The 946,400-nt window shown below is 42.8% G+C and overlaps 10 protein-coding genes and 8 long non-coding RNA genes across 51 annotated transcripts; 10 read left to right on the forward strand and 8 right to left on the reverse strand.

The window, feature by feature from the left end:
* The first annotated feature begins 3,813 nt into the window (after positions 1-3,813).
* Positions 3,814-18,094, forward strand: LOC310759940. The gene is made up of 3 exons (XR_014546663.1): positions 3,814-3,898; positions 6,329-6,449; positions 17,305-18,094. It is a non-coding gene; the product is annotated as an uncharacterized lncRNA (long non-coding RNA).
* Positions 18,095-21,639: 3,545 nt separating this feature from the next.
* On the forward strand, positions 21,640-172,276 carry SIPA1L1 (signal induced proliferation associated 1 like 1). Of its 8 annotated transcripts, none has more exons than XM_083606155.1 (23): positions 21,640-21,764; positions 54,247-54,341; positions 106,069-106,137; positions 123,326-125,130; positions 125,986-126,116; positions 127,556-127,744; positions 129,367-129,541; positions 133,345-133,448; positions 135,964-136,121; positions 137,125-137,698; positions 138,671-138,945; positions 141,349-141,630; positions 147,797-147,946; positions 150,632-150,750; positions 152,912-153,030; positions 155,475-155,920; positions 158,840-159,076; positions 160,600-160,765; positions 165,122-165,344; positions 166,080-166,226; positions 166,920-167,034; positions 168,293-168,374; positions 169,637-172,276. In XM_083606155.1, the coding sequence occupies exons 4-23, from the start codon at positions 123,642-123,644 to the stop codon at positions 169,778-169,780; spliced, it is 5,325 nt and encodes a 1,774-aa protein (XP_083462281.1). In that variant the 5' UTR covers positions 21,640-21,764; positions 54,247-54,341; positions 106,069-106,137; positions 123,326-123,641; the 3' UTR covers positions 169,781-172,276. The 8 variants fall into 8 exon arrangements, with proteins under 8 accessions (XP_083462281.1, XP_083462285.1, XP_083462287.1 ...); XM_083606159.1 differs by having other exon boundaries at positions 152,936-153,030; XM_083606156.1 differs by lacking the exon at positions 21,640-21,764 and adding an exon at positions 22,647-22,830.
* Positions 172,277-199,538: 27,262 nt separating this feature from the next.
* Positions 199,539-201,462, reverse strand: LOC310759930. The gene is made up of 2 exons (XR_014546651.1): positions 201,132-201,462; positions 199,539-200,007 (listed from the first exon to the last, which is right to left on the reverse strand). It is a non-coding gene; the product is annotated as an uncharacterized lncRNA (long non-coding RNA).
* A 20,287-nt stretch (positions 201,463-221,749) lies between these two features.
* On the forward strand, positions 221,750-451,322 carry RGS6 (regulator of G protein signaling 6). 4 transcript variants are annotated; one of them, XR_014546469.1, is made up of 18 exons: positions 221,808-222,379; positions 231,774-231,874; positions 346,308-346,407; positions 373,404-373,454; positions 374,873-374,979; positions 376,674-376,725; positions 379,755-379,819; positions 384,579-384,655; positions 387,745-387,826; positions 388,452-388,526; positions 389,854-389,952; positions 390,462-390,523; positions 394,777-394,887; positions 395,971-396,096; positions 404,213-404,377; positions 413,652-413,741; positions 424,872-424,925; positions 435,458-451,322. XR_014546469.1 is itself a non-coding variant. In XM_083607187.1 (18 exons), exons 2-18 carry the CDS (start codon positions 231,800-231,802, stop codon positions 435,506-435,508), a joined length of 1,464 nt encoding a protein of 487 aa, XP_083463313.1. In that variant the 5' UTR covers positions 221,808-222,379; positions 231,774-231,799; the 3' UTR covers positions 435,509-451,322. The 4 variants fall into 4 exon arrangements, 2 of the variants coding, with proteins under 2 accessions (XP_083463314.1, XP_083463313.1); XM_083607187.1 differs by having other exon boundaries at positions 404,213-404,399; XM_083607188.1 differs by lacking the exon at positions 424,872-424,925 and having other exon boundaries at positions 221,750-222,379; positions 404,213-404,399.
* LOC310759936 lies at positions 280,302-282,627 on the reverse strand. Its single transcript, XR_014546661.1, has 3 exons — positions 280,808-282,627; positions 280,559-280,668; positions 280,302-280,355 (listed from the first exon to the last, which is right to left on the reverse strand). It is a non-coding gene; the product is annotated as an uncharacterized lncRNA (long non-coding RNA).
* An 8,070-nt stretch (positions 451,323-459,392) lies between the features above and the next one.
* DPF3 (double PHD fingers 3) lies at positions 459,393-643,092 on the reverse strand. Of its 2 annotated transcripts, XM_083607328.1 has the most exons (11): positions 643,007-643,092; positions 558,294-558,454; positions 547,534-547,641; positions 523,707-523,834; positions 521,705-521,800; positions 517,037-517,115; positions 510,425-510,562; positions 499,629-499,757; positions 470,651-470,763; positions 468,115-468,196; positions 459,393-464,532 (listed from the first exon to the last, which is right to left on the reverse strand). In XM_083607328.1, exons 1-11 carry the CDS (start codon positions 643,036-643,038, stop codon positions 464,462-464,464), a joined length of 1,137 nt encoding a protein of 378 aa, XP_083463454.1. In that variant the 5' UTR covers positions 643,039-643,092; the 3' UTR covers positions 459,393-464,461. The 2 variants fall into 2 exon arrangements, 1 of the variants encoding a protein (XP_083463454.1); XR_014546480.1 differs by lacking the exons at positions 459,393-464,532; positions 468,115-468,196; positions 470,651-470,763 and adding exons at positions 488,586-490,640; positions 494,700-496,000 and having other exon boundaries at positions 643,007-643,075.
* Positions 534,292-537,211, forward strand: LOC310759948. The gene is made up of 2 exons (XR_014546666.1): positions 534,292-535,996; positions 536,093-537,211. It is a non-coding gene; the product is annotated as an uncharacterized lncRNA (long non-coding RNA).
* Positions 643,093-672,141: 29,049 nt separating the features above from the next.
* DCAF4 (DDB1 and CUL4 associated factor 4) lies at positions 672,142-688,977 on the forward strand. Of its 3 annotated transcripts, none has more exons than XM_083575949.1 (14): positions 672,142-672,273; positions 673,861-674,013; positions 675,153-675,241; positions 677,848-678,005; positions 678,558-678,640; positions 680,063-680,165; positions 680,478-680,621; positions 681,414-681,463; positions 682,705-682,784; positions 683,396-683,491; positions 683,567-683,664; positions 684,020-684,196; positions 684,317-684,431; positions 685,103-688,977. In XM_083575949.1, exons 2-14 carry the CDS (start codon positions 673,904-673,906, stop codon positions 685,351-685,353), a joined length of 1,554 nt encoding a protein of 517 aa, XP_083432075.1. In that variant the 5' UTR covers positions 672,142-672,273; positions 673,861-673,903; the 3' UTR covers positions 685,354-688,977. The 3 variants fall into 3 exon arrangements, with proteins under 3 accessions (XP_083432075.1, XP_083432076.1, XP_083432074.1); XM_083575950.1 differs by having other exon boundaries at positions 672,171-673,468; positions 673,621-674,013; XM_083575948.1 differs by lacking the exon at positions 672,142-672,273 and adding an exon at positions 672,300-672,445.
* A 2,135-nt stretch (positions 688,978-691,112) lies between these two features.
* Positions 691,113-716,076, reverse strand: ZFYVE1 (zinc finger FYVE-type containing 1). 3 transcript variants are annotated; one of them, XM_083606825.1, is made up of 12 exons: positions 715,986-716,076; positions 712,447-713,260; positions 705,067-705,571; positions 703,118-703,332; positions 700,670-700,776; positions 699,743-699,851; positions 699,086-699,183; positions 698,859-698,976; positions 698,083-698,253; positions 697,113-697,293; positions 693,736-693,849; positions 691,113-693,233 (listed from the first exon to the last, which is right to left on the reverse strand). In XM_083606825.1, the coding sequence occupies exons 2-12, from the start codon at positions 712,936-712,938 to the stop codon at positions 693,001-693,003; spliced, it is 2,343 nt and encodes a 780-aa protein (XP_083462951.1). In that variant the 5' UTR covers positions 712,939-713,260; positions 715,986-716,076; the 3' UTR covers positions 691,113-693,000. The 3 variants fall into 3 exon arrangements, with proteins under 3 accessions (XP_083462951.1, XP_083462950.1, XP_083462949.1); XM_083606824.1 differs by lacking the exon at positions 715,986-716,076 and adding an exon at positions 714,151-714,482; XM_083606823.1 differs by lacking the exon at positions 715,986-716,076 and adding an exon at positions 714,151-714,437 and having other exon boundaries at positions 697,089-697,293.
* Positions 716,077-720,719: 4,643 nt separating this feature from the next.
* RBM25 (RNA binding motif protein 25) lies at positions 720,720-754,288 on the forward strand. Of its 5 annotated transcripts, none has more exons than XM_083606634.1 (19): positions 720,720-720,894; positions 727,121-727,239; positions 727,489-727,538; positions 728,171-728,341; positions 730,408-730,465; positions 731,116-731,276; positions 735,454-735,636; positions 737,635-737,688; positions 737,946-738,029; positions 741,697-741,977; positions 742,487-742,700; positions 743,178-743,267; positions 745,528-745,601; positions 746,388-746,538; positions 746,911-747,235; positions 747,558-747,832; positions 750,354-750,452; positions 752,672-752,719; positions 752,866-754,288. In XM_083606634.1, the coding sequence occupies exons 2-19, from the start codon at positions 727,134-727,136 to the stop codon at positions 752,956-752,958; spliced, it is 2,517 nt and encodes an 838-aa protein (XP_083462760.1). In that variant the 5' UTR covers positions 720,720-720,894; positions 727,121-727,133; the 3' UTR covers positions 752,959-754,288. The 5 variants fall into 5 exon arrangements, with proteins under 5 accessions (XP_083462760.1, XP_083462761.1, XP_083462763.1 ...); XM_083606635.1 differs by having other exon boundaries at positions 720,739-720,813; XM_083606633.1 differs by having other exon boundaries at positions 720,783-720,994.
* A 3,212-nt stretch (positions 754,289-757,500) lies between these two features.
* PSEN1 (presenilin 1) lies at positions 757,501-787,315 on the forward strand. 2 transcript variants are annotated; one of them, XM_083607241.1, is made up of 12 exons: positions 757,501-757,621; positions 765,195-765,325; positions 768,722-768,760; positions 771,208-771,467; positions 772,563-772,704; positions 774,466-774,533; positions 775,518-775,738; positions 778,313-778,411; positions 779,585-779,671; positions 780,215-780,391; positions 783,038-783,156; positions 783,784-787,315. In XM_083607241.1, the coding sequence occupies exons 2-12, from the start codon at positions 765,242-765,244 to the stop codon at positions 783,937-783,939; spliced, it is 1,452 nt and encodes a 483-aa protein (XP_083463367.1). In that variant the 5' UTR covers positions 757,501-757,621; positions 765,195-765,241; the 3' UTR covers positions 783,940-787,315. The 2 variants fall into 2 exon arrangements, with proteins under 2 accessions (XP_083463367.1, XP_083463368.1); XM_083607242.1 differs by lacking the exon at positions 768,722-768,760.
* Positions 766,252-777,937, reverse strand: LOC310759944. Its single transcript, XR_014546664.1, has 3 exons — positions 773,699-777,937; positions 773,108-773,552; positions 766,252-772,725 (listed from the first exon to the last, which is right to left on the reverse strand). It is a non-coding gene; the product is annotated as an uncharacterized lncRNA (long non-coding RNA).
* On the reverse strand, positions 778,421-815,204 carry LOC310759861 (uncharacterized protein). Its single transcript, XM_083607523.1, has 5 exons — positions 814,794-815,204; positions 814,326-814,408; positions 787,763-787,865; positions 781,089-781,219; positions 778,421-778,627 (listed from the first exon to the last, which is right to left on the reverse strand). The coding sequence occupies exons 1-5, from the start codon at positions 814,841-814,843 to the stop codon at positions 778,617-778,619; spliced, it is 378 nt and encodes a 125-aa protein (XP_083463649.1). The 5' UTR covers positions 814,844-815,204; the 3' UTR covers positions 778,421-778,616.
* PAPLN (papilin, proteoglycan like sulfated glycoprotein) lies at positions 810,764-866,052 on the forward strand. Of its 4 annotated transcripts, none has more exons than XM_083606216.1 (28): positions 810,764-811,091; positions 818,611-818,673; positions 827,128-827,243; positions 829,358-829,418; positions 830,531-830,633; positions 832,170-832,300; positions 835,431-835,554; positions 835,990-836,070; positions 836,666-836,838; positions 837,506-837,629; positions 838,175-838,301; positions 839,507-839,572; positions 842,062-842,269; positions 843,646-843,822; positions 845,317-845,473; positions 847,027-847,113; positions 848,066-848,339; positions 848,443-848,560; positions 850,867-850,996; positions 852,811-853,447; positions 854,420-854,557; positions 855,327-855,451; positions 856,581-856,722; positions 857,934-858,071; positions 859,931-860,058; positions 862,634-862,742; positions 863,018-863,193; positions 864,726-866,052. In XM_083606216.1, the coding sequence occupies exons 2-28, from the start codon at positions 818,614-818,616 to the stop codon at positions 864,872-864,874; spliced, it is 4,059 nt and encodes a 1,352-aa protein (XP_083462342.1). In that variant the 5' UTR covers positions 810,764-811,091; positions 818,611-818,613; the 3' UTR covers positions 864,875-866,052. The 4 variants fall into 4 exon arrangements, with proteins under 4 accessions (XP_083462342.1, XP_083462341.1, XP_083462343.1 ...); XM_083606215.1 differs by having other exon boundaries at positions 810,765-811,091; positions 848,443-848,590; XM_083606217.1 differs by lacking the exon at positions 839,507-839,572 and having other exon boundaries at positions 810,765-811,091; positions 848,443-848,590.
* LOC310759913 lies at positions 860,013-862,627 on the reverse strand. The gene is made up of 3 exons (XR_014546634.1): positions 861,864-862,627; positions 860,188-860,281; positions 860,013-860,142 (listed from the first exon to the last, which is right to left on the reverse strand). It is a non-coding gene; the product is annotated as an uncharacterized lncRNA (long non-coding RNA).
* A 3,724-nt stretch (positions 866,053-869,776) lies between the features above and the next one.
* Positions 869,777-934,931, reverse strand: NUMB (NUMB endocytic adaptor protein). 11 transcript variants are annotated; one of them, XM_083606941.1, is made up of 11 exons: positions 934,410-934,761; positions 902,084-902,226; positions 898,754-898,828; positions 894,124-894,156; positions 889,983-890,057; positions 886,884-887,024; positions 886,161-886,362; positions 883,600-883,899; positions 882,117-882,266; positions 878,857-879,012; positions 869,777-871,763 (listed from the first exon to the last, which is right to left on the reverse strand). In XM_083606941.1, exons 2-11 carry the CDS (start codon positions 902,207-902,209, stop codon positions 871,054-871,056), a joined length of 1,968 nt encoding a protein of 655 aa, XP_083463067.1. In that variant the 5' UTR covers positions 902,210-902,226; positions 934,410-934,761; the 3' UTR covers positions 869,777-871,053. The 11 variants fall into 11 exon arrangements, with proteins under 11 accessions (XP_083463067.1, XP_083463064.1, XP_083463068.1 ...); XM_083606938.1 differs by having other exon boundaries at positions 934,598-934,722; XM_083606942.1 differs by having other exon boundaries at positions 934,556-934,653.
* Positions 872,898-884,974, forward strand: LOC310759918. The gene is made up of 4 exons (XR_014546636.1): positions 872,898-874,230; positions 877,779-879,407; positions 881,535-882,424; positions 883,067-884,974. It is a non-coding gene; the product is annotated as an uncharacterized lncRNA (long non-coding RNA).
* On the forward strand, positions 921,905-927,866 carry LOC310767041. Its single transcript, XR_014550593.1, has 3 exons — positions 921,905-923,710; positions 923,956-926,233; positions 926,583-927,866. It is a non-coding gene; the product is annotated as an uncharacterized lncRNA (long non-coding RNA).
* Positions 934,932-946,400: the final 11,469 nt, after the last annotated feature.

Below are 946,400 nucleotides of genomic sequence, written 5' to 3' on the forward strand. Positions count from 1 at the left end.
CTCCTGCCAACCTAGGAGTTCGAAAGCACATCAAAGTGCAAGTAGATAAATAGGTACCGCTATAGCGGGAAGGTAAACGGTGTTTCCATGTGCTGCTCTGGTTCGCCAGAAGCGGCTTAGTCATGCTGGCACATGACCCAGAAGCTGTACACCGGCTCCCTCGGCCAATAAAGCGAGATGAGCACCGCAACCCCAGAGTCGGCCACGACTGGACCTAATGGTCAGGGGTCCCTTTACCTTTACCTAACCCTTGATAGAGCCTGATGCTGTCTTGGCCTGTGATCCAATTGTGCAAGCATGTGTTTTGGATTCACGAAACCAAAAAGGACAACGTATCACTATCACAGAAAATTGAAATTTCTGTTGGTATGTCCAGCATGAGAAGCAAACTATCTGTCTGTATTACAAGGGTGAGGGATTAATAGGATAGGAGCCCGTTACAAGGTTTCCCTGTTTGTGAAAGTTCAAGCAAGCAAGGGAACGTTGTGAGGGTCAAAGTGTATTTCAGCGAAGGATCTGAGATGACATTTAAGGGTTCAGCTTCAGCTATGTGCACATCCATTTGGAAGTATCACACTTCTAAATAAAGATGTGCAGGAAATGGCTGCATGAAAGATTTCATTATGTGCAGAATATAATTTCCAGACAGAAAGCTGAACACTTCATAGGGCACCCCAGGATGAGATTTGACAGTGGTCACTGCTGTCTCAGTTCTGCGCTATTGATGTGTGAAAGCCTTTTAGGCATGTCTAAGAATGCATAGAATTCTGCCATCTATTTTCCTGCCAATCTATCTGTCTTCCTCCATGCCAAAATTAGACCACGATTGTTTATTGACAAGGAGTTCCGGTTTCCTACTTACATCAGCTCCTCTTGGAATGTTACAATGGGCAGCCTGTTGCAGAATAACCTACAGCCAAGGCCAAGGGTAGAGTTCTTAAGAGAGATGTATCTTTGGATAGGACCTGAAAAGTGCTGTTATATTAGCCTTATGGTGTGTGTGTAATATTACTGCAATGCATTATTCAACAAAGCAAGTTCAGATCTCCGTTTTAGATTTCTGTGGTGTAACCTGCCCTGGAAAATGAAGGATGGGCTAGAAATATGTTGTACACTGCTTTGTTACATTTTCAACGACAAGTGCGATTCATAAATGTTTCAATAAATTAAATAAATATTTAAAAGAATACCAAACAGAGATCATATGTTGCCATGAGGAGGAGGAAGAAGAGATGGATGTGTGTGCGCAAACTGGTTGGATGCTTGTGAGTGGGATGGAGGGATGGGTTCGGAGGGTAAACTTGAAAAAGTGTAAGAGAATGGGGGGAGTGAGTTTATTTAGAAGTAATTTTGGCAAATTGACTGCCTTCTGGGGTTTCTGTTGGACAGAAAACTGCAGTTCAAATGAGTAACTTCACTTTCAGGAATGAGGAGGGCAGAATGCAATCACTTGAGAGTCAAAGAACATAAAGCTATTACCCGTATTTTTCGATCTATAAGACGCACCAGACCATAAGACGCACCTAGATTTTGGAGGAGGAAAACAAGAAAAAAAATATTCTGAATCTCAGAAGCCAGAACAGCAAGAGGGATCGCTGCGCAGTGAAAGCAGCAATCCCTCTTGCTGTTCTGGCTTCTGGGATAGCTGCGCAGCCTGTATTCGCTCCATAAGACGAACACATATTTCCCCTTACTTTTTAGGAGGGAAAAAGTGAGTGTTATAGAACAAAAAATACGGTACCTTATCTCATAAAATTAAGGAACAACTAAGCCAATAAATGAAGCATTATAACAATAAATAACCATATCACATTGTCCCAGCCTCACATCAATACTGGTTATTCATCTCAGCACTTTTTACAAAGATATATGAGTCAATGATGTCAGATAACTGCTGCAGTTTGGGTGACAAAATTTCTGACCCCAGTCTTTCAGCTTGTCAGAGCTCACTTTCTTTTCTGCTCTGTTGTGTAATGGCTTCCTTCCCTTTCCCCCCTTTCCTTCTTTGTGACATTGCTCTTTCTTCAGCTTCTCATCACTCTGCTATTCTCTTTCCTCACCCCTCTACACCAAGCCCTTCTTCAACAGACTTTTCCTTTCCTTTCCCACTTACTACCCCATACTTTTCTATTTATTTATTGAATTTATATACCACCCTATACCCAGAGGTATCAGGGCAGTTCGCAGAATAAAATCAAAATATAAAACCACAAAATACATAATCAAAATAAAAACAACAACCCATTAGCCCCATGCCCCTCACATTTGCCCAAGTCACGCCTAAGAAAGGCCTTAGGCAAATTTTGCCTGACCAGTTTGAAATGGCTTTTCAGTGGAGAGGTTTTGTATACAGAAATTGACTCCCCCCAACTCAGCTTGAAACTCAGTTTCTTGAGCAAGTTACTTGTCCTTTGTGACTAGCCATAACCCCCATTTTGTGATGGTGCCCACAGCAATTTTTCAAATTCTCAAATGTGCCTATATGCTGAAAAGTGTGGTATCCCTTATAGGGGAATTGTCACACAGTAAGAAAGATGGGGTGTTTCTAGGCCACACACAATGAAAAGGGCTCCAGTTGTAAAATGGTTTGTCAAATATAACAGAAGTTTTCATTGCTTACACTTGCTTTAATTACATGCCTATCACCTTAAAAGGGCAGCGGGGACCCATTTTTAAAAGCAAAGATAATAGATTTCACAATCCAAAACACCCTGTTAGTTGTGGCCAAATACGTTATCTGCTCTCTGAGATCTCAAGCAATTCCATGCAGTGTCATGAATTTATATGACAGTAATGGGTTTTATGGAACAGTTCCCTTCCATCTCTCTCTACTCCTTTGAAAGTGGCAAGCAAGAAAAGGAGGCGGAGTTGGGAGCATAAGATAATTTCTCTTTAAAAAATAAGAAGTCACAATTTGATTGGTTAATGCTCACATTTTGTTTAAATTACCCTTCTTAGCTGGAAAACATGCTATTTTTGTAAAACTGGAGGAAGGCGACTGTGAGATGGTGTCATTCTGTAGGGAGAGGAATGCGTCCCTCCACCCCAGAATCTGTACTATCCCTCTTAGGAGTTCAGAAACAATATTTTAACTGCCAAAAAAATAAGGAAGATGTTGCTATAAAAATAAACTACAAGCAGATTGCGTGGTATAATATTTTGAAATAAACTTCATAGATAATTTGTATCCAATTGTACACACACACATACACACACACCACTGTATTTTCTCTCTCTTTTACTCTTGAGTTCAGGGGACTTACATGAAATGTGCTTAAGGGAATGTGGGGTTTGCAGGTTTACTTTTATCCCCCATGTAGTTCAACATCAACATAATACTGCTGAGTGGGACAAGCTGGTGTTTTCAGAGTACATTGTTAGTAATAGGCTGATGAAACGCAGCTCTGTTTCTTTTTTACACCTGCAGGTGTGGCAGTTGATGTGCTAGATTGATGTCTGGCCTCAGAAATGAACTGGACGAGAACCAATAAACTGAAGCTTCATGCAGACAAGGCTGAGGCATTGTTAGTGGGTGATTCCCTAGGCAGGATAATAATAATAATAATAATAATAATAATAATAATAATAATAATAATAATAATAATTTATTTGTACCCTGCCCATCTGGTTGGACTTCCCCAGCCACTCTGGGTGGCTTCCAACAAAAATTAAAAATACATTAAAATGTCACGCATTAAAAACTTCCCTGAACAGGGCTGCCTTCAGATGTCTTCTAAATGTCAGGTAGTTGTTTATCTCTTTGACATCTTATGGCACCACTACCGAGAAGGCCCTCTGCCTGTAGCTTTGCTTCTCACAGTGAGGGAACTGCCAGAAGGCCCTCGGCTCTGGACCTCAGCGTCCGGGCAGAACGATGGGGGTGGAGATGCTCCTTCAGGTACACAGGGCCGAGGCCATTTAGGGCTTTAAAGGTCAACACCAACACTTTGAATTGTGCTCGGAAACGGGACGTGGCCTACTCTGGATGGGGTTATACTCCTTCTGAGGGTACAGAGAGGGTATTTCTGGGTCCATTACCATCACCAAGATGGCCCAGAGTGCCTTCCATCAGCTTTGACTGGTGGCCCAGCTGAGCCCCTCTCTAGACAGGGTTAGCCTAACTTCTGTTGTCTATGCTCTGTTGACCTCTCGGTTGGATTGCTGCCATGCGTTAAATGTGGGAATACTTTTGAAGATGTTTCAGGAATGTCAGCTGGTGTAGAAATCGGAAGCCAGTTTGCTAAGCAGGGCAGGACAGTCTGAGTGTATTATAACACCAATTCCGGTACGACTGCACTGGTTATAAACTAGTTTCAAAATGCTGGTCTTGACCTATAAGGCCTAATTCCTCAAGGCCTGCTTCTCTCCACATGAACTGACCCAAACCCTGCAATCTTGAGCTGAGGGCCTTCTCCATTTGCCTCCTCCATGAGAGATAGAGGGTGGCAACATAAGAACAGATCTTTTCAATAACTCCCTGCTTGTGGAATGCTCTCCTGGCCTTATTTTTATCTATTTTATGAACTAGGCAAAATATTTCCCCTTTGAAGGGTTTCAAGTATTTGTGGCTGCTTATAGAAGGGCAGGTTCTTGTAAGTCTTGCCTTTCATTTGTATAGATTTTTTTTGGGGGGGGGGTTATTGGTTTGTTTGCTGTAATTGGTTTTAGGGTTTATAATATGTTGTTAGTCGCTTTGGGTCATTTTTGTGAGTAAAGTGACGAATATCAATCAATAATAACAACTTGTGGTTTGATGGTACGCCTGGCCAGGTTGCCGCACCATTGTTTTCCTGTAGTGAAAACCGTGCTGCAAACACAGCCATCCAAATCTAGTCCACTGCATGATCTTTCCAATAAGAGGTTGGCAAGCAGGGCATAGCCTACCTGTCTGTCCTAATGGTAGAAAACCAGACAATTTAAACTGTCACTGTCCTTATGCAGACATCAAAACTAAGAATGGATTCAGTTGGTGACTGGTGTAAGTTTCTCATCAGCATCTAGCTGATCATTAGCAATGACAAATCCCTCAAGAAGTCTAGACATCTCAGGCTTATCTCAGTTTCGGTTTATGCTTTCATGCCTTCTGAGACTAGAGAATAACAAACCTGGAGCACAGAACTTCCAATCTGTTAATGCGCTCTGTTTATTTCGTACATTCTTTATGAATCGTTGCAGTGTTGAAATACAGTCATTTCAGAGGTTATCAACAGATGTATTGGATTTAATGAATCACGCACATCTTTGTGAAGCCTGAAAAAGAGACCTCCTCCATATAACAGCATATAAAAAGAAATAGAATTTCTGCCAAAAAAAATAACGCCCTAAGCAAAATAGACATGAGTGTGTTTTAATGGATGTTTAGCCCTGTACATGACTCAGAGGGAAATGTGCTGCAAGGTGACATTGGAGGTACCTACCATTAAGGGATGGAAGAGAAATTTGATTTTGCTTGCGTTATAATGAGAAAGTACCTAATGTGCCCTTCTTGAATCAATATGCAAACTGAAACACATCTATCCTCTGAAAGGCGAACTCCAAATTCTGCGTTGCAGTTTTCCAAGCAAGTAATTTATATAAAAATGCACTTATTGGGCGAAAGTGCATACAAATGCTTAGCATTTAGTGTGAACCATGCAAAGTCCATACTGAAAATGTCAAATAGGCCCATAAAGGTAAGGTCCTGAAAAAGTCAGGCTACAGTCCTAAACACACTTGCTAGAGAGTCAGTGGTATTCTTCTGAGAACCAGTGCACACTGCTAGATCTGTACATCATCTGATTTATTGCATTTTTTATATTTGTTGCTGACCATCTCAGCTGATAAAGGAAGTGAGATTTAAAAGTACAATTGTATGGAACTTGAACTGTTACAAACCAAAATGCATTTTGAAATGAAGATTAAAATAGTTATTTCTTTGGGCCACACAATACAGAACACGAGCTAATTGCTATCTCTAAAGGAGTGTCAGCTGCCCCAAGATAATTTCTTCTTCCATTGTTATGATCTGTAGAATCAGACAGAAGTGATTTCTTTAAGATTAGAATTCCTTAGGCTCAAGTTATAGCAGCCGTTTCAGGGGAGAGAGATTTCTTGGGCAGAAACCCAGATAAAGAGTTCTTCAGACATGAGAGAGGTTTTACATAGGTATTTTGTTTGGCTTGTAGCTTGTGTACTCTTGTCTTAATTAGCAAGAAGAGAATGTAGGCAGAGACATTTCTGCTGGATAGCGTTTCCTTGGGCTGGACAGGAATTTTGTAAATAAACTGGGAAGTGCAGATACTTTATTTTCCTTAACAAGGATATCCTGTGAACTTTTCTCTCTCTCCAGTCTTCTCCGTCACTGGCTAAATGCTGCAAGCTGCATAGCAGACTGTCAGACGTCCCAGAAAGTAGCATCGTTAATGGGAGCAAAGGGTCACCAGAATATTTGAAGAGTCTATTTCTGAGTGGTGAGCTCAGCTTTGGAGGGGCTCACTGAAGCAGATGTGGGTGTGAGTGGTTAAACGGGAATGCTGGAGCATCAAGAAAACCCTTTCATAGTTCCACAGATTCAAAACCAACACTAGAGCTACTTTTCCATTTTGTAGGGAACCCTTGTTTATAAAGCTTGAACCCAGAGACAGGTATTAATATTGTTTGGGGGACATGGGCAATAATATTGTGTATGTTTTGCATGCTTATAGTGCCAGCTTCCTAGAATTTTACAGGCTCATTCTGGATTTTACCATCTTGTTCTCTTGCCAGAACTAGGGTGTACATTATTTGAGCTGTTGAACCACGGTGGAAGTATGCTCACTGTGTTGTATACAAATGTACAATTTCCTGTCCAAGATCAAGCTAACAGGAGGTCAGTTCTCCCTGTTTACAGCAGAGGCTGGCTATAGACAGCACAGTTTGGCTGGAACTTGAGCCGTCACTAACTTTTCTAGTCCCTAGTACAATTTTGCAGCTCTTTTCACATGGATTTTCAGTAATAATAATAAAAAAGAATGCAATCATCAAAATGTTTAAATGAATAGAAGATTAGTGCTGCACTTAAAACTGCTTTTTTAAAAAAGCAGAAACCTAGACAGTCCATCTGAAGATTATGGGAAGGGGTCTACTTTATGGGCAGAATTCAGTGTTGTTTTGGATGCTATTTATGATGGAGAAATCCCGGATATGTCCAGGAAATCCTGGACGTATGGCAGCCCTAGGAGATCCACAGTTAAAGCTCAAGTTTTTGTGGTTTTGAGGGTGGAATATGTGTATTCACTTTAAGATATGCAGCTGATCCATAAGAAAATGTGGAAGGTGGGAAAGCATCAGCCCTCCTTTCTCTTTAGGGGCAACTGACAGAAGCAATAAAACACAACAAAAACCATTGATGTAACCTAGTAGTTAGCATAATGTCTTTCTCTTTTTCTCTTTTTAGTGTTTTTCCCTCAAATGCAAGCACCACTCAGCCTAAATAAATCTATCATACGCTGATTTTTTCCCCTTTCCTTCTCATATCACAACCTCATCTATCTCTACATGTGTCTATCATCACCTCTCAAATTTGGCTCGAATCTGTATTTTGGCTCTGCTGAAGCTGTTACTCAAACCACAGCCACTTCCTGACACAACAGTAATGCCTATACATCTGCAGTATCTATACATGAAAGGCCAGTCGTTTTCTGTTTTCTTCAGACATGCATTGCGTGCTCAGAAAAATTAATCTTAGCGTGCATCTACATTTCCTCTGATACCAGTGTTCAAATTCTGATTTTCTTGCCAGTTGGGATCTTCACAAGAGAGGCTAATGGATAGTCCTGAGTATATCACTGTTTCATCTGTGTTTCTGCTTTTATCTTTCCTAGCTAATCTTCTAGTAGAGCTTTATAGTATTCACAAAAGGGCTTATTAATCGTTGGAAATCGCAACATGTCTTTGGGGCACCATCAGTCAAAGAGTGCTTTTCGGAGATGAGACAGATCTGTAACTTGAGATGATGCAGCAGGACTTTTGCTACTAGTTTTTGGTAGAATGAGACAAAATTGATATTGCTTTTTATGGTTGGGTGAAGTTTCACTGAAAATTATACTGCTATACAGAAAAGTATTTGCTTTATTATTGCTATACAATATAATAATTAATTTAACTATTCCTGGTTATTTATTGTCTTTTAAATATTAACAATATTTGATATATGCTTTCCTCTTCCAGACAACAATGTGACACAGTCTTTAGATGATAAGACTCGTAGAAGCATCTGCCCTGTTTGAGAGGAAAGTTTCAGATTTTGTAAAGAGGATATGTGAGCACCCTCAGAATTTCAGAAGGGCTTGGACCATTTAAACCGACAAGGCTTCTATCCATAATGAAAATTTTAAAAAAGAAGGGAAAACACTAAATAAAAATAAGGCAACGAAACCAGAGTGAGTGGTTTGTTGAATCAGCTAATCTGAGAGGGCATGTACATCATTGTCTAATCTTGTGCAATTAGAATTGATATATTTGTTTTAATATTTATGAATATTCTTAAATCTTTAATATGACAAAATCTATGGGAGGAATTCAAAGTAGCGCTTTAGCAATCATTCAACCAACTTGCCAGATGGAACAAACCCTCACTGTTTTGGGAGTTCTGACCATCTGAGCCAATTTATAGTAATAATAGTAATAATTCTATACCATCAAAAATCACAGGGTGGTTTACAATATAACAACACAAAAATATATACCATAATAACAGTATCGGGAGGTTTTTAATGCTTGTTGTTTTCATTATGTTTTTAGATATGCTGTAAGCCGCCCAGAGTGGCTGGGGAAACCCAGCCAGATGGGTAAGGTATAAATATTATTATTATTATTATTATTATTATTATTATTATTATTAACATTAGTTGCAGGTGAGTTGCTGGATCTAACAAGGATTCAATTGATGGAATAGCTAGGCAAGTTTATCGGTCATGGCCCTTAAGTATGGGTCGTTAGCCCTGCATGTAAAAACTTTCTATTGGTTCTTGGCTAATAGCTAGGGTGATGGGAGTGAAAGTCCAGCAACATCTGGAGAGATGAACAGATTATTCAACCCTGCAACAACTGCTTGTTGTAGAGAAATTTAGCAGATGAAGCCTCTGTTTCCCCCTTACTTCATCTCCTCATTATTTCATGTCCATGCCAATAAAAGTCACATTTATTTTACTTTAAAAAGTGGAGAATTTAGGAAACAGCTAAACTGAAAATGTATTTCTGTTTTATAATAGTTTTACTCAGTGCTATTTTTCTAGAAAAACAGGTGCAAGAACTCACCGTGAACGCCTCCCTTTTTGTCTTATAATGGCAATGGCATCCACCTGACAGGTGCCAGAACTGAGTTCTGGTGAGATCCAGCTGAAAAAAAGGCCCTGGTTCTACTGCCACAGATTCCCACAAGAAGTCCTGGAAATTGTGCTGAGAATTCCATTAGTGATCTCTACTCCACATCACATAAATACTGCTTTTCAGAGTTTACTGGGAGAAGGGCAGTTGCTAAATTAGTTTAGATCTACAGTAGATCTAGTCCCATAGATTTAGCATGAGCAGGCCTCTTGGTGGCATCTTACTATATACAATACTCAGCTAGTAAAATAAGACACCTCCCCCCATTCTGGTACATTTGGTACGTTTCTTTACAAATATGCAAACAGATCATCATGCAAGTAAATTCTAAGAGCAGGCGGTATAACTGTGAATCCTGCTCAGATTCTTATACCACTGCATTTCAGGGAAGCTTTAGATGTAGCCAACTCCAACCCCCAGCTCACTACATCAAATTCGCAAACTCTTTTTCTGGATTTTGATTAAAACATTAATTCAAATTATGTTAAATATATGTATATGACTGTATTCGTTCCTCTGATCACTTTACAATGTGTCCACCAAGTTGTTATGTGGTCAAGAGTGTTGCATAACTGGACAGAGCAATCCAGCGGGGAGAGTCCAAGATGGAGGAACTGCCAATTCCTAAGTATTACTGGCTAGGGAGGGAGATTGTGGGCATCCCCTCCCTCCTGTGTTGTTGTTTTTTTAAAATTCATTCCCATTAGTAAGAAGTAAACAACTATTGTTGCTTTTTACTAGTGTCCAACTCTTCGTGACCCCATGGACCAGAGCATGCCAGGCACTCCTGTCTTCCACTGCTTCCCGCAGTTTGGTCAAACTCATGTTAGTAGCTTCAAGAACACTGTCCAACCATCTCGTCCTCTGTCTTCCCCTTCTCCTTGTGCTTTCCCAGCATCAGGGAGTCATCTCTTCTCATGAGGTGGCCAAAGTATTGGAGCCTCAGCTTCAGGATCCATCATTCCAGTGAGCACTCAGGGCTGATTTCCTTAAGAATGGATAGGTTTGATCTTCTTGCAGTCCATGGGACTCTCAAGAGTCTCCTCCAGCACCATAATTCAATAGCATCCATTCTTCGGCGATCAGCCTTCTTTATGGTCCAGCTCTCACTTCCATACATCACTACTGGGAAAACCATATCTTTAACTATATGGACCTTTGTCGGCAAGGTGATGTTAACTATACCATAGCTTTCCTCCCATTTTGGTGGGCTTCAGATACTGCAGAGCCAGGGCCTCTTCTGCTTGACCCGCTGTTGGAGTGTCAGTTGAAGAAGGTTCGCAGTGGCCAGAAGACCTCCGCTAACTGTGGACACAGAGAAAGGGGTCTGCAATATTCAGTGGCTCCTTAACCACCCTCCCAAAGAGTTCAGGATTGCTCTGTTAGTCTTCCCTGCTAAATGAAATCATTGCAGGCAATATTTGTCAACAAAGATCTACTGTCAACTAGTACTAATAAGTGCCAGGCGAAAACATTCCTTTTCAACCAGGCCTTTGGATGATTAAACTATCTATGGCTTTTAAAATACGTCAGGGAGGTATTGGTTTTTTACTCTTCTGTTATGTATTTTGGTTTTTTATGCTGTAAAGCTTCCTGTGATCTTCGGATGCAGTACAGAAATTTAATTATTAAAAACAATTCTACTGATGCCTGTTGTCTTTAGGGAACATAGTAAAATCCTCTTCAGCACTCAAAGAGAAACTTATTCTATAACTGTCTATATTCTGTAACTATATATAACTGTCATTTCCCTAATTATAGGCGGACCCTTAAAACACGTTGCATTCTTTTGCTATGAACAATGCTGGCATTTATCAGTGAATTAATTACGCAAGTTGCCGGGTGTTCTAATCATTGTGTTTAATGTTGCTAGGGAGATCATCAAGTGATATAAAAATGCTATGGCCAAATTTACAGTGCAACCAACTCAGTTTGTATTTATAATGGTTTCTATAAAATGTCTAGAGTTGTGATGGAGGCATCAATATATTTTAATCCGTGAAAGGAAAAAAAGCTACAAGATGAGATTGAATAGCTAACAGGAACAGATTAGTTTAGGAAGATCACCGCATTAAAAGCCATATTTGCTCAGAAACCTCAGAGCTGCAAGTACAGTTAATTTTAGAAACATGTATTTATAAATGCACTTTATGTTAGTACCAGTCAGACAGATTAATTCACCATACTGAGCTTTCAATGCTCACATGGTCGCTTGAGTCATACCAGTTGCTGGGGAAGAACAGCAGAAGCCTACTGTTTTCATCTCCTTCTTGTACGTTTTCCATAAGAATGTGGTTTGTCACTGTGGGGAAACAAGATGCACGGCTGTTCTTACGTTCTTATGGAACTGTTTGCATCACACATCCTTGATCAGCAGCACACATGCTTTCTGCTTGTTGTGCACAGTGATCTGAATTAGGCTGGTTTTAGGCTGGTGGCAGGTTCTACATTTTGGTTGGAAGTTTGACTATAAACCCTTTTGGTGTTGACCAATGCTGAGGTTCAGGGTAGAGACAGGTACACAGCCTTGTATATTATTATTATTATTATTATTAAAGGTAAAGGTAAAGGTACCCCTGCCCGTACGGGCCAGTCTTGACAGACTCTAGGGTTGTGCGCTCATCTCACTCTAGAGGCTGGGAGCCAGCACTGTCCGCAGACACTTCCAGGTCACGTGGCCAGCGTGACGAAGCTGCTCCGGCGAACCGGCACCAGAACAGCACACGGAAATGCCGTTTACCTTCCCGCTATAAAGCGGTACCTATTTATCTACTTGCACTTAAGGGTGCTTTCGAACTGCTAGGTGGGCAGGAGCTGGGACCGAACGACGGGAGCTCACCCCGCCATGGGGATTCGAACCGCTGACCATGCGATCGGCAAGTCCTAGGTGCTGAGGTTTTACCCACAGCGCCACCCGCGTTGTTGTTGTTATTAAATTATTATTATTATTATTAAATTTATTTTTATTATTATTATTATTATTATTATTATTATTATTATTATTATTATTATTTGTACCCTGCCCATCTGGCTGGGTTTCCCCAGCCACTCTTGGCGGCTTCCAACAAAGATTAAAAATACATTAAAATGTTGAGCTTTTAACGAATTATCTAAAAAGACAACAAAATGAACTGGACTCCTTGGCAGGTTTTGAATAAACATACACAAATTTATTGGTTGATAACATGATAGATAGATAAGGTAATGATATGTATAATTTTATAACATGCAGAGAATAATAAGTGCAGAGAAATCAGAGAGAGGAGCTGAGGGACTTCCTTGGTGGGAGGGGAGAGGGAGGGATGGAAGGGGGTGGGGGAAAAGGGGGGGAAATAATGTATGTGATTATACGGTTTGACAATTTGTTATGTTGAAATTGCTTGATAAAAACATTTTTTTAGAAAATATATTAAAATGTCACACATTAAAAACTTCCCTGAAGGGCTGCCTTCAGATGTCTTCTAAATGTCAGGTAGTTGTTTATCTCTTTGACATCTGATGGGATATACAACCATCCTGGCATCCATAGGCATCAAAGGATTCCATGCAGGTGAGCAAATGGGCTGGCAGAAAGGGGCACTGTTCCAGCACTTTGAATTGGGACCGGAAAGTAATCAGCAACCTGTGCAGTTGGGCCACAATTGGCATTATATGTTCAAACCATTGTATGCTCAAACTGTCTTGCTCTGGTGAGCATCCCCGGTGGCTGGGAGCAGACAGTTGAAAATGATTCTCTGTAGGGATCCCATAATAGAAGAAAAACTTCAGAGATGTTTTGCTACTTCTGAAAGGAACCCCAGATATGTGTTTCTTAAAGAGGTCCAAGTTCCCTTCATTCCTTCTTTTTAATGAAATAGAGGCAGCTTCCAACAGGAGGAAAAAAAAACAGAAATGACTGGCAGAATCTGAGACCAGGGAGAAGAGTTGGTGGAAGAAGATTGGAAGAAATTTAAAGACTATTTGCAGAAATATTGTAAAATTAATGAATGTTAAAATGATGCTGGATTGAAATTAAGTGGCATTAGCAACAAGGTTAATAAGAATATGCAAAAATGGATTGTTAATGGATGAGAAAATATAGTTATAATATGTTAAGATATAGAGTTAAGACAAAGGAAAGAGGGTAAGGATTTGCTGAAGTGATTATGTAAATGGGAATACAAAAAGGGGAGGTGTGAGGAGGTCAAGGAAACAAGCAAATGAGCCTAAAGATATAAAAAAATGGATTTGTTTTTAATTTTTTCTTATCTACTTGTTTTTTGTATCTTGTATTTTTTCCTTTTTTTTCTTTTTTCCCCCGCTATGTATTTTTGTATTTTTTGTATTTTCTCTTATTTCTTTCTATTTTTATGCTTTTTCTTTATTCTGTAAACTTTTGTTTTTTGTAAAACCTTAATAAATATTATATATATAAAAAAAACAACAGGAGAAAAAAAAAGTATACAATTTTCTATGTATCTAGTCGGGAAGGAAGGCGAAGGACTGTATTTATAACAATATGTTGAATGTGTGCAGAAAATAAACTGAAATATACATAGTATGTTTTCCCTGGCTTCCATGCCTACTTTATCAGCATTAGTAGATTCTGAAAAGTTGATGGTGTCCTTTTTATGTAGAATTGGAAGAAGTACGGGCTATTTCTTTTTTTACACACACAGGAATAATATTTGTTGTCCTGAAATGAAAATATTATATACAGCTCCTCACCTGTGGTAAAGCTTCTAATGTAAAGGCTCTTTTTTTTTGGAATGCAACTGCGTAACTAATTTGTAATTCTTTAAATGTTTTAGGAATGTAAACTCGGCAGGCTTGTCTGCAAAGAGTGAGGAAGTGTAAGGAGATTGTTAGGAATTTCTTTCCAGTTTACTGTTTGTTTGTTTGTTCATTTATTTGTATACTGCTTAATCATAGCTGTATCTAAGTGCTATGTAGGAGATCCAATACAATAAGACTAAATATGAATTAAAACTATAAAATCAGGATTCAATAAAAAGCCAGTTCACTAATTGCTGGAAGTTCAACAGGGAGTGGGCCTCAGCTGAAAGGGATTTCCACCGCATTGGGCCCACAATACTGAATCCATGGCTCCTTGTGAATACAAATCATGCATCCAAGCCATGGGGGATGATTAACAGTGAATTTTCCCCAAACCTCAGTGATCAAGCAGTGACATAAGGAATCAGGCAGTCCCTGAAGTATCCTAGACCAAAGTTGTTAATGGCATTGTAAATGAATACAAGAACCTTGAACCCAGCCTGGTAGCATATGGACAGCCAGTGCAAGCTTTTGAGCACCAGAACTTTTGAGCACCAGATGCTGACGCTGTTCTAGCCATCCTCATCAGTAGTCTAGCTGTAGTATTTTGCAGCAGCTGGAACCACTGGACAGATGAAGGGTAGTCCCAAATAGAGTGCACCACAGTAATGGGGTACTGAGGTTATCAATGCATGAATCACTGTGACCAGACTATCCCTGTCCAAGAACGGCTGTAGCTGATCTACCAGCTGTATCAGGTGAAGGGCACTCCTAGTCACTGAGGCCATGTGAGCCACCCACGATCAAGATGGAGCACCCCCAAACTCGAAACCTGTTTCTTCAGAAGGTGCGCAGACCCATTCAGAGCAGGCAACTGGCCAGTCTTCTTGGCATAGGAACCACAAACCCACAGTGCCTTTGATTCTGTCTCAAAATGGCACCTGAGCCCTGACTGAAGTTGATCTAGATACATAACTGGTATTCTCCAGGAACTCCCAACAACTGCCTAGTTTTATTTTGTATCTGTGAACTATTCCTTAAAGATAAATATCTGTATCATCTAATATTTTGTTCTGAATACAGTGGTACCTCAGGTTACATACGCTTCAGGTTACATACGCTTCACGTTACTGACTCCGCTAACCCAGAAATATTACCTTGGGTTAAGAACTTTGCTTCAGGATGAGAACAGAAATCGTGCACCGGCGGCGCAGCGGCAGCAGGAGGCCCCATTAGTTAAAGTGGTGCTTCAGGTTAAGAACAGTTTCAGGTTAAGAACGGACCTCCAGAACAAATTAAATTCTTAACCCGAGGTACCACTGTACTCAAGAGTGTACTGAGAGTATGAGGCAATACACTAGCGGATTGGATTTGCTGCTAGTTCCTTCCACAAAGGTGGCTCTAAGTGGACCTCCAGAATGAATTAAGTTCTTAACCCGAGGTACCACTGTAATAGAAAGTCACAAGACTACTCTCACATGGATTAATTGCAATGTAATCATTTTCTATTACAGTATACCTTCTTCAAAGACTGAAAAAACAAGTCTCTTTATCTATCCTTGCCATCTTGAATTAGAAGTTATATTACATTGTGACACTGAAGGCTATTTTTTTTGTCTTTTATTTTATTTTTTATCTGTGCTAATTAATGGCCTATACATCTCTCTTTTTGGAAGTATATAGTTTGCTTGCTACTGTGTTGTGAACTGATAAATCACTAAAGATAGCCTACACATTGGAGGGTACGTTCTTCTAATCTAGTATGATAAAACCTTTTGGCACTTTTTTAGAAAGCGTAAAAATGATGCAGTACTTGTGGACTGCAGGACAACAAAGAAGAAAGGGGAAAACTTAATATTTATGAATATGATTGAACATTATCTGGACTAACATATGTGGCCTGCCAATATCCATCTTAACTGAATGCTTCCAGACTGATATCTCCCAAAGGATCATCCCTGAGTATATCTTTTCCTGTCATCTTTCCATTGTGTACCATATATCTGATTTCTACTCTATGATGTTTCATCTAACTTTCCTCCTTGGTAATACTTTCCATAATGATGCAGCAATACCGTTTTTATGTATTTTAAATCCCATTTTAAGGACAGGTGACAGCAATTATACACACAACAGGCTGGGTTAGCTAAACTGTAACTTGTGAATTTTGTGTGGCTTGTAGGTAATTAATGTGGGGCTTCTGAGTGATTAAAGTGATGAGAAATGGATTTGCGGGAGCTCTGTAATGCACATGTGATAGAGGCATGTCCTTCCTACCCTATGCTGAAGCCAGTGGTGAAGCTGCATGCTCCACTACCGGGGGCAGAGAGCAGGCGGGGACGAGGCTGCCCCGGGGAGGCGTGGTACGCCGCCTGTGAGGGTGTGGTACGCCACCCACAGGGGCATGCCACGTGTACTGGGGGCGTGACCGCCTGTGGAGGTGCGGCGCCCGGCGCACAGGGGGGTGCGCAGCACATGTCCAGGGGGGGCCGCCACGATGGCCCCCTACCGGAATAGTGGTGCCGGGGGCAGTCTGCTCCCTCTGCACCCCTTTCCTCCGCCAGTGGCTGAAGCCAAAGCAATCTAGAAGTGAAGGGGAAAGGATTTATACTAGCAGAATCTGTGAGGATCTGGATTACAAACTCAGATTTTGCAGCAGGTATTTCATGAACTAATATGTGGGAATGAACTAATTTAAGTGGTCTGCAGAAATCGTAATCTCTGTTGATAGCAAGATGCAATTATCTGCCTGAAAGCTGTGGAGAAGGAGAACATCAAGTGGGGGAGAAGGCAAAACAAGCAGAAGTTATAGAAGGAAAAGTGATAGTAGAAGCTCAGGGTCCTGTGCCTCTTGGCAAATGAAAACAGGTGTAAAAATAGGCACCGTTGTTTCTTAAGTTTAGGAACTTTAGCAATCTTTGAAATAGACAGACCTTTGTCTTCTAGGACTCCTGGTTTAGCAGATCTGGAAGGAAGTAATGAGGTGCCTTCAAAATTCGTAATGGATGGTTGGGGGGGCATCTAGAAAAGACTTGCAGGGTAGGGTGAAGGAGGAGAGGAAACAGAAGTCCCATTCTTATGTTGTGAAGCTACAATTGTAGGTCAATTTCTGCATGTTGACCAAAATGGGAATGTAACCAAATATTGTAGAATAGCAGACTGATTGCCAATCCGGTCTCCTTCCCTCCCCTGGATCCTGTGTAGGTGGCCAGCATGATGTTGTTCAGATGAGAAGCTTACAGAGCAAAACATCAGTGATTCATGAGATGCACAGGATATAAACAGAACCAGAAGAAGAGAATGCTGCTTTGATCATCTCAAGTGGATGCTTCAAAAGCATTGCTGAAGCCAACAAACTCAGTATATGGGGCAAGATTCTACAGCAGCCAGAGGTGCCAACTTCTAAAAAAAGATTGTGGGCGCCTGACACGATGGACTGATGTCACACGCTCAGCGTTGTGAGGAGCCAGGGGGTGGAGCTGAATGTGGTCCCAGTGGTCAGTGGCCCCCATCTTCCCCCTGTGCCGCACAAGAGAAAGACGGGGAAAACTGCCCCTGGCCAGTGGTGGTGACAGTGGCAGGAGGAACCACTGGCCACTGAAGCCACACCATGCCTGGCTCCACATTTGCTCTCCTCCACCCTCTGAACAATGGTGGGGACCAGTCCCCTCACGAAAACATTGGGGGGAGACAAAGTGCTTATGACAGCAACTACTTCATGCACATGTCTGTGTGCAAATGAACCAATTTAAGGTGGTTTGGTGGAGTTACTAAGATTAGTTGGTTTAAACGCAAGTACAGTGGTTTAAGTGGTTTGTGCTTGTCACTTGAGAGGCAATTTGCTTTGAAGTAGATGGCATCCACTGATGCCAACATATTAATAACTGCAACACAAAGTGCAATCAATGTTTCCAATTAATGAGACTTGGCAGCTTTTCCTACTTCCAGTGACTCAAACCATGGTGCTTGATAAGTTTTAATCTTTTCAATATTGCAATTTAAATAAAAGTCTGAAAATCTATAAGGCCTTGCTGGAAACTTTCAATCACTTCCTTTGTTTGGTTTTCAAATGACTCAGTACTTCCTTCCATATGTATATCACAAGCTGGCATCCAGTCTGATTTATATTTTGTATGAGTCCACCGGAGATTAAAATTCAAAAGTAAATAGCATGTTGATAGGAGAGAGGAGAAAGAAAGAATATTTGTGACTATGCTATTGCAAGAAGCAAACACTATAATTCACTGGCTTGTTAAGCCTTAAGGGAAGGCTGGAAAACAAGAAGCCAATATGCTGTGGGCAGAGCTCAGCATGGAGAGGGAAACAAAAAATAGAAAGTACATGTTTGCCTTAAACGTAATTGATTTTATGTTAAAAATACTGAATTCTATGGTATCTTGGAAAAATTCCAAACTCTCTAATTACAGTATGGGGAAGATGGCAGGTTTGGGAGAGAAGAGTTATGTGGATTCATGTAGGCATCACTGCACCTTTTTATGTATGGCATGTGTTTTCAAAGGTACCCTCATTGTTTTTCTAACTTTTTAATTAAGGGCATAAAAGCAAAGCAAAATAGGATTTTGGATATAGTGTGATGAGAGCATATTTGTGGCTATGTAGAGGGAATTAACCTGGCCAATTAAATACCATTAATACATGGGTCGTGGCTGGGGAAATTTCTAGCAAGAAAGATACAGTCCTGAGCTGCTTGAGTCTAACATTACCCTGGATTTCTTCACCTCTGATGTGTCACCTTGAATTCCCATCACAGCAAGCAACAATAGGAGTGAACTTTACTTTCCTGAGACCACATAATGAGTTTACCAGTGCTTGGCTATGTTTTTCAATGGCGGGACACCAGGAGAAGTGATAATAAAAGAGTGACTCTGAGTATGTGGACAATGGATTCCTTTTGCTAATAAGTAACTACAACCAGGCCTCACACATTCTGAATTACAGAAAAGAGGTGGAGGGTATGCTTTCTGGGGATGTTTGACACATACCACACACCTCTTTTAGAAAATGAAGCCCTGGAGTTCTCTCATTTTGCAAATAGCAGAGGAAGGGGAGTGTTCAGTTGGAATCATTGTGAGGTGCCTTAGACCTAGTGAAACTGTAGAATCCTCAAATAGAGAAGAACAGCACTTTTATTAGCTGTAAAACATGTGAATCCCTACTCTCTGAATCCCTTAGTATTCACGCAACATGAACTGGGCTTTGCAAGCTGATGGAGGTATGAAGTGGGAACAGACTATTTATGAGAATGCTCAGAGCACTCTCACTTCTCAAAGGGACCTATATAAAGGAAAACAAAGCTAGCTAAGCTTCTATTGCTCCAGGTTACCAAGCATGGGAAACTGGAGAAACCCCTCCCCCAAATGATTTCTGGAAGCATTAGCAGAATATCTAATGGTAACATACATGATAGGAGGATAAGATCTGTCAGTGGAATGGACAAAAACTGCAGTTCCTAAATTCTGCAATTATCAGATTTCACTTGTTTTGGAAAGTTCTCCTGCCGTACCTTTTAGGTAATAGAAGATTCCACAGTTTGGTTGGGGCAGTATTGTCTTTTGCTACTAATCTCCTCATACATGACAATTTCTCACCTTTTCCTGAACCTGTCTTTATGCTTCTTTATGCCCCCCACACAACCTTTCTGTAGAATGTCAGGTGTAGATATTTCCTCATGTCTGTGGATTTTTGTCCTTCAGTGTTTCATTTGTGTGTGCATGGTTGTTTCAACATTAAAAATAACTTATGTAGCATTTCTCTATATACAAAACCCTGTACCATGTTTATCTTCAAAGCAACACTATGATAGGAGAGCACTGGTAACAGGTATGTGTCAGCATTTTATTGAGGCTATTTTATTTGTAACTTGCTAGAACAAGAGCTGTGTGCCTTACTTTGGGAACTGACCTTAATGAAGTGGAACAAAATAACTTAAGTTGTGCTTCCTTTAATAGGCCATGTCTGCATTGCAGTAAACTTGTCTGTCTGATGTGGTGTTCAGTAGGATTGCTTACACTGCATTTGAGCAGGCTGTCTGCTTTTCTAGTGTGTCCACTAATTCTACTATATCACATATATCTGGTGCCAGGAGTGGACAAGACCCTGCATATCAGAAATAGATGGGCAAGACAGGGTCAAGAAGGAAAAAGTGAGATGGGGCATGTATGTTATATCCAGGTGTACTCTACTCCTAAAGGCCTTCTTAAGCATCTTATACAATAACTTTCCTTGGAAGTAAGTGCTATTGAAATTAATCAGACTTACTTGCAAATGAACATTGCTAGGATTGAACCATAGACCATTCACATCACATGAAATGACCAGATCCAGGGACACCTTTTTTTTTTACCAGCAAAAGCACAGAAAAAGATATTTGTTCAGTTTACAGGTGCATGCTGTTGTTTTTGTGCAATAAATGTGCACCCCCCTTTGCATGCACCAACAGCCTATAATCCCTCAAACTGCCTTTCTGTCAGGGATATCATGGTTTTCCAAGTCATTGTGCACTATTTTTTTACCTGTGAAAATATGGTGCTTCCCACACAGAAAGCATTCAGTGCTATTCAGATTGCTGTGTAGGATGTGGTTGCTTGAGTGCCACAGTTTAATATAGTGGTGAGCCACAAGTTTCCCTTCACTCTGCAGCATTTGTTGCATTTTAGTTTAAAATAACTCTTTAGTGACTGTATGGATCCAAACACATCTACTTAAACAACACCCTGGTTACTTCTCATGCCCCCCCCCAAATGCATGGATTGTGAATTATGAGGAGACCCAGGTACAAATCCCCCGTCTGTCATGAAGCTTGCTTTTAAAAAGAATAAAATCTTCGTTTATTTACTTTGAAGTAAGTCCCACTAGGTCTGTGGCATCTGTTCCTGTGACATTGGAGCTTTATGTCTGTGTCTGCTGGTTGCTGCCGAATTCAATCAAATTGAATTTTACGCAGTTATTTGGGAGCAAGCCCTACAAATAGCAGCAAGACTTGCAGTGTGCATAGCACTGGGTTGTTGATCGCTAATCTGTGTGATGCTAAAGTACCCACCCGCTGTGTGTTCGTGCATGGCTTGATGGAAAAAGCCACTGCTTTGCACGGAAGTCGCTACACAGGAAGGCTTCTGCACTTTTTTTTTTTTTTTGCAATAAGTTCCCAAGGACAGTCTCCACGCTGGATTTATGTAGGAAAAATTACGGGCGAGAATTTAGCAGCCGCATTAGGTATTATCAGTAGGTTGGCTGCATAGCCGCGAACCGGGAAGAAGCTGCTGGGGGCGCCTTTCCCCCGGCTTCGTCCGTCGAGCCACTGCTGCAACTGCAAGGGCGCGGAGCGTGCCTCGACTTTCAGAGCCGCTGCGGAGGACAGGCTACCGCAGCGACAACACCCTCCGGAGCCGAGTCTTTGCCTGGGCTCGCAAGGCTTCGCGGTCCACCGCTAGGCCCGGCGCTTGGCAGTTGCCATAGTAACTTCCGCGGCTGCTCGGGTCCCACTCTTTGGCGCGGCGCGCGGCGATGGCCGCAGCCACGCGGCTTCTCGCGAGAGTTGGACTGCTAAGCAGGCGGAGCGAGGCAAGCTTGCTGGGTGAGCTCATCCCGGGCGCTGGAGAGGGAGCGAGCAGCGGCTCATGCAGAAGCAGCAGCAACTTTGTTGGGTGAGTTCTGGGGAGGGAAGCAGGGAGGCAGGTAGCTGAGCGGGGCTGGGCTGGGCAGCGGGGGGGGGGTACGGCTTCAGACCCCCCCTCTTTCCCCCCACCCCACCTTCCTCTGCTGCCCCCGAGTGCGGCTGAACCTGACGAGACACGCGCGCGCTCGCGCACCCACAAATATGCATGCACACATACATATTTCTAGTCTCCTCCGCATACTGACGGGGCAGCGGCGACACACAAACCAGGACCCCCCCCGGTCCTCCAACCCAAGCCCCCCCCCCAAAATGACTCTGGTAGTCGCAGCGGGAGGGAGCTGAAAACCTGAATGAAACGGGTGGAGGCAACACGCCCCCTCTTTCCCCTCTAATCCCACTTCTCCGAAAACCTCTGCTCGCCTTTCCCCTTCCCTTTGACTCCCGAGACCTTGAGTTTTCTGTGCTATTGATTCCTACCCCGCACCCCGCACCTTGCCAAAGTCCTGCTGCTGCATGATGGTCGCCCCCTCTGTCCCCCAATTCATTAAACCGGGAGCCTCTCCTCCCCCCCCCCACTTCGATTCATTGGAGAGAGAAAGACTCTCTTTTCAGCGCCGCCTGCCCAAATATTTCCTATATCCCCGAGAAATGAGCTGCACGGAAAGTCTGCAAGCTTCGCCTGCAACTGACCAGCGAGATTCGGAGCTGGCTTGCTCACCCTGCCCCCAGTTTAAACAAGGAAAAAAGAAGCAGCGGTATTCACTTGGCTTTCCCTCTCCCCCCCTCCGCCCCGCCTTCTGGTACTCATTGGATTCATCGCTTTTCCACCTCCCCCCCCAAAAAGAGAGTGCGGGAGGAAGAAGAGGACTCGTATTTCTCCCCAAACCTCTTGACCAAGTTGATTATTTTTCCTGTGGGTAGAACCGACAGGCGGTTGCTGTGGAAAGGTTTTCTTCCTCTGTGTTCCCCCATCCTTTTTTTGGGTGGTTGGGGGAATGGGTCAAAAGAGTCAGCAGTTTTAGTTGTCAGCTTTGCTGTAGTTATTTTCTTCTGAACCAGTTTGGACACTGTGATAATTATTAGCTAATTCAGAGGTAATGCCCTTGGGGATAATCTGAATGTTTATAGTGTGGGAAAGGGAGTGGAAGAATGAAAGGTAGTTTCTTTCCGGGTAGTTCAGATAAGTGAATAGGGAATGCTTTAAAACTGGATCTTGTAGAACAGGTAGCTTTGAACAGGTTTGTTTTTAAAATAAAAATAGGCACACTTTTCAATTGTCTCCCAAGGCGTATGGTTGCCAACAAGATGGATTATAAGTGAAAACTACATTTTATTTTATGTTCTAAATGTTATATTTTTAGTAACAGTTCTGCCACATGGTATGGTTTTAAAATTAATGTATGCATATCTATTGGATAATCATGGATTATGTTTATTGCTGAGGAGTGCACTTGTTTGCATTGGGGGGGGGGATAGAACAGAAAATGCTTTTAGTAGGAAATTCTCCTTGTCTAACCTTGACTGCTGCTGTTCATTTTTTTCTGCTACAAATCCAGACTTTTTTTCTGAATTCATTTTGTCCAGGATGATTTAAAAATCTGACTACTGATTCTTGGGTTTTTGGTGATTCTGCTAAGTGTGGGTCCTTGCAGTGTTACAATTTTCCTTTAGAGGTGTCAGGTTTCATTAGATTCCCAGTTTGTCTGTCTGGATGAATGAAGATAGGTCCTTCCTCTTTAAATTTTGCCTTTCATGATGAAACTGACCTGGAACCTCCTCTTTTCCACTGCTGTGCACATTGCATGTGGTGCGTGTTCACTTTTATGGATTTAAATTGTAAACAAGCTTCATAAAGGATTTTCTTTTGGTGCTTCTTGTTGGTTGTGCAATAGGTGTCTCCAATTTCATATAGAGTTGGGAGTATAGCAGTTTATTTTTGAGCAGTGCAGTTCAACAGTACAGCTCCTTGTTCTGCCTTTGAGGCATAAGGAAAAATGGAATCTTAAGTTTCTGACAATAGTATTTATTGCAAAAGGTTTTCATTGCATTTATATTTCACTACCTCCATTTCCTAAGTTGGCCTTCTGGCTAACTGTCCAGAGGTTAACCAGGTCTAACTTTACTATATTTTTAAAGTATTTTGAAGAAACGAGTACAGTGATGGTCAACCAGCAAGAGCCTTGTGCACACACTATTCTGTTTGAGGAGTCTTTCTTTTCCCTCTGCATAGTAAATGATCACCTGTTGGGGGAAGGAAGCAGTTGAAGAATATCCAGGAATCACTTTTCCTGATCATTTGTTCATTGTGTACAAGGTGCATGAGCACTTACACATTTGTATGTGTGTTAAATATTGGTTGCCTGCAACCAGCAGCCTTAAGTTTTCAGTTACTCATCAAATTGTGCTTGCCTGAACATGTCTGTTCTTATACCCAATTGTGTTTTGCTGTGTTTATAGTTTGCCTTCTCGTTTTAACCAGTTTTTGCATAATGCAGTAATGTCATTTAGATAGTATTCAAATTTTTGTTAAAGCATCTTGTCTCTTATGCTGCCTTTGAGAGTAAACTCCTTCAAGTCAGCTTACAATAGCGGTATCAGTTATACATGCAGTTGGGTTTACTTTGGGTCAGTTAATAGCTGTATCTTTTGTTTGAAATGTTGGTGATATTGGTGGTTCAATGAATTTTACTTCTGTGGTGGTGTTAGGTTTGAGCTTGGTATGTAGCATAGCTGTCAACTTTTCCCTTTACTTGCAAGGAATCCTATTCGGAATAAGGGAATTTCCCTTAAAAAAAGAGAAACATTGACAGCTGTGGTATGTAGACATTTGTACTAGCAGCTGTAGATTTGAATTTGGATTAAAGACATATAGTATGAATTGAAATAGCATGTGGCACTTCTTCTGTTATCCCAGCCCTATACACAGCTCTGCATATGTGGAAAGAGATACTTTTTTGACAATTTCAAGCCTACCCTCCCAACTTGGATGCAGAGTTCTGGGGAAGAGCAGTGTTGCAGAATCTCTTACAAAGGACCCAGAGTTGATTGGTGAACCTGTGGCCCTCTACATACTGCTGGGACTGCAACTCCCATCAACCCCAGACAGCATGGCAGATTGTCAGAGATTATGTAAATTTTAGTGTAAAAACATGTGGAGGGCTACAGGTTCCCATCTCTTCCCTAGATAGAATCTAGGGGAGTATGACTGGACCTCCCACGTAATGGTCAAATGTATTATAGTGAAATACTAGAACATTTATTTAAAATGTTTAGTTAAAACCAAGACAGTTACTTAAAAACAACAACCCCACTTTCAAACAGTTTATGAACCTACTTTGTATCTGATGTATACCACTAATATCTTAACTAGATTGTATCAAGTATAATTATTATTTTTATTTTGAAACATGTTGGATCTTATTTTTATTCTCTTCTTACTATGCCTGATTATTCTGTATGTTCAACCAGGGTTTCATTTTTTTGTACAGTACATGGAGAAAGACAAATTGTAAAGCTGGAAGACAGCCATTGTTTTAGACAACCTACAAACTCTTAAAGAGGGAGAGAGAGAGGATTGTGTCCCGCTTGAATTTCTTTTGTATCCATCCTCATTTATACAACCATAGTATGTCTCTTCAATGAGAGAAAGGGGCGCAGATTTCTCCATAGCAATAGTATAGGCTTTACACCAAGGGACTTGCTGCTTAATATTCACTGCTTACAGGACATTCAGGATACCCCACTGGGATGCAGAAAAAGCTCCAGTGCTGCTTTAAAAAATGTAAATCCTGCAGGTTGATCGCTTGTCTAACAACTATTTTCTTACCACTACCTCTAAACTATTTCTAGTGAAAGTTGGGATTACTTTTGGTATGTCAGCAAAGTACTTTTTGGGTGTTATTTAGCTATTGCACCATGCCCCTGTTTATAGAAGCATCTATCACTTAACTCTAGTATATACTTGGATGTACTGAATTTTTCGAATATATAACTGGTGATTCATACCTTGGGTTTCCCCCTATTAACATCATTTCAGAAGTTTTATTTTTAATTCTTTAGAAATTTGGTATATAGTTTTGTAGTGTTTTGTAAATGTGTGTGTATGCTGGATTTCTTTTGATATCATGCTACTGTCAACTAGGGGGAAATGCCATGCTCCTTTGTATTTTAGGTAGGGGGAGATTCTATCACAGGGTTTGTTAGCTAATTTTCTATATAGATAGTCCAGTGTCATTTTTTAAATTAGTCGAATTAATTCAATTTGAAAGGAACCTGAATGTGATGTTCCATGGCTCTTGGTAGATCTGGATATATTTTTTCTTTTAAGAAGAGTAATTGTGTGTTAAATATCATCTTATGATCAGATGAAAATGTGCTGGATTGTTCTTAGTTTCATGTTTCCAGGGAGATATGACTCAGTGACTTTGCTTCCCAAGAATCTCTGTTAACGTAAGATTCCCCAGTTGATACATATTTATAAATTGTTGGCATCATTTTGATTCTCATTTGAGATAGAAAGCTGCTTTTTAAAAAGTAACTCCTTAGTGAATTGGACACCTGCAAGTGATAAAATAAACTTGGTGATGATTGTTCATACTGTTAATTAATTATTTCAATAGCTATTTATTGGTACTAAATATGGGATCTTCTAGGTTGCTCTTCTGATTTTAGTTCTCTACAATTGCATCATGGAATTAACTTTCTTCACTATTGTTGGTACTCATGAGTGTGTGTGTTTTGTAAATACTTTTTTATTAATTTTTACAGATATTAAACAATAAAATAAAGATACAAAAATCAAACCACAATCTAACATTTGAACTTCTAATAAGGAATCCTACTATTTTACAAACCTTGTTTTGAGGTTCTTTAAAACTCAAGACTTCCTTCCACCCCCTTCTACTGATTCTTTACATCTCCTCTGCATTTTGTTTCCATTTTTATCCAATTGTTACCCCTTAACATTTTCTAGATCCTTACTGCTTGGAAGTACTCATTAGTTTGTGATAGCAAAGGTTTATGTAATGGTGAATCTTGTAAACATCTCATGTAACCCTGGAGCTTCCCAGATCACCTATTCAGGATTACATCCTTGGAATTAGATGGTGGAAAAGAAAGATAGAGCTGTGTTTCATCCACATATTAATGCTACCTCTGCTCAAACCATCAGTTGATTTCTCTCTGTGGTTTTACATACCTGTTGAAAAGCATGAGAACAAAAACAGAACTTTAGGGCTAGATGCCCAATTAACCCTAAATATCAATGGCCAAGGGATGGAACAAAAGTCTCCCAGCACCATACTCTGGGTTTTTAACCCCAGAAAGGGACCATAGCCATTATCACACTGTGCCTCCAAGTCTCATCCTAGAGAGTCGCACCAGAAAGGTTATTATGGTCAATGGCATCAGAAGCTGTAAAAGGTCCAGAAGAATCAGTAGACTCACCCTCACTCAGTCAGATTTCGTGGCATAAGTTATCTAATCCAAAATTCATTGGTTCAGGTTATGGGGGGGGGGGGAGATTGAGCAAACAGATTCTAACAAACAAGCTAAAATAATAGAAAAAGCATACTAAAACACATGCAAAAGAACACATGAAGTAGAAAACATGAAGTTTCAAGGCTTTCCTGAGCTGGAAAACTATTACTGCAAATTTAGCCTGTATTCAACATGACAGGCAGTTGGTGTGAAGGCATTTTGATTCCTTCACAAATGCTGGAGAAAATGTGGTTTGGTTTCCATTTCAAAACAAGTTTTTCTTTAAGTGAAGATTTGATTTAATCCCCATGCTACCTGGAAATATATGTATATGCAGTGATCTTGTTGAGAAATCTAATTCTCCCCACCAAACTATAATAAAAGTGGGCCACAACCATTAAGAAGGCCAAGTGTTTGAAACAATTTTTAATACACTTCTCTATTAAAGAGAACTCCCCCTCTCACCAAGAACCTAACTCTACAAACCTGACTAGGCTACTTCTAAGGTTTGATGAGGCAAATTATCCTTCTTCCACTCATCTTAAAAGTCCTTAATGATATTAAGAATAATGAAGAGAGCTGTAGATTGAAACATGTTTGGATCTGATATTTTGCTATTAATGCTTGATATCCAGTTCTTGAAAAATGTTCTCATCACTTAACTGTCATCACTGACAGTGTACCGCTTTAATTTCTGATTAATATAAATGATAGTTGTATGACTGTAGCTGGATGGGAGAACCCATGCTTTGCATGCAAAAGATCCCAGGTTCAGTCACTGTGATCTCAACTTAAGACTGGGAATTATTCTGATCTGAAACTCTACAGAGCAGTTGCTCATCATTATGATAATACTACAGTGATACCTCGGGTTAAGAACTTTATTCGTTCCAGAGCTCCGTTCTTAACCTGAGGTACCATTTTAGCTAATGGGGCCTCCTGCTGCTGCCACACCGCCACCGGGCGATTTCTGTTCTCATCCTGAAGCAAAGTTCTTAACCCGAGGTGCTATTTCTGGGTTAGCGGAGTCTGTAACCTGAAGCGTCTGTTACCCGAGGTACCATCTTATAATCAAGCAAGATGGACAAATGTTCTGACTTGGTACAAGGCAGTTTCCTGTTTTCCCGTTTGGTAATTTATCAGTTGGAGAATTATGAACATATTCTTGTTCGTCCTTTTATTTATGCTCAGTACCTGTTGTCTGTGACTTTAAACCAGGGGTCAGCAAACTTTTTCGGCCGGGGGCCGGTCCACTGTCCCTCAGACCTTGTGGGGGGCCGGACTATATATATTTTTTTGGGGGGGGAGAATGAATTCCTATGCCCCACAAATAACCCAGAGATGCATTTTAAATAAAAGCACACATTCTGCTCAGGTAAAAATACGCTGATTCCTGAACAGTCTGTGGGCCGGATTTAGAAGGCGATTGGGCTGGATCCGGCCCCTGGGCCTTAGTTTGCCTACCCATGGCTATCTGCATAGGCTCCCCTCGGAGCTGCAGTATTCCATGATCAGGGTTCTGGTTTTTGGAGAAGCCCATAGCTGTATAGACTTCCCACCTGCAGAGGTCCACACATAACATGTAGATGTCAGGATAGGGCCAGGAAAGGCCATTTGACCTTATTGGTGGGGCCTCACTCCCTATGAGGACCCCTTCATGTCTTCTAAAATTTGAAAGGGACATGCTATATTTGTGCTAGCAGAATTCTTGATAAGTGCTGAGAAACGGGTTTGGAAGTAAAAGCTTAATGCTTTTTCAGCTAAGGATTTTCTGGTTGGTTCTTTCTGCTTATCAATTTTCTGCCAGCTGTATCCTTTATATATGCCTACCCAGACACACTGTGCCCCAGAACCCCGCTACCCACTTGTTAATCCATGACCTTTCCCTTTGTCTTCTGTAATGTAAAAGTGGTAATAGTTACCTTAATAGAGCAATTGTATGTGTAGATTGGTCAATGGTTTTCAAAATCTGCAATTTTATGTTCTTTTTACATGCAGTTGTGTAGGGGTAGAAGGCTCTAAGTCAGTGGTGTCCAAACTTTTTTCAAAGAGGGCCAGATTTGATGAAGGGCCGACCAAAGTTGGAGGGGGTTTTTTTTTTTTACCCCAGGAAATAAACTGACCGGCGGGCCGCATTAGACCCCCAAAATGGACTTTGGACGTGCTTGCTCTAAGTCTAAGTGTTTCATAATCTGCTAAAAATGATATAAGGAATATTAAATTAATTAAAATAAAACATTTTATGTTTTCCATTTTCAAACGTAGGCAAAACTGATAAAAAGCTTAGAGAGGGATTTCCCCCCTGTAGTTTAACCACCCAAAATACTTATCTGTGCTGCTATTGCTCAGTAATTGTGAATTGATGGCATTGTTAAGGGGCGTTGCTGAGAGGGTGCACATGGGAATGGTGCCAATATTTAAAGAATGTAGGGCCAGATTTTTTACTCCAAAACTAGTTTGGACCAGGAGCATCAGTGCTGTTTTAAGCACCCATGCTTGGTGGGAGACCGAGGGCTGTGATCTGTCTTCTTTTGAGTCTCCAAGGCAATTTTCTCAACCTAGGGCCCTCTGGATGATTTGCACTACAACTGCTGTTAGCCCCAGTGAGCATGGCAAGGAATGACAGGAGGGCACCAGGTTGGGGAAGGCTGCTCTAAGGTGTGAGCGCTTTCTCCTCCCAGTAGACAAGCCTTGTGCTTCTGAAGGCATGGAACTTGCTTGGTCCAAGGGTAGGTGGAAGGTTTGCATATTTGCCAGTATTGTGTGATGTTTTCCAAGTGTACCTGGAGTAGCAAGATGATGACGACTGATTTACCAAATATAATAATAATAATAATAATAATAATAATAATAATAATAATAATAATTTATTTATACCCCGCCCATCAGGCTGAGTTTCCCCAGCCACTCTGGGCGGCTCCCAATCAAGTGTTAAAAACAGTACAGCGTTAAATATTAAAAACTTCCCTGAACAGGGCTGCCTTCAGATGTCTTTTAAAGATAGGATAGCTGCTTATTTCCTTCACATCTGAAGGGAGGGTGTTCCACAGGGTGGGCGCCACTACCAAGAAGGCCCTCTGTCTGGTTCCCTGTAACCTCATTTCTCGCAATGAGGGAACCGCCAGAAGGCCCTCGGCTCTGGATCTCAGTGTCCGGGCTGAATGATGGGGGTGGAGACGCTCCTTCAGGTATACATGAGCTGTCTGGGCAATAGCTGCCTGAGCAGCAAGCCACTATCAATAGATCTTCTTTTTAGTGATGCAGAACTCTAATTTTGTTTTCTTTTAAAGAGTAAACTATCGATGCAGCAGTGCTCTCACTTCTGCCGTTACTACTGGGAAGTATTTAGTACCTGTGAAGTGGATTGTGTTGATGCAAGTGTGCATCCTAAGGGATTTAGACCTTTCTTTAAAGGGATTCCTGGCAGTTACAATTATAATTTTCATTCTAGGTTGCCTTGACTGTTGGAAAGATTGACTTTTTGCCTTATCTGCACCTCTGTGGTGGTTTATTGGAGAAAGAGCAGATTTTGTGATGCAGTGCTCACTGTTTCAACAATATTTTACAGGTGGTAGCGCATAATAGCAGCTCTTGGCTGTGCTTTCGTACGTGGGTGTTTCATGCCTGTTCTTGCAGTTAAGGGCTATAATATTAAACACAAACAGGGCTTGTTTTTGTATGCATTCTGTGATGCAAGACATGCATTGGAATTGGTTGGTGCACCTGTGTGGGTCTAAACAAAAAAAATTTTTTTCCTTCCAGTAGCACCTTAAAGACCAACTAAGTTAGTTCTTGGTATGAGCTTTCGTGTGCATGCACACTTCTTCAGATATCAGGTATCTGAAGAAGTGTGCATGCACACGAAAGCTCATACCAAGAACTAACTTAGTTGGTCTTTAAGGTGCTACTGGAAGGAAAAATTTTTTTTTTGTTTTGACTATGGCAGACCAACACGGCTACCTATCTGTAACTGTGTGGGTCTGTTGATGATAAAAGGTGTGTAACAGTTTTGCTGCTGAAGCTTTAAAAAAAAATGTGCTCAGAAATTGACATTGATTAAAATAACAACTTAGATTTAATCTATCCCATTGCTTACAATCATTGTTAATGGTTGAAGATATTACTATATATTACTATATATTCCATCACAGTGTTCTGTTGCTCCAGAAGCGGTTTGGTCATGCTGGCCACGTGACCCGGAAAACCGCCTGTGGACAAATGCCGGCTCCCTTGGCCTGAAAGTGAGATGAGCGCTGCAACCCCATACAGTGGTACCTCAGGTTAAGTACTTAATTCGTTCCGGAGGTCCGTTCTTAACCTGAAACTGTTCTTAACCTGAAGCACCACTTTAGCTAATGGGGTCTCCCACTGCTGGAGCATGATTTCTGTTCTTATCCTGAAGCAAAGTTCTTAACCTGAAGCACTATTTCTGGGTTAGCAGAGCGTGTAACCTGAAGCGTATGTAACCTGAAGTGTATGTAACCCGAGGTACCACTGTAGTCGCCTTTGACTGGACTTAACCATCCAGGTCCTTTACTTTTATTACTATATAAAATGAGCCCTAATTGGACAAAGCAAAGTAAATTACATGGAATATCATAGAAAGGGTAAAAAAAAGGTTGAATGCTTACTAATAGTATTTACACATTCCTTTCCATTGATGTCACATTCCATGTTTCGTTGGAAGCATTGGGGGGGGGGAGGTACATTTGTATCTCTATATCAGCCTTTCTCAACCTGTGGGTCCCCAGATGTTGTTGAACTACAACTCCCATCACCCCTAGCTAGCAAGGCCAGAGCTCAGGGATGATGGGAGTTGTAGTCCAACAACATCTGGGGACCCACAGGTTGAGAACCACTGCTCTATATGAAAGGAGTACAGCTCTAATGAGGCTCATTGCAATTCTTATATAAGTGTGAGCTCTTTCCCGCAGCAGTCAAAATACTGGCATTGTGGTATCCCAATACAGCAGGGAAGAAGGAACCTGTGGTCCTCCAGATGTCACACCCCAGCTCCCATCAGCCCTAGCCAGCATGTCCGATGGCCAGGAATGATAGGAATTGTGGTTCAGCATCTGAAAGACCACAGGTTCCATACCCCTGCAATGGAGCTTTTCTTCCCTTCTACTTTCCAGTATTATGCCATAGTAGTCTGTTCAACAGACATACCCAAATGACCCTTGGAAATGAGGCCCTTGTTTTATCTATTTGTCACTGTGTTAACTGATGTGCAGAATTCCTTGCCAAAGGGCATCAGTGTAGTCTGTGACATGAATTGAATAGATTCTGTTCCCTTGATGATGCTACAACATAATGCATTGCTTTGCTACCAGAGCTGTAGTAATAAGCTAGGATATGATTTATACGATTGCTGGGTGACTAAAACTTGCTGATACATGCAAGTTATTCAGCATCAGTACAAACTTTCTCAAGTTACAAAGTTATAATTCACAGTGTTCATAATAACCTGTTGCCCAGAACCTGAGCTCAGTGTAAAACACACGTCTCACATGAAAGAAATACAGGTTAAGAAGCCCATAGAATGCTACATGAAAACTCCGTTTGCATATTACCTTAAACCATAGTTAAAATAAACTATGGTTTAATGTGAAACAGCTGCTGAAATCCTGGGACTCCTTATCTGCTCCTGCTTCTGTTGCAGCTGTGCTGTCTGTTCTTTCCAAACAAATCATGAGCAGAAGACAACGGCTCATCTTGACTTGTTTCTTGTGAGTTTATCTGGGAGAAATAAACACGACAAGTCAGACTATTGCTCTTTCCCTGGGAGTGTGGGAAGTTTAGGGGGAAAGTGAAGTGCCTTGGCTTTCAGCAGTGTGCATCAGCATGTTGCTCATTCACATTAAACTTAGCTTATTTTAATTGTGGTTTAATGTCCCATGCAAATTGCCAGTTTGTATATCCCCCCACTCCTTGGTAACTTGGCAGAAATTACACAATCACTGCATTCTTTTACCCATGTATTTTAAACTCAGTGAAACCTACTTCTGAGTAGATATTAATATTTTTTTAATTTCATAAAATTTATATACCACTTGATTGTAGAAAAAACCTCAAAGCAGTTTACAATATGAATATGACCGTGCTGTAAAATATCAAGCCACAGATTGGATGAAATTTAGCTATTTTTTGTGAAAAGTTTTATCTCCTTGTGTAAAGGCACATAACCTTCATAATGCACTATTCAGAAAAAAGTTACCACATGCATGTATACTGGCATACCTTAATGTCTGGTACAGAGGAGCTCCTGTACTATATTGGAGACACAAAAGTCGTGGGACTAATTTCCTGGGGATTAAGTTGAATTGAATTGTCAAGTGTTGGGCTTTTCATTCATTCTGGAGAGTCAGCCTGTACAACACTTTTACTTCATTAATAAATTGGAATGAAAACACTTAAAAAATTAGTCCAGTATTGATGATGTCATTTTATGAATTATTTCCAGCAATACAAATTATTTCCAGCATGTATTGTGAATGCTACCACCAATCTGTATCCGCATCTTTGTGTTCAATGAGGGTTGTATTAAATACTGTGAGATGAGTAGTTGCATCCAGTTAGCTTGCAAATCTCCTCCTGATTACTTGCTTTTGATAAATGGTGAGATTAGAGCCAGCTGGGGGCCTATTGTACATAAATACTTCCTCAATTTGTTGCAGTTTAAAAGCCATTAGCATAACATTAGTAAAAACTCATTCAGAAAGGATTTTGTGAGAACTGTTCTGTTCTAGATATTGACCATTGGTGTCTTATGGAAGTCATGTCTTACTGTTATCATTATCTCCCTATATTCTTACCCAGTTTGATACTGCAAGTGCTGTTGCTTTACTTGCTTATGTAGCCAGAATAACAGTAGCCACACAGAAGGAGGTATCATTAGGCTTGGAGTATCTTGAGATTTGCAAAAGTACAAAAACACTTTTGGCATATTTTCCTCCCCATCACTTTTTTAAAAATTTAAAAAAAAAGTCCTTGGAGTGTGCAGCATGTTCAGTGGGCAGAGAATATTGATTAACGTGTGTGTGTGTGTGTGTGTGTGTGTGTGTGTTAAACCTAGACCTGGAAGGGTGAGATTTGACATTAGTACCAGCATTTTGTAGATTCTTGGAGAGAGGGTGAAGGCAGTGATGACTATGCAGGGCTTTGCATTGGATGAAGGACTTAAGTATTAGCAAAAATCTGTTTTAAGCTGGACTGGGCATTCAAATTCTCTTTCCCTCTGGACTTGTACTAATCTCACTGTGGAACTGTGGAAATGAGTGTAGACTGGAATTCCTCGCTGGACATAGTTTATTTTTCCATTTTCTGTTTGTTCATTATTATATATGCAGAAAATAAGTAATATATTGTTTAGAAAAAGAAAATGAGAAGGTGTGGGACTGGAGGTCCCTAAAGAGGAGCATCTCATGTTGCAACAATTTGTTCCAGGTATCACTTGTTCCTTTGTATTACTAAAGGGCAAGTTGCAGGAAGGCACCAGCAATGTACCTGCAGAACTCCAAGTGAATGTTGGCATTGATTCCCACAGCACCACTTAAAAAGAAGTGAATAATTAAACATGTCGTAATAATAAATAGTCCACCTTTCATTTTGCCTAGCAGTGGTGTAATGCAGATGTGTGCTCTACCCTATTGCAGCATTGTATGCACACTGCCAGGCCTGTCTTAGGCTGTATTTGCAAGCAGAGTCTTGTGCTGAACTTCATGTCCAAGACAGCAGGGCACCTGCCTTGCCAAGACTCATTAAGAACCTCACTGAGGGGGCAGATTTATGACTTCAAGGGCAGCATTTTCCCTCTGCTAATTTCAGGCATATGTTTTTAGAAGTCATTTGTGTGTTTGGATTCTGCTTTTGTGTTTAAGTAGCACATGGGTAGGCAAACTAAGGCCTGGATCCGGCCCAATTGCCTTCTAAATCGGGCCTGCGGACGGTCCAGGAATCAGTGTGTTTTTACATGAGTAGAATGTGTCCTTTTATGGCTGCCCAGGAGGACTCCCCTGAGGACCCTGCTCCTTCCTGCCACTTACCATCTGGCCTGGGGCGGGGCCTGAAGCCTCACAAGGACTGCTTGCTGCTTACTGCCTGCTGTCCAGGAGGACTCCCCTGTGTGAGTGCCTGAGGGCCCTGCTCTTGCCACTTACCACCTGGCCCAGGGCGGGGCCTCACAGGCCTCACTAGGACAGTTGTTACTGCCGGAGGGGCACAGAGTGTTTTTAAAATATTTTTTAAAATTTTCTTTTGGGTTTTTTGTATGTGGGGGGTGGGGGTGGGATGGATGTTTGGTTGGGCTTGGGGAATTATTATTATTTTTTTATTTTGATGTTTTTGTAATTTTTACATTTTTTTTGTTTGTATTGTTTTATTGGTTTTGTTTGTTTGTTTAAGGTGTTATTTTGTTCTTGGGGGAGGGGTCAGGGCTGCCGGAGGAGTGGGCCCCAGCCCATAAAATGGCTGGGGCATGTTCCACAGGGGGGGGATGCACTGGGACAACCGATCTCAGTGATCACGGGTAGGAGGAGGAGTTACGCTAAGACTAGACCATGTCATTACAGAGGGGGCAGGTTTAGTCGTTGTCTGAGGACTATTCCTGCCTCCGGGTCTGGTCCTGACCGGATGGATACTAGAATCAGCAAGGGATACCCACATGACCTGAAGGTGCTGCTGTGCAATGCCAGGTCAATGATTCATAAGACCGCTGCCATCCATGACTTGATCATGGATGGAGGACTTGACCTGGCATGTGTAACAGAGACTTGGTTGGATGAAGCAGATGGGCCTGTCCTTGCCGCTGCTTGTCCACCAGGTTTCTCTTACGCACAGCAACCCAGGTCATGTGGGCGGGGAGGGGGGGTTGCAGTGATTTTTAGGAAGTCGTTTGCACCAGGCGTCCTATTGGGAAGACCCAGTTTTCCGAGTGCATGTTCTGGAAGTTGGGCAATAGGGGCAGTACAGGATTCCTTTTGGTGTACCGACCTCCCCGCTGCACCAATGATTCCTTGCCCGAGCTGCTTCAGGTTGTGGCGGATGTTCTCCTGGAGACACCTAGCTTGGTTGTCCTAGGGGGTTTTAACATCCATGCCGACACGACCTTACAAGGGGCCGCTCGGGACTTCGTGGAAAGCATGGCCTCCATGGGGCTGTCCCTGAATAAGTCTGGCCCAACCCATAGCCGCGGACATGCCTTGGACCTGGTGTTTACCTCTATGGATGTTGGTGATCTGACACTAAGTAAAAGCGAAACGAAAGAAGTGCCATGGTCAGATCACTTCCTGGTGCAACTGGACTTCTCTGCGACCCATCCCCTCTGCAGGGAGGTGGGACCAATTCGGATGGTCCTCCCGCGCCACTTAATGGATCCAAATGGTTTCCAGAGAGTGGTAGGGGATGCTTTATCCCATGTTGATGGCCTTTCAGCCGATTTCCTGGTGGCCCACTGGAATGTGGAGTTAACCAGGGCTATTGACTGTTTGGCTCCGAAGCGCCCTCTCCGATTGCATGGAGCCCGGACAGCCCCGTGGTTTTCCACGGATCTGAGGGCAATGAAACAATCGTTGAGACGGCTAGAGCGCCGGTGGCGGATAACTCATTCCGAATCTGACCGGACACAGGTTAGAGCTCAACGTCGAGCCTACCAAGTGGCGATAGTGACGGCGAAGAAGAATTTCTTCACCGCCTCTATTGCATCTGCAGAAAACAGCAGCAGGAGACTTTTTCAGGTGGTTCACAATTTAGCGGAACCACCTGCAACATCGGGGCCCAGTACGGGCCACATGTTCTCCTGCAATGATTTTGCAAAGTTTTTTGCAGATAAAATCGCTCAGATTCGGGAAGAAGTAGACTCCACCGTGGGAGCAGGGCCGGGGTGGGAGAGTGCTAGAGTTCTGTCTAGTCAAGTTGAGTGGGATCAATTCCAATCTGTTACCTCCGAGGATGTGGACAGGCTGCTTGGACGAATGAAACCAACCACCTGTCTCCTGGATCCTTGCCCATCCTGGCTTATAAAAGCTAGCCGGGAAGGACTGGGCGATGGGCTTCGTGGGGTGGTGAATGCTTCCCTCCGTGAGGGAGCCTTCCCAGACCCGCTGAAAGAGGCGGTTATTAAACCGCTTCTTAAAAAAACATCTTTAGATGCGGCCACGATGGCCAACTATCGCCCAGTCTCAAATCTTCCATTCTTGGGCAAGGTGACTGAGTGAGCGGTTGCCGAACAACTCCAGGGACGCCTGGAAGAAGCGGACCATTTGGATCCCTTCCAGTCGGGATTCAGGCCTCATCATGGGACTGAAACTGCCTTGGTCGCACTGGTTGATGATCTCTGGCGGGCTAGGGACAAAGGTGAGAGCTGTTTCCTAGTTCTGCTGGATCTCTCAGCTGTGTTTGATACCATCGACCATAACATCCTTCTGGACCGTCTTGAGGGGCTGGGAGCTGGGGGCACTGTCATACAGTGGTTCCGCTCCTTCCTCCTGGGCCGTGTTCAGAAAGTGGTGGTGGGGGATGAGTGTTCAGACCCCTGGGCTCTCACTTGTGGGGTGCCTCAGGGTTCTGTCCTCTCCCCCATGCTTTTCAACATTTACATGCAGCCGCTGGGAGAGATCATCAGGAGGTTTGGGCTGGGTGTTCATCAGTATGCGGATGATACCCAGCTCTACCTCTCTTTTAAATCAGAACCAGTGAGGGCGGTGAAGGTCCTGTGTGAGTGTCTGGAGGCGGTTGGAGGATGGATGGCGGCTAACAGATTGAGGTTGAATCCTGACAAGACAGAAGTACTGTTTTTGGGGGACAGGAGGCGGGCAGGTGTGGAGGATTCCCTGGTCCTGAATGGGGTAACCGTGCCCCTGAAGGACCAGGTGCGCAGCCTGGGAGTCATTTTGGACTCACAGCTGTCCATGGAGGCACAGGTCAAATCTGTGTCCAGGGCAGCTGTTTACCAGCTCCATCTGGTACGTAGGCTGAGACCCTATCTGCCTGCGGACTGTCTCGCCAGAGTGGTGCATGCTCTGGTTATCTCCCGCTTGGACTACTGCAATGCACTCTACGTGGGGCTACCTTTGAAGGTGACTCGGAAACTACAACTAATCCAGAATGCGGCAGCTAGACTGGTGACTGGGGGCGGCCGCCGAGACCATATAACACCGGTCTTGAAAGACCTACATTGGCTCCCAGTACGTTTCCGAGCACAATTCAAAGTGTTGGTGCTGACCTTTAAAGCCCTAAACGGCCTTGGTCCAGTATACCTGAAGGAGCGTCTCCACCCCCATCATTCTGCCCGGACGCTGAGGTCCAGCACCGAGGGCCTTCTGGCGGTTCCCTCATTGCGAGAAGCAAAGCTACAGGGAACCAGGCAGAGGGCCTTCTCGGTAGTGGCGCCCGCCCTGTGGAACGCCCTTCCAGCAGATGTCAAAGCGATAAACAACTACCTGACATTCAGAAGACATCTTAAGGCAGCCCTGTTCAGGGAAGTTTTTAACGTGTGATATTTTACTGTATTTTTGGTTTCTATGGAAGCCGCCCAGAGTGGCTGGGGAGGCCCAGCCAGATGGGTGGGGTATAAATAATAAATTATTATTATTATTATTATTATTATTATTATTATTATTATTATTTTATTTAAAATGCATGTCTGGGTTATTTGTGGGGCATAGGAATTCGTTCATTTTCCCCCCTTCAAAATATAGTCCTGCCCCACACAAAGTCTGAGGGACAGTGGACCGGCCCCCTGCTGAAAAAGTTTGCTGACCCCTGAAGTAACATCTTAAAGATTGTCGCAACAGATGTAACTTCCATGTCACTAGCTTCTCTAATCCCCAGACTTCAGTCTAACAGAATCTTCTCAGGTTTGGACTTCTGTCAGGTTAGCACAGGGCTGCATATGAATAGTGGAGCTTATGTACAACTAGTTTATTATCTGTGTTGCTGATAAAGTGTGCATAGATCCATACTGTTTTCCTGATTTAAACTTCTTTGGAGTAACAGAAGTGTTGCAAAGGTCAAATGAGCCAAATGCCTAGTGTATTTGAGGTGCCAGAACAGAGAAAACAGTATGCTCATATTTATTATCTTACCTTGTTACACATCCTTGAATCTTGCCTTCCTGCAATGTACCTTCAGACTCTGACAGTTAAGTCCAGTCGCGTATGACTCTGGGGTTGTGGTGCTCATCTTGCTTTACTGGCCGAGGGAGCCGATGTTTGTCTGCAGACAGTTTTTCCAGGTCATGTGGCCAGCATGACTAAGCCGCTTCTGGCAAAACCGGAGCAGCGCACGGAAACGTTTACCTTCACGCCGGAGCAGTACCTACTTGCACTTTGACGTGCTTTCGAACTGCTAGGTTGGCAGGAGCTGGGACCGAGCAACAGGAGCACACCCTGTCGCAGGGATTTGAACCACCGACCTTCTGATTGACAAGCCCAGAGGCTCAGTGGTTTAGACCACAGTGCCACCCCCGTCCCAGCAATTTATCCTACTTTCCTGTAAAATAATGTTCCCATTAGTGACACATAAAGAAAAGTGGGAAAACTATTTGTTTCACAAGTAGTTAAAACAGTGAAAGGTGGGCTGCTCCACAACCATGCCACATTGCAATTGGTTCCCTGTTTCTCTGGTTTCTTGCAGAAACTGGAGTCCTTTCCAATAATTATTTGAGAGAGTTCAGAATGACAAGGCTCAGTGAAGTACAGTGGAACCTCGCTTGTTGAATGCTTCGGAAGCCGAACAATTCGAAACCCGAAAACCAACAACCCCGGAAGTGAATGCTTCCGTTTTCAAACACGCCTCGGAAGTCGAAAGGCTTCCAAGACGCGTTTCTCCATTTTTAAAAAGGAATTTGCAATTGTGCCTCAGTTGTCGAATGTTTCGGAAGTCGAACTGTCTTCTGGAACGGATTACATTCAGCAACCGAGGTTCCACTGTACCCCTTCAGCCCTGGTTTCTCCAGCCCTTCCCCCCCAAACCTACCATTACTAATGGTGTCAGGAAGGGTAGGGTAGAGGATTTCAGCAGTGCCAGAGATACTATATTTTTAAAGGCCTGGATGCTAGAGGGAATTTCCATTGTTGCTGGGGGAGCCTGGGAAATAGAGTTCTCAATATCCTCTTTGTTGCTGGAGTGGGAGGCATTGGTGACACAGCCTCTCATATTCCCTGGTCGTAATGGATTCTCTTGATGGCCACCTGGGTCTCAAACATTACCTCTACTTGTAAAGATAGTATTTCTACAGTATTCCCTGCCATTGGCCCCTCCTTTTTTTGCAATGACACTTTTTGAGAAAGGGGAGAGACAGGTGGCAGGAAGGACTTGTTGATGCTGGGGTGAGCCTGTTATGAGCCATTTTTGAAATTGGGCAGGATTTGGGCCCTGCCCATGAAGGATAGTTTTCTGATCTGGGGTAATTCATTTCTGATCTTCTTCCCAGTTCTTAAATTTATCACCCTTACTGCTTAACATGTGTGCTCTTCAGGCACTACTGGTTTAAATACTGTCAGAACTGTACCATGTGCTGCAGAAGCAATCCTGGTGTTATTGTGTTGTGTATTTTATTGGTGATTCTTCTGGACTGAAAGGAAATACAAAAATAATATATCATATACTGCACTTATACTGCCTTTTTTATTTATATAAACTAGGGTTTGCAATTTGATTCTGGCAGGCACATGCAGGCCTTACTTCTTCTCCTGGTAGACCTTTGTATAGCTACTTCTTTAGTTATAGAATAAGAGTAGCAGGTAGTCCCTTGCATGGTTGGAAAATAAACAAAACAGGAAGCAATGAAGAGGTTTGATGCATTTGTGTTTGGAAGTTCTTATGGTGCGTCTCATGGAGGATGCCCAAAAGAAGGTTTGATCATCTAGTGGATAGATGTGTTATATTTTGTGCATCAATATTTATATTGCTGTAATTGCACATAAAGCTTTTATTTGTTTGACACTTTCTGCTATTGATTTTGTTAGAACAGTTGGAGCAGTGCAAATTAGTTTACTACTGTAAACACTCCAGTTGTGTTCAGAGCACATTCATTATTCATATCCTACTCAAACATTCCTCTTATTTACTGTGATAGGCTGCCAACTTTCAAAAGTTAGAGACGTGTACATTTGTGACTTGGTCCTCTGGCTTCTCACATACATTCTATTGTCTTTGAATCCAAGTTATCAGACTGTTTCTTTTCAGACTAACACTTTAAAAATATTTTCCATGCAGCTCTAAAAAAGTTACTGGTGAAGAAATGTGGCCTTTGGGCTGAAAATGTTTCCCCACTCTGGGTTAGAGATTATGGCTTGCATTTGTTGAAGACCTGGATTCAAGAGTTCCTAAATGTTGGCTGGTCTTTGTAATCAGCCAAAATTTATACTTGCCAGGACTTTGTCCCAGAATGGTGAGATCGAGGCACTTGTATGTGATCAGTATGATGTCAAAGTTAATATATCCCTTCCAAGCCATAGGCAGAATGTTTGGGACCTTCTGTGCCACCCTATGCTTGAAAGCACACTGAGGAACAATATTATAATCTCCTGCTAAGCTTGGAGTTGAGGAAGGAGTCTCTGCTCTAAAGGTACAGAAACCCTTCTAGGGAAGATCTTGAACGGGGTCAACTTAGTGTCTTAGAGCCTGCACCCACCAGCACTCTCATCTGTTAACCAGACAGATTAAACTTTTTGATCCAAGGGGGCTTGACTGTTAACTAACCCCACACTAATCTCACAAGCAAATGGACCAATAACAGGCCTTATAAAACCTTCCCCTCCAAATCAGCTCCACAGTATGAGCAACTATTTGCTTCAGTAGCAATGCAAACTCCTTGCCTCATTGCCTATTTAACCTAGTACCAGTGATGTGGGTTTTCCAGGAATATTTGAATTGGAAAACTTGCATCAGAAAACTTTCTGATGCCCTAGAGCAGGGATTCTCAAACTTTTTTACCACTAGGGCCAACTTGAGATGGTTGAAAATTACCGTACTGAGGACCACCAGTCACAAAGTGGTGGTGCAGGGCTAGAACCAATCACAGAATGGAAACAGATGGAGTCAGAATTTGGCATAATCAGCTGGAAATTGTTGACATCCATGTCTACTGATATCTAAATTCTTTGCCTCAAAATTTTTATTGTGGAAGGAGTTCTATAGTTTCCCAGAATCTCAGTACAGTGGTACCTTGGGTTACATATACTTCAGGTTACATACACTTCAGGTTACAGACTCCGCTAACCCAGAAATAGTACCTCGGGTTAAGAACTTTGCTTCAGGATGAGAACAGAAATTGTGCTCTGGCAGCGCAGCAGCAGCAGGAGGCCCCATTAGCTAAAGTGGTGCTTCAGGTTAAGAACAGTTTCAGGTTAAGAATGGACCTCTGGAACGAATTAAGTACGTAACCAGAGGTACCACTGTACAGTTCTTATCCTGATGCGTGCTTTTGCTAATGAGGCCTCTTGCTGTGTGCACGATTTCCATTCGCATCCTGGGGCAAAGTTCGCAAGCAGGAGCAGCTACTTCCGGGTTAGCGGAGCTCGCAACCTGAAGCATTCGTAACCAGAGGTACCACTGTACAGACATGTGGCTCAACCTCCCAAATTTGCTGATCCAAAGGCTATAAGCAGAGAAGGTTATTTTTATGTTTTCCCTTCACATCCTGACATGCCTCTGAACGTATTTTACTCAGCCCCTGTAATTTCTTCTCCCATTCTCCTTATACCTTATTATCTCCAGTTGTTTTCATCTCACCTCCCTTATCCTTTTACGTTCAGTTCTCTCTCCTATAACAGCTTTCCTTTCTTCCTTTTATGTTCTCTGTTTATTAATGTATTGTAGTTGTTGTTTCCAGTTAGTTATTATTCATGGGCGTAGCCAGGATTTATGTTGGGGGGCAGGCTTCATGATAGTGGGGGGCAGATAAATCAAATTTAGTGGGTATTTTTATTGATTTACTTGATCTGGGGTGTATGCGGCAGCTTGGTATTGTTATACCAAGGCTTCTTGAACAAACTTACTGTACAGCAATTAATATCAGTGGCTTCTTCTGAATCATTTAGGCTCTTTTGATGCCCCTTATTGAATGAGTGCCTTGTTCTCACTCTGGTCTGTTAGCAGCATGTTAACAGCAACCAAATTCACTGCAAACCTTAGTTCTTGGTGCTTTATAAAGCATATGCTGAGGCCAGCAGGCCCCAATATAGTAGCAGAAATTTAGATCAGGAGTGTTCCTGTTGACTCATGGTATCAGATTTAAGGAGAGCCAGGGCTTTTAGGAAAATTCTGCTGTGAGCAGAGAGATTTGATGAGAGATTTAGAAGCTTATGGTTCATCGTTCATATAGTTACTGTACTGCAATTTGAAAATTGATTTGAGTTTTGTATGAACCCAGTCTTGGAAATAAGCACACAAGTTAGTTGTTGTTGTTGTTGTTTAGTCATTTATTCGTGTCCGACTCTTTGTGACCCCATGGACCAGAGCACGCCAGGCACTCCTGTCTTCCATTGCTTCTCGCAGTTTGGTCAAACTCATCTTAGAGCTTCGAAAACACTTTCCAACCATCTCATCCTCTGTCGTCCCCTTCTCCTTGTGCCCTCCATCTTTCCCAACATCAGGGTCTTTTCCAGGGAGTCTTCTCTTCTCATGAGGTGGCCAAAGTATTGGAGCCGCAGCTTCACGATCTGTCCTTCCAGTGAGCACTCAGGGCTGATTTCCTTCAGAATGGATAGATTTGATCTTCTTGCAATCTATGGTACTCTCAAAAGTCTCCTCCAGCACCATAATTCAAAAGCACCAATTCTTCAGCGATCAGCCTTCTTTATTGTCCACCTCTCACTTCCATACATCACTACTGGGAAAACCATAGGTTTAACTATACACATCTTTGTTGGCAAGGCAATGTCTCTGCTTTTTAAGATGCTGTCTAGGTTTGTCATTACTTTTCTCCCAAGAAGCAGACATATTTTAATTTCGTGGCTGCTGTCGCCATCTGTAGTGATCATGGAGCCCAAGAAAGTAAAATTTCTCACTGCCTTCCTTTCATCCTCTTCTATTTGCCAGGAGGTGATGGGCCCAGTTACTATCCTGCACATTTTTTTACTAGCCCTTAAGAGAGGCTGGTAGTCTGCATTCCTGGTCACCTGTGACTTCTAGGCAAGTTGTTAAAAACAAGACAGTTATGAACCAGCATGTTTGTTTTTGCTCCAGATTTCATAAAACAGCTACTTGTTTCTGTTATGGCAGGAGTGCTGCCATTACTTGATCAGTGACTTGGCTAAGTATTGTGTTATGACTGGCTTAGCTGCCCTGGATATATCTGCCTCAAAGGCAGAAGAAATAAGTACTAAAGCAAAATAAATAAAGGACTTCTATTTTTGTATGTTGATTTGTGCGCAGTTGATCATTCAGAAAATCAGCTAATAAATTTAATAAACTCTTAGCAAGTATGTGATTTCATATTGATGACCATCTACTTAGTCGATTCCAGAACTAGAAATGGAATCTTCTTCTTTTAAATAAATGATTATTGTTCTGTCTCACAATAGAGAATGATGTTCAGGCAAACACTGCATGGACATTTTCCTATATGCTGTTAGAGATATGACTATAGATAACTTGTCTTATGGTTTGAGAAAAAACATGCTCATGTTTCAGTATTTGAAAATATGAATGATGGGTTGAGTTGCTGGGTTTTTAAAGAAACTTTTTTTTAGCATCATAAGCCTCTCTAAATGAGAAGAGACACCAATGCTTTACTAAAGTTTGACTCATTAATTTGGTCCGTGAAACAATTCCGTTAACTGTATAATCCCATAACTGAACTATCCCATCGCCCTTTAATCTCCCACACGATAGCCACCATTTAATTATACACTGCTGCAAATGCTTGCTTTGCAGTTTGCCCTGTGCATTTTGAGATCTTTAAGGTAAAGTGATATTTCTAGCAAAATCACAAGTATTATCTGTTTTGTTTTCTGTAGGGTACTTAACTTGGTTTATTTGTGGTTTCATGTCCACTAACAAAGGCTTATACTTGTGTTTTGAATAACCAGGGCAGGGCTAGCCAATGGGATGCCTTCCAGATGTTGTGAAATAAAAATCTCATAAGCCCCGCTAGCATGGCTAAAGATCAGGGATGATAGCTGTTGTAATTAAACAATGTCAGGGGGTACCATGTAGACTACTTTGGATGTAGGCATTGAAAAATGTATTGCATCATAAACCTCCAGCCAGGGTAGATTTGATTGAATCAAATTGATTTAAATCACTAATCAGTAAGGCTTGATTTAAATCATTTTTTTACATACTTCTGCCTCACCAGAGTGGTGCATGCTCTGGTTATCTCCTGCTTGGACTACTGCAATGCGCTCTACGTGGGGCTACCTTTGAAGGTCACCCGGAAACTGCGATTAATCCAGAACACGGCAGCTAGACTGGTGACTGGGAATGGCCACCGAGACCATATAACACCGTTCCTGAAAGACCTACATTGGCTCTCAGTACATTTCTGAGCACAGTTCAAAGTGTTGGTGCTGACCTTTAAAGCCCTAAATGGCCTCAGCCCAGTATACCTGAAGAAGCTTATTCACCTCCATCATTCAGCCTGGACATTGAGGTTCACTTTTGAGGGTCTTCTGGCGGTTTCCTCCCTGTGAGAAGTAAAGTTACAGGGAACCCAGCAGAGGGCCTTTTTGGTAGTGGCGCCCTCCCTGTGGAACGCCTTCCCATCAGATGTCAGAGAGATAACGAATTGCACAACTTTTAGAAAACATCTGAAGGCAGCCCTGTTCAGGGAAACCCAGCAAGATGGAAGGGGTAATAATAATAATAATTTATTTTACAGAACCTTTCCACCCTTGTTTGTGGAACCAAGAGATCTGGAAATGTCCTTTCTTAAAATATAAGTTGAAATTGTCAGGGTTCTGAAAGAATGGACAGACTTTTAGAATCATAGCCATGGAAGAACTTCTGTTTGTAAATTCCTGTTATAAAAGCTGCCACTCTGGTGCTTTCTTGAGTGTTGCTTTTAGAATAATTCTTTTGGGTAGGACATAAAACTGAACTTGTTCTAGAAATCCTGTGCATGGTTTCTGTGGGAGGAGAGAGGAAATGAGAAATCCAAAACATGAAAGAACTAGGCTAGGCTAGAGGCAGCTTATTTTCAGAGCTGTGCAAATAAGAAAAAAATCTGTGCTAAGAGAAGCTGGGTATTGTGATGGGTATAAAATTGAGCACACTCACTTAAATAAAATAAAATAAAAAGTTATGTACTAAGATAGCACAGGTCAAAATATCATTCCACACCTGATGTAAATTATAAATGTATGTCTTACCTTAAAAGACAAATCACCAAGGTCAGTGAAAGAGACTTTGCTTAGCTAGAAGTCCAAACTTGAAGCTGCTCTGTTGAAAGAAAATATATGCATGGTCTGCGTGACAACTGGAAAATACAACAAAAACTATTACGTATTACATATAACTTGCCATTGGGTCTTGCCAACCTAAATCCATCTCCCATAATGTTTTCCGGCCAGTGATGGTTCCTGTTGAAATTTCTATTAGTTTGTTGTATATATTTGACAGTAGACCCATAACATCTAGAATAGAATCCTAGATCAGAAGTTCAAACCTTGTTAATGGGCTGGCAGATTGTAATTTGGATTTTTTTAAGAAAATAAAACCACTAATGTTCTTGCAACCACCCCCAGGTAATTTTACAAGTCTAGCCTTAATTGTACTTAAGTAACATAAAAGTCAATCCAAAAGCCCTTCAGTCTATATAACCCTATTTTGTCCAAGCCTTCTACCAATTTCCAGAAATCTGTATTACTATTTTTTTAAAGCTAGCATTGTATTCAATAGGTGTTAGAGGGGAAGAGGTAGGAACCAATTTTCTCTGCCATTCTTTCCAGACCACGTAATAAGTGGATTAGAAAGATGCATCCTAGGTGGAGTAAATGTCTGAAACAGGTCTTGCTTGCAGGTTTCCCACATATTGTGGCCGCTGTGAGAACCAGATGCTGGACTGGATGGAGCATCACCCTGCTCCAGTAGACTCTTCTTATGTTCTTAAATGGCAAGTCTCATAGCAGAAATCTTACTCAGCTATCATTCTGGTTTCTGAGCTTTCAGCAGCCATTGGCTGCACACTTTCTGTAACATCTTCCCAAACGTAAGGGCAAATGTGAATTACTTTAAATGTTGTTGATGCAAGTCATTAAGACGAGAGCCCTTTAAAAATCACTGGTGTTGACTTTTCCATTTTGTAATTCATATATTCTACGAACAAGATTTAGTTGCAGCAAATGAACACAAATTGGTTTGCAGCTAAATTATCCCACCTTGAAGCATAATCCAAGATCTCTGATCATGTATTTTGCACTACTCAATTATATCTGCCTGTAGAGATGAGGTGGGGATTATGAAAATTAATTTACTGGCTTTCTTGTATGTGTGCAAAGTCTGTAAGTAATATCATTTGGAGCGAAGGGCCACAGTCCAGCATTCTGTGTCCAGAAACTAGGCTGATAATTATTGGGGGGGGGGAAGTGCTTTTCCACATAGGAACTGTAAATATTACACTTTCTCTGGATCTCGACAGCTAGGAATCTTGGTGTAAAACAAACTAGTCACTTTCAGAAAAGCCCGCCTCAAACTGTAGGTTATAAAGCTGATTTACATACAATTCTAGTTTGTACTTAATGATAAGTTGGGATTCAGGATAACAAAGTAATTTTGGCTGCTCTCTTCCTGCTGGCCAAATAGAAAGAAAATAGGAGGTGGGTGGAAATCTGTGAGCGCAGCACTTTGCTTTGGTTTGCTTAAGTTCTCCAATTACCACTAAATCAGCATACTTAACATGTTTATATTACATGCAGATTTCTTTTAAAGGACAACTTTTTATCTAATAATATAACTGAAACTGAATCTTATTTAAATAATATAATCTTACATTTTAAAAATTGTTCATTCTTTGAAAGGACTGGAAATATTTTATTCCTAAATGGACACTCTTAGGAAGCTGAATTTGGCAATTACGTGACTTCAAAACTCCTGTGTTTTCCATTTTTGAATGCATGAATTTGATGCAAAAATGCCGTCATTTTTTCAGCTTTTGTAGCAAGTCTGTTCATTTGACCTCTGGGGATCACAACAAAATTAACAGTAAGTTAGTTAACTTAGTTGGAGAAACTGCAATATAAATGCTGTGTAGTCGCGCCAGTAGAACAAATATATAAGTTGATCATGGAGTGCCTTGAGGACCTGTATAATGTAATTTATACTGTGCTGGAATTGAATGTGGGAGACCTTGACAGGTTTAAATCTCTGCTTGGGGCAGTTACTTGCTATGTTCCTAGAGCTTCATCTACATTTTTTCAGTAATCTTTACGGCAACTCTGAAAAAAGGAAGCTGAAGCTGAAAGAGTGGTTTGCTTTGGCACATCCAGTGAATGTATGGCATAGCTGAGAAGAGATTTGAACTCAAAACTATTTGGCTAAGGGTAGCTCTTAACTACTATACTTCATCTGCTCATGGTGGTAGTTATACTGTTACAGTGAAGCACTTGGTGCAGTGAAAGGATAAATGGGGTGAAATGCTACAAGATGTATTCTGAAGATCAGTGTGGTTTTGTGTTTCTAAAATTCCAACCCAGCCACTGAAACTACTCAGCACAGATGACTGGCTATCTGCAAAGTTTTATTAGATGAAATACTCAAAAACGTGTTGTTGTTTTTTTAATGTTTAGGCACATTGACTCTTAATTGTAGATTATGCTTCTTAAGAGTTGTATGTCTAAAGCACTGAATTCATTTTTGTTTAAAGATGTACAGATCCTGGCCCCTGGATTCAATTAAAAAATCTAGTAGATCACATTAGGGCTTACCAAAGCTACCGCCAAATGACACTAACCTGAAATCCCCAGAACTTGTTTCTGGCCTAAATTTGCTCAGCAGATTCTCTTCCCCAACTACTCCTGTGCCAGCCTTCTGTTTATGGGATGTGTACACAGATACACTCATGCTCAGTTCTTTTGTGTGCCTCAGCTGTTGTGCATGAAGATCTTTGTGTAGGAATAGTAAATACACAATCAGCAGGTGTGCTCCTTCATCTCTCCACCACCCACTCCTTGGGGTCCACCTCCAAGGAGCCTTACAGAACAAATCTGGCTAGGACTGGCATCTTTGACAGGGGAGTACTTTGTACTGTATGTTCACTTGTAGGACCCTAGTGAAGTACCAATAGGCTCTGCAGATGTGGAAGGGGTCTAAGGAAGTAGCAGTGCATGTTCAGTGACCGTGCACAAAGGTGACGGTCAGGAACTGAGTGAATCCTCCTTCCAGCAGCTGTTAGCTTAGTGTCCAGATGTGTTGTCGCTTACCTCATTTCCATCCTTTTCATCTTGTCCCACACTTACTGGAACCAGCTCTTTTACTGAGGGCTGGAGTCAGGAAAAAATGGGAAATGCTCAAGGCAGAATGGTTTCTAGCTGTTGCCTACCGTATTTTTCGTCCCATAGGACGCACCTACTTTTTTGGGGGGGGGAAAGGAATTTTTTTCCCCTTTATTTCCCCCCCAAAACCAGGTCGGGGAACAGTGGGATGGCGGCGCTGCGCCTCCCCGCTGTCCCCCGAGCTTGTGGGGCTGGCCGATGTCTGCCCGGCGCGAGGGGCGCTCTGCTTCAGGGCGCCCCAGGCGCCGGGCGGCAGGCTGCGGACACCTGCGAGAAGCACGGGGCGTCCTCCAGAGGGCGCCCCGTGCTCCGCGCTGCAGGCTGCCGCCCGCAAGCTGTGCGCACCAGGGGGGAGTTCCCCCGGGCGCGCAAGGCTTGCCGACACCTGTGCGAAGCACGGGGCGTCCTCCGGAGGGCGCCCTGTGCTCCGTGCTGCAGGCCGCCACGCGCAAGGCTTGCGGACACCTGCATGAAGCACAGCGCATCCTCCGGAGGGCGCCCCGTGCTCCGCGCTGCAGGCTGCCGCCCGCAAGCCTTGCGCTTCCGGGGGGAGATCCCCCGGGTGCGCAAGGCTTGCCGACACATGCGCGAAGCATGGGGCGTCCTCGGCAGGGCGCCCCGTGCTCCGCACTGCAGGCTGCCGCCTGCAAGCCTTGCGCGCCTGGGGGAACTCCCCCCCCCCCCGGGCGTGCAAGGCTTGCGGATAGCTTCCTAGAGCCTGGAGAGCGAGAGGTGTCGGTGCGCACCGATGCCTCTCGCTCTCCAGGCTTCAGCGAAAGCCTGCATTCGCCCCATAGGACGCACACACATTTCCCCTTCATTTTTGGAGGGGAAAAAGTGCGTCCTATAGGGCGAAAAATACGGTATCTTCTGACAGCATGCTCTTGCATATGAGGCACATGGAGTATGTGGGCAGACGCATACCAGATGCTTAAAGCACATCTAATGCACATACCCCAAAAGAATCCTGGGAACTGTAGTTCTCCCTCACAGAGCTACATTTCCCAGCACCCCAACAAGGCACAGTGTCCATTAGTCCTTGTTCCTTTGAGCATTGAGTTGGATGCATGAAGAACCTGCTTTGGGCTTATTTTAAGCATACAGCTTAAAGGATACTATGCATTCTGAAGGTGAGCACATGGTTGCTTGCCCGCCTTACAAAATACTCTATTGCATAAGGAGAGTTGGCTCCTGTCAGTCTGGTCTGTAAGTGGCAGATCATTAGAAAAACTCATGACAAGATGATTACTATCTAGTTTCATCTCAAAAGAATAATGATCTCGAATGCTTGATTCCCCCCCCCCCCCCATTTTGGGGGTGTTGTACTTTAAATTAAATTAAGCAAGAGAGAAAAAAGAGTTTCACAATCTGCAAACTGCTGTTTTCATTTTCACAGAGAGTCCCAGAGAGGGAAGGATAACTGGATGGTATACTTCTATCCTTCCAATTCACCTGTCAACCAAGGTCCCTGTGCGTATGGTGGCAGTCCTTCCAGTTTGGAGGTGGTGTTTTTGAATGCCATGTCAGTATGTGGTAAAATATGACCTCCCAGGATCTGACCTAGAATGTATTGCAGAGCCATGGTTGGAAGAAGTGGATGGGTAAACATATTTTATCTCTCTGTACCAGGTTTCTCTGTAGAGCCATCAGCTGAGGCTGTGCATGTATGGGCAGGCTCCAGGGAGGCAGAATTGCTGTGGTCTATCATGATTCCATCCACCCTGACCTAGTGCCCTGTTTGAATCATTGAGTGTTTGTTCTTGAGGTAGGTGGCTGGCACAGAAGGGAGATTCTGTTGTATAGCAGGCTCTTTATGTGACCTAGCTAGGGTGGTTCCCCATGTTGTTGGAGTTTCCCAGTCTGTTTTTACTGAGTGACTTCGACATCCATGCAAAGAGGACTTTCTGCCCTCCACAGCAACTGTGGGGCTATCCCAAATTATATTGGGACTCCTTCACATAGCAGAATGCACTTTGGGATTGAATTTTGTTTTGTTTTTGTTTTTGTTCTGAACAAGAGGTATGGAGGGACAGTGTACAGTCCTCTCATCATTTACAGATCTTGAATGCTTGAACCTGCCTTCAGACTGACAGGAACCTTCATAGGAGCGCTGACCTATGTAAAAAGAGTTCCTGACTACCTACAACCCTCTTTAAAACGGTCCTCTCTAAACCCCCCATCATGTTGGACAATTACCAACCAGTCTCAAGTTTACCATTTTTGGCAAGGTACACGAAGGCATAGTAGAATTTCAGCTTCAGGGTTTCTTGGATAAAATGGATTATGATCCATTTCAGTCTGGCTTCATGCCTGAAGTTGGAACCAAAGCAGCTTTGGTTGACTTTGTAGACAACCTCCACTGGGAACTAGACAGAGGGAGTACATCCCTATGGGTTCTGCTGAACTTCTCAGAATGTAGCAGTAGGTCTGTCTTAACACCTATCCGGCAATGTCTGCACTGGTTGCCAGTTGTTTCTGGTAACAAATTGAGACTTCAGCGATTCTCTTTAAAGCTTTAAATAGCTTGGGTCCACAATATCGGAGGAGTTTCTTCCTTCCACAGTAGTATTTTGCCCGCTCCCTAAGATCAGAAGGAGATGCCCTTCTCTGTGTTCAACCTGGGGTGGAGGCATGGTTGATGGGAACATGGCTGAGAGCAGCACGAGATAGGGCCTTCTCAGCGGCTGCACCAATGTTATGGAATACAGTACTGTATCTTGTTTCTTGAAACATGTAGCCCCCCCTCCCGCCTGCCTGCTGCCTATTGGTAAATACATTCTTTTTTGAGCAGGCTTTTGCCTGCTAAGTATCAGCAGCTTTGTGGAAAGGTTGGATTATGTTGAAAAGTCTTCACTTTTGTTATGTTTTTAGTGGGGCAGTGACGTGGGTGGTGTTGATGTGATTTTAAGTTATTGTATGCTGTGCTAAGTTGTGCATATGCACCAGAAGGGTAGGATAGAAATTTCTATATAAAATAAATAAATATTTTTTAAAATATAATTATTATTCACTTGTTTCCCCCCATGTCAGTTCTCCTGTTGGATATAATTTGAATACAGATATTTATTTCAGCAGCCAATTTACCACCCAGTCCAGCCATTTTTTCAGGAAATAGTAGTGCACAAGAAGCTGCCTGATATCTGAGGCAGATCATTGGTACATCTAGTGTCAATACTGTTGACACTGACTGGCAAAGTTTCAGCTGGGACCCAGGATAGAACCTATGGCATTTTGTGTGAAAATCATGTGAGCAACACAAGCTATAGCCCCTTTCCTGCAGCTTAACAGATGTAAATCTTCCAGGGCACAGAAACTAGTTCAAGGGCTGATCTTTTCTTGCTTGAGCCTCCTGAAACATAACCAATATTGCTATAAAAATTAATCTCTTGTGGCAAAGCAACTGACTGTTTAAATTAGATATAGAAAAAAACATTTCTGGTTCGATTCTAATCTGCCCATCTTGGAGAAAAAGCAAAAATATACAGTATTAAGATGTTGGCATTTGTATTTGGTATAATCTAGCCTGCTGTGAAGACAGCACTTACACACGAGATTCCTATAGACCCAGGGGTCAGCAAACTAGGGTCCGTGGGCCGGATCAGGCCAATTGCCTTCAGGATCTGGCCCACGGACTGTCCGTGGATCAGTGTGGGGATTCTGTTCGGGCTGCACCATTTCCCCCACTGAGCCATTCCATTTCCCCGCTCCCTCCCACACACTGCGGCGGTGCCTCCTCCCTCCTGTCTTCTCCCTGCCCTGCCTAGAGGAGGAAGGGGGCTGGGCTGGGCTGGCTGAGCGCCATTTTAAGCAGCTCCTGTCTGGAGCCAGCCCTTTTGCGCCACTCATTATGCCTCCACTGCTGCCCTGGTGCTCCTGTGGGCGAGAGAGCAGAGCGGACGAACTCGCTCTGCTTACCCACGAGAAGCAGCGGTGGTGGCGGTGGCAGCCCCTGGGAAGGTAAGCGCAGCAGCTGGAGGTAGGGGGTGGGGAGGAGGACTACTTGCCCCCCTCACCTCTTCTTCCAGCTCCCCCCCCCCCCCGCTGCCACTTCTCCAGCCCGCCACAAGGTCTGAGGGATAATAGACAGGCCCACGGCTAAAAAAATTTGCCAACCCCTGCTATAGACTATAAGAGTTCAGTCATGGCATGCATGTGTGAGCATTCCACACGCTGGGCTATTACAGCGAAAAAGAGGCCTTTTATTGGATCTTCTCCCCTCAACTCCACCCTCTGTTTCCTTGAGGAACATTGTGAATGGACCTGAAGGGGGGAAAGAACTTCATGCGGATATGAGAGATAGGAAGTACATCCTTGCAACTAGCTTGCCCTGGGCTCCTTTGCTTTTCCTTTTATACTTTCTCAAGCAGCTTGAGATTTTAGAGTCAAGGTGCTAGGGACATGTTCAAGGCAAAAGCCAGTAACACTCCCATTAATGTATATTTATGGTGTAGTGAAAATGAGTTTAACAGTATAGAAAAGGGTGGGAGTGTACTATAAGGGTTGTTCTAAAAGTCACAATTTACTACGAGGTCAAACCATTTCCTATATGGTTATAAAATAATCTTTCTCTTTTCTTTGTCCCCCTGTATTTTATAGCTGAAATGCTCCCTGGGTATATTGTACAGTGATGCTGACAAAAGGAATAGGAACTTCAATTATGTTAATGAGTGATCAGACAAACAAAACTTGAGGTAAGAATATAAACTTTGAAGAAGCACAATGTGTCTGAAGGCAGCCATGTATCAGGAAATGTTTTAATGTCTGATGTTTTACAGTTTTTTATATATGCTGTAAGCTGCCCAGAGTGGCTGGGGAAACCCAGCCAGATGGGCGGGATATAAATAATAAAATTATTACTATTGGTGGAATGGACAGCCCCAAAATCCAGATGTTTGGCTTTGTAGTTACTCTTGAATTTTTCTTTTTGGAATTAAGTGAGGTAAGGGGTAGCATTTCAGATGTATAGGGCATTGCAAAGGGGTTTTAGAGGAAGGGGAAAGATCCTGACCAAGGTTTAAAGACTTGCTTTTTTGTATTGTCAAAGCAGACACATTTCTTTTTCGTTATGGATACCTAGTTTATAAGCCCACTTCCCATAACAACTTGCTGTGGTCAGGAATTGTGGTTGTCGTGAATGAGTTTGGGTGACCCTTGGGTTCTTGCACCCGCCCTCTTTCTTCCTCCCCTACAACCAGTTAATAATAATAATAATAATATAGGTTTGTGTCTTCACTCTTCTAACCCTAACCCGTCTTAGTCCAGAACTATATCTTGCTTAGTTCCCACTCATATTGGTGCTTAATGTATACAGATGCTGCTGCTTGACCAGGGCTACAACCTAAGGGTAGATACCCAGTGGTGGGTTGCTTATGGCACTGGTCTCTTTGAATAGAAATCACTGATTCTTCATCTTCAGAGGAAGAGGAATAAGCTAAACCTAAATGCTATCTATCAGTCATGGTCAATGGGAACAAAACCTGAGCCACTAAGGTTCCTTTTAAGCTACTGAGCAGCTGCTGATTTTGAACCAACTGCTGAACGTTGGTTTCCTCTCTGTAGAGAGATCACAGTGCTGGCTGCTTAAATGAACACCAAGGCAAGTTTTTTTGTAACAGAAGCATTAAATAAATGGTTAATTTAAATCAGCAGCACTTTACTGGTTTGGAAACAGAAAACAATTACTCATTTGCTTAATAAAACATTTGTAAACAGAGGATTAGTGTAATGTGTGATGGAGTGAGCTACAGTTTAGAAAGTTGTCTTCTATCAAGTTAGATCATTGTTCCATCTATCTCAGTATTGCTTACACGGGTGGTCAGCGGTTCTCCAGTTTTAGGAAGGGTTCTTTTCCAGACCTACCTGGAGATGCAGGGGATCACGCTCTACCACTGAAATACAGCCTTTCTCTAAAGTAAAAATCAGTAGGAATGCAGAATGATGCTTGCTGCCATTAGCTGATTTTATTCTTGTTCTGAGGGCAGTCTTGAGAAAGGAGAATTAAAAACATTTAAACAGTGGCTAATCCTTTGGTTTACAGTCAGTATGCTGGCTGTGGTAGATAAAAATATGTTGAACATATGGAAATGGAATGAGATTAACTATTTTCTTAGACCCTTCAAATAACATACCAGATGGAGCTAATATTGCATGGAGCTAAGACTTGCCTGGAACTGGTGATCTTGATGCAGCGATATCTTTGCCCCATGCCCATTTTTCTAAGTTATGTAACATCTTTGAAGGTATTATATGCTCAGCCATCAATTACATGATGTTTTAGCCACCAGAACCAGTCTGCTTTGGCTCTTATAGTCTACATTTTATGGGTCTTGAATTTCTCTCCCTTCCCACATTGGGTCACATTCTGCCTTTCTAAAGACCCTTCTAGACAAATGGCTGAAGCTTCATTGCATAAAAGAACTGAATCAGTTTTGTTTTTCAGGGTGAATACCAGTGCTTTTGATCTTCTTTAATCTGATCCTTTTATCTGTCTTGTTTTAGTCCTAACAAGTTAGCTCATGTAGTGGTTACACTGAGGTTAAGAGATACTGTGACTTAAAGGATATCTCTGCAGATGCTTTGGTGTTTCAAGCATAAAATACCTTCAGGCTACTACAGCTATTCAGTTGCATAATCTGTTGGATTATGTGCTTTGAGTACAAGACTGATTACATAGCCTGTATGTAAGTCATCTCTAAGAGCTTCAGAAGCAATACATTGTGATATAAAGACACAAATAAACCAGCGTGTTATTTTTCAGATATCTGCAAGAGATGCTCCATTGTATACCCAAGATTCTTCATATAAGAACAAACCGCATTGTAAATGTCTTTATTTTATAGCACTCAGTCCCCTCAGGCCTTACACTCATCTCCCACAAGCCTTGATCCAAGGGCAACATTCTGCCCCTCATAGTAAAGAGGAATGAGCTTTGGGGCAGGGAGTTTTCGATAGGGTTGCCATACGTCCGGATTTTCCTGGACATATTCAGAATACTGTAGTTGGCAGCAGTGCCCGGGCAGAAATCGTAAAAAATGTCTGGTACAATCTGGACTTTTGGCAGCCCATGTTGGCAGTGCTGTTATTGCTGTTTTCCCATAAAAATTGCTAAAAATTGGGTTTTTTAAAAAGCAATTTTGCCCAGAAAGCTCAACAGTTTTTGGCAAAGCTTAAAAAAGCTCAGTAGATTTGGCATAAAGAAAAAAGCTCAGCAACTTTTCTGTCCAGGTTTTCACTGTTTGAAATATGGCATCCCTATGTTTCGATCTGTTACTCTTTGCCACGTGGAAGAAAAGATATTGAATGAACACACTAGTGCTGGAGTTTTGTAGTGGGAGAGTAAACAGCCACAGAAGAATGTGAATGAAGTTAAGTTTGGGATTGACAAAGGAGAGTAGTGCTATTGTCACAATATAATTGTGAGGCTGGCCAGCAGGGTTTTCTTTCTCTTTATTCTATGTTTTTGTATTGCACATTACCTTGTTTCTTTTAGGCATTTTATGAATAGTTTATGTTAACATTACAGGCAACAAGTGATAATTGCCCAGGGTACCTGTACAAACTGCATCTCATGTGGCACCTGCAATAGCAAAGGATGTTTTGAGGGGAAAGTATCACATTTTTGAAAGGTGCAAAAGGTGGTGTGTTGAGTGTCAAATGTATTATTTTAGCAACTTAAGCACATCCTTCAGGGAAGTAGTTTGGACTAATTACAACACACAAAAAACTGATTGTAAACAATGGAGACATGTTGCAAGAGAAACAATGGACTATTTTAAATTAACCTTTTATGTTTTACCAGAGTACCTTCATGTAAAGGGCTAAGATCTATTTTTTCTTCTCTTTTTAAACTTGATGATGTTTTAAAGTTACTTTACTATGGTAGCAATATTGCACCTCGTGCTCATGGAGTGACTCCTACAGATAAACTTTTCCAACCCCACCAGTTGTTCCCACAAAACTTCACTGAGCATGTTGTGACATTGTAGGGCAGTTGCTGGACTACAATTCACATCAATCTGGACTACTGGTTGTGCTGTCCGGGGCTAATGAGAGTTGGAGCCCAGCAACATCTTGGGGGGGGCAGAGTCTAGTCATCCCTTCTCTAGGGCCATTCAATAGCAGCCATTGCCCTTTTGAATATCTGTAGCATCCTCCCATTGCTGGCTCTTCCCCAGGCCCCCCATGTATGGCACTCTTCTCATGCTTCTTTAGCTCTTCTGCACATCTGAATCCCGGGGCAGACTTGGCAACACAGCAGGGCATCAACTGCTATTGAATAACCCTGCTGGGCCATAGTGTGCTCTGAAGCGCTGAGTGGAGGTAGTTGGTGAGCGAGGATTGTCATGTGCAAGACTCATAGAGCCTTATGGAAACTGCTGTTTGAGCACAGAGCTTTCTATGGCTTGGATCCTAAGTTACTTTCTGTCAATGGAACTGAATGGAATGAGCCTCTCCCACCTTCCCTTCCCAGTCCTAATAAACAGATTGATACCTGCAGTTCTTCCATTATGAGGCAATTACATTTACAGACAAATATGTGTTAATGTTGGGGTTTTACTTCCAGTTGAAAACCAGCTGTTTCTCATTAAAGCAAAACTCTTAATGATGAATCTCATTTCTTTGGAGGCACATAAGGCTCTGGCAATGACCAGCAGAGTAACTGATCCAATAATGTGATAGGCCAGGTGTGCCTCATGGCTATCCCAGGAACAGTTCTCTCAGTCCTGTGATGTAATTCTCAATTTGTTGCAACTTGCTGCACCCATCAGAACAGTAGAACTGGAAATGTTTGTGTGGCCTAATCCTCAGAGTGTTCCAGCCATGTCAGCCGTGTTACAGTTGATTGGGCTGGCAGAAACATAGCACTTTAAGGGTCAGGTCATGGAGAAATAACACTTGTTGTTAAGTCTCTCTTTGGTTACGCCCTAACTAGCAGTTGCCAAGTACGCTTTGTGTGCATGTGTGTCACGTTTTGATATTTGATAAACATTAGCTCAAGATGGCTTCTGAACATGTATAGCAACTATTTGGTCTTGTGTATTTTAAATTATGTAATTCAAATGATTCATATAATTGAATTAATATGTGGCTATATAGCTAACGCACACAGCCACTTTCTCAAGCTGGTGTTAGGCAAGCAGTCTCAGGTGTGTCTCTCCTTCCAATGTAGCCTGGCCTTTTCATTCACAATTGGTTCACCTCTGGATATACAATCCTGGTGTTGGGTGAAAAGGAGGCCAGCAAATCAGTTTTGCTGCAGGCAGTATAGCTGGCTGAACGCCATGATGCATTGGATATATTATCACTGGACACACAAGAAGAAGAGAAGAAGAGTTTTGGATTTGATATCCCGCCTTTCACTCCCTTTAAGGAGTCTCAAAGCGGCTAACATTCTCCTTTCCCTTCCTCCCCCACAACAAACACTCTGTGAGGTGAGTGGGGCTTGCATTAAAGAACACTGGTCTTCAACTGGTCAGTTGGGACCCACTAGCAGGTTGCAGCCTGATTCAAGGTGGGTCACAACAAGACCACTACCATCATGCAAATATATGGTAAAAGATTAATTAAGAAATGGGTCCTGAAATGCATGTTTGGGTTAAAACAAGTCTTGGGATACCTGCCCTGGATGACAGAAGGATAAGATCTATTACAGTCAAACCTCCACTTACCACCTCCTCTTCCTATGGTCGTTTCAAGTTGCGACCACGGCAAACCTAGAAGTAACTGGTGGGTTTGCCGCTGTTCGCACAGGAGCAGCGATTGTATTTGTGCATGGGCAGAAGCGGGCAATCGCCGCCCACACCTGTGCACAATGGCACCTCTCCCAGCGACCCATTTCGACCTCCGGACGGACCTCCGGAACAGATTATGGTTGCAAATAGAGGTTCCACTGTATTTGACTATTGGTGTAAACCTCCAGAATGTATTTTGTATAGTTAAGTTGTTACCTCTATCTTCAGTACATTTTATTTTATGTAAAATTGCTATGGCTAGTGGCTGATGCAAATAAAGATTCTTCTGATTCTGATAGGAGGATGCATACATTGTGGTGTGGTGGACATTGAGGCAGGTCAGGTTATGATTGGAACCTACAGTAAATGGTGGGAAGTGCCCTGTGATGATGACCAAGCGTCTCCTAAATATGTTCTGGGAGTTCACTCAGCCCTTCAGAGCAGATTGGGGGTGGTGTGGAGGCATGTGCAGGTGGAGGAAGTGGAGGTTCCTGTTGCGCTACAGCCCATAATCAGAAAAAAAAAATATTTAGGAAATGAAGAGAACTTTACTTTTATGTTACTTTATTTATTAAATTTATATACTACCCTTCTTCCAAAATGAGCCCAGAAATGAAAAATGTAAATACAATAATAAGACTTCTGATGGTGAAACTGTTGAAATATATGATGGTCAACTATAAACTGTTCCAAATTAAAGGAATATATTTGCGAAGAGAAATTAAAGACATTACGACAACATAGAAAGATTTTACTAAGACCGAGAGAACTCATATAGTGAAGATACACAAAACTTAATGATTCAGAAAAACAAGCAAACGAGATAAAGAATCCCAAGATGTGTTTTTATTTATAGTAATAAAATTGGGTGATATGTTAACAAGAAAAGGGGCAAAGATGCACAAATACCAACATGGTTTATTTATCTTCCTTATTCCCTTCCTATGTACAAAACATATATCATTTGAATTATAATACAACACTCCATCTTCAAACGTAGAAAATATCCTTAAATTGTCTCTTCCAACACCCCACCAAATCACTCATCACAAGCAGAGATGGCTGTTGCTAAATGGTATGCACAGATTCTCTCATAAAAGGGGTGGAGTCTGGCCATACACAGTTCAGGAGGCATTCTGATAATTGTGAGGCTAAACTTTGCGGTATGCTGGCTCATCCTAGAGGTCTACTTGGTTTCATTTCTCATGCTTGCTTGGCCACAGGGGAGCATGAATCATGCTCAGTCAGTGATGCACGAACTCATTCACAAGACCAGATTTCATGCAATATCCATTACCCCGTGACTTCCATAAATCATATCGCAGCTCACTAATGGCTGTATGAATTGTACTGAATAGACAAAGCTAGCATTGCTGATAATATTCTAATGTTGATGTAGTAGTACATAACCAGTGACTCAGTCTGTTAGCAGTTGTGCTGTAGAGACAGATAATGTGGAGGTGCAAAGTTCAATTCAATATTTGGAAAGCTGGGTGAATTGAGGCCTCTAGTTTTAAACAGCTTATTTGAGACACCAGAATGAAGTATATGTTCAGAGCACAATTCTACATTCCATAATTGTATACTAGTTTGACACCGATTTTCAAAGTGGGTGACACACAAAATTGACTGATGCTTGTCATCAAGCACCATATTTTGCTAGTTGTAAAAATCTTTACTTTCAGACACCTCAAAACACTTGGTTTAAGTAGTCCTTTGGCTGAGGTGTAAGTGAAATGTAATGTGAGCAGTATTTAAATTGGGGATTTTAGATAGTGTGTCTTGTACAATTGGAAAGGTTATTAGTAGCTGCAGACTACCTGGAATCAGGCCGTTTTTGTGATACATCAGTAGAATGTTTCTTTATCTGTTTGGAGGCCATTCACATTACGTACAGAAATGAAATAGGTGGGAGGGAGCTGTAACAGACTGAGAGAGAAATTAATCTATTCACAAATATTTTCCTGGTATCAGGGACTCAGTGGAGGTTCTGAACTCTGTGTTTTGCCATTGTTTGGGGTTGGATGAGGTCAAGCAAGTTAAAACTTAATTTAGGGACAATGAAGGTCCTGTTGCTTAAAGGTCCCAGTGATCTGGGAGTAGGTGTATACAGTACAGTGCTACCTCGGGTTACATACGCCTCAGGTTACATATGCTTCAGGTTACACACTCTGCTAACCCAGAAATAGTGCTTCAGGTTAAGAACTTTGCTTCAGGATGAGAACAGAAATCGGGCTCTGGCGGCGTGGCGGCAGCAGGAGGCCCCATTAGCTAAAGTGGTGCTTCAGGTTAAGAACAGTTTCAGGTTAAGAACTGACCTCCAGAACGAATTAAGTACTTAACCTGAGGTACCACTGTATCCTATTTTGGAAGAGTTTGCACTCACCCTTAAAATCAAGTTTGCAACTTAGAAATGCGCCTGAATCTTGTGCTTCTTTCTGAATATACCTCTGCTTCTAGATGGCTAGGTAGCAGCTGTTGTTAGGAGTGCCTTTTGTCTGGCCACTCACTCCATGCTTTTCTTGTTGAAAGGGAGTTCAGTTCTAATGAGGAACAGGTAAAACAAGCTTCTGCTTGGTCTGCAGAATCCATATATGCCTTGCTCATAGCAGTGGGTGGCAGATGAAAACTAAATATTGGCTGGTGAAGCATTGCATGCAAAGCTTTATGGCTCCCTTGGGATAACTCTGCAGTCCCTGCCCACAGGTTGGGAACCACCATTCTAGATAGCATTCTCTTAGTGTAGCTACAGTGTTTGACAACGTTCCAGATAACGTTCCATTTTATGTTAAGTTTTATTGCTCAGTGTTGTATGGAAAAGGTGCAGCAATTCTTCAAGTTAACATACTTTAAGTATGCAGTGAGTTTTTAGGAGTTAGACATGCATATAACAAAAAATACCCAGAAATAAATTAAAGAAAAACATTAATATTCCTGGGTTTAGCCTATGCCCTAGCAGTAAAAAAAAAGTACTGAAAGCACTTTCATATTAGTTACATTAAATATATAGCAGGAAACTGAAGCTAGTCTTAGTTCTCTTGTGCATATCTGCACAACACGTTTGTCACATGTGTACATGATGTTTGTGAGGGAGCAGGTGGCGCTGTAGTCTAAACCACTGAGCTTCTTGGGCTTGCTGATTGGAAGGTTGACGGTTCAAATCTGTGTGAAAGGGTGAGCTCCCGTTGCTCTGTCCCAGCTTCTGCCAACCTAGCAGTTTGAAAGTAGATAATTAGGTACTCCTGTGATGGAAAGGTAAACAGCATTTCTGTGCGCTCTGGCTTCCATCATGGTGTTCCGTTGCGTTTTAATCATGCTGGCCACATTACCTGGAAAGCTGTCTGTGGACAAACGCCGCCTCCCTCGGCCTGAAGTGAGATGACTGCTGCACCCCATAGTCGCCTTCGACTGGACTTAACTGTCCAGGGGTCCTTTACATGATGTTTGTCTGTACAGATGTATTATTGTTGTTGTTTTAAATTTCTGTTTTGCCTTGGCTCCAAAAGGAGCCCAGGGTGGCAAGCAACAAAGTGATAAAACAATACTATTAAAAAGAAAATAAAAACATTAAAAATGTAAAAACATGTAAAAGGATTATGAACATGCAAACGTGTATGGAGCAGCCCTAATTTTTTGGACAATAAACACCCTTCCCCCATTCATAAATGTCCCCTAGGTATCCTTATGACATGGAGCAGGCACAGCAGGACTTAATGAGACAGCTATGAGAGAGGCACCAAACCTTGGGCTAGTTAACAGATGCTATGTGTGCTGAACATCTGCCTTCAGCTGAAAGACAGGCCAAAAAAGTCATTCAGGATTTTTTCTTTTTGCTTGCATTGCAGACACCAAGCTATTTTAGAATAATACACTTAATCCCCCTTTAGATTTGGTTTTATTGTTGTCATGTCCCGTCTGGCAAACCCACATAGGGCATGTTATGAGTGGTAAACAAATTTCCCCTCTATTTCTTCAGGATATTTTGTGTGGCTTAGATTTATTATGGAAAGCATATCCTGTGTTTGTTTTATGGACTGGCTTTTTATGACTTTTTGATACACAGCAAAAGTTTGTAGGCATTCATGGGCCTGGTTTGCACATCACATTGAACTATAGTTAAAAGCAAACTATGTTTTAATATGCCGCATGCCAATGCATACTTCTGAAAAGTTCTGTCTCCCTTTCAGACTTCAGTGCACTTTCACTGTTCCCCTTCTTTTGACATATCTATGGACATCTAAGGGAGATTTGTATTAGTGGTGAACTGATGATGTGATTCTGTTTCTATGTGTCTACCTTTAGTCTGTCAAGATGTGTTGATCTAATATAAATGTATATGTGAACCAGCTTAAGGTGAGTTTTTGTCCTTTTTAGATTGTACTTAATGTTGTTGCTCTTGAATCCTGCTGTGCTATTCCACCTGCTCACACCTAGATTTCATGGCACACCTGTATTGTCCCATCTCTTTCTCACTGCAGCTGAATTATTTGTACTGTTCCAATTCAGAGGAAGTGTCTTGAGATGCTAAACCAGTGCAGGGGGTGTGGCTGTACTGGAGCAATTCCAGTTTTGGCTGTTTGACTGGCACAGTGATCCTTACACCTTCCTTTAACAGAGCACTTAGCATTATATAGATTATATAATTTTATTTGGAACAGGAGGCCCAAATGCCTTGTGCTTCCTGTTTCTTGGGCTCTTCACCATTCTCCAAAATGGAACTCTCACCAGTTCTGTTCTGGATGACACAGAAGAACAGGAAACACAAAACATTTGTGCTTTTCCTGTGTCGTCCTGCATTCTATAGTTTGTAAAACTGCTCTTCAATTAAAGATGGGTGCCAAAAAAAATTTATGTAGATTGTTTTCTATTTAAAGCCAATGATAAATAAAGGCTAGAATTGAATGCAAAATGAAGAGAATAAGCAACTTTGGTTGTATCCAGTGTTGCTTGAGAGAAGTCAGCTGGTGCAGCTGATGATTCTCTTTTTGAAATACAACTTATTTACCCTTATAATAATAGTAAGCGCTTTAATTTCACTCTTGGAAGTTAATTTGGATATTAATGATGGGAAATTGGGAAGGAGATAAAATTGTCAGTTGCTGTAACCACATTTCCTTAGGGGCAATTTTTTAGTTAAGAAGAAATATACTAGTTTTGAAAGAAACCTTTGTAGAATCAAGTTCAGACCACAATTGCTCTTCAGAAGGAAGATGAAGTGGAAAAATGGTTGTATTGATGGAAAAAGCTTACTGTGGCACACTTCCCAGTTCTACCCACAAAGCTTGACCCATCTCAAAAGCCAAAATGAAACCACCACCGTAACTATATTTAAGATCTTAACAATAGTTGTTTCTTTTTGTGTTGTTTGTGAAATGTCTAACCATGTCTTACACCTTAATGTTGACATCACCATGAAATGAACAGTGCTGTTTAATTCTTTGTGCTATTGTTTTGACTGGCTGGAGAATTTGCATAACATCTTCGTTGAATATATTCAGTGCAAGCTTTTTGAAAAGTGGTTTTATATACCACTTATTTGGTTCAAAGACCACCCCCAAAGCAATGAAGTAATACAAAAGAGAGATACAGTAAAAGTACAACAAAGCAATATAAAATGGCAGTATCACCCTGCGATAACACTGCAGGTGCATTTGTGAGTTGTATTCATGCTCTCACTACAGATGCAGCTCCTCATCATTCTACCTCTCACTTGAAAGCAGGGTAAACTCAAATTCTCCCTCTCAACGCCTGTCCATTGCTCCAGTCTCTCATCTAGGAGTAGGCCCACCCATAACTGTTCACCCACGAGGAATGCCCTTGCCCTCGTCACACCCCAAAGGAGAGATCCCGACTTCCGGGTTGGTGCCATTGTTTAATGGCGGATTCCCTCCGAGCTCCGGAGGGAATCGGCTCCGTAGCGTCTGGGTCTGGCCGCTGCGGCGAAGCGGGGACCCTTAAAATCACAGGCGCGGATGCCTGTGAACACAGAGACTCGGCGGGCACCATTTGCGCCCCCCCAATCCGCGACGGAGCCTTTTTAAAGGCTTCGGAACGGAGGCAGGGTAAGGCGTGGTGCTGAGAGTACTGCCTCGTCTACGGAGTGAAGCCGCAAGCCATTGACAGAGAGCGCCAACTTCTTCTAAGATTGATTGGATTCTAAAACATCAACCCGTGAGTAATACGGAGATTGGAACTTTAAAAAACTTCTTATCTTGGATTTGGAACGAGCGGGAAGGGGCTAAAAAGGAAGTCCACCCCCCCCTCTTTGTAAACAACTTAAAGCAAAGGACTGGGCAGCTAAGGTCGAGAGAATCTGTTTCTTGCTTTTTTTTAACAAAAGATCCTGACCTCACGGTCTGGACATTATAAGAAGATATTCTGGAGGATAAAAAGAATTTTGGGAGCTGAAATTACACCCCCCCCCTAGACCCGGGAACGTCCGATGAGAAAGCCTGTTGCATGGAAGATTTTGACAGCTGTCAAGTGAGCTGCTAGTCAGCTAGTTGTCAGCTGGAAAAAGAGAACATTGTTTCTGCTGTTTTTGCTGGTTTATTCGGGATAACTTGTTGAAAATAAGGTTGATACAAAATAACTGGACTTTTGGTTTTTGAGCTGAAAGGAAGATCAAGGAATTAAATCCCCCTAGAGGGGTAACAAGGATACTACATTACAAAAATGGCTGGAGTGTCTAAATTCCAAGCAGAATTGGACAGAGCACTTGTTCTCTTGGGAAACTTACAAGATGAGTATGATGCTTTGTCTACAGAGGTATTGCTATTACACTGGACAGTAAACAACAGCTTGGAGTCTGATAAGGATTTGAAACAGGAAGCCTATTTAACTGAACAAATAAATGAAACCGAAAGCGTAGACACGATGGAGCAATATATTCTTTTTGAAGAAAACGAAGGAGGAGATGGAGGTTTGCAGGAGTCAAAGGAGAGCTACAATATGAGGCCTGACATGATGATAAAAAAGGACAATAAAAACTGGATGCGGAAAGCCTGGTTTGATTGGGAGTTTGGAAAATGGAGAGATCCTCTTTTGAGGAGATCTGAAGACCTGAGGATTATAAATTTGTTGAAGGTGGAAGCTGGAGCTGTGGGGACATTTGGATTTGAAAGAAATTTGAAACAAGAGTTGGAATACCCCATAGGCTTTGCTTTTGCTTTTAAGTATGGAGGACTGGCTAGAAGCAACATCGATTCTGTTGGGCCGGAGCCCCTCCGAGACCTGGGGCTTAACATCAAGGTCTATCAAAGAGACCGGCAGAAAGGAACTGAGAGAGACATAAGGGCCTCGGACCTGAGATCTCCAGGCTAAATAAATAATATAAAGACTGATGGATATTGGTTGGGGACTGGAACCGGGAGAAGGGTGGATGGAGGTTGGGAATCCAAAGGGTACATAAGGATAATTTGCATTGCTTTGTTTGTTTTATATTTTGTTAGTGGTAAGGAAATTGGGTAAACCGTGGAAGGGAAATTTTGGTCGACTTTAGGAAAAAGGTTTAAGAATAAATTAATGAGGTATAAGTATTGATGTGTAATTTTAATAAGGTGAGATTGGTTTTTTTTTCTTTTTTTTTAATTAAGTGAAAATAAGGCTGTTAAAAATAAATTGAGGAAATGGAAAAAAAGAAGTAAAGTAAAATAACAGTATGTTAGAATAAATGTTTAAGTTAAGGTGAAGAAATAAGTTAAGGACTTGCTGAATTGACAATTTAAATTGGAATACAAGAAGGGGAGGTGTGAGGAGGTCTGAGAAACAAGGTTGAGGAAAATAAGTATCAGAAACTGTATGTGTTTTCTCTATTTTTCTGTTTAGTTTCAAATATGTTTTTTTTATTTTGTTTATTTTTTGTTTTTGTTTGTTGTGTGTTTTTTGAAAATACCAATAAATATTTAATAAAAAAAAAAAAACAAAGGAGAGATCCCAAGGGATTTTTACCCTTTGCTTTTGGGGTTATCCCACCACAGATGACCCTTTCATAGCTGTCAACGTTTCCCTCCCCCCCCCCCTTATTCTGAATCGGATTCCTCGCAAGAAAAGGGAAAAGTTGACCGCTATGGACCCTTTGCCTCCCAAAAGCCCTTAGTGGGGCTAGCTAGCCAAGCTTTCTGGCTGCTTCAGTAGGTTGCCATTCACCAGGTACCATGGAACAGAAAAGGTCTGGGGAGACAAAGGTTGGTATCCACCTCCCAGCCAGCACCGGCCCTGCTACTGCTGCTTAACAGTTATTGACGTTACCGAAAAGTGATGCTGATTTGATTAACTTGTTGAGAATTTGCACGGTTCGACAGCTAGGAATAGAAAATGCACAAGTAGTCAGTGCATTTCCGTGGAGGCTGACTGAAGGCCTAACTTAAAACTTTTTAAAAAATCAAGAGATATGGAAGGTATGTCCACTTAGGTTTGTTGGCTTGCGCAGATGCTTCTTAGTATTCAGGGGTTCAGATTTCTAGGCAAGCATTTTTGAAGATCATATATTTAACATAGACTGAGGAACTTTCATTTTAGTGACATCTCTGTAAAGTTTATACTAGAAAGCCTAATCATATTTTTATGTTAGGTAACATGAATATGATTGTCATATTTATTCAAGCTCACGTAGCTGTTGTTGGGGTGTGGGAATTGGAGAACAAAATATTCACTCAACTCTCCCTTTTTCTCAGTGAGTTCAGGAGAGTTGGTGGAGAGTAGAGGATTCCATTTGTGTTTTTGAATATATTTTGCTGCTCTGAAGGTGGGCAGCAATTTACGTTTTATGGCCGCTCAACCTCCCTTTGTGCACTGCTGAAATTCATGTGACTACACATTTGGTTTAAGTGACCTGCAGGAGCAATATAATTACTAGCTACAAAAATATTACAAGGGGCTCAGGTTGAATTTACAGGGCAATATGTTGCCACCCTTTTAAAAATAAGTAATGGAATTATATTATTTTTCTGCTGCTAATCACTCTGAAAAAATGACCACATAACCTGCCCCCCCCATCTGACATAATAGGAAGATTTTGGTTTTTTACCTTAAAAGTTTCTGTGCAGTTCTCCCTTTGTCTTGCTCTCTCTGTGTCTCTGTCTCTGTCTCTCTTTCTGACACCCACACCTAGTTAACAAGTCACTGCTTTTTGCACTTAGCAACTGATTTTTAAAACTCTTGTTTTTGAAATCCCACTTTGCAAAACCGTGGGAATTCAACGCTTTGAGTCACAGACCTCCTGATGAGCCCAACATCAAATGCATTGTTTGACTTTGCTGCAAGTGGGAGAAAATTGTTCTGTGCTATTTTTTCCAAGAACAGGAAAATCATCACATTAGCAGCCTGCTAACAATTGTTTGTATGGGAATCCTAACCAAGGTCGTAAAATTGGTGACAACGAGCAAGAGGAACTTGATTTTAATAATTGTAAATTGCGTAGCAAATTTAAATCATAATGGAGTAATTTAAAAACGGTTTGGAAACTGTGTTAGCAGCCTTAGGAAAATCTTGTTCTTCTGCATGCTTCTTTGCCAATGGAAATACTCATGAGCAGGCAAAGTTGTGAGTCTTCCAGGCTACTGAGGGGATGGAGATGTTCTCTCTTCTTTACTAATGGCACCAGCTAAAAGCTTACTACTTCAGTCAGGCTTTTAATGATGTTGATTTTGAAATGATAGGCCACTGATCCTTGGAGTGTGAATAGTTATAATGTTAGTGAGTTTTATAGTGCTTTTATGTAATCCTTTATTCCTTTTTTATTCCTGTTTCGTTGAATCAATCTGTTTTTATGTACCCCACACTGTGTTCACTTGTTTGATGAAGGGTGTGCAATAATAATAATAATAATAATAATAATAATAATAATAATAATATTTATACCCCACGCATCTGGGTGGGTTTTATTTTGTACAAAAATAAAAACAGAAATGAATCCCTACAGTCCCAAGTATTGGGCCCACAAAATTTTCCTTTCAGAGGTGAAGCAACAAATAGTGTACACACAGAGAGAAGAAGAAGAACCAGCCATAGTGCATAGTACCCAAGCCCCAGTCACCTTTGTTGCACCAGCTTATGTTTGCATAAGAAAATATTTTTGGGTAGGACCTCCCCCCACAGACCGCCATTTGCGCTCTCTGCTTCAAAATATTTCTGTCTATATGTTTAAAAATATGTACAGTTTGTGTAAATCAGTTTTATTTTAAGTATGAGTTACTATGAGACTGAAGCTGTGAAATGAGAATTCCTCCAGTTCTGATGAACTCAGCCCAGTTGCAGTTTAGAGCACCCTTACTAGGGAACTTCCACTTGCAATATAATGAGGATACTGAACTACCTTGTAGGTTTGTTGCAAGGATTACCTAGATAATGTGTGTGAAGCACTTTGAACACGTGAAGGTACTGCACGAGGCTAATCATTACTCATTTCCCAAAACACCAAAAAAAGAATAGTTAATCACCCTATGGCAACCCAACAGAAGTTGCTGTTGTGCAGTGCCATCCTACGTGCTCACTGGGGTATACTTCTGAGTAGACTTACATGGGACTGCCCTATTTAGCAGCCAGCCCTCCAAGGAAAGCGGGTATTAGAAAGCTAGCAAGCGAGAAATGAAATGAAACGAAACTCTACCTTTGGCCATAAATTAATTTCTGTGTTTGAAATTTCCTGCTGTGAAGGAATGAGGAGGACAATGACGATTTGGCAAGCACAACAAGAACTAGCCCGGGAAAAAGAAAAGTAATTTCATTTGTCAAACTGGAACTCAAGCTAGCAGCAGGATACGGCCACTTATCTGAATTAGACTTCCTTTTCCTTCCCTCCCAGGGAAACAAACTCCTACAAACTTTTCTTTCTTGGTTGCCCAAAGCTCCCTCAGCCCAAAGGTAAGAAGAGGGGAGATGTTGCATTAGAGACCTTGTATTTTATGTTCTTTGCTTTCTTTTACCCATGCACGAATCGGATCATGGGGATTTATCTCCCCATCTCTGCACCTGTCATCTGCCACCCCCCTCTTTTTTTAAAAAAGCTGCTTCCACTTTCACCTATTAATGGTGAAAAAGAAATTGGAAGGTGGAGATGAAAGCAAAATCAGCATCCCATTGCCTTTCCCACACATGATGCCCACAAATACGCACTGCCTGTGCTCTTTCCCTTGCCAAGAGCCTCTCTGTCTACACCAGCCACAGGGTACACCTAGAAGCAGTTGTCCAGGCATCTCAGTGGAGAAGACAATGACAGCCCCTGGTGCCTGAAGAAAGGAGGTGAGACCCATCACCAGGCAGGATGACCAGCCTGTGGACCAGCAGTGGGTCTGCAAGGCAGGGATGGCAGCTGGCAGCAAAACTCACAGCAGCTCTGAAGGCTGACTGGCAAAAGCAGTAGCAGCAGCAGCAGCAGCGAGCCAAATAGCTGTAGTGGGCAGACTGCGAGGCCTGATCTGCCTCTCCTCCTGAGGCATTGCATAAGACAGATGTCTCATGGTTCTAATAGGGGGCTGGCCCTGCCTAGTACCACAATTAAAATGTAAAAAAAGGGTGATGAAATGCCACCTACATTTCCTTTTAAAAAATGCAGTATAAAAAGTATACTGTATACTTAAGTATACAGTAGCTTCAGTTATATAACAAAAGTTACGCAACTAACAGTTAAATCTAATGCTACTGGTTGTAAGTCAGTATATAGCTTTATTAACAATGGAATGTATTAAGTAGATTGTCATACTTTGACAGCTCATTAAATAAAATCATTACATTGGTTCTGAAATCTTTCACTTACAGTGGTAGCCAGCACGATGCCCTCCAGATGTTGTGAACCACAGCTCCCTTCATCCCTGACCCATTGGCCATGCTGGCTGGAGCTGATATCCGCAGAAGCCATTTGACTTCCGAGGCACATTTGAAAACGGAAGCATTCACTTCCAGGTCTTTGGTGTTCGGCTTCCGAAACGTTCGGCAGCTGAGACATTCGAAAACCGAGGTTCCACTGTATCTCTGGAAGTTTAAAGAGAAACTATTTCAGTTGTCATGACTGAATGATAAGTACAGTCTTTCAAAGCAAAATTAATCTACTTGTCTTTGAGGTATACTTTGTACCACAGTCTATCCTCGTTCATTTTAAAAAATGTAAGTCCCACTTTTAGTTTGGGTTGCCTTAACGATTTCAGGAAGTTTCCATTTATTTTGGTCTCATGAAAGTATGTTGACTGACAGAGTATATTCAGTTATTAATTCTGTTGCCTGACTCTCTTCAAACAGTAATGCGGTAAAGCAGGTTATGTAAGCATTTTACAGATAATAAAACATATTTCCATGCATATATTATGGAGTTGATTGCTGAAACAAGTTTGTTTCTTGAGCTTCATTTGCACATCAAGGTGCAATGATTATCTGTACTGCAGATGGGTAAAGCAATTCTCTCTTTGAAAAATAAGTTGTAAACTAATGCAGATTTTGAAGTGCTGAGAGTATAAAGAGTTTGATTAGCAAGACCTCTAGCTCTCTGCAATAATTTTAAATTATATATATATATATATATATATATATATATTCCCAATGTCCTTACGTAGTGCCAAAGCCAAATAGGAGATTTAATCCTACCTAAACCAAAAGCCATAATCTCCTATTTTTGGAAATGGGTAGTGGTGGAAAGTCAAACTCCTGGTTGCATATCATACACAGCAAGCACTGTTATGAAACTGCTCAGCTGATTTGTGCAGCCAAGGTGGTGGTTTCAGACTTGTTGAAATTTATTGTTCAGCAATTTAACAATAATTGCTTAGAACTGAATTCTTCTTTTTATAAAAAAAGGACTGAATTATATGGTATCTCCAGTTCCCGTGAGTGTTCAGCTGCTTGCTTCTAGGCTGTGATACTCCTCTATGATGTTAGAAAGCCGATCACTCAATGCCATAAAGAGAAGTGCATTCGTCATGGGCTAAAAATCAAAGAAATTTTACTAGTGTGCTGTTTGGTCCTGGCCCTGAAAATAATTTCACTTCTGCATTTATCTTGAATCCGCTAAAGGTCTTTAGGGACTTCAGCTGTGTGTTCAAACTTTGTTTGGAATACCAATTGCTCCATGCGGGAGACGAGTGAAAATCAACATGCATAGGATTCTGTCACAAGACAAGCAGAAAAGAAATCACAAACTCAAGTGACGGAATGTGGACACTTGAGTCTTGCTTAGTGTTTGGAGTACTTTGGTAGAGACATTTCTCCTTACAGATAGTTATGCTTTCTGGACTACAGTGAAGAAGTTTGACACCTGTTCAAAGCAGTTGCAGAGATGGGGGCAGCTCTTAGGCTTATGGGTCTGTTTTTTTACATGTTGAATGCAACTTGTACTGAGCTGAAAGTTCCAAATGCACTGTTTCTAAACTTGGAACAGTAAAATGAGTTGTCCTTACTGATTTAGGGATAACTTAGCACATGTATATAATAATTTACCCAGTGGGACATGAAGAGGAAACCCTTTCTTTTTGGATTTAGTTGACTGTTAAGCAGAAAATGCCTTCTGAGGTGCCTCTACTGGTAGACAGACTCACATGACTAGTATGCTGTAGTTTCTTTTTCTAATAGTGAGGATGAATTATTAGTGTATTCATGCTGAATCATAAGGAAATGAGAGGATTCTTTTCATAGGCACTGTTTCTTTTTTCCTCACATTTGTGATGGGTGTTTTTTGTTGTCTTCAGGGAGGTAACAGAGAGGTAGCAACTATAAATGGAACAATGATAAATGTGGGTGGAACATAACATTTCATAGTAAATGCTTATCTTCAGGTCTTTTAACTGTTTCAGTATGGATAGTATTTTACCTGGACATAGTATTATAGTTCTATGCTATCAGAATTGTCTGCTTCTGAAAGTATTATTTCTTAGGTGCAGTTACTGCTTAATGCCACTGTAAGTAGTGCTAGATATATTATATAACATAAAATATAGAAGCTATGTTACCATGTTAAATATTATGCCTTGCTTAAGTGGTGATTACAATAATGTTTTTTATGCTGCAATATTTGATATACAAACAAGTGAGTCTAACCACTGTTTGGCATGAAATCTTCAGTGAGTGATTGCATTATATCCACTGGCACCTGCCGGTTTTGTGGTGAGGCTGGGGCAGCATTAAATCATGACCTGGTTTCGCCCTGTAGTGGCTTATTTGGGGGTGTAAATCTCAAATAAATTTGCTCCTGAGAATGTCTCTGAAATCTTTGTATGTTCATGTTACACATTATATCTGAGTGTTTTGGAACTTGAAGGAGAGACAACACAGCTGGATCCTGCACGCTTTATTGGTAGCTAACCAACAGGTTTTACAGCATTGGAAGGACTGGATGGCTCCTCTCATAGCTTGTAGGTTGGAGAATATTTCCTCTCTTGCTGCTTTTGCCTAGAGGTGCAAAGGGCACAACTTTTCTGAGATCCCATCTAGAGCTATTGGTGCAATATGCATGTAGTACGGGCTCGGTCAGAGCTTTATCCTTTCCTGTCTTACTCCCTCTCCCCTCTTTCTTCTTTTTTATTATTGGTTTCCACATATGCCTGATTTTGTAAAATGGTTTTGTGAATGGACATGTTTTGCTGATATATTTTCTTTTTCCTTCTTCATGCTGATAAGGGGAAAAACCAGAACAACCAATAAACAATGCATTTTAAAATAAGACTTTTTAAAAGAAAATGTTAGCATGTTGAGGTGTCCATATGGCTTGACGTTGGCAGAATGATCAGTTTGACACTATCCTCAGTTTTTATTTGGAGCTGTAACTGCATATCTTTGAGTGGTCAGGAAGGTAACACTGGGAAGTGATAATGAGTTTGACATCTGTTGGGACTGGTACAATTCTCAGGTTTTTGTCTTGCAAATGAAAAGCCATTGCCCAATCTCAATGTAAAAGAGTTAAGAGTTGGAAATTAAACAGAGCTGAGCCAAAGAAGTAATACGTTTGGTTTAGTTTTCTCTTGTTAGAAATTATCTCTGTTTTTCAGGAAGCTTTCAACTGTCTCCTTAGAACTGCCTTCTATTTTTCATCCAAATTATGGACACTAGAAGGAAGTGTGCAGAAGCTCCCAAAGACTGACTTCTAAGGTTCCTACGACCTTTGCAGCCCCTGAGCTAGCTCATTGGGCGTGACTCAGGGAAGCTCCCAGGCCTTTGGAACAAAGGCGATGTGAAATTCCTGAGTTTGTCTTCTTAATTCTAGGTAGAAACCTGAAGTGTTGTGTAGGATTAATGCAGAGCTCTTACTAATTACATCATGGCCCTGAGGGTTTCTTCCTGAGAGTAAATTAAGAGGTTCTGCTGAAGCTGTTACTTTCTCTGGGATAGCACAGCTTCCAAGAGTTGGGAGTATGGAAGCTTCCATGAGCTCTGCCCTTTTTGCTAGTCCAGGGATTGCCCTGGGACTACTACATAGCTCTGTCTAAGCTATAATTAGATGACAAACAGAGAAACACTCTTCATGTGATTTTCTTAGCTGTTGAAGGTCTCTCACTGAACAAGCATGTTCCTCCTTAAAGTGAAACTCGTGAAAATGCAGCTTGCTCTTTAATTAATGAAGTGAATGATTTGGGGAGGGCTGCAGATTCATTAAGATCTCTCCGTTCCTTTCCTTGCATATAATAATACTAACTGGAGGTAATTTCAAAAATAGAGCTTGTAACCACAGTTAGAAGCAGATCTCCCAATGTTGGTTTTAACAACTAAAGGTTTAGTGCTGATATCAGTACAGGCATAATGTTGCTTCATGGTTCTGAACAGGAAAGTGTTAATTTGCATCTGAAGGGGTGGGGGAAAGGAGATGGAGAATGCTTCAGATTTCCGAACTGTAGTTAGGAGATGGGAAATGTTATGGTTGTACTGATTATGATTAATATTATGCATCTGCCAGGATGTCGTATGGCTTGTTCTTAATTGTGGCTGAAGGATTGTGCTGGGTATAAGAGTGTGTGCTCCCTCCCATCTTGAATACAAATTCCCTCTCCCCTATTCCTCCTGGCCTGATCCATTATTACACTGGCACCACGATTTACCATAGCTAGGACTTCCCATAGTTTCCTTTTTTCCGGGATTTGAAGGTGGCTTTGTATCCTGGCTAAGATAGAGAACTCTGTAATGTGAGAAAGGTCTAGGTCTAGTAGTACTTGTAGAAGAGAACAGGAACGCTATGCATATGAGCCTCTCAGTTAAGGCTCTGGTGTGTAGAACATCAAGAGAATTATTAAAATTTTGTCTGGTGATTGTGATGTGTGAAAGTTATGTAAGAGAGATGCTACAGCTTACAATCGGCACTAAAGAAAAAGCAGGGAAAAAATGCACACTAAAGGCTTTCTAGTGTTCTAGTGAAATGCATCATAAGGTTGGAGGTTGCATTTATAGTTGTACAGTATATCACTAAAGACCTGAGAGATGTTTGTGTGGGGGTGTTGATCACAGTGGAAATGACAGAGGTTGCATATCTTTACTCACTCTGAATATACACGATCCGGATCTTTGGAGAAAGATTGAGCACAAACTTATCTAGCATTGTGGGGTCTTCTGGCTGAATTTGTATTATTCATTTATTTATTTCATTTATGATCACTTCTCCTGAGACATCCCAAAGCAATTTACAGGACAACGAAAAACATACACAGAACAGCTAAAACATTTTCGTATAGAAAACCAACCATGTATATCAAAACAATTTAAAAGAACAGCAAAAACGGATATATAAAATCAGTTCAAATCCAAACCAGCTGGGGGAAAAGCCTCTACAGTACTTCGAAGGCTTGTTGAAAGAAAAGTGTTTTCAACAGGTACCAAAAAAACAATAGAGGAGGTGCCTGTCTGATGGGAGGGAGTTACCTACCTTGGCGGGTAGATGCCGCCAAGCTAAAGGTAGGTAACAGAAGGTAACAGAACTTGTCTGTCTGGATGAAATTATAGTTGTGTAGCAGAACTTGGACTGTATTTTGCTTACTTCAGTTACATTATTTAAGTAATGTTGTGCTGCTGGAAGACTACTCAAGAGTTCTGTTAATGATACTGAAACAGGTAATAGATTTCTAAAGCTATTTCCACGTTCTTCAACGTGGATGAAATTTGTATGAATCTAAAAGTACGCTTTATTAAATCCTGTATGCCAAAATGGAACTCTAATTCTCCAGTGTAATGAGAATACATAACCTGTTTTACTATTGTTGGTCATCTGTAACTGTATCTTTGTTTTCATTTAAAGCAATTTTTTGTTGCTGTGATCACTGACATTATCAGAGAACTGAGACTTCTGTTTCATCCTTGTCCCATCTTTAGCTGTTCACTTAACAATGCAGTATCATTAACGCATTACTACTGCTGCTAAGCAATAGTTGTAATAAAGAAATACTGTTGCTAAAATCACAGTTCAGCTGTGATGAGATTTGCTTCAAGGATAAAACGCTATGGCGGTTGCTACTATTGGCTTCCATTCCATTTTTTCCTGGCGTTAAGGTCAGGATCCCTGACATTTCTTTCATGCTGGGGAAATGGTATGTTGTATTATGGCAGCCTCTTAGGATGAGGGGGAGGAGAAAAGAACAGATGAACAACTAATGAACTTCCCAAAATATATTAGCACAGCAAAGCTGTTTGGATGGTGAGTAGCAATGAACTTATCAGATGACAGATCTCTAAGATACCTCCAGTATAGTATTTTGAGGGGAATGGAGAAATCTATTATTAGATTATGATGATTAAAAGTAATATGCTGTGATGTTGGGTGGGGTTTTTTTTGCAAATGAAACTATGAATTTCAGAAGTACAAACTATAGACTACAGATTGCTAGTAATGTTTAAATGACTTAACTAGGTAACTACTTAAATAACTTCTGTCTTTCAAAGACCCTTCTAATGTTGGTCTCGTGCTATCAAACACATATGTTTTTATTATTTTTTTATTTCTTTTCACTGGTGGTAGTATTCCTTCTTAATAACATATTTGCTATCCTTTTCCCAGCAAAATTTCTAAAGTATAACTCTTTTTGTCTTCTTGAAAGTTATATGTGGCATAATGCATATAATGCTTCATACCCATAAAAACTAACAAGCTGAGGACACCATTTTGGCTGCAGGACACATTTGTTATATACAGTATTTGCATAACATACAATTGTGCTGCAAGAGTCTTAATTTTTATGCGTTTGTGAACTATCTGCCCACTGTAAACTCTCTCTCCTTAGTTAGTTGCCCATCCAAATGGTGCAGTGGTTAAGTCAAGATTATTGACCATATATTCACTTTGGGTTAAAAGCATCAAACCTGTTATGGACAATGTCTAAATATTTCTTATGGATGATGCACTCTCACACTCATTCTGAAATAAATTATTTTTAATTTTTACACTGTTTGCTACTAAGTGGATATACTTTGAATCAAGAGAATGTTTTCAATGGTGATGCTAATTAAAAGACATATAGAATGTATGTGTATAAACAGTGAACATAAAACAAGGGGACGTGTATGTTCATAATGTACTATATAATTCTATATTATATTATATAATGTACTATATAATTTCAATAAATAATAAAATAATAAAAATTCAGTAGCAGAAACACATATACAAACACAAACACACACACATACATACATACATAATCACCAATCAGTCTTGCCAGTCTTCCCTTCTTGGACAAGATTCTTGAGTTGCAGACCAGATCCAGGCACTCTTGGGGGAAACAGATTTTCTATATCTATTTCAATCAGGGTTTAGGCCCAGTTTTCGCATAGAAACTTCTTTGGTTGTCATATATGATGACGCACAGCTCTATTTCTCCATTACATCTCCAGGTGTGGCAGTGGATCTGCTTGACTGTTATCTTGCATTGGTAATGGGCTGGATGAGAGCCAACAAACTGAAGCTCAGTTCAGATAAGACTGAGGCCCTGTTTGTGGGTGGTTCCTTAGACCAGATCAATGGTATTGTGACTTTGAAAACAGCTGCTGCCTGTTCTCATTGACTTTACACAATCTACTGATTCTGTCATACAGAGGCGCTGCAAAGTTTTCAACAGAATAGCTGGGGAAACCCAGCCAGATGGGTGGGGTACAAATAATAAATTATTATTATTATTATTAACTAGCACCATGAAATTGCCAGGGATAGTGCTGAGGCTTATGCCAATATAAGAAATGCACCTGTGACATCAAGAAATATGTTCCATGTGTCCCAAGCTGACTTTTTGCTATTCTTGGCAAAGAAGTATGGTCACATCACAGCCAGTGAACACATGAAACATAGTTAATACCTATGATTTCCTTGAGCCCAAAGTGGTTGCCGTTTTATATGCTGCAGTATACCTGTGGCATTTGTCTTTGCTTTAGTCACTGGAATGTGTTGGAAGTTGGACACAGTCCCATCTGACCATGAACATTTGGTGCCCAGTACGTGCTGCATTAGATGGATGCAACATCATTAGACGTGTCAGCTTCCTAGTGTGAACTTTTGTCCTTTCTGCCGGGTGAGCATAGTATTTGGACCCCCGCAAACTACTGTACACTTGTTTGCTTTTTTGATGGATGCAATATGTTCCTCCAGCAAATGGAACGGATCAGTTTTGTTTTCATTGACTGTGAAGGAAGCTGTCAGTTACTAGGCATTCTTATTGCAAGATCAGCTCTCTACTTCAAACTGTTCTCTTTCCTCTACATTTGCTACCTTTTGCATATGTTTGATGTAGGCACCCAGTACCATGTTCTAGCCTGTCCACATGCTCTAGCTGTTGATGTAGTCTAGGAACGCTCCTGAGTTTCCCAGTAAAAACATTTCAGCTGTTATGGGCTGGTCCTGCCAACATCCAACCACTAAATGCTGTTAGCCCCATTGTACCTGCAGCTAGGGCATTCACCAGTTATTTAGTCTGATCTTCCCTTTATAATGTACACTTTGTTAAACAGAGCAGAATTCTTGGTATGCAGTTGGGTAAATTTGTGGTAAACCAAACATGTATGGTAGTTCTTACTTACTGTGTTCAGTCTTGTTATGCCTGCAGTAAGAATAATAGATAGTAATAAACAGTGATGGTTGTGAACATGATTAAAAATTACATTATGAGTATGTAGGCCAATGCTTTTCATTATCATTATTGGCCAATAAAGCGAGATGAGCGCCGCAACCCCAGAGTCGGTCACAACTGGACCTAATGGTCAGGGGTCCCTTTACCTTTACCTAATCAGTAAGTATGTTTGCTGCCAGAAATGGAGAACTTGTTACCCTCTAGGTGGTGTTAAATTCCAACTCCTATCAGCCTCAACCAGCATGGCTACTAGTCAGGGATAATGGGAGTCCACCAACATCTGCAGATGTGAGGAAAGCTTTCCAGTGCTTTATTTTTCTGTGGAGAATTTGCCATTTTAAAAGTTTGGTTGCAACAATGAACCAGATGCCAGTTGCAAATACAATATTAAGAAAGCTTGGCACTTTCACCATTTTTAGGTTTGTTTAATAAATGCCTGTAAAATAAACGTGCTAAATTAGATCACTCTCAAAGGCTGGGATGGAGAACCAATGATCAGGAATGATGGAATGAACCGTATGAACTGACCTGGACCCTGTGATCATCATCTGAAACCCTTATTTGTGTGCCTCTTCTGCGAGAGGTCCAGAGGTGGCAACATGAAAACAGACTTTTTAGCGGCGGCTCTCCCCAGGGGCTTGTCTGGCACCTTCCTTACATATCTTTAGGCACCAGGCAAAAACATTCTTCTTCTCCCAGGCCTTTGGCTAGTTAAACAATCTATGGTGTTTTATTAAACTGTGTATGGTGGGGGTATTATTGTAGGTCAGTAAGACTAAGTTGGTTCCTCCTTCCTGCTCTAGGGGCATCAGTAAGTTTTCTGATGCAAATAACCCTAATTTTCATAGGTTATGTTTTACAGTTCAGAATTTTCTGGAGAACCAACCTTAGTCGTTGGCCTACAGTAAAACAATTTAAAGCTATCAACACACTGTAGAAACATGACACGTTTATGCCATACTTGGTCACCTGTTTTGCTGCTCTCATTTGCTATCTCTTTGGGTATACCACCTGTCCTTCCCTTCATATTGTGCAGTCAAAGGGGTACTTATTAACACTCACTGAGAGTGGTATAAGGAGAATCACTCCTGTGTCCACAGGGATTCCTGGAGACTCTCAGTTGTAAGTGACTCCACAGTGACTCATGCACTGAAGGGCAGTGAGGTGTCTCTGGCTGGCCGGTTGTGTGTGGTGATGTCTCTCTGTATGGATTTGCATAGCCCATGCATGACTGATCTGAGGGAAATGTTGCCTTGTTCTCTGCAGCTGATTATTATGGGTGCTTGGGGAATGGCTGTCAGAGTTGCAGTGTTCCCTATAGCATCCTAACAAAAAGCAATGCAGATATTAAGACTGGGGTAAGTGGGCCACAATTGTGGCGTGCCTATAGGATTGCCATGACTGTGTCTGATTCTTTCTGATTGCTTCATGTGTTTCATATGAGTTGTCCTTGGCTTTATCGTGTGATGCCTGTTTGGACTAAAGGGTTAGCTCCTTTTGTTTCCAGGCAACCAGTTACCCATGTTTGTGAAGCCTGTTTGAGGAGGGAGGAGAGAGGCTACAATAGAGTTCAGTTTTCTTCCTTCTTGCTTCCATATACGCCTACACTATTGTGTTTTTTACCCAGTTCGGCAAGTGGTTTTTATCACTTTCTCTGCTGTGTAGGCGGCCTTCTGTGTCATACTTGAACTTTGTAAGAAATTTAAACCCGTTTTGTACAGCAGATCTATAATTTAACATTAAAGAAAAAGAAAATGGAGGGGCTGTTTTCAGAGTTGTGATGCATTTCAGTTCTAGCCAAGAAGGTTGCAGCTCTGAGAAAAGTATAAAAAGAGAAGAAAGTATTATGCAGATATATATTACGCAGATCTAAACGATGACATCACTGGGTTCCTCTTGTGAAAGATATTCATCATTCCCCCCCCCCCATTGGAGGTTTCTACCAAAGTAAAACAGAGCAAGATAACCAAAAAGAGGTTTTGGTATTTTTAGAGCCCCTGATTTGGATTTCGCAACCCCCTCCTACCTAGCAGCTGAAACTTTTGCCTTTTTAAAGCATGCCACAGTTAGTTTACTAAACTGAAATATCAATAAACATTTCTGGGTTTGGAGTTCATTTGAGTATCTTTCATTACATGCTCATTTATATTGTAACTAATGGTACAAACAGCCTGAGCCATCTGGATTTGTTTTTCCTAAATGTCTACCTTTTGACAATAGATGAGCAGGGCTTGGCTTCTCCTGTTGTCTGTAAGTGGCACACTTGATCCCAGTCTCTTACTAGATTCACAACTTTGTTTTGTTGTGCAGCATTTGACACTTAGTTGGAACCAGTGCCAGGATTTGTGATGAACTAGATCATGGGTAGGCAAACTAAGGCCCGGGGGCTGGATACTGCCCAATCACCTTCTCAATCCGGCCTGCGGATGGTCCGGGAATCACCGTGTTTTAAATTACCACTCCTTGATAGAATGGCCATATTTAATAACTTCATTTTTTTCACTACCACCTGACCAAGCTTGCCACATCTTAAAAAAAATATACTTCCTTCTCTGGAACCTGGCCAGACTTCACATAAAGCTTCACTTCTCCTTTATAGCAAAGGGCTTCATACTGGGAGCTAGCCCTTTTCCCTCCCTCCTGGCCTAACCGAAGGTCAAGCAGCCAGGATTCAGATATATATTTTCCAAAATATCTGTGGGTTGTATCCAATGGTGTTATTCAGCTGATAGTAAGCTAGTGTGGTGGGAAGTGAAGCAATTTTCTGTGATTCTCCCTCTCCTTTGCAGCTTCCCCTGAAACTGCTCTAGAGCACCATCAACCCTCTAGAGCACATTTAGGAGGGATGCAGGGAGCTGCAGGGCTAAAGAAGAATCACCAAAAATTGCTTCCATTTTAGTTCCACTGACAGAAGCCTTGCCACCATTGGATACAACCCTGTCTTAGTAAATCTCAATCTCCCTCTCCATTCTGTCTCGCCCCCCCCCCCCCGCCTCTCTCTCCTGAATGGGTGCTCAAAGTGTAACTTCATGACATGCTGTCTTGTTCACAGTACTTGTAATAAACCACAAATGGCTTTTGAAATTCCAGACAGGATACCAAGCAGCTTGCTTGGCCACTCTTTAAACATAAATAAATTGGTAGCCTGAGTGCATATGCAGTTTGCCTTGCCACAACTTTTGGCAAGCTTTGGTAGCCAGCCAGAATTTGTCGTGGTCCTATCTATGACCCTGCCCCTCCCTCAGCATGGAGAAGGGGTTGGGTCTCTGACATGGAGACTAGAGGCTTGTCTCGGTCGTGTGAAGTTCTGTGATGCTGAGAGCGCCTCTGAAGTGCAGCATGACTGAGAGGGTGATACCATTTCCTCCCCCTCCGCCTGCCTGTAAACTTGGGAGAAGGAAGTAGCCTCTTCACGCTTGCCAGAGATGGAGGGATGGTTTGGTGAATGGATTTGTGGAATTCTGGCCACAAGACTTTCTACATTGCACCCATAAAGTATTTTAAAAGAAATCAAGTCTGTCTACAAATAAGCATGACTGCCCTGTTATAGTATGCCATATTTTCTTTCGAATTGCACAAACAGTGGCACCTCTGGTGCATTCCGGAGGTCCGTTCTTAACCTGAAACCATTCTTAACCTGAGGTACCACTTAAGCTAATGGGGCCTCCTGCTGCCGCCGCACCACTGCTGCGCACAATTTCTGTTCTCGTCCTAAGGTAAAGTTCTTAACCCGAGGTACTACTTCCGGGTTAGCGGAGTCTGTAACCCGAAGTGTTTGTAACCCGAGGTACCACTGTAGTGTATTTTGAAGTTGTCTGACAGAGCATGTTTCTCCCTGTGCTGTATTTGAAGTTGGAAGACTGTGCTGTTGCAAGCAGGATTTTTTTAAAAAAAATGTTTCAGTAAAGCATCCGTCTCAAAAAGCTTGTTTTGTGGCATGTATTTCTGTCCTAAATATAAACCAGTGCAGTAAACAATTGTTTTGTCTCCTGAATACTTTGTTTGAAGAATGTAACTTGTCTTGTGACACTTCTGCTTTAGCACATTTGAGCTGGTTATTCAGGGGGGAAATTGCTCTGTTGTATGTACCCTTCACTTATTTCTCCTATAAGCTATATTTTTAAAAAAATGTTTACCTGTACAACAGATTTGTTTCCATATGTGCAATATTGTCTTCTATATAGCTCAAAGTTTATTCTACTTTTCCTTTATTGTTTTTTCCAAGTCAGTTTAAACAGACCAGATTGCTAGGTATGATAAAGTATATCCTTTTGCTTGCTCCACAAAATATAAGTATCAGGAATACAGTCATACCTCGGGTTACAGATGCTTCAGGTTGCGTTTTTTCGGGTTGCGGACTGCCGAAACCCGGAGGTACCGGAACGGGTTACTTCCAGGTTTCGGCGGTCGCGCATGTGCAGAAGCGCTAAATTGTGCATGCGCAGAAGCGCCAAATCGCAACCCGCGCATGCGCAGACGCACCGCTGTGGGTTGCGGATGCTGCGGGTTGTGAACATGCATCCTCTACGGATCACGTTCGCAACCCGAGCGTCCACTGTATGTGGTTATTTGCTGAAAACACTTCTTTGCGCATTTGAAAATATAGGGTTTGGGGGAGAAGTTGGTAGGTAACAGTTACATTCACTAAGGCAGTGAAAAACCTATAACGTGTACGTGGAATAACTTATTTTTCATCCTGATGTTTCATCATTTTGCTCTCCTGTGTTTCATTTCCTTTTGTTGTGTTTTCAATCAATGTTTTTCCCATTATCAGTGTAAAATCTCAGTGCAGGAAAGGGATGCCTCTGAAAAATGTGATCATATCTTGAGTATTTTTACAAAGTCGAATAAAAATATTGGCAGCATGCCCCTCCTTTTTGGAAAGCAGTCTGGTGAAACACAGTGTGTGTGATCAAGAATGTAATTAGCTATAACAAAGAATAGGATGATACACAAACCTTCCCCAGTGGCATAGACCCCTACATAAAATATCAGGTATGAACCGTGTGCAGAGAGTCAAGAGAATACACATTTTCTCCTTGTTAGGAGACCTGTACTTGGGCCCATGTGAGTGGTGCCTTACTCTATTACTATCACCATGTCCTTTTAGTCTGGCTCAGTAACTCCTTCCCTTCCACCACCTTTTTCTCTGTGCATGGTTTCAGTTCCCGTTGTCTAAATCGGTGGTTCCTAATTGGTGGTCTGCGGACCCCAAGGGCTCTGTGTAACCCACCTCAGGGGGCCCGTGGCACCATTCACTAGGGCTGGGCGATGTCAGCTTTTCAACATCGTGGCTTGGCGATATACCGTGATGTTGAAAAAACAAGATGCATTGGTCTCTGTCCGCGAGACACCGGGTGAAACTGCCCCGGCTCTCACCTCATGAGCTGAGGCGGTTTCACCCAGGCTTGCAGGCTGGGACAATGCAACTTGTTTGTGCTGCTCAGCTGGGGTGAGGAAATGTCCCCCATCCCAGCTGAGACAGCCCCGGTGCTCTTGACGTTTGCATGTGAATGCAAACTCTTGACTTCCTCCAGTGGACGCTGCTAGCAGAGGGACTCAGGAGCAGAATATACCACTGAGTGAAACCAACATCGCAGTCTGCTCCTCATACCAGTCCTGAGCGATATACCATCCACATAACAAAAACTACCATAGAGATATCAAAAATTTCAAAAGTATGGGGTCCATGGCTTGGCTTTTGAAAAACAGGGGGTCCACAGTACTTGGAAACCATTGTTCTAAACCTTTTTGCCGACCTGAAGCAGTTGCCTGTGCATAAAGAACAGCCTGCACATGGTTGCTAGTTTACTAAGCCTTCATTTGTTTCTTGCCTTGCTTCCTGCTCAGCCTTGATGTTGCCCAGCTTCCATGTTCCTATGTCTTAGGTTTTAAGGTTAGGTTGGGGTGGGGTGGGGGCGCGTTAGGTAACTGATACCTACTTGTCTTTGTTGAACAGTGACCGCTTATCCCTGTCCAAAACTATGCTCCAAACTGATGTATGATGGGCTTATCCCAATGAATAAGTCTTAAAGTATCTAAAATGTTTGCCTTAACTGGTATCATACTGTTTACAAACCAAGATGCAAAATCCTTTAAAGGCTTGTAGGTTCCCTGACGAGCAGCTGTCAAGGGACCCTTAACCTAGTCTTGTTCTTCATAATGGTTTCTTGATCCCTTTAAAAATTAAGCTGTGAGCTCCCCTTTTACAGGGCCGAAGGGGAATAATGTGGTACAGGCTTTCTCCTTCTCACCAGCAAATTTCCAGACCTGTTGCAGCAGTGTCTGCTGGGATTTCAATCATTTTAAAAGATGCACAGCCCTAGCAGCTGTAATCTTTCCTAGCTCAGATTTGTAGCTTATTCTGATGTGGCTAGAGAGATTGGCTGCATTTAAGAATTCTGCTGTGTATCCATCCTAAATAAATTGTGCTTTCACTTCAAATGAAAGACAGTAAAGGATAAAATATTTTCTAAATCATTCTTACTGCATTCAGAAGGGTGATAAATGCACTTTCATGCACTGTATTGTGGTTGGAATTTTAATTATAAAGGGATCTGCACATTTATCTTTGTCCCCTCCTTTCCCCCCTGAAGTGGCAATGGTTGGGGGAGGGGGAGAGAATTCACTTGGCAAAATAGCAGGCACACACATTTTATTTATTTTTTTTTTAAAAAATCTTGCTTAGCGTTCTGGTTATAAAAACATTATGGCAATAACCATGGGAACATAAGAGCTAGCTAGCACTTATGTTATGTATTATGGAAGAAAGTTGTAAACTTTGAATCCTTCTCTCTCTCTCTCTCTCTCTCTCTCTCTCTCTCTCTCTGTGTGTGTGTGTGTGTGTGTGTGTTGTACTCATACTGACATGTCTCTGGGTAGTTTCAAACTTTAAACCTAGAAAAACGTCTATCCTATTAATGATGAATTTGTTGCTGTATGACCTGCCAGGCATGGTGGTTGTCTAGGATGTATGTTGTGAATAATATTACTACAGAAGCAAAGACATATAAACCCTTATGTATTTGAATTCTGGGAATAGAAAGGATGAAGGCTATTGATCGCAGTGTAGACACAAAGAAATTGAAAACACAGATTTAGAAACAGTAGAAAAGGAAATTTTCTGGACTCAGTCAGTAGACAGCCTGCAGCTTTATTAAATCAGTGTCTCTGGGAAACACATGGATATGTTTTTGTCCCATTCCTTGATTAATTCCGTCTTGGAACTCAAATGTTATCCTCAGCTGGTTACCATCACTGGACCTTCGCAACTGTGCAGAGAAGAGCTCTCTCATGAATATCAGCCATGCAGCCTTATTCATGAAGGATGAAATTTTGGTCACAAAATTTAAATTTAGTGGGATGGGTGAAGATGCAGGCTATATTCTCTCTGACTGTGCCAAAGCTCTTGGTCCTAGCATCTTGCCCGCTATGACAATAGATCCTTGCAGGGAAAGTGAAAACTCCCAATACCAAAGTACTGCTATATGTACTTTAGATATCTTTGAGATTGTCTAATTCAGAAATACTGCAGAATGTATTTTTTTTAAATCAAGCTTGGAAACAGCCACTTGCCTGATAGCTGACAAACAGAACTTTATTTGGAAGTTAGAATGTTTTCTAGGTGGGACTACCTTTGAAAACTGTTTGGAAAATTCAGCTGGGCCAGAATACAGCATCTTAAAGGCTGGAGCTGGCTTCCGTGATCATGTGACTCCTCATTAGAGACAACTTCATGGCCTTTCAGTCTGTTTCCGGGCTCAATTTAACATGCCAGCTTTTGTTTTTAATCAGATGAGCCTGCTTTCATTTACATCTGGCCAACCTATTGTGTGAAGAGATGAGGTTGTGGGGAATCAGGAGGGAGCTTTCTTTGTGGCCATGCTTTGGAATTTGATGCCTGTCTTCCTGCTGCTTTTTATGTGGAAGATTTTTCCTTTTCGGCAATCAGCCAGGACATTTTTTTGTCAACTGGAAGAGAGTTGTTGGCCCTTTAGTCATAGGAAGGAAGGTGGGAGCAGCAGCGGGTGGGCAGAGTCCTAAGTCAGCTGATGAACAGAATTCCCTCCTGCCATTGCTGCCGATTCTCTAGCTGTTTTATTTCCCGGAAAAAAACAGGGGTATAGTTTGGCTGCAAAAAACCAGTTTGGCTGCAAAAAATCTGAATTTGAGGGGCTTATTGACTGGAAGGGTAAAAACAGCTTGTTTACAAAATTGCTGTTAGTAAGATTTACTATCCATTCTGTCTACCTTTCTCCAAATGCAATTTTTCTTAGGGTAGAGGATGTGTTCCTGCAGTTCCTAGGAGGGGTTTGTGTAAGGTGCAGGAATTTTTGGGTACTGTACTTGATTCCATAAACTTTTTCTTTGAAAAGTGTCCAGAATGTAATCATATGCATTTTTTTTAATATAAAAAAACTTAGATATTTGAAATTTCTGTTTACAAGTTAAAGGCAGGTATTAGACCCAATACAGTGATACAGTAACATGTACAGACAGCGGAAGCCATTCTACTTCCAAGGTGCGTTTGAAAACGGAAGCATTTACTTCCGGGTTTTCGGCGTTCGGAAACCGAAACGTTCAGCTTCCGAGATGCTCGAAAACCGAAGTACCACTGCATCTATTTTACAATTAGTGATGAGCACATTTTTCATGGATTTGGTCAGTCGGTATAGACATCCACAGTGAAGTGTTGATAAGTTGTCTTCAGAAATGTCTGCCTGAAACCACTTTGTTAGCTTATATCTTATAAATTGGTTTCACAAAAGAACACCTGCTGGGCATTTGGTACTGACTCATGCAAGGTTACTGTTACCCCAAAATAGATTTGCTACCATGAGAGATTAATTTTACTATCATTCCTGCTGTGGAATTCATGGAGCCTTGATAAGTTATTCCTGAGTTTTTGACCTGGAGGTGGCAGACTGGACCAGGTGGTATTGTAGATGTATGTCTCTAGATGGGGGACTTTACTGTGGGAAATTGCTTTTTAGTATCCGTGTTAAACTTGTTCATGTTCCAGAACACATAGTAGGAGAGTGGCTGAAGTGTTATGAGAATTTGTTAAAAGCACACATTATTTTGAATACACGAAGAGAGGCGGGGGATGCAGGTGAAGATCATGTCTGATCCTGCTGTAGCTAGTCACTTCCCCTTACCCCACCATGGCCCTTCTAACAAGTACCCTGAGTGAATGATCCTGATATTTTATGTTAATATTGATTGTTGTGGGTTTTTTTTTATTTATTAAAAAATAGTTTAATGTTACTTGTAAGCTGCCATGGGAGGATTTGTAGCCTGAAAGTCCGCACATAAATAATGTTAATAAATCAATTCACATATATTCCTAGTAAATCCATGCCACCTCCCATATCCTACTAATATCGAAAGTTAATTCAGTCACTATTTTGTCAAATAGTAGCAGCAGGTTTATAGATCTTAGTTCTAAAAATGTTGACGTAAAATCAATTCAATGCAATTTAATTAATGCAAAGTTTTCGATAGGGATAATATAAATTATGAAATATTAACCACATTCATGTAGTGTGCATGCATGTGGGGTTGTGGTTTAAGGAGGGATATGGATTAGTTACTAATTAAATCAGGAGTTTAATTCTTTGTTTAAGTCTTGACTCAATCAATGGTAAACTTCTCCATGCTTGTTTTATAGCTTATAAATGCATGCTGCATTATGAATGATGGACATTGTTGTGTGTTAAATACTGCTGTTTGCTCAGAAAGAAAATACAAGCTACTTACACTGCAAAATTTTCAATAGATTTTTATTGTTTATAGCCAATGGCCATCACAATACAATATAAGCAAAAATCATATAACTACAGAACAAAAGACATTACACACATCAGACCAGGACACATCTGCAATGTCCAGAATTTTTTTTAAAAAAACATTCCTTCTGTTCATTATCCCTAGGGTTTGGCACATGCACTATCCATAAAGGTTGCCCTTATATTTCTTGCCACTAGTGCAAATAGTGCCACCCTATAACTGATGCATTTATCAACATCTTCCAACAGCCATTTAATTTTAAAGACATCTGGTTGACCTTCTGAGGCGGTCTGAAAAGGGGAGATAAATTTGGCTCTGGGTGACTCATACAATGGGCAAGCTAGAATATAATATCCAATATCCTTAATAGACACTGATCCACATATACAGAGGTGCTCTCTTGCAGGTCTGCTAGTATATCTCCCAGCCAGGTATTCAGTAGGCATGGTCTGGAAGCTGAGCTGGGTGAAAGCATGTCTAACGGGCGGGGGGGTTAGTTCTTGCAAGTACATAGCCCTTTTGTGGTCTGTTTTAATTTTAATATACCAAATAGGAGATTTACAATTTTTTATGTATTCAAGATCTATTTTTGCATCTTCGCTAAACACAGTATCTCATATCTTACGACCAGAAGTTGGAGAGATCAAATAACTGCATCAGACTTCTGCTGAATTTTACCCAGCCTTCCTTATTCTGCAATCCAAAAAAAACATCTTTTGGCTAAGTGTTGTTCTGGTTGTAACGATATTTTTTCCAAGTACAAAAATTTAGATTTGTGTCTACGGGCTTTTATAGAAGGAAGACCTAGTGCAGTTCTTAGTAATGCTCCGGGTGTGCTATGTAGCACTGCCAATATCATACACAGAAACTTATTTTGAATTACATCAAGTTCCTCCCTGCAGTGGTTACCCCAGATTGGTGAACCATATAAAAGGTGAGACACAATCTTGGCTACAATTTTTTTAAATGCTGGTTTGACTAAACAGTGGCCCTTTGTGTGGTACTGTTTCTTTATGGGCCCTAATAAGCATGTAGCTGAAAGTGTTATTGTTTCTAGGTGGGTGTGGCATAGGGTATTTTCAGAAAAATCAAGTCCTAAATATCTATATGATTGGCATTGTTCGATATCATGTCCATCCATGGTCCATATGTGTTTCCTCCTTTTGGCAAACACCTTTGTTTTCCTGTAAGTCCTCTCTTACAGTAGCTTCTAAATTTGATGTGTAACCTTCTCATACCAGTTAGATGAGTGTCATGTCATCTGCATAAAGCAAGGCTGGGATCTTCTCTTTCCCAACTGCAGGAGGGAAATCATCAGATGAGGAGGAAAGCTCCTGGCCTATGTTCTTTATGTAAAGATTAAATAGAAGTGGTGCCAAGATGCAGCCCTGTTTAACTGCCTTCACTGTTGGGATTGAATCAGATAGAAAACCTGTCCTGCCAACCCTACTTTTAATGTCAGTATTGGTATAAAGTTGTTTCACAAGATACAGCAGGTGTTTTATCAACTGAAATGGCATCTGGTTTCTTCCATAAGTGCTGCCAGTCTATTGAGTCAAACAAAGATGAAAGCTCAATAAATGTAACATAACTTCTTTAAAGGTCTGTTTACATACTTTTGTATAAGGTAATTCAAGACAATGCACTGATGTATTGTGCTATACCCCTTACAAAACCTGACTGTAATGGGGACAAAACCTGATGTTCTTCTACCCACTGTTCTGATTTGTCTAATAGCTCAGTATATATGCTGTGTAAATATATTAGCAGGGACATCAGGGAGGCTTATTGGGTGGTAGTTCTAAGGGTCACCTCTCTTATAAATTGGAACTATAATGCTAGATGTCCAACAATTTGACATTATTCCAATTGAATTAATTGATGTGAAAAGTTTTGCCAGGATTGGTGTCCAATCAGATAGAAATCCATATTTCCAAAATATGAAACCCATTTGGCCATTGGAATTTATCACCAAATCACGATTTTGGGCTGGTGATAACATTGTGTGATGTTGAAAACCTGACCTTGCCCAGCCCCAGCTAGGGGGTGGTAATGGGGTGAGATCAGTCCTGGTGAAATGGCCCAGTCGCTTGCTTACCTTACACTTATTGTGGTAGTGGCACCTCAATCACTACCCTGCATCCCCCAATTCCTTTTTTCAGGCATTGCCTGATTTCAGGAATCTCAGCCTTTCTATAAACCATTCTCTGTGTACTGAGGAAGATGGTAAGCCAGGACTGGGTTTTATGTATGTGATGGCGCTTCTATAAAACTAAAGCAAAAATGTGCTGAATGCTTACAGAAATGCACAATGCAAAGGCTTTCCTTTGTATATGCTGACTGAGCTCTGTGAAAAAACGACACTTCAGGGTTCCCCCCACCCCTTTGGCTGCTTGCATTTTTGGAAGCAGTACAGTGAAATGATTGAAAAGCTTGCATTCTTTTCATAGTCTCATAAATTAATTTTCTTCTTGTGTGAATGATTGCATTCCTGTGGCATACCATATTTCCCAGATTAATAAGATCATGGTAGTCTATGTTGGTATAAGTATCAGATACCCGATTTTAGGAATTACACTCAGTTTTAAAGAGAGATGTTTAAGCATGTTCTCTATGCACGCTGTTAGATTTTAATTAAGTGCTTGTGATAGTTTGAATGGCTTTAATAGCAATTTTTAATATGTTTTAAAGTTGTCACATGGATCTATTAGGTTAACACCAATGGGTGGAATGCAGTTTTTCTGTTCCATGAAACGAAAGACTTCAGATCCTGCTCACACCTCTAGTAATGGAAAGGGGGTTATTTTTCCAATTCAGCTTTCCCCCTGCAGCCACTTTTGTCCCCTGAAAATCTGCTCCATAGGGGTTTTTTGGGGGGTCCCTCCAGTGTGTGGAAGGTGGCACAGAAGGTGCGGAGAGAATCACACCTCCTTCTATTAGGAAAGACCTTCTAGGGTAAAGACACAACACACTTCTGTGAATGGAAGGACTCCTGTTTGCATAAGGGCACAGTTTGATAGAACCGAGTTTGCACAGGTTAACTGCATAAAGTATCTGAAATAAAGGCTGGAAGACTGAGTATAGTGTTTAGTGTTTTTAGAGGAGGGGAAGAAAGCAGAAGTGGATGACCTTTTGCCTCTAGATATGGTCCCATCATTCCTGACTATTAATCATCCTGGCTGGGACTGGTGTAAGAAATAAAGGCTTGTTATTTCATTTCATTTGCATTTCTTTGTTCCCTGAAGCCTGTAGTTTTGCATCTCCTTCTAAAGCTGCCCTGGGGGCTATAGGCTCTGAGGAGGGGTGTAACTGTGAAAAATAACTTAACTTTTAAGGTCAGTGGGCAACTAGCTTTTGCACTCTTTCTCTACCCCACCCTTACTTCTTTGGGGGTGCCTGTTTTCCAAGACTTAAGAGGGGTTAACTCTTAAGGTAACTTAAGAGTTAAGTTTTCTCAGTGAACATCTCCGTTTAACCCAGGACCTTAAGCTAATTTCAAACCCTGTTCTTTGTGGTGGCCCCCATTTTCCCTACCCTCTTCATCAGGTGCATTATGAGTGAAACAAAATGGCTTCCAGGCCATGGCTGCTAAAAGATGAGCTTTGATGCTGATGCAGCAGTCAAGAAAAGGAAGAGGGGAGACTCTGGTTACCTCTAAGGCTAGCAGTGAGGTTCCTTCCAATCCTGACAGCAAACTTGGGAAGAAAAAGCAGAATGCAGTTGAACAGATGTATAGCATTGTATGTGCCTTTTAAATTATTTTAAAGTTTAGCTTTTTGTTGCATTAGTGGATATACCCTGGTGGCGACAATTTTGGGTGTGTCCAGTTGATGTGTGACTGCAGACATGCAAGTACTTTCGAACCCAAAAGAGGGATGAATGGGGGCAGAATGGGGGTGTGAGTGTAATGAAGTGGTGTATGCTTATGCGTGCTCTGCCAATGAGCGCTTTGAAGTGGAACTCAACCCCTGTGGAAATGGGGAGTTGCCTGTGTATTGCCCCCAAACCTGAATTATTTAGATCTATTTGAGCAGCCCTTGAATAACATGAATGACTGCAACTAAAAAATGTAAGAATACTAAAATGATTCAAAAAATGAATATAAAAAGGAACTGAATGTGTTTATTTCATGGTCTTGTCTAGTACTGCAAAATAACCAACAAGTGATGATGGTGATGATAATGATGATTCCCCAGCCACTCTAGGCAGCTTACAGCATATCTGAAAACATAATAAAAACATCAAGCATTAAAAACCTCCCAATACCGGGCTGCCTTCAGGTGTCTTCTAAACTTTGTGTAATTCTTGACATCTCCTTGACATCTGAAGGGAGGGCGTTCCACAGCTGCTACTGAGAAGGCCCTCTGCCTCCAGTAAAGGTAGCATTTTTACACAGCTGGAAATATGTTTGCGAGTGAGAGGATATTAAGTATATTGTCATATGCTTTCTAAAAACTTTTTCTTCAAAATGAGCTTGTATTTTAGTCAAATTTACAATTCCCTAGGCATTGCTAAATTATTAAAAGACTGAAGGGATTTTTTAATATTAAAAGGAGGCAAGTTCTACAGCTGTTAATCTAGTGGGTCTTTTGGCTTGAATATAGCTTTTGTTATTGAGTGAAGGATGTGTACAGCTGCTAAATAGTTAAATAGAGGAACTGTCAGATTTTACCTATTACCTAAGAATCATGTTACAATGAAGCAATTGAGACAATACGTATTTAAAAAACTTATTTCAAGGTGTCTCACAACAGAAAACAACAAAATGCAATAAAACCAACAGTATACATAAAAAAATCGAACTGGAATAACCAACAGTTTCTTTTATGAGAAAATGTTTCCCATAAACACTGAAGTGAGAAACTATAGCATAACTTTTTGAAAAGTTGAAATACTTTCTTCTGAAATTGTTGTTCTAAAAACAGGAATGGAATTTCAAAAACCAGAGAAATTTCGCGTTTCCTTTTCCAAGGATCTTTTAAGTCAAAAGAGCTGTGCAAGTAAGTTAATTGAGGGAAGAACAGAGTGAAACATTCAGTATCACGTTCCATCAGTGCAGACATTTCAGCTTGCCAGATGGAAGAATACCTCCCCTCCTCCCACTGTGTGCTGTTCAGTGGTTCTCTCGACCCCCCAGAGCAGATTTGGGAGACATTGGCAGGAGAAGAGGAGAGGAAAGCCCTACTGTGCTAGTAGAAGCCCTTCTGCTGGCATGCTTGGTTATTTAAATCTGGGCCACAAGTTTTTATTATTGCAAATCTAGCCCTTCCCTCCTAGACATCACTTGCCTTTTCAGATGTTCTTAAAGTAACTTGTAAGCCAAAGGGAGAACCTGACGAGTCTCTAAATACGCTCATCGTATTTAACATATACTCATCAACTTCAGGAACGTTGGATGCAGCTGGAAACGAAGCATATGGTATCTAAACATTTTCTGTACATCTTAAAATAGCACTAAGCTGGCTGCTGGACACTTCCTGTAGATTAATAACCATCTGGGCTTTCAGTACAGCCCAGCTGGCTATTAATCTGCAGAATAATATCATGGACATGAGCTTGTTAGAATTTATTCCAACCGCTGTTCGGCTGTTCATTTATGCACTCTTTGAGCAAAACAGAGAACTAATTGTCTTGGGCTGTGGTGCTGATCACACCTACTTGGAAGGTAGCCCTGATGAAATTAGCTGGACCTAGTTCATTGTAAGTGTGGCTGGAAATTCTTGCTTGCAGAAAATAGGTGGTTGCTTGCTTGCTTTTCAACTTTATATTGTATTTATGTTATGACTGAATCAGTAGTGTACACTGAAGCACAAATGCAAAAGCTTCGTGCCAATCAGAGGTGCTGAAATCTGGAGGAATTTACTGACATTTGTCTTGTTTCTGGAAAGCAGGCATTGAACTAAAAATAACAACAACCGAGTGATCTTTCAGTACAACCCTGTTTGACACAACTTATGTCAAATGTGCTCATTCCTATTACCTGCTCAAACCTGCATTGAAATCCTAAGGGTAGATACAGTGATGCACATTTAGTTGTGTAGAATTGGTAGGTCTCAAAGGAGAAAATATTATGGATGGGCTTTTCTAACTACAAAGAGAAAATGAAAGAGAAGTTCTCTGAAGCCATGTTCGGGAGTAGATGCAGAAGTACATTTACTAGTAACAAGTACAGTGGTACCTCGGGTTACATACGCTTCAGGTTACAGATTCCGCTAACCCAGAAACATTACCTCAGGTTAAGAACTTTGCTTCAGGATGAGAACAGAAATTGTGCTCTGGCGGCACTGCGGCAGCAGGAGGCCCCGTTAGCTAAAGTGGTGCTTCAGGTTAAGAACAGTTTCAGGTTAAGAACAGACCTCTGGAACGAATTAAGTACTTAACCCGAGGTACCACTGTATACTGGAACAAGTTCCTATAAAAGCAAGAAGCACTCCCCCCCCCCCCGTGGGTACAATTGCATGGGGAGCTGTTCCCTTTGTTTCTAGCTCTAGAGTCTTTGTCTTCATCAGCCATTACATGCCCACATACCACTTGTACCAGTCCTTTTTTCCAATATACCACTGACAACATAGGAACGTTGTTCTCATTTTCATTATTGGGGTTTTTTTAAGCCCAAATGTTAGTATTGTGAGATGCTGAGGATGATTAAAGTAACACCATTCACACACAGCAGAATGCTGCACTTGGCAGTGAGCTGTATGACAATTGCATTGCTGTGAAACAATGTAGTAGCACTCTTCTGGAACAATCATAATTGCCAAACAGTTATCAGAGTTTATCTGATATTTCTATGGTAACAAATCTCTTATTTCTACATCTATGTTCAGTACTACATTTATTTTTTTAAGAAAAGCTGTCATCTGAATCCCTTTTATCTATCCTTTTAACTTTCAGTGTTTACTGCCGTGTGTAATGTTTTAGAGAAGTAGGCCGTAATAGCTTTCTTTGAACCTTCAAAGCGAGGTGCAAAGGGAACACTTGCACAGCAAATGCTTATTTGATGCTCAACAGCATATTTTTAATATGCCATGAAACATGAAGGCATTGCTGCATGCAGGCTTACTGCATTTTGACATTCAGTTGCACGACAAGTTTTTAACCAGAGGGTTGACAGGTTGGGGGTGGGGTAGTGAAGCGTATTTGTTGTTGCAATCAAAAGGAAATCTCTGTGCGAGTTTATCTGGTCCAAAAAAAAGACAGGTGTATAATCTCAGAATGCTGCAATTGGAAATCAAAGTTTTTTTTAAAAGTTTTGCTAAATGAGGGCCAACTGTAGTAGAGTGTATTCCTCTTTTGAAGATGTAAGATTTAGAGATGATCCCTTGTTCTTTCCTATATTATCATGTGTATTAGTGAAAGATCTTGAGGCCTTTCCATAATTAATGATACCTGATCATGACTTCATGCAGTATATATAATTGGGTGCCTTTAGATAGTAATTTTGGTCCTCAGTAAAGGTAAAAAATTACCTCAGAGATCTTTGCAGACTGTTTCTTCATTTTATCCTGAATAAATAGAGATTGACACAATAATAATTTCTGTATAATGAATTTTAATTTTTTGGAGGTCAGTTTGGTTGCTTACTGGTTTTTGTTTTATCTTATGTGAAATTAGGCTGGCAATGGGATACTGTTTTGCCATATGCTTCGTTTCTCACTGCTGTACTGTGTTTACAGCAAAACAAACATAGCTGGAAGCAAAGCTAACTTTTCTTCTTCTTTGTGCATTTCTTTTTTTGTGTGTGTAAGCCTCATACCAGTGACCATTGAGTGGTTTTAGTTTGGCACTTCTTTTGTTCTTGTATGATATGTTTTGTAATTTTTTTTAAAAAAAGTATTATTCCTGGTTCAAATCTGCATGAGAAAAACAAATTTAAAATGTTTAATTTGTTGCCTCAAAGGTTATCAAAGCCTCCTTTTCAGCAAATTGATTTGGTGGGATTAAGTTGTACGTTAGAATGAAAATGCGATGTGCAAAGCAAACAAGTATAATAATATTCCATAATGAACTAAATTATATGGACAGGAGGGAGGTTCTGCTGGACACATTTGGGTTCTTTTGCTTTAGTGCCTTGGGTACCATCATGCACGATCACTTCTATCCACACCCCCTAACCTGGATCAGCCAGAGAAAGATGGAGAAAAAGCACACATATACACAATATTTGCTTTTCCAAGGGATCTAAGTAAAAATCAAATCCGGTAGATTTAATTTGAGCCTTGAAAAGCGTACAGTGGTACCTCGGGTTACATACGCTTCAGGTTACAGACTCCGCTAACCCAGAAATAGTGCTTCAGGTTAAGAACTTTGCTTCAGGATGAGAACAGAAATCGTGCTCCGGCAGTGCGGCGGCACCAGGAGGCCCCATTAGCTAAAGTGGTGCTTCAGGTTAAGAACAGTTTCAGGTTAAGTACGGACCTCCAGAATGAATTAAGTACTTAACCTGAGGTACCACTGTATAGTTAAGTGGGAAAATTTCACCCTTCCAACTTCCTCCTTTTACAGTTTGTACAGTACTTTTCAAGAGGAAAAAGAAGTAACTATTCTCATCACCTCATGACCAAAGGCAGTGTGTAGGGAACTCAGAGCTTTCATTGGCATCAACAGGAAGACCTCAAGGGCCACTGCACTCACAGCCACCACATTGGTTGCCGCTGCTGAATAAGCATTACTAAGCCTGGATACGACCCAAAAAGTCGATCTCAGAAAAGGTCTTTAGAAATTCTAAGCTTAGTCTGATGTGGTGTGTTTGGCCTATACATTAAAGTCCTATGCTAAGCTTAGTTTTGAATCTGTTGGTGGCTGGCGTAGTGAGTAAACGCGGAGATGAGTAAGACTGAAAGAAGCAGGGAGACTCTCTGATTTCAGCAAAGTAAAATGTTGTCTGGGTCATTGAGATATTAGACAAACATAGGTAATGCAGTGCTCTGTTAATTCCTTTAAAAGGAGTTGAAAGGAACTGCTGCTGTGTGATAGCATCAAGCAGTATCGCTGAGGGATATCTAATAGCTGATTATGCCATGCTGACACAGCAACTAGAGATTCTCCCCCCCGCCCCCCGAAGCTTCTCAGCTTAGTACAAAGTCACCTTCATGGGTTTTTTTTTTGTACTGTTCCAAAGAATCTTACAGTGGCAGTGCTTGTGTAAATGGAATACTTAATATAACAATAAATATTTATATAGCCCATTTCAAGTTTTCAAATAGTTATTCACACGTTATCTCAGTAAGCCTTGCAGCAGCTCATATTATCCCCATATTGTCAATTAGGATGATTTACCTAAGATGTCCTGTGAGTTCATGAATTTGTGATTTGGGACAGTATCCAACAAACACGTCCTGTCAGCACAAGGATTTCCCCATCTGACCCCAGATCTTCTCTGGACATTTGGGGGAACCACTAGAACAGGTTTAGGGGAGGAGATGGGGGAAGTCCTGTTGCACAAGTATAAATCCTTATATTAATGACATGTTACTTTGGTACTACTTTGCATAGAACCCTAGTACGCTACCTACACCAGTTTGCATAATGCTTGGGCTTATATGCTTCTCTCTTCTTTTTTGTCAAAAGCTTCTGCTTTTGATTTTATGTTACAGGTGGCACCCACTTTGCCTGGGGGGTCCGTTCCTGGCCCCCGCACACGTCGGTGGAGTGCGCATAAGTATGTTCTGCCCCATTCAGCCTTCTACCACGTCCAAAAGGACCCACACATCAATTGCACGTGTGCAAAATGGTCACTGCCTGAGATCACAGTTTCCCGTGATGATCAAACTTCAGGAATTGTGGCTTGTTTAACCTGTGTTGTGTTTGACAACCGACAAGAGCAAACCATGTTTTCAGATTCTGGTTTGTTTTCATCCCCTAGTTTAAACAGACCATAGTTCCCCAAGTTGGGAGAACATGGGCAATTCTTCCCTTTTATATCTAGACTACACTACATCATCTTTAACTGTGTCTCTGGGTAACTATTTCCAATTACTTTCAATTAAGTTAGCACTTCTAAACATTTTCTTCAAATTGTATCTGAAGGTGGGAATGTAAATATTGTATCCTCTTCAGCTGTATACAAGATGCTTTATGGCACTAACTTATAGTTCATAGTAAAGAGCATTTTTAAAAGGTCTCTGAGGTGTATATGTTTAGTCTGAATAATAATTGGAAGCTTATGTACACACCAACAACTTTTCACTGCCATGGAAGGTTTCTCTCCCACCTTCCCCTTTATTGTAATGTTGTTCTCTGCCACTCATAGGAATTCACATCCACTGCCTAATCGATCTTATTTTCTTATGAAGCCCACCTATCCAACTGCATTCTTGTTAGTATTTCCACTAATGAAGAAATATTTCTTAAAATATATGATTTTTTTTAAAAAAAATCAAGGATAAAGACCTTCCTAGTATAGAGTATTGGAGCACAGATTCTTTTGCTCTGAACATGTTGCATATAGTGGGTTTCAGTGTGGTGTTAAACTGTTTGCAAATCAGGTGGCACTAAGATTTGCTTGCCTAATATTAACTTGGCAATATTCAGCACATTCACTGGTAGAATTCTTTTGTTCTCATGAACCCTACCTAATTTATAATCAATAAAGTATGTTGTACATACCTATGCAAAGCAGATGCCTTGGATTCTCTTTTGCAGTTACAGAATGTTACCCAGAAATATACTCAAAGGGTTTGAGACTCGCTTCATGAGCGCTGTGACCTGCTCTGTTCCAGTCTTGCATGAATTTCTGCAGCAGGGACTTGTAAAGTTGCCAGCTGGGTGCCTGTAGATATCTTCAATTCATTAAGCATTACACTCTTGATTTAGCGGTTAGATAAGGGACTCAGTTTGAAAAGCTGTGCTTCAATCATTTTTTGGCTCCAGTGTGGTGCCTCCTAAGAGGTGACATTCTTGCCTGGAGAAAATAGCACTCTACTAATCATTTTAGCAATAGAAGGGATGCGTTGCAGCCTGCTTGCTTTAAACTAGAATCCAGTCCATTCACACTTCCAGTCCGCCTTCTGCATTATCTTGGAGCCCTTCAGGCACTTGTAAAAACCACACTAAATCTGGATTAATTAGTCCAGAATAAATCCATTCCCTGCTTCTGACCTAAATTGCTAACTTCTTATAATTGCAACTTCACACACTAGGGCTTCGGGCAATTCACCAGGATGCCTAAAATGTTTAGCAGGGCAGAGTGCATCTTTATCCCAACTCCCAGTATGCCAGTTGTTTCTTGAAAGTTTAATTGAACTGGAAGACTAAACCCACATAATTTAAAAAAAAAAGGGTATCAAGTGACTTCAGTAGAAAATATCAGATCACGGTGCATTTCAAGCTAAGGCACTCTTCATTGTAGGTTACAGTATGATATTAAGAATAATAAAAATGAACTCAATCATACATGTACATACTCAATTATCTTATTAATAGAGAGAAACAGAGAGAAAACAATTTAAAATAGAGAGAAAACAATTTAAAACATCCTGCAAACATGAGAAAATTGATAACCATATAAAGCTCCCATATAGTTTTTAATAAAAGACTGCACCCTGTACATAATTCAGCAATAAGGGCAATTGTTAAGTAATTCAAAGTGTACATGTCTACTCAGAAGTAAGCCCTCTTGGGTTCAAGGGAACTTATCCCAAGTATGTTTGTATAGGATTGCAGCCTAAATTTATTTGATTTTTAGTTTGAATAAATATAATCTATTATTACTAGTTATTTTCTTAGTACTTACTAAAAACAGTGGTTGGTAAAAAGTCTTTCTACTGTTCTTAATGAACCCAAGTGGTTTTGGGGGTTTTGGACTAAGAAATGTATTTTTTTATATAGTTACAATTGAAAATTGAAGAAAATTACTCATATTTCTTGCTAACAAAGTATGTAAATGTTCCATTCTTTGCAACAACATACAGTATTATACACTGGATGTTAGTGAATTAAACCTGAGAGTGTCACTTCCCTATTTATATAGGCCAAGCTAGACAGTGTAGTTAATGTATTTTGGTTTTATTATTTAAATAGTAACAGAGGAGAGGCGGGGAGATCAGTACTGGGACTCCACCATGTTGAAAGTGTATGGCAGTGCACTTGGTCCCAGAGAGAAGGAAGATGATACAGCATGGCGATGTGGAGGGGAAGAATGAGAGGAATGAGGGGTGGGAAGTAGTGTCAGATATAGGGAAGTTTGCGAAGCAATGGGATGGGTGGATGGGGATGAGTTGATAGGGGCATTTGTTCTATGTGGAGAAGTAATTTTCCACAGGTAGATAACCAATATATTTTAAGTCAACTGCATCTATTTAACTTTCTTTGCCAGCCTGCCACATACTGTTTCTAACAGGATATGTGCTTTCAAGGAACAGGGGAAAGGAACTTACTTGTAAGAGGACAAAGATGCTGGCAATCAAACACAGTCTGTTAGAAGCCTCTGTTTCTAAATCCACCATGTCTAAAACTGGCAGCTGGAAAGCAGAGCAGAATCACAATAGTGCAGTAATGTTGTTTTATCTTCTTAAACTCTTTATTTAGTCAAATAAATAGGTTTCTGTGCCCGGAAAGTTGTTATGAGACTCCCAGAATATAGCAGCCACTTTCCTCTGGAAGTATCTAGCAATTATTTTATTCTTTTCAGGTACCTTCTTGTTTCAATAGATAGATGTTTAGCTGTCCCAACAACATACGGATTCTTGAAATTTAGCAATTTAAAGTCTCTCAGACGCCTATGTGGAGAGGCCATGTGGGGAAACATTGAAAGTGGGTAATGCATGAAGCACAGGAACCTTGTGATAAGATGGGAGTTCTCATAATATTACATTGGTGGATACTTTCCTTGCTTCTTTACTGTACTTTGCTATGTACAAGCCTGCTACTTAAATAATTTTGTGTTGTTATATGTCTGGCTTGTGATGAATAATGAAAACAATAAAAATGTAATATATATTTTTTGAGATTTCTCTCCTAAAGAGCTGTGCCATATGACAGATGATGCATTAGAATTCTAATAAGGTAAACAATGTTGTGACACTGTAGTGCTAATCAGATGATATACCTGTACAAGGAATGGCAAGGTGAGTAAGCGCTGTAGAGCTGCGTGTGTCAGCCATGAATGCTGCACCACCAACCCTTCTGTGTTGAGCAGGAAGGTCTAAAGGGACCTTCTAAGAGCAGTCAGCTGAACATGCTTAGGAGCCTCCTTGTGATCAGGAACCTTGATAACACAGCATGTCTCTGCATACCAGTTGCTGGGAATCTCAAGTGGAAAGAGTGTTGTTGCACTCACATCCGACTTTGAGCTTCCCGTGAACACCTGGCTAGCTACTCTGAGTACGGGGTGCTGGACTATGAGACTTTGACATAATCCTGCAGGGTTCTTCTTCTTGTGTTCCTCTTGTGTCAGTTGTGCTTAGAAGACACATTCGTACCTTTCTAAAACATAAGAAACTTATGGGGTATGCGTGGTAGGGACAGGATTGTTGGGGGCAGGAGGTGACATTCCCCACCCCCGTGTTAGCATTCCCTGTACAGATAATTTTGTGGGAAAAGCCTACTCAAGACTCCTTGACTGAGGATGTGGTAGCGATATGCATGCATGAATTTGAGGTATTCTATATGATGGAGTGAGTTAAAATGTGGGGATTAATAGAGCAAGAAAACAAACTTCTCGGCTTTCTTAGCAGGAATCAAAGCAATATATACTGAGCAGTTTGCAAGAATATTAGTAAATAATAATCTCTCAGATTATTAAATAAAGAAGGGAACTAGACAAGGCTGCCCTCTATCCCCATTATTGTTTATTACAATGTTGGAAATACTGTTGCAGAATATAAGGGGAAACAAAGATATCAAGGGTATAGAACTAGGGTGTAGAACTTATAAATTAAAGGCTTTTGCGGATGATGTGGTCTTAACAGTGGAACAACCTAATGTAAGCATTCCCAAGGTTTATAGAGGAAATTAAAAAGTTTGGAAGAGTGGCAGGCTTTAAAATAAATGTAGAAAAGACTAAAATGTTGATTAAAAACATAGATGAGCAGTCGAAAGAGATTTTGGAAAGGATGTATGGCCTAAAAATAGGTAAAAAAAAGAAGTATTTGGGGATTTAGCTGACAGTGAGAAATCTTAACATATTTCAAGATAATTATATTAAACTGTGGAAAGACATTAAAAAAGAGATAGAGATACAGGAAAGAATTATTTCCTTATTAGGTAGAATTTCAGCCATTCAAATGAATGTATTACCTAAGATGTTTTTATTCCAATTGATCCTTTTGTCAACAACTTAAGCTGCCTCAGAATGGAAAAAAGATATTTCTAAATTTGGCAGGGGGAAAAGTCTAGGATTAAACATAAAATTTTGATTGATAAAAAAGAAAGAGGAGGCTTTGCTCTGCCAGACTTGCAATTGTATTATGGGGCAGCTTGTTTATGTTGGTTAAAAGAATGGATTGTATTGGAAAATTCATATATTTTAGACGTGGAAGGCCATGATTTAAAGTTTGGCTGGCATTCATGTCTTTGGTATGGGAAAGCAAAAATTTATAAAAGTTTTGCAAACCACATCAGGATAAATTTGTATAGAGTTTGGTACAAACTTATTGGAAAGGGAAAAAAAACCTTATGGTTATCACCCATTGAAGCAATCACAATCAAGAGAATTAACATGGATAGACAATGGGCCACAACAGAGATCTGTTGGAATTCACAGGGAGCAAACCTAGATTGAAACCAATGGAAAAGTAAGGAGCTTAATTATGGATTGGTTACAGTATCATCAAAAATATGATATGTTCAAATTAGATTTAAAAAATGGGTTTCTGGATCAAAGCTCACAGTTTGAAAGAGAACTATTATGGAATAAGGATAAACTATTGTCAAAAATGTATAACATTATTGGATGGGCAAAGAAAGATCCGTTAGTCAAAGCTTTAAGGACACACTGGGCAATGGACATAGGACATAACATAGTCCTAAACTTCTGGGGGAAACTCTGGAAGAATTATTTGAAATTTACCACATGTTATACCTTGAAAGAGAATTATATGAAAATGATGCATAGATGGTATTTAACTCCAAGTAGGTTGGTTAAGATGTACAAAGTAGGATTAGATCTGTGTTGGAAATGTTCTCATTAAAAGTGTTTTTATTTTGGCGGTGCAAACCATCAAATTAGTGGCATGTTTATTATTTTATTACCTTTCAGAATAGAAATCGTTTGAAGACAGGTTACATGTAGCAATGCATTTTTTTGAAACTCACAGCAAACAAAATTAACATGCAACAAGTCATCAAGACTTCTCACTGTTGGTGGAGAAATGGGAAACCGGAGTAGGATTTGAGGTGGTCCTTCCCGTAGTTATACCTGCGTTGGGTTCCTTCTTCTATAAGGCTATTTAGCCACTAAAAGGAAATCTAAAATAAAGGGATTTCTGTTCTAAAATTGTACTATTTTCAAGAAATCAGTTCGGTTAATACCCTTTTGAGCTCACAGATTGTATAGAATTTTTATCTTATACCAACACATTTTGATTAATTTGGTAATTCCTTGGAATGTCAATTAAGTCTGTATTCTGCCAGTATATTGGTTCTGGCTTTTGATACCTCTAGTGATCTTTACAGTCAATAGAATATTCATAGCTCTTTTTTCATTTAAATATCACAGCCTTTCTCTGTTTAATTAAGTTCTGCTCTGTTATTGTCCTCCTGTTAGATGAAACTTTTTAAACAGAAGCAATAAGGCTGTTACTTCAGGGTGTGATGAGAGCTAGGCTTAAAAATGCAATATGTACGTTGTGGGTTTTAAAATTGGCCAAGGCACAGGTTCGACACACTGTTTGTCAGGCTACCTGGCACCTGCATAAGCTCACATTTTGAATTGTAATATTGGTGATATTTTATACATGCCAAACAAGCCAGCAGACTCCGCAGTGCCAAGCAAAATTAATGTGATGCTAATACTGCTTGTGGACACAGCTGGGCCACCGGTTGAAGCTGATGGAAGACACTCTGAGCCACTGAGGCCACCTGAGCCTCAAGTGACATCAATGGATTCAGAAGTACCCCCAAGCCACACCTTCACAGGGAGTCTAACCCCATCAAGAGCAGACCACCTCCCATCCATCTGCAGTTGCACCCAGAATGGGGGACTTCAGCCTAGGGAGGTTTAGTTGGCTCCCTTCTTGATGCTTTTGCATCACCTTGTGAAGGCCTTTTATTATTCTGACAAGTCATTTGTCTTCCCAGGTGGCTGATTGATTTTGTTTACTTTTGTTAAATTATTATTTTTTTAACCTGCTGTCTCTGTTCTCCCAATATAATTCAAAATATCATGGTTTTATTATTTTGCATTTCTTACTGACGTAAGCCACCTTGAGTGACTCTTTTGAGACAGAAGTATGGATATAAATGAAATAAACCAGCCAAATATACTAAGCGCTGTCCAATTTCCCACATATTTTGCTCTTGTGAAATATGTCTAGGCATCTATTGAAGGGATTGTTTTGTGGTCTCTCTCTCACACACAATTTATTTATTTATTTTTTTACAACAGCAAGGTATCACTATGCTCAGTACAAAGTATGCCTCTTGTATTCGTTGGCATTCCAGTGTGTATCCTCAGGCAACCATATACGTTTTCAGGAGTTCAAAAACAGTGAATAGATTTTCACAAAATGAACTGAATAGTTGTTTTGAATTAAATACGTCTGCCCTCTGTTTGCACCCAATTGGTTTGAACCCTGTCCCTGGATTTTTGGAAACTGTTTCTCTTACATCGACTTAGACTTTCCACCCTTCCTTCTTGATTTGCATTATCGTTGTTGTCATTTGTAACAACTGATTGTCCCCTGAACGTTTTGTAATAGTGGCATATTGTTTGTTTTCTCTAGGTTTTACTTTTTACTGTGTGGATGCTGAAAATGAAGTTCATGAATTTGCCAGGATGCCATGGAGCTATAGTAGGTGCTTCTTTCTTTCCCATTGTACCTCTTATATGCCAGATCCATATGTGTACATGTGAAACCATTTGCTTAAATCAAGGCTTAAATCAAGACTTTGGTTCTACAAATAGAAGGAGAGGGAGGTGACCTTGGCTGGTTTCCTTCTTCCACTGCAGTCTGTTGCATTGCATTCTCTGAAAACATGCTCTGGAGAGTTGGGGAACAGTGTGGGAAATGACACTGAGGACTACAGGAGGAGAGGGGAATCATCAAGTGTTGCCTCCAACTCCTTCAGCCCCCAGGATGCCCCTGCTGGTTCAGAAGCCTTCAGGGTGTAACGAAGAAAATAATGGGCATTCCATTTGTGGAAGGGGAATTCTGGCTCCAACCCATAGGATGGGGAAGTGGTTTAAGCCAGCAGGCCAGATCCTTACCTCCTTACTCCTGTGCCCCAACTTCGACAGATGGGCAGGATGTCAGTCAACTGATGGTACAGTGAAATCTTGGTTGGAAGTCCTGCTCCCTCCCTGCCTTGCTGGCCTTTTTCCACCTGGCCAGGAGGGTATGTCCTTGACTGACTCCAGCTACGAAAGCTGAGGCTGCTGAACAGTATCTTGGACTAGGGGATTGTTTAGGAGGGTTGTTGGCGGGGATTGTTGTTGCTGCTGCTGCTGCTAATATTTTATATCTTTATTTTGGATCTTAGGATCTTTGTGGAAGTTGTTTGATTTTGTTGCATACTTTTTGAAGTTTTGTTTATTGTTTATGACTAGTTTTGTTATATTTGTAGTTATGTAGTTTTTGTACGTTGTAAGCCACCTTGAAGATGGTTTTAACTTTGGAAAGGCGGCATACAAATAAAATGACTGATTGACATCAGGTGATTTGTTTTCCTTTTCTCACATGGTTTGACATCGAACTGTTTGAGCCAATGTATGGGGCTTTGCAGGCACCACCAATCGGCTTATTGTCAGTGCTTGCCAATCCCCGTTGTGCCTTTTCAGGCAGCGACCATCATGGTGCTTGTAAGCATAGCTGATAGTTGGCTCTTGCAACTCCCTTCTGTATAATTGCAATGATCACCTATTAGCTGATTGGTACCATTTGCAAAGGTACAGGTTTTTTCAGGCACCTTTACCTGTCCCACACCTGACAACACCTTGTGGACCAAATTAGGCCTGTGGACAAAAGGTTCCTCATCACTGCCATAGTATATGATTAATTTTATTACTGTGTGTTGTTCTAGTGAGTTGTAGAACATACTAAAATACATATTTTGGTTGGGTACAATTTAAGTCTGGACATCTGAAATAAAATCTGGGTTCATCAGCAAGAAGGTTGATTAATTTCACCTTCTGTGAAATAGCACACTGCTCAGGCAGTTCACTTGAAATGCAAATCTTCTTTTTATTTTTAGCAAACAATTAATCCCTCACAGGGGAATGTGGGTGTAATTGTCAAATCTAGCAAAGGACTGCTATTAAGCCAACTGCAACAGCAGGTGTTGGGTGGAATCTCCTCCAGCCCTTACCAACTATTGTGCTGATTTTTCATTCTTAAGAAAGCCAGATGAAGCTCAAACAAAAAGGAAGGTGTTCCACGTATTCTTCCTTTCCTACCTTATTTATTTTGATTGTTTGGGAGAAGGTTCTCTCTCTGCCTTGAGGTTTTGAGTCTTACTGATTTCCTCTTCTGTATTTATGAAAGTAAAATTAGTCTGTGCGGTAAAGTTGGGACAATTGATTTTGAAGAAGGGACTTTAATTAGACATATGAAAATGAATTTTTAGTACAGAGCCTGGGGGCCTGTTGGCTGCATCAGTGCCAGGAGGATACAGTTGCTGGAGTTACCTTCTTTCTCTGTCTGCTTCCCATGCACTTCCTACAGTGTGCTTTGTGTAGGTCAGGTGTTTAACGTGTGTTTATTGTCTAAGAATATACTAGCCATATTTAGAACTGTCAGAATTTCACTGCATTTATATTCTGAGCCAAAGTATATGGTTCTTTCCAAAGGTGGTAGGATATCCTCCAGAAGACCATAACCTTTAAATCATTTTCAGCCCCCTCTTACACCAGAGGACAGGGCTTAGAGCTTCTCTTGGCCCATGCTTTGGACCTGAAAGCCCCAGCTCATTATAGGATAGGATTGAGGATATCTTTCTGTTTCTCTCTTTGCCCTGTCCTCCACCTTCCTTTCTTCCTCTTTCTCTGTGGCTTATAAAGCAGAAACAACCTGTCTCCTGCCTCTGTTCTTCCAACCTCACCCTCCTGACATGGGTGGGGAGAAAAACAGCCTCAGCATCTCTTACAGCCTCACCACAGGAGGCTTTGCACTAGCAGACATGTTTCTGCTTGTGCATGAAGAGCACCTGATTCCTCCAACACTGATTCCTCCAAAACAGTGCAGCCCCCTCTACCCCCAAAAGCTTCTCTTGCTCATGGGGATAACAGAATTGGATACGCCATAGTGGGCTGGTGGGGTTGGGGACTTGATGAAAATGACTATTTCAGCAGAAACAGCTAGCCAGAAGTCCACTAAAGAATCTTGACTCTTGGGCTCCGCTGGTTTTGCAATTTCTGATGACACCTCTGCTGTCCTACTTGCAAAAACATTCAGATGTGCTCTTTCAGCATGTCAATTACATGTCTATATAATGTTGTAGTCCAGAGTGATGCAGCATTTATAGTAATTGTGGCCTAGCATATTTTTGAACCTATCCCCGACGTGTACCTCCTGCTCCCAAAGTTTCCAGAACTAAAATTGCTGCTATAGAAGATACTGTCTATACAAACTTTGTGGCTTCTTCTGTGAATGCAGTGTAGAAACTGCACTTTAAGATAAATTTGATGAGCTCTCCTTGATTTTATAAGAGGTGTTTTCTTTTATATTTTTCAGTAGCACGTCAGGTCATTTCCTCCGCTTCTCCAAAATGTTTGGATTATGCTCCCAGTTTTGGGTAGGTTTTCTTTTCATTCTCTTGGCATTGTGTTCCCCAAGCAATGCTCATAGCTTCCGCTGTTGCTTTAATCAGTTTAGCTATCAGTATTACAACACAAAGTCAAACCCTACTTGAAGTTGGGGCAGGGACAAGGTGAGATGCAAAGCAGGTGCTGGTGTTCAATATCTCCTCCTACAAGCCCAGAGGGCAATGTGCCAGCTGAGTTTGCTCTGGAATGGAAAAAGATTATTCAGGAACAGGTGGGTTCTAAACATCATTCTAAGAGATTGTGTTGTCAAGTTTGAGATGGTGCTCAGAGAGTGTTTGAGGTCTTCCCACTTGCAGAGTTTCTTCCAAAGCTGCAGCTAATGGAAAAGTTGCTATAATCTCAAGCCAAGTGACAAACTCTTAGGAAGTTACTGGCATCTATTTTATAGTATGTGTGTGTGTTTTTTTTTATTCCTGGAAAAAACATATTAAACTTCAAACTGTTAAACAAAATTGTCAGATTCTCGTCCTTTCACATACAGTATAGACCCTATCACTGATCGACTGATAGACTTTCAACCAGGCTTTTGCATAGTCTGATCAGACCTGCTCACAGGAGGTTTTCCACTTCTGCATCAACAATCAGCACTCTCTAATATTGTGGCTTGCACTATGATCTTTCTACCTTACCCTCTTTGCCTGTCCCAGAAAATTAACCAATATTCTGGTTTAGTTAGTAGCTCATCTCCACTAAATGACTATTCACATATATCCTTTTCTAAATTATCTTCTCATCAACATAGCATCATATCAGGAGCCCAGTTATACTAGAGGACCTTGATCAACTGGGAAAATAGCCAGATGCAACCAGTTTATCCAGCACCCAGGAATTATTATAGGCTCAGTAACCCCCAAAATATTTGTCCACAGGTAGTGATTACTGGCTATTCTTGCTTGTCAATTCATTTAGGACAGTCAGGAGTGTCATGATCTTGGGTACTGAGCCTTTTTAATTCAACAGTCCCATGCGCTGAAATTCTTCCATGAACTCTTCTCTACTCTGGAAAATCCCATGTATGGGAGAGACAACATAGTCCTAGGGATTGTCTTTTCTTCTTTTTCTACATATCTGCTTCCTATTCTGAGGTGGGAACACAGCCCACATCAGAATGTGGAACAGGAAATAGCAAGAACAACTCACAAAGACCCCGTTAGCTAGATGGAATTATTTAACTTGAACATGTTTTCAAGTTATGCTTCAAACCATGAACCAGTTTTTGAATTGGCTAATAACAAAGATCCTGAAGAATAACCATATGTCTGCCTCTGATACTTGGGCAAAGTTCTCCTTTCTATTTGGCAGGATGATAGACAACCAGTTCACAAAATGATTTCATTCACATTTGATAAATGGTTATCTGATTCCACTCTATGTTGCTGAATATCTTCCTTGATAATGTGATAATGATAGTTTGCTGTACTATATTGTTGTACTTTCACTGATACAGAGTACAGGCATAGTTCTAGTGAAGCAAGTGAAAAAGCAAATGTATGTAAAAAAAGAAGAATCTAAGGGCCTAATCTTTTCCCAGTAGCTTCTCAGGTGTAGTTAACAACAAAAATAGTTGTTTCTGTACAGATGAAACTTCTCACTTGTCCTGCAAAGCACATATTTTCTATTTTGCATTCTGTATCCAGGTAAAAAGCACAACACAAGAAAACACTCTCAAATATTTAGAGCAATTTCTGCTTTCAGGTACTTTGGTATGAAATATAAAGTCAGTTTCTAAATATTGCCATGAATATTGTTTAGGGCTAAGGATGTCCGCTCTTAAATAACGGGTGAGTGGGTGGTGTGTATGCGGAGCTTGAGAGCAAAGGGCCCTTACACTCCCTATTACCATCAAATGTCACACCAGGATGCAAATGAAAAGGTAGGCAGCGACCTACACAAGAGCATTCTTGGCATCCTGAAGGACTTGACTGCTGTGAAATAATAGGAGACTGAGTTAGCTGTTTGATTAGCCAGTTGACCGGCTTCCTCACTTGGTGCTTTGCAAAATCCACTCAGTTGAATGCTTTTCCTTTTTACATGCAAATGCATGTGCACACAAGTGCTGTCTTTCATTTGCTCTCATTAATTATAAGTTTGGTTAATCTTTGAGATGCCACGAGGCTGCAGCAGACTAAACACAGTTACTCCTCTGGAAATTAATTATAAACGTATCTGTGACAATTTGAAACTACTTTTGAGTGAAATCAACCCATGTTTCTTACTTCTTTGTTACTCTTAGTCTCTCTGCAGATTAAACATATAATTTAGCTTTATTTTAGGAGGGCGTGAGTTATCAGGCAAATATGAATTAGCACAAAATTGTTGTGATTTGCCATCTCTCAGCATCTGCATTCTGAAGTGAAGAAACCAACCTCCACACTGTGGCGCAGTATAGAGTTTACAGATGAATCACATAGGTTTTGCATATCTCTGCAGTTTTATATTTATCTTTTATACCACTAAAAGCATTAAGTTGATGATAATAGCCATTTCCTTAGTGTGACACTGTGGGGGTGTGGGGGTGTGTGTGACAGTGACATGGAAGATGCTGAAAGAAGGAGTCTTAAAGCATGTTAAATTTTCATTTTTAATGTTTTTCGTATCTCACATCAGCAGCTCATGTCCCTAATTAATTAAATCTTCTAGAACTATAGTCATGGAGAGTGTAGCCAATAGTCAGGTGAAGTTCTTGTCTCCCACGAAAGATAAATTATGTGTAATAGCGAATAGCACTGTGTAACAGAGAGAGAAAAATGTAACTGGATGAAAATTTGGAGCTGACTTTAATAGATATTGGTCAAGTAAAGCAAAATATATTCAGACCTGCACTGAGATACGCAAGGCTTGATTGACACTGGATGGAACCCCATAGCCAGCTCCAGATGGAAGGGCAACACAGAGGATGCTCAAGTCTCACAGCAATCATCTTGTATTTGTATTAGTATCACCTGCTAGAGGAGGAGTCTCCTCTAGTCTTTTACCTTTTTTTTTCTTAGTGCAATAAAGCTGGTCCTATTCTATGGTAGTGATGAGGAACTGCTCGTCAGGTGGCTGAAGGATTCCCATCCAGCCAACTGAGCCTCTGGATCTAGACCAGGAGTGGGACAGGATAGGGCGCGGAAGCAGTTTGCATTGTGGGTAAAACATCTATTCGCTTGATTGGAAAGGCTTCTGCTCACTCTACTGTGAAACATACCCTGCTGTGTTATGCCCTGCCCCCCATTACACCCCCATTCTGCCCTCTTCTGGGTCCAAAAGGACCCACGCACTGGCAATCGTGCATCAGTTGGACGTAATAAAATGGTTGCCGCCTGTAGGCTAATGGTTACGGCAGTAAAATAAAGGGGCTGGAATTTTAATTGATAAATTGCCACCTATAACTTTTTAATTGTGAAAATTAAAGTCCCTTGATTTCAGTGGGTTTAACAGGATAGCACCCTATGCTGTGATATATATATTTTTTTAAGTAATAGATTCTTGACTTTTTCTTTGTCTCAGCCGTGGGAGGCCTTTTTTCAGTCCCAAATAACCAACAGCCAAATAGGCTTACAAAATTCCATCCTAGAATGAGTTAAATTTACTTTTATAGAACGCTCACCCATGTGACGTTATTATATAAACTGCAATCAAAAAAATAGTGTGGAAAGGCTGATTAAAGCTGTTTGATGCAGAGGAACAGGCAAACGCCTACACATGTGCCGTAGGTAATTTGCTTGTGCGGATTTTGAATTTGAATCTAAATCAGATTGTTTATGTGCATGTGTGTGAGAAGTAAAAATAAAAGCAGGCTGAAACAGATGTGAATATTTTCCTTACTAACCATAATTAACCATAGAGTTGGAAAGGATTTTAAAGGTCATCTCCTGCAAAGCCCTGATCAGTGGCCATCTACGCTCTCTTTAAAAACCTCTAGTGAAGGAGAGTCCACCACCTTCTGAAGCAGTCTGTTTCACCGTTGAACAGTTAGTACCATCTGGAATTTCTTCCTAATGTGTGGTCAAAATGAGAAAAGCAGAATATTCGGGGGCAGGGACCTATTCATTCGCATCCACCCAGCATTGCTTCTAACTGGTTCCTTGTTAAATAAAAGTAATCAAATATCACTGCTAACTAGAATTACCGCCTAACTAGAAATGCCCAAAATGAGATTTGATAATGGATTTAGAATTATCAGTAGATCCCCAAGGATGTGCTCCAGGGAGAGCTGACTTCAGGCACCAGGCCCTTTGGCAAAGCAGAGGAGGAATGACCACTGGGAGGAGTGCAAAGAGAAGAAACACCATGGTGCATGGTTGTGAAGCAGCACAGCCGGACACCTTCATCTGCCCCAGCTGCAACAACACATGTCTCTCTTGTATCGGTCTTTACAGCCACAGCAGGCGTTGTAACTCCCCAACAGTTTGACTTCACCCCCAAAGATACACTCCTCCATTGTCTCCCAGGACACCAACCAACCAACCAACCAACCAACCAATGGATTTAGAACTATCAGTAGAATTCCTAGGCAGCGCTGTCTTGGGTTCCATCCAGTATCCTTGTTTGCTGATTCAGCAAGCCTTTAAAAAAATCTGAAGCTTTGACAAACATGCAGCAATGACTAGAGACTCCTGAGGGGCTGAGGCCTATGCAGAATCATCTCGGGTGGTTAAGAGAGAACATAGGGGTCTTGATTTTTGTGCAGTTTGTTGCCTGACTGAAGTTACGGAGTGTTCCATGCATATGTAGGGGCATCCAAAGTGGTTCTTCTAACTCAGGTTTGGGGAACCTCCAGGCCAGGGGCCAAATGCTTGAAGGGTCTGGAGTTTAAGCTCCTGCTTAGCTGTGAAGCTCATTGAATGGCCTTGGCCATCACTGTCTCTTCAGCCTACCCTTAGCTCTTTGGAGGAAACATGGGACACAGATGTTATTGCTAGATTTGTATTGTTTTGATTACCAGTATTTGCGTTTTGCTGGTGGCTTTGAAGATCATGGATCTTGAGGAAAGGACCCCCGCATTGATTTATAGCATTAACATTCTAATAATAAACTTTGCAGTGTGCAACTTGAGCATCAAGGTCAAACAGCTGGTGTGGCTTGTGACAGCCAGCTAATAAGGTGGAAATGAGTTTACCCCAATGCTTTTTTTATTTTAAGATCCCTAGATCAGTTGAGTTCATTTCAATATAAATTATAAAAACAAACAGTTAGCACACAAAACAGGCAAAAAATGCAGCCACTCCCTTCCCGGCTCTTTCTTAAGCTGAATAATATCCAGTACATCTAAAGCTCTGGCTCCACCTTACAGTGTCACTTAGCTTCTTTTTCTTTGGTTCTCCCTTCTCCCCACTCCAGTGTTTAAGAGGTTATTTGTTCCATACCTCCCCTTTGGCCAGGATTCTTAGGAAATTGTTTTCAGGAGTAGATTGCCATCCACCAGTGTCATAAAGTTTCGGTGCCTGCAGGAACTTAAAAGTTATAAATCTGTAGGCTTGCCATATGTCAAGAAAATTCCTGACACGTCCTGGTTTTGGGGTGTAAAAATGGCGTCAGGGGGAATTTTGCTGAATCAGGGAAATCACTATTAAAACAATTTTGAAATATGACAACCCTATGAATCTGGCTCAATGCTCAACATGTTTCTTCTTTGACAATCACTGATAAATTGTAGTCAAGCTGGAGAGCACAGCTGACATTAAGACAAGAGCTAGATTTGTTTTCGCAAATATTTTGTATTTCCAGTCAGCTTTACGTGTGAAACAGCACAGAGCATGCAGAGTTCTCTCTCGAAGTAAGCACCAGACAGCTGGATTTATTCCGAGTAACAGACTTATAAAAAAACACATTGAATAAGCCCCAGATGACTAACTCCCCCCCTCTTATTTTTACTTGTTTTTAAATAGAAAATATTTACTTTACAGATTATGTTTGGCATGCAGAAATTATACCTTGTCATTGAATTATATTAAACATAAAATACTGTATTTTTTTCTTTTTATTTTTTTATTCATTTTCTTTTTCTGAGCAATTGTGTTTTCACAGTGAGTTGTGATCAGTTGAAGCCAAGGAAGGAACAGTTATAAACTCACCAAACTCAGTGGATCTCTCCCCCCCCCTCTCCCCCTCTCTCCCCCCTCCATTTTCTTCAGAGTTCATCTAGGCACCCCAGCTATTTAAATACTCAATTCGAAATAAAAACTTTTCTGAAGAAGTTGTGATTCTCCCCCTCCCCTTGATGAGTATAAAGGTAAAGGGACCCCTGACCATTAGGTCCAGTCACGGACGACTCTGGGGTTGCGGCGCTCATCTCGCTTTATTGGCCGAGGGAGCCGGTGTACAGCTTCCGGGTCATGTGGCCAGCATGGCTAAGCCGCTTCTGGCGAACCAGAGCAGTGCACGGAAACGCCATTTACCTTCCCGCCGGAGCGGTACCTATTTATCTACTTGCACTTGGACGTGCTTTCGAACTGCTAGGTTGGCAGGAGCAGGGACAGAGCAACAGGAGCTCACCCCATCGCGGGGAATCGAACTGTCGACTTTCTGATCGGCAAGCCCTAGGCTCTGTGGTTTAACCCACAGCGCCACCCACGTCCCTTTGATGAGTATAGCATCACGTAATATTTATTGCCAACAGTAGTAATTCAGATATTTAAATCTATAAAAGGAAAGTTCTTTTTAAAAGGTTAGATGTGGGAGTCATAAAGCCATGGCAGAGGCTTGTAATACTGCAGGGTGCCCCCTGACCTCGGCTGACTCACACTCTGTGCCTTACAATGTATTAGAATGTATTGACCTTATATGGTGATGGGCGTAGCAAAAGCCATGACCGGATGAGGTAACGTGAGACATTGGCAAACGGCCATGCGGCTAGGGAGAACAAAGGAGAATAAATCGGAGGAGAGCACAGAAAGGAGCTGCTCTTACCATCCTGAAAATATAGCTGGCTCTCTGTGTCTTTTTTCTATGCTGTGCGCCATTTAATGACGGCTGGACTCCGTCAAGTGGTGCCCCGTGTGAGGCTACTTAAAGAAAACAGTCTGAGGCAGACTAAGAGGCTATTAAAAGAAAACAGAGTCAGGCTCTTAAAAGAAAACCATGTGAGGTTTTTCGATCAACGCAATCATCGACTCACCACGCCCGGCAAGGGTTGCAAGCGCTGAATCATCTTCGGATCCCTGGTGAGTCGATCCCTTTTATCTTGATTTTAGAAAAATGGGCAGCTCTTTGTCTATTCCCCAACAGAAATTTTTAAAAGACTTAAAATTTCTCCTCTCCTCCAACAAATTGGAAGTTCCTGAGGGTGATTTGATTCAGCTCATTCTGGCCATCGATGAGCATTGCCCCTGGTTTCCTGCAGATGGGACTAGCCACCGATAGAACATGTTTCCAGTGTGACAAACCAGGATCACCGATACCCCAGTGTGGGTAGGACAGTGGCCTCTACCAAAAGAAAAATCCGCAGCAGCGGCAACAGCTTATTTCTGAACAATTGACTTTCGGCCACATTGAACCATCTTCATCCCACTGGCTCCAGCAGACAGGGAACGGTTTGCTTTTACATTGCCAGTATATAACAATTCGCAGCCCACCTAGCGATATCAGTGGGTTGTCCTGCCTCAAGGCATGCGGAACTCCCCTACACTTTGTCAACATTTTGTGGATGAAGCATTGAAACCTTTCCGCATGCGCCACCTAGAGGTGCTGCACACGGGCTGCATCTGGCAGTGTTTGCCTTCCTCACCATCTGCCTTGCCATCCTTTCCTGCACTGTTATACAAGGAAGAGAAGCAGACGACCCAGTCCAGTTGAAACCACCATATTTTACCTTATCAGCTGGCAAGCCGCCGTCATCAGAATTCTACTCTGGCTGGCAGTATCCACGGCTCAGCCACTCTCGAACTAGAAGAACAGTGTTGTTGAATAAGACTTTCAGGGGAGAAAATTATCATAAGATATGGAGGGATAATATTTTTGTACAAGATATGATTATGTTTACCAGTTTATTGCATGCTTCTAGATGCTGGCTGTGTATGCACATGCCCCCTTTTGCCAGTCATTCAGGCATAATGCTTCATGGTGTGCCTGTCAATGGATCTTTTCGATTTACAAATACTATATCCCCTAAGCAATCTTTTTGGCCTCCAGTACACTTGACCCTCCATGAGCCTGCCCCCATTTGTTTTCAAATTAAAGAGGGGAAAGAATCATGGGGCATATATCCAAACTGTCAATATACATTGAAATTCACGTTTAATAGCTCTTGTTCTCTTACAGGAACATACAGTGACCAATCTCAGTGCTATAGGAGCGATACCAGTGCATGGCTAAAAACTAGGAAAGAAACCTACCATGCAAATTGGAGTCTGAATTCTTCTATCCCTGGCTTAGCAAATGCTGCAGATGAGCAATTTCATATCAGTTCCTTATTTACTGCAGCCTTTAATTGGTCCCAACAGAGTAGTAATATCAGCTATTTACTCCAAAGAGAGTTATGGTTGCTTTGTGGCGAAAAAGCATACAAAGCCATTCCTCGAAACCTCACAGGCACATGTACCTTGGGTATCGTGGTTCCGTTGTTGTATAAGGTTGATAAGTTACCATCTTCTCTTAGATTACGAAATCGTCGGGAGGTTAATTCACCCATAAATCAATATATCGGTACCCAGATCTCTCGGGCCTTGCTGCCCTCAGTGGGCGCAGCAATGAACTATAGGGACCTCCATCGGCTAGCAAATTGGACTGAAGGATTATTCAATGATACCATAAAAGCCTTGAAGAATCTCAACCAAGAGGTGTCTGCAATGAGAGAGGTGGTCTTACAGAATCGTTATTCTTTAGATGTGATTTTAGCCTCAAAAGGAGGAGTTTGTGCACTTGTTCATTCTCATTGTTGTATGTTTATTCCTGATAATAATGTTAGCATATCTGCGACGATCGACCATATGGAAACCATGGTAGCCCACAATCCGTTTGCCCCCCCTCCTTCCGTTGATCCGTGGGCATGGTTATATTCTTCGCTTCCGGATGGAAGTTGGCTTCGACGCTTATTGATTTTAGTGATCCTTATAGTAGTTATTTGCGTTATTTTGTGTTGCTGTATACAATGTATTCCTTCTTTAATCTGTATGTACTGCATGGTTGTCCCGTCCGCCGCCTGCTTCCGGCCTCACAAGAGTTGCTTATCGCGCTCGATATAACCGTATTGGTACTGACATATATGACTCTGATTAATAAAATAAAGAAAGAGGGCATGTGGGAGTCATAAAGCCATGGCAGAGGCTTGTAATACTGCAGGGTGCCCCCTGACCTCGGCTGACTCACACTCTGTGCCTTACAATGTATTAGAATGTATTGACCTTATATGGTGATGGGCGTAGCAAAAGCCATGACCGGATGAGGTAACGTGAGACATTGGCAAACGGCCATGCGGCTGGGGAGAACAAAGGAGAATAAATCGGAGGAGAGCAGAGAAAGGAGCTGCTCTTACCATCCTGAAAATATAGCTGGCTCTCTGTGTCTTTTTTCTATGCTGTGTGCCATTTAATGACGGCTGGACTCCGCCAGTTAGATGATTAATAATCCTTTATGAAGACATTTAATGTGGTCATTACTGATTGTGAGATGTCAATCTCCCTGTGGAACAAAAATCTGCCTGCACAGTGGGACTTCTGGTTTCTCTCGGCCCCACTTCAGCCCCTTTGTGCCACCAAAATACGCTCTAGAGCAGGGGATGGCAAAGTTTTTGTGGCTAGGGCTGGTCCACGGTCCTGCAGATGTTGCGGTGGGCCAGAGTGTGTGTGCATGCAAATGCTATTTCTGACGCTTTTTCCTGCACAAAGGAGGTGTATGCAGCTTTCCATTGGCTGCAGGAGCTTCCTGCAGCCAATGGGAAGCCGACCAGCATTGCAGAAGGCGGTCACTGCTCTGCTCCACGCCTGTTTAACGCGACACACAGGAGCCAACCAAGCGGGCAGTGGGGGTCCATGGGCTGGTTAAACGCTTGTGGCCCATGGGCCTTAGGTTGCCAACTCCTGCTCTAGGGTGTCCATAGACACTCCAGGGCAGTTTTTGGGGATGTTCAGAAGGCATAAAGGGGGACGAAAGGAAGGAGAAGCCCCATTGCACGAGCAAACTCCCATTTGCACTGCATTGCTTCTCACCCTGTGTGTTTTTAAAACCTTAATTATAGATTTTAAAATAGCAACTGGTTTATGAAAGATGTCTTAAACATGGATTGTTTGGAATGGCTTGTTTAATTAACAGTCTAGCCATTGTGTTGCCTTAGCAGATAAAGCATGGTGATTGTTAACTTAGACATATAAGCTCTATTATTCTTTTAATAATGGATAATAGGAAATTGCAAGGCCAGCTTGTGAATATTGCAGCAAACTTGTGGCGCATTTTATTGCAGTTTTAAACATGAATATTTTGCCTACATAAGGGAGGCCTGCAACAAAACGTTGCAGCCCAGGGTGCTTCCGTTAACTGTTCCTTTTTGACAGCCATACCCTCTTCCAGATACTGCATTCCATGAAACGCCTTTAAATTTGCTAGTTGTTGGAGGTAGGATATGTTCTGGCTAGAGGTTTAATTACTGTGGTAGCAAGCACTTGTTACTTTTGAGAAGAGGCTGCAGAAAGTGCTGGTTTCCCTAGAACTGTCAGAAGCCTTGATTTGTACACAATGCTTCTCTGTCAACGTGGTGCTGGTTCAGCAGCATCCTTACATGCATAGACTTGGCAAGTATTTGAAGGCCACATTTTGTGTAATTGGTTGAGTCTCTGAATAGGATTCTCTTCTTTGTGTTAAAGGGTGTATACAGCAGTGCAGGATTTTATGCTGACATTCTCTTGCCTTTGTCTACTCCCTGCCAGGGTGCATTTGTGGAGGTGGCTTTTGTTGTTGTTCCTGTTAAAGATGCTTTAAAAGACAAACTACCACTTTGTAATCAGTCCAGAGCCAATGTAGGAAGTGCCTTTTGTTTTAGTAACCTTATAAAATTAGAATTTAAAAGGTGCTTTATTTTGACAGAAGATAAAACATTTGTATTTTAATATGCAAGATGAGTGTAGAAAAATGTTATTTGTATATTGAATCACTAGTTTGGGGCAGGGAGGGTTTGAGTACAGTGGTACCTCGGGTTACATACGCTTCAGGTTACATGCGCTTCAGGTTACAGACTCCGCTAACCCGGAAATAGTACCTCGGGTTAAGAACTTTGCTTCAGGATGAGAACAGAAATCATACTCTGGCGGCGCGGCAGCAGCAGGAGGCCCCATTAGCTAAAGTGGTGCTTCAGGTTAAGAACAGTTTCAGGTTAAGAACGGACCTCCAGAACGAATTAAGTACGTAACCAGAGGTACCACTGTATTTGTATTTTCTGTTTTGTGAACCTTCAGGTAAAAATATTGCGGAAATGCTTCAAAATGTTTTCATTTGCTTTTTGCGTTTTGTTTGGGCAGCTTTCATAATCAAGGGCTTTGGGCCAGAAAACGCTTCTGTGGAACCTCTGATTTTTCACCCCAGTTATGGTCCCAGAACTGCATCCCATGCTGTTCCAGAAGGTTCCTTGACCTTCAGAAGCCATTTTTCAGAAGGTGCAAGGGGCTGTGCTAGAAAGGATGTTGAAGACTCAGTTGCAGATGCAAAACTCCATTTGTATTTTTATAGCCGCTCGTGGGGGAAATGCTGCGATAAATTGTTCTAAGCAATACTTTTTCTCACACCAGAGTACCACATGGCTGTCTGGAGTCCCACTGGTGCTAAGCAAATGTGTTATGCACATTGATGACTTGGATAATTTGTGAACCATCATGCCAGATACAGCCCACTAACCATGTATTGTGGGCTACTAAGGTCTTACAAAACTACTTCTGTTTGCTTAGAATAGCAGAAACAGGGGAGCAGCAATAAATGGTTGGCAGGCTGTATCCAGCCTGGCAGTTATCAGGGGGCTGCTCTATGGCTCCAGCTTAAAACTTCTCTGTGACGATTCTTGCACTGCCAGCCATTAGCAGTAAGAGCTTGCTTATGCAAACAGAGTTCCAAATTGGGGATGAGAAGATGATTTGGGATGGTGGGTAGAAGGGATGAGAGAGGAAAATAAGTTTGGGAACATGAAGCTAGTAAGACCAGCTTTGTAATAGGCTGAGCAAGCCTGATTTGGAAGTCTACTGTTAACTATCAGATTATTATTATATATTTGGCACAATGAAGGTGACATTTGGATATTCTGCCGTCAGCAAAATGTCTTGAGTCATCTCTGAACACTAACCTATGCCAAGGTTTACAAGGAGAAATGCTCTGGGATGACTTCCTAGTCATTGTCCAGAAGGTTGACTTGGGCTTTACTCTTCATTGGCCACCTTTGAAATTTGCTCAGAAGCAAACTCCAGGAACTAACTCAGTGTTCACCCTTCTTTTATTCCCCTACTCTGGTTTCTTTCAGAATTTTATGGACCTAGTAATTGTGGCTCCTCCTTTCAAGGAGGGGTCTCTTTTTGATGTTCTTGGGGAAAGGGGTGATCTAAGCCATCTCTAACGAGATTGGCACTGCCAGGGCAGGGCACCTAGCCTGCTTGGGGGGGGGGCATCTTACGCAGCACACTATTCCCCCAGGGTAACCCACCTCCTGGTTAGTCAGCTCCACATAGGGACACTGTTCAGGAGAGTGGAAGATGACTTGGCCCTTCCTTCTTCTTATTCTCTGAGCTTGGCAGAGGAATATCTGCCTCGTGTTGCCTCATTTTCAGTCAGGGATCGGAATCATTTAGTGGTAGTTGCAACCCCAGCACGTCAGGAAGAGTCACTCAGAAAGACCCCTCCCAAACTGCTGCTGCCTCTTTCTACTACCTATTCATTTCTTCACCCTCTTGGTGAGTGAAAGAACAGCAGGGAGGCAAATGAGCCAATGCCAAAGGCAGTGGCAACACCAAAGACGGGTGTCACTGGAGAGGAGAGCCCACCCAAATCATCATGCCAAGGGCTTCACAAAACCCAGAGTTGGTCCTAGTTTTGGACGTGAGATTGGTGATATGCAGCAACATCTTCTCGGTAGTCACATCAGCTTTGCTACATTAATTGTGTGAAAATAATTGATGTGTAGTTTTTGAAATGTAGATAGCTGCCACAAGGTGAGCCAAGTGAACAGGATCAGGTCCATGCACATGGGGGGGATTAACTCTTCAACTCTTCCTATCCACTGTTACCCCCGCAAAAAAAATATCACTGAAGGTATTTTTAGCTTTTATTTTGTTTGGGGAGGAGGGACATTTTCATTGGGGCTGTGATCAGAGGAGGAGGGTTAAAACCTCACACATTTTGATCCCGGTCTTGGGTGGTCATTTACATTTCAAAAACTGCTTTCATGCAATTTATGAAGAGCTTTTTCCTGAAATATTGTAACTGACTTTCATTTCACTTTGCTGCTACCGCTGAGCTTCAAGATACGTCTTTTTTAAGGTGGCCTCTGAATTTTGAGTAGAAAACCAAGCAGTTAATAATAATAATAATAATAATAATAGCCATAATAATAATAGTAACTAATAAATAGATGAAAAAGAACTGCTTCTCAGGTTTATCCTTGGGATATTGAAGGTAGCAGTAGCAGCCTGGTTCAGCAGTCATCTCCAAATCAATCCTGACTACTCCATACAAAAACTCAAAATTTACACCTGGTCTTCCTAAATCATACATGTAATCAATAGACAATCTGCTAAGAATGGCTTGAATCCTAAGTAAGTTCCATTCCATAAATGATTACAAAGTGGAGCTTTCATGCTTCCTCCTTTCCTCTGCAGTCTCCCGTGCCCCCCAAAATCTTCTATTGAGGGTTGGAGGACCCTCTGGAACAGAGTGACCTGAGAAGGGAGAAGGAGCAATTGCCAAAAATAGGGGGTGGAGAGTCCCACAGTACAGAACCGAAAGTGCTTTCCACTGGCGGAACAGCAGTTTGGATCCAACTCAGTATCTCCTAACTGAGCAGCACATCTGTTCTTTCTCCATATTTATAGATGGTAATAGCTTTCCTACAGCTTGTTGATCTAGAGAGAAGTCTGTTGTATATATTGAAAAGTAACTTACATCATTCTGCATTCAAAGCTGTTAAATACAGTATGTTAGGTCTCAATCGCTGATCTTTGTGGTGAAATGTACTGAGAAAGCAACTACTGTATTGAAGTTTTCAGTTTTCTGCTTTATATAACTGTGAATGTGCTGGCTAATCACTTTCTCTTCTTTATTTGCTCTAGGATTAAAGCAAGTTTACCAGTTGAAAGTTCGTTCTTCAAACGAAGATTATTATTTTTTGACGTATGGAAGGATGACTACTTTTTGAAATGGATGGATTAAGACTTCTAAGAAGTCAAAAGTGATTGAACAACAGTCGTTCGTAGAAAAGCTGCATCTGTAGAACATTTGCCATTATATTACATGATCAAAACTGGGATCTCATGCAACCTTTGGGTTTTCTGGATAACCTTCTCCGGAAGAGAGTTATAAATGTGAAAGGCAGAGATGGCTGTGTTTTCTTTTGGAGCTTACTAAGGATAAACACGTTTTCCAATAATGACCAGTTTGAAGCGGTCCCAGACTGAAAGGGCTGTTGCCACCGGAGTGTCAGATGGAACTCCTAAAGTCCACTCAGATGACTTTTATATGAGACGCTTCAGGTCACAGAATGGTAGCTTGGGATCTTCAGTGATGGCTCCAGTAGGCCCTCCACGCAATGAAGGGTCTCATCACCTTACATCTACTCCTGGAGTACCTAAAATGGGGGTTAGGGCCAGGATTGCTGACTGGCCCCCAAGGAAGGAAAATGTCAAAGAAAATAGTAGATCAAGTCAAGAAATGGATACATCAAGCTGCCTTGATAGTATGTCTTCAAAAAGCAGTCCCGGGAGCCAGGGGAGCTCTATTAACTTGAATTCTAGTGACTCTGTCATGTTAAAAAGTATCCAAAACACACTTAAGAGCAAAACAAGGCAGTCTGAGAACCTAGATTCTAGGTTTCTCACTCCTGATGGATACCACAGCTCCCCAAGAAAAGCTCTTCGCAGAATAAGACAGCGAAGTAATAGTGACATTACCCTAAGTGAGCTTGATGTAGATAGCTATGATGAATGTATCTCGCCCAGTTATAAATCTGGACCATCACTGCACAGGGAATATGGCAGCACTTCATCAATAGATAAGCAGGGTACTTCAGGGGAAGGTTTTTTTGACCTATTGAAAAGTTATAAAGATGAAAAGTCTGACCAGAGAGGTCCAGGCACCAGCAAATTCTGTGAACTCCTTATAGCTAGTGGAAGTAAGGGCTCAGGATTTTCCTTGGATGTGATAGATGGACCCATAACTCAGAGGGAGAACCTTCGACTATTTAAAGAAAGGGAGAAGCCACTGAAGAGGCGTTCAAAATCAGAGACGGGAGATTCTTCCATTTTTCGAAAGCTGCGTAATGCCAAAGCTGAAGGGGATCTTGGGAAGTCCTCAGATCTTGAGGACAGCAGATCAGAAGACAGTGTCAGGCCTTGGACTTGTCCAAAGTGTTTTGCCCATTACGATTGCCAGAGCATATTATTTGATTTAAATGAAGTGGCAGTTAACCGGCACAATGTGATCAAACGAAGGAATACAACGACTGGAGCTTCTGCTGCAGCAGTTGCATCATTAGCTTCTGGACCATTGTCCCATTCTGCAAGTTTCAATTCCCCAATGGGCAGTACAGAAGACCTGAATTCCAAAGGAAGTCTCAATATGGACCAGGGAGACGATAAAAGCAATGACCTTGTTATGAGTTGTCCTTATTTTCGTAATGAGATTGGTGGGGAAGGAGAAAGAAAGATCAGTCTCACAAAATCTAACTCTGGATCCTTCAGTGGCTGTGAAAGTGCCTCTTTTGAGTCCACTCTTAGCTCTCATTGCACAAATGCAGGAGTGGCTGTTCTTGAAGTACCCAAGGAAAACCTGGTCTTGCACTTGGATAGAGGGAAGAGATACATCGTTGAACACGTGGATCTTGGTGCATATTATTATCGTAAATTCTTCTATCAGAAAGGTGAGCAGTCATTTAATACCTTGAACAGCATTATTCTTTGCTATTTTACAAAATGTTCTCCAAGTACTGCCTGCTGCACAGAATGTTCCTTGATCATTCTAGGTATAATTCATACAAACACTTAAATTCTGCAATTTGCTTTTTAATAATATGACAGGGATTTTTTTAGACTTTATAGTTTAGGCAGTTTTCTAACATGTACATGGCACGAGACCAAATCGAAAGGTACAGAAAGATGCAGAGGTTTTAAAAATATTTTGGAAATGGAAATATAATTAAAACTTGTTTAACAGGGACTGTGAGAATGTTCCGGCACCTATAGCATTGTAAAACATGTATTAAAATGGTCAAATGGAGGTTTCTCTATTATAATGTATTTCATTGTACTAAAAGGTTTTTCCAAATCCCCAGTTGACACAATTCTTCTTACTGTTCTAGAAAGGGGAGTATAATTAACATAATTCTGCTGTGCCTTTAATACAGAACACGGAACTCAGCCTGTAGGTTGGGAAAATGTCTGCTATGCCTGGAAGATGGTTTTGTGCTTTACAACATTCAAATATTACCCTGAGCATGTGAACCAGATGTTCATAGCTACAACTGGTAGCAGTTTCTGTTATCACAGTGATTAGAATGAGTATCACCAAAATCTTTAGAATTGTTTCCCAACTGTATGTGCATGCTACATTTGCCCATGTGAGCATGTGCCCATGGATGGTTGGAACTTGCTCACATGTAGAACAAAACTGTCCTTAATCCTTTACTTACTATGGAAATGTAACATACAGAACCCTTTTTTTCTGAGATGGAAAATAATTTTTTTTCCTCCCACACCCCTTTTTTTAAATGCACAAGAACACTGGAACTACTTTGGGGCAGACGAGAACCTTGGTCCCGTAGCTGTCAGCATCAGAAGAGAAAAACCTGAAGAAATAAAAGAAAATGGATCGCAATACAATTACCGCATCATTTTCAGAACTAGTGAGGTAAACAATATATGGAAAGTATAAGAATAAGAAATGCAAAAATGTATTTTCTCTATACTCTTAAGATTGACTGCAATTGTGAGTTGTATAAGGGTTATTTTCATGTTTTGCCTGTGGTCTACAACGTACTGATCCTTTAAATCAGAAAATATATAAAGATGACAGAAAGAGCTACTCAAAAGTGGAATGGACTACCTCAGAAGGTGGAGTCATCTTCATTGGAGGTTTTGAAGTAGAGATGGCCATCTATCAGGGATTCTTTAGCTGTGAGTTGTGCGTTGCAGGGGATAGGATTGGATGACTCTCAGAAATCCTCCCACCTCTATGATTTTACACTGGGTTGTTTTAGATCTGGGTATCCATTTTTAATTGCCATTTTTTGCAATGTTGTAAACTGCTCTTGAGTATATAATATTTTATATCAGAAGGCAACTTGATCTCCTGATTTTCTTGACTACAAATCCCAATACCCTGACTATTGACCATGCAGCCTGAGGCTGATGAAAAGTTACCACTCACTAATAACCAAGCCTGGTTCACACATACCTAAGCCACAGTTTGTTTAGCAAACACGTGGCATATTTAAAGAATAAGCCAAAACACTAACTTTTTGTAAACCGCTTTGAGGTTTTGTTACTCAAGTGGCGTGTAAATGTTGTGAACCAAGCTTTGGAGAAACAAGTTGTAGCTTATTTGTTCTTCTGGGAGATGACACATGGTTTGTTGAACACAGCCTATGTATTCTTAAATCATATGTACATCTTCTGTTTCTGGTACTTGGATTGGTTTTTTAAAAAATTCAGCTAGGTGTAAATCAAGGGAACATGCTAGCTTATAGACAGCCTTTAACACAGAAACCCAAGTAAAAAGAAATATGTACAGTGGGGTTTCTATCATATAGACAGAAACTGCCTTGATTCCCTGTCAGGGGAAAAGACAGGGTATAAATAAACATGTTATAATAATAATACTAATAATAATAAATTAACTAGTCCAAATGTTGAGTTTGGGCAGACGGGGAGCATTTTTTCTTGTTTTGCTTCTGCATTAAGAGTAGCACAGAGGTGCTTGACTTAATGAAACAAAACCATTTTGCACATTCCTGGGAAGAAGCAAAAAGTGAATGCATGAGTAGCTTGTCCATCTGTTTTCCATATTTCTGGATAACATATCACGGGGGAAATTCCTGCATCTTCTAGGAGCACAATGCCTGCTTTTCCATTTAAGGAATCATGCAAATTGAACTTGTGTAAGTTCTTCAAATATTGGTACTAAACAAAACAATGATGCAGACATGCACAACTTAGTATAATTTACATATTGGAATTTCTTTCTTGTAACATTTGAAGCACAACACCCAGGAATCCTTAGTTCTTTGGGTTACTAGCCTACCCCCACCTTCCCTTCATATATCTAAGTAAATAACTTTGGTTTCACAGCTTACAACCCTAAGAGGTTCTGTCTTGGAAGATGCTATACCTTCAACTGCAAAGCACTGTACAGCTAGAGGGTTGCCCTTGAAAGAGGTGCTTGAGCACGTGGTTCCTGAACTGAATATACATTGTCTCAGGTTGGCCTTCAACACTCCGAAAGTCACAGAACAACTTATGAAACTTGATGAACAAGGGGTAAGTTCAAAATAGCAAACTTTAATCCTTTACTAGGCCAGCATTACGGTAACAGATCTAGATATCTTTTTTTCCCACCATGTCTGGAAACTCTAAATAAATCTACCAAGTCTATCCAATGCTACAGAATAAAGGGTTTGCCTGAGATCTCAGGACTTTGCTGCCAAAAAAAGTGAATTAGGCAAACTCAAAAATTCTGAAATGTGTACTGTTTAAAGCAGAATATTATAACCTAGCATGTTTAATTTCTTTCTGCATGGTATAATGGAGGACAGTGTGTAAGACATTGATACAAGAATTATGCCTTATTTCAGCTGCTTATGTCATCCATGACATATTAGGCACTATCATCATACATTCTAACTAACAACTTAAACCTCTTATGGTATTAGACCTTACTTTTTAATATCTGAAGACTCTTTGATACTGCTTTTTTATATCTAGAATTTCATAACAGAAATAACTTAACAGAAATTAACTTAACAGAAATTAAGTAATTAACTTAACAGAAATACACTAGCTTGTATTTAATGAAGCTGTTTAGTTGGTGGTGTCCAAAACCAAAGTATTCAATTCATTGTTTGGATCTGTTCCAACTTGGTTTTCTGGCCTCGTTCGGAACTGAGAGGGGCTTCATTACTCTCTTGAATGGCATATGCTAGGAGATGAATGGGGCAGTGAGACACTGTTTAGTCTCCAGAACCTCTCAGCAGCTATCAGTAGTTTATTTATTTTATTATTGATTGGAAATATTTATAGCCTGCCCTTCATCAATACTGATACCAGGATGGAGTACAACATAAGATAACATAACAACCAAATTAATATATAATCCACAATAGAACACGAAAACCCACTTAAAAACTTCACTAGGTGCAGATTGAAATCTACAGAATTTGCTCCCATGAGATTGCCCCCAACTTGGATGGTTTTAAAAGCGATTTAGACAGATTCATGGAGGATGTGGCTAGCCATTGTGTCTAATAGCCACTGATGTGTTCTACCTCTACTGTCAGAGGCAATATGCGTCTCAATATTAGTTGCTGTAAATCACAAATGGAGAGATTTCGTGTCCTGCTTGCAGGCTTCCCATAAGCATTTGGTTGGCTATGTAAGAACAGAATTTTGAAGTAGATGGGACTTAAAGTTGATCCAGACACACTTATGTTCTCAGTATTCCATTGACTTGATTATTTTCATAGACTAAACTACGCATTTACATTCAAATCATCTCCCAATACAAAGATAATAGTGCTGCATTCAAGTCAAAACTCAATGGCATAGAAACATTACGCTGAAGTTTTTAAGTTTGTTTCTACACAACTGAAGTCTACAGTTTAGAAACTATATTTTTCTTTCTTTCTCTTTCTGTTTTGCATCCTTTGGGGGAAATCTTGAGTTGGAAATGCAAATAGCAACCGATGTCCTTTGCAGAGTGATTTGAAATACACAGATTTAATGTGCCTACATTTATTAGTCATAGTTTTCTCATTGTTGAAGGGGAAGAGGAAGAAGTCAGTGGTGACTTTTGGAAGGGCTCTCTATGTTAGTCTTTTAATGCAGCATAGATGCTACATAAGCTGATGAGAATGCAAAACTTGAGTTTCTGTTTGTGTTTACAGCTAAGCTATCAACTTAAAGTGGGGATCATGTACTGCAAGTCTGGACAAAGCACAGAAGAGGAAATGTACAACAATGAATCAGCAGGCCCGGCCTTTGAAGAGTTCCTTCAGTTACTGGGAGAACGGGTTCGGCTCAAGGGATTTGAAAAGTACCGTGCTCAACTAGACACAAAGAGTAAGGGACCCTCTCTTATGCAGATTAATAAGACATAGTTACAGCCATGGTCAGCAAATAGATTTTGACAGTGGACCTATTGAGGAAGTGGAGAGTGGCAAGCCGCCACTTTCTCTTATCTTTTCAGTGTGAACTTCTCAGAAACCTTCTCATTACAACACTGCAGCTGCAGCTCATATTTGTTACAGAAGTACTTGTTCTGAGAATTTGGTTGATTTATACAGTCCCTCATATTGATAGTGTATCTTTATGGCATCTTCTCTTATTAGTCCTGAAATTTAATTTTGCTTGTTTGTTTCCATCGGTGTACATGGCATTTCACAAAATAACCTAATCAAAAGACAAGTTCCTGTCCCAAAGAGCTTTCAGCATAAATTACCTTCTTTCTTCTTAATCTCTACATAGTTTCCCCTCAATTGAGTGCATTAAAACATAGTTCCTGGCTTGGTTTATAAATTTCATGGCTAAAATGAAGTAAAGAGGTGACTTTTTGCCAAGATCTTGAAACAAAATGCATGTTTTTTAAGGGAAGGGGAGAAATCAGCAAAATTACCCCTGTAAACACCTCCTCAGTGTGTAGTCCTCCCAGTGAAATACACACACCTATAGCTGTGAGCTTTCATTATGTGGTATTTAGATTGAACCGTGCGTATTGAGGTCCATGGTTATCTCACTTGCGGTATAGGAAATTAAAGTAAAGAATGCGTCATGAAAGTAGAAAAGCGTTCGCAAACAGTGCAGTGAATTTTCTGTTGCCATGGTTTCTGCTGTTACTGATGTTTTGACTATAGGCAGCAGAGAAGGAAACGATTAAAACATGAAATAACCTAGAATATTTTAAAGCCAGTTAGATATATTTAGAAACGCCAATAAATGTCAAAATCTGTAGTACAAAACTGAAATTACTTTATTTCTTTTGAATTTAAATGACCTTCCCGTATTTCTACCTAGTCATTGCCATGTAATTTACCTGTAATGTGAGGGGTCTTATGCAGGAAAATATTTAAGGGAGAAGAGGGGAAAATAATGCTGGTTCTTCTAGCAAGTGTTGAAGCACTGCTTACCCACCTACCCTGGTCTTTTCTTTAAAGTTGAACTGTGCTAAAATGCAGCTAATGTTGTTGACGTTCTGCTCACTTTGCTTAAATTTGTTATCAGCATAGACCTTTTCTGTTTAATGAGCCCTGAGTCCCTTAGTTTTTGCATGAGTTGACCCAAAATTGAATAGCTATTTACAAGCAGCAGGTCTATAACATGATTTGATAGATGCTACATATTGCTTAGAACAGCTACAAAATGTGTTTATTATTTAGATTATTTATATTCTGCTTTTCAAACTGATGAAACAACCATATGCTCTTTTGCTCTGAAGGAAGTCCCATTGAGATCAGTCATGTTCATGTCTTAAGTAAGTGTAGGTAGGAATGCAACCTATTTTTCAAAAGCAACTGATGTGATGCATGCTACTTTTGATTTATTTTTATTTTTTAATGCTCCTGCCCTCTCCCCTTAAACAAAAAAAAATCTTCAAGAGTAAATCATGTTGAGGTCTTTCCCAGCCCCCTGCTACCTGTGATCCTTAACTGGCTATAACAAGGAGTGAATCTGGGGGTTTCTGCGTGCAAAGCACCTGAGCTTCAATCAATACATAGTGTCTCACTGATGTACTTGGCACTTTAGAATAACAAGCAGAACAAACAAAAAGCAGGTCCCTTCCCCAAGGAGCTGACAATGATTATTTACCACGCTTCCTTTTTATTTTCAGGTATTTAACAATCTAATGTTAAATCCTAGACCTGAAAAACGACCAGAGTTGAAATATTCAAGTATATGAATTCCTTAAGGAAACGTTTCAGACGGAAAATTTATGCCTACTTTGTGCATCATTAGAAAATGATCATATTGAGCAACTGTGTACTTACAATTTTCTGCTTTCAGCTTGAAGAATTTATCCATCTCAAAAGGGGATTGCATCCCCCATCCCAAATCTTTATAGACCTAATGTTTGTTTCTCCTATGTTTTTCACACAGTAGACTTTTTCTTTTGCTTTAAATCAACAATGTTGACTTCAGATATAACCTCACTCATGGTTGAGGAGGACTGTGGTTACTTACATGATTCCCAAGACACGAGTGTTTTATGATAAGCACTTGTTGTCTTGCTTGTAGTGATCTGCTAGTTCAGGTCTCGTTACTTAAGCGGCAAATGGCCTGGAGCCATTTGAAGACTCGGTTGCTTGATTTTTATTTTCCCCTGTGTTTTAGTTCACTGCTCCATTTAGATCAGTTCTCAAAAGTTTCTCTGCACACCAGAGCTATGATTACAATCATTTATGAAGTAAAATGAATTGTTAAACTAAAAGTTGTTACTGTTCTGGACTTTTAAAACTTTCAGAAGCTTGGTCATCATGAGAAGGCTGTATTTATGTTCAACAAGAACTTTTTTCCAAATACTTGCTGCTGTGTGAAATATGCTGCCATCCTTCCCCATCTGTTTCTCACATTTTAGGCATTGGTTTTGATGTTTTCCTTTTACCAGGCAGGCAAACAAGGGACAAGATGAGCAACACATCTAATTGGGATGAGGGCACAATGCAGATAGACTTTCATTAAACGAGAGATCACCCCTGCGGAGACCAATGCTGGTTCTGATTTTAAAATGTAGTCTTGGGAGCCATATTGAGAGTAGTACTAGGGCCCAGATAGGCGATTAAAAGAGGCCTGTACAACTTGTGACCCATCATAGATAACCCTTTAACAGCAGTCATAAAAGGCTTAATAATCTTCCTGGTTCCCCCCCCCCCCCCATGACTGCAGAATTGCAGAACTTTAAGCATTTGGCACACTGTATGTAATGGGGCGTGGGTGGCACTGTGGGTTAAACCACAGAGCCTAGGACTTGCTGATCAGAAGGTCGGTGGTTCAAATCCCCGCGACGGGGTGAGCTCCCGTTGCTCAGTCCCAGCTCCTGCCAACCTAGCAGTTCGAAAGCACATCAAAGTGCAAGTAGATAAATATGTACTGCTGTGGTGGGAAGGTAAACGGCGTTTCCGTGCGCTGCTCTGGTTCACCAGAAGCGGCTTCGTCATGCTGGCCACATGACCCAGAAGCTGTCTGTGGACAAACGCTGGCTCCCTCGGCTCATAGAGCAAGATGAGCGCTGCAACCCCAGAGTCGGTCATGACTGGACCTAATGGTCAGGGGTACCTTTACCTTTACCTTTTATGTAGTTGGTGTAGCTTGGTAGGTCACAAATTGTGCGGGCCTGTATTAAAATATAAATTTATTGTTCAAATATTAAAAAAATTAAATTGTAATCATAGTTTTCCTATATCAAAGAGCTTTAAAATGAGTTAAATTACTTATCATATGTATTCTTTGGGTAGAGGGGATTGTAAATATCATACATAATGCATTATATTAGGGAACATTTCTTGTAAAATGTGTGTGTTGGGGAAAAGGCATTCAGACATGTACTTCAGGAGAAATGTGCAGTAAAATGCCTGTGAATTTTTCTGTGGTCTTCCTTTTTTAAAAAAATCATAAACTGATGCTGAAATATATCATACTGAGATTAAGAGTGGGGGCAAATGAAAAAGTAGAAGCAGCCAAAGGTGATAAATTATTCCATCTCTATTAGGTACTACCTCCCTTTCAGATTTTGTTTGTATTTTTCATGTTGTTCTTGACGCTATTGCACGATTGTTTCCATAGCTGATGCTTACAACATCAAGCAGTTTTGCAGCTTATGTAAAAGTATTTTAAAATAGTAAGTTGGATTTCTTTTGTTATTTGAATCTTAGCTGATTCTACTGGCACCCACTCTCTTTATACAACGTACAAGGACTATGAAATCATGTTCCATGTTTCCACCATGCTGCCCTACACACCTAACAACAAGCAACAGGTAGGATGCATTTTCACTGTGTAAAGAATTCTGTGGGTCCAATACAGATGTAACACTAAAGCATTATTTAGCACTGTGTGAATAAGCGGAAGAAAGCTTTTGACAGACACGATTTCCCCTCCCCTATCCTCCCTAGTGCAGCAATGAATAAGAGATTAGAGGCATTTGTTTCCTGTTTTAAACTAACAGAAATGTACCATTGTATCTGAATTAGGAGGAGCTAGGTTTTCTTTAGATTGCTTTGTGAGCGAGTCATAGTCATAAACCTCTGTTGAATTCTGTCTTGTTTAAACAAGCCACAGTTTACACTAACTGGAGAATTTGGTTCATTGCAGAAGAAATTTCATGAGGTATGACACCATAGCATAAGTCTATATACAACTTACAGCTATAGTATTCAAGTGTTAATTCCTAGCAACAAGAAAAAACTTTGCTACTTGCTGCAGTCTTGCATCTCAATCAGTATAATTGCACCAAGTAGGTTTGGATTGCTCTGAAATGACGTTGCTCATTGAGTGATAATATTTTCTCCACCCATTTGCATTGTTTCATTAAGATCCTCCAAGATGTTTGAGCTGTTTAAAAAATGGTTTTGGTGTAATAAAGAAAACTTCCAAGTAGCTGCAAGAAGTTATATTTCAGTAGACAAGTTGGCTAGTGATGGCTTAAGATTTTGGGAATGAACAAATCTGGGGCTGATTTAAAGTTTGTTTCTCTTTAGGAAATGTGAGTTAAGTAGTAAATCTGATCAGCATAGCTTTTTCAAGATCATTTGCTTTCACATGAGAGCTGTGATAGAGTCAGAGAGAGAGATGGCAGTCTGGGGTACAGAAGGGGTGTCTCCCACCTTGTCTTATTCAACTATTGCACTCAAAAAAGTGAAACTTCAGACAGCCTTGGGGGAATCTTGTGTTTTTACTGCTTAGAGCCAGTGACTAAACTTCAGCCTAGTTGATACATTCAGCTTGGGGTAGCGCTATGATAGTGTGGTATAAGTCTTGTACAAAAGCATATGCAAACTGAAGAATTTACCTAGGTTTGGGGTAGGAAGCAGCCCTTTCATGAGTGGAAGAAATTGTGTGCTAGTGCATGGGCAGGGAATCTTTTTTCTGCCAAGGACTGCATACCAGTGGGAGTTAGGGTCAAAGCCAGTGCGTGGGCAATACCAAAACCAAAAGTACATGGGGTATCCTCTCTTTTTCCTGCTGCTGCCACTCTTCCCTCCTTGCCATTCGCATGTGGCCCTCAGCATACAGGTTGCGTCCCCATGTGCTAGAAGAAGGGCACACTTGGATCCACCCCATGTGTCCCATGGCACTTTTCTACATTTGTAAAAGCAATGTCCAGGGGACACGGGTGGTGCTGTGGTCTAGGGCTTGCCGATCAGAAGGTCAGCAGTTCAAATCCCCTTGACGGGGTGAGCGTCCGTTGTTCGGTCCCAGCTCCTGCCCACCTAGCAGTTCGAAAGCATGTCAAAGTGCAAGTAGATAAATAGGTACCGCTCCGGCGGGAAGGCAAACGGCATTTCTGTGCGCTGCTCTGGTTTGCCAGAAGCAGCTTAGTCATGCTGGCCACATGACCCAGAAGCTGTCTGCGGACAAACACCGGCTCCCTTGGCCTATAGAGTGAGATGAGCAAGCAACCCCAGAGTCGTCCACGACTGGAGCTAACGGTCAGGGGTACCTTTACCTTTAAAGGCAATGTCTAGTTTCTTTCTTGAGTGATTACTCAATATACTTTACCTCATACATTGCCCTCTTTGATATCGTTTTCATTTTGTAAATTTTTGCTAATCATTGTTTGAACTGAACTGAGCTGCGGAAGTCTATGTATAGCTGGAATTTATATCTGATTTAAACAAAAAGCAAACCACAAAACAATTGTTAATTCAAGGAGCTAACATTGAATTCGAGGAACAATAACATGGTTTAGTTGATTCTGCCTGCTCATGAACATACTTTAATCTCATTATATTTTAAATGGTCAGTTCTATCATACAGATGGTTAGTGCTATGCTGTAATTTAAAGGAAGCTTTCTGGCATTCTTTTCAGGAGAAAAAGAAGAAGTTGACAAAAATACATAACAATAATTTGTTTGGTAACACTGCCACTATCAAATACAAAAACACAGTTTTAATGCACAGAAGAACATTGTCTAGCTTATGAACAATTTATAATGGTTGGAAGAAAGTAGCAAGTAGACAAACATAGTGTTATATTACGATAAATTTGATTCTAGAGACATTCAAAATCTGTCTGTTATGAAGACATTTCTGGGTATTAAAATAGATGTGTAGCTGTTGTTATGGAAACAGGGGGTGCAAGATGCTAGTCGTTTCAGCATGTCATATATTGGCCAATTTCTCATTTACTTGCTCAGAATAAAGCATTGAATGAAATAATTTAAAATATTCCATGATTCGCAAACATTAATTAACAGGAATAATGCACAATATGCTATAAGGGGGGTACTTCCCCCCCCAATACCTTATGTTTCTTGTCTTTACCCTCATAGCTCTTAAGAAAACGACATATTGGAAATGATATTGTGACCATCGTTTTCCAAGAACCTGGAGCAGAGTCATTCAGCCCAAAGAATATTCGCTCTCACTTCCAGCATGTCTTTGTCATTGTCCGTGTGCACAATCCATGCACCGACAACGTCTGTTACAGGTACCTATTACTTTGTGAACACACAGAGGCTAACCACATTTTGGATTTTTTTATGCTTTATTTTACAATGCTTTTTTACTGTTAATTTTCAGGAAAACTATTTTTGGGTTTAACATTAAGTACTTGGCAGGCTGAGAACCAGTTAACATTTCTACTTTTTTTCCACAGAAGAAAGAGCATGCAAGTTAATTGGATACTTTAGAACCAGAGTTAGCTGCCTTGCATTGAGGCCAAGCTTCAAAAATGGCCAAGTGGGCTTCATATTAACCTGGTGATAATCCTAGCCTGGGTTAATTCAGCGTGTATGAAAATAAAATAATAAAATTCTGGCGAGTTGAAGAGCAGTCTGGAAACCATGTATGCCAGATTCATGGTGGCTTTCTCACATTGTTTATATGCATGGAGTTTCTTAGGAATTCACACCTAGGGAGCAGAGAATGTGGTTGTGAAAGATAGCAATATATTGCTCCCTCTGGAAAACATCCAAGAAGAAGAGATGAATTCAGTCAAATTTAGCATACTACCCTTTGGAATAAAATACTGGAGAAGTCTATTCTTAAGAAGTAAGACTTAGCATTTCAGTAGAAATACTTTTCAGGACTGTTGTCCATGAAGTCTCAGGCAGTAAATGTCTTAGTCTTTAAGGTGCCACATGACTCTTGGTTGTTCTTGCTACAGAAGGCTAACACAGCTGCTCTGCTGTAAAGTAGTACTGTTGCTTGTTTGTTAAAGCATTGGCTCCCATGTGAAGCAGGGAACACTAGAATGCTGTTTTATAAATCCCAATTTCATTGCTTAGTGGGGTCAAGGTCTTTGATTTGGGAGAAAAGAGGCTGTGACTGTTTTCTGTTCTTGTTTGTACTGCTAGGCCATGCTACCCTGTCGTAGATCATAAATTTTGCCATTTCTAAAGATCAAAGCAAAGAAGTCAAAGGCAGGATAGAAAGATGAGTTCCGTGGATTCAGCTCATCATTAACTCACATTTCCTTTTCCTTTATGTAGCGTTGCTGCGACGAGATCCAGAGATGTGCCATCGTTTGGACCACCAATCCCTAAAGGCATTACCTTCCCCAAATCCAATGTATTCAGGGACTTCTTACTTGCTAAAGTGATCAATGCTGAGAATGCAGCTCATAAATCAGAGAAGTTCCGTGCCATGGCCACCAGAACCCGTCAGGAATACTTGAAAGATTTGGCAGAGAAGAATGTCACAAACACACCCATTGACCCTTCAGGCAAATTCCCCTTCATCTCACTTGCCTCTAAGAAGAAGGAGAAGTCCAAGCCTCATCCAGGAGTAGAACTCCACAGTTCTGGTGCTGTTGTATGGAGTCTCCGTGCTAAAGACTATAGCAAGGGTGTAGATATAGACTGTCTCCTGGGGATTTCTAACGAATTTGTTGTTATCATTGAACAAGATACAAAGAGTGTTGTGTTCAATTGTTCCTGCAGAGATGTCATAGGGTGGACTTCAACAGACACAAGTGTCAAAATTTTCTATGAAAGGGGTGAATGTGTTTCTGTGGAGAGTTTCAAAAACCCTGAAGATATCAAAGAGATTGTCAAAAGGCTAGAGGTTAGAGTTTGTTCTCTCTCTCTCTCCCTCTCTAAATATGTAGATCTGGTCTTCAGGCATGAGTAAATTCAAAGAATTGTGATGGAAACATTAACATGGTTTGGATCCATTCTTAGATTTTGGTAGCAGATCCGTTGATAGTGAAACAGTCCCTCAACCTGTGATGTAATTGTGCAAAAATATTAATGGAAATTATTTTCTAATTCTTCTCCAAGTTCTCCAAAGTTGCAAGCGGACTAGGACAAAGAATACCTTCTTACTTATTGCCCATTGCTTGTTCAGTCATTAACTGAGACCTTTGGGCGTATTGCCACGGGAGCACTGACACGTAGCACAGTCCCTGACATGTATCAAATATTATGCAAGACTTAATATTATAGTTTCTACCTATTCTAGTAGCAACTGCATTTTATTCTTTTATTCAGAAAATAGCAGTCTCTACGTCATGAAGAAAAGCTGCATTTGTCTATTGCATTCAAAAATATTCATAATTAGCAGGATCACTTAGTCAATAGAACAAGTTTGCATTTTGTGTTGATAGCTGCATTCCAGTAAATAAGATGACTAAATTACAAAGAACTACCAATTTATCGAATCAATAGGGATATAATAATATAAAGGAACATTCTGTCAGCCTAACCATGAGTACTGGTATATAACCCCACCCATGAATATTCCAGATGTATTGCTATATTACCTTAATGCTTCTATAATTTTCATAAAGTTCTAAAGCCAGTCATTTATACAAAATCTGACTGTGCCTGGATTTTCATCCAGTAGTAACCTAACCAACTTGCACTGAAAACTGTACCAAGCAGTAGCTGTCAAAATAAGGAAGATCATTGTCAAATCTTGCTTCATGTACCATTTTTTTAAAAAAAACTGTCCCATGTATTTGTCTCCCACTGAATGTAATTAATTGCACTAAACTCTTCCCATTGCACCCCCCACCCCTCTCTTTTCACTTCTCAGCTTGTGACAAAGGGCTGTGAGTCAGTGGAAATGACTTTACGTCGTAATGGACTAGGCCAGCTTGGTTTCCATGTGAACTATGAAGGAATTGTGGCAGATGTTGAACCTTATGGCTATGCTTGGCAAGCAGGATTACGACAAGGCAGCAGATTAGTGGAAATTTGCACTGTGGCTGTAGCTACTCTGAGCCATGAGCAAATGATTGATCTCCTGCGGACTTCAGTTACTGTGAAGGTTGTCATTATCCCACCTCATGAGGATTGTACCCCACGAAGGTATTTTTGGGGAGGGGTTGGGAATAAATGAGTTATATCTGCTGCTGACTTTTTCAGGGTGTACTCCGAATTTATAAAGCAGAAATTTTGTTCTAACTTGGTCTATATAAAAATAAGAGTCCCATTTCACATTAATTTGGCTATGGATGTAGAGTCGTAGGTGGTTACTGTGTTTTTAAAGGGGACCTATTTATTCTTAAATAAATATGTTTGGGGCACGGATGGCACTGTGGGTTAAACCACAGCCTAGGACTTGCCGATCAGAAGGTCAGCAGTTCGAATCCCCGCGACGGGGTGAGCTCCCGTTGTTCAGTCCCAGCTCCTGCCAACCTAGCAGTTCGAAAGCACAAAGTGCAAGTAGAGAAATAGGTACCACTCTGGCGGGAAGGTAAACGGCGTTTCCGTGTGCTGCTCTGGTTCGCCAGAAGCGGCTTAGTCATGCTGGCCACATGACCCGGAAGCTGTCTGCGGACAAACGTCGGCTCCCTCGGCCAGTAAAGCGAGATGAGCGCCACAACCCCAGAGTCGGTCACGACTGGACCTAATGGTCAGGGGTCCCTTTACCTATTTATTCTTATAGTATGGGAGTGCTTCTGCATTGCCATTGATATGTCAAAGTATCCCACTGGATTGTGTTACATGTATAATGTCTCTGAAGGAAGCATTGGTGATGCTGAGTATTCTCAAGTCAGATTGCCAGTGCTAGTGTTTGCTTACATTCTCACTAGTCAGTTAATAATTACGTAGCCTTTGAATAGCTGCATCTCATAGCTGCATTTATGTTGGTGACGCTCACTTTTTAAATAAATGCATGTGAGATACTGCAAAATCTTTAAATGTCATATAGCTATTTTAACACTTCACTGAACAAAAACACCATTTGCACTTTAAGCTGGGGATCTACATATATACTTATTTTGAAGGAGCCCCTGCCTGTTTTTATTATTTGGATCCTTCAGCCTGACCTCAGAATAACAAGAGATGAGTTTAACCTTTTACTTTAACTCTCTATACAAAAGTTCTAGTTGCAGACAGGTAGCCGTGTTGGTCTACCATAGTCGAAACAAAATTAAAAAATTCCTTCCAGTAGCACCTTAGAGACCAACTAAGTTTGTTACTGGTATGAGCTTTCGTGTGCATGCACACTTCTTCAGATAAATTGAAACAGAAGTCACCAGACCCTTATATATAGTGAGAGGGTGGGGAGGGGTGGGAATGGGTGATTGACTGATAGTTGTAGTAAACCTGTTGACAACTGTTAACAACTGCAATTGGTCTTACAGGAAAAAGCAAGGGGTTTACAGCCGTTAACAGTCATCAACAGGTTTCCCACACCTATCTGTACAAAAGTCAAGTGCCAGGGTATGAAAGAATAGAACCTTTCTCCTGGAGCAGAGTGAACAAATATTATGTGGGAGGCTATCTCATTTTCCTAACAGCTAGTTCTGTGTTAAATGCATGTTTTAAGATAAGTCAGCTCAAAGTTAGGGCAATTGATGTTTACAATTTGGCAAATGTTATTAGCCATCATTCATATTGTTGCTTTCAGATATTTTTCAAAAACCACCTGTTCATATAATATAAAACTTGCATAGCCTTGAAGTAGAAGAATAGAACAGCAACGCTGTCATTTTTGAAGTTCAATATTTTCAGTTATTTCCTAAATGCAATTCTTAAAATAACATTTAGGCTGCAATCCTATACCCAGTTTCCTGAGAATAAGCCCCATTGATCTGAGTTCCATTTCCAGGATCTCTGAATCTAAACTTTACTTCATAACCCTAAGCATATTTATTCTGCTGTAAGTTCACTGAATTCAGTCGGTCGTCTTTCTGTTTTTACGATTGTAATTGATTTTTATTTTTTTGGAAGTTCAGATGATATGACCAGACTTCTGTTCCAGAGACTATGAGAGATATCAAGTGTTAGACATACAGAAACATTAGTTAGTTTGTCAGTTGATTTCCTTGTGTCTGAGTATGACTTGATTGGCTAATGCCCTATAAATTAGGGATAGAACTAATGTGTAATTAACCAGTCTGGGCCATATTTAGCACTCAGAGTAGGGGTATCACAATTGCTGTCATATAAGGGTATATTGCAAAAACCTTGGTTTTCGAACAGCTTAGTTCTCGAACATTTTGGCTCCCAAACACCGCAAACCCAGAAGTGAGTGTTCCAGTTTGTGAACTATTTTGGGAAGCCAAACATCCGATGGGGCTTCCGCATCTTCTGATTGGCTACCGGAGCTTCCTGCAGCCAATCAGAAGCCGCACTTTGGTTTCTGAACATTTTGGAAGTTGAACGGACTTCCCAAACAGATTCCGCTCGACTTCCAAGGTAACGACTGTACTTTTCTCCCTTATTTCAGAGTTGCATTATGCTTTCTTCTTTCTCTTTCAGAAGTTTTTCAGAAATTAATCGCATGCCGGTGATGGAATACAAAATGAACGACGGCGGCGTTCCATACGAGTTCAAGTTCCCTTTCAGGAATAACAACAAATGGCAGAGAAATGCTAACAAGGGACAAGGGCCTCATGGGCAGCAAATGCCATCCCAGATGCAAAGTCCCGCTACCACTAGGGTTGCCTCAGGGAAAGGTGAAGGAAAAATGCCTCCCCCAGAGCGAGCAGCCAATATTCCACGCAGTATTTCTAGTGACGGGCGGCCACTGGAGAGTAGAAGGTAGATAACTAATTTGTGTGTTGTTTTCCTCCAAGGTATGTTGCAGCATTCTGAGACTTTTGAAACAACAGCAGTAAGAACTCTCAGGCACACAAGTTCACATTCCAATTCCCCTGTTTCTTATCCAGATCAAATCTGACCCCCACCTCAACAAAATGTTTTTATTCACTTCCAGAAAGTATTTGGTATCTAAAAGAAATGACACTAAACTAGTTCACAGCATTTGGGGATTAGCTCATAGTCTTCAGGTGCCAATTCTAGTCATGCCACCTTACTTTTCCAGTAACTGGAGTATGAAGAAATGCACATATACTCATGTCTCTCTATTGTTTAAAAAAATCTTTTTTTAAAAGAAAAACATCCCTAATTATATTTTCCTCTGCGAACCTGCAGAAACACAAACATCTGTGTTGTTATATCTATATTAAGAAAAGAAAGGCAAAAGCAGTTCATATTGGAATATGAAAGAATCGCCTGTAGGTCTAGCCCTTCCGCTTGTGTTCACGTTTGGCAAATTGCCTCAGCACTCTAAAACCTTATTTCCATCCCCTTTTTGCACATTGAAATCAATGGATTTTGAACTTTTTAGGGGATTAGCACATGTTGAAGATTGGTTCGGTAAATGGAAGGGCTAGCTTTAAAGTATATGAATAACACAGTCTGTTGGAAGAAAGACCTCACTATATTGGTTGTATGAGCTCTAAGCCTGTAGTCAGTAAAGAAGGGGAATAGTTCCAAGATAATTGTGCTTCTCTTTCCTCAGATATTCTTTGCCGGCTTTTAGGCAAAATGTCATTATAGCATTGCAGAATGCAGTGCCCTTTATTTGGGGTAGCAATACCTGTTGTTGCAATTTTAGATCTTATCAAAATTCTCTTCCTTCTGTAGAGAATGTGTGAAGTCTCTGGCTGATGTTATTTCTACAATACACAATTAGTTTTACATGGAAAAAAACACCAACCTGTTTTGTTCATTCCGGATTTTCCCAACATTGCTGGAATGCAGAGCAAATGTAGTCTGAAACACTCCATTTCTACGCTTTCTCGTGCACACCAAAAGGATGAAGTAAATTGGCCCTTTTTTCTTTTTTGATCACTTGATACCAGCGGTGCTTCCTGCCATTTCATGCTATCATGTGGCACAGCCAGTTTTGCCTAGAGAGCTGAGCTTTGACTAAAGCTCATTTGACATTGATAGAGCAAGCCTGTGTGCTCTTGGCTGTCATATGTTCTGCTCACAGCAAGTCCTGGGCACCGTAGAGTGTTGATGCCATGAAATGTACTTTTGCTTTATTTCTCCTACTTCCCTTCTTCCCTCAATGAACTGCCTTATTTTTCGCTCTATAATACGCACTTTTCCCCTCCTTCTCTCTTATGGAGTGAATGCACTGGGTGGCAGAGGGATCCCTCGGCTACCACTGCAGTCGCAAGCTGAGGGATGCCTCCGCAGCCAGAGCCATGGCTCCCGTCCATCACTCGCTGTGAAGCCAGCAGAGCAAGAGCTGCTGCGCAGCCATCACTCTTGCTCTGCTGGCTTCACAGTGAAGCGGGAGGAGGGACGGACGGGAGCAAGCAAAGCGAGAGCTGCTTACATGGCTTCTGTCCCGCTTTGCGCAACTCTCACTTTGCTTGCCCATCCCTCCTCCCGCCGTGCTGTAAAGCAAGCAAAGCACCTGTCCCGGTGTCTCCTCCTCCTCTTCTACAGCGAGGCGGGAGGAGGGATGGGCAAGCAAAGCGGGACAGAAGCCATGTAAGCAGCTCTCACTTGGCTTGCTTTAAAGCAAGAAAAGCGAGAGCCGCTTACATGCTCTGTGCAGAATTTTTTTTTCTTGCTTTCCCCCTCTAAAATCTAGGTGTGTCTTATGGTCAGGTGCGTCTTATGGAGCGAAAAATACGGCAGTTCACAGCTGAAAAGAATCACTGAAATTAAAAGTGTCAGGTATTACTTTCTACAGTAAACACCCTTGATGTTGGGTTTCTGCTGTGTTCAGGTGGGCCAGTTTCATTTCTTTGTTTTGTTTTGTTATTTATATTCCACCCTTCATCCAGTATAACCACAGGGCCACTTCTTCCAAATGTGTTAGGAATGCTGGGAGCTTCTTGTTAGTTGTAATTTGGTTATTGCTTTTGACAAGAATGGGCTTCTGAGGTAGCTCCCCATCTGTGTAATGCTCTCCTCGGGGAGGCTCTCCTGACGCCTTCATCACATATCTTTAGGCACAAGGCGAAAACTTTCCTCTTTTCCCAGGCCTTTGGCTAGTTAAACCACCTACGATCTTCTAAACTGTGTGTGTGTGTTGTTATTGTTTTGTTTCTTATTTTGCTTTGTATTTTTGTATTTTGATACCATAAGGCTCCCTGTGCTTGGTGGTATATAGACTTAATAAATAAGTAAAAATAGAAACTTGTGGCGATAACAAACCTGATAAGCGGACAAAGATTGGAAAACGCTTTATGCCGCATGTCTTGCAACCCCACACACTTGCTCGGAAAAAAACTCCTGTTGAAGGCAGTGGGTTGTAGCCAGTGTGTATTTGCAGTAGCAGAGAGCACAAGGTGTGGCAGCTCCTTTGTCATCTGAAAAGCTATTCTTGAGGGGTGAAGCACCATCTGGAACTCTTGAGTATGGAGTAAAGAGGGCTATGGTAGGTGAGGAGGAATCACTGGAAATCAGGTTCTCCACCTTGAAAAATAAAATCACTTTCCAGGAGCACAAAGCCACCTTTGGGTAGAACCCCTCGGAGCTTGCTTCCAAGTGAACCTGTGTTTAATTGAGCTGTAAAGGCACTATATTGGCAGTCACTCCTTAGGCAGCTTGCAAATTACATTTTTAGTTTTCTGCTGCTGCGTATATCATTACCTAACCCATTTCATAACTATAGAATTCAGGGACAAGGCACAGCAGGGGACGTTTTGTAATATGTGGAACATATTTTTGAGGCAAATACAGGGAGCAAAAAGCAGGTGCCCTCAGGCAGAGAAGCAACAACTAAAATAAATATTTAAAAGAAACACAGGCAGAAGAACTGCCAAAGAACAGCATTACGAAACCTCAGCATGAATTTCAGAACAAAATATTTTGTTATTTGTCTGAAAAATTAAACTTTGCAAATGGGAAGCCTGGAAAATGGCTTTAATGCCTCAGTGAATATGCAGAGAGCCTTGAACTGGATAACTGATTCAAACTGTCTGGTTCTCAATAATAGCACCTAAAAGCCAATGCTTTTGCTGCTGTTAAATTGGATTTCTGCCCCAAGATGCAGTAGAATTTTTTAAAATGAAATTTAGTCTCTTGCAGCCAGCCAGCCAGCATTTAATGATTAGCAGGCAAAATGGTTGGGACATGAACTTCAGAGCAGTCATCTGGTAATAATAATGTTTAACCAAGACTAAAAATACTGATTTGAGCAAAATGGCAGACACCTCATTTCTAGGGATGCTAGTTGACCAAATAAAACAACCACCCTGCTTAGCTTTGCAAATACGCTAGCCGTTTTATCGTGGCACCATATTGCTCAAAACAGTCCTAGTCCAATAATGGTGTTTTTGTTGGTTTTTTTTACTCCTAAGATAGCAGTTCCTAGACAAGAAAGGAGAGAAGCTGATTTCCCATCCGTTAGCCAATTTTAATTTTTAATTTTTTAGAAATAAATATATTGTGATGCATGTGTTGTGTACATATTGCTTCAACAAAAGTTTTGGCTGTGCTAGGTTTTTTGTGTGATTATTACTATTTACATTTATTATTATGTACATTTCAAATCTTTGTAAGCCACTCCACCTTAACAGCACTTGTATTGCACACATGGGTGTGCATGGCAAGACCAAACCTTCCCAGCTAGCCAAGCTGCCTGTTTTTTGCCAAAGGCAAGCCAGCTGGCCACCAGCCCAGAAGAATCTATCTGGCTGTTATTTTATATTATATTTGTTGGTCGATTTTCTTGAAAAGCAATCCAATGTGACTTACATTAAAGCCCATTATAAACAACAATGAAAACCTAAAAGCACAGCCTGAAAACGCGGGTAAACAAAATGCAGGGCTATGGGTCCCACCCCACTTGAAGAGGCCACAATGACATCCTTCAAGTGAAGGGCCAAAAGTCAGAGAATAGGCTTTTTCATTTATGGCCTCCTGATTGTAGAATGCTCGCCCCAGGGAGGCTTGCCCAGCACCATCTTTATCCAGCTTTAAGGTAAAGGTAAAGGGACCCCTGACCATTAGGTCCAGTCGTGCCTGACTCTGGGGTTGCGGCGCTCATCTCGCTTTATTGGCCGAGGGAGCCGGTGTACAGCTTCCGGGTCATGTGGCCAGCATGACTAAGCTGCTTCTGGCGAACCAGAGCAGCGCACAGAAACACCGTTTACCTTCCCGCTGGAGCGGTACCTATTTATCTACTTGCACTTTTTGGTGTGCTTTAGAACTGCTAGTTTAGCAGGAGCAGGGACTGAGCAACGGGAGCTCACCCCGTCACGGGGATTCGAACTTTCTGTCCTAGGCTTTGTGGTTTAACCCACAGCACCACCCGCGTCCCTTATCCAGCTTTAGGCATCAGGGAAAGACTTCTCTTTTCTTGTGTTGCCACCTTCCAAATCAGAGCTTTCCAAACTTTTCATGTTGGTGACACACTTTTTATACATGCATCATTTCGCGACACAGTAATTCAGTTTTACTACCAAACTGGAAGTTAAACTAATCCCTTTCCAGCCCTGGGAGGAGCACACTGCAGCCAACACACTAAGGTGTCGCTACACACAGTCTGGAAAGCTCTGCTCCAAATAGTCCATGGACGAGGCATACAAAGAAGGGACTCAGATGGTGATCACAGGGTCTGGGTGGGTTCATTGCAGGGAGAGGCAGTTCTTGAGGTACTGTGGATCCTAAGCTACATAAGGCTTTAGGGGTAAGAATCAGCACTTTAAATTGAGTCCAGAAACTAAGTGGTACCCAGAATTTGTGTTATATGTTCCAACCATCCTCCCCCAATCAATGGTCTGGCTGCCAAATTCTGTACCAGCTGCAGTTTCTGAACTATCTTCTTAGGCATTCCTATGTAACACATTGCATTAGTCCTAGAGTTTACCAGAACACAGACAACAAAGGATAGGCAGTTGCTATGCAGTGGTAAAGCTGGGCCACCATTGGAAGCTGAAAGAAAGCTGTGATCTACTCAGAACCCAACTGGGGTTGAGCAGTGCTGCACTCATCTGTCAGCTAGCCAGCCAGCAAAGAAAGTTTCCTTTTCTTACATATGTTTTGCACTGTCTCAGTTGTACGACTCTCTTCCTGCTGGACAGTTTAAAAAATGTCCAGGGAGGCTCATATCATAAAAACAGAAACCGTTTGGACTGTTTCACCACCTGTGGAACAGTGTGTGTAAGTAAATCAAAGTGCAAAGTGAATTCAGGGACTGGTTGGGTGAACAGGCCATTAAGCTACTGATTATGCCAGGTGTGGGGAACCCATAGTCCTTCAGAAGTTGCTGAACTACAATTCCCAGCATCCCTGGCTATTGCCCATGTTTGCTGGGGATGATGGGAGTTGTAGTTCATCAACATTTGGAGGACCAAAGATTCCCCAGACCCAGCTTATGACAAACAATTGTCTTTTTATACTTGTTGAGAGCTATTAAAAATGAAGCATTCCTGTGATGTGAGGACTTGTATCTGTAAATACCCTGCATCATGTTTTCTTGACTATCCGAGGAAATATGCTTTACCTAAAATGCCAGTATTTGATTTTGCAAAGTTGTGGCATGTTTTGCAGATCATATTGGTAAATACAAAGCTTTTTAAAAATGGTTTGCTAAAGCTTGTTCTGAGGTGCTTAGTTAAATCACATTTTATTTGGGATTTGTATAAAATATGCTACGTGTTAATATTCCTTGCTTGCAAATAGCAAATGCAACTCAGCAACTTTATTTCTGGAACTCCTTGGAAACAGTCATTTCTCCCCTTTGTCACTCCCTAATCTTTCACCGCTGTTCCATAGGGAGCAGGTTAATGGAGGAAAATACATACTGCCCTCCAGCTGGCTTCATTTCTTACTGTCTCAATGAATTGACACTGCTGATGTGGCAGTTCCCACAAAAGTGTTGTTGCTCTATCAAGCTTTGTGCTGCAATGGTTCGTTTAATAATGTAACGTTTGGGATTGTTTGTATTGAACAGATTATCCCCTGGCTCTGATGTTTACGTCACCGTTTCATCCATTGCCTTAGCAAGATCACAGCAGTGCCGTAACTCTCCCAGCAACTTATCATCCTCCAGTGAAACTGGCTCTGGTGGAGGCACCTACAGGCAAAAATCTATGCCCGAAGGGTAGGCCCTCGTATGTTTGTTTATTTTGTGTACTGTTTCGTTGAGACTGGAGAAGAGTATAAATTAGTACTTAGCCTCTTTTCAAGTGTTGTTAAACTCACTGGGCTGGTTCATACATAGCACTAAACTATGGTTTACTGCTATGTGTATCAGGAGGAAGAAGCCCAGAGAAGACTCATAAACTCATGCTTTCCCCTGTCCTCCTCTCTTTATCCAAGTTTTTGGAGAAGGACTTTGCTAGCATTTCCCCTAATTCTGAGTGGTTTTCTACAAGCCAGAGATCTTGGTTTGAAACAAGCTTTAGTTAAACAGACCAGCTTCATAAGCCATGGTTTGAAGTAGGCTTGCTTAGAAACTGACCAGCATTTGTTTTGACTTAGCCTGTCTTTAACACTTAAGGCAGAGCGTATATTAAAATTCAATAATTGTTTTATGGGGCCAGTTCCCAGAATAGCATTATGCTTCCATGAGGTGGCTTTCAGGCAATTCCCACTGATGAGTATATGTGAAAACATTTCAGAAGACTTTATCTTCTAGTCTTGAAATACAGTGTTGCTGAAAGGCAACCTATCAACAGTCCCAGCTCATGAAATTGTCTTTGAAACGATAACATATATTGTCAAATTATTTCCACTTCTAGACATCTTTTTCTCCATCTTCTATCACCTACCCCCAAACACCGAATATGTAAAATGTTGTACTGCAACTGGCCCTGTATGTCTTCACACTTTGTGATTTGTGAAAAATACTATCCAGTATTGCAAGTGGACATGAGAAGGCCATTGTCCCTCCACATTCTTTATTAGCTGTAGTTTTGAATGGGAACCCCAGAATAGGAGCAGTGATGCACTTTCAGAGTTGTAATGGCATTCTTGCATGACAGCTGCTAGGTCTGAATCAGAAAATGCATCACATCCTTGATGGAGTTGGTAGGATTCCTGGCTATGGCTGTGTTCTGAAAGTCCAGATTGTAAACTTGAATAAACAAGATAGCAGCAATAATAAAAGTTTCTATCCATAGTCACCAGGCCAACAAATCTTCATTATCACCTTTCCCTGTTACTCATCTTCTGTCGACTCGCTCGCATCTTTTCTCCGTGGCTATTTACCAGTGCTGAAGCTGTGAGCCACAGGGGATTATAGCATTGTTAAAATGAATGACGAATTTGATTGCAACCAACAGTTCTGAATGGTTTAAGTGATTGAAATCTAGTGGTTACAAAGTCTACCCATTTTCAGATTGTTAGTATGAAGGAAATTAGAGTACAATTGTTTCATACAAGTGGCAATCAAAAACATTGAAAGCTGTAGTGAAGTGAGTAAAGCAGAGTGCAGAAATTCATCCATGAACAGCCACTTCCCAAAAGCATTCCAGTATCATACAGGGCAATCATATGCATATTTACTCAAACGTAAATCCCATTGTGTTCAGTGGGAATTATTCCCAGGAGGGTGTGTATAGGGTTGCACCCTGAGGCTTTCAAGAATGGAAACCCCTTACTGTCAATTTTTCCCTTGAGAAAAGACCAGGTGGAGGGAGCACACCCATTGGATTCCACTGCTTTCTCTCCCCTTGTTCAGTGTTTTCCCAACGAAAAGGCTGGGTGGGGCAAGGAAGCTCACCAATTGGACTTTGCTGCCTAACAGCACCCTACACACCTCAGGAGCATCACATTTGTGTTGTAAAATTATGTTAAATAAATCAGCTTCAAGGAGAGCGTCGTCTATGGGAAAGGCCAGGTGCAATGCTCTGCTACCACTGCTTCTAGACTCAAGGTGCTCTCAGACGTTACACACCTGGCTTGTCTAATTATAATGTATTAGATGTGCAAAGTTCCTGCAAATGCACACCGATAATGTTGATCAATTTGGATGCCCTGGATGCATTTTTAGAATTAGTGTACCCACCCCAGTTCAGTGGGACAACAGTTCTTTCGGTACCATTTGTGGCACTGGAACTGCAAGGATAATTCCACACCAGTCACTGTCTTACTGTGCTGTCCCTGATATCCGTGCTGCCTCCATCCAGGTGGGAATCTGAGCCACCACCTGTTCTTTTCCTTCAGTAACCCACAATGGGCCCACTCACTCAGATTGCACCTCCACTGTGTATAAACCTCAGTTGTGTATCATACAAAACTTGGCCAGTCAGAATGCACCCCCATGTGGCATTTTCACATTTGGGAGGTCTACTGAAAGGACTGCTACCCAATTTATGGTGAGGTGTCTTTTGCAGAGAATCCTTAAGTATGACTGAAGCCCTCTGTTTTGTTGCTGACTTTGGCTCTGAGGCCCTTTTGGGGCTAGCAATGAAAGGAGTATTTGTTGTTCATGTTCCATCTTTCAGACTTTTCTCTGTGCAGGAATGGGCATCACAAGATCACATATTTCATGTTTGGGTTAGTTATTACCACAGTCCTTTAAATCCTAGCTCTTCATACACTCGGCTAGCAGTAGTGGGGTTTACCTATGAAGGATGTTTGGCAGTTGAAGTATATTCACAATTCATAATCCTAGAAATGGAAAGTCAGAAACCTCCACAATAAGAAAAGCATACCTTTTTTATATAAAAAAATCCTTTGTATCAGAAGTGCATTGTGTAAGTATGGCTTCTTGATGTAAAGAGATGTTTGCTGTATACCACATTTACCATGTATGGGACTAAAGAATAATTCTTTACCTCAGGTTTGGAATGAGTCGAAGATCTCCTGCCTCCATCGACAGGCAGAACACAGATACAAGTGGCAGTGGCAAATCCACCCCCAGTTGGCAGAGAAGTGAGGATAGCATTGCTGACCAGATGGGTAAGCAACAACTTCTGCAGCAATTAAATGGTTTCCCCCACAAGGTGACTTTGGCAACCTGTTCCTTTCTTAAAAGGAGCAATTCCATTTTTTTTTTAATGTTACCCCTGTTAGTGAGAATGAATGATTAAATGTGAGGTATACACATTTAATCTGCACTTTGTGTCCTTGAGACCTGGGAACATCATGTGATGTAGAAATAAAGTTCTCTAGAGAATAGATCAGTTATAATGGTTCAGTGCCTGGGGCATCTTTTAAGAAGCAGTGGTGCAGCTACAAATATTGCTTGGCCTTACTGCTTATTTACCCTCATCTCTTTTCAGTACTGCGTGAGCTTAATTTAATTTTTACCTTTGCTGTAGCTCTTTTTGTAGTGCTTCCTTTCTAATGGTGCTAATTAGATGGTTGAAAGTATAAACAACCCATGTACAGATTATTATTTTTAATGCAGATAAAATATAAGTAAAAATGTATAGTTGGGTGAGAATCACTTTCTACTGCTGGGTGTATTTGCACGGTGCGTTGCAGTTAAGTAGTTAGATGAAAGAAAGATCCTCAGGACTCAGCAGATTAAATGAAGTTAAGCCTTCATTTGGCATCTCAGTACACAGACCTGTTTCTCTTCGTTTGTAGCTACTGAAGCAGTGACCTGACACTGGTAGATCCTGCTGAGGCTTTTGCATTAATAGGAATTTTACTATGGTTTCATTCATCTTGGCAGTGACACTGATACAGTGTGACTAGCTTTGGTTAAGGATTCCAGCGTGGAGAGTGTGGCTTCCTGGTTGGCAGTACACCAAATACGACGCATCCAGCCTGGTATCTGTTAGGTCTGGGAAGGAAGTCCGTTGCATCATCAGTTCTCAGGTCAAACTGGCATGGTTTGTGTATTGCGGGAATGTAGGCAAAGAAGAATAGGAGCTGGAAATGGTGATACTTGGACTGGATATTTTAAAAATAAAACAAAAGAAGTTGTGAGACAACCTGATTCCCAAAACTAAGATTTGACACAGGCTCAACTTCTCTATAGGGGCTTATCTAACTACCCGGAATACCACATCAGAGCCTGAACAAAAGCTAAATTCCATATGATGTTACCTTGAAAACAGAAAGGTTCTGTGACTTCCTAGGATAATTGGGAGTTGGGAGATCCTTCCTGTTATCCTAGGTATCCATAATTGACAGCTAGATTGGTGGGTGGGGGTAACTCCATTGTCCTAGGCTAGTTGAATGCTATAAGAGAAGCTGAAGATGCTCAGCTCTTACTATCATTCTTGTCATCACAACATACTGCTACTGTGTAAATAAGGTAGGCTTCGAGACAGATTGAAGTATTCAGCGAATGCCTCAGGAGTTCAGGAAATGAAATGCGATTCTCAGATTCAAAAGATACACTTTTGTTCTAGTAACTTCAGAGGCTCAGTGAGCTGCGCCTTATTATTAAAGCCATCTGGTAATTCCCCATCCCCCATATCTGCTTAACAGGAAAAACCTGTGATTATACTGATCTCTAGTTTCCATTTTGGCAGAATACTTTAATCGCATGTGTTTTTATACTGTTGAGATGGTAACAACATGTGTAAAGTTAATCTTACTCAGAATTACTTTTGCAGACCCTCCCTTGTGTGTTAATGTTGGCACTGAACATAGCTGCCCAAAAAAAAATCTGCTGTGGAAACTAAAATGCCCCCAATATCAACCTGAACAAAATAGAACAGGTAGAGAGGAAAAATTGTGGTTTTGGAGTGAAAGGACAATGTCATAGGTAGAAACCCAAATACAGTGATACCTGTTGGTCTCTTTGAATAGTTTCCTGTTTTAAGGCAGTTAAAAGTACTCTCTCATACACACTCTTTTTTTAAAAAAAAGAAAGAGTTGATTCTAATTATGTAGTTCGAAATAATTAAGATACAAACTGTATCAGGTAAGCCAACATTAGTTCAGGAGGTGAAGAGGTGGCATACTCCTTTTTTACTTTATTGTTTATATGCTGGTATATTTTGTAGTGTATTTACAAGTTGTCAAGGCCTATTGCTGGTACAGTAATTTTGCCGATGATGAGAAAGCATATTCTGCTTTAAGTTCTCTTGGTTCTAAGCTTCTTTCTTTTTTAATGCCAAACTTCCTGAAAGCAAATGCTGTATTCCATGCTGCATTACAGAACCAACATGCCATCTCCCTGCAGTGTCGAAGGTGCTGCCATCCTTCAGAGAGAGCCCCACTGGAAGGCTGATGAGGCAAGATCCAGTAGTCCACTTGTCTCCAAATAAGCAGGGTCATGTAAGTCCACTTTCAAAATTGTTGTGCAAAGTTGTTTTGCTCTCCCTGCAGTTCTCCGAAGGTAAAATATCCTTCACTTTCCCTGAACCTGTACGTCCTTGTTAAGAGTATGGAGGAACAGGCAGTAGAGCTGACCTCAGTATTTTAAGAGCTAAATGCAGCTTTAAGATAAAGTTTATTAATAGAAATGTTTTGCTGCCAACTCAAAAGTAGAGTTATGCTCCAGTATAGTGTGATAGTCCAAAGATCTGTGGGAACCTTCATTATTCTAGAAATAAGATTCCTCCTGCTCAATCCCTCTGGCTTGTTGCGCATTCCACAAGCAAGACTTTGGTGACTTACCAACATTAATATGTTCTTTCAGCAAACTATTTATAGCCCTATATTCTTTTTTTCATTCTGTTTAGTTGAGATTCCTGCATTGCAGGGGTTTGAAACAGATAACTATTGGGGGTACCTTCCAACTCTACAATTCTGTGATTCTGTGCCCTCACTCCTGCTGCCTTAACTTTTCTTTTGAATATTTCTGCTTGGAGAGATCTGGTTCACATGTCATGGTAATAAACTATGGCTTGCCAAGAATGAGGAGCTTACGAGTGTGTGCTGCTCATTCAATCCTGCATTGCTCTGCCCTTCCTGGAGCCAGGAGAAACAAACCATAAGCTTTGTGTTACATGCAAACAAGCCATGAGCAGTTGCTCTACAAATTTTTGCTTCTGTTCATTGTTTGTTTGGGAAGAAACAAATGTTCTTTCACAAGTGATGCTGAGTCAATGTTCATAGCTGTTTCTCCCAGCTCCAAACAAAATGGCGCAGAGTGGGAGCAACTGAGCAGCGTGTTCTAGCCCACTGCTTGTTCACAGCAAGCCATAACCCATGGCTTACCATGACATGTGAACTGACTCACAGTTTTAGTCCTAAGCTCTTGTGGTATTTGACTGACTAATCCACACTCTCGAAAGTGCACAAACACAACCCTTGTAACAATGTGCAAAGATTGGTGCATTGCCAGATTTCTAAAGGGGAAGGAACTAGACCAAGAACTAGGAATTTCCCCCAAACCATTAAAATCCTTTTTTATTTTAATAGTACATACCATCACACTTTTGCATTTGAAGCTCTCTCGTGCGCTCTCTCTCTCTCTCTCTCTCTCTGTGGCGTAGCGTGGGGGGTGCAGGGGGGGCCGGCCGCACCGGGCGCAACATCTGGGGGTTAGGGCAAATCCACGGGTTAGGGGCGCAAATCCACGGGTTAGGGGCGCAAATCCACGGGTTAGGGGGCACAAATCCACGGGTTAGGGGGCGCAAATTACTTGCCTTGCCCCGGGTGCTGACAACCCACGCTACGCCACTGCTCTCTCTCGCTCTCTCTCTCTCACACACACACACTTTTAACTGTTGCAGACATTTGCCAGTGTAACTTGTTTTATCCATATTCTTCAGCATGGCTTCTTATATACTGAGCTGCTGCTGTCCTAACTCCTTCATTAATCAGTTGCTTTAACTGGCATACAGCTGCCTTGAAGAAAGATGCAAAAGTTTCACTTCAGATGCTGTGAAATGCATAGGATGTTGATTGTTTGGTGTGTTCTGTTCCCCTGATGTCTTGAATGTCTGAATCCAATCTTGGAATCCTTGTGGTTCATTTCACCTGGTTCAGCTCTGAACATGTAGATTTTCATGCTCAGAACTTTCCACTAATGATTTCTTTCTTTCTGACAATATGACAAATTGTTCTGCTTTGTTTGAATATGAATATATTAAACGATGAATTTAAAGTGGACTTACTTGCATTTGAAAGCAAATTGATGGAGAATTATTGTAAAAGTAAAAAGGTAAAGGACCCCTGGGCAGTTAAGTCCAGTCAAAGGCAACTATGGGGTGCGGCAGTCATCTCATTTTCAGGCGGAGGGAGCAAGCATTTGTCTGCAGACAGCTTTCTAGGTCATGTGGCCAGCATGACTAAACTGCTTCTGGTGCAACAGAACACTGTGATGGAAGCCAGAGCGCATGGAAACGCTGTTTACCTTCCCGCCGCAGCAGTACATATTTATCTACTTGCACTGGCATGCTTTTAAACTGCTAGGTTGGCAGGAGATGGGATAGAACAATGGGAGCTCATCCCATCACAGGGATTCGAACCTCCAGCCTTCTGATTGGCAAGCCCAAGAGGCTCAGTGGTTTAGACCACAGCACCACCTGCATCCTGCCTGAAAATTATTGTGGAAATGGCTGTTTCATTTATAAAGTGGTCTGTTGATGGGTGTTTCAGGCTCATAACTCTTGTAGCATAAGTCTTGAGTTCAGCGTTCATGAATTTTGTTTTTGTTAATTTTATATTTGAGCTCATGGATGTTTGGTCTTCAGTACTGTACAGTTATTCCCATTTTATTTTATTTTCTCCCGAAACCTTGAATTTATCTACAATTTCTCTCCTTTTTGCAGTCTGATAGCCACTACTCCAGTCATTCAAGCAGCAACACACTGTCCAGCAATGCATCCAGTGTCCATAGTGAGGAGAAGTGGTATGACAGTGGAGATAGGACTGAGTCAGAGCTGAATAGCTACAACTATCTTCAAGGTACTTCTGCTGACAGTGGCATTGATACCACCTCCTACGGCCCCAGCCATAGCAGCACAGCCTCCCTGGGCCACTCGGCAACATCTCCTCGATCAGGACTTGTAAAAGAGAAAGTGGCACCACTATGGCACAGTTCCAGTGAAGTAGTCTCTATTGCAGACCGGACTTTAGAAAAAGACAGCCACATGATGGACAGGAAGACAGAGTCTTCATTAAGCTTGGACATTCATACCAAAAGCCAACCAGCCTCCAACCCTTTAACAAGAGAGAACAGTGCTTTTAGCCTTAGTGATGCCGTTTCCCATACAAGGTAAATTCTTTAAAATGATGATTGGTGTCTCTAGATCTTTCTAGCAGACATGGGGAGTGAGTGCTATGGATAATGACATACCTGTGATTCTTGGCAGCCCAGCAGTTTGAAAAGAGGCACAATGCGGAGAGTTTGGAAATAGGAAGCAAGTTTAATATTTCCGTATGTGGATGGAGATTGCTTTCCTTTATTGTAGGGGGGTCTTGGAACACATGGGAATCTGGATCTGAGCATGGCAGAAATATACATTATGTTACAGTGTACACAATGTTGCAGATGTACAAGACTTGTGCGAATATGACGCTCTTGATCTCTTAACCATAGCTTCAGTGATTGGAATAGGTTACAGGATTGTCTGTTCTATTTCCTTTCCAGCTCATCTCCTTCCTTCTCTCTGTCCCTCTCTCTCCCTCTCTCCCTCACACACATACACCACATTAAATTTAAGGCTAGTGTATATTATTTTACATCCAGGTATGGGACCTGGATATGTAAAGTCTACAGAATCCTGGGACCTTTCTAAAGGAACTTCAGACTTGCACTACAGAGCTACTGGTTCACACATAATGCTTAAACTATGGTCTATGAGCTGGAATGAGTACAAGCAAAGCCTTAGGCCAGGATTTCCCAAACTTGGGTCTCCAGTTGTTTTCAGACCACAATTTCCATCATCCCTGACCACTGGTCCTGAGAGCTAGGGATGATGGGAGTTGTAGTCCAAAAACAGCAGGATGAGGGAGATAAGATAGATACACAAGCAGCTTCAATTTCACATTAAACTCCAGTGTGGATGAGACCTATGTTTCTAGCATTTATAGAACATGAGAGATGAGGCAAAAATGTGCAGACTGGCTTCTGCTCATTTGTTTTGTGAGAAACTAGCTTTTTAAAAAATTTGGAGTATTAATACACCCACCCAAACCCAGAAATATTCCCATGGATGTCCATGACTTTATCTGGACAAAATGAATAACACTTGTAGAGGTGAGAGGAGGTTCCACTTTGGTTTGATTGTTCTGTTAGAAAGCTAGCTATGACAAGGATAGATGCATCACCTAATAATGTAAATAGCCTTTCCTTAAACATACCAACTTTTTTCAAACAGGATTAGCATTCCTCAACACACCAATTATCTTGTCATTTCTCTATGGATATTAAGATTGCTGCCATTCAAACAGAGTGCTTCTTAATGTAGAAATTTCTATATTTATATCTATACATTAATATCTACTCATATATACTTGTCCTCTTAATTTTATTATCTTAAGAAGCTGACTTGCAGACTGGTGCAGTGTTCGTTGCCTTTTCAACCTAGCCTTTTTTGTGGGAATTTGTCAGTCTGATGACTTCACCCTCTTCAATTGCATGTTGAGAAAAATAGATTCATCACATGGTGATCTGTCTAAATCTTTTCTTCAATTTCTGAAATCTTAGAACTAGCATCTATAGCATTAGACAACCATCCATTTTGTAAAACAGTGATTCACCTCTGGTAAGATCTCTTCTTCCCCCGCTCCCCCATCTTGAATTTTAGATGTAGAGAAGGCCTTAATGTACATTTAAAACACAGGCTTAAACACTGACGGTGTTGCTGAATTTATGTCACCAACACAGTGTTCTGCAGCACAAACACTCAGCATTTGAAATGATGGTTTCTTCAGGCCATTTATCTTTTCCATCATCTTATCTGCTTTTTCTAGGGAATAAATAGGAAACAACATTTGTTGCAAACATTTGTAATATATGGTGGCTTCTGAAATTTATTTAGTTTGCTATATAGTAGGCAAGGTCATTTATCATTGCTGTGTAATGCTAGCATTCTCGAGTAGTTACCAAGTAGTTTAGAACCCTTTAAACAGGACGATGTAAATAATAATAATAATAATAATAATAATAATAATAATAAGGCTGCAATCCTTTTTAAAATCTGGAAGCATGTGTCATTGAACTCATTGGGGCTTGCTTCTGAGCAGACATCTATAGGATTGTTCTGTAAATATTAATAGGACCATTGTTTAAGTGAAGGACATCCAGGAAGCAATGTGTATAATGGGAAAGAGCACTTGCCCGTTTGGAGCTGTGAAAAGATGTAAAACCACCAGGCAGCTTCTCTGTAAACTGGTTAGTGCACTGCAAAGACCTGCCTTCCCAACACAACCTTGGCATGATGTAATGATGCAGAAGAGCTATTCGCTCCCTTACCAATCCCAGTGTTTGAATAGGCAGTATTGGAGTGCATTTCAGTTTGGAAGAACATGCTGTTTCTTAAGATTCACAGAAGAAGCTGGGCAGCTACATTCAGCAAAATCTTTTAGTCCTGGCCTGACCTCAGAGCAACAAAGCAAATCAGTCGGTGGAAAACTGGGAATCTAAGATAACAGCAGAATAAATCAGAATGAGTAATTTCTTAGAGCAGTTTCTCACATTATAGTTTTTGCTCTGGGAAGTCTGCTCTTACGTCCCTTCCATATGGGAATATGTTACCACACAGTGGATTTATGTCTGGATTCTTAAAAGCCAAATGGAGGCTGAATAACATGAGAGTGTCCTAGCGTGCTGTACCAGTCTTGCACATAAAGACACACCAAATCCATCCCACATCACAGTTTTGCTACAGGAACAAACACGATGAGAGAAAACTAGTTAGTCTGCAGAGTCATTTCTCTCTCTTATAAAGTTTGATGCAAGGGATGGATTAGGGATGGGTGGGTCTCCTGATAGGTAACTAAGTTGTGTAGTTAATCTTTCTGTGCCTCTAATTTAACAGGATGAATGATTTGTTTTCCAGCTATGGTGTTTTTGTTTTTTTTAAGGCAGCAAAGGTATCTGCCCAGCATGACAAAATGCAGCTTTGAAATTAATTGCACGTGATGTCAGCATGTACACTTAAGCATTATCTTTGTTATGCTTGTCTCCCAGTACCATGAGTTCCCGACACTCTGCCAGTCCCGTTGTTTTCACCAGTGCCAGAAGTTCACCTAAAGAAGAGCTTCATTCTGCCACTTCACCACAGCTTGCGCCTTCTTTCTCCTCCTCTTCCTCTTCCTCTGGTCCTAGGACTTTCTACCCACGCCAGGGTGCTACTAGCAAGTACTTGATTGGATGGAAAAAACCTGAGGGGACAATAAACTCTGTGGGGTTTATGGATTCCAGAAAGTAAGAGCATTTTTTGTTCTGTTCTGGTGGGTGCTAATTTTCAACATGAAGAGGCTTCTAAAATGTATAGTAATTTGATACATTATGGGCGGAAACTCTTTTAAGGGGTAGTACAGTGATTTAAGCTCTTAAACTCATCTAAGAATTCTATGGAGATTATTAGAGTGTTCAAATAACTGAAGTAAAATGGTTTAATTTAATGAATTTTAAAACTCTTGTTCTATCTCTTCAATTGCACATTTAATCCTATGGCAGGATGTTTTAACTGAACTGAAAAATACCGAAAATTCACCAGTAGTGTTTAGGATCCTCCAAGTGCAGTTTTTAAATGTATTGAGAGAAGGAGCTTTGTTTAGAAAAAGTGACTTTGGTAATAGAAACTGAACTGTCATGGTTAATCAGCAATCCCCCAATGTTGCCTTGGTGTGTCTCAGCCATTTTGTATGGTTACCACCAATCATCTTCTCTCTATGCAGAGATCTTAAATTAGAGTTGAGTCCCATCTCATGTGTGCTAGGATATGGGAAAGGTAAGAAAGAGTGGGAGGGAGCCTGCTATTCCTAATCTTCTCCAAACCACAACATAAAGCACCAGGAGAATCTGTGTCCTGCTGGCCACCCTACTCATCAGAGCTGGTCACTGACCGTATTAAAGATATTTGATTTGATTTGATTTGATTTGAGCTGGTGAGTGGATTTGTGGATAACTCTTACTGGTGAAAAAGAAACTCCCCACCCCCCTGCAAATAATGCCAATAACCCTTCAACTGAGTGCCAGTGGGAATACTGGGGGCCAGTGGGGAGACTGCAACAACAGGGTTTTGCAAATGTGGGCTTTCAAAGATAATCTGAATAGGGTTTTTTTCCTTTTGTACTATTTCAAAAGGGTTTGCCAATTAGGTTTTTAGCTATTGTGGAAAAAGAGCCGCTCTTTTATGCCAAGAACTGGCGCTATGTCGAGAACCGAGATCATAATTGAAGAGTCAGGATGAGGGCTCATGCAGCAGAGTGCCATCATGGGTAAAATGAAAGTAAGGTCAAAGGTTAATCACATTCCAAGTCGTAAAGCATTACAGAGGGGGCAGACTAGGTTACAGATTGACTAAAAAGGGCTTGAATACAGGTAGTAGTGTTCTCAAGAAGGCATGTGGTTGGGATGCTGAAATGGTACTAAGCAAAACCAAAGCAAGGGAATGATAGCAGCAAAGCCTCTTAGACATCTCTTTGATAATCATACAGCTTCACATTAGCCAGTAAGTCTGGTGTCAGTTGCCTTAACTGTGGTTATACTGTGGCGATGCAGTCAGCCTTTCTGCTTTTAGGATGAGCTTCTTATAGAGTTATGGAAAAGCCAATGTACCTAACAGGTTTATTCCTTTAAACAGGCATTCCTATACAACTTTTCTCAGTCCCTCTCCCCATCCAAGTGCCCACCTTCTGTGCAAACATTTTCTCTGAATAACGGGAGGGTGCTGCAAAGGTCTGGGCTTGGATTCCTAAGTGTTTATCTTCCTTCCTTTAAAGGCGTCACCAAAGCGATGGTAATGAAATGGCACATCCTCGGTTGCGCGCATCAGCCAGAGATCTTCGTGCCTCACCAAAGCGAGCATCTAAGTCAAATATCGAGGAAGAGCTGAAGAAGCTAATAGATCTAGACAGCCCGACACCAGAGTCTCAGAAAAACTTTAAGGTAGGTGTTACAGAATGGTATCATCGCCTTCCTGCTGAGAAGAGGATGTCAAGGCCAGCCAGCGGCTGCTGCAGTTGGTGTGAAAGAGCAGGTTTTCCGCGGTCCTGTGACTGCTGAGCTTATCTCTTTTTATGATTAAGTATAAACAACTGTGGGAGTCACGGTGCGCAATAAAAGCTACAACTGTCAGTTACCTTTCCCATACATTAACTTGCATTTCCTGTAAATAATTGATCAGTGGGTTCTGAGTGTACTGGCCAGGATGTTAACTTGATTTGGCCACAGAGATTCCCTTAATTTTCTTGAAGGGCTTCTAATTGCTTTCTCAGACTCGGTTCAAAGGTCTAGTCCTGATCTTACATGGCATGGTAGTAGCGTATCTTAAGAATCACTTTCTCCCAACTGCATTCCTATGTGCCTAGAGATTTGCCAAGGTGTGTCTGCTTTTGCACTCCTCAGGGTGGGTTGAGCCACAAGGAATAGGGCATCTTTTGTGTTTTGTGAAACAAAATCTCCAGAGAAGCCCACCAAGTTTATTCTCATTTGGCCTTAATGGAGTTGCCCTTTTCGGCAACCCTTTCCAAACCCACTGTATTTCTAGAGAATGGATTTATGTGAACTGCTGGTTATTTTTCTTCAATGGCTTTATGTTTATTTGTATATTTCTGAAAAGTGCAAGGTTGAGTAGAACACTAAATCCGAAAGTTTCTGAATATCTGCTAGATTAGAAAATGCTACTGTGGTTCTACACCAGACAGAGTAGGGAAGGAGATGAATGCTTTCTGTTTTAAAGAGCTTTCGTGGTATCTCACATTACAGCATCTTAACAGCATCTCATGGAAACCTTTTACAGCCTGATCTGTACTCAGATGAATGGTACAGAGCTTCTGACAGGGTGTGAATTTTCTTCATGAATTACAACATTGCCACTGGCCTCCTTTGGTTCTTGGGGAGTTTTAGTTAGGGAAGGTTTCAATATACTGCATTAGCAGGTGCCACAATTGCACCTCATAGTTCTGCATGCAGCCTTTTATCAGAAGGAGGTATCAGTTGCTGAAAAGCCACTAGTGCTAATGGAATGTTTTCTTCCAAAGGCCGCCTTCGTTCAGTTGAGTGGCTCTTCCACTTTTCTCTTGAGTAATGGCATGCTTGGAGTGAGCAGAACTTTCTACTGAACCCATGCCTCATTTCGTGAGGGCCAAAATTGCTTCCCAAACTTTAAAACACTTGAAATAAATCCACCCAGAACAATTCCTTAAGGTTTCACCAGAAGTACTAATGACTTAACCATCTTTAAACATCCAATGAATAATCTTGAAGAAAGAGCCTTGATTTCTAAGGCCTCTGTGCTGAAAGCCACTGCTTAACATTTCAAGCTTGTCAGAGACTAAATGGTTTCCACAGCAACCATGCAAAAGAGGGCACTCGCAACTTCTTTCTTTGCTTGTCAAAACCCAAAGAGGCTTATTAAAACTTGTAAGTATGAGGTTCCATATACAGATTATTTTTCAGTGTTGTCTTTGAGGCTGGAGCAAAGGCAAATTGCCACAGGCAAGTATTCCCCCCGCCCAACTGCCTACTGGCATTTTGAGGGGAAAGATGAAAACTTTCTCATGACTCGTCAGACAAGGACTGTTCTCTTTTTGCAAAATTGCTAATCATTTAAATGATTGATTGTCCTAGTAGCTGTTAGTACATGTCTCTTGTGGAGCTCCTCATGATCAATGGAGTCTGCTCTCTCTCAAATTATTTTCCTCATTGAGACGGTAGTCACTAGTTTAAACAAATAACCTGCCAAAATTCATGAATCCTGATACCAGTGTTACTATTACTGCCTATTCTCTTAATTTAAAAAATCCTCTTAGTAGACAAGGGCATTAAGATAGCCCTTCCCTAACTCCTTGAAAGAGTTCATTATGAGCACTTACATTCTCTTTGTTCAAGATTAGCTGTTTTCTGAGGGGACGCTTCTTTCTTTCTTAGCCGCTCTTTTATATCATTTCCTTCACTTTCCTGATGTCAGAAGAAGGGGAGGGGCCGTGCTGCCGAGTCCCTGCAGTGTGACTCCTCTTCTTTTGGCAAAGCGCTTCCAGTCCAAGAGAAGAACTTGTGTTGCAACACCCACTCCGCCGTGTCCTAAAATTGCTAAGGGGAGCACTTTTCACAAATGACCAAAAAAAAAAGGTTTGTGAAGCTCCTTCCCTGCAACTCCCACGTTTGTCTCAGGCACATCTCATCAGGTGGGGATTTTTAAAAATCCAAGTACGCAATGGTCATATCATTCAGAATCTGCAGTGTAAAGTGAGGTCTGGTCCAGAAAGAGTTTCACCTCTTTGATAAGTTGTTTGTCTACCAAGCTTCTGAGTTACCGCCATGCCTGAACAACTATAGAACTTTTGGCAGAAGACATGCAGTAGCAGAGTGGGCTTGCTCTTTCTCTCTCTAAAGATACTCATATGCATTGGTACAGTGGTAGAGTAGCTGCCTTGAGACCCTTGCCTGAAACCCTGGAGACCCACTGCCAGCCATTGAAGACCATACCAAGCTAGATGAACCAATGTTCTTGATTCTATATAAAGCATCTTCCTATGTTTGAGGTCTCTTCTCTGTTCTCCTCCTCTCTTCTCATAAACAAGCCATACAGGAGCAACTCACTTCAGGGATGAGTACTTCTGCCCTGGGGACCAGGTACAGCCCTCCCAGCTAATTTTATGTCCCCCCACCCCAATGGCCCCAGCAATTTTGGCAGCAGTAGAAGGAAATGAGAAAAAGTATGCAGTCACAGCATTGGAGTAGGTAGAGAACTTTTAAACCTCTCTGTGAAGCCCTGAAGGGCATGCAAATTGACCCCTCCCAACCCATCAGATTAATCTTAATGAATGGAGAGGTGGCAATAACTCCCCCAGCAACTAAGGAGGGGAGCTGTGTGTATCTGTCCTGGGTATGGAAGTGAGAAAGTGTTGGTGGCACGCAGCTCTCAGACAAAAGAAGAAGAAGTAGTTTGCCCTACACTATGGCTTTTATCCACAACAGCTCTTGGATAACTTTTGTACATACAAAAATACAGAATGTAAGGATTCAAAAAATTTCCTACAGGAGAAATAATTAATAAGCTTCTGATTTGGAAGCTAATTCTATTTTGGCACATTGCTATCCCACCCTTCTGGTGCCTACACACCACTCAATAATTCCTGCTACAACCTCACTATGCAGCGCTTGCATCCAATCAGTGATGATGATTGAGAGATTTGGGACTGGGGAGATTGGGGAGATAAGGGACTAAGGGAGACCTTGATTTTAGCATTGTTTACCATGCAGATGTAAGAGCCATTCCTTCCACATCTTCTCTGTGTAGAAGGAATATTGCTGAATTGATAGATTCTCTTCAGCACTGTCTTGAAAGTTTATTGTATAATAAAATAGAAAATGCAGGAAGTAGAAGAAATGAGAATTGCCTTTTCTGTCTGAGGGGCCTTCTAGATGATTTTTCTTGTGCAGTAAAGGCACAGATGCCACTCATTTATTGTAGTGGATCCACCAAACAACTTTCACGGGTTAATGATTTCTGTTTCTTGGAGATGTTTACCTAGCACTCTGGCCATAATATTTCATTGTTGAGAAAATCAGCCTCTACAACCCTGCTGCTCTCAGCACCCAACAAACATTGTTTGGTGGAACATGGTTGTGTGAGCACTCAAGTGCAGGAATGTTCAGTGACCCCTTTAAAAAGCAACTAACAGAGAGACAGGCTTACCCTCCAACACACATATCGGTCATAATGAACGTTGTGCTTTCTAAAATGTATTTCATTCTTTGGAGGATGGATGCAGCGCTAGAACATGTATCTCCTTGAAGTTCAGAAAATGTCAAGCAGCCACCAAGCATGCCTGATCGCTTTTTGTTACGTGAGAGCAGGTTATCATGTTATTAGCACAGACAGGAGAATATCACTAAGAATATTGCTTTTACAATTCAGGATAGGCCTTTAGTCCTTTTCGGGACATGCTTACTTAAAATTAGTCCAGTGTACATCCAGATATGTTTTTCCATGTTGTAGCTGTGGGTATAAATGCCTTTGGGATGCAGACACATGTAACCTTTGAATCGGTACAGGTTAACTACAATTTTCTGTGCACCCATTCTGAAAGACCTGAAAGGGACGAAATGTTATCCTGGAACTGGTTCTCACTTTTAAAGGGACATTCTAAAATCACCTTATTATTACATGTTGTTGTCATTAATATGACATCTGACTAGGTTATCCAAGTCACTCTGGGTGGCTTCCAACAAATTAAAAAACACCATGCACTTTTGACATGTACTACTGGCAGTTATCGCTCCTTTCTCTTCTTCCAGTCTCCGTTCCCCAGCACTCCTACCTCAAGGCGTGCGTTGCAGAGGACTCTGTCAGATGAGAGTATTTACAGCAGTCAAAGGGAACACTTCTTCCCCTCGCGAGCTTCTCTTCTAGACCAAGCCCTGCCAAATGATGTCCTTTTCACCAGCACATATCCTTCTCTTCCCAAGTCATTACCATTAAGAAGGCCGTCGTACACGTTAGGAATGAAATCCTTACATGGTGAGTATGCTTCCAACTTCAGCATTATTGTGAAAGTGCCGTGCGTTGATTCAGCCAGCAGCCTGCTCTGTCCTGAGAACTCGGAATAAGCGAGCCTCTTTCACACCAACCATGCTTTTGTGCTTAGAGATGGGTTCAAAGGTATGTTCCTGCCTTATGTAAGCTTGAAACGTGAATATTGCAATGTATTCTGCTTGGTGCTGCCCTTGATGGTTCAAAAGCTACAACTGATATAGAATATAAGACCTGCTTTTGAAGAGGGTGGTCATTACTGGCTTTTTATGCCAGTGCCTCCAGCATCTGCTTGACTCTTCATTGGCTCTGGAGCATAATTTAAGGTGATTGTTTTGGCCTATAAAGCTCTATATGGCTTTATCTTAGACATATCTTAGAAACTTAGACCTATCTTAGACATATCGTAAAACTCTTCCAAGAACAATCTTTAAAATCAGTGGTATGTTCCTGTTTCACCATACCACTGATATGCCAAGTCAGAGCAGCAATGGCACAAAGAATGGCATTCTCAGTGGCTGGACCTATTAGTTTAATCTGGCCTATAATGCTCAGTTACCTTCCTTTTCACATTTGAATAACCTCCATGTGGATCTGAAGCTGTGGAAATTCAAGAAGAAAATTGTTTCTTTAGAATATTCTCTCAGCTGAATTTCAGTGTTGTTAGCTTTTCCTGATTTCTGCTTTTAATTGTGTGTTTGTCTATGTTCTTTGTTGCTTCAGGAGAGTTCTCTGCCTCTGACAGTTCCCTCACAGATATCCAGGATCAGAGAAGGCAGCCCATGCCAGATCCTGGTCTCATGCCTCTGCCCGATTCTGCTTCTGACCTAGACTGGTCAAACTTGGTAGATGCTGCCAAAGCCTTTGAGGGTAGGTCTTGGCAGGTTACTGCTTCAAAAGCTCTTACACCTGCTTTACAAATTTGTTTTAATTTGCCATGTCTTGCATAGGTTTTCCAGCTCTGAAACCCAAGTTTCCTCTTCAGTTGCAATGACAATCTTACGTCACTTAACACTATTCCAGTGTACTTTCTTTTTGCATTTTTGGTGTGCTTCCCATTTTAATATTGTATCTGAAATGCAATAGGTGCTTTGCTGTCAATCAGTGTTTTCAGTTCATCCTTATTTTGATTTGCAAATATCAAGGCTTAAATGTGCAGCCTTTTGCCACAGGGCCAGAAAGACTTTTAAAAAGGAATGTGGACCATTTAGTGATAGAACTAGCATTTTCAGCAGAAAAGGCTCCCGGAGCACCTTATGCATGATCAATTAAAACAGGATTCTTCCTTCAAGGAGGCTTGCAGTCTAGAATACATGACATAAAAAGCAATAAATGAGGAGGAAAGAGGAAAACAAAATCAGACACCACTTCATAAAGTCATTTCTGTAATGATTATCTGAAATGGAAACATTCTCAGGAGAGGATTCCGGTTCGTGACTTTGTTACAGGACATTCTTTTCCTTGTCTTCCTGTTTTGTTTTCATGTGAAAGAAGACTGCTTTCTTCTGCTGCAAAAGAAAAAAATAATTATTTTGTGGCATGTGTTTGTCTGTCTCTCTCCAGTCCAGCGAGCCTCATTTTTTGCCACTAGTGATGAAAACCACAGACCTGTCAGTGTTGCTTCCAACAGTGATCAAACCGAAGACCAGCTTCCTGCTCAGATGAAGCCTTACACTGGGTATGTAAAATGTTAAATGATGCTTGGCAGTTTATTCTAGGGAAGGAGTGAGGAATCTGTGACCATCCAGATGTTCTTTGACTCCAGCTCTCATCAGCCCCAGCCAGCATAGCCAATGACCAAGGATCATGGGTGTTGTGTGTAGGCAGTCCATCAACATCTGGAGGGTCACAGGTTCCCCATCCCTGTTAGAGAGGATGAGTTCAAGCGTTTCAAATAATCATTGTCTGGTTGATGGAGAAGACGACATGTGTAGTATTATCATACAATAGCTATGGCAAGTAGCACGCATTGCTTTAAAACTCTAGAACAGGCCCACCTTTGAGAGAGTCTGCCTATGTTTTTAGATCAGTCTTTCCAGAAGGGGTATTGGAAACACGCAGTTGCTGTCATAGGATGCCAAACCAACCCAAAAGTCTATACAGCTGTTCCAAAACGTCTTGCTAAGGCTTCCCACAGACATAAACCCAGCCAGATGGGCGGGGTATAAATGATAAATTATTATTATTATTATTATTATTATTATTATTATTATTATTATTATTATTATTACAGGTGGACCCTGGTTAGCACTAACCTTGATTTGGTGCCTTAACCTGGTTAACAAGATGCAATAGGTTCAGAGCAAAGGAAATAACTGTTCCACACAGTGCATAATTAACCTGGCAAATTCACTGCTGCAGAATGTTGTGATGTCAACTAGCTTAGATGTCTTTTAAAGAAGGAGAAATGTAGTGCTTGGTATCTGAATGGATCCTTCCTGGTCAGAACCATGAAAAAAGAAAGGGGCATATGCTTTTCTTGGGGAAGGGCTAGGGAGTGGGTGGGTTGATATGCCTATGAGAACCAGCTCCTGAAGACAAACACCTGCGGAGGATGCCCTCCTCCATGGCTTCCAAGAAGTGCCTGATTGGCTGGAATTGGAAATGAAATGTTGGCTTCGATTGACACTTGATCTGTTTCAACAGGGGCCTTGTGTTCTTACTGATTAACATCCTTTACTTACCATGGGTTATATATGCAGATGTAACACTGATTTGTGATTAAGGAAAGCAAACCACTGGTTCTGTCTGCATAAGACAGAGAATGGGGGACTTGGTGCCCTTCAGACATTATTGGAATCCAACTCCCATCATCCCACCATTAGCCACTGGAGCTGATGTGAGTTGGAGTCCAAAGCATTTGGGGGGGGGGTTGGCCCTGGCATAAGGCCACAGAGAAAGTAAACAACTCTGTGTCTGTCTCCTCCTTCCTGCAGTAAAGAATCTCCTCCTTCTCTTGCTTCTAAAGTGAACCAGCTGGAAAGTATGCTGAGAATGTTGCAGGAGGATTTAAAGAAGGTAAATATTTTGACTTAAAGAACTTCTGAGTTATTTCTGTTTAAATGCTAGTCCATGCTAACAGCTCTATGAGCCCTGAACTCGTGCTGTATTTCAAAACAGAGTTGTTAAGAAGCCCTGGAACTAAAACATAAATAGGAGATGAAATCAGAAGGTGTACTTTCTTACAGCCAAACCAAGTACAAAACCCTTCACTTGAAGTGTCACTGGTGCTTTTTGTTTGTCAGGAGTGCAGAAAAAGAACTTGACCCTTTATTCCCCCACCACAACACTCCAAATAAAATCCGCCTTCCACAGCAGCTGTTAGTCTCAGAAGACAAGTGTCTGTGGGAGCTTTCCTCCTAATAGCCACCAAACCAGAGGTGACAGTGGTGGTTTTCATTGAGAGCATGGCAAGAAAAGATAGATTTAAGCCCACATACTGTAATTCTAATGAGAATGGAGAGACCTGTGGCAGTTAAGAATAATTGTATTAATAGAATAGTATAGTGATAATTTGAAAACCCAAGCACTTCTGATGAAGTGTGTGGTTTGGTGTCATATCTTGTTTGAAACACGGAATAACATTGAGTCCTACTGATGGCGGATGAAGAGGAGATCTTGCTTTGCATCGGCCAGTGGTCCATTTCCTGTTTGGCAGAGAGAGGAAGCTTTGGATTTACAAGGGAAAACTCAACAGAATTGATGGCACAAGGATCTAGGGAGAGGGAAAGGAATGTCATCGCAAACACCAGAAAATGTGGAATGCCACAACATCTCAAAACACTGTACAGTGGTACCTCAGGTTAAGTACTTAATTCGTTCCGGAGGTCTGTACTTAACCTGAAACTGTTCTTAACCTGAAGCACCACTTTAGCTAATGGGGCCTCCTGTTGCCGCCACGCCGCCGGAGCATGATTTCTGTTCTCATCCTGAAGCAAAGTTCTTAACCTGAAGCACTATTTCCGGGTTAGCGGAGTCTGTAACCTGAAGCGTATGTAACCTGAGGTACCACTGTATCAGGAAGTCTTTAATGTTTGACGTTTTGTTCTGTTTTTATATTTTGCTGGAAGCTGCCCAGAGTGGTTGGGGAAACCCAGCCAGATGGGCAGAGTAGAAATAATAAAATAAGTAGTAGTTGTAGTAGTAGTAAATTAGAAGGCGGGAAGCCTGGGGAGGTTGGAGAGAACACCTTTTTGATGAAGGTCTGGCCTGGTGATCACTATAGGGTAGGGCTTGTCACATAGAATCCCATCTGAGATGCTTTTGCTCATTCTTCCCAGGAAAAAGAAGACAAAGCCAATCTTCAGGCCGAAGTCCAGCATTTGCGAGAAGACAATTTACGATTACAAGAGGAATCCCAGAATGCCTCTGAGAAACTGAAGAAATTCACGGAATGGGTTTTCAACACAATTGATATGAGCTAAGAACAGCACACATTGAAACAAACACATTGGCAAAAAAAGTGAAATCACCTCTGTAGTGGGACTTTGCTTTAATACCACACTAATCATGACCTTTGAAAGTCCAGTCAGAGCACTTTTACATCTTTCATACTCTGATTACCCTTTTTTTGCATCTCTGCAAGCACCCAGAACTATTGCAGATCAACAATCATTGTCTGCCTTTTGTAGGAAAAAAATAAAAGCAACAAAAAAAGTAATTTTAAAGAAAATAAAAGTTTAACTGCTAAAATGTGAATGTCTTTATTTTTTTGCACATTCTCCTTACCTGTCCTGTACAAAATGACTTGGGAGAGTGGACCAGAATAACTTGTCCATCTGCCTCTATTTATTTCTATTCACTCCTTTGTATCAGTTTCAGATTAATCTGCTTTATTCTTGCTGCTTTGGCAAATATTACAACTTCTAGAAAACTAGAAAGATGTTTGTTTTGCTGCTTCCTTTCTATTGTTTCTGATGTGTTCCACAAGCCAGAGGATGTGAGCTATGTTTTGGGTGTCACCTCAATGATTTGTGCTTGACCATCCTTAGTGCTATCTCCACATACCTTGTATAGAGCCATTTCCCCTAGAGTGTGCACGTGTACAAGTGTGTACAGTGTAGCCAGTGGAGACTTGAGCCATGGCTATGGCAAGTTACCCAATTCCATTTCTGCACATCTCTTTGAATCGGTGGTTGTTGCGCCTTTGTTTTCCAGTGGAAGTGCATGGGCTTCCAGCTACCTAAGGGACAGAAAGGCAGTACAAATTTGATATGCTGAACAGATATCCTTTCTCAGGCTCCTTGAGTGAAGAGAATACTCACTCCTTTTGTAAGAACTGCCTTCTGTGTCTTCCTACCTAGGGACCTTTCTCTTACCAATCCCTTCCTGATAGCATTGCATATTTTACATTTCTTTAATACAGATAGCCCACTCCCGTTGATCTGGAGATTGTGTAATTATGTCCAGTGTGGATTCTAGGTTTGGGGAGCTCTTTGGGCCAGACACTCTTCATCCATGGGTCTCCTCCTCTTCTCCACTCAATGCCTTTCTCTCTCCCTCTGGGCCCAATCTGCACAACTGCCTAGTGGGAAGTAGAGGATGCTACCCTGCTTCCTCGTTTTTGTCTTTTGCTTGCAAACAGTCAGCAACAGCAAGGAAGAAAAGGGCCAGGAAGCAGTGGTCTGTGGGCCTTGACAGGGCCTACTCCTGAGAAAGGAAATGAGCCAAAGCTCTTTCGCCGTGCCCCACCCTAGCAGTGTGACACTTAGCACCCTTATGCAGCACCCCTGAAATTTGCCTTGGAAAGGAGAACGAGACAATACCGACCCCCAGTTTCCATTGGTGGCCTTTTGACAGATAACGTGCTGTACTGTTAAGACTGCACACAACGCCATGTGTGCCTGAATGCTGTTGACCTCAATGGATTTTCATTTTAATAGCTTGCATATTGAGTCTTTAATAGGACACACCAGTGTCGCTGCCCATGTGTTACTTCTTAGCACTCGTACATATCCAAAATAAGGCGAAGCTGTGAAGCAACCGTTGCGAGTTGCGCTCCATGCAGCAGGCGTCTGTCATATAAGTAAATTTTTAATAACTTTGTCATCATTGCCCTAAGTGAAAAGACAATGGGATGGCTCCTTTATTAACATGATCGAAGTCTTCCCTTGATTTTTAGAATCGGGAGAAGGAAGAATCCTTACTCTTGAATCTTTGGCACGTGACTTTTCCATTAGAACTGCCATAAAACGTCGCATCGGCAAGGAATGAAGTCTTAGCATTGGGGGAAGAAACCGGTGTGCCCTGCAGCCTGCCTAAGCTTTGTTTCAAGTGGCATGTGGTAAATCTCATTTGTGACCTTCTCTGCATGCAGCCGTGATACTCTTTCCTATGCACTGTTGCACCTAACGGCAGCAGCCCATGCCTGTCCATTTCATCAACCTTCCTCTCCTTCCCTGTGTTCTAGGCCTCATTCATCACTGGGAGTGTTCTTTACCTTCCATTGAGTCTTCCTGGCCTTCTTTGATACGCATTTTCATAACTCTTAATTAACTGTACAAACCCACATGGTTCGTTCTGACCTACAGCTTCATTTGATGAAAATCCCCTTGGGGTGTTCCCCCCCCCCCTGATAACATTTGGCCATGTGAGAGGATTGGTTTGAGAGTATTTCTGGAGTGCTTTCGCAGAAAGATAGAATGTCTTAGGGTGTTGTTGTTGTTTTTCATCTTCAATAATTTGTATGAAGGAGATCTATATAATGCCTGATGTAATTTGTAAATGGGAAATATTGCTAACATCTCTCAGCATCCTGACTTATTTTTCTTTCTCTTTAGTTTTTATTTTATTTTAAACAGTGGGACTTGGGGCAGACTATTTATTAGAGTTTTGCAACAGAGTTCTTGTATGAAGCCTCTAAAAGGCTACTTGTAAAAAATAATAATCTGACAATAAAATTCATTTTAAAGGCTCTTCTATATACGATATCCTGTTTATTTTCATTCTTTGAGCTTTCCTTACGTAATGATTCCCCACCACATCACCTGCCTAAGAATCCACAAAGACAATGATTAAAAGCTTTTTTAAAAATATATGTGCACAATTCTTTTTTACACACACCATTCCATATCCTTTGTAGTTTCCCTTCTTGCATTTTAGCACACTCCTATCTTTCTTGTAGTAGAAACAAATCCATTAACCGTGGTTTTGCTTTAATTTCCCCTTATACTAGCACTTATAGCATTAAAAGGAAGGCTGATGCTGGTTGCTGTGCAGGGTGGTCCCGGCTACTTTTTTCTGATGCTTTACTTCCTTATAGCAGAGTGCTCATCTGGAGCCAAACTAGATGGGACATTTGTCAATGTAGTGTGCTGGCCAACCATCCCTGGACACTAAAATGTGTGGAAATGCTAAAAAGAGAGTTGGTTCAGAGTGGGAGAGCAGAGCAATCGACCCTAGGGAGCAAGATTCAATTCCCTTCCCCACTTCTCCAGAATGAACTGGGAAGCTCTTGCGGAGCTATGAGGCTTTATGTGTATGCATTGCACCACTTCAGTTGCAACTCCAAACACTCTCTTATAGGGAGCAGGACTGCACTTTAACTTGGGCTTACTTCTCAGAAGACATAGATCCGGCTGACACAATAACTTCTACTGTAGAGACCCGAGCTGCAGTCTTAAAAGTACTTATTCAAGAGTTAGGTTCTTTGAACACAATGTGACTGACTTCTGAGTAAACATACCTGTGTGCTGTAAAGGCACTGAAGGAGATGTTCTTGATTTTGATTATACTGATCACGGTTTTATTTGGGCATGCGGCATCTGGGTGTTTTGTGAAATAGGTGTTTTGGTTTATTGGCACTCTTGGCAATGAAGAATATTAAATCTCATTGTTTGAACTTACACTGTGTTGATGATATTCAGATGTTCCTGTATTAGCTTGTGCCTTTGTTTACTTGCACATTTCTTGAAGTGAGTAATTTCCCTTTAATACAAGTCCCTTTATTACTCATAAAGGAAGCATATTTTAAGTGTACCATGAAATGTTCCTTTCACCTTTTATTTATTTATCAAATCACCATTCCTATGTCAAACGGATGTTGGCTGCAAGTAGCAGCCTTTCTATTTTGGTTGATTTACTATTTAATGCAGGGGGTGACCTTTCATCCTCCAGATGCTGTTGGACTCCACATCCCATCATCCCAAGCTAATATGGCCAATTATTGAGATGATTATAGGCCAGCAACATCCCTTTCCCTGATCTAACTCACGGATTAGCAATGCATTCGCTAGGCAAGGTTTTTTTTTTTTTTAAACCCCACTAGTACATCCGTTCCATACCAGAATACAGTGGTACCTCGGGTTAAGAACTTAATTTGTTCTGGAGGTCCGTTCTTAACCTGAAACTGTTCTTAACCTGAGGTACCACTTTAGCTAATGGGGCCTCCCGCTGCCGCCGCGCCTCTGGAGCACAATTTCTGTTCTCATCCTGAAGCAAAGTTCTTAACCAGAGGTACTATTTTTGGGTTAGCAGAGTCTGTAACTTGAAGCGTCTGTAACCTGAAGTGTCTGTAACCCGAGGTACCACTGTAGGAAATAAATGTTTGGACAAGGGCAGCAGTTACAGAGACATAAATAACAAAACGTGAGTTCATATTCTGTATTTAGAACAATTCATAGCATTTGTCCTTAGGAACTCCTGGCAAATCATCACTGATACCAATGTAGCAGAAAGATAATACCGGTGAGAGAGACCAAGAACCATGATTGACCTGTTGAGGATCTATTGTCTTCTGCTGAGTCTGCCTGCAGTTGATTCAGGGTTGGTGCTGTAGGTGCTCTCATCTTCACACCAACAGAGAGGTTTGGGGAGATTTTTTTGCCTCTTGCTGAATGTGGCAAGGCACCCCTCAATAAGATGTCTTCAGCATCTCAACATAAGGCAGCCCTTGTGAGCTGTTCACCCCTGAGGAGAAATATATGTGCGCTCCTTCTGGGTCTTCGGCTGCCATAGCACGCTCCTCCACCCCAGCAGTTTCTGTCAAAGTTGTATGACAGTAGAACAGACTCCCTTAGAGAGCAGTGGCTCTGCAGTGTTGGAGCTCTTTGAACAGAGGCTGGATGACCACCTGTCTCTCCCATTTTCTGACTTTTAGGGAATTGAAGCACTCTTATTCCCGGTTCATTGAAAGCTGTGAAAACCAATTTCTCACAAGTCATTTATTGTTAACTAAGGGGTTTTTTAGGGAAAGAATTTCACTGATCAATGCAAAAATAAGCATTGAAAAAAACAGTTGCTGAAGTTTCTGTGCAGCCAGCATAAAAGCAAGCACCTCCTCGTGACATGTGAGCTCTCTGAGCATAATGCCAGCTGCTGCTGCTGCTGTGCTCCTTGGCTCTTCTGTTGCCATGCCGCTGCCTCTATAGATGCCTTTCAGGAAAATCTGCATTCTTCCCAGTTCTGCTGCACATTTCATTATATACCTCTGGATCTAGGCCAACATCTGTGAGACACGTTGAGCAGATGGTGCTCCGAATAATTAAAGCAGATTCCTTGCCTCATCGATTTTTTCAGTACTCCAGGAAACCTATCCATCATCTCGGGCTGATACCTCCTCAAGGTGCAACTTCTTATGCAGTGCCTTACTAGCGGGCTGGAAGCAGATCCTAGTAAACAGCTGACAGAAAAGCATAAGCCTCTTGCCTCAGGGGCAATGAGGGAAGGGGATTCTCCTTGCACTTGCAGGTTGTTCTTTTAATTAAATCCCTCGCCCTCTGCTTCTAAAATACTGCTCTTTCCCATTTCTGCCAAATAAACCAACAACTAGATAAATGAACGGATGCAGTGGCTAAGGGTGAGCTGTAAATTAGAAAATGCCAGTTTCTGTGTGACCTCTCTCTCTTGTGACTGGAGAGAAGGCAGCCTTTGGTTTTGGAGCAACTTCCAGGATAGCCTCCTAGAAGACTTATCCCAGTGGCATAGCATAGACTGCCGGCATCCGGGTCAAGGCAAGTATCTTCCGCACTGCCCACCAATACAAGGGGGCTTGTGAAGAAGGCGCAGCAGAGACTGTACTTTTTGAGAATTCTAAGGAAAAACCATCTTCCGCAGAAACTGCTGCTTGCCTTCTATCACTGTGCCATTGAGAGCGTGCTCACTTATGGCTTATGTGTGTGGTACGGAAGCTGTACTACCCAGGACAGGATGGGGTTGTGCAGAGTTGTTAAGGCAGCAGAGAGCATTGTTGGCTGCCCACTCTCCACCTTAGAGCAGATTTATGCCACAAGGTGCCATAGGAAGGCACTGGACATAGTAAAAGATCCATCGCATCCTGGTCACTGTCTCTTTGAGCTCCTGCCGTCGGGATGGAGATACAGGACGATGAAGACAAGAACGAGCCGTCTTAAGAACAGCTTCTTCTCCAGAGCGATCTCAGCCCTGAATGGGAAGCCTGGACTTTGAAAGTCATCTAATCTTCCTTGCTGTACTATACTGTATTGTTTTAATTAGTGTTTTTATGGAGCAGTCAAGTAATTTCGTTGTCCCTGAGAGGGGGCAATGACAATAATATATTATTATTATTATTATTATTATTATTATTATTATTATTAGGCTGGAGAGAAGGAGAAATATCGTGGTGACCTACATGAGTGGCAGCTGCCGTGTGAATGCTAGCAACTGGACTGCCCAAATCCGCTCAGTCCGCCCATGCAAACATTGGGAGATTTTCCATGTGAGGAGGAGAGCGCTCTCTTTAAATTTTTGTTACTACTTTATTTTCTTTTTGAAAAAGTAAAAAAAAAGCCTCTTCCTTTTGCCCCCGCCTCTCCTGCTCCACTGTCTCCCAGGACCAAAAGAGGGTTGAAGAGGGAGGAGCAGAAGGTGAAACACAGGCGGAGTCTGCACCTGCTTGTACGCAGCTTGGATAGGGGAGATACGTAGGCCAAGGTCGGGGGTATCTGCCTCATCAGATACACTCTCAGAAATAGCTGAGACACATAGGACTGATGGACATACCTTTCCCTAACTTGTAAGTGTGCTTTTGACAATGAAGAGTTGATTCCTCCCTCTGGACATTCCTTGCCTGACAGTGCTGTGGCCATGCTGGCTGGTGCAGATGGGCACTGGAGGGCCAAAGGTTCCCCATCCCTGGCTTAAGGAGCATGTGCTCTGTCACACACAGCATGAACTGGGTTCAATTTGTGGCTGATTAGCTGCTCTCCCTGTGCAAAGGTCAGAGGGGGCAGGGTTTCTGTTGAGGCAGGTGATTAGCTGTGGGAGGAGCTTATCAGAGCTTGCAGGGCAGCAGCTGAAGAAGGAGCAAAAAGGGTTTTCTTGTGTGTGTGTTTCTTTGTGGCTGATTAGCTGCTCTCCCTGTGCAAAGGTCAGACGGGGCAGGGTTTCTGTTGAGGCAGGTGATTAGCTGTGGGAGGAGCTTATCAGAGCTTGCAGGGCAGCGGCGCGTAATGGCGCGCGCAGTTTGATCCATCTTTTAGATTTAGGGGAGCTAGTCTCAAACGTTTGTTGGGGGAGACCTAGGTTTTTTGGGGGGGGAGTTATTTGTCCTGTCTTCACACTTTTTATGATGGAGGACCGCTGTAGCCACCCCCAACGACACATTCTCAAGATGGAGGGTGAGGGAACAGCTGCAGTCGCCTGCGGTTCCTGCGCAATGTTTGCCATCTTGCCAAAGGTTGCAGGCAGCTTTACCTGCAGCAATTGCATGTTGATTACCCTCTTAGAAGACAAAGTCCAGCAACTGGAGGAACATGTAGCTACACTCCAAAGAATTAGAGAGCTGGAGCTCTTCTTGGAAGCAACAGAGCACACCGTCTCCACCAAGGAGGAGACAGGGGACTCCCCTGAGAAGGAGGCTAGTTCACCAACACATGAGCCAGATATATGGAGAAACGTGACTCAAAGAAGTAGGAGGCCCAGGGTTCGCTCTGATTGTTTAGAAATACACAAGCGCTTTGAGGTCCTCTCCCCTAGCATGGAAGACAAAGAGCAGACTCCATTTGAGGATCTCTCCCTCATTACAGTCATTCAGGTATATGAAGACGAGCAGCAAGGTCAGTCCTCAGGGAATGTGCAGGCGACCTTGGAACGGACAGCTCATAGAAGAACCCCGACCAGACCTAAGAGGAGGCGTGTAGTGGTGATAGGGGATTCCCTACTGAGGGGAACAGAAGCAGTGATCTGTGGGCCTGACAAGATGTCTCGGGAAGTGTGCTGTCTCCCCAGGGCTAAGATCCAAGATGTAACTGAACGACTGCAAGGAATCATAAAACCCACTGACAAATACCCCTTCCTCTTGGTTCATGTGGGAACCAATGACACTGCAAGCAATAGCCTCCAGAAGATCAAAAGAGACTACGAGGCTCTGGGCAGGAAATTGAAGCAATTAAATGCACAAATTGTCATCTCATCTGTCCTCCCAGTTGAACGACGTGGCCCAGGGAGAGAGGGGAAAATAGTGGAAGTGAACAGCTGGCTTCGCAAATGGTGTAAACAGGAACGGTTTGGATTCTTAGATCACAGACTGCAGTTTCTTGAAGATGGACTTCTGGCAAGCGATGGGCTGCACCTCACAACGGTTGGGAGGAAAGTTTTTGCCAAAAATCTCAGAAACCTCATCAGGAGGGCTCTAAACTGACTAATGTGGGGGAGGGAGACAGTGCTCCTGAAGGTAGGAGTCTATCAATTGATGTAGATGATCATCCAAATGTCATAGACCAAATGGAGCAAACAGCACGCAGACCTAGTGGTGGGAGGAAAAAATCCTTAAATAAGAAACACGGGGGAATGATTAATGGACTTCAATGTCTGTACACTAATGCGCAAAGCATGGGAAATAAACAAGATGAGCTTGAGCTCTTAGTACAGCAAACTAAATATGACATAATAGGCATCACTGAAACCTGGTGGGATAAGTCCCACGATTGGAATGTAATAATGGAGGGATACAATCTATTTCAGAGAAACAGACCAGACAAGAAAGGAGGAGGAGTGGCGTTATATGTCAGGGATGTGTATACCTGTGAAGAGATCCAAGATTTAGAACCTCAAAGCCAAAGTGAGAGCATTTGGGTCAAAATTAAGGGAGAGAAGAATAACAGTGACCTCATTGTGGGAGTTTACTATAGATCCCCAAGCCAAACGGAGGACATAGATGATGCCTTCCTGGAACAGATGGCCAAGCATGCAAAAGGAAGGGAGATAGTAGTAATGGGGGACTTCAATTACCCGGATATTTGTTGGATGTCAAACTCAGCCAAGAGCATAAGCTCAAACAGATTCCTCACTGGCCTTGCAGACAACTTCATTGTCCAGAAAGTGGGAGAAGCAACAAGAGGAACAGCCATTTTAGATCTGGTCCTAACCAATGTTGATGACCTGGTTAGTGGGGTAGAAGTGGAAGGATCATTAGGCGTGAGTGATCATGCTCTTCTGAAGTTTACTATACAGCGGAAAGGAGCAGCCAAGCATACTAGGACTCACTTTCTTGACTTTAAGAAAGCCGACTTCATAAAACTTAGGGAAGTGCTGGGTGAGTACCCATGGACAGTAATACTAAAAGGAAAGGGAGTTCATGATGGCTGGGAGTTTGTTAAGAGGGAGATAGTAAAAGCACAACTTCAGGCAATACCAATGAGACGGAAACATGGAAGGTGCCTAAAGAAGCCAGGGTGGCTATCTAAAGAACTTTTAACTGAGTTAAGATTTAAAAAGGATGTGTACAAAAAATGGAAAAGGGGGGAAACCACCAAAGAGGAATTCAAACAAATAGCCAGCACGTGTAGACACAAAGTCAGAAAAGCTAAAGCACAGAATGAACTCAGGCTTGCTAGAGAGGTTAAAAGCAACAAAAAAGGCTTTTATGGGTATGTTCGTAGCAAAAGGAAGAACAAAGAAACAGTGGGGTCACTCAGAGGAGAAGATGGTGAAATGCAAACAGGGGACACAGAAAGGGCTGAACTCCTCAATGCCTTCTTTGCCTCAGTCTTCTCCGATAAAGAAAACAATGCCCGACCTGAAGAATTTGGAGCAAATGATTCAGCAGAGGAAACACAGCCCAGAATAACTAAGGAGATAGTACAAGAATACTTGGCTAGTCTAGATGTATTCAAGTCTCCAGGGCCAGATGAACTGCATCCAAGAGTATTAAAAGAACTGGCAGATGTGATCTCAGAACCACTGGCAGTCATCTTTGAGAATTCCTGGAGAACAGGTGAAGTCCCGGCAGACTGGAGGAGGGCAAATGTTGTCCCTATTTTCAAAAAGGGGGAAAGAGAGGACCCAAATAATTACCGCCCAGTCAGTCTGACATCAATACCAGGGAAGATTCTGGAGCAGATCATTCAGCAAACAGTCTGTGAGCACCTAGAAAGGAATGCTGTGATCACCAATAGTCAGCATGGATTTCTGAAAAATAAGTCATGTCAGATGAACCTGATCTCGTTTTTTGACAGAATTACAACCCTGGTAGATGAAGGGAACACAGTGGATGTAGCCTACCTTGATTTCAGCAAGGCATTTGACAAGGTGCCCCATGATATTCTTGTAAAGAAGCTGGTAAAATGTGGTCTTGACTATGCTACCACTCAGTGGATTTGTAACTGGCTGACTGACCGAACCCAAAGGGTGCTCATCAATGGTTCCTCTTCATCCTGGAGAAGAGTGACTAGTGGGGTGCCACAGGGTTCTGTCTTGGGCCCGGTCTTATTCAACATCTTTATCAACGACTTGGATGATGGACTCAAGGGCATCCTGATCAAATTTGCAGATGACACCAAACTGGGAGGGGTGGCTAACACCCCAGAGGACAGGATCACACTTCAAAACGACCTTGACAGATTAGAGAACTGGGCCAAAACAAACAAGATGAATTTTAACAGGGAGAAATGTAAAGTATTGCACTTGGGCAAAAAAAATGAGAGGCACAAATACAAGATGGGTGACACCTGGCTTGAGAGCAGTACATGTGAAAAGGATCTAGGAGTCTTGGTTGACCACAAACTTGACATGAGCCAACAGTGTGACGCGGCAGCTAAAAAAGCCAATGCAATTCTGGGGTGCATCAATAGGAGTATAGCATCTAGATCAAGGGAAGTAATAGTGCCACTGTATTCTGCTCTGGTCAGACCTCACCTGGAGTACTGTGTCCAGTTCTGGGCACCACAGTTCAAGAAGGACACTGACAAACTGGAACGTGTCCAGAGGAGGGCAACCAAAATGGTCAAAGGCCTGGAAACGATGCCTTATGAGGAACGGCTAAGGGAGCTGGGCATGTTTAGCCTGGAGAAGAGGAGGTTAAGGGGTGATATGATAGCCATGTTCAAATATATAAAAGGATGTCACATAGAGGAGGGAGAAAGGTTGTTTTCTGCTGCTCCAGAGAAGCGGACACGGAGCAATGGATCCAAACTACAAGAAAGAAGATTCCACCTAAACATTAGGAAGAACTTCCTGACAGTAAGAGCTGTTTGACAGTGGAATTTGCTGCCAAGGAGCGTGGTGGAGTCTCCTTCTTTGGAGGTCTTTAAGCAGAGGCTTGACAACCATATGTCAGGAGTGCTCTGATGGTGTTTCCTGCTTGGCAGGGGGTTGGACTCGATGGCCCTTGTGGTCTCTTCCAACTCTATGATTCTATGATTCTATTCTATGATTCTATGATTCAGTCCCTGGCACTGTGACTGGAAATACAGTGGTACCTCGGGTTAAGAACTTAATTTGTTCTGGAGGTCTGTTCTTAACCTGAAACTGTTCTTAACCTGAGGTACCACTTTAGCTAATGGGGCCTCCCGCTGCTGCCGCCACGCAATTACTGTTCTCATCCTGAAGCAAAGTTCTTAACCCGAGGTACTATTTCCGGGTTAGCAGAGTCTGTAACCTGAAGCATCTGTAACCTGAGGTACCACTGTACCTTTTCCTGAAACCCAAGAGAGCCACTTCTTGGTCAAAGAAGACAATACTGGGCTACGTGGCAAGTAGCCTGACTTGGTACGAGGCATCTTCTTACATTTTTTAATTTGATCCATCACTATACACAGGTATGTATTTATTTGTAATAATGCTGACATTGCAGGGCAGGAATGGAAGGCAGGCTCCGCTTGAGCAGAAAATAGTGGTGCTGCTATTGCCTGCCAAATGTTTGTGCAGATTTGCTTGTCTTGTACTTCTGCTCTCCAATTTTCTTGAATGAGAGAAATAATTGCCGCTGACCAAGCTCTAATTAAAAGAGAATGGACACTCAGGCAAATCCTGCAGCTCTCCCCCAAGACATTGTGGGTATAATAAGGTCTTGCCCATCATTTAAAAAGGTAAAGGGACCCCTGACAATTAAGTCCAGTTGCAAACGACTCTGGGGTTGTGGTGCTCATCTCGCTTTACAGGCCGAGGGAGCTGGTGTTTGTCCACAGACAGTTTTTCCGGGTCATGTGGCCAGCATGACTAAGCTGCTTAGTGCCTGATAAACCTCTGAGCCCTTTTCAAGGAATTAGTTGTAGGGCATGGCAATAGGGCAAGGCTTTCTCCGTTGCACATCTTCTGTTCACAAACCTGGTTTTAAGTATCACAGGGCCTCTGCCTGCCTCCTTCTCCCTCCTGGCTCAGATTTCCATCTGCCCCATTCCCAGGTCTGAAGCCAGAGTGAAATTGGGATCAGATAATGAGTATCATCCAGGACTGCCTGGTACTAAGCAGCCAGGAACACCTAGTTTTAAAAATATCAAAGGTTAGATATTAATAATTTACTTCTGATCTTCCTGGGCTACTATAGGCAGTTCAAATTATTTTTAAAAATCTTACATTTTTTTAAAAAAACCATTAAAAACATACAATTGAAATCACAATAAAATAGAGAGTTTAAATACGTCTATAACATTCAATAAACACCAAGAGGGAGCCTCAGCAACAACCCTTTCAGTTTAAAGCTGAATAAAATAAGAGCCTGGACTGAAGGAGCTATAGCTGTATATCTCATAGGATAGGAGCCACCATAAGGAGGTCCCGTCGCTGGTGCCCGCCAGCCTAACTGACCTTAAAGGTAGTTATGTGAAGCAATTCTCCAAATAACCTGCAACTAAACCAGCACTTTGAACTTAAAAATGGAAAGCGTAATGAACCAGAACTCCAACGTATGAGAGCCTTGGTAGAAGATAAGGTTCCTGAAATTACGATCAATGTTGCCAAATTCTGTGTAGCCGCTATTAGGTGCAGGAAACAAGAGCTTTCCAATGCCAATATGCAGGCGAAGGTAAATACTTAATTTTATTTATGCTGTCTAATTTTAAATTGCTGTTATGGCCTAATCTGTATTGAAATTGTCCTTTGTTTTTTCCGGTGTTATGCTTTGCTGACTAGCTGTACGAGTTAATCTGGTCTGTGACCGTTTAATAAAATTTGATTTGAAGCGTAATGCTGGTGGTCAACAAAAGAGGTTTAAAGACTCTCAAGTCAAATCTAAAAAAAGGTAGTATAAACCCCGACAACTGGGAAGCATTGGCCTACGAGAGCTCCAGTTGGAGAACAGCCTTTACCAAAGGTGTCGTGGGCTTTGAAGATGCTCAAACTCAGGACAAAGGGAGAAACGTGATAAGAGGAAGGCACGCTTGGCAAACCCTCACTGTGATCAACTCCCATCCAGAAACTTATGTCCCCACTGTGGAAGGACATGTGGATCCAGAATTGGCCTCCAAAATCACTCACGGACTCACTGTTAAAACCGTGTTTATGGAAGACAATCTTAGTCAGCTACGAGTGATCACCGAAGAAGAAGAAGAAGAAGAAGAAGAAGAAGAAGAAGAAGACGACTTTGAATTGGACCCAGAAATGCACCATCAGCCAGTGTGCAAACATGCACAGAATGATGTCTGCTCCCAACGAGGTCTCAAGCAGCTTTGGCCAGGTAACACTTCTTTACCATCTTCAAAGGCAGCTCCAGGCCAGATAGATTAAGTCAGGGGTAGAGAACCTACAGATATTGCTGAACCACAACCCCTATCTTCACTGATCACTAGCCGTGTTGGCTGAGGCCAGTGGGAGTTGTTGTTTGGCAACATCTGGAGGGTCACTAGATCCCCATCCTTAGTTTAGGCCTCTTAAGAAATAGCCTAACCATGCCCTCCTTAAGAAAGCCAGGTACTTGACTTCAGATACAATTTTATTTTTACATCAGTCATCCCCCTTCCAACAAATCAGCGCCAACCATGTCAGGCAAGCTGGTGAAGCAATAAGGATGTTATGCTGCTGTCACCATTAGAGTCAGGCCATGAGCTTGGCCTCTAACCCACAACCTCTTTGATTCAGTCCTTGTTTCTGCACCACCACATTTGCTGCTACACAGGCACTGCCATTTCACCACCCAAAGCGCCTTTCATAGCAAAGGGGGAAGATATTTGTGAAGGACACCATGACAATGGGATTATTTTAAGGCAGCTGGCCCTCGCGACAGAAAAGAAGACTGGTGCCTCAACAAGTTAAGCATCTGCTGCTGTATTGGCACTTAAGACAAATGATCAAAAGCCTATTAGCCACAGACAATTCCTCATTAATGGAATAATCGATGCCAGAGTAACAGTAACGCAGGATTGACTCGCCAATTAACTGGCTTGGACTCTCAACTGCATCAACACAGAGTGGCTTTTACCATTAAGTGTGACTTTCAGTAAAGTGTTTTCTGAATTAGCAACACAGATGCTAATTTTAATCACACTATTTACATTGGGTTCTGGGAAATCTCTATCCCTCCCTAGTGAACACAATCCAAAAGCTGCAGAGGCTTCATCAATTTGAGCAAAGGTTGCTAGCACCCCCCAGTGTTCACTTTGACACACAATATTTTATCCTTCCGAACAAGAGGAAACTTAGCAAACAAATATCTTTTCTGTTAAACATGTGACTAAGGAGAACGTGTGCTTGTGTGTCTGAGATATTCCTATTCAATGGAGGAAGAGATACCAGATGCTGCAGCTTCAGATTAGGGTCCAGGGTGGGTGATGATAATGTGATAGGAATTTTATGGTCTTAGATATATGGTAATGTTCATAACAGCACGTACATAGACCAGCACAGGAAGGCCAACCTTGAACCATTTTGATTCCTAAACTGACCAAATGTTTTCTCTGCAAGGTCAAAATGGAAAAGCCTCCCCATTGTCTTTTCCTTCACAAATCCTGTCTTAAGGGTATGTCTGTGTTTGAATAAGGGTGTGAGCCTTATCATTACAAAAGACTGGCCAGGCTCCTCAGGAAATCCAATCAAGTAGCCTGCTGGACAGGAGATAAACAACAACAGGAGAAAAACAGTATTAAAATTTCTGTGATGTAGGTGGGATGTATCTGAGGGGTGGTCTTAGGTTACACCCCTCACGTAATGTATGTATGATGTTTCTGGGGGATGGTCTTGATCTACAGGATGGGAATTTCAAAAGTCTTTATAAGCCCTTGCACAGCATTTTTGTGGGTCCTCCTCCTTTCCTGCGAGTGAGGGGAGCACCCTGTTGCAACAGATTAATAAAGATCTTTTTTATTTTTTTTTTATATAATATTTTTATTTTTCCATATAAACACAATACAACAAACAAAAACATACAAAAACAAAAACAAAACAAAAAACATGTATCATTTCATATCCTAATTTCATATCCTATCTTCCCCGACTTCCTCATGCCTCCCCTTTCTGTATTCCAAATTCTTATCGATTGTTCAGCAAATCTTCCCTTATTTTAATTTAAATTTAGGCTATTCTTCCTTATTCTCCTTGTCTTAACCATTACTAATAGTAACCATTTACTTTCCAGTCCAACATCATTCTAACTTTCATTAACTTTGTAATATTTCTTTAAATAGTCCTTGAATTTTTTCCATTCTTCTTGCGCTGCTTCTCTTCCCTGGTTTCGGATTCTGCTCGTCATTTCTGCCAAGCCCATGTAGTCTATCACCTTCATCTGCCATTCTTCCAGTGTGGGTAGCTCTTGCGTCTTCCAGTACTTCGCAATGAGTATTCTAGCTGCTGTTGTAGCATACATAAAGAAAGTTATATCCGTCTTTAACACCCCTTGGCCGACAATACCCAAGAGAAAGGCCTCTGGTTTCTTGGGGAAAGTATATTTAAATACCTTTTTAAGTTCATTATAGATCATTTCCCAGAATGCCTTAATCTTCGGGCAAGTCCACCAAAGATGAAAAAATGTACCTTCAGTTTCTTTACATTTCCAACATTTATTGTCAGGCAAATGGTAAATCTTTGCAAGCTTGACTGGGGTTATGTACCACCTATATATCATTTTCATAATGTTTTCTCTTAAGGCATTACATGCCGTAAATTTCATCCCGGTGGTCCACAGATTAATAAAGATCAAGCTTACTGGCTGCTTTGCTTCTCAATATTCTCTGGTTGGCCTCTGTTATTTTTTCCTACCAATAGGGAACCTATGTAAGGACTCTATATGGGCTCTTGGATACCCCATAAGGGAAAAGGGCATATTTTTATTTACAACAATAGCTAGCTGCTGTTGTCAGTAATGTTGTCTTGCAGCTAAGTGCTAGGTTTTGGTTTTAAAATTGGGTTTGAACTGATTTGGGAATATGGTACTGTGTTGTAAGTTGCCTAGAGGCCTCTTTACAGTCTGAAATGGTGGGACAGAAAATGAAAATGATACTTTTAAATTAAAACAAAGGAATACCAACATCAATTTTCATCAGACACCACCACTTATAGCTCCCATTGGCCAGTCATAGTATAAACACATTAGTCTAGGGATCATAGCTGTTAACGTTTCCTGTTTTTTAAGGGAAATTCCCTTATTCCGAATAGGATTCCTCACAAGAAAAGGGAAAAGTTGACAGCTATGGTAGGGATGGGAGAGGAATCTGTTCACTTTATATTTAAAAGCAAACCCACTTAATTTGCATATTCTGAAACATTACATGAACCACAGCCATCCTTTGAAATTTCCACTCCACCAAATTTTGTCATGAGGTTCTTCAGCCAAATAAAGTGTATGCATATGCATATGCATATAATGGGGAGAGGTGTGCATAACCATGCACATACTAGTGAAAACAACATATTAAAATGTATTCTATTGGGCCAAATTGCTTTGCCAAAATGTGCACATTCAACAAGATTGCATAAAACTATTGTGTATTAGGAAAAGTTCCCCAATGAATTTTCATGATGACATTTTTAAAAAAGTAAAATTGCAACCAGATGCAGAAATGTAGATAACCAAACTTAAGGCTGGGAAAATGAGACACTTGGGGAAACCTACCTACCTACCTTCCTTCCTTCCTTCCTTCCTTCCTTCCTTCCTTCCTTCCTTCCTTCCTTCCTTCCTTCCCCCCAGCCACTCTAAGTGGCTTCCAACAAATTAAAACACAGTAAGACATCAAACATTAAAAACTTCCCTATACAGGGCTGCCTTCAGATGTCTTCTAAAAATAAGATGGTTGTTTATTTCCTTGACATCTGATGGGAGGGTGTTCCACAGGACAGGCGCCACTACCAAGAAGGCCCCCTGCCTGATTTCTGTAGCCTCACTTGTTGCAGTGAGGGAACCGCCAGAAGGCCCTCGGAGCTGGACCTCAGTGTCTGGGCTGAGCAATGAGGGTGGAGATGCTTCTTCAGGTATACAGTTAAGCAGTGCCAGCACTGTCATAGAATCATAGAATCATAGAGTTGGAAGAGACCACAAGGGCCATCGAGTCCAACCCCCTGCCAAGCAGGAAACGCCATCAGAGCACTCCTGACATATGGTTGTCAAGCCTCTGCTTAAAGACCTCCAAAGAAGGAGACTCCACCACACTCCTTGGCAGCAAATTCCACTGTCGAACAGCTCTTACTGTCAGGAAGTTCTTCCTAATGTTTAGGTGGAATCTTCTTTCTTGTAGTTTGGATCCATTGCTCCGTGTCTGCTTCTCTGGAGCAGCAGAAAACAACCTTTCTCCCTCCTCTATGTGACATTCTTGTATATATTTGAACATGGCTATCATATCACCCCTTAACCTCCTCTTCTCCAGGCTAAACATGCCCAGCTCCCTTAGCCGTTCCTCATAAGGCATCGTTTCCAGGCCTTTGACCATTTTGGTTGCCCTCCTCTGGACACGTTCCAGTTTGTCAGTGTCCTTCTTGAATTGTGGTGCCCAGAACTGGACACAGTACTCCAGGTGAGGTCTGACCAGAGCAGAATACAGTGGCACTATTACTTCCCTTGATCTAGATGCTAAACTCCTATTGATGCAGCCCAGAATTGCATTGGCTTTTTTAGCTGCCGCATCACACTGTTGGCTCATGTCAAGTTTGTGGTCAACCAAGACTCCTAGATCCTTTTCACATGTACTGCTCTCAAGCCAGGTGTCACCCATCTTGTATTTGTGCCTCTCATTTTTTTTGCCCAAGTGCAATACTTTACATTTCTCTCTGTTAAAATTCATCTTGTTTGTTTTGGCCCAGTTCTCTAATCTGTCAAGGTTGTTTTGAAGTGTGATCCTGTCCTCTGGGGTGTTAGCCACCCCTCCCAGTTTGGTGTCATCTGCAAATTTGATCAGGATGCCCTTGAGTCCATCATCCAAGTCGTTGATAAAGATGTTGAATAGGACCGGGCCCAAGACAGAACCCTGTGGCACCCCACTAGTCACTCTTCTCCAGGATGAAGAGGAACCATTGATGAGCACCCTTTGGGTTCGGTCAGTCAGCCAGTTACAAATCCACTGAGTGGTAGCATAGTCAAGACCGCATTTTATCAGCTTCTTTACAAGAATATCATGGGGCACCTTGTCAAATGCCTTGCTGAAATCAAGGTAGGCTACATCCACTGTGTTCCCTTCATCTACCAGGGTTGTAATTCTGTCAAAAAACGAGATCAGGTTAGTCTGACATGACTTATTTTTCAGAAATCCATGCTGACTATTGGTGATCACAGCATTCCTTTCTAGGTGCTCACAGACTGTTTGCTTAATGATCTGCTCCAGAATCTTACCTGGTATCGATGTCAGACTGACTGGGCGGTAATTATTTGGGTCCTCTCTTTTCCCCTTTTTGAAAATAGGGACAACATTTGCCCTCCTTCAGTCTGCCGGGACTTCGCCTGTTCTCCAGGAATTCTCAAAGATGACTGCCAGTGGTTCTGAGATCACATCTGCCAGTTCTTTTAATACTCTTGGATGCAGTTCATCTGGCCCTGGAGACTTGAATACATCTAGACTAGCCAAGTATTCTTGTACTATCTCCTTAGTTATTCTGGGCTGTGTTTCCTCTGCTGAATCATTTGCTCCAAATTCTTCAGGTCGGGCATTGTTTTCTTTATCGGAGAAGACTGGGGCAAAGAAGGCATTGAGGAGTTCAGCCCTTTCTGTGTCCCCTGTTTGCATTTCACCATCTTCTCCTCTGAGTGACCCCACTGTTTCTTTGTTCTTCCTTTTGCTACGAACATACCCATAAAGCCTTTTTTGTTGTTTTTAACCTCTCTAGCAAGCCTGAGTTCATTCTGTGCTTTAGCTTTTCTGACTTTGTGTCTACACGTGCTGGCTATTTGTTTGAATTCCTCTTTGGTGGTTTCCCCCCTTTTCCATTTTTTGCACACATCCTTTTTAAATCTTAACTCAGTTAAAAGTTCTTTAGATAGCCACCCTGGCTTCTTTAGGCACCTTCCATGTTTCCATCTCATTGGTATTGCCTGAAGTTGTGCTTTTACTATCTCCCTCTTAACAAACTCCCAGCCATCATGAACTCCCTTTCCTTTTAGTATTACTGTCCATGGGATCTCACCCAGCACTTCCCTAAGTTTTATGAAGTCGGCTTTCTTAAAGTCAAGAAAGTGAGTCCTAGTATGCTTGGCTACTCCTTTCCACTGTATAGTAAACTTCAGAAGAGCATGATCACTCGCGCCTAATGATCCTTCCACTTCTACCCCGCTAACCAGGTCATCAACATTGGTTAGGACCAGATCTAAAATGGCTGTTCCTCTTGTTGCTTCTCCCACTTTCTGGACAATGAAGCTGTCTGCAAGGCCAGTGAGGAATCTGTTTGAGCTTATGCTCTTGGCTGAGTTTGACATCCAACAAATATCCGGGTAACTGAAGTCCCCCATTACTACTATCTCCTTTCCTTTTGCATGCTTGGCCATCTGTTCCAGGAAGGCATCATCTATGTCCTCCGTTTGGCTTGGGGATCTATAGCAAACTCCCACAATGAGGTCACTGTTATTCTTCTCTCCCTTAATTTTGACCCAAATGCTCTCACTTTGGCTTTGAGGTTCTAAATCTTGGATCTTTTCACAGGTATACACATCCCTGACATATAACGCCACTCCTCCTCCTTTCTTGTCTGGTCTGTTTCTCTGAAATAGATTGTATCCCTCCATTATTACATTCCAATCGTGGGACTTATCCCACCAGGTTTCAGTGATGCCTATTATGTCATATTTAGTTTGCTGTACCAAGAGCTCAAGCTCATCTTGTTTATTTCCCATGCTTTGCGCATTAGTGTACAGACATTGAAGTCCATTAATCATTCCCCCATGTCTCTTATTTAAGGATTTTTTCCTCCCACCACTAGGTCTGCGTGCTGTTTGTATGGCAGCAGTTCTCTGGGTATATATATAATTGTTGCTAATTTATTGAAGGAAGAAAAACCCACAAAAGAGACTGGAAAGGGGGAGAACAAAACAACAAAACAAAAAGAGAATCTTCTGCTCCCATTCACAGTACAAGAAACATCAATGCATCCATCTTTATTTACACATAGAGATTGACATATGCCCTCCAAATATTCGGAAAGGTCTCCAACTGCACTTGGTGTTTTAGAAGGTAGCAAGGGCATTAAGGTTTTCAAAGCACTGCATAACAGATGGTGGGAAATGTCCTTTCAGGCTCAAAAGTATAGGTCTCTTAGCAACCACAAGGACTTGTAGCATCCATTTTTGTTGTCTTGCTGTTAGCCCCCATATTACAGGAGTATAACCCTAAAGGACAGGAACATCTGCAGCCATCAAGGATTTCTCCAATGCAAGATTAATACAGACAGCAACTTCAGACTGAAAAGGACACATCCTATGTGAGGCTCGTCTCCAGATTGTCAGGTTTTCCCCAACCCTACCTGGAGATGCGGACAATTGAACCTAGGAGCTGTCGCTTGAAAAGTGTGCACCATTGCATAGTAATTTGCAGCGCATGCACATTCATCCACAGAAGCGTGCTTTGAGAGCACGAAAATCTATTGTATAGTGGTACCTCGGGTTAAGAACTTAATTCGTTCCAGAGGTCCGTTCTTAACCTGAAACTGTTCTTAACCTGAGGTACCACTTTAGCTAATGGGGCCTCCCACCACCATCACACTGCCGCCACACATTTTCTGTTCTCATCCTGAAGCAAAGTTCTTAACTAGAGGTACTATTTCTGGGTTAGCGGAGTCTGTAACCTGAAGCGCCTGTAACCCGAGATACCACTGTATATGGAGAAGATAGCAAGAAAGTAATCTCTCTCCCCTGCCCCCCACTGACTCCCACCCGAGATGATCTCATCAGAAGACTGCCCAGGCTGCACAACACTATGTGCTGGCAAAGGCAGAATCACCATGGGGAATCAGGACTTGATCAACTATAACTAAAGTAACATCTGTGGTTCGGCTGAGAAGTGTACCTGTGCATGAAATATGCAGATGCAGAATCGTTACTGAGGCATCAAGGCACACACTTCTTCATTTCTGCAAGGATTAAACTTCCAGTATGTGGAGCAGGGGAAGCTGTTCTGCAGCTTTGCAGGCGGTTCCCTCACTTCAGAGGCCAAACATGTTCAAAACTTGTTACCCATTCCTCTTTCACTAACCGTTAACTTGGAAGGATATCCGTCCAGAAGCTTGCAGCGGTTCTATGCAACACCTCCAGGGTGTCTCTGCTATGAAGTTTCTGCTATGGTGTCTCCGTTATGATGCTTTAGCTGAGATTCCTGCATCGCAGGGGGTTGGACTAGATGACTCTTACAGTTCCCTTACAATTCTACGATTCTATGATTCTAAGTCCCGCAATGCAGAGAAAGAAGAAACTTCATATGCTAGCTGGCCTTCTGCTAGGCCAAGCTTTTCATTCAGAAGCTTTTGTTTTTCTGAAGAAATACCAAAACAAAAAACCACACAGTGTGATTTGCTTCGTAGGGACACTTCATGGCCCCATTACTTGCCATAATTTATTGTTGCTGGAATTTTTTTTTTTTTTTGGTGGTATTCAATCATAGTCCTTTATGTCCATTGAATTTAGGACTCACTTAGGTTCATTCATTTCAATGGGTCTGTTCTGAGCAGGGGCAATGTGTCCTAATTCGCTGCACAATGGAAAGTGCCACTTTGCCCTGCTGTTGCCGCTCCCACCCTTACCTCCCTGCTCCTGCTGTACTCCCTATGTCCCGAACCATGGGGTAAAGGTAAAGGTAAAGGACCCCTGACAGTTAAGTCCGGTCACGAACGACTCTGGGGTTGCGGCGCTCATCTCGCTTTACTGGCTGAGGGAGCCGGCGTACAGCTTCCGGGCCATGTGGCCAGCATGACTAAGCCGCTTCTGGCAAAATCAAAGCAGCGCATGGAAACGCCGTTTACCATCCCACCAGAGCACTTTCACTTTGACGTGCTTTCGAACTGCTAGGTTGGCAGGAGCTGGGACTGAACAACAGGAACTCACCCCGTCATGGGGATTTGAACCACCGACCTTCTGATTGGTAAGCCCTAGGCTTAGTGGTTTAGACCACAGTGCCACCCAAGTCCCACTGCTGTACACAAGGACATGGCAGTTGCTAGCATGTAGTCTAATAGGCTAATGAGTCTAGAGTCCAGAGTCCAGTCAGGCCAGGTTCTCACCTCTGCAGCTGATCCAGGGATCAGGGCACCTGGAGATCAGTCCCATACACCCAGTCGTGATCTAACCAACATGGGCAGTTGAGGAGACACAGCACCTCAGCTCTGCTTGCCTTTGGTACTTTGCCTGCTGATTGCAGCACCTGGGTTTGAAGAGGCATGTGACCCTCACCTGTTCTAAGCCTACTCCAGCTGAGGAATCACATACCTCCTCCCAGAGCTAGCGAGCCCCAACTGGTCAGCTAGGGAGCTGGGCTGTGGCCCCTTGCCTACCTCAGCCTCCTAGAGCATTCCTCCTACTGCTCCCTATGCCTCAGAGCCCACCGTGTTCATGGAGACAGGGGCCCCTCTGGCTCTGGTGATGGGTCCTGCTGCTCTGGTTCCTGTGCACTGACCCCCTCATCCCCTCACCATTCTCCGTCCTTCTGTGAGTATTTTCTACACCAACTTCTTCTCCATACCCAGCTTGCCCTGGAGTGTCCCAGTCATGATGACAGTCCTCACTGGGATCCTCTTCCTCCTCTCCGTTGTTCTGTCAGTTCATGACACCCTACCACATCTTCCACTGGCAGAGAAGCAACGCTGCCATTGGCGCAGATTTTGGGCAAGATCACACAGGTTTCGGGTGAGGTCTTGCCCCAAATCATGCATGCTCCACAAGATCTCACGTGGTTTTGGATGAGAGCTCTCTCTGAATGGACACAATCTTGCTGAAAATTGGCACCAATTGTGGCAGCACTTCTCCGCCAATGGCGGAAGCAGTGGGGCAGTTGGGGCACCCTGGAGAGCTTTTGCCGCCTGAAGCAGAGGCCTCATCCTGCCTAATGGTTGTGGCGGTTCCGGTTCCACTTAGTGGAATATCAACCACACTTTTTTCCTTGGCCATGTGCAAGCAGAGAACATGGAAAGCTGCCTTCAGTCTTTTCCACACTGGAGTTTATTGTGGATTTGAAGCTGCTTCTGTTTCTTGTGTGTATTGTTGTTTTTGCAGCATTCACATGGCATCCTCCTCACCCAAAAGGCAGTCTGTGCTTGCCTACTATTAAATTTGGATTTTTGCAATACATGGACAATCTGATAAGGGAAGAAAACTCAATATAAAAGCACATTACCTGATTGTGTATGCACTGAGTTGCATTGTGTGGGCAGGTTTTTTAATGTGTATGGTAACTGCTGGGTGCCATCAATCACGACACCCCATACTTCCATTTTGTTTCTAAAGGAAGGGATGCAGCCTGCCTTTTCCCACTGGTTGTTGTTGAAGGGAGGTGAGCAGTATTTTCATTTTTAACAGCTCTTTCTCACAGAACCGCTCTTGCACAAAACAAATACATTAAAAATAAAAATAACATCCGCCACTAAAAGTACAGGAGGCAGGAGAGGACAAAGGAAGTAAAGGAAGTGGCAACCTTTCCTGTGAGCAATGGTAAATTATTCCCTGCCTTGTGGAAACACAAATTTTAAAAGTGCATTTTTGTGGCAAATATGGTATATCAAAATAACTTGTATTTCAAAAAGAAAATTTTAATGGGAACACACACACACACACACACACACACACACACGTGCATGCCCACACCAGAACTTAGGTCTCCTGTCTTGGGATTATTATTTTTTTATCTGCTCTTTTGTGTAAATATGGTAGACTTTTTAAAAAAAGTATTGCCCATAATGGACCTCAAACTTCTGTAACTTATGTTGGGTTGGAAAGTGCTAACTGAGGGGAGGGGCAGCAACACACAGTGCAAATGCACCCCACAAAGTATACTTGATAGATTTCAGAGGCATAAACTTGAAAATACACATGCACACGTAGAATCAATGACCCCTGCAGAGCCCAAGACAGAGTCAGACTGTTGGTCTACGCAGCTCAGAACTGTCTACTTTGACTGCCAGTGGCTCTTTCAGGAGGGGGTCTCCCCACTCCTGCCTGATGCTGCTGGGATTGACCCTGATGCTCAATCACAGTGCTCCTTCCACTTTCTTTTCGAATGAGGTGTGGATCATGGCTGCACAGCTCTCCTGGGAATTCATTAAAGCCTAATAGTAGTTGTGTCAATTTTATAGCTCGAGACGTCACCGTATTTCACGGAACAGCCCTTGGCATTCTCCCTGTGCTCCGTTTTCCTCCTTCAAAAGGGCAACGGCCTTGGCATGTGCTGCATTTCAGCCACTGGGTGGCGCAGTCTACTGCATCATTGCATAGTGCAATAGCTCCCCCACCCCTCTCATTTTTGTGTCTAAGCTTGGCTGCTATAATGTAGAAGAGAGAGTTTTGTTACAGAAAGTATTATGAGGAACTAGGAGTCGAAACCGTCATGTAGCGCCCAGATAACCCACCTGTGGCAAACGTGTCAGCAGAAGAATGGGCAGTGGGGGTTAGTGGCACACCTGTTGGCCTCTTCTGCGATGTGATGCTGTGTGGATCCTGGCTCTGTAGCCTAGAAGGACACTGCTCTTTCCTTGGGGGAATTTGTTCAGCAGTTAGACACTGTACATCACCTCTCCTTCTGATAAAAATGATAAACTTGCACAGGGCTTTCTTTCAGCCAGAACTCACTGGAACTCAAGTGGGTGCCATTGCCATTATAAGAGAACAAGTGAGGCATTCATGGTGAGTTCCAGCTCCTCTTTTTCTAGAAAAATAGCACTGTCCGGAGGAGCCATGTCTCCAAACGTAAAAGCAGGGAAATAAGTTGGGTGTGATCTCTATGATATAACTAGCGGTCCTTTGTGACTTTGCCTGACGCATCCCTGCTGGTTTGGAGATACAGCTCTGTGTGTGTGTTTGTGCACGCATGCCCTAGCACACTGAGCACAAGAATTCTCACAACCTGCTATGCCAGTGATTATGACTGTGGTGTTTGAGTGTGTATTATGTCGGAAGCAGGAAAGGGTGTCAACTTGAATAAAAAATTGGGGAAGTCCATGTAAGACCCGCCACGCATAATCGATCACATGATACAATACATGCATACCATTTTAATGGCTATGCCTATCAACGGGGGGGGGGGGCTGGCCCCCTCAGATATTTTAGGGGTGGTGGAAGACCCCCTAGACCCTAGGAATTGGCTCCTCTGGAAGCAGGGATGTACAACTATCAGTTTCGGTTTCTCTTAAGTTCAGTTCTCTACATTTCTGCATCAATTTACCATTTGTTTTATGTCCCCATGAAAAGTCATCAGTGAACTTATCCTAATAAACACTTTCCCCCCGAAAGCAATTTCCCTTATTCAATGCACTTTTGTATTATTTCCCCCCACTAAAAATGAATTTTTGTACACATGGCTTGGCTTGAAAACTGCACTGCAAAATTTGTAGAGATGTGAATTTCCATGGGTGGCTGTGTTTCGGTTCATGCACAGTTTTGGGAAATCGATTCACCTGTAAATGCAAACTGCACAGAACTTCTCCCATCCCTCCTCGGGATATGGGTGGTGTCAGGCTTCCGTATCTGCAACTCAAAAAGCCACATGACATTATTCTGAGTTCTCTTATGGGAGTCCGTGCTGTAGACACAGTCTTGGGAAATGAGCCCAGAGTGGATTGCTTTCCAAACAGTCTGGGCTACACCTGTATTTTGCCCAACTTCACCACTGTTGTACTTTCCTACTCAGTTGTTAATATATATAAAAAAAGACAAAGGTAATCAATGTGTTAAAAAACACACACACCACAATGCAATTTCTTTCAATGAATCCTTCACTGATGAGCTCCTAATGAGACTGACCTTTAGAAGCCAATTAGCCTCGGTAAAACAGCATAATCACATTTAAATAATGCTTTTTCTTTATCCAAACGAAGCTCTTTGTCATTATGCAAGTTTAAAGAGCACAAGCTACCTAATTGTTCCACGCATGGAAGTCTGTTACCCTCCTGGGCTGAGTAAGCCACTAGGTGGTCACAGCAAAATGAAATTGGAGAGGACAGATGCCGAGTCTGATTGGAGACGGGTTTCTTAAGGTAATTTTGATCTGCTCTGGTTCAACTCTCTAAAGAGATGTTTCCGCAAGGCAGGAAAGAGACTTGGTCAGATCAGGCTCGTTGCCAAATTAAAAAAGATTTGTCCTTAGCATCTTCGTACTGGGCAAGGGATGGGGAACCTGTGGTCCTCCAGGTGTTGATGGATGCAGCTCACAGCATCCCTGGCTGTTGCCCAGGCTGGGGAGGGGGGGGTCCAAACAGGGCTGGAGCCCACAAGCATCTGGAGAGCCATGAGTTAGTCAGTGCTGCTCTACAGAGAACATTCATTGTACAAGTTGTTGTATAAAATCTACAGTAGAAGCTGCAAAGAGTCTTTCACAGAACCTGCAAACAACCTGTAATCACTGTATTTTCCTGTGTATAAGATGAGGTTTTTTTATTTTAAAATTATGTAAAAAAAATAGGGGTCGTCTTATACACGGATAGTGCAGAGGGTGGAAAGGCGATTGGTTGCTGCCGCGAGCAGGAGATTGTCAGCAGAGATAGGGCAGGCAATTGGTGGCTTTGTCGGCACTTGCTATTGTCAGTGTTGGTTAGTCGGGTGAGCGATTTTAGGCAACCCCTCCCCCCCAAAAAAAGCTGAAAAAAGCTCAACAACTCTGGGGGCAATCCTTTCCCCCCCCCCCAAAGTTTAACAACTCTTGGCAATCCCCCCCCCATTTTCTTAATTTGAAGTCCCCCAAAATAGGGGGCGTCTTATACATGGGGCGTGTTATACATGGAAAAATACGGTATTTTAAATAAAAGACTGCATCTTCAGGGCTTAGTTCCACCGAGTACTGAATGCTCTTATCTGCACACGTGAATCAAGAGCACACAGTCCAGTTTTTGCTCACAATGAAGCTTACTTTGTCACTTTTGCCTTTAACCATGATACCCCCACCCTCAGGGTGTGTTGTAGACGCTTATTATCTGTCTTTTAATGATTAAAGATTATTCATATCCTGAAGGAGCGTCTCCACCCCCATCGTTCAGCCCGGACACTGAGGTCCAGCGCCGAGGGCCTTCTGGTGGTTCCCTTGCTGCAAGAAGCGAAATTACAGGGAACCAGGCAGAGGGCCTTCTCGGTAGTGGTGCCCGCCCTGTGGAACACCCTCCCATCAGATGTTAAAGAAATAAACAACTATCTAACATTTAGAAGACATCTGAAGGCAGCACTGTTTAGGGAAGTTTTTAATGACTGATGTTTTAATGTACTTTGTTGGTAGCCACCCAGAGTGGCTTGGAAAACCCAGCCAGATAGGAGGGGTATAAATAATAATAATTTATTATTATTATTATTATTATTATTATTATTATTATTATTAATCCTGCTGTTGCAGATAAAAGAGCCAACAGGGTGTAGTGATTAAAGTGCAGGGCTGTAGCTGGGGGTGTGTGTGTGAGGTGGGCCCCCGCCAGGGGTGCTGGCGACTGGGGGTCGCAAAATCGGCTAAAAAAAATATGTCCATAAATATAAATATTGATCATTGCCTCATAAGAAATGGTGTTATGAATAGGTGGGGGGGGGGTTGGAGGAGAGGCAGAAAGAAGAGCTAGTTTGTCTGTGGCTAGGGGGTGCAATCTGGACGGTTCTGCCAGGGATGCAAGATCACCTAGCTACAGCTCTGTTAAAGCGTCAGACTAGGACCATGGAGATCAGGGTTCAAATCCCTACTCGTCCATGGAACTGACTGGGTGACCTTGAGCCAATCACTATCTCTCACTCTAACCTACCTGACAAGGTAGCTGGGAGGATGAAATGAGGTGGAGAAACATGTGCTCCACCTTGAACTCCATGGAGGAAAGGCGGCCTATAAAATGTAAGGAACAAATAATAATGAACAAAATCTTAACATCGCTACCGGTGAATACTTGGCCAGCTCAGACTAATCTCTGTGGAAAGGGTCATGGCTCATATGGCCTAGAAAGTGTCCTCAGCTGATTTTAAAGGTCACAGAAGGTCACAGAGAGGGCCATGGTCTCTGGGGATGTCCAAAGGTGGAATTCATTCTGAATGCTAAAGTACACTCCAGCGTTATTATTTTATTCTGGATTTCCCAACACATTCTGAAATGGTGGATCCACCCAGTCCTGCCATTCATCCAGATTTTAACTAGGCTTAGAGAGCATAGCTTGCCCCAAGTCATCTATGGAATTCAAGCCTTTGAGTCCAGGCCTTTTGGAATCAGGAATACAGGAACCCATGCTGAGTTAGGCCATGGGTCCATATAGCTTAGTATTGTCTAAACTGACCGGTCGCAGCTTTGTAGGGTTTCACACAGGGTTCACAGCCTGACCTAGGACCTGCTGCAATACTCTTGCTAGTATGTCACACCATTTATGCTTTTCCAGGCCACGTGTTACATTGGCGTTGGGTTACTTGCTCATTCCTTGACCATCCTCGAGACTCACACTAGACCACATCTGACTTCACCTCAGCTTTTGCCCAATCAACCTGAGCATCTTGTGGTTACCTCCAGGTCCTGCAGAGCTGTTTCTTTCCCACTTGAGCCAGAGACTCAGGGACAAGAAGAATGGTTGTTCCTGCTAATGCCTCCAAACACATTCTGCTAACAGTTTGGGGGACAAAGAGCCAGGGTGGCGTTCTTTGAGAAATCTTCTCAAGCATGATGGCATGAGAAGAGCAAGTCCTTCAGTCTTCTGCTTCCTCCTTTCATGGTTATAAGGAAACAAGGAAATTTGACCCTAAAGGCTGAAGCAACAAGGGTGCAATGAAAGAGATGGGGGTGGCGTGAGGCTGCCATAGTGCCCATTGCATCCGAAAAGAAATGATGCAACAGCAGTCAAGTCCCATCCTGTTTCCTTCCTCCAGCTGGGATAGTGCAGAAAAATCTGAAACTTGAAGCAGGCACACAGAGGAAGGTGACTCATTTGAATGGGGTGTATTAATACTTAATAAATGTGTCATCCATAATAAATAAGAACTAGCCCACCCACAAGGGCACCAACTGCTCATGAATACCAACGGGAAGCAAAAGCAATCCCAGAGGAGCTGATCTGATGGTGCCCTTTCAGGGGAGGAAAGAAAGATGATGCCTCTAACATTGTAATTGTACAGAAAATAATTAGCGGAGAAACAAAAGGTGCACACACTTCTAACCACTGTTCTAGGCTTCCCAACAAACACCCCACCGCCACCGCCAAGTCTAGGAAACCTGAGCTTCTATCTGAAAAGTGGCACCTTGGTAAAGTGATTCATGATCTGGTCATGTCCAGACTAGACTACGTAGGCTACCTTTAAAAGACGGTTCAGAAATCTCAGGTGGTCTTGAATGCAGCTACCAGAGACCTCTTGGAGCAGCCAGTCATGTAAATTCTCATTTCTCCACAGCGCTTAAAAGTGTTTAACTGGACTGTGCGCAGCAAATTTTCCCTCCAGATATTTTACCAGTATTATGTATTCCTCACTACAGCATGTTTCTTTATTATCTCTGTGTGCACATTCCCCCCAGAACTCCAAATACAAAGGCACTGTGGCAGTTTAATCTCTGTTTGCCAATCACTGAAGACCTGACAGGCATTTCCAGAGGGAACTGTGTGCATTGAACTATAGCTCCTGCTACAACAGTACTGAGATTTTCATAGGAAGACAAGAAAGCAGTTTATCTGATGGTTCTGAGCTTCTCCAAAGAATAATAAGGGAGTAACTCCTCCCCGCAATCTTATGATGCAACAGAATCTTAAGTATGGAAGAAATTTAATACAGAGGTGAAGGAACTTCCTTATCTGTATTCCTCCTGCAGTCCTTCAGATCTTAGTTCCCCCTACTTCACACACATAGTAAACCCATCTCTTGCTGAACATGTTCTCTCTCTTTCGGATCTTCTGGTTTTGCCTCTCTTGCTCTGTAATTTCCCTGCCTCATCAGTGGAGCCACCTGAAAAAGATACAGCAGGGATCAGCAAAGCAGATTCTGAGAGAGAGCTCTTTCTCAAACATTACACTTTCCCAAACCGAAACATTTTAATATTTCATGTTTGCACCCAAATCCTAAATATATTTACTCAGAGGAAAGTAAAAAGAATGATTTCCAGAAGATATACATCAAAGTAAGTACATTAAGGGCAGGAGCCTTACTTAAAAGCTGTTTTGAGTGGGATTTGCCCAGAAAAGTGGCATATAAATATGTTTTGGATTGAGCTGTAGTGCTTCAGTGCTGTCAGAAATGTGCCTGACCTCCACAATTGAGCCACTGAATCAGCTGGCATACCAGGGTTCTGCCTAAGCCACTTTTCTCCCTCTGTATTTTTTGCTCCTTACACCAGCAGTGCTCCACTGGCACAGGGGTGTCCCTTTGTTAGTGTCTATTCCCCAAGCACTACCACTGTTCTACCACGCCAGGTTCTGCAAGCATAAGAGCAGTGAAGGGCTGGAATGAGGAAGACGGAGAAGACAATTGCTCCAGATAAGAAACAAGAACCGATAGATGGAAATTGCAGATAGTCGGATCTCTGCTAAATGTTAGCAGAAACGTAGGAGATGTTTGGCAGCTCTTCCTGTCTCAGGAGGTAGAAGTTCCTCCTTCATTGGAGGTATTTGAGCAGAGGCAGTGTCTGCCAAGGATGCTCTACTTTCAGATCCTTCATTGTGCTGTGGGTTGGACTACCTCACCTCCAAGGTCCATTCCAAAACTATGATTCTATGACAGGAGTGAGTCTGACCCCATTCAGCAGGCGTAACTCAGGAAAAGAATCAGCCCACCAGTCGCTCATTATCACCACTGTCTCATGGCGACGAACTGTGATTGTGTTCCTCACGCTGACAACAATGCTTTTGTGAAACAAACTCATTCCAGATACATTCATCTGGTCCACAGCTTTTGTCCCTTCCCGTGTCCCCTGCTGCTGACAGAGTGTCTAAACATTTAATCATCCTGCCTTCTCCGGCAAAATATATGACTTGTCTAAGAGCAGGACTGATGCATCTCTGTGTTGTCAGCAGCAGGGAGGAAGTCAATTGCGCTAGCTATTTGTCGGGCGGCTTCCTGTTCAGGGAACGTACCTGCTAACAATAGCAAGCTTGCCTCAAAACGTAATGCACATATGTGATCCTCTGGCATTGTGCACCTCTGGACACCTCTCTGAATGCTGCTTTCAGTTAAGCCTTCTGTGTTTGTGGCAGTTGTTTTCTTCAGTTCAACTGAACTCACTGGCCTGTTAGGGTCCCTGTTTCTCTGGAAGAGGCCCACACATATCTGACCCTCTTTGTGTAGGTCACCTTCGCACCAGTGCCAATTTAGCAGCTGCTGCGTGTGTGTGGTGAGCAATCCAACTGCCTCCTCATATACTTAGTGAACCTGTGAAGGGAATCGTGATCTGAAGGACGACAAGCCTGGCCCTACCATGAGACAGGCAGCAGCCTCAGGTGACAGGTACTGAGGGGCAGGAAGTGGACAGGCCTCTGTGTGCCCCCTAAGCTAACCTGATGCCCTTAGGGGCAGTGGAGGACGCTGTCCCATTGCCAGTGTCAAATGACAATTCAGTTGCCAGCCTGGTAGACTGAATGGGGGCAGAAGTCATCTTGTCCTTTGCTTCTGTCAGCAAAGTGTCTTGCACTGACCCTGCTCTGCTGACAGGCCAAGGGACATCCAGTTCTAGCATCAGGGGTGTCAGCTTGAATAAAATATGGGTGGGGCAGGAAAGCCCCACCCCGCATAATCGTTCACATAACACAGTACACATACACCATTTGAACGGCAATGCCCATCAACGTGGGGGGCAGCCCCCTCAAATATATATATTTGGGGGGGGCAAAGAGACTGTGGCCTTTAGGAGTTGGTTCCTATCTCTAACACAATCCTTTATGGGTCAGGGGAATTTTAATGCAAACGTTCACATGATGTTATAAGAAATGAATTGGCATACAGAGACTTTCTGGAGTAGAAACCATAATTGAGCTCTGTATACTTCCTCAATTATGAGGCAAATGGGGGTGACTCAGGTGTGGTTTTCACAGGCCCAAATTGGATTGTGCCACTAACATGGTGTCTCAAGTCAGTTCAGGGATTTCCTAAAGTCCCAAGACACTCTTTGGACTACGGTACAAACACAAAAATTGCTGTGTTGTTAAAGGGACCACTTTAATTTTTTTTGTAAAAGAGCAAAAGCAAGCTGACTAGGGAAACACACTGAGCAAGTGAGGAAGGGAGTGGGAGAGGTAGGGGAATCTTTCATTTTGACGGTGAGGTCTAGCATACCCTCCAACATTTCTCCAGTGAAAATAGGGACGTCCCATTCCATAATGATAATTTTACTATTTATAACCTACACATCTTACTGGGTTGCCCCAGCCACTCTGGGCAGTTTCCAACATATATAAAAACATAATAAAACATGAAACATGAAAAAAACTTCCCCATATAGGATTGCCTTCAGACAGCTCAGGGGTCAGATAACTCCATACCCTCCAACATTTATTAAATGAAAATAGGGACATTCTAAGGAAAAGTGGGACATTCCAGGATCAAATCAGAATCAAGGACATCCTTGGAAAATAGGAAAACTTGGAGGCTCTGGTCTAGGTTTTAACTACAGCAAATTATTTTCTTTTTTTCTCCAGTCACATTGATTTGGGGAAGAATGTTTAAATAAATATTTTCAATTGGCTCTATGCTGTTTTTCCCCGCCACTTCTCCTTCCTCTTGGCAGGTTAAAGGAAAGATCTCTCTCTTTCCCTGAAATGTTTGTTAGTTCAGTGGAACTAACTCCCAGGTTTGGGTAAATGGGTATAGAATTGCATTTACCTGGGAGTTACCGGTAGTTTGCCATTTTTCCAGGTAATAGGAATCCAATTGCAGCTATTGCAGTTTTTAAAATGAATGGACAGATGCAAGAAAGAAAACACTTTCCTGTATGAAAATATTGTTAGAAAAAAGATATTAAAATGTTAGTTTAAAAAGATATATCAGAATGCTGCAAGTAATGGGAACTATGCGTGCAGTGGGTTTGTTTTTATGTTCTGTTACAGAGATAATACACATTTATTGAGGGTTGTAAATTTTAAGGGTGTACTGGGAAGGGTGAATTGTAGCTCTGTGAGGAGTCTCCTGACAACTCTTAGCATCTTTAGCAAACCACAGTTCCCAAGATTGTTTGGGGAATGCCATGACTATTCAAGTGTGTCAGAGTGATTGAAGCCTATGGTGCAGATGTGACCTCAGTTTTTAGAACAGGCCCTTTTCTGGGGTTGCAAGGGTGTTCACTACTTTTATATTTTAATGTTAACTTTTAACATGAAGTGTTTTTTACTGTAATTATCACAAAAGCCCTGTTAGCTTGGCTGTGAATCCTACATTGTATACACACGTGACCCAGTTTTAATACTCCTGTGTATCAGAAAGTTTACAATATTGTGTTTCTGTTGCAGCACATCCAAACGTAGTACACTGTTTTCTAGAATAGGACCAAAAGCTTTAAACATGTGAGTGTGTAAAACATTCTGTGTTCCCTTCGCTGCTCCATCAGCAAGTGGAATGGCTATTGCAATTAGTGAGAATGTAACTCTGGAAGTCAACCATAAAAGTGCAATTCCCAGAGGCCTTTCCCCAGTGAAAGTTTCATGCAGGCCATGCAATATTAACAAAACACAGCCACCACAAAGCATAGAGTCAAAAACCGCCATGTGTTCACTTTCCTTCAGCTATAAAGGATTTTACTCTGCAAAGCTCCTTCAATATATCTGAGAAAATAGCAAACAGGTTCCCTTCTGGCTATAGAAGAGGTTCATGGCCACTAGTAGCTCAGATGAAAAACCAAATAAGCAGGGATTGCTGGCAGTTCAACACTGTTACAGTTAGTAGGGTTAAATTTGCTGAAATACCATCTTAACCAGTTTATGGTGGCTTGGAGCTGATTTCACTGTCATTGACATATAACCAGGAAGGAGATGATCTGGCCCTACAGATTTTGTTGAATGGCTGCAACTGGCTGAGCCTGATGATTGGAGTTATAGTTTATCTGGCAGACCAGAGGTTTCCGACCACCACATTGTAAGGTTGTCTGCTCCTTGTCTAGATATGGTACTTACAGATCACTTTGCTGTACTAAGGGACTGGATATCTTGAGCCACCCAGTCGTGAAACGCAGCTCTTCAGGAAGCTGTGGGCTCCTATCAGAAGTGATTGGCCTCCCTATGATCCCTTACAATATTCACCCCAGTCTGCTATAAATGTTTACAGGAAATTTGAGAAGTAGAAGGATAGCTATTTGTGTTCCTAAATTACTCCCTAGGTTTGGCTATTCCATCCCTGTAAAGCTATTAACCTGACTGCGGATCCATGCAAGCAATATTTGTGGGATGTGAAACACAGAGCAGTCAAGTACAACATCCCTAGAGTGGACATAACAAGGGGATGTCTGGACCAGTCAGTCAGAACTTCCTATTTCCTCCTAGGCTGGGACAGAATTCCTCTACATGTGACCAGAGGTGGGCGTTGCCTCACCTGTGCAGGTAACAAAAGCATAGGACAGGCCACCATCTCTCTCTGACTGCATTCATCGAAGAAGCAACATTTGCTTAGCTGAAGATTTTGTGGACTACAATCTACCTCATCAGATGCATGAAGTGTCATCCTGAGTTACACAGAGACAGACTCGGAAGGTCAGAGAGAAATCCAATGCCATAAAGTACAGACAGTAATAATTATGAAATCACTAAGGTAAAGGTACCCCTGCCCGTACGGGCCAGTCGTGTCCGACTCTGGGGTTGTGTGCCCATCTCACTTAAGAGGCCGGGGGCCAGCGCTGTCCGGAGACACTTCCGGGTCACGTGGCCAGCGTGACGAAGCTGCTCTGGTGAGCCAGCACCAGCGCAGCACACGGAAACGCCGTTTACCTTCCCGTTATAAAGCAGTACCTATTTATCTACTTGCACTTAAGGGTGCTTTCAAACTGCTAGGTGGGCAGCAGCTGGGACCGAACGACGGGAACTCACCCCGCCGCGGGGATTCGAACCGCTGACCATGCAATCGGCAAGTCCTAGGCGCTGAGGTTTTACCCACAACGCACTGTATTTTATCCCAGATCAGTTCACAAGTGAGAGTATTGAACTTATTGATGTATTGTAATTCAGTAGTTTCCCTTTTCAGTCTCCCTTTGAGATTCCTTTGCTTCGGGATGGCCACTCACTCTTAAAGTCACATATAGGGTGTCCTGGTGGTTGAAATGTTTTGACACACTGGCTTTTGAATATTGCCATTTCTGATGTCAGATCTGTGTCCGTTTATTCTTTCATGTTTATCCTATTATTGCTGGCACATGTGTGACATGGGAAGGTGAGCAGTTTTGTTTCCTGTGTTGTAAAAAGAGCACTACAGCGACCTTCTTTATGAACACTCTGATAATCCAATACACATCATGAAGTTCTAACTGAAAGAACTAGATGCAGCCTATCTCGTGTCTCAGAGGGGCCAGCGCAGCATGGACAATCTAAGTTGTGACTGCAGGGATCTCACTTCTCATCCCAGCTCTGCTATCTTGTCATTATATTCATCTGTGACTAATGGTTCTGGTTCTGGTCTGATAGGCTACAGTCTGTCTCCCCTGCCCAAGGAAGCACAAAGAGGATATTGGCAGGATGATCAGTGATCGATCTGTCTAGATAACAGTGTATGTATCTATAGCTATATATATATATGCAGCCAATGCCCTTGTTAAAAAAACAAAACACTGTTTTTGCAATTTAACCTCTACTGAAAACAGGAATTGTGTCCCTACCTTGTTCCCATTCATTTTGTTCCTTATGGGCTGCCCCACTACTTCTTTTGGCATGGCAGCCAACCCCACCCCCCCGGGCTCATTTATCTGCTCCAGATCTGTCTGCTCTGAATTTTCCTGCTCAGGGTTCTGCCCAAGACTCCTTCCCTGGCCCCAATCCAGCCATGCCACATGGTCTGAAGACAAAGGAGGCCACCAACTCTTTGATGAAGCAAAGCCAGTCAGGGTCTGGTCATGGCTGGGAATCACATGTATACCTTGGGTGCCTTGGGTTCCATGAAGGATGTGAGATAGGAATGTGAGAAAGTGAATCAACCAAAGACCTTGGTTTTGGGCATCAGTGACGATGAGGAGAGTCTTTGGGACTTGGCTTCCCCTGCACCGCTTTGCTGTGTTTCTGGTTTTGCATCACAGTCCCCAACCGAGAGTGTGGGAAGCAGCCATCTGGGCATGCTTGGAAAGTGCTTCAGAAACGGCAAGTAATATTCATAATAGATTTCACGGCAATTAATTACTCATGAGACTTCTAGTTTCCTCCGTGTTCTGTTCCTTCCGAACAGCAGCCTTGTGCAATATATCCTCATCATACCCTCATCATACTTCAAACACTCACACAACTGGGCTCTGCAAGAACTAGGTCACGTGGGAGGAAGCTGCTTCTTCCAAGCCGGAAAAACTTTTGAGAGAGGTCAACAGTGCTTTCAAAGCTGAGATGCGGAACAGGATCATTCTTCTCCCAATCCGCAGAAATGAATGTGTACGTTCTGTTGCTTGCTCAGTGGATCAAGGCTTAAAAGGAAATATTTGCATGTTGGTAGCATGGAAGAGGCAATAGAGTCCGGCAACCGTTTGAAAATAATATTGCTCCTGGATGTATTTAAAAGAATATGAAACTTTCTTTCTTGTAAATATTTTTTTCTAATCCATGGTCTGTCTAACCCATGTGCTTTTAAAGGTTGTGATCCTATGGATACTCACCTGGGAGTAAATCCCATTGGAGTCAAAAGGACTTACTCCTGAGTGGACATTGCACTGCATAGAACCAACTGAGAACTGTTTATCAGTATATAATTGCTGAGCTGTCTTGAGCCTGCTTTGTTAATAACTTTGCATCTGTTTTGTTTGATTTATTTTTTAATTTGCATTTTCAAAAAGGTTTAATAAAGGAAAAATAATTCTAAAAGAACTACAGTTTGATGGGAACCTCATTTCAAATATCGTCTAAAACATCAGGTTTATGCATGTGTAGTTATCCAGTTTTAGACGGCTCCTGTCTTCCCCAATAGTTTTTCCTATGCATTTAGCAATCCAAAAGTGCTATTTTAGGTTTAAGACGCAACTTTGTTGTTGTTGTTGGGGATCAAGCTGCTACTATGGAAAAATTAGAGGTCGAAAGAAGAATATGCTTTGCAATAACTCAGCTATTCTGAGTTAAATTCCTTTCATAGATCTGTTCTTTGCTGCATAATTCTTTACAAAGCTGACTCATCAGGACACAAGAGCACTTTGAGTGACGATATTGAGTCTGCTTTTGTACAGGCTGTGCATATTTTTGCAGCTAAGTAGTTAAAAGTCCTTTCCAATAAAGAAGTTTCATTATTATCAATTATTTACTCAGCGCTGTCATTATGACGGATAGGGCTGCCCAAGGCAGGACGACACTGAAGCTTCCACAAGGATCTTACTGTGCTGCACCAAAAACAATCCCCACCAGTAAATAATAAGTGCGTGAAGCGTGCTGAGACACGGAGACTGAGCCCAGATTGATTTACTTCTGCTTGCTTATCTAACAAGAGGCATAGCCTTAAGATGCAGGCTTCTAAGATGTTTAACAATTAAAGCCGGGACTACAGAACTGGCGTTTAAACACCTGGTGCCCATTGGGACTGGTAAGGCAGAAGGCAGGGAGAACAACTGTAGATGAAGTCAGAGCAAATGAATCATAGAATTGTAGAGTCCGAAGGGACCTCAGGGATCATCTAGTCCAACCCCCTGCAAGGCAGGAAACTCAGCTCAAGCATCCAGGACAGATGGCCACCCAACCTCTGATTAAAAACCTCCAAGGAAGGAGAGTCCACCACCTCCAGAGGAAGACAGTTCCACTGCCAAACAGCTTACTGTCAGAAAGATTTTCTCATTGCAAAGTATTGGAAGACACAAGATCTACCCACCCTGGTAGAATGGCAGATGAAGGTGATGGACTATATGGAACTGGCGGAAATGACTGGCAGAATCCGAGACCAGGGAGAAGAGTCGGTGGAAGAAGACTGGAAGAAATTTAAGGACTATTTACAGAAATATTGCAAAATTAATGAATGTTAGAATGATGCCGGAATGAAGTTAAGTGGTTTTAGCAGCAATGTTATAAAGGAGTATGTAAAAATGGATTGTTAACAGGTGAGAATGTAAAGTTATAATATATCAAGGTAAAGGATTAAGATAAAAACAAGGAGGGAAAGGATTTGCTGAATTAACTAACTGAACTGGAATACAAAAAAAGGGAGGTGTGAGGAGGTCAGGGAAACAAGTAAATGAAAGACAAGATATGAAAAAATTGATTTGTTTTTAACTGTTTTTATTTTTCTGTATTTTGTATTTTCTCTTTTCCCCCCCTTTTTTTCTTATTTTGTAACCTTTTTTGAAACTTTAATAAATATCTTTAAAAAAAACAAAACAGAAAGATTTTCCTGATGTTTAGTCAGAATCTCCTTCCTTGTAACTTGAAGTCATTGGTTTGAGTCCTCCAGAGCAGGAGAAAACAATATTGCTCCCTCTTCCATGTGACAGCCCATTTGAAGATGGCTATAATATCTTTTCTCTGACATGCAGATCAGCCCACCACTGAGTGGCTGTAACTAATACTGGGAGCGGCCATCAAGACCACATAACACTGGTCTTGAGAGACCTACATTGGCTCCCAGTACTTTTCCGAGCACAATTCAAAGTGTTGGTGCTGACCTTTAAAGCCCTAAACGGCCTCGATCCAGTATACCTGAAGCGTCTCCATCCCCATCGTTCTGCCCAGACATTGAGGTCCAGCAGCAAGGGCCTTCTGGCGGTTGCCTCACTGCGAGAAGCCAAGTTACAGGGAACCCGGCAGAGAGCCTTCTTGGTTGTGGCACCCGCCCTGTGGAACGCCCTCCCATCAGTTGTCAAAGAGAACAACAACTACCAGACTTTTAGAAGACATCTGAAGGCAGCCTTGTTTAGGGAAGCTTTAAATGTTTGATGCATTACTGTATTTTAATATTTTGTTGAAAGCCACCCAGAGTGGCTGGGGAAGCCCAGCCAGATGGGTGGGGTATTAATAATAATAATAATAATAATAATAATAATAATAATAATAAATAAATAAATAAATAAATTTATACCACCACCCATCTGGCCGGGCCTCCCCAGCCACTCTGGGCTGCTCCCAACAGAATATTAAAAACACAATAAAACATCAAGCGTTAAAAACTTCCCTAAACAGGGCTGCCTTCAGATGTTTTCTAAATGTCAGATAGTTGTTTATTTCCTTGACATCTGATGGGAGGGCATTCCACAGGGTGGGTGCCACTACCGAGAAGGCCCTCTGCCTGGTAGCATGCTGAGGTTGGTGTGGGACTGCCCCTTTCACCCTTATGGAGCACCTTCCATTGATAGAGCCCCTTGTAGTTTTTAGGGTGGAAGGGATAGCCGCCCCCATCTCATACACCCACCCACACCCCACAGAGTGTTTTGGCTCATATGCTACTCACCTTTCAACCAAGAAGAGGAGGCCATCCTTAGATTCAGTCAACCCTTTGAGGATGCCAGGTACCTGTCTGATCAACCAGCCGATGGAGGTTCCTTGCAAGCTCCTACAAACCCTCTTGCAGTTTTTCCCAACGGAACTTCAAGTCCATAAGTCAGCCAGGTGGCCCAGGCACGCAAGTCTAGAGGAAATGGAGCCGCTACAGAAGGTGCCCTCAGAGGTGGAGCTGGAAATGAGTCTACCCAAGGGGGGAAAGCAATAGGAAGACGGTGGTATATGCAGTTTGGTGACATAGTTCCTTTTCTGCCAAACCTTTTAGGGTGTAAGAATTTTTCCACTGACCTTGCTGTATGTTTTCACTGGTGTTCGAAGTGGTTTCGCTCTCCTTTTTCTTGTATTTTGTATTATTATAATCATATATTGGTTGGCACCTTTGGCTTTCTTTCGAATGAAGGGTGGGGCATACCTTCATTGAAATAAATAATAAATAAGAGAAATAATAAATAAATAAAAAGAGAAATAATGCCCAACACATTTTAGTGCCTCATATGAAAAATCCAAGTGGAATTCCCCTACCCTTGAACTAGCATGCAGCAAAGTCCATGGGGATCTTTTCCTGTGCAAGTCTCATTGAAATGAATACGCACTGCATAAGAGCACTCCTCATGTGTTCCATGTGCTGTCTATAGAACTGGGTATCCAATTTATTTAAAATGTTATATATGACTCTGTAGCGGGGGTCCTAATGCAGGATTGCAGCAGGCTTTCTCTTAGTCCAAAAGCCAAATTAGGCAAGATTTTAATTGTATGGTTGCAATCAGAATACCTAGTTTTTTAAATTTAGTTGTATATATGTAGAGTGGGTCAGGAGTGGGATGAAGTGCATGGGGAGGGTTAATCCCCCTCCCCATATGCTATGACCCCAACAGAAACCACCCTTCCACCCCAAGCTGCTGTTAGCCTTTAGGTGGAAGGTTCAATTGATGCCAGTGGATTCCTATCTTTAATGAAAAGCAAAGTCATCCAGTAGAAAAACCACAACCCCATTGCTCTTCTGCACAGTACTGCAGCCTCCTGACACTTTTTCTCATTAAAAACAAAACAGTGAGGCTTCATCATTACATACATTTAAGCCCCCCACCCACTGCCCTTATTGTTTGTGCCCTAAACTTGTGGTTAGTGGACACAGTGAAATGGGCTCCTGCCATGCCTAGTAGTCTATGAACGTTTCAGATAATTTAAAACTCTGAAAGTGACAACCAGGGACAAAGAGCCTGAACCAAGTTTTTCTGTGAGTTGTTGTCACAACTTTGCATTCCAACATCATGTCAAACTGCCAAGTGGAGAAAGATGCATGCTTCATCCTGGCAGGCAGCGGAGCTGACATTCCTAATTTGGCCATGACATTTATAGGCTTTGCCAATCTGACACAGCTAATTGCAGGCTTGGCCGGTGTCCCAGGGCCACGGTGTTACTATGCTTGGTCTTGTAGCTGTGAGTCTGTCTCACAGCTCAACAGATCACTGCCCCCACCCCTTCTCGACTCTTTGTTATCAGATGCAGCACTCTACTCTCTGGCCTTTTCTGAGTTGTTGTTAGGGGCCAGGGTAGAGGGAGGATGACGGCACATCTTGATGCCTCCAGAAGATGGAAAGGCATTGAACTTGTGGATGAAATGAATGGCAGGGCTAGGAAAAAGCATTGTCTTGTTTAAACAGGTGATGTCACTAGGAACCTGTGGCCATCCAAATGTCGCTGAACTTTGTGGAAGCATTCACTCCAGACATTTAAACCATACCCCCCCCAATAATTGTGAGCGCTGCAGTTCACCCCAATGGATCTATAATTCCCAGCATCCTCAACAAACTACAGTTCTCTGGAAGGGGTGTTTTAAATGTATAGTGTGCACACATCCTCTATCTCATCAGCCCTTGCCAGCATGGCCAATGATGAAGGGTAATAATAATAATAATAATAATAATAATAATAATAATAATTTATTTATACCCCACCTATCTGGCTGAGTTTCCACAGCCACTCTGGGCGGCTTCCAATCAAATGTTAAAAACAGCACAGCATTAAATATTAAAAACTTCCCTGAACAGGGCTGCCTTCAGATGTCTTTTAAAGATAGGATAGCTGCTTATTTCCTTCACATCTGAAGGGAGGGTGTTCCACAGGGTGGGCGCCACTACCAAGAAGGCCCTCTGTCTGGTTCCCTGTAACCTCATTTCTCGCAATGAGGGAACCGCCAGAAAGCCCCTGGCTCTGGATCTCAGTGTCCGGGCTGAACAACGGGGGTGGAGACGCTCCTTCAGGTATACAGGACTGAGGCCATTTAGGGCTTTAAAGGTCAGCACCAACACTTTGATTTGTGCACGGAAACGTACTGGGAGCCAATGCAGATCTCTCAAGATCGGTGTTATGTTGTCCTGGCGGCCACTCCCAGTCACCAGTCTAGCTGCTGCATTCTGGATTAATTGCAGTTTCTGGGTCACCTTCAAAGGTAGCCCCTCGTAGAGCGCATTGCAGTAGTCCAAGCGGGAGATAACTAGAGCATGCACCATGGGAATTGTAATCCCAAAAACATTTGGAGGGCCACAGGTTCCCCGCTGCTGCTGTACTTGGATATCCGCATCTTCTAGGGCTGGCTCTTGCGGGAGCCAAGTGGCTTGTGTGAAAGCACAGCTCTCCAAAATGGGTGTCCTTGGGGGTCACACACTCGTGGGAGCCAAAACAGAACATCCCGTGATCCAATCAGAAGTCAGGATGGCTTCTGTAATTCCGGGATATCCCGTTCAAATCGGGACAGTTGAAAGGTGTGCCAGAGTGATCTGAGCCTTGTCAAAAGGAGAGTCTCTTTACTACTGCTAGGACCATAATGTAAAAAGCTTTGCTTTGGTACAGTATAGCGGCTCATGGGATCAGACCAGAACAACATCAGTTGTTTGGCTTGAGTGTTTGTGATGCTTCCTGTGCCCTCCAGGTTATGGATAACAAGTGCCCCTAAACATTTCACTGCAAACCATCTGTGCTTTCATTCCTCATGTTGCTCCTGAATATTTTTTATCTGGCCTACACACACACACACACACACACACACACACACTTAGTAGAAATAGTAGATTTAAACACAGGGCATTGTAGGCATTTATTTATTTTTTTAGTACCTCAAGCCAAGTGAGGGAAATAGCTTTGTGTTAATGTGTAACAGAGCACAAAGAGGAAGAAAGAAAACAGAAGGCTGCTGTGTCTGGTGGGAAAGGAGAAGAAACAAAGTATATGAAAATATATAAATTTAGATCTTTGGATGAGGGAATGTTTGTTGCAGGCTTCTCTATTGGAATGATAAATACTTTTGAGTGTGGCTCTAAAAGACTGGTGATCTCAGCTAGCTGCCTCTGAAAACAATATATAAGGAATGACTTGTGCTTCAGCCCCATTGATTTTCGCCTGATTTAAGCCTGCAATACACATTGCCCAGACAAGCCATCTTCCTAAATCAGATCTTTTGTAGCTGGCCTGGAAAAAACAGACCCCAAAGCCCTTCTACTCAAATGGAGCATCAGGGGATGCCTAGTAATTTCCACAGCCCAGTGAGGAGCAGCTGCGGCAGCAATCCCCAGGTCTCCTCTCAGTCTTCATTTGAGGAGGCCAATACAGCTCTTGTCTGTAAAGAAATTCTTACAGAGACATACATCTCTGGAGCACAGGGAACTGGGGAAGCTCTGATTGTGGACCAGGTATGTGGGGGTCCAGAAGATGGGTCAAAATGCCCATCTTCCTATCTGGCTACAAATAGAATAAACAAGAATATTCCATCTAAAATATTTTGTGGCTTCCAACATGGAAACAGAGAATAAAATCAGACATGGCTTGTATTGCCTGGAACTGTTTGTACTAAACATAACAACTTGCTAGGAATGTAACCAGTTTCATTCCACGAAGACATTGCATTAGCTGGTTTCCCAAATAATTACTTCAAAAGGATGCCGTAAGGAACATGAAGGCGATTTGTTATTTTCTCTCAGTACGAGTGAGCTCCTCTCCCCACCAAAACCTATAGTACAGGGCAAGATGCTGAGCATTTGTTTGACATATTAGGTGTTGGCATGGACTGAAGAAAGCCATTATAGCTCTAGCAGTAATGTATATAATGAATGGAGCATCTAGGTGCTGAAATGCTGCTATTTCAATTGGCCTCTTAAATCTCCCAAAACATGGGCAGCCTGAGACAGTATAACATTCCCATGGCCTCAAAGACTCAAAATAGTATTTCCTTCCCTGCCTAAGGCTACTTCAAGCCCTGAACAAACATTCTCCTACTTACATGGCTGTGAGTAGAGAACTGAACTCATTTTTTATACGGATTATGTTCTCACTACCCATAACCTCCTGCTGATAACCTGGGTTTCTGCCAGATAGAAGTCCTGCTTAAAATGTATAAAGAATGAACTTGCGTCTGACATTCAGCTCCCTCCACATTTGCAAGTAACCAGAAGCGCTCAGTGCTTTTGAGGGAATGTCAACACTACACATGTAAACTGGTGTCACAGTAATTCCCTCTCCCCAGGGAACACCCTGGGAACTCTTCCTCCAAGGGACAAAGGCTATGTATTTGCTGGCAATGACCATTTGCCTGGTGGGTGGAGTTTGAAAGAGCGCCCCCAGTGGGCCAAAGCAGATGTGACATCAATGGCATGAAGTCAATGTTTATTCCAATAAAAGCAGCTGCTGGCCCCGGGGGCCAGATCCGGCCCAATCACCTTCAGGCCCAAACCGCCTGGCTTTCAATTTGAACTTAGCCTGATCTTTTATTCCCCTTCCTTCCCTCCCCTCCCCCCTTTTATGAAGATTACCCGCTCTGGGATCCCACAGCTAATTCTCTCATGGTCTCCTCGCTGGCCCAAATAGGACTAATTTAGCCAGCTAGCCCTGGTGATCATCTAATGTTTATTGGATGGATTTTTGAATTCTGAATTTATTGTTATTCACATTTTATACTGTATTTTAAGCTGTTTTTGTTGCATCAATTAAGTGATTTAAATTTGTTGTTAGCTGCCCTGAGCCCGGTTTTCTGAACCAGGAAGGGCAGAGTATAAATAAAAATTTATTTATTATTTATATTCTAAATCCAGCCCGCGGACAGTCTGGGAATCAGCGTGTTTTTACATGAGTAGAATGTGTCCTTTTATTTAAAATGCATCTCTGGGTTATTTGTGGGGCATAGGAATTTGTTCATCCCCCCCCCAAAAAAAAATATAGTCCGGCCCCCCACAAGGTCTGAGGAACAGTGGACCGGCCCCCTGCTGAAAAAGTTTGCTGACCCCTGCTCTAAGCTGTGGGCACCTTCTTTGATTTGCTTTCTCCCTGCCACAGTTCCAGCAAATGCCATTTCTCCAAAGCTGCCATATTGGGTTTCATTTGGTGTCAGCAAAGGATTCCCTTGAAATGCAAATGCAAATAGCAGCGCTAGGGAGGCAATTCTTTCTTGTTGTCAGGACTGTGTTAGGGAAAGAATTAAACTTCCCCTCCCCTTCAGTGCTGCTACATACACAGCAACAAAAATGCACATTAAATGTGTTAAAATTCCCCGTGCTTTTATTTAAATAGGCTGTGGGCATCCAAACAGGACAATCGTGGAGGGGGGATGCATTGACAACTTAAGTCTAAAAACTTTCCTGTTTAGCTAAGCCTAGCCAGACATGTGAAGTTGATACGTATTCTAATCTGTCATATTAGCTTACAATGTATACTTTTGCTTTTTTAAATAAACTTGTTTTTAACATTGACTTTTATTGACAAACGTAAGGTATATTTTATATTCTATGTAAACCGCTTAGAGCTTTCATTTACATACATACCTAAATGCATACATAATTTTATTTGCATGCCGCCTTTCCACAGTTCAAGCTATGCTCAAGTCAGCTCACAACATGAAAATAATGCATAACTATAATGTAACAAAAGTCGGCATAACAATAAATAAGACATTAAAAATACACAACCAAACTGAACAATGTCCACATAGATCACCATAAGATATAAAATAAAGATACAAAAAGCCAAGAGCAGCAACAGCAACTACCCCACCAACAACCCCAGCAACACCCCAACCCCAGTTAAATGCTATACAAATTTTTGTTAAAAAAATAAAATACGTCAGTGGCCATTGCATGGCTGATACATGGCAACACGCATAATCACATGATAAATCAAGTGGGGCAACTGGATATGCTTTTCCACATTAAGTGGTTATATTTCTCATGCATAAAGCATGGTGAAGGTGCCATGGAGACGCAATGGGTGGTGACTTCTGCTAATGCTATAGAATGAGTATACTGCACAACAATCAGAAGTGCTGCCTGTGTTGAAGAACAACATGGCACCCGTAATCTTACCTCTTGAATCCGACTAGATCGGGAGTTGAATCTGACTTCCATACTGGCTACGGGATAGTCTCCTCCAGTCTAGCTTATGGAGGCAGGACACTTTAAGAGATGCTGACCCATCCATGGCACCCACTACCTGAGGCGCGTGCCTCACTCTGCCTAATGGTAGGGCCAGGCCAGCCTGCATTTAATCTATCATTTAGTTTCGTCCACGGATTCACAGGGCAGCTCTGTGGAGACATTTCTGTATTTGTGCAGATCTGCTCCCACCACTGAAAGCCGGCCTATGCGCCAGCTCGATCTGAGCAGCCAGAGTCCTGGCATGTGGGTAAAACAGACTAATAATGGAAGTTCCAAATCTCTTTTGAATCTAAGCATAAAGTCGGAAGAATTCTTAGAGTGAAAGATTTGCTGGTTGCATTGTCAATGCTTCATAGAATGGCAGCATTCGGTGCTGCACAATGTAAGTACAATTTTTATCCTGCTTGTAAGATTTTCATCCCCGCTTAGCCAATTCATTGCCTAAATAGAGTTATTAAATATTTACAAAACAAAGAACCTTCTGCAAAGAGGTTGAGGCATTTGAGATTCTCAAATTTACAGCACAATGACAAGTCCAGAGTTATCTGGGCTGACATTTGAATGAAATTGACAATGTAGCGCAAGATGCTCAAAAACCTCTGCATAAATACAAAAGGAGATAGATGGTCATTACGGATGCCTTAAATGTAGCTGGAAAGAATAAAAATATCTCAGCAACCAGATTCCTGCTGTATTGAGCTTGACGTAGCACCCTTTTTTCTTAGCAAATCTGATGCAGGAAGCCTAGGAACACAGATAAGATGCAGGAAGCATCTGGAGGTAACCATTCCAGTAGTGGGAGAGCTGGGAAGCTGAGCCCACTCCATTGGCTCTTCTGTGACAGGCCAGCTCCATCAGCCCTCTTCTCCCATCAACTGATACCTAGGGGCAGTCATTCTATCAGGCTGCCTCATTGGGAGAGATAGGAAGCAGGGCTCACTCATCAGCTTTGCTACTGTGCTGGCTGGTCAATATAGGACCTACTGTTCAGAAATTGGTGCCTGATTTTAATTTTCCTCTTCCCTCCTTGTCCCTTTTCCCTTGTGTGTTATGCTTTTTTTAGCTAGTAAGCCTGCGGTAGGGACAGTCTTGTTTTGATAGTATGTAAACCACTCTGGGAGCCTTTCTAGCTGAAGAGCAGGGTACAAATACACTAAATAAATCAATAGCAGCATCTCTCCAGGGTTTCAGGAAGGAGTCATTCCTGGCCCAACTTGGGGACTGCAGGGATTGAACAATCCAAATGCAGTTCCATGGAGCTATAGCCCATCTGATGCAGGAGGCAAATCTGACCATTGGAATCCAAGTGAAAAGCGAAGTCATTCAACATTTCCTGCTGTGAAATTTAGGCCATGGGTAAATTAACTTTGTTTTAAATTAAATACCCTCTCTTGATCAACTTCCTTGTCATTCTGGTCTTCTGAAAAGGTAGATCTAAAGTTCTGCAGCAGTGGATTCAAGAACTCCAGCCATTTTAAAGCATGATTCAACTGATTTGTTTCCGAGCACAATTCAAAATGCTGTTTTTGACCTATAAAGCCTTAAATGGCTCAGGGCTAGCTTACTAGAAGTACCACCTTCCTCTATAATCCAATCTGCAAATTAAGATCTCCCACAGAGACCTTACTCATGGTCCCTTCAAGGTATTTGTAAGGTAACAGCACGTGAGATTGACTTTTCGGTGGTGGCTCCCCCATCTCTAGAACTCTTTCCCTTAGGAGATCCATATGGCTCCTTCACTGTTTGCATTCATGAGTGAAGTTAAAAACAACAACACACAATTCGTTTTTGGCTTTTGGATGCTCCTGGATATTTTGGCTGCTATGTATCTGCTATTGTTATGTGTATTGCTTTATATATTATTTGTCATTCTGATCTCCCAATGAAAACAATGCAGCACAAAAGTGTTTGTTTTATTAAAATTCCTTTACACCCTGCTCTCTCTGTGATGTTGGAGGCATTTCCCTGAGATTGGAGCGAAAGATTCCCTTCCCAGGGGTCATAGGATTGCATCTTAAAGTGCTTTAATTTGGCTGGATCTTTCTCATCACTATTATTATATTAGGAATCATGCTTACAAGTCAGTCAGGATAAGCCCCCCATCCATAACAGTAATAGGCAGTTTGCAGATCTGTCTGTCTGCTCCAAAGTGTTTCCACACATTTTTATCAATGTAAATTTGCACATTGAGATCTTAATACTTTGTGGGAGGGGTTGTCCTATTATGCTCCACACAGATTTTTCTTATGAAGGGTAGGGGAAGAGTCACCTTATGGGAAGAATAATTTTCCTGGATATGTGTGAGAGTTTTTATAGTATAGATTTAAGCTTTTTAACCGTGACACAGAAACAACAGTACTTCTAACGTCTGTGTGGTGCTTTGGGTAATACTGAATAATCATAATGGACCACAGAGACCTCGAAAATAGTGAATGTGGTTCAGTTGAGAAGGACTCCAGAAAATTCACCATGCTGCTGTATTTTCCTATAATTTATACCCCACTCCACTGACAGAATACATTTTGATTTCACAAATGACCACCATTCTGTTAATCCTTGTGCATGTAGCGTCGTCTGTAACACACTAACTCCATCTGAAATGATGGGGTTATTTGTGACGGGGTCTGTGCATGTGTTAGGTATTTAAAAATCTCATCTAACAATCATTCATGTGTTTCCTGAACCTGTGGGTGCCAGCCTGCCATGAATACTAAACACTCCTTATTATAGCAAAGTGCACCACAAGAAGAACTATGGCCTAAATGCATTCAAGCAAGTCTTCCTAACAGGTTCAGAACTCAGTGGTGGCCGGGGCCCATTGAAAATGGCAGGGCAGAAGACAAGGAGGCCAAGAGAAGGTGGAACCAGAGCCAATGGCAGACAGAGCCAACTAACTCCAGTTTGGCTTCCTCCCTCTTCCCTGCTGAGTTCTATAATGGCAGCACTGAGACTAAGGAGGAGGAAGCTGACAGCCAGCACCACCACACGGGCTGGAGGTAAGAAGGCAGGAATCTGGGGACAGTCAGAACTCCAGCCTGGGATTGTTGTGATGTGTGATGGTGATTAATGTCCACTTTGGAGAGAGTAAAACCAGTGGAGGCTGCTCCATTAAGGTGAATGGAGAATTGCCCACCAAATTCAGCCTGCCTTAGCCAGTCCCCACCCAGTGGCAGACCTTGGTGTCTCAGATTTCAGTAGTGCCCTGTTCAACGCCAAAATCTGGTTGCGCCCCCCATCTCTCACCTTCCGTTGGACATCATAGTTGCGACGCCTGCTGCAGCACCCCAGAAGCTCCACACTCAGTAAAGGTAAAGGGACCCCTGGCCGTTAAGTCTAGTCGCGGACAACTCTGGGGTTGCGGCGCTCATCTCGCTTTATTGGCCGAGGGAGCTGGCGTACAGCTTCCGGGTCATGTGGCCAGCATGACTAAGCTGCTTCTGGTGAACCAGAACAGCACACGGAAACGCCGTTTACCTTCCTGCCAGAGCGGTACCTATTTATCTACTTGCACTTTGACATGCTTTTGAACTGCTAGGTTGGCAGGAACAGGGACTGAGCAACAGGAGCTCACCCCGTCGCGGGGATTCGAACTGTCGACCTTCCGATCAGCAAGCCCTAGGCTCTGTGGTTTAGACCACAGCGCTACCCGCATCTACACTCAGTACTCAACAGTTAATTTTACAAAAATTGTATTACCACATGCAGTGCTCATGTAACAAGGTATCAGTGTTTCAGCAAAAGGTTTTCCAAACAATTTCATGAATGATCAAATCTGACATGATTCCATGGTCTAAACTTGCACCTTTTCTGATTTCTGAACTGGTATTTCCTCCTGCGACTTCAAATGAATTAATTACACAACTGATCATTGCTGTGAGACATGCAGTGGCGAAGCATGGGAAAAACTCTTTCTGGCGATATGCTGATGGAATGGACACCTCAAATTTGGCATCTCACACTGATGGAAATTGACTTATGAAAATAGAGAAGGAAAAACAACACAGCAAAAGACTTTTACAAAGTTTGGGGAGACTTTATTTCATACGCAATGTCTAAGGAACATGGCTTTTGACCACCCGCTGTTTATGGAAATCTATGGAAAAGTACTTTGGTATAAAAGAACAATACAACAACAACAGTTTCTAGATACCTTTAGTCCTGAGCGGGAGTGGAGGAAAGATATGTTAGGGGAGGGATACATTTGTTTGTATTGTTTTGGCTATATGAAAAAAAAATCCAATTAAAATATTCTGAAAAACACACACCAGCATTTTAAATGGAGCCCGGAAATGTATCAGAAGCCAGGCCAGAATTGGTTAGATGTGTTTGGGCTATCTGGTCCCTCATTCTCCCCCTCCCCTTGAAGGTCATTTTTCAGGGTGACCAGGGCCAGTTCCATATCAACCCCAGGCTTAAACCCAGATTGGAATGGGTCCTGTTTCCTCCAATAGTGCCTGCAACTGAACTGCCACTACACTCTCAAGCACCTTACCCCAAAAGCGGGTATTACAGACCGGACACTGTTGTCAAACCCTCAGGGTCTTTTTCAGGAGCAGGTGTACCATCAACTTCTTTAAGGCAGTTGGGATAACCCCCTCATGCAAAGATGCATTAACCAGCCCCCACCCTGACTTGCACCAACAACCAGGATGGGCAAGGGTCAAGAGGGCCAGGGGTGGGATGGGCAGCTAGAAGCACCTTGCCCACATCCTCAGGCCTCCGTAGCTGGAACTGATCCCACAGAACTAGATATGACAGTGTGCTGGATGTCTCACCAGAGATTATAATAGCAAAGGAATCAATACAGTGGTACCTTGGGTTACAGACGCTTCAAGTTGCAGACTCCGCTAACCCAGAAATAGTACCTCGGGTTAAGAACTTTGCTTCAGGTTGAGAACAGAAATCGTGCGGCAGCAGCAGGAGACCCCATTAGCTAAAGTGGTGTCTCAGGTTAAGAACAGTGTCAGGTTAAGAATGGACCTCCAGAACGAATTAAGTTCTTAACCCAAGGTGCCACTGTATTGATATGAAGGCGAATGGGTTTGTGTTTGAAGTGCCTCGCAAACTTATCACAGCCCAGGCCTTTGATGCTTCCAGTGCCTCATTATCCCTAAATTGCTTCACAAGCAAGTCAATGCAGGCCTCCGACACCTCTTTGGGGCCAGCATGTAAAAGGCCCCGAAGCCATTCTGAAGAACTTCTGGCTGGCACTGGGAGGATACAACGGAAGCAGAGAGAAAACATTTCTTGGCTGCATTCACGGCCTCAGACCAGGCTTGACAGTGGGCTCATACTTGTGTTTGATTGTATTTGAGAGTTTTCTTTCACGTGTTTATGCCATCTCCCTTACTGGTTCATTATTCTCGGACCATGGCAGGCCCTGAGGGAGAGGAGATGACGCTCAAGAGCGATTGTGTCAACCACCTGGGCTGTCTTCATTATTCCTCTCAATTTTGTTGTACTGATGTGAAACGGGTTGGTTTTTTTTTAATAATATAGTTTTTTATTTTTTTAATAATATTACAGTAGTGCGGATTAGATGTTAGCGTTGTACCGGCGATTTAAAATGTGCACCGCCCTGAAATTAATTCAGGTGCGTTAAGCAAAACAACAAACAAACTTGCTGGGGGTTTTCTGCTGCACCTCCCTGGGGGCGGGCGGGCTGCGCTCTCTCTCTATAAGGCCTTCAGAGCCTTTGGAAACAAGGCTGCAGTTCCGCCCGCAGCCTGCAGCGGGCGCTGCTGCTACTCCCGCCAGCCCGCTGGCTCGCAAGCGACAAACCTGGGACTTGGAGCCTCTGTTTTTCCTTCTCCGTCCACATCTCCTCCCTCGGCTCCGCCGGGGTGGCTTCTTCTTCTTCTCCTCCTCCTCCGCCGCTGTGCTGGTCTCCCCGCCACTGCCCGGCCTGGAGCGGAGCAAGACGGCGAGGGCGAAGAGGAGCGTGTGCCAGAGCCGCGGGGAAGGCGAGCGAGAAGGCGGCGCGCGCGGAGGGGGAATGCAGCCACGGGAGGCGTGAGCCGCCGAGCATGTTGAGCTGGGCTCCGCCGCTTCTCCCGGGTCCACCTTCGCCAGCGGCGCTGCCAGCCCTCCCGCGACCCCTTTGGCAGCCGGCAGGCGCCCTCCTGAAGACGACGGCGTCTAAGATCCCCTGAAAGGCGGGCGGGAGAAAGAGAGATCCAGATCCCCGGGGAAGCCGCCTCTCCTTTAACCCGCCTCTCCCCCCACCCCGCCCGCCACTTCGGCTTCAACATGAATCAGGCTGCTCCCTGCCGCCCAGGGGAAATTTAAAAGCCGAAGGCGACCCACAGCAGATCCTTGGTTGCTAAGGTAAATTACGATCGCCCTTGCGCAGCGTCCTCGTTTCTTCACCCCTCTCCCCCGCATCAAAAAACCCCCACAAAGCTTTGTGGGGCAACGACGTCTAGCAATGCATGACTCCCCACCTCGCTTTCCCACGTTAAAGGGACACGGGAACTCATTAAATCGGTTCCTTAACCCCAGCCCCAAGCAATGTGTGTGCAACGGTTGCGAAAAGGAGGAGCAGCGGGATCCGGATGAAGCAGCTTCGCGGCCCCCTTGCCTTCCCCCTTTTGTTATTCTAGGGATGCAAATGAGTTGGAGGAGACGCACTGGATCGCGGGCGTCGCCGTTGTAAACGCGCCCTCGGCGCGGCGTTCCATTCGGAGCGCTGCTATTTGCATGCGGGGCCGTGGGCTTGGGGAGGGTGCGCGCGTTCATTTTAAGCGCCGGGAGCGTTGGTTTCCCCGGGCGCCCGCCGGCTTCCCCGGGGGGTTTGCGCCCAGAGGAGAAGAGCGGTGTTTGCGTGCTAAGCGGGGCGCTGCGAATCGGGGCCGCGGGGGGCGCGCGCGGAGGGCGATCGCTAAGCAACGGGCTTTGCAAGGGATGGCGCTGGCTCGCTGCTGCGCCGCTTGCCCCTGACCCTTGGAGGAAACTTGGGAGCAGGAGTTTGCCGCCGGCGGTCGCGTCTTGCTACGCGCTGTTCAAATGCAGTCCAAGGGCGGGAGACGTGGGGGGGGGGGGACCGCGCTTGGAAAATGGTCGCGCTTGAATCGGCGACCTGCAGAGCTAGAGGTCGCAAGTTTCGCGTATATTCGAAGAATGGGATTTGATTTTAAAACTCAAAGCAAATAAATGGTTTTGCAACCAGGCCCCGGAGTACTTGGGGGAGAGGAAGGGCCACGGGGTGGGGGTCTTCCAAACAGACCTGCTGCATTTTAGGCTGGAATCTACATCCACTTCCCTGGGAGTGTGCCCCGTTGAACTAAGAGGTGCTTACTTCTGAGTAAATGCGCCTAGGGTTGCACTGCTAGTCTTTCAGCTGCTTCTTGTTGTTGTTTAGTCGTGTCCGACTCTTCGTGACCCCATGGACCAGAGCAGGCCAGGCACTCTTGTCTTCCACTGCCTCCCGCAGTTTGGTCAGACTCAAGCTGGTAGCTTCGAGAACACTATCCAACCATCTCGTCCTCTGTCTTCCCCTTCTCCTTGTGCCCTCCATCTTCCCCAACATCAGGGTCTTTTCCAGAGAGTCTTCTCTTCTCATGAGGTGGCCAAAGTACTGAAGCCTCAGCTTCACGATCTGCCCTTCCAGGGAGCACTCAGGGCTGATTTCATTCAGAATGGATAGGTTTGATCTTCTTGCAGCCCATGGTACTCTCAAGAGTCTCCTCCAGCACCATAATTCAAAAGCATCAATTCTTCGGCGATCAGCCTTCTTTGTGGTCCAGCTCTTACTTCCATACATCACTACTGGGAAAACCATAGCTTTCTTCTGAGTAAATGTGCCTAGGGTTGCACTGCTAGTCTTTCAGCTGCTTCTTACACTTTCCTTTTGTTCCACAAAGGATTTGAGGCTGGTTGGGCCCTAGGGATGGGACTGGAATCCTAAACTCTGACCCACTGAGATCAGATGAGACTCTTCCAAGTAAACCACACTAGGGTTGCGCTGTAATCTGGTTTTCACTGCTGTCCCCAAGAAGGCCTTTTAATGTGGAATGCATCATGTTGTGAATGGGGCGATAGGAACTGGAAGAAGCCAATTTTCAGTGGGTTAGAGGTTTCAGCTATGGGTAGCCTTTGCCTTTGAGTTGTAGATGCATAGTCCCCTCCCCCAACAACAAACTAAAAAGACAGCAATACTTACTCACACATACTTCCATTTAGGCTGTGTACACACTATATGTTTAAATCACATTCAGAGCACGTTCTTTTGCTCAAAGAATTCTGGGCGGTGTAGTTTACCCTTCACAGAGTTCCATTTCCCAGGAGCCTTGACAAACTACAGTGCCCAGAATTCTGTGAGGGGACAAGTGTGCCATGCATGTGCTTTGGAGATACAGTGTGCACAGAGTCACATAAAGCCAAGTAAGTACTATGACATAACTGAGTTGTGGCTGCATACCCATCAGACATATAAAGCACCCACCCTGAAACAGAATATTGGGAACGGTAGTTTAATGGTGCTGGGAGCTTTGTGAACTACCGCCCCCATGGTTCTTTTTGGCTCTTTATGTGCTTTAAATATATTTAAATATCATATGCTGCCATGGAGTGATTGAGAACTTGCATATTACTTATCTGCACATCTTTCCAAAGAAAACCAAAGGCTCTTGCTTGGATATGAGACCGATTTCATCCCCATGCCACTAGCAAGACCTGGCTGGTGACAGAGAGAGGAAGAGTGCTGAGTGCAGGCATCTTTCCATATTCCCAGTAGCGCATGAGTGTGCCATGCTCTCACAGCTGCATTGCATGGCCATGCTGGTCCCACACAAGTCCCCACGAGCCTCTGTGTGGAAGCAGCTGTGGAGCAGGTTTAGGTACCCCATGTTTCTGGACAGTGGGGATTAGAAGTGCTAGCAAAAGCCTTAAGGCTGTGGTCCCTTAAAATTAAAGCTCCCTGGATGGGAGTTTAGTGTGCCCAGGTGGGCTTTGAAAGGGCAGCTCAGCTTTGATTGCTTGTTGAGTTGGCTGAACATGTTGCCTGCTGGATTTTTTTCTTAGGAAGCAGCGGTCCTGTCAATAGCTGTGTTTCCTTATCCTAAGCACAGAACAGGCTTGCACAGCTTGAAGCCTGCTCTCTGAGACTTTGATAAACCTTCTGTTTTTGCAGGTCACGATGAGACTGCTAGAAGAGCAGGGTTGTCAATTAATCAGCAGACCCCCCCCCTCCCCCGGTGCATTGCTGGCATGGGCTGCGTTCTTGATGCTGGCTTCCATGTTGTGCAGGGCGGGTTGCTAAGTCTCTCCATTTTTAGTAGAATCCACTTCAAGTTTATTCAAAGGATGCAGCCTGGGCACTTCACCATTATTTCCCTAATCTCATTAAAAAAAATTATATAACCTAACAATGCAGGTGTATGCTTTTATTTATTTTAATTAATTATTTCTTGACTGCCCACCCTCAAAAGATACCAGGTTGCTGTATGAAATGTCTGTGAAATTAACTCACACAGCATACAAGTGCAGTCTAAAACCAACAAATAAGCACAGCCAAATACAACAAGGCAGAGCTATAACTAAAGAGAAATCCTTATGTGTGCAGTACCAAGCACACTTGTATGCACTTAATTTCCATTGAAGCCGGTGGGACTTGCGTACAAGGAGTCACGTTCAGCATCATTAGGGAATCATAGTACTCTCTTCCTCTAAATAGTTATCTTGAAATTGCACTGCTGAATTTGAGAAATACTTCTCTGGAAAGGATAATTTTATGAGGTGGGAAGGGAACTCGGGTACGTCTGTGTTCCCATTTTTTTTATTTTGCTTTTGCAGCATAATCCTACAAGTCCCATTTCAGAACAATACCATGCTGTTCACAGGTTGCAGATGAATGTGGAGGGTGGAATATCATGACTTTTAAAGGCTGTCCTTTCAAAGGCTGGAGGATATGGGTTCAGGGGAAAGAGGGAAAGTGGTCGGCAGCAGCAGCAGCAACAACAAAATCTGTGATACACAGGAGCTGGAAATGGCTTGTATCAAGTGAGTCTGGAGAAGCCTTTAAAAACATGCAGATAGATAGATAGATAGATAGGGTTCTTACCAGCCCATCCCCATGAGGTCCCAGGGTGTGTTACAAAGATTAAAAGATAAAATATTAAAATCAGTTTAAAACAAATGTTAAAATACATGTTCCCCTCCTTGACAAGGTTATTCCTTCCTCTACCTATCCTTTTTACCTGTGAACTGGGGTGGGGAGTATACTATTGCCTTTCAGCTGGGACTTCCAAGGTTATCCTGCAGAGGTTATAAGATGGAAGGGATTCATGGAGGGTATAGCAGGGCAAGGGAGACCTAATTTTGTCTCCCTCACCCATCCAAGGAGTGAAGGGCATTTTCATACATGAGACTTAAAGCAGATTTCTGATATAACTGTAACTTTAGCCAGAATACCACTACTTGTTCTAAATGTCTTTCCTCCGCTTTCTCTTCCACATGAAGAAAGATCAGACATCTGCATAAATAGCGCAAAAGCAGCCCAAAGGCAATCTAAGCCTCCTACATGAAAGCTTTCAGAATCTGCAAGAGCCAGTGGGGTGTATTCAATGTAGACTAGAGCTGGTCTCTGCGTGGGAAGACCCAGACTTGGCCAGAAAGTTCATTGGGAAGCTGACCTTGGGCCAATCCTAATCCCTCAAACCAACCTGCTTCATAGGGTTATTGTAAGAATTTAGGTGGCCAGCTACTCAGGAGTGCTTTTGCCGCCAGTTAAAAGCACATGTTTTTATCCTTCACGTTTAGTCCCAGATGCCTTTGGTTGTTACTGTTGTGATGTCTTTACTTCATTGGATTTCCGTATTCAACTATTTAGTTTAGTATAAACTCAATTAGAATTTAGGGAATTAGAAGGTATTGTGCAGCCTAAACAATGGGAAATTGCTTTTGAATCTATGCAGAATGTTTTCTTGGACCTGAAATTGATATTGATTCAGCCAAAATTGATATTCCGAGTATGTTGGGCTCCACAACTTTTGTATAGGAAGACTAACATAAATAGATGTTGGAGGTGTAAAGCTGAGAATGCCTATTTGAGGCATCTGATGTGGGCTTGTCCACTGAGACATTCCTTTTAGTCTGAATTTGTTCCTTGCATCAGCTTTGTATTGGTGAAGCCCTTGCTATGGCAGATGTTCATATATTCTGAAATTATATCCCTGTAGTATGGGGACTAACAAGTGGACAACAAAAGTGGGTTTTGTGAGCTGTTATGGTGGCTAAGAGATTATAAGTACTCAGTGGTCTGAGAACCTCATTTCCCTGGCTATATTCAGTCATATCTCATATTGATATCAATTTTGTATGGCTACCTATTTCAGTATCTGGAGGGCTTAATTTAAGATTCAGGTACTGTCGGTGGTCTGTTAATTATTATTATTTGTATATAATTTGTATCATTACTATTTTCCCCCTTATTCTTTTTTCTTATTTAATTTTAATTTTTCTCTTTTCTGTTCTCCTTTTCTTGCTAAATTTGCAAATAAAAATGTAATCTTTTTAAATAAGGAATAAAACACAAGTTGGAACATGTGGGAGTAGTTAGAGCAGGGGTCTCCACTGTTGACCTGTATTTATTTTATTTAATTGATTGATTGATTGATTGATTGATTGAGTTACTTACTTACTTACTTACTTACTTACTTACTTACTTACTGCCCTATAGCCTCATGTTTCAGGGTGGTTCACTTGTGGAACTTGCTTTGATGAAGGAAATCTCATACTCTGAGAAGTAACTCAAGGCATGAAAATTCAGTGACAACCAGTTTGCCATTTGGAATCCAGATGTTTTGGACTTCCAGAGCCTATCACCCATAGCCAGTGTGTGGCCAAAGTTCAGGGATGATGGGAGTTGTAGTCCAACAACATATGAAGGACTGCTGCCTTTTGACCCATGGCCTACAGTTTAGTTAGATTCACCTTTTCTTTGTCTTCATTTGGGGGAAGCACTTCGCACTCTGAGACAAAATACATGAGATTTGAGAACTTTTGTTGTTGTTTAGTCATTTAGTCGTGTCCGACTCTTTGTGACCCCATGGACCAGAGCACGCCAGGCACTTCTGTCTTCCACTAGATTTGAGAACTAGCAATCCTCAAGTACAATGATACAGCATATCTCTTGCCTGCCTCTCCTGGCCTGGAGAAGTCCTTCACCACCTTCAAAGGAGCCTCTTGAGCATCTGATTACTGAACAACAACAACTTATACTTCTCCTCTTCCTCCTCCTCCTCCTCCTCCTCCTCCTCCTCCTCCTCCTCCTCCTCCTCCTTCTCTTCCTGGTTCAATCCTGTTTTGCCCCCAGCTCAGTTTGTACATACAGGTTCAATTTCAGTTTGACACCCTGCTTCAAATGGCAATGGTCCTGTGGGTGAGGCAACAATTAACTAATTTTACCAACAGCAAATATATATTGCAGTTTATCCCTGAGTCAACCATGCTCTCTGGTAGGAAGATGTCTGGATGATCCGCACAACAAATACGCAGCTGTAAGTTTGTTAGGCCTTAAATTGATACTCTGAATAGACCCCCCATAAAGCTAATATTCATAGTTCCTTGCTGCTAAGAAATCTTTGCAAGAATATCTGAATCACGACATCAGTCGTTGTTCAAGCCCTGTTTTAAAGTGACAAGTTGTCATGTCAGATAAAAAATTGCATCAGGGTTTGGGAATTAGGTATGTGCCTTTCCAGTGGAATAGTTCATCTTAGTCATGAATAAGCATTATTATGCAGCTTTATACTGTAACTGATGACCAACCTTCCCTTTGGAAATCAGTTTTGCCTTGATAGCACAGAACTGTAGTGGTGTGTGTGTTTAATTTCGGGACGGGTGTGTGTGCAAAAGAACTAGCCATTTGTCTTGCTACCTAAAGTCATAATGATCTGCGTAAGCATCTCCCTAGCAACAGAATTTGATGTCATAAATAGAAGATAGGGAATAAGATGAAAGATAAGCCACAGGTTTTATGCAAAATTGATTATTGGTGAAGCAATATCCTGCCATAGCAACGTCTTGAGCGTTATAAAGAGGGGATTTATTTAAGGAGAAGGCTCTAACCCTGCACTACTTCAATTTAGTGATGTCCTATTCATTCCACGTACAACAGCTTTTCCATTCACTTCACTGGAAGGGCAGAGGGATATGTGAGATGAGGGATATATGGGGAAACCATACGCTGAGGAATGTGTATCTTTGTGGTCATTAGCTTACACCAGCAGGTGAAGCAAAGCAGTGTGATGATGGCTGGGATAGGGGATCTTGTCTGTGATCCTTGGAATGGGAAAATAAGGATTTTGTTATGAGTAGGCCCCTATTTTCACCTGTGAAATGTTATAATCAGTGCTTGGAGCTGTGCACGCTCTTCCCAACATGGGATCGGGAACCGTGTGCCTTGCTCCAAGCGCTGGTTATAGTGAACCAGCTTTAGGAACTGCACCTACACAATTCATCCGCATGTGTGCTGTTCATTGTCCAGCAGGGAAAACTTCCATGTACACCTGCTTTCACTCACACGTTGCTCTTGCTGGGATCTGACAACACTTGTTTACTTTCCTGCTATTTCAAAGGAAGAAGCATGCACAGGATTTGACCTGTGACACTATCAGCACAGTGCTTCCTTTTTGCTGACTGTTAATCTTGTATAGTTCTTCTCTTAATTTGCAAAGTGCTCAACAATATTGATTGTATTAATCTTTGCAGTACTGTTATCCTAAATAGTAGAAACCCATTTTACAGATGCTAAAAGACAGTGACTTATTCCAGTCCATACATTTCTGCCAATCCCAAATATGGGGCTTTAGTTCACTTCTCTGTTTTAGCTCAGCACTGGTTTAAGGTATCTTAAACTATGTCCCGTTTTTTCACCCTGATCCAGAAAAGGAGGTGCAGTCATAGAAGCAGATATTACTTGCTTTATCAGGAACTACAGACAAATAAATGCACATTTGAATATGCTGTTGTCTGCACGCATTGTATTATGTTCTATCGGTTGTGCATCTTGCACCACAATCCTGTGCATACCTACGTGGGAGTAAGCCCTACTGAACTCATTGGGACACGCTTCTAGTTTAGAAGCATTGTTAATGTGTATCTTCATCTACGTTCTGGGGTAGCTCGTTTCACTAAAGTTGGGTCAGTGTGTTTGAATTTTAAGATAAAAACTCTGCACACACTTCCAATCTCATCCACTGTTGTCTACCATATTAATGTCTTTATTTTAATGGCCTCTGTTTTTAGATGTGGAATTCATCATGGCCATTAACTGTGAAATGTTCTAAACTGGTTGGGTATTAAGCCCCTAAAAATACATTTTTATTATACGCTTGATGCATAGCAGTTTGTTGATGCCTCTCAGTCCACTGGCATAAAATAACAGATCGTGTTCTTTGAATCTCCTTGCTAAATGATGATGAAACTATTTAGACTCTGCCAGTATTGACTTTATTTTTGCATGGTCTGATGCTTTTTCTAATGTATTGTCTATTAGCAAAAGTAATGGCAAATGTTCCCTTTCTCCTCTTCTCTCCATTCTAATTAGGCATGCAGTCATGATGGAGTTGAATTTGTCTGTTGTATTGTCAACTCCTGGAAAAAGAATTAACTTCCTGATTGTGTCTCTCAATAGACGTAGCATCCATGGCTAAGTAAATGAATATGGACCCGGGCACTCCTCCACTACCCCTATACAAGTCAAAGAAAATGTATTAATACAAAGCTTCAAAGTGAAACCGTTTCTGGCTAAGCATTAATGTAATTACATAGTGATGGGTCAGGACACTGGGTTTTCCTTAAGAACTGTTGACCAAGTAGAGGCAAGTGAATGAGCAATGGTGGATTCATTTCTGCAAAACTTTGGAGCCAGCAAGATGTCTCCTTAGGAGGAAAAACCCAATCTCTTAGATGCCAGTGGCTACTGGATGCCTGGACTTCTGTACCCGTGGATATGAGGCTCCTCAAGTTGGTGGTGATTATTCTTTTGCTCTACAGCCTCCTTCTTTGGCTGTCTTAAGACCCAAGATGCATATTTTTGGTTCTATACTTTCATACAGATTGCCATCATTTTACTCACTTACACTACGTGCGGTATGGGCAAGGGAGCTTTTGATTGGCAGGGATGTTTTTGTAGGAGAAATGGAGAAACGTCACATACGCTGTCATGTTGACTTCTGTGTTTAAGATCACCTGAGGAGGTTCTGTTAATGGCGTCCAATTATCAGAGTCCATCACATGTTCTGCTTGCAGGATTCCTACAGGCATCTGGTTGGCAACTGTAAGAACAGGATGAGCATTGGCCTGATTCAGTAGCCCTGGTCTTCTGTTCTTAACAGGACTAATCAAGCCTTCCCCAACTTGTTGCCTGGCAGCTCCCACCAGCCCCAGTCAACAGCACCAAGCCTAAGCAAAATACTAAGCAAAATACTACAAACACACCCTTGTCTCACCTGATCTCTCATCCAAAGAAAACAAAATTCTTCTTGCCCCTTGGCAAGGCATTAAGCATATGTTTAGACTCAAGTTTGCCACTCTGTTATTTCATCAGTGTGATAAAACTATTTCTGTATCTCATGCCTTTCAGGCATTATATGATGGAATAAAATTCCTGAGCACGCTTTTCGTCTCCTATATCTATGCTTATTATTTGATTTTGAATGTATCCTCATGTCTTTCTTCCTCTGGGTGACCCATTGAATAATGTTCTTCCCTTTTACAGCCTGGGTGAAAAGAAGGCAGTTCATAATGGCCCAGGGATCCAGTGACATGGAAACAGCTGATCAAGAGGAGAGCTCTCCAAATATGATTGTTTACAGAAAAGTAAGACATTCAGAGTCATTCATTACTTCTGTGCCAGCTTCTGAGCTGGATGACTGTTTACATGTTTTCAAAAAATAACTTGCTGCATAATCCTATACATGTCTACCTTGAAGTAAACCTCAGTGAGTTAAATGAGACTTACTCCTAGGTAAGTGTGCATAGGACTGTAGACTTATTTTCCAAATGGATTCTTCAGGTTTTGTACTATAAGATTAACAGTTTTCTGTTGTTTTTGTCTGTACTTGGGTACGCTACCTGTAAATTTAAAAGGATATCACTGACTGCTAGTAAAATAGGTTGAATTAGATTCACCTTTGTAATAGTCTGTTGTAGAACTGGTATTTTGGTTTGCTTTTTTTAACAGTAGACAGCCACAACCAAGCTAACTTCAGTTTTTGACTGACTTCATTGGAACCTAATTGGCATAAATCACTTTGACTTTGGACTGTATTCAATATAGTGCTAAGCAAAACATTCTGTCAGTGCAAGGATTTCTCCTTACACAATGGAATGTTCTCCACTTCTCCTCCCCCCTCCCTACATCTGTTCTTGGGGTTCCTACAGCCTGCCAGAGCAGATTTGGGGGTGGCACAGGGCATGCACTGGGAGAGGGTATGAGGGGGATCCTGTCGCAGTAGCACTAAAGCTTGCAGCTGAGCAGCTATTTAGTTGAATGCTGCCCAGAGTTGGCCAACTAAAAGGATTTGTCTTCAAGTTGAAGGTTCCAAAATAGTCCCATGTAGCCAGTTTAAGCCACTCTACGAAAAACATTTTCTCTTCCTTCAATTTCCAAAGAAGGGGCTATGTTGGAAATGTTTTAGCACACATTTTAACAGAGATGTCACTATAATATACCTACTAGTTGATAAAGAAAACAGTAGAAGTTCAAATGGATTGATGGGCATATTATAACGGCACTTTTCCTTATGACCATGAAAGTGGTGATATATAAAATGGGCCTGTAATCCTTTGCTCACTTAAACTGGAGTAGGTTCCATTGGCTTCAGTAGGACTTACTTCTCAGTAGACATTCATAGGATTGCACTGGAGCTGCATCCAGGTGGCCTTGCTGTGCTAAAGTAGCTGTAGCGTTTAACCAGGAGGTGGAGGGGAGGGAGAAATGGAAAATGCGCCAAATGGTTCTAGGTTTGTGCATTCCAGTTCCTGTTTGAGGTTTTAGCCACTGCATCAACTGTAACAGACTTCTGTCTGCCATTTGGACTAGCGGAAATCAGCATGGAGACCACCACAGCTCCTGTATTCAGTATGTGTGTGTATCAGATATCCAATTCGCATACTTTGTTGGCATACCAGGGGATGGGAGAAGCAGAGGAACTCTGCCCTCTGGAAACCTTATTGTGCAGTGTGTGAGATCATGGTCATAGCGGGCCTTTATTAAAGGCACCTGCAGGTTGCTTTCTCTCAATCAAGTCAAGAAGACCAAGCTGTTGGTTTTAACCTTTCCTATTATTACCAGCAAAGTTCTGTAATGCAGCCTAGCCTTCGGTAAACTCTATTTTATCTTTCCATAATGAGATAGCAGAAATCCCCTAGCGGGGACTGTTCTATTTCAGGTTTCATATGGGAAGCCAATGTTTTGAAAGCACTTGCCCCCAAGTTAACACATCAGGCACTATGTCAGGATAGAACAAGACTTCTCTCTGGTAATTAAACTGTTGACACGGGGCAGTTTCCCCATGGATTCCTTGCTAGCAATCGGCACCTTTTTATGTATAGCTGGAAAGAGTACAGTCCTTGTATAAGAGCTTTACCACTACTTAATCCAAACCTTTTAAAAAATGTAATGTAGAATGCATTATCTGATTCAATACGTTCAATGTCGCATTAGAAATACTTCAGGAAATAGATTTTAAAGATATATGTGACTGTGAGAGCATTAATTTGTACATTAGTACTTGTTCATCTACAAAGAATAGTTGTTGTTTTTTAAAGCAGAAACTAAACTAATTGCTTGCTTTAAACATAGCAGGAAATTCTCTTCAGTGCTGAAAGTGGAACTTACACATGAATCTGAATCAATAATCTTGTTTAACTATATATCCGGATAGAAGTGCTGAGTTTCATTAGGCTACCATTGTCAAGCACAATTTTTCTTTACACAAACACAGTGTGAATCTGTATGAAGAAGATTATATTTCAGGTTCTGGTGCAGTTGAAAATGAGTGTTAATATTGGGCAGCATCATATATACTGGGAGGAGGAATGCATGATCCTCCAGATGCTATTGGGGTTCCAGTTCCCATCATCCTTGGCCATTGACCATGCTGGCTGAGGCTGATGGGAACCGGAGTCCAAAAACATCTAGAGGGTCACACGCCCCCCACTGGTAAGATACATATGCTGAATCTTTATTTCCACGCTATGGACTGTTGATTTGCTGTATAGAGTCATAAAACCAGGGAAAGCAAATGTTCTCCAGATGTTGCTGGAGTCCAACTCTCATCAACCCCAGCAAGCATGGCCAACAGATGTAGCCCAGTGTTGACAACCCCCACATCAGACTGTCTAGGAGTCATGACTGGTCAGAAAACCTTTAAGACAGTAATCTCTTCATTCCCCCCAGATTCTTGTTGTGTTGCTGTATGTAGAATCATGCCCTCTCCCAAGGCACATACTACAAAGGTTAAAGAGCTTTCATTTGAAGTGAATTGGGTTGTATTGGGGCCCAGTGGAAGAGCACCTGCTTTGAATGCAGAAGGTCCCAAATTCAGTCCCGAGCATCTCCAGATGGGGCTGGGAAATACCCCCGTCAGAAAACCTAGAGAGCTGCTGCCAGTCAGCACAAACAGTGCTGATCTAGATGGACCAATGGTGTAACTTCGTATAGGGCAACATTCTCTGCTCCTATTGCTTCTTTCCATGTCTGTCACTGTGAGCATGGCAGAAGATGGGCAAATCCGAAACAACGCGGGGAGGATGTGAAATATTTTATTAAACAAGCAGTAAGAGGGAACATCAATTGATTTTTCATGACTGTCACTTGTCCTTGAAATCTAAGCTATACTGATTGCTTTGCTCATTTGAGTATTATTTCTCGGATCCAAATGGCCCAGGGCTTTCACTTTCCTTCAATAAAACTCATAAAAATAAGAGATCTGAGGGCCATGCCAGAAAGGAGCCTGCTTTTGTGCCATCTGGCAGAAAAGCCACAGAACAAATCTTGGCCTCTCATTACCAGGAAGAACTTTGTAATTTTGAGGGAGTTCAGGGGAACTATAAAAAAAATGGCAAAGGATTTGGGACAAATTGTATTTTAAAATGATATGTGTGTATGTTGTAAGTATGAGTAATTAATCTGTTTAGGAGCAGATAAACAGTTTGTGGGGCTTGGCCCAAAGAACACTGGATACTGTGAACTCACGCCCACCAATAAAAACTGCTTGCATTTTAAGTCCCTTAAGATTAATGTCATGTTTGTGTTATTTGCTGTAGAGGCTTATGGATATTTACGTAGAAGTTAGGTCCGTTAAATGGAGGCTGCAATCCTATACTGCAGAGATAGTCAACATGATGCCATCTAGTTGTTTTTGGATTCTAACTCCAGTCGTGCTTGACCAATGTCTATGTTGGCTGGGGCTGATGGGAATTAGAGTCCAACAACATCTGTAGGGTGCCACATGGTCTTAACTCTTTCGAACTCACTTACCTTGAACTCATTGGGGCTTCTGAGTAGAACTTGAGAGGACTTTGCTGTAAGTGGATGGATTCATGGATGAATTTATATGAAAGGAGAACCTAAAAATATTTCTTAATTATCAACATCATCATTATGGCAAAGAATGCAAAAATGTTTTCCTGGCTCAGTAAAGAATAATCTTAGCCTAGTTCAGCCTTCCTGAGCCTGGTGCCATCCATATGTTTTGCTCAACAGCAGCTGCCTAGAGTTGATGGGAGCTGAAGTCCAAAACATCTGGATGGTTGGGGAAAGTTGGCTTATTCTTTAATGGCCTCGGTCCTGTATACCTGAAGGAGCTTCTCCACCCCCATTGTTCAGCCTGGACACTGAGGTCCAGTGCCAAGGGCCTTCTGGCGGTTTCCTCACTGCGAGAAGCGAGGTTACAGGGAACCAGGCAGAGGGCCTTCTTGCTAGTGGCACCCACCTTGTGGAACACCCTCCCATCAGATGTCAAGGACTTTTTGAAGGCAGCCCTGTTTAGGGAAGTTTTTAACGTTTGATGTTTTATCCTGTTTTAATATTCTGTTGGAAGCTGCCCAGAGTAGGGAAACCCAGCCAGATGGGTGGGATATAAATAATAAAATATTGTGGTTGTTGTTGTTATTAATTTGCTTTTGTATAAATGGGAGCCCTCTGGGAGGAGTCCTTCAAATGGTCTTTGATCTCATGTTCTCAACCTGCTCCTTTGACATATATATTAACGCAGTACTACTAGCAATTTTTCTGAAGCTGAAGAGGCCATTTACCTAAGCTGCCCTCAAGGGTTGCAGAAAAATAAGGTGTGTGAAATGATCCTCTGCCTGCCTGCACCACAACAGGACTTAGTCAGCACTTTCCTCAAATTCATGCTAACTATAGTGTGATTTGAAGACGGGGGGGGGGGGAGGGCTATATTAGGTTTAAGTTGGAAGGGAAAGTATTGGATGACTGTCATCTTCTATCACCACACAAAGCAAGGTACTGTTTTTCTCCAGGAGAGGAAAAATACAGAAAATAACTGCTACTGCTGCAATTGCCACTTGACCACCCATCTCATGTCCCTGGGAAGTTCACACTGGGGACAGCAGCACCTGGTTGATGCCTCCATGGCAACTAGAATGCAAGCATTTCCCTTTCCATCCCTGTGGAGGATCTAACCCTGTTAAGCTACGGTTATCACCAAAAACCTGTGTGCGCACGTGTGTGTAAACTTTTTCACTTGACAAATAGCGCTGTTCAGTTTCTGGAGCCTTTAAGTCAGAAAATATCTCAAAGAATGATCTTCTTTCCTATAAGTTTAGGATCTTGCCATTCCCAGCCTTTAGTTGGGGGTGAATTCACTCCACCCACTTTTAGGAGGATTCTTTCCTTAAAGGGAGGAGATGAGGGATTCCTTCTTAGGCCTGTAGGGGGAAGCAAGCCTCCTATATAGAGGAGAGACCTCACCCAAGCACTTCCTTTTCTATTCTTTCAGCATCCTGCCCTCTCACCCTTCCAGCAGGGTGCTTTTTGCTGGTTACCATATGGTGCTCAGTAGGAATTATTAGGCTGCTATCTGTTTGACCTTTGAGGCCACTTGCCTACTCTTCTCTCAATGCAATTGGCTTCTGGTTGGCTGGGTTTAAGCTGGCTGTGTCACCTTTTGGTAGGTTGTGTGGGAAGGTAAGCTGTTAACATGGCAAGTACCCTCCACCACTAGCTTCCTCCTATTGTTGACCAACTTGGGTTTGTGCTCTTGGGACCTGGCCTATGCCACATGCCGAACAGCGATGGTGGCTAGCGCAGCTCAGGTCCCTCAGGCCATGACTTCACTTTTGGGGAAGATGCTTTTTGCCTACTACTACGCCTGCATTGGTGATGAAGTTCCTCTGGGGTAGTTTGGCTTTCAGAGGCAGGCAGGAGATTGCACAGATCATTCCTGTCTACAATTGTTTGGTACGATCGGCACAAGTTCTTCTTCATTCCCGGTCTGGTTTAAGTGCTAAGTGTCATGTCTGTCTGGTGTCAGATACCATGGAGCAATGATGGTCAGGAGTTGTTTCAGTACCACGGATAGCTCTCAGTGAGCAACTTTCTCTGACACCCTTGTAGAGAACTCTTCCTTCCTTAAAGAGCCAGTCCTCTGGTCTGAAGATGGGCAATCCTCCATGGCCACCTGCCTGGTGTGTGCCACTGGAATGATGAGGTAGTGGGCTCCTCAGGCTCAGAGAACTCTACAGGTCCTGGTTCTGTGGGAGTTTTTTTGTGGACTGTCTGTCAGCTACATCCCTACTGGTCTCCACATCTCCAGCAGCTGGCTCAGATCCTTGAACCTGATCCTTGGCTGGTGCCTCTGGCATCTCATGTTTCTGTCTGGATTGCTGCTGGACTTGGGTGTGTGTGTGTGTGTGTGTGTGTGTGTGTGTGTGTGTGTCACAACACGTAAGGTTCTAAACCATGGGTGAGGGACCTGTGGCCCTTGTTGGACTCCAACTGCAGTCCTGTCAGTCCCAGCCATTGTGGCCGATGGTCAGGGATGATGGGAGTTGAGAGGCCAACAGCATCTAGAGGGCCACAGGTTCCTCACTTCTCTCCTAAAAGTTAGTGCAGTTGGATAACCAGTGTGACTAAGCAACTGCTGATGTGAGTGATCTGCTCTTTTGAGCACTTCAGGTTCTGAACTTCATGAAAAATTGCAGCAGCCGTTTCCACAACGGCAAAGATTGCAAAATAACATGTTTCTTCTTGCAGAGGCAGCCCCTGCAATCTCCCAGGGTCCTCCCACTTCAGACTCCCAATTTCAGCATGAAAACAGAAATGGGAAATATTTTGACATGTAGCACTCATGCTGTTTTTTTAATTACTGATCACTCTGCATAAGTGACAAATGAATATATATTATAAGTAATAGTTGGAAGGACAGTGCATATTTCCTGTTATAGACCCCACGGGAGTGTATGAGGGAAATTGTGTTTATGCATTGTGCTGTGAGGGAGAGAGAGAGAAGAGAGTGCCTTGGAATTACTGGGATTAAGCAATGAGGAGAAGAGGAACATCAAAAATGAGATGTGGGGGCTAGGGACTTGAAGGCTAAATCCACTGCAAAGAAGATACAAGATGCAAGTGAATGGGGAATCAAAGGTATATAAAAATTGAAGGATTAGAGCTATCTGACTTAATGACAGTGCTATATCAGAACTGGTTAGAGGAAGGCAAAATTCTGAGGTAATATGCCAAGAGGGATTTAAAGTAGCTAGGAGGCAGTTTTACTCTATGTAAATCCCCGTTGCTGTTTCAGATGGATAAGACAGTCTGCTTTGAATCTGCCAATGGAGAAATTTCAGATCAGCTGGAATTTGCACCAGCATTGCACACTTAGGTGAGGAAAATAATGTGCTGAGTTCATAGAATAGCTTGGTGCCCGGCTGGAATCAAATGGCTGGGGAGGGTGAAAGAACGCCAAGGCTAAAACTCAACTCAACCAAGAATAGAATTTCTGTTTCTACCCCACAGTTGCAACAAAAGAATTTCAGGCTGCAATTAATTCCAGTACCAGAAGTGACATAGGAAGCTGCCTTGTCCTGGGTCAGACCATAGGTCTACCTAGCTCAGTATTGTCTCCTCTGATAGCAGCGTTCCAAGGCTTCAGACAGGGACCATTCCCACCCCGTCTGGAGATGGTGGGGATTGAACCTGGGACACGCAAGGCAAATGCACTACAGCTATAGTGTTTCCTAGTTGGCAAGTGCATCCAGCACTCCATATTTTGACTACGCAGATGTTCATGGGCCATCAGCTCAATTTCAGTCTCCCCTCCAGTGCCAACTCGACTGTCAAACAGCAGTGCATCTTGTGGAATGTGGAAACCCCACTTCTCAGTTTGTCCTCTTTGGGGATGGTTTTTGGTGACTACAGTGGCTGGACTTCAGTAGGCCTCACCCCTAGACTGGGTGCAATGCTGCCTCGTTGGAACACATTGCTTTCTGTGCTTCCTGTATTGAAAGTGGCGATTTGGAGGATTTCTACAGGGATAGCAAGAACAAAAGAAAGTACTTCTTCATATGGTTAAATCATGGAATTCGCTCCCACAGGATGTAGTGATGGCCACCAACCTGGGTGGCTTTAAAAGGGGATTAGACAAATCCATGAAGGATGTCAATGGCTACAAGTCACAATGGCTCTGCTCTACCTCCCCTGTTGGAGGCAGTATGCTTCTGAATTCCAGTTGCTGGAAATTGCAAGTGGGGAGAGTGCTGCTGCGTTTGGGTCCTGCCCGTGGGCATCCCATAGGCGTCCAGCTGGCCACTGTGAGAACAGGATGTTAGACTAGATGGGCCTTTGGCCTGCTCCAGTAGGACTCTTCTTATGCTCTTAGGTCATGGTATCAGAAAGAGTCTCCCAATCTACTATATGCTGTCTAAAGGTAAAGGTACCCCTGACCGTAAGGTCCAGTCACAGACGACTCTGGGGTTGTGTGCTCATCTCGTTTTACTGGCCGAGGGAGCCGGCGTACAGCTTCCGGGTCATGTGGCCAGCATGACTAAGCCGCTTCTGGCACAACCAGACCAGCACACGGAGATGCCGTTTCCCTTCCCGCTGGAGCAGTACCTATTTCTCTACTTGCATTTTGACGTCCTTTCGAACTGCTAGGTGGGCAGGAGTTGGGACCGAGCAACGGGAGCTCACCCCGTCACGGGGATTCGAACCGCCAACCTTCTGATTGGCAAGTCCTAGGCTCAGTGGTTTAGACCACAGTGCCACCCGCGTCCCTATATGCTGTCTACTAACTCCTATATTATTTGTATTAATACCACTATGCCACACCAGCTCAACTCAAAATTTTGTGGTGAAGATCAGAAAGGGAGGGAAGGGGATTAGTTACTCTGAAAATGTGCTGTGAAAACCACAAAAATAAATAAATTGCCAGGGCATGTTTTGCTCATCACATCAAGGCTTTAGGGAAGTGCGGGATATGATCCATAAGCCAGTCACATCCCTGCACCCTGCACGGGGCATGCACTTGGCTTTGTGACATATTCACAATTCCAGAGAGACAGTAATGCGTGGATGTCAGTCAGGTCATGATTCCTTCTCTTAGCGAGTCAAGAGTGCCATCTCTGCTCCTGGGAAATTGTTGCATATTTAGAGAAATTGTTTTGGGTGGATCTTGCGCTTCTTTTACTAAGAGTTTTTAAAATGGAGAAGCACCGAGAGAGGAAGCCAATGACCTGGAAAACAAGCTCAAATTAAGACATGTCAGGTTGATGAGGACTCCCCAGGGGTTTCAAGCAGGAGTAGTTGAGATTCTTTCCTAAATGGAATATGAAGGAAGTGCAGCACGGACTTCTTCCATTTCTCATTCTATTTTAATTTTCCCTACTCCATTGCATACCTGGTAAGGCAGGCAGGCAGGGCTTCCTTTTAAGCATTGATGTATTTGTGCATATGTTTTTGGAATGAAAACTGACAAACTAAAATGAGGGAAATAGTTTTATTTTAAACATGGTAAGTGGAGATAGTTTAATGCCTACATCCTTGGCTCAAATCCAGACTGTTGGAAGAGAACAGAGTTATTTATATGAAAGCAAGTAGTATCTCCATATATAAATCTCACAGTGGTTAATGGGACCTGCTCCTGGTAATGTGCTTCAGCCTGCAGCCCTATGCACACTTACCTCTGAAAACAGTGGATCTTATAAACATGCATAAGATTATGCTGCATATCACACAGGGGAAAGACACAGTTATGGGTGAAATAGCTTAACTGTTGAAGAGAAGCTAAGTGGTTGAAAGAGGGCATTCAAATATGTATTTCTAATTTGAATGCCAGAGCTTTCTGTCCCCCCTCTATAGCTGATGGTGCCAGGAATGAAATCTATAACTTTACTTGTAATCTTTCTGATGGATAATGTAATGGCTGGGAGACTTTTGGATGCTGCTGCTTAATTAAACAGTACGTTGAACAGTGTCCAGTGGTATTTTCATGCCTGAGCTGGAAAGTCAAACTGACACCCTTTCCAATTTTGCATTGATTTATTTGAATGATTTTAGGAACTATTATGACAGTGTTGCACTACAGTAAGAAAACACCAGCAATAGTCATAATAAGCTGCTGCTACTATAAACCAGGCTTTGCCAACCTGGTATCCTCCAGATGCCTTGGACTGCAGTTCCCATCAGCCACGGGTGATGTCTGTACTGGCTGAGGCTGATGGGAGTTGTAGTTCAAAACCTCAGGTGCTCATCAGCCTGCCAAAGGCTGCAGTTAATACTGTTATTATTGTAAATCATGCTAAAAGTGACAATGGCATAAAAGTTCAGCATAGAACAGCAGATTGGATAAAATCACCACACGTCCAGTAGATACTACATGCTAAAAAGACTGGGTGGATAATAATAAAAAGGCCATCTCCTGGCAGTAGAATGACATCTCAGCTGGTCCCTGATGAGCTTTTCCGGACAGGGAACCAAGCACTAGGACTTCGAATGGTGCATGGAAATGCACCAGTATCCAGAAGTAGTGATATATGTTCCATGTAGCCGGTCACAGATAGGAAACTGACAGCTGAATTTGAGAGACCTCTGTTCTCCTCACAGAGCTATAATTCCTGGGAAGAGGGTATGACCGTTAGACCACTCTGAGAATTGTAGCTCTGTGAGGTGACTAGGGATCACTTTTATTACCCTTAAATAAACAACCACTCCCTGGATTGTTTGGGATATAAATGAAATAAATAAGCTCTTCTGCTTACCTGCTTAAGAAGGCTGGAGGAGCCAGCCAGATGGAGATGTCGGTCGTCAATCAGGCATTCAGAGAGCGCCACGTGTCGCAATTATACCCACCCCAGTTGCAAAATGCGCCTGATGCCTGGCTAATTTCGAACAGTGCTGAGAACTCATTTGAAGTGAAGAACTGGAATTATCCTCAGCTGTAATCTGTGGGTTTCATCTGCTGGTTGTGACTCAGTGGTGGGGAGCAGCAGCATGGCACTTCACCTTGAAGTAGAAGCCACAGGTGAGCAGCTTCTGGACTGACAGCTGAGCTTGTGCCATTAGGTTAACATGTGATGCTAAACATTTTTTTTCCCAGGGAACTACTCTATCACTGACATTAAGTATTCTTAACTAATACTGGGATCCAGTCCAAAGAAATGCTTTTTACTTCAGCTCAGCATTCAGTATATAAATCTCAAATTACTGCTGACAAAACAGATGCTAACTACAAATCAGTGAGCATTTTGTTCCTTTGCTCTCTGAGACAAGCTCTGTGAAAAAAACACACTCAGAAATAGTTAAAATGAGATGTGTGTATATTCAGCGACTTTTTCATGCCATGGAACAAATTATTAAGTGGCTGACTGGTAGTCTAAATATTGAGTAGTTATTTGCAGGGTATACAGAACAATGCTGTATCTTCTTTTTCCATTTTTTTTAATAATATATTTTATTGATTTTCCATACCTTCATACCACATTAACAGTTTACAATAAATTTTCCAATTTTTTGACTTCCTTCAGCTTCTCTGCCAATCATTCAAATTCTAATTTTTTAGATACACATTTCCAAATTTTGATATTACCTTTATGCTTACGCCCCTCTTATATTTTACTTTTTTGCAATATTTCTTGTTCTGTTACAGAGCTTCTTTAAATGCCACTAACGTTATTTCGTTATCACTTATACATTCCCAATAATCTGCTAATTTTTTCCAGTCCTCGATGAATCTTTGATCTCGTTGGTATCTGATCTTCCCAGTCAGTTTGTCAAGTTCTGCATAGTCCATCAGCTTCGTTCTCCATTCCTCCAACGTTGGTATTTGTTCTTGTTTCCAGTTCTGGGCCAGCAATATTCTTGCTGCTGTCACTGCATATTGGAAAATTTTATAATCCTTTCTATTTATTTCATTACCAACAATTCCTAAGAGAAAGGCCTCTGGTTTCTTAACAAATGTATATTTCAACATTTTTTTCAACTCATTATATATCAACTCCCAGAAGCTTTTCACCTTCTTACATTCCCACCACATATGAAAAAATGTACCATCCTTTTCTTTACATTTCCAGCACTTCTTACATGTTTTGTACATTTTTGCTAGTTTTACTGGTGTGATATACCATCTATATATCATTTTCATAACATTTTCCTTTAATGCAGTGCACGCAGTAAATTTAATACTTCCGGTTGAGCCCGACTCCAGTGCGAACGGGGATTTTCTCCGCTGGGAGAATCCCGGGTTTTCCGAAGGAAAAGGGGGTGCTACAGGGCTGTATCTTCTTTTTCCGTTTGGGTTATGTCCTTTTAGATTCCAAGTCTAAGGGCAGGGATGGTGTTATTGTTTATTTTAATATGTAAGCCTCCCTGAGACCCTGATTGAAAAGTGGGGCATTAATGCCCCTGAAATAAATAAATATTCTTGCAGCCGCTTACTATAGCTCAGTTAAGATGTATCACCCGAAATGTGGTTTGGAATTACAAGAATGAGCATCAGGGTTTACGTACTCCCTTTCCCTTCTCACATTCACCAGCACTTCCAGGTTTGTAGTTGTAGTTTGGCCTTATTAGTTGAACTGGAATACTATGCACACAAAAGCTTATACCAAGAACAAACTTAGTTGGTCTCTAAGGTGCTACTAGACAAAATTTATATTTTTTTACAAATTTCAACTGCGTCAGACCAACACGGCTACCTACCTGAATTTGGAATACTATGGTTGTGCAAGCCATGGTTTGTCCAGTTTGGATGCAATGGCAAACTATGGCTTGACAGAAAAGAAGTGGTGCAAGAGGGGATTGTATAGCACAAATAGAGGAGGCTTGGTGTTAGGAATGTAAGAAGGTGCTTTCTACCAAGCCAGACCATTGTTCCATCTAGCTCAGTAGTGTTTATAGTCCAAGCAGCTTCTGCCAAGATTTCATACAGGAATATTTCCTAGGCCTACCCGGAAATATCAGGGAATGAACATGGAACCTTTTGCCTGCAAAGCAGATGCTCTACCACAGAGCTTTAGTGGAGACTACCTGTCATGACAGGAGAAACAAGAAGCTGGCAGATTCCAGCTAGGACCCCAGAGGCCACGACTCTACTCTGTCAGGTCAATAACTTCTTGCTGCATTTATAGCCACTTCAAGGAAGGTTTGCCCACCAAGGCTTTTTTTTTTTTTTTAACTTTTTGCATATAGCCTGTTTCAATCCAAGCTGGTTATTAGAAGAATGTTGTAGCATTAAGAATTTGATGCCAGAGTTTGCTTGTTTTCCTCTTCCCTCCCCATCACTTCCCCCCTTTTGTGCCATGTTTTAAGCCTGAGGGAAAGGACTCTGTTGTTTTTATTGATTTGTAAGCCACTCTCGGTGCTTTTCTGACTGAACAGTGGGGTATAAATGCTTAGGGGGAAAATACATTTAATATTTTCAGCTGCAGTAATACTTTTTTTTAAAGTTGGGGCTCTTCCATTTTCTCTCTTAGTTTGGGGTCAGGTCAGGGGTAATGTGGCAGCAGATGTGGTATTAAAGCGCTCCTTTTTCTTTTTTGCACCCATGTATTGTTGAAATAAAAGCTTCTTCTTGCTGGAAATTAATTATTGAGTGTTGCGATGCTTTATAAGATATTTATATATTCTCTTGAGCCCTGTCTCTTTCTGTATCAGAGTGCTATCTAGAGAGCAGTTCAGGCGAGAGAACTGCTCAGCTTCACTTCCTGGTTCTCCCCCCTGCTGAACTGTATCAAGACAGCACACTAAAACAAAGGGGGAGATGAGCCAGAGAATAGATAAATATTAAATTACACTGGTTGGTTTCATCTTTGGAAGGATGGTGACCTGAATCTGCACGTGTAACTCTCTCTTCCTCTCCCCTAGCATTTATTTGGATATGCTGTGCTCTTGGATTAAAGCCTCCAAAAATTACAATGATTTAAAAAAAGGCAGACAAAAGTAGGGCCCAACTACATGATCTATTCAGCCATAAGTTGTGATTCATCCCAGCATTTTCTTTTTCCCTTTTTACTCAAAAGTAACCACCTACAAGGCAGTTCTGAAGAAAAACAGTGGAGGGGAAGGATGGTTGCTCCAAATTTTTTCTTTCAGGTTGTTTCCCCCCCGCTCAGTCTTTCCCCAGATTCTCTCTCCCCCCACCCCCTGCTTCATAGGCAACAAGATACAGTGAGCTACTCATATATTTTTCCCCCTGCAGCTTGCTGGAGGTGGGGGAAGTATGCTTTTGAGCAGAAAGCCAGCCTGAGGAGACAGGGTTAAACAAACTGTAGTAATTGGTATTTATAGAGTTAAATATTGTCTCCAGCAGTTAATGAGTTGGACTCTTTAGCATGTTATTTTCCAATGTAGTTGAATTTTATTCTGTTCATCAATAAGCAGCCTCCTGTTCTGGACCTACAGAGTAAGTAACTTTGCTTTGTGTTAAATACTGTAAATACAGATATATATCCTCCTCTGCTGTATCTGTTTTTAAGTCTGCAGCATACCATGAGTTAACTTTTTTTAAAAAAAGAAAAACCACTGGCGAAAATATAAATGTGTATGCGTGTAATATGTAACGAGTTGTGGTATTGTTGACGAGATCTATTGCTGTCCAATTGTGATTAGTGCTGAAATATGCATGGGTCTTTTTCCATTTTTAAAAAAACCTCAACTGCAGGGCTTAGCAAAAATGTACCAGAATTATGATGTGCAGGGTTGTGGGAACAGAGAAAGCATATATGTTTTGGAGAACCTTGTGAGAGAGTGGTGTGCACACTCCAGACAGACAGGACCACCTATCAGGGGAGATGACTTTTCTTTTTGGTCCCAAGTTGCAGCGAGAATGTGATGGAACTATGAGGAATGTGTATATGCACCAAAATTAATTTCACAATCCTGTATTCCTATCTATATAAAGATAATAATTTGCCAAAGGTGATCAATACTCAAGTGAGACAATTGCAGAACCTGAGTTTGAAACCAGATTTTTCAGCTTCTAACGCACGTACTTTTTCCACTGGACCATGCCAGCTGTAGACAGGCTCCGGAGTACTGAACATTAACAGTTTACAAATTGGTTGGCAGCAGTTTACATTAGTGGTGTTTATTTTATTAGCTAAGCAACTGCTTTATTGGGCTATTGGAGCAGTGCCCTTTCCCCTTCTAGCAAGCATTTAATTATTTTTACAAGCCACAGTACTACAACAATCTGGCTTATGCAACTATTCAGAGAGTGACCTGCAGTCCTCTCCTCCTCCTGGGTAACTAGGCTGTGAAGGAGATGCATTATCTTATGTAATTCTTATATTTTGATGCTTAATTTGTAGCGTGAGGCCAGGTCCAAAACAACTGGTTAGCCTTCCCTGAGCCCCATGTATGTGGAGACTGGTTCAGATGATTCAGAAAAGCACCATGCACATATCCCAAGGCACTCTTCTTGTGCTTGTCAATGCACTCTGTGGCTCTGGGGCCAGATCCAGAGTGCCCTTTGGCGATCCCCTTCCTTCCTGGGCAGATTTCAGATTCAGTAAACTTTGCCGGGTGATTCTATGAACATTTGCAAGAAGCAGAGCTCTGACCCGGAAGAGAACTTAAGCATGTGCTTTTGGGATTTTGATTTAGGACCAGAACACTTATCACAAAATCTCCTCCTTCCAAATTTAAAAACACAGCAAGAATCTGCTTCTATTTCTATTTTCAAAACCGTTCACGGAGGGATGACATAAAATATTTGCCTTTCTGTCAGTTAGGCTCCGCAAGGTGACTTAGGAACTATGTAAAATCAATACAATTAAAAACGTAATAAGACAACAATGCCACAAGTCTTCCCTGGAGCTGAGTTCTGCTGTTCAGGCACCAGTCAAAATCCCATTTGGGATGAAGCTGAGATATGAAGAAAATAAGAACTTCATTGGATGTGGCAGGCAATGTGGCAGTAACTGCATTGCCTATAATTACAGAGAGGTGCTTCTTGTTCTTCAGGTGAGCAAATATCCCATTCTTGCACTCCTGAGCATGCAGTTCAGGTGTAGGACTGAAAACACAAATGTAGTAGAACACAAAAGATAAATGAGATGTGCGAGAACAAAAGGCCTGTGGGCTCTTTGAGATTTAATGTTATGCTCTTTCTTTTGTTACTTGTATGTTTCGTAAAACCTAAGCTTCCACTTCAACAAAATGCAAAGCTTTTAAAAATCCCTTCCAGCTGTGAAGCTATCAAAAGCTATGTAGATAAGTGCATTCTTGCTTGTCTTGGCAACTTAGATCTTTCGACGCAGTCAGTAAATTTAGTAGAGGACAACAGAGTTGTTGCTTATTGCCGGATTATCATTCTGCTTTTAACATTAAAAAAATGACAGCAGCAAGGCATCATCATTGCCTCAGTTGGCCACAGCAGGACCAGGTATTCTAATTAAAGTAATTTACTGAACAGACCTATGCATACATACTCGGAAGTCTCTGCATATTAAATGGTGCTTAGTCTCAGGTAAATATGTGTAGGATTGGAGCCTTAGGATTTGTACCTTAACGCCAGTGCAGAATGCAGATGTCTTTGAAATCTGGGTGTGGGAAGGGTTGGACAGGTCCAGCATCTAATTCTTCCTGGGGTGAATTTCCAGACTGCAGAAAGTCTAGTAATTCCTCATTACCTGCCCCTGAAGTTTTCATGATGTTTTTGACTTCCTTCAGCCAAGAGTGGACAGATTGGTTTTGTTTCCAGACATTTTTTTTTTAAAAAAAGAGTGTCTAGCCTACAATTCAAATAACTATACATTATTCAGAGGTGCTTGCTGCAGCTAAAAGAAAGAAATGGAAAAACAGGTTTACTTGTTGCTTTCAAGGTATGTATGCAGAGAACCTTTATGACATTTGTATGAGTTAAACATGAGTTAGGAAATACACAGGGGAAAAATTAAACATTTGCTGTCGATATAAACAAACAACGCATAAATACTATTGCAGCAGGGAACTTAAATGAATGAACTCACTTTGCTGTTGATTTTATTGTTCATTAAACTGACTTTTCAATATGTTGAGCAAAAACCGAGCATAGATTAAGATGTGCTGAACTGTTACCTTCATGAATATGTTAAATGCTTCCTTCATACCATCAATATTGGTATCAAAGACAATAAAGGAAGTAAACAGGGAAGAAGTTGACTATAGTGCTTTGAAAGTTGCTGTAATTGATTACAAAATATATGTGGTTAAAGAAGTCCTTGTCATGGTAAAAAAAAAAAAGTAAAGGTAAAGGACCCCTGGGCTGTGAAGTCCAGTCAAAGGCAATTATGGGGTTGTGGCACTCATCTTGCTTTCAGGCCAAGGGAGCTAGCGTTTGTGTGTTGAGACCTTGAAACCACCCTCTTGCCAATGTATGAGACACAGGGACACGGATATTAGGTTAATGTTATTGGGCAAAATTTGGCCACAACTTCATTGCTTACAGAATGTGAGTGGTATTGGCTTAGGCATTGGAGTTGACCCGACTATACCTGACTCCCGCCCGTCACACAGGGAGTCCAGTAAGGGTCAACCACCAATGGGGGGAGCCCCGTTAATGCAAACCAACTTGAGCTCCCCCAGGGTTCCCGACGGAGTTGTGGCATGGCCCTAGCCCAGCCCCGGACTTTGGACAAGATCCACACCCCCGGATTCCTTTAACGGAATACTCTTAAGCTTGGAGGGGCAGGTGATGTCCACACCTCACCTCCCCCATCATAAGATCAACCAATGCCTAACTGCCAAACCTTACAGAGTTGTGGCGATTGCTACGAGGTAGGCAAAAACCAAATGGCCCTTGCCGATCTGCCAAGTGGAAAAATTCCTACCAGGCCCCTCAACGGCGACCGACCGTCGTCCATAGCAAGGCCAATGTCAAAACCTGAAATTAGGGAGGGCGGGCGGGAGATTGAGGAAGCGAGCCAAGAGAAAGCTCTCCAGCTCATCTCATGCCTTTGTTTAAATGGGGCCTAGCCACGCCTCCCCAGCCAGCGGATTGGCTGGCTGGGTGATGGAGTGGCAAGGAGCCTCCGGGTGACGCAGGACTCAGTCCTCCGCCCCCAGAGGGGAGTTGGTGGCCATGTGGTCCACCGCAACTCCTCCCCACTGCTAAGTGGGGCAGATTTGTCCACAGACAGCTTTCCGGGTCATGTGGCCAGCATGACTAAACTGCTTCTGGCACATCAGGACACTGTGACGAGTGCCAGAGCACACGGAAATGCCGTTTACCTTCCCGCTGCAGCGGTATCTATTTATCTACTTGCACTGGCGTGCTTTCAAACTGCTAGGTTGGCAGGAGCTGGGACAAAGCAATGGGAGCTCACCCCGTCGCAGGGATTCGATCCACTGACCTTCCATTCGGCAAGCCCAAGAGGCTCAGTGGTTTAGAGCACAGTGCCACCTGCATCCCTATTTGTTGTGGTAGGATGAGAGGTACTGTGAGTGGCCCCTTCTCATTCCATGGAGAAAGTGATATTAGAAACTGGAGTCCAAGGACTGAAAGTTCTCCAGATGCCAGTTCCCCTACCCAAATTCTGGGTACAGCAGTGTTGGCATGGGGAGGAGCCGGAGCACAGGTTCCTCCCATGTGCACTGGGGCCTCACACCTAATCTTCATGGTAATGGATGGAGCAATGCTGCAAAGACCTCCCCCACTGTGAAGGCAACATGGAAAATGGAACAATGGAACCATGGCATTTATCTCCTGCCTTTTAATTATTTTTAATCCTATTGTTTTCAGTCTCCAGGAGGCTTATTAATGCATATCTTTTAAAGCAAAGGAGAGCACAAGTAGGAGTTTGTATGTAAGCAGCTGAATTTATTGGCTTCTCCCTAATGACTTTGAATTAATAATTCCCTGGCACTGCCCCAGCAGAATCAATAAAAGTAAACAGTCTCTGTGGCAAGAGTTTCTTTGCTGTGTGGTTGCAGTCTTAATTTGGAGACTTGTGTCAGATATGCACAGCATTCGATCTGCTGTGTTTTTCCACACCTCTGCTGGGTGGTTGAATATGTAGTTTTGGGTTTTTCTTGAAAAAATGTTTTCCATTGTTATTTGAGCCCAGCTCTATTTCATTACTTTACTATTGTCAAAATGTCCTACTGACAGGTGAAAAATGGAATCCTGTGCCTTCATCACAATGTTTGCTGCTTCGACGCACAAAACCTCTGATGAGCTTACACCAGCAAGCATAGTTGTACATTTTAAACCATGGGCTGTTTATCTCTGCTACATTTTGCTAGCCTGTTGCAAATATTTGGGACTGGGTTACTTCATGTTACCATTTTCCAAATCAAATAGGAGTTCCTGGGAATGGTCACTGCGGCTCACAGAATTGGTGCCCCTGTTGATGCAAGGAGACACAGGGCCCTGACTAGCCCAGAGCTCAGGCTTAGCACAGCCATTGTTGAACAACATTCTGAAGGAAGGCAGGGATAATGGATGTCTCTTCGTTGATGCTGTGTGTTTAATTGTTAATCCACCGAGTCATCAGCTGGTAGAGGTAGAGAATCATTATAATGTTCAGGGAAAGTTGTTTGAACACACTTTTTTTGCATTCTGTAACATTTGTTTTCAAGGCAGATAGTTTGTGTGAGCTGCTGTTGTCACACTAAAGAGCCCTTTATTCCATAGGGTTGCATTGGTCGCAAATACAGTGGTACCTCGGGTTAAGCACTTAATTCGTTCCGGAGGTCCGTACTTAACCTGAAACCGTTCTTAACCTGAAGCACCACTTTAGCTAATGGGGCCTCCTGGTGCTGCTGCGCCGCCGGAGCACAATTTCTGTTCTCATCCTGAAGCAAAGTTCTTAACCTAAAGCAATATTTCTGGGTTAACGGAGTCTGTAACCTGAAGCGTCTGTAACCTGAAGCGTATGTAACCCGAGTTACCACTGTATGCAAATAGATTTTGAATTGTGGGAGGTTAAAATCATAGAACTATGGAGTTGGAAGGGGCTGTGGGGGTCATCTAGTCCAACCCCCAGCAGCAATGCAGGAATCTTTTTGCTCAGGGTGGGGCTTGAACCCACAACCTTGAGATTACGAACCTGGCTTTGCTGCCAGCCGTATCTGCCATTCTTTCCTAGCAAACTTATGCTTGCACAGAGAAGCAGACACATGGCACCGCCTGGAAGGGCTGGCTAGCAACAGGGGGTGTCTTCCAGGCCTTGCCCTTAATATCTGGGTGCTGTTGAGCAGGTGTAGCCAATGTGGTCTCTTCAGTATGTTGTGGACTACCACATTCATCATCTTCAAGCTTTGACCATGCCGGCTGGGGCTGGAGGAAGCTGGAGCCTAGCAACATGTGGAGGACTCCATGTTGCCTACCCTTGTTGTCTTAATGTGTGTTTCCAAGCCAATAAATTCTGTTTATTGGTACTATTGTTTGGGAAGCAGCAGGGGCTGAGTGGTTTGGGAAATCCTCCTCTGAGCTCCTCTCAGTGAAGGATGAACTTCCTTTATAGATATGATCTTCCTTTCTGAACCTCCAGAAAGATCTAAGTTTTTCCAAGTGTTCTCTGAGAAAACTCTGAAATCCTGGAGTAATTACAAAGGGAGCTGAAGAGAGCTTGTTCATGACAGTTTGAATGTTTGCTTCTGAGGTAGCCAAAATTCCATTTTAGAATAGCTACTGGAGTCTTCTCCATTTCCCTCTCTCTGCTGAGTCATGTTCTACACAGCAGCTTTGTGTGATGGCTCTCTGCTGTGGCTGGACATGGTGATGCTGTGCCAAGTCATGTCGCTGCATTAATTGGATGAACTGAGGAAGCCAGTGTTTTGAAGTTCTGCTAATGCAGTTTTGAAGTTCTGCTAATGCAGCAGTTATTGCACCTCATCCTAGGCACTTATTTGCCCCTGCAATGCTTGGGAGCGTCGTGCTCTATGCACTGGTTGATGTTTTCATTACTACCTAATACGGTGGGCAAACTTACTCTCCTTAGTGTGTTGTTTTTCAGTGTTTGAACCAGAAATATGAATTCGCACAAAATGGTTTCCATTAGAAGTTGTTTAGTAAAACCCAAACTGTTTGTATCTGGCATAAGGTAAAGGTAAAGGGGTAAAGGGACCCCTGACCATTAGGTCCAGTCGTGGCCGACTCTGGGGTTGCGGTGCTCATCTCGCTTTATTGGCCGAGGAAGCTGGCGTACAGCTTCTGGGTCATGTGGCCAGCATGACTAAGCCGCTTCTGGCGAACCAGAGCAGCGCACAGAAACACCGTTTACCTTCCCGCCAGAGCAGTACCTATTTATCTACTTGCACTTTGGCGTGCTTTTGAACTGCTAGGTGGGCAGGAGCAGGGACCGAGCAACAGGCGCTCACCCCGTTGCGGGGATTCGAACCGCCAACCTTCTGATTGGCAAGTCCTAGGCTTTGTGGTTTAATCCACAGTGCCACCCGTGTCCCTGTATCTGGCACAGTCAACTTTAATAAGAGAACTACAATTTTTTTGGCTTTTGTACAGTGCAGAGCTAATTATTTATCCCATCAATGCAAGATTTCCTTCTTGAGTCTTGGGGGGGAGGGGGATATGCTTTAAATGTGTGAGGTGTACACAGCCTTACTGACTGAGACATTGTTCCCATACTCATTTATTGTGTTTGTTTCCAAAACAAAACAAAACCCTGTAAACATAGTAAACTTCATGGCAAGGAAATTTGCGGAGCAGAATTGAGTGGAAATTTGGTGTGTATGTACGTACAAAAAGTGTGACTTGCTCTCAGAGCAAATACAATCTGTGTACTATATGCTGGCGATTTATGCTTCCGCTTGCCATTTTGCAAGTCTCATTTGCCACACATCTGACCCATATAAAAACATGACTATCTTGCATGGACAGAAATAAGCCCCATTCACAGTCATATGATTCAGTCCTGATTCTTTGACTTTGAGTCACAGATTTTCTCAGCTTCTCACACTATAGCTGGTGATGATAATCCTTCTTAAATAAAATATTGAATATATTAGTCCTGAAGTCCAATCTGTCATCTTAAAAAAATAAATAAATCCTGAATCCTTGGAGGATTGTATATTGTTCTGAAAGGTCTTATACAATAAAAGAGATTAGGCTTTCTATGTTTTCTCTAAGGAAGAGAATAAAGAATCACACTTCCCTTTAAGAAGAAGAATTAGGAATGTGTAAAATAGGTCAGAGATGTATTTAATTTCAAAGTGGATTTGGTGGGGGTGAGCAGGGGGAGAGAATTAGATTTTCCAAAACTCAGGTAACCCTGAGGTGTGGTTATCATGAAATAATTACACACAAGGGGTTATAGGCATCCAATGTTGCTAACGCCTGGGGGATCCGATTAACACAAGATAATTAAAGCATTGATGGGGAAAGCACAGACTGAAATTGGGAAAGTGTGAAAATTAATGTGTGCACCTAATACGAGAATTTTGGTCCATTTTCTTCATTTCCTGCTTTTCACTGTTGAGATGCATCTTGAGGATGACCTAAAATGCTTTTCACTTAGTGCCCTCAATAAACTATCTATATATTAACTATCTTGTCCTGTGTTGTCCAGCTATGTCCAGATTTGGCAATCCCACCCACCATTGCGCCCAATGTGTTTTGACTATACACTGTTTTGGCATTTATTTATTTATTTATACACACCCCGCCCATCTGGCTGGGCTTCCCCAGCCACTCTGGGCAGCTTCCAACAAAATACTGTGGTACCTTGGGTTAAGTACTTAATTCGTTCCGGAGGTCCGTTCTTAACCTGAAACTGTTCTTAACCTGAAGCACCACTTTAGCTAATGGGGCCTCCTGCTGCCGCCACGCCGCCAGAGCACGATTTCTGTTCTCATCCTGAAGCAAAGTTCTTAACCTGAAGCACTATTTCTGGGTTAGCGGAGTCTGTAACCTGAAGTGTATGTAACCTGAAGCGTATGTAACCCGAGGTACTACTGTATTAAAATACAGTGATGCATCAAACATTAAAAGCTTCCCTAAACAGGGCTTCCTTCAGATGTCTTCTAAAAGTCTGGTAGTTGTTGTTCTCTTTGACATCTGGTGGGAGGGCGATCCACAGGGCGGGTGCCATTACCGAGAAGGCCCTTTGTCTGGTTCCCTGTAACTTGGCTTCTCGCAGTAAGGGAACTGCCAGAAGGCCCTTGGCATTGGACCTCAGTGTCCGGGTAGAATGATGGGGGTGGAGCTGCTACTTCAGATATACTGGACCAAGGCCGTTTAGGGCTTTAAAGGTCAGCACCAACACTTTGAATTGTACTTGGAAACATACTGGGAGCCATGACATGTTATCCTACGTTTCTCTTCAGATAGTATAAATCTTTCGCCTTTTGCTGATGTCTTTGTTTACATAAGTTCTCCCAGCCACTATTCTGTGTGAAGTAAACAGAGGATTTGCGCCAGGAGATATAACTTCATATGAGCAATATTCCAGCTGCCTAGACCATGAAAATGCCCAGTCTCCCAGCTCTCATGTTTTATGTTTGCTTACTCGCATGCATGCACCTTCTGTGATGGTCAGCACAGGAGCAGAAGTAAGTATTGCTTGAAATGTCTCTAGGAGAACATACTAGTTAGACTAACATGTAATAAGAAGAGGAGTAGAAGGTAATGCCCAAGTGGATAAAAGTTAATGGTATATCTTTAATTGCTATGACTGTGGAACAGAGATTGAAAAATCATAGGGGGAGCTTTGGAGGTTACAAATGCAGTGCACACAGTTTAATGGGTGATTTTAAATTTTGTTTATGTTAACTGTGCAAATGTCACCTCTGTGTACAATGTGGAGAGTGCTTTAAATACCACAAATGACTACACTTTAGATGTGGTAGCATTGAAAGCCACATGATGAGAGGTTGCCATTTTTTCAAAATGTAAATGGAGCACAGCGGTGATGACTACAAATGTGCTTGTATTTTTGTAAAAGGGCAGAAGGACAGATACTGGAAAATGCAAACAAATAGCCACCACAGTAACATTAGGCTTCAAGAGGAACTGGAGTTAATGAATGAGAATGCTAATTAGAACCATTTAAAAGGGCCAGTTACAAAGCAGAACTGCCTCTTGCAATCTAAAACTATTATAAGAGGCTCAGCATAAATATTTAATCCAAAAAAAAAAAGACAATTCAGTATAAAAAAGGAACACATGGCTAAGCAGGGCACTGAGAAAGACTCTTTTGAATCAAGCTAGCAGCAACAAAAACCCTCAAATAAATAGAAGGCAAATGAGGAACACAGGAGAATGTATAACCTCCGGCAACTAACATAGAAAATGATTACAAGGAAAGCCAAGAAGGCATTTGAGGTAAAGACATAAATTCAAATACTGCTCTCATTTCAGACCATCAAAGCTAGAAATCATGCCAGAAAGTTAATGGGACCATTAGTCCATCAAGATGTCTACATGTGCACACATGGAGGATGTTGCACAGACTGAATTGTTAAGTGAATTGTTTGTATGGGGGCAGTGGTTTGGAAGGGGTTCGGTAGGCAGCTAGCACCTCTCTGAGTCTACAAATACTTGTCTGTTCACTGGTGTGACAGAGGAGATTCATTGTGGAAGGAGAAGTTATTTCCTGCCTGATTTTAAGCACTAAAGCACCAGTCAAGGATCACATGAGCTCACTGATTTTGAACAGTCTGCATTAACTATGAAGGAACCCACATAGCTCAGAGTACACACAAGGCCCAGAGTTGAGCCCTTGGCAACTCATGTCTCCAGTGAAAGGATGTGGGTCAGAAACCTTTGAGAGCTGCTAGCAGAGTAGACCAGAGGGTGTGTGTGTACACACACACACTGCTGTCTTAAACTGTGGAGTATGCTCTGCCAGAACAGTGCAGAGTTCCAGACTGGGATAAGCTCCTAAGGCAAGCAAAAACCTCCTCTCTCCACCTCAAGGACTGTGTGTAGGCTTCTTGCAAGACAACTGTAACTTATCTACATCAAATGTGTGTGCATGTGACTGTATCCCTGGTCGTCTCTCCCTGAAAAGGAAGCCGAGGTGGAGCTGCTGAATTACAACCCAGTCTCCTTTCATTTTGATGTCTCCTGCACAGTATGAAAATCCTCAGCTGAAACATTAGATAAAAATAGAAACAGCCAGTTCTCAATACTTTCCGATTTCTCCCACACTAGGCTTACATAGCTTTTGATCCACCATGCGGAATGCATCCCTCTACTGGAGAGGTCAGTAATGTCATGTATTATTCCTCTGCCCATGCCAGTCTCGATTGGAACCGCAGTTGAGTTCCATGATGTGCTGGGAAGGTGGGATATAAACAGTGTTATTTTTCTAGGAAAAGAGGTGCCGGAACTCACCATGAACGCCTCTCATGTTCTCTTATAATGGCAATGGTGCCCACCTGAGACATGCTGGAACTGACGAGTTCTGGCTGGAAACAAAAAGCCCTGGATATAGATAAAATAAAGCATATATCAAAGAAAGATGATGCATGCAATCTGTATAGCTGTTATTTTTGGTAGTAATGTTTTTTGTGTGGCCTAAGATTGAGAACGTATAATTGACCATGGCAAAATCTTCCTTATCACTTGGCAGGATAATATTGATCAGCCTCAGTGAATTTGGTGTTGTCCAGATGTTTTGCACTATACTTTTCCTCAGCCTCAAGTCACGTCCTATGAGTTGCCATCCAAAATATCCACAGGATGCCAAGTTGAGGAAGGCTGATATAGACAAGCTTTTGCTTCAGGAGAATTTGGACTGCTGATTAGGCTTTATTGGTGGTTAAGTATATGGCACAAAGATGGAGGGCACAAGGAGAGGGGGACGACAGAGGACGAGATGGTTGGACAGTGTTCTTGAAGCTGCCAACATGAGTTTGAGCAAACTGCGGGAGGCAGTGGAAGACAGGATTGCCTGGTGTGCTCTGGTCCATGGGGTCACGAAGAGTCGGACACGACTAAATGACTAAACAACAACAACAAGTATATAGCAATGCTATGAATAGCTTATTGAAATAAGGATTTGGTTTCATTAACTAACAGTGCCATCCTATTCTGAAGTAAATCCTATTGAAATCAATGGGTCTTCCTCCTAGGTAAGTAAGGTTAGGCTTACGGCCTGTTGATAGTAGTTTTGAGTAACAGTGGAAACTAAGGACAATTTAGAGCCCAGCTGTGCTGCTGTAATGCTATTGAAATGTGCCAGATTACTCTTGTGTAAGTGATCTGTGGGGACGTGGGTGGCGCTGTCGGTTAAACCACAGAGCCTAGGACTTGCCGATCAGAACGTCGGCGGTTTGAATCCCCGCGGCGGGCTGAGCTCCCGTTGCTCAGTCCCTGCTCCTGCCCACCTAGCAGTTTGAAAGCATGTCAAAGTGCAAGTAGATAAATAGGTACCGCTCCGGTGGGAAGGTAAACGGCGTTTCCGTGCGCTGCTCTGGTTCGCCAGAAGCGGCTTAGTCATGCTGGCCACATGACCCGGAAGCTGTACGCCGGCTCCCTCGGCCAATAAAGCGAGATGAGTGCCGCAACCCCAGAGTCGTCCGCGACTGGACCTAATGGTCAGGGGTCCCTTTACCTTTCCCTAAGTGATCTGTCAATCATCACTATAGAACTGCGTATCTGTTGACCTTTACTTCTAGGATCCCCTCTTTGAAGTGGCTCTGCTGTAGAAGTCCTAATGTATTTGTGCATTAGGCTAAGGAACAGAGCTGTTTAGAGATGTCTGCGCAAATGAAAGGAAACAGATGTTTATGGCAAACTGTCTTTCTTACTGACAGCTTGAATAGAGTATGGCAATTGCTATTAATTGTAACAAAGAAAGGAGGTGTTGCCTCTTAAGTGAACACTTCCTCCAATTGTAAATTAACTCTATTAGGATAACTGAACACATGGCATTAATTTGGGTAGCGTTTGGATGAACTGAAATTATTCCATGGAATTGAAAATTTGGGGGAGGAGATGTGATTTCTACATTGTACAAGCTGAAAATGCCTGCCATGCTTCTCCCTCACCTTTCCTCTATTTGAATTCTCTTAATTTAGGCTGCTTCCCTAGAAGAAAAAGGGAGTGATGCCATTTTTAAATCGGTCAAAGTCGGCTTTGGAACAAGAGCTCACGGCTCTAATTAGCAGTAGCGTACTGACTCTGCTAATAATGTTGGAGCGGTGTATAATCTTTCACCAGTTTCTTCCTGAAACAGTCCCCTAGCTACTATCTTCATCTTATCAGTGTACTTGCAGCAGAAGTCTGCCGATATTGATTTTAAAGCTCTTGTGAAAGGTGGTGGTTGTTTTTGTTAAAAAAAAAATACCTTCCATAGTCTTTCAGCGTACTGCTTGTTACTGAGTCACCATATAAATGTTGTTCACAGGTAGCCAAATGTCCTCAGTGAATTAGACCTTTAGCTGTGCGTGTCAAACTGCGCCTCTTCCCTTTTTTAGTTGATCAGCATATGGATGAATAACTGGTACCTGGGTGATTATAAGGAGAGCATTTGAAGATCAGTGGCAGAGGCACATGTTTTGCATGCAGAAAACTCCACGTTCAACTCCTGGCATCTCCATGCAGGGCTGGAAAAGACTTCTTTGAAATTCTGTCAGTCATTGTAGACTGAGCTTGATGGACCAGTGACCTGACTCTGTATAAGGCAGCTTTCAGTGTTTCCATGTAGGTGAGAAGTCTGAGTAGTTTTAATTGTTGTAACCTGTCCTGGGACCTTAGGGTAAAGGGTGCGTAGTAGCAGTAGCAGTAATAATAATAATAATAATAATAATAATAATAATAATAATACAGTGGTACCTCAGGTTACATACTATTCAGGTTTCATACGCTTCAGGTTACAGACTCCGCTAACCCAGAAATAGTGCTTCAGGTTAAGAACTTTGCTTAGGGATAAGAACAGAAATCGTGCTCCGGTGGCCCCATTAGCTAAAGTGGTGCTTCAGGTTAAGAGCAGTTTCAGGTTAAGAACGGACCTCCGGTATGAAATTCACGGCATGTAATGCCTTAAGAGAGAATATTATGAAAATGATATACAGGTGGTACATGACACCAGTCAAGCTTGCAAAAATCTACCATTTGCCCGATAATAAATGTTGGAAATGTAAAGATAATGAAGGCACATTCTTTCACCTTTGGTGGACGTGCCCAAGGATTAAGGCTTTCTGGGAGATGATTATAATGAAATGAAAAAGGTATTTAAATATACCTTCTTGAAGAAACCAGAGGCCTTTCTCCTGGGCATGGTCGGCCAATTGGTGTTAAAGAAGGATAGAACTTTTTTTATGTACGCAACAACAGCAGCAAGAATACTCATTGCAAAGTATTGGAAGACACAAGATCTACCCACCTTGGAAGAATGGCAGATGAAAGTGATAGACTTTATGGAATTGGCGGAAATGACTGGGAGAATCCAAGACCAGGGAGAAGAGTCGGTGGAAGAAGATTGGAAGAAATTTAAAGATTATCTACAGAAACATTGTAAAATTAATGAATGCTAAAATGATGTCGGAATGAAATGAAGCGGTTTTAGCAACAATGTTAAAAAGGAATATGTAAAAATGGATTGTTAATAGATGAAAATATAAAGTTGTAATATGTTAAGATAAATAATTAAGATAAAAACAAAGAGGGAAAGGATTTGCTGAATTAACCATTCGAACTGGAATACAAAAAAGGGAGGTGTGAGGAGGTCAGGGAAACAAGTAAATGAAAGGCAAGACATGGAAAGATGGATTTATTTTTAATTGTCTTTATTTTCTCTGTATTCTGTATCTTTTGTTTTCTTTTTGCTACTTTTTTATTACTTTGGTAATTTCTTTTGAAATTTTAATAAATATCATTAAAAAAAAAGAAAAGAAAAAGAACGGACCTCCGGAACAAATTAAGTACTTAACCTTTGGTACCACAGTATATGTAGCTCTTGCACCTTCAAAGGGGAGCTTGCAGGAATATTTAAATTTTGAACAGAAGCTATAACCAAATATATTAGTATAAATGTGGTACAATATGTTGTTCCTGTGCGCTGGTTTCGTGAGAATGAGAGATAAGACAGAGGAATTGGGTGAATACAAATGACCATTTACCAAATTGTAATGGTCAGGTCTCCATGGTGCTTGAAGCAAGCTTATCTTTTTAATGAATGAATGAATGAATGCCCTGCTTATTTCTCTTCAAAGTCATTTAACGCTTAGGACCTGGGCTAGTTCAGCCGGTAGAGCATGAGACTCTTAATCTCAGGGTTGTGGGCTTGAGCCCCACATTGGGAAAAAGATTCCCCCATGGCAGGGGGTTGGGCTAGATGACCCTTGTGGTCCCTTCCAACTCTACAATTCTATGAATCTGCAATAGGGGGAAAATGTGAATGAAATACATTCTTTCCTTTTAGCAGTGTCAAAGGGTGCATTCACACCATATATTTAAAGCTCCTGTGATACCACCTGGGACAGCCCTGGCTGTAAGCAGCCTTATCTGAATCGTTGTTTGGAGGGTGTGAGGAAGCCGGAGCCTAAAACAGAGCAAGCATTGTTGTGTTGATCAGTTTAGTATAAGAGGCAGGCGTCACCAAACCAGCACCTTCATATAGTTTGTACTTTACTGTTTGCAATTGACAAGAGCACAGCCCTCTTTTGAAGTGATGTCCAGACCAAGTCTGGTTTTAAGATACCGTATTTTTCGCTCTATAACACGCACCCGACCATAACACGCACATAGTTTTTAGAGGAGGAAAATCCGTAGGCATGCCACCCGTAGGCATTCCCTCCATAACACGCACAGACATTTCCCCTTACTTTTTAGGAGGAAAAAAGTGAGTGTTATGGTGCAAAAAATATGCTAAATAACAACAAGCCCATCAGCAGTTAGCAGAGCATCTGGACAGCAGGCTGAGCAGACCTCCACAGGTCACATGGCCACTGTCTCCCCATTACAGGCCGGTGTTTCTTTTCTGTTTACACTATAGCAACCATTTCTATATTTGCATTTTTGATTTATGGTATTTGAGCACCCTGGTGACAATAGGCGCGATACAGGGCAGGAGATCCAGTCTCCAAGAATGCATCACCTGTCACCACAGTGTGCTCCTTGGAGGCCGGATCTGCCACCTCCTCCGCAGCCCCCCCCCCAATCCTGCTTCTACAGCTGCATCTTGATCAGTAAAAGGCACTGCCGGCCCCCTTCCACTCTTGTCCCTGCTGTAAATCAGGATGTAAATCATCATCACCCCCTTATTTTTTTATTCACTCACCCCTTCTTCCCTGCCTGGGGTGAGAGCATTTTGTGATTTGCCTCAGGTGCCAAAATGTCTTGGGCTGGCCCTGGTGTGATACGTTTTCTGCTGTGCATTATCAGCCATATTTTGAGCATGCTTCAGACCTTGCCCATCTCTTTTTTTGTGAGCCTGGAAGCTGACACAGTGAAGAGGGCCTTCTCAGTAGTGGCACCCGCCCTGTGGAGCACCCTCCCATCAGAAGTCAAAGAGATAAACAACTACCTGACATTTAGAAGACATCTGAAGGCACCCCTGTTTAAGGAAGCTTTCAATGTTTGATGCATCAGAGTGGCTGGGGAAGCACAGCCAGATGGGCGGGGTATAAATAAATGTTGTTGTTGTTGTTATATTATTACGATGATGATGATGATTATTATTATTATTCCTCACTGGTTCTGCCCTGGATGGCATAGCAGTAGATTGCAGTGCTGGTTTCCCCTTTCCATTAAGCCCTACCACTGCCTTCCAGGGGTTAAGATTACAGTCAAAGTGTATAGTCCAGGCAAGCTCGGACCTCCAGATGTTTTGAGACTACAGTTCCCACCATCCCTGACCACTGGTCCTGTTAGCTAGGGATGATGGGAGTTGTAGTCCCAAAACATCTGGATGGGCGGGTTTGCCTATGCCTGGTATAGTCCAGGATCCATGGGGTGGGTAGCCTATGCCATGTGTGACCATTAAGCATGTTATCCTTCTATAACTACGCTTCACAATCTTAAAACCTTTTAAAAACTCCCCTTTAAGCTATTTTTGTGAATAACTATTCTAATTATAACAATGGTGTGATTACTGCTAAATTCCCCAATGTAAGCTAGACAATCATGACCATTGCAATAATGCCTGTGGTGCACAGTCATTTCCAGTGAAGATTTTGTGAATCTTTTGTGACTGTGAGACATGAGTTCCCAGGCACACATGCGCTGGCACACAAGCAGATTTGCTAATACCCCTGCCCCTCCATAGAAGTACACACACACACACACGAAATTTGGGGCCCACAGCTTTCCCAGGTCCTGTATCTGCATATTTTCAAAAGGGAAAGTTTCCAGAAACAAACCTTTCACAACAGACAGGTATGTGAGGAGTCTCATTCGTGGCACAGTCCTGTTCTGTTTCCTGGATTCAGGCAATTTATTTCCCCAAACTGATTGAGTACACTTTTGTATCTTTACAATGCAACTGCTCTCGATATGCTACTAGTACAGTGGTACCTCGGGTTACAGAAGACGCTTCAGGTTACAGATGCTTCAGGTTACAGAGTCCGCTAACCCAGAAATAGTACCTCGGGTTAAGAACTTTGCTTCAGGATGAGAACAGAAATCGCGTGGCGGCAGCGGGAGGCCCTATTAGCTAAAATGGTGTCTCAGCTTAAGAACAGTTTCAGGCTAAGAACGGACCTCCAAAACGAATTAAGTTCTTGACCCAAGGTACCACTGTACTTTTTTACTGAAGCTGTGCCCCAAACATTTTTCTGTAACATGTTTCACCCATTTCACCAAATCTTATTTTAGAACTGAAGGACATCTCACTCTTCCTAATTAGGATGTTTGTTCTGATTTTAAATCATGCAAACTGGGCAGCAACATGTGATTGTCTAATGCAGATGCAGGTCTTTTCAATGTAATTAGCCCAGGGGTGCCAACTTGAATAAAATACTGAGGGGCTCAGGTAACTCCCGGCCTGCATAATCGATCACAAAATGCAGCAAATGCACATCCTTTGAATGGCGATTCCCATTAACTTGGGGGGAGGGGGCTGGCCCCTTCAAATATTCTATTGGGGGGGGTGAAGGGACCTTGGCCTCTAGGAGTTGGCTCCTATGAATTAGCCCAAGTAAGCACCAATCTTGTCAGATATGGATTTCACTTGTTGCTTGTTGGTGGGTGCCTGTCAGTTGGATATTCTGGGGAATATAAATATATCCGCCTCTGACTCTAAAGAGCTGACTAATCACACAAACTGATATATTTACGTCTTCCAGAAATGTAAGCACCATTTTGTACTTGATAGTCTTTAAAATTTATCAGTCCAACATGTTGGAATCCATCAGAATCCTGTTGCAGCATAGTTGGTGCAGTTTACATATTACAAATGAAACCCACCTAATTTAGTGTTCTGTAGGTTGTGATGTATATTACAGCTATTCTTTCCAATGATGAAGCACTTTCATTACTGGATATCCTTGGACTAGGCATTCAGCCAGTTGGATCACTTTGCTTTAGCAGGGTTTTGACAATCATTGTAATACAGCTACCTAGCTTCTATAATAACTCTCTTCTCCACTGAGATTGCCCTTTGGGGTAGAACAGAAGATGGAGAGTTTTTTAAATAATGTTAAATTTTGTTTACTTTCTTTAATTTTTTCAAAAAATGTGACAGAAAAATAAACTCTTTAAGGGCCAACAAATGTATTTAATAAAATAGGTACATCTAGCCACTCTATCCATTTCTTATACAATTATTGAACAATAAGCTCAGTTCTGTGCCAAAATAAACCATCCTGTAAAGTTTGTGTGAAGCATTAGTGCAGAGAGTTGTACTTCAGCAACCTCTGGAGGGCCAAAGATTCTCCAGGGTCTCTCGCAGAAAACAAACTTTCTCTTGTGGAAGACTGGCTCTAGTTAAGGTTTGCATGCTAATGAAACTGACTGGGCGTAACTTCCCTGCACGTATATATGTCTAAGTGTGTTTGATTTGCTGCCTCAGTAGCTGTGTCCTCTCTGATCTGAGTTCATGCAAAAAGGCACCTGGTTCCTCAGTTACTGCATGGAAGAGACACACAACCAGGAGGTTTTTGTTTTTTTTTTGCACTTAGATCAGTATGGGAACAACTGTGGAGACAAAAAGCACAGATACGCATAAAGAATTTCAGTGTTCGAAATGTGAGATTTTTCCATTGGGCACCAAGCTCCTTTTAAAGGAGCTCATATTCACCTGTCATTGGGAGTACAAAGTATTCTGAAGGCTGCCATGTAAAACAGCTCCAAGAAGGTGAGACTCTTCCACTTATCAGAATCTTAATGTTCTTGCACTTCCCCTAGCATCTTCCTTATATAACGAAGCTATTTGTAACTGTAAAATGCATATATTAAAATATAACAAACAAGTATGAGGCTTTAAAGTGTTATAATTAATCCTTATTAGGTAAGCTTATAAGGTAGGTCAACAGTACTACATCATTTGCCCCATATTAGGGGTTAGTCCTGTTTCAACATTACCCAGCTTCCCCACCTCCAGTGTTCATCTGTTCACCTGTTAGTCGTGTAATCTTTGTGCATAGATTTCCTCCTGCAGACATCAAGAATCAGGGGTGCCTCATGACAAGGGTGTGTGTTCATTTAAAATACACTTCTCAAAATACACACATTCTACAGACTTGACATATTGTAGTTGCTTCCAACTGAGCCTCCATGAGCACACAATTTATCTTGGTCTTTCAGCACCAATCCGTTTCCTCTGCATCTTGGATCTGGCCCAAATAATTTTGGACAGGCTTAGACATAGATCATGTGCTCACCCCCTCCCGCAAACTCTCAACTCTGTGTAATTGCTTCCTGACATAGTTGCTGGAATTGCCTCCCAAATTGTCTACTAGAATATTTCCTATACATTTCAACAATGGGTGTAGGCAGGGGGGCAGTTGCCCCCATCAATAAAAATCAATACAAATCTGAGGTTCTGACCCCCCAACAAAAGCCTGCCCCCCTAACAAAAATCCTGGCTATGCCCATGGGTACCCTAGGGTTTTGGGGGGCTGGGCAAGAGAGTCATTGAAACCAGTTTGATGATAAGACCCACAACCCTTTCTGGTTATAAATATTAAACAACTTGGATCTGTATGAGGGATAATACACCAGTTGGATTATAAATTGGACTACAAATTTGGATTATAACTGTAAAAATTAAAGGGAAAGCCGAATTAAGGATTAGCCCGATTGGGGGCAAGAAGATTGGTTTCCATCTGTGACTGAGATACTGGAAAGAGTTGGACTAACTTTGGTTTATAAGTAATGTTTTTCCTTTAAATATTTAATGCATTTATTGTATATCGGAATCTAAGTTTTGAAATTTGACTCTATTGTGGGATTTGGTGGAAAGGGGATTATATTCAGAGATATTGAACTAAAATGACACACCAACAAAAGAAAGGGATGGAGGGGGGAACACCAACCGATAGGAGAGCATCTAAACAAGAATCAGACTTTAGAGCAGAAATATTGAAAATGTTCGCAGAAATCAAACAGAGTGAAAAGAACTTGGATACTAAATTGGAACAAGTGAATAAGAAAATGGAACAAGTGGATAACAAAATTGGGAAAATGGATAGGAAAATTGACGAGACAGTGAATGAATTGAAAGGGCAAATAAAGGAGGTGTCTAAAAGAACACAATTTGTGGAAGAAGGCCTGAAAAAAACTAAATTGGAGATGAAGGAGGTGAAGCGGGAGGAAGAAAGGCTGAAAGTGGAAATAACAGAAATTAACAAATCTCAGGAGGAAATTAAAGATATAATTGCTATGAATGAATTGAGACAGAGGGAGGTTAACCTGAGGCTGAGATCGGTACCGGAAATGCAGAGTGAAAATATTAAAGAGAAGCTGATAGTAGAAATTGCGAAGTGGATGGAAATACCAATGGAAGATGTGGCAAAAACAGTACAAAATGCATTCAGAATGAGAGTAAGAACAACAAAGGCAAGGAAATTCCCAGGTGATTGTTTAATTACATTTAAAGATCGGGAGATGAGAAACTTGATTTTACAGAGGAACAGAGAGAAAAGATTGTACATTGATGGAAATTACATAATTATCTTTAAAGATATACCGATTAGGCTGTTGAAACGAAGAGATCCATACAAGCCACTGGTACAGATACTTAAGAAAAATAAGATTGATTTCAGATGGGAATTTCCGGAAGGAGTCTCCTTTTTCTACAAAACTAAAAAACGCAGGTTGACAAGCCCAGAAGAGATTGGGAAATTTACGAGAAGATACAAGGAATTACAAGTTGAAGAAGAAGATGTGAAGGGTGCAGGAGCAGGAAGAGGATCAGGACTTAGAGATGAGTTAGAATCAGTGGAAGAGGAAGAGGAGCATGGGAAAAGATCCGAGGAAGAAGAAGAAGACGAAGAAGGAGGTGAAGAAGAAGAAGAGGAAGCAGAAAAGGAAGACAGACTATAGGTAAACAAATAAAATTATTTAATTTGACTGCAGGATGGCGTTAAAATTATGGAATTGGAATGTTAATGGGATGAATGATAAAAGAAAACGAAACAAAATTGAACAATTTCTTAAGAAGAAAAATCTGGACATTATATGTTTGCAGGAAACGCACGTGGCAAGAAGACACAGGAAAATTTTGATAAATAAGAGACTAGGGAACGAATTTATATCATCGGATAAAGAGAAAAAAAGAGGTGTGGTTCTATACACTAAAAACAAAATTGAAGCCAAACAACTCTTTAAAGATGAAGAAGGGAGAATTATAGCAGTCCAGATCAAGTGGCAAGGCGAAAATTTAATAATTGTCGGGATCTATGCACCTAATGGAAATAAGACTGATTTTTATAAAACTTTGGAAGAAAAACTATTTGAATATATGGATCAGAAGATCATAATAATGGGTGATATGAACGGCGTGGTTTCTCTACAGATGGATAGATTAAGAGAAGGAAGAAACAAAGAAGGGAAACTTCCAAAGTCTTTTTTCTCAATGACAAAGAATTGTAATTTGATTGATATTTGGAGGCTCAGACACCCGCTGGAAAAACAATTCACGTATTATTCAGAACCAAATCAGTCAATGTCAAGAATCGATCAAATTTGGGTTTCAAATGAACTGACTCCAAGAATCCAAAAGATTGAAATTCAACCTAAAGTAATCTCAGACCATAACCCAATAGAATTGGAATTAAAAGGATTTGAGGAAAGATCTTTTAGATGGAGAATTAACGACTATTTATTGGACGACGAAAAGATTATGGAAAAGGCGCGAAAGAAACTAACCGAATATTTTATAGACAATCTCAATAAAGGTACAAAGATTAGTATTGTTTGGGATGCAAGCAAAGCAGTGATGAGAGGTTTCTTTATTCAGCAGAACTCATTGAAGAACAAACTTAGGGAAAAAGGGAAAAAAGAAATCTTGAATCAGATTATGGAAAAGGAGAAAAAATTAATTAAAAAACCAAACAGCTTTAAGATCAAACAAGAAATCAGGACCTTACAGACGCAATTCTCAATTATTATAAATAAAGAAATAGAATGGAACATCAAAAGACTACGACAGAGAAACTTTGAATACGCGAATAAATCAGGCAAACTGCTTGCATGGCAAACTAAAAAGAGGAAAGAACAGAATACAATCAATAAAATCATTGTGAATGGAGAAGAGAAAGTCTCCCCAAAAGAAATTAGGAAAGGATTCTTGGACTTTTATAGTCAATTATATAAGGATAAAGAAAGAAATAATGTGAAGAAAATTGAAAGATTTTTAAGAAATAAAAAGGTGCAGAAGATCCCGACAGAACAAAAAGACAAGCTGAACACCCCAATCGAAGTGGACGAGATTAAAGAGGTCGTAAAGGAATTGAAGAGAGGAAAGGCCCCGGGACCAGATGGATTTGCATCAGGATACTACAAGGAATTGAGCGAAGTTTTGTTGACCCCATTAAAAGAAGTAATAAATAATATTTTAAAAACAAGAGAGATTCCAGATACATGGAAAGAAGCATTTATAACATTAATTCCCAAACAAGATTCAGATCTAACACAAGTTAAAAATTATAGGCCTATTTCTTTACTGAATACAGATTATAAAATATTTGCGGGTATCTTAGCAAAGAGAATTAAAAAGATATTAATGAGTATTATCCACAAAGACCAAGCAGGGTTCCTGCCAGGCAGACAATTGAAAGACAATGTTAGAAATATAGTCAACATTTTGGAATATCTGCATGCCAGGAACGAGAAGCAAGCGATACTAATGTTTGTGGATGCTGAAAAGGCCTTCGATAACATAATATGGGAATTTATGCTGAAAAATCTTGAATATATGGAGGTAGGAGAAGAGTTCTTTAATGGTATCAAGGCAATATATACAGAGCAGCGAGCTAAATTGATAGTTAATAACGTGGTTTCCGAAGATATAAAAATATCTAAAGGAACAAGACAGGGATGTCCGCTCTCACCATTGTTATTTATAACGGTTCTGGAGGTCTTTTTAAATACAATAAGACAAAATAGTCGAATAAAAGGGGTAACAGTAGGTCAGAACGAATACAAAGTGAAAGCTTTTGCCGACGATCTGGTTATAACGATGGAGGAACCTTTAGAAAGTGCTAGAGAGGTACTGGAGGAGATTGAACAATTTGGGATGGTGGCCGGGTTTAGATTGAATAAGAAAAAAACCAAAATAATGGCTAAAAATATGGAGCAGGAAAAAACAGAAACATTGCAACAACAAACGGAGATAGAAGTAGTGAAGAAAGTTAAATACTTGGGAATATGGTTAACAACTAAAAATATTGACCTGTACCAGAATAATTATGTTCAAATATGGAAAGGTATAAAAAAAGACCTGGAGGTGTGGAATAGAATGAAGCTGTCCTTTTGGGGCAGGATTTCTATAATTAAGATGAACGTGCTCCCAAGGTTGCTATTCTTGTTTCAGACAATCCCCATAATTAAGGGGAGCGGAACCTTCAAAGATTGGCAAAAAGTGATATCAAGGTATATCTGGCAGGGCAAGAAGCCAAGAATAAAATATAAATTACTCACAGATGCGAAAGAGAGAGGAGGCTTCGCCCTGCCAGATTTGAAACTATATTATGAGGCAGCATGTATTTGCTGGCTAAAGGATTGGATTAAGCTTGAAAACAAGGAATTATTAGATCTTGAAGGTTTCGACAACAGGTTCGGGTGGCACGCCTACCTATGGTGTGATAAAAGAAGGGTTCACAAAGGATTTGGAAACCACATCTTCAGAAATTCGCTAATAGAAGTATGGGACAGGTACAAAAGTCTTTTAGAACCAAGGGTCCCACATTGGTTATCTCCGTTGGAGGTCATGTGTGTAAAGAAAGTGAACATGAGAGGTAATTGGGCCACATACGGAGAATTGGTAATGAAGGAAGGAGGAAAATGGAAACTAAAACCATATGAACAAGTGAAGAACTATGTATATGATTGGTTACACTACTTCCAGATAAATGAAATGTTTAAGAAAGATGTAAAGGAAAAAGGGTATATAGAAAAAGACTCTAGGTTTCAATTGGATATAATTAATAGCGAAAATAAGACTTTGTCAAAAATATACAAGATATTGTTGGAATGGTGTACGAAGGACGAAGAAGTTAAATCAGTAATGATACACTGGGCTAGAGATTTCGGATACAATATTCAATTTGATGATTGGGAGAAACTATGGAAAGAAAATTTAAAATTCACTGCATGCATGGGATTGAAGGAGAATGTGATGAAAATGTTCTACAGATGGTATATCACACCGGTCAAGTTAGCCAAAATGTATAAAACGGATAATAAGTGTTGGAAATGCAAAGAAAGGGAGGGAACATTTTATCACATGTGGTGGGAATGCAAGAAGGTTAAGAACTTCTGGGAAGGGATATATAATGAATTAAAAAAAATGCTAAAGTATACTTTTGTCAAGAAACCAGAAGCCTTTCTTTTAGGTATTACAGGAAAAGAGATAAGAAGGAAAGATTTTAAGCTATTCCAGTATGCGGTTGTGGCAGCAAGAATTTTACTAGCCCAGACGTGGAAACAGGAAGAAACACCGACAATTCAAGAGTGGAGATTGAAATTAACAGACTATGCGGAGCTAGATAAACTGACTGGAAAAATAAGATATCTTAAAAATCGAAAGTTCATCGAACATTGGGGAAAGTTTGTAGATTATCTGAAAAATTTATGTGATCCACAAACAACGCTAGTGGGGTTTCAAGAAGCACTGTAAAGGTTAAGATGTATTGTTTGGAAAATATATATTGGCAAAGGTGAAAGTCAAAAGGCAATGCAAAAAAGGAAATGCGTTACAGTTAAGAGTATATACGGATGATTACCAGAAAAATCGAAGGAAGTCTAAAAAGTATAATTTGTGAAAATTTGGTTAGAAATATATGATTTTTGTTGTAAACCAATAAAAAGTATATTGAAAAAAAAAAGAGAGTCATTGTGGCCATTAAAGGTATGAAAGCAAGTCAGGCATAAATAGAGCCAATTCTATACACAAAGCTGCAATGAAAGTACAGATAAATGATTCGTTACTACATTCATTGCCAATTTTCATTACAACTGGCATGGAGAATATTATGTAAACTGGGTATCTCCAACCTTTTCAGACCCATGTTTAACACAAACATGCATTTGGAGACCCATTTCGTAACCCTATGCCACATATTTCCACGGTGATAGTGTTATGACCCATTTTGGATCCAGCTGCAACTCACTAGTGGGTCACCCCCCCCCCAATTGAAGACCTCTGGTGCAAACCATTATATTACCACCAAACTGTAAATACATGAATGCAAGGCATAAACAAGTTGTTACCTTCATACACGATTCTCCTTTGTAACCAGAAACAGCCCCCATCCCCCCCATCCCACAAAGTGGTGCTTTTTTAAAGGTTTTGTATGATATGGTAGGAAGGATATACTGTACGGTGAATTTAGTGATAGCCAGTTCACTGAAAAAATAACATTATAGTGATTAATCACGTAAGAGTCAATGTTTTCGTTCCCTATTTAGTGAAATGAAAAATTGTTTTGCCTTCTTGGAAGCAGAGTCCTCAATCAAATTTCTGTAATCCAAACTTCTCCCAGTTCAGCTGACATCAGTGCTAATCCTACTGGATGTTCTTGCAACGCATACTTCTTTTTATAAGTTCCAACTTTGAAAATGACCTCTCATCAGACATAACAGTTACAGTGAGAATCATTTGAAGTACTACACATAAATTGGGGCAAATAACTTGACTGTTACCCTCACAAATCAATTGAAGGGCGGCCAGAACTTTGCGTTTTTCTTGAACTCGGGAACCAGCTCTTGGAGCTCAGCAGCACAGCAACTAAGCCACCCAGCAAGGCGATGTGATTTGGCTTCAGTTTTGGAAGCGTGTTCAAATGCTAGCAGTGGCTGCTAGCCATGATGGCTGTGTCTGACCTCCACTGCCAGTGCTGTTGTGCTCAAGTCTAGCTTGCAGGCTTCTCACAAGCAACTGGCTGGCCACTGTGTGAACAGGATGTTGGACTAGATGGGCCCTTGGCCCAGTCCAGCAGGACTCTTCTTATGTTCTTAAATGCTGAACATTTATGAAATGAGAACGTTACATAATTTGACTATTATTACCTTGTTGAGGCCTATTTAGGCTGTTGTTCAGATGGTGCCTAGCTTACCCTAGGCACTACCTGCCTGCTTCCATCACAAGTGAGATACATAAATAGTTAAAGTCCATGTGGTTCTATGAGCAGGTTCCATTCTTCACTATTAACTATCATTTCTCCGCTCTTGGCGTTCTTCTGATCATTACAGAACGGAAAACAGGTGGGTGGGTGAAGTGTTTCTGGGCTTTCTCTGCCTGCGATTCAAAGACCCCTGGATTTCTCACTCCCAGGCCTCATTAACCGCATGTGCTAAAAATCATTAAAGCCTGGCAGTTAATTTGAAATAAACTAAAATTAATCCCCGTGGAGCAAGCAGAATTTCTCACCCATGAAGGGTAATTATTGTGTTGCTTTTCACTGTGGAAAGAATCTGATTTTGTTCCTTTTCAGCACAATAGCTCTAACAGCATCCGTAGAAGAGCTATTGTTAGAAAAAAAAGGAACCTTGGGCTTACTCCCAGGTAAATGTGGGAGCAGGGGTGGGGATCTGGCTGCTGGGCCAGATCATTATCTCACACCCCCCTTACAGGCCAATTATGATAGGTCCCCAATTACCTGCCAATCACCTGATGTCACAATGGCTTTAGGTGATCTTTTTTTGCCCACGGAAGTCTTGCAGAGAACTTTGTAAGATCCCTGCTCAGGACCTGATAATCGTTCGATTATTGGGTCTTGCTGAGCTCCTTTCAAAGCACAGAACAAGAGAGTTCTTTGAAGGACTTCCAAAGACCTGAAACTTCTTTCAAAGTGCTATTTTGCACATAGAGCTAGGCAGCTGATCAGAGGTGCCTCCAACTCTCCCTTTCACCTAACCAAACTTTTACCTGCCTTGCACCAGATGCCATCAGGGGTTGGGCCAGGTGGGCATTGCCTTCCCCAAAGGGCCTTGTGGGCCTAATTAGACTCAGGGTATGGGACGCGGGTGGCGCTATGGGTTAAACTACAGAGCCTAGGACTTGCCGATCAGAAAGTCGGCGGTTCGAATCCCCGCAACGGGGTGAGCTCCCTTTGCTCGGTCCCAGCTCCTGCCAACCTAGCAGTTCGAAAGCACGTCCAAGTGCAAGTAGATAAATAGGTACCGCTCCGGCGGGAAGGTAAATGGCATTTCCGTGCACTGCTCTGGTTCGCCAGAAGCAGCTTAGTCATGCTGGCCACATGACCCGGAAGCTGTACGCCAGTTCCCTCGGCCAATAAAGCGAGATGAGCGCCGCAACCCCAGAGTCGGCCATGACTGGATCTAATATTCAGGGGTCCCTTTACCTTTACGTATGGAGGATTTTAGCCTCAAGCTTACCCTTCTAGGGTGAGAGGTTTTGAGACAGAATGGCTCCCTTTCTTTGACCTCCCCCTTTTAAAAATACAAGCAATACAAGTTTTCTGCCTTCTTGCAAGGTAGTTTTTAAATCTGGTCTCATCCTTAAGCAGGCTGGAAGACCAATGTCCCATTCTATCGCTCCCCAAAAGCCTCATGTTAGAGCCTGTGTCCAGGGACCTGTTCTTTTTATATCTGTTCGGTAATATTACACTTTTATAAATAATAAATGATTGTAACCTTTACTGAAAAACTGTTTGGAGCTGTTGTTCCTTCTTTTAAGAAAAGTATAAAAAATGAGCTCCTGCTTTAAGGACCTCAGTACCTAAGTACTTACTGGCCATTTGCAGAGGTTTTCAAATGTTTAAGAATTCTGGCCATTAATGCGCTGTGGGTTTTATTGCAAAATCTTGTTTTGGATCCAGACTTTAAATTACAGCCATTTCTCCACATTAGCAGTAGCTGAGTCAAGGGATTTGGTGCTTTGAATGTCTTTCCAATTTCCACATTTGGAAGACTTTGGCTCAAGAGAACAGGGATGTTCAGAGACAGGGAGACAAGGCAAACTCCCCTGTGGGGAGCAGCCTCTTCCTAGGGTAGCTTGGCTGTCTGCATCAGTCTGCCAAAGAGGAAGAAGAATTTCCCCACGCAGCAGCAGGTGCAGCTGTATGAGGAGGAAAATGGTCCACTCTGAACCGCCCAAGTGTTATACCAAATTACACACTGCTTTTGGAAGAACATGGCATTAACTCTATATGCTACATGAGGCTCCTACAGTCTGGAACTTTCTGCCTCTTGACATTAGGCAGGTGCTTTTCAGTATTCTTTTTGGAGCCTGATGAAAACTTTTCTGCCCAGATGTGTAAAGTTGATGTGCACTTTAATCTGTCATTTTAGCTCACCTAGGGAGGCTCGCCTGGTGTCTTCATTATACACTTTTGGGTGCCAGGCAAAAACATTCCTCTTCAACCAGGCCTTTGGTTGATTATTTTGTGTGAGGTGGGGTTATTTGTTTGTTTTGTTTTCATTCTTATTTTCATTATGTATTGTGGTTTTTTATGTTGTATTTTTAGGCTGTGAACAGCCCTGAGATCTTCCAATGAAGGGTTGTATACAAATCTAATAAATAAATAAATGTATACTTTTAACTGTTGGTGTTATTCATTTTGCTTTTTTTAAAAAAAACCCAACAACTTGGCTTTACCATCATTTTTATTAACAATTTTAATGTATATTTTATTTTATTTTATCTGGCTCCTATGTCCTGTCAGAGCAAGGATTTCTGCACAGAACAGATTTGGGGTGTGTGGAGTGGGGAATGTTCTGTTCCTCAAGTAGAAGTTCTTGCTGTGACAGGAGCCTTACATAGTGCTACATTAGATACAAGTATTTGTAAACTGCTTAGAGGTTTTATTTTGTTTTATTTCATAAAATTTATATACAGTGGTACCTCGGGTTACATACGCTTCAGGTTACATACTCTTCAGGTTACAGACTCCGCTAACCCAGAAATATTACCTCGGGTTAAGAACTTTGCTTCAGGATGAGAACAGAAATTGTGCTCCGGCGGCGCAGTGGCAGTGGGAGGCCCCATTAGCTAAAGTGGTGCTTCAGGTTAAGAACAATTTCAGGTTAAGAATAGACTTCCAGAACGAATTAAGTACTTAATCTGAGGTACCACTGTACTTGATTGTAAAAAAAAAAAAAAAGTGAGTTACAAGGTTATTTTTTCCATTTTACAAAATTAACAGCAAAGTCATTTACAGTTATGTGGCATACAAATTTTGTTGAGTAAGTTTTAAAAGTTTCTAAAGCAACGACTCCATGTCTATTACCTTAGTGGTTTTGCTCATGTCAATAAAAATATTTATTGTGCAGTGTGATGACACAATAAACAGTAATGGATGGCCACACCGACTCGGCCCTGGACACACTGACCAGATGCTTGGAAGCTGTGGCTGGATGGTTTCGTGGGAGCCGATTGAAACTAAGTCCTTCGAAGACAGAGGTCCTATGGCTGGGTTGGGATGGCATGGGGATGAGGGACCAACTTCTTTCTCTTGCGGTGGCCCAATTAGTGCCATTGCCGTCCGTTAAGAGTTTGGGTGTAATCCTTGACTCCTCCCTTTCCATGGAGGCGGAGGTTACAGCAACAGCCAAAGCGACATTTTTCCACCTTCGCCGCATCAAGCAGTTGGTCCCTTACCTTTCCCGCCCTGACCTGGCCACAGTGATCCATGCGACGGTCACCTCCAGGCTTGACTACTGTAATTTGCTCTACGCGGGGCTGCCCTTGAAGCTGTCCCAGAAACTCCAGCGGGTGCAGAATGCTGCAGCAAGGCTTCTCATGGGGTCTCTGCCATGGGAGCATATTCACCCAGTGCTTTTCCAGCTGCACTGGCTCCCGGTGGAGTACAGGGTCAGATTTAAGGTGCTGGTTTTAGCCTTTAAAGCCCTTCACGGCCTAGGACCCTCGTACCTACGGGACCGCCTCTCCCGGTATGCCCCATGGAGAGCAACACCTTAGTGGTCCCGGGCCCTAAGGAAGTTAGATTAGCTTCAACCAGAGCCCAGGGCCTTTTCAACACTGGCTCCGTCCTGGTAGAATGCTCTGCCTCATGAGACCAGGGCCCTGCAGGATCTGATTTCCTTCTGCAGGGCCTGTAAGACAGAGTTGTTCTGCCTGGCCTTTGGCTTGGAGCCAATTTGATTCCCTCCCCCTCTTTCTTTTTTCTTTTTCCTTTCTCCTCCTGTGATGAGGCTGTATTTTAATATTTTAATTTTGTATTTTAACCTTGTCTTTAAGTTGTATTCATTCAACTTGTTTTTATTATTGCTTGTTAGCCGCCCTGAGCCCGGCCTTGGCTGGGGAGGGCTGGGTATAATCATGAATTTGAATCATGTAGCATCAAGGAAGCTGCAGTATTCTTTTACTGCTCTTTTCACTAAAAACTGCCCTGAAATTATCTTGCCATTACACATAATGTCAGCCAGCAGTTACCTGCCCTTTTCAGTTGTTGAGGCTACCCGTGCACTTAGCTATGACTGCTGCGGTTGCCTAATAAGATTTTATTATGATAATTTATCACCAACGTTCCAGAGTTATTCTGTCGAATCTGAATATAACAGTAGTCGTAGTATTTTGATTCTTTGATCTGACTCTTCACCCTAAAGATATATTTATTTTTAATTAAGGCTGTTCAGCTTCCTAACAGCATTTAAATATTATGAGTTTGGGAGCAAAACAGAGAAATAGGAATGCCTGCTTCCAGCCAGACTTCAGTACCTTGTTTTGCATTAGAATTCAGAGTTTCCCTGCAAAGAGTTATAAAAATAGAGGAAGCAGGACAAGCATCACTTTATTATAGGTCTCCTAAGGCAGTTGATGAATTATAGAGTCATCCTAAGAAACAGAAGACATTAAATAAGCCGATGATGAAATACATGCAAACGCATAACTCCAGTTTGCTCCAAGCTACAAAATGATTTTTTCCTGCCCTTCTTTTGAGGGTTGGCATAAACGCATTTAGATGTATTTTAACACTCCAAGATACAGCCTTGGGTGTGTGGTTTTTTCCCCTCCCACCCCCCTTTATTATGTGTTTGACTGCTTCTGTATGTAGATTGCTACCACCTTCCCCTGATTTTCTTTTAAAAGCTGCATGGAAGCACTCCTGCTGAAGACAATTCTTTTCAGAATTAGACTTGATGCAGATATAGTGTGTTCATCTTTAAGCTACTTTTCTGTGTATCTTAGCAGTAAGATTGCCGTATTGAAAACTCCATCATATGGGGCATTTACAGCTGTGGGGGAAATGCAGTTGCAATTTATCTACTCCTGGCTAATATTATTTGGACTTATTAAATTTCTATACTACCCATCATCCGTGGATCACAAGGCTGTTTGCAGTATAAAAACACAGAAATACACAACATAGTAACAAACAAAACCAGTGGGTCCACAGTCTAGAACTTCCTTTCCCAAGGGGTGACTTCCAGATATTTTGGACTACAACTCACACCAGCCCCACCCATTGTAGACCAGAACAACTGGAGCCTGATTTAGGCTGGCCTTCAGCAAAGAAGTACGGTAGCCCTTTTCAGTATACCAGATATAACTAGGAAGTGTGCTTTTCCTCACGGTGAACTGCTTGTGGCAGAAATCTGAGCAGCATGGAAAGGAGGTGGAGACATGAGTGATGCAGAGGTTACCGAGAAGCCGTCTCGTCATGTACTGAGGAGGTGCAAGAAGAATATGGAGCAGGAACTGCGCAATGCTGAGAATTTCAATCCATCCCAAGGCAGCGCTCGAAACAGAAAAGAGGTTTCTGGATTTTAAAACTCAGCTGATGTTAACCCCTTTAACGGAAGCCATATCAGAAAGAGCTTTGTGTCTAAACTGCATTCATGTGAAGTTGGGGAGAAGCCATGGCTTGGTGGGAGAGCACATACCATGTAGCAGAGTCCAGGTTCTGCTCCCAACATCTCCTTGTCCAAAGGAACTTCATGTAACAAGGCTGGGGAGGACCCATGCTTGGGACTGCCACAAAGTCAGAGCACGCGGCATTAGGCCAGATGAGCCAATGGTCTTGCTCATCGCCAGGCAATTTCATATCTAAATTGCAGGCTCCCTTTCCTCCTCCATCCCCCAGGCCAGGCACAACCGCCCTAATTTTGGAACACTGATTTCTTGGAGAGCTAATCAAATTTCAGAAAATGAGCAATGCTTCATTTAAGGCAGATACCCAGCAAAACAATGTTTGTGAAAACTATATAAGCTGTATTTGGAGAGATTTTTTGCATAAAGCTTTGTATGGTATTAGTGTTTTAAGACTTAACAGCCTTCGTTTCAAAACACTTAAGCCCTTTTTCTTTCCGCTGCACTCAGGTTTGGGGGGGGTGGAGCGTGACATTGGCTTGTTAGAGGGCTTTCTCAGTGGTAGCCCCAAGAATATGGAACTCCCTTCTCAGAGACGTGTGTTTGGCACAATCTATTACACTTTCCACTGGTTCCTAAAATTGCATCTCATACCCTGGCCTTTGAATTTTTTTTAAAGTGATGTTGTCAGTGTCTTCCCTGTATGGATTACTGATTTCGGGATTGGTTTATGATTTGGAAGCAAAGATGTGGGGGAAACTATATTAAATGCTTTGGCACCAAATTTCGGGATGTATTATGGGTATGATGGATAGGCTCCATTTTGGATATAGTTGGATACGCCAATCTAGCAGTTTAGATTGACCCCAAGTTTGCCATCAGAACAGACTGATGAGTCACATTCCAGGAAACAGCAGGTGTAGCCCAGATAGAGTTTCACACCTATTGTCTCAGCCACACTTCTTGCCAGTCTGATGTGTTAATAAGTCATAAACATGTCTTGTTAAACTGGGGTGTTAAGGGACACCAGGGCACTTATTAGTGGTAGTCTTCTTCCATGCCTGTTTGCACCTTCAGCAGTTAACAAAACATTAAGAAAGGCCAGGTTTAAAGCTAGCTTCCCGATTGGCCAGAACCAAATCTGTTGGAGTAACTGGGCATGGGAAGGGGTTAATTTCTTTCATGAGCTTAAATCACCCCATGGATGAGCTAATTGCAGGTGCAAGATCACCCAGCCCAGTGTCCCTGACTTTATCTGTGATTAATGTATGTCAGCTCAATTGTGTTCATCAGTGTGAGTCAGAGTCTGTGTTCTGTCTTGAATTGCTGGAGTTTATTTGGAGCAATGGAGATACATTGTTCTAGAATGGATCTGTAGATATCTGTATCTTCAAATCCTACAAGCTGTATATATCTATGTCCAGAACTGTTTTACTGAGCCTTATCTTCTCCAGCAAAAAGCTATTTGGACCTGCTGCTGCTATGTGGTGACTGGTGCTGGGAGCAACTTCCACTGAAGGGCATCTCATACCAGATTCCCAACAAAATCTACAAGTACCGCTAAACCTGATGGGCCAAGACTATCCCTTGCAAAAAAAAAAAAAGAAAAAGAAAAAGAAAAGGTCACCTCCCAAAGTTCCCTTCTGACAGAAATAGTTTTTTTCTTTCTATATATTTGGGTGGGAGAAGAGAAATCACTTACTCTAGAGCAGGCATGGCCAAACTTGGCCCTCCAGATTTGTTGGGACTACAATTCCCATCATCCCTGACCTCTAGTCCTGTTAGCTAGGGATGATAGGAGTTGTAGTCCCCCCAAAACATTTGGAGGGCCTGCTCTAGAGAGATGGTTCTATCATGTTGCATGTCCAGATATGCTTGTGTAGATGCTGACTTAGTAAGGTTTAGTACTGGGTCAGCAAAGTACCAACAGTTTGGAGCTGGAGCAGAAAAGCTACATTTGGTTTCTTTTCTAAATTGCCTGCATTTCTTGAAGCCTTTGTCTCTCTGTGCTTCCAAAAGAAAAGAAAAGAAAATCCTATTAATCAGGGTTGGTGGTGTCAGCTGAGTGGAGTTCTACATGCTAACTAATACACACCTGTATGCTTATACTCTTAGGATAAGGTCTTCTCAGTCTTATTTAGTATAACCTCCTCTATAGACCATTCATATGTCTAGGCCCTAGATATTCAAATGGTCTGAAGACCCTATCCAGAGTTTGTAGTCATGTCTCCAGGTAAGCAAATATTTTTGGGGGGGGATGTGTCCATATGAATGTTACGTTTTTCATGCTTTGTCTGTATGGTAAATTGATTTATTTCACTGAGAAAACATGGAACTGGTTGTTACTGGAGATTGTAAGCTACTTTGTGAAAGAAGTTCCTCAAAAAGCAGGGTATGCAATTTAAAATAAATGGTACTAACTGGAAGAATCTTGCCCATTACATGATATGAAATTGAACTCCATAAATATTTGTATTGATTTATAAATATTACCAAGTTTTCAGATTTCAGCTTACATCCTGAAGGCTTGTAATTCAGCATCTTCTGGAAACTGTCAAAATAAGCAATATATTTTGTGATAGGTTTGTGACTCTGCGTGTATTGGATTGTTTGAACACTCCCCCCTTCATCCATTCTTTAAGGGACCTCTCCCAATTACCTTTCATATTTTAGGAAATATTCCACCTTCTCATCAGAAAAACTACCAGCCTCCTACATGACAGCTTTTGGTAGCTGTGAAAACATCCCACTCACCATTTCTTCTTTCGGCCAAGTGCAAATCTGTTTCTCAAGGCAGGAACATTTGCTGTCAAGTACTAAGTCAATCAAACAAGTGAAAACTTGCAATTCAGAAGAAAGGAGCACTTAATGAAAGTGAAAGGTAGAACAAAGAAAAGGAAAAAGTTTTTAATACAATAGAAAGTAACAGATGAAATCAACAGGAAATTTTTCCACTAAACAGATTGGAAGAATTAGTTTGAAATTTGAACACACAGTGCTCACCATGTTAAACCATAATACTGTGTTATTCTACTACAGGCAAGCCTAAGTTATACACCCATACCTAATAGAATATAGGTGAGGTCGGAACTACAAAGAAAAAATGGCTAACTGCCCAATTTTTAAAAAGAACCACACAGGACTTGACTTACTCTCAGTGGTTCCTTTTACTTGCACCTGACCAGTGATTATCTCACTTTGTTGCAAGGAATTGTTGTTTTTAAAGCAGCAATATTTAATCCTGAAGAAACTCATAGTGCTATAAAACAGGCTCTCTCATGACGCAAGATTAAGTAGAACAGACAATGAAATTTATGAAGTTAGCTCAAATCATGTTTCCACCCCAGTGTTTTTTTTAACCTATTTTCTACATTTTGAGTAAGGCTTTTCTAGCCAATGAATATCAATTAGTCACATGAATTTATTCTCGACTGCCAAATTCAGTAGCTTAGGAAAGGACTAATGCAACCACTGGCATTCTGGTTTCTTTCATTTGTGGGCTCAAACTTCATCCTCTTTCTTCTAGAACTGTGGGGTCAATAAACCAATCCTCACATCTTTAGAAATTAACTGTTCATTATGGCCTGGCTCACATAGCGATGGAGTCTGTTAACTGATGACGATAATAAACTTCTGTCCCACTTTTCCTCCCAAAGGAGCCCAGGGTGGCCATCAACAGAGTAGTAAAACAGTACAGTTGAAACTAAATAACACTAAATAAACACTAAATAAAACTAAATAACAACCTATTTAGAACATTTTTTAAAAGTTAAGAAATCTAAAAATATTTAAAAACAATCGAGAGCCTATTGAAACTTATTAAGCACTGCCTTTTGATATTCATCTGTTTTCACATACAGTCTTTAAGCTACAAAGCTGAACTAGAAGCCAGTTAGTGAAAGATTACACTTTTTCTTTAAAATATAAGAACAGCAAAATTAAACATACTTAAAAAGTGCAGTAGCTATCAATCAACAGCTTGAACTCTGCCCATATGTTCTTTGTATATAAAGAGGTCTTGCAGAGATGCCAAGAAGTTTTCTGGCATTCGGTTCTGTTTTCCTTTCATAGTTTTCCAGGATTAACAAGGCCTCTCTGACACTGTTACTTCAGCGGCTTTCTGTAGTTTGTTGGTGTCTCAGCTCTGTTGCACTCTGTCCCCAGCCTGTCATTCTTCTCTGCTAAGGGTCAAATCACAACGTACAGTTTCTCAGAAATGGGGTCACGCCTGCAAGTGAGCCTCATACCAATGTTGTGTATAAAACAGATATTGAGACTCACTGAGCACAGGTTGATGTGGAAGCCATTTTTGTTCTTAAAGCATTTATATAATTTATTTCAACGGAGGCAATAGAAGCACAGGAATCTCTCACAGGAGGATATCTATGCCTGTCAAGTATAATATGTCCCTTATGCTTTTGACAGCAGAAGCATCACACAGAATGCTAAGCCAAACTATGGTAAGCAACGAAGCATACTGGTGGACATTTAGAAAATGGTGTCTGCTTCACTACTGCGACTGCCATACTACTGTTTGTCAGGATGCTGTCAGTGGCTCCTGGCTGGTTGCCCAGGAAAGTTACAAAGACAAGGAAAAGTTTCTTACTGTCCTTTTTTATTTCAATCTTACAGAGAGAGGCTATAGAACCCAGCCTCTTGGATAATGGTGTTGTCCCAAGTGAATCTCCACCCCCCATCTCTCCCACTTCCTCATTCCTCATTCTCATTGTCTCTTCTATGGGTGCTGCTAGGTGCCCTTTGTCTTTGAGCTCTTTGCTCTCCTACTTTTAAGGCTCACCGGGTTCTGGGAGATGGAGAGTCTGGAATGCTTTCTAATGACAGTGTGTCATTATGTTCTTCCAATTATTTCCCAGCTTTCCCCCTCATCTGCCTCTGAGCTGTGACCTCCCTCAAACCCCTGTTGTAAATCTGTACTGCCTTCCTCTTCCTCCCTGGAAGGGTCAGGATGGGGAGGCGGTGTCCACCATTCCTCCTCTGCCCAGTCCCTGATGCTACTGAGAGCTAAGTCACTGCTTGACTTAGTGTTTGTTCCAAGCAAACACAGCTTTGTGGTTTGTCTTAGACCATGAGTGGTAATTCAAGAACAAACCTTGTTGTTAATGTTACATTTCTCAGGACCTAGGGGAAATTCAGTTCTCCTAAAAAGTTCACAGTAGGACACACAACCAGGGAGAGTGACCCACATGAACCTGACACACAGTTCCTCAACAGTTGAGAATGTGCGTCATGGGGGGGGGCAGGCTCAGTTCACAGGGCTTATCTTTCTCTTCCCAATGATTTGAGCACATCACTTACCACATCCTACTGTGTAAGAATTCCCACATCTTCCAAGTGGATGTCTAGGGCTGAAGAGCAGAGAGGGCATCCACAGACATTAAAAAAATACTTTTGCTTATGTCAAATGTTGAAAGCATGTTAATCCTTAATTTCTATGGGGATACATAAGCCACCCTGCAAAATCAAGTATTTACAGAAAACCCAAGATGGATCGAGTCTACTAAAGGTATCACTTGTATTCAAAACAAGTGTATGGATGTTCATCTGTAAAAAAATGAAGATATTCAATCTTGTTGCTGGTAACTGAAAAGTCAAAAGATTTGCAATATTGTCATCAAATTTGCAGGAGTGTGTGGCAGTGTGCAAGGTCATGTGCAATTATATTGTTTGCATACATGATGTGCAGCGGTGCTTCTGATTTGTTGTACTGGTTGGGAAAACACAATTAAACTAGAATGGAGATAATATATGTGCTATGTGCAACAACTATTTGAAGATGTATGCATGATGCATATCTATTATTGTACATAACACTGATATTATCATCTTCCTGTGAGTTGCATGAAATATTCACCAAAATGAAGGGACAAGTTTCATTCATTCATAATGATTATGCATTGTCAGCCCACGGAAACGTTTTCCCCCCCATTGGGGAGTATCAGTAAGAAAGGACCCACAGCTTACTTATAGAAGAAAGTTTTGCATACTAAGTTTACCAAAATCCCCTCTAATCTTTAATTTCTTTCTCCCAGCAAGCCCACAGAAATGTCACAGTGTCAACTGACCATCTGCTCTCAATAACTAGAAAGGAAATTGTCCATAAAGGCCACACTGAGACTATTAACGGGAGAGGGAAATGGAGAGAGCACTTTCTCTAATTAGCACTTCATTACGTAGAATCAGCTAATGAGTAGAAATGCACCTAGCAGATAGCTGTGCATCTTTGAACCTCTAATTGCTTAAGTCAGAAAAGTGAAAATGTATTGTGAAGCTCCTTACATTTTGAACGTATTTCTGCCATGTAGCCTGTTTTTTTCCTGTACCAAAAAACTAGTACTGCATGTTAGTAGAACTACTGATATGACAGTGTGTGTTGGTGACATAGCAATAGTAACGGGAAAAACAGAAAGATTTTCATTTACATGGAATAAACACATGCATTTTGTAAATCAGAAGAGAAACAGCCATTGATCTTGGGATATCCAGCCACTAGAACTGATTTCAGGGATTCTAGGGTGGAAGGACTTGCAGAATGACAACCAAAGTTGGAAGTTTCCAAAATTAAAGAATTTTATTCAACCGACTTCAATAGTAGAGCTATTGAAATTAATGAACTTAAGTTAGTTACAGCCAATACTATTTTTCTAGAAAAAGAGGGGCTGGAACTCACCATGAAACACCACCCTTGTTCTCTTAGAATGGCATGGCACCTACCTGAGAGGTGGCGTTGCTGAGTTCTGGTGAGTTCCAGCTGGGGGGGAACAGCCCTGGTTACAGCCATTAATTTCAGTGGGCCTACTCTGAGTAAAAGTGAGTTGACTACAACTCAAAGTAATGGCAATAGTGTCTGCATAATCTATTTCAAAAAGTGAAAAACAGAAATTTATAATTTGGTGCTAAACTAGGAACCTTTTAAAAAATGAAAATTCAGCTGCATTATCTGTGCTAAAGCTAGCAGGGACTGTAGTCTTCGTTTCATGTTTTGTAAGATGGTATTTTTAGGAGGTTTCAAAGAATGAAATATACTGGGAGTTTGGCAGCCCTCCCTCTGCATAATAATAATAATAATAATAATAATAATAATAATAGTTTTAATTTACCATCAAGGTTAATCCCTGTAGAGAATCCTTGAATTTGCTTTAAAAAAAGTAGTGTTGTTTTTTTTTAAGCTGTCACTTATCTGTTGCTCTAGCTGGTAGCACTGAATAGCTGAATGTTTGTCCTTTGCTGACTGCTATTTTTAAAAAAATGCTTTGTGAGGAAGTGGTACTATGGAATCATTATATTGATTTGTTCAGAAGTACCTTACCCTTTAGCAGTAGAGCAGGTTATGGAACCGCCAAAGGTTGTGCTTCCCTAAAAGCAAAACCAGACCCAAAATCCATGTGTAGTTTGAATATCAGAGGTTTTTATTTGTTTTGCTTTTAAAATTATGCTGTAAAATTATGCTGTTTATTTTAAATAATTATGCTGTTGTATTAAAAGATTAATACAACAACGTTTAGTACCACTTCCTAAAAATGAGATGAAAACAAAACACAAATGTATATCACAATTAAAACTGAGCAGTGTACAAAGCAAAACAGAAAATAAGGGTCAGAGTCTGGCAGAGCTTGGGTAAACACAGAAGTTGTAAAGTGGTTTTTAAAGGTCATTACTGCCTCTGTCACACCAGGAACACGAGGGAGGAAATTCCAGAAGGTGGATGCAATCACCGAGAAGGCCCTTTTCCACATTACCACGAAGTAGAAATTCGTCTGCTCAAAATGTCTGAAAGATTGGCTTGGTCTGTGCTAGGGGAAGCAGTTTTCTCGGTATCCTGGTTTCCTTAGAGCTTTAAATGTCAACAGCAAAATCTTGACCCTTGTTTGTTAGCTAATAGGCAGCTAGTGCAGATCTTTCAAGACTGGCATAATATTTGTAAAGTTCAGTATCCCACTAAGACGCCAGCAGCTGAATTTTGCACCAGCTGCTGCTTAATAGTGCTTTAAAATGCTGCAGTGAAAGCAACATCCTCTCTAGTTGCATTGGATGCATTCAGACAAAAGGACACTTCCCATATCCACCCAGATGCAGCCATGAAGAGCAGATTTGCTTCTGTTCTTAATTAAGCACCATTTAGTATTATGTCTGAATACAAGAGAGTGGTTCATTTTAACTAAAATTTGCTGAAACTAACTAGCCTTATAAACCATAGCTGGAAGTTGATTTGTTTCAGTACACCATAGTTAAAACTTCAGTACACAGTTTGTCCAGGTCCAGACCATCATGCTAACCTGCGGTTAGTAGAAATAGAAGTAAAAGCTTTGATCTCTTCTTCACAGCTATACCAGAGGAGGAGGAGGAGGAGGGCTGGCCCAAGATATTTTGGCACCTGAGGTGCACCACAAAATGGCACCCCCTCCAGGCCAGGGAAGAAGGAGTGAGTGAAGTTCTGCATTGGGAACAAGTGAGGGATAAAGATTTACACTGGGAACAAGGGATTTACACTGTGAAGGGGAGCAGACAAGCAGCACCTTCTATTTGCCAAGAGGCCGCTGTAGAGGCAGCATGTGGGATGGATGTTGAGGAAGTGGCTCTAAGGAGTGGGGCGCAGGAGGCAATGCACTCCATGGAGGCTGGATCTGCTGCCCCTATGGATCCTGCCCCCTTACCTCAACTTGCTTGCCTTGAGGAGAAGCATGCAAACCCAAGGCTCACCTGGGCTTATTCACATAATGATTATAGTTTATTGGTGCATCTAATCACAATGTCTCTGTGTTGCTAATTTGGATTCCCTGCAACACACACACACACGCACACACACACACACACATACACTCTCTCTCGCACACACACACACACACACACACACACACACCATTGCACAAGCCACATCTCATTTCATAGGAAAGGCCATTGTACAAATAATGAAAGAATATTTGAAGCTTTCTCCATTTGAGGGGGGAATATGTACTGCAAGCTCAAATGGTTGAGTATCAGGACCTAACTGTGAATGCACTTGGGACAAGTTTGAATGAAGGTCGCTCTTTTGGAAAAAATTGTGATATGACCGGAGAGGAGATTTAATGGGTGTGGTGCAAATGCAACCTCATTGTAACATCTCATCTCCACTTGAAAAAAGTTAACCCAATGCCCCCAAAAGGATCACTCGCTCCTTTGGGAAGGTAATGCACAGAATGGGTAATATTTTAGAACACTGGGTTACCATCTTGATCAAGCTTTCTACTATGACCCCAAGGTCTCATTCCTGGTCAATCACTGGTCAGTCAATCAATTTCAGACCCCATGAGTGTATATGTGAAAGTATATTTTTTTGCCTGATATGCATCACTTTATGTTGGTTTACACTGAATTGCATTTGCATTTTGCCACCCATTTACTCAGTTTGGAGAGGTCCTTTTGGAGCTTTTCACAATTTCTTTTTGTTTTAACAACTCTGAACATTTTCACAGACTTCAGATACTTGAAGTATATGCCACCCACCCCCAGAATTAAAATTGGAAGCACGCTTTCCCCTCTTTTCTTCCCCTCACACATATCTTCACGTAATTCTCTGGCAAACAGCCTCCCTCTTTGCTTTGTTGTACTTAGCCTAAGTGATGCCAATTAGATTTGGGAATCTGTTAAAATGCTTTGCCTTCTCTCTGTGATTGGCTACCTTCCACTGAACTGAAGCTGCTTTGGCTTCATCCTTCACAGATACCTAATTTCAGTTTCCTCACCTGTAAGCAGAGCTTCGACTGAGATAGCCTTGTCTCCAAACAACTTGGCCAAGACTTCTTTCCTCCATGCTTCTATTTTGGCCATCTGTGATTTGCCCATTATTCAGACCCTTTTGCAGCAGACACCCACCAAACAAAACAATATAAAGCTCCTAATAAGCAGCTCACTTTGACAAGTGGCAGGAGGTGGACTGAGGGCTTATGAGTTTCTTCATCCTGTCCAGCCCTGCCTACAACTTCACCCCACTGCTGGAAGTATGTGAATCCTTAAAGGGAGAGCCCTGAAGGTGAGCAGTTCTCCTTTCTTTCTGTAGCCCTTACCTGGCATGCTCCGTCTTTCATTGGACACGCATGGTAGCATGGAAGGGACTCGACTCCTCAAACTGAGCTCAGGAAAATGTGAGGCCCCTTTATCACTAGCCTCAGGAACCCAGCCCAATTTCTCAGCCAGTGGTACAACATCCCCAGACTCAGCCAGCTTACCCTCCTCTGACCTCTGAGCTTGAGGCTGCAGCCATGGCACCATTTCCCAGTATGACTGGAAGAGTAAGTGGCAAGTGTGTTCAAATGTAGTGAGTGTTCAAGTGTGTTCAAATGAGCCAATGTAGGCCAAGTTCAGCTTGTGCAGGGATTTGGGAAAGAAAACCTCTCTCCTGGAGATCTAGAAAGCTCCCCAAACTGTAGGTAGACCTCCCCTGATCAGTGAAGCCTGATTGCAGGTGTGGCTGGAGCAGTGAATTCTGGGAATGCGCGTAACTGCCTTATATTCAGACTGTTGGGTAATAGAGCTTATTATTCTCCACACTGATGGGCAGTGTCTCTCTAGGATTTCAGATCTGGAGATGCTGGGGATTGAATTTGGGCCCTTACGCTTGCAAGGCATATGTCTTTCTGCAGAGACTCAGTGGACACTATTCTCTGTAGAGCCCTGGCACCACCACATAGCTCAGGACACTTCCAGGGCCCACACCAGATGTTTGCCATGGGACATCTTGAAAATAATCTAACTGAAAAACCATCAACCCTGAAGGGGGCCTTGTCTTTGTAGATGGTACCTTGAATCCATGGGAGCTTTTAATTCTTTAGCATACTACAGATGCAAGCTGTTTGTCTCGCAAGTTCTTGCTGAAATTAGCTTCTTTCTTCTTCTTTTTTGGAACATTTGCCTTTTCCTTACCCAGATTTTTGCGAACAGAAGGGTTCGTGCTTTCATGACATAGGAAATCAGTCTTTTTGTAAACTCATCTCATTCAGCATAAGATTTGTCAAAAGGAATATGCTTCACATTGTTTTATACTTCTTCCTTCCCTGGGTGGTGGAAAGCTCCAAGCAGCTTTTATAGAGTCGTTTCCCTTGTGTCAAAGATTAAAGTGGGTTGTTCTCCTTGCGATTTTTGTGCATTTGGACAGTGTGCACAGTTGCACTGTGTGCGGTAATGTAAATGCTGAAAGAACATGCTAACAGAAGACTACAGAACCCATCATGCAGTCTGACTGTATGCAAAATTCATGTCCATGGAAAAATGGAGCATGTGCCTTTGTAAGTTACAGGACCAGTACAAATGGGGCTATCTGAACCTGAACAGGCAGCTGGACTTGTTTGACAGTTTGCTATCAAATTCTTAAAGATTGCCCTGTAATAAAACGAGCCTATGAGTGCGTTTATTTTATCAGTCTTGTATTTAAGCACTAGCCTGGTAGCTTTTAGCCGCCAGAAACTCCATGCAGGCAAATGTGCAGACTGGCAGAGAAGGGGTGGAGTGCTCCATCCCTCCCCTTTGCCGAGTAGAGAATCTGAGTGGTCCCCTAGAGGGAAGCCCCCTCCTCCATATTCAGCATAGAAATGCAGGTCTCCATCTCTCTTCTGTCAGCCCACCAGCAGGCATATACAGTAAGCCTTTTATACAAGCTAGTGACTTTAGCAGGGAGGGCTGTATCTCAGCAGTAGATCATCTGCTTTACATGCAGAAGGTCCCAGGTTAAATCCTCAGCATCTCTAGCTACGGTTTGGGGAGAACGCTGCCTGAAACCCTAGGGAGCTGCTGTCAGTCAGTATAGACAATACTGAGCTGGGTAGATCAATAATCTGCCTCAGTTTAATGCAGCATCCTCTGTTCCTGTGGGGCTTATTTATGAGACTGATCTGAAGCCTTGCAATGACAATCTGTTTTCAGCTTCGTTTATACTCTCTTGGCTTTGTATTCCACTGTTTCTCTTTGTTTTATTGCTTAATCAAAACAGCTTGAAGTAATACAAGAAGACTGCCCTAAAAATACAGACACGAACACTGCTTATTTATGTTTATGAACTTCACAGGCATAAACACTATCTTCCACCCACCCTGTTTTGTTCAGCACCATATCTTTTGATTGGTTCTCACCTCCTCTTCTGCATTTTTACACGATTTATGTAAGAAATCACATCTAAGGTGAGCTTCTAAACGTGCAGAACAATGTGGTGGCCCTCCAGCAGTTAACAGAATAGAGCTGGAAGCAGAGACTCCCACCTTTTTGAGACGGACAAAGTTGTTGAGTTGTATTTTAGAGGCAGCAACCACCTACCGCCGCTTTTGGTGCCATCAACACAAAATAACCCCAATGCCTTTTGCAGCCGCCCTCCTTATCCTCATGTACGGAACAAAACTAAAACATCCATGACAGATGGCCTCCAAGGAAGGAGAGGGAGACCGTTCCAATGTCTAACAACTCTTACTGCCAGAAAGTTCTTCCTGATATTTACTCGGAAGCCATTGTTTTGAGTCCTACCCTCCAGAGCAGGAGAAAACAAGCTTGCCCCATTTTCCATGTGACAGAAGACAGAAAAGCTCATCCTGGCAGCTTTCAAGCATATGCTGAGATGAGTTCTGCACTGCTGTTTGTATACGTGAGCTAAATGGCTTTTAGAAACTCTATGGTGAACATAGTAGTGAACATGGTGCCCCTCAGATATTTTTGGACTACAACTCCTATCATTCCTGTCCTTTGGTCATGGATAGGACAACATAAGATCATAATGCAAGCCTGATGTATCAGGCCAGTGACCCATCTAGCCAAGCATCCTGGTCTCTCAGTGGCCAACCAGATGCCCGTGAAGAAGCCCACAATCAGGAGCCAAGCACAAGAGCACTCTCCCCTCCTGCAGCTTCTAGCAACTGAAGGTGTTCAGAAGCATACTGCCTTTGACAGTGGAGGTAGAACATAGCATCAGTATTAATAGCCATTGGTAGTCTTCTCCATGAATTTGTCTAATTCTCTTTTAAAGCCATCCGAGTTGGCGGTCATCAGTTCCCTTTTTGGGAATGAATTCCTTAGTTTAACTTTGCGCTATGTGAAGAAATACTTTTGAATCCAACATTTTTTTGATAAAGTTACAAGCCTTGTGGATCAGAGGAATGCTGTGGACTTGACAAGGTAACTGTTAGGTGGATTTGTAGCTGGTTGACTGGCCCAACCCAAAGAGTGTTCATCATCCTGGAAAACAGTGACAAGTGGGGTGCCACAGGGTTCTGCCCTAGGCTCATTGTGGTTCAATGTCTTTATACACAGCGTAAACAAAGGAATTGAGGGGATGTTTATCAAATTTGCAGATGAAATCAAACTGGGAGAGGTATCTAATGCCGCAGAAGACAGCATCAGGATCCAAAATGACCTTAACAGATTGGAGAACTGGGCTCAAACTATCAAAACAAATTTCAATAGGGACAAATGTAAAGTTCTGCACTTAGGCAGGAAGAACCAGATACACAAATATAAGATGAGGAACACTTGGCTTACCGGTAGTACATGTGAAAAGGATCTAGGGGGCTTAGTAGACCACAAGCTTAATGCTGTGTGATGCAACAGCAAACAACAACAACCTAATGCTGTTATAGGCTGCATCAACAGAAGTATAGTGTCCTGGTCAAGGGAAGTAATAGTACCACTCTATTCTGCTGTGGTCTGACCACACCTGGAATACTGTGTCCAGTTATGGTCACGACAATTTAAGAAGGATATCTTCTCTACCTAGTAAGGTATGTAAATGTTATTTGAATCTACTGTAGTTCTGATTATGATCTTTATCCATCTTTAGACTGTGACTAAATGTAATCCTTTGATGTTAACAACAAACCAACTTTTCTCACCCCCACCCTTTGCTTCCCCCACCTCCCCCCCACCCCTCCCCCACCCTTTGCTTCCTAATCCACTTCATAGGGTTGTTGTGGGGATTAAATAAGGAGAAGGAGAACCATGTGTGCCTTCATCAGCTCCTTGTATAAAAAGGTGCAATATAAATGAAATCAATATTGCCTGATGAAAGGGTTTGGAAAAATTCAAAAACTCGTTCATGCTTTTGTGATATTTTGGTTGCTCCTAGCAAAGTTATTGCCCAGTCATGGATTTTGGATTGCCTTCACTCTTTGTGTAGTGATTATTGAAAAATGCATGTCGCTTATAGAAGATTAAAGCGATGGCCTGCAAACCAACCTCTTGTACTTCCGGTATGACTCATTTGAAGTCAGTGGAAATGCTTCAGATTAAGTGGTTTGTGGTTAGCACCTAGGGCTACAATCCTGAGTTCCTATATATGTTCAGCAAGACTGTTTGGGAATAATGATGTTAAGAATTGATGGCAAAAGGTATTCGTTTCAATATCTTGGCCAAATTGCAACTGGGATAATTGCATTTCAAGATCTGCTGTGGTTTTAATTAGGCAAGTTTGTTTTGCTTCCTAAATGCTTCAGTAAATTGTTTTGGAGGTTGCCAGAATAGAATGGCTGCCACGTCTCACCTAAGGGGAAGTCTTCATTTCAGTGATGGGCAAATTAATTCCTGTGTCAACATTCTGAAAGGAATTTGCCATTCTGTTGGAGAATAGCAAATGGGGATGACTCAGCAAGTGCATTCAGACAGGTAGCTTTGTTTTGTTTCAGTTTAGCCATAAAATGTTTAAGTTTAGATTTGTTGGCTAGCAGCAATGAGATGATGTGAAGATTGAGTGATTTGCAAGTAATAAATGGACCACACCATTGTTCCACAACATTGAAGACTCTGTACTGATGACCCTTATCCTCTGAACTTTAAACTAGAATGATGATCATACATGTAGACTAGAAAACATTCCAGATGCATATAAGGGGAAGGTTTGCCAGTCCAAGTCATCTGATGATAGATGACTAGCATTGATCATGGATTTGTTAGAAGTCTGGGAATTCTCTGTTACAGATCCATAATCAGAGAGCTCCCCTAGCCTCTCTTTCACAGCGCAACTGTCTGTGAAGATGAACTGGCTATTAGACTGGGGAGAGATGGAGATGGAGATAGCGATAGAGGTGCCCTAGATTACTTTCTGTTCAATCCCTTATGCATTTCTATGCCAAGTGTAACTCAAGGGTTTAAGGAATAAGTAACAAGGCATGTTTTGAGGGAGGGTTACCAATTGAACCTTGCAAGTACTGCCTAATTCTTTGTGCCTGAGTGTGACTTGTTCTGTAACACAATTCCTGTTTGGAATTGTCTAAACCGTTGGCTGATGTTAAATAGAATGGTGTTGCTTTTGCTGTGGAACAATCCTGATATGCCCATCATGTTTGTATTCCTTAAAGATTAAGCATTTTAAGGACAACATTGGAGTAACCTACTCTGTGCAAGTTTCCTTGGAAGTCAGCCCCCCTGGACACAGTAGGACTTACTTCTAAGTAAACATGCATAGGATTGTGCTGCACATCTCATAATCCTCTTGACTATATGAGCTGAAGGAAATTGCTTATTATATTATTATTAATGTTTATTAAATTTGTATACTCCCCTTCATCCGAAGATTTCAGGGCATTTCACAGCATAAAAATACATAATGATGATGATGATGATGATACCATTAACCCCCCCCAACACATTTAAAAGGACATAGAATGTTAATCAGCCAAAGGCCTGGTTGAAGAGAAACAATTTTGCCTGGTGCCTAAAGATGTATAATGAAGGTGCCAGCCAAACCTCTTTGGGGAGAACATTCCACAAATGGGGAGCCACTGCAGAAAAGGCCCATTCTTGTGTTACCACCCTCCGGACATCGGGGTGTGTATTATAGTCTTAAATTTACACAATTTCTATTTTGTGAGTGTATCAATCTTGGCTACAGGAAAGAATAACGTCTTGAGATTTAGTCTGTGGTAGCATCAGAAGCATGTTCTTAACTTTAGGACATTTGTGCACACAATGCCAAAAATGTTATATCCCTTAAATTTGCAACAGTTTATATCTCTCATTAGCAATGCAAATAGTGCAAAAAAAAAGGAGGGGCTCAAGGAGCTTAGCGATGTGTGGAAAAAAAGGTCTTGTGTACTGTGTCTGCTGCTGCAAGCCCCATCTTTACTCAATTTATTCTCTCCCCTCAGTGCCTACATTAAAATGTCCAGAAGAACAAAAGAGGATGCCATCTACAGACAGATTCCACAATTGCAGCATAATTTATAAAACTCCCATGAAGCTCACATATGCTACAATTATCCCAATGAAAAGATGTATTGTAGGAATAGGTCATAGTTCAGTGTTTGCCTCTAAAGCAAATTTAAATGTTTCCAAAACAGCATTTTTTACAGATTGCCTAGTCATTGTACACCTTTTTTTAAAAAAAAACACAAGACCTTAATATTTTGGTGTTTTTAAAGGTCCTGACAAAAGGGATTAAAAGTAAATTTATGCATTTTACGCAAAGTGTTTTTGATTCCTTTGTGATCAGCAATTAACATGTACAAGGAATCTGAATGACTGTAATTTCATTCATCCTTAATAAGGCTGTGTGATTTCTCTCTTAAAGATTAGAATCTTTGGAGAATTTCAGCTTTATTTAGATAATACATGCCTCCAATTGTAGTTCTTCTCAACCATATCTTACTCTATGCCAGTAATCCTTTATCTTAAGAGTTAAAGTAAGCTAACGAGAATTGGATTTCCTCCAATTGCTCCTTGAATAATTTGCTGGCAGCCAAGAATAACCAATCAACTGCCTCTTGCAATTCTTCATCTCTCTATTTGTATTCAGCCAGCCTACAATTAACAAGCTCAACTGAAGAAAAATCTCAAACTGGCCACTTCCCTAGTGCATTCATGTTAAATTAGTTTAATCCAATCTGTTTTATGTTTTTGCCAGGCTCTAATGAGGAGGCACCTTCTCTGATGAAAAATTGTAGTGGGAAGAAGTGGGAGTTGCCTTCTATTCGATAATTTAATGGGGTGTACAAAAGAGTAATACAAGCAAATTAGGTAACAGCTTGCAGTAAAAGCTGGAACCATCAGCTCTTGATGCAGCACCATCAGGTAGCCCATGTGAATTTATGGGCCAGTGCTATAGTGCTGGCATATCTTAGTCACCATCCTATGTATGCAAAGTGGAAAGCAAAACAATGTTGGTAGAAATAGCATCACCGACAGCAACTCGCACAACGATGCTGACCAACACTGCTACCACCCACAGTGTTGTGCACCAATAATGAACCCAAAATAGCCATGCATGGAAAGCACAAATCAACACGTTGTGAAGTCAGAGGTGTGATTCCCCACACCCCCTTTCTCTCTCGCACACATGATGCACCAAGGATTGTGCAAGCAAGAATCCTCAGTGCTTCTGCTGTCCTTGTGTCACTGGTTAGAAGGTTATCAAGTGACATTTGTAGCCACAAGCTCCACAGCTTTCCTCAATTCTCTGTGCAGTCCAAACACAGCCAGCAGCAGCCTTCAAATAAATCGTTTGCTGAGTTAGATGAGGAAGAAACGGGGCATTTCAATTGCGACCAAAAAGGTAGGTGGCTCGCAGGTAGAAACCATTGGCTACAGGCTCATTAGGAGAAGCAGAGAATCACTGAGAACTCTACTTTCCAGGATCCTCTATAGCAGGCTACTAAGAATCCAGAATCTGTAAGAATGAGACTCTGCACCTTCCACTTCAGCCTGCCCTGCCAGTCTCTGCTCATCAGGATACACTTGGGAATGAAGAGAGCCAGCAGCAGGGAGTGAATGAAGGGGCACTGCCAGGCTGGTCCTGGGGCAGACCAGGTTCGAACAAACAGGCAAAGTTTTGGCTTAGCTTGTAATGCTTCTTGCTTCCTGAATTGGGGAGTTAATCTCTTAAGTCCTCCCTTCTTCCATTTTAAATTGCCACCATCTCTACGAGCATCACTGCTTGTTTTGCTTATAAAGGGGCACTCACTTCCCAGACCTCCAGGCCACAGAAGAGACAACCATGACAAAGATGCAGGCTGCACCCTCCTGGAAAAATGGTCAGAGATCCCACTTCCACATCCAGTGAAGAACTGGACCACTGGGTCTCAAGTGGGCTTAAGCTTCCGGTCCACCTCTCAGTACAATGCAGAAGGACCCCTGCCTACTCATATGCCCAAATCATGGTGGGGGGACCACACATCCCCCTGCCAAAGAGGGGGAAGAGGCTTTTCAAACACAGAGGTGTGCATGCTATCACAATTATTTTGAAGCTTTGGATCCGGCATCTTCCCATTCATTTCCTAGCTTCCTATCAATGCTGGAGAAGAGAGTTTATCATTGTTATGAAGCCCAGGCCTGAAGTACATATTCTAATGAAGTCAACAGTGCCACCTACAGTGTCTGGGATTTCACACTCTCCAGTGAATTCTGAATTAACAGCTCTCCAAGGCCTTTCCTCTGAATAAACATCCAGGAGTTAAGCTCTTTTGCACAATGCTGCATTCAGGTGGTGCTTGCTAGGCCTTTTTAAATGTAAGGTCAGAGTCATTAGGGAGGTAGATCTGATTTCTAAATAATTATCTAATGGGCCAGTGGGATCATAAATGGAGATTTTTTTCCACCGTTGGACAAAGCAACACTCTGGGCAGATATGCACTAAACATTTATAGTACATGACTTCCCCGAAAGCATCCTGGGAACTCTAGTTTCCCCCTCAAAGAGCTATTTCCAATGCCATCACATTATAGTTCACAGGATTCCTTGGAGGGGGTCATGTGTTTTAAATGTATAGTGTGGATCTGCTGCCTTCTGCCCTAGTCAGGAAGCTGGTTTTTTTATAGGATTCAGATTCTCACAAAAATAGGAAGCTATACTATCAGTCTTCTTCCTACATCCAATTAGAAATCCAAAAGTGCCCTCTCTCAGAACCTCTCTCTTTTGCAGATGCTTTGAAACCTAAGACTGTGCTCAATCAGGTAACACGTAGCTTGTTAAGTTAGATTGACTTCATTGATTTTTTTTTTTTGTAAGGCTCTCTGTGTGATTCTTGCCTTCCCTTTTCCTTCCCCTTTCTTCTTCTTTTCCCTGATAAAATTGTTTATATGTTGACACTTGGCTTCCTTGGTTTGAAAAGGCAATTCTTTAGAATATTTTACTAGGATATTCTCCATGTGTTAGACAGCAGGGTTACTAAGGCTATCCCTGGGTTTTGAGGATATTTCACAGGATTTTCTTACAATCTGCATCTGTCCTGGGTGTGCCAGGATATACAGTACATCCTATCTGCTGACAGACTATCGGAATTCTCTGGGGAGGGATCTTTATACAAAGTGGGCTCCAGCCAGAATGACAAAAGCCCACCACTGACCTGTTACAGTTGCCTACCTCATGAATACATTTATACCATTTTCCTAACAGCATCCTACATTCCAAGTAAGGTCCAGTGGGTCTGGTGAAAAAGTAAAGTTGCAAGTGCATATCCTAAAACCACTGTTCAGCCTCGTGGTTTTTTTTTTGTTTCACCACATCCTGGTGCAAAAGCAGTTCACTTCAATATCAGCTCTCCCCATTCACAATCACCCTGAATCATTGTTGGTTTTTGGCTGAGTATACACGGCACCTTTCTGAGCACCATTCAAAGTGTTGGTGCTGATATTGAAAGCCCTAAATAGCCCGGCTCAGTATACCTGAAGGAGCGTTTCCACCCCCAACGTTCTGCCCGGACACTGAGGTCCAGCTCCGAGGGCCTTCTGGCGGTTCCCTCACTGCAAGAAGCGAAGTTACAGGCAGAGGGCCTTCTCAGTAGTGGCACCCACTGTGGAACGTCCTCTTATCACTTGTCAAGGAGATACACAACTTTGAGAATACATCTGAAGGCAGCCCTGTACCAGGAAGTTTTAATGTTTAATGTTTGATGTTATATTATGTTTTTATATGTATTGGGGGCTGCCCAGAGTGGCTGCGGTATAAATAATAAAATTGCTGCTGGTGCTGTTTCCTAACAGGCTACAGGGTCCAGGATTCTTTGAGGTGAAAAATGTGTTTTAAAGGTAGAGTATGCATGCAGCCTTTGTACACCCTGGCAATTTGTAGAGTAGGTTTAGTTTGTAGCCTCTCATGTATAGCTGGAATTTATATCTAAACACACCCACACCCCAATTGCTAATTTAGGTAACTAACATGGAATTCAAGGAACAATAAACACGGTTCAATTGATTATGCCTGCTCGTGAACATATTTAATCTCATTATATTTTAAATGGTCAATTCTATCATATAGAAAGTTAGTGCTTTAGAGGAAGCTTTCTGGTTTTCTTTTCAGGAGAAAATTCTCAAGCACCTGTCAACGAATATATTTTCTTTCAATATTTGGGTTTGGGGGTGGAATTCAACTTAATTAAATATTAGGCACCACCATGGTTGCCTTTTCAGCACCTGTTAAAGATATGCAATTCCTTTTTCAGCAAGCCTTTTAGACTGAGACCTTTCCCAGTCTGCATCATATTGGAATTGCTTTTAGATGTTTTTATTGTTTATTACTTTTGTGTGTTTGCCGTACTGGGCTCCTTTGAGAGGAAGGCAGGGATATGAATCTTAGCAACAACAATTTGAAAATAAATGTGAAAAGGGAGAGGAAATGCCATACAGAGACCTGAAGGAGCTGGTGCCTTTCACTGGTGTGGAAAGAACGCTGTTCTAAAAACATTCCATTCCGTACAGCCCTTTGGGTGATTGGTCTCTGAAAAAAATAAGGGAAGGGATAAAACACAGTAGTGTATTTCATGCAACAAACTGATATCCATGCAGACATGAACCAACTGTAATGGAGAAACTGGTGCAGATTCAAAGGACCTTGAGTAGATTGTTGCTGACAGATAAACCTTATGGTTGTAGTCAGTTCTTGTTTACCTCCAGTTTCAAAATCTTTGTGGGTGGCAGAGTTGGAATACACACCTACTTTTCCCTGAAAGTATGCTGGCTCAACTTTATAACCTCTTTCCTGCCCTGTGATGCCAAATTATATTACCTAAATTTAAACTGAGGTATGTCAAGCCAGCCTTCAAAATGCCAAGGGACTTTTGTCTCATTTTTGCCTAAGCTCGAAAACATGGGGTAGCCTATTTTTGTCTGCTGTACAGAACCATTCCATTTGTACACTTATCACGACAGCTTGGCCTCATTTGAACACAGCAGATGTATTTAAGGTTTGGGCAGCATAACAGGAACCGATGAATTGGTGTGTTCCCTTTTAAGAAAAAGGAAAAGCTGAAATAGGAAAAATGGCCATGGGGAGTAGAGAAGGTAAAAGAGAAGGGGAGCAAAACAACTTACAGAGCAGGGATGGGCAACCTCTGGCCCTCCAGAGGTTGTTGGAGATCAACTCAGGATGGCTGCCACCAGTCCCTATAGAAGAGGTCGGGAAGTTGAGGTCTCTTAGATGTTGTGGGCTGCAATTCCCATCAGCCTCTGCCAACATGGCTAATGGTCAACAATGATGGGAGTTAAAGCCCAGCAAAATCTGGAGGTTTCCCGTTTCTGTTCTAGAGTTTGAGAGTCTTGCACAGAAATCTGAGCAAATACAGGATAAATGTGGTTTTCTTGAATAACTAGAGTGTGGTATAACTTTGTTAGAGAGCCAGTGTGGTGTAGTGGTTAAGAGCGGTAGTCTCGTAATCTGGGGAACCGGGTTCGCGTCTCCGCTCCTCCACGTGCAGCTGCTGGGTGACCTTGGGCCAGTCACACTTCTCTGAAGTCTCTCAGCCCCACTCACCTCACAGAGTGTTTGTTGTGGGGGAGGAAGGGAAAGGAGATTGTTAGCCGCTTTGAGACTCCTGAAGGGGAGTGAAAGGCGGGATATCAAATCCAAACTCTTCTTCTTCTTCTTCTTCCTGGCCTAACTAAGCCTTTACAGAGCACCTGCTATTGTACATAAGACATGCCAAAAGAGAGTGAAACTGAGGTGTCAGCATAAATATATATTTTCCTTTTCTATTAGGGCAAACAAGGCAGGATATCAGCTAGGTATTAAAATGGCAGGCGATTATTTCAGATGATGGAACATCACATCTCTGACTTTATGAACTGACTTCATGAAGTTATTATGGAGTTTTTCTGAAACTAATGCTGTATACCCATTCCTTAGTTTTGGGATATTTAAATAAATGATTTTCTGCAGTAAAGGTAGAGCTGCAAAAACATGTAAAACGGTCAAGAAAAATAGAAGCCACCCAGTGGTGGAAGCTGGTAGTCCTTTCTTAGGTAAGAAACCCAAAGCGCAGCACTGATTTGCATACAATATGAAACTGTTGTGATAAGATAACAAAGAGTACTTGGATGCTTGTACCTTCTTCCCAGGCACTCTCATTAAGTCATAACTTGTTTCTCCTTGAGCAAAAGTGGCACTGGGAGTGCAATCCTAACCCCCACTTACCTGGGAGTAAGCCTCATTGAATTTAATGGGATATCCTTCAGTGTAGATGAGATCAGGATTGCAGCTGAATAACCCTCTTCCCTTGTGGGGTGAAGATTACAGAGCTGAGTAGTTGCTGTTGGACCTCTTCACAGTAAGAGCTGAACTGTTGTTAAGCTAAACTATTAAAGAAGAGATTTGCCAACCTGCTTTTCCCTGGTGGGATCTTGAGCCAAGACGAAAAGAAAATAACCCTTCTTATGATGAATCTGGCCCTAGGTGCTGACCCAAGGGTTACAGTACGTCATTATGAAATGATGGCAATGTATTGTGCCACTATTTTCTTAGTGTAGTGTATGTCTGTTTAAGATCTCTGTCCTTTGATTTAAAATACTCCAACGCGTTAATTATTGATACAAAGTGCCTACAGACTCCCAGTATCCCCTCCTGTACACTTATTGCTGAATTTGTCAAGCTATTTATGTTCAGGGTTTTTTTTAGTTTACAAATGGGGAGGGTGCAAATTTGGGATTTGCCGGTGGTATCTGAAAAGGCAGGCTTTGTCGCTGATGGTGCAAATGCATCTCCTCTGCTGCCAAACACACCCTTCAGATTGGCTCGGGATAAGCTGTGCTATTCACTCCCACCCAAACAGGGAAACAGTATTGTCTATTCCAATCCAATTTGAGTTTAATTAGCAATGGAATCTGATCCTTCCCATGAGCTTCCAGTTCCCCTTCCCCCTCCCTCAGACCTTCCATATGCCTTTGTGGCTCCCAAGGCTGTGATGGAAGGGAGCCCCTTCCCTGCACCTGATGCTTCCTTGGTAGAATGCCAGGCACCAAGAATACTGAGAACTACAGTTCCCAGGAAGCATTGTAAGGGTGCTAAGTTGTAATGTAAAATATTTAACTAAATAAAGCACATGGTTAAACATAACCCAGCAAAATGAGATTAGTTTTCTAGCATCCACCAATCTGTGAGGAAAATCTCTTTTTATTGTCAAGGGTCAAACTGCTATGAAATTCTGTTTATGGAATATGTGCAACCTTTTCCTATTGTTGGCTGGCAGAAATAAGCTAAAAACTCCCAACGAGCAGCAGCTAAAAGCACCAACGTTCTGAAATTCACAGTAAACAAAAATCTGTTCCAAATTGTTCAGGGTCTGAGGAGAGTTCCACATGAGGAGTCTTTGGCCATTTCCTGGCTCATTTTCTGAGGTAAATTCTTTTCCTGGGCACAAATAACCAAAGTGCACTTCTCTCCCCTTCTCTCTACCATAACTCACACTGTCCTTCTTTTAAGAATCAAGTTTACTGTTCGACACATTTGTGCAGTTTGATGCAGTGTATGTTTCCTCAGAAGTAAGTCCATTTTGTTCAGTGGGGCTTACTCCCAACTAAGTGTGCATAAGATTTCAACTCACAATAATACGTGGGTGAAAATAAACCTACAGGTTCTTTTATTTTACAATATAAAGCTGTTTTATGGGAGAATTTTTAACGAGCCTTTAAGTATATCCAGATATTCTAGCCATGAAATCTGTCACAGGCTCAGCATAAGTCCTTTGAATATGTGGCTTGCTTAACATTGCTGTTACACGTGGCTCCTCCTTTTCCTACTTGGTTGAGAGCTATTTGGTGGCCAAGTACATAGAAAAAAATATATATCACCAGTTCTATTCACCAAGTGATAAGGTATAAAGAGGACAAGAGAACCCTTATTTCTCGCTAGAGAGAGTCCTTTGCTGCTTTCTTGCAGCTTTATCTATGAAAATAAATACAGTAACCTATGCTTACTTGGGAAAACCATGGCTTTCCCAGTAGTGATGTATGGAAGTGAGAGCTGGACCATAAAGAAGGCTGATCGCCGAAGAATTGATGCTTTTGAATTAGGGTGCTGGAGGAGACTCTTGAGAGTCCCATGGACTGCAAGAAGATCAAACACATCCATTCTTAAGGAAATTAGCCCTGAGTGCTCACTGGAAGGACAGATCCTGAAGCTGAGGCTCCAATACTTTGGCCACCTCATGAGAAGAGAAGACTCCCTGGAAAAGACCCTGATGTTGGGAAAGATGGAGGGCACAAGGAGAAGGGGACGACAGAGGATGAGATGGTTGGACAGTGTTCTCGAAGCTACCAGCATGAGTTTGAGGAAACTGCGGGAGGCAGTGGAAGACAGGAGTGCCTGGCGTGCTCTGGTCCATGGGGTCACAAAGAGTCGGACACGACTAAACGACTAAACAACAACAATGCTTACTTGAATAAGTTCAAGGAGAGCATTTATAGTGTATGTTCAAGTTTACATTTTAGTCTTTACATTTTAATTGAATTTTCTCCTTCAGAAGTGCTATAAGTATTACATATCTGTTTGTTCTCAGTCATTTGCTCCCAAGCCTAAGACCTGAACTACATATTATCACATGGTGCAGCCTTCCTAGGATTGTACCATTTGAGAATGCAGGTTGAGCCAGGCAGAGGGCCTTCTCGGTAGTGGCAGCCTCCCTGTGAAACGCCCTCCCATCAGATGGCAAGGAAATAAACAACTATCTGACTTTTAGAAGACATCTGAAGGCAACCCTGTTTAGGGAAGTCTTTAATGTTTGGTGTTTTATCGTGTTTTTAATATTTGTTGGAAGCCGCCCAGATGGGCGGAATGATGATGATGATGATTACAGGATACACCATATTAAAAATGCCCCCTCCATGAACACATCAAAGTAAATGCTGAGCTAGACATCCCAGCAGCACTGTGTTCCATGTATGGGGAGGTGTTTTTTTGAAGGTGGGTGGCATTCAGTCATGCAATTCTCCAACAGTATTCTGAAGCAATACAGCCTAATAATATTTCTGAATGTGCTGTTTTGATTAAACTACTTAGCATCTTCCCAGACTTGGTCCTTTCCTCCCAGCACCCATACAGAAGCAATGCTGTTGGCAGTGATGCTACCAGCAGATGAGCTGCCCCCCCCTCCCCACCCCCTCCACCATGCACTCCCACCTCTTAAGATATGCTGGGTGAGCGACCTATAAGTTCCATTACATATGAGCCCAAGAGCATTCTAACAAGTTAATTCAACCGGAGAGCCCCTGAGAATATACATTATTCATAGGTTAATATCCGTTTTGATTACATTGATTTTCCCCTCCGCAAAAAGTTAAATGTTAATTATTTTTATCTGCAGGGCTTTGGAAGATGCTGATATATGACCACATCCATACTGGTTTTTACAAGCCTGCTGGCAATCAATACATTCTAATACTTAATGGGTTTAGATTGGACCCCAAAACATCCCAATCAGCGTAATGGCTTCTTTGGCTTATCTTGAGATGTGCTTTGGAACATTCTTGCAAGCAGCTTGCTTAAAACTGCTGTTTTTTAGAACAGTAACCTTTTGAGGGACCCCTGCCTATCCCGACCAATGTGCGTTTTATCTAATGGTATGAGCTAGGTCACTTCGATACAGTGGCTCAGTTTGATGCGACACTAAGCTAATCCATGACTGAGCATGAATAAGCATGCAAGTGGGTACAATACTTGGGGCAAAAACCATGGCCACTTCACTCCTCTCCTAGTCCTGCTGCTGTTGCGAGTCAATGTTCGGTTAGCATTATGTCCAACCCCAGGCTTCAGACAAACCACGAGCAGTAGGACAAGAACAAACTTGAGACAAACCATGAGCCCAGGTTTGGAGGTGATGCTAAGCCAAACCATGGCTTAGTTCTGGGTAGCAGAACAGCAGCAGGACTGGGGAAGGAGTGGAGCAGCTGTGATTCTTTTTCTCTTGAGTACCTTCACACTTCCTTAAAAAATTGTCCAGTGGCACCTTAGAGACCAACTAAGTTTGTTCTGAGTATAAGCTTTCGGGTGCAAGCACACTTCTTCAGATATCAGAACAAACTTAGTCTCTAAGGTGCTACTGGACCATTTTTTAAATTTTTAAAATTTATTTTGACTGTGTCAAACCAACATGGCTACCTACCTGAATTCACACTTCCTCGTTCAAGCTAAGCTATATTTTGGCTTAGCATTGTTTGTGAACCATGCTATTGAGAGCTTGTGTGGAGACTAACTTGTAAACCAAGAAACCATGAAGGCCACCCCAGTACCAAAGTTATGACGGTATTTCTAGGCAACTTACTGTATCTTATCATCATCATCAACGGAAATGTGGGTTGTGAACTACCGTATTTTTTCTCTATAAGACTCACTTTTTCCCTCCTAAAAAGTAAGGGGAAATGTGTGTGCGTCTTATGCAGCGAATGCAGGCCGCGCAGCTATCCCAGAAGCCAGAACAGCAAGAGGGATTGCTGCTTTCACTGCACAGCGATCCCTCTTGCTGTTCTGGCTTCTGAGATTCAGAATATTTTTTTTCTTGTTTTCCTCCTCCAAAAACTAGGTGCGTCTTGTGGTCTGGTGCGTCTTATAGAGCGAAAAATACGGTAACTACAGGTCAGCTAACAACTATGATAAGAAATATAATCAAACCTGGTAAACAAATAAACAAAAACAGGGTTAACATAATATTTCCCCCCCTTTAAAATATAAAGTGGTATAGAAAAATGAAATGAAAAGAAAAACAGTAACAATAACTGAAATATAATGTGAAGTGCTTTGAAAGTTCAATATAGCTTCTAAGAGTTGTTGTTTGGTGATGATGGGATTTTGATTATAAGAGACAGCATTCATCTTGCATCTAGTCTGTAAACTTGGAATGGATATTTGTCAGACCTGTCAGTCCACTCCTTTCCAAAAATACATTTAAAAATGCAGATACTTTCATTTTTAAGTCCCTTATTAAAAATGAAACAGTCTTTTGCCTCGACTTGGGAAATAAATGCTACCTGACTAGCACTACCTAACTAGCACAGCTATTTATTATTATCTAAAACATTTGTATCCCACCTTTCCAAATTTTAGCAGTGGAATTAACTTCCATTTAAAAAATGCACTATAAAGGGGAGGACCTCCTATAGGTGGGGCCTTTTCAGTTGTTGCACCCCAAATCTGCAACAGTATCCCCATGGAGGTCAGCCAGATTCCATCAACTGCTTGATTTTAAAAGGAGAAACAAAACAACTGTATTCCAGCTAGGTTTTTTTTGGTTTTTTTTACTGTACCATCTTTAAATTGTTTTTAATGTTCCTATTGCTTTTAGGTTTTCAGTCCTTATTTAGAGTGCTTTGTGGCTTAACTGATATTTTTATAGTTTTTTATTGTGCACTGTTTCTGTTCTAATTGCAACCTGCCTTATGCGTTAGAAAAATTGCATACTAATTCTGAAAACAGACAAACATGTTTATGCTCTTGTGATTTCCCTCAGCAGCAGTCTTGAGAAGGTCCTGCCTTGGAGTAAGATGGTTTGTGATGGTTATCTTCTAGTTGTTTACAACCCTGTCATCCTATGCCAGTGTCCCTGTGAGATTTCCTCTGACCCCCTTCTTAATAGTAGCATCCTAATTTGTGTATATTAAAGAAGTCATTGAATGTGAAACAGTAGGACATAGATATGACACTTAGAACCAATCCTGTATAACTTTCTTAAAAATAAATTATACTGTGTTCTGTGGGATTTACTCCCATTGTTGGGGATTTGGCAGACTTTTGAGAGAAAGCTTTTGTTGTTGGTGGTGTTGATACTGCATTTGTGAAATTCTGTTCCTCGTGATATCAGGCCCTAACCCTATAAATCTTCAATAGAATTGTATACATAGCAGCTTTTGAGCTACCCAAGATGAGCATAAATATATTTGCAGTGAGTCATTTTTTAATTAGACAGTGCATTAATCAAACCAATACGCCATGTACAGATATAAGCCATAAAAAACTACCAAGAATCTTGTGGCATCATAAGAACTAACAATTTTTTTATGGTAATAGCTTTAGCTGCAAGAGACTAATATGGCCACCTGCACCGGAAATAAGCCAGAAGGACACTCGTTGGCAATTTAACCCAGCAGCAATTTTGCACAAACAGGTGGTGCCTTGGCATGAGAAATGTAATATAAACGGAGCAAACAGATCTGTAAGTGTTTTGATTTAAGGATATAATAAGAAAGAGGGGCAAGCTAAAGAGTGAAGTGTGATCTGTGGCTGAAAGTGTATGACAAAGGCCTAATCTAGGCATTCCGGAGGTCTTCTACAATGGCCTGCAGAGACTTGTGATGGGCTTTCTTAGCCTGTGGGGATTGCTGATGGTACATTGCTGTGCTGCAACTGGGGAAGTATATTATGATTTGGCAGTATTTTTTCTGCTTCTGTTTTAGAGATTGACATAAGACTCACCTAAGAGTCAAAGGTGTGCAGGGATATGAAATGGTGGTGCCATGCTGCTGCTTTTCAAGTATGATAAGGACAGTGTCTGAACAGGGCAGGGTGGTGGCACTGGATCGGCATTTGGGAGAGGGCATTTCTGGCGGTGACCCTGCGTTTGTGAAATTCTATTCCAAGTGAGATCAAGCAAATCACATCCCTATAGGTCTTTAAATGGATCTTGAAGACTTAACATTTGTTTCCTGCTGCTGTTTTGAACCGATTTCCAGTGGCCTTCTGATGCTCTGGTGCTGTTTTTATTCTGATTACATGGGGTTTTTATGGTTGTACTGAGCTGATTGTTTTAACGTGCTGGCTCTTTTAATGTTGTTAGAAACATTTAAGTTGTGTTGTGTTGTGTTGTGTTGTGTGCTGAATTGATATAATATTTGTGTTTGCTTTCTTGTGAGGAAATCCTTCTAAAAGGTGGGATGTAAATCTCTTAAACCAGGGGTCCCCAGACTTTTTAAACAGAGGGCCAGTCCACTGTCCCTCAGACACTGTTGGGGGCTGGACTATAATTTGAAGGAAAAAAATGGATGAATTCCTATGCACACTGCACATAGTTTATTTGTAGCGCACAAAAAACAATACAATATTTAAAATGAAGAACGATTTTAATCAACATAAACTTATAAGTATTTCAATGGGAAGTATGGGCCTGCTTTTGGCTGATGAGATGGTCAGTATCGCTAATGCTCATCCCTACATCCCAGCCTACACATGGATCACCCGCATGGCCCAGTCTACATGCAGGCCTTCCATGCCTCCATCCCCACAACCCAGCTTATACAAGTCTCCCTAACCTCCTTCCCCACAACCCAGCCTATGCATGTGCTTCCCTAACCCAGATCCCTACGACCCAGTCTGCACCCGTGTCTCCTTAAGCCCCATCCTCACGACCCAACCTGCCCGTGTGTCTCCCTAATCTCCATCCACACACCCCAGGTTGCACACCTGTTCTCCAGCCCCAAATCCCCACACGCCAGCCTGCTTGCGCGTCTCCCAACCTCCGACCCCCATGGCGCGGCTTGCCCACATGTCGGCCCACGACTCCCGAATTACTGCAGGGGCAGCTGCAGGGCCGGGCCGCCCCTCCTCTGGAAGGTGCCATCATCGTGGCTCTGCAGGCACCGGGCCCTGGAGAGGTGAGGTAGGTGTCCCAGGAGGCGGCAGCGAGAGCACGGAGTGCCAGCAAGGCCCTTGTGCTGGGCCCGACCTCGGCCACAGCTGCAGCCATCTTCCAGCACAGCGGGCGGCAGCGGCCGAGGAAGGCCGGCAGGCAGGGGCGGCTGCTGACTATGCACCACTGACCTCCGGGGCAGGGAGGCAGGTGGACAGGCAGGGAGAGGTGGTGTTGAGGCTTCTGCGGCTTCTGATTGACCGCAGGAAGCTCCTGCAGCCAATCAGAAGCCGCGGAAGCATTGCCGCCCACTCAGTCAGTCCCTGCGCGGCGAGGCTTCCTGCAGCCAATCGGAAGCTGCGGAAGCCTCGCTGCGCGCTGAGGTAAATCCGGCGCGGCGTTTCGGCTGGCGAGCTGGATTTATGAGCCTGGTGGGCCGGATGCGGCCCGTGGACCATATTTTGGGGACCCCTGTCTTAAACACATCTTTGAATGCAACAGACATGTGTTTTCAAATGTATCTGTGCCATACAGATTAGATTGAGATGGTACCCGGATATAGAATACTCTCCCTCTTGGAGATATGAAACTGGTACCAACTCTCCTAACTTTTCTTTTTTTTTTTATAATATTTTTATTTTTTTCCAAATAGACATAACATACATAAACATACAAAGACAAAAACAAAACAAAAAAAACATGTACCATTTCATATCCTAATTTCTTATACCTTTCTTCCCCGACTTCCTCATGCCTCCCATTTCTGTATTCCAATTTCTTATCAATTACTCAGCAAATCTTCCCTTATTTTAATTTAAATCTAAACTAATCTTCCTTATTCTCCTTGTCTTAACCATTGCTAATAGTAACCATTTGCTTTCCAGTCCAACATCATTCTAACTTTCATTAATTTTGTAGTATTTCTTTAAATAGTCCTTGAATTTTTTCCATTCTTCTTGCACTGCTTCTCTTCCCTGGTCAACTCTCCTAACTTTTCAGCACCAGTTACAACGTACCTTTTTCATCAGGCCTTTATGGGGGACTTAATCATAGTTCTATTTCACTATTTGGGAGTAGGTGGGTGGGGACCTAGGATTTTAATTTTTATTAAGCACAGTTTTGACTTTCCTTTTGCATCAGTCACTTAGGTCATCTTAAATCGACATCTGATTTTCTTTTGGATAATCTATGAAGAATGGTCTTGTCTGGCCATCTGAAATGGATCGCTGAAGGTATAGAAATGCAAATGTTGAATTTAAACACCTTAATGGTTTTGTGCAGTGGAAAACATCTAATCAGAATGGGTTCCTTCTGAGCAACATTTTGTAAATAGACTATAAATCAAAGGACAATGAAATCTCAGATCACTTCTTGTTTTCACAGCTCACCTAGTTTCATGTTTAATTAAACTCTTTAAATCAGATGCTAACAAATGTAGATATAAATAGTAACCCCAGGCTGAAACACCAGAAAGTGTGCCCTTACAAATGGCCCTAGCTATAAAGAAAATAATAATTAAAGTCTGCTAAATATATAAGAATTAGGGGCCTGTAGCTGCCATTTTGCTTGGTAAATTCTGACACAGAGACCCCTCCTAGGTCCTAGTTAGTAGAGTACTGGAAAATCTCTCTCTCTTTCATGTCCCCCCTATTTGAAGTATGTTCTTAATCACTGTTACCTTCTCTTTCTGTCTATTCCACCTCCTGTCTCACATGTTTCTGTGCCTTGCATGTGTGCCGCGTGACCGTTTCGCATTTTATTTATATTGATTCATTTATTTTTGAAAAGTATACTACCCCCCAGCAAAACTGATTGAAAGAATTAAACAACACAAATACATATACCTTATCAAAAGACTTTGCATGGTACAATCGCTATTAGTCTCTTACTCATAACGGCTGTGCACATTTTCCAGTATCAGAGTTAGTATGGCACCAGGCAGCAGATGCTGGGTGCAGGGGCAGCAGTCTCCTTGCTGTTCTTCCCAAGTTTCCTGGCCTTTCCCTTTTGTTGAGGATAGAGCTGCAGATGCACTCTATTCTCCCAGAAAGTTTTTCCTACAAGTCCCAAACCGAAGAATTCCAAACCACTGTAACTCATAGCAGAGCTGTCATTGTGGCTGCCCCTCGGGATGAGATACGACAGGCATCAACTATCTTTACTTTTCAGAAGCAGTTGAAGACATTTTTGTTTCAATATGCCATGTTTATTACTCTATTTAGTTTTTCCAGCAACTTTATGAAAACTTCTCTCTGCCTTGGTGCTCATTTCATGCTGTTTTTAGACTTGTCTAGCTTGAGTTCTGCACTACTGTTTTCAGAACTATTTTCAGATGTTTTGATGGCATTTCTGTCGATTGCCTGGAGGCATATGCCAACTGCTGCAGGTGTGGTGAAGGACATGACCCCATCACCTGTGTTGAATTAGGAACGGACTGCCAGTCCAGTCAGCTTCTGTAAGTGGAGTGGAGAGAAATGAAGTCTTGCCATTTGCCTCAGGCAGCAAAATGTGTAGGGACAGCCCTGAGTCTTATGTAGCCAAGACAGTGTACATTGGAATATATAAGTCTGACCATGGGTTACATCTAGGTAAGTGGTTCCCAATTAACTAATTACTGAGGACCCCATATTTTTCAAAAGCTAAGCCACGGGCCTCCTGCTTTTGAAAATTCTGATAACTCTATGGCATGGACATAGCTCAGGGGGGCAGGCGGGAAGCTGGACCCTCCAAACCAATACAAATCAATAAAAATCTGAGGTTCTGCCCCCCCCAGCCTTCCCCCCCTAAAAAACCTCCCCACAACAAAAATCCAGGCTATGCTTATGCTCTGTGGTAGTTACCTCTGCAAAGCAATGTTTTGAACAAAATGTGGGGTAGCCACATTTTGAACAAAATGTGGGGTAAGCAAATGATTTAAGATATACAAAAAAAGAACATAAAATTTGTGATATTGTCAGGCAAAAATGACAAAAAAATAGTTGGGGGGGGAGGCAAGGGATGGGGCCATGGATCTCCTGGGTGCATTCTGCGGACCCCCAGGGGTTCCCAGACAGCTAATTGGGAACCACTGATCTAGGTCATGACTGTCCACACAGACTGGCAGTGACTCCCCAGGTTTCAGACCACAATCTCGCTCAGCCCTACCTGGAAATGTCGGGGATTGAATCTGGGACCTTCTGAATGCAAAGCAGATGTTCTAGCAAGAACATTATGTTTCTGTCTGGGCCATTCATGCAATTATTGCAACAGCTATTCACATCAATGTTGGAAAGTAAATGTGGCACTTGTCTGCCTTACAGCTTTGTTCAGTTATTGGGATGGTGCCACTAGCCCCTTCTGTGCTCCTCTGTCATTGAGATTATTTGAAGGCCTGCTCTTCTTCATGCAAGGCCAGCCTTGGCAGCTGTCCTGAGAGGCACAGCCTTACTCTTGAATGCTGCAAGCAGATGAGTGCAGTTGCTCCTGTGACATGAAGAGCTGAAGTACTTGGACCACATTAGCATCCTGGCCTCACTCCAGCGACTGTCTGAGGATCCATGTAGGGTAGCAGCTTCAGCAAGACTCATTTCCACACTATCTTGGAAACACAGGCATGGAAAAAGTCTGAAGAACATCCAGTCCTATTGAGACCATGAATAAGCAGAGAACAGGAACAAGGAAGGTGCCCCCAAAGCAAGTAGCTCCAGAGGGTGAACAAGCTTTGCATAGTTCTGTCTCCTCCCTCCCCCTTGTTTGCTTTGTTCTGGGTTTGTTTGCTTTTTCATAAAAACAAAACCCAAGTTACTTTGAGTCTTCAAAGTGATGTAGTAACATATCAACTTTAAAAACACTAAGAAATAAAAATAAAACCAGCACACGACTGTCAGAGCAATAAAGCAGCAGTCAGTAGAATCAGAATACAGTGGGAACATAAATCAGTTAAAAGCCCTGGTGAATAAAATGGTGCCTGAACGACTGTAATTTAGGCGTCTCACAACATTTCTATGCCTCCCAATAACAACATTCTCGAGGAAGCTTAAAATATCAATGAAATATTAAAGTACAGCAGTGAAGCCGTGGAGTTATAAATTGTGTGCCAAAGGAAAAGAGGACCAGCCCAAGACATTTTGCTTCCTTAGACAAAGGACAAATGGCACATACTGTAGAAGCTGACTGACAGGTGAACCTTGGGTAACGGTGATGGGACAGCATGCTCCACTGCACGTGATGGTAGCAGGCCAGCTTAAGGGGCACAGGGCAGGCTTCATGGATCTGTCCTCTGACACCTGTCCATCATTCACTGCTCTTCTTGCTCACTCAAACAAATGATGCAAAGTAGCAGTACGGTCAGCATGCATCTCGAGAGCAGATTTGCTGCTGGATTGTGTGGTGTTGTCTGGCTGCCTCTTTTCCCTGCTTGCTCAGCTGGTGGCTGTTCCCAACAGTACTGACTGTAGCACATTGGGAATAGACAATTCAGCAAACCAGCCAAGCCAGTCCAGCAGTAACCAAGCATTGTTGCTTGCCAGCTCAGGTGGAGAGTTCAGGTGGAATGGCTTGGGTGTGGGTGGGTGTTCTACTCCTGCTGCTGCCTTTGGTAGCTGCCATATTCTGCCTAATGGCAGTACCAGCCCTATCTCTCATACTCAAGTCCAGTCCCACAATCTTTCCATAGTAATTTGATAATCCTGCACATATCACTACCGTGCTTGCAGCCAAATACTGTGCTTGCAGCCAAATAGCCCTTTGCAATCACCATTCACAAGTTCAAGCTTTTTGGATGCTATTGCGAACTTATTATTTATGCCGGCAGCCAGAAACTTAATCCTGTCAATTCTAGTGGTACAGATTTGGCTGGCCATAGGCAGGGAAGTGGCACATGAATAATTCTGGAACAATTTCCCAGTGGCTGCTGCATGTCATGCCTTGATCTTTAGTATTAACTGGCCACTTCAATCTGTGAGGCAAAATGCCTTTCCCCTACTCCTGCTCCAAATATAATGGTGATATTGCTGCTGTCTAGTTTCTATCCAGCATACCCAAGGAAGTACCTACTTCCTTTCTCTGCCTTTTAAGATCAGCAGAGGAGGCCCTGCTGAGAGAAAAGAGTACGCAGAAGAAAGCAGTGTAACTGCCCAACATTTCCCAGATGAAAACAGGCACTATGCTTGTGCAACACCTCTATCATCACACCAAATATCACCAACCGTGCCCCTTAAGCCCTTCCTTAACACACGCTGTAGCACATTATTGAACGCTGCTCTCTGAGTCCTGTATGCTGTATTTATTTCCTCTGTAGCAGCCTCCCCTATACTTCCAAAGCCATCCATGTGTGAGAGCAAACACATTGAAACAATTTTTTTAAATTTGTTTTAACTTTTGTTGTGGCCCAGATATCCAACAGCCACCAACTCAGAGAGAGGGAAATGCCACTATTGCTGCCTGAGAAGGTTCTGAGCCCAAGCCCAACAACCAAAAAACCATGATTCCTAGACCCCGAAGACCAGATGTTCAGTGACTACTGCCCCCAAGACATCTTTCACCAAAGAGCTGCTTTCCTTATACCCAAGACCCTCATAGTTAACCATTATGTCTCATCAGTGGAGCCAATGTGACCAGCATGACCTTTCGGAGAAGGAATGTCAGGTTCCTGTCAGGCTCTGTATTGTCAGCAAGGAAAGGTAGCCCAGGGAACATTAAAGGGTTTAGTTGAGACTTAAGGCTCATCCAGACTTAAACTTCTCCTGCCACTTCCCATCAAGAAAATCCAGTCTTTACCACTGAATTGGAGCAAACGTCCGGGTTTCCTGTGTATTGACGTTTGCTTTGATTCAGCGTTAAAGAGCAGTTTTTACAGGGAACGTGGTGGGGCAGAGAGAAAACTGCTCAGATCCATGCCTGGAAAGCACTGGAAAAAGCGGAACTGTAGAGGAGCCCTGAGCTGATGTAACAATGCTATCTGCTCCCTGGGCTCTGTCCATGGTCCTGAAGATCTCTTCCAACCCTACCTGGAGATGGGACCTGGGACCTTGAGCTATAGCTTTCCCCCACGGATTCTCCACAGGATATGGTGAAACTATATCATATTCCAATATGGTCTTTCATTTTCATTTTATGTTTTTGTTATGGCTTTGTACTAAAAGACATCCAATAAATAAATTTAATCATCCTAAAAGGCAAAACAAGGACATCCATCAGTAAATACAGAAGCACATCTGCTTTGGCTATAATTTCCATCAGCCTTTTGATTAAAATCATTATGGATACCATCTAAAATGATACACAGATATATTGAAACAAATGATACAACCTGCTGCTTGTTTGGAGAACAGAATGAACAACAGAATATTGGTTGAAATTCAGGAGCAAAGTGAGAGTAAGAGAATCTTATTAATGCTGAGTGATTGAATAACATGCATTCTAAGGCAGACTCCTGCCCGCTAGAGTTGGGAACCCAGTCTGGCTGCTCAGCTGGTAAGTCTAGAGCTCATGATTCAACTTCTTGGTTACCTCTGGCCCCTGGCACTCAGTTATCCATTTGCTGTTCAAGGCAAAACATATTCATGGCCTCCCAGTTCTTTGAGCTGTTATTAGTCACCAGGGCAGCGGTGGTGGTAATGGGAGTACAGTACAGATTCCTGTCTCCTCCTCCTTTATAACTTTAGGTGGAGTTTAAGTTTGGGAAACAGTGTGTGGGCAGCATCCCAGCCCTAGTCAAGATTGGATCTCCTTGTGTCTGCTTTTAATGCCACCTATAGTTGGGCCCACAGGCTCTCATTTATTATAGAAACTCTTCTGGATTTCCTTCTTTCTTTTTTAAATTTAGGATCTTCCTTATCTAATGATTTTTGATCATAGCCAATTCCACCATTCCTTCTGCCCTATGCTTGTTAAGTCCTTTGTAACTTCTATACCACGGATGTTTGAAAGCGGTGGAAGCTAATAGGATCTTACAGTTCTGAGGATGAAAGAATATATGAATGAGGAAGGTAGTACAGGTGCCTTTAGATCTGAGTCACAACAATCTCTAGTGGAAAAATTAGTTTAACTGAAATTTAATTTTCTTCCAATTATAGAGAACGAAACACGGATAATAACCACCCTTTCTTTAAGAGAGGGTTTGGAGAACAATAGCTATTCACACACAATCTTTTCATGCGGAATAATATTATCATTTGATAGCTTTAGTCTGGCACTCATATAAACGTTTAAGTGTAATTGGAAATGGTTTATACCTGTAGCAGAATAATCAGTGTTACAGAAATCCTGCCTTAGAAAGTTGAAAGAAAAAAAGCAGTGGAACAAGGTGGACAAAATCATCAAGGTTTGAGGACCATGTAGCCTTTTCCTTTCCAAAGTGGATCTCAAATTTTGCAGCTCTCTGAGAGTGATAGCTCTTTACAAGCATCTTATAATTTTGGTTGTATTGGTACGTGATTTATTTTTTTGAAAAGCAATTGCAGTGCCGATGGGAATGTACGTTCCCAGCCACAATAGCTCAGGCTATGCACATGTGCTTATATTTGGATCAAGAGTATTTTGCCAGTCTTAGCAAACTTAAGTTATGGCACATGAACCTTCTCATTCTGCCCTCTCCATACCCTTCCCACTGTGTATGCATACACACATACACTTTTATCACATGTCACAACTATGCAGACAATGTTGTGCCTGAAAAATATCATTTGGAATAAATAGAGTAATCAAAAGATTAAAATATTTGTTATCCGACTCCACCTGTCTGTCTGTTACCTGCACTGGATTTAAGAAACGCAGTGCTTGAAAATCAGTATTCCACAAGTGAAAGCCTGACTCAGTGAAGCCCTTGACTTTTGCAGTCAGCCCCAATTTGAACATCTCCTTGCAGCTTTATTTATAACTGAGTGTGAGTGAGATAATTGAAATGCACGTCAAGCAGTGGAATGGAAAACATACCTCACAGCTAAGGCTCATTACAAGAGACACTGTAGCTCATTTTGGGTCTGAAATTGCACACAGGCTGCATAAATCTGCTTCTGTCCAGATATTTTTATTTTTTTTTCAAATAATATTTATTAAGTTTTTTCATAATTTCTCCAATCATACAATTTTAAGCATCACTTATTTTGACTTATTCGACCTCCCTCAACTCCTCTGATAATCATCCATACTTAATTTCTTATCAACACATTCCTTAATTATAGTATTACCATTTTAATACATCTTCCCGTCCTCTTCTGTCCAGATATTTTTAATGCTAAATTTCAGGTCTCAGGGAAAAAGCCATCTTTCTCATTAACAAAATTGTGCTCCAAGCCAAAATAGAGGACGACATCCAGCTAACACATCCCACTAGAACAAGGATTTCTGCCTCTGTAATGGGACTTTCCTAGTTCCTCCCCAGATCTGCTCAAGAGGGTTGGTGGGGGTGGGGGGAGCCCCAGGACAGATTTAGGGAGGAGGAGGAATGTGGAAAGCAAGTTCTGTTGTTCCAACAAAAATCCTTCTGCTGATGGACCATGATATTTTGCTACACTAGATACAATCCAGAAATATTTAGATATACCGTATATACTAGAGTATAAGCCGACTCGAATATAAGCCAAGGCACCTAATTTTACCACAAAAAACTGGGAAAACTTATTGACCCAAGTATAAGCCTAGGGTGGGAAATGCTGACAGTGGCAAAGGAGGAGGAGGAGGAGGAGGAGGAGGAGGAGGGGGAGGAGGAGGAGGAGGAGGAGGAGGAAGGAGCAGCCTGAAAGGACTGCTTTCGGGCTGCTCCTTCCTCCTCCTCCACTCACAACAACCTCTGCCACTCGCAAGGGCAGGCACAGGAGCTGCGCTTGGCAGAGCGGCGGCGGCATGAGCGGTGGCAGCAAACAGTAAGTGGGACCCTTACTCGAGTATAAGCCGAGGGGGACTTTTTCAGCATTAAAAATGTGCTGAAAAAGTCGGCTTATACACGAGTATATACGGTAGGTGGATATGTCTCAAGGTAGCCCATGTAATGACCTCCAGGTAGTATTGGAGTCCTATCATCTATGACTATGGGCTATGCTGATTAGAGCTAGCGGGAGTTGAAGTCCAACAGCATCTGGCAGTGAGAGGGAGGCACTCTGGTGTTGAGCAGCAATGCTTTATGGAACACCCAGACCTCTGAGTTCGGTGAGAGCTGGGTTGTTCCTGCATGCTATGTTGCTGCTGAGCTCCACCCTGTGAGCAAATAAGCCAAGCAGTAATGCTGTGAGCAGTGCCCTGGCTCTCCCTAACTAAGTTTGGTGAGAGCCAGGGCGTTCCTGCATACCAGGTTGCCGTTCGGCTTCCCCAGCCCCCAGTCCCCCGGCACTGAACATACATTATTATCTCATGTTTCCAGTTGAATGAAAGAGGCCCTGTGTTTACCGCCCCCCTCACTTTACAAGTCCCAGAAGAGGAAAGTTTTCCTTTTCCAATTTATTACTTACTTATGGACTTCATGTGTTGGACGTCAGAGGCCTTGGAATGCTCTCAATGCAACTGCCCCCAATGCTTTTTCAGGGAACTATATCATATACATACAGATTCTTCCCTAGTCTGAGGGAGAAAAGTGAGATGGGAAGCTTTCCTTTTTTTACAGTACATTTCACTTAGGAATGCTTATCTTCAAAATCCTCTCCTAATGTAAAGAGAAAGGTTTCATGGTTGGTAAACAGGATTGAAAACAAACATGGGCTTCGGACAGATTTGTTCATTGCCTGCATAATATATTTTCCAACTGCTCCTACAATCTTTATGGACATTTTGGAAAACTATTTAATTTCCTTCCATATAGTGGCATGACATGAAAGAGACTTGCTCGTCTTGATCTTTTGCCGCCGTGCTACGAACCAATCATTCGCTCAATGCCAAGCAAGTGAATCTATTACCATCTCTCAAATTGCATAGGCTGAGCTCACAAATCACACACAATGGAGGGAAGCAAGTAAAAGGAGTGCTGCTAAGTCATGCAGCAGCAATGACGAAGGTTCAGAAAATTGTCAGAGGACCTTGGTCAGCAGCTTCCCAATGTGGCTTAGACTTTGGACTTTGCCAGGAGCATCTGTTTTGATCATTTGCTTTATTTGTTTTTATACCGCCTTTTCATTCCCTGCAAAATGGAGAGCCATCCAGGGCAGTTAGAAGCAGCAAAGATCCGAAACCCTCACAAACCCAGACATAGCAGATGGAAAAAAAATATGGATGGAATAGATAGGCAGACATAATTATACTTCCACAGAGACCCTTCTCACTGTCTCTTCAGGTATCCATTAGGGGACAGTATGTAAGAGGAGCTCTCAATGGTGGCTTCTTCTCAGGAATTTCCTCTCCTGGGATACCGTATTTTTCGCACCATAGGACGCACCGGACAATAGGACACACCTTGTTTTAGAGGGGAGGGAACAAGGAAAAAAAATTCTCTCCCTCTCTGCCCAGCGCCCCTTCAGCGAAGCGGCAGGAGGCGCTGCGCAGAGAGGGGGAGAATTTCCCCCCTCTTGTTTTCCCCCTCTAAAACAAGGTGCTGTTTAATGTGCGTTCAGACGCCTTCAGGCGGCTACCTTGGAAGCCTGGAGAGCGAGAGGGGTCGGTGCGCACCGACCCCTCTCACCCTCCAGGCTTCAAGTTCCTTTTGACCTGCTCTTTGGGGCTGGCGGGGGGAAGCCCACCACCAGCCCCAAAGAGCAGGTCGGGGAGCAGCTCAAAGGCGCGTGGCTATAGAGGCTCCTGCCATAGCCGCATGTCACCTCTCCAGCCGGGAGAGGGTCGCGGGGGGCTTCTTTAGCCCCGTGCGCGCTCTCCCGGCTGGAGAGATGGCGCACGGCTAAAGAGGCAGCTGCAATTGCTGCGTGTCACCTCTCGAGCTGGGAGAGGGTAAGCGGGGCTTCTTTAGCCCCGAGTGCGCTATCCCGGCTGGAGAGGTGGCGTGCGGCTGTAGAGGCTCCTGCCATAGCTGCGTGTCACCTCTGCAGCCGGGAGAGGGTAAGCAGGGCTTCTTTAGCCCCGCGCGCTCTCTCCCAGCTGGAGAGGTGGCGCACGGCTATAGAGGCTGCTGCCATAGCTGCGTGTCACCTCTCCAGCCGGCAGAGAGTCGCGGGGGGCTTCTTTAGCCCCGCGCGCGCTCTCCCGGCTGGAGAGATGGCGCACGGCTATAGAGGCTCCTGCCATAGCTGCATGTCACGTCTCCAGCCGGGAGAGGGTCGCTGGGGGCTTCTTTAGCCCCGCGCGCGCTCTCCCGGCTGGAGAGATGGCGTGCGGCTAAAGAGGCTGCTGCAATAGCTGCATGTCACCTCTCCAGCCGGGAGAGGGTAAGCGGGGGTTCTTTAGCCCCAAGCGCGCTCTCCCGGCTGGAGAGGTGGCGCGCGGCTATAGAGGGGAAAAAGTGCGTCCTATGGTGCGAAATATACGGTATCTAAGGCTCCTTCACTGCTTGTATTATTATTATTATTATTATTATTAAAAATTTATATTCTGCTTGATTGTGGCTTATAAAAAATAAAACAAACATTCTAATTGTCAATAAAAGACAAAGTTAAAAATAGAGGTGGTTTTGGTTTTTTTTTAAAAAAACAAACCCTCAAAATAAAAATCAGCAGTTAAGTTAAAAACAAATGAAAACACATGCCAACTTCTATGCGTCTGGATAGGTTGCCTAAACAAAAACGGTTTTTAGCAGACACTGAAAAGAGTACAAGAAAGCTGCCTGCCTGATGTCAATAGGCAGGGAGTTCCTCAGTGTGGGTGCTGCCAGGCTGAAAGATCAATTTCCTACATGTACAGAATAAATATGTGGCACCTTCCGCAGGTCGAAGTAGTTGAGTGTATAGGAAGACGTTTTCGCCTTCCTAGATGCTTTGGCTACTGAGCATTTTTTTTGCTGTTTACTTCTTTATATTGGGCATGTGCAGGTGTTTGCCTGACTACACAAAGTGTCAGATTGTGGACGGATGCAAGCCATGTCCCCGACACAGCAGAGCAAAATGCACACTGCATGACCGCTTTGATTGATCGTTTCTGGTTTTGGTTCTGCTGTTCCATTATGCATTGCTCCTTGTTGGTTAAAAAGCTTTGGTTCCCCATCCGTGATGTAGTCCAGGGGCCCTGTTTGTCTCAGCCACAGACTGTTGTTCTGGTGACCGCAGCCGTGTCTCCGGGTTAATCAGTGATTGGCTGTGTTCACCTTCTAGAGCAGAAGTGGCATGAGCAAAGTCGTGAAATGATTACTGAATTTCAGCTACAGCTCCAACCGGAAGCATCTCTGTTCTGCAGTATTCATTAGGTGTCATCCATTTATCCTCTCTTGCACATCTGCTCCTCAAGGTCATGACAGGTCACAAGCATGAGAAACATCAAATATAAAGCAACTCTGTTCTACACTTGATAGAATATTAATGCGCCTTTCAAGACAACCAGGTCTGCCATTATTAATTTATGCTGCTGCTTACGTTCTTCTGCATTTATGCAAGGGAACTTGTATTTGTGTACGTTAAGATCAGGGCAATATGGTCATTTTTAATGAAAAAATAACAGGTTCAGAAGCTCTTTGGAAAAAGCCCCTTTTGGAGGGTGTATGAATGAAAGGAGCATTGCTGAAAGAAACCAATGGCACGATGAGGAGTGACCCCATTTCAGAAACTTAGAAGAACAGAACTCAAACTTCAAATGATGACAGCCTTCTCTAAAACATCTGAACTCCAGAGACATGCCAGGCTTTCAGAAGTTGAGTGCCAAAAAGTGCTCGCTTTATTAACAGGTTTCTGTGTGAGGAGGCTTTCTATAAAGATACTATTCTCTATCCTTGTCTCTGTGTAGAAGCTGGAAGACTTCACCATGATTAATCTGAAAAGGTTTCAAAGCAGAATCAAATGTAGATGTGTCTTAAGGAGGCCAAAATGTAGCCTTTTGCAAGTTTTTAGGGTTTCCACCCCACTTTGAGAAGACCTTGGAAAGTTTTAATAGCATTGTAGGTTCTTAAAACTAGTAAGAAGAGCGGGGGAATTCAAAGTACTTCCTCTCTTATCCTTTAGGTAGAAATAATGAGTGGCAATATATTGAAATGGATGCATCTAACTTAATCATATCTATAACATGTTCAGTCGATGAGACTCTTCATCTCAGAATCGTGGGTTCAAGCCCCATGTTGGGCAAAAAAAATATATCCCATGTTGCAGGAGAGGGGGTTGAACTAGATGACCCTTGTGGTCCCTTCTAACTCCATAATTCTATAATCCTGTGGGGCAAGTGAGCAAAAGTTAATTGAATACCACCCAATATAAATGAAATGGCCACCTTTTACCGCTACAAAGGCACAGGGGCTTGGCTTTGCTTTCTTGACTTGCTGTTCAGCACCAAACTGATTGATAAGTCAGCATCAAGAGCATCTTAGACAAGAAATCAAACTGGAGTTGATGGTGAAGAGAGAGAGAGACTTGCAACACAATCCTAACCATGTGAACTCAAATGTAAGCCCCATTAAATTCAGTTGAGATTTACTGTCAGGTAAATGGAGTTAGGGTTGCAGTGTCAAAGTTTAAAATCAAAGCAGCATTTTACTTAATTTATATGTTTAAAAACTGATTATCTGGGGAGTAGCAAAATGTCTCAATTTAGCATCTTCAAACAGCATGGAGGTTTAGATTTCAGGTTTTGCACAACTTCTGAAAGATGTTCAAGCTCCTTGTTGGCAGTGAATATCTTGGGGAAGATAATAACTTGTTCTTGCCTTCGCACTACTTCCACTTTAGAAAAATCACACATAATGACTTTGTTAGTTTTCATTTCTTGCTCCATTGCCCATTCAGATAAACAGATTCTGTTAGAATAGTAGATACCTTGGTCATTTAATTGCTACATTCATTCCTCATACAAATCAGAAGTGTTTAATTTTCAAAAGTCTATTCCAGTTTTTCATGTGTGGGAGAGGGAAAAGCAATGGGGAAGTTTGACAGCAGGGAGATGCAAGTAGCAACCCCAAAAATCTTCCCCCAAGGAGCATAGCACATAGGGTGGAATTGTTAAGAGGTGGGTGACAGAATAAAGGTTTTCAGATGCAGCAGGCTGCCCAGTGTTTCAGCTGGTTATCACTTTGCTGGCCTGATCGTCTGATCTGCAGTAGTGCTTGAGATCAGCACCCCTATCCATTGAATAGCACAAGTGTAGTATAATGAAAGAAAATATGAATGCTTTTCATTTGGTGAACAGGGAATTCTCAAGTTTTAATTGAATGAGGACAAGTTTCGAAGGCTAGCATACCTGTCAGCCTATTTCCACAGTGACTCTTGTGTTTTATTTTGGAGCTGCAGGGCATTGACTGTGACCCTGAGGGGCCTGCCAGAAGAAAGAGGTATTGCCAGTGGCAGAGAGCAGTAACAAACAGCTGGGAATTGGTATTATAAGCTGGTAATAGTTGTTCTGGGAGCAGGATGCAGAGCCTCAGTGGAATCAGGAGTTGCAAGACCTGAGATTGCTCTACGGAAGTAGATAGGTTGCTTTGACAAGATGGAGAGCTCATGGTGAACCCTTGTGCCCTGATGTGTGTCTTTATGGCCATCTAAGTCCTGCTGCTTAGTGGAGAGTAGAAAAGAATTCAAATGAGTAGTGCCTTGCCTTAAAACCCTGTACTCTTGCATCCTTTAACAGCATCTTGAGAGCTCCGTAAATCCATATGTGGTCTTGCCAGTGGTGAGCATCCTCAGTTGCCTAGCACAAAGATCCCCTTCCCACTGGGCTTTTGCAAGAGGCATCAGGAACATTCCTCTGCTTATGCCAGGCATAGGCAAACTCCGGCCCTCCAGATGTTTGGGACTACAATTCCCATCATCCCTGACCAGTGGTCCTGTTAGCTAGGGATGATGGGAATTGTAGTCCCAAACATCTGGAGGGCCGGAGTTTGCCTATGCCTGGCTTATGCTGACTCTTGCTCAAGCCCACCATGCAGGACCGAACCACACTCCTTTGTTCCAAGGTGACCCCAGGGGTTCCTCTCCCTTTCTGTTGCACTTTTGCAAGAGACACAATCATAATAATAATGAAGGGCTGCTGGTTGTCTCCCGCAGAAGCCCTGTGTGAGGGGAAGAAGGGTTAGGTCTAGAGCCAGGAGATCCAATAAGAGAAATGTCAGCAATACAGCAAGCATGAAGAGTCTTTAGATCATAGATTTGATTTAAGCCCACCCTCCAGTAGTTACACATTAAACCCATCTGTTGAACTCAGTGGGGTTTACTCTCAGGTAAGTGGGATTAGGATTGCAGTCTTAAGCATTATCTTTCTTTGGTTTTGCAGGATCCGTTGTTAGATTCATCTCAAATTTTCTTTATACTTTCCCCTCTATTTTTCAAATTTCTGTTGAAAGTCTAAAATGTCCGTATTGCATGTATATTGTAAGTGCATGAATCAAGAATTACAGTATATTGGGTGGAATTCAGCACCACGCTATTACAGCTTGCCAGGTGGAGCATTCCCTCCTCTCCTCCCTCTGTGTGCTGTTCTGGGGCTTCTCCTGACTCCCCCCCCCCCCCCGCAAGCCAATTTTAGGGAACAAAGGGGGGTGGCAGCAAAGAATAGGGGGAATTCCCATTGTGGAAATGGAAGCCATCCTGCAGGGCTTTCTCCTGACTCGACTGAGTAGTTGAATCCCTCCCATTGTATTTTATATTGGGGCAGAGGGGAAGAGAGCAGTGGAATGCAACAGAATTTTTTTTTTTAAATCTAATCTTTAAATTTGAAAGAAATGTATTTACACTTGAATTTACCCTACAGGTATTTTCCCCTAACATGAGAAAGGGTCTCTGTTCTAATTAGATTACAGCTCTAGAATTATGTGGTGGTGAACTCACTGAGAAATGACTGCGTACTCATTGCATGCAGAAGATTCCTGGTGAATGCCCAGCATCTTCAGGTTGGGTTGAGATTGCCCCCCAAACCCTGAGAGCTTCTGCCTGACAGTGAAGACAATACTGAGCTACATGTACCTATGGTCTGACTCTGTATAAGGGATCTGCCTCAGTCCCTATGTATGCTGCATTCATATTTACACATTTGTGTAAAGTGTAACGTGGGAAGTTGAGACCCACTTCCCTGATACATATTTCCTGCCAGAGAAATTGAGACTGAATTAGGTTAACCTGGGCCAATGACATGCTGAAAATACTGCTGAGGTAAAGCTCAGTTGCTAGGCATTATGGGTATAATATACTGCAAATTGCTGTAGCAACGCAGGAACTATTTTCTTAGCTTGAAAACACCAGCTGAAGGATTAGTCTGGCCTTTCATTATTAGAAGCTGAGTGTTTGTTCTGAAGTGATTTTCATCGGGATTATGTAGAGCTTCAAACACTATAGAGCATGTATTTGCTTCAAATAAGTTCAGGCATACGAAGGGAGAAGAATAAACAGATGTCATGGGCTTTGGATGAATAAATGTATTGTAAAGTCCTTTTTTTACTTTAATTACAGCTGGGAGTACAATCTCCTGCCAGGCATTAAATTGGGTCAGCAGCAGCTTGAGAACAGTCACTGATGAATGCAAGTAGTGTATAGATACAGAAAATAAACTCCAGTGCAGTGCTAGGCTAGATAAGCCTGTGGGTATCTTGTAAGGCCCCCATTAACATTCAAGTAAAAATACATGAGAGAATTTGTGGCTGTCAAAAGATAACCAAAACTTTAAAGGATGTCAAGGCAGCACTGGGTTTAGCTGATTGCATTTAATCCCTTGGAAGGGGTGCCCCATAAAGCCAGTTCACATGCTTGCCAAATGGAGGAACATTGTATGTACCATGAGATACACGCTTATGGAAGAACAATGGAATGTGTGAAACAGGCAAAGTATACACGATAAGTGCTTGATTCCTAAATTCCTCTTATGAGGTGGAAGGTCAGGCTTGGGCATGAGGTGCATAAGGAGGGTTCTGATAATTCTTGGGAGTCTCCATTACTGCTGGGAATTCTGGGATCTATAGTTTCTCTTCATCCTGACTGGATTGAGCCAGGATGAATGAAAAGCTGCTCCTGGCTGCAATGGAAGCACTCAAGAATTACTCAGAATGCTGCTGGGAATCTTGGGAATGTAAAAACAGCTCCTCTTTTTATCTCAGCCTTCACTGCCACCACTTTTCACCCTGACCTGACCTATTGGGAAAGCGGGGGATGGATGGATGGAAACTGGAAACAGAAGAGATAGACTTACAATGACTGGTGCTCAGATATGCTAAACCAGACTTCAGAGTTTGGCTCACTTTGTAATTGGCACAGCTTTTCCAGGCTGGGGGAGTTTGTTCTGAATCTCAGCCCTGTTTAAGCATTCATCAACATGTGGTTAACATCATATGGAGCAAGAGAACAGGGCTACATCCCCAATCCTCTACCTCCTCCACCACCATTCTCTGCAAGTGGTTGAGAACTCTGGTCACATGGAAATCTAAATCTTGGCAGAAGCCTACAGTAGGCGCCCTCTACTGACTTTCCCCCAAGTCATGGATAATGGGGGCGGGGAGGAAGGGGAGGGTCAACAGGAGGCATATTGGCAGGGCTGGACCAGTGAACACAGTGCCACCATGCAGGCTCTGCTCTGTTCCAGTTGCTGGTGCCATCCCTACAATAAAGAAGATAGACTTGTGCTTATCAGGCACTTGTTCCAAATATTATAGATTTGACTAGTCATCTCTGAACTGAACTTTATAGTTGAACACAGATAGCAGTTTCTGTGTCAGCTATCAGCATCCGTGCAAAGGGCAGAAATGTGCTGTGTGATTTCAATCTACTTTGTGCAGAGTAACAGTGGAAATGAAGGGCATGTACAACATCTTGCTATTTTTACTTAAATGAGGGGATGAGACATCTGCATATCCTATGGTTCCTGTTTAGAAGGGGCTTGTCTTTGTCAAGATGGAGTGTGTGTGTGTGTGGACAGGACAAGCGGAAGGCTGTCATTTATAATTTTTTTACCAGACCAGAAATTGATCATATTTACTTGAATCTTGGAAGAATAAAGGATCAAGCTACCAAAATATGGCAAGGCTTTGTATATACATAGAACTTTCCCATTAAAGTCTGAAATATTTATGGATTAATCATCACAACACTTGCTTTAAGAATTGACTGATGGTGTTTAGTTCTTTCTAGAAGGCAAACTGCCATGGGGCCCAGTGAGTCACAGTACTTAACACTATGATTGTAGTGAAAGAACAGTGGGATGTGAATGATGCATGGAAAGTTTATCAACCTCTGTATGAAGTATCACTGTGTGGACCTCAAAAACTTTCATTATTTTCCATCAAGAGAAATTGTCTAATAAAATGCATTACAATTACATTTCTGAACTTACGGTGTCTAGGTCATTCGTACATTTTCTTTTAATTTGTTTCCTTCTGTTGCTGTTAATTTTTAGATTTGTCATTCATTTTCTTCTCCAAATTTTCCCCTTCCTAGTTGTTGTTTTTAATGCCTTCTCCCCTCAAAAAAAGATAAAAAATTATTCTACCATCTCATCATTCTTCAGGTATGGCCATTTACAAGGACCTGTTTCAAAAGTCTGTTTTCAATCAACTTGCAGCCAAAGATCTATTCCTGATCATTATGTATTGTACTTCTTAAACAGTGCTAAAGGTTATCTTGGGAATAGCAGACCAGGAGAATTAGAAGGCCTGCCAGGCCACAATGCAACTGTGTTCTGATTACTCTCTTGTTAGAATTCCATTAAGTAAAAGGGGTGAAAAGTGCAAAGGCAACAAGTTAAATCAAAAGTGCAGATTTTCTTCACACATTACATGCCTTATCCCTGATACTTAAAAGAAGGTCCTGGGCTAAGCCATAGATATTTTTATCCATCCATTTGGATCCTGGGCTTCTTCTCCAACACATAATGACCACTGCTTTCAGGATTCTGAACAGGTGATTAGCAGTGTCAGAGTGGATGGTTCCACTCATTTGATTGGCAGTGCCCATGCATTGGTACATAAAAGGGGCAGATTCAGAAGGCTAATCAAAACATGTTGTTGTGTACCTTCACTGAATGAAAGCAATTATATTAGATATGCTGAAGGATGGGTGGTTATTCCTGAGAATGAGTCTAATGGCATTGAGTCATGTATATAACATGAGTAGGACATGATACAAGAGCATCCTGTTTGAAAAAATATATTATTTATTGGAATCGGACTCTTTTGCTATTCTATGAGTGCTCTCTGTGTTGCTGTGGGGATAGCTGAGCAACTCATAAAGAGTGAGATATATATTCTGTGGAAAGCCAACTTGGACATTTGTTTTCAAACAGGTTAAGCTTATATTGCCATTCATTCTTTCAAGTCTTGGGACCATTAAAATATCACATTGAAAAGCAGCCTGAATTTATCAGGGTAGCCAGACCTACTGTTGAGTGTACCTTCCTGTCTTAACCCTGGCATTGTTGCTTGCCCAATAACAGTGAATCTTTTCTCACAATGACTTTCGGCTTCCAAATTGAACTTCCAAACATACCTCCCGTGTGACCTTTAGATCAGCGCATTCTTGCTATAACTAACAACCCTAAACTTTGCCATTAACAAGCAAGCAGCTTGTTGGAATGATGTGGGATTTCCCCTACAATACCACACCATCAGAATTCAGAATTCAAAATTGAATTAAAGTTGCTTCTGTGTTCGTTTTGGTGGACAGATTTAGACAACTGGTAGCTTGTGGAATGCCTAATCTGAGGAAGTGGCTATAGCTTGCAAACATGTGGTTAACCCTGCTGTCATCTCACCAAGTGGTGGAAAATGAGATACGTACCCTGGGTTTGCAGCACAATTCTGTGTGTCGGAAGACAGCCCCTCCAGACACCCAGATAAGTGCATACAGGGTTGGAATCTTAATCACTTGGTTGAGGACTGTGGACTATTATCTCTCCAATAGGGCACGGGAGTTATTTGTGTTTTTAAAATGTCCTTAAACTTTCATAGACCTTTTGCATATTGTGAGAACAAACGCCTTTGCTTCGAAACATTCCTGATGGGATTTGGCTAAGGAATTGAACGAGGTAGATATTTTTTCCATCCCCTTTTGGTGGCTGCAATCTCCTTTTCATCTCTTTCACAGTGTTTCCTAGCCGTTCTCTCCTAATCATGCAGAGCGATGCAGTGCAGCATGTATTCACACAAAAATCGTCTTGAAGCCCATTAAGAATTCCAGCCACCTTTTGAAAACAGCCAGGTAGTCCTCTGCTTTTTATCCATCTAGCTGTTTTAACATTTATTATTGATGACCTTTCAGCACTTCCTCTCACCTGGTGCTCTCCAAACCCTTGTGCACCGCTGTGTAGGAACAGGTGGATGAATAGGCATGAAGCCCTGGATGTTGATCACCGGCCTGTCAGGGCTTGTTTCTTTTCAAGACTGCTTGCCAGCACTTACATAGGTTTCTTCTCAGCACCGGTATAGTGGTTTTGAGGCAGTGTTCATTCTCATAAAAGAAAATTGGGTGATTGTGGTCATAAAAAGTTTGAGCTACCCCTTTGCATATTTACTTGTACCATTGAAATTAGGGGAACTTATTTCTGACCAACATATGTAGAGAATTAGGAATTGAATTAGGCAGGGAAGAACACATGGGAGTTTTATTGAGATTTGAGGGGCAGAGATCTCTCTTCCTTCCAAAGTGCAACGTGAGAACCTTGTTTCAGCTAATCAAAACCTAGAATAACTTAAAAGTAGACTCATATCCAGACATAGTTGTTTATTCACCCTGGGGTCTGGGCTTACGTGCTGGGAGAAATAGTGACTGAGTTTCAGACAATAGGACCGTTAAAAATTATGGATAATGAATTATTATGAAAAGGCCTTCAGGCCTCAAACTGTGATTGCACAGGGCTCCGTGTTGGATGCAAGCCTACCCATCTTCAGCTGTATTTTTGTGGGGGTGGCACTGTGGTCTAAACCACAGGGTCTAGAGCTTGCCGATCAGAAGGTTGGCGGTTTGAATCCCCGCGACGGGATGAGCTCCCGTTGTTCGGTCCCTGCTCCTGCCAACTTAGCAGTTCGAAAGCACGCCCCAAAATGCAAGTAGATAAATAGGTACCGCTCCGGCGGGAAGGTAAACGGCGTTTCTGTGCGATGCTCTAGTTCTCCAGAAGCAGCTTAATCATGCTGGCCACATGACCTGCAAGTTGTACGCTGGCTCCCCCGGCCAGTAAAGCAAGATGAGCAGTGCAACCCCAGAGTCGTCCGCGACTGGACCTAATGGTCAGGGGTCCCTTTACCTTTACCTTTTATCCTTACAGATGTTCATGAATAGAGATCAGGGGATGGGGCTAGTCAGCGCAAATGATGTCAGGGGTTTGCTAACCAGCACAATCCCATCCCCTTCTTTGTGTTGGTCTACGCAAGAGTTATAATGCCTGGAAAGGGCTATTACGAACTGTGATTGCATCATAGAACTAGGCTTAGCTATATTTGTGACAGTCATCTTGGAAAATTGATGCCTTTTCTGTCGCAGTTGAAAATCACATTTATTTCCCCCCCCTTTTTGGTCTAAGGGAAACTATGCTGAATGTTTAGTTACTGCTAAAGTCAGTATTTGAACACCATAGCAGCAACCCGTAATCTAAAGGAGAAGGTGATTTTAATCACAAATGTAAGGCTTGCCAGATAATGATGCTGCACTAAGGTCTACTGTCAGACCTGAACACTAATAAGGTTTGACAACAGAGTGGGACATGTTAAGATTGCTGATGTGCAACTCCCTATCTCTAAAGACTTAAAACCTTCTGTCTCAAGGTCATAAACATCTTTTCTTTCTTTTTTTGAAATTTGAAAAACGAAAATGATTCCATTCATTCTCAAAAAATAGCATTTATACTTCAGTGCTGTAAAATACTTGAATGTTAATTGGAAGGTGTAATCCAAGAAATATGAGTAATTTCTGGTGTTTACAGCTGCCTCATGGAAAATTGTTCCACATGAGTCAGGTTGCAGATGGCAAATCCCGCATATTTATCCGTATCAGCATAAAAGCTGGGTTTTCTGGTTGTCATTGCTCAAGGATCCAGGAGTGAAAACACTGAACATATGGGGTGCAATTCAACATAGTGCTAAGTGGGGTATGCATGGGGGGAACGAGGTCCACTCACACAATGGGACTACCCCCCTCTCCTCCCCCCCCCCCCGTTCTGGGAGCAGATTTAGAGGGCACACGTGTAACAATGTAGTTCAATCCAACCCTAAGGTTGTAATTTGACTAACAATTAATTTGTAGGCCCCATAATAAATACAGTTTTACTAACTGGACAGTCCTATGGCCACTAGTCATTTTTCAAGCTGAGTCTCTCCCCCGCCCCCACTGTTCTGTTAAAGGTTTGCTTGCTTGCTTGCTTATCTATCCTTGCACAGAGTCTTGTGAGCCCATTTGGTGAGAGAGTGGTGAGATCTTGTGTCTCCTTGCCTACCTCTTTTGGATGAACCTCACCTTAGCTCCAAGTCTCAAGCAATAATGTCGAAATGTTTTTGGTGCACTAAGAGTTCTGTCAGCTGTAAGTAGCAAATGCATATCCAGGAAATTTGGAGGGAAATACCAAATCAGAATCTTTGAAGAGTACAAGATTAAATATATTGGTAGTTATTGTGGGAAGGGTTCAGCCGTAGTCCCTGTAAACCCTGCCGTAGTTTGCTCACAGTGAAAGGTGATTTTTTGTTGTTGATTCTTAGGCTCATATGTCACCCCTGGACTCCAACAAGAAACTACTGTAGTACTGTAATGAAATATAAGTGCAAGGTTTTTCCCTTGGTGTAATTCTGCTGCAGACTTGTGTATTCTCAGGGCAGACCTAGCTGTGAATGTGTGTAACAAATTGCCACTTTTGCTCAGGGAAAAGCAGCTCCTGTGTTAGCTAGGGATGATGGGAGTTGTAGCCCTAAAACAGCTGGAGGGCCAAGTTTGTTCTAAGGGGGTCTGGATGCAAAGGGGGTCTGGATGCACTTTCTGAAAGACAGAGGAGGAAACAGCTCAAGGAAATTGCAGAGTGAACACACACACAGAGACATAAACAGGGCCAGCCCGCTCATGAGGCAAAATCTCTCCAGAACTTACTGCAGCTTTGCTGGTGCCACCACACAGCCCAAGGAAGGGAGGTAGTGGCACAGCATGTTCCCATTTTGTCTCAGGCAGGAAAACTTGACACTCCGCCCTTGTGCACGCACACACACACACTTCTCCAGTGCAGATCAACCCTCCCCAAAGCTATTTTCCTCCACCAGAAATTGCTGTCAGGATTTTGTTACATACTGTACATTGTTTTTGTTACATACTGTACATAGTTCCACCCTCAGCTTTCAAACAATACAGGATCAGGTTGTGTCAGAGCTTATTCTGCTGCCCGCACAAGGTGGGAATGGATTGTTATTATTATGCTGTATAAATAATAATGGCTGCTACGATGATGTCCTGTTGCAGCAGAAGCGGTTTAGTCATGCTGGCCAAATGACCCGGAAAGCTGTTTGTGGACAAACGCCGGTTCCCTCGGCCTGAAAGCGAGATGAGTGCCGCATCCCCATAGTCGCCTTTGACTGGACCTAACCATCCAGGAGACCTTTACCTTTTACCTTTACTTTATGATGATGAGCATTAGATGTTTGACCCTCTTCTTCAAATCAGCTGCTGGATAGTTAGAGTTCTATTTTTATTTTTATTTTTTTTTAAATATTTTTATTTTTCCATATAAACACAATACAACAAACATAAACATACAAAAACAAAAACAAAACAAAAAACATGTATCATTTCATATCCTAATTTCATATCCTATCTTCCCCGACTTCCTCATGCCTCCCCTTTCTGTATTCCAAATTCTTATCGATTGTTCAGCAAATCTTCCCTTATTTTAATTTAAATTTAGACTATTCTTCCTTATTTTCCTTGTCTTAACCATTGCTAATAGTAACCATTTACTTTCCAGTCCAACATCATTCTAACTTTCATTAACTTTGTGATATTTCTTTAAATAGTCCTTGAATTTTTTCCATTCTTCTTGCGCTGCTTCTCTTCCCTGGTTTCGGATTCTGCTCGTCATTTCTGCCAAGCCCATATAGTCTATCACCTTCATCTGCCATTCTTCCAGTGTGGGTAGTTCTTGCGTCTTCCAGTACTTCGCAATGAGTATTCTAGCTGCTGTTGTAGCATACATAAAGAAAGTTATATCCGTCTTTAACACCCCTTGGCCGACAATACCCAAGAGAAAGGCCTCTGGTTTCTTGGGGAAAGTATATTTAAATACCTTTTTAAGTTCATTATAGATCATTTCCCAGAATGCCTTAATCTTCGGGCAGGTCCACCAAAGATGAAAAAATGTACCTTCAGTTTCTTTACATTTCCAACATTTGTTGTCAGGCACATGGTAAATCTTTGCAAGCTTGACTGGGGTTATGTACCACCTATATATCATTTTCATAATGTTTTCTCTTAAGGCATTACATGCCGTAAATTTTATCCCGGTGGTCCACAACTTTTCCCTAGAGTTCTATTTTTAGAAGCTGGGTTGCCGCTGAAAAATTACTGAGAAAATTATTGCAACTGTATCAGGTAAACGGATTGTATTTTTCACGCAGATGATTTCCTAAAAGGTATAAATATCAGGGTACACATGTGCCCCAAGATTTGCCTTGTATTTGTACTTTTAAAAACAACAACCAATCTGTCTTTCTTTGCTCTGTCTTCACTCTGCTCCAATCCACGATTCAGACTTTGACCTGCTCTGCATATAACGAAGCTCCATGTTCTCCATTCACTTTTGTGAGAAATCTAAACATGGCTATAACTTCTTTCACTTTTTTCAGAAGTGGAACACATCTGCAGACACAGGAACCCCTCCAGCATGAATTATGCCTGTCAAATTTCTGGAAAAAAGGGTCCAGAGGATTTTGTGTGGAAAGTAAAGGGGATCAACTTTCCTCCATAATCCATAGTAGGCCAACTAAAAACCCTTATTAGTTTCATGTTTTTGAGGAGAGAGCAGGGGTTGGGGGGCCACTAGGTGGCGAATTGGAAGATGGCTGACAATAACATCTCTCCGACCCACACGAGGTAATTTGGAGGCTATGATGGGGGTAATTAGCCTCCTTAACCCCCCCAGGATTATGGGGGGGACGGCCCTTGCCTGCTGTGCCCTATACCACCCCCGAATTTGTGGGGGTGGGGGCACTAGGCACAAAGCCCTCCTGTGGGATTCCGGCACTCCTTGATGCCGTCTCTGATCCGCGCCTCTAGTTTGCAAGAATCTTCAAAAGAAACAATTTGGACGAGATAAATTGCACATACTTCAAGGAAAAAGGGGGAGTAAAGACTGCTGACAGAAGAGATCTCTGATAACAAGGCAAGAATAAAATATGAGAAGATACGACAAGATACGGTATTGCAAATGACTGAGGGGGGAGGGGGGGAAACCTTCCATTCCTTTTTATGTGATTTAACAAGAATCCCCTCCCCTAATAAGTCAGAACTTTAAGGACTTAAGCTGTGATTTAAGGCTGTGTGGAGATAAACTTTCGAACCAAAGCAATGTTTCAAGACGAAGCTGGAAAGTTAAGAGTTTTGGAATGACGCAGTTAAAAATGCCGTCGCCATCTTGGGAGGCATTGTTGGAGCTCTTGGGTCTGGGAGGAGAAAGAGAGAAATAGTGCTGTTTGCATATCGTGGATTAACTCCTCTGTGGGATTTAAGAGCGAAAAATGCCTGATTTATGATGGAAAGAGTGATGTTATCTACGAAGGAGATATATGGAAACCATCTGGACTTAGATTGGAAGAACGGGAAATTCACACAGGATTATTATATTTGCTTATCGGCTTAAGGAGACTAACAGAAGAGATCGTAAAAGAAAAAGAGAAATTATATGAACAAGATATGATGTGGAAACACCAAGATAAGACTGGATAGAATTATGAACTTTGTCTGGACTGATTGGGACTGATTTGGACACTAACGCAGTAATAAGAAGATGATTTGAATCCCCCTTTGGATCTTGAAGTATGGGTTCCCCCAACAAAATTTAAAAATTTGGCTTTGTAATTTGGAATTTATGTGATGTGATTTAATTTGATGTGATTGGCCAGTTAATAAAAATTATTAAAAAAAAAAAGAGAGAGAGCAGGGGTTAGTCTCATGCTCTTTCACTTGTCAAAATAGTTAAGAGGTGACTGAGTTGTGTTGGATTGTTGCATATACTTTTGTTAAAAAAAGGGTTGGCTTCACACTAGGGTTGCCATATTTCAAAAAGTGAAAATCTGGACACAAAAGTTGTTCAACTTTTTTTTTTTGGCAGAATCTCAAAAAAAGAAAAGAAAAGAAGTTTTTGAGCTTTTTTTAAGAATGCAATTCACCAAAATCTAGACTTTCAACATGCATTGCCATATGTCCTGATTTTCCCAGACATTTCAGCGATTTCTGCCTGGACAGTGTTTCTGACTATGTCCAGGAAATTCTGGACATATGGCAGCCCTACTTCACACCATCTAACTTAGCTTTCTGGTATGAGGAACAGATGTCCTCCAATAGGCATTACAAGGTGAAGATTTCCTGAAATGAGCCTCTGGAGTGGTGAAGAAGCCCTACCCACCTAGCAGTGTGTGTGTGTGTGTGTGAGAGAGAGAGAGAGAGAGAGAGAGATTTTTTAAAAAGATAAGTTACATTTTTAACTTTAAAAAATCACCCATTGCTCAGTGCTATGCAGGCAGCATTCAGGACAGCCCCATTTCTTGCAAACCCCATGAACCAAGAGAAACATAAATAGCCATAGGAAAACAGAAAAAATACAGTATAAAAAAGTAGAGCACAGGAAGACAGAGCAACATGACTCTTTGTGGGGAGTGTTAATCCTACTCGAGGTGCTTTTTTGACTTGAGAAGGAGGAAAATTAAGCGAGACCATCCTGGTTTACCTCATTAATCTGTTCCAGCATAGAGTCGCTTTACATTGCAAATAAATATAAAAGTTGTGCCCATAGCTGTATGGTACAATTACTGTTAAGAGACTCTATCCTGCCACCTTCCCAACGTGATCCCTTTCTAATGTGGTCACCTTTTTAGCCTAACAGGAAAGTTCAGGATATTCAACACCCTCTGCACATGCTAATAAAAGATGTCAGTTATATTGGTGTCCAGTATTGGTGTCCAGTACAGGTGCCTGCCCTGTAATCTGAAAGAACAGACAAGCTGCATTCAATGGCTAATGACATATTACAATAAACAGAAACATATTATTTTAACAAATCAGTGCTGCTTTAGTTCTTCAATAATATACAGTGGTACCTCGGGTTATGTACTTAATTCGTTCCGGAGGTCCGTTCTTAACCTGAAACTGTTCTTAACCTGAAGCACCACTTTAGCTAATGGGGCCTCCTGCTGCCGCTGCGCCGGCAGAGCACGATTTCTGTTCTCATCCTGAAGCAAAGTTCTTAACCCGAGGTACTATTTCTGGTTTAGCAGAGTCTGTAACCTGAAGCGTATGTAACCTGAAGCATATGTAACCCGAGGTACCACTGTAATGAGCATGTAAAGACTTTGTCGTCCTGGCCAATCCACATAAAGTAGTAATTTTGAGGCTGTATGGCCTCAGCGGGAGGGTCTACACAATCTCCCTCAAGCATTAACAAAAGATGTGAAGCCATGTTGGCTAACCTTATGAAGGGCCACTGGATGAACAGCTGTGTGTGGAGGGGGGGCAGAGAGGGCATGGCCGCCACCTGTGTTGATGGCGCTGAGGCTATTTACCACAACCCTGTCACACGTTATTTTGGCAAGGTGATCTGGGTGACCCCTCTAGCATTTAGTTTTCTTTAGTTGTTTTCAAAGCACTAATCCTGGGTCTGAAATACATGAAGTCCCAAAGTGCTTGGATCCAGATTTTCATTCATATTATCCTTTTGCTGTTGGGAGATTATTCACATATTTATTTCCCCTATGAAAATGTTCTCTTTACACATCTGAGCAAATTGCAGCTACGGAGTCAGGATGTGGAGAATACAGAATGAAGTGAGGCAATTAAAGTACATTAAGCTTCTCAGTAGTAAAATAACAAAAGACGACTGTATCGCTTAAGTGGTGTGTATGAAGGCTGATGTCTCTCTCCTCTTGGTAGCAATGCCATATGCTTCAAAGGATGGCACAGGGCATTACATTATGAAACAATTTGACCTCGGAGAAAGTATCTAGCTTCTTTATTCAAAGGTTGGCGTCTTATGTAACTGAATTATAGTTACTGTGTTGTGTACAACCACGTGAATCTGGGTCTCCAGTCTCTGAATCCTTCTACTACCAAACACACAAAAGTATCCCTCTCAATTATTCTTTTATTCCGGCATAAATGCTTGTCGATATTCTCCAGTGGCCAACTTGTCTGTTACACAAAATATTCTGAATCAGAGCTGTCTGACTAAATTTGTTGTATCATTTTCCTTTTGTGTTTTTCCTATTAAAAATAAGCTGCTTGCATAGTGTTGTACACATTTGCATGTAACATGGAGTTTGGCCCTGGAAGAGCAACATTAACAATCCTTAAAATCAGCTGGGTTAACAACTTCCTAAAGCCTAAGAAAGTGTTCATGTACATTCACAGAATGTGAACTGGCTTGCTGATGACTGCTTGGCATATTCTGCGGTATTTGGTTTTCTTGTCTCTGAACTGAATTTGTTTTAAAACTTCCATTTCAGTTACTGTAAAATATAATTTCTGGATGATACCCCACTCAGGCTAATTTTAACATGCACACTGGTCAGCTTCAAACTGAACCCTCTTGTTGGAAGCTCTCTAATGTTAATCTTCTCAAGCTTTGGGTCACAATGATAGTATAAGAACATGAGATTAGACCAATAACCCATCTAGTCCAGCAGTCTGTCCTCACAGTGGCCAGCCAGTTGCCTGTGGAAAGCCTCCAAGCAGGACATGAACACAACAGCACTCTGTCCACCTGTGATTCTTGACGCCTGATATTCAGAGGAGCACAGTGGAGGTAGAACATAGCCATCATAGTTAGTAGGCTGCATTCATTCATTCATTCATTCATTCATTCATTCATTATACTGCCCTATACCTGCAGGTCTCAATGCGGCTCATAAAATCAGAATATAAAACCATAAAATACATAATCAAAATAACAACAACCCAGCAACTCCCCCCCCCCCCCATTTTAAAAGGGCATAGGATGTCAATCAAATCAACCAACAGCCTGGCTAAAAAGGAATGTTTTTGCCTGGCGCCTAAAGGTGTATCATGAAGGTGCCAGGCGAACTTCCCTGGGGAGAGCATTCCACAGACGGGGAGCCACTGCAGAGAAGGTGTTTTCTCATGTTGCTACCCTCCAGACCTCTCGAGGAGGAGGCACATGAAGGAGCGCCTCAGAAGATGATCTCAGGGTCTGGGTGGGTTCATATGGAAAGAGGCGGTCCTTTAATCTATATAATCCTCTTTTAAAGCCATCCAGGTTGGTGGTTATCACTGCTTGTAGGAGTGAGTTCTACAGTCTAAAAACATGCTGTGTGAAGAAGTGATTCCTTTTTCAGTCTTGCATCATCCCAGTGCACAGCACTGATGTTTGTCCATGAGACTGTGTTATGAAAGAGGGAGCTTTGTTTAGGTGCTCAGTTTCCAAACATGTATCACATGAGAGACGGTGGGAATGCACTTGCTAGCCCTGCCTCCTCTGTCACATCCTCTTGCTTAACCATGCCACTCTCCCATGCACTGGAAGATATAATAGAATCATAGAATACAATTCTATAATTCTATGTTATTTGCCTTCCAATGCATGGAGAGTGGCATGGTTGGAAGGGATCCCCCAGGGTCATTTAGTCCAGCCTGGCCCCTATGGGAATTGAACCTGTGACTTTGGCATTATTAGCACCAGACTCTATAACCAACTGAGCCAGTTTCTATAGTGGCAAATCTGTACTCTCATAGGTCCTCTAGAAACTTTAAAACAGGGATGGGAACCTGTCACCCACCAGTTTTTGTCTGAAATAAGATTAAAATGATAAATAAAAAATAAAAATATGCATCTCCGTCCCAGACCACTGGCTGGGGCTGATGGGAGCTGGAGGGCATCAAGTTCCCCGCCCACAATTTCAGAAACTGTGCAGGACAGGATCCTGTCCTTGGGTGACTCTCTGGGTTGGTTTAGGCTGAGGAGGACCTTGTCCTCTGAGGCCAGAAGGCAGTCTCCTTTGTCCTTCTGGAACAGGCAGGGCTGCCTCTCCACCCCCGGCTGACCTCCCGCCTCATGTCTGTGATGTAGACGCAGTCAGTGCTCCTGTGATTCAAAGAGAGGCTGGGGAAGGGTAAAGACCTTTAAATCTTGTAAATTGACAGAGAAAGAACGGTGGGTAAAGAAATTCCCCCATCTCAGTTTGGCACACAGGGAGATGTTTCAGAGAGAGATCCAGACTGCAGCTACTCCCACTCCGTCTCTCATTGGCAACAGCTCCAGAAGCAATAGGGGGGCTGAGGTTAGCTAGTTGTGGAGCCTCGTGCAATTCTGGTCATGTGAACAATTTGAATATGGCTAGTATGTGAAGGGAATGTGTGAACAAAAAACTTTCATATACATTAACTGTGCCTCCATATGGCATTAAATTTACAGATTGGCTTAGAAGTATCTCAAGCCCCCAAAGTTTTGAGACAATGCATTGCTATTCTTTCACTTATTTAAGGTGCTTGTATACCACCTGCCATATAAACAGATGCCAACTTGTTTCACAGCAAGAAAAGGCAGTAAAATACAATTGCAGTATTGTATTTGCAAGTGTAAATTACCAACAACAGTAACTCAAAGACCCATGATTAAAACAAAAGCATTTTTTCAAATTCACCACAACCAATTCAGGCACCCTGAATAAACAGACTTGAAAATATAGCTTGCTTCCTTCTTTCTTAGTATACATAAAAAGGCAGTGTGATGCTGCCGCCTTGGGCCCATTGGACTTCTTTTGGCCCTCTTAGGAAGAAATAAGCTCAAGGAACTGGCCTGAAGAGTTGCCATTGTGACTGTTTGGTTGAAGTTTTGGCTGGTGGGTAAAGAAGTTGCCTCTCAGCTCTTCATTCAAGCTGCAACTCCTGCTGCTATGGCAACATCCTTGCGTAAAGGGCCTAGAGGCAGGAATAGGGCGGAAGAGAACTCTGTTCACCTTTTGGCCTGTCAGCCAAGCCACCCACCTGTGCCCTGGTCACACCTGTCTCCCCCTCAGCTCCATTCAGTTTAAATATTTCAGCTTCACTTTCCACCATGTGATCGTAAGCCCTTCAGAAAACCTGAGAGGAAACGGGCACCGCCTTTGCTTATGGAACCCTCAGCTTCACTTTGTGTTGGTAAACAGACTCCCTCTATGCCTTTGGGCCAAAGCTTCACTCCTTTTACATCTGCCTTTTGCCAATTTTCAGACTTAATTTTGGCCATGGTAGATTGCAGTGCATAGCATTAAATGATGCATGAAATGACCTGTCACACTGCATTATGTGGTGAAGAAAAGCACACAAAAAGGGGAGGGGGAGAAAATAGTGTGAGGGGGGAGAGAAGAGAGTATTAATGGTGCACTTGCTATTCACTGGAAAAATCTATTCGTGCAGAGTGGCTTTGTTAATCTGTATGAATTTAGCAATAGCAACATAAAAGGAAGGAATGATTGGTACAGGTTTCCTCCACTAACTCGTTGCTGTAACTGGTAGCTATGATACTGTGCTTTTTTTCACCATGTGTCATTTGTTACAAATGCAGCCCTGCCAAACTTAGAGCTTCATGCTGGGGAAGTGATGGGAGCTAATACAAAACCTAATTGGAGTTTTCTTGTAGCGAGGGTAACGCTGTAATTTATTAGATTTCTAACCTGCCCTTCCCCCAAAGGCTTGGGGTGGGTAACAATTTAAAACTAAAATCTGTATAAATAAAGCCCACTCGTTATAAAAAACACTATCTCGAGTTTAATGTAATAATAACAGTACTTCAGATTTCACCAGTCTCCATCTCCCAAGAAATGGGCAGAACTTGTTCGTAAAGGGAGGGAAACATGTAACTCAAGGGTGGGGAACTTGTGGCGCTCTAGATGTTCAGAGAATCATAGAGTTGAGGAGGACCACAAGGGTCATCCCCCTGCAATTCAGGATTCTTGCCAATGTGGGGCTCGAACCCATGACCTCATAAGTCTCATGCCCTTCCAACTGAGCTGTCCCAGCTACTGGATTACAATTGGCCATGCTGGCTGGGGCTGAGGGAAATTGCAGTCCAAGAACCTGAGAAGGGCCACCAATTGCCCACCCCTGCACTAAGTGGCCCAGGTTTGGTTTTCAATACAGTGCTGAAAGTAGGTAAGAGATTTCAGAGGCTCAGGTGGTCTCAGTGGCTGGGACTGTCTTTTTCCAGTTATGACTGGTTCGCCAGCTGCAGCCACTTTTGGACAGAAGTGACTTGGCCACTGTGGTGTAGTGGTTAAAAGCGGTGGACTCGTAATCTGGGGAACCGGGTTCGCGTCTCTGCTCCTCCACATGCAGTTGCTGGGTGACCTTGACACTTCTCTGAAGTCTCTCAGCCCCACTCACATCACAGAGTGTTTGTTGTGGGGGAGGAGGGGAAAGGAGACTGTTAGCCGCTTTGAGACTCCTTAAGGGGAGTGAAAGGCGGGATATCAAGTCCAAACTACTACTACTACTACTACTACTCTTCTTCTTCTTCTTCTTCTTCTTCTTCTTCTTCTTCTTCTTCTTCTTCTTCTTCTTCTCCATGCACTGGTAAATTCCAGATCGGATCATTGTAATGCACTTGATGTGGGACTACCCTTGAAACTTCTATTGGTTCAAAATGTAGCCACCAGATTCCTGGCCGAGGTTCCATTTGGATCGCATATAACCCCTCTTTTTAAAAAGCTGCATTGGTTGCCGGTTTGTTTTGGGGCTTAGTTCAAGTTGCTCATGTTAGTGTTTAGAGCCCTCAACAACTAAGACCCCCCCAAAAAAAACAATATTTGAAAGACCATCTCCTTCCCTACAGGCCTTCTTCGATCTGCAAATTTCATACAATTCTGATGAAAGGAAAAAGGCTACAGCTTTTTTTCTTTTTAAAATTTCCCTATATCAAATTTGGACCCTGAGCTGAGTTGGACAGACTTCAAAGCTTTTTGGATTTTATTGGGCTGTTTTCCAAAGTGCTGAATTGGCACCCAAACTGAATCTTGTAGTTGGTGTGCACCCCAGTACATTATATCCATATGCTACCCATCAGCTCCCATATAGATACATACCCCCATGTAGGAATTACGTCATGTCGTTATGTTATGTCGTTGATTTCAGTCTGTTTCAGTCCAGGCATGTTGATTTAGGATTACAGATTGGACTGGGAGGCTGCCATTCATAACCCACTCACTCTACAGCGACTCATTAATGCCTTGGCTGCTGTTGCAAAAGGGCATCCCTTTAATATTATACAGTATCTTCATATCCTTTGTGGGCGAATGAAAAGAAGTGTGGATAAATAGTTGAGGGCAGATGGTTTGTGCACTTCCCACAGCTCTGCCCCCATTTCTATTGCATGCTATTGTTTCAGTCATTGTTACATGAACTGTCAAAACACAAAGACCTGCCTATCTTTATGTTAAGATATTGAAGTATTACACCAGAAAGCTGCGCCTGTTTCCAAGGCAACAAGTGCAAATAAATGTTGCTTTTACAGAGAAGCTGTGGATTTCCCTTCAGCCCATGAAGAGTTTAGCAAAGCAAAACTATCACTCTCTCACACACACCTTTTGCAGTTTGCAAAACCCAGTGGTGTTTCCCCTTTGGGTACTCATCTGTGTAGCTTCATCATTTGCATTTAAAATCTTCCCTGTGTCTTATCCTGCATTTGAACGGGAGAAGACATTTCTAGGTCACTGTTAAAATATAATTACTACTGGTCAAAAAAGAAAAGAACCTTAATTTAGTTGTTAAAATAAGTCCAGAAGGGTAGCCATTTCAGTCAGTTGTAGCAAAAGCAACACAAAAAATGTCTTGTGGTACCATAAAGCCCACTGCATTTAGTGCAGTGTAAACTTTTATGGACTTAGAATTCACTTCATCAGATATATTATATGTTACACAGTATATACCTGCCAACGCAGGATGATGTTCCACACAACTGATGAGGTCAGATCTCGTCTAGGAAATCTGTAATAAATGTCTTGGTCTTTAAGGCACCACAAGACTTTTTGCTTCTTAAAATGAAAATGCTGTTAGCTTGTGAGAAAAAAATTGCAGGGGTGTTATCACCTGCCATGATGACCTTTATAATCTCAGAAGAGAGCTCAGTGGCATCAAACATAGAATATAGTTAGAGCCACCCATCTGTGGATGGGTTTGCCTTTGCTACCCCTGTCTTTCTCACAAGCATACACACACATGCGCACACACATGTTCTCACAAGTGTAACACTCTGTCCGAACCTATTCAGAGCCTAAATCTAGAAGCAATGATTATTTATTAACAGATTCCAGTTCCAGAGTACAGCATCCTCCTAGATGCCCCCAGTACAAGCACATATCGTGAGAAAGAACTGCTTTGACTCATCAGACGACTCTGTCTATACCAGCCTGCATTCATGCCTTTCGTGAAGCATGAGCATAATCTGAATCCCACTGGACAAAAGTCTTATTCAATAAAGCTTCAAGAATAAGGGAAAGCATGAAGACCAGAACTCCCACAGGTGAAGCTGTTAGTCTGTGCTAAAACAACAGCAAAAACTTTTAGTACCTAAAAAGCTAACTATTTTTAAAATGTTGTGATGAGAGTCTCCACTTCATCAGATGCATGAAGTGTTATCCTCTGTTGGCAGGTATACAAACACATGGGAAGGGAATGTAAAATATGGGTTTAAATAGTAATGAAATACAAATATTCAGAGGGAATTCATTTGGAGCATATGCAAAAAAAAAAAAAAAAGCAGTGACCATTCACTGATCATACAGCAGTAATTGGTGACAATGTGTCTTGTCCACATTGCTAAATGAATTAAAACCTGTTGTGTTGAATTCATTCTCAGGTCACATCCAGGCTTGCAATGCGACCACATACCTGCCAAGACCTGCAGCAAGGGAACGAGCCCCATAGCAATCTTATTGCTGCTGGTCCTCAAGCTCAGTCAAGACATTCTAATTTTATTGTGCATGATAAATATTATTGTTGGCATCCATCTGTTTTGGGAGACAGTGGAAGAGTGTGTCTTTGTGGGTAAAGTAAAACCGTTGGAGAATTACAGTGCCTGTAATGGCTGTAGAGACCAATAGGGGAGAGATATGTTTTGTTGCAGTTGGGGCAGATGAAGGTGTCCGGTTGTTCTGCTACTGATGCAGCATGGCATTTCTTGTCTCTGTGTTCCTCCCAGGGGTCATTCCTCTGGTCACTGCTATGGATATGCAACCCGACTGTCACCAGGTACTGCAGTCATCTGCAAGGGATTCCCACACAGCAGGCTTGCTGCTGCCAGCTTTCATGTCTCATTTGCAGACAGCTTTGTAATGCAGAGTTGCTCTGCCAACAGGCCCGGTGCCTGAAGCTAGCTCCCTGTCCTTGGGGATTCTGCTGTCTTTCATTCTGTGGACATGACCAAACCTCCGTAGATGTTGTGTGAACGTGTTAGGAATGTGGGCTTGGAAGAGCATATCTTTGAGACTCTGTCCTCCCATGTGATGCCCAAAATCTTCCTGATGCAATGCATGTGTGTGGAGGTGACGCTCTGCTTGTGCTGAGACACACCTCGCACCTGGCATGCAACAGTTTGTTGCCCACGCTCCCTGAACTTCTGCCTTTTGGCTAGAAAACAGGGTTTTCTCCCTGACCGTTTGTCCTCTCACAGATTTGGTTACTAGACATAATGCTTGGCTGGAGCATGAACGGGGACGCAGATGTAATCAAGTATCGGGGAACATTTTAGGGAAACACCTGCTGACACGTGTATTTTGATAATGCTGGAAATGTGCTTAGATGGAAATACGTCATGTTCAGAGTGGTTTCACTACTGTTTCCAATTGTTGACTTCTGCTAATAAAAGGAGCCTCTGCGGAACTAGCCGGCAGCCTGCTTGGAGCTTGCTTGCCAGCTTGCTCCTGCACAGCTCACCTGCGTCCAACCTCCTGTCGTCCTCGTTATTCCTACAATGTGGAAGGTGTTGAGGCATTGCTCCTGGCAGTTGTAAGGTGCCTATGACTCACTTCCAGAAAGCAGTGTGTTCAACCTGCAGGCCTGGCAGATCTTCATCTTGGCATTGGTCGTTAGCAGCACATTCTTCAATACCCTTTTGGAGAGGTGAGCCATTGCCATAACTGCCTTGCCAATACACTTTCCCAGCGCAGCGTTGATGGAGAAGTTGCTGGTTATGGTGGAATCCAGGTAGACAAAACCACCTACCACTTCAAGTGTGTTGCCACCAATGCTGATGCGTGGAGTGCTGCTGACATCCCAGCTCAGGGTGTTGGTCTTCATCAGGCTGGTGATAAGGCCAAACTCCCTGTAGGCTTGGGCAAAACACCTGATGATTCTCTGTAGAGCTTCCTCGGAGTGTGCTGTCAAGGTTGTGCCATCTGTAGACAACACCTCTTGGATAAGGACACACTGCACATTTTTCTTGGTGTGGAGATATGCCAGGTTGACCGGACCCCAGTGATAAATATGTGCAGTAATTTTAAAACATGGCCATCTGCTTGTAAGGTCAGGGTGCACATGGAACGCAGCATGAGATTTAACATCTGTGTCAAGTGCAAGAGCACAGAAGAAATGAGTGTAGGGAGGAGCCCAAGAGAACACCTCTACCATCTAGTGATGGCAGTTGTATAAACTCAAATATTCTTAGACAGAGTCTTCTACCTTTGCTTCCATTTGAAGTGTTTTTTCTAGTTTGATTAAAGTCTTTCTAAAAGTCAGTTGAGGATAAAGTGTGTGTATGCATGCATATTCTCCTCTGGTGGCATGTCTGAGGCCATTTACAAGCATTAGTGAATTAAGTTCTACCTTACTTCCTACCTACTGAATTATTCATCTGTTATACAGATGGTAAAGACACCTTTGGATAAACCAATCTTTATTGTAAGTCAAGAAGCACTGGGGATAGATCTCATACCTTCTAAAAGTTCATTCAGCATCATTTCATTGGTAGCAAACACTTTTCCATGATAGCTTTCACATTGTCACATTTGTCAGCACCTCTGGTTTTCTTACCTTCACACCTTGAGCTATCGCAGGTAGATCTTTGGCACCACCGAACCTCAGAGCAAACATAACAGTTTTCAATTGAGACAGTTCCTGCATTTAAAGGCTGAGTCAAACGTTAAGTAATATCGTGATACAAATGCTATATATCTCTACATCTCTATCTATCTATCATCTGTCTGTTTCCTGCCCTTCCTCCTGAAGGAGCTCAGGGCAGCAAACACATCCACAATAATAATGAAAAGCATTCTAAAACAGTTAACACCTTTCAAAACAGGTTCAAGTTAAAAACATTCTAAAAATAGTTATAGTTAAAAGCCTACTTTGTACATATATGCAACTTCCACAATAACAGTAAAAGTTCATTGCATGCTAAAAAGCACCACAGATATCACTAGCAATAATTCTCATGTATGTGATTATGTGTAAATACAAAAAGACAGCAGTGGGCTAATCAGTTATGTAACTTTATAAGATGCAAGCTGAAGTTGCTGACAGTAATAAGGCTGGCGTATGATGTACTGTGTAGCTTTGAAATAATGAGTCATCATCACCCACATGTCTCCAGAGACATTATTTGGAGCAGAGCAATGACACTGGTTTCAATTATAAGCTTACTAGAAGGCAGTGGTAAAATGTAATTATGGGGCGCTGAAGTCATTAGACTGAAGACTGTGGATGGAAACTCCCAGGAAAGCAGAGAATTAGGTTTTTCCAGTTAGAAACTTTAGTGTTTTAGGAATTTCCACTCCCCCTTCTTTCAGTAGTCCAGAGCATTTTGTTGGGATACATCTGTCTCGAGAGACAATAGAGTACTCCTCTGGGATTGAAGTCAAACCGCTGCATTTGCAGCCCCAAATTGACCTCCCCAAGGCACAAGCTTGGGTAGTGTATATGGGAGGTCCTGAGCTGCCCAGACAACAAGAACCCTCTCTCGGCCTCGCTGATGTGGCCCAGTTCTATGGATGGACTTCATCAGCAGCATACATATGATCCCCTCCTTCACATTTTTTCAGGACACGCTGACACTATTTTTCTGTTCTGGTTTGTATTTAGATAACATTTTTGTGTTATGAAACATGTGTCTGCTTCTATAAATTTAATGTCAGTATTTTTAATGTTCATGTTTTAGGCTTTTTTATTTTAAGCCACCTGATGGTGATATTGATGATGATGATAAAAATAACAATGCACTTCTTTGTAATTCACAATCCTGCATTTGGTTCATCAGAACTTGATTTGGTAAAATACTTCCTTATTTCTGGCATGCATCATATTTGTTTTCAGCTATCTTGATTTACTTGCTTTTACGTTATCAAGATAATGCCATTTCTAAAGACTGGTCATTCGTTCTTCTTTTTCTCCATCCTTTTGGCAACCAAATTAAGGTTCAGCCGGTGCTATTCCTTCAGCTCTTCTCTTCTCTGCCTGCTCCCTTTGAGCATGGTTCCTTGTAACACCTGAGATGTTGGTGAAGTGTTCCTAGAACCGTTAAACATGTTGCTGCAGTCTAAATCTCTATAGTCAGTCACGTGGTTTGCAAGAATAATATTCATTGTCTCTTCCTTTCCAGATTGAAGATGTCATTACAAGAATGCAAGATGACAAAACAGGTGGTGTGCCCATCCGAACAGTCAAGAGCTTTCTGTCAAAAATCCCCAGTGTTGTCACAGGTATGTATGCTGTTTGAATTGTAACATATTGCCATTCAGTTTGTTTCAAATCGTAATAGTAGGAAGAAATAGGAAGTCAGAGCACTGGACCATCTTAACTCAGTACTATCCACGATAAGGGTGGCTGATTTGTAGCCTTAGCCATGTGGTTCGACTACAATTCCCATCATCCCTGACTATTGGCCATGCCAGGAGTTGGAGTGCATCAACATCTGGAAGGACAGAGCTTAACTACGCTGACTGGCAGTGGCTCTCTAGGGTTGCAGACAGGAGTCTTCTTCAACCTGGAGATGCCAAGGATTGGTGTGTAAATTGAAGCTCCCTCATGGCAACCCAGGTGCTGGATTTTGCTATCCAGCCATGCAGGCAACCTAAGAGACACATGCGTTCTTCTCAGTACTACTATGATAATGAAGATTTTAAGTTCTCCTGGGACTTTCAAGCTCATCTGCAATCCCCAAATACTAAGTGCATAATGTAGGCCAGGGTCAACCAAAGTGGACATCAGTCCCAGGCAGCATGGCCAATGGCCAAGGATTATTGGAGGATTATATGTTCAACAACATCTGGAGGGCACTTGTTGACTATCATTGATGTAGCTATATATACAGAGTATGAGGGCATGAAATTCATGTTGACAAACTTTGTATCTGAATGTCCTTTGGTTAAAAAAAGCAAGTGATTCATCTCTTTTGAGAATGTATCCCATCAGCTCAAGTGAGAAAGACACAAGTCAAGATGACTTAATGTATATTTAGCTAAGAAAAGGGATTGCTTATCTTCTTGTTTAATATTCATGGGCTTTATTTAAGCATTGGAGCTAGCCATCACTGTTCCTTAGGAGGACAAGGAAGGAAAGAGAAGACAATCATTTCTAAGCTGATTATACTTATCCTTATACAGGATCAGGCTTCCTGAAAACGGGTCTTTTGCATTCCTAGGAATAGCTGCAGTAAGGATTTTCTTGGCATTAAAAATGCTATCACAACCTGTTTGTTCTATAGAGTCAAGATAATTCCCGACAGCACAGTTGATATGCTGCACTGCATTTTGTACTGGCGAAACTGTGATTCTTCCCCATATATTTTCGGGTGGGAATTTTAGACTTTGGGCTTAAGGGTCTTAAAAGGGCTTTTCTCCAACTTTAGATGTGTAATGTGTACTACTAGTCCACTTGCTTCGAAATTTGATAAGCCAACCCTTGTGCATTTGGGAGACCCTCCTCCTCATTCTACTGAGACATTTACCTCAAAGTCCTATCTGAGTAAGTCACTGTTGAGCCCATAGGTTGACACTGTGGTTGCTGTGTGGAAAGCGGTGTCACTGGCACCTATTGTCTACATTATGAGGTGACCAACAAACATAAATAATAAACACTATGTGAGTTAGGCTGCTGTCAAAGACTTAAAAGCAGGACTTCTAAAAAAATATGGTAGCCTTACTTGACGTTCCTCGTTTGTAAATCCCATCATCTCTGACCATGGGCAATGGTGGCTGGGTCTGATGAGAACTGCAGTCTAACACCACCTGGAAGGTCACAGATTGACTACCTTTAGCTGGCAGTAGAGAAGAGTGGTCCGTGTAGCTAAGGGAAGGATTTGTGAAGGAGAGATTCATAGAATCCTGCCATTTACCATCTTGCTGTCTTTGCCCTGACCTTCACTTAAGCAAACAGTATGCTTTCTTTCTAGAATCTAACCCCAGCCTATTACACCTCCTTCAAATAAAATGTATGTAGAGGAGCTGCTGTGCCCATGAGTCAAAACATGACTGCGATGGTGGTGACTTAATGAGTTCCTATATATAGTGGCAGAAAGGAAATGAGAAAGCAGACCGTGGTATCTCATCCAAGATCAATTGTAATCGCTCAAGATGCTCATGTAACCCCTTAGAGTGTGTAATCTTAAAATTCATGGGACTTCCTTTCTCAACAGCACACTCCGGTGTAGAAGTAAACACGATGAATATTTATGTATACTTTCCCTAAATGCTTTCTGTACTTCACATAAATTGTCTCACTAGCAGGCCAAAATGATTGTTTCGGAATATGGCTAAGGGGCTGAGACTGAATGATTGCAGCTTGCTTAAGGCCAATCAGTGGCCTGTTGGCTTTGGGGCTGATATCCAGCTCATTAAATAATGGTGTCTGTACTTGGAACCGGTGGTCTAATTGCTGCCTACAAAGCAGGATTTGAAATCAGATTAGACCAAGATTTCCAAGTGAAAGCGGAAGCTGGCTGCATGAAGGGAGGGCCAGGGAGGGAGCACCGCTCAGTCTCATAGCCATAGTTCAGGGTGTACCAGCCTGAGATTGTTACATCTCAACCAAGCCAGCGAGTTCATGGCTGGATGGAGATTTGAACCAAGTCTATCCCCCCCTTTTTATTATTAAGTAACAAATACTACATAAAAATGAACATAAAAGCAATGACCAGAGAGGTAGAAGCCGGAGGTTTACAAATACTACATAAAAATGAACATAAAAGCAAAGACCACAGAGGTAGAAGCCAGAGGTTTACTAGCATCATCTAGCAGTAATCCTAAGTCCTGTATTAATATTGGTTTTGCTTCTGCATCCCAAGTTCACCTATCATCCCTTCTGGACAATTCATAACTGCAATATACAGATAGGCAGGTATTATTCAAGATTGATGACCAAGGCTACCCATAATTTAGCTCTTCCTCCACAGTCGGAAAAAACGGGTTTGAAAAGGTGTTGATAGTCCTTCTTTATATCTGCGAAGGTTATGAAGTCAGTTTATTTAACCAGGGACTATTAACCACTGCACTTAGTGTGCAGATTTTGCTCATCTGCCTCAGGGCATTAAATACTGTGACGGTTCTTTAGAAAGGATGTTTGTGACGCAGTTACAAATGGAGATTCATTAAGACAGGCCTGCCCACAGGAGGACGAGGGGGAGGAGGACCATGGTCATCGGAATGTGAATGTATGGTTATCGGAATGTGAATTTGACCTGGCAGGGCCCCCTGAGATACAGATTGGCAGGCCTGTGGAAATCAACGGACAGACTGTGGGAATGTTCTTTACGGAGGTGTGGAAATGGCGTCTGTCCTTTATGTGATATGGCTCTTGGAGAGTGTAAAATCCACACAGGATATGTTTGTTTTCAACCCGCTTGTGAAGATTATCAGAGATCACAAAGAAAGGAATATATGATAACAACAGAAGATGAGGAAAATAACAAAGAGACTATCTGGACAGAACTGTGTAATTAAAGCAGCAGCAAGAGTGATATTTGGATCCCTTTCGGAGCTCGAAGTATGGGTACCCCCAACAAAATTTTTAAAATTTGGCTGTATAATTTGGAACTAATGTGATTTGGAATTAATGTGATTTGATTGGCCTGTTAATAAAAAATATTAAAAAAAAGAAAAAGAAAGGATGTTTCCCGCACTTGGGGGGGGGGGCAAAAAAAATTAGAGTACTCAAATATTGATGAAAAGGCTGTGGGTGCCAGTAAAAAATGGCTGCTATGGACCACAAAGAAAGAGGTGCTGGTACTTTGTACCAGTGAGTACTATCACACACAAAAAAGCACTGGATGCTTCTATATGTCAGATCAACATTTTAATTTTAATTTTTAATGCTGCATACTCCCTTTTCACCTGCTTCTCAGTTGGAAGATTGCGTTGGTCATTGTCATATTCATTTATACTGATCCTTCAGACTTCCCCATCCCCCTTTCCCCCTATTAGAGATTTCTTTTATCTTCCCCTGTACTTTCAGGTCTCTGAGGCCTGCACACCAAAAGCTGAGGATTACTATGACACCTAGAAGAGATCAGACATAGCATACAGTGAATTAAAAATTCAGCATTTCCATTGTTCCATGGCGGTAGTGGGCTGTGATACAATTTAAGAAGTCACTACCTCAGCTTTTAAAACATTAAGAGGGAAGGGTAGTGTTTCATTTCTGAGTTTATGATTCCCTCTCAGTCAGAGGGAGGAAAGGAGAACCAAAAACAGACGACGTGGATTGGGGGGAATGGGGAAATAGAAACTACCATTTTGATCCTTCAGGCAAACAAAGATAACCAGTTAGTTCTTGACTCTGCCAGATTATCCCCAATATTTAGAGAAGAAATAAAATGTAGAATAAAGACCTGTGTGTCAGCTTTAGTCAGGTAGCACTTAATAATATTTTACTCTCAAATCAAATAGACCAATTCCCATTGGCAATAATGTTCAAGTTCTCTGGATATATTGCTGTCAGCATAGGAAACATACGTATTAAAAGGAAACTCAGAACTTTTAAAGGAGGATCTCTCTGGATTGTTTCACATGGTAGGTAGGAAAACCAAGCCCATTGCCTATTTGCATATGTTAATTATTACCCTTTATTTAAAAAATGTCAGCTAAGTGAGCGTAACAGAACATGTGAGTGACTTGATCAAGATGTCTACAGAAATGGAGGGCAGGCTTAGTGCACTGATGTGACGATGTGGAGGGTGGACAAGAAGTATGGTCCACTCCTGCTTCAAACCAACATTGCCATATGTAAGAGTAATAATAATTTTATCATGTATACCCCACGCATCTGGCTGGGTTGCCTCAACCACTTTGGGTGGGGCTTGAATGCATGGATGTGGTTCAAGCTGTGTGAAGGCTAAGGGACAGAGGTAGGGAAACATACAGCACGATGTCATCAAGGCATAGGATATGTTTTGGTAGGTTTTTCAGGGGAAAGGAGAACGTAATCAGGATATGCCTTTGTGTATACCAGCAGCCAACTAGTCATTGCTTAGTACAGTGGTACCTCAGGTTACATACACTTCAGGTTACAGACTCCACTAACCCAGAAATAGTGCTTCAGGTAAAGAACTTTGCTTCAGGATGAGAACAGAAATCGTGCTCCGGCGGCGCAGCAGCAGCAGGAATCCCCATTAGCTAAAGTGGTGCTTCAGGTTAAGAACAGTTTCAGGTTAAGTACGGACCTCCGGAACGAAATAAGTACTTAACCTGAGGTACCGCTGTATTCAGGCTGAGTTTAACTTCAACCAGATGGTGAAAAACCAAATGCTTTTACTTAAAATGTGTTTTAATGCCAGACACTGTAAAGTCAAAGAAGCTGGGAATAAACTGGTGGTATCTGATGCAACAGAAAGCCCACTGCCATTGCTGTTTGCTGCCCAAGAACAAATGATTACAGTGCTTTGGGGCAGGAACCACATATAGTTGTGCTGTGTGTACTGTGATTATGCAACAATCTGATTTGGACCACAGAAACTCCCTTATTACTGTTAATGACTTAAGATGGGTGTATTTCCTGATCCTAATTCTCCCCTGGTGACCCTGCTGAACTGTGGTGCATCTCTCATAAAATGTTCATCTAATTGGCTCCCATGTGACAAAGCTGGTGTCAAACCACTGTAATTCCAGCTGTGTGTCCTGCGGGTACTAGTTCCTCAAGGATAAGGGTTTACAGCAAGGGCTGTTGAAAAATGAATCCTCTAATGGTCTTAGAAACCATAGGCTTTCAAGCTGGGTATTAAACAAACAAGCTATGTCACAGATGCAGAAACATCTTTAGCAAATTGAATATGTCTAAGCAAAAAAAGGGGGGAAAAACCAATTTAAGCATTTCCTAAAACATTTCAGTGTCTTTCAAAACAACTCCAAATATTTGCATTTCAGCTGGAAGGAAGTTTTGTGCTTTTTATAGAAGCTCTGTTGCAGCTGTGTTGAGATGGACTTTCTAGGTGGCATGGTTTGATAGTGGGTCTTTTAATATTTGTGTGTGTGCGCGCGCGCACACACACACACACACACACACACACACTGTGTTTCTCTAGTATGTTATACAATGAGAGGTGGTAGAAGCATCTATGATGAGGCTAAGCAATGGCTTCAAACCAGTCTTCAACCCACTCTGACTGGAACGGCCTCCTTGATCTGAATAGGACTTCAAGAATAAATAACTGAAAAATTACAGTTTCACCAACACATTCTCCCTCCTGTGTCAGAGGTAGTATGGCTCTGAATACTAGTAGAAGAGAATTGCAGGTGGGGAGGGACCTGTTGTGATGCTCAGGTGATGATTTGGGGCTTTCCTGGGCATTTGTTTGGTCAGTGTGAGAGTGTTAGACTAGAAGAGCCTCCGGCCTGATCCAGCATGCTGTTCTTATGTACTTATGTTCTTATTCAGTGTAAAGTCTAGGCAGTATAAAATCTAGATTGAAAAGGCTTCTGGAGAGCATATAAAGCAGGCTTCCTCAAACTCGGCCCTCCAGATATTTTGAGACTACAGTTCCCATTATCCCTGACCACTGGTCCTGCTAGCTGGGGATCACGGGAGTTGTAGGCCAAAAACATCTGGAGGGCCGAGTTTGAAGAAGCCTGATATAAAGGGATGTGTGCTTATTCTTTAGCCCAGTTGCGCTGAGCAGCTTTCCTGAGCAGGATCAAGCAAGTTCAGGGATTGCATAGCTTCCTTGCTCTCAAGACTTTCCCAAGGAATTTCTCTGACTTGAATTCTGTGGATTAGCTGAGGAACTGCACAGTTCCCCGGAGCCTTTAAAATCAGCCTTTGTGGGGGTGGGGGTAGTTTGCAGAGTGCTGTCTGAGCTGTGATTAATGTCCAGGACAAAAAACAAACAAACAAACCAAAAAACCCACCTGGAGAAATACATTTGACCATGCTGCTGTCAAAGGAGGTTCATCTGGACTTCTCTTTGATGGCATTTCAGAAACTGGTGAAAACAGCAATAGGAAACACAGTAGAATATTACAGTTAAAAACCTATCTGTCACATAACCCCTGACTTATTCAGAAGGCCTGTACAAAGTCCTGGAGAGTGAGAACCGCCACTGGCTGATGGTGAAAAATAGGCAAAGTAGGCACCAGCCAACATTCAGTGGCTGGGATGGGTTGCGGAGTGGCATTGCTAAGACGGCTCTCTAGCAGGTCGCAGGCCTCCTGACATCAATTGATGTTGGCAGAATTAGGCAGGGCAATATAGGGAGAGCAACTTTATTTTTCCTATTTATTTCAATGGATGTTAACTGAATTTAAATCTTAAAATTTAAGCTTGGTGGTTGTTTTGATTGGCTCCAATTGATTTTTAAAAATTACGTCTTAAAATACTGCATCATTTATTCAAACAATTAGACTGAATTCTATATATGATACTTGCTTGTCTGTGCTTTCTGTTTCTTCGTGTGCATATTTGTCGATAGAGGCACAAGCTGCATCCAAACTGAGCCGCTCTCTTGTGTTAGGACCACAAGTTACCTGAAGTTCCAATCACAGCAAACAGACAGCGCTTATCAGCTATGCATTTCACACTACAATATATCCCTCCTGACATCAGTAAAGGCTTCTGTTTCAGGGTCCAAAAGTTCTTTCTCCCTCAGTCCTGGAATCAAATGGAGGAGACTGTAATCAAAAGACAGAAGTCCGGGACTCTTGACCTTGAACAGGAACTCGGGTTTTTAAGGAGGAAGCTCTTACAGGTAAATTAGTCCATTGAGCCATCTTCCTGTTTTCTTTCCCCCCTCAGTTAAGGGAAAGATTATACCTGCTCTTTAGCCATGACACTTGGGAGACCTGCAGTGTCCAATTAGGGTGAGCAAGGAGAAGGAATTCCTGACTCCTCCTCTCCTCCACATCCAGTGGCTTCTTCCTATTTTGCCCAGCTACATGGCAGCAATTTCAGTATAGAGTAGTTTTACTGGGTCATATCCTTAGCATCTCCTCAGAAATCCTACATGGAAATTCATGTCCAAGTTATTCATCAAAATTCATTTTCATTTCTACCTATTTTATCTGTTACAATATCTGGCTGGCTGTCATTTCTTTTTATACATGCTTGGTTAGGGCTGCCATTTCAGGAGAGTGGAAGCTCCTTTCCTTTAATTGCACACACACACGTATATTTTTCAGGCCTCAGTCTCATTACTGCTTGGGAAGACCTACTGCAGGCATGGGGAGCTTCTGACCCACAAGGCCGCCCCCCCCCCCCACTGCCCTCCGCAGCCACATTCATACAACATCCTTTGCAGGGCAGGTAAAGCCACAACTGCAAAGAAGCATGTGGGCGTCTTAAAGTCTAATTCCTCCTCTGTAAGCGGAGCTTGCATTTGGTGCCCTTTAAGTCCCACTGTGATTAGTGTTAGCTGGGTGCACCTGGCCACAAGCAGAGTTTGCAGTGCCGGATGCAAGTGCAACTTCTGAGCATCTGAGTGGAGCAACTCCATGAAAAATAACACTTGTCCATTGCAGCCCGGCTGAAATTCAAACTGGTTTGTAAAAACGCTTCAATCAAAGCACACAGGCAGAGGAGCATTTTTCTTTTGTAGACTGGCTTTTATTCAAGGGAGACACTTCGTCTGACATCATAGTGATGTCATCTGACATCATGTGATGTCATCTGACACCGTGGTGATGTCATCTGACAGGTGGGTGGCCTGGCCCATGTATCAAGATGGGTCCCACAGGGTGGGATTAGCATTTGGCCCACCGGTTAGATTCACATTCCCCTGTCCTACTAGCTTGCCATACTAAGCTATAAACAGGCCTGTGCACTGCTGTAACTGGGACAGCAAAAAAAATCAAAATGAAATTTAAAAGCTAGAAGATTATTCTTTTAAAAAAACAAAACCCCTCTCTAATATTTTTGTTACTGATCATTTATTTCTATCTACTGAATACTAATGAAGCAATTAGGCCCCATCAGAAGTGTGACTGTTTTCACTGGAGCAATGAATGAATTTTAACTGAGCGTATACGTACATAGCATTTATACATGGCTTTCAGAAACCCCTTATTGAAAAGTCTATTACCATCAAATTATTGGGTTTTGAACAAAATTATATTTCTCTCCAAATTACTACAGCTACTGATCAAATAGAGCAGATTAAAGCTGTTTCTTAAGTGGCATTTAAATCCATTTGTGTAGTTCAAGTGGGACCCAAACAATCTCACACACGCACAGAATAAACCAGTTTTGCTAATGCATGGGTCTTCTTTCCTCTCCTCACATAATGTAAGTATGGCAGTCTCTGTGCCCCCTAAATAAAACAGGCAATGGTACTAATCGTGGCTGAGATCTCTCCACCCAACCACCCCTCACTGAAGACACTGCTTTTGGCTTTTGCTGTTGGGATGGCACCCCACAGCATGGGGGACTTGAATTTAGCAAAACAACTGAACTGACCTAGAGACTCACCTCTGTCATTCTACCCCAAGATCTAGGATGGCCACTTAAAAGGTAAAGGGACCCCTGACCATTAGGTCCAGTCGCAGACGACTCGGGTTGGCGTTCATCTCGCTTTATTGGCCGAGGGAGCCGGCGTACAGCTTCCAGGTCATGTGGCCAGCATGACTAAGATGCTTCTGGCGAACCAGAGCAGCACATGGAAACACTGTTTACCTTCCCGCTGGAGTGGTACCTATTTATCTACTTGTGCTTCGTGCTTTCGAACTGCTAGGTTGGCAGGAGCAGGGACCGAACAATGGGAGCTCAACCCATCGTGGGGATTCGAACCGCCGACCTTCTGATCGGCAAGCCCTAGGCTCTGTGGTTTAACCCACAGAGTAAGTGGATGGCCACTTACACCTCACCAAAAAAGAAGAGTCAATGCATTGCTACAAAGGAGGACGCTAATTTGCCAAAAGTTTTCATAGCTTCATGTACATGTAGAGTTGTATATAATTTGAGCAGAAATACATATCATCATATGTGAAAAAGACGGTGAACAACAGGCCAATGTGTCTGCTAGATCTGTTGTCCATGAATTAATGGTTTTTGGACCACATCAAAGCCATTTCTAGTTTCCCTTCTTAAGCTCTTTTTCTTTAAAACAGGCTTGGGCTGGAAAGCCCTTCAAGCCAGTGTTCGAAACTCCCATTGTTCTAGGGGCATTTTGTGACAGCGAATTTAGCGCAAGCAGTTTCTGAGCTCTGGGCACAGTATTGAGCCTAAGACTTCAAATTAAAACTGCAGAGTAGAAGCAAAGGAGGACCTTTTTTCTGCCTCCCCACTTCCAGCTGCTCTCTGAAGACTCAAGAAGGGACCCTCATAAGAATATTGGGGGGCAGGCAGGGGAAGGACTAGACCAAGTCAAAAATGAACATAATATTTTAGCTGCAGTTCATTTATATTCAGCTTTGTATTCTTGTTATAAAAAAGCACACCTAGACATTCTGTTGCTGCGCCCATAACCTAGGTTTAAGGTGCCATTTAGCTCCCAGCTGTCATGTCTCAGTTTCTAACACTGCTTCAAGCAGAGGGCCCATTCAAACAATGGACTGTCCTTTTACCATCCTTCTGACAGTAAGCTGCCCTTTGTAAAGTAGGACACATAGAAACCCCCTACCAAGATCCTACAGCAGGGGTAAGGAACAACATCCGGTCCGCCGGCTGGATCCTGAGCTCCTGCACTCCCTACAGGGCATTTTGAACTCAGATTAAGATCCTTGCCAAAAGCAGAGATTGACTGCACTAGGGAGTTCATGGTCAGGAATGCCATAGCTCAGCTGATCCCAACAGGGCTTGTGGACACTGGCAGCTGATTGGCACTGACAGCAAGCCCCATTTGTCAAGGGACAAGCAGGAGCGCGCTTTAAGACTCCCAATAGCTCCTTTGCAGCTGCATCTTTACTTGCCCCATACCTGATGTCACAAGCGGTGTGATTGGGGGCAAACAGGCCTTGTGGGCCAAAACCTAATTTGCTTGATAGGTGGCTCCCCATTGCCCTCCTACTGCATCAATGGTCAATTAGTTCAACATAAAAATGGTTACTGTTCCATCTGTCATGATCAGTGCTTTAAAAAAAATGTTTAGGGGTTCTCTCATTTTGACTCAAGACAATCACCATTTTATAATTCACATCAGGAAAAATAAATACATTAAATGGACAAAAGTACAAAGATTCACCAAATGTTTAGGGGTCTGCGTACCCCCAGGAAAAAAAGCAGTGGTCATGATGGTTCTGTCCTCTTATGTGTTTATTTGTAGTTATCTCCTTCCAGTGTTTACGTGCCTCGTTACTGGGCGCTGACCCATTGTTGAGCATGCAGTGATTTCTAATTTACAGAACTTCTGGGTTTTAAATTTGCTCCAGATCTGCAACACAACTAGAACTAACAAATGCTGCCTTGGCGGTGAGGATCCAAGTAAGAACTGTGTACCAATTCCTTTGTGTGTGAATATATGCAGCATGGCATCACATAATGCGAAGCACTGGCAGAAAACAATATTAACATCTCCATTGTGCCCTGGCTGTTCAAATAATTTATGTATGCTGGACTCTGATGTGTCTCTGTACAAAGAAGGTTAAGTCCATAAATAAGCCATATAGAGAAAGAACAGAACACACTTTGATTAAGAATTGTGGCTGTGATGTAGAGTAAGGAGACAAACCTTTGAGTCTTACCAGTGATCTATATGAGCTAAGTCCTTAAAGAGAAAGGGAGATTCCTCTTGAGATTTTCTGCTATTTGATCTTCCTTCAATTGTGAAGCAGTTACAATTGCTATAGCCTGTTTCTGGAGGTGGGGGGAAGAAAAGGGGGGCAGTTCATCTCGTGCATGGAACGGTGCGGAAGGCATTGTGATCACTTAATGATGTCCCAAGGGAACTACATTCCCAGCGGAGGCCCTCGCAATCTCAAGGTACACTGTACAGCCACTGTAGGTGGAAATCTGCTTTGGCAAAGCTTTGCCATTTCCCTAACACTTTTCCTCCCAGGATATTCTTTCGATACATCAATTTAGCATGCATGTCTTTGTGACCATTTGAAACGAGGATTTCCCACCGCTGCGTTGCAACGCGCAGATAGCTTTCAAATTAGCTTTGTGAGCGTGTGTTTACCGAAAGTGCACGCACGTATGGTGATTTGCAATGTAAAGGGTTTTATCAGCACAAGCTTGTGATGGATGTGTGATTGATGTGTTGCTAAACTGTAAGTGAGATATGTACGTCAACACGTAGGCATATTTGCAAAACCTTCCTGCTGTGCTATCATGTCTTTGGATAAGAAACATGGAGAGCATAAATGAACAGGGTGGGGGTGCTCAGGAATGCATGGCAGTGGTGGAGAGCAGGCCTTGTCAACCTGGTGCCCTCTAGGCTGGAAAACATTGGGGGGCTGATAGATAAAGGCTGCTGTAGAGGCATAGTATCTCAAGGAGGAAAATATTCAATGGCTTCTAACAATGGCCTAGAGTAGTGTTCCTATACAGAATATATAAACATAACCTGATCCTTGGATGTGCAGATGAGGCTGTCAAATGAGAAATGACCAATTTTCTTCCTGTGGTTTCTCTATCTGTCTATCTATCTATCTATCTATCTATTTACCGAATCCATATCCCATCACTTTGAGAGGGGCAGCTTTCCTGCTAGGCATCTCAAATAAAAACTAAGGAAATTTAGAACAGCAATCTATAAAACCACATTTTTAAAATAAAGAACACACCTTGGCAATAAAATTAATAGATGGCAATACCCCCAAATTCAATAACTTAAAACAGCACTCAGCCCAGTAAAACCATCAAATCATAGACATAATGTAAGATAAAATAGAACCAAAATTATAGCCGCCGGGCTAATTCTTAAATCATGGGAACGCAGCAGTGAACAAGTAAGTTTTCCGCCTCTTCTTAAAGGCCTGAAGTGACGGAGCCTGTGGAATCGCAAGTCCACAGTCTCCACCCTCCCAAAAAAACCCTCACTTCTGCCTGTCAACCTATTTGCTCTCACGGGGGGGGGGGGGGGCTCGCAAGTAGGCTGATACAGGTGAGGGCAGCCCTTCAGGAAACTGAGTAATTTATATGGATCTCAATAATTTTATCTGCACAGGCAAACACATAAACTGTCTATTCTGCCAGTCACAAGCGCATCATTTCTATACCACATCTGCCTACAACATCTTGTGATCAGTGTATTTATGGTCCCCCAGCCTTCTGCCCACAAAAAGAGTGGAGACTTTTTTTAGTTTAGTTTATTAAATTTATAAGTTGCTTCCCACAACAGACAGTTTTGAAGTGATTTGCAAAAACAGAATGCAGTGATACAGAAAAAAAGAAACACAAGCATAACTAGAGTAAAAACATCCAGTCATTGCTGCTGCCCAAATTCCTGGGGAAACAAAATGTCTTTTCGTGGTGCCAAAAAAGTGACAAAGGTGCCATCGGGTAGGCCTCTCTGAGGACAGCATTCCATAGACAGGGAGCTGCAACAGAAATGGCCCTGTTCTCTTTTTTTTGCTAACATCCAGACCCCCCTCAGAGGTAGCACATAAATAAGAGTCTCAGCTGGTGAGTCTTCTTCTTCTTTGGTGATCACCCGTAGCCTAGTTAGATTGTCTTCCATGAACACGGTCTTAACAGTCAGTCCGTAAGTGACTGTGGACGCCAATTCTGGATACACACGTCCTTCCACAGTGGGCACATAGGTTTCTGGGCAGGAGTTGATTAAGGTGAGGGTTTGCAAAACATGCCTTCCTCTTAGCAAATTTCTCCATTTCATCTTAAGTTTGAGCATCTTCAGAGTCCATGACACCTTTGGTAAAGACTGCTCTCCAATTGGAGCGCTCACAGGCCAGTGTTTCCCAATTGTCAGTGTTTATACTACATTTTTAAAGATTTTCCTTGAGAGAGTTTTCAAGCCTCTTTTGCTGACCATCAGCATTGCGCTGAAAGGCAGCCCTTTAGGTCATAGGGATCCCGAGCTGCATAAGACTTCAAAGGTTGAAACCAGGGTTTTGAGAGGCCCACACTCCTGGCTGTTTCATCTGCTGAACCAGATCAGTGCCAATATTATCACAAGTTATTTCTGTACCGTTGCACTCAAAAACACTATATACAATGCTAATTATTATTACAGAATCGGAACAGGAAATAAACAAGGGAAGAGCAAGCTGCATGAGCGCCCCTTCCCCAAATGTATCCTTTCACTAGATCTGATAATTTCATAATAATATTCTAGGAATCCTTCAATTGAAAGGAGACATACAACTGTTTAAAACTAGCAAACAAATAAAAGACCTGCCTTGCTCATTTTATGTTCTCATGCCTATGATGGCCTATGAATGAGCCTGAACTTTTGGCCTTTGCAACAAAACATCCGGCGGTTGTTTCTTCCCACTGCAGACAGATTTCTCCTAGCAGTAGCAGACTACTGTAAATGCACATTAGATCAGTTTTCGTATAAATTCTGTTTACGCTGAAAGGGCAAGTAGCATGTTGAAGTGTTAATGACTGCTAATTCAAAATCAATGTGTCCACAGATGCCGGCAATCCACCTTAGCTAACACACACAGTATGTAGCACATTTTTAAATAAATAAATAAATAAAATAATGGAAAGTTTTAGAATCAGTGGGACTTTGGCTTTCTATTTTGTGTACAAGTCCACCATCTGGTGGCCAAGTTGCATAACTGTTTCTGGAATGGTGCTTTGCTGATGACATTTTTGTGCAGAGTCAAGTCCTTATTTTGTGTGTGTTTAGCAGAAGGGAAGTTTGAGAAATTCAGCCTTTGTGAATTACTATACAGATTCATCAAGTCTGCACCTCCTCGACTAAGGTGCAGGTTGGGAATGTAGTTGTTAGAATGCAGGTTGGAATGTTGATTATTCTTAGTATTCCACACTTTGAATTTTGTGATGCTATTCTCAACTAAAACTGTAGGAAAATGTGTTTAGAAATCTGTAATTTAATAAATAATAATTTTGAGAAAATATATTCAAAAATATCTATTTGATACCAATTATCATGCAGATTTTAATTTTTTTTTTAAATTGCCAATTAATGTGGAAACAGAATGGAACAGATTTATGAATGAAGGCATGTGAAAGTGAAATGAACTGGAAGCAGACTAGTGTATAGTATGAAATATATAAAAAAAATATAAAAAATTGTCCACAAAAGCTTATACCAAGAACAAACTTAGTTGGTCTCTAAGGTGCTACTGGACAATTTTTTTTATTTTTATATATATTTCTACTGCGTCAGACCAACACGGCTACCTACCTGAATCTAGTGTATAGTATGGTTAGCTAACTGGAGGCTCAGAGGCAATATTGCAGCCCCCACAGGTTTCCCAGAATAACTTGTGAACATACTCCCTAAAATTCATCAGAATCACATACTCGGACACTAATACATAAAGGACTCTTTAACAGAGGATTTGTGGTGAGCCACTTTCTTCTATCAGGGCCCATTCCTTTGTGGGTCGTTTGTTGGGGGCTACACAATGGCCAATTTATAGATTTACGCAGAATATGGGCCCCTTGAAGCTAGAATTCAGCAACGGTAATTCACTGTTTGTAGTCATGTTTCAGAGTCACTGTCTCAGATAACAATGCATACTAATAACTTGGGGGCCCCTCAGCTTTCTGCTTTCACCCAAATGCTCACTGCAGCTGGTGTGCAGGCATGAAAAAAAACCCTCCTGCCTAACTTCAAAGGTGTCTTACTAGAGAGGAAGCAAAGCAGGGAGCAAAGGAATGAGAAAAGCTGAGGAGGAAGCTGTGTGTGTGTGTGTGTGTGTGTGTGTGTGTGTGTGTGTGTGTGCAATGAACGGATAAACAAAGGATTGTGCAGCTTATGTTCTATATGAGAACATAGACTTGAATGTGATGAGCAGAGATTGCCCAGTACATTTCTTGCCCGAGGCAGAATTGATTCATATTTCTGCAGGAGAGGTGGAGTTGGACAGCATCCCGTGTGAGATTTTGCCTTTCTAGCGTCTGATACTGGAATTAGGGTTGCATTTGCACACCCTGTAGCGTGAGGAACTTCCCGCAATGTATCTGTCCGCTGTTTTTCATTGGTCTAGCACAGTATGGCGGGATAATGTAGATGGGGATTTGTGGCCTAGCAGACTGCACCTCTTTCAGTGGTACTTACATTGTTTCATCTAATTTTCGTTGCGCTCCATGTTTGCACGTTCCTGTAAGAAAATGGTGAGATCCTGTGCATTTTTGTAAGAACATAAGAAGAGCCCTGCTGGATCAGCGACCAGCGTCCTGTTCCCACAGCGAGCAGGACCTGCATGCAACAGCCCTCTCTCCACTTCTGATTCCCAGCAACTAGCATTCAAAGGCAATCTGCCTCCATATTTGTGATTCCTTGAACCTGTGGGGCTAAGTGGTTACTTGCCGCATACATTGTTACGGTGGCATATTCCAGGGTTTTCTTTTGGATGCATAAACTTACTCTCACAACTTTTCCATGTTTGTTGGAACACACCTTGGTCACCGCCTAGAGCAGGCATAGGCAAACACAGCCCTCCAGATGTTTTGGGACTACAATTCCAATAATAATAATAATAATAATAATAATAATAATAATAATAATAATAATTTATTATTTATACCCCGCCCATCTGGCTGGGCCTCCCCAGCCACTCTGGGCGGCTTCCATAAAAACCAAAAATACAGTAAAATATCACACGTTAAAAACTTCCCTGAACAGGGCTGCCTTAAGATGTCTTCTGAATGTCAGGTAGTTGTTTATCGCTTTGACATCTGCTGGAAGGGCGTTCCACAGGGCGGGCGCCACTACCGAGAAGGCCCTCTGCCTGGTTCCCTGTAGCTTTGCTTCTCGCAATGAGGGAACCGCCAGAAGGCCCTCGGCGCTGGACCTCAGCGTCCGGGCAGAATGATGGGGGTGGAGACGCTCCTTCAGGTATACCATCATCACTGACCACTGGTCCTGTTAGCTGTGGATGATGGGAGTTGTAGTCCCAAAACATCTGGAGGGCCGAGTTTGCCTATGCCTGGCCTAGAACAGAGTTAAGAAAGGTCTGGCTTGATATGTAACGCTAAACCATGGCTTGGCGTGATTTGGGCAAGCCTCCACAAACCTAAGCAGCACATGGGCCTCACATGTTCCCCCTTCCCTTCTCTTCCTCCTGTATGGTTGAAAGGACCACAGCTTCTGAGCTTACTTTTTATTTCAAAGAATTTCAGCTTAGTGCTGTGTACTTTCTAACCAAGCAGACCTCAAACTACAGGTCATGAAGTTGGCTTATATAAGTAAGCATTGTGTTGTGGTTTGTTTTTGTACATAACACAGTCATACAAGATGCTTTGTAAATGAAAGTTAACATGGCCTAAGCCTTAGCCACATGGGAGGAGGCAGAGGCATGAACCTGAGGCATTGTGTTTGGACCCAAGGAGGCTCATCCATGTAGCATTAAACTAGGACTTACATCCTCCATATGTGGCTGGATTTTATTTGGGCAGATTTTCAAGAACTAGTGGTTGGGCTTTAAATTGCTACGTTGGCTGCTGCTCATTAGTGCCTTTATGTTGCTGTTGTTTTAAGTTTTTAAGGCAACGAACTTTTAAAGGCTTGTTGTTAAACATACATCAAAAGTCTCAGAATTGTGAGACATTTCAAGGGTGCAGAGCCGATCTGGGTCTGGTCCCCCCCCCCCCAAAAAGGTCAAATATTTGTGTTTATTTACAAATATAGAAGACAGAACATAAGTGGAGGTACACCTATTGTGCAGCTTCAGAAGCACAGAGCAGCTGAGTGGCGCAACTATTATTTTTGAAAAATTACAAAAAGAAGCTTCTTAAACTTCCAACGAAATTGTACCACCTTCAGGCATTCCCCAGGCAGCTTCCATAGGCAGTGATTCCAAAAAAAGTTCATGTAACATCCTCCTATGGGCTTTCCCATGAGTTTGGATAGCCAGGGAGGTTGTAGGGCACAAGAGAATGGTGCAGGCATTATTAAAAAAGAAGAGGACACTCCTTGTTGTTGTTTAGTCGTGTCCAACTCTTCGTGACCCCATGGACCAGAGCACGCCAGGCACTCCTATCTTCCACTGTCTCCCGCAGTTTGGTCAAACTCATGCTGGTAGCTTTTAGAACACTGTCCAACCATCTCGTCCTCTGTCGTCCCCTTCTCCTTGTGCCCTCCATCTTTCCCAACATCAGGGTCTTTTCCAGGGAGTCTTCTCTTCTCATGAGGTGGCCAAAGTATTGGAGCTTCAGCTTCAGGATCTGTCCTTCCAGTGAGCAATCAGGGCTGATTTCATTCAGAATGGAGAGGTTTGATCTTCTTGCAGTCCATGGGACTCTCAAGAATCTCCTCCAGCACCATAATTCAAAAGCATCAATTCTTCCCATGAATGGATGGGAAATAACAGACCAAAATAAACATCACAACACTAGCTTAAATATCAGAGACCTTAACATTTGGTATCCACAACACACACTAGCCAGCCAGTCTGAATCTAGGCATGGCAGTAGCTTTTGGTAGAAACAACCCTCTTAGTGGCTTAGGGTTGAGAAACTTAGATTACAGTACAGGACATTTAACTCGCAGGTTGAAACTTCAGATTCAATTTCTGGCAAGTCTCAGAAGGACATGAAAGGATTTCACGCTCTCTCCTTCTCAGCTTTCCAATTAATGTTTCTGGTGTGCCACAGAGCTCAGATCCTGGGCGTAGCAGTTAAAGGTTTCCTGGGACTCTGATGTTGACAAGAATTCTATCAAGGAATAAGATGAAAGAAGATTCCCCCTTCCTTGGAAAAACGAGATAACGATTCCATTTCACTACTGCTAATAAATTGAATGATGTCCGGCCCAAATCTTGAACGTATTTTATTTGCAGGCAGCTGATTGGAAATTTATTCATTCATCTTGGCTTTGGTTTTGAAATGAGGTCTTTGCTTACTGACAAGTAGGAATAGGGCTTAGAAAATATATATTCTTGAGCCCACCTTCCAATGTGAATTCCTTCTCAATCTAAAACAGGCGTCGGCAACCTAAGGCCCATGGGCCACAAGTGGCCCACCGGGGTCATTTAACCAGCCCGTGAGCCGCCCCTGAACTGAATCGCCCACTCGGTGAGTCCCCGCATGCTGCGTTAAACCGGCACAGTGCGGTGCAGGGACTCGCTTACGCAGCGCCAGAAATCGCATCTGTGCAGACACCGGAAATCGCGTCTGCGCAGACACAGATACTGGAAATCGTGGGTGCGCGCACTCATGCTCACACACAATCCAGCCCACAGAAGGATCTCTGCAGGAGTGAACTGGCCCAGGCAAGGTAAACTTTGCCGACCCCTGATCTAGAAGGTAGAGATGGCACTGATCTCGACCCATTTCATAAAGACTCCTGGCTTTAATCCCTATATTGTTGCTATCTTATCCACCAAAAAAGTGAGAAGGATCAAGAAATCACAAGAAAGGGAACTGAACCCTGGGGGAGAAATATGCCATATAAATATAATATATGGTGGGTTTGTAAAATGGAAAAGGGTCAACTCTCTTAAGTAATATTGAATAATATTATACAAAATATCCAGTTCTGATGTAACGCTGTCAATTTCATATTTCATTTCTGTTTGCCATTGTGATATACTGGTTAAGAGTCTTTGGACCAAGGCTGAGACCCATGTCCAACTCCCCCCTCCACCATGAGATTATAATACTCTGCAAGTTTCTTGAGTCATTTTTGGAGAAAGCGATTTATATATTCAGTCATCATCATCATGAACAAGAGTAATAGAGCTCACTTGGTAACCTCGGTACACCATCTCTTAGCCAAGCCTACCAACCAGGGTTGTTGTAAAGATAAATGGGGAAGAACCATGGGAAGAACCAACACTGAGCTTGTTGTGGGAGACATGGGATACATAATAAATAAATAAATAAAATTATTCAAAGCATTTTGGAACAGGTACCAGACAGATTGGTGGTGTGGCACCACTCCACTGACCTGGTGCTTATCAGGAGGGGTGAGGTGGTGGCCGAATCAGTGCAGTGCAAACACACCCGTGCCAGATTGTCTGCACAAGTGCGTTTCCACCGCACTGACCTTGCCTCTGTCTCCCAGTAAGCAGCAGTGGCAAAATCAGCTGGAGGCCTCCTCTGCCCAGTGGAAAGAAGGCAGCCTTTCAGATGTAGGAGGCCTCAGCCTGACTCTTCTTGATATGTCATAGGCAGTGCTGCCATGACACACCCCAGAGGCAAGGTGCAGAAAATAAAGGGAGCGCTCTGCTCTCATTGCTCAAACGCTCCATGCTGCTGTTTCTTTCTTGATGCATCTGGCTGGCAGCAAACAGAGCAATTACCACATGCTGATACTGAAAGTGAAGCAATTACTGCACTTTCAGATGGAAGTGCCAGGATTTTTCATGCTGACATGAGCAGTTATTTACATATGAATTACAGGGGGGAAATACTATTAAATGGTTTTCGGACATTGTGGCGCAACATGGTGTTACATGGAAAATCCCTTGTCTGGCAGGCGAATTAGGGGGGAAGAATCATAAGCCTTCTGATAGCAGGTCCCACACATTCTGTCTTGCTGATGCACTCTAAGGGCTTCAAACAGGAAAAGAAAGAAGACAGGCAACGGACTTGGGAAAGAGCTAGATGCTGCATCAAAAGTGCTTTGCCTTCCCTTCCAGCTGAAGACTGGATTTTGTGGCCAGCAGAGGAGGCAATGTTACTAACACTTCTTGCCCAAACCAGGATCAGGTTATAGCAGGTGTTCCCCACAGCTCTCTCTGCTAAAGCTGCAAACAGAGAGTGCTAGCATCAAGGCAGTGATAGAAGCTGCTATTTCCTGTTTTGAAGATACAAGATGGACAATTTTGGTCTTTCTAATTATACCTTATTTCTGCATGCAAATCTTTGCCCCAGAGGGAACTTTAATGACCTTTGGTAGCTGCAATAAAATGTTTGACATGACTAGCATTTGCATAGCATGAAATATGAAAATTAGCCTCAGAATACTGCCTAGTCTGCCGAGACTAAACCCCACTCTTTAATTTTCCAGGCCCTTTGTGGGCATTTTTCTTGTACTTGCAGTTATGCTCTGCACATTTAATAAGTAGCTGTTGCAGTAGTAGCTGCAATAAAATGGTAGTGATGCTGGTGGTGATTTTCATGGCAACCCATCAACAAATATTCTCTGGAGCAAAAAGCAAAACAAGGTACAATAAAAGAAAAGTATTGAAATACAGAAAACAATAAAAATACAAAGGTAAAGGGACCCCTGACAATTAAGTCCAGTTGCAAACAACTCTGGGGTTGCAGCGTTCATCTTGCTTTACAGGCCAAGGGAGCCGGCATTTGACCGCTTCCGCAGACAGTTTTTCCGGTTCATGTGGCCAGCAGGTCTAAGCTGCTTCTGGCAAAACCAGAGCAGTGGCGGGAAACGCCATTTACCTTCCCGCCGGAGCGGTACCTATTTATCTACTTGCACTTTGGGGCGTGCTTTCAAACTGCTAGGTTGGCAGGAGCAGGGACTGAGCAACGGGAGCTCACCCTGTCACGGGGATTTGAACCGCTGACCTTCCAGTCAGCAAGCCCAAGCGGCACAGTGGTTTAACCCACAGCGCCACCTGCATCCCAAAAAATACAAAATGTTCCATCTAATGGGAAAAGAATATAATCATGAGCAGTTCTTTTTCCACACCAGAAACTATGTAGACTGTTCCATATTGTTCTCCTCATCAAATATTATAAATGTGGTAGCCAGAAACACATTGCCAAAAAAAGAAGAGGTGCTTAACTCAAAAGAGACCACAGATTTGCATAACATTTGAATACACTAGAATATACTAATATGTATGTATAGATGCAAATTTAGAAAATAATCACTGTAATTTAACCAGAAATACAATAAATCCCATCCCAGTGGGAAAAGCTTTGACCAGGTGGCCTGTGTGGCTGCTTTGTCTCCTTCCAAGGTGTTAACTGTATGGGCAACTTCAAGGCCCCTGTGCCTCCTTTATCTTTAAACATGACTTGAGCTGGACATCCCTGTGGATAGAGGGCTGTCCTCTGTAAAGAAGGGCACATGGCTACCCTAACTGTAAAGACATATGGGGAGGCAGACAGGCTCAAGAAATTGTGGCTGATTTCTTGTGAGCTTTGCAATCTTCCTAAAAGTGATGGGACATAAAAACAGTGTATCTCAGACAGTAGTCATTCAGATCCATTGTATCTATAATTCCTCTAGCTCTCAAACTTGTTATTTCCATTTTTTCCCCTCTTTCCTTGATTGCCTTGCTGTTTGTCATTGTGACAGACGCTTGTCTGGTTACATTTTCAAGGAACAGTGGGATCTAATATTTATGAGGAAATAATTGGAGATATAGAGCTGCTATCCTGTCTCCATAATACTTCATTAAATGAATGAGTGACTTGGCAGTTTATGATCTGATTCACCGTTTTCTCAGTGTTATGTAAGTTCATTTTTGCAGCGCAACGCTAACTGATCCAAGAAGTAAGGAACAAGCACATCTCATAATTGCTGCTTCTTTGGGTATTACCCATAAATGTTGTATTTAATTATTTCTGTAGGATAACATCCTTGAGATGTTTGATTTGACCACAGAGCCACATGCCTTAGTCACCCATTTGAAATACTGTCCCATTTGGATTTACTGTAACACACACTACGTGGGTCTGCCTTTGGTCCAAGCTATCTGACAGACTGTATTCCCTCATATCAACCTGCCCAGGTTTTGAGATCTCCAGGGGAGAGCCTTCTCTCGGTCCCACCACCCTCACAGGCATACTTGGTTGGGATGTGGGAAAGGGCCTTCCTGTTGGCTTCTCCCAGACTCCGGAACTCCATGCCTGGAGAAGCTAGACTGGCTCCTCTACTAGTTGTCTTTCTGCCAACAGATGAAGACTTTCTTGTTCCAACAGGTTTTGGGGAACTGACGGCTTTTAGTAAAAGAGCTTGTGCTGTGCTGCTTTTATTGTAATTATTGGTATGGTTTTAATAGATTTATGTAGTTTTTATTCTATCAATGTTTAACTGATTATTATTATTATTATTATTATTATTATTATTATTATTATTATTCTGTTTCATTTTTATCCTTATTTTTATCTGAAATCTTCCTTGAGTCCCCATCAGGGGAAAAAGGGTGTGTGTGTGTGTGTGTGTAACAACAACTTGTTTGCTCTTCTTTTTTGTTTGCCTTATTTTTTATTTTTTAAAAAACTACTAGGGGCTGCTGGCCCTTCTTTATTGCTTACCAACCCTGCCTACCTCCTTTGCCAAACTTCCATCCTTTACCTCTTACCCAAATTTCCAGTCATTGTGACTCCTTCTGCCCCCAGCCATCCCCACTTTAACCCTGCCAACCCACCTCCCTGTTGCCAGTCCCTGTTTCCCTGCAGGCCACCCACAGGTGTCACCACCACAACCCACAATTTGCCCCAAACTCCCCTATCCGCTCAAAACTCACTCCAATCCCAAGATCCCGCTGCCATCCACAGGAGGAGAGTTTTTCTCCTCTGTGCTCCATCCTGCCAGCAGAAGTAAGTGGGTTGCAGCATGAGGTGAAAGACTTTCTCCTCTTCAGAGGACATGGGAAGGCCCACCTGGGCCGTCTTTTGTCTGCTTACTTGCTCAGCCTGTTTGCTTTGCTTGCTCGCCTTGCCTGCTGTTGTCATGCTGCAGTTGCAGCACATGATGAGAGTCTTAGGTTTTTATGTATATAGGAAGATATCCCCCCCCCCAAAAAAAAGAAAGGAGAGGAATGCAGACCATAAGGCAGGAGTGGGAAACCTGTGGTCCCCCAGATGTTGCTGCACTCTGGCTCTCACCATCTTTGGTCATTAGCTACACTGGTAGGAGCTGATGGTGGTTAGAATCCAATAATAATAATAATAATAATAATAATAATAATAATAATAATAATAATTTATTTGTACCCCACCCATCTGGCTGGGTTTCTCCAGCCACTCTGGGCAGCTTCCAACAAAGATTAAAAATACATTAAAATGTCACACATTTAAAACTTCCCTGAACAGGGCTGCCTTCAGATGTCTTCTAAATGTCAGGTAGTTGTCTATCTCTTTGACATCTGATGGGAGGGCGTTCCACAGGGCAGGCACCACTACCGAGAAGGCCCTCTGCCTGTTTCCCTGTAGCTTTGCTTCTCGCAATGAGGGAAGCGCCAGAAGGCCCTCAGCGCTGGACCTCAGCGTCCGGGCAGAACGATGGGGGTGGAGACGCCAACAACATCTGGAGGGCAACAAATTCCTCACGCCTCCTATAAGGGATGAAATCAGAAACGTCGCCTATGTAGCTTCCATTTCTAACCATGTGTGCTAGGTATAATAGCTGCACAGAGCCAGGAAGAGATGCTCCCTTGGTCAGTCCTGGGGAGGTGAATGTTGCCAACTTTTATACTGACCCTGCTCCTGTACATGAAAAGCAGGCTGACAGCAGCAGTTCACTATCTGAGGCCTTGGCCTTGCACATCATTTTATCTTCATGCTGCAGAGCCAGTGAAATTGTTGGCAGTCTAATTGGTTACTTGTGGCCAAATGGAGTTGCCCGACTTCCTAACATAGGCAGGCAAGCTCCCTAAGACTAAGAGAGCCACAATACAATATTCATATAGGTCTGCTATAAAACAGGGGTGAGTTGGAACCTCAGGTCTCTCTTTCCTGCTTTCAGGGAATGGGAGTGTATGTGTGTGTATAGAAACTTCCATTACCCTGATCACTGGTGTGTGGTCCCTAGAAACATCCCTATAAAGAAATTTGGACCCCCCCCTCTCTCTCACACACACACATGAAAGCATGCAGTCATTGCTGACATCTACCGCCACCCCGTTGCCCCTCCTTCCCAAATCTCCCGCTGTTTATATCTCTGTACATCAGCCATTACTGCTGCTTTCCTCCTAAAAATGCAAGAGATTTGGAAGCCAAATAATGGCCTCTCTTATGTGCTAATGCCCTGGATAGCAGCAGTCCCTTTGTCAGTCGCAGACACCAGTGGGCCCATCTTTATCCTGTTTTCTGCATTCTGCTGGCTTTGATTTCAGAAATATGCAACAGGGGTTAAAGCTTTCTGCTTCTTTCCTGCATGATTAAGAAGGGCACCACGACTAACATATTCATTATAGAACATGTTTACAGGGCCAGAGACTTGAGAGGGAAAACTTTGGTTCTGGAAGGCATTGTAGTGGATAAGAAGATGAGCTCCATGGGAAAATTAACCCTGCTTGCTTGTTATGAGATAAGGAGGTTTGTTTGTCTGTTTGTTTTTGTGTTATAGCCCACTCTTTTTTTGTAGAAAATAAACTGTAAGTCGGAGGCTTTCAGAAGACTTTTATTTTTTAATAGTGCCCATAGGAATTAGGGAGTTAGCTGACCCCTGGCAGATTGCAGAAAGCAATTTTCACTGCACACAGGTGGTGTAGTGGCAATAAAGGTTCATTATTATTATTCTTTATTTTAGAAAATACAGCAGTTTTAGAAAAAAAAGCCCATGAATAGCATGTAATAGCATATGATGCAGCCTGCATAATCACACACATGCACACACATATGTGAGTGTTTTCTTTGTTGGATTAATGGCATCTGGGGAGGAGGGTGTGGAGATATGTCTGTTTTCTTGATGAATGCTGATCAGACACATGAGTATTAGCAGTGACACTAATTAACAGGGGGAGGAAACGCTTGTCATTATCCTGAGGGTGAGTAATCATTTTTGGCAGGTGATAATTAATGGTCTGGCAAAGTCAACAGGAAGATAATCTGTCAGCCTTGGGGAAAGCTAGGGACCCACCATAAAAAAAACAACTACTTTTGTTTCTCGGTGCCTCTCAGGAGTCCTGTGGGCTTTCAAAAATGGTACACATAAAGGGGTGATTGTGCGGTGTTTCTGGAGTTATCTTTGTACAAGCTTTGCAAATCTTCAGAAACTCCAAATTGTTTTGGAGTGTGGAAGGATGGCTGCCTGACTTGATTGATTGATTGACTGATTCATTGATTGATTGGGAGGCATAAAAATTTGATTGACCAGAAAATCTGGTTGCTGTCCTAAGCAATAAGTTGCCTGAGACACTGAAGGTATTGCTGTGTGTAATGTTTCTAATTTGATGTAAACCAGGGACAGCAAACACTGCACCCTACAGATACAACTCCCATCAGTCCTAGCTAGCATGGCCAATGGCCAAGGATGATGGAAGCTGTTATCCTGCAACATGGGTTCCCCACCAATGCTGCCACATCGCACATCCAACAGGTAAGAAGACGGCAGAACAGAGAGAGTTCTGCCTCCACTGCCAGAGGCAGCCTGGCTATGAACAACAGTTGATGCTTGTGGGGTTCCTGTGGACACCTGGCTGGCCTCTGTGAAAACAGGCTATTGGACTAGATGGACCACTGCTCTGATCCCGGTTCTTATGAATGAAGGAGGTGCATGAGTGCGTGTAGAAACTAGCTTCCTATATAAAAGGTAAAATGCACATTTGTTGCTCTACTCATCTTTGCTTCTGGCTCTGAAGGCTGGTATGTGGCCTTCAGAAGATTCCCTAGAAGGGAGTGCAGCCATTGGGCTTAAGAAGGTTCCCTGGCCTTCCCTGTTTTACAGTGGGTTACATACGCTTCAGGTTACATACGCTTCAGGTTACAGACTCCACTAACCCAGAAATAGTGCTTCAGGTTAAGAACTTTGCTTCAGGATGAGAACAGAAATCGTGCTCTGGGGCGCAGCAGCAGCAGGAGACCCCATTAGCTAAAGTGGTGCTTCAGGTTAAGAACAGTTTCAGCTTAAGTATGGACCTCCGGAACGAATTAAGTACTTAACCCGAGGTACCACTGTAATTAGAAACGGATACAACATTGCCAATAAGTGTCAGCATTTAAACTGACAGCGTGACAATGGGAACCACATCAAAGAAAAAAAGAAAGATGCACCCTGCCTCTACTTGACTATATTCCTCATTTGCTGACTTCATCTTTGCTGATCTGTCGCAAGAAAACTTGAAAGTCTCGTCCTCACCTACCAGAGCGGGGGGGGGGGGGGGCTCAACAATTATCCTGGTTCTCCTCCTGATGACAGCATTGCTCCTGCTGTAAAAAAAAGCATCCTGGAGCCACACCCCTCCCCACAGCATTTCCTCTCCACCACACCACTGAAAATAGTTCTTATTGCTTATGTATTCTTTGTCTCTTTCCTTTTGGCTTTCTTCCTTTCCTTTCCTTTCCTTTCCTTTCCTTTCCTTTCCTTTCCTTTCTCTAGGGACTGACATAGTGCAGTGGCTCATGAAGAATCTCAACATTGAAGACCCAGGTAATTTGTTCCTCCAATGCCAAAAAATATATAAGCTTGGGGCTTGGTATTATCTATGGCTTGCAATATTGTATGCTTTAAATTAAACTCAGAATCTTGTGGTTCTGTGGCATCCCAAACTGAAGGGTTAAGAATTTGTTGCCAGATTCTGGGAACACTGTTTCTGAGACCTAGGTGGGAAAAGTGACCACAAGGTGACAGAGGGGTTGAAAGTAGTTTCGTGCCATCCCTAAATGAATTCATTTTCTCTTCTGAGTTCTCCAGAATTCTTTCTACCATATTTGGATTGATGAAAACCTTAGAGAAGGATAGGGAGGTGCCTACCACACACTCAGAATTGTGGTAAACTCTTCCAGAACTTGAGAATTTTATTATTATGATATATTAACATACCGTATTTTTCGCTCTATAGGACGCACTTTTCCCCCTCCAAAAATGAAGGGGAAATGTGTGTGCGTCCTATGGAGCGAATGCAGGCTCCTTGGCTTCAGCGATAACAACGCGAAGCCTCCAAAAGGCAGAGGGAGCGCTCCTTCTCCAGGCTTCAGGGATAGCTGCCTGAAGCCTTTGGAGAGCAAGACTCTCCTGGCTTCAGTGAAAGGAACCCGAAGCCTTTGGAGTGCAGTGCGAGTTCCCGCTGCGCTCCAAAGGCTTCAGGTGGCTATCAGCGACGCGCCTGACCTGGAAGCCGGAGGAGGAACAGAAGGGTCTCCTTCTGTTCCTTCTCCAGCTTCGCTGAAGGGGCGCTGCCCCTTCAGCGACGCACCTGTCCTGGCTTCTGCCTTAGCCCTGCGCAGCCTCTTCCGGGCAGGGGGAGCCTTCATCCCGCTGCCCTGAAGAGGCTTGGCGTGGTTATCCCAGAAGCCAGAACAGCCACACGGTATCCCAGAACCCAGATTCCTCTTGCTGTTTTGGCTTCTGGGATTCAGAATAATTTTTTCTTGTTTTCCTCCTCCCAAAACAAGGTGCGCCCTATGGTCCGGTGCGCCCCATGGAGTGAAAAATACGGTAGTTTTTAAAGTTGTTTGGGCCAGCAGACTTGTCATATGTTGAGGCTATTTCAGTGATTGCAGAGCCATTATAGCAGAACCTGGGGCTGCAATCCTGTACCCACCTACCTGGGAAGAAGCTCCAATGAATTCAGTGGGATTTGTATGTCTCTGAATGAAGGCTCCAGATGCACCTCTGTGGGGATGGACTCCCACAGCTTAGGGCCTATCACAGAGAATATCCTCTGAGGGTGGAGGAACTACCAAGAGGGCCCCCCCTGCCAATTTTAGCACCCAAGCGTGTCTGTAAGGAAGGAGGTGGTCATGGCTCGGGGATTGCTGTACCAACAAGGTCCTGCCACCCGAGGCCTTGGGAGATGTTGCTTTGTACAGATATTTGACATATATTTTTTCTGCCTTAATTTCCAGCTGAAGCAATACATATGGGAAGTCTCATTGCAGCACAGGGATACATTTTCCCAATCTCAGATCATGTACTTACTTTGAAGGATGATGGGACTTTCTATCGCTTTCAGGTAATTTGGATTACACAACGACCCAACACCCTCCTTGATAAGAACTTCCTGATTTCTCCTTGACAAGAGGAATAAAACTAGAGTAAAGGCATTCCAACGCACACCTTCTGCCTTCTAAACTTTTGGAGGAGCTGCTTTAGTTGTTTGACAGTGGCATGGAAATGCTTAACTTTTATTATAACTAAGCAGTACCGTTGACATTAACAGAGGCTTATACATAAAGTTAAGTTTGGGGGGTTGGTTTGTTTTAACTGTGACAGAGATTCCTTTTTAACTAGTAGGGCTAGGTGTTGAGTCTCACACCTTTTTGGTTGGTAACCATGTGTTCTACCACATACTTATGCCCCGTGGCATGGCATCTTATGTTCAGTCTCATGCCCAACTTATTTTCCTACACTTTCCACCCATTGGCAGCTGACAGACCCACAATGTGATGCAGCAAGGGAAGCTATAGTACTGTTCAAGTCTGCCTTGGTCAGATCCCATCTGGAGTACTGTGTCCAGTTCTGGGAACCACAGTTTAATAAGGATACAGTGGTGCTTCTGGATTTTTGACCTTCAAGAACCGAAATGTACGACAATGGAGGCATTCGGGAACTTAGGTACCACTGTATTAATGAGCTAGAATGTGGGCAGAGGAAGGTGATCAAGATGATAAAGGGTCTGGAGACCAAACCTTCTGAAGAACAGTTGTGGGAGTTAGGTATGTTTAGCCTGGATAAGAAGAGACTGAGAGGAGATATGATAACCATCTTCAAATATCTAAAGAGGTGTCACATGGAAGATGGAGCAAGCTTGTTTTCTCCTGCTCCGGAGCCTAGGACCTGAACCAGTTACAAGAAAGGAGATTCCAGCTAAACACCTGGAATAATTTTCTGGTGGTAAGAGCTGTTCAGCAGTGGAACAGACTCCCACAAGAGGTGGTGGACTTTCTTCTTCCTTTGAGATTTTAAGCAGAGGTTATATGACCATCTGTGTTAGTTGTGATTCCTCCATTGCAGGGGGTTGGACTAGATTACCCTCAGGATTCCTCCCAACTTCCTCCCAACTCTAAAGTTCTAAGATGAGACTTGAGTCTGCCAGCTTGTTTTGACTGCCCAAACCACAGCAATACACACATTTCTGGGGGGAAACTCGCCATCTTCTTCCTGCTGGAATGGCTACACATCTTGGTTACATCACATGACTTTATATCAGTTTTCTTCATATGAGGAGGCAATGAAAGGAAATATAGTTCTCACAATATTTTACAACTGATCAAATCTTGTTTTTATGAATATTTCTCATTAACATAAGAATATCCTGTATACCTGAAGGTATACCCCCATTGTTCAGCCCGGACACTGAGATCTAGTGCCGAGGGCCTTCTGGCAGTTCCATCATTGCGAGAAGTGAGGTTACAGGGAACCAGACAGAGGGCCTTCTCGGTAGTGGTGCCTGCCCTGTGGAACGCCCTCCCATCAGATTTTACACACACACACACAAAAATTGTTTTTAATATTGTTTCTATACGTACAATTGTTTTAACTGTTTTTTATATGTGTAACTGTTGTAAATATGTTTTTGTTATATTGTAAATTACTTTGGGATGCCTCATGAGAAGTGATTCATAAAATAAACATATTAATTATGATAACAGCAATAATTATATTTGGATGAATGCATCATAGTGATAAAAATTCACTGTTTTTCAGGCTCCATATTTTTGGCCTTCAAATTGTTGGGAACCAGAAAACACAGACTATGGTGAGAATTTGGGGTGATATCATTTTTTAAATGTTTTTTGTAAATGTATCTCGAGTGACCAAGTTGTTCTAAAAAGAGATGATTCATTATATGACCCACATTGCTTCTCCTTTCCCATGTAAGAAACAGTTCTATTTGCATGACTAGAGCTGGACTGTCTTTCAGTTTGGATGATAATAATAATATTAACCCTCATTCAACTGACATGCAGCATCTCCTGGAGCAAATTCATGATATATAAAATGAGCAAGCACAAGAGAAATTATGGGGTGAATTATTAAATTAACAGTAGATTTTTTTCAAGAGCAGTGTTTCCCTCTTCCTAGCTGAACACTTGAAAATTGCTGAGGGTCTTGGTGGCCCACTTAATGATTTCCCTTCCTGTTGTAGCAATTGTAATATGCTGTGCTAGTTGCTGAATTATTTTTAATTGTATTCTTCTGGCTTCTTTTATTTCTCATATTACACTTACTGTATGTAATACAATTTGAAATCTGTGGAAATTTGAATTTATTGCAACGGATGTGCATATTGTGTTAAACATCTTAATCCTAACCTCCTATTAACTTTTAACTAATATAATAGATAAAAGAACGGCAGATATATGTCACCAGATAGCTCTAGTTTTTAATTACTGTCAATCATTTCTCCAGGGCTCTCTCCAATCTCACAGTGTTTGGGGAGAAGATTTAAAAACTGTTATGTTTTTCCTGTGTACCCATGCCTTATCCGGTTCTGCCACTAGGGGCTCCCGCGTATCCTTGCTCCAGAGCTACCCTGAGTTGGGGCCCCAGAGGCATTTGGGGAGAAATTAAAATCGTGGGTACCAGCCACAGTGTTTCAGTGGCTGTCAAGACCACCTCCCTCCCCCTTTTTTGCTTCTGCTCTGTTGGCTCCCACCTGCCTCAAGGCAAGCAGAGCTGAGCCCAAGTCACACCATAATTCTGCCCCCAATCCCCATACATTCATTTTACACTGGAAACATTACAGTCATACCTCGGGTTGAAGTTTCTTCAGGTTGAACGCTTTCTGGTCGCGCTCCGTGGCAACCTGGAAGTAATGGAACGTGTTACTTTCGGGTTTCGCCGCTCGCGCATGCGCAGACGGTCAAAATGACATCACGCGCATGCACGGAAGCGGCAAATCGCAACCTACAGTCGCAGGTTGCGTTCCCTTCAGGATGCGAATGGGGCTCCAGAACGGATCCCGTTCGCATCCTGAGGTACCACTGTACAGTGTTTTTCAGAGCCAAACCTACTATTAAGCTGGTTTTGGGTGCCATGATTGGGCAGCAAATTGTTAGTTGTTTAATTTATTATTGTTGCATTTTTACTATTGGGGAAGGGTGCTTGTGCAGTTTGTGCCTCTGATACCAAATAATTTGACAGCCTTCGTTACTAAGCACCTTGATTTAGGATAGGGGCACCACTTGTTGCTCCCTTTGGGCCGGCTGTGGTGATATTAATCGTTGTGTGAAAAGTCCTTGGGCAGACATTAAGAGTAATTTCAGTAGTTCCGAGCCGTATACAAAATTGCGAACAGAGCAGAGCAGAGATTAAGTTAATATGGAAATTAAGATAGGACTTTGTTCAGATGCAACAGTGTCGATCTACAGCTGTAGATATGAACGCACTCCCTGTGTATAAAACGATTGCATTGTAAAATGCCTTAAGGTTATTGCCATCTCGCATCATTAGTATGGTTTTTGTACGAAGGTCAGGCTGTGATCTGTGGATGAATTTGGTGTCCTGTACGATAAATGATGATATAGCCTGGACACTAATATATAGTCTGGCTGATCAATAAACTGTTCTCTAACCAAAATTAGAAATCCCTTAGCAGCAGTAAATGAAAATGGCATTGCATTGATGTATAGCGGGGGGAAAGAAGAGTGATCAGTTTATATTAGGGGCTGGTGTCTGGTGTTGGGAAAGAAATAACAGTGGTTTATGAGCTAATAAACCACAGAATTCTCTATTAAATGTCTGAACAGCTTGAGTACTAATGCATAAAAGGAATATGTCAGCATTGTTATCTTTAGCTGTCTCTATGCGTTATTGCTGTCTCTTCTACAGCCATACTCCTCTCACGCTGAAATGATAAAATCAATTTTTTCATTCAACCGGGGCACTGGCAAAGGAAATGAATATACCTGTGCTCATAAAACAAGGGCTTTTGGCAGTGCTTTTTTTTACAGGTTGACCAGAGGCAATTTATGACCACACAAAACAAACAAACAAAAACCCTTTCTTCCTTGTCGCTGCACAATTTTTAATAAATATATTGTAGGATTTGTAGTTATAGTTGGAAGCAGAGTTGCTATCACTGTGGAAGTCATATAATGGTAATCACATTCAATCTCTTATTTAACTGTTAATAACTCCAACAAGTCAGTAAGAAAAAAAGATGTATAACAAACAATCCTCCTCCTCCTTTAGGCATTGAGTCCATTGTGTCTAAGCAGTTCTGAGTCCATTTTATTTCAGTGGGAGATATTTAAGCAGGTGCTTCATGCTTAAGAGATGGCAATTTCTGTTCCCTTATAACTGGCAAAATCCATCCAGTCGGTAACCCAATACATTGCTGCATTTGCATTGCAGGCTGTTGGACCAGATGACGCTTGGGGCTGCCATTTTAACCGTGGGCACATTTTTTAAGGGAAATACACCCTAGCACGTAGAGCATGCACAGGGAACCATCTCGAAAGACTAGCACTCACAGTCAAAATTCTTCTCCCATGTTATTCATGTTGATGTTTTGCTAAGATTTATTATCATTTATTCCATTTGTATCCTACCAATCATCATGAAGTAGCTCAGGGCAGCATTTGTATGATACACACAACAATTCTACAGACATGCTCAGAATTTCTGGGTACCCAGAAATGATTTTTTTTTTGTGATTCAGGCATCTGAAAAAATGTGATTTTGCAGTTATGGGAGTTGGTCCACACCTGTGGCTGGGTTTTTTCCCCCTGTAGCAACTGTCCTTGCCTTAATGGTGACATTTTGTTTTCTTTCTCTCCATAGCCATCTATCTTTGCAAGAGGACCATGCAGAACAAAGCGAGGCTGGAGCTGGCGGATTATGAAGCCGTAGGTATACTGATTTTACAGTTACAAAGTGTAATGTTGTCCTCTAAAGCAAACCTCTTTTCTTTGTACAACAAACTTGAAGGTGGAATCTGTGCTTTCTAATCGTTGCTTCTATCTGGAAACTCTTAAATAAATGTCAGGAAATTCATGTTCTTTCACTTTTTGGATGCTTGTTAAACCACAGTGGATGTTTATTCCTGCACAACCCAGTACTTCCTCTGGCTTGCTAAACAGATACACATTCCATCCCTGCAACCCAGGCAGAACTGCCAGTTGACTCTAACCACCAACCATGGTATATTAAACATTTTTATACGCTATATTATCACTCTTTACAGGGTTTTACTCCCACACATTTCCAACTTCATTATTTATAAATTCAGTTACAAATCTTTGCTTACTATCAGCTAGTCAATTGTGCGGGTTATAAAGCTTCTTTATGAATCACAAAGGGTTTACTCAGAGCCACCAGTCACGCTCTGGTATACATGCAGAGAAGGCATGGCACCAAAATGCAGTATTCTGGGGCCTATTGAGAGCAATAATTATCAGACAAGGCCAAACGATTAGATCATCTTTCATTTTCTTCAAGTCCATAGCTCACGTGATGAGCAACCACATCAACACTTGCCCGGTTAATTAATAATAATAATAATAATTTTTTATTTATACCCCGCCCTCCCCAGCCAAGGCCGGACTCAGAGCGGCTTACAAGCAATAATAAAAACAAGATGAATGATTACAACTTAAAAACAAAAATAAAAAAACAACATTAAAATAATGGAACATTAAAATATTAAAATGTAGCCTCATCGCAGGAGGAGAAGGAAAAGAAAAAAGAAAGAGAGGGAGGGAGGGAATCAAATTGGCTCCAAGCCAAAGGCCAGGCGGAACAACTCTGTCTTACAGGCCCTGCGGAAAGAAATCAGATCCTGCAGGGCCCTGGTCTCATGAGGCAGAGCGTTCCACCAGGCCGGAGCCAGAGTTGAAAAGGCCCTGGCTCTGGTTGAAGCTAATCTAACTTCTGGGACCACAAGGGTGTTGTTATTTATGGACCTTGAGGCTCTCTGTGGGGCATACCAGGAGAGGCGGTCCGGTAGGTACGAGGGTCCTAGGCCGTGAAGGGCTTTAAAGGTCAAAAGCAGCACCTTAAATCTGACCCTGTACTCCACCGGGAGCCAGTGCAGCTTGAAAAGCACTGGGTGAATATGCTCCCATGGCAGAGACCCCGTGAGGAGCCTCGCTGCAGCATTCTGTACCCGCTGGAGTTTCTGGGACAGCTTCAAGGGCAGCCCCGCGTAGAGCAAATTACAGTAGTCAAGCCTGGAGATGACCGTCGCATGGATCACTGTCGCCAGGTCGGGGCGGGAAAGGTAAGGGACCAACTGCTTGATGCGGCAAAGGTGGAAAAATGTCGCCTTGGCTGTTGCTGTAACTTGCGCCTCCATGGAAAGGGAGGCGTCAAGGATTACACCCAAACCCTTAACGGAAGGCAATGGCACTAATTGGGCCCCCGCAAGAGAAGGGAGTTGGTCTCTCATCCCCATGCCATCCCGACCTAGCCATAGGACCTCTGTCTTCGAAGGATTTAGTTTCAATCGGCTCCCACGAAACCATCCAGCCACAGCTTCCAAGCATCTGGTCAGTGTGTCCGGGGCCGAGTCGGTGTGGCCATCCATCAGCAGATAGAGCTGAGTGTCATCAGCATATTGGTGACAGCCCAGCCCAAAGCTCCGGATAATCTGGGTAAGGGGGCGCATAAAGATGTTAAAAAGCATCGGGGAGAGAATTGCGCCCTGCGGCACTCCACACACCAAGGAGTGGCGCGATGACCTAGTGCCACCCTCTGTCTCCGACCAGAGATAAAAGAGCACAACCAGTTACGGGCTATGCCCTGTATCCCCACGTCTGCGAGGCGGTGGTCCAGAAGATCATGATCGACCATGTCAAAGGCTGCTGACAAATCTAAAAGGATCAGCAGTCCTGACCCGCCTCGATCCAGTTGTCTACGGAGATCATCTGTTAGGGCAACCAGAGCCGTCTCCGTCCCAAAACCAGGACGGAAACCGGACTGAAATGGATCTAATGCCGATGTTTCCTCCAGAAACCTACCAAGCTGTTCAGCAACCGCTCTCTCAATTACCTTACCCAGGTATGGAAGATTTGAAACTGGGCGGTAATTGGATAGGTCTAAGGGATCTGATGAAGTTTTCTTTAAGAGTGGACACACCACTGCTTCCTTCAGTTCCCCTGGGAATGTCCCCGTGTCAAGGGACAAATTGATAATTTCAACCAGGGGGGTCCGCGCAACATCTGGACACTCCCTAATCAGCCAAGACGGGCACGGATCAAGGAGGCAGGTGGTGGGCCTACCAACTTGGAGGAATCTATCCACATCAGTAGGGAGTATCCGATCGAAATGGTCCAACACTGGACCTGAAGTCAGTCGAGGGGCCTCTAGTTCAGTCACTGTATCTAAATTGGCAGGGAGGTCACAGTGGAGCAACAGGACTTTCTCTGCAAAAAAGCTTGCGAATGCCTCACAGCTGTGGGTCGAATTTGTGCTTAAATTTGGTTGTCCTCCTAAGGACGTTATTGACCTAATTATTCTAAAAAGTTGTGCCGGGCGAGAGCTAGCGGATGCAATGGAAGCTGCAAAGTAAGATTTCTTAGCAGCTTTCATAGCCATCTCATAGGCTTTCATAAGCGTCCTATAAGATGTTCTTGAGGCTCCGTCATGAGATAAGAGTGGTGTATGGCTTTAACAGAAGCTCTTGTTAAAACTAGGAACTCCATTTTTTTAGGGGTGATTTTGTTTTTGTGGTTGCAAACAAACCATTGGATATATTACTGCAGATGTTTTGGAGGTTTTTGTAATTTTTTTTTTTTACTGCTATCTGTCTTTCCTTTACTTATACCTTCTTTTCCCATTCTTTTGTCTATATGTGAGTTTGTATCTATCTATTTAATTTTTTTAGGCAAGGCATGTTGTCTGCATATTCTGGCTCACGGTGGATTTGTCTCTTAAAATGGCTGGGCTTTAATATTTAATATGGGTTCTGTCTTGGGCCCGGTCTTATTCAACATCTTTATCAACGACTTGGATGATGGACTCAAGGGCATCCTGATCAAATTTGCAGATGACACCAAACTGGGAGGGGTGGCTAACACCCCAGAGGACAGGATCACACTTCAAAAACGACCTTGACAGATTAGAGAACTGGGCCAAAATAAACAAGATGAATTTTAACAGGGAGAAATGTAAAGTATTGCACTTGGGCAAAAAAAAATGAGAGGCACAAATACAGGATGGGTGACACCTGGCTTGAGAGCAGTACATGTGAAAAGGATCTAGGAGTCTTGGTTGACCACAAACTTGACATGAGCCAACAGTGTGACGCGGCAGCTAAAAAAGCCAAGGCAATTCTGGGCTGCATCAATAGGAGTATAGCATCTAGATCAAGGGAAGTAATAGTGCCACTGTATTCTGCTCTGGTCAGACCTCACCTGGAGTACTGTGTCCAGTTCTGGGCACCACAGTTCAAGAAGGACACTGACAAACTGGAACGTGTCCAGAGGAGGGCAACCAAAATGGTCAAAGGCCTGGAAACGATGCCTTATGAGGAACGGCTAAGGGAGCTGGGCATGTTTAGCCTGGAGAAGAGGAAGTTAAGGGGTGATATGATAGCCATGTTCAAATATATAAAAGGATGTCACATAGAGGAGGGAGAAAGGTTGTTTTCTGCTGCTCCAGAGAAGCGGACACGGAGCAATGGATCCAAACTACAAGAAAGAAGATTCCACCTAAACATTAGGAAGAACTTCCTGACAGTAAGAGCTGTTCGACAGTGGAATTTGCTGCCAAGGAGTGTGGTGGAGTCTCCTTCTTTGGAGATCTTTAAGCAGAGGCTTGACAACCATATGTCAGGAGTGCTCTGATGGTGTTTCCTGCTTGGCAGGGGGTTGGACTCGATGGCCCTTGTGGTCTCTTCCAACTCAATGATTCTATGATTCTATGATTTAGTCCACTGTGTTGGCAAGGCCAATGATCCTTTCCTATACAAGTCAATAGTGAACTTATTAAATGAGATTCCCGTTATGGCATTTCCATAGTGTTAAAAAAAAGGTAAAGGGACCACTGACCATTAGGTCCAGTTGTGGCCAACTCTGGGGTTGCGGCGCTCATCTCGCTTTATTGGCCGAGGGAGCCTGCATACAGCAGGTCATGTGCTTCAATAATACATGGGGGGGGGGGGTAAAGAGAGAAAATTCACATGATGGATACAGTATATGGAAAGAAATGAGCTAAAATTGAGTGCTTTCAAGTCCTACTGACTTGATTGAAATGTTAAGTAGATACTTGAAACTCTCCCATTTAAGTCAATGGGACTCTAAAAATGCTGGCTCAAATCCTCTCTACAAATGCCACACTGACATCAAGACCATGGAACTCATCTTATGTGAAGCAAACAGACAGCAGCTAAATAATTCCCAAAATACTGGGGTACATGAAACAAAGGGGGGCACACCAGTAATACAAGAAAGGTTTCATGCCCTGCTACAACTCAAGGTATTGTGCTCTGTTCTTTACTCCTTTATGCCCAATGCAGTTTCCATTCTTGTCATTTCAACTGCCGCCGCCATTGCTTTGTGACTGTCCAGCTTTGCAGATACACGTGACTGATGTTATAATGAGAGGTTCATTTTGAGCACGGGTTGGTATAATTGGTGGCTCGCCTCATCTTCCTCTCTCGTTTAGGAGAACTTGGCAAGACTCCAGAGAGCTTTTGCAAGGAAGTGGGAATTCATCTTTATGCAAGCTGAAGCTCAAGTGAAGTAGGTACCAAGTGAACAAATCTTCTGGGGAGAGAATGTGTTAAGGCTAACCATTCCTTCTTAAAGCTTAGGTTTCAAGGGTACGTTTCCCTTCCCCTCTGCAAAGTGGAGGGAACTGAAAGATGCTACATTCTGTTCAGGATCTGAACAGTTAACATTCCTTCACTGCATATCTGGCTCCATTCACAAGGAGAATCTCTCCATTGATGGCATCAACCACCAGACATGTGCAGCTCTGGCATGATGATTCTTGGCACAATGATGTGGTCTTCATATGCTTGCCTCTTCACCCTTCCCCCTCCCCCAAAAATGCTGTCTTTGGAAGAAGAGCAGTATATAAATTTAATAAAACAAATATAAACATCACCCATATTTTCTATGGGTGATACCCAGTGCCGCACAAGCAGATTTCCACTTCTTCAGTGGGACTTCTCCTTCCTCTGCAGTCCACCATGTGTGCGCATACACACACATGTGCGCACCAATTGTCTCTGGTGGGACCCTCATTGGATTTCACCCTGTGCATGGCTTGTACATGGAAAGGGCAGGTGGGAATGATGGCATTGGGCCTAATTTGTCATTGTAAATGGTTGACTCTTGAGCCATCACCTGCTGTTGAAGCAATGAATCATTTCAGTGATTTTGCATATTCTCAAAACCACAATACATTAATTTGTCTGAAGATGAAGCTCCCTGCCCCCTCCAAAAAAAAGAGAAAATAAATAAAGATGCCTTCTGCAATAAACATGTCAACTTACAATTTGGTAGACAAAAATGATCACACCTTGCTGGAGGGGATTTATTTATTTCATTAAATTTATGCTTGGTTGTGAAAAACCTGAAAAGAGAATAAAAAAGATAACATTACTGGTAAAAACAGTTAAGAGCAACTGCTTAAAACATTAGAAAAAACACAGATTTTGCAGCAAACTAAAAACAGATTAAAACACACAGTCTGTATTATAGCACCATCTTCCCCCCCCCATTCCCTATTATATTAACACACCAGAACAAAAATAGCACACACACACAACCACCCACAAGGCCCAAATAAATGTTTGCCCTTAACCTCCACTCTTGCCAGTTAAAATTGGGCTCCACCAGTTAATCCACTGAACTCTTACAGCACAACCTTGTGCATGTCTTCTCAGAAGTAAGTCCTGTTGTTCCATGAAACTCCCAGCTAAGTGTGAATCTTCCCTGTCAGTTGCTTAATCTCCCGATTAAACCTTATAGTCCCAGTGTGGTGTGAAGAACTTCGAGGCTAATCATAATTAAATAATCTACTTTTGTCACTTGCTGCAAATTGTCTTATTAATACTGGAAAGGTTTTAAAACTTCATTTGACTCTTGCCTTCTCTGATTCTCTTCACCTTTTTTTTTTGCCATCCCTACATATTTGAGCAGTGAAACTAGAATAGAGGGTGTTTGTTTTGCCTGTTCCTGGCCACCTTCGTTTGAAGGCCTCTCTGCTATGACAGAGGCTTCTACCCCCATCCGTGGGGTATTCCCAAAGCCGCAGGCAACATTAAATGAGCCACATTAGTCAGTGTCAACCGCAGCGATAAGTGTGGATGCTCATCATTAAACTCTTGCTGCTAAGACTGTTAGATTTATGTGCCTAATATTAAGTACTTAGGTTTAACAGTTGTGCCTACCATGTCATTACTTACTCTGTATTTCCCTTCTGGCAGTTGTCAACATTGGGGGGAGGCATAAGAGCTTAGTTCATAACTGGGCTGCATTTGAATGACAAACACAGGTGTAATAGAGCCCTGCCAGTGGGTGGCCATGTGTCCTGCTATACAGAGGACAGTTCTCTATTTGAGGTCCTTTCTTTGTATAGCTATCTGGTCCAGGTCTGGTTGAAAGGTAAGGATCCATCAGAAGAGAGAGCCGAGACCTTGAAATTGCCCATCAGCTGTTACCACTTAGACAGCAGATTGAGCAGGCAAACAGGTCACCTGGGCACAGACTTAACTACTATGGTGTAATGTATTTCTATTTAAATTATAGCAATTATTTCTAAATTTGCACCTACAGATGTAAATTAGGACATGCCAGTTTTGTGCAATTTTGTGTGCTCCTTTTTGGTGATATGTAAATGGCATCCCGCAAAATTCATTTAGGCATTATGTATGCTTAACTGCTTTCTGCCCCCATGTTATTCTAAAGCTAGGGTGAATGTAGCCCCCCATATATTTTTGCTTACTGCTAAGGAATAATTTCGTGTCATGGTTTCAAGGCATGCTCTCTGCTGTGTGAAAGGAAATATAGCAATTGCCTCTTGATACCACAGAGAGGACTTGTAGTATAGTTCTCATAGACAGGTTGGGTCCAGAGGAATGTGGGGAGGAGCCAGCTGGGGAACAACTGCTTCATGGAGGAAAGAAGTATCAGAGATGACTTGCTGTGGTCATTAGGCCTGACACTCCTGCGCTGATCGCGTTTTTTGCTAATAAAGAGTTAACTCCAAGTTGCACGGTGTGATTTACTGCTGGCTCGCTCCTGACAATAATGCACATACAAGTCCACCCAATAGGATGCAGTGAGCACCATGTTTTAGGTGCAGAGTTAGTGACAACAGCATTCCTGCAAAGCCTTTCTAATCTGACTACCAAAGTCTTAACAAATTAGCCTCACCATCCTATACATGCCTTGTTGAGTTCAATAAACCTTGGAGAAGACAAGAGTTTTGGCCCAGGGTGGAGAGCATTTGGCCCTCCAGATGTTGTTGGACTCCATCTCTGCTCATCCCTGACAATTGGCTGGGGTTGGTGGGCATTGGGAGTCCAACATCTGGAGGGCCAGAGGTTCCCCATCTCTGCCCTTTGCTAACTTCAACTAGTGAAATTGTGGTCTGATTTCATTGTGGGATTGTCCTTGTGGAGGATTTTATGAGCTGTTGTGGGTGCATTGCATTTGTATTCTGCCTTTGCTTTTCCATATAGTAATTGTGTTTGTAATGTTCCGAAGGTTATTCAATAGACCCTAAAATCCAATCAGTCAAAACACCACACTAAAGGTTAATCTAGATTCTCATATAAACCCCAATCAAACCTTTGTGATTTTCTTGTGGTTTGTTTTAGAATTGACAGAAAAAAGGATAAAACAGAAAGGAAAATTTTGGATAGTCAAGAAAGAGCCTTCTGGGATGTCCATAGGCCAGTGGTAAGTCAAATGATTTGTTGCTGCTATACACTCCGATGACATGTTCTGTTTTGTTTTCACACATAGATATCGCGTGAGCTTGCATGTTTTCTTTATTTTATCCTATTTCCTATAGTATGGAAGAATTTGCACAGTTCTGTAGATTATTAGTTAAAGCCCCTTCAGAGCTCACTTTTTACATCAGAGAGCATGAATCTTCCCACTGGGAAGAGAGGGGAGGCAGAAGCATTTCACCACACAAAGGAGAGCAATGCCACTGGCAAAGTATGAAATTGAATTCAGTTGCAGCTAATTCGTCCTGGATTGTACCTCATAGTGGCCTTTTGAGACTTTAAAAGCAGAGATGAGGAACTTTTGGCCCTCCAGAAGTTGTTGGAACCGCAGTTCATATTGTGCCTGTTCACTCATCATGCTTCCTAGGGCTGTTGAAAGTTCAGTAATATATGGAGGACAGCAGGTTCCCTGTCCCTGCGTTAGAACAGCTCCTGTTTTTAATAACGGCACTTTAAATAAAGGACAGCAAAATTTGGCTGTGTGGATTATGGTTTGAAATTACTGATTTTTAGAAAGCAGAAACAGTGAAAATTAAACACAGCCAGTAATCTCATAACTGTGTGTTTTTCAGCCGGGCTGCGTGAACACAACAGAGATGGACATCAGAAAGTGTCGGCGTATGAAAAATCCACAGAGGGTCAAAAAGGCAAGATTCCTCCCCCCGCCTCAAAAAAGTTAACGTTAAATTATGCCATACCTTTACAATAAGAATATCAGAGTTTCATGGGATGTTTTTGTTATATAGCAGGAGGCACATGGCCATGCCAAAGATACATACATATAAGTTGCTTTTCAGTTTCATTGAGGTAGATAAATTGTGAATACTCTGGTTTCACCTCAGATCATATAAATCTTTCACCTTTTACTAGAGGTAGATGAATTGTGTGTACCAGTTGTGAAGAATCATACAACATAACATGTAGACCTGATTACTTCTTTTATTTATCAGGTTTCTACCTTCATTGTAAGATCCCGAGGTGGCTCAGAGCAATATAATCATGTAAATCTTAAAAAAGTAAAGCAATTAAAGCAGTTTATATCCAATCATAAAAACAAATAAAGCCTTTCTAGGTGAAAGCTGCATACTATAGATTAAAGAAACAGAAGAGGTTGGTGCTACAAAAACACCTTAAATGACAAGTGTTTGTCAAGAGGTGTGTTTTCAGGATGTGACAAAAGCTATGCAATGAAATGCTAGCTCAGGCATCTCCAAACTCGGCCCTCCAGATGTTTTTGGGACTACAACTCCCATCATCCCTGACCACTGGTCCTGTTAGCTAGGGATGATGGGAGTTGTAGTCCCAAAACACCTTAGAGGGCCGCGTTTGGGGATGCCTGTGCTAGATGCACCTCTGTGTGGAGGAAGTTCCACAATTCAGGGGATGCCTAAATTTAGAAAAGTCACTCTCAGGCTGCCATTCCTTGCACTTCTGAGGATAGTGGAACGTTAACACCCAAGAGAGTCAGTAGGGATGGAAGTGGTCTTTCAGATATTTGGGCCTAAGCTGTTTATGGCTTAGCATTATATATAGGGCTGCTGATGTGTATGGTACTTTACAGCGTAAGACAACCTTCCCCAATATGTTGGCCTCTATTTCTTTTCGACTATCCACCCCATTAGCCCCAGCCAATGTAGCCGATGGTCAGAGATGATGGGAGTTGTAGTCAGAAGCACCTGAGATTTAATAAGGCTGAAAGAACATAATAATTAGGGGGTGAAAGGATAGGACCATATTCTGAGATATTTACTGTCTAAATTTTTTCAAATAGAAATGACCACCAATGGAGGGGAGGGGAGGGGAGGAAGGAAAGGAAGAGGAAAGGGATGAAGGTATAATTGTCCTAAAACCCATTAACAACTCTAGTGTTTAAAATCATAATCCACATTATTATTATTATTATTATTATTATTATTATTATTATTATTATTATTTATTTTGCTTACCATACTGTTTCTCACCTGTTCATTGCAGTCAGTATATGGAGTTACAGAAGACAGTCAGTCCCAAAGTCCTGTACATATGCCCTCCCAACCAGCTCGGAAAACAACAAAAGATGATGTCCGGAAGCAAGTAAGGAATCTTCTCTGTGACTTCTCATGTTTCTTTTGGAGATATTCCACCCTTTTTCTATTTCCATGTTACTATAAATAGGACAGAATATTGAGTAAATATGAAATTGGAAACTTGCCTCTCCCTCAAAAGAAAACACATGTGTTTAGAGTATGTCATAATCTGCCAATTTTTAAAGTTATAATTATATCTCTTGTACTGTTGTAGTTTCCTGTAAGCTACCAGGGACCCCCTGATGCTAAACACATTTCTTTGAAAGCAAGTCAGTTTATTTCACAGACACTTACGTTCCTATAATCAACTTGTTCCTTCTTGGACCATTGCACTTCTCCATTCCTGTCATGTATGGCCATTGACAGTTCAGCAAACGGGGATGTCTGGGTTTACAAGGTCCTCCAAATGCTCGCCAGAATAGTCATGAAGGTTTGGGTTGGGAGTCAGCATCTTTAAGTATATTACAGTGTAAGTCATTTGAAGCATTAAGAGGTGTTTTATTTCCTTTCTGCCAGATAACATTTCTGAACGTGCAGATAGACAGACACTGTTTAAAAATGTCTAAAGTAGCAGAAAGGTAAGACTCCCCATTTACATATGTTATAATTGTTGTTGTAATGGTTCTCTGCTATCTGTTCTGTTTTCCCCTCTCAATCATCATCATCATCATCATCTATTATTTATACCCCAGCCACTCTGGGCGGCTTCTAGCAGAATATTAAAATACAATAGTCTATTAAACATTAAAAGCTTCCCTAAACAGGGCTGCCTTCAGATGTCTTCTAAAACTTTGGTAGTTGTTTTTCTCTTTGACATCTGGTGGGAGGGCGTTCCACAGGGCGGATGCCACTACCAAGAAGGCCCTCTGCCTGGTTCCCTGTAACTTGGGTTCTCGCAGTGAGGGAACCGCCAGAAGGCCCTTGGCGCTGGACCTCAGCGTCCAGGCAGAATGATGGGGGTGGAGACGCTCCTTCAGGTATACTGGGCTGAGGCTGTTTAGGGCTTTAAAGGTCAGCACCAACACTTTGAATTGTGCTCGGAAACGTATCAAATGATTCAAGACTAATTTCGTATCCAGGAATGAGCACCTGAGCTGGGCATTTCTCCCTTGACTGCTACCCTCCCTTGCTCCTGTTGTATGCCTACTTTGGCATGAAGATCCTGATTTGTATTGAGTCAGAGCCCCCCGTTACATCCAAACCAGCAAACTCTGGTTTAATGTGGATTAACAGTAAGCCCCAGTGCCCATCTATCCTATGTGGGGGTGTAGAAAAGCCACTAAGGGAAGCCACTCATGAAGTAGCAATTGCTAGCAGAGGAAGGGGGCAGTGAGGGCGGACCGCCCCAGGTGCACTCACTGAAGGGCTGACATTTGGCACGCCCTGTACCCGCAGCATTCTCCCTGTCCTCCTTCATTTTGACAGCTTGGAGGAGGCTTGGGGGTCCCAGGTGGGTGGTGTGCTGAATGTTCACCATGGACAGCTCGCTCCGCCCCCGGCTGCAGGGTGCGTGCACTGCTCTGAGCACCCAAGCAGCTATCCTGCGCCTGGGAGGGCACCCTCTGCACCGCGCCCCCCCCCCCCTCGGGAGTGCGCCACGCTCCCCTCCGGAGGAGCATATGCTCCGCCACTGTTTGTTGGCACTGTATAGGATCACAGCCTCCCACTTAACAGCTGTGTGACTCTGTTAAGCAGAGACATTGACCCTGCAGGAAGGAGAACTGCATCATGGGGTGTACCTTCTCCTGAGAATTAAGTAAGTAAGTAAATATTACATTTAAACTAACTAAATTTCCCCCCAGTTTATTACTTGATGAAATTTATTTCCTGCTCTTCCTCTCAAGGGAGCCCAAGATGACTCTGGTTACTTTAAAATAAGTGGCAGTTTCCAATCTCCTCTTTTCGGCTGTACCAGAGGAGGAAAGGGGGGGGGCGGGGAGCATGTGAGCACAAGGCATTGCTTTAAAGCATCATTTAGTGTTACATGTCAGAGGCTCGCAAGAGTGAATTAGGGTGAAGTAGTTTTAAAGCCAACCCAAACAAGATCCTTTGACCTTAAAGTTGGGATAAAATGCTGAGCTCAGCATGGCCAGACTTGTTGATTACGATGGAATTGTTGTTGTACGGTAGCCTTTCAGACTGAACCCACAGTTTAATAGCTTATTGTTTCCGCCGGGAATGTGGCAGATTAGCAGATCATAACGCATGAGGGCTTCTTTTCTCTTTATCTGTGCAGCATTAATTCCCAAGACTATTTTCCCTCCTAGAAGTCTCCAAACAAATTTTACACTAGCAGTAAAGGAGACTTTGGCTAGAAGGAGACAAAGAAGAGCACATTGCAGTGTCAGCAAATCAGAATACTGTCCTAGTTGCACAATTTATGAGTGTGTGTGCCCTGAATTCCAGTAGCTATTAGGGATTGGGATGCAAAATGCCATTTTAAACAGCTTTTCTGTTGGTCTTCCAGAGGCCACAAGTATCGTAAAAAATACGTATAGAATCACAAAATTTAGAACCGCAGATACACAGCAAAAAAGGTGAGGAAGCCGAAAGATAAACAGCACTCCTGTTTTGTGTAGAAAGAGATTCTGTATCATTCAGCAGGGTTGGGGAGCATCAGAGGAAGTTTTTCACCAGGGAGAAGAAGGAAGAAATTCCTTGTGCAGTCACAGAGAAAGTAGATGGTGACTTTCCCAGACTTGCATGCTCCTAGATCTGCCATGTAGCATTGCACCAACACTAAGCAAAGTGCCTGCGATGTTCAGCTGCAGAACATGCCTGAAATATTCAGTGGATCCAGTTTTCCTTCCTTCCTTTCATCCCTTACTTTTCATGTCTCTGCAAAACCAAGGCTGACTTTACAATTTGCCCGGTGCGATTCACAGCCACTCGATAATAGGCTCATCAAATTCCATGAAATGGCTCTGAAGTAAACAGCTTGAACTGCAACCCACATTATTTTTAACTCCTTGTGGTGCCCGCAGTTTCATTGGAAAACATTTGAATTTCAGAAACTATAGTCCCCAATTGATTTTTTTAACAGAAATCTCTCTCCCCCCCACCCAATGCTTCAGATACTGTGAAAATTGAGGCTTTTCCTTCCTCCAGCTACTGATCCATGGTGGTCATGAAACGTTATTAATGAAATAAGATAAGACAGGGAGGGACTAAGGACCCCGAGGCTTTATTGATAGGACCTGCATTTTGTTACGAAATGGTGTGATTGTAATGCCTTGTGAAATAACAACAACCTTCCTGTGACAGGCTGAAGGGAAAAAGAGCTCCACACCTCCAGCTCCACCATTTCTCATTAACACACACACACACACACACACACACACACACAGGCAAGTGATATAGCCTGGGTAAGAAGAATTAAAGTGAACAATTGGCCAGTGTTTGGAACCTAGACTATTCTCCCTAGCGACAGTTTGATTCTTGATTCTTATTCTTAGCTACAGTCCGTGCACAGTCTTAACAGTAAACATATGGTTTTAGTAAATGCCGGTGTTCACATGTGGGTGCTGCAAACGGGTGGGGGGAGGGGGCGGTGGGGGCGGGCTGCATGGGGTGTCACCACTGAGGGGGGTGACAAAATGCTGGGTGGCACTCACTGTGGGGTCTGCAGCACACCCAAGCCACGCATCTCTCCTGGGAGTGATGTGGTGGCTTGGGCACCTGCAGGCTCCGCGCTGCCCCAAACAGTCCGGCCATTGCCTCCCCCTCAGCTGTAGGGCGGTTGAGTGGGAGGAGGTAGGCAGACTCCTCAAAGCCCCCGTGGAGCGCCCTGCCCTGGTTGGCCCCGCCCCACGGACAGCTGGCCCCGCCCCCGGGTGCAGGGTACACACGCCGCCCCAGGCACCCAATAGGCTTGCTCTGCTGCTGGCTGCAAATCCCAGCTATGTGCCCATCAATATTCACCTGAGCAATAATCTGGCAAAAAATGTTGACTTGCCTTACGGAGACGAAATGAAAGCAATACAACTACTCAAAGTATGCACAGTGAATGGAGCATTTGCGGAAAAAAACTAAAATGATATATCTTGTTGATGCAATTATTATATTAAGCAGGACACTAGAAACCAATGCGCACAAGTCTACAAAACTTTAGTGTTTAACATCCCCCATTGACATCTATTGGACAAAGCACCAGTTAATTTTCTGTTGAAATCAATGCTTAGCTCTGTCCAATAGAAGTTAATGGGGGCTTGCTTTTGTCCGGTACACTATATCTAGTTAGCCACTTTGTTTTTGATCAAAAACAATCATCTGCCTAACCCAGGGGTCAGCAAACATTTTCAGCAGGGGGCCAGTCCACTGTCCCTCAGACCTTGGGGGGGCTGGACTATATTTTTTTTGGGGGGGGGGGAATGAACGAATTCCTATGCCCCACAAATAACCCAGAGATGCATTTTAAATAAAAGGACACATTCTACTCGTGTAAAAACATGTTGATTCCCGGACCATCCGCAAGCCAGATTTAGAAGGCGATTGGGCCAGATCTGGCCCCCGGGCATTAGTTTGCCTACCCATGGCCTAACCACTTCTTTTTTTTAAGGAATGGAAACAAAAGTTACATTCCTGTGAACTTAGATAATGCAAGGTAGCATTATTTGTTTTGTAACATCTATTGGAAGACAAACACTTTGGCATAGACTATGTATCCTATAGGAACCAGCCTTTTTACTGACATTTGTGCAGTGCATGGGCAAATAATGAATACTTTTCAGATTAATGCACTTTTTAAAAATGGCAATATATGTAATATTTAATGAAGTTATACACACAGCTCTCATCTCTGTATATTTTCTTTTATTTTCTCTTGTTACAGTTTAATTACTTATTCAGATCAGTACATTGACTATGACCCTTTTATAACTCCTGCTGAACCTTCCAATCCCTGGATAAATGATGACGCTGTATTTTGGGACTTAGAAACAAGGTAAGAAATTAATATTTTTCACACTTCTTACTATTATTTCTATACAGCTTTATATTTTTGGGGTGGGGATCTCAAAGCTGTTTACAACCTGCATTCATACTTTTGAAAGTGAAACTTTCAAAGATAAAACATTGCAGAGCTCTTTTGGCTGCACAGTTTGCATTATCTTGATGTAAAGGATTGACACCTGCCTATAACAGAGGGAGAGGTGAGATGGCAAGACCTTGCAGAGAACAGCTGCTGGCTGGCTCCTCTCTTCCCAGGACTGACTCCCAAAATCCTAATAGTCATTGTAACAATTATTATTATTTATATAGCACTATCTATGAACAGGATGGTTTATTTACAAAGGAGGGTCCCTGCCCAGTTATCTAACATTATTTAAGAATTGGTACCTAAATTTGCTTCTCCTCCTCTTTATAGATTCCTTTGTCCCTTATTGTATCCCATCTGTTACACTGGATGTCATTATTTGAATTTAAAATAAGGGTAGTTAACTTTTCTGTCTCAGGCTGCATACAACCCCAGAAGAGGGATTTTGTGGGCTCCCTCAAACTTGTCATTAAATATATCATTAATTTCTTATTTTCTGAGATAAGAAATTTATTAGAGTAAGAGACCCTTCTGAGGAAAAGAATACGGCTGCATACTTATCATTCTCAGATTCTCCTTTCAATACATAAAACAGATACTGAATAGGAAATTATGCCCCCTCCCTCCCCAGAAAATCATAACTCACCCCAAATATTGCAGGTTGACATTTTCCTCTCTTGGGCTACAGAGTGGATTTCTTCAAATTATAAGCAAGTGTTTCTCTCTGATATCAGCTTTGTATCCACAAGCAGAGTACTACCTAGCTTATCTTTTTCTGACATTTTGACAAGGTAACAAATCATCTGTTTTCATACATACAGATTTCTCTACTCTTTGAAGTCAAAAGGATGTGTGTGTCCCCCTTTAATTTAAATTATCACTACAGGCTCACTAATGAGCAGTTTGAATTAAGCTGTCACAGAAAAATATACGTTGCGAGACTCGAAAAAGAAACCCTGGCTGATCCTTATCTTTCTATCCTTTGAATAGCAAGGAGCCTTCTCAGCACCGGGTCAAAAGATGGGGCTTCTCTATAGATGAGGTGTTGAAAGATCCCGTTGGGCGTGACCAGTTTCTTCGGTTTCTGGAATCGGAATTCAGTTCTGAAAACCTCAGGTAAAGACCCTTCAGATACGCTAAAGATTTAGTGCTCCAAAGGTTGCAGTACTTGCTCAGCAGAAAAGTTCACTCATGTCAAGAGCAAGGAATGTGGGAATTGGACTCCTGTATGGAATGCTATAAATTAGCATGACAGCAGTGCTAGTCTGTATCTAAAAGGTACCCTTAAGGTACCACTAAGGAATTTGCCAAAATCTTTGTTAAAAGGCATGCTGGTTGGATTTTGATAGAAATCTACAATTCCCTCTAGAAGAAGGTTAATTTTCCATATATGTTGGACTAAAATTAGTTATGATGCAAGGCAAAAGCTAAACGTGAGCGATCCCTGTCACCCTGTTATCATCATAACAAACACAAGCTGCAGTGACAGCTCAGTGTCAATCCGTCAGTCATTCATTTGCTTAGCATTACATGCAAACTCACATGCCTCATCGTTTTCAAAGGGGGCAGGAACAATCTCTGGACAGAGATCTGAGACCCCATCTAGTGTTTAACAGACAACTTTGTTAGTAGGTTCCGATAATACATTTATATGCTTGTGTCAAACGGGGTCAGATTTTGAATCAGTGTTACTGAGTGAGCTAATTCACAAAGAGAACAGAACAGGCCTTATTACTAAGCAATGTTTTCTGGGACGTCACATAAGGCCACTGAAGCATAGCTTTGCTTTATTTATTGATAAAGGATGTGGCAGCACCTTGAGAACACTGTTCTGTGACCGCTCCTGCAGCTACAGCTAAAGACTAGTTTCAGAACCGCTACATTAGATGCTCGTAGTTCTGCAACAGACATCTTGGCAAATGCCCACACATATATCCAGGGCAGGAAGAAGAAAGGAATAACTGATATAGGGATAGCCAAAGGATCTCTGTGGCACTTGAAGAATGCAATACTTATTTCACTGAGCCTAGAACTGAATGTTCAGTATAGATGGATGAGACACAGCGTGTTGTGTACTGGTTAGAGCCTTGAACTACTAGGACCAGGGAAACACAAGTTCAAACCCCACTTGCCTTTGGACCAGTCAGTCTCTATCACTTAGCCTAAACTACCTCACAGAGTTGTTGTGCGGAGAGATGGGGAAGAGGTGTGCTGATGTGAGCTCCTTAGAGGAAACTGCAGAATATAAATGCAGATGGTGGTGATGATACCGGAATAGTGAAGGGATAGTCCAATCACAGGGGAGGGGGCAATTGTGGAGTGCAGTTGTGGCTGATGAAGGAAGACCTCATCAAAATGCAGCAGCCCCTAGGACCAGATGGGCTGCGGAAGAAGAGGCTGCTAGTTCTGGGAGTTCCAGGATCCTGTGGGAGGGAGAAGCTATTTCAGTATTTTGCCTATGGCGACAAAATGCCTAAAGCCAGCCCTGAGGGGGAGTTTCACCAGCTGTCTCCAGATTTTTCCTGTCAGAGATTTTTGTGTATTCGAACCAGCTGGAGAAATCTCCATCGTCACAATTAGAACTCTCTTTCTCTCTTTATATTAACCTAAGAGTAAGGTAATTCCTGAACCTTGAAAGCAAACATGTATGAATGCTGAGAAAAGAGACATTTGTGAAGTACCTAAAGACCTTAAGGGTAGTTATTTAAAAAAGAGGATCCACACACACAAAAATAATGGAAGACAAGCAATTGGGTGGCGGGGAGGGGGGGAGCTTTGTTAGGTTTACTAAATTCCCCTAATTTCAGATACTTTTTTATTTCCTTGTTTATTCCAGTGGGTAGCCATTTCCTCAGAACAGCACAGTGTTGTGAAAACAACAAATGCCACTCCTGTGAACACATCAATAACATCCTTACCTGATACACAGGATGCAGAATTAGTTGCCCCTTCCTCTCCCTCCTCTCAGTGTGCTTAGGGCAAGGAGGAAGAACCACAGCTCAGTGGTGGAGCACCTGCCTTGCTTGCAGAAGGTCTTGGGTTCAATTCCTGGCATCTCCAGGTAGGGATAAGAAAAGCACAGGACACACAGGCTTACTGAGACCAGGTTCCCAGAGAGGAGCTCCCAGCTGCTTTGCCCCTTTTTGCAGCTGTGCTATATACAAAGACAAGGTTTGGCTTGGTGTGCAGTCCAGCCTGGGGCTCCTGGTTCTGGTTTCAGACTCCTAAGGCATCTTGTCCTAAGAGATGCTACAAAAGGTAATGATTACTGTCTCTGTGTGACCTTTTAAACTGTAGTACAAAGAAGATGAGGCAGAAATTCCAAGGAGCTGAAATAACTTTGCCATTTGTTGACATCAGCGTCTGAAGTCTCTTAGCCACTAGAGGGTGCAGATGCTCTACAGGTACTAGTTTCTGCTAAATTCAGGTGGAAGATCTCTGACATCGTGTGGATACGAAAAGGAGTACTATATTCCATAGGCCTAGAGAAGAGCCCGAAGCCTGACTGATTGTTGCTACTCACCAGTGTTCACAAGTTTTACTGGAAATCCTGTAGACCTGAAAATTATACATGGAAAGTTTGCCACGCACCTCAGAATTGAGATGTAAATGTGAAGCATGTTCTGTTTTCCTCCTTTAGGGGATATCATAGATGTAGTATCCTGAGCCACACTATGTGAACAGGGTCTGAATAACAACCTGATTATAGCCCACCTTGAGATCTCAATGTTTTTGTTTTCTACACCCAACATAAGAAAATGCTCCTAGTCTCAGGAGCTGGACAATCTATTCTGGATGAATCATACATGCTTTCATGATGCCTGCAAGTGTCTGAAGCTTTGGCACTGTAAGCCCATCTGAGAAGCAAATCCAAGCTGCACTGAGCTCAGAGAATTGAAGTACAGGTGTCACAAATAAATACATTTCACACCAGTATCCGTTAACACACTGCTGGTCCTGATCAGAGCAAGTGTGATTCATTATATTTCCCAGTATTTGGGAGGGGGAAATGAGTTCTTTTGCAAGACTGTGGTTTTAATTTTTTATTAGGCTCAATTAATATGAGCCTTAAAAACATAGTAATTTGGGTGCCTGGTAGCTTAAACGAGATCTGAGAAGGGCAACGAATGCAAACAGCAGAATCCTAGGCATATCTTCTCAGAATTAAGCCCCACTTAATACATACATTTTATTTGTATGCTGCCTTTCCATGGTTCAACCCATGCTTAAGGTGGCTCAAAACATGAGCATATATATGTGGTAATCACTAATGACAGCTATCACTTCACTGGAAAAAAATACAGCTTTTGACTGCCCTTATCACTTTTCATTCAAATAGATTTGGTATATATAAATGTTTCTTTTGATGAGCATGCTTTCAAGAACAACTGTTACCGTACTATGAAGAAATGGAGAATATTTTCCCTTCCGGATGGTATAAATTGCATTACATGGTTATCTTTAGCAGACACTAGTATACCCTGGGTGGGTAGATTCTTCCTAAGAGGCAAAAGGCAAAGCACAGCCTCGATTTCTTCTGTGCAGATCCTTGCTGGTAACAGCCAGTATGGAATTTGACTAGCAGTAACTTAATTTGTGGTTGTGGTTAATATTAAAACTCAAAACCCACCTTTCCTTCTTTTTTTCCAAATACTCGCAATGGCATTTGCCATTTCTAAATAGCTGTTTATTCCAGGTCTGCGTCCTCTTTGTCTGTTGTCGTAGGTTTACGTTCTATTCTGCCTGCCCACTGCCACAACTGTGTGCTGTCTGTAAAGAGAATGTAGTGAGGAATCCCTTTCCTCTGGCTAGGCAGAATCCTTTCTCCTCAGGCTGTCTTTAAAGTGTGGGGCAGCCATTGTAGCAGCAGAATATCTTTGTCCTATTTGCTGAGGGGCTTTCCATGCCTGACATTGCCTTGGACTGTCACCATGTCCGCTCCTTATCCCATTTACTCTGCAAACAGAACCTCAGAGGAAGTCCATTTTAGAACCCTCCTTTCTTATGCAGGTTTGCTGATCACACTGCACACTAGTCCTGCATTTCAGTATACGGAGGAGAGTGTGTAATTTAGGCTGGTTAGGTGTTTTCTTTCAGGATTACAAGCGCTCAAAATGGGTCTGCGTAAACTGTGTCTCCCAAGGACGGGCTGCACCACAGCTGATCATTAAAGTGTTCCATATCTCGAATGGCTTATCCTCCTTCCTCTTTCTCTTTGGTTGCCATGGCTATGGGGGAGGAGGACCGGAATGGACGGTCAATCAAACTGCAGGCGGTTTTGAAAGGCAACTGTGGAACAGCCCACCAGATCCTGTCACACAGATGGCTTTAATACTTCTTGCAGGGTGGAGAGATTGTTAAGAACAGGAAATCGCAGAATACAGCTGCCTTTTGGGGGGCAGGGGGAGGTACAAAAAGAGAAACTTCACAAAGCTCAGGCCAAATGAATGGAAAATGTCTTTTTTCCAACATTAGCAACATGGCTGAGGTTTGTGATTAAAGAGAAGAGGGCAGTCTTTACTCTCTTAAGTGGTGGAGAAGGAGGGAGGCACAATGGATGTGCTTGTTTGCATTTATATCCCACTTTCCTTTCATCACAGAAAATACATGCAGTTCCCTGGTGGTCACCCATTCAGCACAGAGCAAGGAACACACCTTCTGAGCTTCAGCAAAGCAATGGCCTCGTGACCTTTTAACGCCATGCATTTCTCAAGCTGCTCATAAAGGGTTTACCTCCAAAGTACATGCAGCATAGACGCCTTTGGAGATTTATTTATTTTGGGGGTCACACATATTTAATCATCATTTGGCGACTTGCACATTGAATGAGCTGTCACAGATCGAATACCGCAGATTGCATTTCTGTATCACCTGACACGTAATGTTTTTACATGATGGCAATTTCAGCTGCCAGTGGTGAGAAACCATAGTAGACAACTGAGCCAGTCCCTCTTGTACCACCTACAGTGGTGCCCCGCAAGACGAACGCCTCGCAAGACGAAAAACCCGCTAGACGAAAGGGTTTTCCGTTTTGGAGGCGCTTCGCAAAACGAATTTCCCTATGAGCTTCCTTCGCAAGACGAAAGCCCATAGGGAAATCTCCAGGACAGCGGGGAAGCGCAGCGTGTCTTCCCCACTGTCCTCGGACCTCCTCCGAAGGCTGGCGGTGGGGCGGAGAGACATTCTCCCCGCGCCAGCCTTCGGATGGCTGTCCTGAAGACTTGCGGTGGGAGGAGGGTTTTCCTTCCCACCGCCAACATTCAGAATGCTGTTCTGAATGTTGGCGGTGGGGAGGAAAAACCCTCCTCCCACCGCAAGCCCCGGGAACAGAGGAGAAGCGCTGCGCACCTTCCCCTCTGTTCCCGTACCTGTCCTGAAGGCTTGCGGTGGGGAGAAAAGCCCTTCTCCGCACCGCCAGCCTGGCAAGCGGTTTCCATAGAAACGCATTAATTGATTTTCAATGCATTCCTATGGGAAACCGTGCTTCGCAAGACGAAAAACTCGCAAGAAGAAAAAACTTGCGGAACGAATTAATTTCGTCTTGCGAGGCACCACTGTACAAGAAAAAAAGCAAAACGGCAACAGAGCATGTGATTTGCATGCAGAGGCTCCCAGCTCCAGTCCTGGGCGTAGAATCATAGAATCATAGAATCATAGAGTTGGAAGAGACCACAAGGGCCATCGAGTCCAACCCCCTGCCAAGCAGGAAACACCATCAGAGCACTCCTGACATATGGTTGTCAAGCCTCTGCTTAAAGACCTCCAAAGAAGGAGACTCCACCACACTCCTTGGCAGCAAATTCCACTGTCGAACAGCTCTTACTGTCAGGAAGTTCTTCCTAATGTTTAGGTGGAATCTTCTTTCTTGTAGTTTGGATCCATTGCTCCGTGTCCGCTTCTCTGGAGCAGCAGAAAACAATCTTTCTCCCTCCTCTATGTGACATCCTTTTATATATTTGAACATGGCTATCATATCACCCCTTAACCTCCTCTTCTCCAGGCTAAACATGCCCAGCTCCCTTAGCCGTTCCTCATAAGGCATCGTTTCCAGGCCTTTGACCATTTTGGTTGCCCTCCTCTGGACACGTTCCAGTTTGTCAGTGTCCTTCCTGAACTGTGGTGCCCAGAACTGGACACAGTACTCCAGGTGAGGTCTGACCAGAGCAGAATACAGTGGCACTATTACTTCCCTTGATCTAGATGCTATACTCCTATTGATGCAGCCCAGAATTGCATTGGCTTTTTTAGCTGCCGCGTCACACTGTTGGCTCATGTCAAGTTTGTGGTCCACCAAGACTCCTAGATCCTTTTCACATGTAGTGCTCTCAAGTTAGAAAGTCCTCAGTTAGAAAGTTCTGGGATTGCCCTTTGAAACCCTGAAGAGTTGCTCCTTATATATACAATTGCTTGCCCCGACAGCTCTTGTCTAGGGTTGCCCAAACTGGAGGGAAGTTGCAGTTATTGCGAATGCCCACTGGGTGTCATTATCACTTTGTGCAGATTCCTGACAAAGCACTTTCTTGGCAGTAGGAAAAAGAGGTTTATTTCTACAGTTACTTTTAAGGGGCACCTAGGGGGGGGATATTTTTGTTACGCATGTGTAGGCAACATCCACCCCACACCAGTGTGAACACATCCAGTTGCATCAATATGTCATGTTAAGCATTGATAAAATGTAAAGGCAGGCCTCATTTGAGTTTCCTCTGGTGTGTTATCAGCTCCAGATGATTTATATTGATCCTGTTGGACAAGCATATGAGCACATTATAAGGAGTAAGCAACTCAGGCACGCAGTGTAAAACAGCAAATTGTGTATGGCAGATGTACAAATTGTTTGTTTGTTTCTTAGATTTTATACCCTGCTTGATTGTAAAAAAAAAAAAAAGACGGTTTACAAAAGATAAAACAGTAAAATCAAGAAAAAAACATAACCCTACTTTAAAATATACAAAAGATAAAATACTAAAACAGATTAAAATTACCTCAGCATTCTAGGCACCTGTGTAGACTTTTCTAAACAAGCATGTTTTTAGCAAGTGCCAAAAAGTGTACAGTGAAGGCGCCTGCTTGATCTCAATAGGCAGGGAGTTCCAAAGTCTGGGCTGCTGGCACACTAAATGCTCAAGTTCTCCGTTCAGTACAATGGAAGGAGTGTCTCCACCCCCATCGTTCAGCCTGGACACTGAGGTCCTCCTCCAAGGGCCTTCTGGCAGCTCCCTCACTGCGAGAAGCCAAGTTACAGGGAACCAGGCAGAGGGCCTTCTCGGCAGTGGTGCTCTCCTTGTGGAACACCCTCTCTGCAGATGTCAAGGATAATTTTTAGAAGACATCTGAAGGCAGACCTGTATCAGGAAGTTTTAAATGTTTGGCATTTTACTATGTTTTTATTTGTGCTGTAAGGTGCCCAGAGCGACTGGGGACACGCAGCCAGATCGGCAGGGTATAAATGATAAAATTATTGTTATTATTAAATGCAGAATGGGTATTAGGTGGCACCTGTAGTAGTGACAATTCTGCCGATTAAAGTGGTTGACTGGACACCTGTTGGGTAAGGCTATCTTATAGGTAACTGGTCCCAAGGTGTTAAGGGCTTTACATATCAATAGTAACACCTTGAACTTGGGCCAGTCTCAGATTGGCATGCAGTGCAGATCTCTGAGCACAGGTGTTATATGCTGGCAAGGCCTCACTCCTGTCAGCAGCCGTGCTTCAGCATTCTGCACCAACTGCAGCCTCTGGATGAAGCACAAGGAAAGCCCCACATAGAGCACATTGCAGAATCTATCTTGAATAAAGGCAATGTCACAGATGAAGTTTTTTATAAAAGAAATCCACTGTGTTTTCTATCAGTTCTTTACATGAATGTAAACTCCACATTGGATTTAATGTACATTCCATCTCAATTTATCTCCTACATTAACAGCAGTTCCATGTTGACTCAAACCACAATAGACTCAAATGCACCACAATTGCGACCACTTTCCTAGTGGTTAGACCTATCACATTTTGGTTCTTGCAAAGTTTGTTTCACAAGCCACTGGATTAGTGTAACTGAGTTGCGTTTAACATAATTTGAATATTGGCTGCATAACATGTCAGCTTCTGTACTATAAATGAATTTTCTTTAATGTAACCTTCAGTGGAGCTAGGACTGGGATTAGCCAGTGCCTTGGTAGCTCAGGTTGAAGCACATCTCTGAGACGAATTTTCCCTGTCTTTTCCCTTGATACAGGTTTTGGTTGGCTGTCCAAGACCTGAAAAAACAACCATTGCAAGATGTAGCTACCAGAGTGGAAGATATCTGGCAAGAGTTCCTCGCTCCTGGGGCCCAGAGTGCCATCAACCTGGACTCTCACAGCTATGAGATAACAAGCCAAAATGTCAAAGACCCAGGGAGGTACACATATGAAGATGCACAGGTTCGGACTTGGGTGTCATTCCTAATAGTGCACTAGAACAGAGGAGGGGATGTAACTTTTTAATTTCAGGTTGGGCAAGAATTGTGTCAGGAAAATGTACTTGTGTTTAGCCAGTTAATATATACAATGAGGACTACGGGCAAAAATACAAGATCTGGATAAGCCAATTCACACTATAAATGTATTCTCGAAAAGGAACTAATTGGATATGCTCCCAAACCTAGCTCATTCACAAAATCCATGGGACTTTTGTTGAATTTGCTCCTTCTACCAGAAGGTTAGAGTGTGTTGCTGATAACACCAAGGTTGCAGATTCAATCCCTATATGGGACAGCAGCATAGGGGGTTGGTCTAGATGATTCTGAGGATCCCTTTCCATCTCTGGGATTCTATGATACACCCCCCCCACACACACACACACAAACCTGGCACCACACTTCTCTATGTCCCATTAGTGCTTGAAAGTGTTTGAAGCAGGAACTGATAGATAGTTCTCCTTTAGCATGAGATAACCACTGCAAACACATTATAATGACATATCACGTTTTCTGGGGGTTGAGCCTTGGCACTGAAAACAAATTTCAAGGGTGAGACCTGGCACACCCTGGCTCAAATTAAGCAGCGAGTTGCCACAGGAGTTCACAGACATTGCATTCCTGTGCAGTAAGCCAGGCATAATTAGGTAAAAGAAAACAGTGATGTGGTAGGGAGGATATGAGGCTATTCTATTAAAAAACTATGCAAGATGGGAAAGAGAACAAACAATGGGAACATCCTTGGGTTGGCTGGGGGAGGAAAAGGTTTCGCTATGCAGTACTTATCTTTTTAAACTGAGCCCTCCCGTAAATTGAAGAAGTTATGTTAAGCCCTAGAATGTGTAGAATCTTCATCCAAGGGAAGATCAAATGGTTCTTGCCTTCTTAATATCAGCTCATTGAACATCATGTTTGCATAGGAGGCGATGCACAATAATTGCTCCATGCACCCCAGATTTGGTGGCTGTCAATGGCTGGACAAGAGCCTATGCATCCTGGGATCTACCAGAGTGGCCCCTGTTCCAGAGTGATGCCCAGCACATGGAGAGAAGGGCCTTATTTGCTTGCTATGGCTCTTCTCCATGCATAGAATAAGTATGTGCGTGGTAGGCAGCAGCAGGCGCTACCTGCTGCCATTTCCACCATGAAAAGCCAATCACCACGCTCTGCACAGGTGTAATGGCAGGGCTCCATGCAGCGAGGAATTCTGAATCCTTTTGGGGTATGCTTGTGCGTTGGCCCATGTAGCAGCAGGAGTGGGAGTCTGCTGCCACTCTCATAAGTGCATTCATTCTACATGTGGGGAAGAGCCCAAATGAGTGAACAGGGCTCGGAGGTATGCCCTGGAAGGAGATGGGGTTAGTGAGTGCCATGCCCCTCCTTCACTGCAGGTGGGCTCTGCATGCATCCACATAAGGCTTTAGTCCTTAGCTGAATTTAAGGAAGTCTCAGTTACTTGAACTATATTGTCCTATGGAGATTATTTATAGGAGCTAAATTCTGATCGCTGTTGGGAAATTTAACCCTGCTTCTCATATTCACGCACACCTACCATGTAAAGAGTTACCATTTTTGCCAAGCATGTGCAGAAGGCAGCAAATCCAGTGGGATGAGTTTCAGAAGTGATGCCCATCACCGAAAAATAAACAAATGCAGATAATGCCTATTTGATTAGCAGCATGCCCAGATGTAACTGGTGTGGCTGGATCAGCTGAGACATAGAAATGGGAAGCAGCCAGGCATATATTTTAGGGAAAGAGAGAAGAGCTGGATCGGTCCTGTTGCTTTAGAAGGCAGTGGTGCCTAGAAGAAAGACATAGCAGCCCAGATTGTTTTTCTATACAGGAAATGAAAAAGGATTTCCCCCAAACGAGTAAGCGCATAATGGTAAACGCATCGTTCAACATGTTGATCTGCACTGTGTTTCAGAGGCAATGCACTGTGGCTTTACAGCATACGATGTATCTCCATAGTGGGCTTTAAAACAGCATTTGCCAATCGTTACAAGTCCCCCCACCCTGATAACACAGGCATACGGCAAGCCCAGATGGTAGTTCTGTTCTGAGAATTACCCCACAGCCAAAGCCTACACCCACAATGTGGTTTTGCCCTGCCTTTCAAGGGATACAGATTCGTATCCATTATACTCCTCTGCATATGTTTTTCACTTCTAATTCCCCATAGACGTGACCAAATATATCATAGTGCTGACACTTGCTGGAATGTGGCCTACAGTGCTGACAAGTTATTGTTGTAATGTAGAATGTTTGCTATTGTAGGCTGTTTGAATAAAGCCACATCCTGTCCCTCTACTCCCACTCGAGTGCCAAAAAAACCCAAAACTGCAAGAAAAATCACCATATTTCCCCTGCAAATATTTCAGCTTGTGGGCAACATGCTCTTCACAGAGGACTACATGGGGAGGATAAGGATGTTGTGGTTTCTTGGCTACTGATAAGATGACTGAGTCACAATTTAAAATAGAAACAGGACAGACATTATACAGCTGGGGACCCTGCAGAGAATCTGTACCCTTCTGTTGGGCTTTTGTGTAGGTGAACATTTTGCAACCTGGAGCCCTTCAGGCGTTTTGGAGCCTGACTGTGGGCTATTCTGGCTGGGGCTGATGGGATTTGGGAGTCCAAAACATCTGGGGGGGGCCACCAGATTGGGTAAGGCTGGTGTGAACTAGCCAACTTCATTCTCGCCAACATTTCATAGGTGAATCTTTGTGGAAACTTTGTTTTTTACTCCCAAGGAAAATGGGGTTGCCGCTATACTGACACAAAGGATTCATTGACTGATCAGCTCTCACCTTCCCACTTTACAATCACACATTCCTTCTCAATGTAGGGGGAGATTGAATGGTATACTTGAATAACTTATGCTATTGATGATATGCTATTGATGATATCCTATTGATGATATGTATATGATGCCACAATATATAACTGCTGAACTAAATCTCCTGCTAAGAACTTGTGACTTTGATCCTGCCTTCTTAGACCCAGTGTGTACCTGGATGAGAATTCAGTGTACAGTGGTACCTCAGGTTGAGTACTTAATTCGTTCCAGAGGTCCGTACTTAACCTGAAACTCCTGCCGCTGCCGCACCGCCGGAGCACAATTTCTGTTCTCATCCTGAAGCAAAGTTCTTAACCTGAAGCACTATTTCTGGGTTAGCGGAGTCTGTAACCTGAAGCGTCTGTAACCTGAAGCATATGTAACCCAAGGTACCACTGTATACAGTAGGGAGAATAAAGCAAACTCTCAAAGCAGGTGCTGACTCTGACCATTTCTGGTCTTTGCATCTCTACATGAATGGTTTTGTAAATAACGGCCAAAACCCAGAAGTAACCCGTTCCGGTACTTCTGGGTTTCGGCAGTCCATAACCTGAAAAAATGTAACCTGAAGCATCTGTAACCCGAGGTATGACTGTATCTAGAAACAGAAAATGAACTCGCGGTACTTTTTTCTTCTATGACTATGTAGCTACAAGTCAAGCAGCAAATGTGTTTAATCCAACAGCAAAGCCAGCTATTCCTATAGTAGAACTACTAGCATTGAATGTTTAAAAATGTGGCTGCAGGTGGAGTTAGAAGAATAACAGTACATTTAGGCAGCTGCCTGCTTGGCCTGAAGTACTTACATGAGACCAAGCAACTTGTGACACAACAAATTGAGCACCAGTCATGAACCATTTATTGTGACAGCCTCTCTGACAGCCTCCATTTTTGCAGTCTTGGGCAGGCAGAAAAAGCAAGCGATCTATAGAGCCCTAATATGGGCAGGTACAACTCCAGGATTCCAGTGCTCTAAATATGGCTTCCTTTGTCATGTCTCTCATGCTGGTGGATTGCCCCCCTCAATGTTGCCAAGGGGTTAAGGATGTTTTGTCCTCCTGTTTATTTCCCGGATGAACAAGGGGCCTGTGAATAGGACCTTCTGCCAGTGGTGGTGATATTAGTGTCAGTGGCTGCCATTATAATTGCCCATGATGCACCAGAATCACATGGTTTTGCCCCGGTGCCTTTTTGGCAATTACAGTAGTGGCCACAAGCCTATTGGCAAACCAGGTAAGGGGTCTCAGGACAGTGGCATCAACAGCAGCGGACCCTCAGCAGAATACTGCACGCTGCAACTGCAAGTTGTCCAGGCTGTCTCTTGCTTTTCCAGAGAAGTTATGAAAGGCAAGGGAAACCTCTTTTCCCCTTTGTTCTTTCTTCAAGCACTTGAAAAAAAGGGGGGGGGAGTTCTTCGGTTTGCACAACAAAAGGAAAATAGGGATGCTTTCTTATATTCTGATTAGCTCTGTTGAATACTCAGCGCAGAAGACAGAGATAAAAGTGACACAATTTTAAACAGTTCAGCTGTTCCCAGGATGTTTGTCTAGTACATTCAAGGCCCTGACTGGCTGGTTGCCCACCCTGTGTCCTAGCCAGGGTTGTTGTTGTTCAACGGTTGTGTAGGAGGAGAGGGAGCCTTGAGATCTTCCTGCCGTGAATTGATTTGAAGCAGGTGCCTTATCGAAGCAGCCTCCATCTTATCCCACCTCCCACATACCCATCTGGAGTTCAGGGTAGCTGTGGTTTTGTGTTCCTTTCCATTTGGTTCTAGAAAAATGTCCTTCATCTCTTCCCAGAGATATGGCTTGTGCGTAACAGGAGGGAAATGCGGGAGCCATATCTTTATAGCAAGGTTTTACTTCCCTCCCTCCTCAGTTGTCAGCCTTGGTGCTTGGAGATTTCCTCCTAGACTTTTCTGACTGATTTATTAGCATGGTGGGAATGGGGCATAGGTTATCAACCATTATATCTTCGTGTTCTTTACTCTTTATACTCACAAAGTCAATCATATTGCAACACCAACCAACAGCCCCATCCCATTTTGCCGCCTGATGTGAAACAGGAAAGTGCTGCCGCCCTGCCACAGCCTCGCTTGCTGGGATTGCGCAATGATGGCTTCCAGTGTGATCTCATGAGATTTGTGGAGCTCTCACGAGATCTCACTGGAAGCCGCTGCCATTGCTTCTTCTTGCTTCTCCAGGCGCGGGTGCCTAGGTCTTCCGAAAGCTTTAGTTCTTCAAAGATGGGCCTTCAAAGTCTAGTCTGCTCTTCTGGTGGTTCCCCATGCCCCTGAGGTTCAGCTGTCCTTCACTAGGGCCAAATCTTTAGCATGGCAGTCTCTGCCCTGTGGAACTCCCTGCCAGTGGAGGTTCAGCTATCCCTGCCTTCTGAAAATGGCAGTATTTAGGCAAGCCTTTGCAATATGGATTTCTCTTTTTAACCAAACATCAGTGGTGTTTCAAATAATACTTTATGGATATTTGTGGATTGAGTTTATTATATATTTTAAAAGTTGCAGATTAGAAATATTTAAATGAATGAATGAGTAAATGAATAGTACGACTTCTAGAAGACATCTGAAGGCAGCCCTGTATAGGGAAGTTTTTAATGTTTGGTGTCTTACTGTGTTTTTATATTTTGTTGAAAGCTGCCCAGGGTGGCTGGGGCAACAAAGTTAGATAGGCAGAGTACAAATAAAATAACAAAACTATTATTATTATTATTATTATTATTATTATTATTATTATTATTAGTCTGCCTGACAGAAGATATGAATGGGATAGCACAGGCTGTCATGGTTTTGTTACTAGGCCTACTCCGGTGTCTTTAAACAGTCTGATACATGAAGTTTCCCCATCCTATTCTTCGCCATGCCAGAAAAAGGGGCAGGAGAGAGACCAGCTGGACTGAGTTACATTTTCAGTAGAAACAGATGTAACCTTCAATGGTGATAGAATTACAGTAAGGTCAGGCCCCTTTGCAGCATTAGGGGCCTCCTGGCTTCCCTTCAGGACTCAGAGATATGCATTTTGTACAAAAAGAAGGAGCTGAAGGAAAAGAATTCTCCTTTGTTTCACCCAGACTGGTGTTCAAAGCACATGGAGCTGAGACAGGGAAAAGAACAAATTCACCCTAAGAGCTGTGTGAGGCAGAAGCAACGGGCTGAAAGGGGTAAAAGTTCCCCTCAAGTATTCAGGGCAAATAAAATCATAAATATCTAACACAAGTTACACAGGGAGAAATTGCATCCGCGTGCTTTCAAATCCTCTCAGACTGGGGGGTTTGGATGTGTACTAGACATCCACATATCAAAACTGAAGTTAGAAAATATGAATTCTGAATTTATCCCCTGCCCTTGGGCCGCTTTTTCTAAATTTTTCATTTTTGATATATCCACATTAGCTTCGTACATTTGATGTAATGTAGATTCACACATCGGTGTTCCTATAAAAATAGTTCTATCAAAATCTATAAACCATGGCAGCTAAATGGAACCTCCATGTTCAGGGGCAGTCTAGCTCATTGATGACAGAAACTGATCAGGAAGGGCAAACAGTCTCTCATGCACAGTAGATTTTTGAGAAGATATTTATTGTGATCTTTAATGGGTGCTATGGTGTCCGTGGGCACCATGCTGGAAACCCCTGCTGTTATTGGAAACTGCTCTATCCAGGTGTTAGGGTTCAAGTCATTACTCGGGTCTTTCAAAATGATGATGTAATTAACTGTGAGTAACAGTAGGTGCCCTAGGACAGGTCCAGGGGGACAATGGGAGAGAAGACTTAAACTGGCTTCACATATTTCACACAATCAACGCTTTGCCAACTCCCCTGCCCTTGCAATCTGTTGTTCCATGCCAAGAACTAATTGCATATTTTCTTTGTGGGCTGCGCACACATTTTAGCAGTCCTGTAGCATCAGCAGATATTATTGGCATCTCCATAGGGGTGCAGACTTTAATCAATATAATCGGTTACCCTAAGAGTTTCTATCCACTGCCTGCATAAGTATTAACTATTGCTGAAGCTATAATTCAAGCTGGAGCCCTTGCAGACAGCTGCTCTCTCAGGTATGACAGCGAGAGCGACTCTGAAGCAGCGACAGCTGGAGGGCACTCTCTGCAGGTTGCAAAGGCGAGTGCAGCTTCCCCAGCAGAAGTTGCACAAAGGATGAAAAGGAGTGCTGCAATTCTTGGACCAGCCCTTCATCTGGAAAGGGGAGCTTGCAAAACTTTGCAACCAGAGAAGAGACTGTCTGCCAGTCATTTGCCAATTTCTTCCTTCAGCGTTTTCTTCATGAACATTCCAAGCTTGGGAATAATTTTAAACCATTACTGCCTGCCGGTGTTGTTTTTCTAGAAAAAGAGGTGCCGGAACTTGTTGTGAACGCCTCCCTTGTTCTCTTAAAGTGGCAATGATGCCCACCTGAGAGGTGCCGGAACTGAGTTCCAGCTGGAAAATAAAGCCCTGCTGCCTGCCAGTGAAAATAATAGAGTTGCAGTGGTTTACCAGTCCCAAGATAGGCAGTTCTTAGAGACGGGTCATATTTGGTTATATGCAAAAATAACTATTCATCAGTTGGCTTGGTGTTTTGTGGTTTGTTTTGTTCTGCTGCTGCTGCTTCTTTTTGAGCAGTGCAGTGTGGATGTAGAAGACTTATGTGACAACAAAGAGGCACTCTGGGAAAACTAAGGCACTGGGAGAATCTGTGGCAGAGAGAACTCCAGAACAGTGGCAAAGCTGCACGCTCCGACACGGGGGGGCGGAGAACAGGCGGGGGCATGGCTGGCACACATCCCGGGGGTGTGGTGTGCATCCCAGGGGTGTGGCACGCCACCCACAGGGGCGTGGCGTGCATCCCTGGAGTATGGCGCACCACCCGCGAGGGTGTGGCTTGCATCCCGGGATGTGGTGCGCCACCTGCAGGAGTTTGGCGCGTGTCCCAGGGGCATGGCGTGGGTCCTGGAGGTGTGGCATGGCGCCTGCAGGGGCTTGGTGCCCGGCGCGGTGGGGGGATGCACGGCATGTGTCTGGGGGGTGGTTGCGATGGTACCCACTTCCCCGATGGTGCTGGGGGCGGTACGCTCCCCCCCACCCCCCTTTCCTCCACCAGTGCTCCAGAATCAGGCAGAAGCTGAAGCAAGCAAGTGGAATGGGAAAGGGCAAGACGCAGAGATGAGTCAGGCTGGTGAAGAGTCACAGGGATCTCTCTCTTTTGCTGCAACAAGCTCCCTCCCTCCCTGACTCCCAGAACCACAAGCGGCATGAAAAGTGTGGAGCAAAGGCAGGCTGCACGCAGAAGTAGTATCCGATTGCTTGGAAAAGGCCCTGGAGAGGAGGAGACATACGGTAGATGGCTTGGGGAGGCGGGAACCTTTAGTCTTGGCAACTGGTTTCATGGAGTAAGACCTACAAGGAAGGAGCTGGTGTGCTCAGTAGGCCTGACACTCGGCCAAGTCGGTGAAGATTGTATTTTTACTAATAAAGTGTTAACACCAACTTTGAGCTGGTGTGATTTGCTGCCTGGCTCGCTCTGTGACAGATATCAAGTGCAGGTGGTATTGACTGGTGACAGGAACTTGTAAATATGTGCAATAGGTTGATGGAATAGGGGTGGATGGAATGGGAAAGGAGAACTGTGTATATGTTTAAAGAGGGGGATTGGGGTTAGTGTTAGAGCCATATTCACAGCCAGAGCCATGAATATGCATACATACGCATTAGCATATGCAAATAGGCATTTTAAATACCTAGCCGATGCCCCTGGATACAATTCGAGGGGAACCTTGCACGTTACGTGTGCAGAGGTGCTTCTGTACCAGGAACATTCACTCTACCTCAGCCTTCCCCAACCGAGCACCATCCAGGTATTGTTGAACTACAGATCTTTCGCTATGCTGGTTGGGACTGGTGGGACTTGGAGTCCAACAACATTTGGAGGGCATCAGGTTGGAGAAGGCTACACTAGCTGGACTACAGCAATAATGTTTGTACTGTAAACATGCTCCAGTTGCAGATACAGGTCTAGCAGATTCAAAGTGTTCTCAATGGCCCCATCTTCACCAGTAGAGAACATCTGTACATCTGTGTATCAGTAGCTGTGTTAATCATCTGTATTTTGGGTGATCAAGTCTGTTCCTGAAATGAGTTCTATCCAGCTTCTGATAGGATGCTTTGGGGATCTGCTGACTGAAAGATGAGATGCAAATGTTTTAGATAAATGCGCAAATAATAAATATTGTATAGTATTCATAAATGCCTGCTTCGTATCCAGGAAGCCTCTTTGGTGTTTCTCTTTTCTAGGTGCCCAGGAAATGTTGACTAGTGTCCAGGTAACAAATCTCAGCCCGTTGTTTCTTCCCTTCCCACAGGAGCACATTTACAAGCTGATGAAGAGCGACAGCTATGCACGTTTCCTCCGTTCTAACGCTTACCAAGACTTGTTGCTGGCAAAGAAGAAGGTATCTGTCGGGAAGGACATGCTTGCATCTCTGAGCACTTCATGACTCCTGCCTGCCGCTTGCTGCTGTGTGAACATGAAAAATAAGTTATTTGGGGGGCTTCTTGCTGACTGAAAGCACTTCTTTCTTTCTTTCTCCTTGAAGCTCCATGTTTGGCATCCCTATAAACAGCAGTCAATATGAGGAAGACCTACTCTGAGCATCCTCTGCGAGGATCATGTGAACTAGAAGCTGCCTAGTTCTGAGCCTGGTCATTGGGAAGGGGCAAATGGCTTGATTGCCAAAGGGTCAGGGTTCAATCCCTAGTGGGACTGGGAAAGACCCCCTTTCTGAAATCCTAGAGAGGTGTATTGTCAGTCTCTGTGGACAATGCTGAGCTCTATGGACCAATGGTCAGAGTCCGTATAAGGCAGTTTCCTAGGCACGTACATCAGTGGAGCACACTGGCTGTCTGCCCGATCCTCCTTTCTCAACTCTTCTACCTCAGGGTCAAATGACAAAATACATTTGATGCACAATGTGCAGCTACATCTCTGTCTTTCCTTATTTGCAGCCATGGAGGACCCTGATGTTGCTGGCACTGTTCAGCTCATCCCTCCCTAGGAGCAACACAATGGGGATTAGTTCAAAAGTTCCCACTGGCACTAAGTTCTCATTGCCTCCCCTCTCCACCCATTGCAGTTCTAATATCAATCCAGCGGAGGGGGCACACCTGCAATTACATAAGGGGAGGACACCTGGAGCCACAGCTGCATTCTAAGGAGGAGGTGTAATGTGTAGTTTGACCCTGAGGACATTTAACTGGAGGTGTCGGAGCTTGACCCTGGGACCTAGCATGGGATCCACCGTGGAGTTACAGCTCCTCCACAAGGATCTCTCAAACTAAACATAAGGCATTAAAGTCCCATTCTAAACTCCTTCAGGACAAATATGCGATCTTGTGTAATGTTACCTATGAATCTCTTTATTTTTCATAACCATGGCAGTAACTAATGATTGGGAAGTAGCGCAAAACCCTCTTCCATTTAGTGTCTTATGTCAAGCTTTGTAGCTTTTCTTGTAAGGGATGCCTTGCATGGAGACTTCGTCATGATTTCTTATCGGCTCCCCTCCCCTCCTGTTTTACCTGCACTTTCCTGTATGTGGTTTCTCCCCTTCCACTTTTTTCATTTAATTTTAAACTAATTGCAGTAAGACTGGGAACTCCTCAAAAGCGGCACACCTTTCCATTCCTTTCTGCCTTTTTGGCATCTGCATGCCCATTATCAGCAATATGTTTTCCATCCAGGTCAAAATAACAAAGGGTTTCTTGTTGTGCTGATAATCACCTGATTATCCAGGCAAAGAAGAAGGGTGGGGAGCAGAGGTAGTTTTATCTCCATTTGTGGCTGTGTTTAAACGTCTTTCAGAAGCTCCTCCACCTAGAACCATGTTGGATAGACATCTGAGAGAATTCCCCACTTCTCTCATTCGCCTTTGACCTTCAAGACACTTTGTGCAGAGTTTTCCCAGCTTCTGCAGCTTGGGTTTACTGCCGTTTCCTATTGCTTTGCTCTTTGCTGTCTCCATCCTGCTGGGGCTTCCATATGCTGCCAAATTAAAGTTAGCCTCCACTGCAGCTCCAATGTGCCCTCGATGGTTAGAATGGATTTCCCACAATCCAGCAGTCCCTTCTCTGTTCAGGAGCTCAGAGGCACAGCTGGAGTTACTGAGCAAAGCCTTCGCACTTCTGTTAGTGTGGCGGCAGCCTCTCATGCACTGTGGAGACAACTAGATTGGATCGAATGTGTTGGAACAATTGGGCGAAAACTGTTGTACTCTGAAGCAGCCTTCACTTAGCTCCAAGAGTGCGCCAGGTATTTTCCAGAACCATATTTTCCATGCTGTCTGCCATTGTGAATGCTGTATAGAGGCAACAGACCAAATAAGAGGTTTTCTTATACCAGACATTGACTTCAGGCAGGTTTTAGTGGCATAAGTTGAAATGGGAAAAAGCAGGTACTATGGTAAGGTCCTATTTGCTCTGTGTAGTTTTCTTGATTATCTTCAGACTGCTGGGTTGCTGCCACACATGGATTGTGGGCTTGATGGGTTACTGTTTTGAGAGGCCTTCTTTAAAGTACACCTTCCTTTTAGTGTATGCTTCAGGGTGCAAAGTGACTACCTATGAGCATCGTGCTGCTGCTTCTGTTGGAATCTTGTCAGATGATGCAAAGCATCAGATTTTATTTAAGGTATACATGTAGTCCTAGTCTGGATCTTCAACTGGTGCCACAGATTCCTCTAGTAGTCTGGTCCCAGAAGGGGTAACCTTCTTAAATAACTGAACTGTGGGTGCTGGGTGATCAATCACCTGTAGTGGTTTTCTTTTTTCAGATGTAGGGTTTTGTACCCAAGTGCTTTCAGGGGATCAAGTAACCAAAGTATGGTTGGTTGGTTGGTTGGTTGGTTTGCTTGTTTGCTTTGTTTTGTAAAGAAAATGAAATAATTAATGGAATTGTAAGAGGTTGTTTCAGGAGGATGTGAGCTTTGCTGGAGTTCTGTTTCAATTTCAAAACTAGAAAGGGTATATAAGCTTCACTGCTGCAGAAGGACAGCAAAAAGTGTTTAGTCACTTAAATAAACAAGAGTCCAAGACAGCTTTGGAAACAAAGTGAGCTCTGTAAAGCAAAGCATCCCAAAGGAAAGCTATAAGGATGTGTTGATGCAAAGTGTTCTTCAGCTGGAAGGCACAGGGGCACAACCCTGTCTCTGAGTCCTGACCGACTAGGAAGATGGCTGGTTGAAACACGGGGAGGCAGCATTAACTGAGCTACCTCACAGTTGTTAGGGCAATGCCTGCCCTGCTCTCTAAGAATTGATGAGGGAAACATCTAATGCAGGCATGTTCAGAGTCCATTTCGGGGGTCTAATCCGGCCCACCGGTCAACAACAACTCCAGCTCCAACTCTAAAAAAGCTCAAAAACGTCAATCCTAAAAAAAACTGGTTGGCCCTTTGGTCGTCCCCCACGGCCCTTCATTTAATCAAATCTGACCCTCTTTGAAAAATGTTTGGACACCACTGACTAATGTATATTTTTAAGAGTGAGAGTAAAGTGTACATCTTGTTTTAATCCAGAAAAAAACTTCATGGTAATATAACACGTATTTCATTGTCCCATGATAACAACCATTGATCATATCATTTTTCATCCCTCTATCTAAACATGAATGTTTGGTAAAGGTAAAGGTAAAGGTAAAGGGACCCCTGACCATTAGATCCAGTCGCGGACTCTGGGGTTGCGGCGCTCATCTCGCTTTAATGGCCGAGGGAGCCGACGTACAGCTTCCGGGTCATGTGGCCAGCATGACCAAGCCGCTTCTGGCGAACCAGAGCAGTGCACGGAAACGCCATTTACCTTCCCGCCAGAGGGGTACCTATTTATCTACTTGCACTTTGACGTGCTTTCGAACTGCTAGGTTGGCAGGAACAGGGACTGAGCAACGGGAGCTCACCCCGTTGCGGGGATTCGAACCTCCGACCTTCTGATCGGCAAGTCCTAGGCTCAGTGGTTTAACCCACAGCGCCCCCCGCATCCCTTTGAATGTTTGGTAAAGGTAAAGGTAAAGGTACCCCTGCCCGTACGGGCCAGTCGTGTCCGACTCTAGGGTTGTACGCCCATCTCACTTAAGAGGCCGGGGGCCAGCGCTGTCCGGAGACACTTCCAGGTCACGTGGCCAGCGTGACGAAGCTGCTCTGGCGAGCCTGCACCAGCGCAGCACACGGAAACGCCGTTTACCTTCCCGCTATAAAGCGGTACCTATTTATCTACTTGCACTTAAGAGTGCTTTCGAACTGCTAGGTGGGCAGGAGCTGGGACCAAACGACGGGAGCTCACCGAGGTTTTACCCACAGCGCCACCCGCGTCCCTGAATGTTTGTTAGTATCAGCTAAATTTGCTCTGATGGGTTTTATGTTAGCCCCATGGTGGGGTTTCATTGCTGTTGTAACCTAGGTCTAAGGCTGCATCCACACCATACATTTAAAGCACATGGCTTTCCCCAAACAATCCTGGGAGCTGTAGTTCATTTTCACAGAACTACAGTTCTTTTTATATATATATAAAGATTGTATTAAGACTTTTCATAATACATTATGATAAAAAAAAAACAAACTAATCTAAACAAAAACAAAAAGAAGAAGAGAAAAATACAAAGTCCTCTCTCATGGGTAGATTTTTAACCCTTGTTTCACAAAGAAAGAGTTGGACCCTCCCATCTCTTACCTGGGAGCTTCCCTTTCTCTTCCCCTCCCACTCTGGAAGAGCTTCCCTGCCTCTCACACAGGGTCCTTCATCAGCCAGCCATTACCTTCACCAGCATCGAATCCCCTCATTGGCCTAGAGAACAGCAACAGCAACAACTAGAACAAAACAGAAGCAAGAGCAAAGCAAAAAAGGAAAGCAAAAAAGTAATACAGGAATGAGAAAGCAATACAAGAATAAAAAAGGAAGATCAGGAAAAAGAGAAAAATGAAAAATAAATAAAAAGGACTTCCAACTATCCGTCTGTCAATTGTACATACAAGAGTTCTTTACAATATTCAAAATGTTTACCCCAGGGTGGTATCCAACTGTTCCTCCTTCTGCTAGGTGATGTTTTTCCCAGTCTTCAACTCCTGGCATCTCAAGTACAGAATTACAATTCTCAGCACTGCTAAGAAACTACAGTTCCCAAGATTCGGCTGGGGGGAGGAGTCATGTACTTCAAATATATGGTGCATATGCAGCCTACCATCAAGCTGAATGGGGTGGCTGCCTCCAGCAGTAGAATTTGGTTGTCCTGAAAAGGCAGAAAATGGATAAATAAAATAGCTTTTATTATTGTGTTTTAACGCCAGGTAGTACGAAAGCACGTCAAAGTGCAAGTAGATAAATAGGTACTGCTCCAGCGGGAAGGTAAACGGCGTTTCTGTGCACTGCTCTGGTTCGCCAGAAACGGCTTAGTCATGCTGGCCACATGACCCGGAAGCTGTACGCCGGCTCCCTCGGCCAATAAAGCGAGATGAGCGTCGCAACCCCAGAGTCGGTCACGACTGGACCGAATGGTCAGGGGTCCCTTTACCTTTACTTAGTAGGAGAGAGAAGTTGTGAGGTTTTCTGCATCAGGCGCCAAAATAACTTGGCCAGCCTCTGGAGTCCTGTGCACCTTAACTTGGGGCAGGGGGGAGGTCATTTGCTGCTCTGAAGCAAAATGACTTGGATGTCAAATCCCCTGCAGGAATGACACATCCTGGCACTAGGTCTTGTATTCGAAGAACTAGATATTTGGGGGTTGGAGGAGGAACAATCATGTAGTGTGATTAAAGCAAAGCCAGGGGAAAGAATGCGGATACATTAAACTTATGGACCCACATTTTCTCATCCCCTTGCAGCTAACTGGAATGAGCGCTTTCCTTATCAAAGCATTTTTACTTTACATAGCTATGCCCAACTCTTTGCTACAACAATGGGTTGATTTGTTCTCTTGTGGCAACTGCCCTCCCCCCACAACCCTTTTTTTTTGTTTTTGCATGTTTGAAAACTGCATAAGCCAGCCCCTGCATATTTGTATGTGCTGAATTCTGCATTTACAGACCTTAATGAGTGGAAATCTTAACATGCTGCCGCAGACAGAATGGTTAGGTTTGTAATTATTCTCCCTGCTTTAAGAGGGACACACAGAACGCTCCAATTAAATTCATCAAGGTTTACGAAACTGTCCCCAGGATGTTCACTTTTCAGTGGACTCAAGCAAGCAACAAAGATCTAGTCACCCACAAGTTATCATCTGAGCATACTTCGTTAGGCAGGAATACTGTTGATAACAAAATGCACACTTATCCTTTTTTTGATCTGTGTCAATCTATTTGTCACACTTGCAGTGCAATGTTACGCATACTTGCGTGGAATTTACGTTCCCCTATGTTCTAGCAAGTGTGTTTAGGATTGCAGCCTCAGAATAGCCTCGCTCAGGTGTGATGGCTTAGCAGGGAATGTCAACATGAGCAGGGAGGTGTGGGAGCTTGCATGTTCACCCCACCCCTAAGGCCCCCACATGCATCAGCTCCACTTACTCCACCCACAACCTTCCCACAATGCACTCGGAGTCCTATTCATGAACAAGCACTCTGATAGCAGAGGGGCTTCCTGATTGCAGGAAGGCGTCTAAAAACATATTTAGTCTAGTATGCCTGGAAACCCCCTCCAGACTTTCCTGCTCAGTTTAGGAAGGTTGGGGTAGGGCAGGACATTGGGGAATTGCCCTGCCTACATGTCCCTTGTATTGGCATTTCCTGTTCAGGCATAATGCCTAAGCAAGGCTTATGTCTATAGTACCTGTCCATTTTCAGAATGCTTGATGTGCAATATTTCAGCCATCCTCACAAGAACCTGGTAAGGTAGGACAGAATTATTGTTCCCATGCTGCAGATGGAAAGAGGAGATACTGGTGAGGAAACCCACTGTTTGCCTAATGCAAGCTAATAATTCTGTGTCTCAGTTTGAACTGGAAATGTCAGAGCACACACCCTTTGCTACATCATTACATAGGCTTTGAACTGATTTGGTCTCAATCTCCTTCAGCACAAGAAAAGGCATATAATAGGTTGTATTCATTGCTGTTCCCCCTTGAACTGATGGAAGGTTATTTGACGCAGCAGAGGCTTCGGTCAGCACAACAGGAAGGAAAACAATTTTCACCACTTCCCTCTCCCCCTGCAGACTGTGCACGCCCCCCCCCCCCCCGCTCACCAAAAAAAAATCTGCTCCAGGTGGTTAGGAGCAGTGTTGTGGGGCAGAGGGGTTTTTGGTTTTGCAGAAAATTCAATTTTATACATTCATTCATAACAATGGATTAATGCAAAGTGCAAATAAACATTAGTTAGGTTTTAAACTTTGTTTACTAAATACCTGTAAAATAAACTAACTACATTAAATAGCTCTCTGGGGCATCATACAGTATTCTGTTGCAACCTGAACATTTCCCAATGAACATTTTCTGATGCAAATTACCCTAATCTGCATAGGAAGGTTTTCCAGACAACTTTCCCAGAAAACCCACATCCCTGTTTGGGGAACGCTTTGGAGCAAGCATGGGAGGTGGCACAAGATGCTGCAGGGAGAAGAGGGAATTAGCCAAAATAAGCTCCCTCCTTATTTTGGAAATCTCCAGTTTCATCATCTCCTATTAAACACCATTGGATGCAACCCATTCAGGGATCTAGAACCAGCTGTGGTTTAATGCAATTCTATTAATTTCCCAAAATCTATACTTACGAAGTTGCCTAATGCGCACTCAGGCCATCCAACTCAGTGTTATCCTCACTGAGGGGCAGCAGTTCCCTAGAGATTCAGGCAGGAGTCTTTCCAAGGCCTTCCTGGAGATGCCAAGGACTGAACCCGAGTCTTTCTTAATTCAAAGCATGTGCTCTACCACTGAACGATAGCCCCTCCCCACTGTGCTATGTTGGCCCCAAATAAGAAGGCCAAGAGACATCCCTTCGGTTCATCAGCGTGCAGATAAGCATCATTGTGCAACTTGAGCTGTGCACATCATCCCATAGCTGTCAACTTACAGATTTGAAAATAAGGGACCAGCAGCCTTGAAAATAAGGGACCTGCAGCCAAAATAAGGGACCTGCAGCCTCACCTGTTCCAGGCACTCCAGTCTTCCTGTCCTCCTGCAGTCTGGTCAAACTCATGCTGGTAGCTTTGAGAACACTGTCCAACCAACTTTGTAACCAGAGGTTCAACTGACTAGAATCTGAATCAATGCACCACAAGGCCTATGCAGCCTCAACTTAAGATGGCTCCCTGGCCTGGCTTTGCACTGCAAAGTTTGCAGCAGCATGTGCAACAAAATGGCGTCCAGCATTCAAAACCCCCTTCAGCTTGCATTAACTAGCCACACACAAGGCATGCAAGCTCCACCCCCCAGTCGTTCTTAGACTTCTTATTGGGTGAGCAACAAAGCCAAGCAACACAGTTGGAGCCTCCCTCCTCCCTGGCCGGCAGGGAGGGAGGGAGAGGAGCTGCTTCCTTTGAAATTTAAGGGACATCATTTAAGGGACATTTAAGGGACATCCATCAGTAAGGGACAGCAGCGGGACATGGCACTGGAATAAGGGACTGTCCCTTCAAATAAGGGATACTTGACAGCTATGCATCATCCACAAGGCCATGGGCTGCACTTTCAGGGCCCTGCTTTCGGATACAGTGTCTTTCTGAACCGGTGTTTTGCAACAAGTGTTAAAATAGGATATGGAACGCCTTTAGTCTCCCAAAGCAAGACACTTCAGAAAGCCCCGGAAGAAAATCTGTATATTTTAAGATTCTCTGATCCCAAACCTCAGCTTTTCTTAATTATGGATACCTAGAGGTCCCACTTGCAAAGAATAAGCTTTTCTTTTCTTTAAAAAAAAGGCTTGCTCTACTCTTTGATGCTGAATGCAAGGCAATTTGAAGACCATTCAGAAAAGGTTCAGAGTTCAATTCCTCACCATCGAGGCCTAAAATATTTTATTTACAGACATCTTTTCTAATAATTGCTGTGCTAAACTACCAATGCAAAGGTCATCTCAATGCATTCTTTAGTTGAGCATTTAATCTCAAGCGCCAGAGACTTTGCCATTAAGATTCTATTTTGGTGTACACGGAAAACTACCAGAACTAGATGAAAAGAAGTTGAAGGAAAGGCCTCTTAGTTCAGGGGTGGAGCATCTGCATAGCAGCAGACACAGTGTCCCGGGTTCAACCCCCAGCATATCCAGATGATACTCCACTTAAATGGTCAGGCTGCTTCCTATGTAGCACAACCCTAAGGAACCTTTATACTGAAGCATCTTAATTTTTTCCTGTGCTCATAAGTTTTGCTGGTGTTGACAGCTGTTCCCATATTTTCTCCTTGCTTCTTATGATATGTTTTGACCTGAAAGATTTGTTTCTTCCTGTTTGTACTGCTGGCTGCATGTTAATGCCTAGTATCTGATTAATCCCTGCACTCCAGCCATAGCAAACCTGTGACCTTTTGAGATGTCATTGGATTCCAGCTCCTGTCTTCCTTAGTATGGCCAAAGGTCAGGGATGTTGGGAGTTACAGTCCAACAACGTCTGGAGGGCCAAAGGTTTCCCATCCCTGACATAAAGGGTTCACCAGATTCTCCCTTGCCTGCTGCTACAGACTAGTATTGAACCCATCAGCCCCAGCCACCATCTGGAGGGCCAGAGCTTCCTCATCCCTATTCTAGGCAGATTCTTGAAGCAATCTTTTATCACCCGCTTTCACTTCTCTTCCATCTGCTCATAGATCTGATCTGTAAGTCACAAGCACTGATTTTATCTTTTGTATTCCAGAGGAGTAGAATTGGTTGTGCTGAAAGAATGAAGAGAGTTCTCCAAAGAACTTGACCCTTTGCCATCACTCTTCTCCCTTCCACACCCCCATGCAGCACCATCTGACAGGAAGTTTTCCATTATAGAAACATTCACTTGCAAAGCAGTTTAGTACCATTATGCAAAACCCTGCTCTTTAGGTAACTTCCCAATGTTCCTAACTCCTTTCAGCAAAAGTGTCCTTTTGCTACAAAGGATTTCCCTTTCTTCCTTTGCTTAGAAGGGTGGCAGGTCTGCTGTTTTTCTGATTTCTTGACACTTCATTTTAGAAGAAAGTGCAGATTTAATAAAACCACCAAACACATTCATAATCCCATGTCTCTGTTACTTCCCAACCACAAGTGAACTGGAGGTAAGGTAGTCCCCCCCCCCCGATGATGTGCTGATTGTTCCCCACCACCACCATTTAATATCTTTATTCAACAAAATGGCAGGCTTGCTAGCAAAATTACCTCTTCTTTCATAGTTCCTAGGATTTGTCCTATGCCAAATGAATCACATTACTTTGGAGAACAGCAACATACCCAAAATGTTGGTCGCTTTCTTGTTATGATGAAATTATATTATTTATATGCTCTAGCAGATAATTAATTTGTTTTTTCAACAACAACCACCACCACCACATCATAGTCTCATCTTGGTGCCTCCCCCTGCCCCCAAAGCCATGTACAGAAGCTGGCCAATCCTGGTGGCTGAGACTTTCTACCAACACTGGCAATGGGATGACTTCAACCCAACACACCTGAGGGCAGCAGGGCAAGCCAGCTCTGTCTCCCAACATCTTGCTGCTGCTCTCCATCCGCTACCCCCCACATTTTCTGTCTAATGGCAGGGTTGGCCCTGGTCTCATCCTTGCTCTCTTGCATCTGCATATTTTAGGATAAAATAAATTGGTGGTGGACAGTCCTGTTTATTATGGAAACTTGCCTGCCATTACTGTCCTTCTCACTTAAGAGATTCCTGATAAACCTACAAGGAACCCTAGGGTTCCTCATAGCACAGTCTAAAAACCACTGTGCTATAGCCATTGTATATGTTGCGTCTCACCTGTGTGTAGAGCTATACAACAGGATAATAAAGCTATAAGTAGGTCAGTCTTGAATGATACTGGCCCTGATCCAGTCACAAGTGGTTCATGGTCCCGTAAGGCAATGCATCACCATTCAAATTAAAAGACACATCCAACATGCAGGGGTGAGGAGAGCAAGTGTGTTTCCATGGGTGGCTCCTTCATGTTGGATAGGGGCAATGACTGTTTTTAGTACCATATTGGTTCATTTTATAAAACCAATTAGCCTATCCTGAATGGTAGGAGACCACCGTGTGCTGATTGGGAAAGTTTAGGCTCTATCCTGAACCACAGAAGGGAAAGCTCAGGGATTGATTGATTGAATTATTGAAAAGACAGATGCAGAATGCATCATTACGTATCTTTCTCTTGAGCTATGTAAGTTTGGACTAGAGCTACCTCCAGAGCCGCATTTTAAGCACGGAACACAGGATACTTCCCAATGGGAGAAGCTACCACAATATTACAATACAAAAGTTAGTTGCTTTGCTCTTGCAAATTGTAGCTGCCATGTTTTGAGATGTTTTATCTTTCTTCTTTTCTTTTGCTAATGTTTTTAGATCAAAATTTAAGCTGAAGGGATTCTTTTTTTTCTTTTCTTTTCTTTTTCAGTAGTTTTTCCTTCCTAACTTTTTTTTCCCCTTCTAAAGCCCGAGAATGAGCAAGGTCGTAGAACTTCTCTAGAAAAGTTCACTCGCAGCGTGGTAAGTTCATTTTGCTTTTGCTTTCCTTTCTTTTCCCCACCTTCTCTTCAGCATTTTCTTTTATTTCAGAAATTATTTTATTAAATTTTACACCTCCTGTGTAGTTTACTCCTGTACAATAAAAAGGTAGAATTTCATGATATGCAGATTTCGGCCAGTGAAGGTACCCCAGTCTAACGTAAGCAGAATGCTCTCCACAAGGCTCTAGGTTTAAGAGATGTTTAATGAACTTGTTTCAAACCAGTTGCCCAATAAAGGACAACTTACAATTTTCATTCATAAAAGCGCATGCAGATTCTGAACTCAGGCTCAAAAATCCATTACAGTTCTGTTGATCTAACATGGGCCTCTAAAATATCTTGGAATGGTCAGCTATGATTGAATAATGTCAGCTATCCTATGCAAAGATGTGTGAGACTAGTTCCATGAGCCTGATAGTATTTCATTAAAAAGTACTTTTTCCTCATGCAGCAGCACATGGCAAATTGCTTTTGAAATGGAAGAGAGCTTTAAAAGTAATTTGTGATGTGCCTTTAGTGGTTGGCAATTCAAAGAAGAAGAAGAGGACAAAATAAATCCAGACTAGCAAAAGTGTGAGCTTAAGCTGCTCTTTGAACCTGGCTGTAGAATAGAATGTATAACATTTCCTCAACCATTCATGAGAACCATAAGAAGAGCCCTGCAGGATCCAACAAAGGCCTATCTTGTCCAACATTCTGTGACCAACCACAAGCTTCTGAGCGTGATAGCCTTCTCCTGCTGTCATTCCCCAGAAACAGATACTCATGCTTGCCTCTGATCCTGGATGTAGCATACAGCCATCATGACTAGTAGCCAACGACAAACTTATCCTCCAATTAATCCCCTTCCAAAGGCATCTAAGCTAGAGGCTACTAAGTCTTCTCTTTTCAGTCACCTAAGTGGAAGACCTTAGGTGGATCAGAGGTGGATCTTGAGGTCAAGTCTGAAGCTTCTTTCATTCATACCAGCAACCACTAATTTCTTTTTAACTTTTTTGACCACATGGGCTTCTTGAAAAAGAAGCAAAGTGGGAACCTGTGCCAAGTTCCTATTGCTGTTCCACAATTTCACTGCCTGGATATTATTCTATGGAGAAGTCCTCGCCACATTATGAATCACAGAGGACTTAACAGCAACCCCACATCTGTTTTCAATTTAGGCTACACATACTGTTTCCCATTTCCCCAAACAGTAGAAAGTTCCAGGGACAGCTGCTGTAGTATCGTATTCTTTAGAAGGGAGAGAATGCTGGAGGTGATTGTCGATTTCTGAACTATGTGTTTATTTACAAATACACCATCTGACTGTGGAGGAGGGAGACAAACACCCAGACAGCTAGAGCAAGCCTTTAAACCAGCTTCCGTTTCCCAAAAGCAAATAGCAGGCCTTGAAAACCCACCAGCCAGTTGCAGAGATACTCAGAGGAATTTTATCTCCACTATCTGCATCCTAGCTGCCTCACTTCCCAGTCCCCTTGCAAGCAGGTGACGTGTGTCCTTGCTAGTAATCAACCACCCAAAGCCATTGAAGAAACATCTTGTAAGTCATTATTCTCCATACAGGAAAAATATTTAGCTGTGAGCTAAATAGGGGGAAATAATTTTCTGATTTGATAGCCATTACAGTTACAGCTGTGTTCTTTCATTGCCAGATTTCCCTTGAAATTAGCAAAGATGATGCAGCTGAACGATAACGAAAAACATTTGTACTCCTTTGGTTCTCTTTGGTGCCCTAGTGGGCTTCTGCCTTCTAACTTGCCTTCACGATCCTCTCCCTCATTTGCCCACATGGCTGCTCAGCCTGTTGGCTGTGGAGATGTACAGTATGTGGCCTTGTTTGCACCTACCCAGGATGTGCTTAGGCAGCACCACAAAATCATTGCTGACCTCAAGGGGGTCCCCAAGGCCAGTCAGATTAAATGGCAGCTTGGGGCAAATGAAGCTGACGGCAGTAAAGACAACGAAGAAATAGTCCTGAGAAGAACACACCAAAACATGGAAAACACTTTTCAATACACTTTTGGAAGCATGAATAAGGCAATCAGTTCCAGCTTAGTCCTAATAATAATAATAATAATGATAATGATAATAATAATAATTTATTATTTATACCCCGCCCATCTGGCTGGGCTTCCCCAGCCACTCTGGGCGGCTTCCAAAAAAAATTAAAATACTGTAATACATCAAACATTAAAAGCTTCCCTAAATTAGCTGCCCTAATTGCTTTCTAATTACAAATGCCACCATGTGAAACAGGGAGGGGGAAGCTGTGGCCCCCCAGATGTTGCTGGTCTACATCTTCCCATCTTCCCTAACCATCAGCCATGCTGGCTGTCTAACAAGGTTTCCATCTCAGTTGTAGAATAATGGATAAGGCTCCCTACTTGCTTTTGCTTCTCCTTTAATTGTTTACATTCCCTCCCTTTTTATTTCTACTGAGGACAGAACTACACAATATATGTTCTTCCTTTTTAAAAAAAAAAATTGCTCTCCCTCACATCCCACCACCTTTTGTGTCATGCGGCCACTGAGGTTGCCATTTGAAGGGAAAGGTTGGTATGGGAAGAATGTGACTTCTGCTTTCCTGCTGAAAAATCACACATACCCTGAAGTTGTTCCTACCCTTGACGGAGAAAATATATGTCTGTCTTCCCCTTCAAATCTCAGCTTCAGTGGATAACAGTGTTCAAAAGAAACGAGTAGAAATGGCCACAACGAACCTGTTCCATGAGATTTGAGCTTGGCTGTCTGTCTCTTAATAGAAGTCTTCTGAACTTTAGTGTGGAACGTCTTTAGTGTGGAACGTCCGTGGTTCAGGCAGGTGACCCTTTGGATTCTTGCCTTTTCTTTCTTCAGCTAGCTTTTAATGCATCTTTGATTTCCACCACAGCCTTTCTGCACAGCAGCAAAGAAGCAGATTCAGAAATGGGTTCCAGAAACCAAACTGCTTTTCATGCACACACAGAGAAAAAGAGTATTTTTTTCCTAAGCTCGGTTGGTACTGTAGTGACTATGACATTAAAAACATAGATGCTAAATCAGAACAAAGACCTATCTGGTCCAGAATCCCATTGCCCACAGTGGCCACCAAAAGCCTACAGGAAGCCCTTGAACAGGATGTGAAGTTTATCCTATTGTCTATCCTGAATCTTCTAGCATTCATGTTAATTGGATGACCTCATGTTGTAGTATTACTGGGGGGGGGGACTCCCTATCCATGTTCTCTGTACCATGCATAATTTTCTGCACCACTCTCATCTCCCCTCCTTACCTTTTTTCCCTCCAAGACTAAGATGGACCATCTCTTTCCTCTTTCCTCCTTGATAATTGCCCTTTGATTGACCCGTGATGGCAGTGTATCCTGCCTTGCAAACCCATCCCACTTCACTGGCTGGGGGGCAATGGCAACACTGGGGAAATCCCACTGGAGGCTTCTCTGAGAAGCTGTTTCGGCATCCCATGCGCTGAGGACCCCAGGAAATGGTGCCCGAGTCCTTAGTTCAGATGTCAGTCACTCTGGAATGGGATACTGCCCAGAGTCTTGTCTCTCCTACACAGAATATGTGAGGTTTGTTACTTTTTCTCTCTGATCCTGCATGTTGAAGGGACAAATGCCTCCTACAGCCAAAACACATTTTGCAAGGATTAGCTTTTCTTTTCTAATGAACCACTGCCAGCGCCTCACCATGGCTGAAGGGCATTTAAAACTAAATAGCTCTATCTTGTTTAAGAACCATTGCTGGCTCCTAAGAAAGGCTTTGAATGTTTGCTCACTAGGAAAGCTTCCCAAACGACATGAAACAGACTCATGTCTGCTTTGAATGCAAAAAGGAATGTACTAAATGGTGTCTTTCAGTTTTTCTGTTATTATATATATATATATGCAGTGTAATGGATTTTCAAATCAGTAGTGGGTGCATATAATCAGGACTGGAGGAAAGTGCTGAAGGCACTATAGTATTAATATTCTCTTTACTGACCCTGGTGAGTTTGAGCAATCACACCTGACATGCAGTTAACACACAGCAGTTCATTTAATTGGGGTGGTGGAGCAGGAGCTGGGGAAACAAGGAAAACTGCAGCTTCCTTGGGGTGTCACAAAAGATCTGGGCCCAAAGTACAACAGCGCAGGCTTCTACATTTACCGGCCAACAGGAGGCCTGCACAGTTTCAAGACTGTGTTTGGCCTTCTTCTCAGGGTCTTTCCCACAGAACTACCTTGCCTAGCAACAATCCCAGGGCTACCTGTTTCCAAATCACTAGACTGACTCTCATTCATCTCCAAGTCCCCACTGGGGCTTCCCCAGGCCCCACAGAGCTGCTCTCAGGCTTTTTCTGTCTTTCTCTGCTTTCCCACCTTCTAGGTCATGGCAGGAGGTGCTGGGAAATGTATCCCCAAACTTGTGAGGGCAGTGGCGGGGGGCTGACATTGCACATGTGATGTCATGCACATGACTTCAGGACTTTGGGAGGAGACAGGGGCGGAGCCAAATGCAGTGGCCACATGACTCAATGGCTGGCAGCTCCTCCTCTGACTCCTCTTGGCACCATCAGCAGCTTCAACCCTCCTTCCCCTCTGCGGCAGGAGAAGGAGAAAGAAGAAGCCGGCTGCTCCAGGCATGCCACATTTGGTGATTGGCGGGCCCTGGCTCCACTCCCCAAAATATAGGGGGAGGCCAGAAGGGCCCGGTCCCTAGGAGCCAGTGCCCCTGCTCCAAAGTCCTACAATTCAGGAGGAAAACTGCATACAAAACTGTTATATTGGGAGAAATACACACTAAAACAATGGCAGAAGCATTTGCAAAGTGATGCAGAAAGGTGGTGAGCTGAAGATTGGGGAAATGAGAAACTGAGGGGAAACCCAAACTGATAGGTTCATCCATCCCTTACTGCAACAGACTTAATGTTTCACTGAGGTCTTGCATGCAAAAGTTAGGAGTTGAGGTGTACTTGGATGTTGGCGACCGCGCTGCTGTGTGTCTCTCTGTGCCTGATCTTTGTAACCCCTCTAGATAAGCACAATGTGTGATTTTCATCAGGACACTACAAGAAAGGGGGGAAGACGTGAAGCTGGCACAGTTTTAGTCTCTTGTAGCAGTGTTTACATTGCACAAGTAAGTTGGATGTTCTCCATCACGCCTGCAAGTACACCTGTAATACTAATATGAAGAGCTGCCCTTAAGGAAGGACACACAAAGAGGCTGTTTTTCAATGGGAGAGGGGACAGCTGTGTCTGCATGCTTGGTAGGCAGCACTCCAGATAGCAGGGGTGTCTAATCTGTGGCCCTCCAGATGTTGGAGTTATGCTCCTATCATCTCTTGACAGCCATTGGTCTTGCTGGCTGGGGGCAGTTTTCATTCAAAATGTGGAGGGCCGCAGGTTAGCCATTCCTGACATACAGTCATTGCCATAGTGACTGTGCATGTACACCATCAGAAAATTTATCTTCTTATAGCAAGAGCAGTTAGATGCAGCTGGAAATGAAAGGATCAGGCAGTCAGATAGTTACTGTGCAATCTCCGGGCGCCAGTAGGGTAAGTGTGACATGCCTGTACTTAGTGAGTTGACATTTGTACATCCAGATTGTGATTCTTCATCTAGGTAAACGTGTAATTTCCCTGGAAATAGTATTCAAGACATATGCTTTTGACTTTTTAAGAAAGAGAATCTATATAAGGCTTCATTTTTATGTTGTTACCCATTATTTGTTATATGCATGCTAAATTGATTCTTCTTTTGATCTCTTTTCATGTGAATTTATCTGTCTAGATTTTATGTTCTCTTGACATTACTTTTCTTTACTGTTGCTTTTTTTAAAAAAATAATAACTTACTTGAGCATTTAACTTTGTTTCTTTTCCTAATTTATGTTACCCTTCTTATGTTTATGGTGTGTGTATCATTTCTCCTCCAGCAAATGCTAATAAAAGGCTGTTTATAAAAGGATATGGTCCTTAAGATCTTTAAAAGAATTATGCATTGAAAACACATGGAGATTTTGGGGGTGTCCTATGAAAAATCCTGGTTCAATAAGAAATGGTTATGCATGCCCTGTGTTTTTTAGGATTTGTTGTCAGTGCAGATTCTGAGAGGCCCAATGCACCACATGGCCTGAATTAAGGAATATTGTAGCTGCAGGTATAAGCCCGCAGAAACACAGCCTCTTTATTTCCCTGTATTGTCATTATGGGGAAAGTTTACAGTCTCAAGAGGCCTGGGTAGCTGAGAGGAATCTAATATTCAGTGTGAGTAGAGTTGATCAATCGGGGGGGGGGGGAGTTATAAGACTTTTTGCTCTCCATAGCTCTGGTTGAAGTACAGGAGACATCGTGTGCTGTCAATGCAAGTTGCTATGTGGCCTCCTGCCTGAGGAGATATTAAGGGTCACCGTGCCCCTCACAGCCATTTCCCAGGGTATTGAAGAATAGCAGTGTTGGAAGAGTTCCTCTTGTGGATCAGAAGTGGTTAAGTAGCAGGAAGCAGAGAGCAGGAATAAATGGACAGTTTTCCCAGTCCAGGGATGTAGAAAGTGGAATCCCCCCACAAGGATTGGTCATGAGACCTGTGCTATTTAACTTGAGTCATGAAAATTAATATATATTGTGAACCTCTCCTAACTGAGTCAATGGGTGGTAAAATGGCAAATGCAATTCAGTGAAAACAAGTATAAATCTATGCATGCCAGAGGGGGGGGAAATCTTAATTTCACACATGCTCATGGTGACATGATAGGCATTTATCAAATTATGGATGTTCATGGATGTGGAGCTTGCCTTCATGGTAGTTCGCTGTCCACTCGTGCTTGTGTGCATGAGTTTAGGTCCTCTAAGAGTCTGGGCTTGTCACTGGTTCCTTTTAGTGGCTATACCATGCTTCCTTTCAACGGGCTGAGTAATTCATGTTGGCAATTGGAGTTTGAAGTATTATAGGATGGCACTCTGATTCCCCTCGCCAAATATAAGACCCAGTGGATAGACACTACCAGTGCGCGAGACTGTGGACGAGTCAGCTGATCACAAGAAATTAAATCTGTTCGGTCATTTGAAATTTCTGGGGGTTTAATATAAGTTTTTTATTCTGCGTGGTGCATATTTGAGAGCCATTTTGAGATAATTTTTTTTAAACAGGATATAATTTTAAAAACAAAATAAAACTTAGGGCAAGGAGGGAGGCACATAGCTCACAGCTGCTTTCAGAAAGTCAAGTCGCTATTCCAGGATTTCAAAGTCCAGTATCCTGCCTGACACAAAGACTGAGGCTGCCAATAGTCATGTAACAACTCTTTGAAAGTTTCCTCCATTGAGGCCTGTAGTCATATGGGGAAGCAAATCCCCTACATCTTGCCAACACAGTTGAGCTCAATGTTACCACCCTGCTGCTGCAGCTGCTTAGAAATAAGAGGAAGCAGGGAGATGGTAATGCTGAAGTTAATGTTCCAAAAGGGGCTAAATTAGTCTCCGTATTACAGAAGACACTTCTGCTCTACCTTTGACCTTCAGTTTAACTTTGATGCTGTGCTAAGCACCGTTGAGACAGTTCAGTCTTTGAGAAGTTAACTAATAAATGAGATTGTTCCTTTTCTCATTTCTGCCTCTTCTGTGAGTACCCATTTCTATGAATATCTGGAGGTTTCAGGAATAGCATTCCCCTTGTGATTAGAGGCACCACACAACTGTGCTTTTTAAACCCTGCAATCTAGCTCCTGGGAAGGAAGGGCAAGTCAGTTGCTCATCTCGTCCTCAGAGAAAGCCCCCAAAATATTCCGACCAGAGGCAGAGTGGGAATTGGCTCCACTTTCCTCAAAAGTCAAGGCGGATAGTACTGAAGGCCTAAATGTTTTGACAACTGGGGCAGAAAATTATACAGGTGCCTCTCCCTGGGAGCAAAAACACAACAATAATAAAATAGCTTATAATTTGCTGCCCTTTTATGAAATCCAAAGCCAGGAGCCAGAGACTCTCTAGGGATAAAGTCAGCCCTGGCAGACCTACCTTCAGCTTCCTTCAGGACGCTGAAAAGAACAATGGTACTGGAATCATGGTCAGGAGAGGATGCCCATTCCAGGTGTCTAAAGACAGCTTTATCAGACAGGGCATGGACAACATCAGGGAGGCCTCTGCCATAGAGTGCTCCTACATGTACACAGATTAGGTGTTTGTTTGTTTGTTTGTTTGTTTGCTTGCTTGCTTGCTTGCTTGCTTGTTAGTTATAATCCAGACAGATCCATTTAGATTAGGAATAGCCAATAGCCCTCTAGATGCTGTTGGATTGCAACACCCAAGCACCATGGATGATGGAAGTTATAATCCAACAACCTCTGGAGGACATCACAGAATCTACTCTTCATTTAGATGGGTAACCAACCAGAGGTGTCTGGATAAAGGAAATTTATAAATAGTGGCAGAGTTGAAATCATGGATGCCTCCTCCCTCTTTTTGATAGTTCTCCAGAAACTATACAGTGATACCTCGCAAGACCAATGCCTCATAAGACGAAAAACTCGCAAGACAAAAGAGTTTTATGTTTTTTGAGTTGCTTCGCAAGACGAATTTCCCTATGGGCTTGCTTCGCAAGACGAAAACGTCTTGCAAGTTTGTTTCCTTTTTCTTAAAACCGGGTGCATTGCTTGAAGAGGTGCAGTTCCGTGCTTCGCAAGATGAAAAATTCGCAAGACGAAAAAACTCGCAGAACGAATTAATTTCATCTTGCGAGGTACCACTGTAGTTGCAATCCTCTATTTACCTGTGAGTGAACTCTATTGAACACATTGGGATTTATTTCTGGGGCAGCGCACAACTAATTGTTCTGTTAGAGAGGCAAAAGCCACATGGGAGTAGCTAGGATTTATATTGGGGGGGCAGAACTGAACTATCTGAGATGTGATTAGTCAGTTATTTTTATTTATTTACTTGATTGGGAGGGGCAGGTGCCCCCCCTCCCTGCCTTCCCTTGGCTAGGCCCAAGAAAAGCCTTTCTCAGCTTCAAATGGGTGCAAGAAGTTCAGGAGGAGGGGAAATTTTGTGTGCCCTCCAAACAACAGTACGTTGGTCCACACAGATAGCTTCCACATTCAGTTCACAAATAGATCTAGTGATTGCAAGCAAATGAAGAAAAGAAGACTATGAGTTAAACCAAAGCATGTTATGGATTTTTCTGATCAGGGTGAACATTACCTACTGTATTCTGAGAAATCTGTTGCATTCTGTTGGCACACATTCTGTTATTTTGCATGCACCACTGGCTGCATAAACAAAAACAAAGCTAAAAAAATAAAAGAAACAGCCGTAATTTGCATTACAACCTCAGAATAGTAGCTCTGGGAAGAATGCCTTGAGATAACTCTGGAATTTTATCATGTGGATGCCCAGGTAGGTACTCGTTGTGGAATTACACGATCACGCAGCTTTAAAGTTGCATCTATCACGTAATTCCAAATGTCAACTGTTCATAAATTTTGAACATGTGGGGTACTTGCAACTGCCGTTAAGATTGGTATGAAAGGGCTTGGTTTACCTTCCAGTTGGGGCTTGGCCAGTATCTGTGTATGTAGGATTGGGATGCAAATGTAATATAAATTGGGCATAAGCTTATTGAATCAAGGAATTCAGAGAAAAGAGGAATTTCAACATCAGTAGGTTGGAAAGAGTATCTCTTCTCAACCAAGGGAAGGACTAACGGTCGCCAATAAAGGTTACCGGTAAATATAAACATCTTTTTGCTTGTGGCTTAAGCAGCCACCAATTAGATCAATATGGTGCTGGCTCAGCAAAATAGCCTTGGATTTTTGTGAAACATTATACACTTGCCATTTCAAACGATGCAAAAACACACTCGCACACTTACAGGCACAACCAGATTGCCCTGAGCGTCTGGGCAAAGCTGAGAACAGTTCTAATGTATTTGTAAGTGTATGGCAGGACTCTTTGCCGCATGAGTACAACAAAGCCAGGATTAAACAGGAGGCTTATTTTGCAGCCAAGTAGGACCCTTTGGCAGGGAAAAGATGTGGTGGGATTAACTATACTTACCTAGCCTGCTCTACCAGCTGGGATGTGCTCAGCGACCAGCTCTCCAGCCATCCTTGCAACTATTTGAAGTGTGCTGAATCAGCAAGTTTGGCACCTGGGGTTTTTATCACCTGAAAGAGCCACAGTATAAGAAAGGTGTCCTCCTTATCCCCATACAGCCCATCTGGTGCCATCCTGATCTACAGCTTCTATCAGGCCCAGCCAGCATGGCCATCTGGCTAGAACCGATGGGAGATGTAGTCCCAAACATGAGGTCACCATGGCCTTGCTAGGTGGGGCTGATGGGAGTTTTGGTTCAAAACATCTGGTGGGCTCTAGGTTGATGAAGGAGGCTGCTGAACTATCACTGCCTTTCCTTCTTCCTGTCTGGTCACTGTGCTGACCTCCCAATCACTGAGCAATCTGGCCTGTTTTCCCGAGTAACTGGGATATATTCACATCCTTGGCTTTCTTCCCTCCCTCCCCCTTTTGTTTGTTCCTCCAGGGGAAGTCGCTGGCAGGCAAGCGCCTCACAGGCTTGATGCAATCTTCTTGACAGCATCGTCTCAGCAAGCGGTCGCTGGCATCTCCGAAGGACAGCTGCACTCACTCAACCTCCTCCACGGCGGAAATATCATTTGGGGGCAAATGGGTCACTGTGTGTGTGCGTGTCTGTGTGTGTGTGTACGGCTGAGAGTGCAAACGAGATGGGAAGAGAAAGAGACGGAAGGGAGCACAGGGAAGGCGAAGGAAACCACGAGGGAGAGCCTGGCCCACCCGGAGGTTCCTCTTTTCATAGTTTACATCAACACTTTTCTACTTGTACAGCTTTGTAATGGCACTGAGTTCAATCAAGATAATTCTCTGTTTCTCGCTTGATTTCAGAGGAGCACAACTTGCTGTATGCAGGATGCCAACTTAGGCAGAGATGGTTGGGGGGACTAACTATGGGTGTCATTTAATGTAGGGGCCCTAAGAGAAATCTTGATAAAGATTTGGTTAAGATCCGTATTTGTAATGCAGGCACTTTCTCACACTCATATGTCCTCTTGCTGCTGCTGCTGCTGCTGCTGCATGTGTACAGGCAAAAATATCCATCTTCTGCATATCTTGGTAGCCCTGGCATTAATTCTCCCTAGCCATGGATAATGGCTATTGCTGACTTGACAGTAACTTCTCAGATCTGGAATCCTTTGCGAAACCTGAAGAGGTTTTTTTCTCTGCCTGAGAGAATAGTACGCAATACAGGTGTTGCCATTCTTGATTGGAAATGCAGATTAAAGTAGGCAAAGGGGAATTAGAGCAAGAGGAAAGGGTGGTCCAAAATACCTTTACTCCCTAGCCACAGAAAGAGCTCTTGCTGATCTTGCGACATGTCCCCTTTCATACAACCGTTCGGGTCCAGTAAAATAATAATTGAAAGTTCCCTAAGGATGGGAGGAAGAATTCAGTTTTATCACGATGAGATAGTAGACATATTATCATCCACTTTTTAAATAATGGTTTTAAAAGTGCTTTTTAGCTTCTTCACTCACTGTCAGTAATATCCATCCAAAAATATATTTTGGGGTCCTCAGCTGCATAGAAAGGGGCAAAGCTACTGACTGCCAGCTCAGGATTTGGTCCATAAAGCCAGACTCTTAAGCTTCCTGTGAGGGATCTGATTTCAGTAGAGTTGCTTTGCATTTTGCACAAGTAAAAAATGTTGGCCCTGCTTCTTGGGCGATATGATCAAAATGTTATGCCAGGCCTGCACAGCTTGTGTAGCCCAAGCTTATAGGGTGGCCTGCCAAGTGTTTGGCAGTCTGTCTGTTGTTGCTTTGCAGTTCCAGGAAGGCAGCAAACATGGATGGTTTTCTGAACCCCTCACTATCTGTTGCACACGGCCAGTGGGCTGCATTCAAGTTTGTTGTATCACAAGTTGTGCTGGCCTGCTTTATGCACACATTCTGTAAAAACACCATATTTGAAGAGGTGATACTGGGTTGGGAAAGAAGTCTTGTCTTTGTTGTGTGGTTGCACTTTCTGCATACTTCTTCCCATTTTGTCTGTCTCACGATTTAGTCACACAGAGTAAACCAAGCTGATGGGAGAATTCGAGACATCTCCCTGCGCTTGTAGGAAGAAAAAGACCCTGTTAGGGTTATTTATTCATTCCTGGACAACTAAGTCGCAAATAAGTCTCTTTTGTAGAGAAAGGGAGAAATCAGTCTACAACACTTTGGCTTGGAGGTGAATGGCTTTTTGCTCAATGTAATGGCATTTGAACGTCTCTCACAAAGTGGCAATAAGTGAGGATGGCTTGAAACTGTGTGATAACTCAGCTAGGTATGGAAATAATATGGCTGATTTCTCAGAATTGTTCTCAATGCTCTGAGAAATGGGAGCACAGGGGAACTAGCTAAAAAAAGGTAGTAAAAGGAGACAAAGTACTACTTTAAGTGTAAACTAAAACAAGTTCAATCTGATTTGGATCTGCTTAGCATCATAATGATGATCTAAAGCAGTCTTCTCCAATACTTGGTCTCTGTCTGTTGTTGGACTCCAACTCCCATCATCCCCAAGCAGTGTGGCCAGTGCTGAGACATCTGGTTCAATAACATCTGGGGACCTAAGGCTGAGGAAGGATAGTCTAAGTAGTGTTGATATTTTTGTGTTAAAAATATTTCATAATACCTATATTCATAAAAATCTTCTTTCCACTTTAAATGCACATTAAGCTCTTTTCTTGGCAGTAGATGGATATATCTCTAATCATGAATTCTTAGTGTGGTGGGGAAAACATTCCTGTCCGCCTTTTGGTACAAAAAGGCAATGTGGGTAATTTTTTGTCAGACATTGCGCTACTGGTTCTTAGATGGACAAGTTTACAAGATGGATTCTTAGATGGACAAGTTTACAAGATGGATCCAGTACACAGCACATTGCAAAATAACAGTGCCCCAACGAGTGTACAGAGTGTACAATCTAAATTTATCGACAAGTGGGACAATAAAGGGTAGAGAGGAAGATGGAATCTGAGGGGAAACAAAGGAAGAACCACTTAGAACAAGAGGAGTCAACCTTTTTGGACCAGGAGCACATTTCAAATCCTGAGAGAATGTTGTGGGTGCCAGTCACAAAACTGCTGTTGTTGGGGCATGGCATAACTCAAAATGGCTGCCATGGTTGTGGCATAATACACTTGCTGCCACTTGCCCCCACACCACCCCCGGGGCAACCTCATGCTGGTCCTGATTGTAGAGCTCATACAATACTGATTTTTTCACACTCCCGTTTCTCCTCTCTTTACCAAAGTGCATCTCTCTCCCTTCCTCATAGACAATACCATTCAAACTCCCTACCCTCTCTCTCTCTTTCTTTCTTTCTTTCTTTCTTTCTTTCTTTCTTTCTTTCACCAAGTGCATCTTTCTCACACACAGACTACACATAAACACAGAACACACATATATTCATATTTCTCTCTCTCTCTCTCTCTCTCTCTCTCTCTCTCTCTCTCTCTCACACACACACACACACACCCATACCTGAGCAGCACCCCCTACATTCAGTCAAGAGAGCCTTATGCTATGCAATACCTGTTGTTTAGGCATTTAAATGTGCTTATTCTGCATATTCGGTTCAGCGCAAGGTAGGAGAGCATTCCTAGCACAATAAATAAAGTTCAGTGTGATCTGATCCTGATTTCACTACACTGGTGACCAAAATGTCTGCCTTCTGTGTAGAGAGATATATGTCTAGTAATAGTTTGTTTTCTAATGAAATTTCTGTTAAAGCAAAAGGCAAAGCATGAGACACATTTGCTATTTGAAAAATCTGAACCATTTATTTTGAACCACATCCTCTCTTTATCTGTCTTCCCCACTCCTCAACCACAGTGATATTTAGACACAAGTCCTTCCTCAGCTTAGATCTTTCCCCATTTCCCATTCTTTCTCATGCATATTCATGCTATATTATTATTTCAAAACATTCCACTGGATATCACAGCTGGGCTCTTATGTGCCTGGTGAGTGCCAGAAACTTCACCATTCCCACAGTAAATTTGCAAATCCTGCCCCCACATTCCCATCCATGCTCTACGCAAAGCTGTTTTCAGAGACATGCCTTATCATCTTATTTTGTCTATCAAAGCTTCTGTATCCTTAGTGCAACCCCTGAAACAGTGGCTGTGGAATGCGGAGGGAGAAACTAATGTGCTTCCATGTCGCACCAGGTGCAGAGAATGGCCACTAGATGTGCCCTCACACAAAATATTAGGTGATTTGGGTTCTGCTAAGGCATAACATCTGCAGGAACTCAACAAAAGCTAAATGCACTTTGGTAAGATTAATTTGGTAAATTCCAGCTAGGGCAAAAATCACATTGGCAGATGGTCCTACATCATTGTAGCGATAAGTTACTCAACTAGAGAACAACAAAAAGCTTCTAATATATCCCTTAATTGTCAGGTATCATGAAATACTGTGATATGTAAAGTGGTGTCAAGTCATAAGGGGGCCCTATATGATGGTGTAATTCGTCTCCGTTTGATTGAGAGTTTTAACCGAAGACAGTTATCTAGATTTTCTTCCATCCAGTTAAAGAAGGAAGGACAGAACTCCATTCATCAAAGTATCAACTAATAGATATCAGCGGCCAAAAGGTGAACCTTTCATGTCTGCCCATGTTGGAGGCTTATAGGCTCATCTTTTGCAAGATTGCTCTGGTCGCCTTGTGTGCCCATGAGTAATGCATCCCATTATGCAACAGCATGGCCTTTCGTGGAATAAGCCACTATTATGGAAAGCTGTATGTGATGCTCAACCCTGAAAGCTTCATCATCTTGCCGTGAGATCACCTTGAGCATCACACAGTGCTCCTGTTTTCTGTGATTAGCCATCTTGTCATTTGGGATGTTGCAAGGGCAGGTGCTCAACTGAGTTTATGTCAGATTGAGTTTAAACCGATTCATGCATGCAAGGCTGAAGGAAGAAACCTTTTGTTTTTGAGGTTCAGTTGAACATGGGTCAGTTTCAATTTCCGTATCAAAACTTTTCTTTTTAATAAGGCGGGTCATTGCTTAAAAGTAGACAACCTGACCAGGGACTTCACAGTTCCTCTTGAAAGGCTGCGCAGCTTTTTTCAGTATGTACCTTTAGGGTGTGCAGGGAAGTGGACAACTGGGGTTATAGGGCAGTTTTCACCAACGTGGCACCCTCCAGAGGTTTTAGCCTACAGTTTCAATCAGAAATAACAAGCATGTCTATGGTGTCTCGGGCCGATGGGAGTTGTAGCCAAAAAATTCTGAAGGCACCATTTTGGTAAAAGTTGCTGTAGAGCTTCCTTAAGACTCATCCTTTTATGGCTCTACAGCCTCTTGGTTTTTCCCAGAGAGATGCTCCTCCCTCCCCGCAAAAAAAACCTGGAAGAAAACAATGCTAATATTAGCTGTAAATTACCAATCATGGTATTATAAACTAGCTAGAAAATGGGGTTAGGCGCAGGATGCTTCCTGCAATGCATCCTGTTGAGGCCTCATAACTCTTTGGCTCGGGCACCATATTTCTGCCCTCATTCAGGAGAGAAATTATGTACGCACAGGTCGGTCCCCTTCCTCTGCGTCACCAGAATCACACCTGGGATTCACTGCGATATAAATCAACTGATTGAACCAGTGGCCAGTTGTCCCACAATGAGGATACAGCCACTGTTCCCTGATTAATTACTGTCTTCTCAGCAGGAAGGAATTTTAATGATCAATCTCTACATGGCTTTGTTGGCACCACAAGATGTTGGAGGCTAACAAGCTAGAATGGATAATGGTTTTGTGCCCTCCTCTGTGACTTTCCCTGAGCGTCTCCCTGACCAAAGTCAGATGAGAGAGTGCTACTCTAGACGGGCCTGTTGGTCTGATCTAGCCTTTCCTGTTGATTGGAGAATGAAAGAGGCAATATAAAATGGTATCGCTTACTAGACTTTGTGTTTTCATTATTTATTTATGTATTGATTAAATTTGTATACTGCCCTTCATCTGTAGATCTCGGGACAGTTCACAGCATAAAAACACAATATACATAATTAAAGCAAGAACAAGACAATTCCTCCCCCTCCCCCTTAAATTGATTAAAATTTTAAAAAATGCTTAAATTGAACCTTTGGAGAGTCTTCTTCAAGGATGCAGAGCAAGAAAATAATAATAATTTAGGACTTCTAGGACTGCATCAATTCAGGCTGCAGGTGGTCGATTGTACATTTGAATGTTTCCTTGCATCAAAAGTATTTCTGCTTGTGGTAAGCTAATACACCAGGGAGACCATTCTAGCCTAATCCTCTCCTTGGCATCCTAGTTTTCTATTTGGGGGAGCGTTCAGCCATGCACTCCTCCCACCTGTGATCTGAAATGGTCCAGCCCTACAGCACAGGCAGTATTATTGTTCACATTGTTGCTCAAGGGCTTTTTGCCCCGCTTGCTTTTCTTTTGTGATTTTCTGCGCAGGGTTGTCTAGCTCTTCTCCAGACACTGCTCCCATAGTTTTGTAGGAAGTGGCAGAGCTACCTAGCAGCGACCTTGGAGCTGACAGCCTCCCGGTCCAGCAGTGCACAGGAAAATGGTGCCAGTGAACAATTGGGGCTGTCAGCGTCAGGCACAGAAATTTGCAAACAAAATTTACCCTCTGGCTACTTCAGGCAGGAGAGCCTCAGGCCAGCTGGAATGCACCAAAACACAGCTGCGCCTCCTACCCCAAGCAACTGGGCAGCGTGCCTGCTGCTTTTGGACTGCAGAGAGGAGCGAATGTGTGCAGCGATAGCACATCCTGAACAGCAGAGCATCTGTGCTCTCCACCTACCTTCTGGAGGTAATTCAGCTCTTATCAACATGATTTGGGCATCCTGTTGATGTTAGACAAAGGCATATAATATTACAAAAGGCGGGTGGGGGAGTAAAAATATTTAATACAAGGGTTTTTATGTAATTGTGTAGTTCTTCAAGCAGCTAAAATGGTAGATACTCAAATTTACCCCTTTGGCCTTTTGCAATCCTGGGCAGGATCTCATTATCCTTGCCTCACTCTTTGATTCCAAGCACATCCCTCAGAACTCCTGCCGGTTATTCTGCTGGCAGCAAAAAGACTAATCTCTTTCTGTTTCAGTCGCCCAGAAAGTAGCAGGTTAGTGCAACCATGAAATCCTTTGGATAACTCCAAACACGTCCAGCAATCTGGATCAGTGATGCTGCAGATGTCAAAGATGCGGGAAGGTCCGCTTTCCATACACCTTTTGCAGAGACACAGTTATCCAAGCTCAGCAGTCGTGCTCTGCTTGACTCCCTCCTTAAAGCATCCATCCCCTCTGCTGGGTAGCCTTGCCTTGTGGCACCTATTCTGAAAGAGGTGAAACCTCCACCTTTTGTGATGTAGCTGTGTCACTCATGCCTCATCTACATGGCTCTTATTTAGGGGGAAACAGGATGTGCCATTCAGTATACCAGGTCAAAGAGCTGCTGGAGGCAGTGGTCTCCAGCAGTACCAATGTACACACACACACACACAGAGAGAGAGAGAGACCTAGGCCACTTGGGGATTATACAGGATACATAGCTGACTTAGGGCACTGAAGCACCCTGAGATGTATGATTGTGCTTTTCAGGGCCATTTCTGTGCCTCCGGCTCTACCTACGATGCTTAACCAGGAATGTGGTCCATGGGAACATGCCCAGTACTAATTCACTCACTTCACTTTCAGCTCCTGTGCTGCAAAACTGCTCCACGCACAGCTGCCTCAGCCATGACTGTGTCTGTGGTGAGTTTCTTTCCACTCACAGCGGTTCTTGGAGCAAAGCCCTTGTAATAATACCCAGCCATGATTGCATGCATATGGAACTGGCCAGGGCAGGGGCTTTGGGGCAGCAATCCAGAGCTCCAGAATGAGAAGGAGGGTCCCCAAAATACAGCAGGGTGGGTTTATCACACATTGAAGAAATGTGTGTTATCTATAGAATACCCTCCACATGAACAGTAGGTCCAGAGTCTAAAATGACCACAGGCTCTGAGAGCCAATGAGTAGCATGGCTTGGCTGACAGTTTTGTTTCCAGTGCCATCCAAGATTGCCTATGACACTTGTCCCAAGGGGACCATCCTATTCCCTAACGTTTCAGCTTCCAGAATCTTCCTCTCCTCATTCCTCCATGGAAAAAGAGTGTTGGCCTCCCATGGGTCTGTTACATTGCCAGCAGGAAGGTAGGACACCCTGATTCTGGCGCTAACCTTTTCTTAAAGGGCAGCTTGCTCTGTTGGTGAAATGCTCTCGGGGTTTGGCAGTTTCCCTCTCATGTTGAACATAAATCTGCAGGCCTGTAACTTAAACTCACATTTCTCTGCTCCTATCCCAAACAATGTTCCTCCTGAATAATTATTCCCCTTCTGCTTTCTGACATCCTTTAAAACATTTATAAACAGGGAGCCTGCTGTCTCTCTTAGGATCCTCTTTCTGTGGACTGAATACAAGCAGTTTCTTTAATAGCCTCCCCCCTCCCCCGCAACACACACCTTGCTCTGAATAGAGATGCTCTTTTAATCTTGGAAGAGGCATTCCCTATTCTTTCTGAGGCCAGGAAAGGTGCCTTTTTGGAAATGGCATCTGTTGTTTTAATCAGTACTACAGTCATACCTCGGGTTGCAGACGCTTCAGGTTGCATTTTTTCAGGTTACGGACGCGCCGAAACCCGTAAGTACTGGAACGGGTTACTTCCGGGTTTTGGTGGTCGTGCACGTGCAGAAGCACTAAATTGCACTTTGTGCATGTGCAGAAGTGCCGAATCGCAACCCACGCTTGCACAGATGTGGCACTGCAGGTTGCGAACGCTGCGGGTTGCAAATGTGCCTCCCACACGGATCACATTCGCAACCCGAGCATCCACTGTATACTAAAACCTTTAAAAAAGAGTAAATCTACTGCCCAATTAATCAGAGACATTTTTTTTAAGTTGATTCAACACATTTGGATCAATGTGTTTTTTTCTTTAACCAAGTCATCTGATTAATGAATCCGTTAACTTGCACTCTGCTTTGGAAATGGAGCAGGGTAACTTGTCTGGTTCTCTTCATGCTTCCAGCCCCATCACTCATTTCTGCTGCTGGAAGTATCCTTCATAGCCATGGCAACCCATGGCAACCACTTCTCCCATCATCTTACATGGTGGAAAGCACCATAGAAAGCGAAGGAACATCTCAAGCCAAACATGCAAAGCTGCCTTTGTTATTGATCAGGCCAGATTGCATGGTTTTTATTTCTGTGTAGGAAATTCCACAGTCAGAATCTGTAACTAATTAGCTGAAGCTCTGAGAGAGCGGAGAAGAACTTAGGTGGAAGGGAGAGTGAAACTTACATGATTCCCTTGCTCCGAGCCCAGTTGTGTGTTCCTCGCTTTCATTGGAGAACAATAGCAACCTTTCCCCTACTACTTCCCAGTCCGTGTTAAACAGATACTCTACATTGGGGGGAGCCAACATGGTGCCTCCCAGATGCTGATGGACTCCCAACTCCCATAATCCTTGGGTCTTATGGAAGTTGAAGTCCACCAACATCTGGAGAGCACGGCATTGGCTACCCCTGCCCTCTGTAGACCCATGTGCCTTACTCAACTTGTTGTGATGAAAATGTCCATGGAGGACACAGAGGGCCACAGCTGCTTTTTCACAGTTTTCCAGGGCTGAACTCCATCAGCTGAGCTATCTGCATGACTAGGGAAGGCTAGATCTAGGCATGTAGTGAAGTGGGCATGCAGTTACTTGGTCATAGCCTCCACCTCCCCACTGCTTCAGTGTTGACAATGCCAACCCCAGCCTTAACCCTCAGATCTCAACCCCATTTCTGCTTGCTTTCATGTGAGTCGTGCAAATGAGTTCTGGGCTGCACTTGTGAATACACAAATACTTCTCTTGCTGCTGATGACTTAGGGAAGCTTAGAGCAAAGTTGGGCACGTGTCTTAAATATCTCTGGTTCTTGTCAGTGTTGCAATCATTTTGCCTGGTGATGCTACACGTCTCACTCACCACCCAAAGTCACATGGAATTAAGTTAATGGATGGACTCAATTTGACAACACATAGAGGAATGCATTAACTTTAGAGTCCATACCCCAGTCTCACCAAGTATCTAATTGCTAGGCCTTTTGTTTGCTCTTGTTGTGTCAAACAGGATGATTGATTTGGCCAGACAGGAAGATAACATGCAGAAGTCTCGATAGCCAATCTGGACCCCTTCCTTTGGGCCTGATGAATCTACACCTAGCTATTAAGCATTTAACTCCTTTCTCTGACACTGAGTCTTCTTGGTGTCAGCTGCATCCTGTCTCTCCCATCTTCAGTCTCAAAGGCTATCCATTAATGATTCACAAATGGTAAACAGGGTTCTATACAAAACCAGAGAAATACATCCCCCCCCGCTCAACTAGGACCAAAGGATTTGCAGCTAAAATAGGAGGTGCAGATGAGTTGCCTTAATCAAGAAATTGCAACGTACTGTATACTTTTCCCTTTATATCTAATGATAGACAATGAATGTCTTGATAGTTCTTGCATTCCACTGCTCACCCACTGAGGTTACTCTTGAAATTTCTTCTTCAGTCATAGATCATTCTTCCTACTGCAGCACCCTTGATGCCCATAGCTCAATTGCCTCTAATATCACAGTAGGCTGGCTTGTGTTGTTCTTTCAAACCCTAGCTCTAGGGTTACAAGCCTAGCTGTGGCATAAAAGGACTGTGTGGAGCTCTGAGAGGCCACATCTATCGAACCAGCTGGTCCGCTATTGCAAAAGGCGTGTTGCAGCCTTGGGATAAGGCAGCTGATTGATTATGGGGAGCAAGTAACCCTGCAAGTGTGAATTATGAGTTCCTTAAGCAGCTTCTGATAAATTAAACAGTGCGAGCGTTGTATTTACACCATGGGTTTTCTCATGACACCTGCTGTTTGGCAATTCTTGAGGCTTATGTCTATAGATTGACCCAGCCCTTCTTTTTCATGCAGTGTCTCATAGCGTTCCAGCCATTACACTTGGGGGACAAGCTGTTTGAAATGGACAGTATGACGAACAGGGAAAACTGCCTTATACTGAGTTGGACCATTGCTCCGTCTCCCCCAGCACCCTCTACACTGACTAGTAGAAGCTATCTAAAAAGAGTTTCAGGCAGGGGGTGTTCCCAGCCCTACCTGGAGATGCAAGATTGAACCTGGGGGCTTCTCTCCTTTCCACCAGTGTAGGGGGGAAACGGGGGGAGGCATAGGTCAGTGGCAGTGCATCTGCTCTGAGTGCAGAAGACCCAAAGTTCAATACCTGGTGTCTTCAGGTAGGGCTGGGAGAAAACTCTGAAATCCCAGAGAGCTGCTGTCCGTTAGTCAACACAATACTGAGCCAGGTGGAACAATAGTCTGATTCGATTGAAGGCAGCTTCCTAAGTGTGGGCGCAGAATGTGTGCCCTGCAGGTTCAGAAGGCCTGAATATCAAGATACCCCATATTTTCGGTGATAGAAATTTGTCTGCAAAGAGGCCAAGTCAGTTACGTGAGCCGTTACCTTTCATTTTTCTGGTGTTCTACTGCTAAGACATTCCAGTCTGCCTATTCTCTAGTTTCCCCCCTATAGGATTGTCAAGGGCACACTTTTGCATTGCCGGGTGGACTCCAACTGGGGAGCCACCTTTGAAAGCCTTCCCCCCTTCCTTAGGAGCCAAGCAAGCTCTGTCAATACATGCCTTTTGGCTCCCAGTCAAAGGAGGCAGGGTAATAGCAGTCCTGGTGGCTCTGCAGGCAGCTCATGTGACAAGGCTCCCGCCTCTCCCTCTCCTCAAGGAAAGTGTTTCCAGAAATGCAGCTGTGTTACTATATTAAGGTGTCCCCACCTGCCTTTGTTTCTAGGCCATCCCAAGCCAAGCTGCAGGGCGAAAGCAGAACATAATGGGGGGGGGGGAGTCTAGCAGCACCATATAAAGAAAGACATTTGAGCTTTCCCTTTGCATGGTTTCTGACATGATGGATTTCCCCTTCCGGGAAGACAGTTGAGTATTAAATAGAGCTGGCAAAGGCTGCATTAGAAAAATTCCCTTTCCCATCACTTCCATGGCATCCTGGAGGATAAATGAGGCCAATGGCTGGCTGCACTGCTCTTGCAGACCCTCAGAATAGCCAGCGTCTTTTGTTTTGCTGCACTCTTATTCCAAGCAATTGAAATCACGGTGGTGGCTCGCCTCTTTTCTTTGAATCCCCTGTCCTTTGTTTTCAAGCATTTGCTTTACTAAAAAGAACCTCCTGTTTTAAGTCAGATTTAACTACTCTACCCGCCTTGTGCAAGCTATTCGCATGTTCCTAAATTTATTTAGGAACTAGTCTTAGTAATGCTTGAGCATAATGCATGTGGAAAAAATCTGTTCTACAGCAGCAAGAAGCACAGCTGGTTAGCTGAAGCCTGCCCTTCCACAAAAACATCCTGCCAAAAATGTGCCAAGTGTTTAGAAGGCCAAAAAGATACATAGCATGGGAACTGCAGAATCAGTTTGCAACCTAGCAAAGTTTTAACTGGACATCAAAATTGTGTGGTCATTTGTGAGTGACTTTATATACCATTAGTTCCCCAAATTTATAAACACGTAGTTAGAGCAGCCATGATGCATTTGGTGGCTGGTGCTAAGCTAGCCCTGTTCTGCTGCTTATCAGCTGCGTCTGCCGAGTAACAAATGGCTGCGAAATGCCGGGTGCCCATTCAAGTGTGCAGAGATAACAAGTTTGATCCTTCCTGGATGATACACTTCAGATATAAATTTCCTTCTATATGGAAATCAAGCAGTTTAAGGAGAAGGCTGTGCTAAACCTCTTTTTCCCTGGCATGTCAATTTCCATATGCAGGGAGAGGGTTGTGGAAATAAGTGGCTTCCCTATCTGATACAGCCCAGGAAGAGCTACACTACATATTATTGCTTGCTATCCAAAAGAGCCTTCAATCAGGTAGGGCTGTGCTTGCCTAATTGGCTGAATCGTGGAGGGGGGGGTGACTTTCAGGTTGCTGTGCTGCTGACTGCTCTGAGACCCTGCTCCCATCTTACTTCAGAAACGCCTCTTCTCCACTCTCGCTTGTGGGATGTAGTGGCTCTCCACACCATTGCTAGAACATGTCTTACCGCCACACAGTGCCTTGGAACAGCTTAACACTGCATTTTAATGCAGATACAAACAGCAATGTTGGGCTGGGCTTGAAATTGTACGCAGAGAGCAGTGAGGCAAAGAATCTCTTTTCCAGAATAAACATTGTGCAGCAACTCTCCAATGCGCTTTAGCAGAATTGCCAGTGGCTATTGTAGCAAAGGATCTGACCATGGTGGCTAAGTACCAGATATTCACTAGAGACTTTTCAAGGACAGTTAGGATCACAAGAACAATTGTATTTCTGGATATATTGTGTCATGTAGTAAAATGTACCTCAGCGCCCCGTGGATATTTTGGAGGCTTCAGCTTACAGATGCCACACGCCACGTGCTAAATTGTTCCGGTACTTCATTTATCTCATTGTAAGATCTGTCCTTCTCCTAAGTATGTTTAATCAGATGTTAGTCCCACAGAGTTCAACAGGACTTGTTTCCTAGTAAGTGTGCTTACTATCACAGCCATGGTCCTGTCCACACGCAAAGGTTCTGTTCCAGAATGTGTTGTGTGCCATACAAAATTTGTTTTATGTTTAAAGGAGGAAAAAGTCTACAAGAAGTATTGTCTTGATAGTGACAGAGCTCCCATTGGCTCTAGGGATTGTTTCCAAAAGTCCCTGGCAAATGTCAATCTAGATCAACCTTCAATCTCATGCCCTCCAGGTCTTTTAGACTACAACTCCCATCCTCTCTGACCTTTGGCCATGCTGGCTGGGGTTCATCAGAGTTAGAGTCATAGAATCATAGAATTGTAGTGTTGGAAAGGGACCACAAGGGACCACCACTCCAGCCTCCATCCATGGAGGAATCCTTCTGCCTAACGTGGGGCTTGAACCCATGATCCTAAAATTAAAGGTTGTGGTCAAAATCATCTGGAGTGTACCAGGTTAGGGAAGGCTAGTGTAGATATGGAGTCTTTAAGTACTCTTAAGCAGAGTGGAATCATATAGTTTACAAATCCTTTCATATAAATGTAAAGGTAAAGGGACCCCAGACCATTAGGTCCAGTCGTGGCCGACTCTGGGGTTGCAGCGCTCATATCGCTTTATTGGCCGAGGGAGCCGGCGTACAGCTTCCGGGTCATGTGGCCAGCATGACTAAGCCACTTCTGGCGAACCAGAGCAGCGCACGGAAATGCCGTTTGCCTTCCCGCCACAGCAGTACCTATTTATCTACTTGCACTTTGATGTGCTTTTGAACTGCTGGGTTGGCAGGAGCAGGGACTGAGCAACGGGAGCTCACCTCGTCACGGGGATTTGAACCACCAACCTTCTGATCAGTAAGCCCTAGGCTCTGTGGTTTGACCCACAGCGCCACCCACATCCCTTCATATAAATGGACAGGATGAAAAAGAGAAGCAGCAGTCAAAAATAGGATCTTATGCAAAAGATGTGCCAAGCTCGTATCACCTTTCACACCTCCCATCCAGGATGCAAACACATGTTGGCAAGCAAAGTGAGAATCCATGCGAGGAAGCCTGACGTTCAGGTGGAGATGCAGATGGTGCTCATTTGGAGGTTAGACATGCTAGTCGGTGATAGAAAATAGGAAGCTGTCAGCCATGAAGGGTAATAATCTTTCTCGTCTCAGGACTGAGACCAGATGGACATTTGCCATGATCACAGGTGGGAGAGAGCTGGCCAGGGGGAAAGGTGACATTCAAATAATTTGAATTGGTCACACAACGACATTCAGTAGTAAAGGAGGGCAGGATGCATATTAAATGTTCTCACTTTTTGTTCTAGTTAATTCCTCTCTCTTTTTTTTACATCATTAGTTCTCAACAGCCCTAGAGAAATATTTGCCATTCATTAAACCCTTTTTTAAAAGAGCCACTTGTTCATATTTCTTGGCCACTCTGCTCCTAGTCCTCAGAGTAGACTATATTTAAAGATAATCCACAGTCACATCAAGCCAGGTCCAAACAGCAGCCAAGATTAGCACCATCTGTCAGGTTGCAGCTTGGAGGTGTTGCATTTCCCTTCAAAGGTTGCAGGATGTTGGGGGACAGTAACATAACAGCATCTCAGCTATGGTGAGGAAAGCCCCATGTGGCTTCTGAGTTACTCTTGCTTATGCAGGGCATTCTCAGGATCTGGACCCCATGAAGGTGGCCAAGATGAGGGTGCAGGTTCCCTGTGCTTTTTGAAGAAGCAGAAGTTTTTAGGTTCAGCTTTCCTCATCCTTGCAGAACAAGCTACACCTACTGAGATCCCCTCACACGCTCATTTGAAAGCAATACAGGGAGATGCCCACCTTTCTGCATTGTCTACTATGCTGACTAGTAGTAGCTCTCCGTAGTTTCAGGCAGAGGTCTTGCCCATTACTTGCTACCGATGCTTTTAATCAGAGGGACCAGGGACTAGATCAGAACTTTCACCATGCAAAGACTGTGATCTACCACTGATCGTCCCACCTAACTAGACCACTGGGGGAAACCTGACCTGCAGACAAGTGGAAGCAAAACAGTACATGCTTGAGAGAAATCATATTCACATTGCAGTGGTTGACAGTATGATCATGCCAACATGAAGGTGCCTTTAAAGGAACATGAGTGAGCATCATCTTGAGTGAGCCCGCAGATGCTCTTTTTGTATTTGGAGATTACTAGGCCATGCCGCCGCCCACTGGAATCAGTATGGGAATTTACTCACCCTGTTAAGGTGTTTCTGTTCCCCTCTCCTTTTCAAAAATCATATTTTCTGTTTCGGCAACGGTTACAAGTAAAATAATTTGGCTGCGAGCCTGAAAGAGCCCTCTCAGATTAGCACGTCAGCCAAAATGTTGCAGATTGCGATGGTGGGACACCACATCATTCTTTTTCTGCACCAAAAATTTTTTGGGCACTTAACCAGCCCATGTGGGCACATCACAACCTAGGTGATGAAAGATGATCAGGTGTATCTTCCCAAAGGGTGAAGTTATTATGACTTATGGGCAATATTTGAGGTGCTAAATCTACTCATGGCAAATTGTACTTTTATTTTATTTTTCTGGAGACAAAAGACCTGTATTGCTGTTTAACTTGTGATGAGGCAGTTCTATAGAAACAGTTACTTACTTGCATGTACATAGGATATCTATAGCAACAGTTTATGGAAATGAATAATATATGTATAAATATATATATGTACCAAAAATGCAATAGATTACTGGGGTGGGGATGGAAATAAATCAAATCCTACACAAGTTTCATTATGGCAGTCTGGTGTTCTTCCTTCTGTTACAAACTTCGAAAGCAATTGCCATCAGGATTGCAGATCATAGCGAAAGATGTGAGCAGCATCTTTATGGCAGAGATCTTTGAAGGAGTGATATCGTTTTGTTCTGGCTTTAGCACTTAAGGGCTTCCTTCAGAACCTTCAATAGAACGGATACATGCATGAAATCATAAAAGAAGAGAGTGCCTTTAGGGAACAGGCTGTGTCCATTGCCATTGCCACTGATAAATCCTACATCTGGAAATTGGAGACGGTTTCCCATTAGGAGTATGTGCCTTATTATACACAGGATTTCTCCTTTATTTGTTTGTTTGACACTGCAGAACATGTCTTAAAGCTCCCCAATTGGCTCCCAATACAGTCTACAAAAGATGCACAGTAAAAAACAGCTGCACCAACAAAGCTACAAGTCACATGAAACATTCATAAATCTCAGCACGGACTGTTTCAAGGGCTTCCTTATTTTAAAAAATTAACCGCTCGGTGAGTAGAAACTCTCTCTGGCAAAGCATCTTTGACAGCAACCTGTGCTCTACAAAGCTTTACCCATAGGCATTGTTAGGGAACTGCCATCGGAACTAGAGGAGGAGGCGAGGCTCCACAGCGATGCTGGAGAGGGGCCAAGCAGGGAGAGAGGCAGGTCTCCGGTTGGGGAAGAAAATCAGCGCAACACCAGGGATAGAGGGGGGCCAATGGGGGAAGCAGAGAGCAGGCTCCAGGACTCTTCACTGGACACCAGCGGGGAGAGCACAGGTCCTCTGCTACCCACGCCCTCCCTGTGCAGAAGACTTCCGCGCAGGGAGAGTAGGAGGAGACTGGGCGTCAAACAACTTTTATGTTGGAAAAGGTTTAAGAAACGCCCACTGGCGGATTCTGCCAGCGACTGAACAGCCACGGAGTGGATGGCTGTCCAGCGAGAAATGGTTTAACCAGCCAACCTAGCCCAGAGCGGCGGCAACTTACGCACAAGCAACCCCTAAAGCCATTACAGGCATTGCCTTTTGTATTGAACCCACCTGCCTGGCCCCATTGCCTTGGGGTCCCCCACCCCACCCCACATCCCTTTGAGTCCCAGTTGTTTTCATGGGCCTCTGTTGGATCGATTGAGTCCATCAAGCTTTCCATGGGTGCTGCAGATAAAAATGTGCACACAATTGTGCAGCTGGTGGGGGAATAAAAATGACTCACTCATATTACCCTCCCCCATAAATGGTTTGTGAGGTTGTGTACATGTGTTCCCCACAACTGTTTTACCCCAGCAACAATTCTGTGAGTGAAGTTAGGGTGGGAAATAATAAGTAACCCAGTGAGCTTCATGGATAAGTGGGGAATTGAACCAGAGTATCTCGGGTCATAGTCGTGACATTCTAAACACTGGGCCTTACATACCCTCCAACATTTCTCCGGTGAAAATAGGAATGACCTGTTCCATTAAAATAATAGAATCAAAGAATCATAGAGTTAGAAGGGTGTCTGAGGATCATCTAGTCCAACCCCTTGCAATTCAGGATTATGCAGCTGTCGCACGCGGGGATCAAACCTGCAACCTTGGCATTGCCAGCACCACGTTCTAACCAACTTAGCTATTATTATTTATATGCCGCCCATCTGACTGGGTTGCCCCAGCCACTCTGGGCAGCTTCCATATATAAAAATATTTTTTATAAAAAATTAAACATGCCTTCAGATGTCTTCTAAAGGTTATATAGTTACTTATCTCCTTGGCTTGGGGTTGTATAACTCCATACCCTCCAACATTTCCCCAAAGAAAACCGGGACATCCTAAGGAAAAGCTGGACATTCCAGGATCAAATCAGAAACCGGGGTGGCTTCTGTAAATCCAGGAGTCCCCGGAAAATAGAGACATTTGGAGGGTCTGGCCTTAGAAAGGGCCTGACACTGGCATGGATAGCGTGTGTTGTGATCAATGGGTTGTTTGGAAGCTGCGCTAACAAAAACCCCACAATATGGGACATGAAACTGTCTCTCACACACATACTTCATGTGGGAAATGATTTGTTCTTTACCAGGAACTTGGATTCACTGTTTAAGTCTGAAATGCCTTCGTGGAAGAAGGGGGTGGTCACACTTGCAACTCTTGTGTTTCAACCCACACAGGATTATCACCTGGGGTCCCATTTTTGTGAGGGTATAATAATGCAAAATGCAACACTCCCTCTTAAAATACGCTGAGTTTTGGAAATGTTGCATCTTTAAACTCGGCTGTGAATTTTGCACCCCCAACGAAAGCTCTTGAAATGATGCCTGATTTTAGATGCTTGTGAAGATTTATTTTTTTTCCACTCCAAAGGCCACTGCTTAGCCATGTCTGCCGAGGCGACCGACTTCATTTCTTAACAGTGGCCTCTGACTCATGACTGGTGAGAGATAATGAAAGCATTTAACAAGGAATGAAATGTCTGGTTCCAGCAGCACACAAGCACCATCACGTTCTCTGAGGACTGACCTGAATTATTAGACATGTCTTCCCCCTTCTCCTATACAACCTGTCGCCTTCTTTGGACCCCAGGATGGAGTGAGGCAGAGAAACTGCAAGGAAGGGTGTGTTGCTCTGATAAGGCAGCCAGCTTTTCCTGTGAGTTATCTACCGCCTTTAACAACTGCATAACAACAACCCGCCCCCCACTGTATCTCCATATTGGGAACATTGTACCTGTTGAATTTCTGCCTGCTTTACAACTGTGCATTAAGAGCATCCAACAAAGAGCCTGTTGGATCAGACCAGTGGCTCATCTCGTCCAGTATTCTGTTTTCACAGAGGCCAACCAGGTGCCTGTGAGAAAGCCCAAAGCAGAACCTGTGATCAGCAGCTGCACTCTGTCCACTTGTGAGCACCTTGGCTGTGTAAGCACAGCCTGTCCTGCACACCCAGAACTATCGTGCTGGCCTCAGGTGCAGTAAAAGCCACAATTACATTGGTAGTACAGTGGTACCTTGGGTTAAGAACTTAATTCATTTTGGAGGTCCGTTCTTAACCTGAAACTGTTCTTAACTACTTTAGCTAATGGGGCCTCCCACTGCCACCACGCCACGGCTGTGCGATTTCTGTTCTCATCCTGAAGCAAAATTCTTAACCCGAGGTACTATTTCTGGGTTAGCGGAGTCTGTAACCTGAAGCGTCTGTAACCTGAAGTGTCTGTAACCTGAGGTACCACTGTATTGAAATAAGATTCATCTGCTTGTCCAGTTGGTTTCTTTCCATGGAATTGCAGCGGCAGCTAGACTGGTGAGTGAGCAGCTGCCAGGCCCATCTAACACCAGACCTGAAAGACCTACATTGGCTCCCAGTATGTTTCTGAGCACAATTCAAAGTGTTGGTCCTGATTTTTAAAGCCCTAAATGGCCTCGGCCCAGTATACCTGAAGGAGCATCTCCACCCCTATCGTTCAGCGCTGAGGGCCTTCTGGCGGTACAGGGCACCAAGCAGAGGGCCTTCTCGGTAGTCACACCCACCCTGTGAAACACTCTCTCATCAGATGTCAAGGGGATAAATAATTATACAACCTTCCATAGACACCTGAAGGCAGCCCTATATCAGCACACTTTTAATGTGTGATGTTTTGTTGTTGTCTTTTTGTATATTATGTTGAAAGCCGCACAGAGTGGCTGGGCAACCAAGTCAGATGGGTGGGGTAATAATAATATAATAATAATATATTTCAACTCTTTTAATAAAATGAAGAAGAAGAAGAAGAAGAAGAAGAAGAGGAGGAGGAGGAGGATTTTTGTCCCACTCATCAGGCACCTCTTGTAGCACAAGCTCTCCCTGGTGACACACTGACACTTTACAGCCAGGTGAAAAACCTGAATATTTTTTGTGCTCTTGAGATTCTGAGTGTTTAATCAGGTACAGGCCCCATCACAGCAGACAGGTATGTCTCCTCTACAGGATGCAAAACTGGTCCCTTAGTCTCCGCCTGCATCTGCTCTCCCGAAGGAACATTTTAACGAGACTCACACAGCTGTACTATCACACAGTGAACATTAACCATGCTAATTGCCTAAAGTTTAGCCTGTGAATACTCGGTGAGGGATACCTCAGCAACTTGCTGGTGCTGTGGGGGGTGGGGCTCAGTTCAACTCCCATGAATTTGAAATGCAAGGCCAGGCTTGTGGAAGAACACAAATCCAAGAACGGGGCATCTTCTGAAAGAGAGCTGCTCTATAAGCTTGTGTGACTTGTGCCTGAGCCCGGAGGAGGAGCTGATATCTCTGAAGAAAATTGCCATGAGTTGCCCAAATCCATGGAGGAAATTGTGTTGCCAGGCACCTTCACACTTGGGTATATAAAGGCCTGTGTGAAGTGAGGGGGAGGGAAGCTGAGGCTGGGAAGGAATTAATTGTCAGACAACTGCAGCTGTTAAGGCCTAAGCTGTGGAATCAGCTGGGAGATGCGGAGAGGCAACACACACACACACACACACACACACACACACACACACACACACTCCTATCTACCTTCCTGGATTAGTTTCAAGCTCTGTGCTTGTGCACCATATGCACAGCCATTCTGTAGCTCAAGGTCACTGCAGAAAAGGGAATTGAACAGCTTTGCTTTCCCAGCTAGCTTGAGCCAGTCAAGCTCCCATAGCAGCGGAGCTTAGCCTTGGAAAGGGTAAACAATGCTGCCGAAGTCTGCATGCAGAATGGCTCCTGGCACAGCTATTACGTTGCCTGTCTTGCCAGTTCCTCCACTTCAAAGTAGCCATTACCTGATGCAGAGCGGCAACAGCCCTGCCCAGCCTCTGTCTCTCTACTGGAATTCAAGCACTGGTGTTTCCAAGTGTAAAAGATGCATTTCCATAAGCTGAGCTGAGCCCCGTTCCAAATGAAAGCAGAGGCGGCATCCCAGAATGAAGCTTCAGAATGCTAGCTTGAATTCCTATTCACTGAAGGTGTTTTTTGTTTTTTTTAAAACATCCTCTCCCATTTTCCAGAGGGTGACCATGTGATTCTTAAAGTTGAAAGTATTAAGAAGACGTAAATAATTTTTGGACTTGACATTCACATACAGAAGCAAACCAAAAATATTTTCAGCTAGAGTTTTTATGAACAACATCCTTAATTCCATAATGCATATTATGGGCTGTGCCATTTTGGAGTGCTATAGTTTTTGATAGCTCCTTTGTCAACTGTTGTTTCCAAGTGTAAGTAAAAGTAATACTGAGCCTCTAAATTTAGAACTGAAGACACACTATCACCCTCTTGACCAAAATGCTCAGGGTGATGATCTTCAGATGGAAAATGAAATCAGGGAGACATCTGAAGTGGCAGGTTGAGTAAATGCCTGTTCTGGTCACGACACAGGTAAGAATTCTAGATGCCCTAAACCATTATGCTTTAGATCAGCCATGGAAGCAGAAGGGAGTCAACTCTGAACTTAACTCTAAGTGATGCCCATCACTTCATGTAAGTGTTGTTGAAGCATGAGAACTGTGATGACTTAAGTGTTATCATATATATTGCCAATGAAGTCTAACGCAGTCATGTTTCATTTCAAATAAGCCCTGCTGTTGGCATCCATCTGTCTGGAGAGACAATGGAGTGTGCCTCCAGGGGTGAAGCGCCAAAGTGACCTCACCAGGGCACAAGCCTGGGCAGTGTGTATGGAAGGTCTAGGTTGCCCAGTCAACAACCCCTGTCCCCTGGGCCTTGCTGATGTGGTGGTCCATTGATGTGGTGTCATATACACTGTGGGAAAATAAAGTTCACATTTGCACTGATGGGGTTCGAAGCTGGTGGCAACTAATAATGAAAGGGATTTTGAGGTCATCGTGGATAGCTCAATTAAAATGTTGATTCGGTGTGTGGCAGCTCTTGAAAAAAAGTGGAGATTATTAGGAAAGGGATAGAAAATAAAACTGTCACTGTCATCATGCCTTTATATAAATATATACTGTGACAACACCTGGTCAGCACAACTTGGGTGGGGGGAGGGAAATAGTGCAGAGCAGAAAAGGGCACCCAAAATAATTGGAGAGCAAGAACAACTCCCCGAGGAGGAGGAATGGTTGCATACAATGCTTGGAGCCATTTCAATTAGAGGAATGGTACACATAAAATTATACACGGAGGGGAGAACGTGGAGAGGGAAGAGCTTTTCTTCCTCCCTCAGAATGCCAGAACCACCATCCAAGGATGGTGAGTGGCACAATATTCAGAGTAGATAAAATGAAGTCCTTCATGCAGCACATAGCTAAAACTATGGAATTTGTTTCCACAAGATGTAGTGAACGGTCACCAGTCCGAACAACTTTAACCTGAGGTTAGACAGATTCCTGGAGATCAGGCTACCAAGCTGCTAGTTATGGCTATACGTACTACCTCTGGGATCAGAGGCTGTATTGCCTCTGAATGCCAGTCACTGGGGAACACAAACAGGAAAGTGCTAGGTCATCATGTCCTCCCATTCATTCATTCATTCATTCACACAATTTTTCCTCTGAGCTTGAGGTGGCATACATGATTCTCCCCCCTCTAAATCTCCATAACAACCCTGTGTGGTACATTAGGCAGAGAGGCAATGTCTGGTCCAAGGATACTTCATGGTCCGATACTGGTCCGAGCTTCATGGCCGAGTGGGGATTTGAACCCCAGCCCAGCACTTTATAGCACACTCTTATGGGTTTTTTTTATAGACTTTTGGTTGGACACTGTTGGAAACAGGATGCTTGGCTAAGGTAAGCCTTTGATCTAATCCAAGGAAGGTTCTTATGTTCTCAGGATTATAAACTATTCCATTTTCTAAATCTCTTGGACACAGACATACATATGGGCACATTTTAAGAATTTTTAAGTCGCTTTCTAATTAAATGTTTTAATAGCAACAATTTAAATTTAATCTTAAATATATAGTTAGCCTTGTAGCCTGAGGATGTTGATATCTCTCCTGGACCGAAGCACAACAGTTTTCATGTACCCCAAAGATTCAGTTTATCCTGTCTATAAACCAGACTTTAAGTTGGTGCCTGTCCTGAAAAGCCATTTAACTAGCTGACTGGGCTTGAGGTCATTATTAGTAATTATATCACTGCTGAAGACAAGGTTTGGCTGCCTGCCAGTCCTCACTCCAGCTTCCTATTCTGCTCTCACCAGAACAGAGAAACACACAGCCAATCAACCAAAGCCTTGACTGAACCCACATCTACTTTTTCATTACCCTTGAAAGATGCTTTGAATGCTCAGCATGAAGTTCCTGGAACAACACTTGAATCGAAAAGTCTTGCAACTCGGAGCCAATTCTCATGGGTCTCTCTGGTGCGTAGCAGCAACATTTTTGGTCAGGTTGCATTGACTTTTCCTTCCCTGCCATGCATGGAGTTGATTGTGCAGATGCAGATGTCACACACCAAACTTGGCACAGATCGTTCTCTCTGTGCTTGCAAAAAGCTAGTGCTTTGAGTGCTGCTCACAATGGTACACAAAAACCAAACAGACACATAATACATGGTTTCTCCATAAGACCCACTCATATAAACTTATCTACATACAAGGCCATTTTTATGAACTTGCAATGCACTTCTTATTTTAAAACGTTGGTATAGCAGCTAACAATATATTAACACCGGAGCATTTTATTTGCTGGCACATGAAATCTTAGACTTGAATTGCCTACAGTCCTGGTCATACTTTTACAGCAATGAGTCCTATTAAAATCAATGGGGCTTACAACTAAGTATATGTGTAGGATCACAACCTTAATTTGGGTTGGCTTAGCCTGCTCAGATTTCCATTTAATGGGTTTCATAACTCATGTGTTTTGCTTCCAGTGCTTCCATTTGGGACCCAAACAACTCTCAGTGCAAGAGAATATGAGGAATAATAATGCATTTTCTTGTAATCCAACAGCAGACAAAGTTTTTGATGGCTCTAAATGGTTCTCTTGTCCTTTGCAGAACTTGGTTGCATCATACGTATGAGTCTGGGTATATAAATGTGAACTTGCTATGTGCTCTAATTTCATCATAATGAATTAAAAAATACAAAAGGTTACAGACAATGCAAACAAGAAAAAACAATTCCATTTTTTTATAATTCATTGTGTTTTAATTTGTTGAGGAGGTGGTGGCAATAACGTCAAGTGATACTTCTTTTGACAATGTACATTTAAATGCTCAGGTGATTCATTTTACAGAGAAGCTTCGAAGAGTGCATATTTTCCCAAAGGCAGCCTCGGCCATCTTCCTATCTGACTTCCATTGATCCCAGCGGAGCTACCCATTACTTCAGCAAACAAATTGCCCAGGAGTTTGCTTGTTAACAGTAATAAGGAATGGGATGGAATTTGTAAAGGAGAAATAGTGGGCAGAGAAGAGCATTCTATCCTTCCCAGGGCTCCTCCCATTAGCTGGGGAGACGTGTTGCAGGTGTGCTCTGCAACATGTCAGTTGACACAACAACAGTGCATTAGTGGTGGGTGTATACTGCGTCACTGACACAACATTCTGCTTTATTAGTTATTTGCCATCTAGAGGGGCACCCTTGAGGTATAGCACAACAGAAGTGGGACATTTGCTGTAGAAAAAGCTGCAGGATTTCAGCGGGAAGCCTGGGGATATGCGCGGATAGGAAACTAAATGGGATGTCTGCTGCAAAACTTTTGCAGGTGCAAACGCTATTAAAAGCGAGGCCACCCTGATACCATTATGAATGCAAATCATCATGAATGGGCATGATGGAGAGGTCCTCACAAGGTGGGGGAACGGTTAAGAACCTCCACCTGTCAGCTGATCCTTTCCTGCAAATATCCTCCCTCCACATTAGGGCCACATGACAAACACAAGATTTGTAACTCCCCTGCTTGCCATTCTGCATTCCATGGACTGCTTCGAGTTCATAAAAAAACAATGCTTTTGTCCTTTCAGACAACTTTTAGGGCCAAGAGAGACGTGATTTTAAGTGCCTCCTTGGGTTCCATTCTTGCAGTTCCTTATGGGAGGTATCCAATGGTGGGATTCATTAGTAGAATGAGGGTTGGGGGCAATTTCCCCTGACAATTCCCTCTCCCCTGCCACCTTCCAGGCCCCCCCTTAATCTGCTCTCCAAAACATGTTTAGGGGAGCACAGGGGCCGCAGGGAAGGGTGAAAACCTCAAAATTGCCTCCTCCCATTCCGCAGATGGATTTGTTGTGTGAGCAGATGGTCTTTTTCCATTTGCCTTTTTTATCCATTTCCCTGACCCTAAAAACTGCCAAATCAGTTTCTTGCCTTGCTATGGATGCTCAGTGCTACTCAGAGCATTACTCAGCAAAGGGATTAACGAAAATGTACATAGTTGCATTGGCATTTCAAGATAACACTGTTCACCCCATCCCTTGATCTTAAACACAATATAATTGAAAGCAAATCCAATTATTTCAGAGCAACTTACTCCCGAGTACTGCAGGTTGATGGACTGAGCCTACAGAAATGTGTAGCAGCAACAGTGTCCAGGATGGATTGCTCTGGCACAAGACAGGCACCTCATATTCTGGGCACATCCATCCTGCTGCAGTCCCATTTCCCAAAGGTTACTACTTAATTTTAGCTGCATAGCCTTGTATCAACTCAGATGACACATTTCAACCCCATGGTGACTGAAATGTCATCTCAGTCTTGCTCCCTCTGGGCAATACTGGGCCATACAATCACTGTGCGTAACACCACATCTGGTAATGGAAGCTGATGGGATGGAAGCTGCAGTTATGCCAACTTACTTAGTGCCAAAACAGTGCTGTAGTTCATAAACATACACAGTGATAGCAAATGATAACACTTACAGAGCCAGCCAGCCAAAATTAAACTTTTTATGATTGAAATCTGATGCATGATTCTTGGGGAGCAAGTCCCTTTGGTGGAGTTTACTTTCGAATCAAGATTTAGGCTCTAAGTCTCATTGCTTTCTATGGCAGAAATAAGCAAAGTCATAGCTGAAATCTATGGGGCATAAAAGTGGTCAACCTTGGCTGGATTGCACCCTTATTTCTGAGTAGTGGGTTATGGCACTTTAAAATAGATTCTAGAAAATCTATTTTATATTGCATATTGCAAAACGTTTTACCAGCAACATTTCCCCCCTCACTTTTGTTTCGTTTAAGATGAAGTTTGAGGAAGAGCCTGGTGAAACTAAAAAATGAGCACGCTCCTTCGTGACTGTTAGCAGCTGGCCCAAAGAGAAGTATTAGGATTCTGTTCTTGCTGGAGTTTTCATTTAAAACATGGCGGCCTGCACTTTTCTGAAAATAAAGCCTACTTGCTTCTTTACCTTAAATGGTGGCCTTGAACCAAAGCAAATGGCAATTTTGAGTAGTTTCCCCTGGCATATTACAACAAATTAGTTATGGAACATATACAATTTATGCATCTACATACAGCCATTCTTTCTCTAAAATCAAATGAAAGAAAAAGGGTCAAACACAATGTGTCAATCATAAGGACATTCAGACAACCACAGGTCAATGTTATAAACAGCTTAGTGCCCTGTCTCCCACTGTGCCAGTACTGGATCCTTCAAAATAAAGCTACAAGAAAGCAGGTGCTTATAGAATGAAGGACCCCCAGTCATCTTCCAGCTTCTTGCAACTGGAGGCTCAGGATATCTTGACAATCACAATGTATTCTGTAGCCATCTTAAATCATGATTGGTCCACAGAAGAGATGTAGGACACTACAACCATCTTAGGTTCACTTCTCTTTTCTTTTGAACACAGCATCTAGAACATTTGCAGGTCTTCTTTTAGGGAGGGGAATGTGTTGTAATGGTCATTTTATATTTTCGTGAATCAAGCAAATCCTCCATTCAAATCTACAGGAACACCAGACTCTAGATTTTTCGCTTTAGCAAGGGGTTCTGCTGCTCCTGCAGCACCTTCCCTGGGGCTGACGGCCATCCGAGTGCAGCTGCTACACCAGATGTGCAGTTGCTGCTGGATCAGGGCACCACCATGAGGATACTAGCTGTGCGCCCTCATCTCTACACTGGAGAGTCCTTTAAGCAGTTACTAAAATCTGCAGGTTCAAGGAAAGGGCTGACATTCTGAGTTCCAAGTCTCTTAGTGTTTTGGAAAATATATAGTAATATCGGAAGCTGCCTTATCCAGAATCAGACCATTGGTCCATTGTCTACACTGACTCAGCAGGGTCTATCCCAACCCTGACTCAGCAAGGGTCTATCTCAACCCTACCTGAAGATGCCAGGGATTGAACCATAGAGCTTCTGCATGAAGAGCAGATGTTTTACCACTTAGCTACAGCCCCAGCCCCTGCTTTAAACACTTTAAAATGTTCTTCCGGCAACTAGAGGAAATTTTGGCTGGACCATGCGCCTAAGAACTGTACATAGCCATTGATTTAGATGGAAGAGAGTTAAGCATGGGCTTAAATCTGTGATACTTAAACATGCTTAACCTGGACTAGTGATGCTGCAGTGCAGAGGTGGAGTGCATTCAAAAGGCTGAACTTGGGTTCAATCCTTGTCTTTTCCACATAGGGCTGGGGATTCAGGGAAAGACTCTTGTCTGAAACCTGGAGAACTGCCATTTGCCGTAGACAACACTTGAGCTAGCTGAATCAATGGTCTGGCTTTGCATAAGAAAACTTCCTATGGACCATGCACACAGCCATGGGATGCTGGGTGCTCTACCCTAAACACATGTGCTGCTCCCATTTTAAGTCTTCGGATCAGGCCTGAAGAAACAGTGTCCTTTGGCCCAACTTAAAAGTTGGCAGGTCAATGTGTTCGAACAGGAGGGTGGTGGGACTTTTCCAGCCTGAGGACAGCATTTCCTTGTGGGTAACTTTCCCGAGGCTGCATGCCAGAGGTGGGGGAGACCAAAGGCAAACAGATGGGTAGAGCGACAGATGCAAATGCAAAACCAGAGGCTTCCTCACACACACACACACACACACACACACACACAAGCACACACCCCCTTCTCCACCCCAGCAAGCGAGAGGCATTATCACAGTGAAGGACAAATTCCAGCCAGGCAAAAGAGCTTTGAGCAGCATGTGGAGTAGGGACAGTGATAGGATGTGGCTTGGGGAACATTCTGAGCAACCTGGAGAGCGATATTTGGACCCCAGGGCTGAATTTTCCCACCTGCTCAGATCTACTTCAACCCCATCTAAGCAGGAGGCTGAGGGCATGGCCAACAGTTAGGGATGGTGTTGAAAACAACATCTGGAGAGTCACAGGTTCCCCATCTCCACATACATGTTACCAGAGAATTGGGAGGACCTGGACTGGTAGCACCCAACATGTAGCTTGGGCCTTACTGTCAATGACTAGGAAAGAATTGAGCTGTTGTATCCTTTGAAGGTCCTCTGCATCTAAAAGTGTGCTTGTGAGGGGGGAGTTCCTCTAGAGAGGGGTAGGCAACCTAAGGCCCATGGGCCGGATGTGGCCCAATCGTCTTCTCAATCTGGCCCACGGACAGTCCAGGAATCAGCATGTTTTTACATGAGTAGAATATGTCCTTTTATTTAAAATGTATCTCTGGGTTATTTGTGGGGCATAGGAATTTGTTCATTCCCCCCCCAAATATAGTCCCGCCCACCACATGGTCTGAGGGACGGTGGACCGGCCCATGGCTGAAAGAGGTTGCTGACCCCTGCTCTAAGACACCTGCAGCGAATGATACTTCTCAGTATCTTCACCACAGCTCTGCATCAAGGACGGATGTGGAAATGACACTGGCATTTCTCTTGGGGTGCTAGAGTGGGGGGGGGGGAACAACAGATCAAACAAAAAGCACAATGCCACACAGTTTAAATGCCTAAATACCAACAGTTACAACAGTTCCCTGCTTTGCTATTATCATAACACATGTGAATCTATTACGGCATATCTGCAATCATGCACTGCAGTGGGGATGGGGAAACATAAAAAACAAACAAACCATGTGTCTTCCTTCTAGTAGAACCCAGGAGGTACAAGATTTGTGAAATCTACACTTGGACAGCAAATACCACAGAAATTTCTTTGAATGTCCATTCTCTTTCATGTGTGTACAGGTGTGTTGTAGTGACATAGATCCTTAGGTGGCAGGTGACAGTTGTGTGCTGGTGCCAAAAGTCCAGGAACAAGCCCAGTTCTGGTCCACGGAGACTCTTCTAGGGCTGGAAGCAGAAGGCAGATGCTCTCTCTTGGAGAAGTTCTCGGCACAAATGACAACTCCAACTCCCTATAAATAAATACAGTAATAAAACCATCAGATCAGTGAGTGGTCCTGGGGTACATCAATCAATGTCAGGCAGAATAAGTGGGAAAGCTATTTAAACCGCACTACAGTTTGTATGTCACACATTTCCTACAGGTAAAACATTTGCAGGTTGGAGGACATGCGGATCCACATGTGTGATCACAAATATGCATATTCCTCTGTGTGTGCATGTTATATGGACAGGCTATATGTATTTTATATTAAGGACCAAATGACAAAAGATGCAGGCGTTCTTCAGATGTTTCCCCACTGGAAGCATCAGTTTTGATTGGCACCCGTCCCTCCACCACTCTGAGGTGGTACAATCCTATTTTAAAAAAATATGTGGGTACACACTCTAATCTGAAATATGCTGTGCACATCTCTGTGTCTGTGCATGAGTGCAGGTACGCACACCTGCATTAGAGTTTTTTAAAAGCAATATTTAAAGCACTACACAACTACAACTAATTACAGTGATGTTTGTCACAGTTGTGTGATAAAGACAAGGCTGGCATCCATTCATCTTTGGAGACAGTGGAGGAGTGTGCCTTTGGGGGTGAAGTCAAGCTGTTGGAAGGTTACAGCACCTGCTCTCTCCCACTTTGCAGTGGAATGCAGCACCAAATGGGGTTACAGATGCCTCAGGTTACATACGCTTCAGGTTACAGACTCCGCTAACCCAGAAATATTACCTCGGGTTAAGAACTTTGCTTCAAGATGAGAACAGAAATTGTGCGGCGGCAGCAGGAGGCCCCATTAGCTAAAGTGGTGTCTCAGGTTAAGAACGGTTTCAGGTTAAGAACAGACCTCCAGAACGAATTACCGTATTTTTCGCCCCATAGGGCGCACCGGCCCATAGGACGTACCTAGTTTTTTTTTGGGGGGGGAATAAAGAAAAAAAAATATTTCCCCCCCAGGCGCGGGGCTGGGGCGGGGGAAGCCCGAGCTTTCCCCGACCCCAGCCCCCAGAACAGGCAGCTCTCCGCAAGCCTTGGGAGACCGGCGCGACTTCCCGCCGGGCTCCCACAGCTTGCGGATATCTGCCTGAAGCCCAAACCAGGTCGGGGAACAGTGGGATGGCAGCGCTCCGCCTCCCCACTGTCCCCCGAGCTTGTGGGGCTGGTGGCAGGGAGAAGCGCACTTCTCCCTGCCGCAAGCCTCCAAACCAGGTTGGGGAACCGAAGCCCAGGGTGCGCTGTGCAGCGCGCCCCAGGCTTCGAGATGCAGGCTGCTATCCGCAAGCCTAGGGAGCCCGACGGGAACTCCCGCGGACTCCCAAGGCTTGCGGAGAACTTCCTAAAGCCTGGAGAGCGAGAGGGGTCGGTGCGCACCGACCCCTCTCGCTCTCCAGGCTTCAGCGAAAGCCTGCATTCGCCCCATAGGACGCACACACATTTCCCCTTCATTTTTGGAGGGGGAAAATGCGTCCTATAGGGCGAAAAATACGGTAAGTTCTTAACCCGAGGTACCACTGTATAAACAAGGGGGATACAATGATGTATTGCATACAGTGTGCCTAGTGAGTGGCAGTTGTGTTTGCCAAATATACAATACCTTTCCTTTTGGGTGGTTTCACTAAATTGTATTGTATTCAGCCTAATAAACAGATGGATAGTTGAAGATGTGTCAAAATTACTTCTGTCCCCCACTTCCCTATGAGGCTGATCAGAAGGAAGTTAACTATGTAGAGATTTGGCAGGCAGTTGACTCTGTGAGGTAGGATTTTGGACTCGCATAACACATTTAATTATTTAGTTAACTGGTTGATTTCCCATGGCACAGGCATGGGCCTCATTACACAATCTGGAAAATCACTCCTTAGCTTCTGTTGAAGTCACCACACACACACACACACACACACACACACACACACACACTCAAAGACACAGCAGCTTCCACAATCGATATATATATATTTAAGGAATATTTTCAGGAACACTACAATGAGATTGGATTCCCATTAGCCTGTTCTTGCCTGCATAAATTTGTTTGCATCACAGCTAGGCAAGTGCTGACCTATATTCACAATGCTAGAGATTATTTCCAAAAGCCATCACTTCGAAAACTTTGAAGGAAAGCAAAATTTGACCCGAGTGTGTAGCGGAGTCAATAAGGCAGCTGTTAAAATGAGTAACTAGTGGGTGGGAAGTAGGAAGAAGTTTTCTTGTCTGCTTTTGCTGCTGTAATAAAGAACTATTTAACACTGAGCTTTGTGCTATTGGCCTAAGCCAGGGTTGGGGGACCTGTGGCCCAAATGTTGTCAGACTCCAGACTGCATCAGACCCAGCCAGCATGGCCAGGGATTGTGGAATTTGTTGTCCAACAATATCTAGCTCGTTCCTGGTGTAAGCTGACCTAATACAACAAAGGAGAGGTTACATATGCCTGCTTGTAGACCTATCAGTTTCAGGAGATGCTGTTTCATCATGTCATAATTCTACAGTAGATGGAAAAGTGGAGATTGCTTCTGGTTACTCGTCTTTAACAATACCAGAAAGAACCATGATTTGCAAATGCCTACTTCTCCCTGCTGCTAAATATGCATCGGTTTTCAACACCTGAGACTCTAAGTCAGTGTTTCTCAAACTTGGGTCCCCAGCTGTTGTTGGACTACAACTCCCATCATCCCTGACCACAGGTCTTGCCAGCTATGGATGATGGAAGTTGTAGTCCAACAACAGCTGGGGACCCAAGTTTGAGAAACACTGCTCTAAATACCCTTGCAACTTCAGGAGCAACCCAAATTTGCCATGAATTGCTTTGGAGAAGGCTTGCTCTGTTTCAGACAAGATCCAAACCTCTCCAACGCATGCTGATTCAGTTTGTGATTTAGGTTTCATCTGAAGCAGGTGTACACCTCTAAATGTAAGTAGGTTTCATGAATGGTCATGTTTTCTAAGTCAAGAAACCACCCATTGGTTTGTGTTACTTTTGTTAGTGTAGGCTTCTAAAATGCTTGCAAAGCAAGTTATAAGTCACCTGAACTCATCTGTTGGTGCAAATTCTATTTGATGTGCAAGGAGTTTGCATTAGTATTTGTGAATCCTTTGGCAAAGCCACGTTGTGTAATTGCACATACACAGCATGATTTACAACAATGACTGCTTTACCTTTTTCGATATCTTGAAAACGTCTTTAACTTGTTCCATATTTTGGCAACATGGGAACGGGCCTTTTCTGTGGTGGCTCCCTGTTTGTGGAATGCTCTCCCCAAGGAGGCTCATCTGGCACCTTCATTACATATCTTTAGGCGCTAGGCAAAAACATTTCTCTTCAACCAGACACTTGGCTGATTAACATTCTATGGCCTTTTAAGTATTGAAGGGGGTTTATGGATTGGTTTTGCTTTTGCTTTTGTTTTATTGTGTATTCTGTTTTCCATTTTGTATTTTTCTGTCGTGAACTGCCCTGTGATCATTGGATGAAGGGTGGTATACAAATTTAATAAATAAATAAAGTTGGAAATGGTACCCTGAGTGCTCTCTGAGCAGAGAAACGGGACAGAAATATTTAACAACAGCAGCAAACAGTAACAATAGGGTAGATTCCAAGCAATGTTACCTTCAGGAGGTTCAGAGACTGGTGGGTTTAAGCAATACATGTGATAGCCACGGTCACAGTCATCACAGAAGAGTAGCTGGTCCTGATCCAAGATTGTTAGGAGGAAAGAGAAGAAAACAGGCATTAGATTAGTTATAGCAGTTGAAAATATCCCATAAATGGGTGCATTGTGGTACTATAAATATGAAGTTGTGGCGAGAAGACAACAGAGAACATATATGAATGCAGATAGAGACAGGAGCATCCCTCCTGCTTTCTGAAATGGCTGTCACTCTGTTCTCACTTTCCCACAGGCAGGATTTCTGGACATAGCTGGCATGCATGTTGCAACTTGTATTTCAAATGGGGGGGGGGGGACTCTCATTTTGCTCAGGGCATGGCCTAACAGCAGCATCAACACACACAGAGAGAGGGGGCGGGCTTCTTGTAGTCCTTGCATTAAAAAAGCAAAGTTTCTTTGCAAAAACAAGAGGGGCTTGTCTAAGCAGCTTATTTTCTGTTCTTTTATTATTGTCGTTGCCTGTTATTATCTTGGAAAGATGCTTAAAATCTCCAGTGCCAAGAGAAGCTGCTTGCCATGTGGAGCAGAACTGCTACGTTGGTTGCTCTTGCTTACCAGGACGAAGGGGGAGTGGCAAGGCAATGGGAAGGTTAATAAAGGCAAAGGGACCCCTGACCATTAGGTCCAGTTATGGCAGACTCTGGGGTTGCGGTGCTCATCTCGCTTTATTGGGCGAGGGAGCCGACGTACAGCTTCTGGGTCATGTGGCCAGCATGACTAAGCCGCTTCTGGCAAACCAGAGCAGCGCACGGAAACGCCATTTACCTTCCTGCCGGAGTGGTACCTATTTATCTACTTGCACTTTGACGTGCTTTCGATCTGCTAGGTTGGCAGGAGCAGGGACCGAGCAATGGGAGCTCACCCCGTCATGGGGATTTGAACAGCCAACCTTCTGATCGGCAAGCCCTAGACTCTGTGGTTTAGACCACAGCGCCACCCACGCCCCTATGGGAAGGTTGGCATGATGCAAATGCACCTGAGGAGCTAATCCAGCATTCCTCCAGGTGAGTTTGCACTACACCAACCTTCCCACCGCCTCTCTCCTGCCCTTCTCCCTTCCAGTAAGCTAGGACAGTGGCTCTATCCCACCTTTTGAGCCACTTCTGCAGCAGAGATACAGCAGGCATCCTCACTGCTAATTTTCAGCCATCTCTTCAAGACCCTTTAACACCAACAGGCTGTGCGAATTTTCTCAAGATGAGCCAGTCATTTTTAATGATTAGTCAATATTTTATTTATGGTCTCTTTTGCTTTACAACAACCTCCTTATATTGTTGTGCCCCATCTTGATTTTTATGTGAGTGGTCAGGTTTTTTTAAATAAATATATTTTTTAAATTAAGCAACACTAAACAAAACAGCAAATTAGACCAGGTGGGAAATTCAGCAACCTACTTAAGACAAATGACACCGGTGGTATCATGAGGAGGAGGAGGAAAGGTAAAAAAAAATAAATAAATAAAAAAATCCATCTTCAGATCTGAGATTTCCAAGCATTTTACTAAAGAGTGCTTACAAAGCTAATGTACATGTAATTGAACTGTGATTCTACCACATTACCTTTGGGACTTTGCATGTTCTCCAATGTCCGCTGCCTGCAGCCAAAACATATTCCAGGTCCTAATACACTGAGGCTTGAACCACCCTTAGCTATCGTAGTTCAAGTCCACACGTATTCAAACCCAGATCAGAAAGGAACATACTCTTATTATAGTGGCCTTATTAAGAGGTGGAGAATCGGTGGCCCTCCACATCTTGCATCATCTCTGACCACTGGCTAAGCTGGATGGGCCTGATGGGAGCTGGAGATTGTCAACATCTGGAAGTCCTCAAGTTCCCTTTCTCTGCCATAAAATGATGGGAGCCTATCACAGGCCTCCATTCCCCTTGCTGTCTGTGCAGAGGGGATGGTGTTTGCATTGGGCCACATCTTGTGAAACACCCTTCTGCAAGACAGCAGAGATTTCCTCCTAACCTGAGACTGGAAGCCACATCATGTATGTGGTTTCAAGAAAATAGTGCAGGGTGGTCCCTCATTTATGCTGCAGTTGTTTTAATTTACTTGGGATAGGGAAAGGGGCACTAGCAGCACTCCTTCCCTTGGTTGTGCTGTGGGTGTCTGCAGAGTTGGCAAATGCAGAGCTTGTCCCTCCCTTGCTGCAAAGTTCTTTAGTGGTTACATCCTGGGTAGAGCAAATGAGCCTTATGAAGGCCACCTGAACCATCACAGTTTTGTTATCACCTTGATCCATTTGTACCAAGTGTTATCATCTTAAATGATCCTGTAGAATAGTTCAAAACAATGGGGCAGGGAAGAGAGAGAGCATATGCGCGCACCAAAACATTATAGATCATAGAAAAGGCTATCTTCTGCTTGCGGAAAGTGCTGCGATTTAAATGAATGAACATTACAAATGATCTTATAGCCTTTCAACTAAGTTGCTAATCTCAATACCGGTAATGAAGATGAACTTACATCATTCTCAGACGTCCCACAGAGGCTGCAGGATTTGCACTCAATGCATTGCCACTGATAGGTTTTGACAGCCTCAGTCATGTTTGCTGTGAACTGCAAGCAGGTTGGGTGACCTAGAGAAATGGGAAATGTCCACCCTTAGTTAGGCACACCTTGGATTGCTCCTTTAATCAAAGTCATAAAGTTCAGGAACAAAACACACATGGACATGGACCAATCACAACATGGGCTCCAAACTAATGGATATCAAAGAGGAAAGCAGGCATTAACCCTTTTGCTGCCGGGCACAAGAAAAACCAAAGTCATCCCTTCCCGCTTCCCCATTGGCAAAGCAGTTTTATTCAGAGCTCTTAAAAACATTGTGGGCTTTTTCTTCTTTTTCCTCTTTTACAAAAACAAGGAGAGTGAAAGGAAGGAACAAATAGCGCCTCCCTCTTCCAAATGAATCAATGTGGGCTTTGCCCACCACCTCGCTTGGAGACCAATTTGAAACTTGCGGCTGCAATAGAAATTTGTATTTTTAAGAGCTCTGCACTCCCAAGGTTGGTTCGCACAGAAGAAACCAAACTGCACAGCTAACCTTTCAGGATCAAACAAACAAAAGAAAAAGAAAAAGACACCTCCCAACAACCCCCAGAACCAAAAATAACCTACAAAAGTAATAAACGAAGGAAAGCTAGCATAACAGTCACATCTATTGGGGACAGCTGCCGGGACTCTGGCCCCCTTCCCTACATGCGTGTCGATTCCAGCTTTGCAAAACAGCAGGACTACGGTAGCAGGATCAGCAATGGGGGGTTCTGGAGGGGAGGGGGGAAATACAAACAAACAAACCAAAGGTAGGGTCAGTGTTCCTTCTGCAAAACAAGAAAGACAACAGTAGACCACTGAGATAATGACAACAATCACCTTCTCAACCACGTCTCCCATCCCTCCAAGGTTTGCCTGCACATATGCAATCTTCATCTCTCACAAGCAGTCTTTTGCATCCCTGTCTCAGCAACTCCCAAGTTTTAACATGCATCCAAAATGCACATGTGCAAAAGTAAGCAAAGGACGTACGTGTGGCTTCATACAGGAAAAGCTTGTCATTTCAAGTATTTGCATGGCTTAAGACTTGCAATCGTTAGCAATTGGGCAGGGGTGGGGACAAAATGACTTTTGATTGGAACAAAATCAATCGGCGTAAGAGCTGTGCTCAAAATGAACGTGGTTACAAGGAGCAGCAACAAGGAGCAGTGAAAATTCCCGAAGAATTGATCCTCCCTCTTGTTGTATTTCTGCACAATGCTGCGGCTAGACAGCATTCACCTTTCTTTTCTTCCACTCTCTCAAAGGATTCTGAAGAACTCCTAGGGGATAATGGCTCAGCTCTGAAGTTATTTGGTCTCAATGTGGCTGGCTGTCATGGGCATTGTCCCTTAGTATTTCCTGCAAAGCACAAGTAGACTCAAGAGGCTCCAAGTTCAAGGATCATGGGCTGGAGGGAGGCTGTTTAAGCCTTTCACCTTCTTCCATTTTTCTACTCAACTCCCCCCACTGCTTTTCATGGGGAAGGAGACAAAAGGAACCTGTATCTTTTTCCACAGAGGTGGAGAAGCAGCTGCTGGAATGGAAAAGACTGAGGGAAATGACAGATGGAAGAGAATTGAGCATGTCCTCCTACCCACCATTCCTTTGTTCAGACTCACTTCCTAAGGCTGCTTTTGGTCTTTAAAAAGGTCAAGGGACACATGAGCACCACTGCATATCACATCTAGTTTAGGCCTCTGAGCAGAGCCACCAAACTCAAAGGACCACTTCTGGGCCACGTAACAGCCTCTATGGTCTTTTTGTTGTCTCCCCTCCACAAATTCTATTTTCTAAGGTGAGCACTTGAGAGCTAGTGAGCAGCCTAGTGAGCAGCCAGTTCTAGACAACCATTTGCAAGTATGACCATGCATGTGCTATTTCGGTGGGGCCACCTTGCATTTGTTCCTCTCAAGTCTAGCCATTCAACCAGCCCGCTTCTTCTACTTGTCTGGGTATGTTCACTCATCTTGACAGTTCTATGAGGTTTTGAATGTACTTTGCATGTTAGGAGTCCCACTGATTCCTGTGTAAGGTAAAGGTAAAGGGACCCCTGACCATTAGGTCCAGTCGCGGACGACTCTGGGGTTGCGGCGCTCATCTCGCTTTATTGGCCGAGGGAGCCGGCGTACAGCTTCCGGGTCATGTGGCCAGCATGACTAAGCCGCTTCTGGTGAACCAGAGCAGCGCACGGAAACGCCATTTACCTTCCCGCCGTTGCGGTACCTATTTATCTACTTGCACTTTGATGTGCTTTCGAACTGCTAGGTTGGCAGGAGCAGGGACCGAGCAACAAGAGCTCACTCCGTCGCGGGGATTCGAACCGCCGACCTTCTGATCGGCAAGTCCTAGGCTCTGTGGTTTAACCCACAGTGCCACCCACATCCCTGTGATTACTGTGTACCAATAGCTTATTGTATTGTAAAAGAGCGGTGGACCTGATTGCTAAACCAGACACTGAATGGCAGATCTGTGATTGCATCTCCCTGTATAATTTTCTTTTCCTAAAAGCAGCTGTGATGGAAGGTTGGAATGAGGCAAGGTGTGGGAAAAGTCTTGCCCACTATTCTATGGTACAACACTAATCCAAATCTGCCACACACACCCCAGCCCTAAGCCAGAGCTGTCATTAGCCACATACAGGGAAAACATACAAGCATATATGTAAGTTGCCTGCATGGTTTCACCTCTGTAACGAACAAGAGATCTGAGAACAGTGATTTGGACCAAAGCCATCATGTGCAGGGGAAGGGTTAAGGCCCCACAACATGTTGCAACTCCGATCCATCTCTCTTCCCCACCCCAGATATTTTGGGAAGAAAAGTAATGTATAATTTGGTGCTTATGAGTTTAACACAACAATGCAAAACTGCTATGTCACCCGTAGCAGTAGGATATTACACATACTCCGGGGTGTAATTCTGTATATTTTTGTCTATGAAATCAGAGTAGGGTGCCCTGATCAAGCACATGGTGATTAATTGGAAGTCTGCCTGGTGGAACAATTCACTTCTACCAAGCGAAATAAAAAAAAAAAGAGCGGAAAAAAGGAAACCCTCACAAAACACAGTAGCGCTGAACTAACAACTTGTTATGAATGTTTAAAGGCAGATGTGTGTGTTTGTGTGTGCATGTGTGTTGGAATTTACAACAAGGTTCATAATCATCTGTGAGCCTTGCAACCCATAACTATATGGGGAGACAAGAAATACATGTCTGTTGGTGCTGGTTATTGTTATTGTTATTATTTTTATTTTATCATGTGACTGATCTGAAACAAAGAAAGATGCTTGAGACTTACACGCTACAGTTGTGGGACAGGCAGGGGAGACATTTGAAATGACACTTGCGGGGAGGGCCCCTCCTATCTCAGTGAGGTAATTCCCTTATTATTATATTCAATTCTCTACCAGCTGTCCAACTACCTAGTACAACAAACAAGAATTTATCTAGTCATTTCAGCTGACTGAGATTTAGGATGTGTGACATCCCCATGAGAAATGTTTCCTTCTTCAGATTCTTTGTTTGCTTTCTTTGAAATTTTTGAAATGTTTTGCTTAAGAGTCCTAACTGGGGGATGACCTGGGGATGGATAGAACCACCCTAAAGTTTCCCCAATCTTGCTCTCCTTTCTGTGCTTTCTGTCCTTTCTCCCTCATTGGCAGGTATCCCATAACAAGAATCCCAAAAATTACTGCCTTGGCCCTCTTTCACCAAAGGCCCATGCACATTCTTTACACAGAATCTCCAGCTGTTCTGAAGTAGAACCAGCCCTGAAGTAGAACCGTTAGCCATTTCCTAGCTTGCAATCATCTCTGGATCCGTTGGTCATCTCACCATTGCTTTACAGCAGCCCCAGAATTAAAAAACAGAGGTTTTTGTGAAGGGATTTCTTTCTAAAAGAATACTGTTAGTCAGGCATATCTGAGAGAAAACAAATGGAATTCTTGAAGAAGAGTTTGCTTCCCAACACGCACACATATTTAAAAAGAGCGGTTGTCATTAATTGTGAAACCTTAATGACCAGAAATGCCATTAAGGGCAGGAGAAATTGCTGTATGCAGACATCCAATGACCACTAACGACCTTAACACAGCTCATTTATGCTTCTTCATTAGCGAATTCTCCGCTACAAGATTAATTGTGGCCACATATGCACAGCCACAGCAACCAGACATCTTAAAGCAAATCAATATCCTCTCCAAACAACAACCCTAATGACTTCAGGAAAAAATAATGGCCATTTACTTAAGAAAAATATAATATATCTACCCCTCCCCCTTTTACTAAATGGCTTTCCTTACAACAAAGATGAGGTTGTGCCAAGTGGGCCAGGAGGGGAGCTCTAGGACTTAAGACAGTAGCTCCGTCATCTGATTAGCCTTGCATGACAGCAGCCTGGAGGCAAGTGCTTAGGCTAGGTGGACTTCAGGGAGGAAAACTCAAAGAATGTAAAGACAGGATATCACTCCAGGTTGGTATTTTCTTCTCACTGGTACACCCTATATTCAGCATTTGAATAACTGGAAATTGAGGGCCATTATGGATTTTAATTGGTCAACGGTTGATGGGTCACATCTACAGTAAAGCAGAGTGTGGCCTGATTCACATTTCATACTAAGACAAACATGAATGAATGTGCAGGCTCCAGAAAGCAGCATGCAGCCACTTTGCTCCTCCCTGGTCCTATTTGCTGCTACACTGGACTGGGCTGAGCTAAGCCAAGGTTCTCCATAGCCACACTCATGGAGCCACAAGCTGTAACCAAAAACAAACCAACATTTGGCTTAAAATTTGGACCAGGTCTATGTTGGATGGCAAAGCCACTCCCCCAGTGGATGGCAATGGGAAGCTCCTATTTCTAATACTATCTTCAAGGCCCAGTTTAGGCTAACCAGCATTCCAAATACAAATCTCAGCATTTACATCCTTGTCCTTGCCTTGGCAGCTTCCTAAGCTCAGTGTTGCTGAAAAGCTGTCAATATAACTTAGCTGTGTGCTGCGTCTCTGCCCTTCCCTGATCTTGCCCCTCTCCTAGGGCAACCTATAAGGCCTTTCATCTAGCTAACTAGGAGCACGTAATCACAGAACAGCTTCCCTAGGATACAAGGTGGCTATATTTTCCAGTGTAAGCCTTGCAGGTGTGTACACTAAAGTTATGAAAAACCACTTTGTGCAATTTGAGAGTCAACACAATACCATTCCCAGCTCAGCCTCCAATGCAATGTCATAGCCAAATAATTAAAGGACAGTACAAAGTCATTACCAAAAGTAGGCCAATTGACTTCCCAGGATTTAATTGTGTTAAAAGTGATAGCTCTCTTCTTGTTTCAGAATTAAAAGTCCAGGAAGCAATTCATGACCTAGGTGTACAACCCACTGAACTCGGCGGGAGTTTACTCTGTGTAAACAACTACAGGATCAAGATACAAATGCTACACCATGAAGTAAGGGAACCTGTAGCCTTCCAGGTTCTGCTGGATAAAAGCTCCCCTCCACCCCAGTCAGCATGGCCAATGGTCAGGGACGATTGGAGGTGGAGCCCAGTAATGTTTGAATAGTACCAGGTTCCCAATGTATATTCCTGATATATAGTGTTGTTTCTGGAAGACTTGTGCATTTATTTTTTGTTTATTTTTAACAGTCACTGGTCAGACTGTATTATTTTCCTCTGAACTCTCTCTCTTCTACTTGTGGTGGTTTTCTAAACAGAATCCACACGTACAGGTCCTGATTGCAAATTTAACCCCAAATTCAAAGAGTTGTGGGTTCCTGAACCACGGGACAGATTTGAAAACTTAATGCTACTCTCTCAGCAGGTCTGCAAGTTGTTCCTGAGGTAAATCATATTTACCCAGTTCAGTGGACAATTGGTCAGTGATTGGTCAAAGTCTAAACACTGTAGTGGGAAGATTTGTTTATCATAGATGACAGCTTCCATTTATAGAATAAGTTATTGGTGTTTTTTTTCAATTTATGTGTTGTTGATACTTACAGTTCACAGGCAGTTAAGCGCACAAAGGTTTGATGAAAAGATAATGAAAGTTTCTTCTGGTTACGAGAAATTCCCTGGTTTTCTATTAATAGTGTTAGAAATTACCAGTTATATTATGAAGAGCAGTTATTGGACCTGTTCCTTGCCAGCACCCAGCACCAAACTGATCCTGTGAGGACTGCTCACAACCAGTCATCATCATCATCATCATCATCATTATTATTATTACTATTATTATTATTTTATACTCCGCCTTCTCCCCTGACAGGACACAAAATAGCTTACAGATAAAAACAAGAACCAATAAGAACAGAGAAAAAACAATCATTAAAAACAATTAAACATTGATAGAATTAAAACTATATACATATATACCTATCCCATTGTGTAGCACTTAAATCTGTTCTTTCTGCTGGCCCACTATGGTGTGGGGGAAAGACATTACATATCTGAAGGAGAAAAAGAACAAACTTTTCAAAGGCTTGTTAGTTTCTAAGTTTAAAGTTAGCAGATAATTTATTTTAAATAGATCAAATGTTTAGATTTGCTGTTCTTACATCTCAGATCAAACAGGTGTCTACCACAACACTTACAAAGATACTCACAAACCAAATACATAACTCACTACGGACAGGCATTCCCTATATACTATGCTGCACTATCCTCATATGTCCTATCAATATCTCCATGATCATGGCTACTTAACTATACCATCTGCACATCAATTCCTATTATAAAGTGACATACTAAGCTCTCAGAAGAAAGGAATGTATTGTGAACAAGATTCATTCTTATGCCATTCTTTTCCCATTCATAGTCGCCAAAGTGACCATTAGGCTGAGCTTTAAGTGGCAAGAGGTTAGTTGGAGGTTCTGATTGGTGATCTTTCAGGTTTTAATTATAGTTTATATTTTAAACTCAGGCTTAAAAAGAAATGCATTGTATGTAAATACATTTTGCTGAGTTACATGTATTATAAATTTTGGCTAGAGCTCAGCAGCCATGGCAAGCTTCCTTTTCACTGAATTGAGAGTCAAAGAAGAAGTAAAACTCAAAAGCAGATGAAGAGTTAAAGGAACAAGGCATCACACCTGGGTTCTTCACTTTGACACCTAGGCAAAGAGAAAGAAGGCTCAAGACATAGCTAAACTAGGATTCCTCATCACAGCACCCCCTGATAAAATGATGTGTCAGTCCTAGGGGGGAAAGTAGTTTTGCTATATACTGCAGAACTAGAAGACAACATTCTTTAAGACAGAGGTTTTCAACCTTTTTTGAGTCCGTGGCTCCCTTGACCAACTGCATTCTTTCTGCGGCACCCCTGTGGGGCTCAGGAGCCCAGTTAGGTCACCCCTTGCCTGCAGAGCTGGCAGCCCCTCACCTCTTTTCAAAACCCTCCCTTGTAGAGTGTTCCCTCAGCCTCCTCTCTTCTCCCCTCTCCTTGGGAGTCCTCCAGGCAGCTGCTGGTCTCTGAGCTCTCCCACCTGCCCCACAGGAAGGTGCCTCCTCATGCTGCCCCACAGGAACCTGGGCAGAGGATGCCCCCAGTCCTAGTGGCCCAAGGGAGACGAGCCAAAGGTGAATGTGAGGCCAGCACCTCAGCTTGGGAGGCAGCAGCAGGGCTGCTGCAACAACAGCTGTGGAAGCCTTTGGAAGGCAAAGGCACGAGAGAACATCAGAAGAGGGAGAGAAGAAATTGAGAAATTGAGAAATTGAGCCAAGGATGTATATTGGCTCCCTGCCTACTCAACCTATTCATCAGCGACATGCGAGCACCCCTAGTCAACTCATCTCCAAGTACACACGCGCCTAGACTAGCGGATTACCACTGCCCACTCCTTTTATATGCGGACGACGCGGTAATTCTATCTTATACACGTGTTGGACTAACCAAAGCTCTGAAGATCTTTGCCACGTATTGTCAACTCAATCAATTAACCATCAACCATGCCAAGTCCAAGATTCTGATCTTCTCCAGAAGCCGGAGATTATACAAATGGAAGCTTGGTGGAGCAAAAATAGAGCAAGTCCTAAAATTTCAATACCTAGGAGTTATTTTTCAATACAATTTGGGGTGGAAAGCTCAAATTCAACACCTACTTAATAAGGCCAAAACCTTGTCATATGCGCTCCTCCGATTCTTCTTTTCGGACGGAGCTTTGCATGTTCCCTCGGCCCTAAAGGTGTTCAAGGCAAAAGTGGTTGCCGTGCTTGCTTATGCTGCCCCGCTCTGGGCCGTGATGACAGATCTTGCTCCCCTTGAGACTCTGCAAAGCCAATTCCTACGTCGGCTCCTAATGCTCCCCCTGTGCGTAAGCAACGCAGCCATGCGACTAGAATTGAAGGTCACATCCTTAGAAACTTGCCTGTGGAAGCAAGTCTTCAATTACTGGTTATCATTGTGGCATAGATTACCAAACCATTACCTTGTCCAATGCTTATGGCGAGATGAATTCTCTAGCCTTTGGACTAGTAGAATTCATGCCAAACTCCTGAGTTATGGAATCTCTCCCTCAGATTCCCTAAAACTAGACCAAATCACTGCTCAAAGACTGATCCGCCAAAGACTGGATGACATCGATTTACAGCGAAATTATACGCTGGGGGGAGGTGTTTGTTCGCCCCAGAACATTGGTATCACTTTAACTTACTGCGTTCCATCATACCTCTCCTCCCTTTCGACTGTTGCCCATAGACTGGCCTTCACCAAAGCGAGGTTTAACGTTTTTCCCTCCAATGTCCTGAGACATAGATTCTCAAAGGGCCAAGCCCCCTTTGAGCCCCCGCCGTGTGCGAATGTGATAAGGTGACGCCGGAGTCGCTCCAGCACATTATGTTCACTTGCCCCTTGTTCAATGTGCCACGGGCAAATTTGTTGGGATCAATCATACAGAAACTAGAGGGTACCCCACCAAAATTCCACCTTGCCCAAATCTTGCAGGACAAGGATACCCACACGACCCTGAAGGTGGCTAGGTTCCTAGTTGCTGTCCTTTCCCAAAAGCGACGCCAAGGAGCACTACAAGCAAATTAAGGCGTAGTATGCCTTTCCATTTTATAGTATTTTATTGTTATAGTGGTGTTTTAGCGATTGTTTTTTTATTTCCCTACGGCACAAGCTGTTATTTAGGTGTTGTTTTTACCTGTATGGGCCTATGGCCGTAATAAATTTCTCAGAGGGAGAGAAGGAAAGAGGGACAGAGGCCATTGTTGCCCGCGGCACCCTGACCACCATTCAAGGCACCCCAGGGTGCCAAGGCACACTGGTTGAAAACCACTGCTCTAAGAAATCTTTATCCAAGAGGATGGAGGGTTTAAACAGCTCAACACTGCTCACAGCTCCATGTCAAAATGCAACCAGCTATCAATTTCTGTATCAACCACTGTGGTTCCCATTGCAAGATCCCTGTATTCAACAACTAGGCACATGAAACTAGGACTCCATGGTAGGAATCTTGGCCATATTCTCACTGGAAAACCCAATAAAATGCATCTCTTTGTTGCACATAAAATTCTTGAAACTTCAGATGTAGTTTGGGGCAATTGTTTTGTTGCGTAGAAATTTGTAACAAATTTTTATATTTTCTATTATGCGATGTACACTATATGAAGATCTTTTATATTTGAGTGAGAAGAGCCCAATTTTCATGCTCATCACCAGATTTTAAGACAGTGACATTTTTGTTACATCCAAGGGGCCATTCATTATTTAATTTGTCGATAATCAGAATCTGACTTTATAGATAGACTGAATTGATGATTCCCACCTATTATGACTGTAGGAAAACACAAAAGAGAATCCCAGTGAAGGATTCATATTGCTACTACATACATCACTGTTGGTGGTTTATATATTATAAGTGAGACCTGTTCAAAATGCTAGCATGTATCCTCCTATCCTAACAACACAGCTCCTGGTCAGGGCTCTAGCCAGCCAGCCAGTCTGCCAGCTATGTTCTCCTCTAGCATATGCCATTCCACTCTTCCCCTTTCCCATTTTTCTTTTCCATCTGACACCCAGCATTCTGTGACTACTGAGCATCCTCAGTCCTCACTGGGCTGCTCCCTTATGAGCGTGTGCGCGCGCACATACATTTCTGCAAACCTTGATATTCCTCTGGATATGCTGGTACCTCCCTGATGTTTCTCAGTGACCCCATTTTGGCCCTAATTCTATTGTCACTTGCCACCTGAGTTTGCTATTGGAGCGACCTGGTTTTTTTGTAGTAGATCTTAAGTATACAGTATTCAGGTGCCTGGTGGATAAAATGTAGATAAAAGAATGGCCTCTTCTGTAAACCGCTCATGGGGGCCACAGAAAGCAAGAGAAGCAGCAAATAAACTTCTCTCCTGGACATGACTTAAAGAGGCATTACAGCACTGTTAAAAGATCAGAGGAGGGAGAAGCAGACTTTTCATCTGCTATAAATAAGCTTCTTTAACATAGTAAAGGCAAGACTGGGAAAGGCCAAGAAATACAAATCTGTGCTTTTCTAAACAATATGCAAACTGAAATACAGCCATCCTTCGCACTTCTCCAAATTTTGCAATGCAGTTTTCCAGCCAAGTACCATGTACAAAAATATGCAATAGTGAAAATAGCATACAAAAATGCATTATATAAGGGGAAATGGCTTTGCAAACAAGTGTATATTAGGATAAATTCACATTAAAATGTTGCTGAATTTTCATGGGGACTTTTAAAATAAATAAAAATAAAAAATATTTTTAAAAAAAGATTTCCAAAGTGATTTGGAAATGTAAAGAACCTGAACTGAAAGAGTGGTGAAATAAGAAACTGAGAGAAGTGGAAAGAGAGAAGAGATAAAAACATCTAGCACTACACAGAAGTTTGGAGATAATCCCAACAGAACCAGGTCCTCAGGATAAGAATCAAGGGTCCTGAGAAAAATACAGTAGCAGAGTTCAGAATGATACCCTTCTTGGAACCCTTACAAGACAGAACACACAAGAAGAAGTCACAAAGAGGAAAACAGATCAGTGCAAGAGGAAGAACTTCTGGACAAAATGTAAGTAACAGAGAGGTGCATGTACAAATGTAAACAAAACTTACATCCACCCAACTTTAATGGCAGAGCCAGATCTAGGAAATGCAAAACAGCTAACATATGAGCTGAGTTACAAGAACTGCCTCACCTTCAATATCCTGGCAAGGAAGAGCCTTTACTAATAATAATAATTTAAAAACACACACCAGGGCATCAGACTGCTGCATTAAAGATGCAGGGCTGACACCTGGACCCAAGCATGCGGTAATTATTGATTGGAGCCTTAACCTGAGATCTGTTGATAACATGGCTTCCTTATAATTCTCCTTGTCAGGCTAAATACCTAGTGCATTGCCTCAACTTTTACCAAACTGCCCCTTACTGACATTCCTAGTTGCTAGGCAAAATGCTTGCTCCTTGCCTATGAAATCTGCTGGGGAAGCACTCAAATGACCTTATATTGATGCATCAGCTTGTTAATGCACTAGATAAGGCGCCCAACACTGTTCAATTCCTGGGGGTGAATTAGGTCACTGCGACCTCCAGAAAACACAGATAAACACACACACACACACACACACACACACACGAGTACATATTACAATGAGCAAAGCATTATGGGGAATGAATTGCTAATTGCCAAAGGCAGTTAAGACAGCTTAACAATCCCAACAGGGAAGAAACCTGTCTTCATGCAAAGCAAGGGGATTTAATGGCAGGAAGACTGATATGTAAAACTGGAATTTAAGCTTGTCATGTAAGCGCTCTGAAAATAAAGCCTCTTCCAACTTATAAGATACTACCAATCAAAAGTACATAAAATCTAACTTACTCTGGGCAAATCTTTCATGCTGAATGTACCTCTCTGCAAGGGCATTTTGCTATACTTGACTGCTGAGCTAGGGGCAGACAAACAATATGTTGATAGGAAGGAAGAGAGGCTGGGTGAATTACCAGAATGCAAGAGCTACAAGGGGGTGCTCCCTTTGTACCCCCTTTTCACCCATCACGACACCCTCGGCAAACTTCATCAGGGGAATCAATTTCTTCAGGGGCTCAGGAAGTTAGCCCTATATGCTGCAGGCTTTTCAGCCTGGCCAGTTCACACACCACAGAGCTTTCAATCAACTTGCAAGCTCACTAACCCTTTCAAAATGTGCAGCCAAGCAAAAACGACATGGTCATGGTACGCTCAAAATTCAGGGTAGCAGACTGGCTGTGGTTGTTTCCACCCCCACCCACCATACTTAATAAACAACACCATTTCCCATAAACTACACATGTACCTTTAAACTTCCTTATAAAGCTATAATGCAATGCAATAAAGCTTCTCTCTCATCCTTACTGGGTTAGTACAAACAGGCAGCGTTGTGTGTGCATGATTTGTAGTGCTGCCCAACAGACAGACAGATTTAAGGTAATACTTACAAAGAATGAATCTATGCCCATGTACTGCAATGGCTTCTTTGGCTGATGAATGAAAGAGAAAGTTCCAAATGCATCCTCTATCATTTCACTCTCACCTGGAACTAGCCCAACGACCTTCTGAAACCGAAAGATCACCCAGATACTTAATCTTCTGTCTTTTCAAGTATTTTTTGAAACACATCATGTTTCGTTATGGTATTTTGCATCGAGTCTACAGATTTTGTACGTACAAGAAACAAAGGGATTTATTGTAGTGGCTTTTCCTATATCAGAAAAAGCTAGCATTAATTCAAATATTTATGTAAAGTTGGGAGGAGGAAGAGGTAACAAGGAAGGTAACTGGAAGAATGTTCTTCTTAATCCACAAAAGACATATGGCAATTGACAATATGCCTAATTTTATGATTAAATATATCCTGCTTGTAGGGGATACTGTGATTAGTTTTGTATTATTAGATGTTATGTGGACATGGGATGTGCAGATCTTATATGGCTCTTACGTTGACGTTTACATGACATTCCTACGTTTATTTAGTGGTTGCTTATGAAATGTGAGAGAGAGCAGATTCAATACAGTAGAACTGTAGAATCTTAAGAGCAGGAAGGGGACCCAACCCAAGTCATCTAGTCCAACCCCCTCAATGCAAGAATCTCAGCTAAAGCATCCATGACAGATGACCATCCAACCTCTGCTTAAAAACCTCCAAGGAAGGAGGGTCCATCACATCTCGTGGGAGTCTGTTCCACTGCCAAACAGCTCTTACTGTCAGAAAGCTTTTCCGAATGTAAGCAAGTGCATCACATTTTCTATGAGCCAGGTCAACAATGTGTCAGTGACTCATACTGAACTGAAAACACTTGGAATAACGTATATGAAGAGTTCACATAGCACCTCCAGGGGAGGTTGCAGTTCAGGTTGTCTGAACCTATATTTGTTTGTGTAAGGTACCCTTCCCCAATCTGAGGTCCTCTAGTGTTTTGGACACCAACTTCCAGCAGCTTTAGTCAGCAGAGTCAATGGTCAGGGATGGTGGGAATTGTAGTCCAAATTGTCTGGAGGGCATCTGGTTGGAGAAGGTTGGTGTAAACATACCTTCGGAATTAGACAGCGTATCCTCATTCAATTCAGAGTCATGGCACAATGCCTTGCAGTTATATCTTTAACAAGAGAGAGGAGTCTGTAGGTTTACACAAAACGTTAAGGGATGCAAAGACCATGTGCTAACACACTTCATAGGAGGATTCTCTACCCATGGGCTCTGAAGAAGCCTGACAACATACAGCTGGTCTATTAAATGATAGGAATACATTTGAATGGGTGCCTATAAGCAGGGGGTGGAGATCTTATTTCCAGTTTTCTAGCAGTGTCTTTCTTCGAAAATGGTATATTGTTTACTATCAACTCCAGTACTAAGCAACACTTCAGAAACATCTTTTACTGTGGCATGTCGTGTTATATTGTGGAGGAAGATTATAATTTCCCAGAATTAGTAAACTGAGAACTAAACTAAGTACAGCAATACACATAACTAGCATGTGCACACGATGATTTAACTGTTTGTGTCATGCAGATACGCACTGTTCAATAGTTCCACCTTTTACATTTAATCCTGCTGACACCTGATGGCAATACTAATGCACTATTCTAATTCCCATGTCTAATAAAGGCCAAACCAAAATAAGAAGATTCTGTGCTGAGTTCTGCTCAGTTATTTACCTTCAGAGACTATTTCAACCACTTGATGTGAGTTCAATGTTTAAAATTTAACTTCCCATTAAAGAGAATGATCTATTGATTTCCCTCCCTTTTCTTTTCAATTAGAACCAATTTAGTTTGCTTCCATTAGAAACAGAACATTAGCAAGATATGGTTATCATGTTTAGTTCTGTACTAGCAGTTGATCCTCAAGATCTGCATTTAGCACAAGCCATTAGCGAATAGATGGCTGGGGTTGCGAAGCTCATCCTGGAGTTTGGAAAACTGTATCAGGACTGATTGCTTCTAATGTTCCTGGTGCAACTATAGAAAAAAGGTTGCAAGCATGCGGTGAATTCCATTTTTATACCAGGCAGAATTGTTATGAAAGAGCAGCTTCTGCTGCATAAAAACGCTTACCTGGAAGAAAGCCCCATTGAACTCAGTGGGTCTTACTTCTAAGTAGATATGAATATGAATCATTTACCGTCTGCAAATAACAACAGGCCCCAGGGAGATTAGACTGGCCTCAACCAGAACCAGGGCCTTTTCAGCCGTGGCCCCAGCCTGGTGGAATGCTCTCTCACAAGAGACCAGGGCCCTGCGAGATTTGACATCTTTCCGCAGGGCCTGCAAGACGGAGCTGTTCCGCTAGGCCTTTGGTCAGGGTTCAGTCTGACTCCTTTTCTCTTTGTATAAGAACAAGCATGAGTGAGGTTTCCCAGCCCGCTCACAGGTCCTTATAATATCAGTGGAAACAGTTGGTCCTGGCGAGTATTAACAGCTTTCAATTTTAACCTGGGGGTTGTCATTTGTCCAGTTTTAACTTTAACTTTAAATTATTTGAATGCATTTTAATCGATTGATTGCTTGTTTTTATGCATATTGTATTATTTATATGATGTTAGCTGCTCTGAGCCTGGCTCCGGCCGGGGAGGGTGGGGTACAAATAAAATTATTATTATTATTATTATTATTATTTGAATTGAAAGGGACCCTAAGGGTCACTTAGTCCATCTCAGCATGTGCTCCCCCATCCAATTTGAAACCATACTGGACCCTGCTTAGCTTTGCAAATGTGCCAGCAATTTTATTGCTGCACTACCAGGGGTGGGAGTAGGGTTAGGATTGCGTTGTAAACTCTAGTTAACAAAGGATTTCAGGGTGCTGGTACATTTAGACTTTTAAAAATAGTTATCAAATAGGTCTCCCTAAAGGGAATGGGCTGGATGGCAGGATGGGGTGTAGGGAATTTGGCCTCTATAACAGACTTTGAGGTCTAGTCACTGAACTTGCTACTGAGAAACGAATAATGTATAAGCAGGTCTTATTAGAGTTGAGGAAAGAAGTTTTCAGGTTGCTACATGTCCTGAAATATTTGGCATAGTTCTGATGGCACACTCGGGGGGGGGGGACTACTCAACCCATTTCACCAGATATATCATCTACAAAGGGACCATTGAAAAGATGTGCTGATTAAAGTACAGTGGCACCTCAGGTTATGTACTTAATTCGTTCCGGAGGTCCGTTCTTAACCTGAAACTGTTCTTAACCTGAGGTGCCACTTTAGCTAATGGGGCCTCCTGCTGCCGCCGCGCCACTGGAGCACGATTTCTGTTCTCATCCTGAAGCAAAGTTCTTAACCCGAGGTAATATTTCTGGGTTAGCGGAGTCTGTAACCTGAAGCGTATGTAACCTGAAGCGTATGTAACCTGAGGTACCACGGTACAGTTCACCCCATCAGTCCTATTAATGCTGACATAGCAGTGACAGAGTGAAAAACAGCACCATTTCACCAAACTGTACTTTAAAGTATTACCAAAAGCACTGATGAGAACACTGGTTTTGAACTGGAACTATAATAATCGCCTCTACAACAAAACACAAAAACATTTCTGTAGCTAAATCTCAACTCTACAGGCAGAACTCTGCTAGGCAGAACTATCAGACAAGGACTAACACCTGTGAATAATTTCCAAAGTTTTGCATCTCTTACATCAAGCAATGGCTACAAAAGGCTGTTTCAAACTGTTGTTCATTTTTCAGTACTTACAATAAATCTCTGTTTCCGTAGCAGTTTTTAGCTGCACCTCATCTGTAGGTCATTCAGTACTAGTACAGTCAAGTATTTCTAAAGATATTGAGTACAGTGCTCTTAAAGGAGTTTCTATCCTGAAATATAGAAGCTTTTCATGAAAGAGGAGGAGGAATTTTTAGAACTTGGTATTACTGAATATGATGCTTTCTTTTGTGGGGTCGTTAATCAAATTCGCATTTTAGCGCTTATGCTAGTTAAAAAAAATCAGGCTAGTAGAAAAATTGGGCTCTGCCTAAAGAGATGCCAGCAAAGTGGTTTACATGGTGGTTATCCTCTTTTGGAGGAGAAATGGAAGTTCCTATTCATAGGGAGCTCTGTAGTGTAGCAATGGGCTTAAATTTTGTGCACATCAAACTGCATTTAAATCTGAAAGGGGATCAAGTGTACATTAACTGTAGGTCAATTTATGGCCATGAGATAGATAGATAGATAGATAGATAGATAGATGATAGATAGATAGATAGATAGATACAAACACACACACACACACACACACACACACACACACATTAAGAGAGGAACTACTGCGGGATTCTATTTGGTTTTACATTTCATTACATATACTACTGATCAGGCTGCCACACCAATTTTAAAGTTTCTATGAATTGGGCAACAACCTTACAAAAGTAATCAAATGCGTAGTTTGATTCTGTCAGTCTGATCCTCAGCATTTTTGCTTCAGAGGTAAATCCCGCTGAGTTCAGTAGGACTAATGTCCTAGTTAACTGATGAAGACTTAAGCATTCCTAAGCAAAAGACTTAAGCATTGTGCTTTAAACCTTTAATCATTCATCACAATCCTTCTGGAAGTTCTGCTCTGAAAGCCCACTGAAATGTATGGGAATGTACAATAGCTGTAGCATGCAACTCTCGTGCAGTTTTCTCCAAAGGACTCTGCCCCTTGCCCCTTGGTTCCCTATTATAGAAACTACTGCGGTTTGTGCATAACCTGCTGCGGCTTTCCTGGGAGGGACTGACACCCGTGGAAGGGCCAGACTACAAGTCATATTGAACAAGCATTATTTCGACGGAAAAGCGGCCTTTAGGGACTCCAAGCCAGTTTCCCATTGAGAATCTACCCAGCTGCCCCTGAAGGTGTGATTGACAAAATCTTTGAGTTAACAGTAGTTGGGGGTTCAGTGGGAATCCAGTGAGGGACCCTAATCTGGGCCTGGGAGCTCCCAGAATGGATTTTAAATGGCCTTTTGAAGGTTTATTTCTTCAAAATAAAGCTGGTCAGCTTAACCATGCTATTTCACATGCCCAATGTAACATGTAGTTTTGCCTTGCATCTCAGTGGTAGCTGCTTTGCCTACAGAAGAACCCATGTTCAATTCCTAGCATCTCCCATTAAGAAAGACCTTGGCCTGAAACCTTGGAGTCAGTCAAACTGCCACAGTAGATAGCAGGAGTGAGCTACACGGACAAAAGTCAGACACAACCTCAGGTAGCCTTGCACATCCTGTTCTCTTCTCTACCTTCACAGCGGCCGCTGACTATGACTATGGACAAAGTCAAAATACCAATGGAAAACAAAACAAAAAAAAAGTATGTTAAACATTTGTATTTCGGTTTTTGTTTGTTTGTTTGTTTGTTGAAAACTGAAATAATATTTTACCGCATGGGGAAGCAAACAAAAATAAGTAGAGAATGAAGTTTTATTTTCAGTATGGAGGACAGCATTGTAAACAATGAGGACCTTTAAAAACTATGTACAGCAATTGCAGTTTCACAATTTTTTTTCCTTTTAAAAAAGGTTGGGTAAATAAATATTTACAGAGAAGTATACAGGAGGCGCCTTGGAAGTTGATTTTAAATGAACACAAAACACAAGTTAGTACAGTTTGTGCATTTTGCATCTAATGGGAACATTTGTTTTTAACGGCAGCTTAACTTAGTCTGCAGATTTCGAAGTGAAATCATTGAAGTGACTGTCTAAATGGGTCTTCTGTCACTGACTCCAATAAGAGTTCTGCCATTGATTTTAATGTGCAATGTTCTGGAGCTCCAGCTCCTCACTTTTGACCCTAGGATGCAGATTTGACCTACTGAGTTGAACATGTCTGATGCTTTTCTGGACTGGATTCTGCATTGCCCCCACAACCAGCATCCCTGAAAGAACAACTGAGCATGCAAAATTCATAGCACCACTGCTGTACAGTTGTATATTTCAAAGTGGTTTCACTCCCCTGGACTCCTGAGCAAGCTCAATGAGAATGCATGATGGCTGGGTTTGCCCAGTCCTCTTAGAGCAGGATCGCTCCAAGAATTTCATGAGAAGGCTTCAGGTTTAAATTGTATGATATAACTGAAAAGTTATATCAGAATGGCTTCTCCAATTGGATTTTCCCAGGAACTATTCTGGATCAATTGGAACCTGGGGTCATGTTCATACGTCCTTCCCAGAATAGGTAGGGATCACTCTTTAAAAGCTGTCACATAAGCACCAGCTATCAGCATGTCACATGTTGGTCCTAACAAATTACTATAGAGAGAACTATGACCTGTGACTAGATCCAACTGTATAAACTCTGCTATTCCTGGAAAGATTGGTTTTAATATTCTACCTCTTCCCAAATATTATTTCAAATGCCTCTTAGAACAGTTGTAGAGAAAAAGGTTTCTCTCCAGATGTATTGTTCCGGTTGCTTCTTTTTGTGTTGCTTACATTATTTGTGGACTATAGCAAGCAGCTGTTAGCTGCTGATAGCTTTTGAGTGGAATAATCAACGCAGGAAAACAACTTCTTTTCAGACAACAAAATCCATTTTATAAGCACCTAGTTTAAGTGGCATTATTGCTGAGAACTGGTAACACCCAAAGTTCCTGTAAGATGATAGTGCTGGGGAGACTGCGCTTATAGTCCTGGTTACAACAACTGTCCAAGATCCAGCATTTCATTTTCAAAATATTTTGTTGAAAGTTTTGACTTTTGCCCTAATACAATACATCCAAGCAGGAAACATTAGCAGACATTCAGGAAAATAAGCCAGAACAACTTTAAACTTACCACATCCAGTTTGGGGAAAGAAAAAAAAAACAACACCCAGCGTGTGTATGAATGGCATCTTTAAAGTAAGAGAAAGCAGAGTTTATCTTTATTTTCATAACTTAAAAAAAAATTAACCTGAAAGCAAATAGTCAGTCTTTATCTTACATTTAAGCGCTCTAGGGAAAAATCCCCTCTTCACAAGAATTGCTTTTAAATTTTGAAGTTAAATGCATTTTAAACAAAAATACTGTGCAACATCAGCACTACTTTTCTCTCTTAAATATTCAAATAAATAAAATAACTTGTTCTATTTTTTGTCAAGGTTTTTTTCTCTCTCATTTTGTTTGTTGTTTTCAGTCACTTCTACTGTAAATCAGTTCCAGTTTGACCTGGGCTTTTATATATATATATACGCACACACAAACTCATACAACACTTAAAAGAAAGGGATTTTTTAAAAAATAAAATAAAATGGGAAGGGTATCTTTGTATTGCACAAGCTTAGAGAATCCCCAAGACTTCTCTGAGCAAGTGCCAGCAGGCGTTCCACAGTCCAGGCTCCTGTGTGGGATGAGACACAGGTATGAAAGGATCAGGCAATGAGAGGAAGATCAGAACATCCTGGCTATTCTTGGTTGGCTTCTTCCAACAGTTTTCTTGAAGGATGATGGATTCAGAATCTAAGTGAGCGCAGGCCCGTTATCTGCAGAAGGAGAGGCAATGAAAGGGAAAACTAAAAAAGCAACCCTCATACAACAGGCAGAACACACGGGGCGGGGGCTGCTGCTCCAACACCCCCTCTTTGCACATTCAGTGTATTCCTATTGAACAGAGTCCACAAACAAGAATGGAAGTGCTCATATGCCTAAAACAGTTGCACAGAAGAGTGAATTTCAGCAAGTATATACGGATGTGCCACAGGGTTGCTGAGGTGAAAACTCCTCCTGATGACTTTCCAACTATTCTTTTAAAAAAGTGCAGGAGCCCTGTGCTTTATTACCTCTAGGAGCAAAGATGAAAGCCAGCACTATACACTTCGCTGCAACAAAGAACGGCAATGCTATAGTTCAGGACAACTCTGTGACTACAAACCATAAATGGCAATCATAGCTGTGTTGGTTTAACGCTGGAATCAAATGAAAAACTTGCAGTTTATCCTTGGCCTAAATCTCCTGCTACAGGATTACGCTGACACCAACACCTCGGCCTATGAGCTGCTAAAAATATCCACAATGACTACTTCTCATAAAAGTACATCACACCACCATCACCATTCTGTATACATGCACACATGCACACCCACACTTCATAATTGAAACATCTGCTGAAGGACAATATTGAATTCTGAAACCAAGAGGAGTAAGAATGGATTTTCATACTGTGCACCAGCCAAATTCAAACATTTCACCAAGTTAACTCAAATTCTACGCTCATATACAAAACTGATTATTTTGAATGAACCCAATTTGCATCCTTTATTATTGACTCAATATTTTCTTTCTCTTTTTTTCAAAAAGTGAGAAAAAAGGTGTGGTAATAGGAGAAAAATATATTGGAAATATCAACAATGGGAGTTTATGAACGTGGGAATCTGGCTGGGAGTATATTGGTAAGGAAATATATTTATGCAGTCCATTGGATTGTGGTTCCATTTGTACCTACATTACTTAATTAGTGTACTTCAACCAAATTATTTCAATGGGCTGAAGTATGGGCTGGATTGTGGCCCAGTCTATGTTTTCAACTGTACCTGCACAGCCATGGAGATTTTAAAGGCTTATTAACAGCTGAGATACTTGGGGTTCTACAGCACACCACACTTATGGGAATACTATTAGTGTATGTGGGCTTATGCATACAGAGGAAAAGGACAAGAAAGGGTTGATTTGGGTGTGCTTGTCCTACACCTGCAGCTGCTTAAGTGTGAGTCGGCAAACTTGTGAGTCAGAGAGTGGCTCAGCACAATCTAAAGTATAAACGTCCTTGTGTTTATAGCAAGTTTGCCTCGGTCCCTGTTGCTTGGCTAGAACCAAATGCTGCAAGGAGGACAAATTGCTGGAAATACTTTTCATTACTTTTGCTATGAGCTGTCTCTTGGGACAGACTGAAGTAGGATTACTTTATGCTACAGTTGAATATAACTGCTAAGCTAAGGGGCTGCGTTATCCTTTGGACTACCTGTCAGTAAAGGAACTGACCCTACCCAAACTGTCTGGTGTTTCTCTTTCCCATTCTGGGTTCTCCATTTGCACATTTGCTGTAACCTTTCATTCACCTAGGAGCAGAACATCCAGAGGGCAGATATTACTATAATGAGCAAAATTCCCAAAGAACCATACCTAGGCCTATTCCAACTTTCAGATTGCAAATTTTGTTTTGTCCCTGCCTCTCATGATGATGATGAAAAGAATTTGCCGGATTCAAATATGACAGCAGGCACAGAAGGCATTTAGCACAGATGGTGTCCCTTCTACAGGCTATGCTTATCAACTATCTGATCCGCTCCAGGTGAATGATTTTCTGTATCTATGGAACTACAGCCACAGGCTGAAAAACAGCAAATTTTAACAACTTCTAACAATGAGTAATAGATGGGGGGACGGGAAAACAAGTAAGGGTGAAACCACATAGACTGCCCTCACCACATAGACTGTGTCCAACACAGAAACTATGGATCATCTCATTATATATAGTTATAAAATTATTTTTGCTACAGTCACAGTAGTTAAAATGGGGTGCTTTTAGGCAATATGTTTTATCAAGTTGGCAAATATTAGGAGAGGATCAGATTACCACCCATCTGCCATGAACTTCCATGGTGTATCAGGAGGTACTGCTCTCCGTAACTCAATGATTTGTGAGAAGACAGCTGATAGTGCCAAAAAAGAAAGAAAATGAGGAGGAATAATTGCTACAGCATTGGCCTTGGGAGATATCTGTATGAGAAATGCGTCTGGAAGACAAACTGTATTGAGGAGTTAGTGACCTGACATGGTTACCCTTCCTGCATCTGTTCCTTCTCCCTCCCTCGCTCTTGTTAAGTTTTTGCTGGTGTGAGAACAGTCTTTAATGTCCTGAGAACGTTGGGAGGAGGTGAAGCCCCACACACAGCTGCCTTAATCAGTTGTGGAGGATAATGCTGGGTGCCTTCTTTGATGCTGGACGTTGTTTTGAGAAAGTGAGGCATTGGGAGGGGATGGTATGCGCATAGATACACAGGCTATCTATCAAATTGGACGGTTTGGGCAGAGTTTCTTTGAAGCTCGTGCCTGGACTGATCGGACACAGGGCCATAAAAACTGAGGTCACCTGGGGGAGTCACTTCACCAATTCTTTAAGGCTTCCAAGTACACTTACTGGCGTAATTATTAGTATGGTTTCTGAATCTCATTTTAAAAGAATCGCCTTCCGCAAGACAATATCAAGTCAGGAGGCTGGAACAGATGGTGCAAGTTGCCCCCCTGTTTCTTGCAATAATGAGATTTTGTATTGTGGGAAACAGAGCAGACTTTCTTTTCTGTACTTATTAAATGAAGGGTGGTGCTTCCACAACCCAAGTTCAAACTTGCGCTCCCTAGGACTGCTCTATACTAGGCTACAAGTTCTTCACCTCCACATCCCACAAAAACTTTGCCTTCCAGAAGTCCCTTCTAAATGCTGTCACCTTTTCTTAGTTCTTGCTTTATCACTCTAGAATGTTCTGCAAACATTCAAGCACCAATGATGCTATATACATACAGTAGCTGTTGCTGGGAACTTGGTATGTACGGGAGTAACACACAAAGATATGGTCTGATCATAATCCTATTATGAATTAAAGGCCGTAGAAGCACAGAGTCAGACCCTTGGCCCATTTAGTTTGTTATTGCCTTCCATAATATGACCCCTCTAGAAGTCTTGCACTAAAATTCCCATCAGCAATGGTGACTGGGGCTGTTGGGAGTTGCAGTATATCATAGGAAGTCACTAGGTTGGGGAAGGCTGGTGTATACTGACTGGCATATAGGAATATTTCCCAGCCCTCCCTAGAGAAGAACATCCTATGTTAAGTCAAAGTATCACTGATCTATTATAAGGGGACAGCAAGCAGTAACATGGCCTCGTAGAATAATAACAGGAAACAATCATTAATATAAAATATGGATCGCACACACACACATACACCCCACATACATATATACACCATGACACTTTTTCAAACTTACATCTATCTTAAAGTCAGGCTTTTAAATGAATTCCTCTCGGGAACTCTACAATTGTCTAGATCAGAGCTAAAGATGTCCCAGCACAATGCCAACTCTATAAATACCTAAAAGCATCACACAACACAACACAATGCTATTGTCCCTATGCAAACATAGTGCTTATCTATGCTGCACTTTGGGGATCTTAACCAATGTTAAGCTAACCATACTTGAGTGCTGGCCCAGTTATGATAATCATATCCCACCTTTACTAGCCAAGATATAAACTACTCTTTTGCCTACACATGCAGCCCCTTTGCTCTTCCCTTTGTAGCATGAGCAATGAAAAGAAGCTTCTAATAAATCATAGTTTATTCTGTCACCTGAACCAGGAAACTATGGTTACCAGAACCAGAACAAGCCAGGATATTAAAGCAATTTCAAATTGATATGATCATTCAAACTTAGCCAGTATGTCTGCATTGTGCTCTTTAAACAAGAATGCAGAATAGTTTGGGACAAACTTAAAAGTGCAGCCATTTCACAAACAATGAAACATACTTCATTTTGGAACATACCTTTTACTCCTGCTGCTCAGCTCCATGGTGCTGGAATGAGAGAGATTCTGTCTTCTCTACTGCCCTTTGAAGATTAGTGAGTATTGCTTTGGTTTATTTCAACAGGAGCTATCAAAAATAAGACTAAATGGGTTTTTGTTTTTTTGTTTTTCAAAAAGTAAAAGAAACGTGAGGTATTTTTTTCCTTTTCATTTCTTTCAAGGTTCACATCCTTTGTTTCATTTTTGCAGAATCTGTGACTTGATGGTTGTATTCCATCCCTGTGCTTGGAAATGTCTTTCCACAACGTAGAAGGTAAAGGAGCGAAATGTAAAACACAAAGCAGTGGCTAGAAAAAGATGCCAAGGTGGGGGAGAGATGAAGCATTCTTTACAGAAGACAAATGTGTCCAAAATAAGGAGGCAAGAAATTCCTCAGTTTTATGTTCTTTGTTGATCTTCCTTGCCTTTTTATTTTTCAAACTGTTAAAGGTGAGGACAGCAGGAATATGAAGGGGGAAGTCACAAAATCCAGTGTGCTACAGTAAATGCAAACTTTTCACAGTGCAAAAGTCACACTGGCAAGGGATTGAGTTTCCTTTCCATCTGGGAACTATCCATACCACAGTTTCTCTTTCTGTATAGTTAGATTATCAAGTAGACTTCATTGCTTTTTTTTCTCTTTTAATCTCAAAAGGTCTCTTTTTTTCTAATAATATATAGAATATATAAATAAATATATAAACACTCTATGAGGCGGGTTCCTGGTGTCCAACCCTTCTGTACTTTTATTTTTTGTATCTGGCTGATATATATTAAAAGTCCAGAAAATTAGCCTTCTACTACTTATTTGTTAAAGACGTCTACATTTCAGTGGTTGTAAAGAAAGGAAGGGGCCATGAATGATCATGAATATAAAATAACCAAAACTTTTTTTTTAATAAAAAGAGAAGGTAAGTTTTCTATAAAAAAAATTATACTGTTGTGCTTTCAGTGTACACATCCAAAAGTGAAAATGGGTCTAACTGGGGACAGGGTGGGGTGGGGAATGCAACAGCCACAATAAACGTAGCAAAAAGGGCAGGAAGTAGCTCATAGAGTTTGTGTGTGATTAGTTAGTTTAGCAGCTGCCCTTTTTCTTTGTGGACGGGGAGCTGCTGCCCTGGTTTGAGAGAGGCTCTTCTGAATCATCCTCTTCAAAGCCGTGAAAAGTTGAGGTGTCGCTTTCGGATGTGGAACCGAACAAGTCCTCCGTAGTGTGTGCTGCTGCTGCTGCTGCTGCCGCCGCTGCCTCTTCCTTCCTGCTTTCTCTTCCCAAATGAGCTGACATGTATGATGAATATATCAGCACATGGGTTAAGCAACAGGCATCATCATTAATTTCATCATTATCGCTTATTATCACTATTCAACAGTTCAAACTAAAGAGATCTCCCAGCCATATAAATATATATAATGTGTGTGTGTGTGTCTGTATATATCTAAAGTGGGGTTCAGGTTGATAACAGAGCAGTAGAACAGCAGCAGGAGCAACAAGGAAAGTATAAACTGAATTGCATTTGAAAGAGTAAAAAGCAAAACAACCATCACAGTTGCCCATAAACTAAGGCAGCAAAAGGGTTAATATTGTTTTCCTCTCTTTAAAACATACAGAAAACATTTTTTGGTGATTATTTTGAGCAGCTTTAAAATAACTCATACTGTGTGTAATAGTGGGAATTCATTAAGAGTATGGAGTAACATGACTGGCCTTCATTTTGGCATCAACTGTCCTAAATGTATTATTTGAGAGTAATAATCCAAAAAAAAAAAACAAAAACCCCAAAGCATCCTGATCTTTCTGCACCTGTTCTCCTAAGTGGTATAGTTCTTTTGTAAAACCAAGTGGAAAACTTTTTCAGAACTAGTAAATAAGTAAATACATATTGCCAACTTAGTAAAGTTTCTCTTTGTATATATGTACATATATAAAAAGGCAGATAAAGCAAATTTTAAACATTTTAAAGCATTTCATCCAAAGAAAGAAAGGTTTCTAATATAATATGTAACTTTGACACAATTTTCAGAATACATTATATTCCTGGATCCATCTTCAGAGAGTGAAACAACAATACCCCCATTGTTTTTTGTTCGGTAATTCCAATTAGCATGACTTCAAATAGATGAAGGAAGTAGATATCAAGCAACTATTCTGATGTACAAATATCAGAAAATGTTCTGATGTACAAATCATATTCCCAAAGATGAAAATACATGTAAAATAGTAACACTTAATGATTTTACTATGTCTATACAGGCAAAGAAGTTAACCTGTCTCCTTTTGTCATATAAAGGAAGTTTCTTCAATTGGTAAATGAGTAAGGTTTTTGTTAGAATTAAGAATGATGCGCCACCCAGACTGTACAGTGGTACCTCGCAAGACGAAATTAATTCGTTCTGCGAGTTTTTTTGTCTTGAGAATTTTTCGTCTTGCGAAGCACAGATTCCCTGGGTATTAACGGTTTTAAGAAAAAGGAAACAAACTCGCAAGACGTTTTCGTCTTGCGAAGCAAGCCCATAGGGAAATTCGTCTTGCGAAGCAACTCAAAAAACGAAAAACTCTTTTGTCTTGCGAGTTTTTCGTCTTACGAGGCATTCGTCTTGCGAGGTACCACTGTATGTGCTTGTACCTAGCATGCAGTATACAGACTCAGACATCTGTGTAACAGATAACTGACTCTGGTAAACAATTCAAACTGAATAATAGTTGCTTTGCAAAAGGATTCCATTTACGGGAGTATCCATCTCCCCCTCCCCCAATGGTAGCTTATACTAATAGACTGGACTCTATAGTTAGAAAGTCTAAGTGTCACATTCTGCAGGCGGTTTGCAAATATGAAAAATGAATCAAAAAGAAAAAGCTTTATATCTAAATTATAATGTAAAATTAGGGATGCTGGAAATACAGTGTTACCTCGGTTTAAGAACAGCCCTGTTTACGAACTATTCAGTTTACAAACTCCTCAAAACCGGAAGTAGTGTCCCGGTTTGCGAACTTTACCTCGGTCTAAGAACAGAATCCAAACGGTGGAAGGGCACTGATGGTGGGAGGCCTCATTAAGGAAAGCGCGCCTCAGTTTAAGAATGGACTTCTGGAACAGATTAAGTTTGTAAACCGAGGTACCACTGTATAGCTAGGGGCTACAAAAACAAAAACCAGCCCAGAAGACTTGGATCCAACTTTAACTGACTCACCCCAATGGTAAGCATATTCCTAGCAGATCCTAGGAAAACATCTGAAAGACTAACAGATTTATTGTGGCATAAGCTTTAATGTTTTACAAGGCTGGCCCAAATTATTGTGATGCCTGAGGCAGAGAAGCAACTGCCCCCTACACTGCAAGTCAAGGTACACAATACCTCAGGCCAGTCAAGTTATTTTGGCACCTAAGGCAGAAAATCCTGCAGCTGCATCTTCCTGTCCCAGGAAAGTACAACAATGTCAAATAAAACAACCAATGCTTTTTTTCTGGCAGTAAGCACTGGTTCAGTTGTACTATGGAGGCTCAGCCTCATGTTGCCCTTGGGGAGGGTGAAGCTTTGGAGTACTGATACCGTTTTTCCAGGGGGAAAAGCACTGAAAATAACCAAGAATTTTCTGCCATTTCATGACACTCAAAATCAGCTACCTATGGCAGCCACTTTACTCAGCCTAATGGTAGGGCTGGTGCTATAAATGACCTCCTTGATTATAAGCATGGAGTCTTATCCTCAGCTAGCAGTTGTATGTGTGTATTTGTAATTCAATATACCGGTAATGTTTAAATGTATGCAGAACGGGCCTAGGTTTGCCACCTTTGGTCGGGTTAAAATAAAGGATAGGTCGGGCAAAATATGGGACAGGTCAGAGGGGGGGCTAAAAATTCCCCTTGCTCTCCACTAGGGCCCAGGAAAGTGGGTACAGGATTGCAGCATAAATCTGTTGTGCTTTGTTTACTCTCTGTAAAGCACAAAATAGCATTCTGCTGTCACCAGCAGAGTTTGGAAGACGTAGGGACAGTTTTTGTGACCCACCGGTTTTGATAAAAAGTTGACTACTGGTTTTTAGAAGAAGTTTCTGCGTTATTTGGACAACAAAAAGTAGATTATCCTACCATGTAATTAATGTCAGGAGCAGAATCAATGCAGCAGATTTCAAATTCCAAGGATTTTTGTTACTATAGACACTATACAGATGCCCACCACATCCTCCCAACCTCTCTTATGTGCATGGGAGTTTCCTTTCACCAACACACACCATCAGTCAGCAACCCTACATGTGTGAAAACCTGCGCAGAAAAGGGCTGCATGCACATAATCATGTGCATAAGAACTAACTGGATTGAACCTTATGATTTTAACCCATGGGTTTATATTCCCCCAAATCCCTAAAAAAAAAATAGAAACAAGTTTAAAATGGAATAAACATTGTTAAAAACTCCTTTTTTCCTTGTTAAAAACAACGCCCCAAGTAGAATGAAAACATCCATACAATCCCCAAACTCAACAACTGAGCTGGACAAATCTCAAGATGATAATGATAAAAGGATCACAATTTATATTAAAACAGACGCACATAGATTAAAAGCATTTTTTTAAAAAAAACAAAACCCTCTTCAGTAGTATTACACTGCAAAGAACAATGTTTGACACACATCCTCAGTCTTATGCAATATTGTGTGTATGCTTGTGCGTGTAAGAGAGACAGAGAAACAGAGACAGAGGAGAGCACAGTGGAAATAATTATCCAAGTTGAATGGGAACAAATCTCATCTGTATATATGGTTTTTAAGATGCCCACCCAAAACTACGTGTCTAACCAACTCCAGTTGTACAAGAAAATATAACAATAAATCCACAATTCCTAAGTATGAGAAAAAGGAATTTACACATGTCAGTCACTCACAGGAAGTTACAATAAGGAATCACCTACCAGATCGCCCACAGTCTGAACATGAGACAAGTTCCTCTGGTCGTCCGCTTTTTTTATTCATGTTAGATCCTCCAAGGCAGAAATCACAGTAGTTATTGGAAATGATGGCCCCATCTGGTCCTTTCTGGGCTGCAGGTAAGAAACATTCTTGCTTAAACCAGGAGACATGCAGTATGCAACTTTCACTCTTTTCTCTACATGGATTTGAACAATACATTTGACAAAGAGAATAACTGGAATAAAGCTAGTTCAAACTGCCCAGTGCATGTATCTGGGTGCCCCATGACTCGTGTGCTCTATGGCTGAAAATTAAATTGACTGGATCAGACCACAAGCAATTCCTGGTGAGTATTTATTGTGAGATTAGTGTGCCTCATGCACATAAGGTTGCTTTTCGGTTTTTTGCAGCGATCGCACAAGATCATTGACATTAAAATGCCATCCCGTGTCCCCCAGACCCCTGGTAATCTGGATTTACCTTTTCACGGGCGGGGGGGGGGATCCAATAAGTGAACACAATTCCCACCTGTTGCCAACATCCCATTTGCAATATCTCAACAACCCTTGCAAATTAACCCATCACCTCTGAGTCTGGAAGCATCTTAAATTAATTCAACTTAGTTCTCATTGAAATCAAAGAGACTTGAGTTACGACTAACTTGTCCAATATGTTTCAACGCAACCTAAGTTCAACTGAACATTTGGATCCAACCCATTTTATTTTAAGTCAGAGAGCAAAAGCCAATGGCGTTCCATATTACCGCTAAGCAAGTTTTAGGGGCATCCAAGTGTGTTAAGCAATACCTCAATAATTTTGAGAACACTTCACATTTCTAAGTGCTCCTGAGAATCTTGTAGACAACTAGCTTTACAATCCTGGGTGTTTAATCTTCTCCTTTTACTAACTCTTAAACTGCAATTTTAAGCATACTTAAGGAATTTTCATAAGACCACATTCACAAGTAAAGGGAGAGAAGGGCAATCTCTGCCAGTCCCACTGCACACACTGATGTGCCTGCTGGATAAATTTTGAGATGGCAGGGAAGGGTTACTTGTACTTGGAACCTCATTAATGCTGGAAATGTCGCCAATGGTGACTAAGGCTGGACCTCAGGGCTAAAGTTTGAAACCTTATGGCCCAGTGTCCCAGTTAGGATATTCCAGTGAGGTCTTGTGCAGATATAATTTTGTGCTGTTTTAATTTAACTTCTGCTCAGAAGTATACATCAATATTTTTAAAAAATTAAATAATGTGGAGATTGTCTTTCAGAACCTTCTTCCCAGCCCCCACATATTTTCTAGTGCTATCACCAGTTTTATTTGCATCCCGCCTTTCCACCAAAAAGGTGCTCCCAACATGGCAAACAACAATAATGTAAATACTACTAGTAAAACATAAAATAGTAATTAAATATACAGCCCAAAATGAAAGCAAGGCAGATAAATTATCATTTAAAATGATTAAAGGTGACATGTTAAAACCAATTACAACAGGCAAGTCAGCCTGGCCTGTCTAAATAAAAATGTCTTTGCCTGGTGGCAGAGGTTCATCAGAGACTGTGTTAATGGCTGAACCTCTTGATGCAAATATTGTAACTCCACCAAAGGGGGAGGTGTGCGCAGGGAGGCCAGCACTGATTTAAACTGGAGTTATTTTTTTACTCTAAATTAAGCTTTATGACACTACTCTAGAAGACAATTCACATCCCAAATCAGGAAATCTACCACCAGTGCCAGGAAGGCTTGCAAATAATAATAAATATCGCCAAGCACTTGACTCACGTTAAATAAAAGTGCTATTTAAAACAATTAAGGATAACAATATAATACAATGGGCTGCATGAGACCTTTGTTATCTGCTTATTCTGCGTCTTATAGGCCACTATAGTCCTTTGTGCTGGCACCTCAGGTCAAAAAAGCAGAGTGGGGAGAATGAAGCCCCTGCATTTAGTTATGAGAAAACAAAAGCTCTTTGGCCTAGGCTGAGAGCTTCTCTGTCCTGTGCCCTTGAGCCCTCTTCTTTGCAGTTCAAATCTTGTGTTCAGAATTTGGCTTCCCTGTTTCCACATATTTCCAAGCCTTCATCCCTCGGAGGGGTGGCTGACATACAGTCTGAACCTATAGGGTAAGTGGCACTGAGCTGCTCTCCCCCCCCCCCCCCCCACTGCTGACAGAGCTCATCTCTCTGCAGGTCTGACATGTTTCCATGACAACCAGAATCCCAGGCTCCTGCTGCCTCTAGTCTTGCCACCTGTTATTACCCTATCTCTCAAGTGTAAAGAGCTGATTTGTGGCCTCTTGTTTTCCCGTTCAAAAGCAAGTTTGCAAGGAATAGGTGGGATTCAAGAAATGAGAAATTAAAAAAAAAGAAGAAGCCACAGATTTGCATCAGCTAATAAATGGGAAAGGAAGAGCAGCAGGAACGGCAGAGAGGAGACAAGCTTCTTGGAAGCGCCTTGCGCTAACAGAATGAGAGATTGAATCCCTGCTGGAGACATGTCCACCTCCGGCTGGCTTATTCCCAACATTTAATGAGAAATGGAGAAAGTCATTGCGGGTGGGTTTCAAAGGGAATGGTCCATTGCACAGACCATTACATTTATTTTATTTTTTTATTCTTTGCACACAATAAAGGTGTGGACTGAAACAAGACATAGAATAAATCGGTCAGAGTGCTGACGGACAATCCAGATGCAGCTTACACAAAACTTAAGACATTTCGTATTCATTCGAAAGGAGCCTTCCCCCCCCACCCCCACCCCCAGATGCTTCCAACATTGCATTTCTCTGCTGCTGCTGTTTTTAAGGACATTGGCTCAAGATGTAAGTCTTGGTAGTGGCCTGATTTCACAAATGGCTTGGAAATTGCTCTGATTATCCCCTCCACTCCAGCTGATTTGCAATCACCTCAGTTCACAAGGGAAGCTTCTCTTGGTGCAAAGGTCAGCGTTGTCCTTCCAGCAAATGTAGAAGGGAAAGTGTGCAGTTTATGGGATCCGTCTAGAAGACCTGGTCTACACATAAAACAGGTCACCTTCAGGAATATTTTGCCTCAGAACAACATATGTATTCCTCTTTCCTTAACATCCAGCAGAAGGAGGGGTAAATGGACTGAAGGTGGGATAAAAATGTAAATAATCATAACAATAACGTGATACTGTGTTCAGTGAAAAGACACTGCTGTCATCCTCCTCAAGGAAGGCAAGGGAAAACACTCTTTGCATTCAAATATACTTCCTGCCATTGACCAAGGAGAAAATACCACTGGGGGTGGGGGGGGAGAGAGAGGTCCCTCATGCAGCATTCCAAATAGCTGGTGCTTGGTGTGAGGAACAAATAGTTTCTCTCCCACTGAGAAGCTGTCTTGATTTATTTATTCATCCATAGCCTCCTGCTTAGATGAAAATAAAAGTTAAGAAGTTTCAACGGAGATTTTGCATGGGAAATGGGGGGTAGCTTGGGATTCAGTGGGATAAAGGCATCATTTTGTTTTCCATTTCTGGAGACTAGGTCTCAAATTATGCTTCAGATCTAAAACTGACATCAGCTGATGAGCGGAGAGGTTCCAATTTTATTTTATTTTAATCTGTCCTGGTCCAAATCAACCACAATGCAAGGTAATTTACAAGATGGCTTCCAGTAGGGTTCTCATCCCCCCCCCCCTGACACTACAGATAAGAACAGAAAGTTTCTGATGCATCACCAGAAAATACATGGCTGTTCTCAGGTGTGTGTGCCCCCCCCCCCATTTTACTCATCTGCACTAACTTTTGCATGGCAGACTTGAAGACCTGCTTGTCCCACTGGGGGCGAATGAGCACAATGGATGATAGGACTGAGAAACAAAAAAAGAATAACAGCTATAGCTGCCCTTTTCCCTGTACGTGGAGTGATTAAAAATTCCATGCCAAGTATGTGGGGTAAAATGAGGCATTCCCAGGCCTACTGGAATTCTTATTTGGACTTTATGGTCTTGAGTTCCACAATGCGGAAACGTGTCTAGCTTCTATTAGCAGGAGAGTCCTATATGCTAGCCATACTCTTCAGCACGGCGTGTGGATTCAGATGCTGCATATTACCATGAACAGTTGGGATGGCAGTAGCATTAAGCACAGAATGCTGCTAATATGACAATGGATAAATATATTTAAAACCAGAGTACAGTAGTAGAAAGTAGGGCATAAACCAGGTGCAGTTAGCATTGTTGGAGCTATCTATGACTATGCAGTATGAATAGTCACACTCTCACTATTTTGTAGACCCTTGCAAAAACTTTTATGAAAAATATTATACACGCCAAAAATAGCATGCTGTCTCCATTTCTTGAAGTGGAAAGGCTGATTTAAAGACTGGTCTTGTGTTGCTGCCCTCTGGACCTCTTGTGGAGGAGGCATAAGAAGAAGGGCTTCAGATGATTGCAGGGTCTGGGTGGGTTCATATGGGGAGAGGCGGTCCTTGAGGTACTGTGGTCCTGAGCTGTTTAAGGCTTTATAAGTAAAAAACAGGACTTTTAATTGGGCCCAGAAAATAATTGGCAGTCAGTTCAGTCGGGCCAGGATCAGTGTAATATGCTCAGACCATATTGCCCCAGTGAGCAACCTGGCCAATGAATTATGCACCAGCTGAAGTTTCTGAACAGTCTTCAGAGGCAGCCCTACATATAACATGTTGCAGTAATCTAACCTCTCGTGAGGTTAGACACAGAAGTTGGGCTATTCCTGTCCAGACAGAGGCACAGCTGGGCCAGCAGCTGAATCTGATGAAAGGCATTCTGTACCACTGAGGCCACTTGAGCCTCAAGCAACAGCAAAGAATCCAAAAGTACCCTCAAGCTACATGCCTGCTCCTTCAGAGGGAATGTAGCACAATCAAGAGCAGGCAACCTCCCACCCATCTGGTCCAGAGAAGCACCCACTAGTGCTTATCTCAGTCTTATCTGGATTGAGCTTCACTTTGTTGACTCTCATCCAGTCCATTACCAAGGCAAGACAGCAGTCCAGCACCTACACTGCCACACCTGAAGAAGTAAAGGAGAAGGAGAGCTGGGTGACATCAGCATATTGCTGACAAAGTACTCCAAAACTCTGGATAACCCCACTCAGCAGTTTCATGTAGATGTTAAGCAGCATAGGAGATAAACTGAACCCTGAGGAACCCTACATTGAAAGCTCCATGGGACCAAAGAGCACTCCCCAAGAATCACCCTCTGGAAACAACCATTCAAGTAGGACCAGAACCACCGCAAAGTGTTGCCACTCATCCCTCCAGAAGGATACCATGGTCAATTGTATCGAAAACAGCTGCGAGGTTGAGGAGAATTAACAGGGACACATTTCCCCTGTCTCTCTCCCAACAGAGGTAATCATACAGGGTGATGAAGACAGTTTCTGTGCCAAAACCAGGCCTAATCCCTGGTTTTAGCATCCAAAGAACCTGAAGGATGGTATAGATGGGGCAAACTTAACATCCCATTTTGGACTCTGTTATTTTATGAAGTAGACCTTTTGGAAGCCAGTCAGTTCAAATTAGGATGTCCTGACAAACATTTTCTCCAGAGTCCTTGGGAAATATACTTTTTAGACATCCACAGTGGCCAGAGTGGGGGATAGAAAGAGGAAGGAATGTTTTTCTTCCAGCAGCTGACGTCAGGCAGCAAATCTATATCTGATTTTGGCAGATTCCGCACCAGCTTATTATTACCACAGATACTGCTGTGAAGAGATACTTGAACAGAAGACATGGATGAACTAGGAGGAAGGAAATAAGCAAGAACCCTGTACTGTGGCAAGGATCTATCTTCCACCACCCCACATGTCACAACCTATTCTGGGTTTGTTTTGCATTCATTAAACTGGGCTTCTTGCATTTCTTTCCCATGTAGCTAAGGAAATAATCACGGCCTGCCATTTACCGTGCGTTTGGCCTTTCCGGCCATTTCAGAAGGCTGCAGATTAGTCATATGGATTAACACCCCCCCCCCCACTTCCCTTCCCAAGAGCCATACAGAGAGGATTCTTGAAGTCCAGACCTTGTGACCTTGTGGACCTGTCAGATCTGATTCACAACACGCACCCAACTTAGGGAGTAGACGGCTCTGGCATTCTGGCTTTCCCTGCCTCCTCCCTGCGTACAAAGGCACCACTTAACTACTACGTATTAGCAATATGAACAATTAGCATTCCCATGAAAGATGGATGGCAACATAAATTAAATCCTGATAAGTGAAAGAAGAGAGGTTTTCAGGCTGTAAATAGACATTCAAAGAGAAGCCAGGTTTTGGCTGCAGCGGGGCGGGAGATTGTCCGAGTGACTGAAAGAGCGCACTGTGTAAAATCCTGTTTCCAGATACAGTGGTACCTCGGGTTAAGAACTTAATTCATTCTGGAGGTCTGTTCTTAACCTGAAACTGTTCTTAACCTGAAGCACCACTTTAGCTAATGGGGCCTCCTGTTGCTGCTGTGCTGCCACTGCACGATTTCTGTTCTCATTCTGAAGCAAAGTTCTGAACCCGAAGTAATATTTCTGGGTTAGCGGAGTCTCTAACCTGAAGCGTATGTAACCTGAAGCGTATGTAACCCGAGGTACCACTGTAATACTTTTTACCAGTTCTAATAAATTTCCTGCTGCATAAGGTGGGAGAGCAGATTGTGGCTGCTGACGCAACCCACCATGAACACCTCTAGGCCTGCCAGATATCCAGGTATGGGTATCCAATAGGTGTAGGAGCTCTGCACAAAATATTTAACATCTGTAGTTGCAAATAATTTGGTTTAAGCCGATACAAGTTGGATTTTTTTGCATATAGGTCCTTTGCCGGTGAGATGCTCATGCATAAACAGCAAGTGAGAAATGCTTTCATTGTGAACAGGGAGGGCAGACTCAGTCCTCCCATCTCACATGAAAGCTAAGTTTATCAGAACTGGGCCAAGAACAGAAGGCTTTTGAAGGAGCTGCAGAAGCCATCAAAATCAACCTCAGAGCCAACCCTGCCACTACACCCGGTGAAGGGGCCCTCCTCAGGCATCTTCTTATGGGGATATGTGGGTCATGAGTGGATAGAGCCAGCCAGAAGTGGGGTCCAGAGGAAGAGCAAGACCTGGAAGGAAAGCTCAAGGTAGAGGAAAGGGGGCTGTGGTTAACACAGCCACAGGCAATTCAAGAAGCTAAGAAAGGGTTAAAAGTTGAGCGTGAGTTGAGTGTGCTTAGAGCCAGCAGATACAGCATGTAAGGGGAAGGAAGGAAGAGATAAGGAGCTAGAGGTGATGGAAAATAGGAAGGGACTTGTGACAGGGGGTGGCATGGTGCACCTAAGTGCTGTGGGCAGCTGGGCTCAAGGCAAAGGCTGTGTGAACAGAGACCATGAAGAGGGATAGCAGCAGCCCGAATGGCCTGAATGGCCATGTTCCTGCTGGAAAAGTGCAAATCACTGAAAGGATGAAAGCAGGGTAGGCAAAAGACAGGCGCTTGGCTTTCATAAAGCAGGTGAGCTATGCCACCCTGCTGGTCTATGGGATATGGCTCGCTATGGTGTTTAACTGCCCCCATTGCAAGTCTGTGCACTGTGACAGGCTACCCTTCAAAGGCAACAAGCTGTCATTTGGCTTGTCTCATTTCTTGTAAAGAGGACATGGACACTTCAGATGGGACAGCATGCAGCAGCTGGTCTTTTGGAGTATGTTATTCTACTTTATCAACTGCCGGACCAGTTTTGAGTCCAACTGAAAGTCCTAGATCTCACTGTTAAAGCCCTAAAACATTTGGAAGTAGGATGGTTAAAAGACTGTGTGTGTTTGTATATATAAGTAGCTTGGACTCTGTTTTATTATGTTTTTATATGTGCAGGAAGCCACCTAGAGTGGGATGATGATGACGACGATAATAATAATTGCTCACTGTTGCTTGCTTCACTCACCAGCTCCACCTACCTGCCACCCCCTGTGAAACCTCCACCTTTACACCTGACCAAAAATACCACAAGCTTATTTCTCTCGTTTTCATCAGCAGCAGTGACAGGGGGTAGTGTGGGGAGGTTTGCAAAGCCCACTCCACCCTGATCCTGCCGCATCCTGCAACGCAAGGGGGGTATCACTGAGCAGTCAGGGCTCCCCTCTCAGCAGAAAATGCCTACGAGGATTTCTGTGTTACTTCTGGTACTACTCTTCCTACTGTGAGTAGCATTTGAAAAGGGGGGTGGGGAAACTTCCCTCTTAAGCACCTAAATCTCAGAGCGATTAACAAATGTTAAAGGAATTAATATGGCTTTAAGCCACTGCCTAGCCTAAGGGTGAGGAAGGGTGAAAGACAAGCAGCTTCCCTCAGAGCCATCCTGCCAACAGCATGCATAATGCCACATGGAATTATGGTGCAGGGCTAGCCTGAAATGCCCCTGCTACATAGTTGTATAGACTTGAGTGTGTTTGTGTTGTTTACTGTGCTGTGGCTCACAGTATGACGGAAGACACAAAAGGCAGTGGCGTAGCGTGGGGGGTGCAGGGGGGGCCGGCCGCACCGGGCGCAACATCTGGGGGTTAGGGTTAGGGGGCGCAAATCCATGGGTTAGGGGGCGCAAATCCACGGGTTAGGGGGCACAAATTACTTGCCTTGCCCTGGGTGCTGACAACCCACGCTACGCCACTGACAAAAGGAGGAACACGATCAGTTTCTAATGAGTCTGGTAGCACCCTTGATGCTCAGCAATCCCCATCGCTTGAGAATTTAACAGAGGGGATAAACAACTTGACTTAATTTCCTGGAGCAGGCTTAAGGGTGGTGGTTCTGTACGTTGGGGAAAACCCAATGTCAGCTGTGTTGACATTAGCATCTTCCTTCCCCATCCCTGGAACAATTTGTGAAATGTTTTTAATCACAGACCAGAAAGGTGGAAGATGGACATAAAAGAAGGATAAACATGCACACAAATAACTACTACCGCTAGAGCTTGTGGTAATTAAAATCAAAATCTCACTGCATTAAATGAAACAATGAATCTCAGCTAGATCATACATGCCAACCTCTGCTTAAAAACTTCCAATGAAGGAGAGTCCATAACCTCCCGAGGGAGACTACACTCTCTTAACAGCTCTTGCTGTTGGAAAGTTATTCTTGATGTTTAGTTGGAATTTCCTCCCTTGTAACTTGAATCCATTGGTTTAGGTCCTACCACAGTAAAATGGTTTGCCATTTGTTGATAGCCACAAGAATTCAAATAGATCAAGTATGAAGACTAGCAGAAACACAGTGAGGTGTGAAATCCTAGCAGTGTTGATAACTTTGAAAATGACATATTTTAGAATGTTGTACTATTTTATTGTTGTTAGCCGCCCTGAGCCCGGCTTCGGCTGGGGAGGGCGGGATATAAATAAAATTTATTATTATTATTATTATTTTATGATAAGAGATAGGAGAATGAGTTGTATGCTAAATATGGGGATAGTATTCCCCCCCCCCCGTACTGGATAAGGCACAGGGGTCTCTGTTTAAATGGATGGGCTACTACTATGCAAGCCTCTTGAAGGATACATGCAATGAATTCAGGGAATTGATATGGTTGCAAATGAATGATAATTATTAAAAAGAACAACTGAACAATCTCATTTAGTTATTTGACAAACTGAATTGCACATTTGAAAGGGCACCTTGAGAATATTTGTAGTTTGCTTTAAGGTGCTCAGGGTAACTATATTTTGATATTCCAATCAATCAATCAATCAATCAATCAATTGCTGCTTTAAAAGAAAAAAAAGAAAGCCAAGACTGACTGCCTGGTTCAGTCCATCAGCTTCGTCTTATATTCCTACAATTAAATATAATTCAACAGTCACCTAATCTAGTTTAGCACACTGCCTCTAGGAAGAAACTAGTGACTAATGCTTCAAGAGAGGCTTACTAACCTTAACTTGGTAAGAAGCTATGGTAGTTTATCCTGCTATGAAGAGGAATACACTTTGTTACTTCCAAATTTATTTGTAGCATTAATAATAGTTTGATCCTAGCAAATATTTTATGTTACTGTCGGTACAACTTCACCCCAGTTATAATAAATTCTACTATAGCCTTTCTTCATATAAGAGCTATACAACACTTAAAATAAAAAAAAGACTCTCAATATGTCTAAAAGCACGGTAGAGATTAAGTGTCTCCGGGCTTTTCGTTCAGCAGTAGAATCAGCATCCCCTCAATAACCAGTCTTAGGACTTTCAAATAAGAGTTGAGAGGGGGACATCATTACCTTTTGAAACATCCAGAGGCTTTCTGGAGCAGAAAATATTATCAGATCTAGGCCTAGGCCCTTGCGTCCGACTTGCTCCCTTGATATTTATGGAGATCATATCATGTGTCACATAAGAAAGACACTGGAAACGTGCAGTGAATTTTGTACAATAACAAGAAGAAAAGAGACAAAGATAGAAGATAATAAAAAAGTGTGTTTTCTTGTTCTCAGAGCTAAACCACAGTGAAACGGCTTGACAATGGGCAGATTGGGTTCCCCCCTTTCGCTTGTCTTCCTTCGACATGTTCGCCCCATGGGAGCAGTGATGGAAAGTGCCCTGCTACAGAGTTAATGTGAGGTTTGGAGCTGAATTTTTTGACTAGCTGAGCTCAGCACCTGGGAAAGCTGCAGTTGATTAGCTCCTCTAAAAGCCCAGGTCCCAATAATTCACAGAGGAGCAAAGTAATTGTGGCCACTGCTGAAATGCAAGGATGAAGGTAGCCCAGGAAGAATAGATGGTGGATTTGGAGCATTCCACAAAGGAGGGGGTGGGCAGAAAGAGGAGGGGAATGTATATTCTACTCACGTTTGTGATTTTCATTTCTGTGGACAGGTGGGGAGCGTGTCTCCTGCTCTTGAGCATCATCCCCCTCCTCACTAGCAAGGTGGGTGTGAGCATAATGGTAGCTCAATCCTGGCCTGTTCTTGTAGCGCTTTCCACAGACTGTGAACAGAGAAAACACAAAGAGCAGAAGACAGAGGATGATACATCAGTAACAACTAAAGTGGCCTTAAGTATTTCTTCACTGCTGCTGCCTTTCCCAGACAAATAGACGCTTATTTCTATTTCATAACACCAGAGGGATAGCTCTTCACGGAGAGCTAAATACCCACATACAAAATACCTGTCCCTCCAGTCAGGTTTGAAGTAAAATATTTCTTTTAAAACACTCAGAAGAGGCAACCAGACATGGACTGAAAGTCTGAGGAAAACGTGTTTTCCACTGGACAGTGCATAGCTGAATAAATGAAATGTAGAGTAAGAATCTGCCCCAAAGGCATCTCAGGATGTATTCAGATGTGGGGAATATTGCATTAGTTTTCCGGATTATAATAATAGCACTTCCATCCCATTTTCTAACATTCCTTTCACACCACAGTACCTGTCGTGCTATGGAACTATGGCTTTTTGACCAATATACCAGCATACCATGCTAAATTTCATTCAAACCAGTGGGTGCAGTGTGACACAGCAACAAACGTCATTGGACAATATTTCTATGCTCACACCCCTTCTGCTCATGCAGGCATCTGTTCCCCCATGATTCCCCTGTGCAAACAGCAGGAAAGAACTGTATACTGCTCCAAATTCCATCCCTTTACTGCAAACAGATTTTTTTCTGCAACCAACTAACATGCAAATGAGCGTTTAAACATGCACCATCCTCTACTGGTTTTCCAGAAGTGGCGTTTACGTCGTGTGAAAGCTCAACTATAATTCGGAAAGTAACAGTTAAGGGAACATTGAGGAAATGGAATGATCTATGTGTGAATACAGTCTCAGTTTAAATTTAGATGCTGCACGGTTAAGGTCACAGCTGAGTGCCATGCTGTGGTAGCTCTCCTTCAGACTAGGGACAGTGAGCTGCCCGCATTTAGGGATCAGATGCCTCAGAATTCATGTTAACGAGAAAATTCCCAGGGAAAAATGCCCTGCTGAAGCTGATAGTCTTTATCAATTTTAAATATTTTTCCATTAGAAACTGCTTTCTGGGTATTAGCTTGTGAGCATTAATAACAAGTTATTATCAGTTTTCCATTGAAGAGACTAAAGCATGTAGAAAGGTTAAAATAGCTTATTATGAACACAAATGATCTGTGCTTATATTAGAAATTATATTATATTTGTTCATGTACTTATAATCTTTTTAGGCCATCTCTGTGGATAATGTTTTTTTCCTCTCTCTCTTTCTCTCTTCTTTCTCTTTCTCACATACGTAATGTGTGTAGACCCTTCATAATCAATGAATTTGAGACCATTGATTTTAATGGACCTGTTTTATAACTAACATTGGATGTCATGTCATCCTATTTATTCCTCAATGGAAACTGGCTTGAGTGAGAGAGCTGAGGCCCTGGAGGAAAACCATCCTGGTTATGGCAAACAAGCTGAAATTACAATGCTGCAAACTATCTATTAACTCAAATTGAATGCAGCTCTGGTGGCATGCAAATTGCAGCTTTGGCACTAACAATAAGTTGTAGTTGTTGCTTTCATTATTTAGTAGTGCTACTTATATAGCACTTAATATACCACTCTCTAAGCAGTTCGCATAAGATATACTATAAAATCACAACTATAATACATATATATATACAATTAAAAAACCTCACAACAATAAAACTGACCAGTGCACACTTTATTTATTTCATAAAAATTATATACTGCTTAATTGTAATAATAAGCCTGTCTAAGCAAGTGGGTTTTTAGCAGGCCTTTAAAACTCATTACAGTTCCTGCCTCTTAAACTAAATGAGTCAGGTTGTACTATATCTTACAGGAATAAATGTTAGCAAGTCAACACCATGTGGAAATGAAGACATGATGAATAAGGTCAATGAAAAGCATCATTCTTTGTTTACACAACCAGCTGTTTTAACTACCAAGCAGCAACATTGGGAGGGATGCACAAAACTGTGCAGGAATTATTTTGAAAGATTATTACCCTAGACGTCCTGAGAATATTGTCAATAAGCTTGAGAATATATCAGAATGTTTCTAAATTAAGACATTTAATTAGAGGTCTAAGAAATACTGGATTATGGCAGAATTAGGAAAAGAATAGAACATCTTTTTTAAAAAGATTCTGATGAGGTGCAGCTATCTTAGCCCAGCTATTCTTTTAAAGAAATAAAAAATGAGTGGTCTGGATGGTAAGGGGCAATGATCAAAGCAATACTTAGACATATTTAAAACATGAATGTTGATACATATCATACACACTGTCCCATTTGACAGGTGTAGAACGTATAATTAATACTAGCTTTCTTATTTATATAAGACTATTACAGTCAAGCAACTGTCAGGTATTGAATGTATAATTAATATTACCTTTCTTATTTATATAAGACTATTATCAGAAACCTCACATGTGTGCTGAGAGTAAGCTATTAGGACAGTTGTCAGGGACAATACCTAGTCTGCAGAGCTCAGTAGTTTTTCAGGCTTCAGCTTCATTTAACAGCCACCTCGTTCAAACTAAAGTGAGTGAGAACAAATGTCTAAAGCAGGGGTGCATAACCTCTGACTTAAGGCTAATTAAACCCGCCAGGCCTTGCAGTCCAGACCACAAGGCTGTTTTCAGCTGGCCACACACACCTGTTACTTACCTGATGTCATATGACATCAGCCACAGCGTAAGCAAAGCTGCTATGGAGGAATCCAGAGCCTCAGAGTGTCCTCCCAATTTTATCTCTGCAGCCCTAGCTTCCGAATGGATCCTATCACTGCCAAAAGCAGGGGGCCTTGCATACAGTGCCAAATGCACATTGGGGCTGCAAAGGAAATATTGAGAGCAATTGTTCCTTTGCAGCCCTGGTTTCCCACCTGATGGAACAGGTGCCCTTTAAGCAAGCTCTCAGGGAACGGGCACCAGAAATTGAGGGGAGGGTTGGATGCTGCCCACGGACTGTCAATTGATCAGTGATTTGGATAGATGGACTTTGCTAATCAATGTGAGTTCCTAGAGCAATTTTTTCCACAAACGGAAGTAGCAGGAGCATTAAATGCCAGGAAACAACAAGCTAAGAACATTCCTTATTGCTAAGGAATTGCTGAGTGAAAAGGAAAAGAACAAACTTCAGGTGCTGGCTGAGAATATGGTAAGAACTGTGGAATAAAAATATATTTGGAATTTTATTGTGGTGTGGTTGGAGGAAAATGGAGGTAACAAGCATTAAACAATGATTCCACAGTATCACACAGAACAATCACTTCCAACAAAGTATGCTGATCTGGGCCACATTCGTTCAGTTTTCTCATCTTGGCATAAACTTTGGAATGTATCTGCATGTTTCACTAACTGAAGATTTTCCACAAAGGAAAGCTGAGTTTAGGGTAGAAATTCAAACCAGCTATGGTGCCATCTCACATCTGTTTCCACGCAGGCCCTCATTTATTGTTAATTATATGGATTCATTCACCCTTCCTTCCTTCTCAGCTTCAGTAAAGGAGATTGCCATTGATCAGCCCAAGTTTTCTATAACATTAGAGCAACTAAGCCAATGAAAGCCAGAGGAGACTTACATTCACAATCCCCCTGTAATATCAGGACAATTCCACCAATGTTATCAATGGAAACAGGGCAGGAAGAGGAGACCGAACCAAGCAAGTAAATTGCAGAGGTGAGTTTAGTCTAGTTTTATGTTAGCATTCACCCAACCTATCCTTAGTTCCAAACAACATTTTTTTGAAGTTTAATTTTTAAAACTTTATCATGGATCCTAGCAGTGCTTTAAAAAAAAGAAAGAAAAAGAAAAGGTGCCAGGACTCAACATAAAGTTGTTACAGTAAGTGCTACGCTTTTAACATTTGGGAGAAAAAAATGGTGTTGCTACTGTGTACCTTTGAGTACTCCCAGAAAAAAGCACTGAATCCTAGTATCCAAAATCAAAGGATCAGAGCAACTGAGCAAATGAAACACAGAGGAGGCTAACCTACAAGCCCCTCGTAATATCAGGACAGTTCAGCCAATGTTATCAAGGGAAACAGGACTGGCAGAAAAGACTGAACTGAGCAAGAGGTGAAGAGGTTGAAAGAGGAAAAAGTGAATGTACAGCATACCACCCTTCTTACGGATAGGCTCTTCACCAGTTATAACAAAAATAAAAAAATAAAAAGTCGGCTCCCAGTCTCCCACCACCATTCCAGCTTATAGCAATCTTGTTATCGGGCACATCTAGGAACCTGAATTAAATAGCGCTTTGCTCTTTGTTCACCTTTCTGTCCTTTCCTTTTCTAGTTGGCCAGCCCCTTGAGCAACAGTCACACCACATGGTAGGTTAGGGAAGCATTCATATAAAAGGCACTTCCGTAGACTGAATTCTATATTGGTTTATTCAAAAACAGCTCTTACGACACAAGATACCAGGTTGGGACTTCATTGGGTTAAATGTGTGGTGCTTAAGGTGCCTTCTAAATTGGTGGAAGAAAGTCCTCAATTACAATACAGTAGCGCCAATAAAAAGCCAATGAACGGAGCCTTAGAATGGCAGTAATGGAAACAGGAACTCTTACAAAAAGCAAGTTCATTCTGAGTGGCTTATTTCAATTACATTCTCTGCCGCGTCTGTCATAGAAAAGAGGGAGGGATTGATACAACTGAGCACCCAAGCAGGGCTCCGTCACGTATTGTGCACGCAGTGTTCGAAACTCCCATTGTTCTAGGCACATTTTGCGACAGGGGATTTCATTAGCGCGAGCAGTTTATGAGCTCTGGGCACAGTACTGCACCTAAGATTTCAGATTAAAACTGCAGAGTAGAAGCAAAGGAGGACCTTTTTCTGCCTCCCCACTTCCAGCTACTCCCTGAAGACTGGAAAAGAGACCCTCTTGAGAATATTAGAGGGGTAAGCAGGGGAAGGACTTTGTTGTTGTTTAGTCGTTTAGTCGTGTCCGACTCTTCGTGACCCCATGGACCAGAGCACGCCAGGCACTTCTGTCTTCCACTGCCTCCCGCAGTTTGGTCAGACTCATGTTTGTAGCTTCGAAGACACTATCTCGTCCTCTGTCGTGCCCTTCTTCTTGTGCCCTCCTTCTTTCCCAACATCAGGGTCTTTTCCAGGGAGTCTTCTCTTCTCATGAGGTAGCCAAAGTATTGGAGCCGCAGCTTCACGATCTGTCCTTCCAGTGAGCACTCAGGGCTGATTTCCTTAAGAATGGATAGGTTTGATCTTCTTGCAGTCCATGGGACTCTCAAGAGTCTCCTCCAGCACCATAATTCAAAAGCATCAATTCTTCGACGATCAGCCTTCTTTATGGTCCAGCTCTCACTTCCATACATCACTACTGGGAAAACCATAGCTTTTACTATACGGACCTTTGTTGGCAAGGTGATGTCTCTACTTTTTAAGATGCTGTCTAGGTTGGTCATTGCTTTAGGGGAAGGACTAGACCATGTGAAAAAATGAACATAATATTTTAGCTGCACTGCATTCATTTTCAGCTTTGTATTCTTGTTATAAAAATATGTGCCTAGACATTCTGTTGTTGCACCCATAATCTGGGTTTAAAGTGCCATTTAGCTCCTAGCTTTCGTATCTCAGTTTCTACTGTGTACACGACAGTTCTGTCCAAGTGAGAGAGGGAGAAAGAGCAGCATGAGATTTTGCCTTCGGACTGAAAAACAAAACGGTTTTGGGAAAAGGGAATTGCATACCTGTAAAGAACCTAAGTATTCAGGTGATACTTTTTATTTCTAACCACAGAGTTGAGCTAGGTGTTAAATGAGCAATGCATATAACAGTTTTCAGGCAGAGTTTGTGTGTATTTTTTTAATGGAAAGCAACCACAGGAGGCTGGTAGTTTCAGCACAGGGGCAGCATGAGGATAAAGAGCTATTTCATCCCTTTCCCCTCCTGCCCAAAATCATCCCCAATTCACAATGGGAGAGAAAAATGGCTACCTCTATAGAAATGCAGACAAGGGACTAGTTTTGAGAAGAAGAAAAACGTAACTGGGAGGGAGTGGGTGAAGCAGCTGCTTCTCCCCTCCTCACCATACCTCTGCTCAAACTGGCAGCCTCCCTCAACTATTTTTTCATTTGAAGAAGAATGCTGGGAGGCTGTTCATGCATCTCCCATGTAGCATTTAGTGTGGCCCTATCTGAACCACAAAAAGAAAAGAGAGTGACTCATGCGGTGGACATAGATACCAAGGCATAAAAAGCCGCAAATGAAGCAGAGAGGTAAACTGAGCCTAAGAGAAAGAAGGATGTGAGGTGTGGTGTGGTCTCTTGCCACGGGTTTCATTTTCACTCACTCGCTCGCTCAAAAAACAGTAACAGCAAGTAGTGATGGGAGTGGCAGCTCAGCAAATTCTAAAGCAGTGAAATGTGTTTCATTTTATGGAAAGGAATGAATTATGTCTTGATTACTGCACCAGACTGAAAGCAGAGTGGAGGGTCTGGACACTACTTACTGTCACAAACGTAAGGTTTATCATGGTCGTCCATAGAAGAAACATCATTCCTTCGCCTGCCACCTCCAGAACCCCGAGCCTAGAAATAAACCAAGATGTTAATGCAACAGCCACCACCCAGACATTACAGTGGTATCTCTAGGTATCTTCTGTGCTTTGCATATGCACAGAAGTGCTGAATCGCAACCCACGTGTGCACAGATGCAGCACTGTGGGTTGCCAACGCTGCAGGTTTCAAACGTGCCTCCCACACAGATCATGTTCACAACCCGAGTGTCCACTGTAAAAGGACACATTCTGCTCATGTAAAAACATGAGGCAGGCCCCACAAATAACCCAGAGATGCATTTTAAATAAAAGAACACATTCTACTCATGTAAAAACACGCTGATTCCCGGGCTGTCCACGTGCCGGATTTAGAAGGTGATTGGGCCAGATCCGGCCCTCGGGCCTTAGTTTGCCTACCCATGCCCTAGAGACTATTAAAACCATCTCTACATGTAGGCATATTTTCTGAACCAATGGGAGGACTCAGCTAGTCATACACTTGGCCTTGCTAGTGTTGCTATGGTAACCCAGTGCACCTGGCATCCTTATCTCAGGACAGCCATATTATTGGGGGGGGGGGTTTCTCCTCAAGACATGAGACCAAGCGCTGTGTAATTTAACCCATTGTTCACAATACACCAATACTAGCAGGGCCCTCTGAGACTAATTTTCTCCCTCTTGCCCATGTCCCTGAACTCCAGTACATTGAGCCAGCAGCTGCAAACAGCTGAGAAGTGACTGACGCCTCTGTTCTACAATGCTGGGGAGCAATGCTCTGGCAGGGGTTGATGCAAGCCATCTCTTTTTAAAACTTCACAAGGGATACAATATAATCCTCATTACCAGGAGGAAACAAAGTGAAAATGGGAATGTGATTTTTAAAGGATATACACTCTGAAAAGAGATGCTCTAAGAAATGAACACTATTAAGCATTTTGTACACATCCAAAAGTGTTATAGCATTGTTAATAGTGCAGTAATTATAACAACAGTTACATTACACACAAAGTTTTCACTTCAAAGTCTCCTTGTTTAAAATAGGAGAGAGCGAAGCACATGCATAAATTAAAATGTCTGAACCTGGAGCTTTCAGTAAAATTTGCCCCAAGCACATTCATGCATGTTGATTTCTAATTTCTTTTCTTGTTCCTTTTGTTTTAAAAAGAAACGGTTGCTCTTGGTGCACTGGGGACACTGAATAATGAATGGTAGCTACACCTAACCTGCATTACACAATGCGCAAAATATACATTCCTCCCCCCTAAAATGCATGCTCATGTTCTCAGGTTGTGTGTAATGTGCACTCTGTGATTTCAGGCCTTATTGTCCTGCCCATTATTTCTGCCCGACAATGTTCTTTAAATCTCCCTCTCACTGTCTGCAAATCCATATATCCTTGGCCTTCAACTCTCTTTCCCAACACTCCCATAATTTCATGGCTGGCCTCAGGGGGGCTGGCAAATAGACAGCCGCCCCAGAGGCACAAACTCGAGTGCCACGTGCTTGCTGTCAGTGCTTCAGCATGTGGCATTCAGTCATCCATGGCTGCCTTCAGCCTCCTGCCGTTCTACAGCAAGGGATTGATGTACATAGCCGGAAAGCTTCGCCAGAGCAGCCTTGGAGCGTTCAGATGGAGCCAAACAGAGACGCTTGCCAGAAGGACAGATGAAGGGGCCCAAGATTAAAAATGAAATCATGCTGCAGGAAAGGGGAGGACGTGCACAAATTGGGAATGGCCAGCACCTCAGCTCCTCCGCATTATTTCTGTTGCAGTGCCTATCATTCCCTCGTTGCTGCTCTGAAACAACCAAACACATGGGCCTAAATATACATTTAGGGGCCTCTAGATTGCTTCTGGAAATCTAGTGCAACGGTGTCCTTAAAGCAGATGAGTGGAGAAGAAACATACCTTCTAGATCTAGGAAAAAAGGATGAGGTGCTTTGTTACAATGGCCACCTTCGGTTTTTTATGTGTCCTAGCGGGAGAGGCTGCTGGGGAAACATTGTACCAGAGCTTCAGTGTCTTAACTGGCTCTGCATTGTACTTCAGACTCAGCATACTATAAAGTGGGGGGTGGGCAGTCTTCAGGGCTACAGAATTTACTCTGTGTTTTCTCAGAACCCCAATCAGAGCCAGGTGCAAAATAAGCAGTGTGGGACAATTTCCTATTGCATCCCAGGAGGGGCTGGCACAGTGGAGCAGTGCTGTGCCCCCACCCTCACAATGGGAAAGACATCTCCAAGAGAGAGCCAAGCCAACCAGAGGAGGAGGCAGTGCCGGGTTAAATGGAGAGGCAGTCTGAGCTGGACGTGAACTGGGTCCATGACAGTACACATTATGGCAGCAGACCCACATCTTTAAAAGCTGGTTTTCCCAATTCATATGTAAAGTGAATGTGTTTAAACGTGATTGTGGGAGAGGGGTTAATGGTTTGCTCTATTATACATTTTGTATTCTCATTTTGTATTTTTCTGTTGTGAACCACCCTGGGATCTTCGGATGGGTGGTATACACATCATCATCATCATCTAAATAAATAAAGTAGCAGTAGTAGTGGTAGTGGTATAGTGGTGGTGGTGAAGACAGGCATGTAGACAAGGATTGATAAGTCTGATCCCACCTGCAGCTTCCCTCCCCCCAGCCTCTCCTCCACCCCCAGGAACTTTCCTTCCTGCTGAACTCATTTCCAGTGCAGGCCAGTGATGGGAGGGTTGTGTACTCCCTGCACAAAACACCACTTTGGGCTCCCTCCAGACATACCGTATTTTTCGCCCTATAGGACGCACCGTCCCATAAGGCGCACCTAGTTTTGGGGGGGAAATAAAGGGAAAAAAATTATTTCCCCCCCAGGCGCGGGGCTGGGGCGGGGGAGGCTCGAGCTTCCCCCGACCCCAGCCCCCAAACAGGCAGCTCTCTGCAAGCCGTGGGAGCCCAGCGCTGGCTCCCGCTGCTTGCGGAGAGGTCCGCGAAGCCTGGGCGCGCTGATCTCAGCGCGCGCAGGCTTTGGCATGCTGGCAACTCTCCGCAAGCAGCGGGAGCACTCCCGCTGCTTGCGGAGAGGTCCGCGAAGCCTGGAGAGCGAAAGGGGTCGGTGCGCACCGACCCCTCTCGCTCTGCAGGCTTCAGCGAAAGCCTGCATTCGCCCCATAGGACGCACACACATTTCCCCTTCATTTTTGGAGGGGAAAAAGTGCGCCCTATAGGGCGAAAAATACGGTACCTTTTATTGCACTTTCTTGGTGATTTGGGCTCATGATGCTATCAGGGCTGTCACACACAGTCCAGCTTTCAATATTCCTTGCACCCGCAAGGGTTTGAGGGCAGTTCCACTGCTTCATTTCCAGTCAGTGCGTGCCCCATAACGTTCTATAGCACAAATGTTCTAACTTATTTTTGCACCATTACAGCCGCTCCAGGTAGCAATAATGGGGAAGCATCGCAGAACAAATCCGCCACTACTGTACTATGATTGTGTCAAGAACACAAATTGCAGAATACTTCTGCAACAAAACACCAGTTTGGAGAGGCCCTTTGACCCTTTTAATTGCACTCCGTCCAACTGTATTTTAACTGCAAATTTGGCAGACTTGCCTGCAAAGATGCACGCCTGCTGCCATCAAATGTAGTGTGTGCCTCATTCTGTGCAATAGGTCAGCTCCAAGGGCAGCCAGATGTAGTCATAGCATAAAGTGAAGGGAGGCAAGGCAGGCAGGCAAGGGTCAAAGAGGAAATTTCAAGAGTAGAAGGAGCCGCGTGCAAGAATGAGATTTTACGGGAAGATGAAAATATAGCTTGTGGACTTTTCCTACCGTTACCACAAGCACAATGTCTTTCCCTCCTGCTTTCTGCTTGTGGCACATTACAATTTAACAGATTGTAAGGTGGCCTGGGTGTCTCCCCCCGCCCACCCCGCAACCCGTAAAAGCCACTTATTGATGGAGGAGAATAGAGGAGTTTGTGAACATTTGGCTAATGTAAAGATCTCCCTGCTGTGAGTCTGCTACCGGAGGTTTGCAGGGGCTGGTGCTTGCTCATGTCCTGAGAGCCTCCAGCAGTTCACTGCAGAGAGCAGAGAGGGCCAGAACAGCCAGACAGCATGAAGAGTGGGAGGTGAGCTGCCTGCCTTCATGCTGTGTGGGTTTCTTGCCAGGGGATCTGATTACTGAGAGCCTCCAGCTGCAAGACCCATGCAGAGAGCACTGATCAATAGCCAGCTCTTCCCTGCACTGAGACCGCCAAGGGAAAAGATATAACTGCAGCCCATCTGAAAAGGCAGCTAAAACAAGCACCAAATAATAAAAGTTGTGCCATCTATGCACACAAATATCTCCATGTGTGCATTCATTCCCTCTCCCTCCCAGGTTTGTTTCTCTTACAGTTTTATTAAAAATCACAATCAGAGAGTGAAAAGACAAAAGATTCAAAGGAATCCTTGTTCATCACATCACTTTATAATGTATACATACCAATACATATGCTATACATACCATACAAAACGTATCACATAACACCGGTATCATTAAGCTCTTTGTCTATCTATGCAATCAATATAAATAGAAACAACAGAATAGTGTTCTCCCTCCTCCCTCCCCCCCCCCAATGTGGCTGAGGCAACCTACCCGTCCTCTGGGTCTGTTCTTTCGTTTCGGAATATCTTCCTCCATCTCTTCCTCCTCATTCACTTCATCTGCATTTTCATCATTTTCCAAAACCCTCTGTAGTTAGAACAATAAACAGTAATTAAAAACAATTCCCAGAACAACAGAGGCTTCATAACAGAAAGGCAAAGGAAATCAGACATTGTGGATGCAGACTCTGGCTTTGTTTGAATACAAAGCAACTTTGGATCTGGCCATTTCAAGTTATGGATTGAAAGTTCCAAACCTGCTCTCAATGAGGACATGTAGTTTGGCTGTACGAAGCGTCAACAACTGATCATTTTTAAGACTACAAGGTGGGGTTTGGGGGTCTTCCAAAAACCTTATTGGAACCCTTCTGTTGCTCACTTTGTTCACATCTGTTCAAAGCATCTTCACAGCCCTGACTAGCTGGTGCTTTGTTGCCATTTTGGGTTTTTTTCAAACTGGTTTTCTTGGCTTTTTTCTTCCAGGGAACAGTGGCATCATTATGTAGCCTAGAAAGGTGACCAATCTGGGGGAGTGGGGGGGACACCTGGCAACGAAACAGCAGCCAGTCAGGGCTGTGAAGAGGCTCAAAGGGCACAGTGGAAGCTTCCATGGATAAACATATATCTTCCACCCCTACTTTGCAATACACCCATTACACAGGAATGCATCTTTTGGGTGTTTGCTGTAGTAATCCACCTCAAAATTATAGAGGAGTTTCAATTCCCATCATGCTTTTATTCAATAATTGTATCAAATCCTGAATTTACTACAGATATCAAATACACACACACACACTCACACTAGTGTTGCAGTCACAATGCTCGCCCTTCATGTAGTGTTGTGATAGGAATTTTATGGTCTTAGATATATGGCAATGTTCATAACCGCACATACATAGATCAACACAGGAAGGCCAACCTGGAACCATTTTGATTCCTAAACTGACCAAATGTTTTCTCTGCAAGGTCAAACTGGAAAAGTCTCCCCATTGTCTCTTTCTTCACAAATCCTGTCTTAATCTGTGTTTGAATAAGGGTGTGGGCCTTATCATTACAAAAGAATGGCCAGGCTCCCAAGGAAATCCAATCAAGTAACCTGCCAGACAGGAAATAAACAAGGACAAGAGAAAAACAACATTTAAATTTCTGTGATGTAGATGGGATGTATCTGAGGGGTGGTCTTAGGTTACACCCCTTCCGTGATGTATGCATAATGTTTCTGGGGGTAGTCTTGATCTAGAGGATGGAAATTTCAAAAGTCTTTATAAGCCCTTGCACAGCATTTTTGGAGGTCCTCTTCCTCTCCTGCGTGTGAGGGGAGCACCCTGTTGCAACAGATTAATAAAGATCAAGCTTACTAGCTGCTTTGCTTCTCAATATTCTCTGGGTGGCCTCTGTTATTTTCTCCTACCAATAGGGAACCTATGTAAGGACTCTATATGGGCTCTTGGATACCCCATAAGGGAAAAGGGCATATTTTTTATTTACAACAGTGTTGAGATGCAAATGTATCTTCCCACAAGGTGCCCCTGCAGTATTTGGTGCAGTGTTAATTTGCACTTTCTGCAGTGCATTTGTCTTATGTGAAGTAAATCCACTCCTTCCCACATTCCTGTATTGTGTATTCATTTTCCTTAATCTTGAAGGAAGGGGGAATGAATTGGGCTACCCACTGGGTTGTGTGGGCAGCATTTGCCCAACTGTTATTATGTTATGGTCCTTTGCAATAGTTGGTTATGGCACACCTACACAGCAACAGAGCAACACAATCACACACACACACACACACTCTTTCTCCTCCTCACTGGAGATTATGGTTATATACAGCAGCTGGTATTTGCATTTGTGTGTGCTCTCCTGTAGATCGTGGGATAAAGGTCACAAGAGATTAATAGGCTGGAGGTTGAGACTGAGCCACAAAATCTTATAAGCAGCAATTTCAGTATTACATAGACTGGAAATGTGACCAAGCCAATAGAAGAGCACTTAATCACCTGGATTTCTTGTAGAGTGTCCTCCTCTTTAGTATCTACCTTCTTTTCAAGCCCTTCTCCACGCAGCAGTGCTTCCAGTGTGGTCCCCTCTGATGTGAAGCCATCCTTCTTCAGAGGCAGGTCAACTTCTGACAAACCAAATACAACAACAGAGGCTATGGTTATTTCCTGCAGCGCCAGGGATGCACAAGCACAAATAAATCACAGAATGTGTGAAATTGAAAACCACTCAAGGAAGCTCTCTTGAGAAGTCCTGCCCAGCTCATCTTCTCTACTGCTGTTAAGACTTCTCTCATGTCATCAACTTACTTTGTGTTTCCCTATATGTGTTCCTAACAGTAAATAAGCAACCAGAAGATGCACATCATGTATAGATGAATAGCCATGTGGGTTTTCAAGCTGACTGAGAATGGGCAACAGTCAAACATGGATTTATGTGATCGTTGTCTGAACACCCTGAAATAAAACACACGAGTCAATTTTTCCAATGGATTTGAATCCATTAAACTAGACTTGAATCACAATTCAAAAGTGGGGGTGTTGAGGGTTTTTTTAGACCTCTTCCTAGCTGACTTGTTTGCAGGAAGCTTTGTTATATTAAAACAATATAACATCCCTCTCAACATGCAGTCCATGGAGTCAGTCAGAATTCAACTACCATATCATGTGAAAAGCAATTGTTACCCATGCAAAGTCTAAACAAGGGGAGAGCAACAGGTAGATTTGAAGCTACTGGTAGATCTCTGGGTGAGTTACAGTAGGTCAACAATAATTTCTGATCTCCAATTTTTTAACAAAAGCAAAAAAGACTAATACAAGCAAAGTATGTTCATGGATGAACCAATCCTAAGGCAGCCACTGAAAGAGGAAAGCTGGCTGCTGTTTTGGTGACCACAAAATGGCAGGCTTATTTTTTTTATAATCCAAGTATGTTTTCCACTAGAATGTTGGCATGGTTACAGAGGAGCAAACTCCTAGGGGCCAAGCTCCCTTCGCCCCCTCACCAATAAAACATTTGAAGGGGCCAGGGCCCCCCAAAGTTGATGGTCATTGCCATTCAAATGGTGTTCGTGCATCACGTCATGCAATTGGTTATATAATAATAATAATAATTTATTATTTGTACCCCGCCCATCTGGCTGGGTTTCCCCAGCCACTCTGGGCGGCTTCCATAGAAACCAAAAATACACTAAAATATCACGCATTAAAAAGTCCCCCCACCCAATATTTTATTCAAGTTGGCACCCCTGCATGTTTATGATTAAGAAAATGCTTTTGGATAAATTTGGTATCCATTAAACCATGGGTCAGCAACCTTTTTCAGCTGTGGGCCGGTCCACCGTCCCTCAGACCTTGTGGTGGGCCAGACTATATTTTGAAAAAAAATAAATGAACAAATTCCTATGCCCCACAAATAACCCAGAGGTGCAGTTTAAATAAAAGCACACATTCTACTCATGTCAAAACACCAGGCAGCCCCCACAAATAACCCAGAGTTGCATTTTAAATAGAAGGACACATTCTGCTTATGTAAAAACACGCTGATTCCTGGACCGGCTGCAGGCTGGATTGAGAAGACAATTGGGCCTTAGGTTGCCTACCCCTGCATTAAACTAACCTCCAGCTTCCCTGAGAGCAGGCTAGACATGATCACATTCCAAGAAGCATGCTGTTTCACACCTATTGTCCCTTCCAACTCCTGGGTGCTTCCTCCCAAAGTGACAGCCAACTTAAGTGCTCATAAAGTGGTGATAATTAAGCACTGTCCCTCCTTGATAGGTGTCAGTCTCATTTCCTAATCACATCTGCTTTCAGCAATTAGCATACTCAGTCAGAAGGCCAGCTTCAAAGCCCACTTGTCCCTTGACTAAATCCAAATTTGCAAGTGGCTATTCACATCTCCCTCCCAGGCCAGATTGGCCAACAGACCCAAAGGAAAAAAATCCACCCACACAAGTGGCCTGTTTTAAAAAAGAGAGTCAGACTTCACCATCCTCAAAAAGGAACACACAACACACACACATATTTCATTTAAAAAATGGGAATATATGGCTTTCTTTGCAATCTACTATGTTCAACTCTGCAGATTAGTATCAATCCAGAGCGTGAGTTGAGTCGTTAGAACACACTTTTATCATTTTGGGTTTGTTCCATCAATGCATATGTCTCCTTCCTTGGATTAAACGCTCTAAAGCAGTGTTAAACTGCACCTCTGCAATCTGATTGCTCTGGATAGGAGTGGGTGCCAGAGAGACTGGCAAGATGCAGTGCCAGTTGGGACACAGATTTTCCTGAGTCATCTTCCTCAGAAGGGTGCCCTCAGAAGGGTGGGGAAAGAAACAGTCCATAGAGGGGCTAGTAGGAGTGACTTCCTGGTAAGACTCAGCCTGGAGAAGTACGGTAGTTTTTAGTCAGCATTAAGGGGATGGCCAAACTGCCTCAGGTGACAATAGGTAAAGGTAAAGGGGCCCCTGACCATTAGGTCCAGTCGTGACTGACTCTGGGGCTGCGGCGCTCATCTCGTTCTATAGGCTGAGGGAGCCGGCGTTTGTCCGCAGACAGCTTCCAGGTCATGTGGCCAGCATGACTAAGCCGCTTCTGGTGAACCAGAGCAGTGCACGGAAACGCCGTTTACCTTCCCGCCGGAGCGGTACCTATTTATCTACTTGCACTTTGACGTGCTTTTGAACTGCTAGGTTGGCAGGAGCAGGGACCGAGCAACGGGAGCTCACCCCGTCGCGGGGATTCGAACCGCCGACCTTCTGATCGGCAAGTCCTAGGCTCTGTGGTTTAACCCACAGCGCCACCCACGTCCCAGGTGACAATAGGCTACAGTAAATCATACACTCTAGGTTTTACCTATTAAAATAAAACTATCAGCATTTTAATTTGCTATACAGTATACAATGTATCACAACACAATGCCAAATCAGCTGCCACCCAAACTACTGTCTCTCTCTGCACAAAAGCAGCTCCACTTCCAAGTTCTAATTGGGAACGAGATACTTATTGGGTGAGCTCTAGCGATGCTCTGTCACTCCAGGGACAGCTGCTGTGCAAAAGCAAACCACAGCAATTCCGCTTCCTCAGAAATGCTTACACAAAGCTTATACAAACACTGTGTCACATTGATTCTCTGGACTAGCTGATTCTCATAAACAAATACCACATAATTGTACATCATGATTGATTCTAGTAGATAGTATCTGAGATGGTAAATCCCAGATCCAGGGCTGTAACCCCAATAATCTTCAAATAATAAGTGTGTGTGTGTGTGTGTGTGTGTGTGTGTGTGTGTTTATGTATCCACATGGCACCTAGCGACTGCTGGGTGAATGTAGCCACTGAGCTCATTAACAGGATGTGGCAGGATGTGCCTTAAAGGGCAACTCAGTGGCTCAGTGAGCAATTAAATCTCATGTCAGTTTCAAATGAGAATCTATCAGTGTCACAAGAGTGTAAAGTCTCCATTCCTGTTTCCCACCCTTAGCATTTTTATTTAAGGTGGAGCACTGGGAACAATGGAAGTCAGAAAGAATATCACGAAATATGCCACAGGAAGGAGAGGGGGGAAAACAGATTAAGCCCACTCTTCTTCTGGGAAATATGCAGAGAGAGAAGCTGTCTGTTAGCTGTCGAGTTTGCAAAAGATACCATCTTTTGGGATGGTGCTCTCTGCCAGCAGATGGAGCGCCCCGGGGGAAATGGTGGTGAAAAACCCAGACAAGCTGCATCCATCCATCCATCATATTGCTCATTTCCACATCTCTATAGCATTAAAGTGCAAGTGGGAGGGGGGTAGATTTTTAAAGATTGGGTGGGGGAGAAAATATACAAACATACTTAGTCAAATAGCTGGGTTATTAGCTGGGAAAATGATAAAGTCCGGTCAATGTGGTACCTGGAAATTGCTTGTTTTGTATTTAAAAATGGTGAGCCACATCCACAAAGTCATTTTTATTGGCCTAACAAAGGGAAAGCTTCTCATAGTACTCTAGAATTTCACTCTGGAAGATGTCTTGTGATGCCCTTTCTGCACATACCTCTCCCAATATTCAACAACTCTGACTTTTACCATCCTCACCACTCTAGACCTCCACATCATTCTCCCAAACCCAGTCCTGTCCACTCCTTCTTTCCCTCACTCTTCTCTTTCAGTTTTGAAACTTCCTTGCAGCTTGCATTGTTTGTATAAACGATGATGATTAAAATGTTGTTCATAATATGACACAGCCTTAGCCCAGAGAGCCCCTAATGCTGAAGTGAGGTGTGACTTCATCATGTGAACAAGAGTTTGAAACCATCCAATTAATTTAAGGGGATGTCAGGCTTTTAAGGTGCCAGAGCCCTTGAGATAAAAGCTACATTTGACATACACATGTCAAACGTTCTCATAACCATGTATCTCGGCTCATTTTTGTATGAACGCTGTATTGTGCCTTGACTATGGAAGAAAGGATTGCCAGGATCTTATGTGAAAATAAGATCCTGCGATTCTGCCCTAGAACAACAGCTACTTCAAATTGCAGCCCCAAGCAGAGAAATCTTAAATTGCACTAGCAGACAAGATTCTCTGATGTGGGAATGTGAGCAGATGGCTGACAGTGTGCATATGTTGTCTTCGCAGGAAAGCTGCCTAACCATTACCTTCCCCGCACCTAAGTGTACATGACTAAATTGCCTTAAAGGCAGGACTATGAATACTTTGCAATTAAAAGGGAAAGGTCTGCTCCAAGGTAACCCAACCGAATAACCAGAGAACAACTGAATTCTGCATAATATCATGTATATACTGGTAAAGCTCCATGCTTGAAAGACCTTACTCACTCCTGGTCATCTTGAGAACAGGTGCATGGGAGAAAGTCAGATTTGAACATGAAATATATAATTGGTGATTAGCACACTAACTTCCATTGCAATACCTTAAAGCTATTGCACTGAGAACAAGCCTTGCTTGATCAGACCAAATGCCTATGCCACCCAGCATTCTGTTCTCACAGTGGCCAACCAGATGCCTATGGGAAGCCCAAAAGCAGGGCATGAATGCTGTAGCACTCTCTCATTCATGACCACTGCCCGCCCCCCAGCAACTGGTATACAGAGGCCTACTCTGCCTTCAATACTGGAGGTAGTACATAGCCATCACGATTCCTAAATGTTGTTAGAAATCATGAATCTATTTATTGGTTTATCGAAGTGTTTATATTGAATTAGATGACCCTCAGGGTCCCTTCCAACTCTACAATTCTATGGCTCTATGGCACACTAAGGGAGAGCACACACTGGTGTTTTTCACATTCCTTGATCTTCCTCTGTGTAGGTGGAGCCCATGCATCTCATGATGGAGGTGACTTTTGGTCAACATCCTAGAAGCACAAGTCCTTTGGGTCCCTTCTTTCTCCCTTCCCATTGTATGTGGTGTGCAGTCACTGACAGACACCCTCCCTTAGTTGTAGAAAACTCTCTTGTAAACCTTAAATCCAAGCATCTCCCCAAAATATTGTAAGAACTTACTGTTTGAGTAACCACTTTTACCAACCAGACATATGACAATTAAAACAAGTTTCAGTTGATTTTAATAATGCTTGAGTCTTCCTGTTTGTTTGTTTAAATAAAACGAGTGTTTTCTTTTTAATTTAAATGCACTGTTGCCAACCATGCACCCCTAGGACAAGAGCATAAACCATCTACGAGTGAGATAATTTCCGCCCCCCTTTTGCTGTACTGTACTGAAACAAACTTCTGAAGGATGTTCCTTAAAGAGTAGCGGAGCTTTTTAAAAGCCAGAGACTTGAAAAATTAATGTGGGGAGTATGATTTGGAGAGTAGTGCTCCTTTAGGTCAAATGCACAGCTATTTGAAATTCAAAGACACCCTGCTTCCCCACTGCTATTTATCATACCAGTGCACTGTGGAAGAGTAAAATCCCAGAGTGTACCAATTCTTGGCTTTATTTCATCTTGTGAGACAAGTTGGCCTTGCTGGAGGGGAAGCAAACCAGCCCAAAGAGTGTCCAATTGCCTTAATGCTCTCTGGAATATTAAACTGCCGGAATACCATAACAACCCCTTAGAAGTTTGATTAGGATGTTACTACTGAACACTGAAACACCGTAAGAGCCCTGCCTGGTTGTTGAAGAAAGTCCAGCATCCGTCACTAACCAGATACCTATGGGGAAGTTGAAAAGCAGGACATGAGAGCATTAGCACTCTCCCACTCTAGCTATCTCACAACTGGAATTTAGAGCCATGCCACCTCTGATTATAGAATCGTAGAATTGTAGCCTTGGAAGGGATCCCAAGGGTCATCTAGTCCAACCCCTTGCAATGCAGAAATCTCAGCTAAAGCATCCATGACAGATGGCCATCCAATCTCTGCTTAAAAACCTGCCATGAAGGTGAGTGCACAACCTCCTGAGGGGCCACTATTGAAGAGCTCTTACTGTCAGAGTTTTCTTACTGGTGTTAGTCAGAATCTCCTTCCTTGGGACTTGAAGCCATTAGTTTGAGTCCTACCCTCCAGAGTAGGAGAAAACAAGCTTGTTCCCTCTTCCATATGACAACCCTTAAGATATTTGAAAATGGCTATCGTAGATCCTCACAGTTTCCTCTTTTTTAGGCTAAACATACCCAGCTCCTAGAGAGCACAACTGGACAGAGAAGTAGGATGACCTATTAAGCATCAACAGAAAATAAGCAAGTTGTAATAATGAAAAAGAGAACAAATGTCTCATCAGAGGGAGGGGAGGGAACTGGGTCCAAGTGACTGTGTGGCTGCTCAGTCTGGTGCTGATGGGCAGCATCAAGACCCCTGGCTCTCCCTTCTTCTCATTCTTAAACAACCACTTCTGATAGGGGGACCTCTTCAAATAGATCAGTGGTGAGCCATTTTCCTAAAGGCCACCTGCAGCAGTGGGTGGATGGGTGATCAGGGGCCACATGCCAGTGGTGTGGACATCGCCTGGTGCACACAGAGACACACAGGGGGGAAAGAGCACTTTGAAAGCAGAAGCTGTGCTGCCGACAGCAAGTGCAACCCTCTCTTTCAAAGTCTCTGCCTGCTGATGCACAAAAGGGCAGACCCCTCTTGCCACTGAAGCAGGGAGGGGGAAAGAACTTTGAAGGCACCAGTGACAGCCTGCACGACCCTGGCTTTCAAAGCCTCTGCCTGCTGAGGCAGAAAAGGGCAGATGCCCCCCCCCCCCGGCCCAGCAGGGAGAGGAAAGCACATTTGAAGCAGGGGTCATGTTTGTGACAGCCAGCACAATCCTGATTTCCAAGTCTGTCCTTACCAGGAAGAGATCTCAGTCGTCCCTAAATTCAGAAGCAGGGAAGAAGAAGAAGAAGAATAGGAGGAGGAGGAGGAGGAGGAGGAGGAGGAGGAGGAGGAGGAGGAGTTTGGAGTCTCAGAGCAGCTAACAATCTCTTTTCCCTTCCTCCCCCACAACAAACACTCTGTGAGGTGAGTGTGGCTGAGAGACTTCAGAGAAGTGCGACTAGCCCAAGGTGCATGTGGAGGAGCGGGGAATCGAACCCAGTTCACCAGATTACAAATCCCCTGCTCTTAACCACTACACCACACTGGCTCGGGGAGTGCTTGGGCACTTGCAGAGGGCCACATCAAAGGTATGCAAGGGAAAAGGTATTGGTATGTAGGGTAGAAATCAGCTAACCAGCTCTGCCAGCAGAGGGCAAGGACTGTGATTGTGCAAGGGGGCTTCCCTCATTTCCTCCCAAAAGCTGGCTTGTAGGGGGTTAGGAGAACCACCAGAAAGGCACGCAAGGGGAGGAGAGAGGGGATGGTTCCATCTGACAAGCTGAAATGCTTGCACCAACAGCATTATGGAAGAACATGACACTGACTTCCACCCTATGAGTGGTAGATGTCCAAAAATGTGGAATAGAGTATTTTTCTCTGACAGCTCTCTATATAGAGTACCTTTTTTTTTTTTTTGAAAGCATGACACATAGCTACCCTGTGCAGAAAAGGTGGCAATCTCTTGGACCACTGTACACATTACGTTGTTAGGTGTACACCTAAGCTATTTTGTATATATCACCCCAAAAATGTCAGGTGTAATGGTGGCAGACACATTTGCAAAATATCCCCATCATTCAGGGACCCAGAATCAGCCACAACATATGCTCAGTGACAAGTGTTGGTTACCTCAGTATAATGTGTGAAACAACCTTTAGATATAAAGGAGGTCTAGAGGGGAAGATTATATACCAATTACATCTGAGAGCAGCCAGTATAATCACAATTTCTCAGATACTCTTCCAATCATTTATCAGGTCCCAAACCACCATTTAGAAATCACTGGCTTTGTCAGGTCTTTTAATCACAGATTCCTGCATTTGACTTCATCCCCTTATACTCTCTGAGGTTTAAAACGGGAGGAACATGATAACTTTCTTCACTTTGGTTTCTAGTCAATTAAATGGGAACACAAACACACTCTTAAAACACACTGTCAAATATCCATCCAGAATGCTCCACAAAGCTATCTGAAGAACTGCACATGTAAATAGCTTAATAAAGAACGTGTTTTAAAGTATTGTCAGTCCAACTGTGAATGCCCTCTGAAAACAAAATATTTCAGATGATTTCTAAGCAGTTGGGAGGTTTGTGTGTGATATTCTAGCCTGTCATAGGAATATGCAGAAACAGGAAGATAAAGCTCTTTCAGCAGAGCACCTGATAAGCAACAAGAACAAACTTATAAAAGTTCTCTCCTGTAGGTTCTATTATTCATATTACCAATGCTTTTTTTCTTTAAAAATGTTTAGGAGTACTCTCATTTTCCTACTCATATTGAAATACTGCCCCTCAATGAGGCCAAACTTATTCACAAAATATTTAAGGGTATGCATACCCCCAGAAAAAAAGCACTACATATTACTATAAAAATATTGTCCCAGAAATCTCCACAATCGATCAAGTACTGTAAGTATCCTAGGTATAAAGAGGGGGCAATTCATAGAAACATTTTTAGACAGAAAAGTCACTCACTTTACCATTTTGGATACCGCTTGAGGGGCAAAGTCAGTATATTTCCACACAATATCCAAAATGATTAATGGTCTTAAGGATCATTCTTCTGCATGTGGAAATCTTGCAAATGCTCCCGGGGAAAAAGGAAGAGCTACTTATGGGGGGAGGACAGAGGACTGCTGAACAAAACCATATTCCTGATTCAGTATTGATGGGATGAGCTCCTTCATCGCAATAACCATATTAATTGGCCTAGCATAATACGACATATGGCTAGCCTGTCAGTACTTACTCATGCCCTGAGCTCTGGACTAACAAAGTCAAAATGGATGAGAGAGAAATGAGGCTGTAGGGATGGACACCAGCATGTTGCTTCCACCCTGTCTCACCCTAAGATTTGACAATCAACCAAAGGACAGGAAACTGCATGTTTGTGTTGTCCACTGCAGAGATGTAGGGGTGATGGGACGCTTTGCATTCTCCTCGAGAGTTTTGCCTGGCTAGAATGTGTCCACAAATTCTGAGAAGGCCTCTTGCTTGCCTGGGTGTGCATATACAGTGGTACCTCGGGTTAAGTACTTAATTTGTTCCGGAGGTCTGTTCTTAACCTGAAACTGTTCTTAACCTGAGGTACCACTTTAGCTAATGGGGCCTCCCACTACCTCTGCGCCGCCACACGATTTCTGTTCTCATCCTGAAACAAAGTTCTTAATCCGAGGTACTATTTTTGGGTTAGCGGAGTCTGTAACCTGAAGTGTCTGTAACCTGAAGCGTCTGTAACCCGAGGTACCACTGTACTGTACAAAGAAAAAATTTACATTCTGGGTTTTTCCTGCTTTTGCCTCTGCCCCCCCCCCCCCGGCATGTGGTCCTTGAAAGGTTTCCCAGAACAGAGTGCGGCCCCTGGTCTGGAAAGAGTTCCCCGTCCCTGCTATTTGCAGGGATACGGAAAGAGTTTTGCCATGGAGTCATTAGCACCACTAGTCTTCCCAAATGGTGGCAAGAGATGTGTAATTTTATTATACCAATAAGAGGTGTCTGAAAAGGGAAATTCTGCCTGCTCCCGGAGGGTATGCCAGAAGCTTTTATATAAAGTTTAGATAAAAAATACGAGCACTGAAATAAACAAGATTTCTGGCAGCAGAGAATATGCAGATGGGGAAAATGTGCCCTGTGGGCTCAGCAAGAATCAGAACGGTGGGAGAAAAGAGAAATTGTGAACAAGGTAACATTCAAAGTCTCTGGGGTACCATTCCGGGGGGTGGGGAGCTTTAGCCAAAAATGCAGCATATAGAGTTGGAAGCCTTAACATAGCTGAAAGCTTCATAGTGCAAAAAATCAGAAATGGAAACACACAGCAGAGAGTAAAATGGGCCTGTTTGCCCTGAGGATATAGAGAGAACTGGTCAGATTCAGCTGATGAACTGAAGGTTTTGGCCCAGAGAACAAGAGATGGCAATCTGTTTGTGACTGCTGGGCTGGCCACAGAGGACTGGACCAGATGGACTGATCTAGCAAAAGCAGCATGGCAGTTCTTTTGGAGAATACACCCAGAATATGACCGTGCGTATCTGAAAGTGAAACATGGGAGTTATCAGCCTCTGCCATCTATCCAAATGACAGCATAAACTGTGGGAAGTGGAGACAAATCCCCACACTCAATAAATTATTCTCAGTGCCTCCGCCTTCCCTGACCAAAAATAGTAAAGACTGTGAGGGGAGGAGAACTGCATCTGAGGAGAAAAGCAAATGATAATGAAGGGGGTGAGTAGTGGTGCCTCTGTATTTCCCTTCATTTGATTAATGAGGAGCCAAGAAGCTGCGGGTTTGGGAGAAAAGATTGATGGCTGCAGAGAGGCTCCACATTGCGGAGATGAATGACTGGTCATCTGCCCTTGATGTGCAATGAAATGTCTTTTCTAAACAGCCGTGCCAAATGCAGGCATGTCATGTTCCTTTTAGAAAGACAGATAAACACCAGGCAGATGGAGCCACCTGGGGTACCTTGCCCCTCAGAAGGAAGGGGAGTGCAGGCTCCTTTGGGTACTCTGGCAAGGTCAGTGTGTTCGTTCGTTAACATCTGGCCATGAGATTCATTAAACTACGTTCCTTCTCCTTCCCACCCACCCCGCTCCCCCACAACAGTCATCTGTCTGCAGAACATGAGCAAGGCCTAGCCTAGGTGCCTTGCCGGCGAGGGAGGAAAGGACTTTAGGAGCTGAAGAGAACAATGTAATAAGCTCATCAATCTATGGATATCTTTGGCTGGTGAGCTGCTCTTCTACAGCTAGTGTGGAAGACGGAACAGCCCAAACGGCACAGTGGGCTGGGAGACGTCTTATCTCCATTAACGTGTTCTGCATGCATCAAAGCAGTAGGAGACCTATTAAGATTCAGGATTGAAGGACTGCAAAGAGAAGTTAGGTATGCTTTGGTTCAAGCCATCATGCTGACAGTTTAGATGCCTTTCAGGCATCATTTCTAAGAGGAAGTTGATTGATTTGTCCATTCAGATATGAAAAGCTAGAATCACAAAACTATAGAATTAGATAGATAGGGAAACCCCCTCGCCTCTGGTGAGGAATTTGCCTGATCAAAACTTTAATCTCCCCTCAAAAAAATTCTTTTTTTTCTTTTTGCTTGAGCAGAAACATCTACTCCAAAATGTTGTTTTCAGAGAAATTCAGGGAGAACTAGGTTTTAATGTCATAGTGTTTTACATTGTGGTTTTAATTTATCTATTGTATTTTATGGCTTTAACAGAAGCCACCTCAGTATGATTTTGCCCTGCAAGATGGCATGAAAGTCTTTTGAGGGGGGAAGCCCCATAAACTATGTGTATTTTACCATATTATTGGCAGATACAGCAGCTGCAGGCATATACCCTCAAGTTAACATTATCATTGTTTGCTGACAGGCTTGTAATCCATAGCACCACATACAGATCTAACATCACTGCTTTCAGTTCTCCTGCTGTGCTTGCACCTTGCAGAGCAATGAGCATTAGATTACAATGACAGATGTATGTGAAGGATCATCTGTGGGTACAGCATTACTTTAAATTCCCTGCTAGGGCGAACTTCATTCTAGCGAAAGGGATCTTACAGAGAGTGACACTTTGTCTTCTGCTTATGATACTCACAATCCAAACTTCGCCTATTTTTCTTTCTTATAGCATATGCTGTTTGTTAAATGATCATAAATCGATTGGCTCTACACAGGGTGCTGTTTTATTACCTTTTTTCTTGTGGTAGTATTTCTAAAGTCATAGGAGTCTGAAGTATAAGTTTAAGCCAGTGTACTCAAAGTGGAACGGGGATAGGATCATAGCTGTCAACGTTTCTCTTTTCTTAAAGGGAAATTCCCTTATTCTGAACAGGATTCCTCGCAAGAAACAGGAAAAGTTGACAGCTATGGATAGGATATAAAGACAAGCCACTTTTCAGGCACACCTATAACCATCTTCTTAAGAGGCATAATTGAGGCTGGCCTAACCATCTTCCTTTCTCCCAATATTGGGCCCATTTAAGAGCATATTACTGCCCCCCCTTTTCATGCACACTGGCAGTCAGGTAAAGGTAAAGATAAAGGTCTCCTGGATGGTTAGGTCCAGTCAAAGGCGACTATGGGGTTGCGGTGCTCATCTTGCTTTCAGGCCAAGGGAGCTGGCGTTTGTCCATAGACAGCTTTCCAGGTCATGTGGCCAGCTTGACTAAACCGCTTCTGGCACAACGGAACACCATGATGGAAGCCAGAGCGCACGGAAACACTGTTTACCTTCCTGCCACAGCGGTACCTATATATCTACTTGCACTGGTGTGCTTTTGAACTGTTAGGTTGGCAGGAGCTGGGATAGAGCAACGGGAGCTCACCCCGTTGTGGGGATTTGAACCGCTGACCTTCTGACTGGCAAGCCCAAGAGGCTCAGTGGTTTAGACCACAGCGCCACCCGCATCCCTTATCATTCCTTCACATATATACACAGGTGCAACTTTAGTTATTTTTTTCCCTGCCAGATGTTGATGCAATAGCAAACTCACTTTATGAACTCAAAAAATAGTGCATTAGAGATATGATCTCTGAGTGAGGCCTTAACAAACCATAGCATATACATATATCTTGCTTCAGGGTAAATTACATCAGCTCTCCTTCCCATGCATACCCACTTCCATATACCCCATACAAATGCATTTATTACTTGGAAAGTGCAGGTGTTTGCCGGGTCTGAATGTTTTAGCATAAAATACCTGCATTTTATTAGGACATGAAGTACAAAATGTAGGGAAATATTGAAATGAATTGCAAACCAGTAAAAAACATATTTAATATCCATCAAGTGTAAAATGATTATGAGGCTGTAAAATGTTTACCCGGGAGAAGAATAAAGATGACAGATTGAAAACATTCGCTGAAGAAAAGGGGAGAATAATAGATGGGGACAAAGGAAAATTATCTTTTAGCTCTTACTGCTCTCTATGTATCCATAAAACTTGGCTTGTAACATTTCAAAATGGAATTTAATATCATTTATTGCTTATTCATTGAAAGTATACACTGGAGAGGAGGAGGGGGAGAATCACTGTTTAAATATTATCGTATTTCAACCTCCTAAACAGTTTAATCTGCCAAAGAGACCTATAAAACGAAATAAAATTAAAAGATCACATTTTAATGAAATACAATTCCACATTTCTTTTAACACATAGCACATATGAAAATTTGCATTGATTCCTTACACACTTATTACTGCATCAACTTTATAGAGTTCTGGCTTAACTAGACACCACATGGGAGATATAGCCAATAGTGTCTCCCCAGTAATGCTTGGTAAAAATAATAAAAAATATTATTACATCTCCATCTTTAGGGGCAGACTACAGGCTCCCCCCATGGTTTCTAAAAGTCTTAGAAACCAGCAGGGGTGGGGTGGGGTCAATTCAGTTTTGGACCATGCTGGGGGAAGAGGTTTTTCCTTTTCCCCCATGCAGTTTTCCCAGTTAAAAAACCACACAGAGAAGCTTCTATTTGACACTCAGAGCAAATGTATGGCATACTGGAATCATACCTATATGATGATTTTGCACATGGAAAAAAACCAACAGCTTCTGGTACTTGTTACTTGTACACCACATAGAGATGACTGCAGTTAAATGGCATAATAATTGGAAGAAAGAAAAAACAGCTCTAAATTTAAAAAATGATACAGTCAAATCACAAAAACTAGTTTCAGCTCCTGTTCTAGCAGGTGGTTCTAGCAAGGGGTGTGGCTTCCCGATCCCTTTAATTGGCTGATAGGTATTGATTTTGTGTTGCACTTTTTAAATTAAGCCGCTAGGTCATTGTAAATATTCTTTTTAAAAAATAACTGCCACTCAGTCTTGTTCAAAAGGTGGACAAGGAGGGGTGGCGTGCTCTAGCCTTCTCCTGTGCCCAGCATACAAGCCAAGCAGGTTACCAGAGGAAGGAATAATAATAATAATAATAATAATAATAATAATAATAATAATAATAAATTATTATTATAAAATTATAAAATTATTATAAAATATTATTATAAAATTATTATAAAATTATTATAAAATTATTATAAAATTATTATTATTATTATTATTATTATTATTATTATTATTATTATTAATTTGTAGCCTGCCCATCTGGCTGGGTTTCCCCAGCCACTCTGGGCGGCTTCCAACAAAGATTAAAAATACATCAAAATGTCACACATTAAAAACTTCCCTGAACAAGGCTACCTTCAGATGTTTTCTAAATGTCAGGTAGTTGTTTATCTCTTTGACATTTGATGGGAGGGCGTTCCACAGGGCAGGCGCCACTACTGAGAAGGCCCTCTTCCTGGTTCCCTGTAACCTCACATCTCACAGTGAGGGAACCACCAGAAGGCCCTCAGAGCTGGACCTCAGTGTCCGGGAAGAACAATGGGGGTGGAGACACTCCTTCAGGTATACTGGGCCGAGGAAGATCAGACACCTGCCCCCCCCCAGTGTCCCTATTTTCCAGGGACAGTTTCGGATTTACAGAAGCCGTCCAGGTTTCTGATTTGTTCCCAGAATGTCCCGCTTTCCCTTAGGACGTCCCTATTTTCATCAGAAAAAAGTTGGAGGATTTGGAGGATCCCTCCTCTAGACCCAGTATAGAAATGCAGTGGGCTGCTGCAGGAATGATGGGAGTACCCTGGTCCTCCTCTGTCAACTCCCAACAGACCACAAACATATTTTGCAGGCCAATGACATTCATGGGCTTATTACACTGTCGGTACATCCATTTTTAGCAAAGGCATAAAAGAGCTCGCTAGTACTGTCGTACCTTGGATCCCAAACGCCTTGTGAGCCGAACGTTTTGGATCCCAAACGCCGCAACCCTAGAAGCGAGTGTTCTGGTTTGCAAGCGTTCTTTGGAACCCGAACATCCAACACGGCTTCCAATTGGCTGATGGAGCTTACTGCAGCCAATCAGAATCCGTGCCTTGGTTTCTGAATGTTTTGGAAGTCGAACGGACTTACGGAACAGATTCTGTTCGAATTCCGAGGTACTACTGTACTTGCAGTCACAGAGCCACAGAGTAATAGGTGAAACAATGTTCATACTTCATACCCAATCTTGATGTGTCACATCCTTTAGCTATAGTACTCCATGCCTAGAACAATTACATGAATAGCTATACCAATGTAAAACATGGAGGCAGGAACCACGTTGTAGTTTTTCTGAGGATTGGCAGAAGATCTGGGAATGAGAACCTATCCCATCATTCTCTAAACTGCTTAGAAAAAGAGTACCGGTATATTGAACTAGCAGTATGTCTGTATTCCCTTCCTTCCCAAAAGACAGTAAAAAGCTGCACATTTGAAGTGCACGAACACAGCAGCACGTGAAAACCCAGGGCCATGATCCTAGACAGCCATATCCCTGCACACTAGGGAGATAAGCTCACACAACCAGAAAAGTTTTGGAAGTTTTTACTGCTGCCACTCAGGTGACAGAATAGGTAAAACACTTTGCCATATAAAAGCAGCATGCTTATTCAGCCAGGAAGTTGGCAGCAATTAAAAACTTTTTAAAATTTCCAGCTGTGTGCACATTTCTCCCATCACCTGCATAAATGACTGGCTAGCATTGCAGTCACAAATCTGAGCACCTGTACTGGCTGGAGTTACAAAAAGTTACAGTGACAGATCTTTTATGGCTATATGTTTCTATTTTGCACCTGTGCTTTTGGTGTAGCAGTCAGGGATTTAAGTGCACAGTTTTATGTTAATCCCATGAACAAACTCATTTCTGACATACATCAGCTTAAATGAAAGCAGAATCAAACCCCATACACACAAAATAAATCCTGTAATATTACTCCCTCTGCTGGCCCTAAAACAGTAGTTTTCTGTACTGATTCAAGGCATGGAAATATTTTTTTTAAAAAAAATGAATTCTACAAATTGAAGACATGGGAACTACTTATGGTGTTTTGTCATTACTAAAGGCAAACAAGCACTATAAATAAATCTTTTTCTTCTGAAAATACTGGAGAAGCACTGAAGTTTGACTCTGAAGCAACAGTTTGTTTTCCCCCTGTAATCTTGTCCAGATGTTTTTCCCACCATGCAAGTAACATCACATAGAATTATTATTATTATTATCACTTTATTATTTTTAATACCCCATCCATTGGGCTGGGTTTCCCCAGACACTCTGGAGAAAGAAGGGAGCTACACTCCCTAGTCCAGCCATTGTGCCTCCTGTTAACTCTGCCCTGTCTACACATTGGGGGGAAGATCTGATCTATAGGTTGTCTCCATCTGCATCTTCTGCCTGTCTATCTAGTAAAAAGTACAACAGGACCCCCAACACTGCTGGAGGCAGGAGGACTTTGGTAATGATAAGTAGAGCGGCATTTTTTTTTCAGAGAATGTGGCTTATTTCATAGTAAAAAAAAATGCAGTAAATCTTACACAACGTGTTATCTCCAAAAGCAGATTACACGTCAAATATTTATTCACAGATTGAAGTAGCCATGTTACGTTTCTATATAACGTATTAGCTTCATTAAACAGTATATCTGGGGCAGTCATTCTGAAGGCCTAGCAATTTTGCTATTAAATCACAGGAAGCAAAGTCAGCTGAATGCCACTGGTAAAATAGTAAGTTGTCACATGTTACAAGAAGCGCAGAAAGAAGGCAGCAAACATTTCCAGAGCTTAAAAAAATGAGTATTGTCGGTGCTGTGTAAATGGGGAATTTCATATATCAAAAAGGCAAACTGTGTGGTACAGGGAAGGTGTGTAATCTGCAATTACCATGGGGGTGGGGGAAAGCTTTATCTAAATGGACAATATCAGTCAATCTATCAATTAGACTTTTATCCTGGCCACCTCCCATTTTATCCCCACAACACTGTGATGTAGCTTAGACTGAAGGCTAGTAACTGGCCCAAGAACAGCCTGTGAACTTTGAACTTGTGCCTTCCCAATCTAACTGCCATACCACACTGGATCTGTCTCCCGTTAAGCTGTTTGCACCCTCTCTCTCCTAAAGGTAAAGGGACCCCTGACCATTAGGTCCAGTCATGGGCGACTCTGGGGTTGCGGCGCTCATCTCGCTTTATTGGCCGAGGGAGCCGGCGTACAGCTTCCGGGTCATGTGGCCAGCATGACTAAGCCGCTTCTGGCGAACCAGAGCAGCACACGGAAACGCCGTTTACCTTCCCACCAGAGTGGTACCTATTTATCTACTTGCACTTTGACGTGCTTTCGAACTGCTAGGTTAGCAGGAGCAGGGACCGAGCAACGGGAGCTCACCCCATCGCGGGGATTCGAACCGCCGACCTTCTGATTGGCAAGTCCTAGGCTCTGTGGTTTAACCCACAGCTCCACCCGCGTCCCTTCTCTCTCCTAAAGGAGCAGGCATTGACCACTTCTGTTCTACTTCCACATAGCCCTATTTGTTTGTATGCCACCATGCTATCTGTCAAAGGGTACCTCCAGATGGGTGATCCCTTGCACTACCCAATCATTGCTCTTCCACTGAAAGTTATTACTGGAATTGCAACCAACTATTCAATCCATTGAAGGTAATGCACTTTTTCTACGGGTGCATACCACTCTAATCCCCCCCCCTCATAAAATGATATGTGGATCATGTTAAATAAATAAATAAATAAATAAATGCTGTCCACAATAGTGAGCATGACAGAACAGCAGTGATGGAGATAGCAATTCATCTGAGCTGTCTTGTTTTTTAAGCCCCCCCTCCCCACTCAATCTTTCCATTCTTGCTCTAGTGCTTGATTGATAAGATACATCTGCTGAAATATTCCCTCTTCTACAAAACTATGAAAGGGAGAGAGAACTCTTTTGCATCTGGCCAGCCTAGTTTGAGAGCATGGATGCCAAGGGAGCCTCTCAGCTGGGATTCAGAAGGGGGAAGAGCCTCTGAAGGCTAGATCTAGGCATGCGCACAAGCAAAAGTATCACTAGTGATGCTTGGTGGAAATGAAAGAAAGAAGTATGCCCAGCGCTTGTTGGGATTAACCCTCAACCTTTTCAAGGCTATTTAAAGTTGTCTAGGATCTTATACACACTCATACATACAATAGAACACACCTTCTAACACCTGATAAAAAGAGGGAAGGTTATTAGTTGGGGAGAGTTGTGTTTTTTCAAGCTGTCTCTGCGATAACAAAAACCTTGGCAGCCCTTCTTTGCTTCCCAAGTCTCCTCCTGAGTCAACAAGCCATTGAAAAGACCTTTTGCCTAGTAAAACAAATGTGATTACAGAAGCCGAGCTGAACACAGGAATGCAAATAGAGATCTGCATGTAAGCAGGGCTAACCTTACACACACATAAACCCAGATGCCATATTACACTCACTGACAAGAAAGAAAGAAAAATTGAGATCGCCCTCTCCTTTCCCCCCCCACCCCAAAATGGTGTGTTGGTGAAAATGCTAATCCTGTAAACAGTTAAGGACAGTAACACGGAATGAAGGACATCAGTTAGGCAGTTGAAACCACGTACAAAGTATTTTGCTTCCTCAGATTAGAATCCCCCTCTGCTGAAGGCCACCTGCTATCTCTCAGGAATGAACTAAGCCATGGGCAGTTCAAACTCCACAGTGACGCATGAAGGCCTCGGAAAGGGGAGAGGGACAGTCAAGCAACTCTTGGTCTCTCCCAAGAGAAATGCCTGGTCTTTAGCTCTCCCTGGTTCCAGCATCTATGTTCAGCACTGCTTCTTAATAAGAAACAGGTGCTGGTTCTTTTCTAGCATTATTCGGTTAGTGAATGTTATCCTCTTTCTTCCTCCTCCGCCCTTTTAGAATAGAATTGCGGCGAAAAGTGCAACGATACGTTCTATTCTAATTTCTAAAATCAAAAACCCCTCTTCAAAACGTTTGAACAAACACAGGGGGAACTAGAAGGGAAGAGGAGGAAATAGCCTGCCTGAAAGATGGGGGGGGGGAGCTGAAGAGAAGAAAGGCCTTCAAACCAGAATTTATGTATGTTTTGTTTGAGCAGCAAAAAGCAGGGAAAACAGAGCTCAAAAACCCACTTCTCCAAGCACACCCAAGAAAAAGTTAACTGGATAGCTGGGAGGAGTGAAGTTGGCTCACAGCTTAGGATACAGTGAGGTGGCAGGGGGGTGGGGTGGGGAGGGACTGAGAGAAATATCTAAAAGGAGGAAGACAAGCCTAAATATAGTACCTTGTGCCACTGGTCACTTTACATAAAGACCACACAGGCCACATTGTCTTTTTTTTTAAGGTCAAAAAGGTTCGAGAAAAAATCAATACTCCTTTGAGGGTCCTAAATAAATCACACGTTCATATTGCCAGGCACTGTAAATCAATAGATATTCAATGGCTGCACATGCACTTGAGACTTTAATAGAGCACAGGCATGCCGGAATGTTGTGCAATGGCCTGTGCAAAGGAATCACATTCAGTCCATGCCCCTCAGGACACAGTCTGCGTTCCACCACAGAGGCGGAGGGCTGGCTCATCATGCCCATCATGTTGTCTTTTTGTGCTTTCCCACCTCTCTAAATTGGAGGTGGGAGAGCTGGGGCATTCCGAGTAAACGCATATCTGTAAACCTCTTTGAGGAAAGCACTCCAGAATTTGGGGGGGGCACCACTGAGAAGGCCCTCTCTGTGGTAGGCATTTGGCTCACAATTTTTGATGAGTGCACCCAAGGAGGCTCCCCACCGAAGGTCTTCAAGTATGGGTAGGTACATATGGAGGTAGGTTGTCTGTCAAATATCCTGGTCCTAAGTTCTAAGGAGCATTTAATGGTCAAACGCAGACCAAGTTGCTTTCACATATGATCCCTCATAAATTCATTCTGCCTCATTCCCACATTCATCTGTGGTTTTATTTTAAAAATTCATATTTAAAGACAGACTGAAATAAAATATTTTGAAAGCATTCCATGTCAAAATACATGTTGCAACATTCAAAGGAGCATACTGTAAAATCTGATGGATAGCTATGTTCCAATCTGCACATTACTCCAGAAACTGTGGATCTAGCCAGTTCATACTGGAGTACAAAAAAATCAATGAATTCCTAAAACATCCCCACTTGACCCAGGCCCAGAAGCTAGTTGAGAGACTCCTTTTCCAAATACCTGGTTTGTTGTTGTTCTTTAGCCATCTAACTAAGGTGGAAATCCACACACACCTATCTGGGAATAACTCAGAGGAACCTCCTTCTGAGTAGATGTGTATAGGATTGAAATCTTAGTGGCTATCATCACATGTTCAGCGCCAAATCCAATAAGTGGAAGATGCATTATGTGGAGTGGTAACGCTATGTGAGGTTGCCTGGATTAGTTTTTCCTTTTGTGTCTGCCAGTATGGGGTTGAGGGATAGTAGCAATGTTCAGCAAGCCATCTGTCTGGTCAAAGAAAAGGAGGCTTGGTTTGGTGTTCAGAGCTCTGGCATATATACTCAGATTGTGTCCTTGGCCAAGTCATCCACCCACAGAAGAGGCTGCCTGTCGTATCTTTGCAAGATTTACTGCTCTGGACTTGCCTGTTTCCAATCAAGAGGCAAGCCCAGATTAGTGACTCATGCAGAAACAAAGCTTTATGGAGTCTTCTGAGGAGAAATAATTCTTGCTTTTACATACTCTCCACATAAACTTCTTCAGATGGAAAATTTGAATTTAAATTCAGAAGAACATATGCTTCAATTACTAAAAGTTTAGGAAACGCTCTCCTTGCATCTAAAAAGGGCTATGAATTGCAGATTAGCTGACTTTTTGGACCTGCAGCTAACACCTTTAATCTTGCAAAAGCTTGCAACGTCCTCTTGGAGAGTGAGGAGGGCAATAGGGAAACTCCCTTGGGACAATTCCTCCCCTCTGCTCCCCCCCAGCTTTGTGGATTCTCTGATATTCTTTCCCACAAGGTTATCAAAAAAGCTGAGCATGCTGCAGAAAATTTACTGTGGGTTGTTGTGGTATGCTACCACAATGTTCTTCTGACACATTCTCCCCTCCAAAAACCTTTCCTTGATTTTTCACAGATAACTATTTGTAATTCCTAAATACTTTCTAGAACACAATGTGACTAAATCACTATTTCAAGCTGATACTGCAGATGAACGTAGACATTGTTTCTGCCATAATAAATAAATGTTTAATATGACTCTGTTGGGTTTTCTTTTCAGACAAGAATTGACATCACCAGACTCTTGATCATGTTATCTTACAGCATCAGAGTGAACAACCCTCCCAGGATACCATAGTCAAAGGGCACTCGAAAACAGCTACTTAGCATTTGATCACAGTAGATAAAAGAGTCCATAATTACTGTTAAATGAGTACGTACAGACAGACACATAAATTAAATTGTGCGGTGCTGGACAATGACATTTGGTTTCAGAGAGATTTCCCATTTTCTACTGTATGGCTGGAGGGAGGAGTTGTGGAAACATGCTAATGTGAAAAAAGGCTTTTGGGTTTATTCATTAAATACTTCATTTTTTTGTGGCTGAGACATGACTAAGTGTTTGATATTTATGCTATACGTACAGTGTTGAGCATGCTATAGATAGATTAGATATTAGGATTGCTGCGGTTAGATTTATTACACATCTCAGTTAGTATCCTAGACAGACTTTAGTTTGGTTTCCATTATTGACCATCTGGCTACTTTCTGTGATGAAGGCAAATGTGATTAAGCCAAATTAAGATCCAAATATGCCCAATTTTGCAATGGTTCAAACAGAGAAGACCTATTCTTTACCACTGGGTCTTCTCTCTCTGGTGAATAAAACTGAATCTGAACAAATGAGAAAACACACACACACACACACACACACCCCAATACACACACCAGTTTAGTTCTATGTGTTTTGCAATAGGGATTGGAGTCTTCCTGTTTGCCCAGAAGAGGCTGCCACTTTTGTGAGATTTTATCAAGAGTAAATCCTGCAAGTAAAGATACAATTAGACATCCAGGTGCTCCTCCTCTCCAAAACTGAACAGTATGAGAACACCCTCCTTCTGATGAATATTTAACCACTAGAAACTGCTAGTGCTTTAACTGCTAACAATAAAGAAGCACAAGGATTTTCCCTTCTTCATTTCTTAATAGCTTGGCAATGAGGAGGAAATCAGAAAACAGCAAAGCTGGAAATATAAAGGAACGCATACATACGCATTTATATTGTTTTATTTACTTAAGTATTTGTTTGAAGCATTTTTATATCATTTACAAATGTCAACACTAGGACGGTACTTGTCCTCAGGTTTACAATCTACATTCAAGGTGTGTCACTGTCATGGATTGCCTTCAGTTCAGTGAAAAATACAGTTCCCATGATTCCTTGTGAGACCCCATGCATATACCGGTAATCACACACACACATTATTGAAGGGTTTCCTACACATTGCATTGCAAGAGCTGCATGACTACTTTTTTCAGGTGGCTGTGATTATCTGTTGAACTATGTAGGAAACTACAACACACAAAAATATTTTCCCGTATGGAATTGCACCCACAGTTGTTTCACAGACAACCATGCTATGGCTGTATTGGATGAATGGCGCCTTAGCAAATATTTATTCGGATATGCCATCATGAGGCATAACACTCAGGAGATAACATTGCCCTCCCAAACGTCAAGTGTTAAAATTGAGAAAAACACTTGGCCCCAACATAAATACTGCAGTTCCCCATAGTAGTGTTATTATTATTATTATTATTATTATTATTATTATTATTATTATTCTACCCCGCCCATCTGGCTGGGTTTCCCCAGCCACTCTGGGCGGCTTCCAACAAAAGATTAAAATACATTAAAACATCAGTCATTAAAAACTTCCCTAAACAGGGGCTGCCTTCAGAAGTCTTCTAGTTGTTTATTTCTTTGACATCTGATGGGAGGGCGTTCCACAGGGCAGGCGCCACTACCAAGAAGACCCTCTGCCTGGTTCCCTGTAACCTCACTTCTCACAGCGAGGGAACCGCCAGAAGGCCCTCAGAGCTGAACCTCAAGTGTCCGGGCAGAACACTGGGGGTGGAGAGGCTCCTTCAGGTATGCTGGGCGGAGGCCGTTTAGGGCTTTAAAGGTCAGCACCAACACTTTGGATTGTGCTCAGAAACGTACTGGGAGCCAATGTTGGTCTTTCAAGACCGGTATAAATTACAGCCGCACTTAAATTCAGAATGAATGGGTGTTTCCGTTTAAAAAACACAATGGATTTTAGCAAAATTCTCTGCTTGCAAACAGGAGATAGGCAAAGACAGAAAGGAAAGTTCAAAAGCTCTGAGGTTGTGCCTGCCAGAGTCATGAAGTTACATCGAGAGGAGTACCTACCAGGTTTAATCTCCAGTAACTTCAGCCTGGAGTCTTCAGGAGGATGCAAACGTCTCTTTTTGCGCCAACAACGAGCAGGATACGTGTAGAGCTGACCTGGTGCTAATCCTGAGGGTTAGAAGGAAACGAAAACAACAATTAAAACACACACAATTTTGTTTCACTGTCAAATCATCATTAGCCTTGCTAGAATCTCAACGTTTCTTCACCTCTGGAATTATACTTCATTACATCTTGTCTTGGAAGGGTTTTTAGCACCTCTTCAAAATTATAGCCAACTAGAGCCTTGCAAAACTGCTTAGCATCTTTCCATAGCTGGATGTCACTGGATGTAGCAAGTGTAATGCTAGATGCCCCAGCACCAGGAGTGGTCCCAAAATCATGCGGCCTATTAACCATGCTAGCGATGGGTCCACAGCATCCCTAACACCACTCAGCTGCACAATGGTATGAATCCAGAACAGCTCAAAGCAGGTTGATTTGCAGCATGCACATTTGAATGCAAATCTCATGTAGACACAGGGTGTGTTCACATTACTGCCTTGGAGTGTAGTGATTTTTCCCCCTGGTGTGTTTCACAGCTCTCCCCACCCCGCCACCTGTTCACATCAACATACCTTCCTTAGTGTTTGATTTGTTTTTGTGTGTGTGTACACACCAGGGAACATTGATAGGCAGAGATGTCTTTACCCTACGCAAAGGTGCTCACACCTTGGCTAGAGATGAATTACGGACAGCTTAAGGACTGCAACTGATGTGCAGTTGGTTTGATAAACAATGCATCAAATTTTATAACAACGTACAGCATACATATGCATTTTGGATAACGCCTTGTGAACACTGATTAAAAACCCAGCACTGGAAACGCAGTGAGTGTACAGCGAATGGGAGTGTGAACAAAGTCTAAGCTTGCTAAAGAAAGCTAGCAGAGTTTATTTCTGAGTAGGCATGAGAAGACAGTCTTCTTACTGTAAGATTTACTTGGGAGAACATTGGCAAGCAGCAGTTGCGACATGCTAAGTGGCACCTGAGGAGGCTTGCCCGGGGCGCATGATGTCAAGATGGGCTCACGGATGTGAATTTCTGAAGTTTAATGCAGACACAGCTTAGGTTTTGTTTTCCTCTGCAGGAGAAACGAGTTTGTTGCTGCATTTTGCAGAATCCAGAGTTACAGCATGACAACTCCAAAAAAGAATCCCGACAAGTTTGTAGACTGCGCATTGAAAATTGGTTAGTTTGCTGCAAGTATGCCCAATAGGTATTAGAAATTCATAACAACCAAGAGAAAATGGTAATATGTAAAAAGGTAGCCTTTTAGCAAACTAACCTTGTGTACTGATCTAGAACACTGTATACTAACAATAGTGTGACAAACAGTTCACAAAATTGGGGTGGCAAGAAAAAAATCTTACATTTAAAATAAATCAATGAAGAGACATAATATATATATAGTATTATAATATAGTCTAGACTTTATGTTCTTCTGCTTTTGGCCAGTACAAAAGACAAATGAGTCCTGCAGGGCACTGAAGAAGAACATGTTAATTGTAGCATGAGCTGCAATAGGTCAAAGATTGCAAGAGCTGATAAGTACAGATGGGTGGAGGTGCATGGGAGCAAAAACTAGGTTAACAAGGTAAGATTTAACGATTTCCCCAAAAAAGTATGGAACCTAGCAGGGTTCTGCGTTTGCTGAAACATCAAAGCACAAAAGCAGCTATCACGTGGGGTACAATTACTTTTTATAGCCCTTATTTAGACCAAGAGATACAGTAGCAAAATTGTAAGCCCACTCTAATTGGGCACCTTCTCAGTCTAATTCTCTTCTAAGCCTTTCTGTTTAAGCATGGCAATCTTAAGGTCAGAGACAGAACCCCCCGGGGAGCCTGAAAAGTGCTCCACTTGGACATTTCCATTTCTAATACCCTATTATTCATGTCCATTCATTTTCTCACTTAGAGGGTGAACTGCTTGGCTCGTGGGCGTGCCATAGGAGCATCGCTGACAGGCACTGAAGAATGCTCTAGTGAATGTGGCTTTGATAATATGGTTGATGCTCTTGGGGGTCATAGTCCCAGCAGTAGATGAAAGGACAGAGCTGGTACTGGCGGGATTTTGTGGTTTTCCTTTCTTTCTTTTTGCAGGAGTTAGTTCTTAGATCTGTCTCTGTCGGGTGACCCACACAGGGCTAAATTTATAATTAAGCAAGAGGAACCAGCTCTTTTGGCCTGAAGGCAACCTTTGCTTGCATCCTACCTTTGGGTATCATTTCAGAAAGGAGGAGTGGAATGAACTACTATGGGTTTTGATAGCACCTTTCACAATAAAGATTTCACGGCAGACTTTACCGGATCAACACATTAAAATATTTCCAACTTAAAATATTTAATAGGCTGGGGGCAGGGGGTTGGAAAGCTATTTTCCTGGCATGTAAATAGTAATGCTGTAGTATCAAGCAAATTTTCCTGGTTCTAAAAATGTTGTCTCTGGAGTCTTTACCCAACTCAGCTCCGACTGTGAGGAGGGGGCTTAGGTTGATTTGCTTTAAAATGCAGGCCACACAAATTTCTCTTCCATTCCTACATGGCATCTCAGGTCAAAACCACATAGGATTTATATTTTAGCAGCAGAATGTTGAATTTAGCTTGGAAATAACCTGTATAATAAATCTTGCTACAACGTTGGCTGTTTCCGAGCACAATTCAAAGTGCTTGATCCAGATAAGACTGAAGAACTGTTAGTGGGTGATTCCCTAAACAGGATGGATGGGAGATTGCCTGCTGTTGATGGGGTTATACTCCCTCTGAAGGAGCGGGTACACAGCTTGGGGTACATCAGGATCCTCTGCTGTCACTTGAGGCTCAGGTGTCCTCTGCAGTGTGCAGTTGCCTTCCATCAGCTTTGGCTGGTGGCCCAGCTGCACCCCTATCTGGACAAGGATAGCCTAACTTCTGTTATCTATGCTCTGGTAACCTCTAGGTTAGATTACTGCAATGTGTTATACATAGGGCTGCCTCTGAAGATAGATCAAAAACTTCAGCGGGTGCAGAATTTGGCAAGATGGTTTGAGCATATAACACCGATCCTGGCCTGACTGCACTGGCTGCCAATTACTTTCCAGACCCAATTCAAAGTGCTGGTTTTTGACCTATAAAGCTGTAAATGACTCAGGACCACAATCCCTCAAGGACCGCCTCGCCCCACATGAACCAACCCAGACCCTGTGATCACCATCTGAGGCTCTTCTTCGTGTGCCTCCTCCATGAGAGGTCCAGAAAGGGCCTTTTTCCTGCAGTGAAATGCTCGTTTCCCATTTGTGGAATGCTCTCCCCAGGGATGCTCACCTGGCACCTTCATTGCACATCTTTAGGCACCAGGTGAAAACATTCCTCTTCTTTCAGGCCTTTGGCTAATTAAACAACCTATGGCTTTTAAACTAGGAGAGGGGTTGCTGTTTTGTTTGTTGTTGTGTTACTTTTTTTGTTTTTATTCTGAAAATCACCCTGTATAAACCACCCTGTGATCCTCAGATGAAGGGTGGTGTAAGGTAAAGGGACCCCTGACCATTAGGTCCAGTCATGGTCGACTCTGGGGTTGCAGCACTCATCTATTATTGGCCGAGGGAGCCGGCGTACAGCTTCCAGGTCATGTGGCCAGCATGACTAAGCTGCTTCTGGAGAACCAGAGCAGCGCACAGAAACGCTGTTTACCTTCCCGCCGGAGCGGTACCTATTTATCTACTTGCACTTCATGCTTTCAAACTGCTAGGTTAGCAGGAGCAGGGACTGAGCAACGGGAGCTCACCCCGTCGCGGGGATTTGAACCGCCAACCTTCTGATCGGCAAGTCCTAGGCTCTGTGGTTTAACCCACAAGGCCACCCGTGTTCCATGAAGGGTGGTAAAAAATTAAATAAATAAATATCACCTATAAAGCCCTATATGGCTTAGGTCCAGGTGATCTGAAGAACCGTATTGTCCCATATGAACCTGCCTGGGCTCTGAAATCACTGGGGGAATGATCATAGCTGCTCAGTAAAGCATAGGACTAGGCTCTTAGTTTTGCTGCCATTAGTGAGAAAGAAATTGGTTTTTTCATGGCATTTAAGATCCTGGTACTTTCCTAAACATTAGGCTATATAACAGAAACTCATACAAGAGTTTCTGTGGGAATATTAGATTCTATTATCTCAGAACGATTTCCTAACTGGGCATAGCCACCACACATGCATATACAGCCCACCACTGAATAAGATTTGACTGTACTAGCCAACTTTGCTTTAAAAAAAAATCCCTTTCCATTCACTGAGGAAAAGTTAGTGCTAAACAATGCCATCATGAAGAATCAAATTTATTGAGAGAGGTTCACCACACACACCTGCACACAACTCTGTGGTGATCTCCCCACCATCATCAAGCTGTTGCAGACTGTGAATATTAGATAGCATGGCTGTCAAGATTGCTATATGTGAAATAGTTGCAAAAACACACATAAAATATTGTGGAGATTATTTCAGCATGTTGGACGCTGCCGGTAGTGATTCACAATTAATGTGACCATGCTAAATAGCTGCAATGTGAAAGAATGACCTAGATATGGGAACCAAGTAAAACAAACGGAACTATTGGCAAGTTTCTAAAGAAATATGTATTTTCCAATATGCACAATGATAACGAGCGTGATGATTTTTTTAACCCTTAATAAATCTCTCTCTGTCTCTCTCTCTCTCAAAAGTTCACCATAAGCAAATGGAGACGGGGTGTCAAATTTTGCAAATCTAACTGTAGCTTTCATTCTGAGGCATCCACACTTCCTGACAAGAGAGCTTTGCATGCAATTAGGCTGGCCCACCCTTCCTCCTCTCAAGGCTGAGAAACTCTGGAGTGATTCACAAACAGGTTAGAAATCGCAACCTCTCTGGAATCAACTGTATCAAGCTACTGCAAGTGAGCTTTAAACTTCTACCCTAGGGTAAGGAGGCTATTTAATAAATCATAAGAAGAATAAAAAAAATATTTTGTTCTCCATCTGGGGATTCTTCAAAGGTGAGGAACTCCACCAACTGTATGTCCTCTCTGGTCTGCACAGGCTAAAAAAAAAAATCTAAGAACATTTCTATAAGAAAGGAAATGGGCTGCGGTGAACTGAACTACACTGGTTTCCCTTGAATACTAGGAAGAGAAGTGGTTGCAGAACATGGTCTTCAGGTCCACAGTCAGAGGCATCTTGCGCTCCCATCTGGTGGGTGGGAACTAAGCTGCTAGGAGTTCTGCCCCATATTTATCAACCTGTGCTTTGTCACAAATTTCCTTGTATTATTGGGACAATAGTCAGTAACTGACCCAGTTCATATGCTCCTTGCCAGCAACATGACACATTATAATTATTCAACCATGGGCCCCTTCTATAATGTTTTGTGGGCATGGTTTAAAAACAAAAAAACTGGAGATCCACAGTTGACTATGTTCGCTTGGTATGTTTACCACATAGTTACAGAAGACATTCAGACTCTACAGAAAATATGTGGTCAACCCACAGAGGAAATGCAAGGACTCGCCTTTTTGCTATGACTTCTGAAGGGCCCTATCACAGCTTTGAGAATATTCACTTAAGCCCATAAGCATGAAGTCTGTTGAGGGGGGAGGGGGGAATCCCACTTTATATCATCTAAAAATTGTATGAAAAGAGAGCTCAAGAATGCTATGCTATTTTAATCTGCATTAAGTCCTAAGGCTCTTCCAGACTACTTTAATTGCAGGGATTACAAATGTTGTTTCTTCATCACAACTATATTCCTAAATTGAGTTCAGTGGTGTTTGCGGGCGAGAGAGAAATCCCTACCATTCCCCTGGGGAGTTTCTATAAATTCATAGCTGAATGACTCAACAACCCGCTGTGGCAAAGAAGGAGCAAGGGAAGAATGCACTTGCCACCTAGATGCACCATTAGATGATGCTGTGCTTGACTGGGAGAGCAGTAGTGTACAGACTTGCATGTGAGACTTTGGAGGAAACTCAAGCCTTTTTTCAGGAACCAACCAAAAGTGATCCAGAAGTTCTGATCAAGCAGCAGAACTTCCCCACTGTGCTTCCTTCCAAGTAAATTCACCCTCCCTCTTGGGTATTTGTAGAGTGGGGGTGGACACTTACCAGAATCCATGCGATATCTATGCATTTACCCCAGTGGGGCAAATGGCAGCTACAATGCAATGTCACACCAAGTTTTACCACTGGGCTGATAAATTTAAGACCTGCACTGCTTTACACTGCAACTAGGTGACCACATTACTAAGAGCTCCCCAGACAATTTTTAAATATATATATATTTATATATAACTTAGAAAACTAGCATGTAGCCAAGGCTCATCTTTGAATCTAGTTTTCGATGGGCAGTGGTTTTTATTTGTGTGTTTGGAAGAGTATTCAGCCACGTAAGCCAGCACTTGCAGCCTGAAGTGGTACAGGCCAGAAACAAGCTCACCATCTCATTGAAAACATGGTCGCAGTACCTCTTAATATATAGAAAAGGTGAGATGTTAACAGGGACAAAGAGGAACATGATCCAGCACACAGCACCAAGTCAGATCCACCAGTTTTTCACAGTACAGTGGTGCCTCGGTTTATGACCTTAATCCGTTCCGGAAGTCCCTTCTTAAACCGAAACAGTTCTTAAACTGAGGCACGCTTCCCTAATGAGGCCTCCTGCCACCGGTGTCCTTTCACCATTCGGATTCCGTTCTTAGACCGAGGTCAAGTTCTCAAACTGGGATACTATTTCCGGTTTTGCAGAATTTACCAACTGAATCGTTCTTAAACAGGACTGTTCTTAAACCAAGGTAACACTGTATGCATGTCTATAATAGATTCTGCAAAAATATTTTTGTGTAGATATACAGTGGTACCTTGGTTCTTGAACTGAATTCATTCCCGGAGTCCGTTCGACTCCTGAAACCATTCAAAAACAAAACCGCGGCTGCCGATTGGCTGCAGGAGCTTCCAACGGAAGCCACGTTGGACGTTCGGCTTCCAAAAAAAGTTCGCAAACTGGTTTGCGACGTTCAGGAGCCGATTTGTTCGGGAGCCAAGCCGTTTGGGAACCAAGGCACCACTGTACCCTTAATGGCATCTTCAGAGAGTGGAACTCTTCATACTACTGTGATAGATATGGGGAAATTACATTCCCTACATACCTTCCTCCTGCAGAATAATTAAGACAGAGGAATCCAGTCCTTTATTCAATCTGACAACTACAGGGTCACAAGTAATGTCAAGGCAGCTACTTTTAAAATATAAGTTAATTTACCCTGCTTTTGTTCCATATGACCTACTTGTTTTATTAAATACTAAGGAAATGTTGATAGTGGCAACAGTGGCTCATTCCAGAGATGAATGGAAGCTCATACTCATACTTGCTCGAGAGCAGCCTTCCCCAGCCTGGTACCCTCCAGAGGTTTTGGACTACAACTCCCATGAGTCCCAGCTAGCATGCTGGTTACAACACATCCGGCGGGGCGCTGCCACTGCTCTGTCCTACCCCATTTGCCACAACAAAACACCCATAGGGCACCTGGCTGGAGAAGTCAGCTCTGGGGAAAACATTTGTTTAGGACTGGCCTCTGAGTGCCACCTGTGATTGAAGGAACACCAGGCACTCTTTAGAGGAAGCTTATATGTTTCAGGCGATGTGGAAACCAACAGCTGATTCATTCACTATGAGCTTTCCCACTTGATTAGCTCAAAGTGACACATGAAGTGGAATGAAATGGGCAAAAAGGCATTGCAAAGTTTCTCCCTCCACCTCTTCTCTCTTCTTCAGGGTTGTGAGATCAAAAGTTCAAAAATACCTGTCACTGCAGAGACAGAGTTTCAGTTCTCTTCAGTGTTGTATTGCATCTAAAACCCGAAATAAGGGGCTCATATTAAGTGCTATAAGGATATCACTCCGGAACAAAGACAACATCCCTTGTGAAAAGACTGGCTGTCTTTAAAATAAGGGGCATTTGGCAATCTCCTTCTCACTTTGAAAGTGCCATTTATATAGCTTTGCACCACGGAGAGTTGCATTCTTCTACAACATTATCCATCAACGAAGAATTAGGTCACTCAAACTGAGAGTGGCTGTCTTTTTAAGGTTGGGGAGGCAAAAGTTCCCTGGTCAGAACAGCAGCAGCAACTGGCAGCTTAAAAGCATTGATCTAGAGGAGGAGAATAATGGCAATGGGGGTGAGGGGGAAACGCAGATGCAGCACATGTTAAAGTAGGGTGCCAGGATACGTACCAGCCCACTTGGGGGCAAGCAGCAATTGTTCCAGTTAATGTAAATAGTCATGGCTGCAATGATGCATTGTGGGGTGGGCTTTTTTTGTTTTGTTTCTGTAGCTGAACACCTTATGCTTAACATCCTGAGAAAAAAATGTAAGGGTAGAGGGGGGGAGAGAAACAACCCCTCAATCGCCTGTCCCTGTTTCATACCAGGCATAAAGCTTTCAAACTCAAAAAGCTGATTGGGCAGATAACCCCTGGCAGCTACAGTAGAAAGAGGCACAACAGGGATGGGGAATGCCCTACATAAAAACCTGCTTTTCCTTTCCTAATTGACGAGACTGTATGCTAACAAGCAGTCCTACTACACAATCTTGTTAATCTGAAGTAACCTCGTGTTATCTTCAAAAGCAGAGCCTACTGAATTTGGAACAGGAAAGGGATGTGTTGAGCCTAGCCACTGCAATATAATTTCCCAAAAGAAGTATGGTGTTCTTTTTTTAATTCTTCTGCAAACAGAAGTTTAGAAGGCAAGTCCAGGAAGACAGTCGTTTCTTACTCTTGCAAGGATCTCCCCAGTTTTGACCTGGGCACCACATACGTGAGAATACATGCATGGTTGTTGTTTTTTATCTTCTTTGTTCTCCAGAGTTGCCTCACAATTCAGTGCCTTATAGGGCAAGCACAGAAGGTTCTAACCATTTGATTATAAAGGAAATAGCGGGACCCGCAATGAGTTATGTTGTTTATCTCATTAGTGTAGAAGAGTCATAACTCAAAGCTAAAGTGAAAGGGGGGGAGGGGGGAAGAGAGGAAAGGAGTTATGTGCAGTACTGTGTGAAATTAACCCTCAACTGTTTGCCATGAGATACAGCATTTATTAAGAGAACTGTACGAAAGTAAGGTGATGCAACAAAGGAATGATTCCCCCCCCCGTCAGATAATGAATATATTTCAAGTACATATGCTAAAGAGCAGAATGAATGGGAAAGAATTGTTCATTGGACACAGTGCTATTCAGAAGTACAGTGCGTAACACTTGAAGAAAACAATACAGTGGTACCTCAGGTTACATACACTTCAGGTTACATACACTTCAGGTTACAGACTCCTCTAACCCAAAAATAGTGCTTCAGGTTAAGAACTTTGCTTCAGGATGAGAACAGAAATCGTGCTCCGGCGGCGCAGCAGCAGCAGGAGGCCCCATTAGCTAAAGTGGTGCTTCAGGTTAAGAACAGTTTCAGGTTAAGAATGGACCTCTGGAACGAATTAAGTACTTAACCCGAGGTACCACTGTACCCAGAGCCAATCTGTGCATTCAGGTCCCTGGGACTGCGCCACTTCAGAGTGCAAGTAGCAAGAGGCTGTTTAGTAAAATTATTATAGTAGGAGATTTTATTTAGTAAAATTTGTATAGTAGAAAGAAAGCTGGGTTACAGCCCTATTCTTCGGCACCTTAGCTTTCTTCGATATGGAGTGCAGTCCCCCAGGACTCTATCGCATACTTTTTCTGAACCTGCAACAGTGGCTGGTGCCCACTGAAACTAGTGGTTGAGGACTGGGCAGTCAGAAGGTAGTGGAGCCAATGGCAGGCTGAGTTCTGCAAGGCTGCGCAAGTGCAGCAAGCAACTTCCTCCCACTCTGAAACAGCTGGTTTCGATTTTTTAAATGGAGGGGTGTGTCAAGAATTCTATGTAAGGTCTAGTTTGGTCCTTGCGTTACTATTAACATGTTAAACTTTTATGGTATGTGCAAGAAGGGAACAAGGCACTCCCTATCGCTTTCTGAAACGGGCAATGGTAAAGTCACTTTAAAATTGCAAGCACGCCACTAATGCATTTTACCTTCTGAGAAATAAGGTTCATTATTCTCAAGTGTATCAGTAACAACGTACGGATGCCTTTCCCTCGCAACTCTTACTTAAAACCATTTCCCATTCACTTTCCATTGCACTTATGCAATGAAGATCAATAGAAATAAAGGGGCTGAGATGATGCTGCATCCGAAGGAAACAACATGTCAAGCAATCCTCTCTAGTGACAGTGAATGGGGGCGAAGGAATAATTAGGACTTCCTCAGTGGAGGCTGGTCTAGTAAGGGAAACGGGACAATGCCCCACCAACCTCAGCCAGCCCCCTCCTGCCTCCCAGCCTTCTTAGTTACAGATAGTCCAGGAGGTAGACCTGCCTGTCATCTTCCTCCTTCTAAGTCTCAACTTTGCATTTGTAGAACCCAACAGGGAGGAGAATGGAGACCAAACAGGCATTAGCTGGCTCTGCCTGTCATTGGCTGTGGCTCCACCAGCTGTTGGGCTCCCCGCCTTCCGCCCCACCAGTCCCAATAAGCACCAGTCTCCACTGGGTTTACTCATCTTCTGCAGTTAACAAAAGGAACCCCTTTCAAGCATATCCTTTCAGGCAGGCCCTCCTGCGTGTGACTTCTCAAAGTTCCTGGTAGCAGAACTCTGTGCGTCCTCCATGCCACTGATAAACAATGTGTACCTGGTCCCCGGTGCCTCTTTTCCATCCAGATGTAACAGTTATTCTGAGCTACACCTGTCTGCGAGTCCAGGAAAGGAAGACGGACGCTGCGTTCAGCACATAGCCGGGAATTGTAGCTGCGACAGTGTTCAATGGCTTCTTTGTAGAACTGGTCCCCAAGTCTGCAGAGGAGGAAGGAGAAGCAGAGGATGAAGCAGTGGACATCCACCTTCCCCGGGATCAAAACAAAGCAAAGAGGGGAAGGGGCATATAAACGTGTTAGGCAAAGATCAGTGCAATTACAGGATAATGAAATTATTGAAAAGCATTGAAAGCACACAATTAACTGAAGTTTTCCACACCTTCCCACCCCTCCCGGGCCTATTATTCATAAAGGGAGGAAGCTAGTGAGGCCCTAACTTGGATTGGTGGCTTTTTGTGGGTACACTCTGCAACATGACATTGACACAATAATAGCACGTTAGTTGTGGATTTACACTGGGCTGTCCACACATCATTCTGTTCTGTTAGTTGTTTGGTGGTGTGTCTCCAATATTACCACATTATTGCCATCTAGACAGGGACTTTTGTGCTATAGGGCAACAGAAGCAGGACCAAAAAAACACCAGCAATATTTGTGGTATAAACAGTTATGGGTTTCAGCAGGCAACTAAGCCACATGCACTGATTGGACTGATAAAGCAATATGTCTGCCCCAACCTTTTTGCAAGTGGGAGCAGGAACCAAAGCAAGATCATGTACAAAAGCCCCAATACCATCATGAGCACGAATAACCATGAATGCACAAGAAAAAGGACATCTGGAGAGGCCCACAGTTTCAAACATGACTGGATTTTCAGTTCCAACATGAACTGAGAATGCACCTAAAAACCTCTGCAATGTTAACAGAAACTCTGGGGGTCAACACTGCAGTTGCAGAAATTGCAGAAACAGTAGGCCGTGCTATGACAAGAGCCAGCATGAGAAACACACATGTTTTTCAAAAGCATGCAAGTTGGAGGTAGGCAGGTTGTCCTAATTTTAAAATGAAAAAATAATTGAGTTTAAAGCAGCATGTCTGATTCACTATTATGCCTTATTCTTGTAACAACTTTCACCTGACAGGCAATTATGTAGTTTAACAGGAAGCAAGTATACTTGCTAATGCGCTCTCATGCGCACTGAAATGGGCATCAAACGGCAAGCAAAACAGCATGTAATTTGCACTAATGGCTGTCTCAGAGAGTTATTCTCATAGAGTTATTAGCTGAGATCCTAAACATGGATTGATCCATGGATTGTGAACGCAATGGGAATTCCCTCTGAATGAACACAGTTAGCATTGGTCTGGGTGTATCTCCACATCAAAGTCTGTTTTTCTGAGACTATGGAAAACCCATCCCTGCTTAGGGCAGTTGTGTTTTGATTGATGTGTGGTGAGAACAAGATGGTTTGTACAATTTATTAGTTACAGCCAGGATGTTTACCATCCTTGCCAGTTTCAAACCGGAACTAGTATCCTTGTTAAGCGCTGTGGTGAGGTTTTGGCCTAATTGTTAAACGACTAGATAGGGAGAGAGGCTGTGCAGCATTCTTCTCCCACCCTCCAAAAATGAATTGTACGGCATTCTGATAATTAAAAAGTAAATAAAGCACAACATGGGAGAGAGGAAAATAGCTGCACAGGAAGGGAATAAAAGAACGACCGAATGCAGCTTTGAGGAGGGCTGAGCTGCTCTGATTCACTGCCCAAAAGGGACACAAGATCCTGCGGTTACAAGCCCCATGGGAGGCTATAAAGATCCTAGCCAGCAGGCATCTCCACCACTGCTCAGCGCTTCTCATCTACTTGACTGCCTCACCCTCCCTTTGCCTTCCTCACCAATGAAGCTTAAGAGAACGGGACAGGGTGTGGGGGCATATCCTGGTTGCTAAGCAACCACTGGACTGGACATACGTACCTCCCCCTGCACCACACACACAGACAGACAGACAGACAGACAGACAGACAGACACACACACACACACACACACACACACACACCATGCTTCCCACTGCCAAGAAAACTGACAGACTGAGCAACTAGATAGCAGGAAGGTTGAGAGGTGGAACGAGAGAGAGAGTGAGACAGATGAACTGGGGAGGTGGAGGTGATAGCATGGCCTCCAACATGTCTCCGATGAAAACAGTGATGTCCTATTCCATAACAACAACAACATTTTTATTATTTATACCCCAACCATCTGACTGGGTTGCCCCAGCCACTCTGGGTGACTTCCAACACACAGTGATACCTCGGGTTACATACGCTTCAGGTTACATACGCTTCAGGTTACAGATTCCACTAACCCAGAAATATTACCTCAGGTTAAGAACTTTGCTTCAGGATGAGAACAGAAATCGTGCTCTGGCGGCGCAGCGACAGCAGGAGGCCCCATTAGCTAAAGTGGTGCTTCAGATTAAGAATAGTTTCAGGTTAAGAACGGACCTCCGGAACAAATTAAGTACTTAACCCAAGTTACCACTGTATGTTAGAACATAATAAAACATTACTTCTATTCACAGAGTCTCCTAGAGGACACCCTACTACAACATTTCTCCAATGAAAATAAGGATGTCCCAAAGAAAAGAGGGACATTCTGGGATCCAATCAAAACCCAGGGCAGTTTCCGTAAATCTGGGACTGTCCCTGGAAAACAGGGACACTTGGAGGGTCTGTGATAATATGAAGAAGTTTGGTCCAAGGAAAAGAGTGTGGAGTGTGAGGCTTGGGGAAAATTTGGCAATTGCATATATAGCCATGTCTGGGTAAGTCCATGTTCCCATGCTGAACTGTGTGGTCCTCCTCCTCCAGTAGTCAGCCGCATAGCAACATATGGCATTTTATCAGAAAGCTTATATGCGGGGTGGTGCAACAACAATCCTAATCTGCTTAATAACAGGAGAAGGGCATAAATAGGCCACAGTAGCTGTTAAAAGGTGCACCCACAGAGAGAGAACCTTGTTCTCTTTTATTTCTTCCCTCGCTCTGGACTAAATTAAACCCACCGCTTTTCTTGTGGCCTGGTTCCTTCAGCAGCTGCACGGCAGATAAGAAGTTTAACCGCTGCGGCTTTTCCTGGCACCGGAGCAAAGCAGCGGGAAAGACTCAGGCGAGAGTTTATATTTACGGCTGAATTTGCCCGCCGTGCAAGCGTAAAAAGGCGCAAGAGTCTCGCCAGGGGAGAAAGAAAAAGGTAGCAGATATTTATTGGGATTCTCCAGTAGCCTGAAGGATATGGGAATGTGGGATGAGGTGGGGTGGAACCAGTACCAGCGGAGACATTTCCCTGAGGGACTGCAGGGGGCGGAGGCCTGTATGGCACCAGGAAGGGAGGGGTTGTGGCTGTGGATATGCAATCTGCAGGGAGATGCCAGCCTACTGAGAAAGCTCTTTGCACAGAAGTCCCAGGGCGACTGTCTAGACCCCTGTTTTCAATTAGAAAGTGCAGGCCGGGCAGGGGGGGGCGGGGAGACAACAACACACAAACCCAACCTGAAGTCTCACTAGAAAGAAATGAAGCTGATTAAAACTGGGTGACACGCACAGTTGTTTTATCAGACACACTCACAAAGGAACTAATCAACAATTTAACAGCACAGCGTCAAATTTCTGTGACTGTGAAAATTGGGATGCACAGAGAGAGAGAGAGAGAGAGAGAGAGAGAGAGAGAGGAGAATTTAAGAGAAAAGAGAGCATGCTGAATGAAAACAAACTATCACCCGTTGCTCAAGTTCTGTGTGTACCAAAAATTCCTCCCAAGAATGAAATATGAGCAGTGCCCATCACTTTGTATTAACAGAAACTAGGGAACAATAAACGATAGTAGCCTTTGCCAAACTAGTGCCCTCCAGATGTTTTGGGACTAAAAAAGAGTCATGCTAGCTGGGGTTGATAGAAGTTCTAGGCTTAAACATCTGCAGGGCACCAGGCTGGCAAAAGTTGAACTATTGCTACCCGTTTAAGAATCCCTGCTGCTCACCACTTTAGTTGCAAGGCTAAAAATAAAAGTAGAACTTCATACTTTAAATCTTTTTTGTTAAATTGGTGGCATCAAGGATTGTTTAAAATCTGAAAATGCCACTTTTGCTATGGTGGAGGGAAGTTATATGAAAATCAAAGGGTCCAGTTATTGCCAGCAGTTGAAAAGCCGATAGAGGTCTGAAAATAAGAAATTTTTATTTTAAAGAATTTTTTAAAAAGGTGTTTTTAAAAAAATGATGTGTCAGTTATTTGATGTTATTAAAAATGTTACTATAGCTTTAACCAGAAAATAAATGTTTTCATAGAATATAGGCTCTACTTTACCACATTTAGCTTTGTTCTCATCATTCATCTCTTGTTCTTATCATCTCTTTCTGTGTTTTAAATTGATTTTGGGGTGTGAGTGGATGCAGAAAGGAGAGAGCATGATTTTTGTGTTACTGTATATCGCCCTGAGCTTCTTTGGAGGGAGGGTGATTCATAAATATTTCAAATAAATAAATAAAAAGCATCTGCTCACATTTTGCCAACTTTGAATTTTTTTTAAGAAACTTGAAAATTTCATATATCAGTGAGACACTATTGAGGACTATACCACCTGCTTCATTTTGTCTTAAATGAAAAGAGACGGTGCAATTATCAGTATCATTACTCCAGCATAGTCAGCTTGTGAATGCTGGCAGGATAATATAAGCAAAACTGGGTGACAGAAAAACAAGAGGGAGGTAGCATGAAATTTTATTTATTTAACAAAATTTATATGCTGCTTGGGGACGTGGGTGGCGCTGTGGGTTAAACCACAGAGCCTAGGACTTGCCGATCAGAAGGTCGGCGGTTTGAATCCCCGCGACAGGGTGAGCTCCCGTTGCTCGGTTCCTGCTCCTGCCAACCTAGCAGTTCAAAAGCACGTCAAAGTGCAAGTAGATAAATAGGTACCACTCCGGCGGGAAGGTAAATGGCGTTTCCGTGCGCTGCTCTGGTTTGCCAGAAGCGATCTAGTCATGCTGGCCACATGACCCGGAACAGTGTTTCTGTGTTCTCTGGCTACCGTCATGGTGTCCTATAGCACCAGAAGCGGTTTAGTCATGCTGGCCACATGACCTGGAAAAGCTGTCTATGGACAAACATTGGCTCCTTCGGCCTGAAGCAAGATGAGCGCCACAACCCCATAGTCGCCTTTGACTGGACTTAACTGTCCAGGGGTCCTTTGTGTATTTTAGATCCCTGGAAAATTTGGGTTCTAACTTACATGGGGAGTCTCCGTGACTGGGAAGGCTGCTCACTGCATATAACTGCCTTCCACAATGACAGGAGATGAAGCTAGCACAGTCATGGATTTATATTCAGGTTTTATTTATTTATTTATTTATTTATTTGGTACTGCAAATCTCATAAATTGGAAGAAATCTTTTAGTGTGGCAGCACCCACACTTTGGAACACCCTCCCTGTTGACGTCAAGCAGGGGTCTTTTACTCTTTGCTGTGCCTGCTTAAAACATTTTTTGTATAGGCAAATTTGCCGACAGGTAGATGTTGATGTAGTGGGACGCGGGTGGCGCTGTGGGTTAAACCACAGAGCCTAGGACTTGCCGATCAGAAGGTCAGCGGTTCAATCCCCATGACGGGGTGAGCTCCCGTTGCTTGGTCCCTGCTCCTGCCAACCTTGCAGTTTGAAAGCACCTCAAAGTGCAAGTAGATAAATTACCTTCCTGCCAAAGTGGTACCTATTTATCTACTTGAATTGGCATGCTTTCAAACTGCTAGGTTGGCAGAAGCTGGGACAGAGCAATGGGAGCTCACCCCGTCGCGTGGATACACGAGGAGCCCTACAAGGATAGAAGATTCCCTGCTGCAGATAGTCGCCCTCCACAAGTTGGAGGGCAATGGAAATGGTTATGGAAGGAGATGGAACTAGCATACTCATGCTCCCTGCACCCCCTCACCTGTTTAATTAATGTTAATACCTGAAGAGAGTTTTGATGATGCTTCTAACACAAGTCTCTAATAACACCAGTTACACAAAACTGCAGATGTTAAAATGAAATTGAGAGCTTGCTAAATGCGTAGGAATAGCCTGCTAGAGTCTTCCTGCCATAACTCTAGAAAAGTCTCTATGAGCTGGTTTTGTTTTTCTTTTAATTTTCCTCTCAAATTCCTCTAGTTCTGACACCTGACGTTTGCAAATGGGCTACGCAACGATGTTAGTATTTTGGTGTGAAAGGAGCAAAGACATGAGCTGAACTCTTTGTCACGAACTTAACAAGTGACCTTAACCAAATCAAAATCTTTCAACTTCAGTACGAACAACAGGCTTAGTAGTGAACAGTGGCCAAGCAGGTGCCTGTGGGAAACCATGAAGCAGGAACCAAGCACAAGAGCAGGCCCCATCCTGTGGTTTCCAGCAACTGGTTTGCAGAAGCATTTCTGCCTCCAACCGCAGACACAGAGCATACCCACTGTAGTAAGTACAGTGGTCCCTCAGGTTAAAAACTTAATTTGTTCTGGAGGTCCGTTCTTAACCTGAAACTGTTCTTAACCTGAAGCACCTCCTGCTGCCGCTGCGCCGCCGGAACACGATTTCTGTTCTCATCCTGAGGTAAAGTTCTTAACCTGAGGTACTATTTCTGGGTTAGCGGAGTCTGTAACCTGAAGCGTCTGTAACCTGAAGCGTCTGTAACATGAGGTACCACTGTAGTCACTGACAGCCACAGTCTCCATGAATTTGACGAATCTTCTTTTAGAGTATTGCAAGTTAGTGGAGGTCATTGTGAGAAGGCTCAAGACAAGCAAGATAAATACAGTGGTACCTCTGGTTGCGAATGGGACCCATTCCGGAGGCCCGTTCGCAACATGAAAGGAAAGCAACCCGCAGTGGCGCATCTGCACATGTGCGGGTTGCAACTCGGTGCTTCTGCGCATGCGCATGACATCATTTTGCGCGTCTGTGCATGTGCAAGCGGCAAAACCCAGAAGTAACCCTTTCCGGTACTTCCGCAGGACGCAACCTGAAAAAATGTAACATGAAGCAAACGTAACATGAGGTATGACTGTACTATTTTTTACATAGATTCTTAAAATATTTAAGCAGCTTATATATGTCTTTCAATAAAATGAAAGATAAATAAATAACTGTTCAATCAAAATACATCCAAACCCAATTACCATGGCCTTGCTAATAGTCTTCCAACCTTAGGAAGCAATTGAGAAAGTGGTGACAAACTATCTGAAGCACCCATAGTGGAGATCAGGCATAGGGAACATCAGATATGGGAACCAAATGCAGCCCTCCAAGTCTCTCGGTCTGGCTCTCTGGACGTATCTCAGGCTTCATATCCTTCTCAGCCACACCCCTCTCCCAATGCCCCATCTCTCACTGACCTTGCTTACTCTTTCCCTCAGATACTTTTGCCTTGAACTGTGATAACGCCTCTTGTTTGCCTGGATGGAGGATGGATTGGTGAGGGAGATGCAGAACCCTCTGCATGGCTCTACACAGCTAGAATGTAGCCTATGGCACAAAGATAGGGGTCACATCCATTGCTCTGTCCACTTTTGCTTCTGGCTTCCCCTACTACTGGCCTGTGGCTTCCCAGAAGGTTGCCCATGGATCCAGGCTTTGGGCTCCCCATCCCTGCCATAGATTTTCCAGGTGAATCAAGAAGCAAAGCAGCAATGATGTTTCTTCCAGATGAGTCGTATATGAAAAACCAGAGCAGCAATAATGCACTGGGCATTCGTGAGAAATGACAAAAAGGAAATCAGCCATGCCGCTGCTATCTCTTGATCTATCAGCAGCGAGGCATGGCCGACTGTGAAGTTCTGCCAGCACGGTCAGTACCAAGAGAATGGTGCTAAGCTGACTACACTAATTCCTTTCTAACAGGTCCCAAGAGATGCATAATGGGCAGCTGCTTTTCCTCCCTAGGCAGCTCTCATATATGCTTGAGAGCCACAGGGCTCAGTCCTGTCACCACTTGTCTTTAACATCCGAGCAAAACCTGCCCAGTATCTTGTAAGGTGATTTTGGCTTTGGCCAACAATATGTTGGGGATGTTCAGCCAGTCAATGGAGACCAGTGCTCCAAAGTTTCATATTGCATGTTAAAAACCTACTTTGTTCCTACACGCAACCCCCTCCCCTCAAAAAAGAATTAAATCCTTTTGGTGGTGACTGTTAAAAGATCCCATGTCATTGGAAGTGAAACTATGACACATCACCCAATGACAACACAGCCCCATAGATGTCATGCATTAAAACACCACCTTCTGTCTTCAAACAGCAAGGGGAGAAAACCACATTTTAATTATTTTGTTTCCATGGAGTTCTTTCCATTTTAGAGATGAGGAACTAGCATGCTGCTAAAACAACAACAACAGTGGTCGCACCCACTGTGGTTGAGGTAGGATTTCAATGGTGGGCTTCCATTTCTAACAGCACCAGCCACTGTTCTTCCACCTTCTAACATGCTGGCATCGCATATTTGGAGCATTCACAACACAGATCCAAATAAGTGCTGTGCATCCCAGGTGCATTTTTATCTAAAACTGACTTAACAGTGTAGCAACTTGCAAATCCAATCGCTGCCTCCCACCCACCCATTCCCGTCAGACTTAATAATACCATTGTCAAACTTCCGGGGTGTTTGGGGACGCTTCTCTGCAACAGCACATATGCTGTTTTTGCATCGGAAGAAGATAAATCATAGATATCACCTGAAGTAATAATGAAGCAGATTTTTTCGCTTCTTGTAGTTAGTTCACTTGACTCACCTAGTAGCACACATAGAGAGGTGCAAACTGTCCAGTGAGAATTTCACTGGCTGCATTTAAATATACAAATCACCTTGGTGAACTGCATTGTGCCACAGGTCAGTTCACAGTTGAGTCACTTCACAATTGGGTCAGAAGATCAAAACTGCGGCACATTGTGCCCATGTGGTCCAGATCACTCTCAGTGCCAGGTAGGGGTGCCAACTTGAATAAGATATTTGGGGGGGGGGGAGGTAAGCCCCGCCCTGCATAATTGATCACATGACATGGTGCATGCACACCATTTGAATGGCAACGCCCATCAACTTTGAGGGCCCCTCTCAAATATTTTATTGGGACAGCCGAAGCCCGCTTGGTCCCTAGGAGTTGGCTCCTATATTGCCAGGTGGCCTTGAACCACGCCATTCTTCATTTGAGAGTCTCAAGCTGTATTGCTGTCATGGTTCACACTTCCTGATGCCCCAATAGTGTAACAACAGAAGTTGCAGCAAAAAAAAACCTTGTTTCACTTGATTGCCTTGCAGGTTCCTATGGCACACTTTCTTCACTCCTCTCTGTTTATAGCATTCTGAGTAATCTAATCTGTTCAGGGTGTTCAAAGATGCTGTCTCAGTGCCGGAGGTTTGGCTGGATGGTCTTAAGGTAGACTCTAACCTTACAATTGCATGCTTAATTGATCTGTCGTGCTACAAGTTTATGAAACTCAAAGGAAAGGGAGGAAGTGAGCTGTTTAAACTATGTAATTCTGTCCCCAAGCAACTAGCTCCATGCAGTGAAATAATTCTGGATTCACGATATGAGTCTTGTAAACCACAATTACATTTAACAGCTCTATAATAAATTTACATTAGCGTAATAATTAGATTTTATTTTGCTCCCGAGCCTGGCCTTGAAATACACAAATACAAAGATCCATTTATTTAAACATCTGCCTGCCCTGAATAGATATCATTTGCAGTAATAAAGATGGGATAATGCATAAGAAACATAATCAACATACATAACAAAGCACTAAAATCTATCTCATCCAATAAGTTATTAGTGCCAACAAGAGACACATTTGACAGAAAATGTCTACTTTCCCCTAAAGATCCTCCTTAACTTTTGTAATTAAAGTTTTTTTAAAAAAATCAATCTCTTTATCTTTCTAGCATATTAACCTAACATTCTTTCTGATGGAATTCCAATGAAATCCATCAGAAATGAAGCTGCCTTATAGTCTATGGCCACATAATGAAGAAAGGCATTCAGATATGATAAAGGACTATCATGGGAGGTGGTTTCTATTCCTCATCAGTCTCAATTCCATTTGCAAGAAGTGTGGTGTGCTAACCACTGGACCTCTCCTGTCTAAACTTGAGCTTTCTTCACACACACAAAAATACATATAGATGGAATCCAATTGATTCCTTTGCACACAGAAGGGTTTTTGATGGGAGAGAAAGGGGGACTATTTGTGTTGATAGAAGGGGAAGAAATTGAGGCAGTGAGAGATTTTACTTTCTTGGGCTCCATGATCACTGCAGATGGTGACAGCGGCCACGAAATTAAAAGACGCCTGCTTCTTGGGAGAAAAGCAATGACAAACCTAGACAGCATCTTAAAAAGCAGAGACATCACCTTGCCAACAAAGGTCCATATAGTTAAAGCCATGGTTTTCCCAGTAGTGATGTATGGAAGTAAGAGCTGGACCATAAAGAAGGCTGATCGCCGAAGAATTGATGCTTTTGAATTATGGTGCTGGAGGAGACTCTTGAGAGTCCCATGGACTGCAAGAAGATCAAACCTATCAATTCTGAAGGAAATCAGCCCTGAGTGCTCACTGGAAGGACAGATCGTGAAGCTGCGGCTCCAATACTTTGGCCACCTCATGAGAAGAGAAGACTCCCTGGAAAAGACCCTGACGTTGGGAAAGATGGAGGGCACAAGGAGAAGGGGAGACAGAGGATGAGATGGTTGGATAGTGTTCTCGAAGCTACCAGCATGAGTTTGACCAAACTGCAGGAGGCAGTGGAAGACAGGAGTGCTCTGGTCCATGGGGTCACGAAGAGTCAGACATGACTAAACAACAACAACGTAATAACATAGCAAGACTCTGCTGAATCAGGCCAATGGCCCATCCGGGCTAGTAGCCTCTTTTCACAGTGGCCAACCAGATGCCTGTGGAAAACCCACAAGATGGACTTGAGAACCCATTCACCCTCTTCCTTGTAGCACCCTGGGCCCCTGAGAGTGGTGGGACATTCCTAAACGGAACGGAAGGGGGAAATTGCCTCCCCTCCTCCTTCATAAGAAGATGCTTTCCGTAGGTTGTCTCAGACATTTATGCCTTCCAATAATTACCTTTCAGATGGATCCCACTTATCTTACAGGAGGGATTCACCAGCAACTTAACCTTCATTGGTCATGCAATTGCCTCCTTTTCATCCAGGTTTTGATCCCATCGTTCATGGCAGATGTGGTCTCTGCTTGCCAGGCACTTCTGATCACATAGCAATGGCATGAGGTTTATTTATTTTTTAAGTTTTAACTTATTAAGATACTGTGAAAGGACAAAGGCAGTCAAAAAGGCTTCAAGAAGGGGCAGTATTTTAGCCAAATCTGAAGGCGGGACTTCATATTGCACACAATACTGCAGAGTATTTTTCGTATTTTTCGCCCTAAAGGGCGCACCGGCCCATAGGGCACACCTAGTTTTTTGGGGGGGAAATAAAGAGAAAATAATTTATTTTCCCCCCCCAGGCACGGGTCTGGGGAAGCCCAAGCTTCCCCCGACCCCAGCCCCCAGAACAGACTGCTATCTGCAAGCCTTGGGAGCCCGGCGGGAACACCCACCGGGCTCCCAAGGCTTGCAGATAGCTTCCTGAAGCCTGGAGAGTGAGAGGGGTCGGTGCACACACATTTCCCCTTCATTTTTGGAGGGGGAAAAAGTGCGTCCTATAGGGCGAAAAATATGGTATTATTAATGATTTGATAGATGTTAAACCTTCCAAATTCATTTAAAAAGAGAAGATAAGTTCCCGTAATGTTAATAGTTGTGTAGAAAGGGGAATTTCAGTAGTTACCAAATCATTAAAAATAAATACTGGCTACCTATTATATAGGGACGCAGGTGGCGCTGTGGGTTAAACCACAGAGCCTAGGACTTGCCGATCAGAAGGTCGGTGGTTCGAATCACCGCAACAGGGTGAGCTCCCGTTGCTCAGTCCCTGCTCCTGCCTACCTAGCAGTTCAAAAGCCCGTCAAAGTGCAAGTAGATAAATAGGTACCGCTCCAGCGGGAAGGTAAACGGCGTTTCCATGTGCTGCTCTGGTTCGCCAAAAGTGTCTTAGTCATGCTGGCCATATGACCCGGAAGCTTTACGCCGGCTCCCTCAGCCAATAAAGCGAGATGAGCGCCGCAACCCAGAGTTGGTCACGACTGGACCTAATGGTCAGGGGTCCCTTTACCCTTTAACCTACTATATAGTGTCAAATATGATTCCCTAACCTTAAGCCTAGGAACGCGGGTGGCGCTGTGGATTAAACCACAGAGCATAGGACTTGCTGATCAGAAGGTTGGCGGTTCGAATCCCCGTGACGGGGTGAGCTCCCGTTGCTCGGTCCCTGCTCCTGCCAACCTAGCAGTTTGAAAGCACATCAAAGTGCAAGTAGATAAATAGGTACCGCTCCAGCGGGAAGGCAAACAGTGTTTCCGTGCGTTGCTCTGGTTTGCCAGAAGCGGCTTAGTCATGCTGGCCACATGACCCGGAAGCTGTATGCCGGCTCCCTCGGCCAATAAATTGAGATGAGCGCTGCAACCCCAGAGTCAGTCATGACTGGACCTAATGGTCAGGGGTCCCTTTACCCTTTTACCTACTATATAGTGTCAAATATGATGCCCTAACCTTAAGACTTTCAGATTCAATTGAAAAAGATAACAGGCTCCTATAATTTTAATAGCTATGTGGAAGAGGAATTACAATGGGCCTCATTCAAGCTATACTTTACTGATATTTCCTCGCCTCTCTCTTTCATATGGCCACCCTACCTCAGTCCTTTCCACATTTTCTAACTTTTGCCAATACAAAAAAGGCAGATAAACAGCCTACTGATATGGACAGCTATCAGAATAGCTATGAATATCCATGACTGGAAGGGGGGGGGACCCCAGGAATGTGTGTAAGTTAATGTGCCAAGCACAAATACAAGAAAATGGAATCTGAATGACCCATTTGCAATATAAGGCCCCTATCTAGAAGCACCCTAAGATTCAGAGTAGGAAAATCTCAGACTCCTGATCACTCAGGCCTGATGACATAGCCTAAAAATCTGGTTCTCAACAATGTGAGGTTGGGGGCAGGGTGTGTGTAAAGATTTGGAAATATTTTTCCATCCCTGAGTAAGTCATTTACAATGCAGTCCTTTACATGTTTACTTACAGTTGAGACCCACTGAGTTTAGTTAAACTTATTCTGAAGTAATTGTGGCCTTCATATTACAATTCTTTGTAATAGGAGTCTTTGTGGTGCATATGTATCCTATACAGCACGACCCTATGCATGTGACTACGCAGGAGTAAATCCTATTGAGTTCAGGAAAGTTGGCTGCTTACTCATTTACCTGGGAGGAAGCCTCTTTTAGGAAATTAAAGAGACTTACTTTTGAGTAGCTATGTAGATAACTGCACTGTTTATGTAAGATTATCGCCATTGACTAGTTGCTAGTGTTTTTCATTGCATTTCTTCTCAGGGCACAACTACATGTCCAGAAGCCAAAATAATACAGCACCGCTGGTAAAAACTGTGATTCTCTGCTACTTTGAAGAGAAGGGAAATATGGTTTTAAATTCTTTATTAAATCATTTACAGTCATACCTCGGGTTACAGACGCTTCAGGTTGCGCGTTTTTGGGTTACGGACGCGCCAAAACCTGGAAGTACCGGAACAGGTTACTTCTGGGTTTCAGCACATGCGCAGAAGCACTAAATTGTGCTTTGCGCACGCACAGAAGCACCGAATCGCAACCCGCACATGCGCAGACGTGGCGCTGCGAGTTGTGGACGCTGCGGGTTGCGAACATGCCTCCCGCACGGATCACATTCGCAACCTGAGCGTCCACTGTATTAGATCCCTTACCTGCCTTTCACCATAAAGTCTCAGGGCACTTTACAAGAACAGAATATGCAACTTACAATAACAGTTAAAACCATTACAATTATAGAACATGCTGATATGAAGGTCGGTGGTTCGAATCACCGCAACAGGGTGAGCTCCTGTTGCTGCTCCTGCCAACCTAGGGAGCTCGGTCCCTGCTCCTGCCAACCTAGCAGTTCAAAAGCACGACAAAGTGCAGGTAGGTAAATAGGTACCGCACCAGCGGGAAGGTAAACGGTGTTTCTGTGCACTGTTCTGGTTTGCCAGAACCAGCTTTGTCATGCTGGCCACATGACCTGGAAGCTTTATACCGGCTCCCTCGGCCAATAAAGTGAGATGAGCGCCGCAACCCCAGAGTCGGTCACGACTGGACCTAATGGTCAGGGGTCCCTTTACCTTTACTTTAAAACCATTCCAAACAGACAAGAACTGCATAAATTCAGCAAAAGAGGTGGGTCCCACAAAACACCTTGATTATCAAAGAATGAGAGGCTAGCACCAAAAATAACCACCCTCTCCTGGTTCCCCTCTGCAGATCTTAACACCTGAAAAGGTCAGAAGCAATTCAACAAGCAGGCAGCACTCTCAGATCTGCCTTTGCACTTTAGTCTTTCTACCAGCAAGGATATAAGCATCCCTGTGGCTCACATTATATGCTAATAGACTTGCAGCACAACAATCCTATGCATGTTTACTCAGAAGAAAGTCTTGCTGTGTTCAGCAGGGCTTACTTCCAGGTTTACACTTACAGGACTGAAGCATCTGAAAAATCTAATAAGGAGGTCTGCTTGGCAGACACAAAATTTATTAATGAGTAACTCTCCAATACAGATTTTATCTGATTTATCTTGCAAGACACTTAGAAAAGCATAGGCTTCGGAAATGGCTTACAAGTGAGTTACAGCATTTACATATTAATTATAGATGGAGATTTCCAATTAAGTTGGTGGACTTTTTTAAAAAGGTACTACAGCTTCATGCAGATTCCTGAAGAGGACAATTGCTTTGGGAACAGTTAAAAGAAGCTGGAACAACAGATAAGCGAGATGGTTCTTAAGTTTTTAATTTGTCTGGTAATTCAGATAAAACCGTAATGGGTTATTAGAATGACAAGGCCTTAAGAATAATTATGCTTTTGACAGTTGTTAGAAATTGGAATTCTTTGTTTTTGATTAAACTATACAATCGATATGTCTGATGTTGGAAAGTGTATTAGCTGGTGTTCTTTTCCACTTTGGTCTTGGCTTGGTAGAGTAAATGCAAATACTATTATCAAATGTAAGTAAAATGTAAGTAAAATAAATACTTATTTCTACTAAGCTCAGGTTATCATAATTTTCCAGGGGGGCATGATAAAGTTCTTACAGCTTTCAAGTTCCACTTGGAGCTTTTGGTTTACTCAAATTAACACGCCTATCACCTTTTAAATGTATCTGTGGGAAGGGGGTGGACATTGTTTTGTTGTTTTGGTTTAATTATTTACTTGTGTCTTGTATTTTATTCTGTGAACCGCCTGGGATCTCTTGATGAAGGGTGGTATATAAATATAAGAAATAATAAATAAATAATTATAATAATAATAATACTCCTGCAGTTCATAAGCTACCTCAGCTACTAGGGCATGCTTGTGATTCTCATCCTCCAAATCAGGGATCGTGTGCTGTCAAGTTGGGGCTGGCTCATAACAGATTCCAGCCTAACTTCAACAGAATAGCTACTGCCAAACATTAATTAGGGTAAGAACAATATGAGGTGATGACTAAGAGATGAGAGGCTGTAGCCAGTTTGTTCAATCTTTACTCTTTAGTAGCATTTCAGTCACAGTTGCATTTTTTTTTTAAATTAAAAAAAAAAAGAATACAAGAGGGAACAGAAAATAGTCGAGAAAGAACTAAACGAAAAGCCCAAGACTTGGGAATGAATACAGAAAGGAGTGTGTCAGGACAGCAATGAGCTGTGGTATGTAAATACACTTAAGGCAAGGGGAGAAAATGTTCTGGAGCTGCTCCAGTGGTGCCAACCACTTGCACAGTTAGCCAAGATTAATCTTTGGGTTGCTACTTCAGGGCACGGTGGGGGGGGGAATAGCTGCAATGGCATAAGGCAGGCTGCAATTGTTCGAAGGAAGGGCACCGTAAAGCAATTGTAATACTAGAACACAGGGCCATGAATGTTGGAATATTCGGGACTGAAATATACTCGGAGTCGAGTGTGGATTTCATGCTCTTTATTCAGCTCATAGTAGCGAGGAATGAAAGTTCCCCCACAATATCTACTTTATATACATTATTTACACAATGGGCTGCATGTGATTGGCTAATTCCGGGATTCTCCTGTAGGCCAATCAGGTTGCGGATTCACTTCCTCCTGGAGCTGGATTGGGTGGCTCCTGCGGACCATTCATACTGCTGCATTGTTCTAGGACCAATCAGACTGCTGCATTCTGAATCCTATTGTTTTAGGACCTGACTGCTGCATTTTTGGATCCTATTCAACTCAGTACATAACACCGACAGACCAAAGGAAGTACTTATTTATCCAGCACATAGTTAAAACTGTGGGATTTGCTCACACACGTGATGTAGTGATGGCCAAGTTGGGTGGCTTTAAAAAAGGATTAGACAAGTTCATGGAGAAGACTACCAAGGACATGATGGCTACAGTATGTCTGTGTGCCTTCCTCTCCAAAGAGCAAATCTGGTTCAGAATTCCTTGTAGATACCCAGCTTCACCACCTACAACATTTTAAATATATTGAAATGTAATGGTGGCAAACGGTGATCATCGATAGTGATGATTCTCCTGAAAAGTTTACATCAAGCAAAGGAAGTTTGGACCTGTGATATTTGCAGCTTGTGCTTCTTTATCAGCTGCTTCTATTTATTTCCATGACACAGTTCCACAAATGATTGAGGAAGGAAAATGGATTTTGAAAGCTCCCCATTGCCAAGATGTAGATCTTCTGGACATGCTGAGGAACTGGCTGTGCAGCCCTGTCCCTCCATCTCACATTACAAATCACTCAACACCAGCATCAATCAACAGCCACATCGCATTCATCAGCTATCACCACAGACAGACAGAATTGGCTTTCATATCAGGTATAGGAAGGGTTTTTAAAGTACAAAGGCTTGTGTCATCATTATTATCAGCTACTTTTACACTCGTTTCCAAAGCTGCAACTGTTTTTGCTGAATCCCATCAGTAATACAATTGGTAACTTTGGCCTGCTCTATATATGCAGCAAACATGAGATGGGAATGAGATGTCCAGAGGTGAGAGAACAATTTTGGGATGCACAAGAAGCATCACATGTTGAATTCTTTTCTGCAATAAGAAAAATCCCCTGCAAACAGAAAGCCAGTAAAACAGCCTTACCCTTTATTCCTGAAATAACAGGTTTTTTGTTTTGCTTACACTTACAGAGAGTTATATTTTCAAATATGGGTTGCATTCAAAAATGGCATCCTCACCTGCAATCAAGTTACAGTCCACCACTTTGGGATTCTACCACATTCTGCAATGTGTGCAGCCCAGGCCTATTATGATGGCAGGAAACGAACTCTTATAAAGTTATCTCTAGGACAGAAACTCCAGCCCAGTTCAGTGGATTTGAGGAGGATTCTGGAACGTAAGCATGAGAATTCTTTGTGCAACAGCTAAAGGGCTTTTCAGATGTATACAGCTGGGGATACATGACATGATGTACTGTGGGAACCATGATGGCAGGGAGTGGAGGTATATATTCCTCTGCTCCCTTTGTTTGATTCACCTGCCTCTTCCAACAGGCAATAGCCCTCCATGGAGATAACTTTAAGCCTGACCCAGCACTCCACCAAGTCTCCAATGAGCCTCAAACAGTTCAGGTATGTCTGGCTGCAGAAGGTACCAGTAAGAGTCATCTCCATCAGGCTGTTGTTCATGGAGGGTATCTTCCTTACATATACAAATAATACTATACAAGTAAAAAAAATTTAGCCCAATCACAGAAATCACAGCGGGTGTAATTGAGCATAAAATTAGCATTAATGGGGATGACCGGATGCTTGATAGATAACTTCTAACAATTAGCTTCTAATGGATGAATTATATTACACTATAAATAAGAAGCATTTCTGTAGCTTTTATCCCAGTAATTTTTTTATTAGGATTGTCATTCAAATAAATCTTAGTTGATTTCAGCATATGAATTGTAGTTAATTAATCCATTAGCTGAGTTTGCTTAAATCTGCATAGGAATTAAAAGTAGTAGTTCTGAAGCCTGAAGCATACTCTGTTACAGCAGGAGAAGCAGAAGAAGAGAGTATTTCATCCTGTATGTGGGAGAAGGAGTGGGGAGATTCCTGTTAAGGTGACGTTTGCCATCAGCAGTTTCTACCAGAACTTACATTTAAAAATAATACGTTTAAAACATTCTGCCAGATTATCGGGATATTTTTTCGTTGATTAAAAGGTAAAAGGACCCCTGACCATTAGGTCTAGTCGCGGACACCTCTGGGGTTGCGGCGCTCATCTCGCTTTATTGGCCGAGGGAGCCAGCGTACAGCTTCCGGGTCATGTGGCCAGCATGACTAAGCCGCTTCTCACGAAACCAGAACAGCGCATGGAAACGCCGTTTACCTTCCCGCCGGAGCGGTACCTATTTATCTACTTGCACTTTGACGTGCTTTCGAACTGCTAGGTTGGCAGGAGCAGGGACCGAGCAACGGGAGCTCACCCAGTCACAGGGATTCGAACCGCCGACCTTCTGATCGGCAAGTCCTAGGCTCTGTAGTTCAACCCACAGTGCCAATCCCTTTTCGTTGATTAAAAGCTGCTTAATTTGTTAAATGTCTGCCTGGTGCTGACATTGAATATGCAGGCATGTGGGCTCCAGGGGCGGAGATTACAGCTGCTTTGCTCCTCCCTGGTCCTTTTAGTGCAGCGCAGCAGCTAAGCCAAGGTTTGGCTTAGTCAGTGCATTTTCCGAATCTGAGTTCATGGTTTAGCTCTCTCCTCCTTAACCACGAGATGCAGACAAGATCTGCTGGCTTAGCTACCACGCTGTACAGAGCTGAAAGGTTTTTGTTGCTTTGATTGCTATTTCTGCTTTAGTTGTGATAATTGTTGTTGGACTGATTTTGTTTTATGCTGTTATTTTAAATATTGCGAGCCACCCTGGAAACTACACTAAACAGATAAATATATTTCCCACATGCAAAGTGCCGATTCTAGAGAATCTGAAAGGATATTGACTGATACCCAAGAAACTTATGATATTTGAGGAAAGATGCTGCTTCACTGCAAGTAACCCATATTGTCCAAAATTTGGCAGTCTGTTAAGAGAACACAGTGGAAAGGTTCATTTACTTTCCAATGTGCTGGAGAGTGGATTGTTTTATATTAGGATGAGTAGTGATAAAGGCTGGAATGGCGTTGGCACCAGTGTGTGATGGCCGATGACCAAGAGCAAGGGACGGTCCAGGGGAAGACAGAGTGCAGCCATCAGAGGAGGAAAGCCCTAAAGAAGGAAATGCAAACCAGAATACTAATTAACAGCACAGGGTGGATGCAGGAGGCAAACTGAGATTCTCTCGTCTCCCCACCCCAGCCATCCATATGACAGTGCTGCTTTGTGGAACAGAACAATAGGTACATTATACAAACCTATAATTATCTCAAGAAGAGTGATAGCTAATTCAAGGCATTACATGAACGCTGTAATATTGGATACAGTCCCACAAGAGGCAAACAGGGAAAGGGGGAGGGGGAGAAGAGAGAGTCTTTAAGCAAAGACTGAAAACTGCCTAGCGCAAAACATCAAAGGGGATATTTCATGGTCTCTTCCTGTTTGTTTGGATGCTCCCCGCAACCCCACTCTCTCCCTTCACTTAATGATTTAAAACACAGTTCCTTCATTCATGTGTTTCTTGACCACATCAGGCCCTAATCAGTTCCAGTTAAAGAACATCCTCTCTTTTTTTCCGGGTAACAGCATGGATTGCGGGGATAACATATCTCAGCTCCCCTTGCCATGCCCATGTAGGGTGGAAATGTCAAGGTAATGCACTGTAATTTGTTAAACAGCCTGAGAAACTTGCAGACAACAGAAGGCAGAGGGGACGGTCAAAAGAATCAAAATGCCAGAGATTTAGAGGATTACATGATGTACACAGGAATTGTCAAGCTAGAGTTAGCAACTATTTCTGCACCTCCAACCTCATCCCCATCAGATGGTAACACCCAAAAATCGGGGATGAGATTGGTGACGGAGAAGAAGGGCAGAACGCTGAGACCTATCCAAAACAAACAAAAAATAGTTTGCTACTTAACATATTAAGCAACTGTGCACAACAGTTTATAAAGAGCTTAAGAAGGTTCTCTAACACAGAGCTGGACAGATGGCTTATTCTCTTAGTAGCAAATGCTTATTGCCTCATTATAATTTACCACAAGAAGCCGTCTCATTCTCAGTGACATTCCAATTAGGAACATAGGAAGTTGCCTTATCCCAAGTCATTGGTTGATCTTGCTCAGTATTCTGACTGTGGCAGCAGGAATTCAGACTCTATGTATGTATCTAGAAAAATCTTGGGGCAAAAGCCTTATATTATGGGTAAGTTAAAAAGGTAAAGGGACCCCTGACCATTAGGTCCAGTCGTGGGCGACTCTGGGGTTGCGGCGCTCATCTCGCTTTATTGGCCGAGGGAGCCGGCGTACAGCTTCCGGGTCATGTGGCCAGCATGACTAAGCCGCTTCTGGCAAACCAGAGCAGCACACGGAAACGCCGTTTACCTTCCCACCAGAGTGGTACCTATTTATCTACTTGCACTTTGACGTGCTTTCGAACTGCTAGGTTGGCAGGAGCAGGGACTGAGCAACGGGAGCTCACCCCGTCGCGGGGATTCAAACCGCCAACCTTCTGATCTGCAAGTCCTAGGCTCTGTGGTTTAACCCACAGCGCCACCCATGTCCCTCTATGGGTAAGTTAAGCATACATAAATCCCACTGAAATGCATTTGTTGCTTTTTGGCAAACTGAACTCTATTTTCCATCGTCCAAACCTCCTGAATTCATTCTGTCTTCCTCACATGATGCGTGGCACATTAAGTAATTCTATCCAAACAGCACTTCCTTTTTTAAAAAAAACTTACCATTTTATTCAGTTTCATAAAACCTCACGTTTACAAAGAAGGTTAATGAAAAAAAATGGGAAGTATTAATTTACATCATGTGAAGCATTTGCTTTGTTATGCCAGTATTCAAGAAATATTCCCCAGTTCTGTCTAAACATTGTAAGTTTTCACCTTTCTTCTTTCACTCTCAAATAACTTGTAAGCTTTGCCATAATGGTGTAATTGCCAGGGATGATGGGAGTTGCAGTCCAACAACATCGGGAGTGCTACGGGTTCCCTGCCACTTCTGCATTGTATTCTTAAGAGTTAGCAGCATGATTGAAAGCTATAGAAAATAAGGGCTCTATCCCAATGTTTTGCATCACCAGATAAAGTGCAGTACTAAAGCAATAAACCGGCAACCGGGAGAGGCTGACATAAGAGCAATTGTAACCAGCCATCAGGGTTGGGCTGCCACAGAGTGGCAGAGTCCTGTGGCAGTTCCCCCACAGGCACAAGGCTTTTGTGGGGGTGGGCAGCAGCAGGGAGGAGGCACCTTTCTGTTTTGCCTAAGGCGGCAAAATAGGATAGGCTGCCTCTGCCAGCCAGGGTTATGAAATTCCCAGTCCCATGTTACTTTTAAAAGTGCTACAAGACTTTTGAGGAAGGGGTGGCTTCAGATGGCCCCTGTTAACTGCTTCATGTGATACGGTGTCTTGTTATTAAAGGGTTGTGATCTACTTTGAGGCTTTGATATGGTTAGGCTAGAAACCTAGCAAGTATACAAAATAAGCCACCCCTGCTATGCTAATGTGCTTCTGGCTAAGTATCATGCTGGAAGGTTCCCGCTCCTCTTGCCCTAGGCATCAATATATAGTTCAGAGATAAAAATGCAACCTCTAACTTTCAGAGAGAAAACAAAGGTTAGTTGCCCAGTGCAGGGCTGCCTGTATGTATGTTTGCTTAACAGCACAACTCCGTCATAAGAGCCACTTTACGGGCCAGTGCAAAGGAAGATTCAGATGTCATTGTTTACACTGTTGTACACAACCCTTGAGAAGGGACATAGTAGGTACTATAAAAATATTTTAAGTCAGCAATCTGATAACTCAGGGTTAAAGGATAAGAAAGAGAGACCTCCTTGCCCCCCTCACCGCCCCACTAGGATGACCAGATGCAAAAGAAAGCAAGGCTCATGAAATGCTAATAGTTGAGGGAATTTCAGCAAGGGTAGCCTCTACACAAAATGGTTGATAAGTCTCTCTAGCGATTCCTTGGAGTGTGCTGTCAAAGCTGTGTCATCTGCAAATAGCATCTCTCAGATAAGGATCTGCCATGCTTTGCCATGTGGAAATCCCTTGCAGACGACCCAGTGCCTGAAGACAGGCAGTCACAGGCAGCCAAGTCATGCATTCATAGCAGTGACCAGAGGATAAATGACCGCTGGGAAGAGTGCAGAGAGAAAAAACGCCGTGGTGCATCTGCAGCAGCACATCTGGACTGAGCTGCAACAAAACAAGTCTCTACCGCATTGGTCTCTATAGCCACAGCAGGCGCTGTGAGCTTGACCTCACCTCCAAAGGCGCTCTCCTCCATTGTCTCCCGAGAAAGAAGGATGCCAGCTTAAGCTTCTACACAACAATTAAAAGAGCAGGAACCCCGTCCTCTTTTGCACCCAACCTCCATATCCACAATTCAGTGTTAAGTTTAACCAATGTTAACCCTAGTTAGGCCAAACTCAGTGGCACTATGCAACTAATTTTAGAGTGCAAGGTTAAGTTCCAGAAGCCGTCCCCTTTCTACTAACTGGGGTCAATGGCAGTCAGATATACCTGAGACCAAAGTGAAGGAGAAGCGGTGAGTTCAGGTAAGGGAAAAGGCTTGGAAGAGTGTGCAATCCTTTGGCCTCATTGCTTAACCCCAGTTTATGGCCAGTTAACATTATGTCTCCATCAGCCCTGGCCGTGTCACATTGGAGGTAGCAGCTTGCCCAGTGAGGTGAAGCTGCCACACTACCTTCTTGACAGCAGCATCCCTGCCGCAAAATGGGAGGTCAGATGTCAGCCTTGCTAATGGACCAAGAATGTTAGGCTACAATCTCAAGTCAAAGTTGGAGTTAAACCATGGTTCCTTAAGTGTAAATTGGGCCCCAAACCAACACAGAAGACCAAATGCGGTCAGATGCTTTATTTGACGTAGCTATCACACTTTTGCTCTTTGTGTCGCCTGCCAAATATAGAGTCTGAGGTTTGCCAGTCCTTGGCAGTTTTGGAAGAGGAAGCAAAGAGGGAATGGATTGGCACATTCCCGTATTCTCTCCTGCCTCCATGCACAAGCAAGACAAAAGCACAAACATCTGCAGGGGAGATAAGAGGCTGCTGGGCTCGGCTCAGCTGTATGGGAGCTTCTCTGCCTTCACTGAGCGCTAGTGTTTAGAGCTAGGCAGCTAGCCCACTCCTAGGCTGACCTGCACCATTTCATTGGACAGAGAGGACCCCACAATGATCAGCATTTACAGTGGTCACAAGATAGCGGAATCAGACCAAGAGGCAATTACACAAGCATAACGAGTTCTTGGTGACATTACCCAAGGCATCCAAGATGAAAAAGCTTAAATATTTCACCTTGAAACGTGAGAGGGGTAGTTCAGCAAATACCCTCTTCATCAAGTACAACGAAGCATCAGTAGTAACCTTTTTCCCTCCTCCAGTGGGCGGAAAACAGTGGGAACCTTAGCCAGCCAGTTCACATTTCTCTCGCCGCAGACATAGTCAAACTGATCTTGTAACCTTCTCCCTGTTCCTGCCCACACAACACCCGTCCAACCCACATAGCAGCAGCGTTAACTCATATTTCACCTGAACTGCAGACTTCTTGCACTTGTAACTCTGCCACCGAGTTCTGTCAAAAGAGGCACCATCTGGAAAGGATCCTGGAATGGAATCTATGCAGTTTGGTGGCCTCCTGAGCCTCTGCAACTGGGGCAATTAAACCCGCTAATGCGCTTAACGTTTCTGGCAAAGCTGGAAGTTTTTTTTTATATTTTAGGAGGGGGCGGGACTTGAAATAATTTTTATTTTTCATTAGACAAATCTTACTTCTAAGGTGTTCCTTTGGATAGCAGAAGTCTTTTAATTCTATCCCAGGCTTGTGAACTAAGATAGCAATGTTATTATGCCTTCAGCCTTTCTTGCGCATTGTAAAGTTAATGTTTTTAGGTTGTGCATTTTTATTCTCAAACAAAAACATAGCTCAGTGAGAGTCATTCCAGAGACAGCACAAGTGAAAGAAATCTTCCTCTCTGAAGTTGCACAGGCTTGCCACCCACAGCAGGCCATTGTTTACACACAGAGAGAAACACCCTATGTCTCATGAAGTTTAATTTCCACTTAGGGTGGCCACTTATGCATGGTCAAAAAGAGAGGAAAAGATGTCACCAATAAAGATGGTAATAAAAGGTAAAGGGACCCCTGATCATTAGGTCCAGTCGTGGCCGACTCTGGGGTTGCGGCGCTCATCTCGCTTTATTGGCCGAGGGAGGCGGCGTACAGCTTCCGGGTCATGTGGCCAGCATGACTAAGCCGCTTCTGGCGAACCAGAGCAGCGCACGGAAACGCCATTTACCTTCTCGCTGGAGTGGTACCTATTTATCTACCATACTTGCACTTTGATGTGCTTTCAAACTGCTAGGTGGGCAGGAGCAGGGACCGAGCAACGGGAGCTCACCCAGTCATGGGGATTCGAACAGCCGACCTTCTGATCGGCAAGTCCCAGGCTCTGTGATTTAACCCACAGCGCCACCCGCGTCCCTAAAGATGGTAATAGTGGGTACGAATTCATTAAGTTCATTTCACCATAGTGGGGGAAAGTGTGGCCAGGTGATCTCTGTCCTGCTGAAGCTGATGTCTCAAGGCTAACTGTTGATGACCCTTCCTGCTCTCTCTACTTATGGCTCTGTATCTTTACAGAATGACCCTTCTAACAGAAGGCTGTAATGTATGACACATTCCCATGCCACAAGCTCAGAGGAGGAGGAGCCAACAGAGTCTGGTGCTACTATACCACCAACTGGGAAATAACCAGCTCCTCGTGCTGGCATTTCGGAGCCAAAAGTGCTCAAGGCTGATGGTTTGTATCCCTCAAAACCTGAGAGTCCTGCTCCAGAGCCGAAGACAGGACGCTCACAGGTGCCATGCCCTGAACCAAACTCAACACAGGAATCGAGCGCTTCCTATGCTACCACACACTTGCCCAGTGGGGTTGTGCCCCACAAAAAGGTAAAGAAGGGCTCCTTTGCAGGCCAGGGCACTGGCTCTTCAAGAGTAATACCTATGGAGCCTTATCTCCCATGATCACTGAATTCATTTGCAGGAAGGGCATTGGTTGTGCTCCAGGTTGCCAAGGCTCATATGACATCAGGGGTGCCAACTTGAATAAAATATGGGGGGGTCAGGTAACCCCCACCCCACATAATCAATCACATGATGCAGTGCACGCACACTATTTGAATGACAATGCCCATCAACTGGGGGGCGGTCCCCACAAATATTTTATGGGGGGGTCAAAGACCCCTCAGCCCCTAGGAGTTTGCTCCTACGTTTGACATCAACATACAATGGAGCTTCTAGCATCATCAGCCCAGTCCAGCGGAATGATCTGTTGCCAGGCTTATGTGTGCAATTAATAATACAACTTTCCATAAGAGTCAGTTGGTGTGATTTTTAAAAAAGTGTTTTCATTGTATACAGGTATCATTATAAATTGCTTTGGTTTTTTTTTAAGATAAAGTGATAGATAAATAAATAATCTGTGCTGGTGTAGGGCATCTTCCTATGTTCCTATCATAGCTGCTGTTCCTTTATGGCTGGAACATTGCCTTGCAGCTGTTCCCCATGGTATATGCTGATAGGGACAATCCAAAGGACTGCTAGATCTCTCCAGGTTTTGCAAATGGTTATAGTCAAATCTTAAATCCTAAGAAACGCTGGGTAATTTAAATGCAGACTCGTGGTCGCAGACACCAATGCAAAGCATTTTATTCCCTGTCAGCTTGTTCCACTTCCATCCTACAGGTGTCACATCAGTAATTATTGTAAGAGGACTCTAAAAATTATTTCCCCAAGTTTATGCTTTTGGGGTTTTTTAAACACATTTTAGTTAATTGAAAGCCCCTACAATTGTATCTTCCCCATATTACTGTATTCCAAACATGAACTGGTAACCACAACAAAAAGTAAAGCGGGTGAGAAGGACATGTCTCTAATACTGTATGTGACTAACAACAAATCATCTTTACATTTGTCACCATAGTAGAGACTATTCCCCCCACATATAGAACAGTAAGAGAGCATCAGCTCTAAGGAATGCTTAAAAGGGATAGAGAAACGAAAATAAATTCTAACCAGTCCAGGTCAACTCATCATGGGAGACTGGAAACAGTATCAGGAGTGGGGGAGAGCTGGCAAACATAGTCACCTGGTGAATATTTTTAAAAAATCATATTATAAATAAAATAAAATAACCAGCAGCCCCAAATTTCCAGATAATATAACCATAACAATGCTCTAGGAAAAATACAGGCCAAGGGCCTAAGTCCCTGGGCAATTTCCCCTAAGTACCAGTGATTTCAGCAAAAACTGGATTCATGGCATTTTTACTCAAAAGAAAGATCAAAGAGAAATCATTTACCCATACCAGCAAACTAGGAAAGCTGCCTTCTTGCTTTAGGAAATATATGCATTGATTTAAATGTGGAAATGATCCAACTCTTCATTTCAAAATGACACTACCACCCCTGAGAACTCTGATACATTTCCTAAGGGTTAACATATATAACTTGCATGCGCCTGCTCAACTGCTAGAACTCTTAAGTTGTGCTCTGCCATCCAAGAAAGCCAGATTAGATTCCTGTCCCACTTTTTTGTTCCCTGGAGTGGCCGGCTAATTAAGGAACAACAGAGGCTGCCTTTGAAGAGACCTCCTTGGCTAAACACACTTCAAGGGAAGAGATGTAGGAAGACTGTTCCTAGCTGCAACCATTCCGCTGCAACTCCAGCATAACTTGATTTTCTAAAGAACTTTTCATTTATTCTCAGGCAGTTATAGATTGATGGAAAACTAGAGTCATCATAGCTATATTCTGTTTCCACCAGTAAATCATAGGGATCGTGAGTAGTAAAGTACATTGTTTTCATGTCCTGGTTGTGGGAATCTGGTTGGCCACTATGAAAACAGAGGGCTAGACTAGATAGGCCTTGAGTCTGATCCACAGGACTCTTTTCATATTCTTAAGAGTTAGGAATGAATAAAGCCATGCCATAGTAAATAAAACTACCACCACCAAAGATAGGTACAGTAGGTGCAAACTGTTTATTTACCAAAACAGCAAGGAGCCTTGAGGAACCTTCAAGATGCAACACGTGTCATTATGATATTACAGGGCTTTGTGCATTATAGGCCATTCCACCTTTAATTTTTCTGAGAACTCGTGGCTCAAAGTTCTTCAGTCTTTCCATACCTTATGATTTAAGTCCTTTGAAGGAAGCCTATAAATGAAAATGAATAGCCCTTTGTTCCAGTGGCATCCATCTGTGTTATTTGGCGTATGTGTCCTTGCTGATTAGAGAAGCCCTTGAATACAGAAACTGTTTTCTACTTTTCTTCTGCATTATTTGGGAGAGTTCGAAAGACATAATAAAATCAGTGACATTCTATATGAAGGGGGATATAAGGCTCTCCAGATGCATTTGGACTCCATTTCCCATCAGCCCCAGTCAGCATGACCAATGGTCAGGGATGTTGGTACTTGTAGCCAGCGTGACATGGAGGGCCAGAGCTTCCCCATCCATGTGCTAGGGTGGAATCTACGCACATATAAAAGCCATTCTGAAAATGCTTTTTTTTAAAGCATTTTTTAAAATACAGTGAATTTTCCATAAGGCTCACCATCGCCATCTAATGTCAAATTGTATATTGCACTTAAAACACACTTCAAAAGTTTTGTTTGCAACTGTAGTCCAACGTTTCTATTGTGATTGGACTTCAAGTTTAAGGATCCCAGTTTAATATACCTCATAGAGCAAGGACATCTCATGTTACTGAGTGGTATTTAACTGCGTTTTACACAGAGTGTTGTTGTTGTTGTTTAGTTGTTTAGTCGTGTCCGACTCTTCATGACCCCATGGACCAGAGCACGCCAGGCACTCCTGTCTTTTATGAACATGGCTAAGTCAGGTCAATTCTTTTCAATGTGTCTGATCTGAGTGAAACTTAGTTGAATACCTTTTTAGTAGCCCTGCTCCTACACCATTAACAGATGCCTTGAGCAGAGAAGATCAGTTCAGCCAAACTTTCCCCTCACATCTCTGTTTAACACATTCCAGATTAGCAACTCTTTCATTGTCTAAAAGTGTCTAAAAGTAACAGCTGTTCATGGAGGCGCAGATCAATTCTGTGTTCAGGACGGCTGTCTACCAGCTCTATCTGGTACATTGGCAGAGACCTATCTGCTCGCGGACTGCCTCGCCAGAGTGGTGCATGCTCTGGTTATCTCTTGCTTGGACTACTGCAATGCGCTCTATGTGGGTCTACCTTTGAAGATGACCCGGAAACTACAACTATGCGGCAGCTAGACTGGTGACTGGGAATGAGAGTTGGACACTGGATTAGATAAACCACTGGCCTGGTCCAGCAGCCTTTTCTTATATTCAGGAAAATATTCCACACTCCTGCCCTGAGGATAGGTTAACATTTTTAGAGGCCTTGTTCTTTTCCCTCAACAGTGGCCTAAGACCCAGAAATTAAGTTAAGCTTTTCTTATCAGTTTATGTCTATGCCAGGCAAAACATCGTGATAAAATATGGGCCAGACTGTGTTTAAGCTGCGTGCCTGGCATCCCCACCTCCAGGAGGTATGTGGACCCAATTCTGTGAACACCTTCCTAGCTGAGACCAGAAAGGCATCCCTCCATGTTGAACCTCAGGTGCTTTTTATTTCAGTAGACATTTTAAGTAAGCTTTTCTGATTTTATCTTTTGTATCTCTTTTGTAATCTCATTGTAAACTGTTTAGAAATTACAGTATAAAGAAAAATATAAATTGTTGAATATATATATATATATATATATATATATATATATATATATATGAAAATACACACATACACCCCAAAGGGGGAAACCTCCAGGTTAGGCCGACAGTGATGAAACGCAAGTGACCCTCAATCAGAATGAATCGCTATGGAAATGACAAAAGTAATGTTGTTGTTTTAAATCTCAAAACAGGAATTTTCAATTACTAAATTTATCTCATCTCCTGGATGCTATTACTATTATTTTTTTAAATGGAATAAACAAAGGTTCTGTTATAAGGCCATTGCAATTGTGTTTGTACATAAGAAGTCAAAATAGAGCAGTCACACAAAGGTACAAAAACTATCCTGAAAGAGGCAGAGGGAAAGCACACAAGAGTAAGAAATATAATCCTAATAGGACCTTTAAATTCATAAACAGAAGATGATAATAAGCTGCGTATTCCCCTCTCAGAGAGGCCAGAGGGAGTTTCCATGGTACAGTCAAGGCATCAGGGAAGCCGTCTCAGCTGCAGCCTGATCCAGCCATGGGAATTATCACAATCTGCTACAGAAAAAAAATGAGAAAGGCAAGAAGAGAAAAGGGGGTGCATATCTGAAGCTTAAGTAACAAAAACCTGGATTCCAAGAGGGAACTGCTTGGGGGAGATGGTCAACAAACATTACAGAGCAGAGCTCAAAAGTTCTCTGACACCGAACCACTCCATTGTGAAAGAGGAGTTCAAGGGTATTTTCATTTTAAGAAATCATTTTTACACCAAGACCTCTTTGCGCTTTTGCAGAACTGTGTCATCCCAACAGCAGAGCTGGTCTCTGTAGCAGTCCTCTAAGAGTGGTTTGATCTGCAGCAATTAGCAGGTGATATACTGTAATGTAGGGATGCGGGTGGCGCTGTGGGTTAAACCACAGAGCCTAGGACTTGCCGATCAGAAGGTCGGCAGTTCAAATCCCCGCGACAGGGTGAGCTCCTGTTGCTCGGTCCCTGCTCCTGTCAACCTAGCAGTTTGAAAGCATGTCAAAGTGCAAGTAGATAAATAGGTACCGCTCCAGCGGGAAGGTAAACGGCGTTTCCGTGCGCTGCTCTGGTTCACCAGAAGCAGCTTAGTCATGCTGGCCACATGACCCAGAAGCTGTACACTGGCTCCCTCAGCCAAAAAAGCGAGATGAGCGCCGCAACCCCAGAGTCGGTCACGACTGGACATAATGGTCAGGGGTCCCTTTACCTTTACCTTTATACTGTAATGTGTAGCTCTGTGGCATGATTTTTCACATCAGATCTCTTTTGAAGACACAAGATCAAGCCAAGGCAGTTTTCTTCTGGCTCACTGGCAACCCAGTTAGTTTGCTGAAATTGTTGCTGTGTTTTCAATTTGCAATTGCTATGTTGTGGTTTTTATACTGCCGGTATTGTTCTTACATTTTTAAGTGGGTAGTGTAATAGATGTAGTCCGCCTTGTATAATGCATGTATATTATAAAGGTAGGGCATAGCTCATGGTGCATTGGGGCGTTAAGATCCTATTGGCTCCACACCTAGATAGAATGTGCCTACATAGATTCTTGTGCAGCAAGGATGGAGAACCTGTGGTCATCCAGATGTGGATGGACTATATCATCCCAACCATTGGTCATGCTGTCTAGGGCTGATGGGAGATTGAGTTGAACAACATCTGTGAGCCCCATGTTCTCTGTTCCTGGTTTAACTCTTCTTTCCACCCCCTCTCTACACTACCACCTTCCTCCCCATCAAATGCTGTTTGTCCCATTTGGGGAAAGGTGTGCTGTTCCCCATAGGAGAAAATGGTAGCTCAGGGAAGAAGAAACAATTGGCACTGTGTGAACAGCACAGGGAAAAGAAACTTGCTTCTCCCAGTGCATTTCTGTCTCACCCCCAGCACCTACTTGCTGCTACTACATTTTTTTCAGTATTTTAATTGTGGATCTCTTGGGTTGTGCCTTCTTACGTCCTGAGGATTGTAAGTGGGAGAATATCAGTGGACTGACAGATAGCTAAACCAGAGAATAAACTATTTCTGGGAGAGAAATAAGACATAATACTTCACATACTTGGGGAGGAAGGAGAATGGAACTGCCTTATGTAAACTGCCTGGCTGGGGATAAAGGCAGTCACTTTCTTTTAACAGAACTGAAAGTGTTATGGCTGAAGTATATATTATTATTGGGCCAGATCCAGCCAACCAGTCCCAGTAGCAGAAGCCTGTGGAAGGATGTCCTCTAACTCAATGGGGCTTTGTCCCCACACCCACAAATTGGCTTGGGGGTGGGGGTGGTCACGAGAATCCTCAGAAAAGTACAGTGGTACCTCTGGTTGCGAACGGGATCCATTCTGGAGACCCGTTCGCAACATGAAAAAAATGCAACCCACAGCGGCACGTCTGTGCACACACAGGTTGCGATTCACCGCTTCTGCACATGCGCGTGATGTCATTTTGCGCGTCTGCGCATGCGCGAATGGCAAAACCCAGAAGTAACCCTTTCCGGTACTTCCGGGTCACCACGGGACGCAACCTGAAAAAATGTAACATGAAGCAAACGTAACATGAGGTATGACTACATGAGAAAAGGAGAGAGGAGATTGTTCCATCAACCAAGGAGAAATGCTTGTACTGACAGAACAATCTCCTTACCATTACAATGAATTCTGATTATTATTCTTATTATTACAATTACGGTTCCTCTGCTCCCTGGTCAAGCAGGTTTTGCTGACTTTTAAAGCACCAAGAAAACCTGATTACCAGCTCAGTCTATACAATGGCTAGGGAGATCTCTTTCATACTACAATCACCACATTGAAATCCCTATCATCTGCCTCTAGAAAATTTAAAAACAGGATGAGAAAAGTTCTTGCATCTCTTCTTCTCAATAGTGACTGGGCAAAAGGGAGCCAAAAAGCTTTGGGCATGATTATATGCAATAAGTGACGGTCAAGGAATGGAGCAGGAACACAGCAGCTGCTTGTTTTCTTACTGCTACAGAGCTTTGGAGAGGACAGGCATGATCTCCAAGTTGACAGATGACAGTTGACTGAATGATTCCTTAGCCAAGTATCAAGCTGATGAAGATACTTTGAAGTAAAAACAAAAAATCCAACCCAATTTGGCAGTAGGATTACAGCCTTTTTTTCTGTAAGAGCTTCTGAGCTTTTGAAAGCTATAGCTTTTCCTGGCATGGGGGGGGGGGGAGTTTTGTTTGTGTGTGTGTGTTTTGTCTTTCATGCAGCAGCTAGGCAGGTTTTCTGCCTCATTAAAAAAAATGTGGCAGCCCTACTTAGCTTCTCAACCCTATCTTGGCCCCCATCAAACTGAAAATTAGATTTCAATGCGGCAGGTACATAAACAAGGGAAACAGGATGTGGCCAAACGAACAGAATCAATTTTATTCCGAATCTCAGCTCTGCCCACACTCACATTCTGCATGGAGCGTTTCCTATGCAGGTGGCAAGAGGACTTCACAGGATCTGCCTTCAGCATCTCACATATTGGGAACAGCCTTCGAGAAAGGCAGCGGCAGTTTACCAGGGAGACATTTTTACAAAATGATGCAAACATTAATTGTAACACTGTTTACAAATTACATCACAAAGAATGCCCGGGTGGTGCCTATTAAATGAGCACAGCCACATTCTATGGAAGAATCCATGATGGCAATGGATATAAGATCATGGCCACTGGTCCCATCACCTCCTGGCAAATAGAAGGGGAAGAAATGGAGGCAGTGAGAGATTTTACTTTCTTGGGCTCCATGATCAGTGCAGATGGTGACAGCAGTCACAAAATTAAAAGACGCCTGCTTCTTGGGAGAAAAGCAATGACAAACCTAGACAGCATCTGAAAAAGTAGAGACATCACCTTGCCAACAAAGGTCCATATAGTAAAAGCTATGGTTTTCCCAGTAGTGATGTATGGAAGTGAGAGCTGGACCATAAAGAAGGCTGACCACAGAAGAATTGATGCTTTTGAATTATGGTGCTGGAGGAGACTCGAGAGTCCCATGGACTGAAAGAAGATCAAACCTCTCCATTCTGAAGGAAATCAGCCCTGAGTGCTCACTGGAAGGACAGATACTGAAGCTGAGGCTCCAGTACTTTTCCAGGGAGTCTTCTCTTCTCATGAGGTGGCCAGACTCCCTGGAAAAGACCCTGATGTTGGGGAAGATGGAGGGCACAAGGAGAAGGGGGCGACAGAGGATGAGATGGTTGGACGGTGTTCTGAAAACTACCAGCATGAGTTTGACCAAACTGCGGGAGGCAGTGGAAGACAGGAGTGCCTGGCGTGCTCTGGTCCTTGGGTCACAAAGAGTCGGAGACGACTAAACGACTAAACAACAACAAGTTTCCAAAGAAAAAAATATTTAGCTTTCAGTGCTTGGAAGATAGGATATCCCCTACCAAGGCATAACCTTGAATGAAATCTTGCATACTATATGTAAGAAATACACACTACTGTAGTTGCATGGAACACAAATGACGTGTTTAAACCGCAGCCTAAAAACAAATACTAATTTGATCTTTGCTCCTGTAAAGAATACTGGGAAATGTAGTTCTGCAAGAGAGGCCAGAGATCTCTGACATAAAAAGCTCATCCGCCTCTCCACACTACACTTCCCAATATTATTTGAAAGAAGCCATTGAAGGTAAGCTGGTTTAAAATAAGTAGGCCTTTGGAGTGCGGATATGTTTTGAATAAGCAGAAAAATCCTAACTGGGACAGTACTGGCACTGGAGGGAGCCACATGGTCAAGTACCTCTCACGTGGCCCATGGCTTTTGATGTGAACCAAGCAACATAAGAAGAAGCAACCCAAGGGCCATGAAGACATCGGTAACAGTCTGGCACATGATTGATGACTAGGATTAGGTAGGGGGACAATCAGATGGCAGTGGAGAATTAGGGAAAGTGAAGTTTACAGTAGTTTAACAGTGGTTTTCCTAAAGAGGCTATCAAAAAGGGATTTTATGGTGGAGAGGGAAGCAACTTGCTTAGCAGAAAGGAGAAGGCCATTCTGTTGTTGTCGTTATATATTTATTTATACCCTGCCTTTCCCCCTGACAGGGAATCAAGGTGGCTTACAGATAAAAATAAGAACAGTTCTAGTGTCAGGAATGAGCTAGCTCCAAGCGAAGGTTTGCAGCCAACTGCAGAAAGCAGCCAGGAACAGAGAGGCTTTGATGTTAGGCAGGGGAGAGCCAGCAGCTACAGACTTCAGCTCTTCCTGACCTCGACAGGTAGGGTGATAAGGCAGTAGCTGAGAGCAGGCTAGAACACAGTCAAAGCTCACCGGAAGTACAAGCAGGCACAAAAGAACTCAGAGACAGCCTGCCAGAAAAGGAAGAAGTTGGAGCTGATCCACTCAGTCCAAAAAGTTGGCGAATGGGAGGGCTGCTAGATAGGAAGCAAAATAAGAGACGTAAAGTTCATAAGTTCAATATCTTCTGTCGCCGGAAGGAGTCTTCAGAAGGGTCATCTTGAATAATGGTGCCGGAGGCTTTGTTAAGAGCCGTCCGGAGCTATCTGTTTGTTTTTGCAATAAATCCTCCTTTTTAATTACCTATGCTTACTGCATTATCAAGCTGGGAACCTGGACTCCTGACATCTAGGCAGAAGCTGCAACAGTATAGATAATAAGTAGCAGCAGCTTAACAAACAATATCATTAAACTGTGCAATTAGTTTAAAGCATGATTTGAAAGAGAAGCAATGCTTCTATTAGTATACAGTATTCAACTGAAACTATCCTTGATGCTTGCTTGGCATAATTCATTTAGGAATAAGTCTATTTTTAGAAAGGAATAATCAGGACAGTGCCACTCATCCACTGTATAGATAAAACATCTATATGGGCCTGCAGGGGAATCATGTGACCAACTTCTGGAAGGCGACCTGGTGGCATTGCTGCTCTCTACTCCCAGGCTGCCATTAGAGGAGGAGGAGAGGACAATACTGAAGTTTGCCTATCATTCCCCTCCATACCCATCTCCTGAATATACTGTGTAATAGGGAAAATGTGTTTTGTTTCCAGGAACACCTTGTGAATACTCGAATTCAAATTTGGTGCTGTTGAAGCTGATTGTTATAAAGCAGTCAAGCACTTGTGCTACTTAAGCCATGACGATTAAAAAAAACAAACCCAGACAAGGTGGCAAATGGAATTGATTCTTGAAGGCCTTGTTTTACTGGAGAATATCAGAAGGTCAGCGGTTTGAATCCCCGCGACGGGGTGAGCTCCCGTTGCTCGGTCCCAGCTCCTGCCCACCTAGCACTTCGAAAGCACGTCAAAGTGCAAGTAGATAAATAGGTACCGCTCCGGCGGGAAGGTAAATGGCGTTTCCGTGCGCTGCTCTGGTTCGCCAGAAGCGGCTTTGTCATGCTGGCCACATGACCTGGAAGCTGTACGCCGGCTCCCTTGGCCTATAGAGCGAGATGAGCGCAGCAACCCCAGAGTTGGCCACGACTGAACCTAATGGTCAGGGGTCCCTTTACCTTTACTTTAAGCCCAGCTGAGTATCCATTCCAAAGAACAGTTTCTGAAAAGTGGCCACTGGATTTGTTTCTTTGACCTTTAAAGGCATTCATCTGTAACAACTCATCTCAATTCACAGGTGCCTCTGGTCTTTGCTTTCTTCAGGTTGTTTCTACTACTGCAGATGATACACTGATTTAGCAGCCATTCTATCTCCCTGAGGAGCATTGAGAACTATAGTTCTTTGGGGGAGGAGAAATAGGGATCAGGCACTTGCTTATGTTTCCAGACTGTCTCACCAATTCCTGATTCATTTGGATGGAAGGGAATTGCCTGGCTATATGACATGGGCAAAAACACCAATATGTGTAACTTGTTTGTTTGTGGTATTTCCAGTACTTTTTTCTTTAAAAAATGTTTAGGGGTACTCTCGTTTTCCTACTCATATTGAAATACTGCCCTTCAATGAGGCCAAACTTAGATTCACAAAATGTTTAGGGGTATGCGTACCCCTGCGTACCCCCAGAAAAAAAGCACTGGGTATTTCTATGCCTCAGAATTGTCTGAGGGGCTTATAGCAATTAAAATGCCATCAGCTAAAATGCAATCAATAAAACAAAAGCAAATGGCAGAAAAATCAATAATATCAATCTATCAGACTCATAGTATAGACAGATTTTTAAAACCTTCAAAATTTAAAACCCTTTGCAAGTTTTTTTTTTAAAAATATATCCCCCCAAGTCTTTTAAAACCTCCAAGAATCCTTTTAAAAGAATGGTGGGGGGGGGGGGGTAAAAGTCTTCACTTGGCAACAAAATGAGGTCATAGGCACCAAATGAGCCACACTGAGCAGGGCCTTCCATAAGCTAAGGTTACCAGAGGTCCCCATTTCCCGGGGACAGTTCCCTGGATTTACAAATCAGTCCCCTGACAAAATCCATCTATTTAGTAGGAAGTTGAAAAGTGTCCCCAGATTCATTGAAAAAGATCTGGTAATCATACCATAAATAAGGTGTTACCACAGAGAAGGCCCCTCAAGAGAAGGTACAAAAACCACCTGAACTTACAGCCTATTCATATGCATTTTTATTCAAAAGTAAATTCCATTGTGCTACTCCCAGGCAAGAAGGCATAGAATTGCCACCTTAAACACTGATAACTCAATCTTAAGCATGTTTACTAAGAAGTACGCCTGATTTCAGTTCAAACGGCTCAGGACCACAATACCTTAAGGACCGCCTCTTCCCTTATGAACCTTCCCGAACCCTGAGATCACCTTCTGAGGCCCTTCTTCATGTGCCTCCTCCACGAGGGGTCCAGAGGATGGCAACACAAGAAGGGGCCTTTTCTGCAGTGTCTCCCCATCTATGGAATGTTCTCCCCAGGGAAGTTCACCTGGGACCTTCATTATATACCTTTAGGTGCCAGGCAAAAACGTTTCTCTTTAAGCAGGCCTTTGGCTGACTGACACTCAATGTCCTTTTAAAATGTTTTGGGGCGTTATTGGACTGTTCTTGGTTTTATTTTGATTATGTATTGTCAGGGAATCAGGAGCAGGAGCTCTGGGGAGAGAGGAATTGGAGAGCGAAGGGGAAGAATCCGAGGGAAGCGTAGGGGAGTATGACAGTGGCCCGAGAGATTCCATGAGCTTCTCCAGCGAATCAGAAGATTCCCAGAAGGGGGCGCCTATGGTCAGGGCAAGGGGGGTCCCAGGGGGGACTCACCAGAAACAAGGAGCCAGAGGGGAACCCCAAAGCAGCAGTGGAGGATCGGGACCAGTTTCCCCACCAGAGCGTAGTGGGGGGGAAGAGTCACATGTGTCAGGGCCAGCGTCCCCTCCAGCGGGAAGAGGAGGTGAGTCAGGGCTGACCACGCCTCCATCGGAGAGTGGGGGAACGGAGGGGAGGTCAGTTGTAGCTAGCCCCCCCGAAGGGGGAAGCAGTGACAGCAGCAGTGAAACGGTCAGGAGGAAAGCTGCTGGCTGGGCGCGCGAGCCAAGTTCAAATGTGCAGGCGCGGGGGACAGCAGGAGACCCGGATGGGGAACCAGCTCCTAAAGCCCGCCAGAGGGAGGGAGAAGGCTCAGGGGAATCAGCGTCAGAAGAGGCTAGAAAGGGCGAGACCCCGGCGGGCAGGCGGACCCAGAGGAGGAAAGAGCAGCGGAAAAGGTGGAGCAAGGCGAGGGTCTTAAACTGGTGTACGGGGGGAGGAGATTCAGAGGGATCATCAGCGGTCTGACAGTTGAGACGTAGAGCTGCGCGCTGAGGCTCTGGAAGTGAAACTGAACTTCAATAAAGACTTTTGTACTTAACCACGAAGCAGCGTTGGTCCTTTGTGAGCTGGGACCTTGGGCAGCTCTGACATGTATTCTGTGTTTTTATATTGTGATTTTATCCTGTGAACCGCCCTGAGACCTGGGGGTATAGAACAGCATACAAATTTAATAAATAAAGAATAAAAAAACTTGCTTCCCAGTAAGCGGGTTTAGGATTGCGGCTTGTAAGGTTTCTAGTTCCCATCACTGTGCTCATGACCTTGAATAAAATAATCTTCTCATATATATTTCAAAGAGAAGTAAAGAATAAAGAAACAATGTGATGTTTCAACTGGTACCTCTAACAGAGTATAGAATCCAAACTTTAATAACTGTTACCATTTACCAGCATTCACACCAATTCCTATGTGGGCACAATATGCTGATAAAAGAGTGGAAACTTACACAACCTTTGGTTAATATCCTCTTACCTACCAACTTCTATTGATTTCATTGGTCTTTTCCTTGAACAAGCAGATTTGGGATTGTAGGCCTAAGCAACGCATTTCACAATACTTTGTGACCCTGCCCTTGGCTACCCAACCATAAAATTGAATAACAGCGACGAACCAGTCTGCATGACAAGAAAGCAAGTTTTCAACACTGTGTGAGGAAGTTAGGAAAACACAAGAAAATCCATTGTTCTGTTCAGACAAAAAAAAATGCTTGGAATTCAATTTGTGCAGAAGAAGCGGTGCAATATAAAATGTAACCGTATGCAGTGATATTGCCAACTGGGGTTTACCCAAAGAGAATGTGTGCCTACATAGAGGACGCAGGAAGTGGGAGAAGGGTTAAAAGCAGGACCAGGTGAGGAAAGGTAGAAGAGGCTGTCTCTACTTCATCTCCCCCCTGGGGAATTTTAAAGGTTTGTGCATGGTTTCCAGAGTGTGACTTGGTAACACAAGTGGACAGAAAATTTTTGAATCAACATGGACCATCCCTATGGTACAAAGGAAAAAAACCAACTCTAAAGCAGACATGACTATAGCTGTCAACTTTCAGATTTGAAAATAAGGGATCAGCAGCCTCGAAAATAAGGGATCAGCAGCCTCACCTGTCCCGGGGACAGTCTATGGGATATCTAACAATCCGGGATAGCAGCGGGAAGCTGTGGGATACGGCACTGGAATAAGGGAATTTCCCGCAAAAAACAGAAAGGTTGACAGCTATGGACAGGACACAACATGGAAATAATTAAGCAAATGTCTGTAGGTGTTACAATGTAGGAGGCCAGACTGTAATGTAGGAGGCCAGACTGTACAGATTACTGTAATGGTTACTGCAGGGATTTCCTATACAGTGGTACCTTGGGTTACATACGCTTCAGGTTACAGACTCCACTAACCCAGAAATAGTACCTCGGGTTAAGAACTTTGCTTCAGGATGAGAACAGAAATCATGCTCTGGCGGCGTAGCGGCAGCAGGAGGCCCCATTAGCTAAAGTGGTACCTCAGGTTAAGAACAGTTTCAGGTTAAGAACGGACCTCCAGAACGAATTAAGTTCTTAACCTGAGGTACCACTGTATTCACTGTTTCATCAGCAGTCCACCTTCACCTTCACACCCCGGGAGCCCTTTCTCTGGAAATGAAGCAACTTGGACACAGAGGAAGAGGCAAGGAAATAGGCAAAGGAAATTAGAAAAAGAGCCCATGTGGGGGGACAAATGAGAATGTCTTACCCACCCACCCAAAAAAACAACAACATTGAGTCAGCAGTGATCATGAATATGAATAAAAGGCTCTTTCTTCCTTTTCTGCTTTTTTATAGCTTACTCTATGGCTTTTATTATAATGTACGTATTGTTCTTTTTCAGATTTTATGTCATGCCTTGCGCTTTGAAAATTTTGTACATCACTTGTGGGCTCCTTATGTGTCAAGTGACTAACAAATTGAATCGATAATATTAAAAAGACATCAGACAGTGTGGTTGCATTTGCTTGTTACCGGCACATATCAATTTTGTTTTTATTTCACATGTGTTTAAATATATTAAACCAATCATATGCATTTCCATATGCAATCGTATTCATGCACATGAATGTCCCATTATGTTCAGTGGGACTAGTTCTTAGGTAAATGTACATAGGATTTAAGGCTGCAGTCATATGCACAGTAGTAGTAGTAGTAGCAGCAGTAGTAGTAGTAATAGGAAAAATCTTCTTTCTTATCTTTCTTCCAAATACTCAAAATGGCATAAATCATTCTGCTCCTTTCAGTTTTATCCTAACTACACTCCTCTGATATACTTTAGGCTGAGAGGCACTGATTGGCCCATGGCTATGCAGTGATTTCCATGGCTATGGGGATCTGAACCCTGGTCACCCAGGTTCTAGACTAAGCTCCCCTCCACACTAGTGTTTAATTGCAGGGACGTGGGTGGCGCTGTGGTCTAAACCACTGAGACTCTTGGGCTGGCTGATCAGAAGGTTTGTTGTTCGAATCCGTGCGATTGGGTGAGCTCCCGATGCTCTGTCACAGCTTCTGCCAACCTAGCAGTTCGAAAGCATGCCAGTGCAAGTAGATAAATAGGTACCACTGCAGTGGGAAGGTAAATGACATTTCTTTGCACTCTGGCGCTCATCACGGTGTCCCATTGTGCCAGAAGCGGTTTAGTCATGCTGGCCACCTGACCTGGAAAGCTGTCTGCTGACAAACGCCAGCTCCCTCAGCCTGAAAGCGAGATGAGCACCGCACCCCATAGTCGCCTTTGACTGCACTTCCATCCAAGGGTCCTTTTCCTTTACCTTTTACCTATGTGCACTAACTTTGCAGGGAATCAGGAATGTCACATTTACCGCATTTTTTGCTCTATAAGACGCACTTTTTCCCTCCTAAAAAGTAAGGGAAAATGTGTTTACATCTTATGGAGCGAATGCAGACTGCGCAGCTATCCCCGAAGCCAGAACAGCAAGAGGGATCACTGTGCAGCGATCCTGCTTGCTGTTCTGGCCTCAGGGATAGCAACGCAGAGCCTCTTCAGGGCAGCGGGAAGAATGCTCCTCTGCCCTGAAGAGGCTTTGTGCGGCTATCCCAGAAGCCAGAATAGCAAGAGGGATCGCTGTGCAGTGATCCCGCTTGCTGTTCTGGCTTTTGGGATTCAGAATATTTTTTTTCTTGTTTTCCTCCTCCAAAAACTAGGTGTGTCTTATGGTCTGGTGCGTCTTATAGAGCGAAAAATACGGTATATCCTCATTCACTTAGCAGTAAATCATACTTAACTCAGTGAGACATACCTCTGAATAAGCATACAGAGGAACATGCTACTAGGCCAGCAAATAGTTAAATGACTGGCTACAGATTGGAAATCTGATTCCCCACCAGTCACCTACTTTCAGTCCCTTGATGATTCCCCAGAACTAACTACACACACACACACGTTTCTAGACAGCGTCGGGTACAGTCGCCCAGTCTTCCAGAGACATACAGTGCATTGCTAATTTGCACATATTAATGCAAATGTACCTGTGTTGAAAATTCGCTACTATTTACTGTTGAATCTGACCATTAAAGAACAAAACACCCAGGTAAGACCAGTCTAACTCATGGGAGAAACTATCCAACAAATTTTCAACACCCATATGTATCCTTAATTTCCAGAGGGCTGTACAGAGGATATATTTTTGCTGAATATTCTGGTTCCCCCAGCCCACTGACTGAAGTGTAGCAAAATTGGAAACTGCAGCATTCTAGTAGTGGTTAAGCTCTCCCCCCCCCCCCCCACTTTCCCTCTCTTCATAGGAGGCTATATTGAGAAAGGTATCTTCTTACAGAGTTTCAAAATGTCCTCTGATAAGCAGACAGGATCATGTTATCTACCTTCTCTTAGGTGTCATGTCAAAGGGTCAGAGCCTTATTTCAGTTTAAAAGTCCTGCCTTCATGAGAAGTGAATGCAGTGAGTAATGCAATAGCACCAGGGCACTCAAGAATGCAACTGGAGTAAGAGACTAGGTGGGTGGGGCACGACAAGGATGTCATCTTATCCCATTCAAAATAGAAGGTTCTGACAGGAATCAGTGGAATTACAATGTATTCAATTGAGGAACCAAACCTGATACAGGCTGGTTGTCAAGATTTACTATCCTAGAGGCCAACATTTTAACATTTGAGGTTTGACTTAAAGAGCTGTGCATACCATTTCTAAGGACGTGCAAACACTCTGGTTTTTAAGGGGAACAAGGGTTCCTCCAGAGCTTCTCATCTTGCATTGTGTATTTCTCAAAAGCCCCAATCCTACATTCATCCTAGACCTGTGTGTCTGCCATTCACAGCACAGAAGGTGCTAGGGTAGCATTGTAATAGTAGACTGTACCATTCCTGCTGCCGCCCCCCCCCCCTTCCCTCACTTCCTGGGAACCTTGTAAGACCTTTTATGTGGGCAGGCTTTTAGGGGCTCAGGGATAAACTGAAAATTGCAGTGGAAAGTGTTTTAATTCTGTTTAAATTGAATAAAATACAGTGGTACCTCGAGTTAAGAACTTAATTTGTTCTGGAGGTCCGTTCGTAAGCTAAAACTGTTCTTAACCTGAAGGTCCACTTTAGCTAATGGGGCCTCCTGCTGCTGCCGCGCCGCCGCTGCACGATTTCTGTTCTCATCCTGAAGCAAAGTTCTTAACCCGAGGTACTATTTCTGGGTTAGCGGAGTATGTAACCTGAAGCGTATGTAACCTGAGGTACCACTGTATATGAAATTTTATTGGGGATTTATGGTTGTTGTTTTTCGCTTACCCCAGAGATGATGTCACACTGTAAGTCTTACACCATGAGATTTCAGCGTGGGGTAATCTACTAATCTAATAATAACAAATAGTGCAAAAAAGAGTTCCAGTTTCCAGATGTTCTGAAATTCTGAATTAGCACACAAATTAAGAGGTTAGCTCTTCCATTTGAACACTCCTTAAGATTGTATTATATTCCTCAGACATGGAGACTGTTCATTCCTCATTATTATGTCATTCTAGCAACAATTCCTAAAGTCTTCTATGCTCTTATGAGTTGACTTACAACAGCGGCGCTGACTTGTCCCCCACATTGAGGGGGCCCAGCGTCACGTGACCTGTCCTGCCCTCACCTAGCACTCCAGTGCTTGCCCACCAGCAGCAGGGGCTGGGGAGCATGGAGGTAACTTCACCTTCCGCACTTCCTGCCCCCGCCCAGAGTGCCAGCGCTGACCCATCAGTGGCGGAGAGAGCACAGGGGGTGAAAATCACCCTCCACTCCTCCCACCCCCACCCCCACCCGGTGCAGCGGCAGAGCATATGCTCCTGCCACCCGTGTTGGGCATGCAGGGTGTGCCCCCAAGGGAGGCAGGGCGCAGAACAAGTCCGTTGCACCCTGTTAGGATATAGTTCCGTTCCACCTTTAGAATAGGCATGTGGAGTTGTTGTATGTCACATGTCTGTTTACTTCCAGCACAGTCTGCTGGGAACTTCCGTTGTATATAGCTTTTGCCTATGCTGTTTGCTTGGACACGAAGGGAAGCAGACATGTTTTTCTTTTGTCCTGATGCTGAATAAATGCTTGTAAATATGCTTACATATGCCTCTGTCCGCTACTTCTGTTGCAAAGAGTTCTTATCTCTGCGAGCTTGCGTGTTCATTCTCTAAAGGTCTCTGAGGCTTGAGTTGCAGTTTTGATGCTATTCCGAAAACCGGAGTTCGCCCGGTTGCCAGCCAGTGGGTGGAGCCAGCTGGGGGCCTGCCAATTGCCCCCATCTCCCCGGATGCATCCCAACACACCTGGCCCAACTGGACGCAAAAATGTTGCCTCGACAGCATTCTCGTGCGGCGCTGCCCAGCTGAAGAGAGGGGCAGCAACACTGCCGCAGCTCTCCTCCTTCTCTATGCCTCCTCGGTCAGACGTGACCCAGGAGCAGAGCTGCGGCTGGGTGCAAGGGAGCTGGCTGCCCCCTCACGGACACAGCGCAGTGAAGGAGAAGGGCAGCAACACTGCTGCCATGACTCTCCTTCTTTCCACTCCCGGGCCAGACCTGACTCGAGGAGCCTCTGTGTGCGCTCCTGGTTGCTCCCCCCAAAAAAATGATATGGCGGGGAGATGGCGGCCCCCTCAGTATTGAGGTGGGGGCTTGGCTCCCTGCCCAGAATTATTGAGGGGGCAACTTGCTGCTGAAATGGAACACCCAGGATGAAACGGTTAAATCGGCTATGATTAAATGGGCACAAGATGTTGGACATAACATTATGTTTGCTGACTGGGAACAGTTGTGGACCACAGGTATGAAATTTACGGCATGTAATGCCTTAAGAGAGAATATTATGAAAATGATATACAGGTGGTACATGACACCAGTCAAGCTTGCAAAAATCTACCATTTGCCCGATAATAAATGTTGGAAATGTAAAGATAATGAAGGCACATTCTTTCACCTTTGGTGGACGTGCCCAAGGATTAAGGCTTTCTGGGAGATGATATATAATGAAATGAAAAAGGTATTTAAATATACCTTCTTGAAGAAACCAGAGGCCTTTCTCCTGGGCATGGTCGGCCAATTGGTGTTAAAGAAGGATAGAACTTTTTTTATGTACGCCACAACAGCAGCAAGAATACCTATTGCAAGGTATTGGAAGACACAAGATTTACCCACTCTAGAAGAATGGCAGATGAAAGTGATGGACTATATGGAATTGGCGGAAATGACTGGCAGAATCCGAGACCAGGGAGAAGAGTCGGTGGAAGAAGAGTGGAAGAAATTTAAGGACTATTTACAGAAACACTTGAAAATTAATGAATGTTAAAATGATGCTGGAATGAAACGAAGCGGTTTTAGTAACAATGTTAAAAAGGAGTATGTAAAAATGATTTATTAAATAGATGAAATTATAAGGATACAATATGTCAAGATAAAGAGCTAAGATAAAAACAAAGAGGGAAAGGATTTGCTGAATTAACCATTCGAAATGGAATACAAAAAAGGGAGGTGTGAGGAGGTCAGGGAAACAAGTGAATGAAAAATAAGACATTGAAAGATGGACTTTTTTTTTAGTGTTTTTTCTATTTTCTTTTTTTTTCTACTCTGTATTTTTTATTATTTGTATTCTTTTTTATTATCTTATTATTTTTGTAAACTCTTTCTTGAAATTTGAATAAAATATCATTTAAAAAAAAAAGAATTATTGAGGGGGCAAAGCCCCTTCCACCCTCTATAGTTGGCGCCCCTGAGTTATAAGGTACTAATTTGAAGAATCTGAGTGATATCCAACTAAGTTACACCGAGGGCAGTCCCAATTAACTTAATGGACTTAAGGTTACTCTGAATATGAATCACACTGGATGCATCTCCCTGTCTATACCTTTAAGCGCACAGGGATGCCTCATGTTGTGGAATCAGGATGCAATATGTACCCCATTACTTGTGAGAGGCACCCTCATATATTTTTTTTAACCATGTGGATATACTGTGGGGAGCTGCAACAGTCCTCAGTTCCCATTTATACACATGGCTAAAATAAGTGAATAAATAAATAAATAAAAGTCACCATCCGTCCCTGGTGATTTAATGAAATAGAATATATTCTGTTTTGCTGGGGGTGGTTTTATGCTTACACCATGAGCCTTCAGGATAGGGTGAAATAGCCCTCAGAGCCAGAAAGGCAGTGGAAATTATGTCTTTGGTGTCACTGCACCAATGGTCACTAGCCCCAGCCTTCTCTGCTGCAGGATGTGGGACACCCTCTTTACTGCAGCAGGCAAGGTACAAAGGCCGGCCTCTGAATCCTTAAAAGAGACAGGCTGACAGAGCCTCCTGGCTGCCTTGTGTATTGCAAGATCAAAACCTGGTAGCTATGATGTCTCTAAAAGAATAATCTTGCCTCCAAACAATGAAACATGAAAAGGAGCCAGGGCGTGACTGGCTACAACAGAAGCACACCCAAGTCGCTGCTTACAAGCCTGGGATGGGGAGGAGAACAGTATAGTTCTGTAGTGGGAAAATAAATTGCCCCAGTTGTGCTTTGTTGAAACAGTATGGCAACCAAAGCCACTTATACCATGGCTTTCTGCAATCTGTGACCATGCAATATGGCAACCTGGGCTTGTAGTGGATCTCCCTAACCAAGAAATGGCACTATCATTTACCCCCTTCCTTTCCCTGCCAAGGTCTTTAAAAAAGGATCTGGTCAGCAGAAAAATCGCGATTCGGTCAAGCTTGCAAGAACGTGATTCAGTGAAGTTTGGGATTCGCTGGGAATGGAAAGTCAGAAGAAGCGCAAATCAGAACCAAAGGTTTCTCTTGAAAAAAGGAAGTGGACTGGGGTGTGCCCAGTTGTACCAGTCTGAGAAATATTGTGACAGAGGGAATGTCAGCATTTAGGTTTTCCTAGGAAGCCAAAGACCAAAGAGCCATTTTCGCAGCCTGGATTAAATGGGCCACAGGGCTTGATCCAGCAGTGTGTTCGTTCTCTCTCTCTCTCTCTCTCTCTGTGTGTGTGTGTGTGTGTAAGGGTATAGTAGCAGAAAGGCAGCCAGAGGCAGTTTTGACAGTTTTGACATTCAGCACAGTTGCCATAGTCTTCCTGTACTTTAGTGCCTGAAATGGACAACAGCAGGAAAATCAGAGTGATGGAGGTGGTGTACTGAAAAGTGTCAGCAATGAGCAGAAAGCCCCTGGTTCAAATCTCATTTTTTTGTCATAAAACACACTCATTGCCTCCTGTCATTACAGAGTTATGGAAAGGATTATTGAGAAAAGTGGACAGGAGCACTTAGGGAATGCATTCTGTTAATACTTTCTGATAGTATAATTAATTTGACCTGATGTCAAATACCACACAGTCATTTCCCTCCATTCCCCAGCCTCTAAATGAGGCTTCTAACAGTTCACATGACAGGTTTTGCTGTCAGGATGGATAGCAGGTATTCATAAGCGCTTTGCACATGAAAGCTAAATAACAATATGCTCCCATGCCTCTAGTTGGAGGGTATGCTATTTACTAAAAATGCTCTTGAACCAATTTCAAAAAGGCTTGAAAAGTAACTTTCAAACTCCTGCCACCGCCAACATTGTGGTGCGTTTGAGAGGTATGGTCAGCAGTAGCTGGAAGGTGATGTATGTGAAGATGCTGGTAACATTGATCTTCTGTGAAGCCTTCTATATTAGGGTCAAGTCTCAGCATCCCTTAAGCTGAGCTGGGCGCTGCTCCCACTGCTTCACTCTTGGGTCCAATTTCTGTGGCTTTGTACAACTCTGTATTAAAGTTTTAACACTGAGTTTGCTTTGTAATTTGCTCCTCCCATGCCTCAGCAAATAAAACAAATGCAAATGCAACATGAAAATACTGAAAACAAAAAAAAAAATTTTTTCCTTCCAGTAGTACCTTAAAGACCAACTAAGTTAGTTCTTGGTATGAGCTTTCGTGTGCATGCACACTTCTTCAGATACACTGAAACAGAAGTTGCCAGATCCTTCTATATAGTGAGAAGGTGGGGAGGGGTATTACTCAGAAGGGTGGTGGGAATGGGTGGTTGGCAGATAGCTGAGATGAGCCTGTTGACGGCTCTTAACGACTGCAATAGGTCTTACAGGAAAAAGCAAGGGGTGAGAAGGTGAAAAATGGATCTGGCAACTTCTGTTTCAGTGTATCTGAAGAAGTGTGCATGCACACGAAAGCTCATACCAAGAACTAACTTAGTTGGTCTTTAAGGTGCTACTGGAAGGAAAAAAAAAATTTGTTTTGACTATGGCAGACCAACACGGCTACCTATCTGTAAATGAAAATACTGGTTCTTAAACTCCAGGGAGGTCAGAGTGCCTGTTCAAGTCATGGCCAGATTGCCATTAAGAATTGTCACTTATACTTAATGCAACATGAAACCTGCTTGGAACGGCAAGAATGTACAGCCATGCAGCACAGCCACAAATGGCCATATAATAGAAAATCTTCATTCTCACTTTTCCAGTGCTCCACCGCTTCAGCCACTGAGTCACTTTATATGTACCCTATTAAATGTCATTTGTAATGGGACACGCGACATCTCAGAGGGTAATTGGTAAAGGCATAGAATTACTATGCCATATAGGATCAAGTGCATTTCCTTACTGTAAGAATCTTGGTTGCTTGGGGATCTGCTAAACTCCGTATCTCCCCTTATCATCGTAAGAGCAAGCACATTTTTGTTATGCAAGGCAAGAGCTTGAAAAAGGGTTGCACGGTTCCAAGCTTGAATTCACTTAGGCTGTATCCTGGTCATCATTTGCATGCTTGGACCTTCCCTTGCTGAGCCAATTGGGATGTGGAGCCTCAACACCAACATGCCCACTTCCTGCTCTCAGCTTGGTTAGAGAGGTCTGTGTTCAGCTGAAGGAAGAATCACTCAGGATGGGGAGCCAAGACCACAGAGATCAAGGACAAAAAAGGCAGGAGGATAAGGCAGAATGAGAATGCATACTGTAGGTCAGGGGTCAGCAATCTTTTTCAGCAGGGGGCCGGTCCACTGTCCCTCAGACCTTGTGAGGGGCCGGACTATATTGGGGAGGGGAATGAACAAATTCCTATGCCCCACAAATAACCAGAGATGCATTTTAAATAAAAGCACACATTCTACTCATGTGAAAACACGCTGATTCCCGGACTGTCCGTGGGCCGAATTTAGAAGGCGATTGGGCCGGATCCAGCCCATGGGCCTTAGTTTGCCTACCCATGCTCCAGACGTTATGGGAGTCCAACTTCCATCATCTCTGACCATTGGCTATGCTGGCTGGTGCTGAGAGAACCAGAGTCCAACAATATCTAGAGAACCAGACGTTTCCCCACCCCTGGTTATAGAGACAGGAGGAAGAAAAAGTGGTTCATGTGGAAATGAGTTGTACCAGTGCACAAGGCACAACTAGGTCGAGAGTAGCCTGGTGAGGGCCTACAGTCAAAGGTGAAGGAGCTATACATTGTTATCCATCAGTGGATAGACATGGAGGCCCAAGACAAAGCAATCCCCTGATCTATCCAGACTCACATTGCCTAGAAACTGAATGGAGTGTGACACTCGGAGATGTAATGGGCCATGACAGGTGAAGTAATCACTGCTGTTGTCACTGTGTATTGCTTGGCAATAAAAGTTTTGCGCAAAGTGATCTGAGTTTTGCAAATGGCACTATGGATTCCTACAATGTGCAGCACCCCATGCCAGCCTTGTGAGCAGTCCCTCCCCCTTCTCTCTCCCTCCCTCCTACACCCCACCAAGTGAAGAATTACTAGTCTTCTCTCCCCTGACAAGGCAGCTCTTATTATACTATAGTTATTTCCCTGTGCTGCAGTGGTTTTGCTGCCTGCCGTAACACAGATAACTGAGATCAGATGCATGATTAAAAGACCACCGAAAGAAAGAGAAACTTGCAGGTTAAGTCATGGGATCTCCCTCTCGATGGTATCTTCAGTATTTGCTTCATCCTGACGACCACCATGCGGTTGCAATCCTAACCAGTTTCCTACCATTTGACTTTTTTATCTCAGGTCAAAATGAGGTACACTTAGGGCCATGAAAATCGGAGGTGGGGGCTAAAGTATGCCTGTTTCTGTGGTCTATTTGAACCCCATTTTGTCATATGTGAAAGCAAACCTTTGCTTAGTTCTTATCCAGACGCTTCCCAGAATAAGACCTTGGCATCTGGTCCACCTTCATTCACTGGGAGAATTATAGATACTCAGCTCCCTGAAAGATCTAGGACAAAGGTTTAGTGCTTTCGTTTATCCTGGCTACTGTTAGACCTACCGGTTATATTACGGTAGTTGTGCATATTGCAAAATCAGAGCTACATATTAAATGCAGCCTTCTGTAGCTTTCTATACTAGGGTTGGATTCAAAGTAGCACTGAGTAGCATGTTCTGTCAGCACAAAGATTTCCATCTGCACAACAGGACTCCCTGCCCCCCCCCACTACACAAATACAATTTCAAACCCAATACAGATGCTTCTTGAAAATGTGGGGTTTTCAATAGATGCTAAAACAACAGTACCTGTCTGGGGGAAAGTTGCAAATGGTAGATACCACAATACTAAAGACCTGAGTCCTGTATCTTAGGGAACAGACTTCCTAGTGAGAATGGGATCTGCAGGAGGAATACACATCTCAAAAGGCAGAGCTAGTGAAATCATGCAAGTGAATACACAAAAGCATGAACTGTGCAGTTCGGCACACATTATTTATTGGACCTTGCTGTCTGCTTATGGTTTCCAGGTCCAGACCTTGGGAAGACCCCTGTACAATACATTTTTCCCGGCATGGTTTCCCCCACCATATCTGATGATGGGAGAAATAACATCTAGATAGAGATACAGGAGCCCCTTCAGGAATACTTCCTTGAGCCCTTTGGCTTCCTGGCACAAAGTTCTACACTACTGAAAGTTCCCTCGCAAGTCCATTTCTTGTCAAGAGCTCACAGCTCATGCTGCTCATCTTCTCAATATTATGCACATTGACGCAATCATCATCATCATCATCATCATCCATGCCACCATCCTGCTTTCTTTTCCTTTTGCTGTTAGCTCCATTAAACAAGTAGCAATATATAATAACTGAGGGAGGGGCTCTGTATCTTGCCTTGCTCAGTTTCCCTGTATTTGGGTTTTATTCTTGGTGATGTGCCACAAAGATCTAGGAAGTGATCTGCATGAAATAAGCAGAAGGCCGCACAGCTTCTGTTTCGATTCCAGAATGAACTGTACAAAGAATGCCCTTAGTCACCAAACCCATGCTTCTCCTGGTCTGTATTTCTGAGCCTTATGATCTGTTACGCTTCACAGTGGGCAGAGCTCGGAGGAGCACCCTTGCTAGGATTATAAAATGCAGGTTCATGTAAGATTCACAGTCCCCTCCATCTGGTACATTTCTCAAGGGTGGCCAAGGGAGAAGTAGCACAGACAGAAAGGGCAGGGGATTTCTGGGGGGCAAGAGAAGAGAAAGTTATGCATCCATGTAGAAGCACCAGGAATCAGCATTATGGTCAGCAAGTGAACAAAGTTCCATAGGAAGGAATGCCTATTCCATACTTCTTTTAGGCTCTGCCAGGTTTATGTGCTAAAACAGAAATAGCCAATGGTAGCACCCGCCAGATGATGTTAACTACAATTTTCGGCATCAGTCTCAGTAGCATAGCCAATGCCCAGGGATGATAGGAGTGATAGTCCAAAACATTGCATGGCATCACATTGGCTAAAGGTAAAGGTAAAGGGACCCCTGACCATTAGGTCCAGTCATGGCCGACTCTGGGGTTGCGGCGCTCATCTCGCTTTATTGGCCGAGGGAGCCGGCGTACAGCTTCTGGGTCATGTGGCCAGCATGACTAAGCCACTTCTGGCAAACCAGGGCAGCGCACGGAAACGCCGTTTACCTTCCCGCCAGAGTGGTACCTATTTATCTACTTGCACTTTGACATGCTTTCGAACTGCTAGGTTGGCAGGAGCAGGGACCAAGCAATGGGAGCTCACCCTGTTGCGGGGATTCGAACCGCCGACCTTCTGATCGGCAAGTCCTAGGCTCTGTGGTTTAACCCACAGCGTCACCCGCGTCCCATCACATTGGCTACTGCTATACTAAAGCATGCTATGATTTAAATTCAAAGTGGGCCTGGAAGAAGAGGTGTCCACAAAAATAGAAAGGTAGCAACCCCCTCTTCTGTTCCTGTCTTTCGATACGATAGGATTACAACCTCTCTCCTCCAATAGCATTCCGAGGTCTCCCGTGATCTATATTGTTCCCTTTGGGCTTCAAGTGCAGAAACATCTGGCACAAGCCTAGTTTTATTTGTTACAGGAATATTTCTGCAGATGTCACCAAGCCTGGAGATAATTACTGTACCTGGCTTTCGGCTGACGGGGTGGGGGGTGGGGTGACGGCATTCAGAAAGAGAGAGTGGAAACAATGTGCGCCATTACTCTTCACATCTGTTGGATAAGGCCTTTTAAAACTTCAAAAGAAGCGGCAGAAGAAAAGTTGTCATGAGAATGACAGTTGGCCATTGTGTCTGAAACTGTTTTAGAATTTATCCCCCCCTTAATTTAGAAATAAAATAAAATAAGGCTGAAGAAGTTTGAGGTTATAGATGCATGCGGTTATTTTGAAAAACTGATTAACCTGCAGCATTTATGGTGTTACATTTTTTTTCCACAGGGGCTGTGCTTTATGAGACTCACCTGGTGAACTGGTACATGATCAGCGCCCCAAGCTTTAAGCCCAGAAGCCTCTAGAGCTAGCGGTTCTACAACTCCCATCATCCCTGAGCTCTGGCCTTGCTAGCTAGGGGTGTTGGGAGTTGTAGTTCAACAACATCTGGGGACCCACAGGTTGAGAAAGGCTACTCTAGAGCCTTCTGGGCATCTTCACTGGTCATCTCACACTGCCACTCTCTCTGTTGCACTTTGGTTCTGGTTGTGGGCTTTCTATTATCATCTAGTTGGCTATTGTGTGAACAGAACGATGGACCTGTGCTCATTTTGGCATATAAATCCCTCTGCAACCAGTGGCGTAGCGTGGGGGGTGCAGGGGGGGCCGGCCGCACCGGGCGCAACATCTGGGGGTTAGGGGGCGCAAATCCACGGGTTAGGGGGCGCAAATCCATGGGTTAGGGGGTGCAAATTACTTGCCTTGCCCCGGGTGCTGACAACCCACGCTACACCACTGTCTGCAACTCAGGACCAGGATTCCAGAAAGGTAATCTCACCCCTGATGTATACCCAGTTGATCACAGCAAATTGAAGTCATAAAACTACTACCAGGCACAACTGTGCTAAGCAAAAGGTGAACTGTACAGGAAAGCTCCATAACAGAAAATCTTTAACTATCTTGGCTTATAGATTCCATGTGTTCCCTGTGCCTTTAAAAAGCCACACCGCCAAATGAAAAATGTCTGAGGAAAATGAAACCGATAATTTTTTCAGTATTTCCCTTCCTGTTCCCTCATTTCTTCTCTCTATTTTGAAGATAAATCCTCCAAGAACAGAGATTATACAGTCGTTTTAATTCAGCTGTTTTTATCTCGGGGTATAAATATTTTGTGAGTTTTAATGAAATTTATTTATTTTACAGGAATCATCTCATGGGAAGGGGGTAGAAATCTAAATAAATGTTGGGTCTTTGGGGAGTTTTCAGTAACAAAAAAAAGGAGTTCCGTAACTATAGAATAGTCACTAAAAACATCTCTGCTCATCTCCTTCTCCAAACAAATGGTGAAAGGGGTGTCCTTGGTGGCTGACCTTTGGAACTGTATTTTTCAGCATTGAGTGGGAGGTGGTCTCAAGCAACCTCCGGCAGATTAATCCTCTTCACTGGTGTGTTCCAGTAAAAAGATTAGCTTGCTGCAGCAAAACCAGCAAAGTTTTGCCATACTAAAGACTAGCAGGTGAGAGGAGTGTGTGTCACAGTTTGGCAAAAGAAGTACAGAATAGTAAACCTAGCATAAGTTAAATAAATAATATTGATGCTAGTTCTATATTTTAGTTAGGGTTTTAAATGACACTGATAGTTTTATTTGGAATGCTATTTAATGCTGCCGTTTTAGTTAGCCAAGGTTTTTATCTACTTTACTGGGTTCTTTAAAAAAAAGAAAAGGCTGCCTTGAGAAAATTTGTAAGCCACTTTTTAAATGCAAAGTAAATATATATATATTATTATTTTTTAAAATAGAAATAATAATACTGGTTTAAGAGTCAGACTTTTTAAGAATGCACCAGGGGAGTTATACTTCATTATACTTCATGCTTCTGGCATAGCATTCAAACAGAAAGTTGTGGTGGGGGAGTAGCTGCTCCTGCTATGTTTCCTCCCCTGCAATTTCTATAGGAGTTCAAAGATATTCTGAATGTTTGCCCACTCATGGCGTTTGTGTGTGTGTGTGTGTGTGTGTGTGTGTGTGTGTGTATTACTCTTAGTGTAATGTGGATCAAGCATGCTTCCTCTGGTGACATTTGTACAACACATAGCAGGCAATCAGTATATCCTCTGAGCCACTGTACTAAAAGCTTTCCCAGTCTGCAGAAGGGTTAAATTATACTGCTTCAGTTTACAGCACAATAAAATGCATGCAACCTTGCAATAACCCTAGAATTCACCTGTGAGAATTACTGCATGCTCTTGCCCATTCCTTGTAAGCTATCTCCACTCCCTTTTTTTAACCCTTTCCATAGGGAATGTTATGGGCAGGGTGTTTTTTTCTGGGGGGCAGTCAAGGGTACACCTTTTCCCACAAGTCTTAAATGTGTGATACTTGCTGTAACAACTTCATGGCGAGTTCCAGTTCCATTTTTTCTTTTAAAAAAGAGCACTGGTTTAGGGCGTCCATGAATAGGACTGTGCATTCACAAAGGTCCATTACAAGTGGAGGATGGGGGAAGAGTGATAATGTTTGCGGGCACATGCGCTAAACCCTGTCTGTGGTGCCTACCCCATTATCCCAAATGATGAGACAAGAGTATGGGTTCAAATTGGCCACAACTTTATTGAACTTCAGAAGTGGGAAACTTGGCACAGGCCTTGGCAGGTAACCCTCTCAGCCTGCCTGGCTGAGGATATGCAGGCAGTTGAGGCCCAGTGAGAGGGAACTGCAAAGCACAAACTCACACAGCTTGCCCTTCCACCAACCTCGTCCCAGGAGTTTGACCTACATGCTGCCGCTCTAGGGCCAGGGACTCCCGGTTTTTGCCCTTTAATGGGCCCTGCAAGCACCGCCGCATGGGGATGGAGCATGAATGCATCCCCCCAACTTGATGTTAGACTAAAGGCTACCTTGCCAAGGCCTAAAAACCGCCACTTGAGGCCCTAAGCCTCGGGGTCAGCCTCTTTTCTTTTGGCCTTAGGCCCACCCCCAGCCGGCCATCCATTGTCCTCCCTGGCTGAGGGCGGGTCAAAGGCCAGCTCAAGCAGGTGGGTGGCACCCGCCCAGGTGAGCTCCACTTGGTGCCGCAAACCCTGCCCACCTGCGGGGAAGGGAGGGCAGATACTGGCTGTCAATGCATTCCAAGACTAAGCACAGCCACCGAATGTGTGGTGGGATGGAGGCGTGCAGGGCCATACTCTTGCCGTTGGTGTTACTGCTGCTTACCTAGATGGGGATAAAGCAGAGTGACGGCAAGGTTGAGGGACACGCAGGTGCACCGCTGCTGTCACTTCCAACAGGTGCAAATATGTGGCCTGATCTTCCCACACACCACCCACATAGGTTAGTAGGCTTGGGAACTCCAGTGCACCAAGCACAAGGCTGGCAAACCAGCAATAAGAAGCCTTTGTCTCACAGGCTTTGGCTGTCTGCTGTGCATCAACTGAGAGGAGAGCTGGAACCTATTTCTGCTGCTTTGCATGGGGTTCTCAAGCATCCTCTCCCACTTCTTCTTCCTTTCAACCACAGCTTGCATCTGGCATCATATATGAACACAGAACCAGGTTTGCCCCAAACAGCCTGACAGGCGAATCTCTGAGGCCTGGCAGGCCTAATTAAGCCCAAGGGCCAAAAGTTCCCCACCAGTGGATTAAACCTTTAATTCTTTGAATCTCATTCAGGTTAGAGCTCTTTAATCCAATACAATCCTAACAGGAGCTGGTAGTCTTGGAATTGCCAAATTAAAAAAGAAACACTGAGTGCATAAACAATCATAACACAACGTTTGCATCACCTGGAAAAGGGCTTTTTAAAAGCCCAATTCAAAGTGCTGTAAATCCCACTGGATCCAATACTTCTGAGCAGACATGCAGTTGGTCTGGATCCAACCCACTTGTTCTAAACTGACTAATGTTTCCTATACTTCACACAGTCAAAATTTAAGAAAATATTTCTAGTCGTCAGTGTAGCAATCAAGAAGTAAAGAAGTGTGTGCTGACAACAGTTACCAAATAAGCAGGAGTGGAGGGGAAACAAACTGGAATCCTGATTCAGCATCATATGCAGCTTATGTGATAATTAGTAACTCTATAAAATATTTGCACGACCAGAATTCATGGTCAGTTTGCAAGCAAATAAATGACTACACAGAGGCCAAGAAAAGAATCAGCTCCTTTGCTCTGAGCCAAAACTTCCTCAGCAATACAGGATGTGAGAAAATATTAACAAACAATATAGGATGTATAGTATCATCATCATCATCATTATTATTATTAATATTAAAGCCAGTCAGCCTGGAAAGATCACAATGAGTCAGCAGCTCTGTGTTTTAACATAATCCTCTGTGCTTCCACAGCCAAACTAGAAACCTGTCAATAATGTAAAGGATGCAAAAGATTCTGACCAGTTCAGTGTGTTCATTCGTTTCCTTTCTGGGCAAGAATCCCAGCAAAGCAGATACTTATGCATAGCCTGTCCTCATTTCATCTAATTACAAGCTTCTCTCTAGGGGCGAGGCTAGAGGAAGACAGTGGGGGGGGGGGAGGTTTGATCGCCCAATTGTAGGTCACTTAGGCAAGGAGTTTCTGGAATATGCATTGATCCATTGAGTGCTAAAACAGCCAAAGTTCCCAGAGTTCTCTACTAAAAAATAATAATAAATAGTCTTTTCCATTACACAAGTTGTTGGAGTCAGCCAATGGAAAACAGTTAGAACATTAGAGTTAGAACATGCAGTGCAATAAATCAGCACATGGTGTATAAGAATGTTTGAAGAACTAATACATTAGCCAGCACTACAGAACTTTTTCTTCTCCCCCTTTCAAGGTCTGGGTCTAGTATATATTCTCAGAGGGGAAAGAGAAGATCCACAGTGGAGTTTAATGTGGATTTGAAGCAGCTTGTGTCACGAGGTGTATGGTTCTTTTTCCTGTATCCACACAACATTTTCTTCCTAGAAGTGGTAGCCCACACTACGCCCCTGCTAAATTCAGATTTTCCCAATACACAGATAATTTAATAAGGGAAGGAAATCACATGTTACCCAACTGCGGGCGCACTGAAGCACATTGTGTGGTGAGGTATTGCTGTCCATCGCCACATCCCCTACTCTTCTGAGTTAGCATGCATAGGATTGCACTGCTAGGTAAAGGTAAGGGATCCCTGGATGATTAATTCCAGTCAAAGGTGACTATGGGGTTGAGGAGCTCATCTTGCTTTCAGGCCAAGGGAGCCGGCGTTTGTCCACAGACAGCTTTCAGGGTCATGTGGCCAGCATGACTAAACCATTTCTGGCGCAACAGAACACTGTGACAGAAACCAGAGCGCATGGAAATGCCGTTTACCTTCCCGCCACAGCAGTACCTATTAATCTACTTGCACCGGTGTGCTTTCGAACTGCTTGGTTGGCAGGAGCTGGGTCAGAGCAATGGGAGCTCATCCCGTCACAGGGATTTGAACTGCCAACCTTCTGATCGGCAAGCCCAAGAGGATCAGTGGTTTAGACCACAGCGCCACCCATGTCCTTCCATTGCACTCTTAGTTAATGGCTGGGGACCTCCTCTGTAGCGCATATGTAATTTTCTCCTGGTGCAATCTATTCAGCAGAAAGACAATACCAATCAAGGAGCATAATCCAGGCCATTTAAACAGAGTGTGCATCATGCATCTGCCCCAAATGCAATAAATGTTCAGAATAAATCACACCAGCCCTGTAAAGCACCTCACAACGTACCATGTACAGTGGTACCTTGGGTTACAAACTTAATTCGTTCCAGAGGTCCATTCTTAACCTGAAACCGTTCTTAACTTGAGGTGTGCTTTCGCTAACGGGGCCTCCCGCTGCAGCCGTGCCGCCAGTGCATGATTTCTGTTCTCACCCTGGGGCAAAGTTCTCAACCCAGGGTACTACTTCTGGGTTAGCAGAGTTTGTAACCCGAAGCGTTTGTAACCCAAGGTACTACTGTATAGCAGAAGACTCAAGCTATGACTTTCATGATGCATCAATCATTTGTAGCTTCCGGGTCTGTGGTAAGGCAACTGTTGCTATCCCTCTCTACCCACTTAAAAATCTGGGAGATTATTATCATTATCAAAATCAAAATTATCAAAATCTGGGAGATCATTATCATTATTATCATTATGAATTAAACATTTATTAGCCACCTTCCCAGTGTTCAAGAAAACAGGACAAACACAACAGAAAAATAGAAAGGCACCAATGAAACCACACAAAACTACCCAGCTGAACCAGAGGCCAAACAGTAAATATGCTTTTGCACCCCTCCAGAAGGCCAATAAAGAGCAGTAAATTCTCACTTCATGGAGCAGGGCCTGAGAAAAGAATCGAAGCTGACATGAGTGACAGTATAGCAAGGCATTCTTTGGGCTCCTTCAGATGACTCTTTGTTCAGCATTCACCTTGATTTGCTTGCACAAACCTTACATAGTAGTTAGACAATGTCTGGTCTTTATTGAGCATTCATTTTGATTTGTTTATGGGACAGTTATATGCCAATGAGTATTCATCCTGATTTGATTGCAGGGTGTTTACATGTCTTCCCATTAATCATTTGCTTTTCAGTGAATTCTCTCCTCCCCCTCCCCCCCCCCCCCCCGCTTTCCTAATAACAAAAAACATCCCCTTTAAAAACAGCAAGAAGAATGTGGATTTGTTGTGCTAAGGCAACAACCGGGCACTTTAATCCACTTTCATTGCAACAGTCTAAAGTTCTGGTACGCACTTTAATCCGACCCAAAAAATAGCCACTGTCTGCCTTTGAAATGTGTGGCCCATGTTTTTGCCAGTTCCCCACGTGGTTAAGGAAGGCAAAAGAGTTCAGGCATATAGCTGCTTCCTTCCTTTCTCTGTCTGTATGTCTCAGTAACACTTACTATACTTTACTCCTTCTGTCAATAGAGTGAGTACAGTGGTACCTCAGATTACAGACGCTTCAGGTTACAGACACTTCAGGTTGCAGACACTTTAGGTTACAGACTCTGCTAACGCAGAAATAGTACCTCGGGTTAAGAACTTTGCTTCAGGATGAGAACAGACGACAGCGGGAGGCCCCAATAGCTAAAGTGGTGCTTCAGGTTAAGAACAGTTTCAGGTTAAGAATGGACATCCGGAACGAATTAAGTTCTTAACCCGAGGTACCACTGTATTCTTACGACTTCAGCTTTCTGCAAGAGATGCATGGGGGAGAAGTCCGGGCTGTGTATCCACAGTCTGCATCCTCAAAAAAAGGAACCAGGAAATCCTTGCTGTTTTTAACCCAGATCTTACTTTGTGTGAACTGCCTCAGTTTTGTTGAAATATTTTAAAATAACAGTTTTGCCAATACAAATTCTAGTACACAGGCTGCATCCTATTATTCCCAAGCTGCGGGTTAGAGAGGGCTGTGGCTGGGAGTTCATGGCTTACAACAGCTGCGTATTACAAAGAGTGTTGGAGGTTGGACAAAGCGTTTGTGACAACCCTGCAAGGAAGTCCACAAAATATGGTTTGAAGCTCAACATCAAAAAAATGAAGATCATGGCCACTGGTCCCATCACCTCCTGGCAAATAGAAGGGGAAGAAATGGAGGCAGTGAGAGATTTTACTTTCTTGGGCTCCATGATCACTGCAGATGGTGACAGCAGCCACGAAATCAAAAGACGCCTGCTCCTTGGGAGAAAGGCGATGACAAACCTAGACAGCATCTTAAAAAGCAGAGACATCACCTTGCCAACAAAGGTCCGTATAGTTAAAGCTATGATTTTCCCAGTAGTGATGTATGGAAGTGAGAGCTGGACCATAAAGAAGGCTGATCGCCGAAGAATTGATGCTTTTGAATTATGGTGCTGGAGGAGACTCTTGAGAGTCCCATGGACTGCAAGAAGATCAAACCTCTCCATTCTGAAGGAAATCAGCCCTGAGTGCTCACTGGAAGGACAGATCCTGAAGCTGAAGCTCCAATACTTTGGCCACCGCATAAGAAGAGAAGACTCCCTGGAAAAGACCCTGATGCTGGGAAAGATGGAGGGTACAAAGAGAAGGGGACGACAGAGGACGAGATGGTTGGACAGTGTTCTTGAAGCTACGAACGTGAGTTTGACTAAACTGCGGGAGGCCATGGAAGACAGGATTGCCTGGCGTGCTCTGGTCCATGGGGTCACGAAGAGTTGGAGACGACTAAACAACTAAACAGCAACAACAACAATTAAAGATTGTGGGGCTGGACTGAGATAGAGTAACTTATGATAGCCCTGAAAGTTTGATTAGTATTGTAGGTCAGAGGTAGAACTGTGATTTCCTCACTACAGTGAGTTGTATTGTGTTCCTGTTTAAATGATAGCAATTATTTCTAAATTGGCATCTATACCAATAAAAGCATATACAAAATGCTATGCAAACTTGTGTCTCCTTTGTCCTCTCTTTTGGGTGATGCATAATTGGCTACCCTATCATCAATATTCTGAACCTTTCACACAGTACAATACAAAATCTCCTCTCCTGCACATATACACCTCCCCAGTCATAATGATGGGCACTTCGCCAGCCCAAAATATAATTGCCGGTTCCCACTATTCTCTCTCTTTGTACTATGAAAAACCCAAGATTTTATATGCTCAAATGAAATTGCTCAAGCTTTTAAAAGAATAAAAAGAAAATATATTGGGGGGGGGGAGAGAAGCAATCATTTAATGACTGACAGGCAGATTTTGAGGACAGAGGAGCCAGACCACACAAAAGGTGTGAACCCCATAGGAAGAAAGTTGACAAGGGAGGGAAGCGGAGAAAGAAAAAGGCCATTAGAGCTGGGGCTTCTCAACGTACCCACAACTCCATATCTACAGCCCCAATTATCATGCAAATTCCCCAATTCTGTGTAACATCATGGTTCTATGCGACATCACAGATATCTCTTATTTTCAGACTCTAGTATTCGAAGAATTATGGCTGCGGTGAGACCAGGTGCAACAGACCTATGCAGACATTCTAAGCATGCAGAGTGTATGTGGGAATTGGGGGGGAGGGGAGACTTGGCTGCAAGCCTCACCCTTCACCTGCCTCCATTTACCAGTAGATTGTGTGCACAAGCCCATATTGCATATAAAATCCTCTTTCAAAGCCATCCAAGTTGGTAACCAGCACTGCCTCCTGGGCGAGAATGTTCCATAATTTGACTACGCACTGCTTGAAGAAGTGTTTTCTTTTATCTGCCCCAAATCTTCCAGCGTTCAGCTTCCTGCCACCTCTGCATTCACTCCGTGGGCTTAGAAGAGCTGCAGGTGTAGAAAAGAGGGAATTTCGGCAACTGCCGCTTTGCACTCATCCGCTGTGCCGCTGTGGCCTGACAATCTGCTCCTGACAAAATTTGCTCTTCCACACAGCTATTATTAAAAGGAACTCAAGCTCTAGCCTCTACTGCATTTAATCATCCTATGCTATTTGCTTTTCAAAGTTTGATCTGGCTGCCTTCCTTGCTAGAGCTATATCAGACTCTGGCCTGCAAACCAGATTGGCCAACTTCGTAAAGCTCACTTTCCCGTGCAACATGCACCTGAATATGAAAACAGGGAGGGAGAAGCCGGACAGATCATGTTCCTCCAGCACTTTTCACATAATCATACCAAGGTCTGAGGCAAGAGCAGTACAGTGGTACCTCGGGTTAAATACACTTCAGGTTACATATGCTTCAGGTTACAGACTCCGCTAACCCAGAATTAGTGCTTCAGGTTAAGAACTTTGCTTCAGGATGAGAACAGAAATCGTGCTCTGACGGCGCAGCAGCAGGAGGAGGCCCCATTAGCTAAAGTGGTGCTTCAGGTTAAGAACAGTTTCAGGTTAAGAACGCACCTCCAGAACAAATTAAGTTCTTAACCCGAGGTACCACTGTACATGAAGAGAGACTTACAGCACATGCACAGGCTCTTTCCACACAATCAGGAATCCTGCCTTCTCCCCAGTTCTGCATACAGAACATTAGAGCCACCGTTCTGTTCAAAGAGTTGCGTGCAATGCATAGAGAATCCCGCTCACCCCTTCCAGATCCACATATGACAGCAAAAGCTGTTTGACAGTAGAACAGCCTCCCTCGGGAGGTTGCGGACTCTCGTTCACTGGAGGTTTTTAAGCAGAGGTTGGATGGCCACCTGCCATGGATGATTTAGCTGAGATTCCTGCATTGCAGGAGGCTGGGTTGGATTATAGACGACTCTCAGGATCCCTTCCAGGTCTAGGATTCTGGGATTCTATATGCCACCCAAGTAGGACCTCATTTATATGGCACACTCAGACCTTAAGTGCAAGAGGTACTGACTGATTTGGAGGTTTGCTAAGAAGCAACACACTCAGCCTAAAGAAAATCATTTTAATCAACAGCTAAGAATTCAGCACCATACATAAAATGGTATAAAATGGAACAAAAGAAAGAGGCCAAACCCCAAAGATAGATGGGTCTGAAAGAGAAACCTGACATGCCTTGATTGATAACCACGCTCCAAGTGTGTCGGAAGGGGGGGGGGTTGCTGTTGCGAGAGCTTGCCAAAGGAACTGCAGCCCCAGATCCCTGCAGCAGCTGCTTCTCTTCCCAAAAGAGTCACATGTGGTTGCTTAGAGAGGTGGATAGACACGGCTAATTAACTGGGAAAGTTGAGCAGAGGTGGAATTAATACGATGGGGGACATAAGCTCAGGTGGGCCGTTCCATTACCAAGGAAAGAGAAGCGTTCAGATGGAATCTGAAATCCATTTTCTGGCCGGAGCCTTGCTCAAAGTCACAGTGGCAGCTCAGCGGCGAACGTTTCCCCCCTTCTCCCAAGGAGTGCCTCCCCTCCCCCCAACTCCAGCCGCCCTTAACTTCGTATCAGAGATAACCTGGGAAATGCATTGCAGTAGGCTGACCAGCCTTGAACTTTGTGTGGCGGTTGCTTAGCAATGGCTAACCTTGGAGACATACCGTGAGACAGAAGAGCCCAAAAGTGCATTTGGTGGGTAAGCTTGCAAGGAAAACAAAACCAGAAAGTAGATAACGGGGAGGGGAGAGAAACTCAACCTTCGGAAAAAGAAAATGCCTGGCCTGTAAGGGATAGAAAAGCAATTAAATGCACGGCTGGAGGAAGCAGGAGGAGGAGGAGGAGGAAGGCTCTTCTCCTAGCACATGATGTGTGTGTATCAGTGCAATGTGCCTCTTGGATTAGTCTATGTGTGGGGTTGAATTAGGAGCAGACTTTTCATTAAGAAATACGCCAAGCTATAAAGAGGACTGAGATAAGGCTAAACAGAGCGCTTAATAGGAGAAAAGTGATCTTAGGCAGTAATGTACTGCCAGTGCTGTGATAATAAGTGACCCAATATTACAATTGTGTCACATTCCTTTTGGCTTGGAAATACGCGTGCTCATAAGGAACAGATGCTGGGCAATGCAATTCATTTTTAAATCCCTTATTTTTATTTTTAAAAATCACAACAAGGCATAAGACATCATCAGGCTGATCATTAATAGATATGAAGAAGTTTATTTTTAATATGTCTGGGGAATTTCTCTTGTTATACTGGTGAAGGAAAGGTACTTCAGGCTTCCACTGAAGCAGAATTCTTATAAACAATGTTTGTTTCCAGATTGAAATAATAAATGGAAGATTTTAGAGAGCCTCGGTAACATCCCTGGGATTCTTATTTTTTTTTAAGCACCTGGAATTTGGTGCAATGCGCTTCCTCGGAGAGGCAAAATGCTGCTTGTCAGGAAGGGAATGCCAGAGATAGGTCATCTCCAGCAGAGATGGTTTAGCAAGATCTGCACAGGTGGTGGACTCCAGAGATAAGAAAGCTACCTAATCCTCTCTTCAGATGCACAACCACAGAGCTGCCAACTCTTGCAATGTTATTAGGAGACTCGCAATTCTAGGCATCCCCTCCGAAGCCCACTGGTTGATGCTAATCTTTTTTTTCCTCTCTCTTTTTTGAGAAAAATAATAATTTTCCATCTAGCCTTCATTTTTCTTTAAAACACACACCATGTTAGCAAGGTGTATACAAATGATTCAAAGGAAGTCACGAAATATACTTGGGGTAATATGACTTAGGGTATAAGCAGTGCTTTTTTCTGGGGGTACGCCTGCTCCTAAACATTTTGTGAATCTAAGTTTGACCTCATTGAGGGGCAGTATTTCAATATGAGTAGGAAAATGAGAGCACTCCTAAACGGTTTTTTTAGGGGGTAAAGCACTGGGTAGAAGTCCACCCAAAGTTAAAGCATTTTTAAGGTCCTTTGGTTTAAGTGTATGACTTAAGCACGTTCTTAGCTCTCGTCCTATAAAAGCAATAGGGAATGCAGCCCTAGCCTAGGCATATTTACTCAGGAGTAAATTAAACGAAATTCAATGGGGCATACTCAGAGATGTGCCTAGACTGCAAGCCATTCTATGCAGCGTTAAAGGCACCTAGGCTTAGCAAACCAAAATGAATGGGCTTTGACACATTTAACAGGACTGGACTGTGAAAAGCAGATGCTTACATCTGGCAGCATCATGCGGATGGTGCTTTTCATGAGTCTTGCGCTGACAGTGTTTTAAGGAGAGGAAGCACAAGTTCCCACGTAAGAAAGAAATTGTATTTTTAAACATGACATAAACAACCAGTCCGGCTGGGTTCAGCAAGGTGTACTCCATGTACTGAATGTCCTTGCCGCTGCCATGAAAGAGGGAACAAAAGAAGCTGCCTTCTCCCACCCCACCCCCCACCAAGGCAGACCACTATACTGGACTATACTGTATAGCAGCAGTTCTCCAGGGTTTCTGGCAGGGAGTCTTTCCCAGGGCTACCTGGAGATGAGGTCAGGGATTGCACCTGGGATTTTGAATGCAGAACAGATGCATCATCACTGAGCTACAACTCTTTCCTCCTTTCTTCCATCAGATGAGTTATGCCATGGGTAGGCAAACTAAGGCCCAGGGGCCGGATCTGGCCCAATCACCTTCTAAATCCGGCCCTCAGACGGTCCAGGAATCAGCGTGTTTTTACATGAGTAGAATGTGTACTTTTATTTAAAATGAATCTCTGGGTTATTTGTGGGGCATAGGAATTTGTTCATATATTTTTTTCAAAATATAGTCCGGCCCCCCACAAGGTCTGAGGGACAGTGGACCGGCCCCCTGCTGAAAAAGTTTGCTGACCCCTGAGTTATGCAAATGTGTGAGCCTTTCCCACTGGCATGGCTGCTATGACACTATCTGCCCAGGAACACGGAGTGCTCGGAAGAAGGGAAATATTTGCTTCTTGCCCCTCTTTGGTGTCTCAGAAATTGAGGGGAAGAGTTGAATGCAATTTTGCTCAGCCCCTCTTCTGGGGCAAAGGAGAAGCACATCATCAACACGAGCCATCTCCCACCAATTTTTAAAGACAAAGACATATTGGTCCCCATCACACACCAGGACGAGGCCACAGCTTGTTGACTTGAGGCACTGGTCACACAGTGGCCCCAAATGCACCTCCCAACACCCTCTCCTCCAACAACCATCATCTGAAGAGATTTCTTCAGTCCTTGGGGTTTGGGGGTGAGGATGGCTGCATCACTCCCTGGACCCAGGCAGAATGGAAACCTACACAGGCCCAAAATACCCATTTCCACCAAAGGTGTTTTTCGTCTTGCCTTCTCTTCTGTGTGAAGGATGACCAGGGTGAAAGCATATGATCAACAGCTACTAGCCGCCATGTCTGTCTTCTACCCCCCTGTCCCCCACTGTCACAGACATGACGACTCTGAATACCAGTTGCTGGGAATAAGAGGTGGGCAGAGTGCTGTTGTCAAACCTAGACAGCATCTTAAAAAGCAGAGACATCACCTTGCCAACAAAGGTCCATATAGTTAAAGCTATGATTTTCCCAGTAGTGATGTATGGAAGTGAGAGCTGGACAATAAAGAAGGCTGATCGCCGAAGAATTGATGCTTTTGAATTATGGTGCTGGAGGAGACTCTTGAGAGTCCCATGGATTGCCTATCCATTCTGAAGGAAATCAGCCCTGAGTGCTTGCTGGAAGGACAGATCGTGAAGCTGAGGCTCCAATACTTTGGCCACCTCATGAGAAGAGGACTCCCTGATGCTGGGAAAGCACAAGGAGAAGGGGACGACAGAGGATGAGGTGGTTGGATAGTGTTCTTGAAGCTACCAGCATGAGTTTGACCAAACTGCGGGAGGCAGTGGAAGACAGGACTGCCTGGCGTGCTCTGGTCCATGGGGTCACGAAGAGTCGGACATGACTAAACGACTAAACAACAACAACAACAACAACAGAGTGCTGTTGTACTCATGTCCTGCTTGCAGGATTCCCACAGGCATCTGGCTGGCCAATGTGAGAACAGGATGCTGGACTAGATGGGCCATTGGCCTGATCTAGTAGACTCATCCTAAGTTCAGATGTTTCCAAGAAGTGTATGAATCTTCCAAGTCCTGTCTTTTGTTTTGTTTTTGTTTTTTAACTGAAAAACAGCCTTGGAGGCTGCAGTTAAGGAACAGAAGAGTAGTGGGGCAGGAGGCATTGCTTAACCCTTTCCCTTCCTACCATTTTCCAGCTCAAAAGTACTACTACCCTCTTTGTGAGGGAAGATACAGGATTCCTGTTATCTTTTCTCACCATACAGGGAAAAAATAAGCTTGGAAATTGCAATTCTGAGCTGAGAAACAGCAGAAGGGGGAAAGGAACAAGCATCTCTTTCTCTCATTTCTCCTTTCCTCCTGTCAAATTGGTAGCTGTCAGGGGGTGGCTTTTCAGTTAAAAAGGAGGGAGTGAAGGAAGACTGCTCATTTTGCCTGTGTAACATCCAATTTGGCCCTCTGGCCACGTGGAAAAGCTCTAAAAGTGCTCTTGCGCCATTTATTTGCATATGCAAACTTTGCTGAAATGGAAGAAAGAGAAGAGAACCATTTATTTAATGGAATCTACTTAATAAGCAATGGAACTTTTGCATTTGAATTACAGACACAGGAAATGCAAAATGGGTTTTCATTGTCTTGCGAAAATGGCCTAAGTGTTCTCAAGAGTGTGAAGATATATAGCTCCTGTTGGTTTTTTTACTCCTGAGCAACAAACATTGCCAACTAACCAGGCAAAAAAACCTGTGCTGACCTGCTCTTTTGCTTTTATGTTTCATGTGCAGGAATCAGGGAGGTGAAACTTTTCACCAACAGAAAAGAAACATTATTACCTATTAATGTTTGCACATCCAGCTGCTGCGCTGTAGCTGGCCGATGAAAAGCTGGCCATAATCTTTGGCTGGTTTTTCAGGACTGATGACACCATGGTGCTACTTGCAAGAATGGAGAAAACCTCACAAAATCAGGACACCCCCCCCCCAAGTCTGTAAGATCCAATCCTTGGCCTGAGGCAGGAAGAAGTGAAATGCTTTAGAAGCATCAAGTTCTTCATGCAATGCAAAGGGTCAGAATAGGATATGCAAAGAGCAGGTCACTCCTGTAAGAAGTCTAACAGCTGCTATTTCCTCCTTAGGGGGGAAAAAAGGGCAGCTCAAAAGGGTTGTTGTCTACCAAAGGTCCTCCCAATTTCCACCACTGAAGAACCATGGATCCTGTTAAAAGTTCACTGCCCCCAAAAAATTAAGCCAGGAGCCCATCCACACGTGTGTGTGTGTGTGTGTGTTTGTGTGTGTGTTTCAGGGAGGGGTTACTTATGTCACTACAGTGGTACCTTGGGTTACATACGCTTCAGGTTACGTACACTTCAGGTTACATACGCTTCAGGTTACATAAGCTTCAGGTTACAGACTCTGCTAACCCAGAAATAGTGCTTCAGGTTAAGAACTTTGCTTCAGGATGAGAACAGAAATTGCATGGCGGCAGCGTGAGGCCCTATTAGCTAAAGTGGTGCTTCAGGTTAAGAACAGTTTCAGGTTAAGAACGGACCTCCGGAACGAAATAAGTACTTAACCTGAGGTAAAACTGAACTGTACTTCTGATCCTTCATTCGGAGATTTCTCAGACTAGTTCTATGCCAACTTTGAGTTACTGCATTTTGCCACTGCCTTCTGTGTCCTGTGAATCAGCAGTGTGGTATTATTACTATTTTGAGAGGAGTGGCTTCCGTCCTGCAGAACCAGTTTGGCACCTTTCCCCTCCCTCCCCCATTCCATCTTTGGCTTTACAGTGGGTTTGTGGGAAGGATGTTTTCCCTTCCATTTTGTTCTCCTTGGGCTAATGGTCATGGAAATGACAGTCCCATTTATTTTTTTTTTAAAAAAAAGGATGCTACTTCTCACTGCACACCTGCACATCAAGTTTTCAATAAATAATGCTGCTATCTGTGCTGCTTTCGTGAACTGATGCAGGATGAAGGCTGAACTGCTGGCCCTGCAGGGGATGGTGCAGGGAAAGGGTGGAGGGATCAGGCATAAACATGGAGGGAGAGAAGCAGCAAGGAAGGGGGCTCTGGCAGAGGACATGTAGAACAAGGCTTGTGAAGAAGGCGCCAAAGGCCTCCAGTAACTGGCAGTCTATACTATTGTCATACACACACACACACGCCATGCCTCTAACTCTTGTGGCTATTCCAGTTCCCTGATGGGGACTGCATTTTATGAGGAGCTCACATTGTGTACCTTGGCTGGAGCAGATAGCACTGTGGTCTAAACCACTGAGCCTCTTGAGCTTGCCCATCAGAAGGTCGCCGGTTCGAATCTCCTTGATAGGGTGAGCTCCCGTTGCTCTGTCCCAGCTCCTGCCAACCTAGCAGTTCAAAAGCACGCCAGTGCAAGTACATAAATAGGTATCTGAGGGGTCAGAAGTAGTGACATCAACACAAATGGAGATGAGCATCATGTGGCTTCTGTCATGGTGTTCCGTTGTGCCAGAAGCGGTTTAGTCCTGCTGGCCACATGACCCAGAAAGCTGTCTGTGGACTAACGCCAGCTCCCTTGGCCTGGAGCGAGATGAGCGCCGCAACCCCATAGCCACCTTTGACTGGACTTGACTGTCCAGGGGTCCTTTACCTTTTACCTTGGCTGGAGTTGGAGGGTCCCCATCAGGGACTGGTGCAGCCAGATGCAGTCTAGCTGCTGCTCACTGAGTGAATGGTGACACTACATTAAGGTGAAGGCAGCCTGGCTGGCTGTTACTATAGAGCAAGCATGCAGAAAGGACCACAAATATATTTTCAAAACTAGGTGGGTGTGAGAAAACGGCATGAAAAGGGTGTCATACCCAACATCTCCACACATGCACTATACACTGGCGGAGGAACAGGGGTGGGGGGGAGCGCACCACGCCCGGTGGCACGATCCCAGTGGGGTGCCATTGCGGCTGGGCCCCCCTGGTGCTGGGCGCCACGCCCCCACTGGTGGCAGTGTGGGCCACGCCTCTGGGATGCGCGTCACGCCCCCTCCCTGGCACACAAGGTTGACCAATCCTGACTTAGTCCATGTCAACACCAGACAGAGTTTGCTCCCCTCCTTTAAAGGTTTCTTATTTTAGCAAGAATCTGAGCCACACATAAACTTCACAGCACCCTTGCTTGACTCCTGAGTCAGACTCTTAGCTCTGCCCACTACCCTGACTCCATGCAAATACGGCGGGTGCCATCAGGGCAGACTTTCAGGCACGGTTCAGGGCCCCAGTCGGTAGAATGAGCAGCAGGGCTGACTTACCAATTTCGAAGTAAGTAGAACATTGCACATTACCATCTAAAGACTGGTGGGAATAGGTGCATAAGATCATTCAGTCCAGAGTCTAAAAACAATCTTATAGCTTTAAGTATACAGTGGTACCTCAGGTTAAGTACTTAATTTGTTCCGGAGGTCTGTTCTTAACCTGAAACTGTTCTTAACCTGAAGCACTTTAGCTAATGGGGCCTCCTGCTGCCGCCGCGCCACTGGAGCATGATTTCTGTTCTCATCCTGAAGCAAAGTTCTTAACCCAAGGTACTATTTCTGGGTTAGCGGAGTCTGTAACCTGTAGCGTATGTAACCCGAGGTACCACTGTATCTAAGTTGTTGACACCTGCTGATTCAAAGTCAGAAGAGACAGTTGCCAAATCTACCAATTTCCCACGGTGCTAATATACAGGAAGTAGAAGTAGCCCTCATTGAATATGATTGATCTCTCTATTCCACAGCCAGGGCAGCTTGTTATTCACACCATGCATCCCTGAGTATGCTCTTGCAAGTATATGCTACCCAAAATGGTGCCACACAGAGGGCTCTGCGGGCACAGGGAAAGAATAAAAGCTCTGGGACTAAATATAGGTTCCATGCAACTTGTGGAAAGCAGTTTGGGGAGAGGGGAATTTATAGCTGATAAGCAGTGGGGCAGGAGTGTTGCGCTCTCTCTGCCCAACATTTCTTCCCTCTGGGTCTCTCTCTCACACAAGGTATTCCAAAGGAACACTTGGAACCTTCTGGGAGTTAAGGCTGCTTAGCTCATCTGCTTTGCATGCAAAAGGTCCCAGGTTAAATCCCTGGCATATCCGGAGGGTGCTGGGAAGACTCCCTGTCTGAAACCCCGGAGAGCTGCTGCCAGTTTGTGTAGACAATACTGAACTAGATGGAGCAATAGTCTTAACTCAGAATAAGGCAGCTTTTACGCATATGGTCCTGCATACCATTTCATGGAGAAGATGCCATTGTTGCACAAACTCATATGGAAAAATGCTACCACGCATATAAAGCATATACACTGGTACCTTGGGTTAAGAACTTAATTCGTTCTGGAGGTCTGTTCTTAACCTGAAACTGTTCTTAACCTGAAGCACCACTTTAGCTAATGGGGCCTCCTGCTGCTGCCACGCCACTGGCGTGCAATTTCTGTTCTCATCCTAAGGTAAAGTTCTTAACCTGAGGTACTATTTCTGGGTTAGCGGAGTCTGTAACCTGAAGCGTATGTAACCTGAAGCGTCTGTAACACGAGGTACCACTGTACAGAAATGCCAGACAGCCGCAGTTTGCAAGCAATTCCTACAATGGAAGGAGTTTCCAAAAGTCCTGCCATGAGATCACAGAAATCTCTGCAGCAATGTTTAAATCAGAGGTGGGGAACCTGAGGCCACGGAGGTTCATGCATCCTCTCAGGCCTCTCCTCTGAACTCTCCCTAGGCCTCATTCCTCATTGGTCCTGCTGCAACCACCAAGCATTTCTGTGTAGCTGGAATGTATCCTTGAACTCCGATGTTGCCTCTTGCTTATCTGGACCGAGGAGAGGGGGTGAGTGTTAGCATGTGTAAAACTACCCTACTGAACATGCTTTTTAAAAAAATAATGTTGATCCATCTATTTTTGCCTCTGACCCAGGGCCAGATTTAGGTTTGATGAGGCCCTAAGCTACTGAAGGTAAAGGGGCCCTTCTATGTCCAGCTGTCCTTTGTCAACAACAAATTGTCGCTGTTTTTTGTGCTGAATCTATGCTATATGGTAACTTATGGACCTAATAGGTATCTAAAGCCATTTGCACATAACAAAATATGTGATATTTTAGGAAGCAGGCTAGCAGACGGGGCCCATTACTTACATCATAGGAGCCTACAAAGCACAAAACACTGTTGCTGTATGTGGGTTTAATTTATTTGTTTTTTATCTTATATTTTGGAAATGAACATCCAGGTTTTTTTTCCTTTAAATTTTTTGGGGGGCCCCACTCGGGGCCCTAAGCTATAGCTTGTTTAGCTTATATGTAAATCCGGCACTGCTCTGACCCCACCCACCACTCATATATGGTCCTCAATAAGTTTCCCAGAAGGTAAATATGTGGTCTTAGGGCTGGAAAATGCCCCCACTCATGATTTAAATGATGCCTACAACTAGATGCTTTCCAAAGGAAAAACCCAATGAGTCCTGCCCAATGGCTTATAATCTGGGGAATGGGGAGTTACAAGTTACAAGATATCAGTGAAATAAAAGGAAATCAGTCTTGGACAAAGAAAGCAAGATTTTGATAAGTTGTTGTAATACAAGCGAAGAAGTGGCATGGATACCAGAAGGAATAAAAAATCCAAATATTAGGGCCAATTACAGGGAAATTGTTAAGAGATGAGAGACAGAATTTCAAATTTAACATAGCAAATGAATGGAAGTCATTTACTACAAATGAATAAAATGAAAACAGAGGAGAGCTTGGTGCTGTTTTCTTTATTCACAAAAAAGCGGCAGTCAGGGGTGAGCTGTAAGGTAGCCAGTTATGCAGATGCTGCTGCATTATTCAGGATTGTGAAAACCCAAACAGACCTCAAAGGGCTCCAAAATAAATTCCGAAAGTGGGTGAATGGGCAACAAAATGACAAACATGTAAGCATAATGTTATGCACATTAGGACAAAACAATCAAACTTCACATACGCACTGATGGGATATGAACTGGCAGTGACTAATCAGGAAACAGATCTTGTAGTCCAAGTTTCCATCATCTGTGACTATTAAATTACATGCTATTCACTAGTTCATTCACATGAAGCTGACGGATAGCACTAGACACAGAATTTGCTCTCAGCTGACCAAACCAATTAGTTCTTCAAAGCATAAAATGTGGAGGGTTGACAGGGTTGCCAGCTTATTCACTGGCCCTGGCTCCTGTGCCATTAACAGCAACTCGATCTATGCAAATGCAAGCTGGATAGAGGCCAAGAGCCAAAAATGTGGATGGTTATTTAAATTCAGTGGGCTTCTCTCACATCTGCAGCTTCTGAACATGTGCCCAGCTTCTCTGTGCAATTTCCTTCCCCTCTCAGGAGGGTGCAATTTCTGAGTGGAGGTGTAGTGGGTGGGTGGGTGGGTGCGCGCGCACACACACACATGTGCTTATCCCTTTCCCTGGTGACTCTTTTTCTGTTCAGAATTCTCTTGCCCATGGAGTTCTGTGTGCTTATTCATTTATTTGATTTGTTCTTTACATTCCCACCTTTCTTCCAAGGTGCCCAGAGTGCCATGCATGATTCTACCCTCTTCATTTTATCCTCACAACAAGGTAGTAGGTTTGGCTTCAAGACAGTGACTAGCTAAAGAGCACCACGTGAGCTTTATAAGGATCTGAATGCTGGTCTCACAGGTACCAGTGTGACCCCTACACTGGCTGCTGGAAATACATGCTTTTAGTGTTTTGTAAACCTAACAGCGACTCTGTAGAAATAGGCAGTTGGCAGGGGGGGTTATTTAGGGAAAGGGTTAAGTACATCTTTGTACCATCCCTTTCCCATTTTCCAGCTGAAAATCAGAACCTCCAAAGGCTGCCTCCTCCTCCTCCTCCTCCTCCTCCTCCTCCTCCTCCTCCTCTTCTTCCTCTTCTTCTACTAGCACCTGCTACCAGGGCTTCCTCACATTTGTGTGTAGTTTGCCTCTGTCTCCTCTCACTGGCTTTCCCTCAGGCCTGTGGATGAACCACTCCCCTCCTCTAACCCTCCTTTTGCAGGCAACTTCTTGCGTCTTCTTTTCTTTCTTTTTCTTTTCTTTCTGCAGTCTTCTCCTTCCCTGGGCCTGCCACTCTGTGTCCAAGCAGCTTAGCCAATGACAGTAACATCAAGTGAAGCTCCTCTTAACTTCAGGATTTTAAGCGGCAGTCCAAACCACACTTTCCTGTGAGTAAGCCCAGGAATTCAATAGGGCCTTATTCTAAGTAGACATGGTTAGGATTGTGCTGTTAGTTAGCCTTTGGAACATAGTGTTTTGGAATATACCGTACATTGGAGGGCAGGAGGAAGAAGTCTGTCATCACGATAACAATAGATATTTTTCGTGATTAGTTACTAGCCTCTGTCTGGCTAGAAATATTCCCCAAGTCTAAATGCTTGTAGAAGATTTTCATTCTTCAGGTGGTAATGAGCTGAAACATCAACTGATGGGACTGCGCCTCTTTCAACCACCACAAGAATCACTCTCAATCTCTGTAAAGTGGGATACAATGCCAAATGCATAAGGCCCCAGTCACAAGCAGCCACCCAATAGCTATTTCTGGAACTAGGTAATGCCATAAGGGAAGCCCTCTGATTTGCAAAATGGTATGTTGGGTTATAACCATCATCCCATGTGAAGGTGACCAAGAAAAAGAAACTCTCTGGTTGTTAAGCAGCCCATTGTCAATGTCTCAGATAAAACTGACCCAGGAATAGAATACAGTGGTACCTTGGGTTATAGACGCTTCAGGTTACAGACGCTTCAGGATACAGGCTCTGCCAACCCAGAAATAGTACCTCAGGTTAAGAACTTTGCTTCAGGATGAGAACAGAAATCACGCGGTGGCAGCAGGAGGCCCCATTAGCTAAAGTGGTGCTTCAGGTTAAGAACAGACCTCCAGGACGAATTAAGTTCTTAACCTGAGGTACCACTGTAAAAGGCATTGGGAGGGGAAAGAAGAGGATCAAGGTATTATTTGAATCCGGGTTGACCAGTGCTTAATCTCAGAACTTCTGAACCCCAACACACCACTGTCACGGCAAGACTCAGTCATGGGAGATGTGCAGTAAAAGACGGGGACACTGAGCATGTGCAGAATGCATTTTCCTCAGCACTAAGAAACCATGACCAAAGCCATAGATCTGGAATTGAGACAACAAGGCAGGGGGAGTGGATTAAGTGCAATGCAAGTTATAATCAATATTAGGCAATTAAGCTTTTAGCATAATACTTCAATATTTAGTGCAGGTGAGACCAACAGATCTATGTAAGACCAGCAAGGTGAGCTGTATTACTTTCATTGCTAGAAGCTAATTATTATTTGGCCTTCATCCTGCAAAATGTTGGCTATAATTCCCATTTATTTCAGTTGGGTTACTTATAAGAAGCAAGGCTAAGCAGTCCTTAGCAAACTGGGATCTTTCGCAACATTGATCCCATAAACTGAATAAAGATAAAACCATTTTGTTTTAGTACCTCCGTTCAGTGAAGAATTGCACGCCCTGTAACTAGACTCTGCAGTATTAAAAGATATAACATTGAACACCAGCTTTTGATGAAATATGAATAATTGGGTGAAGCAGCCCACATCAGTAACACCCCAAAGGAGTTGCCTGAGGAGCAAGTGCTATAAGAAACCAGTCAAGATTCAGTGGAAACACCCTGTTGTGATTACATTCACACCATACGGCTGTGGAATTTGTCATCTCATTCTCTGCCAAGATGCAACAGTTCTGGGCACTGCTGAACATGCCATCAAATGATTCACAGCGGCTGAAGTTGTATTTTGCTTATATTACAACACCCAGCCAGGGAAAGTGTGACCTAAGATGCATTTTGCTGAACTTCATCAGCTATTCCCATATGAGGGGAGAATTGGTGTATTGGAGGCCATGCCAAAACTTCAGAGACTCTAAATTAAATCCTTCCTTGAGGCCATTGGGTTGGAATCTGTGGCTCGAACGGGCTCTTTTAGGCTATAAACCATGTCATGAAAAATTCCTGACCAGGGCTTCTTGCAGTGGTTTAAGAGAGAACTATTTAAAATTTGATTGCAATGTTCTTCTCCTTTGTTATGTTCTCATTCAAAAGGAAAATAAACTCTTGCTTTTCTACGCTATACCCAGCACACTTCTGTTGTGCTGGGTTCAGAAGGCTACTACCATGTTACAACTTGTGCTCCTCAAACAGTTCCAGCAGAGAAAACTAATGGAATTGCGTAGTTATTCATCACACAGGTAGCGAGCGCACTGTGGCCTCTTGGACAGAGTTGTGGCTTTGGATGCTTCCCTAATGTCACCGCATTATTGCAGTCTGGAGGGACACAAAGAAACCATAACATCGGAACATCGGAACATAACATCGGAACAGGTATCTGAAGAAGTGTGCATGCACACGAAAGCTCATACCAAGAACTAACTTAGTTGGTCTTTAAGGTGCTACTGGAAGAAAAAAAAAATTGTTTTGACTATGGCAGACCAACACGGCTACCTATCTGTAATCGGAACATTTGTGGTATTAAAAGTTACAGGGTGTTAGCAGGAAACTACAGGACATACACCTATTGCAAACAAAGCAGTATGCCCCCCACCCAAGAGCAAATGCTATTGAAAGCCTGAGAGCCAGTGTGGTGAAGTGGTTAAGAGCGGTAGATTCGTAATCTGGGGAACCGAGTTCGCGTCTCTGCTCCTCCACATGCAGCTGCTGGGTGACCTTGGGCTAGTCACACTTCTCTGAACTCGAATGACCAGAAACTGAATTAGCCCCACTCACCCCACAGAGTGTTTGTTGTGGGGGGGGGAGGGAAAGGAGAATGTTAGCCACCTTGAGACTCCTTCGGGTAGTGATAAAGCAGGATATCAAATCCAAACTCTTCTTTATTTATAACTGCCCATATAACACCACAAGCACAAACCAGATTGTATTTCAGTAAGTAGTCCTCTAACCTCTCCCACAAACTCTCTTCCTCTGACAGCATGCTCTATGCAAGTGGTTTTCAACCAGTGTGCTGTGGCACCCTGGGGTGCCTTGAATGATGGTCAGGGGTGCCGCAGGCAGCACTGGCCTCTGTCCCTCTTTCCTTCCCTCCCCCTCCTCTGATGCCCTTTCGCATCTGGCTTCCCCAAGGTTTGCACAGCTGTTTATTGCAGCAGCTCTGGCTACGAGCTCTGCGGGCAAATGGTGCCTCTTGAAGGGATGGGGTGGCAGCTCAGAGACCAGGGATGGCAGCAGCTCAGAGACCAGGGATGGCAGAGGAGAGGAGGCTGAGTGAGGGTGTTTGAAAAAGGGTGAGAGGCTGCCAGCTCCGTAGGCAAGGGGTGACATAACTGGGCTCCTGAGCCCCACAGGGGTACCAAAGGAGTTGGTCAAGGGAGCCATGGACTCAGAAAGGTTGAAAACCTCTGCCACTGGTCTTCAACTGGTGGGTCATGGCTTGACCTGATTCAAAACGGGTCACTGTAGAAGCACTACCACCATGCAGATATATGGTAAAAGATTAAGAAATGGGTCCCCAAATGCATGTTTGGGTTAAAAGTGAGTCCTGGAAAAGTTGAAGATACCTGCCCTATGCAACCCCACAATACTTGCTTGTTTCTGATTAATTTTGGTTTGGTGTTGTTTCTACTAGTTTAGCCTAGGAGTTGTTCACATGATTCTGTTCCGAACATAACACCCTGTGATTACCACAAAGGAGTGTACAATGTGATGTGTACAATGCTCGCTGCACTATTAAAGGAGTGATAAAGAAAGCAAACTGCTGAAGCTGGTTATACTGGGTTATACTGCCCGGATGTTGTCTCCAGACCTCACTGAAGCAGCAGTCGAATGACCAGAAACTGAATTAGAAAGTGTAGGGTAACTGACAACATACATCAAAACACTCACAAAACCACATGCCTAGATTGCAAACATGTGATCAGAACACAGACTGACAAAATCTAGAGTCCATTGCTTAATAATCCATTGGGATTCATCTCCCAGGATAAGTGTGCAATGGGGAAAAGCCCACTTCATCTCATAACACCCTCAGAACGTTACATTGTACTTAAATCTCATTGAAATTGTTGAGACAGTCTCACCAGAAGTTACCTTGTCCCACTGATTTTAGTCATACTTAAGTGCAAGAACCCATTATTTCTGCAGACTTTCTTTGAAAAAGATTGAATGTGGAACCCATTTAACAATTCGAAAACTTTCCCCAAATATGTTCCCCATTACCATGAAAGTCCTTTCCCTCCCATCCCCACAGATCGGGAGATTTGTAGCTTAGAATTCTTGCAACCATTTTGATTTCCATGTCCTTTGAATGTTATTCCCATCCAAGCCTATTATTGGGGCTTTTGGGGTGGCAGGGGGGAGGAGAATACAGTATGTATAAACAAATGTAGAGGCTTTGAGAAATTCCTTTCCCACCCCATGACAAATTTATGAAGCCAGCTCCACCCATCCACACAACCTGATGGGCTTTGCAAGACTTGAATTTTGAGGAAACAAATTACAAAAGCACTAAGCAGCTAATCAAGTCATTCATGCAACTAAATAAAAGGGGAACCTGTCATTTTCCAGATTCCCCAATAGTACACCCTTCCCCCAGCTCGTAACAGTTCTCATTTCCTATCTCTAGCCCATTTCATTCAGCATCCACATCCACTCCCATATCTTGCGGCTATATTTACCCAACACTTTTCCAGGAGGTCAAAGATACAAGGATGACAGAGCTTGACTGATTAGGATGGTTTTGCTTCTGAAACAAATTATAAGTGGGATGCATTTCAAAAAGCGTTTCTAAATGTCGAGAGCCACAGAAGTTAAGAATGCAAGAAGAGCCTTGTTGGACCAATGAGGGTTGCCTGGAGCCTTTGTTTAAGCAGTGGGGGGGGGGGAACATTTCTCTTCTCCCAGGCCTTTGACTAATTTAATCATCAATGTGGGGTGGGAGTATTGTTTTTGTTTGTTACTATGTTATGTATTTTTGTGTTTTTATATTGTAAACTGCCATGTGATCCTTGGATGAAGGGCGGTATAGAAATTGAATACAGGCAATGACCAATGTAGGCACATCCAAATGACGTGCAATCACACATGCATAGCGCTGAACCTGGAAGTAGCCCCAAAAAGTCATAAAAATGTCACAGAAAGTAGAATGGGGCAGAACGGGAGTGAAGTCAAACCATTGGGTTAGCATCACTGAATTGACCTCCCCAATGTACAAGTCTGGGCAGTGTGGATGGAAGTCCTGGGCTGCCCGGACAATAGGACCCCCTCTCGGCCTTCTTTAAGTGGTCCAAAGAAAGCAGAGCAGTATGTCTGGCACCAGCTTGGTTGCAGTTGTCATCAGAAGGAAGCATACAATATGTCATCCAACCAACTGTCTTAGGGACCAGATTTGTGTAGGGTTTACTCCTTAACCTTCTCTTCTCCTGCAGATAGCCTGCAGGGCAGCAGATGTTTAGGAACAGAGTTTTCCTTCTCCTAGATGGGCTACCCTCCCAGGTTGGCGAGCCCCATGAGCCCCATCTGCTTACATTAAACAGTGGCAATTGTCACTTGCATAATTGCTAACACAGCAGAGCTGTTGCTTTAGCATAATATTTTGGATTGGCTCATGACCACCATCAGTTTGCGACAATGTGCTGTTATTCTCCATCCCAGCTGCATCTCTGCTGGCACATTGCTCCATAGATTTAAGCCTCAAGACTCTATTTTTTTTAATGATTAACATCTGCTGAAAGGACTACTCAGTGCCAGACTTGTTTTGTTTTTTTTGAACCAGCAAGCAGGTAGCTATTAAACTCCAGTGGGTTTTTTTGTTTGTTTGTTTTTTTAAAGTACAATTATCTTCATCTGTACTTCATCACAGTGCAGGTTTAGATCAAGGCATAATCATATTTAGGGGGTCTTTTTGTTTCCTTCACCAATGAGACTCCTCAGGCTTGCTTCAGACACACAGCAGCCACCTCCATGCAAATGAACTAGTCCAGGCTGGCTTGGACACTTCTGTGTGACTACATTCTTCTTTTTTTATTCTTTGTTTTCAGGCCTGTTAAGCCTGGCAATAGTTTGAGGCATGTTAGTTACTAAGCACATGATGGCTGCTGATTTCATCAGCACACACACAAAAAGACTCTCAGGGCAGCGTAAAGACTAGCAGATATATTGTGGCTTAAGCTTTCATGGGCTATGGTCCATTTTGTCAGGTGCATGACATGTTATCCCAAATTTTGTGTGTGTGTGTTGGTACACATATGTATGTATTCCACATAAACACTGAGTTGTACCCAATTCTGCTAGTATGACCAGAAGGGACACTTGCCCCAGTGAACTCTTGACCTGTCTCCCCACTCTCGGCTCCTGCAACCCTCAAAAGGCCACTTCCAGTGAACATGGGATGCTCATTGTAGGCTGGAATGTGGGACAGAGCACTACAGGAGATGGGATGTGGAATAGTCTGCAATCAGGCAAAAGCATCTTTGGTCAGCAGAGGAGAGCAATACTCTGCCCCACATCCCAGCCCTTTACTAAGGACCCCTGACTTAACTGAGGAGAGGTTTTTGGAAGGTAGCATAGGCCTGTAGGGGAGGAAAAGGGTGGGAATTCCCTAGTGCAAGCAATGTTTATGCTGGCATTCCCAAGGGAATACTGGGGAAATTGTAAAGAATGGAGCCTCTGAAAGTGAACCGTCATTCATTTTGTGGTTGTTTGTTTACATTGGAGGCTGATTCTCTCTCCCAATGAGATCAGAATGGAGATCACCAACCAGGAGGAAGATTGCATTGGTGAGGCTGCCTACGGACTATACATTTAAAGCACATGTCTTCCCCCAAAGAATCCTGGGAAGTGTAGTTTGCCCCTCACAAAACTACAATCCCCAGGATTCTTTGAGAAGAGTCATGTGCTTTAAATGTATGGCTTGTACATTGCCTCGGGCACCAACCACTAGTAGTACAGCAGGAACAGAGGGGAATTCTATAAAACTTTCTTAGCACTTCTCATGAGCAGGAACGGATTGTGGGAGGCGGGTAACAAGGCTGGTAGGAAGAAAGGAAGTGAGGTATCCAGGGATGAAGATGAGCTGGGGGACAAATTATGTCTTGCATGAGCAAGGACATTTCTTCAGACTTCAGGTGGCCACAGGGCCTGGAGACAAACAGGTTGTGTATGTATAGTAGTGACCAGAGGGGGAATGACTGCTGGGAGGAGCGCAGAGAGAAGAAATACTGTACCATGATGCAGTTGCAGCAGCTGCAACAAAGCATGTTTCTCCTATATTGGTCTCCACAGCTGGTACCTGCAGCCTTACAACAGTTTGACTTTACTCCCAAAGGCACACTCCTCCACTGTCTCCTGAGGCAGGTGGATGCCAACTGTCCCAACTGTCCACTAAGAGGTCAATATCAACAACCATCAACAGACAACCAACAGGAGACACTGCAGAATCCAAATACAGGCAGTGATAAGAACATCATTTAATCCCTGCCCGCCAGGGTGTTAAAATAAGGCAATGGCAGGCAAATACAGGGTGGAGAGAGACACCCTACTGCAGACAGACAGACAATAAGTTTCCAAAACAAGCAAATGTAAAAAGTCTCAGTTGTTTATGGCTGCTTGATCCTGCAAGTTTTGTCCAGATAGCGCCAGCTTCCCTTTCTTGATCAAAGGCAGGCCCAGAAAGGAAAAGGAAAAAAATAGAAGGTGAATAAAGGAGGGTAAACAGAGATTTGGGGTCAAAAGGGAGGGAGGAGAGGGTTGCACAAACTGTCTCACATATTACTGCCTTCGCCACCAGAAATAAGCCTCCCTTGAGGAGTCTATTTTCCCCAATTCAGACAAGAACAAGTAGGTAGTTCATTTTTATCCAAGGTGGGTCTTTGCCCATGCTTAGCCTCCCCACTTCTCTACAGCCCAGGTTCAGGAATCCCAGCCATCCAGCCCTCTAGATGCTCCCTGCCTTTTCGCACCGTGTGGGCAAACAAGGTGTTCAGCGGGAGAAACAATACAATGGGCAGTCACACCATTGGCTGAATCCCAGAAGAGAGGGAGGGAAAGCGGAGAAGCGCCGGAGACACCCAAAAGGATCTGCGGAGGCATCGCTATTGTAGGAAAGGAGGAGGAGGAGGAGGAGAGCACTGGGAAATTGAAAACAAACAGAAAAGGGCCCCCAGTGCCTCCAGTTGGGAACTTCAAAGTATTTCTTCCGAGTATCCGGCGGGACTGGAAATGCAGTACTTTATATTCCCCACGTGGAATTAATAGCGCTGCCTAGTTCGGTGTTATACTTAAAAAGAAGGGATTGTTATGCACCAAGGATACAAAGCGTTTAAGGGGGCCGCTGATTTGGGAGGTCGAGCGATACCGATGGTGACCAGGAAAACCTTTTCGAGGCCAGTTTCTTTGCAAGGGGAGACGGGGACGCCAGTTGTTTTGAGACATCACAATCAAAATGCAGATGATGCTCGACTCCCTTTCATTGTCAGGAAGGAAGGACACACCGGGGCTGAGACGCATCGCGCTGCGACCCCCCCTTCTCTGCCCCCCCCCTTATGTGTCTTAACTGCCTTTGCCCTCATAAGCTGGCGCGATGTATGTTTATATGGCCGATATATATTTATACGGGTTATCCTGATCAGCAACTTTTCCAGAAGAAACGTTCTACAGTATTTAACTGCGTTCAACTAACGCGCACTAAAAACAACGGCGCAAGTTGTGAATCTGGAAAATGGACACTAACACCACACACACACACCCATTCCTAGGAAAGCATCTTTGCTCCGCGCGCTGCCTATTGTTTCCTTTCCGATCACCCCCGCGCGGGGGGGGGGGTGTTGAAAGGAGAGGAGAGGGCTAATTATATTAAAAGCCTGGTTCTGTCCCTTTAAAAGAGCGGGAGAGAGTCGGCGGGGGGCGAACTCGGGGCCGCAAGATGAATTCGTCGGCGGGCAGCGAAGGGCTCCCAACGGGTCACGTGGAGGGGCAGGAAATGATTGATGCACAAGGTTGCTGGGCGCGAAGAAATTTAATAGCGCCGCGCGAGGAGCGGCTTCCCACTTCTGCTACTTCGCCGGGCGCACACGCTTCGTTTGCACCAATGATGTCAGCGAGGCTCGACTTCGGATCCACCCCCCACGCGCCTCCCGCCCCCTTCCAGGCTCGCGATGAAAATATTGCCCTTCCTTCGAGGGAGCCCCTCCGGAAGTGGCTCCTCGAAAAGAAACTTCCACTCAGCCTTTATGGTAGTGGCTTCGTGCTGGCAAGCCTATGGCCATCGGGGCTTACTTCCGAGTAAACATGCCCGGGAGTGGGCTGCTGCTGCTGCTGCTGCTGCACGCCCAGCGGATCTGTGCAAGCAGGAGTCAAATACTGGGCTGACTCAGGTGCAAGGGTTGCATCGGGACCGCGCAGGCAATAGGGGGCAGGGCTGGCTGAGCTGTCAAGGCGGCCACTAACTGCTGCACTTGGGGGTTTCAGTAGGGAAGGCTGAGCGACCTCGCCCCCCTGAAACCGACGTAACACGTGCGACTCCAAGCGAGCATAACTCCAGATCCCTTCCACAAGATGTAAGCGCATACTGGATCAGGGCTGAGGAGGTGTGGGTTCTCCCTCGCCCAGCCCTCAGCAGTCACGACCAGGGGTGCCAACTTGAATAAAATATTGAGGGGGGTAAACCCCACCCCGCATAATCGATCACAAGATGCAGCTCACGCACACTATTTGCATGGCAATGCCCATCAACTTGGGGGGGCGGCCCCCTCAAATGGAGGGGGGCGAAGGGACCTCGGCCTCTAAGGAGTTGGCTTCTACGGTCACGAAGCTCTAATCTTACCTAGCTCTCTGGTTTGCTATGAGGATTTTTTTTTTTTTAGCAATCTATTTTCATAAAAACCACGTGCGCCGCCCGGAGCCACTCGGAGGAAGGGCGAGATACGGATGTGACAAATACGGTGTTTTTAAACTTTGCTGGGAAGCTGCATCGTCCATCCGCTTTCGGCCACCGACTTTTGTGTGGCCCCGCTCTCTCCTCCCTCACCATCGCAGGAAGGGGATCGCTCGCTAATGATCTGAAAATCGCAGCTGCCGCTTCCCCGACGGTCCTGCTTAGAATTCACTAAAGGAAAGGGTCTCATTATGCAAATATTTCATTCCAGAAAGGGAAGGGGGGGAGGGGAGATGTCAGTTATTTAAATATGACAGCTCGCCGTGCATCCTCTCTCCCCAACCCCCACCGCAATCCCAAATTAAGGCTGCTGCTTCCTCCGGTTTACTCTCCCATCCATTCACATCAGCGAAGATCCCCCGGAACACCCCTCCGAAGTGTGTGTGTTTTTCCCCCGATCGGAGGAAGGAAGGCTGAAAGGTGGCAGACCCCCCCGCCGGATAACTTCAGCGAGTGGTAGCGAAGCAGCCCCAAAGGAGCTTCCCTCCCCTCCGCCACTACCACGCCAGGATCCCTGATCCGATCCAGTCCCCGCTGCAACTGAGCGCCGGTTCCTTCGAGCGCAGAAGTAACCCTGAAAAGGTTAAGGAAAAGGAAAAGCCCCGCCATCCCCAGTCGCGCTGCCAAATCCCGCTCTCCCTTTAATGCCTGGGGGGATTAAGCTGGCTGTGCGTGCTGCAGACCAGAAGGAAAAACCGGGGAGGTTCCGGAGAAAACTACTCGCCTTTAACCACCAGGGTTAGGAAGGCGCACACGCACCCCGCCCCCGACGTAGTAGGGCTGCCCCCAGAACCTGCACACGGAGGCTTTCTGGATGATCTGGAGAGCAGCCAGATTTCACCCTCAATTGCACCCTGGCGGCGTCCACCGAGTGGATGCATTCCAGAATCGAGCTCCGGAATCCTCTACTTTTAAAAGCGAAAAAAAATAAATATATCGAACGGTATGCAAAGCAGATCGCCGGACTTCCTGCGCTTTATCAAAAGCAACCAGCCACCAACCCCAGTCATTCATCTAGAACAAGTCGGTCTCTCTCTCCCCATACACACACACACACATACAAGTGTAATGGCTAATATGTCCCTACTGTCCTGCCATGAAAAGATCCGTGCTGCCCTTTTGCCAACAACGAGCCAGCCAAACGCTGGCGACTCAAACTCCTTCCCTCCCGCAGCTTTCAAGCCATCCCCGAACTGCAAACGGGGGGGAAACAACTCCCGAAACTGCAACCCGAGCGTTTTCCAAGCCAGTCCTTGTGCGCCCGGTTCCCACCAATCGATCTTTCTGTGCTGGACGCTGACAGCGCTGCAAAGGCAGCCCGGACGCCGCGCGCAGGACTCTGTCAAGTGCAACGCACCCCCTCGGGGATCCGTCAAAACCTTGCCGTTCTCGAGAGCCGAAAAAGCCCCGAGAGCTGCGAGCGGCGCCGGTGCCTCAGCGCCCAGAAACTCCGCTTTCTCTTCATCGCCGCCAATCAATTAAGCAGGACGCGGACGTAACAATTTCTTCTTATTAATTACCGAGCGAGAGACTTCGTGTGTGTTGCACAAAAAAGAGAGAGAGAGAGGAGGAGATAGGAAAGAAAAGAAAAGAGCGAGGGAGGGTAGAGCAGCTGGGAGTCTGGAGACGCCCGGTTCAGTCTGGCAGCATGCATCGGAAAGGCGCCCTTTTTCATATTTAAACCACGCGGAATATGTACATTTTTGATTCCTACTTACGCTTTCAGGGGGTTGTGAATGACAGTCGCCATTTTGCTACAATGTAACAGAATATTGTGTCTCGGAGTTCTAAAGGTTCGCTCAGGGGAAGCGCTCGGCCAATCGAGAAAGTGGATACCGGCCCGCCGCCCAATCAAGCGCTGAGGGCGGAGCTAGGGTTCTGCTAGTTATTAGGGGAGCTGTCAAAGCCCAGAGGTCACTCCCTTTCTGTGCAACTGTTAAGAGAGCAGGTCTTAAAGGGGCAGCGACGCGGCAGAGGGGCAATCGGCGCTCGAACTTAGATAGCGGGGAGTTTTAAGAGTTTTTAATAATAGTTTGGGTCTTTAAAAAAACAAAACCGCACACGCACAGAGGCGAGAGTGGGGTGGGTGTGCGCGCGCGGGGGTGAAACATAGTTCGTTCATTGTTTCAATAGCTTCTCGTTTGCCGAAGAGCATCTCCTCCACCACCACCACCAATTCATATGCAAGGGTTGGGTTCGTGCCATTTAATGGGGGGGCGGGAATTACATGTGTGCTGACCCTCACTTCTTCAGTTGCACGTTCTAGTTGTTCGGGGTATTAAAAAAACCCAAAACAAAACATGGTGGTCTCCATTTTGTTTCCCTTGATCTCCAGCCACTTTCCCCTTTAGGTTTCTTGGAACGCCGCTCGGTAATTACAGTGACTTCAGGGCAGCACCCTTCCCCCTCCGCCAGGAATTTCTCTGTGTCAGTCATCCAGCTTCTGCAGCCAGTGCACTAGTTACATAATGCACAGTGGCCAAACCGACCGCCTGTTTGTTTCACTCAAAGCAACTTTTTGGAAGCGTGATCGTCTGGGTGTAGCGTGTTGAGACCTGACCTCTCTGATCTTTTGACATGAGAAAAGGGAGCGGGAGGGAGGGAACTTCGCCTACATTTCATTAAAGCACATATAAGTGCTCCGAAGCAGCGAAGTAACTTCTCGGAGGCAGCAGGTCTTCTGACTGCAAGGGAAAGGAGTGGAGACGGTGCCCCATTTCTGGGAAAGACACCAAGACGTCTGAGTTTACCTGTGGCTAATTACATGAGTCTGCAAATGAATTACCCAGAAGAGGAGCTGAAAGATTTCTGATGTGTCTAAAGGCTGAAATCGTAACCACTTGAGAGTAAGGTGAAATCCTATGCATACTTACTTGGCAGTGAAGCACTTGGAACTCAATGAGACTAACTTTTGGGTGAACACACACAGCAGGCATGTATGTGAAACCTAATCACTGGACGTTTGAGGACTGCACTGTTAAGCACACTTTGGGTACTTCCAGATAGGGACCTGGTATCATAAATGAGTCGTCGGGATCTACTTTTTCTGTGTGTGTGTTAGGCATGCTAGCTTCCACACATTCCTCTCCCCACCCCTGTAATGGATATTCACGGGTGTTCCACTACTTGCCATCCACACCAGGGTTGTTGCTTTCTGGTCTCTCCCCTCAGTTACTTCTCCCCTGGCATCCGCTACCTTTTTAAATTACAGGCATGGACACAGGTATTTCTATACATCTGCATACCTGAAGAAATTGCATCCTAAGAATTGTACTTGAGCCAGCATAGCCAGCCTTGTTCAGCTAGCTACCATGTTTTATTGGGGGGGGGGGAATGAAGGGTGGGGCTTTGGCCAGGGGATAATTTTTAAAATACTGTGGGTCTTGTCAAATACCTCTGTGTTTGTTTGTTTGTTTGTTTGTTTGTTAATTAAAGGGGGGTCAGGTGTTCATACAGTGATTACAACCTCTCAGGAGATATTGAGAGAGTCTCTCCTCCAAACCAGATGTGAGGCAATCGGTAGAAATAGGAGTCTTGTATTGTTATCTGGGGCAACTGGAAACAAAACGGGACAACCTACTGAAACAATAGGGACAACGCGGGTGGCACTGTGGTCTAAACCACAGAGCCTAGGGCTTGCCGATCAGAAGGTCAGCAGTTCGAATCCCCGTGACGGGGTGAGCTCCCGTTGTTTGGTCCCTGCTCCTGCCAACCTAGCAGTTCGAAAGCACGTCAAAGTGCAAGTAGATAAATAGGTACTGCTCTGGCAGGAAGGTAAACGGCGTTTCTGTGCACTGCTCTGGTTCGCCAGAAGCGGCTTAGTCATGCTGGCCACATGACCCAGAAGCTGTACGCCGGCTCCCTCAGCCAGTAAAGCGAGATGAGCACCGCAACCCCAGAGTCATCCACGAGTGGACCTAATGGTCAGGGGTCCCTTTACCTTTACCTTTACTGAACACATGACAAAACACTCACCCTAAAAATTGCACTAACAAGCTGGGAGCAGTTGCAGGTGTACACTGGGCTAGTTTTACATATCTGATTTTCCACATTAAGGGGAAATCCAGACTAAATGTAAACAAACAAACAAAAATGCCAGCCCTTATGTATGTTTGTTTGTTTGTTTACATTACAATGTCATGTGGATGCAGGGTGGGTGTGGAATTGTGAGCATAGCAGCAACAATTTCACTATAAACTCCCCTCTGGAAGCACCCTTGCTTAAGTCAGGCTTCCTCAACCTTGGCCCTCCAGATGTTTGTGGCCTACAACTCCCATCATGCCTGACCACTGGTCCTGTTAGCTAGGGATCATGGGAGTTGTAGGCCAAAAACATCAGGAGGGCCGAGTTTGCCTATACCTGGGCTAGAGGTTTCCTGTCCCTGCTTTAGATGGCAGAGTATATTATTCATCTTACTTCAAAATGTGGCAAATCAGCCCTGGGACATTTGGAGGCCCTCCTACAAAGTGGAGTCCTGAGCTTTGATTGTGAGCAAGGAACTTGTTCCAACACAATGCTCCATCTGTGGTCCTGTAAGCTGTATGTCTGGCTGTCTGTAGTTCTGCACATGCTCTTAACTCAAGAGGGATGATCTGTTGGGAACGGATTCCCAACAGTTTTGAACAACGCCTCCTATGAATGGAGTTTGTACCCTACTACTGTGGGAATGATGGCATCCTCTAACATAGTGGAGGGTGTGACTACTACCCAGGCTCAGCTTCCACAAAGGATACTCCAGTCAATGAAATTGTTGCTAGACCAAATATTGGGGGGATGGGACAGGACCAGAACGGTGTTTTTTATTTCATGCAGAAATCAAAGGCATGCAGTGTGATAGGAGACATCTACCCTGGACATGCCTTTACAGTTAAATGCAAGTTAATGCTGATACAAGGCATCTGCAAGGCATACCTAACCTACCCCATATGCAGTGCAGTGCACATCTGGCCTGCTTTGACACCATATGGAAGCTAGTGTGGGTGTGGTGTGGCATGCTGTTACTGCACTGAACATTTTATTAGTCTGAAGGGCAACTTTCCCCGCTTCAAAATACTGCTCTACAAACATGCGCATAGACAGAAACCACAGAAATGAAATCAGACCTCCCAATTTACATCTTTATCAAAAGGCAAACTGGGCGCATTTGTTTTTGTTGAACTTTGTGTAGTTGTACAAATAAACCCACGATAGTATCTTGATGAGAAATAACTGGAAAGAGGAAGAGAATGTCAGTAGGATTGCTGCATGGAAATGTATCACTGCACAGTTTGCATCCGAGATTAAACCGAAAGGTGGCAGTCAGGCAGTCATGGATTTAATGGAACCGAACCGCACTTGCACCTTCCTAGAGACAGTCATTGTGACTGCGTGTGGAATGATATTGTAATAAAGGGGGCAACAGAAAGAGCAAAAAACCCAGTTCATCATCTTTGTCCAGCAGCACTAAACAGTTGCTTATCAGCTTGCAGTGCAGATCTGACTTGTGTTTCAACTAAATCTGGTCTCATGACATGCAGTCTTATACAGTGGTACCTCGGGTTACATATGCTTCAGGTTACATACGCTTCAGGTTACAGACTCCGCTAACCCAGAAATAGTACCTCGGGTTAAGAACTTTGCTTCAGGATGAGAACAGAAATCGTGCTCCGGCGGCCCGGCAGCATCAGGAGGCCCCATTAGCTAAAGTGGTGCTTCAGGTTAAGAACAGTTTCAGGTTAATAACGGACCTCCAGAACAAATTAAGTACTTAACCTGAGGTACCACTGTACATGCATGCCCAGGAGTCTGTGTTTAAGACTGCAGCCACAGGAGTCTTAAACAAAAGAGAGAAAGGACCATAGTTCAGTATTATTTTCATGTTCTCCAGTCCTACCATTAGGAAGCATAAGATGCTACCTGTTTGGGGGCTTCCCGTGGGCAGCTGGCTGTCCAACATGTGAAAGAAGGCACTGGATTAGATAGGCCTTTTGGCCTGATCCAGCAGAGCTTTTCTAAAGCAGTCTGCCGACTACATACTTACATCGTTATACCATCATAAGCAGGGGGCATTTGGGGCTTATCAGGCCCCAAAATATCTCTGTACACATGTGATTATTGAATCAAGGAATTGGGCAAAGTTCACAATGGATACAAGTCTTTGTGGGGGCGGGGGCCATATAAGAGGCCATGGTACAAACTAAGCCAAATGCAGCCCATCAGCCATGGATTATGCCCTTCAAGGTGTCTGACATGACAACAGCAACTCTTTTTGCAGTGTGAGGCAGAGAAGAAAACAGGGGCCTTATCGAGTCCCTGACAGGCCACAGCACACACCTAGCGGGCTGTTCAGCTTGGTAACTCTCCAGTTGTTCCAGACTGATATATGATATCAGTAGATTTTGTCTTCATCCCACTACTATGCTGAAAGCAAAGTGGGTTTTGGGGGGAGAGGAATTGAGAGTGTGTGTGTTGTTGTTGTTCTTGTTGTTCTTGGTTTAGAAGTGGCCTAGATATTCAATTGATCCAAAGGATCCACATAGAAAGTTTACGTTGTGAGATGTTATAAGCAGGGCTGTTTGCTGCATGGATAAAGTAATATGTGCATAGACTAGTTCAAAGATACCTTAGGTCAGGTACCAAATATAAAGTTCTATGAAACTACACAATAAGAGTTTATACCCTATTGGTGCTCCTTGTAATTAAAGGATGTATTTCTGGCTGCTGTAACAGTTCTTATGGGAGGCTGTTTATCAGCTAATACAAAGGAGAGGTTGGAACTGGCCCAGCCCTTTGAGCAACCTAAAAATCAAAGGGGAACCAGATAAGAATTTCATAAAGAAGATATGCTGCAAAGTCCAGGAATGCTTCTTCCAAGATAAGCAACTCTCACTTACCTTCTGCAGAGCTCCGGCATTCAGGAGTGTGGGAATCTTTCCTTAAAATAACTGACACCTGTCAAAGTTGTTTGCAACTCACATCCTCTCATGAGATACATAAACAACTCTTTGACTGCAGCATTAGAAAGAAGCTGCAACTGCAAGTGTACCAAGCTCAGTGGTTTTAAAAAAAGTACATGCCATTGTTTTAAAGTCTGGTATCTCTGGGTGGCCACAAAGAACATATTTAGCCTCTAAAGTCTCTCTTTAAGCATATATACTTGGGACGAATTTGGCTCATAATTCACATAACAGGAAATTGAAATTAATTTGTCCTCTTGGGTTTCATTATACAGAGGCAAGGGAAAGCTTGAGTGCAGTTGGACATGTATTCTGGAACTTAAGAAGGCTGATTTCAAAAAGCTTAAGGAAATAGTAGGTGAAGTCCCATGGTCAGAAATACTCATGGAGAAGGGAGTCCAATATGAATGGGAGTTTCTTAAAGGTGAACTACTGAAGGCACAAAGGCAGACAATTCCAACATGAAAGAAAAGTGGGAGGCACCCAAGGAAACCAATGTGACTGCATAAGGAGCTTACAGATGAGCTGAGATGTAAGAAGGGAATGTATAAGAAATGAAAGAAAGGAGAAATCACAAAGGAAGAGTATACACCAACAGGTGCAGGGAGTAGGTCAGGCAAGCCAAAGCCCTGAATGAAATCAGGCTTGCAAGAGAGGTTAAAAATAATAATAAAAGGTTTATTCAGCTATGTTTGAAGCAAGAGGAACAAGCAAGTAGTATGTCCCTTGTGTGGAGATGATGGAGAAATGCTATTGGGTGACAGAGAGAAGGTGGAACTTCTACTTTGCCTCTATCTTCACAAAAAAAAAAGAAAGCAGTGCCCAACCTGGTGATAACAGAATAAATAATGCAAGGAGGGAGCTGCATCCCAAGACAGGAAAAGAGGTGTTAAGGGAACACCTAACCTTAAATGACTTCAAATCTCCAGGGCCTGATGAGCTGCACCCAAGGGTACTAAAGCAGCTTGTGGGTGTAATTTCAGAGCCTCTGTCTATAACCATTGAGAATTCTTGGAGAACAGGTCAGGTCCCTGCATACTGGAGTCAGGCAACTGTTTTTCCAGTCTTCAAAAGGGATGGGGGGTGGGGGAGAAGATCAAGAGCAGATAATAAAACAGTCAGTCTGTGAGCACTTAGAAAAGGATGCTGTGATTACTAAGACCTAGCATGGGCATCTCAAAAATAAGTCGTGCCAGATGAATCTCATTTCTTTCTCTCTCTCTCTTTTTGATTGAGTTACAAGCTTGGTGGATCAGGGAAATGCTGTGGACATAGTATATCTTGATTTCAGTAAGTCTTTTTGAAAAAGTCCCCCATTATAGTATTGCGGAGAAACTGGTAAAATGTGGACTGGATGAGGTAACTGCCAGGTGGATTTGTAGCTGCTTGACTGATCAAATGCAAACAGTGCTCACTAATGGTTCCTCATCATGCTAGAAAAAAGTGACAAGTGAGTTGCCGCAGGGTTCTGTCCTGGGCTTGTTGTTGTTCAACATCTTTATAAATGACTTGGATGAAGATATGGAGGGGATGCTCATCAAATTTGTACATGAAACCCAACTGGGAGGGGTGGCCAGTGCTGTTGAATACAGAACTGGGATTCAAGATGACCTTTAACAGAGAACTGTGCCCAAACTAAAAAAATGAATTTCAATAGGGAGAAATGCAAGTTTATACAGTGGTACCTGTATACATATGCTTCAGGTTACATACGCTTCCGGTTACAGACTCCGCTAACCCAGAAATAGTACCTCGGGTTAAGAACTTTGCTTCAGGATGAGAACAGAAATCGTGCTCCGGCGGCACAGCGGCAGTGGGAGGCCCCATTAGCTAAAGTGGTGCTTCAGGTTAAGAACAGTTTCAGGTTAAGAACGGACCTCCGGAATGAATTAAATACTTAACCTGAGGTACCACTGTACACTTAGATAGGAAGAACCAACTGCACAAATATAACATGGAGGACACCTGGCTTGCCAGTAGTACATGTGGAAAGGATATAAGGGTCTTAGTAGACCACAAGCTTAACATGTCAAAACTGTGATGCAGCAGCAAAAGATGCTAATGTTATTCTAGCCTGCATCAACAGAAGTATAGTGTCCAGATCAAGGGAAGTAATAGTACAGCTTAATTCTACCTCAGTCAGATCACACCTGGAGTACTGTGTTCATTTCTAGGCACCACAATTTAAGAAGGATGCTGACAAGCTGGAATGTGTGCAGAAGAGGGTGGTGACAAAGATGATCAAGGGTCTAGAAACCAAGCCTTATTAGGGAGCTTGGCATATTTAGCCTGGAAAAGAGAAGACTGAGAGGAGACATGATAGCCATCTTCAAATACCTAAAGGACTGCAATGGGGAGGATGGAGCAAGAAGTTAGTTGTTAACAAATTGTTCTGTACTTTGGCTTCAGCCTCTCACAGCGTGACCATTTCACTCAGTTGGTCCCAATGTTCTAGTTGTCTTACCCTTAAGTAACACATTAGCAAAATGGCAGGCGCTCTTTAATTTTTCCAGGTCTTGGTTACAACAAGCATTGACTTATCCAAATATATTTAGCCCACCTATAGTGCCAAAAACCCTTCAAGGCAGCTAACCATCCTTAGCTAAGATACAGCAATTAAAACAATTAAGAACATTGAACTAACACAAGCAGCAAAGCACTACAAAAAGCAGCAGCTAATGGAGGGAAATCACTTCCATGATCCAGGACTTCAAAATGCCCTTTGAAACAACACAGGCTCTGCTTCATCCTAGAAGGCCAGAAATGAAAGAGCAGGATGCATTTCCTAGGAAAGGAGTTCAAGAGTTTTGGCACCATTATAGAAAAGGCCATACCATACCTCAGGCAGTGGGGGAAGATGGAGCAGAGCCTTTAAGGACAAACTTAGTACAATGGTACCTCAGGTTACAGACGCTTCAGGTTACAGACTCCGCTCACCCAGAAATAGTACCTCAGGTTAATAACTTTACATCAGGACAGTGGCGTAGCGTGGGGGGTGCAGGGGGGGCCGGCCGCACCGGGTGCAACATCTGGGGTTAGGGCAAATCCATGGGTTAGGGGGCGCAAATCCACGGGTTAGGGGGCACAAATTACTTGCCTTGCCCCGGGTGCTGACAACCCACGCTACGCCACTGCATCAGGATAAGAACAGAAAATGTGTGTTGGCGGCGCAGCAACAGCGGGAGGCCCCATTAGCTAAAGTGGTACCTCAGGTTAAGAACAGTTTCAGGTTAAGAACGGACCTCCGGAACGAATTAAGTTCTTAACCTGAGGTACCACTGTAGTTATTTAGGTACCCCAAGCACAGGCCATGTAAGGCCTTATGGGGCACTTTGAATTGGGATCAGAAACCAACTGGAAGCCAATGGAGTTGTTTCACAACTAGTGTCCCGTGTTCTCTTTGGTCACTGTTAGCAAATCAGTGAACTTTTGGTGCAGATTTGTTTGACTTTTTCCACCGTTGCTGCTCACCAAGTTGATGTTTTCTCTGAGGTCTCCACAAGGGTTGGCAAATTTGCCTAGAGCAGCACGAGGAATCCTTGGGAACGCACCGCCTCCCTCTCCCCTCATAGGGCACTGCCTGGCCGCAGCCAGCATTTGGGGCCTTCCCAAATGTGCAGAGCCAGTGTGGTGTAGTGGTTAAGAGCGATAGACTCGTAATCTGGTGAACCGGGTTCTTGTCCCTGCTCCTCCACATGCAGCTGCTGGGTGACCTTGGGCCAGTCACACTTCTCTGAAGTCTCTCAGCCCCACTCACCTCACAGAGTGTTTGTTGTGGGAGAGTAAGGGAAAGGAGACTGTTAGCTGCTTTGAGACTCCTTAGGGTAGTGATAGAGTGGGATATCAAATCCAAACTACTACTCCTCCTCCTCCTCCTCCTCCTCTTCTTCTTCTTCTTCTTCTTCTTCTTCTTCTTCTTCTTCTTCTTCTTCTCTTCCTGCCTATTTGCATACAACATGCTCTCCTCAGATCTCTCCAAAGGGGCCCCCATTATCTTGTTCTAGGGTTGACCCCCCACTGAAAACAGGTTTAAATTTTTAGCATTGTTGAGTCCTGACTGAAGCTAAGTTCCGGCTGAAAACTGGGACACTTCAGTTCATATTACAGTACTCTTGCAAGAAGCACAAAACTTCACTACATGAAGAAATCTATCTAGCAGCAGAAACCTCCCTATACCCTGAAAAAGTAGCATGCTGATTGGCAGGCATGGCCTCACTTGGGCCCTACCAATCGTATGTACCCTCAAGATTGCCACTTCAGTATTCAACCACAAGCCAAACCCTTCTACATGCAAGTCAATGGGCACATGCAAAACGATTTATAAATGTCTGTATGCAGTATGTACATTTCCCTGCAAATTCTTTCCTATATGTTGGTCTGTCTGCACACCTACAGCCTCATATTAATTCAGATTAATATCAGATTAATATCATATCAGATTAATTCAGATATGTGCAAATGCATGTTAATGCACATGTAAACCAGTTTGCCTGGTTGATGTCCATAAAAATTTTACTGGCAAAGCCTTACAGACTAAGAAAAGGGCTTTGTTTTTGGATTCAGTCCATTTGAGTCAGCTAAATCCAAGAGCTGTAAACTTCACCATGAATAATGGATAGAAAATTAGAGACACAAAACTTTGGAAAACATTCTCTCACTTACTAGTTTGTCAAATCTCCCCGTCTAGGCTCCACATTTCCCAGTCATAGAGCTAATGAGACTGTACAGAATTATCTAGAGAACACCAATAAGTCTACAATAAATAGCCTAGGAAATAATTGCATTGATGTTAAAGTTATCTTGTTTTAAGGACTTAATGTTAACTGTTTTGATAAATATAATTAATGTTCTAACTGTTGTGAAAAATAGAGGATCATGTGGGAAGTGGGGGGGTAATGTCATGCTCCTTCTGGGGTAGTTTGTTCATCTTTATTTATTTATTTTTTAATTTTAATTTTATTGGAATTTTAATTACAACATAACACAAACCCCCACTCCCATACAGAAATCCATCCTCATTAAATGTGAACATAACATACAGTGAGCATAACATACAAAAATACAAACAACCAAATAAAAGACTTCCTTTATCCTGTATCTGGCCTCCTTATTTACTTCTTATAAACTGTTTCCTTTTATGAATAATTATTAAGATTTTTCTAATTATAACTTAAATATCCACAAAGTCTCCTGCAGACATTAATCGAAACAAGTCCAGGTATGTATTTTAGGGCACTGTTTTGTTAAGTATTCTCTGCATTTTCCCCATGCTTTTTGAAACTCTTGTCTAGTGTGATCTCTAACTGCCTCTGTTAATCTAGCCATTTCAATATACTCTAACAGTTTATCTTGCCATTCCTTTTTTGTTGGCAGTTTTTAGCAGTTAGGATTCTTGCCGCTCCTGTGGCATAGAGGAATATTTTCTGATCTTCTCTTGCTATACCTGTGTCCGTTATCCCTAGTAGAAAAGCTTCTGTATTCATAAAGTTATACTTAAACATTTTTTAAGTTCATCATATACTGTGTTCCAGAAGCTTTTGATTTTTTCACAGTTCCACCAAACATGTATAAGTGTCCCCTCTGTTTTACCACACCTCCAGCTCAGATTTGTTTTTGTCTTATACATTTTAGCTATTTTTGTAGGTGTTAAGCACCATCTATAAAACATCTTGATTAGGTTTTCCCTCAATACTTCACAGGCTGTAAATTTCCAGTTCTTTCTCCATAGTTCTTCCCATGCTGTTAAGTTAATGGTTTTCCCAATATCTAAAGCCCACTTGATCATTACCTCCTTGACCTGTTCGTCTTTGACCTCCCACTCCAATAATGTATCATACATTTTTTATATTACCTTGGTTTTGTTTTGTAATAACACTTTTTCTAATAATGAAGGTTCATTTGAGAAACCTTTTTTCTTATCTGTCCTGAACACTTCATTTTCGGCAACACGTTCATTTTAACCACCGATATTTTGCCAACAAGTGATAATCTTAACTTATTCCAGATTTCTTAATCTCTTTTTATTACTTTCCAGGTTTTTATGTAATTATCTTTGAACAGATTACTATTATTACTGGTCAGCCAAATTCCTAAATACTTGGTCCTATTTACTATTATTAATCCTGATATCTCCTGTAGTTCTTCCTTTTCTTGCTTGGTCATATTTTTGACTATCATGTTGTTTTATTATTGTTTAACTTGAAGCCGGCTACTTTCCCAAATTCTAATATTCTTTCACTTATCTGTAGTATGCTTTCTTTGGGGTTTTCAATAGTCAGAATCAGGTCATCTGCAAATGCTTTGATCTTATATTCCTTTTTCCCTAATGAGATACCTTTTATTTTAATATCATTTCTTATGGCATTCATCAATAATTCCAATACCAAAATTAATAATAGTGGTGACAAGGGGTAACCTTGTCTTGTCCCCCTCTCTATACAAAATTCTTCTGTTATTTCATTTTTAAGAATAAGTTTGGCTTTTTGTTTTCTATATATTGCCTCTATAGCTTTAATATAATCTTCCTCCAGTTTCATTTCCTTTATGACCCTTTTCATGAAGTCCCACGACACCTGGTCGAATGCCTTTTCCGCATCTATTGATATCAAAGCAGCCTTTTTGTCTGATCTTCTAGGTATTCTAGTAAATCTATTACATTCCTCATGTTGCTGTGTATGTATCTTTAGTCCCCACCCTGCACTCCACTCTCACCTGTGGCTCCTAGAAGCTGTCAGCATGCAACAGCGGCTACATCCTGGGAATGGCTTTGACTCGCTGGCTAAATCAGGTAAGGGCAGCCAATGGGTCTCAAACCCTCAGTGAGTTGGGGACTTCCCCCTGCAAGCAAAGACAGGTTCCAGCAGATTGAACAAAGGAGACCATCTGCTGGGTCCAACAGTCAAGAAGGCAGTTGCTGTAGAGGGGGTTGAGGGGCCGGTGGGACTGATCAACCTGGGAAGGTAGCCCATCTAGGAGAAGGAAAATCTGATCCTGAACCTCTGCTGCCTTGTGGGATATCTTCAGGAGAAGAAAAGGCTAAGGAGGGTACCCTACGCAAATCCGGAGTGGGGAGTCCCTAAGATGACTGGATGGTGCCTTGTATGCCTCCTTCTGGCAACTCTTGCAGCCAAGCTGGTGTCAAATGTATTGCTTTCCTTTGGACCACATCAGCATGACCGAGGGGGGGGGTCTTGTCTGGGCAAACCAGAACCTCCATCCACACTGCCCAGGCTTGTGCTCCAAGAGGGTCACTTCAGTACTGCTAACGCAGCAGTTTGACTCACCCTTAGCAGTGGTGGACATTAGAGTCTCAAATTTCAGTTGTGCCATGTGCAATGCCAAAATCCAGCACCCCTTGCCTCTTGCTTTCTGTTGGATGTCATAGTTGTAGTGTCCCAAGCAGAGTCCCAGAAGCTCTGCGGCAAGTGCAACAGCATCAGTAGTGCTCCCCTAGATCTTCTTTTGCCTTTGGAGGAGCACTCCATTGTCTCTCGTAACAGACGGATACCAGCAACAACAACGCATTGAATTGTTAAAAGGCATCAGCTAAGAATCCATACCCTTCCATATCCTCCCTTCCAAGAAAATCGTTTAAGACTGTGTATTCTCAGCTATGAAAACAGCTTCCTTTTTGGTATATAAATTACTGCTATGGAGCAACTTCATTACTACAGCCCTGGTACCCTGAAAAATGTACAACTGTATCAGAGAACCTAAAGAGGCTTGGAGGAGAGGAGCTGTTTCTTTCATTTTCCCAACACTTATTGCAGCCACTTTGGCTAACCTCATACAATTCAATGGGATGGTGAAATGGACTAGAGAGGCTCTTAAGCAATCAGTTGAACTCTTCTGCATTTGAGCCTGATATAGTGATAGCACCGTGTGTATGTGTTTGCGCACACACGCATGTGTGTATTCTATATGCAATGGATGAGGCTGGCCAGGGAGGATGTGGCTTTTGCATTTTTTAACAATTGCTGGCTGTGCACTTGTGAGCGGGTTGCACAGCCTATGAAGAACAAGAGGGAGGGAAGGGACTTCTGAAATATGGCACTCCTGTGAGCCAGCAATCACACACCAGCTCCTTAGTGTTACACTGAGGCAGCACTTGACCTTGCAAGTAATTTTTTTTTCTTTTTAAAAATAAAATATTAAATATAACCCAGAGCACACAAAGTGGTGCAGGCACTGCTGCGAGGGAGGCAGCAGCTTGTATTGCACATTACCAATAATGCCATGGGCCTGCTAACACCCACACAGTCATGTTTCATGGAATAGTGCTGCAATCAAAGTACTAGCTGGGGGCTACAGGATCACATTTTCCTAGTAACAGTATATGGTATTTTGAGCATTAGGAAAATGTGATTTTCCTGCTACAGCAGCATTTGCTTGAGGGAGGCCAATTGGATCCTTGGCGCCCACGAAGGAACTGCTGTGCATTCATTGCTCAGAAAAGCAATTGTCTGCATTATACAGACTGCATAAGCTCCAAAGACTCATCAGGCCAAAAGCTCTAGGGAGAATCCATGCCTAGAGCCACCGTTAAACACATGCAGTTCCAGCCACAAATTTAAGGGAGCAAACTCACCCATTATCGCAGGCCTGTGCATAACTCAGGGAAGAACTACAGTAGATAAATTGTTGCTTTTTCCCCTTGAATAGGGGAAAAGAGAAAAAGAACAAATTTTCCACAGAGAACTAGATAGTGACCCACACAGAGAAAGGATTCGGTCATTTCAAAGCACCATAGCATTTATTTTATAAGCTAGATATTATTTAATTTCATATAAAGCATTGTTTGTGTCTGAGGCTTTAAGAAAATTTTTTTACCAGCGAGTGTTGCTTACCTAAAAGGGCCTGCAAAAGAAAAGATCCTGCACATTACAAAATTGTTGTTACAGGTTCAAGGTCCTTGTATTAATTTACAAAAAACTTGGGTCCAGGAGACCTGGGGGACCCCCTGAACCCTTATACTTTTGCTTGATCACTGAGATCATCTGCAGGAGTGTCACAAGTTGTTTCCCAGTTGGCAAGGCTCATTTGATAACTGCAAAAAACTGAGTCTTTAGTGTCATCTGCCCAGTATTGTGGAACACCCTGCCAACAGAGATACAGTAGGCACTTTCTGTTTCAACTTTAAAATACAGTGTTACCCCGGAAGTCGAACAGAATCCATTCCGGAAATCTGTTCGACTTCCAAAACATTCGGAAACCAAAGCACAGCTTCCGATTGGCTGCAGGAAGCTCCTGCAACCAATCGGAAGCCACAGAAGGCGCGTCAGACATTCGGGTTCCGAAGAATGTTTGCAAACTGGAACACTCACTTCTGGGTTTGCGGCATTCAGGAGCCAAAACGTTAGACTCGCAAGGCGTTCAGGATCCAAGGTACGACTGTATGTGCTGAAAACTTTACTATTGCATCAGGCTTATGCAGGCAATTAATAATACATTGTAATAATACATCTTTCCATAATAGCTGATTTCTATTTTTAATATTTTTATATGGTTTCTATTATATGGTTTTATATGCCTATTGTCTTTGTCCATGGAGTTTTCTTGGCAGGGATACTGGAGTGGCTTGCCAGTTCCTGCTCCAGGTGGATCACGTTTAGTCAAAACTCTCCACTATGACCTGTCCGTCTTGGGTGGCCCTGCATGGCATAGCTCATAGCTTCTCTGAGTTATTCAAGCCCCTTCACCACGGCAAGGCATTGTTGCAAACCATTCTGATAATTTTTATGAATAGTGGTATATAAATATTTTTAGGAATAAATGACCCCTTTTATTTATCTGACACCACAGACAACTCACATGTGCTGTAGCTTGTTGGCTCTTGGAGAAGAGACAGTAAATATCATGTCAAGAAGTCCTTCAGCCTCAACTGCAGATCCTCCTTGCTAATACAAGTCATCTTTCTGAAGAGGCAACAATGAAGATCTGCAACAGACACCTTTTGTAACCCCATACAACAGCAGGAGCCACATTATTCAAACCATAGCTTTGTTTTTAAACACAATTCCTTCCAGTACAACCAGAAATGCAGAATGCCTCAAGGCTATCAAGATCTACTCAGCATCTTCTGAAACTGATGGCAATCTCAGGGTTTACACAAATCCATTGAATTCTGGAACTATGGGTCCTATTTTCCAGGATAAATGGAGATGGAATCAGTGGAGTTCTGTTTTTTAAAAGAATCAAGCAAATAAAATAAATAGGATTCATGGTAGACCTCCAAAGACATAACAAAAAGGCTACTTGTTTTGACCTTTAAAGCTCTGATCACTTTAGGCTCCTCAGACCTAAAAGACTACTGGCGTTTTCACACCTAAGATTTAAAATGCCTTTTTCCTTCACTTTGTAATGCAAATTATAAGTGTATTGGCCATAATTCTCATTCGCATTACAATGCCCCTCTTCTAGGGTCTCTTCTGCATTTACAAGGGCATAAAAAAAAAACAAAAAAAGAAGACTTGGAAGGCAATTTGAGCCTTGTTTCTGAAATTGCACTGCTTCTCTCCTAAGTGATAGTTTAAGTTGCTATTTCTTGGGAGGAGGAAGGCTGGCCATCCTAGTCAAATAAAATGTTGTGCTAGCTGGTGAACCCAGATCAACGCACCACTTTTGGATTGTGCCAGTCTAGACAGGAGCCTTATTGGCATGTATGGCAAAATCTGCTGTGTATTTCCTCTGTCTCCTGCCCCAACATTTTAAATCGACAGTTTTCCCACCATGTTTTTTCTCACCATTTTCTGAGATTTCCATCATGCGTTCTAACTTTCTAGAAATAATGGTGGTGGTTGGAATGGCATACTTTAAGAAGAGAAGAAGAGCCCTGCTCCGTCAGTCCAAAGGCCCACGTGGTGCAGCAGTGGCCAACCAGATGCCCATGGGAAACCCAATAGTACTCTCCCTTTCATTCCTTTGATCCTTCTCCTTCTCCTTATTCTTCTATCACTCATAGCCAAGTAAGGTTGTCTTTCATGAATATGGCCTTAACAGTGTGTCTCTAGGTGACTATGGAGGCCAATTCTGGACCCACATGTCCTGGACATAGGTTTCCAGGTAGGAGTTGATTGATCACAGTGAGGATTTGCCAAACTGGTACTCGAAGGCATACTGTCTCTAAGTGCTCCTCCACACTTCCATTTGCCCTGCCACTTTCCCCTGAGCAGAAAGGGGATGATCCATTCTTTACCACTGAATCAGAACAAACTACATTCGGGTTTTCCATAGATTGACGTTTGTTGCGATTCAGCAGTAAAAAGCGGGTTTTCCCAGGGAAAGCTGGGAGGCAAATGAGAAACCTCTCGGATCTGTGCTTTCTAGGTATGGGACAAACATGTGTGTGTGAGCTGTAAGAGAGGAGACAGAACATAGTCATCATGACTAGTAACTACTGACAGCCTTATTCCCCATGAATTTCTCTCATCCTCTTTTAAAGCCTTCCATGTTGGTTGCCATCGCTACATGTTATGGGAGCGGATTCCAGAGTTTAACTAGGCGCTGTGTGAAGAAGCACTGTCTTTCGTCTGTCCTGAAATCCTATATTGCAGGTTAAAAGCAAGATACACACGTCTCATTCTCTTGACATTTAACCACTTCTGCAGTGGCTGTGCTGGGATTGAGAAAGTCCTTGGATGGGAGAGCCAGGTTCCTGGTTAGTGGCTGCTTTGCCCCATTAGACCACTCTGCCTTAGCAGGAAAGTGCTGCGGAGGACTTGTCAAGACTTATTATGAAATTCTCAGTGATGGATCAGTCGGATCAGACATATGCTGCAGGGCTCAGTACTATTTTTGCTGCTGACCATGTCGCAACACTGGCACACGGTTTGTAAGGATCCCCAGCAGAATCCTCATCAGACTCAAGGTGGTTCGTCATGGCCCAGGAAAGTCAGGTTAAGGCAATGAGCCTGCTTCTAACTTCACGATGGGCTGAGGTACACCACTTTAATTCAAACAAGCCCAATATTTATTTATAAAAGTATTTATATGCTGCCCTCACACAAAAGATCGGGGGGGGGGGTGTACAGCAACATAATAAACCTTCAAAAGCAATACAGAACAATCATTAAAATGACTTGCTACTCAAGAAAAGTTAAAATGACTTGCTACTCAAGAAAATTTTAAAACAGCTACATAGTCCTGTTGTCATAAAAAACAGAGAAAAACCCAGATACAGTAATAGGGAAGTTAACATGTTCACCAAGTGAATGAAAAGCAAAGCAAATACTAATTAGACCTCAAGTTATATTAAACTCTAGAATCAGTCTAAATAAAAGCACATTAATATTTTGCAGGTACCAGAAAGCCAGGCTTCTGAAGTTCTTAAATCCAGCTATAAAGCATGCTACTGCAACTTAGTTAGGTCTGAACAAGTGCACTATAAATCATTGTGGCGCATGTGTGGATTCCAAGAAATAATAGCAGCAGCCCGTTCCTATGCATGTTTGCTCTAAGAAAACTCTTATTCCAAAGGGGGTTATACTCACATGCACAAGATTTCAGAACCAGGCTGAAATCCTATGATTTCAGAACCAGGCTATGAAATCCTACAAAGGGAAAAGTGAGACTAGACAGCTGCCCACCTTCTACATCCCTGTGCTTCAGCTGAGATGGTCTCTGCTTCTGCCAGTGAGCAGCACAAGGCTACTCAGGAACCATCCTGTTGCATCAAGGTAAAAGGAACTCTAGTTCTCAATAAAATTATTCTTCCTTGTCATTTGTCTTTTTCCCCGTTACATAGTTTTAACCGATGTCCATTCTTTTAATGTTTCTATGTACACCTCTTAGAGAGGTTCACCTGAAAAGTGGTATATAAAGAAAGAAAAGAAAAGAAAAGAGCCAGCATGCACTGGAGGATCAGGTAGCCATAAACAGAAAATAATAAATATCCCAAGTATTGATATTGAAGCAGCTTGTGTGAACATCAAAAAACCTTCACACAACATCCTAAACACTAAGCTTTTTTGTTCCTTGAATGTACTGACTTTAAGAGAATATTGTGATTTAGATATTGGAAGCTGCCTTGGGAAAGCATGGCCCTAAAAGGTGACCTAGAAATCTCCAAAAGTAAATGAATGAATGAATGAATGAATGAATAAATGCAGGTTTATTTCCCAGACCCACTCTCTGGGATCTCTTTTGTACAGGGACCTTCAATTGCCTTATTTGCCCTCCTCAGGGCCAGGTCCTGAACCCAGAATCTCAAGCACTCTAAGTTAAAATCTCAGCATCTCTATAGACTGACACACCGGTTTTAATCTACAAGACACATGCATCCTCCTGCATTTTCTACAGGTGAATTAGTTGGTAACAGTACGCACTAGCACTAGGCATGCTGCAGATTCCGTATTCTATTTATACATTTGGAACAATTCCCCACCACCACCACCACCTAATGCTTTCCCTGGGTAAATAAACACCCACAGCGTGGAATAGATCCCACATTTCCAGAGTATGGAGGTTGCACACCAAGGGTCAGCATGCGAAGCGGAGTGCCAAAGATATGCAGCTGTTCCCTTCAGTCACTGTCTGCACTTACAGAACATGGGAATTCCGCTTGTAGTCCAAATCCCAATGTAAGCATATTATATTCAGAAGAACTCTGGCAGCAGTCCAGCTTGCAGCACTAACAACAACCCGATTCAGATTCCTGAACGGCATGACAACATTGGTGCAATAAGGGACAGATCCCTTCTGCCTTACTGTGAGAACTTAACCCTTGCCCCGTTCAGGCATTAAAGGTTCCAATCCTATGTTGAAAGATTCAGGGCCGATAAAAGAAAGTACTTATTCACGCAATGAATGGTGAGACTATAGAATCTGCACCCACAGCAGGCAGTGATGGCCACCAACTTGGGTCGCTTTAAAAGAAGATCAGACAAATCCATGGTTGGATGCAGTAATACTTATGAATACCAGTTGCTGGAAGCCACAGATGGGAGAGTGCTCCTGTGTTCTAGTCCTGTGTGTCGGTTTCCCACAGCTTTGCAGCCCTAGAGGAGGCCATGGCTGGCACTCTGAAAAGAAGCACTCTTGATCAGGTGTAAGAATAGACTGCAACATGATTGAAGAGTGGAGGATGAAACTAATGGACTACGCGGAACTTGACTAACAGGAAGGATCCGGAACCAGCGAGACCAGAAATTCACTGAGGACTGGATTAAATTTACAGATTATATGAAAAAATTACCGTATTTTTCGCTCGATAACACGCACCTGACCATAACACGCACATCGTTTTTAGAGGAGGAAAACAAGGGAAAAAACATTCTGAATGAAACAGTGGATGTATCATTTTTGTGCTTCATGCTGTGGCCACAGACATGTGATCTGATGGTGAATTTGGGGTGACCCAATGCAAAAATCCTGAGAATCCCTGTGGATCCATGCTTTGTAACCACGTTTTTGCACCATTGCAGCCCCAGGCAACAGTGGGTGTGTGATTTGGGGGGGGGCAGGCTGTAGCCATGGACATGCTATGTGCTCTGATGGTGAATTTGGGGTGACCCAATGCAAAGATCCTGAGGATCCATGTTTTGTAACCACGTTTTTGCACCATTGCAGCCCCAGGCAACAGTGGGTGCGTGATTTGGGGGGGGCAGGCTGTAGCCATGGACATGCTATGTGATCTGATGGTGAATTTGGGGTGACCCAATGCAAAGATCCTGAGGATCCATGTGGATCCATGCTTTTTAACCACATTTTAAGTGGGGAAGGAAGGAAAAATACAGAATGGACAAGGAGCACGAGAGGGGTGTGCAGAGAAGCAGCTGGCTAAGAATGCAGGAGAGGGGTATAACGGGAGGGAGGAAAGGAAGGCAAAAGTTTTCCCTCACCTACCCACCCAAGCCAGCCAGCTCTCTCTCTCTCTCTCTCTCTCTCTCTCTCTCTCTCTCTCTCTCCCCCTCCTGCATGTTTTCAGCAGCACCGGAGCACAGAGACGACACTCTGCTTTCCCCTCTGCTTGCCTGGAGGGGAGGGGCTTTCCCTGCTCTTTGTTCCGTTTGAGCAAACACAGCAAGGAAACAGAGGAGGGTGGGCAGTAAGACCCTGAGGCAGAATGCAGGAAAGCAGCCACTTCCTCTTTTCAGGTTTCCCTTCTCCGAGACGCGCGATTTGATTTTTGCCTGATTTTTTTTGCCATTTGGCTCCAGGGACCACACATTCGCTCAATAACACGCACAGACATTTCCCCTTCCTTTTTAGGAGAAAAAATCTGCGTGTTATAGAGGGAAAAATACGGTATGTGATGATCAGACAACATTTGTAAGTTTTCAGGAAGTTCTGTGAAGAATTAATAGTAGAAATATTGTAAAAAAGAATAGGTTAAGCTATTATTATATTGCAATTAATCAGGGAATGTGAAAAAAGTGACTAAGACGGAGAATTATCAAACGAGCTGGTGGAAGTCCCCCCCCCCAAAAAAAAAGATGATGTTGGTGATAAAGTGGAATTTTTTTATAATTTTATATTGGAAAATTAATAAAAATATATTTTTTAAAAAAGAGAATAGACTGCAACATTCTGTTGCAGATCCTATTAGTTTAATTTAGTTTAGTTTTTAGACCTTATACTTCCCTTCTCTACCTGTCAGGACAGCATATTAAACAATGAATACATTTGAAATATCTAAATATCTAGACATCAACACAATGAACAAACCAATATTGCAAAAGACAAAGCACCAGAAGGTAATAAATGCCCAACTTTTAAAATGGCATTTTTTCATAATTAAAAACTATGAATGATTGCCCAGAATGGTTCAAATATCTTTGGAGACATTATACTTGCCTCAAGTTCACATTCCTTCCTCTGATTCTCTGTAGTGCATTCCAGTATCTACAAACCTCCATAATTATTTTGAAAAACTAAAAAAGACGTCCATTCAGCTTAGATCTGCTGGGTTCCAGTAACCACCAGAACTTATATATGCTAGTTTCAATGTTTTGCATAAACATTCGTAATAGTTTATACATTTTCAAAAGTATACCCTAATTCACACGAGACCCCATTTCAACAAGATTCTTTATATGCATCAACCCACCACATATAATAGGTCCCATCAGGACAGTTTTATAGCACAGAGACGTGCTATCAAAGCATAATCTGCAGGGTCAGGTATTGCTGGAGTGCTCCACCCCAATCTATAACGTCCCAGATGTCTCTGCTCATACCGCAACAGATGCTAGACTTTCATATTATGTGACCTGTGCTAAGATCTCAGGCTCCTTGATGGTCCCAATAACCAAAAGATATATGCAGAAAAAAATAAGGCCTAGGCAATCCAAGAAAAGATACATTCTCCATCTGCATATATTATGCAAACTGGTGAAACTATAGAACTTGCATATTTCCTCTTATTTTGTATAGTTTAAAAAGTTTTGCTATTTTTCATAATTCTTTTTTTTCTAGTCAAGGGAGGATGAAGAACACTGACACCTCATTCAAAAGAGTCTCTGGCTTCTGAGTTTTCAGTAACCATTGTCCACATAGCCTTCAAGCATCTTTACAGACAGAAGGCCTAGAAATGTACTTGGTTTTTTTTAAAAAAGTACACTACTACATTTTATGCTTCTTTTCTGCATAAAGACATAGCCCTGTCAATAAGGATTTCAACACACCCTGCGGCACTATTTTATCTATTTCCAGATGAGCCCCAGTGACCAACATTTATTCACCAAACTCTTAGGTTATGTTCTATCTAATCAATTCCTTTCCCCATGACATTTTGAAGTTAAGTTTAATTTTTGCATTAATTTTTCTACAGTGGGAATACATTCTTGCAAAATTTAAAATGCCACGTAAGACCTCCCGTGACACTTATTTCTGCCACCACCACCTCACTAAGTGGCATTAATTACCAAGGGAGAGAAGATTTTGACAGACTCAGCAAATGTCATTTGGTGGCATCCTAGTTGTAGCGCTGCCTAGGCTGCAGTGGGATAAATCCATGTCAGGCAACAAGGTTATGACTTGCACCTGAAGCTCATCAGGCATTGCTTAGCCACCCTGATTGACCATCTGATGTGGGAGGAAGTACCGTATTTTTTGCACCATAACACTCACTTTTTTCCTCCTAGAAAGTAAGGGGAAATGTCTGTGCGTGTTATGGAGCGAATGCCTACGGATGGCGGGGGGATCTGCTGCAGTCGTGAGCAGAGGATCCATGGTTCCCCTTCCTTCCCTCCTCCATGGCTCGCTTTGAAACAGCAAAGCGGGAGAAGAGCCGCTGAGTGGGGAAGAGAGAGGGACAGAGAGCCTGCTTGCTTTAAAGGAACAAAGCGGGAGAGGAGAGAAGCCGCTTACACGAGTCCAGAGCTGTTTTTTTTCAGCGAGCCGGGGAGGAGGGAGAGAACAGCTCACTAAATAGCAGCAAAGCTTTTCGCAAGCAGGCTCTCTGTCCCTTCTCCTCCCCACTCAGCTGGCTAAATAGTAGCAAAGTTTTTCAGCGAGCCTGGGAAGAGGGAGAGAAGCAGAGCCTTTAAAGGAGGAAAGCGGGAGAGGAGAGGAGCCTTCTCCTCTTATACCCCTCTTCTGCATTATTAACAGCATCCTTCTCCACCCACCCCACGCGTGTTCCTTGTCCCTTGAGTGCTTTTCCTTCCCTTCCCACTTAAAACGTGGTTACAAAGCACGGATCCACATGGATCCTCGGGATTTTTGCACCATCAGATCATATAGCATGTCCAAGGCTACAGCTTGCACCAACAAAATCATGCACCCACTGTTGCCTGGGGCCGCAGTGGTGCAAAAACGTGGTTACAAAGCATGGATCCACATGGATCCTCAGGATTGTTGCATTGGGCTACCCCAAACTCACCGTCAGATCACATGTCTGTGGCCACAAAAATCATACATCCACTATTTCGTTTAGAATATTTTTTTTCTTGTTTTCCTCCTCTAAAAACAATGTGCGTGTTATGGTCGGGTGCGTGTTATAGAGCGAAAAATACGGTAAGTGTTTGAACTGGTTGCTTTCTCATGAGTCAGCCAACCAGCAAGCAGCTGGTTGATGGCTGCAGCTGAGTAAGAGAGCAGGGAGGTTGATAAGGTTTCTCCAGTGTGACAAGGAAATTGGGAAAGTAGTACAGACTGCTCTTGAAAAAAGGATGGTCAGCTGTTTATGTTCTGAGCAGTGTAGGACCCTGGGACTGCAACATGATGATTTGTGGACACCTATAAATCCATAAAACTAAATTTTAAAAATGAACATTTTAAAAACAAGGATTCCACTCCTAAACACAGAGGTCATGTGAATGGCATATCTGAATTTCAAGTACATAATATATACAGGATCCATCCAGCTCTCTAAGAGTCCAGGTTAACAGGTAGGTAGGTAGGTAGGTAGGTAGGTAAATAAATAAATAAATAAAGGCCCAATTCCCTGATCTTTCTTGGATGCACAGAAAGCCCTGAGATCCTTCATCTATACTACAGTGATAGGCATGTAACAGCTGAAGCCAGTGCAATAGGACTTCACCCCCTTCCTTCCTTCCCTCCCTCTGAGCAGAACCCCCAGTACTTCACATGGGAGAAGAGAGGAAATATAGTCTTGTCTGTACAGGCATTTCTGCTTCCCCTTAGTGGGTACAACCCAGGATCTTCTCATTAGAGCCAGAAGTGAAGATGTACAGTGGAAGCCATAAATATGGGCTAGAGTGCTGCTCATAATTAAGCTGCAAAATCTCAGTAACGACTCAGTGAGATTTAGACTGCCATGATATAAAAACTATGATCCAATAGGATGATGCAGAATGTCCATCAGGTGTCCAATTAAAATTTACCAACTTCTGCCACTTTAGCTCTTGTATAAAGACAGAAACCTCACTCTTGTATAAAGACAGAAATCTCACTCACAGAACTACCTTGGTTTGAGGCCTTGTAAATAATAATTTACAGGCAGTTAACCCTTTACCATTCAACTATGTATAAAACCCTTTACAACCAATGATTTTTTTCTTTCTTTCTTTCCACTGTATAGAAGATACATAACTTGAAACAGCAATGTGATCCTTTGCTCCTTTCCTTCGGGCAAGCCATAAGATTTTTACTGATACTCATCCAAACTCACAATAACTTTCATCATTTATGTTGCCATCTTCAGATTTATTTTTTCTGTAAAAATGCTCTGGAGTGAAACCAAACAGTTCTTCAAAGAAAGCCAGACTGTCAACTGAAATTACCATTCCTTGTCATCCCTGTTGTATGTTACATAAATTGCCTTCCAAGTTAAAGTCAGTGCTTGCTGTTGCTGAATCCGGTAACTCTACACACTTGCAAGTAGTTGGTTGAGCTACAGAATCGCCCGTTCCCTCTGGAGGAACTGATCACACACAAAAAATCGTTGTTTGTTTGCTTCCCTTGGCTTTACTGCACTTCCAAACCGCCTTATCAGGAAGAGTTTAATCACTCTGTTTGTAATAGTGCAATCTGACAATGCCTCCTTTGGCATAATTCAAAAGTCAGCAGCGGTAAAACCTTCACCTACTTATAGCTTTGGGTTGATCTCCTTCAAAACGGACAGTAGTCTTTCATCATGGGGTGCCATCCCTGATTCTTCTGATTGTGCTTTTTAAACTGTTGCAAGCTCTGTCGGTTTGCATTTCTTAGTGCAGAAAGTATTGATCTGATGTGCAGAGATTGTTCCTATTCTAATTAATTCAAGAGGGTTCTGGAAGCTTCTCTGCGTGAAAGAAACAAGCAAGGTTCATGACATTTGGGTTATTCCTTCAGAGAAGCTGAATACAGCTGGCTTAAACTGGTTCTGTTATCTTTTTCTGTCAAGGTCATGCTGACTGTAATCGTAAGGCTCACTCTCTTTCTGTCTCTCTTTCCATCTAGTGTGGTGTTCTGTATATAGTGTTACGGTTTAATCTTATTATAAGTTATTGTAAGTTTAAGTTAAGTCTGCTGCAACTGGATGTCTTATGGACAGTGTCAATCCTGAATGTATGGATTTGTGACCATTATGCTCATTTGCCTTCAGTAGCGGTAAAGCTCTGCTGGATGAAATATTAATTTACTCTGCTACCTATATGTTGGAATCTGCTCTGGATCAATTAGAATACATGACAAGCTCATTCTACAATATTTGTTCACTTGATTTCCTTTCATTTATGAACCTTGTTGTTGGCATCCATCTGCCTCAGGAGACTATAGATGAGTGCACCTTTGTGGGTGAAGTCAAACTGTTGTAAGGCAGCAGCGCCTTCTGTGACCGTGGAGACTGATGCGGGAGAGACATGTTTTCATGCAGCTAGGGAAGATGAAGGTGTCCAGTTGTGCCGCTGCACATGTGGTTCTTCTCTCTGTGCTCCTCCCAGCAGTCATTCCTCCAGTGATCCATAATCACTGTTATGGATACATGACCTGACTCTCTCCTCTCCAGGCACTGCAGTTGTCTGCAAGGGATTCCCATACGGCAGAATTGATGTGGCCAGCCTTCATGTCACGTATGCAGAAATCTTTGTAACGCAGAGTTGGTCTACCAATGGGCCTGGTGCCTGAAGCCAGCGCCCCGTACAGCACGTCCTTGGGGATCCTGCCATCTTCCATTGCGTGGACATGACCAAACCAGCTTAGACATTGCTAAGATAGGAGTGCGAACATGCTGGGAATTTGGGCTTGGGAGAGCACATCTTTGCTTGAAACTCTGTTCTGACATGTGGTACCCAAAAACACACACACACCCCAGTAGCTATGACCCTGTGTATTATTATAGCTGGAAAAGATTCCTTGCAAACACAGGATTACTCTTGGTGCATTACACCATCTGCAATCATCTGTCAAAATAAATATACAGGTGTCATTGTGCAAAATTCTTTTAAGTGCGGATGGGACTGTATATACATTAAAAAACAAACAAACCAAGGGCATATCATGTCTCCGCAGTAGATAACCAGAGAAGCTGGGGGTGGGAGATAGTTACAATAGCTAACTATCTAATGATGAAGACTCACCTGCCTGATCAAATTTTCCTCTCAAAAATGATTGCACATGCACTTCAAGCTAGCCTATGCCTGTTTAAGTAATTACTCAAGGGCCAAGAGTCAATGAAGGACCTGTGTATTGCACCCTGAATGGAAGGGAAAAAACAGAATCTGCGTATTCTTACTGACATCATAGTTAAGCATTTCTGGAGCTTACATCCATGGCTTAAATGGAAGCAAAGACTGTGCATAAAGTATTGCAACAGGATGTAACATCAATATATTGAAACCAAGGAGATGAACTGTAACTTTTACTAGATGCAACTCTCAAAAGCTCAGTAAAAATACTGTTGCTGCTTTTGTTTCTTTTTAAAAGGAAGTATGGGAGTTTAGTGGTGGGAAGATGAATATTGACTGTTCATTCAAAAATGAGAATGTCCAAGACCGGGGAAGTTGTATGTGAGAAGTTCAAGACACATCCCAAGAGGTGAATTCACTCCATATGATTTAACATCACCCATAAAATAGCATTAAGCTCATCAGTATGAGCATGTGGGGGTTTTGCTAGATCAGTTAGCTGGCTATTTTCCTGCTATGAGCTAGCACGGGACTCCACTTTCGGAAGAGAATCTCTCCAGAGAGGACATCTGCTATGGAAGAATTGCATCCAGATGCAGAGGAACATGCAAATGAAGCCCTGGCCTGAATCTTGGGCCTCAGAGACCTGGGATTTAGTAATAAGACCAGGCTGCCTGTTTTTGCCTCTGGGTTGGCTGCGGGGGAGAATATGTTGCTACTGCTGTAAGAATTTTTACCTGGCAACACTGGATGGAGAAGTGAAACTTTTTGCTTGGTACTTGGGGGTTGGGGCGGGACAAGCACTTGACTCTTGGCTATCTGCATCTGATTAGCAAGGAGAACATTTGCTCAGTGGTCAGTTTCATAAGATAAAAGCTCAGCCCTGTAGCTTTTGCTAAAAAACAGTGTATAACTGCTGCCTGCAATACGTTTATTGTGCTGTTTTATACTGTTTCTACATAGTTTTATCATTGCTAGCCATTCTTTCACTCTTAGGAGAGGGAGGTCAGGATATAAATTAGAAATATATAATAAATAGTAATAATACCAGCAGATTAAACTATAAATGGGGTGGTAAAAACAGCACAAGTGGTTAAATTTAAAGAGAAAACCAATTCACCGATGCAGCATGTTAATTTTAACACCACTCCTTCTACTAGTCAACCCAGTGGCCAGTGTGACAACAGAAATGGCGCTGTATGTGACCACTTCCAAAAGGATTTTTGAATTGTCCTAACATACACTGCTTCACAACAAATGTAAAGTTTTATTTGTAAAAGAATGTGCTCCGTTGCCATTGATTAAAATAGAAAAAGTAAGTACACTGTGTTAATGCAATGCTGCTCTCTACTGGCTGGAATGAGTCCTGACACTGAGCTTGTAAAAAACCCCACACCTCATTCAGTGTTAAAAATGTTACTTATTTAAAAGAAATGAGCAGATGTACTAGTAATCATGTGCAGTACTAGTAATTATGGATTTAAAAGTTTGACAAACTTTGGCCCAACACTGGGGAATAGAGAAACAATAAAAAGAAACAAGAATACATGGATTGCCAAATAATTCATTAGGGCAAAATGAAAAATCTTTGTATGAGACAATTAAGACTTCACAGCACAGTAACGCCACACATTCCAGAATCATGATTAAACAAAACAGATTGGATTAAAGTAACTGGACATGCTAGCAGAAGCCCATACAAGGATCTCCACTAGTGCAATGGGGTTTCCCCACCTCATATCCCCCTACCTAAAAAATAGCTTGGAGTGGTCAGAACACAAAACAGCAAGGTGGGAGGAGAGGGAAGAGGGTTCCATCAAGCAAGTATTATGTTGCTGTGTGTTGAATTTTATGTCCCATCTCTTGCACATTTAATTCCAAATTATCCCTTTTAAAGTAATGACTGACTGGTGCAACTAAAGTCCAAAATACCTCAAGCCAGAACTCACCCAATATCCATACAAAACAACACTAATTTAAAGGATTAAATCCATCCCAATTTTGTGTAGCCAGTAGGATTTTCACTGTATTGCTATATAGAAGTTCCACAGAATTCAACCCAGTATATATACTTATGGGTGGCATTCTATTAAGTCAAAAGTTAGACCCCCTGAAGTCAGTTCTATGATCTATTTCATATATACATTAGCTGTCCTAGGATTTACTTCACAGTACAAGGATTTATTTGCAGTTTCATAAGGGTATATATTGAAAGTAAATAATTAAATGAGCAAATGAAATGAATTTGGAAGGTATTTAAATAATAATAATAATAAGGAACAGCAGAAAGAGGGGGAAGGAAGTCAAACTTTGAAATGTTAAATTGATTGTAAAACTAATGAAATGTATAAAATTGTAAAGTATAAATAAAAACTTTTTTAAAAGGATTTACTTCTCCCTGATTGTACTATTTCTATCTTAACACTAGGCTTTCAAGAGAAAGAGCTGAGCTCACGATGCCCGCGCCCCGAACAACAGCGCATCTCTGAGGTAAGACCAAAACCAAAAACTTCTCCCGACGGCGGGACGCCGTTTCCTCAACCCGTTTCTACGAGTTGCTCGAAGCCACGCCCACACGGGTTCGTCGCGTGGCCAGAGAATCCTCCGCGCCCCGCCTACTTCTTCTGAACGGACTATACAGTAACCCCTTCCCCGCCGCCAAACAGTCACGTGACCGTCAGCGAGGCAGGAGGACCGCACGCGAGTGAGGGTTGGGCGGAGGGGACGCGAGGAGAGACATTAGATACATAGTCCGGCCACTCTGGATCTCTCTCTCTCTCTCCCGGCGAGGAAAACAAAACGGCATATGATCGGCACCCCGATTCGACCAATTGAAAGCTTCGGGCGGGCGGAGAGGCGGGACGAGGAAGGGAACCAATGAGAGAGCAGTTGTGAAGGGGGAAGCTGAAGGAAGTGCTGAGTCGAAGTGGCTTAAAGCTTCCGAGTGAACGGGCTGCGGGGGGGCGGGGGGCGAGGCAGAGAGTAGTTTTCCCTGCCACGTCGCTGCTGGAGGTGTCTGGAACCTTGGAGATCAAAGATTAGGTGGGATATGCGTGCGCGCGCATGTAGTCGCTAGCAGAGGGAGGAGCGAGGAGGAGGAGGAGGAGCAGAATCGGAGTAGGAGAGGCAGGAGCGACTCCTTGACCACTTCCAGAGTTTTGAGGGAAACGGAGCTGGAAGGAAGCAGGCTGCTGACGGCTGCTGCTTGAGGCTGGTAGGACGGAGTCCGGGGGGGGGGGAGCGGGAAGTTATGGGTCTTTGCTTCACTCTTTGAAGCGGGCAGGGCAGAGGCGCGTGTGCTGCCGAGTTTGTGGACTTCCCACAGGCACCTGGTTGGCCGCTACGGCCCCCTCGGCACAAATACGCTGTTTTTTTTCTCCTCTGACTTTAGCTGTGGGTTAGGTTTTGGTTGGGTTATGATAATTTTAGGTTATATTTTAGTGGTCAAGATTTACTGTATATTTTTAACTGCTGCTAAATCGGAATCGTCTCTGTTAAACCCAGTTGCAATTCAATGTATTCCTGTTGTGTTTTAAGATTTTTCTGATCTTGTAAGTGAGCCGGAACTGGTCTGTGACCGTAATAATAAAATTCGATTTACTTGTTGGGTTGGATAGCCTTTCTTCCTCTTAAGGAGACCCTTGACTTAATCTAACCATAAAAGTAATAGTTACAGGTAGTAGCCGTGTTGGTCTGCCGTAGTCGAAACAAAATAAAAAAATTCCTTCCAGTAGCACCTTAGAGACCAACTAAGTTTGTTATTGGTATGGCCTTTCGTATGCATGCACACTTCTTTAGATAGTTCTGGCTTGTATAAAAATAAACAACTTCCATGAAAGCCGGTATAGAAACAGTTTCCATTAAAGTCGGCGTAACAACACAATTGCAGTACAAGGCTAATAATACTAAGACAAAACTAACCAGTAGTAGGAATATCCAATACCTATATCCTCACAGAAAGCTTGTTACGGGTTTTGCTTGATGTCTTAAATGAATCGGAGAGTAAGTTGGATGAATGTTATTGTGCAGCGGCTAGGATCCAGAGAGTTGCTTTACTGGAGCTCTGGTTTTACTGCTAGCCCGGTGGACTTCTTTCCTTATTTTTTGTTTTTTAAGTTGAAGAATACATGTTGTATGTACAGTGGTATGTACAGTGCTTCAGGATGAGAACAGAAATTGTGCGGCAGGGGCGGGAGGCCCCATTAGCTAAAGTGGTGCTTCAGGTTAAGAACAGTCAGTGGCATAGCGTGGGGGGTGCAGGGGGGGCCGGCCGCACCGGGCGCAACATCTGGGGGTTAGGGTTAGGGGGCGCAAATCCACGGGTTAGGGGGCGCAAATTACTTGCCTTGCCCCGGGTGCTGACAACCCACGCTACGCCACTGAGAACAGTTTCAGTTTGAGAACGGACCTCCGGAACGAATTAAGTACGTAACCAGAGGTACCACTGTATCACAAACTACTTTTTGAAATAATTTCCCCAAAGAATCCTGGGGGAGCTACAATTCTCAGCAGCCTTTAACACGCTACCATTCCCAGGATTCTTTGGGAGAAGCCTTGTGCTTTCGGGGTGTATGATGTGGCTGTGAACACAGATTTTAAAGCAGCTGAATTGAGGTGTTATTTGTGTAGAGCTCTTCAAAACTGCTGAAAGTTGTGCTGTACAGTGCACAGAATGAAACGAAACTGTTGGCGAGGCAGAATCTGCTGGCGAGACAACCGAAGGCCAGGTCCCAATCAGACTTGGAGGATACGCCACCGCTGGACTTCTTCAGCAAGGCTAGGGTAGGTGATGATACTTTCAAATTTTTAAGGATTAATGCTTTAAATAGAATGGATGAGTCTCGGATATTTACAGTGAAAGTCCACGCTTAAATATTGACACAATAGTTGCCCTGCCGCACTCAGTTTGCAGCTCAGTGCTGCAGAACATCAGTGTCGGTGTCCATCAGAGGAAGCAGAAAAACTGAAACATTAATTTTTTTCATGTACTTTCTACAGTGGTTTACAGAAATAAATATGCAGATAGTTAAGAAAAGTAATAATAAATATACAACACATACAATTAAAAATATTTTCTATCATTTTAAATTTTATGTGATTTCAATATGTACGTATAATTGGTGTAAACCGCTTTCATTGTTTTTATGAATTTGAAGTATACAGGTATTTTTTAAATAAAATAAATATATAAACAATGAAGCGTTTTGGCCCTTAAGCATTATCTAAGAAGGTCTTTAGGGTTTTATGTTAATTTTTTGTTCACAGTTCATATGTGATATATGCCTTTTAGATGAAAATGGCTAATTTTTTGATTGCCCCTATTAAAACAGATAGCATACTAATGTTTGTGTGGACATCACTCCGAGTCAATAGTAAATTATCTGAAGTATGTATGTTGCTCTGGATAACTCTGTAGAGATTAGGTAATCTGCCTATAAACTGCATGCACACAGTAAAATTGATTCCTATATTGGGATAGAGTAGACCATGGGACTTAACATTTGGTTATTGTAAGCAGTGTTGTAGGAGGACTTGGAAGTGAAAGATCCAGGGGGATATTGGACGAGGTGGAATCTGAGTATTATACTGAGAGGTGGGGCATTTTTCCAATGCGGGAGGGAAAAGAAATGTAATAGCGGGAGAGGGAGAGAGAGAGAGAAAGAAAGCAGGGGACATGTTCCCTTTTCTTATTCCGTTCTCTTCCTCAGCATTCCCTAACAAAATTGAGTTCCCCAATAGAACACTGGAGTAGGTGGCTTTATATTGCTCAGGGTAACGACATTTCTTGAAATTAGTTTCCTGCTTTTTAATTCACTCTTAACCTTTTCACTGATAGTTAATTTGATATTTGTACTTGTTTAATATTTAACCCACCAAATATTTTATGGAATCTTTCTTACTTATGTATCTCCTTCTTATAGACAAGAAGCACCACTGTACCCAGACAATGGCGAAGATGAATCTCCCTCCGCTGCATTATCTGAAATATTGTCGAACATGCCACCACCGGGTAAGGAATTTACCAAGAAAGTTCCCACTGCTTTCATGAGTTTGAGATCTTTGACATGTATTGTCACTCAACTTTTCAAAGGGTGCCTGCCACCTGTGTCTAAGGAATATTTTAATCGGTTTTAAAATATTGACAAGTTAAATTGACAAATGGAAAGTAGCGGCTTTCTTGAAGTCAAATCTTTTTTTTTCAAATGATATATATATATAAACATTTTTTCAAACATAATTCACATAAATGAGTATTTCAAGGCCTTGCCATGCCATCTTTATTAATACAGGTTTCTTTAGGGTGCTTCTGCCAGACATGTTGTCAACTTCAGCAACTGAGAGTGAGGTTTCCATCTTCATTTCTGTACATAAGAACTGCCCTGCTGCATCAACCTGCATGATTGACAAATAATTCCATTACTAAATTCATAGGGTTAATATGCGGTTTAGAGATTCTCACATTCTAGCAATGTCAACAGGGATGAGTGGGGGACAATTGCCATATCTGGTCAGATAGAAATCAGGTACATCTGTCCAAAGCAACTTCTTGGAAAGTAAAGCTGAAAATAATACATGTTCATATTGTAAAAGGAGTTAACGTCCCTGAAGCCTTTTGGAGACGGCCAATATAATGTGCTAAAAAAGTTGTGTGCAAAGTTAAAGTAATCTTAAAGAATGACTATGCTGTCTCTATTCCAATTGGTGAATGCAGTAACTTTGATTTGCTGCTTTCATTGTAAGTAGCCAAGGTGGATACAAATCAATGATTTAAAAATTTTTAAAAATGATTTTTTTTAAAATTTAAATTGGATTTTTAAAAATAAAATGCTTTTGGAGGAAAAATCTTTCTAAAGATAGTTTTCTAATAAGGATTTGTTTTTAATTATGCAGCATGAGGCTTTATATGCAATGTTTAAATTTTTTTGTAAATGAATTTCATTAATCCATTCACAATGTCATGCTCTTCCAGAGGTTTCTGTAAGATTATTTGGGGCAGTTTTTCTAATAAGAAGATATTATCACAGATGCTTGTTTTTGCAGTTCTCAGAAGTGTGAATTTGTGTCTGCCGATATAACGTGCCTTTTCGTCACAGGAAAAATGTTATAAACATACAGAGTTGAGGGAAAAAACTTATTCCCATTGTGCCTTTCCAAATTTACATACCTCTTAAATGCTGAATTCCAAGAGGTTCAATGAATAGATTGTTTGAAGTGGAATAGATCTGCACAAGTAGCTAAGTGTGAATCTGTAAAAATGAAAGTGCAACCTCGTGCGCAGAAAGTGCAACCTCGTGCGCAGAAAACTCCACAAATCTTGGGATCTTTGTGTAATAATTGTGCAAGTCAGTTGTTTAACCACATCAGTTAACAAACATGGATACATATGCTATAATGTTACTGTTTTAGTTAAATAAATTGTTTAAATTGTTATTAAGGGAATGGTTATTTTTCTCCTTCCAAAAAAGTACAGCAGAAAAGTTGTCCAAATATAAATAGTTAAATTATTAAATCTCACAATAATTTCATAATTATCTATGTATTTCTAATAGTATAACCAAATCAGTAATTTTTGCTATAACAGTAAAAACTACTCTGAAAATTTATTATTCCAAAAATGAGGGCTTCATCTGGTTGTAAATATTAAGATTATACCAGGAAGAACGAGTCTTTTTGTAAAAAGATTATTTAAATCAAGTCTTTTTTAAAAAAACTATTTATTTTATTTGATTAGATGTTCATTCAAACATTAATACACATACATTTGCAACTATAATAACAACAAAAAGAAAAAAAGATAAGAAGAAAAACAAAAGAAAAAAATTAAGGTAAGAAAGAAGTACATAAAATAGGTGGATGATAATACACCTTTGTGACTTCCCTCCACCAGTGCTTGTCATTTTTTCATTCAAGTTCTTATTTACATTGCAAATAATGTATCACTACATTATTTCTTTTAGTATACTATTATCAAGACAACTTTATGAGCTTAGTCTAAACATACCAGCATGTTACCTTTAGAGCAGTGTTTGCTCATGTACTCTTCGAACCATAACCATTGTGACCTTAATTTCTGATGTGTTTGATATCTTATTGCCGCAGTTAATTTTGCCAGTTCTATAAATTCTGTTAATTTATATAGCCAATCCTCTTTTGTGGGTATATAATTTCCTTTCCAGTTCTTTGCAAGGAGTAACCTGGCTGCTGCGGTTGCATAAAAGAATAATTTTTTTCCTTTCTTGTGGTATCTCATCTCCTACTATACTCAGTAAGAATGATTCGGGTTTTCCCCCTAAAGATATCCTGAGCATCTTTTTTAGTTCCTCATGGATGCACCCATCCTATTTAAATCAAGTCTTACTGGCTAGTGATTTAAATCATGATTTAAATCAAATCCACCCTGTAAGTAGCTACAGTTGTCCTTTGCACTGAGTTTTTATATTTATTTGTAAGAAAACTACCAGCTACTTCCTTGTGTTAAACTACAATGGTGGATGCTTTTCCTACCACAGAAAGTAATTGTATGAAGTCCTACAAAAGCTTGTCCATTGTTATGCAGTGTAATCTATGGGGAAGATGGAAGAGGGTTCTGCTAAAAGTGTTTGATTTCTTTTTAAGAATTACCAGGATTTTACTACGATCCTGAAAGGAACCGCTACTTTCGCTTGCTTCCTGGGCATAACAACAGCAACCCTCTCACCAATGAGAGTATTCAGCACAGAAGGATGGAGAGTCAAAGGCTAAAGCTCTTGGAGGAGGAGGAGAAATGCATGAAGGTGAGCTGTTGCACTTAATTATTCTCTCAAATTAGGTTCACTTAACGCGTAAGGTCATTGCCATCAGTTGCTGTAAGGGTACGTAATTCTATGCCGGATTCTGGTTTCTGTTTCACACGTTTCTCTTACGTATGAAAATCTTATTGTTCGAGCTTTAATTCATAAATTGAAAGCTTACATTATTCATTTGATTAAACATAGAACAAGATTATGTTAAGTCCACACACTTGCTTGATGTAAGAGTGACGATTGTACATGAAGAGTTCATGGAGTTGTATTCAATGAAGTCATTGGATGAACAACTTCCAGTGGTGCAATGGAACTTCCTACCCTTTGTCCTTCTTGAAAGCCCCCCCCCCCCCCGAAAAAAAACTGCTTTGGGAGTTCCCCCATTCCTCCAGAGCAGGACGGTGTTTGTGTGTACTCAAGCACACATGTGGAGGTTAGGAAATTCCATTGTGTGATAGTTCTGCTTATGGTTTTGTTGGATTCAGCCCATGATTTTTTTAAGCACAAGGAACATGATTGTGCACTTTCACCATTTTTAAACAGAAAGCATCCAGGTCTGGGCTGAACTCTTCAATCGTTTTACGCAAGAGGCAGTTAGGTTTGCCTAGCTCTATCAACTATCGCAGGTAAGATGATTTAACATTCCTTTTATGTTGCAAAGCTCTTTCTCTTAAGCTCTGTGGAAAAGGGGAACTTCTCTAACAGACCAGAGTGACTACAAGGTGTCCAATTACTGAATATATCAGTATCAGATTCTACAGTATGTGGAGGATGGATCTACAACATACCTTTCACATTTATTTGGTTTGCAGCCTACCTAAAACCTCTTTTGCTTGATTTGGTGGAAGAGATAGTTATCAAAGTACTTTTTTGATCAAATGGTAATCTTTCTCTGTTCATAGTATTTTAAAAACAACGTGTAGTTCTTGTATATAAGTTACTTATACTCCATTTTTATCCCGTCCTTCCTCCCAAAGGGCAGCCTTTATTAGACTAGATTTTATTTCAGCTAAACAGTCTAATTGCTGCTGTCACTGAGGGTGCTATCCAACTAACTCACTTGTAAATGCATTTGCGCGATTCACCTTACAAGCCCCATCAGCAAAAGCCCTATGCGAGGGCTTCCACTTGCATGATGGGGCTTTCCCTCGTCTCTCCTCCCACCACTGTATGCCACCTGAAATTGACTGGTGGGGAGGTGGAGGTGAACCCCCAGAGCAGTGAAGGGTGGGGGGAATCGATCCATCTGGCAAGTTGATAGGGGAGGAACCACTTATTCAAATCAGCAGGCTTAAGTCTCCTTTGAGTATGGTGAACATTGGATATCATCTATGGAATTTCATTGATGTTGATAGGCAATACACTGCAATTTATTCTCTTCCCCCCCCCCCCACCCCCCACTATTGGACTTTGCACTGGAAATGATAGGTTTGGGAACGTTCAGGTACAATCCTATGGCTAGTTGGTGGGGAAATATGAAAGCATTTTAACCACCCATCTGTTAATGCCTTGTCAGATTCCACTGACAAAATAGAAGGGAGTACAGAGTGCAGTCCTTCCATTACCATGTGTAAAATATTTTTTAAAATACTTTGGTTTTTCATTTCCCTCCTGTTGGAAACAAGGGGCCGGATACATTTAGATAAAGTTCAGAAGTGTATGTAAATTTCCGGGTTTTGGAATGTTATCAGGAAACCAGGAGGGCTTTGGACTCAAGCAGCTTCCTAGAATGTCCCCACCCTTTTGACCCTGCATCATGTTGGGCCAAGGTGTCAGAGGAAGCTGGTGCCATTGAAGAAGGATGCTCGCGACACTGGTTCTCCCTGACCCACAGTTCTGTTTGTTATGTAGAAGGGTTAGATCTAATCTGTCCTATGACCGCTGCTACACCATCTCCAGGGGCCGCAGGACAGCACTCTTAATTTATCTGATCACTCTAAAATAACACTTGATTGTTAGCACTGATACTGGCTCTCATACTGATTTTGGCTTTGTTGACATTAAATGCCAGTTTCCTTGGTTGTTCTCTTTTCCTCGTTCTGACGTAGGTCGATCCATGAATTAAAAGTGAATTGCATGCAGAGAAGGAAATTGGAAATTGAGACCCCAGATTCCTCTATTTGTGGAAGCAACAATTTTAAATTGATAATGGTAAGTTGGAGGGGGTTTGTTTTGTTTTTTTTACTTATGTTAGGACAGTCATTTATCTTGGTATTAAGGTTGCAATGTGACCTTACAGCAAGAATGATCTCTTCCAGATGCATCCATGGGTACCTTTAGAAATTCTTCTGCCATTCATTTGGAAGAATGGCAGCTACTAGCTGGATCTTGGGGCAGGGGGCATTTGGCAACTGATAATCTTTCTGTAACATTTTGAGATGAGCTTGCGATTTTCTTCATTAGTGGAAGAGCCCTCCTTGGGGGAAAAGTAACCCCTCAGCAATTCACCCCTTGCTTTTGCAGGCAGACAGTGCCTCTGAAAGAATATTCACTGTGAATGATGTCGAGCATGGAGGATGTAAATGTGGTATTGTCAACCTCAGTGGTTTGGGGAAGAATACTCTTACTGTGGAAATGTACGACAACCTGTATTTTACAAACCGCAAGGTACTGCTCTGTCCTTCTTTCAAGTTTAGAATTTATTTATTCTCTTTAACCCTAACTATTGAGACCAAGCAGAAATGTGGAGCACTTAAGTCGATTTCTGAATATCAGTTGCTGGGGAACAACACTTGGAGAGGACCAATTTACTTGTGTTCTGCTTATGGGCTTTCCATAGCCATCTGGTTTGACCACTATGGGACATGGGATGTTGAACTAGATAAGCCTCTGGTCTCATAAGCTGGTCTGCTCTTGTGTGAGAGCCTAGCCACAGTTATCTGTGTTCCAGGTTAGATTATTGTAACTCATAGGTGGTTTGAATATGGAAGCTCTTTTCAGAATTCAATTGCAAGACTGCTAAACCAAGACCAGACATTGGGAACATGTTTCATCTCTGCTTAAACAAGTTTTTGGAGGGTGGAAAATCAGTCCTTATAACCATAGGGATGAGACGCTTTTCCAAAGATTGCAGTGCAGTTTACAGTATAAAAGCACAAAATGCCTAACATTAAAAAAAGAAATATTTACACACATCCCACACAAAAACACTTTTGAAAGGCCATAAATTGTTTAATAGCCAAAGGCCTGGTTAAAGAGCTGTGCCAATCTGTATGTAATCTATGGATTCTCATTTATTAACTAGATTGTGTTCAGCTTCTTATTCATTTTCAGGGGGTGGGGGGAGCAGGGTTATACTTTCATCACTAGCCTGTTCAGTTAATCTATCTGCATTCATATATCCTTGTTCCAATAGGCATTTTCTGTCTGTTTGTTTGTTTGTTTTTGTTTATTTTCAAGGTGAATTCTGTGTGTTGGGCCTCACTAAGTCATCCGGATTCCCATGTGTTATATCCTTCTTATAAAAAAATTAAGTGCTATCGACTGTCTGGCTCCGAAGCATGGAGCCCGGGTGGCCCTGTAGTTTTTGCTGGAGCTGAGGATGATGAAACAATCGCTGACACTGCTAGAGCACCGGTGGCTGAAAACTCATTCTGAGTCAGACCGAACACTGGGTAGAGCTCAATGTTGAGCCTATCAAGTGGTGATAGCGACGGCGAAGAGGACCTTCTTCACCGCCTCTATTGCACCTGTAGAGAACAGCAGCAGGAGACTCTTTTCAAGTGGTTCACAATCTAGCGGAACCACCTTCACCATCAGGGCCTTGTGACAACCCCAATTATCTCCTGCAATGATTTTGAAAAGTTCTTTGCAGATAGTCGCTTAGATTCAGAAAGAGGTAGACCCCACAGTGGGATCCAAGCTGGGGTGGAAGAGTGTTAGGGTCCTGTCTGGTGATGTTGCATGGGATCAATTCCAGTGAGGATGTGGACAGGCTGCTTGGACAAGTGAAACCAACCACATGTCTCCTGGATCCTTGCCCATCCTGGCTCATAAAAGCAGGCTAGGCGATGGGCTCCACGGGGTGGTGAATGCTTTTCTCTGTGAGGGAGCCTTCCCAGACCTGCTGAAAGTGGTGGTTATTAAACCGCTTCTTAAAAAACATCTTTGGACCTGGCCAATATGGCCAACTATCGCCCAGTCTCAAATCTTCTGTTTTTGGGCAAGGTGATTGAACGGGTGGTTGCTGAACAACTCCAGGCACGCATGGAGGATGTGCACCATTTAGATCCCTCCCAAAAAACATGAAAATTGTGTTCTCTTCAGTATGACTCTAGAAAATTCAGTTTTCTGTTCTGGGGCTTTGAACTTAAATTAAGTAACGCTACTGCAATGTTTTTGTGCTTTGTGGTAGAAAGAGGAGAGGAACATGACTTCCATCATTTATCTGTTTTCCCCCCTCTGTTTATTCTTAGTATCCATGCTAAAAGTAGGGAGCAGAGATTGGAGACATTGGTTTAAATGGGGGTGGGGAACCCCGTAAGTTAACACTTTTATCTATGATGCTTTCTTGATAGTGCTTGTTGTACATCTTGAAATGCTCTGAAATCTCCTGTTTTCTAGTGAAATATTTATTAGTGCAACTGTGGCAGAGGGAGATCTGCCTCTTGGGCTGATTTAAAGTGACACATTCTGTTCCTGCGAGAGCTGTCTGTATTGTCTCTTTAATATCCTTAACTACCTCCATCAAGCTGTGCCTCATGGGCATTGCAGAAACTCTCGGTTGTGCCAGCCTGCTTCCAGCATCTTTGTTCAATAACTCTAATGCAGGTAGTGTATATCTGTTGGGTGAAGTCTTAGGCATGCGGAGATCCTATATGAGACATACGAGTTTTACAGTTCCCAAGTATGATTTTTCTGAATGTTATAAGAATAACACTGACATTGCCTTATGTCCAGGCCTCTGGCTTTTGTTGGTTTAGTTTAGGTAACTAGTCAGCCTTCTGTCGGTAATTGTTTTGCTCCCTTTATTGAACATGGTTTTTAAAATTATGTCCGAAGCACGTTGCTAATGTTCAGCCACTGAAAGAGGCAAGCATATGCTTTGGGTAGAGGGCATACTTATAAAAGATGGGATTTAGGGATGCATCGTGCAATTTATTCATCATAATTCCTTCCTCAAAGCAGTTTGACTAAAGTAAATGAGACTGCTTTGGTCTAAGTGGATTATGGCCTTGCTCCCTGGCAGGCAGGCAAAGCAGGCATTGGGTCGTCAGCTAAGCAGTTCAATGTGGCAGAAGCTCTTCAAGTGTTTTTTGCATTTGAATGTTTTGAAGATACAGTGGTGTGAATAATAAAAGATAGGTACCCTATACCGTTTTTGGGAGACAAACCTGGTGTTGAGGATGCTTTCCTAATGGCTTCTTCCTTTTTCTTTTTAGGAGACCAGCCTGGAATGCTGTGCAGCTTCAAGATCTCCACAGCCTGGTCCTGTGCTTGGTGTCTGAATCCTCAGGCTGATAATTACTTTAGCACAGGTAAGGTGCAATACTTTACCACTATCATTATGGAGCTAATTACTTGTCTGGTGCTGACATTTTGTTTCATCTTAGGTTTAAGTCAGCAAGTCCATGTGACCAATGCAGTGACCGGTCATCGTCAGATATTTTCTATCAGCAGTGATGCTCTCGCACAGCAGTTTGCCACCCAGGTAGGAGAGACTTTTTGTGCAACAAGCAGACCCAGGCAATGATAGCCCTGAATTTCTGTGGTTAATGTTGTCACCACTCAACTTAAACAAGCTTTGAGGATACAGTAAAGTTGTACTATGGAGTAGAGCACTGAGCTTTGGTGGAGAAAACCTGGGTTCAGATCCTAGTCATTGAATTTGCCTGGTTTTCTTTGGTTGGTATCATGTAGCTTATTTCAGATGGTTGTTGCTTGGATAAAATGGAGGTGGGGGAACAGCCCAGGTACACAAACCCTCGCTACCCAAGAAGGAGGGTTTGGGTACAAGTAGTAAGGCAGTGTTGAAATCCACTGAATTTGTTCTTTGGTTTTTGTAGGCTCCAGTGCTGTATAATGGCTGCCGTTCAGGGGAGATTTTCAGCATTGATATCCGCCGCCCCATGAATACAGGGCAAGGGTTGAAAAGCCTCCGGCTGTTTCATGACTCGGCAGTCACATCTGTGAATCTTCTGAAGGATGAGCAGTACCTCTTGGCTGCAGACATGGCAGGCCGGGTAGAGATCCAGTTTGTTTCACGAAATATTCCATGAATACTGTTTTTACTGCCTTGCCTAAGCATTCCGAGGATTTTCCTTTAAGTGATGTGTTTGTTCTCTTACTCTGTCCATTTACAGATAAAACTCTGGGATCTGAGAAAACTAAAATGTGTGAAAGAATATCACGGTCATCACAATGAACACAGCATTCTGCCTTTGCATGTCAATGAGGAAGAAGGGCTTCTTACAGCAGGTAGGGCACATGGTCATGCACAAAATGGAGTTTGCCTAAAAAAGGCTTTTCAGACAAAGCTGTCTGCCGTTGTTTTTGACAAATGTTTTATATATCTCTAGGGCTGTGTAGTGAGTTTTTCCATCGTTGTTCAGCCACTGGATCCAGTGCATTTCACTCACAGTAACTGTACCAAGTCAAAATATTGGTCCATCTGCCTTAGTGTTGTCCACACTGGCTAGCAGCAGCTGCCCAGTGTTTCAAACAGACTTATATAACCTATAAATAGAAAATAATGCTGTCCTGCATTTGAATTGTGAAGAAATCTTAATAGCTGACAGGAAACATGCCCAGGACTCCACAAAATGTGTTTAGTCTGCTGACCCAAATTTTCAGAAAATTTCTCCTCTCTGGGAGATTCATTTGCCCTTTCTTCCACATATGTATTTCCTGGGCTTGTGTTTTACTCTCCACAAATGGCTGAGCTTTATCCTTGGCCTCTGATTTTGTTGGCCACCATCTCCATAAATCCACAATCAGTCCCATCCTCCTGGCTTAACTCTTGCAGCTGCAGCAAGCAGCCTCGCAGGATTGCGGAGACAGGGATATGTAAATGTAAGTGTAACAAGTATTTCATCAAATGGACACAATGGGCTGTTAGGTGCTAGAATTTTTGTTTTTTCCTTCCTCAGTGGGTCAGGATTGTTATACACGAATTTGGAGTCTCCAAGACGCTCATTTGCTACGGACTATCCCTTCTCCACATCCATTTTCCACTGACTCCATCCCAAGTGTGGAGTTTTCATCACACCTTGGAGGCTCCCGAGGGGTTCCCGGCTTGCTTATGGCTGTCAAGCAGGATCTCCATTATTTCTCCTATAAAACAGACGATCCATATTGTCTGTCTGCCAACGAAGCGGACAATTCCACTCCACCTCAGTGATGGAGAACAAAAATGTGGAGGCTGTCTGCCCTGCATATTGTTGTACGGAGGTGGGCTGTGGTTCTTTCCTTTAACATTCTTTATTTTCTTATTTTGTGAACACTTTTCTCCTCAGTTTTCATATTTCAGAATATTGTGAATAAAGTCATGGGAGCATTTAGTTACTTTTGCTATTTTCAAACACAGTTCTTTGATTTTTATTGCATATTGTCAGCTTCAGATGTTGAAACTCATAGAAGAAAACATTCAGTATACCTGCGTCCTCAGATATGCCACTTTACAGTTTCCATGCTACATGCTTGCTCCTAATTGTTTACTTGGAGAGCTTATAGGTTTTATATAAGCCCACAGGAATAGTAAAACAGTGCTATCGAGGAAGGGTGTTTTCATCGGCAGTGCAAGCAACCTGCAGGAATATTGCCCATGCCATGCAGAATGGCTACTGTTCTGAAAATCCTGATTATACCATTCTTGCTTCTGTTACTGAGCTTGCTGATTACTCAATACATAATATTTTTCTTGCTTCTGTAATTTGCTAGAAATGCTTACCAAAAGCTATGCCATCTTGCAGAGTCTCTGAAGTGGGTCTGCTCGTGTTCCCAACGTCCTAAGAACTAGAATTATCTGAGAGATATTTCAAGTGACATAAATCAACCACAACAAATACTTGCTTCCCAAAGTATGTTTCTACTGTGATGGATAGGGAACAAGTGCGTGCAGATTTATGCTAAACCTGACCTGTTCAGCACACCATTTTACGCTTTTTAAAATAAGTGGATTTAGATTTTATTTTGACTGTTCTTCGGCAACTTTGCTTACTGAAATCTAGATTTTTTGTGTTAAACTCAAATGTTTAAGAATTTAAGCGAAAGTTTGTTATTTGTTGCTGCTGCTGTTTTTAGAGATTCTGCATCTTCATCATTCCACTATGTTTCTTAAAAAATAAAGGGAGACTGAAGTTCTCAGTGGATGGTGGATTTGAAACCGCAGATCCATTCCAGCACAATAACAAACATTTTTGCAAAGTCGCTGGAAAAGTGGTATGGTTTTTAAGACAACAGCAGCTGAAGGAGGAATTTAATTATTTTACTTGGAGCTCAGATACCAGCATGTCTGATGACACCTAATCCACAATAGCAGCTTGCAGTTCTAAAATGAGTAAGGAGTGAGAGATGGCTGCCGCCGCACCAGAACAGAAATTGAGACTGTTGCCCGCCTTTGGGGGCTTGGAAGACAGTTTTGGAAATATCAGCACAGCTTTTGCTGAAATAACTGTTAAGCATCATTTTCAAAGGCTCCAAAAAGCCTACCAAAACTCAAAAGACAAGACTTTTGATGTGGAAAACAGTTCTGGGTGTTCTCATCTATGGTTTTAATGAGAGTTTGGAACAGGATATGACAGGTGTTTATGGCTTGCAGATATATTTGATTTGAAGGTCCCCCAGGGGTGTGGATTTGAGTATACTCATTGAGTTAACTTTTCCACTGGAGTGGCAAGTGACATATTGTAGTTAGCATTCAAAAACAATATAAGGCACTTATTCCTAGACGCAAAGTGAAAACCTTCCTTACCAATGAGGATCAGCACAGTATTTCAAGACTGATCTGCTGGGCTGTTTCATTGCAGGGAACAATTTTCATTTAAGTGGGTCATTGAATCCTTAAGATACTTAGGTGTACAAAGACCTACTCAGTTGTCAAAACTGTAATTTCATACTACAGGCAACCACCACCTCAACCCCCTGGAGAAGGAGAATCTGGAATATGATGCTTTTGAATGAACTGTGTATAACTTGTGACTTTGTTCATAAGCATAACCAAGAGTCTGTTGCATGTTCAAAATATTTTAAGACACTGTAGGCTTTTTTGACGAGTAGGAATAAATTAAATATTTTGGACTGGAGGTACTGAATGTGGCTCTCTCAGACACCCCTTTAGTGTGCACCAAGTTCCCTCACCATTCCTTCTTTTTTATTATTATTAACTGGGATTCCTTGGCGCTTGCTATTCCTTTCTGCCTCCACACCCCGTGTAGACTAGGACCTGGGTTGAAATCCTGCCCTGGGCCAGTCACTGTCTTAGTCTAACCTGCCTCACAAGGCTGTTGTGACAAAGATTAGAGGGTGGGAGAAACCTTGCGCTCCTTAAAAGAAAAGTGGAATACGTAGAATGAATAAATAAAAATTCTTTATAGGATTGGAAAGGAAGAGAGCGTAGCAGGTGGCGGAAGCCTGTGCATCTTAGCCCCCTGCTACATTTCCAGCAAAGCACACCTGCTACTGCCTAATAATTCTGAGGGATCAGGGAATGACCAGGAGTGCTTTGCTTAGAGGTGGGGACAGGTATCTGCTTTTTTAAAAAAGCTTTGGCCAGTTCTAGTGGTTGGCCTGTTGTTTTGGCCCGTAAACCTCTCCAGATAGGATTCAAGCTGCTGCAGAAACCTAAGCTGGTAGCAGGCACTCCTAGCCACTGGCTCTTCCACAGAGTCCAAGAGAACCACTAAACTGTATTCTTGCCCCTTGAGAGGAATGCAACCCTATCCTGATAAGGCACAACAGTGAAGACTCTGGATGACCTTCCCAGTGCTTTCATGTAGAGAAATCAAACGTGTCACCATAAATCAATTAATGAAAGAATGGTGACTTGCAGTTACCTTTTGAAGAAGGGGAACAGTAGGCTTGGGGAAAATATGATTGTTTTTACTGAATCTGTAAAACAGACTTTGATATTTCTCTTATTATACATTGAATCTTTACATTGAAATAATATATAGTGAAGGCTGAATTCAAATACTTCATTGTAAACAAAAGAAGAAATGCTTCATTTTTTAAACCAGTATCTAAGCCTATCTTTCCATTTGCCAGCTGCCACGTTGGAAACGAATGATAACTTTGTCACGAAATAGTTGAAGCCTTTAATTTTGTAACTTTTTTTGGTATGTTTTGGCATGGTTACTTCATCTTACTACAGCCGGATCCCAGACTGAGAAACACACCTGTGTGATGGGTGAACCATGCACTGCGCCTTGTAGACTATGTAAACCGGGGAAATCCCTGTTTGTGGGGCTGTTCATGGTATGGTGTGTGAAGAATATTTATTTCATTTTATACAAAACCTATGTGGGATTTAAACTTCAGTTTGGCAGGGGTGTATCAGCTTTTCCTGCTTTCTTTATAATGGCAAGCCAAGACACTTCAGTAATTTGTATTATCTTATGACAATTCCTTTGTGAGCAGACAGCTACTTTTGGCTTCCCATTTAAATTCCCATCTTGGCTGTGAGCCCTGGGAGAGCTGTCCCCTGCCCTGCAAGCCTTTTCCCACTTGGCCTGGGAGGACCTGGGCCCTGACTGACTTCAGCCACAAAAGCTAAGGCCGCTGAACAGACTTTGGGGCTCTACTGACTGAGGTGGGGGTGGGGGGTTGTTACTGTTACTTTTTTTGTATTTTTATGTTGGATTTTATGATTTATATGGATTTTTTTTATGTGGTTGTGTACTTTTTGATGTTTTTTTGTTTATGACTACTTTTAATAATTATGTATTTTTCATTTTGTAAGCTGCCATGAGCATAGTTTTAACTATGGAAAGGTGCCATACAAATAAAATTATATATGTTTGAAAAATCTGCTAATTTTTATTCGTATCTTTTTGTACTAGTTACCACTAGCTGCACTAATTTAGCACCAATACACACATCTCTTTTTGTCAACAGATTATGAAAAGGGTGTAACTAAAGTCCATGGCAAAGGTTGATATTTTTGGCATATAAGCCCTTCTTACTGATAAAATCCCAGTTATGAGATGGGAAGCAGCAAGGTGGAAAGGGAAGGAGAGAAGGCTTTTCAGATATCTTGCCTTCCTTTTATTGACTTTGTGCACACTAAACTTAATTTGGACATTCATAGTTGTTATGTTAGCCTGGTACATTTGCTTATTTGTCATTTTTTTTTTTTAAGGAAGAGGAATGCCATTTCCCCGAGGCTCCCTTAGGCATATCCCTCTAATGCAGAGGTTTTCAACCTCTTTTGAGTCCATGGCTCCCTTGACCAACTACCTTCTATCTTGTGGAGCCCAGTTATGTCACCCCTTGCCTGCAGAGCTGGCAGCCCCTCACCCCTTTTTGAACACCCTCCCTTGTGGAGTGTTCCCTCAGCCCCCTTTCCTCGGGGGTCCTCTGGGCAGCCGCAGCTGCCGCCCCTGCCCCAAAGAGACATGCCTCCTCACACTTCCCCACAAGGGCCTGGGAAGCACCACCTGGCCAGCCCCAGAGGCAACATTCACCTGCTGAGCTTGTAGCCAGGGGTTCTGCAACAAACAGCTATGCATGCCTTTGGGAGGCAGAGACGCAAGAGGGCATCAGAGGAGGGAAGGAAGGAACGAGGGACAAAGGCCAGTGTTGCCCACAGCACCCCAACCATCATTCAAGGCACCCTAGGGTGCCACAGCACACTGATTCAAAACCACTGCTCCAATGGCTCACTTGAGGTGGTCTGGCTTTGGCTGGAAAAATACCTCAGTAATGTCTGGTTTTTTTTAAAAAAAAAGTATTTACACATGCAGCAATGCCAGCCCCAGGCTTTTTAATCACTTGAGGCAAAACATAAAATGGTGCACGTCCCCCACCTTTGCCACCACTTGAGGCAACCGGAGGTGGCCCAGGGACACTTCAGCGTGCTGAAGGTGATGAGGGGGAAAGGAGGTTGGAGAGGAGCAGATGGCGACAGCAGTGGCCTTGCTGTTTCCAGGCAGCAGCCACAGGTGACAAACTCGGGAGGCAGCAAGTGACGTGCTTCTTGGCCTTCAGAGCTTCTTCCGAGCTCCTGTTCTGAGGTACCAGAGGGACCGTTCGCCCTTAGGGGGCGACTGGGATGACAGCAGCAGCACATATTTGCAGACAAAGGAGCGGCAAAGGTTCATGAGGATCCCTTCACCTTCCTTTCCGGATCTGCTGTCCATGGTGACTGCCTCAGGGTAATGGGTGGACAGGCCCTCCCTATTGCGGAAAGGATACTAGACTAAATGGGTCCTTGGCCTGAACCAGAAGACTCTCCTTATGTTTGAGGTGCAGGTAAACGCTAAACTCTGAAAGTCCTTGTGCTGGGCTTCCACAGCTGTGGCAGGTTAGCAGAATCCCACAAATGGTATTTCTCATAGAGAGCCCCAGTAGTTTGAAGTCTTGTTTCTTGCTAGAAAATTTTCTAGATTTGTTTGGTTTGCTACTGATACAGCTAATCTTTTATCTGAGGGGTTGTAGTCATTCAGATACCTAGCTTGTCTAGAAAAAAAGGCACCCTAATTATATTGATGCCTTGAGTCCTTTTGTATCTGGAGATTCCAATCTTTTACTTGGGTGTGATTTTGAAACTAAGGGAAAGCAGCCAGTGTGAAGTTGCTCTTGGAAGCATAAATCTCCCTCTTGTTTCCAATATAATACTGAGTATTGCAGGGCCAAGCAAAATTACAGGTTCAACTTCCCCATCTCCTAAAAATTATGGCACGTTATTTCTACTTTGTGGAAACAGCCAGTTCTTAAGAGCATTGCCACATATAAGCTTTCTCCACTTTCTACAACCAGCTAAGTGACTTAAGGGGAGAGGGGAGGGCAAGGAGAGAGAATGAGATGGTGCTAACAGGCTTTCTGTTATCCCTCAGATACACTGAACCCACCATGGCACGCATTGTAGAAATGCAATAGCTGGCTTTAAGAGAATGAGGCTGTTCTGTGGTAACAACAAAACCCAGACAAGTCAACGAAACAGAAGCTTACAAGTGAAGATTTTATACAAGGAATGCCAAGGGTGGTCTCTGGGTGTGCAATAACATGGTAGAATACCTACATGCATGGAGAACATACAGAGGGCATGGACTACACAACAGGTTTCACTTGTATTTTCCACCACAGAGTCAAAAATAAAACACTTCAAAGTGCAGTTACCTAGGTTGAAAAATCACTACAAGATAACTTCTCCCACTTCTATCCCTTGAAGAAAAAAAACCCCAAACCTAGTTTCTAGTTACAAAACACATATTAATCCCTGTAGAGTTTAGACAGCAGGAATGTACTACTACATAATCCAGTTCCATTTTGGCATGCAAGCCGGAAACTGTCTCTCCCTTCCCAAGACACAGCAAGATTAGGTAGATATACAGAAGAAATCAGCACACTTGTTCAGAAGGGATAGTCCTTTATAGCACTTAATTTCATATTACAGTTCTAAAATAGGGGTCAGTCATCAAGGTATACAAGGTTATATTTTAATAAGTGGGAGAAACAACAGTGCCAGGGTATTGTGCCTGACTATCATGCCAAACTCCAGCTGTTATGAGTGACGACAAATCTCTGCCATGGGAATGTGCCATTCTCAGGAGTAAAAAGGAGAAGGATTCATTCTTCAAACTGATTGGGTTTCTGAAGGTCTCTTGTCATGGAAGCAGAGATCCACATCAAAGTCTAATGCGATTTTACTCAGTGGTTTGATCAGTGTCTCAAAGTGGTTCAATGCAGGGTTTTCTCCCTCCAAAAAGACAATCCCCCGATGTCATCAGAAGTACATCACTGTTTTCCAAGTTGGTTTATATGAGTGCTTTAAGGGTGGTTCACATAGATACTGCTAAGAATCTATACTTGGGACCATTTACAGAAGACAAGTGACTAAGATGCTAAGCAAACACTACACTGCAGGTTTGTGGGTCTTGCCTAGTACTTACCTTTGCTCTTAGCCTGAAGATTTTTGATGGGGGGGCGGGGAAGAGTCCATCAACAAGGAAAACCAAGCATAGAGGAATGTGAACAAGAGAAATAAGGCCTCGTCAGCCCAAAGTGAAGCTGAAATAGCTGTTAGAAGACCAGCGTTAAGTTTTGTGTTACATTGTTTGATTCCTCCCATACTTCCACTGCCTTTAGCGCATGGCCCTTCTAAGATTACCATCCTTTCTGCAGCAGCACATATTTTTATCAGGACCTGTACAGAGCAGCTTCCTCATTTCTCTGGCTGTTTTCAGCCATGAGGAAACTCCTTAGCTCTGGATGACAAGGCCCTATAAACAGAACAAGCCATCTGGGGTAAAATAAATATGGGTGATGGGAGTTCCAAAGGGTCAGACCCAAAAGCTTAGGACTCACTGTCTGAAACAGGGAGTATGAACAACGGTTAGTTCAAGGTGTATAGAACCAAAGCCTTTGTAAGTCTAAGATGCTGTAAACAAACAGCAAAATGCTTCACACAAAAGAATTCCAAGGCACTCAAGAAGCTGTATGTTTGACCCCCTTTACATTTCAGAAAACAGTTCTATTTACCTTTGCTTGTTTTAATTGTAAATCATCAATGCTTCATCAGCCAGCTGCATTCTTAACATACTCAATAATATAGATATAGAGATACATACTTTAAACTGGTATATAATACACTGGATTTTTGGATTCCTCATTTTACTGCAAGCTTCTCCATACATCCCAAGTTGACCAAGTCCTGCAGAACTTGTTAAAACTAGCTGTTCAGCAATCCTATAGAAATCTGCACATGGGGGAAAAGGGCCAGAGATCAGGAGCATGCACTCTGGCTGCAAAAGGTTTAAAAGGGTGACTTTTGTTTTATCTAACCCTGAGAAGCTACGGTGTTACGGAGGACCCAGAAAGGTAGGTAGGGTTAAAGGTCACCGGGCTTTTTATTGCAATTAAAGCAGACTCTGACAGGATGATCCCAGCCACGGGAAGGGACAGCTCTGCGCTCCAGAGAGCACTCGTCACAGAAACCCTGGCCACAGGCACGGCAGTGGTGCTTCGACAGCTTGATATTGAATTCCTTCTGGCAACTGTGGCAGTGTAAGATTTCATGGTCGGGCACCCAGTAGGCAGGTCTGGCAGCATCCTTCACAAGACCTACAGAGAGTTAGGGGGAAAAACCCACAACACCATTTCTGTTTGTTACCAATAAAGAGGAGGAGGGACTGTACAAAACCCACCTCTGTTTTTGCTGCTCTTAATGAAGGATTAAGACTAATCTATAGGATGGTTCAAGTAATTCTCAGGCTGTGGCTTATAAAGGATTAGTGAACAAGTTGTTGATAAGCCCAAGATTTCTGTTTTCCCTGCTTACGCTTTTGCGTGCAACCTTATGTATGGGAACCAGGTTTAGAGAATAAAACAACCTATTGCAAAGCTCTGCATCTTAGCATTAACTTGGTGGGGGAGAGGGAAGGATGGCAGTACCTGTGCAGATTCCCCACACCTGCCACCTGAAGAGCCCTGGTCTTCTGCTTCACTGGACTTCTTTTATTTCACTAAGTGCTACTTGCTGAGGGGGAAAGAAAAGCCTCCAATTCTATACATACCCACTGAACTGAGAAGCTAAAAGGTTTCTAAATGCACCAATAGCACTTACCCAACGGGATATCAATGGCAGTCACTACAGCTCCAAGAGTGTTCTGCACAGCTTCACCAACCTTCCTGGCAATCACTGTCCCCCCTTCCTCATCAGTTGGAGCCTCAGGCACATCTGCATGACAGAAGTTAGGGCTCAGAGACAAAGGCACAACTCCAGCCTAAGACACAGCTGTTCTATTTAGAATTAAAATTGATGTTCCCCCAGAAGTTGCAGCCAGCTGCAGTCAGTGGTTGGTCCCTAACCTGGTAGGGGACAATGACTGAAATCCATAGATCTTCCACACTGAGATCTTCACCAAAGGCTACCTCCCCAGGACGATTCCACCAAAAACTGTTTTGTGGGCAGAATCCATGAGTAAGAAGAGATGAAAGCTCACAATTTGCCTTTCTTGTTACCTTTACTTTCAGCTACTGCCAAGTGGGCAAGGCACAAAGCAGGGCTATATCCTCACAGTAGTATGGTAAAACTATTGTGCTTCACTACCCTGTCAGTGGCATAGGCTATCTGTGTGACTGTGAAGGTTTTCAAGGTAGCAGCTGATGAGGGGACTAACTGCCATAGGAGAACTTGCTATGATTTCTCATGCTTAGGCAAGAAATTGTTCAATCTGCAGCTTACTTAGCTGCCCATGCTTAAAGACATGGTTTCTACATGAGCATGAGTTGGAAATGAGCTGAAAATGGGAGAAACAGGTTCTTGATCCCCCTTTGTTTTATTTCAGGTTAAGTAAAGGTAAAGGTAAAGGGACCCCTGACCATTAGGTCCAGTCGTGACCAACTCTGGGGTTGCGGTGCTCATCTTGCTTTATTGGCCGAGGGAGCTGGCATACAGCTTCCAGGTCATGTGTCCAGCATGACCAATCCGCTTCTGGCGAACCAGAGCAGCGCACGGAAACGCTGTTTACCTTCCTGCCAGAGCGGTACCTATTTGCACTGTGACGTGCTTTCGAACTGCTAGGTTGGCAGGAGCAGGGACCGAGCAACGGGAGCTCACCCCGTCGCGGGGATTTGAACTGCTGACCTTCTGATCAGCAAATCCTAGGCTCTGTGGTTTAACCCACAGCGCCACCCACATCCCACTTTCAGGTTAAGAGACCCTGTAAATAACAACAGGCCCATTATACCAGGGATAAAAGGGTGACTGGAGTTCTTGAATTCATTGTAATGCCATAGGATCCCTGAGACAGTCAACAAAAGTGTGTGATTGATTCTTTGGGATGCAAACAGATACGCCTTCAAAGAGGAGGAAGGTTTTTCTGCTGTGAAGGGAGCTCTGCTTTCAGAAGCGACCGGCATGGTGGACTAATGCAGCAGGAGTGCCTTCCTGGTACAGCAGCCCTGCTGCCAGCTACTGGCAGTGGCAAGATCAGGGATGTGTTGGTTCAGTGGCAGAGCCAGTCTGGCACTCCCACCATTGCCCCAGCGAAGTCCTTGCCACACTGCCACTCTGTCCCACCCCACTGCACCAGCCACTCCTGTCTTCTTCCCAACCACCGCTGCCACTCTTGCAATGGCACCACCTCATGTTACGCTTCCGGTGGATGCCTGCTTTGCAGGGTAGGGGGTCGGGGAGAGAACCTAAAACACAAGGATCTTAGCTAGCCATCTCGTCAAACATTGGTTCAGTGCTTTAAAAATATTATTATTAATAATAATAATAATAATAATACAAGTTATGTGTTAAGCTTTATAAAACTGCTTTTGAGAAGGAAGTGGATTTGTGAATGACAGAATGGCTAGCCAATTGACACGATCAAATTCAGCATCTGAAAACCAGAACATCAGGACTTTCCTGCGTTTGATTGGAGCAGGGGAAGGTACATTTCACAACAGGCTCACTGCTGAAATTTTTTCATCTGTACAAACACCATGATACCTTGTTGAATCAACTCTCATTTATCCACAGGTGTATAAGCAACCTCTATAATATGTTCTCCTAGCTTGAATCATGCACAAGTGTCTTGAAATGGTATGTTACCAGAGTCCTAAACAGCTCTGGCATAGCCCTGGGCAGGTTGCCCTCCAAGGTTGCACACAAGGCTTCTCTAGCGAGCACCAGACTGAGTGCTGCCACCTCCTCCCCTTGTAAGCTCAGCATGGCAGCAGCAGAGATGGGTGGCAGCAGTCAGCCTGGTGCTCCCCAGCAATGTGCCGAGCAAAGCAGCTGTCTGCTGCCATCTTTATTAATCCAGAATGCCTTGGGAATTCCTGGGTAAGAAAAGATGATAGCTGCTGTGTTCAATTAGCTCAGTGCTCATCAGAAATCAAAACAAAACAAAATAAAGAATGACAGCATCAGCCCAGTCAGCTCTCCAGGGTCCATGGGCAACTATGATGAAAGTGTCGGTTTGGAACTGAGCAGCTTCAGGAGCAGAATGACAAGAAAGCATCAACAACGTCCTTCCTTCCTCTGGGGAAGCTACTCAGTACATACACACTGTTCTTCTCTATTGCCATTAAACAGATCATTTTCTTACAACCGGTGAATAAATCCATTAATTCTAGAGTTAAAATGAAGGAGATTTAATTCAATCTGAATAGCGATTTCTTAAGATTTAGGTAAGTTGTTTTCATGGAGGAAGAAGACTTCAATTGTAAATGCACTGAGAAATTTGGAAACTAAAATTTATTATTATGCTCCTTCATTTTGCTTTCTCATTATTCTGCTGTTTGGTGGGAATTGCCCTCTACTTTTGGATACAGGAAGGACCACAGCTGAGTGTCAGGTCCAAACTAGACGAATCACTCAACTGGAAGGGACAGGAGGTCATCTTGCCTGATGCAGGAAATGCAGTGCTACCACATCCCTTATAGGTGGCCACCCAGCTTCTGCTTAAAACCTCTAATGAAAGAGATGAGATGTTGGAAATCCACAGCTAGATTCCCCGATTTGTTTCATAAGCAACCAGAAGGCCTTAAATCAGAACATTCTCCCACCCATGGGGCAAATAGTGACTTTGGGGTGTATTTAGATCAGGTGTTGGGAAGCCTTTGGTCCTCCAGATGTTGCTGGGCTACAATTCCCATCATCCCTAGCCACTGGCCATGCTTGCTGGGAGTTGTAGTTCCACAACAGGTGGAGGGCCAAAGGTTCCACACACATTATTTAGATGATGCAAATAGCACAGGTTAACAGCTTCCTCCAGTGATGCCATCCCAATCCAATTCAGGGACCCCATGGCTGCTTTTGAAGAATCAAAGCAAGACATCCAATCACATATCTCACATAGCCTGACCTCAATCTCAGCTGGGAGGTGACAAAAGGCAACAGGGACAAGCATTTAAAAGCACAACATGATACACCAACAGACACACAAAAGGTTATAGGTTTCCCCCCTTTGGTTCACACACCTACTATGGTCAGGATGGGATTACCTAACTGAACGCCCCTGCCGTCATAGCAGCCATCGCATACTCGCACTGGTGTGGGGCCCCAGCCACGTTCGGGAACAGGGCGGGTCTTGGATGAACAACCATCACAGAAACCTTCTCCACAAGCCCGACAATGGTGTTTGGTGTCATTATCTTTAAATGAGATGCCACACTTTCTGCAATTCTGAAGGAGATAAAAAAACACGACAACAAGCCATTGGACTAAGTAGTTTGGTGAAAGAGGTATTGTTAGTCTTTCAGTCAGCTAAATTGGTGGTGGGAACATCTGGCCAGCAGGGAACTCAAGCCATATCCACTTGTTCCTACACCTGATACGGCATTGTGTGTGTGTGTGTGTGTGTGTGTGTGTGTGTGTGTGGAACAGGAGTGCCAACTTGAATATTGGGTGGGCTTACGCTCCACCCCGCATAATCAATCACAAGTCGCAATGCACACACACCATTTGAATGGCAATGCCCATCAACTTGCGGACCCCAACCTGCTCAAATATTTTTTGGGGGGGCAAAGGGACCTTAACCTAGGAGCCGGCTCCTATGGTGAGGACACAGCTCTCTGCTAAAGGCCTCCTGAGACAAGCTAGGGCAAGGCAAGCAGGTGTGAAGGGGTCATTAGCATCTACGGGAGCCTCAGAGCTAACCACACGATGGACACATTTCATTTTGTCATGAGGCTCAGGATTGGCAGCTGCGTCAGAGGTGTCTGTGGCCCAGCTGTTGAGCCTTAAGCAGAAAGGCTTCTTTCTTTTTTCCTGGTGAGAAGCAGGAGAGTGAGAGCCCTCAAAGGGGGAAGACTGCACACAGGGCTGTCTCACTGTGTCTGCTGGAGGCAACAGATTTGTAGAACACAACAGAGGCATTTCATCAAGCAATGAACCATTATTTCATCTCTTTGGAGAAAGAGAAGTAGGGGAAAGGAAAAGGACTTCTCATCAGCATGCAAGACTGCTAGATACCAGAATCTGGGAATTGGGTTTCCAGTAGGCTGGAGCGATTTGATCCGTCAGCCAAGAGGTCACTGCTTTTGTGGGTCCCAGGCTCAGTTCAGACACGGATTGTGCCATAAAGTTCATCCCGTCTATGAGGCGCTGAGCAGCATTGTTGTTGTCTTTCAGACTGCAATCCGTCTGCAACAAAAATGGATATTCAGCACAATTAACATCTCATTGTGCCTGCCTGCTGCTGACCTGCTGACCTCTACCAAATATTAGAAGATATACATTGTCTTTTATTTGGAGAAAGAAAGTAACTCACCGGTGCAACCACATAAGGAAATTAGACTTCTGTTACTGACTGGGACGCCCCAGATCTTCATGTAAATTCCTTAGAAGGAATTCAAAATAGGAGCTCTGTTTGGGGCATGGAAGATCCTAATGCATGGCTCTGGTTCCTTCCTCTCACTCTTTGCTTTGGAATGTGTGGCCTAAACACACTAGGATGGATCTTAATGGAGAGGTAAGGAGATGAACCAGGAAAAATACAGGAAGTATTTTTTGAAGCTGGACAGGAGAGATCTGGTTTACATATTTCTCAATCCATGTCTCCAAGACACAACATGGTGGTTTCAAACTTGGCTTTAATGGCCTGGGCATGTAAAACGTCTCTCATCGCCAACATCTCCTGAAATGGGATGATTTAACACAACAGGGGTGGAATGCCTGCTACTGTGGCAGCCTAATCGTTTCCCCTTCAATTAAAAGGACAAGAAACAAACGTATGCAAGTGGACTTACACCTGGCCAGATGTGCACAATTTCTGTCCTCACCACGGTATCCACAGGGTCTTGGTTGCCAAACCAGTACTGTCGGCTGCGGTACACAACTCCGCAGTTGGGGCACTCGATCACATACCTGCAGTCAGGAAGGAAGAGGAATTGGTCACTCGAGCATGCTCCAAGTGAAGAGAATGGGAGCAGGGAAGGATGAAGGGGGAAAACAGCTCCTCTGCTCCTGTACTCACCCTGACCAGGCATACTTGGCAAGTCCCATCCAAGGGGAATCAGTGGAAGCGGACGTTTTGGGCACCACTCTAACTTCATTCCCACGTTCATAACAGGCCTGGAATGCAAAATGTCAATTAAAATAACTTATCTTCAGATCTCAAAGTCCATGCCTTCCATTTACAACAAAGAGTTATGTGTTAGTTCCCCCAAAACAGAGGCAACAAGGAATGGCATGGTTTGAACATATGCACGAAAACATTTACAGCATTAAATCTAGGAACTTACTGTTCTTCAGTAGACAGTGGGTGCCAGAAAACAGGCCAGGGAAAACCCTAGTTCTTTCTAGCCCAAAGCTGTGAAATCTTTGACCCACCAAAGTGAATTCACAGCCCAGGAGAGGCTCAGAGATCCTCTTGTCTCTGCCTCCAACTACAAACATAGATGGGTTGTGTAATGTACAGAGGGAGGGGGATGCAGAGTTTGCTCCTTAACCTCGTCAGGTAAGTTGACAAAACTTCCAAAATACAGGGAATACCCATCACAGGTTGCAAAGCACCTTGCAAGCTACAATACATGGATTGATGGGCTACATTAATCTTAGCAGCTTATAAGCTATGCAGGCTCTTCTTGTCAACCTCCAGTACCAGAAGCTCTCTTTCACTTGCTCCACTCACCTTGCATGTAAACACTCTGTTATCGTACTGATGGGTGTATCTACACCGATTCTTGGCTTCATGAGGTACCCCTTCTTTTGAATGGTTCATGCTGTTTTTACATCCACACCTGGAGTTTCAAAGCAAAGCACATACATACTCAGAAGGCAGACTGACCGGAAGCTCCATAGTGGATCTCTAAGGCTCCCAATCGTTCTTTTGCATTTGTGGCTTGCATTGGTTGCTCTTTACAAGTACAAGCCACATGCAAGCCACACTGCTTCAGCTGGGAGTCAGACCAACCTTATGTCAGATGACTGGCAGATGGGCAACCCTGCCCACCTCTCAAATGTGGCCCATGGGTTGTTGGTTACAATTGGATCTGGCCCACTAGCTAAAAGTGGCTCCCCACCCCTGATTATATAGATTCCAGGTTTATGATGTTACCCAATGCCTTACACACTAAATATATATACTGTACAGTGGTACCTCCGGTTATGAACAGGATCCATTCCAGAGGCCCAACCGCATCCCAAAAACTTTGTAACTGGAGACGCCCTTCTGTGCACGCACACGGCGCAACTGAGCGCTTCTGCACATGCAGCGAAACCCGGGAGTGTATGTGTTTGCAACCCAAAGTTTACATATCCAGAGGGATACGTAAGCAGAGGTATGACTGTACAGTAATGTTGGATTTTATTTAAAGTTAATAAGATCGTTTCGGAAGCAGTGTTCTCCCAACAACACAAGAAACAAAGCAAATTCCCAACACAAATAACCAACCGCAGAATTTCTCACCCAAGTTTTATTTAACAGTGACATTGGCAACTCCCTATTTAAAATGGGCAATGACTGGGTTGCTTGTAACATGATCATTATATTGTAATTTATAGCATAATTCTGACACTGTAGATCTTATTCAAATAGTGTTCTTCCCATTCCACCTACCCGCAGCTGAGACATACGGAGGAACAAGTGAAATACTCGTCTGGAAAGAAGGAGCTGTGGGCCATCTGATCATCTGGGATCTCACCGCAGAACCTATCACTCAGTGCCTGCAGAACACACAGAGAGAAACCAGCAATGAGTATAGAGCTAGAGGGACAACAAAAAAACCACCAATTTTTATGGAACGGTATAGGAGCGTGAAGCGCCTCTTATGTGTTAGATCAGCGCGTGGAACATTTTCGGCCTGGCATGTCAGATCTTTCCCTCCCCGCACCCTGCAAGCCAACTTTAACAGATGCAGAGCCACTTCCCTGACAAGCATCTGATGGTTCCACTAATCTGTCAAAACTGAACTGTGAGGGAGAGGTCTGCTTTGCCTGCATGTTCCCCACAGGAAACACAACACCTAGCAGGACAGAACCCTCTGCTCACAAGCTGATGAGCAGAGGGTACAATCTTGCCCTCTGCAAGGGTCTGCTGTCAGTGAGTTCCTCCTCCGCTGTAGGGAGGACTGACAAGGCTCTCTGCTGTGGCGGATATATATTGTGATAGATTGAGGCATTGAAAACCAGATATTGCCCAGCCCGATCTTCAACAAGGATGGAAAGACTGTCAAAACTGTTAGGTTCTAGCCATATTGCCATTCATTTATTCTTTTTGTAAACCACTTTGAGGTTTTTATTACAATTAAATGGTATATAAATTTCATAAAATAAAAATCATAAAATCCAAAATTTCCAGGAAAGAGAAAGAGAGGCAAAGAGCTTACTCCTACATTGGCAGCCTATTGGCAGGAATTTCCCTGAATGTTTTGTAAGCAACTTCTCCCCCCATCCCCTGCTCACAAAGATTGAATGTAAAGATTGCAAAAGCACCAAGCAGACCCTGGAAACCTTTTAGACTACAGGGGTATCATTGCCTGGCCATTACATGCATTTTGGGAGAAGCAGAACTTTACAAACTCCTCCCTGCTGCACAGTTATGAAAGCCACAAAATCTCTCTTTGGTTCAGGCAGGCAAGAACCGTAGATTAAGACAGTGCAACTGATTGCAATTCAGATGAGAAACTTTTCTTCTGGCAACAAAACATTAAATACCTCATGATCAGAAAGTGTATACTTCACACTGCAACATCCATAAATAGATAAGCCATGAATGAATAATGAACATTAAAACCATGGGTAACTATACTCTTCACGTACTGTAAAAATGCCTGTCAAATCATAAACTGAACAAGGAGGGGTTGTGGAAAAGAAGAGTTCGGCTGCAATGCCATGCACAGTTTCCGGGAAGTAAACCCCACTGAGCACAGCGTAAATAATCATAGGATTCTGAGAGAACATGTTAAGGATTGTGTTGCTAGTGACAACACCACAATAAATATAGGAGCGGGGTTGTAGGGAAGAAGTCAAAAAAACATCTTCTCATTACATGGGAAAGATCTAATTGTATAATAAATGCTCAGTGGAGGATGTGTTGCAGTAAAACTTCTAATTGCATACATATAAACTCTCTCCTCCAAAAACATATCCATCCTCATTTCAAAATACTCAAGCATTTGCTCACACACTTTCCCTGACAGCCACTCAGACTCTTACATTGTCCCCTGAAGAGCTGTGCTCTTGACCTCCACTAGCTCCAGATGTTACATCTTTGCTATCTACAGATGAGAAACCATTTAAGGAAACTGAGGGAAAAAATTAAGGCAAGTCAGAGAATAGGTTGTTGCCTGGAGACCATGTCCTGACTCTCAGTTACCCAGGCAACAAGAAGGATCTTTCCATTGTACTACAGCAGCTTAGTCCCGCCTTGCTTAGCCATTTATGGTGCATTACTACTAGTAGAAGTACAGTGTCTGTAGAAACTACGTTTGCAAACACTGGGGGAAAGTATTAAAGAGACATGGGCTTGATGAAGTACTCTTTTCACCTACTCCACAAACCCAGTCCAAAGTTTCTTCTGGCCTTTTTTTAAAAGAAGAAAACAACTCACAGAAGCTGATATGCCCTGGGCAACTGGAATAGTCAGGAAGTACAAATCAGACCTCAGTGTTAGTTGTAAGCCTGCCAATGTCCTCAATTTCCCTCGGTGTCAGCCTAACTGGAGGCGGGGTGTCCATTTTCTCTTGGCATGGCTCACTTGCCGTACTGTTCTGGGTCTGCCTACTCTTCAGGAGCTCTGATACACTGTCTACTCCGGTCAACTCTCATTCTTTGCTGTTTGCTTTATATTATGGGAGTTGCTCCGTGGATAGGAGGAGTGTGGGTGACCCTGCTTTGGGACGGGGGTTGGACTTTGATTGCCATCAGGTCCCTTAGAACAACTAAGAATGAAACTGGAGGAATTGGCAATTTGAAATATAGCCACCTGCCCCCAGAGCTGCTGGCTGTGACGACGGAATCTGTGGTCTTTGTATACAGGAACAGTAATTCACCATCTTACACTTACTTTGAGTGCCTTGTAGATAACTCCAGGAGGCCGGGGAGAACGGGTTGTATTGTTTTCTAGCTGCTGCTCCACGGCATGCCTGAGCCCAGAGAAATCCGTTGGGGGGTTATGTGTCCTTGTTCCTTTGTAATGGATCGAGCTGAAGGCTTCAGGGAAGAGCCCAAGTTTCCGGAACCGATCCTGGACAAGTTTCTCAGGCACCTCAGAAGGGTGATCTAAAAGATTCAATCACTTTAGCTATATTATCGTGAGGTTTGCACACATATTTACTTTTTTTTTTACATACATATTTACACGTACTTGCACGTGCATTCTTGATCAAAACAATGAATTCTCTCCTAAATAATAGGAAACACCTAGAGCAAAGCTGGACCCAAAGGTTACCTTCCTTTCCCAGAAACAACATTTCTGTGAACACAAGGGCCTTCAATCCAATGGAGGGGCAATTTCTTCCAATCCCTGCAGCCCCACCACCACCCTGTCACCTATGCTGTTCTGGAGTAGACTGGAGGGAAGGGGGGAGGCTGGTAAAAAAAACAGCTGCCCTTTTCTATTAGCAGATGACAGGATCACGGGATCCAACTCCATGCTACCAGCACATACCTTAAAAAAATGTGGCTGACAAATTGTTAACCTAAATAGATTATTAGAGGAAAGAAATGGGGAATGGGAAAAGAAGCCCTTTATAGGAAATCTTACTATCAATATTTCATCATTATTTAGATGCAGGTCTGCAGAAATTTTAGTGCCATTGCCTTCAGTTGTATTGATGGCCTACTAATGGGGTCACATTGGTTTTTTTAAAGTGAATCTGCTGCAAGGTGCAACTGATGAAAGCCTCCTCCTCCTACAACAACATAAACTACTTGTACTACCACGGTCTATAAACAAGGTATTTTTAATTTATATAATACTGCTTATTTTCTTGTGTGCACAAGTGGTGGTAGAGCTTTTGGGGTGGGTTTTTTTACTACTCTACCTATTTCTGTAAAATCAGTGGCAATGACAAAGAGGGTGTTTTCCATTATACTCCAAAGATGGCAGAATCATCTCCTGCAAGAAAGTTCCAGGAACATGTTCTTGAAACTCTTTTCATTCAGATTAGATCTCAGCTGCTGAATATACCAGCTGGACCACTTACCACTGCTCTTTAAAATGCTTATTTGACTGTCTTTACTGTTTACTGCTTGTTTTATTAATTTACATTTTGTTGTTGTTGATTATATTGTTGCTTCAAAGCTCTGAAGCATCTTATTGAAAGGCAGATTTTTAAAACTTCTTAAATAAAACAAAATGGTTTCTGCATCTTTGTCAGTTTTTCGGTTGTTTCACTGGTCCAGAGCTACTGGTAATGCTCACCAAAGTCAGTCCACAGGGAATTCCTTTCCTTTTAGTGAGGGGCTGATACCAGGGACATACATACTGCCAAGCTTTTTATTTTTTAAAATATGTATAAAAGTACTCTATAATGTGCAAGCAGGATTTGCATCTATTGCATAATTTAGTCTGCTTCTGTTAGGTATCAAGGGAAAAACTATGGAAGACAATGAAGCCATGCTTCCTGCCACTGGAAATTCTGATCAACCCTGCCTCTGGTTTCTGAGATTTCAACAGGTGGTATACACATGCTTTCAGCCCTAGCTTTGCAGCTAGATTATCTAGAAACTTCCTTCTTCTCCTTGCTTTTAAGAAAAGGACGATGAAATGTGATCCCAAATGCCATATTCTCAGAAAATACACATAATCCAAGCTAACTGGCTTATGCTTTGCTATTTGCCAGATGCAAACTCCCTGCACGTTACCTCTCCGCCTTCTATATTCTAGATAGTGAGCTAAGTCAGCATTCAGACCCCAAATCTTCCACGTGGCAACACCCAACTCTGGCTGTGTTATGATACAGATCCATCCCAAGTGATTGACATTGCAGCAACCGACTTGCGTCTACTCACCAGCACCTAGTAACTGTGTGTATACAGTCTCGTGGAAGATAATGACTCCAGGGCCCAAAGTGGATAAGGGAACATCCAGGCCACAACGGGCTGTGGTTGCCTTCAGTTCTTTGGTGAAGTGTTTTAGGTAGGCCTCTGAGGCATCTCCAAGAAATTTGAAGAGATCGTTGTGAAGTCTGTCAGCATGAGTACGGTAGATGATAAGGTCCGAAATAGCCAAGACCTTCAGAAGCAGCCGGGTCCTCTGGCTCAGGTTGACAGTGGCCCCTAGAAGACCCTCTGTGTCAATCACCACCATTTTGTGGACAGGGTCATAGGCTGCCCAAACCCCTACCGTACAAGACTCCTGAGCGGGAGATGTTTTAAAAACCTCACGACCGTAGAAGAAAGTGTGGTTAAGGGTATGAGATTTGCCATCCCCAGTGTTCCCAAAAATAGACACCACCTTTACGTGCTGATCAGGTTTGCAGTCCAGTTTCCTGATAAATTCGTCTTCGTTTGCCACCTTCCAAAACAAGAAGAGAAAGATTGCCTTAGAACTTTTTAATGGAAAGAACCCACTGCTGAAATGGTGCTGCTTCTTGGACATGACTTGTAACTGCAAGTGACATTCTTTTAGCCAGTAACACTCTGAGATACTGGTGCCTGCTAAAAACTTTTTTGTTTATGCAAGGCATGGACGGTAACATAGCTAGCCCACACAGGAATATTTGGATTTCTTATCCTGCCTAAGGATGTCACATCTTAGCAAGAGGGGCAAAAAACTTAAATGATTGGGCAAGGATTTATTCCTTTACTCTTACGCTATTTTAAAATTCTTAGCATCTGGATATCATTCTGTTATTATATTTGAGCGTAGTTGAACTATGCTGTTATCTTACCTCCAGGAAAAAATATGATCCAATCATAGATTCTTTGCCACTTTTTCCAGTATGGAGTGAGCCAATGAAAATGTGAACTAAAACTATGAACTATTAGAGGGGGTGGGCATATATGAATGGATGTCATGTATTTTCTTGTCCAATCGCACCATCAATTTGACTTTGTCAATGAGATATAATAATAATAATAATAATAATAATAATAATAATAATAATAATAAATTTTATTTATATCCCGCCCTCCCCAGCCGAAGCCGGGCTCAGGGCGGCTAACAACAATCAAATAATCAAACAATCAAATAAACCAACATTCTAAAAATATTTCATTATAAAAATTAATTAAAATCAAGTTGATGGCAACCATTAAGCAAAACTCTGTGCAGGTTGCCAGAGGAGGGAGTCAGGCTGCGCCCTGACCAAAGGCCTGGTGGAACAACTCTGTCTTGCAGGCCCTGCGGAAAGATGTCAGGTCCCGCAGGGCCCTAGTCTCTTGTGACAGAGCGTTCCACCAGATTGGAGCCGCAGCCGAGAAGGCCCTGGCTCTAGTTGAGGCCAGCCTAACCTCTCTGAGGCCTGGGACCTTCAGGATGTTTTTATTTGCAGACCGTAGGTTTCTTTGTGGGGCATACCAGGAGAGGCGGTCCCGTAGGTACGAGGGTCCTAGGCCGTATAGGGCTTTAAAGGTTAAAACCAGCACCTTAAACCTGATCCTGTACTCCACCGGGAGCCAGTGCAGCTGATATAGCACCGGATGAATGTGGTCTCGCAGCGAAGACCCCATAAGGAGTCTCGCCGCAGCATTCTGCACCCGCTGGAGTTTCTGGGTCAGTCTCAAGGGCAGCCCCACGTAGAGCGAGTTACAATAATCCAGTCTGGAGGTGACCGTCGCATGGATCACAGTGGCTAGGTCAGGGCGAGAGAGATAAGGGGCCAACTGCTTAGCTTGGCGGAGATGAAAAAATGCCGCCTTTGTTATAGCTGTAATCTGCGCCTCCATAGAGAGGGAGGTATCGAAGATTACACCCAAACTCTTAACGGACGGTGCTGGCACTAACTGCACCCCCGCAAGAGATGGGAGTTGCCCCCTCAATCCCATATCGTCCCGTCCCAGCCAGAGGACCTCTGTCTTCGAAGGATTTAACTTCAACCGGCTCCCACGTAACCATCCAGCCACAGCCTCCAGGCATCTGGTCAGTGTGTCTGGGGCCGAGTCAGGATGGCCATCCATCAACAGATAGAGTTGGGTGTCATCGGCATACTGATGGCAACCCAGCCCAAACCTCCGAACAAGCTGGGCGAGGGGGCGCATAAAGATGTTAAAAAGCATCGGGGAGAGAATCGCACCCTGAGGCACTCCACACACCAAGGAGTGGCGCGATGACAATTCCCCTCCAAGCGCCACCCTCTGTCCCCGACCAGAGAGAAACGAGCGCAGCCATTGGAGGACTGTGCCCTGGATCCCCACGTCGGCAAGGCGGTGGTCTAGGAGTTCGTGATCGACCATGTCGAAGGCTGCTGACAGGTCTAGAAGAATCAGCAGCCCTGACCCGCCTCGATCCAGCTGCCTGCGGAGATCATCTGTTAGGGCGACCAGAGCCGTCTCGGTCCCATGACCAGCGCGGAAGCCGGACTGGAATGGATCGAGAGCCGATGTTTCATCCAGAAACCTACCAAGCTGTTCAGCAACCGCTCTCTCAATCACCCTACCCAGGAATGGAAGATTCGAAACCGGGCGGTAATTGGACAGATCTAAGGGATCTAATGATGTTTTCTTTAAGAGCGGACGCACCACTGCCTCCTTCAGTTCCCCTGGGAAGGAACTGAAATTATACATATAATTTGAAGCATATATCAGATAAATTGTACCATCTTTCTTCTCCTTAGCAGGACTCCTCTACACCTAACAACTACGTGATAAACAAAATTTAGCGGACAAGGCTTTTCCTGGCATACAGCTGAAGCGAGGGGAAAAGTTTCATTTGGTATGTTTCTGCTTGTCTTGCAGCCTTTAAAAATGGTACAGCAATTCTCCACAATGTACACTATTTAAATGAAGGTAGATATTTTGAGGGAGAAGCCACACCTGAATTCTCTTCTACTTCTTTGAGGCTGTTAGAGAAGCAGACTCTCCAGGTTGCAAATCGGCAACCTTAATTGTTAGGGATCCACTTTCAATGTCACCATTATGTTTATTAGAAAAGAGAACAGATGTGCTGCTAAGCCATAACTGAAGGCCTTATAGCCAAGCCATGGGAAGGTTTGTCCTCACTGAAGTCAAATACAAGCTTGACATTTATTGCATTAAAAAACAGCTTCACCTACCCACCCATTACTGATGAAACAGCTAGAAACAAGGACATATGGGATAGAAAACTGAGACTGCATCCTACAAAAACCTTCTTGGGAGTATGCCCTGTTGTACAGAGTGAGAGTCACTTCTGAGTACACCAGCTAGGGTTGTGCTGTTAATTCAACAACTTTTGTAGTTGCATCAGAGAGATACCTCTTTCAAAAGAACTTACAACTTTAAAAAGATATAAAACAGTAATAAAAAAGAAAACCCAAGACAGCATGACAGTCAAGCTATAAAGAGCTAAAAACAGCACCCCACATTAAAGTCAAAGTTAATAGCTAAATCATTTTTTAAAAGCTTTCTCTAAAAGGATATTCATAACTGCTTGCTGCCCATGCGCTATGACACCTTTGCTCCTAAGGAGTCTTATTCAAAGTCAGTGGAACTGCACCAGTTTATAAATGGGTTATTTTCAATCTGACCTGTAGATGAGGAACCATACCATCGACTTGTCTAGAGATGGGAAGGCCTGGGAAAACCCCCCAGAAAATTGGGAGAAAAACCGGGGGGGGGGTGTCGTTTTTTCCAAATGGGGAAAAAACGGCTTTGGGGAAAAACAAACAAAACAACAACAACAGGGACGACGACTGGTTTCCCCCCAGTTTTCTGGGTTTTTTCCAGGCCTTCCCATCTCTAGACTTGCCCAAGAAGAGAACAAAACTTACAATATGATTTACAAGCCCGTAAACTTCCACACTGTTGTTAGGGCTGCCATTTTATTTCACTTGTGCTGTTCTTCTGCCTTCAATAGCAACCTCATACCCAGACCCCCACCCAGTTTCACTTTTCCTTATCTCTCTAACAGAAAAAGCTTTACCTCAGTGTCAGTCACTAGCATTTGACTATACAATAGAAACAGTATAGATGGATAAGGGGAAAGTTATTCCCTTATCACTGAGTATGCAAACTGACAATGGATGCCTTACTTAGGAAGTGGCCTTATACCTAGTCTGATTATTTGGTCCCTCTGTTGTTTGGCTTGAACAGCCCTCCAGGGTGCCAGACAGGGGGCATTCTCAGCCCCACCTAGTCAGTCAGTCAGTCAGTCAGATTTGTTTGTTAGAAAGCATTGGACATAAATGTCCAAAAATGGTACATGTGGTGAATCCATATGAATTTGATGCAGGAATCAACCCTGTTCAGCCAAGTAAGAAATTCCAAAACACCCAAATTCTGATGAGCAATGTTATAAATATATGTCCTACTTAGAAACAACCGCAATTTTGAACAAAGTGAAAAATCTACATGTACACTGCATGGAATATTATGGTAGATAATATATCACTGATATATATCACTGATGATATATATCAGTGTGGGTTTAAATAGTGGTGTTTGGGAATTTCTTACTTGGATGAACACAGTTGATCCTTGTATCACTAGTGCACATGGATTTTTAATAGATATAATTTTTTACTTATAAATCACACTGACAAATTTGTGTAAAAAATACAGTAAACCAAGTGACAAGAACATCGTATTATATATTAAAACAGGAATCATTCCACATGTATCACTCCCATTTGGACAGTTTCTAAGGCTAAACATAATTGTCCAATATATTGAATAAAGGGACACAGACACACGATTTGAAACAAAGAGATTTTCATCAAGAGGGTATAAAGAAGGCTAAATATTGAGTATGAGTTATTGTAGGATAAGAGGTCAGTTCAAAAGCAGAGAAAAAAAACCTTTTCAGGTATATGAAATGTAACAGAATACCTTTCCCTATTAGACATATTGTACTGAAACACGGATACTTAATATAAGATACTCCAGGATTTGCCTGTTGTAGGATATTGGATCTTTAAATGTGAAGAACAAAATAGTATATTCAGTTACAGTTCACCACATGAAACCCCTTATTACTAAAGGACATTTTAACAAAGTTAATATTCCAGATCTGTACAACCTGTACAAACAAAGCTTTTGTTTTACGGGAATTCATTACATGTCACTCCACACATGTGATCTATGTGATTGCATATCCTTGTCCACGTGTATATGGAGGAACAACAAAAAAAGTTGAATTTTGGAATTATGGATCATTGAGCAGTAAGATCAGAACCAGAACAACTGAAACTTTATTACTTCCATATTTCATGGTATACAACCATACACCGTAGCATTTGAAGTTTTTTGCAACTGAGCAAAAATTTCAAATCCTCAGCACTATTACTCAGCAGGAGTCATATTGAATTGATACATTAAAGACAGTTTAAATGGTTTAAATTAAAGATTTGATTTCACAACATTTCCCTAATAAGGTCAATGTTATACTATGCCTTCCCACTTTGGATATATTTTGATGGGCATTTATGTTATTTAAAACTTGTATGGAAGAAGTATGACATTGTCCTCTCAAAGGAGTAAAGGTTGTACAGCTGACAAAACAGAGAAGTGATAGTAGGAGAGTTTCCTTAGGCCAGTAATGTTACAGTAGTATTTCAGACAGCTTGTTTTGTTCTAACTACTGAAGCACATTTAGAAACCAATAAATATGAGTTGTTGTTGTTATTTTAATGTGATAAAGCAGGGAACTAATGTACCTTATAGGCAATAATTTTTCTATAAAAGAAAATACTTTTAAGTTAGAAGAACTGCAGCACACAGCTATCTAGGAAAAACAATTGCGTTATATAATTCAAGTTGGAATCCGTCTAAGAAATGTAGAAGTTGTTTTTCATCTATGGAGCTTAAAATGGATGTTTTACGGGTGATTTGTAGTATATGTTATTGTTGTAGATGGTTGATAACTTTTATTATTAGCACAGTATGTGGACTATTTGGATATAATTTGGGTTCCCGTTTATTGCGCAAACACAAACATGAAGGCAACAGTAAGCTTCCTTAACCTTAAAGGCATATTACAGCTGAGAGTGTGATTTTGGCAAGACTCTACAGGAACTCATCATTCTCTTTGAAGATCTTTACTTATCTGCCCAACCTCAGCCTCCCTTTAATTTCCTTATACCAAGTAGGTTAACTCTTTCAATGGATTGCAAAACTAAGAACACTGTAAGTATGATGATTAACTGCCATGATAGTCTTGAGGTCCAGCAAACAGCACTCTCAAACCTGAAGAGACTATGCAACACACAGTGCAGAAAAACAGACCTATTATGCAGCCACCGTTACAAAAGAAATTGGAATGAAGGTTCAATTCTGACATCCAACAAATCAGCAAGTATCTGTCTGTTTACATCTTAACCAACTTGCATTGGTCATACTTATTGCAGTTCAAAGCTGCATGTGGACTTTGGAATTCAAATCCTAAGATCTCAACTCCTCTAGCGGCCAGACCAAAGGTTCCTTCTGTGACATCAGAGCAGTTAACCCAGTGGCAGCAAGAAGACTTACGATGCCTCTGCCTACTGTGACATCAGAGCAAAGAAGCCATTGCTTCCTGACTTCAGTGTATGCTACAAACTACAGAAGAGTTTCTCTGTTAGGACAGATTTAAGTGACTTTGACCATGACCTCATTTGTATGTATTTGAACCAAGTGGCTTTGTTAAAGTTTCAAGTTGAGGAGTGGGAGCGAAAGTGGGTGGGTGAAGGAAGAAGGGGAAACTGATTTTGCCATTGCTAATACTTGTTATATGCGATATAGGGGGGGGGAGAGAGAGAGAGAGACAGATTTAAATGTAAGGCACATATGTAGAGGCTCTCAAAAAAAATTTCTTTAAAGACTGAATTGAGGCTGTAATGTTAGCTACTTACCGTGCATCTTGCCCACTCAAGAAAGTATCCACCCCACAACTGTCAAGTTGAAAAGTCACAAAGAATAATTCTGTACTACAGTGGTACCTTGGGTTAAGTACTTAATTCGTTCCGAAGGTCCGTATTTAACCTGAAACTGTTCTTAACCTGAAGCACCACTTTAGCTAATGGGGCCTCCCGCTGCCGCCGCACCGCCGGAGCATGATTTCTGTTCTCATCCTGAAGCAAAGTTCTTAACCCGAGGTACTATTTCTGGGTTAGCGGAGTCTGTAACCTGAAGCGTATGTAACCTGAAGTGTATGTAACCCAAGGTACCACTGTATATCATTGGGTTTATTCCCCCCAATACGATGCTGCCTTGAGTCCCTCAGATAAATCATGCAGATTTAATTGTCTGCCTTTCAAAAGTCACAACATTTCTTACCTGGATCTCCTCTGTTTCATCTACCAACAGGAAGCTTACAACGTTTTCTGTCATCTTCTTCCTCTTGGTCTCCTCATCCATCCCCTCCTCCTCCTCGTGAGATTTGTCACCATGGTAAACAGTAATGGGGTGCTTCCTCTTGTTTCCACCCGCATGTGTCCTCTTCTGACACTCTACACAGAGGTTAATTTTGCACGCTTGGCATCTTATTGCTGCCCTCTGTCTGGAGTTTATGATATTGCTCTGCATGATATTCCCACTGGCAACCTTGCAGGTGTCACAGTATGGGACATGGCCGGCTTTAATTCGGGTCCGTTCATGGTTTCGTAGCCTTTCCTGCCTGTGTAGTTCTTCTTCACACCGCTGGCACTGCAGGCTTCCACACTCATCGCACTCAAAGGTTGCTTCATCTGTGCCACTGCAAGCATAGCTTTCCTGGCACAAAAGGGCAGTATTCAGTCCCTTATCAGCTGTTGGAGGCTGGGCACTCATTTTCAGAAATTTTACTGTTAGCTTTACAATTTTTTAACAGATATGTACATTGGTTTTCCAAAGGATTAGAATTCGTATTTATCTTAACATTGAGGAAACTCTGCATATGTTGATATTTCTATTAAAGAATGTGTCCGTCTTGATTTTCTCTCGTCTATAATGGTATCATCATATGCAAAGCCAATGTAAACACTGCAGCTTTCCACAATTAAGGACAGGCCCAAATGAATTATGGGCTTAAAAGTCACACTGAGGTTAGATATGTGTAAGAAAAACAAGGATATGTTTCTAAAATGCAAGCCAGATCTTTTCCCTGAAAGGCCTGAAAAAGAAATAGGAAAAAGATTTATAAAGATAACATCAGTGGTTTTATATTTTTTTTTAAATCAACAGAAAATTCAGACAATATTAGTAAACCTTGTACTTTCCTGTCACAATTCAACTCCTCCTGAACAATGCAAAGCACTTGTGAACATTTTCTGGCTCTATGTTTTTTGCAAAACAAGGAATGCTATCTCAGACAAGATCTTTATTTCAGCTGCAATTATATCTGAACAAACTAAAGTTCATCACACAAAATAAGCAGAAGGGCCTTTATAAAAGTAAGTGGCATAGGCCCCAATTCTATGTATATTCACTCAGAAATAAGTCTGACTTAAGTCTGGTGGCAGTATATAGGATTACAGCCTTAGAAAGCACGGAACCAAATCTGACCAGGGAGAGCCACATCAAAGCGCCACATATTTTTAAACCCTACTGTCTGGGTTTTTATTTTTCCCAGCGGTGAGTATCTACTTACCTTAAATTAGGACAATAATAAATTACAAACGTTAAGTCAAGCAATGTTTAAGCCAGCAAACGGGGTGGGAGGGAGGGTAGGTGTCTTACAGCAAGACCATTCCATCTGTTTACATTTGCAACTTATTTGCTTCCAAAACAGGACCTTTTGCCTTAAAGCACAATAAATATTTGTCTGCCCATATTGCCTAAAAAAGGGCAAAACATATACCTAACGAGCTGCTTACTTAAGGTTACTTTAAATCACAATAGGAAAATATTGCTATATACTAAACATTTCTTTTAAACTAGTAGATCTTCTCATAAACAACAACGGGGTGGGGAGGAAACAGAATAAACGAAATGACAGGGTCTGCCTAGGAGTAAACTATCCCCCCAACATCCCGATCTATTGTTTACAAAAACAGTAGGCACCTTCCTCCTCCTCTTCCTCCCTGGAAGTCTTAGTGACTAAGTAATCAGATCACAGTCTCCTCCTCCTCCTCCTTCTCTGAGCTTCAAGGATCGAGCTGGGCAGATCCTTCCTCTCCCCCGCAGGGTTAGGGCTTAGCTCCCACAGTGCCTGAGCCCCACCATGTAGACCTGGGACCCCCTAGGAGGGATCGGGGCCAGTCCAAAGCTCTTCTCCTTCTCCCCTTGTTGTCAGTCTTGATCAGCTGATCGCAGGGAACTTCAGGGTTATTTTTTTTTTTCTAAGACAGGAAGGTGAGCGGTCGAGGGGGGAAAGGCCGGGTGCATTGTGGGAATCGTAGTGCTCAGGGGGCGGCGCTTCAACGCGTTCGGAGCGGGCGCAGAACTACATGTCCCAACATGCACTGCGGAGAGAAGTTGAGCCGCCTTGCACAGCATCCCGGGAGATGTAGTTTCAACAATCCCTGGGCTCGTAATTGTGACAAGCCGCGGCGGCGGAGTGAGGTTTCGTAGGAGGAGGAGAATGCATGGATGGGTGTGATGTGGCGTAACGTGTTGTGTAACGCGGAGGGATAAAGAGAGATTATCGGACAGGGGTGGAAATTCGTATAGATGTAAGCTCTTCGCCTTTATGGAATATTAGGGTTGACTGCGGCGCACCTGGGAGTTCAGTTTGGCTAAGGGAGCAAAGAGGAGGTTGCAACAGAGCCCCATAAAACTCCCCTCTGGTTTATTCCCAAAGCGAGGCTTCCTTCTGGTTTGCCACGAATTATCTTTAGAATGTCAGTTTAGGGATCTCAAGGGCTGCAGGAGTTGTTAACAGAAAGCGCTTCGAACCTGTTCTCCCGGTTCTATCTTTTTGATGGATGATGAACTTCTGTCCAATTGCTAGCAGAACTTCCGTATAGCTATGAGTGAAGTTGGTCCGTTAAACTTGGCTTTGGCACTGGGACATCTACTGGCAGAAAACTGGTAGAGTTGGACTGGAAGCTGAAAGTGATTGCGCTATATAACAATCTGATGAAGAGGATGTCAGGAGGGGTCTGCAGTCACAATACGTTCCCAAACACACTGGTGTAGAGCACACACTCCCAGAATAATTGTACTTTGAACTAAAGAGCCTGAAACTATGATATATATGTATAAATGGAAATCTTCAAACTATTCATCAGTAATATAAGAATAGTTGAGCATAAGTGATTATGTTACATTAACACATTAATAGAAACAGATGCTATACATAAAGTACATGTATTGGGTATTAAACAAAGATGCCAATGCATATGCTAATCTGAGCATGATACTAAATAAATGTGTTGCCAATAAAGTCACATAGGTTCAATAAAGATGAGCATCCTAATGTGTAAATTAGCAAAAGTTTTCTATAGGTGTATACAAGGTTTTTTGAGATCCAAAATGACCAACACGTTTTGAATTCAATAGAATTCTTCACGAGAAAAACCTTTTTCTGTTTTGCGTTCAGCTGCAACATGTATCTTCACTCTCATTGGACTGTAAGGTTGCAATCCTTTAAACCCTTAGTAAATGGCTTATTTCTGAGTAAACATACATAGTAATGCAGTGCAATGCTACAAGCCTGTACACATTTCTCTGGAAGTAAGCTTCACTGAATGCAATAGGACAAAATTGTACTGTGCTGGTATGAACAGTAGAGTGCAACTACTTCGATTTTTTTTTAAAACCATATGAACATTTTATATAATTTTTCAACTATTTTTCTACCCACATGGCGTACCCAAGGCAACATTCAAAACTCCATAACTACAACACACAGATATCTCATAGTTTAAGGCAAACAAAATGGTATCTCTATCTACTTATTCCTGTGATGTTGACTCCTTCTCGCTGACTTTATACATATCTATGGTGTGATCACTCTTGGAATTCTCTTGACAGTTCTGGTTACCACAGAGCTGGAAAAGGTGTAGAAAATGACAAACAAAATAATCAGGAGGCAGAAGCAACTCACTTCCAAGAAAAGGCTATGATGTTTTGGGACTTACTAGTTTACAAAAAAATTAAGAGTAAGCGGACATGATAGTTTATAAAATGATGCATGTTGAGAAAGTTGTTAGAGCTAAGTTTGTGTGTTGAACCACTGTCAAAGCACAAAAGCTGCTCAAAGGTCTGGTTGGCAACTCTACAAGTGTCTTCTGTTTCCCCCAACATAGTGCGATCTGGTTGTAGCTGACTTCAGGAGGTGACTGTAAGGCAGGGAGCTGGATCTGCTAATGGGCAGCTGAGCCTCCTTTCTCAGTTCACTTAGGTCCCGTAAGCTTTAAGGGAGGCTACTCAAATACATAGTCAGTTGGTCTAGATAGGATAATGGAGTCCTGCTGCAATGCTACCACATTAGGCTTATCAGGCAATACAGGGGAAATTGCCATGGGGAAAGGAGGGGGTCAATATGGCTAGTTGGCTAATGGAGGGACAGGATTTTACTCCATGCATGCATGGTTGGCTCAGGTGTGGAGGCTGACCCTTCTTTCCTAGTGTGCTGTGTATCCTGAATTTGACTTAGGGCCCTCCAAGCATGCAGCAATTGTTCCACCAGCCCAGGGCTCCTCTTGCATCACCTATGTTCCTGGTACCTATGACTGCATGTTGGGGTTGTGGGCTTCAGAGTGACAAATGCTCCATGACGTCTGTACTTGCCTTCTGCTCTTATGGCTAAGTGTGTAGGCAACTGCTTTGTGGTATTTGAAGTGTGGTCTCAAGTCCTATGTCCACTGGTGCTTCCCAATTAGCCCACTCTCCCCTGTTGATGTTCAAACTTCTTTCCCAAACTGTGCTTTATGGAGTGTACCACTATGTCTGTTGGAGTGAGTACACTGTAGCAGTGTACATTCTGTGTGGGGTGAGTGAGGAAGTGCCTGAATCATTGCAATGATATTGGCTGCCTCCACATGTCATGTGGCCATTGTTAGTGGTTGTGGCATGTGTTTGAGCTGCATCAGGGAGCAAGGGTGGGCGCATCTATCCTTGTTTTTGTTTTTTGTTTGGAGATGTGTTATTACTAACCTCATGTATGGCAGGCATAGGATGCTTCAGCTATGTTGGTGTATTGGAGGCAATTCTATGACCTGGCGTAAATAAGAATATAGCACAACTTTATCAGAGTGGGGAGCTAGCAAAGCAAAGCAGTATTTTTTTACTGCACTTTGCCTTGCCCAGTACAAGAACTGGGCTGTAGATGTGAAGCTGGCTTTGCCACTCCATCAAGCTCTGCTGAACGACGATTAGGATTGTATTCTAATTTTTTGAGAGCAACTGTTGTAGCCCCAACCAAGGCTGCATCACAGTTTAGCTAACGCTATCCAAACTCTCAGCATGATCACTCTCTGTTAGTCACACACAAACACACACACCTTTTCTCAGGAAACTTCAACCTTAGCTTCTATTGAGGGAATGCCAATGTGGAACAATTAGCAAGCAAATAAATCCTGAAATTGTATTGTATTGTTTTGACTGCTTAATGAGGAGTTGTCCATCAGCCAGTGTAATGATGTGTAAAGATCAGAATCCAAGGTATGTAAATGTAATTGCATAAAGCATAATTTAAAATATAGTTGTTACTCTACTGAGTTTAATTGGAAACTGCTTCATCAATAGCCAGATCATCTGCCACATCTTAATATTCCCACTGAATATTATTACTTGTATCTTCATTACTTGTATTGTAAGACTGCTAGTTGTTTAAAAACGGTTGTTACTCTGAGCCTATGGAACAACAAAGGCTAAATATAAATCCATGACCCGTAGTCTTTCTGTCTGTCCTTTTCTCTTTCTATCCCTATTCAGGCATTATATTCATGAATAAGTAATATACAAAAGCTGAAAGAGTGGGGCCAGGTATGCTAGTTCCACCACCACCCCATCCTCATTCACGACTTACATTATAGTACTTTACATCAAGGGTGGGGAACCCTTTTCAAACCAAGGGGCCACATTCCTTTCTGGACAACCTTCCAGGAGCCACATGCCAGCAGTTGGTAAAATCACAGGCAAATGTGGGCAGAGCAATGAATCTGTATTTTACCTTTGTGTGGCAAGCTAGTTTATTCACAGAATTGCACACCCCTCACTAACCTCCATCTAGGCAAGCAAGAAATGTAATATGTGTTAAAGGACAGTTTCTAGCCATAAAAAAATCACCCGAGTGTGCAAAGCAGGGATGGTGAGAGGTGTGGTCTGGAGAGGCCTGAGGGCCAGATAGAGAGGCCTGGATTTACACGATTAACTAGTACTTTTTTTATCCCAGGCTGATACTGACATGTACTGTAATTCATGTTTTGCCGTGTTCAGTCTAGAAGCTACACAGGAAACACCTCATAATTCAGTATTATTCTAGTGAACAGAGTGCTGAGTGCTTTGCACAAATTTTAGTGACCATCTGCTGCAGGAATCCTGCTCTGCTCCTGTAGATTCCCTGGGCAATGTAGAACCCTGCAAAACTATTCAGAGACCTATTTGTATTTTTAATTTTTAAAAAGAAACACCTGCATTAGCATAGATTCAACTGTACTCATGCGCAGAAAGACACATGGAGTTTTATTAAGAAATGGGGGGTGGGGGAAGTGTCAGTTTTTCTACTTAAGAGCTTGTAAAATATGAACAGTCTAGAGAATAATGTAGCTTGGGCCCTGAGCGTATGTATGTGAGGTGTTGTGTATTAGTGGTTTGTAATAAGAGTTAAAAGGGGTCCTTCTCCGGGAGGGAGCCTGGACCTCTGGCAGAGCACAATTGAAAGCCCTTACCAGCTAGTAAAACGACAGAGACCAGACCAGAATTCTAGTGAAAAGCAAGACGGCTAGTTAAGCCTGATTTTTATTTTAAAAAACTGTTGCAACAGGGTGCTCCCCCACACGCAGGAGGAGGAGGACCCAGAACAAAGGTGTGCCCGCCGTTATATAGACATTTCAAGTTGCCCGCCCTGGAGTCCAAGACCACCCCCCAGATACATCATCCCTACATCACAGAAATCTGAGTGCATTGTTTTAACCCTGTCTGCCAGGTTACCTGTTAATGGTCACTTGACCGGATTACCTGGGGAGTCTGGCCATCCTTTTGTAATGATAACACTTAATTCCTGAGCCAGGTCACAGGCTCACCCTATTCACCTTCTCACTATATCCCCACCTTCTCACTATATAGAAGGATCTGGCAACTTCTGTTTCAGTGTATCTGAAGAAGTGTGCATGCACATGAAAGCTCATACCAAGAACTAACTTAGTTGGTCTTTAAGGTGCTACTGGAAGGAAAACATTTTTTTTGTTTTGACTATGGCAGACCAACACAGCTACCTATCTGTAACTGGACCTATTCACACCTTAAATGTGCCCTTAAGGCAGGATTTGTGAGGACAGGGACAATGGGGAGGTTTCTGCATTTCCTTTGACCTTGTAGAGAAATATTTGAGGTGACTGAAAGAGTCAAAATGGCTTTAGGACTTTTCCTATGGGTTTCAGACGTGGTTTTATATATTTATATATGTGTTTGCTTGGTACATTTATGAACATTTATTATTATTATTAATAATATCATAGCTGTCAACATTTCCTTTTTTTAAGGGAAATTCCCTTATTCCGAATAGGATTCCTCGCAAGAAAAGGGAAAAGTTGACCCCTTATTCCGAATAGGATTCCTCGCAAGAAAAGGGAAAAGTTGACAGCTATGATATATATATGACCTAAAAATTCTTATAATGCCAAACCACAACAGGGGAAATCAGGCACAAGTTCAAAATCCCCCCCCCCCCATGAATTTTACTTGGTGACCTTTGGCCAGTTACTACTCAACTTGATCTACCTCAGAGAGTTGTTTGGATTTCAAATTTCAAGAATGAAGCTGCCCTACACAAAGACACCTTGGCTTCGCTACCTAGAAACAAGGCCACAGCAGGTTCCTATTTTCATAGTTTTTCCGAAGGCACTGAAGGCAGCCTGCTATTGAAGTACGGAGCCCTACAGTTCAGGGTTCCTGAATGTTTATTGTGGCTGTGCATGTCTAGGAAGCCATTTCGGAAACGAAGAGAGCCCCAATAGGTTCGCTTGAAGCGCTGGCGTATGCTTAATGCATGAAGGGGTCGATGAGAACAAAGCCGCTCTACAATGTTGGTTTTCCATGGTAAGAATCCAAAGAAGCTCAGATGTGACCGGGAAATGGCGGATCGCCGCAAAACATTATGCGGTAGTGTTGACTGCCCACAGCAAAGATGGCGACAGAGTCGTCAAGCCGCTCGCCGCCCTCTTTGCAGGTAATTGACGAGATGCACCACAGACTTCATTCCTTCTGACGCTCTTCTTGTGTGAGCTAAAGGAGGCCGCTACTCCTAGGAAACATTGCAGCAGGGGCAGAGGTTCGCACTTTTCTCTAACTCAGCTTTAATCCTCAGCTATTTTTCTCAATGAGAAAACTAGTTAGTTACAACTCTACCCTCTGAGAAACGGGCGGACAGGCCGTCGGGAAGAGCTGAGGTGATTCCTAGAGGTTTCTGTTTCCTTTCGGACCGGGGGGCGCTCTAGCTCCTATCTCTATGGTCGGTCGCGCGCGCGCGCTGCAGCCCGGTCTTCTGACGAAAGGCGCTCAGGGGCGGCCCCTCACGTGACCAGCGGCGTAACGCGACGGCGCCTGTGGCTCATTGCGGTGCGTTCGCGGCCTAGTTGCCTTTGCCGGGTTTAGAGGCGTCGCGAGGGAAAGGCCTCGTTTCCTCCGGCAGCGCTTGCGGTGAGAGGCGGGTGACGTCCGGGCCGCTGCCGCTAATCCTCCTCAAGGAACGGGGAGGGGGCGAGGACATGACGGGCCTCGCCGGCATGGGGCACCTGCGGTACTGGGCGCCACTCTAGCAGGGGGCGGGAGCGGGTCGAGGGGATGGGGGGGTCCGCTCTTGGTTTCCCTGGGGGAGGGGGAATGGCGGAGTCCGCGACCTACAGGCCACGAGGGGGGGAGGGGAGCTGGGCGGCGGGATCGGGTCCTCTTTCGCGGGGAGGGGGGTGTTTGGAGGTTCCCCCCTTTTCTTAGCGGATGGGCGGAGGGAAAGGATGTGGGGGGCGCTAGTGGGCGAGAGCTTCTTCGAAAGGGAGGGCCACACTCTCAACCGCCCTGCGAGTTAGCCCGTTTAGAACGAAGCCTTATAGTTGTGTTCCTGGAAGCCCCCTGCGTGTTTTGTACATGGGCCTGATTCACGACGTGCGTGTTCAGAGCTTGACGAGCATCAAGCTTTGACTCGTACGTGTGAATGGGGCCATCGCAGATGACGCGCCGTAGGCAGAATTGTCAGCTTCTTAAAGCGCAGTGTTCTTGAAAGGTCTCACTCGTGCAAAATAAGCTTCTATATGGCAGTGCGTTGGCAAATGGGTAATTTTATTCCTAAATGTTGAGCAGCAAGCTGAACTTCGCTATCTTTCAAGTTCAGCGTGTAAAAAAAAAGAAAGCCTGCAGTTTCTATACTTGCACATGAAGTACCTGCAACATGCCCACATAATGGGGTTGGGATCAATCATTCATAACTGTGTTTTAAGTAGCAGGTTATTGTTCCTTTATTGCAGGCAAGGCTGTGGGATGTAACGGTAATGAATCTGCACATCTTCAATGGAGGTTTTCCATTATGTGTGTGAGAAATGTGTTTTAAGCCTTAATAACATTTACTTGAAATGAAACCCCAATGGAACTTGGTATGAATTAGACTTGCAGCAGAAATAATGCTGGGAGAGCTGGCATATTGATCATAGCTCAGTGGTAGAGCATCAGCTTTGCATGCAGAGGGTCTCACATTCAGTTCCAAGCATCTTCAGGTAAGGCTGGGGAAGACTCTAGTCTGAAATCCTGGAGAGACACTGCCAATCAGCCTAGTATTGCTGAACTAGAAGGCCGTGTGGTCTGACTGCTTTTTATCTCTAAACATCTCCAGAAAATTCATGTTAAATTAGCACTGAACATTTCAGATCTTTTTATGCAATTCCAAAATACAGTAGTTCATAGTCCTCTGGCTCTGTTTCCGGTGACTCTCAAACTAGTTGTCTACTTGTGTTTAGGCAACATTTTGATAAAATGTTAAGAAAAAATGCTAACTGTATTGCATCTATAATTTCTTGTTTTTTTCTTGTTTTTTAAACCAAGATGCCACCAGTTAATCCAAACTTGCAATCTCTGGTGCAGACTGATTACTGATATTTGTTCAAGCATAAAATTATCTATAGCAGGATGAAGAGGAGTACCTTAAAACAATTAATACAATGTAAATAGCATAATTTTAGGTGTATCAAAACAAACTTCTATATAGTCTTGGCATTTTTCTTCTTTTCTAAGCATAATAGTATTGCAAATACCGTACTTTTTCATATATAACATGCCCCCTTGTATAGCACGCCTCTATTTTTGGGGATTCCAATGTCAGAAAATGGCCCAAAGTTGTTGAGCTTTTTTGGGGGGAATACAGTAAATCACTAACCCGGAGATTGCAATCGCTTGCGCTGCTCGTTAACAATCTCATCAGCTACAGGAGGCTGCCCGATCGCCAACAGCGGAAGTAAATAGCAAGCACAATTGCAGCAGTGGCAGCCAATCCCCAGCAGCCCTTGACACAGCAACCAATCACACACCCATTTCCCACAGCCAATACAAAGAACCCCTTGCCGCAGCTACCAATCACAAATCGCCAATGACAATCTGCAGCTCGCGGCTGCAACCAATCATCTGTCACCCCTACCCACTACCCATGTATAAGACGCCCCCAGTTTTTAAACTTTTTTTTAGTAAAAAAAACCCTAGTCTTATACACAGAAAAGTACGGTATTTTGTTGGTCATCTATATTTATTAATATATATATTTCTATGCCACCATACATTTCAAGGTGATATATATACATGTTCATGAAATATCATTTTTTTAAAATACAGATTAACATTAAGATGGCTTGGTAAGCAAAAATTAAACAGCTGCAAAAACCTGTTGGTATTTATAGGATCGCTGGTGGAAATGTGGTTTGGTGTATGACTATGTCCCTCTTAATTTAAACTTTATTTAAAACTATTTCAACGAATGAGAAATGGAAAATATTCTGGGATCATATAACATGACCAGGAACTTTTTCTCTTTCATGCATCTAAAAGCCTGACTTTATCCAAGATTTTTACTATCTGACTCCCCACCCCCTTAAACTTTTAATTCTATGGAATTCATCCTTTAATTCCTTGTTTTTCTCTTTTTACATACTGTACAGCCGCATCATAAAAGCTGGATTCATTAAAATGCCATATTTGCAAGACAGTGCTATACATGTCTGCTCAGAAGTAGTTTTTCATGGAATTTACTCTCCACAAAGTGCAAATGGAAATTCAGTCCTAATGTCTCATCTTTATTACACACACATGTATCTCACCTGTCAGGATACAAATGCTTCCGAGCTAGCTTATAAGTAACATTAATCTATCTTAAAAAAGTAAAGCAACACATGATAAGAAGTAGCAACATACAGAACCATTGGGATTCTTTCCACAGGACATATGGTGGTAGATCGCCCTCTGGGAAATTAGGGAAAAATCTACTGGAGCAGGTTCTGATGTAGTCTTGCCTGCATTCCCATCTCTCCTGGAATCCTTCCCAAAGGACAGTTGATGACTGATGTGATTTTCACCTGCATCCCTCTCTCCTGGAATCCTCCTGAGCTCTGTTTATTGTCTAGCTTTCTTGCCAGTATCCAGAGTTCAACATGGCAGAAATAAGTTTTAATTTATTCCTTTATTTCTTGGCATTTATTCAATACACAAATCTTTTAGTTTTTTGGGTTTTTTTACATTTATATGTATGACTATGGCAGAACTCTTTATTTTAAGGCAGCATTCTAGGAATAAACACTTTTCTCCATCCATGCCAAGGTTTTTGGCCAAGTTTTGTCAGTCATTCAGTCTTTCCAGGTTTATCTATCTCTTTACTGCTAACTTGTTTATATATGGTTATAACTGGTTTGAACTTCTGCGACTCCTGCCTGCTAACCTTCCTTCCTGCAGTCAAATTAGAATGCTTCTCTTGTAATCTTCAGACCTAACACTTCTGTAATTTCATTTGTGACTTGCTTTCACATGTTCCCCATTGTTTTCTACATAGGATGTGGATTTCCTGAGCAGGGGGAATTAATTAGAAAATGTAATGGTACCCTAAACTGTTTGACTATGGCATGCATGTTTGACTTTTATATAGTAATGAGAGGTTAAAAAGTATACCATGTCAATTTTTCATGCTGTATAAATATTTCTTTAGAATGTACTTGGTGTGATTTAAGTGTTACATTTTATATTTTAATTATGGGTGTTTATAGTTGTACAGTAGTTGATTTGTTTACTTGCAAACCCTTTATAAATTTGTTTTAGCATTAAGCAATATACAAAAGTTGGGTCTTCAATCAGTTTCACCTACTACACCAGCTAACGCCATATCTGGATTGGAATATTCTGGCCACCATAGTCCATGCATTGGTAACTGGATTACTGTAATGAGCTGCATGTGGGCCCATCCTTTCCGGCAGCTCTAGCTAGTGCAGAATGCACAGCTAGATTGCTAATGGGGACAGATGGCCAATAGCATATAACCCCTCTGCTGAAACACCTGCACTGGTTGCACATATCCTCCCAGGCCAGATTCAGAAGCTCAGTTGGCTTTAACTAGAAGTCAGGCGTTTGGTGTTTCATTCACTTCATACATTCACAGTCAAACAGGCAATGAGGTGGTGGACTTGCGCATGCAAGTGGTGAGCTTGGTGACTGAGCATGGACTTTATCCAAAAAATTAAATCAATACTGTATGTACGGGAGTGGGCAGGAGGCAGGTGTTCTAAATATGTCAGTGATATATCCATTGTATGATTCCCAATCCTGCCTTTTAAAAATAGGATTTTAATTATTTATTGGTTAATTTATCCTTTGGAACAAAGAGTAGCAGTAATAATATTTTTAGTAATCTTCTAAATGTTTACTCATAATTGGTAGAAGATTGATTCATGGAACAGCATCTAATACCCCCCAAATATTTAGGTTTTCCATGCCAGACAGATGAAGAGTGTTTTTCTCCTTTACATTTTTGGGGCTTCCATCCCTTTGTTTTTCTATTACTGTACTGCCCAAGACACTCTCTGTTCTCCTTGGACCAACTACTTCTGTCTTCCCTAGGTCACTATAAAGTAAACCCTTCTGTATCCCTTTGATATCAGTTAACCTTTCCCTTGCACTATTCTTACTGCTGCTTGGTTAAATTATCATTCATGTTGTAATGTAGAAGATGCCTTATATTGACCACTTTCAGACATCACATTAAACTTTTGTATATCACGAGAATAAGCCTAAGCGAGTGGGGCTTGTGTACCGCAGAGAGGACTTTAGACAGTTTTGATTTCATTTTTTATTAACTGCAGCTTGAGGTGACATACCAATCTGACAAACTCTAGTTAATCTTAACTACCTGTGGTTGGAAAGTAATTTATTTGAATAAATCATAGTTAAGATTAACAGTAGTTTTTCAGGTTCAAGCAACACAGACTGTTATTACAAACATTTAGTGACTATTTCAGAGGATTTAGGGACACGCAAACCCAAGGCTCACCTAGACTCATTTTCATTATGATAAAGGATTGTTTCTTGTGTCATCCAGATGCAGCAACTGTTTGTTCATCTTGTCCTATATTGTTCAGTCTAACTGGTAAAAGCTTTCTGGTACTTAAGAGTCTTTCCCAGCCTGAAATCTTTTCATTACGGATGCCAACAACTGGACCTGAAACCTGCATGCAAAGGGTGCTCCACTACTGAGCTTAGCCTGAGGTCATATGGTTAGAGCAAGCCTTCATGCTTTTTATTGTTGAGCTTTAGGTTATTTTTGGTCTGGTGCACCCATATTTCATTTACTTGGAAGTAAGTACTGATTTCAACGGGACTTGCTTTCAGGTAAACATGTATAGAATTGAACAAATAAAAGCATTAAGTGCCTTGTCTAATATTTACTTTGTTTTATAAATTTATATGCCACCTCTTTAAAATTTTGTTTTATTTATTTATTGTGGTAATAATAAAATAACACAAGCAAGCAGTAAATACCAAGATGATACAACATCAAATCTAAAAACAGGGCAGCAGCAGACAAAAACAATCCAAGCAAAAATTCCAGCTCTAAAAGCAACCTCAAAAACATAGTAGGTTATATCCAGTTGATGCTGTTGTCCAAGCACAAGGGCTTTTGATCCAGCAGGAGCAATCCTCCTGAGTCAAAGCCATACTAACACTTCATATAAAACACCAGTACCAGAATTGTACGTGGAAGCACATGGGAATCTAGTGAGCCTGCTTAAAAATTTGTGTCATATGGTTCACATAACGGTCCTAACCGATGCTTTCCCCATGGGAGAACTATTTTCTCATTGGAGATGCATCTTATCACTGACATTGCTGACTTTTTGTAGATTGGTGAAGACACTTCTCTTTGACTAGGACTTTGTGGGGGGGTTGAGGATTAGTCATCCAGCATTGGATATAATGGGGAATTCTGGCTTAATACAAGCCAGGGTCATCACATCAAAGCTGGTGTGCAATGAAGGGAGCAGCAAGGAAGGAATATTCAGCTCAGCTGCAATTCTTATCCAGACCGGGCCTTTGTGGCTATTAGGATCAGCTGTGTTCCCGGCTGAGCCTTTTATCTCCACAAAACTTGCTAGCCCTACCTACATAGGGGGGTAGTTTGTGTAGCAACAACCTGAGGTGAGAACCATGCTCAATGGGCTTTCTCTGTAGGTGTTTCACAGTTAGCTATCTCATATCTGATAACTTGGAGCAAGATGTGCTTAGGCAGCTAGAGTTAGGCTAGAGCTCCTGTTTTCTACCTGGTTTTAAGCATCTTTCTCATTTAGGGGTAGAGTAGAAACACATGTAAACAAGCACTGATTTGAAGCTAATAAGTTCATTCTTTTTCTAGGTTACTGCTAAAAATGTCTTTTCCGCCTCACTTGAATCGCCCTCCTATGGGTATCCCAACACTTCCACCTGGAATTCCACCTCCACAATTTCCAGGTTTTCCTCCACCTGTACCTCCTGGTAAGTTTTCTATCAGAAGCTTGTCTGATAAACCTCATTCTTCTATATTGGTCAGCAATATCTTAACATTTTAGGTTGGTGTTTAGTTTTTCTTTGTGACATGTGAACAAAATAATCCTGCAGCTTCTATACTTCCTGAGAGCACTTAACAGTTCTGTTCCGCCTATTTAATACCGGATTTGAAAAAATATAAATCGGTTTTTGGTAGCTCTTGCTCAGAGACTATTAATGCAACCTCTTATTTCACAGGGACACCGATGATTCCTGTGCCAATGGGTATTATGGCTCCTGCACCAACTGTAAGTATCGCATAAGCCACTGTTAACTGTAAATATATTTTTAATTTAAATGATAACTTTATAAAAAAGCATTAAAATAAATAACAATAAAGACACAATTAGCAGCATCAAATATTAAAACACAGCATAGTTGTGTTCATCTTCTCCCTACTGTATATGTAACACTGTACTGATCCCATATCATAGTTAGCAAATTGGGAACCATTCCCATGAACACATGACCCACTCTCCTCCAAAACAAAGTCCTACCTCCTTTCGCTTTTTGGCTTTAACCATGTTTAATCATTGGATCTGCACTGACACTAACTATGGTTGGGGTGACGTCTTTGAATTTGAAAAGAATGCGCATGAAAAATTGCAAGGCTGTAATAGTGTAACACATTTAAATACAAGGCTCCTGACTTATATGTTATTTCCTGTGTGCTTTTATTTATAAAGCACGTGTATTGCAATTTGTGAAGTAGAATCGACTCAAAGGAACTGTATGAAATTTCCTTTGCAGGCTAATCTGTTCAGGCAAAAATAATTAATGCTAAGTTCCTGCTTGGTACCTTAGGAACAGTGCTTTTTAAACTTACTAATTGTTGCAGTGGGGAAAAAATCACAAGAGGTATTTGTTCCTCATTTTTCAGGTTCTGGTCCCAACTACCGTGTCAATGGTTGGAAAACATATGGGAGTTAGAAAGGAACATCCAGGTCTAAAGAACAAGGAAAATGATGAAAACAGCGGTCCCACTACTACAGTTTTCGTAGGCAACATATCTGAAAAGGCTTCAGACATGCTTATACGACAGCTTCTTGCCGTAAGTGGAATTGCCTTTTAGAAAGCAACCTTGCATTGTGTTGATTAGAGATTTTAGTGTTGCTTAATTTTTCATTGATTTCATTGACTTTTTGTATTCTTTAAAATGTTAGCTAAATTCTTTCATGTTAAGTGTTCCATATGCATGCAGGGCTTTTTAGCTCACCTCTTCCCCATACCTCTGGAAAGTCCACCCTCAAGATCAGGGCCCTCCAGACCATATCTCATGACACATGAGGGGCTGCCCTACAAAGATAAATAATCTACCCCCAATAGACATGCAAAAAAATTCCTGCATTGCAGGGGGTTGGACTAATGACCCTCATGGTCCCTTCCAACTCTACAATTCGATGATGATGGTGGTGGTGGTGGTGGTGATGATGATATTTATACTTCACCCATCTGGCTGGGTTTCCCCAGCCACTGTGGGCGGCTTACAGCATATAAAAAATTGTTGAAACATCAGACATTTAAAATTTCCCAATACAGGGCTGCCTGAATCTATGAAATGCTAGATTATTGCTACATATTATTTCAGCCCTGAAGCTAAGTACAAATTTACTAACTTACCAATCTGTTTGCATTGTGTTAGGATAGTCGGTGGTGGGTTGATGTAGTTTAGGCTGTTACTCTTGGAGTAGCTCTTTTCATGGAAAATAAGGCTAGGTTATGCCTTCACTAGCAGTATGTCAAGGGTAACACAAGCTGGGAGAGGTACAGTTGCTCTCAGGTCCTTCTTGAAGATTTCCCATAGGCAGCTGGTTCACCACTGTGAGAACAGGATCCTGGACTAGATGGGTCAATGGCCTGATCCAGGATGGCTGGCCTTATGTTCTTTAGTGGAGAACACTAAAACATATACATTAAATCAGAAACTGAAATAGCAAATACAGTCCATAAAAATAATAACAATAAAAATCAAATATGAGCTACAAATGAATTTCAAAATTAAAACCAGATTCCTATCTAGTGGGTTACAATGACACAATTAAAAAACTTAAATCAGATTGGATTTGAAGGGCAAATATCCAGGAAAGAATAGGTTTTCATTGTGTAAAGTTTAAAAGATATTTCTGTCTAGGAAAAAAGTTCCATAGCTGGGGCACCACTACTGAAAAGACCATATCTAATTGCTATGCCTCAGATAATAGGAGCAGATGTAACAGGGCCTTATTGCAAAGACTTCAGTCAAGGAAATGAGTATTTGGAAGGAGATGGCAGACCTTCAACTCACCAGGGTTGTAGATTAGGGTTTTAAACATGGCAGCCTTTAGAATCATAGAATTGTAGAGTTGGAAGGGACCCTAAGGATCATCTAGTCTAACCCTCTGCAATGCAGGAATATGCAGCTGTCCCATACAGGGATCGAACCTGCAACCTTGGTGTTATCAGCACCATGACCTAACCAACCAAGTGTTCATAAATTATCATGATTAGTAGGGTTTTAAGAAATTATAAGTGAGATCCAATTCTGGCAACCCATTTGCAGAATGAGACTTTGATTTTGATTTTTCCCTTTCCAGCCACATACAAACCCCAGAATTTGCTCTGGTGTGTCGCCTAACTCTCCAGATTTTGGTAGTGCAAGTCCCAATGTACGATCGTGCTTTATAAGATGCAACCCTATCAATATATAGAAGTACAGTTCTTAATTCATATTTCATTTTAAACCAGGTTGTTTTTAAAGAGACACTTTATAAATAGGGAAGTGGTAACTTGAAATTTTGTTTAGTATTTTAAAAAATCTGGTTATTTTTCCTCTCCTTTTAAAAAATAATCAAACCCACTGAGAGATAATAGAGGATATGTTTTAAGACAAACTTTTATGTACAAGGAGTAAGGAGCTGTCTGTGGAGGTGGTAGAAGAGGTTAAATGATGATTAGCAAGGTTGTGATAATAAAATACTAGACACCACCACAATTATTAGGTGTGCTAATTTCTTTTAGGATGTCTTCTCAACTGACACAAAATTCATTGAGAACTTTCAAGAGTGAGAGAAGTTTTCTGAGTAGCAAAAAAATAAAATCAGTTGCCTCAATAAACATTATGTTAAAAATATTTTACAGAAGTGTGGCTTGGTTTTGAGTTGGAAGAGAGTTCAAGGAGCATCTGGAAAACTCCAAGGTATATATACTTTTTTCCTTTTCTTTTCCCTCTAATAGCTATGAGGATATACGCAAGCTTGGTTAAATTTCCGAAGTGCCCACGCTTCAGTAGCAAGGGCTTAATTTTATTTTTCCTCTGAGCCATTCTGTGAGTCAATAAGTGTATCGGATGGAACACAAGTTGTGCCTTCCACTGCAGATCAGTGGTGATCTGGGCACTTGATCTGGCACTGCTTGCTGCCCAACTGTATTGTACCAACATAGCTCTGAGAATTAATGCTGCCATGCTAACCAGCTTCCCCTACCACTGAAGAGTGGATTGTAACTTTTTGCAGCCAGTTAAATGTTGCAGCAACCTAGTATTTTTGAAAAACAAGTAACTGACCATAATGGGATTTCAGATGAAAGGCAGCATCACAGGATGGGTGTAGCCTTCACCCTCTGAATTGCAGTTGCTTGGGTTTATGGGATTGGGCTGAAGATTTTTTAAGGCATTTAAAAATGTGTTTTAACTGAGGTCCTGCCATATATTTGGTGTAATCATAAAACAAATAGTTGACATTAAAGCAATTGTGTGTGAGAGAGTGAGTGTGGGTGTGGGTGTTGCTCTCATGTGCATATATAATTTTTAAAATTTGCTTTTATAAATCTCAATTATTCATCCCCTAGCCTTTGGGTTCTGCGAGTATAAAGAACCAGAATCCACACTACGTGCGCTCAGGCTACTACACGATCTCCAAATTGGAGAAAAGAAACTACTTGTGAAAGTTGATGCCAAGACGAAGGCTCAGCTAGATGAATGGAAAGCGAAGAAAAGGGCTTCCAATGGGGTATGTTGTGTGTAACTATGCTAAATTGGGACAGGAAACAATTGAATTACAAATAAATTGGATTGGCATTAAGTGCTCTTAGTTCTTTTACCTGATTTGCTTATTCTCTGTTGCAATTTAACCTGCTATGCTGACTTTATTACACCTTTTCTGCAGATGACTGTTGCACTGTTCTTTTGTTTAATTTTCATGATCAGAATTTGAGTGTAAACTTCAAATCCCCAACAAACTGCTTGAGAAACTGGATTATAAAACTTTGGCTGACAGAAGAAGGTTAAGGGATGAGCAGCTGCAGGCTCTCAGATCAAACCCAACCATTTTCAGGAGGAAACCAGATGCCCTGTTCTCTGCTAGACTTGCTGATCCAGAGTAAAGTATGCCAACTCCAAAATAAAAAAAATCTGATTCCAGCTGGGTATGACCAGCATGAAAAGCTTTGCTTAACATGCAAAGTTGTACATGTGCTTGCATGTCCTCTGCCGACAAGCACTGTGTCCATATACGTTCTCAGGCCACCATAGTTCAACCTAACCATTTAAGTGATAGCTTCATAACAGGCACAAGCAGGTGAACCTAGCCACAAACTGCATGTCAAATCACATTTGTAAACACCCTCACAATTAAGTACAGTGGTACCTCGGGTTAAGTACTTAATTCGTTCTGGAGGTCCGTACTTAACCTGAAACTGTTCTTAACCTGAAGCACCACTTTAGCTAATGGGGCCTCCCACTGCCGCCACGCCGCCGGAGCCCGATTTCTGTACTTATCCTGAAGCAAAGTTCTTAACCTGAAGCACTATTTCTGGGTTAGCGGAGTCTGTAACCTGAAGCGTATGTAACCTGAAGCGTATGTAACCCGAGGTACCACTGTATTTAGAAGAGAAAATAGTAAGATTGGAAGAAGTAAGGCATATAATAGTCCCAAGAACAGTCAGCCCCTGGCTATGATGCAAAACATAAGGAAATCAATCTAGAAAGTGAGTCATTTCACACAGGTGCACTATTATCAAAAATTTCAAATAAGTTCACAAGTTGCAAGTCCTTGAATTTTTTTACAGACTTGCCTATCAACAGGTGAATTCACAAATCACTTTAAAAAATGTATCTAATAATAAGCTGTCTGCTAATAATACAGTGTTAAAGGGTCTAAACCACTGAGCCTCTTGGGCTTTCCGATCGGAAGGTTGGCAGTTTGGATCCATGCAAGAAAGTAGATGCTAGTGCAAGTAGATAAGTACTGTGGTGGTAGGAAGGTAAACAGCATTTCCATGCGCTCTGGTTTCCGTCACGGTGTTCTGTTGTGCCAGAAGCGGTTTAGTCATGCTGGCCACATGACCCAGAAAGCTGTCTGTGGACAAATGCTGGCTCCCTTGGCCTGAAGCAAGATGAGCGCCGCACCCCGTAGTTGACTTTGACTGGACTTAACCGTTATGGGGTCATTTACCTTTACCTTACCTAATAATACAGCTTTTCTGGAATGATAATGTTAGAGAAAAACACAAAATATTTAGAATTTTTTATCTTGATTTAAGTCTATGGCCAAGGCTCAGCCAAAGAAGATGTGAAATATAGTGCATTTTCTTACTTGTAGTAACTTAAGCAATCTTGCATAGCTTGCAGTGTTGCTGTACTCTAGCAGCTTCAGCAGGCTCCTAGTTAGGAGTACATGCCTCACCATTCAATATAATTTGTCCTTGGGGCAAGGAAGGGATAAATAAAGACCAGAGCAAAACACAGCCAATCCGCTCACTGAAACATCTTAAAAAGTGTTTTAATGCATTATTAACTTTTTGCTACGTTTGTGTGATAAAGTAGTTAAAAGCTTTTAATGAGTTAAATTTAGTTACCCATGTGCCATAGAAAGGGGTTCAGGGTTTACCCTTTTGATACACAGCCTGTGAAGTAGGAGTATTTTAGTACAGCGCTACCTCATGTTATGTACCGTGCCCCTTATGAATGCTGCGGGTTATGCGCGCTGCTAACCCGGAAGTAGATGCCCCTTGTTGCAACCTTTGCCCCAGGATGCGAGTGGAAGTCGTGCTCTGGTGGTGCGGCAGCAGCAGGAGGCACCAGTAGTGAAAGTGCGCCTCATGTTATGAGCGGTTTCCTGTTACGAACAGACCTCCGGAACGGATTAAGTACGTAACACGAGGTACCACTGTATTTATTTCACATGAGCAGGCAAGAAAGCTCTCCATAAATTCCTGCTGTCTTAAAATACGGAGAAACTAAATAAGGCAGATATCTGGCTACTTAACTTCCATCCCTGACTAATACTGTTACCCCCTTAATTTCTTTTACTACCACCTAAGTGGCACTACCTATTAGGTCATTTCAGGCTGTTCCTCCTTGACATTGCAGCTTCTGCACCAGCTGAAATCCCCTCCTGCCCCTACTTCTTAGCTACTGCTTCTCCATAAGCCTGTCTCTTTCCTATTCACTCTTTATCCACTTGGCATTTGACTGGACATCCATCTCTTATTCTCAGGTGAGATTCCCATCCCCTCTTTTTAAGGCAATAATTTATTATTTAAGTTCAATACAAGTGTATGAAAAAGGGGGGGACATGATAGGACATTGCCTGGTTTTTTCCACTGCCCCTCAGTAGCAACAGCAGTGACAAATGTTTGATGGGATGGAAGATAAAAAAATAAATGTAATATGCACACTCTTTTTCTGTATTTAGGTTTTCCTTGCAGCCAGGCTGTAGGCTGAGAATGGCCTGGAGCAAGTTGAAGTCACTTGGCCTCAGGTCATTCATACTTCCATGTACAGATGAGAATTTATCTATTTACTATTTGTAAGGAGGAAAGTGGGGATTTTCATTTCTTACTGTATTTGATTCTGTGAATTATTTATTTTTAGATTGAATTGTTGCGAGCCCCTTTGAGCCTTCCGAGAGGCAAGCTATAAGCCTTTAAATATATAATCATTAAAGTTTTGTAGGCAACTGTGTATATATTAATGTTTTTATCAATAGTTTAAGGTCTACGTTACATTCATCTTACATGGAAAATTGAAATTCAGCAATTCTAGTGTGGAAGTGACAGTCTACAGATATGTATGTTAAAGCATTTTACACACATGTATTGTCATTGTGCAGTATGACCACTTACATGCAAAAGTCTGTTTTATACTGCAGACAAACTTTGTGTATAAGTTTGGTAATGTGTGACCCAAAGGGTAGGTTGGTACGTTGTTGCCTTGTATGTGTTCTCCGCTTTGTTGAACAGCATTCTTAATCCTGCGGAACAGAATATTTCTATAACTGCTGACATAGCGTATTAATTTGAAACCTGCACTGTAGTATGTTGTACTTGCTGCATAAAAATATCACATGAATCCACACTAAATTATTTTTATTTCTTCAGAGAGCACACACATTGTAGTGTAGCATTCTCTTTAAAGTTTGTGCCAGGCTTCAACAAATTCATTTGCCCTCTGTCATGTGTGATGAGCGGCAAGCATTATTCTCAGCTTGAAAGGTACATCTGAGCAGTAGAATGGTGGTTCCTGCCACCGCCCCAGCTTCAAAATTGGGAGGAAGGCGGTATGGCAGAGGAACCAAAAGAGACTTAGCTATAAAGGATTGGCAGGCATGGGAAGTGTTGGCTCTTGCTACCTAAATGCATCTTATGCACCTTTGTGCAGCACCCAAAACTGCATGCTGCTCTCTTCACCCAGGAGTTACTGGGTACCACTTCCCAGAACTGACAGAGGACCTTCCTGCAGCAAGTGCCAAGCACTTCTCAGCTGGTCTTTTCTGAAGGCAGTGCTGTGTGTGTGACCGCTCTGCAGCTTTGTCAGCTGGTTGGTTTTGTACAAAACAAAACAAGCAGTGCTTTAGTCATTAATTTAGCTTTGTCTTCCAACAATGAAAATAAGTGGTAGAATGCTAGGAAGGCCTTTTGTCTTGAGAAAATGATGGGGATATACGTGAACTTTCTGGGTTTGCCAATTGAAAAATTCTGTGTATCACTCTTGTGAGGACTAAGGCTGGGCAACGTATTGATATATCATCCAAAACTGGTTGAAGTGCATATTATTACAATGGTTTCATAATTTTTCACCTGGCAGTATACATGTAATAGACCTATCTAGTTCATATGAAGTAAACATTTTGGATGCCGCTCTGCTATGTCCCATATGCTTGACTTCAAGATTTGTGCTTTCTTTAGAACACCAGGCCAGAAACTACAACTGATGATGACGAAGCCCTCGATGAAGAAGCAAAGAGAAGAGACCAGCTAATTAAAGGGGCCATTGAAGTGTTAATACGGGAATATTCCAGCGAGCTCAATGCCCCCTCCCAAGAGTCTGACTCTCATCCCAGGAAGAAGAAAAAAGAAAAGAAGGAGGATGTATGTGTTTTGATTTTGGACACAAACAGATTTACTTCATCTCCCTACATAAGGGCCAAACCCTGTGCCAATACATTAGCTCAAAGCATCTGATGAGAACACAAATCAACAAACCTTGATGTTAGCAGAAGTTTTCATGTTTCATACTGAAATTAAATCAGTTCTAGATGCCAAACCCTGTGGATGTTGTAGGTCTGTGAACACAAAGGTCACAAATGCCTAGACTTCTTGGAGCTACAGGTTTGAATCTCAGCAGGTTTGATTCAGCCTTTCATCCCTTCTAAAATACATGTATTGAAGTAATTGCAAAATGTTTTTTTGAGATGGGGAGATGATTTTAAGACCCTAAAAGAGATTCTGCCTGTAATGTTTGACATCTTAAATGCCCTAAGTCACTGGGTCATAGAGGTTTGCACTGGTGTTATAGCCACAACTCCGCTGATTGGCAGCCCTTCTTCACTGTCCTGATTTAATTATGTTTGTGCACATAGCTAAGAAGCTCTTTCTTATCCTTGAGGGATGAAAGCCATGATGTTACAAAATGGTTTGTTAATATTTGGCTGTTGGGCCAGCTGACGTCCATACTTTTTCAGTGTAACATTTGACCCAAAATGCTATAATCCCCCTTCTGTGGATAACCCTGCTAATGATTACACTAATTTTTGCTTTCCTCTGGGGGGAAAGGGTACAGCTTAGTAGTAATTATGCCAGCCTTGAAAATGCGTCATGATTGTTTCAATGATGGGCTCTTAATACCTGCCACTCGTAGCAAGAGATGGGGGTGAATTTTGGTTTCTGTCTGCAGCCTTTCTTACTAAGCTTAACTTTCTCCCTTATGTTGTGCTGATAGCAAGCAATAAGATAGCTTGGGCTGCTGGTAAAGTGTATGAAAAGGCAGTGCAAGAAATAATGCTTCTCAGGGAGTGAGTGCAACTCCCACTGTTCTTTAGCCTCCACTTAACTTAATCTTGCACTGATTTTTTTGCATTCTGCACTTATTTATAGGCAAGCCATGTCTCTCTCTTTAAAAGTTATTATCCATGCTATGGATTGTGTTATGTATATAATCAAGAGTATAATGGTATCGAGAGACATAATGGTATTGAGAGGTTACTTTTTAGAAGCCTATATTAAAAGAACTGAATATTGATCTTCCTCCTTTAATAACTGCTAGTTTTAGGGTGACCTGTAGCCACACCTTGCTGATGTAGCTGGGTTTTAAATTTAGTGTGGTCTATCAGAACAATGAAACATTTAACTGTGTCCTTGTCTTCCTGCCCCTTGAAATAGTGGAAGTGCATCTTTATTTTGTAAGGATGAACGTGGGACACGAGCATGACTTCTCATCCCCTTATCTGTTGGGAAGTGTGGGACTAAGAAAGCTCTGTGCATGGTGGGGGGAGGGAAGTATATAAAATTGTGGTGGGTGCCGTGTAAAGCTGGTTTTGAGGCACTGTTATCCCCTTTATTGAATGCTTATAATTGTGACTGGTTCCCTTGCCCATTCTGTTTGTTGAAAAGATGAGGGATAATGTGGGAAAATTGAGAGTGCGGGGAAAAGAAATGGCAAGTGAAATCTGACTCTCGATTTCAGATGTGGGGAACCTCGCTAATTTGCAGTAACTGTTGGCAACCCGCCCTTGATATAATTACAATTTTGCGAATTAGCGAGTAAGAAACAAAACGAGGCTTCTAATAGTATCACAAAAGGCCACTTTTAACAAGCGTAGCTTAGCTTGCAAGATTTCCTAGAATGTTAATGTTCTGCAATTTTAAATGGAGACATGCCAGGGTGAGGTGGCACCCAGCAAACCTTTGCCGAGAAGTAGATCAGTAAACAGAGAATTAGCGAGGTTCTTCTGTAACTTTGTTGAGTCAGACCTACGGTCATAGCAATGCAATATTGCTTATTCTGCAAACATACAGAACATTGTTTTTTTTCCAGAGTAGTGTGCAATCTATTTTTTAAAAAAGAAATCTCCGTGGATTTTTCCGCAGATTTTCCGCAGATTTCCAGTGGCCCCACTGATACCCTATCCACTCATCACCAAGGTTCGTTTACATTGTAGGCTTTGACAATGACTATGTTTACTGTTAGTTACCAGATTTGTGACTCGTGTCCATCTAATTTTTTTTTTCATTCATTTAACATCAGACTGTGAGGTTTGGTACTGCAGAAGGCCTTTATTTATCTCTTACAAGACTGGTACAAAACATCTAACCTTCAGCTTTTCTTTTGGTTCTCCTGTTTCTGTGCAGATGGGTTTTAATATTCTGTCTCCTGTTCTGCCCCCCTTTCTCTCTTACAGGAGGATATAAATGCTATTGAAATGGAAGAAGATAAAAGGGACCTGATATCCCGAGAGATCAGTAAATTCAGAGATACGCACAAGGTAGTATACTTGTTTTTCTACCTTATACAAAATTAGGTTTTTGCAAAATCCAGTTTCCCTCCCCCTTTAGAAAATTTAAAAGCACATGACCATATCACATATAGTAGGCATAATGTGTGTCTAAAAAGCCACTAAGGACAAAATCCCACTTAAATCGTCTTATTTTGTCCTTTTTATTTTCTAATGACTACCTTGCAGTCTCCTCAGTGTGAATACGTTAAAAAAATCAAACACTTCTACCCCACTTTTCTTAAAATTAACCCAAAGCAGCTAAAACCATTTACATAAGACCCAATAATTAGTCTGGGCTGCTGCGTAAAACATTCTGGCCCCCACAACATTCAAGCAGTTGTAAGACATAATTCAAACTCTGTTTTACTGAGCTCTACTGCTTAATTTAAACTTGAGATTTAATTTAATAGCTCTGAGTTGAGAATGGGGGTGAAATTAAATTAGGTTAGTGGTTATCAGACTTTACCAAAATTTAGATGCATGGAAGAACTGTAAATTCCCATTAAGCTAATCTATTCATTGACCCCCACCATTATGATAGAGATCATATGGTGACTAATGCAAGATGAAAAACACAGCTTGGAAAGTAACATGGAATAGGATGTAAGTATGAGCTTCTGTTTTTTTTTATTATTTATGGATGCCCCCTCAGAAAAATATGCAAAGGGGTAACTGGCTTGGAAATGTGTTTACACAGCAAATCCTACCTCAGGGTTCCCACCTACAGAAGTTTCTGTAATGTGAATTTGTGAATGTGTTCCGGTTGGGAAGGGTGGTTTAAGGGGGGGTGAAATTCAAGCTATGCATGCACTGTCTCTTGATGTTAGCTTCTAAGGGAATATGAACTGCCCACCAAGGCTGGAGTACTGCACGCTCAGTGAAGTATTTATCCCTGAAATGAGTGCTTGTAGTTTGCTAATATTGGTACAATGGTGTGAATTTACAAAATGGGTAAAAAGTACTCTGGTTACAGGATCACACTTACTTTAAAGCAAAAATGGATGTACATTGCTGGCAATGCAACATATTGTAGTATAACTTTGGAATGAGAACCTGAGGATAATTGTTCCAGAAGATGTATGAAACTGTTCAGTGGTGAAACATCGTCTTATTTCCAAGCCCCAACATACCTCTGAAATGTAAAGAAATAATGTGGTTAAAACAAAATCAAAATATGCTTCACTGTTTCAGAAGCAATCGGGCATTTTGCTGCCTTTGATCTATCCTATTGGGGGAATATTTTGAATTAACCTTTTCTAATAGATGGAACTAAATCTAATACAAAATGGCCATTTCATATATTGGGTGGGATGTTCAAAAAGGGGCTGGCTAATGAGCACAGTGAACCTTTGCATGTTTTTTGGTTAGAATTTACAAACAATCGGACTGTTAGGGTATCAGCATTGCAGGGGGTGTCCATTTACAGCACAGATGAGTCTGAAGAGAACCGAAGGTAAGATTTTACGTTTTTTTTTCCTACCTACCTTCTTTGCTCATTACTTTATTAGCATATCCTGAATCCTTTTCACCCCTCATTTCCTATAAAACATCCTTTTGTTCACTTGGAAGCAGCCTATTACTTAAATTTTCAAATCGAAACAGCAGTGCTGATTTGGCTTTTAAGAAAAGAGAAGCTTGAAATAAAAGCCTTAAGATGCCAAAAGTCAATGCAAATTTTTATCATGGCTTTTACTACAAAAGAAATTTTTGCGGGGGAATCCCGGAACTTAACCAAAGACATTGTTATTGGAACAACTAAAATAATCTGTAAGTATCGATCATTTCAGTATATAAACTTTTCTATAAAAGTATACGAAATTTGAGGTAAGTTCTGCTTTTGAAAGTTAATATAGCTAGCATAACCTTAATACACTAAATGAAATTATATTGTATGAGAGCATTTCACTTAGAAAGTAGGTTGCCACATTCTGTACACTTTCACTTTTTCCTCCTCCATTATGGCTGTTCTCTACCATTCTCAAATACCCTTTTCTTTTGTGAGTTCAATGTATCTAACACCATCCTCCCTATATTTCACTTTTGGTACCATTTAGTGTGGTGGTTAGATATATTGACCTTTTGTTTATTAGTTTTATTACTGTGACTTTGTTTTGGTTCTCTGGTCCGTGAGCGCACACGAGAAGACTGTCTGACAGGTAAGATTGTTTTTAAAGTTGTCTTAAATTCTTTGTTGAAAGAGAGAAATATATGCGCACTTTATTGTTCCAGTTTATAAATTATTTCAGCGGTGGTAAACACGGTGCCAAATGGGGCGATTTTGCTCTTCCCTCTTGCATCAACTGCATACAACATATTTAGGGTGTAATCCTTCCTCACTCATGCTGCACCCATGCACAGACGGGTCCTGTAAGGAATAATGGTGCTCTGTTACTTTCTCCTTAGCATACATGCAGGCAATGAACCAGGCCACTGCTGAAAATAAGAGGCTTGTGCACTTCTCTTACACCCTCCTCCACTTGCCACTTGGTGAAGGAACAGATCATGCTCCTTCCACCAAGTGACAAGAGGGGGCTGAGTAGCGATGCAAGAGCCTCTTATTGGCTGAAATGGTATGGTGCACTGATTGCACATGTGCGCTAAGGAGAGAAGGCGTGAGAAATGGGCTATGTTAAGCCCTATGTTGATCTCTTCAGGCACAACGCTTGGGTGTGGAAGGATCATGCCCTTAATATTTTGGCACCCATCAGGCTGATATTTGGCTTATGTTTTTTTTCCTTCCTTTTTTTGGTTTACTTGTGAACCATGTACTTGCTCTTCCTCCCAGAAATATAGCTTGTAGGCAAGGTTAATCCAGTGTTGGCGGTCCATGTCCTAGCACAGCATCTGTAAGTTAACACACACCAATTGCTTCCAAGGATGGATTTATCTATCATTTTAATGAGATTTTATTTTTCTATTGTCTTCATGGGAGTTTTGGTAATAGGCATGATTTTTTGAATTTAAAAAATGCACTTTTGTATAGAATTCAGTAAAAATGTACTGTATAACCTTTTAGTCTTGTCTATGTGCGATTTCCAACCTTCTTGAGGATCCTGTTCTTTAGAAACCATTACTTTAAGCAGTGAATGCAAAATATATAAAAAGTTGGGGAGAATAAAGTGATTGGTAAGATGTATCCTTCCAAACATTTCAAGTAACGTACACAGTTGAAGTTGATTTTACTTCCCATCCTTGAATAGAATGAATTTGGTTTGGCTGTGGTATGAGGTAATCTTGTCTGTCAGCATCCTACTAAATGATCTGCCTACATGGGCAGGATTAAGTTTGCCAGCTAAAAATTCATCTGTGTTCAAGCTCTTTTCTATCTTTCGTGGCTCGGGAGTTTTCTGTGAACTATTGATGGCAATGCACTATGTAATTGTCAGCATATGCATATATGAGGTGAGCATTGCCCTTCTTTCCAAGGTTGGAGATTGCCAGTCTATGTTAGATATATGCTTTTTGCACGAAATCTAGCCTTACGATTGCAGAACTTTTTTTCTTATGAGCTGACAGTAAGCTGTTAAATATTTAAATGTTAAATTATTGGTGTTCTTGAAATGCTCACTACCAGCCTTGGGTGTTGTGCGTGGTGGTGGGGTGGGGCCTCCGACTATAGCTACATGCTAACTTTGAAAATCCTCTTGGTTTCTAGAAATTGGAGGAGGAAAAAGGCAAAAAGGAGAAAGAGAGACAAGAAATTGAAAAAGAACGGCGCGAAAGAGAGAGGGAACGGGAGCGTGAAAGAGAAAGAAGGGAGCGTGAAAGAGAGAGGGAGAGAGAGCGTGAAAGAGAGAAGGAAAAGGAACGGGAGCGTGAACGAGAACGGGATAGAGATCGGGACCGCACTAAAGACAGAGACCGGGACAGGGAAAGAGATCGAGACAGAGACCGCGAAAGAAGCTCAGACCGAAATAAAGATCGGAGCAGATCTAGGTAAATTGTGCGGTGTAATGAATACTTGTTAATAAATTTGACAATGGTTCTTAAGGAAATAATTCATGGATGCAACCTCTTTTGAAGACCAGCATGCAATAAGCCATGAGGCAATGAATTAAATAGTATGATTTGCTGACAGCCGTGGTGCCCTGTCCCTCAGGCCCTTTTGTATGGTTTGGCTGACGGAATAAAGCCACAACCAACGTACAGAGAGACGTGTGTGTGTATCAATGTAAAGACAGCAGACTGATGTACTGTGTCTATTGTTCAAAATGTCATTTGTCTAATCACTACACAAGCAACGTTGTGGCTAATTTGAAAAACTTAACAGAGGTTTTGAGTTTGGGCTTAATTTCGGTGATCTCGAAATCGCTACTTTTGTAAACCTCGTATGGTGTTTTAATTATGTAGTAGAGTTAGTTTTGTTAGACCTAACCTCTATTACCAGCAGTATTAAATGTTGACAATTACATTCATTAATCATTTGTCATTATATTTGTCCGCAGAGAGAAAAGCAGAGACAGAGAAAGGGAGCGAGAGAGAGAACGGGAGAGGGAACGGGAACGAGAGAGGGAACGGGAACGGGAAAGGGAACGAGAACAACGGGAGAGAGAGCGAGAAAAGGACAAGAAAAGGGATAGGGAAGAGGATGAAGAAGATGCCTATGAGCGGCGCAAACTGGAAAGGAAGCTCCGTGAAAAGGAAGCAGCTTATCAAGAGGTATAGGAGGATGTTGCTTCTGATCTGGGGATTGGATTCAAAGGGATTCTGTTGCAAATGGAAAGCACCTGGTTTTGGGGGGTGGGGTGAAAATATTAACTCTACCATCCCACCCACCGGCTTTAGAGCCCTGCATTGAAGCCCCTCTCCCCCAGTACCCCATGCTCCCTCAGGAGACACTTGTTGAAAGGAGGTTGTCCCTTTTCAGGGTGAAAGCCCCATTCTCTGAATGGAGGTCTGATAATAGTTGTTAAAGATCCAACTCCATTATCATGGAGCATGTTTCCTGTCCATACCTGTATTCTAATAATTTTGTAGCATTGACCATCAAACTTCAGAGCATTTTACAGAACCTCTGTATTGAAATAGAAGACTGGGTGATATCATTAAATGTGGATGGTTTTACTTCTCTCAAGTGACATATGGGATTTTTTCCTCTCTGGTTCAGTAAATGGTAAACAGATTATTTTCTTTCAGCGTCTTAAAAACTGGGAGATCAGAGAACGGAAAAAAGCTAGAGAATATGAAAAAGAAGCTGAGAGGGAGGAAGAAAGGCGAAGAGAAATGGTAAGGGGTTCATTATTTTTTGCACTGCTTTTATTAGATGCTCAAATGGCAGAATCTCTGCTGGTATACAAGGGTGTCCTGTAGTAGTAGTAGTAGTAGTAGTAGTAGTAGTAGTAGTAGTAGTAGTAATAGTAATAATAATAATAATTTTGTGACTTAAGTGGTAACTCACAAATGTTACTGCAAAAATAGCTGAGTCTGTATGTTGCCATAATTGTTTTTAAAGCATTATGCAAAGAAAAGTGTTTGGCTGCTTTACAGACTTCGTTCCTTACAAAGTGAGAAGGTCTTAGTTCATTATCTAAAACTATTTTCCAACTTTACTAATATTGCAGCTATGTTTTCCTTATTGCTCTCAGACAGATTTGAATAACTACTGGCTGCTTATATTTTTTCTACTCAGACTTCAGCCATTCCAAGTAATGGACCAAAGTTTGTCATGTCCATTAATTTCAAGTGGTCCACTCTCAGTATGACTATAATTGGAGACATGGATCATGATGTACCCTAATCAGTTTGCAAAGAGCTTTCTGAATTGCCATCTTAAAGCCATAATGTCATACATGGCCTTGACTACCCTCTATGCCATCAGCATATTTTTCTCCTCTCTGCCCTCCTTATTTAAATCTGAAAGCAGCGGAAAAGTTTTGTGAAACTCGGAGTATTTTTTCTAACATACCAACATGGCTGCCTGCATATGATCTTCAGCATAAATCTTCAGAACATAAGCTTTTGAAAAAACTTCTCTGTGTTTTTATATAATTTTTTGGCTTTCATGTAAATTAACTCCAAACAGATATTTGTTTTGTAGTATTGCTAGTAGCCTGGAACAATCTGCCATTATAAGCAGCAAGTATTGTTCATGCTGTTGTAAGCTAAGGGGGGAAACTGGACAGTCAGTCTGCACCCATGGGAGGTCATTTAAAAAACTCATACCTTGTTGCCAGAAATGGAGAGAATGGATTTTGCATGGTTCTCAGAACTCCTAATGCTGAGGATATAATCCTAAATACACTAAGGGAATAAGTTTCATGGAACTCTGTATTACATGCATCTGGGTAAACATGTTTAGGGTAGCGCTCTTAAGATTGAGAGAAAAAAACTCTTAAGCATTTACTTGCATAGGCCAAGGCAAGCTAGTTGTGACTAGGGCTGGGCGATGTTAGGTTTTTAACATCACAATGTATCACCAGCAGAACATCACAGTTTGGTGACAACCCACAATGTTGAAACAAGCTGCATTGACCTCAGCTGGCAAGGCACTGGGAGAAACTGCCTCAGCTCTCATTGCGGGAGCTGAGTGGCTTTCAGCCCAGCATCTGGCGGGCTGGGGACAATGCAGCTGTCCCAGCTTGCTGCTCAGCTGTGGGGCAGATAGGCTCCTGGCCCTAACTGAGCGGGCCCCAATGTCCCGGGGAGCAGGAGCAGGATCAGGGCTGCTCAGCTGGGAAGCACAAAGCCCCCACTTCCTACCTAAGAGATGCCCACTCCCACTCCAGCTTGCATGCAAGTAGGAGCAGGATTGCTCACCTGGGGTGTGGAAGCCCCTCCTCCCAAGCTGAGAGAGCCATGATCCCGCTTCTGCAGCCCGGCAGCTGCATCTGAGAACCCCTGCACTGCCTCTTGCCCCACACATGCAAGCAGGAGTGGGGTCAGAGATCTCTCACCTGGGAAACAGGGGCTTTGCACTCCCCAGCTAAGCAGCCCTCATTCCGCTCCTGCTTGCACGGGGGCAGAAGCTGGATCTAAGTTTGCATGCCTAGTGACATTTTTACATGTTTCTTTCAACAGCAGGACCCATCCATTTTCAAAAGCTGTATTGTAGACTGTTTTCAAAAGTGGATTGGCACAGGAAACAGCTTTCTAAAATGCATGCCCAAATTCCTCTCATGCATTTAGAGCGCATTAACTTGGTTCTCTTGCATCCTAGCCAGAACTGACAGGCTACTTGAGGCAGATTTGCACTCAAAGTGATTATTTCAGGTCCCTTTTGCAAAGCCTGGCTAACTTATCTCATGCCTCTACACTTTAGTTCAGAACTGGGAAGTCCATTCTCAACTCAAGCTTCAGAGGGTTCAGTAGTTTGTGAGGAGGAAATACCGTTTCAGAAGCAGGAAAAGCAAACTAGTAGTGACTTGCTATCTACTTAAAGGAAAGTGCTACTCTAGAAACCTTCTGGTAGGGAATAACTTCTGCTCCTTCAAGGGTGATGAGCTAATTTCTGTCTGAAATTAATTAAATGTTTTCAACTCTCTTATAGGCAAAAGAAGCTAAGCGTCTAAAAGAATTTCTAGAAGATTATGATGATGACAGAGATGATCCAAAATACTATAGGTATGCTTAGCATGAACTGCAGGAGATTTTTATTTATTCATTAAATTTGTATACCCTTCTATACCTGCAGGTCTCAGGGCGGTTCATGAGATAAATCAGTTTGTGTTCTCAGGTTTCGTCAACATGACTCCTATCAGAAAGACAGACGTAGGAAACCTTGTGTTCCAACATGTGATGAGTAGGAGAGGTTTACAGACAATGTGATTTAGAATAATAGAATTGTAGAGTTGAAAGGGATCATGAGGGTCATCTAGTCGAATCCACTGCAGTGAAGGGATATTTCTGCCCAATGTGGCGCATGTAGTGGGTGAATCAGGTTAAGCTAGCCAAAGGTGCTCCACGCCACAAAGAAAACCTGTGTATTCAATGATGGAGATGGCAGCCCCAAATTTGTAAATTTATTGCAGCACCAATAAGAGTGATCATTAGACAAATCCTAGCAAATATGCACCTCTTTTATGAAAAGCACTGAACATATTCAGATAACTTTGTGTTGGAAGAATGCGGAGACTCTTAATCACTTTCAAACTAAAGGATTTTTATTTCCCTAGTTTTAAGAATTGCTATTCCTTCCTGGTATGTTCTTGTAAGAATTCAGATGCAAAGAAGTACATGGCTAAATCCTACTCCAAACAGAATATTTTATTTCTCTGATGTAGGGAATGAAACATGAAACTTTATAGTCAATATTCTGTATCGGGTGCTTATGGTGTACTGTTTTTGAAAAATATTTGTGGGAAACAAGTGCCACGAGACCTTTAAAACAAAAGTGAATACATGTTACAGGGGAAGCGCTCTGCAGAAGCGATTGCGAGATAGGGAAAAGGAAATGGAAGCAGATGAAAGAGATAGGAAAAGGGAAAAGGAAGAACTGGAAGAAATCCGGCAACGTCTTCTTGCAGAAGGACACCCAGATCCAGATGCAGAGCTACAGAGGGTAAGAAACTCCTTTTTTTGGCAAAGGATGGTGAATGAGTATTTTTATAATAGTAGACCATGTCATGTAGTAGACTGTTGGTAAGCTAGAGATTTGTGACTCACCCTGTTGGTTGACATGTCCTGGGTTTATCCCCATGCTCATGTGGAAAGCAGTTTTTTGTTTCAGATCTCTTTATATAAGTATCATAATATTGTTAATCTGGATTATTCCTTACTTATAAAGCCAAATAAAATCGAGCTTTAAAAAAACTGCCTCGGATTAACTAGGATTATCCATTTACGGGGACAGCCAGGCTTGCTTTGCATGTTTTAACTCCTAATAAGTGCATTTGGTGAAGAATGTGCATAAGACCACAATTTTGTTCCATAGATGGAACAAGAGGCTGAAAGGCGTCGACAGCCACAAACCAAACAGGAGCCAGAATCTGAGGAAGAGGAGGAGGAAAAGCAAGAAAAGGAAGAGAAGAGGGAAGAACCCGAAGAAGAGGAGGAAGAGCCAGAGCAAAAGCCCTGCCTTAAACCAACCTTGCGACCCATCAGCTCTGCCCCATCTGTTTCCTCAGCAAGTGGCAATGCAACTCCTAACACTCCTGGGGACGAATCTCCCTGTGGTATTATCATCCCACATGAAAACTCGCCAGATCAGCAGCAGCCAGAGGAGTACAGGCCTAAAATAGGGCTTAGCCTCAAATTGGGCAAGTTTTTTTTCTTGTTTCTATCCATGTGAGGAAGGAGGGCACAAAGATAGGAAGTCAGATTCTGTGCTTCCCTTCTTTGAACCTTTTGATTGTATAATTATTATTGATCCATTTGAGAGCAGAGCAGTTGAGTGAAGCAGCATAGAATAAACTCTTTAATCTTAGCCACTTTGCTCTGTGGTTGATTTTTCTCCCCCCAGTCTTTTATTATTATTTTGTTGATATCCCATTGTTTTTAAAAGTGCAGCTCTTACCTGAATTTGGAAGAGTCTCCAGATTGTGTTTAAATATATTAGAATGAATCTTCTTTATATTTTAGGTGCCTGCAATAGCCCTAACCAACCCAATGCCGTGAAAAGAAAGAAACTCACTGTGGACAGTGTCTTCAATAAGTTTGAGGATGAAGACAGTGATGACATGCCCCGAAAAAGGAAACTGGTGCCCCTGGATTACGGTGATGAAGACAAAGGCTCCTCCAAAGGCAGCGTCAATACTGAGGAGAAGCGCAAGCACATTAAGAGTCTAATTGAGAAAATTCCCACAGCCAAACCAGAACTCTTTGCTTATCCTCTTGACTGGTCTATTGTGGATTCAGTAAGTGTAAATTTTTACAAAATCTTGAGTATGAACTACAGGACATGTGTTGCACTAATTTGCCAGCTCTTGTGGTTCAACACTGAGTATAGGTAAAATTTATGCACCTCATTGAATAATATGAGCTCTGTGGGAAAATCCTTATTTCTGTACATAACCAAGCCCCCATGCCTGCTATTTATCTTTAACTAGAAAAAAAATACTACCCTATACATAGGCATGTCACATCATTTTATTTTATTTTATCTTATCTTATTTTAATTATGTTCTGTTGAAAGCTGCCCAGAGTGGCTGGGGTAGAAACTTATTTATTTATTTATTTAGTGCTACCGAAATGCAAAGATTGGCTTGGATCCTAAGTTTCTAAGTACCACTCTGCTTGTGAAAGGTTTCCAGTCTAGCAAAGGATTCCACTAGCAGTAGGAAGGGGAGACAGTATTCACTTGTTCATCTTACAGCTCTTCCACAATGTTCTGGAAAGTCCCCCAAACCTATGGAACACATTACAGTGGTACCTCGGGTTACATACGCTTCAGGTTACATACGCTTCAGGTTACAGACTCCGCTAACCCAGAAATAGTACCTCGGGATAAGAACTTTGCTTCAGGATGAGAGCAGAAATTGTGCTCCAGCGGTGCGGCAGCAGCAGGAGGCCCCATTAGCTAAAGTGGTGCTTCAGGTTAAGAACAGTTTCAGGTTAAGAACAGACCTCCGGAACGAATTAAGTACTTAACCCGAGGTACCACTGTATGGAGGACACAAGAGGCTGGGGGGAAGAGGAAATCACTTCTGCTCACTGTACTTTCATCAGTGAAAGGGAATTCTGGATTCAAGCCGTTTACCGTATTTTTTGCTCTATAAGACTCACTTTTTCCCTCCTAAAAAGCAAGGGGAAATGTATTTTTTGCTCTATAAGACTCACTTTTTCCCTCCTAAAAAGCAAGGGGAAATGTGTGTGCGTCTTATGGAGCGAATGCAGGCTGCACAGCTATCCCAGAAGCCAGAACAGCAAGAGGGATCGCTGCTTTCACTGCGCAGTGATCCCACTTGTTCTGGCTTCTGAGATTCAGAATATTTTTTTTCTTGTTTTCCTCCTCCAAAAACTAGGTGCGTCTTATGATCTGGTGCATCTTACAGAGCGAAAAATATATCAGATCATCTAGTAGTGGTAGCATGGAATATATGGCAGGCAAGAAGTAAGGAGGCATGTTGCTGTTCAGTCAGACTTGTCTCCTTGATAAGATCTGCTGCAGGCAAAGGGAAGCAACTAAAACCTGTTGCATTGATACATCTGCCCATGTCCTATTTTGGATCCTGGCTTGCAAGTTTGGCAAGAACTAGCTACCAATTGAATAATGTTAAGTTCATAAACATTTTGTCTTTTAACTGATCTACTTAAATTTTTTTACATGTTATATACAGCACATGCCTTGAAATTGAAGGAATTTAAAGCAAATTTTGATAAAGGAATTGCCATCTTAACTGTGCAGTCCTATGCATATTGTTTTAGAAGTAAGTCTCGTTGAGTTCAGTGGGACTTATTTCCAGGTGTCTAGGGTTGCAACCTCAAACATTTTTTCTATTTCATTCTGCTGTAATTAAACACCAGAAGCAGATAAATCTAAAAAAAAATAGCACCAGTAGTTAAAATTAATTCAAGCTTTACTTGGTTTATTTACTGATGTAAGCCCATTTAAATCTTGCAGTCATAAACACAATAGGAACTTCTTTCCACACTACATTACAAGATGTGGTCATAGCCACTAGCTAAAATGGGATTAGACAAATTCATAGAGAAGGCTTTCAGTAGCTATTGGGCATAACGGCTTTATACTGCCTCCAGGATCTGGAGGCAAAATTCATCAGTAGTAGTCACTGGGGAACAGTGGGAACAGGGCTATTTCATTCATGTCCTACATGTTTGTTTCCCAGAGGCATCTGGTTGGCCTTTCTGGGAAACAGGTTGCAGGACTAGATAGGCCTTTAGTCTGAACTAGCAGAGATTTTCTTTCAATGTTAATACAGTATTGTTGCTATAAGTGACAAAGGGACGTGGGTGGTGCTGTGGTTTAAACCACTGAGCCTCTTGAGCTTGCTGATTTGAAGGTTGGTGGTTCGAATCCAATAGATGAGGTGAGCTCCTATTGCTCTGACCCAGCTTCTGCCAACCTAGCGGTTCAAAAGCATACCAGTGCAAGTAGATAAATAGGTACCGCTGTGGCAGGAAGGTAAGCAGCGTTTCCGTGCGCTCTGGCTTCCGCCACGGTGTTCTGTTGCGCCAGAAGTAGTTTAGTCATGCTCTCCACATGACCTGAAAAGATGTCTATGGGCAAATGCTGGCTCCCTCAGCCTGAAGCGAGATGAGCACTGTACCCCAGCCTTTGACTGGACCTCACCATCCAGGGGTCATTTACTTTTATCTTTACTTTTACCTTTTATAAGTGACAAGGGATGAAAGCAATGTATGGTCCAAATAAAAAAATATGTAAACTATTTAAAATGATAATATTTTCTATTCTAGACATTAATGGAACGTCGAATTAGACCATGGATCAACAAGAAAATAATAGAATATATTGGTGAAGAAGAAGCAACGCTAGTTGACTTTGTTTGTTCAAAGGTAAACTTCTTCATAAACACATATTTTAGGTGGCTGGTGCTATAATTTCGCTTACCAGTTGGGCTTACTTGCACCTCTGGACTAAGTCAGGAATGGCCTTTACAGCAAATAGGCTGGCTCCTTTTACCCTTTCATTTCAGCTTAGCAATTTTCTTCTGTGATTCCGCTGTTTCTACTGTTCTTTCTATGTATAAATACTAAAAATAAAAATTAGACTTCCTTTCCCTCATCTTCACAGACTGGCTTCTGAGAAGGAGACACAAGAAGCTCCCCCCCCCTTTTAGGGATAATTGGATTGCCCTCCTTAGCAGCAGTGATACAGTGAGATCTGCCTCTCTGCAGGCTTTAATTTTTAACCCTTACAGAGGTGTCATTGGCTGAGGTGGATTTTTAGAAATGTGTACAGTGGTTACAGACGCTTCAGGTTACAGACTCCGCTAACCCAGAAATAGTACCTCAGGTTAATAACTTTGCTTCAGGATGAGAACAGAAATCGCACGGCGGCAGCAGGAGGCCCCAATGGCTAAAGTGGTACCTCAGGTTAAGAACAGTTTCCGGTTAAGAACGGACCTCCAGAACGAATTAAGTTCTTAACCCGAGGTACCACTGTACTGTCATCACTAGTCAAAGTATGAGCTGTTTCCCCCCCCCCCCCTATGCACCCAAGCCACCATGGCCTGAAGTAGGCCAAACACTCCTGAGCAGGCTAGACCAGGCCTAGAGGACACCACAGCTGTGTGTGGCATTCCCTTCACCAATGGAGCTAATATCCCCCTTATAGGGTAGGATGGCAGTCTCAGCATCACATGAGTGCATTGGAGCACATTGCGAGGGGCAACTGGTCCAGATGGATGGGAGACCCTTTGAGTCACAGCACAGCATTGACTGGCTCAAACTTCAGGCAGCATGTCTGGCCACTCCGTACTCCTTCTACAGCATGCCTGTCTCACACCCTTTGCTTCCTCTGAAACAGCATTGGCTGGAGTAGTAAGTTGTTGCCGTTGGGATCCACCCTACTTGGTTGGGCTTTTGTACATCCCAACCCAGTGATGCTACATGGGCAAGTGAAATAGCACCATTGTACCTATCTGAAGAGTCGATTTGCTTGTCCAATGTAGCATCACCGAGGCCACACCCTTGCATAGCCTGCAACATCTCTTTCCACCTCTGCTAGCACGGTCGGCTTTCAGTTGTAGGATATAGGTTAACATTAGTCTGAGTTTCATTTCTGGACTGTTCATGCTCAGTGAGTATGCAAAACTAAAGAGGAGTCAGCCTATTTCCTGTAAAAGGTACTCCTCCCTTCATCCACTGGAGGCGCAAGGAAGCCCAACTCAGTGATACTACACTGGACAAGCAAATCTACCCTTAAGGTAGGTACAGTGGTAACTTTCCTCTCCACCTTCCAATCCGTGCACTTTCATTTCACAGTATTTGCCCAAAGTAAACTACTGACAGTGTGTTGCTTTCTATGCATAAATATATAACTATGTTGTTTTTTAAACTGATGGGTCAAAAGCCTGATACTAGACTTGCACACATAACCTGCAGGCTTGTGCATCAGTTATTTTGGGAACTACAGTCTGCTCCAACATGACAGCAAACTGTGTGAGGGTTTTGTTTTGAGTTAACTAAGGTGGCAGGACACAAGTGGTAACTTTCCTTTCTCACTGTTCTTGGTCTACCTCGGTCACTCACAAATGCAATCAAATACCTGTTATGAATCGAACAAGGGGGTTGAAACTAAAAATGCCTTTTGGTCCACCTTTCAAATCATTTAGGGTTGTATCCAGTTGTGTTTCTACTCACAATAAGGGTTTTTGATCAGCAGAGGCTTTTGTGAATGGTTTGGGAAGAGAAGCCGTTTCCCAAATTTCCTATTTCTCCTACATACCTGGAACACCTCCCATGCTCTTCCAAAAGCCCCCCCAATCCTCTGGAACAGGTTTTTGAGGTGCAAGGAGCTACAGAGGGAAGAGGGGAAACAGTAAAAATCACAGTGCTTGTTTCCATTCTCAGAAGCTTCCCCTGGAGCAAACAACCTTATTTAAAATTGAAAGCAACGGGCTTGCTTTTCATGGATTTTATTTTAAGATACATGTGTTTGCTACCTGCTAGAATGTTACTGTTATGCGGGTAACAGTTCTAAATCTTGTATGGTTCAATTTTCAGTCATACAAGTGCTGTGTTCTCAATGTTGATATGCCTCTCTTTTTCAGGTTATGGCTCATAGTTCACCGCAGAGCATCTTGGATGATGTTGCTATGGTGAGTAAAGGAAAAACACGCCACATCCAGAATTTCTAATTTGTGTAAACTTAGAGCTCTTCTGTGAGAATCACCTTCACTAAATGTATTCAGATGTACTTTTTCCTCTGGTTTTTAATGCCCTATTTTCTTCTTTTTTGGTGCAGGTGCTAGATGAAGAAGCTGAAGTTTTTATAGTCAAAATGTGGAGGTTATTAATATATGAAACAGAAGCCAAAAAAATTGGGCTGGTGAAATAAAGAATCCCTTTTTGTTTTGGGGGCGCCATTTCAACTTTTGTTCTGCATCACTGAAGAACTTTGAAGTTTCTCTGTCTTCAAGAGACATTTGTGAGACCTGTATTTTTTAAATGTAGAAAATGTGAATTTTTTCCATCTTGTTACACTGAGGTCCCCTCTCCCTCCCTCCTGCCCTCACCCCAGCTTCCTTGGTTGTAATTATCTGAATTCTGCATTGGTGGTTTTTCACTCACCAGGTACAGTTACAGGTATTGTTTCATAAACTACTGCAGCTGCTGTACACAGTCTCTGATATTCATCTTCTAAACTGTTCCTTGTAAATATTAAAAAGACCCATGTTTTAGAAGCATCTGTGCTTACCACAAACCAAAATAATTGAATTTTATGTAAATACACCAACCTCTTCTTTCCCTTCTCCATTTTAAAATATTAGAATAAACTTTAAAATTCTAAAAATGGATGGGAGTCATTTTGTTGGCATACAGTTTTCATCTGCATGGATAGGGGATCATTCCCTTGTTGGACTTTATAATATTTCTAGAGGAATCTATAGAAAAACATGGTGGACTTGCTTCAACTCAGGCATCCTTGTAAAGCCATTGATAAATTTCCTCCTGCTCGTTACATGAGGCCTTTTGTTCAGTTACGGTGGTGACAGAATTTCATACTCAGTTGTGTTTTTAATCAAGGATAACTAGTGCACAAATTTATTTAATTTTAGCTTCCTACTAATACAAGTCTGACATCTAAAGTATTCTTTTTTAATTATTTAAAATAAAATCCATAGACAGGTTTGGGAAACTTGTGGATAGAAAAGGTTTAAAAATGTAACTTGAGCACAACAGTTTACAATGTTAAAATCATATGCTTTCGAACAATGGAGAAATTTGTTTTTATGTAAGTCATCAAGTCAGTTGTGACTTTCTTTTTGTACTGTAAGCTGTCTGTCAGATAGAGGATGATATTTCTTGTCCTCTTACTCTGTATGAGTTTTATACATATGCTGATGTGGTATCAATAACAATGTACTGTAAACTGCATTTTTTAAAATCTTCACAAGTAGAAAGACTGTACGCTATGGGCCTTCTTGATTGCAGGCTGAACACTTTCCAGGAAGCAACAATTCTCACTTTTTAAAATACTGCTCTTCTGATATCTCTTTACCTGAAGGATACAGGTTGACCGATTTAGGAGGTGCAACCATGACACTGAGTTACTGAGTACATGCATTATAAGAAGACAACTGGAAAAAAACTGTTCTTAATAAATTGGATCCTATAAATGGTTCCACCATGTAAATATTTCAGATATTAAAAATGTATATATTTGATCTGGATTTTGATTATTTAATTATGTTTCAAAATATACCACCACTTCTATTTCATTTCTGGAAGTAATGGATTAGTTGCCTTGTTGATCTGGCGGAAACTTCCCACTATGGAAATACAGCTTCAAATTCTGCACACTGGCCAAACTATACAGTGGTACCTCAAGTTACATACGCTTCAGGTTACAGACTCCGCTAACCCAGAAATAGTGCTTCAGGTTAAGAACTTTGCTTCAGGATGAGAACAGAAATCGTGCTCTGGCGGCGCGGCAGCAGCAGGAGGCCCCATTAGCTAAAGTGGTGCTTCAGGTTAAGAACAGTTTCAGGTTAAGTACGGACCTCTGGAACGAATTAAGTACTTAACCCAAGGTACCACTGTATAGTGTTGAGTTGGATCTAGAATAAGCTGGTTGCGCTTGAGTTTGTTGTTAATCAAGTTAGTCATGACTAACTGAAGTCCCTAAGTACAATTTGTTAAATCTGTAGCCTACATTTCCACCAAATGTTGCTGTGACTAACAGTAATAATTTAAATAGAGTACAATAAAACACCAACAAAATACAGTTTAAATAAAAACAAAGTTGCCAAACTTAATTTAGATCCTACCTAGTGAATTGTATTGTTACAATTACTGTGGGGGTGGGGGGAAGGAATGGAATCTCAAGAATGAGAACCATACCACTTCTAGGAGACAAATTAAATGTATAGAAGGGACAGCCTAACTAATCAAAAAACAATAAAAAACTGAATAATAATGGTCTGTTTTACCACAACAGGGAAAGGGCCATAACTGGATCCTAGCATTTCCAGGCAGGACCCAGCTGAACTGGAGAGTTGCTGTCATGCATTTCTCAATCTGATGCCCTTCAGATGTGTGAGATGATGACTCCTGTCATCTGCTGATCATTGACCATGCTGTCTGAGGGTGGTGGTTTAGAGTCCAATCTGGAGGGGAAGCCTATGCACAATGAACAAGTGGCCTGACTGCTATAAAGCAGTTTCTATGGTTGGTTTATCGAAAAAGCAACACTGCACACTTGAAAACGAGAATGCATGCTTGATATGAATGGACATACAGTGCTAAATTAGCAACAACAGTGCAGCAATAAAAGGTAAAGCCAAAGTTAGCTGCATGGCTCCCTGGAGTTGATGTTGTTGGTAACATTAATCTCATGATCAAAATTAACAGTTTGCATCCTAACCAGCAAAAAACAAGTTGAGAGCAACAAAAATTACAACTGAAAAATTAATTTTAATGTACGTAACTCCCAACCATCTGCTGAAACATACGTTTTTAATGCAGAATTGACCTGATAGTGTCTTTTATTGGTCCCTTTTTTTAGCAGACATGTAACTCATGTAACTTGTGTATTTGTTTTGAAACTACTGATTTTACCTATGTTTGATAACATTTTCTGTCTTGTTTTCAAAGTTTTATTTCACTGGCATTTTATTACAACTATATTCTATGAAAACCACATGGGAGTTTTTATTGATTATATTTTACAAGATGTATATGCTGATAAATAAATAGATCAGAGGGGGGGAATAGTTCATCATCCCAACTTGGCCATGCATGCATTTGATGGGAGTTTGATACCAGCAACATCTGCAGCACCATAAGTTCCCCAGCACTTATTTTATATAAAAAGTTTTTCAAGGTGTGTATTAACACAAGGATATTGGTTTATAAGAGGTGCTGAGATAATAACCTAGCTCAGGGTTTTCAAATGCCTTGGACTACACATCTCCAGACAGCATGGCCAGTAGTTGGAGATTATGGGAACTGTAGTCCAAAATTTAAGTTTCTGCAGTGTCTTCCAAGTTGTGGGACCCAAAGGCCAAGGCCAGGTTTATCGTCGACTCTGGTGCGAGCCACCATCTTTCAAAAGACCGGCACCTGTTTATCTCCTTCACACCTCAAGACGGAGAGATCCACCTGGCTGATGGAAGGACGTTGCAAATTGCAGGAGTAGGGACTGTGAAACTTGCAAGTCTGCATACTACCATCAGAGATGTACTTTTTGTTCCAGGTGCTGCGGACAATTTGCTTAGTGTTCCACAGCTGACTGGGCGTGGCTTTGAGATTTCCTTCAAGAGGAGCGTCTGTGTCATCAGGAAAGGCAAAGAGGACATTTTGCATGCAAAGTTTATAGATGGTTTATTCTGTATAACTTATGATGACAATGCTGTTGCTGTGTCTAATGTTGATTCTTGTTGTGTTGCACAAACTAACAAGGTTCTTCATGCAGGATGTATTCATCAAAGATACTAGTGGCTGTGGCTCCTTCTAAACTGCTAAGGGAGTTGTAATCCTCTGCACACTACTTGAAAGTAATCCTAACTGAATAGGATTTTAGTGTCAACATACATAGGATCGGGCTGCAAAATAAAGGGGGGGTGTACCAAAGATGTCATGGACTTTGAAGACGCTCGAACTCAGGACGAAAGGTAGAAATGCGCTAAGAGGAAGGCACGTTTGGCAAACCCTCACCACGATAAACTCCCGTCCGGAAACCTATGTCCCCACTGTGGAAGGACGTGTGGATCCAGAACTGGCCTCCACAGTCAGTTATGGACTTACTGTTGAGACCGTGTTCATGGAAGACAATCTTACTCGGCTACTGAATGATGGCCAAAGAAGAAGAAGAATCGCATGGGATCTACCCTAGCAAAGGAGCGACTTCTCTGTTGATCCTCCAGGAATAGAGCTAGTATTTTCTCTCGGCCAAATTAAACCCAATGCGCAGCGCTTCAGAAAGAACGCAGCTGGTTTTGAGCTTTCATGTTATTTATTATCCCCCTTTTGTGCAAATACAACCTGACCAACCTTAGCTACTAGGCACCTACACTTCGGTGGAAGGCGGCGGGCGGGCGAGCGAGCGAGGACCTTTTAACTCTTAGGCAGCAGAATGCCTGGGCCGGCCTTGCTTCGAAGAGAAACGTGCAGATTAAGACAACCCTTCTCCGAATTGCGCTGCTGCCTTTTTGGCGCAGCGGTTCCTGACGTCATCAGCCCCCGCCCGCTTCCTCTGGCGGCGGCGGCTGCTGCTGCTGCTGCAGCTGTTGTTGTTGCGCGGCCTCGCGCGCTCCTTCTGATAGACAGCTGCGGTCCGCCGAGGAGAAGCTCTGCTGCGCAGGCGCACCCCCCCCCCGAGAGAGCGTGAGTGGGCGGGGACGAGGCGCCGAGTCCCGAGGGGAGGGGGAATGGGGGCGGGGCTTCGGCCGGAAGCGCCGTGCGTGTCGCGGGAGGAGGGGGTGGGAGGGAGGGGGTTGTGCTGTGAATTCGGGCCGGGAAGAAAACAAACCGGTGGGACCGGCTCCGAGGGGGGACAGGTAAGGAGAGGTGGGCCCGGGGCGGGGAGCTGCGAAGAGCGCGACGAGAAAAGCAGGCCCGTGAGGGGGAAAGGAAGCGGGGCTCCTCTTTCGGGGGGGGCCCTTCCCCTTCTTCTCGTCACGTCCCCCTCCTCTCGCCCCTTCCTCACACGAGCGTTTCCGAGGGGAGTCATGGGACTCCGGGGCCAGCCTTCCCTCACACCTCCGTGGCCCTCTTTGTCTCAGATCAGAAAGGATGCCCCTCCCCACACGAAACCTCCTCCTGGCTTCAGACACTTTCAACAATACGGGCTGGAATCCCACCTCCCCGCCTTCCCTTCGTGGGTGAAAATGCCCCGGAAAGAGGGCGGGTCTCCTCCAGCCACTCCCGCGGACCTCCAGTCCGTGTCGGAAGTGTGTTGAAATCTGAATTAAAGTGCACTCCTAGGCGTGTCTACTCATTAGTAAGCCTCGTTAAGTTTGTTGTTTAGTCGTGTCCGACTCTTCGTGACCCCATGGACCAGAGCACGCCAGGCACTCCTGTCTTCCACTGCCTCCCGAAGTTTGGTCAAATTCATATTAGTAGCCATCTCGTCCTCTGTCGTCCCCTTCTCCTTATGCCCTCAATCTTGCCCAACATCAGGGTCTTTTCCAGGGAGTCTTTTCTTCTCATGAGGTGACCAAAGTATTGGAGCCTCAACTTCAGGATCTGTCCTTCCAGTGAGCACTCAGGGCTGATTTCCTTAAGAATGGATAGGTTTAATGGGATTTATTCCCAGGTAAAGGTGCGTAGGATCGCGCGACCTTAAGTGATTTTGAGTGTACAGCATAGCCAGAATGGACTTGGTATGCTAGCAGAGGCTTTAGAAGCTCTGAGTGGTATTCTAAGTTTTACTTGGAGAGTAGACCACTGGAATTGATGGGATTAGTTGCGTTCATTAATTTCACTGAGCCTACTCTGAGTAAAGCTTAGTTGATTTTTACCCTCTGTGTCTTTTATAATTGTACAGAATGCGGAAACTTGGAGCTTATATCATCATGGGGATGTGGTAATGGGGAAATCTTTTGTCTGTTGAAAGTTCTCTTCTGAGTGTTTTTTTTTAAAAATGGTGCTTTTTCCTTTGGCACAGTGTTCTGATAGTACTGGACTGCTGTTTGTGTCCAGTTGTTTTCTGACTTTTTTCAGAATAAAGACTAAGTGCTCCTTTTGAAGTATGTTAGCCAGTTCTTTTTCGCTTTCCACCAGAGGTCTTGAAGCCTCTAAACTGGTGCTTATCAATGAGATGCAGAAATATGTGGCGATGCACATATTTCTGATTGGCTGTACTGATGAAATTTGGTCTTAGGTCTGCTTTGCTAACCCACCCCCCTTTATTGAGTTTTGAGGAGATTATCTGATAGGAGAGGGTTGTAGATGACTTAGATGGTATAAGACTTTTTTTAAAAAAAAAGTCTAACCATATTAAAAATTGAAAAAAGTAAATGTAAATCATTTGTATAGTCCGGATAGTAGAAAGTTGGACTTTCCCTTATTTCTTTGCATATTTATCATATGTAAAGTAGGGTTCTAATTGGCATTGACAATGGAAATACGGAACTCAGCAGTGTAACTGGGGTATATTCCAAGCCAAGTAAGTAATATTCTAAGCACTCTTGGAAACAAATGAAAATGAGGTAATGCACAGGATTCCTTTTTAGTGCTTTTGAATTGGCCACAGCTCCTTCTAATTGCTATTACTATCACATTTCAAAAAAGTTGGCAGGACTATCATAATCTGTCTAGACTGTTCATGAATTGATTGGTTGCTAAGCAATGGATTATGTTTTCCTGTCATTTTGTTTCAGTGGTTTCCAATCAAATAATGTCTGTTAAGAGAACACTTCACAGGAACCTTGGTTAGTTCCAACCATGATTAATGTCACTGCTAATATAATAATTTGTTGTTGTTAAAAAAATAGTTTGAAATCCTCTGTTAAGGAGGGCGCTAGTCGTTGCTATCTGTAGCAGCTAAACACAACTAGGTCCAGCAAGACAAATTTGTGTTCCAGAAAGGAGAAAGAATTCAGTCCTGTGGTCCACTCCTGACTGCTTAACTGTGATTAATTTCCAAAAATTATAGTGCTCCCTTCATTGTACAAATAATCTCAGGGTGAGTCACAATAATAGTAGAGCATCCACAACATAAAATTGATAATAGAATATTGCTAATATGCAGATTAGCATCTAAAAGAAGTACAGCAACCCTTAATGATACAACAGAAAACTACTACTACTACTTCTTTGGCAATCACTTGTAGCCGAGTAAGATTGTATTCCATGAACACAGTTTTAACAGTGAGTCCATAAGTGACTGTGGATGCCAATTCTGGGTCCACATATCCTTCCACAGTGGGGACATAGGTTTCCGTACTGGAGTTGATCAGATAACAAGGTTGTGTCTGTACTGGTCTTGTGTTGTAAAGCATCTCTGTGCTGAAAATAAGTATCCAGAGAAATGTTCCTGTTTAAGAACAGATCATCTCTACCTGAAATAATAAAGCATTAATATATTTTAATCCTATTTACAACCTGTCATGCACTTTCTTCCTGTTTTTAAACCAGCTTCATTTCTCAGTTCCCTCCAATCATTCTAGTTTGTTTCCTTTAAAATTTAATTCTCATTCATTGTGCCATGCATGCAGTAACTTCTAAAATCCACTTGGTCCACATGTGAGATATTTCTTAATAAGTAATATGTGCATCCCTTGTAGTTAGAGGCTTTTTCTAGGTTGCTTCCACATAGTTTATGAAAGTTCAGTGGAAATACTACAGAAGAGAGTACCAACACTTCTTTCAAAGAATCAGTCTGAGTAAAGTATATCATTTATTTCATTAACAAATGTGAAGAAAATTATGGACTCTGTGTTTTTATAAGCATTTGCAACATCCTTCCTTTATAATATTCTCCACCTCCCACATTCACTCCTCCATGCTATCGATTTTTATCAAAATAATAATTGGCAATGCTAACTGCAAGAATACCAAACCATAAAAAGTTAACTGTCTACTAATAGATGGTGCTCATTTATTACTACATATGGTGTTCAAATATCTGACTTTCCCCATTATTGCATTCCTTCACTGATAAATGGCTGTGGAGAAATAAGTATGGAGTCTTATTTAGCTCTCTTAGTAAAATATAATAACAGTATACTACTACTCAAACATTGCTTCCTTAGACTTGATGAATAGAATGCAAACTCAAATAAACAACAATAGATGCTATGACTATATATTTTAATTTTTCTCTGTGATTGTTTAATGCTGTCCTACTGGACAGTTAATAATCTTTCATGTGTGTATGTCTCATAGAATAAAGTCAGAACAGAGTGAACACTGAAATCTTAAGCAGTTTTCGGTGAAGGTGAAAGCAATGATCAACTGTCTGAGCCTATGCAATTATTTATTCTAGACATTCTTCAGGTGGAGCTTGGCCAAACTTGTCAGTAGGAGAAGGATTACTATTATACACATCAGCTAGCCTACCAATCTTGCCACCAGGGTGGAAAGTATAGAAACCATCATTCTTGATTGCATCCCCAAAGCCTTGTTGGAGCATCTGTTCACGATGATAATGAAGTGTTTCTGCCAGTGAACTCTGTAGCTATCTTTTATTTTAAATCTCAGAGCAGGCACGTTATTGAAACAGTATTTTTCAGTGTACAGTCATACCTCGGGTTGAATATGCTTCATGTTGAGCGCGTTTGAGTTGCGCTCCGCAGCAACCAGGAAGTAACGGAGCGCGTTACTTCCGGGTTTCACCGCATGCGCAGGCGCTCAAAATTACGTCATGCGCAGAAGCGGCGAAAAGCGACGTGCGCATGCGCAGACATGCCGGCGCTAGTTACGTTTGCTTCTGGATGCGAATGGGGCTCTGGAACGGATCCCGTTCGCATCCCGAGGTACCACTGTATAGAATAAATAAGTCTAAAGGGTTGAAAATTTCCCTTGTCTCTGTTGGTTATATCCTACCTTTTAATGTAATTTTCTACAGACCTATGCTTGATTCTTAAACAACCTTATCCAAAGAAGAGGATGGAAGGGCAGAGTAGATTGTGTCCCAGCGGTATAGTAAAGAGACCTGGGTGGCTGATTTCAACCAATTAGTGTGTTATCAAGTTATTATTTGAATAATTGCATTCGCCATAGGTGTAGACAGTGTGTATTTGGAAGTTTATGAAACAGTTCTTTTGGCTCTGGTTTTGCAAAACTTTTTTTTGTAGTAATGTTGCACCCAGTAGAGCTGATTGGCTTGTCTTCTTTTCTTTCTTTTATGTGTCTAAAACTAAGATTTCTCCCATCCTTTTGATTTTTCAGAATTACCATATATCAGTATTAGATCTTACTGTGTACATATTATTCTAATTGGTTTTCAGAGGAGGTGTTTGCATTGTTTTTAGATAACAGCTAGAAATCTTGAATGGCTGTCACATTTGAATCTGTATCCCTTACTTCCCATCAGTTCCATGTTTCTGTGTTGCAGACAGCTAAGGCTTAGAAGTAATTTCCATTTAGCAATGTGGAACTTTTCCGTTGTGCTCAGTAGGGCTGGGCAATATATCGATATATCGTCCAAAACCGGTTTGAAGTTCACATCGTCATAATTGTTTCATAATATTTGAGCTGTCAGTATATCACGAATCACAATGTGTGTAAGGACTAGGCGATAACTGGTTTTCAACATCGCAATAACTCACCAGCTAAAACCTCACAATATCACCAGCTAAACGTTGCAATGTTATCAGCAGCTAAACCTCACACAATATCACCAGCTAAACTTTGCAATCCATCACAACGTCTGTAATAAGGATGAAACTATACAGAGGTGAACAGGACAATGTCCAGGCAACTGCTAGTACTTAAGAGGTCTAAAATGGATAAATGACAATATTATCAATCACCACACAGTCAGTTTCATCAGCAGGCAAGCCAAAATGCATCCCAACAGGACTTTTGGTTTTGGCTTGGCTACCAAATGGTGGTATGCAGGACAATCCAAAGTACATAGTCATAGTGAATACAAATAATCTGGGACTGCCAGCAGGAGGCAGAAGCAGCCACGGCAGAAACAGCTGGCCATGACCGCGGTAATGTGTCGGCAGTAGAGGTGACAACTTGCAAGGCCTCGCTGTGACAACCCAATCAGTGGTGGCCTGCAAGTCCTTGTGGTGGTGACGGGAGGGGGCAGTAGTAGCAGCGGCAGCCTGCAAGGCCTCGTGGTGGCAGAAGTAGCAGTGGAGACTTGCAAGGCCTCACAGTGGCGATGAAAGCTGGCGGCAATAGCGGTGGCAGCCTGTGAGGCCTCCCAGCAGTGATAGAGAGTGACGGCAGTAGCAGCAGTGGCCTGCAAGGACTCACAGCAGCGATGGGAGGCAGCAGCAGTTGCACTGGCAGCCTGTGAGGACTCAGCAGTGATGGGAGGTGGCGGCAGTAGCAGTGGCGGCCTGCAAGGCCTTGCGGTAGTGATGGAGTGACAGCAGCAGCCTGCAAGGCCTCATGGCGGTGACAAAAAGTGGCAGCAATAACAATGGCAGCCTGCAAGGCCACACGACGGTAACAGGGAGGTGGCAGCAGTAACAATAACAGCCTGCAAGGCCTCACAGTGGTGACAAGGAGTGACAGCAGTAGCAGTGGACTGCAAGGCCTTGCGGTGGCAATGGGAGATGGTAGCAGCCTGCGACGCCCCGCAGTGATAACAGGAAGTGACAGCAGTAACCGCAAGGCTTCGTGGTGGCAACAGGAGGTGGCGGCAGTAGTGGTGGTGGCCTGTGAGGCCTCACGGCGGTGGCGAAAAGTGGCAGCAGTAACGGCAGTGGCTTTCAAGATCTCACAGCGGCGATGGGAGATGGCAGTAGTGGTGGCAGCCTGCAAGGCCTTGCAGCAGCAACACAAACAGTGGTGGCCTGCAAGGCCTTAAGGCGGTGATAGTGATGGCAGTAGTGGCAGTGGCCTGCGAGGACTCGTGGCAGTGATGGGAGGCAGCGGTAGTGTCTTGTTGGCCTCTGCGTAGTTCCTTCCTTATTTCAGATATCATGGTGTATCAATATATTGTGATGTTTAGCTGGTGATATATTGCAATATTGAAAACCAGTTATCGTCCACCCCTGGTGCTCAGTACCTTCTGCCAAGCTGTTTCCTATACATTTCCCCCCACCCCCCAGTTTCTTAAGTGACCTCTCCCATCTTCTTTCAAAACCCAGTACCTTAGCACAGCCTTTCTGCAACCAGCCTTGTCTCAACTTACTTACATTTCTGCTGCCATTTGACATACCTTTCCCCTTCCTTCTATACACTGGACCCAGAACTTACACTTACTTTTCATTCGTGATTGGAACCTTAGGCGGGTGAGCAATAAATAAATGGAGAGCAAGGAAAAAACACCATTCCCTGCTCTCCATTTATCTATTTTTCCTCCTCCCCCCCCCCCCCGCTCACCCAGTGGGTTTTCCTTGCTTACTGGGCTCTGGGAAGGTTGCAGGAGGGCTCTGGTAGCATCCTAGGGCCCTCTCATGATCTCAGATCCTGGTAAGCAATCCTCTGCAGTGCAGGAGGGGGCGGTTTTGGGGTTACTGACTTTGCACGATTTTGCCTTTGTGCACGGACTCCTGCAACAGAACCTTAATGTAAGTAGCAGGCCAACTGTATATTTATAAATCCTGGGTGTTCCCTTTATTCCCCGTTTCTGGCGAATATAACTTGCAAACTGTGTGAACAGCACATATCAAACTTTGGCAAATGGTGGTAATAGTAATGGTGGTTTAGATTAATGTTTTATATTGATTTAGGAAACCATCAGAACAACAAATGTATCAGATGGTTGCATGTAAATATTGGTTTCTTTCTGATGTAATCATTTTAAATTCTGTTCTTATCCCTTTTGAGTTGCTTCCTTAACCACTAACAAGAAATTCTAGATCACTTTCACACTTCCTGGTATGCCAGATTTTTTGTGGGGGAGGTAGATATGTTGAGGAAAGATGGCAGACAGCATGTTTATCTAGGCGCATGTTCCTGTCTTGTGCACTATCACCATTTAGTTTTCAGGGGTTCATTGGCCTGCTCCAAGCATAAACACTGCTCAACTTTCTAGCCATGGTTTAGAGACAATGGAGTGTTCTGTGGGTTCACAGGCTCATCTTGTGTGAGCATTCCTCAGTCTTGTGGCCAGCTGTGGTTAGCACTGTCTCTGCTCAATGTCAAAATTAACCATAGGGAGTGACAAACAAGCATTTTCAACCCAATGGTTAGAAACTGGTTTGTGTTAACTATTGTTAGCTTTTTAACATCAGTGCAGATATACGAACCACAATTATCTCCAAAATAGGAAGGAGTGCCCACCCAGGACAGGAAGAACAAATGACTCCATGGTGTACAACAGATCACCTAACAATGGTATGGAAATGGTTAGATGGTCAGGCAGCAGTGTACGTGCATTCAATTACTTTCCCCTTCACTCTTGTCTTGAAAGCCAACAGCTTAAAGCAAGAACATCATTTCAGTTCAGGGTAAGATAACAAAGGATTTCAGACTCTCTCTTTTTAAAAAAAATTGCAGTTGCAGTATCTCAAGAAGAAGGAGCATTTGTGGAGTACCAAGTTCCAATGGCAGAACTATCTGCACACTTATCACAAGTCCAGCGTGGGCAGCTGAGAGAGAACTTGCCTGACAACCATCAGACCAATACTGTACGTAAGGACTATTTTTTTCACATGCCAGATTATAAACTGCATATGGTAGCTGTGTTACAAAATGCTGAAAGATTGTGTAAAGCCTCTTGTGTTTGTTAAATGGGTCTTGTAATCTTGAATGTCATGAAGAAAGCAACATTTAGCAGGTGTAGTGAAGTGGTTAGAGCAGGCATAGGCAAACTCGGCCCTCCAGATGTTTTGGGACTACAACTCCTATCATCCCTAGCTAACAGGACCAGTGGCCAGGGGTGATGGGAATTATAGTCCCAAAACATCTGGAGGGCTGAGTTTGCCTGTGCCTGGGTTAGAGTGTTGGACTAGGAGTGAGAAGACCAGGTTCAAATCCATGCTTGGCCATAAACTAATTGTGTGATCTTTGTCCAGTCACTATCACTTAGCCTAACCTACCATTATAAAGTGGTTTTGTAGATTAAAAAGTCATGTGTGCTGTCTTCAGCCCTTGGAAGAAAGACAGGATACCAATGTAAATAATAATAAAAATAATATAAATGCATTTAAGGGGGAAAAAATCCTGTTTCATTCTTTGCTAAATCTTTCACACCACATGCATATTATACTACTATAGAAAGCAGTGACCAGTAAACTCTTTAACTTTGATTTATTAAGTTATCAGATTGTATACACTGGTACCATAGTTCTCAAACTTAATGTGTTCCGGGAGTCTGTTCGACTTCCGAAACCGTTCAAAAACCAAGGTGTGGCTTCCGATTGGCTGCAGGAGCTTCCTGCACTTAAGTGGAAGCCGCATCGTATATTTGGCTTCTGAAAAGCATTCACAAACCGGAACACTTACTTCCGGGTTTGCGGCGTTCGGGAGCCAATTTGTTCGGCAACTAAGCCATTCGGGATCCAAGGTTCCACTACTGCTTAGTTTTTATAGACAGTACAGATTTATTTCAATTTTTTTGCTATGTGAACATTAGGATTTATTTGTTTATGTTTTATTAAAATATTTACAATCTGCCATTTGCCTGTACTGATATCAGGGTGGAGCACAGAACAATAAGTAAAAACAGCCACCTAAATAATAAAATAAACAGTACTGTTAAAATATACCATCAAGCAAAAAGAAAATGTCTGAGAAAAGAAATAACTCTTAACCTGGTACCAACATGAGGATAGCATTGGTGTTGATTGTAAGGAAAGGGTGTTCCACAGACAGGGCGCCACTATGGAGGAGGCTCTGTTCCTTCTTTTTCTTCTCTTACTACACATAATGCTAATTTAATGGTGCAACTGATGTATCACACTTCAAGAAATTGGCACTGCATACTGTGTTGTAGCATCTGCTTGAAGTTTTGTACTTGTAGTATCTTCTGTATTTGCAACATACTCTTCCAATCTCACTTGCCTGATAAAGAACCACAATCTGGGCTCAAAAGCAAATGACTGATGAAGTAACTCTGGAAAACTTCTTGCTTTAAACCCTTGTCTTGTAAATCACATTGTGAGGGCAATGTATCCTGCAAAGTGGGTTATCTTTTAAATAAAATAAACGAAAAAGGCCTTATTCAATCAAAGTTTCTGAAGATCTGAATTCACTAGAAAGCTTCATGATCTAGTTCATATTCAGAATTACTGGCCTTGTTCACCTGTCACAGTAAACCACAGTTAATGGTTTATGGTTAACATATCAGTACTGGATGTTTTGCTCTTACCCACTTCTGCTACATAGGTAGAAACAAACCATAGTATCTGACTTAGCCTTACATCCAAATTAGTGTGAGCCGCGGGCCATTTTCTCCAAACCATACCCTCCAGCTCATCAGCTGATGTCACTTAACTCCCTGCTCATCACCTTATGAGTTAATGTTAAAACCTGCTCAGTTTGGCAGAATTACATGCAAACCCCTTTCTGATTTCTTGATTCAGGAAGGGATATGTTTTGGAATCCAATGCTAAAATGTGGGATGGGGGCTTTGTATGATGCTGCCTTGCAAGATGCTTTGAAGTCTTGACTTTGGGACTTTCTACCTTGTTAAATTTATGGCAGTTCAAATCATATGCAATTGCAGGCAGCTTGGGCCTGTTTTGGAGCCCCACAAGCTATCAAGGAAGCCAAGAGAGGATTTTACATCTTAAGACACATGAGCATCATCTCTTCTGGTCATTTAGCTTACTCATTCAAAGCTTCAGCTGTTTCATCAGGTCACTGCTAAATTCTGGACCTTGTCTCTGTGTCCTGATCCTCAGTGAAATTTTAGAACTCATAAGGCTTCGTGGACAATTTGGTCATTAGCTTTACCAATAATGTTGCAATACATTATGCAGGAAAAGTCACGTCTTTTATTGCTTTAACTGTGTTCTACTGTATTCATTCAGAATGGGGCTTTTACAGAAATACCATAGCATGTGCTGAACAATGAGGGGCCAAACAGAAACTGACATTTGTGAAGAATTTGTAAGACATTTTGAACCAGTATTATTTCAGTATCATTTACAAAATCTTAAAACAGCTTGTGCCATAAAAGTGGAAATTTCAGTATTTTTTATTAAAATAAATGCATAGGTATGGTTCCCATTCTGAGTGGCCAGTCCAGATGATGTTAACTTGGCAGGTATACGCAGGAACAGCATCATTAAAAAAATATTATTGCTCCCTAATTTCCTTTCAAAGATCGCAGACACTTGTAATACCTTACCAGTTCATTGCTTTTCAACATGAGTTCCAGTGCTTTGAACATCTTTTTGAAACCTTAGTGCCAAGCAGACCTCCCAAAAGTTTCCATACTGAATGTGAAGGTTTCTCAGCATTAGTTCACCCAACTCCTGATACAAGTTTTTCAAGTTTACCTGAAAATCTCTTGCATCTTAAGAGATAGTAAACACATTCATTTGTACTAAATGACCCAGAGTCTGTGTTTCAAATATTGCCATTTTCACATGCTACTTGATAACCATTTATGGTAAGAGCCGTAGTTGGAAAAAGGTTTCCCCTCTAAAAGGTTCACTTACTGCACTGACTCCTTGCAGAAACCAAGGCTCATCCTACATAGAATCCTCAGTAATTGAAGAGTCAGTGGAAGTCCAAAATTTGGCAAAATTTTCAAACCCTACACACCATCATATCTCTTTCCTGGAGCTGCCTTCTGCATTTCCAGTTGGGTGAAAAGGCACTGACATAGTTCAGGAAGTTCGCACGTCCCAGTTCTGCACCTTTGGGACTATTGCTTGGGTTTGATATTTAACTCTTTTTTTTGATAGTTGCCAAGGCTGCTGTTTATCTTTGGTATTACTCATTCACCTTGAAGATATACAGTCATTCTTGCCCACACACCAGAAGTACAAGGGTCTGGTTCAAACCTCTTTCAAGGCTTTGCTTCCATAATGGCTGATGAAACTGAGGAATCTGTTCCTTTGCTTCCACTGCAGGTGGCACCTCTGACCTGTGATCTGTTTAATGCTAATCAGGTAGGGATTTGTGTTTTGTCTGTACTGGAACAAAGTGCAACAAATATGACACAATCCCCAGTGTCATAAAATGCATCTTTGCTCAGATATGCCTGCAGGTTTCACTGTTGTGCATTACTTTATCTTCTGTTCTGAATTGCAACCCTCAGCACAGTTCTTACTTGGAGTAAGAACCATGTCATAATGTCTTTTTTCCGTCTTTGTGTACTTGTGGCCAAAACCCATCATGCCACCCTTCAGAAAAACTGATACAAAAACTATTTAGTTCATACAGCCTGTGAAAATTAACTCCCTGTAGGAAGCAGTCATCAATATTCACTTGCAAGTGTCTTTGAATTGTACTTCATACTGCACTTTTTTTTTCCCTTCCAAAGTAAGGGCCAAAGATGTTTCTTTGAATCCATCAACAGTTATTTTCAGTTTCTTTAAATAAAAATGTGATGCACTTGACTCTCACCAGGAGAGGAAATTTAGGATCATGGGTGTGGTTGTGATGTGTATTCCTGTGATCTGTATTCTTTTATTACGCTATAATGTTGCGGCTTTTGGGAGATATTTTTTCCTCTCTAAATTGAAATTATTTCATATGGTGTATTACGTTTGAATGCTACAACAGCATACAAGCTAATGTTTTATGTTTTTATGCCACCGCTGCCAACCTCCACAATCTCATAAGCATAGGTATTACTGCTCTTGTACCTGCTCCTGTCTTGTGGTAATGCCGTACTTGTTTATTTCCAACACCCTTTCATAATTGGCCTGTGTTCCCTTTGCAATTAAAAAGCAAAAGTGTTGAAATGGATACAGTTGCACTTACGGGAACAAAGGATAAGTCCTACTTTGTTACTGCTGTTGAGGACATAGATTTTACCTTGGACCCTCTAGCACAGCATTGGAGTTTATTATTTATTCACAAAATTGGTTGCTACACTGACACCATACCTAATGCAAGTACACCAAAGGAAGGAAATGAAAATCTTGGAAATTTTTGAAGTCTTCTTGCTTATATCTGCTTCCTGTTTTCCTACTTCCTCTGTTCCCACCTTGCTCTAAAGTATTACCTTTCCCAGACCAGAAGGTGCAGCACTTTTGCATACTGTTCAGCCAAAAGGGAGGCGCTTCTCAATGTCATTTTTGGCAACATTGAAAAGCACACTCATCTCCCAGTTTAATTTATTTTATATTTTGTAATTGTATCAAAAAGGCTGGAGGAAATCTTTGTCTCAGGGCCATGGCAACATTTCAGTTCGGAATGATATCAGCCTCTAGCCAAAATTGATATTGTATCTTCATGATGTCATCCTGTTCATTACATCATCCCTGATTTGCTGTCACTGTATGACTAATTGAGGGGGGGAATCAGTGCTGTGAGGAAAGAAAGAAAATGGTACAGCAGACTTGGTAAATGGTACAGCAGAGTGCAAACATTGGCATAAAGAAGGGGGTGGGGAAACATTCCTGCATATATTTTTTAGGAAATGCTTTGGGACTCGAATCCAAATGCATTACGTTCTATCCAAAAACCAAATCGGAAGACTATCTGACACAGCCATATTATTTCAAAGCCTCAACTTTATGCCATGAAGCTCTTCTTCAGGGAAAGGTGCTGTGGCAGAAGGAGAGGCTGCTACTTACTAAATGCCCTAGTGGAAGGAAAAGATGTGTATCAGTAAAAAGCACATGAATCCTAATGTGCTTGTGTGTTCCTTGTTAAAATACTGAACGTAAATTGCAGATTTTAAAATGTTTTTATATCTCTTCAGGTTGTAAAGAAGCTTCAGATAGAAAAGTGATGGGGAAATGTTGGGGAACGAGGAGACTAATAGGTTGAAATTTACCAAAGCTCTTTCCCCCAAGAGCTGATTCATTTTTTATTTTTGGCACATTAGTAAATAGCAATATCAAGTAAGAATATTGTAGACAAAATTATTGAGGTAAATTAACTTTGGCATTTGTCACATATGTAGAAATGGTACACTAATTAACTGAATACAGGTAACTGATATCTGTCTAATTAGCATAATTACCCCTGAGGATTGTAACACTAACTGCCCTGCCTAACATGCTTTCTTTCTGCTTCATCTACAAGTGCACATTTACCATTTATCACTTCTTTTTCTTACAGTGTGACTGTTGTCATTAATTGCCCCTGTATATTAGGTGCTCTGCTGGTCTTTAGATCCTTTCAGCTGAATCTTTCCTTTATTTCACATGTTGCCCTTGAGTAATATAATTTTATTATCCCTATAACCGGCAACTTCATGGGGCTTCTGGCGATGTCCTGTCTGGGCACAGGCGGGGCCCACGCCCACTTAGCTTCAGCAGTGCTGCAGCATCAAATGCCGCCAGACTACTCACTGAGCTCTGCCCTTTACGATTACAACATGGAATATACACGTTGCATGCAGGTGCTTATGGATCTGGGATTTTTAAAATTACGTTTGTAGAATGACAACGTTGAAAGACGGCGAAATGAAAGCAGCGATCGAAGATGCAACGATAATCCCGGTTCAGCCTCTAACGGGCAGCCACAGCACAGCACTCGGCAAGTGGTGGAACAAGATGATGACGACGATGATGAAGAGCTGACGCTGAAATACGGGGCAAAGCATGTGATTATGCTGTTTGCACCAGTCACGCTTTGTATGGTGGTAGTTGTTGCAACCATCAAGTCTGTCAGCTTTTATACGCGGAAGGATGGACAGCTGTATGTATTATTATTTTTCTTTTTTGCTCTGATATCTACCCCTTTGTGTGTCCTGCCATTACACCAGTCTTTCACAGTCATACAGTGAGCAAACAGGAAGCAGGAGACAAATGTTCCCTTGGCTGTGCTTTCTTTGGGGGGGGGGCCTTCCTCTAGCTGCTTTTCTCCCAGCCGTGCTCTGAGACTAGAAATGAGCTCTACCAGGAGAAAAGCAACTGGGGGAGGGGGAGGCAGTTTTGAAGGATTAAGCTCCTTCTTCCTCCCACTTCTTTAGATCATTCTGGACACAGGTCCCACTTTAAATGACCCATATTATAATACTGTACACTGTTACATCTAGTTATACCTTCAGTGACATTCTGTGAACCAAAGGATAACTTGAGGTTTCTCATTTTATAATGACATGCAACATTGCTCCTATTGTTGCATTCCCGTGTAAAGTCAAGTTGCACCTAGTACTTTATAGATAAATAACCCAAGTTTTTATTCTATATGCTCAAGTCCTCAGTCTTAAGGGGTTTTTTTTAGCATGGTAATCTTTTATTAACCTCACTACAAAAAGTAAGCTTTCTGACTACAACGTATTTCCTGTGTCTGCCTTTGGTTTTGTTCACAAGTGAATGAAATATTAAATTGTAATTCATTCCATATCCACTAGATGGTGTGGGCACACAGGCATTACAGTGGAACCTTGGTTCTCGAACGGCTTAGTTGACGAACAAATCAGCTCCCGAATGCCAAAATCCCGGAAGTAAGTGTTCCGGTTTTCGAATGTTTTTCAGAAGCCAAACATCTGATGCGGCTGTTGGCTATTTCTTCCGGGGCGCCAGCGCCAATTGGAAGGCGTGCCTTGGTTTTCGAACGTTTCGGGAGTTGAACTGACTTCCAGAACAGATTAAGTTCGAGAACCAAGGTTCTACTGTATTTAGAAGAATTATGGCCCAGAGTATGTACTGTATGTGCTAATGCTTGCTTATTTGTTGAACTCTCCTTAGGGTTGGTCTCTTGCGCTTAGTCAAAAACTTACCACAGTTTAAGAACACATTCATATTGCACAAACTTCACCTTTTACTTTTTATCTGTATTCTATTGCAGCATCTACACCCCATTCACGGAAGATACAGAAACAGTTGGACAAAGGGCTCTGAATTCTATTCTCAATGCTGCCATTATGATCAGCGTCATCATTATCATGACCATACTCCTGGTTGTGCTTTATAAGTACAGGTGCTATAAGGTGAGCTCAGGTTTACTCCTACTGTATCGAGGCTATTAGGGACGCGGGTGGCGCTGTGGGTAAAACCTCAGTGCCTAGGACTTGCCGATCGCATGGTTGGCGGTTCGAATCCCGGCGGCGGGGTGAGCTCCCGTCTTTCGGTCCCAGCTCCTGCCCACCTAGCAGTTCGAAAGCACCCCCAAGTGCAAGTAGATAAATAGGTACCACTTTATAGCGGGAAGGTAAACGGCGTTTCCATGTGCTGCGCTGGTGCTGGCTCGCCAGAGCAGCTTTGTCACGCTGGCCACGTGACCCGGAAGTGTCTCCGGACAGCACTGGCCCCCGGCCTCTTAAGTGAGATGGGCGCACAACCCTAGAGTCGGACACGACTGGCCCGTGCGGGCAGGGGTACCTTTACCTTTACCTTTATCGAGGCTATTATTGAAGCCTTCAGCATGTCTGTCTCATTGTTTCTAATAGCATACCTGGAATATTTTCAGCATACGAAGAGCCAAAATAGTTGCTAAAACAGTGCCTAAGCTAAAGATCAACTGTGATAGAGCAGCACAGGATGATAAGAATAAAGATAGCTGTTTTTTCGATATTTCACTATAGATAAGGATAGTTATGAATATCTAAATTGCCAACTAATGTGTATTTTTGACTTTAATTTAGTGGGCCTGTTTTCAGGGAAAGAATAATTATTGAATTAAATTAAAGCACCCTTTAAAAGCTGGGAATAATATGGAAATGTGCAAAAAAAAAAAAAAAAAAACCAACCCACCCCAACCTATTAGAGAATGGTTTTGTTGCATGCACTCCAATCTCTGATCGGTAAGAGACTCCAGGGGTCCCAGTGCTTACCCAGGCTTTAGTTTTCTTGGAATGAAGGTCAATGGGGACTGTGGTGTCTTTGGGATATGTTGCTTTATTTATACATATATGCTACATGAGAATAAGATGGAAGGGCTCAGAGCATTAACAGTCTAGGTTGGAGGGGGAGGGGGAGGGTCACCAAAGTCATAGTTCTGGATTCAGCACACAAAGCAGGTCAAGCTGCTGTGTCTCTCCAGCTTCCTCCTCTAGCTTCAGACCAGACTTAAGACAAAGGGCTCACTCTTTACTGATGTTTTCCTTGATCTTGTACTCCTAGGATGATGTAACATTCAGCCAGGGGGCAAAGGCCCACGCATTTGTCTCTATAGCAGTATGGTCACTCTTGCCTTGTGTAGCTGAAGGGTGCTTCCAAGCCCAGCTAATCTTACAGAGAGACTGGCTTGACCAGTTCAGTGGTTCCCTCTGCTAGAATCCAACCTAACAGATACATCATCACAGACTTGGAAGGGACCCCCAGGCATCATCCAAACCACCGGCCCAATCCTGTAACAGGTTATTTGGACCTCTTGTAGTCTTTATTTGTCCATAATGCTGGTTCTCCCTCCCTTTGTCATGGACTGCATGTACTTATGAAATGAACACATTTTACTGTGGAATATATATGTACTCCACTCTGTCAAGTATAACCATCTCCCTATGGCACGTTAAGCCAAACCTTGGCTTAGTTGCCACACACACTCAGCTAAAAAACCCCAGAAGGAGCCAATCACCTGTGACGTGAACCAGGTTCTTGTCTTATTGACCAACAAATGACAGTTTTCTTTTTTATTAGTAGTTTAGGTGTATGTAAAAAGGAAAAAAAAATTCCAGAAAAACGGGCTTCAATTTTCATTATTATATTCCTTGTGTATAGTAAAATTATACTGTTGTTTTTTGTGTTTTCAGGTGATCCATGGGTGGCTCATCGTTTCTTCACTCTTCTTGCTTTTCTTTTTCTCATTCATTTACTTAGGGTAAGTTTACAAGTATCTTGACCTTTAGAAATGTTAGTAAGTAAGAGGATTAGCAAATTTTTGTTGGCTTGTAAAGTCTATACCCCTTGTAAAAAGTAAATATTGAAGTACATCTGGAGTAAAGAATACCATGGGTGCAGCACTGCAAAGCTTTGTGTATTTTTCCTTGGACATCCCTCTCAGTGAGGAACGAATAATTCTTAATTCACTAAGTCTTGTAGTCTGAGCTGTAGAAGAGTGTGCTTCTCAATCAAGATTAAAATAGAGATATTCAATCTTGGGTCCCTAGCTATGTTGCAAGTTGCATTATCCTAGATCATGGGTAGTCAACTAAGGCCCGGGGGCTGGATCCGGCCCAATCGCCTTCTAAATCCAGCCTGTGGACGGTCCAGGAATGAGTAGAATGTGTGCTTTTATTTAAAATGCATCTCTGGGTTATTTGTGGGGCATAGGAATTCGTTCATCCCCCCCCCCAAAGAATAAAGTCCGGCCCGCCACAATGTCTGAGGGACAGTGGACTGGCCCCCTGCTGAAAAAGTTTGCTGACCCCTGTCCTAGACCATAGGCTAAGCTGGCTGGGCTTGGTAGGAACTAGGATCATCTGGAGACCCAGAATTGAAGAGCTCTTCTCTGGAACATGAGTGAATGGCGTTCAGTTATAGCGTAGAACACTTACATGTCTCACTGTTGTGATTACTTTTCCAGTTATGGAGATTAGAAGGAGGTAAAAGGCAATAAAACAATGTGATACACAAGCGAGCCTAAAAGCATGACAACACATTTGAAATGAAACTTGAATCCTGTGTTTCTTCTAAATGAATTCCCCACCCCTAAGCTTTAAATCTAGGCTAGGAAATGAAGAAGAAACTTTGAGCTTGCTGCACAAAATGCAAACATAATTTGCTGGGTTGACGGTTGCTGTTTCTTCTCCACCATTCTTTGCGTAACAAGTTTTTCTCTTAATCTTGTGTGTGTGTCCAATAGGGAGGTTTTTAAGACTTACAACGTTGCCATGGACTACTTTACCCTAGCGCTCATGATCTGGAACTTTGGAGTGGTGGGAATGATCTGCATTCACTGGAAAGGCCCTCTCCGGCTCCAGCAAGCCTATCTCATTATGATAAGTGCTCTAATGGCCCTGGTATTTATCAAATACCTCCCTGAATGGACTGCCTGGCTCATCTTGGCAGTGATTTCAGTGTACGGTAAGATCCTTCAAACACATCTTTTACTAGGAGCAACATTGACTTACTCTGCTTTTTTCCACTTTTATATTTAATGCCTAGAAAACTAGAATCAAGAACCAGACCCTTTTACTTGTGTCCTTTTGAAGTCTAAGAAATCATACTGTGAGTCTGTAGAATACTTTGATTATTCTTCCGTGTGTGGACTATTCCATCACAAGAACAATTTATTTTCAAAGCATTTATTTTCCCCAATCCTTTGCCCTCAAGGCAGCCTGTCTCTGGTGAAATGAGATAGGTGATGCTAATGGGAGAGAGATATCATTCTCAATACCTAAACTCAGAAGACCTCTGAAAAAGAGGGAACTAGAACTTTTCCATATTTTGCTGCTTGATAGCAGCCAGTCCTAAGAAGAATCTCTTAACAAAAAATCTCATAACAAAAAAAATTGTTATGGAAAATATCTAGTAACAACAACTCTTCGTAGTTTGCAGTTAATAAATTAATACCGTCTTATCTTTTATGACATACTTCCTCCTTGGTGATGCTGGACTAGGTTTACCTTTGGCCTGATCCAGCATGACTTTTCTTAAGTTAAGTTGCTCTCATTCTAAAAAGAAAGAAAAGGGGGAAAGAGCAGATTTGCGCAAGCCATGTGACAAGTTTTTCCCCAAGCTTGATCTGAGGTGAGAATTGTGATGTCTTTGCAGCACTGAACAGTAGAGAACACAAAGAGCAGCCAAATTCCCCAACGACTAAAACATAAATTACTGTAGGAAAGTGTTCATTTATCACTTTAGTTAAGCGTTTAGAACAAAATCTACTTTTAAGTATAACAAACATGTCATTTTTTTTTATTTGCACTCTTGTTTCCCCCCAAGACAGCAAGGTAGGATGTAAAGGGAAGGATTCCTCAGGTTTTGCCATTCATAATTTTTGAATACCTACATCAGGTTTTGGCTAATGCTAAACACCTCTAGTTTTTGAGCCAGATCACATTTAAATGTAAGCTTTACCTTTTTCAAGTGGGAACAGGAGCTTGGCAGCCTTTTGAGATATACACACAGTGTAAAACAGGTTTGTGAATGTCACATGCTTTCTCCTCAAATTGTATTTGTTCAGGAAATCCAAATGACCTCTATAAAGCATTCTTGTTCTTCTGCATAAGATGTACAGAAACAAAGGTTGCACATAAACACAGATGTTCCGTGTCACAAGATTATGCAGATTTGACAGTACCATCATATAACACTCTATCATCATTCAGATTCTGCACTCAAAATTTGTTTGTTATGCATAAAGGCAATTTATATAACAGCTATTAACATCTATGCTGAATATGAAAAGAATTGCCAGGTCACGTGGAAATACACATTTGCATCTGCGTAAGACTGTAAGTGAGGATGTTTCGTTCAGGAAGAGTGGATGTTTTTCACACTATTGAATTTCAGGCACATCTGATATTTGTGTGTGTGTGTGCTGCTAAACAAAGTGATGGCATTTAATTTGGTAAAGAGTGTCTAAGTGTCTTAAAATTACATAGTTCTAGAGATAGCCATGTAATGTTCAATTTTAAAAAGAACCTGGAGAATAGGCTGTGTCATGTACATGTTGTAAAGGTAGTTTTATTCTTTGATATGTGAGCTAAAACTATTGAATGCCCAGGTGCTAACATGTTTTTGAAGCCTGCCAGAAGCAGCCACATAGGGTGGAGCAGGAATAGATTTAAGCCCCAGAGGCCACATTGAAATGGAGGACAGCCATCATTTGCTAAGTCTGCCTTGCCTCACTAGTTAAGTCAGTTAATAAAGATGCCTGAACTTTTTGGTATCCATGGAGGGAACTTAGAAATGATCAGACTGGAAAGCTCATAAACAGATACATTACTCTGGTTGCTGCATATATATTTTTTCAAATAAGACTTTATCTTCACAATTGTGAGACCTGTGAAGATTTGGTTACTGTAATATTTTGTCCACAATGTGGAGAGATATACAGGCAGTATCCTAGCACATAACCTGAAATTTTCTGTAAAACTTCTTCCTGCAGGAGCACTGAACTGCTTACTAAGCTCTTTACCTGATCTTTGACATCTGAGGCACAGTTTTTACTATTATTTATTAAATTTGTATATCGCCCTTCATCCAAAGATCACAAAGCAGTTCCCAACATAAATATCCAAAAGGAGAACACAAAATATATAATAAAACAAAAACAAACCAATTATGCTCCCCCCAAAAAAACCACATTTAAAAGGCAGTGGAATGTTAATCAGCAAAAGGCCTGGTTATAGAGAAACGTTTTCGCCTGGTGCCTAAAGATATATAATGAAGGTGCCATGCAAACCTCCCTGGGGAGAGCATTCCACAAATGAGGAACTGTTTTTAGGACTCACCCTACTCTTTTTATGTAATTTATTTTTACTGATTTTAATATGGTATTTTTATACTGTTGCAATCCACCCTGGTGTCCTACGGTGACTGCTGAGGTGTAAGCAATCTCCACTTTTAAGAAACTGTATTGCTAAAGTTTAGTTTTTTTTCTGGACAGGAGTTTTTTCTGTGTGTGTTGACCCCAATGTTGGTGTCTTTCAGATCTGGTTGCTGTGTTGTGCCCTAAAGGACCTCTTCGTATGCTAGTTGAAACCGCTCAAGAAAGAAATGAGACTTTGTTCCCAGCACTCATTTACTCATGTAAGTATACAGAGTTGAGTTTTATATTCTGCAGCCTACTCCCAAACTATATATATTAAAAATCCATCTGATTTTCTGTTGAAGTTGTGTGACGCTAGATGTGCAGCTGTGTTGTCGCGTTTTCATTTCTTTGGGACTCAGATCTGCTGTTGGCTCAAGAGCTTGGAACGTGTGCTGCGTAGGATGTCCCAAGATGAAAAGAACATTATGTTCTACCTTAATTAAAAATGGAAAGAGAGAAAAAAGGATTTGGCCTGGTCAAAACACCTCTAATTGTTTTTAGCAGTATTAACTTACTGCATTTATATCTTTCTTCAGTGGATCCAAGGCTGGCCCTGTTTACAAGCATTTATAAAGATACAACTGAAAAATACAAAGTTCATCTTAGAAATTTGGGAGATCTCTGCCCATTGATTTGTATGTAACTTTCAAGGATTCCTTTCAAGGATTCCAATGTTCAACATTGAAAGTAGAACATTGTTACACCCTGCAATTTCATGCAGATAGCGGTACAAATGATTTTATGGTTATGAAACTATACAAATAAAACACACGTGCCTGTCTATTTGGATTAAGTCAATCTGATTTCTTTATACTAATCCGAATGATTCTACCACGGGTGTCTACTATGCATTTGTACTGGCAAATTTCTTTTTTTAAAAAATAAATAAATAGCCTAATCATACTTCTATTTGATTTTGACATTTTGTTTCCTATTAAGATTGCATTAGAGTTTTATGCAATAGAGAGGGGTTTTTTTTAATCAGCTGGACTTACGACTAGCCTTCCCAGCACTCATTTACTCATGCAAGTGATTTAATGATAGCTGTGCAGTTAACAAACAGAGAAAACAGCCTGGTTACTGTCGTCTTCCATTTTTTGCTATATTTATTTGTTTATTTAAAATAACTTTCATGCTGCCCTTCAGGCTCAGTAGCAGATGAAACATCTTACTGGCTTACAATCTAAACACCAGGTTTGCAACAGGGAAGGGGAGGGAAGAAGGGGAAAACAAAACCAGTCACTGATTCCTGAAGTTACAATGGCATAATGGAACTCTGGAAGAAGAAAAAAACCTTTAAAATATACTTTCCTGTAATTGACGTGTAGTTAAAAAATTAAAAAAATAGGTAGCAGCAGTTAATTAAGGATATCTCTGATTTTTTCCAATAGCAACAATGATATGGCTGGTGAACATGGCTGAAGAAGATCCTGAATCTCAAAAGACAGCCACCAAAAACTCCACTTACGATAAACAAGGTGGGTTTTTTCATCTTTGCTTAGTTTAGTTCTTTTCACATTGACTTACCAATCACCTTACAAGTGACCCTCCTTTGCTAGTAAAAAGTACTTTACTCATCATGTACAAGGATTTTATGAAATTGTATTAAAGAATTTTGCTTTCTGTGATTGGTACAACTATACTGGAATGGTAGTTGGGGTAATGACACATAATGTTAATTCTTCTGGAATCCCATTAACACCCCCCCCAATGCTCTTTTTCTTTCGTCTCCATATCTCCTGCAGACATGGAACAAAAATCCTAAATAACATTTACAACAAGGACATAAACATAAAGTACTATTCTGTTAAAGATAGTTTTCACGATGTTTTTAGATGTCCAAAACATTGGATTCCAACCATAAAATTAACCCTACAATGTATTTTATTATAATTATTATTGATTAAATTTGTATATTGCCCTTCATCTGAAGATCACAGAGTGGAAGTTCCGTTACATGAGCAGAGGTTGTTCTGTTCATGCAATGATTTTGTTGGATTCAGCCCATTTTCTCTTTTCAGTTCCAGCAAATCAGAGCCAGAATGCAAGTAGTGAGGCAGATGATGGAGGATTCAATCCGGAATGGGTGCAGGAACAAGTTCGTAGAATAGGGAATCAAGAATCAACCCCCGAAACGCGACAACCTGTTCAGAATCTTCCCAGTAGTTCACCAGCAAGTGATGAAGACCCAGAGGAAAGTAAGTAACATTGCCAGATAAATATATGTCAGCTTAGCAGGCACCTAAAAGAATCTGAGCCATTGCAAAAGGACTAGTTGTTGATATGCTTGTAGACCTTCACAAGGTTTTTGCTTCAGATTACCTGCCCTCAGAAACTTAAAGGGTGTTACTTTTATATAAGCAGGTGCTGTAAGAACCTGCTTCTTTGTCATTCTTTAAATGAAACTGTACGCTTCAATGAGAGATGAGGTATAGAGCATAAATTGTAATTTCTGCTTTAATTATTCAAGTGCCCTGTTCAGGAGGTAAGGATGAACTGTAAACATTTCAGTCATTGCTGGTTCATAATCAAGAGATCAAGGAGACAGTAAAAGTATTTGTAGGTTATTCATCATGTTTTCTGTGCAGTAGTACTGGGGCTGCATTCATCAGAGACTCCTGTAAAGCTTTTTGGTACTGTGCACACAGAACATCGCTTAATTTTTATGCCTTGTTGCAGCATTGTGTCCAGATGTTCATTTACTAATGGAACATGTAGACAGACACATGGTAGGAGTTTGTGCACATCACCAGACTTTTGGGACGCCAGCCCACCACTGTGATAATGGATGTATATGATTAAAATAAAGAGAGAGAGAGAGAGAGGACAGACAGGCAGACCCTGTTATCCATGTCTGTAAGATACATTGGCCAATATAAATAAATAAAAACTTACTCCACATGCCCAAGCTGCATTCATCTTGTGTTTCTCGTATACCAGCCTCTTGTGCCACATGGCAGACCACTTTTGCAACCGGAGGTACTTTCAAAAGCATTTTGTGATACAATATATATGGGTCTTCTGTTCTGAAGACAGAACCAGTGTGGTGGTGTGGTTAGTGCGTTGGCTTAGGACCTGGAACACCAAGGTTCTAATCCCCACTCTGCCCTGCCCACTCTCTGCCTAACCTACCTTACAGGGTTGTTGTGAGGATAGGGATAGGGAGCAAGAGGAACCACGTACACCACCTTGAGTTCCTTGGAGGAGAGGTGGGATGCATTCAAAAGAAACAAGTTTTTTTAAAAAAAAAAACATTTCCCCCCTAAAATAAGTTCATATTTTGTATGTTTCAGCTGAGAATTCCAAATCATTGGGGGTGGAGAGAAATACAATGGCCATAGTACTTCTCCCCACTCATCTGGAATTTCCAGCTGAAAGGGACAAAATAAGAAGTGCAACTGGCAAAATTGTGGTTTTCTATATGTGCTCAGGATTGCCATTGTCACAGATACAGATATAGGTAAAGAGCGTTGGGAAGAATTTAGGTATTTAACCAGGACAGGAGACCTTGCACAGAAATATCATCTGCTATCTGGCAACAGGGATGCTTGAGGATAAGGCCAGTGAGGAAAGTCTAGGGTTTGGAAGTGATAGTCAGTGCCACTGTTGTAACTTAAAGACTTGAGAAAACATTAAGGCACTGCTTGAGTTGTATTGAATGGGATGAAAATACAGAGACCCTCCTGTTTTCTGTTAATTGAATGTTATGATTCCAAAAACCTTGCCAAGCTGCTGATTATCTTTAAAAAATTAAGGTAACTCATACAGAAACCATAAAGATAGGTTGAATTATAAGGATGCATCATAATTAGACACATGTAACTTTATAAAAATCATTATAAGAATTTTGTAGGAGACACGAGGCACTGAAGCAATCTTCCAAGCAAGCAAACTTATCATTTTATGCACAAACTGCAAGCTCCGAGCAAATTATTTGCTTTCTAGGCAGAAAAACTGAAGTTGTCTTTTACCGGAAAGTTGTAATCAAGTAAGATGCATGATGAATGTGCCATAATTTCAGTCAAGGACTTCCCACTTGATGATACCACTTACATGGCAGGGAGATGACTAGGAAACGTGTGGGGAGAAGCATAGAGGTATGTCGGCTGTATTTGTAATGTTGTAGGAAGGCAGTAATGTAGTACCTGAGCACATTGTTAAGCCCACTGCCACTACAATTTCCTGCAGCTTCTTGGAAGCAAGGAGAACACTGAGCTTACTGTGGAGTCAGAGGCTGCAGTCTGCCTCTCTACATCATGGGTGGAAGACCTTTGGCCCTCCAGATGTTGAACTGCAACGTCCATCATCCCTAGCCATTGGCCATGCTTGCTGAGGCAGATGGGGGTTATATTCATCAATATCTTGAGGGCTAAAAGGTCCCCCCCACCGCCTCTCCGAGTTCTACCCTATGATTCTCGGTCATCTGTTTCCACTCAATATGAAGCTGTATACTTAATTTGCATATGCTGATACGGATGTTGTTGAGTGACCCCCCCCCTGATTTCCGTTCTAGTGATGTGCACTCACTCATCTTCTTGAGAAATAAAACTTCCAAGAAATAATTTGAATTTGTGTTTCTGCTTTTTCCAACTCCCTGTTTTGGTTCTTAATTGACTTACTGGAGTTGAAATCCTGGGACTTTAACCATATTTATTCAGGTCACATCTGTTTGATATGAAATAACAAGCGTTCGGCACATTGCCGTAATATCGCCAAGAGAACTCATGGAAGGGCAGCAGGAAGAACCAAAATACTTTTAGCTGCTTAAGATGGCCTTGATTTCAGGGTTGAATGACAGGAGTCATTTTGTGCCAATGCTTAGTTCTTCTCCTTTTCCTCGGCAGGGGGAGTTAAGCTTGGCCTAGGGGACTTCATTTTCTACAGTGTCCTAGTCGGCAAAGCCTCGGCAACGGCCAGCGGAGACTGGAACACAACTCTAGCCTGTTTTGTAGCCATTTTAATTGTGAGTATTATATTAAGGTAGCAATGTTAACGTCCCACTCGTAAGTAGCAAAGTGAAGTCATTACTACTGCATCAGGGGATTCTAGAGATCACATTTCAGAGCTCTATTCTGTGGGATTTGTTTGTCTGCCTTGCCGGTCAGGCAGCCTCATTAGCGCTTCTTAAATGTGTGTTACCTTTGTTTTGTCCCCCTCAAAAATCAGTGGATGAATTGTGATAGATTCTGAACCTGGTATGTAGTTTATGTGAAGAATGTGCATACCCAATTCGAATTCTCTGCATGATGCTGAGCCACCAATACCTACCTGCCTGGTGGAAATGAGGCTTTTCAGCTTGCCACTCTGGACTTTGATGATCAGTTGAAAGAGCCTCTACTCCCTGCAGATTCCAAGAGCAGGCGGGCTCTGCTGTTTAACTGAGGGAAGCTGAGCTCAGAATCTGCCAACAGATAATACCCGGTGGCCATATCCATGTTGGATTTTCACTCAACAAGATAAAGTGTGTGAATCATCTGTAGAACATTCAGTGCAAATAGTGTTTCTTGGAAGCAGGCAAACATAGCCTGTAGTATTTTGTATTTGTTCCACTGTCTAATTTGTGTGTACTTTTTTGTCTTTTCCTCCCCAGGGCCTGTGCCTTACCCTCTTGCTGCTTGCCATTTTTAAAAAGGCCTTACCAGCTCTTCCAATCTCTATAACCTTTGGGCTCGTTTTCTATTTTGCCACAGATAACTTGGTGCAACCTTTTATGGACCAGCTTGCGTCCCATCAGTTGTATATCTAGCACACTCAGAGTTGATCACCCATGGACATTTGTAATGACTGTAGCAAATATGGGAGGGAGCAAAGATTTTTCGCTATTTCTTAACTGCCGCTGTGCTGGGCACTACTGGTTTCTTCTCTTCTTTTTTTCAAAAAAGGGTCTCTTAATGAAAGGGTTATAGCACATTAAGTCTTCAGCAAACTTGAGTTATACATCTTTGAAAGGACCTTATGTACAAGATACCTATGCTTTCACCAGCAACACTTCTGTTTAGCATAGCGATTCCACCTCCACCCCACTGCTGAAGAGTGCTGAGAATTGTTGTGATGCTAAAGAAAGGGAACTGGTAAATCAAACTGAGATATCTGAAGCATTTGAAGTCAGCCTGGCTCCGGAACATCAACCCTTGCATCCCGGCTTCCACTCTGGGTTACCTGGAGAACAGTAACTGGACTTTGGATGAGAAGATTTATATCTTGTCTAAAGGAAAAAAAAATCATGCAAGTCATTCTGTGTGTTTTGTGTTGAATTTAAAAATTCCTAATTATCATTCTGGCACAAAACCCTGTGTGCAAATTTGCACATTTCTAGCATTCTTTGGCACAAAACACACACTTTCTGATTATGCTGCCAAGTGTTCATCGGATTCCATTTACAACAGGTTCGTCATGAGATCAGAGGTGGGGTCCTTGTTTTTGAGACATTTTTAATCCTATATTTCTCCCTGTCCCCCCATAAAAATATGCTGAATATTTAATGTCCTTTCAGCATTATAATGAACATTATAATCTATAGAAGAATGAGAGATTTGAAAAGCTGTAGAAAAGCAATGAAACACACTGCAACCAAAAACATTTATAGTTTTCTTTTCAACAGAGTGGTGAATTTTGGAATTCCATCTTGTTTTCACAGACTTTTTTTTTAAGCATTTCTTGGGATCATTTAGTAAAATAGGATGTGTTTATACTGTAAAAGTAAAAAAGAGTAAATATTTATTTTATAAGACTGAGGGCTGACACATAACATTTACCCCCACAGGACTGTTATGTAGCAAACTCTGTGAAAGCATACATGTGAAAAATACTACATCTGAGCTCGTCACACATATGGGTTTTTCAGACAAAGTCTATATGCAAAATAAGTTCATCCTCTGGCCTACCCATTGGATAATTCCAGAAAAATTATTGTGGTAACCACTTGTAGGGTAATTAAAAAAACAAACTTGTATTCTCCATTGGGAATCATTCCAGAAGTACTCATATAGAAGTGTTTGTTATGTTAGAAAAAAAAGACCTAAAACCTCCACAAAGGCTATATTGGCTATGTTGGCTTTCTTCTTCGATTGCCTTGACTTGAGTGCCCTTGAGAATGTCAGATGCACCAGGCTGCAACCTAGAAAGTAGAACATCTCTATTGAAATGAGATGTACCTACCTACCTAATCCTGTAACACTGAACGGCTCACAATTACCTATTGAATTCAATTTGGATAAACATTAGTAATGTGGAAAAACTCACTGTGGCTCTCAGGCTGAGATAAGCCAGAGCAAGCTGTGTAAATAACAGCTTTCTGTTTCCAATATTATTTGAGGAATCGGATCTGAAATGAACTACTGATTGTCAGATGATAAGCTGTTGGTGTTTTGTTTGTATTTGTATATTGTTCCTCACTTGAACGTTTATCGGGGTGGGGGGAGACTCTGTCAGTATGATTCCTATACAAGGAGATTGACAAAGTCTGATACTACAGTTGAAACCCCAGATCTACATCTTAGCAGAGCAGTGCAGAGATGTCATCTGACATGTGATGTTTATCTGTAGAAAGAAAGAAACTAGTCAGCACCCGCAGAAACCAATAGAAGTCTTTACATGAATTTCAGGAGGCCCTGAGAAACTTGCTTAGAATTGACTCGCACTACTAGTTTTTGCACTGCTAAGATCAATTGCACCAAGTTTGTTAGGCCTCAGTGAAATGGGGAACCTATGTCTGTACAGGTTAGGACTATGGTGGAATGGGCTTCTGTGCAAAAAAAATAAATCCCTCCATTTAAAAAGACAACATTCCTCTTTCTGACTTGCTAGTTGTCTAACCTTCAAGTTAGAAAACTCAAGATGGAAAGTGTTTATTAACTAGTGCATCAAATACAGTAAACTTTAAATGAAGTAAACTAAGTGATCTCTTTTGGTCTTGGCTTGCACCTAGGAAGTAAAAGTTGCACAAGAGTCTGAAACAAGATCACTCACTAATTGTATCTTGTGAAATATTAAAAGAATTGACTGCATTGCTGCCAGTTTCTTAATCAGTGGCAGCAACTAACATGGCTTAGGTTTAGTAACCAAAATCAAAACTTGGACACAAGAGACGTGTGTATTTAATATAATATTCATTTGGAAAGTTGTAACCCAGAAGAGGTTGCTAGGTTCTAACAGCTTCTCAGGCAGGAGTAAGTCATTCAGTAATTTGAATTCACTTGAACACATTAGATTACAGTACCCTTCAAAAGACAAGACAACTGTAGTGTACTGTTTGGTTAGATATGAATATAGTTCCTTATTGAACAGGCCATCAAATTTGACCTTAACACAGAAGTCAGTGTTCTTCAGTGTTCTATTGCGAGCTCTGGTATCTGCAATTCTGCATGGCTCTTTTAAGGGGGATTGCTTGTAAACAGAAGTTTGAAAATTCAAAGCAAGAGTTACAGGAGTACTGTGAATGTGGATTTTCTCTGACTTTTACATATAATGGAATTTATTAATAAATTGACGACAGAAATGGGGGAGGCGTCTGTAGCATACAGTATAGTAGCATTTTAGAACGAGGCATGTAAGTTCAGGTGCCATTTAGAAATGTTGGGTTAATGCAGTTTATTCAACCTTGATGGTTACCAAACTTTTAAGGGCTGTAGTAAGCTGAAAATAGCTGAATCTTCTTGAAGTACAAAGCACATCCTGGATGTCTTTGACTTGCAAGCTCTTGATATTACAGTTAGAGCAGTTGCTTTATGGTGTAGTAAAAGAAACAAATAATTGGGGTACATTACAGAGGATGATTAGAATGAAGAACATTTAAGGGTTTTTTGGTAAATTGTTTTGGCAGCTATGTGTAAAGGCCATTATCAAGAAATCTACAGTACTTGCATTTGTACAGTGGTGTGATTTTTTTAATCTCACAATATTGGTCTGTCAGTGGGAATACTGGAAATGGGGTAGAGTTGAATTATTTTACACTCTAGCATTTTGTTTTTTGTTTTTTCCAAACACTGGTTTGTATATAACCTGAACTGAATGTGAATAAGTCTTTTTAAAACACGTTTCCAATTAAGATATCATTTTGATAGGTTATTGCAATTTTCCCTGTATTTATCTGATTATTAAAAATAAAGAATGCATGGATCCTATGACTTTTTCATTATTTTTGCCGAACACTTTTAATTCCAGAGCAGATGAAAATCTTGAAGGGCACCTTGTCTAGTATTTGTATAGAAAACCCCCAGCTAATATATTGCACCACCTCTATTACTGTGGTGCACCATTCCAGAGATAGCTGTGTAGCGAGAAATATGCATAACGTTTAAAAATGCGAGTGGCTGAAAGCATATTTGCTTCAATTGGAATTAAGTAAGGTCACCTGATCTGGAAAATCTTTGCCACACTCCAGATTGAGAACTGAGCAAAAATTCAAAACTTGCACGTTGAAGCTCTCTAGGATAAATAAATGATTTGGTACAGCTAATTGAGATTGTTGTGGCAATTTTTATTTCATTTCAGGGAAGCTGCTCAAAAATTTTAGTAGAAAACATTCCTGTCAGTGATGGGCAATTTACAGTGGGCAGAATCCAATTAACCTGTGCCATCGGGGCAAGGATTTGCAATGGTGCAACAGGACCTTTCTCCTTCTCATCCCCTCCAGATACTCCTCAGATCTATTCCAGAGGATTGGGAAAATGCCTGGAACAAATTTGATGGACATTTAGTTGTGCAGTCAGAAATACTTGCAGTGATGGAACATTCATTTAGCAGCCTGTTTAATTCCTCTCCATGATGCCAGGTTAGCATTTATATAATGCCTTTCATATTCAATTTTGTTTTACAACAATGTGGCTGTTCCCATCTAGAACAAGAGTTCTCCTTATCCCTAGGACTAGAGTAGAGATGTCTGAAAAACACCAGTCACAGTTACAAAATGTTGGTAGATGTGGGCACAGTTTGGTGTCATCGGCTGCCAATTACTGACATTTCCTACTGATACCTAATCCATCTTCAGAAATTTCTAAATCCTTTGCCACAGCATTTTCCTTGTGGCAATGAGTTCCTTATCGACTTTCCTTCACACAGGCATTTGCTTTGGAGGCATAGTGACTCAGCTGCTTCATTTTAGGCAGAACCTGCTGCTCCAGAGGCTCTAACTGGAGAAAGCCTTTTTATTTTCTTTACTTAAATTAGTAAATTCATATCCCACCCTTCATCTCCAAGGAGCCCAGGGCAGCAGACAAATCAGAAAACAATGCATTTTAAAATGCACATTTAAAAAATCAACCCAAAGCATGTAAAAAAAACAAAAAACCACTCATACCCTCACAGCTAGCCAGGAGCAGACATTGAAAGTTAATAATTGAGAGAAGCAGATGCACCACACCAGGGAAGGCATTTAACAAATTAAGGAGCTGCCACCAACGAGCCCTTGTGGGACAGCATCAGCTTGACCATATGACTTTGTAAGGTAAAGGTAAAGGGACCCCTGACCATTAGGTCCAGTCGTGGCCGACTCTCGGGTTACGGCACTCATCTCGCTTTATTGGCCGAGGGAGCCGGCGTACAGCTTCCAGATCATGTGGCCAGCATGACTAAGCCGCTTCTGGCGATCCAGAGCAGCGCACGAAATGCCGTTTACCTTCCCGCCGGAAGGGTACCTATTTATCTACTTGCACTTTGACGTGCTTTTGAACTGCTAGGTTGGCAGGAGCAGGGACTGAGCAACGGGAGCTCACCCCGTCGTGGGGATTCGAACCACTGACTTTCTGATCGGCAACTCCTAGGCTCTGTGGTTTACTAACACTTTAAATTGGACTCGGAGGCTCAGTGGCAGCCAGTGCAGTGCTTTCAGGACTAGTGCCGCACGGTTCTAGCAGGCTTCCCCACACACCAGCTCACCAGCCACATCCTGCACTTGTTGCAGCCTCCACACCATCTTCTAGGGCAGCCCCATTTAGACTGCATCATGGTTCCTCTTCCCACCCCCACATGCTGCTCAAAATATTTCTACCCATCTCCTGAAATTTATTTAACTCCCTTCTTAATCCCCTTCCCTTCACCACCAGTTGGTTTTGTCTGTCCTCCCTGATCCCTTTGCATTCATTTAGTCTGCCTGTAACAGATTTTCTCCCTTAGCATCTTCCTTTCTGTTCCCAGCTGGTTTGCTTATTTATATCATTAGTAATTCTTAACCTCTTATCTTGCTTTCTAATTTCTATCAACACCTCCTCTGGCCCTTACTTGAACCCACAGGAGACATGATTAAGACACGGAAACGGTTATACGAAAATGCAGAAAGGCAACTTGCATTTGAGCAAGAAAAAGTAGCCTTATTAGGACAAAATGTATATAGGTCACTGATGGGCGGAAATACTTCATGGGCAGTCTCTAAATAAATCATTAGTGTTTATAATACGAGAGCAGCAAAATATGGACAAATGTTTTCTTCTTCTTTTCCCCAGTTCATTCTATACTGTTGAGTGCTTTCATACTGGGGTAAATTTATCCTTTATGTGTTGGTGGTGTTCAACACCGCGAAGGATGTAATAAACACAACTTCAGGACATTTATCTTGCAAACCAGGGAGACTAGGGAATTGCTACTAATGAACATTGCTTAATATAGTAAAGCAGGTGGCAAATGGGGTCTTCCACCTATTGCTGCAAAATAGGCTCCCCTGAATTTCAATAAATTATGTGGAATTTAGTGTTTCCTCTGGTGATTTGTAATGTCCTGTCCTATGGACAGCTGCCCAGAAGATTCCTCCCATGACATTACCTGCTTAGTGAGCCTGTCTTACGACCAAACTCAGCTTAGATATCAAGATGGTCCAGTGGGGGGGGGCGTTGGGGGGAGAGGGGTGTGTCTCTAGAAATAGACCAGCGGCATATATAAGCCCTCTCAACTATTAGGTCAGATTTTATCAGATGCACAGAGAATCCAAAGAGAGATTTTCTTTAACTAAGCTTCAGTTCAGCGGGTAAGATTGGATTTTCACAAGGCACAGCAGCGGAACAATGAGAAAAGCTCTCAGACCTGGGGGAATTAATCAGCACACCTTGCAATCGAAATACGGGTCAAGCGAAAGTGTGAATGAGCCCTCAGATAAATGGGATTTATTCCTGGTTTGTACGGACAGCAGGGGTGAGGAACCTTTTCCAGACTGAGGTCCTCACCTCGACAGCCTTTCTGACAGCCTTTCGTGGACCACATGGTTGCACTGTAATGTGCCTTTTCTCTGTTTCTAACCCTGTTTGTATTGGTGGTGTTGTGATACAAGATTAAAACTGACTTTTTGAGAAAAGATCCACTCTATTAGTAACCCCATTAGTTTGTCATTTCTTAGTTACGGCTTAAACTATTTTGTTTGTTTTACATCTCTTGGTATCCCCTTGCTCACTGTGTCCTTAACATCCTTTTTTCATATGGAACAAAAGACGCCTGCCATTTAATCCTTAATTTTTCTGTTAACTTGACCATTACATAGCTCATTATGTAAGTTAACACTTGCTCTATTTGGAGAAGGAGTGACAGGGAAACTCACAGCCTTCCTATGGCCTGGCCTTTATATCCTCTCCACCAGTGAGTGGGGCAGGGGGTTGCCTGGTGCTATAAGCCCCCCATCCCACCAAGACATGGCTGACCAAGGAAGGGGTGCTATAGGGTAGGGTTGCCATATTTCAAACTGAAAATCCAGACACAAAAGTTATTGAGCTTTTTTGGCAAAATCGCAAAATAAATGCTGTTTTTGAGCTATTTTTATGGGAAATCAGCAAAAACAGCACTGCTGACACGGGCTGCCATACGTCTGGATTTTCCTCGACATTTCACCAATTTCCGCCCAGACACTGCTGCCAACTGCAGTATTCTGGATGTGTCCAGGAAATTCTGGACGTGTGGCAACCCTACTATAGGGCTTTTATGAAGAGTCTCAAGAACCAGATAGACAGGGCAGAATTTGGCCCCCAGGCCTGAGATTCTCCAGCCCTGGTGTAGAGGATTTTTATATTCTTTGCCAGATGGAAAAGATTGTGGCCTCAGCAAAAAGTACATATATTCTCAGGAGTTTATTGAGCTCTTTATCCTGCCTTTCTATTATAAAAAGAACCATTCAACACAGCTAACTGTATCATTACAAAAGTACACACTACATACTGTTAAAATAATCAACAAAGCATCACAATAATAATTAAAAGCACTTTAACAGTGCAATCCTAGTTAAATGGGAATTAACCCCGGGTAAGCATATATAGGAATGCAGCCTAAAACACAATGAATAATCGGCGACAGCCAATAAAATTTTCAGTGGGTGAAATCTAGAGGACATAAATTTTACTTGCAGTAGTTTCTCCCCCTTTCTATTCTATTTCTATTCTATTCCAAAAATATATAATTATGGAATGAAAACGCACACATAATAGCAGAGGAAACAAAAGGCAGTGCACCTTGCTTGGTTTGACATGAACTACAAAGCTGCAGGTCACTGGGACTGTATCCTGGAGGTGAGTCACAGTGAGCTCAAAGTCATCAGCGGCAGTTTCCAAACTATTTTAAGAGTAGAACTTGACTGTTGCCATAGCAGCAGTAAACCCTTTTAATCTCGCTTCCTGCAAAGATGAAGCCGCCGCTGATTATCCACTTTGGAAATCAGTGGTAGGCTGTGAAAACAAGAAGCAACAGTATGCACTGGCTGGCTGTACTAAAGACTCCGGTGCAACCGTTTGATTTGTATTTTTCAGGAGCAAGGAATAGACAGGTTCCCTGTCACACACTGAGCATCTCAATGGAGCTTTTGTGGAAATATGCCAGTGTGGCGTAGTGTGGTGGTGGGGGCAGCTGCTAAATCTGGTAGATTGCTGCAAAGTGTTCTCAATCCTAATTGTTTAAAAATAGCAACAGCGACAAGGCTATTTTTAAAAAAATTCTTCTTAATTAGGCAGCTGAAATGAATAAAGATTGGGAGGGAAGCCAAGAAGTGATTTTTGTGTGGAAGGGACTGTGTGTTTAGCCATCCTGGTATAATACTCATGGGGTGCAGTAATGGACACAGTGATTGATGTGGGCTGAGATGGCACGTGTTCAGATCCCTGCTCAGCCATGAAGTGATCTCTTGCAGTCTCCCGCTGCACAGCCTCCTTCACAGAGTTGGTAAGGACAAAAAGTAAAAAGCCCAAGTATGTAGCAATGAGCTCCATGGAAGGAAGCTAAGGACCATGAGGGCCCCTCCAAACTGATGGCTTCTTCTTTTTCTTCTTCTTTGGCTGGTATATTCTGCAACATGTCACTGACGCAATAGTAGTGCATTAGTGATGCTTTTAATACTGGACCACCCACACTTCATTCTGGTTTATTAATTTTTTGTGTGATGCTCCTCCAAACAACATTATCAACAATTTCCAGAGTTGTTTTAACAACCAATCCCTCTTCACAGGAAACTCTGGGAATTTTAACTCTGTGAGGGGAGTAGGGGTGTCCTAGCAACTCTCAAGCATCCTTAACAAACCACAACTCCCAGGATGGATTGCTTAATGTGGTATCAAAGTGCTTTAAACGGCTCCAGGGTTTCAAGGTTTTCACAGCCCTATCTAGCAATGGCAGGGATTGAACCAAGTGCTTTCTGCATGCAAATAATGTGCTTTGCCACTGAGCCACTCTGCCTTATTGGTTTTTTAAAAAAATAAAATGATTTCACAAACATTTTAAGTGAATAACAATACATTGGGACTGTGGGACTGCAGGTGGGGTTAAGCCATTTTCCTGCATCCCCCCCATAGCAGGGATTTGATTTGCAGGGATACTACTGATACCACATGAGTCCCAGTATGTTTTCTCCCAACAAGGTAAACAGCTGCTTCAGGGCTGTCTTCTTTTATTGGGAAAACAGCAGAAACTGTTTTAACAACTATTCCTAGCACAGAAATTCTAACCCAGTTCAGAGTTGCTGCTATTAATTTTTTAATAGCTTGTGAGCTCCTGATACAGTGGTACCTCTGGTTACGTACCGGTACTTAATTTGTTCCGGAGGTCCATTCTTAACCTGAAACTGTTCTTAACCTGAAGCACCACTTTAGCTAATGGGGCCTCCTGCTGCTGCCGTGCCGCCGGAGCCCGATTTCTGTTCTCATCCTGAAGCAAAGTTCTTAACCTGAAGCACTATTTCTGGGTTAGCAGAGTCTGTAACCTGAAGCATATGTAACCTGAAGCGTATGTAACCCGAGGTACCACTGTACTGGAAACGCCAGGAACAAGTCTAGTTGTGTCTACATGGTGAGCTGCTCTGCAAATCATGAACACAGTGTGCAGGGTTGGGCATGTGGAGGCCGTTTATATGGGAATAGGTAAACCAGTGAGAAAGTGGCCCCACACAATATTTAATTTATAGATATATATATATATTCTTGCAAAAGTATTGTTTGTATGCATGTTGTTTAAGTAAGGGCACTCAGTGCTAGTCAGCACACATATAAGCCCAGCCCACACAAAGATACCTTACCACCAAAAATGTCAATCTTTCAAATGTATTTCTGTAAAAATGTGTTGCGATAGCTGCTCTTTAGCAGATTAGCTTAAGGCTTAAGCAGCGGAATGTGTGAATGCAGAATAGCTCCTACTGGAGGCTGGCCAAAGCATCAGCATCACAAGATCCTATTTATGCGGTTGATGTTTACTGGCAGAGAAACAGAACTAGCTTAACTTTTACATGGGAACTGTTTTAAAATATAGTTTGAAAATTCTTGTTTGCTGTGATACTGCACATCAAGGTGAATTATACTGTTATGTTGTGGGTACCAGACTCCCTTGAGTTAGGAGTTTGTGGATGCCGGACCACTGTAATCTCCAGATCTGGCTAGTGCTAGAATTTAATCAAGGCTTGGTTGTTGTTGTTTAGTCGTTTAGTCGTGTCCGACTCTTCGTGACCCCGTGGACCAGAGCACGCCAGGCACTCCTATTTTACACTGCCTCCCACAATTTGGGCAAACTCATGTTCATAGCTTCAAGAACATTGTCCAGCCATCTCGTCCTCTGTCGTCCCCTTCTCCTTGTGCCCTCAATCTTTCCCAACATCAAGGCTTGGTATATGTGTGTTAATCTGGGTGGCAGACATTTCTAATCCCTGGACCCAGTAAGTGTTAAAATCTAATAAATGTTCTTATTCCCAGAAATAAACAGGCTAGCTTGGGGTGTTAAGCTGTGTGCTAGACCTCTCTAATCCTTGGATCAACAAGTGTTAAAAGCTAATTAAGTTTCTAATGTTTGATGTTTCATTATGTATTTTATATTCTGTTGGAAGCCACCCAGAGTGACTGGAGCAACCCAGTCAGATGGGTGGGGTATAAGTTGTTGTTGTTGTTGTTGTTGTTGTTGTTGTTGTTGTTGTTGTTGCCACCACTACTACTATCTTTTTAAATGAACTTTTTAAAGCTGTTATGATTACAAATTCAAAGCGTGAATTAAACTGATCAGTGATAGGCACAATACAAATATTCATACAAAGTACCGTATTTTTTGCTCTATAAGACTCACTTTTTCCCTCCTAAAAAGTAAGGGGAAATGTGTGTGCGTCTTATGCAGCGAATGGAGGCTGCACAGCTATCCCAGAAGCCAGAACAGCAAGAGGGATTGCTGCTTTCACTGCGTAGCGATCCCTCTTGCTGTTCTGGCTTCTGAGATTCAGAATATTTTTTTTTCTTGTTTTCCTCCCCCAAAAACTAGGTGCGTCTTGTGGTCCGGTGCGTCTTATAGAGCGAAAAATACGGTATAACTGGCTTTTGGTATTTATTGCCAAATGCTTCTTCTAATGCAAATGCCCCAAGGTCACCTAGGCCACATACAAACCTTGGGTACATACTCTTCAGGTTACATACGCTTCAGGTTACAGACTCCGCTAACCCAGAAAAATATACCTCAGGTTAAGAACTTTGCTTCAGGATGAGAACAGAAATCGTGCAGCGGCGGTGCAGCAGCAGCAGGAGGCCCCGTTCGCTAAAGTGGTGCTTCAGGTTAAGAACAGTTTCAGGTTAAGAACGCACCTCCAGAACGAATTAAGTTCTTAATAATAATCATCATGATAATTTATTATTTATACCCCGCCCATTTGGCTCTGGGCCACTCTGGGCGGCTTAACCTGCCCAGTTCTTAACCCGAGGTACCACTGTATCTGTTAGTGTATGTGAGTTTATGCATTCAGAGAAAAGGGACAAAAAAGGGTTGATTTGGGTGTGCTTGTCCCATGCCTGCAGCTGCTTAAGTGTGAGCCAGCAAACTTGTGAGAGTGAGTCAGAGAGTGGCTCAGCACAATCTAAAGTATAAATACCCTTGTGTTTGTAGCAAGTTTGCCTTGTGCCCTGCCGCTTGGCTAGAACCTAATCTGTGTAGCAACGCTGCAAGGAAGACATGTTGCTGGAAATACCTTTTAGTACTTTTGCTGTGAGCAGTCGAGGAAGGATTATTTATGCTACAATGGTGTGTAACTGCTAAGCTAAGGAGCTGCATTAGCCTTTGGACTACCTGTCAGTAAAGGAACTGACCCTACCCAAACTGTCTGGTGTTTTTCTTTGACAACCCCATTCTGGTTTTTCCATTTGCTGGTATGTTGAATGGGCAATCTGCACAGTATCATCACCCCAACAGTGCCATCCCACTGTAAATAGTCCTGGGTTACCTCAAAGAATCCTGGGGCAAGCTGCTTGTTATGGGTGCTAATAAGTCTTGTCAGGAGACCTCTATTATCCTCACAGAGCCCTGCAATTTAAAGAGTTTGCTGGGAAAAGGGATTGATTGTCAAACCACTCTGACAACTGGAGCTCTTTGAGAGGAGGGGAATGTGTGGGTGGGTGTGTATACTACAATGACAAACAAAACATAAATGTTAAATTCTTATAACAAAATGTTTTGGCTTCCGCCTTCATCAGTTGCCCTGAGATATATTTACTCAACGCAGTCAGATTTTATCCCCACACCCACTGCCTGCTGGGGACAAACTTTATATTCTGATGCTTCATTTTTAACTTCCCAACTTGTTAGATTAATCTCTCACTTGAGGGTGAAGAGCTTTGCCAGATGCACCATCATGTGTATGTTAGCAACATTAATCTTACTTTGCAGTTTCCACCAAATTCTAATGGGCTTCAGGATAAAGTCTGAAGATAATTCCCATCCACCCCCCTGCTTTGTGCTCTTTGCTGTTCCTCTTAAACTGTGAGGGTGTGGGGGTGTTAAATCTTCCACATCTGCAACACCAGCCCCATTACTCCATTATAGATAGCTCTCTTTCCATTTGTCCCATCTACTTCAGCTGACAAGCTAGAAAACAATATATTTCCGTCAAATGTTTTCCCCCAACATAGAATGTGAATTCTAAGCAGGTTGAAATAGAATTAAACACTGTGTACGGCACTGTATCAGCTGTAGAAATCTACTCCAACAACTTCTGTGCCAATGTTCTGTCTCTGCAGCACCATAATTTTATCATTATAAAAGGGATGGGGGGGGTCGTCTTCCATTAAGAGCTGCTCTTTCATAATGCTACATGTTCCAACCTGTTATACGACTAGCCGTGTCACACAAGGTCTGGGCTTGAAGCCAGCACAAACGATTCCACAAGGGCATCCAGGACGTATATTTTCATTATCATTTTCTCCTGCTCTCCTTTTCTGTTTAAAAGCATCCTTTGGGAACAAAGCTCTCTCATACCCAAAGCAAGAATCTTGCCCCTAGACTAGGAATGGCAAACCCATGGTTCTCCAGATGTTGCTAGACCGACCTTTAGCCTTGTTGGCTCAGGTTGAACAACACGTTCGACTCCAGCACCTTACTAAACCAATAAGCAGCCTGGGACTCTAAAAGCTCAGTTCCAGGCCCTGCCTATATACTGTACAGTGGTACCTCGGGTTAAGTACTTAATTCATTCCGGAGGTCCGTTCTTAACCTGAAACTCTTCTTAACCTGAAGCACCACTTTAGCTAATGGGGCCTCCTGCTGCTGCCACGCTGCCAGAGCCCGATTTCTGTTCTTATCCTGAAGCAAAGTTCTTAACCTGAAGCACTATTTCTGGGTTAGCAGAGTCTGTAACCTGAAGCGTATGTAACCTGAAGCATATGTAACCCGAGGTACCACTGTATAAACCTTCTGCTCCTTACAAGTCATCCATACTGAGAGCCAGTGTGGTATATAGAAACCTATTGTGGTGTAGTGGTTAGAGTGTTGGCCCAGGGCCAGTCATTTTCTCTCAGTCTAACCTACCTTACAGGCCTGTAGTGAACATGGAGGGAGGGGAGAACCATATATGCCATCTTGAGTTCCCTGGTGGGATATAAATGTAATAATGATAATAAATTTTAAATAGCATTATACTGTGGATAACCAGTCAGCCCATACTATAGTGTAGACACAAAGCTATTTGTCTCCAGATAGTTTTGTGTTCTTGTCTGACTCCTAACCGTGATGATGTTGGAAGTACAACACCATTAATCATTCTGCTTGTAACTTCAGGTAAATTTTGGTATCAGTAAGTCAGCTAATGAAGCGAGGGGCGGGGGTGAGGTGTTGCTTAGCAACCAGGCAGAGTGGTATGATATTTGCTGAGGTAGTATATGCTCTGATTGGCTGTGTAATTCTGAGGAAGTTTTCCTCTGTATGTTTGGTTGAATGCAAGGCCTGAAGTAAAGAAAGGCAAAACCCCTCTGTTCCTTTCTCCTCAATTTATACACTATTTTTTGTTCAGTTTCCTCCACAAAGTGTTATCAGTATTTCTTTTCTCTCTGGACTCTCTCTGCTTTATTTAAGTGACTTTGCTTGCTGCCTTTGAGCAAGCAAGATTGGGAGCAAGGATGCCTCCTTGCAAGGAAGTAGAAAAGAAAAAGACAAAGTTTTACTTTCAGACTGAAAGTTCAAATAATAGAGGGTGTATGTCTGTATCGTGTTTGCGCTCTGCTGTCACATTTTCCAAACGTGTCCCTGCAAGCACAAGGGCTGGAACAAACTCTGAGGTAATAATGTATGTGAAGAGTTTCCTCATACTCAAAATGGGTTACACAAAAGTCTACCTATTCCAACTCATAGCAGAAGTAATCCTAACATTTTAGAGAGAGCCTGGGAAATTTTGTTTTTATGATAGGAAAGCTAGTACAATGCAGTTTGTTATTAGTCATCTCAAACACATAAGAAGAGAGGAATGTGGATGGGACGAAAGCAGGTGGTTCTGGCTGGTATCACTGGAAAAACTGCAGGAGAGGTAATAGGAGAAGGGGCTTGAGATGCAAACTCAGCAGGAAACTGGCAAGAATGTTAATGTCAGCAGTAAAATTTTAGATTTAATTATCTGGATGATGGAGAAGGAGCTGCAAACTTCAAAGCACCAAGGATGAAACCTGGTGCTCTCATTAAACCCGGTTTTGCCTCATTTTATATCTATACGTTAATGGCAAAGTAGTAAAAAGGCCAGTGCTCAGCATGGGAGAAAAAACTGACAAGGGCACATTTATATTAGACATGCTCTCCGCATTGTTGCTGAAGCAAGACTTAACTCCAGCAGGAAGGCCTCTTATAATCCTTCCTGTCTAGAAGAAGCCAGTGACCAGCTTGAGTGGATGGGAGTCAGTCCATGGGCTAAGGATACACTGCAACCTGCAGTTCAGTGGCTCACTGCATAGGGAAGCCAATCACAGAACCAAAGGTTTCTAGTTAGAGCTCCTGTTACTATGACACAGTGCCAGATTATCTGGATACTTCATGGAGGTAGTGCTGCTGAGTTGGCTCAGGTCTACTTATTAGCTCAGTTTGTGGGTGGAGCTGTGCTGCTACTGGGGCTTTTCAGTGGTGGTGCCGCTAGAGAAGTGCGCCAATCTCCATTATTAATTGTCAAGAGGAATTTGAAAACATTCCGGTTTACCCAGGCATTTGGTGACAGAAGAATACTGTTCCTTGCAACCTCAAGATGTTTAGATGGAAGTATGCTTTCAATTCTAATTGCTTTTAGAATATATTTTTAAAACTGTATTTGCTTTTAGATGTTTTTAATTGTATTTGTTTTTAAAAGGTTTTGATCTGTTTTTGAATGTTTTTGTTTTGTCATTGTTTTTAAGTGGTACAGTGGTACCACGAGTTAAGTACTTAATTCGTTCCAGAGGTCCGTTCTTAACCTGAAACTGTTCTTAACCTGAAGCATCACTTTAGCTAATGGGGCCTCCTGCTGCTGCCGTGCCGCCGGAGCATGATTTCTGTTCTCATCCTGAAGCAAAGTTCTTAACCCGAGGTAATATTTCTGGGTTAGCAGAGTCTGTAACCTGAAGCGTATGTAACCCAAGGTACCACTGTATATCTTTTGCCACTCTGGGCTCCTTGGGATGGAAAGGTGGGATAAAAATTCAACAAACAAACAAGCAAAATGTCTGCCAGCAGGCATCCAGAGAATACTGGCTGGGAAATAAGGTTGGAATTTAAAACCACACCGACACTACGATGAATGAAAACATGGAACATCCTGTCAGTGAAAAAAATTCTTTCACACAAAACCATAAAGCCTGTGCAGGAAAGCACTGGGATGATACAAGAAGAATATTCTGTGCAAGTTACTCAGGGAATTAATTTATTTTATATACAAGCTTAATACCAAAGAATAACAATTTCTCAAAGATAATCAGTCTTTCATTACCTGATTCTGCAGGATACATCAGCCTGCCAAGTAAATAATAGACATTTAATACTATTTTACACTTATGTCAATATTATGCCATTAAATAAGCAACTTATTAGAGTGATCTATTATCTTTTGCTATGCATTATGTAATTTTTGTCCTATGAGAAATAGATCATTTCTTACTATTGTGTGTTGGGGAGCGGAAGACACACCCCTAACCGGGCACACTGTCCAGCCAAAGTCAACATCTTTTGAATATCATTGATTTCAGTGGGACTCAACTCTTCACATTCCTCTGACTTGCAGCACAATCCTGTGCAGTTCTACTCAGAAGTAAGTTCCACTGAGTTCAGAGGGACTTTCACTCTGGTATGTGTGTGCATGCATTATCGGCTTAAAATGCAGCTGCATTATTTCTTCCCCCAATTTGGATTAAAACTGGTTTGGGGAGGGAGAGATACACACACACATAAAAATGTAGTTACTTCTACTACTGGTTTGTGAAGCTGTTTATACAGGACATTACCCACCACCCACATCTATTGAGAAATGCTGCATTTTGATGCGTTTCCCTCCAAACCAGCTTTGATCCGATTTGAAAACAAACTATATGAAGACATGCAGGCCCTGCTCTGCCTACTGATGTGGACAGACTGATGACAAGTTGAAAACACACCTAACCATACTGATGTGTACCATGACATGCAGCTGGAGGGGCGGGGAGACCTTTCTGTGTTTCAAGACGATAATGCTTATACAACCTCAGTGAGCCCTTAATGTTAGCTGGATTGTGTGTGTTCCATTCTCAACATCTTCAGTTAACAGATGGTTACATCTGATGGGTAGTTGCTTTCTGTATGCTTTGCCATGCAGCCAGCACGTATGTTACTTCAGAACATTCAGCCCTTCCATAGGTTTTTTTGCATTGCAGTATAAATAAGTAGATTATCCCCAGTAAAGAAGATTAGGGGTAGTTTGGAGAAGAGAAGGGAGGAGGAGGACAGAAGAGAGAGAGGGTGAATAAAAGAGACATCAAAAGTGTCAGTATCCAGGCTTCTTGCTTCAATATCACACGGTGGCTTTTTTTATCCCCTTTGGGTTTGGGTTTGGACTTGGGCGACTCAACGGGAACGGACCAGACACCAACATGTCTCGGGAGAAACTGGAAGCGCTTGTGAAAAACATGGAGATTATGCTCTCCGAAGTGGAGCAGCTGAAAATCCACTGTACCAAACAGACGGAGGAAGTCAACCAGGTGGTTCTGGAACTCCGCCGTGAAAACAAGGAGCTGACTCAGAAGTATGAGCAAATCTGTCAGGACCTGAAGGAAGCCAAAGAGGCCATAGTCCAGCTACAGGACACCAAAGTCGCCTTTGAGGCCAAAGAACGGCAAGCACAGAAACTGAATCGGCAGCTGTGAAGCAGGAGGAGGAGGAGTGTGTGTATGTGTGTGTTGAGGGACCATGATATTTCCCCAGCAAAAGCAAATTAAGGGCTGTGGATGCAAAACCATGGACTGGCACCTCTAAACCAGCATTCGTCAGCTCCCCTCCAAATTCATGGGTAAGCTAAAGGTTAACATCCATCTGTGGAGATAAAGTTAAGGCAAGAAAAGTGCAACTGTGTGTGTACATCACAAGCTTGTCGGTGCCAAGTGATGTCTCTGAATTTCACCACTTTGAGAGGGGCATTTCATCACTTTTCTTCTTTTTGATTGGATTTTCCTGTTGGAGGTCACGACCTGGTGAAAAGAAACTGAAATCCACTGTGGAGTATGTACCAAAAAACACAGGGAAAGGAACTGGTCCTTCACGGAGCTTCTGAGAGGAACAGGATTGGATACTCCTGCAATTTTCAGAGATAGACAGTGAACCATTTTCTCACAATCTACTTTCTTCTGCCAAGATGATCCTTTCTGAGCTATCAAGTTATGGTACCATCAAGTCTCGTTTTGTGGTGTTCTGACATTGTTACTGCCCTCCTGAGAGTGACATGAAGGAAGGATTGTCACATCAGCCTCAAGATTGTATCCACTTACTCTTAAGGTCATGTCAGGCAGTGACAGGAATTATGTTTTGCTCTAACCATCTGCTGCAATAATAGTGATACAAAGTGCTTAGTATAGGTGCTTCTCTGATATTTCAGAGCATTTCGTCTTTGAACTGCTTTTTTACATCATTGTCAATATAACTGTTATATTAGTTGAAAATGGGAAGGGGGGAAAGTACAAAACCAAATAGTAAGCATGAGATTCTGTCATCTGAATCTGAACCAGACTTTAATTAATAAGCCATATAGTTATAACAAGAGAATTAAGATCTAATGTTTGTAGTAACAGAAAGGCTGAGGGTTAAGAATGGTCTTCTTGCATATGTGGATTATTATTGCTTTTACCTAAGGAAAAGTTACCTGCAGGCCTCTGGGGTGAAAGGGAGCCTGAGTGCCATTTGCATTTGCAAATCAATAACTTTAAATCAGGCCCCCTCTGCCTCTTAGCATTGGTGGATATTTTTGTTTGTTTGTTTGCATACAGATGTATAGAATCCAACAAGTATATAAGGATTCATGATATTGAGGGAGGAAATATCTTGATCTGCAGCACAAGTACCCAGAGGCAGAGGTGAGGGGATGAGACAGACTTTATAATTGTTTGGTTAGGTGGTTATAAAGGTGGGGTTCTTCAGGTGCCTGTTTTAACTTGCCTGCTTGAAGACAAAACCCCATTTGTAAACAGATAAACGTAATCCTCCTCATGGGGACGAACCCAAACTGAGTGAATTTGATGGGAGGTTTTGACACCAGTTTTAAATGGAGCAGAGCTAGTCCTCCTAAACGAGACGTATTATTAAGAATTGTAATAAGAAATACCCACAACAGTACTGTTATTGGGAGGAAGAACCTTTTGTCTCTTAGGGCAATGTGGGGAAAATAAACTCATTGCTTCATCATTGCTGGTGATGAAGGCGACTGTTGAAGTTATTGCAAGCATTATAATTAGCAGCTTCAGACCTCAGTTTTGTTGTGGGCTGGCCTGAGATACTTTACTGCCTGAAGCAGAGCATCTAATAGTGCCCCATGTTATGCATTTTTGTGTTTTTATACTTTAAAACTGTTATTGTGATCCTCAAATGAAGGATGGTATATCAATTTAATAAATAACAACAACAATAGTAATGTTATGATAACTAGAATCCAAGGACAGCAAAGTTATTTTGGCACCTGAGGTAAAACATCCCTCAAGCACCTCTCCCCATCCTCAGCAGTAAAAATACTAAATTAAATAACATTTTACTGCCTATATATTACACACAAAATCTGGTGTTTTGCAGTCTTCCATTTATTCTCAACTGAGAAGAGAGGCAACTGAAAACAGGCAAAAGAGATGCAAAGGAGAAGAGCAGAGGCCTCCTGTATCTTCAGGAGCTGTGAAGCGAAGAGCATTTCAGCAGTTGCAGTTTGTCCCACAGGAGGTGAAGGGTTGCAATGCCCTCTTCTGCACATCACCTGCTAAAGGTGTGGGAGCCTTTGGTAATCTGTCCGTAGCTGTGAAGAACATTAAGCTGAGACAAAGGTTGTAGACAGCAGGTGACAGGTTTTTCAGAGGGTAACAGGAATTGCCTCTGTGGACATATGTCCCGCTCTCATCTCTTGCAAAACAGTTTTTGCAGGTTTTCAAAACGGTACAAAACCTTCCCAATCTGAAGTCTCTGGGGGTGAACAGAGATATGTCGACCAGTTAGTGCTTTTTTCATTCTGCTTCTCAACAAATATATTTTTCTTTGTACTTGCAACATACGTTTTATGCAACACCGACAAAGGTTGATGTGTTAATCAGTCTAAATTAGATTGGGCCTGTAGCTGCCAGATTCATTTTGTGTTGAACATAAATCCAGAACTCCAAAGGTGGGGAGGGGAAAGAGGTTTCTATTCCTATACGGTCTTATTTCTTAGTTATTTTTCTCCCTCTTACTGGGCACAGCTTTATACCCTCCCTATCTCTTGTCTTTGTATGGTATACCTAGCAGGCTATAAAACTGTCAGTGCTGATTTTATTTTCTTCCATCTTTGCAAGGAGTCTAGGTGTGATATACCATAAATAGTGTAAATAGTGACTAAAATCTTCAGGGCCAAATATTATATACCTTGGCAGGAAGCAATAATGAGTTTTATTTTAAAAATACGTAGAGGGGACAGTTTTGAAAATAAAATCTTAAAGTGCATATCTACATTACAGAGACTTACAGCACAGGCCTGAGAAAATGTCTACTCAGAAGTAAGTCCAATATAATTCAATGAGGCTTACTTCTAGGTGAGTGAGGTTAAGATTGGAGTCTTGGAGTATAATCCTTCATGTTTGTTCAGATGTAAGTCCCACTAATGGCTTTTACTTCCTAAATTTCCTCATAAGCAAACAACACTGACTTTAGTGGGATTTATATCTGACTAACCATGCATAAAATTGCACAGTTAAACTGGTTTAATGGTGCTTGTAAGTCAAGTAGTCCATCCCTTGTGGTAGGCTCTGCATCTCACCAAATTATATTTCTTATGATCCTTTGTGAAAAGCCATGGCAGTTAGCAAATATACATTTGTTCTAGATACACTCTAAGAGGTGTTATCTGAAAAGAACCCCAAGAATGGAACAGCCCAGGGCTGCAACTATTAAAGGTACAAAAGACCTGCCCTCTTTTGTCAGTGACCACTCTTATTTTTTTTAAAAAAATACATGTGCTTATAAAAACTTCAGATGCCAAGCAGCATCTTAAGAGTCATTCTTGCTTCTCTTACACACAAGAGAAATTACTCTTCTAAGGCAATTGCTAAAAACCAAGGGAATATGCTTCCTGCTTTGGAGATAAAGTTTTTACCCATATGCAGATTTAACTCAATAGTTTAATCAACTTAGATTTATGCAATGAATTGGTTGACATTTGTTTAATTGGGCTACAGTTGTACTTAAAATGTAGTTGATATTTGAGATCCAGAAGAAAGGCAAACAAATAGTCTCAGGTTTGTTCGTAGGCTTCAATGTTATGAATATTTTCAATTCATTGCAATCTTATAACACGTCTGCTTTCATCATCTTTTTTCTACTTAAAAATATTATCGTCATTATTACTACTGCTGCTTCAATAAACACTGAATAAAGAAAAGCAAATGTGTAAGGTCTCCATTGTGAATTTCAGGACATTTGTGACTGCATACAATTCCCCCCTATTAATAGTTAATCATTATAACAAACTGAAAGAATAAATAATTATTATCAGAGTAATGAAGAGAGGCTGCTCAGATTCCTCTGTGCTCCCAGATTACTTGCTCCAAATTAGACTCGTAGTGACTGTAGCTGCCAGATTCAATTTGTAATGCATTTGAACCCACAATTCTAAAGGTGGGGAAGAGGATGAATTTCTACCTCTTCCTACAATATTTTTAGCAAGTCAGGTAATTTCTCCTATTGTGCACAAGATAAGACAGGGGAGTAACCAGCCTTACCATCTCATGGCCAATGGGGCAGTGAATCAGAGGCGTTTATAAATGCCATCTCCAACTCCTTGAAAGATTCCATCAACGGTGTCTCCGAAATATTTTACACATCACTTGGGAAGACAGGTGAACTAATATCAGTGTACTGGAAGAAGCAAAGATCACCAGTGTTGAAGTAATGATTCTTCAACATCAACTTCGTTGGACTGGTCATGTTGTGCAGATGCCTGATGATCGTCTTCCAAAGCAACTACTCTATTCCAAACTTTAAAATGGAAAGCGTAATGCTGGTGGTCAACAAAAGAGGTTTAAAGTGTCTCAAGGCAAATCTTTAAAAATGTAGTATAAACACTGACAACTGGGAAACACTAGCCTGTGAGCGCTCCAGTTGGAGAACAGCCTTTATCAAAGGTGTCATGGGCTTTGAAGACACTCGAACTCAGGACGCAAGGGAGAAACGTGCTAGGAGGAAAGCACACTTGGCAAATCCACACCGTGATCAGCTCCCGCCCGGAAACCAATGTCCCCACTGTGGAAGGACGTGTGGATCCAGAATTGGCCTCCACAGCCACTTACGGACTCATTGTTAAAACCGTGTTTATGGAAGACAATCTTACTGGGCTACGAGTGATCGCCAAAGAAGAAGAATCAGAGGGCTCAGAGGGTTTACGGGTGCCAGGGGAAGATCTCAAGGGTGCCATAGTGCCACGTTGCCAACCCCTGCTATGTAGGATGCAACTGAACATCTTCCCTTCCTTGCTCACATATTGTTGATGTTGTTGTTTAGTCGTTTAGTCGTGTCCGACTCTTCATGACCCCATGGACCAGAGCACGCCAGGGACTCCTGTCTTCCACTGCCTCCCACAGTTTGGTCAAGCTCATGTTGGTGGCTTCGAGAACACTGTCCAGCCATCTCATCCTCTGTCGTCCCCTTCTCCTTGTGCCCTCCATCTTTCCCAACATCAGGGTCTTTTCCAGGGAGTTTTCTCTTCTCATGAGGTGGCCAAAGTATTGGAGCCTCAGCTTCAGGATCTGTCCTTCCAGTGAGCACTCAGGGCTGATTTCCTTAAGAATGGATAGGTTTGATCTTCTTGCAGTCCATGGGACTCTCAAGAGTCTCCTCCAGCACCATAATTCAAAAGCATCAATTCTTCGGCGATCAGCCTTCTTTGTGGTCCAGCTCTCACTTCCATACATCACTACTGGGAAAACCATAGCTTTAACTATACGGACCTTTGTTGGCAAGGTGATGTCTCTTGTTGGCAAGGTGATGTGCTCACATACAGCTAACGCCAACTGTCCTGTGGGAAGGAGCCTGATGAATTGTTATGTTTTGATATTATATTATCTTACGGCGATTTTATTGTATTTTGATTGTACTTATACCCTGCCTTGGGCAGGTTAATTCCCAGAGTGGTTTAACAGTCAGTCCTCCCCACAGGGGGGAGGATTGTACTTCTGTGAGAGGAATAGGGGTATCCTAACAGCTCTCAGCATGCTTAACAAACCACAGCACCCAGGATACTTGGAGGGAAAGCCACGACTGTTTAAAGGGGTATGATACTGCACAGGTCTGGACTTTAAATCTCTGTGCCCAACAACAACAACAACACACACCTCAGAAATGGAGCTTTAAAGCACAAACTTGTGCCTGGAAAGCTCAGAACAAAAGGACGTTGGGATAAATACTTCCTTGAGTAAATTTTGCTTTGGGGCTGCTTTGGTATCCAAAACCAGGTACTGCTTTTAAAGCTTGTATTTTAGGATGGTGAACCACTTCAGCCTGTTTTGTGATTAAAGTGAGTTTAAGGTAAGGAACAGGCATGCCTGCTTCAACCTTACTGCAAGACTTGTTCTTTGTTTCTGATCTGAGTTGATAAAGGACATCATTCTCATTTAAAGCTAACTGGGGACTACAAAAGATCTATGAACAAATGTAATGAGCCTATGCATCAGAATCTTTAAAGGACCCTGGGGGAACAGCAAAATGTATACTTGTTAAATAAGAGAACCATATACCATTTAATTGCAGGCATTGTTCTCAGTTGGTTCAAAATGAACCCGACCTAACTGTGGGACAGGCAATTATATAATGTGTCTAGTAATGGAGAAAGGCATGAGGAAAATGTCCGCGCTCTTAACTTAAATGGACAAGAGAGATGATGGAGTTTCTTGCTTCTGAAGAGCAGATGGGCAGGAAGAGGTTGGGGAAAGGAAAAGAACCAAGGTGCTTAGGTGAAAGATGTGCTCTGATCATCACAGTGTGTGCTTCCCTGCCAGCAGCAACATAGTGGCGTAGACTGCAGTGGTACCACATAATGAATCCTTTTCTGACCTGATTGAATGGGTTTTGCGATTGCTTCAGCTGAAATCTTTTTGATCCCTGACAGCTTTCGATCAATCAACAGCATAATGAGGGTAGACAGCATGGGCTCTTGCCACAGCCATGTGGGGAACAGAAGTGAAATGAAACGGACACACACTAAGCCAGGGGAGCTGTTCTGAAATGTTTTAAATGTGCCTCTTCTCTGAATTACTCTTGGTTTTCTCCTCACCTACCCCAAACTCAGCACCACCCGTAAGGGAATTTTAAACTTAACAACTGACTAATTTATATGAAAGTACAATTCTAGTGCAATCCCAAGCATACGATTTGGGGGTGGGGGGAATTAAATAGGAGCCCACTGAACTCAATGAGGCTTTTTTCTGAGTAGGCATAACAGTGCAATCCTATCCATGTCCACTCAGAAGAAGAAATCCCCACTGCAGTCAATTGTACTTACTCCCATTTTCCTAATAGCATCCTATTTTTAAACCTTGTGGTTATTATTTTAAGAGGCTCAAATTATTTTTAGAGGAAGGTAGTGCTTGCTTGCTTGCTTGCTTGCTTGCTTGTTTGTTTGTTTGCTTCTTCTTTTTTCTTTGGCCTTCAAGCGCTGCAGTTTGGTGGTCTTTTGAAGCACAGAGAACCTGTTTCCTGGTACTGAATGATCCATTGCTAAGCCAAAACCTCACAAGAATAACCTTTCCCTATCACACTAGCCCATCTGGATACAGGATAAAACACAGTAACAAAACCTTTGTTGAAATCTTTTTAAGAAGTTCAAAGTCTTCATTTTGGGCTGACATTTCATACGTCCCAAGGGACTACTCCTCAACTGAGCAAGATGTTGCCCTTAAGCTGTGGCCAACAGAGCAGTAGGCACAGCTGCCCCCCCCCCATGCGTCTTGGCTGGATCCCAGCTTGGATAGTCACATTATCTGATGCCCCAAACTTCCAAAATAACTTAATCATCTAGCATCTCTGAAGAGGCTGCTATCAAAAGGAAACTTATGGGTGGAGGGGAACAGGTTTTGTCAGGGTTATTCTTAATGAACAAGAGTTTTAGGGCTCATCCACACTGATCCCCACCCACCCACTGGTTTTGCTGTGAAAAGTCGCTCATTAATGCTCTTGGCAATCCATGAAAAACCCAACTTGCCGTTTTCCAGAAAAGCTCAGATCTGTGCCTAGAAAGTACAGGGCAAAAACTAAGTGTGGACAAGTCCTTACCTAGAATTTGTATCTCAGTACAGTGGTATCTCGGGTTAAGAACTTAATTCGTTCTGGAGGTCTGTTCTTAACCTGAAACTGTTCTTAACCTGAAGCACCACTTTAGCTAATGGGGCCTCCCACTGCCGCTGCGCAATTTCTGTTCTCATCCTGAAGCAAAGTTCTTAACCCGAGGTACTATTTCTGGGTTAGTGGAGTCTGTAACCTGAAGCGTATGTAACCTGAAGCATCTGAAACCCGAGGTACCACTGTAATTGGTTACAGAAGGGAGGCACACAGTGGGCTTTCCTTAAGAGGCCCTTGGCATTTTTTCTTTTCGGTCTTGTTAGCGTTTTGTTCAGAAATTTAAGCTCCTTATAGGCAAACAAGGTTTTACATGCACACATCAGGTAGCCACTATCACTGCTGGGCATTTATATCTAGGAAGGTTAGAACACACAAAGAGGACCCTTGAACTCATATGAGGTCTAGGCGTGTCAATTTATTTAATACAGTGGTACCTCAGGTTAAGAACTTAATTCGTTCTAGAGGTCCGTTCTACCTGAAACTGTTCTTAACCTGAGGTACCACTTTAGCTAATGGGGCCTCCCGCTGCCGCCACACCACTACTGCGCAATTTCTGTTCTCATCCTGAAGCAAAATTCTTAACCCGAGGTACTATTTCTGGGTTAGCGGAGTCTGTAACCTGAAGTGTCTGTAACCCGAGGTACCACTGTTCTGGTGAAAAGCAGCAGGTTTGACTTGGCTATTTAAAGCACCACAAGGCAACTTCTTTACTGCCCCCTGCTGTACCTTGAACAGCAGCAGCTTCATCATCTGCAAACATCTCAATGCAAGGAACAACTTCACTTGCTGATTTTGCAGATTAAGCTGGTATTAAAGGCACAAGAACATGCTGGGCTGTTTAATTTTGTAGTTGGCTGACAACCTCAGATTTGTATATTGCTAGTAAATAATGTATTGGTTTTTGAGCTAATCAATAGTATTTCAGTTATATTTCAGAGTGGACAAATGCCGAGAGATGAAAAAGTTTGATATTATCATTTCATTGTTAGGATACTGTGTTGTTCTTTTAGTCTTTAATTTTTTAAAATGAAAGTCAGATTATTATTATTATTTTCATTTATTATCAGCTGCCTTAGGAAAACTTTATTTTGAAAAGCAACACAGAAATTCCAGAAATAAAAAATACTCAAAAAAACCTGTGCAACCAGGGTTATGCTTCAGTTGGGCCTATAGGACATAGCCCATCAAATCACTGTGGGTCCTAGCTTTATTTAAAAAAAGAAAAGATGTGAGGTCTAGGTACTGCAGAATGCACTGTTTCTCCTGCCTGATTCCAGTGGTGTTAACCAGGGGATCTTTAGAGACAGGACTGCAAAGAAGGGGAGGAAAAAGCAAACATTCCTCCCACCAGCTTTTTTTGTGTGTGCACAGCTCAATGCCATAGTTATTTTCCAGTTGGCTTTTCCTGAGGATTCTTATTGTCAAATGAAGATTAAAGTAGAAACAAATTCTTCAAGCAGAGATTCGTATCTTGGTGCTTCTGCATTTTTTTCCAGACTTCTGAGATGTACAAGTCCTAAGAATTTGAATCACTGCATTGTGAAGATGGATCCAGCCCTGCACAAGATTTGGGATTGATGTTCCTGGCTTCAAAGGGCAGGAGGGGAAAAGTTCAAAGGTGGACTTTGGTGTAGGCCTGTTTTCAGGTTGCAAAGGAAATGCGATTTGCAAAATCTCACTGTTTAAACTCCAGGACTTTAATGGAAATGAGAAACAACAGCTGCAATTATAGACCGTTCCAATAATCTCTCTTTCTTGTCTTTTGATGTGCTGCCTGTGGCTAAAATAAAAACTTAGCTGAGAAAGGCCCCGCCCTGGAAATGACTTGTGCAGCCAAAAACAGATTGCGTGTTGTTGTTTTTTTTGTTCAAAGACACTCAGGTTAAAGAGCTGGAGATCATTCAAAGCCTGTCCCTTCCATGTGTGCATGGTTACAACTTCAGCTTCTGAAAGCAAAACAGGAAAGCTGTGAAGGAACTTTTGCAGTGGAAGGGGTTAAATGAAACCCAACTCTCCTTTTCCTGTGCAGTAAAGGATTAGTAACCAAACAGAAGCTAGAGGAGAGAGGTGGTGTTAAAGAGCCACTGATTGAGCTGGAAGACTGAGGACTTGAGTGGTGGTGATCTAAGGTAGCATTGCTGCCTCTTGCAGTCATCTGTGAGCAGACAAGCACAGCCACAGGTAAGTCTTCGTTTTAGATTTCTGACTGTTTGGCTCTTTGTGCCTCTCGCTGTCCACATAGTGTCTGGGTTTTGGGCTTTTTCATCGGAATAATAAAAAGTTTTGTAAAAGTGACAGGGAAGAAATAACTTAATGTGAGCCTTGTTATTATAAACATCAGATTTCCTGGCAGTAAGAAAGCAGCCTCACGTATTAAATTAATGTTAATCCACCCATAACTTCAGTAATTCAAATATTATCAAATAGCTAAGATGACATTCCCATGTGGGAGGCAGGTAGAATTTGAGCTTCATATATGCTTGGATTGTCTGCCTTTGGATAATCTTCTCAGTTTCGAGCTGAGAAGGCAGTGTATACATTTAACAGATTCTGCATGTGCAGGAAAGGTGATAAGGGTGCTTTTATTTATATGTCAGAAAGTAACTTCCAAGTTTTGGAACTATGGTACCACAAAATCCATTGGTTTCTACACATGCCTCTGTTTAACTATCACTTCTGTGTATATGCTTGGCTGCTTCGAAAAGCAACAGTGGCTGTCTGTGAGCCAGACTGCAGTCCCATGAAAATGTGCAGTTATGCTTCAGTGCCAATGGTGAAATAAGCTAAGCTCAGCACAAGGTGGACAGCAGTGGGTGGCATTATACAATTGGCACAAACCGTGGTGGCTGGCATGGGCTGATTAAACAATCATGTTGCTACATGCTAAAATGGTTGTGTGAACAATTCCACAGATTTTCTGGAGCTGTGTCAAATACTTGCTTGATCCTGTAGGCAGGATTTCATGGGAATTTCTTTCTTTTTCTTTTCTTTTTTAAAAAATACTTTGTGTGGGGAAAGGTTTGCAGGATCAAGGCATTTCTTATGTGGTTTTCTCCACATAAAAACCAACAGACTTGTTGGGACAGCCTCCTTTTAAGAGCAGATCAAAAATTCCAGGGTATTAATCAGATTCTAATGACTATTAGAAAATGGTTGCATTTATTTAACAGCTGCCAGAGAGAGATAGAAATTCAACAGGTGTAGCTTTTCTCCAGCATGAAGAGGCAGTGCTGGGTCAGTGTTAGTGGGAGCTTCTTCAGGGAGGGATCATCCTAAGGCTTTCAGAGCATGCACTCAACATGAGAAAGATCCCATGTTTATTCTGTGGCATCTCCAGCTCAAAATACTGTATATATTTTTTGGTGGCTGGGGGAGGGGGTTGTGATTGTTGAGCTGATGCCAGTCATGCTGGAACAGATATCAAACAAAGCAATATAGTAATAATAACGTATGCATCTTAATCAATTAGTTCCCCAATGTTCAGTAACCATGTCCTGTGACTACAATTATTTTTAGACCTTAAGCAACAACTTAAGCCACTTCTACCCCCTTTACTTGGTTCCACTTCCTCATGGACGATGTTCTTCAGGCCTTCTCTTTATGCTCATGTCCATGTGCCCTACTAATGTCATCAACAGTTAAGTTCCATACACTGGCCTCATCATCTCAGCAGATGCTTATTCTCATGCAGTCCCTTATCTGCTGACAAACCTTTTGCCACATGTCATGCAGAAAGAGCATTGGCCAGACAGTGCACCCCCCTTGCAGCTAGACCCTTGTCAGTCAGGTGGCTGACATCTGTGGAGACATTTGCCGTTCTTCAAGTGAACAGCGGTAACTGCATGTTCACTCCAATACACAGAGATGAAGTTAGTACAGTACAGACTTGCCACACCCTTGATGTCCCTGTGTTGCACATCAAGTTTCCATAGGGGCTTGCATGTGTGGGGGGGTGTGCATGCCTGTAGGTCCCAGCCAGTACAATCTATACACCACAAAATGGAGTGAATAGATTCTGAGGTTGGAGCATAAAGCAGTTGGGATCTGCAGAGACAGGCTCCCAGGGAAATCTAATATCTGGTACAGTATGTGGATGGTAGGGATGGAGCAAGCTGCCATGATCCTGATCATTCACTTGTGCTACAAGTGTTAAAACATCAAATAGTTCTACATTAAAGGAATATCATGAAAGGTGATCATGTACCAATCCCCCTGCCATTCCCCCCATATTAACCCCCTAGCGCTTCCCCTTCCCACCCCATGCAACTACTAAGCTCCCTTTTCACCTTCTGACAGGGGTGCAGGAAGGGGGGTGCAGTCCGCCCCGGGTATCATCCTGAAGGGGGGTGACATTCGGCGCACCCCCCCATGACTCCCCCAAGCCCAGTGAGCGGCAAAGTGGCAAGCAGTGAAGCAGCTGCTGCAGCTCTCTCTCCCCTGCCCCCGGCTCGCTGTAGGCTTGGGAGTCGCGGGGGGCGCACCAAATGTCACCCCACTTCAGCCTGAATGGGGGTGACATTCGGCACCCCCTGGGGAGGATCGCCGTGCTGAGATCGACCCCTGGGGAGCTCCACCACTGCCTTCTGAATCCCATTTCTGAAACCGCTTCTCTCTTCTATTCTGCAGCCCCACTTTGCACCCTTGTTTTCACCTTCTCCCCCATACCCATGTTTCCTGCTTCCCCTCCTCTTGTGAAAGCCCTCCCCTTGCACAGACCACCCCCCTGGTAATCTCTTGCATTTTCCCTCCCACACACTGCAACTACTGTACTAAGGACTTTTTTCAGCTTCTGCCCAGTTATAAAGCCACCATCCCCTCATTTTCTTCAGACCCTTTCATGCCCCTGCTTTCATTTGCAATGCCATGCCCATGCCTCCTACTCCGCCTTTGTACCCCCATTTTCACCTTCACTCCCATTTTTTCCTCCACCCACCTTGTTACTTTTCTCAACTCTGCCTTGCACACAGATCACCCCATTTCTATACTATTCTCTCTCTCCTATTGTGTAGCCCCCTTTGTGCACACACCCTATGCTGATATATCTTTCAAGGTGGATAGAGTCTTAAGAACAAGTGTGTTAGCTACAACTCAGTTGATGGATATGGTAAGAAGGAACACCACTCCCCCCCATGCCTTCCCCTTCTTGCTTGCATGCCATGGCTACTGTTGTGCAACCTGCCTTCACTTTTTGCTCCCTTACCCTACCCTGACTTTGTGCAAATCCAGGATTGTGATGAGGCACTTCAAATCCTCCCAATGGAGGCTGTGTGATGACAACCTCACTTTTTATGTATATAGGAAGATATACACTGAAGCTTTAACTTCACAGTTATTATTGTATGTGAACACACCCATTTACGTTTATGTCTGCTAACTTGTTCAAAAAAACACATTCTCCGTGCAGAGAAAAATTACCTTGTATGGAAGAATACTGCCACTGCTTGTTTGTTTCTTTCTGCATGAATTCCAAAGAGAAATGAATCCCAGTTTTGTTAATGCTGTGGTGAAAAGACAGTAATTATTACTTGCAGGGAAAAACAGGTTTTATTTCCAGCAACACAGTTATTTTGTTCTGATCGCACAGTCAGTCCCTCACGTGCTTCCTTTCATGTGCTGCAGTGCCAAGAGAGATCACACAGATGCACACACCCCTGAAACTGTATGTGTTAATGGCTGGGGGAATAGTGTCTGGACTTGCAAGTATACAGACTGAAGTACTTCTTTTCCTCACTATTACCATTATCTCTGAAGAGTTAAAGCTAACATAATCTTATAGGCTGATGTTCTTCTGTGAAACACTTGCTTAAGTGCACATATATCCTACCCTTGCTCCACAGAGCTAAATGCTGTGAACATGGTTCTCTCCCCCTTCCCCAATTTTACCTGTGAAGTAGGCTATGCTGAGAGACATTGAGTGGCCCAAGATCATCCATTGAGTATCTCGACTGAGTGAAGATTTGGACCCTGGTCCTAGGTCTGACACTTCATGTTCCTTTTGCAGTTGCAAAATACAGCCTTCCTCCTCACTCCCCAATCAGCTGGTGTGGAGTGGAGAAAGAAATGCTTTGTCAGTCCTACGCTCACCACTTTTGAAAGCGTAGGGCTAGGAATGGCCCTTGTGCTGTGGTTCCCAGGCACCTGACAGCCAGGTGAAATCCCACACAAGGGTTTTTGAGAGTGTCAAAATTTACCCACAGGAAGCCAAAAAAGATTCTCTCCCCCTACTCTAACTACTGGTAGGAAATCCACCACACATATTAGAAATATGCTTTGCTTGGAATCTCCTTACTATATCTGAAAATCCAAAATAGTTGGGAAGCAGGGCCAACCCTTCTGTTGTGTGGGGGGAGATATTTATCCCTCCAGGGCCTCATTGAGTAGCTAATATGGAATTATGGAAGAAGTGCCAAAGGAAGCCAGGATCCAAGCACCATGTACATGAGTGGATATTGGTCCAGCTTCCAGGGTCAGAGGTTGATGATTGTTCTTACTGACCTCCATCCTTGGCACTGTCTTGTATCCTGTTTTGGAGGATCACCTGACCTCCAGGAGCAGCTGTTCAGAGATGTGTGTGTGTGTGTGTGCAAGGGGCTGCAGTAGAAAGATGGATAGGAAGGAGCTATTCTGTGCAGGCCCAGAAATGGCTATTTGGCTCCAATGCATAATTTTCATTTATCAATAATAAACACCATGTGTGCACACAATTCCTTCCAGAATTGTATAAGCAAAAAAAAAAAGGTCCTTATTCACCCAAGGATTTTACAACTGCAGGGGCTCAGCAGAAATGGATTATAGCACTTCTTTACCATGTGAAAATGAAGTGACAGAGAACAATATTTATGCATTGATCCACTGCCACAGTTCATGCTTTGTGGATTATAAAATGTTATATAATGATCTGCTGCACTATAGTGCAGCATAAGAAAATTAGATTATTTCCTCTATTACCACCACCACCTCTGTCCAGATGCAAGAGGTGACTTAGCACCAAATAACCAAGGACGTTTTGCAGCAGCTGTGAAATCTCCCAACTGGGGAGCGACTCTGACAATATCCCAGGGACAGATGCTGCATCAGGGAAGACCTAGTTTTCAGCTCTCTGTACACTTTAATTCTTGGCCTGATAGCTGTCCTGCCCCAGGAGTTGCAGTCTTGATGACATTTTTAAAAATACTATCTGACATCTCTGCTTACTTGAAGCCTTAACATTCAGCATTAAGGCACCATTGCTAAGGAGGCTGATATTAACATAAATAGATTATAAACTCAAAGCATACCGTCATGTTGAGATACTGTTCTCTTCATTAATTAAAGGCAGGGTTTTCCGAAATGTGTTGTAACCAAGATCTAGAATTTCCTCTGGCCCGTTATCTTGAGAGACAAGCACCTGGCTTCACAAGGAATTCCAGGATGTTTCAGCCTACATCCTCGCTACCTTGGCACCTTCATGAATCACTGTTTCTTCACACTTCAGAGTTGACATAGGGAGAAGGGTTGTAACTCCATGCTACAGCCACATGTTTTGCCCAGTGAAAGTCCTGAGAAGTGAGACAGGCCCACATCTGAAACCCTGGGAAACCACTGTCAGTCATTGTCAACAATACTGAGCTAGACGGGGAAATGGACCAACATAGTATAGGGAATTTTCATGTGAATATAGGGGATATATTTTTATTACAATTGTCTTGGGGTGCTAGAGAAGGGGTAGTACCTTTGGTGAGGGACACGTTGTGCTCCTTCTGGGATAATTTGCCCACCTTTGGTCCCCATCCTACACTCAGCTCTCACCTGTGGCTCCCAGAGGTGCAGGCCCCAGTCCAGTGGCCACTGCTGCACCAGAGCTTTAGAGGTAAGGCAGCACTCCACATGCCACTTGCCTCGACTCCTCTGCACACTGAGCAGTGCCTTACCTGTGGCGCTCCAGCGCAGCAGCGGCTACTGGACCATGGCCTGCTGTTCCAGCACAGTGTATTTTAAATACAGATCTCTCTTCTGCTCAGTGATCTGTTTATCTCTAACATCTCTTTCATCAATTAAATGTCCTGGTCTGCCAAGAGGTAACAAACAGGCAGTTCCAATCTATCTTTTCCCCTCACGTCATCTTTTTGCACCTCTCAGACATGTAGATTTCTAAATGGAGGCATCTTTACTAAATGCATTTGTAATTTATGATGTTGTTGATTTTGCTGCATTTCCCCCCAGAAAGGGAAGTCCAAGCATTGCAATTATCCCATTTGTTATTTGTGGTGTGATAATTCTGTACTGCTGTTCTTATTTGAGTTGTATATTTGAGTAAGTCATATTCACAGCAGACCCACTTAAATCAACGAACCTAAGTAAATCACATCCATTGATTTCAATGTGCTTGTTCTGAGCATGACTTGGACAGATGCCACTCTGTAAGAGCCAGTGTGATGTGGTGGCTAGAGTGTTGTAATAATAATAATAATAATAATAATAATAATAATAATAATAATTTATTTATACCCCGCCCATTTGGCTGGGTTTCCCCAGCCACTCTGGGCAGCTCCCAACAGATTAAAAACAGAATAAAACATCAAACATTAAAGACTTCCCTTCAGATGTCTTCTAAAAGTCAGATAGTTGTTTATCTCCTTGACATCTGATGGGAGGGTGTTCCACAGGGCGGGTGCCACCACCGAGAAGGCCCTCTGCTTGGTTCCCTGTAACCTCACATCTCGCAGTGAGGGAACCGCTAGAAAGCCCTCGGAGCTGGACCTCAGTGTCCAGGCAGAACGATGGGGGTGGAGACGCTCCTTCAGGTATACCACGACCTGGGAGACCAGGGTTCAAGTTGCTCATTCTCAGCCTAACTGATCTCACAGGGTCAAAATGGAGGAGAAGAAGAGGAAATATTTACACTTGAGCGCCTTAGAGGAAAGGAGAGATCTCAAAGTATTAAATAAAGTAAATGATTATTATGCTGTTTTTCTTTTAAAAAATTGCCTCTTATGAGAAAAGAGCCTTTTTGGTGGTGTTTCAGCTATGGAACATTCTCCCCTTATCAGTTTGCCTGGTGTCCACTTGATGACCTTTGGTTGCTTGGTAAAATGGTTTTCTCTCCCTCCTCATGCCTTTAATGATTTTTACACTAACTTTTAGGTGGTTCTCGAGGAGCTGGCTTGAAGAGTGTTTTTGCTGTTTTAATTACATGTTGCAAGATGCTCTGAAAATATTTTATTGAAATGTGAGGTAAAAACCAGGACATGTGCCAAGGCCTATACCCTAGTGAGGGCCGCACTGGAGCCCCTCGGTCTATCTGCTGTTCCTCCTCCTTACTGTCCTTGCCTGTTCACCTGAGTTTTTCAAGCATGTGAGCAGAAACAGGAGCAGGAGCACTAGATTTGCTCCGCTGGTATGTCTATACAGCACCACCCTTGTCATCCCTTCCTGGTAAGCGGCAGTTACTCTGCTGCCAGGAGGCTATTGTTGGCCAGGTGAGGCATTCCTGGCAACAACCTCAGTTTGTCTCGCCCTCTCCTTGGTAGCCATGCATACTGACCTCAAAGGAAGAGTACAGATGAAGAACGAATGTTGACATTGATGAGGTCCTGCTAGGGACTTTCTGTCCCTTCTCCCCCAGTAATTTAGAGCCGACACTGGTTAAAACAAAACAAAACCATTTAGCTAACACAAATTTGGTCTTCTGTGATGAGTAACTCTGTTTTCACCTCCACAGGACATGATGACATTTGCGTTCCTACTGCTTATACTAACAGTGATGCCTTCTTCCATGTTGGCGGTAAGTATTCAGATGTCCTTGTGAGTGGCTGGTTCTGGAGCTTGAGTCAGGTGATGGAGCAAAAGTAATAAACCATGCTAGGAAGATCAGCATGTGAATGCCATTTATGCAACTTTGTTGGTAGATGAAAAATTACAAATTATCTACAGATTAAAAGAGAATAATGCTACCAACATCTACTGGTCATTATGGCTATATGCTGTCTCCACAATCAGAAGGAGCATACCTCCCTGAATACAAGTTGCTTGGGAAGAATAATGGGGGACAGCTATTGTCTGTGTGGACTTCTTGTGGGCTTCCCATAGGCATCTGGATGACCAATGTGGAAAACAGGAAGCTGTTCCTATTTAGACTTTTGTTCTGATGTTCTGATCCAGCAGGGCTGATTTTAATCTTACTTGTTTAAATAATCATAATTGTTCTAGAAATTGTAGTGGTTTCAGATCAGTGAGTGGGAATTAAGAGAGTCAACAATGTGCTGGAACCTGCCCATTGTAAGTTGGTGGGAGGTCCATCACTAATTTCAAAGAAAGTAGAATGTAATGTATTTCTGAGAAGAGACTGTGGTCCCATCGATATACAGTGGTACCTCGGGATGCGAATGGGATCCGTTCTGGAGCCCCGTTTGCACCCTGAACGCAACGTAAGCTGCGACAGCGCGTCTGCACATGCGCGGGTCGCGTTTTGCCGCTTTTGCACATGCGCGTTACGTCATTTTGAGCGTCTGCGCATGCGCGAACGACGAAACCCAGAAGTAACGTGCTCCGTTACTTCCAGCTTGCCATGGAACGCAACTCGAACGTGATCAACCTGAAGCATATTCAACCCAAGGTATTGACTGTACTATCATCTTTACACAAAATGTATTTTGATAGCTTCAAAAATCATTCCTTCTTCATGCCCTACTTTTTTAGGTTTTTAAGAAATGCTGGACATGATACAGTCCAGGTTAAGCATGGTGGTCTTAAAACTCTCTAATTTGAATAAGTGTGGTGCTAAAGTACTTAACTCTGCAACATGACCAATTATATGTATCACCTTGCAGGACCAGGTGTCAGGCTCCCCATACCCCAACCCATATAATGGGCAAGGGGCGGATCTGAGGGAAGCCCACTGTTGGCTCCACCCCCTGGCACAGCCTAAGTCCCAGCCCTCATTCCCATTTGCCAAAGCAGGGTGCAGGCTAGGATCCGGTTCCTGATAGGCGCACACAGGGAGGGGTTCTCTTATGACTGTTTTTTGGCCTCATTTCAGCCTCAAATACAGATTAGTTCTAACTGAGCTGTTGGGGTTGGGCAATTTCTGACTGCTGGTGGAGGACTTAAACGATTGAATGCTCTTTCTTAAAACACACACAGAGAGAATTAGATGTCCCCCCGCCACCCAAAAGCCAATTGCTCTTTACCTTTGCCCCAGAATAAATACCAAATTCTGCATCAATGCATAGTACATGCATTGTACTATGGCACCAGAGTTTGCCTTCAAAGACATCCAGTTAGTATAATCTAGACTCCCTGGTTTCTGGATGGGAACCAGGGCAAAAACTGATGCAGTACTGGCTCTTATTTCTGCCATAGCTGTTGGCAGAAGAATTAGTTTTTAAAAAAACATGTTTATTGTATATTTATATTTGAGTGCATTGCAGCGCCAACATTTATCAGCTTAGATTACCTTTACTTTTTAGGTATTGACTATTCTGCATCTGACATTTGAAGATTAATACACTGCTATTTAGTATGCTACTTTGTATTCCTGTTTCATCTTCTGTTTCATCTTCTGCTGTCAGTATTTTATTTATCTTCCCTTGCCCAGGAGGTTCCTGTTTTGTACAAGTGCATTTCCTTGATAACTGTGGAGTTATTATGCATATTAAAGATACTTATCCCATTTCACCTTGAAAGCTTTTTACAAACAAGCTGTCTCACTGAGGCAATGAATCAGGAGTTACAGAAATGATTACAAGAAATGATTTATTCCTTCATGGGCTAAGTGCTTTGAGCCTTCCCTGCACAGGACACACATGTTGACTCTATTTTAATATTGCAATAGATGAGCTTGTATCCCACCTGCATCTCTCTTGATATAAAGATTGGATATGTTGTGTTACTGAGCATCTGGCATGCCTCTTTGCACAGTCTCAAAAATATTCTAAAAGGGTTATTAGCATTTGTTTGTTTATTTTCCTGGTACTATTTTCCTGCACTAAGTCTTCACTGTTCCAAACAACCTTTCATATTGCTTAAGACTGGAACTGGACAGGAGAGGGTAAATTGTCAGGGCACTACTGAAGACTGCTTTCGTAGCCCTGACAAATACCTTCCTTTTGTTCTCATTAGCTCTCCTTCTGAATGATTAGGAAATAGAGTTAGAGTTTGGATTTGATATCCCGCTTTTTCACTACCTGAAGGAGTCTCAAAGCGGCTAACAATCTCCTTTCCCTTCCTCCCCCACAACAAACACTCTGTGAGGTGAGTGGGGCTGAGAGACTTCAGAGAAGTGTGACTGGCCCAAGGTCACCCAGCAGCTGCATGTGGAAGAGCGGGGAAGCGAACCTGGTTCACCAGATTACAAGTCCACTGCTCTTAACCACTACACCACACTGGCTCTCAGTACCTGAAATATCTGCAGTGAGATTCTTACTCTCTCTTCTAAACATAATTGTGATCTCCAAGCACATTAAAACACCATCCACCTTTGAATAAATGTTCCTCACAAAAATTCTTCGGTTAGAATAAATCACAGATACGTAGCATTGCAAATAAGTTTATGTTTTAGTCACAGAGTTTCCAGAAGTTACATCAGACAAGTGTCTATCCATTGGCAGTAAAACAAAAATGAAAAAAAGTTTCCAAATGGTTTATAAAGAAAATAACTTTGTTTCCTTACAAAAAAAGAGAACATGTAATCAGACTAGCAAAGATCCAGGCTTTAACACCTCACTTTGGGAAAGATTGAGTTCACTTAGTTTTTCTTGTACAGTAGTTGGGAGCCGTAGCCACATGGCTCCTTGCTTGTTCCAAGAAGCATGAAGAGAAGGAAAAGGGGCAGAGCATGCTAAGCTACACCCACTGGCAACCTGAGCTCAAGTTAACTTTTTCGTGTGTGCAAGTGTGAGTCAGTGACTGTATACAACATATATATTGTCCCCTCCCCTAACCATGGGGATGTTGTCATCTAGGTATCTGTGAATAAAATAAAAACAGACAAAGAGCTGAGTTTGGGCTCTGTAAGCATCTGATCTGATACAGGAGCACTGGTCCTAGGTATATTTTTAAGTAACCTCCAGGTTGAATTACTGCACTGTGTTCTATGTGGGACTGCCCTTGAGTTTGGTCTGTCTGCATGCAGCTGATGCAAAATGTGGTGGCTCAGCTGCTCACTGGTGCTGGATCATCGCCAACTTGTTACTTGAGCCTTGAAAGAATTGCACTGGCTGTCATTTGGCTACCAGTCTAAGTTCAAGGTGCTGGTTTTGGTTTATAAAGCCCTCTGCACCTTAGGACCAGGATACCTGAAAGTTCATATCATGCCTTGTTTACCCAGTTGATCACCTCACTCTGCAGGCAAGAGCCTCTTGCAGATACCATCTTATCAGAAAGTCTGTTCCACACAATGTAGGATTTGAGTCTTTAGTGTTAAGGCAGTCATGCATTGGAATTCTCTCCCCTTGAATATTAGACAGGTGCTGTCTCTGTTGATGTTTTGGTGCCTGCTGAAGACTTTCCTCTTCCAACAAGCCTTTTAAGTTTATATCTTTCCTAGTCTGCATCTGTATTAGAATTGTTTTAAATAAGCTTTTACTGTTTTTTCCCCTTGTTGTTTGCCGCCCTTGACTCCTTTGAGAGATAAACACACACACAAATATATATATTACAAAATGCCAATAAGCCTCCAGTGATCTCCCTGCAAAGGGAACCAAATCTGGACATATCTTGTGCCCAGGGACATGTCACCACAGTGAGTGTGAGAAGTGGATTGAGAAGGCTGGTTGGTGTAACAATATCTTCATTATTGCTCATAATCTTGGGATTATTTGCCAGCAGCACAGTTTGTACCAGAGCAAAGTCAAGCCTAGTAATTGGATTACTTGGTTTGTTAAGCTGTAGTGATACTAATTGTAGCATCACTAGCTTTCTGAGAAGGGTTTTTCAAGGCTGCCATATGAAATTCTATTAAACGTCTCCTTCTCCATAAAACTCAAAAGATCACCTTCTAAATGCATTTGTATTAGTGCAGTCCAATGAGGGGAACAAGCAAAATACCAGGCAGAACTCTGGAAGTAATTAGGAGTAAATTAGGTGACTTGGTATTAACTTCCAGTACGCTTGGACAGACTTTTGAATAAAAGTTGAGCAGTTAATTGATTTAATAAAAGTTGAGCCTTGGTGATTTCCGGCTGCCATCCTCTAAAGCAGGGGTAGCCAACATGGCGCCCTCCAGATGTTGCTGCACCACAACTCCCATCATCCCTGCCCATTTGCCATACTGGCTGGGTCTGATTGGAATTGGAGCCTAATAACATCTAGCATCTTAAAAAGCAGAGACATCACCTTGCCAACAAAGGTCTGTATAGTTAAAGCTATGGTTTTCCCAGTAGTGATGTATGGAAGTGAGAGCTGGACCATAAAGAAGGCTGATCGCCGAAGAATTGATGCTTTTGAATTATGGTGCTGGAAGAGACTCTTGAGAGTCCCATGGACTGCAAGAAGATCAGACCTATCCATTCTTAAGGAAATCAGCCCTGAGTGCTCACTGGAAGGACAGCTCCTGAAGCTGAGACTCCAATACTTTGGCCACCTCATGAGAAGAGAAGAAAAGACCCTGATGTTGGGAAAGATGGAGGGCACAAGGAGAAGGGGACGATGGAGGACGAGATGGTTGGATAGTGTTCTCGAAGCTACCAGCATGAGTTTGACCAAACTGTGGGAGGCAGTGGAAGACAGGAGTCCCTGGCGTGCTCTGGTCCATGGGGTCACGAAGAGTCGGACATGACTAAATGACTAAACAACAACAACAACATCATCTAGAGGGCACCATGTTTGGTGCCTTGGCTCTAGAACAAGGTGGTCCAACTTTTCATACCAAGTGGGCAGCAAGAGTACTTTGACACAGAACCAGTAGGTGGGCTGCACACTGCCTTGTTGCACAGAGTGGGGGGAATGAGGCAAAAAGTTGATAGTTCTGCCACTGTTGTCCCTCTCCCTCTTTTGCCCACTGCTGCTCTTCCACTCCCTGCCTTGCTTTTTTTTTTAAAGACTGCAGCTAATGCAGCGGCAGTGCTGGCGATTTTGCCGCCTGACTCTTGCGGAAGAGGGCCTTTCCTTAGAGCACAGAATTCTGAGTAAAGAGGCTCAGGAGATTGCCTAGATGACCATCGCTTTTCTTCAGTAGTTAGAAGTACTTTTTTAAATATAGTTTAAAGTTACTTTGAGAAAGTTACTTTGATGATTTTTAAAATGTGGCAGTGCTGCACACTCTCCTGGGACATCTGACCCAGAATGCCTCTCTCTGAGGAAGAACCCCCTTCAGGCTGAAGGATTGGGTGGGCACTCTGGATAGCCCCACAAGAGGTCACCAGATCAGGAAGGCAAACAAGCCAGGATCTACAAGAGGCAAATTCAGCACCCCATTCCCTGAGTAAGTAGTCTCTGTTTGCGAATGGGAAGACCAGCCCTGGAATCAGCCCAGTCAGCTTCTGTAAGTGCAATGGGACAGTGGCATCCTCCTATTATTTGCCTCAGGCAGCAGAATGTCTTGGGCCTAGCCTGCTCAAAGGGATGGCATTTTTCCTCCTTTATCTTTGTGTGTCATCGAAAGAAAAAAGAAGCAAAAGACATGAGTTCTAATAAGTGTGCATTTACCACCTGACCTTTTTTCTTCTGGTGTGAAAATGACGAAGACCAGCCCTGATTGTGGTAATAGCCTAAGGTCTAAGCATATAATCTATAAAACACAATGTGTCTGAAACCAGTATTGCCCCTTGAAGATGTGCTTCTCATCAGACTAATTCAGAGTATTCCAGCAGCCGTATCTTTTTTTATTTGGGGCTTAAACCGGATAGAGCAACTGGAAAGCTCAGGGAGAAACATATTGAGGCCATCAACAAATGCTGGTAGAGTCATGTTTTTTCAACCTAGAACACTTCATATTTAAACAAAATCTGGCATCTCATCAGAAAATGGACCGAGAAGTCACTAAATTAACAACAACATAAGCCCTGTACAAACTTTGGTCAAATTCAAACATTTAAGATGCAAAATTAAACTCTATTCTCTGCTGGATGGTTTGTGGATGTTTAATCTTCCTGTACTTTCCGAAGAACCGTCATAGATACTCTTAGCAAGAAAGGGGTGCTTTTTTCTTTTTCTTTTTTTCCACCCCTCTGCAGTGACCACAGGTACATACTTGCAAATTCCTTACCAAGCCCGTCTGTGTGCCTGTAATCAGGGAGTACCAGATTCACTGGGCCATATTCTTTTGGACTTCCCTTTGCACAGCAGTCTCCACAAACAGGTGCTGAGCAAGATATTGGACCTGCAACCCATGGCTCCGAGAGAAAGCCAAATGAGGTTCCTCCTAGCGGATAGGGACAAGGACGTTATTGCCCCAGTGGCTTCCTTTTTAATCTCCATCTTACCCGAAAGAGTTCTTAATGAATCATTCCTCTAGGGCAGGGGTTGTCAACCTGGTCCCTACCTCCCACTAGTGGGCGTTTCAGGATTCTAGGTGGGCGGTAGGGGGTTTTATGGCACAAGCTGAATCCTCCTTCCATCTAGTGCTGGTGGGCAGTAAGGAAATTTTACCATCAAGAAAGATGCATTAGTGGGCGGTAGGTATAAAAAGGTTGACTACCCCTGGTCTAGAGAATAGACAGTGTGAAGCAGAACAATCGAGTACCTTGTGATCGTCGACAGCCTCACTCCTGTCCCTTTTAAATTTATCCTAGTGTTTTGAAATGTTTTAACTTGTAATGCCAGTAGAGGTATTTGCATTTGTATTTGTGCTTTTAGCAAACTCCTTATCCAAGTGTGAATCTTTATGTGGTCAAAATGGCTACATGCACAAAATGAAGGTAGTGTCAGAGTTGGGAATAACTAAAAGCTTTGCAGAAGGGACAAAATGAAGAAAAGAAAAAAGAAACTCTGGTGACTGAACATGCTGAGATTGCATGATACTCAACATCTGTTGAAGGGTGGGGTGGGGAAAAGGAATGAAAAACTAGGGGAACGGAATGGTGTATCCTTGAGAAGGGCATGGCAGTGTTGTGTTCCCCATTGCAACCTTCTGTTGCAGGTCCCCACTTGTTTAATTATAAATTCCAATTGGCTTAGATGCATTTTGATACTACCCTTAGGACATACTAACAGTTATGTTAATGTGTTGGCATCCTTCACCAATATGCTTCAGGCTTTGTGAAGAGAAATTCGTAACTGGACTCATATCTATATCTACAGAATATAGATAGATATAGCCTGTTTTGGCTAAGCAACTGTCCTATACTAAGTCAAAACATCTATATTATAGACCAGTACTATCAATGCTGACAGATGGTGGCTCTTTAAGGTGTAGCAAACAAAACTGTCACTCAGTCCTGCCACCTGGGATTCTTGAACTGGAAATTATTGGGACCAAATTTCGTGATACTAAACTCTGACACCTTTGCTGATTGCTTGAAGAATAAAGGAGGGCAAATTAGCTGCACTCCCCAATGCACTCATACTCAGAAATAAGTGTCATGAAATTCACTGGGGCTTAAAGGTAAAGGGACCCTTGACCGTTAAGTCCAGTCGTGGACAACTCTGGGGTCCTGCGCTCATCTCACTTTACTGGCCAAGGGAGCTGGCATTTGTCCACAGACAGCTTCTGGGTCATGTGGCCAGCATGACTAAGCCGCTTCTGGTGAAACCAGAGCAGTGCACGGAAATGCTGCTTACCTTCCCGCCAGAGCTGTACCTATTTATCTACTTGCACTTTGACGTGCTTTCAAACTGCTAGGTGGGCAGGAGCTGGGACTGAGCAATGGGAGCTCACCCCATCGCAGGAATTCGAACTGCCGACCTTCTGATTGGCAAGCCCTAGGCTCTGTGGTTTAGACCACAGCGCCACCCGCTATGGTCTGAAGGTCAGCGGTTTGAATCCCTGCGATGGGGTGAGCTCCCGTTGTTTGGTCCCTGCTCTACTGTCTGTTGACTGTTGAAGGATATTCTGATTTAGGTTGCTTATTAAGTTTATTCAAATTAAATGTTACTTTTGTACATTCTACACACAACCCAAAATTCATCTCATCAGTGTTACAACTCTGATGTGTAGCTCTCGGGCTTTGAAATGCTGGTCCTCTTACCACTTAAGCAGATTTTTATGATCATAGAATTGTAGAGTTGGGAAGGGACTCTGAAGAAGCAGTATACACATTTCATTCAATAAAATATACATGCAGCTGCATTATTCTTACAGGCTCGTAAAGCAAAGAGGCAAACTGACTTCTGGGGGAGCTGGGGAGAATGGGGCGACTGCAGCAGGAGCTGCGGTGGAGGCGTCAGTTTTCGGCAGCGACGCTGTTACTCAATAAGGTAAGAGCCTTTCCCTGCCAACTTTCTCCTTCTGAAGCCAATACAGGGGAGAGCAGCTGTTAGGTAGGCTCCCCTGTAGGGAAAGCAATAAAGAGTCTAGCTGGAACTTAAATATTAAACTTATATGCCATGATAAATATGTTTTGTGGGCTAGACCACAAAATGCATGAAGTGGTCTAGCAACACAGTTCTAATCATGTCTACTCAGAAGTAAGATCTATTGAATTCAATGGGGCTTGCTCTCAGGTACATTGGATTAAGACTGCAGACTAAATCTCTTTAAGGAGAAGACTGGGTCTGGGCAATGATTGTTTTTCCAAAACTGAAATTCGCTTGAGTTGTTGCTGCATTCACAAAAGCTGTAGAATCAACTGGGACATGGTTAGCATGATGTCATTTTGTGAAGGCTAGAGAAAGACTAGATGCCATATCTATGTGGTACTAAAAATGCCTGAGCCTGCCAGGGCAGGCAGAGCTGCACCCTTAGACGTATGTTCTGGATGAAACTGGTCAGACAGAGAATACTATTAAATACGTAGTCTCTGCCTCGATGTTGCTTTGAAAAACCATCACATTTTCTACAGCCATGTAGATTTGATATACCACCAACTTTCTGAGACTGTGATCCTAAATGCACTTATTGGAAAGTCAGCACCATTGAACACAGTGGGCTTACTGTGAAATAAACATGTCTAAGATTGCCCTGTGAATTTTGCATTTTCTCCAGAGTGTTTATCTGCCTGAAGGGTTTATCTACTGATTAAATTGTAGCTCTTTCCAGTACGGATTGGCATCAGAGAAGGCAATGCCCCTCCCTTACCGAAAGCACAGTACTTCAAAGTATAGTGAATTCACATGATGGGAAATTACAGCAGCTGGAAACTGATCACTATGCACCAATGTTTTGTATGCAGCAGAGTTCTGTCCTTCTTTAGTTACTTGCTCACTAGCAACCAGTGCTGATTCATTACAATTTAGGGAATTTTCTAAAAACACTATCCAAGCTGTATGGTCGTTATTTTTCTATGGGTGGCTCTCCTAAGCCATATAGGTGGAGGGGCAACTTTGCAGCAAATACATTGGTGGGATCCATGTAACTGGCCTAGGGGCCATATAGTTGGGTTTTCCCAGCTGCTCGTAGAATGGTTCCCATGCAGCTAGGCTTGCATGGATTTCGGCTCACATCTGTCTTCCGGCAAGGTGGTGGCTGAGCCTAGTGCAAGGGTAGTGTGAGAGGGGGAAATGAGCAGCCAAACAAAAAGACAGGAGTCTGCATGTCACTGGCCTGTTGGTGGGTGGGAGGCTGTGGTTGCTTCTGGAGAACTGATGCTACTTCAAGGCTAGTACTGGCTATCCAGGAGTCTTCCTACTGTCTCTGTTTGTTTCTCTGACCTGGCTTGCAATTCTGGCTGGGACACTGGTTTTAATCAACTATCATACCTTTTGAAAGTGGGTATGTGAGGGGATAGGGACGCGGGTGGCGCTGTAGGTTAAACCAAAGAGCCTAGGACTTGCCGATCAGAAGGTTGGCGGTTCGAATTCCCGTGATGGGGTGAGCTCCAGTTGCTCGGTCCCTGCTCCTGCCAACCTAGCAGTTCGAAAGCACGTCAAAGTGCAAGTAGATAAATAGGTACCGCTCCGGTGGGAAGGTAAACGGCGTTTCCACGCGCTGTTCTGGTCCGCCAGAAGCGGCTTAGTCATGCTGGCCACATGACCCGGAAGCTGTACGCCGGCTCCCTTGGCCAATAAAGCGAGATGAGCACTGCAACCCCAGAGTCGGTCCCGACTGGACCTAATGGTCAGGGGTCCCTTTACCTTTACCTATGTGAGGGGAAGTCAGAGAGTGCTCAGGTTTATCACTTGTTCTTGCTCCAACAAACCATAGTTGAACTGGGCTGGGAGAAGTAATCTGACCTGGGCCTCATTCCCTTACAAGGAAACAGATGTCATAAAAGGCTACCTTGAAACTTCCTACCACCTGGGGGGAGGGGAAGTGCAGAAGACTTCACTGTCAACTAGCACTTTATTAGCAAATGTAAGAATGAATTGATGGTAGGTTTTTGTCATTTATAATTTCCCCCCAAGCCATTGCAGATGGTTGATTTCTCTTTCAGGGCAGATGGTGGGTTCAGCTGCATAGGACCGACCCGAAACTATCGCTCGTGCAATGTTAAGGTAAATTGACCAGTGAGTTCTTTTATGCTGCTGTTCTCCCTATTACTTCAAGAGCTTCAAGATTTTTTCCCCCACCAGTTACATCTGACACCTACTCAATGTCTTAAGGAAGATTACAAATGAACTTCCTTGAACCAACTCTGTCATAAAAACAAATGGGCTAACAGATGAGTAAAAGGACACCATTCTCACCCTTTAATGCATGACAGCTATTCAGAACTAATTAACATTAGCAAACATTGAGTACAAGAATGTGATCATTGATATATACAATTCGTTTCCCCCCTAGTTTCCTGACAAATGGGATTTTATACTATATTGAACAACCTTTGTACAATCTTTCTATTGCACAACTGTACAGTGCATGTATTTACATCTGCTTCTGAATAGAGTAATTTCTTTTATAAACATATTATGTAAGCACTCTGTTATCCCTGGATAGTATTTCCTTGACTTTAGTTTTTTATGTATTTTGGGGATGAAGTAGAGGTTGAACTGAGGTGAAAGACTCTCAATAAACTTTTGAAAATGGCCACGCATGGAAATTTTGAGTAGGCAGGAGAAGCAGTAGTATCTGTGTAGTTCCCATGATTATATAAACAAGCCCAGAAATGTGCTATGTAGTCTCCACCGAATAGATGCCATTTTCTGTTGATCACCATGATCTTTAGTAGCCTTCCGTTTGATATTCAACATTGCATTTGAAAGACTCATATAATGCAAGGTAGGAAGAAAGGCATAAAAAATAGAGGCAGAAGCCTGAACTCTGAATGGGAAGGAATAGAAGGTTTGAATAGTTTTCCTCACTTATTGTGTCCACTGACTAGTCTAAGATCACTCAGTGAACTTCATGGCTGAGTGGGAATTTGAACCCAGGTATCCATGCACCAGCACTTAGTTCACTGGTTCCAGTTGCATGCTGGTGATATCCAAAGTCTTTTGAAAATGAGGAAGCATAGAATAAGTGGATCCCGAACCACCTTCCATAAGTTAAGCTGACTTGAAGAAAATACAGAAAGCCACATACAGGACAGTTCTTCCAATCAAGATGCTTATCTTCTTCTATTCCAGACTTTGTTCCAGATAACAGATTTCTTTCTCATCCTTCCTAGAACTGTCCTGAGGGCTCCAGAGATTTCCGAGCAGAGCAATGTGCTGAGTTTGATGGGACAGAATTTCAGGGAAAGAAATACAAGTGGCTTCCTTATTATGGAGGTAATCCATGGATTTACTCTTACTCAATGATTATGCAGTTCATTTGACATAGCGAATTATGGAGAAAGTGAAATGGGTTCTTTTAGAATCAAATCTCTGCTTGGACAATACTTTAGTGCTACACCCTGCAAAAACTGATTAGAGTCCATTGAAATAGATTTTGCAGGATTTGTGGAGAAGTCCAGTTTGATCACAAATGGTATGTAGGTGGCCTTGTTCCAAATTTTGAGAGGTCTTGGGGTGTGTTCATAAGGTGACTTGAATATATTTTAATTATATTTAAAGCATAGCTTTGGTAACTCTGGCTGTTGCCAGTCAGTGCTATTTTTTTTGGAAAAAGAGGTGCCTGAACTTACCAGGAACACCTTCCTCATTCTCTTAGAATGGCAATGGTGCCCAAGTCTGGCAAGTTCTGACTGAAAAAAAGCCCTGTTGTTAGTATAGCTACCGTATTTTTCACTCTATAAGACGCACCAGACCATAAGATGCACCTAGTTTTTGGAGGAAGAAAACAAGAAAAAAAAATATTCTGAATCTCAGAAGCCAGAACAGCAAGAGGGATCGCTGCACAGTGAAAGCAGCAATCCCTCTTGCTGTTCTGGCTTCTGGGATAGCTGCACAGCCTGCATTCACTCCATAAGACGCACACACATTTCCCCTTACTTTTTAGGGGGGGGGAGTGCGTCTTATAGAGCGAAAAATATGGCAATTCACATTGTCTGTGGTTACAAGTGAACTCTGTTCTTTTCCTGTTGCAAAGTTTCCCATTCCATCCCCATTTGTCTAGTCCAAAAATATACTTTTCTATGGGGAGCTGTAATGCACTTCAGGAGAGCTGGCATAAAAATGACATCCATGTTGAAATGTAAATATGCCCTCAGTCACTGGCAGAGGAAAAGGGGGTGTGGTGGGTGCAGGCCACCCCGGATGTCATCCCTGGGGGGGGGTGACATTGCTGTGCTACACAGCCCGGGGCGCTCACCCTGCCCCCGCTTGTTCCACCTCTGCCCTCAGCATATCCCTTGATCAGCTTTAAAACTACCATATGGGCCTTCACACGTGTGCACAGATACTGCAAAAGCAAATCCTGCTTCATTCAACATGTCGCAGTTCAATAAGGGTGGGCTGATTCAAACCAGTAATAATATACAGCCCAGCCTTTAAATCCTTTCTCCAGGTACTGATGACCAGGCTTTACCCTCTCAGTACTGAAAAAAGTTTTCTTCATAGAAAGTGTGCTGTAATAAATGGGAACCCCAATGAAAGCCTTCTTCAACTTGATTCAGGGACTCAAAGAACATGCCCGATGCAGTTGCTTGCATCTTTATTGTGCAGTCAATTGTTTCAATGATGGTAGTTCCGTACTGCTTTTAACTGTTTTCTTGTGTTTTCACATTGCTGTGCAGTGCCCTGGTATTCTATGGGATAGAAGTATTTATATAAATAAATAAAGCTGCACAACGTTGTATGTGCCTTTGTGGGGGAAACAGAACATGCAGAGTAACACATTGCTTTTTCGCTTTCCTCTCCTCACAGCACCCAATAAATGTGAACTAAACTGTATCCCAAAGGGAGAAAACTTCTACTACAGGCACAAAGACACCGTGACTGATGGGACGCCCTGTGAGCCAGGGAAGCATGATATCTGTGTGGAAGGAGTCTGCCAAGTAGGCCTTTGTTACCTCTCTCTTGAAAACCGTGTCCGTCTTCCTCCCCCCCACCCCGCTTATTTCCTTTCTCCCCCCCCTTTTACTCTTAGTTCTCTTATTTATTAATCAGATTTGATCCTATCCTTCCTTTTAGATGCTCACAGTAGTATACCTGGGGTTATCCCATTTTACCCTCCATTTTGTTCTGTAGCAGACGGTGTGAGGGGTGAATGATGACACTGCTGCTCATTGACTTCTGGTGGGTTTTTACTGCGAAGGAGAGGGCTGAGGCAGTGACAAAGTCAGTACAGTGCAGACAAACCAGCAGGAGTACCCTATTGGCTCTGCCAGTGCATTGGTACTGTGCTGACCTTGCTGCCAGCTCACCCGTCTACCTCTTGATAAGCACCCCACCCCTTCCCATCATCCACTATTGACTTCGTTTGGTAGGCTAGGCTGCTAGTGACTTGCCCAATGTTAACCTGTGAGCTCCATGGCTAAGCAGGGATTTGAACTCTGGTCTGGATCCCTTTTTTTCTACTACCTGCTAGGATGTTACCTCTTAAGACTTGGCGAGTTCACTTTAATTTATAGGTACTTTAGGTACATAGCATGCAGACAACTTTGTGTGTGTGTGTGTGGCATATCTGCTCGTGCTTCAGATCCTGCAACACATGTTCTCTGGGCTCCGGAAGGGGCAGAGCATGGAAATAGGAGCATGCTAGTTATGATGAGGCAGCAAACTCAGCAGAGCTCTACTGGACTCCCCAAGTACATGAGGTGAAAGCCTTTGTTGGGCCTTTAAACCAGTGGTGCCTTGCAAAAGCAAGGGACTGGAACAAAAGGGTTTTCCCAGTTCTATTAAATAGTGGGTGGACATAGCAGATGACACAGAGATTTCTCCAAGTAGTTCTTTATAAGTAAGCTGGAACTGAACTGAACAGCAAACAGCTCAGCCTGCCTGCTTTTATAACAACAGCAGCCCAGGGTTTCCCCGCCTAAATTACCGTAACTAACGTGGACCTGAGTGAAAACTATATACACAATACCCCTGGTGGCCAGGGTGAGAACTTCAATACATAACAAGTTCCTCTGGGGAAAGCAGCAGGGAAGACTTGTGTAATCCAAAACAGTCAGAAGCCACCTTGGCTGTTAAGACTGCTTTGAGTTCCTACAGCCCCATCAATGACCACTAGAGGACACACAAAGACAAAAAAGAAACAAGCCCTCTTTAATGGGGTGAGGGCAGGTGAAGTGGGATAGAGGTTTCTTCTCCCCTCCCCTCTCTGACTTTCCTCCCAAGAGAGGTAAACATGCACTTCCATCACATCCCTGTCTTTGACTTTCTGGGGCTCTTGGCTTCCCCCCTTGCTTGGTCACCAGCTAAAGGCTGTCTTTGCTGCTGGCATTTCCCACAAGGGCTGGAGGATTAGGTGAAGGGGACAGGGCATGTAAAATGACCTTTCACCTTCTCTCATACTTTGGCTGACTGCCTACTTTCTGTTTTAGGTACAGCAGCTGTGGGTTTCTCCAGTGAGGGAGAGTGTTGGCCCATGAAGGGGCTGCTCTTTTGGGAAGTGTGAGGCAAGCAGGCAGCTACTGTGGGGCACTGTTCTGGCTGTGCTCCATTTCATTATAGATTTTAATATCTAAACTTCATTAAAATGGCCATTTTTATGGTCGGCAAAAGAAAAAAACACACCACAGCCATCTTTTTTTAGAAGCTCCGGTCCATACAAATGCCAGATGTATTTTCATCTCTGGTGTTTCTTAGCTGTCCAAGTTTAAGAGTTGTCTTTTCCCACAAAGCAATTATGTAATATATTACTCACGTATTTGAAACTTGAGCTGCCAAGGAAGCCTAGTGGCTGAAATGTGTCTGGCATTTGGATGATATTGCTTAAATTTTAAAAGAACACAGACACATTTTTCAACTGGACATGTTTATGCCTCAGGGGGATACTCTGATGAAAGTTATTTTATTTTATTGAACAAGATTGCTTAATAAAAAATCTCTTAAGGCCCCATTTGCACAATACACTTAAAGCAGTATTGCACCATTTAAAACAATCATGACTTTTCACAAAGAATCCTGAAAACTGTAGTTTGTTATGACTACAGAGAGCTTTTAGGAGACCCATTATTCCCCTCACAGAGCTAGAGTTTCCAGAGACATTTAACAATCAATCCCTCTTCCTGGGGAATCCTGGGAAATGTACTCCTGGGAGGGGAATAGGGGTCTTCTAACAACCTTCAGCACCGTGAACAAACTACAGTTCCCAGGTCTCTTTGGGGAAAGCCACAACAGTTTAAAGTGATATGATACTGCTTTAAATGTATAGTGCAAATGGGGCCTAAGTGGTGTACATAAAATGACATAAATTATTAATTAAAATAGCAATAACAGCCCTTTAAAACAGTAAACTTTTGTTTGTTTGTTTGCTTGTTTGTTTGTTTGCTTTCTTGTTTGCTTGCTTGCTTTTTATATAAGATAAGAGTTAGAGGCATAAAATCAACAGATTTAAAAAACAAATGTACTGTACAATATAAAATTAAATGTCTGGGTAGGCTTGCCTAAGCAAACAAACAAAAGTTTTAAGCAAGTGTCAACCTGTACAACAAAGCCACCTTCCTCATATCTACAGGTAGGAGTTCTAGAGAATAGGTGCTGCCGCACTCAAAGACTGATTTTTTTTTTTGCAAGTGGATATGGTTAATAGTCTTGACCACAAGACTATTGCTTTACCCACTATGCTACCATACGTATATATTTTCTCAACCTGGAGTCAGACAGTAGTTCTTTCTTCCAGAGATTTGAAGGTGGGTTGAAAGAGAAATTGATGCTTGCCGTGCGTATATTTATCCCACTGTTCTTGTGATAACAGGTTTTGCAGATTTGTTGTGTTTCAAAAACCTGCAAAACGTGTTTGGACCAGAGGCAAATGTAGGTCAAAAGAAAACAAACGTTCACCATGGGAAGTGAAGTGGTGCGCAAAACATTTCTAAAAACTGTATCCAGTCTGATTCTTCCAGTCCTTGGTCTTGGTATGAAATGTAGGCCTTTCCTTTATCTTTTCTCATGAAGGCATTCCTTGACTGGCCTTCTGAGTCATACTTGCATTTTGGTTCACACTCTGCTGTTTTACAGGCCGTTGGCTGTGATAACATTCTGGATTCTTCCAAGAAGGAAGACAAGTGCCTACAATGTGGTGGAGATGGCAGAGCCTGTTTCGAGGTGAAGGGCTTCTTTGATGTGCCCAACCTCCCTAAAGGTACAGAATAGTGTATCTTCCACAACAGCTCAGTAGTGAGATAGCAAAAAATGCTTGGGCTGCGTCTGGCGGGGAGAGATTCCATCGTGCTTCTTCATCCATTTATATCTTCAAGGCCCAAGGAGCTGAAGCACAGAAAGGCCTTGACTGTATCAGTGCAGAAGCTTGATGCATCATTAGCACCACTGCTTTGGGTTGTAACTTATCAATTACACGGCTGGGCTGCTTTATGGGCAATATGAATCTGGATACAACCAATCCAAAAGCGACGGAGTAGTTACAAGTGGATTTATGTCTTCTTCCACTTGCCTGCTTATTCATTCTGAAAAACACCTTCTGCACATGAAAGGGCAACTTTAGCCTGCCTTCCTTGTCTATTACCATCTGCCTTAGTAAGTAGAATTTACTGTGCCTGACTTGCTGCACTTTCTTTAGGCTACAATCAAATCTTCATCATTCCCATGGGGGCCACGAGCATCCGGATTAAGGAAGCGACACCTACCAGGAACTTCTTGGGTATGTACAACAGTTTTTCTATTGCTCTGTGTTAAAAGAGAGAGAGAGCACATAATTCCCAGTTCATTCACTCAATTGTGCACTTAACTTAATTCTATATTAAATTAACTTAATTCTGCATATTCAGAAATTTCACATGGTACAGTTGTCCTGGGACTATACCACTCAGAATGCAAGTGGAAGATAGCTCAGTTCATGGATGAGATTGGGATATAAGTAACAAGGTTGGCCTTGCAGAGAAAGTCTGGCAGTGGGCCTCTGTCTGCTACAAAAGCAAGATACTTGGACAAGAGAGCAACTGATGTCAGCTGTCTAAGAATACTGGCTTCCCATGGCGATTTGATTTCACAGCATTTGTCCAATGTTGCACACAGCTCTCAGTAAACTTTGTAATATATCAATAAACCCTGAAGCTATTGACATCCTTTTTTTATGGGATGCACAGTAATAACAACCATGTAACAACAGAGGTGTATTCTGGATGTGGTATTAGTCTTCTGTAATGAGCCTGAAATGAGCCTAGTTTGGTTTCCAAATTAGACAGCTTTTACATTTCCCCCCTTGTGCCCTCTGGGTTTTTTTCCCTCCCCCTCAGCCATCAAGAACGCGCAAGGGGCATACTATCTGAATGGCCACTGGACGATTGAGTTCAGCCGTGCCTTGCATATTGCTAGCACAGTTGTACATTATGACAGGGGTTCTGAGGGGGATCTGGCTCCTGAACTTCTTCACGCCAGGGGCCCAACTACTGAGCCCTTGGTCATTGAGGTAAGCCCAGTTTCCTGTTTTGTATATTCCCCTCCTCTTCCAGCTTCCACAGAGGGGGTGCTCAGCATTATTCCCAGAGGGAACTGCGGGACCTTAAATAAAAATGCAATGCCATGTAGATTGAAGGGAGAATAGCCATTTCTTGGCCAAAAAACCAACAGTGAGGGTGGATAAGAGAACTTGTATCTATGTTACCTACACAACTGTGCATTAAGATCCATTTAGATTATTGCCTGTTGCCGAAAAGAGGTGCGGGGTACGCCCTATTTCCCAGCAAGAAAGCAGTTCCTTCTTTTAATTGAAGGAAGACTCTTCTTTGTGAAATAGGAAAGGCATAAAGTAGACCCTGGGTGGGGAGGACAGTCCCAAACTGGACATGAGCAGTGGATAGAAAAGGAGTGTGCTTTGGCAAGGATCTGGGTGTTAGGTGTAGTTCATACCTAGAGCAGATGAAGCGAGGAAAGTTCCTGAGCTGTAGCATTCCAGTCAGCAGATGGCTGATCACATGGATTAATGCCTCTCAGCAAACACAAGCCCAGTTCCAGGAATGGTTTTACCACCTCACCTGCCTTTTTGAGGTGAACTGGGCGAACGCCAGACAACACAGCTACAAGAGTGAGGAAAGCAGTTATTTGCGTTACACCTTATTTGCCTCTTCTGTTTTCAGCTTATCAACCAGGAGCCAAACCAAGGGGTACATTATGAATACTACCTGCCAACACAAAGGCAGAGCTTGGGCTACAGCTGGGCCTATGGTTCCTGGGGCGAATGCAGTGCTGAGTGTGGTGGAGGTAAGGACCTATCATAGGATGCTAACTCCACACGGGAGTTTAATGTGGATTTGAAGCTGCATGTGCCTTGAATTTTTCATTGTCATTCACATGCCATTTTCAGCATCCAACTGGCAGCCTGCAGCAAACTCGGATTTTTCCAATTTAGGGAAAATCCAAAAAGGGAAGGAGATCTATTATAAAAGCATTCGCCATCTGGCTGTGGATACACTGAAGAGCATTATGTGGGCAGCTACTGGTTTCTGGGATGCCATTTGAGGCCACACCCCCTATTTCCATCTTGCTTCTGTCAGGCATAAAATTGAAAGCAGTCGTGTGTGGATGAAGGCACACAAGATGACAACACAAAAACAGCAACCCACATATGTGTGAATGCTCTCATGTGGACACAGCCTTCTACTTAAATTTTGCTTCTTGGGTTCGATGAAGATGATGGAATGCGTTATTGTTCTTAGATGTATAGTGTTTCTAATCTCTCTGTAGTTTTAACTGCTGCTGTGGATGAGTGGCGGTAACCAACATCCTTTGCTGTTTTTCTTTTATAGGTTATCAGACACGCTTGGTCTTTTGCACTATTGACAATGAAGTATATCCAGATTATATGTGCAGAGATAAACCACAGCCAGAAAACAACCAAACTTGTGGCCTTCAGCCATGTCCCCAGACAAAACGGTAAGACTTGATTTGGCTTCCCTGCCTGGTTTGAACCATTAGATTTATGAACCTGGCAATTCTGAAATCCCCAGGCAGTGTCTCTCTTCTGCCCTTAATGCTGTCATTGGAAACATAGATAAGGAGAGATTGTGGCTCCTAATATGCATGAAGATGATAAACAGATCGTTGTTCAAGACAATTCTTTGTGCTGACAAGCTGTTATGGGGTGGTTTTAGTATCTTTGAAAATGCTAAAAAGGACAGGGCAAAAACCTCAGTCTGAAGGATCATAGAATTTATTCAAGCTAAGTTGGAGGCTGGGGTCATGCTGGAGAGCAACCATTGTGGTGAATACAAGTGGTAAGTGACAAGTCCCTATGTGGGGAACTAATTTTTAATTTCATGCAGAGGTTATTTGGACGTGATTATTTGCAGAGATATGGAATGGTTTTTCTGTGTCCTGGTACTGAATTTTTTATATAGGAATGGGATTTATGCTCAGGATAGTGTACAGATTTTAAGGCTTCCCTTCAAATTGCCATATGATACTTCCCTTGCGGAGAGAGATGGGCTGTGGAGCTTTTCCACTTTCAGAACTTCTCAGGATCCAAAGCTAACTTCCAGTGTGCCATTTTATGGGTCCTTGTAACTAGACTGGCACAAACAAATCTGCATCATTGCGTACCCAGTTCAATGCATCAGCCAAACATTGGAGATCTGTGAATGTATCACTGATGTATTTCTTCGTGTTGTCTCTAAATGCAAGGGCAGGAGGGACAACTTGAGTTCATAGGGTAGAAGTAGGTGGGTTTAACTTCACACACACACACACACACACACACACACACAGTTATCTCCATTTCCTCCCACTCTTGCAGCTTCAGTTAGCTGTGGAAATTGGGGGGGGGGACCCAGACACCTGCAATAAGATACCTGAAAACCTTCCATGGCTAATACTTTGGGGAGATGCTTCAGGGAACTGGTACAGGAAGAAAGGGTCAGCTGCCACTCCCCCAAGTGGCCTTGATCCAAATTGGACCCCAACTCCATAGCAGCCTTTTTATTTAACAACAACAACACACACATCAGGGCTGCATGAATAAATTTTCAACATCTTGTCTAGTTTGGCCCTAAAAGACAATGTGCAGTCATGCTGTAGCAGGCAACCCCAGATGTCTATATATTCACTTTTGGCTTTAAAATCTTTGTTCTATATATATAAAGGATATCTTACCTCTATCTGCCGGGAGCATGGAGCCGCAACACAGCATGGAGCTTACAAACAAAGAGGTAACAAGGAGAAAGTGATTGCAGAGGCCCTGCTCAGCTCCTCTTTCCCTTTTCCCCACCTACAACAGTGGTCTTCAAACTTTTTTCAATTGTGCAGAACAAATTCGTGCATATTGCCAAGGAACTCTGGGTTGTGTTCTGAGTTGCACATTCAGTTCATGTGGATGATGTGGTATCCTGGCCATTCCTGTGGAGCTTCACCATGGCCCACTGCAAACTGAGTGTGTGCCCCCAGACTGCATCCATTGGCTGCACGTGGCAGGACCAATTTGCTAATAATGGACAAGCTGTCTTTAAAGTCAGCCATACACCAAAGAACCCAGGGCAAGTTTCTGAGGAGTGCCAGGGTTCATAGGTATTGCCGGGGGGCAGGGGGGGCAGCTGCCTCCTAAATCAATACAAATCTGAGGTTCTGCCCCCCTAGGAAAAGCCTCCCCCCCCCCAACAAAAATCCTGGCTATGCTCATGCCAGGGTTCTTAAGGATATTGTTTGAAAGCCACTGTTCTAGATTGCTTGGAGGAGCTTTCCTCCTTGGTGACGGTCTCAGTGGCTGCTTATAGCTTTGGCTTTTCTCTGTAAATCATGATAGGGTGTGGTAGATGCTGGGGAAATGGAGCTTTGCCTACCTAGGAGTGGCTGACCTGTGGTCATCCATCCTTTCCCATTGGATATTCTGGCTGGGGCTGACGGGAGCTGGACAGGGACGGCCTAACTTCTCATGTCTATGCACTGGTATCCTTTAGATTGTGATTACTCAGGCTGCCTTTGAAGATGGTTGAGAAACTGCAGCTGGTGCAGAATTCTGCAGCCAGATTGTTGGCTGAAGCAGGAAGATCCATACATATAACACCAATTCTGGCATGATTGCACTAGCTACTGATTGGTTTCTGGGCTGAATTCAGACCTATAATGCCTCATGTGCCTCAGGACCCCAGTACCTTGAGGACCACGTCTCCTGACATGAACTAACCTGGACCCTGTGATCGCCATCTGAGACCTTTCTCTATGTGCCCTCTTCACAGGAGGCCCGGAGGGTGGCAACACAATAAGGGGGCTTTTCGGATCTATCTTTATCTATTTTGTAGACACCAAATAGCCTTTTTACCTGGACTTTGGGCCCTTAATTTGAAAGGTTTCAGGCATTTGTGGCCTCTTATGATAGGGCAGGATCTGTAAGAACCGACTTATCTGTATAGATGTGTTTTAGGAGTCTATTGACTGTGTTTGTTGTAATTGGTTTTAGTGTTTATATTGTTTTTGTAAGTTGTGGGTAAACTGAAATAATAATAATAATAATAATAATAATAATAATAATAATAATAATATAATGCAAAAGAAGAAGTTGCATTAAAATTATCCTATGCTGTTCACAGGATGGGGAAGAAGTTTTATTTCATTGCACTGATCATTGGCCATTACATCATAAAAGCATTTGCCACTGGGTGGCACCAGGCAAAATTCCTCCTGGCATCTAGGACCAAGAAAAATGTTCAGACAGTGTTTCTAGTTTGCAGTCTTTTTTTGTATTGTATGGCCATGATAACAGAGCTGACTAGATTGATCATCTGCCAACTGAGTTTATTTTTATCAATAGACTTCCTTTGGGAAGCTGACCTCCAGTCTCAAGGAAACTCTTGCATAGCATCACTTTGGGTCTCCTTCCCTGCCGTGATGGGTTGAGTTTATTTTACTGCAGCTTGGAGGACTGAATTGTCCATTACTGCTCAGTATAGACAAATGGCTATTGATTGCAAGTACAATCTTTTCCTTCTGAATATAGATCTTGCTACTGTCAACTTTGTGATGGAAGTTCTTTGGAAGGTTGGGAGGGTTTAATATCAAAGCATGCAGATAGAAAAAGCATGTTATTTCAGGAATGTCAGGTCTAGGTAGAGGAAACTTTGTTAGTCTTGGTGTCAAACTAGACAGGTCACTGGAAAATATGTAAGCATTCTCCAGAGGGTTCCCCTTGCCCAAAAAATGTCATATGCCAAATCAGATCAAAGAATCAGTAGAATGCTTAACACTCCCCCCCCCCGGACCATTTCTCTAATAACAAAAAATAAAGATAGGTCACAGAAGAAAGATTATCATAATTCAGAATTTAGAGATTATCCTTTGTTGGAGTATATATGACTTTTTGTTTTTTCTCAACAGTAAGTGCACCTTTGCTTTATCAAAGCCAGTTCAGTTTCTTTCTGTGAGAGAGACTTCCACAGTACCTAATAGCTTCCACCGCTGAGGCATCCTCTAGCCATTCAGTCTGAAACTATCCTCTTAATCCATTCCATTCGTCATAGTACCATAATCTTTTAATCTGCAGTCACACCATTTTAAATGCTTTTAGATACTTTTCGCTGTCACCCAAGTTATTGTTTTTTGAATTCAATTACTTGAAAGTGGTAAGCCTCCCTTTAGTCCCGTGGATTTTCTTGCTGCCGGCGTTGGCTTCTTGGTTCCTTGAGAGATGCTGCTTCTGTATTTACAGATGGAAGATTGGGGAATGGGGAGCTTGTTCTGCCACCTGTGGAGGAGGCACCCAGACTCGTTCCATTTATTGTGTCTCCCACCACGGACCGGGTTCTCAAAATGCTGTGGATGATGCCGAGTGCGCATCCTTGACAGAGAGGCCGCGTAGCACACAGCCTTGCAACATGCGTCAGTGTGCAGCATGGACCACAGGGCCTTGGTCTGAGGTGAGTTTGTCCTACAGGTTCAGTGAACATATATAAATGGTATAGCCCAGTTACCTCAGTGGCTTGAGGAGGAAAAGAAAGCACAAGCTCACCTACTCCTCCCATTTCGCACTCTTGAGTCTCCCCTCGTGTATCATCGCTTTGCCTGTGCCTCTTTGCTCATAAAGTGGATTCCCCCTCTCTCTCCACCTTGAGAGAAATCAACAATTCAGGCTTACACAGATTGAATAGACCTTCCCTCTCACCAAAGAACATGGGAATAGTAATTTTGTGAAAGAAGCTAGAGCTGTGTAACATAATTATGAGGATGTTCATCAGGATTTGGGGAGCGAGCCATGACAGTTAAATTGGTATAAAACCAATATATATACTTAATTCTTTGAATTCCTTCCCAAAATGTATTGCTTTGGCAAAGCTTTATTTTAGTCATCCTTGTTTCGCCATCTCTGATAATCAGTTGTCATTTATTGAAGTGTGTATTTTATGAACTGCTTTCCATTAAACATCCCCATGAGCCATCACCAGGCTGGCCTCATGAGGAAGCTAGTTGTTATTATTTCCAGCCATTGCTAAATTCATGAATTTATGTTTTTACTCAAATTCTGACCCTTCACTGAATGTAGTGATTATTGGGGAGGAGGTCTGCCCATGTACTGCAAAATTTGCAGACATGTCAAAACCAAAGTATAATTATGTTTCAATCAGTATGTTAGTCTGGAAGCAGGAAATTAGGTGGTCCAAACAACAATTTCCTTGATCCCTATTCCTAATTTTTGCATTATTCCTACCTTTTATATCTTGAATAAATTAAAAGCTCTTTCAGTAGGCATACCTTCAATTTATGTATTCTATACAGCACTGTAGCACAATTGGATGGTATGAAAATGGCTAGTAGGAAAGACTTTTTAAAAATTGGTGCTTAACTCTCACATGTGTTTATGCATGTGTAATATATGTATACATACACTTATGTCCCCAGACACAACAAATATGGTACATAAATGTATATGACAGGTATCATGTAAATGAATATTACCAAAAATTCCACCTCTGAGTTATTCTTCCCATCCAGAGGAAGTTTAATCATAGAATGTCTCACACACTGAATTACTCTTTCTGGAACAAGAGGATTTCTGAAAACTTTTAACTTGAAATGATGCCTTCAAAATGTGGAGTGAGCAGACCAAATAAATGCAATAGATGTTGTTGTTGTTTAGTCGTGTCCGACTCTTCGTGACCCCATGGACCAGAGCACGCCAGGCACTCCTGTCTTCCACTGCCTCCCGCAGTTTGGTCAAACTTATGCTGGTAGCTTCAAGAACACTGTCCAACCACTGTCCAACCAACAGTGACTGTCATTTATTTAATTTTTACAGTGCACAGCTAGTTGTGGGGAAGGTATTCAGACCCGAACTGTAAACTGCATGTCGGAGCTGGGCTCTCGGACTCTCGAAGTTGCCTGCTTGACAAAACCAAAACCTTCACACACCCAGTCCTGCACTGGGGAGAATTGTATCCAAGAGATCGGCTGGCATATTGGAGACTGGGGACTGGTAAGCATTGCAACAATTTCTGCCTACTTTGCTATAGGTAAAAAAGGTACCTATACTTTGCTATACCCTAGTTTATCTGTCCGTTGCTGCTCATCTCATCTCTGCTGCCTCTTTCAGGCCGTTTCCACACTAGGGCATTAATGTATATGTAGATCTTCACACATGAATGTTTCCCATGTTATGCACTTGAAATCTGTCTCAGTGTTTTCATTCTACAGTAGTGGGTGGTTTTTGATGGAATATGTTCATGCTGTGTGTTATCCCCTTCCGACAGTGAGTACTTCTCCGCTTACCACATGACCACTGTGGGCATACACACAGATATCTGTTTACCTGTGCTTGCCCACTTACATTTTTATACCAGGTTGGCACAAAATACAATAAATAATTATTTTAAAAACAAAAATGTCGCTCCAAGCCAAGCAATGATTTTGAGCTGGTTGCATGAAAGGCTGCAACTTCCTTTCCTGCCCCTTTCCTTTCCTACCTTTTGTACCTGCAAGGGTAAATTTTATGTTTATTTTTAATGCAGCTGTTTTGTAGAAGATGAGCTCTGCACAAAAGAACCCCTTTAAAAATAAAAAATAAAATAAATAAATAAATAAAAATAAAAATAAAAATATCACTTAGCTGCCTTCAGAAACAACCAGTGGAAAAAGGCGGGCTGATTTTTTTTGCCTTTGTGCAAAGAAAATGGAAGTAGGGGGTGTGGCAGTGAAATGACATCACACATGCTTTGAAAAGAACACCTGCTTGCACAATGAGCTTCAATTGGGTAACATGGAGTTTTATATTGGATTTTCTTCCATTACCAGATTATCTGTGGATTACGAAAATCCAAATTTAGCAGGGGGGAAGTGTGGGCTGCCGTTTGGGTGAGGAGAATGTTGTGTGGACAGTGGAAAGAAAAACAGAGACATAAGCAGCTTCAAATCCACACATTAAATTCCAATGTGCACAACCCCTTTACAAGACCTGTTTGCATCAACATAGCCTTTGTTGAACCTCTGGAATAATGGAAACTAAAGTGAGAATGAGATCACCTCAAGCATGGTCGATAGGTAGAGTTGTTGTATTAAGAGACAACCCAGACATTATAATTTATAGTCCAGCTCAACCATACATGCCTGTGGAAAGTGCTGGTGAATGAAGCATGCTCAGATTATCACTTTCTCTGGGAATTTGTTTATTTCATAAAATTTATACACCACTTGAGTGTAAAGTATAGAGAAGATACAATTGGAGCCAACATAATTTGTAAGTTTGTCTGGGACTAATTTATCCCATAACATGGAAATAATTTTTCCATTTATCATTTTATTCTCCCACCAAGGCCTACAACCTACTAGCAGTTACCTGCTCACTACCTGAAAATTCATGTTTTAACACCTGCTACCAGAAACTCATAGGGTTACTCAGGATAGTGTTACTCTTGTAACGTTACTCTCTTGGGTTACAGCCCCCTAGTAACTCGGCTTGCACTTTGTGATCTAGTGCTCAAAGAGCTGTGACTCAGGCATCCGAACGCGCCAGGTCATGTGTGCAGACGGGGATTCCAAGTTCTACAACCACGAGATGTGCCGGGCCATCCAGCCGCAGATACCAGCCATGCTTGGAACATGCAACACCCAGCCCTGTCATCTGCCACAGCGTAAGTGATAGCTATCAGCTGTCCACAACCCCCCTTGGTTCTTTTCCTCCTTTTAAGGTGCTATTCCTACCCAGTATCCATTTTCGGACACCTGGGCTGTTAGAATGCATAGTACCACCACCTTTACGTAACAGATTCAGCATTGGGTGTTGTTTTTTTTCGCTGCTCCTAAACCATGGGTCGGCAACGTCTTCTCTTTGTTAAATAAAGGCCCGTTGACCCATGGGAGAAATCAGTTGGGGGCCTGAGCCAAAGGTGGTCAGAGCTGCAGCCAACGGTGGGAGGACACAGTAATAAACTGTGTATGGGCCCCTCCAGAGATCTATACAGTGGATTAAATTATGTCATCAGGGGTGCAAGAGGGCCTAGGAGCCTCCAAGCTGGCCGCAGCAGATTGGGTCTTCCCTGCTCAATGTTGGAATCACTGAGATGTCATCAGGATAGCAACAAGGTCTAGAGCAGCCTTTCTCAACCTGTGGGTCCCCAGATGTTGTTGAACTACAACTCCCATCACCCCTAGCTAGCAAGGCCAGAGCTCAGGGATGATGGGAGTTGTAGTCCAACAACATCTGGGGACCCACAGGTTGAGAACCACTGGTCTAGGGGTTTCTCGGGCCTTTTCATACCTATTGATGAAGAGATGGGCCTTTCCGTTTCCCTGCTAACTGCTCTTTAAAAAGAAAAAGAAAAAAGGAGATGCCAGAGGTTGACCCTGGGAACTTCTTCCTTCAATGCATGTGAACTGTCTCTGCTCTTTTGGCTACAAATTACATATACCTAATCAAACCGTGGAAGCTGTCAGAACAATGATGAGAAAAGCAAGAGGCTTATTGTCTGGATGTGCTAGGGTATCCGTTAGGGTTGCCATACACCTGTAATCTCCCGGCAAAATTTCAGGGGAAATCCGGACGTATGGCAACCCATGTCGGCAGTGTCGTTTTTGCCAATCCTCCTTAAAAATAGCTCAAAAAGTTCAACAACTTTGTGTGTGTGTCCCCAAAAAATCTCAACATCTTTATTAGTCTGCTTCTTATTGAAATCAATTAATATTATGGTACCACATAAAGCAGTACAGAACAGCATCTGATTGGTTCAGTTGGAACTTCCCTAAAATCTGCCCCCAATGTCAACTCATACAGACTCAGCAATAATCCGGTTGGTGCTTCTCTGTTTCAAAAGTGTAATAAAAGTAGGTCCTTTCTCCTTACTTTTGTTTCTGTGTTGGTGCATTTTTGCCTCATAATAACAACATCTCACATCTCAAACCCTGGGTGTGAAAGCCTGCAGAGGTGACTTTTTTGCAGCTTCATTTTCACATGTTTTGAAGTTCCATTCCCCCCGCCCCACCACAACATTAAAAAACATATAACTGAAGCTTCCTTTCACTGATTTCCATGAGAGCAGGATTTTTTTGGGTTAGAGGATAATTTAGAACAATTCTCTCTGCTCTGCTCACCTAGTTGCTGAAGACACAGATGATTTTAGGTATTCCCAGTTGTTGATGTTGATCTTAGTTCATTGTTTCTAACCTACGGATACTAATCTCATTGCAGAGGTTCCCAGTATGCAAGACTCTGCAGGCTATGATGTCAACCGCCAGACCTTACTGACCCGATACAATCCTGACCACGGCACCATAGGTTTGAAACTACCTGAACTTTGCTTTCTTTCTCCAATGTTTATGTTGTTGTTTTTGTACCTTCCTTTAGAATAGCTTTACAAAAAGTTAAGAGTCTTTATGGCCCATATGTATGTAGAGTACAGCTCTCTGAGGGAAAGATAGGAAATGAGATGGGCCCTGGACCAAGCCAGTGTCTGTCTTTCATTTTCCTGACTCTTTAATGATGGTATGCCTCTTAGAAAAGAAAGCAGTAGTAAACATGGAGGTAGGGAGTCAAACCCCAAAAAGCTTTCCTAACCCAGGAGCCCAGAACCACTCCTCTACCACCACACATCTTGCTAATCTCCAATGCCTGGCAGTGGGTCCCACTGAAATTTTACCTCACACCCCTCCCTCCTTAAGGAATGTGAAACTGCTTTATGAATTCTGCTTTATTCAGTGTTATTTCTAGGGCAGATTCTGAGAGGGCCCCTGGGTTAGGAAAGCTTTTTGGGGTTCATTATCCTGGTGGGATGCTGCCTGATTCTGCATAGTGATAGTTGTTGAGGCCAGTTTCAAATGTGTGTTGGACTTCTCCCCAAAATGGATAGGGCCAGACAGTAGTCACATACCCTTAGCACATAGAAAATCACAGACACTTGACCGAGACACACACTTGACACACAAACACATATGTACAGGGGCGATGGAAGACTCTAACATAATGCAGGAACAAAAAGCAGTTGTGAGGAATTTCTATGAAAGGGCACTGTCAACTTATTTTCACTCTGAATAGACCTATTGAAATTAAAGGACCTAAGTTAGCTGTGACTGTTAATTTCAGTAGGTCAACTATGAGTTGAATACAACTTGAAGTGCCTGTCCTGCTAGGACAGAACGAGAGGCCCTGACATATAACCATAGATCTGGGCTTAACTCTAGATGTGATCCTGTAACTGTGGGTACATGCCATAAGATATTATGTTTTTCAGCTTCTGCAAATGAACGAATAACCCAAGCTGGTTCTACTACTCATCACCAAGTCCAGCCCAATGGAGATCATGACTCCAATTTCTTGCCCCTTCAATGGGAGTCTTACTTAGGATCCTCAGCGTCCCGCCACTTCAATTCCCATCAAAATGTTGCCTCAACAACTGAAGTTCAAGACTGCAACCAGAGCCTTCATGGTTGCTGTTCAGATGGCCAGACTGTGGCCGCTGGTCCTTTCGGCCAAGGCTGCCCATTTGACACTTGCCATCAGAGCAGGTAAGACAAGCTGGTTAAATCCATTTAATCTGCCAGCAAAGACAGCAAATCTGTTTGAACAGATTACACCAATATTGATTTCCATTCTTTTCCCCTGGTATAGGTATGGGTGCTGTCCTGATGGAATATCACCTTCTCAGGGGCCAAACAAGGAAGGGTGCCCACAATACTACAGTGATGTTTATGTGAACAGGAATGAACCTGCTGTTGCTGCTCCAACAGTAAGGGTGACTCCAGACATCCTTCTTGTTGTGCATTCATAATGATTTGTGCTCATGATGGTACCGGGGTGGTTATATGCAATCCTGCTGTTATACTGTTTGCATCTGCAAATGCTTTGGGTCGGACATACAGCCTCATTTCCAATCAGTGTATATACTGCATCTTCCTGATGAAATCCTATAACTTTTTCTACCAGTGTTGGGGGAGAGGGTGTTCCCCCGCTTTTGTTGCATTGTAGCACAATAATGCAATAAGGCTGGAGAAGCCTCGCATAACAGCTAGTAAAGCAGAATGTTGTGTGGTCAGTCCAGTATAAATCTACCACTAATGCACTATTATGTTGCAGAGTACACCTAAGCATAGGAAATATTTATGCCCGATGTTCTAGGTGAAATAATTCAACAGTAGTCAGTAAATATTTATACTGCGGGTGGCACTGTGGTCTAAACCACTGAGCCTCTTGGGCTTGCCAATCAGAAGGTTGGCGGTTCAAATCCCCGTGATGGAGGGAGCTCCCGTTGCTCTGTCCCAGCTCCTGCCAACCTAGCAGTTCGAAAGCATGTCAGTGCAAGTAGCTAAATAGGTACTGCTGTGGCAGGAAGGTAAACAGCAGCTCCGTGCCCTCTGGCACTTGTTAGTGTCCTGTTGCACCAGAAGCGGTTTAGTCCTGCTGGCCACATGACCCGGAAAGCTGTCTGGACAAATGCCGGCTCCCTCGGCCTGAAAAGTGAAATGAGTGCCGCAACCCCATAGTCGCCTTTGACTGGACTTAACCGTCCAGGGGTCCTTTACCTTTTTATCTTTACTTTATACTGTATTATACCAACAGTGCGCTAGATTAGAAGTTTTGGATCTTGGCTCTGGTTTTCAGTTAAACTTGTGATGATCTTCTCCTTTCAGGGATCTAAATATGTCCCTTCATTCAGGCGATGACTTTGAGGCATTACAGTTACATTGTGATTGTATTGCATACATCGTGTAATGAGTAATAATACTACGGTAATACCTACTACACACACACAATCACACACTTGGTTCTAGTGGGTCAGTTACACATTAAGGTAGGGTGTGTGTGAGAGAAGAAGACTAGCTTGCTTAAAGTCACGTGAGATCTTCTGGTTCACAGCTCAGTATTATATAGGGACCATATTGCCCAATCCGTAATTGTGCAGTCCATAATGCCCCAAGAAACACCATTGAAGCTGGGTTAGTATTTGAAGCACAACGTTTTGTAAATGTTTCTCTGGAGTTAATGATAAACATTTAGACCTTCAGGGGGATCTGTATCTCACAGGAAACAAACAGAAGTACTGGATGAACCAGATTGCTTGCAGTGTATCTTATGATAAATTTTCAGATCAATGGTTGGTGACTAGAGTATTGTCCAGATAGCAGCCACTGAGTTGTAGTATCCCATTGTCCATTCTGGACTCACAAGCAGTATTTTGGCTTTTTGGCACCCTGGACATTAGCCCTAGCTCTGACGCCATAGTCCCTCTACTTTCCTCCTTCTTTATTGTATTTATATACCGCCCTATACCCAGAAGTCTCAGGGTGGTTCACAGAACAAGATCAACATAAAACACCACAATATATACAAGATAGATAGTAGATAGATCTATCTGTCTATCTACTTTCTTCCTTATTTTCCTTCAACCACTTCTGGGCCTGCAGCTGCCTCTGGCAATCATGCTTGGATCCTGTCCCAGCTGCTTTGCTAAGCACAAGCAGTAGTAGGAGCCTCTCCAGTGGCTGAGGATTGCATTTGCAACACCTAATTATCTACTGCATTTTTTAGCAAAGTGCATGGGCTCAGTTCCCAGGGATACTGATGGTGGGTGTTTTGAGAACAAAGTGGGTGGGAGCTTTGCCCAGCTGCTCGGGCCATCTGGAGAAACATCCAATTTATTCATAGGTGGGCAGACTCTTGGGTTTTCCTGTATTATCTGAGCTGATGGTCCCCATTTAGTTCACACTAGGCAAGGGGTCAACTTTACAAGCCTGAAGCAAAAGAAGAAGAAAAAAGATTTTTCTTTCCTTAGCATGTCACTGGAACAGCTTATGAAACAATTCCCCTGCTCCCAATATTGCTTATAATTGTTAGTGGCAATTATCCCAAGTCAAAGAGAAACATTCTGGTGCATGTTTTCATTACCTGTCAAAGTTGCCCCATCAGGTGCTTAAAAAGGGATGGTTGGTCTTAGCTCCTCCTGTGGATTTGTTAATGGGTTTGGTTTTGTGGTATGAGATCTTTTACACCATCTCAGTAATGAGACCATCTCAGTAACTTCTTGCTTTGTCCAAGGCGAGCCGAGTTCTGTCCCAGGAGAGGCCAGCGGAGGAGTGTCGTGTTTCTACGTATGGTTGCTGCTACGACAACGTTGCTTCGGCTTCTGGGCCTCAGGGGGATGGATGCCCCAATAGACCCAGCCAACGTAAGTGATGTTTAGGTTTTGAAAGGTGGTTTACCCATTGCTTTCTGCCAACATGAACAGAATCGCTTCACATCCTTCTTCATGGCACTGTAAGCTATAGACAACCCATTATCCAAATAATAATAATAATAATAATAATAATAATAATAATAATAGCAACAATCCCTTGGCCAGAATTTAGAATCAGTCTGAAATCCACCCTTAAGATCCTAGTCTCTGAATTCTGTTGGTTTTGTAAGAAATGCCTATTAAATAATCAGAGTACCATTTCAGTTCCGTTTTATGGGGCTTCTGCATTCAGTGTTCCTGACAGGAAGGAATCACTTAACACATTTCTGTTATCGAATTATTCTTGTTCAGCTACCCTGAAGAATGAATGGCTTTTGAGCCCAGTTTCCCAGAAAGGAAAACAGCATGGACAGGGGCAGGGACCAAGCGACTGCAGCCTTGAAGCCACCTGGCACCTTGCCGTCTTTTTCAAAGCTGCATTGTTTATCACAGTCGGCTACTTATGGTTGGCTTCTGCAAGCTGTGATGGGCATAGGCCCAACCTAGAAGTGCTCACCCACATACCCTTGAAGCACAATGCCTGGTTTTGTGAGCAGTGCCATTTGATACAGAGACAGAACTGAGCCTCTGATAACGTGAATCCTGACTCCCCTCTAAGGGCAAATCCATAATGCAAACTTTTAAGTGCAAATTATTTTAACTGTCCCAGCTTTCTCAAAAGAATTCTAGAAAATGGTACTGATTTTTTTTTTTTAAAGATCTGATCTTAAATGACGTTTGCTGCCTTTTTTTTACACCTGCTCTCATAACGCCTGGCCCCCTGCTAGGCTTTTTCAGGTGCTGAGGCAGAATACTGTGACAGGAGACCCCTCCAACCCCAGACTCATTTATCTAAACTTCCAGTGACTGCTTTGTACTGCCATAGCATCCTTTGTGCCAGGAACGCTGGCATGATTTTCCAACAGTTGAGACCTGGGCAGTAGTGACAGGATGGGAATGGTATGTGGTGAGGGGTAGGCAAGTCTGAGAGAGTGTGTGGTTATCCCACTGCTTCTTATCTGATGCCTCCTCCCAGAGTGAAAACACTCTCCAGTTGCCCTTGCGCCATGAGTAGGGCAGCACTCTTTGCACAGTCTATCTTGGACTGGTCTGGGCTTCAGTACACATCTGACTTTATTGTTTACTTGTACTAGCTGTACACACAGTTCTTGAAAAAAACTACGACAAAATCACACAGTAGAAAATAGTTTTGCTGTGCCAAAGCAACCTGTAGTAAATGAGCAAGGGTTGATAGCAGGCTTCAAGTTCCTGATACCATATTGTCATCTGGGTTTATTTACTGAGCATCTTACAGACGAACAGCGATTTGGGGCTCATGAACACTTCTGTTTGTCCCATGCCAAGAAAGCTTGGGCCTGAGAAGTTTCCCACTTATCCTGTGCTTTCTAGGTGTGGCTCCAAAGGACTTTGCCACTTGCTCCTGGAAAACCTGCTCTTTGTGTTTATCACACTTCCTCTTGTCCTGCTGCTTCCCCCCGCCCCGGGGCACCTGCTCTTTAAAGCTCATTCAGAGCAAATGGCAATTTGGGTTTTCTCCAGATTGACATTTGTTCCAATTTAACACTAAAGAGCGGGTTTTCCATGGGAAAGGAGTGGGGCAGAGGGGGAAATCACTCAGACCCATGCTTTCTAGGCATGGGACAAATAGAAGCATGGATGAGCCCTGAGTGGGGATGTGGTCAGAAGAAGATTTGTGTATCTGCTTATTCTATAACAACTGCTTCTCTCCTAACATTTCCTATTAGCTTATCCTATTGGTTGCCTGTTGCCCAGCGCCCATGGCCCCTGCACAGATTGGACTACACGCTGGTACTTTGTACATGACGTTGGGAAATGCAATCGGTTCTGGTATGGGGGCTGCCACGGCAACAACAACAACTTTGCTTCTGAAGAGGAGTGCATGAAAACTTGTCATAGATCAGTGGGAGGGAGTGATGTGGGACACCACCACCATGCTGCAGTTCCTAACATCCACTCTAGTTCTCACCTGCGAGGCGTTGCAGAGGAGCAGCACCAACAGCAGCCTGCAAGAGGAGCCACGAGTCATAGCCATGGAGGAGGAGGAGGACGTGGGGCTTTCCATGCTCACACTGACTCAGAAACTCACTCATTGCTACATCATGGGGAGAGAGGCTGGGGAAGGACCATGACTATAGATAGCCTGCCTGAGTCTCAGCAAGGGATGGGGGAAAGAAGGAAGGATCCAGCAAACCACCTTCATGGTTTAGGGGAAACTGTGGTCTCTGGACACTCTGAGAGGCGGCAGACGGTTCACCGTGAGCATCAAGGGTGGAGGAGAGAATCTGCAGCAGATGGATCAGTAGTGAATGGATTTGAGCGCCAAGCCTCAGCAAGCTCTTCCTTCCCTCATTCTCTAAACAGGTAATATTTTGCAATAGCAGGCTTCTCTGCTAGGAGTTGTTTTCTGCAGCATGAGATTGTTTTGCTGCAGGGTGAGTACAGACAACCTATCATAAAGGATTCCAATATAAGCCTGACACAGGAGTAATCCCCTCCACCCCCTGGGAATGTGAGCTACCAGTATTTTCTTTTTAAATTTTAAAGTGGCCGTGCATTCATTTTTATACACCCACAACCACTGACTTCACACAGGGATGTGAATGAGTTGTGTCTGCTAACAGACTTGTAGTCAGCTGTATCTCTCCTGACTTGTGCTGGATTCTAATGCCTGGCAGCTGTGGTCTTTTAAAATCTGTTGTTGTGAGTAACTTCAAACTCTTACTGGGGCCTTTTGGATAACAAAAGACAGTTAACTAAAAGGCCTCAGCTCTTGAACACTCTACTGCAGGAATGGAGAACCTTTGCCGCCTCCCAGTGTTGCTGAACTTCAACTCCCGCCTTCCTTGGCCATTGGCTTGCTGTGGCTGTTGGGAGTTGTAGTACAGCAACATCTGGAAGGCCAAAGACTCCCCACCCCTGTTCTAAAGATAGGCATTTGGATATGACAACATGGTTTGGCCCTTCATCTAGATAAAGATTGTTCTGGATTAAGAACTGGTCTTCCAGAGAAGTGTGTGTTTATGAATTTTGGGTCTGGTATGCATGTGATGCAGCAGGTTTAACTTTCTCCCCCAGTCGGTTTGCACTGTCTCTTCAGTCTGCAGAAGACTCTTCTGCCACTGTTTCCTTGCTTTAGCAACATGCAGACTGCTTCCAGCTCTGGCTAACATGGATCCACAGGGGTAGGTAAAATGCTATTATTAGTTACTCCAGACAGTATTGCCCTGGCAAAAGCATCAGGTGTTTTCTCTCTTTAACAGAAGTTATGCATTTCCCACCCTGTCCTTTCAGAGCAGCCTTTGAACTTTGGGCTAACTACAGTATGTCTTTCAGGGTCTTCTTGGATGGTTCGGAGTCTTCAGCAGTGGAGGCAGGCTTGGGACAAAGCATCCGTCTTCTCTGTAAGGCAGGCAGTTCCCGCTTCTCCAGAGTTGAATGGCAGAAGGATGGGCGGCCAGTGTCCTCTGACAGGTGAGCTTGACCCTGGCACCTACCCCTGTGGTGGAACCCACCCTGCTGAAACCTATTAACACCACAGAAGCTTTTGGGTGAGTGGAGGACTTTGACATGAGTCTTATATTTTAGAATTCCTAGACAAAGCAATTTCGATGAGTAGCGGTAGAAGCTCTCTCTATATTATATGTGGCCTGCAACAGAATATTGCAGTGTGGAGTGCTGCTTGGGATTCCAGCCACTGCATTCCATTCTGACGCACACACCAGCCACTGCTCACTGCCTTGGCTTTATACTCCACACCCTGCCCTGCTCCACACAGGATTTTTCTAAAGATTCCTTTGTACTTCTTTAAACATTGGGGCTCCCTCAAGCCTGCTGCTACTCCCCTCTTGTGTGTGTGAATGGTGCCGAGTTTGTTACAAAAGGACCAGCAGCATTCAGAGAACTGAGATTACTGTTAGTATTAAAGATTATTGACTGATATCGGACAGCTCAGTGCAAAAAATTACGTACTGAGCAAAGTGGACTTCTGTGGCTCTTGTGCATGACATGAAAATGAAGCATACCCCCCACGTGTGTGTATTTTCTTGCATTATTCACTGGGCCCCACCTATGCAACTACTAGAAAAACTGATCAGAAGTCCACCACATCGTTTAAGACTCCACCAGGAAGAGAAATAAATAAAAAGTTACTGTTAACAGGCATTGGGTGCCAACAGGATTTGCTGCTGCTTTATAGCTCGTCTGCAATATATGCCAAATGCTCTCATTTCTCCTCCTGCAGGCATACCTACCAGTCTGACAGTTCCTTGGTGATCAGCCAGCTCAGAGCTGAGGATGCTGGGACCTACATGTGCAAAATTTCGAATGGGAGGGTAGAGCACAGGAAGATTGTTCTGAGGATCAAAGGTGATGCGTTGTTTCTGTTTTAATACTTGAGCTACCTTTGTCCATTTTCTCAATCGAAACAGCCAGGCATAAGGAAAATGCCAACCTTGTAATAATAATCTGTTTGGTATAATAAAAATGCTATGGGTTGTATCTCCTGAAATGAATGGCCACAGGCAACTTAGGCCTATTAATTTTAATGGATCTACTCTGAGTAAAAGTTAGTTTAATAAAACCATGTGATGCCAGCAAATCAGTCTCTTAAGCTTAAGCCAATAAAAAGTATTCTCTATGAAATTGAATATCAATACACATATCAAGGCTTTGAGATTAGACCACTAAAGAAGCTCGGAAAACTACCTTGGGAGTGGGCTACCTGCAAGCCCCAGTAAGAGGGCCCCATCGGGGGCAAACAGCGGCCTCTTTATTACTTGGACTGCCAGGGCGAAACAGGTGCAAAACGCCAGCACCCTGTCTACAACTTTATCAACATCCATCTACAACTTCACTAGCATCTCTCAATCTTCTGTTGATTGAATGAGCAACATCTTTTCTATTCTAGCCCTGTCTTCTCTGTGGTGGTAGGTCTTTGAGGGAGTTCTGCTCTATCATAATTTTGCAATGTATTTTGTAAGCAAGGTCTCTGATTTTCCTTCCCATCCACCTCTAATTTAGCCATGTTGGGAGGAGCTACACTTTTCAATTTCTAGTAGGAATTGGGCTGTTGCCTGAGCCAGGGCACATTTAAACTCTGGCCTCATAAATGAGGGGGGGGGGGGTCTTTGTACATTCAAGGGCCCAGTTGGGTAGTGTTTTGCACAGAGCATGCTGAGTTACTGGACCTTGCATGAAGGGCATTTCACTCCAGGCAAGATTGTCTGCTAGGGATTGCGAGCAATACACATACTCCGGATTAGGTTACCATTTTATAGTGGGCTCCCCTCATAAACTGTTCCTGCTGGCAGGGGAAAGCATACTTTTACAATTAGCACTCGGGTGAGAAACAAACAGGTAAACAACAGGTTTCCCATGGCTGTTTTAAAGGAAGTGAGCAGATAGATAGTTGGTTCTGATATGTGAAGTCAGCTGCTGATTTTTCTGTGCAATCTTATGGCACAGGGCACTCTTATTCTGAATTCTCTCTCCCTAGAAATCCCTGGATCTGATGTTTCACAGAGAGCGGGGAATCAGCTGATCCATGGTCAAAATCACCAGCGCAGAGCATTTGTTTCAGGACTTAGTACTGGGCAGTCACATGACTCTCCTGTCAACCTTCCTCAGACAACATACAGGTAAAGATAACAGGAAATATTATACCTCTGTTCTCCACAGTGTGTCAAACCAGGCTGTGGCCCTTAAGCACTGTGGGCAGGCAAGAGAACTATTTTGAGAAGCTTCAGGGTATGAAATCACAGCTATATTGCAACTCATCTCAGGAATATTCACAGCAGCCTCCTTGGGAGGGGGGGGGATAGCTTGTTGCCGTCATGTTTAGAAGTCCATCCCATAATTTTTTACAGGTGTTAACATTCCAGAATCTGGAACAGGTCCAGTAGGTCTCCTGCTCTTTCCCCACAAGCAAGACTTGGCCCAAAACTTATGCCAATCCCAATCTCCTGTCAGTTGTGGTGGTGGTTGAAGAGGCCTTAGTCCACTGTTTCCGTAATGGCCGTAGTCGTATTTGCAGTCAGTCCATCCTGAGTCATATGGGTGGATGGTGGCAGTTCTTCGCAGTTGCTGCTAACTGTCTGCACCTCCCAAAACAAAAGGAGTGGTTCTCGGCAGGCTATTATTTATTTGATGAATTTCTAACCTGCCCCTTTAGGACACATTGCTTTCTCAAAGCAGTTTACCAAAATAAAACTGCCCTCCTAACTCATACAGTTCCCACTTTCTCTCTCTAGCCAGCTGATAGTTCAAGCAGTTGGGAGTGTCTAGCATGGGAGGGGAATGGGAATAAGTTGACCTCTTGGTACTTTTCTGGTAAGCATTGAGGTTTTTTATCTCTGGAGTGAAAGGAGTGGCTAGTGAAGATCCTCAAATAGCTACATGGTGAAACAGTAATATTCCACTGAAATTCCTCCAGCCCTTTGTAGAAATCAAGATACAGAACCAGGCAGGCTGGGGCTACAGGGATGGCACTGAAAAGAACATTCTGTTACTGTGGATTCTTGTGACCAAAGGCATTTCTCTAGGCTTGCAGCCAAGAGAGTACTTAAGGAAGATGTGTTTATGCAAGCCCGCATTTTGTAAAGCACTCGCCTAGTTGGTTTGCAGCTTCTGTCTTAAGTGCAGCCTCTGCAGTAATCCATTCATGCTCAAATCAAGATGAGGAGCCGCTGCATACTAAGGGTGTGTGTGTGTGTGTGTGTGTGTGTGTGTGTTTGCACAGGTGCTGTTCACAGGAAAAGTCAAGAGAAAGGTTCTGATTACATTACACAGATTCAAAATACAGAGCTGGAACACTGCTATTTCTTTGACACCTTGTAAATTTGTTTTCCAGGTTAAAAATGTATAAGAATGAACCCTCAATTGTTGATGCCAATATCGGGGAGCGAGTCAGATTGCCTTGCCGTGTAGAGGCTTTGCCTTCTGTAACCATTGAGTGGCAGAAAGACGGACAGCCCATCTCCTCTCCAAGGTAAGCTACAACTAATGTGTTTCTACTTTCCCATCTTCTTCTTTCAATGCCAGGGGTACACAGCTCATACCACTCTGACCAACAGGGCTACGTTGTTAGGTTAATTAAGGACAAGCATTTGTTACAATTTTTACTGTTTTTAAAGGCACATCCTCTGCTAACGTACATTTTCACTGTTGTAGGCACTCTTTGTGACATTATAGCTTTTCACATTCATCTGAGGGCAGACCCCATTTCTCTTGATGCCAACCCCCCAGGTCATTCTCCATCCTCAGTTTTCATTTTAGCAAAACCTTATCTGAGCAACCCCCTTCTCTTCCTGTTTCCCCACTCAAAGTCTTAATTACAACTCCCATTTTGTAGCTACCTACTATTTTCCCTTCAGCCTGTGACTCCTTTCAAAATTTCTGAAAGCTAGTTCTCTCCTGTCCTGAGGACAAGATGGGTCCTTAGGTAACCTGGTGGCAGTGTTGGGGGCAGTGGTGTTGCAACGGGGGGGGGGGGGGACAGTGTGCCCTGGGTGCCATGTCTGGGGGGGTGACAAGAAGGCACCCCGCAAGGGCTCGCCCCACCGCAAGCCGCCATTGCGCCGCCGCAGCATGTGGATCCACCATTCACAGCTGCAGCCATGAGCAGAGGACACTGGCGCCGGTGGCAAACCACTATGTACAGTGCATGTGCAGCGTCACATGCATGCGCTGTATGTAGCAATGTCACACATGCGCTGTACATAGCGGTTTGCTGCCGCCGGCACTCCAGCATCGTATGGATGGTGCCAGGATCCTCCCTTCGCAGCTGCAGCCGCGAGTAGAGGATCCCGGCACCGTCCATACAGCGCTGGGGCGGCAGCAAACCGCTATGTACAGCACATGTGCGGCATCACTATGTACGGCGCATGTGTTGCATGTAGCAACGCTGCACATGCACCCTACGTAGCAATGCCCCACCCCAGGTGTCACAACGCCTTCATTCTCCCCTGGTTGTGGGGAGGCCACCTCAGCTGTAACTCTGGGAACTAGATGGCAGGGAGTTCTCCTCCCTTCAGGGCAAGATGGTCCTTGCATAGCCTTGTGGTGGAGGTTGGGGAAGTAGAGGTCACCTCCATCAAGAAGGCTGCCCTTAAATGGTACATACCTGCTCCGCTTACTCCACATTTAGTGACTTACTTGGTCCTTATTCTGGTTCATCCAGTTCATTCCCAAATTCACTGAAATGATGTGACAAAACTGTTGTGACCACTTAACCAAAATTGGTTCTTGTGACAACCAAGGACTTAAAATTCTTCAAAGTCATTACATAGTAGTTGACAGCAAAAGTAATTGTTATTTTAATAATTTTATTATTTGTACCCTGTCCAACTGGCTGGGTTTCCCCAGCCACCCTGTGCGGCTTACAGCACACATAAAAACATAGTCAAACAGCAAACATTAAAAACTTCCCAATAGAGGGCTGCCTTCAGATGTCTTCTAAAAGATGTGTAATTCTTTATCTCCTTGACATCTGGCTGAAGAGAGGGCATTCCACAGGGAGGGTGCCACTACTGAGAAGACCCTCTGCCTGGTTTCTGGTTTTACAGATAAAAGGGGTGAAGCCCACCTGCACTGTACAAGCTTGAGTTCAAAAGGATGAGCTTGAAGAGAGACTGCTGCTCTTTGGTTGTTGTTCACTTTGCAGCAGTCAGACAGGGTTGACAGCTGATCCTCAAGTTTTGAGAGAGAGATGTGGAGGCACAGTAAGGGTAACTGCATTCAGACTATGCTTTGAGCAATGTAACCTCTCTCAAATAAGTCATTGAGTCAGATGCAAATAAATTCCTTCTCATTAAGACTCATAGTCGCTATTCTTCTCTTGCTTTCCAGGCACAGACAGCAGTCTGACGGTGCCTTAGTTATCAGTCGCCTTGCCTCTGAAGATGCTGGCTTCTTTACCTGCATTGCTTCCAATGGCCGGGATCAGGATCAGCGAAGAGTCCAGATCATACCTAGAGGTACTAAAAAGCGAAGGAAGATGGATCTTGCTTTGATATTAAGGGGGGACTAGGGTGAACTTGCACAGGAGGTAAATGGAAATGCTCAATTTGTGCTGCTGCTGTTGTTAAACCAAGCATCAGGCCAACGAACCATGCTGAGAGCCAATACGCACCTACAACCAATCTGGAGTGGGAGATATTTGTGTGTTTCAAACAGTGGGTTCCTTCGTATTTAGGTTATCTGAAATAGTTTGAAAATAAGAGGGAGTTGCAGTGATGTGTTTTTAAAAAACCAACCCCAAACTGAGCCACTCACACAAAGCAGCCTCAGACAGTTCTCTTTCAAGCAGCCGGCAACATGTTTATTAGTACTTGGTGCTAATGATGATGAGGCCATGTGGGCCCCTCCAGATGAGCATTCATCCTGATTTGCTTGCACAAATAAGGTTTGATTATATCCAGCCTTCATGGACCATTTGTTCCAATTTGTTTGCAGGGCGGTTATATGACAATAAACATTCATTCTGTTTTGCTTGTGGGGTGTTGCACACACATTCCCATCATATCACACTTTTCAAGGCCTTTCCCCATCACTTTCCAAGCTGCAAAAGGTTTGATACACTTTTTAAAAATAAAAATTGTTTTGCTAGGGCGACGGAGCTCTTTAAACCACTTTAAGTGCACAAAGCTAAAGTTCTGGCATGCAACTGAATCACTCCCACACAATACTGACACACCGGAGGTGCCCAAATTTAGCTTCATCATTAGTAGCACCAAGTTAGAGCTCATGCTTTTGCATGTAACAAGGTCCCAGGCTCTGTCCCTGCATCTAAGGCTGGAACAGATTTCCATCAGAAACCCTGGAGAGCTGCTGCTGGTTAGTGTAGACCCAAGGTCACCAATGTGACCTTCAAGACTCCCCCTGGTGCCCACAAAGCCTCTGAGCATTTCCCCTGCTCACTAACCCTTTCATATTGAGATGGTGAAAGGGATTACCTTTCTCTTCCACTGCCACCGTTGGAAATGGCATAGAGCTGAAAAAGGAAGTTGAAAGAGCAATGTTCTTTCCCACTTCCTCTTTCAATTCCACAGCCTTTTCAAGGAACTGGATCAGCACCTGAGTAGCTGAACAGAAGACAGAGTGACCAAGAAGATAGGAAAGAAAAGGGAGCAATCCAGGAGGAGGAAATCAGAGCAGCTGGGGGGACAAAATAGGGTGGAGACAGACAGACACATGCACAAACACTCAAGTTGAATCCACCAAAACAGATCCTCTCCAATTTGCATTATTTCCCACCATCAGGTCACAGATCATATCTACCTCCATTGACTTTCCAGTAAGGCCATGGTACAAAAACATAGAGCCTCATAATTTTTGAAAGAGATCCTCTCAAAACCACAACCAAATCATTAGGCACATGTGTACACAGATGTAATGGTTCTCTTGTCACGCTGTGTAAAAACCAAGAGGATCCATGCCTTGGATCAATGTTTTTGTAGTAATGGAAATCACCAGATGTGCAATGTTTACTTACAGGGGTAACCTGTAATTGGATGTATTTTGAGAGGATCCCATGTACAGTGGTACCTTGGTTTGCAACCGTTTTGGATTACAACCACGTCAAACCTGGAAGTGTGGGTCCCTTTTTTGGATTACAACCCATTATTATTTTTTTATTACAACCCATTTTTGGAGGCCCCATTGGCGAAAGCGTGCCTTGGTACAACCTGTTTTGGTTTACAACCAGACCTCTGGAACAGATTATGGTTGCAAACGAAGGTACCACAGTACATTCATACACATTTGATCCGTTCTACTTTACCCGTAACTCCAAGAGCAAGAGAGCGCCTTTTATTTTTGTTCATCTGTGAAGGGAGGGGACGCTGACTGCTGGGGTGGGGTGAAGAAGAAAAGCAACTAGAGGGGATGGTGCCCACAGTATATTTTGAATGTGCCCATGGGCCAAAAGGAGGTTAGCAGCTCCTGGTGTAGACAAGAGTGAGCTAGGTAGACCTGTGGTCTGACTCTACATAAGCCAGTTTGACTATAGTGCAAAAGCAGCCCTCCTGGTTTAAAGAGTTAAGGGCTCTCAAATTAGATGGGAGGCTAGAAGACCACACAAAATTCATAGGGTTTTTTTTTTTTTGTGGAGTGGAGACTAGGGCAGTTTTGGCAGTTTCAACTTTCAAACTAGTTTAAATCTTCAACTCTATGGAACTCTGGGAACAAGTAACTCCTGTGACTGAACAAAGTTGTTGCTTTTTGTTGTTGCTAAGACCAGAGTTCATATTTTTGCTGCTAAAGAAGAGCCTTGAAGAAAGAGGCATTTTAACTATAGGTTGATGGTTACATCATAAGGTTTCTGGACAAAGGATCCTGTTGTGGAAAATGGCGCTGAGATTCCTTTCCCACACTTTACAGTAGGCTAGTGTCCAGCTCGAGAGGCCAAGTTCATGCAAGCAGCAGAGCTTTGGGTAGTTAGTCAGCGCTGGGTATTCAGAGCTCGGCATTCACAGCACCGTTCCTGAAGGAATTGGCTTGGCCCCCTGCGTGGACTCTTCCTGGGACTGACAATACCCTTTTCCTCCTCAGGGGAGCTGAGAATCACTGGCCTGCTGCCCAGCCTCTCTGTGTCAGAGGGGGAGACTGCTCAGCTTCAATGTGTTGTGACAGGCAACAATGTGAACATAAGATGGTCAAGGTAAAAAAAGGAAAAACTGAGCTGCAGAATTTACCTTCCCTTCCTTTCCCCTTCAATTCCAGTGAGACACGAATTGGCAAGCAAAAACTTGCATTACCACAGCAATGGTGAATCCAGGTTTACTTTAGTCTTCAATCCCAACTCAGCTGTTGAGAATGTGGTCTCTGTTCATGTAGGCTTGTGTGTCTGTCTGTGTTTCCTTCCACTGGGGTCTGCAGTAGGTGAGAGGCCTCTCTCTTTCAAAGTGCAAAACGAAGGCATTTCTTTCTGCTCAGGAATGGCGTTCCGGTGAGAGCTGATGGCCATCATGTCCAGACGTCCCAGGATGGAAGCCTATTCATATATAATGTGCAGGCGGGTGATGAGGGGTCCTACACCTGCAATGCCTACAGTGGCAGTAATTCTGTCAGTGCTAGTACAGAGCTGAAACTTATCCGGAAGAGGCCAGAAGGTATGTATGCTCTTACAGTCTTTCCAGCTAAGCCTCCACAATTGTAGAGTTCCATTCTGAACACTATGAGCACATGCTAGCCACTCTCTTTAGGCCTCAGGTAAATGCATCTCCCAGTAGGATCGGGTTCCCCTTGGAGCAGACTTGTGGGGTTCTTAATTTACATTTCAGATGCCTGTCCTGTTTAATTTTCTCCTTTAAACACAATTGCCCTGATTGGTTTTACCACTATCTTTATGCTTTATGTTATGCTTCAGTATGGCTGAAACTGAATTTTCATGTTCAGTAGCAAGTAGCCCTGTGCCATACCACTTGCTAGGACGCCAAAGTAAGAGATAACACTGTTATCTTTAATGCCCTGAAGCTTTTGACCTTAGGCCAGCATGAGCATTCACAATGCACACAACTGCACCAGTAGGAAGTGAATTATGCTGCATTCCCATTGGAGGGGGATATAGGACCAGTAGGTAATGACTACCTTGTTCTACTTCCCTATAAATTAGGAACTAAAGTAAAACTATATTTCTTGGGGTTTGGGTCAAACATGTTTAGTAGCTGGAGAAAAATGTTGTTTGTACATTAACAAATGAGCTTGTACGTGGCAAACTATAGACCTGCCCCAAACCACTGTGTTAAATGGGACTCATTTGTTGAATCATGCCCATAGTTTCCCCTCAGTGGAAACCCTGCACAAAGGCTTCCAGTAGCTCAATGGCCTTCTCCCCCCCCCCCCGGTGCACCCCTAAACTTGGCTCCAGAGGGGGTGTTGGGAGTAGCAAATGGAACCATCTCCTTAGGTTCAGCAATTTTAGTGCTACAGGAGTGGTATTCAACTTACATTTTAGATAGTGCAATGGGCTTGAGTAAAACTTAGTTGATTACCACCATATACCACTAAAATTGCCAAACCTTATTTTGAAAATGAAACAAAATGTTGCTTGTATAGAAGTGGAGGAGGAAAAAAAATGCAAGGTCAAGTTCATTCAGTTTCAGTTATTAAAAGCTAAGGGCTGAACTAATTTCAACCTGCCCTTATAGTAGGTAACAACTGCTTGGTGATTCTCAGACTGAACCGCGCACATACCACAGCTTTCCAAACTGTGTGTCAGGACACATTAGTGTGTCGGCTGCAGTGTGTAGGTGTCACACAAACACTCCCTGTGCTCTTCCCGGGGCTGGAAAGGGATTAGTTTAACCTCCGGTTTGATAGTAAAACTGAATTGCTGTGTCGCAAAATGATGCATGCCTAAAAAGTGTGTCACCAACATGAAAAGTTTGGAAATCTCTGGCCTAGGGGATAGTTTCTTACTAAAAATGGCAACTGCTAAGAACATGGGAGATCAAACAGAGCTTATTGCTCATTTCTGCCTTTGAATATCTCCTAAGCTATGGATTCTTATCACATTTGTTCAAGGTGCAGAACACAGAATATACTCTAGCCTATAGTGCAGGAAGTAAATTCTTCTGTAGTCTTAGATGATTGCATGAAACAAAATGTGTTCAAGTCCTCTTCTCTCTTCCTTCTCCTGCAGTACCTACACGCCTCCCTTTGGACCCAAGCAGGGAATGTGTTGACCAACCACACCTTGCCAACTGTGACCTAATTATACAGGCTCAACTCTGCAATAATGAGTATTACTCTAGCTTCTGCTGTGCCAGCTGTTCTCACCACCAGGGCTGAACCTCATTTTCCCCTAATGTGGTCCTGCTCCAGAAGAAGGAAGTTTATGATCTACAGTCCTGATTGCTTGAGAAATCCCATATTTGTTTACTCAAGCACACACTGGCACACACTGGGAAGTGGAAAGAATAGGTAGCAGTAGCCAAATTTCTACCTTTCTTAAGCTTTCCGTGGTGTTTTGCAACACAAACACTGATTGTCTAACAGCTGGCTGACCTACCCATTCAAGGAAATAACAAGGGACTGTTTTTCTAACATAGTTTAACAAGCAATATGGACAAGAGTCAAAAAGCAAGGAAGAAAGGTTCCTTCAGGCTGATTAATGATAACAAGCAGCACTCACCTTTAAAGTAGACTAAAACACAAAAATAAATTACAGAAAGTCACTGAGCTCACATGTCTGTGGAAAGTTGGCAGGTTGACCGTCAGTCTTTCCCATACGGTTATCACAAGTGTCCTACAATCACTCAACCCTTTCCAACTTTCAAGAGTTGCAATTGGACCAAGTGGATTTGCTTCACTACAGATACAGACAGCTGTAATGAAGAGGCCTTGGCAGCATGCAAACAATGCTTGGTATTAGAGCTGCAAGGGAGTTGCTGAAATGAAGAACTATAGGAATTTGGATTGGGTCTTGCACTTCCGATACTCCTGAGAAAATAAGGCTGCAATTCTGTAGCCCTTTTCCTGGGAATAAGCCCCTCTGAACACAGGTGTGGGGGGGCTTAATTCCAAGTAAATATGCACAGAGTTGTACTCCAAGTCTCCCGAAGAACAACGCTAAGGGTCTGTTGTGAAGTTCTGGGATTCTTCATGCATATCAGTGCCAGAGTATATAGGATATCTCCTATGTGTAGCTAGCCAGGGCTCTGTTTCTTCTCAGAAAAATTACTCTCAGATCACAATGTGAATGTGTAACATCTAAGGATAACCACTGATGCCAAGAAAGGTCATGTTGGGTAAGGGAAGCTTTTACGTCCAGGCCACAAAGTAGTCAACTTTATTGATCTCTAGAAATTGGTACTGCAGTATAAACAAATTATGTAAACAAGGATGGGATCCCAAACCACGGGCAGAAGGGGGGGGGAAACCCTGTACGTTCCGTATCCCAGTAATCTGGGCAAGTCACTTAGTTGTTTTGAGAACCCAAAAGAAAGAAGTCTACATGTCATGTGGAAGGAATGGGAAGAAGCATCATAGTTCTTAATCAGAGGAAAAAGTATGCCTACAAGTTGAACTTTAATAGTAACAATATACATCAATTTCCTTTCCAAAGCCTTTAACAGGAAGCGCATGTATACTTTTCTACATTGACATTCAGTTCAACCCACTACTACCAGGTGTACTTATAAGGTAAAGCCATGATTTACCACCCAGTAGTCCTCTTTGCTAACTTTTAGGGACACCTTTTCGTTAGTCTGATTTTGTGTCATTTCAGTAGTCTGCAAACAAGCACAGTGGCCTACAGTGCAACAGTCCTGGAATAAATTCAAGGCCTATGGTTCCCAAACTCTCCACGTCCAAGAACCACTTAGTTTCTTGATGGCTCATTTTATGATTTTTCTGCCTGCTGTAGCAATTGTAATACACCAAGCTAAATGGGGTATGATTTTTCATTGTATATTGATTTTTTTTATTTTATTTCCTGCTTATTGTATTTTATTGTATTACAAATTGACTTCTGTCATACAATAAAATGCAATATAAAATAAAATATAAAGAACGCAATGAAAAATCAGTGTATTTACTGTCGTAGATGTGCCGCCTCTCCTCTTAAACCACAGACACACTGCAGGCCACCTAAATGAAGCTTGTGGACCGCCAGTGGTCTGCAGAGCACAATTTGGGAACCACTATTCTAGGCTATGGCAGGCTACATGAATGGCTTCTACCTTAAGACTACTCCTGCGCTCTGCTAAAGCTGTACTGAACTTAAAAGGAGAAAAAGGCAGCCTTGTTGGGTTTATGCAGCTGTCATATCCCTCCTTGTTCGGGGTGACCCCGCGGGGCAGCCTGCAGTAAAGTTTTCCACCGAGGAGTTATCCACATGCAAACTGTAACACAGTTTATAGGGACACTCAGCATGAACAACTTTCACATTCTATCTTCTATAGTCTAAAGCATAACAGCATCTTGGCTGATAAAATGTCAACTTTCCGTCATCCAATGCTTTCATGGAAGAAACGTTTTAATGCACCACCACCACTTGCTCTTGAAATGGCCTGCATTTTCCCATTTGCAAAGCACATGAACGTACACGGTAAATCACAGTTCCAGGATCCCTGTATTATGACCAACTGCAATAACATCTGCCTTAAAGCCTGCTTGCATGGAGATCCCACACAGCCAAGCACCAGAACTATGCTCTTTCAAGGCCCTAGGATGGAAAGAATTATGCGCAAAACTACCCACACATAAAAGGGTCAATAGACTCTTCCAAGTTTATAGGAAAACCCAAGTCTAGCCACAAACCATAACTCCAATATGTCACTCTATAGAACAGTTTCGCAGGAAAACTAATGAAGCAGCTCCCAGATCTACTAATAGGTTTTCTTAATACAGCAGCATTTGAATACAACAAGCATTTAGTGTGACAACTGACACCATACTAGGCTTGGGGATAGATTAACTATATGGGTAGCTTCTCTTTCCAAAACACCCAGATATCTAATTTCAGAAATATCGGAATGAGCAGCATCCATGAAAGGATGCACCAATTGGGATCACCACCACCACACACACTAACATATTATTAGCAATCACAATTCTGCAAGTGCATTTGTGTAGCCAAACTGCTACCTACCACCCATGCAAAAGAGGTGGAACTTGTTCAGGGGAACTATGAAAAAGAACATATTCTGCAATCATGGAATGCTAATAGAGCAGAATGTGTGGGCATGTGCAAGAGAATGAATACTAGACTTGAGTAACCTAGAGTGCAACATACCTGACAGCACAATCCTATACATCTCTAAGAAGCATATCCCATTGAGTTCTTACTCCCAGGTAAATAGGTTTACAATTGAAGCCTGTACTGGGCAGGAGTGCTCCACACTGCAACTTGCATTTTTTCAGGTCGCACTATTTTTCAGTTTTCAAATAGCTAAAGGCTGATATAAAAGAGCCAAACTGTTGTGAGCTTCAGGGCTATGAACAGTTAAAAATCGGCCACTGTAGAAGAGTGAAAGAAAAATGCAGTGGCATTTTATCCCAGAGATTAGTGTTCATAAGTCAGCCTTTGTTCTCAACATCATCTGACTACCCAATGGGAACAGCTTCACTTAAGACTGTTGAGAACATGGATCTATTGCTCCTCTAAAAAAGCAGCATCTACAACACAGGCAATGTTTAGATGACAGAAACTATATGATCAATGCATATTGCCTGCCACTGAACAGCAGAGTGCTATGGGAACAATTATGTCACAAGTTTTTTTCCCCCAACTGAAAAACAAAGGTGCAAGCAAACTCAGTGCTTGCATATTTTCAATGCAGCAAGGATATGATAGTTTAGATTTCCTTGAAATGGTTTGTATTCAGAATTTGTTTCCTGTGGAAGAGGGAAGGCACACTCAAAAGATTTACCATATAAAAACCTGGCGAGGAATTATATATTTAACCAATCTAAAATTGAAATAAGAATCCTATGCAATTCACAGGAATTTTATAGATCTGAAACAATGAAAATACAATTCTCAGGAAAGACACAATCTGGGATTTAGCAGCGCAATGCTCCATCTGCACCACAATGGATGGTAATCTTGATACAGAGGCACAGGCACCCTGTATTTGCAGCTTTAAAAACATTGGGGGGGGCATTCGGGGTCTGGCTTCTCACAGCAGGGATATGGAGTCAGATCTGTATTAATGCTTTATAAAATGATGACACAGGTTCCTGAAATGGCAGAACGTGTAGTTTTGCTGTGATTTTTTAAAATGCTGAAGGAGTACTCCAACGTTTGATTTTAACAGCTGGGTAGCATATATAGCTGAGGGAATCGCTTTTTGGAATGTGTTCCTAAAATGCTGAGGAGCTGCGTCCAAATTCATGTACAGTTAGCAACTGCCTATTTACTGTGCAAAAGCACCTTATGGAAATCCTTGCCTAATTACTTGAGGCTTTGTGCGAAAGTTCTATGGTTAACAACAGATTGTGTAGTTGGTGGCAGCTTTGTTAAGAGTGTGTTTATACTTTCAGAACTCATGACTAGAATAAGAGAAAGAGATGGGATGGATTTGTACATAGGAGCAATAGGGTATGTTCCAAATTCTCATAAACAAGCATGTATTTACATTTGATGCAGTTATAGTTTAGTATAGGGACTCATGCTTTTTCTTACTTTTCTAATGAATCTTGCAAAGTCAAAATAGCCTAATCATCAACTGTTTTCCAGTGACAATTGTGTAGTCAGGCAGAGTCCTGAATTACGGATGATGCCAGTTATCACAGACCATGCCAAATCATTTTCATGCTGCAGCAACAAACAGCTCTATCCCTGCAAAGGGATCAGTTCTGGAATGACAGGGATATGAATGATAAAGCTGCATAGGAAGCACAGAATGCTCTCCAGGGTTACCTCTGAGTAGAGTGCGGTAACAACCACTAAACAGAAAAGAGATTGCCATATAGTTTGGGATCAGAAGCAGGTACATAAACCATATTCCTCAAATGCAACGCACAGAAACCTAGTGACTTTGCTCGCAACATTCAAGAACTCCAAATAAAGCAAGAGCAAACCAAGTGTTCAAAAGTCTAAGTTCTAGTTTTCAAGTAATCAATTTCATACGGAAATGCGAATGGCAGTGTCAGCCTGCTACATCAGGCATGCGCCAGATGAATTCAAATTCAAGGAAGTACAGACACTGCAGGAAAAGGACAAGGAAACCTGCTCAAAAAGCCACATTATCTACTACCAACATTTATTTCTGTTAAAGCAGATTATAAATCAGTACAAATATATAACTTACGTTTGCTTGTAAGGCCAAGTTTTACGAGTAAAATTAAAAATGAGATGGATTTTCATGATTTGCTGAAGGAAGAACATGGAATAGCTGCAGTCTAGCCATAAGCTTTCACATAGAACAGTGGGAAAAAGCTTTTTTAAAAAAATAAAAAATAAAATCTAACCTCTATTCAATGCACATAAAATGGGTTCTTAAGTAGACCTGATTGTAGATATGATTACAGTCAACTTACCACAGTAGTGTTTAAACAGATTCAAGACAAGGAAACTGCAGCAGTATATGAAAAAACCTATATGTACTCCAATATGATCTAGTTTGAATTCTTTTTTAAAAAAGATAGAATTTACCCATTGTTTTTAAACCAAGACAATACTGCTCTTAAAACTACTCTACTGTGATTTTTTTTTTTAATTGGTCATGATTCATGATTGTTGTTGCAATATGCTACTTACAATGATAGGACAAGAACAAGCTAATAACTCTGCTTCCCATTCTACTCTCATATTACTGACCGTAAGAATCAGTGATAAATCAATCTTATGTACAATTTTACATCCAACCCCCTTTTATACCTTTGGCAAGATTACTTACAACTCATTCCACTTTTATTACCTAGAACTATTTAAAATAATCTAAAATGCATAAAAATAAAGATTTTGGCTTTATTTTATATATAATAATTATTGTGTTACTCAAAATGGAAGCTCATCCTTTTCCACAGACGGCATATGCCAAGCAGCTCTCACTTCTTCCCATTCCCCAGCTGAGCTTGTATCCCCCTGGCTACTCCTCCCTCTTTCCCCCCACTCAGAGGAATGGCTCGCTCACAGGAAGGTAGACAGACACCTCCTGAAGATAGTGGCGACTAATTTGCTTCTCATCGTACGAGGTCTTCTGAAGTTCTGTGCGAGGAAAGGGCTTCAGGGCTCATTTCCCTTCTTCAGCCCTTTTGAGGTTTCCTTTGCCATTGAAGCTCCCAAGCAGGAACGCAAGCGGCCCAGGGACATTTCCTAGATTTCCCAATAGTTGTGTGGTTGGGGCTTGGAGCGTCTCCCCCCACCCCACCCCAATTGTTCCCTCTCTGTATGCCCACTGATTCCATGGGGACACCAGCAATGGCGCATATGCTGCTCACTCGTCCCCTCTGCCCCCCTTCCACCCAATCCAATTCCAACATACATACATACAGACTTAAGCACAAAGCCACGGGACTGCTTAAAGTTCAATCTCAAAGGTCTTCTGCAATTCACTCGAGAAAGGGTTAGTCGGAGACGGGTTGGTGCGCTGCTTTGATTTGCTTTCCAGCGCCGCCCATTGCGCTTCAAACGGATCAACCTGCTGGGCAGCTGCAGGCGGCAGTACATGCTTGTCCTCTGTGGGCCATTTGGCAGCGTCCACACCGTTGAAAGCAGCCGACCCGTTGAGCTGCTGGGGAGGAGGTTTGAAAAAAGGACTGGCAGTAGCACTGTTAGTTTCGTACTGGGGGAATGTCTGCTGCTTTATAAGACTAGGCGACTGGTGAGAGTGGGATCCTTGAGTGTGGCTTGCTGTGCCAAACACGTTTGCTACCATCTGGGAAGGGGTGATTCCAACCACCGGCACGCTTGGGGCGGAATAGGGCATTCCGTTTGCGACAGCGTATGGCTGAGCCGGGATAAACGCTGGTTGCATTGGCTGGACCACACCAACAGGCACAGGCTGAGATGCAATGAAGGTGCTGCCTGGAAAAGCTGGGGCCGCTTGAGAAGCCACAGGAGGCTGGAGGAGTGGCTGGGTAGCTGGAGGTGGCTGCGGCTGAGGCTGCTGGGACCGGACAGTTTTGGACACCTCTTCCAACCAGCGGTCTGCCTCGGAGGGAGTACGTCTGTGGTTCGCCTGGAACAGATTCGGTGAGGCAGCTCCTGAGTTGGTACTCCACTCGGAACCTATGAAGGAAAACAGAAGTTAGGGTAAGATCTCAGCAAGGGATACGCTTCATCCTGTTTCTAATTGCTGCTGATTGATAAAGGATCTAACAGGGACCTTGAAGAATTTCCAGTTTCCCACCATAAGTGGATCAGGCTGGTCAGTTTCATAACAGCAGTTGAGATCACTAAAACTAATATAGCAGGTTTGATTAATTGGACAAATGTGAACTTGCACTTGTTCATACTGGAGTTATGCCCAAAGACAGACTTTACAACATCCAGTCCCACTTTCAAAGTAGAAAATATTTACACTCATTCAGTTTCAGTAGAATAGCTCCTCATTCTAAAGCTCAGTAAAGGAAAAGTGCAAGCCATGGTAACTGGACTACAAGAATGTACCAGATTGCCAGCTCCTAGGCCAGGGGCTGTGATTTATTTTATTGGCTCCAGGAGCCAGAACTTAGAAATAGGCCAACTTTGAAAGGTGGATGGGGGCTATCCTGTCAGTCACACGGCATCACAAATGACAAGTGGCTTGCCTCTTCCACCAGTCAAATTACAGGTGGGAGAAACTGCTGCAAAGAGCACCCAATTGCTCTCTTGAGTCCAGCACTAATCGGGGTCACCCCTTCCTCGAATAGAAGGAATGAACCTGCTTACCACTGAGTTTGGGTGCACCTGCACTGCAGGCAGCTCTCTGATATGCTTGACTCAGAATAATCACTCAGATGATTGATGCTCAATGCTGGGTCTCGGCTCTGCACAGCTAGTTGTCAGGTACTTTGGGCGATCAATAACATGGCTTTGGTCAAGCCCTGCTTTTACCAGCATGGGCGGGGTATGACCTGCCCAAAACGGCATTGTGGACCTAGAGGGCCAAGACTGGCCCGCAGACTTTAGGATCTCCACCTGCCCTAGGCCAAATGAAAGGCCTAGGGAAGGATAGTATAGTACATGGCATTCCAAGCAGGCACTGGGGAATTTATGCACCCCACTTTGGAATCAGGGAGATTGCCAAACATGGTGTGCAATGGCCCAATCGCCAATTACAAGCCTGAGTGTGTGATATCTGTACTGACTGCTAAATAAATAAACTCTGACTCGGAATTCACCATTTGCAAAACTGGCATGATAGTTTGAAACTGTACTTACTGACAGCTTGTTGCTTTCGTTCCTTCCCTTCCTTCACTTATACTCCTTGCTTACGCTTTCTACGCAATTCAGTCTGTTAACCTCTGTCTAATTGCTCTGTAATATTCAATACTTAACATTTCAGTTCCTTTTAACTTGTTTCAACTTAATACTTCTTTTTTGGATCATGCCTTATTCCCACCCTCTTCTCTGCAAAGGCTAAACCCCTGCCTCCTTCTCTATTGGGTTTCTTTACTCTTCAAATATGAAAGGGCATGTTACTACTGTCCAATAATCCCCAACTTAAGCAGATTTTGATGCTTCACCTTGGAGCTGCTTCTGAGTCTTTCCTTCCAACTATTTATTTTCATTAATTTTGTTACATTTATATCCTGCCTTCCTTCCATCGTGAGTCCAAGGCAGTGTATATCTGGTTCCCGGGCTGTTATCCATCCAGGCACTGACCAGACCCAGGCCTACTTATCTTTGGCAAGGTGGTGGCCTCATATGCCATCAGATGAGAAGCTATAGCTCAGTGGTAAAACTTGTATGCTTGGTTCCATAAAGCATGAAGTTCTGCCCCTGCCTTCTGGCTTACAGAACCTCAGATAGCATTGTAGGGTTCTGAAAGGTCTCTGCTTCAAATCCAGTCCTGCCGGATCAGACCAAAGACCCCTCTAGTCTCACAGAGGCCAACCAGATGCCTGTGGAAAGCCTACAACCAGGTTCTGAGTGCAACAGTGCTCTCCCCATGTGTTATTCCCAGAAACTGTTATTCAGAGGCACACTGCCTTCAGCAGTGGAGGCAGTAAATAAGAACATCTATAGACCCAAAAAAGGGTGTACAAATTTGGCTTGGCTCAGTAGTCAGCCATCGCTGGACTTCTCCACTGATTCTTCACTTTGCCCAAGTCCTCTACACATGCCAGAGGATTCTGGGTAGGTCACATGTTGCTCTGTAGTTTAGAGAAGGAGCAGCAAAAGTCTTATGCTGCTTCTACACGCTCCAAAAATGCTTCAACACTGATCTGTGCAATAGGAATCTCATGCTGCACTGCGCAACAGGTGTTTTAGCCAACCAAAGTACAGTGTGAAAAAGACACTTCCCATAAGTTCTGCGCAATTCATGGAGAACTTCAGGGAGGGATCTTTGTGTTCATGGGCATCATGCCGTGCCAAAGGTCTGAGCTACTTGCTCATGGTAAGCAGAAATGTGGAGGTCCAGCTAGACACAACTGGCACAACCAACCTGTGGCTTTCCACTGCAGCAAAGTACGACATACATGCATTTTTATGCAACTGGGTAAATGTATCTGGCAACCCTTGCTAAAATGCATGCATACATGCATTCAATGTTGAGAGAGTCAGAACTTACAGGGTTAAGAGTTCTGAGTGATGACGCCTCACATTCTGAGAGGGCGGGCATAGAACACGGAAAGGGAGTGGTTTCTCTGTGTTCTTTCAGTCTGCGTGTTTGCTCTATGGAGGAAGGAGCAACATGAGTTGCGACTCACCGGGAAGATTTACGATGTGTTGATCTGTGCGAGAATAAAGACTTTAAGATAAGGAGAGCTGCGTGTCAGCCTGAGTTATTGCCGCCACACGACAGAACGTTTCAAGCTTCTACTTCCGCTGTGTTTTACGCTCTGCTGAGTCAAAGGTCTTCGGAAGGGTCAGAGGAGGCGCAGGGAAGTGTGCCGGACCCCTGGACGTAATTGACTCACTTCCAATAGGTTATGGAGATCAGCAATAAAGATAAGCAACGTTCGTGCGTGTGAGAGGGCTGCACCCAGAGGCCAGCTAAGGAGAAGCTGGTGCCAGCTGAAGCGAAGGGAGCTCGCTGGGAAAGGGAAACTGCAGCCAAAAGCCAGCCAGGAGTGTGCTGGGAGGAGCTGAGATCTGCCGGACCGGAGGTACTCGTGAGTAATCTGGGCCCCGGGGAGAGATGGCAGACAGCCAGGAGTCGTTAATCCCTTTTGGAGAGGCAGACGGGAAGGAGCCCTGGGGAGAGTGGCAGGCACTGAGAGGAGTGGGAGCCACATCAGAGGGGGCCAGACGTCAGCCTGGGGGACGCCCAGAGATTCCAAGAGGGGCTGAGCAACGCCCAGAGGGGGCCAGATGCTGCACAGAAGCTGAGGAATGCCCAGAAAGCCCAAAGTGGGCTGAAGCCGTGTCTGAAAGCTGCTGCGAAGCTTTGACACGCCAGAGAGATGAGCAGCCGTGTGCTGGGAAGCTGCTGAAAGCTGGAAAGAGGAAAGCAGTGGCAAGCTGTTCCTCTGGAGGCTGTGCCCCTAAGTTTGGGGGTGCAGGCCAGAAAGGCCATTCCAAGGGTCTTGAGAGTGCCCAGGCTGTTTGGCAGGAGCTGGAAGGGGTTTGCAGAGAAACCACAGCAGAAGCCAAAAGCCATTTTCCCAACGGCAGAAAAGCCTCGAGGAGGGCTGCTGGAAAGGTTGGGGGGGCAGAAAAGACCAAAGGCAAAGTTGCAAAGTTTTCCACTCGGAGATGTTTTGTTTGTGCTTCAACTGAACATCTGCGTCGCAACTGCCCACAGAGAGCAAGGGAGCCAAGGCAGGAAGGTCCCAAGGACATTTCCCATGGGAACCAGCCGGGTTTCCATGGCAACAGACTGAGCAGGCGTGAGAAAGCTTATCAGCTGACTGCTTCTATGGCGGTTTTGGACAGCAACAACACCTGCAGCTCCAAGGTCGGGGGCAGCAGGAAGGCAGTTGCTAAGGCAACAAAGAAGGACAACTCCAGAGGGGAGAGAGTGCTACGTTGGGTTGTTGACTCAGCTGCGAATGCCCATTTGGTATCAGCGCCACCTGATGGACAAATGTGGAACTGCAAGGCTGTTTCAACTGAGAAAACAGTTAGATTTGCTACAGGTTCACAGGGCCGTGTAACCCATATTTCTAATATGTTTGTCTCCTTTTTACAGGCTGAATTGAAGGTTTATGTTCTCCCTGAGTTAAAACATAGCCTGCTGTCTGTACCGTGCCTTTTACAGGAGGGATATTCTGTGAGTTTTGCAAAAAATGTTTGTACAATTTCCAGAGATGGGAAGGAGCTCGTAAGTGTTGGAAAAGATCAAAACAACCTCTTTGTTCTGGAATCACCTCTGGAGGGTGAGGGGAATGTTGGGAAAGCCACTGATCACACTCATGTGTCGTGTGCTTGCGTGTGGTACAAGAGGATGTCACATGGGTCCTGTGAGGACGTCCAGATGTTATCAGAGTGCACCAAAGGTTGCAAGGTAAAAGAATGTGGTAAACCTTTGAATTGCAAGGCTTGCAGGAAAGCCAGAAACAAGGGATTTAGCCATCCCAGGGTGGAGAGAGTGACCACAAGGCCTTTTGAGCTTGTGCACGCAGACCTTATAGGTATGCCACAGCCAAGTCTGGGCAAGGCCAAGTGGCTGATGGTGCTGACAGATGACTATACTAGGAACGCATGGGCTTTCACGCTGAAAGCTAAGGAGGAAGCAGCGCAACTGATCAAAGATTGGGTTGCGGAGGTGGAACAGAGGTTCTCCACCAAGGTGCAAGGTTTCCAGTTTGACCGTGGTTCTGAGGTCACTGGGTCTGCTCTAAAGGGTTTCTTTCGCCAGAGGGGGATACGTCACAAGGTGACTTCACCTCAGAAGAGTGGCGTGGCAGAGCTGAGGAGTAAGGCTCTGGTCCGAGCATCCGAGATCTTACTGGATGACTCTGGGTTGCCTCACAGTTTTTGGGGGGAGGCAGTAAAGACGGCCAATTTCACGATGAACAGGTGCTACAATGCAGTGGTAGGTGACACCCCATATTTCTTGCTCAACGGACAGAAGCCACAGGTGCATTTCTTCCGTTCGTTTGGTTGCAGGGCCATGGTGCCTGTACCAAAGTGGTTGCAACAAGAGGGTGGTCCAAGATACCAGGAAATGATCTTCTGTGGGTATGAACCCGCGACCAAGGGGTGGAGATTTGCATACCCAGAAGGTGATCAGACCAAGCTTCTGGTCAGCAAGCATGCAGAGTTCAAAGAGCAGCATGGAAATAGGTCAAGGCGCAAAGTCAGCCATGACACTGTCTCAGATTGTCTGTCAGAATCCGAATCTGAGCAGGAGGGAGAGCCAGGTAATGGTGATCTGGTCGATGATCAGGATCAGGACCAGGGAGAGGCGTCTCCACAGGTTGTGAAAGGAGTGTCCAAGAGTGAGCCCTCATCTCCTGTGCGCATAATGGAGAAAGCTCACAGACGTGTCAAGTCAGAGGGGGAGTCTGATGAGGAAGACACACTTGCTGGCCCCAGTGGGTCAGGAGAAGAATCCCAGTTTGTGCCCAGGTGGTCTTCACGGGCAACAAAGGGAATTCCACCTGAGAGGTTTCAGGTCACAAATGCGTGGGTTGGTTTCGCACAGTGCGAACCTGAGGTTTGTGAGGTTCAACAGGTGCCTAACAACGATGCCAGGAAGGGGCGGAAGGCAATGGGGAAGGTGTTGAACACTCAGAAGTCCTCTCAGAACGTGATTCGAGAGGGGGTGTTGAGAGAGTCAGAACTTACAGGGTTAAGAGTTCTGAGTGATGACGCCTCACATTCTGAGAGGGCGGGCATAGAACACGGAAAGGGAGTGGTTTCTCTGTGTTCTTTCAGTCTGCGTGTTTGCTCTATGGAGGAAGGAGCAACATGAGTTGCGACTCACCGGGAAGATTTACGATGTGTTGATCTGTGCGAGAATAAAGACTTTAAGATAAGGAGAGCTGCGTGTCAGCCTGAGTTATTGCCGCCACACGACAGAACGTTTCAAGCTTCTACTTCCGCTGTGTTTTACGCTCTGCTGAGTCAAAGGTCTTCGGAAGGGTCAGAGGAGGCGCAGGGAAGTGTGCCGGACCCCTGGACGTAATTGACTCACTTCCAATATTCAAGACTGTACAGATGTTTGGGGAGTACTGGTATGCAAACAGTGATCATGTCTGGTACATTACATGTACAGCTGCCCCCAAATCAGTAGATTCATCCTTTGCTAGAGTTTAACTATGAGCTGCACTTCAGGGGCGAAGTCAAACCACTGTGTTAGCAGCACCAAAGTGACCTCTTCGGGGCGCAAGCATGGTCAGTGGGGATGGAGGTCCTGGGCTGCCCCCTCTTGACCTTGCTGATATGGCCCAAAGGAAAGCAGAGCAATAAATTTGGCACTAGCCTGGCTGCAGGAGTTGCCGGAAGGAGGCGTACAAGGCGCCATCCAACCGTCTTAGGAACTCCATTCAGGATTTGTGTAGGATTTACGCCTTAATTTTTTCTTCTCCCGACGATATCCCACAAGGCAGAGGAGGTTTAGGATCAGTTTTCCTTCTCCTAGATAGGCTACCCTCCCAGGTTGGCAAGTCCCATGTGCCCTGCTACAGTGCCAGCTTTGAATTTACAAATGGTGGCAGGTGTATCCTGGCTACTAAAGTAGTCTTGCTCCTGCAGTAAATTCTTATCCTCTCTCAAGCCATCTAAGTGTTTCCCTAGATACTGAAGTAAAAGTACAAAGCTGCACCTCAAGCATCCTTGAACACCTATTTATTATTCCTACAACTGTCCCTGGCTGGTGATGATGCAAAGGAGAGCCTTGCTGGTGGTGGCACCCCAGATTTGGAACTCCCTCCCTTCTAAGAGAAGACTGGTGCAGACACAGTTGAGCTTCCTGCACCAGGTAAAGACTTGGCTATTTGCCCAGGCGTTTGCAGGAATGTAATGCCAGATTGGATTCTCCCCCCCCCCTTCAAATTGCAATTCCTCTGCCTTGCTTTATGCATATTTTATTGTTATCTTCTCTGGAATTGCTTTTTGCAGCAAAGAGTGAAACAGAAAGGCTGTAAATAAAATAAATGGATTCCTTTGCTTTGCCTCAAACCAGATGGCTTTGGATATTAAAAATCCCCAAGCAATGCATTAGATGAAAGATCCCTCTAATCCAGCACCACATATTTCAACCCACAGGATCTGTGCCCGGTCTTACCAGAAAGAGTGGCTGCGGCTCTAGTTTTAGCAGCAGCTGGAGCAGAAGGGGCAAGAGCCCAAGGATTGGTTTCACGAACTGGTATTGCTGTGGGTGCTACAGTAGTTTGAGCTGGTTTAGCAGTAAGCACACTGAAGGCAGAGGCAGTGCCATTAACTAAAATGGGAGCAGACAACATCAATGCTGTTAATTCATGCAAGGCATGCAGGTGACTGGGATGTTAAAAATACATGTATGATTTCTGCCAACATGCAACACACATCAACATCTCAGCCACTCTTTCACACTGTTAATCTACTGACATTTTCTACTATGCAAATTACATTTCCTGTTGACTCAAGTGTTAAGACAACCAAGTCATTTTTAACTATTTTCCCCCAGCAGAATGCAAATAAAATGACCTCCACATTTTATACTCAAATGTAACCCAATCTGTTTTTTTCATAACCTAATCAAAACAGTTAAACTAGTTCATCTGCACTGAAAATTCAAAGCCATTAATTACAGACTTCTACTATCCTACCCACATGTTTAAATTTAAAGTGTCCCATGTTGATGGCCTTTCAGCTGATTCCCTGGTGGCCCGCTGGAATGCGGAGTTAACCAGGGCTATCAACTGTCTGGCTCCGAAGTGCCCTCTCCGATTGCATGGAGCCCGGACAGCCCCGTGGTTTTCTTCGGAGCTGAGGGCAATGAAACAATCGCTGAGACGGCTAGAGCGTCAGTGGCAAAAAACTCACTCCGAATCTGACCGGACACAGGTTAGAGCTCAACGTCGAGCCTACCAAGTGGCGATAGCGACGGCGGACTTTCTTCACCGCCTCTATTGCATCTGCAGAAAATAGTAGGAGACTCTTTCAGGTGGTTCGCAATTTAACGGAACCACCTTTACCACCGGGGCCTTGTAAAGACCCCAAGATCTCCTGCAACGATTTTGCAAAGTTTTTTGCAGATAAAATCACTCATATTCGGAAGGAGCTAGACACCACCGTGGGAGCAGGGCTGGGGCGGGAGAGTGCTAGAGCTCTGTCTGGTCAAGTGGCATGGAATCAATTTCAATCCGTTACCCCCGAGGATGTGGACAGGCTGCTTGGACACGTGAAACCAACCACCTGTCTCCTTGATCCTTGCCCATCCTGGCTAATAAAAGCAAGCCGGGAAGGGCTGGGCGATGGGCTCTGCGGGGTGGTGAATGCTTCCCTCTGTGAGGGAACATTCCCAGATCCGCCTTAAAAAGGCGGTCATTAAACTGCTTCTTGAAAAACCATCTTTAGACCCGGCCAGTATGGCCAACTATCGCCCAGTCTCAAATCTTCCATTCTTGGGCAAGGTGACTGAGCACGTGGTTGCTGAACAACTCCAGGCACGCCTGGAGGATGCGGACCATTTGGATCCCTTCCAATCGGGATTCAGGCCTCATCATGGGACTGAAACTGCCTTGGTCGCGCTGGTTGATGATCTCCGGCGAGCTAGGGACAAAGGTGAGAGTTGTTTCCTAGTTCTGCTGGATCTCTCAGCGGCCTTTGATACAATCGACCATAACATCCTTCTGGACCGCCTAGAGGGGCTGGGAGCTGGGGGCACTGTTATACAGTGGTTTCGCTCCTTCCTCCTGGGCCGTGTTCAGAAAGTGGTGGTGGGGGATGAGTGTTCAGACCCCTGGGCCCTCACTTGTGGGGTGCCTCAGGGTTCCGTCCTCTCCCCCATGCTTTTTAACATCTATATGAAGCCGCTGGGAGAGATCATCAGGGGGTTTGGACTGGGTGTCCATCAATATGCAGATGATACCCAGCTCTACCTCTCTTTCAAATCAGAACCCGTGAAGGCGGTGAAGGTCCTGTGTGAGTGCCTGGAGGCGGTTGGATGGATGGCGGCTAATGGATTGAGGTTGAATCCTGACAAGACAGAAGTACTGTTTTTGGGGGACAGGGGGCAGGCTGGTGTGGAGGACTCCCTGGTCCTTAATAGGGTAACTGTGCCCCTGATGGACCAGGTGCGCAGCCTGGGAGTCATTTTGGACTCACAGCTGTCCATGGAGGCGCAGGTCAACTCTGTATCCAGGGCAGCTGTCTACCAACTCCACCTGGTACGCAGGCTGAGACCTTACCTGCCCGCGGACTGTCTCGCCAGAGTGGTGCATGCTCTGGTTATCTCCCGCTTGGACTACTGCAATGCACTCTACGTGGGGCTACCTTTGAAGGTGACTCAGAAACTACAACTAATCCAGAATGCGGCAGCTAGACTGGTGACTGGGGGCGGCCGCCGAGACCACATAACACCGGTCTTGAAAGACCTACATTGGCTCCCAGTACGTTTCCGAGCACAATTCAAAGTGCTGGTGTTGACCTTTAAAGCCCTAAACGGCCTCGGCCCAGTATACCTGAAGGAGCGTCTCCACCCCCATCGTTCTGCCCGGACGCTGAGGTCCAGCGCCGAGGGCCTTCTGGCGGTTCCCTCATTGCGAGAAGCAAAGCTACAGGGAACCAGGCAGAGGGCCTTCTCGGTAGTGGCGCCTGCCCTGTGGAACGCCCTCCCATCAGATGTCAAAGCAATAAATAACTACCTGACATTCAGAAGACATCTTAAGGCAGCCCTGTTCAGGGAAGTTTTTAATCTGTGATATTTTAGTGTATTTTTGGTTTCTATGGAAGCCGCCCAGAGTGGCTGGGGAAACCCAGCCAGATGGGCGGGGTACAAATAATAAATTATTATTATTATTATTATTATTATTATTATTATTATTATTACTATTATTATTATTATTATTCTTACTTCCTGAGCACTAAGGGTGTGGTTTGAATTGAGAAAGTGTGCAACAACTTGGAACTGTAAAGATATTCTGGCTAATGAAATCAATTTTCTACTCCACAACCTGAAATTCTAATCACATTTTGTATTTCACCAAAATTCGTTGGGATTATTATTGGTCTCAAGGATCCAGTCTTAAGTTACTTTGAGCAAAGCTATCAAAACTTTGAAGTTGCACCTCATTTAAATCAACACACCAATTGTTTTCAAGGCTAAAAATGTGATCCTCTCTTTGAAACCATTTTATATAATTAGTTGAATAGTTTTGGATGGGTCCTCATCTTTTGAGGAAAAGGTTACAAAGCATATAAAATGAGCAAAGCATAATGACTTCAGAGACAAACGAGGCAGTTGCAAGACACTTAGAGACATTAAAGCAATGGCGGTGGAGGAAAGCAGCATTGCATATGTAACAAACACCATGAATGCACCCAAACTTAGAGAGGACACACCTTGAAAAGCAGGAGACTGTGGTGCAACTACAGTGACTGGTTTTGTCATAGGGGCAGAGGTGAACGGGTCCTCCGATGGTGTGCTAAATGCATTTGTAATCTGGGAGCACAGGGAACTAATGCTATCCACTTCTCCTTCAACCTCAGGAACTGAAAATAAGAATAAAAATTGCACAGGAATGCAGTCAACTGAATGCACAGGGCACATTCTTCTCTCCTCCCCCCACTCACATGATATTTCTATGGCTATGCAATATTGGATCGGCCCTAATTTAGCAATATCTAACAACCCCCCCCCAAGAACTACCGTATTTTTCGCCCTATAGGACGCACTTTTTCCCCTCCAAAAATGAAGGGGAAATGTGTGTGCGTCCTATGGGGCGAATGCAGGCTTTCGCTGAAGCCTGGAGAGCGAGAGGTGTCGGTGCGCACCGACACCTCTCGCTCTCCAGGCTCCAGGAAGCTATCCGCAAGCCTTGCACGCCCGGAGGGAGTTCCCCCGGGTGTGCAAGGCTTGCAGGCGGCAGCCTGCAGCGCGGAGCACGGGGCGCCCTTTGGAGGACGCCCCGTGCTTCACGCAGGTGTCGGCAAGCCTGCAGCGCCCAGGGGAACTCCCCCCGGGCGCGCAAGGCTTGCGGGCAGCAGCCTGCAGCGCGGAGCATGGGGCGCCCTCCGGAGGACGCCCCGTGCTTCGCGCAGGTGTCTGCAGCCTGCTGCCCAGCGCGTGGGGCGCCTTGAAGCAGAACGCCCCTCGCGCCGGGCAGACATCGGCCAGCCCCACAAGCTCGGGGGACAGCGGGGAGGCGCAGCGCCGCCATCCCACTGTTCCCCGACCTGGTTTGGGGGGGAAATAAAGGGAAATTTTTTTTCCTTTATTTCCCCCCCCCCCCCAAAAAAAGTAGGTGCATCCTATGGGACGGAGCGTCCTATGGGACGAAAAATACGGTAAGTATTTAATTCATTCCTCTGTGCAAGCACATGAATTAAAATATGCCAACTTAAACCACGATGCTCATGGCCCAGATGTTCAGACCATACATTTCTACCTCTGAATGTGTTCCAAGTAGTTCAAACTGTAAAGGTATTTAACAATAGTAAATATTATTGGGCTAGGTATGTATAATACAGTGGAACCTCGGTTGTCGAACGTAATCCATTCTGGAAGACCGTTCGACTTCTGAAACACTCGACAACCAAGGCACAATTGCCAGTCGGCAAAATCCATTAAAAAAATGGAGAAACACAGAAATATTATACAGAGGAAAGTTGATAGAAGTTAAGGTCACAATGTAAGTACACTTTTGGTGCAGAGCCAACAACAAAATTGGTGCCTGACACTGACATTTCAAGAAAGAAACAGTGAAGGTATGAGGGGTAGAGGACCATAACATCTCTTTACAGAGATCTCTCTCAAATGTGGTGATCAAGTGAGCTCAAACTGCACCCAAGTGTACTAAGGACATGGGGATAAATCTTGCCCTACCTGCGTTTTTCATGGGGAAGTCGCTCTTCCTCTGCACCGTTGAAGGGAGCTCATTTATTCGCAAAGAGAGCTGTCGTTTAAATGGGGACATCTTCTGGCTAAGAGCAGGGAAACCTCTGAAGGAGCCTTGTCTGGCTAGTTGCTCTATGGGAGCGTGTCTTCGTGGGATAGCATGGGGGTTATTTGACTCTTTGTCAGCAGAGGATGCAACCTCAGCACTAGGAGAGGTTGGGGAACTTGGTGATGGGGCTGTATTGCCAGGTACAACACTCGACACCACCGCTTTCGCATCAGTTTCAACTGCGAGAAAAAATAGCAGGAAAAAGTTAACACAGGGATCAAGATAAAGAGACCTTTTTATCATTGGGTTCTTTTAATCAAGATAAAGAGACCTTTTATTATTGGGTTCTTCAGAGATTTTTAAAAATTAATAAAAAACAATATGGTAACTTCCTGGATAGATAGATAGATAGATAGATAGATAGATAGATAGATAGATAGAGGATAGATGCAAACTGCTATTTTTCTACAGTAATTGTTTTTTGCATTTTTATCATGACTAATACAGAGACAGTGCTCAGTGCAATTAACTAGCCTCTTAATCTATCCAGGTTAGTTTAGCAAACATTTCAACGATAATAATGACTTGTTATGAATTCCATTTTCCGCCTTCACTGCTACTGCTCTGTTGTTTCAAGATCAGGATGTAGCAAATCACCTCTCATCTTGACACACTCTAAATGGGGCTGCCTTTGAAGACTGTTTAGAAATGTCATTTGGTTTGGACTGCTGCAGCTAGGCATCTTATGGAGGTATAGGGATGTAGGACTCACGTTACTCCCCTTTTGTAACAAATGCACTGGATACCTATTCCTTTCTGAATGCAATTCAAAGTCCTCATTTTTACCTATAAAGACCTAAATGGCTTATGGCCAGATTGCCTGAAATGCCTCCTCCTCCTCCTTCTTCCATATAATCTTGCCTGAGAACGTGGATCTTTCACAGAGGCCCTTCTCAGTGTCCCTTCAGGTATCCATAACATATGAAAGGGCATTTCTGTAGCTGCCCCCACCTCTGGAACTCCCTTGAGAGATCTGCACTGGTTTCATGGCTTGCCTTTAGGAAGGCAGTTAAAGCTGCTTCTTTTAATCAAGATTTTAAGCCCTCTGAAATACTCTGCTGTGGGTTTGGTTGTTTGCTGTTGTTTACATTCAAATTCACTACAAATGGCCCTCTAGAGCTGGATTTAAGTCTTTTATCTGTTTGAACATTTCATAGACATCACACAAAATAATAAGCCATTAATGAATGGCTTTTGCATAGCAAAGAGCCATGGAGATGCTGCACATTGATCTGCCAGACATTTGACAGAAATGTATAGGGAGCAATTCAGTGCTTCACTGTTTCAAAAATTCCATCAGTTTAAGCATTCTTGCTTTCCCAATGAAATAATCTTCCCTCACATACTGTATTGCAGTTTCCCCCAGTCCCCCCCCCTCAACAAGCCAATTTGGAGTGGGTGGGCAAGGAGAGGAGAGAAGGGGAAAGCCCCCATTGCAGTAGTGGAAGTTCCTGCACAGGCTTCCACCAGTGTGTCGTTCCAGATAATGAAACTAAAATTGCAAACATCTTATCAGAATATTGTGTTCTACATTAAGCATTTTCCAGGCATATTTGAATTAAATATGGTGAAATAAGCAACAGTACGCCAAGATATGGGACAGAGAAGCTCATTTAAATGATTTGTTCGATAATAGCTCCAAGACCTGCCGCTTTCTTCCACTTCTTAATTTACGCACTTCCCAACTGTATTGGTGCCTATGCCCCACATACCTCTAAAGGAAACTAACACTCTCAGTCATTATTTAAAGGGCTGGGTGCAGGGAACCTAATATGTAGGGGGCAAATACATGCCTATGAAGTCAAGAGTGAAAATATAAGTGTACTAAAAGATTATCTGTTCTATCTTGTCAAAAAGATGCAACCATTGTTTGTGAGTCTATGTGTTAAGACAACTTCTATTCTTAACCAACTAGGTAAATCATTATTACTTTTTCCAAGATCACTGGCTCTGAAGTGTTGCAGGCCTTGAAATCTGCAGGCGCTCCTTTAGTATTTAAGAAAGCAAAGTATTAGACTAGGAGTGGCAAAATTTTGGCCCTCCAGAGATCGCCAACTACAACTCCTACCTGTCCCAGTAAGAATGGCCAATGGCAAGGGATGATGGAAGTTGTAGCACAGCCCTTTCTAGAGGGTCAAAGGTTCTCCATGCCTATTAGACAAATCAAGCTCAGAAACATGGGAAATTAAGGAGTTACACTAATCCCTCCTCCTCAATCTAACGCACAGAATACACCACACCCTATATCTCTGTTTCTGCAAAATCCAAAGCTCTCAGGGGCCTACTGAGGATATTTTAGGTCCAAAACCTTATCAAGAGGTATAATGAAGTTATTTTGCAGTAGGGTTCATAATCTCACTGGTATTGAAAATGACAAGCCAGGTAAAATGGTAGTTTGAGTCAGCAGAGCTTCCCAATAGCCAGACTTGTACCCCATTACCTTTTGTGTCTTGTATCTGCCTCATGCCTTCCTCTCTTTCTGCTTGTTCAGTTGCTGTAGTAACCCTGAAAGACCCCTCTCTTGTGAATGTGGTTCTGCTGGCATCAAAGGTGGCAGTCACCCCACACTCCTTCTCTCTCTTTTGCTTTCGCTCCAAGCAGGCTGCAAACGCACAGCCAACTGCATGACTCAACCTCTCTCCCTGAAAAGATATTGCGTCATTCAGAAACCAAAATGGAACTACATATTTCCTCCAAACATTGCCAAATGATAGCTGGCACTCAATGCAAGCTTCTCTGTACAAATTCTGGTCAGCAGAATTCAGAACTATTACATCCAGTTAAAGCACAGGTTATGAGAGACATGAGACATACACATGGATTAAGACTTTAAATATATATTTTAGCTGCCAGGTGTTAATGCTGTTCAGTCAGTTCATATATTGAAATATTGGTGCTATAAAATCCATAACGCAAATACTGTACAATTGTTAAAAATGGCAATTCATGCTCTGTAAGCACATTAGGTTGCTTGTTTGTATTAAGAAACATACATGATTTACACTAGCTACAGGATTTTAACATTCCAGTTTCAAATATCTGAGTCTGTTGAATGCACTGCTCTTAAATGACAAGATTGCCACAAGAAAGCTAAATTTCTCTAGACAAGTGACATAATTTGGAAAGGGCCTCTTGCTTTTTTGTGATCCTAAAAGCAGCTTACCGTGTCCTTTACAGCCATAAAGCAGTGACATATCCAGCGTCGTGTTGTGCCATCTCGACAGATGTAAGAAAATGCCCTATCAAAATTCCTGTCCGGAGCACAGAAGGAAACCTTCTCTATTGTCTGATCAACTATAAGGTCCTAAAGAAAAAAAACAAGAAAGATGATATAAGAAATTCAAATCATTACAGGAGCGTGGAATATACCACACAGTACATTTCTAGATTTCCTTCTTCCCTCTATCAGGTTAATACCAAAGTTGTACCTTTCAGTCTGCCGGATATATTTGCTTTATATATTTCCACATATATTCCACATATTTAAAGGGGTGACTTAAAAAAACAACTTTGGCTTCTCTTCAAAGGTCTGTGCAAGTGTATCCTCAAAATTATTGTACTGATTGGAGATTCAATGTTTGGAGACCTGTACTAATTTATCCAACCACCAAGGGGCAATATTACAATCAATTTCCCACATGAGCTGAAATATTACCATCAAGCATTATAGAGTGTAGTAGCAGAGTGTAGAATAACAGCTTTAATATTGGCATCTTTAAGCTAAGCTGTTTATTAAGCAGTAACTGGCTCTCAAGCATCCGTGGCGAAGTTCAGCTGCATTTTAAAATAGTTAAATATATAACAGCAGCAGCTCTAGAGAGAGTTTAGTTAATGGAAACAGAGGGCAGGTGAACCATTGGAAGCACAGGACTTAAATCAGGTGTGGGGGAACTTTGGCCCTTCACATGCGGCTGTAGGGCAACCCTTACCACTCCTGCCAAATGGCCCTGCTAGCTCAAGCCGATGGGAGCTGGAGTCTAACAAAATCTGAAGGACCATAGGCTTTTGATTCCTGACTTAGACAAAACTATAATAGTAAGAGGCATAATAACAACACCACTTGACTTTCATATAAGGGCTTAAACGGTAAAGGTAAAGGGACCCCTGACCATTAGCTTCAGTCTTGGCCGACTCTGGGGTTGCGGCGCTCATCTTGCTTTATTGGCCGAGGGGAGCTGGCGTACAGCTTCCGGGTCATGTGGCCAGCATGACTAAGCTGCTTCTGGCAAACCAGAGCAGCGCACGGAAATGCCGTTTACCTTCCCGCCAGAGCGGTACCTATTTATCTACTTGCACTTTGACGTGCTTTCGAACTGCTAGGTTGGCAGGAGCAGGGACCGAGCAACGGGAGCTCACCCCGTCGCAGGGATTCGAACCGCCAACCTTCTGATCAGCAAGTCCTAGGCTCTGTGGTTTAACCCAAAGCGCCACCTGCGTCCCCATATAAGGGCTTACGTGAATTCAAAGCATTTCACATACATTTTCAGGTCAAAAACCAGATATACACATGTTTGCTAAAGATGCTGCTGCCAATTGGGGGGTGCTGGGGGGGTATTTTGTCATTAAATTTAGTGGGGTGGGAGTGCAACCCTTCGCCTCCCTTGCCTTACCTCTGCTCTGCTGCTTTTAACCCTCTGTTCCTCAGGCTGTCTCAGATACTGAAAGTTAATAAGGGAGGGGGGTCTTCAAGCAGAATTCTGGGAAGGCAGCCAAGAGTCGCTTCCCCGCTATATTCTTTTTTGTCAAAAAAGTAATAAAATGCACATTGGTTCTTCATCTCCACTTTACGATGAAAGTGGCAAATCAATGTTTACCAAATCTGCACACATCTGGTTTGGGCCCTCAGTAGCCCTTACAACAGCTCTATATTGTAAGTGGGGAGCTGAGAATAGGGGAAATCTATACAGCAGGCTCACGCCCAACATTTGAATCATTAGCTTGCCAACTCGCATCTTATTCTCTTTCACTACGCAACACATCAAATTGGCTCTGAACCTGCATGGGGCTCTGGACTTGCACAGTGGGTATTAGTCACACGTATAAATATAATCATTGCTGGAACAGTTTCCTTACGCTTCAATGTACATCATTTCCACAGCTGTCCCTGGGATGCAGCTGCCTTCCACACTGACACAGAGGATTGAGGCAGCAGAGAGACAGAGTTGTGTCATCTGTAGCATCCCAAACAGTGCCACTACAGGGTATGATCCATCACAGAACCTCCTTATATTTGACATTCAATGGCAGCTGCAGTGGAAGCAAACCTGTCCTTGGTTGGCATTATTCCCCTCTGCAGATACCTCCATATATCACTACTTTTTTAAAAAGGGAGGAGCAGGGAGCAAAGAACATAGGTGACCCCCAGCCTACTAGAGTCACTGGCAGAACTCCCACTGATCTCTGTGTGCTTACTGGGGAAAGGGACAAGTTGGGCTGCCAATTTTAAAAGAATAACTGTAACCCTCCTGAAATAAAATAGGATGGCACAAATATCACGCAAACATCATTTAAAACTAAAAATAGGATTGGACACATTTGGGTATTCAACTAAAAAGCCATATGCAGTTTTTAAAATATGCACCTTCGGGATACAAATTAGCATATAAAGCGATATACAAATCATCAATTTTAATGCTCTCCCTTCAGTAATGCCTTAGAGATATTTTAAAGATTGAAAACCTTGATTGAGAATTAATCTGAATTGCACTGGCTTCTAGAGCCTTCAAATAATACCTTCCTCACATATTTTATTCATTTCTCACTGCAATATTTTATTTTACTTATTTTTTTAATATTGCCCTTCATCCAAGGATCACAAGGCAGTTTACAATATAAAAAAACAAAAATACACACCATAACAAATGTAAAAACAAACAAAAACAACAATTCTCACACAGATTTTCAAAATCTTAGGATGCAGCAAGAATGAAATTCAGATCAATCACATATCTGTATGCAGTTTAATCTCTTTCAGCTTTTCTGCAGGGACAGAAAGAACAGGATGAAACTGTTGCCTTCTCCCTATTTATTGCTATGACAAAAATCCCTTTTCAAGCAAACAAAGCAAAACAAGAATTCAAAGGACCTAAGTTCACAAAGGCAAAAAAAGCCAAATAAAATTTGAGCCATATGTAATTAGCATATTTCATTCGCTGAACTAGGCATGTATGAAGTTATTAACACCCTGCAATAGAAGAAGCAGTGAGAACTACAGTGATTATCTGTACAGTTTATGATGGTTCCAAACCCAGCAGTGTCTAACCTTTGTTTTCTCATCAACAACTCTGAGTCCATCCGCTGAAACCCACAGGACGGCTTTAACTGCCTTCTTTCCGCTCTTGCAGGGAAGAAAAAAAAAGAAACACAGTATTACTGCTGTGCTGTCAATAAGGCTGAATGCAGACTTCCTCTTTCCAAGAAGCACAAAAGTCAGTGTGCAGATGATATCCAACTTCAGTAGGAGTGCCCAAAGCCAGATATTCAGACCAAACAACAAAACCTCCAGAGAATCAAGCTGAAGCCAGCCTTTCAAGAACACAATGCAAAAGGAAGGGGGGAAAGAATAGAACAGGATGAGTCAAGTATGTTAATACATTCAAATAAAGGCAAAGAATTCAAGCTTAAATTCTTTACCTGTTTAAACACCAAATAAACTGTCAGTTAACACTGACGCTTAAGGAGTTACACCACAAGTAGCCTTTTTGCTGCCAGTTTAAGCAACAAGCATTCTACGTCTGTCTTCCCATCACCCCAATGTTCTGTCCTGTGTCTCGTGCGGTAGCACTACCATCAAATGTGGAAGTACTTTACAGGATCGTAGTCAGCATAGGATAAGGGAAGTAGTTCCATTTCTCCTTGCGAAACGGAACTTTTGTCCCGTCCCCCCCATATACCCCCTAAATCTGTTCCATGGGCTCTTCCATATTGGGCAAAAATATTCCAATTTAATTTAATTTGGTTTGATTTGTAATAATTTGGAAAATTAATAAAAACAATTCAGAAAAAAAGATTCCTGCATTGCAGGAGGTTAGACACTATGACCCTCAGGATCCCTTCCAACTCTTATTATTCTATGCAACTTTCAAATGACCCATAATGCGTGCGTGTGTACTGTATGCATTCGCTGGCTTTGACTGGTCAGCTAAACTGGGGGGGAGGGTAGCAGAAGGGTCTCAGAGCCTTCATGAGTTAAGGGACTTCCCTTGCACGTGATGAAAGGCTTTGGAGGATTGAGCAGACAAAACTAAGAGTGGTCCAACTGTTAAGAAGGCCGTTTCTGCACATAGTATAGCGGGAGTTGAGGGGCAGGTGGGGCTTATCAACCTGGAAAGGTAGCCCATCTAGCAGAAGGGAAACACTGATCCTAGACCTCCACTGCCTGCAGGATATCTTCAGGAGAAGATAAGGCTAAAGAGTAAACCCTAGGACAGTTGGATAGTGCCTTGTATGCCTCCCTCTGGCAACTCCTGCAGCGAAGCTGGTGCCAAATATGTTGCTCTGCTTTCCTTTGGAACACACTGCCCAGGCTTGCGCCCCAAGGAGGTCACTTGGGTGCGGCTAACACAGCAGTTTGACTTCACTCCCAGAAGTGCACTCCATCGTCTCTCCAGACGGATGGATGCCAACAATTGTGTTTTTATGCTTTGTAAGACATCCTGAGTGGGCTCAGCTCTAACAGTTAGCCTATACATATGTGAGTGACTTATGGGATCTTTTATTGGCTAAGCAAGATGGCAAATACTTCAAGCCCCAACAAAATTCCTGTTACAATTCCCATTCCCAAATGTTCCAGGGCTATTGCCTGAAGCCTGTTCCCTTCTTTGGAGATGCGGCAATCCCACTATCTAGGAGTGGGTTGCAAAACCCCTCTGACATTTTAGAAGGAAGCATACATATCACTATTCCTTTATCCATTTCCCCTTATCAACAGAGAAGATCTCACTACTGATACTGGCCTAGGGCTAATAAAGTTCCTCACAGCTACCCTATTAATTGTTTGGAAGAGTCCTAGAGACTAACTCCACTCCAGGACACTGGGAGATTTAACCTTTTATCCTATAACATATAGCTTAGATTGTTTAACGTTACACTAAATAACAAGTGCTAAGATTATTGAAGTCATATTTTGATGTGATGCAGTTTAGCTGGTCATGTTCTCCATGTGTGGTATTATAATCTAAGCAACACTTATGATTTTAAATGCTGTTTATTTGGTATTTCAGTACAAAGTGTTTGCTGGGATGAACAGGAATGGACCAGCTGTTCAGATTCATTACATACCTACAATTCTTGAGTTCACAGAAGGATACGCTTAGTTTCAGGGCAGGGGTGGTAGTGCTGGCATTAAGACAATTTGAAGTGTCATACTAGATGTGTACCTGTCTCACCTAGATGCCTTAACAGAAGCATATGTTTAATACTTGAAGTAAGATGTAGCTATTGATTCGTAGTTTTAAAAATGAGTTTTTGCCAAAAGTACATGATAGTATTATGAATTTTTCTTTGATGGTTTAGTAGTGGCCTACCGGAGCCACTACTTCTTTCTTCACTTGAGACATGCAAAGAACATAGACTGAACAATTAGACGGCCTGGATTGATACAGTGACTAAAATACTGAGCTAGGGATTCTCACTTTGAGATTCAACACTGCCATGAACTCATTAAGTGCTGTGGTATATTTTCAAAGGAGGTAGCCAACTGGTCAGCGCTCACAGCAGAAAATGAAAAAATAAATAGCCCAGTAGCACATTCAAGACTATGGAAAATGTATTGTTATAGGATTACAGGATTGGCTTAGATGATATTTTAGGTCTCCAAGCCTGTGGTTTTCTATCTGCATGTTAGGATTCTAGGTAGTGATTAGAAGTGATGAAACCAGTTAATGACTCTAGCAAGCCTCTTAAAGATCTTTTTTAGTTGGTCAAGAAGTGTGTGTTTTCTATAGTTTACTACCTAAGCAGCTATGACAAGAGAAACTGGTTTCAAGGATATAACAGTATTATTGTGTAAGCTTAATGGATTACCAAGAGTCAAGCTTCTAGTGATGTGGACTCTAGCCCAAAAAGGTCTACACCATAATAAATGTGTTAATCTTTAACAACTCTCTCCATTTCCCAAAGTTACCCTAACAACAATCCTGTGAGGCAGGTTAGGTTGAGATAGTGACTGGCCCAAGGTCTTTTGTAGGTTTCATGGGAAATTTATTCCTAGTCTCCCAGGTCCTTGTCCATTTACAATCCCTCCTTATTCCACATTCGGGGGGGGGGGGGACAGAAGCGAATAAGTTGGAGGAGGGGAATAACCCTTTCCCACAGGTCTGTTATGACCTTTAAAACTAAGCAAGGAAGGAAGTGTGTGAACAGTGGCAAGTAATTCATGAGGAACCTTGCTCCTTGCCTGACATGTGAGGCTTTCCCAGCTGTTGCCCTTAACTTCTGGCATGCTGCAAAAATGTCTGGCAGCAACTGCAACTTTCTCACCAATTTCTCAATGCAGATTGAAAGAATCGTGTCCCGGCATAATCTTATAGTAGATGACACACAAATAAGTATGGCAACACAGACAGTTAATGTACAGAGAAACACAGCTCTGAATGGGTGTGGTACAGCCTTTTATGATCCTCTGCCTGCTGTTGTCCACTCTCTTTCAACCAGAGACAGGAGACAATGCCAGCATGTTCCAGAGATTTATGTTGCTCAGTGGGATTTTGTAAAGAAAATATTTTTTAGTTCTCTCTGTTTTTAGTTCAATTTTAAATGCCAATATTTTTTAAATTACGGCAATTTTCTAGCAAAATAAATGCACATTTAATTATTTAAAATTAAGCTTAAAAACACTCTCTCATGGTTTGAGCTCATTCTGTCCCCCCATCCCCCCCAAAACCCCGTTGTTGTTGTAGTAGTTGTTGTTGGGTTTTATAAGCAAGAATGTTATACAAATAAGTATACCAAGTTTTCTCATGTTATTTGTACATCACAAAAATAGAGTAGTAAATGTGGAAAGATATCTACAAGATATGTTTCATTATTAGTCAATGTATGAGTTTTTAATCCTGCCCCCTCCCTTAAAGGGGACTCCTACCCATGTTTGCTTAAATGCAAATAGAAGTGTCAATGAGTACATTAACCAGCTTGTGTGATTGTTCAAAGCTTCCATTCACATTCAGATTAAGACAGGTAGAAGCTCCCTTTAGACCTTCTCTGCTCAACACAGGAAGGCCTGGGACTGAGCAGGCAGGGAAGGGCTGTTTGGGCTAGTGCCAGCATGTGCAGCCCTATGCACTCAACACCAGTTGCTATTTCCTGTTCAGACATAATGTCTGAACGAGGCTCCTGACACAAGGCAATGCTATACTGGGGATGTAACTCCTTACAGCACAAACACAACAAGGCATTAAACTTACTTTTCCAAAGAAGCCTTTGAAGAACTTCCTTTCCTGGAGGAACAGGGGGGACAAGTCGAATGCTATTACTGTAGGTAGCTAAAGTGTCCCAGGGTTTTAAACCAACACATACATACAAAAAATGGGGATTGGAAGGAAAGTAGGGAATGTTTAGGGTTATCCATAGAGGATGTGACAGGCAGGTGTGGAAAGTCCCATGAAAATGCACACAGAAAGCATCACATGGGCTTTTATTAGGACAGGCCATAGCTCTGAAATTGGTGGAAAGGAAAGGAAAAATCAGACCCAATTTCATGCAAAATGTTGTAGACTTCATTTTGTTTGTCCCTTTAGCTTTTAGTAGGTTACAAGCCAAACTTGGCAGCAGACATGGAGATGTTCCAAATTGGATGATGATGACTTGAAATTAGCACATTAGATAAATTTTGAAAAGCTCAAGTTAATTAACAGAGCTCAAATAGCATGACAGCAAAAGGAAAATAATTTGGGGAGCATATTTCCAGTCCTTCTCAAAAGCCTGCTTAGAAAAGGTGTTTGTGTTTAAGCTCATATACCCTCCATCATGATTTTCCAACAGTATTTTGTAAAGCAGATTTAGTAGAAAGTGTAGGGGATATTTATGCTGCAGTTTCTTTTATTTTAGAATGTGGATTCTTTCACTGAAGAGGCTCCATATTAGATTTTGGCTTCTTACTCCTCTTTCTTTCTTTCTTTCTTTCTCTCTCTCTCTCTCTCTCTCTCTCACACACACACACACAAACAAACCATTCAGAAACTTACAAGTAAACTATCTGCATCACCTAAGAGTTCTCTCTTCACTGTTATTATATGTATATAGTGCTTAGAGTTTTGTGATTAAGCAGCTTATGAAGCTTTCCAAATAAACAATGTGTATACTGAACAGGAACACTTCATACACATCTTGCAGTATACATATAGAAATTGTGGTAGATTTGACAAGCACAATCAGCGAAGTGGGAGTATTACACATTTTGATGGCAATCAAATGCAGCAGCTTTAAGATATATTTCACAGGCAATTTTAAAATTATTTATCCATTTCAGAGACAAACAAAAGCCCAGATATATATTTCCTGACAATCTTCACTGAAAATTAAGGGATGGGATCAACAGTGCTTTAAATTACTCCTGTGATGACTACCATGAAGCAAGCCATTTATGGGCTTTGGCTTGCTTCACAAGCTTCACAGCCTCCAGTACAAAACGTTTATGGTGGTTTGGAGAAAGTTAGTCAATCTGCATGGTGAACTGCTGATTATGAATTCCTACATGGCGGCAGCAGTTTCTTCATATGTATAAGAGATACAAGACCACATCTGTGGTCATCTTTGATACTTAAGGGTCTAGAAGTAACAGCAGGCTTTACAGACATAATGCCCCTTCTCTGCCATCTATCAGCTATTTCAACACATGGCAGTGGGTGGTGAAATATCTAACTTAGTATTATTGCCTTAAATGATTAAAACTGTCTTCAAGATAGCTCATTACAAAAAAATCTCGGTAAGAAAAATGGAACAACTGCACTAGGTTAAAAAAATGCTATAGGAGTACATACTTTAAGATTTGTTATGGAATTCCTTTTTTTAAGTTGCCAGTTTGAAAATGTATAATCAATCTCATTCATATACACACAGACACACACAGACACACATATATACATATATATGCCACCACTGCCAAGTTAAGCATTAAATATCAATATAAGCCTTCAGAAGATATGCCAGAGTTCAGGAGGTCCGTAAGGTACCTTGCTTAAGAAACTGTAATTAGGTTTAATTTTCAAAAGGTGTTAACTTGGAAAAATTTAGATGTTCTAGAAAAAGTATTAATGATAGAGAGCATGCAAAATGGATTTTAGGGTAGCTATGGAAGTTAATATTCAGATACACTAGTATTTTCAAACACTATTAAGTTTCGTTTACCTGCTAAAACAAGAAAATACATTAACAAATGTATCATATTTGCAAACAAAACAAAAAAAGACTTGTTAAAGACACTAACACTGAAGACAATTTTAACCAAATGAGAGAGGATGGAGACAAGACACTGGCAGCTTCCAACACAGTTTACTGATGGGCAGGTAAAATGCTGTTTGTCAAGAGGAAAGCTACATTTTAAAAGCATTGTGGTAAAAATTGTACATTGGTATTTTATTCTGTCAATTCATACTATTCTAAGTAGAGTTAGGAATAAGACTAATGAAACTATGCCATGTTCCAGCAGCCGTGACAGTCAAAGTATATAAACTCAATTATTCCCACCCCTCCTCTAGTGAGCTTGGATATGTGTTTCTCCATAACTGAAAGTAAAAGGCAGTGTGTCCTAAAAAAAGAAAGAAAAAGTAACGTTTTATATCTTTGGGGGAGCACTGCCTCACATAATCTTTTTGGTATAATTATCCAAATCTGAGGCATGCAGCAGGTCCAGTGAAGAAAATTTACTGCGGCCATTGAAGAGCACAGAAAAGGAGAAACCGGGTTTAGCCATTTAAGAGTTTACCACACACAAGTCAGTCTGTTTTGACAACATCAGATTGCTACACCCAGATAGATACATCAAGATTCAACTGCCCTTGAATGACTTATGACTTGTTCTGAGAGGAAATTGTTCTACTGTATTGGAAGAGAAACGCTTGCCCTGTGAAAATGGAAGTTCAGTCGACAAAACAAAATCCTGGGTATAAGCTAACAAAGAAAACCCACATTTATGAACAGAAACAAAAAGCAGCAACTTAAGAATGATCTCTACAGTTGGATGTTTGGTTGACATTTGAAGTCTCAATATGAGAATGCTCCTCAGTAATCAGTAGAAGTGGCTTGAGAGGAGTGAAATACATCAATATTTTAGAAAAGCAGCACTAAAGTCAATATCAATTGGCTTTACTGACAAATGGTCTGACAGAATCAGTTAATCTATATAGAATAGTATAAGCAAAAGCTGCATGAGTTTAAGATTTCAGTAGAAATAGAAGTCTCTTGTGCTGAATGCCACACAAGGAAGGCCCATAGTCTGGTGATTTCCATGTGCCATCTGTGTGTAATAGGTGGTTTCAAGTGACTGTTATTTCAGAGTGATCTTCATTGGATATAGTACACAACCATTTTGTTTAAGTTATGGACATGAACAGGGAATTCAAACACTGAAGTTATGTTCTTTGACTCCAGAAATGTAGTGTGCAGTGTGCCAAATGTGTTATATGCACAAGTTTAAACTTCTGTCTCTTTGGGCTTAGAAATCGGGGGGGGGGGAGGGGAGGAATAGTTTTATCGCTCACTTTGTATTTAGTTGTACCAGACACTCATCTAACTAATTTGACAATGTGCTTGCTCCCCCCCCCCAAAAAAATGGAGAGCATCATTTATACTAACAAGTCTGAGACTTCTTCCTGCCCTGAAATGCTCTGTGGAGTATAGCATTCACAGCTTCCAAACTGTTCAAGACAAAGAACAATGAGAAATTTAGGATGGCATCTAATCAGATCACTGGAGTTCATTCAAAAGCTCAAAGCCCATTTTTTCATCCTCTTGTCTGTGACTGAGAGAAGGAAACAACAAGTTTGAGTCTGAAATCACTATGTACGCATGCAAGAGGACCTTTTAAAAATCCTTTTAGTAGGCTTAAGATTTATTGATGCAGTCAATGAAGAACACAAAAATAACTAAAAAAATGTAATCAGTGGGTGTCAAAAGTCAGCTAATCCATTTAAAACAGGGATGCAGAACAGAATTTAGCCAGTGGGCCGGAACCCTGCCAAGCCAGGTTCAGGTAGGTGGACCCAATCTCCTGTCAATCACTTGATGTCACAATGATACCAGGTGATCCTTTTTGCCTTTGCAAAGCATGCAAAAGGCTTTCTAAGCCATGACAATCAGCTATTAATCAGGGCTTATAAAACACAGTGTTTGGGGGTGCCGGAAAGTCCCTTTCACCCAACTCCCCCTCCCTTTACCTGCTCCACTTCTGATGGTGTATGCATCAGGTGTAGGGCAGGTAGTCATGGCTTGGCTGGAGTAGAAATAGGCCCCTAGGCCGGAGTTTCCCCACCCCTAATTTAGAAGATCTTATATGGCATGTTTTTCTTCTTAGTGAGGAATCTGATCACTACAAATATTCAAGAGAGGTTTTTCCAGTTCTCCCCCATCTTCAGTCATGAGTGGAAGCAGGTATCAGGAAGAGTAAACACTCTATACAGCTAGTATCAGTTAACCATCTGGACACCTAAGTACAGCAGTAAAGTGAAGGCCTCTAAGCACATATATGCTATGGCAGTCCCAGTCCATATAGCATAGAGAATAACTATCCAAAAAGCTAACCGGCTTAATATAAAGATAGCGGCATTTGTTTGAAGCACAAATAGCACACTTCCGAGAGAGGTCTCCTTAAAAAAAACCACAGCAATAAGCCTAAGTCTTTCAGAACTGTTTTAAGAACACAGAATAGCTACTTTGATCAGGACAGAGCAACGGTTTTAGCTCTTCTTCCAATTTGACTGGTATGCCTCTGTAATCATAAGCTCTGCTTTAAGGCAGCTATTTAAATTCCCCTACAAAAACCTCTGTAAATGGAAAACAATTGCATATTTAAAGTAATATTTTAATAAGTATACATACAGCTTTCAGTCTCTTCACAGCATCTTCACATATATGCATTCCTCTTGATTCATCTACTTCCACATGTCCCAGATACTGAAAGGGAGAGTGGAGGGGAAAAGCACCGATTAGAATAATTGGACTAAACCAGCACTTTGTAGTTGTATTTATCTTCATGTATCAGCTGGATTAAGTAGTCCAGTATTTTCACACATACTATACACCCTCAACATAATTCAGACAAAATATAAGTGTATGGACAAAACTATGACTCAGAACACAGCCACATGATTTTTAAACAGGCCTTATTGCAGCTAGGATTGTGAGAAGGATTTAAAAGATCTTTATATCACCAGGCACAGCCACTGTCCTCGGACCAATGAAATCTTGCCATTTTATCACCCTTCCACCCAAGTACATAAATAGTAAACCTTCCAAGTGCTGTCTTGAGACATGGTTAAGACAGTCTTTCCTTACAACAAATGATTTTGTGGTTTCCATTAATCCTAGAATTTATAATACTGAAGAATCCTCTCTGGGTGATCAGTCTAATTCTACTTGTTATGATGTACTATATCATAGATAAAACTAATATAATGCCAACTACTGACAAGCCATTTATTTAAACAAGGCTCTAGAATCAGCTCCTCATTTTTAACAGGCTGTTATGGATGGGGCTAATACGCAGGAACATGACTGCTGCAGTGTTTATACAAAATGACTTTGTATGTCTGGCCAGTCTTCATTCTGAAAAAGGGATGCTATATTTCATCAAGGAACTACAGTATACAAACTATTATACATTCCCAATGACCATGGCATTGTTACTAATTATATAGGCTTGATCTAAATACTTTGCTTGGCAATTTCCCTCATGCAAATAGGCAAGGAAAAAGGTGTCAAGATTAAATAGAGTTGATTTCTTCTAAAGGCCCTATTTCTAATAGGAATGAAATCTTAAGTTCCTAACTGCATAGAGTGTTACAGAAATTATTTGAGTTCTTACACCTATTTCATAAGCTTGAGAAAACCCAACTCTTCCCCATCCCATGCCAATAAAAATGAGGCAGAGAGAAGATCTGCAATTCTAAGCAACTATTGGTACTAGTGGAATAATTTCAATTCATCAGTACCCAGTTCAGCAATATTAATATGTTCAAGTCCATTCAAATGCAAGTAGGATAGGTCTCTGTGTTGTGGCTACTATTCTATTACAGAACTGTGCCATTTAGAACTGGACTGGTAGCTTGAACACCTCATGTGCTTAAAACGTCAAGAATTAAGAGTTCTACACTGTAGTTTTATTGGATCAAATAGAAAGATTCACAAGCAGCAGCCACAGAACCAAAAGTGATCCTCATTGAGGGACGGGGGAAATTGTCCCATCCTCCCAACGCCATGCCACAAACACAGCTATTTAGTAGTATGATTTGTCCACCATTCTTAGAATAAGTTCAAGGTTCCAACTCTCAAAGAGGTCAACAAAGCATCTACAAACTGTAGATTGACTTGTATGCAAGACTGTACTATCATCCATATTTCTTTGAAAAAGTAAAGAAAGCCAAACCAAATCCATTTTTTCTGCAATTTGGGGGTCTTCACAAATGCCCATTAACTTGTGCTTTTTCCAATTTCTTCTATTCAGCAAGACTTCCAATGTTGTTTTTAAAAAGCAAAAAAAGCAGGTATCTTCTTGCCATATAAAGCTTCTCGGTACTCTATAAAACCATGCTCTTATATTTCTGGTCAGGTATGGGTGTGTGATATTCAGTTGGAGGTACACATTCTGACACTGGAAAATGCATCTTAAGTCTCCTCATTTACTTACCTATTTAATGTTCCAGTGAGGTTTATAAACACAATGACAAATAAATGACATTGGTGGAAATAGAGTCTTCTTTTTAATAATAATAATAATAAAACCATTAACATTTACTTTACCACTCCTGAATGCTTATCTCACACCAACAGTACCACAAAGGCAGCACTGCAAAGGTCAAACATCAAGCCAGCTGAAACTGTGTACTAAACATAGATGAAAAAGTAAGCATTCTACTTCCTGAAAAGTTTAATTTCTATAAATGCAGCCCTACTTTAATGGAGTAGGGAAGGCAAATACAAAAGAAAACCACCTCTACTACAAAACAAGTGTGAGAAAATAGAATTTAGGGGGAAATAAGACTGTACTATTATTAGCCTGGATAACTGATAAAAACACTTTTCTACTGAATATCAGCTTTGTAAGTCAGTTTGCAAAAAAAAAGTATCCCCATTAGATCTACAGAAATTATTTATTGCATTCTTGTGTGTATTCCATATGTGTGTGACTCCTGCAAGAAACGGACTAAGAGCTACCTGATACAGCTGATTGCGAACACCAACACAAGGTGGAAGAGGTAGTTTGGGACAAAAGATATAAAAGCCATGACCATGAGCTGCTGGTAGGAATACTGTTGCACCAGTGTAGAATATGGATCAGTACAAGCATCATATCAATACATAGGCCTCTTAGCATCAGAGTTGCCTACTCTTTTCATATTCTAGCCTGTCTTAAGATCGCTTGCAATAGTTCCCTTATTTCATATCCACTTAAACAAATTCAAAAAGCACAATGCTATTTTCTTTCTTTAATCTGCTACCTCCTCTGTTGAAGCAACTCAAGGACACACAATACAGATCTATGAGAACCATTAAAACAGCCATTCCTATTTGCTAAAGAGTGCTTAACACTACTAAGCAGCATGAAAAAATTAGTTATCCACTAAAGGGTGAGACTTGCTGTGAGAAACAGAGAACAATAATTTTTAACAGTGTTCCAAAAGTGTAAATCACACCCTTGCCTTAGCTAGCAACTTTCTATAATGAACTTTTTTTAAAAAAAAAATCTGACTAGCATGGAAGACACTTGGAAGTTTTTTAAAAAAAAAAATATGGCTGCATGATGTAATGTTTAACTACTTTGATCAATCAACGAATACCCTTTTGATTAAAAGGTTCTCCAATTAACCTTTAAAGAGACATTACTCCTTCCCTATATAACAAATCCATTTAAGATGCCTATTGTATAATTTAATAACAAAATATGCTTATTCTTCAGACTATAGCTTTATACATGTGCAAATGTATGCCAATTTAAACAAGTAAAACTTGTAAGATTTTTTCTTTAACCAACATTTCTTTATTCAGCCCCAGCGATATTTTACATACAGGAAGAACTATAATGTGTGCATAGACAAGAAACAGGATTTGAACAAATACAAACATTCTTCCACGTAAGTATTGTTAGCATGATCCAAACACAAACAGGATTTAGAAGTTTGCTGCAGTTCTTAAAAGAGTAAATATATTTACCTTAACAGGAAAGCTGCATTTGCCAGTCCGAACCCCTTCTTCATCTGTTTGCCACTGATGTGGCCTACTTGCTTCAGGGACATAGACATCTTTCTTTCTTCTGAAGCTCTGTCGTAATTTATTCATTGCTCAGTTCTTGTGCCCTACAAAAAGGACATGGTTTAAATGAAAATTGAACTCGGATCTCAATATAAATAATGAACCAATCTACCAAATTTCTCCTACATGGTAAAAGGCTTGCTCAGGCAGTCCTTTAATATTGCACTAACATGGGGAAGGGTTTCCATGGGTTCATCCCTTGGTGCATCCCATGGTGCTTATGTAAGCTTGGAAGGCTCACAAGCACATGCACAGAGGCCAATTGCATGTCTCTTTTCCATAGAATCAGCAGCCCACGATGCTGACCTTGTATATAATTGGATGAACCCATGGAAATGTGCTCCTTTCATGTCAGTGCAGTAGTTAAGAGGATACCTTGGGGGGAGAGTGAAGGAAAGCATTGTGGCATGTGCTTCAGGACCAGCTTAAGTGGCTATGATCAAATTGTCTATTGTTTCACATATTCAAGTTATTACTCATCCATCTTCCACTTCCATTTTCATCTCCTGACACAAGATGATGCCCCTTCCATAAGCACGTAGGTTTTCTGCCATTCCTGTTCATGAGAAAGGCTTACATTTCCTAAAGCCTCCAATACTGTATTGCAAATTATTTCTAAAATGCTATACAAGCCTCATACTTAAGTCTTTGCCTATACAACACAAGATCTATTATGCCTCTGTGGAGATCACCCACACATGCTCAGACACCACAGAATACCCTATGGAGCAGGAAATCACTATAATGCTTGGCATTATAGTGATGCCCATACAGTTCTGTACATTCAAAGTCACTATTTCCCACAAAAGAAAGCAAGGACCAACATAACACCAAAATATGAAGCTTGACAGAGGTCACCACTGTGAACAGCTTCATAGCTGACCTGCTAGACTCCTTAATGAATTAAGCAACAAACATTATAGCTAATGAAATTTATATTTTGACAGTCTATGGAAATTAGTATTTACCTCAGTACTTCGGCTATTTTATATTAGAATGCAGTTATAGCTATTACTCTTTACCTTTACCTAGTCATTCAGCCCATGTTAATTCTTTTAAAAAAAAAGATTTATGGATGCAATTGATAACCCTTTTGGGTTATATAACATTACTGAAGGACTAAGGTGAACATAAACCCAATATGAATTTCAAAACAACCTGTCACTGACTTTTTCAGAAGGTACATTTACCTTCTAGCAAGCCAGTAAGTTACTCTTCAGTATCCCAGCAATGTCAAGTATTGAAAGCAGTCTGCCAGCATCCTGGGTATGCTGGTGTTACTAAGGCTGCCAAAGCAAACACTTCCACCCACGTATGAATTCCTAGTTATTACCTGGGGTGCCTTTCATGATCTGATGACAGGAAGTTTACAGCACAGGAAGCAACTTTGGTACACAGTTTGGTAGTGTCTGAACCTCAGAAGTGAAAACCTATCTTATTATTAAAAGATGCAGGTTGGCCCTTGAAAGTGCTTTCAGCACCATAGCTCTGCAGCCATTGCAATCCAAACCAATAAAGCAAAAATATAATTGGCAGCAAATGATCATTAATTGTACAGTAAATGATAGGATACCCTCTCAGTTACTATAACAATTGCATCATGTATGGACTAGAAGCCAAGCTATTACAAGTGATTGTTATGAAGAGTATCTTAGCAGCACATATGTTTGAACCTATCTGTTTTAACAACATGCTGGTACACAACTTAATAAACAGAATCCCCCCCCCCCAGCCTAACATTTTAGCGGAATATGTTAAACATGTCAAGGCACAATGAATTCATCTGTTGAGTTCAAGTATATTCCAAGGTGAACAAACTATGAAGCAAATTTATCAAATGGCACCTGGTCAAAGCTGCCGAAAGACTGTTGCTCAGAGACCAGACTGTTTCATTGAAAGCTATTAACATAGCTGCTGAACTGCTCAGACTGAAACCTTCAGAGAAGGAAGATGAACGGGCAGTTTTTTCCACTGGCTTCTAATTCATCAGTAGGCACATGTTGTGTCATGCCTTGTTATCCGAGATGAATGGATACACCCCAGATAACTTCCATAGTGAAGATACAGGCATTACCCTTCTGTAAATACAGAACTGCCTAGCATATACTAAATGGTTTCTCTCCACCCACAATGGCTGCGTCTGCACAGAATGCTAAACCATGGTTTGTTTCAACTGTGGCATGTTCAAATCACAAGTCATCTTACAATCAGGCAAGGCACTGCTTGTTTCTTCCAAGCTTATTTTGTTGTCCAGCGGTTCTTTCTTCATGATTTTTATCTTGCTGAACATCTGGGGTGGAGTAGCCAAACAAGCAACACTGTGGCTGAACAAATCATGGTTTAGTGATATGTGTACATCAGACCTGAATCAGTACGTCACCCAGCTTCAGAAGACAGTGCATGTATTACGACTTCTGCAGTCAGCATGAAATGCCTGGTGGCCAGAAGATACTATTACTGAGGATGGGAAGAACAATTATGTGCTGCTGGTAGGGGCTGGGATTTGACAGAGGTTTCCCTTTGCTGCTGCAAAAAGACCCTGCTGCACCCAAAATTGCAGGCTGTTGTGAAACTTCCATTGGCATTTTGGGGATGAGCAGAGCCAGCTAGGGATCCACTGGATCTGAAACCAGTCCATCTTCCTTAGAGCTACCCAATATGGGCCACTCTGCTGCACCAGTCCAAGAGGAAAATTAACTCTGCACCTGCACACAGTTAAGATCACTCAGTTAGTGAAACACAAGGTAAAGGAAGCTTCTTAACTGTGGGATTCAACATGCCCTTGCCACTCATGTGTGTTGCATGGACAGAACTATAAATGAGGCAGTGTCAGCACAAAGGACACTGTTAGAACCAGGGCCTTGTAAGAATATCTGATGTTATTACCAACACAGTCCAGTTGTGCAATATTTAACATTTGAACTGAGAAGTTTGGATATCCACCGGTCACAGCCTTCAACAGCAGGGACACACAGAGCTCATCAATAAGCTTTAAAGCTTAAAAAATTGAACTGGCAGGTAACGGGAGGATTATAGCAAATGGATTTGATAAAAATGGATTTCAGCTATCTCTGCAACCTGGCTTTTCAGATAGAGGTGTCAAGGCTATGAATGATGCGAACTATTGGAGTTTGAAGTCCAGCGAACTATCCTTCCATAACACAAGAACAGCTGATCTATTACCACCACAATCTTGTTGAATAGGATTTGAGAGCTTGACCAAGTTAAATTCTCAGTCACAACTAGACATGTAAGAACTGAAACTATCAGAGCAAGTTCACAAACAAAGGAAACATAGAAGCAGCACATATATTTTTCCAAGTTTCTCTCACTATAAGAAGCTGAAATATTCCTGTTACTTAGAAGTACTGATGCTAAGTTTGTGAACAGCTAGATAGAATACTCCCTCCTCTGGAATACCATCAACCTCTTTTCACCTTATTCCTCTCTCACTTTAAAAAAAAAATGCATATCTGCATAGTCCATCCAGCAAAATGCAACAATTTAAGACACGTCTCATGTAACTCCAGAGCAGCTTCTTCAAATTATGTTGCAACTATTCCCTGAACTCCAGAACAAGAAAACATTATGTACTGCAACAGAAACCAAAGATGATGGATTTCAACCAACTTTGATTTACTTTTAATCATAACTACTCTTAAGTATTCGACAACTTTTCCTTTATCTGCACTTCTAAAAATGCACACCACATCCCCTTCACTAGCAGAACATTGGTCTTCCTCTCAAGTAATACTAGTGCTGCCAAACTACTTTCAAAACTGATTGCCATTCGTTGTCCAAATAATTAGGTAAGTAGTAAAATGGCAGGCTAGCCCAACATATAATTTAATAGTTACAAAAAAGGTAAAACATTTAACTTGTACTCAGTGACTCTCAGTAGGCAGGAGGAAAGAATGGACAACTAAACCTAGAGAAAAGTAGTCTAGGGAAACTTACAGCTGTACTATATCCTTCACAACTTCAGAGCAGGCACACAGAGAGGAGTCCAATTCCATTATTTCACCAGCCTCTCCACCCCAACCCCTTTATAGTTATTTCAGCCTCAGAGACACTTATTGAATGTGCACACAAAAATGGTTTAAATGAATTAAGGGGTTATTCCAGGGCAACAGATGGTTTGCTACAAGCTCCAGATTTTACAAAGGAAAACAAAACTTTTAATTGCTTTTTGTCTTCGTTATTTTCAGGCTTATATACAAGCCTAACTTGATCCCCTTTCCAGCCACAAGTTGTAGCAAAACTTTCACATCTCTACATCAAGTAGCTTTTTAAAAAAGCTATTAATTTTTGGCCCGAGCTATATATGATAAAAATCTGTTACTCTTCAGTCTGCCAGGTTTTACAGAAAGCACACGCTTTTATTTAGCATTTTATGCATCTTCTGTAAGAAACATAATAGCATAAAAGTTCTTTTAAAAAACTGTAGTAGTAACAATACAACCCTATTCTTCCTTATCATTACAGGTTGAGATGATCCAAGAGTCAATACTGATTGCTGCAGCTTGATGGCACACATTTTTGAAGTTTTAGAGACTTAAACATAAAGGCATGCTCAGTTTTGAATTCTAAAGAAGAAAAAGCTGTAGTAGTGCCAATAATTTAAAGACTGTGTATTTTAGAACCACACCCTGAGTTCTACTGCTTGCCAAAGCCAAACAGCTGCACGCTGTTAAGAACTTAACAGGAACAATACATGTAAGAACTCAATTGCTTTTACCACTAGTTACTAGACATTCCCTCTGCTTTAGGTTATCAACATACCATGCAACTTTTGCTCAGAAACATTTTAACAGGATCGTGCCCACAACTTGTGCAAGGGTTACGTTCTGGGGAGCGTCCTAAAGCCAAAATTATGTATAGCCAAAACACAACAGCAAACTTTTTCAGCAGGGGTCTGGTCCACTGTCCCTCAGACCTTGTGGGGGGCCGGACTATGTTTTGAAAACAAAAACAAAAAACGAATTCCTATGCCCCACAAATAACCCAGAGATGCATTTTAAATAAAAGCACATATTCTACTCATGTAAAAACACCAGGCAGGCCCCACAAATATCCCAGAGATGCATTTTAAATAAAAGGACACATTCCACTCATGTAAAAACACGCTGATTCCAGGACCGTCCATGGGCCAGATTTAGAAGGCGATTGGGCGAAATCTGGCCCCCAGGCCTTAGTTTGCCTACCCTTGCACAATAGGTTCAACAGGTGACGGGATTGCCAAAGACTTTGTTCCCCAGACGACTGCCCCCTTTAATTTTTTTTACAATTTCTGAGTGCGTAAAGCTAAATGTGCAGAAGTTAAATGTGTGTAAGTTGCAGGCTTATTGCACAGCCAAAGTCAACAGAAGGGTTTGGACAGGGGTAACTGGTGCCTCCAGGGAGTCAGAATAGTACAAGTCCTGCTCCCTCTACCAAGCCACTCCCATTGCACCTTCTTCCATCAGCCCTACACACTTCAAGCTTCTCCTACCCGTTCCACTCAAACTCTGCCCTCACAAACCCCTCCTATCAGCCACAGAAGGTAAATGGAAGGCAGCTGGGCAGAAGTATTTATCCTTAGAGTTCGTTTCATTTCATTATGAAATGAAAAATAGTATTACATAAATCTGCCATCATGAACTTGCTTCTGGAGAGCAAAAAGCCCAATGTCCTCAAGCACAAGAAGAATGCTCGGCTCACCTAATGAATATGCAGGTTCTCATACGGTATGGAGCTGTGCATTCTGCTCCCTATAGCCCACTGTCAAGCCACAAGCAGCAAGCCAAGAAGAAACGTTGACTATCGCTTGTGATTTGTTAGGCAGGAAACACGCCACAAGTCCATGTTCAGATGGCGTGAAAAACAGCCCTGCGCAAAAGAGCATTATTCACAGTACACAGTCTGTCCAGGCATATAGCAAGAGCATCTGTTCCAAATGAAATGGGTGCAACATATACAAAACTGCAGGTTTAAGGTCTATTTCAGCTTAGCTAACTATTTTTAGCATGAATTGTGGCTTTGATTTCTTTAGTCTGCCATGTGTTTCCATTAACCTTTAAAATCAGATACAAACTCAAAAATTGTATCTGGGTGTTCTAAAGTGTATGCTGACCCTTAAACCATGACTTTACTATGAAAGCCTCTGCCACAAAAAAGATCTTAAAATGCATTTCACTACCACCACATGAGTTTAAAACTTTCCCAAGTGAATAAAACTGGAACTGGAACTTTAGAATACTGCTTGTCACAGCGGAATTTTTATAAGTAAAAGCAAGAGAAAAAAAGTTGTACGTGAGAGATTCATCAGTTTTAAAAACAGAAGTGGTAAAATCAAATCATTCCATTAGAACAAGTGTTCAGTCCTCGCAGAAGTTTTATCTTTATATATTCAAGGTACAAAGGCCAATCATATTTATCCAGGAAAAACGGATCTGGAGCAGTGTGTGTGGTTGGTGTAAAGTTTTACCTGTCCTTTGAATGCATGTTTTTATCTGCTGCAGGCAGCTTGGCAAGTAAGTACAAAGTTCTTTTGTGGACTGGTAATTGTTAGCAACCAATCCACCTATGGAGTGTAGCTTGGACAGAGGACTTGACAACTTAAGATTCTTGGAACAATTGCTACTTGCCTCAAATCAGTGTTCGAAATTAATCAGGTGCCAAGCGCACTTTGCGACTGGCATGTGTCCAATTCTGACCAGGCAGAGATATCTGGGTGCCAGGTTGGTGCCTGACATCTCCATCTGGCTGGCCCCTCCAGCTTCCTTGCAGGGATTTTAAAAGTTATTTAAGAGCTTTGAATGCAGAAGTCAGGATCCTAGAAAATGCTCAGCTAGTATCTCTGCCATGAAGTTCAGTTCCAGAACAAGTGAACTCTTGGTTTCTCAGCTAGCAGGAACCTTAGATATGATTGGATAAAAACACATTACTGTAAAACAGCCTAAAAAGTGGAGCCCAACATTCTATTCTTAGATCTCTCTTGCAGCAAGGGGACTTAAAGCCTTAAGGGTGAGGATTACTGCTCAAGTACAGAAATCACTTCAGGGAGTTCAACAGAACCAGGAAATAGCCAACAACATGCATGAGAAATAAATCAAAAGGGTCACAATTGGAAAAGTGAATGGCGCATGAGTATTAGGAGTAAAAAGCATCTCAAACTGTGCTTTAAAAAAAAAGAAAAGGGGGGGGGGAGATGCCGTTACTCACCATGAAGTTGCTACAGTAAATGCCACACTGTTAACGTTGGTTGGGTTTGTGTGTGCCAGTACTGTGTACCCTTGAGTACCTCAGAAAAAAGCACTGATCTCAGACATATGTACTAAGAAACACTTCAATCATCCCTTCAGCCAAAAGGATGGAACTAATACTTTTTTAGCTTGTTCATGCAAGATCAGTAATGAACAAAGCAGCAGGACTTCATAACCTCATATGGTAGGAGGCTGCCTACCTCATATATATTGACCATTGGTTCTGGCTATGTACTTGGTACAGCACCAAGGTGGTGTTTCAAAGGCAGTTGATATTCTTTATGTATAGGCAGTCACTACAGAATACAGTCAACTTTGAATCTTTATGCCATCAGCCACTCCACCACATAATGCAGAAAGCTGTCTGTGGACAAACCCCGGCTCCCTCGGCCTGAAACAAGGTTAGCGTGACATCCCATGGTCAGGTTTGACTGAACTGTCCAGGGGTCCTTTTCCTTTTACCACTCAATTCCTATCAAACTTCTGGACTGTTCTGACAAATGGTCTCGTGCCTGGCATTTGACTATAGTGACACAGGGGGTCTTAGGCATGGCATTTAAGTCAGTGAGAATGATCATTTTGGAGGAGTTTTGATACACATCCCAAGACTCCCTTCCTTGGAGATGGCACAGAACTTCACATCTGTCAAGCAAACCCTGATCTGCTTCCCAATTTTACAGGCACAACTGACCACACATGTGCTGCACTGGATTACACTCAGGTAACCTGACCGATATACAGTACATCTAAAATATTAACAGGAGGAAAAACTTGACTGTATTAAACCTCTCCCCAGCAACCTTGGATACTAGGAATAGTCAGTTCTACTGATTAATCTGCAGGTTTTAGCAGGTATAACTGGCTCCATCTTGGGTTGTTATTTGTTTTGCAGGTCATTTTTGGTGTGGGGATGGGCAAATGAATCAGCTTCCTAGAAGCTGATAAGAGGAGTGCTCCAAAAATCTACCTTGCCCCTTTGAACATCTCTATGAAATTGCTAAATGACATGATTCATAGGTCTGTTATGGGGTTATCATCATCACCCTGTCAATCAGACAATTCCATTTTTATCAAATCTATGAGTGTCAGTTTTAGTTCTTATTTCAGGTCTGATAGCTGTACTTTGGCTAAAGCTGAATACAGATAAAATTCATTTTAGTCCTCAGATTGCAGGGGGCATATATATAAAAAATTGTCCAGTAGCATCTTAGAGACCAACCAAGTTTGTTCCTGGTATAAGCTTTCGTGTGCATGCACACTTCTTCAGATACACTGAAACAGAAGTCACCAGACCCTTATATTGCAGGGGACAGTGAGGTGTATTTGATTAATCTGCTGTCATTTGTCAATTATGCTTGCAGTCCAGGAGAGATTTTGGCTCTGCCTCTGATATTAGTTAAATGAGTGAGAGATATAGCCAACACAAGTCTTTTACTATCTGCATTCAGTCTGCTATATCTAGACAGAAGGAATCTTTACACAACATGCATCTGATTGCCTTAAAGCATTTGGAAAATTTACGCTTGGACAAAATGCAATAACTTGCCTCCTGCCTGATACAGGATAGCAGGGTCACATAACAGTACCTGCAGCAACTGCAATGTTGCTGGCTTCCAGATGCCATTCAAGATGTTGCTTTGACCTTTAAAGCTCTAAATTATCTGTCTCAGTATATATTAGGAATATCTCCCTCCCATGTATCTCCTGGGATACTGGGAAGCCACCCACTTTAAAAATTATTTGTACTGCAATGTCTGTCAAAACTATGCATGGTGGTGGTGAAACAAGTAGTTAATATATACTTCTACTGAATATTAGCAGCCACATACTGCTCAATAACAGATAAGGCATTATAAAAGTATTCAGGAACTGCCCCTGACAACACAGTATTGACACTATATCCCTTTTTTAATGAAGAGATCAGAAAGGTCATAAAGTCTCTGCTCGTAGGACAAACATTTCAGAAAAGAATGGTTATGAAACAAGCATGCCCTCAGAAGTTAAACTAGTATTAGCTTGGAGTCAGCAAAATGAAACACGTTATAATGTCTTTGTACAGGTTCATACAGAAATGTAGTAAAACATGCTACTCAACAATAAAAGTGTATAATGGTATAATGAGAAAGTAGATTGTAAGAGGACACATGGAATGCAGGACTTACGGTAAATCTTGATTTAAAATGGGCTGCTTTACTATTTCCACCAAATTAACTCACTGCAGTATTCTCTTCCAACAGGGTTAACTGACAAATGGTTAGCCCATGCAACTGCACTTTAGAGTGAGACTTTTGATTTATCAGACTTATCCAAACAGTGTTTGGGATATAAGCCCAAGAAAAGCTTAATTGCTAGCCTCAGTACAAAGCAATCATTCTGGTCTAAAATCTAAGCTGGAGAGGAACCTAAGTATTCCCTTTGTCCCTGCCTCCAACTCAACCACCCTACACTGGTTCTAAGCTCCCTCTTACATTTTTGTTGCTCCAGCAGTGAAGCAAGACTACTCTCCCAGCTCTCTCCCCAAATGTCTGGCATGCTGCTAGAGAGCTGCAAGGAATGGAGAAAAGTAGACTTTTCCCACACTACTGACCCATGTCAGTAACTACATTTTGCAACACCCCAACATTTGGACTCTTGTGGAAGAGTGACTGGACCTGATCATTTTCCGGTGATATCACGGGGTGGAGGTGGGGTGATAATCTGAAATGAGAGATTGAAAAACAAGCTATTTTCTAAGACTGTTCCATTTTCGAACCCACTTTTGAGCCTGACTGGGACAAATTCACCTATCACTTGATGAGACTATTAAATCCAGCAAGAACTATCAATTTGGTATGTTTCATTACCGATAACTTTTGTTATACAAGTCCTCTTAGCAATCATAGCTACTGCCAACTTGCTATTACACTTTCCCAGATATTGTGCCCAAGTTAAAATGTTTTATTCTAAAACTAACAGCATTCCAAACTACAAGGAAGCAGCATTATGCCAGTGTAATTTACCCTAATTCCAAACTCCATTCTGCTAGATTACTCAGCCCAAGCCTGGCAGAGGGGAAACAAGCTTTTAAAATACAGTTTGACATACACCACCCGCTTCTGCTGGATTGCTAAGTCATGTGACTGAGCATTTGGAGTGAGGTAAGCCTCCCCCTGCCCTACCCCCAGCCCAGAAGATTCCTTTACAGTGGGGGGGGGCTTACACCTCAACCTTGGACTCAGCCAACTTTGGCTCAGCCAGTTGAGCCCCAGTTGAGTCAGGATGGAGGGTTTATGTTGGCATCTCTCTGGATCAGCCATAATCAGGGCTTCAAACAGCTGAGCACCACCTGAGCCAGAGATCTGCCTATTTCAAACTCTGCTCAACACAGTGTATCTTGGGTTTGGATGATTCATTCATAAACCTTATGTTGTCTTTATGCCTAACATTACCAAATACACCAGGATCAGACAAGAGGTGCTCCCCTCTAAATGTTGGACTAAAGCTCTCATCATCTCAGACCATTAACTATGCTGCGGTAAATGGGTGCTATGTTGGCTACCTCTGCAATAAATTACACCAAGAAAATTAGTGGTGTAGGAAGTCATATTTACATAATTTTACATCCTGCATCTTCAATGTAATTTTATATTCCCTGGGCGGAGTAGTACAAAACAAAAATATTATAACGTGATCAAGTAAAGTAATGCTGCAGCAGACAATTTAAATAGAGCAGTTTGATTTTACTATACAAGTTGGGGGGGAGCTTACTTTGCAATTCTTAAAAGCCTGGGAAAACAAATTTGCTTTTGTTTGGTGCATAAATATGATCTGTAGGTACTTATATATAGGGTCCAAGTGATTTACACCAATAAAATGTTGCTAAAAGTTGCATTACAAAGTGAGTATATACAATTCTGTTACACTTTATGCCATCAAAGGCTACTTACTTGCATGCTATTTTTGTACAGTATTGAGATGTTTCTTTGTATTGATGCAATGCCTCTGCATGCAGAAACTCCAGAACAGATTTTCCTTACTAAAGTTCAAGGTAGAATGGAAGCTATTGGGTTTTGGAGATGAAAAGAAGCTCGCACAAAGCCTGAATATCTGGAATGAGACCTTGCCAAGAAATTCTGAAAGCCCTACTCTAGATAAATATTTAAGATTTTAAAACAAATGAATTCTATGTTGTCATTTCCTGACCACTGAGAGACTTCCCCAAGATGGCATTTAACTCTTCTGATCACTCATTAACTACCACAGAACCCTGAGCACAACTAACAATTACATGTAAAAATTGCTTCACAAATTGGAAAGGGGAAAATACAGGCTTACCACAAGTAGCTTGCAGTGAAAATGAGGCTGTCAGCTATAATCACCTCTGTAATAATGACTGAGAAATTCAGCAAGTCTCATACTCAGCTCCCTTTTCTCCTCCTAGACTTCTAGGAAATTGGGGCCACTCCATAGATTCAAGCCTGCCATGAAGCAGGTTCCACGCCACTCCACACCAGAACTCCAATGCTGCCTGCTGGTCAGAGAATATAGCCAAGGCTAGTTTCCTTTAGGTAACTCTCTCTTGTGTATCCTTGTCTTGCTTAGAGCATTTCCTTTTCTCAATCAGACAGCTGAGATTTGATAAAGACTCTAATCTGCTTCCAGAAAATCAGTCTTGGTTGCTTTTAAGGAACTAGGTGTTATAGCAGCCCCCCCCCCAATATAAGGATGTATGTGTGTGTGACAGTGGCTCCTCCTCCTTCCCCCTCCCTTCCACTCAAGGTAGCAAGTAGTAAAGTAATGTCTTCACCCACTTTGAATCTGCTCCCACTTTCAAAGGATTCCAAAGGATAGGCATAGGGCTGTGGTAGTCATGCATGCACACAATCTGATGTATAAATTATAAAACGAGGTAGAGGACAAAATTAGCCCAGTTACATCCAAATAGATGGAATCTTAATTTTTTAAATTTAAATACCTAACCTCAAATTTTCGCATGTCAGACTGTATAAACTACTTTTCAAGTGTTCTGTCGCAAGCACACAGTTTTCAAAGTTCACTTAGAACTTAAAACTATTTAGACTTTTTTCCAAACCTCAAGTATCATAGAATCATGCCAGCACTTAACAAATTCAAAGTTCTATGCCAACAGTTAAGTGGGTCAGTTTTCTGCTTCACTGGGTGTTTTGTCACAGAGGTTCCACTATGCTTTAATAGACAGCTTGTGTCTTCTGCAGCAGACGTACCCCCCTCTTTCGTCTCCATTATTTCACTGCCTATTCTATCAAGACACCTCTCCATCATGAAACATACAATAATTAATGACACAGGTCAATGTTATCAGGAGCGTGCTTGCTCTGAGTTACACAGCTATAACTCCAGCTGAAAATCAGATTCAATGGGGCTCTCCAAAAACCGTATCAGTTATTTTCAGTATTGGCATTTACCAGCTAATTTAGAAGGTAATACAAAAATATGAGCTTGCCTGACTTCAAGAATAATCCTGCTCACATGTCAACATGGCTATTTTAACTCATTTGTAAAAATATCTCAAGAAGCAATTAAATTTCAAATGGAGAATGACTCATTCGCTCATGCTAAGCTACAGGCTAAAAAGTGCAAAACAAAATAGGATTAATGTCTTAAAAGTGTGAGATTTTGTAATTAGGATAATTCCCCTCAAACAGAAGACATTTTCAAGTAATGGTTGGTTCAACTGTGACCACCTTCACCCATACCAATTTGCCTAGTCACTGGGCTCATCAGAGACTTTTCTCTGGGTATCATCTTCTGGGGTTCAAGCACATTGGTGACCAGATATAGTATATGAAATATGGAAAGGGATCTCATTTTTATTCACATCAGTCTTGACACTGAAACACTACTGTATTACTGACTTGTTCTTTTGTCAAGAAAGCATGATACTAGCATATTTTTTTACATTCAGGAGAACTGCTGTCCTGATCTTCTGCATTTCCAGAAACAAAGTTGTCTCATCCTTCACAAACATCTCTAGTCCAGCAATTAAACTACACCACACACTGCAAGCCATTCCAATTCACCAAACCAGATTTCCCCAGCAAGCAATAGTTAAGTATTCAAAATTATGCTGTATACTTTATATAAGTAACAAACTTAATTACTTTAGAGCAGGGATGTCCAACTTCCAAGAGACTGCGATCTATTCCCACTAAAAAAAAATGGCAATGATCTACCCATTGTACTGACCCAAGTTGTTGAGCTGTGTGTGTGTGTGTGTGTGTGTGTGTGTCCCAGCATTTTCATTTGAAGGGTATTCACAGAAGTGACACGAAAATGAGGCAAACAAACCATGGTTAAAGCCAACTGTTACTTTTTAACATTATGCATTAAACAGACATTTATGTGTAACAGTCTTTGCCAGATTTGTAATCAGTGTTAAAAACTCAGATATATAAGCTAGGCACCAAATGGCTCCTTAAACCATGGTTTAAGCAAATCTCTTTTAGTTCTTCCCATTGAAAAATCAACTTTAAAAAGATGCCTAGTGGAAAAGCCTCATGACATATTTGTCTGCAATTTGGCAGATTTCTTAACCAGGGACATCTCTTTCATGTCGGCAGTTTTCAGACCTATTACCCGCAAAGTACTAGAGGAGAGTAAGTGATTCCATTTTTAGACACTCCTAAACTGTAATGGCAGTCTTGCAGGAAAACCACCGAAGCTATCACTTCTGAAGTTTGGCAGGATTCATCCCCTTAGAAGGAGTGACCTTTGCCACCAAATTCTTTCCAATTCTACCCATAAATAAAAGTTAACCTTTAAAGGTGACCAGCGAAAAAGATCCCACCCAGACTAAGTGGCTTGTAATTTTGCAGATTTTATCTAGTATATAGGACTTACTATGCCTGCAAGTTTTTGCAGAAGAGTGAAGAAGTATCACTGTTTTTTCATTTCCCAATAGCGAAGGTGTCATATTGGAGTTTAAACCAAATTTTGTGGTCTATGCACATCCTTATTAGTTTCTTCTATTGCTTGCCTACATTGGCCAATTTCCATAAAACAAGGCAAAGCTTACAGGCACCTGATCTTCCCTATCCATACCAAAAACCTCTAAGAATGAGTGCAAGTATGCTTAGCACGTTGTTTAGCCGTAAAAACTTACATGACAAACAGAATGCTTAAAAGTTTCAAAGACAGCTATTTATTTTTCTAGTTATATTATATGCTAATCACTGCACAGCCTGCCGGCGCCTCAGTTAAAGTTCTGGGGAAATGCTTTTTAAGTAATTGGATCAATTGTCTGACAAGCACAAAACAATTTAAGCTTCAAATACTTTTTATCAAGCTCAGGAGAACTGACTGGGGGCTGTTAAGATCTAATGGTCTTTTTGGTCTTTGTTGCTCTGGTTATGTTTGAAAAGCTGATCTAGGAGGATGACAAGAAAATCCTGCCCACTAGACACCAATACCCATTAGGGAAATGTACACTGCAGCAGAGCTCAGTTTACAAGTAAATTGTTTTAGGTCTACAAACTGCTTGAAAGTTAAGTTCCAAGCCTGTATATATTGATGTGTTGAGATTTGCTACAATTACTCAAAGTAAAAAATAATAAAAAGGCACCAAGTATGTTCCTAGGGACACTGTTTTTCAACCATCCTGAAGGTGTACATGAACACCAAAGCAATAGCTATGACCTGAACCCAAATTAATCCAAGGTGTAAACTAGGGTTAGAGAACCTCGGGTCTAGGGGCCAAATGTGGCTATCTAGGCCTCTCTGTAAGCCATGCCCCTGCTCAGGCCACCTTCCAAACACCTCTGGCTCCACTCTGTCCTCAAGTGTTTTTCTCCTGTCAGGGATGTGTCTTTGAACTGTAATAATGCCTCCGGCTTGTCTAAAGTGAGCAATGTTTGTGTGGGTTGGTGGAAAACACCTGCTAGTGTGGCTAGAATGTAGTCTACTGTACAAAGGTTAAGAGCACATCCACTGATTGGCTGACTTTTGCTTCTCGCCATAACCACCACTGCCGTGGTGGCTGTCAGAAAATTCCCCACAAAAGAATTCAGTCCTGATGTTGAAAAAGGTTCACCAACCCTCCGCTAAAACAACAATTCCCACCACCACCTCAAGTCCAGGAAATGTGCAATTTAAGACCTGATTGCATAAAGTTCTTCAGTGAACACAGCTGATTTGGTCGGAAGTTTTCTTGCAGTTTGGTGGCTATGGGCAAATGCTGTTCCTGTGTGGTTTTGGAGACTTGCGAGTCATCACTGCAAGTTGCAGTATAGTAGTTGTGAAATGAACATTGCTCACGATGCAACTGAAAGCATTATTTAAGGCAGGTAAATGTTGCATCCCAGAAAACTAAGCAAGCAAACTGTAAGTACCAGAAAGACAGACCCGTACAGAGCTTATCTTGTACCCAGCTGCCCCCCACCTGCCAGGAAGTCTCCTGGTGGTAGACATGGCTTTACTGAAGAAATGCACTGCAGTGAAAGTATTGAATATATTCCTGCAACAACTAGAATCAAGTGCAAATACTGGAACTAAAGAAGCTGGTTTTCCTACTTGGCATAAACACACCTTTGAAAGGAGGTTGCTCAGGCAGCCATTGCAGTTTAGCAGTAAAACACAGAAGAGATGCACATGACATAGACTGAGAGGAGGTTTAAATGCTTTTGCATAGACATGCGATAAGCTCCTATGCACAATAGAAGCTTTTGATAGTTATGGTTCAGTTTTTTCATCAGATTGCCTTGCAGAGTTGAACATTATGGAATCATAACCTAGCTTGGAACAGACAAACACATTGTGGATTTATATTAGACACATGGGATTTACTTCAAATGAGAGAGAAGAAAGCCCTGAAAGTTTATTGGTTTTGTGAACTGCACATTTCCATTTGGTAAGAATGCAAGTTTTTTCAGCATCATTGTCTACGATTTAGCCTCTACAACTGCTGAATCCAAATGCAAGTCACACTTTTGCCAAAATGACAGTCTAAGTTTGGAAAAAATGTATATTCACTTAATACAGTCCATGTATAAATAGACAAAAAATTCTGAGCAAGCACACACTGTTCAAGAGTAAGAACGTAATAAGAGTTCTTCCGGATCAGGCCAACCTGATATGTTCTCAGTGACTAACCAGATGCCTATGGGAAGCTCTCAAATAGGACACAAGCTGAACAGTGTCTCCCCATCTGTGATTCCCAGCAACTACTATTCAGAGCCATACTGAGATAGCTATTGTGGCTAGTAGCCATTGATAGGTTTATCCTCCAAGAATTTGTTTAATCCTCTTTTAAAACCATCCAAGTTCATCGCTATCACTGCCTTTTTGTGGGAGAAAATTCCATCGTTTAACTATGCATTATGTGAAGTATTTTCTATTGCCTGTCCTGAATCTTTCAACATTCAGCTTCATTGGATGCCCTGAAATTCTAGTATTATGAGAGAAGAAAAAACTTCTCCCTATTCACTTTCTCCACACCATCCACAATTTTATATCCCTCTATCACAGGCTTCCTCAACCTCGGCCCTGCAGATGTTTTGGGCCTACAACTCCCATGATCCCTAGCTAGCAGGACCAGTGGTCAGGGATGATGGGAACTGTAGTCTCAGAACATATAGAAGGCCGAGGTTGAGGAAGTCTGCTCTATCATATCCCCCGTTACTCACATTTTCTCTAAATTATGAAGTTTCAAATGCTGCAGCCTTTCCTTGTATCAGAATTGTTTGCTCTTAAACATATCACCTCCTCTAAAGTAAACAATGAAATAGATATAAGCAGGTTCAACATGGGCAACGTTTTCAAGCCATCATTGTTCATATTCTTTGCACAGCAACTACTGGTTTAAAAAGGAATGGGGTCTTTTAAATTTAGTGCCACAGTGAACTTAAAGGGGAGGTACCCTTCACCAACAGACTTTTATTATCTCTAAAATTATCTAGAAACACATCTCAACTTATGTTATAGTAAGCAAAGGCCAGGCTGATCTGTAGGAGACTGAGGGCTGTAACTTTGTGCCTTCAGACCCCTGAAGTTCCCAAATTTGCTCCTAGTTGCTACAGACTTCAGGATATTGCTGCATATGCCTCTTGTTTAGACTTTGGATGTGTGCCTGCACTGCTGCAAGGAGAGAAAGTATACAGCAGCCTTCCAGGTGCTGTTGGGACTCTCAGCAACCATCAACTCCAGACAGCATGGTCACTGTTCAGGGATAATGGGAATTGTAGTCCAGAACATCTGGAGAGCACCAGGTTGGGAAAGACTGGTGTACAGCATAGTATTCAAATAAATCAGGAAACTGTTCTTAAACCAGGTCAAGAAATTGTCCTTTTCACAAGGCATTTCAAAGGATAGCAATTTTACTTCGAATTCAACCAAGGAATGAATCTGTGATAGCCAAAATCACAGTATTCATTTAATCTGTACCACATTTCCCTCTTCAACACACAGTATATTCACTGGCAATCAGTAGCATGCAACTGCAGTAATTTACTATTGCACTGTTTTGAATGTCACCATTCCCCTTTCCTCTTCCCCCACTCCACCCACTCCACTTGTGCGAACTTTGGAAGCTAAGGATTAGTCAAAGAATGAACGAACAATGTGAAAGACAGAAGGTCCAAAGGGCAAAAGTTCCAGCTATTTCTGGTTAACTGCTATCAGCATGATTTTATGATCCATCTTTACCAAGAAGAGTATCAGACAAAGTATACCAATCTAGCCATTTCAATTCCTGGATTTTTAGTACAGTGGTACCTCGGGTTACATACGCTTCAGGTTACAGACGCTTCAGGTTACAGACTCCGCTAACCCAGAAATAGTACCTCGGGTTAAGAACTTTGCTTCAGGATGAGAACAGAAATCGTGCTCCGGCGGCACAGCAGCAGCAGGAGGCCCCATTAGCTAAAGCGGTGCTTCAGGTTAAGAACAGTTTCAGGTTAAGAACGGACCTCCAGAACGAATTAAGTACGTAACCAGAGGTACCACTGTATTCTGTAGTGCTTTTACAGCACATTTATTTGTTGAATATCTATACCACCCTTCATCTGAGGATCACAGGGGGGTTTACGATAAAGAAAACTTCTCCCCGTCTCTCTCTCTCTCTTATACAAACACACATATATATATAACAGAATTTAACAAGTATAATGCCCTACATTGACGAAACTGCAGTTTCCTACTTCTTTTTTAAAAACCCTGTAATGCAAGCAAAAAAAAAAAAAAAAAGCATGTATAGAACTACCAAGAAAAGAAGTACAGGCGTTGTGGGACTGAACAGTTTGAAAATCAAAAACTTCCCTGACAAAAGATAAAGTAAACAGCTCTACCTACCTTTCTGCAAGAGCTCTCCCCCACACGGGCTATCTTCTATTCACCTCATCTGCAGCAACATGTGCTTATCTCTTGCCCCAAAACCATGTGCTTGTGTGGCGGATGCAGCAACCAAATGCAGTTAAAAGGCAGGAAAATCTTATAAACGTGAACAGTTACACAGAAATTATCAGGATGCCAAATGTTATGTCAATTACTGGATTTCTAAGCGGCGTGATCAAAAGATTTTGTATACACAGGCACAATTTAGATGTTCAACTACGAGCTTGCTATACAACAGCGTCGTGGCTGTGAATGAGCCAGGCTAGCTCAATCAGCAGAACATGAAACTCTTAATCGCAAAGCTGTAGGTTTGAGCCCCACGTTGGGCAGAAGATTTGTGGTTAGACTAGATGACCCTTGTGGTCCCTTCAAACTTGACAAGTCTATGATTCTATGATGCTTTACGATCCTGATTAGTAAACTAACTTCTAATTGTGGTTTGAGAAAAGATTAAAGCAATCAATAGGTCTCATCATTAAACTCCCTGTAATCTACACATTCTTATATTTTAAAATTTTGTTTGGTTAAATTGCCCTTCTGTTCCCATATCATGAAATATTTAATACAGTTCATGATCTCAGTTTACTTTCTGTGGACCAGCACTATATTCATTAACTAGTACATTCTTTTCACAAGCTATTGTTCCAAAACACATTTCGCCTCTACACTGCTACTGCATCAAGACTACTGTAGCACTCCAATATGACAGCAGAGAGACAGGGCATCAAATTCTACTGCTCAGTACAGTTCTCTCTAGAACTCAAATTGCATTACCCTACTTGTGTTTTAAAATGGTACTTGAAGCAGTCATCAGCTCATAGCACCACAATTCATTTTATCCAAGTCAAAGTTTCAGATTTCCTAATCTAGCAAGCGTGTTGAACAACTGCTATACCATGGCTAACCATGTCAGGAACATTGCAGGTTAACTTGCTTCCTTGCATTATTCACTTGCATCACTTCCAATGTACCGTACATACCTCATTATCTGTCCCCAAATTAGGAAGTTCTGTCTGCATGAACTAGGCTTCATTCTGGGGCCAAAACAATATAGATTTTGTATAGATTCCATAATCTTCAAGTCTTTTTATGTTCTTGCAAAATGTGCCCACCTATATAACTACTGTAACTCTTATTTTTTCCCAATACAGTGGCTCAGGAAGTGAATTATGATCCTACAGATACAGTGTCCTCCCTCCTTTATTTTATTTACAACAGGAACTTAATTTGCACACAACACAGGAAGACAGACTAAAATGTAAACACTCTTCTCAGTCAGTACTTTTGCTTTTTAAGTATAGCAAGTTATTTCATCTAGCTAATGCTTTGAGGAAGGTAACTGTGCACGTTATACTTACACCAATTCCCATCCACTGTCAGTTGCGACACTCCAAAGAGCTGCAATTTATAGCTAATCTACAGTCCAGGCACTGCAGGTCAACAAGTGCTCTACTATAACATGACACTGACCCACCCTGAAGTGTTTGGCAAAATTTAGTTTTCATTATTCATTAATTAGATATTCAAGACCTTGTATCAATACCCATGACATTTTAAAAAGTATTTAAGAATTGATCAATCTTACTAAAAACAGTCAACTGCCTTGCTAAATGATAGTCAGTTCTTCAGTTTTCAACATCTGGCTAACAGTGATTCCAAGAAGCTCATTTGCAAGAAATTATGTTGATGCCCATTCAAGATTTGCCCCCAGGCTCTGGTACTTAGTAGTATGTTGCCTCTGAACATGGAGGTTCTATTCCTAGCTATCAAGGCCAAGAACTGTTAAAGTATCTATATAATGTGTATTTGCTTCATCCTTCTTACAAGAAGTCATCACCACATGGTTATACAGTGGTACCTTGGTTTTCAAATGTAATCCGTTCCGGAAGACCATTCAAGTTCTGAAACGTTTGAAAACTGAAAACTCAATACAGAAGCCTCAATACGGAAAGCTGCATGGTATGTTCAACTTCTAAGGAGTGTTCAAAAACCAAAGCATTTACTCCTGGGTTTACGGTGTTTGAAAACCAAAATGTTCGTCAACGGAGACGTCTGAAAACCCAAGGTACCACTGTACTTGTCAATTCCCTAAGTTAATTATGCACTTCATGAAAAGGGATTTCTTGTTTGCCTTGAAAACTTGCCAATCAGTTTTATTATTTATTTTTTTAATTTTGTATTATCATTTTTCATATCAAACATAAAACATAACTCACATCAACCACTTTGCTTAAAAATATCAAATCAAATTCTTATATATCACCCCCCCAATATTTCCACATATTGCCAAACAGTTTTGTTGAATAGCCCAAAGCGCAAGCTAGCATTGAGAGAAGATAACTGATAACATAATTGTTCGCATGAAACCACTTCGCTTTTTCCCTCAACTGAGCAACCACAATTTCTATTTCCTTACTAGGAACATGATATGACCTTTGGTAATTTCAGTAGACTTTTTCCATACCTTTTCCAGAGCTAGTATTACCTAGAAACTTAGCTCAGTTGGAACTCTTCACGTGCACCTGAACTTTGGCTTTGCTCTGTGCAATGACTGCAGTGCCACTGCAGAAAAATTCAGGAAGCAAGACTGGCTTAAGCTAAATGACCTCCTTAAAGCTAAAAGACGTTGGTGAAACTACAGAAACTTAATTGGTCTTCAGAATCTCTGTCCTATCTAATGCAAGTATATCCCTCTATTTGACCATTAATTAACCCTGGTGAGAATAAAAGCCTTTTTCCCCAAGAAAGCATCTCTCTCCAGAAATTCATCGTTTTTTGTTCCCCACAATCATCATTTGTGACAATGGCCAACACCCATCAGAATTCTTTTTCCTGTAACTAGGTATCCCTCAAACCCTGACACTGTTCAGTTTTCTCTCACAAGATTATTCTATGCTCCACTCTTCTTTCTTCTCCAAGCCAACTCAATTCTATTACAGTGGTACCTCGGGTTACATACGCTTCAGGTTACATATGCTTCAGGTTACAGACTTCGCTAACCCAGAAATAGTGCTTCAGGTTAAGAACTTTACTTCAGGATGAGAACAGAAACTGTGCTCCGGCGGCGCGGCAGCAGCAGGAGGCCCCATTAGCTAAAGTGGTGCTTCGGGTTAAGAACAGTTTCAGATTAAGAACGGACCTCCAGAACGAATTAAGTTCTTAACCCGAGGTACCACTGTATTATAGCAGCAGACCTTTCCAACTTAGCTAGATCCTTTACCCTTGCCTCCCTTCCCCTTTTCCTTACTACTATACTTTTAAATTTTATTTCAGATTATTTTGGTGTTCTTTTAGGAGGTGCTTTGTGATCACCCTTAAGGGAAGTACTTTTTCTCTTTTTTTGGAACCACCTTAGGATGGTGAGGGGACTTAGGCAAGCCTTCTAATGTCATCCTTGAGCTATCTTTGACCAACCCATCAATGCTTGGACCTGGGTCCCTTAGGAAAGACAGTAAACTTGCAAACTACCTGTTTTGGAGTGAACCCACCACACCCACCAAAAGGCTTCACACTTAATTCCTGCTAAAGCCTCGGTCTACAGCTGTGACATCACACAAACAGGTCACAGTGAAACTCAAGAGAAACTATTCTCTCTCTTTCTCAGGACAGGTTAACTAGTTGTGTTTTACTCCTTCTTTCTTTTGCCTCATTTCCTAAATATCACTGTCTTGCTATTCTTACATTGTCCAAAGCCTAGGCATTAGCCTTTGAGCACCCCCTTGGCACACCTAGACTCACACTGCAGCCCTGACAGTTCTCTAGTACCCTCCCATATGCCATTTGTGACAGCTCTCTACCCTCCATCCATTTCTATTTCCTAAATAGCAATTTTAAACTATTGGCACAAGCAGTGTGGATCTGGGTGATCTGTGAGCATTACTGAATGATTTATCATTTTGTTGGATAGCCTGTATTATTTTGTAACCATTTTATCATTCCATACCATTGCAATTAGCACTTCAAGTTGCAAAACTATTTAAGTGTCTGCCATTTTGCATGAACACCATTTTATCCACATTTATCTTGCAATTTTACTGGTGCCCCCAAGCAAGTGTGAATGGGCATTAACATAATGTAATAACCCCTATGGCATGCAGCCATACTCAGATTAAAGATTGCCAAAAACCCTGTTTCCAAGGATACATGCATAACTTGCAAGTTCAAGTGCACACATAAATAAGAACACTAGAAAGTGTGATAACACTAGGGTACCCCATCCGAGATGTGGATAAGACTGTATTCAGAATGTATCTGTACCACAGATTTAAACATCACAATTTTAATACAAAATTTTGCTGTGTCCATAAACAATAAATACAGTTCTGACCATATGCTATTACCATATAGAAAAAATATATAATATCCATATCTCATATCCGTATCTTTCATATATTCAATCACTGAAAGCCATTTACCATATTTACTCGAAACTAATGCTCACTTTTTTTGCCAAATAACATTATGAAAATTAAGGTGCACATTAGATTCAATAGCACATTTACATTTGCCAGCAAATGCTTTTTTTAGTTTCAAGGTTCTGAAAATTGAGGTGCGCATTAGATTTGATGGCACATTAGACTTGAGTAAATATGGTACTTCGAAAAAGTTTCCTTCCTGTGTCTTCCATCATTCTGTAGGTTTATGCATTTTCATCACTTTCCAAAGTTCAACTAGCCATTATTTTAATTGTAGGCAATAGCTTGTTCAGTTTGTTCTTCTGTTTTTGGACTATTAACATAATGGCATCACCTATTAGGTTCCATATCAATCTTTTAGGTTTAATCTGGTCATCTAAGCAGCCCAACAGATTTGTCAAAGGATCCAAAACTATAACATAATGCATAAACTAGTTTGATTAATATTGTAACTTATCCCCCATATTTTGTTATTAAAGGACAAGAGTACCATACAGGCAGTGACCATTTTGCGCAGGGGTTCCGTTCCTGACCCCCGTGTGCATCAGTGGAACATACATAAGCCCATTGCATTCCACCACCACCCTGTTCCGCCTTCTTCCGGGTCCAAAGGGACCCAAGCATTGGCAATCATGTGTCAATAGTGCAAAATGGTTGCCACCTATATCTGCATTTGAGGATTCATGCATCCAAACCTTTATCTTCATGCCAGATATATATATTACTCAAACTGTGAGGTGTCAGATACCACTGGAAAAGCAATTTGTAATAGTATTCTCTTATGTTTACAAATGTAGGTCTTGCTGGCCCCTGGTAGCCAATTTTATACCATTCCTGCTCAAAAATTCCTCTAGCCGCAATGTGATCCTTTTCTTCTCAAAACTATTACCCTTGTGTAAAATCAAAGTACATAATGAGACATATATTTGGGATATCTTTTGTTTTCTTTTTAAACATCAAATCTTCAAAAGTCATAACTGAGAAAGCCACTTAATGAGGCATTGTTTTCTTCAACATAACTTCTTAATTGTCAACTGTGGTGTTAAAAGGTAAAGGGACCCCTGACTATTAGGTCCAGTCGTGACCAACTCTGGGGTTGCGGCGCTCATCTCGCTTTATTGGCCGAGGGAGCCGGTGTACAGCTTCCGGGTCATGTGGCCAGCATGACAAAGCCGCTTCTGGCGAACCAGAGCAGCGCACGGAAACGCCGTTTACCTTCCCGCTGGAGCGGTACCTATTTATCTACTTGCACTTTGATCTGCTTTCGAACTGCTAGGTTGGCAGGAGCAGGGACCGAGCAACGGGAGCTCACCCCATCGCGGGGATTCGAACCACTGACCTTCTGATCGACAAGTCCAAGGCTCTGTGGTTTAACCCACAGAGCCACCCGCGTGTTAGACCAGTAGTAAATCTATAGATTTACAGTATCCATTACTAATACTTTCTAGATACCTAGTTGTCTTATGGTTCACACCCAGGTTCTTTCTGTGTGAATAGTGTTTCATATTTGATGTCTTGAAATTGCAACAAATATTTTTTAAAACTATCACCATTTCTTGCAACCCTTTCCTAAGGGTTCCTAGGCACACACTGCTATAGTTCATGCATCAAATTAAAACATAATTAAAATTAGCTATGGTTTAATGAGAAAGTAGTGTGATCACACAACTTAAATATTCTCATTCTGCTACTGGGAAACAAGCTGGAGTCCACCTTGTTGTGACTTTTTAATCAAGGCTCATGGCTTGTTTCTCTCCAAACGAACCATGCACAGGAAATGAATAACAATCCTTGGTTATCACTTAAGGCCTCTCTGGTTTGTTTCCCAGAAGTGCAGTGGCAGTGAGAGCAGAACGAGGACATTTCAGCAGCGTGCACCTAACACATTAACATTACACCACAGTTTGTTTTTAACTATGGTTTAATGTGATGCGCAAAGCAGTCCAGAAAGCATTCTACTGTGGCCAAGATCACCCTCCTAAATACAGTAGATGCCATGTATACTAGATCCTGCACTGTCAGGCATCAATGTGCTAAATTTGAGTCCTCTGCTTCTTTACAGCAGACGTACAGAGTGAAATATTTTGTGGGGGGAAATCTATCACATATTTCTCCAAAAATACATTGTTTAGAAGATTTGCAGCAATCGATTTTGTCAAATTGAGCAGCTTCAAACTTTGCCATTAACTTTTTTTCAGGTGACTATCCCTAGAAAGCATACCTGTATCTATTATGAACAGCTTTCTAGACTTGCTAAAGCTATATCTTATGCAGACACTGTTCATGAATTTTATTTTGTATGACTATGTTAGTTTTGTTATGGCTTATGGTCAAACAAGATGTATTCCTACCATATTAACAGCTGACAGTGCCCAAATTATTTTCTTATCATTTGAACAATGTTAAGTATATGCTACTGAATTGTTTTGTTTTTGAGAAAAGTACAATACATTTTAAAGCACAGATGTGAATTTCTATGAACATTTAAACCACATTAAGTGTGCATTTTTTATTTGGTCTATATAAAATATTTCAGGTAAACTACTTTTGTGTACTGAAAAGTGCGGAATAGTTAAAAAAAACAGTATTTACTTTTTTGCTTTTAAGACAAATGCTAAATCAAATCCCAATTAATTAAAGGTACTGGTAAAGTTTCTGAAAACTTTGCACTGCCACTATCAATTGACTTTACCTAGTCTACCACTAGCTTCTTGCTTCTTCAGTGGCAGAAACCAAGAATGCAGCTTTAGGCAAAATATAAATCAAAGTTAAATGCACCTGACACATTATTTTCTTGGGTGAAACTTAAGATCTTCTACACTACACAAAGCAAGGCTGCATTTCTATACACACTTACCTGGTAGTAAAGTCCCATTTGTATGAATATATTAGTGTGTTATGGTCAAATAAGATGTATTACTCAGTGGAATATACTTCTGAGCAAATATGCACAGAATCAGGCTGTCCATACAGATGTCCATCAATAAAGTTTCCCACCAGAGAACTCTGTAAAGGCAATAGTTCTAAGCTTTTCAAAACTAGCAGAACAAAATACCCAGAACTATTCCTTCTGGGAATGTTGCAGTTTGCAGACGCAGTATTACAAAAAGTCAGTACAACTCAGAAGCATACCAGGTTTGCATAAGGGGGAAAATGTTGATTTAGTGATTTTCCACAGAACTGTCTCAGCTCTTTCCAAGAAAAAAAGAGACATAAGCCAGCCAAGGTTTCTCAGGAATTTTATAGTTGGCAAACTAGATGGCTTTAAAATTCTAAATAAGAGGTTAAAGTTATAAAACATATATGTACTGTGTAATGACTTACTATCCTTCATCAATAACTGTAATTTGCTATAATAGAGAACTACAGAAAATAACATTTCCAGCTTTTATAAGTCAACATATATCACAAAAAATTGTAATTATATTATTCTTGCATGAGAAGCAAAATATAATTTCAGAAGACAGTATTTAAAATGTTGAAACCTATTTGCTGAAACTTCAACATGTACTCAGCTGCACTCAGACAGGACAGTTAGAAGTAACACTATATTGGTAAGTGTACCTTTCAAGAAGGTTGACAACACTCAGAACCTGCCTCAATCAGGGTGGACAGAAGGTAGATTGGGATCAACAGCCAGATCTTTGGTTATTCTGCAGTAGATCAGCAAAGATTTCAGATTCCCAATTGTTTAATAGTAGCAACTACAGAAAGGCAGGGTTTGACTAGGCAGGGAAACACCAGATCTGTATCAGTATCCCAGACACAAGATAATGTGCAGATAGGGTGCTCCCTGTAGATCTCCTCACCAATGCCAACAATTTGGTATGATGGTTGCATGGTCCTGCCATGCTTGAAACAGGAGTCTGTGATTACAGTGGGCAAAGAAAGATATAAAAATAACCACCACCCTTCACCGTTACTAACTTGAAGAGGCAATATAGGTGTATACTGAGACCACATGTTTCACTCCACCCGCAAGTAAACACAAATCTCTTAGTCTCTTTCATAATGAAGATAAACCTTTGATTCTGTGGAGCCCCTCCACAGATTGAGAAGCTTGGAAGTTCATTATTATCCCTTGCACAGGGTACTTCCACAGATAAAAAAAGCTTCACTACAGTACTTTATCCTCATCATAAGAGAGACTGGAAGAGCTGCATGGTCAGGGGAGGGAAGAGGCAACTAAAGATGAACCTTTATGGTAAAGAACATAAGAGACTTCTGGATTGGGACAAAGGCCCATTTAGTCCAATGTTCTGTTCTCACAGTGCCAACCAGATGCCAGTGAGAAGTCTGCAAACAGGACCCAAGAACAAAAGCATTCTGCTGTCTTGCAGTTTCCAGAAACTGGTATTCACTGGTATGTTGTTTCTTCAAGCCAGTTAATGCCAGAAGAGAGCTACAGAGTACAGAATATTTGAAGTCCAGAAAGACAGTTTACCTATATTCATCACTATGTTTAGACAGCAGACAATAAGGGAATTCTGGCACAGCGTGCCATCTACTTTCACTACCATAGCACATTAGTTACAGCACTTGTTCCTATATAAGGCCCCCTTTTTAGGCATTGCAAGTGTGTGGAACAAAAGAGGTCATCAACAGAATAAACTTGCAGTATATTTTCATTTAGAGTCATGAAATTGTTCTCCCAATGTAATATTTTGTCCAATATTTTATTTCTCCAATAAAATATATTAGCCAATAAACGTTTGTATTGCTGATATCTGTTTTATTGATCTGGGTATTGACAATACCCTATTCCAGAGTACTCTAGAGCCTATAAAATCTTCAAAAATGGCTCAGGATTAAAAGATGTTATCTGATAAGATTCATTCTCCTAAAACAGAGTAGTAAAGTTACTTAGTATTGTATCTTCTGCCAGCAAGACTTTAGACAGAGCACTTCAAATGGATTGTTTGATGTACCAGTCCCCAATTGTGCTACTATAAACAGAGTGCAAGATAATATCAATAAGTCATATCTTCCCACCAATACTTCCACAACATAAAAATCTCCTAAATTTAGAGATTACAAAATATTCCACTTCCATCATCCATCCCCTCATGGACCAACTGAGGCTTGATACAGCCTCTTGCTCACTCCATGATGAAGAGAACCAAAAAGCGTGGCTCTTTTTTTCTTAAAACTGTGTGTGGGCAAGTTGACAGGCTAGATCAGGGGTAGGCAACCTAAGGCCCAGGGGCTGGATGCGGCCCAATTGCCTTCTCAATCCAGCCCGTGGACGGTCAGGGAATCAGCGTGTTTTTACATAAGATCCATTATGCATTAGATCCATTTCAGTCCGGTTTCCGTCCTGGTTTTGGGACGGAGACGGCTCTGGTTGCCCTAACAGATGATCTCCGTAGACAACTGGATCGAGGCGGGTCAGGACTGCTGATCCTTTTAGATTTGTCAGCAGCCTTTGACATGGTCGATCATGATCTTCTGGACCACCGCCTCGCAGACGTGGGGATACAGGGCATAGCCCGTAACTGGCTGTGCTCTTTTATCTCTGGTCGGGGACAGAGGGTGGCACTAGGGAGGGAAATGTCGTCGCACCACTCCTTGGTGTGTGGAGTGCCGCAGGGCGCAATTCTCTCCCCGACGCTTTTTAACATCTTTATGCGCCCCCTTGCCCAGATTATCCGGAGCTTTGGGCTGGGCTGTCACCAATATGCTGATGACACTCAGCTCTATCTGCTGGTGGATGGCCACACCGACTTGGCCCCGAACACACTGACCAGATGCTTGGAAGCTGTGGCTGGATGGTTTCGTGGGAGCCGATTGAAACTAAATCCTTCGAAGACAGAGGTCCTATGGCTAGGTCGGGATGGCATGGGGATGAGGGACCAACTCCCTTCTTTTGCGGGGGCCCAATTAGTGCCATTGCCTTCCGTTAAGAGTTTGGGTGTAATCCTTGACGCCTCCCTTTCCATGGAGGTGCAAGTTACAGCAACAGCCAAGGCGACATTTTTCCACCTTCGCCGCATCAAGCAGTTGGTCCCTTACCTTTCCCGCCCCGACCTGGCCACAGTGATCCATGCGACGGTCATCTCCAGGCTTGACTACTGTTATTCGCTCTACGCGGGGCTGCCCTTGAAGCTGTCCCAGAAACTCCAGCGGGTACAGAATGCTGCAGCGAGGCTCCTCACGGGGTCTCTGCCATGGGAGCATATTCACCCAGTGCTTTTCAAGCTGCACTGGCTCCCAGTGGAGTACAGGGTCAGATTTAAGGTGCTGCTTTTGACCTTTAAAGCCCTTCACGGCCTAGGACCCTCGTACCTACGGGACCGCCTCTCCTGGTATGCCCCACGGAGAGCCTCAAGGTCCATAAATAACAACACCCTAGTGGTCCCAGGCCCTAAGGACGTTAGATTGGCCTCAACCAGAGCCAGGGCCTTTTCAACTCTGGCTCCGGCCTGGTGGAACGCTCTGCCTCATGAGACCAGGGCCCTGCAGGATCTGATTTCTTTCCGCAGGGCCTGTAAGATAGAGTTGTTCCGCCTGGCCTTTGGCTTGGAGCCAATCTGATTCCCTCCCTCCCTCCCTCCCTCGCTCTCTTTCTTTTTTCTTTTCCTTCTCCTCCTGCGATGAGGCTACATTTTAATATTTTGATGTTCCATTATTTTAATGTTGTATTTTATTTTTGTTTTTAAGTTGTAATCATTAATCTTGTTTTATTATTGCTTGTAAGCCGCTCTGAGCCCGGCCTTGGCTGGGGAGGGCGGGGTATAAATAAAAAATTATTATTATTATTATTATTATTTATAAGTAGAATGTGTCCTTTTATTTAAAATGCATATCTGGGTTATTTGTAGGGCCTGCCTGGTGTTTTTTCATGAGTAGAATGTGTGCTTTTATTTAAAATGCATCTCTGGGTGATTTGTGGGGCACAGGAATTCGTTCATTCCCCCCCCCACACACACAATATAGTCCGGCCCACCACATGGTCTGAGGGACAGTGGACCGGCCCATGACTGAAAAAGGTTGCCGACCCCTGGCCTAGATAATATTTATGTGGGCTAGTAACTTTTGTGAGCTTATTTGCAAGGTTGAACACAGTAAGTCTTTAAAAACAATGCAAAAAAAACAAAAACAAAACCCTTGCTAGGCTACAGCTTGAATTTAATTAAACCGGTATTACATTGTTGCAATAAGGTACCTAGAGTGTTTGCACAAATGATGCTACAGGCAACACAGGGTAATATATATTATACACACTACTGAATTAAGAACTTAAATCTGATTAGGCAAATAAAACTTTGGAAGATGCATCACATCACTGTGGAAATTATTCTCCTTGTCTCTATGTATCTTCTATTAAAAGAGTGCAAATGTCTGAGCCAAGGAGGCATCAGTGACAGAAAGTTTTCACTATGCATCTTGGCTTTGCCACTCTTTGTACAGAACTTGTGTAACAGCAACTTTCCCCACCCCACCGTCTATTTATCTGTAGATTAAATAAGTTAATATGATAAAGGACAAGGATTGAACTGAGGAGGAACAGACAATTTATGGTTTTATTTTGCTCACATGAGTGATGTCACTGATTTAGTGTTTCCATAAAGAATGGCCAAGAAGGAAAGAATGGAAAAACATTGCAACAATCCAGCAGAAAAACTGTACAGATCAGCACTCTTTTACTATGTCAAACATTAAATAGCAGTTGGCCTTAAGAGACCTATCATGATTTTAACTACAGAACAAGCCCAAGGATTGGAGAAGTGAAATATGCGTAACATACACACTTTTGCAGCAGAGAATAACCAGATACAAATGCCATTATGGTTCAACTGTATTCCTAAACATCATCTTTGCTAAAGATGCCACACACACAATTTGAGGACCACAAAATGTTTAAGAGTGGCTGGGGAAACCCAGCCAGATGGGCGGGGTATAAATAATAAAATTAGCTGATTACAACCAAATAACAAATCCTTATAAGTGCTTTTATAAGCATCTTGGAAGACACAACAACCTACACATTAAACAGAATAAATTCTACCAGAAACTTTTAGAGCTGTATGAAAAATTAATGAGCAGGTTACATAAATCTTATGGATGAAGGAGTTCTAGATGAGAGCTGCTGCAAGACATTACAAGCCAAATGGACAGATCATTTCACAATAAATACTCATAGAAAGGATAAAAAAACTCGAGTATTTTGTTATTTGGAAACATGACACACAAACCTAGTATTTTATGATTCAGTAATTGTTGCACTTTGTATTAATATTAATCCTCTTCTTAAAAAAGATATAAACTAGCTTTGCGCCCAACATCCTGACAGAAAGCCATAAAAAGGAAATGAAGCTCTCCTTTAAAGACCAAAGTAATCATATTGCGAGTGCCAAACCCAATCTTTCAAAGTTCAACCTCGTTGATTTTAATCCTATCACACATCAATTCTGCTTCGCACAAAGCCAAGTAAGAATAGGTGGGACGGCGCTTCGCTCAATTAGCTTATCAGCTCTTTCCCGCCGCCGCCCCCTTTTCCAGGGGTTGCAAAGCCAGGAATCTGCAAAAAGGCTTCATTTACAAACAAGTAGTCCCGGAGACAGAATGAAATATAGGGCAGATATACTCCGAGGAGAGGAAGCCAGTTGGCCACATTCCTTCACGAATCCCTGGCTCCCCAAACCAAGCGGGGCCTGGAAGGGAGGCCAGTCCCAGGCAGGCAGGCAGGCACCCCGGAAGCCGGGAAGGGGCGGCAGGGCAGCTTCGCCCGCCGAGGTCCCTCCGCTCCCGGGGATGCGAGAGCGGCGCTTCTGCCTCTCCCTCCCTCCTCGCCGCTTCCTGCACTATCCGCCTCTCCCTCTCTCCTCCTTCCTTCCTCCCTTCCGCAGGGCTCCTCATCCGCCCGCATTCCTGGGCCACTCGCCGCAGATCCTCGCCCAGGTTCAGCTCCAGCCCAGCCGACCATTATATAGAGAGAGATATACCCTGTATATATGTGTGTATGAAGCCGAGAGACGCCCAGCCGGCCCCTTCCTTTCCCGGGCACCTCGAGCGCCCCACCTCCCTCCGGCACCTCGCCCGACCTCCCCTTCGAGCCGACCCCGCACTCGCACCTTCCCTTGCACGCCGCTGCACTCATTCACACGTACTCCGCGAGCCCGCTTCTCCCCATCCCCGGATTCCCCGCCGCCTCCTCTTGAGCGCAGCAGCCCCGCACCTCCTTCCTTCCTCCTTCCCTTCCTCCCTTCCCCTTTCGAGGCTCACCCACACGGCTTCGGAGCCGACCAGCCCCGCACCCGGGAGCTCGGGCCTTCCGCCACAGGTCGCCCCGCCGCTCTCCCCGCCGGGCAGGGAGGGAGGAACCGCGCCTCGTCGTCCGCGGAAGCCCCTTCCCTCAGCCAAGCGCCTACCGGGCCCGGCCGCCGCTCGCTCGCTCCGTCGCTCGCTCTCACCTGCTACCCGCGGCCGCCTCCCTTCAGCTCCTCCTCAGCCGCCAAGCAGAGCTGCCTCCTACACCCTGACAACAACTCCCACCTCCTTCGCTACCCTCTCTCCTTCCCTACTTCAAGCCTCGCGGGCGCATTGGCTGCTACGGCCCCAGTCGCTGGTAGGTATTGGTGGGGATTTGAGCCCGTCAAGCCTTCGCTCCGCCTTGTCGTTTCGCAGTATTTGATTCACACCGAAGCATTGACGCCCCCACTTCTTTCCTTGGTTGTTTTTTTTTTTGTCGGTCCAAACCGCAAGAAGCGGCAGCTGCGATAGGTCAGAAGAGATGCGATCATTCAGGCTCCGCCTTCCTGATAAAGTACCCGATGCAAAGTGCCTAGCCCTGCTTGGTTTGGTTGCACAGTAGGGAGGGACACAGTTCAAAAGAGCGGGGCAGGGCACACCTGACCTGGAATTAACCCTTCACTGACGGAAACATTGCTGGTTGGTGTCATTCAGTTTACAGGTTTGTCGCTCTCCTCTAAGAGTTGCTGATATTCCCAGGGTAATCCTAAGAAGCACTATACTGTGTATTTAAAATTTGCCAGATCCCATATTGGGTTCCCATATTTTCTCAGATCTAGGAGACAGGGCCAATGTTTTAACTGCTTTTAATTGTTTTAACTGATTTCAATTTGTGTGGATTTTTGTTATTTTTCTTGATGGAGGGAGGATGTGCCTGGGAGGGCAGGAGCAGGGGAGAGTTGGGGGGGGGGACAATTACAGTGGTACATGGTAGGGCTAGGCATGATCTGATTATGGATGAGGAAGCCGCTTCACCCATTACTGAGACCTGGGTGGGTGAGCAGGATGGAGTTGGTCTCACCCAGCTGTGCCCACCTGGGTCCTCAGGGCAGCATCAGGGCAGAGCTGAGGGATGGAGAGGAAGAATTGCTGTAGTCTAGAGAGATTCCATCTCTCTCTCTGGGCTCTCTGTCCAGTTGTGGGAATCTAGAGTGTGTGTTCCTGACATGGAGCAATCGGGACAGATTAGAGATTCTGCTAATTTACTGCCTTGCTGCCAAGCAGTCTCCTTGCCTGAGCTGGCAGAGTTGGTCTCGGAGGCATGGTTGAGGACTCCCAGAGTGTTGCTTTCGGGGGAAATCCATGTTGAGGTGACTGATTCTGGTGTGGTTTGGGACTTCATGACTGTCATGACAACCTTGGGGCTGTCCCAACATGTCATCAGCCCAACATATGTGGCAGGCCACACTCTGGACCTTGTTTTCCCAACTGGGCAGGAAGAGGGTCATCTGAAATTGGGAAATATTGACATCAGTTCCTAGTCATGGTCAGATCATTTCCTGTTGAAATTTAGGCTTTCAGTGCCTTTTCTTCTGTGCAGAGGCCAGGGAACTATTAGGGTAGTGTACCCTCGGAGGTTGATGGATCCAACTGGTTTCCAAACAGCTCTGGGGGATTTTCAGACTGATATGACTGGCAGTCCTGTTGAAGCCCTGGCCAACCTCTGGAACATCTGAATGGCTTGGGCCATTGATGTAATCATTCCTGAGCACCCTCTCCTGCTTTGTGGAGCCCATTTAGCTTCCTGGTACACTCCAGAGCTTAGGGCAGGGAAGCAAGCTAGGAGACGGCTTAAAGACAAGTGGAAGACTGGCTCAACTGCACTGGCTGCCAGTTTGTTTCCATGACCAAATCAAAGTGCTGGTTTTGTCCTATAAAGCCTTACACTTGTCAGAACCACAATATCTTAAGTGCTGCCATTCCCCATACGAACCAATCCAGACGCTGAGATCTAAGGCCCTTCTTCATGCGCCTCCTCTGTGAGAGGTTTGGAGGACTGCAACATGAGAACAGGCCTTTTCTGCAGTGGCTCCCCACTTGTGGACTGCTGTCCTCAGGGACACTCGCCTGACACCTTTGTTGCATATCTTTAGGCACCAGGCAAAAACATTCCTCTTCTCCCAAGCGTTTGGCTAATTAAAAAGTTATGGCCTTTTAAACTGCAAGGGGGGGTGGTATTGTTACTATGCTGTGGTTTTTTGTGTTTTTATATTGTAAACCACCCTGTGATCTTCGGATGAAGGGCAGCATAGAAATTTGACAAATAATCATCATCTCTTCTGCTTTGAGGAGAACAGCATTCTATTTTTTTAAAAGCCTTTCTGACAACTAGCTGAAGTTGACATTTTAGTCGTGATAATTGGGATGAATTGTTTTCATAATTATAGCTGAGAACATAAAGAAGTCACAGAGAAAAGGGTGGGAATCCCCAACCTTTGTTCCATGACATCTTTTAAGATATTTTAACCTGCAGTACTTTTACCCATTCCCCTATATTCCTCTATCTAACTGATCCAGTTAATGGTTCCTCTTTGTTTTTTCTCCAAATTTGGAACGTCTGTGCCACTGAAAATTATAATTCTTATATTATTGAATTTTTGTCAAAGTACAGTTTGTGTATCAGGCCATTAAAACAATACACATTTGTATTTTGAAATTCACAAAAGGGAAAAATCAGATTTAACTGTATGAAATAACACTTTCCCTCAATAACTGGAATCTGAAATTTGGCAGTTTGGTAGCGCAAGGGCATCTGGCACAAAAGAGAACGAGGTTGCCTTCAACTTTTAAATAAAATAGTGTTAACTTGTTAATCAATAAACGTTAGTGATTTATGAGTACATTTACTCATATTTAATAGAAAGTAAAGGGAGGCATGTTGGCCCATAAGAAAAATGCTCCAATCTGTATTGGAGTGAGACTTTTATTAAGCCAACCAAAATTACAGAAAATGCTGTGCAAGCTTTTGAGTTCTTCAGAACTCTTGAAACAAAGCAATGGACTGGGCGACAGGGTGGCAGTTAGGAGAGAAAACGACTGCTGTTGAAGCCATGGAGTCTACATCTCGGCACAATCTTAAAACTTAAGAGGGAGGAGGTAGCAGACATTTGGATTATGCTCTTGAGGTCCTGTACGGGTATCAGGTTGCACCAAAGTCTGCTGGGAACAAGAAGCATAACAATGGCTGATTCCCTATCTCTGAAAGCACAAGACCAGGTCTGTCTCTATCCTCCTTAGGTGAAACACACAGGTTTCTTTGAAATAAGTCTCATTAATTCCAGTGTGACTTATTTTCAGCCCTACTTTAGATTGCTGCCTAAAGCACAATATTGCATACCTGTTGTGTTATAGAAGTGTTATGTACTGAGTTGAATAGGATCCAAAATGCAGCAGTCTGATTGATCCTAGAACAATAGGATCCAAAATGCAGCAGTCTGATTGGTCCTAGAACAATAGGATTCAGAATGCAGCAGTCTGATTGGTCCTAGGACAATGCAGCAGTATGATTGGTCTGCAGGAGCCACCCAATCCAGCTCCAGATAGAAGTGAATCCACAACCTGACTGGCCTACAGGAGAATTCCAGAATTAGCGAATCACGTGCAGCCCATTGTGTAAATAATGTATATAAAGCAGATACTTTGAGGGGACTTCCATTCCTCCTCAGCACTATGAGCTGAATAAAGAGCATGAAATCCACTCTTGACTCTGAGTATATTTCAAGAAGGATGGATTTTGGGAGGTTCTTTGTGGACAGGATAAGTTTAAATAGCAAGAAGGAAGTGGGAAAGAGAGGATTTTTTCATATAGGTAAGAGGGGGTGACTATCTGTCACATACCCAGCTATGGGTTTTTCCTCCATGCATCTGGGTGGAATCTGCTGGAAACAGAACTCTGGCCTGCATAGACCAATTTTTATATTACGTTCATGGGAAGATGAAGACTTCCTCTGTATATCCCCTCCTGAATTGCTTCTCTTTGGTTAAACAACTTCTTGCCTTCCTTTTCATTAATATTTTGCAGAAAGCTTATGGCTAACTACAGCAGCTATTTGTGAATGGAAAACCATAAGATAGTCTGATTGGATTTAAAACCACTAAAATTGCTTATGCAAGTCACTCACTGAAAACCCGTTGTTGGAATTCTTGATACACATTACTAGCCCCAGGTCAGGCATGAATTGCAAGTGTTCAAAATGTTTCCACAATACAGAGTTTGACTTAGGGCTATTTAAGCGTCAAGCATTCCATCCAGAACCATTTGCAGACACAAGGGGTGTCTGAATGTCATGTAGGCACTTGCTTTCTACAGACACCAACAAGTATTCTGCAACAAAGTCTCAGTAATGTACAAAAGAATTATGTTCCAGTATCCAAGGACATACAGTTAGTACTTAAATAAATAGTAAAAAAAAAAAGATTGAAAGGAAAGTGAAATAAAAGATGAGCAGCTGTTATGGTGGACAAAGAGGATATGAACCAGAGTGCTAATCATTTTTATTCAGAAGTAAGCCCCAGTGAGTTCTTTAGAGTTTATTCTTAGTGTATGTAATCTTAAACCACTGTTTATTGAAGTATTGTTTATTTAATTATCTGAGCACTACCTAGTGGCACAACTGTAGCCTGTTATCTTCCTACAAACCATGATCAGACACCATGGTTTATTGTTTGCTTACAAACTTTGGTTTGTTTTAACTATAGTTGACATTAGAACCATAGAATCTTAGAATTGGAAGGAACCTCAACGGTCATCTAGTCCAACCCCCTGCAGTGCAGGAATCTAAGCTAAAGCATCCATGTCAGATGGCCATCCAACCTCTGTTTAAAAGCCTCCAAGGTAGGCAAGTCCACCACCTCTCGTGGGAGTCTGTTCCACTGCTGAACAGCTACTGTCAGAAAGTTTTTTCGAATGTTTAATCGGAATCTCCTTTCCTGCAGCTTGAAGACACTGGTTCAAGTCCTACCTTCCAGAGCAGGAGAAAACAAGCATGTTCCCTCCTCCATATGACAGCCCTTAATATATTTGAAGATGGCTATCGTATCTTCTCTCAGTCTCCTCTTTTCCAGGCTAAACATACCCAGCTCCTTCAAGAGCTCCTCATAAGTCTGTCTCCAGACCCTTGATCATCTTGGTTGCCCTCTTCTGCACACATTCCAGCTTGTCAACATCCTTCTTAAATTGTGGAGCCCAGAATTGGACACAGTATTCCAAGCAGTGGCGTAGCGTGGGGGGTGCAGGGGGGGCCGGCCGCACCGGGCGCAACATCTGGGGTTAGGGCAAATCCATGGGTTAGGGGGCGCAAATCCATGGGTTAGGGGGCGCAAATCCACGGGTTAGGGGGCGCAAATTACTTGCCTTGCCCCGGGTGCTGACAACCCACGCTACGCCACTGATTCCAAGTGTGGTCTGACCAAGGCAGAATAGAGTGAAATTCATTTTGTTAGCTTGCTTGTTCTTCCTCTTCCTTCGGACATAGCCGAAGAAACCTTTTTTATGATTTTTAACCTCTCTTGCAAGCCTGAGCTCATTTTGAGCTTTAGCCAGCCTGATTTCCCCCTGCAACTGTTGGCTACTCATGTATACTCCTCCTTTGTGATTTCCCCTTTCTTCCATTTCTTATACAGTGCTACCTCTGGTTAAGAACCTAATTCGTTCCGGAGGTCCATTCTTAACCTGAAACTGTTCTTAACCTGAAGCACCACTTTAGCTAATGGGGCCTCCTGCTGCCGCAACGCCGCCAGAGCACGATTTCTGTTCTCATCCTGACGCAAAGTTCTTAACCCAAGGTACTATTTCTGGGTTAGCAGAGTCTGTAACCTGAAGCGTCTGTAACCTGAGGTACCACTGTACATGCCCTTCTTTACTCTCAGCTCATCTGTGATCTCCTTATGCAGCCACACTGGTTTTCTCAACTCCCTCCCACATTTCTTTCTTGTTGGTTTGGTCTGCCTTTGGGCCTTCAGTATTTCTCCTTTTAGAAACTCCCATCCTTATTGGACTCCCTTCTCATTGAGTATTTCTGACCACGGGATCACACCCAGTAGCTCCTTCAGGTTTTAAAAATTGGCCTTCTTAAAGTCCAGTGTGTGTGTCCGACTACACTCGGTTTTCCCTTGCCTCTGTATCCTGAAACCCACGTGAACCCGGGTCCCCATTCTTGAACCTGGTTTCACCACCCTGCTGAAGTCACTCGCCAGGCCACATGGCGTGAGGCAAAAGCAGCTGGGAAACAAAACTGTTTCCAGGCTAAGCTGTTTGCTTTTGAACTTTTCCTGAAGAAGACCTCACTCCAAACGCTGCCTGGCAACAGGCTCTTTTCCTTGCCCCCCTCCTCCAGGAGAAGCCCTCCCTAGCCAGGCAGACAGGTTTGCTTTGCGGCTGCTGGACTATGAGGTGACGAAAATTTAAAGAGGCCACTGTCCACTCTGCCCAGCTTCCATCTCTAAAGGGATAAATAGGAAAGCAGGAACATACCATGGAAAAGGACACAATGACAGTCAAAAGTGCCTTTCTTAAAATTGTTTATGTAATGGGATAGCTTCTCAGAGGGACAGACTTAAGACTGCCGTGGTTTATACATTTAAAGCTGCTAAGGTTTCAAAAGTTCACACTTCTGCGCGTAACACTGTGAAATCCTAGAGGGGTAAGAAATGGCTCAATCAACAGTAAAGCCTGACCAATAAAAACAAAGCCTGTTGCTTCAGTTTGCAACTTTAGGGTAATAGTTTTGTTCAGTTACCTAGAGAACAATTAATGCAGTGCCTGGAAGTCTCACTCTCTCTTGGCTGACCTTGGTAACCTGGGGTGAATATGTGCATTAAGTAGTTGTTTAAGATGTGGTCTTTCAGTACTAGCGGTTCAGAGGTATTCCTTTAAAAAGTTGGCATTCTAGCGCACTTCCACAAAGCTATGGCATGCATCATGATGTGCAGTTATCACATGTGGTGCAGAGGGTACCCTCCCAGGCACGGGATAGCCACTCAGGTGGCTGGAGCAGTATGCACACCCTGCAGCCGGGGGCAGAGCAAGCTGCTCACGGGGGCGGAGTGAGCAGCCCATGGCAGACATTTGGCATACCACCTGCCCGTGACTCCCAAGCCTCCCCCAAGCTGTCAAAACAAAGAGGGAAGGGGAGAATGCCAACGGCAAAGTGGCGCAGCTCCCCCCCCTTACCCCGACGGCTCGGGGTAGGCTTGGGAGCTGCGGTTGCATGGTGCTGAATGTCACCCCCCTCAGTGAGGTCACCCGGGGCGGTCTGCCCCCTTTCCTACGCCCCTGGAAATATGTGCACGTCTCCTCCAACAAGTGTGTCATCCTAGGAACTGTGTAGCACAGCAATATATGCAAGACAGGTCAGTGCTTTCATCCACAACCACCTCCACCCCTTCTATAAAACTCTATTTCTGAATTATAGTGGGATTCTCCCACTGCTATTAATCTCCTTGAAAACTCTGAAGAGGAGCAAGTGGGCCAAGGGGAAAATGCCCCACAGGCATAGGAATAAGATATGAATTATTGGAGCTAGCTTTGTTATTGTTCAGAATTACAAGTTGATATTAAAACACATTGCTTGGTATAGTTTAAAACAGAGAAACTTTTCTGTCTGTCTAGCCCAGGACTGTTTGAAAGGTATGTTAAAGGATTTGATCTACCAGAAATGTTGGCCCCTGCTCTCTGATGCTAGTTATGTATGTATGTTTGCTTATTTGGAGCATTTATTCCCCCCCCCCCCCCGAAAAATGTGTGGATGCCCATGAAACAAGTCATGGCTTGCTTGCCCCATGGGATAATCTGTAGTTAATTCATGCATTGTTAAACAAACTATTGCTTAGTGTTATGTGTGAATCAGACTACCAAGTGTGTATAAGGCTTGTATAAAATTGCTTTCATATAACAGACGTGAGAATAGAATGTATTATTTTTAATGATAATGTATTAAACAGAAATATTGTTTTGAAGTGTTAAAAATGGGAAGAGAAGGAAAAGCATAATTAGTTTTATCTTTTACTTGCAGCTCCACGTTCTTTTGCCTTTAGACTGTACACACATGACCACAGTCCAAAAGCCCCTTTAAAAATCAGTTGCCATAAGCATAATTAACTCTGTAGTGGACTGTGATCATTATATTAAGACAACTGGAGTACTCTTAGAATAATTTTTCAATTACAAATTAAAGGATAGCTCCAACACGATATTCTTTTGTTAAGGATTTGGTTCAGTTTTATCCAATTTATTGAAGGGCGTTTCCGATCTCAGTATTGCTGACAAAGAACTTCAGATAAGGCACTGAGCTTTGAACCTTCATTCCAACAGAACAGACGTCATCTTGCGTCATGAAATGACCTCAGACTTTCACAGTAGCTGTGGCTATAAGTTGGAGTTATCATTACAAATTCATTTGTGATTGCTATGCCAGCTAATTGCTACATAGAATGAAGTTAGTCAAGCAGTATAGATTGCGGTTATTCTCACATTTTTGAAATGTGTTCCTCGGCTATTTAAATCTATTCACACAGTAATTTATAATTCTCTTTTCAGGTGTCACAGTTTCCTAGACTAATTTGCTTTTATTGGGGACAAATAGGAGGAAATAATAGAACCAGTGTTCCTGTTGGAATACAAAGGAAATTAACATCAACTCTGACTTCCAATTTGTGTGACAGCCAAAGAGTGCTAAGAAATATTTACTTAGACGATTTCTACCTTATGGGAAAGCCAAGGACTGACAGCAGAAACAAAAACTCTATAACAGTGGCAGAGATTATGACTCAGTGGTTCAGTCCTGGCCTCTCGTTAGGTTTATCCACAAATGTGTGTCATGAATTCAACACACATAAGTGCTATTGTCAGGTTTACTCAGAGGCGGTATGGCAGTGCAGAAGGAATTCTCCTCCACCCTTGGATCCTCACAGTGTCATCCGAGAGAGATTTTCTCGGTGGTCTGGGGTCTCTTGCAGTCTGGCCCATCTGTGGATATCAGTGAGTGCACTGTGAAATGTTTGCAAGACATTTTTGAGGATAAAATCTGCCATAATTTGGATGCCCTTTCAGGGTCAGGTCAGCCTGTTGAGTATCACTAAACCTAAATGTCATGAAATGGGGCTTTAAAAGCAGCAAGATGTGAGCACATAGGGAAACTGCACATGTTGTCGTGCGAATGAAGATCACACCCTGGCTGCACAGGTCTTATTTTTCCGTAGGGAAGTTCCTGACACACATTCAGCTGCCAAGGCCCTTGTTCACAGTGCAGGCAGGATCCGAGTGAATTAAGTCGATTTGTGCATATTGCCTCTGTTGTGCTTCCTCATGGTAATTCTATAGTGCAGTGACTTCATCCAGTTTCTCTCCTTGTTCGTTTTATTATCTGAATTTCCCCTCTTGCACATGCTTCCCTCTCTCCCCCTCCCTCTCCCTTGAAAAGTAAGACGCTTGGAGTCTTGGAGCCTGAAGCTTTGTTGTGTAGTCACTGGCTATTGAGACACTACAGATAGCATCTTTTCAATATCACCAAGTGAGCGATCCTTGCATGCCGTGTTTTGTGAGCATCAAATGAGCCTTAATAAATCTAACAATTAATACAGGGGAGTGGGGAGCCTACAGGAGTCCCCTGCGAGCAAGGTGCAGCAGCTTAGCTGGGGATCACTCTATGTGCCCAATTTTTTTCTGTATCTGAACAGCACAGTGAGTCTTTTTTCAGCCTATTTCTCAGTTTCCACTGAGTCTATTTCACAGTGGCTTTTGGTTTTTGGGGTTGTTGTTTTTTTAACATACTGATGTTATTAATCTATTTCAATTAGACTGGCCAAATTTAGATAAAGCTCATTTTCTCAGTGGAACCCTGTGTGCACGAAAACCGGGATTAAGGATCACAAACCAACAGAGAATGGGAAAATCCTGGAGAGAGAGAAAGCCGGCAAGCTGCAGTTGGAGGGAAGCCAAGATCTCAGATAAGAGATGCTTCATTGATTGAGTGAGTGCATTCATACTGATGGAGGAAGGGGGGAGCAGGGGAGCAGCGAGCTCTTGAGAAACAGTATTTTGAACAAGCTCTCAGTCTTGCTATCTAGCGGTGGATATTACAGCCACCACAATGGAGAACAGATTTCACAATCCTGCCCAGTGTATTTACACTAGTGATATACTGAATGCCACCGGGCCAAACGGAGAGGCTTTGTCAAGGCCTTCTTTTTTGGGAAGTCTGCAAGAACAAGCCTGGAAATGTTCTTCTCCCATAATAGGATGTTGCTGTTGGCAGCACAGCAAAAGTGACAAGGCAGGACTCAGAGTTGCTAATAAAGTGGGGGAAAGTTAAAAAGAAGTGACAAATCAGGATTGGATTGTGGCAGCTCTTAAGCAAACATGGGGTTTTTTTTAGGTACTGTTTTCACACATCCAGATCTCTAACCCATTTACTGGTGTATATATACACACTCACATGTATGATGATAATGATAACAATAATGTCCAAGAATCGAAGGTTGTGCTGGGTACTTTTATTCCATTGTATGATTGCTTTTTTTTTTTTTTTTTTTTTGCAGCTTTAACCTGCATTTTTCTTCACAGTTTAATTATATTGTGCTGTTTTACTGTTGTAATTTTATTTTTACTGCTTTAATTTGAATTTTTTTAGTTTGGGTTGTAAGCTGCTTTGGTTTTTGTTTTGTTTTTGTTTTAGCAAAAGAAGGTGGTATAAAATCATTCAGTAAGGAATTTCATCCACCAGCTCCTATGGTAGTTTCTGCTTGCCGTTTGCATTCTGCCTTGCTAAGGAAGTCTACTCTTTTTCAAAATGTAAAAACAGATTTGCAGTACCTAATTTCGTTTGACAGCTATTGAAAGATGTGCCAGTTTCTATTGGAGATGGCTAACTACTATTGATAGCGCTGACTTCGTTTGCTTCTTTGGAGAACAAGGTCCATCCAAGTGCCTCAAACTTGCTCAGCCTCAGCTTTTGGGGTGGGAACTGTCCTGTGCTGGAGAAAACTTTTAACCAGTTTTGAAGCATAACTTCTTACCATTTTCAGAAAGAACTTGCAACTTTTTAAGAATAACTTTCTCAATGTACTTTTAAATCCCCTTTTGTATACAATGTGTGTGGCTTTCGGCAATGCTGCTCACTAGTGCTTTTTTTTCTAAACAAAATGTTTAGGGGTATTCTCATTTTAACTCAGGAAAATCACCATTTTATAGTTCAAATCGGGAAAAATAAATACAGTAAATGGACAAAAGTACAAAAATTCGCAAAATTTTGGGGGGGTGCGTACCCCTGCGTACCCCCAGAAAAAAACACTGCTGGCTTACATACTTGTAAAGATCTGAGCAGAGTTACTCTTTGCTCTCACTAGGCAATTTCTAAAATAGGCATGTGCAACCAGTGCCAGAAAAAAGGAACAACTGCAACAATTATGTACTGTTTCAATTGATTGATTATTAAAACAATTGAAGCTATATTACTCTGTTCGGCGTCTTATTTTATTTATGAGTTTTATAGACTTTTTAAAGGGCCAAGGAGAGCTTCTAGATGAATCATAACTGACACTCTGAATATTTTTTTCCTATTTATTTTACACTGCAATCTAACATCCTTCTGCCAAGGCGGTTTGTAGCTTTCCTAAGCAGAGAATCTCCTCTTATGGACCCAATAGGACATATTACTTCCACAGGCATCTGGTTGGCCACTGTGATGCTGGATTAGATAGGCCATTGGCCTGATCCAACAGGCTCCTCTTAAGTTCTTACTTTTGTCCCAGACTTCAAAGAATGTGATGTAGATTAATCTGTTCTCTGCTCTAGGACTCAGTTCTGTACAGTAGAAAAATTATCAGCACTTGCATAGTCTCCATGCATTTCACTACATGAACCGCTATGACATGGGTGAAGAACCTGTAGACTTCCAGATGTGATTGGACTCCATAAGCCCCAGCCAACATGGCCTGTGGTTAGGGCTAATGATAGACTAGCAACAT

Source organism: Podarcis filfolensis (genome assembly GCF_964270895.1).
Source record: "Podarcis filfolensis genome assembly, chromosome: 1".
NCBI classification, from domain to species: domain Eukaryota; kingdom Metazoa; phylum Chordata; class Lepidosauria; order Squamata; family Lacertidae; genus Podarcis; species Podarcis filfolensis.

Excerpts from the sequence above, each read along its gene's own strand:
- SIPA1L1 (XM_083606155.1), top strand. The coding sequence starts at position 123,642 with ATGACCAGTTTGAAGCGGTCCCAGACTGAAAGGGCTGTTGCCACCGGA. Across the intron at positions 141,631-147,796 it reads CGGCCACTGGAGAGTAGAAG|ATTATCCCCTGGCTCTGATG; the intron begins GTAGATAACTAA and ends TGTATTGAACAG. Across the intron at positions 147,947-150,631 it reads CAAAAATCTATGCCCGAAGG|GTTTGGAATGAGTCGAAGAT; the intron begins GTAGGCCCTCGT and ends TCTTTACCTCAG.
- RGS6 (XM_083607187.1), top strand. The coding sequence starts at position 231,800 with ATGGCCCAGGGATCCAGTGACATGGAAACAGCTGATCAAGAGGAGAGC. Across the intron at positions 231,875-346,307 it reads ATATGATTGTTTACAGAAAA|ATTGAAGATGTCATTACAAG; the intron begins GTAAGACATTCA and ends CTTCCTTTCCAG. Across the intron at positions 376,726-379,754 it reads ACCAGAAAACACAGACTATG|CCATCTATCTTTGCAAGAGG; the intron begins GTGAGAATTTGG and ends TTCTCTCCATAG.
- DPF3 (XM_083607328.1), bottom strand. The coding sequence starts at position 643,038 with ATGGCGACTGTCATTCACAACCCCCTGAAAGC. Across the intron at positions 558,455-643,006 it reads ATTCACAACCCCCTGAAAGC|ACTTGGGGACCAGTTCTACA; the intron begins GTAAGTAGGAAT and ends CCTCCTCTGCAG. Across the intron at positions 523,835-547,533 it reads GTTACTGGAGATTAAACCTG|AAGTTGACCTGCCTCTGAAG; the intron begins GTAGGTACTCCT and ends TTGGTTTGTCAG.
- DCAF4 (XM_083575949.1), top strand. The coding sequence starts at position 673,904 with ATGAAACGAAACTGTTGGCGAGGCAGAATCTGCTGGCGAGACAACCGA. Across the intron at positions 678,006-678,557 it reads AGGAGGAGAAATGCATGAAG|AAAGCATCCAGGTCTGGGCT; the intron begins GTGAGCTGTTGC and ends ATTTTTAAACAG. Across the intron at positions 680,622-681,413 it reads TGTATTTTACAAACCGCAAG|GTGAATTCTGTGTGTTGGGC; the intron begins GTACTGCTCTGT and ends TTTATTTTCAAG.
- ZFYVE1 (XM_083606823.1), bottom strand. The coding sequence starts at position 712,938 with ATGAGTGCCCAGCCTCCAACAGCTGATAAGGGACTGAATACTGCCCTT. Across the intron at positions 699,852-700,669 it reads TCCGTATGTCTCAGCTGCGG|GTGTGGATGTAAAAACAGCA; the intron begins GTAGGTGGAATG and ends TTGAAACTCCAG. Across the intron at positions 693,234-693,735 it reads TGCCATTGATATCCCGTTGG|GTCTTGTGAAGGATGCTGCC; the intron begins GTAAGTGCTATT and ends AACTCTCTGTAG.
- RBM25 (XM_083606633.1), top strand. The coding sequence starts at position 720,963 with ATGACGGGCCTCGCCGGCATGGGGCACCTGCG. Across the intron at positions 747,833-750,353 it reads ACTGGTCTATTGTGGATTCA|ACATTAATGGAACGTCGAAT; the intron begins GTAAGTGTAAAT and ends TTTCTATTCTAG. Across the intron at positions 752,720-752,865 it reads TCTTGGATGATGTTGCTATG|GTGCTAGATGAAGAAGCTGA; the intron begins GTGAGTAAAGGA and ends TTTTTGGTGCAG.
- PSEN1 (XM_083607241.1), top strand. The coding sequence starts at position 765,242 with ATGGCAGAACTATCTGCACACTTATCACAAGTCCAGCGTGGGCAGCTG. Across the intron at positions 765,326-768,721 it reads ACAACCATCAGACCAATACT|GTGGCACCTCTGACCTGTGA; the intron begins GTACGTAAGGAC and ends CTTCCACTGCAG. Across the intron at positions 772,705-774,465 it reads ATAAGTACAGGTGCTATAAG|GTGATCCATGGGTGGCTCAT; the intron begins GTGAGCTCAGGT and ends TTGTGTTTTCAG.
- LOC310759861 (XM_083607523.1), bottom strand. The coding sequence starts at position 814,843 with ATGGATGATCTTGGGCCACTCAATGTCTCTCAGCATAGCCTACTTCAC. Across the intron at positions 814,409-814,793 it reads CAGCATAGCCTACTTCACAG|CATTAACAAAACTGGGATTC; the intron begins GTAAAATTGGGG and ends TTTTCACCACAG. Across the intron at positions 781,220-787,762 it reads TCCTTGCCCCGATGGCACAG|AACAGAAGACCCATATATAT; the intron begins GTTAATTGGATT and ends TTCTGTCTTCAG.
- PAPLN (XM_083606215.1), top strand. The coding sequence starts at position 818,614 with ATGATGACATTTGCGTTCCTACTGCTTATACTAACAGTGATGCCTTCT. Across the intron at positions 829,419-830,530 it reads ATCGCTCGTGCAATGTTAAG|AACTGTCCTGAGGGCTCCAG; the intron begins GTAAATTGACCA and ends CATCCTTCCTAG. Across the intron at positions 862,743-863,017 it reads GTGAACATAAGATGGTCAAG|GAATGGCGTTCCGGTGAGAG; the intron begins GTAAAAAAAGGA and ends CTTTCTGCTCAG.
- NUMB (XM_083606941.1), bottom strand. The coding sequence starts at position 902,209 with ATGAATAAATTACGACAGAGCTTCAGAAGAAAGAAAGATGTCTATGTC. Across the intron at positions 886,363-886,883 it reads TTATGGCTGTAAAGGACACG|GGAGAGAGGTTGAGTCATGC; the intron begins GTAAGCTGCTTT and ends ATATCTTTTCAG. Across the intron at positions 871,764-878,856 it reads AGCCGCAGCCACTCTTTCTG|GTTCCGAGTGGAGTACCAAC; the intron begins GTAAGACCGGGC and ends TTTCCTTCATAG.